The sequence below is a fragment of the Rhyacophila brunnea genome, unplaced genomic scaffold (genome assembly GCF_057557595.1).
Source record: "Rhyacophila brunnea isolate RB1 unplaced genomic scaffold, BYU_Rbru_1.0 scaffold_1, whole genome shotgun sequence".
NCBI lineage: Eukaryota > Metazoa > Arthropoda > Insecta > Trichoptera > Rhyacophilidae > Rhyacophila > Rhyacophila brunnea.
In genome coordinates, this window is record NW_028232751.1 from 37,170,099 (window position 1) to 38,151,904 (window position 981,806).

At 32.3% G+C, this 981,806-nt stretch overlaps 13 protein-coding genes and 2 long non-coding RNA genes across 25 annotated transcripts; 9 read left to right on the plus strand and 6 right to left on the minus strand.

Annotated features, from left to right (window-relative positions):
* Window positions 1-6,920: 6,920 nt before the first annotated feature.
* Window positions 6,921-54,554, minus strand: LOC147079730 (fibulin-5-like). Its single transcript, XM_085945037.1, has 18 exons — window positions 54,458-54,554; window positions 42,197-42,278; window positions 38,063-38,135; window positions 36,143-36,241; window positions 33,868-34,051; window positions 31,908-31,982; window positions 30,541-30,582; window positions 30,076-30,126; window positions 26,697-26,849; window positions 25,147-25,300; window positions 23,080-23,387; window positions 20,999-21,156; window positions 20,104-20,324; window positions 17,740-17,873; window positions 13,701-13,830; window positions 12,590-12,728; window positions 11,077-11,195; window positions 6,921-7,279 (listed from the first exon to the last, which is right to left on the minus strand). Exons 4-18 carry the CDS (start codon window positions 36,143-36,145, stop codon window positions 7,117-7,119), a joined length of 2,034 nt encoding a protein of 677 aa, XP_085801163.1. The 5' UTR covers window positions 36,146-36,241; window positions 38,063-38,135; window positions 42,197-42,278; window positions 54,458-54,554; the 3' UTR covers window positions 6,921-7,116.
* Window positions 54,555-54,981: 427 nt separating this feature from the next.
* LOC147079731 (uncharacterized) lies at window positions 54,982-57,877 on the plus strand. Of its 4 annotated transcripts, none has more exons than XR_015070233.1 (3): window positions 54,982-55,107; window positions 56,909-57,242; window positions 57,330-57,877. It is a non-coding gene; the product is annotated as an uncharacterized LOC147079731 (long non-coding RNA). The 4 variants fall into 4 exon arrangements; XR_015070238.1 differs by lacking the exon at window positions 54,982-55,107 and adding an exon at window positions 55,225-55,353; XR_015070229.1 differs by lacking the exon at window positions 54,982-55,107 and adding an exon at window positions 55,312-55,473.
* An 11,522-nt stretch (window positions 57,878-69,399) lies between these two features.
* Window positions 69,400-94,205, minus strand: hig (locomotion-related protein hikaru genki). Its single transcript, XM_085945152.1, has 10 exons — window positions 93,850-94,205; window positions 93,300-93,391; window positions 91,732-91,834; window positions 83,081-83,169; window positions 80,229-80,388; window positions 78,201-78,374; window positions 76,854-76,988; window positions 74,645-74,788; window positions 73,072-73,281; window positions 69,400-69,902 (listed from the first exon to the last, which is right to left on the minus strand). Exons 1-10 carry the CDS (start codon window positions 93,986-93,988, stop codon window positions 69,649-69,651), a joined length of 1,500 nt encoding a protein of 499 aa, XP_085801278.1. The 5' UTR covers window positions 93,989-94,205; the 3' UTR covers window positions 69,400-69,648.
* Window positions 94,206-102,287: 8,082 nt separating this feature from the next.
* LOC147079733 (glycosyltransferase 25 family member) lies at window positions 102,288-541,749 on the minus strand. The gene is made up of 10 exons (XM_085943636.1): window positions 541,375-541,749; window positions 537,360-537,591; window positions 536,315-536,430; window positions 535,616-535,842; window positions 535,137-535,446; window positions 115,260-115,334; window positions 112,191-112,248; window positions 105,873-106,000; window positions 103,723-103,920; window positions 102,288-102,787 (listed from the first exon to the last, which is right to left on the minus strand). The coding sequence occupies exons 1-10, from the start codon at window positions 541,575-541,577 to the stop codon at window positions 102,628-102,630; spliced, it is 1,707 nt and encodes a 568-aa protein (XP_085799762.1). The 5' UTR covers window positions 541,578-541,749; the 3' UTR covers window positions 102,288-102,627.
* A 532-nt stretch (window positions 541,750-542,281) lies between these two features.
* On the plus strand, window positions 542,282-544,132 carry LOC147079734 (5-hydroxyisourate hydrolase). Its single transcript, XM_085943682.1, has 3 exons — window positions 542,282-542,363; window positions 542,484-542,751; window positions 543,860-544,132. The coding sequence occupies exons 2-3, from the start codon at window positions 542,500-542,502 to the stop codon at window positions 543,947-543,949; spliced, it is 342 nt and encodes a 113-aa protein (XP_085799808.1). The 5' UTR covers window positions 542,282-542,363; window positions 542,484-542,499; the 3' UTR covers window positions 543,950-544,132.
* A 656-nt stretch (window positions 544,133-544,788) lies between these two features.
* Window positions 544,789-553,215, minus strand: MnM (myomesin and myosin binding protein). The gene is made up of 3 exons (XM_085943710.1): window positions 553,126-553,215; window positions 550,524-552,038; window positions 544,789-547,164 (listed from the first exon to the last, which is right to left on the minus strand). Exons 1-3 carry the CDS (start codon window positions 553,187-553,189, stop codon window positions 545,624-545,626), a joined length of 3,120 nt encoding a protein of 1,039 aa, XP_085799836.1. The 5' UTR covers window positions 553,190-553,215; the 3' UTR covers window positions 544,789-545,623.
* A 6,049-nt stretch (window positions 553,216-559,264) lies between these two features.
* LOC147079736 (uncharacterized) lies at window positions 559,265-602,944 on the plus strand. Its single transcript, XR_015070457.1, has 6 exons — window positions 559,265-559,703; window positions 574,151-574,226; window positions 574,789-574,924; window positions 580,055-580,164; window positions 601,069-601,153; window positions 602,797-602,944. It is a non-coding gene; the product is annotated as an uncharacterized LOC147079736 (long non-coding RNA).
* Window positions 602,945-662,558: 59,614 nt separating this feature from the next.
* On the plus strand, window positions 662,559-710,886 carry sls (sallimus). Its single transcript, XM_085945555.1, has 13 exons — window positions 662,559-662,685; window positions 699,951-701,598; window positions 701,846-702,075; window positions 702,260-703,624; window positions 703,749-705,605; window positions 705,760-705,903; window positions 706,082-706,321; window positions 706,686-707,081; window positions 707,201-707,596; window positions 707,673-708,473; window positions 708,625-708,876; window positions 709,338-710,813; window positions 710,849-710,886. Exons 1-13 carry the CDS (start codon window positions 662,559-662,561, stop codon window positions 710,884-710,886), a joined length of 8,970 nt encoding a protein of 2,989 aa, XP_085801681.1.
* Window positions 710,674-808,560, plus strand: LOC147079738 (titin-like). Its single transcript, XM_085943076.1, has 38 exons — window positions 710,674-711,844; window positions 712,061-712,255; window positions 712,339-713,743; window positions 714,068-714,355; window positions 714,750-714,981; window positions 715,809-715,980; window positions 718,027-718,213; window positions 719,794-720,136; window positions 720,337-721,660; window positions 722,036-722,165; window positions 726,845-733,492; window positions 734,365-735,279; window positions 735,594-735,643; window positions 735,782-735,870; window positions 736,630-736,850; window positions 737,224-737,298; window positions 738,283-738,387; window positions 738,997-739,991; window positions 740,985-741,045; window positions 742,533-742,580; window positions 745,315-754,266; window positions 755,671-765,960; window positions 766,444-776,838; window positions 776,930-784,507; window positions 785,733-785,780; window positions 785,883-785,996; window positions 787,348-787,500; window positions 788,312-789,283; window positions 789,399-790,775; window positions 790,869-791,156; window positions 792,132-792,273; window positions 792,911-793,623; window positions 798,198-798,500; window positions 799,357-799,656; window positions 801,468-801,572; window positions 803,957-804,151; window positions 804,314-804,619; window positions 807,868-808,560. Exons 1-38 carry the CDS (start codon window positions 710,918-710,920, stop codon window positions 808,062-808,064), a joined length of 56,838 nt encoding a protein of 18,945 aa, XP_085799202.1. The 5' UTR covers window positions 710,674-710,917; the 3' UTR covers window positions 808,065-808,560.
* Window positions 808,561-812,783: 4,223 nt separating this feature from the next.
* Syx7 (syntaxin 7) lies at window positions 812,784-826,608 on the minus strand. 2 transcript variants are annotated; one of them, XR_015071439.1, is made up of 8 exons: window positions 826,334-826,608; window positions 823,949-824,018; window positions 822,993-823,152; window positions 821,673-821,763; window positions 819,952-820,082; window positions 819,473-819,628; window positions 817,470-817,612; window positions 812,784-812,910 (listed from the first exon to the last, which is right to left on the minus strand). XR_015071439.1 is itself a non-coding variant. In XM_085957128.1 (8 exons), exons 2-8 carry the CDS (start codon window positions 826,440-826,442, stop codon window positions 817,526-817,528), a joined length of 804 nt encoding a protein of 267 aa, XP_085813254.1. In that variant the 5' UTR covers window positions 826,443-826,446; window positions 826,538-826,605; the 3' UTR covers window positions 816,647-817,525. The 2 variants fall into 2 exon arrangements, 1 of the variants encoding a protein (XP_085813254.1); XM_085957128.1 differs by lacking the exon at window positions 812,784-812,910 and having other exon boundaries at window positions 816,647-817,612; window positions 826,334-826,446; window positions 826,538-826,605.
* Window positions 826,609-867,541: 40,933 nt separating this feature from the next.
* On the plus strand, window positions 867,542-883,895 carry LOC147079740 (uncharacterized). 2 transcript variants are annotated; one of them, XM_085943845.1, is made up of 6 exons: window positions 867,542-867,910; window positions 872,849-873,027; window positions 877,409-877,545; window positions 877,907-878,050; window positions 878,573-878,710; window positions 882,603-883,895. In XM_085943845.1, the coding sequence occupies exons 2-6, from the start codon at window positions 872,860-872,862 to the stop codon at window positions 882,694-882,696; spliced, it is 681 nt and encodes a 226-aa protein (XP_085799971.1). In that variant the 5' UTR covers window positions 867,542-867,910; window positions 872,849-872,859; the 3' UTR covers window positions 882,697-883,895. The 2 variants fall into 2 exon arrangements, with proteins under 2 accessions (XP_085799971.1, XP_085799977.1); XM_085943851.1 differs by lacking the exon at window positions 867,542-867,910 and adding an exon at window positions 868,625-868,758 and having other exon boundaries at window positions 882,603-883,865.
* Window positions 883,896-893,096: 9,201 nt separating this feature from the next.
* PAN3 (Poly(A) specific ribonuclease subunit PAN3) lies at window positions 893,097-910,787 on the plus strand. 2 transcript variants are annotated; one of them, XM_085943724.1, is made up of 13 exons: window positions 893,097-893,364; window positions 893,726-893,817; window positions 897,071-897,151; window positions 898,155-898,292; window positions 899,070-899,256; window positions 901,835-901,933; window positions 902,467-902,715; window positions 903,340-903,497; window positions 905,003-905,124; window positions 906,253-906,519; window positions 907,429-907,620; window positions 908,709-908,871; window positions 910,231-910,787. In XM_085943724.1, the coding sequence occupies exons 2-13, from the start codon at window positions 893,746-893,748 to the stop codon at window positions 910,342-910,344; spliced, it is 1,842 nt and encodes a 613-aa protein (XP_085799850.1). In that variant the 5' UTR covers window positions 893,097-893,364; window positions 893,726-893,745; the 3' UTR covers window positions 910,345-910,787. The 2 variants fall into 2 exon arrangements, with proteins under 2 accessions (XP_085799850.1, XP_085799854.1); XM_085943728.1 differs by having other exon boundaries at window positions 893,097-893,236.
* Window positions 910,788-922,366: 11,579 nt separating this feature from the next.
* Eph (Eph receptor tyrosine kinase) lies at window positions 922,367-935,913 on the plus strand. Its single transcript, XM_085943737.1, has one exon. It carries the CDS (start codon window positions 922,987-922,989, stop codon window positions 926,020-926,022), a length of 3,036 nt encoding a protein of 1,011 aa, XP_085799863.1. The 5' UTR covers window positions 922,367-922,986; the 3' UTR covers window positions 926,023-935,913.
* A 4,466-nt stretch (window positions 935,914-940,379) lies between these two features.
* On the minus strand, window positions 940,380-970,684 carry metro (membrane palmitoylated protein 7-like protein metro). 3 transcript variants are annotated; one of them, XM_085943755.1, is made up of 12 exons: window positions 970,573-970,668; window positions 970,339-970,374; window positions 969,651-969,922; window positions 967,456-967,587; window positions 966,370-966,399; window positions 961,210-961,377; window positions 960,040-960,236; window positions 959,561-959,682; window positions 957,573-957,962; window positions 956,995-957,165; window positions 956,561-956,733; window positions 940,380-946,274 (listed from the first exon to the last, which is right to left on the minus strand). In XM_085943755.1, the coding sequence occupies exons 2-12, from the start codon at window positions 970,367-970,369 to the stop codon at window positions 946,098-946,100; spliced, it is 1,863 nt and encodes a 620-aa protein (XP_085799881.1). In that variant the 5' UTR covers window positions 970,370-970,374; window positions 970,573-970,668; the 3' UTR covers window positions 940,380-946,097. The 3 variants fall into 3 exon arrangements, with proteins under 3 accessions (XP_085799881.1, XP_085799888.1, XP_085799874.1); XM_085943762.1 differs by lacking the exon at window positions 970,339-970,374 and having other exon boundaries at window positions 970,573-970,684; XM_085943748.1 differs by having other exon boundaries at window positions 970,339-970,676.
* A 7,067-nt stretch (window positions 970,685-977,751) lies between these two features.
* Window positions 977,752-980,842, plus strand: LOC147079744 (uncharacterized). 3 transcript variants are annotated; one of them, XM_085945379.1, is made up of 5 exons: window positions 977,752-977,970; window positions 978,234-978,641; window positions 978,878-979,014; window positions 979,289-979,474; window positions 979,566-980,836. In XM_085945379.1, exons 2-5 carry the CDS (start codon window positions 978,590-978,592, stop codon window positions 979,698-979,700), a joined length of 510 nt encoding a protein of 169 aa, XP_085801505.1. In that variant the 5' UTR covers window positions 977,752-977,970; window positions 978,234-978,589; the 3' UTR covers window positions 979,701-980,836. The 3 variants fall into 3 exon arrangements, with proteins under 3 accessions (XP_085801505.1, XP_085801585.1, XP_085801664.1); XM_085945459.1 differs by lacking the exon at window positions 977,752-977,970 and having other exon boundaries at window positions 978,435-978,488; window positions 978,580-978,641; window positions 979,566-980,842; XM_085945538.1 differs by lacking the exons at window positions 977,752-977,970; window positions 978,234-978,641 and having other exon boundaries at window positions 978,727-979,014; window positions 979,566-980,842.
* The last annotated feature ends 964 nt before the right edge of the window (window positions 980,843-981,806 follow it).

The window sequence follows — 981,806 nt, forward strand, 5'->3', positions numbered from 1 at the left end:
ATAAAATAAATATTACATTGATGTCTTATACCATTTTGTTTTTATTTAAAATTAAAAATATGTATCTCTTATTTGATAACCCTTTACTATGTTTTACTTGTAAAAAGGATTCCTTATTCAAAGGTTGACGTCATTTTAAGAATCATATAGTTGCAATAGACCAGTTAGTAGTCAGAGTATATTATGTTTTATAACTTACTACACTGATATGCCTCTTTGCCTGATTACCTCATATACAATTAGATCAAATGATATTCACTTGTATTAATATATCTAGTAATAAATAAATAAATAGATAATATATATATATTATATCGCACCGTGAGTGTAAAACCAAGGCACAAAGGTTTGAAGTCTTCGTTTTGTTAGGAGAAAAAATAAAGTTTCTAAAAAAAAACCATAATATTTGGTTTATATCTACGTTGCATGTTCTTTCAGTTACTTCACTTTTACATTATCAAGTTCACGACTTTTGCAGTTGTTTTGCATTTAGTCTCGAAATTGAAAAATTTGCAAATGCCTTGGTTTTACACTCACGGTGCGATATAAATAGTACATAATTATTTTTAATAGATCAGTCACAATAATTATTATGGAGTAATTGCAATTCAACTGTAGTGTTTATCAAGCAAAGCTGCACTCAGCTTAACTACCATTAAAAGACAATTAATATTACAACTGAAAGCTGAACTGAACTGAAGCTTTCGAGGTGTGGCTGTATAGACGGATCCTCAAAATTCCTTGGACTGACCGGGTGACAAATGTTGAAGTTTTCAATCGAATGGGGAAGGACCGAGAAGTTCTACGTAGTATCAAAACCAGGAAACTACAGTACCTCGGCCACATTATGAGAGGACAAAAATACAGCATTCCCCAACTTGTCAATCAAGGAAAGATCAATGGAAAGCGGAACAGAGGACGGCGCCGCATTTCGTGGCTTAAGAACCTCTGTGATTGGTACGAGTGCAGCTCCACTAAACTGTTCCGGGTAGCAGATGACAAAGATAAGATCGCCTTGATGGTGGCCGACCTCCGCTAGGGGATGGCACAATAAGAAGAATATTACAACCTAACAAACCACCCTTTGGCTCTGGAAGAATCACAAGATAGAGGGGTGGAATATTTTTGGCGAGGGGGGGAGGTTGATTGCTTTAAGAGTAATACCCTGTTCACACGTACATGGATTTACTGCTGACTACGTTATCGCGGCCGTAACAAGAAAAATGTACGTGTAAACATACTGTATTATCCTGCAGTTGCAAGATTGCATGCATGAATTAAAAAATTAAAATTCTGAATTTTCATGTAACAGTTGGGATTTTTCCGATCTCGACCTGCGAAGTAGAATGATAGTGGCGAACCTGCCGGCAAAAAAATGAACTACTCCGCGGAAAAACTCATTTTGAGGTTAAGGTGCAGTCTTTACTGAGGCTTTTTTAAAGAGGCACCTAGCGGAAAAATACGAAGCTTGCAATTTGAGACATCATTTTGATAATTTACAATTTCAACTGTTTTAATGAATAGATGTGTATCTGAAAACATTAAAAAGAAAAATATTTTTTATTTTAAGTCAAAGATAAACTTACAATTGTAAAAAATGTAATAAAATGTGAAATTGTTGAATCGGACCGCACCCTATTATTACATATATTTTATGGTCATATTTATTATTAAAATTTAGTTTATTAAGTTTTCTAAGCATCACCTAAGCGATTTTTGACTAATTCATAGTTTTAATATCTTTTATATCTATTTTAAAAAACATCGATTTTTATAAAAAAATATAAATGTGTATAACTTGAAATCCTTTTTATTTATATCAAATTTTATTTATGTATGGTCATTTACAATTTGTTAAATAGTACAAAAAAATGACAACATCGCGTTTCGCTTACTCTTGAAGAATTAGATTGGAGAGACAGTCAGCACTTTTACGTGTAAACAGTTATTGTCACGATAGTTTAAAACACGCATAATTGCTGCCAGTAAATCCATGCACGTGTACAGGTGCTATAACACTTGTTTAAATACACAGCGCGTGTGCGGGAAAAAAGTATTTGGTGAAGAATGTACCTTCTTAGTTCGACAGAGAGGCAGGAACTGAATTCAAACACTACTCAGTTCAAATGAGGGTGAATGGACTCTGGGAATCGTTACCTGAAATGTGTGACGAATTGGTTTTTACGAGCTAGAGGCAGGAGCTAGATCCAGAGGGGTGCTGTCATAAATAGACCGTGTTATGGTAACTATGGTAACCACAATATTATGCTATGATAGTAGATACCGAAGCTATTTTTTGAACTAGAGATAGGCTTGAATAGGAGTTGTGGCCCACAGTTTGCCTTTCGAATATTATGTTGTAAGAGTGAGCTTGAAAATATTTTAGCTATTTCAATTATAATAATTATAAGTATTTAAGGGGGGACCTAACCGATTTTTTTTTAAACGGTACATGTTCAAACACGCGCGTTACCATGATCTTACTCCCTACTTCATTTATCGTTTGTAAATATATGTCTACGGCCGTATGTTGTAGCTTAGCCACTGGGAAATTCCAATAGAAATGGCGTATTTCAAAAAAATACTACCTTATTCTTAGGTCGATAATTATTATAAAGCAAACATTATTCGTAGAATGTTTATCATATTTGAATGGTCAAAGACATAGCTTATAATCAGTATCTTTAGAATTATCTTCAAATGTGTAAATCTTGCCAATTTTTTGAATAATAAAATGCCTAATTCTTGTCAAATTTGGGATCACAAAGTTTATAAAATATAATTTTTTATCGTAAATATGTCACTATATAATGTTAAAATTAATTTTACTAATGGTTTTGTAAATGCCTTTAAAAATTAATAAAACAAAAAAATGTTAACACCACTGCACATGGATGTACCGAAATATGACTATATTCTAAAACATTAGAGCGAGAGGTTTAAAATAATACTATTTTATGTAATAAAAATACTTTATGCAGTCATCAAATGTTTAAAATAAATATATAGGATAATTAGGCTTCAAAATTATATAAATATATTATCTACAACGTTTAAGGAAAGTCCAGGGTTATACTCTGAAAATACCATAAAAGCTCCATTTTAACCTACGCTAAGCATGTGGGCCGTTAATATTTAAATAAAACACAATATTTTGTAATAATTTCACTTACCTACTTTACCTATTGTACCTATTTGAAATTATGTAAAAAACTACTTTACCTGGGTCCCAAGACAAGTGCAAAAATAAGATGTATTACAAATGTTACAGATGTTACTGATTCCACTTTTTTAATATTATTTTGGACAAGCTTCGTCCGCTTCAGAGGAAAATTGTCGTTTTCTCTCACTCGGTGTCGCTCTAACTACGTCATATTTTCAGTCAAAACTATCGAACTTCAAGCTTATGTCGTATGTTTATACCAAGCTGAATTGAGATTTTTGGCATGGGTCAAATTGAGATTAGATTTGGCCGGATTTCGCTCGTGGGCTGTAAAATAGTTTAATAGTAATACTATCAACCGAAGGTACTTGATGGAATTTTTTGCGACCCGGGTTTTGCCTTTCGGTATCTTCAGGCACTGTGTACACTCGTCCACTCTAGGAAAAATGGTTCAGTCTTTAGTGTGGTGTTGGTGGTAGTGGTGAGTGTACACAGCGCCTGAAGATGCCGAAAAGCGAAACCTGGGTTGCAAAAAAACGACTCAAATGTAACAAAACTTAAATCCATTAGAAAGAATACTTTGTTGAAAGATATATATAGCAGAGTATACTACTAAAAAAGTAGTATACTCTGTGGAGGCCCATATGCTACAGATATGAGTGAAGATGCATGTAAAATTTAGTTTTTTTTTCTATATATCGCACACTGAGATCTATAGGGTCGTAACTGCAAATAATATGATCTTGAGTAATTTGAGTTTGAATGTTAAATAATTAACTACAATTTAATTAATTGCAGTAGACTGCTGAAAATTATACCATGTTAGAATAATTTTGTGTACTTTATCCTACTCTAGTTAAATAATATATAAATATATTTAATATAAATATATATATTTTTAAATAAAATGAGAAATAAAAAAGAACAATAAAAATAACTTAATTTAATTTCAATGTCAGACAATCAAAAAAAATATATGTGCGTATTTACTTACTCGATCCGAATGCAAATCATCTGCAAATACGGCGATCTAGCACAATAAATATTGTAGCAAAGATGATATATATTTTTTAGGCAAAAGGGTCTCATGTAAGATAGTGCTATACGTCTCTAAATTATAATTTTAAATATAAAATAACAATCTGGACACAATTGTGTAGGAAGCCACTGCTTCCAAGTAGCAGTTAATATCAAATAGCATTAAAAAATAGATTTTTTTTCTATCGAACTGCATTCATAAGTCATTTTTGGGTTTTTTTGCAGTTATGACCCTATAGATCTCAGTGTGCGATATGTAAGTAGGTTTATAAAGTGGTATTTAGTTATGTTTAGGAACTTGCTAGAGAAACATTTTTATTACTAAATACTTGTTATATCAATAAAATTTATTAAATTTGTTTACAAACATGGAACTGAAAATAGATGATGTCAGTAATTATTACAGTAGGTAGTGTTACAATTTATATGCAATGATGATTTCATTATGGTGCATTAAAAATTATGGTACACTGTGTCAGAGTCTGCTATATAGTAATCGGCACGAAATATGGGATACATAGAGATTAAATTAATTACAACTTTTGTTAGACATACTGCACTTTTGATCTATCATATCAAAAGCTGCTTACTAATATCCGCTAATAAAATTATCAGAAAAGATAACATGTTTAAATTGTATGCAATATTCTGTACATAATAATACATTTTATAATAATACTTGCACTATATACAATGTTATCAATAAAATGTAATAAATAATAACTGTAAACTCTCAATTACTATGTTTATGTGGACAGTAAAAAAAGCAAAGTATAATAGTTATTAAGTCAGTGGTTTATTTTTTGTGTTTACAAAACATTCATGCTAAGCTAGCAGAGCCAGCGTCTCGCTAGGTCTTGCAGACAGCTAGGCGTTCTAAGATGGTTTTGGATTAAAGTCATGGTAAGTAATATCCTTCCTAGATACAATTTAGCTGTTTTTTTTTATCGGCAATGGGTAAATAGTTCCAACATAGTTTTTAAAAAGTAATTTATACCTACTGAAACATATAATTCACATATAAATTTAGGCTATATTTCTTTGAAATAATTCATAATTATTATTGTTGTAAGTTCCTGGGGCCGGGTCAAGGGTTAATAAAATTGTGAAGTATATTAATTAGTGGTGCTGAGTGGTGCTGTAGTTTTCCACTTGTTTCACTTGACAGTTTGACAAATGGCTAGCACCTATTTCTTCTAAAAGTTTTTATGAAAACTTCCTTAGAGCTGGGCCACACCGGGCGACTCTGGTCTCGACACCAGACCGATGTATGCAGTTATATGGACCATGCCACACCTGGTCGCCCAGTAGTCGCGCAAGCAATAAAGTCGGGCGATCAGTAAAATCTCGTTCTTGCGCTCGGTCTGGTCTCCCGGTCTCTCTGGTCGGGCGATCGGTAGCGATGTATGAAAACATATAGCTATGCATTGAGCGCTGCCACACTGGGCGATCAGTCGCAGTCTGGCGGGCAGCCACGCCGCGGAGAGAACGTATTTTTTGCATAACTTGCGTGTACATTCATTATTATTATTTATTGGCTGCCTCTTTGGTCGCCTGCAAGTCGCCCGGTGTGGCCCGGCTCTTATGGGGTTTGAAGTGCTCTTCTTAGGAGTGAAAATAGTAATTTATTTGAATATCAGTAATGGCACTTACTGAATAAATCACAACATGTTCATTTTATATTTTCCTAAGTAGGCAAGGGGATGAAAATTGTTATTTTTATCACCACATTTCTCAATTGGGGAAAGAAAATTGATGTCAGAAATGTGAAATTGAATTGACTTCAATATATCTATATATTTATATATTATTAAGTTCAAAATTATTTTTATTACTTGGTGGATTACTGTAATTACTGTATTCCTTGATGTATGGACTTAGATTAGTGAGGCCAGTATTGAACTCAGAAATAATGGGAACTGAAATACCTAATGGGTGTGGAGAAATAGGCAACCAATCTCGAGTGTGGAAGAATATGTAATAAACTTAAACACGTGTCAAGAATACGCTTGTATTTCGTTCTGACAACTGCTCTCGTTTTATGCACTGACAGTCATTCAATATTGATGTATTTGAACGTTGCAACACACATTATTGTATGTCTATAATGGATGTTTCTCCGTTCTGTTGTCAAGATGTTTGCCCCCCCCCCCCTCCTACCTATTGCTAAAGTAATGGACAGTGTGATGTTCTACAGCAGTCCTCATTCCTCACAGTAAAGTTAAGGGTATGCCATGTATTTTTATCGACTTTTTTGTATCATTAAATAAATCCATTAGATTTATTTAGTTGTTGGCACTTGTCATTTTATTATAAAGCACAGATCGCGACCCCCTACTGTGGTAGCCAAGTAACGTGCGACCTTTCGTCATATTGGATAAATAGTCATTTTTATAGTCAGGAAACACACTTTGACTTTGACTGTGACTTTTTTTACTGTTATATCAATTTAGTGGTGTGTTTATCTCACTTAACTGATCGACCCGCCACAACTCTCCCCTCCTAAGCCCGGGCTAAAGATCTGTCAGCTCCCCCTTGTGTGGGCCATGAGGTAGGTATATAAAACAAAAATAAGCCTTTTCAGTTAATTTATAATAAAATATTTATTTCTATAACATAAAGTATTTATTAGGAATATACTTAAATTTATTTAAAAAATACCCTTAATTATGTACATAATCATTATAATAATTAATAAAAATAATAAAAGGTTCATACTTATTAGGTAGTTTTATAGAAGTATGCTAAAGAAGCCACAATGTGTAAAATTTATCAGTATCAGTTGTTGTGATGAGTTTTGTGTTAAATTCGAACTGCGGACAATAATTAATTTTGGTATTCAATAAATTATTATTTTTCTCTAAATTGTGGATTAAAGTTTTTGGTCTACAACTTTTATTTTTACTTTACCTACTTTAAAAATCATATTTAGAAACAAAAACCATAATCTTGGACACCGATGATGATGAAATTTGCCCATTGGAGTAGACGGACATGGTCAGCTCTAATTCTATTTCCTGTGGCCCAGTTATTGACTTTTCCAGAGATATAACAGCGTGTTCAGGAAATTCTGTCAACCTGAACATAAAAATAATATTATTAAGTACCTACATATATAAATTATAATCCAAAGTATAAAGGTGTTTCTAAACGATCAGTTTTGCTATCCAATCAGTCTACGTTTCCGTCGAGCTGTCAGATAAACTGACGTACAAATGCAAAACTGAAGACTGAAGCAGCCGACTGAAACCAAAACGGAGACGAGACAGGATGGATTTTCTATCAGTTTTCGTATTCGTTTTAGAGTTGCCAGTTAAATTGACGTGTAAATTACTATGTTGCCATATTTTTCATACTGTTTTTCTAATTTTGATTGAAATATTATAATTTATTTAAATACATATAGGTAGGTACTGCGTTACACTAATCAATATGTTTAGAAAGTACTTAATTATAAAAATAATATTCATTTTTAGTGGATAAAAAACACGTAAATATACACCGCCTATTCCGAACCGACCTGGCAACTGAAACTTCGACTGAATGGACAACTACTGATCATCTACATCAGTGGTTCTCACATGAAATTTAACTGTGGCCGCAAAATTGACATTGACAGTTGTATGGAAACGTATGGTGGTCCCACCAAATTTCACTTTTGTTGTGGTTGAAAAAATTAAGCTGAAATTTTTATTCACTAAAAAAATGGATCAATTTATTTATGAACAAGTCCATTTAATAAAAAAAATTTAAACATTTTAGTACATATCAATTTATTTAAAAAGGCGTGTATTTTTGAAGGAAGTATTAATAGACAATTTTGAAAAGTTTTAAAATCCCAAGTGTCAGAATTTTTAATCATTGGTAAGTATTTATTTCGAAGTGTCAGAATAAGGACGCCAGTTTTTGTGTGGAGGGTAAAATAATGTTTGAGGAAGTAATAACATTAAAAAATCGGTTGTAAAACTAAATAATCATTATTTAAATTACTCGTGTCAGTAGATAAAACATATATCCATTATTATTATGATAATTTGACAAGTAAACAATTTTATATGGGACGCATAGCAATTTAGGGTTACCATCTCGCACGTAAGGGATATTTGTCTATGCTCTCACGCCAAATTCATGAATATTCGGTACAAATAACCATTATTGTGATTATTAAAAGAACACCAACTAAGAAGTAATCGAAGGTGCACCCACAAGAGCGATAATTATATGAGCACATCAACAGATGACAGAAGATAACCTCAATTCCGATAACTTTAAACCCAAATTATAATAATTTAGTGGTATTTGACGGTTTATAAATATTATGGAAATTAAAAATATACCTATTAAACTATTACTATCTAATTGAAATAACATGTTTCATAAATTAATTCTATTGAAACGATTATGAATAATTTGTCTTCAATTGAAATTACGTGCAAAATAACTAATTAGCTTAAAGTTAAGTGATAGTTAATGGACTATTTCAACCTATATCTAATATACTTACTTCAATATTTTTAAAGAAAGTAATAATGAAAAATAATACCTCATTTTTAGGTTAAATTTGATTAAAAATGTTATATTGTGAAATATTATTCATTCAACCAAATTTTTCATACATTTTGAATGAGATTAAAATACCTAATATGATTGATCGAACTAATAAATCGATAATCGAATGAGTTTATGTGATATTAGTATTAATTCAAATAAAATAGCTACCTACTTTCTGGTTTGCATGTCGATTATAAAACAATAGTTATATTAGTATAAATCTTTTAAATAACGAACCTTTTAATGTCGAGACAATTGAAACATACCTATTACTTATTCAATATATCAAAATTACGGATATCAATAAATTATACTAAATAATTTTATTTACAAAATAAAAGGAATGTTCATTGATCGACAATGGCTAGGCATTTTTTGCTGTGGGGAAAATATTGATATATTTTTATAAAATTTACAATAACCTGGTCACACCGTTCACCGTTGACATGACAAGCCAAGCGACCCTTCAAGTTGCTATGTATTTTATTTTGTAAAGAACTGAAGTCTGCCTTATTCTTAATTTTTATGTCAAAAATAAACCTATAATAGACACATCTGGTGTACCTACCTACCTGTCTTCTTATTTTTTTAAATGTTAAAAATATATGATAATACACACTAGGCATATAACATAATTCTATAATGGAGCATGTATTTTCAATGGTCATTAGCCCAGTGTAGATACCTACTGAAAACAGTTTCTAATAAACATTAATAATTGATTACAAACTAATTCTGTTGTACCCAGTGCATAGAACCAACAGTTACAGCTGATGGCTAGAACGAATTTCTTAAGAAACCTGCTCAGAAGATCCACATTGAATTGTGGAGCCATTTTTTTTAGATACATTCATTATAATAGAAAGAAAAAATACTATTCTAGATTTCTAGTGCTGAGGAAGTCAACTGTCATCTGTCAAGGTACAGCATAACCATAGACGATTATGGTATTAGTCTTTGATACAACTAACTCGAATATTAGTATATGTTATAATCCTGGTTGGAATGACAGAGAATGATACTATCCTAGAAAATTTAAAAAAGCGGCCAATTAAATTATTTCTGCCCAAATTTTAATCTATTCTGACACACAAATATTTATACTTGACATTAAACATTTGAATAATTCCCTGTGCTTATTTAAATACTTTCTCATATATTATTTGAATACTTACCATTGAGCATTTTTTACTTCCTGCTGATTTTAAATTATTCCCAAAGATTAATAAAATACTTTTATTAAGATACTTCCTAGTTTTGAATATTTATACTTACCGAAAAATTAGAAGCCATTTAAAAATAATGCAAATGAAAATTCCTCAATACTCCTTTTTTCCAATGTGAGCCGCATGGCTGCTTCTAAGTTTACACCTGTCAACTGGCTTCGATATTTGTTTTTTATGAAGTTACACTGAATGATCTTTCACAGTATACAGTAGTAGGAAAAATCGACAATATTAATAAAGCAATTGTTGCCAAATATTACTTTATTTTTGGTCAACGTATAACTTCGACCAAAATTTTTCAACCGTGGTATTATTAAAATGGTTTTTAGGTACTTGGTCATGACTCATTTCCAATAACCCATATTTAACTTTAGCCCAGTTGATTAAATTAAATACTGAAAATGATGTTGGTGGCCGCAACAAAATCCTCTGGTGGCCGCACATGAGAACCACTGGTCTAAATACACCGCCGTTTCAAAATTGAACAGACCTAAACGGAAACCTCGACTGAACGGACAATAGAACTGACGTTTAAAAGGACCTTTATATTGGTCCTTCCAAATTTTTATTACAGTCAGAAATATTTTCATTTTGACATATGCCTAGACTAGGCGCAAACTAGACTTATAGCGCCTGTACACGTGCATGATTTACTTGCACCAATATTATGTAAATTATAACAAGAAAATGCACATGTAAACACGTATTATCGTGCAAGTTGCAAGATTGCATGCATGAATCAAAAAGGTTCAGAAACTTCTGAATTTTCATGCGACAGTTCAGAATTCGCCTGCGCAGTAGAACGTTAGTGGCGAACCTGCTGGTAAAAAAACCAACTACACAGCACCGCGCAGAGACTCATTTTGAGGTTAACCGATTTTCAGGACCTGTCAAATAGTACCAAATAATAATTATAACATCGCATTTAGATTACTCTTGAAGAATGAGATTGGCGAGACAGTAATAGTACTTTTATGTGTAAACAGTTATTATCGTGATAGTTTAAAATACACACTATTGGTCCAAGTAAATTCATGCACGTGTACATTCAATATTCAGCATTATGATAACAGAAAAATATTGAACAGTTAATTTTACCTGAAAGAATCAATTCTGGCTTCTTTGACTCCCAGAGGTGCCTTGACATCGACTAACCGAAGATCAAACTTCAAAATGGCACCTGGCCACGCCCAACCATGCAACGTCATGAATTTCTCCTGGAAAGTTAGATTATTAATATTTTTTTTTCCGACCATGTCCGATCTCAATAGGATCATATGGGCCTCCACAGAGTAGAGGTTTGTATTATCAGATTTGGTTTTTTACGAGAAATGGATGTCAGCCACTTGCTCAACCTATTAAGTCTATACCTTGACGCACACACAAATTGAAAAACATTATGTGTACTTGCCAGACCCAGGATTTGAACCTAGGAACCATGGCGTGATAGTCAAACGCTTAAGCCGCGCGGCCACCGTGGGTGTATAAATAATTATTATTGATAAACTAATAATTTTTCTCATAAACATGTAAAATGTGGCATGTTTTTCTTTATGTATTATTTTATTATAATAGTTATTCCATTCCATCCAAATATGTAGACTTTGGGGTATATTAGGGGTTGTCTGAGTAATTTGTAAATTTTATAGTTAAGCCTCAATTACATTGAGCTTCTTTACGAGCTGTTTATTGGCGAATTTAAAAGCGGGCGGTTCGGCTACTGCGATTTGATGATTACACACAAAACTTTCCATTCGCTGAAAAGCCACAAGCCAGCCACTATTTTGACGGAATGTAGTTCGTTTTTTTACCGGGAGGTTGGTACTGCGCTTTACTGCGGAGACGCAGTAGGCCCACACGCCGGCGTGTAGGGTATAAAGTTGACCGGCTTTCAACTTTTCTCGGTAGAGTGTTTACAAGCTGCTTATTAGCTTATTCGATGATTACACTGGGCGTCTTTACAGGCAGATTGTAAATTCGCCAATAAACAGCTCGTAAAGAAGCTCAATGTAATTGAAGCTTAACAATATTTATTGCAATGATGTCCTCATCGTAAGAATTAATATTCAACAATCAACATAAAATTGTTTTTAGATATTTTTTTTTAACACTACGACTGGCCATGAGGCCCAATGACAGTAGTGTAGCGAAGCAGTAGTGTATTTAGTAATATAAGAGAAACAATCACCAACACTCAGGTTTGAGAAAATCACATAAATTTATTGTGACCTCACTGGTAATCGAGCCCGGAGCCCCCTGGATGAAAGGCCAGAACCTTACGCAATGGACTACGAGGGCCATGGTGAAAAAAAATAGGGAATCAAAATGACATAAATATCGTTTACTACAATGTTCAGGCCTAGACTCGTAACATAACCTAAATGTTTTATTTTTGACCAGTCTAGGGTATTTTGCTGCCTTCAGTATTCACTGGATTTGCAGTAAATAAAATTAATTTATTTTAGATGTAAATAATTTACATGGAATTGAAGGCAAAATAACATGAACTAAGCCAGACTAAGCCAATAATAAATAAATATAATTTACTTATAATAATAAATAGAATTAATTTTATAAGTATGTATTAGGTAAAATACTGCTATATTTTTACCTGGGGTACATTGATATTTGACGTCATGGAGATAAAATTGTAAGAATATGAAGTAGGCTTTTGGGGACTCTCATATTGTGTGATAGCTCCTGGGCAATCTGTGTAGACGGGACATGGGGTTGGAAGACGTTGGCAGCGACTGATGATGAGGAGAAAAACATTACTGAATATTATTATTATATAGATACCTATCGAAATATGCTCTCCGTCTTTTCCATTAATCTATTTTATCATTAAGGCAGTTCAATTGTTGCAAAATAATCCTTAATGTACCAAAATATATTTGAGTATAAAGATTTACTATTATGTCTCAAATAATCATTTTTTTTGTACTAAATCTAAACTAAAGGTATATTTTATCATTTCTTTCGTGTTTGGTTGACTATTGATTGTAAAAATTTTTTTTCGAGTGCAAGCATCGAGAGTTCATTTTGAAATTTCAATCTAATGAGCAAAAAAAAAATTGACACAAATCACACAATAATTCTGCAATGAAGAAGATAATTTGGTTAGATTGTAATTATTAATAATATCTCCGTGATTTACTTTGTAAGTGAATTAAACAACATATTATTAACTATTTTTTTTACAAGATTTAAGCATGACGTGGCATTTGTTATTGAATATAGGCACGTAATTCGAAAGACCTCAGAAACTTACTTATTAGAAAAAATATTATGATATAATATTGATGCTGAGTAGGACTCGAACCCGCATTCTTTGGATTCTTGCCAATATGGTTTAATATGCATACCTAATCACGGCAAAATTAACTAATGATTATGCGTCTGAGGTCTGATAACACACATCTTATGCTTATTGTGTCATATCTTCTTTTGACCATGTCCGATCCTAATAGGATCGTATGGGCCTCCACAAGTGGAGGATTGTATTAACATATTTTTGTTTTTATGATAAATGGATGTTAGCGACTTGCTCAAACTATTAGGTCCATACTCTGACTCCAAACACAAATTGAAAAACAATATGTGTATTTGTCAGACCCAGGATTCGAACCTGGACCCCATGACATTATAAGCCGACGCCTAAGCTCGGCCATCGTGGAAATACATATTTACAAATAATAATGAAAAAACATTTATTGTCTTACGGTTTAGTTCCAGGTTCTCGTGTGTACCCTTCCGGACATATGATGGGGACACATTTTGCACTGCCCCTTATGTTAAAGCAGACTTCGTCGTCTTCGCAAACCAAACCTCCTGTCTGGCATTCATCAATATCTAAAATTGGGATAATCAATATTGTTTATTCTTTTTCCTCTTATATTGTATACAGGGATGGATTTAATAGGATGGGATCCCTACTCTGAATAAATGGTGACCCTATAAAATATGTATATTTGTATCTGAAAAAAAAGTAATTAAAAAGAACTGCTTAGCAAAGGACAAGGAAACCCGCTTTCAATATAAAATTATTATTTTCATAAAAATGTTGAAATCTAATAAGCAGTTATTAAAATTAATAAGTATTGCACTTCTGTTTAATATTTTATAATTCAGAAGCATTTTTTATAAATAACAAGCTGAAGTACCCGGTTTCGCACAGGGTCGCTTTGTGGATACATTTATCTTAGATATTTAAAAAATAATAATAAGTAATTATCTTTTTAATATTAAAATATCTGTGTACCTAATACAATATGGCAATATGAAAGTAATTCTAATAGGAGTAAAGGTCAAACAAAAGAACACGCTAATACATATGCAAACGTTATTAATAGTATTAATATGTAGTAAAAAATTTCAAAATTGGATGGAACATACAAAAAACAAACTTTGTATTTTATATAATACTAATTTAGAAACCTTCGCAGGTGTGCGAACAACTGACAATAGTTTCATCGCAATCGGATGAATGGTATAGGAACGCATACGAATAGAAGAAGATGATTTTCTAAGTCAGAAATCTTCGGGGGCGTGCACACGACAACTCACCAAAGTTTTATTGCAATCGGATGAATGGTATAGGAATGCATATGAAAAGAAGAAGAAGAAGATAGTTATACTAATTCAGAAACATTCGCGGGCGTGCGAACAACAACTGGTCAAAATTTCATCGCAATATGATGGATGGTATAAGAACGCATACGAATAGAAGAAGATAGAATAGAAGAAAATGGTGGTACCAATTCAAAAACCTTTGCGGGTGTGAGTTGCAATCGGATGAATGGTATAGGAACTATATGAATAAATGAAGAAGAAGAAGAAGAAGAAGATGGTTGTACTAATTCATAAACCTTCGTGGGTGTGCACACAACAACTCACCAAAGTTTCATCCCAATCGGATGAATGGTATAGGAACGCATAGGACAGACAGACTTTCATTTTTATATATAAGATATAGCCTATAATCTGCGCGCAAGTGCAAGCAATAAGTTGACAAAGTTTTATCGCAATCGGATGAACGGTATGGCAGCGCATAAAATACGAACAAACAAACAAATATTAATTTTTATATTATAAATAATAATAAATATAGTAACTTAGAAAGGGGCATTTTCTGCGTGGACAATATTTAGCTATGTGACAACTAAAAACATCGTTCACGCCGTAAACCAACACCAGTGGGTGACATTTCACTTAATTCATGACCATAGATAATTATAGATACGTATCTTCAGTGGTTCGATTTCTGTCTTCAATAGTTTTACTTACTAACCCACAACTCGCTAAATATTTTACATGTACAATCAATATATTATCAGACTTCTAAATGTTGTAAATTTCTGAAATTTACAAATTATTAATTTTGGACGTTTACAACATGACATTTAAAAACAAAGAAATAATATTAAAACAGCGTAAAATCAAAGAAATAGAAACAGTATTAGAAAAACAGTAGAAAGAGTAAATACAAAAATTATAATACTTAAGTATTAATTATTATAATAAATGTGTAAACATAAAGCCTGTATCTCGATTTTATAACCGAACCTAACCTAACCTAACATTTCCCATAAATATAATTTTAATTATTTTACAAAATAATAGTATCAGATAGAATCAAAATATTACCATTATCACACTATGTTGTTGCTTAAGGAAAAAAATTCTAAACCGATAGTTGAACATACATAAAATTAAATTAATGATGGGCGTGACAATAGCCTCCATGATTCCCTCGGATACGGTATCGTAAAGGTGTCCGACAATGCAATACGATGTCACATAAACTATTTACCACTAATCTGGAATATCTATTTAGTCAACTTTACAGAGGAACACGGGAATCCACATTAATGGAGAATATCTCAATCACCAACTGTACCAATGTACATGAAACACTTTGATTTACGAGAAATCTAAAAATTAGGCGTAGCGCAAATATAATCAATGGATAATGAGGCAGACAAAAGTACACGGTGTGCTAGAAGTCACCAAGTTAATGTAATAGTAATGCACTGAACATGTCGGCGAGTAGATAACCGGTGGATAAATGCGGTGATACAGGGTACTCAAGAAGCACTCAACAAAAACAGGGCCCCCCTACAAACCGATAGCGGCTAGATCGACAATCTTATCAAGTTCAACAGAAGTATTCGGCAACAAGGGACTGGGGACCAAAAATAGTTGAAGAAGTGAAGCGAGGCTTTCATCCAGTAGTGAATCAACCTTGGCTGATGATAACGATGCAGATACATACCTCTATGTGATTTTGAAGATAATATATCACCCCTGTGCATCTATTCTATACATAAGGGGGCTATTGACGGCTAAAGTGATAAATATTATGCAGTGACGTCCCCAAACAAAATGCCGCCCTTAGGCAGTGCCAAAATACCGCCATATTTTTTATCATCTTTCATGACTCCAAAATCTAATAAAAGTGTTGTATGGATACGTTACTAATAAAATATATAGGTACCACTAAAATTTACAAAATAAATATATTTTCCTCAAAAGTGAGGATTTTTTGGACGCTGGTAACTTAGTGGCTTCTTACATGTCATTTTTGTGATACTTACATTAATTTGCTTTGTCTTGAGGAATTAAGGGCGATCCGTGTCGCTTTCCTCGTCACAAAACTTGGCAATATTTGTAATGATATTTTTAGCCTATGATCGCAAAGGTTTAGGCATTATTAAATCGATAGCGATGCTTCGATACAGACTAAAATCTAAATAAACAAAATAAACTAGACATCGCGAACCTGACAAAAAAATGCAGTCCTTTTAAACCTTTTATGTTAATTAATACATTTTGTTTCCAACCAGTGAGCTGATTTTTTTAATGGAAAGATATATTCGTTATTAGTTTAGATATGTAGTTATTTCTATATATACCACTTGATTCTCCTCGATTTGCCGCCCTTGGAGTAACTGCCGCCTCCAAGGGACGCTCAATCTGCCTACCCCCACGGGACGTTACTGTTACAATGAGTTAGCCATCTAAACTGTCAAAACTTAACACAGCCAAGAGAGGGACTGTTAAAATATGGCACTTTTTGACAGTATAGACCAGGGATTCACAAAGTGTGTCCCACGGGGCAATTATGTTAATCATGCTCATCAAATGGCTTCTTTTTTTGGAAGTAACTATATTTGTGAAAAACATTTTCTACAATGAGCATTAAGAAATCAAACTTAAAGATCAAAATTAAAAGACAACCATATCGCATCTGTTTTGTGTATTCACTCCACAAACTTTGAGCCTAGATTGCAGGATTTAGTTTCAAACAAACAATAATTGCATAAATCACAATATGTGAACCCCTGGTTTAGACGGTTAAATTATTGTAACAATTAACCACCTCAATACATAAATATGATAACCTACCGTCGATAGTCGCCTTGTGTAGACGATAGCTTCGCTGATGTGGTAATTGCTCAATAAATGAACTTGTTGCTTATTATTTCCAATTGTGCAACAAACATGCATAAAGAGAAAAAGAAGACCAAGAAGTAGACGCATTTCCAGAGTGAACAATCTTTATCAGTCGTTCAACTAAAGCACAGGTTCACTTTTCAGAGCCACAGTGAATAACACAGAGGTTAAAACAATGATATTATCCAATATTACTTTAGTATACTACAAATAGAGAAAAAGAGAAAAAGATGAACATCATGTCATCATAGTATCTCCAGAGTTACTATGATGACATGATGTTCAAGCGTTCCACTAATACTTCACCTTTGCATCCCACTTGATTATATCCCATGGTGTATCCTTTCGGGCAGGTGCAATGATAGCTTCCAGGTGAATTTTTGCATTCACCCATACAAAGACGGAATTCACTATCGCATTCGTTTATATCTATGCACGATCTGAAAAAAAGAACTATAATTAATTTCATGTAAGTAATAATTTAATATGGTTTTGGAAGGGTAGAGATCTCTCTGCAATCCGATGTGGACCTAGGCCGCCCTTTGGGCTTATTAACAGATTTAACGATTTCTATAAATTTGTATTCAATTCATTGCCTTCAGCAAAAATACTTTTTTATGGGGCATTTCCGCTAAGCAAACATTGTTCTTGTTATATAAAAAAATCGGTGCGTGTATTATGTATGCGCGTTAGAAGTTATAGATACTTCTTTGGCGGAAGTTTTAATTAATTTTTTATGAAGGTTTTAATTATCTTGTCAAATTAAACACTCGAGAAAACGGGCCACTTATTGGAGTGCCACTGGTTTAAAATTATCTTGTTGCTTCATTCTGTATTTATTAATATTATTTACTATGACTATTTTAATTATCTTGTTAAATTACACACTCAAAGAAACTGCTGCTTATTGGAGTGCCGCTGGTTTAAAATTATTTTATTGCTTCATTCTGTAATTATTAATATTATTTAATATTACTATTTTAATTATCTTCTTAAATTACAGACTCAAGAAAAAGGGCCGCTTATTGGAGCGCCGCTGGTTTATTTCTATACACTTTAACTTATATTACTAAATTATATAATTATTATTTCCCGTTTTTATTTTTAAAGTAACAACTGTCACTCTGACGTTTAATCCTTTGTTGTGGTGTCGCACTTTCGTAACGATGTTTCGTAACTCTCAATTCCACCCTCTACCAAACGCGGAAAAAGAAGTAGAACATCAATAAATAAAATTAATGAAAATAATAGAGTTTTAGGTTTACTCACAAAAATTTATGACTGTAATGTGTTTTATTATAGTACTACGAAAGTATGCAAGGATAAAGGGCCGGAACACAAAAAAGTTTATGATATTAATAAATACATTAATATTAATAAATGTGATAATTGATAATACAAATTATAATTAATGAGAGTTTTGTACTATTCCATACGAATCAGATTGAGGGACCTGGGTTTTGCTTTTCGACATCATCAGGGTATGTGGCAGTGGCGAGAGAGGGAATCTAGGCTGTTAAGATCCAACATAAATAGTGCACAGTAAACCTTATCAGTCATACTTATTTGTTTTCATTGAACTAGAAATACAATTTGCAGATGGTGCTGGTTAGTTTTACAAATTCAGTTAAACCCTGCCTAATCCAAACCATAATAGTTTTAGTATGCTATGGGCGATTCAACAAAAATAGTGTGCACTTTATCAGTCATACTTATAGATTTCGTTGAATTAAGAATATGTTTTAGTTGTATTAATAATACAATATATTATTACAGATGGGCGTTGGTTAGTTTTTTAAAATTTCAATAAGCCTAACCAAACCATAATCAATACAAAGTATTCTTCTATCTATAAAATATCTAAAAATAAATTTGATTTATATTTTTTTATATTTATAATCTACTATGGCCTGAGTTAGGCAAGGTTTAATTGAATTTTAAAAACTAACAAACACTAATAATATAGTACATAATAGTAAATATGTTTGACTAACAATGTTTAGTGTGCAGTATTTATGTCGGACCTCAACAGCGAACCTCCACCCTTCGCCACTGGTATGTGAATATATTGAATGTTATTACAAAATGAATTAATTAAACAATCATTAATAAGACATCAGCGCATCTATTATATACAAAAGACTGCTTTCGGCCGCTACAGCAACTATCTAGGGTAGGTTTGTATCGAAGTATTCGCACTTATTGTAACAATTACAATAAGTTAGTTCTAATTATTTCAATACGTGCTGTGTTTTAACAGCACCTTTCTTGGTTATGCTAAATTTTAGTTTATTTTTTGTTATAACAAGTGCTAAGACTTAGATACAAACCTACCCTAGATAGCTGCCGTAGCGGCCGAAAGCAGTCTTGTGTATAGAATAGATGCGCTGGTGTGTATTACAAAATAGCGACATCCTGTGGGGGTAAAAAGGTCATCCACTGCTTAAGGACGGAAGATATAGGAAGAAAAGAGAATAATATAACTTTTGAGAGTAGATTTTGGTAGAAATTAGATTTTATTTACCTGTTGCACTGACAACTTTTATATGGCCTAATCTCCAGTAGATATGCATGTCAGAAGTTAAAATTTGTCAATTTTTAAGACAAAAAAATATATTTTGAGCGCTGCTGGTTCAATCAACTTGAATGTTATATGAGTGTGAAAATTACCTTTTATCTGAATGCAGTTTGTATCCTGTATCGCAGGTGCAAACAAAACTGCCCCACGCGTTGTAGCATTGATGATCACAATTCCCTCTCCCCCCGTTCGAGGCACACTCGTCGATGTCGTTGCAGATTTTCTGAGAGTTGTCGGGATGAGCGAAGCCCTTATTGCAGTCGCAACGGAAAGAACCAACTGTATTGACGCAGGTCGAATACTGGGAGCACACCTGAGCAACAATTGGTTTTGATTCAAGGTCTTGAGGTCAACAATAGATCTTGATTATGGTATGACGACAAAAATGGCTATCGATTGAAATACTTATTTGCATAATTTAATATGATTAATATTTTATTGATTGTTTTAAGTGGACCAATGACATTTTCTTTCCAAATATATTGTGGGTTGCTGCCAAAAAGTGGTATATCGATAATTTAGTTATTTAGGGTTAATAACGGATCATGTGTTTATATAAAACTATGTATACTAGAAAAAAAATCAAGGCCATCCGATATATAGAACATGCACATAAGTACAAAGAAATTAGCATTATACATACCTGATTGTATATGGCATGTCAAACTTTCAAATTGCAATTAATCTATAAGTCTATAATATGATTTTGTGACTTACCAACTTTTGGCAGTAAAGTAACTCACAGCAAATATTTACAATATTGTACTGTGAGATTTATCGACAGGGGTAGTACGGAGACAAAAATGTCTCGTAATATTGGAATAAATGTAAAGCAACATAATAGAACCCACCCCGTACTATACCAGGTCTTAAATGAGTATGTCACAATCCACTACAGGCTACCCAAAACTTGGGGTCACCACACGAACGGGGGTCTATAATAAAATAATATTATACATATGTAATGGTGGTAATAATCTTTCTTACTCTTCCTGAAGATTCTGCGCATTCATCCTTATCGACACATTTCCCAGACGCTGAAAGGCGGAACCCTGGCCTACATCTGCATACATAACTTCCTGGTGAATTGATACAATCCTGGTCAGCACTACACTTATCTTTTCCCAAACGGCATTCATCGATATCTATAAAGAAACAGATTGATATTATTGATGCGTATAGGCAATTTTTTGGAAGTGGTATACAGTACTGTGGAAGTTATATAACAAGTAAAATTGTTTATTTACATAATATTTAATTTTTTGCATCAAAAATATACTATGACCCTTCTGTTTAAATACCCATATTATATTGATTTCAAAGTTAAAAAACAGCATTAAGATAATATATTTCTTATTGTTAAAATACACAGCACAAGTACACCAACTTTTTTTCTAGAAAATGCACTGGTTTTAGTATGATACAGTGTTGCCATCTTTTTCTATCTTGATTATAGTACGAAAGGGTAAAAATTATAGTATTTCTGAAAAAACTATAGTATAGGAACATTTTTCTTCTCGAATCCTTCAAAATTATTCGGGTCCAGATCCGCCCCAGGAATGAAAAATATTCAAATTATTTAGGTGAATGTAATATTAACTTCTCCTTTTTTAGGATCGTGAGCTGGATGATTTGGCTGTCAAACAGCCTTCTCAACGGTTTGGCCCTGTTTCTCTCGGAATTCTACGACACGCAAGGCCTGCGGCTTTTGAAAGACCTGTGGAACTCATAAATTGCTAGAACTAACTGGGGCATCCAATACTTGCTTCAATATTCCGATAAAAGACAAGACAGCGAGAATGACACAAACAGAAACTAACGGTCCTAATAAATATGACCGACAAGCCACATGCATTCGATATCCATGCAACAGCTCACAATAATTCATTCAAGTAGATAAAATAATGGAAGAAAGATATTTGATGCAATGAATAAAGTTTTGATTAAAAAGCATAATCAAATTAAAATGATATTTATTTATACTCAGTTAAATTATCTTTACACAATTAAACAAAATAAAATAACAATAACCACGTGTTATGCTGAGTACCTTACGTTTGTATACAGCTGACTGATTCGCAGATTCGCATTGGGTATACCCTGATCACGGCTAACTTCATCATGTCGCACTTTTGTAATGGTGTGCGTGCACAGCTCTTAATTTTAACCGTCTACTAAACGCGCTAAAAGAAGTATAACTTCAAAAATATCATCCTCCCTCTGACCTTCCCCAAAATATTTTTCTATGCCTGTTTATTTTTGTAAATAAATATCTGGTTATTTGAATTTGTTTAATCTCTGGTACATCAATTATTATTTGAAGTAAGCAACAAAGTAGGTTTGAAAATAAATGTAACAAAGACGAAAGTTATGTTCAACTGCTTTGCGGGCCAAAAAGAGATCCTCGTCAATGGCACTCAGCTCGAACAGGTGAAAAGTTACATCTATCTAGGACAACAAGTGTCTATAGATGGATGTATATTTGATGAAATTGTTCGCAGAGTAAAGCTAGGCTGGAGTGCTTTTGGCCGCCTGAATAATGTCTTCAAAAGTGACCTTCCACTGTGCCTAAAGCGCAAAGTGTTCAACCAGTGTGTGCTTCCCGTGATCACATATGCGTGTGAAACATGGACCCTAAGTAAAAGAGAGATCCAGAAACTTAGAGTAACACAACGTGGTATGGAGAGGTGCATGCTGGGCATAACGCGAAAGGACAAGAAGAGGAATGAGTGGATAAGGAAGCAGACAAGGGTTTGCGATGTAATAGAGCTTATTAAAAGCCTTAAATGGAGATGGGCTGGACACATAGCTCGAAGAAGAGACAATCAAATCAATCATGGACAAATCTAGTCATCCAGTGGTATCCAAGAAGTACAAAACGTCCGCAAGGTAGACCTAGAGGTCGCTGAATCGATGAAATGATAAAGTTCTGCGGAAGTATGTGGCAGCGCAATGCACAGGACCGAGAGAAGTGGAAGCAGCTTGAAGAGGCCTTCATCCAGCAGTGGATAGATTCAGGCTGATGATGATGATGATTATTTATTGAATTGAATTGAATTATTTATTACCTATGCATCTTTGGTTACTGTCCAGTTCATATCCACTTGAGCATTGTCTCTCGCTTACAATATATTTACCCTTAGTATTTGTATCGCAATCATAATATACTGGATATGTTCCAAACTGGCTCGTTCTATACTCGCTTATGCATCGGGGCGCTTGTACGGGTCTATAATTTGGTGTGAATTTGCGTTCTGTTGTCGGTTCCGGTTCGTCATCCCATAAGAATGGTTTCTGGATTGGTTTTGTGACAATACGGCTTTGCTCACACGGTATGTTAGATGGGCCAGGACAGTTGATTTGTTGGACACACGATCTATTTCCAAAAAAAAATTACATATTATCACAATTCAAATTAAGTTCATTCAATTTGCTTTTAGCGTGTAACAGTAGCGAAGGGTGGAGGTAGACTGTTAAGATCCACCATAAATAGTGCTCATTAAACTTTGTTAGTCATACATATTTGTTTTTATTGAACTAAGACTATAATTAATTTACAGACGGTGTTAGTGTCGTTAGATGGTGGCTTGGTTTTCGCAGGGTTTAATTGAATTTAAAAAACGGGCCAACACCATCTTATTTCAATGAAAACAAATATGTATGAAAACAAATATGTATAACTGACAAAGTTTAGTGTGCACTATTTATCGCGGATCTTAATAGCCTACCTCCAGCCTTCGCCACTGGTGTGTAAAGTAAAGTTATATGTCCATTTTATAAAACTATCTATCTATATAGGTAGGTACGTCCACAATAGCCAAACGGTTACCATAATGGCTTATATTGTCATAGGTCCCGGGTTCGAATCACAGGCCTGGAAAATTCAAATGGTGTTTTTCAATGTGTATTTGGACCAGAATATGGACCAAATAGGTTGAGCAAGTAAACATAACTAAGATACATTTCTCGTAAAAACAAAAATCTGTTAATACAACCCTTTGTGGAGACCTATTAAGCTACATTTAGACCAAGCGAGCGAATGTTTGTTCTTCCCCCACTCCAGCAAAATTCTCTAGACGTAAACGCTTTTAGTTGAGCGAGCATAAGAATTTCGCTGGAGCGGGGGAAGAACAAACATTCTCTCGCTTTGTCTAAATGCGGCTTTATATTATGATCTTCTTAGGATTGGACATGGTAAAAAAAATATATTATTTAGGTAGGCACCTACATAAATTTTTCTTCATATTATCCATATCCACGTTTATATTAATATTTCATTTCATGAAATTTCCATAGAAATTCAATGGTAATTTATTATAGCATTTATTGACTGGTACATGCATACTAAAACATCATAAAATATGGTTATTATGGTAGGTAGGTAAAATGCAAAAACCACGGAAATCTTATGAAGTGAAATATGGTTTATATTAAAAAAAATAGTCAAGGAGGTTATTATATAGTACCTATAAATCTATGTTGATTCTCATGATGAGAGGGTACTTAATAAAACACATAATATGTATTTGTTGTACTAAGTTTATGAATGTTTTAGACTAAAGGTCCTTTTAAACGTCAGTTCTGTTGTCCGTTCAGTCGAGGTTTCCGTTTTGGTCCGTTCAGTTTTGAAACGGCAGTGTATTTAGACAATCAGTTGTCCGTTCATTCAAGGTTTCAGTTGCCAAGTCAGTTCAGAATCGGCGGTGTATATTTACATATTTTTTATTCACCAAAATGAATATTATTTTTATAATTACTTTCTAAACATATTGGTTGGTGTAATGCAGTAAGTAACTATATTTAAAGAAATTATAATATTTCAAACCAATTTTATAACCAATAAAAAGTATCTAGTATTAAAAATATGGCAACATACTTTACATGTCAAATTAACTGGCAACTCTAAAAACGGATACAATAACTGATAGAAAATCCATCCTGTCTCGTCTCCATTTTGGTTTCAGTCGGCCGCTTCAGTTGTGCATTTATACGTCAGTTTAACGGACAGCTTGACGGAAATGGAGACTGATTGGATAGCAAAACTGATCGTTTAAAGGCACCTGAATTAGGAAACTTACTCCCATTAATCGAATCGTTATAATAATGTTTCTAATATATATAAAAGGATTATGTACCTTGTACCATAACATCTATAAGGCTCGCCACTATAGTATGCTGCAATCGGCTGTACCTTTCTTTGACATGTGTACGTGCCTGGCTTATTGACGCACTCGACCATTTCACCAAACTTGCTACAGTCATGAGTATTATCGACACATTCATCAATATCTGAAATAGTAAAAAGTTTATATTACGTGGTTCCAAGCGACGATTGCATCCGAATCAAATGGGTACAATCAAATTTTAGATTTTAGTAAAAAAGGAAATTGCAATGATTTCACTTGTGCATGCAATCTTCACACTCGATTCTATATTATTTGCATTTTATTATGAATTTTTGCTGATATATTGCAATGCAGTGACGGCATACAATCAACGGATTGGTCGATTTTACTTAATATGCGAATTCAGCAGTCGCATTGCATAATAATAACGAAACAAAAAACATTCGAAACAAAAACGGCAGTTTCCATTGTTGTACAAAGGATGACAAGTCAATAAAAATATCTTATTTCATTCTTATAGGTATAATTTTTGAAAAAACTCTTAAAAATATTATTTTTCACTACTATACACACAAAACTTAATTATTTTTTTGAAAACCAATTATTAGGAAGAAATTATATTATAAGTAATTGGGGTTTTTGTTTCCAGAGCCTTCAATGCAGTGCGATGATCGCATAAGTAAAATCATCCCTTTAAACCTATGAACTTGGAAATGGAATAATTTTAATTAACTATTTCTTCAATTAAGTATTCAACGAATAATTCACAAGATTTAAGAATGTAACATTCTAATTATTGAACATTCATAACTTTGAAAACACTTCTGAGAAAATATATTATAACCAATAGAAAAAATCTTTTTTGAACCTGCATCTCTCGGGTATCGCGCCCACACATATTGACTACAATGCTAAAGGAGTCATACTTAATTACGACAAATTTTAACTAATGGCTTTTAATACTCAATGAAGCATTTTCTAAATTGAGCTACTTATTGGCGATCGGCTTTTGTATTTTATTAAATTTATTTAAAACTATTATCAAGTTCAAGTAAGGTACAACAAAAAAAATCTTGGAGTGATCCGTGACGTCGGTTACTAATTAAAGTAATATCTACTTTGATTTAAAATACAAAAGTCGATCGCCAATAAGTAGCTCACTTTATAAAGCGCTTCAGCGAGTAAGCCATTAGTTAAAATTTGTCATAATTAAGTATGACTCCTTTAGCATTGTGGTCAATGTGCATGGGCGTGATACCCGAGAGATGCAGGTTCGATTCCTGCGAGGTGGGGAGTCTTACTTTTTTCAAAAAAGATTTTTTCTATTGGTTATAATACATTTTCTCATATGTGTTATCAAAATTATGTATGTTCAATAATTAGAATGTTACATTCTTAAATCTTGTGAATTATTCGTTGAATAAAAAAAAATAGATAATTAAAAATAATAACTTTATGTAGACAAAACCAATCAGGATCATCATTAAAATGTATAGAATCACTACTATAAAATTGGTTTCATTTTGTTTAATTAATTAGTAGTAAAACTGAATTCTTACCTTCACACTGGTTGTTGACAGGATTATGGATGTATCCTGTACTACAGCTGACATATCTGACGCACTGATAACCTCCAAACATTTTACATATTGGTGATGGCATATTTGAAGAAATTGGTGGTAGCGGTATGGTGATGCGATGTACATGTGACACTGGAAAAATAATTGTTCAATCCATACAATATTTTCCATACAAGATTTTGGCAAAATTCAAGAATGAAAACCTAACCTAACCAGTGGCGGCCGGTGATAATAAAATTAGGGAGTGCAAATAAAGACATGCATTTTTCTTTTCGTGGTATTGAAAAAAAATCTGCAATAGCCTTCGTGGTGGAGGTAGGCGTATGCTAAACGACGCTTACATTCACGAACAGCATTTATTTGTTGTCAAAGTTACAAAGTTCAAGTCTCTGGTATGATAAGTATGCAAAAGGCAATAGGTACACACATTTTTAGATTTTTATTGTACCTAATTACACTTCATATGTGCTGACATAGTTACCATGTTTGTCACTCGTAACTTCCATAAATCGTAACTGATGTAAGTATTTTAGATGTGTGTCATTGAGAAAAAGCCGTAAAATCCTCATTTGTCATCCCACATCATTCTCATATGCGCGTTGTATCATTTTTATAAATACTGGGCATGGATCATTAATTTTCCAACGGGATATCACTTGTATTAAAAATTTGCCACTTTTGTACACCTCCACTCCAAAATTGCACTCCAAATGGGACTGATTTGAAAGACATTCAACATCAAAAATAATAGTAAGTATAAGTAGGTATATTGTATGTATTATGTTACCGACTTACTTTTCTGTAGATTTATTTATATTAAAATTATTTAGTGTTTAATTTTGAAATGTAAAATAATTATAAAATCGTATTTGTATGGTGAGATGGCTGTACCTAACTTAATTATCACAATATTACTCTAATCGATATGTTGATTGATTCAATATTATTAATATGGCACATCAAACAACAGAGCATTTACCTCATAACGTCATAACGTATGAAATAATAATATACCTAGTATTTTTAAATACTGCGAGGGAACCTTTTACCTACTTCATACGTACGTACAATAATATTATTAGAAACGCGCTAGTCAATCGCGACATCTATCGGTTATACTTGAAGCACTAGGAGGGAGAACATTGCTCAAAGCATGGTAAAAATTGTACGTTCAGTGAGGTTACATTTCGGCAGCATGCAAAAAAATCGTCTACGGTCGGGCACTCGGGCAGTACAGGTCGTCTTTCGAACATTCAACAAATACTATGAAAGACGTACATGTATACACATCTCCAGCTCAGCGGCTGGTTAAAAATACGCCAGAAATACTTACGTGGATGCGCTTAGCGGACGGGCGACAAATTAAAGATATTTTACAATAATTAATTATTACAATAAATGTAGTTATTTGAATACGTACATATTATTAAATAATAATTTGGGAGATCAGTGCACATTTGCTCCTATACAAGAGCCGTCCCTGAACCTAACCTAACTTAACCTAACCTAGTGATACACCCCTGTTACAGGCGGGCTTCTCCCGGTGTAAAATAATCATTTAGTAGTCATAAGTCGAAACGTAACCCTGACCTCTAGAAACAGCTTCATAAAACATCTAATCTGATTCCTTGCTCAACTACGTAAGTATTTTTTTTTTCATAAGTAAAGGCCTCCGTCCGGTGTGTGAAAATCACATATTGGGCGGAGGTGTAATTAAGATAAATTTAATTTAATTTAAAAAGTATAAATGATGATGGATGAAAGAGATAATTTTAAGATTAAATATAAGTACTTATTCAAATATAATAAATTTTGCCGCGCTTGCCGGCAACGTTCAAATTTCCACGCGCCTGCGCCGGGGTGGTCCTCGTGATTCGTCAAATCAAAAGCATCACACGATAAAATTTGGCCAATCACGAGAGTCCTTTTTGCTGGACGGCGTGGGTACGCAAAATTTGAAAAAGAGAAAAAGTTAGTGAGCGTCTGGTTTTCAAATCGTACGGACCTGACGACTACAACTGTAAAAATCCCAAATATAATTTGTAAAACTAAAAATTAAGAAAATATAAGAAGACCACGTTACGAGCACGAAAGGCCGTGTTTTATTTACACTCCAATCGTTTAACTTCTTTTTTTTTGTGAATCCGGGTTTCGATGGACACCTGAGCTAGCCGCTGGAACCCCGGGTATCTCACTAGCCTACCTTAACCTAATCTAACCTAATAAATAATCCAGTATATCGGCTATTTTCAAAATTTGTTTGCCGCTGGCTTCCTGTAAACCGACAAGAACCGTGTTTTATTTAGACATGAATTTTAACTCAGTACTATACGACCCAAAGAGGTTGGACGGTCTTTAATATACGATCATATTTCCGATACAACATTTTACGTACTGGTTTCCGGACACGGTTTTTCATAACACGTACATGATTGAATACTAAATACAAATATAATAAAAATGTGTTCATTAAATTCATTTTAATCATCTTTCCTCAAAGCGTCCGATTCGCCCTGTCTTCCCATATCGTGGGGTTACCTGCCAAAAGTTGGTATGCCGATAATTTAGGTATATAGAGTTAATAATGGACTACGTGTTTATAAATAAATCCAATATAATAGGTATAGAACATAGCACAAAGAAATTAGCATTATGCCTAATTTCATAGGGCATTTCAAACTTTCAAATTGCAGTTACACCATAACATGATTTTGATACTTACCAACTTTTAATAGTGATCCACACGAATGTTTCTGAGGTGTTTAATAAAGAATGTTATATTATTGAACATTGAATAAAAAGAGTTTCATACAAATTTCTACAGTCTATCTATTTACCATATCATGGATGCTAAGCCAAAAGGGTGTTAGGGATGGTGAAAATGAGCTATTGATAGAGTTAGATTATTTAGAATGTCATCTTCAATGACCCAAAACTGTATAAGCGACAGTTATTTCGTGACGGGGTTACAACTACATTTTGTCAGGGTAGTCAGTGAAAAATATAATATGACGAAACCAATAAAATTCTTTTACCATTTCTAACACCATTTTGATATAATTATATTTATCTACTTAAGTCTCATAAGTCGGTATGTACTCAAATGATTATCCAAGTATGATTGTCCACTATGTATTACTTATTCCTTTCGGTTACCCGGTTGCACATTTCTATATTTTGCACAAGATAATAATAATATTATCATAGCATATATTATTATTATATTATGTGAAGGTATTTAATTAATTTTAATATATCATTGTATATACAAGTCTTTTTAGTGAAGTCAACATTGAATGTGAGTTATTTTAATTTTTATAATTTACACCTACTTACCATAGTTAGGATGTGCACTTACTTATTTTCACAGTTTTTGGTGTAGTAGTAATATCAAACGGCTCCCAAGTATCTAGTTAGAAAAAGACATTTTAATCTATGTGTTATTAGTTTCAATGGATGTTTATATTATACCATTATAAATTTTAACATAATAAAGATACAATACTATTGGAAGAGACTAATGGGGAGGTGCACAGATGTTGCTATTGAGGTAACCTATTTTTCGATAGTTTACGCCCACAATGGTTGAGCAGTTACCGCATCGGCTTATAATGTGTCTGATAACCGAACAATCGGTGGTTCGAATCCAATCGAGTGCGTTTTTTTCGTGTGAAAAAATAAATTATGTGTTACATGTCACACGCCAAAAATACACCTCTGATGATCTGATTTCCCAAGCCCGCTAAAAGAAGTATAACTTCAAAAAATAGTTAATTAGATGACGGTGATGATGATAAATTCAATTAATAATCAGGTTTATTACCTTCTTCCTCGGCTTCTGTAGGAGTTGTGGGTTCTTTCGTATCTGCTTGGAATTAGAAAAACATATTCTTTTAATAATACTATTACCTAATGCTCTAAAATATCTTGGATAACACACTAATCTAATATTTAAACGCCACTTTGTTAATTTTTTAACACTTTCACTTTGATTTATGCACTACCAATTTATCTACCATTTGAATTGGACACAATATTAGAATACTATTTGATAGTTTCAGAGATATGCCAAGTTTAAAATCATGTTTTCTATACATTTCGATAGTTTTCTCGACATTTAAAGTCACACTCTCATAATATGTTGTTGTTTATAACATAAAATATACTTTTTTCCTTCATAATTACTATCCTACGATGATTAATTGAAATCTAATAAGGTTACAATTGATTTACAATGGTTATTATAGGGTGAAAAAGTTTAAAACTCAATACAAAACTACATTTATTTTATCATTCACTTTCTCCACCCTAAAATAATAATCACTGGGTGCATCATTTGGACTGCAACAATTTTTTTTTGTTTTTTGAGATATAAAATAAACATTTGGTGAATATATTATTATTATTTTACCTTTATATTAATTTTTAATTGAAGCACCCAATATCAAAGTGGACCAAATGCACTTTTCAGCGTTATTTACATTTTAATGCCAAAAAGTTCTTTATATCAATAATATCTACCATTCTTAGATATTTCGTGCATCAAAAACGGCCAGAACCTATGCTAAATCGACATTTAAAATGAAAATTAAATTTTGTCAGCCATACATATTTGTTTTCATTGAACTAAGACTACAATATGCAGATATTATTGGTTAGATTTTTAAAATTAATTAAGCCCTGCGTAAACCAAGCCTAAATTAGATAATAGTCAAAAAATAGTTGACTGTCTATAAAATATTTAAAATTTGCCATTAAATCACACATAGTTTTAGATATTTTATAGATAGAATAATATTTTGTAAGCTCTTATGGTTTGGTTTTTTTAGGCAGGGCTTAATGAATTAAAAAAAAACCAACACCACCTGTACTTAATATGTATTTTTAATTTAACAAAAACAAATAAATATGACTGAAAAAGTGTAGGTACACTATTTTTATCGGCTTGCCCATATCATGTCTAGATTACTATGGTTTGGTATAATAGGCAGGGTTTAATTGGTTTTTAAAAACTAACCAACACTATCTGCAAATTGGTACACTATTTAAATCGGATTTTAACATCCTACCTCCACCCTTCGCCACTGTTGTGGAGGATATGGTGGATGAAAAGCATGTGCTGCTATTTTTCGCTGTATAATTTGATAACGTCTTCAACACTAATTTAGACATACTAAAAGTTATGCATACCATAGTTGTTGTTATAATCATCGTCGCTGATGACATTTTCCTCACTGTCACTATAGTCGCGATCTTCCTTTGATTCTAAAAAATAATTATATTGTTATAAACGTAGTTTATATCCATATATAATAGATTGATAAACCTACAAGGTTAAACTTATACTCTGATGCTAAAATGAAATGAAATTCACCTGTACAAAACACTGATAAGACCAGTTGTCATGTACGACTCGGAAACCTGACAATCTGTGGTACCATCAGACCTGTCAGTGACACATGGTGAGCCCATACATCAATTCATCAAATTCACGCATCTTAAATGTCTGGAGCATGTATATAGGATGGATGAGTGAATCGTGGCAAAGAAACTGATATTTGAAAGGCAAACGAAAAGCTGGTTGACCCATATGTGATAGAGGGATAGTCAGACTCTGACTAAATGATCTTGAGACTACAGAACCGGTTTTAGCCAGATATGCATTGAGACTGATGGTGTTAGACGCCAATACCCACATAGAATTATTATTGTACCAGAAAGAAGATAAAGAGTTAATTCCAAAATTATATCACAGTAACTATATTTATGTTAATTAAGAAGCCAGAGATGGACGAGTGGTAATGCACCCGCATATGAAGTCATGCATCTCGGGTTTGAACCCCAGGCCTGCCAAATTCACATGTTGTTTTTTAATGTATGTTTGGACCCAGAGCTTATAACAATGTTACAGTTACTGTCCGACAAGAAGATCTAGGCAATAACCGGAAGTCGCTGGAGTCGAAGTGCGATTAACTAAATAGGAGGGGCTTGTTAGTTCACAGTTTTAACACGTGGACAACTCGTCGATAACTGGAAGTCGTTGCAGTCAAAGTGCGGTTAAAAGTAGGAGGGGCTTATTAGTTCACAGTTTTAACACGTTGACAAGAAGATCTTGTTCGACGATAGTGGAATATTTATTGCAGACATGACTATCAATCGTAGGTATGGTGAACCTTTTTCATTTTGGGTGACATTAAATTGCAATAACTATTAGGTACCTATGTCCAAGAATGGTGTTATTTAATTCGGACCTCGTGAAAAGAAATGTTTCCCATCAATGATTTAAATCTCATTTTTTTTTTTGACCATGTCCGATCTTGACATGATCATATGGGCCTTCACAGAGTAGAGGTTTGTATTATCAGATTTTGTTTTTTACGAGAAATGGATGTCAGCCACTTGCTCAACCTGTTAGGTCCATACCCTGACTCACACACAAATTGAAAAACAAAATGTGTACTTGTCACACCCAGGATTCGAGCCTGGAACCCACGGCGTTATAGTCCAAGGCTTAAGCCGCGTGGCCACCGTGGGTGCTTTGCTTCTCATAGGGCACTTTAAAATTGTTAAAACATGGGTATTGCAGAGTGAAACGTTAAGCGTTATTTGAAGGCAAAAAGATGTTGATTAATGCATCATATTATTATTAAAAGTGATGTAATGTGGATATTATACTTTTTCCTGATATTTCATATGTCATTTCCAATTCACATTATTTGTTTTCAAAATACTCTATATGTCACCTTAAGTTACATGCATGCCATAGCCACTCCTGTGGGTCTATTCTACACTTATCGACCACTAAAGTGATAAAATGATAAATATTATCAAACTTAGGGTAGGTTTGTATCAACGTATTAGAACTTATTTTAACAATTACAATAAATTGGTTGTAATTGTTGCAATAAGTGCTATATTTTAACAGCAGCAAGAGAGGTGCTGTTAAAATATAGCACTTATTCCAACAATTACAACCTACTTATTGTAATTGTTACAATATGTGCTAATACTTTGGTACAAACCTACCCTAAGTTTGATAATATTTATCACTTTATCACTATATAGCGGTCGATAAGTATAGAATAGACCCACTGATATATTATATAGATAAATTTTTATTTAAAAAAAATTAGATATACATATTATTTACCAATGGATTCTTCAGAAGACTTCTCTTTTTCTTTCAGCTTTGTCTCTTTATCTTTTGAGCTAACAGTGGTAGTTTTTTCATCATTGTTTAAAAAATCAAACCAGCGTAGCTGAGGTTTTCGGAAGTCCATTTCATTCTTCTTCATTGTTCTTGGGGTCACAATTTCTTGTGGCTTCATCGTTGCCTGTAGGTAATATTTTAATTTTAATTAATTACACTTGAACCTCAATTATCCAGACTAATTAGGAATAAAAATAGACCTATTTATCGAAAAAAATAATAAATAACTCTTTTATTTCCGAATTTAACTTATATAGCAATTTTGAAGTAATTTTTAATATCATACATTTTTCTTATATATTTATACGTTCTTGCTTATAATGGTGTATATCCAATATCTATAATAATCAATGGATTGACGGACTTATTTTACTTTCAAAAAAATTATTGCAATCATGGTCCATATACCCAAATATTATTATTTGTGCTAATTAGTATAGCGGTTCATATTTTTGGCTTATTTATATAAAATCTAATAGTAAGTACACACGCACATTCTTGCTCGATGGTTTTACGTTCATTCCTATATGTCTCAACGTGTGTACCATCTGGCTCGATGGTTTTTTGTTCGACATCAAGCAAATTGCACTATCCGAAAAAGATTAAGGGTCCGTAATTCTTTCTCGATGCAGTTTGAGTGAGGGAGTGAGGACGCACCGGCAAGGCTCGTGTGGCCTGGCTCTCACTCGTGGTCGAAGTCGTGGTGGTGTGACAATGGCCTCACAGCGTCTTGTGTCAAGTTGCTCGACTGTGTGGACGCAACGACGAGCATGCTTCCAAGTCAACATGCTCGATCGAGCAAAACCGTCGAGCAAGAACTTACGTGGGTATTAATTAGGCTTGAGACATTATTTGAAGGGGTGTAAACAAAAAAGTCAACTAAAAACAAATGGTAAAATTTGTGTAAACGATAAGAATGAAAAATGTCAGCAACAATGGACAATAGCATTCGAGCTAAAATGACGAATGACTAATAATACCGCATGCTTATCCCTCACCGCCTTGGGCACTACAGACATAGGTATTAAATATAAATTCACACATGCGTCTGCACTCTAATTGTCTATTTAAATGGTTTCCATGTAAATATTTCACACATAAATTGCGGAAAATGAAAACGTGAAATCAGGTAGGTATGTATTAATTGTTATACTAAATGAAATGGGGCTGCAGAAACTTCACGCATTAATAAAATTGCACAAAGATTTAATAAGTGAAGCGAATCTGATGTGTAGCGACCATTTCTTAAATTGGCAACAATATAAATCGTCCAACCACACCCCGCCCCGGGAATCAGTATTGATTCGATAGCCGGCACCACTGCATGTTAAGTCTTATATCGCATGATCCGCAGTATCTCATTGATGACACTACCATCACAACTTTCGTTTGGTCGTCTAGTGTCTAATCTCATCGCTCATGTGGATAACCTGCTGTTGCTGGTTGAAGCGAATAGCGGGGCGAACATCGAGAGTGCTGTCGGCGAAGCCTTAAAATAAATTGTGGCTTGGTATCAGTATAGTTAATTTTCCAACTAACTAATCATAGGATCGCTGCCTACGCTGCCAGCTTATGGTACATGCGTATCCTCGAAAGTGTTAAAATTAGAAATATTCTCTTAAGCTTAGATAATTGTTTTTAAAACACCTGCAGGGCTATTCCAACATGGTAACACGTTTCCGTTATTTTTCTCCAAGATCCAAAATAACACAGATATCAAATGGAGCAATTTCATATAGAAGGTGGTTATCTACAATAATTGGTAACAAAGTGATAAGCGAATATTTAAGTTGGTACACATGTCGTGTGAACCGCATATCTTTTTTTATAGAGCTCGGCAAACTTCGCCTGGACATGTGTGGAGCTTCATGCATGCGTATCTAATAGCGCTAGTAACTTACAAAATCGCTGCATCTCAATTCTCAATATACATTTTTCGACATTCTATCTCACTCTAAACCAGTTAACGCAGTCATCTCAACTCGCGTTTAAAAAGATCACACCTGACAGTTCATATTCCGGGATAATTTTAGCTGTCAGAATACGACATATCATATTTATCACCTTTTTTTATTGATTTTGGAGTTATGTGATATGTTAGAATAGTTCTGATGGGCCGGGCATGCAGGGTGTGGAATTGTCCTTAACTAACATTTTTTTAAATCTTAAAATTATGGGTTATCTATCTTGTGTCATATAATTTTTTATTACTCACCATACAACAAACATATTGTGTAGTTCCTTTTTTCCCACAAAAGTCTTCTTTGCCAAACACTGTTCGTCGTAATCCTTCTTTGCAATCGTCATGGCATATCTGCAATGAAACGAATCTCACAATAATGGATATAATAGGACATGGACAATCATGGCCCCCACAATGGTGGGGTTGACAGGGCTCTATCCTGGAGGCCCGGCATGGCAGGTTATAAACAGAAGACAAAAGCGACTTTATAAAATGAATACTTGTTATTATTAAGGCTCTAAGTACCAAAAAGCAGTATTGCCTGTGGTTACAAAATACTGAGTCATTGAAGTAAAATTGCATGAAGCAGACCTTTTGAATAATGTGGTTTCACAGTGTGAAGCAATCTTGGCAGCTTCCATAATTTTAGGAATTAAGAACTTGCGAGTGTCAACACACTGTCGTCAGCCATTTTATATTGAATGCCGTTGACCACTGCAGTGGTACTTACACCATTATAAATAAAACACGCCAACGGACTTACAACATAATCAGATTTAAATATTTTGCTGTATATTTTTGACTTGCTTGAGGCACTTAGACCATAGTTGACCGTTATTGACGTTGGTATGTAGAACATTTTTCTAAAAAAAATGTCAGTTTTAATTTTTTTGGTACTTAGCGCCTTAATTAATACACGTATTCAAATATTGATTTGTCTATCCTGTAACCATTCAATAAACGGTCCATTTTATAGGTACAGTAAACTCCCGATTATCCGTGCACGATACGGTGTACACAACGATATAATAGCTCTTAGGAAAATTCGAACTGATATTAGAAAATCATTAAAAGATTCCTGCAAACAAACCAAAATCACAGATTATATTAATAAAAAATGAGTATTAAACATGTTTACTTTAGAAATGTATAATAATATAGTATTTTAAAAGAAAAAGCAATAGATCGGATTATCCATGTTTTTCGTTTGCGTCTGTGCCGCCTATCCCTACCATTAACCCGGATAATCGGGAGTTTACTGTAAATTACAAAATAATATTAGGTAGACATTTCATAATGACACATAATTTGTCAAGTAGTCTACCTTTAAATCAGAGTTTCCAATTGCTGATCAATAATGTTTGTTTATTTAAAATTTATTTGTATTTAAATATATATTCAAGATAAGACATGTATAAAGCTCAAATTACATTGGCAGATTGGATCTAGCCCGATCGTCTGCCACGATTGCCAAAATCTATTACCTATGGTTTTTCGGGATCGTGAGCAAATTGGAAGCAATCCTATATCCGTCTGCTGCGATTCATCCAGATTTTATCAAAGGTTGCTGAGAACGTACCAAAATATCCAAAGCTACGGCCCGCTTGCTAGTTTCGCCGACGTAGATGGCCGGTCATTCTGAATTCATCGCTTCGATTATCTCACAATATCTCACACTAGCTCACTAAACACCGAGATGGCGAAGAATATTGAAACTGTCTGGTCTAGCGCTGATCACTCTTAATTGATTCGCTTGGAGATTCACGCTCGCTCGGTAGTTATCCATTATGTAAATATTATAAATTAATAATAAGTATACAAACTTTTTATTTGTCAAATGGCCGCGACCGCATAAAATATATTTATGGTTCTGTTTGACATCTGAGTTTTGACGTAAAATTGCGAGGGAAAACTGTTCAGTGTAGCCACCAATCAAACGAAGAAATAATTTTCGGTCAACTTATATTTTTAATAATAGCAACACTATGTTTATTTTAAGCCAATCAAAAGCAAGTACCAACGCGCAAGAACATTGGTCACGTCGGTCGGCGTTGATCGTTGGATCGGGTTGGATCTGTGCGTCTGCCAGTGTAATTAGGCCTTAACAATGCGACAAAAAGAAAATAAATATTTCATTGAAAATGTTCTTTTTACATAAAAATTACAACTTACTTTGGGATCGTCTGTACAATTGTGTACTTTCAAAGCTTGTTGAACGTCATTCTCACATTTTTCCCTTAACACTCTGAAATATTATTATAAAAACAAAATAATTTGAAATATAGGTATAGTAATTATTAATGTTGTGCATAAACCTAAATAGTTATAGCATGTAATTGTGATTTGCAAAATTAGCAATTGGTCCTTGTAGTAGGTAGTCATTGTATAGGTCAGCGTTTTCCAAGCTGGGAGGCGCGAAAAGTTTACACAATTAATGTACAAGTAGCCACAGGTTTGCAGTTTGCAAATGCATAGTTTATAAAACGGCCTCTGGTTATAAACTACATAAAAAAACAGTCCTATAAAAGGTTGTTTGCAAACCTGTCTAAAAATATGGAGACTAATTTTATAATACCTCACTTTTATAATACTATTGTGAAGCGCGCTGGCTATCTCGTGAAAAAATGAAATAAAGATCAAATCATAATGTTGAAATTTGAGGCAAATTTGTTTAGGAACGATAATTTTGTTATTAAACTTGCCTATTTGGTTGAAATAAATCAATCCAAGGACCACTAATGCATTCAATGATTTCTTTTATTTTGTTAACTGTCAATTCATGGTGGAACTGCATTGTATTGTTGTTTTTATTTAATAGAACACAATTTTTATGTAGTACTTTAAAGTGGACATTCAATGATTATTTAAAAAAACAAAGTGAAGGTATTCATAAAACTTGGAGCTTTGGAAATCAAAATTACAAAAAAATAAGTTCGCAATGTTTCCACTTTTAAACGATTTCTGCGTTAGATATATTGAAGCAAACAAAACTTCAGTTCTTGGTTAGTTTGCTAATGCACTTTTCACATTATTTTATTAATAGTATAAAAAGTCGCCAGCGGCACTGCTTTGTTTCAGAGCTATTAAATATTTTAAATATGTGGTTGTGCGTTGCAATTTGATGTGATACCTATATGATGATTGATATACTTAAATGATAACTCCCATGTATCATTTCGGGAACACTACATTAGAGCACCACACTGCGCTTAACCTCAGCGATAGGTAGGTGGACCCGCCAAAGATCCAGGCCTGGGAGCCCACTTCAGGATGTGGGCCCCATGATAGAATCCATTTGTCAATGAACGATGATGAATTTGGATTGACTATTATTGAAATTGATTGTGCTAATAAACAAGCACATTTAAAGTGTAGCTTAACCACTGGGGAATGCCAAAAGAAATGGCGTATTTCAAAAAAACACTACCTTATTCTTAGGTCAATAATTATTATAAAGCAATCATTATTCATAGGATGTTTATCACACTTGAATGGTCAAAGACATAGCTTATAATTAGTATCTTTAGAATTATCTTCAAATGTGTTAATCTTGCCGATTTTTTGAATAATACAATGCCTAATTCTTGTCAAATTTGGGATCACAGAGATTATCAATATAATTTTTTATCGTAAATATTTTACTAAAATTATCTCGTCATAAATTATACTAATGGTTTTATAAATGCGTTTAAAAATTAATAAATGTAAAAAATCTTAACACCACTGCACAGTTATGTACCGAAATATGACTATATTCTAAAACATTAGAGCGAGAGGTTTAAAAGAATACTATTTTATGTAATAAAAATACTTTATGCAGTCATTAAATGTTTAAGATAAATATAAAGGATAATAAGGCTTCAAAATTATATAAATAGATTATCTACAACGTTTAAGGTATGTCCAGGATCATGCTTTGAAAATAGAAAAAAGCACCATTTTGACCCACGCTGAGCACGTCCGCCCTTAAGTAATCGGAAAAAGGATGACTTTAAAATAAAAACTGTTTATTTATTAAGAAGGATTCCAGACGGTAAAGTTTGAAATAAGGAACATTTTGGTATAACTAACTCAATATGTCATTTTTCGAATTAGTGTCTTCTGCCAGAACAGTGACGATATTATCTCCATTTGCTTCTGACAATTTTCCAATTCTCCAATTCTCAACCCCAGTAAGCACAATAAGTGTGATCATTCATAATTCATGTCATAATTCCACCGTCAGATATGGAATATTGATACTCTAGTGTTTAATCAGATGCATCTACATGTGGCACTCAACCTCACATATTACTCACATATTATGCACTTGCTTACACAATAACATGATTTCGGGATTTACCAACTTTCGGCAGTAACTGCACGGATGTAGTTGTTTAATGAATGCACATTTTATAACCTTATTTTTGTACAACTTTGAATTAAAAAATGTTTTATGTACCTATTGATTACTTATGTACAATAAAATGTATTAAATTGCATCTCTCTTATTTTAGTAAAATAGTAGTGCGTACGAAAGTATAATATAATGTAATAATCTTTTGAATTGCATTCCTGCTTATATATTGCTACTGGGCAGACACACTTCAATACTTAATATACTTTCAATTCAGAATAAATGTCATACAGAAACAATATTATGTTAATATCAAAAAATTTAAACCCTAGAACGGGCCTACATACATCGCCTGCGAACACATAAATAGTGAATAAAACCTGTTTTATTCAGCCACGAATGGAAAATATGTGCAAACGCATTGACAAACAAGCAAGTGTGTATGTGTATACGTGATTAATTTTACCTTTTAACTCAAAATAGCGATATAATAGCGCCTGTACATGTGCATGGATTTACTTGCACCAATAGTGTGTATTTTAAACTATCACGATAATAACTGTTTACACGTAAAAATGCTGGCTGTCTCGTCAATCTCATTCTTCAAGAGTAAGCGAGACGCGATGTTGTCATTGTGTTGTACTATTTGACAGGGCGTGAAAATCGGTTAACCTTAAATTGTGTCTCTGCGCGGTGTAGTTGTTTTTTTTACCGGCAGGTTCATCACTATCAATCTACTGTGCACAGTCCGTGAAAATTCAGAAGGTTCTTAACTTTTTTGATCCATCCATGCAATCTTGCATTTTTTTGTTATGGCCGCGATAATACGCACTGTCAGCAGTAAATCCATGCACGTGTAAACGGGGTATAAAGCATGAAAATTTTGATAATGTGAACTGTCCAAATAACATATAATTTGATAGCAATACTTACAAAGGTACTGTTCGGTTATACAGAATACAGCAAAAAACGCATTTTGAAAATAGCCGATAAACTGGATTATTTGTTAGTTTGGGTCAGTTTAGGTTAGGTTAGTGATACACCCCTGTTACAGGCGGGCTTCTCCCAGTGTAAAATAATCATTAAGTAGCTATAAGTCGAAACGTAACCCTGACCTCTAGAAACGGCTTCATAAAACATCTAATCTGATTCCTTGCTCAACCACGTAAGTATTTTTTATTCATAGGTAAAGGCCTTCGTCCGGTGTGTGAAAATCGCATATTGGGCGGAGTTGTAATTAAGATAAATTTAATTTAATTTAAAAAGTAAAAATGATGATGGATGAAAGAGATAATTTTAAGACTAAATATAAGGATTCAAAAATAATAAATTTTGCCGCACTTGCCGGCTACGTCGAAATATCTGCACGCCTGCGCCGAGGTGGTCCTCGTGATTCGTCAAATCAAAATCATGCGATAAAATTTGGCCAATCACGAGAGTCCTTTTTGTAGAATGGCGTGGGTACGCGAAGTTTGAAAAAGAAAAAAAAAAGGTTAGTAAGCGTCTCTTTTCCAATAGGATAGGACCTGCGACTATAATCGTAAAAACCCAGATATAAATTTGTGAAACTAAAAATCATAAGAAAATATAAGACCACGTCACGAACACGAAAGACCGAGTTTTATTTATACTCCAACCGTTTTGTGAATCCGGGGTTCGATGGACACCTGAGCTAGCCGCTGGAACCCCGGGTATCTCATTAGGTTGGGTTAGGTTAGGTTAGGTTTGGTTAGGTTAACCTAACAAATAATCCAGTTTATCGGCTATTTTCAAATTGCGTTTTCCGGTGTATTCCATATAACCGAACAGTACCCTTAGAAATATGGACATGGGTTGAGTTTTAATAAACAAATGTATGTGTGTGGGCAATTATGTAACGGTAAAATTTTACGAACAATTTTTTTGTCAATTGAACGATGTATGTTGGCCCATACTAGGCTACATGCAATGAAAATGATTTTTTTACTTACTCTGAGTGATAATTTTCACAGTATTCTTCATTTGGTTTCTCCTCTATAATAGAATCATACTCATCAAGCAAGCCTTCCCATTCTGTAAAGATAAATAATGTCAATGTTTTTTATCATCTCCACTTCTCATTCACAAGCTCTTGCATTGTATCTATATCTCTATTCTGAAGCAAGTGACATCTCTAGTGAAAGTGCAAATTTTAAGTATAGTTAAAATTCCAGTTAGAAATGTTCTAAACCAGTGATCGCCAAACGGTCGCTCGCGGCGGCATTTTCCGTAGCTCGCGTAGGATATTTTATCATATTATTTATAAATTTGCCTCTCAAATTTTATTATTGGACTTCGAAATGAAATATTTCTCGAACTAAGTTTCAATGAAATGCTTAACAAGTTGCCGTTGTAATATAAATTTCTTGACACATTCGTCCCAACAGAAAAGTATCCAATTTTAGTTTTGCGAATTGCGCTCAAAATGAAGGCACTGTTTTGTTCTACCTACTTATGTGAAATAACGTTTTCCACTATGATGGTGGTTAAAACTAAATATATAAACAGACTCACAGATGTACATCTTGATAATTGAATTTGGATGGGAGTGACAAGGTACTTACTGAGAATTTTTTAAATTGTGGAGGAAAGTGAATGTCATTCTTTTTACTAATTATTTTTAAACTTACTCACATATTAAGATATTTTTCAATTATTATTTTGTTTATAAATACATAATTAAAGTACGCGTTTTATGTTTTATTGGAAGTCCGATGTCCTAATTTATTGTAAGTAATATAATAATATTATGTATGGTACGATATAAATAGGACAATGATAAAAAATTATAAAGAAGAAATAATATGTATAAGTAGCTCACATCATTATTGAGTTTGGAGACCACTGTTCTAAACGATAAACTATAGCAGTTACAGAGTTATTGGATGGAGATAAACAAATTATAATAATAGATCCGTAATTGAGAATATCATATTAAGAGAAAAAGTATTGATACTTGGTCCAGAAACTTGGAGTAGCACAACGTGGTATAGAGAGATGCATGCTGGGCATAACGCGAAAGGACAAAAAGAGGAATGAAAGGTCTCAAATGGAAATGGGTTGGACATATAGCTCGAAGAATGGTTAATCGTTGGACAAATTTAGTCATCCAGTGGTACCCAAGAACTACAAAATGTCCACAAGGTAGACCTAGAGGCCGCTGGAACGATGAAATGATAAAGTTCTGCGGAAGTACGCAATACACATGACTGAAAGAAGTGGAATCGGCTTGGAGAGGCCTTCATCCAGCAGTAGTTAGATACAGGCTGATGATGATGATGATGACAGGTTAAGGTGATGTCTTTACCTGCCAGAAGCAGCTAGCGGAAAAATACGAAGCTTGCAATTTGAGACATTTTTTTGATTAAATTGATTAAATTAAATTTGATCTAAATAAAAAAGATTTCAAGTTATACACTCATTTGTATTTTTATAAAAATCGATGTTTTTTAAAATAGATATAAAAAATATTAAAACTATGAATTAGTCAAAAATCTCTTAGGCGATGCTTAAAAACTTAATAAACTAAATTTTAATAATAAATATGACCATACAATTTATGTAATAATAAGATGCGTTCCGATTCAACAAAAAGGGGGGACATGCTCGTCGAAGGTCAAAATTGAGTTTTTATTGTATTTTCAAACCATGATCCTGGACACTCCTTAAACGTTGTAGATAATATATTTATATAATTTTGAAGCCTTATTATCCTTTATAGTTATTTTAAATATTTGATGACTGCATAAAGTATTTTTGTTACATAAAATAGTATTCTTTTAAACCTCTCGCTCTAATGTTTTAGAATATAGTCATATTTCGGTACATAACTGTGCAGTGGTGTTAAGATTTTTTACATTTATTAATTTTTAAACGCATTTATAAAACCATTAGTATAATTTATTACGAGATAATTTTTGTAAAATATTGACGATAAAAAATTATATTGATAATCTCTGTGATCCCAAATTTGACAAGAATTAGGCATTTTATTATTCAAAAAATCGGCAAGATTAACACATTTGAAGATGATTCTAAAGATATTTATTATAAGCTATGTCTTTGACCATTCAAGTATGATAAACATCTTATGAATAATGATTGCTTTATAATAATTATTGACCTAAGAATAAGGTAGTGTTTTTTTGAAATACGCCATTTCTTTTGTCATTCCCCAGTGGTTAAGCTACAACATACGGCCGTAGCCATAAATTGACAAACTATAATTGAAGTAGTGAGTAAAATGATATTGACGCGCGTGTTTGAACGTGTACCGTTTAAAAAAAAATAAAAAAAAATTCGGTTACGTACATGTTCAAACACGCGCGTTAACATAATTTTACATTAAAAATTAATAATTGTAAAAATTAATAAATGTAACAATGTAACTGAACAGTTATGTACCGAAATATGACTATATTCTAAAACATTAGAGCGAGAGGTTTAAAAGAATACTATTTTATGTAACAAAAATACTTTATGCAGTCATCAAATGTTTAAAATAACTATAAAGGATAATAAGGCTTCAAAATTATATAAATAGATTATCTACAACGTTTAAGGAGTGTCCAGGATCATGGTTTGAAAATACAATAAAAACTCAATTTTGACCTTCGACGAGCATGTCCCATTTTTCTTTTTCATGTTTTTAAATACATATTTATTAGGTATACAGTTGAAATTGATTGTAAAATATCAAAAAAATGTCTCAAATTGCAAGCTTCGTATTTTTCCGCTAGATGCCTCTGGTAGGTAAAGACATCGCCTTGTCTGACAGTATCTATCAATTTTATGTATTTACTGTATAATTCTATCGATTTTGAAATAAATAGCATTTTAATTAGATGTAATATTAATGATTCTAAGAATAACTGAAACATGAAGATCACAAAGTGTATATTAACTGAATTTTTTTTATAATTTAATGGACTGGGTGAACTAAGGTGACATCACAGTAATGGAAGTGTTAACGTGCTATCGTACTGGCGGCGAAGGGTGGAGGTAGGCTGTTAAGATCCAACATAAATAGCGCACACTAAACTTTGTCACTCAAACGTATTTGTTTTCATTGAAATAAGACTGAGATGGTGTTGGTTAGTTTTTAAAATTCAATTAAATCCTGCGAAAACCAAGCCATAGTAGATAATAGTCAACAAATGTTCATTCATCTATAAAATATCTAAAATTATTTATTTATTTATAAAAAAGAGTATTATGGCATTACAGCTATTGGCCAATGCGCCATAATACATAATAAATACAAATGTATAAAAATATCTTAATTACAAATAACAATAAAAAGACAGCATGTGTAAATATTAATGAAATATGATAATTTATACAATTATAAATTTAACCTATTTAATACGTCCACAAACATTATATAGTTAATAAAAAACAAATCAACCTTTATGGTGCCATCAAATAAGCTAATTGCATGATACACAGCATCGTGAAACATAACATCAGTCCTGCGACGAGGTATCTTGAAGACCGTGGAGCTACGAGTGATATTGGTGGGAACATGAAAATTAATATTTACCAGTATATACGGATTGTAAATGAACCCACGAAGAAGTAAAAAGAAATGCTTTAAAAGAACAATCACTCTTCGGGTAGACAGGGATTGCATTGATAGCATACCCAGAAGAAAACGAGTCGGGAAATTCATTTTATTGTCATTATCATAAGGAAAGAACCCGTATGTTCTTAAGTAGAGAAATCTAAGAAATCTATTGTGGACTCGATCCAACTTAATTGTGTGGATGGACCTATTAGGACTCCAAATAATGCTGGCATATTCAAGAATACTCAACACAAATGATACGTATAATGTACGTAGCACTCGGACGTTTTCGAATGATTTTGAAACCCTCATAACAAAACCAAGCATTTTGCTAGATCTAGTACTGATGTTAAGAATATGCTGATTGAAAGTGAACTTTACATCATACAATACACCCAATTCTTTTATCTCCGTTACCCTACTCAATATTATACCAGACAATGTGTATGGGAACAATAAGGTGTGCCTTGAACGACTGAATGAAATAATGTTACATTTGGAGGTAGCGAATTCAAGTTTATTCAAGATAGACCATTGCGAGATAGCATCTGGGTCAGACTGCATCATCGCACAGCATAATGGGGTTTCAATAGTTCGAAAAAGTTTAAGATCATCTACGAATAGCAAACAAGAAGAATTGGTTATAACTTTGACAATATCATCAAAAAATATTAAAAACAAAATTGGGCCAAGATTTGAACCTTGAGGAACACCAGAGTTTGTTCTAAAAATCCGCGATTCATTCCAATGGTAATCAACAAATTGACGGCGATTTTTCAAATAAGAAGCAAAAAAACATATTATACTATATGACGCGCCCAATGTACAAAGCTTTTGTAATAAAATATTGTGATCAACACGATCAAATGCCTTGGAAATATCTGTGTACACAGAATCAACTTGAATTGACTTATCCATAGAATTTGAAATAAAATTATTATACACTATAAGATTTGTTACTGTGGACCGCCTAAGTCGAAAACCATGCTGCGAATCGGAGAGGCGAGAGTCTATTTGACAGTTGATGTGTATATGTAATATCGATTGAAATAATTTACATGGAGCCGAAAGAACTGCTATTGGCCTATAGTTAGAGATCTCTGATCTAGATCCCTTTTTATGAAGCGGCCTTAGGCGGGTTATTTTCCATGCATCAGGAAAAGTGCTGGATGCTATGATTAAATTAAATATATGTTTAAGCGGAAAGGATATATGTTGGTAACAGCCCTTAACAACATAAGGTGGCAAGCCATCTGGACCAAATGAACTTTTGGGAGACAAATTTGAAAACCCATATTCCATATCATTCTCGTCAAAAGCTGAGATTTGAATATCTTGCGTTGCAGACGATGGACCAGCAAAATCGGGGTCAAGTAGCGGTTCTATTTAGCTATAAAGTGATTCAAAATGTTTAGCAAATGCATCAGATATACCATGGTTCTCTATAGGATCATTATTCAACGTCATCATGGCATTGTCTTCTGTAGTACTACTGGAACTAAGCGAATGAATATATTTCCAAAAACAATTAGGATCTGAGACAATATTTCGACCAATCGACGTTAGATATGATTTGTGAGCCGAAGAGATGTCATACTTCAATGAGTTTCTGAGACAGAAAAATTTACTATAATCTGCAGTCCGTCTATGTTTTTTCCACAGTGCGTGATAATATGCCTTTGACCTCAGATTATAAATAATTTCTGGCGTAAACCACTTAGGATATGAGTACTTCGGTAGATGAACGAGCCGGCGAGGGAAACAGGAGTCCAGACTTATGCCAGATTATGCCATTAAATCATACATAATTTTGGATATATTATAGATAGAATAATATTTTTTAAATATTATGGTTTGGTTAAGGCAGGGCTTAATGAATTTAAGAAAACTAATCAACACTATGGGAGCTTTGTATTGTTAATTCAACGAAAACAAATAAGCATGAATGAAAAAGTGCGCACTATTTTTTCGAATCGTCCATACCATACTAAAATTATTATGGCTTGGCTTAGGTAGGTTTTAATTGATTTTTAAAAACTAACCAACCCCATCTGTAATTTGTAGTCTTAGTTCAATAAAAACAAATACGTATGACTAATAAAGTTTAGCGTATACTATTTATTTAGGATATTAACAGCCTACTTCCATCTTTCGCCACTGTATCGTACTAATATATCAAGCTATATCATATAATAGCTAATAAATATGAAGCTGGATAACTTTGAAAGTCAGATATTAAGAAGAGTATTCGGAGCTGTACGTGAGGAGGACGGCACGTGGCGAGGCAGGTACAACCATGAGCTATATGCGTTATATGAAGATCCCCCTGTATTCTCACACGTGAAATTGGGGCGACTTCGTTGGACAGGCCATGTCTCAAGGATGAAAGACACTCAACCATCAAAGATTCTCTTCAATAGAAGAGAAGGGAAAAGGAGGGTCGGGAGACATAGACTGCGGTGGCTGGACTGTATAGAAAGACACACAGCATCCCTGAGTCTGAGACGGTGGAGGGAGCTTGCGGCAGACAGAGGGGAGTGGAGACGTTTCCTGGAGGCGGCCAAGACCCACATTGGGTTGTAGTGCCGATGATGATGATGATATCATATAATATGATAATATCAATAAAAGTCTGATAACTGATAATAAGTGATTTAATATAAACTCAGGGCGACATAAGACAGTAATTAACCTATTTCTACTGTCTCTGTATTGGTGATAAAAATATTTCAGTCAGACTCGTATAAGAATGATTATCAACAAAAAGATGGTGATTACTCATATATTGTTTATGCATTCATTTGTGGCATGGTACGAAGAGTCACTAAGTAAATAATTGCAACAAAATATCATAACGTTAAATACAACGTGAATCCAGAAGGTCAGAATGTCAGCAAACACATAATCATTGACCTCATAATAAGTCTCTTCTGGAAATTTCAAAATAAAATGCACAAATGCAAAATCGAGGGCGATAATCGCATGCATAAGTAATATCACTGACATTTGATAACATTGATTCAATTTTGATGATCGCAAGGAAAATTTGAAATTGCAATTTCCTGCGATGATCGCATGTACAAGTAAAGTGATGACTCTGATTTATTTTAAACCTAGTACAGTACCCCTTACAAGTACCTAACGGAAAAAAAAATCGTTTTTTTTTAAAACGGTACATGTTCAAAAATGCGCGTTAACATGATCTTACTCCCTACTTCATTTATCGTTTGTCAATTTATGGCTACGGCCTTATGTTGTAGTTTAACCACTGGGAAATGCCAATAGAAATGGCTTATTTCAAAAAAATACTAGATACCTTATTCTTAGGTCAATAATTATTATAAAACAATCATTATTCGTAGGATGTTTATCACATTTGAATGGTCAAAAACGTAGCTTATAATCAGTATCTTTAGAATTATCTTCAAATGAGGCATCTAATTCCAAAAAGCGATAACTCCACATTTGGTCAAAATCGAGAAAAAAATATGCACGTATTCTTTGTATAATTTTACACAGTGTGTCAATCCATAAAATTCCAAAATGTGACATAACCCTATGAAAAAAAATATTTTAAGTCTCGGTTTATTACAAAAAGCGCCAAGTCCGTGTTTCATATTATTTAAAGCTTGGTTGATTTAGAGCGTATTTAAGTCAACCAATAAGGGAACGTTCAATATTGAAAAGCGCGTCTCCCATGCTGTAGCATCTGGTAAACTCATGACAGTGCCACGGAAATATGTGCCTTATGCGGAGTAAATTAAAAAGTAAGGTACAAATAGCGCTACGTTCAATTTTATTTTGCCTATATTTATTACATTTAAGAGTTTATCGGCTCAAACAAATTGCCATTTGGTTCTAATTTCAACATAGAATACAACGGAAAAAATAATCTCACGTTAAAACAAATAATTGAAGCTTGAAACAAAAAACGTTGTTTCCCGAAAATATTGAATTGTGGACTTGTCGCTTTTTGTAATTAGACGCCTCAAATGTGTTAATCGTGCCTATTTTTTGAATAATAGAATGCCTAATTTATGTCAAATTTGGAATCACAGAGATTATAATATATATAATTTTTTATTGTAAATATTTCAATATAATAATGTCGACATAAATTATACTAATGGTTTTATAAATGCGTTTAAAAATTAATAAATCTAAAAAATCTTAACACCACTGCACATGGATGTACTGAAATATGACTATATTCTAAAACATTAGATCGAGAGGTTTAAAAAAATACTATTTTATGTAATAAAAATACTATATGCAGTCATCAAATGTTTAAATAAATATAAAGGATAATAAGGCTTCAAAATTATATATATAGATTATCTACAATGCTTAAGGAATGTCCAGGATTATACTCTGAATATACCATAAAATCTCTATTTTGACCTACGTTGGGCATGTGGGCCCTTAATAAAACAATAATAATTACATTCTTCAATATTAAAATAAAATATGTATGTATCTAGGTATACAACATGTCGATGAAAGATAAAAATACTGACAACTAAGTCAAACAAAAGAACATCAAATTAAAATCGAATCCAAAATATGCAAACTTTAGGTATCATGATCTGATGTGAAAATTCAAATTTGGAATTAACAGGAAAGGTTATTTGAACAAATAAACTCAGCTATTTTTTAAACTATGTAGATGTCAGTTGGGGCCAAGTAGGAAAAGGAAATCAAATAAACATAATATTTTGACTTTAATAATATGAATTGCTTAGATTCATAACTCACATTTTCCGATTTTCTCATTTTTTAGTTACTTAATACATATTGCAAAGTGATTCTAAAATCTAAATGCATAAATCTATTAAAAACAAATGTTGGATATCAAAAATAATTTTTAATTACGTAAAAACCATTTTCAAATAATTGGTAAATAACTGTATTCTGGCCCTAAGGTCTTTCTAACCAACCTGGAATCTGTGTTTTTTTCACACTGTCAACACGAATTTTACATCTTGTCTAAGAAGGACACATAATGCGATCCATATTATATACTTTTAAAAAAATCAAATCGACAATGTCACTCATTAATATTCGTGATATTTCATTACTATTTTGTGATTACGAAAATTAGTGCTCTAGTGTTTATCTGCGATAATTTATTTTTGGAGAATGTGAGTTATCACTTTAGGCGACTATATATAGATTAGATAGTTCAATTATCAATCAGTTCAGTTATCAAATCGAACATTTTATTTATAGTTATAAAATTATAAATACATTAAATTACTTACTTGAATTACTTTCCACCATATACACAGAACAAATTATCAATATAAACAGCAAAATTTTTTTTAGAAACATTTTTTAACAAAATCTAACACTTTCTAATATTTTTTTATGATTTTTATTATTTATTTATTCTGAAGATTATCAAAATAATAAATTATGTGGGTACTATTTTAGATATTATTTTTGTCCTATGTTCTCAGTATTTACAATGTTTTATGTGGACGAGAGAAACATAAATGAATCAAATCTATAAGATGCAATAGATTCAACCTCATTCGATTTAATTATATTTAATATTATTTAGAAAATGTTTTTGAAAATAATATGTGAATGCAACATATTCCTCGACCTTTAGATTTAACCTTTAAATCAGATAATATCGCAGTTATTACTTTGTATATAGAATATTTTATCACAACCAACATATAATTTAATAATCACATTCATAAAATATAAAAAAAATATTAATTATCATTATCTTACATCTAATAATTTAAAGCAGGGGTTCACAAACTTTTTCGTCAAAGGGACAATTATGAAATCAAAAATATTTGGCGGGCCGCCCTTTCTTTTGTAAATATTTTCTGCTTTTAAAAAACATAAGGCAAAAAATAAAAAAATATTTCATTGTGTAAACTTATATTTTTAACCAAATATATATTATTATTACATACTTTTATTAAAATACTAAAAAATAATAAGAATTAAAATTTTTTCACCATGTGATTTATGCGATTATTGTTTGTTTGAAACTAAATCCTGCAATATAGGCTCAAAGTTTGTGGTGTGAATACACAAAACAGATGCAATATGGTTGTCTATTAATTTTGACCTTAAGTTTAATTCATTGTAGAAAAGGTTTTTTAACTAATATAAGTACATACTACCAAATAACGAAGCCATTTGATGAGCATGTTTAACTATATTTGGATATACCTCAAGTGAAAGTCCTTTGTAGAATTCAATTAAATTCTTATCACGATAAGATACTTTTGCTGCCACGTTCTCTTGAAAATCTATTCATTCAAACTGCATATTTAGAGGAACTGCACTTCGCACTTCGCACATCCACATACACAAAATATCAAAGTGTCTGACCATTCATTCTTGCCGGAAGATATTTAATTATAAATATAATTTTTAATATTTGATATGAAGAATAAAAAATAATACAGATTTGACATAAATCTCGCGGGACACACTTTGTGAACCCCTGATTTAAAGTATTTAAAGCAACATTAGCAATAGCACTAGAATCGCAAAATATAATGATAAATGTTATTAATAATTTTAATTATCCTCCCTACTTATATAATATCATTAGTGCCCACTGTGGAGCAAAGTATATTGCGCTCATTTTTTGATAGATGTGTTACAGGTTTTTTTTTTTAATTGATTTATTACGAACCATGCCCTTGCTTTTTCATACAAAGTAGTTCTGTAGAGATAATTATATAGAGTTATTAGATTATAGTTTTATGTAATGAGTTAGTTATGTTCCTCTATTTTTTCCTTATTTTTTTGTAAACGCCAGAAATAGATATTTCGTGTAATGTTCTTGTGTTTTTTTATTGTTTAATATTTCGTGAGGGCTTCGGAGGTAAATTTCATGATTATGTTGTCTGCGCAGAGCTTCGAGAGCCCATCGCTCCTTTCTATATATGGCAGTCGTTAATGACATGCCAGTCCCTAAATTTGAATCTGTTTAAATAGTATAGGTCCCTATAGCTTAGTCAATCTCACTTGTTAACTTTTTTTGGTATTTAATAAAAAGAATTATAATTTGACAGCATTCAAAATTGAGCAACAGGCATATTATCATACAGCTTAAGCGTCGGCTTATAACGGCGTATAAAGTTTGACTGCAGATTTTAAAAAAAGCTGCTATGATACAATTATTGTCCCACGGGACACGCTTAATGAACTCATGATCTAGATCGAAATAATTCTTCTTTCGACCATGTCCGATCCTAATAGGATCATATGGGCCTTCAGTGGAGGTTTGTATTGACAGATTTTGTTTTTACGAGAAATGGATGTCAGCTACTTGCTCAACCTATTAGGTCCATACCCTGAAATCTAGGACCCACGATGCAATAGTGGATGCCATGGTGTCCAGGAAAAACATTGTTTTGCATTTGTGTGGTTTCCAAGGAAGAACGATGATGTATGTGTATGTACGTGAATCGTCATTGCAAATGTAATAAATTTGTATTTTCTATGTATAATTTTTTTTTGTCATTTATATTTAAAATTTATAAAGATCTAATGCTGTCATTTTACTTATGCGATCATCGTAACCGAATGTACGTTCAAACGACAATGATTAGACTTGTTCGATCATCGCCTGCTTGATTTGCAATCATCGCATAAGTCAGATTGCCAAAATACTGTTTTTATAGCACCATCGCTACTATAGTAAGAAATAAGATATTATGTTATTACAATAAGTTAACCGTCTGAACTATCAAAACTGTCTATCTCGGTCTAAAATTTATCACAGCCAAGAGAGGTGCTCTTCAAATATAGTACTTATTGTGACTGATGTTTTGTCATACTATAAAAGGCTGGCGACCAACTTGCAGTATACCTCTCTATCCTAGGTCAGTCATATCAGATCCCTGACGCCTTGGACACTGAGACTAATAGATGTTGTGTAGCCAACCAAAATGTCATTCTACCTATGCTCATGCTGCCTCACGGGATGTAAATCGTACATCTCACTGTGGAGAATATGGCAAAGATTGAAGAAGGGTGCAAAATCATCAATCGCATAATAGACTATGTACAAGACTGTTATAGCATGCTTCTCGGGCTCCGAGTCTAAGACGCCAGATTTCATACAAAGACCTATGAATTGGGCATTCCGTTTATACGTTTCGACTGTCGCTAAGTAGATGTGTGCGGTCTCCACAAGCAACACTGGATCGCGATTCTCTGAAAGTTTGATTTATGGCTGTGCAGCACACGAGGTGACTGAGAGGCGACTAACATTCAGCGACATTCATACTACCACAGCGATGAAACCTCAAGAAAGTTATCCATAAGTGTGGACAGTGACTGAAGAAGCTAATTTTTTTTGTCATTTGTACTACTTATAAAGATCTAATGCTGTCATTTTACTTATGCGATCATCGCAACCGAATCTACATTCAAATGACAATGATTTTACTTGTTCGATCATCGCATTGATTTGCAATCATCGCATAAGTGAGATTGCCAAAATACTGTTTTTATAGCACCATCCATATTGTAATCATGGAAATTGTAATGAGGTGAATTAATCTATACATTTCATTATCTACTTATATAAAAAATGGTGTATAAAAATATGAGCAATTATGAATGTATATCCCGAAGCTCATGACGGCATCTGCGGCATAATTACCGAAGATAGCAGGATAGCTTGCTAAAATTATCGTGACTACATTTTTACTTCGTAAACGTCACATTTTTAGGTTATGTATCGTATTATGATAAAGGACATAGACAAGATGTACTGTAGTATTTATTAAATTTAAATATTATTACCATCCCATAATAATTATGTAATTTTTATAAATAACGCCTTTAAAATAATATATTAATTAAAATTAGTATTAAATCCAGAATCTGGATTATAATACAAATCGGTACGTTCATATAATTATTATTACCAAGTCTATGTTCAGTATCATAGACTAATGTCAGTATTTTAATAATAATATGACAAAATATGAAGTGTCCGATTGAAATAAAATGCAATATACGGACTTTTGGTTCGCCAATGGAGCGTTGGCATTAGATATTCGAAAATAAAATTAGCTTTGTAGACGGCAAAAAGATTTTCGTAGTAAAAAGGTTTTTTCTTTTAGTATATTTTATGTTACTCCGTCTGGCAATACTCGCATTTTGTAGCAGGACTAGCAGGACAGCAGGAGTAGCAGGCGACGTTCTGTATTGACGTTTATTGACGGGTTAATTAATTCATATACCGTCAGTGTTGCCAACCGTACTATAATTATAGTACAATACTATAATTTTGATTCTGAAAAAAATGTAAAATACTATAATTTTACGCCGAATATGCCAAAATACTATAATTTTAAAGGATTCGACCCGAAAAATGTTCCTGTACTATATTTTTTACAGAAATACTATAATTTTTACGCCTTTGTACTATAGTCAGCATAGAAAAATATGGCAACACTGTATACCGTAGATTATTAGATTAATTAAATAATTGTGTTTTAACGTGACATTAGTCGACTCTAGTGTGTGAACATTGCCGAAAATCAGTAATTTGTAGATATTGTTCCACTTCATCGAATTTAACCTAACTTTTTTATAACTGTCAGATTGTTGTCTTGTTGGCCGATCAAATACACAACTCTTCGCTTGAATCTACGTGCTGTGAGACTAAACGTATTACAGTTGGCTAATTTATCTGTTTATGTTTGTAGATTTTCATTGAGTTAGGTATATTCAAATCATTCGGTTTGAGGATATGTCTGTTGTGTGCCAATTTTTAAAAGTTTCGTTGAAAGTGCTTTCATTCCATTTAAAATATCGTCATTTTTCATGAGATACAAGCGACCTTGTCATGAATTTGTGTGTTTAATTGGAAAACATGATATCATTGATTAATCGCAAACATAATTTCTGATATCATTGTGCGAGCATATTATGAACTGACATCGCATCGCATTGAAAATATATTTCATCACAAAGATGCCTAGATTAATCGCATATTTATTCGTTTATTTGTCTAAATAATTGTGTTTTAACGTGACATTAGTCGACTCTAGTGATTTTTCATGAGATACAAGCGACCTTGTCGTGAATTTGTGTGTTTAATTGGGAAACATGATATCATTGATTAATCGCAAACATATTTTCTGATATCATTGTGCGAGCATATTATGAACTGATATTGCATCGCATTGAAAATATATTTCATCACAAAGATGCCTAGATTAATCGCATATTTATTCGTTTATTTGTCTAAATAATTGTGTTTTAACGTGACATTAGTCGACTCTAGTGATTTTTCATGAGATACAAGCGACCTTGTCGTGAATTTGTGTGTTTAATTGGAAAACATGATATCATTGATTAATCGCAAGCATAATTTCTGATATCATTGTGCGAGTATATTGTGTACTGACATCGCATCGCATTGAAAATGTATTTCATCACAAAGATGCATAAATTAATCGCATATTTATTCGTTTATTTGTCTAAATAATTGTGTTTTAACGTGACATAAAGGGGCTCGTAAACAAACAACTTTTGACGGCAATTGTGTTGCTGTTAAAAGTTCCCCAAAATACGAAAATAGTAGTCTACGTTGCCGAAACTTTCCATTTATTGTCTTTGCTTTCTGGCAGCATGGTTGGTCGATATATTGAACTCAATCGATAATATGGCAATAATTGCTAGATAAATCTATTTCATTCTCGCTCTGCTCCATATGTGCGTCTCTGTTTGACCTCACCCCTAGCAACAATAAAAACATTTTTGACAGCCGATTCGACAATACATTGTTATAATTTTTCGCCGTGTCGTTATTAATATTATTATGGTGTTATTACTAATCGTCAATTCACACTACGTACAATGAATAAATGGACAAACGACAGGGTATTGTAGCTTATTAATGTGGTTTATTTACGTCCGGAGCTATGGAACATCGAATCCAAACTATAATGATCCTAATATGAAAAGGCCAACTACAAAGCTGCACAAACTTAAAATTTTGACATTCTTTTAAAGTTTGAAAATACATAATTATCAATAACTAATTCCTGGTTTATATTACTTAAATTGATTTAAAATTAGGCTTCTTGTTTTGTTTCAGAATTTATAATGTCGAGTGAAATAAGGAAGAATTACAGAAACCAAAACTATCTGTTCAAACTTCAGATAGAAAAGATTAAAAAAAAAATATGAATCGTATTTCATAGCATTTGATGAGAGATTTGCGAGAATAGGTTCTCAAAAAATGACCGAATCCGCTCCGACTTTGCACATGACAAATTCACCAAATAATATAATTTTGGATACATCGGTGGTAATTTACAACTTATCCAGTATTCTCAGAATCTTCCCAACATTAACCACTCAGCTAACCAAGAGCACACCTGTGAGCTTTGAAATCGATGATGAAGAAGTACCTCAGACACAACCGATAGGTAAGAATATTTTCAAACTAATATGAATCCGATTCAAATGAATACATGCCAAACTTCTATTAATAAATTATTGAATACAATTTTCAGTCCCTTTTACAAATTATACACCGGAGAGTTCCTTCGCCGTGGACTTACTGACAATCCTCCTAAAAGAGATATGCTGGGATCTTACTATACTTACAGATGAGGAGATGCAAATCAAAGCCCATAAAAATGTTCTCATTTCAAGGTATGAATGACTTAAAATAAATTATGAAATGAGTTTACTTTACAAAGTTGTTTATTTACAACTCCTGATGTGTATGGCTACTGTATAATGCATTTTAAAGTGACAATTTCGTTAGTTGCTACTCAGATTTCATATTGTATTTGTTTACTTTTATGGTATCCTAAAAATAAATAAAATATAGGTTGCATTTTCAAAGAGTTTCTTTTTGAACCTTAACTCTTTTACTCCCAGCTGATTTAGCCTAGCATATGTGAAAACTCCCATAAGCGTTTTTTGACAAAAAATCGTCGATTTAGTTTTTTTTAAATAAATAATTCTACACATGTTTTAAAAATTTGAAACTTTTTTTGTGTGTTCTCAATGGTGTATAAAGCAATAATAAGTAACAATATTGATAGTTGACATCAATAAAACAAAAGAAAAAAATAATGTATCAATATTTATTTAGAAATGAACGGATAAAACTATGTTTGAACTACAAAACAAGTATGACAACATTTTTTTATTTATAATTGATATATCAAATTTTATAATATAATCTATTCTTATCTAGTAACAGAAAAAAAATAAACATATTATTATTTTTCTATGAAATAGAATTTTTATAAAGCATTAAAAAAAAATCGTATAGTGTCAAGGTATTCAAGAATATTATTCAATTCACGAAATCGCAAGAGAATTCGATACAGTATCGAGGACTAACTGATATGGGAATGAAGTGATTTCAAAAAATAAGTTTCAAAGCACTAAATCATTTATAATAATATTTATTCATGTATTTTTTCACCATCCTACCACAAGTAAGGTAAATGTACCAATTTCCATCACTGCTCCAATTATCGGAAATGGTGGCGACGTATGCAGTTGTCGAACAATTTATTAAATACATTGCTGGTAATTTAAATGCTGTCTTCTGCTCGAATGCATTTTTAAATTAAAGGAGGACACAGTTAAGCATCTGTTGCCTATTGTTAGCAATTGTCTTTTGCTGGGAGCAGAATGGACAAATATGAAGGAGGCAATCAGAGCATACGATAAATTGGATGATCTGGCTGATGACCAGATGCATAAAATGTAGATTAATCTAAATAGCGGATTATCAGTGATATGCGAAAAAGTCTTAATCAAGAGTGTACTCCTAAACAAGCAGCGGCCACAATGGGTGGTGGAACCAAAAATACTAAAACCATCAGTGAAACAGCATATCGCCGATTTACTTTCTGCAGTACGGGCATATACGGATTTTTTACATACTTTATTTACTAAGAATTCCTACATATTTCCGAGTGAAATTAATTTCAAGTTATTTAATCATCGTGCTTCAACTGGCCGTGATGATAATGGTTTATATTTTTACATTGTTTCCCAATATTCCAACTTTTATATTTTTCAATTATTGAAATAATGAATCAAATGGGTTTTTTTTAGTAAAGTATCAACGATTTTTTTGCAGACTTTGTAAATTTTTCAAGTGTCATATTTACAATAAATCAATCTTCAAAGATATTCCACGTGCACTTAACTGTAACCTGTACTGTCATCTGACTTAACAGTACAATATAAAAAATTCCATCAATATTTAATACTGTCTTTGAGAAAAAGAGACGTAAAGTTCCATAGACTGATCATTTTATATTATGTGAGATAAGTTGAGTCAGTCCACATTCTGATTATTAAAATGACCTCATTATAATTTCAATTATGTAATTTTCATCTCTCTGTATTATAAACTATGGCAATATCAGTGTATTTTAAAAGAAGTTGTGCCATTTTTTGGACTGTATTTATATATTTATAACTTAGTCACCATCAGCAATAGTTTTAAAATATAATAAGTTCTTTTCAAATTGTATCGCAAGAGTGCTTATTCGTTGGAATATTTTTTTTATTAAAAGGTCTGCAGCTTAGTATTTTTTATATTTCGTAGGAGTCAGTTATAATTTTATACAAATATGGTACAAACATGCATGACATTTTCCTACCATTTATTGTTAGGTTATGTTGCTCGAGTATTTTGTCAGGTGATATGCTGACATTCTTGTAAGAGTTAGTTGGTGATAGCTGGTCGATTAATCTTATTATTAAATTATATTTATTACTTCAAATGCTCACTAAAGAAGCTGCCATTCCTAGAAATGATTAACAATGAATGTAGATTCGAATCCTGCTGAGTGATTATTGTTCAATTTAATGGCATTCTTTCAGGGATCGAAACCACATGGTGGTTATGTGGTTTGTTAGTTTGATAAAAATAAATTTGTAATTATTAAAACTGTTTTGGGTACCAAGTTGAATTTCCAGTGATATTAACATAAATATTTATATTTAATGCTACCTAGTCTATGTATTATAAAGTAAAGTATTCTTAGTCACCTGAGATGTGCAAAATTGATTTACCTATCATTTTCCCACTAAAAAAAGGTTCTTGTGTGTAGTAGGTAATATCGAGAATCGACTCCATGACAGAATTAGAATAGTGCAGGAATAAATAATTATCTAAGATGGAACTGAGAACTTACAGTATTTTTTGTGATCATAGATAGCTCTGTAAAATTAATTATAGATTCTACGAGGGTGGGTCAATAATTCCTTAGAAAAAAGCATTAAAACAGTTTTTATTTTTGTATTTTTTTTTTATTTCTCAACATAATCTCCTTGGAGCTCAATACACTTGGTTAGACGTTTCTCAATTTTTTTCAAACCGTCAGAAAAATAAGTTTTCGGAAGGTCCTCAAAGTAAGCATTTGTCCGATCGATGACTTCTTCATTTGAAAAAAAACGTTGTCCACTTAGCCATTTTTTTAAGTTTGGGAAAAGGAAAAAGTCACTGGGGGCTAAATCTGGCGAATACGGTGGGTGGTCGACCAATTCGAACTTCAATTCTTCAATTTTAGCCATTGATCGTAAACATGTGTGAACACGGGCACTGTCCTGATGAAAGAAGATTTTTTTCCTGTTTAAATGAGGCCGTTTTTCTTCAATTTTGTTTTTTAACTGGTCCAATAAAGATGCATAATAATCCCCTGTTAATGTTTTTCCTTTTTCCAAATAGTCAACGAAAATAATTCCACGTGCATCCCAAAATACAGTAGCCATAACCTTACCAGCTGATTTTACGGTTTTCGCCTTCTTTGGACATGGTTCGCCTTTCGCAATCCACTGCTTTGATTGTTCTTTCGTCTCGGGAGTATAGTGGTGTATCCATGTTTCATCTACAGTCACAAAGCGACGAAAAAATTCATCCGGATTGCGTTGCATGAGCGACAACAGGGCTTTAGAGGCCACCACCTTATTGCGTTTATTGTCGACTGTGAGCAAACGCGGCACCCATCTTGCAGAAATTTTTTTCATGCCCAATTTGTCATGTAAAATAGAAATGACGCTACTTTTTGAGATCCCTGTAACCTCAATTATCTCACTCAACTTTAATCTTCGGTCACTTAACACCATATCGTGGATTTTATTGATCATTTCTGGTGTAGTCACTTCTACAGGACGTCCTGAGCGTGGTTCATCCTTTGTTGATGTACGACCACGTTTAAATTCATTTAACCAGTTATAAATAGTTGCAAGTGAAGGAGCAGATATGCCGTGAACTAAATCCAACTCATTTTTTATTTCCTTTGCTGTTAACCCTTTTATATTAAAATGTTTAATAACAGCTATAAACTCAATTTTCTCCATTTTTTGTAAACAAGCAAATTTTTTTTTTAATGTACGAACACACAACAACCCGACCAATCTGATTGAAACTTCGCAGCATACTGAATCGGTATTGCCGCTGCATGAAAACAAACCGCTTACAGTACTAGTCGCGCCACCTGTCGGCTTTTCTAAGGACTTATTGACCCACCCTCGTATTATAGAATTTGCCTTTACAGGACTCTTAGTCCACATGGTGGTTGTGTGGTTTATTAGTTTGATAAAAATATATTTGTAATTATTAAAACTTTTTTGGGTACCAATTAAAAAGTTGAATTTCCAGTGGTATTAACATAACTATTTTTTATTACTCTATTTATTATAAAGTAAAGTATTCTGTAGTTACCTGAGATGTGCAAAATTGATTTACCCTTATGTGGTTTGTTAGTTTTTAAAAATAAATTTGTAATTATTAAAACTGTTTTGGATACCAATCAATACATGGAATTTCCAGTGATATTAATGTAACTATATTTAATCCTGGTCTATTTATTATAAAGTAAAGTATTCTCTAGTCACCTGAGATGTGCAAAATTGATTTACCTATCATTTTCCCAATAAAAAAAGGTTTTTGTGTGTAGTAGGTAATTCGAGAATCGACTCCATGACAGAATTAAAATAGTGTAGGCATAAATAATTATTTAAGATGGAACTGAGAATTTATAGTATTTTTTGATAATTATAATATTTTTTGATAATTAATTTGGATACAAACCTATTGAAAAAAAATCTATTTTTGTATTATTATACATATCCAAATTTACAGAGATTTTCATTGTTATACGATTGTTAACTTCATTTTTAAGTGCATCTTTAGTGTATTATATTTGCACAGAGTCATGTTATGTAATTTTATCCAAGATGAACTGAAATCTAATCTATCTAGGATATCTAAGATGAACTGAGAATTTACAGTATTTTTTGTGATCCGTAGCAGCTGCAAATGTGTCATTTGCACATATTATATGTATTGAAAAAAAATCTATTTTTGAATTATTATACAGATTTTCATTGTTACACGGTTTTGGACTTTATTTTTTTAAGTGTAACTTTATTTTATAAAGTTTGTACTGAGTCACATTATTTGATTTTGTAATATACAATACTAATTCTTGTGAATGCTAAGTCTTGATATTAAAATGAGTATTTAATAAATTTCGCATTCTTCGATCAGCTATATAAACATCCCTTTTATTCAGCAATATTTTGACAGATTACAATGTCTGCAATAATTAAAATGAAAGCCGCTCAAGTCCATGTTAAACACTTATTTTTTATATTCTTTTCATTCTAAATTCATTGCATTTTTGCAAGATTTATGATTTAATATATAGCTTACTCTAACATTATCCGATTCACAAAAACTTCTTTCTTACATACTGTGGTTATGACCAGTAAAAAATGAGTTTTAGCCATTTCTTTTTCATTCCATGATTTATGGCCTCTTATGTTTTTTTTTGTTTGTGAGTCAATAATCCTGGAAGAGTACATTTTTTGTTTTGGTTATAAACCAAGTATAAATAGTTTATAATATTCCTTTGTTAATATTGTTTATGATTAAATTTTGATTGTGATATTTGAAACTTACCTGTGATTTGTAAAAGTACCTAAGTATGTAGTCATTGTAAAATTTCTGTATAAGTACATAATACGTATTATTTTTTTAGTACAAATTATTCATTTGTTTAAATTATTTATGTTTTTTTGAATTTAAATTGTTTATCAAAGTTTTGGATAAAAAAGTACATAAGCATTATTTTTTTTGTTCAGATTAATCATCTGTTTAAATTGTTTATACATAATATGTTTTTTCTGAATTTAAATTGTTAATCAAAGATTTGTAATAAATAAAAATTCTAATAAACAACTTGTTTGATTTAATCAATCAGTACCAGCTATTATATTATGTGTGGCAATCTGGCAAGGGATTCAATTTTCTATAATTCAGTTCTTCCAAAGTTCTTTCCAATAATTGTACACTGGAAAACCTGTCATACATATTACTAAGATTAGTTTTATGTACAGGAATCATAATATTATGATTAATTTAGCCCAAAATTTCATATAAGGTAGGTTTATTATTTAGGTCAGTGAAGGCCTCCGACTTCCTGACTAGCTCAGGCACTTGGAAGTGGAGGTTCATTAATGTGGAGGAACAGGCAGGAACCTCATGGACGTGGAGTAACCAAGAAGTCACGGGGCACAAAGTCAATTAAACACCAGATGAAATCTTCAGAACTCGTATTTTATTGTTATTAGAATATGTTTGGCCTTATGGCATTCCTTCATCAAGGATTATAGTCCAAAGGTATCATTCACATTGGTATCGAAAGTCCCAAAGGTTATAATAATTAAAAGAAACTCGATTTATTGTTATTATCCATACACCACAATTAGTAAAAAAAGAAAAGTCAAATCAATTAATATTCGAAGTTCACAGTTCGAAGTCTCAATAAACAAGAGTCAACTAATATCCGAAGTCACAAAAATAACCACATTTATTACTGATTAATTAAAAATTAATTCGAATATTATTATTTAATTATTTTAAAATTAACTTGATTATTATTAACTAATTATTTAACATTAACTTAATTATTTCTAATTAGTTATGCAGACGAGATCGTGAGGGTCCCGGGGCAACAAGGCGTCGCAGAGGCGACTCCCGGAACCCACAAAACAGACTGATCATCGGATTTTAGAACCTTGCCTTTTTATCCGTTAGGGGTGGTCGTATTTCTTACCAATTCACACCGATCACCGATACCGCCATATGCCACACATTTATATAAGGTTGACGGATGTCAGTCTATCAACCAAACATATAGTGATATCGATGTACATAATATGATTAATATTAATATTACTTTAATTACATTAATTCCTTAATTACTATATACCACTAACGCCCGTCTATACATCTCGCTTTATTATTTGACTAACCCATTGCATATCTATATTAAATTTACCTATTATATTACAATTTACATTACACAATACATTACAAATCAAATCATATCTTACATTTAATCTAACTTATTTACCCTTTAACTAAACATGTATTTAATCTAAATTTAATCCTATTACCTTATATTTACATGGTCTGCGACCGACTTATCTCCTCCACAGCTCACCTTGCGGAGTGCTAACACTCGACAAGGCAAACTATGGGACTTCTGCATACATTAATATTGTTCGGCTTTGTCGAGGGTCGTAATCATTCCACCGGTGGCACATTGACTACCAGGATCAGACCGAGCGGCTGGGAGGCACTACTCCTTATGGGAGCGCCCCCCACAGGGGCGGAAAATTCAGTGTGCGACATCAGCCAACAGGTCAATCACAGAGAAAAAGTATAAATATTATAATAAATAATATTATAATAAAATAATATGCGATGGTCCCATTAACAGGCGGACACAAATAATAAAACAAATTATATTAGATCAAATATTAGGTACAGATGGAGCTGTAAAGAATATTATTAGAGAGTTATTGAAAATAGTTAAAAAGAAGAAAAACATAAGTATATTATAATAATATTATCTAGACTCTAGATCAGTGGTGCTCAATCTTTAGTCTATTTCGAGCAAATTAAGAATTTAAAAATTTTAGGCGAGCCACACATAGGACGATGACCTTTTTCTTGAAAAAATCAGCACAATAGGTAAAAGAAAACACAATAATATAACACTACTACTCTGTAAATTTATATTTTCAGACATTGCTTCTCTACGAGTGACTGAATTTCTTGATAATTGAACATCTTTAATAGCTGAAATAATTTCCTTCTTATTTTTAAATTCTTGAAACAATGTTTCTGACGCAGTAAGCATTGCTTCTTTAATTATGTTGTCGTCAAAGTCAAAGTATTTTTTGTGCATTGCAAATATACCTATGTGCAGTACTATATTTTTTTATGATCCGTTGTAAAATGTCGTTCTACGTTGCACTTTTTTCCAATAGCAATCGTTGAACCGCAAATCAAACATACATTTTTTTGCTTTAAGCGCGACCCAAACCGAGGTGCATGTCACCGTGCTTGTCGCCTACTATCATGGGCTGCCGCAACGGGAAAAAAGTGTGTAATGTCGTTGTTCTTGGTGTTTAAAAGATTATCAGACTGATGATCCCATCCCGTAGCAACATTAAAACAAGAATGAGGGCACTTCACGTTGAACTGCACTGCATCGGCACCTGCATGACGTTTTGAACGTTTTTATCATATTCCACATGCCTGCACTTTTCGAATGTCATGTCAAAATCACGATTTTTTTTGTTTTTAGCAGTTTGGCACTATGTATTTTCTATGAGAATGTTGTCTATTATCTATGGTCTGCAAGTTGGGTTCTATTAAAAATATTATCTATGGATGTCATGTCAAACGTAATTTTGACATTCGACTTTATTAAAATTTTTGGAGGATGACGAATGGATGGCTAAACTTGCATATATGGCGACCATGTTTGGTCTTCTTAATGAACTTAATCTTTCTCTCCAAGGATCTACAAATATATTCACATTAAGAAATAAAATAGATGGATTTAAAAAAAGTTGATTTATTGGAGAAGTCGTATACAAGATGAAAACATTGAAATGTTTCCGCTTTTGGAAGAAATTATTGATGTAAACCGAAAATTTATATTGAAAATAATTGAACATTTAAGGGGATTAATCAAAAATTTTAATCACTATTACCCCGATAAAGAAGATCCTCGTAAAGGAAATTTGTGGATTCATAACCCTTTTATAGAAGACATTAATTCACGCTCACTTAGTAATCAAAAAAAGGAAAAGCTTATCGATTTGTCTTCTGATGCTACTCTAGTGTCGAAATATAAAACAAATACTTTGTTTCAATTTTGGATTTCCCTGAATGAAGAATATCCAACTTTAAGTTGTAAAGCTATAAAACTATTATCTGCATTTTCGACAACATATTCGTGTGAGAAGGCTTTTTCGAGCATGAAACTAATCAAAACAAAACAAAGAAACCGTATGGATGTGAATGCATTGCTTCGTCTTGCTGAAACTACGCTGAAGCCGCGGTTATCAATTATTATAGCAAATAAGCAGCAGCAGAAGTCACATTAACTCTTATTCCAGAGGTTGCTTTTTAAAATTCTGGAAGATCTATAAATAATACTGAAAACTTATATAATAATTGATTTTTATTATTTCGATAAACAATCAAATTTTTTGTTGTATTTTATGAATTTTAGAATTATAGTTTTTTGTCACTGTCTGCTTATACTTATCCTATACGATCGGGCCAGACGCAATCTGCCAATGTCATTTGAGCTTTATATCAGCATACTGTGTTGCAAAATTAATTGTTTAGAATAAAAAATCAATTATATAAATATTTGTTATTTCAATGTTGATGGTCCGCAAAACATTTTTTGAATTTTTGTTTTGATCTAGAGAAGACAGGCAATATAAGAAAAGTGAAATACAATAAAAAAGCAGTTCTTCAGATACAATTAGTCGTGAATTTTGGAGCAACTTAATTCAAAAGTGGCAATAGAACAAAACTGATCCACTCAATCAATATGAAGGTTCAAGTTTCTGCAGTCGAGTAGTTGTAGTATGTAGTAGATATGTATGAATGTACAGGAGTGAGAAAATGTGAGGACAAATATTTACTCTGGGTACCTACATTAAATTTCATATTAGACAGTAAGTATTGTGGGCATTCCAAATGGTTATTGCTTAATTTGAAGATAAAATTAAAGTCAGAAATAATATGCCATGTTTCTAAAGATTGGATTTTGAAATGTGCCATTTGGGAAGAATAAATGAGTAAGTTAGTTATGAACATTGCTGAAAGACAGATGGTTTAAAAAGCGTTTTTGTATTCATTCCAATCTGTTAACATGAATAGTATAGTGGGGGTTCCATACTGAACTGCAGTATTCGAGTTGCGATCGTACTATAGAGTTTTAAAGAAGGTTTTATGAAATCCTTCAATCGCCTCAAAATAAAACCCAATATTGAATTGGCTTTGGAAATAATCGAATAAAAGTGGTAGTGGAATGTCAAAGTGAAATCAATAATAACCCCGAGATTGCGGATTTGCAACACCTCGGTGAGCACCTTGCCATCTATATAGTATTTTGCCTGGTATGGAAAATGGTGATGAGGGAATTTCATGTGAAAGCACTTGTGGGAGTTAAGAATCATGTGATTTTCCATGCACCACTTATGAACATTATCTAAGTCCTTCTGGAAAAGAGAAATGTCAACAATATTTTGTAATTCCTTGTAAAGGTTCAGTCATCGGCGTATAATAGATTAGAATTAGGAATCACTTTTGTAATGTCATTAATAAAAATGCAGAAAGGTCCTAGATGTGAGCCTTGTGGTACACTCGATGGAACTGCGAACGCGTCAGACGAATGGCCGTTGACTAAGACACTTTGTGAACGGTCAATTAAATATATGTACAGCCATGATAAGAAGGGGCCATTAAAAATCAAGTAGCTGAGTTTTTTGTACAGTAGTTTGTGAAGTTTTACTGAAAGTATGTAAATTGAGTGAACTTGTTTACCAGAATAAATAAATTTTCCAGGTAGTAACTAAGTTTGATGAAGTTGATCGTCACGGTAAAAATCCATATGGAAAGTTGGTGAAAGATTGTTTGACATGATGATAAATAATTTTGTGAATAATCTTCTCAAATATTTTTGCCAAAGATGAAAGCGTCGATATATTACATATGAATTATCTTACATAAAAAAACATCATCTCAAGTTACGCCGTACTTTTTTTATGAAAAAAAAAATAATTACATGGAAAAACATACCAAGTATAGATACTATACACCCTATAAAAAATATAAACGGGAAAAATCATAACAAAATAGATGTAATATTTTAGTAGTCAAATATAACGTGGAAAAACACTGTCATTTAGAGTGTTAATTCCTAAATTAATTTCATGCAAAAGTTGATTGTTTGCTTAACGGCCCACGTGCGCCGCGCGTAGGTCAAAATGGAGGATTTTGGGATTTTCAGAGCATGATCCTGGACATTCCTTAAACGTTGTAGATAATCTAATTATATACTTTTGAAGCCTTATTATTCTTTATATTTATTTTAAGCATTTGATGACTGCGTAAAGTATTTTTATTACATAAAATAGTATTCTTTTAAACTTCTCGATCTAATGTTTTAGAATATAGTCATATTTCAGTACATCCATGTGTAGTGGTGTTAAGATTTTTTGATTTATTAATTTTTAAACGCATTTATAAAACCATTAGTAAAAATAATTTTAACATGAATATAGTGAAATATTTACGATAAAAAATTATATTTTATAATCTCTGTGATGCCAAATTTGACAAGAATTAGGCATTTTATTATTCAAAAAATGATCACGTTTAACACATTTGAAGATAATTCTAAAGATACTGATTATAAGCTATGTCTCTGACCATTCAAATGTGATAAACATCCTACGAATAATGATTGTTTTATAATAATTATTGACCTAAGAATAAGGTAGTATTTTTTTGAAATACACCATTTCTATTGGCATTTTCCAGTGGTTAAGCTACAACATACGGCCGTAGCCATAAGTTGACAAACGATAATTAATGAAGTTGGGAGTAAGATCATGTTAACGCGCATGGTTGAGCGTTTTAAAAAAAAAGATTTTTTTTCGGTTAGGTGCAGTAAGTAAGGTAATCAGTAAGTAGCTCTGTAGGTAAATAATACCGAGATGTTATTGTTATCCATTTATGAAACCTACAATTAAAGTGATAATAAAAATTTCCCATGCTTCGGCCTTTATTTGACGATTTTTATAATTTGCGTCACTTAAATCATTTAACAATCTTCTCTCTCGTACTAAATCGATTAATTTTTCTGATCCCAACATTGCAAAGGTTGAGAGGTACGGAGTTCTGTGTAATTCCTGGAATAAAACTAGAACGCAAGCGTTCTCATTGAATGGCGCGGTCTGACTGCCTGCTGTGTGCACACTTTTGATACAGTACAGAGAACGCTGAACTCTGAACGTGGAACGCAGAACGCCTGACTGCTCTCTGTCTTTTAAAGGCCTTACTTTGTTAATTTTATTATTGTTTTATGGTTAATATTTACATTACTTTTTTACAACATTATTAATCAACAAGTATATTATACACAATTACATACTAAACACGTTTTTCACAAAGTGTAAACACATTGTGCAAACAGTTAAGTAATTAAACTTTAAATTAGTTACAATATTTTATTCTTTGTAATTTTATATTCTCTGATACATTTATATAGTAAAATTATAACGAAAACATCAATACCCAGGTGGTGTAATAATATGTACATACCAATGATAAATTGTTGGTTAAAACTTAATAATAATGTTCCATTTTGTAAATTTACAGCGTATTTAACTGAATAATTGTAAAATTAAAAATAAATCAAATCAATATATAATTGGAGGATAGAAATAATTCTTAACAAAATAAATTTAACGAATTTCATCCGAATCTGACGATGCTGATATGTAGCTGGATGTGTTTGACGGGGTAATACAAAATGGTGGTGGGTGAGACCAGAAACCGGTTTCAGTGCACACAATGGAAGCTTCGCCATGTAAGCTGTGTGATGGTCGGCACGTATACTGTACCAAATCGCCAACACAATACATCCCATTTTTTGGCACGTTCACCCAGTCCGCCAGTTTACCATTCACAGGCAACAAAGGCGGTGGACACTGAATTGCTGCAATTAAAGAATACCAAATGAAACATTAATTAGATGGTGCAGAAAGAGACAGACGGGGAACACAAATGCCTGAACACTGCATTTTTAAGGCCAAGGCGGAGAAAGAAACTTTTAAAAGATATAGGAGAGTGGGGCGATCAAGACCCACAATGGATTGGATTGGGTTGGAGTGCTGATAAAATAATATTGTCATAGTTTTGAAATAAAAATTAAAAGTGTTAATCACACTGAACGATCCTTAGTGGAGAATATGGGCCTTCACAGAGTGAAGTTTCAATTTAAAGATTTTTACGAGGAATAGTTAGCTATTCGCCTGACCTATTGGGCACTAACAACTTATACTGGATCAAATACACATTTAATAATAACATTAATATATTTTTGACAAGCTGCGGGGTTAAACTTGTGGTGAAGTTAAAAAGGGTATTGTTAAAGAGGTTGATAGGTGATGTGATTTTTTAGGTTTATTTATCTTAACTTCTTCCATGACATTGAGGTTGTCGGTTAGCCATGGCGTACAGATTCTGAAAGTTTTTAAGATGGGTTTTTAGCTTAAAACAGGTATTGTCAACACCTATAACTAGAAACTTCTAGAATTAACCAAAATTTTGTTTGTAAACAGCAGCATAATTGAGATAGGTCATTGCCGACTCAAGAGAAAGCCGAAACATTCATGGCTGGTCCTACCTTTTCCGCCCTTCCCGTTGTCCAAGGATGACTTGTTATTGCCTGTCATTGTTCTATAGAGTGCTCATACTGACGCGTATGTCGTGTTCATTTGTCAGACTATTCTTAGTTTCAGATTTCTTTCAGATTATTTTAACGTATCTTGGAGACCTTGGAGTTTGTCTGATTTAGTGGTTATTACAAATCAATATTTCCAGCTGTCTTGACACAGGGAATGGTTTGATTTGGATAGATGAGTTACATGATAAATAATACACTAGCATTAACACACTTTCTAGAAATGTAATGCATAGATCAATGCTACATATTTTTTGGAAATCGATATTACTACCGGTTTTTGTGTGACGGATAGTCTGACTTTGACAACTGATGAATAACAGGAATGTATACTATTTATAAATAACACTGCAATAACATTTTCATACATTTAAACCGGTATTTCATTAATTTAGTCACGAATGTTTTGTTTAAGTTGCTGAAGTGTTTATCGTTTGTTGGAATAAACCTTGCTCTTTAAATATCCCCACAAAAAGAAGTCCTACGGGGTTGTTAAATTCGACAACCGTGAAGCCAATCGACATCACCATTTCTTGAGACAATTTGTTGTGGAAACAGATCTCTCAGTAATACCATTGTAACATTGGCTGTATGTGAAGTGGTACCATCTTGTTGGAACCACATCGTCACTGTAGGATTGGTTTGTCGAATAGACCAAATGTCAAATGTTCAGGAGACGAAAACAAATTTCATTATCTTATATTTAAATACATACATGCAGGTATTTAAATTGTTGTTTTAACAGCATATGAATGCCGCACAAAGTAATTTTAAAAAAAGGATGGTTTTGGTCCATTTAGATACAAAAAATCATTCTGCATTCTAAGGTCGATTTCGAAAATAACGGATATTTGACAAACCAATCCTATAGCGACGACATGTCAACCAAGCCCAAAGCTTTCAATTTTGGTGTCAAAAAGTTGTCAATCATGTTACGATGACATTCTCCATTAAGGCTATACTTCAGTTGAGGCTGGTCTAAAAAGATCGTGGCTAGGCGATGCGCTGATTGTGCAACTGACGCGTGCCGACAAAATATAATTTGTCATAAAAATCCAACATGCGTCCATTTAATGTTATGTTTATTGCTATATTACTAATAATAATAGTATATTGATTGACATGTTTCTTTTTTAAGTACCTACATACGTAAAGTTTTTTAGTCATCTTTACACGATTTAAGAATATTTTCATCAGACGCCATGCAAAACAAATCGACATGCGGACACCTCCCTGTCCGTCTCCGATTGGCGACTAGTGAGAAATTTCGTTGCACCTACTGTTGAAAATTATTTGCCGTTTCAGTTACCGTAACGCCACGTTCATCTTTAAAAAAGTAAGAACCAATGATTCCTCCAGACCACATAGCGCACCATACAGTCGATTTTAATGGATGCAAAGGTGACTGATGATTAATTTGGTCTCTAATTATCTTCTATATATGTAGCCTCTTTCTTCAAAATCATCGATTAATAGTGGGTTTTTATGGCACATTATTTCTACCCAAAATTTTACATAATTTTCTAGTCATCACAATAACTGATGATTGATTTTTATTAAAAAAAATACGATTAAAACATATTGGTTTATCGAATATTTTTCCATAATAAATTTGCCATGTCTATACTTCACGATTTCCAAATATGAACTGTCAAAATTCATTTTTACCGAAATGGCGACCAAACAAAGTAGTAAAGCTTTCCGGCGACACCCTGTACTTTTGTTTATACAAAGTCCCATGTTTGCAGCTTCTGAATTTATGAAAATAAATGCCCTTTTGAGGGTTTCTGGGGACCGGGCAATGACACCAATATCGTCGGCATATGCCAATAGTTCTATTGATTTATGGAATATAATGCCATTGGCTTCCAATAATTTTCCTTTGTGATATATCGATTATTTAAAAAGTATCTATTAAGTAACATTATAATTAATGTGTGGTAGATGGACAGAAAGAAGTGAAAATGTCACCCATACTTTGTTGTAAAATTGTAGATATTATTTTTGAATTCTGAATTCAAATTGAGATAAATTATTTTTGACTTCGAATAATGTCTTCAAACAATTTTATTTTTCCGTTACCAAGGTTACCGATTAACAAAAAAATACTAAATAAAGTAAGTAGGTAAAAATTCACTAATTTGTCTCTTCAGTAAAGTTGACAATACGAACTTATCATAGTTTACCTATGGAATACAGATTTATTTCATTTCCATTGTTTCGTTGTCTGTAAATAACAATATACGGGAAACTTGAGTGTTTCATAAATCTCATGGGTTAACGTTAAAATCATACATTCATTCTCTTTTTCTTGCGTTGATCCTGATTTTGGTCAAGGAATCTTCAGTAAAAACTTCAGCAATCTAGAACTCGTCCGAACATTTTGTTTTTAGTGTAGATAAATCAATAAGTAAATATATACCCAGGCATGTTGGTGGGGGGCCAGTCCAGTTGCCATCTTGATTGCATTCAATGCCTGGTGGACCTGTGAGGCGGTATCCCCAAGCGCAACGAAAAACTGCTCGACCGCCATAGCTGGCATTGTGCTCTACCAGGGAAAGCTGTGGACTAGGCCAAGATAATCTTGGACATAGGATTTGAACACAATGCGGGACGTCTGCTGACCACCGACCTTAAAAAGGACAATTACTTTCTTTAGACCAATATTGCAATAATACATTTTTATGTAAGAAAAGAAAAAGAAAACAGTAGTTATTATTGTAAAATAATCGCAAGCCGCGCAATTGCTATTGCATTCAAGTAGTATAATATTAATTCTAATGGGTATTTTTCAAAGGTTACATTCATTGAGAAACTATACATAGTGTTCATCTCCAATTGAGGAGCTGGGTAGAAGATGAGCCTCAGTGATGCCAACCGTACTATAATTATAGTACAATACTATAATTTTAATTCCGCAAAAAATGTAAAATACTATAGTTTTACGCCAAATATACCAAAATACTATAGTTTTAAAGGATTCAAGACGAAAAAGGTTCCTGTACTATATATATTTCAGAAATACTAAAATTTTTATGCTTTTGTACTATAATCAGCATAGAAAAAGATGGCAACACTGATGAGCCTACATGCCAGTAGCTGAACTTCGAATCTAAAGTAATTCAAATCTATTAATTTAATATAGATACAATAGATTTTGAAATAATATTTTTGTTATTTTTACGATATTTGAATAATTGTTTATGTTGACAGCTGTGTTCGGCTGCAAATTCATAATCAAAATAATTTAAGTATAATAAATTGACCACTTAAAAACTTAAGAATAAATAAAATCGCGCGAGCACAATTAAAATAAATGTAGGTATATACATTTGAAATAAACTTGCGCTCCAGGCGACTTTTTTGGGAAATGTGGACAGATTTATAAGAAAAGTGTAAGAAAATATGACATTTTATGAAATAGCATTTGAGGAAAATATGATGAAATCTTAAGTAGAGTGGTTATAATAATATGTAGGTAGCATAGGCTGTGATATTTAAAAAATATCTAGAAACATCCTTACCTACTTCAAACAATGTAATATTTCATTCGACTCACCTCATGCATGTTTCGGCAATCTGTATCAAATGTGATAATGAAACTAGAATTTACGTATTAAAAAAGTAAATATATATATATATAATAATATGTACTTGTAAATGTGCATTTTTATTTTAAAAAAGTAGTTCCGCCACTGGTACGTATTAAACTATAGTTTGAGAAATATACACATAAAGATGACGCTAATATTGATTACGCCTACAGGCGCGCACACAGAAAAATGGTATCGGGTGGTCCATTTTGAAAAAATATTCATAATAATTTACTATCCAGATTCGGACCCGAAACCCTCTCCTCCCTTGAGTGCGCTCCTGTACACATATTATGTTATATACAGCTCTTAAGTTCAATCATTTAGTTTGTTTTGGTATTGTTGATTGTATTTTTTTTATTAACATCGCGCTTTTACTTTTAATGATTCATAATTATTTACCAGATCCTTGGCAAGTAATATTTGCTGTGCCGCTTAAACGAAAACCAATAGGACACGAGAATCTCATTGCTTGTCCTAAATTACTTCCTTCCACCCAATGTGTCAAATATGGTTCATCGACTTCAAGAGGCTCACAATGTTGGGCTGCAAAATAAAATAAAAACGATAAGTTAGTGTGAGGAAAGCTTTAATAAAAACTTAAGTGGGCAAAATGTTATTTTCGCTATTATACTCAATTCCACAACGTGTTTTTAACATGGTTGAATTAGTAGCCATAAAAAAGATAATAAAATTATACTTTACAATGGTGGATTGAAAAGCAGCCTGTTTTGATATTTTAGTTATAATATACCTACGTATGGCATACTGTTGTGGCCAGGGACGCGCAATAATATGCATTTTAGTCTGTCACGTTAATTAATGTACGGGGGAATTATTGTTTAACCCCGCACCGAAGTCGAAGCCACTGCCGTCGTTAAGGCCATGGAGACCTCGGAGGCTGCCCTACGAGCTGAGCTCGCCGGGAAAAAGCAGCCTCGGGTTATTGTTTTAATCTACCTTCGACCCTTACTAAACTCCAACTCCGGGAAGCCATCTACACCTCCACCAAGGAGCAGACCGGTCTGCCGGAATCGGCGTACAGGGATATTAGGCTCAGCCACAAAGCTGGCCCGAAGACCGGAAGATGTCACTTCGTGGCTTTCATCCCTGGTGCAATTTGGTCTGCCCTATTGGCGGAGGACAGAATGTATATTGGATGGGAATCCTTCCCATTGAAAGACTTTGTGGGGGTAGTGAAGTTCAACATGTGCCACCTCTACGGCCATATGGCAAAGGGATGCAATTCCAAGATACCCACATGCAGCCACTGCACTGTTTCCGGCTACGATCGCGCAGACTGCCCTCACAAGAAGATCCCACCCAAGTGCGTAGCCTGCTACAAGCACAAACAGCCGCATAACCATCCCACCAATAGCCTCGAGTGCCCTGCAAGACTCTACGCCGAGCTGCGCGAAAGGGTTATGGTGGACTACACTGCCGCGCGATGATCACCTTCGTCCAGTGGAACGTGAACTTGAGCGACGCTGGCTCTGCGGAGTTGATTGAGGTTATGCAGGCCGCCGGCATGTCGCAGGAACCGTACCCCTGGGGTTCTGAAAAGGGTCCCAGGCTCGCTGAAAAGGGACTTAGGTGCGCGGGCCCGCTGTCAGCGCCAGTTGTACCGAGCCAAATGCCTGTATATTGCTCTTGACTGAACAAAACTGGCATGGAGCGCATTTGGGCAACTAAATAATATCAACAAAAGTGAGAGAACATTAAGTATTAAACCAATGAATTCTATCAGTGCTCACGTATATATATGAAACATATACCCTTAATATAAGAGAAATTAAAAATAAATCAGGAGTAGCACAACGTTTCATAAAAAAATGCATGTTGGGCATAACGCGGAAAGACCAAAAATAAATCAATATATAAGGAAGCAGACAAGTGCACACGGTGTGATAGAAGTCGCTAAGCAGATGAAATGGCAATGTGCTGTAATGTCGCTCGTCATGAAGACAACCGCTGGATAAATGCTATCATACAGTGGTGCCCCAAACCTAAACGACCACAAGAACACCTTAAAATCCGTTGGATAGAGAACTCACAAAGTAGGTGCGGTGGACGTATGTGGTAGGACAGAATTAGGGACCGAGAAGAGTGGATAAGGGAGGCCATCATCCAGCAGTGCTTCGACCCCGGATAATGATAATGGTGATGATGTCAAGTATGTTCATCGTCATTGAGGAAGTTATTTTTAATAGTTTTTGGTGCACATACTGATAACATACTTAAATCTCAACTGTTTAGAAAAATAGTTAAATAAAAATCTGTAACTGATAGTCAGTGTATCATATAGAAAAAAAATACTCTGGAAAAAACTTTTTATGGCTGTGTTTGTTAATGTTAATATTTACTAACGGTTTTATCCTACTTATTACTAACGGTTCCAGTTTATTGTTATTAGAATACACAAAGTCACAAGGTTCAAAATTAGCCCTGAAAGATATGATAATTTAGGTACAAAATCTAATAATATTATGTACTTGGCTCATTTTCGGTAATATCGGACATCAGACACACTAGCTAGCTCTCAGGTATACAAATATTTATGTTAAACAGCTAGGTATACTTAAAACTTTTGTAATAAAGTGTAATAACTCACTAACAACAAGTATGGTAATACTATTAGTGATTCCATGGGATGTAGCACAAGTGTATATCCCAGAATCATGGGCATTCATATGATCCAAAATGAGTCTGTAATGTGAATCCTTTTCCAGCAGCTCCGAAGACCAATCTTAAAATATAGGTAAAAAAAAATATATTTTGTTTCTTGTATGTCTATAACAATTTCAATATAATAATTTATATTATATAATCTAAATAATATTATACATAGGTTTATTACAAGTTTATTGCGTCATAATTTATAACGCTTATTGACATTGGTGGCCAACCTTTTCAGCGGCCGGGCCAGATTCTAAAAATGAGATTTCCTACCGGGCCGCAGAACCGATTTTTTTATTATACAAAACAAAAAAGAAATATACTTATATTAGGCATATATATTAATAAAATAAAAAAAATGAAAATCAAAGATATTTATTAGATTAGACTTTTTTTAAATAATAAAAAATAAACAAAATAATATAAAAATAATAAATTTTAGTGAGAAGTTTGATTTTGTGTGGCAGAACTAAGTGCATCAATATCGATATCGATATCGAGTGCGGTTGTTCCTACACGCAAACAGTTGTAATGCGTAAATGCACATCAGTGATTCGTGTTTTCATTCGGGATTTGATATGCTTCATCCGACTAAAAAGCTGTTCACACGCGTAAGTGTTTCCAAATAGCGAAGTCATCATTAGAGCATGTTTGTAAAATGCAGGATATTTCTCCTTGTCCAAATATGTTTTGTAAAACTCTTCCAAACCAACCAGATGGAATTTCTCCTTTAATTGTTCATCGTAACATATTTCACAATGTTCCATTTGTAAATTTCCCGGTAATAAATTCACATCTACGGAGAATGGCGTTGCAAATGCAGCAAAAAGAACACGGTGCTGTTAAAAATCTTGAGCCAATATCGAATCTCAATTTGCAAAATTAGCACATCTAGCGGCAGCATTTGAAATTATTTTTATTTTCTCACTGCTCCACGGGCCACAAGTTGACACCCAGCGGGCTGCGGGTTGGCCACCCATGGTCTAGCTCTAGCACATCGTGGAAAAATCCTGATTCATGATATAGTAAACATGGATATAGATAAGTAATGACAACAATTAATACTAGTTCTTGCTTACTATAGTATTATTTATGGAATTTAATGTATTAACTTAATAATATACTGTTTGCACTTTAAAAATTAATGATAGTTCAAAATATAAACTATTATCTATATATGTATATAGTTATTATCTTTAAATTCATTATTATGCATATACGTATGTATGTATTAAATGACAAATATAATTAGAAAGTAATATTAATATAAAATCTTCATTACCGATGATGTGATGTTGGAAGTTTGTGGTAGATGACCATTCAGGGTTCCCGGATCTTCGCACTACAATACAATCCAAATGGACCGTGGAGTCAGGATACACAAATAATTCACCTGCGGGTTCAACTGATGCTGAACCAGATGGAACGTTAATTAAAATCGTTGGCGGTGCATCTTCTGTAAGCATTATTCAATATGACTACATATTTCGTCAGCTGAATGCAAAACTATTCTAACTTACATTTGAAAATTTTGAGGAGAGTTTTTCGAAACAACTTACTGAAATTATTTATTATCTTTATGGATAAATGGATGCATCATATTTTAGTAGAATTATTGATGAAAAAAATGGTGTATGCACTTGTCCATATAAATAATAAATAACTGAAGTAGGCTGTTTCAAAAAACACTTCTGCAAAATATTTCAAATGTGAGTTCCGCATTCAGCTGATGATTTGGGACAGCTTAAAACTCGTGCCCATTATGATAGCCAGCTGATGTAACACATCGTAACAATTTTCCTAAAATTTTAATTTAAAAAAAATGGATTCATTTTTTTATTAAGTTCATTCAGGTGCTTAAATATATTACCAGCCATGTACGCAAATTTGGCTATTAAGTAAGTATTGTATAATATACAAATTTACCTGCGATTTTTTTTTTGAAAGAGATGTACCTACTGCGGCACACCTAGCATCGTCTCGCGGCATACCGGTTGCGTAGCACTGGCGTTGAGCTTGCAATACTTTTTTTGTGCGTTTAATGGTGTTAATTGTCTTTCAAAATAATCAATAGGTTTTTTTATGCTTTGATTCCAAATGACTAATTAATTTTGCAGGTTTTAATCAGCGCTCGAAATGGTAAAATTTACGAACCGGAGCGCTCGACAGTTTTCTGAAGATATTTACATAGTTAACAAATTTTATGTGAATTTAATATAATTTGTTGAATATAATTTGAATTATACTTTCGAACTTTACATTTAGACACATTTATAATAAAATTGTAGTCTTATTGGCTACTCTTTTTAGCATAATATGGCTTAATATTTCCATTGTTTGACAATCTTCATTTGAGCTCTCTGGAGTAGAATTGGGATTCTTAGAAGACGAAATGAAATCAAAAATTGTTTTCTGTTTACTCAATGTTTTGTGGGTTGAGTAATTATTAAAAAATATTTTTTAAAACTATTGGAAAATATTATAAAATTTCTAACGCACAGAACAGACCTCTGAATTTCTGAATTAAAATTAAAAACCAAAAATCACTGTTAATATTAATAAGTAATCGAACTTTATAAAAGATACATTTTTTACTCTAATAATTTGTAACTTACCACCACTATATACAATGAGAAATTAATAATATTTTAATGTAAAATTATTACATCAAACAATGACAAACTTTCGAGATACATAATTTTTTTATCTCCGAAAACAAACCGTCTGCCGCAACATTTACACGCATACTGGCAAAAATTGTTTTTTTAGTTTTAAGTAAATAAAAAATGACTGTTACAGACTATCTGTCGCATACTGACTGGGTAACAGTGCAACACACTTTTGGACAATTGACTATAGACAAGGTTTTTTTTCACTTTCCAGTCCCGTCAACATTCTTCCTTTGAAAAACACCTTTGTTGCGATATTGTAAGAATTCTACGTAAAATCAAAAATATATATAATATTATATTGATTACAATTTGCAACCAATTTCTTTATATACTTATATGTATGATTTGATAAATATTTATTTTAACCATTTTTTTCTACATTTATATAATTTTATTTATCTAGGCGACTCGCGGACTACCGGTTGCGTAACAGTGGTATACATACACTATACGGAAACAGTATACATATTATAATATACGCGGATTGTGTGTGGCTATGTCCACCTACCAGCCGTTGAGACATTCGTTTTGTAATCATAGCTTAGGCAACTTAAACTTTTGAGTTTGACTATGTATATGGTGCCTACATACTCAGAAACTATTGATAGGTACTTAAGACAAATTATAATCTTTCTCACCTGTGAAATTTGTAAGAATGGAAGTTGGGATGCAGGTTGGAAATTTAGAGCTCCATTCTCCATTACTGCATAAAATAGAGCTCTCTCCTAGTAGTTTATAAGTTCCCAGTTCTTTACAACGTGCTTGAATAGTAGATCCGTGGGCAAATTTAACCCCAGGCTATAAATTATAAACGGGAACAAAAGCCATAAAACTTAAAAAAAAATATTTGATAGGAATATTCAAACTTAACAAAATGAGTAAGTATATTAATAATTTAACGGTTATCCTGTACACTTTCAATGCAAAAATGAAGAATAAATGATATATAATAATAGTTTTGTTGATATAAATCAATTAGACCAATTTAATCACTTTATCTAACAATTAAAAGGACTTTGTATATACTATATATTATAATATTCGAGATATTTAAGATTGTTTGTAATAATAAATGTTCGGCCTTCCACCGCGTGTCCTCGTTCTGCCTCCTTCTTTCCTCGACGTTTCGGGCTCGTTGCAGAGGCTATTCTCAAGACATGATAATCTTTTCAGAATGACTTCTGCAATGGCTGCTAAAAAATCTTTAACGACTTTGTAGATGCCTATGTTAGGCGTCAATTTAAAAAGTCCACTTTTTGTTAATACTTTATTGCAATAAATATTTATAAGCAAACGACATATCGGGATTTAATAAAATTCTTTTAATTACTCTTACTTATATTGTGTTTTCAAATATTTTTTGTGTGATTTTGGTGGATTTTGGTAGTTATAAATCATTTATCAGATTTTCACAATATTATGGGCATATCGGTTTTTGGAAATATACACATCAAATGTATTCTGTAACAATAGATATCGGGCAGGTGGACAGATTCCCAAACTCATTAAAAATAGTTGAATATTATTATGATAATTGATAAGATATATATTTTTTTAATATTATCAATAACCATTTCCTTGCTTTTTCGTACAAGGTGGTTGTTAGTAATTTTGGACTATCGCTAACACACAGGCTTTGAGAAAATCACAAAAATGTATTGTGTCCTTGCTGGGAATCGAACCCAGTGCTCCAGGATGGAAGGCCAGCGCCTTACGCACTGCACTACTAGAGCCGCCTTGTACTTGATAATTACGATATTGTAGAAAATGAATAATTACTATGACATTATAAAACAATAATTACATATCATTAAGCCCTTCATTTCACCAAAAATATTGTTAAAATAATTAACATTGTGGTGTCTTCTTCAAAATTTTTAACGATTCGAGTTAAAGTCTTTACTGAGCCTTTTTTAAAGAGGCACCTAGCGGAAAATACGAAGCTTGCAATTTGAGACATTTTTTTGATAATTTACAATTTCAACTGTATTAATTAATAAATATGTATCTGAAAACATTAAAAAGAAAAATATTTTTTATTTTAAGTCAAAGATAAACTTACAATTGTAAAAAAAATGTGATTTTGTTGAATCGGACCGCACCCTATTATTACATATATTTTATGGTCATATTTATTATTAAAATTTAGTTTATTAAGTTTTCTAAGTATCACCTAAGAAATTTTTGACTAATTCATAGTTTTAATATTTTTTATATCTATTTTAAAAAACATCGATTTTTATAAAAAATATAAATGTGTATAATATTTTTCTATAATCTAAGGTGTATAACTTGAAATCCTTTTTATTTACTTATATCAAATAAAGCTTCAATATTGGGACCATACATAAATAAAATTTGATATAAATAAAAAGGATTTCAAGCTATACACATTTATATTTTTTTTATAAAAATCGATGTTTTTTAAAATAGATATAAAAAATATTAAAACTATGAATTAGTCAAAAATCTCTTAGGTGATGCTTAGAAAAATTAATAAACTAAATTTTAATAATAAATATGACCATAAAATATATGTAATAATAGGGTGCGGTCCGATTCAACAAATTCACATTTTATTGCATTTTTTATAATTGTAAGTTTATCTTTGACTTAAAATAAAAATATTTTTCTTTTTAATGTTTTCAGATACATATTTATTAATTAATACAGTTGAAATTGATTATTATCAAAAAAAAATCTGAAATTGCAAGCTTCGTATTTTTCCGCTAGGTGCCTCTTTAAAAACTTCTCAGTAAAGGCTTCACCTTAACGGTGAATTGAGTGAGTAATACCAGTTAATTTTTATTTGGTACTGTTCGGTTATACGGAATACAGCGGAAAACACATTTTGAAAATACCCGACATACTGGATTATGTGTTAGTTTGGGTTAGTTTGGGTTAGTTTAGGTAAGGTTAGGTTAGGTTTGGTTAGGTTAACCTAACAAATAATCCAGTTTATCGGCTATTTTCAAAATGTGTTTTCCGCTGTATTCCGTATAACCGAACAGTACCTTTTATTTTTATCAATCATAAATTATGCAGAAATCACAAAATAAAAAAGAAATAATAATTAAATCTTAACTTAATAGTCAATTGTTCACGATAGTAATTTTATCATGAATTGTATAATTTGGGTTGGAAACAATGATCAATACTCCCATAAACTACAATGTACCCCGAGCTATAGAGTGCACTGCTTTGAAGAACAGTGGCTGAAAAAAGGTGAAGGAAGACATGACAATTTCCGAGGATGTTGTCCATGTTATATTATATTTCATGGTAGACGAAATTCCGGCTGAATAGGTAGGTGTATAATATAAACCCATGAGATAAATTTCCATGGCCCAAGAATCTGTCACATTTAATGATTTACGCACAGTATACAAACAATACTAAGGTTTGCTGTGTTTAAAATACAGATATCAGAATACATTATTATGTAAACCCCTTTCAAAAATTATTTGAAAAAGTACTATGACACACTTACCACTATGCTCGCATTTCTAAATGTCAGGAAAAGATGTGGATAGTCTAGTAGTAGAGTGCATTCTCTAAAGATTGGTTGAAATCGTCCATCTAAAAAAATATGTATTTGATAGAGTCAGAGTATGGACCTAATAGGTTGAGGAAGTGGCTAACATCGATTTATCGTAAAAACAACAATCTGTTAATAAATATAAGCCCATATTATGATCGGACATGGTATAATATATGGCACCCGGGGAATAATAGTGACACAACTCGAAATACTTGTTTTTGCAGGAGAGCAGTTTGAATATTTCATTTTTGTGTGTTAAATCAGTTTATTAACAATTGTAAAATATTTTTTCAACAAAATTTGGGAACCAGGTATTAGATTTGGATACGAATCTGCATTTTGAAAATTTTTCATATTCTAAGGGTATTTAAGACAAATTTTGGATTTGTGCCATTATTATTGCCAAAATATTTTCAAAATTTTTACTTGTGCCTCTGACCAATATAATCATGAAACATAATCTTGTTAATAAAAGTCAATTTTTAAACATATTTTTTATTAAAACCAACTTAACTTAACTTAAAACTAAATATAAATAACCTGTTTTACTTCTTACAAAGTTGCTTACAATGCAGTTATAAATTAAAATTATCAATGAAAATTGTTTGTACCAAATAAATCACCGGCACAATTATTTAGAACCATAAGCTGGAGAAACATTTTAATTTTAAGAAACAATAATTTATACTATTACGCCTCAACACTTCCCAAAAAAATATGGAATAAAGTAGAAATAATAAATAAACAAAATGATATAAGAATATCATCAATCGTATCAGCATCGGTAATAGTAAGTCCTCAAATTTTTAATAATTTTCTTTCAATGTCTGCTTATTCTCGCCGTCTGCTGTTTCGTATGAAGAAGAACATTGGTCCTTTTCGGGAGGAAGAAACCAATATTATATTCGCAATCAAAAGATTTTTAAAACGCTGTCGTAGTTCCATAAGATTTTCCTTCACTTCTACATTTTTCAAGGTAAAATCGATACATAGTTATTATGTTTAGACTCTTTCAATCACTGTAGGTAGTAGGGACGAGTATCGTGTAATTTATTTTGAGTGTAATTCTTCTTCTTCGGCCATATTTGAAGCCTTAGTTGGAGCAAATGGACACCATGCAGCGCCTCCAAGCATCTCTGTTGCTAACCAATTTTCTTGGAACGTTCAAGGTCGTACCAGCATCCCGTAGCTCCGCCGCTATCTAATATAGAGCGTATACTCTATAGGTAGTATTTAGTGACCTTCCAGGCGCCGGAATCTGGTTGGCTTGAAGAACAGACATGTCAGGTTGAGGTTCTCTTCTGGCATCCGTAGCACGTGGCTGAGCCAGGTCCAACGTCGCCTCTTCACTCTCAGCGTGGAGAAAAGCTGCTTGGTGCGTTCTATTATCTCCTTGTTACTTCTAAAGTCATACCATCACACACCTAGTATCCGTCGCATACATCTGTTGTCGAAGCTCAGTATACAGTTGCTCTGAGCCTTCGTAGAGTGCCATTATTCGCTACCGTAAAGTAGCACCGTCAGAATGCAGGCGTCGAATATATAGCAATCGAGAGTCTCAGATACTCCGCATCGAGTTGAATGTTTCTGCAGCCATTCCCATTGAGATAGCGAGCTCTCTCTGCAAAATACCATCTCCTGTGATGTGTACCTCCAGGTATTTGAAGCTGTCGACGCTCTTGATGTTTTGCCCGTCACTAATCAGTGGGAGGTCTGGATCAGGACAGGTGCTATAATACAAAACGTTGGTTTTCTTCGCGTTGATTTTCAAACCAACGCGAGACGAGTTTCATTTACAATAGAATTATTAGGAATCAAATATTATTTTTGCAAATGAGTCATCACTATCAGTCATAATTCTATTGTCTGATAAATGCGATACAGTTATTGAGTTCACAGTTTCAATATACTCAATATTTTACTAACATTATCTGGTGTGGTTTTATTATGCGAAAAAATAACTTCGTGTGACAAAACTATATCTGAAACCATTTATTAAACGTGGGAGATTGTCCTGTGTAGCTGTAACTGTGTAGTTTATAATAACTGAAGAGTCAGTGGAGTCCGTAGTATTCTGTCCTAAATTGGTTGGAATGACCGAAGTTTTTTCACTCGTAATACCCTCAATAATATGATTATCATCATCTCTGTCCTCTAACAAAATATTATACAACACAGATGTAATCTTGTTTGATAATTAATAATTACTAATAAAATATTAATATGGATGAATAATTATAAGAAGTAAACGTTAAAATGTGGAATGAATAACGAAACATCATAACCTTCTTAATGATTAACACAATACATACATAAATACCTTGTTATCCAATGTATACCACCATTTTCATAATTCTTGCAACATTATTATATATTACCTACTTAATGTCTTATGCAATTAAGAACACCCAAAATATAGCTTTTAGACCTTGTAAAGTAAACAACAGCCCTGTCAAATTTTGAATTAAGACCATCGGTTTCAAAAGACATTCGCAAGAACAGTGGCACAACTTTAAATTAACGTGAAGTTGGCACACTTGTGTCATCTCATTTTGAATTTTATCCGCAATAACAATGGCACAATGATCATTGTGCCACTATTTCTGCTTGAATTCAAGTAAAATGTTATAATATGATAACATATTTTTAAGAATTATGCCGCTATTTGTGCGGATAGAAATGATATCTAGGAACATTTCTGCATACTTAACTCAAAAATGACAAATTTGGACTTGTGCCACTATTCCCCGGGTGCGATATATATAATAAGGTCACTTCTTCAGGTTCATTGTTATTTAGATGGTATACTATTCACATGGTAAATATCAGCTATCTTATGCCCAGAGTCGGCGCGAGGTTATTTGGTGCCCTATGGCCTAGGCAACGTTTATTTGCGCGCCCCCTTTTTAAAAAATTGTCTCATTTTTTTTGAAATAATAAAAAAAACATTTAGGGATCATTAAAAATATAATAGATCGGGGATGGCGAACCTTCCTAAATAATATTTTTAAACTGTCTGACGTGAGAAGCAGTTTTTCATTGCGAAAAAAGTTTAAAAATTACAATTGAGTTCTTGGTCTTCTATCTTAGCCGTATTGCTAGCCGAATTCATATCTTTTATTCTTTGAATATTGTTGTCTTGTTTTCAAAATTCTCAAAGAGATCGTGGAAGCATTTGAACCACTTTCTTTCATATTATATTCTCCATCACTGAACGGTTTTCTATTTTTAGAGATTACGTTTGAGTCAAAATAACAAGCAGTTATTATATTTGAATGACTGCCGGTATAGTTTCATAAGGTTTGTTGATTACTTGCCCGATCCTAAGGACCGACCTATACAATAATTGTATATTTACATTAAACGTAATGATTATCTTCAAAAGGATTTGCCTGCTATTTTTTATGCAATGCGATTTGTCATTATACATGAATTACGTCGTTTCCATTTGCGCATCGATTGGTTAACATAATATGAAAAACTGAAGAAAATACGCATGGGTACTTAGACAATAGATACATCCAGACGCCACCCATTGCATTGATAAATGAAGCTGCGTGCCGTGCGTTTGGTTTGTGGGCGAGCGAACGCATTCGTATACAAATGTTGAGACCATAGACCATTTCGCTGGTGTTCGCACAAACTGCTCGCACTAGACGCTCAGAATTAAAATATAATTTTCTATTTTTTTTTACGTTATATAGTATTTTTAAGCGGTAAAAATGCAACCAGTAGGTAAAAATATCCATAATTTAAGTCATTTTAAAGAAACCCTAGGTCACTTGATATTAAAATATATAATAATATACAAATAAATTATCACGAACATGTATCAACTTACCTATGAAACGTAATACCATCTTATTGCTTATCAGTACGGCTACCACATTTTAATACAACACACAGAAATATCTTTTCTACTTAATTAACTAAAAATATTTACCACTGACTTTATGTTTAACACAAAAAATATCAATTTTAGCAACACGCGCGCGCAGGTTATCGACGCTTAGTTAAGCAACAAACTAAGATTTGGTGGCGACACCATAGCAAATCATCTCACACATCTGTAAACATTTTATCTTACCTAGAGTAGTGTCGCAGAGATTATAAGGGTGCCGAATACTTTCTCACTCGCACTTATGCATCGTTTTTGTTCAGGCCTCCTTGCATGGGTATGTCGTCATTATTTTATAATATTATATATAAGTAAGTAGGTACTTAAGTAAGTATATATTTATTTGCAAAACTTTTTTATAAAAAAAAAACATTTTTTAAATAGGTATAATATTATATAAAATAGTAATTTCTTTTCAAAATTAAACATTCGCGTGCCACCAATGGCACGCGTGCCATAGGTTCGCCATTACTGTAATAGATACTTATTAATAAAATAATTTAGTCTCTTCCAAAAATTTAAATTATTATAAAACACGCACACACATAAGAGATTTCACTGATGACACAATTTTCTTTTTTATAGCTCCTGCTAAGATCTGGCATTTTAGATAATTTTTCCCAAATAATGAGCCAGTATTTCTTGATTTTTGACTCTGCGCAAATGTTCATTCATTACAGGGTCGAAGAGAGCTAGATATTCAATAAACTTAAAGAAATTACCATTATTGGTAGTAGGTATACAACTTTTCATTAGTTCCACTTAATGCCAGATTTTGTGTGCCAAGGACTCTGATCAAAGCAATTAAACCTTCCAATATTTGTCGCCAATATTGCTTTGCCTCTTTGATTGAAGACAGAAGACCTTCAATGTTTTTTCAGTCTTTTAAACCTGTTGTTTGGAGACACAAAAAGTTTTTATCATTAGATAACTTGCGGCAAAAACAAAAAACCGCATCTTCTTTAATTGAATATAATATCAACCATGAACGGTATATTTCTTCACCATTAGGCAGTAACCTCTTGTAGTATATTGGGGAAAATTTTCTGTTTTGCATGTCCTTGGGAAATACGTGTGTGAAAATTTGATTTGGTCCATTGTGGATTAAAATTAGTTGAAAATTATCACTACAATGAGAGGGAAAATTTGCGGGTCATTGTAATTTTGATCAGGCAAAGCTTCTTTTCCGGTTATTTTTTTTCATTATCATTTCCTCTAATTGGAATATCTGTTATTGAATCAAAATCATTTATACCTTGGGTACAACATGGATCATCTGTAAGTCCAACATTTTGTACAAATTCTTGTTTTCCGTGTGTTTTTCTGTTGCAATCATATTATTTTAGAAGAGAATCCATTTATTCTTCTAGCAACTTGGTTCTCTCGGCTTTTCTTTATCTGTTTTGTGCTCCAGATGATCGTTTTTCACTTTATCGAACAAATATTATTTACGAGATATGTTAGGTAAATAATAATAACCTGTGAAAAAAATTGTTGAAAATGTTGATATGACAATCTGCAGTTCACAATATTACACGCACTAGCGGATAAAATATAAACAGAAATCAAGTTTCACTAACGGTATAAACACCAACTACACTATTAATGTTATATGCTAGAGTTAATTCGACGCAAGTAATGCATTTACACAATTACTTCAAAGTAGCTTTAAAATTTTGGGAGACCGAATTTCCACATGACTTTAAATTAAATTGCGACTTTAAATCAATCACCACAACAGCTGTACGAAGACTGACTTATTTAAATGATATTACTTTTCACTTTCTGGAAGATAGGTTTGAAAATAAATTTATAGAAGTTTATGAGGGATTCCATTTCTTGGAAAGTTGAAAAAAGTTCTAGCACGTGTAGCTGTGGGGGTTTTTTTTATACCAAGTCAAAATAATACAATAGTATATCGATGGTATGTGTATTGTTTTAAGCATGATAAATTGCTGAGATAACAACGTATACGGTCTCTTTTTATCTTGGATTAGCTAAGACTGCCAACCTGGTAATGTCGTAGTTTTAACAAAAACGGTCGATAAAACAATAAAAATTTTGTTTAGTGATCGGAATGTTTTCCTAATCTCGTGGCGAGAGGCTGGGTTCCAGGTCCAGAACCGCCTTGTAAATGTTTTTAGGTAATTGAGCTAAACAAAACACAGCTGTGTGACAAAACCCGGGGATTTGTATCGTTTGTACCATTTGTATCTGGCTGTATTATTTAAAAATATTAAAATATGGAAATTAATTTTAGTTCTCCATTTATGCGCCCCTTTATGTTTTGCGCCCTAGGCAGTTACTTATTTCGCCTATATAGACGTGCCGGCCCTGCTTATACATAGGTATATATATATATATATATATATATATATATATGTGTGTGCGTGTGTGTAAGTACTGCAATAACTATATAATAACTACTGTTTTTGTACGCTATTTCTAACATAAAAATATATTATTGCAATATTGGTCTAAAGTTATTCCCAACCTTATTTTTACGGAACCATTGAAGCATTTTTATCTCCAGAAAATTTCGGAGGACTCTTACCTAAGGCTATACTATCGAGAAAATAGGTATTGATACCAAATAACATCATTTATTGATACCAATGTAGCGTTACTTTTAATATTACAAAAATGCAGTGTTTCCTTTTCAAACCAATAATTATTATAATAAGAGTATATCTACTAAATATACAGAATAATGCCAATTTAGCAAAGTTTGAGGCTCAAAACATTATTTTAGTACAAAACATTTTGAAAATTTGTTTTGTCTAATCTCACTCCATTTTACCGTACATATTTATTTCGTTATCTATTTAAAAATAGTTCATGTTACTGATCTCACAGTGTTATTGGCGAAAAATGTATAAATAATATTAAAACAAAAAACTTTATATTTCATGTCTATATTTCATCTGGAGCAAAAATTTCAAATAATCTACATTGAAAATAATGGCAAAACCATTAAAGCATATTCTAATGCATTGTAATCGCCAATAATCATTTCAATAATAATTCAATTAGGGGACAAGTATCGAATGATTCGATACTGACAAAATATTATCGTATCGAAGTATTAGTCAAAAATTATCGATACGTTTTTTAATGGCCCTACATACTCGTACCTTAGATATGATACATGAGGCATGTGACATATCTACCCAAAGTGACATCCATAATCAGACTGAAAATGCTGCCCTTCACAATATTTTATAGTCTTAATTTGTGTATAAACATATTAGACAACAGCGTTTGCAGCATTTTGTTTTCATTTATGAAAAGGAAACCTGTGAGACCAACGGAAGACGCGTGCAATCACATTAGATCTTTTGTCGGTTTTCATAATTGCACCAAGGACTTTTTCGGTTTTCACTATTTCGCGGATTTTTCTGCTTTTATCATTTTTTTCGCGGTGCACCAGTTAAGAACAATACTGGTATAGAGCTACAATATTTATGCCGAATTCCACCGAAAAAAATATTCTTTTGATTTACACCACCACCGACTTTGTAGTCGTTCTTCGAGCCGAATTTTTATCGTCGATTGTTGGGTTTTTAATAGTGAGGTTCCAAAATATTAATAGAAAATGGACAAAAAAAGTATTATTGCATCTTATACACAAACTTACTCAACACAACACAGCCTAATTTCTCGTTTATCGGTCTTTTGTCTATTGCACTCGGTGTACACCACTCCGGAATTCGGATGGACACCGAGCATTTTTTAGGGATTGGGGTTCTAAAAAAACCCGACATAGTGTTTCGAAATTTTTGTGTTAGAAATTAAAAAGGGTGCTGGATAATAACAAATAATTATTTTTATGCCGTGTTTTTATTTGTCTAAGCCCAATGTATAGTTTATTGGCTTTCAATTTAAACATTTTTAGGGGGTGCCAGGGCCTCTTGCCCCCTCCTGGGTGTACCACTGATTTCACGCATTTGTTTAGCTTAATTTTTTTTCAATCACAACAAAAGTGAAGTTTGGTGCAGCCACCGGACGTTTCCATAGAACTGCCAATGTAAATTGTGCGGCCACAGTTAAATTTCACGTGAGAACCACTGATCTAGATACATTTCATAGCCCGTTCGCGCCGCGGGTGAACGAAATTGTATACGTAATCTTCTTCTTCAATGTGCTGCCCCATAGCATAAGATGACGGATTTTTCCTACGGTAAATAGTATACCTACAGATAAATCAATATTTAGATGTATAACATTAGGATGCAAATTTTAAACGCTTTGACAGAGACAAAAGGAACAATACATAATAGGCGGCCGATGCTCATTATTCAAATGGATTTCAGAAGGCTTATTCCTTCATTCTCTGTTACCACAAAAATTCCTCTCCCAACTAAAAGTTTCGCTAGTGACTTCTACCTATGTACTAACTTCTTTATGAATACATTATTTTTTTGACATTAGTATATACCAAGAATTCATTAATAATGGAATTTTATTTATTCCCATACTTATTTAAAAAAATAAATATTAAATGAATTAAAAAATTACTACTACCAGTATAGTTTTCGTTATAATCATTGTTGATCTTTAATAAAAAAGTTATTATCATCTGCTAGGTTTTATAAAGTACAAGTAAAATATAATAATTGCTTCGGGGAAAGTCTAATGTAAGTAATTAAGCATCGTAATTCATGATAATACTTTGGGTGTATCTGATGTGTTTGCACCTTACCTTCATGGATTGCACAAAGTGGCCCTACCCACTGACCGTCGATGCATTTTATTTTGCAAATAAGTCGTTCTTGCAGTGGTCCAACTAACCCAGGAAACTTCACCTATTAATAATAAATATATAGAAACAATTAGTATTTATTTACCAACGATAATAATTCTTTTTCAGCTTTAATGTCTATCTATCTATATTAGGTATATTATAATTAATATATTATATACGGGGTAAACCGTTGACATAAAACATAATGGCGGAAATAATAATACTGTCACTATGATACAAAGTTTTAGTCTAGGTATTTGATAGAATTTATTATATTTTATAAAGATATTGACTCCCACACAAAGCAGAAACTGTGAAAAATAAAAATCGTTATCTACTATACATAATAATAAAACTATTTTTTGATATAAAAATATGACATTACGATCTTTTAATAAAATAAACTAAGATGTTTGTATGTTTGTTTGTAATGCCAAGACCCACATTTAAATTAATGGTAAAGGTATTAGAATTTTAATAACTAAATATGATTATTTTTCTCACAATTATATACCTGATATAATATAATTATTAGGTGAAAGAATATTGCGTCGCCTCAGAACAGAACAAGCCTAACCGAATTTTTTACATTTTACAGGAGAGCACTTTTAAACTTTTTTGTCCTTAATTTGTAAATATAAGAATATTGATTTAAATATACGATAATGCATTAGTTAAAAGCATTGCTTATGTGAAAAAAAACGTTAAAAAGTATAATCTGCTATATCGTCTCTGTTCTGGGAGAACACACTAACTAGAAAATACTAGTTTTGAGTAATTTGACTTTGAAGTTGTTAAAATGTTTGAAATGGTCTATCATGTGAGTTTATTAAGTAATCGTAAAAAGGATGACTTTAAAATAAAGACTGTTTATTTATTAAGAAGGTTTCCAGACGGTAAAGTTTGAAATAAGGAAAATTTTGGTATAACTGACTCAATATGTCATTTTTCGAATTAGTGTCTTCTTCCAGAACAGTGACGATATAATATGTCGTCAGATAACGTCAGATAAGTTATTTTGTTCGAAAATGTTTTTAAGATTGAAATTAAGCTTGTAATGATCTAAGCTGATAACCTTTTTAAGTCCATAATTCAGATACGCTTGTTCTGACCACACGTAACGAATCAAAAAAGGAATTTTTAGTACAATAAAAATATTTTCACAAAAAATCACTTAGACTTGTTCTGTTCTAAGGGGACGATTGGTCACTAATGGCTGTAGGATATGGTGCATAACCCAAAAGATAAGACGCTATTTTTGATGAAAAATCTTTTTGTCTGCTCTGAAAGGTACTTACAGAATTAATGTACCTAATAATGAACTAAAACATTTATGATCATCACATTTTGCAAGACAGAAAGATTAAATAGTTGATACGGAATGAGATATATATGGTAGAGAAGACCAGATATCGCCCCATAATGTATAGTCGTTGAGAAGAAAAGAGAAGAGAAAAATATTATTTCATTTTTTTAGTAAATAAAATAAAATATATAAATAAAAGTAGTAAAAAGTTTATATTTACCTCAGCCACCCAAGAGTAATCAGACTGATATAAAGATTTATCTAAATCCGTTCCATTAACAACAATTTCCGGAAGCGAACATTTAAAATGATCTGAAAAGGTAAGATGAGATAAACTAAAAACGTTAACAATATAAAAATAACTATATTTAGTGATTTTTGAACATTTTTGCGAATACTTATTTCACTATAAGTCAGATTTTTTTCCCAAACAGTATGTAAGATGATTATTTAAAAGTTCTTTTTATCAGAGTACCTAATAGGATTATTTTCAAAATAAAACATATTTTCAAAAATATTATCCGAAATAAAAATGGTGAACGTACGAAAATATACGGCGCTATACTACCGTGTTGTATATTAAATATTGAAAATTGCTGTCTTACGTTGAACAGTTTTATTTACAAAATACATTTGCAATAATATTCATCACTTTTACTTTCAATCACAAGCCTTAGCTCTCAGGTGTTACTATTTTACTGTACAAATTACGATACAAATGCAGCCTCGCAAAGTTTCAGCGTAGAAATAGAAAATATAAAAATGTTTACCTTGTTCAGTAGTTGAGTATTGTTCAGTTATTATAGTCGGTGTTTGCGTACTCCCTTCATCTGATTCGGAGGCATTTATGTAAAGCGCTGTAAAACAAATATCAATAAAAAGGACTACGACTCGTTTTAAAAACAACATTTTGTAATGTTTGTCAACGCATAGAATTTTCTACAAATCTGTTAAATCCCGTATAACTAATTCGAATATAAACCTATCAAAAGTTCGTAATACACATTGTTTTCGTGATAATTCTTGAAATCAATGGTGTTTTTTATTAGGGAAACAGTCGTAGTTTTCATGCGATCACTAGCCCACGAAAACAACAGCTGGGTAACGTCAAAAATATTGATAACACAGTTTAACGTCAAAGGGCGCATTTTCGCAGCAATTTTCCTAAATGCTGGAAGCTTTTCCCGCAAAAATGTTTCAAAGTAATACCAATAGATGTCCTTATTCATGTTGCCGATTTATTTGATTTTGGCATGTTTTTAATCCGATTTAATTTTATTCAGTAGTAATTTCAATGTTTTTGTGAACATAATAATATTTTAAACTAAATACTAAATGCGACATATCTATTTTTTTAAAATACTTTATCACCTCATCCAGCGTTATTAAACGCATTGTCCTTTTCCTTATGAAAAGCTTTCGCCATAAAGGATGGGTGAAATCACCGATGTCTGCCACTTCCCTTTCTAGGAGCATCGTCAACGCTATAACTACATAAACTTGGAGACAAGTGGATAGCTAATTGTTTGGTATCTATTTATTATTAAAACGATAGTAGAGATTCCTACCTAATAAAACATCCAAGACACTATTTGAAAACAGAGTTCTACATTGAATTAGCGCCACTTCGTGAAAAGGTATCAACTATGAACGAAAAACAGTTAGCTGCAATATCACTTTTAATTGGGAAACTGGAAGAGTTTGGATGGCGTACATAGTAATTGGAACATTGTCATAAATAACCAAACAATATTTTATATAAATAAAAACTATCGAATACTTACTGTTAGTGTATAAGCACAATACACCATAACGTTAGATTGTAATTATATAAAATAATTAATTTTGAAAATTTCAAATCATTAAAGAACTATTACAACAAATTATAGAAAAAAATTGAACCGTTTGGGATTCAAACTTACGTCTTTCATTGCTCAGGTGAATGTTATATTTCGATTCATGTTGGTTTTGTGCCTGAACGTAGGTAATATATGCCCAAAATATTTTGTTACAATTCCTAATCCTTAATCCATTAGAAACGGGATTTTGCCTGGTATGTATAACTGCGAGTCATTGATGTGTGGATATTCAATAAGCCATAGTCAGTTGTGCAGTACGAATTATTGATTATTTGTAGGTTATTCATCGTTTTAATATACGAACCACACTGTCGCCAAAATTTAGAAATATCTATCTAGGTACATATCGTCACTCTAGGGATGATTTTTAAGGATACATTGAGGTTTTAGTACAGTTTTATTTAATTTATATACCTACCTAATGGTATGATGCCACCTGAAAAAGGGATTGGCCAACCCTTTCTCCCATTTTCTTACGAAATAATCGGTTGAGCATTCGTTGATATGCACCCATTATTATCATCGATTGGAGCGGCAGATCGATATGGACCAATAAGGCAGTGAGAAAATAGGTCGAAGCTCATCATTCCATATAAATTTACGCCGACCAATTTATAGCGACCCGTAAGAAATTTCGATTTAATTGAGTATGTTTTAATATTAATACTTTCGACCGAAGGTACTTGATGGAATTTGAATTCTAATGGATTCAAGCTCTGTACTATTCCATTTAAGTCGTTTTTTGCGACCCGGGTTTCGCCTTTCGGCATTTTCAGGCGTCGTGTACACTCACCAAAGGCAAATACACACTGACAACGAACACCCTTAACTCTAACTTATATAACTTATATAGTAAATCAATACAATAAAGTAGGTAAAAATTCCATTACCTACCTATTTAGTCAGAAATTACAACAAAAAATACAATAAACAAATTATGAATAACTGAAGTAAAAAACCTAATTAGTAAAAACCCTCTCTTATTAATAACAATACACTGGACAGCATATTATTATAATAAATCGTCAAACCTAATAATAGGTCAAAATTCTTTATAACAATAAAAATACTACAAAATACTAAGATTAGAATTTGAGTATGTTTTGTTTATGTGACAAACGTAACTATTGAAAATAATATATACTTTACTGACCAGGCCCGATTCTATAGCTATTCTTAAGGCTATACCTCCCGTTGAGGCACGGTCTAAAAAGATCGTGGCTAGGCGATGCGCGGATTACGGATCGAGGGTGCAAATGACGCATGCCGAACGAAATATAATTTGTCATATAAATCCAACATGTGTCCATTTAATGTTCTGTTTACAAGCTGACCTTTGCCCCGAGCAAGACGGAAGCTGTCCTACTCATGGGTAGTTCTCTGGTCAACATAACTCGACGGCCACCCACGGTTCGTTTTGGCCAGACCTCAGTGCGTTTCTCCAAAAGGGTTACGTATCTGGGAGTAATTCTTGATGAGAAGCTGTCTTTCGTTCACCACGCCAAGACGGCCGTCTTTAAGGCCAATTCGGCCTATCAGAGAATGGCCCGAATGGCGGGCAGCAATTTGGGACTTAAGCCTAGAGCCCGGTTCATGGGAATTGCCGGTTACGCCTCCAGCATTTGGCATTCCCGAGTAAACTCCTTAACTCTCGTGAGACGCGCACTACTAAGCGGGCAGCGACTTGCGCTGATCTCGCTTACCAAAGCCTACCGCACAACTTCTACTGACGCGCTTGTCGTACTCGCGGGGGTGCTACCCCTCGATCTGCACGTCCAAGTCAGAGGATCGATCACCCTCCTCTTGAGGGGGATCAGCACAATACTCGCCGGTGTCCATCTGACACCACCGCAGAGATCCGAAGACGTTCCTTACAGGAAGACTGTAAGTGACATTGTGTACAAGACCGCATTTGCGGCATGGCAGGCGAGGTGGACCGCCTCCCCCAAGGGGCGGCACACTTACCGTTCTTTTCCAGACGTATTCTGTCGGCACCAAACTAGAAGACTCCAACCTTCGCACTGGATTAGCCAGTTCCTCACCGGCCATGGCAAATTCGCCGCCAGACTCCACGAGTTTGGCTTGATAGTAGATGGGCCGGGTTGTACCTGCGGGCATGACCACCAAGATGTTGAACACATCCTCTGGGATTGCCCGCTTATGGAATTCGAACGAACGGAGCTGTTTGCCAGGGTCCGTACTCACACGGGCCCTATTGGTCATGGAGATCTGGTAGCAACCGAGGCCAACTTTGCGGCATTTGAGAAATTTGCAGCGTCGTATGGGGAGCGGGATAGTCCCGACTCTTCTGTAGACTCATCCATTTCAATTCGTGACACTCAGTATGCGGGTACACAAAGCGCTTAACGTCAGCAGAGCCAGTCCAAAAACAAACATTTTCTTTCTTAACTTTCTTCTTTAAGCACTACGGTGCATGGTTGCAGCATCAGTCCCATGCGCCTCCGTCTCGGGACGGAATGAGCACTTAAAATAACTTCTTTCAGACATGTTTAAAGCGTCATAGAAAGCGGCCGTGCATATCCACGGTTGTGCATATATGACGGGTGGTGGTGGGCACTTATTGAATGTTCTATCCGTAACAATAATAATATATTCATTGACATGTTTTCTTTTTAAAGTAAATGGGTAACGTTTTTAGTCATCTTTACACGATTTAAGAATTAATACCCCCGTCGCCATCACGAAACAAATTGACGTGTTCCCAGCTCGACGTTCTCTCTCCGAATGCCAGCGAGTCCAAAATTTCGTCGCGCCTATAGTTGAAAATTATTTTCCGTTTCACCGATGTATCGTTTTAAGCCGCGTGGCCACCGTGGGGCCGTTAAAGATCTTTAACATGTGATTAGGTTTATTCTATATTTTTCCACACACGAGATCTAATGCCTGTCATACCATATCCGGTCGCGTTTTGCCAAAAATTATTTGTCATAAAGCAAACAAAGGCAATTTGGCGCCTACATACACAGTGGTGGGGAAGTCATCAGGTTCGGCGGATGTACGCAGCACTGAAATACTAGGGACCGACAAGAGTGGCATGATCATGGGGAGGTCTTCATCAAGCAGTGGAACGACCCCGGCTGATCATGATATATATCAGGGATGGCCAGTGCGTCGATTGCACACATAATAATAATATATTGTACTATTTCTTGTTCAATCGAGAATTAAGAAATACAGTCATGCGAAGAACACAAGTGATGAGCTTAAATTTAGAAGAAATTCTACACGAAAACATTAATAAATGAGTAAATTCCTATCCTTGCAATTTGATGAGTCTATAGATTACACGGATATTGCACAACTATGCGTTTTTATTCTGTTGGTTTTTCAAGATATGCCCGCTTCAGAAGAATTAATAACAGTTTTACCACTGAAGGAACGAACTAGACGAGAAGATATATATTAAATGTATTTAAGTTGTATACTAACCTGCTTTGGTTGGGAATCATGTTGGGTTTATTACTTTATGTAAAAATGATGAATCAATACCCATTTTTATCGGTAAAGTTATCATTGCATTATACACCAGCAGGCGTTATGTTCAAAAGTGTTAACGGCCTACGTGCCCAACGTAGGTCAAAATGGAGTTTTATGGTATTTGGGTAACATTAGCCTGAACATTCCTTAAACGTTGTAGATAATCTATTTATATAATTTTGAAGCCTTATTATCCTTTATATTTATTTTAAACATTTGATGACTGCATAAAGTATATTTATTACATAAATTAATAGTATCCTTTTAAACCTCTCGATCTAATGTTTTAGATTTTTAGAATATAGTCATATTTCAGTACATCCATGTGCAGTGGTGTTAATTTTTTTTTGATTTATTAATTTTTGAACGCATTTACAAAACCATTAGTAAAATTAATTTAAAATTATAATATAGTGAAATATTTACGATAAAAAATTATATTTATAATTTCTGTGATTTTTTTTTAATTTTACAAGCATTTGGCATTTTATTATTCGACAACGTCGTCCCACTCGAGGAAGATAGACTATCCGCATGGATGGCGAACCTAGCCACTGAGGGTTTCGAAGATTGTCAAAGCCAGCAGAGCATCTCCCACCCGGAGCTAGTCTCGGGTACCGTATACAGAAAGCCCTAAACAGACTGAGAACCATGGTAGGGCGCCCTCGAGACAACGTGGTGAAGGGGGGGGGGGGGGGGGGTTCTCCGATGACCAAACCTGTGAGTGCGGTGAAATGATGGCCATAGATGATATGGAAAAAGCAGATTTTTCAATAGTTTTTTTTTAAAATATATAATAATGTAATTAAAATATTAAAAATATGCCAAGTTTTTATAAAAACGGTCGCTATAACATTTACCACACCCTTTTATTAAGAGCGATCCCTTGCTTAAAAAATAAAAAAAATATTGTAAGATTGTCGTACGTACGATAACATACGAAAAATAAAAAAAAAACACAAAGTATCTTATTTTAATTTTTATATGGAGGCCATTTTGACATAATTTTTCACCTAATTTGCAAAATTTGGGAAACATGACCTGCATTTTGTTGGGTGGATAAACTTTAGATGGCTTCCCTTTCTAAACGTCGGCAATAGGTGTGGACATGATGTCTGCCAAAACTGGTGTCGCCTTCAAAAAGTGCAGCTTTTTCTTTACTCCGGCGAGTCGTGTGATTACTACTAATAATAAACAGGCGCCAGCTCAAGGCCCTGTCCCACAAACGTATGAATACCTATCAATATTCATTGCAAATTTACAAACGGCGAACGGCAACAAAATACAGAATAAAGTATTAACCCAGTGTTTTTTTTACCATCACTGAAAAAGTTACCTACCTTAACTTTTCGCTGCAAATTTAATTACATTGACTGGAAAATAAATAAAGTCACATATCAACAAGGATTTAGAGAATAATTCCATTTTGTGTATACAGAAGTAAATTATTATTTATTATAAAAAGTAATAAAAAATACACATTTTTATTAAAATCAAATGACGAGTTAGTTACAAAAATATTCACAAAAATATTTTGCTTACAAGTTTACAAATGTGACACTTCACGACAATATAAAATTATAACATAATTACAGTATTTTCACCATATTATACATAGTAGGTGGGTATAATAACATTACTGTTATGAATATATTTAATTAAATGTACCTATTATTTTTTATATATAGAATAGACTCACAAAACATATTTCTTACATGAAAATAGCGCAAATAACTATTATTATAATATAAATGTTTTATGATTAGATAAATGGGTAACTTCATAAGAATCTAAAATGGCATACAAAATGGCATATAATCGTAGTAATTATAATAAATATAAAGAAATGGTTATGGCACCTCGGAAAGATACTTCCAGTTTTATAACAAAATGCTATTTCGATATAAAAAATAATTATAATTATTAAAAAGGTAGTATAAATAACTCAAAAAGTAATAATGTTTAAACATCTTTTGGCTTTATTTCGGTATATAGATAGGTTTCTTTTAATGTGTAGAGTGGAGGCGAGAAGCCAACACAACGTTCAAAAAAATTCAAACAATTGAAATGTATAATGATATCAATGTCATGGATGGCAACAACTAATGATATAATCAAATAAGTTACATCTAGAAGGTAAGTACACTTTGGCTAAATGATGACATTTAAAAAAGTATCAACTCTCGTATATTATTATCCAATCCAGTAAATGAGGGCATAAGGGAAGAACAACTCCTAGTTCAAAAAGATGAGAAACTGTTTTGATATCTGCCCTTAACGGGCCAGACAGGAAAAATATTTCAAAAATTGATTACCATTGCCGATATAATAATATATAGCACAAAACGAAGAAAGGGAAAAGTAAAATATTTAGGTAATCCCTACAATTACTGAGCAGGTCCGATAAAAAGGGATAATTATGTGTTAGATCTATAATCACTAGCATATTATTATAATCTTAACAAGTGAGTGATTCAAATTATTCATCAATACCTATCGCTTCTTCAAGTACCTACTAGAAAGTATAAAACTCTTGGAAGGGTCGGAAAACAAATAAAAATTTTATATTTACTATAAAAAGTAAAAAAAAACCTCAGCTGTCTCATGCCTCATAATATTGTGATCTTGAAAGATTATATTGTTTTTTGTCGACCATTATTATTTATAAATCTGCAATACAAAATGTATTCCTCAATAAACTTTAGACCTAATAAACAAGCATGTGTATAAATTAAAAATAACCAACCACGTTTTTGGAATGTAAATTTTTCATAATTTCTAACTGGAAGTTCTGATTTTATTACAGTTAGGTACCTACTTACACGAGCTGTGAATAAATACATAAGATAGGAAAAATAGTTTTACAAAGTTAGACAGTTTTGTGAATAATTTAACACTACAGGATACATAACCTTATTTTGTATAATCATTGTGGTAAAGCAGTTATGAATGTTATATCTCTATAAATATGGCATTTTGATTAGTAAAACAAACTTATAACTATACCTAGGCGACCATTTTAGTTTTGCGGTGGTCAAATTCGCGAACAAATGCAACGGGGAATAATATTATTAATAGAGGTAAATGTGTACAATTACAACAATGGTTTGTACGTTCGTGCCAGAGTCCAACTTCCATAATTATACGTGTCTGCGATTGTTCGTAGGTTCTGCAATAATCCAATTTACCAATTATAGAACCTATCGATGCGATAATGTTAGGTGTACGTCGGTGTCAATATAAGCGTACTATTCCAGCAACTGATGTCAATCATTCCGCTTGGCTTTAGACTTCTCGGATTCAGTCTATGTTAACTGGTTATAATTATTACTGTCAAATGGCTGCCATTTTGGAATTGATGAAAACTGGTGATAGATTATCATTTTGATCATACACATAACATAAATTGGTCGGTATTATAATAAACTATGTTTTTTTCATTCAACGAATAATTTACAATATTTGAGTTTCGATTCTTTATTGAACATAGGTAAATAATTATAAAACACCTCAGGTACACATATTTGACAAAACTACACGTACCTACACATATTTGACATTATGACAAAATTATTGAAAAAATATAGCGCCGGGCGGAAATCGAACCCGCATTCATCGCAAACCACAAAACTCGATTGCCAAAGATTAACGCAATATGTAAAGAATTTTACAGGTGTTTTCAAATTATGCATGTTATCAAAAAAATAGCCGGACAGAATCAATACAAACAATCACCGACACATATTTTGTCAGTAAGTATCTTAAAATGACTACATTAAACTAGAATTGACGAAGTAATACGGAAAGGAACCATCCATAACGTTGCCAAAAAATGGGTACAATTTTTTTTTGCGAACAGGATTCTTTTCTTTCTTTAATTATGTGACTGCGGATTTCTTAAAGATCGGGTATGATTGTTTTTGTCTAAACTATCAATGTGTAATTAGTGGAAAAAATCACGTAATATGTGTATTTATATTATTTTAATTTTTTTACAAAACCATAAATATTTCAAAAAATAAAATGCCACAATTATTATGTAATTGTTTTTCATAGAATTTATATTTGAATATGTTTCGATTCAAAAGATATATCTGAGAAGCAATATTTCAGGCAAAACTTCAACGTATTTAAAAATGTGTGTTTGGTTCCCTTCTGCCATCACTTCGCGTAATCTGTGAATTTAAAATCTTAGAGGTCATCTCTAGGAGAAGAAATCGCGGCTCTCGCAGAATCTTCAGTATCGCTGACATACCCCTGCTCTCCTGTGTAGTGGGTGGGGTAGATGAGGAGGGGAGAAGCTGACAGCGCCACCAGATCTCTGTGTTCAAAATATTTACTCCATGCAGACCTGAGAAGAATTGCTGTTTTAATTTTCGGTGGCATTTGTATCATTCATACAAATTGGGTCATTTCAGTGTCATCCCCGTTTCATGTAAACATTGTAAACAACAATTTTAATACTTTTTGCGATCTTTAAGCAGAATTGAATTCATTTTTATGTTTCGGACAAAAAACGTTAAAAGTAAACGATTATTATTGGTTGCTAAGGGGGTCCTAGCAAATAAATTATTAATATATACGTGCGTTACTATGGAAATCAATATTAAATGTCAAAATGACATTTCAGTATTCTATATTTATTCAGTATTTCTATCAAGTACAAAAAAAGTATTTATTAATACATAGAATTATCAAGTTTATATGATTCAACAAAAAATTTAAAAACGTGGTATATAAAAAAGTTCTTTTTATCTTGTAATTATTGTATTCTTTAAAGCAACCAATTTGGGAAATCACCATATTTTCTATCTGTTGAGAATGACCTCTATAATGAGGTTGAAATGTCGAGACAAAAATGAGAAGATATGGTACCTACACGATGATTTCTCAAATACTACCAAATAAATACGTGATATAAATATTTGTACCAATAGTTAATTCTTTGTAAAGATTGAAAATAATTATATCAATGACAATGATATTTGTTAAATCTTAGGGCGGTCCGAAGTCTACGTGCGTCCGAGGACTGAGTATTTAAAATGTGCTTAATTTTTTTCTTCAAATTTCTATGTACTAGTGGTACACAATAATTATTAATTCACTCGTAAAAGAAAATCCGATATGCATATAAGTAATAACACGAGTAGGTATAGCGTTATGAAATTTAAATTTCTAATTTAAAATAAAATTATTTGTAAGTACATAGTATATTATTATACGACGGTCGCTATACTAGAAAACTATTGCTTTTGATGTTTCAAATTTCTTGCCGTATGTACTTACTTGGGATGCTTGTTGAACATTATAGGGAGATATTCATCGACTGGCAATAGATTTTGCAAAGGTTGCGCACGAAGGAGCTTATTGGCACCGGCATGACTGAGTAAATATCCCAGGGTCCAGTAAGAGTAGCTCGCACGCACCAGGGCATCAGACACACTGGGTTCGTCAACTTCCTGCAGACGCTTTCGACCTAGATAGCTAATAAGCAACAAAAATCCATATTATCATACCATCATGATCCACCGAAAATATAAGCACACGGAATAATGTAATATTGAAAATTGAAATGAAAATATCTAACATTTCCGCATATATTGTCAATCGCGGTGCACGATGCGCTTCGTGTATCCATTAGAGATGATAATAGTATTACAACGTCCATGAAGAGCACATCAGTGTTTGGCTAAAATAACCACGCCAAAGAATGGTGGTCGGTGTAGCATGGGGTTATGTATTATATTAAATTATCGATGTAGTATTTATCGGAAATGTTAGTATCTATCAACATGATTTTCCTTTTAACTATAATTTATTTAGTAAGTTTTAAAAGAATAACTAATAATTTTGTATAGGTGCACCAATTCGATTAATGTGTGGTTAGCTAGTTTTGAGATTTTCGAGTTTAAAGAATGAATTAAAATTTGAGAAAAGATATAAATTTCGGGTAGAGAGTAGGGATTGCAATACTGAATGAATATTTTAATACCGGTATTCGTCAAAACATATTACAGAAACAAAGAAGTATCTTTCAATCAATATCAATTAATCAAATAAAATCTATTTAAACCACTATTTATTAATAGAATTATATGTTTTTTTGACCATGTCCGATCCTAACAAGATCATATGGGCCTCCACATAGTGGAGGTTTGTATTAATAGATTTTGTTTTTACAAGAAATAGATGTCAGCCACTTGCCCAACCTATTAGTTTCATACTCTAACTCATAAACAAATTGAAAAACAATATGTGTACTTGTCAGACCCAAGATTCGAACTTGGAACCTATGACGCTATAGGCCAATGCTTAAGCCGCGCTAATATTTTAGAAATGCTATTTTTTACAAAATATACGTCCGGGTACAGAAAACCTCTCTGAAATTCAACGTTTGTTGGATGTACTATTAACGTTGGATTAACTGTTATAGAATAATCGTAAATATTTGCTACGGATGATTTCTTTTTCGAAATATTCATCGCGACAATTCTATAAGTATATTTTTTAGGGATTTTATTTTAATGTTATATAACTTTTGTTGGTTTCATTAAATATATTTGCGTTTTGGCAGCATACAACGTATACGCTAAATTGAATATACAATATTATAGTAGTAAGTAATGAAATAATGACATTAAATTCATTTTTGAAAAACATATCGGTACGTGGTATTTTGGATGTTTGAAACCGGTATTTCGGTATCGATAAATAAGTGAATACCAGTTTTGAAAAATCGGTATTTCGATCCTTGGTTGTAAGGTATTTTTAAGCACTATTGGATATGCCTACCTACTGAATTGCACAGATTTGTAATAACTGATTACATTTTTAAATATGCAATTCTTCGCTTACGACAAGATAGGAATGGTGTAACGATTTCTATAGGCACATAATATTTTTCAAAATTTCCGCTTCATGTAGATAGATAATACTATTATTGTAAGCTTTCAAAAATGTGGATGTGACTTTCCTTAGAAGAATAATTTGTAAGTCATTACCTTAATCCATATTTAGGGGGTGGGAATATAGGACGAAAAGAAGAATACTAAAATAACCATACCTAGAATCAAGATAAATATCAGTATTGTATTTTATCAAAAAATAAAATTGATCATAATAGTAGATAACATAGCACAGCTTTGGCATCTTCAGTTTCTTGTATTATAGATGAGTATAAGATAGAGATCCCTTTAAATAGAAAGCATTTTTTTTCATTAAGGTCTATATATTTCTATATCTATATTAAATCAACTAATTATCACAGATAATACGTTTGAAATTGCATAACTTATTGACTATATACTTGTAGCATGTACCATGGTACATCTTAAATAGATGGCAAGTCTAACGGAATTCTGATCTTAAACCCCCTTATTGGTACCACTAAGCGCTACGAGTATGACAAATAATGTTTATTTTGTCAATATACTTACATAAGGTCCCATTCGATTTTATGTTGCTCAACATCCTCTAAAATTATTTCAAGTTTTCGCCTAAAGTATGGCTCGAATCGAATGTCATCCTCCAAGACCATCACCTGTTTGATACCGTTATCAGCCACCTAAAAAAATATAAATATATTATGTTAATTTAGTAATAACATATAATCCCTTTTAATATAATATATAATACATACCTAACATTCATAAATGAAAAGATGAGAATGAGGATTCCAAAATGCATTAGTAACGTAAAATGAATTCACGTTTAGATAATTGATCGTAACTTTAATATTATTTTCCAATGATTTATGTACTTTTCCTATAAATATATACATATATTGATATTTATTTATGTTTATTAGTATATTCAATGTTTAAAGGGGTACATGTCAAGTAATAACATTTAACATATAGAGTTAAGTACTAAACAACGTTTATACGCTGGAGCTCATGGAATACAGGAATAAAATGCTTGTAATCTTAGAGAGAAACTTGTAATTTTTCATATAAGTAAAGCTGTTACATATTTGAATTTATTTTTATTATAATATGTGGTGACGTCAAAACTGCTTCTATCTCATTGTGCTCTTTTAATTCTTAGATTTTCAATAGACAATCAATATTTACCTCAGTTTATGCCATAAAAATAAAATTTTCGTAATAGATGAAATCTAAACATTCTCTCATCTTTTCTGACTTGTTATTTAGTACAACTAGCTTCGACGATACATAGAGGGATATGAAATTATAGCAGTACGATTTTACAATGATATAACGATTTCATAATGATAGCCAAAAATAATTTAATACTCCATAGGTTGGCGCATTGCAACATAGTGTTTAACTTTTTGACTTCACAGTGCCACACGTTCAGTGAAGAGGCTCTAGGCTCGCAAATAGAAAAACATCGTATATGGCTTTCCGCCCTTAATCCAAGTCAATCGTTTTTTACGTTTTCCTGACAATTTTTTTCTTTATAGAATATAAGGCTAGAGCTTTTTATGCTGTGAATGATTCGTTCCAGAATCAATTAAATTTGAGAGCTTCATTAGCTCTCCTATTCAGAGATTTTAAAAAAATCGGTGTGTGTACTTATGTACGCGCGTTAGAAGTTGCAATTCTTTGGCGTAACAAAACAAAAATAACAAAAAAAAAACTAGAATTATTGGAGCACCGCTGGTTTATTTTTACACTTTAACTTATATCACTAAATCATCATCATCATCAGCCGGGGTCAATCCAATACTGGATGAAGGCCTCCACAAGTTTTCTCCAACTCTCTCGGTCCTGTGTCGTTCGCTGCCACGTATTTCCGCCGAACTTTATCAGTTCGTCAATCGATAGCTGACCCTGTGGCCGTTTTGTGCTCCTTGGGTACCATTAGATGACGGCATTTGTCCAGCGAGCGTCGTATGTCGGTATACCTCGATCACGCGGCGGATGACTTCATTTTCACTATATTCCAGTATAACTTCAATAAATTATATTACCTACTAAGCTTTCAACATATTTCATTTAAATTACGTGTTTTATTTAAGGCCAATTTAGTGGTAGTTACGAAATGCTTTTTCATAAATATAACCTCAAACTGACGTAAAGAATACATATAATTTAACGAAAACGTTGAGTCTGCCTAAAATAATATTTATTGATATTGAAATGAAATGTTTATGATATTAATTGAAAATACAGTAAGTTTAACGTTATTTAACTCATTTAAATATTTTTCGAATGTTTGTTTGACAATCAAATCTGGGTGACATGGTTTGTCATTAAACTTTTTTGTATTTGTAACAAAGTATTAACTTTTTTTTTCTTAATCCTAAAGATATTACAATGTTCATAGGTAACGCGATATGTCGAGAAAATGACAAAAGGTACGGAATATAATAAAAACCCATCCCAAGAGAAGTTCAATTCAATTTTTATTCAATTACTGCGACTTCCTGCGATGTTGTAAAATTTATTGTGTAACCACTTCAGTTCGCAACGTCAGTTCAATTAATAAATGTACTTATATCATAAAATTGTCAATATCGCCACTGCGAGCGATTGGCGGGGCGCAGTATATTATATACGTCTTTTAACTATGGGCGCAGGCGGCCGCCATGACAGGACGCCATATTAATTCGCAAATGCACGTTAGTATACCTTGATTACGCGGACGACGTCATTTCCACTTCCGTGACGGTTTCTCAATTTCACTACGTCCCAAAAGAAGTATAACTTTAAAAATAAAGTTTTATTTTGAATTTTTCTGTTGTAAAGTATATTTTTAAACATTTTCCTGTCTAGTTTGGCTAAATCCAGGAAGGGAGGACTTACACCGTCATCGGTTGAAAAGTATCGATATATGAGCACTCAGATTCGCGTAGCATTCTTGAATATGGGTCGATTATCTGGTGTCCTTATGAGATTTCCTATAATTATTTTAGAACGCGTCCAGAATAAATTTCTTCGATGTCCTTATTTTAAGACATTTAACTAAGTATATTCCTTTCGATAATTCGTCAAATGATTATTTTTCGACTGCCTTTCTACAAGTCATGCTTACTTTTCACTCTCTTGAATCTTGTCGATCTTTTTTGCTCTTGAAACACTTTTGCCTGTTATCGCGAGGGATGGTCCTAATGAATTTGAATTTACATGCGCTTGTCAATTACCTACGTGGTCGCAGCCATGATTTATTCTCGATCGGAACGGTTTCCTCGTGTTAAAACGAGCTTAAATATTGGGACCATACCTAAATAAGATTTCATATAAATAAAAAGGATTTCAAGTTATACACATATATATCTATATTTTTTTTTATAAAAATCGATGTTTTTTACATTAATTACAAGTTTATCTTTGAATTAAAAACAATCTTTTTAATGTTTTCAGATACTTAAAAAATCTCAAATTGCAAGCTTCGTATTTTTCCGCTAGGTTCTCTGTTGGCATATAGGATCCCCCTTAAGTATGTTTTGATTTTATTTTTTGTTATTATATTTTTTTCTATATTCTCTTCTCTCTTGTGAGGGTAATATTTGACTTATAATGTAAATCTCATGTTGTGTACGTCTTGAATTTAGATTTGTTATGTCCATAATGTTTTGTATTCTTAAATAAATAAATAAACAATTACAGATGCTCCCGATTTCTAAGATAGTTATCAGGGGCTAACAGGTCAATACTTCTAAGAATAGCAGAGTTATCATTTGCATTAATGTACCAATCAAGGGAAGATTCGGAGGCAAAAAGTGTTGAAGAATCTTAGATACGTATTATTTTAATCTCAATCCTATTTAAAACAACGATATCGAAGGACAAGATAGCCAAAATTATCACGGACATGCAATAATGAATAATATGGAATATAAATAATTATTTGGACGTTGGGTTTTGCTCAGGGGGTCACGTCCTCATGGAGTACATGTAATGTAATGTACATAGAGTAACCATCGCTTGATGGAATTTAGCCAGATTAAGGGTATGTATACATGTACTTCGTATTCATACGATTGACCGATCCGAGGCTGCAATTAGTAACTATTACTTAGGGTCAGCCGTCCAGTGGTCGGCGTTAGTACATTGGGAATCATAAGCATTATTGCCATTCCCATGCGCCTAATACTATTATATTGTGATAAGACAATGTAAAAATATATACGCCTAAACAGCTCATCCATAACATAATATTATGTTACGTGCGAAAGCTTGTATGGCTATTAAAAGTTAGTTTAAGCACCAGAGATTTTTTTAATTTACTACCAACAGCCGAGTAGAGGTGAAGTTTCTGAGGTGTTCCAAATTGCAAATTCTAAATTAAATTGGTTACTTAATCTTTGGTGGTTTTTTTATATAATGGAGGACCGGTCTTTTTTAAGCCTCTGGATTCGCGTAACATGGCTAAAAAGATTATCGGCAGTTTTAAAGAAATATTGACATAGGTTAAGTTAATGGCTAGTAAAAAAGGGGAGTAACTATCTATTGATATGAATAAAACTATCCGCCGTCCAAAGACATCTATAGGAAAATTACACAGAAATTTGAGACAATTTCTTAAAATGTGACTATCCCGAAATTCAATTCGATTTAAGATTATAAGTTATCAAAATTTTTCTCAAAAAAATTAAGAATATTTTTTTAAATAAATCGATGGTTTAGTGCACATATATTGTATGTCTAGTTTAGTATGTTTTGAGAAAATCGAAATTTTAAATTTGACCTGCATGAGAAATAGACATATTGTGTATTTGAATAAATGATACAGTATCTCCTAAAGTATCCAATATTTTTACAGCATAAAGATATGATGCAGACGAACTTTTTGTGTATGTATGTTAACTTAATTTCGACAAAAACTGGACATATAATATCTGTGCACTAAACGATCGAAATATAATATAAAATAAAAATATTTATTGAATATACATAATTTTGAAAACACTTGAAACACTGAGAAAATATAATATTATAACCAACGTTTTTTTTCAAAATTTTCGACACAACGCTTCAGAGAGTATTAAAAGCGAGTATGACTCCTTTAGCATAGTGGTCTATGTGCGCGATACCCGAGAGATGCAGGTTCGTTTCCTGCGGGGTTGTCTTACTTTTTTCAAAAATACTTTTTCTATTGGTTATAAAATATTTTCTCAGAAGTGTTTTCAAAATTATCTATGTTTAATAATAATTAGAATGTTATATTCTTACATCTTGTGAATTATTCGTTAAATAAAGAAAATAGTTACTATCTTAATTAAAAAATATTTATTATTAAAAAAAAATCTTCGCATTAGAAAAAACTTAATAAATTAAATTTTATTATATACTTAACCACAAAATAATATTTAGATAATAATAATATAACTTTTAATGAAGACACGTTTCATGACGTTTTAAAATTAAATAATGTTTAAAGTATTGATTAAATAAAATATTTTAAAATGTAAATTATCAATACACTATCAACTGTCAAAAATTGCAAACTTCGTATTTTCTCGATAAGTTATCTCTGGTAGGCGGTGCATTCACTTTAAGTGAGTCGTGAACTAACTTAATGTTACCTACATAATCCCGGATGTATTAATTGTGATTATATTATAATTACACCACGACTACAAGTGTAAACAAAGAATAATTAATTGTAAACAACATCTTAAACGAATAAAACTAAAGTATACTTAACATAAACCGATTTCATTGATTTTACCAAAAAAACAATCAAACGAATAAAATATTGCAGAAAAAAGAAGCTATGAGCGTAGAAGAGTGGACACAGAACCGAGAGGCCTTAATTCAGCAATTAATTGAGAATGGTTGAGCAGATGAAATAAAGAGTCAATTTGGAGACATCGAAACACAAGTAACGAAACATTTAAAAATAGTAACTTACAATACTTATGGATTTTTCCATAAATATATGTTTACACAATTTTAATATTCTTGATTTGATACAAATGTATTTTACGATACACAAGTAAACAGCGAGTCAAAGGCGGTATTATAAACATTGCGAAAACTCAAAAAGAATATGCACTTAAATACGACATTAGAGGCGACATTATGGGTGGTACCTATTAGCGAGCGGTAGTGCGCAGGCAGTAAAATAAATGCGGTTGTTCAATATTTCCAATAAGTCCAGTTAAATATTAAATATATTCAGTAATTCCCAAACTTTTCGCGTTATGGCACACTTGTAAAATCATAAAATTTTCGCGGAACACTGACAATATAATTGTATAAGTAGCAATCACTTTTGACTGACTTTTATATTATCATATGTGCGCATTTTACACGAAAAGAAAACCAGATCAGTTAGTCGTGCTAATACTATAGGTAATTCATAGATGTATATTCATATTTTCCCCATATATTTCATTTGCCCGTGTAAATATATAAACTTAACGTTATCACAGTTTTATTACTGTTACTGATTATTAAATTTATTTATATTTTTATGATCCTAAATACTATTTTTAATTAATCTTATTTTTAATCTATATTTATGTGATTTTTCGTTAAATAAATAAATACAGCAATGTTAGATACAAAAATAATTCAATAAAGTCATTATGAGATATGTCGGGTGATCAAAATTGAAAACATTGTGAATCGTTTTGAGCAATAGATTGGAAATCGTCGCTTTGAAAGGCCAGTTAAGTTGGTGGGTGTAACTTGACCACAAAAGTCGCTCGCTTGATAAAAGTATTAAGTATGGTAGAAATGTGTGGCACCCAAGATTGAGGGACTGTGAGAAGTGGAAGAAGCAGTTTTACCAGTAGTGGTGCCAATCGATGGCAATTGTAATATAATGAAGATGCTTACGTCTTTCCATATAACGTAGTGACTCAAGAAGCAACCGATTTCGCCGAACGTCATGGGTCTGAAAACAAAAATAAAAAATAACAGAAATACATTTCACATGAAAACAGAAACGAGAAAATGCACATTTAGAAGAGGATATTTAATTTTCCCGTAAAGCTTCCGCAAATGTATTTTCAAATCATGCTTTGAAAGACATTTTCTTCTGAGAATTTTATTTATGTCTTACACCCACCTTACAAAATCGCGGTTACAGAAAAGGGGTGCCAGACATTTAATTAATATTTCAGAAAACAGTATATTTTATTAATTGAGTTAGCATTTTTCTAGTATATTTTATATTTAGTCCACATGAAATAATATAATTTAACGTATATTGCTCCCCCAGTGGGCGAGTGGACAACGTCAGTTTTAAATCAGTGAGACGATTGTGTAGTGTTCCGCAACCTTTTCTCACCAATGGCACACCAAAGGTCTTCTTAGAATTCCGCGGCACGCCACACGTAAAACAATTTATACAACAAAACATGGTTCCACATCCTGAAGGGGGACTCCAGGCCAGGATTTTTGGCGTGCCTCTACTTATCGCTAAGGTTAAAGACAGTGTGATACTCTAAAATAACGTTTTACAAATGGTGTTCGAGGTAAAATTAATAGTATTGATAGTATGTTGAGCGTTTTTTTGTATTTATTACTACATCCACTTGAATTGTGGTTAGTTGTCAGGTTAAGAATAATTATTTGTCGAGTATTGACACAACAATAATAATAAATCACATGTTTTAAAATATTAATATCAGCGTAGTAAGCTACTTTTTTTACGATTAAAACAAATTTTTAATTTGTGTTTATCTCACTTATTTAATTGACTTGTCACGCCGAACCCCCTTGAGTCTGGGCCCCCAAGCCAGAGCCCTGTAAGCCCCCCCTCTTGTGGGGGACATGCACCAAAATTATACTATTTGATAAATAATTAAATATAGAAACAACATAACTAAATGTACATATTTCCACTAATTAATGTGATAACTGAGCTTGTTTCAATGAACGTAAAAGTTTTATATATTTTCACTTGATATTTGAAAGAGCAACCCAAATTTCTCGGTCAAGACCCTTCAAGCAAGACGACTTATTATTTTTAATTATAACATGAGTAGACAAACTTTGCTCTTCTAGATATGTCGTAGAAAATGGGAGCTGAACTGCTATAGCTTCGTTGGAAATCCGAGGATATTCTTTATTAATCGAAATCCAGAAAATAGTCAATGGAGCATCGGCGAAGTTCAGTTTTTGCGTCCCGTCGTTTCTCAATTCAACCAATTCCTCTCGAGCTTATAAGGAAAGCGCTTCTATAGAATTTTCGGTATCGGTTGCAAAAGGGTTTCGAATCCAGTCGTATTGATTGTATGAAAGTAATGATGAAATTTCTTTTGCAGAAAAGTTAAATGTTTTTGAGACGGATCCAAAATTATTAATTGTTTGTTTTCAATGGTGGTCTTGTAGGTCCTTTGATACAATTGTAGAGATCCTTGTCTTAAATCCTTCTAATTTATCAGAATACGTCAATATATTTTCATTCTGACCTTGGATTGTTTTGTTAAGTTCATTGAGGTGCTCAAATATTTACCGGACATGAACGCAAATTTGGCTATTAAGTAAGTATTGTAATAATACACTTTTTTTTTCAAGCAATGCACCACGGCATACCCAGCATCGTCTTGCGGCACACCGGTTGCGGAAGACTGCTTTATACTACTAATTAAAAAATTTAATGTGAGGAAGAATATTGGCAAATAATAAAAACACAGATATATTTGAAACTATGTTCAATGATGGAATGAAAGGGAACAAGTGAAAAAGTGACTCATTTGTTTTAAAACAAATGAAAATCATAAAAAGTGAAAGCATGACTCATTTGTTTTTAAAACAAATGAAAATGCAGTAAACTGCATTACCGCTCAAGCTTCCGTTAATTATTTTCGCCAATTGTCACTACAAGGGTTCCAATTGCGTGGCGGAAATAAATTATTTAAAGTGTATAATATTTATCTGAATCAGAGAATGGTTAAGATCCATTTGTCGTAAACTGCAAATGTTTAAATGATTTGACTTAGACCAAAAGTTGTAATACTATGTATATGCTAAATTAAAAAAATATATAATATGTTATGTATAGTCGCAAGAAACAGAAAATGTCAGTATATACGCTCAAATACAATTTTATTTCTTTACTTTCGTTCCATTTCTTTAAAACCATACTCTTATTGTTTAATAATGACAAGACAAAAAGAACTTTTTATATACAACGTTTTTAAATTTTCTGTTGAATCATATAAACTTGATTTAAACAATCAAAAAAATTTGTACTTGATAGAAATACTGAATAATGAAATGTCATTCATATTGATTTCCATAGCAACGCACGTATATATTATTTAATAATTTAGTTGCTAGGAACCCCTAGCAACCAATAATGGTATCGAAATAAGTTTTCATACAAATGAATTCAATTCTACTTATTACTACTACTACTATTATAAATGTTTCAAATGTCTAGCTAGTCGGGAAGTTAGTTAAAAATCGATTGGAAGATTTGTACTTGACAAACAACCACTGGACAAATAAGAATACGACCTAAGAAAAACATTGGAAAAAATAGGCACGACTGAGTGAACCTGTCCACCTGTTCCATACATAAACAATTGCAAATGTATTGCATTACTTTGTGCATGGCGATTTTCCCAACTACGTCCGGATGTGTGTGCGGTGCGGGTTTGATTGCTCAGATTTTTTTTTCAGATTATTACATAAAATAATCACCGTTTTCGCTGTTAATGGAAGGATATTGACAGAGTGACGGTTATACTAATATTACATTATTACGTCAAATTGTAATTATTCATTCACTCAATCTATTAAGTCCACGCACTCAGCACTGGATGTAAATAAATGTGATATTCACCAGACGCAGGATTTCACTTCAAATAGGGTTGTCTGCAACGTGGGATATAATATACATCATTAGGTACTGAATGCATACTCTGTACTAAATATTGATATCATAATTCATACCTGTCATGATAGGGATCCTTATATCCAGGTAAAAAGTTGATTCCCCAATTTGTCAGCGCATTATCATCAAGTTCTCTGTAACAAACGAAACAATATTATATGATTAGTATTAATCAATAGCATTATTCTTTTGACAGATTTAATGACGCCATTAGCGTACAGGATATACCATTAATCTCAATATATAAGTGCACCCGTATTGAAATTTGGGTAGATCTAATGTTTCAATCACTTTCATCTTTGTTCATGTGTACTTTTATCAAATAATGATACTCATACAAAGACCAGCAGCTTTATTGAAACATACTGTGAGTATTGAAAAAAAATATTGTATCCGTGATAAATGATATCATTTTTCAGCCTATACCTACCACGAAAGGTGACACAGGTCGCGATGTTTGTTGCGAGTTTTATCCGCGACCTCTGTAGGGCGCAAGATAATTATTTTCATAAACGTCTTGATGCGCCGGCTCGCTAAGATCGCAGCGACTTGCCTGCGCGGTATAGCTTGTGCAAAAGACAAGGTAAGTAGTAATAAAAAATAAAAAGAATACAATTGAAGCGCCTAGTTTCAAAAGCCCCTAAAACGGTTTTTGAACATTTTTGAGTTAGATAGTATTTAAATGGATATTTTTGTTACCTATATGATGGGAAAATTGGGGTAAATTTCAAAACGTGCTAAAATGGTTGGGTGTGCTTTTCAAATACCCCTAAAATGGAAAGCCAAAATACTCCTTAGAATGTAACGAATTAAAAAATAAATACATAAATTTCACAGATTTAATAGATATGATTTTATCTCATTTTTTTCAAAACTACCTAAAATAGTTTTTCTCATTTTTTCAGAACCACCTAAAATCGTTTTAGGGGCTTTTGAAACTAGGCGCTTCAATTAATAAAAAAAAACATGTACAGCGCTTTTAGGTGTGCGCGAACTTCAGTTTTCCCGTCCATACACACGGGCTTCCAGATATAAACCGGTTTGTGCAGGTAAGCTTGTGGTAAATCATGGCCATATATCATCAAATAGTTGATAATATATAGAAATCATAATTACATTATGTTTAAAAGATACTTATAATTAGTTTCGTATACTTTTCGTTTAGAATTGCACAGTTTAGGTAAGTTTTTGTCCGTTTCAAAATTAACAACGATTTTATAATGTAAAATATAAAAAGGTTCATGCATATTCTTTTATTTACATTTAATAACAGTTAGTATCGTTTTAATTATAAAAATATTCCTTACGACTGACATCTTAGGGTGAGAAATAAATCATCCGCCATCTCCAAATCTATTGTCAGTTTGGTACATAATTGCAATATAAATTAACGAATGACATTTCGTTTTTTCTAGTGCGCATGCGCATTACAAGAATGCGTGAATACACTGTGAAAATGCTCAAGTGTAAGAGAAGTTATACAACTAATCTACCCTGTTACCCCGCGGCGGGTTCAAGTTGGGCTGAGTAACAACGATGATTACTACTCGTCAATCTCAGCGAGGTAGATTGAATTCGCGGTGGGCACACTGAGTAAAGCTAGATTGTTTACAAGAAACTTTTTATTCTTAGAGACGATGCATAGAATAATAATACAATACAAATCCATAAACTTTATCACAATAACGATCATGGTGTGCAAATGTAGGTAGATACTACAAAAGCCTAGACTAGACTGACGTATAGGTACCTTCCATTTTACTGCTACACAAATGTGCGTGCACCAACATTTGTTTAAAAACTCAACGCATGTCCAAACTCGCAAACATTGCGATAAATTTAAATGTAGCTTGGTTTTTGTTATAGAATTTTATTTGTTTGCAGGGTACCTATTTATGTAAGTACTACAAAAAATGACTGTTGGATCTATCCATGATAGGTAGAACTTTATTAGAATGCATAATGTACACGTTAATTTTGTGCTTTCGTGCACTTATATTCTCATCTATGAATTATTGGTCATACTATTCGTTATAGTACCTTATTAATAAGAGAAATTTAATACTGGTGTGTTATTTTGCTTTCTCATGACAAGTATGTACCTACTCATATAACAACTGGTATATGCATATTATGTAGTAAATAAACAGATGTAGTTTGCTAGAGAAATGCAAGAAGTATCAAGAATACTGAATTCACAGTGCAATTTACGTTTTTCATTTTTTCTAAAGACACGAACCGTCTCACAACCATATTATCAACGGCATGTTGAAAATAGCTGTGTTTTAAATGAATACATACTCCGGACTTTTAGATATTTAAGAAGTTTTCATACAGTACAATAATAAAGAAGCATACAATGAAAACTGTATTTAAAGCATATCAATAATTTACTTTGAGTAGACAGTACATATTTTCTGGGATAGTTTATCAGCCAATACTGATTTAATACATCGTATATTATATGCACAAAAATATGCAAATTGTCACACTTAAGAGATATTGTATTTATGTTATTAGACATGACAGGGCTCCAGCCTGTTGGCCCGGCGTGGCCAGTTAATTGAGATAGATATACTCGTACATACATCACAAATAATTTGCTTTAATAGCAAAAAAAGTCGTATGCGGTTTACATAATGTGCGACGCAATTTGATGTGATATCAAGATTGATAAAGTTAAATGATAATTCACGTGTAGAATTTTATTTTATAATTATTTCTAGTGTGTTTCCAACTATACAAATGGCTATTTATTCAACATGTCGAAGGGTCGCATGTTACTTAGTCACCACAAAGGGGGTCTTGATTAGTGCTTCATAATATGATGGTGAGTGTCGAGAACTCAATAAGTCAACTGTATTTATTCAAAAATACAAACATCGTATAAAATACACGAAACACCTTTAATTTGACCTCAAAGAACCCGGGGTTCCGCGGAATACCATCTAGGGAACACTAATGTAACAAATCACAGTGCCATTCACCTTAACCATACATATGGGGGTCCACCGAACATCCTGGTCTGGGGGCTCACTTCCGGATGTGGGGGCCATGAGACATGTATATACTTTATTAGCTGATAGTATAACAATTTATATTGAATATATTAGTCATTTTATATTTAAAACGCATGGAATTTTACACGACATGTGAAATGTAGATAACGTAATATCCATTGTAAACAAACGACATGCTGTAGGTACAACGTTAAAATAAAATATATTTAAAATATCTTACACGGAATTATCAATATTAGGCATTTAAAGTTATATGATATAGGTAGGTACATATTCTTGCTTCTTATGAAATCAATTGATAAGCAAATTATTTTATCATATTTTTAATAGCCTCATATAATATTCCGCAATTATTGAATTCATTTACAATCCCAGAATTCGAATGCATATTATAATATATTAATTAGTGTTTAATAATGTCATAATATGCCACATTGAGAAGCGTAAATTCTTGATTAATGACATAGTTTATTAAACATTATAATTATACATGTTTTCCCGTTCTCGCGAAAGTTAGAAGATTAATGGTTCTTTTTTAATATTTCAATATTTTTTTAGTTATTAATAAATTTACAGTATTTTTTGTCAAAGTTCAAGTGACAAAATACTTTACTTTCAAATACTTATCAAACATTCAAAAATTGTTTTTATACTTGATCCTTTACTTATTATGTAATAAAGTTTGTACTTTCATTTATTGAATATATTTATTATATAAGCGAGAATTAACTGTATTCGTTGTCAGTGTGCATTGACCTTTGGTCAGTGTACATAGTACCGGAAGATGCCGAAAGGCGAAATCCGGGTCGCAGACAACGACTAAAATAGAATAGTGCAAAACTTAAATCAATTATAATTACAATTAAAATTTCATCAGTACCCTCGGTCGATAGTAATACGTTTATATCCAATTGGTCTCATGGAAAGTGTTACTAACGACCTATCGGATTAGTACTGTCATTATAGAAAGAAGACAAACATCAATAACAGTAGACTGATGGTTATATCCAAGATTCCCATAGATAAAAAATCCATGAAAAGATTTTCTCACAGCGTAATAAATTGTTTGTAGTCGACACAGAGCATTTGTAAGAATATTATGTTGTTTGACAATTTACTGTACACCGCGCAAAGCAGTAACATCCCGACGCGTAATGCCACCGGTATAGCAGTTTTATCTATTTTCGTAGTATCTATCCAATATATTATAATTTATCGATAGAAAGTCTGAGAGTTTGAAAAGATCATACAATATACTAATTCTAAAGAAGCACTGTAATCGGACTATAATATTAGGTATATATACTTTGCGAAGAGTGAATCGTAAAGAGCCTATTGATTATCTAATAATAGTGTCAACCCACGTATTTATTATTATATAATTAAGCTCCATTTCACGTAACGTGAAGCTTTATAATCTTTTAACAAAGCTAAAATCTTATAATGCCAATTAAAAAACACTGATGGTTTGTCTGTAATATATATATATATATATATATAATTATATTCTTGAAATTTTCGCAGAACTATTATCACACCATAATCTAGACACGTGCTGGAATTATGTAAAACATTTTCTTTGGAATATGGTTGCAGAGATTTTATATATAAGTATATATAATTTAATAAGCAGTCAAGGTACATACTTAAACTATACCTTTACGCAATATATTATATTAATAGTGATTTTGTATTTAAAATTTCATTAGTTAAAATTACAATATTTTTGTTTTATTATAACAGCCTTTTCTACTTTTCTACGATGGGTGTCATATTTTTTTCAAGTACCTAGTTATATATTCATATGGGGCGTTTTCAAAGTATGTATGTTTAATAAAGACTGTTAGTTAATGTAGGAAAATAGTAATATAAAATTACTTTAATAATACACAGATGTATCAATAGTTGAGTAAACCAATAAAGCGGGATCGCTTTTCCCGGTGATAAAATTTATCTAAGTATATGGAATTGTTTTATATAAACTTAACAAAAGTTGGAGTTTTCAAAAATAATATTATATTGGAATGAGTCTATTTTTAACATACGTGAGTAGTAAATGAAACATGGACATGTAGTATCTATCTAGGCTAGGTTGTAAATAAACCTGTATTTTACCACACAAATTGGTTGCATATTATATTCTTGAAAAACTCAGGAATGATAAAATTACATTTTCAATTTAAAATGTACCAGTGGAATGAATTTATTCATTCGCTGGATGTTGAGCTACTATATCTCATGTTCCACATCTCGGTCCATAATTTCCTATCCAAAGCATTATGACAAATGCTTATGAAATTGGGTAGAAAATGACATTAAATTTTGTGAAAATCAATGACGTATCTCTATCATAGAAAAGGGTTTGCTTCAGAGACGTTGATGAAAAATCATGTCATATAATCAATGCATATTTTTCAATGCATTATATCAATAATATTTAAGTAAAACTGAAAAAAGCTTTACTGAGGGTAATGATTAAATTAATCATTACGCATTGCAAGACAATTCATAGTCAGCTTTATACCAGTACGATAAGATGTATTCTAAAATAAAATTGTAATATAAAATCGATATTAACAATTGGTAAGAAGGTAACCAAAGTGACAACGTCAACAACAACCCGTTACTTTCCATTTATTATTACAAACAAGTTATTCAGCGTTCGAACACGCTTTTTTTATTAATTTTTTTTTTTTTACTGACAATTAAAACACTCCTAGTAATTTACGATCCTTCTTGATAGAATGTTTACTGTTTCACCTTGTCCAAACGAGATGGACTATATTGGCCATCCAGAGGGTTTTGTTACTACATTGTATAGGTTCCCTATAAAATACAGGTAGGTGCTAGTGTACTGTATTTGGTCCCGGAATAGCAAGATCCAAAATTATTTTGTGATAATGAAAAAGTGGAAATACTCGAAAAATAAGTATTTATGGGTGTCATTTTTAGTGTGGTAAGCAATGGATTTGGAAATATAATGTAATGTCATAATCACTATGGATTATGAAACTTTCTATCTAATAAGAAAGGAACGCAGCAAATATTGCTTTGGTAGTAGCATGGCTGCAAAATATCAGTAAACGCAATCGCTGCGTTGTACGTAGAGAACGGTTCTAGTAAAGGAGCAAAGTGTGCGCTGCACTCCCATAATAGATTAAATAAAAATATACAATATAAAACCCCCATGTATTCAGAATAATTCGATATCGAAAACTTATACGAAATCACTAATTTTGAATTCCGCGCGTATTCGAACAATAGGGTTGCAAACCGTTTTCGCCGCGCTGACGCTACCGCCTACCAATGAAAACATAACTCCATCGATGAAGGCCAAGGCACAAAATTCAGAGTGTACCTTGAATTTTACGCTATTTTGCACGCAAAAATTCATAACGCGCAACAAAAAACGAAGAAAAAATGAAGCTAGTAGAATAAAAACCACCAAAGTTCTATAAGACTACATGAGTTTTCGTTGGAAACAATGTTTTTCAAATGGGGAGTGCCTTATTCCGATGCATAGCACACAAACATTAACTAGGCGTTAGGACTGTTATACACTGACCGATATGAATATTCCAAAACATAACTCAGGCCACGCGTCGAGTTAGGTGCAGGTTGAAGCCTAATTATAATGACATGACGAACTTCATGTCGATGCATGTGTCAAAAATAGAATCTTATTCCAGACGATTAGTTTAGTTCAACGTTCAACGGTTCAACATTGTTGTACCTATAAACTCCCGGTCGGGTTTATAATATAGATAATATTAGCGCTCGAAACGGAAAAATTTACGAACCGGAGCGCTCGACAGTTTTCTGAAGATTTTTACATAGTAAAGTTATCAAAGTATATGTATTTTTTTCATGAAAATAAGTGTGTTAGATTTTCTATTATATAGCCTATCCAGCTCAGACGGTCAAATTATTTATTCCACGAGACGGAGCGATAATTTTACCGATTTCACGAACAGGAACGGCGCTCCGGTGCGTTCCGGTCCATTTCGAGCCCTGGATAATATCATATATATTATCAAAAGCATAATATTATAAATGGTAAGACGGCATTTAATATATTTGGCATTATTTATTATTTGAAGTCTTATAGGCTTAAAAATAATTCTTCGCATAGTTAAAAGCCTAAAGGCAATGAAACAAATACAATTTGATTTGAGGACGATTTGGGATTGTCTATCGAGACGTAACTGAAACAATGACTAAGCTGAACAAACAAGTTAGTATTGTTTTATATGATGTAGTAACTAGAGCTTGTGAAATTCGAGGACAGGCTAAAAATTCGCAGCCTCCAAAAAATTTCAACTGGTCCAAATGTAGGTATTATTGTCATCGATAATTTGAACTTTTATACAATATATGACATTAATTGAGATTATCCCAGCTAATTGAATATACTTAATGTGTTCAGTATTTTTGTGATAAATGATAATATTTGATACACAATTTCACATATTTTTATCAAATATTCTAGACCGAAATAAATGTTTGAAAATATGAGGAAAACCTTGTCAGATTCATATACAATGTTTAAAAAGTGGACAACCGACTTTAAAGCCTGCGGCTACTATAGTGCGAGTCCAGTGACTGTAGGCGTAACAGAAAACGTAAATGTTATTATTTTGAAAGATCAACAAAAGAACGTCTTAAATAAAATCGAGGTACCTTTTGCTCAGTGGGTGCTTATAATTCCGATTCCCGTTATAAGGGGTTCAAGCAACGACTGAACTGATAAGTCAGATGTTGATGACCTTTTGTCCGACCTCTGTGAATCTCCTTTGCATACTCCGTCCATAGTAGTTGTCTAGCTTTTGTGTGGCAGATAGTTTCGGCGTCGTGTACCGGAACGGAAAAATTACTACAATGTTGATAGAGCTTTCTGAAAAATATTTGTTTGTTAGCGAATATTGAGTGGTTCACGATATATTAAATGTTTTGGATTGTGACAGTTTTCGATGATTCTTTTTTAACATGTAGGCATATTACCTTTCGTATGATGTATCGTTCATTATTATTCGTACAAGTTAACGCGAAAGTTATCACGAGCGCCGAGGTGACCCCCTTATGTGTAGTAACACGTAACATCCGAGATTACTATGAGTGATTCCCAACCTTGTTTGGTGGAACCCTAGATTTTTTTTTAAAATTTTGCGGAATCCCTACTTAGATGGCATACTTTAAAATGGTGATAAACTACAAATCATTTGCAGTAAGCAAACAAAATAATGTAATCTTCACATCCAATGTTGTATTATTCGTGTCCTTTCCTTAATATACCTCCCCCTTATGCCGTGTCTATATTGGCAAGAAGTTGCTGGTAACCTTATTAAATTTCACGAAAATTATCAAAATTTATAAGACCATAAATTAAAAACCATCGCACGATCTGTCTACCGGTACGGTATGTCACTGCCAGTAGAGTTATTAAACAAAAGTTAGTAGGTATTAAAAATATATATTAATACAGTTGTAAATATAACTGAATTCCTGAATTTTTGTTCCTTTATAATATATTCAACTGTTAGAAAAATTCTCTTCTCAAGTAGAATTCGCTCTAGTTAAATAATAACTATGATGCGGTACCAAATTCTAAACAAACTCAACTTTACAAATAGGTGCGCTATGTTAATGCAAGCCATGTTGAACCTAACTTTTAGCCTATTACCATAAATGTTTCAAGATGTACCTATCTTAAGGGTGAGCTTTTACGAATTCTCGCGGAGAACCAGGGTTCCACTGCTGTAAATTATCTATGACTGTTATAATATTCCTATTAAATTGATCACTATCTTACTGGGTACCTATTATTGTTTTCATTCGTTATAACCACTCACCTCCGTCCAACAGCCAGTTTTCGCCACTGGCTGAAAGGTGATAACTATTATAAAAAGTCATCTATTTTTTTACAGTTAAACCGCGATCATTAATCAATTGATGCATTTTTAACAGAAAAAGACTTATTAAAGATGTTGAATAAACCTTCTCCTTTAGATATAGAGAATAATGCATGAAATTGAAGCAAACAATGATGAAATTAACTGTAAGTTAACCCCACAGGGCCTTGACTCTAACTCACCCGTTAAAAGCGCATATTTTGCCAACGTTCTGAAAACCTAAATGTTCTAAATGAAGTTTCTTTTAATAATATTTAAGGTACAATAGTTTTACCAGTTAATTATTTTCTTATTAATTGAGAGTATTTAAACAAAAAGTATTCCTTGTTGGAAAACTAAGACAGGACATAAGTTGGTACATCTTTTCGAATGTTTATTTTTACAGAAAAGATACCATTCATAAAGGCATTAGTCTAAAGATTAAAGAACACAGCAATAGCGTACTTTTAAGAAATAACAGTAATCAAATAAAATTTGATTGTATTTAAAATAATTACAAGATAAAAATAACTTTTTATATACAACGTTTTTAAATTTTCTGATGAATCATATAAAACTTGACTTGACTAGCTTAAACGATCAAAAAAAATGTACTTGATAGAAATACAGAATAAACATAGAATACTGAAATATCATTTTGACATTTCATATTGATTTCCATAGAAACGCACGTATATATTAATAATTTAGTTGCTAGGACCCCAGACCCCTAGCAACCAATAATAATGTTTTACTTTTTACGGATTCCTTCCGAAATAACTTTTCATACAAAACAGAATTAACTGAAAATGAATTCAATTTTACTTAAAGATGTAGAGGAAAAGTATTAAAAGAATGCATTGGCATCGTGTTATGATATATTCTAAAAGTTTCAAATGTCTAGCTAGTCGGGAAGTTAGTTAAAAATAGATTGCAAGATTTGTACTGGATAAAAAACCACCGGACAAACAAGAATACGATCCAATAAAAACGCTGTAAAAAATACAAAAATTAATAAGCTTCGCTTTAATCTGAGTTAGGTATAATCTCTATATATATAAAAATCTCGTGTCACGATGTTTGTGGTCGAACTCCTCCGAAATGGCTCGACCGATTTTTATGATTTTTTTTATGTATATTTGTTAGGTATGAGAATAGGTCAACAAGTATATTTCATACCGCTAGGTGATTAGGGTATCTCTATCCAGAAAAATTTTCTTTTATTTTTTTGACAATTTTTTTTTTGTATTTTTTTTATTATTTGGCATAAAAAAATACCTATAACCTCAAATTTTCAAATTCCTACCCCCATCCTCCCATTTTTTAATCGCGATTTTATTATTTTTGTATGAACAAATTTAACCGTCGTTCGTATTTCAAACAGAACGAAATTATTTATGTGGTTGAATGACAGATGGCACTACGTCCGAGAAGAATTCAAGAGAAGCGTCGCGTCATTTTGACATTTCATTCGGAAAATCACAACGCAGTGCGTGCAAAATTTTGTACGATTTATTTTATTTTATTTATTTATATGTGCGTGTATTACAGTGCACAATGCCAGCAAGACGCAAGGGTGGCCATTTGGGCCGTCGAACGAATAAAGCAACAAACATGCGAAATAGTAGAGTAGAAAGAACAGACGAACAAATCCAACAAGATAACAAAAACGTGCGTGTAAGCATGTCGCAATTGCATGCATCTCAATCACAAGAGGCACGAGCTGAACGAAATCAACAACGACAATTGGAACGGAGCCAAGCGCGCCGGTTCGTAGTTAACACACGCAGAGCAAATGACCGACAACGCCAACAAGTACATCGAACATTTACATCCGCTTCGTTCCTTCGTCTCGCATTCGAGTACGAGCCAGATATTGAATATTCCGCTCATCCGAAAGTGCTGATTGGTGCTATGGACAAAGAATGTCCTCATTGTCATGCGCTCAAATTCAAACATGAGTCAGCCGGGATGTGTTGCGCATCAGGAAAAGTGCAACTACCAGAAATTGAGATACCACCAGAACCATTGAACAGCTTGCTCATTGGCACGGTTCCAGATTCAAACCTGTTCCTGAAGTCCATTCGCACATTCAATGCATGCTTCCAAATGACTTCGTCCGGAGCAACAGAAATAGTTCACAATACTGCGGCAAATGGTCAACAATTCCATTCTACGTTCAAAATCAAAGGTCAAATATACCACAAAGTAGGCTCATTGCTGCTAATGCCAAACGAACTACATACATTTTTACAAATCTACTTCATGGGCGCGGAGGTGAGGACATCAATCATGTGGATGCACGTTGCGGCTACAATAGCCTCAATTCGCCTAATGCCAGGCGCATCGTCGGCGAACTGGACGCCCTGTTGAATGAGCACAATGAATTATTGAAATTCTTCAAAGCACACATGCACGAATTGCAAAGTGACAATCACGCTATTGTCATCAATCCTGATAAAACACCAGCTGGAGAGCACGTACGTCGATTCAATGCGACTGTTGTTGACGACATTGCTGGAATCATGGTTGGCGACCGCACATCGACGCGAGAAATCGTGATTCGAAGAAGAAACAATAATCTGGAGTTCATCGCTGACACACACCGTTCATACGACGCTCTCCAATATCCGCTAATTTTCTGGAAGGGACAAGACGGATATTGCACAAACATTAAACAACCAGATCCTGTCACAGGTAATTCATTCATTATGAACATCATTACTCATTTTGAATTGAGAAAATGAATGGTTGATGTTTTTTTGTTTTTATCGGCGGTCATCGTCTACAGTGCTCTATTCCTCTTTCTGTCATAGATCCCATCCCCACACACTTACGATACATTCGTTACTTTTTATTTAACAACCAAAATATTCACTAGAAATAATTTATATGGCAGAACAACGTTTGCCTGGTCAGCTAGTATAATCATAATATTATGTTATGTTGTTTTCAAGTTTTTATAGGTATCCAACAACTATGGTGAATATTTAAAACAGAATTAATCATAATTTTTATCTCAGAAATAACAACACAACGATAATATTATTACAATCCAAAGGCTTGGTGGAGATTAAATTTATGAAATTGAACAAATGTCTTCCATAAATATAATATTAGGTACGTTCATTGAAAAATACTTTATGGAAATATTAATACTACCAAAAGTATAATATTTTGTTTTTTTTTAACTTGCGTAAGTATGTAGATAAACCTTCTGTTGAATATGTCAGCAGGCATATGATTTTTTTAACTTTTGCATACGTATTTTTTAAACTTACTTTTATATATTCGTGTAAAATAAAATAGTAAATTTTATGCTAAGTTTTATATATGTTAAAATCAAATCTTATTGTTTTATGTATTATAAAAAGTGTTGATAAATTGGCATATGTAATTGCACCGGGCTTGACACAACATATTTTCATTGAAAAACTGAAATCTCATTTTGATATTTCATATTGATTGCTATAGTAACCCACGTATATTATAACAATGCAGTCGCTAGAACGTTGTAGCAAACCAATATTAGTGTTTTGCTTTAAGGCTTTTTTTTACAGAAAATAAAAAAGCTCTATCTATCTTTAATTCAAAATCTTTGGAACTTACATTATTCACATGTTCTTAAGATACGAATACAAAAGTGCATGCACCTCAACTGATGGTTGGATGTTGCGCCCACTGTGAGTTTCCTAAGTTATGTCTATGTATGTACACGTATCCATAATAGAGATATCATTGAGTATAAGTGTATAGACGAACGTAATAAAGTCAAAACTATATGCCAACGAATGAAAGACGATCATTCTATTATTTTATATTATTGGGCATTAATATTTTTCTTTGTCAAGAGTATATGATAATATCATGTATATAAATATATAAAAAATAGAAATATAATTATATGTATATGATAAAATCTTAATCTATAATATAAAAAAAAGTCAGTCAATAAATATTATACTTTACAAAAAATAATATGTAACTAACAAATGTAACAGATATCAATTATTTAAATAGACATATCACTAAACGCGTATAAGAAAACCTTGTTTAATCACCGGTCTAAATTTATCGACGACTGAGTGAAGCTCTAAACCGAGTCCACTCTTCTTGGTCTAATGATAGACAAACTTCATTTAGAAGAAGTCGATAACCATATCGATCCAACATAGACCCACGAACGACATAAAGTTATTATCATTTGCCTAAATTAATTAGCTGTTAAATGAAGGTATTATGTCCAGCATGCATCTCCCCATACCGCATGATGCTATTCCAACTTTCGCTATACTGAAAGTCCATGATTTGCATGCTTATGTAATAACTCTATGCTTATGTGATTTCAGAAAGCACGCGCTGGTTACAAAACATTTTGCGTTTTAGGCACATTACAAAGCACAAGACAAAAAGCACTCCAGCCCAGATTTGGTCTGAGAACAATTTTATCCTTGTTTATGTACATAAATAAAGATTCTTAATATATAACAACTAAGATGAACAAAAAGTAATAATTGTTGTTTAATTTAATAAAACGCATTTTTTTGTAGTACTTATTCTACTTTTAATCAATAAATTAAGACCGGATTCGCTCCCCTCAGAAGGACATTTTCAACGAGTTCAGAGAAGTTGAAAATGTCCCTCTGAGGCGGACGAAACCGGTCCTAATCTATTGATTAGAAGTGGAATAAGTACTACAAAAAAATCGTTTTATTAAATTAAACAACAATACAATGCAGTTCCACCATGAATTGACAGTTAACAAAATAAAAGAAAAAAAAATAGTAAAATAGTAGTCAAATCACATCTGTCAAACTGCATGTATATCAACAACATTTTAGAGTTACTTAATCAGTAAATTACATAAATAATTAAATAATATATATTACTAGTGAGTACCCGGCATGCGTTGCAATGCCACTCAAAGAAAGAAAGTGTTTGTGTTTTAATTCTGTTTATTGAAGTGCTTTTGGATACACAATATTTTTTGTCTTTCCGTGTGGTGCGTACACGACTAAATTAGAATGTTTTCCAACGCGTGAGCAGGCCACATACAGCTGTCCATGTGAGAAGCATGGATTTTCCAAATTTGGTATAGGAACGCATACAAATAGAAGAAGATAGAATAGAAGAAGATAGAATAGAAGAAGAAGAAGATAGTTGTACTAATTTAGAAACCTTCGCGGGCGTGCGTACTTGCTACACTACTCACCATAGTTTCATCGTAATCGGACTAATGGTATGGGAACCATATCAATAAAAGAAGATAGAATGAAGAAAACGAAGAAGATGGCTTTTTAAATTTAGAAACCTTCAATGAACAACAATGTTTCATCGCAATCGGATGAATGATATAGGAACCATACGAATAAAAGAAGATAGAACGAAGAAGAAGAAGATGGATTTCTAATTCAGAAACATCCGGGGGTATGTACACGACAATTCACAAAAGTTTCATCGCAATCAGATGAATGGTATATGAATGCATACGGGACAGACAGACAAACAGACAAACAAATGTCAATATATATAGAAGATATCTAAGATAAACCGTAAAACTTGAATTTATTATACAGTAATATTTAATTACCTAATAAATACATTCATTAATAATTTAGACTGCGATAATCATTGTGTAGACCGGTAGAAAAATACACAACATTTAGAAGAATAATCACAAAATAATAGCTTAAATACGTACATGATAATTAAACGTCTAAAAAAGATGTCAACAATGACGTCTATAGAAATGAAATAAAATAATATTGTATTATAACCGCACGACATATTTTGGATTTACCACTGAAGTTGCTGTAATAAAAAATATACATAATTAACAATTCCATAGCACTACCGACATAAGAACACTTACACTGCCAAACAGGGAAGTGGTTGCATCTAGGAATTGCAATACCGGTATTCCAAAACCGGTATCCGAGTAGTTTTCGTTACCGTAAAACCGGTTTTTAAAATCGGACAATACCGATATATTCGGTAACTTCAGCCCCAGTGGCAAATATTTAAAGATGGAATAATAATTTTACACTACCTATATTGGACTCACCTGTACATGATTTTTAGATGATTATCTACTAAAGAGTGACAATAATAGAGAAATATAATAATAATATAAATAATGAGCAATATTGTGTTTAATTTTATTTCTTACGGGATAAATGGAAATAAATTTCTAAGTGTAAAAAATGCAATATACTAATAAACTTATTACGGGGGCACATCCGCACATACACATCTAAGAACACTTCATAATATAAATTTATTGAGAGATCATTCGATGAAGAAAACGCCAATAGTTCAACTACTAGGTATTTGTAAACATCAGCATCTTTACCATATCTAATCTCTACATATTTTAAAGGTAAACGAACATATATGTACCTGTTTAGATATGTTTGCTATAAAATAGTTATATTTTAAAGATATTTTTACATCTATTGGTAGGGGTTTCCATATTATATTTCTCGAATACCGGTATTCAATAGGAAATACCCAAATACCGGTATTGGTATTTTCGCGGGTCCCATTCCTCACCTCCGTTATTTGGAACATTCTGGGCATCGAGCTCGTGCCTCGGATTCGTCTACATAATATGACAGAGGCAGATTATTTTGTGATTCGTAATACAGAGACTATAGTGTACACGAAAGTCATGGCAGGAAGTCGTCATCGTGGCTCCCGCTCGTCACCTCCGTAGGTTGGTACTTGAAGCGCCTCGGATTCGCTTAGATACATTGTGATTCATATACCTGGGACGGTAGTTACGAGTAGTATACTATACAGTTTTTACGAAAAGCTATGGTAAAAGCACCGGAAGTGGTTTCGCTTTTGGTTTCTCCATCTGTACTATACCGATATAAGAATGCTTGCGAAAAAAGTGGGGCAGTGCTATTTAAGCCAGATGGTTGGAGCAGACTCTTTTTTGAGTTGCTCCGCTCCGGGTAAAAAGTTAATAGGTATTATATGTATACAAATAATGTTAAAAAATAAAACCATAAGAAGTTCAATGTTAATTATTCGTTATTTTCATAATTAAAAAGTGATGTTATTTATCCAATATTGCCAAGTGTCAAATATAATATTTTAATTGGATTTTAGGACGAAAATTTAATAATAATAAAAAAAACATCCGGAGCAGTAGATCACTACAAATTTTTGGTGCTCCGGCTCCGTTCCTGCTCCAGATAAAACCCCATTGCTCCACTGCTTCGTATTCCTGCTCTAAGCTCCGCTCCAACGCTCCGATTTAAACATAAACAAGAAAATCTGATTTGTTACTAAACGTTCATTCTTTTAGAACAAATTAAAATAATCGGCAAATGTTAAACTTGATAATATAAAAAAAAGATAAAATAATATAAAGGCAATATTTCCCCTATCCGTACTAGTTGTTATATTAATTGTATTATTATCCATATTGTGGTTAGTTACGACATAGTCAGTAAATATTCTATTACTTATGGAAGGTACCCATAATGCAGTTAATTCAGTCCGGATGCAGTAAAATGTTTTCGATTCTAAGTGAAGACCCGTATTAACCGAGCGCCTGGTTGCTGTCTATTAAATAATCACTTGCCCGCGCTTTGAAGTCGATGGCCAATGAAAACCGGCCGGATACACAGAGCTTCGGGCTTGCTTCGACCGCCGGAAATGACCAGATAGTTGATTTGATACGAAGTTGCCCTAGTGTCAGAACCGGAGGAAATTTGGTTGGCTAGGTAAATAAACATTACATAAAGCCTAGTAAACTGAATGAATATATCAGCCAAAGCAGGGGAAAATCAATTCATAATGTATTTAATTGGCACGTAGTAAAAATAAATTCAAGTAAAATGTTAATAAAAATTTAATGATCAAGTACGACCGCTTTACTTATTCGCACGGTGCTAAGCGTTGTGTGTATTTCTTGTATGAACACGACACGAAAAAAAGATTGCAAGAGTTTGAAAATTTAGAATTCCCTAATACTCAATAAATAAAAAATTCAAAACATTAAAATTGTTCATCTTTAGTTTTGACGGTCTACGCAACTTCCGGGCGCACTGGTTAAAAAGTCAGACTATAAGCTGGATGAAGTCCATCGAGCATTATTGATAGATTATTTAAAAAATTGTAAAATACAGTTTTCTAATAATTGAGGTAATCAATCAGTCAATTATTGTAGGTGTACACAGTAATTTTCACCGAACCATTGTTAATCAGAATATTTATATGACCAATCACAAAAATCGCGAATGTTATATTTATTGACATGTCAAAACAGCTACCAAAGATAGTGGCCATTATCAAAAGTTTTAAGCCACTTGTGTAATGAATGTATATAATATATTTTTAATGGCTACTAATTCAACCAGAAACGTTAAGAAACGGCCATCAAGTGCTGTAATAAAAATGTTCACAAAACTCCCTCTAATTATTAACTTAATTATTACTAAATATCTAATTAAACAGTTATTAGTAGGTACCTAAACATTATCGACATGACAAACACCCCACCACCAGGAAATATATCCCAATTTTCTGTATAGCATGATCTTCCTCCACTGCTTTGGCTTAGATAATATTTTGTATATATTTTGTAAACATTGTTAATGGCCACATAAAACCATATTACACCATGAAACATACCCGGTTTTAACCGGGCGAACCAGGGGCCCTACGTAAATATGAAGCATCAGTATTTTGTATGACCTGGAATAACTCAAGATCAGTTACTAAAGACTTAGGTTGTAACTCACTCAAGTATACTTTTACTACATTTACATGACGTGAGATTAAGAGTGCTTCCAACTTGACATCAACCACTGCCGGCCGTCAAACCACCACCCCCTCATGTCTCCCGATACTAGTGTTTCTCTTCAATCATCTGAAGAGAAGTCTCATGAGTGGTTGCGACATGGCTTGATCAATGCAGTCGCTCCACTTTCATGTATGAGACTTTAGAAAGACCACAACAATTGAACCTTCCTCGCCATATGCAATCCTAGTCGCATACGGCTTATACGGCATACGGAAGATAGTTATCAATTTCTTAATTTCAATCCAACTGATAAGTTTGATAAAAGTTTTGTAGAAATTTAAATTAATTAATTTTTTTTCAAACGAGTATTGATCATAATTGTCAATGTAAGTTTTTTTTTTTTAAATTATTAATAACCATGTCCTTATTTTGTCGCACAAGGTGGTTAGTAACACACTCATCACTGTGAATCGAACCCAAAACTCTCGGGTGGAAGGTCAGCGCCTTACGCACTGCACCACGAGAGCCGCCTGTCTATGTAAATTATCACTTCAAATAAATAAATCTTTAAACTCAAAGTTATAAAACTAGAATGAATTGTAAGGGTCATCAGTAATTAGGTTAAATTGATAAGGGTTAAAGTAAAAGGGCACCTATGTGTAAATGAACAATAACGGGGGACTATTAATAAATTTTCATTAAACGCCGTCATCCTGAATGTCTGATAAAGGCCTTAAGAGCATGGTCTCATTAATAACGGGTTGGCTATTCTCATAAAGCCCTTAAAGGGAGTAATAAGTAATGCCCATGGTAGGAATTCCTATCAATAATAGAGAACAAAGTAGAAAAAAACATTAAATCCTATAATAAATTATTTTCATAAATTTCCTACTCCGAGTATGGTAGATTTTTTTTTCAAAATCTTGAAAAAGGGTAGTTTGAAACTTTTCGAAGTGGCGCAACAATGATTAATAAAGTAAAGATGAGCGTTGAAGATTGTATATTTTTGGATTATTGCATTTAAACGTAGCCAATGGATCGCTCTTCGGACGTCCAATTTAGGTCGCTACGAAAGGAATCATAAAAAAATCCATGGTATTATAATGGGCTAGCAGCAGCTACATCTATCTCGGACAGCAGGTGTCCATAGACGGAAGCATGCACGATGAAATTGCTCGAAGAACAAAGCTGGGATGGAGTGCTTTCGGACGTCTGAATAGTATCTTCAAGAGTGACCTACCATTATGTCTTAAGCGTAGGGTGTTCAACTAATGTGTGCTACCCGTGCTCACGTATGGCTGCGAGACGTGGACCCTCAACACGAGAGATGTCCAAAAGCTAAGAGTCACACAGCGAGGCATGGAGAGGTGCATGTTGGGCATCACGCGAAAGGAGGTAAAGTTCGGCGCAAATACGTGGCAGCGAACGACACAGAACCGAGAGAGTTGGGGAAAGCTTAGGGAGGCCTTCATCCAGCAGTGGATTGACCCCGGCTGATGATGATGATGATAATGGGATAGCAACAATTTTATAATATATATGGAATTGCTGAGACTGTGAGCATGTCATGTAAGTGGGTGCATAATAGACGTCATGAACATTTATTATAAAAAGTAGTGTGGGTTATGTATATTTCAGTGCAGTGTTTGATCGTAACCTAAAAGACATTACGAGTCGATTCTTGACTGTTGACAAAACTTCGATCCACCCCTTTATACAAAGAAGTCAAAAATATTGAAATATCTTCTAATATATAAAAATCAATGTTTGTTTGTTCGTATTTTATGCGCTGCCATACCGTACATCCGATTGCGATAAAACTTTGTCAACTTATTGTCTGCACTTGCGCAAAGGTTATAGGCATAGTAACTTACAGTAGGTCTTATATATAAAAATTAATGTCTGTCTGTCTGTCTGTCCCGTATGCGTTCCTATGCCATTCATCCGATTGGTATGAAACATTGATGAGTTATTGTGTGCACAGCCGTGAAGGTTTCTAAATTTAAAAAGCCATCTTTTTCGTCTTTTTCATTCTATCTTCTTTTATTCATGGGAACCATACCATTAGTCCGATTACGATGAAACTTTGGTGAGTTGTTGTGTGCACACCCGCGGAGGTTTCTGGATTAGAAAAACCATCTTCTTCTTCTTCACTCTATCTTCTTTTATTCGTATGGTTCCTATACCATTCATCCGATTGCGATGAAAACTACGTGAGTTGTAGTGGCAACACCCGCGAAGGTTTCTGAATTAGTAGAGCCATATTCTTCTTCTTCTTCTTCTTCATTCTTCTTTTATTCGTATGGTTCCTATACAAGTCATCCAATTACAATGAAACTTTCGTCAATTGTTATGCGCATTCCCGCGAAGGTTTATGAATTAGAAAAACCATATTCTTTTTTTCTTCTTCATTCTATCTTCTTTTATTCGTATGGTTCCTATACCATTCATCCGATTGCAATAAAACTTTCGTCAGTTGTTGTGCCAACACCCGCAAAGGTTTCTGAATTAGTACAATCATTTTCGTCTTCTTCTTCTATTCTATATTCTTCTATCTGTATGCGTTCATATACCATTCATCTGATTGCAATGAAATTTTGATCAGGTGTTGTGCTCACGCCCGCGAAGGTTTCTGAATTAGAAAAACCATATTCTTCTTCTATTCGTATGCGTTCCTATACCATTCATCCGATTGCAATAAAACTTTAGTGAGTTGTTGTGCGCATGCCCGCAAAGGTTTCTAAATTAGAAAAACCATCTTCTTCTTATATTCGTATGCATTCCTATAGCATTCACCCGATTGCGATGAAACTTTTGTCAGTTGTTGTGCGCACACCCGCGAAGGTTTTTACATGTTGTTGCTTGTTTATTCCATCCAATTTTGAATTTTTTTGCTACATCTTAATACTATTAATAACGTTTGCATATTTTGTATTCGATTTTAATTTAGTGTTCTTTTATTTGACATTTACTCCTATTATAATTATTTTCATATTGCCATATTGTATTACACAGATATTTTAATATTAAAAAGATAATTACTTATTATTATTTTTTAAATATCTAAGATAAATGTATCCACAAAGCGACCCTGTGCGAAGCCGAGTACTTCAGCTTGTAATTATATAAAAATTAACTTTCCGTTTGACGTCCGGGGGTTGAAAAACACTGCTCTGAAATACTGATTTACACAGATCTAAGTAAAAATCATGTAAAACATTATTTGCACAGACCGAGTTCTCACGGCTTTTCTTGTTGTAATTGGTGCTACCGTAACTTGGAGTGAAAGCGATCAGGTGGGGTGAAGTAGATCAGTACGGTATTATTTTGGAAAATAATTAATGCCATATAACCATGATGGCTCGAAGTATTATTGACAGTGGGACATGAACTTTTAATATGTAGTTGACGGATGTAGCTAATTTAAATATTAAATTAGTTCGCGAACTGTCAGATAAAGAATCATCCAACTCTTGTGCTAAACATATACATTGTAATTTGTTGATTTAAAGCCACTGCAAAAGAAACCCAAATAAAGGTCTTTAAATAGTTATAAATCTGTTAATTATTAACACAATTATTTAAATCTCTATTAATGTATTCTAAAATATTCTATTTGTTGTCGTTTTTGAGGTTAATCAAATATTTTCGAATTTTGCAGGGTGAAGGCGATCATGCTATGAAACTATAAGAAACAGCTGGAAGTCAACAGAAACCAGAGATATGATAAAAAAAAATAACTAGAAAATGCCATCAGAGAAGTCAAAGCAGGAAAATATTCAATAAGAAAAGCTGCTGAAATGTTTGGTATTCCGTATGGCGTATACAACATTAAATCAGCATATCAATAATAAGACCACTATAAAATCGTATGGCGGACAGCCTGTTTTGTCTATCGGAGAAGAAAAAACGCTAGTAGAAGGCCTTCTATTATGTAGTGAATGGGGATTCCCTCTACAAAGACAGGATATCAAAAATATTGTGCAAAATCATTTGAATCAATCAGGTAGAACTGAGAAGAGGTTCAAAGATAATAAATAGAAATCAAATTTTAAAAGAGCGAATCTCAGAGAATATAAAGAGGACAAGAGCTGCTGTGGATATAGACACATTAAACACATACTTTGACAACCTAGAGATATCTTTAATGAACATTCCATGTCTTAAACACTCAAATATCATTTAATTTTCATGCATTTACTTTTCTGTTCTTTTATAGTAAATTAACATATTTTTTTACCTATTTTAGATTTGTAATAAATAATAAATATCTTTAAAAAATTGATTTCATAATCGTTTTCACCCCACTACATGTTTAAAGACGTATTATGGTAAAAAATAAAGCGTGATCGCCTTCACCCCACTGATTGGGGTGAAGGCGATTGCAGTTTGACTTGAAAAAAAAGTGTGTTAGAATAAGATTTTTTTTCAAAAATATTACAGATAAAGGACCAAAGAACTTAAATTAATATTTTGACAAGTTTATTACAAGATTTACTACTATAAACCACGAATAAAAGAGAAATTTCAATCGGCTTCACCCCGAGTTACGGTATATAAAAACAAGTCATAGGAATGCAAGGCTTCGTTGGAAAAGGGTCAAGTCTCCCTATCGCTACCCCTACGTTACACCTACGTTGGAGTCTATCCGACTGGTATTTACTGCATTTTCCGTCCAAGGTAACAATGCTTAATTAATAACAAGCATATGTCAGTCAGCATTCGGTCGGGGAATATTGTGTGGATATATCATATTTAAATAAAACAATGATACATTAGTATTGTAATGTGTCATTTTTGGGTAAGGTATCCTACAAGGGTTAACGGACAATATTATGGTTACTACATTATTCGGGTTTTAGATACAATGAAAAATCGTTGAACGTATCTCATTTAATCAGCTGTATAGTTGAGTTATTGAAAATTTATAAAAAAAGAAACACTATTCCGAATTACAAAACGTTACCTGTGGCAACTATAATAGATACACAATTATAATATATCATCATAGTTTCAATTTGGTCTGATTTAGCTTGAAGTCTTCCCATATTTCACTTTCCACCTGAGTACATTGAGGATTATTGTCGGAAACAGTTTTTTGGCACAATTAAGATGGCATGATTGACTTCAGCCGCAGCAGTTTAAATATGTACGGGGAGCCTACGTGCATTGTGCAATTTTCAATTGTTTTATTTCCAAGGATTTCCTTTTTGTTTGGAACCAAAAATCTTCCTCAAAACTTATCTTTTAAATAAATCCAAGTCACAGACATTCTCACAGAGATTATCCTTACTTCACTGCCATACGCAACTACTATTAGGCTAAAATCACACTGACAGTCGACTAAACACCAGCATAATCCAAGCTCGAAAATGCCAAAAAAGTTGCATGCGCTTTCGCACACACAGGCTGGATTTCGAAACATGGCGACTGTCAAAACATTTTTACCGGATTAACGTCATAGTATATCAGACAAAAAAATAATTTTGTAAAGGTGTTTAAGAAAATAAAATATATACAAAAATATTGGGCACATTTATTTATCAATTAGAAATAATGAATTTTTAAGTGGAAACTATTCCATTATAATCGGTCTCACTATTGTTTTCGTGCTTTGTCTACGCGATAAGACAAATCGGTGTGCCAGATTTGAAATAGATTGAAAAACAAATCACACATTTATGGATAGCAGTGGCGAAGGGTGGAGGTAGGCTGTTAATATCCGACATAAATAGTGCTCACCAAACTTTTTCAGTTAAACGTATTCGTTTTCATAGAACTATGATTACAACGTGTAGATAGTGTTTGTTAGTTTTAAAATCCAATTAAGCCCTGCTTAATCCAAGCCATAATAAGTATAAGTAAAAAAATAAATATCTAAAACTATGCCATTAAAGCATACATAGTTTTAGATATTTTATACATATTTTTTTATAAGAATATTTTCTATCAATTACGGTTTGGAGAAGCAGGGCTTAATGGATTCTAAAAAACTAACCACCACCGTCTGTAATATGTAGGTATTCGTAATTCAACAAAAACATATGAGTAGGTATGACTGAAAAAATGACGTGTAGGTAATATTTTAGTCGAATCACCCATAGCATACCTAAATTAGTATGGTTTGGTTTAAGCAGGATTTAATTGAATTAAAAAAACTAACCAGCACCATCTGAAAATTGTGTTCCTAGTTCAACGAAAACCAATAAGAATGACTGACAAAGTTCAGTGTGCACTATTTATGTATAATATTAACAGCCTACCTCCACCCTTCCCCATTGATGGATAGTATGAATTTATTAACTACATACACTCGTGACATTCATGTTGACCGTGTCGAACTATGTTGCTACGTTAACAGATATTTGTTTTAACCAAAAATGTTGCATCGACACTGTGTGCGACAGTTATATGTATTTTATAAAAGCAAAATAATGTCATATACAAAGTTAGCATGTTGTAGTCGTGTGGAATTTGCATGTGCAACCCACCTTAGATTAAACTGAAATTTAATATAATATGTAGAAAGTAGATTCTTAACCTATTTTCTTATTCAAAATCGCATCTACTCGTAATGCATTTTAAGGATTAAGTAAAGTAGAAAATAACTTTATGAAAGACGAACTGTTTTCCAAGATTCCAAGAACATTCCTCATAATATGTCGAACGAAGGCACGTTCTAGTTTTCCAGGATTTCAAGAACATTCCTCATAATATGCCGAACGAAGGCACGTTCTAGTTTTGACTAGAGTTCTTTGAAAATAGTGTTTTGTAAAATACAATCATCTTTGAAATGTTAAAGCGGATTATATAGCGCTATGCATTTAAAGGTGGAGTGGCGTGTGTGTGAAGCATACATACTACGATTCTAATTGATGTGCTTTTAATAGGAATTATAATTAGTAGCCCGGGATTCCCCTCTCATCAAATTCATGCTCTTATAACTATCAGTTGTGCGTATACCATATGTTAGTTTATTAGTGCAGTTAAAAATAGGGAGGAGGTTTCCCCATTGCTATTCTCAATTAACGAGAACTGTCCATTGAAAGGAAGTAAACGAAGAAAACATTTCTACATAGATTAATATTATGTTATTAGTGTGTTATAATATAGGTACCTACAGTCTATAGTCATTATCATCATTATTAACCGGAATAGATTAAATATTGGATGAAGACCTTCACAAACTCTGTCCACTCACACGGTCCCATCCACCGTACTATCCAGCGTGTTGCTCCCTCTCCAATGGGCACTTTTTATTAGAATGTCTCTGTAAACTCAGTCAAAACACACCTGAGCGCGTGACGACTTTAGTCTTGGGTATCTGCTCCTGGTACATTTCCAGGCATAAAACACTGCTGATGCTTCACATCTAAATGTGGGGCCACGTTATATGCTCTATTAAGACCGAGATTAGTGGGAGTCGGGTTGGTTTGGAGGAGTCTATGTTTGTCCACCGGGTTTTAGGGCGTCTTCGTGGTTTAGTGGTCCTTAAGTACCAATGTATAACGGCATTTATCCAGCGATTGTCTGCTTGCCAAACCACATGGTCAGTCCACTGTCATTGAAATTGCTTGCAGTCAATAGTAATGCCGAGTAAGGGGCGGCAATTTGTTATTAGTATCATATTTGCATGATTTTGAAAATTGCGGAATAAACTGAATATGTTTGGTTTATATTAACTAATATTTGGAATTACCATCTGGTCTATTTTATTTCACGAAATTCTGACGAGAATCATAGGTATATATATATATATATTCCAATGACATTATATATTCATACACATATTAGTAACGATTACAAATCCAACAAATTCAAAACACCTATTACTCGTTGACATCGTTATTATCTTATTACTTACAAAAATGGAATAGTAATCAGATTCGCATCATTGTTTGCAAATAATTTAAGACTAGTGACTACTTACTTACTATTAAAATATTTTATGATCGCTTAATATTATGAAATGGATAATTTTGGAAAAAAATGTTATTCCCATAATGGCGAGTCTCGAATAATATGATGGCCACTACCAATTTGGTCATCAAGCGAACTAAAAAAAATGCCACTAAAATGGATAGTGTCATGGATGTCAAATTGTATTGGAAAAATTTACTTAAATATTTATTTACCGTATATTAAATTATTCTATTGAGCTCTACATAATATTATGATCTGTATAATATATGTCATACCATAAACTGTCATAATATGGTTTTTACCCATTTACTATACATCCAGACATTTATTATAGCAAAACGTTTAGTCGCATTCGTCTTGTAGGTCGTAAACAATAATATTAAATAAATCTCGTTCGACGCGGACGACACGGCTGTCGTGTCCAACGGCCGTTAGATGCAATTAGCATGTTATTTAAATGTGGTAATTAAAAGGTACGCAGTGATTGTATATATCAATGGTCGTACATTAGCTGAACGAGACGTTTATATAAAAATAAATTACGTTTTTATGTTTTAAACATAATAGCCCGTGTACACATGCATGGATTTACTGCTAGAAATAGCGTGCAAATTAAACTTTCAAGACAATAACTGTTCACACATTAAAATGCTAATTGTATTGCCAATCTCATTTTTCATGTGTAAACTAACGCGTTTGTTATTATGTGCTATGATTTGTATGCTGAGCGGTGTATATCGTATATTTTGTCATCCGGGTATCCATAGTCGTATGATGCGAGTTCTATAGAAGAAACTAAACTTTTTTCGTACAAGCATGCAGTGTGGCAATACGCACGAAATAACTATTTAAGTAGGTACTTACATTATTTTACGTTTTATTTATATGGTCGCGACTAGGGAATCCAATCCAGAGCCAAAATCTTGATCCCGGGATTTCGGGATTACAATTTGAGGATCCCGGGTTCCTGGGACTGGTCCCGGGATTAGCATTTTTTTCAATAGGTTATATTTAATTTGTATATATACAAATAACGTTGATAAAATCGGTCAAAAATAAATGTAGTATAATTATGTATACTATTTAAGACATTTATGTTGATATTGTATACGTTCAATCTTGGAAATACATATGTTTAATCGAGTAAATAATATTGTAATATAAATAATAATGTGAATGTAAAACAGTTTTATTTATTTATGAAAAGACAACAAATACAAATACAAGTTCAATTAAAATAAAACATAACCTATTGTGTTGACAATAAATACAATATAAAAAATTTAAGATTTAAGTCATTAACACATTATTCTGAATATACCCGAACTAATACCAAAGTCTAATTAAAGTCACTAATCAAGTGTTTCGTCATTTGATCTGGAACTAATTTTGGTAGGTACCCAGGCATATTTTCAAATTTCAATTGTTATTATATTTAAAAGGAGAGATAATAAGTAAAGTTTTTATTAATGACAAATGCCTTAACTTTCCGGATGATATGATAGAGTTCAGACTTTAATGCTATTTACATCCATTAAAACATTATGAATCTTCTTAAACAACCGGTACGTTTCTTCAAAATGTTTTTATTCCTATATGGTAATAAATACGTCAATTAAAATTAATTGGCATAACCATTATCGAGTATTAACACAATGCTTACGGGCCCTTTTAATTAATTTTGTAATTAACGTGTTAATTTGCATTTGAAAAGTAATTAGCAAAAACACAATATTGTGCGGGCCGTAAGCTGGGGAATGACAAAAGAAATGGCGTGTTTCAAAAAAACACTACCTTATTCATAGGTCAATAATTATTATAAAGCAATCATTATTCGTAGAATGTTTAACACACTCGAATGGTCAAAGACATAGCTTATAATTAGTATCTTTAGAAATATATTCAAATGTGTTAATCTTGCCTATTTTTTGAATAATAAAATGCCTAATTCTTGTCAAACTTGGGATCACAGAGATTATCAATATAATTTTTTATCGTAAATATTTTACAAAAATAATCTCGTCATAAATTATACTAATGGTTTTATAAATGCGTTTAAAAATTGATAAATGTAAAAAATCTTAATACCGCTGCACATTCATGTACCGAAATATGACTATATTCTAAAACATTAGAGCGAGAGGTTTAAAAGAACACTATTTTATGTAATAAAAATACTTTTTGCAGTCATCAAATGTTTAAAATAAATATAAAGGATAACAAGGCTTCAAAATTATATAAATAGATTATCTACAACGTTTAAGGAATGTCCAGGATCATGGTTTGAAAATGCAATAAAAGTTCCATTTTGACCTACGCTGAGCATGTCCCCCCTTAAGATTAAAACCATCAGTGTTTGATTTTTTTCGGCAAGAGTTATTGTGTCATCATATATTACATTTCATATTTTATGACTTCATACTAATTGAAGCGCAAAGTTGAGTCCACACTGGTTGAAAATATTATAATATTTTTTTTTTATTTATTTAATTTATTTAAGTATTTTTTCTGTTATATTTTCGTTTTTATTTTATTTTCGATAAAAATTGATACAAAATCAATCCCGAAAGTTTCAGGATTATGTTTACTAATCCGGGATTCATAGTTATCGAAAATAGTTCGGGATCCCGAGATTGGAATCGCTAGTCGCGAAGATGCGTACTTTGAGCAGTAAATCCACGTACGTGTAAATGGGTTATAAGTGGTTGGTTTTAACGTTAGTTTAATTTATAGTTATATTATATTTTCAAAATATAATAATATGCCCAAATTTATTAGACAATAGATCCTTTATTGAGATAAATATTAGCAAAAGAAAATTTGATATACATCTTCAGTCTTTGATAAATGTTATTAAATTTACAAACATTATCGAATAACCCAATCATTCGAAAACAAAACTTACTTTTGTATTCATATACACATCAACGCAACAAAAGAAAATAATCCTTAAAAAGGGACTATATTGTTCATATTTCCATTATGGTAATCTATTAAGCACTATTTTAGAATATCTTGAAATACCTTGTGTGGGCTGTGTCTTCTCCACGTTTTCCCCCAAGGCGTTTTTAACGAGGTGTGTTGGTGTATTTGTTTACGAACCAGACAAAATTCCAAGTACAAATCACCGTTGTTTTGACGTTCATTTATTTTTGTTTGCAGTAACATAATATTTTACTTCATATCTAAGGAAAACTTTCTTTCCTATACCCAAGGCTTTTTTGTAATATAACGATGTGGAAAGGCATTCCGGCACCTTTTTTCACGGTATTTTTAATGTTTCAAAAGTAATTAGATGAAACATTGTTGAATCTAATAAAATTATTACCCCAATAAGAGCTTCGTTGAAGACCAATACAGTATCGGCACTTTTGTTCATCAAACTTGTCGGACCACCTTTGACACTTTTCGATCATTCAAAATACATTGACGGCCATAGACTCTAACTACAAGACAAGACATCGAGACGAAAATTGGACTGAACTTTGGAAATTACCATGTCCCCCACAAAGGGGGGGCTGACAGGGCTTTAGCCTGGAGGATCGACTAGATAATTGAAATAACGTACATCACAAATTTACTCTAATCGTAAAAAACAGCCTGCGGCGATAATTTCCCTCGGACATATTAACATTTTAAAATATGTGGTTTTGTAATTGCATTTTTGGTTAATGTTTGTTGATACACTAAATACCTTTAATTTTACCCCAAACACCATTTGAAAAACGCTACTATAGAGCATCACACTGCCTTTATCCTTAGTGATAGGTAGAAGACCCGCTTCAGGATGTGGGTACCATGGAAATCACTATATAATTTTATTCAAATAGGTATATGATGTATTTACATTAGGAGATGATAGATAGATCAATTTTAGGCAGAAAAATCTTACATAAACAATAATATTATTGAAAATAAAATGAAATGATGAATATCATAAACGAACTTGATTTTTATGATAATATCATACTGATAATTAATTATTAGAGATTTGTAATAATCCCAGAAAGAATTTTAGTTTAAATTTCGCGCTTAACGGCCCACGTGTTCAGCGTAGGTCAAAATGGAACTTATATAGTATTTTCAAAGCATGATCCGGGACGTTCCTTAAACGTTGTAGATAATCTATTTGTATAATTTTGAAGCCTTATTATCCTTTATATTTATTTTAAACATTTGACGACGACATAAAGTATTTTTATTACATAAAATAGTATTCTTTTAAACCTTTCGCTCTAATGTTTTAATATATAGTCATAGGCGCCTTCAGCCACTTTTCACAAGACCATTTTTCACAGCCTGGCAATATAATATTTTCACATAAAAATAATTTTCTCAAGTAGTTTATACATTTACCTAACTAAGAAAAGAGTTTAAATTTTTTAAGTTAAGTTCAACATAAAAATATTTGCTCTGGAAAAAAAAAGAGAAACTTACTGAAAGTGCCCCATAGCCGGGGCACTATCAGCCATTTCATGTTTCAGGGAGGGGTAGATTCAGCCACTGTAAAATTGTAAGGTTAATTGAAAAAAATAGATAAAATTAATGTCAATATTTATTTTAAATGATTTGTGGAATATAGAAAAATATAAAATAGGAATAATATGAATGATATTATTTATGATTTTATATTAAAAAATCATACATAAATGTGCATGATTGCATTTTTTGTGCTGTTACATTTGTCTGTACAGGTTGCAGCAATTTCGCGACAACGTCATTGCGATTTATAGATGCGATATCTTATATTAATGGATATAAGAATTTGTACGAAGTTGATTCCTTACACTCTTACAGCGTAAAAAATTGATCACATAATCAGGATCCATTTTCTCAATCACTTTTCCCACATAGTAAACACTCATAGACTTCGTCAGAAATTTGATTATCAAATTATCCTCTTTTTCGATCACTCCATCGTCCAATATTCCCCTATCACACAAGAGCATGTCGTCCTCTTCAGCACTCGCTAGACATAATAAATCATCTGTCTCAAGCATCAAGTCAGATTCAGAATCACTAGAGGAGGATGAATATTTAGGTCTTTTATTCTTTGAAGAAGTATTTGAAAAGATGTTTTTCATTATGCATTTAGTTTTCTCCCCATTCTAACCATCTGAAACAACATTAAAATAATGTCAACACCTTTTAGGGGCAGATTCACCCATACTGAATGTACCCCGGGTGTTATGGCTGAATGTGCCCCGCGTACTGTATTTTTTTTAAAAGTTGTCTATATACCAACAGCGAAAGGGTGAAGTTAAATTTATGATATAAAAGTATTCGTTTTTAACACTATGTTTAATCGAATAAATAAAACAAAATATGAAGTACAAAACATAAATCACAATATTAGCTGCAGTGAAAATCTTACCTTTGAGTATGAAAAACACACTTTATTTTATTATATTTTTTTCAATGTAGAAAAAACTTCAGCGACAACCTCAGATGACAAACGGAAGTATTGTCAGTAATAATATATTTTTTTCCTAATTAATATTCTACAGGGATAGGAAATAACATGCATGGCTGAATGCGAACATATGCTGAAACCGCCTCCCTTTCCCCTACATCCATGTGCAGTGGTGTTAAGATTTTTTACATTTATTAATTTTTAAATGCATTTATAAAACCATTAGTATAATTTATGTCGACATTGTTATAGTGAAATATTTACGATAAAAATTATATTGATAATCTCTGTGATCCCAAATTAGGCATTTTATCGTTCAAAAAATGGGCAAGATTAACATATTTTGAAGATAATATGTCAATAATTATTATAAAGCAATCATTATTCGTAGGATGTTTAATACACTTGAATGGTCAAAGACATAGCTTATAATTAGTATCTTTAGAATTATCTTCAAATAAATGTTAATCCTTCCCATTTTTTGAATAATAAAATACCTAATTCTTGTCAAATTTGGGATCACAGAAATTATCAATATATTTTTTTATCGTAAATATTTCACTATAATAATGTCGACTATACTAATGGTTTTATAAATGCGTTTAAAATTATAATTGTAAAAAATCTTAACACCACTGCACATGCATGTACTGAAATATGACTATATTCTAAAACATTAGAGCGAGAGGTTTAAAAGAATACTATTTTATGTAATAAAAATACTCTATGCAGTCATAAAATGTTTAAAATAAATATAAAGGGTAATAAGGCTTTAAAATTATACAAATAGATTATCTACAACGTTTAAGGAATGTCCAGGATCATGCTTTAAAAATATCATAAGAGCTCAATTTTGACCTACGCGGAGCATGTCCCCCGTTAATATTTCCAATCACAATTTCAGGATCCTGGAATCGTTGACTTTTTGCTAATAAAAATATTTTTATAAATATTTTCATGTGACAAATAAAAAAAAAATATAATCATACAAAAAAAATCGACGATCAACCTTGAGTTTTCCCTTTTCGCTCACGAAGGCCGAGTGCTGCATCGGCTTATAACGTCGTGGGTTTGGGGTTCAAATCCCTGGTCTGGTGAAATTCACATGTTGTTTTTCAATGTGTTTTAAGTAAGTAGATACTTTTGAAATATATAGTAGTTATGCATATATGTCTTTTGTGTCACTGTATGAAAACACAGATACACACCCTTTACGTTAATAATTTATATATATAATTTGTTTAATGAAACTATGTATACTTACTATAAAAAAGTAGTAAACCCACTGTTCACATTTATGTATTCATCTTCCAATGTTTATAATGAAGTATAGTATGTAACTATTTTTTTACTGTTGCACATATTTTTTTCTTTCATTATAAGTGTTATTATTATATTTTTTTAATATACTCATTGATATCATTGTTTTACTTATACCCAGTCATAAACTGATAACCTTACGATTGGTTGACATTTCCAACCAATAATTGGACCTACTGTCAATCAACAATTATACTTAGCATAATACTATAACGTATTATTATACCGACCAGACGCTTTCATCTAAAATGTCAATATCATATTATGTACCTACTTAGATAACTCCTGTTGCCGGCTCATCTCCATTATCTCATTCTTTAATCATTTTCAAATCAATTTTAAATTTGTTTCTCCTATTGTGTCATTACTGTTATTGAACTACAGAAATTAGATTTAGAAAAACAAAATTAGAAAACAGAAATGCATAGCAGCATACTATTTTTATATGCATTAATCTAAGATAGAATTTATTTCTATAATTACGTATTGCTACGAGCAACACAATAGTTTGTTATTAATTAAAAATGCATTTACGGTATGTACGACATCTGATAGTAAATGAGATTTTAAAATTACAGTCATGTCACTGGGATATGGCTAACTCAATAAATAAAATAACAAAACGTGAACAGATAAACTAAATAATTCATTATTATTATAATACCGTGATATTCAAGATGCAATTAAAATAGTTCCTAACTGGAGTCGCAATAATTAGTCTTTTTTTAATTCCAAACGTATGCCCGGTAGATTCAGTGACAAATACGGGGTTGTCGAATAAGAAAGCTTTTTCTCTATAATGCAAAAGCTCTCAATGCAATATTATATACTTATAGATATATAATACAATATACTTAATAATACGTGTTTTAGAAATCTAATATGATTTGATTTTCTTTCTAATAGAATATATCGCAAGGAACTTTAGTGTTTATGTACACTAAAAATGTGTAGGTTTTGTTGTATTTGTTGTTGTAATGCTTTCATAAAATAAATAGAAAATAATAAACAAAAGTATCATGACGTCTTTGATTTCGAATTAAAATTTTAATCGCATTTAAAAGTTTTTCAGTAGATTTTGAAGCAAATCACAAAAATGTGGGAGGTTTGTACTATTTCATATAAATCGGTTTTAACGACCCGGGTTCCGACTGAATGCATATTCAGGCTCTATTATATCGATTAATGTACAATATAGTATATGAAATGTTCACCCAAGTACTGTGCAGGGCTTAATTGCATCTTGCTTAATCCCTTATTACATACTCATTGTATTGCACGATTTTATTATATTACTTTGTGAGGACGCTAACATTTGTGCAGCATATCAAATCATATTATGCTGCATACTACGCCACGATATTATATATATGTATGTATATGTTATGCCGAATGTGCGAAATTGAATATTACATGAAATGGGCAAAATTTTGCCTAAATCATGAAAAATGCAAGCCCGTTGCCTTATTCATGAATTAGACAAAATATCTGAAGAGTGCGTGAATTCGACAGTAATTTTTCTGCCTAGTTCATGTATTGGACAAATTAGATAGTAGCGCTACGGTGGTATTTTTTGCAACTAAACTAAATGTATCAAATGCTCATGCATTGGTCAAAATGTACATATTATCTATGGTCAAAATAGATGATCGCGCTCCGGTGGTATTTTTTGCAAGTAATCAAACTAAACAAATGTGTCAAAAAATGTCGTCCTACAGTGACGTTCATTTTCATTTACTATGCGCAAAAAAAATCTAGAACTATAATATGATAACGGAAGAATTTTATTGAAAAGTATTTTCGCGATTTGATTCGTGCTTGGGTATCAAACGTGCAATGGTCGATTGAATGTTTGTGATAGTTTGTTGACACTTGATAGCTAACCTCAAAATGAACATTCAGTTGAATAGTTTAATTCAGAATTACAAAACCTAACCTAACCTAACCTAATAATAATAATATTATATTATGTCCAATTATAACTAATAAAACCATCCGTATTAAATTTACTTTTTCTTCTGTCATGTTGACAGTTCAAGAATTCCATACCTTGGCGAATTCATGTACTCAGCAGAAAATTTACCTAATTCATGAATAAGGTAACAGGCTTGACTATTACATGAATTAGCCAACATTTTGCGCATTTCATGTAATAGTTAATTTCGCACATTCGGTGTAACATATATTTAAATCTAGTTGTGATTGAAACCCAGCTCTTGCTCTTCAGTTAGTTATAAGATAATGAACTATATTGGTCTTTAAAAATCTCAAGTATTCGTATAAGTTACTTATTGTATCATGGGTTTGTTTTACATTTCAATTTAATTTCTATTATTTGCAATTTATATATTGATTTTTTCAATTTGTGTTTGGATCCATTGGAGTATCAAACTAATAGGTTGAGCGAATCTCTAACCTCTTATTCTCGTAAAAACAAAAATCACTTAACACATCCGCTATTCCGCGAAGACCCATAGTATTATCATGTCGAGAAAACTATTGTTTCATTTTTTAATAAATACTGCAATAACGTAATACATATTTATAAGGACACAAATCATAATTTTATTATTTTATAAAACTGATATCGATATTAAAAACTGGAGCACGCATTGATAGTGGATATAAATGGAAATCAATAATTCCGGGATTCAATAATAAATTATAAGTCCTAGTGAGATGTGTCCAATAACAATAGTTTTATTAAAAAAAAATGTCTTGGAAAAGCACATTTTCTTATCCGCAGTTTGTTTGAAAGATTGAATAAATGAAAAATATAATCAAAATAATGGATCGACCATAATAATTTTGCAGCAAAACTTACGTGATATTTTTGGATCAAATCAAGTGCTAATAATCACACAAAATGATGGTTACCTATAGGGTGTTTTTTTTAGAGGTATAGAACTTTAAGCTGGCAGCACTTTTTTAATTGGCGGCCATTTTGTCAGCTGTTAAGTGATTTATGTTTAGTTTGGTTTGACATTTCAACATGAATAGACTGACGCCTGAACAACGCTTCCAAATTGTGAAAATTTATTTTAAAACAAGATTGCCGTTGATCCCGATTTTCATAAGCGAATTTTGTTTAGCGATGAAGCTCACTTTTGGTTGAATGGATACGTCAATAAACAAAACTGCCGTATTTGGAGTGATGATAATCCTCAAGTGTATGTTGAGACACCGTTACATCCAGAAAAATTGACTGTTTGGTGTGCTTTATGGGCTGGTGGAATAATTGGTCCGTACTTCTTTAAAAACGATGCTGACCAGAACGTTACAGTCAATGGTGACCGCTATAGAGCCATGATTACTGACTTTTTCGTTCATCAATTGAACAACCATGATGTGCAGGAGCTGTGGTTTCAACAAGACGGTGCAACATGTCACACAGCTCGTGCCACAATTGATTTATTGAAGGAAACGTTTGGTAACCGCATAGTTTCACGTTTCGGACCCGTGAATTGGCCTCCAAGATGGTGCGATTTAACGCCGCTTGACTATTTTCTGTGGGGATATGTGAAGTCGCTAGTGTACGCCGATAAGCCCAAAACGATTGACCACTTGGAGGACAACATTCGCCGCGTTATTGCCGATATACAGCCACAAATGTTGGAAAAAGTCATCGAAAATTGGACCTCCAGATTAGACTACGTCCGAGCCAGCCGTGGCGGTAATATGCCAGAAGTCATATTTAAATTATAATGCCAGAAGAGCATCTTTCGAATAAAGTAAATTTCATGTCAATATAAAAAGTCATCTTTGTTTTATTCTATTTCAAAGTTCTATACCTCTAAAAAAAACACCCTTTATAAGCAAAACTGCTGGAGTGAGATTTGAAAATCCTCTAGTAATTTATAAGAAACTAATATATCTTGAAAATGTTACGGCTTGTTATAGTTTCTCGGCAGATTATTGTATTGCATTATGTTTGTATTAAAATTACTTTTTACAAATAAAGGAGAATGTTAAATAAGTATCAAATTGTGATATAGGTACTATATTACAGTGGCGTAGAGTGGACGTAGGCTGTTAAGATCCAACATAAATAGTGCCATACTAAACTTTGTCAGTCAAAAGTATTTGTTTTCATTGAACTAAGACTACAGTATATAGATAGTATTTGTTAGTTTTTAAAATTCAATTTAACCCTGCCTAATCCAAGCCATAGTAGATAATAGACAAAAAATCGTTTATCTATAAAATATTGTTTATCGATTATGATAAGGTATTATATTTTTTGACTTTTATCTGTTATGGCTTGGTTTACAAAGGGCTTAATGAATTAAAAAAAAAATATTATTATGCACCATATTATGTAATATTATTATGTATTATTAATTCAACGAAAACAAATAAGTATGAATCAAAAAGTGTACACTATTTCGTTTGATCGCCCTTAGCATACCTTAACTATTATGATTTGGTTTAGGCAGGGTTTAATTGAATTTTGAAAACTAACCAGTATCAATTATATAATGTTTGTAGACGTTTTAAATAGGATAAATTTATAATTGTATATATTATCATATTTCTTTAATATTTACACATGCTGTCTTTTCCACTTTCTTGTCATATTAGTTGTTATTTGTAATTAAGATATTTTTATATATTTGTATGTATTATGTATTATGGCGCATTGGCCAAAAGCTGTAATGCCGTAATACTCTTTTTTATAAATAAATAAATAAATAAATAAATAAATCTGCAAATTGTATTATTAGTTCAATGAAAAAAATAAGTGTGACTGACAAAGTTTAGTGCGCACTATTTATTTCGATTCTTAAAAGCCTACCTCCACCTAGCACCACTGATATATTGTATTTTAAACTAAAAATGACAGTTAACAGCATGAAAGCTTATGTATATATCATTAAATTTTGATGTCAATCTCGTAGGATTTATGTATTGTGACGTAAATGTTTATAAAATCTTTAGTAGATAATCAATTTGTCAATCAATGTGAGGTCGGTAATACTACTCGTCGATAAAGAATTATTTGCAAAGATTACGAGGCAATAAAAATGTAGCTTAACTCCATTGTATAATATACGGCTCAAGCACACGCTTAAATACGTAGTGTATTGGGTTTATGGCAAAAACGCCATTGAATATTCTTTGAACTGTAAAGCACAGAAGTAGAGCACAATTTGGAACTATATTAACGACTCTCTAACAGAGTTTTATTACAAGCGTAGTTACAGTTATAGACATCTGTTTTTTTTCGAATTTGACTTTTTCATAAATCGACACATGCTATGCTATGTACGCAATGCAAAATGAATAATATGGTCGAATATCTTCGTCTATTATTCTTCTATTAATTTACCTAACAAAACACTATTAAATGTAAATTATTCGATTAATGCATGGGTGGCCAACCCGCGGCCCGCTGGGTGTCAACTTGTGGCCCGTGAAGCAGTAAGAAAATAAAAATCATATCAAATGCTACCGCTAGATGTGCTAATTTCGTAAATTGAGATTCGATATTAGCTCAAGATTTTAAAAAGCACCGTGTGCTTTTTGGTGTATGTGTTACGCCATTCTCTGTTGACGTGAATTTATTACCAGGAAATTTACAAATGGAACATTGTGAACTATGTTGCGATGAACAGTTAAAGAAGAAATTCCATCAGGTTGGTTTGGAAGAGTTTTACAAAACATACTTGGACAAGGAGAAATATCCTGCATTTTACAAACATGCTCTGATGATGACTTCACTATTTGGAAACACTTACACGTGTGAACAGCTTTTTAGTCGGATGAAGCATATCAAATCCCTAGTGAGAACACGAATCACTGATGTGTGAATGTGACGTGTGACGATGTGTGTGTGTGACGAACGTGTTACAGTAAAATTTATGTTCACATTATTATAGTGAAATATTTACTATAAAAAAAATTATAACCTCTGTGATCCCAAATTTGACAAGAATTAGGCATTTTATTGATTTTATGATCAATAAAAATATTCTTCTATCTATAATATATCTAAAATGATGTATAATTTAATGGCATCATTTTAGATATTTTATAGATAGATTAATATTTTTTAACTATTTTCTACTATGGCTTGGATTAAGCAGAGGTAATTGAATTCTAAAAACTAACAAACACTATCTGTAATAATATGTATTCGTAACAGTGTAGTCTAAGTTCAATGAAATCAGACATGATTGACTGTCAAAGTTTAGTGTGCACTGTTTATGTCGGATATTAACAGCATACCTTCCACGATTTGCCACTGTTATAAATAAGTATAAAATATGAATCATTACGCCGTTTTGTATCTAAATCATTAAAAGCCACTTATTCAGTTTACCAACATTTTTTTTAATCTTTTATCAAAGTTCGCCATTAACCAAAAAGCTAATATTTTAGATACCGCGTTTAGAAATCAATAAGACAACGAAACTATATTATGTCCTTTAATATTTAGTCATAATAAAAGTGTATTTTAACGTAATATCGATTTTAGATCTACTTATCCAAGTATTTGTAATAATTTATACGTTTTCAACGGTGAATAATATAACTACGTTAATATATCGTTCATTCCCTGGAAAGCTTGATCACATTAAATCTAATCTGAGATTACCAGGTACCTATAAATAGTTAGGCATATAACTTTAAACTATTCAAAATTTGTGAACAGTATATTTGGGGTGTTCAGTTTTAAAACGATCCAAGTATTTTTTTAAAATTTATAAGTCAGTAATGCCAACTGTACTAATAGGTAGGTACACATAATACAATTCAATTAATAAATAATTAACACAATGAACATGTAATTTCGTGTACCTAAGTAACATAATACTATTACTACTTCACTCTGTCACGCCCCAGTGTTGGAGCATAGAACAAACACAAGGTCGCGCCATTCTCCTCTATCCATCGTCACGTCTCGCGCCTTTCTCGCTTCTGTAGCATCGCTGCACGGTGAGCGAGGGTTGGAACCTTTAAGGTTGTGCCATAAGAGTACAGAGTATCGGACTCTCGGAACACGCGATGTTCCAACCATGTGAAACATCTTTTCTTATTTACTTAAATCACCGAGGGTTATCGTGTCCGCTTACGAACTCGTGTATGTGTAACGCGATTGTACCAATATACCCCTAAATATCAGTGGAAAAATCGATTCTCAGAGCTTAAAAGTCGAGTCATTTGAAGCATGGTAAAATGCCATGTCTCACAACCATATAAAAGCACATTTAGGACGCACACACGGAACATGCGACATTTGGTCCTTACATAATACAGCATTTGACCTCTATATGACTCCAAGTAGGCTAAATGCACCCTAGCCACGCCCATGCGGATTTCTATGTTCACTGGATAGACTTCAGTCGTCACTGTTTGCGGGTTTCCTGTCTGGCCATCGACCTGGTGACCAGGTTGAAATGCTTAAATGCCACAATTGCCGACGAAGTAACATAATGAGGCTGCTTAGTTCACTTTTTTTTATCTCCCCGTTACTCAATATCCGTCGCAAACGTTTGTTCTTGAAACACAGTGTATGGTTCCTTACTAACTTTCGTAAGGCAACACCGTTTGAATGCAAGCATCGTATAGGCAGAACACTCTCAATTGTTTTCTGGATTAAAATACATTAAAACGAAATTAATTGCAGTAGCAAAGACTATGTTACATGGAAATAAACAAAAAAAAATATAACGGCGCTAATACTCTTTGAATATTTGTGTATGTATAGATCAGAATTTGTATGAGTTTGTTTGTATGTATCTATCATAAAAACAATAAAATGCAGAAGTAATGAAATAACATGAAATTTAAGGTGACATAGAGTAAGGGCAGCAAATTGGGTCTGCTTATGGGTGACATTTCGCTTAGATATGTCACTGCTTACTGATTTATACGGCTCGGTTTTTCTGAATTTTAATATTATATTATCATCCGCGTGAGGGAAATTTTAGAAAATACTCCGAGGATTCCACCAACTAAAAAAAGGGTTGAAAATCATTGGTGTTATAATGTGCTTTTAGTATAATATAGTAACACCAAGAAACGCACTGGGCGGTTATCTTTTCTATAATATTTGGCTTATCTCGAAAATAGAAGAAATTGACCTTTTGTGTTGATAAAAAATATTAATCACGATTGGAAATCTCATAATATCAAAGTATTTAGAAGTGTCAATATTAACTGGATTCGCAATATTCGGGGTAATTAACTTGTCGGTATTAATATTACATTTACTGCTGACCAGATAATTACTAATTAATTACCACATTTAAATATCATGCTAATTATATCTAATGGCCAGCTAATCGTTACGCGCCTAGCGCGTCTTTAGCACTGAAAGAATTTTAATACTATCGACCGAAGGCACTGATTTAATTTGAATTTTAATCCATTAGATTTTGTTGGTATTATGCTTACAAAATTCTTGAATTTAGCTTGCTTTTGCTACGGATTTGTTTTCTATAAAAATTAGTACATAATAATATATTATTTGAAGTATGTTATTTTCTAATATAACTCGTCTTTTGACTTTCTATTATTAGAGACTAAATTTATAGCTTATAGACTAAACTTTAGAGTTATACCTATCATTGATTCTGCTTTTGTTCTATAGCATTGAGAAATCATAATAGAAGATGCTTAATGAAATCATATATTGTTGGAAGATTATTATTTACTCACAAATAGAATTAACAATCGTCGAATTGTTTACATATTGTTGAATTCTGCGTAGAGATTATTTCTCTTCTTAAGAAGAAATAATCTCTACGCAGAACACTTTTGTTTTAGGTATATCAACGATTATTATTTCACTATAGATAATTCTAAAAATTACTCGATATGATTTTGGATATTATTATCAAGAAAACAAAAATATATGAATTGCCATCGCTTAACTATTTTCATAACAAAAAGAAACATGAACTTCGATGTACCCAATTAAATTGAAAAAAAATCGGTGTGTGTATTTATGTACGGGCGTTAGAAGTTACACTTCTTTGGCGTAACAAAACAAAATAAGCCGTTACCTGAGTCTATTAATATTGCAGTGGATTAGGTTGATGAAAACGTACGCGACTCATCTGTGTCTCATATAGCACATTATCACCGGCCTTCTTGCTCTCTTAGGCGGAGATGGTAGACCGTGCTAATTTCATGGCCAAGAAGCGTATTCGTAATGCGTAAGATTCGAATTTGCGATTTGGCGGGCTGCAGACGTGGTGTCGCGGGCTTGGCTACTTGTTGCTTGGGCTGCAGACGTGGTGTCGCGGGCTGGGCTACTTGTTGCTTGGGCTGCAGACGTGGTGTCGCGGGCTTGGCTGCTGGGGCTTCGCATCCGAGGCGATGCTCGCTGTCCGGCGTCCGATGGGAGAAAGGATCGGGGCTTGCGGATTCGCGTGCTGCCGATGTGGTCCTTCGTTTCCTGGAGATACTTGAGAAGTCTGTGCCGACGCGGTCCTTTTGGCGGGAGATGTATCTTGGCTTTGCGTCCGAGGCGAGCAGAGACGATGCTGGCTGTCCGGCGGCCAATCGAAGAGAGAGCTTTTCGCGCGTGTTCAACCGTCAGATTCGGCGTCATCCCGCTCTCGGTCGCGAACTTCCCTGTTTTACCGACAGATTGACCAATGGCGGCGCTATCGGTAGACCGCGTCTGTTTTGGCGGGAGCGCTGACGAATTTGAATTTGTGAGGAGGCGGGCTCTACTTGGCCGAAGGTTGCGAGAACCGCGAAGAGTGGACGTAGGCTGTGATGTAATGGGAAAGTTGATGGTTCGGTCCGCCTTTTGAGGCGGTCTCCTGTAGGAGACTTCCATCTGGTATCAACATGATAATTGTAATTTAATTATTGTATTGGACCAAAACTCATCTTTGCCATACAGCGGTGATAATCGATTCAGAAGTGCCCATGATAAATTAATAAAAAATAAAATTTTAATATATTTTTGGAATTATTTACCAACTCAACGTTTACAAAATTTATTTATTTATTGATATATAATTTTACTCATAAATAATACTAACAAAAATATAGCCCCAAATCTTCATACACAGCCTTTACAATGAAAAAAATATATATACACCAATATAAATAAAGTTTTATGAATATAAATTAACAGTGTAGAATGTTAGTCTCCAAAAATTTGTTTATAAACATATATATTTATTATGACACAATATTGGTTATGTTTACAACACGTACTGTTTACTTGGTTGTATTGAACGACTAACTAAATGACATTATGCGCATGCGCACGTACCTTTGAGACCGAAATGAATATAATTATAATAATAAATTATGTGTTACATCGGTGCGCGCAACTTTGTCACACACCAAAAATACAGTCAGATCTGTTTTCCCAAACGAAACGCGCCAAAAGAAGTATAGCTTCAAAAAAAAACTTTGCACCTAGTGGGATTCAAACACAAACCTTTCGGTGTTAGTCGAGACCTCAAGTTATTAACGTAATGACCCAGATATTATCTTTATTGCGGCTCTTTCCTAGCCATAAATAGATGTATTTTTTTAGAAAAAAATTAGCCATATTGATTAGTTTCCTTAGCGACGAAAGAGTATTTTTTTATTTTTAAATTTTATGAAGAACCAATTGACGTTTCTCTTTTTACGACATATTCGAGAACTCTATTTTTAGCTTTCATATCTGAATTCCCAATTGGTATTTTCCCCTTCAATGTTACATTTCAGAACTTTTAATATTTGCATTGAAAACAAAAATAATTTGTATTTATTAAAGCAACTGACGAATAAATATTATGTAAACATGAAATGCTTTTACTATATGTTGACGCTGGTTTAATGAGACATAGTATTTTTGTTTTATGTTTATAGTTCACTTAAGAAGGCTATTTCAGGTTTAAATCATACGATTTACGCAAATCCAAGCTTTGTATCAAGTCAGTCGTAGTGATTCTGAATACGTACCTAGTAAAACTTCTTTATACAACGGTCTTGTTTGAATTATGATACTTTTTTTTCCAACGCTGATCCATTCAATAGTTCAACTGTTTCATTGAAATGCGCCATCTTCAAGATTTCGTATAATTATTGACACTAATTGAATTTCAAATGTACTTACCTATATCTTTCCTCTTTCATTATTATTTTCTTTCCTTGTTTTCTATTGCATTACTTATATATGATGTATACATTTCAATAATACATAACACACATACAGATATAATAATATATATTACATAATATGAAGATGTTACTATTACTCAATATTTTTTTCAATCGTTATCGCTATCTTGTTGGGCTTTACTGAATTGCAATATTATGTATATATTATATGCTGGTTGGAATATCTTTTCTTTGACATATTTAATACATACTCGTAGTTATATTCAATGCCACTATTTGTTTTCCTTAATAAAATAATAATAAAAAGAATGGTGGCTATTTCCAGTCGACAAATTTTAGTATTTTAATACCTATTTCGGTATGAAAAAATTCGGATTGCAAGCCCTAATATCCATTTAATCATACTTATGTATAAAATGAAGTATCAAAACGTCAGCAAATATTAATTACATACCTATACCATTTTTCCTTATTGTAGACTCTTTAGTTAGGTCTGTATTATTGTGAAATTAAGTTCTAGCTATCGTTTCATCTTTTATATCTGCTGAGACGATGACAGCCAGAAGGTTTCCCGTGCAACATATTGTGTGGTATGTTCTTCGTTGTTTTATCCATCTGACCACACCTTAATGTTCGAATTTTTTTCAGATATGTTAATTTTTATACAATCTCTCAGATAATTTCTAGACTTCACAACATACATTTAGTTGTTGTTTTCTGTTTTTGTACTACATCTGCCCAAGCTTCAAGCCCAAGCCTCAAGTCAATATGCTGGCCCAAGTAACATACACAAATAATTTTTACAACAATTAATATTTTTTTTTTAGAAACTATAATTTATGGAAATTCTTTAGAGTTATGTATGAAATATTATATTTCTTAAATTATTCTTTTTATTCTATTGGCTCTTTTTAGACCAGTATGATTTCTGGCCTCAAGTACCTAATTTCGGCATGAACGCTGGGAATGAGTTGCTGAATCATTTAAAGTGTATTGACATACGCTAGTTCTTTCAAATAACTCCACAAAAATAAGTCAGGGGTCGTCAAATATAGTAAACGGCAATGCCAATCAAATCAGAATCTCCTGAAGTTCACTCAACAAATCACGGAAAAACTTTGTTGTCGCTCTGACTGTATGGGCAGTGGTTTCGTACAATTATTGTAACTATATGCTAGGGGTAGGACGCAAAAAGAATCAATCATAGTCCTAAATATTTTCTCTAGTAATGGTTCATTAGTCATTTTCAAAAAAAAAATTGGTCCAATAACTCTTCAACCATAATTCTGCATCTGGGGATATGCAAATTGAGTTTAAATTTACATTCTCTTATTCTCAGATTCCCCAGAATCTGTCATTTACGGCATACTAACTTCTTGATTATATTACCATTGGTTACTATTACTGTTTTCATATGTATGTTCAGTTGGGGTAATAGACCGTTAAAAAACATCAACAATTTTGATTCATTGTATCATACATTTTCAAATAATATTAAAATAAAATGTAAACAAAAATTAGTGATGAATTTTCAAAACCTTTTCAATTGGGCCACCCCGTCATAATAATTTTTAGAGACATTTCATACATCCGTATTTTCAGTTTATTAACATATTTTTGTTTGCCCAAACAATGTTTTTACTTATTTTTTAATTTAATTATCATTTAAGAACAGTTCTACTCACTCTCAAACATCTGAATTTTATAATCGACTTTATCGGTGTATCCTCGATCACAAGACTCAAGAGTTAAAATATTGTAGACAGGACTATATTTTTTCAATAGATAAATAGCGACATGTAAAATGTTGATGCTGTGATGTGTGTGCTGAAATCTGTACTATCTGATTCAAAAATCTAAATTCTAAAAAATTGAAAAATTCTTAAGTTATCATCACTTTGAAGCCTAATCTGAGTGATATAATTTCATCGATAAGTTTTAGGTTTTTAAGCTTGACGGAAAATGGACTATATAATATATGCAAACATTTTACAGTACATGTATAATTACCGTTATTGTGTAATTATGTATGAATTCAAATGAAAAACTGAAAATCATGTATGAAATATGTTTTTTGAATAAAAGAAAAGGCTTATTTTAAGAGGCATTGAAAATTTAATACGTCATAGGAATTTCTAATGCGATTAAACAGATTTAGACACATCAGTAACGACGGGGAATTGTATGTAAACTTCGTCTTTCATAAACATTTGCCAATTTAACGATGCATCTGCATTAAATACACGAAAGCTTTAAAATTAGACGTTGTATTTAAAATTTTAATCGAAATGAAATTTGGTAGAAATTATATTGAAATATTTTCCAACGACATTCTTGTCTTTCATAAAATTAATACTCCAGAATACTTTGAAAAAAAATTCACGAAGCCAAACATATGTAGATAATAACAAATTACTCAGTTGATATAATATAAAAGCGATTTCAAGAAATTGTATTTTTTATTTTAATTAAAGTATTATTTGGCATCCAACATATTATTGTCGTTATATAAGTCTTCACAAAATACTCAAAAGTTTTAAAAGATATAATAGGCAAGAGTCGATAGCCACAATTAAAAAGATTAAGATAATAGTAATATAAAACTAATTAATTAACTCAAAAACAATCCTCATCAATAGTACTCAAATCAGGGTGTAAATATTTATCACAAGATAACGCAGTCATGGCCCCCACACGGGGGAGGGGGCTGACAGGGCTCTAGCATGGGGGCCCAGGCCCAGCGAAGCAAGTCGACCAGATAAGTGAGATAAACACACATCACAAATTTGATTTAATAGTAAAAAAGTTATTTTCCTTCAACAATATTATTATTTAAAAGTATGTGGTTATATGATACAATTTTTAATTGTGTATCAATACTCGATATCTGCATAATTCAATTGGATGTATTAAAATATACAATAAAACACTAAATATGTATACCCATTATTTTTTCGGCGTACACCATTTGGAAAATGCTACCGTAGAGCGTCACACTGCCTTTATCGTTAGCGATAAGTAGGGGGGCCCGCCAAAGCTTCTAGCCTGGGGGCCCGCTTCACGATGTGGGGCCCATGAACGCAGTATAATAAGAAACTTACATAATACTTCATTAAACATATGTGTATACATGTATTTCTGATTTGACTATTTTATATTATTCGCATGAGAAAATCACCTCATTTTATCTCATCATATTTAATAAGTAATTATGGTCACATGCTATGTGTAATATATTTGCATTGCATGATATTGTACTGTCTCAATTTCGATCGATTGTGTCGTAACAATTTCAATATCCCAAAATGACTCCACGAAAACAGTTTGGTGACCCCAGGTGTAAGCAAATATTATATCTGTAGTTTTTAGTATGAAAAACGTGTTATGAATATTTCAGAATGACAAAGATAATTGAATTTGCATTTAATGGTTTCAGTTTTAGTACGGTATAGAAATTATGGAGTTTACATAACTTTGACGCACACCTACCATAAACCCACTAGACATAATCTAACACCTACTAGAAAAAATCACATTTGAACAAAAATACGACGCCCGACGGGATTTGAACCCGTATATCTATTGAGATGTTTTCAAACTTATGTATGTACAATATATATAATGTTACATTCTCAAAGATTGTGGATTATTCGTTGAAGAAAAAGGATGGTTTATTAAAAATTATGGAGTTATTTAGTAATTAGTTAACTATTCATATTATGTTAAGGAAAGGTGCAAGAAACGTAGTTGCATACTATAACATAATTACCCTCTATCAAATAGTTTGATTTTGCGGCGCAGAGCAAAGTTGTTTAACTTTAGAGAGAAATTTCATCATAATCCTTTTACAACTAATACTATTATGAAGTTAACGTGTCGAAGGATTCATACCTGCACTACTTGATAACACAGCTATATTCAATTACAAAGTATAAATAATAATTTTCTTTACACTCGCTTCTTGATAGAAAAGCATGATACATAGTGGAAAGAAATTCAACAACTACTCCTATTATATTAATTATGTACCTCAGTTCATTTGCATCATCACTATTGTTCTATAAACTTGTGTGGGTATAAGCCGCATTAACGATATCGAGACGAAGTACGGAGGCGACTCCATTAGGTAAAACTTATTTTCCAATTGTTTTCCTTCCCTTCAGAATGGTTATCATTCGTATTATTAGAAGGCGCTTTTACTTTTTCCATTGCGCCATGACCTGTCTATCGTAAGTCAAATCCCTGATAATTATTATTCTTCCATAAACAATCTACTTCTTTGCTAACAACTACATTAGATACAGTGAATGACATTCAAAAATATATGCCTTGCCATATGCTTTTTTATATTATTTAATAATTGTGGACGTGTTAAATATAATTAGGTTATATTGTTTACTAATTGGTTTTTTATGATGCTTAAGTATTTTTATTCTTTCTATTTAAGAACTGTTATAAAATTGAAAACATGTTATTTCCAAAAGAATCAGAAAATAGAACTATTAGAAAATGAAACGCCTGACAGAGCTGAACTCGAACGTCACAATTTTTCACTGTCTAAGTAGATGTTATTGTTATCTGTTTACCAAGAATGGATTCATGCGAATTAAGTCTAGTCGATTAGTCGTAGGCGAACAGATAACTCAAATGATAAGACCACTTTTCTGAACAGTGAAAGGTGTGAGGCTTGAGTTTCACTCGGTTTACCTTTTTTCTAGATTTTTTTTATAATAAATATTTTTTTAAGTAATAAATAAATAAGTTTTTCAAAATGATGTAGTTTCTACCGAATATAAGAATCTATTAGTATAATAAAAATGAGAAGTCGTACCTTGTTAATATTGTTATGTTATTACTTCATTCTATTTCATGTTTTATAAATAACGTTCTATGATTATTATAATATACTTTATTCATTATTGTGGCGCATTGGTAAATCACTATAAGCGTAACTACTATTACAAACAAGGATAATAATGATACTAACCAGACAAACACGTATGCGTCGATAGTCTATGAAATTAAAAATATACAGTATCTAGACAAAAAAAAGTTAATAAAATATCACTGATAATTTCTACATATTCTGGCATAGTCAAACATACACTAAAAATAGCTGGGTAGGCTGAGGATTATTTCACCTTCTAGGTGGAAATCAAAAAGCGGTTCTCCCGGATACATGACGTAACATCGCCCGAGATTCCTGACGCACCAAGTACTTGGAAACTGTTCATACTGCCATAATTATGAGGGGGAAAATAAGATGACAAGGTAGTACTAATTGTGTTTTAAAAGTAGAGTTTAGATTGATTCGGGTTGATTGAGTTACATTGTACTCATTAATTAAGTTAGCATTTACTTGGTTGAATTCTATTTCACGAAAAGATAATAATAACAATATTTTTTATTAAACGATAACTATTTCGATTATAACATCATAGTATTTAGAGCATTGTTAATGGTATTTCAATCGAATACATATAATTAGAAAAAAATATGAAGCTAGACAGGACTCGAACTCGTATCCATCGGATCCCGGGGAATGTGCTTTACCAAGTTCAATAGTATGTTTCTGAGCTATTTCCAAATAATGTATGTTCAATAAAGAATGTTACATTATTTATATATTAAAGAAATCCTGACACTGGCTAGTAATTAAAGTTGCTATTATTGGTACCTTTATTCAAAACACAAAAGCCTTGTAAATTTGTAAAGCGTTTTAGTTGAATGATTGGGTAATTTCATCGTAATTATGTATGACGCAGGTGACTAAATTAATGACGCATATTGGCCAGAATTCGACCAGTGTTCGAGTCTTATCCATCATCAATTAAAGAAAGTAAGTAGATTGGAGTAACGTGAATTATTACTTTTCATTGTATCTACCCCGCTATATTATATATAAAAAAAAACAAATACTTTGAGACAGCAACATCGCTATTTTTAAGTGAAACTTTTTCTATCGCATACTACACAATGAAAGCAGTGAATTTTCAATAATAAACCTACGAGTGTCGCGTATGTATTATATATGTGCACATTTATGATCCTAGCAACCCGTCGTGTCCGTATTACCTGTGAAAAACGACAGGTCTACGTCTACAGAGCGTCAGTTATTCCATTCCTCCATTTCACTCACACTCTCCTCCCAAATGGTCGCCATGGCCACCGTATCCCCATCTCCCCACATACACACAACTTCTCAATTCAAGAGTGACCAATGAGTGTGTAAGTGAATTATTCCTACGATTTATGATCATTTCAGTAATATACTAATAAATAGCAATAAAATAAAATTATTTAGAAAAATATGTATTATTATCGACCATAGAGGTATTAATTATAGAGAGGGCAAGAAATCGGCTTTCTCATACAACTAAATAAAGCCGGCCAACAATAGCCGACGAGAAATGGCAACGCGATAAAAAAAATTCAGGGTATCACGGAGAATTTACTTTGGTCATTATAACGTAGGTACCCATATAATATAATGTTAACGTGAAAAATTCGCCGCAAATTGATTACCATTTACCATTAGTGATTGCGCATAGTGCATGAAGATGCCGAAAGGTTCGCAAATGGAATAGTAAAAAAACTTAAATCAATTAGAATTTAAAAATATTTTTATTTACAGATTATTACTGCTTGCAGTTACAGGTATATAGTATATTAAAGAACGGCTCCAATACCTATATGGAAATGTATATTATAATTTAGGTAATTTTTCATTTGGTTTAAATCAATGCCCACAAAGGGTATATTTTATTATTATTTTCCATAGATTTTCAATATAAAACATCATCACAATCAAAGGAAAATATGTAAGCTTTGTGTATGTGACATTAGCCCTAATCAAAAGGGTGGATAAAAAACAAAGCCACTATTTGATTGTATGGTATATACCTTATATAAAAATTATTGACCAATAACAAATTGTATGAATGTTTCTAAGAGTTTCAATACATATATGAATAAGAAATAACTATTATTCCTTATTCTTTTTCGTAAATATGGCTAGTAACTTTTGTTGTCATTTTTATTATAATATATTTGTATTTTCAACGGTTTCATGAAAGAAATTATGTCTTCATTTAACTTCTGTTGTTATTGCTTTAATTTAAGTTACTTATATAATATTTTTAATTGTTATGTGTAATAGAAAAGCGTTATGGACGTACTGAAGAAAACAAATCATCAACTTAAGATTTTTTCCTGAAATATGCTAAAAGGAGATCACATAATATTATCGAGCAAAATCAGCTGAGTTGCCTTGATGCAATATCGCTATGAATATAATTAGGATACACGATAAACTTACATATATCTTCTACACTTTTCCTTATTCTTGTTTTGCATCATTGTGATATGTTAATTTTTTTATACATATATTGAAAACGATAAAATGTTTAGGTACAAGACAAACGTGTATAATATATATTACATAATAATATTATAATTACAAAAGAAAATTTCCTTCCAGGCAATAAAAAAAATAATCAAAATTCCACATAACATTATAGTCTATTGAGATTACCTTTTAATTATTAAGGGTTTACAATTTTTTTCATTAGTATGATGGAGATAGGTTAATTTATATTAAAAGAAAAAAATGAATATGACACTTTTGTGAAAAGGCAATATGGAATTGGTTTACATAACCTTTCAGAATTTCTAGGGCGTAAGTTAGACCCATAGATTGATAACAGCTGACAATAATTTCAATAGAAGCAGACATCCATTGAGAAATTCTTTACTGTTTTCAAAGGGACTGGTATTATGAGGCCACACAAACAAGGAAAGTTCCAACGTCAAAATGTAATATTTTGTTAAAACTCTCGGCTTAATAAGCCTTTTAAAAAAGCTATGCGAGGATTAACAACTTACCTAGTCACTTACTAAGGTTTCGTGAACAAAGGCAGTTGGATATTTAAAACAGCAACTAGACTAATATAAAATATATATAATTCTAATTGGGGTATTTGTTTTTTTGCCCTTACTGCTGGTTATCGTGACTCATTTCAAACCTTTTAGTTGTGTCTCTTCAGTGATCCCTGTATTCCGTTGTCCAAATAGCTGAAGGTATTGAAAGATGTGAAACGTCTTTTACCTGAAGATGTAAAGATACTTTCCGTGGCATTATCCAATTTACTTTATCTAAATTATAGATAATAGAACATAATATCTATATTTGTTCACATATTTTTTCGACTTAAACGCGGGTATATAACCAATAAAACGTAGAAATTGGAAAGACAATTACTCTGCTCAACCGAATCGCTTCAGATATTGATAGATTCTACTTCCATGAGGATAAGTAGAGATAGATGTTGTTTTATAAAGTCTTAAAATAAGGTACTTATACTTAGCTTGTTCAACGTACGCCTATGTACCGACTTTAGAATTTTCAGATTTATTTTGCATACTATTATTACTGGTTTTATAATATTGTTTTAATACTATTTTTTATCAAGTTTATATAAGTAGGTATTATTTATTTATTGTCTAGAACAGGGGTCGGCAACCTTGTTGCCACGAAGGGCGCAATACAAATTTTGAACATAGGCGGAGACGCATACTATATATATATATATATATTATTTAAAGCTGATAACTATTAAAAAATCCCAATAGAACTTAAAATCTTGCAAAATGAAAATCCTGGAAAATCACAGAAATGTGCATTATTAATATTATGGAGTACTATAAATTAAACACCATATTAATCAATAAATTAATATTTATTTAAGAGATGATACATACATATCGACATCAATCATCATACAAAATATTAACTAATATTAATTTAATTAATACTATTTTTTTTAAATGGGTGTTCTTATATTCAAATATATATACGTACTCAATATATTTATTTACGAATACATGCTATGCGAAAAAATTCAATGCGACACTTGACACTGTAATTTTTCAGCTAACTTATTATAGTCAGGTACATAATAATAATTACATGCCCTTAAGCAATTATCCAAGTGAGGGTCTGTGAGTCTTGATCGATATTTTGATTTTAAGTATTTCATGTTGGAAAAGAGATACTCGCAAGAATATTTCGTAGCACAGTATAAAGATATTTTTAATGCACATTGTCTTAAGTTAGGATAACTATTCCCTTCGACTAAATTCCAAAACATTTTATCGTTATAATGTGCTTTTAATATAGTATAATTTTGTATATTTATTATTTCCAATTCTAGGTGATTTCAAAATATGTTGATATCATACTGGGTATATCATTTTCAGTAATATTAAATGGATTTATAAAAAATCTCACCACTGGCTCTAATAACACAAATTCACCAAATCCAGAAGAAAATAGCTCTCCTATGAGAGTAAATCTTTATATATGTTGTACAAATAGAGTTTTCTTCTCCCAAATTCTCAATAATATGTTTAAGATTTGGGAAATGTGATAATGATTTTTTTATTAGACGAGTCTTCCATAATGCCATTTAACATTTAAATGCATTTACTGCATTGATCATGTCGGCAATGTGGTGTTTTTTCTTGCATCTTTAGATTCAAATTACTAAACTTGCCTATTATGTCTGAAAGAAACCCGAGGTCGATTAAAACCTGGCATATTTGCAAGACTGACATCTTCCCACAAAAGTATTTTTCCAATATTTGATTATTTTTCCATAATATTGAGCCTATACAACGGCGTAGGTTTGGGGTTTTATTTCTAAGAAATGAAATCGCTAGCCGTATACCATATTAGTGTTATGAAGACATATTTAGATTTCTTCATTTTGCGATTTGCATGAAAATAGTTTCAAATAAACAACATTATTGGTGTATAAATAATCATCTGGTACTATCGTCTGTATGCGAAATACGATATCATATATTATTATGAAAGGCGAATCTACTACTGCGCCAGGATTATAGTACAAGACAAAAATTATACCGCGGCATTTACCTCAGTCCATCATCATGTAAAAATATCTAAATCGTTTATGAACAGTGCGACTTTTGTATCAAGTCTTCTACGTAACATTGTTACGTCACTTGCTCTTTGCGTGTTGACCTGTCGTAGCCGATAATCTATTTTTGGCACTAGTAAAAGGAATTAAAATCTATCAATTCTGTTTCTTCTGACAATACTTCTACATTCAAAATAACGCTTTTAGTCTGCTTCTGCAAAGGTTTAAGTATTTTACCGTTAATAAAACTCCACGCGATATCACACACACTGAATTATGTGCGCCGAGAATCTAGTAATGACGAAATTAAATAAAAGGGACGGATTTACTTCCAGAAGCGATCGTGGTGACGTAGAAGATTTGATATAAAAGTTGTATTGTAGCAACGCTGCGGGATTTGGGTCGGGAAAATTCTTCATATTTACATCCATCACCTTAACACTTAACAAAGTTTAATTGAGAATCAATAATTGCATCAGACTTGGATTATCAACGATTATTTATTATCTAAGAACTGCATTCAACATACGAAATGTTTTATATTCGATAATGGCAAAAAAAATATTTTACAATAAATTCCCGTAGATGGCGACACAGCTAACATTTATACAATACTAACACCGGACATTGTAAATATTATTTTTACCGTTGGAAAAAATCAATCGGTAAACAACTTTTCCAATTATCTGCAACGGATACTGTGATATTTTTTTGAATTGAAATAAAAATGTAATATCGATGCAACATACGTGGAAATAGAAATTCCAAATAAACAGTCGTAATAATTTATTTTACCGGTATTTATCCGTCTTCTTATATTGACTATTATGATAATATGTACGTTGTCAATTCGTCCTTTATTTTGGACATGCTTTATTAAAATACTCACTTTGTTCTTTATTGGGCAATTTGAAATTTTGAGTATATATACATAAAATAAGTATTAGAACTGTTCCAGTGGCAAAAAAACTAATAAATGAAACATATTATGTGATTAAACATATTTACAAAGCGATTTATAATGTTTTTCATCAAATATTGTGCATACACAGATCACATTGGACTTCCTTATCGGTTAATATTTTAAGTGATTAAAAATGGTCATTCTTTTTACTTGTATAATATGTAAAAAATCGTATTTTAATGGATGTGTTACAGTCGGTAGGTGTAATTTTATTGTAAGTGTTTCTAATTGATAAAACTTACTCTTGTTTAAGAACAAAATATTTTATTTCAAATGCTTTTTCATGTCATTTTATTATTTTAAACTTGTTTTTCACTAAATGTTGTCATTTTATGTGTTTGAAGAGCCTCATTATTTGCACCTTAATGCTCAAATATTATTAGATTATTGTGTAATTTTTACTACAATACTCTCACTGTCGTCTCCACCCACCAACTAGGAGATATTTCCTCGAGGCTGCCAAGACTTACATTTCGTTGTAACACCAATGATGATGATGTTGATGATGAAAATACTATATACAATCAATTTTTATTTCTGTGAATCTTTTAAAGATAATATGACTTTATTCTTAAGAGATATGGTTACTGTAATACCACATTGTGAAATAGAAAGGAGTATCATTTGGTATATTATAGACTTCGACCTATCCACCAGGTTTGACAGCCGATAGAAAGTCCATCATACATATTCTTTTTTATTTCATTTCTTCCATCAAACAGATTCCGTTAATGGCAAAGTTTTGTGTAGGGGATACGATATAAAATTATGTATTATTTTATTTATTTACTCGTCGCTCAATGATATTAAATAACTGAAATGTGCTGCGTAGTGGGGTTAAAAGATTACATTGTTATTGTGCGATGACTATGCATATTCTTATGTATTTTTTTTTATTAATATGTTATATACTCATTTTGCGATATTACAAGTTGATAAAAAACTGCTCATTTTAATAATAATATGCATTTGGTAGTGTAACTTGTTAAGTCTGGGTAACTTTTTAATAACAGTAGAAAACTTTTGTTTTCATCTCGATGGAGTGGTGTGTTTCAAAGTAAATATAATTAACCAAGCGGTCACTAGATTTGAAAGAAATATTTATGCACAGGTTTCATTATTTTTAAAAAACAATACTTACAAACTTGGTGTTACATGGTTATAGCTAAATAATTTAGAAGGATTCTTCCAACAACCAACCAGTTGACTATTATTTTTTTCGAAATAAAATACACAGATGAAATATTTCATTTATAATTCTTTCTTATAAAAATACTGTTTATATTATGTAATTATTATTTATATCATCATCATCATCATCATCAGCCTGAATCTATCCACTGCTGGATGAAGGCCTCTTCAAGTTGCTTCCACTTCTCTCGGTCCTGTGCATTGCGTTGCCACGTACTTCCGCAGAACTTTATCATTTCATCGATCCAGCGGCCTCTAGGTCTACCTTGTGGACGTTTTGTACTTCTTGGATACCACTGGATGACTAGATTTGTCCAACGATTGTCTCTTCTTCGAGCTATGTGTCCAGCCCATCTCCATTTAAGGCTTTTAGTAAACTCTATTACATCGCAAACCCTTGTCTGCTTCCTTATCCACTCATTCCTCTTTTTGTCCTTTCGCGTTATGCCCAGCATGCACCTCTCCATACCACGTTGTGCTACTCTAAGTTTCTGGATCTCTCTTTTACTTAGGGTCCATGTTTCACACGCATATGTCATCACGGGAAGCACACACTGGTTGAACACTTTGCGCTTTAGGCACAGTGGAAGGTCACTTTTAAAGACATTATTCAGGCGGCCAAAAGCACTCCAGCCTAGCTTTACTCTGCGAACAATTTCATCAAATATACATCCATCTATAGATACTTGTTGTCCCAGATAGATGTAGCTTTTCACCTGTTCGAGCTGAGTGCCATTGATGAGGATCTCTTTTTGGCCTGCAAAGCAGTTGAACATGACTTTCGTCTTTGTTACATTTATTTTCAAACCTACTTTGTTGCTTACTTCAGCGAGTTCCTGCATTCTGCTTTGGAGGTCTTCTGAGTCTTGCGAGAAAATTACTATGTCATCGGCAAAGCGCAGATGACTCAGGTATTCTCCATTTATGGGGATCCCTTTGTCATTCCAGTCAAGTTGCCTGAATAAGTCTTCAAGGGTAGCTGTAAATAATTTAGGTGAGATTGTATCACCTTGTCGGACTCCTTTGCTGATAGGAAATCTGCGCGATGGTTTATGGAGATTTACAGATGCTGTTGCGCTACTGTATATATTATTGAAAATATTTATATAGCGTCCAGGGATTCCTTGTTTTCTGAGTGCGTCGAGTATTGAACATTTTTTTATCGAATCAAACGCCTTCTCATAGTCTATAAAACCCATGCATAGTGGCAGTTTGTATTCTTGGTACCGCTCTATGATTTCTCTGACGACTTGGATATGGTCCATAGTGCTGTATCCTCCTCTAAATCCGGCTTGTTCTCTCGGTTGGTTCTCGTCTAGTACATTTTGCAGACGGTTTGAGAGAATTTTTGTGAACGTCTTGTAGCACCTTGATGTAAGAAAATACACATTTAATAATGATAAAGTAAAAGTAATGACAAATGGTCTCCGGTCTGTCCGTCGAAATGGTGACCACGTTCAAATACTTAGGTGCCACAGTTGCCGAAGATAGTGGTGTTTTCAGTGATCTTGGAATCCGCATGGGTATGGCGGGTTATGCATTCAGCCAACTTCTCTGTGAGGACCAAATGTCGTCTGTTCTACGCGTGCGTGCTACCTGTGCTCCTCTATGGCTGTGAGCCATGGCATCTTAGTAAGGTCTCGGCTTTTGAGCTTTGAGAATCGATGTCTCTGCGGAATCTTAAGAGTACAAACACTCAAGTTTATGAGCGGACACAGAAGCTATCGGTGATTGAGGTAATCACGAAGAGATGCTTTACGTGGCTGGGAAATGTGTTCCGGATGCCGCTAGAGAGTGCGACACTTCGTACCCATGCGGCACAGCCTCAAGGGTTCCGTCACCGTGGCCGGCCCTCCCTCACACTGCAACAGTGGTACATACGCGCTGCAGGTCCGTTATAGCGGGAGGCGCGACAGTTGGCGATGGACCGAGGGAAGTGACGCGTACTTGTGTTTGCCCTATGCCCCAATGTTGGGTCGTGACAGGATGAAAGAAGAAGAATAAGAATGACAAATTCCAATGGCTAGCTACTTAACTTACATTCAGCTACATGCTGAGCTACACAGTTAAAGCTGGTTAGATATAGTTTTCAGTATATCTCACTCACTCACAGGAGTTTTTAAGTACATTATAAATTTTCGAGCCCATGATGGCCTCGCGGCTTAACCATTGGCCCATAGCGTCGTGGGTCCCAGATTCGAATCCTGGGTCTGGCAAGTACACATATTGTTTTAGTAGTTAGTTAGTTGAAGTAGTGTTAGGAAAATTTATAAATAATTAAATTTCTTACATAAACAGTACAAATATTTGCCTACTGCCAATTAATATTGTATTGTACTCTTATGAACGCCTTATATGTGTAGTAATGTTTTACTATTTCTATTATAATAAGTGAGTTATGATAATAAATAGTTTAGACAGTCGAAATATTTATTTACTAAAAAATTAATTTGTGAAATTTGAAATTATTAATAATATTGTACATATCACCCAGCACCACATGTATGATGCAAAATACTTAGCTTTAATAACTTAGCACAGCGAGCTATGAGTAAATTGCCAAAATAAAGAGAGAGAATGAGAAAACTCTACCATGAACGTAAATGAGAGAATAATTTTGAACCTATGTTTTGTTGATTAAATTTTCCAAAGAGCAATAGCGATATTAGGGTGGTGTACAGAGTCATGTGGTGTTGGTTGCTAGGAGCCGAACGCATTTAGGCAGGTACGGTTATTTAATTGCATGTAGTAGAGATATCCCTTGTCCAGACGATATTGATTAGCACTGACCGAGGGCTAAATTTATTATCAAATTAATCAAAACACCAAAATCACAGCGGGACAATATTAAATTGACCTATGCGGCTAAATCTAATAACACGATCAAAGGTTGTGCTCCCTTAGAATGCACATGCACGATGCACGTCACGGCATCTGATAATAAAGCCTTTGAAACCCTATAATTTCAAATTACATTATGCAAGTATTGTGAGAGTATACTATATTATCAATGATTTCTTTTTACGCTCTCGAATGATGTGTTCTCATGTCATACATGGCAGAAGCCGAACGAGTCGGTTTTGGAGCTATTTTAGGTGATAAACGTGAGTTGACAATTTTATTAAAATGATGTTTTAAAAATTTTAACGCATTAATTATTCAAGAAAATAAATAATATGTGTATAGGTACTTGAACTTTTTTTATTTATATCAAATCAATCAAGCGTTGATGCAGTCACAATACCAAAGCTTGAATCGACGTAATAAAAAGATTTCAAGTTTACATTTACATTTTCCAGAAATCTCGATGTTTTTAAATAAATTAAAAAATGCAATAAAACTATACATTATTAAACATTATTTTATTGATAAAAATATCAACGAAATACGATGCACTAATAAAAACCGAGTTTTCACGTAAAGCACATTAATTATTTTTTAAATAAAAAAAACATTATTATGTTTATAGATACGTATCGATTATTTAGGATGAAAATGTATTTTCAGTATTAAAATTCACTCACAGATGCATTTCGGTTACCTTTAAACTGAACTTCTGCTTAACAGTTAGTAGATAATATAATCAATGTTCATTCGAAATCTTAAATTGACCAAAGTGAGGCTACTACAGCTAAACTGAAATATATTCCGGATATTATCCTGAATTACAAATAAGAAATCTATTTAAATATTACACGGTTTTCAGATAATCTTAAAAATATAGAACACTAGGTTTTGAAATGAAGTTATTTTTATCAATTAATTTATGTTATTTACGTTTACTGCTATTTGGGCTTTAACCCCATCTTCGGAACGGTCGACTTTTAGAATATGGGTTTATAGCCTGAAACGGCTGTCAACGTAAATGACACGGTTAGGCTATAATTAACAAAAATAACTTTAATTTAAAATCGTTATAATGGAATTCTACCACGTAAAAAGGTTTCGTATGCGTGCTCTACATCACCATATGAAAGCGTGATATAATACTACATACACAAGCTCTCTTTCTATAGGAAAAATATCTTCTTCGTATCTACGTATCCTAGATACGGAAATTGCATAATACCGCGATAGATTCTTTTACAAATTGCATGACGTTGAACTAACAAAATAAAATATGCAAAACATATTATAACGAATATTCTAATCATATTAACTATTAATCACACATTTACAGATTTAAGCCGCAAGCTAGTGAATCATTATGCACGTTTGTAGGACTTTAAGGTTAACATAATTTGACAAAGGATAGTGGATTGAAATTAGATATCGGGAATAGCCAGACTCAGACATTGATTCACTGTCCAGGGTGGAGAATTGACAATGGCAGCATATGCAAAGGACAGGGAGATATACTGCAAATTTGTCTCTAAACATCTATAGAATACATCACTGCACAATGTTGTGTGTCGAAAATTTTATAGTAGAAAAATAATATTGTACTAAATAATGGTTAAAGATAATATGTATCTATTAACTGAACTATCATTTACATGATACAGCTAAATTATAATAGTTCAATTCTTAAATTTTCGAGATATTGACGTTAGTAGACTATTTTATTTTGGGCTTCATATATATTATTCGAAGCGATTGAACGGTAAAGTTGGATCTATAACTTTAAAATTAACAAAAGCTTTGCCTCTATTGTCGACTTAATAATAATAATTGACGGCATAAACTACACCGTATTTTAATTTTAATAATATTTAATCTTACCTTAGTAATATAATATAATATTACGTTTATAAATAATATTATATTACTGTTGAAAGGTGGGAGATAAAAAAAATATAGTGTGAGAAAGAGAAAGCTGATATTTTTTAAAACCTATAATTATTGAATATCTTTGGAAAAATCGTGAGTTGAGTGAGGGAGGTTAGAGAGAAATGATGATTTGAAACGTTGCTAATTGAAGTGTGATTGGTGTTAATATTGAATAATTATTAATTTTTTTAAACTACTTAAAACTTATTAACTTTCAAGCCGACTTTACTAACGCGATGAAGAATTTCAAACTACTATCCCTATTAACGGTATGGTTATGGGTATATAAGGTGGTTTCCAATTTCTAAATGAAAAACAATTTCTACATTACAATAGACTTAATGATAAATTTTCTAAAAATGCTCCATAATCAGCTATTGGCATGCTTAATTTCGTCAGTATACTGGCAGAAAACGTTAAGTCAAAATTTAGCTGTTTTGACCTAATAATGCAACTTGATAGATTTTAACACGCTCTATCGTCTGGAAAAACAAGCTCATTCATATTCCATTTATTGTTTTCGTAATTTAAAGATGTCAATACGAATTAAGTTAATTATGCTCGCATTTCTTACTGGAAAATAACTATAAGTACACTTAAAGTTTTATGACTGTAGAGATTTAATATTTCTATAGCTGCACAAAAACGTCAACGTGACTTATATCTTTTTGGCTGTACACATTTATGCGACTGCTCGGCTATTTGTACCAACTTAACTAAATTGCGTACGTCACCCGCACATTCTACTCATCGATTGACAGTTGATTTTATATGCATCAGGCAGTTTTGAGCACAAATAAGATTTTATTTTGGGAAATATTGACAGCAATGCACCAAAGATACGGAGGCTTCGAATTGCTGAAGGTAAAGCGCGTGTCATTCGTAATTATGTATTTCTAAGAAGAAATAAAGATTTGTTGGCCATGTGTCGTAGTACCTAACTCTATACCTCCAGAACTACATCCGTGGTGTGAAAATTTGCCTACTTCAACTTCATTGGATAGGACGTCATTACCTGAGCCATCTGAATTTGTTTCTGATGTGGAAGAGGAATAACTCTTATGTAATTTATCTCAATTTGTGTAAAATTAAATGTGGCTAACATAATTAACTATTACTTATATTTTTTTTTTATAAAATAGATCATAGGTAGGTAGGTACTTAACTATTGTTTCAATATTTTTGGAAACAAATTAATAAACAAAATACTATGTAATTCCCATTTTTATTTTTATCCTCCCCTAAATACACGTAATTGACATAATTAATTAGGTATTGATTGTATGAAAAAAATTATGAAGACTATTTTAATTTGAAATTAAAATACCAATGATACACAAAAAAAGTCATCAAAGTAGATATTTTTTCATAATAATGTCAAAAAGAAGTACCTCTATTTCTATGTAAATTTCTAATTTACATAAAATTGCAAGTAAAAAAATCCATTTCTATAATAATTAGGAGTCCTGTATATTACTAGCCAACTACCTACAACATTTAGCCTATTGCCACTCCATTGACTCCAAAAGTGTACTGGTAGAAAACGATAAGTCACCATTTTATTTACAAATTCAAAAAATCAGCAATAATTATTACAACAAATACTTGCTTATAATTGAATTGAATTCTTACATGATTAATGCATTTCATAGAGTAGTTGGTTTAATACATAATGATTTAGGTGAAAAAATAGAGAGCTCCAAACTTCTTGATTTTAGAAAAAGTCGATTTTCTCAAAACAAGAATTTTTGACTTATAGCTTTCTGCCAGTATACCGACGATTTGTAAACTTAACAGGACAAAGTTGAAGCTAAGTCATTTCAAATAAGCGACATTTAAATTTAATTAAGTTGTTCTCAGTTCACAGGGATGACAAACAAACTTAGCTAATTTAACAGTGTGTCAGTAAACACGTTTATTTGTCGCTAATACAATGTAGATCTATCATAAAAATGACAGTTCAATCCAATAATACATATTAGATTCGGTATTTTAATGAATGTATGTTATTTAGACTTCGAAGTACCAACATATACTATTATTAAAATTGACTTAAATAACACACTGTATATAAGGTAGAAATTTTCAATGACACAAATATTTCAAAGGAAGTTATGACTGTTGTAGCTGCACTAGCAGAAAAAGAATGTCATTATTCAAGAATCTCAGAGACTGGTGCGAGTTCAGCCCTCCATGTCTGTTTATAACAGCGATATTATCTAGCAGGGGTGGCCACACTTTATTATTCTAGGATCGACTTGTTGATAAAATTATGTATGGCGATTGACTGATGTCGCTTGTAATTATATCATGAGAGAACAATAAAAACCCAATTTTTGTAATTCAAATATGTATTTATGTATTTTGAATTACATTTTATACACATAAAAAATAACGATACGAAAAAATCGAATTAACGACCATAATTTAATTAATATGTATTTCACTTCTAAAAAAATGAAGTACACATTAACAGTAATTTCGACATAGTTACACAATTTACCTGTATATCAAATATTAGATAACTTAAAATCATTTTTTTATTTTGATCCGAAACTTTGCATTGCATATTTTCAGCAATTTTGACGTACTGTACGTGATATGAAGTTACCGCTAGACGTACGCACGCAGTCAAATTAACATTAGTCAATCGTGAGCGATGCTTCGTTTTTATTACATTCATTGAAGAAAAGACCGATTCACACAGATATGTAAAACCAAAAAGCAAGTTAAATATGCTGCAATGTTAAATAGTCTCCAAAAATTATCAAGACTTAAAGCTCTGGCTATAGGACCAAATCGCATTTTAGTGTCAATATTTCTCCTTCAAGTATGGCAAGGTGTGTAGAATCGATATCTAATAAAACACAAATTTTTATGGCTATCTCTTCCCCGTTTATAATATCATTAAATGTTAACAACATAAACGTACCACGATATTTTTATTAAACTTGGTGAGGTAAGACTGTTGATCAGACAATAATTGTAATTTCAATTGTCTCAATTTATTTTTACGGAACTAAGTACCAAGCGGATAATTTCCATCATAGTTTCCATGGACGGTTCGAAAATGTCTTTCAATGTTGCCTCTTTAAGGAATTGATACACTTGAAGTACAAATAATACAAATATACTTCTCATTTACCAAAAAAAAAATCCTCTTCCCAATCATTGACAAGAAATTTAGAAGAATTCACAAAAAATAGTACAATATATTATTATGTCCGCGATCGACGCACTGACCACCTCTGTTATATAGGATGAAGATTGCCAAAATCACCACTGACGTCCGATAGCGAACATGTCACAGAAAGAATCGGGCTCTTACGATTTTTATGTTTGTTATTTTGATATGAAAACAATTAGGTACTAAAACAGTTATTACAATGAAATACAAGTAAAATAAAATCGGATATGTCGGCATTTATTTGTATCAATTGTTGTTTTAAATATCTTTTCCAGTATAGGTACTGTGAAATTACGTATATAAAATATACGTATTTTTTTTAGATTTTAACAATATGCGGGCGGGCGTATAGGTTATTGAAAATAGGCACTACATTAAAAAAAACTATCCATTGTGTCATTTTGGTAAAACTTCCACATGATCTCACCCTTATGAAAAGAATATCTTTTGTGGTAACAAATAGTACAATTGCATCAGTCGCAAGTACAATATTTTGATTTTTTGTTTGACGAAATATGGTATGTATCCAATTAGAATTTTTCGTTAACAATGTTGTATTATAGAAACAAACATACAACTTTCATCGTAAGTCTCTTTGATCATGACAGAATTACGAATCGAAATTATTTTCAACAAAGACATGAGAAAATTTAGTTCAGCAACTTGAGTAATTAATAATATTTCGTTGACAGAAGGACAATTTAAACAAAAGTTTTATTAATCAAAATTTCGATAGATATGAAACTAATACACGCGCACAAAACTACATAAAACTATTATTTCACTGAAAATAAAAAAGTGACTATCATGAATGTTAAACATATTGAATGACATTTTTATAGATCTATTTATAGTTTATTAATAATCAATCGATTGGACCTGCCATTCAGAAAGATACATAATTAATACAGATGAAGTGAGTACTTTTATAAAACAATGCAATGAAACCGAAACTATTATTATATTTATACTGGGAATAGTATAATATATACTATATAATATACATAGAAAAAATATAGTCTGAATTACTTTTTAAATTTGAACCTTACTACATCGAGAAGAAGCTGGAAAAAAGTTACCAATGTTAATGATTAAATTAACTAGATACATTAAAATTAAGGGGAATAATTACAAGATAAAAATAACTTTTTTAAACTTTACTTGCTAGCTTAAACGATCTAAAAAATTTGTACTTGATAGAAATAATACTGAAATGTCATTTTGATTTTCATAGTAACGCACGCATATATTAATAATTTAGTTGCTAGGACCCCAGACCCCTTGCAACCAATAATAGTGGATTAGATTACGGATTTCTTCCGAAATAACTTTTCATACAAAACAGAATTAACTGAAAATGAATTCAATTCTACTTAAAGATGGCTAAAAGTATTAAAAAATGCATTGGCATCGTGTTCTGATATATTCTAAAAGTTTAAAATGTGTAGCTAGTCGGGAAGTTAGTGAAAAATCGATTGCAAGATTTGTACCGGACAAACAACCACCGGACAAATAAGAATACGAGCTAATAAAAACGTTGTAAAATACGCCTGGTCCATATGTACTGTCAAGAAACTCGTAATTTAATGCTTTCTTCTGATTAAATAAATTATATTTAAGAGTATCTGTCGAGCTGTGTTATGCGGGGAGTAAGAAAGTCTTTTTCATCAAAGATTGTCCATAATATATTGTATCATAATGGAAATCACGCACACTCTCTAGAGCAGCGATACTTAACCTGCGGTCCTTTAAGCTTTTATGTGCATGTGCAGCCCGAAACACATTTATTATCAAGAATTTCGTATATCTTGATATTCGTTTCGACTTTGACGCACAGATAGTGACACCCGAAGAAGATTGTCATTATGGTCCACATCAGATCTGGTATAAGAGTGTTGCTATTGCACACGATTAATTAAAAAAAACACGCATAATTTTTAAAATCTCAAAAATGATTTGTAAAAAAGGGAGGGTTTCATGATTTTTTTCGTCACACCAGTAGTGATGCGGCCCGCGTTACTTTACAAATATATGTATTTGGCCCGAAGAAAAAAAAGGTTGAGTATAATTGCTCTAGAGTCTAGTGTATACCAACCAAGGTCTTCGAAAATTGTTTCTGGAACAATCTCATGATAACTTTTATGGAAGCCTAACTTTCGTTACGCCATGGTATACGCCCTCATAATGGATAGTGGAGAAAAAAATAAGTATTTTTTCACGTTTCTAAGGTGTCCCAAATTACGTATGCTGGATAACGCGTCGTGGCCGAAAATTAAGACTGCGGTATCTTTGGGAGCATCTAAAAATCTGTAGACTTTGTGGTAAAGATTTTCATCAGTATAATGCCATGTCTTTTCTCGTTTTAGATATCAAGATTTTATAAAAGTATGTGTGCCAGGATGGCCGAGCGGTGACGCGCCAAGCTTATAATGTCGTGTTTCCCGGATTTAAATCCCGGGTCTGGCAAATTCACACGTTGTTCTGCAATGTGTATATGAGTATGGACCTAATAGGTTTATAAAGCATACATTATTTTCTCATAAAAACAACATCTGGTAATACAACCTTCATCTGTAAAGGCCCATATTATGTTTCTCTCAGGGTCGAACATGGTGAAATAGCAGTAGAACTGAAGAAAATTCTTTTTTCTTTCGACCATGTCCGATCCTAATAGGATCATATGGGCCTGCACAGAGTGGAGGTTTGTATTGACAGATTTTGTTTTTTACGAGAAATGGATGTCAGCCACTTGCTCAACCTATTAGGTCCATACCATGACACCCACAAATTGAAATACTTGCCAGACCCAGGATTCGAACATGGGACCCAAGGCGTTATAGTCTAACACTTAAGCCGAGTGGGCACCGTGGGCGTTCATTTACGGTAATTATGGACGAAATTTAAGGTTACGAATATTTCATGGAATTAATATAGTTCATAATATGATCGTGAAAAAATATGCTTATTTATAGGGTGAGAAAAAACAAAACATAATAAATATATGCATATTTTCTACAAAAACTACTGGTTTTTCAGACTTAGATCCAAAATATACGTTAAATTCTTAATATTTGTATTTTACGCAGTATATGTACCCTTAAATCTTTTGTAATATGCATTGAATAAAGCATAGTTCAATTGTAATATTTATTGATTTCTTTCGTTCTATAAATAATATACAAGTATAAAACCGTTCAAATATTAATTCGGAATACCACTTAAAAACTCGCTTGAGCGCAAAGTCTCAAACAAAGTTCACAAAGTGAAGTGGTATTCAGCGTCCGCTATAAGGTTTAATGTCAAACATAGAATTAAGGCTTTGTCTTGATGTCGTGTCTATTAGCTACGGTGTACCTACTGAAAATGCATACGAACGCATCGGAAAACGGAGGAGAGATGGCAACGAGGGATGATACCCCCTCCATAAAGGTGACAGGCCCGGCCAAGCTGAGGGTATAAAAGGACCCGCAAGCCCGGAAAAGCTCTGTCTTTCCTCCAATTTCAAGTTGAACAGTCGCGCATATAAAACACATACACCGCCGGATAAACTTTTTGTTGGTCGAATTCTCAAATAAATTAAACTAAAATCGCTTTTAATAGAAATAACGTAAAACGTGTACAAATTGTATGTTAAAATCAGTTAAACGATGGTTGATTTTGAAAGTAAGACAAGTTTTTGTCTCCCGTTTCAGATCTCTGTTACGAGAGATTAGAAAACTTTCTTTAATCTCTGGAAAACTTTCTTGAGAACTTTATCCCAAATAATGAAATTCGAAATAAAACGTACATTTATCTATTATACAGTCATGTTTTTTTGGGAAAATTATAAATCAAAATAATTTCGTATACTAAACAGTGATAAAAGACTATTAGAACGCGATATTTCTTTACAAAGTGATTTTATTTCTACAGAACTACCGGCAACTGTGTCATCCGTATTTATAAGGTAAGTCTTAATTATTTTCAAAATCAATACTTACTTGTACTAATAATTATTATGTTCGTATTTAAAAAAAAACCGTATTAAAAAAGTGATGAAGTTACACGAAATTAATTATATTACTGGAATTATTTACATATTTAGCAAAGTGAGTTTTCTGTCGATTTTTTTATTGTAATAATTTAAAAAAAAACGGGAAAAAGACGCTGTTTCGAGAATAAAAATATCGATTATTCACGCATACGCTAGAAATATAACATAACGCCAAGTTAAATAAATTTTTAATACGAAAAAAGTTATTTGGAGAGACTGAAATAGTCTTAAATATTCTCCAGAAAAAAATATGGAATGATAATAAATATTACATGAAATTTTCATGTTAATTAAATTGTTCAATTCAAATAAAAGAATGGATTTAACATAACTTTATGATTCATTAAAAATAATTCATTGCATTGTAAAGGAAGACTTTAATGATATTTATATGACTGAAATATTACTAAGTTGTTTTTCCACTGATAGTGATTTTTACAGAATATATTTGCAAAAAATTCCAGACATACTTTAATTTTTGTTGTAAACTAATAAGCACATAATATTAATTAAATTTATAATTTTATAATATACGTAAAATCACAGTTTTATTACGGTAATTATTTAACTGCTATATTATTTGTGGTGTGATTAATTTTTTTAATTGTAAAAATCACGTCGCAAACCATACAATGTTTTATTTCCAGTAACAAAGTAAATTAACATTTTCATATGGGCCTTCAACGAGTGTGGTTATTTTAATACATATAGTCTATATTTTACGAGGAACGATTTTAAGTATTTCGCTCAAATTATTGGGTATTTTTGGATTAAAAACGTATTAAAAAGACAAAACTATTTTTTTACTAGCGGCTAGATCGAACCGGCAACCTACGGATTACGGAGACGGGCGCTTCAAAAATTAGGTCACCCTGCATATTTCAGATGTAAAAATTAAATAATAAAAATATATGTATTGGAATTTATTAAATTTAATGATATATATTATTTGTTTGACTTTTTAACTTTAATATCCGTCAGCGAAGGTATTTGGAGAATATGTAGTTTTACACTCACGGGGAGAATATTGATTGTAGTGTCAGAGATAAAAAGGACCCGTGGGAAATAAAATAAAATATCACGGAATATGAATTTACCCACATTTATCGGCGAGCTCTGGCAGAAGATTAAGTAACGAGCTATTTATTTTTAGACAAGAGTGCAAAAAGGTAACTCGGAAAAAAAATATGATCTCTCATAAATTTTTCTGTCACATATTATTTCAAGTCGTTTCTTCTCATGAGCATGCGATTTTCCCGATTGCTATACAATAAGTAAAATATGATAGACTTGTGTAGGACACTAAATTCTGTTGTATGTTGATAAACCATTTTGGACAAAGAGACTATGAGCGAGGTACAGAAAAAAAACTTTTTTTTTTTTTTAAAGATATCTGTTTTGTAAATTTTCCGTATATTAAATAATATGTGTCCACGTTTCATTCAGTGGAAATATTCAGTTATTATTTGTTAGGCATATATTCTGATAATCTGTTTTTCTTTGTTAGGAGAGGTGAGAAAAATCAACAAGCTAATCAATACTGTACGGGGGATTTAGTTTCAGAAAAGCATAAGAGGTCTACTCAGTTATAACCGTAAAAGATCCTTTATTTTTACGATTCAGATTGCACATTATTCTGTGATACAGTATATTATCATAATAAAAAAACAAATATCTTTTTACGATTATATTAAAATGTGCTATTCTTGATAAGCCTTCTTGTTACTAGATCCCTGGTATTGAGAAAGAGAGAAAAAAGAACGAGATTTGGTAAATATGGTAAAATTGAAACCATTTGTATTCGTGCTCACCGTTAACGGATAAAGATATGTTTTATTATGTTTTTCTTCGTAATATTTTTATAGATCTTTTTTGTATTACACATATGCTTTTTCTTAAATGACTTATGAGTTATCTGGAAGATTACAGTTTACACATTTTCCACATACTTATATGGTGGCGATAATAATCGTATTTTCACATCAAATTAACTTTTTTTATATAAAATTATTAATCTAATTGAAAATTGAAAATTGTAGATTTAACAACGACATTTCAAAACCGTTATAATGGAATTTTACCACGTGAACACCTTTTCAATAAATAATATATTCATTAATTAATGGGGGTTTAATTAGTTTCGCAGTCTATAATATTTTAAAATTACATGCTTTAATATACTTTTACTTATAATTATCATATTATAATCATCATTGTTTCAAATATTTTCGATTCACTGCTGGGTGAAGGCCTCGCCTAGTTTTCTTCACTTTTCACAGTTCATGGTTTTTCTTTTTACGTATATCCGTTTAAATTAATTATCTTGCATTTGGCTTTAGGCAATGGTCGTGAATATTAATGGTATTTTATTAACACGATATGAGGGAAAATTGAAATGATAAAGAAGTAATATTTAAAACGAGTATACATTCTGAATTGAAGACGTATTATAAAATTTTCTTTTACCATTTCTCTTAAAATATCAAAGAAAACCAAATGGACTTTTTACGAGAATTGGTTGTATAACATACGCCGATCCTGTGTTCATGCCCATTCTTGAAGGGAGCATATCGTCACTGTTCTGCCAGAAGACACTAATTCGAAAAAATGAAATATTGAGTTAGTACCAAAATGTTCCTTATTTAAAACATTACCGTCTGGAAACCTTCTTAATAAATAAACAGTCTTTACTTTAAAGTCATCATTTTTACGATTACTTAATAAAATCACATGATAGACCATTATTCCAAACATTTTAACAACTTCAAATTCAAATTACTCAAAACTAGTATTCTCCAGTTAGTGTGTTCTTCCAGAACAGAGACGATATTATTATGTACACTATAGAGTGCATCCAATAATTCCTGTCATTCACTAGTCTGCTCAGGTCAAACCGCTATATTATACACCCTGTAGATAGTTTTCAGCGGCATCAAGACAAGGCGCGTTCTTTATTTATCTCTAGTACTTACGTAAGTCTCCGTAAGGTACATTGTTTTACTACCGTAGCAGTACCACCAAAATGCACGCGTTCGGTTTAAACCAGTACAACTGGATCTTCCAGACATTTCGTATATACTTATTTCAATGACAGGGTGAGAATAAAGAGGAAGAGTGGGGAACTTCTAACATTCAAGTCCTGTGCGAAAATATTGATTTAAATTAAATGTACATTTCGCTCTTAATAGCAGCATATGGGAGTCAGCAGAGTGGCTGTAATATACACAAACTGATTTTTACAAGAAAATGTTGTTAGCTATTCGCTAAACTCATTGAATCAACTTGTATTTTTGCCAGCCGTGGCAAATCCGCAAATCACGGCTTGAGAGACGACGGCTCTACCAACTAAACCAAAAGAATCGTCTCGAGAATAAAGTCTAGCTGACGGGATTAAAATCCAAGCCCCAACTATATATAGAGCGTCTCTAGTAATATAGAGTGGCACATAAAGGAAAAAGATTTTACCTGCATTGTCTGCATCGTTAGACGTATAGTCTGATGCTACACCGACGGTGACGTTTTTGCTAATTGTACATTAAAAACCACTTTAATATAATTTACAATATATGAATGATTGTATGCTCTGCATACGAATGTAGATTGTAATTTACTTTTATACCAGATACGGTAATAATAATATTTAACTCAACGGAGTAATAAAGGCTATATTCTATTTATCAACTGGAAAAGTTTAACTGAATAATAATTAAACAGCTTTGCATATTTGAAATTAAACTAAACAGCCTCATTTAATAATCTATTTCTATTAAATTCGCAAACAAATGTTTTTAGTGAAATGTCCCGGTGTTAATTAAATTACAAACAGATTTAACGGTAGGTCTTTTAATTGCGAGAATAATCAGATGTATGTAAACAAATTCTAATTGATAAATTCCTTCTTACAACTATTAAGAAATTATCGTTCTTATCTTTTATCCATGCTGTGTACCGTTCTTTATCAACGGCGTTCCCTTACTGTAGCTAAGAATTTCGTGTTTATTAAATAAACAGTCTTAAACTCTTTGGAAATGTGTACTAACATTAAGCTAATTATAACGCTTAATATTTTTTCAGCGCACACTTCAATATTCAGTATCTTACGAGGAGTACACAATTTAAGGCATTTAAATTAATTATCTCAATAACACTAATTTATAAAATAAGTTTATCACTTGGTATTCACTATATGTGGTAAATACCAAATAATACTATAAATAATAAAGACTGTCGCCACAATAATGGTGTTATAACCCAAATAGCTATAGTTAGTTTGTAGAATTTATTGTAAATGTTATATTAACATTTTGTAAAATGGAATTCAACAGTTCGGCTATTTATATGGTCACACTCATTTGCATTAGTGATAATAGTCGAGTTGGGAAAACGAGCGTCTGTAAAGCCGTGGATCGTTAGTTCAATCTTCAGAGCTTTGCCATATTTTTGACGCCAAAGTAAAAATCTTGTTTATCCAGAAAAATTACTTTAATTTAAATTACTTACTTACTTATTCCTAAAAATTTTGGATATAGGTAGATTTAACAAATTCTGTTCAGAACTAGTCGAGAGCTGTTTTTAGCTCTTTCGGCCAATTTTTTTGTCACTCAGGAATTTAACTCCGTTCAAAGTCAAAGTCGAAAGTTTTTTTTACCTTTTACGACCACCGTCATTCCATCCGCAAAAATGCACTTAGAATCGAATATTTTGATCAAACTTTTTCATCGTCAATTTCAGAATTTTTTTTTATATTTGGTGTAATATACTTTTTTTATATTACAGATAGTACCTACTTACGCGAAAATTATATTTCGGTTGCCAATACCAAACCATAGCACATAAAATACGTTGTTTTTTCAACGTGTGTTTGATCAGATGTATCTTAAATTTTTTGATTGGGAGAGTGGTTAACAATCATTCCTGAAAAAAATATATTAATAAAATCTAAATACTTTCGTAAAACTTTACGATCTTGACGATTCAGCGGCATCTATGTCTATCTTTTGGACGTTACCACTAATTGATGAATATATTATTCGTTCAGCGTTCGTCTCTTCTACGAGTAATGTTCTTGCCCATTTATATTTAGGGTTTCTAGCAAACACATTACATACCTTTGTTTATTTCATGATATGCCTATAGTTATATATACGTTTCTAGATCTCTATTTAACTGAGATAAAAATTTTCGCATACATAGTACTTATATGATTGCGATTATATGATATTAAAATTACGTAATAATAATACTAATGAATAAGATTACTCTCCACGGTCACGTAGCCGTATTAATAATCGTAACTAACATGGCTTTGTCTCGTTTAAAAAAAATGTTATCTTTTGTCGCTCTGACAGAATCTAACAATATAACTATGTCACATTATGACAGTTCATAAACGAAGAATAATATTATATAAAAGAGTCCAAAAAATGCAATAAAAATTATATAATTTCTTTTAGCGTTGTCAAAAAGAATGCCATATGCAATAACCAAAAGCGGAAAAGTAAATTAAGATAGAAACTAAATTGAATCACCGTATCTTGTGAATTACTCACATACGTAAGGACGAAATAAAATTGAGCCCTTTCGTACGTAGGAACGCATAAACATGCGAAATTTGCAAATTCTAATCATTAAAATGGGCCGTGGAATTAAATCGATCGCTGTATTGAATAGAATAGAATTCAGACAACTGAATAAATCCAATTAAGTATGGCCAGGGCAATAAAATAAACGAACCTTTCCAAAACTATTAACCACAACCGACAAAGCTATAAGGCGTCCCACGACCGCAACTGGCCCCATCTTAAGTGGCGGAGAATTTAAATGAAATACTCCAAAACTAATATTAATTTTGGAGGCAATAACTGAAATTTCATCTATAATACACATTAATTATTCTTTGGTCTTCTTGAAGTCAGTTAGAACCTTGTATCCCCTCTTCTCTTAACTCAGACAGTCCAACTACCAGCGAAATTGGGAAGTAGGTACCAGTCTTTTAATACCATCCTGACTTGATAGGGGTTTTTCAGGTGTCTGTGCGTATTTCTATATTTATCTTCTCTACCTATATGAGTGAATGAATGAACTATTGACCCCTTTCCACCAGAATTTTATATCAAGGTTTTTACCCGTATATTCGGCATACGCAAGACGAGATAAAGGATTTAGAAGAGTAATAAATATGTTCAGTATTAATTTATTTTTACTTATAATATATTTATTTTTACTTTAATTCTGGTCCGGTAAAAATAAGTAACTATTGATTCCACGTGATGAGTATTATTTTTCTCTAAAATATGATAACATAAATTATATCATGTGTGAAAATATTTCACCGTCGCAAAATAATCAATAATTAATGCTACTTGACTGATAGTAGCCATCGTTTTAATGTTCGGTATAAAGACAAAAACGTTAAAAAGTATTTCTTAATTGTGTATTTTACAATAGCCGACAACTTACGATAAATAGCGACGCGATAAAAAAAATGCAGGGCATTAAGAAGGATTTACTTTGGCCTTTTAACCGCCATTATAACGTACCCATATAATATATAGTGGCAGTTTTACCGCAACTTGGTTACCAGCCTGCCACACCATACTTTTATATAACCATCGAGTCACTTTTTGCCAAAGAATTCATTATATTTGAGCTATATAAATATTTTATTTTGGTCAGAAAACTCCACAACAAAGTATAATTGAAAAGTGAAGATAATCATTGTCATAACGAGACAAATTATATGTCCCTAACTTTCAATACCACATAATCAGTTGTAATGCAAAAATACTTTTAGCCTTACCGAACTATTCAAGCTAATAATATGGTAACAAGCAGACGATTTCTACCCACATCATTGACGATAGCATCATAATTTGCGATTATGTGATATGCGAAAGTACTAGCCAAATGATTATACTTCGAATATTTAGATACGAATATTGAGATTATTAATTTATTTGATATCTTCTGTGGGTGATATTACTGATATAAAGAAAAAAACAAAGTGTATATTTGATGGGTAACAAAAAGTAATTAATCAATAGCAAAGGTCATGGGTTATCAATACTCTCATGGGATTTCTAAATACCAACCAAAAATATTTTATTCGTGTAAGTCAATAGAGAAGGATGACTGTCACTTCTTTTGGGTATTAAGACCGAACTGGAAAGTAAAACTTGTGTTAAGTTCTGGTGTCGATATGTCTAGTAAGAAAACCTCGTGAAACCGAATACATAATATATGTACGTATGATATGAATGATATAAAAAAGAAAATCCGTTAAATAAATTATCTCCAAATATGGTGCTACTATATCTCAAAATTAAGTAATAAGTAAATATAGTTTTAGTTTGATTTTGATACACATTGCTTTTTATAAAACTATATAAAATAATCGTATGTTTTTTTGTTGATAATATAATGTCTGTTGTTTATTTGTGAAATAAAATATTTATATTATAATCTCCCAGTAGACGGATTAAAAGAAAGAAATTAATATTTCATAATTGTAAAAAAATAATTCTTTTGTTCCGCATTTAAAGTTTCAATGAAATTTTAAGGATTTCGCTAGTGCCTTTGCGGAGTTGGTAATTCAAAATCATCATACTTTTTACCGTTGGTAAAGTAAACTTTTTGGGGATATAAAAGTATCAAATCGTCACAATGGAAACAGTCATTTAAGTGGCAGCTAAAACCGTCCCACAAAACTTTTCAATACTTTGCGAACAGTTCTGAAATACTCGAGTCATTATCTACAGTTTATTTTTCTCAAACATACTTACAAGACAAATTAAAGCGGATTTGTCGTCACCTGCTCTTGTCTTGTTTCATTTTGGAATTATTACAAAATAATTAAAATAATTTTCCATATTTCATTATTATCATTTTCTCAAAGCTTTTGGGTATTTCAAAGTTTTCTCAACAACTATGACGTTACTGTCGTCTTCTTCTATCTGACTCAGTACACTTCTTAGTATTTGCTAGTATGTGATATTAAGCATACTCAACAACGCTATTGTCTACGTATATCTATTTTCCCACCTGGTTTCTTTACTAGACAATTAAGACCTACATACTGGTTAAACCGTAATCGGAAATAGTGATTTTGTAGCTAAGCTATACGGTTTTTAATAAATTGAAAATAGGTCAGAATGCAAACGCTGAATACGCTCTCTGGGATTTCTCGATGATGTGATCTGAATGAGCAGAGCTATTTGTCAGGGCTGTCCTCACAAGGACAAGTCGAATTGATATCATCCAAGGCCAACTTTGACGAATTTTAAAAGTTGGCTGCATCATATGGAGAACAGGATAATTCCGATTCTTACGTAGACTCATAACATTGAACTATTGAGTGCTCTGGTTTGGCAGAATTTCACATTTGAGTACATACATAGAACGTTTCTAAAGATATATAACGGCAAAGCAAATTTAGTAACGATAATTATTATTATTTAAAGCATCTTGGAAGGTGGCCGTACAAAAATCACGGCTGCATAATATAATACATATTACACAAGATAGAGGGTGGAAATTGGAGAAAATAAATCATCGGCTTCTCTCTTATTACGAAGAATATATATGGTAGAAGATTTCTGGTTGGAAATGACCTACAAAATTAAGCCACAGTAGTTTTACCAAAGCAAATATTTCAAACAATCATTTCAGTAATATAATAAGCGTTGGACTACAAAGCCGTGGGTCCCAGGTTCGAATCCTGGGTCTGGCAAGTACAAAAAAATTGTTTTTCAATTTGTGTGTGTCAGGGTATGGACCTAATAGGTTGAGCAAGTGGCTGACATCCATTTCTCGTAAAAAACAAAATCTGTCAATACAAACCTCCACTCTGTGGAGGCCCATATGATCTTATCAGGATCGGACATGGTCGAAAAAAAAAAAAAAAAAAAAAAAATTATGTATATTAGAAAACATTGCAAGCTTATTCAGATTAATGTTTTATAAAACAGTTATTTTTGTTAACCGGTTAAGTGCCCAAAGCGTCTTTGGACGCCCTAATTACACCAATTCTTATGTTAATTACTATCAATTAACTAATTGCGGCATAGAAAGGATAAATTCTACTGTAATTGAGTCATTTACGATGAGAGATGTTTAGGGCTATAAACTCATCACCGGAATGGTGAACTATAACTGAAGTTAAAGGTTCCAATAATTATTTTTTAACTTACTATCAGTAGTAAATTCAGCTTAAGGCGGAGAGTAACTTTTTTAGGAAAATCTGCAAATTAATACATTTTACTGATAACTTTCATTTTAAATACTATTTTTTTTATATAAAGTGTGCGTTCTTTGGAATATAGATTTTTAACCTACATCGTATTTTATGAATATTTTGGTGAGTTATTTCAAAGGTTACAAAACTATTTTCAAAAATTTCAATTTAAAAAATATCATTTTTGAAGTTATACTTCTTTTGGCGCGTTTGGGAAATCAGATCACAGTGTATTTTTGGCGTGTGACATAATTAATTTTTTCACTCGATTGTTGTTCGGTTATCAGTCGAACGCACTACCTTTACGCCACAGTATGATACTGCAATCGTGACGATTATACAGTATACTATTATAGTTTAGAATTGTTCCGTTGCCTAGGCAGCGAATTTATTATTATCGGCCATTTGCAATTCCTTACGTAAACAAACGATTAAACGTCCGTTAGTAATATAAGTTAAAGTGTATAGAAATAAACCAACGGCGTTCCAATAAGCGGTCCCTTTTCTTGAGTGTGTAATTTAACAAGATAATTAAGAGCTAGTCAAAGAATCTAGTTTATTACAAGTTTTGTTTTTGTTATGTCACGCCAAAGAAGTATAACTTCTAACGCGCGTACATAAGTACACACACCGATATCTTTTTTATACAAAACAAAAATGAATACCTGTTTTCATAAAAGACACCGCAAGGCAGTAGGGGAAAATAAAGCGTAGTGGTTATTTGAAAGGACAGAGTCAAACAAGCATATTTTAATTAAAAGACACCACCTGCATAATTTTGAAATTCAATCAGAGTTCTGAATCCAATGCATTTTTTATTCTTTTGTATTGAGAATGTCAATATGGACGATTTCACTGTGGTTGTAGAATTAAAATCTGTTCCTCAGAACCGATGTGTCGTATGTACGATTTGCAGAAAATGAGTACAGGTTTTGTAATAAAATTATCTTATATTTGGAAGCCAATTCACCTTTTGAGCCTATTCATAAAAGAAACCTGAAATTCGCTAAACTAAAATAGCCGAAAATCTATAGACAAGCGGCTGAAAAATCTTAAATTGCTTTTTCCTGAAAGTGTTCTCTTTGGGCATACGATACACTGGCACTTAGTATAAAATATTAATTGTTAATTGAAAATCGGATATTCCACAGACAATATTATTATAAAAGACAAAATAGAGCTACCTCTATTCGTATACATGCTTATATTAAGTAATATTTTTTAAATAATCGTCATCCAAATATCTTCACGATGGAGTAATGGCATACCATGTGTCTAAAATGCGAGTTCGGATTCCACTCTAGCTAAAAATCACTTATTGTTTTTTCAATGGCTGTTTGATCCATAACAATGGATTTGCTAATAATTTTTCCTCGAAAAAAATAGTCTCCGATCTGATAATAAAATAAAAATGAAATTATAGAAAATAACACATTTTTGTAACCTCAGAAACATATATATTATAAAAAAATCTAGAAAATAAAGTAAGACAGAGTGGGATTCAAACTCACGTCTTTCACGTTCCAGGATAGTGCTTTTGCCTCAAAGCTAGTCTTAAAACTAAATAAACTAAGCTAATCCAACTTCTTTTTACTTGAAATACTTAGGAGTAAAAAATAAGTTTAGGTCTTTTTTGTACACTCATTAAATTGTTCTCTCAATGTGAAAACACCCTACTGCACTACGGTATGGGGAAACTACAAGTTCTCAGTTTTAAGCGCAAGAATTCACATTTTTCTTTTTCTTACTCCTACGGCAGGCCGTGGGTGATGTAATTCAAATCAAGTGATATGATGAGGTCATTTGGGATTGGTTAAATAATGACTTTCACGTAAGCTGGTTTAGGAAATAAAATTAGAAATGGTTAATGAGTCTCCTTCAAAATCTAAATAAAATCATATTATATTACAACCTATGGTTCGGTCGACAGAATCCATCCGCAATCTTATATACTAGACACATTGGAGGGTTGAACAAAATACTCAGATGTAGTGCATACAGTTACGTAAGAAAGACGCAAGTGAATGCCTTTGAGATATTCTATTGGAATCGCATCCTAGCGATTCAATGCACAACAATAGGGTGAATATCTCGAGTTTGAAAGAAGTATTCGTGACAGACTGGATTTATGAAATATTTCTCTAAAGAGTTATGTAGTTTTTCGGACATAGCCGGTAGGGATTATCGTAAGTGTAAATATCGAGAACCAACGCCGAAGAATGATGTGTAGGTACACGATTTCCGACTAACTAAAGAACGTTTTGGATCTCGTAATATCTTCATCTATTCTATCAATGCAGGAATCGCTGGAGTCATGACCCCCAATATTGAGGGAAATGAAGAAAAGAATAAATTATGATTAAAAAATGTTTTTTTTATTGGTACGAAGTTCTACCTTATTTTATGCAGCGTTCAACGCAATTACAGCTCAACGAAATAAAAATAGATCAAGCGGTTTTTGACGCATATTAAAACTTTTTAATAAGAAGCGATAAGGAGTTCCGCAGGCACTTCGGAGTCCAATATCAACGTGAATAATATTACGCCTACCGCTCGTAGCGAACGCAGAAGTTATTTATTTTATATCGACAATAATTGAAATAATAGAGAAATAACGAGTCAAAAAGTCGTAACTTAATTATTTTAATATTACTAATTGAGTTACGACTCTTAAACTCTTTTATTATGAAAAAATCAATTTCGTTTAGATGTGCATTATAATATTGAAGATTTTAAGCCAAAAACGCGTACGAAATATTTTGAGAAAAAAAACATAATTGTTTATCGTGTTGGATTATTTAAAATGCTATTCTTTAGTATACCCGAAAGTACTTCAGTCAAAGTTATTCTTTGATATTTTTACGTGATTAGTGAAACCAATAAAAGAAAACATTTCAAAAATAAAATTATTAGCTGTAAATTATGGTTTACGCCTTTTTAATTTAAAAAAGTCGATATTATGATGACTAGGCTAGAATAAAAGTAACAATAACTCATTGCCTCGTATATTATTTCATTAAATAATAGTTTGGCTGTTTCGTATTAAATGACTGCCAGCCCTTGATAAGCAGACTGCATTGTCCCTGTCCTACATTGCAACTAGTAAAATGCGTGCGTATGTTCACCTTTTCAATGGACCATAAATCCAATGAGAAAAAAATGTAATCTCAGCCCCGAAGAGGAGTTTAGCGAATTGCAGAAAACTAATCATCTTGAAACGAGTATATGTGAAGATATGTCATATTGTGCAAAAGAAGCGTATTCGTTGAGTGTTAACAAATATTTTTGACATTATTATAACGTAAATTTTGATCACCAATGGAATTGTGAAAAATAGGAGACATAGCTGACTATGTTTATTCAATTTCAGTGTTGTCCGCACAAAAAAACCATATCGTAACACCAGGTCTTAAGCGACCATATTTCGAGATACAAAGGGTGATTACGCAAGGCTTATTTTACCACGCAATCGAGTGTGCTAAATGAATTTATTGATAAAACAGCCTGTAGAGTGCAGACGAAACGCGAAGTAGATGTAGAAAAATAGTAAAAGAAAAAATCGGTGTGAGTACTTATGTACGCGCGTTAGAAGTTATACTTCTCTGGCGTGACAAAACAAAAAAAAATATAAATTCAAAATAAATTAACTTACCTATTTATTTCATTCATCATTATTTTGTACTAACAGTTAACAATATTGTATTTGAAGTACGAGTAATAACTACTCGTAGCACAACGATCTAAGTACACAGTTTTGCACCACGGTCTGACTCTATGATAGATGGTTGATTGAATTTCTTCATCTGGTTACTTAACCTTATCGGGGTTCTACGTCTGTCCCTTTTACCAGTGACATTACTACTTAACATAATAAGCCTTCCTAGAAATTCTGGGCCGTGTCGAACGTGTCTGAAGAATCATATAGCACGACGCTGGCACACAGAGCAATCTCATACTGATACTGGTTTTCTATTCGTTTTATTATAACGCTTTGGAAAAAAATGTCAGTATATCTATATATAGACACACTGGACATAAGAGGATTATAGTACGAAAGATAGGTCAGGGTTCAACTCGCGTCGAGTGGATTACATTTATAAGGTATTATGCGCTTGATATGTGTATTTTAAAGGGTATTTTTCATTTGTAATTTTTCTCGAACATCTTCTCCCCAGTGGCGAAGTGTCAGAGAAGGGTTGAGCAAATGGCAAACAAGCTATTCGACTGAATACTTTGTTTGGATACCTCAAACTTAACGTTTCAACGAACACTAATTTTATATAGTATTTTTTTTTAAATTGTAAGTACTTACGCTTTTATTTGAACAAAAAAACAAATATTTTATACACTTAAGTATGCACACATTTTATAATTTAACTACATTTAAATATAATTTATACATAAGATTGTATGTAATCATTATCAAATCGACAAAACTATCGTGTACAATCTTATGGACATGCCATATTTTATTAAAAGTAATAAAAATAATTTACCTAAATAATTCATTCTTCTTATTATGCCATCCCCTAGCGGAGGTCGAACACCATCAAGGCGATCTTATCTTTGTCGTCTGCTAACCGGAAAAGTTCAGTGGAGCTGCACTCGTACCAATCACGGAGGTTTTTAAGCCACAAAATGCGGCGCCGTCCTCTGCTACGCTTCCCATTGATCTTTCCTTCAATGAGAAGTTGGGGGATGCTGTATTTTTGTCCTCTTATAATATGGCCGAGGAACTGTAGTTTTCTGGTTTTGATACTACGTAGAACTTCTCGGTCCTTCCCCATTCGATTGAGAACTTATAATATGATATGAATTCATAATAATATTAAAATTTAGTAGAAAACGATGGTGTAGAAATAAAATGCATCTCTTAGCTATGCAACATTTTTAACGTTCAATGTTCTGGTGATCTGTCACAACTGGTTCAGAATATAGTAATATACTTACTACAATGTACCTGTCAATCTTAGAAAAAAGACTACAGAAAAGGGAAGATTTAGTTACTTTAATTGCTGTACGTCTAATAAATCCATCACAAGAAGTCTTTAGTATTATATGATATTATTACATACACAATAGAATTATATACGGAGTAGTTTCGGGTATCAAAGATTAGCGATCTTAATAGCTATACATAATTGTAAATTCGGTTTGATAATAATTTCTCTAAATAAATATTACCAAGTCCAAAAAACTTTTCTTTCTTTAGTTATTATTAAATTTATTAGGCCAACCGTTCCGCTAATCGGCTTCCGTAAACAAGGGCTAAACTATCTTCAAAATAACTTTATTTGTAATATATAATAACAGAATAGAAGTACGTTATTACAAAAAGTTTTCTTCAGATGTTTCCGTAAGAATAAATAATATAAACTGTGGCATTTTATGAAATATCTTTCCAAAAAGCCATGTAAATGTGATATATGAGAATTTTTGAATAATTTAAGTTGCTAACTTTACTGAAAAAGATAAAGAAAAGCTAATTACCAGTTTTTCGTAAGTATGGCTTCCACAGAGTAGATGTTTATAATGACTGTTTATAATGACAGACTTTTATAATGAGAAATGATTATTAGCCATTTGCACAATCGATTTGAGTCCGAGCACTGGATTAAACTCACATATTGGTAGAGCAGCCGTTTTCTGAACCATGTATTGCGGGGTCAATTCCGCTACTTGGCACACAATATTATGTTGTTTTTTCAATGGGTGTTTAAACCAGTTCAAGAACCTAATGATTGGGCCAATAGCCAATAATTATTCTTCGTAAAAAGTCTGATAATATAACTTTTTCTCTCTAGAGGTCAATTTGATCCATTATTTACGATTATTTTACGAATTTTTTTATACGTATAACTTAAAAAATACGCAGCAATTTTATATAGACTTTTAACATTTGGAAAAAGCTCCACCTAAAATAATATTCATTTTATTTTTCAATGTGTTTTCAACCCAGTGCAAGAAACTAATGAGTTGAACGTATGGTTAACAATCATCACCTTTAGAAACACGTCAGCTAATATAGCCACCACTTTATGGAAGCCCATATGCCTACGGAACGAAAATGGTAATTTATTTTTTGATTATATACCATATATTAAAGATGTAGTAATTTCGCTACTTAGTTAACGCCCACGGTGGCCGCGCGGCTTAAGCGATGGACTATAATACCGTGAGTCCCAGGTTCGAATCCTGGGTCTGGCAAGTACACATATTGTTTTTCAATTTGTGTGCGTCAGGGTATGGACCTAATAGGTTGAGCAAGTGGCTGACATCCATTCTAGTAAAAAACAAAATCTGTCAATACAAACCTCTACTCTGTGGAGGCCTATATGATCATATTAGGATCGGAGATGGTCGAAAGAAGAAGAAAGAAGTTATAAATAAAATAAATAAATACATACTATTCGTGGGAGTTGTGTTGTATACTGTTAAGATAATTTCCATGTTTAAGCTGAAGAGAAACGCTATTTAGTAAGGAGTATTTATTATTGAATTGATGACGCGAAGTTGAACTCAGTGCATTTAACACACGGTGTAAGCCAAGGAAAACGTCGATAGTAATAAATAAGCCGAACAATGATACTCGTAGCCTGAAGAATTATGTATCTAACGGTTATCCTAGTTCTAACGATTGCCTAGTGAATCTTGTGTGGAAGTTCGAAAATTCCTAATCGAAATATATCGAGTATTAGAAACAAAAAAATCGTTCTACTAAATCGCTTTGTCCGTTAATAACGTGGAAAAATTTTGACCTCATACTTATTTTTATTGCTTCTGTACCACTAAGCAGAGTAAATATTAACACTACAATATAAAATGGTTATTTTCGGTCAATGATAACCTATTTATAACATACAGTTAATAAAGTTTACGCGGTCAAAAAACAATTTACTATAAAAAAATACAATCTAAATGGCAAGAACATGAATTACATTAACATAATAATATACACAATACACAAGAGATTATGGAATAAGTAGGGAGAGTCATTTCAATTTCTCAACGTTGTCCGTTACTATACAAACATTAAATTATTTCGTTATTATACACAAAACTGACTGAACTTAAAATTGATTTTTTGAAAGATTTTAGTATTAATTATTATTGAAAAGGCGGAATAACAATTGGTGGCCAGAAAATAAACAACTTCAGATTCGCAGATGATACCATGCTAATTAATCACGGGTGAAAAATAACCCACAGAGATGCTACACCGGATAGAGAAAAAGAGTCGCAAATACAGCCTCCTTACATAGGAATAAGACGAAGTATCTATACTCGAAAACCTAGAAACAGTGGATGAGTTTGTATCGGATATCGACCATTAGTGGAAAAGGAGGATGAGAAGCAGACATAAAAAGGCGCACACAGATTGCGAAAGATGCTATGACACGTCTTACCACTAAATAGACGGCTCAGGGAATTTCAATTGTCACGAAAATGATAGTTCTGTAATCATTTGTGTTCTTTATATTTTTTTATGGTGCTAAGTTATTGTGCTTGAGAGCAAGAGATTGGGAGGCATTTATGTCTTAAAAATGCGAAAGAGCACAGGACGAATCAGTCAATTATCCAGAGTCTACAGATAAAGAAATGGTTCTTGACAATATGTTAGAGCCATATTCTACAGTTTTTTGGACATATTTTCGGCGCTGACTGGATAACCTAGATAAACTGGTGGGTTTGGGTAGCCTCCAGGAAAGGAAAAGTAGATGGAGTGTGTTAGCACGCTGGAGCGATCAAATAAAGGAAATTATTGGGGGCAGCTTCACTCTGTCCTGAGAGAAGCAGAAGATCGATAAGGGTGGAAAGAAAGCCTTGGTCTCTTAGAAGATGACGAAATTTCGAGGTGAGTACAATCCTCACCCATGAAGGAACGACCAAGAAGAAGAATTATTAGTATTGTGAAGTTGGTTACAAATGAATCTGCAATGCAAAATTGTGTGTAGATAATTTAATAATTATTCGTAGTAAGCCTTTTTTGGCTGTATTTTCTTATACTTAAGTTCCGTATAAATAAAAAAAGTGTCCTTTAACGTTTTTATATGTGACCCCCATAGTTAAAGCTCAAATTTATGTTCACAAGAATGCAATATTAAAATTTCTTCTTATCTTCACGTTTTCAGACATTTATTGCACCGATAATGAGTCCTGTTGGGAATCTGTAACGTCGGTAGAAGTAATAGAGAACACACGGTTCGAGGAGAAAGACAAAAAATATGACGAAGCAGAATTTTTTACGTGTATTTATTGTAAATGATTTGATCAATACTTCGTGAAATATATGGTAAAAGGAGAGAACATTATACAATGTCATGACATTGAAATTAATATATTATTTTTTTATGTCATCAACGGGATTCGAAGATAAACCGTTCGGATTGATAGAACGCAATGCAGCTAACTAGGTCGGGTAAATACTATACAAAAATACTAACTACTAGCTTTAAAATGTTGGGTTGAATATTCAATGGATATCAATTGAGAAGAGTCGCTTTTGTTTTAATCAAGATTAATGATCCCAATATCGGTAACATTTAATCCAGCCTTAAGGGCATTTTAATCAGGATAAAACCTTCGCCACAAAAATATTTCAAATTATTTCTAAATAAAAAAACATTTCGACGGGACTGGAAATTTTTGATTTAATCCGCTTTAGTGGAGACTGCCTGCGAAAACAGCATTTATTTATTTCATGTTTTTAAACTTTTCTTCCAAGTCTTTTTCTTTAGAGTATAGACTAGGGAAGTCGAATTACTCACTTTTTCATTAAGAAATAGATTTCCAAATTCATTTTTCGTTTTTCATTTTGAATGCAAAAATTAATCTTTATTTTTGTTTTCATATATAATGTAGGTACTACTACTATATTCGCCCTGATATATTTTTATTAATGGGTTTATTAGTATTATATCCATGGTGCAGCAGAATCTACCTCTGAAACCAAGGGTTGCAGACTCACATATCCAGAATGTCAAAAAAAAAAAATCGAATATATAAAGGCCCATGTGTTTTGTCTAGAACCGAAAATGCAATTTATCTAAGGTGGTGGATCTTATGCTAAGGTTGGTTTTCTTCTGTGTGTACATACTTTATCTTTATGTTCCCAACTTGTAATACAGGTGGGATTTTAGGAGATGCGAAAAAAATAGCAATGTAATCCGGTGGCGAAGAGTAGAAGTAGGCTGTTAAGATCCAACATAAATATTGCATACTAAACTTTTTCAGTCAAACGGATATTTTTTCATTCATAATTTTTGAAAAACACTTTCTGAGAAAATATATTATCACCAATAGAAAAACAAAAACCGATTGCCAAAGTAGCTTTATTTAGAAGAACGCTGATGAGTAGGTTTTAAAAAGGCCAATAGTTAAAATTTGTCGCAATTAGTATGTCACTGCGTAGCATAGAGGTAAATGCGACGGACGAGGCGTAAACACAGGAGATGCAGGGTTCGATTCCCTGCCGGGGTGGCTTACTTTTTTCAAAAAAGATTTTTTCTATTGGTTTTAATATATTTTCTCAGAAAGTGTTTTTCAAAAATTATGTATGTTCAATAATCAGAATGGTACATTCTTAAATTTGGTGAATTATTCGTTGAATAAAAGAAATAGTAAATTATATATTTTTTCATTGAACTAAGACTACAATGTGTCGATAGTGTTTGTAACTTTTAAAAGTCAATTAAACCCTGTCTAATTCAAGCTATAGTAGATAATAGTCAAAATATATTCATTTATCTATAAACTATCTAAAATTAAGCCATCCATTATTTTAGATATTTTATAAATAGAAGAATATTTTTTATCAATTATGATTTGGTTAGGCTGGGTTAAACGGATTAAAAAAAAATAAACGACACCGCCTGTAATATGTATTCGCAATTCAACGAAAATCAATATGTATGACTGAAAAAGTGTGTCGGATCGTCCATAGCATACCTAAACTATTATTGTCGATATAGGGTCGATTGTTTGGGCCCCGGATCAGTTGAAATATGACCTTATGGTGGAGCGAGTTCAAAAGAAATTTTTGAGACTCTTTTATTTGAGGTTATATGGATACTATCCGTGGCTTTATTCAACTGACTTTCTCTTAGTATGCTTACATACTGTAGTTTAAGTGCTAGAAGATATCTATATTTGGTCACGTATTTTTTTCGACTTATACGTGGTGTGAATGAGAACTCTGCCATTCTTGGTAGTATTGACTTGTGTGTCCGTGATAACTATCGGGAGCATCAGTTGTTTGTTCTCCCGAGGAGCAGAACTAACCTGCCATTGGTGATGCCAATTGGGAGGGCAATAACTCTGTTCAACCAAATCGCTTCGAATGTTGATATATTCCATCTACGTGAGGATGAGTATAGGTGGACGTTATTTTATAAATTCTTAAAATAGGGTCTGCTTAACTCATCCGGTGTACTTCCTTGTACCTATATACAATAAATTGTATTTTTAGTTCAATGAAAACAGATAAGTTTGATTGATACTGATAAAATTTTGTGTGCACTATTTATGTGGAATCTTAATAGTCTACATCCACCCCTCTCCACTGAGTATGTACTATATTTATAATAGGAATCCGGCAAGAATAGAAAATGACTTGAATTCACACACAGCCATTGCATCGTAACCAGTAGGAAATTTCTACGTTTCGACAAAAATATGAATGTAAAGCAGTTACTATATGTCACTACATTTTATTTTCACACTTGTGTTTAATTTTACTGTTTACAATTTGCATAGCTGCTGAGTTAAAATATTATGTAATAAGAATTAATATTAAAAAGGGTATGAAACATATTCAAATAGTTGCTAGGGGTACAAATCATAGACTAGCTGCGGTATTATATCGAAGGTTCGCTACAAAATTGCAGTACACCTCCATATCCTGAGCCTATCGTATAATATCTCTAGCGCCGTAAATATTGAGCCAATTGCATAGCTAAGAGAATCTCCTTTTACTGCATTATGACTTGAATTACCTCATACTTTTCATTACGGCAAATAAAGACTAGAGAAATAATAATTATAGACATTATATAATTATAGCCTAATCCTGATTTTTATCAGTAGAAAATCAATCCAATAAATGCATAGATTAGATAACTGCATTATATACAGAAATGATACGAGAGTTATCGCAGTTATCTCTGATCAAGAAAAATAACGAAAAGATGTTATTGAGTTTTTGTGATTTTTGTTTTTTGCTGCGTAATTTACACGCATTGAAAAAATACTCATCGCTAGCTGATGGTTTTTTTTGTGCATTTTTTTTATGAAGTTTCATATAAATCCCATGCGTGAATGTCAAATCGCAAGCGTCACAAGTAAAAATCTTCTCATCATCGTTGCCACTTCATAACTTTAGACTTCGGCTCTAGGATGACAATGATGTAAAATATTCTAAAAAAAATTACACACATTATCTATTTATTACTAGCTGAAGTACCCGGCTTCGCACAGGGTCGCTTCGTGGGTACAATACAATACAATATGGCAATATGAAAATAATTCTAATAGGAGTAAATGTCAAACAAAAGACCACTAAATTAAAATCGAATCTAAAATATGCAAACGTTATTAACGTTATTAATATGTAGTAAAAAAAAATCAAAATTGCATTGAACAAACAAACAATAAACGTTGTATTTTATATAATACTAATTTATAAACCTTTGCCGGTGTGCGCACAACTTCTGACAAAAGTTTCATCGCAATCGGATGAATGGTATAGGAACTCATACGAATAGAAGAAGATGATGATTTTCTAATTCAGAAACCTTTGCGGGCGTGCGCACAACAACTGGTCAAAATTTCATCGCAATCCGATGAATGGTATAAGAACGCATACAAATAGAAGAAGAAAAAGATGGTTGTACTAATTCAAAAACCTTCGCGGGCGTGCGCACAACAACTGGTCAAAATGTCATCACAATCGGATGAATGGCATAAGAACGCATACAAATAGAAGAAGAAAAAGATGATTGTACTAATTCAAAAACCTTCGCGGGCGTGCGCACAACAACTGGTCAAAATGTCATCACAATCGGATGAATGGCATAAGAACGCATACAAATAGAAGAAGAAAAAGATGATTGTACTAATTCAGAAACCTTTGCGGGCGTGCGCACAACAACTGGTCAAAATGTCATCACAATCGGATGAATGGCATAAGAACGTATACAAATAGAAGGAGAAAAATATGATTGTACTAATTCAGAAACCTTTGCGGGCAAGGGCACAACACTTGATCAAAATTTCATTGCAATAGGATGAATGGTATAGGAACGCATACGAATAGAAGAAGAAGATGATTTTCTAATTCAGAAATCTTCGTGGGCATGCGCACAACAACTCACCAAAGTTTCATTGCAATCGGATGAATGGTGTAGGTACGCATTCGAATAGAAGAAGAAGATGATGGTTGTACTAATTCAGAAACCTTCGCAGGCGTGCGCACAACAACTCACCAAAGTTTCATTGCAATCGGATGAATGGTATAGGAATGCATACGAATAGAAGAAGAAGAAGATGGTTGTACTAATTCAGAAACCTTCGCGGGCTTGCGCACAACAACTGGTCAAAATTTCATCGCAATTGGATGAATGGTATAAGAACGCATACGAATAGAAGAAGATAGAATAGAAGAAAAAGAAAATAGTTGTGTCAATTCAGAAACCTTTGCGGCGTGAGCACAACACTTGATCAAAATTTCATTTCAATCGGATGAATGGTATAGGAACGCATAGAAATAGAAGAAGATTGAATAGAAGAAGAAGATGGTTGTACTAATTCAGAAACCTTCGCGGGTGTTGGCACAATTTTTTTTTCTTTATTTGGAAGCAATTAGGTGTTGGCACAATTACTGACGAAAATTTTATTGCAATCGGATGAATGGAATAGGAACGCATACGAATAGAAGAATATAGAATAGAAGAAGAAGAAGAAAATGGTTGTACTAATTCAAAAACCTTTGCGGGTGTTACCACAACAACTGACGAAGGTTTCATCGAAATCGGATGAATGGTATAAGGACCATACGAATAAAAGAAGATAGAATGAAGAAGAAGAAGAAAATTATAATTTTTCTAATTCAGAAACCTTCATGGGTGTGCATGTAACCAATTACCAAAATTTCATCGCAATCGGATGAATGGTATAGGAACGCATACGGGACAGACAGACAGACATACAGACAGACAGACATTCATTTTTATATATTAGTATAGCCTATACTCTTCGCGCAAGTGCAAGCAATAAGTTGACAAAGTTTTATCGCAATCGGATGAACTGTATGGCTGCGCATAAAATACGAACAAACAAACACACAAACACACAAATATTAATTTTTATATATTAGACTACATAATATTTGAATACAAGTGAATATCATTTGAACTAATTTTATGCGAGGTAATCAAGCAAAGAGGCGTATAATTTTTGCAAAACGTTAAAAAATTGCAAAGTTATAAAGCATGGTTAATATAACTTAATGGTCATGGTGGTAACTTAATTGCCCTTAATGTCATTTAAGTATTGCAAGCAGTTTAGCATTTTATTCAATTTCAGAAATATATATGAAAATTTTAAAATATTCTTCCGCTAATAATAGAGCTAGACATTATGAAAAAAAACCATTTAAAACTTAAAGTGGTATCACAAGCAAAATGAAAATTATTGCCTTTCTGTCACATAATACCGCATAAACGAACGTTTGCATTAATATATAATTTGTTACCAAGTTACAGAGACACGGATAAGTATATATTATTCAAGCAATTTTCATGCAAGAGACATCACCTTTAAGATCGGGGATACACGACCTTTTATCGGATATTGATTTAATCTTTACAAAGTCTAAATATATAATTATTATTTATAATTAAATATATATCACTACCATAGTTCTATAGGGAAAGTAAATAATGCCATTACATGTCAAATGGTCTTTTATTTGTAATTCAACAAAGAAAAAATAATCAAAATTTTTCTTTATCATATAACCGTTTCTGGGATTAATCATTAATTCAATAATAAATAGAATTATCTGGGTTGATTATTTGTTAAACTGTAAAATTTCATTGTTGTCTAAGTTCATTTTAACTAAATAAAAAATGAACATATTTACTTCAAAATCAAGGCTTTAAACATTAAAATAATAATTTGTGTAAAATTATTTTTAAGCACCATTACTTTAGAATATAGTATTTTGAGTTGTTTCTCTATATAACTAAGGTAAGGGAGTAGTTTAACTACACACGTTAGCCATGGTTGCCGGTTAGTATCGTTTTTTAAATATCTAATCGATCTAGTGCAGTAACCCAATAGTTTGAGAAAATAGTTAGTAACTATACTTTAAAAAAAAATATGTCAATATAACGAAACGGGTAATTTACGTTTTTTGCTAATGTAGCAATATGGAATAACACAGTGTTTGTATAATTTTTTGACTATATCAGTGATATTATATTTTCCGTAGTAAAATAATTATTAATGAATGTAATTATTTTTCCATGCTTCATTGAAAACCTATTCTAGGAAATTATTATAATATGATTTAAAAGATTCGCATATTTTTTTAGTTGGTGGAAAGCAGTATGTGGTATGGCAGGCCGCATATGGCCCACGGTGCTAGAGTTGCATACGAATGTGATAGATACATTCCACTAGGGGTTGTAATCGCGGGAGTCAAATCGATTTATTGATCACGTATACGCGGGAATGAAAATGCTGAAATTTCTTGCAAATAAAAAATACTATCATCCAAAGAATGGACGAATATATTCAATTATAATGTATTTTTAAATTTTAAGAGATCGTTGTTTTAGCCAAATAAAATTGTTTTTTGTCGGATATTTAGCAAGCAGTAGTATTGTACATCACCATAATAATAATTATATTATGTTGATTTCTCGTAGTGAAATATAATATTTTCACCAATCGTGGGATTCCGGTACCGAGATACTAAATCACGCAATGCCGGGATTGCAATACCTAGCCACAATATATACACACGAATTTGATATTGCAAGATATTTTTACAATGTTTTTCTTAGCTCGTATTCTTATTTGTCCGGTGGTTTTTTGTCCAGTACAAATCTTGCAATCGATTTTTAACTAACTTTTCGACTAGCTAAACATTTTAAACTTTTAGAATATATCAGAACACGATGCCAACGCATATTTTTTAATAATTTTAGCCATCTTTAGGTAGAATTGAATTCATTTTCAGTTAATTCTGTTTTGTATGAAAAGTTATATCGACAACATTATTGGTTGCAAGGGGTCAGGGGTCCTAGCAACTAAAATATAAATATATACGTGCGTTACTATGGAAATCAATATGACATGTCAAGTACAAATTTTTTTGATCGTTTAAGTTAGTCAAGTCAAGTTTATATGGTTCAACAGAATTTAAAAACGTTTTATATAAAAAGTTATTTTTATCTTGTTATTATTATCGGTGGTTTCGTATACATAATAAATAGTCGCTAGGTTCTTATTAACTAATGCTTGCCATCCGCCGTCCCGCAGAAGTTAGCGAGTGGTAAACTTGATCGGTGGGTCACAGGTTTCAACAATATTAACTGTTTTTAGATCAATATATGAATTTGGATACAGGGTTTGCGTGTTTTTATTGTTCAAATTGTCTTCTCATCCGTTAAAAAATTGTGCCAATAGCGAAAAACTTATTCTTGTAAAAAAAAACATGTGTGTACCAAGCACGCACGGCAGAAGTGAAGATTTATGTTTTGCTCTCCATAATCAGACACGCTGTCGCCCACTTTCAAAAGTTTTTGTAAGGGGCACTCGCAAGTTTTTTTTCGCAATGCTCTTTTGATTGTTGAACGGCTGATTTTACCACAATTACGTCGGTAAAACTCAATAAAGGAATACATTATGTAATTTTATTGGCATATTAGTGCATCATGAATCTTATCGGAGATTCTCGACAGTATTTAAAATTCGCGATACCTATACCGGGTCTTGCCGGATCGTTTTTCATGTCGGTTTTTGCGTTACACATTAGCGGGAATCACTTCAACACACGTAAAAAAGGTTTATTTACATACTTCCTACATTGTGGGAGCCCGTAACCTTAGTCTGGAGCGGACGTAGTGATTTATTTGTTCCTTGTGAAAATTTTGTAACACATTCTGGTGCCCTACAACGCCTGATCAAATTTATTTGATTAGAAAAGAAATCCCCACATTGTGGAAATGCATTCGCTCGGTCTTGAAGGGACAACGATAATTTATCGTAGTATGTTAATTTCGCGAAAAAAAAGAGGACCAGATAGAAAGAAAGGAATGCGACAGATAATGATAAGACAAGTAAAGAATACATCAAATAAACACGGAAGTTTCAAGTAATATATTTACAGAAAGTTAGTGCAGGTGCTTGGGTAATATATTATATTATCCTCGTTTTCTTAGATGTGTAAATTATATAAATTTACGTTGACGTAGTCTTACATATCGACTACTAAACTGTAGACAAATCGTACAGCTAGACGTAATAAATCAATCCATTAAGGCAATTATCATTACAAAGCATTTAAATTAGACATATTATTTTAAAATTAAAACGTCTCTTAAGCATAACGTGTAACTACTAGAATATTTCGTAATGCTCAAATTACTGTCAACATAATCTTTATTAAATCTTTATTAAATCAAAATTCTGAGTGTAATGTGTTACAAATTTAAAGGAATTACACATCGTATGTATATAGATAAACTGTATATAGTGTACCTGTCCCATACCATTCATATACATTCTTCCGAAACAAGACACTTAAGGTATATCATGCCTTGACGCACTTCTGTGTACTTAATTCTAGTTTTTTCATTTGTTGACGATTAATAATATTGAGAATTCACTATGAATACATACAATTAATATAATTTTCCATTAGACAAACTATGTTTTCTATTGTTGCTTTGATCTTTAGTAACCAAAGCTATAAGATTGAGCATTTTACAAATGCTATGAATTACTTTTTAGTTTAAAAAGTATTTGTTTATGTATTTATATTTTTACACTCGAGTAAAGTGCGTATTATGTAGCATACATAAAAAAAGACTAACATAACAATAAAACTTAGATAAGACACATGCTGACCTATGAGACGCAATAACAAAAAAGAATGACAAAACGCTGGACATATTATAGAGGAAGATAATATTTCGAATGGATTTCAGAGAGCGGTTGTTGTCAAATGATATCTTCAGAATTTAGATGTTTTAATTAAGAAAATAACAGTAGATTGAAAAAATATATGAATATTAACTATTCTACAGGAAGGAAAATTAGTGAGTAGTTTTTAACATGTATTGATACATTTACTAATAATTTCGAAAATAAAATTAAAAAAGTTATTTCCTCAAATTGATTAATTTATACACAGTTATTGTTGTTGTATTGTTAAATAAAATTATTATAAATAATTTGAAAATAGTTATATTAGTTTTCATCATTCTATATTATATTATGTAATATTATTTAAAATCTATTTCCCATGATGTCATCTTTGAAAATTGTAAACATCATCTGACGTTAAGACACTTAGTAATAAAATTTTAATGGCGGACTAGACTCCAGTGTTACCATATCGGGAAAAATCACGGGCTCTAATAATCAATTATTCGCTAATTGCAGAGGCATTAAATTATATTAATAATTGTGTTTTGTGGTTATTGAATTAATTTAGTATAGTTTTCATATTTATGTCATCGTTTAACAATTACAAAATAATTTACCTAAACAATGGGAAAGAGAAAATTTAAATATGGTATTATTTTCAATAGAAAGATGGAACGAACCTATGTATGATTAGGTAAACCATGCGTGGACGACGGCATTTCCACTTCCGTAACGGTTTCTCAATTCGGTTTCTCAATTTCACTACGTCCCAAAAGTATAACCTCAAAAAGAAAAGTGTTATAATACCTTTTTTTAGGATTAATCATTGATTGAATTACGAAAATGTTTGGGTTGAAATCTTATTAAGAAGTAAAATATAATTAAAGTGTTACATGTTAAGTTTTATTTGATTGACCAAAAAGGAAAAGTCCCTTAAAAATATAAGAGTTTAGAATTCTTATTTAAAATTGGAGTAACAATTACAAAATTTAACTAGGGTGTTGATGTCTACTGACATTTCAGAATATATGGATACATCGTTCGGAATCGTTTGTAAAAATGAGCCCTCTGAAATGAGGGAGGTTTTTCTCTGTTAGGTCGAAAAAGTAAAGTTGGAAAAATCTGAACTGAAATGCTTAGATTATGTAGAATGAAAAATATAAAGCAATCTTGGGATGAAGATAATAAAAAGGGGTACAGTATATTATATAAGTTAAATAAGGTATTTTATGAAGACAGTTACTTTCCGCAGAGGGTCTGGAATCGATAGCGATGATGACTATGTATGAATTATATAACGTATTAGAGATACTCATTTAATTGTGCATTTAGCTGTATATAATCTACATTGAAATTATCATGCACTCTAATTAATATGTTTTAATAAAGGTAAAAATTGCTTTCACTTTCACCTGGTTCAATAGGATATTCGTAACTGATTCAAACTAAACAATCTTGTAGTTATTTATACTTACAAAATATATATATATGTATCTATGTCATATTTAAATACAATATTTTAAGAACTTTTCTGTTATCAATTAAATTAAATCAATTGTAATTAGATATGTCATGTATAACATGAGTATTAAAGTAATTCTGAATTTTGATTTGTTCGTACAAATAGTTGTAAGATTGTATATTTTGTATCAGCTGATAATGCCTAGTTGATGCAAATGAAACCGTTCTTGATCATGTTAGATGATGGGGTTTATTTTAATTAATAATATATTTAAAGCTTTACTGCAATACATTATGTTTACGGTGGTTTTAAGATAATATTACCGATTCGACTACCAATTATCATAAATAACATACTTCTAAAATTTGTAGATTAGTATTCGTTGTGCTTTATATAATAATGTACAAACAAGCCTGCGAGTAATTTGTTACCGCACAAATTACGCAAACAAAAACACACCACGTACAGTACACAAGCACGCATTATAACACTCGATTTAAAATGAATGAAGAATATAATTATTTTTGGTTAGGTTTCAAATATATAGTACACGAAAATTGCGGGGAGAAAAATAAAATGATTCCCTTTTCCGAATGTACTGTTTGTTATAAAGAACGTCCGGCAAACGCTAGGATTTCACGTTTGATAACGTTTTAATATCATCATTTTGACGTTAATTAAATTACGAAGAGAATAGGGATTATGTTGACAATATTTTTTTAGAATCTTTTAATTAGACTGAAAAATGTTTTGATTTTCAATACAATTATTTTTTTGTATGTATGCATTTCTTAAACAATTTATTTTTTAAATAAATAAACCAATTAAGATTTTTTAAATAATTCAACGAAAAAAATAATGATTGTTAGTTACAATTAAGCGTGCGACCGTACTAAATATAAAAAGTGTATTATATGTTATTTAATTAAATTATCACAAAAAATGTGTAAGTAGGTAAGTATATAATTTGATTTGCAGCTATGTATGAAGTACCTAAATGCTTATATCTAGTGAAAAATGTACGTGTCATCTATCTACATTCTGAGATAATCAAAATTTGTTATTGATCAGCTCCATTTTTTTGATAACCTAAAAAATAATAGTAAGTCATTTTTAGTGCCCATAAAGTTTTTTTTTTAAATTGTTTTGAAATTTAAAAAAAAAAACTAGAATACCTACTATGAACAATTTAAAAACTTATAATTTTTATGGGAAATGCCCACGATGATCGAGCGGCTGATACGTCGGTTTATAATATTGTGGGTCTCAGGTTCGAATCCTGGGTTTAACAATTACACATATTTGATTTCAGTCAGTCGGAGTACGAACCTAATAGATTGAGCAAGTGGATAACATTCATTTCTCATAAAAACATAAATTTGTTAATACGAGCCTCCACTCCATGGAGGCTCGTATTATGAATATTCTTAGAATCTGACGTGGTTTTTTAGAACATAGTGAACCAGCACACTTATTTATTTATAATTATCAACTGCAGACAATCTGCTTTGTATCCATCTCTTGTCGTATATGTGAAAGTGGGATGATTCAATTTTGCAAGGCCAACAAACCCAACACCTCTGAAGAGAAGATGCTTCTCGTCAATAGAAACCAAGGCAGATCGGGACACCTAGACTGAAATAGTTAGACTGTGTAGAAAAAGACACAGGCATTGATTCAATAACTGGTAACAGGCTCCAGAATATTACTCTATTAAAATGTGGTTATCGTACACATCTTTTAACGTTTTTTATATTACTTACCATATTAACTATAAAACAAATACATAGTAGAAACAACTCAGTAACATATATATTATAAAAAAAATATTAGTATTGAAAGATATTGGTTCTGGGCGAGACTCAAACCTGCATCTATCAGATTGTGTGATTTATCAGCTAAAAAACCTGTGCGATACTGAATCATGCAGAAATTAACTAATAACTTTGCGTCCAAAATGTATTAAATTTCATAAAATATTTTTTTGTGAAATATGGCGGCGAACTTTTAATGATTTTGAACGTATCCTACGTTACACTATTTGCACTCAATTTCAGAAATAACACCTCTAGTTATATTATATAATATAAACCACTTAACTGAGAATATTTACTGCATTTAATATTCTATATTAAATACTCATTACAGATAACTATAAAAAAATTCATTTAATTTAGGATAACTTGCACATAATAATAAGCAATATTCATAATAAGACATTATGCCTACATAAAATACAGTGAATTATGTAATACTGTATGGTTATTATTCATAGCAACCCTTAAAAGCCGAGCCTTTTTAAATTTAAAAGTGAAGTTGAAGGGCTTTCACGAATTTGAAATAGCACGTAATTCCAACGAAACCATATTTATGTAGGAACATTATACAGGATGAACATTATTAACTGTTAAATATAATAAATAATACAGTGAACATATTTTTATTTCATTAATATAACACAATGGAAACAGGTACAATTATAGAAACATAATTATGACAAATCATCATTGGCTTCACAATCCGATTTATATATTAGCTGCCGATCGAAGAGTTCTTAACAATTATTGTAATCTTTATTAATAATGCTAGGGTTATTAATTGTTTACTCATGCTCTGCATTCCACAAAACTTACATTGAATAACAACAGGTAAATTTTAAAGATGCGAATCTGCGACCCGTAGTTTCAAAAAGTGCATTCGGCACTCGTTCATTGCAGACGCAATATATATCTAGTTAATAATATATAAATAGAGATTCGGTTTCTTCTTCCTAATCATAATATAAACCGTTAGATACTACTTATTTATGGTGAAGTTGGGATACGACTATATTTATTTTTCTATTTTTTGGAAAGTCTGTCAAGAAGTCGAAGGCTGTGTAGAATCCTAGTTTTGTCCATCTTTCCATGTATGCACGATGACGTGAAAATACGATAAATTTAATAGAACCTAGTTGTGATAGGTCCACAGATTACTTATAATATTCTGAACCTGTCCAGACTCTTCCATAATAATATGGGCAATTTTATTGTTATGAAAGGTAGGCCGTGAGATCTAGTGCATTCTTTGAGGTGCTCGTTGAACCTACCAAATAAAACCACTGGAATTTCAGTATTTATACTGTCATTTTTATACTTTTACAGCCAATCCTAGTTCTTCGTTGCAACGTACATCCGTAAAACATAGTAAGTTGGTCGATCCAGCGAATTATATGACTACCATGTAGTCGTTTAATGTTTATCAACTCGGTGAGTGACGTGCCACCACTGGTTTCTCCGCGGTCTTTCCGAATGATCCTCAACATACCCTTTTTCAAACCACGTTGCGCCAGTCGTTGTTTATATTTTTTTTTACTTTAGGGGTTTACGTATAACATACATATTATGTGAGCAGAGGTAGTACACATATTCCTATTACCTATAAAATTATTTGTGAGTATAAAACAATATACATGCCTTAAATGCTAGTCATTGTATATGCATTGTGTAAAACACTCCTGTACTTAGGGACGTAATATCGAAGTATGGGTATAGGTATCAAAAATGATGGGACAGATTTATTTCTGAAAAAATCGGAAAATCAGTATCGAAAGAAAAGTATTTATACTATTTTGACGTCTCTACCTGTACCTCAGAACAAGACTTATTTAACAACCTTAATTAAAATATAATCACTTTCAAGAAATTTATTTACCGTTTTAATGTTAATGTTGGTACTGTTTTAAAGAAAATCGAATTTATATTATAATATTATAATTAATTTAGGTGCGATACTTGCACTTACCTCATTTTTGGCAAAAATTTACTTAATAATAAAATAGCCTGGCTCTGAAATATAGAGTTAAATATGTCAACGTTTATGAATATACTGATATTTTTTAATGACACTTATCGTTTACCTCCGTTCAATAGGCAATAGCCTATGTGAATGTGTTAGTTAGGTTTAGTTTTCGTTATTGGTCTCATTTAGTACTAAAAACGTGGAGGCTTTAGTTGAAATTGACATGCAAATTGAGAAAGAGCGATCGATTGAAAAACTTCACTCCATCACCCTTCTCAATATGGGTCATTTGATGATTAAAAGTACTCGTTCGATAATCAACCAATGGTAAGGATTTTCGGCTGCCCATTAAATCTGGCTAAGTAGGGTTATTTATAGAACTTAAATGTTTTTAATTGCGTTATTTATTAAGGTTATGCGTTGATTCAATTAATTTGGCAGTGTTAAATGGTCGGCCAATGGCATGGGTAAGAGTTACGACCAACGGGGTGGCGATGATGTAAATGAAAATACGATGAAATTTCTTTGACATTATATCGAAGAATTGGTTAAAAAGTATGCTCAAAAAAGCGAAATATCGGTATCGGTACTTTTTGAACGATACTTTGGGATCAACACTTTTATTACAAAAATAAATATATATAAAAAAAAAACTATCTGCAAAAATACGTTATTTTATAATTGGAATTTGTAGTAAATGGTGAAAATCAATGATTAAGTAATACTAGGTAGGTACATACATACGAAAAGTTCAACACATATAGATAAAGATATTTAATAACACAATAAAGGAGACGGAGCTTTCTGTGGTGTAACAAATAATGCATTTAAAATACCGAAATACGTAGATGAGGGGTTCTTGTTTGTTTATGTTTAATGTTTTATTGCTCTATAGAAGAAGAAGAATATTTGAATATGGGTTATTTAGTTTTTTTGCGGACAATCTTGTCTCGGATACATTCATGTTAGATTAATGGTTATATTATGACATTTTTTTCCGAGGAATAGTTAATTGGCCATTCACACAGCCCACTGAATTAAATAAAATTTAAAAAAATCTACAATGTTTATTTTAGTTTGAAGGGAAAATTGAAATTAGCGAAAGCACGAATAATTTGATTCTGAAAGAAATTTATTGAAATCACGGCTGGAAGAGCTAGAAAACGAGTCGACTTTGGTTTTAGAGTGTCAAAAAACCTTTTATCAAAAGTAACGTTCGTACGCCATCAATCATTATAAATATATTTTGTTTTGTTTTAGCACCTGGCTTTAAAAAGGTCGCTACACCTGCTATAGTAGGTACGAGTTGGTGTTGGCAACACTTGAATATATTTGTATTATTTTCTTTAAATATAAACGTGTATACAAAAATGTAGTATGTATACGTACTAAAAACGAAAACAGTTAAAACAAAAACCATGTTATGTAGAGGTATAGCCTAAAGATAATAATATGGAAGTGTAGCAAAAATGACTAATTTTCATACGAACTGAGAGAGTTCTTGTATTTAAAAAAACACAGGAGGATCCATCTTTTATCCATACACAACATAATTCTATCTTGATGTTTGTCATTCTCTAGCTAAATCACAATTCTAATGATTATAATTTTGTCCTACATTTTATATTAATATTTTCATTAATTTTATAATACTGTGAATTTTTCATTAAAATAAAAAAAATCTTTATGTGGTATTAACGGCACACTATAATCGTAATCCATTAATATAAAAAACAATACGACAGCTTTTAAAGATTCTTTTTTGAAAAAGCGCTATTAAGGTATTGTCTATGTTATTAAAATAGAAGCCTTTTGACATACATTACTGGTATACAAATTTAAACGTAAATAAAGGAAATAACGTCTGATACACTCTTCGTTTTGAATTGTAACATTAACTATTTTCCATTAAGAATAACATGGATGATGATAATAATATGCAAATAAGAAACAGAATATTATATTAAATTGACTTGCAAATCACAACCATAAAAAATGCTAAAATAATTAAATGTCATCTTGTTTAAAATCGTTCAATTGAGGGTAACTTCAAGTTTTTTACTTGAATGATTTATTTGCCCCTGGGTTTTGCTTTTCGTCATCTTCAGGCCCTGTGCATACTCACCAATTAATATTCTATGAATCAGCGGAACAATTGCCATGAGTATGACATAAAGCCGAAGGGCCGGAAAAAACGATTAAAACAACAAATGTACAAAACTTACATAAGTTAGATATATACCTATCTATACTTAAATAAAGGTTGGTTAATAATTTTACATGCAGATAATATAATATTTACTTATTGAAATATTAAAGAGACAATTACTATCGCATTACAAAACAATAATTGTGCATTCCATCCCCTATCGGAGGTCACCACTATCAGGGTGATATATACTTCATTATCTGCTCCCGGAACAGTTCGGCGGACTAATCATGGAGATTCTTCAACCATAGAAAGCAGCATTTTCATACTATTGACCCATCTTTGAAAACAAGTTGGAAAATGCTGTTCGTTTGCCTTCTAATAATGTGACCCAGGTACTGGAGTTTTGTGGTTTTGATGCTACGCAGGACTGCTCGAAGAAGGAACTTCTTAAGGGGGGACATGCTCGTCGAAGGTCAAAATTGAGTTTTTATTGTATTTTCAAACCATGATCCTGGACACTCCTTAAACGTTGTAGATGATCTATTTATAGAATTTTGAAGCCTTATTATCCTTTATAGTTATTTTAAACATTTGATGACTGCATGAAGTATTTTTGTTACATAAAATAGTATTCTTTTAAACCTCTCGCTTTAATATTTTAGAATATAGTCATATTTCGGTACATAACTGTGCAGTGGTGTTAAGATTTTTTACATTTATTAATTTTTAAACGCGTTTAATAAACCATTAGCATAATTTATTACGAGATAATTTTTCTAAAATATTCACGATAAAAAATTATATTGCTAATCTCTGTGATCCCAAATTTGACAAGAATTAGGCATTTTATTATTCAAAAAATCGGCAAGATTAACACATTTGAAGATGATTCTAAAGATATTTATTATAAGCTATGTCTTTGACCATTCAAGTGTGATAAACATCTTATGAATAATGATTGCTTTATAATAATTATTGAACTAAGAATAAGGTAGTGTTTTTTTGAAATACGCCATTTCTTTTGTCATTCCCCAGTGGTTAAGCTACAACATACGGCCGTAGCCATAAAATGACAAACTATAATTAAAGTAGGAAGTAAAATTATGTTAACGCGCGTGTTTGAACATGTACCTAACCGAATTTTTTTTTTATTTTTTTTTAAACGGTACATGTTCAAACACGCGCGTCAATATCATTTTACTCCCTACTTCAATTATAGTTTGTCAATTTATGGCTACGGCCGTATGTTGTAGCTTAACCACTGGGGAATGACAAAAGAAATGGCGTATTTCAAAAAAACACTACCTTATTATTAGGTCAATAATTATTATAAAGCAATCATTATTCATAAGATGTTTATCACACTTAAATGGTCAAAAACATAGTTTATAATAAATATCTTTAGAATTATCTTCAAATGTGTTAATCTTGCCGATTTTTTGAATAATATAATGCCTAATTCTTGTCAAATTTGGGATCACAGAGATTATCAAAATAATTTTTTATCGTGAATATTTTACAAAAATTATCTCGTAATAAATTATACTAATGGTTTTATAAATGCGTTTAAAAATTAATAAATTTAAAAAATCTTAACACCACTGCACAGTTATGTACTGAAATATGACTATATTCTAAAACATTAGAGCGAGAGGTTTAAAAGAATACTATTTTATGTAACAAAAATACTTCATGCAGTCATCAAATGTTTAAAATAACTATAAAGGATAATAAGCCTTCAAAATTATATAAATAGATTATCTACAACGTTTAAGGAGTGTCCAGGATCATGGTTTGAAAATACAATAAAAACTCAATTTTGACCTTCGACGAGCATGTCCCCCCTTAAAGACTTCTACATCAACTCTGTTATTCCAGGGCTATTAATCTTTTATGAATTATGTATCAACCATAAATCAAACAAATTAATGAGAATTGAATTAAAATATAAGATATGGCCTACAGTTAAATGATCCCAATGGTCAATTTTACGTAAACTGATAATAATATAACTATTAGAAATATAGCGGTGGCCGAGTAGTAACATATCCGCTTGTTAAGTCGAGGGTCTTGTGTTCCAATCTCGTCTCTGGCACATTTATTTTTGAATTTAATACGTTGAAAAAATTATTGCTAACATCCATTTTTCGTATTCGTTTGTTTTACGAAACCTCGTTGTGAGTCGACCAAGACCAATCGGATTGTAGAGCAAATGAAAAAAAATATTATATTAAATAATTCAAACAATTTAACTACGGCCAGAACCGTTATTATTTTATTATATTGTGTTAAAATTAGGTTATGTTTATTATTTATTCAACGGTCAAATAGTACCGTATTTGTTATCTACTTGAAGTTTTATATTATTTCTTAGTGTAGGAATATTATCAACATGGACCGACGTTTTTAAATACGTGTTAAATTTTAAATTATATAGAGAAAAATAATGATAAACTAATGAATCATCTGTAAATTTAATAATAGGAATACTCGGCTTAATATTAGTAAGCCTCATTTAAATAATGGTGATAATCAAATATTATCGTTTATTTTTTAACGACAGAGTAAATTGAATACATACTATACAACTACTATTATATCTCAAGAACACATGCCTACAATTTAGAGAATGTTGGAAAATTCAAAAAAACCGATTGTAATGAAGACACTTTTTAAAACACAAATAAAAAAAATAAAAAGGCGATGACTTCATGCAAGAGGATCTATTATATTCGGTCAACCAGGCGCACACACTGCAAAAAGGTTAAAAGGTTTCGAGAAAAAATCCATAAGAAATTATATTTGATTTTTAAGGCGTCGGTATGGGGCGGGGTTAAAATAATATAACAGGTGCCACTGACTTACACATTTACTTCGCTTACTACTTAAATTAATGTTTCATGGCTTTAACCGTTGACTTGATTATACGCATTATAAGCATTATAAGAATTGATTATGAACATAATTAACTCATACCATAAACAGCTGACATGCAGATTTAACTAAGGGTGCTCACGTACGACTTATTATCGCATCACAACTGTTTATCGAATACCCGTCACCTAACGGTTATAATTATTAGGAATGTCAGTGAACGTTTGTGTTGTCAGCGCTGTTTTGTTTTGTAGACACGCCATTTCAAAATATTAAAACAGACATTGGATGCATCAGATGGTTGTACCGATTCATGAGTGTCACGGGTCTTCCAATGACCACGGGCCATGCGTGTCGTAGAATCCTGAGAGGACTAAAGCCAACTCGTTGACAACGCTTTTCGACAGCCAAACCAAACAATTGAGACACATATAATTATTTTTCTGAAAATATATGTATAACTTAAAACGACTGTCGACAATTAAAAATGCAGAGTTACGAAAAATAAATAATTATGAAGCCACCTGCTTTTTAAAGCTTCAATTGGGAAGCACTTATTGAAGTATACGGATTGCATTACATAAAACAAGAAATAATTTATCAGATTCAGTAATATAATAAAAAAAAACGACATAAATCAAGGTATTAAACAAGGATGACGATATTACTTGCTACAATTTAAGCAGGTAAAATAAAATTTCATTAAATTATAATATTAATTAAACTCATTTTTCTATATGCTTAGTTTGCCTGAAAATATTTTCGTCTGTGTGAAAGAAAACAAATAACTATGTGCATGCAGCACAATCTATTTCGACGAAGCTTTCCATGACCACTTTGTGCACAAGCTCAAACGGGTTAATTGAAATAGCCTTGCTATCAAAAAGTGCAGAAGCTAAATGACAGGCAAACTGACAAAACAACTCTCCGGCGTTAAAACGTATAATTAAAGTAGTGATATTCAACCATCCAGTGTGAAACCTTGATTATCTCAAACGAATGTTTATGACGCTTATTGGTATGTAGTATTTATATGAGACTTTTAATCATTTACGTCAGACATCCTCCGTAAACAAAACAAAATACGTCATTTCTTTTTTGTTAAAAATACATAAAATTACACGCCGTCATTTAAATTACTCACTATCAAAATAGTCCGTATCGGAGAAACCTCATTTGCCTATCATTTTATATGCAATAATCTACATTACTATAAAACAGATAAAACGCTTCAAAAGGTGAATAACCTGAGCTGTCGATTCATATTATTTGGCTTCCAGAGTTACTCTAAAGTGTTCCTGTGGCCTGCAATGAGAATTTAGACTACTACCATTGTGTCTCAGTTAACGACTTAAGAAGTTTACTATCAAGGGTCAGATTTTTCTTATCCCAAAGAGTCGTACTGAACTGTCATTGTTGATTCAAATTATGAGCGCAATACTCGTGAATTTCCTATGAAAATTCTTCTGATATTCACATTATTAACACGGATTTAAGTTAAATTGACATTGTTTTATTAACAAAAGTAATTGTTTAACTCAATCAGTAGGTTTTGTATATATATCCACTGTATTTATATTACATGACGTGTGTATCATAAATAGTTTCTTAATAATAGTTATATTATGAACGAGTGAAATAAGGTTTTGATGTCCACAATATCATAAAAAAGAATGAAGCCAATGAAATAGTCTTAGATTCAAGATAATAAAACAATACATTTAATACCAAATTACAAGAAAAATAACTATAAGTCATATACGTAAAATACTTTTCCGTAATAAAAGTACTTCATACATTTATCATATTATTCCGTAAAAACTTGTTCATATACATAGATTTTCATACACTTTAATTACAGTATTTTAAGAATTAAAATTCAATTGTTTCATGGCACTCCGGATGTGCCATTGGGGTATCACTGACATGAACTATAAAACATAATACAGTTACGCTGCGTTTGCTTTTAACACTATTTCCAGGTAAATCAGGTAAATCGGTTTCTTTGTGACGAGTAATCAAATTCCCATGTATAACAAATTGACTACAGAGAGTTGAAAACAAAATAAATTTTCAAGCCAATATTAGAAATACCTACTTTTATTATACGACACACCAAATTTAATATGAGCATTATTTTACTGTACATTTTCAGAAACTGTATCTGAAATTCATCTGGAATTTGTAACGTTTCATTCTGTCAATAAAATGATAAAATATTCTATGACTCAGTTTAGAATGCATTATTATACCCAGATAAAGTAGCGAAAATAAAGAAAAAAACAATATAATATCTACTAATTATACTACTGTATACATATTATTATTATATGATAAGTTAATTATGCTAAAGTAATGTGTCCTTGATTTTTTTCAATACATCTGATGTACGAGAGCTTATTTTTTTACGTGTAACCATGAAAAAATAAAAAAAATTGTTATTATGATAAAACTATAAAAATATATTGAACGTATTTAATAAAGAAAACTCAATTTTTACCACGTTTTTCTTAGTTCGTATTCTTGTTTGTCCGGTGGTTGTTTATCCAGTACAAATCTTGCAATCGATTTTTAACTAACTTACCGGCTAGCTATACATTTGAAACTCTTAGAATATATCAGAACACGATGCTAATGCATTCTTTTAATACGTTTAGCTATCATTAAGTAGAATTGAATTTTATTTTCAGTTAATTCTGTTTTGTATGAAAAGTTATTTCGACACCATTATTGGTTGCTAGGGTCTGGGGTCCATGCAACTAAATTATTAATATACACGTGCGTTAATATGGAAATCAATATGACATTTCAGTATTATTTCTATCAAGTACAACTTTTTTAGATCATTTAAGCTAGTCAAGCCAAGTTTATATGATTCAACAGAAAATTTAAAAACGTTGTATATATAAAATTCTTTTTGTCTTCTAATTATTATGATTAAAAACAACAGAGAATTATTGAAGTAGGTATTTCGTTTTAATCTAAAAATGAAAAGTCACATTTTATGTACATGTATGTATAACCAGTTCTAAAAAAATGTTAAAGAGGGTATTTTGAAACTTTGCAATACTGAAACGAATTATATTTCTAAAAACAGGCCATTGTTGAAATAAGTGAAATGCCATTTTCGCACAGACAGAGATAGTTAATTATTAAAGTGAAGTTTGTTTACGCGCGGTTTAGCAAAATTGCCAGCAGAGTAAATTTAATCTGGTGCGTAACGAGAAAACAAGCTAGGAAGTCGACTGGAAAAGCGACAGGTGAAAACACGCTCCCGGGTGGGCTCTAACCACTGACCTTTCGATTTGAATCCTCTGCCACTGAGCTATATCCCCAGGCTTAGATTGGCGAAAATATCTTCTGTTATACTTCGTTATGTAATATTTAATACGATTGATAGCGACCATTTTAGGAAACAATATGTCAAACAACTACTTTACTAGTGCTTTACACGAGTCCATGCAAAAACTCAGCGCTCGACGAGGCTGTATAATTTTTAACAATAACAAAACGAAAACCGTCCGTTGAATTTTTTATTTCATTATTTTAGTAAAATCAAAGAAACCATTAATTTGTTTATTTTACCATTTTATATCGAACGTGATCGCCCTGTTACACTCAAGAAATCAATTAAATAAGTATTTTTGTATATTTATAAAAAAGATACATTCCTAGAATATATTATATTATTTTTTACAACGTTTTTTATTAGCTCGTAATCTTATTTGTCCGGTGGTTGTTTATTCAGTGAAAATCTTGCAATCGATTTTTAACTAACTTCCCGACTAGCTAGATATTTTAAACTTTTATAATATATCAGAACACGGTGTCAATGAATTCTTTTAATACTTTTAGACATCTTTAAGTAGAATTGAATTCATTTTCAGTTAATTCTGTTTTGTATGAAAAGTTATTTCGGAAGAAATCCGTAATCCAATCCACTATTATTGGTTGCTAAGTGGGTGGTCCTAGCAACTAAATTATTAATATATACATACGTTACTATGGAAATCAAAATGACATTTCAGTATTCTGTATTTGTTTGTTTTTTATTTACTTCATATCAAGTACAAGTTTAAGCATATTCAGCATAATAACTCAACAGAAAATTTTAAAACGTTGTACATAAAAAGTTCTTTTTATCTTTTAATTATTATGTAATAAATAAGCCAAAATTAAAAATAAATTGTTTATATACTGAAGAAATGAATCATAGGATATACATACCTAGAAGGTGTTAATAATGGTACTGACGATTTGAGGATCGTAAGGTACATGGGTACGCACTTGAACTAGCAATCGAATCCCTCTAGCGGTCCATTTCCCAATCCTTGAATAAAAGATGTCGCGTAATAAGAAAATCCTTTTTATTCGTGTCGAAACCAGTCACTGGAAATTCCTCATATCTAGCTTGAGGCGTGATTCTACGGGGTGCAAATCCGGTTGACTGACTTTAAATAAAAAAAAAACCTCTACCATATTATGTGCGCCGCAAGGATATAATAATATACTTGTTGTTACGAGTGAAATGATTAGAAAAAATATTGTTTATATTTTAATATTATTTTATTACTTTAAATGCTAGTAATTTTGATTATATTTTTAACGTTTAAAAAATATACTTTTGAAACTATGGACTAGTGCATATCTATATATCTATATATGGACAGAGACAGATGTCGTTACCATATTTAGAGGTAGGATTGGTATTTATTTTCCGAAATACCAGTCTCACATTCTATTCGATATCAGTTTTATTAAAAAATTTTCATCCCTTCACAGTCAGATGAATATGCGCAATGATATAATTGAATAATCGGATTCTGCTACAAAAGTCTTTGGTGTATTGTATGATACTTCGTGGAAATGCTTCTCATGCCGAATTCTTCAGTAAAAAATAGTCTGTTTATCGATTAATCTGCAATTTTAAGTTATCATTTAGACCGCATCGCATGTCGTGGGCTTATAAATATTATTAGTGTCCGCGAATGTTGTTTTTGTATTTCCGCTTCTGGTTTCATTTATCACATCTCCCACTCATTTTTCAAAATTACAGTATTCTTATTTACACATAAATACTTATATTTTTTTGTCATAGTGTCTTCAAATATGCCATAGTTCGAACATTTCAGTGGGTAGAAATTTTTACATTAATGTTTTTTAATATGCTTCTTCAAATTTAGAATCACCCATTTTTACGCTAAATAGCATACTCAAATATATGTTGCCTTTCCAATAGCTTTTAAAAGCTGGCTCCATCAGCAGGGGTATATTTAGTAAAAAAAAGGGAGTGATCGTATAGTGTCAGTTGCAACGGCCAGCTATTATACTGGATCAGACATTTGATTTTGTTGAAAGTGCCGAAAGCTATGACGTTTTTAAACACAGTCCCTCATCCCAATCAATATTGTAAGGGCTCCGGCATATTTTTATAGCGTACTTTACTGGGCATGACACATATCCCTTATTCCGGCCCATAGAGTTTTCTTAGTAACGTTTTTGAAAGTTACTGTAAAGTTTTCAAAGAAATTGAAGAAAACAAAGCAGAGAAATATACGTGTTGCTACACGAAAATGAATTGCGTAACAATTCCGCAAACATTTTCACCAAGAAAAATATATTATGATCATATTCCAATTAAATATGTCTCAGTCATTTAATTTAAAAGCGAATCAAAAAAAATACAATAAATCATATAACAGTTAAATATTACAAAGTGTAAAAACACATAATTAACGGGTATATTTTTTTATTATTTCGACATAAATATAAAATTTTCAATTAATTTTATTTAATAACTGATACATATCATTTTGGTACACTGCTACTATATAAGTTCCAGGAATTAATTTTACTATAAGAATATGTTTTCTATATTACGTTGTAAATATTTAGAATCCAAGTCTGTATTAGTAAATCAAGTGTGTGGATAATATTCATATAGAATATACTGGATATATATATATATATATATATGAATATACTGTAAAGTAAAATGCTAATTAAAATAAAACTGCTGATGGCATATTTTTTTCTTTAAGCTAACCAACAACACGCCGTTTTAGTTCGTTTAAATTTACACGAGGCTCAAGTATAATTAATTCACTTACGGGTAGTGGTCACTTCACGGACGAACATGTCCCCCAAGGGTTTTTACTGATAGGTATCGACTAAATCTGAACGTCGCATGATTTAGTTTTTCTATTTTTAATTGCGAAACCGTTGGACCATTTAATCACGACGAAATTTGAATAAACGATATGTACATATAATGAAAATGTAGCTTCTACTGAAAAACCTTTAGTATTAAACTGATATTTTAATTTATTTTGATTCATTATTTCAATAGTTCCTACTGATTGTAATTATAAAATATTTTTGAACGTCTTATAAATGTGTACATAGCGTTTAAATTAAATTTTAATTCTGCCAATTCGATAAATAATATGTTTTCTTCATCTTTTCTGAAGCTACAGTCTGGAATAGCCTTTATTCACCTTTTCTGTTGGCCAACAACGCTTGATCATGGATACTTTCAGAAATCTGATAACGCCAGGCTCATTATGAGTACATGATTATAGTGATATTACAAGCTGATATCATCCTATAAGGCGGTGCCAAAGTTGTAAAGATACTGAAAGAAAACTGTAATTTTTAAAACTTGCTAATGGTTAAAGTCATATTCTATCTGCAGTATACGATAGTACTTATTTCAATACAGTTTCGTCTTTCTTCATAGTCATATTTAAGGTCACTTCTAGATCACTAAAGCACATTAGCACTTACAGTCCATTAAATATTATTTTTCATGTTGGTAATATTTAAAAGAACACTTTCGGGAAAATGTTATATTGATTTTAGAGGTTGCAGGTTTCTGTTATGAATATATTCAAACGTTTAATTGACAGTGAGACATAATATAAAACTTTACGTTCAAATTTGTCCATAAGTAATAAACATTTTTTTTTTTAAATTGTACTGACTCTTAGGTAGAGAATTTGAAAAGAGTTTTTAGAAATTAGATACCTATAACGAGAATCGTTGACATTTAGAAAAGTAATACATAAATAAACCTTTCGTTTTAGTTCAAACCAAAGCTTAAACTAATAAAAGGTTAAAATAAACGTAAACAATCAAATAAATCATTTCACGTAATTCCACATTTCCGTATTGTTATTTTGTTACTATCGACAGCTGTTTTGGGCTACTTATTAAGCAGTCTGAAAGTTCCGATGATGGGTTTGAAGTCTTAGACAGCTGTCAAAGATTGTGATATTCAATTTCTAAATTAAACATAATAATATAACATTGTGATATTATAAGATCTAAGAAGGGTTATAATGCCACTTGAGAAATATATACCTCTCCATTGGTCGTATTTCAGTTAACAGAGATTTATTTTAGCTTAAAATATTTAAACCAAATGGAAACGGGGACCGACAGACAATGAGTAAATCATATTTGAAATTTCTATTTAAATCATTATACATAGTATTCTTATTGTCTTAATATTCCAAGCGTGATTAAAACGAACTGATACTCTTTCATCAACCATTTATTTTTAAATACCTTATAAATGGTACTCTTCTATTCTTAGTTGTATCGTTTCACATATTTGTCGTAAATACTTTATTTTCAATATTATTAAATCAATCGCCTTGAACGATCCGTGTTTCGCCTTTTGGTATCCGTAAGTTTAAAAGGCGAAACCCGAATATTAAAAAATACAGAAGTTTACAAAATGTTGATAAAATTAAAACTGTAATTGTTCAACATTCATCAAGTTGTCTCAGTAGATACGATTAATAAATTACAATATATATATTATGTATTTGTCTTGATTTATCTATCTGCCTGTCTATATAGCATGAGAAACAACATATGTCAGAGGGAGCGAGAAAGTGAGACGATGTTTTAAAAGCGGTAAAATGAGATAAAACATTCAGGTAAACACAAATTCTAAATTTGAAAAATATACCGACACCCAAATAAAAAAATCATTTATTTTAACCGGGTCGTGAAACAAAATATGATAAGATACTCTCGTCCAAGTTTGAGAGATGCTCACAGTGCAGTATAGCATATCAAATTTAATATTGTTGACAAGTGGCACAAATGTAACTTACTGCTAGAAGTAAAATATTTTCAAGTAGGTCGTAATACTGTAATGATGAATATTCTTGATAAATAATATATTTATCGTGGGCACCTTAGAAAACACTGGATTCTCATATTGCGGGTTCCAGAGTCGATTTTCAGTGAGTTGCATCTATATCGACTGTGTTTAGGAAAAAGGGCGTAACCCTCGATTTTTCGAAAAGTGCTTTTATTAGATATTAACAGTGTACACAACTAAATACACGTTCTGTAAAGAGGAAGTAAGCCGCAAATGCCGATTTATTATCTAAATTCGTGTTTTAATTGAGCTTTACTTAAGTTTTAATTTAAGAAAAAAAGCATTTACCCTCAATTTTAATGATTTTCTGTAATAACTTCTTTAATTATTAGTAGATCGAAAATATATTACAACATATTATGATTTAGGTAGGCCTGAATGTTTCTGAGAAGCTTTATCTAATTACGTACTCAGTAACGCGTGGCCTATTAATTGTAGAGTTAAGAATTCTTTTTTTCATAGCTTTACTAATTTTGTTCAGCCTACGCCCATATTACTTAATACTCCCGTTACTGTAATATTATCACCTTAGGTTACACAGCACATTAAACTACAAATAGCTCAGTTAATATATACTTCTTTATCTTCATATTTCAGTATTCCTACAATCATTAATATAGTATCTAATTAAAATGTTATTATTTTGAAAATCGATAGTATCCAGTAAATAAATACAATCGATAGATATCGGTCATATTTCATTTGCCTGATGTAAACTATAATTGCACACTGTAAATTGAGTATTGCATTAAATTGCGAACAAAAGAGTACAATAAGGACACATAAAGTATTAAAAATACATATAAGTACGAGTATAATAAACTTAAAACTATCTATATTGCCAAAAAAGACATTTCCTTTTTATGTACTGTAATATTGTCAACCTCGTATGGTAACATAATATGACATCACCGGAATGGACTGATTTTATAAGTATCTTAAAGGGAAGGTTAAGTATAGATTTCTTTTAAAATTATTATATAAATAGTAACTATGTTATTATCGAAAAAATGTATGTACACAATATCTCCATTTCCAGTAAGTGATTGAAATTTTATCGAATATTACAAAATATGTTGTAGCATCGGTATACAATGGTCTACGTAGTGCTACGCTGTTAACGATAAAGCGTGTCGTAGGCACCTATTTCATATTATGTTCCATGTAGTAGGTATCCAAGTATGTGTCGGATCACTTAAAGTAAAATCTGACATAACGTCGTCTTGCGAACAATTTATTCAAGATAAAACATTATTCGCGCCAAGGCAAAATGAAACTTGCGAAAGATTTTTCATTTAAATAATGTTTTGCACTTTGGTGCTGCTAAAAATTCGCTGGAGTGATTTTTAAAAATATTTAACAACGTAGGTATATTGTACACAATACAGCTAACAATTATTAAAAATACTATGTATCCATTCAATCGTATGGCGGCAGATAATATAAGTGATAAATACATAAATAATCATCATCATCAACACTGGGCTTGACCCCTAATGGATAAAGGGCTCTTTTTACTCTTTCCACTTTCATTGGTTCTTAGTTTGTATTGGTCATGCAATTTTAATATATGTAATATTATATTTCCTCTTCTTTATCATGCGTGACTTTTTTGGAGATTGTTACATTTATCGATTTTTGATACGGAATATAGATATACTTTTCAATAAATACTTATTAAAAACTGTCATCGTGATGAAGATCTCCCCAGTCTAATTAAAATCTTCTCGGTGCTCAGTTATTCACTGCTATATTCCGCCGAGTTTGTTGATCGCGCATGTTTTAGAGCGGCTCAGTTTTTGTATATACCACTGTATCACTGCATCTATTCAGTAGTTATCGACTGGGTAAGCGCGACATCCAACCTATTGCTATTTCATCAACTTAGCGACTGTTATCTGCCTTTTAAGACATCGGTTTTGTTATTGACAACAAGCACCATTTTACTATTAGCTACTAGCTAGTCAATTTTTTTGGATTTATCATTTATCACATTACTAGTCAGTTTTAAGCATGTGCCCGTTAAGGAGTGCCCGATAACACATATTCTCTGAACATTTGAATTTTTTCTTTAAGTGAAGTAAATTGTTCCACTCAACGACTATGCTTATTTATAGTTTTAGAGGACCCAAGGGTTGGACTGTAGTACCTATCCAATATTTTTATTTTATGTATACTCTATAGATGTCATTTTTTGATGGTATTTGTGGATAAATAATATACAATGTGGTTATTTAGGAGTTTTAAGCCAAAAATTAGGTCAAATAAAGATCTTCAGAATTTAGAAGATTTTCATTTTTGAAAAATTGCTTGCCAAGATATTGAAGCTTTGAGTGAACGAGAGATGACTTAGAAAGCGTTTTTGTACTGAGTTGCATGATCTATTACTGCAGACTGATTGATGACAATAATTCACTATAGACATCGACAGAAAAGAGATAAAAAAAAACGCAGTGTTATCAGAAGTTACAAATTTAGACGTAGATAGATTCACAATGAAATGGCATAGTATATAAACATGAAGATTATATCAATCTCTACCTAAATTCTTATTGGTAATTTGATTATATTTATTTTTATTTCCACTAACATGATACGCAAGTCAATAAATTTATTCATCAATACAAAAAAAAAATGAAGACACTAAATAGCCAGATAAATAACGATGTAGAAATTAACAGTACTTATTAATGACCGAAAGATAATTTTCTACTATTATTTTAGAAGTTTTTTTCGGAAAATAATATAAGTTATAAGAAAGGACCAAATTAATGAAGAATTGTTTACGCAAGCAGTTGTCTTAAAGAGCAGGGTAAATATAATTAAGCTCCGATAATTGGTCGATTTCAATTGTATTTAACCGAAAACGTGAATTTTCCTGTTTTCAATTAGTTTATAAACACCGTTTAACATTTCGTTCAAATTCAAAATAAGACAGGCAAAATAAATAACGAAAAAATAATCAGAAAACATTATACCTATGTACAATTATAGACGTAAAATTATTTCTTCAGTTTATCTTCATATTTATCTTCTTATAAAAACCATTAACCACCCACAGCGTAATGCAGAGTTATCGAGGTTAAGCAACCGTCTAACAAGAAGATTATTAAGAATTACGTCACCAATGCAAAAGCACCACAAGTGCTAAATTCTTAATTTTTTGTTTTATGTACAAAAATATTTGTAGGATTCATAGAATTGTAATGTAAAAACAGCATAAGTATAAATCATTATGAAAACAAAAGACAAATATATTCATACTTCAGATTTGATGTTAAGCTTGTATTCTAAGTAGATGCAAAACTTCAAATGCGATTTTCTCGAAACTATGAATTTTCAGTTATGGTCTTTTTACATTGGGTGGGCGAGTCATATTGTTTCTCTCTTTCACTTAGGCTATTTAATAAGAATACTACTTATATGTTTTTTCCCTGAACTTACGCGCATACGTATGATTCTGCATCGCGCTCCTAGTTTTCGTGATACTGTAGAAGTGTAGACGATTAATAATAATTACTATATTACGTCATAACTATAATTATTTTATATTTATATAATTATATGTTTCACCTTAGCATGGCATTTAATAATACAGATTGGAGTGTCTTCTTTACATTTAGAATACATATAGTTTATAGCAAATTAAATAAGGTAGATATAGAAAGAGTTTTGTTTTTATACATTCCTAAATAATCCGATAATTTTAAAGTGAATAAATCATAAAGAAATAGATAATTAATAATTACAAGATGAAAAGAACTTTTTATATAAAACGTTTTTTTAATTTTCAGTTGAATCATATAGACTTGACTTGACTAGCTTAAACGATCAAAGAAATACTGAATAATGAAATGTTATTTCATATTGATTGACATAGTAACGCACGTATATATTAATAATTTAGTTGCTAGGACCCCTAGCAACCAATAATGGTATCGAAATAACTTTTCATACAAAACAGCATTAATCGAAAATGAATTAAATTCTACTTAAAGATGGCTAATTAAAAAATGCATTGGCATCGTGTTCTGATATATTCTAAAAGTTTCAAATACCTCGCTAGTCGGGAAGTTAGTTAAAAATCGATTGCAAGATTTGTACCGGACAAACAACCACCAGACAAATAATAATACGAACTAAGAAAAACGTTGTAAAAAATATAACATATTATATTATTGCGGATCTACGTGGCTATTTTTGTATATTGGTCAAGGTGTGTGACATCAGCTCAGAATCCCAAAGAGTGGGGTAGAGTGGGGTAGACATCTGGTTTATGGACGATGTTTTTTGTTTATTTAGTAGTAGTACATAGTCCTCTCATTCCTTCCTTCTCATCACACAGACGTATGTATATTGTGACCTCGTCAGTAATCTAATCCGAGGGTTTTGGTAGACGAAGCCAGTGTGTTACGATATTTTCTTTAACCCTATTGTTGTTAATATATGGAAACTAGAAAATTAGCACTGTAAATATTAAAGAAATATTTTTTTCATGAAAATCTTAAAGTGAACGATAAATTTTACCTTTAAGGGGGAGAGGCACGCTAGCAGAGAACCTAGCGGAAAAATACGAAGCTTGCAATTTGAGACTTTTTTTTTATAATTTACAATTTCAACTCAATTAATTAAGGATTTCAAGTTATACACATTTATATTTTTATAAAAATCGATGTTTTTTAAAATAAATATAAAAAATATTAAAACGATGAATTAGTCAAAAATCTAAACAACAAAAAATTGAAAACTTAATAAACTAAATTTTAATAATAAATATGACCATAAAATATAATTTAATAATAAGATGTGACCCTGCAACGAAAAGTTTCAAAGTTTATTAGATTTTTTTACAATTGTAAGTTTATCTTTAAATTAAAAAATAAATAAAAAATCTTTTTAATGCTTTCAGATACATATTTATTAATTAATACAGTTGAAATTGTAAATTATCAAAAAAAATATATAATTGCAAGCTTCGTATTTTTCCGCTAGGTTCTCTGCTAGCATGCCTCTCCCCCTTAAATTCCATAAGTGTCAGGGCAAAACGCTGGCGCTTCGCCTCGTTGTTTTGATGGGCGAATCTAATATCCAGATAATTCCCAGCCGATTGAAAATAAACTGGGCGCTCACGAGAGGATTTTTCTTTGCGTAGATTGAAATTGAAAATGAAAAAAAAATGAACCGTCGGGAGGGTTCGCTGGGTGATGTCCCAGTGCCGTACCGCGTCTGACATTTCAAGTGTTGTACTATATTATACAACCTCCAGTGCCTAATACTTCCGTACCCGCATACCACCGATCAACCACTTCGTGATACAGTAGAGTAGAAGAGACACATTTGGACAGTTTTTATATTAGTCCAATATTATTCTATTTAGTTAAATAAACGAACATTATCAGTATTTAATTAATTTAGCATTCATTCATTATTGACTTCGCCGTATTTACGAGCCAAGAAACGGAAATCATTCATCTACGGTTTCTACTGTAGTGCTACTCAATCGATTAATATTGGGAAACTTTTCCAGCTACGTCAAATGCACCGCACGAACGACAGTAAACCGGCAAAGAAATAATTATCAAGCAATCCAATAGAGAATAGAATAATAAGCAGCGTAAATTCGCTTGGTAGATTTATCTACCAATGACTCATATATTTGAGGGACCAAAATGAAAAGCGGTCACTATACGTACAGACTGAGAAAGTTGTTAGACAAAGCTGAGATCCATCGCATGTTGTCACGTCCTTGATAATGAGGAAGAGGCACTAGAGAAGAATTCAAATATTCCATGTTAAAATAAAATTTATTTGTATTTATGTTGTAATTAGCAACTACGCTAGTTTATAAAAATACAAACTCGAGATATGCGGATTCGAACATGCAGTTAGTTTAAATAATTACAAGATAAAAAGAACTTTTTATATACAACGTTTTTAAATTTTCTGTTGAATCATATAAACTTTACTTGACTAGCTTAAACGATCAAAAACATTTGTACTTGATAGAAATAATACTGAAATGTCATATTGATTTCCATAGTAACGCACGTATATATTAATATTAATAATTTAGTTGCTAGGACCCCAGACCCCTAGCAACCAATAATGGTGTCGAAATAACTTTTCATACAAAACAGAATTAACTGAAAAAAATTCAATTCTACCTAAAGATGGATAAAAGTATTAAAAAATGCATTGGCATCGTGTTCTGATATATTCTAAAAGTTTCAAAAGTCTAGCTAGTCGGGAAGTTAGTTAAAAATTGATTGCAATATTTGTACCGAACAAAGAATTACCGGACAAATAAGAATACGAGCTAAGAAAAACGTAATAAAAATGCATTTTATTTTGTGTGAATAATTCATAAAATATTCCTCGGAAAATATATATTAGAACAACCAACGTGTCATATATGGAGGCCCATATGCTCCACTCATGATACAACATGATTATTTATTTTACTTACAATATACTATCGTAATAATTGGTTAGGTAGGTACTGCAATATAATATATTTTACTGAAACACATCAGAATGCGAACTGCTGGCTTATCTTAATCAACCCCATAAATCATTTTTCAATTAACAAAATGCTCCCAGAATATGGGTCACGTGTCAGTTATATATAATTACAATACTCATATATAGATAAATTTAATTAAACTAGCAATTAAATACATTGATGTTAAATATATAACAAAGAAGTGAGTAAAAATATATTAACATGATGAAACATGAACAAAATGAGGAAACATGAAAACGCTTTTTTTTATAAAAATAAACATTATTATGTACTTTCACTGATTTTCTTTAGAAAGAGAACGCGTGTATTTAAATATTATTTTTAATAAAAATAAATAAAATCGATACAGATAATACTAAGTGACAGAACATAGTGGACATTTATTGTGGATATTCTCTATTCATTCCTTTATAATCGATTAAATGAAATTTATTTTATGAACATTTTGCTATATATATTTAGTTTGATGTGACTAAAATTTCTAATATATTACTATGCTCAAATCTTTCTCTCTCTCTCCTACACATAATATTATGCTTACTCGCAGATTTCACCCTAGCTCAATTTACAAAACTTTTCCGTTAGAAATATTATACTATTCATCTAAAAAGGGTTGAGAAATGTTGTATTTTTTTCAAATTGTGAATATTATAAGTGATGTTGAAACATGAATACTGGATGAAAAACACTAGACGCCTTTGAGATGTAATTCTAGACGAATGTATTCTGAATTTATATATTAACTAATATAATATTATATATCCTGAAGAATTAGCAAAATATAGTTATCTATGAACTCGGCTCACGTCACTAGCGACCCACTAAAACTATATAATATTATTGTACATACATAATTTTGAAAAACACTTCTGAAAAATATATTATAACCAATAGGAAAAATCTTTTTGAAAAAAGTAAGCCACCCGGCTGGAATCGAACCAGCATCTCTTGGGTATACGCCCCATCTGCGCATTATCCTGTATGCTAGAAGGCAATGTACTGATTGCGGCAAATTTTAACTATTGCACTATTTAATACCTGCTCATCAGCGCTCTTCGAAATCAAGCTATTTTAGCAATCGGGTTTTTAATGTTTTATTAAATCAAAGTAGGTGCTTACTACTTTAATGAATAACCGACGTGACGGTTTTCACCAATATTTTTATGACGTAATTTGCTAATAATTTTTAATTAACTATTTCTTTTATTCAACGAATAATTTACAAGATTTAAGAATGTACCATTCTAATTATTGAACATACATAATTTATTTATTATATATAAATTATGTATGTTCACTAATTAAAATGGTACATTCTTAATGCTTGTGAATTATTCATTAAATAAAAGAAAAAGTAATAAAAAAATATAATATTATGTTTCACATATATTTTTTACGTCTTGGAATATTTTATTTTACTCATATGAAGAAATGAATTCAAATTGATTAATAAACAAAAAAAATACTACACGCACTGTACTTAATCCGGATAATTATTGCGCTTGACATAATATTATAATGTGTATGGATAAATAGTTAAAGCGGTGTGACGGCAATTTGCAGTATGCAGCGGTTTGTTTTTTGCAGCAAAAATATATTATAAAAACTCCTAGCAGAGATATTTTACTTTAATAAGATTGGTATATGATATACGTAGATTTTCCGTTAGACGCTGCAACCTGCGGTATAAGAAAATATCTTAAGAAAATCTGCCTTTTCCAAGAATTGTAAAATTTAATAACAACTACTTTCTTTGAAGAAAATGTTGTCAGTCGCCAAGAGCACTTAATAACATTTTTATTATGTTTTTTTTCTAAGACGTACAACAATAATATTTGATTAAATTATGACTGAGATGGTAAACCAGTGGTTTAAAACCTATTGATCGTATTAATTTCGGCTACTCGACTAAATTAAATATGCGAAAAAATCTTAGCATATCCCAATCAGAACCACTCTGTGGAGGCCCATATTTATTTATTTATTTAGAAAAATGAGTATTACGGCATTAAAGCGATTGGCCAATGCGCCATAATACATAATAAATACAAAATTATTAAAATATCTTATAAGAAACGGACAAGGTAAAAAATAAATATATATTTAATATAATATATAATAATATGTATGTAATTTGGAGCGCGGCGCATATAATATCAACGAACCTGTAATTGCTATTATGAGTAGATCAGCAATACAATTTATGAGCGAATCAAATAATAGAATAATGCTATAGGTAGCTAATTAATATTATGACGTAGTAAGTACTTATAATAAAATATATGCTAATGAATTTCATTTCTTGGATATTTCTAAAGAATTTCTTGATATAGTGATATTTCGAAAAAATATTAACTTACGATTTTAGAGATATCTATTTTTCAAAAGAATTTCAGTTTATCAATTAACGCATAAATAGTGTTTCTTTATACAACAATTTCTTTCGATTTGAAGCATTTGTTCGATTCAATAGAGCTTAACTTTTAAGCTGTACTTATTTTACTATTAGAGTATCAATATTTTATATACTTAGCTAATTTCACAATAAATGTTTGATTGTGAATAGATTGCTTGAAAGAACTACAGCTTTTTGAAATAATAAATTCTTCTTTTGTTTGTATTTTCGTAAATTGTGCATAAAGAGTTTTTCTTTTAAAATACTGAAATAAAATCTAACTACTGCGATTTCTAAAGTAATTTGATATTATTTCATATAAAGAAGATCCTATTTGAAAAATAAGTTTAACTTCAACAACTTCACTGTGAAGTAAAAAAATATAGAAAGTGTAATTTGCTTGCAATGAAATATAAGTGATTGATACAATGTTATTAATACCAAGAAATGGGTAATTGCTTCAATTCAATTATAGCTTCATATAATAAACCAACATGTTTGTTAGTTATTAATATACATCAGATACCTACTCAGCTACCAATTTATAACGTTTATATACAAAAAAGCTGCGAACATAAATGACTTGATAATTGCAGAATAAACAACATTGTTTAAATCAATTATATTAAATTTCTACAACTAGAATATTAGTTTAATTAATGTAAAATTAATTACTTCTACTATATTTTGGATAAAGTTTAGATCTATTACTTTGCATTTAAGCATTAATTTAAATGAACTTGGCTACATAGTAGTTATTACTAATTACATACATACGCTTTAAACATTATTATGTGATATATTAAAAAAGATACACTGAATATGAATACTGAAAATAAAGTAAAAAAACATAACAATTGGAATGTAATATCAATATTGTGTCTAGACTTTAGAATAAGGGAATAAGGTCGAGAAGTAATTTCGAGGTGATCACCAACTAAAATTAAATTCTAGTTCTAATTAAAAAAAAATTTTTTTTCTATGAATAGTAAAATAAGTCTCCCGTGGCACAATTTTATTTCAAGTCTATTAACATTTAAAAATAAGTGATTTTGCGATAGGTAATACGTATGATTTTATTTTTGATTAGTACGTATCTATACTTAACCACTTTTAACTGGTTAATCTCTTATGGTTAAAAATTACGGTGAACTACCATAATTAAATTTTTGTTCTAAACGAGAAATATTAGGTCTGTGTATTTTTTTTAACATCATCTGACAAGACTGGTTTGACGAATACATATATTATAGTATTGCAAAATTATGTATGCTTCCTTTTTCATTGATTTCTTTTGTGGTATTTTTACTTAAATCCAGATTAAATCTAGTGGATTATCAATATAATTGTATATGCCGAAAATACAAGTCAGCTAAATTTTGAGAACTGGGAGGGATAACAGAAACTAATGGGAGGATTTATCAGTCAGAGGATATATCTACGTTAATGATTATGTATTTTTACTTTACTGTAAAACAAATTTTTCCTTTATATTACCGTTGATAGATAATTAAAAATCATATGACTACGATTTCGTTCTTATGATTCTTGTTTTATATTATCGTATTCTGAGGATTTGCTGAAAGCTTAAAACAGCTGTCAATGCAAAATTAACAAAAGAAATGTTTTTAAACCACTGATTAGCCATATGAAAAAATTGTACATGCCATGAAAGAAAATATGCTAATTAACATGAGAAGTACTACAAAGGGTGCCGCAACATGTAAAAGGCTGAGAATAAGTGCTTTAGAGTTCAGAGTCTAAAGTCTATAAATTTTGCAGTTTTATCGAAAAGTTTTTTAATATCACACGACGCATAATCTGGCGTTAAAATTTAAAGTTGTGAATTTTCTGCATCACATTTCAAACGAAAGCGTGTGAAGCGATATATAGAATTTCAGTAATAAACATGTCGATTTTGTTTCTGCCGGAAAAATGTCATAAAATTTTCATATCTTTGATGCGACATGCTTTATCAGCTAACACAGCTATATGTTAGTATGTTAACGTTGCAGTGGTCGAGGGACAGGGGTAGAATTACCGTATACAAACGTGAATATATACTTTTATTTTATTAAGACGGAGACGAAATGTATGAAAGTGAGGCTGAAATTAATACTATTAACGCCAATAATTAAATTGGCATCAAGACATCACAGTTCTATGCGGAAAAAACTTAAAATTTCAAGGTTTTGAGGTTGAAAAAAATATATCGAATGTGCCATTAATCTAAATGAACTATTTCTTCGATTAATTATTCATTCAATTCTTTACGAAAATACCCGAGTTAAATCTTTAGCAAACTATAAAATTTCATTGTGCATTGCTAAATTGAATTCGACTACATTAAAAAAAAATATATTTCAATTTAAATCCATTTTTTTTTTTAATTGAAATACAAATGTGTGGAGAAATTTCAAACTCCATGTTCTTGGTACAAGGTTTTTGAGTTGTTTTTTTTATAATATAACTATGGCACTGATGTAAAGAACTTCTAGTATTTAGATTCACTCAAATCCGTAAATTATTAAATACCCATACAGGCGTTGCATTACTATTAACATTGAATTTATTGTGAATTACCATTTGGTAACATTAAATGTTTGTGAAAGGATAAATCGATATTCTAATGGATTTAAGTTTTGTACTATTCCATTTCAGTCATTTTATTAGTTGTATTATTAGTGATAAGGTAGAAATCTTTTACAAACACTTCAACTATTTAATCATAATTTGTTTATTATATTTTTAATTGTGATCCTTGACTTAATATAATTATGGGTGATACAGTTTTTACCTACTTTATTGTATTAATTTATTATATAAGTTAGAATTATTAACGTATTCGTCGTCAGTGTGTATTGATGAGTGCGCAAAGTGCCCGAAGATGCCGAAAGGCGAAACCCGGGTCGCAAAAAACGACGCAAATGGAATAGTACAGAACTTAAATCCATTAGAATTTAATTTCAAATTCCATCGGTACCCTCGGTCGATAGAATTAATATAGACCGATACAATAATAATTGTAAATAGAAAAAACAGCCAAATACCAAACAGTAAAAAACCATCATTACAACGAACATTTAAAAGGACCATCATAAAAAATGCGTATGCTATACGTTCATATTATTAACATAACTAACGGCAGGCAACGGTGGTTATTAAAAATAAAGAGCACACGATGACAATTAAAAAACAGCTATGAAGGTATCACACAATATGCAGTGAAATAAGTCGTTATCTCGTTATATGATGCATGCCGTTTTAATGGAAAGTTAGGTCGTTTCTGTTTAACGTGATACAATATTAACACAGGTGAGAAAACTTAATAATGAGTTGTCTGAAGTATTTCACAGGATTGGCCAACATGTAAATGGTTACAAGTTTGTTATACACCTCGGTGGTTGGTTACTCTTGACAGTCGTATGAATGTCAAACGGCCTTGTCCTGTAAGCAGCCCGGCGAACAATCAAGTATTCAAATCTACATCTATCTCTCCAGTCTATTTGAAGTGGTCTGCGGTATGTGCATGTACTGACGTAAACTAATTACTATACCGCCCTCCTGTCCTGTTCGAAAACGATATATATATACACATACGTAGGACGATCTAAAACCTATTATCTACCGTCTGCGACAAATAATAGGGAGGTGATCATGAGTACCATATCAGGCATATTCAACGCGTCGATCGCGGAAAGTCCACTGATTGGTGATCATTTTCATTTTGTTTATTTTTGAATAAACGATGTCTTTGAAAACACGACTAATGATATTATATGAGACTCGGTTGTGACTTTCAACGCTCATTTAGCAGTTTACTACTATTTCTCATGTAAAATTTCCTTAAGTGACCTTTATATAATGAAAGTCAATTTGTTCCGTATAGGAAAGAAATGGTTATATAAGATTTTTAAGAAGATTTCAAACACAGACAATAATAATTATTGTATTGTGTTATTCTTTTCTTTAAGTAAAATGGGTCAGTTTATTTAGAATATGAGCTATGCGATATGCAAACAAAATTGTATGTATGCCAAAAGAAAGCTGAGTGGCCAGTGTTGCTAACTTACATTGACAAAAATATTTCAGAAAGGTTGAGAAAATACAGAGTTGTCAAGAAAAAATACCAATTTTTTTCATATTTAAAAAAAAAATTAGAAACTAGCAAAAATAAGTCATACATGAATATTGCTTTGCGAGAACAAGATGTATTACAGACGAATTGTTGCTTCACAACTAATAATTATTACAATTAACTATTTTTCACAAATAATTCACATGATCCTACTTTGATTTCAAATAGAAAAGCCGATCGCCAATAGTAGCTCAATTTGGAAAACGCTTCAGAGAGTATTTATTAATAGCAATTAGTTGAAATTTGTCACAATTAAGTATGGCGCCTTTAGCATAGTGGTCAATGTGCATGGGTGCGAAATCCAAGAGTTGCAGGTTCAATTCTTGCGGGGTGTCTTACTTTTTCAAAAAAAAAAATTCTATTGGTTATAATATATTTTCTCATACCTAAGTGTTTTCAATATGTTTCAATGTATTTCAATATATGTTTAATAATTACAAAGTCATATAACTAAGAATTAATCAGGTACGGAAATGGTAACTTAAATATTATGATACATTACTTAACTATTTTTTTTATTCAACGAATAATTCACAAAATTTAAGAATGTAATAATCTAATTATTATTGATCATAATTTTGAAAACACTTCTTAGAAGACCAATAAAAAAAATCTTTTTGAAAAAAGTAAGACACCCCCACCTCGCAGCGTATGATGCATTACATTTAATTTGTTGGTAAAATATAAATATAAGGTAATAATCATAAAAGGTCAGCATGTTAATTTTCAAGGAAATTGGGTACGAGCGTTTAGCTTTTTATAAGAAATTTGAAGCTGTTTTCATTGTCGTGGTAATGTTGTGGTAAATGCTTCCACACGCTAGATAAAAATGCTATATCCGGAAAAAAACGATAAGTTGGCAACGCCGTGCGTGATCCTGGCGGAGGATATAGTTATAATTACTTCTTTAAAACTTTATAGGTTTCTGACAGTGTGAAGATCTTGGCAATTATTTTTCTCTACCAAAGTTTATTATCAGACAGGTTGAAATATTATAAAAACAACATCGAATGACGATCAAATGTTTTTCGACCACTTATTCTGTTTTTTGGAATACGTATATGTAAGTACTATAAAAACAATGTATATAATATAACGTTAATATGTTATATATAAATATATATATACATAAAAATATAAGGTTGAAAATTTCTGGTGTCATACTATATAACATAAATTCTATTATAGAATGTTTGACATAGCTGGAAAATTAAATCAGGGACGATAATCCGGAATAAAGCAATAATTGAGCTAGATTCTATAAATGCAAACCCCAGAATGTTCACTTTTAATAATTGATAACATTTATTGACAAATATAAATAATATTTAATCGAATGAAAAATATTTTCGATACAGACAAATTTCCTTTAAAACACAATAATGCAGTACATGGAGTTTACGGCGGATAATAATAATAATGACACCGAGTGTTGTACGCGTTTGGTGCCAAACTGATTTGATCAATTCATAGGGAAGGGCTGGACAGACATGTCAGCGTATAATTTTGTGTGAGCCGTGTTATTAAATCACTGTCTATCATATTTGCAATTTTAGTGTGAAACTGCACTTAATTAACAACGAATATATTAGCAAAATATTGTTTCATGTTTACAACTCCAATTATAAACTTTGCAAATTTACATATTTATGCCATTAATAATAGTATTTATGAACACAGTAGAAATCACCCAAATAGGTGTGGTGTAAGTACTTTTAAAAATGCTGATGTGATTATTATACATACATATACTATCCAGTTGTTGTCATTTATATCCAATTATCTCCAATCTGTACTCTATGATGTGACAAAAGTACACAGCTGTAATAGTTATGTTAACTGACCTAGATGTATATAGTATAAATATATATATTATTAAATTGCAAAAGATTTTATATTGAAAAATACCCCTTTCACTCCATTTGAATAGTTTAAACGACACGGGTTTTGCTTTCAGGGCATCTTCAGGCATTATGTACTTGCACCTACGGTATTTTTTTTAATTGCTTCTACAATCTTATGCGAATCTTGCCCGCCTCGCGAATAGGTTGCGATTTCTTATCCGGACTATGCTCTAAACACACATTGAACATCAAAACCACGTCTTTAAAAGCCGATGCGTTACTAGCTGTCGCAAATATACAAATAAATAAGTAGTAAAATGAAAATTGAGATCGGTAAAACGATTAAAATATATAGTATAAAAGTATAAATAATAAATAATATAGTATAGTTACGCTATCATCATTCTTCGGATAATAGTCAGTTAATACAACCTCCACCATGTGGTCTACTTAGAGGCGAACCTGGTATTTTTTTTTAATGTAACATAACGTTATAATATAATGTTTGAGGCTTTCACAGTTGTTTTTTATCGTTGTAGATTTTTGGGTTTCCACCGTGTGTCCTTCTTCCTTCTTTACTCGACGTTTCGGGCTCGTTGTAGAGGCCATTATCAAGAGATGATAATGGCCTCTGTAACGAGCCCGAAACGTCGAGTAAAGAAGGAAGAAGGACACACGGTGGAAACCCAAAAATCTACTACGGTAACATAACGTCATGACAACCTATAGACATACCTAAATAAGAAAGAGTAACTAAATGATGCTTTCTTAAATTAAAAATGCGTTAAATTTTGGTTTACAATCTATTGACAAACCGGCTTAACAACATTGTGTTAACTTAGGTATTTACTTCACACTATAGTATAAGACTATCAAGGTCACACTTTTCCCCTTGATCAATCGCGAAATATTGTGCCTTCTACCATGTGAAACATGTCCCAGAAACTGTTCGTGTAAAATAATATTCCCAAGTCAATACCGAATCACTTTCTTATTTCTTCATTATGTGATGTACAAGATTGATAATCACTATATAGACAAATTTAATAAGCCACACTAAATACTATTTCAAACAAATCATAAGTGTTATAAAATAATCTCTGTGTATTAATATATTATAATATTATATTTGTCCCAGACGATACATATCGGATCCACAGTCTGGAATAATGTCGATAGATTTCGTTTTTGCATGTTGGTTGTTTGACATTATCTCAATCTCGGTCTATGGTTGTGAGGATAGGGTCTGGGGACAACGTAATACAGACGTAATATACATGCCAGACGATTTTACAACGAGTCCTTTAGAAACGTGGTTCCAGCTACTTGAAGCAAATTTATAATAATTATCATTCGTTTTTTTTGTCAGGCTCTTAGCTGAAACTTGGTTGTCATTATTACAATCGTATTCTTATTAATCGCGGCTAACACGCGATCTTATCGAATTACTGGATAAATATTTACTTAACAATGTGTATTCTTCCTAATGTCTCGTCAACATTCTCTAAGATCGATCAGCCACCTCAATTTGGATGCTACAATGGATAATTTTATGACGTTTAATATTAATGTAGTGTGTGTAATGGTAAGTGAGATGGTATATTATAAATAAGTGGAATTATGTAGTAAATTTTGTCCATGTACAAAAATTCAAAAAGGTATATTTTGAATGTATAAGTCTCTCACGTAGTTTTTATAACTTTTTATATTGGGAAAAAATTGCAAACACATTAAATTTATAAGTGTTGTTTTATTGTGATATCTCTTTAATTTATGGAGTGTACTGTATTTGATATTCTACTTTAACATGTGCAATATTACCTGTCCTGATCAAGATTTCTCTTTCATCATCAATGTACGGGATGTAACAAGTATTGACAGTTTCAAATACTTGGGAGACATGGGAGATAGAAAAGATAATTTGATATTTAAATGGAAATTGCTGCAGAAATATTAAACTTAATGCACAATATATGGAAATCAGATATATACATGGAGATTACTAAATATCGCCTGCTCAACGCGTGCATTCTGACGGTGATGGTTTACGGCAACGAGTTCTTTACAAAGCCTCAAAATAACCATATGCCGAGATTTGAGTTATGGTTGCGGCGGACACGAAGTGGTATCTAGTAGAAATCTATGCAGTTTTTCGTCACACCCTAAGGTACAACGGAGCCAAGTGTCCCAAAAGTCTCAACATGGCCTACCTTTGCCAACCGGATTCATGTGTACAGGAAGAACTAACCTATAAATACCATACACGGTATATAGGATTCTGCTATGATCTAGGAAGATACAATAATACTGGTGAATGAGAGGGATTCTTGCAAATGCCTCATAGTGCCCATATAGTCTACCATGGAAGAACAGACATGGACAAAGAAGAAAGAGTTTTAAATGAAATTCTATTAAGTAATTGCTATGTATTTATGAGAGTGTTCGCTAATGTTTCTTTCTGCTATATCCTTTTTTTAGCAAACATGATATTAATTAGTTTCATATCATTTGAATCCACTATTTTATGAGCAAGTTGGCATATAATGTGCTATTGTATCTAACGTTGATGATGAGAAGTTTATTTAATGGCCAAACGTACCAATGACTCAATCAGCAGACTCCAAACAGAATCTCATCGGTTTACTTTCGCCAGACTGTTCGGTTTTTCAGCCATACAGCTCATATAGAAGATAGCAACCTAGAAAAACTAATGATGTTGGATCTGGTCGAGGGTCGAAGAGAGCGGAAAAGATCTCCTTTCAGATCAACAGTCACAGTCACAGACCAACAGTGCCACAGGTTTCACATTGATGACTGTCAAGATGAGGAAACAAAAGCCGTGTAAAAGGCTGTTAGACGATCAAATCATCTGGATCACGATCTTCAGTCATGAGGTTCAAATGAAATAGACGAATCTACTGTGCAGTTAACAATTTAAAAGCACCATTTTTTATATATTTTTTGAATTCGACGTATTAAATATAATAAGTTTCTAATAATTGTTAACAATGCATTCTTTTAGAATTATGTTTTTATGTTAACTTCATACATAATGTATTTTATATTCTCTGTCAACTTATACAATAATTATCGTATATTTTTGTATTTCACTGAATGTGACGTTTAATAAAATGAATACAATAATATTATTAAAAACCTTATTTGTAAGGCATTTGAATTAGTAAACTTTGGCTTGCAAAAAACGTCGGTTGTAGGAGGGTTGAAAGTATAAAATTTTCCGAATTTTCCAGACCATTGAAGCCTGAAATAATTAAAAGGAAAACTCTCTCCCATGGAACGCAGCGGGAGTGCATGTCAGATATCCCCATCAAAAAGGAGATGATACAAACGGGACGATATCGGTGTTAATATCCATTATACGGGTAATACTATTTCCAATATGCCAATATACCAGTAGCAAAAGAGGACGAGATTGAAATCGTTAATAAAACGGATAGCTCAAAAGGTTTTTTATCCATTATTTCGATTGGGAATACATGAAGAACGTCAATAAGTAAATAAAAGAAAAATCATTCCATCCTCGAAACAGACCAACATTACAAGAGATACAATAATATTTCGATTTTGAATGACAGCGTCCTTTTTTCAAAATAAACTTTATTATAGTGATGACAAACGTATAATATTGTGTAGATATATTAAAATTCATAAATGCAATTTTCAAATAACAAACAAACATTTACATAGTTCATTGCATTTGAAATTCAAATTGGCTAAATAATCAAAAATTTTCGAATTTATTACTACTTATTTATATTATACTAAATAATAAATAATTAGAAGATAAAAAGAACTTTTTCTATACAACGTTTTTAAATTTTCTGTTGAATTATTATGCTCAATATGCTCACAGTTTTACTTGATTTGAAAAACAAATATAGAATACTGAAATGTCATTTTGACATTTCATTTTGATTTCCATGGTAACGCACGTATATATTAATAATTACTAGGACCACCCCCTTAGTAACCAATAATAGTTTTTTTTTTACTTTTTACGGATTTTTCTGAAATAACTTTTCATACAAAACAGAATTAACTGAAAATGAATTCAATTATGTTTAAAGATGGCTAAAAGTATTAAAAGCATGCAATGGCATCGTGTTTTGATATATTCTAAAAGTTTCAAATGTCTAGCTAGTCGGGAAGTTAGTTAAAAATTGATTGCAAGATATGTACTGGACAAACAACCACCGGACAAACAAGAATATGAGCTACTCAAAACGTTGTAAAAAATTGAATTTTACCTAGTAAATTTCTATCTATCTCAATTATATAATATATGAAAAAAATACTTCGCATTAACTGTGAAATCTATGAATAGTCACTATTATTGGTTGACCTATCATAAACCGGTACTGATCGTTACTAAAGTATGTGGAATAAGTAATATCTATACATTTTGACATAATATTATTTTTTCTCTACATAATACTAAGGTGACTTGAAGTAACGTAATTTATAAAATGGCTTTATCCCTTGGTATTCATCAATATTATATTTAGTTTACGACACGTGTTTCTCTCACATCGTGAGCTTTATCAATAATTGCTGTAAAAACATCGTATGTCAATTGATAGTTAGTGTATTTATAACATGTATACGTAAAGTGGTTTATCTAACAATCATAATATAATTATTTAGAACAACAATAAGATGAAAAATTATTATGTGAAGAAATTTTGATACCCTAGTTCTATAGGGAAACAACTTATATTTTCAAGGTTATGAGTTAATAGTGCCATACTATGTAGAAATATATTTTATTTATAATTCAGTAGTAAGTAATAAGACAAAAAATTGTTCAATGAGTCATAAAGTCGAATAAGCCTTTCTGGGATTAATCATTAATAATTCAACTATGTACACTATACAGGAATGATTAATTGTTAAACTATACAATTTCGTTGGGCATTGCAAAATTACTTTAGACTTACTTAAAAATAAACATATTATTTCCCCCAAAAGTAAAGGATTTAAATTTTCAAAAGCGATTATCTTAGAAATATATATAATTTTTGAAATGTTTCCTTAAACTCTGGTATCAGTTGATATAATCTTTTTTGCAATTTTTATTGGTTCTACAACTAGCCAACATTATTGAGTGAAAGTATTCAAAATCATTCACGAAATAAGAATGGAATAAAATCCAATATTTCATACAAAATGCGTGGGGTGAGTGCGAAATCCCTTGTGCGCCCCGTTCTTGTGGTTAAAACAGCCTATTTTAAGAATATTAAAATTATTTTGTCGAAACTAAGTACCTAGGTACTTATTTATCATAGAAGAGATGTATATCTTCTATAACATATAATTATGTATGGCTCGGATCAAATTATTTACATACATAAATCACATGGGAGCAATTTTTCAATAATCCACTTTTCAAAGATCCAGTTAATTGCATTTATTGTATATAAATAAATACAAATAAATGACCTATTTTTTTGTTAATTTGAAATGGCCAGGGGCTGGAGTACTGTGTGAAGGTTGAAAATGAAGAATTAGATATTTCATTGCGAGCTTAGTCTACACATTCTGTAGACTTTGAAGGAAACACGTATATTATGTCGTTATGATACCTTATTATTTCGCAAGTTATAAATTAACATTAAATGGCCACATAAAATATATTACTACACAAATAATATGTTATCATTATTTTCATCAAATTTAAGAGAAAATTGTTAAATATAATCGGTAAATTATTCAATGGAGTTTGTAATCGACTCGTAATTCTGGAGAACATTCTGCGTTTCGCATTTTCTTATATATTATACATTTTATGACAATCTGAAGGTCCATTCTTTCCATTAAAAAAATGTTAAAATAATTGGAAAAGAAAATATTTTTTATTCCAAAATATGATTTTATAATATACCGCATGTTTTTTGATCTGTCGGAAATTTGATATTTTCAAACATGTAAAATCACGTTCCATTATCAAACCGTTTTTTACAATAGAAATTCATAGTCTAATTTTAATATTTGCAACGCCGCGGCGACTACACGTAATCTACTGCAAATTGTATTTTTCGCATTCCTTTCATAATTTGCGGGACGCATAGACTATAGATACATGCGGGACGTCATTGCAATATATGTGGACCTCTCCATATTATTTTTTTGAAAGTATTGTAGAAATCAGTTGCTAATGTGAGATAAGTGATATTCAAAAACAAATTTGTAACGCTAGAAGAAGCATTGAAGGACACAAATAGATGCAACAATCGGGTCTATCATTGTGATCGTGCATCAGTCACGTATTGAGATTGACTTAAATTATTATTTTTTTACACAATTTACGATGCCACTGGGTATTGTTGGCACAATTTGAATACCACTGATAATATCAATGACATATCACAGTAGGATTTATTGATTTTAAATATATATATCACTGTCATAGAATAATAATACAGTCATCAGAAATTCTATATCGTTCTGTAAGTTTAAGCTTTAACAAATCTAAACCTAAACGGAAGTTGTTATGAAACCATGAAACAAGCAAATGATAATTAATTATTTAAAGTGTTCCCGTGGCTGTGGTGGATGATACGTTTGACTTCGTCTAACACAACTAATATAATAATAAGTTATAACAAGTATGTTGGTTTTAATTTGAGCACACAGTTTTGTTTACTTATCTAAATTACGGATAATAAATTTAATAATTAGCGGTTCACGTATTCGTATTTAGTAGGTTTACAAGAATATTCGAGTACGCTTGTCTAATAATAGATTTTATCAATACACCAATAATTATTATATCTATCACACACACATATAAACCCGATACCGTGTATATTGTATAGTGAAAATTAATTATACACATAAATTATGTAATCTTCAATTTTATTTTATTATTTGTTAATATTCATACTGAATCTACATAAAAATTCTAATGGAATAAGTTTTTTTTTAAGTTTTATACTATTCCATTTGAGTCGTTTTTCGCGACCCGGGTTTCGCCTTTCGGCATCTTCAGGCGCAGTGTACACTCACCAAAGGCAAACATGCAATGACAACGAACACTCTTAACTCTAGCTTATATAATAAATTAATACAATAAAGTAGATAAAAAGTCCTTTACCTACCTATCAAGTCAAGGGTCAAAAATAAAAAATACATCAAATAAATTATAAATAGTTAAAGTGTTAGTAAAAAACCTAATTAGTAAAAACCCCTATCTTATTAATAATAATACACTCGATAAGCATATTATTATAAATCCTCAAAGCCTAATTTACTCCACATAATTATATACAATTAATTATATACCTTAAAATTCCAGTTGAGATAGGTGAGAGTGTTGTTCACCGAGCAGTTTCTTAAATCTTGAAAACTAGACACAACTAGCCAATGACATAGCTCGGTACTATTTTTAATACATTTACTTTTTACTTCTACCACGTTTTACACACACTGACCGTTGGCTTTGCAGGCTAAAAAATACAGTTCTATAGGATCTACTCTCAAAAGTTTTCTTATTCATATTACTACATTTGCCACACCTGTAGAACGTGCTGCTCTTACCTAATCGACCTTACCTAATAAAAATATCAGTAGATAGTTGCACTATCTACTGACGTTTCTTTCATACCCTAAACACACGTGAACTTCTCCATATTATTGTCTTAAAATTATATCATTTTTTACCTACATATCTGTCATGTGTTATGTGAAACGAATATTTATTTACCTACCCGTTTATTTAATTACCCGTAAGCTATATGTCCATAAATTACATTTTTTTACGGGTAGATATTATTAATTAACCTACATCTTTTGTTTAAATTGTCAAAGGCATTCGATTAAGAGGAAACGATTAGAAAAACAGAAATCGAATTAAATTCAGATATGAAGCATTTGAGAAAGGGCGCGGAAAACAATTTTCAGGAAAACATCGCTTATCAGATAATGGCGGAAAAGACAAACAAGATGCTCGCTTTTAAATATTAAGCGGAAAAGAGAGAAAATTGCATCGATAAATTCAGCAATGGGATGGCAGATTCACCAAAGACAAAAAATGGTAAAAGACTTTGTTTCCTCCATTTCCACTATGTTCGTATTGTTCGAATAAAAAGTTCCTTTACAAACGCAGAGTATATTATTTATGTCACCACTCGGTACATTTTTATATATTGAATATATGGTGCTGTGTCGACAAAATGTAGTTTAGCATATATTACAATATATGTGTGTATATAATACTACAAATATAGCCAAGTATTAAGTCCAGATCGATTATTAAAACGGTTAAGCTATTGATTTATATATGGAGAATTCTTATAACTTCGTTTGAACTGTGTCACTTCCAAATCCGATATCGATAACTTAAAGGTGAGAGCACCTTTCCACTGTTAACATTTTTCTAATTTTTTTCAAAACAATGTGTTTTTGTAATAAAAAGTGAGAAAATTCATAATTGAATTTTAAAAAATTGTCGCATAATCACTTATTATTAGATACTTATATTATTTTAAATATTAAAATAATGATATTACATAAAATGTAAATTAGTAATCGGCATAGGTATATAAGTAATGATTAATTTAAATTAACGAAAATATTTCAAATCGGCACAGCATAACTTGTTCATATATTTGGAACACTGGACCGCCATCAAATTATAATACAATGTATTTTCAATATACAGACCGAGTGAAGTTAAAATAATGATAGTAATAAAGAATCCGAATAAAAATTACGATAATGATAATGATAATGATAAAGGAGGCATGAAACTATTTTTTTTGTATAAATAATGTGATTGTAGCACGTGAGATTTTTCCTGAGAATTATCTATCGTTCGTATACCACGCGTAACACATAGCTTTTGTAATCTAAAATCTACCAGTATAAAATACTTTCGTAATATCACTAAAATAATTTGGTAGCACTGAATACATTCAGGTGAAACGATCTCTAGTCGGACTTGAGCTACTGCTGAGTCATGATCTACCCTAGAGCCTTCCACTCTTTTCAATACAGAGTTATTCGCTGTAACGCCATTGATTGGTTCGTCGATACAGCCGGTTTTACGAGCACTATGTTATTTTTCCACAAATCTGACCCATGGTAATTTTTATCAGCTTAACGACTTTCTTCTTTTTCTTACATGCCATGGGTCACCGAAAAAAATATAATATTTAAATATCCCCACACTGTACACGTTCATATTATATTCAGTCTCGAATCATAAGTGGTGATTCGTACACTCATAATATTTTTTTTATCATAGTAGGCATGCGTTAAAAGTAAGTCAATTCCACCTACTTTTTAGGAGAGTGTAGTTTAGAGAGGTGAATTTAGTGATAGTTACGAAATGCTTTTTCATAAATATAACCTCAAACTGACGTAAACGGTTTATACCGTTTACGTATACGTATACTTATGTATATAATTTTACGAAAACGTTGAGTATTCACCTAAAATAATATTTATTGATGATAAATGCTTATTATATTGATTGCAAATACAGTATGTTTAACGATATTAGATTTAACTCATTTAAATATTTTTCGAATGTTTTTTTGACAATCAAATCTGATATGGTGTGATATGGTTCGTCATTAAATTTTTTTATATTTGTTTGTATTTGTAACAAAGTATCAACTTGATTTTTTTTTCTTAATCCTAAAAATATTATAATGTTCATAGGTAACGCAATATGTCGAGAAAATGACAGATAGGTACGGAATATAATGAAAACCCACGCCAACAGAAGTTTAATTCAAGTTTTATTCAATTACTGCGATTTACTGCGATGTTGTGAAATTAAATTTATTGTATTATCACTTCAGTTGGCAACCGTTTTCAGGTAATATTTATATCATAAAATTATCAATATCGCCGCGGTGAGCGATAGCACGAAGACAGCGCGTTCGGCTGCCAAGCTGAATAAAGGTCAGCGGTTCGAATCCACTCGTGGATGCGTTTTTTTCCATGTGAAAGTAAATGATTATTGGCGGGGTGTAGTATATTATATACGTCTTTTATCTATGGGCGCAGGCGGCCGCCATGACACGTTGGTACACCTTGATTACGCGACCGACGTCATTTCCACTTCCGTAACGGTTTCTCAATATGGTTTCTCAATTTCACTAAGTCCCAAAATAAGTATAACTTCAAAAATATTTATAGGTACACTAGTGTGACTCCTGCCAACAATCTACTAGGTTCGCTAAGAGACAGAGATAATTTGGCCCCAGATCTAGAAAAGGTTGTCCACCGCTGATCTAAATGGATTTTACAATAAATGGACAAAATCGTCATACCACTATACCTACTATTGATTTCATTATGAAAATCATGTTCCGAATATTTCATAATTGTTGGCAAAAACTGTAAAGTAGTCATTTATACTTACACTGTTACTAACTACAAAATATGATAATAATATATATTATACTTTCATTCTTCTTCGTGGATGTTGTATAATAAATTTCAACAAAATGTACAAATCATCAATCCTACACCACTGTACATTTGCTTATAGCTAAAAGCCTCTTGTACTTCCATAAGAGGATTTGCATATATCATAGCACGTAACATGGATTAACTTAAGGGTTTCTGCATCATTGATATAATCGTGATGTGATGACATCGGTGACATAATTGAGATAATCTGCCGGCAGTGGTGAGTTAAAATAGACTAACGCATACGATATAATAGTGTTATTATTTTATTTATTCATGAAAATATCATGACATTACAATAAGTTATTAAATATACACAATTAAAAAACATGTTTGTTGAATAGAAACAATAGTTCAGTAAGTTATTAGTCAGCGCCCGCGAGTTCGGATTTAGCGTCAGAAGAATTCACATGTTGTTTTTCAATTTCCACAGGATGTAGGTGCATAAGTAATAGGTTGAGCAATCTCATATATCGCACATAGTCGGGCATATCACGGAGCGCAAATAGGTGACGTGAACTGTATGCAGTTTTTCTAGGCCTTAACTATAATTTATCATGCACTGAAAACACTAATACAAAATGTGATTTCATCTCTGTGCAAATAAATCTTAAAATATAAGTGTGTTATTTGTTACAAATAAATTTTCAGTGTGAAATGACTTAAAGCTAATTAAATCATCAACCTTATGATTAATTACAGAGCGTTGGAGCGGAGCTCGGAGCAGGAGGACGGGGCAGTGGAGCAATGGGGTTTTACCCGGAGCACAGACAATTTGTAGTGCTCCACTGCTCCGGATGTTTTTTTTATTATTCAATTTTCGTCCTATAATCCGATGAAAATGTTATATTTGAGACTTAGCATCACTGGACTTATTTGAAATACGGCAACACTGCCGAGTGATAAACTCACTTCCTTGACAGAATAGGCAGATAATGAAAGACGTTTTGCTGTCGATAATATTGTTTAATAGAATTAATAATGAAAAGTACGAATAATAAACCATATTTCAAAACTTCTTATTTTGAAATCTTTAGCATTTATATACATATAACACCAATTAAAATTTTTAACCCGGAGCGGAGCTGGAGCAAGTATTAGGTTCCGGAACGGAGTAACTCAAAAAAGGATCTGCTCCAACGCTCTGATTAATTGCACAATATTATGAATCAACAGAAGAAATGACCCATCGTGTTTCTTACTAAGGATTTCTCTTGCTAGGTCTAACGTTTTGTAATTGGCATCTTTACAAACCTTGAAAAACATCTGGCATGGTGTTAAATGAAACATTTTCGAATATTGCAAATGGCGTAAAATTCTCATTAAAAATTGAGCATTACAACAGATGACTTATTATTAGCTGCGAAATAATGTTGTAAAAAAATCTAGCATTTTTTCTGCCGATTAGAATATTTTTTTACACTGTCTGGCATATTTTAGTTAACGATAGTTGGCAACACTGCATACCCATACGAAAATAGCTAATCGTAAATGCAATATTTGGAGAAAAAAAATAATAAAAAAATAAAAATAATAATAAAAAAATATGACAAAACTTGATTGTCAATAATTGTTTTATTTGGGTAGAAACGTCGCTTGGTTAATAGATGCATAAAACGAATGAATTTACATTTGGAATGTATCATTCAACATGCAAGTGACAGCCGTCGCATCACAGCTACAATAAATTGGAAATATGCCTTAAAATCTCGATTTTCACTGCGAAAATTCCCAAGCATATTAAATTTCCTCATATATGGAAAATTCTTCACTTTTTTCGATTGCAGATATTGAATAAAAAACGAAAGCATCGTTAATATACTCTCATATTCCAGAGAGAATTTTATTTTAACTGGTATACTTGAGCAGAGATAAATTTAACATCGATGAGAATTGATTCAAAAATTTATTAACACTCGTTAGATCGTTTGCTATTCGGAGCTTCTTGTTTGAAAAATGTTAAAAAAGTATGATACTTTTAAAATTAAAACATTTTCTATTTAAGAGATAAAAAAAGAATTAATTATGTATGTACCATTCATCATTTTAAATGCATCACATGAAATAGGATTCTTCTTCTTATTGTGCCATCCTCTAGCGGAGGTCGGCCACCATCAAGGCGATCTTAGCATTGTCGTCTGCTTCCCGGAACAGTTCAGTGAGTCTGCACTCGTACCAATCACGGAGGTTCTTAAGCCACGAAATGCGGCGCTGTCCTCTGCTACGCTTACCATTGATTTTTCCTTGAATGACAAGTTGGGGAATACTGTACTTTTGTCCTCTCATAATGTGGCAGAGCAACTGTAGTTTCTTGGTTTTGATACTACGTAGAACTTCTCGGTTTTTCCCCATTCGATTGAGAACTTCAACATTTGTCACCCGGTCAGTCCAAGGAATTTTGAGGATGCGTCTATACAGCTACATCTCGAAAACTTCAAGTCTCCGTGACATCTCTTGGTTTAGCGTCCATACTTCCATACCATATAAAAGAATTGAGAGAACATAACAACGTACCATACACAGTCTCAGACCTAGTTTAAGGTCTCGATTGCTAAGGAGGCGTCTCATTTTGAGAAAGGCGCTTCTTGTGATCTCAATTCTAGTTTCTTAGGATTGAAAACATACAAATTACGAAAATCTTCTTCATTCAGTAATTGATAAAACATTCGCCCGCATGTGATAGGTGTAGGTTCAAGTCACTTTCAGTCCATATATGTTCAAAGACTTTTCTAATATTTATGTTTCTGAGTACTTGTTTTTCCATACTTATAAAGTAAGGTATTATAAAATATTATATTGTAGACTTTTTCTTAACTATTTTTTAAATTTTCAAAAAATAATTTAGACAAAAATATGTACCTACTTACTTAGACAATCAATTACAAAATATTGTATAAACCTTACTTCTTAATCTCTACGTACGTATTGTATTCATTATTCTGAAGACAGAGGCAGTAAACAAACGATTTATGTCATAGTGAAAAACAGCTTATATGATATTATCATTGTATTATTTGTAATTCAGTGATTTTTAAACTTTTCTGCGTCACAGTGCTCTAAGTGTACATTTTTTTCACGGCGCCCCAAAAATGACTATAGTGTGACAGGTAAGCAGAGATACATTAATTACCTACTTCTAAGTTATGATTTTCACAACTACTAATGTTTAAACCAGGTAAAAACCAAGTACCAAAACATACATTCAAATGTTTTTTTACTCTTATAACGTGGTGCTCAAAGCGATGTATGGCTTTTATACCCCCAGAGAACGGTACTGGGTGATTATGTTGTTCACTACACTTTTACTCAATCTATCTAATCAAACTCGACAAAAATATTACTATTTCTCTCAGATGTCCAAGCCATATGAATTTATTCGAAAGTAAAGTAAAATTATTTTACTTTACTTTTCGTAAACATTTTCACTGAAGGTCACAGATAGATACAACAATAGCGTAAATCATTGTGACCATTTGGCGTGTGTGAGTGCATTGAATTATTATTGTCTGTGATTATTTAATTTGTCCAATACCATTTGACTTAATGACTTCTTACACTTAGACGATGATACATCTGTCTTTCCACTATAAGTGTGCCGTTTTCCACAGAAAGGGTCTTACTAAATATGTATCACTTGAAAATGACAAAAGTGAGTACAACCATAATGGACGTTATAATAAATGGAAATCATTTCTCATCATGTCGGCTAATTGGAATATATCAAGGGTCGCCTTAAACGAGGCATCAAATTATAGTTGAGAAAATAGTGATAGCGTCGAAGTCAAGTGTAATAAATATTAGACGCAAATATGATGTCACTTTCTTATAAAATTCATGTTAAGTATCAAAAATATGTAATCAATATTAGCAAAACTAGCATATGATTATTTTTATTTATAGCTAAGGTTTGTATTCAGCAAAGTAACGCGTCAACTGTTCAGTAATGATCTAAATAAAATAGAATCGATTTCGAACTTTTGGAAAAAAATAGGCACAGCTAAACAAAAATTATACCACTGTGTAGAAAAAGGTAGATATCATGTATTTTTTATGCTGAGATATTATAGAAATAATCAAAAAACTGAACAAAAGTGAAATATGTTTAAATCACAAACATACATTTATATTTTAATTTTAATACAAACATTTTTGAGTTTATAAAAACAAAAGCGCCACTGTCCACAAAAATTCTAAAATGACATAATATTATGAATGTACAAATATTCTCCACATTTTTGTGTATGTCTACAATATCTCCAGAAAATCATGAAAAATGTAATAATACATTGGGTTTACATGCAGTCACCACTGTCCTCACGTAGTGACGTCATTCAAATTCACCATTGTTTAAAACAGCCAATTAGGAGACAGCATAAGAAATTAGCCTTACAAATAACCTTACACACATATTGGTTCATCCGAGAAGAAAAATAATATGTACTTGGGTTTTATCAGATCACTAGGTCGACGCACTACGGTGATGTATGTATTGTATATATTATATAAATAACTTGGGCATACTAACTAACATACCGGGCGACCGTTTTTCTTTTACTTTAGGTTAGTATTTTTTTCACGTTAATTCATGTTATAAAAAAGATGCTATTATTGGTGGATTTTAAAAACACTTCAAGTGAATAGTTTAGAAATATCTTAGGTGCCTAAGTTATGTATTATATGATACGTAAATTAGAATAAATACGCGGAGTTATTTATTTTTTATTCAATACCGTATCTATATGAAAAACAATTTGCAGTGAACGATGCTAATATTAATAATAATAATTATTTTACAATACGGAAATACAACAAAGTAAAAAAAACCATTGTCGTGGCGCGTAAACTGTTCAAAGGGGATCTCCCGAAACAAAGCTTTCTTTTACGGGCTTTGATTGGCAATGTATTATTCCAGAGTGCCGGTATAATTCAGTAGATACAAGGACGCCAATTTAAAAGCATACCTACTGACGTCACAGGCGACCGCTACGAAATTTATATTAACCACCGCCCGACAATTGAGCGTAGTGATGCACAAAGCAGCCGAGCCACACAAACCTCAAACAGAGATAGAAGCACTTTTACGTAAATTGTGTTTCTTTAAATCAGCAAAGCCTCTGTATACTGTGTATACTTTTTGAATCATAGATAATATATATATATACATGATTTTGTATAACTTTTGAAGAGATAAAAGCATATAATCTATGAAATTTTGGTGTTTTAGCAGTCCAGGTGTTTTGAGTAAAATGATTTTTTTTAGAATGCGCATTCTGCAGAATGCAGCCATCTCTTATTTTTGTAAGAAAAGTCTTTATTTTTGATTATTTTCTTTAAAAATAGCCTTCTAAGTTACTAAATTATTATGGGAATTTCAAAATTCTGAAAATAATTTGAAAAACTTGTAAATTATACATCAATATTTAGCTGCCTGGCACTATTTTTTATATAAAAAAACTGTATATTATATTATATATAATAAAATGAAAAACATAATATAATGTAATTGAGAAAATAATGTTTATTCATTGAATGTAGAAAAACACCCTTATAGTCACGATTTAAAAAAAATACGTAAGTACATAATATTATCATTTGGCTGATTTTTGCAGAACGAATATTGCATATTTTTAGAATGCATTTATATGACATGTTTGTATGACAGCAGCTTGGTTGCTTTATGCAAATCGAAAATGTCATATTCTGCGATTTGCAAAATCTTTAAAACGCATTTATATGAGATTTTTGTATGACAGCAGCTTGGCTGATTTGTGCAGAACGTAAAACAAACGTGTGAGATTATGGAAATCACAATAACTCAAAATTGTGGCTTGGTTGCTTTGTGCATAACTACGCTCAATTTATAATATCGGCGACAACACTTCGGAAGGAAAAGGAAAATAATGGCAAATTTTCTTGCTGCTTTTTATTTGACTCGTAAAATATGTGCGTTGGTAAAGAAACGAATGAATTTCTATTAATACTGTGGTTTTTCTATGAAATTGGATACTAATACACAAGGTGTACGAGAGAACTTATTAATAGCACATTATTTTCTTTATCGGTAAGTCATAGGTTGGGTAAAAAGCCACTCGCCCAACGTGTCCTCTAATTTCGTTGCTAACTTTATTATCTCCTCTAAAGTTTGAATTGAAAGACTACCGATCGATTCGCTTAAAATATGTATAAGTAATATGAATTAAAAATATATTTGTCGCCTACTGTGTAGATTATATGTAATTAATATGCGGATATGCATAGAGCTCAAAATTAAAAAAAATGGTTTAGTTTTTAACATTGTCCGCATTTCAATTCCGGTAGAATGATTTATTTTATAATGTCTTTTTCTCCCTCCGAGAAAATACGAGTATAAGAGAATATTCTCTCACTTCCGTTATACAAAAAGTAAATTACTATAATAAATGTGAAGGATTGTAAATAGTACGTACAATAAAAACATTAAGAACTCAGCATTTTTCAATTAATCTCTCTGTTCTACTCCCAGTGACTGTTTTTACAGTAACAATTTCCGGTTTCACCGATTTCAATAAAATTATTAATTTCCTCGTCCGGTGAGAATTTCGCGCGATCCTTATGAAATTATCGACTTGTATTTATATGTAACAATTTAAATATCAATCGACACTCTTTTGGAAAAAAATATTAGAATTAGTAAATACACAGTAAATACAAAAGTATTTAATTCGATTTTTAACTGTTATTTTAACATTATATTCATCACTTTAATAGTTTTGCGAAGCAATAGTAAATATTTCATGAGGTAATAATATTATTATGGACTATTTCGAATACGATTATTTAGAGTAATTTAGACCATGTGCGATCCTAATAAGATCATAATATGGGCCTCCATGAAGTGGAGGTTTATAATAACAGATTTTTTTTAGAGGATTCGAGCATAACAAAGAAATAACAAAGCTCATGCGTCCAATTTTCAATGTGTGAAGAGATTCATATGTTTGGATAATACCAATAAAATGCTTTACAAAAATCTTATCAATTAAATTTTATGGCTATTCAAATATGATAGGGCATGGACCGGAATGCACATGCGGGTACGACCATCAAGTTGCTGAACACGTCCTTTGGTATTGCCCGCTGATGGGATCTGATCGAGCGGAGCTGTTTGTCCAGGGTCCATCCATACACGGGATTGATTGGCCTCGCCGACTTGATAATATAAACCAAGGCCAATTTTGAGGCGTTTGAAAATTTTTCTATGTCATATGGAGGGCGGAATAATTCTGATCCCTCCTTATCATCATTTCCGTTCATCACTTTCAACTCTTGACTCCTCTGTTGCGGCAGAGTTCCTTCGGAGTTCGGACTTCCTTGTCCCTTGAGCAGCACTAAAATGTTTTCATTCTAACACGTTTATAGCGTCATGGAACTTGCACAAATATAGGGTAACTCAAATGGCTATTAAAATATAAGACACAAGAATAATTTACAATAGTACAAAGATGTTCGAAAGTCTTTCCATCGGCTTCAATCCATTGTTGAAATCGGGTTTAATTTTTTTATGTTATTTTTTTTTTGGTTTTTATGAACATTTCGTATTTATGCACGTAATTTTCAGTTAAGACTATCTGACGCTATTCGTATATAATTAACGTTTAAGCAAATGAATGAAACAATAAAGTTATATTTGCATAATAATAAGTGTACACATATATCATAATTTACGAAGTACACCCACACCTTTATACAAAGCAAGTTAATAAATTGATTTAATATTATATTAACAGTAAATCTCCCACGAATTCTGTGAAATGAATTATAAGTCTGTGGTGTTTGTGTTAGTGATCATAATAATACAACCACCAATGTATTTTCAATTCATTCTACGATAATTAATTAAATATACAGTACCACTTCACGTATTAATTGTTCCAATATCAAATACGAACTTGATATCCATTTTCTCTTCACATACATTTTTTTATATCATCTAGAAAAAAAATACGAGTGTGAATACAATACCTAGGTAAGTAGTTAGTATTGTTTTGATATAGGTAAAAACAGTTTGATATCATTGATACGAATTAACTCAACATTTGAAAAATAAAAGGACTTTGAAAACGACGATAGACATTTCGGTCAGATAATACGAATTTCATTATTTCGTGACATTATATATATTAACTGACAACATATGGCTAAGACGGTACTTCAGTGAAACGACAAATAATTTTCAACTATAGGTGCGACGAAATTTTGGGCTCGCTGGCAATCGGAGAGCGAAAGTCGAGCTGTGAACACGTCAATTTGTTTTGTGATGGCGACGGGGGTATTAATTCTTAAATCGTGTAAAGATGATTAAAAAACGTTATCCATTTACTTGAAAAAGAAAACATGTCAATGAATATATTATTATTGTTACTAATAGAACAATAAACAGAACATTAAATGGACGCATGTTGGAGTTATATGAAAAATTATATTTCGTTCAGCATGCGTCATTTGCACAATCCGCGCATCGCCTAGCCACGATCTTTTTGGACCATGCCTCAACTGAGGTATGGCCTTAAAAATAAACTCTATAATATATCTGCGTAAGTCTAAAAGAATGTATATTATATAAATCTGCGTGTATAGCATTTACAGCATTGCTGTTGTAGTCTCGTATCGCTTCTACAGGTGTCTGAAAATTTTATGTAGTTGAAATTTAACTACGTGGCAATAAATGAAGGTGGTTGATACAAATTTGATTTAATGCCTTTGACATATTCTACTAACGTGCTCATTTTGATTATAGTGATTTAAAATACAGTAACAGCGATGGTAAAGTCAAGTAAAGTAAAGTCAAAGCAAAGTCGATGGTAAAGGTCATCACTAACATGACATTTTTCACTTATACTTTGAATTCTATATACATCGGAAAAATATAAATACGTTACACATAATACGTTTAAATCATATTTATACGTCAACTCGTAGGCAACTGTCGCCCCAATTAAAAGGCAAAAGTTAACATCGACGTTCCTGATGGTTAAGGATTCTAACCCTGCTGGTTAAATATTTTTTTATCATTGTGCGTTTATGGATCCAGGGCATGTGAAAAATTTGTTTGGTTGAATAATATACAAGTTATTGTTTTAATCCCACACTGCAGACATCTACATACTTAATTTAGAATATAAATTTAGTAAGTAGAATGGACTACTTAAACTTACATTGATTTATTGATTTATTGGAAAACTTACATTGATTTATTGAAAACAACTAAATATGATTTTTTTGTATAAATTTAATATGATAGGGTAAAGAATCAATCCACTGCCGAATGAAAGCTTCACTAGTTTACTCTCGCCGATATGCATTGCTACGTACTCCACAGAACTTAACTATCCCGTTGATTCATCGATTTTTAAGTCTACCATTCTGATATTTTCAACCGTTTAGTCTATAAGACTTTATTTTTCAGCAATCTGCATTTAATTTATGGTAACTCATGATATTAACAAAGTCATTAATTTTTGAGAATGTACGTAGCAGTGAAGCACTAGGGGCCGAGAAGAGTGGAAAAACCTAGTGATTCTCTTCATCCAGCAGTGGATAATTATTGCATACTTCATAAAGTTAGCTTACTTGTGAATGAATCGCGTGTTGCAGTAAAAAATATTGTGACGTGGTGAATAATATCAATATATAAATAATTAATATTATACAATTATGACAGTATATTAAAGTGTTCACAGTACAACTAAGTTATTCGTATATTTAAACTGTGAACGCAAGTTAAATTTGCTTCAATAAATGTTTATTTGTATTTTGAAATGAACGCAGCGCCAGCTATGATCAGTGAATCGTAAAAAACTGAATTGAAAATAAAACTGTTCTATCCAAGAAGTTTTATATAAATTTTTCCGAATGGCGTTAATATTATGGAGCAATCCGACACAATTTGAATTTATATTTGCATGCTTATTCAAGTACACTGAAAATAATTTAAATAACATTTTATCCGATAACTAAACCGATTAATTAAATGGTGGTTAATTTTGTAAAGTCGGCTTCATGGTTCATTAAGTTCTCAATAAATAACATTATGATACGTACAGTAAATTGTACAAATATATCAGATTAATACACCAAAATTAATAAGTGTTGAAATATTATACCCACCATTTATTATATCAAACAGTATATTTATAATATAAATCACACGTAGACATTTAGGTGGCGCACCTGCTATTAATTTAGAAATTATGTACCATTGAAAATTAACAGAATATCCGAAATTAAAATCAACAAGCCTTAAAATTCACCTACATATTGTGATATATTATTTTCAAATTCCATTTAGTTAACATTACACATTGAAGACATTCACAATATGACAAAAACAAGTGTGTTATTGAAAATAAACCAGAGTAACAATAACAATAAATTTAAAAAAAAATCATAAACGCACGTGGGAGCGTACAGAGTGAGTTATGTGGAGCAGATTTTAAGATTGTTCTCACGTTATAATAATTGTATTTATCAATATCAGAAGCAATTTGGTTGAAGCTCTCTCAATTGGTAGATAAGTTCTGCATCTTGGGAGAACACACAACTGATGTCTCCAATATCTGAGATGTTCGGGGACACAACAGTCAACACTAAGAAAAATGGTAGAGTTACACTCTCTTACACCGCGTATAAATAATACGAATAATATTACATTATGAATTAATATGATACTAGAGTCCACCCCACGGAAGCGTAGTATAAAGAGCACCCATATAATTATATCAATTTTTAATTAATATTATATAATCTAAATCACACTAAAATACATGTAAATTGTACGTAAAACATTTCACCATGGCACAGTTCACCGTGAGCTTTCTTATCGGAAAGAAATGACCGTATACTATACGGTCTCCAATTTTATTAGATTCAATAAGAACATTAGTTCAATTTTCATAGCTGATTTTGGGAAAAATTCATGAATTCAAGAATGAAAACCTAACCTAACCTAACAAATAATCCAGTATATCGGTTATTTTCTAAATTTGTTTGCTGCTGGCTTCCTGTAAAGTGTAAACCGACAACAACCGTGTTTTATTTAGTCACGTCAGTACTATAGGACCCAAAGAGGTAGGACGGTCTTTAATATACGGCCATATATTTCCGATACAACATTTTACGACGAACTGCATACGTCCAGATATGTGGGCGAATGGCTAATCGTTCCTTGTAAAAAGCCTGTGAATGCCCAAATTTTTCTCTTAGAAACAACGTGGCAATTTAGGAAGCCTCTTGTTACAATAGCGGTTAAAAATTAATTTGATTTTTAAACAAACACATACTCATTTAAAAACAATAAACATGGCAATGTTTTCATATTGTAATAGAAGGAAGATCAGTTTTGTTCATGTGTTGATAATATTCAAGAGATTTTGTATTGAACCACCATCAACAACATAATATACAATATGTTTGTTTATACCATTATGCATTCTCTAATACTAATAACTTTTATTTTATTTTATTTTAATTTATAATATTTTATTTTAATTAAATAATCGATATTGTCTTCGATTGGTCGGATTTCTGATAACTTAGGTATGTTATATTCAGTTATTAGAATTTATTGTACACAGTTTTAAGTGCCTAATTAAGAGTACATACACTGATTTTTTCTCAAACGCTTGGTAAATTTAATTATCTTATTTTTGACGACACAAACTCCTAATTATTATTTATACCTACAATAAATAGATATGTTTTTTTAATTTAAAACTATACATAACTGTAGGATTGTATACTTTGTATAGATAAAAAATGCTCTGTGGAAACTGACAAAACCGAAATTGATCATTATTAAATTATGTGGTTACGTAATGCAATGTCTTTTCACCAAAAAAATTAAAACACCATTAAAGAAACTTTAATACTTTTTTTTATAAGAAAAGAAAATTCTTAAGAAAAGATAATCTTTACTATTCATTATTATGTTTTATATAAGACGACCGACTTTGGAGCCAGCAAAATAGTTTGTAAGCTCCATTATAAAATTAATTATTATGGATGTTTTATCTTGACTCTTTTCAATTCTAGTTTCTTTTTTCCTTCTTAGTGTTTGGTTCACAATTGAATGTTTAATACAAATCCGCCTTTAATAACCCAAGTAAAAATGAATTATAAAGACGGATATAATGAATAAAATTATTACTCTCTGAAATATCAAATTCACACGAATCAGAATAGTTGGTATTCATTAGTATATTTTTTTTCTATAAGTAAAAGTAAAAATTAATTGTTGAGGTTAATTAAGATTAAATCTTATGAAACAGCTTCAAAGCTCAATAGAGTTAATTTTTGTTTATTTATTTTCAAAAAAATGTTATTTGAATTTCATATTATTATCATCTCCATTTATCAATAAAACTATTTGATATTACGTGTTTTCTTTAGATATAAAATATGTCTATAAACACAAGAGTGTTTAAATTGAAATAAATTATAATCAGTTGAATGATTAAATATTCATTTTCTATCGGGAAATCTATCTAAGGGACTGTAAATGTACTCTTTTGAATTGACAAATTCATAGACGAAGAATAAATTATTTGTAAAGGATGTATAAGAAAAACATCGTGTACATAATTATTGATTGAATTTTTGGAAAATAAGAATGTCTCATATTATGTTAGAAAAACAAATAATTCACTTAAATTTCTTAAATAGATTGAAAATTCTGACAGCTCTTAGAATTTAAATTACTTAATAACATTTTGTACAATCTTAAACTTTTAGCGACCTAGCTTTCACCTTCTTTCAAAATCGTGAATTGTATCTATATGATCATTAGACATTCAGCCAATTCAGTAGATTATATAAAAAAAAACAACATTAATTTTTGACCAACAGTTTCGTATTTATACTAAGTCGGCCGATCTACCAACTGGGCAAACGAGGGTGCTAATAGTATGTCGTATATTAAATAAGACAACGGCAAAGCATCGTGATATTTTGCTGAGTGCATTAAAAGGCTTTGTTTAAATAATTAGTTAAGTTACAGCGGCACCAGATAAACCGCAAAGTGAATGAATGAAAATATTTATTTGCCTTTTAAGATAATCTTTAAAATACAAACTGAAATCTGGGATAATTAATGTTCTATTATAAACTTACTGCATTTAAAGACAAAAACAACATCCATCATCTCTCTTATCTTAGGGTGAGTAATTAATTTCTTCAAATAATACTGTTTTTCGGGAAATATAAATTTAAATTTAGTAATTCAACATTTCAGTTTTATGCGAATTTAATTATACAGTTTTCAAACTTTGTTCAAATGCAGTAACTGCCACTGATATAACGAAAACTACCTAATTGTTATGCCATTGAACGTATTATATTACCAGGATATGTTTATGTGTTTGTAATGATTTCACCGCTTAGTTCATTTGGAGATACGTGAATAAAGTTTTTATCAGATTTAATTATTTCTTTATTTATTTATAGATTTAATTTATTTATAGATTTTAATTAGTTCACGAATACAATATTTTGTACTTTAATAAGCATTACAACCAATCCCTGCATTAGATTATGTACATGAACAAACCACTGTAATGTACCCACACGAGATAGAGAACATATAGCATTGCACATCACTGAGGAAAATCTAATGGATGTTACAACAGTGGAATATTCTAGAATATTGGATATGGTAATATGCAAAACACAACCATGCTCGTAAAAAATCAAGTTACAGATTATCTTTATATTGGTTATCTTGGCAATATTAGCTGTAAATTATTTAATATTTGACTAATCAATCTTCACTTTCATATAATGTGATTATGTAAGCTCAATCTATATATATATATATATAACTATAAAAATAACGTTTTTCTTTAAAGTATCTGGTTTCAGATGTAATGGTAATCACATTATATTAATTAAGGTGTATATATTTTTACAATAGCCAAGTTGTAGATACGGATTTTTGAGTGCATATTTTGCACCGATACGATAGATTTTCCAATCTAAACTACATCATAACACCTGCACAAAAAAGTCTAACACGTTTTTATACTAATACGAACTATGGTATTATCTTTATCGCAGTAAAGCGAGGTTTTCTTTTGTAAAAAATACGCGACAAACACTTTTCTTTGTCTCAAAGGATAGTGGCTAGTATTGTTTCAAATCGAGCTTTACACTGTCAGTTTTGTATAACTCAAAATGATTATGGTTAAATGTTTTGAAACGTTGTAAATGAGTTCTCTTTGAAAGCTAATATAACAAAAATATCATTCTAGAGATATTTTTACATGCGGAATTAGTGAACTTCATCAATTAGAGAAATATGTAGTAGTCTTGAATAATCCTATACGAATCGATATCTTGTATTACCTACTGAATACGCCATATTTGTGTTATGCCGTACTTTCTTCTTCTTCTTCGTATTCTTCTTATAATTGTTGTAGACTGTTAATGTGTTCATTCAGATTTTTAAAGCCATCTAGCCATAGCCATCAGGTCTTTCATGCAACGCGATGTATGGGGCCTAGTATCACCCATACTTTCCTCGTGTGCATTCTAAAGTTTCTTTTCAGCTGACTACAACTTTCTCGAATCTGTTTATGATGTTAATGCAATCCTTGAGGATTTTGGCTACGAGTGTATGCTTCATAAATACATTTGGTCATGTCTAGCTTAGCCACGATCCCATAAGTCATAATTACTTGATGTTTCGCAAATTTTTGTTTAGCTGTCTATTCTCAAGGTTTTTCTAAACAATGTCGGTCTGGGATGGCTATGGCTTTATTTACTTTTATTCAATTTCACTGTTCAGATCTTGGTAACTAAATATACCTTCATCCAGATATCGGAATTGCATGCATACATATTATATATATATTATATACAATATATTGTGATGTTCTGCAATTTACAGAACCGGGCGATTATGAAAAAAATGTTTAAAAATTAATGACTATTGATAATTATTCATTATTTCTGACGCTACAATCTTATGTAGGTCTTGGCCTCCTCCAGCATCATTTTGCCTCCATCTAGGTCTGAATAAGGCCACTTCTCTTTAGTGTAGAAAGCCAAAGGTCTTTAAATACAACCTGATACTATCCCCCCGTCTCCTTTCGGCTTACCGAATATCAATTTTTACTCATGTATGACTCGTCTATTTTGTGTACATAGCCCAGTCATCGAATGCAGCCCAATTCTATGGACTGTACCCCATACAAAGCGTACAGCTCGTAAATGTGTCTTAGTTTCCACCCCAACTGTGTGTCATTGATGAGTCCGAAGATACCATGCAGCAGATCCCCCTCAATGAGCTTAACACTATTTCCATACTTTTAGTCATGCACCAGGTCTCCTAGCTATATATGGCAACTGGTCTTATAAGTGTTTTCGTTATTAGGACTTATAAGATGCATTTCAAGTATCGGTCCAATGCCTTGGAATGCAGCACCTTCATTAGACAGAAGCGGCATTTGTTACCTATGACAATTGTTCTTTTTATTTCGATTACTAGACTATTACATTTATTATATGACCCCAGGTACACGAAATTCTAATCCTTCTCAAAATCTATTGATTAATTAAAATAAATATCGCCAAACTTTATTTCGTTCATATTTATTTTAGAAAAATGTGGTTTATAGACTAATAAAATTTAAATACCTAGTTAAAATTGGAAAATAGAATGGAAAAAGAAGCTAATGTTAAAACACAATAAAGCCGATTACCACAAAATATATTTTAATGCGGACTTATCGGTTTTTTAAAATACACATTACAATTTTTGTTATTGGGAAAGTAATGTGGATATTTAATAAGTTAAAATAACTGTACCTAAATTGATAGTAAATAAGGCAAATGTTGATGTGGAGAAGGCAATAAAAATATGACGGCTTCCGCACAGGATGTTTACTAACCTAAAACTTAGCCACATTTGTGTGTGGATATAGAATATATACATTGGTGGTGCAAATTATTAATTTTAATTTTATAAGTCAATTATTGCTCAAAGCGTAAATACAAAATATCAACCCACGGATCCCTTTTATGTCAAGGTGTAACGGGATACCGGCATGGCTTGGACTAAGTCTCATTACTGCAAAATTATAATTTCAAGTCAGAGCTCTTTGAACCCTTTGGCTATGATACTACTTTATCCTATCACGTTCGAACCCCGAAGCAACGGGCAAGTTCAAGGTCACCCCAATTGGCCCGGTCCAGCGCCTCTCGCCCTACTAACCCTGCAGTTCGGGTTTGGAGCATCGCCTCGGGATGAGGAAGGGTGAGTCACGGTTGCACCTACTTGTTAAAATGTTAAATGAATTTTGATAAGTGATTATTTTTTTAAAATATTCTATAATTCGTTTTATTGTACATTTTTTTCGAAAATAGTACATTGCAGGGCATGAAATGGACCGGAACACACCGGAGCGCCGTTCCGGTTCGTGAAATCTGTAAAGTTATCGCTCCGTCTCACGGACAAAATAATTTGAGCGTCTGAGCTAGATATGCCATAGAATGATATAACAAAAAATTTAGCACACTTATGTTTATAAAATACACATAAACTTTGATAACCTTGTTAATATCCTCAGAAAATTTTCGAGCGCTCCGGTTCGTAAACTTTTCCATTTCGAGTGCTGGTACGTTATAGTTTATAATTATCAACTCATTTTAATTTGTACGATTTAGTACACAATTTATTCTAACAAAATCTCATAATATCAACATCTACTATGGAGACCATAGGGCACCTCCAATAATCCATGTTGCTAGGAAATCTCTTTGCTCCTTTGCACGTCATACGAGAATCCATCATTTCGTCGAATACAGTCTTTGGATTATATGATATTTAGCCGGAACACCGGAATTCGATTTAATGAATTCGTTGTACGTAGTCGAGACATAAAACGTTACATTTTCATTTTAGCTGTGATCGGAGACTGCATAGTTTGGTAATTATCATATTTTCAAAAGTTTCAAAAGTCATTCAAAATACATTCGGTATTTGCCACAAGTACCTCAAAGGAAACAGTTGTCCCGCGTACAGTCAGGTCCACGTCAAATTAGCGTAATTATAACTAATAATTAAATTAAGTATTTAATCAAAAACGCCACTGGAAACCTGCAAATAGTCATACAATTAAAAAATGATTCTAACATAATCCAGATATATAATTAAAATATAGATAATTATATTTGAAACTCATAACAGTAATTTATTTGGAGTTTATTTACTTACAACCGGATGTTGTTTTTGTGTTTGTATGTATAAGGAATATTATTACAAGATTTACACAGAATTCAGACATTTACAAGAAATAAAAATATGTTATATAGGTATTACACTATAAAAAAATACATTTCACAATTTAGAATAAAAATATTTATATTTTACGTCCCTGATATTTATTATCAAAAAGAAAAACTTTTGAATACTATTTATTATAAAAGGTTAACAAAAATACTACTTATGTAATTTTAATTATTGTATGAAACAAGATCGTATGTGATACGAACATTTCTAATGAATTTATTATCATTTACACCATTCTTAACGAAAGCTTCCGACTTTATTCACATGTCAAAAAAATGTCTGGCGGTTTCATGTACTCCATCATCATAGGCTTCGCAACTCGGGATAGCCTTTGCCCTTGTCAAGTAGAGATCTCCATTGTGCGGTGTCCTTGGATATCATGTATATTCTAATATTTACACCGTATAAACATATTTACACTGAACTTTACCCACTCCAGAAGCCTTTGGAGTGTCTCTTTATCCGTGTTTGTACGTAGATATCTCTGAGCAGACGCCGCAGTGACTGTCTACTCGTTTCCTGGTTGCCACATAAAGGATTTTCTACTTCCTATTTTTACGCCATTATCAAATGAGTATCGTTTAATAATTAATATTCATTAATTTTCAAAAAAGAACCAATACAACGACGGTATTTGAAGACATCATCAGTTAGTAGACATTACGAAGCATCCGCACAAATGATACGGAATGGGACAACTGGACGCCGCGCTGTCGTAGACATATATACAGAACGTAGACGATGATTTTAATCAGTTTCTATCTACTACTTAGTAGTTTTAATACATTTTACTCTTAACATAATGTTTTTTTTATTGCGGATTGAGAATTCACATGCCTAAGGCTTTATATAAAATAAAAAACCCTTTTTTCGTTGGAACTTAAACTTATGCACGATTAAATCATTATCTACGTGTGCATATTTAAATTCTCACTAAATAATAATTTAAATATATGTACCTAACGTCTATTTAATTTCGAATTGCGTGGCGTCCAGTTGTCCCGGCGCTAAATCGTCCTAGATCCAATGATACATAGTTCAGTAGCTTTATGGTTGACACCTAGGGGCGCCAGGTTATATGAAAGTATGGTGAAGCAGGCTAGTATGGTGAAAAAGTATGGTGAGGCGGGCTGGTAATCAATTTGTGGCAAAATTTTCACGTTAACATTATATTATATGGGTACGTTATAATGAACAAAGTAAATCCTCCGTGATGCCCTGAATTTTTTTTATCGCGTCGCTATTTCTCGTAAGTTGTCAGCTATTGTTGGCCTGCTTCATTCAGTTGTATGAGAAAGCCGATTCTTTGCCACTCTCTTTATTTAATACCTCTATGGTTGACACTTACCCGGCAAGCGTTATGTTTCTAAGTTTTTGGTATATATTTTATTTTTCGAGTTTTAAAGTATCTTTTTATTCATTGTGTCACATACCATTAAATCACCCATAATGATGGATTTTTTAATCTTATTCAAAATATATTAAAATAAAATAAATTGAAAATCACTGTGTCACAATAATTATTAGTAGTCGGGTTACTAAATTGTCTTTGTGCAAACAGTGAGAAGCTAAAACATTTGTCTTTTTATTGGTACGTTACTAATTACTAAAATAATTGATGAAGGAGAATTTTACGAAGCTGACGGTAGTAACTAGCAACATCCCCGGGGTAGCGACCACCTCAAACCAAACATACGTGATGTTCACATTGAAATGAACAAAATTATGTTTACACGTAATAAACATGGTGGCATTTAATTACGCCATGAAAAGCATTCTCAACCATTCTATGTTGTGTGAAAAATAGATTATCAATGATATAATCATGCATTAACAATACTGTCGTCAATTGATTACAGTTTATTAATTTGACCTTTGCGTATCATCATCATCACTCGGGGATGATCTACTGATGGAGATCTCGCTCCAGTCTTCTCGGGCCCCTTGTTATTTGCTGTCACGTACATCCATCGAACATTATGAGTTTGTATATCCAGCGGGTTTTAGGGCATCCCTGAGGGCGTTTCGTGCCTTTTGGGTACCACTGTATGATGGCATTTGTCTTGCGGTTGTCCACTCGCCGAGTAACATGTCCGTCCCATTGCGTAGCGACTTTTTCCCATCGCGTACTCTTGTCTGGTTCTTTATCGAATCAAGTTATGCCCAACATGTTATGGGAGATCATTTTGATGATACTATTCAGGCGACCAAATGCACTCCATCTCAGTTTGGTAATAGTATTTATTTTATATTTGGTATAGCAATCTCGTCATACATACTATAGTCAATCAATCGCCTTTTAGGTATAGAATCTGTGTATATTTTTTTTATCCACTAAAATCTAATTTTTACAAGCATAATAATAGTCTGCGTACCTAAATAAATAAGTAGGTACATTTAAATTATGAGTTAATCTAATGCTCCACTTTTCAGGCATGGATATTTTTTTCGATTCATCGGATTCTAAAAATTTCCATCTGTCGAAAATAATTTTAGCATTTTATCATTTTGTGGGGTTCAAAATTAACACCAAACTTTTACTCTTGCACAAGACATTGAAAAACAAACGTTGAAAATATACCCTCAAATGTACGTATAACTATAAATTAATTAAAAAAACATTTTTTTTAATTACCGTACTTTTCAATTAATTCATGCGATCATTCTAGGATTCTTTTGTGAGGCTTGCTCTAGTTTAGTGCATACCAACTTGCGGTTAATACCGGGACTGAAAGACCTTTAAAAGCGCCTAACATTCCTTATACTACGGTATACGCCCGTTTAACGGACGTGGGGATACAGAGGGTGGTGAAAGAAAAATCAACATAGCATTCAAAACTTACTAAAGTTACAAACATTATATTATTGTAAATTTATCATTATTTTACTAAATACTTTAAGGATAAGGATTCAAATAGCTGAACGTCATTTCACACTGATGATTAATTTGAAGTAGAACATTACACGTTTGTGCTCTGAGATTTATTTATCAAGGGTCCACCGAGGTAAAAGCGGCTTGTGTTAATTAGTGTTACAAGATAGAAGCAGTCATTTGAAACCTTCTAGTTATAGCTCAAAGTTTTAGTAATTTTCGGTACTGTTCGGTTATCAGGAATACAGCGGAAAACACATTTTCAAAATACCCGATATACTGGATTATTTGTTAGTTTGGGTTAGTTTAGGTTAGGTTAGGTTGGGTTGGGTTAGGTTAGGTTAGGTTAGGTTTGGTTAGGTTAACCTAACAAATAATCCAGTTTATCGGATATTTGTTAGTTTGGGTTAGTTTAATTTTCATAGCAAATTTGTTATCTCTACAATTCGATTTAAATCTTGGCCGCCTCACGAAAAGATTTCTCACCTATTTTTTTACGGGAATTCGAATTTAGTTACTTGCCCAATCAATTAGCTTCATGATCTTCAAAAGTACACATGCAAATTGAACAACAAAATATGAATTTGCCACACCCAGTATTTGAATCCTAGACCACGCATTCGTTACCACGCGTCCATCGCAGTTGCTATCGCGTATGTATAATAATATAATAATAATATTACTAGTAGACCTGTATGTTGAAAAGGATAATATTTCCACTTCGAAAATGTAATGAGATTACTTTCAAATACAAATTACTTAAATATATGAATACTCACAGGTTCAAATTAATGATGAAACAACATTCGTGATATTTGATAAATCCCCGTACATATTGTTTTAAATACAAAATACATTTTGCAAGATGTTGCTTCTTTCGTAAAATGTTAATTGAAAATATCATGAAACTTTCACACAAAAAAACACGAGCGAAAATGTCTTAAAAATGTCGAGCCACATTGAAATACGATTATTGCTTCGTTTTATATTAACGTGCTTAGTAGCATTATACCATGGCATAAGAAAAAGTTTTAACTAAAGCCATTGGAGAAAACTGTCTCTAGAGTGAAGTGAAGAGTTGAAAAAAAAACTATTTAAATATTAAAATTATTAAATATTGCGTATGTCATACGTATATATTATTATATTATATCAGACGCACTTACTGAGCTTTACTTATAAGGATGCTGTATAAAAATAGATATTACATAGTTACCAACTTTATTAGAATGATAAAGCTAGTAGAGGAATTATAGTTAAGTAAAATTATGCCATATAATTACATAAAAAAGGTAATTAATTCTATAATATTAAGCACTATACTGATATATATATATATCACGCAGTTGCTACAGACAGTTATAAACAAGATAATATTATTATAACCACCATATTCTGTTAATGAGCCAATATCATCACCATCATATCGGCTTGTTTTAATCATCCTCAAGTCTTCTCCACTCTTCTCGGTTTTTGGTTCTACGCTGACACATAATTACGCCAAACTTTAATATATTATGTTATCAATACTGTGTAGCTTGAAGCGGAATTTTCCTCGTCTTATTCACTCTGTATACCACTACATAATCCTATTCGACCAGCGTCCAATCTGTATACGAACTATGTGTCCGGCCCGGCCCATCTTCATTTACTGGCTCCTTTACTCTCGTTTTATACCTTATCTATAAGATCTTTTTTCTGTCTTAATGTGTGATGCTTAACGGCCCACATGCTCAGCGTAGGTCAAAATGGAGCTTTTATGGTATTTTTAGAGCATAACCCTGGACATTCCTTAAACGTTGTAGATAATCTATTTATATAATTTTGAAGCCGTATTATCCTTTATATTTATTTTAAACATTTGATGACTACATAAAGTATTTTTATTACATAAAATAGTATTCTTTTAAACCTTTCGCTTTAATGTTTTAGAATATAGACATATTTCAGTACATCCATGTGCAGTGATGTTCAGATTTTTTAGGTTTATTAATTTATAAATGCATTTACAAAACTATTAGTAAAATGAATGCTAAAATTAACATTATATAGTGACATATTTACGATAAAAATTTATATTTTATTTTTTTTCGTGATCCCAAATTTGACAATAATTAGGCATTTTATTATTCAAATCAATGAAACCTAAACAATATTATGTAATTTTGCTCTCATTCTTCTTTGTAGGATTTAGCAAAACAAATTATATGAGCGGCGTTGAAATTGTTTAGTCAAAATCTACTGCAATGCACTGACGGTCAATAAATAAATAGGGTTTGGCAGTATATTTTGTATTGGTGATTTTAAAATGTGCTTACTTAAAACGACATCGATGCAGACGCGCTAACTCCGTTACCTGGCAGAGGGGTAAGTAGGGTTTGGCAATACGCAACCGCGATGGTTGGCAACCCTATATAAAGTTACAATTCTTTCGTCAGTAAAATTTTCGCACATACCATCGGTTCTCCACTGCTGCCATAGACAATTACGACTACAGCCAAGTGGCTGAACTAGTATTGCTTTAGTCTCGAGTGTAATTAATTGATACAGAGGTAGATATCTTACACGGAGATCTTAACTCAGATCTTTGTTAAATGATTAAACATTTAATAGGTACTTAAATATATTATTAACATACAATAAATGAATGTTATATAATATGGTTAGTTATTAGAAATAGACATTGGTAGAATAATATTGGCCAATCGACTTGGCACTGTGATAATGGATAGAATAAATAGATCAGGTTGTAGTTGTTTTGTCCAACTGAGCAATAATATTGTTTGGACTAATATTATGTACCCTAATACAGTGTATATAATGGGTGTAATTATATGGGTGGTTTTTTTCTACCGGCATCTCTTACACTGTAGAAGCAGTTGGGAAGAGCTAAGGTTTGCTCATCAACCGGGGAGAATTAAATCATCCGAAGATTTATGTAGCAAGGAGGATTTGGCAGCAGTATTATGCAACAATTGTAAGGAAAAAGTATGATGCACAGATAATAACATTATTATCAGACCATTTTAGATTTATCACTGATCACCTAACATTCTGAAACATGTGAATGAAACATTTTTAAAACTTTTCATGAAAGACAAGAACCTGTGTTAGTCCTGCGGTATGGTTAATGCGCGATTTTTTTTACACAACATATTCTGCGTGATATTCAATCGAACACTGAAAAAAATATTTTAACAATTTAGCTATTACGCAGGATTGCATTTATAACGGAGATGTGAAAACTGGCTTCAAACATGTTTTGTATATAAAAAAATATAGAAAATCGTAATAAATAATGGACTTTAATTATTCACAATAAATATATAGATTTATAATATTACAAATATCTTAAATATTGTGCAGGAGAATTTTAATAACTCTGTATTAATAAATTAAAAACGTAGATATCAATGGAACGGGTTTATTCCCTTGAGTAACATAAAATTCAATGATGAATTATATTCTTATTATGTGTTGAAGGTTATTTTTGAGATTCGCTCTACGCTTTCTTCTAACAAAGAAAAAATGCTATTGAATTATTAGCTAACAACCCTTAGTATTTATGCACGGAGCCTTTAACAGGAAATATAGGTATCTGTATAGCTATATGCTATAATTTTACACCGTGAAAGGCTTATATACTTTTAGACTATTGACTTACTAATGGACACAGCGTCTGAATAATAAACTTAATTTATTATTTCACCGGTCACCCTATCACGTTCTAGCTTAAGAACAAGGTTGAACACTTTAAACTTGGTTCATTTTCATGTTACGCGCTTCCTGCCGTGTCTGCTGCAGCATGTAAATCGATTTCGTGGCAGCCACCATACCACAATAACACATATTCATCAGTGGCGAAGGGTGACTTTTGGAAAGAGGTAGGCTGTGGAGATCTGATAAAAAGAACACACTTGTCAGGTATATTTACGAGAAATAAGAAGATAATACGATATTACTACTAATGAATAGGTACATACTAATGACAACGACACGCTATTTTAATGAAACTTTAAAAACTCACTGATGACATAAAATTAAGCGATTGGCTTAAATTACGTATTTTTTCAAAACATTTCTACACATCAAAAATTATTAGATAAAAGTGCTTTTTATTTAAAAAAAAAAAAAAACAGTCAATATTTATTAATATTCGATTAAACACCATATATATTTTTTTAAATTATTTAATTATTAATTATTTAGTTTAAGGCTCTGCTATCGGAGTTTACCTTAGTTCATACAATTCGATAGACTTGGCGGAGTTACGTGACGTTAAGTCTATAAGAAAAAAATTAAGAATTATTTGAAATATAATCCGACCTTTATTTACGTCAAGACAGATGGCGCGCTGTAGTATATTTTTTAAAACCTTTGCAGATTGTTTTGTAATTATCTGTGTAATACATTCCTACACATACGGCATCTCTCGTTGGCAAAATAAATTATTTTATTGAATATATAATCAAGTGATTATATAAATAAGTCAATATGCAATTAAAAAATATTTTTCTTAAGAAGGTAGGCTTCAAATAATCGTCTAGTATGGAGTCTTCGCCACTGATATCTATCTATCCACGTGAAATGACTCTTGTAAATAGTTCTTGTAGTAAATATGCTGCATATTTACTACAAGGACTGACACGTCGACTCGTGAAGTTGAATTTCACGTAACCCCATCGTATAAGATTAATCGTTTGTCATAAACTTCAGCCATCGTTAAAATGTCATGTCTCACATCCATACAGAAATACTAGTAGAATTATTTATACACTGAAAAGGTGGTGTTTGGTCTAAAGAAAATAAAGCTTTGACCTATATGGGATTGTAATATTATGTAAACTGAACGTAGACAATTGAATTGCAGTGCTGTATATGCGCTATGGTCTTCGTCGCATTCAGAGGAAGACCCAAACGGTTGTGGTTTGCGGCGAGCCTAATCACCTAGGATCACAAAATTAATTGGCACTGGCTTACCATAGGCTTAGCGGATGTGGTATTAACAAGCCCAGTTTTGAAACTCATAAGTTCATAGTAACTGGCTCTCACGTTTCTATCTTATTAAGCTTTTCTGTGCTGATCACAATGACCCGCAAACAAAAAATAAAATAATCTGAATAAACAACTTTAGTCACAGGCATTTGGATCTATTCGTACATTTTTTTCTTCGTAAACAGATGAATGTAATTATAAATATACATATTTCAAATTGACGCACATGTATTTATATGATTATTGTAATTTTCGGTAACATGTCCGTTTAATTACTGTCAGATACAGGGGCCTTAATCGAGCAGCGCATCATTGATGGGTACTACAGTACATATTTAAAATGCTATGTTTGGTTATTACAAAATAAATATTTGAAGTACAAATATAGTCATTTAGTCAGTTGCCTATTGAAAAATCGTAGAAATCTATAAAACACCAATGCTACAAACTTAATCTATTTTCAAAGAATGAATTTATGTTACATGAAGTGTAATTTTACGCTTCAACCAAGGTTTCAGATAATTTATGAATAATATCCATGACATATAAGTTTTACATCGTTTGATTGTCTTCAAGGATAGTTATATTATTCTTCTGTCACACCAGACTGCAACGTGACGATTTTAATAACTTCGTTGTCTATAAAATTATTAGCAAGGTCATTTCCATTGACTTACTAATGAATTTCAATAATGAATGAATACACTTAACGAACTTGCATAAATACAAGTAATATGGCTGGCTATATAATATTTTTAAGGCCCGTTTTAGACGATACACCGGTGTCGCGCTCGTATATAATAAGGAGACCTTTGTATTATGTTTAAAACGCCCCAGAGATAATGACTCAACGCGTGTCCGGACACGTTTCCGTCGGCCGCTACATTATCAAGCCGCCGATACACTTGTTTTTATTACCGCAGTCAGTTTTATGTTCTAATTTATAACGCGAAATTATGCGTTGACTCATTAGCTCTGGAGCGTTCATAAACATAATACAAAGGCCTCTTATATCGATCGCGACACCGGTGTCTCGTCCGAAACAGGAATAATTCTTTTGTATATAATGAATTAATTACTTATTGCCTTGGCGTTGTATGAAATGGCAGTGTTATTTATTCAGAAAGTAAAAGTAGAGAGCAAGATACGAAGACAGCCTGTAAATGTTACTAAACGAAACTTATAATCATAAAACAGCAGGTCTTCTCCCAACAAAGTAGCGTGTTATAAAACGGTGTCGAAAAAATCCATGAAGTAGTCTCAACTAACACTCCCCTCCATTGCAGCTAATGTATCATTTCATTTTACGCTTTCGTGGTGTAGAGATTTGTCAATTTACGTAATTCGAAGCTTTTTATAATAAATATATGTCTAAAACGATCAGGAGTGATGTTAGAATTATTATTAGTAAACTTTTAGTTTATTGCGAAGAAGAAAAGGAATCGCATCTAAAAGAAGAGTCAATATATATTTAAAAACGTCTCTAGTAGGCGTTGCCGCCATGACAGGTACGTCACTAAAAGTCTTCTACTTGCGACTACAGCGACTTCCTGTTATCGCCGATTTCTTATTGTTGGACAATGGTGTATTAATTGGACTATGGATTACTCGGACGTACTTATACTAGAATAGAAAACACAGTCCCTGATTACTGGTTGATACATACAGCAAGATGTAAATAACGTTAAGTCTTAAACATTTTTTCTTTTTTAAAATTATAAATTAAAATCTTAGTTTTAACAGAAATAAAAATAGTGAAATAGTGAAACAATATAAAACAACGTGGTGATTCATATAAAATTTAACCCTACCGCTTCCTAAAGTAAAACCCTATTTTTCAAATAATTTACTGTCAGTTGTAGGCTTACGATAATTGAGAGTTTCTCTGAAAAAATACGTAAAAACGTGTCGAAAATCCGAAAGTTATATACTTTGATCGCTCGTATTTATGCGATAGCATTTACGGCAGTTTGTGATGTTTATCTTTTAGTGATATATTGGAGGGGGGGAGAAGAAAGAATAGGAATAAGCGAACGATTTTCATTCATATTTGTCTAACTTTGCTCAGAACAATATTACATTTATAAACAATTGAAATGGATTGGTGTTGTAGATTATTTGTTTACGTATGTTATTTTAATAACAATTAGGTAGGTACTATCAAATCACCATATCCTCTTCAATACAATCAACTTTTGTCGGACACACTTTTACATTTCGGAGCGATTCTGGAGCGAGTTCAGAAGACAGTTTTGAGACTCCTTTACTTGAGGTTGTATGGATACTATCCGTGGCTTTATCCAACTGGCTTCCTCTTAGGTATGATTACATACTGTAGCTTAAACACTAGACGATATTTATATTTGGCCACGTATTTTTTCCGACTTATACGCGGTGAAAATGGGAACTCTGCTATTCTTGGTAGTATTGACCTGTGTATCCCTGATAACTATCTTAGAAATTGGGAGCATCAGTTGTTTCTTCTCCCAAGGTGCAGAACTAACCTGCCATTGGTAATCCCAAATGGGAGGGCAATAAGTTTGTTCAACCAAATCACTTCGGATATTGACATATTCCACCTGCAGTGAGGATGAGTATTATAGGTGGGCATTGTTTTATACATTTTTAAAATAGGGTCTGTTTAGCTCATACGGTGTGCTTTCTTGTATCTAATTTATATATATATTTTTGTATTTACACTTTTCTACTGTAACTTTTATATAATACTGTTTTAATAACATTTCTTTATTTCTAAACGTCATGTTGTAAACGTCTTAAATTAATAATTTGTAATGTAAATAAGATCGCATATTTTCAATATGCACTCTCATTGCAGTGTAGCAGAAATCTATTTATATACCAACCGCGTACAATCTAGACCAATGATACTCAACCTTTTTTTTCATCGGGCCAAATACATATATTTGTAAAGTAACGCGGGCCGCATCACTACTGGTGTGACGAAAAAAATCATGAAACCCCCCCTTTTTTACAAAACATTTTTGAGATTTTAAAAATTATGCGTGTTTTTTAAATTAATCGTTTGCAATAGCAACACTCTTATACCAGATCTGATGTGGACCATAATGACAATCCTCTTCGGGTGTCACTATCTGTGCGTCAAAGTCGAAACGAATCTCAAGATATACGAAATTCCTGATAATAAATGTGTTTCGGGCCGCACGTAAAAGCTTAAAGGGCCGCATGCGGCCCGTGGGCCGCAGGTTGAGTATCGCTGATCTAGACAAATAAATTTACACAACACGAACCTTCAATATGCAGCGTAATTGCAATTTGAGTAGCATGAATTTCGATGCAATTGGTAATGTTTAATTTTAAAATTTCGAGTTGTTAATAAGTTAGCCGGTCAGAGTTAGTCAGGTTAAGATCAATAGAATTCTGAAGATATTCTGGAAATAATTAAACTGTAATGAAATTTCGAAGTGTTATTAGTATTTATCAATAGAACAAAATTACTGAGGTCTTTTGCAAAGTATGGCCAACTGCTTCGAATACCTACGAATACCTAAACTGTAAGTGATAAACATAATATTGTCTTGATTTGCAAAATATCAGTAAATATAGTAAATCATAATTGATTCCCAGAGACACAGTAGAAAAATAAAGAACCTAAAATAATGATAGAAAGTCTGGAGAAGGTCGATAACTGTATGCGTTATGGTTTACGTGTGGTGTAAAGTCGTCATCATTATCAGCCTGGATCAATCCGCTGCTAGATGAAAGTCACTCCAAGGTGATTACACTGATTACTCTCGGTTGTGTTAATCTGCCAAGTACTTACTTCCATAGACCTTATCTATCGTATCGATCGGGTAGCCACTAGGCTTAACTTACGGATGTTTTTCGCTTGTTTGATAATACTGACTGACTAGATTTATCCAGCGATTTTATCTTGTTTTTTTTCTGCTTTAAGCTACGTGTCCTGCATATTCAAATAATTAAATTCTGGTAGTAAGTAGAAGCATTTATTTAGTATGATCAGTCATCCATTAAAATCCAGTGTCCTAAAAGGGTGGTTTTATGTGAAGCAGATATGGCGGTCGATTCAGCAGAAATTACCTAGAAAATTATTTTTAAAATACATATTTTTCACAACGTAAGTGTAAAAACTCAAGACAAGCTGATTATTGTCGTATTTTAATATTTAATTAGGATTTTTTTTTGGAAATGACCTCCAAATTTGTCAGCGCCTTAGGCCTCCACACAACTTAGCCGGCTGGCTAGTATCCGGTAGATAACTAATTTAATGGCTCTACAGCTAGCGGTTTTTGAATCGCAATTTTCAATAATTAACAACTAGTTTAAAATATAAATAATAATAAATGTAGAATTTAATATTATTTATATTTTCATTTCGTGTAAAATGGAATTCTACCAAGTAAATGCTAACTTAATTAATAATTTAAAATACTTCCACACTTCGGTACGAGAACGGTGCAGGTATTGTAACTAATACTTCTGAAGAATTTTTTAAAACTTTTGTGAAGTGAATTGAAATTATTGGATTTTATTTGTTTATATATAGGGCAGAGTTAGAAAGCGGTTTTAATATACATCGTAATAAATAAAATAGCAAAACGTATAGATTAATTTACACATGATATATTATTAATGTAATTAATATTGTAGAGTTGTATGCTTAGTAACTAAATTTTACAGAACGAAAATACAGAATAACTTAACTATTACCTACGCTCTTAAATACAATATGTCATTAAGAAGTAAGCCAAATTTTATATATAATATTATTATGTCGTGGGTCGTTATACAGTTTCTGTCTTCACCAAAATATCCATTACGAGAAAATTGGCACTTAGCTGTTTTAAAAACTCTACTCTAACTTATATTAAAGTCGTAACGAACAATCTAGAATCGAGCACGTATTATATAGTTTAAAACAATTGACTGAGAAAAACTCAAAATCTCATTTTAAAGCTGGAGTAGGTACAAGTTGCACGATTGCGAATGTGCCACAAAGGGCAAATGACAGTTATCTCAAATGGGAGGAGTTGTTTTGACAATTAATTGACATGTGCCATTATTGGAGAAAATTAATTATATTATAGGGTTTGTTTGAATTTGGAAATAAAACCACAAACTCATGTGTAAATTTGCATACCAAGAATACCAAGGAATCTATTATTACGCACTTGTAAGCATATTATATGTATTTCAAACATTTTTGACTTGTGGTATTTCCTAAGATTTGAGGTAGGTACCTACCTACTAGCGCCTACAGGCCCTTATAACCTTCACCTAAATACAGCACACAAATAAATATGATACTGGTACTCGCATACCATGTACGATATGAGGTTCTACATATTATATATTATCATTATCACCAGCACTTCTTCTTCTACCATGCCATCTTTTATCGGATGTCGTACATCAGGGAGAACTTTCCTGTATCGTCTATTACACGAAAAATTTCAGTGGACACGTAATATATCAATGATACAGTGTTGATTGATAATATACAGCTAAGTCAGCAACTTATATGGTTAAAAATGAACTTACCTAAACCGAAATTATTGACGGAACCCAGAATTGCGACATCAAACAGCACAACTTTTGTAGTTAACATCATTAACAGAAAAGCTAAAGAATACGTGGCCAAATATAAATATTCGGAGACATGGGTAAATGAGTATCGGATGCTTTCTTTAGATGCCGATATGGATATTTTGTGATTTATTTCGGGGAAATATCACTTGCAAGCCTAGTGTCATTTAATACCGGCACTTGCAAGTATATTGTCGAACAAGAACTTCTTGTCCACGTGTTAAAGCTGTGAACTAATAATCCCCTCCAATGCAGCTAATTGCTTTCCGTTTTCAAATAAGGAACAACCCCAAATTTATCATTTCATTTTCCGTTCCAATGGTGTATGGACCTATCAATTTACGTAATTTGAAGTTTTTAAAACAAAAATATGTTTAAAACGATAAGGAATGATGTTAGAATTATTATTAGTAAACTTTTGGTTTATTGCGAAGAAGAAAACTAGACTCATTTAAAAGGACAGCCAATACATTATTTAAACACGCTTCTAGCCACCGCGACAGGTACGTTACTGAGAAGTCTTCTATATGCGACTACAGCGACTACAATATTCCACATAGGATTTGAGATTATTCTTCAAATCCTAGGTGTACCTCACTCGGGATACACAATGTCCCGTAATTTTAGAGGCCATCGATCCAATTTTAACAAACGAAAAAGATTTAAAACGTAATGCCTGGCAACATCAGAACGAAAAGAAAGGTAGATCAAACAAGGGGAATTATACGAATGAAATAAATAACCCGACATGGATTTTAGACGGAATTTTTATTTTTGGCAAAAAAGAGATTTTACCTATTAAAAAAAAGAATTACGAGAAAAAACTCTCGATGTCCAATACTAAATTCTTTATACTAGTCCCTGAATTATCTGAGAAAAAGTTAGCAATCTTACTAGGTATAATGATAAGTTTCTGAATCGAATGGCTAAAAGTACAGTATACTTGTAGTATCCACGACAGGTATAGTATTATATAATATGAAAGGGCCCTTTCAAGGTCAAGATTGAAAGTCGCAGACTAAAAAACGCGGTTTTCTTACATTGTAAAATTCAGCCTATTTTCTTCTATAGAATTCTTCTTCAGTTAGTCGTCATCTTGTGTCCAAGGAGAGAGACTACATTATTTTAACCAGTGCTCGAATTAGACAATTTTACGAGTCGTAGCGTTCGAATAGTTTCCAAAAATATTGAAGCTATCTGGATTTTTCGTAATCATCTAAAACGGACAAATACAATGAGTCTTTAACCTTATGACATAATTATATGCTAAGGTTTACAGAATGGAAAAAAATCTTATCCTCGAAATCTAGTGTCAAAAGTTATATTATTATCTTTTTTTATTTGCCGCCATATAAATTGTGCCGCTCTTAAGCAGTACATGACCTCTATATACCCACAAGACATCACTGTCATTTAAAAAAAAATACTGTCTCAAAGTAAAGCTGAATTATCATACATCAATATTTTGCAACCATTCTATCATGGTTGACATAATATCCAGTAGGTATCCAAACTATCAGTCTTCTTGAGGGATTGTCGATAAAATACAAAAACCTTTCCTTAATTCTCCCAGAAACTGAATGATCGAACCGTAAATGACACATATTGCGTGTGGTTTTCAAAACATTTTCTGAAAAAAAAAATCGGTGTGTGTACTTATGTACACGCGTTAGAAATTATACTTATTTTGCGTAACAAAACAAAAAAATAGCAAACCGCTATTTCGACCATATTTGTTTAAACAGATGACTGTACAACTATTTTTGTTAACAATAATGATTTATTACAAATCAAAAGTAAAACGTAGCCTTTTTAATGGTTTAACTGTAACGTGATATTGGCTTTTGCGATGAAAAAGTAATTATTATTGTCTTTAATTATTATAAACCGCTAATAAATAAATTGACATGGGATATGCGACAAATATTATCCTAAACTTTAAAAATGTGTATTTTTGTGTATGAAGTGTCTAAATATTGTAAATTTACAACATACTATTGTTTGGACTATTTACCAACTCAACATTCACAAAATTTATTTATCTGTTGATAAGTATACCTTTAATTTTACTCATAAATAATATTTACATAAATATAGCCTGAAATCTTAATGAATAATCAAAGTAATAAATTGTGTTGAATTGGCGCGCGCAACTTCCGTCACACGCCAAAAATACACTCTGATCTGTTTTCTCAAACGCACCAAAAGAAGTATAACTTCAAAATATTGTTATATTTTTTTGAATATAAACCAATAATCTTCCAAGTCGATGGTATTATAATTATGAATACATTTTTGTCATTGCAAAATACTTTGACTATATAGAAGTGTATTGAAGCAAGGGTATTATTTAAAAACATCAATTAAAAAAAAATCATATCTACGTATTTCTACATAATATATACATATTTATGTAGGTTCATTATATGACATGTTACATTCTCAAATTTTGTGAATGATTCGTTGAATAAAAGAAATGGTTTATTAAAAATCATATTATCGGTTATCGGTAAATATTACAGTAGATTGAAGTAGGTATATTTTTAACAATTTACCAACCGGAACACAAGTTTCAACATATTGCGGAAAATGGAGCGTTATCCTTGAAGATTTCATGATACAATCCGCTTCAGTTCATTTCGAGCCCTGGTTTTTCCCTTATATTTTATGACACCGCTCATAATATACCATTACTAACTTTATGGTCACGCGTTACTGCAAAAAATGTTTGGTGATGTCACAAGATTTACAAATTTAAAGATACCCGGGGTTTGTTGTAATTACCCTACATTTCTCTACAGACCGTAGCTAACCGGCGCGGAGTAGGTGTGGTTTAGTTGACATTTTATAAATGAACATGAAGTTAGTATGTATATGTACCTGTTGAGCTGGGGTACCGTATGTTCAAAACCAGCACTACCAGAAAATCACAATTTAATATCTTCCAGCCGCTTAAGGTTATACCTTAACTGAGGCTCGTGACTAGGCGATGCGCGGTATGCGGGTAGCTGATGCAAATGACGGAAGCCGAACGAAATATAATTTGTCATAAAAGTTCAACATACGTCCTTTTTATGTTATGTTTTTTATTATATTCATAATAATAATAGTATATTCATTGATATGTTTTCTTTTTTAAGTACATACGTAAAGTTTTTTAGTCATCTTTACACGATTTAAGAATATTTTCATCCGACGCCATGACAAAACGAATCGACGTGCAGACGCCTCGACTATCGCTCTCCGAATGACAACGCGGCCATAATTTCGTTTTACATACAGTTGAAAATTATTTGCCGATTCACTTATGTACGCTCTTAATATCAATAGACTTTCGACTTTTTAGTCATAGGAATTTCATGTTTCATTACGTGTAAAAATGTGAATTAGCTCTGCAGAGCTATTTAACTTTCTTGATTTAAAATAACACGGATATCACTCGGGCAATTAATTCCACATACAAGGCAGTTATCTACAATAATTGGTAACACAGTGATAAGAGGGTTAAGTGATACGGCGCTGCGTTTGGAATTAAGTATGACGTATTGAAAAAAAATATGTTGCGTTACTACTCAGCAACACTTTTGACAGCTCGCGGTAAGTATGCAATTTCAATATCGCTGCATCTCAATATCTCACTCTAAAACAGTTAACATGGTTGACAGTTCACATTCCGGAATAATTAACTGTTTGATTACGATACAGCATATTTACCAGTTTAGGCCCGTTTCAGACGGGATACCGGTGTTGCGCTCGATATAATATAGGAGGCCTTTGTATTCGAATAAATGGGCCTTTGTATTATGTTTATGAACGCCCCAGAGCTTATGAGTCAACGCGTGCCCGGTACACTTTTCCGTTGGCCGCTACATTTTCAAGCCACCGATACACTTGTTTTTATTACCGCAGCTAGTTTTATGTTCTAATTTATAACGCGAAATTATGCGTTGACTCATTGGCTCTGGGGCGTTCATAAACCTAATACAAAGATCCCTTTATTCGAATACAAAGGCCTCCTATATTACATCAAGCGCGACACCTGTGTCCCGTCTGAAACGGGTCTTATTATTGATTTTAGAGTTGTGATATATTAGAATAGCCATACTAAAAGATATCATACAACAGATACAACATACATTGCTATAAGGTATATAAATTATATTCTGAAGTAGGTATGTCCGACCAATAGAATATATAGATAGACATTTTCAGTGAGATAATAATATGTTAAGTGAGTCGTTAAACGTTAAACGGATTCACAGGACGTATTTTCAGGGAAGAATAAAGAAGGGGTTATAATAAAATGCAAGCCAGACTGACCCAGAATCGCCAATAATAGATTCTCCGATCTAAAAAAAAGTAAATACTTATTCAAAATAAATTGAAAGGTTAAACCGCAAACGGAAGTGTATCGATATATTGAGAGGCGTGATACATTATGAGGTACCTCTTTTATGTTTTATCTTCTAGAGAGGATGCCTCTCTGATCCGAGAAATTTAGGCGTCAATTTGTGCGTCAAGAACCAAACTAAGTACCTAGGTATTATAGTAGTAATACTCTAGAACTCTTCTTCTTCTTCTTCTTCGACGGCGCTCCAGCTCAAGTCGAGCCCTGGCCTCCTCCACCGCCGTCCTCCAGCCGGTGCGGTCCTCCGCACGTCTTTTCCAGTTTCTGATTTTTAGCAGCTGGTTGGCATCTTTTGAAACGTTATCATCCCATCGTGTGCGTGGCTTTCCCACTGGGTTTCCTTCGAGAATCTTCTTCGGTATCCGTGACTTAGCCATGCGCTGGACATGGCCTGCGCAGTTTAGCCTCTGGAGTTTTATGAAGGTGGAGAGTTTTGAATCGTGGCATAAGCAGTATAGTTCCGTGTTGTACCTAATTCTCCACTGCCTACTATCATTCATGGGTCCGTATATGCGCCTCAGGATCTTTCTCGCAAAGCAGTCCACCATTTCAGCTGCTCTAGAACTCAATTGCTTATAATTTTTGAACCTTTTTAAAAGAATTCTTATAACAATTTTTTCATTTTTTTCCCTGTTCGAACTACTCTAATAACTGCTCGGCACGTCAGACAGTCAAAAAATAATATTTGGGAAATTTTGGCACGTGTACGTAAATAGGTTTGTTATCCCTGGCTTAGACGATTCCAATAGTCTATCTTGACTGACAGTATGGTACAATCCACCCTAGTGGTAGACCTATATCTCCGCCTATTATTCATACATTATATTATGCTTTCAATCTGTCGCACTCAGAGGGGGTGTGGAACTAGAACTTTACACCGAATTACTTATGGCGATTTTTCGACGTTTTTTTTTTTAATATGTCAATGTGGTCATGTTGCCACCTTGAAGTTTAGTGTCCTCGGGCTGGTTGACAAAAACAAATCGTATGCATTCACCTGAGACATTCTTAGGCATAACAAACTGCTGATGCTTTACATCCAAGCGTAGGGCCTTGTAATACGATAACGCAGAGTGGTGTGGGTGGTTGATTTGGTGGGTCTATGTTTGTATTGTCAACCCGACAGAATCGGTCCAAAAACATCTGAGGTGGCGAGAGCCGAATTTTCAGGAATGACAGGATGATTGAAACTTTGTTTGTTTTGACAGGTTCCGGAGGTTTCAAATCAATATTAAAGTAATATTTTTAATTAACTATTTCTTTTATTCAAACGAATAATTCACAAGATTTAAGAATATATCATTCTGATTATTGAACATTATATTTGATTTAATTAACCTACTTTGATTTAATAAACAAAAATCGATTGCCGAAGTAACATGATTTCGAAGAGCGCTGAGTGGTAGGTATTTAATAGCCAATAGCTTAAATATTTGTCGTCATTAGTATGTCTTCCGTAGCATAATGGCTGAATGCGACTAGTTTGGGGCGTTTACCCGTTGGAGATGCCGGGTTCGATTCCCGACCGGTTGGCTTACTTTTTTCAAAAAAGTTTTTTCTATTGGTTGTGATATACTCTCTCAGTTAGTGTTCTTCTAAATAATATAATGTTAAAGTAATATATTTTTTTCCCCGACAATGTCTGATCCTAATATGATCATATGGATTTTTTATGTCGATATATCAATTTTCACCAATCAACTGCGTAGTAAAGATTTTAGAGAATCAGGAGAAAGTATTTATTTTATTGCTCACGTTTATTTATTCTAGAATCAAGTTAATAATCAATACTTACAACGTGTTTAAATACTGCTTTGTCGAGTAGAAATGGTAAATTACCTTTCAAGCTGGTGACCAGTGAATAATATTTGGATTAATCTAGTTTACGTCAATACCGCAAAACACACATTGCTATGGCAATAAATCAGAGAAAATAATTTTATTTCATGCGATGTATACCTATATGTGTATATATTATATTATCACCATGGTAACATTGACGCTGTGGCGGCTAAATCACACGGATGAGTGTGCTTAAAAGGACTATGAACAGAATGACGATTAATACTTTTCATTCATATCATATACAATACAAAATCAGCTAAAAAAAATTTGCTACCAAAATCGACAGGCGTGAAATCGAGTACTTTGAAAAAAATTACTCAAGTGATACCGAATATGTAGGAGAATTTTATTTTTATGAAATTCAAATAAAAATGGAAATTTTCTATGAATAATTATATCGTACAGTGACAACCTAATAATAATAACGTCGAAACCTCGCATATTACTATTTGGCAAAATCAACTGTCATCGGTTCAACAATCAACGGTTTATATTATTACTCTAAAAGTTAACATCCATTTCTCGTAAAAACAAAAATCTGTTAATACCAAACCTCCACTCTGTGGAGGCCCATATTATCTTCTTAGGATCGTACATGGTTAAATAAAAGCATTTCTCATGTAAACATCACTCCGATTTATTTAGAGCCACAATATTATTATCTATTAAAATAAATTGACACATTTAAAGACATCGCAAGTTAACAATTGATTTTTATAATAATTGCATACATTTCCGGATTCTTGTTTTGACCTATCATTAACTAATTTAAAAGTCATTTCATATTACATAAAATATATTAATATCATGTCAGAGTTTTATTTTAAATGTCGTCGTTCCAGGATTGAGAATTAAGAAATATTTGATTTTATAAGATACCTGTAGTTTTAGTACTGCTTTGATATATATTTGATATATATATATAGTATCATTTTGTTAACACGCGCATTATTTAATGAATTAAACGTATACCTAATGTTATATACGTCATGATTCAGTACAATTTTTCACTGGGAATTGCAAATGATTTTTCTTATAACAAAAAATCGGATCTGTATTTATTATTTAATATAATATAATAATTATTATGATTTGATTATGGGTATTTAAATAAGATTGGCATTGTTTTGGTTAAAAAATTAAACCACTCGGTACTACAACACAATAAATAATGTTTCCTGGTTGTGCCAATCTCAAACAAATAAATGAATACAAATTTTGCTATTTCCTCGTTCGTCTAAAGTTTATTGAACATTTTGAATCCCGCTTTGTCGATTATCATTAAAAGCAATATCGAAAGAAGACAATTAACGATTTGTTTGTACATTACTTAACACTTTCAAATTTTAATTTCAATGCTCACAATTCCAATCTGTGAAATTAACATGAATTCTAATCACTAAAAGTGGGATCAATTATTTAACAGCAACGACGTTTTCGTTGTTATTTTCAAAAGATTATTTACAATTATCTTTTGTACCGTTAATCCAATAATGATAATTGATAATAGTCACTACAGCATTATATTATACAATGTATTCCATGGTTTCTATTAGGACTAAATTACTTAAAACTTTTCGAACAAAACAATTACATGTTTGAATCTTATTTTACGCATAAGTTCGTTATGTTCCATGAACAAAATTTACTAAATGTTTTGTTCTAACTTGTCCTCTGTAAACATTAAAAAACACGTTGTTGGCATAGTATGAAATATTTGATAACAAGACATCGTATATAGAAAGTTGAAAATAGAGTAGAATTTACCAACGCAAAATTATTTTTGTATTCGATATACTCAACGTGGTAACTGGCGCTTTAGTAATCGTTCAATCTCCAGCACCTGAATTACTGGAAAGATTTATTTTGTAATTTTCTAAATAATCTAAACGAGTTTACATTTGATTTTAACCTAATTTAGACAAGACAGAGAGCTGGACTTGATAGTTTCAACACAATCCTAGACTCGCTCAATCAGTCAATTCCATAAATAATTAAGAACGTAGTGTTATTCCTAAGATAACCCCTAAAATGTTAGGATGGTATTCTTGTATTTTTTACTAAATACATTAATTATTTTCGATTTCGAACACGAAGCATGTTTGACTTGTACTGGAACCAAAGAGTGTACAAACAACTGATGATATAGCTTTCTTTGAAAGGACACAACATCTACAATTATCGTTAAAGAAAAAAAACACATATATATATATATATACATATATATATATATATATATATATATATATATATATATGAATGTATAGGAGAGAGCAAGTCAGGGAGAAAATGTATTAAAGAATAAATTATAAATCAGAAAAATAAATTGACAAGCATATAATACAATCGTTTTTTTTAACCGAGGCACTGCTATTTAGTATTTTTTATCTATATATAGATAATAATATTATATAGACAGTCAAATACATCGAATCATCAATATTTCGATTTAGATGGACAATCACAGAAAACCGCACACTTACATAATGAAACGTCATATTACCAAAGGTGGCTGCTATAAACAAAATTTTGTAGTCTTCATTTTCAAAGTGTCAGTTTGCACATTATTCATTTTTCTATGACTACCAATTCAACCATATTAAAAATATAGGATTTGGATGGTTCTAGGACTCCATATCAGGTGGTGAAATGTACAATATTTATTGTTAAAGATTGAATTCGCGCAGTTATACCTAATCTAAATTTATTAGAAAATACAAATCAATAGTGTTTCGTCTTACGTTAGCAGAATATCATATTCTGTTATGAAAATGTGGTTGCGGTTAGAGACCCAACGAATCGCGTTTTGGAAATCTAAATCTGCTAATAACACACCTACCGAGTCTAGACAATATTATATCCTAACACACATTGTTTGTAAACATCACTATAATACTATGATATCTATGCACATTCAATAGAATAAACTTTACAGCAAACTAAACACAGTTGCGACAGAGTATGTTGAAAAAAAATTTTTTTTCATGAAAGATTATGTGATATTTTAGACTTATTCTTACAGTAGGCATGTAAATATTATATTCATAACGTGTGAAAACATTATCGAAAAAACATTTAAAAAATTATGTTTATTACCCAATCAATCAAATTTAAACGTATTGCAATATATATAATATGTAATGTAAAGGATATTGAAATTGACATAAATTGTTATTTTTGTCTATTTTCAATCATTATATTAATTATTAATTGAGCATACATAACTTGAAAACACCTCAGATATATACTCAATAGAAAAAATTACATTTAAAAAAATACGATGCTCGACAGGATTTGCTGGATCCACTGGTATCGCGCCAATACGCTTTAACCAATTAAGCTACGAGCCTCCTACCTAATTGCGACAATTTAAACTAGTAGGTCCTACATGGATTGCTTATAAAATTGACTATCAGTTTTTTGTGTTTTTAAATCAAGGAATATTAATTACCTTAATAATAAAATTACTAGCCGACGTCCGACTCTCGCCAAATATTTAGTTATAACGTCTACTACTTGAACTTGCAAACATAAACCATTTCTTTTATTCAACGAAAAATTATTCACTTTATTTTCAATTTATTAATATTTAGATATTACATATCGTTAACCAGTAAATAATGACAATGATGCGCATGTACTATAATCATCATTACACTGTCAGTAAACAAGTATGTGCAACACCTTTGTTGTGAAATTTTTACTCTTTCACAGGAAATGGCGACGTATGGTATCGTAGATTATTGTTTTTATTAAAGCGCTGAAATTTTGACGTCGTAAATGCACGTGCAACACGGTGTAAAAGTTTATAAAGAATTATTTATAATTTACTGCGAGCAGTTGAACGTAGTTACTAGGTAAAATAGACAAAAACATCAAGACGTAATTAATTGCGAAGTTTTGTTGGAAATAAGTAGCGTACTGTGTTCACGATAATCACTCAATATAAATATAAAAAAGTCTCCGGGAAATCATAACTTTTTCCTTACAACATTCACTACTAATAACTTTGAAGCACTAACAAGTTTACTAGAAAAAAAGTTTCCGAAGCAATACAAATTAAAACTTTTAAAAGCGTAAACTTTCATGTTTACGTAAGTGTTTTGAAGTTTATTGCTAGTATCACAATACGCAGTACTCTTTATTAATGCCATTAACCTCGCCAAACTTTGCTTCACTTTATAAATAAAATACTGGTTAAAATGTTAGCCGCACCCGTCTCGTATTGCAAATTATACGGCTTCATAGAGCCCAGCCAGTATGTACGCTGTTTTCATTGATGCTTAATAAACCTAACGACTTACGTCGCACTAACGTTACAAAAGATGCCAACCAGCTGATAAAAATTAGGAACTGGAAAAGACGTGCTGAGGACCGTACCGGCTGGAAGACGACGGTGGAGGAGGCCAGGGCTCGACTTGAGCTGTAGAGCCATCGAAGAAGAAGAAACCTAACTACTAATAAAGCATGGACGCAACACGTTAACAACAGATGTTGTTTTTTTTTTAAGTATATTTAGATCCAGAGTATGGACCTAATATGTTGAGCAAGTGACTAATATCGATTTATCGGAAAAATAAAAACCATCTGTCAGTAGGTACAACCATCACCCTGTGGAGGTCCATAATTTTATCTTTTGACGATCGAACATGGTAAAATGTTTGCAAATTTTATATTGCTTTAATTATTTCATGATGTAAATATCTTTTCAATAGAAAAATATTAATTATTATATTCAATTCCATAAATAAGTTTTTAATCGATTTTTAGCAGAAAGATAAGCAGAAATGACAAATTTTCTTTTAATTACCGAGATAATTATTTCAAAATTAATTATAATCATGGCCCCCACGAGGCGGGGGCTGAGAGGGTTCTAGACTGGGGGCCCGGGCTCAGGTGGGGCCCAGCGTGGCGAGATAAGTGAGATAAACACAAATTTGATATATATATTTGATATCACAAATTTTCTCTAATAGAAAAAAAGTCAGCTGCGGCGCTATTGTCCTTCAATAATATTTATACACAATTTCTGTACAATGTTTAATTATGTATGGATACTCGACAATTCCATAATAATTCAAATGGATGTAAGTATTAAAATATACAAAAAAACACTAAATATACATATTAATTTTACTGCGTACACCATTTGGCGTCACACTGCCTTTATCCTCAGAGATAGGTAGGGGAGCCTGCCAAAGATCTTAACCTGGAGGCCAGCTTCAGGATGTGGAGGCCATGATTATAATATTCAGGTAGCTGAGTAAATTTATGTGATAAATTTTTTAAAACCAACCGCCCCAGTTTGACTGGGAATACCCCGGAAAAAAGAACCTGCCCTGAAACCTGGGACGCTTAATCTCCCAAAATTTCAACACTTTTTCTTCAAAGATTTTAGAAGCAAAAAAGCTCCCGGCCTTCAATTTGGATTGTATTTTAAAGACGGAAAAACTGATGCCACAGGAAAAAAAAACTTTTTTATTATCACGTTAAATTTTAAATGGTTTTTAATTTAAGATTGTAATAGTTTTGCACATTTTTTTTGTGTTATTCTAGAAAAAAAAAACTCAACTAATGATTAGTAGACCGCAAGGATACATCTTATTATTGTTGTTTTGTGGTCCATTTTAATGAATCAATATAGAATGATAATAAATACGCTATTGATTTTTTTCATACATATTTTGTCCGCACAGCTTTGTATTGTAATCCAACATAATTTATGTAGGCGGCTCTAGTGGTGCAGTGCGTTAGGCGCTTAACTTCCACCCGAGAGTTCTGGGTTCGATTCTCGGTCAGTACACAATATTTATGTGTTTTTCTCAAACCCTGGGTGTTTGTGATTGTTCAAAATTACTAACAACCACCTTGTACGAAATGTACGAAAAAGCAAGGATGGTTATATGGTTATAAATAATTTAAAAAAAAAACATAATATATACATACGTAGAAGGAATATTGCATGAACTTTGAAAGAGGCAACCGTTGATACAATAACGTGGAAAGCGATAATCGGATGTCGTACAAAATACGCAATCGTTCTATGATATTGCAGCTTTATTAGATGTAATAGGAATGATTTTAAGTTTATGTTTTTAAGTCAAATGTACTGCATTGTGGTGTTTACCTTACATAGATAACAGATCGTTATTATTTCGTTTGTATTAATTAATCTTATATAGCGTTACAGATCGGGGTCAACCTTAGCTACCACAAGCAGTCTCCATTCTGCTCGTTATTCCATTTTTATTCTCCAGTTGATAACACCCAGCACTCGCAAGATTTTACCGCAGGCGCTCGTAGACTTTACAGAAAAGTTTATCTTTTTATTCTTCTTTTATGACGGTACAATCCGGGTGGACCTTATCTTTACCAGATTCCTCCATTCTGCCGATGTCTTATATTTTCTCTTTCGCGCTGTAATGTTCGAAAATCTTTTTGTATACTACTAAGCCACCGAAGTCGTAGTCTTATTCTGGTACACGAAACGTGTGATGCTTCATTGGCGCTTAATCTTCGTGTATCATTGACTGGGCTTTTGATGGATTTTAATAAATCTTAGCACGTTAGGTACAAGAACTGTTGAGTTTATTATTGTTGCGATGTCGTTATACACCATCCTCGCAGACGAGTTCAATGATCTTTTGCAAGAAACTACGCACCAAAGCCTTTAACTTTAACTGTATTTTTTTTTATGTAACGAATAATCCACAAGATTTAAAAATATAACATTCTAATTATTGAATATACATAATTTTGAAAATACTTCTGAGATATGAGAATATAATTGTAATTGAATTCAAAGATTTATGTTTAAATTACAATATGTACATATTCGTTGAATATTTTGTCAACAAGAGATTTTTTTAATTTCTGAAATATCACATATACGGGAATAAGTAAATTAAATCAAATAATAATTATAGTATTTATGTGTATTGATTTTTTTAAATTAAAAAATGAATTGTGAGTATCCAAAAAATGACAGAAGGTATCTATTCAATCAACCGGTATTCAATTATTAGTATCATCCAATAATGTATTTGAGCAAGCTTATAACCAATATTTTAATACCTATGGAAATTTGGTTGGAAACCATAGTCCAATATGGTCTCACTGAAGCGCTTTCTAAATTGAGTTACTATTTGACGATCGGCTTTTGTATTTCAAATCAAAGTAGGTATTACTTTAATAACTAACCGACGTCACAGATCACATCAAGATTTTTTGTTGTAACTTACTTAATAATTTTTAATTAACTATGTATCTACTTTTTTGAGAAGTTCAAACAATTTGGCATGAAATCAATCATATGGAGTGTAACATCTTGTAAAAAATATATATCTTAAACATAACGGAATGCATCTCTTCCAGTTACCTTCTACTAGGAATATACCCATAGAGGTGATTTTAATTTAAATGGTTGTTTTATTTAAATAACAATAAAAATCCGCATGAGACTTAGCCATTAAAACAAAAACAAAAGTTATAAATATTTAATTTTGACATGAATGTATCATTTAAATACCGAATGGAAGGAGTAAAGCGGAAAACACTAGCTGGATGATTTTACATAATAAATAAATTATTTTATTGATAATTACTCAGACACCCCTGTTGCCCACCCGAGTGTCAGGTAAATAAGTATGGTACCTATTATTTTTTTTGATGTTTTTCAAAGACTCAGATTAGTTTTTTTTATTGACGGTATATTGGTGGCCGCGCGGCTTAAGCGCTGGACTATCAAGACGTAGGTCCCACGTTCGAATCCTGGGTCTGGCAAGTATACATATTGTTTTTCAGTTTGTGTGTGAGTGGTATGGACCTAATAGGTTGAACAAGTGGCTGACATCCATTTCTCGTAAAAAACAAAATCTGTTATACAAACCTCTACTCTGTGGAGGCCCATATGATTCTATTAGGATCGGACATGGTTGGAATAGATACTATTGTAGATATTTTATGAAATCTTCATCTAATACAGAATTGCGCGAGATTTTTATTTTAAATTTAAAACGGTCCTATTTTATGAAATTAATTTCCAATCATAGTAAGTAACCAGTTTATATTCCTCACTGATAAATAATTATGTATTTATTTCATGATATTTGACTCAAATTATTACTTTATAATGCGATCAGATTTTTAATTGATTTTGTTTGTTTATAATATGTTAATTTAACAACAAGGTATGTCCTTATATCACTGGAAATATCTTTATTTAATTGTAAAATACATGGCACTATGTTATAGTTACTATGTTATTAAGTGATAATTATTGTTAGTTATATGAATAAAGCTTTAAAAATACTTGTTAAACAAATCAAATTAAAGCATACATACCACAATAATATAATATGCGTTACAACAGCATAGATATGTCATAAACCGGGTCAAAGGCCATGCGGGATTACATAATTATAAACTTCCAATATGCTTCGTTAGAAGTCAACCTCGAAAGGGTTTCAATATTAGCTTTTAATCCATCTTATATATTTTATATATATTCCACTCCAATCTAAAATAAAATTACTTAACCGTGTTGTTCTGCAATTTCTAATATTTAAATTAATATGGGTAGATTATTTATATTTATGGAGCAGTGGCGAAGGGTGGGGTAGGCTGTTAAGATCTGCCATAAATAGTGCACATTAAACTTTGTCAGTCACATGTATTTTCCTTGATTGAACTGCAATTTACAGATGGAGTTGGTCAATTAAAAAAAAAATAAACCCTGCCTAGTTGAGTTAAGAATACATATTACACATGTTGATGGTCAGTTTTTTTTAAAATTCATTAAGTCTTGATTAACCAAGGCATAATATATAAAAATATTAGTATATCTATAAAATATTCAAAATTTTGTATGATTGTTTTTGATTGATTTTTATTATAATCTATTATGGCTGGGTTTCGCAGGGTTAAGTTGAATTTTAAAAACCAACCAACACCATCTGTAAATTGTAATCTTCGTTTAATGAAAACAAATACGTATAACTGACAAAGTTTAGTATGCACTATTTATATCGGATCTTAACAGCCTACTTCCACCCTTCGCCACTGGTATGCAATAATTGTAGTAAGATATTTTAATTGCATAATGTATAAATAAATTTCTTGCATACGTACTACTGTAAAATCACTTCAAACTGATTTAAGGGCACTATTAAAGATATATCGTAAATTTATTTAAAAAAATAAGAAATTGAAATATAATTAATTGATGTTACTTAATTACTTAAGGTGTCCGCTTGATAATATATATACTTGAGAATTTTGAAATGCTATATCACTGGGATTAATACGAATACTTAATAATTGCAATTCGACTAAACTATGGGATACAAGTTAACGTAGTCTCCGCAAAAAAAATATAGCCGCGAGCTTTATGACAGGACCAGAGTGAAAGAGTCAAGGTCTTCCATGGGTGTAGCGAGAAGTGTTTCCACAAATTTTACAACCACAGATAGTGGCAATTAATTAAGATTAATAATTAGAAATGTGAAGCCAATCGACATAGACAAAGAATTTGATGCGAGGTTTGCTTTATGATTAAATAATAGGAAATGACAGGACACCAAAGCCTCCCATATTCTCAAATATTGTCAAGAGAAAATGCATGTTTCGTTTACGTAATAAACTTTAATCCATATTATGATACAGACGTAACTATTGACAATAACATATTCTTTAATAAGTGTTTAGGTTTATACCATATTTATTCACACTCCAGAATTAAACCTTCTTTCAGCCTAACCCAGAAGGCAACCCACTTGCCATTATTACTGTGTTCCCTGTGTACAACGTTCAAATAACACTACGGTATTTTTCGTGTCGCCTTAAAAATACTCTTGCCAGATTTAAACGACGAATATGGTTCGGTTTATTTACAAGAGAAAGTGCTTTTTAAGATAACATCCATTGATCCTTTTCACATTGTATGTTATTTAAAATTGGTACATAAGTATATACACTGGAATATACTTCGTAATATAATATGCTGAATTTTGCACAGGTCAAAGATAGAATATATGGATTATTTGAACTTCTATATAATAACAACATCGACCACGTACAGACCAACTAGCATGGAACGTATGGTATATATATTACGTTAATATACTTCCGTTTGAGTTTAATGCGTTTTATTGATTTATGAAGCTTTTATGGAGGGGTTCTCAACCTATGGGTTATGAATCAAAATCGGTCGAATGGAATATTCAGTCGGTTGCAAAGGTTTTTGGTACTGTTCGGTTATACGTAATACCCGATAAACTGGATTATTTGTTAGGTTAACCTAACCAAACCTAACCTAACCTAACCTAACCCAACCTAACCTAACCCAAACTAACAAATAATCCAGTATATCGGGTATTTTCAAAATGCGTTTTCCGCTGTATTCCGTATAACCGAACAGTACCAAGTTTTTTTAATAATGACAATAAAAAAGGATTACAATACGCACCCAGCATACCTAAATATACATTAAAAATGTGTTGATATTATTTTAAAAACTTTTTGAAAATATAATGCCTCGAAGAGGTAAATAAAACTTCTCAATTTTTATTTTGGACAGAATTTTTTTTCTTAGTTCGCGAAACCAAAATTATTACCGTAATCTCGGCTCAAAAATGTTAAAAACCCTGCTGTATGGCCTTTATAATAAAATGATATCCCGGATACCGAATTGACTTACAGAGTAGTACATACAAAGATGAAATATATTACTTGAATACCTGTTTCACCATAGCTATGCCACATTATTTTCTTTATAATATGAGTACTTCGTCTATTGATTTACTAATGGACACGGCGTGTGAAAAATAAAAAGGCATTCATAAATGACTCTGCTCAGAGATAATCATCTGGGTCAGCTCATACTAATTTCATTCTCTCGTAATATATGGTCATATCTTTAGAGTATTATTGTTATATTCCACTAACGCATCTACAGATGTCAGGATAGTTTATACATTAAAAACTAATCATACAAATGGAGTATCTGTTTGTAAGTTTGTTTGGTATAACATAACCAAACAAATACTATCGTTTGTCACCTCTATACAAACAACGTTTATCTGACAATTTATTCTCTGGTGTCAGAAAGGGTCACCTTTAAAATGTATTGTGGTTAATCGGTTGCAATAAATTGTAAAACCCTTATGGAGAAACTTGGGTACCCTGGGAATAAACCTACCTGTAGACATGAGATGGTATTAAGGGTTCAGCATAATTCAAATTCAATTTAAATTAACTATTTCTTATATTTAACGAATAATTCACAAGATTTAAGAATATATGAGTCGTATAGTATCAAAAGTAGAAATGTCGCAAATATATTATCATTCTATCGTAGTATATTCTTGGGTTTCCACCGTGTCTCCTTCTTCCTTCTTTCGGGCTCGTTGCAGAGGCCATTATCAAAAGATTATATGTTTTATGATGAAAATGTAGTGTAGGTATGTGAATGTAAACGTTACTCTAAGAATGTCAAAAGGAATCCGATTAGCTAAAAGCAAACGTTGCTCAGAGTAATCTGTCAATCGTTACGACCAGGGATACCGGCTCGAATATTAGATTTTGCTGATAGGGCCGGAAGCCATGACGTTTTTAACCGTAATCCATCATCCCTATTAATATTTTTAGGGTTTCTATAGATTTCAATGGCCTCCTTTACCAATCGTGCGAAATATCCTTTATTCCGACCCAATATCTTGGTTTCTAAGTCAAATTTGTGTCCTGTATCTATCGAGTGCTCGGCAATTGCCGACATCGTGTAATGTTTAGGTCGGTATGCTCTCTCGTGTTCACTCACACGCTTCTTTACTGTTCTAGAAGTCTGGCCTATATACTTTTTGGGCATCCACGACAGCTTAACTGGTATACGTATACACCTGCCGAGTCTAAAGGTTGTGAGTCCTTTACTGGTCTTAACATATTTCGGACCTTTGTCGATGTTGAGAATATTGTTTCGATTTCATGTTTCCGAAGTATCCTGGAAATAGTATCGGTGGTGTTTTTGATATAAGGTAGATAGGCCCGGCCTTTGAACTGTATCTATTCCTCCTGACTGACCGGGTTATGGTTGATTTTGCTTTTGGTGGCTTTTTGGATCATATTGTGAGAATATCCGTTTGCTTGAAGAGCCTTTGATACTTGAGATATCTCGGATTTTAAATACGAAGATTCGCAGATACGCCGAGCTCTTGTCATCAAAGTCGAAATCAGACCCATTTTTTGAGCAGGGTGGTGGTGAGATGAAGCATGTAAATAACGATTGGTATGGGTTGGTTTCCGGTAGACTCTGTGTCCTAGAGAACCATCCAATTTTCTGATAACTTCCACGTCAAGAAATGGTAGAGCTCCATTTTGTTCAATCTCCATCGTGAATTTAATCATTGAATGTAGATTGTTTAAATGGGCCAAAAACTCATTTAGAGCTTCTATACCGTGAGGCCATATTAAGAAGGTATCATTGACATACCGTAACCAGCACGAAGGTTTTAACCTACACGTGTCAAGAGCTGTCTGTTCAAAATTTTCCATGAAAAAATTCGCAACCACGGGAGATAGATGGGACCCCATAGCGACACCTTCGGTTTGTTCAAACACTTTGCCCTGAAAGCTAAAGTAGCTTGACGTCAAACAGTGCTTGAAAAGTCCAGTCATTTTGGCGGAGAAAACTTCACCTATTAATTTTAGGGTATCATTTAGGACAACAACAACAATCAACAGACATTTGTGAATAGTGATTCTACATCAAAGCTTACTAATAGGTCAGTAGGCTTTACAGTCATATGAGCTAATAATTTGACAAAATGTGTTGAATCCTTAACCCATGATGCGGTGGCGTTGGTATGTGGTTGCAAAAGGGACGCCAGATATGACCTGCAACGGGCCCGAAACGTCGAGTAAAGAAGGAAAAAGGAGATACGGTGGAAACCCAAGAATATACTACGATAAAAAACAACCGTGAAAGCCTCAAACATTATATATTATCATTCTGATTATTGAACATATATAATTTTGAAAAACACTTTCTGAGAGAATATATTATAAACAATAGAAAAAATATTTTTATTATGAATTAAATTTTTTTTCTATTGGTTATAATATATTCTCTCAGAAAGTGTTTTTCAAAATTATATAAATGTTCTAATTTAAATACTTGGGTGACCTCAGAAATTTTAAAATATAGTTTTCCGTCGACATATGATACATTTTTATTCAGTTTTCTGACCAGTATAATTCTAAGTATTGCCATCTAATAAAATGCGTGTAAAATGGGCAATCTAACTGTTAATAGCTTATTAACAAATGAATTTTGAACTTCTTTTATTATTATTTAATATTAAAACCTAACTTGAAAAATCCACTATACCCATTTTATTTGTCATTAGTAAATAGCAAATCTGACATCACATCATATTTGATCCCGTAGGGAGTTGTTTAGAGCAGCTAGTATTATGGTATTAAACTAAGCATAACTCTAATGCGTTCGAGTAAAGTAATTTTAACCACTCAGGCCAAGGTTACGGCGATGTCGTAAAGCAAATGTACATATTTTTAAAAATCTCATTTACATATTATTACCATTTCAATATTATTCTCATATTATATTATGTGCAATATGTGCAAGGCGACTCAAATCACAGAATCATTTTTCCTGAATATAAGTTATAAAATATGGAAATATAATATTTTGATACAGTTGAAGATGAAGGGTGTGGATGTGATTTAGAAGAAGAAACTTATTATTTACTGATACATAAAATTAATAATATTTCAAAGAAAACTTGAGTCTGTAGACAAGATGCCAAAATAAAATCTTATCTGACAACTGACGTAGGTATTATTTTTATACCAACAATAAAAACCTCTCGAAGTGTTTTTACAACGTTTTTTCTCTTCTTTATTATTATTACAGTTACCTAATACTTACATATTTCGTGCAAAAAATACATAGTCTTTTGAGTTTGTACTTCAGATACCGTGGAAATATAAAAAAAAACGACACGGCACATATAATGAAAAGCTATTTGTGACACAATATTTAGCGTTGAAAACTGTAGAACAGGTCATACGTTGTAAAAAATACCATCTTATACAATTTATAATACACGGGAGAGCTCTAAGAAAAATAGGCCAATATCATTATAGCCGAAGAATCAGCTAAGGACATGGTTTCATAACAACACGACCTCGTTGTCCCAGTCAGCAGTTTCAAAGGTGGATATTGCTCAATACACTGTCAAGATTTTCAACCTTCATGAGAATTTAAAAAAACAACTGGTTTTTTCATTGACATGTTAGTGTTTTGAATGCCAATGCTGAACTACACATAATCACATGTTTTCTCAATAAAAATATGTTTTTCAAATAAGGTAATAATGCCTTTAGAGGATGAGTGAATGACCGAGAGAAAATTCTAATTAAACAAAGGCGATTCACCTCCTACACTGCTGGCGGGGATGTATGATCCTGGTGGCTGGAAATGATGAGTGAAACCAGACGAAAAACATTTATAAAAGCATCCATATTTCCATGATTTACGATATCACCATGCACCTATGTTCAATTATGAAATAACGTTTCGAAAATTTTCATCGCGTATTGATTTCATGGAGTGACATAAATATACTGAATGACATGCACATTTAAATAAACTTTAAATGTTTTATTGTTATCTATTATTATATAAATTATCAATTTAATATTTCACATTTCTATTTCTACTGGTTTGTTCTACGTATATATAAAATAACAGAATTTAAAAAAGCTCGGTGGTTGCAGAAATGCCAACAAAAAAATAGGAAACGTACGCATAGTATTATTTTCAAATAGTGTTTTACGCCTTGAATAGATTCAATCGTCGCCAGTCTATTTATATACGTATGGTTATATATATTTCGAGAAAAATTAAATTAAAACTTTTAATTGACTTTGTGCTCTCATCCAAAATATATACAAATTGGGAAAATGTAATTAGCTTTTGTAAATCTTATCAATGACTACTTACGGTTACGTACTATTAACTTATTTACTGAACGTATTTACGGTTTTTGACTTTAAGAATTTCAGGTTTCTGTATATTATGATGCCATATTTGAAGATAGATAACGATGAGAATGGATATTAGATAAGAAGATAATGATGAAGATGTACGGAAATGAAGATTAATGCGAATATAAAATAAATAAGACGATTAATTAATTGGTCTTGAAATATGTATATTATTATCTTTCATTAATTTTTGAAAAAATCAGACGCCAGTCACACTGAGGTACAGAAATAAATTTATTAATTTAATACAAACAACGCAAATAAAAAATCATGGTTCTGTAAGTCGTCTCATATATGATTGACTTAAAAGAAAAGAAAACGACATGATGGCTAGCCGCTCTAACACGTCGCAACGGCTGGTGATTAGGATGACCACAAGACTTTTTTTTTTACCCACAGTGATCACCTCTTATCTAAGTGCGCCCTCATGCATACCTTATCGCGTGTCATTACTTTCGCAAGGGTGCCCTTGCTTCATTCCGCTTCTTCTCTCTTCATACCCAGACAGTATACACAATACGCAGAGTGCGTATGGTTAAGTCCACCTACCAATCATTGCCGTGTATTTCAGCGGCTGCTTGTCGTGATGGGTTCAAAATATTATCAATAGATGGTTGCCGCAAAACTTTTCATCAGATAATTCAACATTGTACGATGTATTATTTATATTAATTACATCTCACGTATATAAGGATTTGGGTTTAGGACGATTCAGTGCCGGAGAAATGGGCGCCAGGCAATGAAACGATATTTGAAAATAAATAGACGTTTGTGAATTATAGGTACTTACCTACTTTTATATTTAAATTATATAATTATTTTAATATGTATACGTACACAATGATTAAATTGTGCATATGTTCAAGTTCCAACGAGAAGAGAGTTCTTTTATTTTTATGTAAAGCTTCAGGCGTCATAATTCTCAATCCGCAATAAAAAACATTTCGCTAAGAGAAAAAATATTGAAACTACTAAGTAGTATATAAAAACCGTATACAACTCTTCGTCTAATTTCTGTATAAAACGTATATTTATTTCATTCGACAGTGCGGCGTCCAATTGTTCTGGCGCCCAATTATCCAATTCCCAAAGATTTAGTGTTAAAAGAAGTTTAAGTACTGATTTTGTAATCCTAGTAAATGCTGAAAACTCATTAAAATTTTGTGGACTTTTCGGATAATTATTAAAATCAGACCTATGTAAATATTTCGCACGAACCTATTACGGATTCATTAATAAATTTATTCATATTTGAATTCCACCAGGCGGTAGAGATTTGAAATTCGCGAAATTTTCTCGAATATTTAAGCAAGTAATAATAATGACATCACTGACAACGTAAAATATAGATAATGATGATGCTACAAAAAGTCATTAATCGGCTCAAAAGGTTTACAACTTTGATTATACCCTCAGAGCAAAAATTTTAATTTTATTTTAATTATACAATAGCATAAGGATAAGGTACGATATATTTAAAGAAATATTTCGCTAGGAAATGTTCTATAATCACTATTAACGTAGATTTCACAATCACATAGAGACCAATTCTACACTTCCAAAGTAAAGTATTCGACAGAATGTATCTGGTATTTTTTTCATTTGTGTTTAGACCGCTGGGCGAATGGTTGACAACCATTCCTACCAATAATAATGGTGAAGCAATTTAACTTTTGTACCGAGATTATTAATCAGAATATAACTGTATACGAAATAAAAGAAGAGATCAGTAAAAAATCACTACTTTTCGGAAGAGTCAAACAAGATTGAATTTTCGACAATTTTGTATGAGAACTTATGTGAAAAAAATATTAATACAGCGATAGTGATTCGACTCGTCCCTTTTCTCGTTTGTGCATTACGATCTTTTATGTATTACAAAAATAGTGGCATAACCTATATTATAAATTTACATCAGATTTTAAATTTAAACAGAACTAAAAGAATAAAAATTTAATAAAGCAAATATTTTAAAATCTATCTAAGTATATTAGTTTGATAAGTATAAACGTTTTCAAATACCAATGATTCATACAATAAATATAAATTTGACACAGACACTGAAAGGAATCAGAAAAAAAAACACATAGAAAGACTGATGATTAAATAGGGCGTAAGTAATTTTATATAGGAGATTCAAGGACAGTGGAAGGTTCCAATTAAAGACATTTTTCAAGTGGTGGCAAGTGCTCTAGCACTATCTCGAAGTTATAAAAAGTACAATTAAACCTTGAGATGAAATTTAATATCGTTAAGTAATACTATCCTGACCTTTTCATTCAGTGAGGTACGTTAGAAACGACGACATGATCTTGCTAGAAATTGTTTCACAGATATACTATATTTAGGGTAAGACGATCATCGAGAATGCAACGTTCAATGATGCTGCTATCATATAGTGCATTAGTTGATTGGCTTAAAAGCACTATGCTCTACTCAGTCTTATCCTACATCATGTTATATAATTAACTTAGACAGCAAGCATCAACTAAAACCAGGTGTTTCTATTAATTAGACACGCCACAATAGTTTGAGTTAGTACTTGAGAAATCAATTAAGGTTTTAAGAGAAAATAAAGAAAGATCAATTCCATTACAAGTAAGAATTTGGGAAAATACGGTGGGATGCTAAAACAAAACTTTATGAATACATTTAATTTATACGAATATACTTTTACGAAGATTAAATTGGCCGCTTCACAAAGGCAGAAAATTATTTAAGCCGAATTTAATTTGTATCGATTAAATCGTTGCCGAATCAGTAATTTATATGCATTTAAAAAATAAAAAATATATATTCGAGATGGATTTATTTAAAAACAAGCTTCAAATTCTCTACTTCGATAATAAAAATATGAAATTGAACATTGGTTTTAAATAAATGATTTTAATTGTCTCTACAATCCGATGTGGATCTTGGCTGACTACAAAATATTTAATACTAATGTATCAGATATTTTCCAAATACCATGACAAAATTTTTCAAATAGCGCAATTATTATTTTTTATAAGAAACCAAGTAGGTAATAAAAAAATTCCCATCGCTGGAATACGGAGAGTAATTAGATTAACAACACGACTGGTAAATAGAATTAATAAGAGTAAAAAAACTTAATATTTTAAAAGCCATATCGCTGTGGAGACAAGATTTAATAAGGTTCACTTATTATTAAGTCGATATTTAATATTTTTTTGAACTAGACAGTTAAAAAAATATCGAAATTGGCAGGTAATTGTAGACTAATAACTATTAATCCTATTGAAAAATCTTGTAGCTGAAAGTATGATATTTTGAAACGAGTATTTTTATGCAGAGTTTTCAAACTTAACCATTTCTATTGGCATTTCCCAGTGGTTAAGCTACAACATACGGCCGTAGCCAGAAATTGACAAACTATAACTGAAGTAGGGAGTAAGATCATGTTAACGCACGTGTTTGAACATGTACCTAACTGAAAAAAAACTTTTTTTAAACGGTACAGTTGATAGCTCAACGAACCAACGATGCCACAATCGGTGAACTCCATTATCGAGACTGTTTCAGTTTATTTTCGTTTTCAAACTTTTCCGTCATATACTAAGTACTGTACTGTAAGTACTGTAAGCAGTAAGATAACTATCTGGAAAAAACTTGTGGAATTTGGTCATGTTGAAGATTGAAGAGAACGACGAAAAGTTCCCTTTAGATCAGTGCTTCTCAAACTTTTCATACCACGGACCCGAAATCAGAAAACAATTTTGACTGATTTGTATCAGGTATCCGTGCAGTGATCACATTTTATGATCATTTTTTCAAATAATGAAATATTTCGCGGCTCCCTGGCAGAAGCTCCAGGGCCCCCTTGGAGGCCGCGCCCCCCAGTTTGAGAATTACTGCTTTATATGACCGAATGAAATAGAAAATACCAGGGGTATTCCACTGACATGTTGAAAGGATGAAGTTAAGCAATGGGGAAGACAGTCAGATGGTGAAATCATCCGAGTCATAATGAATTATCAGTACACACGAATAAGAAAAACACAATAACTAAATTATATTTTTATCACATTTCTCATTGTAATAATATACACACTTGCTATGCCAAAAATATATAACTTACTACCTTATATAAGTCATTTTATTTTGAACACCTCTAAGTACATAATATTTTCCGAGTAAAAATTTCATTTAAAAAAATTCAAATGAATTGAGTTCGTAACATAAATAAGTATTCCATTTAAAAAAAATTCAAATCACAAATACGCCAACATATAATGTAAAACAGCTTTTCTTTTCAGTAACGAAACCAATAAAATTTCGTTTTCAAAGAGCCCAAGTTCAAAGTTACAATGTTCCGGAACTTTGAGTCCTGAAATAAGTTTCGCAGCACTTGCACACCTATGTACGTACATACGTACAGTCCTACAGTTACGGTTCCATTGACCAATATTATTCATTTTGTAATTCGAAATAAATAACTTCATATATCGACTCTTTTTCATATATCGATTTTAGCAGCTGTTTTTTTGTGGACAATAATATATTAATAGTAAATGTCATTCATCGTATGTATTTATATGTATTATGATACTTATCGTATTTCAGAGAGTTCTGTTAAATTCATTGGTATTATCTTAAAAATTATTACATATTATAAATAACTATTTTAACTTTATGTACAGAATGACAATGTTTATTTAAAACGAAACATTGTTAATTTCATAACAAAATGCTTTCAGCAATACAGCAACAGTATAATTATACTGCAAGTAGATACATCAACTAATTTCGGCAATACTTTTTTGACTATAAAGGTTTTTAGTGAAATTTTCAATATATTATTTTTATATACAATATGCAAGCTATTGAATACCATAAATAATTTATGTCTGCACCTATAAAAAATATATTATGTCCTTAATTGGAATCAAACTTACCATTATCCCAAGTAATTCAAGTGATTTAGATCAAAGACCGGAACTTACCTGAAAACAATGGAAAAAAATATTGTAATGAATGACATTAAAAACTATTTTAATAACAATGATAAAAAAGAATATTAATGTATATAACAATAAATTATTTTTAAAAATTTGTGAAAGAGTGATAAGACGCCCTGAATTTGAAATAAATAAACAGATTTTTTACAAGAGTAGGCCGTTCCAACCAAGAAGTGGATTGGAATGAGACCATAAAGAAAATGTGCCAAACGACACAGAGTATAGCTGCGAATTGCGGATATCTTTGAGAATATCGACAAATATTGAAAGGTGCCCTGGCGGTGGGTAAGACGGAAGAGATTGGCAAAATTGTAAAGTAATTCTTAACCAGCATTGAAGTTTTTTTCTAGATGAGAAGATGCGATATGACTGCGAGTCACAGTCAAAGCCTCAGTAAAATCATAAAAAAAGCATGGAGTGTAAACTAAGAAGAGAAAACAACATTTTTAAAACCCGTCGCCTAGATCAGTGGTCGGCAAACTCATTAGTCAACAGAGCCAAATATCAACAGTACAACGATTGAAATTTCTTTTGAGAACCAAATTTCTTAAACTTAAATTGTATTATGTAGGTACACCGTTTATTAACTTAATAAACTTTAGTTAAAGTTTTAAGTCTTAATTTAACTATAGATACAGTGAATAAAACTTGATATCATACGTAATAATGATCTTATTTATTGATAAAAATTAAATTTAAATCATAACAATGACTGAAAATGATTGAATACTCGATGTGAATAATGAAGGCCTTGCATCTCCTTGGAAAGTTTATGTAATATTAACCACAAAACTTGCAATATTAACATTGTTGGAAGATTGTATTCGGTTATTAAACACAGAACTTGATTTTTCTTGACTCTTCTAAAGTTCCTAAACTGCTTTCTTCTTGCATCATCGATATAATATTTAGTGCTAAGTGACTTGATAGGGCGTGTTTAGTTGTAAAGTGTTTCTCCAAATTTGATTTCTTGTTGTGCGCCAATTTTCCCCGATAAATACAGGTCGGCAGGCCATTTAACTTTTGAATAAACGCGGAAGTCTGGGTCCATTCAACTTTAAATTTACGGTTTTCCGTTTTCTTTGCTTCTTATTTGTAGCCATGTCAAATGTAGCGTAGAATTTGTGGCAGAGCCGCACTCAAGGGGCCAAAGAGCCGCAGTTTGCCGACCACTGGCCTAGATGAAAACAACAAGTTGATTTAATCAATTGGGATTTGTATCAGTAACCCAATAACTATAAGTACATCGCAATAACCTCAACTCCAAGGTAGGATGCAAGTCATGTTTAATATAAAAAAAAAATATTTATAATTAGATCAATTTTTAGCAATTTATTCACATTAGTATCTATGTTCTACGCCTCTACGATGTAGCATTGGCAGAGTGTCTATATTGTATTCGGTCGCAGGTTTGAATTCTGCATTCAGATGCAATACATAATAATATAGATAATTTTGAAAAACACTTTCTGAGAAAATATATTATTATAACCAATAGAAAAAATCTTTTTGAAAAAAGTAAGCCACCCCGGCAGGAAATGGAACCCTGCATCTCCTGGGTTTACGCCCTCGTCCATTGCATTTACCTCTATGCTACAAGGTGACGTACTAATTGCGACAAAATTTAACTATTGGCATTTTTAATACCTACTCACCAGCGTCCTTTGATTGGTTATAATATATTTTCTCAGAAAGTGTTTTTAAAAATTATGCATGTTCAATAATCAGAATGGTACATTCTTATATCATGTGAATTATTCGTTGAATAAAAGAAATAGTTAACATAATAATATGTTGATTTTTCATTGTGTTTTGAATTAAAGAAGAACTGTGTAGGTTGAGCGAATTCCTACACGTATCATAAACTTAAAGGAGAATAAGTTATCGTAAGAGTTTTTTTTTAATGCGGTACGGTTGTTACCGATTTGCTCAAAATAATTCCTCATACTTCTGAATCAATCACAAATTGCGACTATAATGATATCCTCACTTACATATCAATAAACTCCCATAGCAATAAACATCATAATAAACGAGAAATTACAAACCTAGATATATAATCTAAAAGCTTACTGAGATGAAACAATAATAAAAGAAAACATACTAGTAACATAATAATATAATATATTATATAACTATTTTAAGATAAATAAAAAAAATGTTAGCATTAAGGCAAAGGAAATACTTATATGATAAAATACGCGGAAAAAAACAAAATTGTAGTATAACTGATATAACATTATATTTTAGTAGTAATGGCCCATTGACGTCAAAATATATATTTACAGTGTAAAATAAAAAAAAATGTACGGCCTTTTACAGTATTTAGTGGGTTTTCTATTCCTAGCATGTGTAGAAGAAAGCATAGCTAATATGATAAATTGTCTATTTCCTATACTACTCGGGGTCACTAGGTCAAATACAAAAATTTCTCAAAGAATTCCGGTTGCAAATATTTTTTACACGTACGACTAGTGTTGGCAAATTGACGGTCGGTGTGCGCATTTGGTGGATTCGCGCAAAAACTGGGGAACTTCCAGCACACTCAGAGCTTTCTTATATTAGGGGATCGGGGCGAAAACGAAAAGAATAGGAGGAATCCATGCGACCTCACAAAGGATTCCTATTTCCCCAGGAAGTCTTTTTTCAAACCACTTACTCCTACCGACGACTGACGCATTTTCTATATTGAAAGTCGCTATATTATCCCGACTTAAAAGGAATAACCTTGCTCCGATATTACTAGATAAATGGCTTTAAAATTTTAGACACAAGGCTCATATCCATGTAAATACATTAGTATTAAACTATATAAGAATTTAAATAAAAACACAATAATTAAGGGTGTATTCATAATATGACATCAAGCTTAAAAGAGAGAGTGAGGGTCTGATACAATGCGATAATTTGTAACGAAATGGAAAACGACGTTGTATTGTGAGTTCACAAAAATAAATAAAATATATAATTTGAACTGGCGTTTACGTGATAGAATAACATTATGATGGTTTTGAAAGATTGATAATAATATGTACTATGATATTACAGTCGTTTATATTGACATATATTTCGGGTTGCAAAACGATCATCGAAATAGTCTATACTGATTGATTGATGTAAAAGATTCAGACACAACCCGCATCTTAGTCTGGACTTTTATGATATAAATTATAACGAGACGGTATATATTAATACTTAACTATTTTTCTTCTGCTTCACAATAGTGGCGTAATTTTTACTTTTCATCGAATTTAAAATTGAATATTAAAACAGACTATTATATTACAAAGGTTAACATCTTAATAAAAAAGGTAACCTCTAAACTTTCTTTTTCTTCTTTCACCCTGTCACGCCCCAGCATTGGGGTATAGGGCAAGTACTCTCGCGCATTCCAATATGTCAGACCTGCAGCGCGTAAATCACTTTTGTAGCACCGCTCCAGTGTGTGGGAGGGCCTCCACGACGACGGAGCCCTTGAGGCTGTGCCACAAGTGTACGAGTACGAACTGAACTTTCTTAAAGTGTATTTATTTATCTCAACATCACATTATCACATAGATATACACGGGTATAGGACCATGAGTTGGATCTACAGCATGGCTATTCTCTAACATGTGCCAGGCAAATTTAGAATCTGTTTTATCTGTTTGCCGTGAATTTATGTCTTTAGTTATACCTGATAATAAACTATCTGCTTGTGTGATGAAAATAAACTGTAGGGACAATTTCCACATTTCAACACATAGACAAAGCTTCCCTTAAGTGGATTTATAGGGTCTTTACTCTTCCGAAAAATAGGTCTTTGGTCATGCAACGCACACAACTAAGAGAAATATAACCAGCAAACTTTGATTTAGAAGTAGATTGATCCAGGGATGGATAATTGCATTAAAATTTATCGAAATTGAGATTTGAAATTGAAAACGAGATTATATTGTATTAAAGAGATGTAATATTTATGATAAATATGTAAATTACCACATTCCATTCTAATTGAAAGATATCGGCCTCCATGGGGTGGAGATTATATATACACATGCTTTTTTAGGAGGAATAGTGGTTAGCCATTCGCCCAATCCATTGAGTTTGTGCACTTCATCAAAGACACATTGAAAGAAAAATCTGCATGTTTGACCAGACAAGAACTCAAGCCTGCAATGTATAGCTCCGTATTTAAACGAAGATGGTTGATATAATACCAACTAGAATAAACATGAGTCCATATAGTGAGGCTCGTAAATTTTTTTTAAACGGCAAAAAAAAGCGGAACCTTTTCGCTGATATTCGATTTCCTGAACTTAACTGATTTGCCATAATTCCGTTTATTTCGTCTCAATAGATATTAAATTTGGGCGACTAAAAAAGCTTGCGATTCGAATATGTATACATAGGAATTCCAATACCGAATGAAAATGTCAATATTATACCGGTATTTTTTAAACATTAAAAAAAGTAGGTGCTTATCAAAAAATATAGCTACTTATTAAAAAATTTTAAAAATATTATTTTATAGCAAAAACCTACATACCTACATTTATTATGTTAACATTTAAAAATATGTATTGATAATAATTGTAAAACTAGTGATTTTTTTACAAATATATTGATATTTTTAACTAAAGCCATCAAGTGCAAATAAGTTCGGCTGCAGGAAAAGCTTCTGAAATTCAACGCTTGTACAGTCATCAATAATTATATAATAACTAACATTTTTGTTGCGGATGTTTTCTATTTCGAAATAATATTAAGTATGATAATTCATCGCGACAATTACTTATATAAATATATTTGATGAAATTTGTTTTAATATTTTTCACCTATGTTGGTTGGGTTCACTCAATATATTTTCATTTTAGCAGCACGTAACTTATAATTCATTTTCAAAAACGTTATACCGAAAATACCGAAAAATCCGGTATTTTGGATTTGTATCCGGTATTTAGGTATACACCCACTACAAGCGGAACCAGCTTGTAAAACTGGTAAATTGAGAGATTCTTGTAACCATATCTATTAAACCACGGGTTCAAAATCTTTTTTTTTGTTACAACCCCTTTTATATAGCCAAGTAACTTATGATTCCGCCGCCATAGATTGCGTAAAAATCATTTTACATAAAGTGCTTAAAACACATATTATAATACTCATTATATTATAATTTAAACTGTTACTATTAAATATTAAACTTAGTATAGTTTCTCACGTGCTATTTTTTTAGTTTTGCTGGTAACTGTGAATATTGTATTGTTCGTTGCACTTGCATTAATAATATACTGCAACTGCTGAATACTCTGATAAGAATTATTGAATATCCCATATTATATTTGAAATAAATAATCACAATTGCCTATTATGTACATAGATCTTACACAAAATATATTTTATTTAATAATTCAATATTTTTATTGAATTTTAAAACAACTCTGATATACATATTAGAAAAAATCCCTATGGGAATTAAACTTGTAACTTGTGTATTCAAGTCAATATACTTTACCAATTAAGCTACGGGCATCCTACTTAGTTACGACGAAAGTAACTAGTAGTTTATTTCATGAAATGCTTATTAAATTGCGTTAATATTTGGCTAACGGTTTTTGTGTTTTATATTAAGTGCCCTAATTACTAACCGACGCTCGGATCACTCCAAACTCTAGCTATACCGTACTTGCACATAAAGTTTAACACCAAAATAATTTAATATGCTATTTATTTATTCAACGAAATATTCACTGTGTTTTTTTTTAAAAAGACTCTTTTTAGTATGTATATAAAGGTGTCAAATTATGTATATTTAATATAAGAGTGTTATTATTAATTAATTGGCTAACTATAAAACACCTTGAAACCCATGAGTAGAGAACCCTTGATAAACTGACGTTTTCGTAGTAGACTCGATTATAAATGTGGGAAACAAACTTTTGTTAATGCTATAGTTTTGATTTAGGGTTGTTAGCAGATGTTTCAGACTATAAACTCATCATAGGATATAATTATTAATCCTAACGTAACCACAACCAAAAAGCTCGGAACTGAATGTTCTTATAATGGGCTTATAACCGAAAACATCTGTTTACTCCCCTAACTCGAAACTGTGTAATTAAGAAAAGTTCGTTTTCAACAAAAGTTAACATTGCAACATAGTGAAAGTGAAATCTTTTAAAACTAAAACTATTTAAAACTTGTATTATTTACACTAACAAATTAATCGATAGGTAACTTTCGTGTAATCTAAGTTGTATGTTTTAGTAAACTAAAGTTTATAATTACTATAGGTAAACACTTCTGCTTGTTCTTATCACCACTTGCAATGTATTTTTGTATACTCAATTGATTACTATGAAGCTTTGTAAATTGGTTTCACTATTTTCCGTTTGATAATAGTTCTTATAATATCTTCAAGATATATGTCACTTGAAAACATCTCATAGAAATTATAGATATAACCTCGGTATAAACAATAGAAAAAATCTTCTTGAAAAAATACGACATAGAGCGGGATTCGAATCCGCGCTCCCAGCGTCTATGTGCTCTAGCCACTAAGATATGTATGTTCTATCTAATTTTGACGAAACTAACTAGCAGTTTTTACAATTCTTCCTGAATCCCTTTCTAAATCAAATTGTTTTTGGTAATCGACTTTTGTATTTTAAATCAAAATATTAATAATTACCTTAATTACTAACCGGTATCAGGAACTGTTATAGTTTTTGTTATAACGTACTTACACTTGCTAATAATTCACTAATATATGGTTATTATTAAGATATAAGAAATTAATATTCTTAAATATTGTAAATTATTCGTTGAATAAAAAAATAGTTAATTACAATAATTAATATCTTAATAAGAGTACATTATAAGTATTATAAATTAACTGGGATTCGTTAAGGGCCCACATACCCAGCAAAGGTCAAAATAGAGATTTTATGGTATTTTCAAAACATTAGCCTTAACATTCCTTAAACGTTGTAGATAATCTATTTATATAATTTTGACGCCTTATTATGCTTTATATTGATTTTAAACAATGGTGACTGATTTAAATTATTTTTTTTAACCCCTCGATCTAATGTTTTAGAATATATTCATATTTCAGTACATCCATGTGCAGTGCTGTTAAGATTTTTTAGATTTATTAATTTTTAAACGCATTTATAAAACCATCAGTTAAATTGTTGTTAACATTATATAGTGAAATATTTACAAACATTTTGTAAAAGATACTATGCACGAAAGATCCATAATCTCAATAATCTCACGCACATGCACTCAGTGATCTTCAGTCTTACATTACATTACAATACCATTATTATTTTTTATTACATGATTTATTCTAGTATGGTGACCTAAATTGAATGTCATTGTCACGTTTAAACTCAACCAAAAGAAAGTCTCCAACGCCGGTGGCAGACTCTCCGTTAACTTCATCCTAATCGGCTTTCGATCTGCGTGACCTGTATCTTATTCAAATAAAAATGATTTATGAGAGCATATTACGTGATTTTCCCCCCCTACTTATACGGCAAAAGGAAAAGTGTATAATTCAGATGACTGTCAAAAACATTAAACTACGTTTGAAACCTAACTAAAATTTTAAAAGTCATCTCAAATAAACTTTTCAAACTAAGTACGAGTATGTATGCTGTGGAAAGATGAAGAAAAAATAGAAAGACAAAAAGCACCCCCGCTGTGGATTCAAGTTCTTAAATGAAGCTAGCAATTAACTGAGACCACGTATATATAAAACACAGCCTTACAATTTTCTTTGCAGTATCGAAAAAAAAATTTGGCAGAAAAATAAGACAAAAAAAACTGATACCTAATGAGGCCTTTGAATTTAATAACTTTCTATTTAAAAATAACGATCTCTCTATCAAAGCTAATGAAAGAGGTTTGCCTTGCAGCGATCCATATTCATTAGTGTGAAATTAGAGCAAACGGTGCCCCACTAGTGGCATTTTTTTTATCGCATACTATAAAAACACATAAATTTACATAAATGATCCCATCTATGGAATCTTAGGGGGTAAAGAGGCATCTGGTGGTAACGAGTGAGGCAGACTTTTTATTTATATGCTAATTAAAATTTAAAATAATTACAAGATAAAAAGAACTTTTTATATACAACGGTTTTAAATTTTCTGTTGAAATATTATGCTCAATATGCTCATACTTGTACTTGATATGAAGTAAATAAAAAACAAACAAATAAATATACAATACTGAAATGTCATTTTAACATTTCATTTTGATTTCCATAGTAACGCACGTATATATTATTAATTTAGTTGCTAGAACCACCGCCTTAGCAACCAATAATAGTCTTTTACTTTATACGGATTTTTCTGAAATAACTTTCCATACAAAACAGAATTAACTGAATATGAATTCAATTCTACTTAAAGATGGCTAAAAGTATTAAAAGGATGTATTGGCACCGTGTTCTGATATATTCTAAAAGTTTCAAATGTCTAGCTAGTCGGTAAGTTAGTTAAAAATCGATTGCAAGATTTGTATTGGACAAACAACCACCGAACAAACAAGAATACGACCTAATAAAAACGTTGTAATAAAAAATATGCAACTAACTGGAAATATTATACAGTAGATACGCAAAAATTAATTGAAAACGACTAGCATATTTTCCCTTTTCGTGCATCTTAGCTTTAACCGAGAGCTAGACAATATATTGCTACCTAATTCCTGTAACGATTTAGTTATCCAGTGGTACTCAAGACGTATAAAGGTATACTTAGGTGGCGCTGAATCAAGGAGGTGAATAACTATATTATGGTTGATCAACGCACGATACCGAGAGAAATTGAATTAGCTTGGAGAGGCTTCATTCGCAAGTTGTAACTCTGCTCCAAAACATAAGACATACGTCATAAGAAGATTTATTTAAGCGAAAAAAGAAAATATTGTACAATTTAGGTAGGTAATGTAAATACTATCTAAATAACTTACTGTTATTTCGTTAACATAACGATATCTAATAAACCCAATAAATAAGAACGTACATATCAATCGATTTTTTAATGTAGAATATATTATATTCGCGCATAAAGAATATATTCGCAGAATAAAAAAGACAGTTTTAACTAAGCACTGACAACACAGAGACAGATGACACTTTAGATTTCTTTTGAATCGTCGATTCTCACGAGTTACTGACAACGGAAAATTTGCAAGAAGAAAAATACTTTTTACTGTTAATAGATTAATAGAAATATTAACTAATTACCAACAATTCAACATGAATATTTTGACTATTAAAATAATTAACATCGTATAATAATTATTACCTATGTGTGGCAATTTGAAATTTAAAAAAGTATTTCCAATTAAAACTAACATAGTTGTGTTATGTGCACATTAAGAAGAAATGAAAGAATGAAATTGTTTTAAACGGATTTTCAATTAAACACTACTTTTCATCGGATTATTTATTGGTTAAATTGGTGCAATTGACGTATGAAAACTAAAATAATATATTTAAGTGATATACTCGACTCTAGTGTTTCTAATTTGTAGTGTGACAATAGATGACGTCTCCAAAGCGACAAATTATTTATTTATGATGAATTTAAAAATATATATTTCGTCAACACAATATACAGTCCTGGTATAATTACGATATAGGTAATAGATATGTGCAGTTATTGGACGATTCATTTAATATCCAAATATTGTTATCGTTCTTCATCAATACTTGTACGGATAGTTTGTAAACTCGAAAAAAGGTGACTCAACTCGACTCATGACGTAGGACATTCGTTATTTTATCGAAGATTTCCACTTCACGGATAAATTCACCTTTCCCTATCACGACAGAGCTAGGGCGCGGACCGTTTTAATGAGTATGACGTATTTCCGTATTGTGATGTGTTACAAAAAGGGTTCTGTTTCACCTGATAACACGTTACCTGTCGACATTTTTTTTTATTATTATCAATCGATAATCTTCTTCTAATTTTGTAGCGCAACCTGGGACTCTTCATTGAGTTCGATTCTAGATTTGTATTCTTTTGAATGTGTTTTATTATCTATAACTGTCATGTAGAGTTTTAGTTAATCTGATAACGACATTTTCACCAATGAACTTATAACATTACCACATTAGTCATCTATATAGACGAGGGCAATATTTTGCGAAATATCGGAAACTCGAATACCGGTAACTCATTTGAATCACTGATTGAAAAGTTAATGTCCACATTTGTAAATCGTAGTTATACAGACGGAATTTTGTGTTAAAGCGCACGTTGGTTTTCAATTTCAAGTTGTCACTTGAATGCAAAACCATTTTAATTAAAACCAAAACATTTTACACTAGAGCTCTCTGAAAGAGCCAAGTTCAATTATATGTTGTATAAATAAATATACTTCTCAATTTCATTCAACACTATTGTTGAAAAACAAAACTGATAAAAGCTCCAAATAATTAATAATCGATTCTAACTGATTTCATTCCCTTTTTGATGCATTAATTTAATTTCACTGTCGAATATTTTTTTAACGTTTGTTCAATTATGTTTAGTGAATGACTTTCAATTATTTCAAAGTGGAATTAATTCATATAATTGAAACACTTTTTAAAATGCAACGACTTGCTGCCATTTTTAAAAATATAATTCAACATGAACATTATTCATTATTTAGAATTGTTTCACGTTATATTATAATAATAACCTTAACCAAATCTCACGAAATAAGTGTAAACAATATAGTTTTTTACCACCATCCACTGCTGGGTGAAGGCCTGCATATGCTCCCTCCACTCTTCTTGGTCCATAGTTCTTCGCTGCCACGTACATCTACCGGACTCTATGAGTTCATCTATCCATCAGGTTTTAGGGCATCCCTGTGGTCGTTATGTACCCCTTATATACACACGATGCATACTCTAGAGTCTTGGGAAATTGCTCCTAGGACACTCACCTCAGCACAATTTTCAAGGGTGCCTAACGTTCGTTACGCCATAGTATAGCCTGCATAATGGGTATGGAGATGTGGTAGGTGGTGGAGGGACCTAACCTAACCGAAAAAAACGATTTTCGGTATTTTTCGGTTAGGTACATGTTCAAACACGCTCGTTATCATATTCTTACTCCCTACTTCAGTTATCGTTTGTCAACTTATGGCTACGGCCGTATGTTGTAGCTTAACCACTGGGGAATGCCAAAAGAAATGGCGTATTTCAAAAAAACACTACCATATTCTTAGGTCAATAATTATTATAAAGCAATCATTATTCGTAGGATGTTTATCACACTTGAATGGTCAAAGACATAGCTTATAATCAGTATCTTTAGAATTATCTTCAAATGTGTTAATCTTGCCCATTTTTTGAATAATAAAATGCCTAATTCTTGTCAAATTTGGGATCACAGAGATTATAAATATAATTTTTTATCGTAAATATTTCATTATAATAATGTCAACATAAATTTTACTAAAGGTTTTATAAATGCGTTTAAAAATTAATAAATCTGCCACTGCACATGGATGTACTGAAATATGAAATATGACGAGAGGCTTAAAAGAATACTATTTTATGTAATAAATATAGTTTGTGCAGTCATCAAATGTTTAAAATAAATATAAAGGATAATAAGGCTTCAAAATTATATAAATAGATTATCTACTTCTACAACGTTTAATGAATGTTCAGGCTAATGCTTTGAATATACCATAAAATCTTCATTTTCACCTTCGCTGGGAATGTGGGTCCATAATAATTCCTGAGCATATCAAAAAATATACTCAAAAATATGGTAATTTAAGTTAGTCATCATATATGAATCCCCAACGCATGATGCCTTGGGGGCGTGCGTAATACCACTGACGGGTGATGGAATTGAATTGGGTACTGAATTAATAACACACAATTTTTACTGCACAAAAACATTGTTATTAAATGTCTCAGTTCAGTCAAGGATAATAACGTTTATTGGCAGAATAAAATTTCATAACGAGGAAGTGCACTTCGTAAAATATTATCCCCGTGGGGATATCGTTTTCCAATAACAGCGCTTGTTACAGGCACAACAGGTATACTATTTTTCAACGGAAAATCTTTTCCAGTCAACCGTTGTTATTTCTACTATGGTTTAAAAATCAAATATTATAAAAGTACCTTTTGTATCTTCATTGAACAGGAGACATTTATGAAACGAAATGTTTTTCAGGAAAATTAATGTTATTGTTAAAGACATTAATTAAGAAAATTAATGTTATTGTTTATGTTTCTTTTTTATAATTGTTGGCAATTAAGATATTGAAAAAAAACATTTTGGTGTAATGAGAGTTTACATACTATTTGATAAACTTACCTTACGTGTACGGTAGTAGCAAGGTTTAATTCTCTAGTGTGGTGAAATATGAAACATTCATTAAATAATAATCTCCTTCTTCTTTCACCCTGTTACGACCCAACATTGGAGCATAAGGCAAACATAAGTTAGCGCCACTTCCCTCGGTCTATCGCCAACTCTCATGCCTCCCGCCATGCCAGACCTGCAGAACGTAAATCGCTTTCGTAGCACCGCTGCAGGGTGAGGACACGCCGAAGGAACCCTTGAGACCATGCCACAAGGGTACGAAGTGTCGCACTCTCTTACGGCATCCGGCAACACATGTCTCAGCCACGTAAAGCATCTCTTCGATGTCTTCACCGAATCTTCGCGGTACATTGGTACGACCGCGTTACAAACACTCGAGTTTGCGAGCAGGCACCGCTGCCTTCGGTGATTGAGGTGGAGAATAATAGTGACGGCTGTATGCATTAAAGTTTGTCACGTGGGTAACCGAATCGTGCATTCAATATTTTAATATATATTAGGACATTCCGGATGACCTGGTCATTGTGGCTTCGACTCTGGGTATTATATGGCACTTGATCGTCTTCCATAGAGTGCTCATACTTATGTCTCGATTGCAAAAGAAATGTTTCATTTCTTTAAAAGTGATTCTTGAAATATCAATCCTGATGTTGTAGTTGATGTAAACGCCAACCGAGCTATTTTAGATGCTCCATCTTCTTTATAGGCCTGCCCAAATATGCAAGGGGACATTTCTGACTTGTTGTTTACTGACAACCATAAAAAGTTTTTTTTGTTTTGCTTTGATTTATTTATGGTGTTTACTTTAGTAAGTAAACATTAAAGCGCGGAATATAATATATTATGGTGCATGTCGCCTACTATCACGTGACGTCACAGTAAGCTGCCGCTACGGGAAAAAATGTGTAATGTCACTTTTCTTGGTGTTTAAAATGTTATCAGACTGATGCTCCCATCTCGTAGCACATTTTGAACCCTTAAACGAACATTGTCAAATGGCAAAATCTGCCGAAATCACCAGAATAACAATTAGGGCACCTCACGTTGAACTGCACTGCAACGACACCTGCATGACTCAATGACCGTTTTATATTATCTTCTACACGCCTACACATTTTCGACTCATGTAAAAATCACTTTTTTTTTCTAGCGGTTGGCACTATCTATTTTCTATAATAATGTTGTCTAGGCGGCTCTCATGGTGCAGTGTGTAAGGCGCTTGCCTCCCACCCGAGAGTTCTAGGTTCAATTCCCGGTCAGGATACAATATTTATGTGTTTTTCTCAAAGCCTGGGTGTTTGTGATTGTTCAAAATTACTAACAACCACCTTGTACGAAAAAGCAAGGACATGGTTATTAATAATTCAAAAAAAAGTCTATTATCTATAGTCTGCAGGTTGGGTTCTGTTCAAAATATTATCTATGGATGCCATGTCACAAATAATTTTAACATACGCACACGTAGAAACTGTTAAAATTAATTGAAATTGGAATGAATAATGAATAATTATTCAAAATAATAATACATTAGAGTTGGCACTCTTCGTCAGTGTCATTTTTCAGTGAATTTACAGAGATGGTGATCGTTCAAAATATTCTGCAAAATGACGAAACCATAGACTAAATTTGTCGCCCTAAAAGCGTGACAGTAGGCGACATGCAGGTCATCGGCCAGTAATACTGAGTCGTCGACATAGCGAAGATTATTTATTCATCTATCATTAATCTTTACACCTTTTTAATGTCTTTAATTGATTTTTTAAAAATAAACTCTTAGTATAGATAAAAAAGTAATGGTGTTTGTAATATAAAACGTTCCTATTACTATTGACTGTGCAGACTGTACTCCAAAGTCCATGGGCATGGTCATTCGGATATATTATTCTACCTGTGTTTGTATAATACTCGGCTTATGTGGGTACACAGCATAGCGTTACGCCACAGAATCGTATTTCCGTAATGTACATTCCTCAGTGTAAATCAATTCGGAAGGGCTAATAAAATTGCTCCGGTCAACTATTACCCACAGTCTCCGGCTCGTAATTTAATTGAAATTTAACAAAATCCGACGCAAGTTGGTGAATTGGAAACGATACGTGAGCACTTCTAGGTCAGACTGTAGCAGTTAATAGATAGTCTCACTAATAGTAATCAATAGCGACCAACGGAGAAAAAATAAACTAAATTATTTGTATACAAGATGACAAGTTCTGGAGTATTAAAAACTTGGACATAAAAATTACAGTTATAATAGAAGTAATTTGCTATAAAAATAAATATTGTTTGGAAAATAGGGATGTTCGATTAACTCAAAAATGTCGATTCAAAACCATCATCGTTATCAAATACAGTCTATTCTCTAGCTCGTTATACTCTTATCAGTTACCAGTTCTTTGCTGCCACGTACATCCACCGAATATTATAACTTCATCTATCCAGATGGTTTTAAAGCGTCCTCCAAAAAAAATTTTTTTTTCGACCATGTTTCGATCCTAATAAGATGATTTGTATTTGTATCAGTTTGTATTAACAGATTTTGTTTATACGAGAAATGGATATCAGCCACTTGCTCAACCTATTAGATCTATACCCTGACTCAAACACAAATTGAAAAACAATATGTGTAGTTGCCAAACCCAGGATTCGAACCTGGGACCCACTACGCTATAGGCCGATGCTTGTGCCGCGCGAGCATCGTAGGCCCTCCAAAATATCGACACTAAATAATATATAGTTTTTGTTATAATAGCTAGAAATGAAAATAATGATCCAGAAAGGCTTATTGTCAACGCATACGATAAGGGTCTACGCGAAAGAGGGAGATCGCCTACGTCGTAGACCTACGAAATGAAGAATGCTACGAAGCTATCAATATCTATAGCGATACAAACAGCAAAATGCAGAGATCATTGGAGAGATATAACTAATTTAAATTTCTAGGTTTTATGTATTAGGTGCGTCAGAGGCGAAGGGTGGAGTTAGGCTGTTAAGATCCGACATAAATAGTGCACAATAAACTTTGTCAGTCAAACGTACTTGTTTTCGTTGAACTCATTTTCATAGAATTCAATGTGTAGATAGTATTTGTTATTTTTTAAAACTCAATTAAGCCGTTCCCAATCCAAGCCATAGTAGATAATAGTCAAAAAATATTCGTCTATCAAATTTCAAATATCAAAATTTACGAATAAACCTTACATCATTTTGAATATTTTATACATAGAAGAATATTTTTTATCGATTACGGTTTGGTATAGGCATGGTTTAAAAAAACTAACTAACACATCTGACAATAAAATTGTATTCTTAGTTCAACGAACACAAATAAGTATGACTGATAAAGTTTAGTGTGCAATGTTTATGTCGAATCTTAACAGCCTACCTCCACCCTTTGCCACTGAGGTGCATAGGTAATAACAATAAATTCATAAATTCCTTAATTATGTGAGAAAACTCTTCATTAAAAAACGACTGTTTCGATTCGATTGTCTTAGTTTTAAAAAACATTTAAATCATTATGTAAAGAATCTATTCAATAATCAACGAATTCGATTTTTCTGAATAATCAAGTTTAACCTCATATCTCTTTTAAGAAGTAATTTTTCAAAGAAAATTTAAAAATTTAAAATAATTAGTCTTTTTGCAGTTTACTCATTTTTGCATAATGTACAAAAACACTCACTCCACGATATAAACACCTACTCATTTTTTAAGTTCTTCTGGTGAAATTATTTATATACTTACTTTATATTTGGAATTTAAAAAGCACTAATGGGACATAATTTGAAAATAAATTACATTATTAGAAATACTGAATTTGAGCTACCAAACAATTAACCACAGCACGATTCTCTATATTTCTTTGATGTGTGATGTTATCAAGTGTTAATATTATCGATATATATATACATATTGTAAATTCTAATTGATATAGGTTGTTTACTAATCCATTTGAATCAATATTAATTATTCTCTTTGCGATCCTTGCGGTTTTCATGGAAATAGGAAGGATGGAAACCGTGTCTTATCCATATCTAAATATCATTAATAGTTACCAAATGGTATCTAAATGGAGGACATGTTCTCATTTTCGACATATAAATAATGTCCTCTTTCCATTTTAGAAACAGTCCTCTAATATTCTCATTCTTCTAAATTTTGGTTTTTTTATTATACCAAAAAAGTCGCGACATGAGTTCCACCATTTCTTTTTATGGCATGGAGGTATGAACGCTAAATCAGGAGATGGCGTGGAGAGTTGAGGTTTTTAATATGCAGCTACAAATAATAATAACTTTATTCTTTTTAACACTACAACAGGCCATGAAGCCCCCTGACATCAGTGTAGTGAAAACAGTAGTCACAAATACGCAGCCTTTGAGAAAATCACATAAATATTGTAACCTCACCAGGAATCAAACCCGGAGCCCCAGGATGAATGATAAGCGCGTTACGCACTGGACTATGAGGGCCGCCCTGACAGAAAAAAATGTTGATGTCTTCAAACGAATGGAAAAAATGACTGAAAAGTTTTCCGTAGTATAGAAATAGGAAACTACAGTTACCCGTTCATAGTATTTCGTGACTTAATTATTCATTTCCGTGATTGATTAGTACGAGTGCAACTCAACTGTACTATCCAATCGATGTTTAACTTTGACAGGCAGATACCACCTATTAACCTTTCAATAGAGCACCCTGATAGTGTCCAACTTCCGATAGAGGATTTCAGGAGAAAATTCATTAAATAAAGGGTTTCGATAATTATTTTTCATTTCAAATCTGTATTAATCTACAATAATGTCCTCCATTTCTCATTTTTCATCTGGTAATCCTAGCCATATTTCACAGCTCCTACAAATTACGAAAAGTGTGGATTGGGCATAATTTATACCCACCCCATTATCTTTAGTTTTCCTTCTGCACCACTTGGCTACTATTAGTTTCAACACTCCTTTCCTTCTTACGTCATTAGTTTTCGGTCAGAAGTTAACGTAGTATCTGATACTTGTGATAACGTTGGAATTGTTTGCGGTTACACCACCTTCCTGCTTTAGTGCTAAATTAGCTATCGGTTGTTATATCAATTAAAATATATATATACAGGTTACAAAAATCTATAATACCTACATTCAATAATTGGGAGTGGGTATTACTCAATCTTGAACAATTACGCGTGTAATACTTAATATTAATCTTAAATGAAGAACTAATTATTATGAAGTACTTATTCATTGTCAGAATTACTAATATAATAATACTTATTATTAAAGCCTATCTAATTAATTATAATAATATGTTAGCATCATATTATTAATATTAACACAAACCGTTTCCCAAAAAAAAAACTGTAGAGTTGTAAAATATTCATTATTACTTTTTACAGCCTGCTCGTTCACCAGATCTAACTTCTCCAAACAAAAAAAAATCTACTTAAATAATTCGTATAATATAATACTTGGATTAGTTAAAAGCAGCGATCACCACCTACGTGCAACAGGTTTCACAGGAAATCTTAGAGAAAATCTCCGACAATATGTAGGTGCGATATGTTTTAATATATATGGGGGATATTTCCAACATCTGCTGTAGGAAACAGGTTTAAATAGACATTAAGATTAACATTTTACATGTTAAATGTCACCTCTGGCATTACAAAATACGAACATATTATATTTTCTTCGTGATAAATGTGATAAAGGAGGATAAATTACTTTACAAAACTAATAAATTCTCCATGACAACTTTATACCGAAATCGATAATTTTCAACAATTTTTTTCATTAACGAAAGGAGGTGGAGAGGTAATCTAGACGGGGTAGTAATATATTTTATGAAATGTGACGATGGGAAGAGGAGGATTCGTAAAATACCAAAAATAGTGTTAAGTCATTTATGGACAACCTCAGGGGAAATATTGGTTCAGCAGTAAATCGACCTAGGCAATAATGAAAAATATACGTACTGAAGATTCTCATATTTCCACCATTATATTCTTATGTATTCACTTACTTATGATTGGAATATAACTTAATGGAACAATGTTTTATTGTGGTTGAATTGGTATGCATATTTAGTACAGTATTCTCTGCATTGGCACATTAAAATATATTGGTCATAAATTTCTGTTTAAAGCTGCCATTTTAAGCCGTCTATTATGACGTTTTATTATAATATAGTTACGCATGTAGTACTATTTTTGACGGTATTTTATGATTGTTCATATAAATATTGTAAACAATGATGATTCGTTGCATAAGGTGGTCCTCATAACCCAGTGCGTAAGGCGCTCGAAAGGAGTTAAATTTTTCGGTGACGCCATAATATATTTAGGTATATGAAAGCCTGGGTGTGTGTGATTGGTTTTCTTCTATTACTAAATACATTTGGGTCTCACTATACAACTATTATTATGCGTAATAGTCTGTTATAGTGTTAAAATTATGTTTTGGGCTTGTATTTTTTATTACCACGTTTTTATTAGCTCGTATTCTTGTTTGTCCAGTTCAATTTTTTTTGTTTGTCCAATTTTTGTATTGGACGATTGAAGATTTTTAACTAACTCTTTTAGAATATATCAGAACACGACGACAATGCATTCTTTTAATACTTTTAGCCATCTTTAAGCAGAATTGAATTCATTTTCAGTTAATTCTGTTTTGTATGGAAAGTTATTTCGGAAAAAAATTCGTAAAAAGTAAAAACACTATTATTGGCGGCCACCGCCCACGGTGGCCGCGCGGCTTAAGCGTTGGACTATCACGCCGTAGGTCCCAGGTTCGAATCCTGGGTCTGGCAAGTACACATATTGTTTTTCAATTTGTGTGTGAGTCAGGGTATGGACCTAATAGGTTGAGCAAGTGGCTGACATCCATTTCTCGTAAAAAACAAAAATCTGTTAATACAAACCTCTACTCTGTGGCGGCCCATATGATCCTATTAGGATCGGACATGGTCAAATAAAAAAAAAAATATTGGTTACTAAGGAGGTCCTAGCAACTAAATTATTAATATGTACGTACGTTTCTATGGAAATCAATATGAAATGTCGAAATGACATTGCAGTATTCTATAATATTTAATCAGTATTTCTATCAAATACAAAAAAAAGTATTTATTAATACGTAGAATTGTCAAGTTTATATGATTCAACAGAAAATTTAAAAATGTGGTACATAAAAAGTTCTTTTTATCCTGTAATTATGTGACTTATTTTTACCTCGCTGAAGGACAAATAAATATCAGAGAACATAAGTATGAATTTTATTGTAAAAAAATTGCAATGCCAAATCACTTGCAACGAATATATTATTAGAAAAAAATTTCAGCTTCACTTTCATAATAATATAGTGTATTGTATTTGCTATCGGTTGCAAACGTATATAAGTGTGTCTAATGATATTTTGAAATTACATGCGGATATATAACGTTTTCGTAAATGGACGGAGACAAGATGGAAAAGAAAATACCGGAGATACTGGATAAGATAGAAATGGTTTTGATTCTATTTTAAAAAAATATTTGAAACATTTATTAAGTTTGATGCTGTAACACGTATTTCGAGTATTCAGTCATTGTTATATTATTAAAATGTCAGAATATTTTTTAATGAATGTTATATCGCCGTAACATTACTCATCTCCGATTTGTATATTTTTGTTTCGAGATTAATTGATTCCACGGAATAAATAAAGAGCCCCAAATTAAAAAAAAAAAAAAAACAACGATTCGATAACAATCATCGTAGCTTATTTTATGCCATATACGAGTATTCAGTAATCGACGATTAAATAATAAAAGTCATAAGAGATACACAATTTTATTTACAATGAATTGATCCACTTGTATAATTATCAAGCAATACAAAAAAATGTTTTCTAAACAATATTATTAGGAAGGTAAAGTCGCAAAACAATAAAAGTGGGTACATACTAATTATTCGTAACTTTTTGAATCAGTATATATCAGGTAATTGCCAACAAATAGATCTCAAAGCAATTTTTATACGATCGCGGTTATGTCATATTTATAGATATTACATAAATTGAGCATTTTCAATGTAAATTACTATTAAATGTTGATCAAAGTTATCCACCAAAAAAAAAACCTAAATCGATTTTCAATTAAAATTGGATAATCATTCTTTCTTTTCTTTACTTGATCATGTCCGATTCTAATAAGATCATAATATGGGCCTACGCAGAGTAGAGATTTGTATTAACGGATTTTTTTACGAGAAATGGATGCTAGCCACTTACTCAACATATGAGGTCGATACTCTAACTCAAAACACAAATTAAAAAACAATACACCCTCCACCACCCGCCTTGTCTGTACAACCGTGGATTATGCACGGCCGCCTTCCACAGCGCTGTATTGCGACATAATGAATATTTAATTGCTCACATTTCGTCCCGAACGGAACTGCACGGGACCGATTATTTGCAACCATGCACCTCGGTGCATATATTATTGTTTAATTGGGATTTTTAGGGATTTTTCGAACTGGGATTGATTAGAGCCTGGGACCTACGACATTATAAGTAGACGCGTACGCCGCTCGGCCCTAGAATTCCATAATCATAATTTATTAAAAAAAAAAATTACAGGTCTATCAGATTAAAAAAAAAGTCTGTATCTACTTTTCCTTTTAACGCATATTTAAAATGTAAACAGACACATGTAAATGCGATTTTCGCTTTTTTCAAATATCCATGTTAAAATCCCAAATAAATGCTATGTATGCTCTAAATTGTCGTAAAATGTTGGTATCAAAACATACATACATGCTGGTGAATAACCATTCTTGTCGCTTGGTGATATTAAAACACATAAAACATTACGCATCTCGGTAATTTTAAAAGACATAAAAATAATAAATAATGTTGAAAAAACAATTCGTTCGTTGCTCACTCATTATGAAAATTTGGTGGGTAGTTCGTATTGTTGACCATCCTTGACAAATACAATAATAAGTACTGTAAAATTAAATTAAACATATTATATACACTAACGTGCTTGACGTTTATTATAATATAATATGTTATTTACATAAATGATATTTTTGGCAATTATATACTAAAATATAATATGTAGTAGGGTCCAAAGACAATAGCTAGAGAGATTCGTATGATGATTTTATATGACAGAGATTCAAAAACATTTATAGAGTGGTTGATTTGGTAGCCATATAAAAAATAATATTCTGGGCGTTGAAGACCTGTTTTGACATTTTATTATAATTTACATATTATACTGTTTGTGTTTTAATGATGCGGTATCTATTAAAATATAAAAAAGTGAATAAAAAAAGCTATTACAAAACTGCCTAACATATTTTGCCTCTATATGTCCCGCTCTCCCGTGGGCACTTTTAACTCAAAGTACTTGAGTGCATGACAACCTTGTCTTGAGTATTTTCTCCTGAGGTATTCCTAGTCATAAAAAATACTGATGTTGTACATCCAAACATAAGGTCCCGTGAATGCCTGATTAAGACCGGGTGTGGTTTGGTAGTGCCATTGACTTCAATCTCTAAATATTTTAAATATATGGTTCATTGTATAAAAACATACATTTTAAGTTTATAACACTACTGCAAGACTCAGTGTAGCCCTGATAAATAAATTTAGTGGTAAGTAACGTTTTTTACAATTTTTACATGTTATGTAAATCTAGATAATATTATCCATTCATTCATAATAAAATCAAGTTTTTGGGTCATATGCCTGCCGACTTAATAATCTATGGCAATTAATAATTATGTTGAACATTTTTACATACTTAAGGTTTTTTGACAGTGTAAAGCTGACTCCAGACCATTGGACTTCTCAGTTCTTAACCAGACACGGTGGTTTTGCCTCCAAGCTCTGTCAGCTTGGCCTAATAGAATCTCCGACTTGCTTATGTGGCGAATTGCAGGATGCCGATCACATCCTCTGGGAGTGTCCCTATATGTCGGTTGAAAGGGAAGAGCTTCTCAAGTCCGTCCGACCCTCAATTGGACCGGTCGGCCATTGCGACTTGGTATCTACGAGGGAAAATTTCTCAGCTTTTAAAAAGTTTGCGGCATTATACGGCAAGCGAGAAGGTCTTTTCTCATCGAGAATTGACCGTAATACATTATATGGAATTAGGGATCACGCACACTCTAGTGCACGCCAACCAAGGTCTTGGGAAGTTGCTCCTGGGACACCTTCGGCACAAATTTGAACAGCGCCTATCGTTCGTTACGCCACGGTATACGCCTGCATAACGGGTGTGGAGACGTGGCGGGTGGTGGAGGGAAAAGCAAGTGTAAATCTTACTATAAAATAAACTACAATGCAAAAATACTTCTATCTCATGTAATCATTATTAATATTAACCTTTGTACATATTATATTTAGGCTCAGTCTGTATATAAAATATTTTCTTCAACGACATTGATCTGTACCTTATTATATATAATATAACCTAATTGGATTTGAAGTTAGTTCCTAATTTTGACTAACGTAAAATATATTTATACTTGTTGGCATAATAAGTATTAGTTATACTAACTGTAGTTTAGTAGTTTTTTATTCTTGTAAACAAATATTTGTTTGGTTCTCAAAATCCCACGTCAAAATTTATGGTAGAACGTTAGAAAGGGAAAGGGCACTAAGACGGAGTAAGTGAAAAAATAAACGACAAATATGTTCAGCCGAGAGGTTGACGTGAAAATATTTTCCAACGATTTATCGTCACCAGAAAATATCATACTTTTTTGTTGTTCAGTCTAATACATAAACTAAACAGTTGACCTTTTCCTTTCCAGGTTTACATTTTGTCATTATATCTCGACGTGCTCTCTGGGAAAGCTTTCATGCTTATATGACGTAGTCTTTTTTATACAAAGTCAACGTTGGTACCACGAGACGCGTTTGTTAAATAATGTGTCTATGTTTAATATTTTCTTCCACCAACAACCTACATACTATGAATCGTACAAAACTACGTCACATAAATTACATAAGTAGGTAGTGATACTAATTAATTTTATAATTGCCTTAATCCCCCATCAGAAATCATATAATCGACAAAGTTAGGGAGATAAATAATGTACATTTGAAACGGGACACTCGCCTAACGACAAAATAAAGAATCCTGGGAATTTGAACACAAATTTTCATAAAATTCGAGATTTTAATTTATCGAGATATCGAAATATATAAACCAGGCAGCTCTCGTGGTGCAGTGGGTAAGGCGCTGGCCTTTCACCCGAGAGTTCTGGGTTCGATTCCCGGTAATGACAAAAATATTTATGTGTTTTTCTCAAAGCCTGGGTGTTTGTGATTGTTCAAAATGACTAATAACCACCTTGTACGAAAACGCAAAGACATGGTTATTAATAATTCTAAATATATATATATAAACCAGTTTCGAGAAAAAATATTTTTATTTAAGAAGTTACAGATGATACTTAACCTTGTTTTGCTCAGATTCTGAATCAATGTAAACTTTTCTATAATTATAATATTTTTAAAACCAGCTGAAATATTATGTGCTATTCAATATCGTGAGAAGAAAGCATTGGAGGTTACACACTGGTATTATAACAATGAGATTTATCATTATGCATCAGCGCGTTTTATTAAGATCTTCAGGGTGTTTTTTCAAAGAGTATTGCAGAGTTTGAATACCACTAATATATTAAAAATATTAATACTAGGTAGGTATAATTACCTACGCTAAAGGTTTCAGTGTTATCAATTTCAAATTACCATGTGAAAGAGAGTGTAAACAGGCATTATGGAAAGCTGGATAAAATGTATGAATACGCAGTAATAAAAAATTACGACAAAACATCATTTTATGTCTTTCACACATAATTAAGTTTAATCTGTTTGACGGCGAGGATTTTTAATCACAAAATTATACTCTATGATGGAAAATTGCATGATATTTTTACGGTTCATAGGGATGTATAAATTATCATAAAAATATCATGCTATTTTCCACTATAAACACTTATTTTTAAATGCGTAAGTGAGTAGGAAACACTAATTTTATGAAGCACCTTTTCTCATATTGTCATACTTATTTAATCTGGCGCTACAGACCATTCAGGTCCATGATCGACTGCACAACTGTCCTCCAGTCAGTCACAATCAGCATCCCTGCGTCTCTCTTGACGTTATCTGCTCATCTCATACAGCGATTCCTTCATAAACTAGATCCATCGCATCTAACAATGTGACCAGCCCATCTGTCTTCGCGACATCAATACATTGACTATATTGGATTTAAACTGTCCGCAGAGCTCAGTATACGTACAGTTGCACCAATTTTGGTTTTCCTTAACCGGTCCAAATATTCTTCGGAGAATTTTCTTTTCGAATACTTAGAAAGCCTTCTCTTGTTTTTTCGTTAGGATACAGGTTTTACATACAGAGCGATTGGTTTCAGCTATAATATTGTCTTTTTAGATAATAGCTTGGACCTTGAATAGACTATGCATAGTATTACGAAGAAAGCTGCACTTCCACTTGTCAGTCTGCTGGCAAGTTCTAGGTACATCTCGTTCTTTTGGGAGATTTTGTTTCCAAAGGACTTAAAAACAATTACGTCGAGTTACCCACTAAAATGTTTCTTGGGTAACTCTTCTCATATTGTAATACATATTATAATATATTATAATGAAATAGCATTCGCAAACAAAATAATAGACACCTCTATGTAAAGAAAATGTGAATGTTGGTGTCATAAAATTGAATAGTATAAAACGAATACAACATAATGTTTTCTGAAATAATATTTGGATTTAGAGTAGACTTTTTTCAAAAGGATACTTGAAGTGAGAATGTTCGCAATTTAGTAAGCGAATTAAGTAACGATCCTTCTAAATATTCACTCTGCAGATTTGTTCAATGGCTTTAATAGATTTTTTAGAACTATTTCAACCGAACTTAATGGCCCGATACCTTTTATGTATTCGAACAAAAAGAATGGTCCCATTTGACTTTGTGATTTTCATTCGACGGATTTGTTAAACTGTAGTTTGCAAAGAGAATTCCAAAGGGACAAATTACGAATAAAACTGATCTAAGTACTGAGAATAATAAAATAATATACTTACTACTATATACTCGTATATAGGTACACACCCTACCCCAGATAAAAAATATTTTTGGAAAATAGTTTTTCCATAAGTACATAATATTTCATGATGTACCTACTCTAAAACGCCGACAGTTTGCGGCTTACGCAAGGGTTTATGTTATGTTGTTCCTAATTTTTTTTAAAGGGTTCTATTGACTTTGTCAAAGGCCCGCTTTCATATATATTTAATCTCGCAATGGAGACAGGTATCTTTCCGGAAACGTGGAAGATGTCGAAGGTTACTCCAATCCATAAGAGTGGTACAGAGTCATCAGTGGAGAATTACAGGCCGGTAGCTGTTCTCTCTGCACCAGCAAAAGTTCTTGAAATGATCATGCACAGCATGATTTCTCCAAAAATTGAGTCATTTATAATAAATGAACAGCATGGATTTAGAACAGGCCGATCAACGGAACCTGATGGTATTTACCGATTATGTGTCATCGGCACTGGATAGGGGCCACCAGGTTGACTGTTCTTACAATGACTTCTCAAAAGCATTTGACAAGGTCGATCATGACATCCTGGTGGAAAAACTCCAACTTATTGGATTGTCGGATCGATTTTTGAAGCTATTCGGGAGTTATTTTAGGAACCGTCAACAATACGTATCGTACGGCCTTTATCAGTCACAGACCTTTTACACATTTTCTGGTGTCCCCCAGGGCTCAAACTTAGGGCCGTTGCTATTCACGATTTTTAGAAATTACATAGCATTGGTAATAAAAAATGCTATGTTTTTGTTGTTCGCTGATGACTTGAAACTCTTTTTGGAAGTTGTCACCTTGGACGATTGTCGTCAGCTCCAACTTGATATAGATAATATATTAAATTTGGGCAGGCGTAACAAACTAGAATTCAATATTGATAAATGCAATCTTTTATTATTTACCAGAGCCTCAAAAGTGTTGTTTTTCCAATACTCGATGCATGGCAGAGTTCTGTCACGAATATCATCTGTAAGGGATCTTGGCATTACGTTTGAGAGTAAACTGACATTTATTAGCCATATAGTTACCATTTGTAACAAAGCGCTTAAAATGTTGGACTTCGTCATGCGTACTTCCCGGGTCTTTTCGGATGTTACGGTATTAAAACTTTTATTTAATTCTTTAGTTCGAAGCAGACTTGAGAGTGGGTCTATTGTTTGGGCACCGCATCAGTTGAAGTATGGCCTTATGGTGGAGAGGGTACAGAAGAAATTCTTGAGACTCCTTTACTTGAGGTTGTATGGATACTATCCGTGGCTTTATCCAACTGACTTTCTCTTAGGCATGCTTACGTACTGCAGTCTGCAACTTAGAAGAAATCTTTATTTAGCTACGTATTTTTTTCGACTTATACGAGGTATAAATGAGAACTCTGCCATTCTGGGCAGTGTTGACCTGTGTGTCCCTGATAACTATCTTAGAAATAGAGACCATCAGTGGTTTATTCTCCCAAGTTGCAGAACCAAACTGCCATTTGGTAATGCCAATTGGGAGAGCGATAACTATGTTCAACGAAATTGCTTCGGGTGTTGATATATTCCACCTACGTGAGAATGAGTTTAGGTAGATGTTGTTTTATAAATTCTTGAAATAGGGTCTGCTTAACTCATCCGGTGTACTTCCTTGTACCTATCTAATTTATCTACTGATATATCTCTTTTTTATGTAACACTGTTATATTTATATATCTTTGTTTCTAAATGTCATGTTGTGAACGTCTTAAACTTATAATTTGTAATGTCCACAATTTGTTTAAAAAAAATTGAAATAAATAAAATATATATTGCCATGGGTCCCAGGATCGAATCCTGGGTCTGGCAAATACACATATTATTAGGTTCATCTTAATAGATTGAGCAAGTGGCTAACATATATTTTTCGTTATATACATCAGTTAATACAAACCTCTACTAAGTAGAAGCCCATATTATGATCTTCTTAGGATCGGACATGGTAAAAAAAAACTCTGAAAAGTGATAATGAGAATCTTATTTCATTTCGTTCACATTCTACTGGAGGTTATAATCGAAAAATCTCTTACCTAAAATTTAATAATAATAAAAAAGCAAATATGTACATAGCGTTAAGGATCACAAGTGAACCAAAGTAAAATGTAGGACATGGTTCCACTAAAAATCATAACAGATTTTTGCCCCAACAAGAAAACAGATAAATAGTCATTCAGGCGAGAATACCCAAAAAATGTGTTTTCTTGAAACTAAAACTTGAACTTGAGAAGAAAAAGAAAATTTATTATTTCGGATGAGTAAAACATTTTGATGAGAGAAACTCATATTTTTTAATGAAGTATACATGTTGATGACACAGTGTATAGTAGTATTAAAATTTGGTTAATTGATGAATTTTACAAAAAAAAATAATATAATAACTACGTATTAATTTAAATATACACAAATTGTTATATAATATATCGTACATAGACGATGTAAACTTACATTCAAAAATATAGATTAATGATAGAAATGTGTAATGTGAGGTTACATAATGATGGGTGTTTGTGAGAATAATAGCTGTCTCATTGTGATATAGGATGTAAGAAGAAAAGAAAGTAATCTATTGAAAAGAATGATACGTTTTTTTTTATATTCAGGAATATACTGTCCGTGGTATATGGTATGTTATCATAGAGCTCAGTGGTTTCAAGTCCTTCTCTTCTCAGAATCTAGATACACATTGACAAAACAATATGTAAACTTTAGGTAATTACACGTGTAATCCAGAATTTTAATAACACCTAGCTATAATGTAATTCACAATAGCTATTGCAAGAGCTGTAGAGCAAGTTTTGATGATACTATACATATCATTTACATAACTGCTCGACTAACTTAGTGTATGTTCACGGGAACATTTCAAAGTGAACATCAGGATATTAATAGACAGTTCGCCCCTATTACGGCACGTCACATTTTATTATTAATCGACTAGGAGATATTACAAGACGTGACGGTAGATGTCTTTGACATTTGACTTTTGATTAAGTATTGTGAACGATAAGTATTTATTTTACAATCGACAAAACACGGAAAAGATCATGTGGTTTTGTAGGATAATAATACGTAAAACGTGCTATATGAATGTTTAAATGGTAAGAATCACTATGTCGTCTTATGATATATTTTACGACTCAGTGATGAAAGGATTTTCCAGCGATTACGTTTCCGTTACCATGAGACGCGACAGTCTTCGTCTATATAACTTTCTTGTATCTAGTCTCAAAGGGACATGGACTGCCTTTCGATATCTGTAAGGCACATGCAATACGCTAATATTCAGTGCCATAAGATACAAGACATTTAAAACAAGATTGGTCATCTTAATCGGAGTGGACGTTTGTTATAAGTGTGGTGTGGTACAGGACGCCAGGCATATTATGTTATACGTAGGTAAATACTAACAAGATAACAATATATTTTATTGTACAGAGCATGACCCCCACAAGGGGGAGGGGGCTGACAGGGCTCTAGCGTGGGGGCCCAGCGTGACGAGTCGACGAAATAAATGAGATAAACATAGATCACAAATTTGCTATAATAGTAAAAAAATCGCCTGCGGTGCTATTTTACTACAATAATATTAATAATTAAAAATATTTGTTTCTATGATGCAATTTTTAACTATGTGCCGCTACACGACAACTCCATAATTCAAATGGATGTAGGTACACATTAAAAATACAAAAAACCCTAAAAATACACCTTAATTTTACCGCTAACACCATTTGAAAAACGCTACTGCAGCGCGTCACACTACCTTTACCCTTAGCGATAGGTAGGGGGCCCCGCCAAACATCCTAGCCTGGGGGCCGCTACAGGATGTGTGGGCCACGGTACTGGATAATGCAACATGTTAGACAAGCTAAAAGTTTAATTTCGAATAGGTACATGAATATTCTAAATAACGAATGAACAGTGCTGACATTAGAATATTAAATTTCCTCAGCAAAATTAATATTAAATACTAACCTCAATATATTATAAAACAAACTTGACGAGGAAGTGTAAGTATATTGACAAAATAACAAGAAGGTTCTTATTGGAATAAGTAAATGAATATCTTTGTACCATCGTACGGTACGAAAATAATACTGTATTAAAAATATCTCAGTTAATTGACAAAATTTTGAATTCATTAATGGATATTAATGGCAACCTGTTACGTGAAATATAATATATAATAGAAAAGTATGATTAATCAAAACAGGCGATTGAAAATTATGGAAGACATTGTATTAATAAATTTTACAGCGATGCTAAATTGAATTTATAAAATATCCGTCTTAAAATACCTGTGAAGAATTTAATCCAAGTGAATTTAGTGCGATTTAATTTTTGGCATTTGTTTCACAATATTTTTCAGCTAAATACTCTGCTATATTTCACAACAAAATATTATCTAGTAATTGTCATTCAATTATCAATGGTTATTTATTGTAAAGAATAGCATTTCCCAAAAACTTATCAAGGAAAGATTAACGGTATCTGGTAAAAAGGAGCACAGGACGACGTCGCAGTTCATGTTTTAGAAACCTTCGTGATTAGTGTACCTCTAGAGCATGATAATTGTAGCTAATTTCCGATAGTTAGTGCGACATAACATGTACCGAAGGATCAACGCGTATTGGGGATAATGCGATAATTCAAAAAAAAAATTGAATACGTGAAGACACAAGGGTAGTCTTAAATTAAATAGGGCAAAACAGGAGACACGTCATGGCTTCAAGAAGAGATAATCATTGGATAAAAATACAGTCATACAATCGTACATAAGCGGTAGAAAATGTTAAACAAGTAGATAGTTATGCTCTGAAAACTAACGTGGTTACACAATGTATGGAGCGGAAAGAAGTGTAATTTATTATGACTATTTTAAAAAACAAAAATTCATCAGAACATTAAATTTATCAAGAATAACAAATTAAAATTAATATTCCAAGAATATTCTGTATTGAAAAACAATAATTGGATATAATTTTACCTCGCTTCACAGAATTTATTGAAAAGTGTAAAGAGCGTACTTCAGTGAAACGGCAAATAATTTTCAACAGAAATTTCTCACTAGTCGCCAATCGGACACCGACAGTCAAGGTTTCCGCGCGTCGATTTGTTTTGTCATGGCGTCGGATGAAAATATTCTTAAATCGTGTAAAGATGACTAAAAAACTTTACGTATATACTTAAAAAAGAAAACATGTCAATGAATATACTATTATTATTAGTAATATAACAATAAACATAACATTAAATGGACGCATGTTAGATTTTTATGACAAATTATATTTCGTTCAGCACGCGTCATTTGCACAATCCGCGCATCGCCTAGCCACGATCTTTTTAGACCATGCCTCAATTGAAGTATGGCCTTAATAAGTACTTGAGGTAGGTAGGTGAAATAAATTTCGCTAGAAAATAAACAAATATATATAAAAAAAACTAATTAAGTTAAACATTTTGTTCAAAAAGAAAAAGGAAATCAATTTACGCAATAGCTTCCGTTTTCACTGTTGTACGGTTAAAACTCCTCTGAGGAAGGTACAGCATATGTAACATGACTCCACGATGTGTTCAGTGGTCTGAGTCTGACCACACTTTCAAAGTGGGAAATCTTTCAAGCCCCACGTCTGCGTCATTATATAAGCAGACCAAAGTCGGTTCAGACATACAGTATATTTGCATGTAAGCCTAAGGCCAGAAAGCTCGATCTAAATAATACTATAACTCAATCAATTAGAAACAGATTACATTACATTTATGGAACAAGCGATGATGAATAAAATAGCTATTATTTATTTACAATATAAATATATTAACAAATATGTATGTACTACCAATCGAAATGTGTCATATTATGACTGTATAATAATATTTGGTATGAAATAATACTGGGCTCATTTAAGCGGAACATGCCACGGGTTGTTTTTTTGTGCGCATCTATAACACAATCAGAGTGGAGACGGATTATAGTATTACAATAATGGGTTGTACGCTTTGTACAGGAGCTCACACATATTAGCAGCGATATTTTTAATAGTTAACACTGTAATACGTTTAATTCTTTCAAAATACGGATACTACTTGGAGCAATTCCGTAAACAAGGCGGTTATCTACAATAATACTATTGACACATGACACGGCGTCTTACTTGTTTCTAATTGGATGCAATCGGGATCGAGTAAGATGTTAACTGTGATACTCAATGACATTTGACAGCTCGCGGTTAACGCGGTCATGGACGGCCGTGTTAAAAAATATCACACCTGACAGTCATATTTATAACTCCTTTACTGATTTTGGAGTGAATTGATATATTTGAATAGCACTGCTGGGCCATGTACACAGGACGGATAAGTCAAGCATGACAAATAAATTGACATTCCGGAAAACGGAAGGCAATCGAAGACCTGGTTGACTGAATGTAAGATATTTTGAATAGACTCGGATGAAGGCTTATGCTAGATGAGATGATGTGTAAATAAATGTGAATTTTGATACAAAAAACGGTGTTTGTTTATGTAATTAATAGAAAAGTAAGTTAAAAATATTTTTACAGACATTAATGTTAACGGTTGGTTTTTCTATTAGAATAAAATTGTTAAGCATGAAAGCATTTTAAACCTAAAAATAATTGTTTAACTAAATTATTAGGTGACAACCGCAATCCTTCGCTACATTAATGTATTTAATAAAAGTTAAGTGCGCACCTAACTCATAATAGACGTTGAAATATACATTGTTTATTTAGTTATTTACTAAATTGAATTATCTCTTTATATTCAAATTATATAAATACAACACTTTTTTTAATTTTTACTGTATTTATATTTAATAAGTCTAGTATTCGTCTTGAATTTTATTCAAAGAACCTGACATGCATATCGAGTTTTTGGTTGAGTGCGATAAAGTACATATAGCCTTACTATTATATCATGGCTGTAGATTTCTGCGGAACTACAGACTCCTCCCTCGCTTTTACATACATATTTACACCACCCCACCCCAGCTTCTGTTTTATACACTATATTATACGCACTATCAAACTGTAATATTGGTTGCAGAATAGTAGCAACAATTTAAATTAATTAGTGGTGTAAACTGATTTTAAACTCAAAGGAGAGAACATAATTTTTTGATTAAATTATTGTAATTATATTGTCTGTATTACCCGTTCTCCACACGGATAACTCATTGAAGGTACATTTACATACAGACATATACTATTGTGGTATGTATTTAATGTTGAGAGTCCATAATAAGCTGATATTATAATTTAAACAGATAAACTCGCCTTCTATTTTATATATTAATATACCAAGGCAGCGGCAATTTTTTTTGATGCAGATGACGTAATAGTTTTATCAGTATACTTGAAAGAGGGCCTCGCCACAGTTCAACCAAGTCATAATTATTAAATACCAAATATTTTATATACAATATTACTCAAATATCAAAACGAAAAGGCCTATAACACATCCACATAAATATATACACACTTGTATATTATAAATTATAACAAACAAGGTTTAATTGATTTTAAAAATTAAGCAACACCATCTGCGGTTTGAATTCTTGGATCAATGAAAACAAATAAGTATGACAAACAAAGTTTAGTGTGCACTATTTGCGTCAGATCTCCACAGCCTATCCACCTTTCATCACTGGTTTATAGACCATATTAGCTGTTAATACAAATAACCACAATATTTTTACAGTCACTCGTTTTATCCGGAACTCTTTTTTGGTGTATAATAATATTATAATATAATGACATGCTTTCAGCAATAAATTAAGTTTCGATTATAATATTGTTAATATAAAAAAAGAGTTATAGTATACTGAAATATAATGTATGTATAGCACTCAGGTTATTATTTCATAAAACGTTCCTATTACACTATCCCTAGTCAAACTTATATACATCTTTCCATTTTCCGCAAAGAAAAGCTTTTGAAAGTCTTTTTTGACAAGTCTGAACGTTTTCATGTCAATATAAAATATTGTCAGTAAAGCTCTCGTAGGACATAATAATACTACGAAATCGCCGATACCAATCATTATACGGTTTTCAAATTTTCTTCACGCATTTTTATCAGTCGAAATAAAAAAGAGCTTCACAAAATACAATTGTCTTTTTTAAAGAAATTTGATAACGTTGAGAGCATTAAATTTATTATCTGAGTGATATAGCCATTTTGAGTGCCAAATGCTTAATGAAATAATGTACTAAGTATATTGATGTAATTCTATCTACATATACGATAAACATAAAGACACTTTTCATTCTCTTTATTCAATATATTGCCAGTTATTATTTACATGGCTTATTACCAAATGTTTATGACTAACTGTGGCTTTTCCAAAGTACACCTGCTCTTAAATCAATTGGATTATTAGAGTAATTATGTTCACCAAGCCGCAAAATATTTAAGACGGAGAGATAAAATGGACTAGTCGTCCGCCTTCTTCGTTGAATCGACCCCTATTGATGATTATGTATTAATATTTTATCATAATATACTAAAATTTTACCCTCCTTTACGGTTAATAAATAATTTACAATCATTACATTCTTAGTTTTTTATCTTATCGTATTCTGAAGATGGGTTCATATCCCGAAATATCTATCAATGTATATGTTTCAATATTGTACAATCAAGAAAAACTTTTATTTTGAAATCGTTGATAAGCTATTTAAAAAAATAACACAAAAGAAAATAATGTAATGATTGTTAATTCAGATAGAAACATAATTTAAAGAAGATTTTCTAAATGAGTTAAAATCCACGTGTAAAATTTTATTTTATGATTATTAAAAAAAATATTTCACTGTTAAAATGCTTTTATATGCTAATGTGGCTGGAGAAATCGCATGTTACTTGGCAAGTACAAAAGGGAGTCGCGACATGAAAGTTGACAAAAAGTTGAGATCCTATTGAGATTATAAACAATTTAAATATGAATGATTCGGTATATTTGTATATTCCATAGTAACTACACGTTTTTTCACAGGCAGTTACAATTGTATTTATATTACAATATAAATTATTTGGTTCCAATACAAGTCGATTTAAAATGGCCATTGTATGTAGTAATTAATACAAACAATACCAGAATGTTTAATAAATTATGTAATTGATGGATGTTGACGATAGAAGTGTGAAGTTTACAACAAATGAATATGTAATGCGAAATTATTTGTTGCCCATTTAAAAATACTCATAGAAATGTCTATTTTAGATTAACATCTATATAATTAGATAGGCTCCGACTTTATTAACGTCTTTAGTCCCGGCATATTTTATTAAACACTATTCTACTGTACTAAGCCTCACTCTGATAGTAAAAAAATATTACAAAGCCAGAAAAAGGATACAAAATATACAGATCCGAACATTTTTCGCTAAGCTCGGGTCGTGCGAAAAGTATAATTTAGTTACAGGGTCGGGCAGAAGAATAGAGCGAGACAGTCTCAATGAAGATTTGCCATATCGAGCGAACCCATTTACAGATCGTGGGGTGACTCCTCGACAATCCGCCGAGAATGCTTCATCCGACCGGAAAGGCTTTCAGAGGAGATCCAACAATGACATAGCTTGTCGTTTTACCTGAAATGAAATCGGCACTACCTGATTTAGAGCACTCCAATTACGCGGATTACTTTTACTGCAAAGCTCCAAACGATTAACAGGGTACATTTTGTTTGTGCAACATATTACCTGACCAATTGAACAATCACTGCCATTATTTTAATTGAAAATTTTCGAGAAGAGAATTAACTGAAAGCAGTTATGCACAACCTTTACACGTATAAATTAATTATAACGTTTTTCTTATTAGCTCATATTCTTATTAATTTGTCCAGTGATTCTTTGTCCGGTACAAATCTTGCAATCGATTTTTAACTAATTTCCCGACTAGCTAGACATTTGAAACTTTTAGAATATATCAGAATACGATGCCAATGCATTTTTTAAATACTTTTAGCCATCTTTAAGTAGAATTAAATTCATTTTCAGTTAATTCTGTTTTGTAAGGAAAGTTATTTCAGAAAAATCCGTAAAAAGTAAAAGACTATTATTGGTTGCTAAGGGGTGGTCCTAGCAACTAAATTATTAATATATACGTGCGTTACTATGGAAATCAATATGACATGTCAAGTACAAATTTATTTGATGGTTTAAGCTAGTCAAGTCAAGTTTATATGATTCAACAGAAAATTTAAAAACGTTGTATATAAAAAGTTCTTTTTATCTTCTTTTTTTTACTATGTCGTAAGAAGATCAAAATGAGCCTCGACGTAGTGGAGGTTTGTATTATCAGATATTTGTTACTAGAAATGGATTTTAGCCACTTGCTCAACCTGTTAGCTCTATGCTCTGACTTCAAACACACATTGAAATGTGAACCGCTTGGCCATTGTGGGCGAATAACTTAAATTTACCTATTTATAATAATAACTCACAAGCCACACAGCATACAATTCAATGGATATGTAGTATATAACGGCTGTTTAATAGAGGTTTGTTTTTCGAATAGACAACATTTTTTCCAGCGAGAGCTATTTTGTCTGTGGGTATATATGAAGTTGCTAGTCTACACCGATAAACCAGACGATAGACGACATGGAAGCCAACATTCGCCGCGTTATTGCCAATATACGGGCCCAGCTACTCCAAAGAGTGGTCGAAAATTAGAGTAACTAATTAAATATTAGCGGGTGGTATAGTGTGTGGTAATTCGGAGTGTTAGGTGTGAGGAATTCTTCTAACGTGAACCGTGAATGTCTCAAGCAATAATATATAATGTACAACATTTAGAAAAAAGATATAAGAAATACATAATTTTACTATCTATCTACTATATATCTATCGAATATTTATGGGGATGTTACGCAAGTACAACATATGTGGACCACACGCTGCTACTTAGTCTAGACATATTCATAGAGACGCAACACGGTGGCATAATTTGTTAGTAAGCCAGCTGTCACTTGAACCTGTTGGCTCGGATTACCTAGTCTAGACATATTCATAGAGAAGCACGCGTAATGGTAGCATAGTTAGTAAACCGGATGTTTTTGAAGCTATTGACCGAGATTGAACCCACGACTGGAAAAAATGCATGTTCCTTTTTCATTGTGTGTTTCAATTAAACCAATGTTAGGGCCCAATGAGTTGAAAAATATAAATACACAACGCCAATATGTTAATGTGCTTACTTGACTAGACATCTTGTTATTTTAAATACACAAGTACATTGGATATTTTGATCCCAACTGGTTGTTAAATAGATCTAGTATAGTTGAAAAATAGATTAGCCTCACTGTGGAATGCTGAAGAGGGGTCGCTAAATACTTTAAAGTAGAATTTATCTCGATGAAAATCACAAAATATTCTTTCGAACTGAATCGTTATTTTAATATGGTAATGGTTCAAAGCACTTTACAAGCGAACGTTTGTTGAAAAATTGGGGAGGGTATAAAATATTGATACCGTTAGAGAGCTTAAAAGTTAAGCTGATTGAAATGCAAAAATGCAGCATTTTGAGAGAAATTTTTGTACAAAAAGCATTTGATCAAAAAAAATGTGAATACATAGTATAACAAAAATATTTTTTATGACTGTTATTAAATACTCAATATTTTTTTTCAATCCGGAAATATCGAACAAATGGAAGCACTAAGCGTGTGTTTTTAAACCTACTATAACTATTAAATATATTTTGAATAGTTTTGTCTATATTCAATTCAAAATTAGATCGCTGTTACATTATTAAATGGAATCTGGTCAGACAACTTCCTCTCCGAGGCAAGTTAGTGTCGTACAATGCTAAAAATAATATTCAAAAAAACGGTAAGAAATTGCAATTAGTTTCTATTCAGTACACATAAATTAGCATTCGTATAATTGGGTTAGGGGAGTATTAAGGACCGTTAGCCTTAAGTCACCCCCATCCCATCTAATAGAATTTTGGCGTCAAACCCGATTTTTTTTGTTATTTCGTCTTATTATTACTATTACTAATAATGTGAAAATTACTCATCTGCTGTGAGTGAGAATGGCGACTATAACATGTCCGAAACGTCTCGGAAAAGGGAGGAATAATACACAGTGACAACTCAGAAATCTAACACGATAAATACTTGCCTGTTAATTATAATAATGCATCCATAACTTGGTAGGACCAAAAAAAATATACCTTGTAGAAAATTTCTTAGATTTATTAGAATTAAAAATTATTATATTTTCGATCTATAATATTATTTTATTCGGTACGCTGCGATTAACGCTGGCAATATTTAGTCAACGTCATCTGCAAAATCTTGTTATAAATCGACGTTTGTTTATTAAAACTGTTTTAATTAACTACGCTAAGGTTACGTTTAAAATTATAACAAATTAGTGATATTACAAAGTTTAATGTTTTAGATCAGTGCTTTTCAACTTTCTTCAAGTGATTTTTTTTACGCGGGTAAAAGCAATTTCAATGATGATGTAAATTAAGCTATTTAATAAAAATTGTCACAGTCGAATCGAAACAGGTGAGTGTGGGTACGAACTACTCACGTCATATAGATCTTAATCTCTCTTCTATTGAGCTAGAACACACAGGTACTGAATAGCGACAATATACTATCTTACATATTATTATTTAATACAGGCACGTTTAAGAAACCTGCACGGTTGGCCTCGCACCACAAACTTATTGGTTAACAGCCGACTGTGCTACCAATTGCAACACTGAAGTCACGGCAAACATGACAATTTTGGCGAACAATAAGTAGGTTCTTCTTCTTTACTCGAGACTGTCAGCCAAATGCGCAAAACTCCTCAATGCTGCCATGGAAATCTCACCAATAATGAAACATTTAACAAATTTTTATGTTAACTATCCATTCGTGGTGAAAATATATTGTAATAATAATTTTAATAAAACACATTTTTTTTCTGAATCCACTTTTTTATATCAAATAATTTTACTGATTTCGTCCACCTCAAAGAGACATTTTCAACTTATAATATTATAAAAAGTGGATTCAGTAAAAAAAAACTATTAAAAATTAATTTCGATGAACAAAAAATCGGTGTGTGTACTTATGTACGCGCGTTAGAAGTTATACTTCTTTGGTGTAACAAAACAATAAAACTCATCTTTGCCATACAGCGGTTATAGTCGATTCAGAAGTGGCCAGGACGAATTAATAAAAAAAATCAAATTTTATTGCCGTGTTATGATTGTATTCATTTCGGTCTCAAGGGTATTTTATCGATATAGGTACCGTCAGCAATAATAATATGTATAGGAAAAAATAATATTATTGCAGAATGTACCTACTTTGGAAGAAAAAATCTCAAAATCTGAGTTTGAAAAATTTAGCAAACCGCTATTTCGACCATCTTTGTTTAAACAGATGACTGTACAACTATTTGCGGTAACAATAATAATTTATTACAAATCAAAAGTAAAACATATTAAAGTATAGACTATTTAATGGTTTAACTGAAACGTGATATTGGCTTTTATTATAAAACATAATAATTATTATTTATTGTCTTCAATTATTATAAACCGCTTATAAATAAATTGAGATGGGATATCCCATACGACAAATATTATTCTAAGCTGTAAAACCATGTATTTTTATGTATGAAGTATCTAAGTATTGTAAATTTACAACAGACCATTGTTTGAATTATTTACGAACTCAACATTCACAAAATTTATTTATTTATTGATATATAATTTTACTCATAAAAAATATTTACATAAATATAGCCTGAAATCCTAATGAATAATCATAGTAATAAATTGTGTTGAATTGGCGCGCGCAACTTCCGTCACACGCCAAATGCGTTACATCGGCGTCACACGCCAAAAATACACTCTGATCTGTTTTTTCAAACGCGCCAAAAGAAAGTTATACTTCAAAAATATGTTTTATTAAAATTATTAATAAACCATACATTGTGTGTCCTGCAGACATACTAGTTTTTCAAATGTTGGGGTTAAACTTATTATGTACCGGTCTAATAACTTTTTTTTCAAAAAAAAAAGCATGGCTTATGAAACAGGTTATTTCAATTAGGTAATAATAGTTTAATAGGTATATTTTTAATTTCCATAATATTTATAATAAAGCGTCAAACATCACTAAATTATTATATTTTGGGCTTAAAATTATCGGAATTGAGGTTATTATCAGTATAATAATATGTATGTATATTTTGCCTTGTCGTATAAATAATTTAAATTTCGCACCAAATGTAACGAATCGTACGAAAATGAGTAGACGCTAGATTATACTGTAATAAAAACTCTTTGCAGCACACCAGTGTTCGGCGAAACACCGATTGAGTAGCTCTGCTTTAGATAAACAAATAAAATAGTGCAATTTAATTAAGTAATTTGAAGTTTGCAGACTCGACATTAATTTCGTTCGCAAATACAACCGTCGCAAATTTAAAACGAGGAAAGGAAAATTTACTGTGGACTTGAATCATTTGAATCATTCAAAGTCGATACTCTTTTATAGTGAGGAAATTCAACCTTTACAATTAGGTGTTCCATTGTTTCGAACCGAATAACAATTCACAGGTCACGTTTCTCACGCCACGTATCTGAGATTTCAAAAACCCAAACGAGTTTCGAGGCTGATGGTTGCCTACCTTGTTTGTCGAGTTTCGAGATTTGTATCAGCTAAGACAGTTTTTCTTTACACAACATCTAGATTCACTCTACCGGCGAAATTATGATAGGTACCACGCGTAAAAAAGATTGAATCTAAATGGTCAATTTCCCTTACATGGTAAGGTAGAAATGATGTGACATGTGTATTTTACCATGTTCTTATTAGCTCGTATTCTTGTTTGTCCGGTACAGATTTTTTCTTGTGTGTCCAGTAATTTTTTTTTCTTGTTCTTAAAATCTTGCAATCGATTTTTAACTAACTTCCCGACTAGCTAGACATTTGAAACTTTTATAATATATCAGAACACGGCGACAATGCATTCCTTTAATACTTTTGACCATCTTTAAGCAGAATTGAATTAATTTTCAGCTAATTCTGTTTTGTATGTTTCGGAAAAAATTCGTTAAAAGTAAAACACTATTATTGGTTGCTAAGGGGGTCCTAGCAACTAAGTTATTAATATATACGTGCGTTACTATGGAAATCAATATGAAATTTCAGTATTCTATATCATTTATTCAGTATTTCTATCAAGTACAAAAAAAAGTATTGATTTAATAACATAGAATTATCAAGTTTATATGATTCAACAGAAAATTTAAAAACGTGGTATTTAAAAAGTCCTTTTTATCTTGTAATCATTTTAATTATAATAATGCATTACGTCCCCTGAGAACAGAACAAACCTAACTGATTTTTTGAAATTTTACAGGAGACCAGTTTTAAACTTTATTTTTGTAATTAATTTGAAAACTGTAAATATAAGAATATTGATATAAATATAGAATGATGCATTAGTCATTAATTAAAACCATTGTTTATGCGAAAAAAACATTAAAAAGTATATTCTTTTACATATCAGATAACATCAGCTAGGTTAATTTTGGTACAAAATGTTTTTAAGATTGAAGTTAAACTTGTAATGTAATGTAAGTTATGCTTGTTCTATTCTAAGGGGACGATTAGCAAAACGTCTAAATAGCTTCTAAAGAGTGACTGCCTACTGACAATGCTATCATGTTTCAATGCGCCAAGTGCAGAAAAAAGTGGCTACTAAATTTTACTTCATTAAAAACATTAAGGAATTAGTATCAAGTCTTGTAATACGAGTCTCGTACTAGAAAAATATTAGACTTTCTATGTTTTATAGGTACCATAGTACGATCGATTATATTAATTCCCTGACCTGCAGATTCATATTCGAATTTAAAAACACATCTTAAGGGGTATTATGATAATCATTCGGCTATTGCAAAACCAGGTCAAGTCATAATTCAATATTACTTTGTGGTAAAGTAGAATTCGGTTGATTACATTTAAATTTCATTTTAAAGTGGAATATCATTCAGAGTCCATTTATTTTCACTGGCCGAATAAATTCGTTTTGCGAACTTGCAGAAACTTGCGAAATTGCAGAATGAATTTTAGAGTAACTTGCTACTTGCATTAAACTGGTGTCTCCACATGATTAATCCGATGTGGAATATCAATAAATCGTATTCAATGTAACTTGAACTGTGTATACTAGATAGAGGCTTATGCACTTATAGTATTACATCACCTGATGGTATTTCTTGAACGTTTTCAGTGTGTTAAAATTGGTAACCACTTAAAAAAATATTTTATAATTTTACGCATTATTTGTAGCTGCTATATTTACTGTTCGTTGTTTCGACAATATTGTAGGTATACGAGAATTTTGTGATTATTCATCTAAATAACCTAAATAATCATTACAGAGAACAATAATTGATGCGATTTGTTGTTACACAGGCTAAATTGAAATTTGAATGCGATGCAAATATTTTGGTTCACGTAAAAGTCTCGTGTTGGAAATTGTTATTTGTGTAATAATTATTATCAAGTAATAATATCGATTTGTAACTATCAGTCTAAGTCTCTCTACTATCTTTTTCTCTTCCGCCTTATTGCAGAATAGTCTCTTGGGTGGTTGGATGTCTTCCACCCTCAAGACATGGTCTGCCCAACAGAGTCTTCCCAGTTTTACGTGTGAGCCGATACTCTCATTTTGAGTATTCTCTTGTTTCATTCGCGATTATCCACAAATAGATAATCAATGTAACACCATGCCAAAATTCCAATAAAATCTCCATTTAATTGTCAGCGATTTTCCGACCACTTTTATCGCACGCATGCATTTTGTCTTGGCTCGATTGACCGGGAATCTCATTTTCTTGACAGCTCGTTCCATCATCAGGAGTGAAATAGACCTGGTAGATCCAGGCTTCATCCAATATCAGTCGTTGGTAGTATAATCTGGCCTTTTTTATTAAATGTAAATACTATGTTCTCTTGGATTTGCTGTGTCATTTGGTGGGCGGAATAATTCCGATCCCTCTTTAGATTCATCACTTTCAACTCCTGACTCTTCAGTTTCGGCAGAATTTCAGTACACGGGTGCAGGGGACACGTCATGTCATTAAAGATAAATGACGGCAGAGCAAGTCAAGATTCTTTTTATTTTATAAAACTCTTTCTTTAAGCACCAAAGTGCATGGTTGCTACATCAGTCCCGTGCAGCATCACTTCGGGAGAAGGAAGTGTGGCACTAAAATCTTTTCATTCTGACACGTTTATAGCGTCATGGAAGGCGGCCGTGCACAAACCGCGGCTACATATACATGGCGGGTGGAGATGGAGAAACTCAAATCATTGCTCAATATTATTCTTTTTTAGCAGTTTATTTTTATTAGCATATCATTGCCATGTACATTACCAACGCAGTATTTTAATTTAAATTGATTAAATCTCTCTGAAATTTCATACAAATAGTAAGACCTCCGTCAGAATTGTATCTTTTCCACCAAATGTTACCGGCCCCGATTGGACAAGAGATTCGATGGATTTTTTCTTCAGAAAATGTTCAATTATCATTAATTTTTATGGGTTACGTGAGAACAGTCTTGTATAGCGTGCTGTTAGTTCAGCGAGATAGTATATAGGACTTTCTTGTAATGAAAAGCAACTTCCATTCAATATTGACAACTTAGCATTTTCTTGCGAGATCTACCATTTTTTTTTTACCAGAACCCAGTTTGCAAGAATCGCATCTGACGTATAACGTTATACTTGGTATTTGTCTGCGACGCAGCAAACAAAATAAAACTTCTTAAAAAAAATCTAAAATTACTTTAATATTAAGATGCTCGCGTTTAGTATCTTATATTATTTTACCAATAAAATTAATATTAGTTATTATAATATTTTAAGTGCCGAAATTTCGTGCTTACATTATTTGTAGTCGCCCTTCTTCAATGATTGTTCTTATGGAAATAATGTTGATTTTATGAATAAAAATATAGCATATTATTTTCATGTCATTTAACTTAGTTTTTTACCCTATATGGCATATTTCTGTGAATGACAGTTTACAACACAGCATAGAAAATTAATATAAACTTCTTATATACTAGACAAAGATTTCAGTATAGTTCTTCTTGGGCACCTTTCGCTTTTCATTGCGATATATACCTTTTTTAGCGCTGGTTCTTATGAATTCGAGCTCCTGTGATATTCAGTTACTAAAAAAATAACCCAAAGATATGATCTGTCCTTAATACCATAGTGTATTGATAAATTCAAAAGAAAATTGAATGTTCCGTCAAGTATATCGCATTTAAAATATACGACGTTATTAAACCGTAAATAAATGGTAAGTCTGTGTTAGGATCATCGCACACAGCAAGTACTAGACACCTCGCCGACCAGGTGCTCAATGCATGAACAAGGGTATTTTATGCGGTAGTAAGTCAAGCGCGCACGTCAATCTGGCATAGAAGACTGCACATACCACACATCTTATCCCCCGTATGCCCTATTTGCAGACCTCCGCATATCACCGTATTAAGCCAGAACAAACTTCCCTACAGTGAACACAAGACCGGCGATGTTTCATAACGTTTATTTGCTGTCGTGTGCGACAAGTATTAATCTGAACTTTAGATTTCATATATACTCTATGTAGGTGTTATTTAATTATAATAATAAAATGGTATCATGAAAATTAATCGTCCATTTAAACTTTCTACGACAGAAATAAATCTAAAAATACGTGATGTAGGTCAGAACATAACGAATACCATAAAAACCAATATTAACGGGATACTCGTGTAACCAACACAATCGATCAGCAATTTAACTGGGTAGCAATTTTTATTAGCAATCTATTATACGTAATGGTTGGTGAAGCAAAAAAAATAAATCATCAATCGTTGCGTTATCCAAGATGTACAAAACATCGAAATGATTCCACTGGATCGACGAAACAGTTGAATACACGTAAAGGAATTAAATAAACTTGGAGATGCCTACATTCAGCAGTGGATTGACCAAAGCTTATGATGATTATATTAAATACCATAAATATTAGGTAATGTAGAATTCTTCTGTTCCTCTAACCAGATTACATTTTTACTACGTTCGAGCGTCAGCGTTACAACGTAAAAAGATAATATGTATGGGTTTCCACAGATTGAAGGTTGTATTAAAAAAAAATGTTTTTACAATAAATGGATGTTAGCCGCATGCTCAACTTATTACGTCATTAATCTGCGTCCAAAAACATTTTTGAAAGCAACATGTGAATTTGCTAAACCCGGGGTAATAATATGAGGAGAAATATATAAAAATGTAAAATTATAAAAGTCGGGAGCCTTCAGTAGAAAGTATTATGGCAAGAAAACGTATAGTTACTCATTTCAAGGCGATTAAGGAATTTTAAATCTGTTATAAATTTTTGAATCGCACCCTATAACAGTAGTCGAACACGTGCACTCCGTGACATTAGAGAGGCAGACATGCACATTATATAAATGCCTGACAATTTACGTTTAAATATTTAAAGTGTCTTGCTAACTCTATTACATCGAATACTTTTTTTACCCTTATTCTAGTATTTTCTTATTTTTTTACCACGTTTTTATTAGCTCGTATTTCTTGAGTGTCCAATACAAATTTTTTCGTGTCTATCCAAGATTTGTATTGGAAGATTGAAGATTTTTAACTTAATCTTCCCGACGAGCTAGACATTTGAAACTTTTAGAATATATCAGAACACGATGCATTATTTTAATACTTTTGGCCATCTTTAAGCAGAATTGAATTCATTTTCAGTTAATTCTGTTTTGTATGTTTCGGAAAAAAATCGTTAAAAGTAATATTTACTATTGTCCGGCAACTTCGTCTTGGCTACGTGGCAAATCTGTGAACTACGTACAGCTAATCGAACTTCCGGTTTCAAATTAGGAACGCCCCCAAATTTTTCATTACATTTTTGACACTTCGTATTGGACGCATCTATCAATTTACGTAATTTGAAGCTTTTTATATTCAAAAGATGTCTAAAACAATACGAAATGATGTTCGAATTATTATCAGTAAACTTTTGATTTAATGCGAAGAAGAAACAGAGTCGTATTTAAAAGGCAACAGGCATACAATACTTTCAACAAGCCCATTTGACGGGTTCCTGTCATGTCAGGTATGTCAAAATTCAGTGTTGTAATACTAGAAATATTTCCCCAAATACTGGAAATTATGTTTGTATATTATAAAGTTATGTGTATCGTAATCTATTTTATTAATATTTTTAGACGTATAATAATTAAGTATAAATGATCATTAGTTAGATAATGAATTGTCCTATTTTTTCCTAATTATTTTCCTAATTTTTAAACCGATAAGTAGGTACATATTGTTTTAAAATTTATGTAAGGTGGATATAATTTAATTTATAGAAAATTATTTTCACAGTATGTGTTTCTACAACAATTTTACTAAAAATACGATATAAAGACATCATTTGTAAATTATAAAACATGTGATTGGGTCATCAATATAATATTAAATATGTTATATCTTTCTACTTCTTGTTTTTTAGTCATAATTTGTGTTCTAGTTATTTAATTAATAAATACCTGCAGCAATATTATCAGTTAATGTGGGTTCAATGATACATTTCCTTCCAAATTCAATAATTACGCTGTATTAATTAACCTAATATAATAGTAATAATTAAGAGGTGAAATTATTTGAAAAAAAAATTCTATTGATATTTATTGAACAATAATTAGACTTATAAATTAATGTACTTATAAACTTACTGAGAATAGAATTGATATAAACTAAAAACCTAATTTCGCGGGATATGTTTTCTCAAAAAATGACAACACTGTGAAATATTCTATACGCGATAAGAGCGACTTCCTGTTGTTGCCTAAATAATGTTGTCGTACAGTACTCACTATTATTGGTTGCTAAGGGGGTCCTACCAACTAAATTATTAATATATACGTGCGTTACTATGGAAATCAATATGAAATGTCAAAATGACATTTAAGTATTCTATAATATTTATTCAGTATTTCTATCAAGTACAAAAAAAAAAGTATTTATTAATACATAGAATTGTCAAGTTTATATGATTCAACAGAAAATTTAAAAACGTTGTATATAAAAAGTTATTTTTATCTTGTGATTATTTCGTTTTAATGATGTCAATTGTTAGTGGAAATACATGGTATCTATTAATAAAAATAAAGCATAGTATTTACATTGTACTAATTTCACTCAGTGTAATAATAAACAGGACCAGTTTCGTCAGCTTCAAAGGGATATTTTCAACTGGTGAAACCCACTGAAGATGTCCATTGGAATCAGGCAAAACTTGTAAGTGAAATTAGTACTACATATTGTGTTTTATTATAATTAATTATAGTAGTAAATAAAATTTGCCTGATACTTACGTTCTCTTACAAGAACTCACGATACGATATCTAATAATATTTATTCTACTTTTGGCACCATCTCCAATCGAAGATTGTCGACCCCTTTAACATCCTGGTTCAGTCGTATCCGATCCTCAACGCCATGGACATTGAACCACTTAGGAGGTTGTGAAGCCAAGAGAATCTCCTTCTACTTATTATTCTTATGCCCTCTATTTTTCCCTTCATTCATAATATGACGTAAGATATTATTTTACTTATCAATGCGTGGAATATGACCAAAATATGTAGCTTTTTCTGCGGTTGATAATAGTTATAGTTTATCTTGAAGTATTGGCTCGTCTTAATACCTTCCCATTGGTAATGTGATCGGCTCATGAAATTAGTATAATAATAAATCACAAAATATAATACTTTTAAAAGCCTACTTTCGATAATATGTGAGGATGCGACACTTACGGTAATATCCCACGAGCTTATCAAAAAACTATTTCACTGTGGTAACAGTTACCATGATATTCAAAATAGTTGTGCATTTATTTTATTTCACAATAAATAGTTAGTAATAACACGGTTTATATTGCCTCTTTTGTAATTTTAAGTAATCCAGGTTTACAGACATGTAATTAATGGATACTACATCATTATTTAAAAAAAAATTATCCATTACCAAATAATGCAGAAACCTAAACAAAGAAATTACAGAAAAAAACATGGAATTAATATGTATTGTTGTTTTTATTTAATAAAATGCAGTTTTTTGTAGTACTTATTCCACTTTTAATCAAGAGATTAGGACCGGTTTCGTCCGCCTCAGAGGGACATCTTGAAAAGTTGAAAATGTCCCTCTGAGGCGGACGAAACCGGTCCTAATCTCTTGATTAAAAGTGGAATAAGTACTACAAAAAATATGCGTTTTATTAAATAAAAACAACAATACAATGCAGTTCCACCATGAATTGACAGTTAACAAAATAAAAGGAATTAATATGTTTCATACGTTGCAAATCTTCCGTGATCCCTACGGGTGCTTATATAGTTAAAATTATTCATGCATATCCAGTGCACAAAATTATGTACAATAATCTAATTCAAAATAATGCTAACGTATAAACATCTATATAATAGTCTCTCTATAAGATTCTCTTGTTGACAAGATATAACAGCAAACGATACAATATAGTAAACGAGTTTTCTGGTCGTTTTCCGCAATCTGAATATAAACTACATCAGCATGGCGACACAAAAACATGTCTCTACCTCGCAGAATAACACTCACTTATAAAATACACAGAGAAATAAAGGTTTTAACTGACAGATGAGAAAATTTGTCGTTGAGTTAAATTGAATGAAATGCAACGTTACTTCGTATATTTTCCTCGCTAATTAATAGCGGCGAAGCGCTTAATGCAATAAAGCTCAACCTTTATTCGTATAGGACTTACATTTTTTAATATAATTTAAAAATTCAATAACCTCTTATAGATATGTAAATTTAATTAATCTTACATTAAGTGACGAATGTTTCTATGAAGTTAAATTTGTTGTTTTCCTACAACTATTATCGAGATTTAGGGGCGGTCGAAAATCATCTACCATAATTTTGTAGTTACATATCCATATATTACACACAGATATATGATCATAATGAGGTAAGGTTCTCGAATTTTGAAAAAAAATTTCCCGTACTTATTGCCCTCATTATCTCCATCAGTGATACCTACACCATGTGAATAAGGTTATCCGGTCGCGCAACGATATGTCCATCCCATTGCCCTTTAGTTAGCTTGTTAGTTAGGTACGTTGCGTACTATTGTTTGCTTTCTTATCACTTAGTTACCTTTGTAGTCTATTTTGCATTTTGTCCAAGATTCGCATGCCACATGCATTTTTTGTTTAGATTCTTCTTACACTAATGGTGTATTATGTTTCACTAGCACATATTTTGCACAAATTTCAAAAGCTTTCTAAAGCTATCGATACCAAATTAATTTGTTATCACTAAAATAAAATAAAATAGAATAAAATCTTACAATAATTAGTGCAATGTTTAACATTGTGCATCATTATCTATCTTAAAATATTTTTTATTATAACTGAACAATCCATAAATAACGACACTTGATTTTCGGTATGTGTTATCTCACCTTGCCCCTATCGCCAGAGACTTCGTGTTTTCTTCCCCCGTTTAATGTACATTACATTTTTAACTCCCTCCCACCCAATTCGTTATTAAACAAATTTGTTGAAAATGATCGATTTCAAATCACGTTCTCACGCTCAGAAAAAAATGAGATTATATTTTGTTGGTTTTATGACGTAAAATTTTCTGCCACCCCCACCCTCTTCCCTCCTCATAAATTATCACAAACATCATATCCCTCCCCTCTTAGAGCTTGACATTATATATGAACGAACCCTTACAGAAAAAACGCAAACAATCGCGTGGCTGATTCTAAAATTCATGGAAAATGATATCAATTCGCACAAATATGCACATCCGCAACACGATAAGATTCTGTAATAAATCGTCTTTCAAATAATATGAATTTAATATTTTCTATATTATATTTGGTATCAAGTTGGGGTTTGGTAAAATAATTTATGTAATAAATTTGAAATACGGAATGTAATATTTATTTGAAAATTCATGAATCAAAATCATATTCGGATTGACTGAATTATTTCTCGCGATCGACCGTTTGAGCACCCATGGTTTAATCTATATATGTACATTACGTACTTATAATCTTGCGCTTAGTGAGTAGTAACTAAAAACAATTGCATACATTTTCATCCAAAAAGATTATATACAATGTTAATAAGTTATAGAACTGGAGAAAAATGGTATGATAATAAAATACACATCAATAAATACAGAACGTAATGAAAGGGTGTTCATGTTGAACGTTTATTATAAATGCAAATATTTTTATTTTTACTAACTTTATATGAACTTGACTACGGTTTTATATTATGTATAATTTATTATATCACTATCTCTAGTTATTCGCTACAACGTAGCTACAGCCATCGAGGGTATGAGTTTGTCGATATGGTGAGTTTTAGAGTAGTAAGCGAGTCTAGTAAATTAGTATCACTTGGGTGCCATTGTATGACGAATTTTGTCCGGCGGTTGTCCACTGCATGTACAACTCATTGCCATTTCATATACTTTGCGACCTCTATCACATCGCGCACGCTTGTCTGCCTCCTTATTTATTGGTTTTTTTTTTTAAATATTTTTCCGCGTAATGCCCAACATGCACCTTTCCATACCCAATTGCGCTACTTATATTTTTTGGATTTTTTTTTATAAGGGTCCATATACGTGAGACCTGCTAGCACACATTGGTTGAAGACTTTAGACTTCCAGCCGCCCGAATACTCCAAGCCGGTTTGATTCTGCGAGATAGTCATAGTTGTTGACTTACTCGACTTGAGTGCTAATGATGAGGGTCGCGTTTGGTTCATCAAAACAATTTATCATTACTTATTGTATATGAGACATTTATCTTTAAATCTGCTACGCTGCTTTCAATGTAAATATTATTGTTGTGCATATGTGCTAAAAAATTCTACGGCTTTTTCACCATACTAAGAGACTCGGTTACGAGGTTACAATAAATTCTATACAAATGTACTAAATTTAGTGAAAATACATTACATTTACATTTGAAATGGTGCACAACATTGTATGGTTTGGTGAGGCCATTAAATTCAATAACGACTTAACGTGTGGGCATTTTAGATAAATTCTAGATTAAATAAAAGCTCCAAAAAAAACTTTGTATTATGTTAGGTAAATACTGATCTATTTACTTTCACAAAGGAAAACTTTCATCAATGACGATGATATATTTACGATATTTTTGAAATTGAAATCTCGTTTTAATTTGATTGTTTATTATTTCTTCTATATAATCTGTTCTAAGTTGTAATCGAGTGTATCGAGCTTGTGCCATAAATCAACATGTCTTAATAGATCATGTTTTTCAAAAAAAAAAATACAATGTTATAAAGGAAACAAATTGTCAGAAAATACTAAGATTTTTAAATCAGAGTAACCATCGCGCACAATTATGAATATATAATATTATATTATTATGTTGAATACTACTACTTCACCATGTTCAATCCTTAGAGGATCATATTATGGGCCTCCATAGAGTAGAGGTTGTATTAACATATATTTTTTTACGAGAAATGGAAGTTAGCCACTTTCTCAACCTATTAGGTCCATACTCCGACTCCGAACAGATTACTTGAAAAACAATATGTATATTTTCCAGACGCAGGATTTAAGCCTGGGACCCACGGCATTATAGGCCGACGTTTAAGCTGCTCTGTCATCGTGGATACATTTTAAGATCAACTTTTACTGTAAACTTACTGTAAACTATGATTATTATTATTTACTACACTATTATTACTGTCAACATTTTTACGTATGAGGTTGGGTATTTTTTTAAATTTAATATAGAAGTTATTCTGAACATGTGTGTATTTGAGACACCCAATACCCATGAGATTCGAGCCCACGACTCAAATAACCAAAAGCGAGCATCATAATGTCTACTTTACACCAATCCCAAAATACGAGTCAATATTTATCATAAATTCAATATGAATTATCAGTAAACTACCTTACCTACTAGAGTATACAAAAAGTGTAACGTAGAGATAATCTTATGCAAGTATGTATGTTATATCAAGGAAGCGTTTGATGATTTTATCACCCTGAAACATTTACCTCCAAATTTCATGAATACGTTGAATGGCGTGTGGTATTCATTCAATTAAGTCATTCAAATCTTGTATGGAGGTTATGGGGTGAATTGTGGTTGAGAAAACTTCAAAGATATATAAATTCTGAGCGCAAATAAACAACTATGTTAATTGAAGAAACTTCGTACATTATGCTTATCCAAGTCATTGAGATAACACTCTAACTCAATATTAATCTAGAAACATTAGTATTATATGTCAAAGACATGAACAAGCATTGCAATGTAGGTCAAATTAGTTTTTCAATCACAATGTAATATATTGCTTGTGGCAATATTTTAATGTACACTGTGTACAACAAAATAATTAAACTATAATGTTAGTGACAAGCAAATGAACTAGTTTATTTTATTTTCTCTGCGGTTTATAGGTAATACTGCTCTGCTAAGTAAAAAGGCAGTGCTTTTGGTTTTAGTGAAATGAGAACCAGCCAAGTCTTATGTTATGTAAAATTATTGGATTGTTTTGACATAATTTCTAAACACTGTCTATGTTTCATGTTTATGTTTCATTATGATTTAGAGATCATGGATCATGTTAAAAGTTTTTTTTACTTAGCAGGATAGAATAGATGATAGTGGTAAGATGTATTGTATATCATTATTAATAGTGTGCTAACTCAAATATACCAATGTTGCTTTGAAGTTACACTATAATTTTAATAAATGTATCAGTGGCATTTGTTTCTTTTTAATGGGGTATTATATTTTTTTTAAAACATTTCAGTGTTTAATTACGTAGGTATAGGTTTCAACAATTAATTGGCATACTTATTTTTAAATTCACTTTTTTTAACTTACTTTTAACACCTTTCGACCATGTCCGATCCTAATAGGATTATAATATGTGTCTCCACAGAGTGGAGGTTTGTATTGACAGATTTTCTTTTTACGAGAAATGGATGTCAGCCACTTGCTCAACCTATTAGGTCCATACTCTGACTCATACAAAAATTGAAAAAACAATATGTATAGGTACTTGCCAGACCCAAGATTTGAACCTGGGACCCACAACACTATAGGCCGACCCTTAAGCCGCGCGGCATACGATACGTTAGTAATATAGGACAGCAATGATCTAAAAACAGAACATTATTTGTAATTTATTAATCTTTATTGCAATTTAATTTATAAGAAGATAACCATATTATGTACACGTATACATTTTGTAAACACTATATACTTTAGTAAATAAATGACATTAGTATACATTTTCAAGCAATTTTATTCTATTTGCTTCACGATACTTTATCAGTTCTATGTCGATTTGGACGTGACATTGAAATTATAGAGCAGAGTGTTGAAAATGAATTTACAATTACAAGATATATGTTTTAAATTAATGAAGGAGTTGGTTTAATCAATGAACATATTTTAAGGTGTTTAAAGGGTTGATTGGAATATTTATTATAATACAGCGAAGGAAAACAGTTATCGCAAACAAAGTGATCGTACATTATGATTTTTAGTAGATAGGTACTCAATATATATAGGATTGGGTTAACAACCTCGGCCAATAGAAATAGTATATAATAATATATTAGTAGGTAAATAATACACATATTTAAAATCAAGAGAAAATAACAAATCGAAGCAATTTCTAGAGAACACAAATATTTGACATTATTATTCCCTGAGGCTAATATTCTTGGCATTCATCTGTTGCATATGTACGTCATATAAATATTCATATTATTTGTAGTTCGACATAATATATTCATAAAGGGTTGTTGTGAGATAAAAAATAGTATATGAATAAATGATTACAATATGATCATGTGGTTTTTTTTTTCGCTTTTCAAGTCAGCTGTGATAATTTTGCGGTACGCATCACCCGGATTCAAATACAGGGTTTTTCAACTCGTGGTACGAATTTTACAGTCGTGTCATTTATTACCGTTCAAATATTTCGCGCGTATTATTTGACATATTCTCAATTGAAAATATACCATTTAACACAATGGATCTTTTATCCACCGTACAAAATCGTATATGTATTCGATTTAAATCACCGTCCAACTGAATACTGTATTCGCAAGCTGATTAAAAAATTGCAGAGACTCCTTGTCTTTGGATCGTAGTCCATCGAGTTCATTCACGCGAAACCATTTCTGATGTACGCGAAAGTGTGACCAAGGGCCCAGAAATACCGATTCCAAGAAGATCACAGGAGCTTGGCCTCTCATACAGTTTTTTTTTTGGTGAATTTTGCATAAAGACATTTAAATCGTATAAGAACCAACTCACGCACCTAATGCACGCAACAGGCTACGGGAAGCGTCGTAGATTCGCTGATTGGGTTTTGGAAGACCTTTGATGTTTCAAGGAAAATCATCTTAAGTGATGCATATTTTCAACTCAATGGGTAGGTACGTTAATAACCAATACTGCCGTATTTGGGGCACAAGTGATTCAGAAGAGGCCATGACATGTTGCGAAAAATACCGCATGGTGCGGTTATAGGTATTTATTCTATAATTATGAAACAGCGTCCGCTATAGGTAAATAATAACTGACTTTTTGTGACCAGAATTCGATGATTTCAATTCGGAAACCCTGTGGTTCCGACAGGATGGGGCCACAAGCTTTGGGTCGTGAAACACTGGCTTAAGTGTAAAAAACAAATTCGTACCAAAACTTGAAATACACATTTATGTATGCTTAAAATTATAGGAGTACCTATAGAGCTTACAATTCTATATATATTATTATGCGGCTGTTATAAATGTATTCAGAACAGGTCTGTAGAGCTACATTTACCTGGGAAAACAAGTGCCTATATATATATTGATGTATATTTGTTGAAATGTTGATTCCGCTGTTCAACGCTGGACGGGAGAGTGCTTTTAACCACCTGAATAATATATTTAAAAGTGACTTACCGCGGTGCTTAAAGCGCAACATACTCAACTAGTGTTTACTGCATGTAATAACATAGGCATGTTAAATTTTATAGACGATCGGTGAAATAAATATCCAAAATGTTAGAGTAGATCAATATAGTATCGGGTATAGATATAATGCAAGACCACGGGAAACAAAATAATTGAATATATAGTAAGAAAGGGTTTACACCCACGGTGGCTGCACGGCTTAAGCGTTGGACTACCATGCCGTGGGTCCCAGGTTCGAATCCTGGGTCTGGCAAGTACACATTGTTTTTCAAATTGTTTGAGTCAGAGTATGGACCTAATAGGTTGAGCAAGTGGCTGACATCCATTTCTCGTAAAAACAAAATCTGTTAATACAAACCTCTACTCTGTGGAGGCCCATATGATCCTATTAGGATCGGACATGGTCGGAAGAAAGGGTATGTTTTCTCAATCCTTTTCTATGGTATGGAGGCTGAACACTACCACCGGGAGACGTTACGGAGAGTTGAGGCTTTCGAGATGTAGTTGTATAAATATATTCTCAAAATTTCTTGGACTGACCGTGTGACGAACATTGATGTTCTTACGCGAATAGGAAAGACCGCTAAGTTATGCGTTGTATCAAAACCAGATAACTACAGTACTTCAGTTACAACATACGAGGTCAAAAGTACAGCATTCCCCAAATTGTTATTCAAGGAAAGCGTAGCGTAGGATTACGTCACATTTCGTAACTTAAGAACATCCGTAATCTATATGAGTACTGCTCCGTAACGTATTATAGATAACAGATTGCTTAGATTGTGGCCGACCTCTGTGAAGGGATGGAATGATAAAAATAAGAACAAATCATGGTATGCTATAATATAATAGTTACTAAACATCTCAAATATACATGCACATGAACAACTCGCAGAGGTAGTCGTTGGAGAAGTTTAGTCTTCCGGTGGAGGCTAAGAAGTTGAAAATGTCTACAAGGAAGACTAAGAGACTGATCCAAAAGATCAACCAGATAAGTCCTACATAGCTAGGGGGAAGAGAATTAGCTTGAAGAGGTCTTTCTAGTGCAGTATTGGATTGATCCAGACCAAAGTATATCCCATATGGTTTTTTTTTTTTACATCTTATTAAACTTTTTTATTTTAACGAGGCTAAGCCGTCCCCTCGGAGAGAAAAAGGCCGTAAAGGTTCATTTTTATTAATGGAGAAGTATATTCAAGGAAAACACGAAAATACAATTACCACAACAAAAAATTAAATTAAATAAACATACCCTTGGAAACATTTTTTTTTCTGTACATATAGCAATTTACAATACATATATACGAATATTCATATAATACGTATAAAACCACCAATAGGTTTAATGTTTTGTAGAAAAAGGTTATTCCTGCAGTGCAGATGTTCTTAAAGTGTGTGTTCCGACGGAATGGTACACCATAATTATTCATTCAAAGAATAAAAACAGAGACAATCCTCACAATTCAATTTGCTGATGTACGGCCTTAATGATATTATGTTCATATGCTTCAGTGGCTATTTTATTATATCACTATTTTAAGTAGCCGGTTCTGCACGAGGTCACTTTATCAATCAATATAAATATATGTATGTATATATCAGTACGTAAGAAAACAAAATAATAACCATCCTCAATATTAAAATACCTTGAATATACATAATTTGAATATACCTATTAGAATAAATCTTTTAAAAAAATACGATGCCCAACGGGACTTTAACCTGTAACCACTAGATACAGATTCCAGTCCCATCGGCGTCGTATTTTTAAAACAATATTTTTTCTAGTAGGTATATTATTATATCTGAGGTATTGGCATACAATAATATGTCAAAATGAAAATAATTCTGTCAACTAGTACAAACAAAAGAAAATCCAAAATATGCAAACTGATCTGTCGTGAAAATTCAAAATTGGATTTGGCAATGTAAAGGTAATTTTACGTTTTTATTAGGTCGTATTCTTGTTTGTTCGGTGGTTATTAATCCAGTACAAATCTTGCAATCGATTTTTACTAACTTACCGACTGGCTAGACATTTGAAACTTTTAGAATATATCAGAACACGATGCCAATGTATTATTTTAATACTTTTAGTAGAATTGAATTCATTTTCAGTAAATTCTGTTTTGTATGAAAAGTTATTTTGGAAGAAATCCGTAAAAAGTAAAACACTATTATTGGTTGCTAGGTATCTGAGGTCCTAGCAACTAAATTATTAATATATACGTGCGTCACTATGGAAATCAATATGAAATGTCAAAATGACATTTCAGTATTCTATATTTATTCAGTATTCAGCAAGTACAATTTTTTTTTTGATCGTTTAATCTAGTCAAGTCAAGTTTATATGATTCAACATAAAATTTAAAAACGTTGTACATAAAAAGTTCTTTGGTACTGTTCGGTTATACCGGAGGCAGCGGAAAACGCATTTTGAAAATAGCCGATAAACTGGATTATTTGTTAGGTTAACCTAACCAAACCTAACCTAACCTAACCTAACCTAACCCAACCTAACCCAACCTAACCGAACCTAAACTAACCCAAACTAACAAATAATCCAGTTTATCGGCTATTTTCAAAATGCGTTTTCCGCTGCCTCCGGTATAACCGAACAGTACCAGTTCTTTTTATCTTGTAATTATTTTATTTTTATTATTTAGGTGTCAGTTGGGGCCAAGTAGAAAAAGACATCAAACATACATATTTTGACTTATATATAATTTATATATATACTGATTTTCACATTATCGCATATATTAATTCATTTTCTTCATCTTTTATTACCAATCGACAGGTTTCGTAACATAGTATTTCTAAATACTACTTCAACCTAACGTCGCTTTAAAAAACTCTATAGAGAACGAGAAATAGGGGAAGCTCTATTTAGTTTGTTTCAAATATATGAAAAACGTGTATAATAAAGAACATGCTCACTCATCTGACTAGTTTGTAATTATGGCGTCATGAAAAAACTTTATACACTAAGGGTGAAAATTCGATAAAATAGTTTGAAAACCATATACTCGTACATTGTAGGTTATATACATTTCAGAATTCATAGTATCGGAAAAATCAATAAACCTGGCTAATGGCGTTAACCTTTCATAATATGAGCAAAATAATAAAATTGAAGTTTTATCGTATAGAATAGTGATAAATTATTATGAGAAGTATCTAAGATAATATTATAATATTAAACTTTGGTAATACCTATTAATCCAATACATAAGACTTCAGTAAACAAATCATATTATGTAGTACTATACCAATACACAGTTAGAACTTCGTTTGCCAATATAGAGCTAGTTCTAATCTAATGCACCAATTATTAATGTATTAATATTAACCCAATTGCACATTTATTTATAGATATTATTCTATAGTCCAGCTAAAATAATGTTTTTTTATTGCAGATATAATTACTTTACAACACTGGGTATATTAATTATTAATACAACACAATAAAAAAAACATTATTTTAGCTTAACACACAATAATTTAAACCTTTGATAATATATTATATTATAGGCAGGTAGGTATATATATATGAGATAAATCGTGTTGTCATAGTATAATAATAATAATTTATAAAAAAATTTTTTTTTAAATAACAATAATATAAAAATAATAATAATGTAACACAAGACTACAACAAATGATTTCAAAAAACTTGAGCACTAGGAAATCAAAAAAGTAAAAGTTTCTAAGCTAAGAGATATCTTTGCTCTTTATATCGATATCAAAATATGCTAGATTAAGATACATTTCAATTGTAAATACGTCGTGTTTCCTCGTTGGTTCAGTACCGACTAAATATGATGAATCCGGAGAAATGAAGAAATATCCCAATAGGGTGACTTAATGAATAGAGACTCCATTCTTACAAACTGGACAATCGCCAAACATAACAAGTAAGCATGGTGAGATATCCCGGAGAAAAACATTTAGACACTGAGCCAGAGATGTTGCATATTATAGAGGATAGCGCCTTCTTTAGTTGCCTTAACAAGATAGCTGAAGCAAACATCACTTTGTCATATTTACCAATTACTATTCAACAATCGAAATGTTCTATAAAAGTTAGTGGCAAGGGTAAACTCATATTTTTATAGGCAAAACTATTATCGCCACAAATATATATTATATTTAAAATGAACGTTTACAGTCTAAAGATACTGCTATACGTAACGTGGTTAAATGAAATCAATTCTCATCAAATATATATTTATCAAACATTTAGAAATTCAATTGAAATAATATTATTATGTTGTTTTTGAGATATAAATTATAAATATTTTTTTTTAATTTTATCTCATTTACTATTCATAGGATGGTGTAGCTGTAGGTGCTTCCAACCCTGGTTTTCCTATAATAACTTTTTTTCTTTTTAACACACACATGTATTGAGAAAAAAATAATAGACTTTTCAAGCTTTATTAGGGCTTACAGAACTTTGAGAAATCATAGGCGTATTATTTCTGAATGCAGCCTTCTTTGAAAATTTTCTAGATTGACTTGTAGCTAATGTAATCAATAGACAATGAGTCATTTTTTTACTTCAAGCTTTTGCGTTTCTCGGAAAAAAAATTCACATATTTTTGTTCAATCCCGGGATCCCATTTTGGAAAAATACTAATCCCATAATCCCAGGATTGCAGTTATTAATAATGACAGACACGTCACACCACGATCAAGTTTGATAGATATTTAATGTGGTGAACATTTTTAAAATTGTTATTTTTTTATGATGCTACTATGCATAGGTACTAAGTATGCGATTACGATTTTTTTTTTTATATTTGTGAAACATATAATATAATATACTGGTGGGAAAATATATATTATAACACAATTACTATAAAGGATGGAATAAATATCTCGGAACTATCCATCTACTCTCTGTCAGATAAAGATTTTTTTACGCCACATTTATCAAAATATACTTACCGTATCTAAAAGCAAACCTTTCTAAGCTCACGGAGAAAAATTGTTTTCTTACAATATTTATATTTCCAAAAATATTATTATTGCTACTACGAAAGCGTCCATGTGATTAATTATTACGGATGAGATCATTTTATAATATAACACGGCAACTGATTAGGTAGGTCGCAAGTACTTATATTAATAAATACGACAGAAATCTGTAATATATTGAAATACAGATAAATAGTTACTTTCCATCATTAATACATATCAAAACGCCCAATAGGAAGGAGGTTGGTATTTGGGATTTCCCAGGCTTTCGAATCGCATGGCTGAACCAAACTCACATGTCATTTTACCACGTTTTTATTAGCTCGTATTTTTGTTTATCCAGTACAAATTTTTTCTTGTCTATCCAAGATTTGTATTGGACGATTGAAGATTTTTAACTAACTTACCGACTACTAGATATTTGAAACTTTTAGAAAAAAACAGAACACGACGACAATGCATTATTTTAATACTTTTAGCCATTTTTAAGCAGAATTGAATTCATTTTCAGTTAATTCTGTTTTGTATGGAAAGTTATTATTATTGGTTCTTACGCAAGCAACTAAATTATTAATATATACGTACGTTACTATGGAAATCAATATTAAATGTCAAAATGACATTTCAGTATTCTATATTTATTCAGTATTTCTATTAAGTACAAAAAAAAGTATTTATTTATACATAGAATTGTCAAGTTTATATGATTCAACAGAAAATTTAAAAACGAGGTATATAAAAAGTTCTTTTTATCTTGTAATTATTTTTAATAAAATCTATTATTTGTTTACGGCATGGAGGCTAATTAGTTGAGCAAATACATATCAGAACCATTGCTTAATAGCATATTAATTACATGATACTAAATGGCGTATTTCTTTATGTATATTTACATTTGCAATAATCAAGAACCACTTCAAAATACATCAAAAACGGAAGCGCCACTTAGTACCACGAAAAAACGTTAATGTGTAAAGGATCTTATTATGTTCCGTAGGTACTGAACTACATTATTTTTTCATTCACACATATACCTACATTAGGCATTAATACCTTATAATATATCTTGCATTATCTGTAACGCATGATATAACACTTAAAATAAAGAGCGAAACGACGTATTAAACCTACAGGTATAAACGCAAAATTATTAATTTTAAAAACCATAATAATCGTTCATTTTAAACGAGTCGTGAAAGAAAACAAATGATACTATCATAATAGGTTGATATGTGCTTACATTACAGTAATAGCATATCGTGTGATTAGAGCAGGGTTAGTCAACCTGGTCCCTACCGTCCACTAGCGGGCGTTCCAGCTTTCATGGTGGGCAGTGGGGTTTTAAAAACATGAAAAACATGCCTGTCTTACATCCAAATATGCGGTAAATAATATTCAGTTTATTGATACCTTTCCCTACCTCATGTCTTGTGGGATCTGGATTTAGTACTATTAATCATAATATTATGACCAAAAAAAAAACCACCTGAATATTTCCCAAAAAGAGACCTTCGTTTGTTCCTCGCATAAATTGAGCCAGATATTCAGTATTTAGTTTGGCAGCATCAGCCTCAGTGATCTCATTAATAATTTAATTAATTAAATGTAATTTTATCAGACTTCGCGCTTCTATGTATGCAAAGTATAAATAAAAAGATAGATTTAACTACAGTAAGTTGTTTTATAAAGATTTATTATGCTAAACTTAGCGAAAGTCTGATATAAAGTATTTGATAAGTAATTATTATTATATGCTTTAACTTTCTGTAACTCTGCTTTATAAATTTTATAAAGTAAAGTTACTTCCCTACTTTAAAAATTACTATTACTGTGGAACCGGTGGACGGTTAGAAAAATTTACTACTAACAGAGATACAAAAGTGGGCGGTAGATATAAAAAGATTGACGACCCCTGGATTAGATTATCGAAAAGTTAGTTTGTATTTCAAAAGATTTAAGGGCAATTACAATAGGGAAAGTGTTATGTAACCTACTGAAACCTCAGGCAACATATTATACAATCATTAAAAAATAGAAACATTATTGATGAGGAAGAACCATCAACTAAGCGTCGCCGCCTGACAAATGAATGAGTTCAGCTATGACGACGTATTCGTCGGAGTCAGGAGACTCTGCGTCTATAAAAATCCGTCAGGTTGATGCAGCCGCTCACAGACAAATAATTGAGTCAAAAACATCAATACAAAGATAAAATATACATTTAACCATATAAGAGAGATGGGGACAGGCAGAAGACGTATGATAATATTGAAAAATGGTACCTGGTAATATTTTCTGGTAATATAATATATAGAAAGAAAATTCGCATCAAGTATATACGTAAATAGACAACGAAGTTTGCCTAAGCATTGTTATTTACAATTATAATATTTAAATCATCATAAATATTAGGGAAATGTCTAAAGGTCACCAAAAATGGCGGTTATAAACAATATTTTATAACAACCATTTTTCAATGAGTCAAAATATGACCAATTCAACTATACTAAAAACTTTTATTAGACACGATCAGATATTATAAAACAATGTTCAAAAGGCCGCCTCTACCCAAAATTATTGTTGGTTATATAATGTTTATGAATATATAATTATGCGTCGTATTTATAGGACTATTAATTCTTATTACAAAAGATGTTTATTTATAATATATAATGGTATATTTTAATGTGTTAAAAGTAATTAAAAATATATTTGGGCTTGATCCACTATTTATTTATCCTACCCTAGTTTCTTAGCATAGTAAATAATTATCGTAGATAACTTAGTAAATTCATTCAATAACTTATTGTGATGTTATGTTTTTAAATTGTCGAGAAATTTTTAGATTTTTTGGTAGATAAGTTAGATGAATAATTTTCTTTTTATTATTATTTCGTACCTACGTATAAAGAATACATAAGTAACAAAGTGCCTCCGAAAAAATATAAACAGCGGTCTTTAATGTAGGTTGAGTTGTTAACTGACATAATTTATAAGCTGTAACGAGAAACGCTCATTTTTTGCAATAAAGAGAGCAGAAACTCGAGCAGGGAAAATGTTGCCAGTATCCACGTAATATTAATACAACAGAAATTAATTACCCTTTAAAAAATACTATCTATTTTACTACTTAAATTAGATATTAATTGCCATGTACACATTCCTGCTGCTGCTATAAGTCTTAACATTTTTTTTAAATTTTGTCAGTTCATTTCGATAGTGTTTTGTATAATATATTAACAATTTTTATCGCAATTCAATTTTATGACTATATACCATCTACATTACATCCAATGGGTATGTTGCTTAAAACTCTCTGTAATGAATTGAAAAATTTAACGTCGTAATATATAAGTCCTGATTCATTTCCACATCAATTATATAAATCACCTCATTTGTTGTCGTGGTCGATTTTTCATAACGATGAATTATTAAACAAGAAATATAATGGAATGGTTTTTCAACAGTGTTTGTTATTCAATGTACATAATTTAAAATCACTAAATTGAGAGCATTAAAATTAGCAAACATCACCAATATCGTTTGACCAATATGTATATTATTTTTTTATGTTCAAGACGCGAGCAATCAAATGCGTAAGCATTGAATTTGTGTAGCTTTTTGGTTGACACAAGTAGGTTTCATATAACGTTGTGAAAAATCCGAAAATTCGACATTTCAATGAACATACTTCACATTTATAATATAGATTTTTACCAATACCTTTTTTAAGTTTATGTATTCTTAAATGATTGAGTTTAAATGAGAAAATACCGTATTGATATGGTTTTTAAAGATTATTATTTGTAGTTAGGTACTGAATAATTAATTTTAAATTGACGTAGAATATCAATTTTAATGATTCTGTAAATGGTTATCAATATTAAATTAGAAAATTAATAAGGTTTTTTTGTTAGTAGTCTACAGAAGAAAGAAACATTACATATTGATTTTATCAGCATTTAAGCTACAAATTATGTATTATTTTATTTTGTTTCTGTTGCATTTTTAAATTTAATATTTTTAATTTAAGTAACATCTGATATTCTGTGAAAACGCATAATATAAAAATGAAAATACGGGCACGATCAACCTGCTGGCCATAATAGATATAATAAATTATAACAATTAATAAACTTATCAAATTACTCGACCTTACGAATTAGATATTGGGAGTGAAGTATACTATATTATTATCACTATTTATCCATGTTTGAGTCGTACCACTCTAGGTAAAAGAAAATATGTAATTATATTATTGACTTTGAAAAGTAATAAAAACTATTCGTTTTCATCGTTGCGATACAACAATAATTGCTATCTCGGTTATGATAATATCGTACAGACAGAAAATCCTGGGACGCTATAAATATAACACGTATATTCGGTACGAAATCCTGCGCAGTTAAACACAAAGCTGTTAACAATTGGTCTCGCTGCCTAAACTTTGGTCGGAAACGACTACATTTTTTTTTCCGTTGAAAGTTGTTTTTTTTTTTATAGAAAGAATACATTATCTTCTTTTGAACACTTTCATTGTATACAACATTAACGTACATACTACTTAGGAGTTCAAGGCGTAAACTGACCGAAAACAATTCGAGATTTCTTTACAAATACCTTTCTCCTACTTTCATTTAATCGAATAACATAAACACAATGACGGCAAATATATAGAAAACAAGGCATTCTATTAAACACACTTTTATTGCTACACGGTACATTGCACTATACGCTTCGTTAAAAATATAGTTTTTAAGGACTAATAGCTTGTTGGGATAATAGGCCGAAATCCAGAGGTGCTATCTTCGCACACACTCGCTTAGTCTTTAGTTTTTTGTTGTTGTAATAAATTGGCGGAGGCGCAAGAGTTGGCGATGGATCGAGGGAAGCGGCGCGAACTTTTGCTAGCCCTATGCCCCAATGCAGGGTGAAAGAAGAAATTTTATTTTTGCACTCATCTTGAAACACCGAAATAGTTTCAGTTGTGTTCGTATAATTCCATGTACACTACAGATATTTATATAATAGAGATATACCAAAAAAATAAAAAAGATACTATAGATAAAGTATAGGCTACAAAGTCTAAAAAAATATATTTTAATCGTACTCAAATAATTGTACGCGTAGGAGAATTCATAAGGTTTCTCTAAAACAAAAATATCTACTCATAACAATATTGATGAAAATTATTAATCTGTATCAAATGTTATACCGACTGAAGGTACTTGATGAAACTTTGTTTAATGTTTTGTACTTTTGTATTTCAATCTATTTTTGGGATTAAATCGAACTTATAACTAAATAAATGAGTTACGCAAGTCAATCTGTTTGTCTATGCAATAATTCAACGGGTTGTGTTCCGAAAATAAATGGCAAAACAATCCTGAAACTAAGATACCACTCCGGTTTATAAAATTGTTTTTAATGGAATAACACAGCCACTAACAGGAATAATACGACCCACGGCGGCCACGCGGCTTAGGCATCGGCCTATAATAGCGTCGTGGTGCCCAGGTTCGAATTCTGGGTCTGGCAAGTACACATATTGTTTGTCAATTTGTGTATGAGTGAGACTATGGACTAAATAGGTTGAGCAAGTGGCTGATATTCATTTCTCGGAAAAACAAAATCTTAACACACAAACTTCCATTCTGTGGATGCCCATACTAGATCAGCAGACATGGTCGGAAAATACACATTGGTTCTTCGTGTTTGTATTCGGCTTAGTGATAATTGACAATGATTCACTGAATATGCAAATACGATATAAAATTGAGATTGGATTGTTTATCTGTATGACACGTGTTTCATTCAAATGAAAAAAAGTATTTTTTCTATATTTGAGGGAAACATCAATATAAAAAGGGTTTATATATATATGTACGCTTATCGCATTCATGTCGGTGCCTAAGGCTACCTGAAGCTTTTCTGCATCGTTTCATATCATAAAACCTCTAAACTTCGTAAACAAAGATACAGATGTATTTCTTTCATTGTAATATGAATGTGTCAATCGTTCAAATGTGTTAAAACATTTTTTATTACATATGTGGTTTACGGTAAAAGATTCCAATATTATGCGAGTTTCGCTGTTTTTCACCGATTTGTAGAAGATTTTAATGAAATATTTTTTATATCATACTACTACTCTTAATCATATATGATTCGAAGGGGATTCTTATAATATTGAAACTAAAATAGAACAAAGTTCGAAACTAATATAAGTAAGTAGTCCGGATAAATAGTTGCTATTTATGTTATGAAACTTTTTTTTCTACTACTTATATTAGCATATTACATGAGTTTTATTACAAATGTAGCCAAATGTTATCAAGGTGCAGATGCATTATCATACAATGAGGATATCTTGATTTGACCATGTCACCAATGATGACTTTTAAGCCGAGCCAAAAAAAATGCTTTAAATTTCACAATTATTTTTCATTTAGTTTAACGCTATCGTTGTACGTTTTTTCACCTCAATTTTAACCTTCAAAACATTCCGATTTATCGACTACTGCAATGAACATAAAACACCAAGGAATGAATGAAAAGATATACTGTGATATGCCGAAAAAAATACTGGCCAAACTGTATACTGTAAATTATTATACCTACCATAAAAATCAGAAAGGCGGTATAATTAAGATATAATACCTAGGATTTATTCCAACTCGTGATGCAGGAAAGAGTAGAAGGCAACAGAGACGTTATTAGAAAAAGATTCTCTTGACTAAGCAACCTCCAAAAATGTCTCAATTTACAAAACGGTGATGTGATACAACTGGCCCAGGGTAGAAATATTTACTATAATTTGTTAGCCAACATTCAGCCACTACACTGCACCGAGTGAAGATGAACTTAAGTATTAATATTTTCGACCGAAGGTACTTCATGGAATTTGAATTTAAATTCTAATAGATTTAAGTTTTTTACTATGTCATTTGAGTTGGTTTTTGCGACCCGGGTTTCGCCTTTCGGCATCTTCAGGCACTAAATGCAATCACCAAAAGGTAAATACACACTGACAATGAATACAATTAAGTCTAACTAATATCATAAATTAATACAATAATATAGGTAAAAGCTTTATCACCCATGTATTAAGTCAACAAATTATGAAATGTTGAAGTCTTTGTAAAAAAACCCCTATCACTAATGATACAATCAATAGGCGTATACATCGTCGAACCCTAATAATATATAGTTAAATAACATACAAAAAATAAATCACCGAAAGGCGGAACCGGGGTGTAAAAAACGACTTAAATGCAATAGTAGGTACCAAACTTAAATCCATTAGAATTTGAGAACTTAAGTCTTTACAATAAATAATAAACACAAATCCAGTCGAATATTTATTATTGGTGGCAAATTATTAAATATCACACGAACCACAGTTCGATTTTATTTCTATTTATGTATTCATATAAGCTAATTGTTGTGCATATTTTGATGAATAAATCTGAAAATTCTGCTTGCATACAAATGCAATGTTATGGGCTCGCTCTTGGAATCAAATGAAAATTTCGCAAATATGGGTTTTAAAAAATAATAATGAATTTTCAAAGCAATTTAAAATCAACATTTTTATTGTCTCCTTTTGCTTTTCAAGTGAAAGAATGTAATAGCCTTTGTATCTACGTGATTATTTTTTTTTGTATTGAAACATTTAAATGAATTAGTACGTAGTTGAATAAAAGTTTACAAAGTTTTATCATTAATTTAGACAGCTTAAATAATTGTCTTTCACAAGAAGTCTTAAAGTTAATTTTATCGACTTTAACAGTAATATTTGAAACCAAAATTACTTGAAATTTTAAAATATTTATTTACATCATTACTTGATGACTGAGGATCATAACTCGGTCATTAGTTTGTTGGTTATCTGATAGTCTTCTCCATGACTCTGCCCTATCATTTTCGCATAATATGCCAGTGGGATTTTATTCTCTCATCTGGAGGGATGTCTTCCTCATCCAATCCTACATTCGGCCTGTTAAAATATAACGAAATTTCCCAAATAAAAAAATGAGAATCCAGCGAAAGCAAACCAAGGAGAGCCTGTTGTAATCAGGAACTCATTAATTATCAATGCTGGTGGTCGTGTTTTTTTATAAAGTGTGAAAAACCAATATTTTTTTTGAAGTTATACTTCTTTTAGCGCATTTGGGAAAACATATTAATAATTTTAATAAAAGATATTTTTTAAGTATAACTTTCTTTTGGCGCGTTTGGAAAAACAGATCAGAGTGTATTTTTGGCGTGTGACGCCGATGTAACGCCTTTGGCGTGTGACGGAAGTAACACAATTTATTATTATGATTATTCATTAGGATTTCAGGTTATATTTATGTAAATATTATTTATGAGTAAAATTATATATCAATAAATAAATAAATTTTGTGAATGTTGAGTTGATAAATAATTCAAACAATGGTACGTTGTAAATTTACAATATTTAGACACTTCACTCATTTACACAAAAATACATATTTTTACAGTTAATGATAATTTTTGTCGTATATCCTATGTCAATTTATTTATTAGCGGTTTATAATAATTGAATACAATTATAATTATTCTCACTTTCTCGTTTGATAATGCCTCATTAAAACGGACGCAACTGGTTTTTAAATTAAGTAATTGTGTTTATTATAATTTAACGTTATACGTGTTGTAATTTGTTGAGACCAATTTTATTATTTAAGATTTGTTTACTTTACACAATTGTGTGTTTCATAATTTTAAATTAAAATACATAAATTCCAGTTCATAATAATACTGTTTATATTCAGGAAGATCGTGAATTCCTTTGACTTGAACATTGGTCATAGCACCATGATATTTCTTATTCAAAACATGAAAATAAGGGGGATAATATAGGTCAATGACATGGCCGGTTATTTAAGTTGTTAGGCAATGTTTCCGCTTATAAATAATTTGTAACAGTAGAAATCCCAAATTCATTTAATTGAAATTCCACCAGTGAAATGGACATATACTGTAGTTGAGTAGGTATTTGACTCTAACACGAAATGTAACAATAATGATAATAATTATGTACATGCTGAATTGGTTAATTTCAAATGTATTTTCACATATAACAAATATACATATAAACATATTATTAGTATTAAAAATAGCGACACCAAACACCAACAAAAGCAGCGAGCCAATTGAACGTGTGAGCGATTATAAATATTTAGGAACATGAGTCAATGAGAAATGGGACCGTTTCAAGTAATAAAAACTAAAATTCAGGTCGCAAAGAGTGCCTATCTCAAAATGAGACGCTTCCTTAGTAATCAATGATCTTAACCTAGGTATGAGACTGCGTATGGTCCAATTTTGTGTTCTCTCAATTATTTTCTATGCGTTGTTATCGTCAAAATAATTTGTAATGACTGGCTGTCAAAAGGTTAAAGTTCTGCATCGATTGGAAATGACCTAGAAGTTATGCGTAGTATCAAACCCAGAAAACTACAGTACCACGGCCACATTATGAGAGGACAAAAGTACAGAATTCTCTAACTTGTCATCCAAGGAAAGACCAACGGTAAGCGTAGTCAAGGACGACGCCGCATTTTTGTTGCTTAAAAATCTCCGTGATCGGTACGAGTGCAGTTCCAGGTAGGAGATGACGATGCTAAAATCGCTAGGGGGTGGCACAATTCAAAGAAAATATGAATATGTGAAAAAACACAATTTTGAAAAACCTCGAAAGCATACATTTTCTTAAATTATTTTTATATTTTATTTTATTACTAATATGTATTTATTAAATTATTAATTTATATTGTTAACCTTAGTAAAATAAATATACGTTAAAAGGGGGTGGGCTGTATATACAGAGTTACTCAACAGAAAAATACGAAGCTTGCAATTTGAGTTTTTTTTTTTTGATAATTTACAATTTCAACTGTTTAATAAATATATATCTGAAAACATTAAAAAGATTTTTTTTCTTTAAATCAAAGATAAACTTACACTAATCTAGAAAAAAATGTGAATTTGTTACATATTTAATTCCCCAGTATAGGTGTCTTATCACTAACGCTAAATATATTACGAGTACAGTAGTCTGCTTCGAATGCATATTATTTGAAGCCAAAATCCACCGTGTGTAAGTACATACTCTACAAACAAGCCACTCTAGCTAAAAGAATGTCAAAATATCGTACATAACACCGTCTAATTAGTATATTTAAATTTAATGGCACTATTTATTTTTACTCAGAATTTCTATTTATCTTTTAGTATCAAGAGAGATATACTTTGTTTCTGAGAAAAATAATCCATCAGAGTGAAACTCATTTAATGTATACCTATATATAATTCTACTACTGTCTACTTTAAGGGCGGAAATACTCAGCGTGGGTCAAAATTGAGTTTTTTTTTCTATTTTCAAAGCATGATCCTGGACATACCTTAAACGTTGTAGATAATCTATTTATATAATTTTGAAGCCTTATATTTATTTTAAGCATTTGATGACTGCATAAAGTATTTTTATTACATAAAATAGTATTCTTTTAAACCTCTCGCTCTAATGTTTTAGAATATAGTCATATTTCAGTACGTCCATTTGAAGTTGTGTTAAGATTTTTTACTTTTATTAATTTTTAAACGCATTTATAAAACACGCGCGTTAACATCATTTTACTCCCTACTTCAATTATAGTTGGTCAATTTATGGCTACGGCCGTATGTAGTAGCTTAACCACTGGAGGATGCCAAAAGAAATGGCGTATTTCAAAAAAACACTACCTTATTCTTAGGTCAATAATTATTATAAAGCAATCATTATTCGTAGGATATTTATCACACTTGAATGGTCAAAGACATAGCTTATAATTAGTATCATTAGAATTATCTTCAAATATGTTAATCTTGCCCATTTTTTGAATAATAAAATGCCTAATTCTTGTCAAATTTGGGATCACAGAGATTATCAACACATTTCGCGACCCGAGAACTACAAGGTTCTAAGTGTCGATGTTTGGCCAAACTAAAGTAATAATGAGGCAGTCTTCCAAGTCACATTATCTACATACTATATCAATATGAGGTCGATATTTATTATATTTTTTCATTAAACCCCAATACTACCGAGTTCAATGTGCACTTTACAGAATATCTGTGGTACTACAGAGTTCTACCATAATCTAAAAAGATCCGTCGTTCTACAAAGTTCTATGTGCTTTGACATTTCGTGGTTGTGAATTCATTTAAAGTTGTTAAAATGGTTTTAATTGTAATATGAAGAGTAAAATCTTGTTGTTTTGTATTTTAAATTTATTATTAGGACTTCATGCAGTATACTTAACTAGAAACCACGAGTATTTACATAAACTACTATAACTTCGAGATACATAACCTAAAAAAATGTTTCGTGATATTTGATTTCAACAGTAAATTGTGAACTCACTAATAGATGAATTATAATATTATGAAACGTAAGTAAGGTTTAATTATATTATCGTTATTTTTTAAAATTTCGTTACAAATGATGTTACAGTTACATATTCACAAACCGTTAATTTCAATACCTACATAATCGATTATTTCAATAATGTGAATGTCGAACGAACATTGTACACTTTATTTTTTATCCTTGTGTTAATAATAATGTCTAAATATTGAGAGTATTTCAAGGCTATTTCATTCATTGATTTAATGTTTTACGTTTAAAAGTCTTCCTGGAAGTAATATAAATGTTTTAGATGTTTCAAATCTCAGTAGATGAGGTGAAAAAATGGTTATGTTATATTCTAAAATCTCCTGAGAATTCCCACACTATAGAGGATTTAGTATATTAATTATACAATATCATTATGATGTTATGATGTTATGATGGATCTGAAAGATATGCCTCTTGCTGGCTTGAAGTTTATTCTAAGACTGAGGCGAATAATTTAATAGAACAATTTTTATACAACGTTATCTCAGCCATTAGTAACAACAATCCTGTATAAGACACAATTACAATAAATGTATCTGACGTAGATGAAGACAACAAGCCAGTTGAAATTGAACAATAAACATTAGGCTTGTTGCCCATCAACAATAGTTTTGTATTTTTATTAAATTATATTTGCAACATAGTTTTCATTTTAAAATGGTATCAAATGGTTTTTCCGAATTTCCCATTTTCCCAACAATTTCCATGCATTTTCTCCGGAAAAATATATTATATTAGATAACTTTCAAGATTTTTATTTATTTTAACATGAAAAGTGAAACTATGTGTCCTGAATCACCAGAATTTCCATACAAATTTCAGTTAGAACCTTGAAGTAAAGGCAATTTGTTTGAGTTTCAGGTGGACAAAGTTCTAACTGAATTTATGATATATAAAATTAACCATTAAAAAGTAGTTTTAATCTAGTTTTATTGATAGTTACATCATAGCAGTACCATCATTGATATATTCAATCAAAAAAATAACTGAAAACATTTACAATTAACAGAATACAAGCATTCAAAACTTCAACAGCCCATAACTTTTTTTCTGCAGTTGTTCACTTAAAACCCTGTAGTTCTCGGGTCGCGATTTTTTTATCGTAAATATTTCACTATAATAATGTCGATTTAAATTATACTGATGGTTTTATAAATGCGTTTAAAAATTAATAAATGTAAAAAATCTCAACACCACTGCACATTTATGTACTTAAATATGACTATATTCCAAAACATTAGAGCGAGAGGTTTAAAAGAATACTATTTTATGTGATAAAAATACTTTATGCAGTCATCAAATGTTTAAAATAAATATAAAGGATAATAAGGCTTCAAAATTATATAAATAGATTATCTACAATGTTTAAGGTATGTCTAGGATCATGCTTTGAAAATAGAACAAAAGCTGCATTTTGACCTACGCTGAGCATGTCCCCCCTTAACGAACGACAAAAAACATAATTTAAATAAGGGCTTCATTAAAATTAAAATGATAGTACTCACGTTGTTTATTTTTAAAGGATGGAAAATTTCACATTTTTTATAACAAAGATTTATTTACGAGGAGATTGAATAGACACAATTCTCGGACAAAATTTATGCCGGATTTATTGTCAATTTTTCAAAGTCATACGAAAAAGAAAGTTAAGTTACGAATCCCATTTCCTGGTTACAAAGCTCTAAACTTAGAAACCAAACTACAAATGAAAAAGGAGTTGACCCAAAAATGTAGGTACTGTGGGATTATCATAAGGAAAACCACTACGTCAGTGCTTGTAAACTTTGAACTATTGACATCGCTAACAGAGCGGATACACCGCACCATATTTCGGGGACACGATAAAAGAGGGTTGTTTGGTTGCTACCAGGGGGGTGATAGTTCCATACAGCGAACGTGACCACCTAATACATCAGAAATACTCAGTTTTCAGAATAGATGGCAGCACAGTCACACACGAAGTCGCATGATACAAGGCCATTTCAATGACCAATCAGAGCTCACCTATGGTCCAGCCTATCAACATTCGAGCTTTCGATCAGTCTTTTCAAATTTCATGTCAATTCTACATGATATTTTCAAAACAAAAGCAGTCGTCCAAGTGTCAGAATAATATTGCTGTTCGGCGTTTTTAAACCATATTGATAAACAGGTTTTGCAATCCGATAGCTGATAAAATAATGGGTAAGTCTACTTTTATTATATTATGTTTATAGCTATATACAATTGTATGCCCCTTGAAATTTCTTTACAGTCGTGGTATCGAAATAAAGATAGTACCTTCCTATTGTAATTTTCACGTTTGCAAATCTACCAAGGCAAACATAAAAAATAGGTATGTATATAAAGAAGATTATGTTTGAGTAAATTACGTACCCACCTATATAAAATGTCTATATTATATTTGCGCATTCTTACAAAAGTGTAAATGGCGACCATTGTCATTTTATATTTTGAGATTAAGTAGATTTTAAAATTATTGTTTCAGAATCTACATCAATATGTTGTCGATCGTCAAGCGATGAAAATTTATAAAGAAATCTTCAAGCTACACAATATATGAAATGATTAATGAAGTCATCAATCTGACAGGAAGTGCTGACAAATAAATTCCATGTGGGAATGCTTTAATATTATTATTATTACATAATATATATTGTTACTCATAATTTGTCAATATGAATATCATTGCAATAAAGTGTACCTATCTGAATTGAAATATCGACTTTTATTCATTTTTGTCACAATTTCGTTTTTATAATTATAAATACTTTTTGGGTTCAGATTTATGGTTCTGTCATAGCCAAAACTTCTAGTCACGCCAAAATATGGTGCCAATTATAGGGAGCATCTTCTTGTATGGAACTTACGAATCTATATATATATATACACGTCTGTTATCTATGGTTGCTATCGACATGATTTATCTGTATTTTATATGCGTTTTATAATACCAGAAACTATATGTAATCGGATATTTTATTATGTAAACTGTCCGTAAAAAATGGCTCGTAAGTGAAGACGCCGTTGTAAAGTATTTTTCCTTCTTTTGGTCTCCTCAATTTTACTCTCTTTTTTCTCTCTATCAATCTCCAACCAGTCTTAAATAAAAAAATATTTACGTTTATTTAATTAATCGTTCACTTGTATGTAGGCCCACAAGTGTTCCAGCCCTTTACATAGGGTCAACAACCTTCGCCAGTGGTTTCCACAGATTTTTAATATAATCAAGATCATCCGAATTTCCGATTTTGTAATTAAAAATATTATATTTTATCTATCATGTGTGAAGTTTGTAGATTATGTCTCTCGCTTCATAAACGAATAGACGCGTTTAATCCATGATATGAGGTTATATGTAAATACTTACAAGATAAAAATAACTTTTTATATACCACGTTTTAAAATTTTCTGTTGAATCATATAAACTTGAAAATTCTATATGTTAATAAAAACTTTTTACTGTACTTGATAGAAATACTGAATAAATATTATAGAATACTGAAATGTCATTTTGACATTTCATATTGATTTCCATAGTAACGCACTTATATATATTAATAATTTAGTTGCTTGCTTAAGAACCGATAATAATAACTTTCCATACAAAACAGAATTAACTGAAAATGAATTCAATTCTGCTTAAAAATGGCTAAAAGTATTAAAAGAATGCATTGTCGTCGTGTTCTGATATATTCTAAAAGTTTCAAATATCTAGTAGTCGGGAAGTTAGTTAAAAATCTTCAATCGTCCAATACAAATCTTGGACAAACAAGAAAAAAAATGTACTGGATACATAATAATACGAGCTAATAAAAACGTGGTAAAATACATCATAAGTAAAGAAAGTTGTATTTTATGCTAGGTATCTGATTTTTTCTAATAGGAGTGGTTCTGAATTCTGGTGTATTTTTAAATTATGTATATAATATTATCATACCGCATACGGCTAAATTTTTCAATGGACTTTTTATACGTGTAATAAAATATTAAATATGACCTAAAACAAATATATAAATAATGAAATATGAATGCAAATTAATAATTTTTGATCGATTTTATGTCTATCATAGTGGGTCTCGAAATCAGTCGGTGGATTTAGCCTGCACATACCCTAAAACTAAACTGTGCCTAACGATACAAAATACTACAAAATGTGACTAAACTCGTTTTATACGGTTAATTCTAACACCAAACTTTTAAGTATAGTATATTGATATGAATAAGTTTCGTATTCGTATGTGAATAAGGTAGGTATATACTTTATTGCATCCAAGACTATGAGGAAATTGTACACGTACAGTTTTATAAAGACAAGCATTCTTGGCATAAAGTTTTATATCCCTCTCAAGATTCTTTACGATACCTCAAGAGCTCACAAGCCAGAGTCTATAGAACCCTGCTTAACATTAAGCTTATGTTCCCCGTGGGATTCGGAGATATGATAATAGTCTATATAACCCAAATCCCAACACACACACACACCACCTACTTAATAACGCCATGACAGTAAGATTTAATAAAATCCAAGATTGATAGCTTATAATATTTAAAAATAAAATAACAAAAAAAACAATAAGGCATATAAAGCACAATACGCCAGTGTGCCTGTAAAATTACGGCAAGCCAACGTTTTACAAACAAATTTGAAGGATACTGATTTGTAATCTTTTAAAACGCACATATATCCTGATATTAATATAAAAGTAAGAGCCGTTTCAGACGGGACACCGGTGTCGCGCTCGTATATAATAAAGGAGGGCTTTGTATTCGAATAATGAGGCCTTTGTATTATATTTATGAACGCCCCAGAGCTAATGAGTCAACGCATAATTTCACGTTATAAATTAGAACATAAAACTGGCTGCGGTAATAAAAACAGGTGTATCAGTGGCTTGAGAATGTAGCGGCCGACGGAAAAGTGTACCGGACACGCGTTGATTCAAATGCTCTGGGGCGTTCATAAACATAATACAAAGGCTCTTTTATTCGAATACAAAGGCCTTCTTATTATATACGAGCGCGACACCGGTGTCCCGTCTGAAACGACCCTTATTCAATAATTATATTAGACTATTAATTTACATGCATGAACTTGTAATAAGTTACAGGTTTAAAATATTCACAATATTAGATAAAACGTTTTTTTTTCAATGTGGAAATAACAGTAAAATAACAAACATTTACATAATGATTTGTTTTACCATATTTTTTACCCTGCAATTGAAATGCTTGTCAGCCAAGAAGTACATAAAAATGTGTAAATGGTACAAGGAAATACACTGAATGAGTAAATGATCCGGCCATGGAAGTACGCTGAATGAGTGGATCTTTTTAAAAATATTAAAACAACATTTACCAAAATTCATCCTCGCGTAAGTGGAATATATCAATATCCGGTAGCATTTAATTGAACGCAATCATAGCTCTCTCAATTGGCATCACCAGTGACCAATTAGTTATTCGGTTTAGGAGAACTAACAGCCGATGCGACCGGTGGCCTAGTTAATTATTAATTTCATATATCCACTTTGAAAACAAAATCCTTCATAATATATGATGCCCTTTTACTCACTATTTGACATTTACATGAAGCAAGTGTTAATATTTCATTGAAAATGTGGGAAAGTCACTTGAATATAATTTGAATTTGATGCTATACAAAATGTTTCCTCCTAACACAGTTTCCACTGAAATTAGTTTGTTGCAAAGTAATCACGTAACTTCGACGTGCAAAATACCGAAAATTCCGACAGTATATGGCTAATTACGTATGCCTTTATGCAGTATGTGACTGTTAATAAATGGCTGATGAAGATCAAAGTGAATTATAATAAATGTGCAGTATACACACTAATTACACATTGCATAGTGCACTTATTAATTAATACATGTGTTTTGATTTACAAAGAAAATTCTTTGAACTAGTAATAACTTTTAACAATGAGAATTTAGTTACATATCACTAAAATAGTAAAAAAAAACAAATAATATTCACTTGTGTGTTTATTTTCATTAGGCAGTGACTTTTGTGAATTAAATTCTTCATAATCCAAACCTACCAGACACGCTATGAATGTAAAAAAACAACGTCATAATAATTATTGCTTACAGCATGTTTGTAAAACTATGTGTTTATAAGATGTAAATTGTGCTTTTCTAAAGGGAATGACGAAGTAATATAATGTTATTATATATCTAATAATTAAAAAAAATATATATTCCGAATTAAAATAGTAATTATTAAAGCATTATGAGTTAATAAGTATAAATATTTATTATTCATAATATATCATTTTGTATATAACAAATACTGCATTATTTGTGCAATAATGTTCATCAGCAATCAAAACTCTGTAATATTTATCGTATAAGATAAAGGTGGCTGATGAAACTATGTCAGTCTAATTGCAGCTCGAAATGTAGAGGAAACTAAAAGGTCAGCATTTATAAGTTTCAAGCGAAGCATTAACAACAGACCCACAGCCGTCGTGGTTTTGCATACAAATTGTTTGTCTCGGGAGACCGCAAATGAATCGATGCGCGCATACCAAAATAATGTGATCAGCCGCAGCGTGATTTAAACCTATTCATTATAACTGCTTCATCTATATAAATGTTCATACCTACTTTGTCACCCTATTTTTCACTTGATATCAGCTGCGGTCGAATCACTATTTAACAATATGTATGCTTCATAATATGTTTTTTTTTCACATTGTTTCTAACAAATTCAGAGTTTAAAAATGTTTTGATTCTAATACTGTATCGAAGAAATACGACAATAACAATAATAATTACAAGCTAAAAAGAACTTTTTAAATACAACGTTTTTAAATTTTCTGTTCAATTATTATGCTCAATATGCTCAAACTTGTACTTGATATGAAGTAAATAAAAAACAAACAAACAAATATAGAATACTGAAATGTCATTTTGATTTCCATAGTAACGCACGTATATATTAATAATTAAGTTGCTAGGACCACCCACTTAGCAACCAATAATAGTGTATTGGGTTACGGATTTCTTCCGAAATAACGTTTCATACTAAACAGAATTAACTGAAAATGAATTCAATTCTACTTAAAGATGGCTAAAAGTATTAAAAGAATGCATTGGCATCGTGTTCTGATATATTCTAAAAGTTTAAATGTCTAGTTAGTCGGGAAGTCAGTTAAAAATCGGTTGCAAGATTTGTACTGGATAAATAACCACCGGACAAATAAGAATACGAGCTAATAAAAACGTTGTAATATATCAATGCGACATTTTCTCAATAGCACGCTCGCTTCTTGGTGATTTTAAAAGACAAGCCGATATTAAACGATCACAAATTAGTGCTTTACTAAATTATTATGCGCATTTGGAAATCTGTTATATCATATCCATTATGAATTTATTGGCCTAATGCAACAATTCAAATATTGTGAGCTTTCATCAAAATTGATAGCATTGTATTAGCTTATTAAAGCATAATATTAAGTGTAACAATATCATGAAAATTGCAGTCAGTCTAGTAATGTCTATAACAAAATTACTGAACAAATGGTGGCGTTTTTCTAAATACAACCGTACATTTATATTACAATACACGTAAGTTAACGTAGACGATAATCAATTATGCCATGTATAAATTGTGTCAACCTTGATATTTTTCACTGGTTTAGTGACTAAGCCTGCGAGAAATTCCTTTTAAAATATTTGTCTTCGACGTAGATAGCGCTGCTCTACGTCGTATCACAGCATCTACGGCGTAGAGCTAAAATATAGGTTCTCATTTGCAGTGCATACAATTAACATATTTTGCACGTGGTATTTTCGGTGAGATGTTTGGTATTTATTGTATACATAGTTTATTATAATAACATATGAATAATATTTTGTGCCTAAGGTTTTAAAATACGTCTATAAAAATTAATCAAGAAACGCTGTAGAAATAGCACAAAACTATTTATTATTAATGTAAATCAGAAACTTTTTTATTCACTACAAAACACAACGACCTATTTAGGGCTTAGTTTTTTTAAAATTCCTTTTAAGAAGAAAACTAAATTAGTTATGCTTCTGATTAGCGGGGCGCAGGTTCAATTCCCGCGAGATTTTCCATAACAAATAAGACGTATATTTAGATCCAGGACACTGGGCTTGACTTTTCGCAAGAACTTTCTTAAAATACACACACATTGTAGAGGTTAGCGGAAATGGTAATGAACAAACTATACACCTTTTATCTATAATCTTGATAAAAGATGTATAACGATTCCAAACTATTTCCAAAAAATCCCCGATGTATTAGTAAATTTAGTCAAATTAATGTAATTTCTGTTAAACTCAAATTGCAGTGAAAATTTGTCAAACATCGTCTTGTCAAGTGTTGAGATCGTCTGCCTCGATCGCAACAAGACAAAATATTCTAATAATTCATATCGAATACCCTACGTTTTCGGTATCAACTCAACTATCACCGATTGTCGACTGAGTCTTGCGCGAAATATTATATCAAAAATATTGTAATGAAAGAATCAGTTTTTTTAACAATAATAATATTATTATTTACCTTTTTGTTAATTTAAAATGATTTTTCGTGTTTTATTATAACATTTAGACAACATATTATAACAATATAAATATTGATAAAATTCTAGCATTCATTACTATATAATCAAAATTAACAAAAATTACGGTCAATTCAATCATGAGTAGTAATCAGTGTTATTGAATCCATACGTTAAATTAATAGCGTAGGCTAAATAAGAATGATTAATGAAACACAAAACATTCCAGAGTTATTTTATTAACTCAAAAGGAGTACACCGGAGTACAATATATTTGCTAGCATTGTCAACTGGTTTATTAATGTTAATTTGAATTAACATATAGTGAACACTGACTATTGCATCGATCAGATATATGTACATATTATATATGTTCGTGTTAATCTAGAAGGTTTAAATATTTAGATATAAGAGGGTACGAGTGCGAGTGGTTCACATGTGGCGAGACAGTGTTCAAGTAATTTTCTCCGATTACACGATTTGCCAGCCAGATTACATTGTCGTTCGAGTTCTAATAATTATTCGTTTCTTTGTTTAATTACCGAAAGTAATTTGCAATTTGGATTCTGCTTTAGATAGATGTAACTTTCGTGTATGTCTTAATATGAAGAAACTAAGATTCTCCATGACACAAATATAACATTTTAATCAAAGTTAGTTACAAACATATTCCATTTACAAACCTGTTGGATAATTTTGCTGCAATTCTATTATTCTATATACATTATTAATATAAACTACATTTTTTATTTGAATTATATTTTTGAAGTTACAGGTCTTTTGTCGCGTTCGTTTTCAGATCAGAGTGTATTTTTTGGCGTGTGACACGTAACACATAATTTATTTTTTCACACGAAAAAAAACGCACTTGTGGATTCGAACCACCGATTGTTCGGTTATCAGCCGAACGCACTACCTTTACGCCACATTATGATACTGCAATCGTGACGATTATACAGTATAATATTATAGTTTAGAATTGTTCCGTTTCCTAGGCAGCGAATTTATTATTGTCGACCATTTGCAACTCTTACGTAAACAAACTATTAAACGTCAGAGTGACAGTTTGTACTTTAAAAATAAAAACAACGAGAAACCATTATATAATTTAGTAATATAAGATAAAGTGATTGTTTTTTTAGTTTTTTTCTTGAGTGTGTAATTTAACATGATAATTAAGAGCTAGTCAAAGAATCTAGTTTATCACAAGTTTTGTTTTTGTTTTGTTACGCCAAAGAAGTATAACTTCTAACGGGCGTACATAAGTACACACACCAATTTTTTTTTAAATTTAAAACTACATGTATTACTTCATAATGTTTGATCTTAAGTGGATCATATAGACTGTATAAATTATTATGAATTTTCATTTTAAAATACTTCATGGCGCTTCGTCGACTTTATAAATGAGTGGAATTGGTGGCCATAGAATTTTTTACGTCAACGCATTGGATGTCTGAGTATGACTATTTTACAACATTTTTATTAGCTCGTATTCTTGTTTGTCCGGTGGTTGTTTGTCCATTACAAATCATGAAATCGATTTTAACTAACTTCCCGACTAGCTATATATTTGAAACTTTTAGAATATATCAGAACACGATGCCAATGCATTTTTTCAATACTTTTAGCCATCTTTAAGTAAAATTGAATTCATTTTCAGTTAATTCTGTTTTGTATGAAAAGTTATTTCGACACCATTATTGCTTGCTAGGGGGTCTGGGGTCCTAGCAACTAAATTATTAATATATACGTGCGTTACTATGGAAATCAATATGACATGTCAAGTACAATATTTTTGATCGTTTAAGCTAGTCAAGTCAGGTTCAAGTCAAGCAATTCAACAGAAAATTTAAAAACGTTGTATGTAAAAAGTTCTTTTTATCTTGTAATTATTTAATTTAATACTCACACATTCTTCATAAACATGTGAAAAACGATTTATATTGTAATGTGTGCATATTGAAAATTTTCGTTCATATCTTTAAAGTATTCTGTCAATGTATTAAAAAAAGTTTTATTTAATAAAAAAAATGCCAGATTATGATTAAATTAAACTGTATAAAAATAGTGGATATATCTACTAAAATTTAACTAGTTTATTGAAGACAAAATCAATTATGGCTGGCAATAATGTGGGCGGTACTTTAAAAATGAAAAAAAAATGTGCTGCTCTTTCAATTCTAATTGCTACTATCTTTATACATTTATAATTACATCAATTATTTATTCTTACCCTAAAAAGCACCGGGTGCAACATTTGTAGAGTAATTAAAAATAATATGAGAAAAACAAAATATAAATTTTCATGCTTTTTATATTTCGTAAGATCATTTGTTTTTAACATTATTTAATACCAAATATCTATAACTCAGTATATCTCAAAATAAGTATAGATTAAATACCTAAATTATCATTCCTTTCAGAACCAATTCACTATTTGAATCCATTGGCGGCTCTCGTGGTGCAGTGCGTAAGGCGCAGGCCTTCCATCCGGGAGCTCCGGGTTCGATTCCTGGTGAGGTCAAAGTATATTTACATAATCTAATATGTAAATTAAAATGTAATTGGGCTTCACAGCCTGTTGTGGTCTTTAAGAAAGAAACAAATAAAAAAATAACGGAAACCCTGAATTATTAAAACCATAAGTTATGTTAATATTATAATAAATAAAAAAATGTTATACCACCCCTTAGTGTCTCGAAGTCACCCTTATTAATAATAATTACTAATATGCGACTATTAATTTATTTATACATGCCACAACTACGTTAGATCTTCTTTTGGATAAGCATATCAAGTTAGTGTATTGGTAGTGCCTACAGGTATTGACAGACAAAACATATCAAAATTGGAACCATGAATAACCAAAGTTATGAACATTAAATAATTCAGTCGAAATAACGAATAAATAGCTTATTATCGTAACCATGACAATTTAACCCTAATATAATATGTACAATACATACTGTTATTATACGAAAATATGTACATACATACATGTGAAATGTTATTAACCAAGGACATTAAAAAAAAAATTTCATCTAGAATGGTGGAGTCTAAATATCTTAAGATGAAGCTGATGAAAAGGGGTTACTATTGTTACTGCGGTAAATAATTAAGCATTCTTCATTATCCTACGCATGATTTACCCTAAACTTATATAACTTTATATATAATTCGAGAATATGATTACTATTTCTTTGTTTACTTTGTGGTTACTGCATTATTCAAAAATCGATAAAAGAATATAATGTAATTACTAAGTAATTTAAAGTTTCAAAGGAGTCATTACAATCCGTGTTATTAAACGTTATTATTTTTTCAATAAGCGTTAGATTCTTTGCGCACAGTCAATTATCACCATCTACATATAACCGTTTAGGTTACGATTTGTCTAAACGACTATGCCCGCACCTAATAAGATCATATGGACCTCCACAGACTGGATGTTTTTGATTTTACGAGAAATAGATGTAGCTGATAGCCACTTTCTCAATCTATTAGGTCCATACTCTGACTATGTGTATTTTCCAGACGCAAGATTTGAACTTGGGACTCGCGATATCATTATCCGACGCGTAAGCCGCTCGGCCATCAGAATAGATATTATAACATTATCTTTTATTAATTTTACGATATCTGAGTAATTTAAAGCAGACAGCTATTTAGGGCTATGAATCTATATTCGAAAAGGTCACTAATGTTAGAGATTCGGACAACCTTCTTCCAAATTCAAACGCTCGTAATAGAACGAAAGAGTTATATTATTAAAATATATTCATATTTGTTTTCACTCACAACAGCGGTGCAGTCTTCAACGATTTAAGTATTTTATATTATAATATATATAATATTTTTATTGATTTAAATATCTTTCAGTATATTATATTAGAACAGTTAAAAAATACAGTTAAACAGGTTTACAACTACATTAACAAGTTCATCACTGAGCTTATTTGCTATGTATTTGATTATCTCTTAGTTCTGTTTATAACTTGTTAAGATGTAAGTGTATATAAGCAAAAACAATCTGAATTCGAACGTTAATTTGTTTAACAGTCATCTTATAAAACTGCTTAATACTCAATGATATTTAACTCCATCTTATAATATATATATATATATAAATATATAAAATAGATGACGACTACGTCACTGTAATATTAAGAAGACACCGTTATATTATGTCCTATTATATTATCCGTCCGAAATTGGAAGAAGGTTGTTCGAATCTCCAACATCAGCTATAATTGACCGTTCTGAAGATGGGTTTATAGCCCAAAACAGCTGTCAATATAAATAACTAAGAATTAACAACAGTTTCATAATCATAAGATAAATATAATTTTTAAATTTATATTTATGAATTCGAGAATATTGTATTATATCACAAGATATCAAAATTATTTTCAGCATGAGTTTATGTCATTTAATAATGTAACTGGTTATTTAATATCCAATGACCCTGAAACGTCGAGAATTGAAGGAGGATAAAGAACACATGGTGATAACCCATGTTCAAACACAAACAAAGATAATACGATTATATCGGATCGGTTCATGTTCAACAACAAAAATAACAGAAATGGTCAAATTCTTATATTCCAATTATTTTTCTTTTATATAAAAATTTACTTACTTCAACATGATCGATCGTAAGATGACCATAAATAGCCTACCACAGAGTGAAAAATGTATTAACAGATTTTTTTACGAGAAATAAACCACTTTCTCAAACTATTAGGTCCATACTCAGACTCCAAGCACAAATTGAAAAATAGTATGTGTATTTGCCAGACCCAGGATTCGTACCTGGGACCCACGACATTATAACGCTCAGCCATCGTGGGCGTATATAAAAAAAGCAGTAACACATTTTACAATCGTAGCAAATTTATATCGTATAAACGCATTTTTTATTCATTGAACAGAAACTAATTAATATGACATAAAACGTGCAAAAACTTTAAAATTATTTACTTATCTGAATTTTGTTAGATGGTTAGTTATTATAATAATATAATCAATAATGTAATAGAAATATTCCCTTTTGTTAGTGTATATTGCTTCATGTAAGTAATCTTGCTTTTTATGAGGATTGGGTTCCATAATTACTACTGCGGTCAATCGACCCCCTTTATTTAGGCCATGGCAGCATTCCGTAGTCCCGCCGTGTACACTGTGGTAATTATAGTACTGGGCGGATTTCCAGGATATAGGAATCCGTTTGGCTAATATCACATTTTCCCTTAAATGTGACAAGGGACAGCATGGCCCGCATTGTGTTCTCCTTCTCAATGACAAAATCATAACCATTAATTTCCGCAAGCATTAATTCCTAGTCTAAACCATTATACATAATACGTCCGTAAACAAATCAACATTCTATAAAAACCGATTTTTTGTAATTTGCCATGGATTGAAAACATATGAAAAGATCCTAACAAACTTAATAATTGTAAGATATTTTCCTGTTTCATCCAAAGTACCAACACGTGTACTGTAAACGATTGTTTTTAATAAAGCAAGTACATTTTTACGGCGTGGACTGTCCAAACTGCATTAAATTCTATAGCAATATTTTCATACAAATGATTGTGCACGTTCATTTGTGTAACAGAAAAAGTTTATAAACAATGACTTAAAGTATCATGCCGCTAGTGTAAAACAGCACCGCCAAATTTAAAACATTTCAACAAGTCAACTTTTTCTAATCAAGTACAACTTAGAGCTAATAATATGCAGCTTCAGTCATGCTTATATTTTGATATCCGCTTCCAGGTTTATAACGGTATGGCCCATCCTAGGCGAAATGCTTTTAAACAAATACTAATATTTTAAGCGGATTCAAAACAGGAAAAGTCCAATTCAGACGACAAAATATACATTTTCAAAAAGCATTTCAGAGTCACAAACGAAAAGTTATAGAGAGTAATTATTATATTACGAGTATCAAACGTTAGTGAAATTAAAAGAACTTTTGTGATGACTATGGACAGAAGTTTGAGAACGATTTCCTTTTATTTGGATTCGCAGAACGGGATAAAGCAAAACTGGCATATTTTAATATACAATGTTCCCCACAGACGAATATTATTTATAACGTTTTGTGAATAACTAACCACTGTTTGAAAAATGAATACGAAATTATGTGTAAACAGGCTGCAAGCAAAAACAACGGAGATACGACAACAAAACAAAACAGACCCTAATATAAAATATAATTGGCATTCACGTGTATATCTTGCCTAATCCGCGAAATATTAATATTCAATATTATAAGGAAATGTAATATACATGACTTACATATTAACTGGGTTGTTTTGGAATACGTCCTTTTGAATAATATTTACCTATTTTACTGTTCTATATCTCTCAAAACAGTATTATATACACATTTTAAAATATATAACCTCAAAATCTTATTAGATGATTAGAAGACATTATAGGGCTTAAAGCTTATTGACGATGCAACTAATTATACAAGTAATACAAATAGTTTTTTTTTTACTATGTTCTATCATAAGAAGATCATAATATGCGCATCTGCATTGTAGAGGTGGTTGCATCAACAGATTTTTGTTTTTACGAGAAAGAGATTTAACAATTTGCTCAACATATTATTATTGTTGTTTTAATTTAAAAAAACGCAATTTTGTAGTAGTAGTAGTACTTATTCCACTTTTATAAAATTTTATAAGAGTGGAATAAGTAATACAAAAAAATGCGTTTTATTAAATTAAAACAACAATACAATGCAGTTCCACCATGAATTGACAGTTAACAAAACTTACTTGTACCTAAATATATTTTTGATAAGCAATTTTATAAAACTAGGTATTCCACCCTGTCACGTCCCAACATTAGGGCATATGGCAAGCACAAGTTGGCGCCACTTCCCTCGGTCCATCGCCAACTCTTGCGCCTCCCGTCATATCAGACCTGCAGCACGTAGGTCACTTTTGTAGCACCGCTGCAGGGTGAGGGATGGCCGGCCACGGCGACGGAACCCTTGAGGCTGTGCCACAAGGGTACGAAGTGCCGCACTCTTTGGCGGCATCCGGAATACGTGTCCCAGCCACGTAAAGCGTCTCTTCGTGATAACTTCAATCACCGAAGGCTGTTGTGTTTGCTCACGAACTCGGGTGTTTGTAACGCAGTCGTACCAATGTACCCCTAAGATTCGAAGGAGACATCGATTCTCAAAGTTCAAAAGCCGAGACTCTTGAAGCTTAGTAAGATGCCACGTCTCACAGCCATACAAGAGCACAGGTAGGTTGCACGCGTTAAACAAAGGACATTTGGTCCTCACAGAATACAGCATTTACCTCCAAACGGCTCCAAGTTGGTTGAACGCAAGCCCGCCATACCCATGCGGATTCCAAGCTCACTATAAATACCACCACCATCGGCAACCGTGGCATCCAAGTATTTGAACCTGGACACCATATATAGGTATATAAAATATACAACATTAATTATATTTTCACCCAAATCTTAGTCATAATTTCGGAAAAGCATTGTGAGCCAATTATTAATTACATAAGACGGCGTATTAAATATATCCTAGGCTAAGTATATAATAAAAAAATTGATGACAATAAAACAGAAGCTAATTTTATCCTAAACTAACCAGTGGAGTAAATGGATTTCCACGGTGTGAATGTTATATTAATAAGCTTTTTCCGAACCAATAGTTATTATCCATTCACACAACCCAACGGGCCTTTTCACTAGATTGAAATATACATTGAAAAAAACATTCTTTTTTTGTCAAACGTGCTATTAAGACCATAACCCGCGGTTTCAGAGACGAGCGCTAGACCAACTAGGTCACCGTGTGTATTTCGGATATTGAAATGATATTTCTAGGTAAATTATACTATGTTGCTAGAGTTGTTTTACTTTTTCAAATACACAACTGATAAAAACGGGTTGAAGAGAAAATGTTAAACTGAAATTTGAAATAGTTTCAGATATAAATAATATGCTTGTTGATAGCCACATTTTTTTCAAAAAGGTGTCATCGCACACATGAATCTTGCAGGGAAGTGGTTTTGGAATCTGTAGAAAAAAGTCACTCAACGATTTATGGACCTCTATTCTGCTTACGTTGAATACTTGTCGCATTTGTTACGTAGAGGGTCATTTCAGATTATATTTATATCCCTAAAAACGAAGAAATGTTTTTCAGAATTTAAGAAACACGTCTATTGCAAAATTGCCAAGACGATCCACAAAATTACCGCCAATTTTAATTTGAATTAAACATTGATTTTTCTGGAATACAATCTGCTCGTGTTTTTATTTTTATGTTATTATTATATAATATTGAGTTAATTAAAAAATATACATAATTTAGGCAAATTTTCGAACGACCCAGAAGACAATTTCATTGAGTGGACTATTTATAACATAGATTATTCTTCTTCTTATCGTGACATCCCCGGCGGAGGTCGGACACCATCGAGGCGATCTTTATTATCAGCTATAACCTGGAACAGTTCGGTGTAGTTGCAATTGTACCAATCGCGGAGTTTCTTAAGCCACGAAATAGGAAGTCGTCCACCACTACGTTTACTACTGATCTTTCTTTGGATAATAAGTCGAGGAATGCTGTACTTCGAAGAATGATTCATGGTACTGCTGCATGGTATCTATAGTTAAGTAAAATGAATGGCTTGTGCAGGAGAAATAATGCTAATTGTGAATATGTGAATACTTTGTACGAAAAAATATATATGCATTTTTGACCTACCATTGGATTACATTCCATGGATTCTTGGCCTGACTGTTCCTTCTTATCTCATTCGACGCGGACGACACGGCTGCCGTGTCCCCGTTAAACGGCCAATAGATGCAATTAGCATGTTATTTAATCGTAAATTTAACTTCAAAATCGATTTACTCAATTTGGTCACTTGCATTCGTTCAATCGTCAAACCTCCATATTAATTTTGAGTTATTACTTAATTTTGTAGACTGAATAATTTTCACACGTATTCAAATATTATTTGTATCAACTATTAGCTATATCTAACGTTATTCTCGGTAAGTGCCTTATTTTGAATTCTAGTCACTTAGTCTGTTTGTCAGTTCCTCGAAATGGAATTATTCACAGCAAGTAAGCAAATACTATCTAGTATCAGTTCATACTATCAAGACAATTACTATTAAATCGGAGCTAATATCAATAATCTAAGTTATATTTCTAATTAGGGATTGCAATCGCAAGGAGAACTTTCAATCTCGGTTTTATTGTTCCCGATTCCGGAAACGCGGCAACTGTAAAATAATTTTAAATTTATTCCAGGTAATAAAAAAACTACATAAATATTTCACGATAACCGGCGCTTTTATTATAATTTAGTAAGCAAAAATTTATATGGATATGTATATTTTTTCCGATCGTAAAAATTCTGACGATTGTCAATATCATTAACTATGAATGAAGTTTATTCAAATATAAGTCAATATTTATACTATCGTCTCTAGTAATATGACGTAATGAAATAAATAATGTAAGCGATGTTTTAAACAAAACAAAACAAAAATAGGTATATAGATATACATACTTTGTAACATCTAAGAAACATACCTGTTAGAAAAAAGTATGGTACCGAGTGGGAAATTCCTCAAATTCCGGCCAAAGGTATCTACACCTTACTTAATCACGATAAAATTAACCAACCACTATTCAGTCGATGTGATAATTCGATTTCTTTAAAATAGGTCACAATTGTATGTGATTTTGAATCAAGTAATTGACTATAGTTACCTACTTAACGTAATTCAGGATCTCTTATAAAATTTTAGTTTTAACGTACTTGCACTTACACTAGTAATGTAAAATGTTAAAGGCAATATTATTTTTCTAAAATAACTAACATGGAAAATATTACAAAAACAATCCTGAATTAATACTGGAATCGATAAGGCAATGACGACGCGTCGTCGACGTGTTCTTTCTCAAACAATATATTATGTATCGTTACCTTGGACCTGTAATGTTATTTATATCCAAATCTCAAATATTAAAGATTTTATGTGTGGATCAAGTGCAAGAGCTTAATACGTTAGGCATCGTCTACAATTAATATAACCTCTATTCTGTAGTGCCCCATATTCTCCGCTAAGATTAACTCATAATTTACTTTCAACTCTTACTGTCCAATAATTAGAATAACTTGAAAAATGGTTATTTCGGCAGTTTGTGGTCGATCACGCGTTGAAAAATAATTACTTTCGTATAAGATTTACAGAAATATTTCGAACCACTATTAAACTTTGGCTAGTAGTAGAAATTAATACTACTCAAAGGAATTTATATAATATCTACCTTTTAATTAATACACTTATAATTTTATACGGTTTACAAGTTTTTTCAAAATATAATATCTACCAAATGTAATCTAAAATAAAATTAATAATCACCATGCCATTACAAAATATTAATATTTTGTATTGATTATTGTGTTTCAACATAATTAATATTTAATAAAATGAACTATAGTGTATATTTTATTTTGGATAATGCAAATTTTTAGCTAATTAAATACGTCACTATGGTAGATTTTTTTTATCCATTTCTGAATAATACATCGAGCAACAAAGAAATTGTAAGAAGAATCGTGAAATAAAAATACATCGTTTGTCGTTAATTTCTTGTGAACATTGTGTTTTAATAGTTTAATATTTTTTCTTAATGTTCCTCCACTTCGCAACAAATATGCAACAAAGTATATGGAAAACCATATAATACAATAATAGCAAGTCCATTTTCTATCTAGGTCATAAAGCCTTATTTAGTGTGCCACGCCCATTGGCTTGAAGTAGGTACTTTAAATAATATAAATTCCCATCCCTCACAACTCATAATCCCATAAAAACTAAACAGGATGAAAAGCACAGTGCACTTGACGTAAGTAAAGAAGAGAGATATAATTATTAAAATATAGTATCATACGAAATGTGGCTGAGGCAGTGTTCTAAATCTACGTATAAATTGTCGGTGTATTCCCATTCGTTAGAGGACACCAACATTAATCATGGTCTCAGTTTTATTCGTCGTGATATTGTTTAGTTTAGTCCCCATACCGTCTCATGCTCTAGAAAATAAATGAAATAGGTATCTCTATTTCTAAGAAAATATCTCATTTTAAGAAATTTTAAAATTTTGAAAATTTACCCATCGCTGTCTTAATTCTTGTTTTAATTTTTTAAAACTAAACTCTTTTCAAATAATATTGATCCATGCGTATTGTTGATTGTTTATTATTAAAAATGTCATGTTTTTCTAAGCAATAATCAACGATTCATATGAAAGAGCACGATTCGCATTGCAAGGTTTAAGAGGTCTACTTAATCAAAGTGTTCCTAGCGATAGTCACTCTAGTCAGATCACTTTGATGATGGCATGTTTCCGATAGAGGATAGCTTATAAACAAATAGATGTGTAAAATAAAAAAGTGTGTTACTTAGTTAATCCAATCCGGGGAATAAAAAACACACTTATACTTACCTAGTCTCCTCAGCAAATATTTATACATGGAATATGCTTCAAATATTCACAATTTTTAAATAGAAACTAAATACTATACAGCAGTCTTGCATAGTTTTGTATTAGTTTCGTTAATAAACACGTAAAATTGTACGATTATTTAAAAATCGATTTACGTTGCAAATAATAATATAGTGACTTCCTGTATAAAACGGATATCCTGAGTAATATAAGCTCTCTCAAAAGACTGCCTCAAGCACATAACAGGAAGAATCGTAATTCTAAAAATTTACTAAATCAGTTCACACCCAAACAACGTCAGTCATTACGAGAACTTTCATTCACAAGTAATTACTTCACAGCGGATTTGAGAAGAAATTTAATTACATATATGCATTTTATAATGACAATAACAGGAGTATTAGTAATGAATAACTACACTATTTGCCGTCATCATAGCCGTATTTAATAAGCCGTTTCGCCTGACTTTAAATACATACGATTTATTTTCATTCTTAAAAACTCATATTCCAGATATACCTACTATCCAAAGAGCGGAGAAAGAAATTTATTCTTTTAATGTGAGCAAAGAAAAGAAGTAAAAGAGTCTTTGTATAGAAATTGCAATTTGAATGTGCGATTGTGTTTATTATTTGTGGCTATATTTATGTAGTAAGCCTGTGTGCAAATGTATATTATATATAATATATACTGAGCTGTCGCTATCATACGAATAAACAATTAAATGAATGAACTTGATTTTCTATTACAAAATAAGAAAATTAAGAATATCCAACTTCATTTTTTAATATAAAAATCCTAATAATATGTATACGTACGTACCAATATTTACAGAGTTAAAAGCGAAACTCATGTGACATAATTGAATACTTTGCGCATACAAGGGGCAAAATGTGGGGTTATATACTCAACAATGTCAAGTAGAATATATTATACGAATACTTTTACGTATTTCAAATTTCAAATATGCACCATTAAATGGTGGACATATTTTGGAAAATTCTGTTTTACCAAAAAATATGTTGTATGATACACAACGTGTATTGTTAATTTGTCATCGTGTGGCATAAATCTTTTAAATTGAATAAGAAAATGAAAGCTTTAAATGGAGGAATGGGTATTAACGAAATTAAAAACATCATAGATGCCAAAAAGGAAGCTTCAATTCAAGATAAATGAGAAACTACATAGTATACTATAATACCCGACAAATCTTGTTAATGTTGAAGCATTTTTATTTGTTTATTTTCTGTATTGGGTGATTGTTATTATATATTAATTATAATACATAATTTTCCATCGCTCTGCAAGTATTTTTAGTTTTGTATTTTAAAAAAGTATGTATTATTTTGATTTTAACATCGTATTGATTTTGTTATATGCCGAAAACTAGTGTTTACTACAGACTCCTGTCAATTAGAAAATACTGTAGAAGGAGCCTTTCTTAACAATAACACACAACTTCATGTTTCAATAAAAAGCTACGACAATTTTCAAGATATTTATAAGAATATTGTATTTTTGATGTTGTTTTTCGTCCAGGAAAACAACTATCCAGGCACATGTCAGGTTGATAATCTGACATATTTTTTTTATTTGAACTATTGTTTCACTTATTTTTTCAACATACATAACTATTCTATTTTGGTTTTTTTATTGATAACTCCACAAAAACTTATAGAATTTCTTAAAATATGTAATTTATCAATAATTGACACTCATTATGTACTCAATGAATTGAAATTAATGTACACGTGTGTATACTCTTACAAAGTATCTAACTATAATCACTTTTTAGTGGAATTTCTCCAAAAAATATAATATTATCAATGTAATATTATAAAATTAATAAAATAAAAACACAACAAATTCTGAAACTTCGTCCCTTTAAAATACTGGTTTTCAAATGGGTCAGAAAATACAAAAAAAAAAGATTATTATTCTATTGACCATGTCCGGTCTTAAGAAGTTCATATGGGCCTATACGAAGTGGAAGTTTGTATTGATAGATTTATGTTCGTACGAGAAATGGATGTTAGCCACTTACTCAATCTATTTGGTCCATACTCTTAACACCGAACACAAATTGAAAAACAAAATCTGTATTTGGGAGACTCATGATTCGAACTTGTGACCTACGACATTATAAGTCGATGCTTAAGCCGCTTGGCCAACGTGGTACAATTAATTATTATACTGAATTCAAAATTCGTGTGAGCCTTGGTTCTAGTTATCTTGTTATCGCTGAATTCTTAAAACGATTGATTGTTAAAGTACGTAGCTAATTAATCCTTAAAGAAGCTACTTACTTCAATATTTACCTCATAATAGTGTTATTACAATATTCATTTGGTACCTACGAGAATGTGAACGGAACTTCCGATGTAGGTATTTCACAAATCTAATATTAATAAAATATGTATGTTTCTGTATAACAAAACACAATAAATACTTAATTGACAATTTAAATACAAAACAACACTTCCAACGGTGATATGTAAAAGACAAAAAACAATAAATAAAGATATTAATTGAGTTAGCATTTACTTGGTAGAATTCCATTTAGCAATAAATGAAAATATAATTAATATTAAATTCTAAAGGTTTTTGGAAAAGTGTGTCGATAGCTAATTCGGTTGTAACACCATTATCAAGACTATTCAGATAGTTTACTTTTTACTTTTGATATTTCCACGGTTTCGGGGCACCCGAGAACTCCCACATCCCCTGCGTCTTGTAATAAATATCTTTATTACTGGAATTGTATGCTTCTATGTGGTGATGATATTTTTTCCGGGTTCTTGAGGAGGGCCCAGAGAGGTTGTATTCCTCCAAGATCAAGTGTTGTAGATTCAAGCTGCTTCTACGTGGTGATTCTGTGCGGTCCTTCTTGAAGAGGAGGGCCCGAGGCTGCTCGCCTCTAAGGCAGTGTTGTTGATTCAAATTTGAAGTTAGATTTTAGGTCGGCACCTGCGATCTCGACAATCCATTCGGACCTCGATCTCTACAATCCACTCGGCCACCGCTACGCTCGTTTCTTTCTTCTTTGCGTCGCGATCTCTTCTGTATCAGTTGTCCATCAATTCTCTTCTCTTTGTTCTTCTTGGTTTCCAGAGAAGGTCCGGGTCAGCGTCTATAGTTCTGGATCCGGTGTGGTAGGTATATCTTTTATTTCTATGGTCGGTTATGGTATGGGCGGAGATCATGAACATCGTTGTTGTGTCAGGTTATCGTCGGTTTGTCCTAGTGCTTCTTCTAGGCTTTCTTTTCCTTGTTGGAGTGCTAGGTTCGGTGTTGGTCGAGATGTTGAGTTGATTTGCTAAGGTTGCGTATTGTTGTTGGAATTGTTCCTGGAGATCGTGATCTGCTATGCATTTTTGCACGATATCGTATGCATCCTGGGCGTATTGGTGTGCGAAGGCATCTGCTTGTGTGGGATCTTGTTTTACTGCGATTTCGTGTTTTTTCGCTAGTTCCGTTATGACGTCAAGGTACTCCTTCAAGTCCTCTTCCGCCTCTTCGGGTTGTTGGGTTATTCCGGTAGGTGATGTGATAGGGGAGCCCGCTGGAGTGAACAGGGCCTCTCCTTCGTCGCTGCTTGGGTCTTCATCGTGTTGTTGGGAGGGCGAGGGTGGTACGTCTGTGTTGTTGTTAGAGTCATCAGTAGTTGAGAGCTGAGGTGTTGTGGGTGTGGGGTTGTCCGGTAGGAGAACGTCCGTCTGTGATTCTTCGTGCTGTTGAGTGAGTGCAGGTGGTAGTTGTGCTGTCGTGAGATCGTCAGGGCTGAGTTTTTTGGTTGAGTCGTCTGTGGTTGTGGGCTGAATTGATGTGAGCACGGGGCTGTCCGGTGTAGGTATGTCCGTCTGCGTTTCAATGTTGGCTGTATGCGGGGATGCTGCAGGCTCAGGGATGCTGCAGGCGCAGGGATGCTGGAGGCCTGTGTTTCCTTGGGTATGCTGGTTATGTGTGGGCTGGTCGGTGAGTGGTTGTTTCGTCGCGGCAGTTCTACCGTGATCCTGCGGTGGAGTGTGTGGTGTAGGTTATGAATCAGCTTCCCTCTGTCGTTGTCAAGGAGGCTGACCAGGACAAGAGGCATCGGATGCTGGCTCCTGCCCCGGGTCAGTCTCCTGACGTTGATGATCGGGAAGCCTTTGCGGAGGAGGTCGTTGGTGATGTCCTCCGTGTGTACGCCGATCGGGAGGCCCCTGATAACGACCGACATCCGGTCGCTTCCTTGTCCTGTGTGAGTGGGGGGGTCTGCCTCTTTGATCGGCGGTTGAGATGGCGATCTGTGGTTGCGAGATGAAGGTCTGTATTGCTGACTCCTGCTCTTGTTGGTCCATGTGTGTGAGGCTATGGGTCTGGCGTTGTTTGTCCTCCAGGTGTGAGGTGAGACGGGCGCCGCGGCGTGGATATTTGCCGCGGCTTCGTCTTGGTACGCCGACAAGAGCAGGAAATGTAGAGTCAAAAGGTCGCGTAGTCTGGTGGGTTTATATGCGGCGAGTTTATTGATCTCGCTATTGATTTTTTCCATCGTGAAGTCGGCGGGTGGTCGTCTACTATGCATTTGCGCTGTCTGGTCACTTGCGACGGTGAAAGTAGGTAAAATTTTTCTTGTCGGCTACTTTCAGGCGGTATCTTGTTTTGTGTGAAGGTCTCGGCTGTAGGCAGGTATCGGAGCGCAGGAAGGGACGTCTGCTTGCGACGGGTGCTAGTAGGTCGTTTGCCTTTGCTTAAATACTATACATATAGATAGAGACAGAATACATTTTCTTATTCGTTCAAACAATATTATGACTTTATATACTTATTATTAATTGTAATATTATTAATAGTTTGAAAACCCTAAGTGGGTTTTTAATGGATTCTAGACTACATGGATAAGATAAAATAATAGTATTCAAGAGATAATAAAAAATATTGACAGCATAGTAAGGTAAATAAAAATCTAGTAAGGTAAATAAAAATGTAACGATTCATAATAATCCACGTAAAAAATATGGTAATATGATAGGAAATGCGATGATTGCGAGTATAAATATAGACCTTATTCGTGAAAAAAAATAATTCGTTTTAATGTGTTCTCTTCAACTAATTAAAATACTGTTTTGTGCTAATGTGGCTCTAGGGATCGCAGGTTACTGTCTTGACTATCGTAAACATAAATGGTGTCGCGACTTGAAAAAGGTTGGGGACCCGTAAGTCATAAAAAAGGCATAATATGTTTTGTTTATTTCTAACGTGTACCTACCTCCACAAAACCTTGTTTGTCTATTATCTAAAAAACATTTAATATCATATTTTATATCAAATAATAAAATAAAAAAATATTAGTACATTTCACCCGTGGCCTCTATTCGTGTTTGTTGTATAAGTAGGCTATATGATATTATATTATGTCGCCATTTATTTTGTAGGGTTTTCTTTTCAAAAGAGGCCTAACGACATAATAACGACGGGATAAGGCATCCACGTGGCTTACACTATTTATTGAACAAAATAGTGGACAAATTGTATACGTACATAAAATGCGTTACATTTGGAAAATACAGATTCATAATAAGATATTCTTGAGGCCACCACATCCGTTCGTTGTTATTTATGCAATTATAAACAATTACCCGGTAATGATCCATTATCTATCTATACATACCTTCTTATTTCGTATAATATAAGATAATTTACTCATTTATGTGCATCTACAAAATTAGCCACTACCAGTGGCGAAGGGTGACTTTTGGAAAGAGGTAGGCTGTGGAGATCTGATAAAAAGAAGACACTTATCAGATATACTTACGAGAACTAAGAAGATAATACGATATTACTACTAATGAATAGGTAGGTACACACTAATGACAACGACACACTAATTTCATGAAACTTCAGAAACTCACTGACGACATAAAATTAAGCGATCAATTTAAATTAAGTAAGTACGTATTTTTTCAAAACATTTATACACACCAAAAATCGTTAGATAAAAGTTCTTTTTATTTTTAAAAACAGTCTATATTTATCAATATTCGATTGAACACCATAGAAATTATTTTTTTAAATTAATAATTATTTAGTTTTAGGCTCTGCAATCGGAGCTTACCTTAGTTCATACAATTCGATAGACTGGGCGGGGCTACGTGACGTAAAGTTTATATGAAAAAAATGAGAATTATTTGAAACATAATCCAACCTTTATTTACGTCAAGACAGATAGCGCGCTGTGGTATATTTTTTTAAAACCTTCGCAGATTATTTTGTAATTATGTGTGTAATACATTCCTATGCATGCGGCATCTCTCGTTGGCAAAATAAATTATTTTATAGAATAAATAATCACGTGATTATATATCTAAATAAGTCAATATGCAATTAAAAAATATTTTTCTTAAGAAGGTAGGCTTCAAACAATCGCCTAGTATGGAGTCTTCGCCACTGGCCACTACATTTTATATGAATCTAAAAGAGTTTATTTTACTATGTGTTAATATTTTGAAGTTTAGTTATGTATTTATTTATTTAGACATTATCATTCGTCACAGCATATTTAAATGAAAATACATTTAAATAGAAAACAAAAAACCATAAACCAACACTGAATATGACGTCTATATCCACTGGCAGTGCATTTATTAGTCTAATATCATTTTCAACTTACATTATTATCATCTATTGTAATATAACTTGGCGAATACAGTTAACACATAGTCAAAAGTAACAATTGACTAAAATGACATCGCAGTAGTTTACATTTATATTTAGATATTGTATAAATAAATCTATCAGTAAACGACTGCCATAATTTTTATATATATACATAAACAATAACGCATTATTATACCGACAACCGCATTCAAATTGAGTCAGTGTATGGTTTTCATTGACAAATAAAACAAAACTAACGTATTCAAAACGCGCTGCGGTTTTCGGGTTAGTTGTAGTTACCATTTTACTCTATGTAAAACGTGTTTAAACTACATATTAATAATTTTGTTTACGAAATTATTTTTTACCCTCTCGTCTACTGCTTACACATTTACATACCCTTTCAGATATTGTATAACGTGATACAACGAAAGAGAAACAATATTCAAAGTTTTGATTGAAAGCATTCCAGACATTGTTAAGGTGAAGCCTTTATTGAGCCTTTTTTAAAGAGGCGCCTAGCGGAAAAATACGAAGCATTCAATTTGAGATTTTTTTTTAATAATTTACTCTCACAAATTTTATTTATGTATGGTCCCAATATTGAAGCTTGATTTGATATAAATAAAAAGGATTTCAAGTTATACACATTTATATTTTTTATAAAAATCGATGTTTTTTAAAATAGATATAAAAATATTAAAACTATAAATTAGTCAAAAATTTCTTAGGCGATGCTTAGAAAACTTAATAGACTAAATTTTAATAATAAATATGACCATAAAATATATGTAATAATAAGATGCGGTCCGATTCAACAAATTCGAATTTTTTACAATTGTAAGTTTATCTTTGATTTCTTTTATTTTGTTAACTGTCAATTCATGTTGGAACTGCATTGTATTGTTGTTTTTATTTAATAAAACGCATTTTTTTTGTAGTACTTATTCCACAGAGTTGAAAATGTCCCTCTGAGGCGGACGAAACCGGTCCTAATCTATTGTATAAAAGTGGAATAAGTACTACAAAAAAAATCGTTTTATTAAATAAAAACAACAATATAAGTTAATTTCTGACTTAAAATAAAAAATATTTTTCTTTTTAATGTTTTCAGATACATATTTATTAATTAAGGGGGATGCTTATACTATCAGGGGCGAAAAGAGGCACCTAACGGAAAAATACGAAGCTTGCAATTTGAGATTTTTTTGATAATTTACAATTTCAACTGTAGTAATTAATAAATATGTATCTGAAAACACTAAAAAGATTTTTTATTTTTTTTTTAATTTAAAGATAAACTGGCAATTATAAAAAAATGTAATAAAATGTGAATTCGTTGCAGGGTCAAATCTTATTATTAAAATTTAGTTTATTAAGTTATAGATTTTATGTGGTGTAGATTTTTGACTAATTCATCGTTTTAATATTTTTTATATATATTTTAAAAAACATCGATTTTTAAAAAAATATAAATGTGTATAACTTGAAATCCTTTTTATTTATATCAAATTTTATTTTAGGCATGGTCACAATATTGAAGCTCGAGTTGATATAAATAAAAAGGATTTCAAGTTATACACATTTATATTTTTATAAAAATCGATGTTTTTTAAAATATATATAAAAAATATTAAAACGATGAATTAGTCAAAAATCTACACCACATAAAATCTAAAACTTAATAAACTAAATTTTAATGATAATTATGACCATAAAATATAATGCAATAATAAGATTTGACCCTGCAACGAATTCACATTTTATTACATTTTTTTACAATTGTAAGTTTACCTTTAAGTTTAAAAAAAAATAAATTTTTTTTTTAATATTTTCGGATACATATTTATTAAATAATACAGTTGAAATTGTAAATTATCAAAAAAAAATCTCAAATTGCAAGCTTCGTGTATTTCCGCTAGGTTCTCTGCTGGCATGCGTCTCCCCCTTAATACAGTTGAAATTGTAAATTATCAAAAAACATCTCAAATTGCAAGCTTCGTATTTTTCCGCTACGTGCCTCTTTAAAAACGGCTCACTAAAGGCTTCACCATAATAGTGAGTACAAGTGTATGAGATATACGTTGATTATACTGCGTCTCAAAACGTATTTTTTTATTCTCGACGACGCCAGTCCTGGGATGAGATTTAGTGTTGGCTTCAACGCATTTTCACTGACTCAGACTCAACAGCCTACGCAGTCTATTCACACATAAGTCTTGGTCATTATTTCAATTATCTGAAATATTTTAAAGCTAATCGTCCATCGCATGAGATTGACATCTATTGACGAATCTGATCAGTTAATTGATACAACTGTAATTTTTTTAGTTACCATATTATGACTTCTGTTATATTTGACAAAAGAATTTCGCTGATTCCACATTTTATTTTCGACCGAATAGTCACTTGCAGGTACACAGGAAATTTTTACCGGCTAACAGACGAATTTCTATGTCTTTTTATGTAAGAATATTTTTTATTCAATACTGAGCCGAATACAAGGTTTAAGAATATCTAATTTTACAACGTTTTTCTTAGCTCGTATTCTTATTTGTCCGGTGGTTCTTTGTCCGGTACAAATCTTGCAATCGATTTTTAACTAACTTCCCGACAAGCTAGACATTTAAAACTTTTAGAATATATTAGAACACGATGCCAATGCATTTTCTAAATACTTTTAGCCATCTTTAAGTAGAATTGAATTCATTTTCATTTAATTCTGTTTTGTATGAAAAGTTATTTCGATACCATTATTGGCTGCTAGGGGTCTGAGGTCCTAGCAACTAAATTATTAATATATACGTGCGTTACTATGGAAATCTATATGACATGTCAAAATGACATTTCAGTATTATTTCTATCAAGTACAATTTTTTTTGATCGTTTAAGCTAGTCAAGTCAAATTTATATGATTCAACAGAAAATTTACAAACGTTGTATATAAAAAGTTCTTTTTATCTTGTAATTATTTTATTAAGTACAGAAAAAACATAATTTTGAATAACCTCAGAAACATACAAATTAGAAAAAAATGAAAAACAAAACCTTCTTAAATGTATATATTATAAAAAAATCGTTATTTATAAAGATAAAAACGTAAATAATAAAAAAAATCACCGGACGTCTGTTACGATTAATGTAATTTACCTTAATTGATCACAAATCAGATTGCCTCTTAGTTGGTAAAATTTGAAGAAACCTCAGTTAAAACGTTAACCGTTTTTATACCTTCTACTTAGTAATTATAATTATTTAACTAGACTTTTATAAAACTATTTGATTTACCGATTCACCTATAAATTCGGGCGTTGAATTGGATAATTCAAATTTGACGATTCAATTATTTTTTCGCCCTACATTTCTTGAAAATCATACGTTTTTATGAAAGTAAAACCATACTGTGGTTGTGAAACCAATATATTAATAAATTATGCACATATCAATTTTGTGCAGCATGACAAATCGATAGTTTCCAAATAAAATTGGGTCAAACCATTAAGTGTGTCAATTTTATAACAATGTAAAAATGACAGATGGCATAGCAAAACAAAACAGACCGAATTCAGTGTTTGTTTGAAAATGGTGGTGAACCACGGATGCGACATCGGTTGTTTTAGTCTGTTCAATTAAAACAGTAGCATTGCTTTGATTGTTCATGTTTACGAGTGGACCGGTTTTATAGTTAATTATTCAGTCTTTTGTCTATTTAAAACCAATAATTAGTACTCTACTAATTAAAGGTAAATATGCAACCGATGGCTTTATCACCATCCCTTAACAGCAAATTTAGCCTTGGACGAAATTCAATACAAAATTTAAAATTACATATAACAATATACATAAAGAAATTTTATAAAAGACATAATAATATTATAAAATACGAATTATTAAAATACTTTTTTATACATAATATATCATTTGGAATGCAAAAAATATTTAATATGACATATTGTAATTCATTCATATTGTAATACCGAAGCTTTATGTAGAAGTACCAAAATGTTACGTTTAGATTTATATAATAATATAATTAGAATTATATAATTGAATGCATTGACAATGCCATGAGTAATACCTATATTATAATCTGAGAACGAGCCAGCTGATAAAAATTCTCAAGTACAATCGAAGATGGGATAGAAAATTTAAATGGAAAAATCGTGTGTCGAAAAATACAAAAATATTATATGAAAAATTATCATGAATTACCATCAAGTAGGTAAACGCTAAAATATCTTAAATATATCAAAATATTTCATTTGGACTATTTTAAAATAATATCATTTCCATTAAGTGGTCTTTTTTATAAAGGATGAAAATAATACTATAATCTATTACCGTATTGTTAATCAATTAATTGAGCTAGTATTTTCGTGGTGGAGCTATATTAGAATAGTTTTTAATCAAATATATTTTTATTAAATCTATTTTAACTGGTTAATTTACGTTAACAGCTGTTTCGGGCTAAAAACCCATCTTCGAAACGGTCGATTATTATTACTAAAAAATAACTTTGTTTCAAAACCATTGCCCCGTTGTTCTTTAAATTTTATTCTTCGTCGGGATCTTATGACTGAAAAATGTGACCCGAATAATTTGGCAGTCGTTTAAATAAGCTAGGCTCTACCCCTGTCAGTATCACACACACAGAGCGTGTATCAGTGGAAACCCCATAGTGCCCCAGAAGGATCTCTTCATCGCCCTATTTGACTTTCGGCAATGGAGTCATATAACGAAGTAATATGAACAGGGAAAGATACGAGAACGAAGAAGATCAATAATTGTTGAATTGTACTAAAAACATTAAGGTTATATTTTAGTAATATAGTTTCTAAATTAAAATCATCTAAATGCCTCCCTAAATTTCAACGTGTGTTATTAATTCCGAACCGCTATGTGGATATATCCAAATTGTCTTCTAAGTTAACTAGGATGACTAGCGGATTATAAGCCATAATCTCCGAAAGAAATTGGTTCTGTTGTAATATTACGAGGCAAAAATTTATATTAACTTGAAGTTCGCTGAAATAAAAAGAAGTCACAAACAATTAAATTATTTTACCGACTTCAATTACAAGTTGTAATAGCGATAGAAACTTAAACATTATTTATACATTCTTTTAAGTCATAATTTTAAATCAAATAAAATAATGTTATGTTAATAAAAAGCGATGAGAAAATAAATATTACAACAGTTGGTAACCTTATGAAATAAAAAGTTAAATAATAAATATTTCGTGAATTTCGGTTATATAAATATCAATTTTACATAAAATCACTGATGAATGCTAATACGTTATTAAAACAGCTAAAATGTATGCAAATTACAGCGAATAAAATAGAACATCATATCAGGGAAAAATACAAGACGCGGTAGTCTACTAGAGCATGCCCTTAATAAATGTGTATGTTTATGATAAAATATCGAAGAAAAACTTTTTGGGACAATCATGAGCAGCAACAATTGACGGAAAAAATACAATCGTAAGTTCCCTCCGATACAATTTACTAAATTCAAATTGTTGTGAGACTTCTATGGCAATATCTTATGCGACATGAACGACATTGAACCACCAAAGAGAATAATTTTAACTAATCAAAAAGGATACAAAAAAAGAAACAGTTCAAAAATCACAGGCTAGTACCTACCTAATTAAAATGCGGAAAATTGAGATAGAAACCCAAAGTAAAAGTTCTTGAAGAAAAACCGAACCCATGCTGTGTTATCGCCCGCCTATATAATTATGGGTGATCCATACTGTATATTACATTCGCAAGTAACTGCCTCTCAAGTGTCTCCCTATGTTCAAAACTTTATATTAGAATACGTTTAGAGTAAAATATATTACTATTACCTACTTGAATTGAGTATAGTATGTAGATAGTCGTATTGATATATTTTTTGAAGTTCTTTTATCAATAAAACAGACAACTTATATTATATTTATAATATCAAAGTATCGATTAGTATACGATTTTGGGCACATACTATTAATAATAAGCAAGAATGTTGTACTTATATTACTATATAGGAAATTCTTGGGTAAGACATAAACTGTAAATCAGACGGATGTGAAATATTGATTCTCCCATACTGCGAGTAATTTAAATGCCTATTAGATAGAATTAGAGGTCTAGTGTAGAAGCTTCCCTCCATTGGATAACATCTCAAAATCTGTCAGAGTTATTTAAACGTACATCTTTGCACACATATTATTACAATACAGATTTACGTTTTAAGGCTCGTGGATTTAAATTATTTACAACATAATAGAATATATATATTATAATTTTCAGCGCACGTCAGCAGATTGTATAATATATCCTACTGTACTATACAAATATAATATATATTATACAGTCATTATGAAGCGCAGAAAACTGCATACTTCGACAATATTGTCTGTAATTAGAAGTGAGACTGACTGCAGAACACAATGCAATGCGTGAACAGAATGTGATTATCTTGGCTACGTAACCTCCGTTAGTAGCTCAATATTCAATGCGTTGATGATTTTAAATAACTGACCCAAGATAGGAAGCTATATTGCAAATTTAATTTGAAAAACGTTAATGTAGTGTTTCACACTGCCTTTAATGTAAGCGGTAGGTATGGGGCCTGAGGGCCGATTTCAGGATGTGGGGGCCATGGTGTAGGTATACCGAGTGCAGTAGACAAAAGACCGATAAACGAGAAATTAGGCTGTGTTGTGTTGAGTAGGTTTGTATATAAGTTAAAAGCAATAATATTTTTTTTGTCCATTTACAATTAATATTTTGGAACCTCAATATTAAAAAACCAAAAATTGACGATAAACATTCGGCGAAAAGAACGACTACACCCACTACAGTCGGTGGTGGTGCAAATCAAAAAAAATTTCAGTGGAATTTGGCATAAATATTGTAGCTCTGTAGACCAGTGTTTTTCAAACTTTCGACATCTGTGTACCCCTTCTATAATTTTCGTAACATTGAGTACCCCTCGTTAAAAAAATGCAAATAAGTACTTTAATAACAATCAAAATATATTTTTTTCCTTTTTAGTACATAAACAAAATAATAATATACGAAAAATAAAAATCCAAGCTTTGAATTGTACTTCAAATTCATGACTTAATGGTGCATCATTTTGTAGTATCACAATTGTATTAAGTTTACTAATAATAATGTAATTTAATTAATTTCAGATAGATACTGAGGCAATGGTTAATCGTTCAGTCATAGTAATGTTTAAATAATAATGAAAGCCGAAATATATATCGAAGCTACAATCGATTTGTTTAATTATAATTCCACACAATTATTTCACTTCAAGTGGTTCTGTTTAAGTGAGATAGACATTTTAGGAACATACGAGGAGTACATAAGAAGACAGATAGCAATACCTAAAGTGTCAATAACACATTAGAAAAATACATGATACAAAAAGACAGATACATCTCAACATTGACTAAAATCTATCGAATATAGAGTTTGGTCTTTTAAATATAAATTTATTCAGCGGAAAGATGGACCTTAAAACGCAGAATGAAAATGAAGACTTGTTTGTTTGATTGTTTGTTGAAGATTGTTTTGAGATGTTAGAGACTCAGAATACGATGAACTGTCAGATGTACTATTACATTCATCCTTAGGAGCTAATGACTCTCAACTATGTATGAGAACATTTTTTCAGTTTTTACTCAAGTGAATCGGAGGGGGATGACTGGTCATGATTTGCGGCGCAAACGGTAAGAGGAAGGACCGATAAAATAATCAAGAATGCAACAGAATCATACTGGAGTTGGCAGGGAGAACAAAAGGACACATTGTGTCCAGATTAATAAATACTTACGAAGATTCCGAGCATCAGTAATAGGACAGCGAATAAACAAAAGTTTACCAGTCTCGGCTAAAAACAAACAAACAACGTACTAAAATTCATTTAGTTAGAAATACTGTTTAAACTATACAAAACCGAAACTTTTTAATAATCAATCCCAACCGAGTATATTATATACACATATATATATATATGCATATACTTCAATTGTGTGTCATTGAATCTTATTAATATTTCACTGGATGATAAACAGACAAATAGGTCATACAAATAACAAGCTTTTTTTTAAACTGGACGTTCAATCAAATAATGATTTTCTTATCTCACGTTTCAGTTATATGAGACGTTTTCAATATGCGATTTTATAAATATCGTCGGTGTTTTGTAAAAAGGGCGAATCAACCATTTTGGCGAAATCGAGATTTTAATGAAAATACAATATGTACCCCATTAGCTTTGTTGTGTAAAAACGGCGAATTTTTATCTCCACAGAAAAGTACTTAAAAACGATAATCGACTAAAATTAAATTAATTAAAATTACGAAATAAAAAGCAAGTGTGACATATTAGGAATTTTAAAATATTATATAATAATACCTATTATAATGACAGTATTCTTTCCGAGCTTTATTATAAACTTGTAAAATATTTGTAATCATCTACATGTAAAAAACAAATAAATGTCAAAAGTTAAAAACCCTCCTCCTGTAAAGTAGCATTTTGGTTAATTCGCCCTTTTTTACAAAACACCGACGATATAATCTATTGGTTAAGTATCTACTTATATAAAAGAAACACAAGTTTTGCACACTGAAGGGTTGTAAATTATTGTGACAGAAAACGTAAACTCTACAAAGACCAGATTGAGGAAATAAATGAATTCTTAAATATAATAGAATAAAAATAGACGTTATTTTAATATCACTATCACCAGTAAAGTTATAGTCGATGTACTACTAGATAAAACCCACCCATATTTTCTCCCATTTCTATTTGTCAGTAGTTGTTCGCTGCCACGTATGTCTGAAGGATTTAATCGATTCTCCGATCCAGCGGAAATGTAAGTGCTTCTTGAACCTCCGCATTACGATACTTAATTTGTATTGTGATACGCTTCCGTTCCGATACGGTTCACTTATCGAGTACCTGGATAATTACTGACCGCTCAGATTACTTCGCAAGCTTGTTCCAAAATCTGTTAACTACCAAGTACCTAGTGAGGTATTGAGAAAAATCAATTTTAACTATGACATTACAAACGTTGTGTATTGATTACTTAATTATTTCACCACAAATTATGATTAATAATACGGATTGGAGTGTCTCCTTTATATTTTTTTAAGTATTCAAGTATGCATCCAATTAAATGAATTACAATACCAGTAGATTTTAATCTATTTCTGAATATTGCCGTAAACATACGTTAATAGACGTGGTCGTAATTGGCAATGTATTTAATATGCAGTCAAGTCAAATAAGTTACTTGGTCAACTTGATAGTTTCAAGATTGGTATATGGTGTTACTAAAGTTTGTTAGATCTTTCGTTCGGTTAATCTTGCCCAGAGTTCGGTAAACTAAGCTGCACGGGTCAAATCTAATCCCCTGCTTCTTTTTATAGATTGGAAACTTTAAAATGAAATACTTTATTTTGTCGAGAAAGGTTGTTTGAAGAGTTGAGTACATCGGAAACAATATCAATAGCTAATTAAATTAAGACAACAATACAAATTAATGTTAATAAATAAAAAAGCTCACAGTATTCATTGACTCTTGAAGATTTGACAGACGTTACTCATACAACTCTGTTTTTTTATCCGAGGAGACAATATTGACTATGAAGTAACTTAATAATTAGTTTATATGAATAGTCTGATTGAACATTTGCAATCAATTTTGATGATTGAGATTATTATGAAGGTTACTATGAAATTACAATTTGTTCAATAAATAATTGTTGTTTAAATAGGTCTACTATATAAATATTGTAGAGTTTGACTTTACAAAAAAAATTTCTAAATAATTGAAATAATATTAATGCTGTATCTATTTTCTTGGAAAATATAAAACGTAAAAACTCTGTAAAAACTGAAAAAAAAACAGATATATTATTAAACTTACTTACTTAAATTAAAATTATCAAACACTACAGAATATAATATCTGTTGAGTACTAGGTGTAAACCTTATTTTGTTGTATTTAAATGTATTTATTCTATTCTAGGAAATGTGAAACAATGTTTTGAAAGAGAATAATTCATAAAATATTTTTCAGAATAACACGACATTACATTGTTAGTCCGTTTTAGAAAGGAATAGATTTTCTCGGTATTTGCTTCGAATTGACATTGGTAACACGATTCTATGCTAACGTAGATCAAACACATCAAAAATATGAGATTCATACAGCCAATTACATTTGAAAAGAATTCCAAATAACACAAAATGTGGCACATGTACACTGCCCCATGAAATGAAAAATAGCTTTCACTCGATGTTTTGTCAAAATAGAATTCAAGTTGGAAGTTGTTAATTTTTTTTACAGTTTAACGCAATCGCTGCGTACCTTTTAATTACTTTTTAATTACCGTATTTAAATAACATGTTAATTGGATCGATCGGCCGCTTAACGGGGACACGGCAGCCGTGTCATCCGCGTCGAATGAGTTAACAATACTTATGTCTATACATATTTGTTGGCAATGTCTTTTTACGCAGCTTCAACCAGTGCTGTGGATATATAACAATATAATATATCAATCCATCATTATATTTACAGCAATATGCGATTTTTATTTCTACAAATTTACAATCAATATCTCCAAATTGCGTAAAATGGAGATAAGGCTACGTATGAAAGGGCAGCGTGGACGACAATAGACTACATTACATCACCATGTTCGATCCTAAGAGGATCACACAAACGTTCGTGTCAGATGGGGGTTATATTAATAGATTTTCGTTACAAGGAATAGATTTTCTGACTTTAGTATCACTTAATCTGACAGTATCAGACCTCGGAATACGAGCCTGGAACCCACTAAATTATAAATTGACGTCAGTGTAAAATAAACTAGGCGTTAATAATATGGGGTGTCCCAAACAAGAACACCGGATTTAGTTTTTGAATTAAACACATTATTTATTCGAAAAGTGATACTTTTTGGTCGTTGTAAAGTGCAAATGTTGCAATGATGTGTGGAACAAAATGTCAGATAAATGCGCACCACGGATCTAGTGGCAAAGTGCAACTAAATAACAGCATTAGATAATTTTAGTGTGGGTCGATTGTGGAAATACCACGTTGGATCTCCGCCTTAAGATCAGGAATTGTTTGTGGCGTATTGGCAGATACATACAACTTCAAAAAACCCAAATGAAAGAAGTCACATGGTGTCTGTTGATAATAAAACACAAAAGCTTTAAAATTGCGTTGAGTTTAAAAACAATGAATGATACATCTCAAATTGAAATACCCTTTCAATACGTAAGATAATATGAGTAGCTAGTTGCTCTTGTGGTAATATGCATACTGAATGTGAAGAGGTTTTGCTCGTCTTAATAAGTAATCCGCTTAAACAATAGAATGGGTAATGCATCACTATTATATACAGAGCAATATATAATTAATAATCCTATATAATTGGCAACACACTTACATTGGAAACATAAACTGATGTATATGTAACTATACACTAATTAAAACGTCGGAAAAAATAATTATTCCATACTAGAAATTTTGGCGGTGCATTAAGTAAACATAACGAAATTAAATTAAATAGCAATGAAAGATTTTTTTAAATATTGATAAATGCATGCGCGATATCAAGAAGAATGACAAAGTTGCTAATGTCAAAAACAGGTAAAGAAACAATCAAACCATTAAAAACTAGAAATTTAGTGTTGTGTATGTATTATCCAACAAAAGTGATTAACGTTTACTTGCCATTATTCAAGTGATACCTTGGCAGAATAAGAAAGTCGCAGCTTAATAAACGGGTATATATGGGACAATTCGGTATCACATAATGAAGGGCGAGAAAATTTGCCGTCGGACATCTGGGTGGCACACAAATTACCGAAATGCCCAAAGTAATACACGTATATTACGATTTTAACCTACAAGTAAACATGTAAATCTAATATAAAATATCCAGGTACCTTTAGTAAAGTGAGATTTATAGTTGTTGAAAAGATACATATCGATGGTCTCCCCACCAATTTGGAAGTAATAAACCACTATAATAAAGTCTACTCTGTAACTGTGACGCAGAAATAGTAATTTACTTTATATATTTACTTGCAAAATATATGCATATCTAAAATGATTTGACTGAAATAGAAACTATATAAATAAATTACTGAGAGAAATCTTAAACAATTAACGGTAATTTCTTCCTGTTTAACTCAATGCAACCTAGATCGGTGAAATACGATTATTAAAACTCTGAGCATAGTCAAATCGCTTTTAGTACCAAATATTTTTGAGAATGAAACATTACATAGGAGCATTCGTATATGATTATATTATATCGTCACTGTTCTGGCACAAGATACTAATTCAAAAAAATGACATATTGAGTTAGTTATACCAAAATGTTCCTTATTTCAAATTTTATCGTCTGGAAACCTTCTTAATAAATAAACAGTCTTTATTTTAATGTCATCCTTTTAACGATTACTGATACTTAAAACTAGTATTCTCCAGTTAGTGTGTTCTGTCAGAACAGAGACGATATATACAGTATAAATACGAAATGTAATATCATATCTGTTTCAAAACAATTTCTAATATTTCCCTGCGTTCATAAATTTAATAACGACGTATGATCGTACTATTGCAAGAAGATTGAAGTAAGATCATTACAGAAGCTTTGCAATCAATGGCCATTCAGTACCTATTTATTTTGTGAAGCATAGCCCCTTTCTATTATCCATCGAAGGTCAGAACTTGCAGAACTTAGAGAATATCTAACTGTCTACACTGCTTCTTTCTACATTTCCTAATATAAATATAATCAAAGTATTTATCTTTTGGCGTTTGGTCTAATAAATAACAGATACTTCGCCTTTATTTATTGTCTCATTTTAAAGCTTTATCATTATTGACGTGATTGCCCTAGTAAATCTTCATCTTATGCTGATACATCCACATCTTGAAAGTCTTCTGTTTATAGGTTCCTTTAACGTTCAAGTTTTGATTACACAAGCTATTGCTTACATTTTAATTATTAATAGATAAATCATGTACCTAATTGATAAAAATAATTAATAAAAATTAAAATTCGCATTATAACCAAAAATGGAATGACTGGCACAATTTTATTCCAATAAAACTTAAAAAACATAGACAAAGAATACTACATACAAATTTGACAAATTTAATATATTGGTTATATTTTTTAAAAATTCTTATCTAATAACCCTGTTTTAAACATTATTACAGATAATAAAACAGATTAAGTAACTTGTTCAACCATACATCGACGATAAATTTAATATACCCAATTAACTAACACAAAAATTAGTAATTAGAGCACATAATTGATACCTTGATTAAAAAGCAAAAACTTTAACCCAATTTTATAAGCATTTCATGTAAAAACTAATAAGCTGATTTCGTCGTAATAAGATAGAATGCCCGTGGCTTAATTGGTAAAACACATAGACGCGAATTGAATGGTTACTTCAATTCAATCTGTATTATAATGTATGTTCAATATAATTAAATTACATATTTTACGACACGTGTTTCGCTCACATACATTTTCTTGGTGGTCGTATCCTTCGCTGTTTGGGATTGTGACGTCTTGCAAATATCGTAGTTCTGCCTCTCCAGCGATCCCTGCATTACTGTGTCCGCATAGCCGAATATATATATATATGTATATATAGCGTAGTCAAATTATTAGATGTGAATGAAACGCGTGTCGTAAGATTTTTTTATATGTGGTGAATACAAGTGATAGACCAATATTAAGAATAAAATTAACTTATTTTCTTATGAGATAAGTCGTAAAGATAAATAATTAGTTCAATATAAAAAAAATACAATATATTTTACAATACATTCTTAAGAGTATTTAAATTTTCATATAACATACCTTCATTGAAGATAGTGGATTGAAGATATCATCAGTGAGTAGAAAATGGGACTTACCTGAAAAAGAAATTATAAGAATTTATTCCACGTTTGTATTAATAAACAGATGATTTCATAAAAAAGAAACTAAGAAGAAATTGGAATTGGAAAATATTAGTGAAACTTTTAGTATAAATATCATAAGAACATAGCTAAGTACAATATCGCTTCGAGACTTTAGAGCTATTAAAGTAGGCGATATTACATCGATTGCTTATATCAGGGTTTCTTAATAGCGTTTTCGCTGTCACATATGCGACCACCCATTTCCATATGCCCTATATAAAGTATTTAAATTAAATAAAAAATGCGATTTCAAAATAAAAATTCAATAAATCTGCTAAAAAAATATTAATTTGATAATATAGGTACTAAGTATTGTTGATTTTTTGGGTAGGTACAGGTTTATACAGATTTTTTATTTTGATGATCGTTTGAATCCACAGCCAAGCATTTCTCAATATATTGATTGTCGTGTTTTGTATTAACTCATTGAATACAGGTTTGCAAAGAAAAAAAGTGGACAAACAGCCAGATTATTTTTTTGCTAAATTTGACAAAATAAAATATGTATATACAATATGACAATATATATTTTTTTATGTAAGTACTGAAACACTTCAATTATTTTTAGTTCGATTTTTAAATATGTAGGTAACTTTGTAGAGATAAAAAAATAAAAATTTACCGAGAAGAAGTGGCGACAAATTGATGCCGATTGTCCAGATTTACTTAGTCAACAGCGACATTAAATAATTGACCCCGATTGTCTCCAATGGGATAAAACGATGCAGTGGATTTTTTGTTCAAAAGAACATTTAACTGTACCGGTGAAAATACATGATGAAAATTTCAAATTTGAATTGGCACGAACATGGTGTACAGGTTAATATTGAATTTTGATTAGTTGAATTTCGTTGAGGACGGACTGACGAGCAGAATTCGATTATTGGCGGAAAATGACATCTGCCATCAATCGGCAACATAGTGTTATTTTAGTACTAGGTACCATGTTTCAAATTTACTATATGCGTGACGGTGACATCCGCTACATATCAAATCATGTCACCTTTATTAGTAAAAATGAAAAAAGAGAAAAGATAAAAATCATTCTCAATATAAAAGTAAAATGAATCTTCCTAATATTTCATCCTATTCCCCGCATATTGTAGGTAGTTACAACTTTCGGTTTCATAATTATTCAAATATAATGACAAAAAATAAATTATAATTTAAGTATATTGTCTCAATTATTACAACGTAATAATATAGAGCCATTTATGTCTGTAGTGTATATATACTTTTGTAAACCATTGTAAAGCAGAATAGCTTTCCATTCAAAGAAGAGCTCAATTGCTTTCAAATAAAGAAAAAAAATATAGAGCCTCTGATGTAGACAGTAGCCTTCGTCCTTAATTGATTAATATTTTGCGCACGTAAAGCCATTAATTGAAGCATATCTGTTATTCGACAAAATGCCACTATGGTTTTCAAATTAACATTTTTTCTCCCCTTTTATTAGGCTTTTGGGTCATTGATTTTCACGTTATTTCATGTAGAATGTAATGGTTACAATCTTCTAAAATGCAATGTTCTATCGTTTTTTTTAATTAAAATTTTAATTTGTATGCTCCAAAGACGTGTCTGACCAAAAAAATGGTCTGTAGACAGTAGTCTTACACGCATTGCGTATTAGGAATTTATAAGGCATTTCTATTTTTGAATCAAACGATTGCATGTGTGGTTATCTATTGATAGAAAATTTATTATTTTATTCTTGCCTTAAAATTACCTGCACCTTAAAATTAACTTTAATACCAAATAACGCTATTTATCTAAAACCAACTCTACTAAAGTTCTCATAGACGTTTTTCATATATAAATGTAAACAAAAATGGGTGTCATCAATCTACTTTTAGAGAAAATGGAACTAAACATTGCATTAACGTTCATCGTTATTTACTGTATAATTATAATGGTGGAGACTAACGGCGGTCATGGGGCGAATCCCCTTGTGGGGCACTACTAGTATATTATTATTATGGCAAATATTTGTACAATAGTAACACCTATAATGATTTTGAAATGATCAAACGACAGTTACGCGTTTATATTGCTCAACAATTTTATCGACACAAACGTACTGAGCTAATACGTAAGAAACAAATAATTGCCTTTCTTTTAAACGTTGTTGTTCGTTAACAAAACTTAATGAGCCTCTTTTTTTCAGAAGAAAAAACACATAATAATACCCTCTTTACATAAATAACCTTAATTCCATATTAGGTGATTAGGAGGTTGAAATTTTTAGATATAAAAAAAAAACTTATATACCTATAAATACATTAATGAAGTGATGAACTAATAATATATAATTGATAATTAAACTTAAATATTATTAGGAAATGGAGCGTTTACTAAGCGGTAATTCATGATAATTTATACTGTGTTTATCACTTGATATTCCCCATATTATTATATGACATTGTCAAGTGATTTTATAAAATTGACATAAAATAAAATACAATATATTGTAATAGTTTTAAACAAACTAATTTTTGTTAATACTACCTACTTTAACTGAGTCATTTATGTTGAAAGCTATTTAGGGCTATAAACCCATCCTTGGAACAGTCGACTATACTGATGTTGAAGATTCGGGCAACCTGTTTCAATCTTGGACGATTGTAACAGAACGAGAGGGTATATTATAACGTAAAAATCTTCTAAAATAAATAATAGTTATTTCAAATTTAATAATGTAATGATGATTAGTACCAGTTTTGTCTAGAATAACGGCACTACCAACAACTAGTTATATAATTTTTTGAAGATTTTGTCTAAATCGTATTCGTTTTTATATATGTATATTTAATACATAGGTAAAACCATACTAATTTAAATCAACTCTCGACCTTACCTCCGTTTTTAGAAAAGTATTTGTTAAATGAAAATAATATTAGGTAATACTAACGACCGAGGGTACTTAATGGAATTTGAATATTAATATCTAATAGATTTAAGTTTAGTACTATTTCATTTGAGTCGTTTTTTTGCGAATCAGTGTTGTCAGTGTGGATTTACTTTTTGGTGAGTGCTCATAGTGCATGAAGATGCCGAAATGCGAAACCCGTGTCGCAAAAAACGACTCAACTGGAATAGTTCAAAACTTAAATTAGTTAATGTTATACATCTTTTGAGAACTCATAATACTAATATACAAAAAGTTGTGTGGGTACTGATAATCTTATAACTTTTTTCATTGGGTCTACAACCTGACGTGTATCTTGGCCACTACCCGTAGATGTTTCTTTAGAACGGGCTTATGAAATAGACACTCTACAAGTTGTTTTTCGCATGTGCTTAAAACATAAGCCTAATGGGTTCTAATGGATCTGCCGCTTAACGCTGCAGAAGTCATTTGAACGAAATACTTAAAATGAAAACACGATTTAATAAATATATTTCTCTTACACGATATTCCATAAAAGCGATTTAGGAAATATTTAAGTTGAACCGATAAATTCACGGTAGTAAACGCAAATAGTTTGAATTTCAAGTGAAGGGTTTTGAAAATATAATTAATAGCTATGTAAATTTTCAAAAGCTTCTCATAAACGTTAGGATTACGAAAATTCTCGTGTACTTGGATAGGCGTTTCGCAAACTTTTTAGTGATAAATCACTATTAAAATATACAAGTAGGTTAATTGCACCTAAAGGTTAAAAAAAATCGACAGCATTATCAATTGACCACAGAAAATGTATTAAAATTTAAGTTTTTTTAGCAATTTACTCTTTAAATTCACAAAAAATCATCTTTATGATTAATCTCGGCAATTTGGAAATTAAAAAAAAAATACTGAATGGCACCAGAATCATTTTGCGAATGATATTATTAACCACAGAACAGATAATAAATAGAATTCCGATAGGCATATACCAATACAGTAAAGTTTGACGCATGGTTTTGAATGTGTGAGTGTCCTACGAAAATGAAGCATGCATTATAGACGTGCAATAATGTGTGTAATATAATCAAATGAGCGTCAATGCATGAACCGAGAGCAGTTATCAGTATTCGACGTATGACGTATTCTTGACATGTCCCGTATTATCTTATTCTTATTCTTCCTTACTTGAGATCGGTTGCCTGCTTCATCTCATGCGTTAACTATTTCAGTTCCCATTATTTCTGAGTTGCCTGTAATAAATCTACCATATATGCGTGAAGTTGAATCGATATGACAGTATTAGAGCGAGATTGAGCGAGAGAAAACGATGCAATAGGCTTTTTGTAAAAGCAGTCGGAAATAATAACGGTAATAATAATTTAATTTACCTTATGTAATTCGTGCGCAGTAGAAGATATCGTAATCTGCGCAGTTTCAAGAATAAGTTGTTCCACTATAGTGAGTGCAACTACTAATTTAACTATTGACCTAACTAATTCTTTATTCGTCCTCATTTTAATATTTATACTCTGTAGGTCTTTGGACAAAACAAAGCTGGTTTGGAGTGTTTTTGTCCGCCCGAATAATGTCTTCAAAAGTGACGTTCTATTGCGCAGAAAACAAGGGCACCATGTAATAGATGTTTGCTAAAAAAATACGTCAAATGGAGGAATCCAAGAAATGGGGACAAAGATTGAAGGAGGAATAATCGCTGGATGAAACTAGTAATTTAATAAAGATTGCTTCCAGCTAATTTAATCATGAGTCATATAGTAGTATTTTTACAAGCTCAATTTGATATATTTAAGCTCCGTCTATCTAGAGAAGGTTTTCTTCGACGTATATGAGTTTTAGGAAACTCTATATATAAAGATGGATTAATTTATTGTATGGATCAGTGTAAGTTGTCCGCTGTAAGTGAGCATTACATTTTAATATGTAACATTTCACATATCATAATATAATATATATTTTATACAGGGAAGATATAAGTTCTAAATTCAAACAGCGGACGATTTGTGTTGGAATAAATATAATGCCGAATTAATTTCGTAAACCAATATATAATTTTCATTTAAAAAACGCCGTGCGTGTACTGTATTATATATATTTGCTCGCAATCGCGTAAGCCAGGATTAATGTCGGCCAATTTCCACGGCGCTACCGTATTAAGAGCCACTCTACTAAAACAAAAGCCGTGTAATTTATTCAATTGAACGTAATTAAACACGGCAGTAATTACTACTTATTAATATAAAACCGATTAATTAAAACACCTGAAATAATCGAATGCTTCTATATATTTTCCAGGAACATGTATCATCATTCGCAGGCCTGTAGTTATCCAGATTTGAAGAATTCACATATTTAATATATGTATTTTAAATGTATTTACGTTGTGTTTCTTAAGTTTGTGCTACGGAGCCCACCCATTTGCTCTGAGTTGTTGGGAACTCGTTTTCCCTTACTTTTATTTATGAAATTCCTGTTCAGTGTGTAACACAGAATAATATTCATATTTGAAAATGTGTTACAATTATGAAGTTTTATTTATTTAAGAAAATAAAACATTGTCGAAATAAAAATCAAAATTCAAGACGTCATATTACCCTCACAAGAGAGAAGAAGAAAAAATAATAAAAATATATACAATTGTGTACAGTAAGATAAAATTTCGAAAACAAAATACACAACACGTCACTGAAAGTGTTTATATCTCTGGGGAGCGCCTTGACTAGTCTTTCACCCCTCGCTAATGGTGCCTGATAAGCATGACACAAAGAAACGGTTTTGAATTCAAAAAAATCATAAGATAATTCAAATTATTTAGAACACCTGGATTGGAAACTATCCCTCGCGATAACAAGAACAAATGTCTCAATAGCAGAAATGACCTACGAGATTCAAGAGAGTAAAAAGTAGAAAAGCAGTCAGAAAATAATAATTTTAGGAATTATTGAAAGGAAAATAGTTATATCTTATCTTAAAATAAAGATATCGAAGAAATTTCTTCTGGACGCGCTCTAAAATATTCTTGTAGGAAACCTCATAAAGACACAAAATTTAAAATACGAGCTAGGTAACAGTTACTATTGAAGTTTAGTTTTAAAACTTGTTATATATATATGGATACGTTTGACTAATTTTGTAAGATTTCATAAATATAATGTCAATATAATGGAAATAATTATTGCAAGTGAAAAATATATTTATAATTAATAATAATCTTAAAAACGGTACAAAATAGAGAGAAATGAGTATTAATAATTTAGACGTCGTTATCCTTGGTTTACAGAAATAGTAAAGCTATTTAAAACATGGAAAGCTTAGAATGTAGGTACTTAACTGTAGATGAACTTCATTGCATTTCTATTTAAAAATGACTATTCGAATTTTGAAAGCGAAGTTACATTAATTTGTATGGTTACTGGCCGAGAGTACCCGTTAATTCTATAGTTAATCCAATACGATCCTTAGCCGTGCGAGGTCGAGGTTAGAGGTTGAGTCAATAGGATCGCAAGTCTTTTACCTGTCGTAAGCTTCTTATCGTATGGTGTGAAAGAGATGAGCAATGAACTCATATGCTTTCCTTTTCTCTCTTCATAGTAACTCGTTGTACCTTGATTAGGGATTGTCTTTTACCTAGTATACGTAAAGACGTATTGTGACAAATATTAACCTCAATTAAAATAAATCGTCACTGTTCTGGCAGAAGACACTAATTCGAAAAAAATGACATATTGAGTTAGTTATATCATAATGTTCCTTATTTCAAACTTTACTGTCTGGAAACCTTCTTAATAAATAAACAGTCTTTATTTTAAAGTCATCCTTTTCACGATTACTTAATAAACTCACATGATAGACTATTTCAAACATTTTAACAACTTCAAAGTCAAATTACTCAAAACTAGTATTCTCCAGTTAGTGTGTTCTGCCAGAACAGAGACGAAATTATATACTATGTCCTTTTCATAATGCCAATTGAAAATAATCTGATTGGATTGCAACTGGCATAGCTAATGATTAACAATCGATAAGCAATTCCAGTTATATCATAGGATACGTGTGAAGTAATTTCAAATTCCAATTAATGCTCCTAACAAGAGATGTCCAATCAATGATTCGACTCTTGATTGCTGCCTACTATAACTCTAAAACCAAATGAATACGTAACGACATAGTTGTAGGGAGACTACGTTTAATATGTTTGTGCATAATAATTATGTATAGATTATCCGTACATTCTAAACTGCATATAACATAAAGTGACAATATAAAGGGTTATCAAATTTGTACCATATACAAATATATAACAAAATTGACATCAGTATTGTTTGGAAAATCATCATAGAAAGATACATAGATGTACAGCGTATACAAATTGTTAAAACTTATTACCTACAATGAATCTATTCGAGCTACGTTTTGAGCATTACGTGAAATTTATGGTCAAAACAATCGACCTACAGAGCTTACTATTCATAATCTAATTCGAGTCAGATAGTAATTTTTGCGATGCTAAGAACCCAATAAATGTAAACGTACTGCTGAAAATATCGATTTTGTGAATCAAAGTGTGGATGAAAATCCAGAACAATCAATAACACGTCGTTCTCAAGGACTTGGATTTTCTTATGGCACAATATGGTATATTTTTCATAAATATTTGCATTTTAATGCGTATAAAATACAGTTAACATGAGAACTTAAGCCGAATGACCAATTGGTGCGTCGAAATTTTGCTGATTGGGCTTTAGAATATTTTGAAAAAGACCCATTATTCCATGAAAAATCATCTTCACCGGTGAAGCTCATTTTTGGTTTAATGGCTTCATATATAAGCACAATTGTCGCATTTGTAGTAATTAACACCCACAAATGCTATTCTTGGAACACCTATACATCCACAAAAATTAACAGTTTGGTGTGGTTTATAGTCTGGAGATGTAATTGGAACGTATTTTTTGAAAACGAAAATGACAATGCATTTATTTTCCACGGAGAACGCTGCAAAACATGATTATTGTTTTTTTGGTATGAATTATATAGTTTTGATCTGGACGATATTATGTGGTCCCAAAAATATAGTGCAATATGCCATACAGCTCGTCACACAATCAACTAATTGAGATAATAGTTCAGTATAATTATACATCTTTTATTTGACGACCCTTTAGTAATCTGTTGTAAGGCTGATTGTCAAATGTATTTGAATGAGTTTAAAATATCAATTAAGAATTAGAAATAAGAAACGATTAATTATTTTAGTTATTTATTGTCTTATTAGTACTTATTTTCACGATTAATTAAATTTATAACAATATCGATTTAATCCTTATGACAATCTCAAGTTTTCTTAATGATCAAACCAATATTATTATAAATATAATTGTGAAAATAAGTTTTAAAAAAATCTGTGTGTATACTTATGTACGCGCGTTAGAAGTTATACTTGTTTGGCGTAACAAAACCAAAACAAAACTTGTGATTAACTAGATTCTTTGACTAGCTCTTAATATCTTGTTAAATTACACACTCAAGAAAAAGGACTGCTTACTGGAACGCCGTTGGTTTATTTTTATACACTTTAACTTATATTATATAATGGTTTCTCGTTGTTTTTATTTTTAAAGTACTAGCTTTCAATCTGACGTTTAATCGTTTGTTTACGTAAAAAAATTTAAATGGCCGACAATAATAAATTCGCTGCCTAGGCAACGGAATAATTCTAAACTATAATATTATACTGTATAATCGTCACGATTTCAGTATCAAACTGTGTTATACAGGTAGTACGTTCGGCTGATAACCGAACAATTGGTGGTTCGAATCCAATCGAGTGCGTTTTTTTTGTGTGAAAAAATAAATTACATGTCACACGCCAAAAATACACTCTGATCCTATCTCCCAAACGCGCCAAAAGAAGTATAACTTCAAAGAATCGGTGTGTGTACTTATGTACGCGCGTTAGAAGTTATACTTCTTTGGCGTAACAAAACAAAAATAACAAAACAAATTATTGGAGCGCCGCAGGTTTATTTTTACACTTTAACACACTTTATACAGTTTAACTTAAATGACTAAATCAATTATATAAAAGGTAACAACTATCACTGTGACGATCCTTTGTTGACGTGTTCAAGTATTGAAAATGGCTGACAATGACTGTTATATTGGTATACCTCAATTACGCGGCGGCTGACTTCATTTTCACTATATTCCAGTATAACTTCAATAAATTATATTACCTACTTAACTTTCAACATATTTCATTTAAACAACGTGCTTTATTTAAGGTGAATTTAGTGATAGTTACGAAATGCTTTTTCATAAATACAACCTCAAACTGACGAAAAAAGTATATTTATATAATTTTACGAAAACGTTGAGTCTTCGCCTAAAATAATATTTTTATTGATGATAAATGCTTACGATATTGATTGAAAATACAGTACTATGTTTAACGATATTTAACTCATTTAAATATTCTGCAAATGTTTGTTTGACAATCAAATCTGAGTAACCTGGTTTGTCGTTAATTTTTTTGTATTTGTTTGTATTTGTAACAAAGTGTTAACTTGAAAATTTTTTTCTTAATCCTAAAAATATTATAATGTTTATAGGTAACCCAATATGTCGAGAAAATGAGAGAAAGGTACGGAATATAATAAAAATCCATGCCAACAGAAGTTCAATTCAATTTTTATTAAATTACTGCGACTTACTGCGATGTTGTGAAATTTATTGTGTAACCACTTCAGTTGGCAACCTTCCGCAGTTAATATGTATATCATAAAATTGTCAATAACACCACTGCTAGCGATAGCAACAAAGCGCGTTCGACTGCCAAGCGAAAGGTCGGCGGTCCACTCGTGGACGCGTTTTTTTTCATTTGAAAATAAATTATTATTGGCGGGGCGCAGTATATTATATACGTCTTGTAATAGAAGTGTAACTTCAAAAATTAAGTCATTTGTCTTGGATACTAATTATTTTCTCGTAACTCATGCCAAGTTGTAGGAAATCGATTGGCTCAAATAGTGGATCAGATGAGCTTTTCCATAAATAAACTTGTGCTGTATACATACTATGTACATATAATAAAATTCTATGGGATCCTACACTATAAGGCAAGAGTCAACCTCGGGTTATTAAAACGTGTGTGACGATGATAAGAATCGAAAAGACATGGATATAAAAAATCATATATAAAATTAAGACATCAATTTAAAATTCAAATCTATTATAGACATATTTCAAAAATCGCATCGGATTTCGACTCCGTGCATAATGCTTGTGATGACGGGAGGCGCTGTTTTTAACTTTTTTTATCGTCTAAAGAAAACTGCCATGGAAGTATAAAAATGTTTTAATAATACACAAATTTATCATTTAAACTAATATTGACTGGGATTATTAAAAAAAATCGATTATACTGCGATCCCCTTTGGAATTAATAGCGGCGGCCGGCGCACAGACACGAACTCTTTGAAAATCTCTGATCTAAGGGAATATTGAGGCCACTAGAGGCGCAAGTCTCACTACTTTCTTGATGACGTAACTTGACGCTTGAAATTCTTTATCGTTCGGTACATTTGAGAGTTAAAATGTTTAAAAAAAAATACAGAAAACAGGGTATTATTCCATAATTATAATTATTATTTAACAGTTACCATGATCTTGATTGAACATTAATTAATAATATATTTTTTCTTTTGTTTCAGATAAGGACATCCTAAATTTTGTTATTGGTTATGTGCAGTGAATAATTGTTAATGGAATCGTAATATGTATTAATGTAAATGTGACTATTATTAATTAATGTAAATAATTAAATAAAAAAAATGCCTCGAAATGCTGTAAAAAATATATTTAAGATTTATTAATAAGTAATTGTAAAAAAGTGTTGTGAAAGATAATTAATTGTTGTTTAAGTGTTTTTCATTAAAATTTGTGTCAAGAACAATTAAAAGTAATAAGTGTGGTCAATTCTACTAGATAGATCATAATAACAAAAAATGGCAGTGCCAGTGACCCATATTAAAGGGTTTACCAATAGAGTGGCGGCTTTTTCATCGACCGTCGCATCATATTTCACTACAGAAAGGTTTCAAAATGTCAGCGCAATGACAGATGGATTGTTAGCATCTGTAGCTGTCACAGTCCTTCCATCTATGGAAGAGATGACGTGTGCAAACGGTACGACTCAGCTCCAGTATAAAGTGGCCGTTCCAGTGATGATGGGATTGTGTCTCATATCTACGCTTATCAACCTGAGAATACTCGCTACGGTTTTTTGGATTAGACGCCCTATGTCGCCAACTCTCCAGATCAGTCTGAGTTTGGCTGGTGCTGATGCATATTCGTCAACCGGGATGGGAGTCGGCTTGTTCATCAATAGCTGGCTCCCAGTTATTCATTGTGTTCACCAGACGTCTAACTGCCCAACTCTGATCATCGAGGCATTCAGGTGAGACCTATTATTGCGTTTTTGCTATTATGCTGCAAGCGATATAACATCTATACCTATATTAAATAGATTAATTTTGATCATGTATTCAGGATGTTAGCTAAACATAATGAATACTGATTAGTGTGCACTTAAAGTAATACACATTTCAATACGATCAAACGAGGGTAATCGGAATTGAATTTAAATTATAATTGATGCGAGTTTTATACTATTCAATAATACCGATGTATTAAATAACATTATTTATAAGATAATAATATGGTCATTCATTTGGTGTATACTGTATAGTGTATAGCAGCGCTGTCCAACTTGTTTTAGGCCACGGGCCATTTTTTCTTCAATACAAAAGTTATTTTTTTATAAGTACAAAAAAATCAAAAACAATACTTAACTAGAAATAATAAAAATAATAATATTATTAAGTTATTTTTTTTTTGTAAAAAATTTTATTCATTACATACATACTCGTATCACACTTCACTGGTGGAAAATAACCCACGATAAATTTCAACACAGCTGTGCGTTATCAACTGTTAGACAAGACTTTTGGTGGAAACGCTCGGACCACTTTCTATCGATCGGGCCGACAAGGGATGACGTTTGGCAAAAAGTTGCCCAACAAATAAAACTAATTATTAGTCGTATTTATTTGTAACGCAATATTTTAATTCTCATCAACAAATTTATGTTTTTTTTCAAGCTGGAAAAATTAAGCAGTACCTATATTTCTTTGTTTTGAAAAAGTATTTTTAATATTTAGTATTATAATGAAATGTTTTTATATTTTAATGTGTGATGGGTAATTCTCTCCCCAATGTTTGATGAAAAAATTGCTGTACAGCTCGCTGGCCGCCAGTTGGACAGCGCTGGTATATAGCATACTTAAATCATTTTGTGATAATAACTGCCAACTGGTAATATTTTTTGTACAATGCTAATTTAATATAAGTATAAAAAGTAAGAAACGTTTTTAATTTTAATCAGTTGTGCGTTTATCACATGATATCGATAATAGAGTCACCAAAATCGATACAGATGGAATAGTACAACACACGCATTAATGATTATAATATTTTTTATGCGTAAATATAATACCTATATTATATTATAACATACACTTTATAACAGAGACAGTTTTGTGGCACTCCAAAGCAATATATTAATAAGTACAACATGCTACTGTTTATACATAAAATGCAAAAAAACATATTCTTACTTAATAATTAAAGCTATTTAAACAATTTGTGTTGTTTATTAGCTAACTATTAATATCCTATATGTAGATTAACAGCTTACATTGCGAAATTGTATATACTTATGTACATTGTAACGATATGATTTTAAAGATTTAATTTATTGAAGAATTCAAACGAGAAATAATTTTGAAATGATATAATATTATTATATAACTAAAATTTAGAGAGATGCTGACACCGGTTAGTAATTGAGGTAATATTAATACTTTGATTTAAAATACAAAAACCGATTGCCAAACGGTAACGCAATTTAGAAGGCGCTTCGGAGAGTATTGTAAAAACTACTAGTTAAATTCTTCGCAATTAGATAGGACACGTATGGCTCAGTGGTCAAAGTACATGGGCGCAAATCCCAGGAGGCGTAGGTTTGACTCCTGCTGGGTATCGTACTTTTTTCAAAAAGATTTTTTCTAGCGGTTTTATATTTTTTAGTGTTTTCAAATTTTATAATAATGTTCAATAAAAGAATGTAACATTCTTAAATTGATTTGAAATTGATTGAAATGAAATTATTCTTTGAATAAAAAAAATCTTTATTAAATACTATCTATAATAAATTGACATTATAGGATTTTGATATAATAGATCAAAAATACACTTTAAGCATGCTCATGATACCTACTGATAGAGTAATAATAAGGAAAATGGTGAGCTTTTTTTAATAAAATATTAAAGGCAAGCACTTCGTGGTTATTTAAATGACAGCTTTTATTAATATTGTGAGATAACGCTTTTGTGTACACCTACATTCTTCGAAACTACCAATACTGCTAGAACGTTGCAGTTACTTTGATACTTAACAAACTTCTTAAAAGTTACGCAACTATTTAAAACTTTTACACTTCAGCCCATGTTTGGCGTTTTGACATCTTCAAGCTTTGTATACATTAACGAAAAGTATACATACAGCTAGGGATGTCAGGAAATTATCGATACTTTCATTTGATATGACGTCCCTACATACAACTGACAAATTAAAAAAACCTTTATTGTATAATATATTGTTGTTTTTATTTAATAAAACGCAATTTTTTTTTATAGTACTTATTCCACTTTTAATTAATATATTAGGACCGGTTTCGTCCGCCTCAGTGGGACATCAGTTGAAAATGTCCCACTGAGGCGGACGAAACCGGTCCTAATATATTAATTAAAAGTGGAATAAGTACTATAAAAAATTGCGTTTTATTAAATAAAAACAACAATACAATGCAGTTCCACCATGAATTGACAGTTAACAAAATAAAAGAAATGTATAATATATGTTTACAAACATGGTCAACTGGTCGACCATAATGTAGTTTCTGGTAGATTCGTAATTTTACAGCATTGAATGTAGATATCTATCCTTTGTTATCTACGTTTCTAACATATTAGAAAATTTTACATTCATAATTGAGTATATAGAATTTAGAACTAAAATTTATAAGAAATATGAAAATAATATATTATAGTGTCTGTACACGTGCATTGAATTGAATTTTTCAAGAGTAAGCGAGACGCGATGTTGTCATTGTATGGTACTATTTGACAGGTAGTGAAAATCGAATAACCCAAAAATGAGCGCGGTATAGTTAGTTTTTTTACTAGCAGGTTCCCCATTATCGTTCAACTGCGCAGGCGCAGATATCGCACAATCCAAATGTCGCGTGAATTGATGAGTACGAAAATACCATGCAGCATGTTCCGCTCGAATTAGCGCAATACTCTTTCAATGTATTCTTATTAGTATTTTGTACAAAGTGCATTTTAAGTGTCGTGTCAACCTTTGTTAAACCGAAGCGATTTTTGTGCTTAGTACAAAATTCTTCTTTTAATCTGTTCATATGTGAACACGATACAGCTACATTTTATGTGAGTTTCAGAATAAGTAAAACACGTCCGCTTTGCGATAAAAATCGTGTCAAAGGTGACCATTTTATTCGACAGAGTAAAAAGCGTTTTCCCTTGAGTGTAAATATGAAATATCAACGGCCTGAAAGGACATTAGACCTTGCTTTGCTTGCTACATGACAGACGGTGCGAATATGTTTGGTATACCGGAGAGATTTGTAGATATAATAGGGTGGAGGCTATCATTATACAACTGGTGATTCAGTCAGCAACTTCAAACACCTTTATCCAAACCAGATCAAAGATAAATGAGATGCCTACTTAAGCACGTCCGGAAAATTATTAACATACTAAAGATGTCACATTTTGTTTCAACTTAATATTCTCATTATTAAATATAATTCAAAATTAAATAAAAAAAAAACAAATAAAAAAAATCAAAATATCAGATACATAATAGAAATAGATTTAACTAATAATGGTATGATTATGATCACATAATACGTGCCATTGCATAGGTGAACATTTTTTGAGGCATTACATCTATGTCGCTAAAACATAAAAAAAATGAAGTTGTGATATTTTATGATATGCTTTATAGTATTTTTTTTCGAGTTTCGAGTACTGATCCGCCCCCAAATTTTAACAAAACGTATTTTCGTCGCATTAGCACCTGCAAGTTATTAACAAGTTTATGTATACCATAGACAACTTTCTGAGTACACGGGAGAAGACGTTGACGGTTTAAGTAGGTACAAATATTTACATAAGTTATTATAAAATCCATTAAAATGAAAATTTGAGATGACCAGCATACTGATTACACGAGGAAAGCATCAGATTTTTTTTATTAGTATTGATTGTGAGACATTCATTCGGGTCCTCCTGTTTAAATAATGAAAATGGGGTAAACACCTATATCCTAAATCTAAATACGCATATTCATTGAAAACACATAATATGAATTTCACAAAGCCAAATGAGATAATATTATATTAGTATAATAATATAGGTATTTATATATTATGTAACTAGCTTCGGTTGTGGACTGAGAATATTAATTTACTGTTGAACTAAATAGGAAAGATATCTTCATATACATATAAATTTGATGTACTTCTAAAAAATCTGACCAATTAATAACGTATATAATAATATTATAAGTACACTTATTTATACTATTAATGAAGCTACGGCCCGGTACTAAAACTGTACACCTGGGTAGTTCGAAATAATAGAAATGTCTAGTATAATTACATGAATTAATATTCTGCGACGATTTGTTTTTATTTTTCAAGGCGGTTATTCAACTTGTCGGTTTTATTTTTTAAAGCAACACTAAAATGTTTTTTCGGTCTCAACACATATACTGCAGGGGCGGGGAACCATCTGCCTTCAGGCCTCATATGACCTAGTGCGACATTACGTGCGGACTTTTGAACAAATAATTATATTGTAGAACAGATACAAAATATATTTTTACTACGTGTTTTTAATTTAAAATACAAAAATGAATAAGAAGATTAAATTAAATAATGCCGCCATTAAATATACAAAATCTTTCTCACAAAAACCAGTCGAAACACATATTATAAACGTTTATATTAATATTCTGATTTTTAAATTAAAATTCCATTACATAATATTAAATTTGTGTTACTTCCTTAACATACATATACATAAAATACAAAAATAATCGCGAGAAAGATAGACAATAAAACTATTTTGCGGATTTATTGGTGGTAAACTAAATTATTATTACATTATTTTTTTCTATTTTACAAGTTAGCAGGTTATAAGATTTTTTTAAATATCATTTCTAAGTGCATAATATAGAAAAATCGTGATTGCGGCTTTACTAAGTTAAAGTAAACTCAACGAGGCTTTTCAATATTAAAGGTTCCCTACTCCTGATACTCTGTGTGGTAGTAATAATTCCACTCGCGGTGTGCAAAGTAATCGCTGACAATGCTGTGTAATGGTTGTATCAAAGACTTATCTATAAGTAGAATCTAAAATATATCTAAAATGCAATTCGCATTTTATTAAACTCGAAATACTTATATACAGCATTATTGTAATATGCTAAAAACAAAAAATCGGGCCTGCTAACACTTAAGACGATACTTCAGTGAAACGGCAAATAATTTTCAACTATAGGCGTGACAGAATTTGATTCGATATTCGAAATTCGATACTGAACGTCGAAGTGTGAATACATCAATTTTTTTCGTGATGGCGACGGGGGTATTAATTCTTAAATCGTGTAAAGATGACTAAAAACGTTACTCACTCACTTAAAAAAGAAAACATGTCAATGAATATATTATTATTGTTACTAATAGAACAATGAACAGAACATTAAATGGACGCATGTTGGATTTATATGGCAAATTATATTTCGTTCGGCATGCGTCATTTGCACCCGCGACCCGCAATCCGCGCGTCGCCTAGCCACGATCTTTTTAGACCATGCCTCAACTGAGGTATAATAGTCTTAAGAATCTTGGTTTGGCGATTGGTTGTGAACACAGAGTTTAACTAATAATGGGTATTAATCTAAAAGAATACAATATATTCTTTATAATAATATTATTATAAACAAGGAATAAAAAAAATCGGTGTGTGTACTTATATACGGGCGTTAGAAGTTGTACTTCTTTGGCGTAACAAAACAAAATATTATTGGAGAATGTATCTACTTTGGAAGAAAAAAATCTCAAAACCTGTGTTTGAAAAATTTTGCAAACCGCTATTTCGACCATCTTTGCTTAAACAGATGACTGTACAACTATTTTCGCTAACAATAATAATTTATTACAAATCAAAAGTAAAACATTAGCCTATTTAAAGGTTTTACTGAAACGTGATATTAGCTTTTGTGATGAAACATAATAATTATTATTGTCTTCAATTATTATAAACCACTAATAAATAAATTGACATGGGATAGACGACAAATATTATCCTAAACTGTAAAAATATGTATGTTTTGTGTATGAAGTGTCTAAATATAGTAAATTTACAACATACCATTCTTTGAATTATTTACCAAGTCAACATTCACAAAATTTATTTATTTGTTGTTATATAATTGTACTCATAAATAATACTTACATAAATAAAGCCTCAAATCTTAATGAATAATCATAATAATAAATTGTGTTACATCGGCGCGCGCAACTTCCGTCACACGCTAAAGGCGTTACATCGGCATCAAAAATACACTCTGATCTGTTTTCCCAAACGCGCCAAAAGAAGTATAACTTCAAAAATCGGACCTGCTGACACTTAAGAATCTTGGGGAGAAGAAAAAGGGAAACTGGAGAGCCTCACAAAGATAAAACATTTCTCTCGTTTCATAATCATATATGACGTTAGTCAGTATTTTTTGTAAAATAAGTATAGGTACTTAAACAAAAATGCCAGTAAATTTAATAATAAAACTTAGATAAAAATTGATATTCATTTACACATTTTTTTTATTTTGTTGAGCAGTAAATTTATTTTATTGACAACATAATATCTAGTACTTATTCCACATAGTTTAATAATCATCAGGACCTGTTTCGTCTGCTTTAATGAAAAATAGTAGTATGTACCGCCAGAAGGTGGCTTAATCCAACTGGTATATAATCCAAATAATTATAATTCGAGTTGCTACATAAATTAAAAACTCTATTACTAAGGGGTTGTCACGTCCTAAATAGGGAGACGGTCTGACATAATAATTATGATGATTAAGAGAAGGGGTTATAGTAAATTTGACGTCAAGAAACGAATAAACTCATTATTTTCTGAGAATAAGATCGTAATTTTCAACGAGTTGTAATTTATAGAGAGGTAAAAGATATGTCAACAGTATTTCTAACTGCCATTCATAAAAATATGCTAGACAAGAAGAGAATAAAATTCTGCCCTTCTAAGGAAGAAGGCAGTAACTGACTCTCACACACTTTCAAGATAAATGAAATAATGTGTTTTTTTTTTTAATTTTATACTGTGAATTAACAAAGAAACGGTGCTATTTTTTATTATTTGGATGTTAAAATAAAAACAAATTAATAATAAATAAGCAGTAACTGCAAGAAATATGTGCAATTATTGCCTTTTTGCTAAGAAATGTGTGTCATTCGAGCAGATGTCCATTTTTTCATATATATATATATGCATACCCTATCTATTCCTACATAATTTGGGAAAATAACTGTATATTTAGAATAGATTTGTATTATGTTTCTTATTTTTACTAGGTACGTATTGAATAATTAAAATACTTTAAAAGGCCATTGTTCAGTATATTGTATTTGTCCCGCAATTCCGTCATGTTTATGACGCCTATTACACTCCTCTTAAATTGTTGGGTAAACTTTTTGTACACTTCTCTCTAGCCGAGCAGAAGCGATAAATTTTGACCCGTACTTCCTTGACTGTTTCCGTTTATACAAGTTGTTTAGGTTTGTGGTCAGGCACGGAAAGACAATTAGATATTTTTTTAAAAGATATAAATAGTATTAATAAGTCAATTCAATTCACAATGGAATTAGGGAACAGTACAATTAACTTCTTGGATTTAACAATCAATATTACAAATAACAAACATACATTTAGCATTTTTAGAAAGGATACCTTCAGTGATAACATTATTAATAACTCTTCTAGACACCATATCTCACATAAATTATCAGTTTTCCATGCTTTTATACATCGTTTATTAATGGTTCATATGTCTGAAAATAGTTTTGCTTTGGAGTTAAAGACGATTAAACAAATCGCTTTTAATAACGGTTATGACTCACGTTTGATTGATCGCATTCTGGCCAACAAATCTAAAAAATTAGCTTTATTAAATGTGACTTTTGGCTTAGTGATAGATGAAGCCAGTGTTAAAAAAACACTGAGTTAAATTATGTTTCCTAGGAAAAGTGTCTGAGAATATTTCAAGAAAAATAGATAAAAAACTTTTCAATGTAACATTTTAGAACACACAAAATTTGAATTCAATACTGGTGAATACTAAAGATAGATTAGATAAACTTAACCAAAGTGGAATTTATCTATTAAGTTGTGACTCTTGTGATGCCAAATATGTTGGACAAACGGGACATTCTTTTAATACTAGGATCAAAGAACATTTAGCCTGTGCCAAAAATGGTTATGAATCTTCAGCTTTTGGAAATCATTTAAGTTTAAATAATCACTCTTTTAATATCAGTAAAAAATTTAAAATCCTGCATTTGAATGAGAAATCTATAAAATTGGATAAATAGGAAATCCTAGAAATTAATAGGTAAAAATTTTTGCCCAATTTTAATTTGTTAAATGATCAATTATATATTTTGTGTCTTCTCCATTATTATAACCTATTTAATATTTGGGATTGTCATAACATAACTTTATATATTGTACATTATTTATTATTTTAATTTTTATTTAATTTTGACTCATATTTTGGTTGTATTTGTTTTTTATTCGATCTCACTTCAATTGATAATATTGTTTATTTTATTTTTTATAAAAAAAAATATTGTAAATTTTTCATCAAAAATTTAATCATAATTATTTGTTGATATTAATGTTATTGTAAGTGTAGATTGTTTCATATTTTGTGGTTTGTTAATATTTTAAATAATTTGTTTAATGCCCCTGACGTAGTATGAAATATAAATGTCCAACCTCATTAGTTTTAAATTAATCTGTTATTGGGAAGGTATTATTGGACGGATAATTATTTATGTACTATATTATTTCTATCGCTTTGAATTTTGTTTGATAAATATTGTTTTAAAAATGTATTCAGTTGAAAATGTCCCACTGAGGCGGACGAAACCGGTCCTAATATATTAATTAAAAGTGGAATAAGTACTGTAAAAAAAATGCGTTGTATTAAATAAAAACAACAATACGATGCAGTTCCACCATGAATTGACAGTTAACAAAATAAAATAAAAAAAATAAAAGAAAAAAAAAAACAAGTTGTTTATTCTTCTGCGTCTACTTAAATAATGTATTGTAAAACATCATTGCGTCATAATATTAATAATATATTTGGTCGTAATAAACAGTAATTATTTGAGTAATTTTCACGCACCCCACAAAATTAATTACACATTTGAAAGTTAAACATTTAAAAACACAATTTAAATAACAAATAGAATAACACAAAGTACTTTATTAGTTTCTTCCTCACTCATTTATTTCTTGACGTTTCAGATTCACTGCAAACACCGTTTATAAAAAAGCCACTGAACGTCACTCTAAGAGTGTCGAAATGGGACAGTATTGCCATCTTTTTGTCACCTAATTATAATACCAGAAAATCATAGTATTTCCGCAAAAAATACAGTACCTACACATTATCTTCGGTTGAAAATGTTATGTATATTTTTTTGTATCTCATCAAAAAATAATGGGGAAATTGAAAAGTTCCGTTTCGAATAAAAATCAAGAGAGTTTTTTTACTCTGTCAACTTTTCCTTTATTACAAACTTATTGTAGTTCTTACTAAATTATAATGTCGTAATTATAGTGCTTTTGACGAACTTTTAAACGTGGGAAATAAATCTTTTTTGGAAAACTTTTTTTAATTATTCATAAATATAGTATTTTGGGCGTACTGTGCATTTTTAATATCCTACAAATACTAAAATTGAAAATTGTACAGCTGTTGGCAATACTAAAGAGTGATACGAGGGTGATGCAATAATTCCTTAGAAAAAAGCATTAAAACAGTTTTTATTTTTGTATTTTTTTTTTATTTCTCAACATAATCTCCTTGGAGCTCAATACACTTGATTAGACGTTTCTCAATTTTTTTTAAACCGTCAGAAAAATAAGTTTTCGGAAGGTCTTCAAAATAAGCATTTGTCCGATCGACGACTTCTTCATTTGAAAAAAAACGTTGTCCACTTAGCCATTTTTTTAAGTTTGGGAAAAGGAAAAAGTCACTGGGGGCTAAATCTGGCGAATACGGTGGGTGGTCGACCAATTCGAACTTCAATTCTTCAATTTTAGCCATTGATCGTAAACATGTGTGAACACGGGCATTGTCCTGATGAAAGAGGATTTTTTTCCTGTTTAAATGAGGCCGTTTTTCTTCAATTTTGTTTTTTAGCTGGTCCAATAAAGATGCATAATAATCCCCTGTTATTGTTTTTCCTTTTTCCAAATAGTCAACGAAAATAATTCCACGTGCATCCCAAAATACAGTAGCCATAACCTTACCAGCTGATTTTACGGTTTTCGCCTTCTTTGGACATGGTTCGCCTTTCGCAATCCACTGCTTTGACTGTTCTTTCGTCTCGGGAGTATAGTGGTGTATCCATGTTTCATCTACAGTCACAAAGCGACGAAAAAATTCATCCGGATTGCGTTGCATGAGCGACAACAGGGCTTTAGAGGCCACCACCCTATTGCGTTTATTGTCGACTGTGAGCAAACGCGGCACCCATCTTGCAGAAATATTTTTCATGCCCAATTTGTCATGTAAAATAGAAATGACGCTACCTTTTGAGATCCCTGTAACCTCAATTATCTCACTCAACTTTAATCTTCGGTCACTTAACACCATATCGTGGATTTTATTGATCATTTCTGGTGTAGTCACCTCTACAGGACGTCCTGAGCGTGGTTCATCCTTTGTTGATGTACGACCACGTTTAAATTCATTTAACCAGTTATAAATAGTTGCAAGTGAAGGAGCAGATATGCCGTGAACTAAATCCAACTCATTTTTTATTTCCTTTGCTGTTAACCCTTTTATATTAAAATGTTTAATAACAGCTCTAAACTCAATTTTCTCCATTTTCCATTTTTCCATTTTCCACAAGCAAAATTTTTTTTTAAATGTACGAGAAACACACAACAACCCGACCAATCTGATTGAAACTTCGCAGCATACTGAATCGGTAGTGCCGCTGCATGAAAACAAACCGCTTACAGTACTAGTCGCGCCACCTGTCGGCTTTTCTAAGGACTTATTGACCCACCCTCGTAGTATACTGTCAATTACTACGGACGATCAGATATGTCAGATCGAACATTGGATTTTACTGAGAGTCCGAACCGATGACGTTTTTAAAATGTACCCCATTATCCTAATTAATATTGTCAGGGTTTTGGTGTTTTTCAATAGCCTCTTTTAGCACGCATGAAAAACATCCCTTGATCCAGCACAATATCTTGATATCAAAGTTAGAAGGAAAACACAGGTTCACAATGGCAAAAACTAAATACGACAAGAAACATACAAGTGACAAACAGCATATACATACAACTAACCATGGGCGAATAAGCTGAAATAAAAATAAGTTTTTAACTCGTATAAAATAAATAGATAAATAAATAAATAAATAATCGTGCTTCGTCCCTGATACTCATTCGCAATTTTATCAAAAAGTGAAACTTCTAAATTATGATTCGTTAGGTTAGGCTAGTTTAAGGCTATTAGGCTACGTTAGGTTACAACCCCAGCCGCCCCGTCACACCACTTATTTATCTCGAGATACTATAAAATCATAGTAACTATGCTTAGTTAACAACGATTTAAAAACTATATAGCAACGGCGATCTGAAACTGCACACGGTTCAATGTTATGTTCTGTCAATCCTTTTCCATGATATGATATGAGTTGACACTTTCGATATGAGGCAATACAGACTAGGCACATTCTCAGAATTCCTTGAACTGACCGGGTGACAAATATTGACGTTAAATGCTCTATGTAGTATTACAACTATTATACCTCGGCAACACAAAAAAAGCACAGCATTTCCAACTTTCCATCGAAGGAACGATCAGTGGTAAAAGTAACAGAGGTCGGAGTCAAATTTTGTGGTATAATAACCTCCGTGATTGGTACTTGTTTCGGATAGCAGATGTTACATCAGAGATCGCCCTGATGGTGGCCTATCTCCGTTAGGTGATGACATGACAAGAAAAATAGCGGTACGAAGGTACTGATTCCGTCCGTTATTTAGTCAGGATCATGATTTTGACGAAGTTTCCATCTTTTCCCTATAATATATGGAACGTCACGACGTTACCATTATAAACATAATATCATCTAAATTCCACTACCTGTATTATTTTTACTAAATGTCTTCGTGAAAGAGAAATCAGTGTTTACGCGAGGTAACGAAATAAACTATCTTCTGCGATAAGATAATATTTGCACATTTTGATATGTTACTAAAATAAATATCGACATAAAATTGATAACTACTATGATAGCGGATTGACATGTGAATTTCCAAAAATTGCCTGTTATGATGCGTTTCAATCAATGTGTAAATTATAAAATATAATTTTTCGATTGGTGGATGATGAGTTAGCCAGTGGCAAATTAATAAAAACAAATCGTTATTGAAAAAAAATAATAAATAACAGAAATTTAAACAATCATTAACAACTACAATTGTCTTATCTTATTGGAGCAAATGGGCCTTCACGAAGTCGAAGTTATATTATCAGACTTTATTACGAGGAAAGTTTTTTTAGCCATTCGCACAACCAATAATTGGTTCCTTGTTTATATTAAACACGAAAACATGTGTTTTTCGCCAAATGCGGGATTTAACCGACACTCACAGCTTCAGAGACGAGCACCCTATAAACTAATTTCCCAAAAGACTAATCAAGAATATAATATAAAGATCACTGCCGCAGTCGGAGTATTTATATAGAATAAGCACCACATCTCGTGACCATGACCTATGCCCCCCCCCCGGACTCGGGTCCGGCAATGTTTTCCTGATTGAGATTCAGCTACGATGACAGAATTCGTGTGGTTAAACCGTAGGGGCGCGAGGTATCTCACTCTCACGAAGAGGCGCTTTACGCGGCTGGTAGATGAAGGTATTCCGGATGCCTTATATTATACCGTACGATTATTATGCAGATTATTCAGCCTGGTTAATAATCCAGTGTATTTGGAGCAATTCCGCGCCGGGGCGTATCTTCCAAACAAATTATCGACAAACCACAGGAGATAGTGGGTAACTAATAGGGTTTACAATCCCGAATTCTAAATCCCGGCATTGCGCTTAATCTCTTGATCCCTAAACCCGTAATTGAAAATAAAACACTTCCACAATTTCAGTAGGTATTTAAGTTTTTGTTTTTGAGAAAAAATAAAATAAATAATATATAAAATAAATGAGAAGAAATAAAAAAAATATTTGCGTAGAAAATTCGATTCACTCCTGAATCGATTCACTCCAGACGATCAAGAGTCGATTCACTCCTGAATGAAAGCTCTTATAGTAAATTGATATATATGGAATAATATCTTAGAGTCCATTTTAAAATTATACATTCAAATTCATATCCAAATTATTTATTTTACATAATATAATAAACATGACAAATTATAAATTTAAAGCATTCACGAAATTTCATAAAAGATAAGTGTTAACAATATTGAAATAAAAATACAGGGTAATGAGTAAATAATATAAATAAAAGTACATGACAACACACCGAGTGAACTAGGTCGACAGACCCTATCTTAAAAAACTTCAACGTCCACCTAAATTCTCCCTCACGTAAGTGGAATATATCAATATCTGAAGCAATTTGATTGGACATATTTATTCCCTTATCAATTGGCATTACTAATGGTAGGTGAGTTATGTACCTTGGGAGAACAAACAACATACATAACAACAGTAATTTAAGTTTTGCACTATACATACTGACCAATTAATTGTAATTATAGTACTCGCGAAAAATGACTCAAATGGAATAGTACAACATTTAAAACATTTAGAATTTAAATTTACACTCCATCAAGAGCCCACACTCGATAGTATTAATATTTACTATCATGACTAATTACAAAAAAAAACTATTGGCGCCCACGTTGGCCCGGTTGGTATCGGCACTATCTTTATATAAATACAAAGCCATGGGTTGTTGGTTCAAACCTGCGACTGCTCAAAAAATATGATGTTATCGTGTATTTAAATCTAGTGCAAGGATCCAACGTGTTGGGCAAATAACGAATAACTATTTGTAGTAAAAAGTTTGTCGCTTAAAAGCGAGCATAGTATTTCATTTTTTTAAATTAAAATATCCGCTAATCTTGTTTCATTCATCATTTTATTTACTCGTGTTTACGGATCGGCAACTTTTTTTACATTTCTTTAAAACTTTTTATATACCTACTCAATAATAGAAAAAAATGTATTTGATTATATTGTTAACTATGTATTATTATGTACCTTATTTTTCTACATTCCATCCATTCGGATGTCGGTCACCATCAGAACAATCTTTATTCTTATCCTGCCATCTGAAACAATTCAATGACGCCGTACTCAGTTATTAAAACCAGAGGGTTGGAGCGGACGCTTTTTTTAGTTTTTTCCGCTCCGGGACCTAATTTTAAAAATAATAAAATCGTCATTTTCATTATTAATTTTTGCAACAGCAAATCGTCTTTCATTATTTGCATCTTCCGGCAGTGTTGCTATATTTCAAATAATTCCAGTGTTGCGAAGTGTCAAATATAATATTTTCTTTGGATTTTAGGATGAAAATTTAATAATAAAAAAATACATCCGGAGCAGTGGATCACTACAAATTTTCGGTGTTCCGACTCCACTCCAGGTCCGATTAAAACCTCATTGCTCTACTGATCCGTGAATTTGCTCCGAGCTCCGCTCTGATTAAAGCCCACAACATGCGGCGACCTCGTCTGCTACGCTTACCGTTGACCTTTTCTTGGATAATGTGTTGGGTAATGTTTTACTTTTATCATCTCATAATTCGGTCGAGGTACTGCATATATCTGCTTTTGATACTACACTAGAACTTCTCAATCTTTTCTCATTCGTTTGAGGACATCACCATTGCTTACTTAGTTTGTCCAATCACATTTGAGGATATATACAAGCACATGTCGAACGGCTCTTATAAAATTAAAAATATGTAATACTTCTAATTTGGTATAAGTAGAAATTGTGGAAATACTACTAATTATATTTCGTAAAAATTCTGTGATAGGGATCGGGACCTAGAATACTATATCCCGGAATTGCTAATTCTGTGATAGGGATCGGGACCTAAATACTATATCCCGGAATTGCTAATTCTGTGATAGGGATCGGGACCTAAATACTATATCCCGGAATTGCTAATTCTGTGATAGGGATCGGGACCTAAATACTATATCCCGGAATTGCTAATTCTGTGATAGGGATCGGGACCTAAATACTATATCCCGGAATTGCTAATTCTGTCCAGGACTGTAATCCCTAGTAGGTACGTTTAATAGGCGCACAGTTGGTGTAACAGGCGCAGACGAACTTTGCCATATTATGATATTAATTATTATTATCAATGGACCCATTTGGCGGTGGACTATGTAAGGCTGTACTATCCTGAATTGCCAAAAATGCACCACGTCGATCTCCTTCTCCTTAATGTAAACATATTCATCTTAAAAATAATTAATTATAATATTACATGATTCGTTTGAGACATTCTACTAGCTAAATAATATGTTTTAATTGAATTTAGTTATCAAGTTTTTTCAAGTGGCAATATCAAAAGTGTAACATATTACCCAGGAAAACGATATTGCTATGTGACGGAAAAATAGACAGCATGATGTGGCTTAAACAAATCCGTGATTGGTACGAGTGTAGCTCTACATAACTATTCCAGGCAGCAGTAAATAAAGTAAAGTTTGCTTTGACTGTGATCGACCTTTGATAGGGGATGACATAAGTAGATGAAATGAAATGCCAAACGACATATTAAAATAATATGGTGTTGAGATTTCATATCTCAAATATTAAATGGTAATAACATATTTTTAACTCCTTTGATATACTCGTAATATAATAATTATTTTTAGAGCTTATCATTTTGTTTCTATTTACTTAAAAATTTTATCAAAAATATAATACAAATGATAATTATTTTATTTGATATAGTGAATCACCGAATCGATCACTTATCTGCAATATAATTATCACCAATTGCAAAAACGGATGTCTGTAGATACATAAGTATCTTAATTGACAAACTATTTCAAAATTTATCTAATTATTTATCCGATTTATAATTAGGCACGCCTTCCTCGCATAGAAGAAAAAAAAGAAATAACAGATACATCATTGTTGATTGTCACATCGTTGATTACATTGTACAGTATTATTATGATGATTGCATAATTATGTGGTAGTTTTTATTGATATTGTAAGTTTTAGCAATCTAAAAATTGCGAAATCTCTATATAATATTTATTTAATTAGATCGATAAAAAGTGATAACAACCACTAACTAAACTAAACAGTGATATAACCCTCCAAATTCCCTTCGCATTATTATATTTTAGGCCAGAGTTTTTAGGCTTTAGGCCACACATTTTAGCGCATATTATAATATACCCACTATAAAGTGAGTAAAAATGATACTTTGAATTGTAATGTTATTAAAACAGAACAATTATTTTGTAATATGATGTTTGCTTATATGCAATTGGAAAATTGAACCACTGAAACTGAGAAAACTCAATATGATTCATACATGTGAAAATCTTGAGATAACATACAATTTAAAAAAAATGTTTTCTCCAGAAAATATAAATGTGTATAACTAGAAATCCTGTATAACTATATCGTTTTGATATTTTGTTTTGTGACAACATCAATTAAAATAAGTTATACACATTTAATAAATTTCATCGATAAATCGATTTTCATTTTTTTTAAAGACGTTAAAACTGTGAATTATTATTCAAAAATCTGTATGGTTCTTTTAAGAAAATCGCCGCCCAGAGAACATTCGCCCTCATTTTCAGAATAACTGTTTTAAGCAAGGATTCTTGTATTTTATCAAAATATCGCTTTTAGAAACGTCACTTTCTTGTGATGACAGTAGTATAGGAACATAATTAATGATACAATCTTCTGTCGTTATTAAGTTAGTACGATGTTCATTACTATTTTTTCTTCGGGGCTTAGGCTTGAACACCCTTAACGCATTGCTAGTAGGGATCGGTTACAAATAATCATAATCATTGTAGCACTCGAACTTTCAACATCAAAGCTAGAATATTCAAGCAAACGTTAAACTATTTACTTACAAGCTTTAGCCGTCTTACACAAAGATGTCGTACCGACGAGGTCGCATATTGTTTTTTTTTCGGCGAGAATATTCACTTCCGTTAAGGTTGTATGCCCTACCGGAAAATTGTATAAATAAACTGAATGTGCCCATTATCTCCTTGTCGAGTGTGAAAATAAATAGCATTAGGATGTTGTGGGTCTCTTAGATAAGTGAATAAGACTCACCGTTTGACCCCAGCCAACAGTTTTTTCTCAACTAAAAGGCGCCCAAGGAATTCCAAATGAGTTTAAAAGGAAAGGCGACAACAAAATTATATGTTTAAAGCAGTAAAATAGATACTCCCAAAAGGTTTCTTGTTGATAGTAATTCTTCGTCTAATATGAAGGTACATGTGTCATCAGACAACATAAATGTATAGTTAATTATATTTAAAATTCGAATTCAAAATATGACTTTATAGAAAAATATAAAATAATACACTGGTTGTATGACACCTTTATTTTGCAATTAAATTATTTATTAACTGTTTCAATTGTTCCAGTATTTATATTTATAACACATATTTAAACATACTCTGATTACTTTTTGTGCAATATTCGCTCATTCAAATGGCGATTTGGTGTTGTTCAACCCTTTTTTGACGAAATCGGCACAGTTCAGTCTCTGCCAATCTTCGAAGATACATCAAGTTTAAAACATAGAAATAATTAAATATAATAGTCCCTGTAAGCAAGGTGTAACTCACCGTGAGTTACATTTTATTGAGTAATAGTGTTGCTAACCGTACTGTAGCTATATAACAATATAATAATTGAATTTTGGTTACGAAAAAAGATAAGGTAATAGATATACATTCACACAATATATGGGAAAAATATATAATTTTGAAGAATTCAAGATAAAATATGGTTATGTACAGTTTTTGCAGAAAAATATAGTTTTTACACCATTGTACTATATATTATAATCAGCATAGAAAATATGGCTTTACAAATACTGATTACTCACAACAAGTCAATTTTACCACATATTCGATGTAGACAAATGAAAAAGTAAGCTAATAATATCTTGTCTTTAATTAAATGATTCATTTTTGAGAGCCGTATCTCAAATGGTAAAGGGTAGTAAAAAAAATAATATGGAATGTAAAATTTGAAAATAAAAGTGGATAAACAAATATGAACATAAACAATAAGTGATTTAATGATATTTATTTTTATATATTGCGTTTTTGCGGGCGGGTATGGGTTATTCGCAGTGGCGAAGGGTGGAGGTGGGGTATGAAGATCCGACATAAATAGTGCACACGCTAAATTTTGTCAGTTATTACAGTCAGAAATAATAATACAAATTGCAGATGGTATTTGAACAGTTTTTTTTTAATTAAATTAAACCCTGCATAAAACAAACCATAATAGATATAAGATAAAAAATATTTTTTATCTGATATGAATTTGTTAAGACATCGTTTTATTAAATTTTAAAAACTAATTAACACCATCGAAAATGTGTAATAATAGCTTTATTATGGTTTAATCTAGCTAAGGTTTAATTGAATTTTAAGAACTAACTAATAATATCTGCAATGTTTCTATCTGTTCAATGAAAACAAATAAGTATGACTGACAAAATTATGACTAAGCTATTTATAGGTAGGTAAACATTAAGAAAAATTAAGCTATATTAGGCACTCACAGCACCCCAATTGAAAAATACTGTGCCATTAATTACCACCAAAAACAAGTACACATATCTACGTTAAAAAGTCACACACTGCTATATTCCTGTTTTAATATTACAAGCAGATTAACATTTGCACCGGTGTAAATTCATATTTAAAGCAATATTATGTAGCTACAAATATATTAAGTAATATGATTAATTGAATGAGTGATATAATATAAAAATTGGATAACGGTCTAACATAAATTGCTAAAAGTAAAAAGTCTCTCCAATACCTGTGAAATCCTTTGTATTTATAAATAATGTCATTTTTAGGAAGTTTTAATTAGATTACTTTAGTTCGTAAATAAACACAAACAAACCTTAATCTTTGTCAGTTGGATACATAGATTAGATATACGGAAGATTTGTTGAACGCGCTCTAGCGTTTGACACCACGACGGGCGTCTGCCAGGGGCGATGGACCTCTTCTTCTTGCAAAAGCAAGAGATATATATTTTTTCAAATATAAAGTGTCACATGATAATTACCTTCAGACTATTATAGTACTCAGCACTAAACCGGCTAGCTTTTGGTTATATCAATCTAATAGAAGCTATCACATAGATTATAGAATGCCGAATTACCCGATTACATCCTTTAATAGTGACTACATAATATGTCGGTTGAAAGGTGAGAGGTCCACCCTCCTATTGGATCGGTCGGCCATTTTTTTTTTTTAAGTTCGGGTGTTCCAAATAATGATGCAACTTTTATTATGATTTTATTATGATTATTCATTATGATTTGAAGCTATATATTATGTAAGTATTATTTATGAGTAAAATTATATACTTATCAATAAATAAATAAATTTTGTGAATGTTGAGTTGGTAAATAATTCAAATAATGTTATGTTGTAAATTTACAATATTTAGACACTTCATACACAAAAATACATATTTTTACAATTTAAGACAATATTTGTCGCACATCCCATGTCAATTTATTTATTAGCGGTAATTGAATACAATAATAATTATTATGTTTCTTCACAAAAGCCAACATCACGTTTCAGTTAAACCATCAAATAGGCTATGTTTTACTTTTGATTTGTAATAAATTATTATTGTTAACGAAAATAGTTGTACAGCCATCTGTTTCAGCAAAGATGGTCGAAACAGCGGTTTGCAAAATTTTTCAAACACAGGTTTTGAGATTTTTTTTTAAAAAGTAGGTACATTCTGCAATAATATTATTTATTCGCATATATAATATTATTGCTGACAGTATCTATATCGATAAAATACCCTTAAGACCGAAGTGAATATAATCATAATAGCATGCCTATAAAATTTGATTTTTTATTAATTCATCATGGACACTTCTGAATCGATTATAACCGCTGTATGGCAAAGATGTGTTTTTGTTTTGTTACGCCAAAGAAGTATAACTTCTAACGCGCGTACATAAGTACACATACCGATTTTTTTTTCGGGAAAGAATTTTTTTTTACCTTCAAAGAGTTTGTCACGTATTTTAGTATCTTCTTATCAAAATTTAACCAAAATATAGTAGGTATATCAGAATGAGCACAGTGTAATTCAGGTCTATCAACATTTCGGGATATTACCCTTACTGACACTATTAAAGGGTACTTAGCGTACGTTATCCCACGTTATATATACCTATATATAAATATATTTAGGTATCTATAATATTTTTCTCTATACTTTCCACCATACCTGCATATGTCATATGTGCGTAAAACGCAAAGGCGAAGGGTAGAGGTAGGCTGTTAAGATCCGACATAAATAGTGCACATTAAAATTAGTCAGTCATAATTATTTGTTTTCGTTGAACTAAGAACACAAATAGCAGATCGTGCTAGTTAGTTTTTAAAAATCCATTAAACCCTGCGTAAACTACGCCATAATAGTTTTCGTTTACTATTGGGGATCCGATAAAATAGTGCACATTTTTTGAGTCATACTTATTTGTTTTCGTTGAATTAGGAATACATATTACAGATAGTGTTGGTTAGTTTTGAAACTCACTGATCCCTGCTTAAACCAAACCATAATCGATAAAAAAAATATTCTTCTATCTATAAAATATCTAAAAGTATCTATGATTTAATGGCATAATTTTAGATATTTTATAGATAGACGAATATTTTATGACTATTATCTATTATGGTTTACTTTACGCAGGGATTAATTGCATTATAAAAAACAAATCAACACTATCTGCAATTTGTTGGCTAAGTTTAGTAAAAAAAAAAACAAAAAACACAGTTTAGTGTGCACTATTTATGTCAGATCTTAACAGCCTACCTCCACCCTTCGCCACTGCGTTATACGCCCATATAACTGGTGTGAAGGTATGGTGGAAGGTGTAGAGAAAAGCAATATAGGTACCTACATATTCTTATATACAAACTGAAGATGCCGAAACCCTTATGAATTTTATTATATTTGTTTGTTATAACGTTCTGGAATTGCGACATATTAAATGGTGTAATTCAAAATTTTCGTACTGCTCTCTCTGTGTTAGGAGTTGAACCTCTATGGTAGCAATAAACTACAGATGCGGTGTATGACATGGTCATTGAAATGTGCAAACGCTAGGTATTAGCAAAATCGTAGCTTACTCACCGTCTGTTCCCGACAAAGTTATGCTCAAACACGTTAATCCCTCTGCCAAGGACGCCCTGAGAAGGAGGGAATGCTCGCAAAGCCTCAAGGCTCAAAACCCAAAATCCTTTAAGGCTGCGGCCTAGATACGATGTGTGAAGCGAATTACGGGAATTTCAGAGGCGCATTCAAAACATGGAGTTTACTCACGGCTTAATTGGGTGGACTTATGCATAAAAGAAGCAACGAACCAAATAACAATTTGGGATAATGTGCATCCGAGTTCGCGTATGTTTTGGACACATGCATTTATAATTAATAACAAAAAAAATTAACGCTATACACTAATCACACAATAATCAGTAATTTTTCGGCAACGCAAATTTACGACAGTGCACAATTACAGACGGTAATATGTTGTGATTTTTGAATATGGGACAAATAGTCATTATGAATTTATTTTCGAATGCTAGTATAGTATCTCCTAGCATTTGATGAAAAGTCGCTATGCTAGGCGTAACTCGTCTGACGAATCTTGCCGATATTTCTTGGAGTACCTATTTATTAATCGCAAGTAATGCGCGACAAATTTCAATAATTTATGTCATCGATATAATGCGAAATGTATCAAGAAGACAAATAGGTACTAAAATTAACGAGTTTTATTCATTATTATTTGGTTAAATAAAGTTTCGAAAATAATGTTTAGTTTTCACGGAAATAATACAAATTATATCTTATAAAAGATTCATTTTTTTTTCATAAAATGTTTGCTATGCGAAAGTAACGCGAAACCCGTTTGGTTTTTGCGTTTCACTACAGTTCACTTAACGATATTTATCAAATAAAACGAAAACACATTAAAACTAAGTTATATTTACTTTTCTGTGAATGAAATCGAACCCATATTTTTTTATCTTCGAACATGTTGCCTAAAATTTATACATATGAATGAACATACATAATTTTGAAAACACTTATGAAAAAATATATTATAACAAATAGAAAAAATCTTTTTTTAAAAAGTAAGATAATGTCACAAAAGTAGCGCGGCCGCTAGAGACTCCAGTCGGCGCTTCGGGGAAGACGTAAACCCGCGCCCAGCAATTTATTTTGATATTGCTATAAGTATTAACAAATTTCTAGATGCTTCACATCACCAATTCTAGGGTCCCGCGATACGCTCGATTAAGACCGAGTGTGGTGCGGGGCGGGTTTCGGTGGAGGGCCCTTAACTTCAATGTTCCATAATTTTCTTTAATGCAGTTTTTATTAGGTATGTAAAGTGAGTTATCTTCGTAAAGATAGTTTTCCGATATTCCTTCTGAAAATAATGTAGATACTCTTACAATTAATATTTTTTAGAATAAAATAGCTATAGATTTTAAATCTTAAACTGTTGAATTGAATTTTTGAAATTTAATATTTATTATACAACCAAACAGATTATTTCAACAATCTGTAGACAGAGAAATCAGGACCAACAATAAACACTAAAATACAACAAAATATCTCGAAATAGTAATTGAACTATATACAATAAATATAACTACAAACTATGTTTCTATGGCGCAATATATAATTGAACACAGATATTTATTATAATATAATGAACACATAACTCCCGATACTGAATAGCGGCGGCCACTGTCAAAATAGGAAATACCCAGCATGCATACTTAACGTTTTTTCTCAAAGGCAAAATTCGAGCGTTTAAATCAATTTCATATATAGACGATGTTTTTTTATCTACGTGGATGTCTTTTTAATATTAAGTTGGTATCCGAAAATCATATAATCTCTAACTACTATAAATAATATCGTTGTAAAGGCTAAGGAAAGATGTATGTCAATAATATGTAGGTATACGAAGAGCTTCAAAAGAAAATTCACTACGGAATAGCTTTATTATTTCAAATAATTGTATACCTTTTTCTGATTATTTAAGAAAATCCTTGTCAAATATCAATAATTAGAAACCAGAATATTATTTTTAAGTTAATATTTTAGAAACACTTGTATGTCAGTATTATTTAAACCAATTTTGATAATTATTTTAGAATAAAACTTGTTTAACGTTTCCAAAACAGAAGTTTGTTTTTGTTTACGTAATTAATGAGTGTTTTCATCGCGCTTTTAACTTTTATGTAGAAATTAAACCATTAATAGTACGTATTAAATAACAATAAAGATACTAATTCCATCGCATAATTAATAGAAACTGAAATAACTACTAAATAAATTGAATAAAAAATAAATATTTTTGGTATCGTACACGATACTCCTAATTACTTTCTCATCCCTTAGAAGTATAGTAAAGTTTGAATGATGATTTGAATAATTGCTTGTGGAATCATGGGTCGCGGGTTTAAATCCCGCGTCTGGATAATTCGTCCAGAGCACGATCCTAATAATTCAAGAAGGTAGTTAACATAAATTTCTTTTTTAAAAACCTATTAAGAAATCTCTGAAAGGGAGTGTTAAGGCAATTAAAAAAAAGTCGTAGGTCGATAGATTAATTTATTAAGACCATTTACACGCCAAGTGATATTTTCGTGTTAAGATTCTACTCCATCCAATATTTTTTCTAGGATTTTATCTGTAGACTTCTGTTTTTTTTTTCAATAAAAACAATGCTACAATTTTAATCTAATGAATATTATGAGGTGTCTATTTCCAAAAACTAATAAGTCTATATGAAAAAATCTAATAAAAAATGTGATAATCACAAAATATGCGATGAACTGCGTCAAATCGTACAGGAAAAATGTATAAGTTTATTTAATACGTAAACAGAAATTCATGAGGTATTTAAATTGATAAAAAAAAATACCGGTATGATAATGAAATTGTATTTTGCTTATTGGAATACAGTGACCCTAACTCCATTGTGCCTAAAATCGTAAAGTACGAGTATTAAATAAATGTGTGCTATTATTGCTCACGCATGTGTGAAACATTGACCCTTAAGGGCGGACGTGCTCAGCGTAGGTCAAAATGGAGCTTTTATTGCATTTTCAAAGCATAATACTGGATATTTCTTAAACGTTGTAGATAATCTATTTATATAATTTTGAAGACTTATTATCCCTTATATTTATTTTAAACATTCGATGACTCCATAAAGTATTTTTATTACATAAAATAGTATTCTTTTAAACCTCTCGCTCTAATGTTTTAGAATATAATCATATTTCAGTACATGCATATGCAGTGGTATTAACACAATGCTTACGGGCTTAATTTTGTAATTAACGTGTTAATTTGTATTTGAAAAGTAATTAGCAAAAACACAATTTTGTGCGGCCCGTAAGCTATGGGTTAAGATTTTTTAGATTTATTAATTTTTAAACGCATTTTATAAAACCATTAGTATAATTTATGTCGACATTATTATAGTGAAATATTTACGATAAAAAATTATATTGATAATCTCTGTGATCCCAAATTTGACAAGAATTAGGCATTTTATTATTCAAAAAATGGGCAAGATTTGAAGATAATTCTAAAGATACTAATTATAAACTATGTCTTTGACCATTCAAATGTGATAAACATCCTACGAATAATGATTGCTTTATAATAATTAGAAGAATAATGTAGTGTTTTTTTGAAATACGCCATTTCTTTTGGCATTCCCAGTGGTTAAGCTACAACATACGGCCGTAGGCATAAATTGACAAACTATGATAGAAGTAGGGAGTAAAATGATGTTAACGCGCGTTTAAGGAATGTCCAGGATCATGCTATGAAAATGCAATAAAAGCTCCATTTTGACCTACGCTGAGCATGTCCCCCCTTAACGTAAGAGATATTCAAACATTGCGAGTAGCGCAACGTGGTATAGAATTGTGCATGTAATGCATATCGCTAAAACGCAAAGGAAACCAATGTATAAAGATGCAGAAAAACTATGCGATGTGATAGAGTTCACTAAGGTTATAAAATGGCAATAAGGAATGTCCAGGATCATGCTTTTAAAATGCAATAAAAGTTCCATTTTGACCTACACTGAGCATGTACCCCCTTAACTTAAGAGATATTCAAACATTGCGAGTAGCGCAACGTGGTATAGAATTGTGCATGTAAGGCATAACGCTAAAACGCAAAGGAAGCCAATGTATAAAGATGCAGAAAAAACTATGCGATGTGATAGAGTTCACTAAGGTTATAAAAGACATGTCGACAGAACTAAATAGGGAGAAAATTCGAAGGTATGGGGACGGCCTTTGTCGGGCAGTGGAATGACGATTAATGAAGATTCATGACTATCCCGGCTAATGACGATTAATATTTTTTAATAAAAAAGAAAAAAGGAACCAACTTTAAAACAAATCATTCACGCATGAAACACAAAAACGTCATTTACCACAATTTTTTTTAAACATATTTAATATTGAATTGTATAAATCTCATAATTAAGACTTTCAAACATATCCGATGTCTTAAAATATCCTTATTTTCTTTATGTTATTCCAATATTAAAAGTTTTTTGTTTACTATAAGAAAAATAGCCATCCAACGAACGTTAAGATGAACATAATAATATGATAAAATTGATATATAAACATAGAGAGACAGGCGTCTCATACTTACTTCATAAAATTGAATATTTTCAATGCCGTGATGAAAAACTTTTATTTTTTTCATGAATAATATTTTCTGAATGGGTTCAAGTTTATCAGCTTGCGAATACGAGCTTTTTTTCTATCGAGAAACTTGTAAGCTCATCTTTCCATAACTGTATTCGCTATACGCAATAAGTTAGAGTAGAGATTGTAAACTCAAAAAGGCGAGTCAATTTCCATGTATGTAAAAATTTGAATTTCAAAGGCTTTCTGAGAAGGAAGTCGATGAATAAGTACCGATACAGGAATACTCTAAAATGAAAAAAAAATATCGAGGAAAAATAAGTAAAGTTACACCTGAAATTCATAATAGAAAAAGATATTAATAATACTGATTAATTACAATGTTTCTTAGTACACGTACAAAGCATTTATTAGCACCTACGTGAATATTACAATTTACATTATATCCAAAACATATTGTTCTCATACCATTATGTAAGCATTATTTTAGAATAATATTATTTATTGTCTGCAGATATTAAAGTTAAGGGCTACACACTTGTCGCGAAATAAACCGTAGATGCGTAGACCTATGAACAAAATTAAAAATAATCACTGATTTTGTGCTTTATTTTTCGAGTGCAAGTAATTGTGATACAATTCATTCAAACACCAATTTTTTTGTGATTCGGATTGACATCCTGAGACTTTTTTTTATTTAGATAAATGACGAATTTGGGTTGAGTTTTTCGGAAGGAATTTTTATTTACGAAGTGGACCAAAAAAACGAAATTGCTTTATAAATAGTTAAGTGTTATTACACCATAGTTGGTGTTACACACTATTTACACGAATCATATTTTATTATATTCATAAAATAGTTTTCATGAAAAATAATGTCTAGAAATCAGGTGATTTTTTGTATTTCACTCAAGTTTCCTCTTAATTTTATGAGTTGAGTAATAAAGATTACTTAACTTCTTTCGTAACCTTCCTTCTAAGTAAAAGGCTAGGGCTGGAGATTAAAACTATCAATTAACCAATAGATACCAGACGCAAAGAAACAGGAAGGCTACATCAGTAGCGACGAATATATACTCAGCGATTATTTAAGGTTTTCTTGGCATAAAAGTTATTTTAATACGAGGACATTCAATAGATCAATCAATCACAATGAACAGTTATAATTGATTTATTAATTCATGTTTTAATAAATGAATTTATATATAAAACTAACTGTTCCCGGTATACATTGAATTTTTGGAGTTAAGCTAAATATGGTTGAATAATTTTCCGTACATTATTTGACGCTTATAAGTACCTACTACAAGTGCGTTATAAAACATTGATTACTGTCAAATATGTATCGTCTTTCTTTTCGTTTCTTATAAACGTTTATCTCCATCCAACAATCATCCTATATATAATATAAAGTATATATATAGAGTATATAATCGGATGACAATGAATAATAGTAATCATAAATCGTTTCTTCATTTTTTACTATATACCCCTACCGAGTGTGTATTCGTTTTATTCTTACTGTCTCCATTGCAATCTCAGCATTATGTACATACTCATTGGAAGGACAAATGATCTTAACTAGACGTATATTAGTCACTTTGATAATATGTCAGAGTTGGTTGCAGTTTTTCTTTTCGCTTCCCCGACCCTAATCTTATCCCTTAGGCCACAATTCATTTACTAGCAATATTATTTATATTTCATCGTATCTGTCAAACACTCTTTATACAGGTCACATCTTTATACAGATGCAATCGAAATAAAATAAGAGCTAACTATCAAAAAGTTTAGATTTCCATTCATCAAAAATATTTATATTACTTTATTAACTATTTTTTTTATTCAACGAATAATTCACTAGATTTCAGAATGTACCTAACATTCTAATTATGAACATACATATTTTGAAAACACTTCAGAAAATATATCTTAATATCTCATAAAAAATCTTTTTGAAAAAAGTAACGTATCGAACCTGTATTTCTCGGATATCGGGCCTAACAAGTTCAAGTATGTTATAACAAAAAAAAATCTTTTAATGATCCGTGACGTTGGTTAGTAATTAAAGTAATACCTACTTTGATTTAAAATACAAAACCCGATAGCCAATGTAGCTCAACTTAGAAAGCGATTGAGTGAGTATTAAACGCCATTAGTTCAAATTTGTCGTAATTAAGTATAACTCATTTAGCATTGTGGTCAATGTGCGTGGGTGCGATACACGAAAGATGCAGGTTCGATTCCTGCGGGGAACGATCTTACTTTTTTCAAAAAGATTTTTTTTATTGGTTATAATATATTTTGTGTTTTAAAAATTGTGTATATTCAATATATTACTTAAAATTAAATAAATATATATATTATGTAGTCTAAAACAGGATATAATTATTTATATTTAAGATATTAACAATATTTTTTTTACACAGGAACAAATCCTTTTTTGTTTTTATTGTGAAATCTTAAAGATCTTATAAGATACAGTTTAGATAAATAATTTTTTTGCTCTTGCAAATTAGTTACAGTTTCGTTAGAGAGATAAAAACGAGAGACTTTTCATTATCAATTTGAGCACATTGTCCATTCTGATGTTTTAATCTTCAGACATAAATTAAGTTAGAGTTTAATCGGAAGTATCTGAGCCTGACAGCAAATATGCGAATGAAAGAAATATACTAATGACAGTAATTTATCAGTTGATAACTCAAAGAGGTAAAAAGTTGGTTACGAGCTTTCAAGGCGCTGGAAAGGTTAATCAGTTCAGAATCAATGAAAACGCGGGCCCCTAATTTGAGAGGGACACTTCCAAAAGTTTGTATTATTCAAAAGAATGAATCCAGAGTGAATGAAAAGTTCCCGTGAATATTAAACGATAGAAAATTAGATGCGGCCTGCCAAAATTTCCTTTGGAATGAATAAAAAATATTCATCTTTTATTTACACTAATTAAATAAACCGACAAATAGAAATTTTGGGATCACTTTGAGGTCTGGTTATATTTACTCACTGTTATTTACCGCTATATCAGTAGCCAGTCAATTAAGGATCCATGCCCCATGTAAAGGTTGAAAATGAAGAATTTGAGATGATTGTGGTAAATACAGAATGCCAAATATTGCAATTTCTCTAAAGTTACAAGAAGTTTACAATTACAATATATGTACTGTTAAATAACTACGGGCTGCAATAATACTTCGAAAACCTAATTATTTTAATTTATTTTAATTTATTAATATATTAAAACCAGTCAAGAAAATTAATATTACTCGAGTGTAAATGTCACAACATAATAAGCGACAATAATTTTTTAACAAAAAATCAAAAACTCATTATTCAATTTCATTCAATTACTTGTTCCCTCGGCGCCATCTCATTTTTTTAGTATTCAAATTCCGTCAATGATATCTTCGAGCTTTAGGCATGTTTCAATTTAAACTTTTTTAAGAGCTTTTATTGGAATTCGTTTATGTCTGACGCTTCATCCAACTAATACAAAATACTTGAAAAGGTTTCTAAAAACCACATATTTTTTATTGAGTACTCCAATGACTTTATGTCAGATAAAGGACAAAAAACTCAATCTAAATACCGAAACAAACAAGAATTTGGCAGTGTGCGTCATCATAGAGTACCCCTGATGTCTTATAGCGATTTGACTGTAGTAAATCAGGCTTTACGGTGATGCCATTGTAAAAGAGGTTTCGCATAAAATATAACACTACCCCAAAAACTATATTTAAATTTCTTCTTCGTGAAAAAATATTTACTCATCTACCTTACTTACCCAATCCCAAAAGATTCAAAAATATATTATATTGTTTAGTGTGTCTAAATATCATTTTTCTTATATATATTGATCGGTTATTATTTATTTACAAATATCCGCCTTCTTGAAAGCTAAAAAAATATTGTAGGTACGTAAGTCTGAATTGGATATTTGAAAAGATATTGCCTCATTCAAATACATAACAATATGTGTATTTCGCCTTAAATTTGAATGGATGATTGGAATCTTTTAAATTAGATTCGTTTCAACAATATATAGAAAACTTGATATAAATATCGATGTTTAAAAGTAGGGATCGCCAAGAGGTTGATCACAATTAAGCAAATTAAATGAACAACGTTTGAATTAAAAATTTAATCGAAGATGTAAGATAATAACAGTGAGAATGTTGTTTACGCCGTTTAAATTAGAAACATTACGGAGGACTAAATTAAGTATATCGAATATATTATGCAGTGCCTAAAAGGAAAACATTATATACATAAAGGTATATAATGTTTTCCTTTTGAAGACGATATAAAACAAAAAAATGTTTTTTTCGTATTCAATGACTCATACAGTATAAAATCGGAAATTTCAAATGATGAAAAATAATATATAAAATTATCTGCTCATTTTAATTATTCCAATCCAATGTGCTTTTAAAACAAATTAAAAAAACACGCCGGTATAAAATTCCAAATAAATATGATTCGGTGTATTTGACTGCCTATTAATGTACCTACGATAATTAATAGTGTTAATTTTTCTATACATTTCGATCATATTTTGTGTTCAAAATGTGTATTGTAATAAATAATAAAATCATTTTCCAGATGTCGTCGGTGTTTTGTAAAAAGGGCGAATTAACCAAAATGCTACTTTACAGGAGGAGGGTTTTTAACTTTTGACATTTATTTGTTTTTTACCTGTAGATGATTACAAATATTTTACAAGTTTATAATAAAGCTCGGAAAGAATACTGTCATTATAATAGGTATTATTATATAATATTTTAAAAGGCCTAATATGTCACATTTGATTTTTATTTCGTAATTTTAATTAATTTAATTTTAGTCGATTATCGTTTTTAAGTACTTTCCTGTAGAGATAAAAATTCGCCGTTTTTACACAACAAAGCTAGTGGGGTACATATTGTATTTTCGTCAAAATCTCTATTTCGCCAAAATGGTTAATTTGCCCTTTTTACAAAACACCGACGATGTTATCTTGTCAAAATCTTCATATTTAATACATAATGGAATTGACTTTTTGAATGAATCGAAAATTGTGTTAAAATGCTTTCGGGTTTTGACATGTATGAACGATTGGTAACAGTGTGAATTTTCGCAACTTATTTCTCCATTAGTTTTTATTTTCATATATTTATGCTCCGTCTATACAGAGAAATTATGTAAGTAAACAGTGTATTACAAGAATTTATATATATATTCTATATAGCTCATCAAAGCAAAATTATTAATTTACAATCAAACCGTGAAAGAAAATGCACACATAGATATCGCATTGTTTTTCAGTCTCCCACTGTCACACTATATCAATATAACTAACATAATAAAAAGCGGTAGTTTCTAACATTTTTTATTTCACAGTGCTTTTAGTGTGTTATATTTTTCTCAGTGCTTTAAAAGTGTTACCAATTTGTAACATAAGTAAGTCAGGTGTTCACTCTACAATTTTCTCAAATCATGCAATCACACTAGGATACAGCCATCCTTATTTCCCGTTCAACGTTGATTTATTTTCGATATGTCATTTTTATTACAGTTTCTACCAAACACTCGTATACTCGAGACTGCGATCTATTAATTGTCATTGTTACTATACGGTGTGCCAAAATCTAAAATAACATTACAATTATAAAATTGGGGGTTTATGATTCGTATATTACTGATTGGGTAACATGGAAAAATTGTTCTTTTAATCAATATAATAAGTATGTGTATACCCAGGGTATATATAGATTTTAGAGAACTTTTATCCTTTTAATTTTTCTCATTTACCAATGGAGACTGTTGTAGAGTAATAAATTAACCAGTTAGGATCAAAAATAAGTGTTAATATACCCAAGTTTTCGGCACCAATTTGCTCGGCTGGTAATCACCAAGCTACATACTTTAAAAATCTCTTATACAACAAATAAATATTGGTAGGTATTTCTTACGATGTACCACTCCGTTGAGAATGTTAACAAATCCTCGACGTCCCAATCACACATCGGAATACATTTATTGTATTGTATCACTTGATACTTTCACGGTTTTAATAAATTCGATACCAAATACAACACTGAAAATATTGTGGAAAAAACTTATTCTTGTATGTACCTACGTTATGCAATGCTTGTGGTTCAGGATTAATGCTACTTAGAATATACTAGGCGGGCAAAGGTACAATTTAAATATTTATATTTTATACTACTAGTATGTATTTCAAGCAAGATCGGTCTGAGTGATGGAAATTTAATAGTATAATATCTTAATAAAAAATAACATTTCTGTGTAAATTTATTATCAAGACGCGTTAATGAATCACTAAAAATTAGCCTTTGAGTGTTATCTGTAATGAAAATAAATATTCAAAGTGAATACTGGATTTACTTAGATTTCGGAGCCTGTACTATTTACATATAATAGCGGTAACCGTAGGTCTTTTTGCATTTACGATATCATCGTAAAATAAATATGTAGTAATAGTCTATTAACGTCACGTGTGCGGTAAATCTAATATTATAACATGACCGATGTATCTGGGCATCCCTAGTAGGTACTGTCTCTTTTGATTTTCAATCTCATTCTTCACGCCGCGATTCTTTGTGAATGAAATACGTGCCTGACACAGCACGTATGTTTTGTTTTCAATTTAAAATAACATTTATATGTGATATAAGTGTGATTTACTTTCATAATAATGGGAAATCATAGCCGTATGTCACGGAACAGAAAGAGAAAGAGGGGTGACTATCATGTTGCAAATTTTAAAAGGACTAGATTATATCTGGTGATACATTTCTAGCTTAATGGGTATATTTTCAAACTGTTAAGTAATGCACATATTGTTATAAAACTTTCTTTTTGAGAAAGTTTATTTTAGTTTATTAGCTAAAATATATACCCGTACAAGTTTAATTATACAATTTGAACTATTATTAACCATTTTATGCATTGAAAAGAATAAACATTGATTTTAGCCAGTCACAGAATCGGACACACTACCGACTAGGGCGCTATCAAACAATGATAACAGTACCCGTGAAAAAATCAATCAAATAATAGTAGAACTACATTCGTTTAGTAGATTAACAATGTTTACAGTTTAAAGTTTTTCTTCTGAACGAAACATAATAAATAATACAATAATTATTGTTTCTACGATTAACATGAGATCGGCTATGTTTGTTGAAATTCTAATACTCCTTATAAACTATTTTCTTTTTGTTCAGCGTAATAATAAATTTCTGTTTTCATCATGTAACTGTAACTGGACAAAATCAAGAGCCGAACATCATTATAAATAAACTGAGAAACTACTACTGCAGTAATGAATTTATTCATAAATAAGCCCAATGTTAAATAATACTAATAAATTAATATAATAATGTTAGATTCTTATTATTGAAAAAAAACTTCAGAAAACACACCTAGATATTAGACAAAAATCATTTTTTTAAATGTAGAAGTCGGTTTCGAACATTATACCTATCATTGTACGGGTAATTACACATACCCTCTGAGCTATCGGTCCGCTTATGACTTGTGCGAATTAAATCACATATATGAAATATATTGTAGAAATACTAACAAACCACAAACAATTGAAAAAAAACGCTTAAAATACTATATTATTTTGTGGTCTATCTCACATTATTCTACTCTTTACATGGTTCTTGTTTCTATGACAGCCTTTCCCATAGGCTTCCTCTTATAAAGTCGTGGTTTACTAGCACCTTTGAAGTCTTTTTTGGTTTTGGTTTTGGATTTAGCAATATTAACTCCCACAATTTTTCAACCCTAATTCTTTACGGCATATATTTAAAAATATTGATAAAAATGCGACTGTTTTAATTTATAATGCCATTTTACGGATTGTTTTATTTGGTAAAGGTATTTATTTCGTGTACCTACTTACATTTTTTGTTTTTTTAACGATACATCATACAAAACACACTATTTATGTAACGAATAATATTATTATTTTCATTGTGTTTGTTTTTATAATAATGAGAATTGAATAATGGTGACCTATGCCTGTGATTTTCCACCCTGTTTCATTGCGTTTCTCATCAGGATGTTGTATGCAGTTCAAGGAAATGGTTTTTGTTTACGGGATAATACATAACACCAAGTTATCAATTATTATTCAATACTACGAAAGCACACTCTGTATAAACTCAATCAATAGAAACGGTAATTAGTCTATTCATGATTGAATATCATTAACAAAGAGGAACATATAAATAACAGAGAAGGTATCAAATAACAGTCTTAAAATAGCAAATATTCGATATTTTAGTTATTGATAAATAACATTTTGCGATTAGCGGAATTCAAGTATGTTTGGACCCAGATCATGGACTAATGGTGTGTTAAGTAGTTATTATATATTTTCCGTAAACAAAAATCTATTAGGAACCCATTTTGTGCGGCCAGGATCCATATCGGATTATAGAGACAATAGAAAAAATAACAATTATTTATTCTCATATTTTCATCGGCAGATATAATATATTATAGGTATTAAAATATAAAATAAATTTCAAAATTATATTATATTTGAAACTAAAAGATATTATAAATTAAGCAAGTTGAATTTGGTTTAATGATGGTAGTTGATCTGGGTTGATAACGTGTCGGCTTATAAAGTCGTGAGTCTCATGTTCAAAACCCGCGTCTGGAAAAATCACATATTGTCTTTTCAATGTATGTTTGAAAGCAGAGTATGGCTATAATAGATTTAGAAAGTAACCAACGTCAATTTTTTGTAAAAAAAAATATCTGTTAATACAAGCTTCACTCTATGACAGACCCAAATATATTCAAATTATTTGTAAAAATCACCAGTTCTACAATATTACGATCAATATATATTATTTTTAAATATCAACATAATGAATGAGATAAGGTAGGTAGGTAGGTTTTAGCTGTAAAATAATTTTTTAAAGAGAATTTATATATATTATTGAATTTACTTCTGTTTTTAATGTTTTAACGAATACTGGTATTAATACCGGTATTCAATAAGAAATACCGAAAAACCGGTATTGATATTTTCATTCGGTAGTGCAATCTCTACTTGTAACCGCTGGATTCGCGCCAGTGTGGGGATATGCATGATATGTTTTCAAATTATGTATGTTCAATAATATATTCAATCAAAGAGCCGTTGAATTCATTAATCGCTGGATGAAAGTCACTCCTAGCTGTTTAATGCCACATAGTTCAACCAAATTTGATCAATTTGTCAGGTTGATGCTGTCGAGCGGTTATCTATTTCTCGAGCCGTATCTAGTTTATTATCATTATAGTAGTGTAGCAACATTATCACACCGAATATTCCTAATAAATCATAACAATCCAAATAATTATTGCACTGACCTTTTATTTTTTGTTTCTTTTCAGACTTGGCGGAATAATTATGACAGTGGCACATCTGCTCTTTCTGGCAGGAAACCATTACATCGGGATCGTCCGCCCTCTTCACTACGTCTCCATATTGACAAGGCGAAACACGAACGTCACTCTATTTTTTGTCTGGACTCTGCCGATTGCTTTCTTCTTTGTATATTTCGGTACAATCGAGAATGATGGATTCCGCGTGGAAAAGTGCGGATATGAGTAAGTACTATTTAATTGTACTATATTTTAAACCAGTGCTTAGTAACTAGGGATTGCAATACCAAATTATATCAGTATTAATACCGGCATTTGTTTAAACATAGAAAAAGCAGTATCTAACAATAAATATAGCTATAAAAATCGCTTTAAACATTTATATTGTATAGCAAAAGTATCTACATAATATTATGTTGATATTAAATATATATATATATATATATATATATATAACAGTGCTGAAGGGTGGAGGTAGGCCGTTAAGATCTGACATAAATAGTTCACACTAAATTTTGTTAGTCAAAGGTAATTAATTGTTTTCATTGAACTAATACTAAAATGTGTACATAGTGTTTCTTAATTTTCCAAATTCAATTAAACTCTGCCTTATCCATGCCATAGTAGAGATAAAAGTCTTTGTTAGTCTCTTAAATTTGTCTCTAAAATATATAAAAATAACTTTAGTTTAATGGCATAGTTTTAAATATTTTAAAGATGGAAGAATATTTTTAACAAATATGGTTTGGTGAGGCAGGGCTTAATGAATTTAAAAAAAAAACTAGCCAACATCATCGCTAATATGTATTCTTAATTCAACAAAATCAAATAAGTATGACTGAAAATGTGTACTTTTGTATGTGTATTTTGATCGGATCGCCCATAGCATACATAAACTATTATGGTTTGGTTTAGGCAGGGCTTAATTAAAATTTAAAAAGTAATTATCACCATCGGCAAATTGTATTCTTAATTCTATGAAAACAAATAAGTGTAACTGACAAAGTTGAGTGTGTACTACCCATTACGAATCTTAACAGCCTACCTCCACCCCTCGCCACTGATGAATCGCCAAAAATATGATAAAACTACGGATCTTTGCTTTTAATTTAATTTCGTGATTGGATTAAATATTTCTTAAAGTACATAGAAACTATGTTTTTTTGAGTTGTACAAGTATTTTAAAATATCTGAAACGTCAGTCCATCTCTCTCGCATCCTTTTTTTAATTAATTGATCACTGCTGACCAATTAATTATTAATTAATTAGCACATTTAATTATCACGATAATAGTATCTAATGGTCATCTAATGGGAACGCGCCAGTCGCGTTGTCAGCACTAAATGACTTGGTGAAATTTGATCGAACTCAAATAGGAAGTACAGAGTAGTATCTACACTCAAAATATTTGGGTCTTGGAAGCATATAACTTCTACACTCAATTTAAAACGCAATAAAATAGAAAGTAATAAATATATAACATTAAATTCATTTTCGAAAGATTTAACGTGTGTGCTTTCGTAAAACAGAGAATACCGATTTTTTGGATATTTCGAACCGGTATTTTGGGATCGATAAATACTGAAATCATGGTTTTGAAAAACTGGTAATGCAATCCTTATTACTAACCAAATTTAATGTCTTGCTATGAATCTACAAAATATTATAAAAAAATGATTTGTTTCTGAATTGATTATTGCATAATTTTATGCTTTTAGGTTTCACTTATATCACCATACCTTTTTAAAATTTATAGCATAAGGCCACACATTTTGGCAAGTTAAATCCATAACGCATATATCAAATGTATATCATCGCTACAACGTGATCTACGTGCCGTATCCGGAAAATTTTTCGTCTATTATTTTAAAAAATATTGCCATGATATTGACAAAAATTAATAATCACGTAGACATTACAAAACAATGATATTGTTTACTGATCAGTTTCACCACAAGTAACGTTTTTAACACTGATGTGAGGATTTTTATACTTTATTTCAATTGAACCATTGGATTTTTCTTTTATCAATTTTTTAATAACAAGGATTTGGCAAAAAATATCGTGAAAAATCTATACCGTTTGCGGTCAATTGTTAGTCATGCCATTTTTTCGTTAACTCGGTTGACCACGACGACAGACAGGGTTCAGCTATAGGAAATTGCACGGAATTTGGTATATGAAAGACCATAACCATGTGAAGCGCTTGTTCTTAGCATCAAATCTCTTAAAATGCGTGTTACTTCATCTCCATTGTGCAGTAGTGTTACGTTGCCTATAAATGAAGCCTTGATCGCAGTTTAACATCACGTATCTGGCAAAAAACACTTATTGTTGTCGCAATCTGTGTTTGATCTCGAGAGCATGAACGTAATGGATTGGGCGAATGGCTAAGAAGTCCTCACATCGATACTTTGGTATTAATACTTTCTTTCGATAGGTTACCGATATTAACACTTTTTCTTCCTAACCTGTTACTCATATTTCCGCTTAGAAACGAAGTGGTAATATGTAAATAACGAATTCTATCATTAAAATATGTAAAATTATTTTACATATTTTAAAGCAAGAATGGTATGACAAACAAATCTTACTACGGTTTACAGAGACACTTCAGATCAAGACTCCTCTCAAAGAAAACTAAGATAAAGTTATACAAAACCCTCATCAGACCCATATTAATCTATGGGTAGGAAGAGGTGATATGGTGAGGAAGGTACAACCATGAGCTATATGCGGTCTATGAAGATCCCCCTGTAGTCTCACACGTGAAAGTAGAGCGACTTCGTTGGGCAGGCCATGTCTCAAGGATGGAAGACACCAAACCACCAAAGAGGCTTCTCTTCAACAGACCAGAAGGGAAAGGGAGGGTCGGGAGACCTAGAATGCGGTGACTGGACTGTATAGAAAGAGACACAGCATCCCTGAGACTAAGGCGGTGGAGGGAGATTGAGGCAGACAGAGGAGAGTGGAGACTTTTCCTGGAGGCGGCCAAGACCCACATTGGGTTGTAGTACCGATGATGATGATGGTGTGGATTTTGTATTTTAAAACCAAGCGACATATTCGCTTAAAACGATGTGTTTAAAAGTGTTGCTTTCTTTAATACATATTAAAATATTAAAACTGTCTCAAATTAACATTTATCGATCGTGATTTATATTAAAAAGTTTCAATTGTTCACTAGCAAAAAAAGTGTGAGAGTTTATGGACGTACAACTAAGTTTGTCAACGAAGATGGTTCCGGGGAAAAATAGCGAAAGAAATCTTTAATTAAATAATTATTTTATAAAGTATTATCGTAAACGGCTGAACTGGTTAAGTTCTCACCAACTAATGGACTCAAAATGGACAGAACGCAATAATAGTGACCTATTTCCCTCACCTATCTCGCCGACCTCGATGTTCCATATGGGTTAAATCTAACATTTGTAGTCAGCGAACTGCTTTATCTATACAATGATATAAATTTTATTTCGCTATGTTTATTTCTAAAAAAGTGTTATCGTGTTGAAAATCGCTAGAATTAATATCATATCCCATATGCTTATTTTGCAAGCTATTCATAACTGATAGATCTGACAATGCTAGTCAAAATACATCTTAATTAAATATCAGAGAAGTGTTTGCCATAGGACTGAGGGGGCTATAACCCAGGGTCCCATGAGTCTGAAAATAAAATTAGAAAACATTAATGAGACAGACAAAGCAAAAAAATGGTAATTTTGCACGGATTAACTAAAACATTTATAGTTTAAAGGCACAAAAAAATCATTATGTAAAATGGCATTTAATTAAATTGTTTTTCTGGGGCCTCCAATATAATATATTACTCCAGACCCACTCCAAGTGTAAATTCGGCCCTGGCACCGTGTCAAACACAACATGTAATTAGTTCCGCAAAATTGTGTGCTCCGTCTCCTCCGCCCTGGGGTCCTCACATATGAATAAAACCATCTAAGCGATGTTTAAATAGCCTAGTGGGACATAAAATATCACTATTCCTATACTGCCACAAATTCTCCAATGCGGACGTATCTCCCGTTCCCATATTTCCGCTGTGGCCACAAATATCAAGGGAGCGTTGTTTAAACCACTGAAATAATCAAAGAGCCCGCAGCTTACCAATCCTCCATACATCTTGGTTAATAGGCAATATTTACTGTGACGTGACGCGGTTCTAAATACGTCTGGTGGGAAAACAGAAATTGCAAAGTTTGGAAAATCTGTAAAACTATCAACACGTAAAACAGTATAATAATGGATCTTTTAAAATTCCACTATTTATGTGCCTAGTCAGAGTATATAAACCTACAGACGATTACAGACATTTATGAATAAATCCCACAGGAATGGAAGAGGGGAAATGTAGTCCCGGGTGGTCTGACGAGGCGCAAACTGGGGAAATTGTCATGTAAACACCCTAGCAAATTTCACACCTAGCCACGCCGTTTCCTGCAGGTTTTGCAGCTTTGAATCTGCACAGTGGATTCAAACGCACATTAAAAAAACTAATACTAATTAATAACGAGTTTTAGTGTGCCTACAGAGTGCTGGATTGTGTCGTTAAGTTTTGTTTCACAATAATAATCACAATTACTCGACGTCGCTTGACGAATCTCTGAATATAACAAAAATGGACAAATATTGTGAAACTATAAACAAAAATCGCTGTGTGTAAGCGCGTTATAAGTTATACTTCTTTGGCGTAACAAAACAAAAACAAAACTTGTGATAACCTAGATTCTTCGACTAGCTCTAATTATCTTTTTAAATTACACACTCAAGACAAAGAACCGCTTATTGGAACGCCGTTGGTTTATTTCTATACACTTTAACTTATATTTCTAAATTATATAATTATTTATCGTTGTTTTTATTTTTAAAGTTACAACTGCCACTATGACGTTTAATAGTTTGTTTACGTAAGGAATTGAAAATGGCCGACAATAATAAATTCGCTGCCTAGGCAACGGAACAATTCTAAACTATAATATTATACTGTATAATCGTCACGATTGGAGTATCATACTGTGACGTAATGGTAGTGCGTTCGGCTGATAACCGAACAATCGGTGGTTCGAATCCAATCTAGTGCGTTTATTTTTGTGTGAAAAAATAAATTATGTGTTACAGGTCACACGCCAAAAATACACTCTGATCTGATTTTCCAAACGCGCCTAAAAAAGTATAACTACAAAAATAACATATGATTATAATGCAGTCGGTAAATTTGTACCCATGGATTAGAGCGTTATATTCAATTGGCTGAGGGCTCAACATATTACGTCTAATATACATATATAATTGATCAAGATCTTAAGTTACATAATATGTTCTAATATACCTAAACTTGTTCCGCTAAATGCATATCGTTAAATATGTTAATTAAATTTTTATGACGACTAAAAAAGAGATAACAAGTAAAATAACATGTGCAACAAATTATATGAGATTTTCATGCATGTAAGTAACAGTATCTCAATAAAATATCATACCAATTAATATAATATATATATATATATTCGTTCGTATTAAATTAAATTTTATATTGTAACATAACGTATGGGGATAACGTAACTGTAAAAATTGAAGACGCTTACATCAAATGAAACTTCATGTAAACCGCGATTTTATCTATCCAACTATTATACTGTTAACTTGTTACATAATCTGTGAGTTAACTTAGAATAAAAATTCTAAAAGATTTAAATTCAAATTCCATCAAGTACTCTAGGTTGATAGTATTAATATAAAACATAGAAGAGTTTTATGTTCAACAATCCTGGAATCGGATTCAGCAGTAGGAAATCTAAAATTCTGGTATTATAGATTCTGGAATTAAAAGTTTCAATCACTAGTCTTTGAACTAGGCTAGTGACTGAGCCCACATAAACATAACGGAATATGAGCGGAACGTGGATTGAAATCTTTAGTGATCTTAATGCTTGATAGAATGTGTAGTTAGCATACTGAATACTATGTCGACCAGAGGCGGGTATCAATATACCCGTGGGGAATATTTGTTACGCCCTCACTGGACTAGGAATTTTTATCATCAAAAGACGAAATTAAGGAAAAGGCATTCTTAGGATTTTATTTTATTTTCCTTATAAAATTTTGTAACTTGTGATAAAAAAAAAGTCTTATTTTCATCTACGGCGTTTTTTTTCTTCGTATTTTATTAATACTTTGCTTGTGCGATTTTTATGGCATTGAAACCCTTGGCGAGTTTTGGCCTCCTTCAAAAACTTCCTCCATCGTAGACGATCCAGCGCCGACACTATCCAGTTGCTTTGACTGAGCATTCACGCCATTATTAAGACGTATTAGCACGATAGTAGTTGTTTAGCATATAGATAGAATTTGATAAGATGAAACAGCTTGATGTCTGCGTTAGCAGAGAATCCGAAATATCAACAACTAACAATATCGAATTATCGATTCACTTTTTCTTATCGTGCCATCCAGCGGAGGCTGTCCGCATCAAGGCGATTATTGCTTTAATATATTATACCCCAAACGGACGACGATCTGCACTCGTACCAAACACAGAGGTTCTTAAGTCACGAAATACGGCGCCGTCGTTTACTCCGCTTACAGTAGTTGATCTTTCCTTGAATGACAAGTTGGGGAATGCTGCGTGTTCTAATAACTACCTAATATTCGTTACCATAATGTAGGCATCTCCAAAGCGTCGATTGCACCATATAATTGAGTGGTGAAAATGTAAAAAAAACTTGTACATTTAGTCGTTAAATCGTTTCATTGAGATTTTCAGGGGTATTAATAATTAACCAATCCAATTATTATTTATTTAACCAGCTTACGTGGAAGTTGTTTTTACACTAACCATGAGGAAGCCCACATGATCTCATCGTATTACTAAATTCGTATTGCATCACTCACGGTCTGTAGCAGACGTAAAAGAAAGAAAATGTATGAATTCTCACACTTTAAACTGAAACTTAGTTTTATTTTGCCCTCGCACAGTAGGCTCTTTGCACAGTACGATAATACTTCGACGATGTATAAAATGAGTGCAAGACGAAAAACTTCATAATAAGAATAACAATAGTTGATAGTGATATATCACTGCTAGTTTTGATACTGGATAGTAGATTATAGCCTATGCCATATGTGAAGTTGGATTTGCCTGCAACAATGCACCAATCGTGGCAATACGGTCGTAGACCTTTGATGAAGATAATAATCCTACTGGATAATGATTATCTACTTGTATTGTTATTTGGCATTCTGCATTATATTAATATGCTCACGCTGATTACGCATGGATAGTTCATCGGCAAACCGACAACAGGGTAGAACAACGCATTGATGGCATACTTATGTTAATTAAATAACAATTTAATGAACAGACATGGATACCGACTATATTAATTACTATAGAGTATGATATAATGTGTTTATTTCAAGCATGTTATAATGTGACTGGCGATAGAATAATATATCGTTCAGGAGAGCAACCTAAGTACTACACCAATTGAATCAACATTTAAATAGATTACTTTTTCACTTTCTAATATATTATAATAACTATTTTTTTAGTAAACTAATAATACTATAGACAGAGGGTACTTGATGGAGTTTTAATGTAAATTCTAATTTATCAGTTTACAGTTCAAAATTCTATATCATGTGTGTATTTGCCATTGCCGAAAGGCGAAACCTAAGTCACAAAAAATACCCAAATGAATTAGTACAAAATCTAAATCAATTAAAATTAACTGAATCGGCGTTAAATTATTTGTTTTGTAAATTTGTCACCGAGTTTTATTACAAATAATATATTTCATTGCTACGGCGCATTGCAAGAAACTATGCGCCGTAGAACTGTGCAATATATAAAATAATTCATATCAGTATAACTACCCTACGATTAATAGAATGGTACCTATATTATATATAAAGATTGGAATAGGCCCTGCAATTTTTATCTTATTATTATTATAATGACGTATAGGTATTAAGATGGCAAAACATACATGTTTTTGGTAAATTGAGTAATGTACCATCAGACTCGTCTCAGTGAGATCTACAAGATATGGTATGTGTAGGTCCTATATAATGTTAGAAGATAATATAAGCTGTATCATACAGTGGCGCACCCAGGATTTAACATTGGGGGGGGCCAACGAGGAGAATGTAAATTAGTCCCATAGACTCTTTTTCTTCTTCACAGCCTAATTTCTCGTTTATTGGTCTTTTGTCTATTGCACTCGGTGTACCTATACCATGGTCCCCACATCCTGAAACGGGCCGTCAGGCTAGGATATTTGGCGGCCCCCCTACCTAGCGCTAAGATTAAATGCAGTGTGAAACACTACATTAACGTTTTTCAAATTGTGTTTTAGTTCAAATTAACGGTACTTATACAGTGAATTATTGGCGATTTTTAATACATCTACTTTAATAATGGAGCTGTCGAGTATCGAGACATAATAATCAAAAAATATATTGCACAATTATATAAGTAATTGAAAATGTTCATGGCCATTAAGTGTAATAGACTTTTTTTTACTATTAAAGCTAATTTATGATGTGTGTTTATCTCACTTATCTGGTCAACCCAACACGCCGGGCCCCCAGGCTAGAGCCCTGTCAGCCCTCCCCAGCCATGACCTATACCACTCCAAAATTTGGGTGGACACCGAGAATTTTTTGACATTTCCATTAGAGATTGAGTTTCTAAAAATTTTTGTGTTAGAAATTAAAATCTAAGAAATTTTTCTAAAGAGGGTGCTGGAGAATTTCAAATCATTTTTTGCCGTGTTTTTATTTGTCTAATCTATTGGCTTTCAATTTCAATGTTTTTGGGGGGGGCCAAGGCCCCTTGTCCCCCCCCCCTGGGTTCGCCACTGGTATCATATGATTCATTCATTGTTTCGGCAATTGTGCTCTAAATCTCGCTACATAATTCTATTCATCCAGTGATAAACGAAAGTTAGAAAATGTATAAACGGTAGATCCAGAAGCCGGTAGATCGACGAAATAGTTAAACTCTGTAAATAAGTGGTAACATAATGCACACAATATAGATAATTGGAATAATATTTATAACAATTATATCTCTGAAATCTAATCACATTACATCCACACTCAATATATATATTTTAATAAAACTTATACCCGGCGCATATTTATCTGGTCTTACATAATACATACATGAATGATGTTAAATCTGCACAAAGCGCTCAGGGAGTCGTGAATTTATATTGTATTTTATATTACCACAACAAACAAAAAGCTCAGTTTCAATAAACTTCACCGACAGTATTGAAAATTTTCAATAAATTACTCAGCAGATTTAGTTAGTTTAGTTATTGGATAATACTAGTAATATTCTGGGATGGTAATTTTTATTTATTTATTGTAAAAAGACACGTTGAGTACACGTTCACAACATGACATTTAGAATAAAAAGTGCAAGTAATCAGTTAGAGAAAAAACAAGGTAGAGAAAAAAAAACAAAGCAAAAAAATAGTTTTATACAAAATAAATAAAATAAAAAAACAATAATTATTAAAAAAATAAATACAAATTAAACAATAAAATAGAATTTTAAAAACAGAATATATAATGTATCGCCAAAAATATCTACATATCTAGGGAGTGCATTGACCAGCCGCACAGCCTTCGCTATTGGTGCCTGGTGAGCCTGACACGAGGAAACAGTTTTCACCCACGCATAGAATTTACGGGTGTATCAAAATTCAAATTTTCTAGAATATCGGGATTGGAAACTATACCACGTGAGAGTAGGAAAAATACTTTAAGAGCAGAAGTGACCTACGAGCTTCGAGAGAATGAAAGGCGAGCATGCCTTGAAGAAAGTTAGTCGGAAAATACTCGTTTGAGAAGCTGTGAATGCTGAAAATGCCATCAAAAGAGATTGTGTACATACATTGTTCCCGTGACTCTCTTTATCGTATAAGCGAAAAAAGAATGAACCACGATATAAAAATATATTACAAGATCATAGAATAAGTATATCATGAAAAATACAGAACGCAAGATTCAAAGTCAATTACAAACTCCAATATAATGTTTATTGAATATATATATCTTATTTAACGATAAAAATAAAGATATAACACACGTATTGACAAGAGAAACATTTGAAAAGGTGTCTTTCTACTAAATTTTAAACCACAACGTTTACAAAAATACCTACTCATTTATGATATTAATATATTTTATACGATAAGACATGACATTTTACTGATATGTACATATTTCTGACAAAGTCTACAGATTTTTAAGACTACCCTACCAAAGATAACCCAAATTCTTAATTTTCGATTGTTATAGGTATAGCGCCTAAGAAACGATCCTCTCAGAAGCGTGACATAATTATTATGAGTATATCATTGTTCTACATTAAATTTAATGAATATTACAATAGGTATTTCAATTATTGATCGTAATCCTATCGATTCAATAAACCAATAACTATTTATTTTTTCGATGGCATGTTTTGAAATGTTTCTACATTCCGCTCAATCTTTTACAAATGAATTTGCTGTAATTTTTCAGTGAAAAGCTTATGTACCGATTGGGAAAATGTTTGGCAAAAAAGTATAATTTTGAAAAACCGAAAAAAAGTCCTAGAAAACGTTGAACCGAGTAAGACTCGAATTCATATTTTCACCACCCACGTGCTCTCGTCTTTAGCATATATATCATTCTAGATTCAATGCTAAAAAAGCTTTCGTTTTTTAAAGAAATATAAATGTAGGAAAAACTATAGTGAAGAGCGATAATATTTTATTATGAGGAAAACCGCATCGACGGGAAAAATGTAAGAATTTATGAGAAGGGAGGAGCGGTTGGTCGAAGTTAAGAATGCTGTTGATAATATTTTGAAATCCTATGGGACGGCATCCATAAAAGGTTCACCAATTATCCAAAATGTTACCTAACCACTTTTTTTTCACTTTATTTTTTTTATTTTATACCTAGAATACGTAAATAGAAAAATTATTATTTTATTGACAACTTCCTGTTTTTTTGTTGCAGATTCCTTACTAAACGACACTTCCGGATGGTTTTTTCCTCGCTGTTTTTCGGGCCTCTAATTCTAATGTTCGTCATATATACGCACATTTTTATTATCGTTAAACGACATCACACCACCCGTCTCCATTTTAGTAGAACCGGAAGTGTAGTGCAAAATAGAAGAAACCTCGGTGCTGGAATTTCTGTGAGTATTATTTCAACATATTTTATTGATGTATTTTCACAAATAAGCTATGGGAAGCCAATCCAATAAATTCGCAAACAAATCAAAGTACTTTTAACGAAGATTTAGATAAATGGTTAAATTCTAAGTGATAAAATATAATCATCGGTTTAAAATTCTACAAGTTGAACGCAAATCGAGGAAACTGGATTATTATTTTTTTAAATACATTAAAAACAAAATATTAAATTGATAATTTCATGTAGTAATTAATTTTTAAAATCATTACCGTATATAACCAGGAGAATTTTTTCCGAAAAACGGTTAAGTTTATTGAATTTGCTTCTAATAGATTCAATTACGATACATATTGAAACAATCCAATTATCTATACATTGCTGTGATTCATAACTATAAAACATTGGGTTCCGCAAGAGTTTTCAAAAGCCTACCATTTTTTTTATAATTTAATGAAAAATCTTAATGTTCCATTAATGTGGCAATATTATATATTTTCGTGATAGATTAAACAGATTTATATAAAAAAAAAACAAAAATATTAGTACAAAATCACAATAATAATTACAAGATAAAAAGAACTTTTTATATACAATGTTTTTAAATTCTCTGTTCAATTATTATGCTCAATATGCTCAAACTTGTACTTGATATGAAGTAAATAAAAAACAAACAAACAAACAAACAAATATAGAATACTGAAATGTCATTTTGATTTCCATAGTAACGCACGTATATATTAATAATTTAGTTGCTAGGACCACCCACTTAGCAACCAATAATAGTGGATTGGATTACGGATTTCATCGGAAATAACTTTTCATACAAAACAGAATTAACTGAAAATGAATTCAATTCTACTTAAAGATGGCTAAAAGTATTAACAGAATGCATTGGCATCGTGTTCTGATATATTATAAAAGTTTGAAATATCTAGCTAGTCGGGAAATTAGTTAAAAATCGATTGCAAAATTTGTACTGGATAAACAACCACCGGACAAATAAGAATACGAGCTAATAAAAACGTTGTAAAATATAGACAAATCTTTGCTTGTACCCAATAAGCCACGAAAGAGGCGTAAAGTGAAAATATTTGTTACGTTTTACACCCTTTGAACCTAATAACAGTGTTAGAGATAGACTTAACATTTTAAGAGTTTATTCAACCAAAAGTGGTTGGCTATTTATTTACAAAGACTGCCCTTTGGAAAAAGGTACACGACTAGTGCTCAAGCGAAAAGAAGTGTGATAAAGATGAAGAAAACATATACATCAACAATAAACCAATCCGCCGATACGACAGTTAACAAATAGTCGAAATCAAGGTAAATGTTAGATATTTGACGATTATCTAACATATCTTTTAAATAAAAAACAATCCTGTCGAAAAAGTATGACTTGCTTATTATTATAAGTATTTACAATGACATATATGGATACATAGAGACGAGCTTTAATGTGTGTTTTAGTTACAATATGCCTACAAAAGGATACAATAATTATTACTTTGGTATATTTTATCAGTTACAAAAAAAAATGGAGTATGTACTACAACAATTAATACTACTACTACCGCTAGTAATTTTGATGATATTTATTATTTGATCCGGGAAATAAATAATAAAATGTGTATTGATATATTATTATTTGAAGAACTTCCAAAGAAAATGTTTACATAATATATCAGAAAGATTCACTTACAAACTCGTTTTACATTTAAGACTTAAATTGATAAATTTATTATCGCTCAAACGGCACTTTGAAGAATGTTTTAAGCCTACTAATAAAATTTTCCAATGACAACTTGAAACTTTTAAGAGCCAATAGTATATACAATTAATACATAAAACAATATACATATCTATTATAAACCAAATTGTTCGAATTACAGCTAGAAAGAGACTAAAAGCTAAGGTCGTTTTTGTAATAAAACGTTTGCTAACAATTCAACGTTTATAGTGTGGTTGATTTTTTTTCCTTCAACTATGTCCACCCATTAGATGCAGTATATAAACGCCACATGGCTCTTCCAAATAACCCCCGTAGATCATTCCAGGTCATGCCAGGATCTCGTAGCTTATATATTATATTTATAATATTAAGCGGCCTTCCAGAGCTGGCTTGAGGAACACGCAAGCGAGGTTGAAGTTTTTCAATGCGTCTACAGTACTTGGCCGAGCCAGATCCATCGCCTCTTCACTCGTAGTGAGATGAGAGGCTGCTTGGTCTGCTCTCTTATCTCCCCTTACCGCACACCAAGTATCCGTCGCAAACATCTGTTCTCGAAACTCAATATACGGTTGAGCTTTCGTATTGTGCCATGATTCACTACCGTAAAGCAGCACCGTCAAAATTCAAGCGATGAATAGGCGGCATTTAGTTTTAACCGAGTACCGTCGTGAGTCCCAGACACTCCGTATAGAGTTGAATGTTGCTCCATTCGGATAGCAAATTGTTTGCAAAATGTCATCTCTCATGATGTGTTGTATTCCTCTCTTCAGACTATCGATGTTTACCCGTCGCTAATCAGGGGGGAAATTTGGATCTGGACAGGTGCTATCACAGGTGATTTTCAAACCAACGCAAGATTAATTGGCATGCAGCCTGTCAGTTGAATTCATAGTAATATAATAAATAATATGTAGTACGTTGGCGTATTAAAAGATACCGGTTTGTTTTGACGTGTTATTATTATATAAGTACGTATGATCCACGAAATTTTTGTAAATATTCATTTAAATACTCTAAAATGATGGTTTGGTGGTAAGGATAAACAGCAGTCAACATATAACTACTGCTTAATTTGCGAAATCTTTCCAGCGACGTCCAAGGACGCTTCTGATTCGCTATGCCACAATATACGTATAATTAATAAAAATAATATCATACATTCCTAAAAATTCAAGTTTTAGGACCAATCCAGATAATATCTGCGCATTTAATAATTTATGGAATTGACTGATTGAGTGAATAAAAAAAAATGTGTTGAAATGCTTGCAATTTTTGAGACATGCCAAAGTTTGCTACAAATAAATATGCAATGTGAAATGACTTATTTATTAGTATTTAGTCTTAGTAACATTTTTGTAAATTTCACTTCTCTTATCTTCATAGAAAAGATTTTCCTTTAAGAAGGAAGGTACATAAAACATACATATACTATTATACATTTGGCAAAAAAGCAAGAGCGTTAACAAGAAACTAAGGGCCAAATGCATAGTCATATTTACCCAGTATGTATTTAAGTGAGCTTAAGGGCACGCATAACCTTGAACGTTTTTTAACAAATTATACAAACATCTGTTCCACCCTCCGTGGGTCGTGCACACAACAGAGCTGCAGAAATTGCTATCAAATTTAATCAAGTTAGGCCACTGTGCCAGTTTACGTCGTACACATTTGCGCGCTTTAATAAAAGCAACATTCAAACTACAACCGATGAAACATTAACACATAATTAATAGGAACTTGCTTACCCTACTGGGTGGTATACGTTAAAGTGCCCACCACCACCCGTCATATATGCACAACCGTGGATATGCACGGCCGCTTTCTATGACGCTTTAAACGTGTCTGAAAGAAGTGATTTTAAGTGCTCATTCCGTCCCGAGACGGAGCCGCACGGGACTGATGCCACAACAGTTTACGGATTTGGAGTGTGGAAAATAGTTACGTCTATTTCATAATAATATTCATTAAAGTTTATCAAGTAAATTTAACACGCATTCAATATTTGAAGGTAGTCGGCGCACTTTGCTTTACTTAGATTTTATGGCATGATCGTTATAAAGTACCCTGCTTCAAAACCTTGGCCCTAGGTGACGGCTGTTACCATGTCTATATTATTAATCTGTTCTATGATGGCCACACTTGCTTGTTCGTCTATATTGCCAACAATGTCTACATGTTATCGTATATGTTCGTAAATAATTTTTATACTATGTTCATTTGTTAACACAAAAATTGGTCTGCACTAGCCCGTTCACACTTGCATTGATTTACTGTTGACAGTAGGTATTATCGCGGCCATAATAAGAAAATATATGTATTATCCCGCAGTTTCAAGCTTGTATGCATGAATCAAAAAAGTTTGGAAGCTTCTGAGTTTTCATGCGACAGTGGGATTTATTCGATCTGCGCTTGCGCAGTACAGCGATAGTGGCGAACCTGCCGGCAAAAAAACGAACTACGAACTAATTTTCAGGATGGCCGATTTTCACTACTAATAGTACAAAATAGTGCGATAAAATGACAACATTGCGTCTCGCTCACTCTTAAAGAATGAGATTGGAGAGGCAGTCAGCACTTCTACGTGTAAACAGTAAAGTTATTGTCACGATAGTTTAAAATACGAACTATTGCTGCCAGTAAATCCATTAATACCCACGGGGGCCGTGCGGCTTAAGCGTTGGACTATCACGCCATGGGTCTCAGGTTCGAATCCTGGGTCTGGCAAGTACACATATTGTTTTTTTTAATTTATGTGTGAGTCAGGATATGGACCTAATAGGTTGAGCAAGACGTGGCTGACATCAATTTCTCATTTTAAAAAAATCTGTTAATACAAACCTCTACTCCGTGGAGGCCCATATGATCCTATTAAGATCGGACATGGTCGAAAAAAAAATCCTTGCACATGTACAGGCGCTGTTAGGCTAACGTAACATCGACATCTCTACGTTTGGCTCTTAGTAGGCACATAATTTTCGTATTTTGATAAACGAATTTAAGGCCGTTGACTGGAGATTTAAAGATACCTTTCTGAATACGCGTAGTAAATATATTTTCACGTTTTTATTCATTAAAGGTCCAAATGGGAAAGTGGAGTGTGCGTGGCATTTAAATTAATTCATTAAAAGATCTGTCAACGCTTACACAGACGAGCTCATTTTTTATACCGAAAAAACAATTACGCAAATAAACATTGAAGTTTGAATGTAAGGATTATTTTTTTAGTGAGCAATAAACGTCAGGCAAAAAATCTGAAACCCAATTTGTTGGCAGTACGCGAAAGCAAACCGTCTTACACTTTTTCGAGAAAATTAATACTTGTAATACTCAGAATTGAAACGGTAATGGGCAGGCATTCTGCCCAGCGAGTGGAAAACCGCTTTATAATTTTACCGAGAGGCACTAAACGATCACCACAGAAAACCAGTTGTACATAGGTAGCCGTTTATATTTCGGGATTTTACAATACTGGTGTTGCTAGGTGCAATTTGCTAAGTGCGTATTTTCAAGTTTGACATTTTTAACGACAAAAGTACAAACGGACGCTTTTTGTTTTTTTAAATTATTTGAAAAAATTATCTCGGCCAAAAAATGGAATTAACTCGTGAAAATTTTCGTGCGATTATTTTTAACAACTTTCAACGTGGATTATCACGGGAAGAGTGCATCGCTAAAGTTAATGCTTTATATGGAGATGAAGCACCATCAAAAACTACTGTATATCGCTGATTTAGCGAATTTTATCGTGGCTGTCGTTCGCTCACAGACGAGCCGCGTGAAGGTCGTCCAAAATCAGTTGTTTCTCTAGAAAACATCGATGCTGTGCTTGAACTGATAATGCAAGATCGTCATGTGACATACCGTAAGAATGAGGCATCTCTGGGCTTTAGTAACACTAGCGTGTACATGATCTTGCATGAATATTTAGACGTAAGGAAGCCATGTTCGCGTTGGATCCCGCATAATTTGACAATCGCACAAAAAGAGGCACGTGTCAATTGGTGCAAGAAAATGCACAAAAATACGATGGAGATGCTTCAAAAATCGTTTATAAGATTGTTACAGGTGACGAATCCTAGATCTATACGTCTGAGTCCGAAATTAAATAGCAGTCGACCGTATGGGTCTTCCAAAATGAGTTTAAACCAACAAAAGTTACTCGCGCTCGAAGCACTTCGAAGCAAATGGTCGCCTGTTTTTTCGGAAAAACTGGCCATATCGCAACTGTACCTTCAGAGAATTATAGAACAGTCGATTCTGAATGGTACATAACCATTTGTTTTCCAGAAGTTTTCTGTGAAATGAGGGAAAGCAACCGTCGGGGTCAAATCATCTTTCATCAAGACAATGCGAGCTCTCACACATCGGCTCAAACAAGCGCCTATTTGAGCACTCAAAACATCGAATTAATGGGTCATCCGCCGTACAACTCCGAGTTGGCACCAAACGATTTCTTTTTATTCCCGATAGTCAAAGATAAATTGCGTGGTCAACGATTTTCTACACCAGAAGAGGGGAGGGGGTTGATGCATTCAAAAACTATGTTTTGGAGTTACCTTCTACAAAGTGGCAAAAATGCTTTTCAGATTGTTCAAACGCATGGAAAAGTGTATAAATTGTCGTGGAGAATATTTTGAAAAACAATAAAACTGTTTTCATTGATAAAAAATTCGTTTTTGTTTGTTATTTCCGAAATATAAACGGCTACCCTCGCATGTGCCAATAAACTCATCAAACTCGGTGAGGCAGCGAAAAACTAGGTACTGAAAAGAATGGAAAGAGGTATTCCAAGAGAGGCCTTCATCCATAAATCTATCGATCTTAAATGATGATGATAATGAAAAGACAGATTAATTACAGTCATCTAACTTATTATTCAATTAAATTAGGAGTTTTATTCCAATCCAACAATATATAAATATATTTTAATATTGTGTACTATTAAAAAATAAATCTTCTTTAATCTTGTTTTTGTGAAATAATAATTAATTCCTTTCAGCATTCAGTTCGATAAGCTTTATAGAAATTCTACTAGGATATTTTTTTCAGGTGTATTAATAATAATTGTGTAGTGTTTTGAAAGTGTGTCATTTAACATTTTTCATTAAAGATTTTTTTTTCATTTTTTAGTGATAGGTAGGGGGCCGCCAAAGATCCTGGACTGGGAGACTGTTCATAAGAAGTTTGGCAATAAGTGCGTTCCGGCACCTTTATTTTTCAAAAAAAGCCCTGCATATAACTTATAAGTAATAACACACAATTCGCACGATATAAGAAGTAGAAATTTTAAAAAACGATACGATAGTAAAAAACGTACATATTATTTATCATCATGGTAAATTTCTAAATTTATGTATGTATTTATGTATTTATGTGTACATAAACACATCTTTGTAGACGTATTGTTAAAAAATCGCTTACGTAGCAGTCGTTAGCGTTACGTACGATTTTATAAACGCATAATCCATTATTTGGTTCACGGGAAATTGACCGTGGCAAACAATTATTGTTCAGCAGACGAAAAACAAGTCCATTATCTTATATTTAAATTGCGGTTTTTTTTACAATTTATTTGTGTATTTTCTGGTTGCCGCATTGTTCATGGATGTGAAAGATAGAAGACAACAAAGAAAAATCCACTGGTTTAACTCATTTAATTGGCTGTAAACTCGAATTATTCAAGGTTCTAAAGAGGATATTTTAATCCGTATTATCAAACGTTTTTGTTGTTAATTTTTATACCTATATGGTTGTAAAACACAAAGTGGTCAGTGTAAGTATTATTCTGTAATAAATAACACAAAAGTAAAATAAAAGCACCATTTTCGCTCCTACACAGAGCATACAGGCCCTCACATAGTAGAGTTTATACTATTAACGCACTTTTTTATGAGGAATGATAATTTTCAATTCTTTCAAAGCATTAGTTGGATACATATTGGAAAAGATATTTTTATCGGACCCACGCCCACAACTTGAGAGACGTGCGATCTATCAATTTCGCTACCATGGGGATTGTTATATTATTGAGATTATTAATTCTCTTCAATATCCCCCTGAGTGAGTAATACTTTATGTAGAGGCTTGTGAATATTTCCGCGTGTGAAAATATCCGGGTACGATATTATTTTAGTGATCTATATTGAAACTATCCTGATTTGGCAATGGAAATAGAGACATTATAAACGTAATCTATCAATTTTATAATCACCACGAGAAGTCGCACCAAAGTTAGATATTGCCGCATACAAGTTTGATTCGGTCGACAGTTTCATATACCTTGGATCTCTTGTAACTCGACATAATGATATTACAGAAGAAATCAACAAGAGAATCATGTCTGTGAATAAATGCTACTTTGGCCTGTTAAGACATTTTAAGTCCCGCATTCTATCTCGCCGAACTAAAAGCACTCTTTACAAGACACTTGTAAAGCCAGTGCTCACCTACGCATCGGAAACCTGGACATTAACTCTGCGAAATGAACGAGCTCTGAACATCTTTGAAAGAAAAATTCTCCGCCGTATCAGGGATGGCACCAATTGGAGGAGAATATATAATGCTGAGCTCTACGGGGCTGTACGAAGATTGCAGCGCAGTTCAATCAATTAAGATTTGGATACTGCGATGGCTAGGTCATGTGCACCGTATGAATCACAATGAACCGGCAAAGAGAGTGATGTCCAGCAATCCAATAGGACGTAGAAGAAGAGGGAGGCCAAAGATTCGCTGGTTGGATGGAGCTGCCAGTGACTGCCGTATTTTGGGTGTACCCAATTGAAAAGCGGCCACACTGGATAGGGACAGGTGGAGGGAGCTGTTGGAGGAGGCCAGGACCCACACCGGGTTGTCGCGCCCCTGATGATGATGATGATCAATTTTATAATACATTCGACATTTTCTGAAATTATATAACATGAAGTATATTCATATATAAAAGATATTACCTTACCAACTTAAATTTAGATGGTTAATTTAAATTAACAGTTTTTAAACTTACCCTCTTTCTTTTTCATCTCATTTAATGTGCTTAAGTACTTCAAAATTAATGGAAATTCACTCTATTTTAATTAGGAGTATTTTTATTTAATTGTCGTTTAAATTAAAAATATATCGTCACCTTAGTTCAAACGTGCTATAAGCGCGATTTATTTATTTTGGGGTAATTGTGTTTGAAAACTGAATCGAAATAAGAGCCATTTTTTCCCAACTGATGCTGCTGCCTTTACCAAAACACAATAATTCTACAAACGCTCAAAATCTAACAAAAATACGTTATTATTTTTTCTGTAATTTCGCACATTATATATTATGATAATCTCTATACGAAAAAAATGTCAAAAAGATTAATAACAGAAACCAATCAATTAAAATGATAATTAATGAAATGTTCATTTATATTTTTCTAATGTATATTTTAATAACGAGCTTACCAGCTAATGGAAATGGAAATACTGTTCAAATTTGAAAATACAAAATAACGGAACAACTAAACTAATGATTAAATCAAATACGCATTAACCCAAAAACACCATTTACCACAAATATTTACTTGCGGACTGACGAGTGCCAGTATTTGAAATTATACACTTTATAATGCAATGTTTGTTTATATGACAGTGTAGGATTCTCCAAATTATTTGTATTAAATAACTGATGGAAAATTAAAAATGTATTTTTCCCTCACAAACTACAATAGATACTACCCCGTACACAAATGTACATACGAAACATGACTGAGTAAAAAGGTGGTCCAGAAATTAGGCGTAGCATAGCGTGATATATAAAAACACATGCTGGAAATAGCATACCAACTAAAACTAAATAATTGGATGAAGGAACACACAATTATATTATGCGATGTAATAGAGTCTGGCAAAAAAAAATGAACACGAGCAGCACACAGCTCGAAGATTTTTTATAACCGCTGGTCAAATCTAGTCATCTAGTGGTACCCAAGAGGTATAGCTGGTATAGATCGTCCGAAATGTAGTTTTAGAGGCCGCTTTGAAGGATGAGTTCTGCGGAAATACATAACCGAAAGGAATTTAATCCAGTTTTCCAGTTTCCATTCATTCAGGCTATGATGATTACATATTTTCTTTGCGGATTTGCTTTACGGATGTTTTACTATTGGCAATCGGTTGGGTGTCGTATTTTTTTCAAAAAGATTTTACTATTGGTTAAGGGGGAGGGTTGTACCTACAGAGGCACCTAGCGGAAAAATACAAAGCTTGCAAATTGATACATTTTTTGATAATTTACAATGTCAACTTTATTAATTAATAAATATGTACCTGAAAACATTAAAAAGAATCTTTTTTAAGTCAAAGATAAGCTTACAATTATAAAAAAATGTGTATTTCTTACATATTTAATTCCCCAGTTACGTTATTATTACATTATATTTTATGTTCTTATTTATTATTAAAATTTAGTTTATTACGTTTTCAATTTTTCATCTTGTAGATTTTTAACTAATTCATCGTTTTAATATTTTTTTATATGTAATTTAAAAAGCATCGATTTTTTTTTAAATATAAATGTGTATAACTTGAAATCTTTTTTATTTTTCAGATTCATATTTATTAATTAATACAGTTGAAATTGTGAATTATCAAAAAAAATTCTCAAATTGCAAGCTTCGTATTTTTCCGCTAGGTGCCTCTGTAGGTACAACCCTCCCTCTGAAGTATATATATTTTTGTGAGAAATATTTTCAAAATTATGTACATTCAATATAAAGAATATTACATTCTATAATCTTGTGAATTATTCGTTGAATACAAAAAAAATTGTAAAGTACATAGTATTTTAACAAAGTACACCACGTATAAAATTTAAATAAATTTTTTTACAATTGTAAGTGTTTTTATTATTTATTTAAGACTATATCTATATGAGAATATTATGGTCGTAAGAGTTGATTGATTCTCGAAATATTATATAGGTATTATGAAGATTTGATCCCGTGTGTGAGACAAGTTTACTTTTGATATAATTGTTGCGTATTTTTATCATATGCATAATCATATAATGTATATTATAAGTAATTATACGCATTATATATATATATATATATAATATATATTTGACACCTAAGTAAACAACTTCATTATAAAATGTCTAAATTATTACAGCCATCAACGGCCTGAAATAATCGGCTCACCGACCTATCACATTACGCGTTTTTTCAGTACACTGTAAGTATCTGTATGCATGTAAATCGTTCTTTAGAACACGCTAAGTAAAGAGCTGTGTTTATCTGCGGCTCGGTTCGGTTAACTTTTCCCCGAGAGGCCTTAACTTGTTCCATACTACTTACGTTACACTTTGTTTCGACCAACACCTACCTACATGAAATATGTTGAGGAATACTTTACAGTTCGATGAAAAATCTGCTCTATTTGTTAGATGCTGTGATATATAGACTTGTATCCTCTATCTGAGTATTAGACATTTTTTATTCAGCTATCATTAACGCTATTACTTGTGAAAAACTGATTTATTTATTAAAGTTATCATAATTTATTGCTTAGCATAATTATTCGAATCGTAACAAGGATGCATCAACAATTAATTATGCAAGCAAGCAAATAATGTATCTGTATTCAGAAAACGGCTCTCGTGGTGCAATGCGTAAGGCGCTGGCGTTCCATCCGGGAGCTCTAGTTTCGACTTAGTGAATACACAATATATTTATGTGTGTTTCTCAAAGCCTGAGTGTTTGTGATTGTCCAAAATTACTAACAATCACTTTGTACGAAAACCCAAGGACATGGTTAATCATAATAAAAAAAACTGTAGATACTTATTTGAAAATATTTATTATTTATAGGACGATATTTTCAAACAGACGATTGTATCACTACGCAATTATCGTTGAATTTGAACAGCAACAATGTATCTTAAATTATATATATTTTATTCAATACTGAATAATATGTTGTGTACCAAGTGATACTCAAACCAATATCCGAGCAATTAGGCTAAACACAGTTATTGCCCTCTCAATAATTAGCATTATTGACAGTACGCTGCCTTGGGTAAAAAAACAACTGAGTTTTCCTATTTCTAATATTATTTTCAGGAACACACATATTAATACTATAAAAATGGCAGAGTTCTCATTTATACCGCGTACCTATATTAAATCGGCTGAATAATATGTCTATAAAAACATTATATAGAGTGGAATGGAATCAATTTGTATGGGTTTTCATACAGTAGTGAATTAATCCACGATGATGATATGACGCGAAATCGTTGCGTTTATTGGTCTCGATAATAAAATTTGGAAATATAAGGTAAAACATGATATTAAAACTTCACCGTCAGTGGAACGTTTGTTTACATAACTGTCGTGAAATGTGAACATTAATGTTTTATGAAACGAAATAAGTACACAATAAATCTATCGGAAAAATTTCGTTCAGTTCTGATTTACACGATTTTGTGAAACATTCGCCGACCTACAAACGCACAAAATAAATAATCAAAACCCGTAAAATACGCGTTTCCATACAAAATGTGTTACAAGAATCCCGATTATTTATGCAAATGTTTCCGGAACATAGAATCAAGAAATACGCGTCCACATTGTAAGAAACTTTAAATAATCACAAGGATACTATAAAACCCATTAATTTAGCCAACGTTTCTAACCACTAACTAAATTTAATAGTACATTAAACTAAAAATATTGACAACATAATAATATGATGCTGAATTCATTTTTAATCGGCGTCTTAATATTTGAGTAACGCAAAACGAATGTAATTTCATATTTAAATTTATTTATTTTTTGTAAAATTGATGTATGCTTATGTACGGTATACTCAGGCGTATCTGGAAAATCGTACGTATACATATCGCCGTATCACAGTTCACCTCGAGCTGTTGTATCGGAAACAGATAGCCGTATAGCACTGAGACCAAAAATGACGTACAATTTACATTTAATTATAAAATCAGAGATTTAGGTAAAAGGTGACGACAACAATTATACTATACGTAAAAAACAAAAGTTTTGTAAAAGAAAGCAAATGCATTTTTTGCTAATTTAAAAATAGAATAAAATAACATAATATTGTATTTTATGTAAATCTGGGACATCTCAGGATGACTATCTATAAGGGGATCGATCATGTCATTTTCTCATTGCGTTTATTTATATCTATTAGTAATAAACGAAAAATTTATTTGTGGATTTTTCCGGTACAATTTTAATTAAATAAAGCGAAAATGGCGGCATCGAATAAAAAAATGTTACTTATTTGACATAAAAAAATATTTATGTAATTCACTCATTCAACACATACAAGACACGGTAGTGTAAATGTAGCTAATAATAAATAATGGATTTAAGTACATAGTGAATTTTGTTTCCAGTAATGGCCACAACATCACGACAAAGCCTTTATGCATCATTATTAAGGATCATGGTTTCCAAGAGTAGTTCAATAAACATACTGTCACATTCTTAATTTGATCAGTTCAGCACACTGACTTTCTTTCTCTTTTTCGCGTCTTGTAACTGTCGCTCGCAATGAAAAAGTATACAACCAACGTGGGAAAAGGGAAACTTCTTTATCAACGATTTAAACAAAACAAAAATTGCGTTAATAAGTACCTAAACAATGCATTGTGTTTAAATTGATTTATTTTATTAATAATTTTGTGGTTGCAGGGTAAAATTACATACTTAAGTTGCGTTTTTAAGATTTTAATGTCAATGTGTGAAAATAATTCTGCTCTTTTTTGTATATCAATATGTTGTCACATAAGCAAAATAAATAGATAGTTTAATTTGTAGAAATAGTTTAAATTGAGATAATCATTTTTAACTCTAACATTGAATATAACACAATATCAAAAACTTAATCATAGATAAATAATATAAAATATGATATACCAAAATAACTTCTTAGCAAGAATTAACTGTGATTTATTTCAAAACCGATAATCTCAGCAGCAGCCAAACCGACTTAGGCACTTCTACCTCAAAATCACTGAATTATTATTGCATAGGAATAATGGCCTTGAGACTTATAGTTTAGGTATTCTGTTATAAATAGATAGACTAAGGTTAATTGGTTTTGAAAATTATGCTAATTTTCGTACAAATCGTTATTGAATATATTTTAGCCAAAATTAGACTTGATATAGAGATAAACTGCCTATCTTCCAGTGGCGAAGGGTGACTTTTGGAAAGAGGTAGGCTGTGGAGATATGATAAAAAGAGCACACTTGTCAGGTATACTTACGAGAATAGTACGATATTTACTACTAATGAATAGGTACACACTAATAAATGACAACGACACACTAATTCAATGAAACTTCAAAAACTCATTGACGACATAAAAATGAGCGATGTGTTTAAATTACGTATTTTTCAAAACATGTATACCCATCAAAAATCATTAGATAAAATTTATTTTTAACAATCTATACTTACCTTAATTATCTAATTATTAATGATTTTGGACAAAGTGCGCAGTCGTGACAATAATATTATGCGCGAATTTTTTGGCTCTGCGATAGGAGCTTATCTTATTTCGTACAAATCAGCAGACTTGCTGAGGTTACGAGACGTAAAGTCCATACGAAAAAAATTCAGAATTATTTCACACATAATCGGAAATTTATTTACGTCGAGGCGTTTATTATTTAATTTACGGCGCGCTGTGGTATATTTTTTAATACCTTTGCAGATTGTTTTGTAAACTGTGTAATACTGTAATACATTCCTACATATACGACATCGCTCGTTGGCAAAACAAATTATTTTTATATAATATAAAATAATGAAGTGATTAAGTATATAAATATGTCAATATGCAATTAAAAAATATGTTTCTTAAGAAGGTAGGCTTTAAATAATCGCCTAGTATGGAGTCTTCGCCACTGCTGTCTTCTGAGGTACCGATACGTATTTCCACCAAGAATTGACAGGTAACAACATTAAAATGATATAAAAAAAAATGGATACAATATATTTATTCGTTTAAAGCGGTTTGTCGTTTACTTGGTTTTTATTATCACTTGGTAAGAGTATTTACCACGTGTTTACGTTTAATATTACATAAACCCAAACATCAATTTCGTTTACTACTCATACTTAATTAACTTATATAAAAATCTTTTTTTTTGTGATTTTACTGAGGCTTTGACTGTGACTCGCTGTCATATCGCCTCTTCTCTTCTAGAAGGAGACCCTTCGAATAGATACTTGGGTTGTCACCGCGCGTTCTAGGTATATCCTTCTTCTTTCGATGTTTCGGACTCGTTGCTTTGCGAGACCATTCACAAAAAAAAGAAAATATTAAATCTTATAAAGAGAAATTGGTGTTAGTTATTTTATTTCTCTATAAAATTATATACTTTATAAAATAATTGATGGTTTCACCTTTAAAAATTCTTGCGAATGGCCTCTGCAACGAGCCTGGAATGTCGAGGAAAGAATAGGGAAGAACACGCGGTGACAACGCAAAAATCTATCATCATAACAAACAACCGTGAACGTCTCAAACATTATAAAAATCATCATGTGAGCGAAACACATGTCATACAATAAATCTTTATATTAATAATATATAAGAAAAACGCAAATTTTAATGTACTGATTCCACTTTTTTTAAACTAATAAAACAAAGCTTTTCCATCAGAAATATGTAACACAAGAAAATGAAACAATCTATTCTATATAATATAATATGAATGAATATCTTCTTTTTTTCTTTCGACCATGTCCGATCCTTATAGGATCATATGGGCCTCCACAGAGTAGAGGTTTGTATTAACAGATTTAGTTTTTTTTACGAGAAATGGATGTCAGCCACTTGCTCAACCTATTAGGTCCATGCCCTGATAGACACAAATTGAAAAACAATATGTGTACTTGCTAGACCCAGGATTCGAACCTGGGACCCACGGCATTATAGTCCAACGCTTAAGCCGCGCGGCCACCGTGGGTTGGAATGAACATCAATAAGTGATAACTAATTTTATAAAATTGATCGTACACATACCGCACATTATAATTTTCTGATACTGTTATGATGAAGTCGACAGCCACATAAAAAAATTATTTCTGAGCGGCTTATTTACGAAAATTGGTTATTGTGATTATCAGCCTCTCTTTAAAACTTTGTTCAGTGTATGAGATTAGATGCTGGTCTATATAGATGGATTTTAGAGCTCTATGAATTCTTTTTTACTACACCGTCATCGCCTATGGGTGTTAGTAGTAATTTATTGTTATATAACCATTTTTCACTTTCAAGTTTTCTAGCCACGGTATTAAAGTATTATGGGAAAAAATATAGAGGAGACAGGAGACGATGGATGCATAATGAATTTAAAGGCCTCTAAAAGCTTTTCAGTAAATATTAATGTTTATACCTATATCGACGGGAATGTTAATTCTAAAAAAAACATTCGCAAAAAGGACGCTAGGAAATATTTATTTCAGGCATTCAATTAAGTTGTATACTTAAGTGGAGACATCTACAACCTTCTCGTCAAATATCATTTCAGGCTTAAACGTATTTGTATCCCCACTTCCCCTCCGCGTTGGAACGATACTTTCCAAGGATATTATGAGCTGGCAGTTCAGCCTTTAATTCACCTACTCCACTTGTATGAGGGCAGGGTGTTAATTAAAATTGAAAGACATATTTCTTTAATAAACTCTTAATATATAATTAACTATTTCTTTTATTCAAACGAATAATTCACAAGATTTAAGAATATATCATTCTGATTATTGAACATATATAATTTAGAAAAACACTTTCTAAGAGAGTATATTATAACCAATAGAAAAAATCTTTTTTTGAAAAAAGTAAGCCACCCCGGCCGGGAATCGAACCCTGCATCTCCACGGGTAAACGCCCCAAACGTCGCATTTATCCAATATGCTACGGCGTGACATACTAATTGCGACAATTTTTAACTATTGGTCACTTTTAATACCTACTCATCAGCGCTCTTCGAAATCGAGCTACTTTGGCAATCGATTTTTGTTTCTTAAATCAAAGTAGGTAACTATTTACTATTACTTAGATTACTGACCAACGTCGTGGAATTTCTCCAATATTTTTTAAATGTAACTACTTGCACTTGCTTAAATTATAGTATATGTTCAAACTCTTAATAATACAGCATTTAAGATACATTATAAGTGAATAATACTAACCGGGGTACATCAAGCAACATATTCTGAGGAGTTTGTTCCAAACGATACATTGAATATAGTATTATAATATATAGATAAAAAAAACTCCCAAAAAGCCATTCAGGATAATACCAACTAATTGGTTTAGATTTTTCGGAGTCAACGAGGTTGAGCTATTATAAGACCATGTCCATGGTGTTCCCCTTTTTCTCGGACTGCTTTTATCTAGAGATTTATCCTGTATGGTGGTATTTCCACACATATTATGTCCAAAATATTCCACTTTTTGGAATCTGTCAAAGCTTTCCATTAACTGTCATATCGATACTACCGTCGGAAACTGCGATAAACCAATATATGTTTAGATTAATTTTTGCTAACATACACAAGTATATGCCAGCGTTGGCCTAGTGCAGTGGTCGGCAAACTCATTAGTCAAAAGAGCCAAATATCAACAGTACAACGATTGAGATTTCTTTTGAGAGCCGAATTTCTTAAACTTAAACTATTATGTAGCTACATTGTTTATTAACTTAATAAACTGTAATTAAAATTTTAAATCATAATTAAACTATAAGTACACTGAATAAAACTTGATATCATACTTAATAATGATAAGGTATACATACAATTAAATCATTACAAACACTTAACGTCCATCTCCTTGAAAAGTTTGGGGAAATCAAGTTTGTATGTTGTTGTTTTTAATTTTAGGCACGATTCCAGGTTCTCGTCGATAAGACAACTTCTCAATTTACTCTTGATAAGGTTCATGCTTGAAAAAGATTTTTCGCATGAATATGTAGAACCGGAAAGGGAAAGTACAGCAAACGCTCGTTTTTTCAACTGATCATATGAGTCAGGAATACTATTCCAGGTGTTAAAAATCATTATGCCTTCCTTAGCCAGGTCTTTCAAAGCAGACTACTTGTGCTGTGAACCATGTTTATATTTATTTTTCTCCAATATGTCCATTACACCACAGATATATTCAAACTTAGAGCTCCATAATTCTTAATTTTAAATCCAGCAATCGTATTTCAAAGTTGCTAATGTCAACATTTAGGGGGGAAAAATAAATTCTCTTACCGTTGTGTTAGCAATAAGAGGTTTTTTAAATAAAGAAAAACGTCGCTTTGCTGTTTCTGAATTCCTGAAACCTGTTGAGAAAAGCTTCCCTCTTAAAAATTGTTTTTTTTGAAATAGCAAATGTTAATACCTATCAGAATTATTTTCTTGGCGATGTTTCAGCAGACTTAAATAGCAAAGATTTTCTCTCAAAATCTTGAGCGAAAAGGGATAATTTGTTTTCGAATGAAATAACATCTTCTAACATTGAAAAAATGTGTTTCTTTCCCCCCGCAGTTTACGATTAAGCTGAAGATGAGACGTAACGTCTACCATGAAATTTTTTTTTGGATCAACTGATCGTCCGTTATTTCTGGAAGGTGAACACCCATCTCCCTTTTCTTACGCCGGTCATACTTTTCGCCCTGTCTATTGAAATTCACATAATTTTATCGTGTGGAATATGATGTTTTTCCATGCACTCAATTACAGCATTTGCAATATCATCTCCACGTGCTTGACCTTTGTGTAGCAAAAATCCTAAAAGTTCTTCTTTAAGACCAGTAGATGAAATAAGTCGTACAAATTTGTGTCACAAGACTCGTCAACTGCTATTGATAAAGCTGAAACCAATGTATATATTCGAAGATATTTTGACTGTTTTATCTTTCACTATTTTAGTCCGTACGTGGTCATTTGTGGTAGAGCCACACTCAAGGGCCAAAGAGTCACACTTGGCTCGCGAGCCGCAGTTTTCCGACCACTGGCCTAGTGGAAGAATGTATACTTATTTCTCAAGTCATAGCTCCCAGGTTCGAATTTCACCCCTGTATAATTTATTTATTATAGTATTCGGGCACATTTATTATGGACATCGTGGATATAGTAGGTTTATAAAATAGCGAACAGCTATTTCTCGTAAAATATATATATACAAAGTGAAGTATATCAGGATATTTAACTGTTTTTATTTTTTTAAATATAGTATATATATTCTGTAATATGCATAAATAATCACTGCAGGATGCCTAATGAAAGTGTAGTGAAATAGTTGTACAGCAGGAGAAGTTAAACGATCACAATATAAATACCCAGATTTTGAGATAACCACATATGTGACCTCACCGGAATCGAACGTGCAACTTCCGGCTGAGAGCCCATTTCCTTACAGATTATAGACCGCAACCCAAAATTGGGTAGTTTGGCATATTAAGTGGGTCTCGGAACATTTTTAATAACAACAATACCTGTATGATAATATTATAGCATACATTACAAATAACTTGTTATTTAATTGCCGTATTGTACCTACTTGCCGAAAGTTGTTAAAAAGTTGTAAAAAGCTCTCAACTTTGATTCAGGATAAAACTTTCAATTTGGGCGGAAAATTTGATCGTACTTAGGAAATATTGTATTATGTGAGTGTATTAAATGAAAGATTTTTAAATTTAATACTTGATGGAATTTGAATATAAATTCTACTTGATTTAAGTTTTTATTATTATACTATTTAAGTCGTTTTTGTGACGCGAGTTTCGCCTTTCGGCATCTTCAGGCACTATGCGCAGTCTCAAATGGTAAATAATTAATATTAGTATTCGTTGTCAGTGTGGATGAGTGGCGAGTACACATATTTCCTGAAAATGCCGAACGGCGAAACACATTTAGCAAAAACCGACTAAAATTTAATACTACAAAACTTAAATCAACCGGAAAAGAAAAGCTTGTAAAAATCGGTTTAATTTAATTGTTAATATTTACAAATTATGAATAAGTACGTCGTGTATTTTAAATGAAATGGATTATAATCATGTGAAATGGTTTGTAATATTATGTTACTTATCCACTTCAAGAAAAATGACAAAACTTAACTAGGCGTGTTTTCCACTAAGCCAATTTTCCGCTCTGATAAACAACTGACACTTTATATAGCAAAAACTCACATAAAAAATATTATTACAAAAATTGCAGAGAAAACGAAATCTGCAAATCTCTGTTTTGACAAATGAAACATCACTGAAAACGAATAATATAAAAGTTGAAACATTCTAAGTAGTAATAGTTGCACATTATATTATTATTCATTGAATTATTATACCAGGACACATGCTCCCATATAAGCATTTACGATTCAAGATATCTACTTGGAAGCTCTTAGCGCTGACTGTTTCCGTAACCTTATTTATTTTCATCTAGGTAGTATTTGTTTATTATTTTAAGACATATTTAAAGACTTGTTCTTGCAACATTTACATACCGTAAAAATGCAATGATGTAAAAACTACATAATTACAGCTTGTTTAACTTTTTGACGAAATGGGGGTTTCCTACGTTTCAAAAAAAATCGCCTATCATTTAAGTGGACATGTTAGCAGAATAGGTTTCATCATGGTATTAGTTTCAATGCAATAATAATCGATATTGCAATAAAAAATGCTTATTTGTATAATGTGTCTTTCACGACTAAAAACAAACTTCTGCTAGATATAAATATCACACGCACTTATGAAAAAAACCGCTAATACAAATTCACAATTTTCCAACTACAATTCACAGAGCAGTTATATCGTAGATTTATCTTATAGTCCTATACCTCAGTTACATAGTTGTAAGTTAATACAAAAACATGCAAAAATTTCCATAATATATGACATAATTAATGTAAATGTGAACCCATTTGACCATGTACTCCTTCTAGTAATTAAATGCCAATAAAATATTGGTACTGTTCGGTTAAAGCGGATACAGCAGAAAACACATTTTGAAAATAGCCGATAAACTGGATTATTTGTTAAGTTAACCTAACCAAACCTAACCTAACCTAACCTAACCTAACCTAACCTAACCTAACCTAAACTAACCCAAACTAACAAATAATCCAGTTTATCGGCTATTTTCAAAATGCGTTTTCTGCTTTATCCGCTTTAACCGAAGAGTACCAAAATATTTTCATGGACAATTAATTTTGCCACAAGTACGGATAATTTCATGTACTTGAGTGAAAGTTAAAATTTTCATTTCGAATAATCGTTTAAAAACTTTTCCACTAATATTTATAGAATTCTTTTGTAGTTCAAGAGTGTATTTTACAAAGTTATAAACATTTTTTAAAACATTAAGATTCGACATTTCTTTATAATTAACATGGCGTGGCTACGAAGTCGACTTAAAAAGTATTAATTAGATTATATCGGAAAGTTTTTGGCCTTTCGACGAATAATCTGCTTTCGCTATATCCGTAAGTTTTTCCGACGTTCTCTTGAAAATTATTCAATATTATAAATACATTAATGAATAACATTAGCTGAGACGTATATATTATATTAACAAATTTCCACGAAAATTTACTGCGCTAGGGATAGAATAATAACTGCCGTATTTTCCTTGAATTAAGGACGAAAAATCAATATTATTACCAATCTATGAAATACGTACCCATTCTGATAAAAATATGTTATGCATATAATATGACACTTATTTTAAGACATATTATTGGTTAACATTCAATTCCTAAAAGTGACATTCAATTAACATTCACTAATAATACCTATAATATGGCTTTTCATAATACCTATATCAAATAAAAACCTTTACTCAAATTTTGGTCAAAACTTAGTGAAGATAGTTTGATTTCTATAGTTTAATAGTATACACTTTTTATTAAATAAAGACCACAGTTGGCTATGACCTTCTGAGTGGACGAAATCGACCCTGATTATTATCAAAGTATCCATGTGTTAGTCACATACACTTAATTTAATCGTCATATATGCAATAACATTACATCGTGTTTTTTTTCAAATATATTAGTAATATTAAAAATAGCGAAACCAGACACCAACACAAATTTTCTCATTAACATCTAACCAATCGAACGTGTGACCCATTATAAATATGTAGGTACATGGGTCAATGAGAAATGGGACCAGTCTCAGGAAATAAAACTAAAATTGAGATCGTAAGGAGTGCCTTTCTCAAAATGAGACGCCTCCTTAGCAATCGAGACCTTAACCTGTGTGTGAGGCTGCGTATGGTGCGGTGTTATGTTCTCTCAATCCTTTTCTATGGTATGAAAGTACGGACGTTAAGCCAAGAGATGTCACGGAGACTTGAAGCTTTCGAGGTGTGGCTGTATAGACGCATCCTCAAAATTCCTTGGACTGACCGGTTGACAAATGTTGAAGTTGTCAATCGAATGGGGAAGGACCGAGAAGTTCTGCGTAGTATCAAAACCAGGAAATTACAGTACCTCGGCCACATTATGGGAGGACAAAAGTCTAGTATTCCCCAACTTGTCATTAAAGGAAAGATCAATGGTTAGCGTAGCAAAGGACGGCGCCGCATTTCGTGACTTAAGAACCTCCGTGATTGGTACGAGTACAGCTCCACTGAACTGTTCCGGGTAGCAGATGACACAGCTAAGATCGCCTTGATGGTGGCTGACCTCCGGTAGGGGATGGCACAATAAGATAAAAAAAGAAGAGAAAGAAGACAGTATATTGATTATTTTACGAAGTTTCAATTGTACGCATTGTCAAAAAAGTTTGTGAAAAACCCCGCCAGTACAACTATGTATTAAATTTTAGTTGCAGGTGATTTTTATGCCTAATCCAGATCAACATGCCTTAATATCAGCATACAAATTATGCAATTGTTTGTAAACTTTTGCCGCTACACAACATGTGCACAGTCATTTGTTTGAAAGTTTTGAAATTTACTACACGTCCACATTTTAAAAGAACTCAACCAAATAAAATGTAGTTTGGACAGTCTACATCGTACAATTTAGCGCTCGTTAGAGACATATAGTATTTTAATTATAATTTACCTTCTGAGAAGTTCGACGTTTCAGATACGTATTAGTGCACGATACACTAAGATATTATTTTAGCTTATTGACACGGCAGCCTTCGGTGATCAAGGTAATCATGAAGAGACTCTTTACGACCTTTACGTGACTAGGACAAGTGTTCCTAATGCCGCCAAAGAGTGTGACACTTCATACCCTTATGGAACAGCCTCAAGGGTTCCGTTGCCATGGCCAGCCCTCCCTCATCCTGCAGCGGTGCTACAAAAGCGACCTACGTGCTGCAGGTCTAACATGGCGGGAGGCGCAAGAGTTGGCGTTGGACCGAGGGAAATGGCGCGAACTTGTGCTTGCCCTATGCTCCAATGCTGGGTATAGAAGGTAAACCATTGCGCACTACCAGAAAATGCTATTCTGAAGACCACCGGCCGCCACTGCACTCGACTAGTTAGTAAATGGTTGTAAACGGAAACAGCGTAAGTTTGGAGGGTAATAAACGATTCGATTTGGCTTATTCCATGGATAGGGTATTAGATTACGCAAACATGATAGGTATGTTAAAAAATGATAAATTACCTTTTCTTCTCTTGAGCGCAGAGTGAAACGGTGAGCCGCAGGATCGATCCCGAAACCTGGCAAAATTCATGCTATTTTTTCAAAGAGTGTTTGAATTGGTGCTATGGCCCAATTTTTGTGATTGTAAAAAAATCTTGTAATATTATAACGTCCATTTGCATTGTAGACGCATACCAATGTATAGATAAGATTGTGAAATAGGTATTCGTATAAAAGTTTGTGAATTCCGATATTTTTTATTATTATTATTATTTGTTTATAAGTATGCTCTTTTATCATTATTACTGTGTTACAACATTAAATAATATAATTACCTATTGGTAGAGGAACAAATTATTTTACTTAAAAAAATACGAAAATATGCAATACGAAATAATTATTCTTATTATACTTACGAAAATACACAATCCTTTTACACAATTTTTCCGTCGACAGATTTTAGAAAAACCGTCAGATGTTTATTATTACTTACCCACATTTTACAACAATGCCTTCACCTTTGGAGTTGTTGTTGTTTTAACTTTGCGTAAAGTTAATTGATTTATATACATTTTCCGGGTTCTTTTATAAAATAAAATTATGAGAAACATTAGCTCTCAAAGGTACCTAATGATATTTTTATAAAGTTAATATTCAATTTAAAAATATATTCTTATAAATTTAAATATTAAGAGAAAAATAGATGATAAATTTTCAAATAAATGTTTTGAAAATTAAATAACATAGAATCAACCAAGCAGCATCTTCCACATACTGTAACATTTTTTTTAATTAGCTTTGTTTAGTAACACATTCATTTATTATTATTTCAATTAACGACGAAATGTTGACTTGTAAAACCGATGTGACATATTTGTTTGATTTATCTGATATGAGAGAAAACATAATATGTGAGTGTGTCGGAGTGAGCTAAACGTCGAGAAGACGAATTAAAACGAGAGAAAACATACCTACACATAAACGCAAATTCTAATTTTGAAAAATAAACAGGCATGCAAAGAAAGGAACCGTTTATTTTAATCGGACTGTGAAAGAAAACATATGATAGAATACTCTCATATTAGTTTGACAGATGCGAGTATATATAAAGTATTAAATGGTATTACAATTAATTTGTGGCTGATTGACCGAAAGAAGTATGGTGTCGGATAAGAAACACGATTTTTAAAATTATTTATACATTAAAATGTCAACATCAATATGAATATGCTCGATTCAAATTGAGAAGATTTTGGGAGTCGACAAATCGAAATGAAAGTGTTAAAAAATCAACAGTGGGGTTGAGATAAAAAATTAGTGAGTTATCAAAAAATAGAAAACTTTTGAATGAGGAAACGTCGCCGCTTGACAAAGGAATAAGTTCGAGCTACATCCAATAATGTTGAAAGGTGGCACTGCCACTTGGTATTTTTTTCTAGTATCAATATTCCACCGCATATTTTAGTAAAACTCTCAATGTTCTATTTACCACCAAAATTAAAATGTAATTGGCTATACAGACATTCTAATTAACACGTGTCATTTTAATAATTTACAAAAAAAAATAATAAAAAACTACTAAAAATAACTTAATAAACTGGCATGAAGTGCAATTAATAGTGTAGGACCACGGAAAATAACAATAAATAAGTGCGTTTAAGTTGGATTTAATACATCAAAAATGATTATTTAATAATTACAAGATAAAAAGAACTTTTTATATACCACGTTTTTAAATTTTCTGTTGAATCATATACGCTTGACAATTCTATATATTAATAAATACTTTTTTTTATACTTGATAGAAATACTGAATAAATATAGAATACTGAAATGTCATTTTGACATTTTATATTGATTTCCATGGTAACGCACGTATATATTAATAATTTAGTTCCTAGGGCTGGACACACAAGAAGAAATGTGTACTGGACAAACAAGAATACGAGCTAATAAAAACTTGGGAAAATACCATAACGATTGCCTAATTTCTAAATATATTCTAACCTAAGAACATACAATGGTGTTAAAAAACCATTTATAATATATTCGAGTAATCCTTTTCAATGTAAAAAGTACTCAATTTTGATATCGTTTGGAAATTTTTTTGAAATGGTCACCTATTTAATATGTTGGAATGATACATTTCAATGCGTAAAATAGGCTTTTAATTTTGGCCGTACGATATTAAGTCTCACCAAAATAGTTTAAAAAAAATCTGATTCGGATTATACTAATATTTAATGAATAATATGACAGCATCGCGAAATTATTAATTCTGTAATACCTACCACAAATGAATTGGAAATGCTTCGATTAATAGTATATGACAAAATAGTAATTTTGAATAACATTTTATCATTGAAAGCATTTCGCAATCATATTTTAATAATTTTATGTAAAGCCAAAATAATCTGCTAAAATTTTATCAACAATAATTTTATGTCAAAACCACTAACTAAATTCATTGACGGTTTTAAAACCTCTTTCAAATAATTATTGATTAATGATACCTATTTTGTTTGACCTTTTCTAGTCTGTGCCTATATTTACCTTTTAAAAATTACGAAAAATGAAAATAATCTACATTTTAGAAAGTAATATTAATCCTTTCCTTCTCTAAAAATATGATATTGTATTTTCTTCAACATAAATAACATTTGTTTCTTTGTAAAATCGTTGATAAAAAATGTAATTTATTTTTTCGATAAGCACTAAAATAGATATCTATACCTGAGAGCCAGTATGTTGTATTTCCGAATACCAATTTCGGTAATACGTTCTTTTATTTAAGCTTTTTTAGTATTTTTATTTATGTCTATGGATTATAAAAAGTTCGGGTTCTTTTATGTATATATAAAAATTGACTTTCAAAGATGGTAATATGTTACTTAGTGAGAAAATCTTTGCGTAAATTGTATGCATAATCATACATACTGGCTCTGAGTTAGGTACTGGTAATATATTTTAAATTATTAATAAACGGACGCGACAAAGAATAAGTATCATTTGAAACAGGAGAAAAATGGTAATTACTAGAGAGGCACCGGATGGCAAAAAGTCTATTAGGTACATGCTTTAATTAATAGTAATTATTCATTTACAGAGGAACTTCGCTTCCAGAAGATGTGATTAGCATTCTCTGCAATTAGCCACATTAGTACGTGTAAGGTATACAGGATATTTTTTTGAGGTTTTTTTTCGAATTGACAACACGTTTTCCAGCGAAAGCCAATTTGACAGCTGACAACTGATTTGCGCTCAGTTTGGTTTGCCATTTCACCATGAATAGACTTACGCTAGAACAATAATTGCAAATTGTGCAAATTTATTTCTAAAATCGTGGTTCAGTTCAGTTAATTTTCACCAAAAAAATTGTTTAGCGAAGAGGCTAATTTTTAGTTGAATGGCTACGTCAATAAGCAAAATTGCCGCATTTGGAGTGAAGAAAATCCACAAGCCATTATTGAGACGCCGTTACTTCCACAAAAAGTCGCTGTTTGGTGAGCTTTATGGACTGGTGGAATCATTGGTAAACATTTCTTCAAAAATGATACCGGCCAGAACGTTACAGTCAATAAAGAGCACTATATATCCATGATTACTAACTTTTCTTTCCCCAATTGAACGGCATTAATATGGAAGAGCTGTGGTTTCAACAATAGGGCGCAACATGCCACACAGCGTGCGCTACAGTCAATTTATTGAAGGAAACATTCGATAACCGCACAATTTCGCGCTATGGACCTGTGAATTAGCCTCCAAGATAGTGTGATTTAACACCTTTAGATTATTTTCTCTGGGGATATGTGAATTCGCTAGTCTACGCCGATAAACGAGAGACAACAGACGACTCCAAAGCCAACATTTGCTGTGTTATTGCTGATATTTGGCCAGAGCTGCTCCAAAAAGTGGTCGAAAATAAGACTTCCAGATTGTGCTTTCTTCGAGCCAGCCGCGGCGCTCATATGCCCGACATCATATTCAAATACTAATGGCATAAAATTAACTTTCCAAAACAGCAGTGATAGATTACGACCTGGGAAGTAGAATGGTCTGGACTCAGTTTCGTTCTGGATCATACGCCACTGATCATTCGGACATTTTTAAAAAAATGTATAATAATATGTACCACTGGTAAATAAATGCCGACCATAATGTCGTGGTTCCCGCATTCGAATCCCGGGTCTAGCATAAATTCACAAGTTGTCTTACATCCATTTCGCATAAAAACAAAAATCTGTTAATACAACCTCAACTTTATGGAGACCCATATTATGGTATTTTTAGGATCGAACATGATACGAAAAATGCAATATATTATGATTCGTCTTGCAAAGCATTAAATGAAAACAGAGCGTCGTATTTTTTCAAAAAATATTTATCTAGTACGTATATATTATAATATATATATATATATATATATATATGTGTGTGTGTGTATTTAAGTGTTTTTAAATTATGTGTAATAATATAAAAAAATGTTAAATTTTCCAATCTTCTGAATTATTCTTTGAATAAAATAAATAGTTATTTAAATTATTAGCATGTGCAAGTATGTATGTTATAACTAAAATTTGGAGCGATCCGGACATTGGTTAGTAATTAGGTCACTTAATTGATACCTTCATTTAAAATACAAAAACCGATAGCCAAAATTAACGCAATTTGTATTAATGTGCACGAAACTCAACGCATGTGCATACTTGCAAACATTGCTATTAAATTAAATATATTTTGGACAGTCCACATATCCTTGGCACACTTTTTGTTTATCAGTACATGTTCACATGTTTTCCATCCGCGTCTGAATACAACAAAGTATGGTTATTTGTATAAAATACAATTTAAATCTACATTGATTTGTATTAAGAATTTGGTAGGAATAATATATCAAAGTGAAGACAATGTAACAGTATTAACGATGTCAGTAAAATTTTCTCTCGTGTCTAGACCAGGAAAGGGTGAATATTGTATTTAATTCCGTTATGCGGATGCACATTTTATCCAGTTTGTCATCTGACATTTATTTCACAATTTCCTGTTCATTTTCCATTTTCATAAAACATATTATGGAAATCATTCCAGTCGTATTATTCCAGGAAACCACAGTGAGCATGCGAATCGAATCCTACGTAGATAGAAAAGGAATTTAAATACATAACATAGAGTTGCAAGATTATTTCATAATAAACCATCATCTTCGCACGTCATAGTAATGATTTAAAAAATAATACTATCGACCGAGGATACAAATTGATGAAATTTGTATTTTAATTCTAATTGATGTTTGGTACCTACTATTCCGTTTTGAATATTTGAAGTGTTTGAAGTAAAAATTTGTTTTTATACTTGATCCTTTATCTATGCACATAACAAGGTCTTCACCTTTTTCATTGTATTCATTGATTATGAGCGAGTATTAACTTTATTCGTTGTCAGAATACATTTACGACTGGTGAATGCGCATAGTGACTGAAGACGCGCAAAAACAAAACCCGGGTCTCAAAAAACGACTCAAATAGAATAGTACAAAACTTTAATTAACTATAATGTTATTATTTAAGCATAAATGTTGAAACAGTTTGTTTTCAATAAATTTCAATATACTTATTTCTAAAATGAAAAACTTAATAAAACACCAACCTTTTATTTTCATGATAATTTAGGTACAACATAAATATACTAATATAGATATTGTATTCAATATCGTCATTTCAATACTGTAACTAGATAAATTCGATTTCAACATTGTTGGGAAATTTAATTCTAAATTTACATTTCAAGGGTCTGTAAAACGTCCATAGCGTATAAAAATATAAACAATAAAAGGTCGAGTAGTGAATTTATGAGTCTAAGAGCCATCCTAATATATTTAGATTAAGTTTCAACAACCCTATATCATAATATTAATATGCTTTTACATGGGACTGACAGCATAACCACATTTAAAAGGATAAAAGGTTTTTTTGCAAAATGAGAATATAATGGGACGCATATGGGCTTAATATAGTATAGATGTAAATAACATAACTCTAATACCTCTACAGTTGGGAGCAAAAATATACATTCATTCATGAACTAACCGATTCTATTGTGTATACCGCTATATGGGTCAATTACCTACCAACGTCCGTTATAAAACAGTATCAATTATGTTTAAGGACCCAAGTGTCGTATAACGATCGAAATTTAATAATTTAGAGAATCTTTGTAATATACATCCTATGGGCGGGTCCCCACATGTGGGTTGAACGGAAAGAGCTTTTCAAGTCGGTCCGACCCTCAGTTGGACCGGTCGGCCATTGCGACTTGGTATTTAGGTACGAGGGAAAATTTCTCAGTCTAATTAAAGTTTGCGGTATTTTACGGCGAGCGAGAAGGTCTTTTCTCATCGAGAATTGACCGTCATACATTTAGTAATTATATCGAATTAGGATTCACGCACACTCTAGTACACGCCAACCAATGTCTTTAAAAGCTGCTCCTGGGACACTTTCAGCACATTTTTGAAAGGCGCATAATGCTTGCTACGCCACGGTATACGTCAGCATAACGGGTGTGGAAACGTGGAGGATGGTGGAAACATCAAAAAGTATCTTTGTACACTAAATGAGAACTATCAGTAGTAGATTTTGCAGAAAAGATACACATTAATGTAATTATAATGAACTGTCTTTCCTCGTCTTAAAAATCAATATTCTTAACAATATAACATGTATTAGCACCGTAAACGTCGTTATTTTAAATTATTCTTATTTTACCACGTTTTTATTAACTCGTATTCTTGTTTGTCCAGTACAAATCTTTTCTTGTTTGTCCAAATCTTGCAATCAATTTTTAACTAACTTCCCGACTAGCTACATACACATTTGAAACTTTTAGAATATATCATAACACGATGACAATGCATTCTTTTAATACTTTTAGCCATCTTTAAGCAGAATTGAAGTTATTTTCAGTTAATTCTGTTTTGTATGGAAAGTTACGAGTATTTCGGAAAAAATCCGTAAAAAGTAAAACATTATTGTTGGTTGCTAAGGGGGTCCTAGCAATTAAATACTTAATATATACGTGCGTTACTATGGAGATCAATATGAAATATCAAAATGACATTTCACTATTCAATATTTTATACGATTCAACAGAAAATTTAAAAACGTGGTGTATAAAAAGTTCTTTTTATCTTGTAATTATGTCCTTCAAGTTTATTTTTATGTCAATGCGTGCATTCTATTTGTGTATTCTTTCCTTTGAAAGATGCTCTAAATTCCTAATGGTCTACCTTCACACGGCATGTTGGCCAACGCATAGTAAATAGGGTAACGGAGACCAGAAACAAATACGTCCTAAACCTGAATTCTAAATCGACAACAAATGACAGAACGAGCGAGGTAAATAAATGCCCTTGGAGACCTTTCCATACACATTCTATTAGGTTGCACTCTGGATCTGATTGCACTGGGATCATAACATTGTACTAAAATGCCGAGTCGTGAAGGCCAGGATGGTGTTTACATGACTGAGAAAAACACAATGTAGCCAAGACCTAGAACCTGTGAATCATAATGAGAATGATACGATCGTCTTTTAGATTCTACTAATTAAAATGGGAGCATGAACTTTCACATAAACAACGCTTATAAAACTTAAAGCTTTCAAAATATGGATGTAACAGTGGCGAAGGGTAGAGGTAGGCTGTGGAGATTCGACATAAAACTAAGAATACAAATTGCAGATGGTTATTTTTAAATTCGATTAAACCCTACCCAACCAAACTATAATAGATAAATAATATTTTCTATCTATATAATATATAAAATTATGAAGCATTTAATGGCATGTTTTATATTTTTTTTATCTAATATCTATTATGGATTGCTTTAGGCAAGGTTTAATTAAATTTCCAATACCATATTATGCAATTTATATTCTAATGATTGACAAAGTTTAGTTTTCACTATTTATGTCTGATCTCCACAGCCTACATCCACCCTTTGCCACTGGTTTAAATACAGACGCGTGCTCCATACCACTTGCAAATTTGGAACTACAATGTGATGTCGAGGATAAAAAAGGCTAAAAAATGATTGAAGATGTGAAAATTAAAAAGTTTACATACTTTGGCCACACCATGCGACAAATCCAAAGAAATCAAATTCTGAATCCCACCATTCACGGAAAGATCTCCGGAAAATGAGACCCTGGCAAAAAAAAGTCCTGGCTCAAAAATCTCAGAGATTGGTTCGAATTTAGCACTCCATTTATGTTTGGAGTAGCGACATACAGTAAATAAATATCCAAAATTATCGCCGATATCCGATAATGAATATGTACAAAAAGAAGAAGAATATTAAACATTGGTAGATTGTACAAAATAAAAGTAGTTGTATACTTATTTAACCACATAAATTAATGATTATGACGACCAGTTAATAGCGATGTTTAAATACTAGATTATAATTTGTCGTTTTCTTTATTATATTTTATGTAGTATAAGACATTTTATAGTATAGTCTTAGCTGTACTTATGGTACGTTTGGTATTATAACAAAGCAATGAAACACATTGGTGTTGAACTAAATAAAGGTAATGATCGTGAATTTTCGTCTCGAGAATTCTTAAAAAATTTGATAAACCAAATAGGTAGGTAACCGATTTCAAATTCTCGAGAATCAATTTTTCAGGAATATCATCAGAATCTATAAGACCAATGTTCAAAAAAATATGGTGAGGCGTATTTAGTCAAAGTAGGTACTGGAATAGAAGATTTTGTTTTTTTTCAGTAGGTACCGAAAAACTGTGTTTGTATCGTTTTCTTGGGACGTAGGTTGGATGTCGTATTAATTGCGATATAACTAATTTCAGCGTATATTATAATGAAAATTTCGTATACACAAATACTGTCAATTTTCGATTAAACCAGTTTACGTATATTGTCCAGAAATGTCTGATTTCTTTAACTACCATGTTATCATTATTTTATTTCTGATACAGGGAACTCGAGTGCAGGAGCAACAACTGGACCGCAACGTGAAAGCTCTTTGGACAACACTACTCATCCTTGGAAGTTATATCGTCGGCTGGATACCAGGAATTATCCACTTCCTGCTGGTCTGCGACGACTGCATGTTCGAGCTCAAGACATTCCGGTCAACTACTACATTCTACATTTGCATCCTTACGAATTCATTCATTATCATGAAAACGATGATGAATCCTGTTATCTACGCAGCGAGGATGGCGGAAATCAAAGTTAGTTCTTCCAAATACTGTTTTACACTGTCTATGTATGTTCTATCGTTATAAATCATCTCCAGACTCGCACTAACGATTATATGAAGTCAATATTCGGTAATTAAGTAAAAACAAAGTCTTCCAAAATTACGCATATTAACATTAGTATAGCGCGAATCATTAGATAATAGTGTCTGGCATATATGCTTAAGCACATTAATCCATTATCATTCTCTCATACCTATCACACACATCATAATATAGTATATATTACGACTTATTATATACGATGTATAAATTAGTTGTCACCCTATTGAAAAATTATATGACAATTTATTTCATCGGGTTGTCGAGTTGGCGACTCAGTTCACCTTCGTTTGTATTATTACTTTGCCAATTTTAAATAAGCGCTTCGATATCTGTTTTGTCAACTCGAAAGAAAATTTAATATGTTTAATTTTATTTATTATAATCGTCATTTTTTTGGTTTCTGCTATGACGACATTATGACTGTATGTGATAGCCGATTAAAGTATACAGGAGCAAAGAGCGTGTACAGTTTCACATCCTAATAGTCGCTTACTTTGTGGTGTGGACATGTATATTCAAATAATCATGTTTCAGCGTTTTTTTTTGTGTGATAATTTATGTGTTGTGACATTGCATATTTATTATAGTAACGTATTTTATGAATTCTTTATTATATTGTTATATTAATGTCATGTTTGCAGCTACAGCGAAACGTTTTATATTGCAGTGCTTTACATTTTCAGCATTTTAGCATTGCTATATATTATTTATAATTATCATTATTTTTTTATGAATTTGTAATGATAATACACATCACTATTAATTACATATTATATAAGTACCTATATCTTCATAACTGATGACGATTCATAATAATAATTACATCTACCATCTTTCATCTCGGCATTTTATCGAATACATTACGAAACAAAACTATTTTAAACGTTTTCTTAATTATATCATACAAAATGTGTTCGCATGACTAGGATTATCAATGTCCTTTTTACATTAAATGGATAAATTATCATATTACTTTGCACAAAAGGTGTTATTTATAATGAACAGTAAAAAAAAAACTTCATATAAATACGTACTTACAAATTAAAATAGAACTGGTGTATATATAATAATATATCTACATAATCGTGTTACGGTAAGAACCAAACTCTTACTTTTTGACATGACCAACGACAACGATTGCACTTGTATGCAAGCGTAAAAATTGATAAATGTGTTAAAATTGAAAATCATTAATCATTGAAAGAATTGAATTAAGAATATTAACAGTGATTATTATATTTTAACATGTAAGTTATAAATTCTGAAATTAGTTAACTCGTGATTTTTTTTTATTCAACCCTAGAATATAAATAAAAATAATAGATATTTTATCGTTTTAGTTAGTTTGCGAATAATATTATTGCGTTTTGTCACTCATATCTATATTGGTTAATTAGAATGTAATCATTGTGCTTTGGCAATGATAGCGCTAGTGTTGTAAAATTCTCGATAGTATTATATAAACTGAGAATTTTCTTTATCAGAAATCTTAAGGGTTCTTATACCATTTCACAGCAATTAAACTTAAGGTTTTCTGTGATTATGGTGGTCTTCTTCTGCTTATATATTGCCACTTAGTGGATATGTGTAGATACATTTACTTTAATATAATTTTATCTTTCATCGTTTTGGCGATGAAATTATCCCAGACGCTACTCTTGGATTTTATTTTCTCCGCCATGTTAGACGGAGAAGTTACAAAAGAATATACGAATGTCCTATCAATAAAACAAATTGCTATAGGGAATCAGAAAATACGATCTAAATACGTAAATTGTAAAATGACACATTCAATGTCACTAAAATAAAAAATCTAGAAATATTTATAAAATAAAATCCGTTAGGTCAACATTGATATCTCAGTTTCTCGAATTTAGGACTTTTGGAAAATATTTTATAGAACCTCACATCATCACTAGGTAGTACAGAACAATGTTTTAAAATTCGTATAGATCTATTCCAAACTAAGTTGTTAAAAAAATATTACAATAGGTACCTACTTATAATATTTATATTTCAGAGTACTTAAGCAATTTTATTGATTCAGGGTATTGTGTTACAATATACAAATATTTACTTATAAAAATATAGAAAACGTGCAATATCGGCAATATTTCATTTTCATACTTAATAAAAAGAATATGTATTGTATTACATACTAAACGTGTTTGACGACAATACTATTTAATATTATTGCAAGACATTTCCTTAAAACACAAGTAGGTACCACGCTACAAAATATAGCTTAGAATATCTTGTAAAGTTGTTGAATACAAAAGTGGCTTGAACAGTGAAAGACTAGAGCAAGACAACTTTAAAATAACTCCAACTGCCAGGGTACTAAGTGGTTTCGAGTGTAAGTTTTCGAGATATAAAAATATTTTTTCCTTGACGACGTCTTAAAAAAAACATTGCGCAATTCTGTTTTATATTACTGTTTTACATAGGTACGAATATTTTTTGACGTAACTAGTACGTAAAACACTTAAGACTTAAAATTTAAAAATAAGCTTTATTAATGACAACCGGGAAGCGCGAGGTTTGCATTAAAATGATTACTCAACAAAATAAAATACGGCGAAAAAAATCAGACATTTGGTGGTTTTGCTTTTTTTTATTGTTTTATGTCTATTAGAAAACTAATAGGTATTTTTATTACTATCTATTGTAATCGCGTATTTGTACTTTTTGAACTAAAACAATACATATTCTAAATATAATTATTTATTATATTTTTTTCTTATAAATAACACTTCGAATGTTGTTAGCAATTTCATCTTTCTCAAAACTACACGAGTTAAAATTATAATGAAAACTAATTTTAATTCAAAATAAATTACGTTTATCATTTTCGCTGCTGAGCGTAATATGCATCCACATAGTGCAGGTTATCATCATAGGAATGGTTGTAAGTCATATGTCCAACCCATCGTTACCATGCACAAAATTCAGCACACATTGAAGTAGATAAGAACGCAGATTTTTGCAAGCTATGAGATCACCACTCTGCCAACTAGGACACCGCTTGTTATCAAAAGCAGGTTGAAAACTTCTTTATAGACGAAACTAGTCATGTTAAAAAAAAAACGTAATATGGTGTTTATTTCCACACTTAAATTGAGTCGTAAAAGTTTATATTGAACCACATTATTTGAGAAAAAAGTTTAATGAGACTGGTGTTTTTTTGAGTAAAAAAACACACATTTTTAATGACTTGTTTTAAATTTATCACATCTGATCTTATCATAAATGTAATTAACATTTCTAGAAAAAAAATAACTTCTAAAGATCAGCCTATCCTTCGTAACCTGTGCGAATTCAAACCACATCAAGACTTTTACTAAAGGAAGAAATACCGAAGACATTTCTGTTTCCATTAATAATATTTTGCTCTGATGTAATTCGATACAAATTGGATCGAAATAATTTACGAGGTATGAGAAATACGCTTATAGTACCAATGTATATAATATATTTTATTGGTTGGAAGAAATCATATTGTTCCGGGTTTATCAATTTTGAAGTCATTAAATTTTATATCCAATTACTAAAACCATAACAACGCAATAATAAATACTACGTCATCAATAGCCCGACATTAAGTAATGTGTAACCTATCTAATAGGTAATACATATTATATTGAAATAAACAAATTTACCATGCATGTAAAATCAGGGCATCGAATCGTTATTTTTTTTTCGTTTCGGTTTTTGTTCCGGTTCAAATAAAAAAAAATATTTCGGTTCGATTCCAGTTTTCATACCGAAGAAAATAAGGAATTTTTCCGATTTCGGTTTTCGATTCAGCGAATATTTTAACTTTTTATTTGTATTAAATAAATATTTTCTACTATAATTTAGAACATGTATGATAGCCCGGCGCCACGCTCTTAAACCGAAGTCATATATTTTTTTTAATACTACAATTGAAGTGGGGAGTAAGATCATGTTAACGCGCGTGTTTAAATTATATGTACCAAACCGAAAAAACCGATTTTGTTTTCGGTTCGGTTTCGGTTTTCGTTCCTACAAAAATAACGATTTTTCTATTTTCCGATTTGATGTAAATAATAAATACGTGTATTAAATACTTCGGTCGACGTGAATATTTGATATTCATCTCGACATCGGAATATAACTGTATCTGATTATTAAAGCTATTTTAAAGCCGCATCTACGGACAGTAATAAGTCGCCTAGAGTCATAACTCACATCTCGAAAAATCAAGTTTTAAATAAATCGCAAAAAAACACTAGAGCACTATTTTTCGTAATCACAAAATAGTAATGAATATTAATGAGTGACATTGTCGATTTGATTTTTTAAAGTATATTGTCTTCATAAGATGTAAAATTCGCCATGGCAGTGTGAGAAAAAATACAGATTCAGAGAAAATTGAAAAATGTGAGTTATGACTCTAGGCAGCTTATTATATACATGCGATAGAGGAAAAACGTCTACACCCCAATAATATTTTCTCTGTGCAATGGTTTTTTACGCAGACGAAAAAGGAAAAAATGTTTTGCATGCTTCATAATAATATAAATACCTGAAATAAAATCGTTGATGTAAAAAATCTCTCAACTTAGTTAATATCACTTTCATTTCTTAGATTTATAGCCCATTCATAAACCTACATCAATGTGTGTTATTATTTCGTGTAATATGTCTAGTAAAATCTATGCATATGCATTTTATAAACGTATTAATTTGTCTGCATTCAGTAGATATAGTAGTGTTTTAAGGAATATGGGCAATAATACTGCACATATATAAATATATACGTACCTAGGAGATATAATATGATAATGTATACTACAAGCATTCAACCAAGTTGGTTGAATTCTCTATTCTATTAATTATTATACAATAACAACTTAGAAATAATAATGACCTTGTGCTAAGGGTTGGTGATATTATTATGGAACTTGTATTTTGAATGGTAAAGTTAGCAGACACGTAACGTAAAATAATATCATTTAGGTACATACCGACTATTTATTGTATTCCGTGATTAATACGTCTCATTACTAACTATTATAGTACACAATTTTAATGATACACAATCGGAATGGAAATTAAAAAATAATATTTAAATGAATGTTTGTTTTCTATAATAACATGTCTCATTCGAAAGACTTGTACGTCGATTGATCTACGTTGCTACGATCTACGATTCTATGTTGCGAGATTTTTCATGCGGTAAATTATTATTAGTATTATGTTTAACTTTAAATTAGCTAAAATTCTGCGAATTTTCATCAAAACATGATTAAATAAATCATGAATCATCTCATCCATCATTTCATTTGCCACTGACGACGTGAATTCATTCATTTAAGACAACATCTAACATTGATAGTAAAATACTTTCTGCTGTAGTCTATAGTCACGCTTCAATTGTATGATTATTTTGCTTTTTGTAGAATTTGTGTCGATTTCAATTCCTTATAATATTCGTTTAAAAGTTTGTAAATGTATGGTCGATTTCAATGGTCTATATACGTCATTAAGAATTCGATGTAAAAGTATCAAAATACGATATAACTAATTTATATTCTGTCAACATTGATTAGTAAACCACTGTAACATTTTAGTTTCATTCACACTAACAATATCTACCACACTATCATGTAATAGTAAGTATATTAATAATATACTTATTAATTCCACTAACATATTTTTTAGTTGATAGTTGTTTCATATGTCATCGCGATATAATCATCGACTTATGTGAGCAATTGTATAAAATCAATTATAGATGCTATATGCTATTTTAACAAGTAACATTTTGTCATCCTGATTACAACTATGAACGCGTAATGAAAGAAATTCCGTTTTTAACTCCCATCAATTTTCATAAATTAATGTGTGTAGATTTATCTCTTTTCAATGGGCATAGAATTATTCTATTAATCGGTCTTGTCTGATTTCCCTCATATGTTTACTATCTTGGTGAAATCGTGTATCTTGCAAGCATAATTAAAGTGAACTGATAACTATAACATATTTTATTTGTACAATATCTTATAAATTGTCCTATTATCAAGGTTTCTATAATTAACAATGTCTTATAATAAATTGGTGGTAGAGATTTTTTTTAATAAACTATACAAATTATTGATATTAACAGAAAATCAGTTATAATCGGGGCGATTTATCATTGAAAACTTTAACAGAATATTCTTTAGTAATCAAAAAGTATATGATACAACGTTAATAAATAAATATTAATATTTCTATCAAAAGAACATTGAAATCGGCCAATATTCTCCAAAACGTAAAGTTAGGACGCTACAGGCGGTAAAATTATTTGAATTAGTTCGACCATTGCCTTTATGGTGCAGAATTGGAAAGCTTTTAAAATAATTGGTCAGCTAAGCTGAAGCTACCTGGAGCCATATGCAAATTTAATATCCTTTGACGCGATGGTTGCTATGTCAATCAATAGGTAGAGAAGATGTAAAAATTTTGCCAGCTTAGTTGGTCAAACAAAGAATATTAAGCAGAGAACATTTTCGAAATGGTTTTCAAATTGTATCTCATATTACACCAGGTATATTGTCATTGATTCTACAAAACCTACTTGGTACGTACATATATATTATTATCTTTCGGTGATTTTGAGGTGTGTAAATTAATATACATCGCTGGATATGTTATGTTTTCTCCTAACACATCATATACATCTATATCATAACAGAACATCTGCTATTTGAAGATAATCTTCAAATTATTACGAGTACAAACATAATAATAAGAAATCGCAATGTTGAATGTATCAGCAATGTTGAATATATCAGCAATGTTGAATATATCAGCAATGTTGAATATATCAGCAATGTTGAATATATCAGCAATGTTGAATATATCAGCAATGTTGAATATATCAGCAATGTTGAATATATCAGCAATGTTGAATATATCAGCAATGTTGAATATATCAGCAATGTTGAATATATCAGCAATGTTGAATATATCAGCAATGTTGAATATATCAGCAATGTTGAATATATCAGCAATGTTGAATATATCAGCAATGTTGAATATATTTTACGTACTTATACAAAATATAATTAGCATTTCTGCTTCTAATCGAAGAATATGATTTTTCCAGAATATCAAACCATTTGAAGTCCTTGCACTTCATAAAATACACATTGGAAAATAATATGCACTTTTTTCGAACTTTTTACTAATCTTGGGTTTTTTATGTCATATATATAAATGAGTGACGAATTAATCAACGAAGACGAATTTACGTTGATGCAATGCATAAAGGAAAGCCCTCAACTGAAATAATGGCGTATTTATGATGGCTTCACATTTAAAGTTTATCTTAATCTTTAAACAACTTACTCTCTACGTATTGATTAATACTATTATTTGATACCATTTATATTTTCTGACATTAACATCCCTTAACAGGTTTAGTGTTTTAAACTCTTATTTTTAGTTTTAAAAAATACTTTAAAAGCAGCGTTTTACAATACGGATTTTCCTTGAACAATAAGGGTTTATGCACATAACAGATATTGCAGAATCAATTACGATAATCTAATTAAAAATCATAAACGTGGTGGTTGAAATCTCAAATAATTTCGCACTTATGGTGCTATAAAGATATGTTCAATATGTTTAACATATTAGACATAGTTTCACTAGTCGCGTTCGAAAATTATTTAGCATTATATTTCATAGTTTTAACATATAGTGTAGATGCCTCCAACCATTATAATTGTTGGTAAAATGATGTGATAGATAGCCATGATGAAAATGAACTTGGCGACCAAGAGAATGTGCTCGCGGCGAGGAACTTCCCAAGACGATGACCCATGGAACGCAACGAGCCAGCAGAGTGAAAGGCACCTTCAACCACTGACGACTTCAGCCCGCTATCGTTTTAATCAAGTAAGGATGATGGAAATGTATACCGATTATCTGAGAATATTTAGTTTTGAACACAAACACACACACTCAGTACAAACTTTCATAAATAAATTTAAAAAAAAATGCTATCTGTACTTATTTCATTGTCTGGACTTCACGAGATATACAATACCAGTAAATAAATACTTTACTGAAGATACACGCTAAAAATCTATACTTAGAACAAGTGCATCAAAATTATACAATAACAAGATATCGTTCACTCTCCTTGTATAAATTTTTAAGTCGCGTATTTGACAGCTCGGTTAACGTTTTCTCCGTGTAGCTAGATTTACACTTCAGCCGAATTTAGTATCGTGACAAAGCCACAAATTACACGAAAATCAACATTATACCTAGATAATCAAAGCCGCTACATAGTGTATCGGAAAAGCAATATGCGAATGAATTCAGCTAATAATATTCGAGAATTAAATCAGAATCACGTGATAACCACGAACCCAACCTGTACGTCAAAGTAACGTCATATAAGTAGGTACTTGTATCACTAAGTTACATATTATAGGATATTTTCCTAGATTCATATTATTATATGATAGAATTTATAGATTTTTTTTAATCAAATCTTGCATAATAATTCGTATTTAGGTCGGAAGAAATCAAAGAATTCACATAAGAGATCCCACTGCCCCAAATGCGTAAGTTATACCTTCAGAAAATTTTATTTCAAAAGATGGTGCGATTTACTCCTAAATGGTGGATTTTTATTTGCATAATAAACATTGTGCTATATTATTATATTTCCTCACAAATGATATAGACATTGATTTTTTTAAAACAAATTAGCAGTGCATACAAAATCTATACTTAATCCAAAAACCGCACGGGTAGTTTTTAAAATTATTTTTTTAACTTCTTTCAAAATGTTCCCATTATAATATTTTGGCGGTATACAATATATGCATATATATAAGTATATATATATAATATATATAGGTACCTACCTACTTGGCGCATTGACAAAATCTGCATATCATAATATAGCCTGTATAAATAATATACAAATACAACATCATACCGTTTAAGTATGAATTTGTATTGTGATGTTGTAAATACCGAGAGAAATGTTTCGTTAATTGAGCACATTTATTTGAGTACCTAGTTTTCGCAGTGACAGAACCCAATTATTTCTTCATATTTCCCTCACTTCCATTACTAGCTGTAGGGTTTAGTAGTATTGTAGATCATGACTACTACAATGTTAAAACATAGATAATCGAAACTATCAAAAAGATACTTTGTCATTTCAAATAGACACTTACCGTTAAAAATACGCTTCAATGTCAGTACCTATTTACCTTAAAACTGTCAATAAAATAAAAATACACGCATCGTATGTTGTCACAAAATCAGTAAAATTCACAAGAATATTTAATATAATAAATACTCTTAAGATTACAAATTTTCAGAAAATATGTGATTATATTTTTAAAATTATACTAGGTACTAATTATACAGTTACTTTTTAGACACCAAAATATGACACAGTTTCACTTACGAATCAGTGCATTTTCGCATATCAAAATGAAAACATATAGAAAAGTCTAATTCATTAATACTTAATTACACTCGATAGGCTGTTTCTTTGCAATAAATTAGGAATTGTATCTAGACACACTGTTGTTTTGTAGAAAATAACTACATTGTTAACTTGTCAATTCTACTTTTACAGGCACGAAACGACCAAACGGTTGCGATCACAATAAACAACGATTGGCAAGAAGAAGGTGTGTGGCCCGCGAATCGACCACTGGCCCCCAACACGTCAACCAGTCATGCAAATTGCAACTTGCAAGCCGACTTATAGGCTATGAGGCGCGGCGGGCAAGTCCTTGTGACTTGGCCTGCCAGGTCGCGCCCCAAGAAGAATGACCGCGCTACCCAGTGCGTCATTCTCCAGGGGCCGCCGATCGAGAGAAATGGTCCACGGCACAAGTACAACGAATTCACAATTACTACGATATAAACGCGTGGGATTGCGATTGAATCTGAAATGAGCCCTAAAAACTGAAATGGTATAAGATTCGACCTATAAAATAGGATAGTATACGTTTACAGACGAAGTGAATTTTGTCATAAATTAATCATCTTTTAATCTATTTAATAGATACACATAAAATCTCTAATCAGTGTTGCCAATCGTTTTTAACAAAAATGTAGCATACAGGATGAGAATATAAAAAAACACTAGATTTGATGAACGATAAAAAATCGAAAACAATCTTCTAGAAACGTAAAAATTGTAAAATCCTTCAGAAAAACAATCCTTCTTGTAGTCCGTCAAAGGTTAGTCTCAAGTACCTATTCCTCATGATCTAAATCTGGAACTTTTCTTTTAGATCCAACCTCAAAAATCTTCTTTAAATGTCTCGAGAAATCAATCTGGATTCAAATATATACCTATATTTAATTCGATAACCAATAAATAAATATTACTCAGTCAGCAGGAAATTTATGACCCACAGTTCAGGTGAAATAACCTTTTTTTAGTACCTATATAGCTAGTGGAAACTAATCATAATTTAATCAGATAACATCGGTATTCATTATATTTTGTGAACATTTTTTTACTTTTTTGTAAAATATATTTAAAAATTGTTACATATTTAGTGTAGTTTAGGGATGCTTAATCCTTGTTTTACTGTGTAACTACGTCGGATGATAATATATTATTACGTTTTTGTTGAATAGCGTTTCGCGTGCTCTATTATATTAATAGAAATTTTATTATGATAATTTTATTATGATGAATATTATAAACGTATTTATATATTTTTTAAATATATATACATATGTGGTGAAGAATTGTGAGTAAAGAATTTTCCTAGAATATCAGTGGCAATCTTCAAACTTCAACGACTATCAACTGAAGACTCATAATAATATAGAATTTCAAAACTATGAAATTTTATTCAACATTTTATTGGTTATCTGCAAGTTTTAATGGCCATATGACCATATCATCGCCGCACAGCTCGTATATAATGACAGTAATTGATTTTTTAAATAAAAAACGAAACAATTCACCAAATTCTTAATATCTATACACCATTTCGGTTTTCAAGGGCTCTGATAATGAATTATCTGCTCAGTGAATGATACCCAATACATGGTAATCGAAAATATTAGGCTAAATCCGCTAAATAGTGTTTGTTCATTTATCTAATACTACTAAACATCTTTCTGACTCTCTACCCAATCACAATCAAGCACAATATGCTCGCCAAGTTATTAACAGATATATTAGGTTGGGCCAGCTGAGCCTGGCTGGCTGTTATAAAAACAAGAATTTACTAGATTATCTTATAAATTATAAGTTCTTCAAAGAACTTATCTGTTATCTAACTCTAAAATACAATAAAAATAATGTCCATGATTTACTTTGCATATTCTATCTTAAATTTTTAGATATATAAAATGACTTCTAATTAAAAAATATATATAATAAACGATGATACATTTTGTTAGCATGTTATTACTTATGATCATTTTGTAAATCAGATATTCATAGTTAAATTATAAATCTATAAATGTGTTACTAATAAGCGATATACTACTAGGGACATCTAGTGACCAAATAATGAAATATGTAATTTTAAAGAAATTTTCTAAAAAATCAATAGTATATTATGTCTAAAAACATTAACTGATAAATTCACTTGACCTATAGGAGAAATTATTATCGTATCGTTTTTATCGTATTTTTTTAGTTAATTTAAAGTAAAAACGTCAATTTTTATAGAAAAAAATATAAATATGTTCAACTTAAAATGCTATTTTATTTTAAAGAATAGATATCTAAAAAAGCCATGAATAATTATAGCTTACAATTATTATTTTTATTATTTACATACGTCTCTAAATAAAACGATTTTAAAGCAAAAAATTTTAATAAATTGTGAAAAGCATGTTTCATAATTCGGTCACAAGATGTCGTGTGTAGAGCAACACCCCTTTCAAGGATGAGTTGAAAGCAATTTTAGATTTCATATCATCATCAAGATTAGCATCATTCAACATTTATTCAATAACTATTATACATTCAAATATTTATAGCTCCATCTATTTTCTACAGAAGATATTATTATCATTCTTTGTCAATTATTTACCAGACCAGTACTGAAACAACAGATTGAAATACATTGAAGATGAGATGTAATTGATAAATAAAATATAGTATAATAAATATATTGATGTTGTCTGTTACGCGTCTATATATAAATAACTTTAATTTTATTAAAAAACGTTAAGCTAGCATATGAGTAATCTTTTCCAATATTAATACAAATTTTATATAACATATTTTATATTATTGTATCAGAACAACCTAAAATATTATTGAATATAATTAAATCGGGTGACATTCTCTGAGCAGTAAATAAATACAAGATTCATACGCATTAATTTGAGATAGATGGCCACTGCTTTTTTCCATAAAATTTTGATGCAAAAAATCCTTGATCTAAAGCTAAAACTACTTCTACTCAGATGTTTGAAATAGATTCACAAAAGTATATTGAAATGTTATTATTATCTATGTAATATGCATGAAGTCCATAAAGAATTTTATTATTGAAAAGGAAATAATTTATACATGGGAAAATATAACACTATGTAAGAAACAGATGTAGCAATCTATCTCAATGATGTGCCGATTGGAATGCAAAACATTAAACTCAAATAAACAAATCTAAAATTGACAAAATCATTTTTCATTTTTACCAAAGAAAAGCCTCATTCCCTTTCGAGCACATACATCAAAAAGCCTACAAATTCAATGGCACCATCAAAATTGGTAAGACAACCACCCGATATAGAACTTCAGAGCTGTTGGTCAAACATTGAAATACTACACAATATATTCCATAAAATGGCAACAAGTCACTACATTATAATGAGTAAATTCAACATTTTTTTTCATTAGATCTACATCTTATTTTATTTCTTTGTCATTCATTTAATTGAAATAAGTTTTCGAACAATGTGATTTTACCTGTCTTAATTTTAACTAAATAAGTATAGTGTTCCTTTATGTTCATACAAATGACATATTGTTACATTATTTTTACCTGTATTTTTACACTAGTTTTCCATTGCATTAGACTACTTATTATATTTATGATTTTACATATTATAGTTACTCATCATTCACTTACTAATTACATACTAACAAACAGCTCTGAATTCATTAAAAATATCACTATTTTTGGAGCCTACTTGGTAACATGGAAACGCGATCCGGAACAACCCAATTGGCAAAATATGAATTTGAGTTCAATGCAGAGCAGAGAGCGGATAGACATGACACCAGTTCGACTTGCGCACTTAAAATCGTAATTATATGATAAAACTGCAGAAGTAAGACATAAAAAATAAAATATGTATTCTATGAACCTTTAGAAAATATTTTTTATGGCTAAAATACTATTGTTATTAAATTTATTGCTTGTCTTTTGGGATACACACCAACTTATGCATCATGATTTTAAATATTTTAATCTATAAAATCTAAACCTTACTTATGATATTTACAGGGTATATCATTCTATTACTGGTCTGTAAAAAAATATGCTGGTCTTGTATCGCATTTTTTAAGTACTTACTTAGTTTATTTTGCACAATAATATAATCAGAATCAAATGATATATTAACAGAGCCTTTATTGTTATGATCAAAATCTTAGATAAATTTCACTTTATTCAAAACACTGCATACCAGTAGATTTCAATGATCATTAGACAGTATAGAATAGTCTCTTATTTTGTCCCAAATTATATAGAAAACCAACACCTGAAATGGGTAAAATTCAGCCAGCTGATTGAAATACACAACAGCAATATTCTTCGACACACATTGGAATTTAAAATTCTATTTCAATAAGTATGTAAAGCCTGTATATTTTTCTGTAAAATATCTATATTTATTCTAGTGTTTATATAGACTATACTACTTCAAAATATAGGAAAAACTCATCAAGCGGTTTTTAAAATGTGTAAATAACCTGTTTTCTAATATATAATATGTATATTGAACATTACCTATTTTCTAGACACTATATTCATATTGTAAGCTATAGAACTCGGAATGAGGATAATATATTTACATATTTATTTAATGTGAATACTCCACCAAAAATATGAAGCTTGCAATTTGAGACATTTTAAAGTATTTTAATACGTATCTTAAAACATTAAAAAGAAAAATATTTTCAGTCAAAGATAAACGATTAAAAAAAACATAAAATCTGAATTCAAAAGGATCCCATCTTATTATTACATGTTATTTTCTTCATGTATGTTATTAAAATTCAGTTATTGAGCTTCATCTAACCTATAGAAAAGATTTTAGACCAATTCATTGTTTTAATGTTTTTTATATTTATTTTAAAAAACATTTTTGAAAAATAAAAACGTGCATAATATGAAATCCTTTCTATTTATATCATTAATGATTGGATCAAAGAAAATTGTATCCAATTCAATTGTTTTCCGTCATTTATAAATCACTATAGAAATAGAAAGGATTTCATGTTATACGCATTTTTATTAATTTAAACAAATGTAAAAAAAAACTATAATAAATTAGTCAAAAATCTATTGGCATTAAAGAACACTACTTGATAAACTAAATTTTAACATAACCACAAAATTATATGTGATAATAAGATGGGATCCTTTAACGAGTTCACATTTTTTTTACTTGTTAAGTTTATCTTTGATTTCGAATAAAAATATTGTTCTTTTTAATGTTTTTAAATACGTAATAGTAACAATAAAATGTTTCAAATTACAAGCTGCGTATTTCATTTCCAATATATATGTAAAATATAATTTTATAGCATATCGAGGCATTTTTTTTCCATTTTAATTTTATTTTATCGGTGTCTAAATATCTAGATGTCTATGAAATATCTTGATGTTGTTCTAAGGTAGTTCGATGTCAATTAATGTAATATAACATACATACAAAAAATCCATTGCTTTTTAATGACATTCATTGCTTATAAATATAATACCTAAATGAAATATAATCAATTAAAAAATATCATCGCAGAACTTTGATATTCATTGTCTATTTACTCATTGACTATATATAAATTATTGCACATGTCTGATCCTGGCTACATTGAATATAAAAAATAGGTCCAATAAGCAAACATTGGTTTTTCGCAAATATTAAAAATCCTATTGAAAGTTTATTACTACCATTACAACAAATACAAAATGGGAGTTATCTACGTCCAATCAAAATATAATGTATCACGTTTTAAATGGTTTCTAAAATTTTGTGCCCAAATTGTTAATTTATTATTTTTGGTATAGGTTTCATTCAACATAGTAAAATATATTTCATAAAACTCATCTACAACCGTACGCACAGGGTAAAAATATGCATATTGGTTTTAAATATCAAGGTAAATTATAATCGAGAATTAAGAAGACCAATTATTAAAAGGGTAAGGTATAATGCTAGTAAAAAATGTTAAGAATTTAAAATTTCTGTCCTTAGATACTATGTAATGAGGTTAGTATATTATTATAACCATCATTTATAGAACCATCTATTTACACTAACTAAATATTATATTTAACTCATGTTTTTATTCGTGATAATAGAGTCACCAAGATTATATCAGATAGGTAAAAATCTAAACTTTCATACAAAACATGTGGCCGATGGATGGCTGCAGATTTTAATATGAACTTTTTAATATGATACAATTATTACAGTTATACTATCAAGAAACAAATAAACATCTTCAAGACTAACATAATAAAATTTCTTGTTATTTTGTAACAAATTGAAATCTTATGATATATTCAGTGTTTCAACTAACATTTTTTATGGCAAATTAGCACCCTTATTTCCAAACATCTATTTTTTTTGTTGTTGGGCACACTAATAATGTTGGTTGACATTTTTATTTATCGAAAAAATAATGCTCTGCCTACCAGAGACATCTTGCACCAAAATACAAAGCTTTCATTTCAATACAATTTATTGATAATTAACATTTTAGAATACATAATTTTGAAAACACTTCTGAGAAAATATATTATAATCAATAGAAAAAATCTTTTTGAAAAAAGAAAGATACCCTACATGAATCGAACCTGCATATCTCTGGTATCGCGCCCACGCACATAGACTACTATGCTAAAGGAGTCATATTTAATTGTGAGAAATTTTAACTAATGGCTTTTAATATTCACTGAAGTGCTTTCCAAATTTAGCTACTATTGGTATAGCTATATTTAAATTAAATATAAAATACATAGATATAATCTATGAATTATTCAAAATCGTTTTGACACCTTTAAGAGAATTTAATAAACTAAATTTTAATGATAAACAATGATAAAATAATATGTAAAAATTATATTAAATCCTTTAATGAATGCAGATTTTATAAATTTAAATTAAATTAATTTTTTTTTTTTATTTCTTTAGATACAATTGATTAAGGGCCCACATCCTCAGCGTAGGTCAAAACGGAGTTTTTATTATATAAAAGCTCCAGTTTGACCTACGCTGGGCATGTGGGCCATTAATTAAAACACTGTAAATTGTAAGTTATCAAAAAATTGCAGGAAATGACAAGTTTTATGTATTGCAACCAAATACCTCTGGTATGCAGAGTATTCGCGTTCAAGCTTGAATATGGTTCAACACAGTACGATGCTAAATAATTATTATAATGCATATATTAAATATATATGCAATTACTGTATAAAATGATTTGCTGGTTGCAGCAAAATATATCTAAATTTAGTAATTATTCTATCAGTATTATCTATAAGTATCGGCACATGTCTAATAAAAAATGTCACTAGTTTAATACCACCGTGAGTAACACAATCTGCTGGCCTACACAGACAGCCTGACATACAGCCATGTATCTCACATTTCTTTTATCAGATACATTTAAGACAACCCAGCCTCATGACAACTTATTTTTTGCACTGCACTTGTACAAATTTCACTTCACTTAAAGTTTTTTTATATAGCTCGGATTCGAATCAAAAATATTCACCAAGCTTTTCATATTTTGAGTTATTTTATGTTCAAGTTCTGAGTGTAGGCTGGAGTGACGTCAATCTGACTCAAGTCAGTCGACTAAATCAGCCGGTTTAGCTGATATACTTTATGTGCTTATTATTAAATGTTGTCTGTCCAATAAATATTTAATTTAATTGTAAAAATACACTCAAATGGGCACCTCCAGTACAAAAACTATTTCTTTAATATTATTATGGTTTAATGGAAACCTTCCGTCAAAATAATTTGCATTTCATAGTAAATTACAAAACAGGACATGAATATTGCAAATACATAAATTTTATTGTAATAACCTAATATTAAAATCATCAATATTATAAAAACTACGAATTAGCTCAGGAGAATGTAATGCTACGAAGGGTACCTAGTGACATAATACGAAACATACAGTCTTATACATTTTATTGCCAATTGTCATTTTTACGTATTTTCAATAGGCAATATGTATTTATAGTCATCGAAAATATTTATTTTTGTACGTCATTCAAAAATAAACTTACAATTTTAAAAAAACCATTGTGCAATTGTTGAACAATTTCATATTATGGTTATTTTAATCATTAAGAATACATATTTATTTTTGTACATTCAAAAATAAACTTACAATTAAAAAAAAAACCATTGTGGGATTGTTAAGATTTTCATCTTATGGTTATTTTTATCATTAAAATGTATTTTGATTAATTCACATCGATTTTTCGAACAAAAAATGTGTTTGTCATCATTCGTATTTTGTCACTAGATGCTTCCAGTACAGATACAGTAACACTGTACTTATGTACTCTTTCTCCAAAACATTTTGTTTTTTACTTAATTGCCTTTCTTTTAAATGTCAGCATTGATAAGTGTAAAAATATTCTCAAAAATTTAGTTTTTACAACCTATAAATAAAGCAAATAGCGATATATAGGAAATTAATTCTGCCAGCTGTAGGGTTGCCGAAACATTGTTTTTTAATATAATCATTTTTGACAATAACAATCTATATTACCTAATTTGATTCATTTGAAGAACACATATATATTCATAACAAAATCAATTTTAAAATGAAGCTTAACAATTAAAATAATGCAATCACAAAGTTTCCTACCAAAGTAATAACGACATTTCTACATCAGAACAGATAAATGTTTTGACAATCTCACCTCATCGCTACTATAACATTTCTTATTACTAATTTTGATTGTATGCAGAATAACCAAAATAACTTCACCTAAATGTTTGATTCAAAGTTGATGGTTGCCATAAAAATAAATAAAAATAATTAATTAAAAGCATATGTGAGTAAAACTAGGCAGAGTAACACTTTATTTAATGATATCAGAAACATATACTTACTAACAATACTATAGATCAGGGGTTCCCAACCTTTTCGTACTCTAGAGCACATTCTAAAATATCGGTAGGGTGGCGGGCACCACCTATTTTTAATCGACAAACTCCTTCCATAACTTCTCATTTTCCCATAATTTATTTTCTTATATTCATAATTTATTAATAAATAATAAACAAAAATGTTTCAAAATAATAAAACTATTATTCAAATTGCATACACACAGAGAAATGTATTTACAAAACGTAAACAAAGTAAACAAAAAACACAAATACAAAGAAAACATTTTATAAAAAAATAGAATATCAATATGTCAATGTGATCTTTGGCATTGCATATCATTGGCCAGTGCCTCATAATTAGGAGAGTATGATGATAATCCTGTTAGCAAACAATCATAAAGATGCTCATCGGTGAGTCGAGATCTATATCTTGATTTTATTAAGTTCATGTTTGAAAACAATGATTCGCATAAATATGTCGAAAAGTCAAAATTCTGTCTCTGTCGAATAGTGGCGGGCACATACGAATCGTTCCGCGGGCGCCATGGTGCCCGCGGGCACGGGGTTGGGAACCCCTGCTATAGATAATCAACCATACAGTATCTAAAGAATATTATTGAAAGTTTATTTCAAAGCTGACAAAAGTGTTTTGGGGCATTTAAGATTAAAATTTAGGTTTATTTTATTGCAAATTATCGAATGGCGAATGTTCTACTGCCTCTATTAGATTAGTGCGGAATGAAAATTATTTTGCGTAATGTATCTACAACATTTCATGTAGCTAGTCATTAGAAGTAGAATTAGATCTTAGAGGATTAGATAATTAGAAATTCTCGATATATGCGATAGATATAGTTACATAAAACCAGATGCAGAGCTGTCAAATACAATCTCGCTAAAGTCGTATGCATAGTAATAGTTATGTAAATAAATGGATTTATGCGAATTGCGTTACATGGAATGAGCACATGTTTTTGTGAGATAAATGTTATAATCTTATTATCACATTCACCTTTTCCCATTCCAAGTAACACATAATGCATAAGCTCACTGATTACAAAAGTATGACTATTCTAGGACCCTTTAACAGATCTTTGTCTAAATGCTGACATATTTATGGAACATAAAATCCCTTAAATAGTTACATTAAAAAACTGCTTTGTTTGTGTAGGCTAAAGTCCCATTCAGTAAGTTTTTTTCTAATACTCAGGTATATTTCTGAGGTTATTCCAAATTCTATATGTAGACTAATATCATCAGTTTGCTGCAAAACCAACGTCAAATAGCAGATAATGACATTTAAAATGTTAATTAAACCAAAACACTTTTCTTTGATTGGAATTTATGTGTACATATTATATATTTTTACATAACATACTATATTACAGTACTTGCTTCGGTCGAGTGTTAAAATGTCCACTTCTCAAACTAGTGATCACGGGTGCAAATCCCGCATCAGGAAAGTTCACAAATTATTTTATGTGTGTGTGATTCAAAGCATAGACACATTAGGTTGAAAAAAATCTATATTTTTAACACTGATGCATGGCGGTTTTATCTCACTGCAGCTCTGAAAACTGAATCTCAGAGCATAGAAGTGTGATGTTTCTTACAAAGATATTTGTTATCGGAAAGGACTTGGAGCTAATTTAATGAATAGCCTTAGTAACCTTCAGCTTCACTTTCATATATTTACTCTCAATCTATATTAAACAACGTTTTCTTCAACTTCTTTGTAAATCTTTATTTTGGTTGGCTCTATTATAACTAAAAAATTTTAGTTAGGTGTACACAATATTGACATCTCTGCATCTGGACCATAGAATTTAAAAAATACTAATAATCTATGTTCTGACATATTTTAAATATGTAGGAACATAGAATATCATACAATTATAGAACATACATAATTTCGAGAACACTTCAAACACTTATCTATTAGGTAAAAACATTTTTTGAAAAATATTGGTATACAGCGGGACATTAGTCTGCACTTGTTGGATTCTGACTAATGTGCTTTACGTTTGAGATTGGATCCAATTTTTTTGTTTAAAAAAAATCCAAATAGGTATATTGCTTAGGTTTTTTAAATTATGTATGTTCAATAATGAATAACATAAAAAATATTTAAAAATAATTATTGCTTAATTTTTATCTTAGAAAAATAAATTATTTCATTATTATTGGTAGCAAGTTCTTATATTATATTGTATATTTCATTGAGAAAAACTTTTCTCTTTTATTAATTATCTTAAATAAGTTTATGTGAAGTACCTAGTTATTATAAAGAAATAATAGTGAATATTCTTGCTTAAATTTAATGTGCAAAGATAATATTGTAAAACATGTAATGTAACCAAAATGTTAGCCATTATAAAAAAGCCATTATATAAAATAAATATTATAGCATATTTTTTTTACCGGATTGATTACCATTTTTATCAAACCGATTTAAAAAAAATATTTTTAATCAACTAAGTATCGTCATAATATATTTGACGGACAAGCGGATTTATAATTATTATTAGAAAATGATACATATAATTATGTATTCATATTGTCATTCTAATATTTGTTTTTTTTTTCGAAACATGAAACTTATTTAATATACGAATAGACATACATATTATGTGGTATGAAATCCTTGTGTTAACTGTTGTATGTAGGCTAACGCTAAAAATAATCTGTTGTGTGCTTATCTATACATATATTATATGAAAAGTTGTAGTGTGTCTTAAAATAGAAATAAAAAAATGTGTTGAAAAATATGTGTTTCATTAAAATATCTAAAATATTCGACCCTTTGAACCTTTTATTGAACACATTTTCTCATAAACAGTACTCAAAGACAAGCATGTCCATCAAGCGTTACCACCAATAGTGGCTTTTCATTGAACTTAATGTAACTATACGTTTAATCGACATACTGATCCTCATAGTAAAAGAATGACAAATTCTTTGCTATAAGTAATTCACTATGATAAGAAAATCATCATTTCTATTTTATCATCATTTTAAATTATCGAAAATATTCTTTTGCGAATTGCGTTTGAAGATTTCGCTAGGCGATATAGTTTCTGTAGTATTCAAAATAATAATGTATACATATTAATAATATATCTATCAACAGCGGCGATGCAATAACACAAGTCTTCATTTTTCAAATAGCATGCGCTGAGGCTACTCTTCCTTCAATTTCAATACTTTCACAACGCAATTATGTAGTAGCATAATAACTTAGACATTTCAATATATCAAAATCAAAATTGTGACAAATTGCAATATTATTTTTAATGAAATACCATTTCATATGATGTTCCATAATTCAATTAGAAAAAAACCTTTCCTCTGTCAAGATAAATATACAGTATCACATTTGAATACTATAGGTATTCTAAAAAATGCATTTCGTCACGTCCATGGCAAAACCTCATATGATCATGAAATCACGCAATAAAAGTATAAAATGATTACTTTTATAAATGTCTGCCTCCCAGTGTAGAAAACGAATGCAATTCCATCAAAAAACAAAATTTCACATTATTGTCTGATAAGAGGTTTTGACATAGACGCTACGATTTTACTTGACAGTAAGTACTTACTTGTAAATATTGCGCGTATTATCAATTTAAAACCTTTAAATAATATAAACCATACATGCAGAATTGCATGATTAATTGATCTCTGCATTCAAATTAAAAATAGCTATTTCTCAAATTCAAAAGGTATCCGCCACCACCATCACCAAAAATACATCAACATTTAAAAAAAATGTGAAACATGCAAAACGTAAAACAGATGTGTTGAACAAAAATTTTATTAAATATTATAAAACCTATGCCGCCGCAATCTCAAACTTTTTAATGTAAAATAGACATATAAACAAAGAGAAGATATGTGTAGCAACTCACACTAATACATGAAGAGTATCATCATTAAGTATCAATTATTTATCTCTTTCTGTATCCTTACAACGCTACTTTACAATAATTGTAAAATATTAGCTAACCAATGATCAGAATTTTATAGTACATATAAAGTTTTGAGACTAATTCTTGTTAACAAACAGCTTAATTTTGTCACAAATGAGAACATAAAGACGATCCCTTAGTACCTTACTGGGGCATATACCAAGATTGCTGGAGGGAAATATCAACCCAACTGCCTTTTCTTATAACGATTGGACTAATAATATCCTGGAAGATAGTCCACGATGAATATATACTCGGCGGAATTGTAGGCTGCATAGATAATACGGAAAGAAGCAACCGATAATGGCAAAGGACAGGAAGGTCTTAAGGTGTTTTGTAGATATAGAATACATAAATATTAATTATGAAAATAAACTCACCTTCCATCGACTGCATCTATTGCTGTGGCATTTAGTCCAAGCTGCCGAAAACTTGTCTCCATCCTTTCTCGACGATCTGGTCTCCGTTTCAGATTGATCATGTACACCTTGTCTAGACCCATCTTATCCATTACTGGATATGTTATGTATTTGAGAAAAATTGGATCTATTTCCATTCGAGAGTCGTCAGAAATGGAATCCATTTTAATATTGGTCAGCTGTTGCTCGTCCATTTCTAAAGAGTCCTTCTGCTCAAGCGGCATCATAATATAGCCATATTTTTTATCATTGCATACATGGAGTGGAATATCTGAAATATATAATATTATTATAAATTCTGCCTCTTGAATCTAATATCTAATTTTTCTAGTATTATTCGGCTAAAACAATAAATATGTGATCAGGTTCCTTTAATTATTTACTTTCTGACTATCAAATGTAACAGATATGTACCAGTCATACATATCAATAAATAATACCTGATAAATTAGCAGATACTGCAAATGCAATAATATCATCATTTGGACCAGAGTAATTCTTAATATTCCTTGGACTATAGGTCAAATTGTCTGAAGAAATCTTCCTTAAATTAATCAGCACTGCGGAATGAACCATTGGGACTTTAAAACATCCTAACCGTTCCCGATATAAAGTTGGCTTATAATCCTCTGTTCTCTCATAATAGTAGGAATCTGTAATTCCACACCTGTAATTAAAAACATATAATATTATTTTACATGATATTGTGAGCTGTTTACACAGGGAATTTGTGCTATTAATTTAGACATAACGATAAATTAGCAATGTGTCTGAACAAAATCTATATTATTTCCAACATAACTGCAAGGATTGCTGTTACCCAAGACCTAGCGCAGACACAACCATTTTTTGGCTGAAGAGTATTTAAGTGAAACACAGGGAAATCAGGAGTTAGCAGTGCGTGGTCACAGCGTTGAGCGGCATACTTGAACAACTATTATACCAAGTCACAAGTGTTGGACGTAGAGCCGTAAAATTGGTTGTGGTTAATGATTTTGTCTGTGTGTGCCTTAAGATGGCATTTCAAATAATATTACAAATTATGATATTTATTAATCATGAATAAGATGTGGTATTATATTTTTGCATGGTATGTGAAATTTTTAAATGAAGTATATAATAAGTAGGGGGTAACATACCAAAAATTTGAATATAAGCCATCTGATTTAAGCATTGGTGCTACTACATCCAGTTGTTTTAGTACCAGCTCTTTCAATGATGATTCTTCGACGAGAAATGCATCAGCATCGATCATCTGAAAATTCCATTATACTTTTATTGTTAAATTTATGAAATAATCTTTTAAAAATGAATAATTATGTCTAACAACATACATAGATAGCTTTTCAATCAGCAAGGCATTCGTATGGGCAGGACAGGTTATGCGTTCAACCAACTTGGACTACCATAAGGTCACTAGTGCATTCTGTGAGGAACACCAGATGCTCAACACATATATACTGACCATTCTCCCATATGGCTGTGAGACATCACAACTAACCAAAGCTCAAGGGGTGTTATCTCTTGAGTTCAGAGAACCACTGTCCCGCTGAAACTTAAAATTACCTACACTAATACGAATGAGTCATAAATGCTTAAGTTTGTCAGCAGATGTAAATTTTTGATAACAGATTTAAACATGAAAAAATGGCTTCAAGTGGCTGAAATATATTAAAGGGCAATAATCCACGCCCGTGTCGCACATGGTTTATCACGGATTCAGTTGTCAAGGTTAATTATCTAATTATCTCTCACCCTGTAGCAATGCTAAAAGAGCGATCTCCAAGCTGCAGAGTTGACATACTAAATTTAAAATTTTCAATTATTCCGATGGCACCATCACTAGGGCATGTTATCTCGATATTGTTGTTCGACATAGACCACTCATATCAACATAACACTTCCAATACTACACTATATAGAATACGTTGTCAGTTTATCTATTGAATCTAATAAATTGCATTATTGTCAAATTTGAGATTTATATTGAATAGACAAGTACTTATCATCGAATATTGACCTATATGAAAGATTCTTTTAACCATATGTTTAATCGTTTCAAAAATCAATCCACAAAAACTTTGTGATAATGTCTATTTAAAAAAAGTTCTTTTGGATCTAGTAGATTTACAAAATAGACTGACAATTTTTTTTTCATTATATTGTAGCAGAATAATTTATTACCAACAAGTAATCAGCCCAAATATTTCTGGCATACTTGAGGCCGCTTTCTCGTAGAGATATGACATGGTCGAATCTACTCTGCGGCCAGTGAGTCGGGCCTGTTTCTCCTGGTTGTTTTGAAGGACCATCTTCATTCATTTGTAAATCTATTGAATGATAGGAATTCTGTACCTCATCAAACCATGTCTTTAATACTTCAACCGTTTTATCTTGATTGTGATCGCTGCGTATCCTAAAAAATAATTATGATAAATTAAATATAAATACCTACCTACTAAATCATAAATTATTACTAACTTATTTAATAATTAAATAAAATGTTACATTTATTTCTTAAAAAATTATTGACGACAAAGAAACTAACCATATGTCATATAATCACCCTCAGTTCAAATAAGAAAGCCACAAGCTTTTCTAGTCTGATTCGATTATCTTATTTAATGGATTTGAATTCTTAAAATGTATATTGAATTGTTAAAAATATTATAAGATGACCATGCATTTCAGTAACTGTAGAAGATTTTGGATAATTCCACGACTAAGTAATATATTATAGCCTTAATGTGTAAGTTAAAAAATTACCCCATTAAATGAATGCTAAGGTTGACTCCATGCTCACTTCATTCATGAACGGCTGGCAAGTAAACTATATTCCTTGATACTTTCATGGTCGTCTGTTACCTTTTTTGATAATTGGCCTGTTATCATGCATTCTTCCTTCTTCAATAGATCAAATACCAAAAAGCCTATGACACCATTATTTTTATAATTTTCTTCTATTACATTATTTGTAACAATGTGCAGTACCATATGACATTGAATACTGATATATTATGTTAAATCTATGCAAATAACTTTGATGTGCTAATTGCACATCAATTCTTTAAGCTGACAAGCATGAAATAATTTAAAAATAAAACCTCAGTGATACTTTATGTGCAGAACATTTTAGTGGCAAATAAAATAGTTTGATGAGAAAAGTGTTTCTCCACAGTGTGCCAACTATCCTATGCATTCATTGAGAGTTCAGATGAGCTTCAGGTTAATATTTAACAGTCGATATGATATGGCGGTAAGCGAATGAATTTTGAATAGTCTAGAGATGCAATCAATAAAGTATTAATAATTTGATACTTTGGAGTCAATTCTCGTGTATTTGATACAATAACAATACCAAGTATTGATACTTTTTGATTTGATATGGCATCCCTATACATATCTCATGACCAAAACATAAGCGCATGATGCTATTCTATTTTAATTAGTTAACTCACTTTTTCCTAATAATAAATAGCAGGTATCTTCTATCCTGAGTATACCTTAGTTCTAATGTTACTTGAGATTTGAAAATAATGATTAATTGAATATGAAAATTTAATTAACCAATTCCATAAGTACACTCATCCCTCAGTTTATAATTTTTTATATGGTTTTGACCAGACATGGTTTTGCAAAACACATATATTTATAAAAAAAATATATATGTACAATTGTAATGACAATTTATTACTCTTAATTATCGGCGTCTTCTCTGTAGAGGGTTATATTCTTTCCATGCTAAGTGATTAAGAGGAACCAATATTACTAACCGCAAATAATTTGAGAGAGTTAGCAAAACCTTTTAATTAATTTTTTGGAATTTATATTCCCCAATTTTGTTTAAGCTGAATGTCTTTTTTTATATAGTTTTTATTTAGTGTAGTTTACCACGCAAATCAATGGACGAGTATTCCGATGAAATGTTTTAATTAATTTTAGTCTGTTTGATGTGAATACTGTTAATATATAAACCATTATGTATACTAGTAGATGCATTCTGAAAGGGGTAAATAATGTATGTCCATAATGTAGATAGAATAATGGACTCCACCTATCATGGAAATTTTTATTTTCGATAATGAATTTTGTACTTTTTGGATAAAGGTTTATCTTTACGAACCATAAAAAATAAAAATAGTCTTAGATGTAGTCTTTTATATATATTTTTATTCAGAATTTTATTTTTTATAATACATGGAATTACAAGCCAAACATATTGAGTATATCTTTAAAAAATCACTGATATTATTCGTTTGTTTTGGAGGAAAAAATTACTCTTTGATTATACAGAAAACTTAAGTTTACAAGGTTATTTTTACAAACTGTAGGATTTCTAAAGATCAGCAATTATTCAGTTTTATTTGAATGATGGATATAATAATCATCTGTCATGATAATGCACTTCTACAGATGGTAAGCATTGTACATTATAAGCATTTTTGTTACATATCATGAAAAAAAATATGTAAAATAAACTATAATATAATAATAATAAATAATAGTAAAATAAAATATTTAACGCAACAGCAATGCGACTACCATCAAATAGTTTTTTGGGAAATTAAAAATCATGCCATTAAACGACAGATTAAATATTTAGAGTTAATTGACTATGTGTATATAAACATTTTTATGTTTTATCATCTAGCACATGTAAGCATTGTCATGCATTTAGAAATGTAAACACCAGAAAACATGCTCCCTGTTTACATCAATCTGTACAACTGCCAAAATCAAAATATTAGCAGGTTACCAAATTACCAATGCATATTATCTAAATTATAGTTGATTCGAGTTTAGCACAATACCATAGAAATGTGTTTTGGAAACTAAGCATCTTCTGACTTCCCATCTATGGTAAATATGTTTCAGTCAGTTGCAAATTTACAAATGGCAAAACCCAGGTTATTAAAACCAACTTCTATTAGCTGACTTACATAAGCAGACCCGCCAACTCCTACCAATCAACCGGCTTCATCAATAAACGTAACTTTAAATCTTTTCACCGAGTGATGAGAGAAATAGATTTTTTTTTGCCTGATTCAATTCGGAAACTGAGTCCAATTATTCACTCGAAGGCATTAGGTATCATATCCGGCCGCCCTGTCAATGCTGTCATATTGACGTATGCTGTCATAACAATAGTTGTCAGACTTTATTCATTATTTGAACAAACAATATGCTTCTAAATACAATCAGCAACCTTTTACTTGTTGAAACGTAATCTTCAATAGTTTGCGGCGACATTTGAAGTAACAAAATATGTATGAAGGAAGATTGTTTTTTGGTTTACTTATATTTTTTAACACTAGACACCCAACATAATAATGTTGTAAACCAATTACAACAAACATTAAAACGTTTGAATTGATACCTGAATTGTTGCGTGTAATTGCTATTTAGTATTGATAATTGATTATGATGATATGCGTAAGATGAAATAAGAGTATAATACAAAACTTCTGTCAATTAGAATTCAAATGTATATTAAAAAAAACTCGATTATCTGTACCTACTTTTATTATCTAGATTTTTAATTGTTCTTATTCATATTATGATTACATAAAAAGATACGATTTTTAAGTATCAACAATACAAAATACCAAAAATTGCTTGGTATGTAAAAGATTTATTCAAAGTATAAAAGATTTTTATTATTATTCTGATTAGGTACCCAGACATATGGTTATCAAAAGATATTATTGTAGTTTACAACCCCCATTTTAATGAGATAATATGCATTTGTAATAATATATTCTAATAAAAAAGAAGCACTAATCTACCCATGCAAACATGGGTAAATTGTGAAAGCATAAAATGAAGGTCAATACTTTAAACAATATTTTGTATTAGCAACAATAGATAACTATTTAAACGATACATATTCAATATAAAATAAACTAGAGATATTTTGAGGTACCATTCAACAAAACGTGTTTCCTTAAAATAAAAATAGCATGCAAATACATAATATATAGCATAAATTAAAAATAAAAATTCACTACCTACCTACCCACTATTAGAGAATTGGTTGATTTTTATTACCCATCTATTTAATTGATTCAATAACATGGTTGCAATTCTATCTAAATATTCACATCGATTAAATGATATTTTGGAATTCATTACATGCAAACATTAGTTTGTATTCCATTCTGTAGTTATAACACCATGCAATGACAAGAAAACAACTAACCATAAGGAAATTCTATCTTTGGGATAATCCAATTTTGTCAAAAGACTTAAAAAGTATGGGAGTGTATGAGCTTTATTTCGAGCAAGAACTGACACCAATACAGTCGGCCATTTCACTCCATCGTCGTCAATAGTTTCAGATGAAACTATGTGGAAGAGGTTGACAAGTACGACTAAAAATATGCTATTATCAATCAAACGCATGTTTGTGAGTGACGTTAAATCATACAAAGCGAACCACACGTTACGTGATGTCAATCACCGGTTACAGTTGTGTATTCAATTTAATGATACTAGTGATATTATAGGTATTACTTTTAAATGTCAGATATGTATTATCTGTCAAACTCTGCAAGAGTGACAACCATAGACTAGTGACAACTAATGAACAACAGCTGATATCGAAAGACAAACATACAATTTATCATAGACAATCAGAAAAACAAATAACTGATATAATGTCAGCCCTACAGTATTCTATATTATTTTCTGTTGATATTTCTGTATAATATTTTATGAGAACAACTACCTCTTTGGGGGGAACTTTTATCTGTAATTAATAAAATTTCAAGCCATACAGACATGATTTAAAAACAAATAAACTCTATAATTTATATACTCTAGCGTTCGAATAGGTAGGTACATAATATCTCTCTGTGCAGCAAATGTAATAATGAGTAGGTATGAAAATAATACAAAGTTTGATCACTTATTTATTTTTAATTATCGTGATAAATACTTATTAAGTAGGTACCTACATTATTTTTTACTATTCTATGTTCATTCGCCTTTGCAACATATTAATAATTATTTTATGCCGACTTCTGCGCTTAATATTGTGATAAAATATTTTTGAAACATGGCAGCATTAGACTAAGCTGTCAAATTTGACACATGTCACGTAGATAATACCTTATCACTCTTCATTCGTTCAGTTCATTTGAGTTCGTTTTCACATCGTCTATTTAAGATTCAGATTAACAGTGAAAGGTAAATTTGATTAAATAAAGTCACGCTTTTAGCTGACCGAATTTGCGTTTATTTATATTTTGTGGCTTTATTTTGTTTCTAATTTTTAAAAATAGTAGGTAAATACTACTCTGATTTCAGTCACTGCCTCTTCAAAATGTCTTTATCGACTCATGTACTAGATACTACCAAGGGCAAACCAGCATCTAACCTAAAAGTTTCATTACACCACTTATCAAATGGTGAATGGCAATTCATCATGACAGAAAATACATCTTCAGATGGCCGTTGTAATAAAATCATGCTCAAGGACATAAGTAACTCTTGGCCAGGAACATACAAACTTGTTTTTCAAACAGGCGACTATTATGCAGCCCACGATACTCCTACCTTTTATCCTCATGTTGAGGTTGGTAATCATTAATACTCCTTTATTAATTTAATAATTCTTATAAAGAAATTTCTCAAAAAGTATACTATCTATTAGGAAAACTTTTTAAAAAAATCTTGGGTAGGGTGGGATTTGAAGACATATTTTACATACCAGGCGAGTAACCAACGCTATTGACCCAAGTGCCAGTTTTGAAAATACTTTATTTGCTTTATTCACAATTATCATATCGCACTTATAAATATTATATACTTACCTTAACAACTTATCTGCGTAATGACTCTTGGAGATGGCATTATGTACTTATATAATTGTATTATTTTTTAAATTTTCCCAATATTTCGTTTGAAACTCCTGTAGAATAAAAATATCTTGTGTACTTCACAGCCAGTTTTTCTTATGGACAATTTTGCTGAATAGAACTTGAAGACCTACTGATTTTATACCTTATATTTAAAAATTTAATTATTATATTTTTCAAAGCCAGTTTATCCTTTCAGTCTATTTACAACAGAGACATGAGCTTCGTAAAACTGTCTTGACCGCCGTGTTTAAAACTTTAAAATTGCATTTTCCCCTAAAAATGTTCATTTTGGACTTAAAATACACTGTCGGTTTGCAGGCTCTGGCATTCGAACATATCAGTTTAAAAAAATGATAAATTTGATATGTCATATTCAGGCAGTTAATTATCCTGGGAAGTTAACTGTCAGGTTAACATGTCTTACTGTCTTGATTCCTAAGGCATTTATTAGAATCTTCAAGATAAAAAAAAATACAGTTGGAGATTCCAATCGGATGCATTGGTTATCAAGTTAGACACAGTGGGATGAGTTAGCAATTTTGTAGATACCCACCTTGTATATGGAATTGCTCCGAGTGATATCCATGTTATTTTGGAGCAATAAAAATAAGGGGAACGTATCATCGTGTTAACTATTTAGAATAGCCTTGCAGGTACAGATATTTTATTTAACTTGCATACCTCCACTATGAATTTACAAAAACTTTCAAGGAGAAATAATTTTCTATACGTAATGAAATTTTTCATATCAACAATATTTATTGAAAACTAATCTGGCAACATTCATAAATCATTTTAAATATCATGTTCTATTATTTTCAGATTATTTTTACCTGCAAATCTGATACAGAACATTACCACGTTCCATTGCTTCTGAGTCCTTTTGGCTACAGCACTTACAGAGGCTCTTAATAATATGTTTGATGGTTATCAATGGTCTACTTTTAATAATCACGCAATATATTATCCAATTTTTTCATTAACTTTAATGTATTCCTTAAAAATTTATATTTTTGTATGATGTTTTTTATGAATTAATAAAATTGTTGACACAAATACTAGACTTATCAATTAAAAATAAACAATTTTCTTTTAATCATTGAAATTTCATTGTAAGTAACCCAACATTATTCAATATTAATCAACATTTAACTTCAAAATTATTAATGTTTGAGACTTTCTGTGCTTATATTTTAATATTATCATAGTGTGACATAATTAAACAAAATAAATGTTGACATTTGAGTCCAATTTGATTGCATTCAGTGGAAATTGATTTTAAATTCTAATAAGAAAAGAAAAGTTATTTTAATAATCGGATTTCCTTATAATAATGCAATGGCGTGTTTTTTCAAAGGGTAATTTCTGTGATGTGTATCACCGAATGTGCATTTCGTTTTAAATGGTTAATCTCAAAACGATCATTGCAAGCTTAATTCTGTGTTCAGAGGAAGAAGACGATTAATCTAAAATCGAATATTGTATTAGAATGATTATATTTCTGAATGAAATTTACTGATTCAACAGTGTTTATTTGACTCACGTTCCTTACGCATATACAAAAGCATTATATCTCAATTGGCATATAGTTATTTTTATAAATTTTCTTAAACTAACTTATCTCTCATTACCACCTCCCATAAACAGAAGTTATCTCTTTGCAATTATGCCATTTTTTGGATGACTCACTTTTCTTGGCAACTATGGGCTTGTTTTTTTTTGGCAGTAATAATGAGTATTGAAACACAGTGAAAATTTCAGTCCTTTATTGATCTTGATAATCAACAAACTGAGCGTGTACATACAAGTTACTTTTAAATATTATGACTTTACATTTGGGACGATTAAATAGACACAGATAATTACTTTTTTTACCATAATATACTTTTGTTACGAATTATATTGAAACATGAATTTTCATGCATGGGTTAATATTGATAGTTGTAGCCAAAGTTATTTAGTTTTATAAATTTTACTTTTAATAAGATCACTTGCCGATTATAAGCTACAGTTACATATATAAATTTAATATATTAGTTTAAGTACATATTTAAAATGGCAGTCATGAGCTATTATATGTATATTACATTGGCGGATAAAAAATGTTTTTTTTTATATGAAGACTTTCTACATTCAATAAGATGCGCTCTTTCATCTTTAACATACAAAACAATATATTTGGCATAGTGGATGACAAACCATTATTTTCTTCATTTGCACTGCTTACACTTAAAGTCCATCATGCTGAGGTATCACACTGTCCACTTTATTTTTTTTCAAAACACATTAAGATTATTTTCTATGGATGCTTAGATTTTTTCACAAGAACTGTCTTCAAATGGGATTATATTAATTATTATAAGTCACTATATATTTGTTTACATACTATGGAGCTCATCTATTCATTATTTTCCTTTTCTTATAGTCTGTCATCAGACTTGCGACGTTCTAAACTTTTTATATAGGTAATCTTATAAAATAAAATATGTAATAAACCTTCATTCGCATAGTTTAAATATAACATAATAAATATTATGATGATTTAAATTTAAATTGACAATAACGAATTGAAAGTATGAAACAATATTACTCTACTGATGTCTTTCGTTTTAGTATCCAAGGAGGAATTTTATTTCGGACAGCATTATTTAATTGCCGATACATTGTTAGCCCTAAAAAAGGTATTGCCAAGCGTTCATCTTTAAATATATAAAGCCAGAATGCTACAATAAGCATAAATATATCGATTACATAATTGAATACTGTTCGGACATTGTTCTCAGCTGCTGCGTTTATTTCTGAAAAGTCTTTTGGAACTGATGCTGTTTCAATGGGGAGAACACGTTTAGCTGGCATCAATGGTTTGGGTTTAGTTGTTTCTTTAGTTTTGGAATCCTTTTTACTATCTTCGGTTTTTGTAGAAATACTAGATTTTACTGGAATGGGTTTTGCCTTTTCTGAACAATTTTTTTGAACAGCTTTTTTCTGGGGAGCTGGTTTTTTAATTGGAGGCTTTTTAATGGGAGGTTTTTTAATTTGTTCGGTTTCATTATTCTCTTGTTTTGCCGCAGCCTGTTTCAGTTGTTCAGTGTCTACATATAATGGCTGAGTTGACTTTTTATTTTTACCGAATTCCTTCACTAAATTACCATAATGCTCAATGACAGACCTTCCTTCATCTTGGAAAATTTCAGGTTCTTCTTTTTTCACTTTATCATTAGCTATAGTTATAGGTGGGACTGCTTTGGCTGGTGATGTTTTTAAAGCATTTTTGTCTTTCTTATTTGCGGTCTTTTTCTCCTTGACATTATTTTTCTCCATTGGGAATTTAGCAAACTTTTTGAACAATGGTACTTTATTTATTAACGGTTCTGAGTATTTCATTGTTTTTTCATTATTATTTGGTACGGGAATATTTTCAGGTTCTCGTCTTTTTAGAATTGGTTTTGGAATGAAGTTGGGATCAGGTAAAGGTGCTGGTTTTGAAAGTACTTCTACTGCTTGACTTTGGTTGCCCAGTGTCTGTGGAATGCCTTTCGTAATTATTTCTTTCGGATGGTACGTAGTACTTTCTTCAAGGCGATTGCGTAGATTCTCAACATCTTCATCTAAACTATCTGAATCTGAGAACTCACTATCACCAGTAGAAACTGTACTTGCCGTGTAATCATCCTCAAAAAGACTTCCAGTTTCATCATTCCTATCTTTGTTTAAACTTTCATTAGACATGCCATCATCAGTTTGATAAATGTCTGACTCTGCTATCTTCTCATCTTTCTCTTCATTACCAATATCTTCCAAGTCTTCCTGTATTCTAACTTCATAATCTTCAATATTATCTTCTATTGGTTTTGGTTCTTCGATAACTTGTATCTTGGCCTCTGGATGGCTGTTTTTTGTGTTTTCATCCTCGCGGTCTTTTTGAGTTTTTACTTTTTCGGCTTCCTTCAAAGCAACAACTTGGTAAAATCTATCCATCGCATGTTCATGGAGTAATTCTGTTGAACTCACTGAATTCCTCAATGGTCTTATTGGAAAGACACTATTCGTAAGATCTGGTGCTGAAAAAGAGATTGGCGGAGGAGTCATAGCATCTTCCAAATCAAATTGAAATGATTTTCGTTTTTCTGAAAATTAAATAAAAACGTATTATAATGATCATTAGCATCTAGGTCCAATTTAATTTATATGTTCAAAGCCAATATATGAATTTTAAAATAAGTGTAAACCTGATGTATATTGTAATAATTTATAAAATTGGTACTTATACATATTTGTTTAAAATTGTTATTGTATATCTGATGGTTCTCAAAATGAACAATATTGTTAATTAAAATAAAATACAATCTGTTGTATGTACTTCCATATAATTTAATAAAGATTTGGAAAGGTTTCGTCAGATACAACAGTACATTATTCTTGACTGATGTATTCTATTGAAGCAGAAAAAACCATTATTTATTTAACTTGTTATTAAATTATGTGGAAAAACTGCAGATTGTGGTTTATTTTACTTAAGTCTTTTCATAATTATTTGACAGTTATTAAAATAATCTCAATTATAGTGTCTCAATATTTTGTGGGTTAGATCATTACCCCAGTACCTAATTTTAAAATAAGTGTTTCTCGCTTCAACCCTCACTCGCTAAAATAGTAATATAATTCAATCGCTTTTAAATAAAATTAGCATAAGTATTAAAAATTCACTGCTGAATCATCATGCAATAGAAATCACCACTTTCAGGTCACATATAAAGTGAATAACACAATGGGAAAATGTCGCCGCTCATAGCAATAAAAAATGTGGCGCAGACATAAAATTGCAGTAGGAAAATAAATGGGTGATTGAACACTTTTATTACTAACGTGAGAAATTTCTCTGAAATGTGTCATTGTCAAATCTTTGCCACCATAAATGACAAATAAACAGACTTGAAATTTATTTTAATGTACCTATAATATTATGTTATGGACAAGATGATTAATAGGGCATTATAAATATTTTATTAATTTATTATTTTGACTTAGGTACTATTAGTATATTATATTTTTGAAGTTATACTTCTTTTAGCGCGTTTGGGAAATCAAATCAGAGTGTATTTTTGGCATGTGACATGGAACACATAATTTATTTTTTCACACGAAAAAAACACACTCGATTGGATTCGAACCACGGATTGTTCGGTTATCAGCGGAACGCACTACCTTTACGCCACAGTATGATACTGCAATCGTGGCGATTATACAGTATAATATTATAGTTTAGAATTGTTCCGTTTAATAGGCAGCGAAATTATTATTGTCGGCCATTTGCAACTCCTTACGTAAACAATCGATTACACATCAGAGTGACAGCTGGTACTTTAAAAATAAAAACAACGAGAAACCATTATATAATTTAGTAATATAAGTTAAAGTGTATAGAAATAAACCAACGGCGTTCCAATAAGCGGTCCTTTTTCTTGAGTGTGTAATTTAACAAGATAATTAAGAGCTAGTCAAAGAATCTAGTTTATCACAAGTTTTGTTTTGTTACGCCGAAGAAATATAACTTCTAATCAATGCTTCTAACGCGCATACATAAGTACACACACCGATATTTTTGTATTGCACCTACTTGAAATTATTCGTAAATCTTTCAACTTATTTCGGTGTTTGGTGATTTGAATGTATGACCTGGGTGATAATTTTGTGTAAAAATAAAATTTCTAAAAGTTCATTACACGTGTCACTAAATACAATAATGGTACCTATATACAACAGAGCTACATATAATTATTGCAAATTTAGTTTCAGTAAAGTTGTGTTGTGGTGTTCTGCAAGTTCATTTTTTTATAATTATTCAAGCAAATTTGCGGGGAGTATTTAAATGCAAACCTATTGTAAATGTACGCAATTATTTTTAATACCAGATACTTAATAATATATAATATTATTACGAAAATACGTACATACAACAAGTATGTTTTGTTTAAAATATTTTGAAATTATGAAAATGGTAGTTTTCCGGTATCAAATGTATAGTACTATCACGTAAAATAGGTATAATATAGTGATCATTCGAATTATTAACTGTGAACTATATATATATATTTTTAATAAATATGCTATCAAGCGAAACATTGGGATTTCCCAGGGTAGATGTTTTAACAGCAGATAATTATTTAGCGAGTAATGGTGGTTAACCATTGACCTGTTGGGTCCTTATTCAGGATCAATCACATATTTTAAAAGACAATGATATAGATATTATGATTTTTGAAAGACGGCATTCAAACTCGATCTGACGGCTTCCGAGACGGGTACTTTTAAACTATTACACAATGGGAGTTTTTTTTTTAAATTATAATTTTTCTTAGTGAAACTTCGCATCTCCGATGGATGGAAATCGTGGGTCTTGAATTCCATTTGTGTGATCCAGTGCATGAACCTAATAGGTTGGGCGAGAGGCTAAAATTTATTTCTAGTAAACAAAAATATATATTTAAAAGGCTCTTCGTGAGGCGGCCGAGATCCATTGAGCAGAAATTAATATTTAAATAAGTACATATACATAGGTAATAAATGTGAATCTAGAAACACTAATTTTACCAAACAACACACGATTATTTAACTATTATAGTACCAATATGATAATTTATTAAATTAATTAAAAGACTCATTTTATAATCTATTAATACTCAATAATACAAAAAACTAAATAAACCTCTTTCTATTTTGATAGATTTACGGTTTATATTTCAAATATTGAAAGCATAAATAATATTTTGCAATTATCGATATTTTCGCGCAACACATAGCAAATGGAAACAATAATTAGTGTCGACAACTCTCGTAGACAAAAAAAATGCCAGACGGGATAAGAAAAAAGCTGCTTTGACAGGAATAAAATTCTAGATATAACATATTCGAAAAAACAACACTGACATTTAAAAAAATCGTGGAATTAAGAAAATTTGTGGGAGCTGTCTTTAGGTCTTCCATAAAATTTTAATTTTTTTTTATGACAAAATATTATCGTTTTAAAAATGATCATATTAGATTATTTGAGATCTTTTTGGGGTATTTATTACTTATATGGAATTTTTTTGGTATTATTTATTTATGAGCATGGATAGCAAATTTCTTATTTTAATTACGAAATGAAGTTTACGTGAAAAATTATACCTGGTAAATAATTTATGAAAAGAACATGGCAGTATTATAAAAAGTTGAAAGCCAAACGCTCAATTGAATACCACTAGCCAAATACGACTACTAACTACTGTTAGATCTGACAAAAACGCTAAATTCGCAATGCTGACAATGTTACTGTAGACCTACGACTTTGCGCAAGACTTATTGTAAGTACATAATGAAAATATTAAAAAATATATTGGATCCAATATTGAACTACAAGTGCATGCATTTCTTTGAGTTAATAATATAACGTAGGATAATAGGAACGCATTCTGCAAGACGTTTGTTATGTATATGCTAAAATTACCTGCAGTTGTCTTGTCACCTTCAGGGTATAAAACCAACATGTACTCAGAACTGCCTGATTTCATTTTGCCATCATCCATACTGTATTTTCTTTGTTCATGGTTAAATTCCTTCAATGCATCGTGTCGTTCTGTTTTCGTTTCAACGTTTCGATGTTTTCGCAGGGTCACGCCTGCTGGAATATCTAAGGAATACTTTTGAACATTTTCTGTGTCTTCAGATTGAGGTGAATATTGGCGTTTTCTTCTGGGTGCAACTTGTGGTAAATCAGTTTTATTGCTAGCTTCAGTAGGATGCTGGACATCAAGCGGATCAAAATTAATATTTGCACTCTTTCCGGGTATGAAAATAGAACGAGTCTCTGCACTTGGTTCACTCATTCCATATGGAGATTCAGCTTTGACGCGAAATCTATATTCAGAGCCTTCGATCAAATCGAAAAGAGTAGCCGTCAGTTTTCTGCTAGTGGCAGCCTTCAACCAAACGTCCCACCCGGTTCGGTTGTATTCTATTATGTAGTTTCCTACTTGGCATCCACCGTCATCGTTTGGTGAAACCCAAGAAAGAGATACGGATCTATCGTCGTTTTCCATGACGCTGATTGATTCTGGAGGGTCTGGGCGCGCAGTTATTGTTACCAAAAACGAAGCGCAATCTTCTCCGACTCTATTATTTGCGTTTATCTGATACTCGCCTCTATCGTTTCTTCCAGCATTGGCAATTCTCACTGTTGAAAATTTCTCCGTGTTAGATATTTCTATCCGGTCCGTGCTAATTATCGGGCGTCCATCGTGAATCCATTCAACAGACGGCGCGGGTTTGCCGACTACAGATATTTTCAAGAAAATGGTTTCCCCAGTTTCATAAAGTAATCCATCTTCATACTGTCGGGGTAATCGTATCCTGGGTGCTGCTTCAAGAACAAGCCTGGCCCTAGTTACCGAATGGCCGGCTCTGTTCGTCGCAGTACATTTTATTTCGCCCTCGTCACTCAGAGATGTCTGGTGAAAAATCAAAGTACTGCAGTGTCCTTCAGTCACGATAGAAGTGCGACGACTGCTGAATATTTCGAATCCATCTTTGAACCAGGAAATTGTTGGCTGCGGTGATCCTTCAAAGTAGACTTTGAATTCTGTCTTTTCATTTTCCATCGACTTGACATCGTGTAAGATGTCAACAAATTTCGGCACAATGACCGCAGTTTTGTCAAGAGATACAGTGAGAATGTCCGAGATCTCACTTGGGTTTGACATGCCCGCTCCATTTTCAGCGGATATCCGAAACTGGTATCTGAAACCGGGCTCTAGTCCTGTGAGGATTAGTTCCGGTCGTAGAACGATCTGGGGAGCAGTGCGTACCCATATGGGAGAGCCTAGTCGATTGCATTCAACGGCGAAGCCTGTAATCTGGGACCCTCCGTCATAGCGGGGGGGCAACCAGCGAAGTGTCACGGCATTCTGCTCTTCCTCGCTCCCGCTGGGGATGATGTCAGGTTTCCCAGGCGGAGACGGTCGTTCTGAAACATTAATTAATATGCATAAGAAATATTGCTAAAAATAAAACTTTCCATGTTTCTAAAAAGTGACCAATTTTAATTTGCATTTTCTCTATAACAAAAATATTATTTTATTTAAGCGACATAATATATTTATTGTTAAAGTAGACATTTAAATACTATCCCAAATAGCATTAATCAAATTCTCTATTAATTGAATAAATATTCTCCATCGCTTACCTACCTAGATAGGTACCTAAATTATAACTTAGATGAGCTTAATATTTTATTGTCAAAAGCAGGCAACGTAAAAACAATACAAAATATAAAATATTCGTTTACTAATAAAGAATTTATAAACGTCGGCTCAAGTTTAAAATGACGACAGATCTTGAAAGTTTCTTAGGCCATGTGCGATCTGATATTTCTGGCCTCGGGGTATTTTATAACCGGGAGCTTTTAAAGCTTCAATCAAGTATTGTGATTTTAACTCAGTAAATTCAAATAACAATGGCGGTGATGATTGTTATATTATATACTACATATTATTATTAAATATGCGCGCAACTTGATAATTCGGTAATAAGTACGATTGTTGATTTAATTATAATTTGGTACCTATCTAAAATTAAACAAAATGTGTGTACTCATGATATAATATTAATCAACAACTTATGACAAATGGTCTCTCGTACACACACGATTGCTCACAATTTATACAACTTGACGCATACTTTTACATTCACTAATGATGAATAATCATTTCAAATCATTTATTGGTTTGATACATTGGAAAAGTATTATAGGCGTATTGAGATGATAGTTTAATATGCATAGTGATAAGCGAATGCAGTTGGTATAAAAATGTCGGTATGGCCTCGTGTGTGAGCGAGAAACACGAGTGCGACGAGCGAGACAAATTTACATCTTGGTGAGGGGTAAGCCCCCCTGACGTCTAACCACCGGTGGTCTCTAAAAATAATACCAAGCCGTCATCTTTCTCCCAATTGTAAAGTATGGAGAGTCCCACACGACGCGGCCAAATACTCTTTCCCTGGGATTTGTCACATGGAAATCGCATTGAAATTAATGTAATGTGAGTCGGTACCTGCCGCTTTCCAGTGGACGTTTTTCCTGGGCCGAAAGTTCCCCCCGGATTGTGTGTTTCCCATGATGGCAGCACATCCGCCGCTCGACTAAGGTCCCGCTGCCCCGGCGGACAAGCCGCTGCCCGCCGCGACATCTCGCGGGAAAACTCCACCCAACAACCGTCGCTTAACAAATGATTTTCTAATTTCAAAATTTCTACACTTCCACATCATGTCTAAAACCATATTTTACTTCCATATTATGATAACATTCATCTAATCATAACATGAAAGTGAAGAATCTTTAAACCAATTAAAACATATTACCTACATCCCATCAGTGTAAAATAATTTTTCGTCATACACATTGTTTACACACAAACTTATCGGTCTAATCGAATTTATTAACCATACAACTGGATATCTTAATCCGATCAAAGGGACAATGTATTAATGCTGACGTCATGAAACGAAGCTTACGGTCATCCTGCCCGAAGATTATTATCGCGAAATGTTACAGATCCGTAGCTTGGTAGAAACTAGGGTTTGCAATCCCGGGATCCCGCTTAATTTCAGGATTAGTTTTTGTTTTTAAAAAATCGGTTATTTAATGTGTATACTTATGTATGCAGCTATAAATATATAGGTTATATATATAATTTCAATAAAGACGTGTTGTTAAACAACATAAACATAATATATGAAAAATTTGGCTTAGTTCTAACAATTTAATATGTTCCTATTTCAAAATATCGACGACATTACCAGATTTTAATATTATTTAAATAACATTTTTTCTCCTCGTAAAATTTTCAATCACATATATAATATTTATTTTCTCGGTATGATGGGATCAACAGCCTTTTCCACATAACAATAAAATTGTTCAAGAGAGTCATATAACAAACGAATGCTACTTTGATCTACAAAATCAGCTGAAGTCTCACATCCTCTCTTGTCGTATAAAAATTCAGATGATTCGACCAATGACGTTATCATTGGATCATTGGATCCGACCAATATTATTGGTCTCTCACCATGGCCGTTGAACGTGTGCTCAATGTATTCGAGAGGAAGGCGCTGCGTAGGATATATGAGCCCATACTAAAAGGAGAAGAATGGCGTATTCAGCATAATCTTACACTCTACAATCTCTTCTAAGAATAGTTTGGCAGACTTCGATGGGCGGGCCATGTAGCAAGAATGGGCTGTGCTCAACCGCCGAGGGATATCCTAGATACCAGACTGGATGCTAGGAGGACAACTGGCAGACCCAGACTCTTGTGGTTGGGCGGTATCACCAAAGATGCGAGAGTGCCCGGTGCAGATACCTGAAGGATACAGACCCAAGATAGGGGGAAGTTCTTGGAGGAAGCTATCACCAGCACTGGGTTGTTAGGCCACTTACGATGATGATAAAATAGCTCAAGACTCTTATCTGGTCCGTAATGATATATGCGTCGGAATGCTGGACCGTATCAAAAAAGATAAGAGAAATCTTGACATCTTTCAATAGAAGATACTAAGAAGAATCTTCGAAACCGTTTGCGAGGAAGATACAACCATCAACAACTTACTATACGCACTGTACGATGATTCTCCCGTCGTATCACACGTGGAAGTGATGCGGCTTCGTTGGGCAGGCCATATCTCAAGAATGGATGACACCCAATCACCAACAAGGGAAATGTGGTTCAGGAGAACTACATTGGTTGAACAGTGTAAAAAGACACAGCATCCCTGGAGCTAAAGTGGAAAAACTCACATTGGGTTATAGTCCGTACGATGATGATGGCGATGATAAAACTGTTCCCCTATCTACTCATCATCATAAAATACCAATCCCATGCGGCTTCGTCTTGGTATAAGGGGTATAGTACCTATGGCACTAAAATATTTTCATTCAGACACATTTATAAAGTCATGGAAGGTTGCTTTGCATACATTTTGGCCATTGATCGGAATCATACATACATACTAATTCCGTTATGTAATTCTGAACATAATCATAGCCATAATTATTATTAGTCGAGTACAAAAAAAAGTTATCCCGGGATTTCAAATTCTGACTTGGATAATCCCTAGCTAGACCAATGTGAACAATTCACATAACACATAGTGTGAAAAATTTACAAAACTTTTTTTTAAATAAGACACGGCGTCGAACTTTTTATAATCAGTGGTGTACTTACTAATAAATAAAACTACGTGGGTAGGTACAAAATAAACAACTACAAAAATGAATAAATTTATTGTGATGCATAAAATCATATAAGAAACTATAGTTTTTCATTATAATAATAGACATAGGTGCTACAAACCTATAGTAAGTAAATTCTCGTGCAATTTGTATAAAACACTGCACTTTCTCTCTGTGTGTGTTCATGGTGTAAAAAAAATACAAAACATACACAGGGAAGGACTAGGGAGTGAAATTTTCCATTTGCACCACTGACTCTTCTACTTATTAAGAACCTGCATTTAAAAATACCCAAAATAAAGTCGATTTTATTTTAGGTGTAATTTACATTCTTTTTTGTTACCATATTTGGCCTATGCTAAGAGGGCTGGAGCGTGATAAGATAAAGTGCATAAATACTTATTTAACTTTTTTTAAATTCGAAGTAATATACCTACCATGTATATTAGATTTATTTTTAAATAAAAATATGAAATTTCAAATTTTAAAAACAATTGAAACAAGTGAATCAAATTAAATTTAAAGCAATCGCCGTCAGTCGTAAAGTAAATTGTAATCTTCATTCCTAGGTAGATCAAATGTGTTTCTGGAAGGTCTAACTCGGTGTTTCCCAACCTTTTTATACCTGCGGACTAAAATAATAGAAATAATTCGCAGACCGCTAAAACATAAATAACAATTATTATTTAAATAGTATTTTGTTTATTACTTTTAGAAATCATATATTACAATATAAATAATAGTCTAATTATGAATAAAAAAAAACATAAAGGTAAATTGTATTTTTTAAATTGAAATCATCAGAAACCGATCAATAAATAATTTGTTAATAAAAGAGCTTCTGGAATGTTGAGAAATCAATTTCTAATTTACGGACCGGTGTTTGGGAAATACTGGTCTAGCTTATATTAACAGACGTTTTACCACCACATAATTGCTTGTAGCTATTCGTCCAATCAATTGACCCTTTATTGCGGATCAAACACACATTGAAAACACGGCATGTAAGTTTTACCAGACACGGGATCGAAACCGCACATAATATAGCTTTAGAAATGATCACTCTATAAACGACGATCCGCGGAATATCGGTCATAGTACTATAACAGTGGCGGATTTACATTACAAAAAAACCCGGAACCCGAGGGGCCCTTTTTTAAATAAGTATATTATATTATTTTTCGTAATAATTATTATATTTTTAATGACCACAGGGCTAGATTGATTGAATAATTATAGTCAGCGGATGCCAAATGTATATGGTAGAGAAAAACTAGATAGACTTTTTGATATCCAACTATTATTTTTATATTACTACTTGGCATCATTAACTAAAAAATTTTGAGTTATGACTCTATGTAACTCAATTAGTCTACTACATTTAATTGGGATTTTTTTATGATATAAGGGATGGGTGTAGAATTTTATGTTCCGCTACTGAGTATCAATAATCAAAGGACTATAGTTATTATGTATCATGTACTGAAATTTTAATATAATTAATACATTGTACATAGATAAGGTTAAAAAAATGGATACATTAATGTTGTGTCATGTTCGTTCAAAAGTAGTTATTGGCGGCGAATTAAAATATATTGTCTTTTCTCTTTGCCAAGAAAGCTAACTTAATGTTGTGACTTGACAATCAAACTCATATCAATTAGAATAGAATGTTGCTGGGTCGAGGCCAATATCACAGTAGAAATATGAATCACTAAATACTCTTATATTGAAAAAACAATGTTAACATAACTAATTAATGGTAGGTACTACAAAATTACTAACCGATCCTCAAAATATTTATTTTACATAGCAAACACTAGGTACCTAAAGATAATACTTAATTAGAAAGAGGGGTAAAATAATATAGACAATTCCAGATATTAAATATGTTGCTGGACATTGATAGTGAGTGTAACAATTGACAGTGTATCTTGGGCTCTTATTCTTCTTAAACTCCGGCTCGAGGAACTACCAGGAAAATTGATCGTGATAATTCAAAGTTGTTTAAACAACAGATCGATCTAGTTTCGTGTTGGGTCATCTAAGGCAGCATGGCTGTCTTCGCTTCGCTATCCAGCCGACTGCACCAGCAACGCCAGAATCAGGACTAATATTGATACTGCTGTTGGCAAAGCCTTAGCATCAATTTTATCTTGGAGAAAATCAACTAGACTGTAATTGGCACGAAGTAAAATGGAATGTAGAAATGTAAAATGGAATGTGTAAAGTGGAATGGAATGGAATCGGGTGGATTGTAGATCAATGAATCGACCGCCCATAGTCCGAATGTGAGATACCAGCATTATGGTATTTGCTAGAGACCCTAGTTTGGCGTTCAACTTAACAATATATTAAAATTCGTGCGTCGTGCCGATGCTCGTGGTCGCCTTCCAGAGATGACGACGCTATCTGTATAGAAATCACAGCCTGTGTTGCAAGTGTGTATTATAAATGCATCAAGGATCGACCATCCGTCCCGGTCACTTAGAACGTTCAGATCATTAATTGTTGTCTTCTGGCCGTGCAACTCTATCGTATAGATACTTTTAAGTCATTGGACGCTAAAGACGCACCTAACGCGTAACGATCAGGTGGCCATTCGATATAATTGGCATGCTATTTAAATGTTAACTTAAAGTCATGTAAGCTCAGTCAAACTACATTTGAATGTGTGGCGACCTCAGTCTTATCCAATGGATCCCCGGTATACATAACTGGCAACGCTTCACACTCAAGCGTAGGCCCTCGTGATACACCCGATTAAAACCGGGTGTGGTTCGAGGCGATCAGTTTGGTATGGTACATGTTTGTATAGTTCAATTAAGCAAAATAAATAATTGTATCGCAATATTTTATTATAATTTAGACACAACATTATTGACACACAAATATTATTGAAACATAATTTAATAATATTATTAGAATATAATCTATTTTTTAAAGCCACAGACAAATTCATTGCCAGATGTATTTATTGTTTGGACGACCACCGCTGTCTTCATTTTCCACAGTATAACGAATTTTTCGCGGTGATTGGTCCGGTATTACTGAAAAAAATATTTATTATTATATATATATATATATGTGTATTTTTTTAACTTTCCAATGTTTCCAAGGTTCCTTAATAGTCAATGACTGCAATCAATGACGTCCAGTGCAATTAAAATTTATCTTTCAAATATATTTGTAATGTAAAATAGCATATTTGCCTATAGTATAGTATTTTTTTCATATTTTTACTAACGGTTTACCATATTGCAATCAAAGAATAAGTAATAACCAGCACTACGATCTAAATCCACAATTTCGTGCAGCGGCCTGACTACAGTGGGCCTTGACTATCTTTGTAATGATAATATTTTTTGAAAATATCCAAAAGGTACTTAATCGAGATATAGTATTTGATCTAGATAATATGCGCAGTAGGTAATTATTAGGCTTTGCAGTTACCGTTAAAACTCGTATGTCTAGTTGGAATAGACATCATCTTGCTTGTGTATCCTCGTATGTCGAGTTAGACTTATACCTTTTTATTGGAAATGAATTTACAATTATTATAAAATATATTATAAATTAATTAATATTCTTTTGCCTCTCTACTTACATTTGTTATGTTTATTCTTTAAATTATTAAATTAATCGATTGAATGAACAATAATAAGAAGTACAAATGGTTAAACTATATGCGATCATTAGTTTTTGTAGATATCAGTAGGTATGCATAGTAATAAGTAGGGGGTCCGCTTTAAGTTATAGGGACCATGATCCATACATATATTATTATGTTATTATATCTTTGTTATTCTCTGTAATATCTTATAGCGAAACAATAATGTTGCGTTTATTTATCGCAACTAGGCGAAAATTCCTTTCTCGAAGTTGGCAGAACTGATCAACATGCCGTTATTAATCATAAAAATCTCTTAATAATGCGCAAAAGTACCTATTTAAATTATGGGGTTAAGCTTTAGGGATGGAGACATTTTGCCTTTGTACTAAGTAATTAGTAAACTGTCACTTGTTTTCGCCCCAAGCAGGATAAGCGGATGCGTAATACAGATTCTGAAATGAATCATCAGCCTCTCCCTTATCAAGACCGTCTGTGCGTGGTACTGGTACCACATCCTCCTCGAGGTAACCCTGGTTTCACAGAACACAGCGGATCTAGACTGGGAAGTCGATAAATATCTCTGGGGTTAGGCGAGAGTCATCACGCCTTTCCATCTTCTACCAGCGTCTACTAGCGTCTGCCAGCATCTACCAGCGTTTACCAGCGTCTACCAGCGTCTGCCAGCGTTTACCAGCATATACTAGCGTCAACCAGCGTATACCATCTGAAGGCTGAGCGTCATCAGCTAACAGCTGTGATGAAAGTCTTTGGCGCGACGATATTAGGTTTGTCATTATTTTTATTATTTAATCGTTTCACAAACTTCTACTCTTTCTAATTCAAAACTTTTAAAATGTTTATGATCTCAATAATCATTTTATTGCATTCAATAACTGTATTCCTTATAATATATATGACGGCTCTAGAAATAAAAAGAGTAGTTTCAATAATTGTCGCAAAATCTTCAATGTCAATGGAAATGTTTTATTTCTTTCTCACAGATATAACTTCTAAAGAAACTATATTAAAATGTTTTTTTTTAATTTCATATTATACATACGCTTACTCGGTTCTTGTAGTTTAGTGTGTAAAGCGCTGGCCTTTCACCCGAGGGCTCCGGGATTGATTCCCAGTGAGGTCACAATATATTTATGTGATTTTATTAAATCCTGGGTATTTGTGATTGCTTCACTTCTATTACCAGTGTCTACTACACTACTGTCCAAAAGATATGCTGATAAGAAATAAATAATTATCCATTTTTTTTGACTTGCCAACGTTTTACGAAAATATAAACTGCCGTTTTTGTCTCGAGCCTTCATATATTATAATATCCATGTAATGTATAGCAACGCCTTTTACCTGAATAATATTAGAAAGTCCCTCTGAGCATCCAGAAATATCCTAAAATCTTTGAAGTTATCCAAATTCATATAACTACAGTTTGTTTTAATAATCCCATATATATCTTCTTTTCCTTCTTCTTCAATGGTGCTACAGCACAAATCGAAACGTGGCTTCTCAATATCTGCCTCCACGATACTCTGCCTCGCTGATTCTCTCTAATTTTTCACGATCAACAATTCTTTGGCATTCACATATATTTACACATTAACATGAAACGATAATATTCTTATGGAGCATTAATAGAATATATATCACAAGAAGAAAATACGATAAAATGTACCTACCATATTTTTATACTACACTTTTTTTAATCAATGATTAGTTATTTTTAATTAACACGGGCCCAATAAAATATTCTTTAGTGTATAGCTACACGTAAAATATTTGCATGGGTTGCTTTCGTCGGCTTCAAAATGTTAATTGATTACCTATGACGTATTTATTAGTGGCACGACTTAATCGATTGGGTACTTTGGAGGTACGTCTCTAAGCTAGTTTCTGGCTTGGCATAGGTATACCTAATATATTTTTCACGTACACACTTTCAGTTCCATAATCAAGTGTCAACAAAAACAATTAATAGCAACCACAAAATACGTGATTCTTTTAATAATACATTGTAGCAAATACATACTGCTACGTTTACGATTAACAACGTATGAATAACGTTGTTTTTCAGTGCATTGTGATTAGTTTATTATTGTACATATTATATCACCCCAATCACGGACGCGCCAATCGAGGGTGTAGGGGTACGCAGCACACGGGCGACAAAATAAATTTTATAATAGATACATACCCAACATCATGGCCCCCACATCCTGAAGCGGGCCCCCAGGCTAGAATCTTTGGCGGGCCCCCCTACCTATCTCTAAGGATAAAGGTAGTGTGACGCTCTACAGTACCTAGCGTTTTCCAAATGGTGTACGCAGTAAAATAAATGTGTATATTTAGTGTTTTTTTTTTTGTATACTTTAATACTTACATCCATTTTAATTATTACAGAGTTGCCGAGTATCCATACACAATTAAACATTGTAAACACAACAAATACAAATGTGTAAATATATAATTGAAGGTCAATAGCGCCGAGATTTTACTATTAGAGCAAATTTATGATATGTGTTTATCTCACTTATCTGGTTAACTCGCCACGCTGGGCCCCACCTGAGCCCGGGCCCCCAGGCTAGAGCCCTGTCAGCCCCCCTCCCCTTGTGGGGGCCATGCGGCCAATATTTATTATTAAAAATTATATTATGTATTCAATTCAATTACGTAAACTGATGTGTTGGATACTACAAATCGATGAATTAACGTAAAGTAGTATATTTAAACATAGATACATAATATTAAGCCGATTTATGAGTTCAAGATCTCCGTTTTATGACTTATTACATGCATCACAGTTGTACAACTAATACTTTTAATTATTCCTTCGAAGCCTCAATAAAACAGTTCAGTGTCATATCTTCTTCTTGTTCATTCCCTGACGGCTGATCGCGACCACCTTGATATTATGTCATCTTTTGAGCGACTAAAACTTTCCACCCCTATCGATCCTTTGCTTCTCTTATGTGTATGTAGGTCAGAGTGAAGGCTGCACAATTAGCTACTTCACTTGGTCGCTCCAGTGCGCCGACGCTAGGTCCTATCATAATAAATAATTATGACAAAAGATTTCCTCAAAAATGTAATTGTTTTATATTGAACTGATTATATTTCCATGAAAAAAATATTTTTATATTTGGGGGCGGTAATTTTGGGTTTGCACCCGGGTGGCAACCACCTTTTCTGTTATGATATCATTATAACATTCACTTAAACTATCTTCATGATAAGAAACACTAGGGCCTAAGTCGTGCAATTTCTTCAATTATCACGACAATCATTGTACTACATTTTAACCTATTTATTTGGTGTAATAATTTTCATTGTCAATCGCGTCTGACAAAAAAATAATTGTTATCATTATATTTTATAATTGTGTGGTTTCATTTGCCAAATTTCGTTTGTTTTTTTAGACTCGTTTATTTTCCTGCTTCTTGGCAATTGGTTTAAAATTATATTTGCAACTCGGAATCATTATTTTTCAAGGTCTTGAACACTATCCAAATTCCTTTACTATTTTTCAATAATATAGTAAATGCTTCCTAATCTGATTTAGAGACAGCGGCTCTTTCACAAACTAATACCTAACCCTAAGAATTTCACACAAAATAATTATAATTATTATTCTACAATATAATTTGGTACCCTCAGAAACATACATATTACAAAATAACTCTGAAAAAATATTTGTACGGAATGGGACAAATTGAAAATTGGTAGGTAGTCAAAGTCATTTATATTCAATAAAGAATGGTATATTCGTAAATCTTTTGACATATTTATTTGAATATAAAAAATAGTTTAAATATTAATGAAATAAAATACACTCTGATTATTTTCAAAATCTTAGTCAAAATACTATTTTCTTAGTTATTATTATATACTTATTTTAGTAACTTAAACTACCATCTATACAAAGGTAAACGAGTTAATTACCATTTTCACTTCTAAACGAAGATAACTCCACGCAATTTAATAAATAGCTTGACATCGCCAAGAAGTTTACATTTTCAAAATATATAAATAAGTTATTATTGTGGTTATATTTTTGTCGATTTTACTTTAACTGAATCATTTATGTTGACAGCCGTTTCTTACTACAAACCCATCTTCGGAACTGTCAAAATACCTGTCAACTTAAATGACTCAATTAAAGTAGAATTAACAAAAATAACTTTGTTTCAAAATCATTATAATGGAGTTCTGGAACTATTTTTTGTTAACTTATAGTGAATATAGGTACACAAGATTCTTTTTATTGAAAACATTTATTCTTTAAAAAGCTTCAGAAACATTTTTTATTGATAATTTACAATTTCAACTGTATATAAATAAAAAGGATTTTAAGTTATACACATTTATATTTTTATATGAAACGATTTTTTTTAAATAAATATAAAAAAAATTAAAACAATGTATTAGTCAAAAATCTACTCGGTAAAAAATTATTAACTTAATTATATAAATTTTAATAAGTAATACTTAAATATGACCATAAAATATAATGTAATAAATAATAACGTAACTCGTGACATAAATATGTACTTAACAAATTGACATTTTTTTACAATAATTGTAAATTTATCTTTGACTTCAAAAAATACTTTTTAACGTTTTCAGATACATATTTATTAATTAATACAGTTGAAATTGTAAATTATCAAAAAATGTCTCAAATTACAAGCTTCGTATTTTTCAGCTAGGTGCCTCTGCTGGTATAAGCATCGCCCTTAACTTGGTCACTCCGCCACATCGGTTTTCGCTCCGTTTACCTAGCATACTGTCAAAAACAATGAACTTATCCGAAGAATCGCATACTATGAAGCAGGCAGACAGAATACAGTCTCTCACTGACACGCACCCCGTGGCATCGATTCAGGACACTCTCATCAGTCGTGACTAGCATATTCTTGCATACGTAGGGCATTTTCTTTTCCTCATCTCATAATATTCTGGATTTCACCATATACATCGAAATTTAAAACACCAAAGTCTGCAACGCCCATATCTTTTTATTTTTTGAGATTCTCTCTATTATTCTGTTAGTTCAATATCCAATATTAATAATATACTTATACATATTACCAAAATAGCATACGTTAATAATCTTGAATAACTGTAATACAATTGAAATGTAAAACTAATTCAACCTGTTTCAATAATTTGTTAACAGTCATAATCTATTTAATATCTCAATAATAAACATTTAGATTATTTTATTATAGTTATCGATTGATCGTAAAAAATTATCGATTGATATTGGTAATTTTTTTATCAATTTCGTCAATCTCAGTACTACCTGTATAATATCTAAACATAAGAATATCGGTACTTTTAGCTCCACACTTAGGTATCGATACGATACCGGTATCTACTACCCAGTATTAAGTTTGTCTAGATAAGTCCCATTTTTTTGATCTAACTGGATTGTTGGCCGCTCTTGGCAGATCTCTTTACGAGAAATGGATATTAGCCAAACTCGTTCAACCTATTAACCCACATAAAAACTAACATTTGTATTTGATATACCTTATGGTTCAAACCCGAGATTCACTACTGCATAAAATGACACGCTACCATTCATCCATCGCGGGCCCTGGACGGGTTAGAATTTGGGTGAACGTAACGTCTTACGAAGTAATTGTTTCAATACAATAATTGCATGCAAGGATACGATGGCGATATTGACAGTTTTCTTTCTCTGTCATCCGTGACACTTAAACAATTATAGTTTTATTTTATCCTCTTACTATGCTGCAAATGGTCCTCAACGCAACTTCAAGCAATATATTTTATATTTACGTTTATATTTTTTTTTTTTTTTTTTTCGACCATGTCCGATCCTAATAGGATCATATAGGCCTCCACAGAGTAGAGGTTTTGTATTAACAGATTTTTTTTTTTACGAGAAATGGATGTCAGCCACTTGCTCAACCTATTAGGTCCATACCCTGACTCACACACATATTGAAAAACAATATGTGTACTTGCCAGACCCAGGATTCGAACCTGGGACCCACGGCATGATAGTCCAACGCTTATGCCGCGCGTAATCCATGTTTCTAAAATACGCAATATCAATCGTAACAGAAAAGATAATCGTTTTTGTTATTTTAAAAACCGTTAGTATGTAGGTAAGTGGACAAGAGAATTAAAAAGTACTCAGTGAAAAATTATTGAACTTTGTTTGACAATGCCTATTGAAATCTCCAAAAAAATCTTTTTCTAAAACTCACATAAAGTAAAGTATCGCTTAATTAACTAATCAACCATACGATGTTTTATTGTAAAATGTAACACATACCAATAATTCAAAAAATATATATAATTAGTGTTTCTATAAGTATAATTAGAATTTAAATTTAAATTTAAACGCCTTTTTACTGGGGTGATTGATTTACAGACGCTTTGATGATCGGAAAGATATTTCAACGTCCGAAATGTAAAAGAGTAGTGAAGAAAAATCGACACATGGTTTTTAACCCTCGTGTATTCGTTTACACGAAAACTTTTTATATGTGGGTAAAATACACCCACCTCCATACAATCGTAACAATTCACTTTACTTACATAAATATATAAATTATTTTTCTTTGACCAATTTACTATTTTAATGGATTTTATTACGTGGCTAGGGCATGTCATCTGAATGCCTCCCCTTGTCATCGTGCATCGATCCTACAAGAGCGATTATGCGCTCCGTGTGTGGTATGGCAAGACGCGTGGGATTTGGTATTACAGCCAAAATCATGCATCATCCCTTAGCTCGGTTCCAGTAATGCCTCTTATTCTTCTCCAATCCTAACGGCATGACCCAAAATCCGTGCGGTCATCCATCTAATGAAAGTTCTCTTGTTTTGGTATCGTATAATTATATCTGTCATCGGACTCAGATTTGATTATGACCATCTTTCACGATCGCTACTCTAAGCGGCAATTAAATGTTGAGCTCAAATCAGCGTCAGAGATTCTTGAAGCAAGATGTTTATCTTCTGCCAGTAAATCGCTGTCTCGAACCCGAAATCTTCCCTTGATTGATAAGATGCAGGCGGTGTTATCTCACGGGGTGTGGCATAATGTGATCAAAATATGCCATGTTTATTTCTTAATTATTTATTCAACCCCTATAATCTACAATATCAAATAACTATCCATTATCTTCCCAACTGATATGGGGCATGCATAAGTACTCGTACATATACCGAAACCTTCAAGTTATCTGAGTAATGTTTCTATACGACGTGTCCACACCCTTACTCTCTATACTATGGCATATTATAGTATGGTCCAGATCAATAGATGATGGCTGATTTTCAGCATTTGAGGCAGAAAATTTTGAAAAATATAAATTGATGCATATTCTTTTTAATTTGAAATTCAACGCCTAAATAATTACGCAAGGCGCTTCCAAATCTGTAATAAAATACCTACAAATAATAAACGAAATATATTATATGAACTTCAATATGTGTAATAGAATAATAATTGAATGCAATAATACTGACATTATAAATTTGTAATGTCCATAAATTCTCCTCCCTGTACTTCAAACCGATACTGCGCATACAAGAGTATTAACAATATAGCATTATTAAACCGACAATTATCAATTTATAAAACTATTTCGACACTCAGGGTTAGATTTAATAGGGATTTTCTCGGGTCCTGAAAATAAAATTTATCGAAAAACCTTAAGCTAGACGAAGCAACTGCCTCGTGCCACGCGCGAATGAATTTACAGTGATCAAAAGCTCTACAAAATATTAATTTTAGTAACAAAATATTAATTTTAGTAGGTAATTATAGCTATTGGCAATAAAAATAATTGATTGCAAAAAATATTCCACCAAAAAAAATGTTTACTACGCACAAATTTGTAATTTTTGTCAGCATATTATCATAGCGTTCAGACGTTATGATATTATGTGAATTTAGCACGCATCAGCAAAAAATATTCATGGTTGAATGACGTGTAATATATACAAAAAATGACAAGAAATTTGTTTTTAGGCCTCTAATATGTATTCCTTAATCCCGCCCGTTAACATCAGCAGAAATCAGTTTTATCTGAATATGCAAGTCATTACTTATTAATTATGTATTAATTATTTTAATTTGTGCATTATAGAAATCCATAATACAATACAAGGGTAGTAGGTAACCCCATTCGGTATATACCCTGTTAATGACTAGATATATTGCTCCATCTTGCGGTACTTTCGTGAAGATGACAGAAAAGTTGGGTAAAACCCACTGCGATGATGCCAAGACGCCAACCGACGCCCACCCGCCAATATAATGGAACATAAACAAATAAATCGGCGCCGTTTCCAAGGAAAGCCGATATTCACATAAATAATATTATATAGGTTAATATTATATCCAAAGCTAACGATCAGTCACCGACTTTCAAAAGAGATAATGACTAATATTAATCGTACAGTGAATAATTGATTTTGATTACCTATCTAGACTGCCCTCTTAAAATAGATAACTTTAACTCTACAGGTGATATAAAATTACTCATATTTCCGCAAATACATCATTAGATCGATACAATAATAGGTAATAAATTATATACAGAAATATAAACTATTATCTTGTTCAGAATATTATTAATACTTAGCTTAGTTTTATTTAAAAGTTGTGTTAAGTTATTTGCATGCTTCAGTTCTAGGAAATATAATATATATAAAATATTAGTGGTAGGTGGGCATACCGAGTGAAGATTTATGGGAAGTTTATGTATTTTCAAGAATACAAATTAAAATTGGTATATGCGGCAGGCAGTATTGTTGCAAATTTTATTGACTATTGAATTTTACAACAGCAAGAGCGGTAATACGACTCGGAACATGCGATATATTTGTTTTACAAAACATCATTTTGCTTTAAACTTGACTAATGTTACAAGTAAAACGTATAATTATATATTTTTATACAACTCGGACTATTTCACTCCATACAAAGTAAATGAACAATGAGTATTAAAACAACAATTTTAAAAAGATATTATCGTAAACCAATTGACTTGACTTTTATTTTTATTGACGTAAAAAAGTAAGTACCTATCTAAAAGAATTATTACACAGGAAAATAAATCCGACTATGGTTTATGAAAAATTTTCACATCAAGACTCGTCTAAAGAAAAACTGAAATGTAGTGTTACATAAAATCCAGACCAAGTCCATACCATCTGTACATGAACAATGACCCTACATTAGTCAGTTAATTGACCTGCTCAATGTTGCCAACAAATTCAGAAAAATATGTTAGATTTTCTAATAAGAAAATGTCTAGAAACTAGCATTTCAAAAAAATAACTGATAACAGTTATTAACATTGTATTCACAGAAGTTAAATATTGTATATAGGTGATTTACATTTATTTTATCGGTTAGATTGTCTGTACAAAAGGTCAGCATGTTGATTTTCAAACAAATCGGTTGTAATATTCTAGCTTTTTTTATAAGAAGTTTTAAGCTGTGTGGGGAAAATCCTAAATGTAACGCCATGCGCCAGATTCAAATTCGGCAACTTACTCAGACCTATAATACAGATTATGTATTAATATTACCATATACCAAAATTCTATCCTAAATTACCGTTTGTGGATAATTTCAAAGTTAATTTTCCTTCCTATCGTCTTCGTTTTATTCTCTCATATTCTGATGATAATATAGCACGAAACAGCTGTCAATGTAAATGTCTCAATATTGTAGAATATATATTTTTTTTTCGACTATGTCCGATCCTGATAGGATCATATAGGCCTCCACAGAGTGGAGGTTTGTATTGACAGATTTTGTGTTTTACGAGAAATGGATGTCAGCCACTTGCTCAACCTATTAGGTCCATACCCTGACACACACAAATTGAAAAACAATATGTGTACTTGCCAGACCCAGGATTCGAACCTGGGACCCACGGCTTTATAGTCCAACGCTTATGCCGCGCGGCCACCGTGGGGGAATAATTAACAAAAAAATATGTTTAAACCATTATATAAACCAGGGGTCGGCAACCTTGTTGCCACGGAGGGCGCAACACAAATTTTGAACATAACCGGGGCGCATAATATATTCTTTTCTTTAAAGCTGATAACTATTAAAAATCCCAATATAACTTGATATCTTGATATTATTACCCCGAATATCACAGAAATATGCATTATTGATAATATGGAGTTCTATAAATTAAACACCATATTAATCAATCAATTAATATTTATTTAAGAGAAGATACATACATATCGACATAAATCAATATAAAAAAAATATATAACTAATATTTCAAGCTTTAAAGTAAAAAAAATCTTTAATTCTTCTAGTGACAGTTCTTGCTGATAATTGTATCGTATTTATAGCTGCAACTACCTATTTCATTTTTATTTTTTTCAAAAAGAGAATCAGCAGCTTTAATTATAGCTTCTTTCACTATTTCTCCGTGTTCAAACGGTTTTTTCTTCTTAGCTAACAAGTGCAATATTTTGAAAGACGCGATTATTGCATTTTTAGATTGGTGCGATGGTTTTGTGAAAAATATTTGCTGCTTTATAAAACATGCTTTTAACTCATCATTTTTTTTTTCTTATTTAAGATTTCAATGGATAGGTAGAATTACTTTTGCATAATAAACAGATACACTTGCAATTAAAATCAAAAAAACAATTTGGATGTTCCCAATCGTTGTTAAGAAAATAATTTTGTCATATGTCTCTTGTTAATCCTATCCATGATGGGTGATAATATTTTTTTCTCGTGGACATAATCATTTTTTTTTTTAATTCAACCTGTTAGTGGAGTGAAAATATTATAATATGATGGTATCTTGAGGGCGCATCAAATATTCTCCGAGGGCGCCGCGTTGCCGATCCCTGTTAAAAACTATAATATTATGAATAAATTATAATTTTAAAAAGGTATGATGATTGCTAATTTACATACAAACATAGTGGGAAAAGATTAATTATGATTGATGATTAAATAATAATTCACGTCTAAAGTTTTAATTAATGATTATTTTTAACGTGTTCCTCACTCCATTTAAAATGCCTTTTTATGCTAATGTGGTAGGGAATCGCATGTTACTTAGCTACTAGAAAATACGATCGACGATGGTTCCAATGATGGACTACACCCAACTACCCAATATGCTCTACTTCAATATATTATCATAATAAGGAGTGCTGGAAAATGATAAGATGTTTGAACGGTGTATAAAGAAATATCCCTAATGGCAGTGGAGAAATCTTGCAAGGAGACGAGAGCGGAGATATTTTATTAAAATGACCAACACCCATATTGGACTGTAGTGCAATATCATAAATATGGAGGGATATACTTATAATACTATTACTATTATAACTATTATTATTATACCTGTGTATATGCAGGGCTTTTTTGTAATGTAACTCGGCGGAACGGCGTTCCGGCACCTTTTTTCACGGCATTTTTAATGTTTCAAAAGCAATCAGATGAAACGTTGTTCGATATTACATATAACAAGTTAATTTTCCTGAATCATCTCATATGAAAAGAAATATCTTGAAAAACTATCGTGTTTGATATGTGCATTGAATTCTATTACCACTTCTTCAAGTGATTGTGAACGCGAATTTTCGCAAATGAATCTAATTATTACCACAATAAGAGCGTCGTTGAAGACCGAAACAGTTTCGGCACTTTTGGTCATCAAACTCATTGGACCACATTTGACACTTTTCGATCATTCAAAATACATTGATCGGTGGTAACTCAGTGGAAGAAGACATTCGGGCATAGACTATAAGAAAAGGAATCGAGACGATTTGCCAGACGAAAATTGGACTGAACTTTGGAATTCACCATGGCCCCCACAAAGAGGGGGCTGACAAGGCTTTAGCCTGGGGATCGACCAGATAATTGAAATAACGCACATCACAAATTTGCTCTAATAGTTTAAAAAAAATCGCCTGCAGCGCTAATTTCCTTCAGGCGTATTAACATTTTAAAATATGTGGTTGTGTAATTGTATATTTTGGTTAATGTTTGTTGATACACTGAATACCTTTAATTTTACTTCGAACACCATTTGAAAAACGCTACTATAGAGCATCACACTCCCTTATCCGTAGTGATAGTTAGGGGGCCCGCTTCAGGATGTGGGTACCGTGGAAGTCATTATATACTTTTATTCAAACATATGACTTTTTTACATTAGGTAAATTGTTTGGCACCTTTAAAAAAAAAAAAGCCCTGGGTATATGGGTTAATTCTATTACAACGACTTGCGGTGAAATACGGAACGCTGGCTGCGTTATGTTATGGTAGACTCTAAATGCGGGGTTGCGAAATTATAATAATTATAAACATATTATTACTAATTGTTTTCAATATAATATTTATTATTCTAATATATAATAGAAGTGCTTTTTTAAATTTCCGTTTGGATAACATCTGTCATTACACAATAATTATTTGCAACTCGAGCGTCAGGCACCATTACACATTCAAACATTTATTGCAAGGTGGATAAAAAGTTATATGAGAGATATTTTAAAAACGTGAAACAATCAAAAGAAGTGTAGATGATTCTCATACGTCGTACCGCAGAGATGAATACAGAATCGTAAATAGACCATTACGTAATTTAATTTCAGAATACATTGTTAGTTCCAGCCACGTCGGAAATAAATTGAAGTATTTACACAAAATGCACGCGCTGTTTACAATACATATTATTATGTTATTGCATGCAAATTTATTGCCACTTATTTATAAAAATGAGGCGTAGAGATCCCGGACAGATTTTTAAATCCCGGGATTAAGATTTTTTATTGGAGAAAACGAGTGCAAGTTTACCGATTTTTTTCATTTTTTTCGTACCTTTCCAATCGAATGGTCTTCTTCTTAATATAGAATATAGACTGTTACATCTGCTATATACAGAATATTTCTAACACTGGGGCGACATTTTCTATGCATCACGATGTGTGGGATTCTAATTTCACCCATCTTTTCCACAAAAACATTCCAAAATTTCCTACTCTTTTTTCACCACAGTCTCATCTTCGAAAATTTCTTGGACCTGTTCATTTCTTATAATAATCTTTGAGAGTTTTGCATTAGTGCAATAATATACATTAATTGGTTTTTACTATGTCTCCTCTGGCTTCGGTCCCACTTGCCATTTTTTTTATAAATTAACACCACAATAGACCACGAGGCTACCAACTACACAAAAATATCCAGGATTTAGAAAATATAAGTCTTACGACTTCATTGGATATCGAATCCGGAGACCCTAACATGAGAAGCCAGTGCATTATATATTAGACCAGGGGGGGGCAAACTTTTTGGATGGAGGGCCAAATTCAAGAATTCAAAATGAGCGGCGGGCCGCAAGTAAAATACCGTTTTTAGATATACACTATTTATTATCACGAAAAATAAACATTACAAAAAAATTATGAGAAGAATGAAACTGTTGTACATTTTTTAACATTTTTTTAAATTCAGGTGTTAATTTTGTAGTTGATATTATCAAAACTGTTTGTAAATGGGTATCGGAGATATTTGATCGCAAAGAATTTTTATTGAGGTTCATGATCGAAAACTTTTGTTCACATATATAGATTGATCCAAAAATAATGAACATTTTTCTTGCATAATCTTTAAGTTGGTCAAATTTGTCTGAATTAAGGGCATTGAAAAATTTGGAAATTTCTTCACGACGATGCAATTCTCTTAAATCGGTGTCACACTGCAGATCAGTAATATCAAGTTATAGCTCTGTCGGTACACTATCAATATCTATTGAAAATGGATCGCGTACTATTGCTAAACTTGTCTCAATTTTTCGGAAGTCACCAAATCTTTGTGAAAAATCGTCATTCAGAGCTTTAATAATTTTACCATATTCTTCAAATTTATATTCTGATATATTCAGCAACTTCAAAGTTGGAAAGTGGTCGACGTTGTTATTCGATTTGTCGAAGGAATAACTAGAGTTTTAATTGAAATCCATTCAAACTTTTTACCATATCATGGGCATATATTTTTTTTCCTGGCAACGCGGAGTTAAAAGTATTTAAATGTGTCACGATGTTCAACGTAGAAAATAGTGGTTACATAGTGTGAGACGAGACGTAAGGAAGACGTACTGAGATAATACATTTATGAAGCAACAAATTCTTCAAATTTTAATCTATTGTCAATATTTTTTAAAAAAATATAAAAAAGTTATTCGTAATCAGAAGTACAATTAATGATGGCGGGCCTCAAAAAAATACCCGGCGGGCCACATGCGGCCCGCGGGCCGCAGTTTTCCCACCTCTGTATTAGACTATGTGGGCTACCATTTCAAAATAATTGGTCTGAGACAAATTTTATATATGTATATTTGTATAGCAGTATATTCTCACGTCCTTTTTCCATACATGTCTCATAGATATCTTGACATGTCTCTAATTTTATTCACTTTTCATTAAATTTCACTATAGGCGTCTTGATACCTCTGGTAAGATTTTTCTTTACAATAATTACAAACAATTAATTGGCTTTACAATCCGTCATACAAAGAGATTTCCAGATTATCTTTTTTTACAAAAGATAGATAACTACTTGCTCAAACCATGAGGTCCATGGTCAGGGTCCTAATACACATTAAAAAGTAACATGTCAATTTGCCTGAGATGGAATTCAAATCCCGAAACAGCGAGATGTAAGCGGATATCATTACCGTTCAGCCATCGCAGGTGCATAATACACCCAGATATCGGAACTGCATAACATGTTTTATTGATAATTGCCCAAGTTACAAAAAGCTATTTATAAATTTCAGCGATATGTACTGTATTTCCATGAAATTTAAAGTATTTGTTTTCAAAAAAAAAATCTGTAAATATACCTACCATGAAGGGAAAAATAGTATTATGACAATAACTAACTTGGTATTGGTATTTTCCCAATAATATTAAAAGCTAATACATATTATAATATTTGGAAACTAATTATTATGTACCTCTTTCTAATTCTTTCTAATATTGTTAATTATATTAAAAAATATATGACAAAACTAATTCTAAAATCCTGAGACTTCAAACAGTAAAAAATTAAGTCGTATCCCGATATTCAGAATTGCAAACCCCTAGCTTTAAATAATATAATCCACATGTGTACCTATATATTTTATATAATATAATTTTATTTGATACTATCGTATGTGTATTTTCAGAATATGCAGATATCCATCACCATCAACAGCACCGTGATCATCGTCTATTATTGGTCCCATAGAGCTGAACAACCATGTAAGAATCTTTGTTTTTACTACAACCCCTTGTCTTACGTGAAGCTCTTTACCTAGATATTTTGTATTAACTAACTACATTACCTATTGGCAATCACCCTAGTACATGTAATTTGATACTTATCGTAATGTTTATGACAAAAAGAATCTACGATGGCCGAGCGGCTTAAGCGTCGGCCTATAATGGCGTGGGTCCCAGGTTCAAATCCTGGGTCTGGCAAATACACATATTGTTTTTCAATTTGTGTTTGGAGTCAGAGTATGGATCTAATAGGTTGAGCAAGTGGCTAACAACCATTCCTTGTAAAAACAAAAATCAGTAAATATTAACCTCCACTGTATGGTGGCCCATATGATCCTATTAGGATCGTACGTTGGCCAAAATTAAAAAAATTAAAAATTGCCCCAAGGTACTTTCCAAGATGTAGTTCCATTTTTCCCCAACATTTTAAAATCCTGAGAACCCTGTTTGGAAATCACTGATTCATAAATCGTTATTTTTTAGATATCTAAACAGCATTCATAATATTTTTACATAATATTTAAATATGTATATTATATAGGTATATAGAATATCGACTCGCTGGAATAACCAGGTGAAGGAGCCACGGACTAAGGTGCAGAAAGGAAGTGCAGAGATCGATGATAACGGACCTTGCGACCCTCAATAACTACGAAGACGATGTTAAATACAGATAAGTAAGTACATACCTACCTATAGTTCATTACAGTGCGAATAATATGTAGTGGCCGACACTGTATACTGTATGTAGTGTGAAATACGGGTCCTAGAGACGTATACTAAAAATGTGGATAGATTTTTTTTAAATGACATGACCGTAATGATGTGTAGGTCACAATAAAGAATTCGCGCTATATTATTTTTATAAAAAATATTACAGTACGCTTGACCTTCAAAATGAAGTGAGCATCTGTTTATCAGTCCAATCCATTTAAAGAATGATCATCAGAGATTCTGTTATCCAAAAGTGTTTAATATTTACTTATAAGAAATAAGAGCAGTTTTATTATCGTTGGTATGCTATATTTTTTAACAATTTTTATAATAAACCCATGGTCGGTTTCGTCCCACGAAATTATCAATCAGCCAACTGAGTAATAAAATAACATATAGTAAATATAATAGTAATTACTTTATCACTGTTAACTATCAATAATACATGTTGGAAAAACATTTTATTAATTACGAGTATAATTAAAATAAAAAAGCCGATCGCCAATAGTAGCTCAATTTTGAAAGCGCCTCATTGAATATTAAAAGCCATTAGTTTAAATTTGTCGCAATTAAGTATGACTCCTTTACCATAGTGGTCTATGTGCGCGGGCGCGATATCTGAGAGATGCAGGTTTTTTTTTCAATCGGTTACAATATATTTTCTCAGAAGTGTTTTGAAAATTATGGTTGTTCTTTAATATAACACGTTCGGTTTCATCTGTTTCAATAGAATATTTTTAGTCATCTTTCATCATTTGATAATAGCTGAGAATGAAATCGATCCTGATCGTTATTAAACTACGTATCACATGTTGTGTTTCATTTTAATTGATAATACGTGTGTTGTTGGTTTCTAACTAGTATTTCCACCGATAAAATTAATAACGTCTCACATTTGATAATATATTTAAGTATATTTCATAAATAATCATTCAAGACTATAAAACTTTTGTCTCAGGTATATAACACTGACAATAACTCCTCTGAGCCAACATCCAACTAAGTGCTATAAATAAAATAAGTGTGGGCCAGACTACACTGTAACATTTTGATGGAATTTTTCCAATTAATCTTGGATTACAAACAACTTAAATGCGGAAATATACAATTTAATTATTGTAATTTTAGATTCTGTCAACTTAATATTTTCTCTTCACAATAATTCTGAAAATAGAATACTTAACCCAATGAGTTTGGACTATTACTTTTTATATTAAAAAAAGATCGGCAATGTTTTTGATCTGGTTAAATTGGTGCACCCACGGTGGTATAGTGGGCAGTGTGCCCGACTCTGATGCGCTGAGTCACGGCACATGGTTTATTTTCGTAAAATCGTAAATGGCATAAAACTTAACTGGTTTGCTTAATTAATTAAAAGAGCAGGCTGATACTTTCGCAGTTATTTGGTATTGTATTTATAGATTTCTGGGTTTTCACTGTGTGTACTTCTTCCTTCTTTTATTGACGTTTCGGGCTCGTTACAGAGGCCACTCTCAAGAGATATATATCTAACACAGTGAAAACCGATAAATCTATAAATACGCAAAGAGCAGTCGTCGATGAAACTGTGGGTCATGGGTTCGATCCCACAACTGGGCAAAGCCATTTTGTTTTTCTCAATGTGCGTTTCAACTATGTAGTTTAACAAAACCGACCATTTCTTGTAATATAACTTCCACGATGTAAAGAATAGAGATACTCTTTCGCTTAGGAGAAAAAAATGCTTGTTTTTCTTGATAGCTGTAGAAAAAATAATATGCTGTTAGTTGACTACCTACGAAAGATGGTGGTCGGTTTTGACGTTATATTATAATTTATAATGTACGGATTACATACCTACTGTTCTATGCGATTTTGTTTTTTTTTATTCACCATCCATTGAAAAGCAATTCATTTTTTACGACGTTTTTCTTAGCTCGTATTCTTGTTTGTCTGGTGGTTGTTTATCCAGTACAAATCTTGCAATCGATTTAACTAACTTCCCGACTATAGCTAGACATTTGAAACTTTTAGAATATATCATAACACGATGCCAATGCATTCTTTTAATACTTTTAGCCATCTTTAAATAGAATTTAATTCATTTTCAGTTAATTCTGTTTGAAAATTTATTTCGGAAGAAATCCGTAATCCAATTCACTATTATTGGTTGCTCAGGGGGTGGTCCTAGCAACTGAATTATTAATATATACGTGCGTTACTATGGAAATCAAAATTACATTTTAGTATTCCATATTTGTTTGTTTGTTGCAAAATAATATGATTCAAGTCAAGTTTATATGATTCAATAGAAATTTAAAAAACGTGGTATATAAAAAGTTCTTTTTATTTTGTATCTTAGCATTATTTGAACATTTATTAAGTAAGTATGTATTTTTTTATCAATTGAGTGAAACGAAAATTTAAATTTATATTTTTCTGCCTTGATGGCTTACATGTTCTTTTACACCTGGCATATTTTTGTCGATGTGAATTGGCAATTCTGAAACGAGTGCCATAATGGTTACGTATGTCAGAGGCACTTCCTCCGTCGACGAGAATTCGGTGCATACCGCACAAAAGTTATAAGAATGTCTAAATATATCCGAATGAGAAAACGCAACCGAAATAAATTAGATGCTGGTCGCCCCCTCCGTTTGCGGCCATTTTGAATTTTTCTCAAACCATTATTCCTTTCAACCGCCCATTAGCGAATTCATTTTCCAACAAACATTTTCTGCAGCTCATAAACGCCGCTGCTTGCTGTATCCGTTCAATTGCTTATCAATGTTATCTCATGATCGTACTCATATTGAACAAATTAACACATACACCATATTTCATCAAGCGTGGCCATAAGTCCTGCGATGGTTAGAGGGGAGGGGGGCAAGCAAGTTCATGAAAACTATATTTTAGATAATTACCTTCTCTATTCCGACCTTATGACTAATGATTATGATCCAGATGATTTGGCCATCTGACAACGTTCTCCAGGGTTAGATCACATCCCTCCCGCCATTCAGTGACACTCAAGACATTTTTGAGTTTGTCTGTCATGAGTTTGATTTAATCATAATGAGTTTTTCCATCTTGTTATCTTCATTGCGAACTGACCAAAAGTCTGTCATGGTTGCTGATTATGGCGTCGTTGGTACGTTTGGCCGTCCATGACATTTTCAGCATTAATTTATCTCCAACACTACAAGCATCCAGCGTCTGTGTTTCTCTTGCCTTCGCCGTCCAAATCCCAAAGGTAAAAATCGGGAAGACAAAGATCTTACTAGAAGCATTTCAGTAGTTTTGGTAATATTTTTGCTCTTCCAAATTATTTGCAGTTTTAACATACCATCACTCTCACATCCATCTTTTTCATATATTGACCCTAAGATAAACATATTCGTTGATCTACAATAATATAATAATATACTTACTATAATATAAAACATACATAATTAGTATATTCCTACGTACCCAATAGAAAAAATCTTCTTTTGAAGGAAAAAAAACGACACCTGACGGGACTTGCACCTGTAACCACTGGATTTGCGCCAATGTGCTCGTCGTAATTAGGTTGGATGTTTATAACATGTGAATCATTCGTTGAATAAAATAAATAGTTTATTATTTATATATATTTTCCAACTATGTCTACCTTGGACAACAAAATTTGTTGACAATTGACAACAAAATGTCAATTGACAGTGGTGTGTATGACGAAATTTTTCGCAGACTAAACTGGCATGGAGTGCATTTGTCCACCTTAATAATACCTATCTTCAAAAGTAACCTCTTATTTTGCGTAAAGTGTTCAACCAATGTGTGTTACCAGAATTCACATATGCGTGTGAAACATGAATTCTTAATGTAAGAAAAATGCAAAAATTACCTCGTATGTTGGGCATAAAGCTTAAAGATCACAAAAGAATCCAACGAATAAGGAAACAGATAAATGTACGCTATGTGATAGAGTTCGTTAAGCAGATGAAATGTCAATGGGTTAGACATATCGCTCGGCCAGTGGACAACCGTTGAACAAATACCGTCATACAGTGGTACTTAAGGAGCACTAAATGCCCAAAGGGACGCCCTAAAGCACTCTGGATAGACGAACTCATAAAGTTCGGTGGATGTACTTGGCAGCAAAGAAATATGGATCGAGAAGAGTGTAGTAACTAGGGGAGGCTTTCATCTAGCAGTGGATCGACCCCGGCTGATGATGGTGATATATCTTTCGGCAGCAGCTGGATTTCAGCATAGTATAATTATATGTTACAGAAAAAATCTCATAAAGCTACTTAAACTTATCCGGGAACAAAAAATCTGCTTGTAATAAAATAAATGATATGGAAAAACACTGTGCGAGATCTATTGGGGGCTCAAAAATGTCAGTTACACTGGAGATCGGATTTTCTCTGAAAGTGCGAGCTTCTCTGAGAACTAGAAGGAAACTATCAGCAAAATAGGAACTGGCCATGAGAACCACGAACCTAAGTTATCAGGCAACGACTGAAAAACTCTATAACACTGATATGTTGTGTTTACAAAATAATTTTCAAATGTATGTATAACCACATATACCACAAGGTCATGTCACAGATAGCGTATTTACACGTACGTTCAGATAATATGACACGATTTCTTTCGCATTATTATTCTTATCATATTATGATACCTTGACTCTACCTTGAAATCAATATTTTTTTGCTCTAAAACCTCAATAATATGAAAACATTATGAAAAGTTGGATTTTTTAATCTATTTACTGTGAATAATATTTTTAATAAAACATAATATTATATTATCGTATTAATTCTACTTAATTTAATATTAATCAGGACATGTTTCATCCTTTATTTAAGAATTTTATTTAAGTATCCTTCATTTCTTCAAGAAATAATTAATTTGTTATTAATCTGTGTCAGGTATTGTATTTTCTTTGCTACTTGACAATGTCCCTTTGAAGTGAACGAAACCGGTCCTGAGTAATATTTAACTTAGTGGAATTAGTACTACATAGTTAATGACAGTTAACAATAACAACACCATAATAGAAAGAAATTTATTACGATAATATTATATCAATCTTTTAATAGTATTAAAATATTTTTTTTCAGTGGGTACCTACACATGACATACGAAAAGGATGAGAGCAGCTTTGAATTGTCCTGGATGGAGGCGAAAACCGAAGCCCACATACGATTATACAGCCAGGAAGACGAAAACGGTACGTACACGTGGTTGACAGTAAATTAGAAAATCTCATTTAATTCAAGAGTATTTGTAAAAAAAAATAATGTATAAACTGGATTATCACCTTCGCTCTGAACCGAATGGGGAGAGAGGTTATAAAATTAGTATTTTTAGGCAGAATGGTTATTAACCATTCCTTTAAATTCTTTAGGGGCTGAAATGCAAATACATCATGAGCTTGAGCTAGGGCTGTTGACGCGGAAATTGTACCTCTAATCAAATATCCATAATTTATAATTGTAAAAATAGCAGAGTTACCACACACTTGTTCGGGTAAAAGAATAACGAATAAAACAAATCGGTTCATTAAATATTTTTTTCATTTTTTTTTTACAGATTTTTAAAATGTTAAATAAGGTATTTAGAGATTGCATCCAAATAGTGAAAGGATAAAATCGGTAATCGTATAAATTTTTCTACACCAACTATACCGTAGCATTCATTATCTATTAGGTTTATTGATAAATTTACAAAATATGATCATTGATTCACAATTAATTGCAATTTTATCGGAATATTAACATGGAAAGTATTCTTTCGCATGTGTCTAGATCAGAGGACATTAATTGCATGATTGATTGTAACTACGATTACTATCGTTTTACTAAATATTGAAAAAAATATGGCTAAAACAGCACATTGAAAATAACAGCAAGAAACTGGGAGAAACTATCACCAAATCGAAAAACACTGGCTTCGCACATCAGGATCTCGGGTTTGATTTCTGGTAAAGGTACAATACGTATATGTCATTTTTTCAATCATTAATAATTATTTGTACCATGGTAGTTTGTTGTAGTGTTATTTTTTTTAAACCTCATGAGGAAAATCAAATGAAATCGAAGAAAAAAACCTACACATTCCGTACACATTTCAGGACATTTCCAGAGGATATAGTGAACTAATAAATCGCCTTAAATAATAAACATCCTAGAGTGTAGGCAAATGTGAACAAAAATAAATCTTGACATATTGCATTTGGCTGGAAAATAAGTTTCTATAAATAATTTTTCACATGTTTACGTCGAATATTGCACGACTGCCAGCGGCCTCATCTAGTCCAGCGGGATTTAATTGAAACCATTCCCGCGATAAATTTGAGTTAAGAAGAAATAATAAATAATTGGACCGAAGACAAAGTCGTAAAATTGTATGCCACCGTCTTCAGGAATGTGGAAATATATTACGACGTCTGATTGACTTTTCAGATTTGCAATAGGATATATTGTCGCCTGCCAACTTTGCGGAAAATTGATATTGACCAAATGGAAATCTGAAATACTCCTTTGCGGTATTATTAAATTTATTTTAAATATTGCCAACAAGCAAAATATTAAATTCTTATATGTGTGTTACGCTCGGTGATATACCTATATTCCACTGTCTACTAGGGTGACAATCAGGGAACACAGAATTAATGGGAACTGAAATAACAGTAACTGGAATAAATGGGTGCAATGACTGCCTTTTTCCTAAGAAATGTGTATCATTTTAGCAGATGTTCATTTTTTCACTAAGGATTTTAACGGTATTTTAGTGATAATACTGATTAATAATATAATACTAAGTGAACAAAATATATAGCTTTTAAAATTACCTAACGGATGGCATTCATAACTCAATTTCACAAATTTTACGAGTTTCTGCCTTCTTCCTTGGAAGGGCAGTATTATAGCCAACATCAAAAAAAATTTCAACACCGATTTAGATTCAAATACTCAAATCAGCGAACACATAATATATGGGAACTGAAATATCTAACAGGTATGGAGTAATAGACAAGCGATCTCGAGTGTGGAAGAATATGGGATAAACTTAAACACGTGTCAATAAAACGTCATTCTAAACTTGTTCTTCGTTCTGACAACTGCTCTCAGTTTATGCACTGACACTCATTCAATATTTGTGCATTTGAAGGTTGCAACACACACTGTTGCACGTATATAATGTTTGTTTCATTTTCAAAGGACACTAGCACGTTCAAAACCCTGCGTGAAAATGTAGTGTATTGGGGTATAGCTTATCTGAATTATATTTCTTAATCTGTTCTGTGGTGACAACTCAGACATAAACATGATATCACGCGATAACATAAACGCAACGACATGTGGACACGGGCGGATCTCTATTAAATTAAGACTGATTTTTAATGAAAGTGAGTTAGTTACCAGTGAATAAAAATAGTTATGCTCTACACCACACCTATCAGGTAGGTGTAGTAAAGATAATTATTAAGATTTGTTCATGCGCATTCAAAATTTTTTTTTGAGATAGGTAAGTCAAATGTTGTTTATCATGGACCATAAATAACATTGTAATAGATAAAAAAATACACAACATTTAAATACGGACAGAATAAGTCAAAAGTCCAGACTATCACGCCGTGGGTCGCAGGTTCGAATCCTGGGTCTGGCAAGTACACATATTGTTTTTCAATTTGGTTGTGAGTCAAGGTATGGACCTAATAGGCAATGAGCAAGTGGCTGACATCCATTTCTCGTAAAAAACAAAATCTGTAAATACAAACCTCTACCCTGTGGAGGCCCATATATGATTATATTAGGGTCGGACATGGCCGGAAGTCAAAAGCTACTACACAAATTCGCAGTAGATATCCACCCTAATTGCAGGGTGAAAATCAATTCTAAGAGTAGTGTTATTTATGAGGGTTTGTCTTGTTTTTCAAATGCTGGGTCTTCTTGAAAATAATGATTTCATTAGAATAAATAAATATAATATAACATAACATGATATTATGATATTTTTTATGAATTGAAAATTGAATAGAATAATTGCCAGGTTGTCTTATATGCGGATTGATATCTTATGAATAATTGCATTCGATTTTAGTAGGCCTTGTAATTTTCACGAAAATACTCCGTTAGTTATGTGCGTGCTGTCGCCACATCACTCAGTAGTTTTCAATATCTCAAAATGAGTAACCGAGTTTTAAAATAAGTCGACTGATTTAGCTCCCAAGAATGTGTTTTAGTCACGCAGCGCAGAAGGGTTGCCAAATTATCATTTTATTTTACGATGATGCAATATTTTTTGGTTTTTATTTTTCTCTCACTCGCGATTGCAATCTTCATTATAATAACTAGACTTCACAAAAAATATACTTTTCATTTTAACAACAAAAACCAAGATAACATCAAAGCCTCAGAACTCACTCGTAGTGCGATAGTGTGTCAGTGACGGTATTGGGATATACAATAACAAAAGAACAATAATAACACAAAATTACAGAGGCACCCGAAAAGCCTAGCTTTATGAACGTCAGAGGGTCCTTCAGGAAAGGCATTTATACCTGCATATCAGTGATAAAATGTTAAATTGTTAATATTGTACTCAGATTCACGATGTTACAAATGAAATAAATTTTGTGCAAAGTACGATTTTTTTAAAGAAAGTTCATTTATTCACATCTTTGTCATAATATATTACCATTTGCGATTTACCAAACAATTTTTACACAAGAACATTAATTATGAGTAAACATTATCATTTTAGAAGTATACTTATTTTAGTATGGCGTATAGTATTCCGGCTTCCCGATTGTCAGTTTCTTTGCCATGCTTGACTCCTCAGGCGTAGCTATCGACGGATCAATTTTATGGATTGTACGCTGTGCAAGCTCTTGTATAAAGCGTTCAGTTCGTTATTGTATGTCCATCTCCACCCTGACTGTGGCTTATTAATGGGTCCGAATATACTGCACAGCACGCTTTATTCAAATGAGCCTAGTATTTTAACAGGTTTCCAAGCACGGCGTAGTCTTATAAGTATTTTGTACAATATTATGCATTTCAAGTGTCAGCTAAATTCCTTGGAACATATTATCACTATCGCTATATTATTTAGAATATCTATATCGTAGCGATTTTGTTACGTAGTATAATTCGATATTATCTCTTAGAGTTCACTGATTTTTTTTAATTGGCTATAATATCCGATGTTGATATTTCCCGTCTTAAGAATACGTTTTACCTTATTATATCCATGTAAACACACATTGAAAAACATGAGACTTTGTCAGACACAGCGTTCAAATTCGATACCTACTTGACTACAACTTCACAAGCGTATCGTTGACATATATTATAGTATTTTGTAAATAAACAAATAATAAATCCAGTTATAAGAAATCTGAGTTATTAGTAGCAATGACGAAAAACATAACTAAATGGATTTTGTCTATTAGAGAGTTATGTTAGATGGGTTTATAACCCGATACTTACTAAAGTTTTTACTTCATTAATAAAATACGTCATAGCCATGAAATATCAGATACCTACCTACTCTAACAGCAATCAAAACTATTATTTATTTATTTCAAATATAATTAATAAGAAAATAATAACAATTTGTATTATAAACTATCTAACGCTTATTATTATGGGTACCATAGACTGCTTTAAATGTCATCAGCTAATCATATTGAAGATATGTCCACATATTTTAAAATGATTATTGCAAATGGATTACCGAAATCAGTATTATTGTAATTTACCCGGACTGTTTACATTGAAATTATTCCTCCTCATGATTTTTACATAATCTGTGTTTTGCGTCAGCAATGATTCCGCGGTTGATGGCAATTATAATAATAAAGTTATAATTTTAAAACTCAAACAAAATAAGTTATAAAGTACCCACGTACATAATTTTAATCTAACAGTTGGTTTTATCTTAAACTAAAATGTTTTTAAATTCCTAATGTGTTAATTAACATTGATATAAACGTAGTTTAAATACCTACCAGTTCTGATAAAAGAGTAGAGCATAATATGGACCTATATGAAGCGAAGGTTATTTTAAAAAGATTTTCCCTATGAATAATTGTCAGCCATTCGCTCAACCCACTAAGTATGTGCTTTCCATCCAAACACACGCTGAGAAATCAACATGGTTTATTGATGGTATTCTAATCCGTGATCCACGGAGTTCACTGTGATCCACGTGGGAATTACTACTCTAATGCGGGCACTCTAATATTCTTATTCCTATCGGAAGTCAGTCACCACCCGGGCGGACTGTAGTCGCACTAATCACGAAAGTTCTTAAGCCACGGAATGCGCATAGTCCCCTGCTACGTTGTTATCTCATAATGATGCCAAAGAGCCGTATCTTTCTAGTTTGGTACTAGGCAGAATGATTTCTCGGTCATTTTTCATTCGTTTGAAGACACTAACGTTCTAACCATTTCAATTCAAGGAATTTTGAAGATACATCTACACAGCCAAATCTCGAAAGCATCTCTGTGATAATAATTATTATAATACCATAGTTTAGTATTCATATCTTCATGCCATACTATATGAAGCGTTAGGTTTGCACACTCATAATAAGATATGAATTTAATTAAAATGTAGTCCAAACCCAGATAAATACTATGTATGCGAACTAACTTAGTAACTAAGTAATTTTGTATAAAAACTGTAGATGTACCTACTATAGGAATTTTCAAATGTGTTGATACAATGATTAATATTTTTTTTGTATTCCGCCTGGATGGAAAACATTGCTCATTATAATTGGTATTATTTACTAATATCACGTTTGTTGTTCTTTCATTAGGTGCCTTTAACTTATTATCACTATTGTCACTATGCAAGGAATAATATCATTGTTAAAATTGATATAAGTACCTAATATCAGACAACCCTAGTTGGCACATACTTACTCCATTACTGAAAAATATGTTTACGTTTGAAATTCATGTTACACGGATTACCCGATTTGCAATACACAAAATGTTTTTAAAAAAAATACTTTAAAATTAATTACTACATAACATAAGATTATGTACTTCAAAACAGTACAAAGTAGAATTTTACTATTTTTACTAAGATTGGTTTTTAACCTGAAACACATGTGAACATTAAACCGCGTGGCTTAAGCGCCGGTCTATAGTGTCGAGGGTCCCAGGTTCGAATCCTGGGTCTGGCAAGTACACATATTGTTTTTCAATTTGTGTATGAGTCAGAGTATGGACCTAATAGGTTGAGCAAGTGGCTGACATCCATTTCTTGTAAAAATAAAATCTGTTAATACAAACCTCCACTCCTTGGAGGCCCATATGATCCTATTAGGATCGGACATGGTCGAAAGAAGAATATATTAGAAAATTATATAAATTCGCTTCATGTTAATGAAATGCAAATAAAAGTTCTTACAATACAAAATACAAGTATATTTTCCTGATAATATTAATTAATTTATAATACACATAAAAATGTAAGTGTATTTTTTGACAGTTAGATACATTGATTATTTATTTGTCAACCTCCATATTATTGAAATTACATAAAAACTCGAATCTGGAGAATACAAGTGTAATGTATAATTTACTTATTTTTAATATTTTACATATCCTCACAATTATTGTGGAATAACAATAAATTATTTTTAGCTTTATGAGTTCGGGGCTTTTTAATGCAGAGTAAAACATTTATTATTTTAAAAAATATATATATATATATATATTAATACTACATAATGAATAATAATAATTTAAATAGGTTTTCACAAATTTCAAATAGAAAAATTCGCATTCAAATTATATTTATTTTTGCTAAATTATTAAGTATTTTTTTCTAAATTCTTATTTTTCTTTATTTTATTTAGAAAAACAAAAGAGTACAGCATTATGTATCTCTACTTCAGAGCCAGTATGTCTTATACCTATCCAGTTTTTGCATAAACTATATATTAAGGACAGAATTAGAATTGTACATAAATAAGCCTATATTTTAAAGCCAATTGACATTTTAAATCTATTCATAAGCAAAATGCGAATGCTATACTTCAGCTGAGGCATGGTCTAAAAAGATCGTGACTAGGCGATGCGCGGATTGTGCAAATGACGCGAGCCGAACGAAATATAATTTGTCATAAAAATTCAACATGTGTCTGTTTAATGTTATGTTTATTATTATATTCGTAATAATAATAATATATTCATTGACATGTTTTCTTTTTCAAGTACATGCGGAACGTTTTTTAGTCATCTTTACACGATTTAAGAATATATTCCTCCGACGCCATCACAAAACAAATTGACGTGCGAACAGGTCGACTATCGCTCTCCGACTGGCGATGACTGCGAAATTTCATTCCACATACTGTTGAAAATTATTTGCCGTTTCACTTATGCACGCTCTTAATATAAGGTACTACTTTTATAATATAATTAAGGGTATTTTTAAAAATTACAAAAAACATGAATCGGAATATAAAAAAAATTTGAATATTTTAAACTGAAATTCTACTAAGAAATAAATTTGATTGACAGCAGGCATAACCTGCAAACTGCACTGCAATGTGAGTGCATAGCAATACGAAACAATGTATAATAAATTCTAATTATGGTCCTTGTGTATGAACAAAGCGTGATTTACAAACAAGAGGTGTATACGTATGTAAATATAAACATCCAGTATGTTTACTTTATTAATATTTACGAATACGATTTAGAACGAATAATATGTATTTTCTCCACAAATAATAATTGCTCTTGGAACACGTCCACAAAAAATTCTTACGTCCATGTAATTCAGGTCATTCCAGTATTTTCTTTTAAAACATTCTACTTAATAATATGTCAACTATAAAAACATTTTTAAATACTGGCAGGCATATATAATAAATATACAGTAAAGTAGGTAGTATTTGCGATCTATTTTCTTAGGATATTCTTATTTTTCAATTTCTTTGGTAATGTAAGCTCTCATATATTTTTTTATTTATTAACAGACAATAAATACGTTCACAATTTACAATATATTTTAATTTTCTTGAATAAATTTAGATATTTAGAATAAATAAAGTATTTTCTTTTATTTTTTTAACTGTCAATTCATGGTGGAACTGCATTGTATTGTTGTTTGATTTAATAAAACGCATTCTTTTTTGTAGTTCTTATTCCACTTTTATAAATAAGTTTGGACCGGTTTCGTCCGCCTCAGAAGGACATTTTCAACTGAGGCGGACGAAACTGGTCCAAATTTATTTATTAAAGTGGAATAAGTACTACGAAAAAAAATCGTTTTATTAAATCAAACAAGAATAATATAAGTAGGTATATTTGATTTACGTTTTGTACAATTCTATTTGCGACATTTTTTGCGATCATGGTTTCGCCTTTCAGCAAATGTACGCACTATGCAACCAATGATAAATTCACACTGACAACGAATACACTTAATTCTCGTGTTTGAATATAACAAATTAATACAATAAAATAACTTTGTTATCTACTTAGTAAAGAATCAAGTATAATTTTGCATTTTTTTCTGTATGGAAAGATATATCAGATATTCAATATTGATAAATTCAATAAACGCATTCAATTATTGTCATTACTCATAAACTAGGAAACTACGTACTTTGACTCAATGGAATATGTAGTATAAATTTAAATCAATTATAATTTTAATTAAAATTCCGCTAAATAATGTCGATTGTATTTATTTGAAAAATCAAATACGTCCATAAACATCAATTATTCCTGTATAATTAATAATAAACCATTTATAATTCTAAGAATTATTTCAAACATAATATTATTTTGTTTGACAAGCATATTATTAAATATTTTATCAATCTGAATAACGAAGTACAGTGACCTAAATCGCGTTTAGCATAATAATTATTAGAACAAAATATTTTGATTTTAGTTCAATAATCTATCAATATAGGCTGATGGATGGACGAGTGTCTTTGGCTTGAATCCCGACTCTGGAAAACACATAAATTGAGTTTCAATATATTGTGTCCGAACCCAGAGTATAGGTATACCGTATATGCCTGTATCCATTTCTCGTTTTAAATTAATGTTAAGATTCTTCTTATCGAGGCGGCCAAGATCCATATCGGCTCATGGATATTACAAACTTTAAAACTTCCGATTTTAACTTAAATTTATTAACGGGTTGAGCTGGATTTGATAAAATAAATGAACTAAAAACATATATACTCAATGAACAAAATTCTTAACAAACATTTACTATGTACTTATAATTAAAAAAAATCGGTGTGTGTACTTATGTACGCGCGTTAGAAGTTATACTTATTTGGCGTAACAAAACAAAAAAAAAACAAACTAGAATTATTGGAGCGCCGTTGGTTTATTTTTACACTTTAACATACTTTACACACTTTAACTTATATCACTAAATAAATAATTATATAAAAGGTAACAACTTACTATCACTGTGCGATCCTTTGTTGACGTATAGTATTGCAAATAGCCGACAATGACTGTTATATTGGTATATTGGTATAACTCAATCACGCGGCGACTGACTTCATTTCCACTATATTCCAGTAGGTCTTCAATAAATTATATTACCTACTTAACTTTCAACATATTTCAAACAAAAACAACGTGTTTTATTTAAGGTGAATTTAGTGATAGTAATGAAATGCTTTTTCATAAATACAATCTCAAACTGACGTAAACAGTATATATAATTTTACGAAAACGTTGAGTCTTCGCCTAAAATAATATTTATTGATGATAAATGCTTATGATATTGATTGAAAATACAGTATGTTAAGCGATATTTAACTAATTTAAATATTCTGCGAATGTTTGTTTGACAATCAAATCTGAGTGTACATGGTTTGTCATTTTCATGATTTCATAATTTTTTGTATTTGTTTGTATTTGTAACAAATTATTAACTTGATTTTTTTTTCTTAATCCTTAAAATATTATAATATTCATAGGTAACGCAATATGTCGAGAAAATGACAGCTACGGAATATAATAAAAACCCACGCCAACAAAAGTTCAATTCAATTTTTATTCAATTAGTGCAAGTTACAGCGATTTTGTGAAATTTAATTTATTGTGTAACCACTTCAGTAAAGTTGGCAACCGTTTGCAGGTAATATTTATATCACAAAAATTGTCAATATAAAGGTCGGCGGTTCGAATCCACGACATGGACGCGATTTTTTCTTCATGTGAAAATAAGTGGTTATTGACGCGGCGCAGTATATTATATACGTAGTTTATCTATGAGCGCAGGCGGCCACCATGACAGGACAACATATTAATTCGCGAATGCACGTTGGTATACCTTGATTACGCGGCCGACGTCATTTCCACTGCCGTAACGGTTTCTCAATTTCACTGCGTCCTAAAAGAAGTATAACTTCAAAAATACGATAGTGTTCAGACTCTGTAACAAATACCCTCAGTTATCGTAATACATAAGTATAAATAGTATACAACGATAAATTTTAAAAGAACGACAATAAATGATTAAAAAAATCTTCAGTCAGTACCTAATGCTATATTTTCTCAAATGCACTCCGGATTCGGACAGGATATTATTTAATTATAGTAAGCTTCCTAAAAATTGATCTTTCACACCAATAATAAATAAATTATTTCTTTTATTCGACGAATAATTCACAAGATTTGAGAATGTAACATTCCATATATTGATCATACATAACTTGAAAACACCTTAGATATACCTACTAGAAAAATTCACATTTGAAATAAATACGACGCCTGACGGGTTTGAATCCGTATATCCACTGGTATCTCGTTGGTTTTTTCAATGCCTATTTTCGTGAATAAATCTAAAATTGATTTTTGTAAAGAAAATATCAATGAACTTCTTCTTAAGGTACCAAATCAAGATCTATGTACACACAATCCTACAGTTAGAAAAGAATATTATGAAAAAAACACCCAATAATATGTCACGACTGGTCATTTTATCACTGTACTTTAATATACTTAAGGAATTAATTATTCTCTTGGACTTTTCTCAACTATTTTTTTAGTATGATAAATATATTATCTAGAATGTAACTTTTCATAATTCATGACAATGTGCAATGTTTAAAAGATATCGGTCACCGTTTGAGAATTGTGTTTATGCATCAGATTTGGATTCCACATGAATATTTTGGGAAATGAATTCCCGGCGTGACATAAAAGAGTATTTTGAGTGTGGAGCAGATTCGAGATGCAGCCGCTGGAAAATTAGATCGTATTTCCACTGCATTATAACATAATATACTTGTTTTGAATATTTCTTCATAATTGGAATCTGTATTTTCCACTGCAATATTATATTTCGAGCATCTAAATAGCTGAACCCCATAAAAGATTCAGTAAATAATTTATCGATTAAAATTTATATAAAAAATATAGGTACGAGAAATAGGCACTAAAGTTGTTGAAAAATACCTTCTTCTATAGAAATAGAGAAATTGGAGCAAAAAAGGAACCACCGGTCCATGAATTAAATTAGCCGAATTAAATAAGCCAATTTTGCAATTTTCCAATCAGATCCGCACTCATCCATACAAAGTGCATGTTTAGTCAAGGTTCCGCAAACCTAAATGAAGTTTTTAATAGGTACTCTTTCCGATTGCATAGCTTTAGCAATCCAGCTATTTTTTCTTATTAATTTAGTGTACTTAAAACAAAATTATCCTTTGATGGAAAAGCAAGACCTTTTCAAATATTTATTTCTACAAACAAGATGTCGTCCACAAGGCATTAGTCTAAGAATAAAGCAATAAAATACTTCAGTTTCTATATAAAAAGCATTTGAGTGCATTTAAAAAAATACAAATTTATTTTAAGCTGTCTTTTAATCTAAGTTAAGTACCTACCACTCTTATAATCATATTATGTTATATTTTCAGTTTTTATAAGTATCCAATAAATTAGATGAATATTTAAAAACAGAATCAATTATTATTTGTATCTTAATAATAACAATACAAGAATAATAATCATAATTCAAATTCTTGGTGGAAACATTCCTGATGGAAATAAAATTTATGAACAAATGTTTTTCACTACTAATATTGCTTTCATTGGCTCAATTTCGTATTTCGTCACCTCGGAGTTTTATACCTATATTATGGTGCAAGTAGTATAATATATGTATTTTGAAAATAACTTTTCATTTATGGTACTACATCCCTTGACGAGTCTAGGCCTCTTTCAAAAACTTCCTCCATCCCGGACAATCCAACGCCGAGACTCTCCAGTTGATTTAACGGAACATTTTTTAATCTCCTGTGGCGCAGCCCAACCATCTCAATTTCAGCCTTCCATGTCTTCTCTTGCCTTCGGGGGTTGCGTACATATCCCACCTTGCTGACATATCCTCCGGCATTCTATGCACCTGTCAGTCTCTACAGTTTCATATGACATGTGATCATTTCACATCCATAAAGTATATACAGCTCCTCATTATATATTGACCTTCAAATGCCATCTACTTGAATAGCATCAAAGATTCTTCTCAAAACTCACCTCTCATAGATATCCATATTTCACTCATTTTGTTTGCTGAGTGCCCATAACTAACCTTTATGGAAGTTAATATATCAGAAGAAAAACGTTATGTACCACTAGTATATCTTGATTTTTTACTTATGTAAAAATCTTCTGTTTGTGCAAATACGTCAGCAGTTATCTGAAAAATCTTATTATGTACGCATTCGTATTCTTTAAACTTACGTACATTTATATCTGCATGTAAAATAAACCAGTTATTGATACGTTTAACTTTATAATACCTATGTGTTTAAAATTAAATTTTATTATATTATGTTTTATAAAAAGTGTTAATAAATTGGCAAATGTAAATTTAAGTTCGGCCTGTCACTAATTTTCACGGAAAAACTGAAATATTATTTTGACAATTATATGAATTTACATAGTAACGCACGTATATAACAATCTATTTGCTATGACACCCTTAAGCGCCGATGACATTGAGCTACTTCACAAGCTGCATATCGGCGAATTTAAAAGCGGGCGAGTCAGTTAGTGCGATTGTTATGATGACACACAAAACTTTCCACTCCCTCAGAAGCCAACAGTTGAAACCGTCATTTTTGGAATTATTTTGACAGGACGTATTGAGTAGTTCGTTTTTTACCGGGAGATCGCCACTATCGCTCTACTGCGCAGACGCAAATCGCCCCACACGCCAGCGTGTAGCTTGTAAAGTAGCCCGGCTTTCAACTTTTCTCGGTAGACTGCTTACAATCTGCTTATTAGTTAATTCGATGATGACACTGGGCAAGTATACAAGAAGATTTAAATTCGCCGACTTGTAGCTTGCAAAGTAGCTCAATGTGATCGACGCATTAGCAACCAACAATAGTGATTTAAAATAAGAAAAAACTCTATTTATCTTTTATTCAAATAATTTAGTAGGCACATAACTTTATGACAGGTTTTTTCATTATAAATACATATTATATATATCAAAGATACTTAGGCACAAAGTTGTAACGGACATGTTGGTAAAAATTTGTTATTTCGGAGTTCGATCAAGAATGTTATCTTCAGCGGTCCATTCCATGACGACATTATAACATTTTTTTGGTAAAGCAGTTAGTGAAAATATAAATACAATATTGATTTGTTAACTGCCATAGTTTTGCCTTAGCACTCTCGGTATTACAAGTTGTTAATTAATACCTACATTATATTTGATTTTAATTATTTTTAACTAAGATTTTTAAAATAGTTTGTAATAAATAATTTTACACTATAAGAGAGTATTTTTCTTCATTGTTTAGATAGTATTTCGGTAAAATAATACTTGATCATTCTATTATATTTTTTATACTCAATATTATTATAAAACTGTTGAAATGAAGTCACAAATACTGTGGACGTAATATTATTTACACTAGATATAGGTATTAAAAGTTATCTTTCATAGACTTTTACTGAGAGTTATGCCCAATCTAGACCAAGATCGTCTATGTAACATACCTATTCGTAAATAATGTTTTCCATTTGCACATGTATCAGATAGATACCTGGTACCAGATCATTTTAAATGTTCGTAAATGTTTTATGACGATATAATTTTTATACAACTTTCGAACAGTTTGTACACAATCCTCACGCACATAATATGACGTAAGTGCCTACTTATCTTGCTGTTGACTAGGGTTTAGTACCTATAAATACATACATCATATTATAAATATTGAATGAGCAGATATTGTAATTCTGGACCACATGTGTTTAGCACATCTGCGTTTAAAAATAGTACGACAGTAAAATAGGCGATATTTTCACAAGTTCTAAAATATACTTCGTACCTCCCAGATATGTTTATTATCACAAAAATAGAATTGAGAGGTAATTTGTTGATGAACCAGTGCAGTGCTATAAATATCTCATGTGAGAATTGAACAAGTTCAACCAAAATGCGACCAACTTTAAGTCAGTTACCTACTCACTCACATCACATACATTTACTAATCTAAGCATTAGTAATAATTAAATATATTTGCGTTTACGTGGTAATACACGATTGTACAGGCTTTAAAATCAAAGTTTAATGTAGTATTAATAATAAAAAGCTTTGTTTTACAAACCAAATATATACTACTAAACAAAATAATTTCTGAATAATCTTGGTTCTAACAAGACATAATATACCTAATGTAATATAACCATGGCCCCCACATCCTGAGGCGGGCCCCCAGACTAGGATGTTTGGCGCCCCCCCCTACCTATCGCTAAGTGTAAAGGCAGTGTGACGCACTGTAGTAGAGTTTTCCAAATGGTGTACGCGGTAAAATTAAGGTGTATTTTTAGCGATTTTTTGTATTTTTAATATGTAAATCCATTTGAATTATGGAGTTGTCGAGTATCGGCACACAGTTAAAAATTGCATCGCACAACCAAATATATAAAATTATTAATAACATTGACTACTATTAGAGCAAATTTGTGATCTGTGTTTATCTCAGTTATCTGGTCGACTCGTGACGTCGGGCCCCCAGGCTAGAGCCATGTCAGCCTCCACCTTGTGGGGGCCATGAATATAAGTAACAGATACTATTGTAACTTGAAATAGCTCAAGTTAAAATATTTCTTAAAAGGTCATTTAGAATCGTAGATTGATTATGTTCTACCACGTATCTAAATATCTAAGTATTAAGTTTCATCCACTATAAATTCCTTCAAAGTCAAAAAACATGCTGATGTATCTGTGAAGTTATATTTACAGATTAACCAAATGTCGGAAGTACGACGCGTAATTATAAACGAATGGCTTAATTTTATCAGCATGTTCAGTAGGTTACATGTATACATCCGCCGTTCATCATGAGCTGTTTTACCGGAAGTATATGGTCGTATAGTATTGCTATCGCGTTCGTGATGCATTTCACAGTCAAGTAAATTTTACGTATGTTACAAACCCTAAACACAATATTCTGTAAGTACAGATAATTAATTGGTGGGTTTGTATAAGTACGAGTAACGATGTCTCATAATATATACCTACTAAGCGATTGATAGGTTTATGATAGTTTCTTTCGGTTTAACTAGTGGCGGGTTTTGGAGCGTAAAGGCTTAATACACTGCCTCTTTTAGAGCCCCCCCACGATATAAAATAAAACCACGTATTTCAACTAACAACAACCTTTCTCCTAGAATCACATCCTGTTATTATAAATATTATTTATGATGGCAGTAGTGACAAATAATAATATTATTAATTTATATTTCTTTAGTGATTTCGTCCACGTTTTATTTTGAAAATGATACATACAACCGACCATTATTTATATCATTGATACTATCGACCGAGGGTACTTGATTTTTTGTATAAAAATACTGTTTGAGCAGTCAGTTAGTTGAACCCACGATAGCCGAGCCTATAACGTCGTGGATCCCAGGTTCGAAACCTGGGTCTGGCAAAAATACATATTTTTAAATTTGTGTGTTGAGTCAGAGTATGGACCTAAGTGGACAAAGTGGCTAACATGCATTTCTCGTAAAAACAAATCTGTTAGTGCATACCTCCACTTTATGAAGGCCCATATGATCTTATTAGGATCGGACATGGTCAAAATAAAGAAAGAAAATTTATATTATAGGCACTTTTGCACTGATTTTGTTGCGCTTTGGGTAATAGTTTATACTCAATAAATACTCATGTTTTTAAGATCTTTGTATAGTTTAATAATTGTATGACCGGTTTGAACTGTTTCGAGGTCCCCTTTTAAATCTTTTGACGAATCGATTGCATCACTCGCGTCAAATAAATCGCCGCTTGGTCAAACTACTGCTACCAACCGACCCGACAAAAAACATCGGGAATTTATAGCAATATAACTTTTAATGTAATGGCCTTAAAACAGATTATGCCATTCGGCAGACCCGATAAAAAAGTGAGTGTCATTTTTTCCAGATGCTTCGTCCATATTAATGTCATTGGTTTAATATGAAATAAAAAAACTATACCATAAAACTGGCGAGGAAACCGATCGTAGACGACCCGCGTCTTTCCCTGTGTTCGGTAGTGACATGACGACATAGATGCACCTGTTTGTCTCTTTTTAAACGCTAAACCATTTTGTTTTATTGGATAAGAGAAGCAATGTCTTCCGTTTCCTTTGAAATATTTTTCACTTGGATCGTAAATTTAGATAACAGACGCGTTGACATGTAAATATACAGAGAACCTTGAAAACATAGAAAAACTCTATTTATTCACTGTATATTTCTCGAGCACACAGATTTAAACCACATTTCAACAAACTTTTAATTACTACATTTTTAAATCATTTTGAATTCACAAATTGATTATATTTAATTTATATACCTAACACGTGTTTTAACTCACTGTATCATGTAATGCGACAAATCTATCGTGATTAAATATATTATGTACAAAATATGTCTAATCACAACACAACATACCAACAAACTGTTACTTAGGTACATATAACATTGTTTCAATTTCACCCAACAATGATAATTGTATCTTAATACCTACTTAAATAAAAAAATAACTTTAAGAATTTAACGTTATTCAGAAATATAATTTTAAAGAATATTATTAGGTATTCGTCTACTGCTATATCATAATATAAAAAGATAAGTTAAAATGTTTTTGAACGTTTTGCTGTCCCGCTCAAAAAGTAGTTTCGATTATTTACCGTATTCAAAGAAACATGAGATTCGATAAAGTAGTGCTAATGCGATGACAATACATTTTTTTTTTAAATATAAATAACCATGCCCTTGCTTTTTTGTACAAGGTAGTTGGGAGGGTTAGTTGCATTGATATGTAGTTAATTATGTTCCTCCATTTATATCTTTAATTTTCTTTATGGGTGTTGTTTTGTTGTTTAGTGTTTCGTAAGGTTTTTGGAGGTCAATTTCATGGTAACGCCATCTACATAGAGTCCTGAGAGTCCATCACTCCTTTTCTAGTATAGGGCAGTCTTTGATGACATGCCACACGGTTTGAGAAGTGTAGCCATCACATGGACAACAGTCATCATCCCTCAATTTAAATCTTTATAGATAGGATAGCACTGCTATTATTATACATGCATTGTATTACTATTTGGGGGCGGTCCTGTACTCATAATAATACGGGATCTCTAACCATACATCTTTCTTCAAAAAAAGGCGGAATCATTCTTATTAAAATGATTCTAATATCTGAAACCTTCACTAATATATTATTCCTCATGAACGGTTTCCAGATATAAATATTTAAAAAAAATAATTTGTCAATCTACTTTTAGTGATAACAGAATTCAATTCAGAATATTAATGGGAATCGTCGTTTTACACGTGTAGCGACAGAAGGGTATGAGCACCCCAGGGAGCAATACTCTTTGATAGAAAGCGGAGTTCCATATATATAACATAATAAACATAAATATATTTCCATTAAAAGTAACCAAATATTTTTCGACTTTTCATTTGGTTGTCAAAAGTTCAGTAGTTTTTAAAAATCAATTTCAAACACATAATAGCATTAGGCATAAAGAAAGACGGAAGAGCTAGACAAAATAATTATAAAGCCATTTAACAGAATAGGAGTGAGGACCTGATCGAAGGATCCCCTTCTAGAAGAGAAGAGGCGATATGACAGCGAGTCGCAGTCAAAGCCTCGGTAAAATCACAAAAAAAAAAAAAAAAAATGGGTGCCTATACCTACATATGTTGGTACTGAATCTTTATGATATTAGAGTAAGTATTTTAATAACTATTACGCCGTATAATTCAGCGAGAGAATAGCTCACTGAGACTTAAATTATTACAATTTTCCTGGACTACCGAATAGGTTGATGTAAAGCATCAGCATTTGTTTACGTCTATGGATGTCTTAGGAGCAGGTGTTCAATACTTAGGTCGCCACGCACTCAAGAGTGCTTTGATTGAGTTTACTGAGAAAGTGACCATGGGAGAGAGGAGCACAAAGAATTAACAAAAATAAATGATTTTAATTAATTTACATATTATAATTCTCGTAGATACTATTTACGATAAAAAAAATCTCCTCATGACCTTTCTAGACGTGTTAGTCATATACTACTTTAACCTCAGAGACATGGCGTTACCTTCGCGTTACATTTTTTATACATATTATGCGTTTGATTGTAAATAATATTATTTGTCGGATCACTCTAAAATAACGTTTACATACCGCGATTTGTTTAGATTTATTACACAAAAATCATTTTTTTAAGAAACCGTTTACTATATCATATCATGCTTATATCGTCGGTGTTGTGTAAAAAGGGCGAATCAACCATTTTGACGAAATCGAGATTTTAATGAAAATACAATATGTACCCCACTAGCTTTGTTGTGAAAAAACGGCGAATTTTTATCTTCACAGGAAAGTACTTAAAAACGATAATCGACTAAAATTACGAAATAAAAAGCAAATATGACATATTGGGCCTATTAAAATATTATATAATAATACCTATTATAATGACAGTATTCTTTCTAAGCTTTATTATAAACTTGTTAGATATGTATAATCATCTACAGGTAAAAAACAAATAAATGTTAAAAGTTAAAAATCCTCCTCCTGTAAAGTAGCATTTTGGTTAATTCGCCCTTTTTACAAAACACCGACGATATATTCATACAGTTGCTTCGTGGTGGATTGCGGGTCATTTCTCGACAACCTTAAAATAATCACTGCAGACCTGTTAATTGATTTTTAATTACCAAATTCAAATATCATGTCTATCTAATGACCAGGTAACGCAAACGCGCCAGTCGCGGTGTCAGAACTAAATGAGTTAATACGTGTATTCGTTTATCCAAGATATCTAATGCAACTATTAAATAATGTTTAATTAAATGCGAAATATATTCTGGTGCATGTCGCGTACTATCACGTGACGTGACGATAAGCTGCCCCTACGGGAAAAAAGTGTGTAATGTCGTTTTTCTTGGTGTTTAAAATGTTATCAGACTGATTCTCCCATCCCGTAGCACGTTTTGAACCTTTAATCGAACATTGTCAGTTATCAAAATCTGCCGAAATCACTAGAACAACAATGAGGTCACCTCACGTTGTACTGCACTGCATCGACACCTGCATAACTCAATGATCGTTTTTTATCATCTTCTTCATGCCTACACATTTTAGAATCATGTCAAAATGGCGTGTTTTTTTTGTTTTTAGCGGTTGGCACTATGTATTTTCTATAAGAATGTTGTCTATTATCTATGGTCTACAGGTTGAATTTTATTCAAAATATTATTGAATTTACAGACTCGTTACTAGGTTACTCCATCATTGAATTTACAGAGATCGTGTTCATTCAAAATATTCTGCAAAATGACGAAACCATAGACTAAATTTGTCGCCGTGCCAGCGTGATAGTACGCGACATGCATCTCAATATAATCGCAACTTAAGTATTATAATATTTCAACCGAAAGTGAACTAAAAAAACAGTGTTTATAAACTGAAATCTGCAAACTTGCCAACAATATTAAATTTAAAAAGCTGCCTGTCAACACCAAAGCGAAATTTTAAAACACCACTTATATTGAACAAAACAATATATCTCTGTCAAAAATAGGTACCACTGTTATTTTATATTTTATTTACCAACGCAATAATATGTGAAAATTTTAAATTTAAACATAAAAATACATTTATACATAACTTCGTTTAGGTTAACTGTACACAAAAACGATAAGACACGATTTAAAAAAGGACGCCACATAATTTACCACTAGATTTTCCGTACACCTATTTATACCAATATTGTTTTCTCTGATTTTTTTCAGGCAAATAAACAAAAGGGTGTCTAGGTATTCAGATTATACATATATAATATATTATATATGATGGGTACCTACATACTAAATATTTTTAAATACTATTAATAATAAAATTACCATTCACATTAGTCAAAATATATAATATATATATTAACATTTGCACTTAGATTTTTTTGCCTTTTCAAAGGGAAAAAGGTTACCAACCTCTGCGGCGGAAGGTATAGACAGTCCGAGATAAAGTTTTTTCGGAAAAACAAAGATTCATTCCTTTTGTGGGATAATCCGCTAATATCTATAACCAATATGACAACTACCAATCGATTAATTCCAAAAAAAATAACTAATAACTATAATATAAGGACGTTTTGTGTATGGTTCAATTGATAATTCAATATTTGCGTTAGCAGCAATAAATGGATTCATCGTAAATGAAATGTAGCGGTTTGGTTACTAACTCACATGCTGATATTTGCTGTAGGTAATAATTGTGATTGTTCATGAAATTATTACGGTACATCGTACATGAAACTACTTTTAGGTTTGCAACACTACTGCGTGCGTTATGATCATCGTGCACCCCTGACAAGTAAAAAGTACCTATAGCACATGTGCGAAACTTGCTACAGATGAATCTGACTTGCTACTAATCTAATCATTAGCCTTAGTAACACATTATTCTATTTCATTTTCATAATGTATATTATATAAAAACCAACCACTTCTGCGTAAAAGAAAGTTTTTCCTCAGTAGGTATAATTAATTAATGTTATTCACATTATTGTTTTTTTTTTCTAGATGTTCACCACATTCACATTGTCACAGCTCAAAACAGCTCGCGATGACTTCGAAATGGAAATAGGTACACAATGGAAACGCTTGGGTAAAAAAAAACCAACCATATAATATTTTGTAGGATATTGATTAATATGATACCAATTTCTTTATTATTTCTGTCCATGAATATTAAATGTACCCCACCAAAAATGAATGTTGTTATCTATGTCAGTACTTATTATTTTCGTCGTAATTGTGTTAAATTCGAATTAAAGAAAGTTTTTCGGTGCTATCCCATAGATCTTTCATCAATTTGAATTTTAATTAAATTTCCAAGAAATAGTAGTAATTGAATAAATGTTGTCATTGGTTGTGAAACTGTGGTAATTAAAGTTTTGTGAATATTGTTTTGTCTTTTATTTTATAAATGTATTTTAGTCAATGGTGTTTTTAAGCTTTGTGTAATAAGTGTTTGCAAAATATATAAATAATTATATGGAATGAGTGTCTGAAGCCGGTTGAAAATGGGATAGAACCTGATGATGTCAAAAGAATTGTTGAGTATAAATAATTAAACAGTAAGTATGTATTGTTACCATAATATCCTAAAGTTACAACGTAGTCGAGTCTATACTATATGACTTACGTCAAAACGACATAATTTCATATTGAAAAATTCATTCAAATTGAAATGCACAAGTCCAGTCGATCAATAAAAATGTAACACTAATATTATTGTCAGCTAATTATAACGTTTTATTACAAAAATAATCATTTATGGAGAATGCAATGCTCGTTTTCAGTCATACTACCGAAGCTAGAATTGAAATAAATAAAAAGGATTTCAAGCTATAGGTACATAATTTAAATATCCAGATTTATTTTAAGTGAATAAAAAATTACTATACCTAATACCTTGAAATAATATTAATTATAATTAATATTATTAATAGATAACGTCTTCAGTGAATGAACATATAATACGTTGCTTAATAAATTGATAGTTTATTTTTCAATTTATAAAAATATTTAGTTAAAATATATATTTTCAATGTTTTTGGGTTAATTAAAACATTTTAATCATTAGTAAATTATATCAAATCGTCTGCATCATAATTCTGTCGATATATGTCTCTGATATAACTACAGTAGCACTACACTACGACTTAAGTAAAATCATTTTTTTTACAAAAAAAAACTGATTTTGGTTAGAGGAATGTTATATTAAAAAACGTCAAAAAATCCGGTTGGAAAAAAAGCCCCATAAAACATTTTGTTACTTGCGATAGCTTTCATTTTGCCTTGTGCCAGCTTAGATATCTATCTTCGGTGCTGTAATATCGAAATATTTTGGACATTTATTACTTAAAGAAATTATATTATAATTACGACGTAAGTAGATTTATTACTGTATAAGATTTTGTTATTTAATACGCATTATTACTATTTTCCACAACATACCTGCCAATACATACATCTCTCCATGGCGTACTAATTACATAATTGAAGTTAAAATTATCTTTTTATGTTAATGACTTACTGGTTTTGTTTCTATATCTATTCTGTCACCTACAAACCTGCTTCCATACGAGTGAATGAATTTTATAATTAGAATGAATGTGTGTATCATACTCTATGTCTAGTGGTAGGTAGTATTTAGAACTATGAATACCTAATCAAGCCTTTTCATCTAGGAAACGAAGACTCAAAGATCCTACATGGTTATTAATTTTTATCTCTTCTTCGTAGTTGGCCTCTCATGACTGAGGATCATGATCCATATGATTTGTGTTCGCGCTAACCTTCGCCACGACTTACCACACTGTACATCCCAGCACACGACAACACAGAGCGCCTCAGGCAAGGGAAAGCCCCATGAGTTATCGATAACATTTTTTTTTTTCATTCACGACATTAGGAACAATTCGGTTGTCCATAATTAAAACATTGAATACATTTATCATTTACCCTGAATATATTATATATATAAAAAAAATACTGTTTAGTAAATGAAATTGGAAACAATTATAATATAAGTACTAGATTCTTATGTAGTGATTTGAAGTATGTATTGTATTAATTTATTTTTCTATTGGTATTTTATAAATCGATAATATAAGTATATTATTTTCATAATTATTATATACCGAATTGGCAAAAAAGAATGTTAAGAGATATTTTTCTTCAAAATTTACATATCTGACGTTATTATTATGTAATATAAATTATATTCTACAATCTACATCTTTGTCATTCAAGCAAAACTCACTGTCAGAAAAAACAGTACTTACATATTTTGAAATATCACTCTTTGAAAGATGAAAGTGTACGAAAAACCAAGTCTTTGAAGTGTTTGTCTTCTGACGGCTAGTCTGATTGTTCCATTCAGTGAATTTAAGTCAAAACTGCCATTTATGCTGACAGATAATTTGCCTGAACGATGAAGATAATTATATTATGTGTGTAGACTTTCAAAATTATTATTTGGTTATAATATCTTTAATGTATACTTATTACATATATATAAATTATTTATATAGTATTTAAATTTTGGACAACCGAATTTCAAGAGAAATAAAATAATTGTGAAAACCTAAAAACCATTATTTTTATTTGAAAATTGGAAATGCATCTACGCAACTGAATATTTAACGAATTAATAAATATTACAGTTCGCTGATTTTTTTCAAAATTTTTATTTTAAAGAATAAACTTAGTAGGTATTTTATGTTTGATAAATAAATCATGCTATTGAATAAATAAGCGCATTGTTTCCAGCGAAGTTTTTCGCCAAGATTTTTTTGTATCATTCATCGTTCTATTTTTCATGTGAGGTGGGCGTCGGCCGAAGCACACTTTGGTAAACAGATCTCTTCCCAACTAAGATAAATGTTGTGCCGCACCAAACACCTACACAGGTGTTCTATTTTTCATCCTGAAAAATGTGAAACAGCAGTAGGTGTAGCAAAAATTAGCGAGACCTCTCGTCGGTATTATTATGCAGTTTCTATATTCAATTTGGATCACCCGAAGCTACTTGAATCACTCGATAGTTACAATATATTTCCACCTCAGTTTTTATAGTATGAATGTATGTATGTATAGGAAAGGTAATTTAAATTTAAAAAAAAACATATTCAAAAATATAACATGATGATTAGAATGAAAGAAAAATTATTTGGTCTTATATACATTTCATTTTATACATATTTATTCTAAGCTCACAAAAACCTCAGTTCACACAATAAAATAATATCACTCTCTAGCTAAATGATTTTATGTGTGTTTTTTTTATTACTTTCGTGTATGTGTATTTCTTTATATCCTGGAAAGCGATGCCAACTTAGCGTTTTTCTTGAAAGACCTAGCATTTTTGAATATGCATATTGCTTGCTGGCTTATAAACATCGCAAATAGCTTAAAACTTCTCATGAAAAGCTAGAATATACCAAATTTGCTTAAAAATTAATCTTTTTACCATATCTCAGGATACATACAAATAATAAAATTATTACATGCAATATTATATTATTGTTGACAATTTTTTTTACTTTCAATTATTTTATCTGTATGAATTATTTAGTGTTTTTCAATCAATAAATTCTGCATTAACATTGTATTATCGTAAAAACCATATTAATAATTATTAGTCTTTTTTTTAAATGTTACTTTCTAATCATTTTTAATTATTTTGAAATCTGGCATTTTTCCCGCCATCTAGCTTATTTTCTTAGCCTATCTGAGATATTTGTGTAAATGGCAGTTGGTAACACTTATCCTGGATGTTTTTTTTATTGACTGTCCCTCGACCATAATGTAATTTTTAATAATAAATATAATACCCAAACCGTGCCAGTGACTTGCGGTGACTTTTGAAATCGAGGATTCTTTTCCATATAAATTGTTCTATCTTCAAAGTAGCAATTTATTAGTAAACTACTATTAAAATATTCAGTACCTATACTGGAAGGAATTTATGAGCAAACAATTGTTATACTATTTGCGAACGTTGGATGATCATGACGGTATACTGCCAATACTTAATAACGTAAGCAACAGGCACCGATCATATCGAAATAAATATATTATTTTCAATATATTATATAATATACGTGAGTACATAATATTTGTAATACTGCGCAGTATGAGTACATAATATAAGATTTTTTAAATATTATTTTTTATGTTTTAGTATTTTTGGCATATTAGATATAAATTTCATAATTGTATTTATGACAAAAATCTCTTGATTGTAATACTATTGCAGAGTTCGGCAATCATCGGTTTCTTAAATGCTACAACTTATAAATGACTAACATCCATTTATCGTAAAACAAAAATCTATTAACACAACCTACATTGTGTGGAACTCCATGTGATTCTCTTAGACGGAACAAAAATATTACGTTTCAAACTTACTCGAGGAAATTTTCGAAAATATAAAATCCATTCTGTTTGTGATGTGTATGTTTTTGTAATATTATATTATATGCGTTAAAAATATCTATATATTTAGAAAAAAACATTATGTTCTGGAAACAAGAAACAAAATCATGTCGTATTAAAGCTATTGTGGGAGGGTCTTTTTCTTCGCCTATAACTTTGCCAATTTATATACCACCGGATTGTTAAATGACAAATTATATTTTCAACGTCTTATTAAATAATATGTTATGATAAAAACATGCGCGATACTTATATTTTCAGTCAAATTGAATCTGAATGTTTTTTTTCCGTTGATTGATTATTATACTTTGTGAATAGTTTTTTTAAATTACGGCATATTATATATATATATACACTATATTATGTTTAAAAGAAAAATAAAAAAACCCTTACCACTCCAAGAGTAAGCATAATATAGACTTCCACATGGTAAATGTATTTAAAAATATATTTACGAAGATCCGTTGCTACGCATTCATTCAATTAGTACATATCTTCGTTGTATGCTACTTAGGTACCTCCAATGTGTCAATTTTACGAAAATGAGATTCTAATCTCAAAAATATTCTTGATTTTTTTGTCTATCGTTGACAAAACATCCAGTGTGCTATCTCGTTCTGGTTGAAAGTTATAAATCTCCAAATTGTATGATGAAAATAACTCGATCGTGCACATCGGAGAAATTGTGTACGTAATCGCGGTATTGAATTGTGGCACATTTCAGTTATTAAGTTTCTTGTTTATCTTTAATCATTCAATACTGAATAGTAATTAATGGCTAATCATAAAATTCTTAAATTCATTCAAATGTTGGTTTCCTTCTATTTTCTAATTATTACGTGTGATATACATAATATTCAAAAGATTTAGGTAGTAAATATTAACAATGTGTCAAAACTGTGCAAAATATGTTTCCAATTTGCACAAACTGTGCCGAATATACCTTTTTTCAGAAATCCTTGAGTACATATGTCTATTTGAACGTGAATTATTTTTCAAATCTAAACAATTTCTTTAGCTATTCGAGAAAACATCAGTAGGTACTTGGTCAGTGTTAAATCTTTCTTTCCATTGCTTCCACGAGTTGGTGAATGTGCGCAAGGATTATCTTGAATGGATGTCCAACTGTACTGAACTGATCGCTAAAAAATACTTTATAATTTAAATGACCAGACTACTCATCATCAACCTGAATCTATCCACTGCTGGATGAAGGCCTCTTCTAGCTGCTTCCACTTCTCTCGGTCCTGTGCGTTGCGCTGCCACGTACTTCAGCAGAAATTTATCATTCCATCGATCCAGCGGCCTCTAGGTCTACCTTGCGGACGTTTTGTACCTCTTGGATACCACTGGATGACTAAATTTGTCCAACGATTGTCTCTTCTTCAAGCTATGTGTCTAGCCCATCTCCATTTGACGCTTTTAATGAACTCTATTACATCGAAACCCTTGTCTTCTTCCTTTCCTCTTTCTGTCCTTTTGCGTTATGCCCAGCATGCACCTCTCCATACCACGTTGTGCTACTCTAAGTTTCTGGATCTCTTTTGTACTTAGCGTCCATGTTTCACACGTATATGTGATTACAGGAAGCACACACTGGTTGAACACTTTAGGCACAGTGGAAGGTCACTTTTGAAGACATTATTCAGGCGGCCAAAAACACTTCAGCCTAGCTTTACTCTGCGAACAATTTCTTCAAATATACATCCATCTATAGACACTTGTTGTCCAAGATAGATGTAGTTTTTCACCTGTTCGAGCTTAGTGCCATTGATGAGGATCTCTTTTTGGCCCGCAAAGCAGTTGAACATGACTTTCGTCTTTGATACATTTATTTTCAAACCTACTTTGTTGCTTACTTTAGTGAGTTCCTGCTTTCTGCTTTGGAGGTCTTCTGAGTCTTGCGAGAAAATTACTATGTCATCGGCAAAGCGCAGATGACTCAGATATTCTCCATTTATGGGGATCCCTTTGTCATTCCAGTCATGTTGCCTAAATAAGTCTTCAGGGGTAAATAGGTGAGATTGTATCACCTTGACGGACTCCTTTGCTGATAGGAAATCTGCGCGATGGTTTATGGAAATTGATAGATGCTGTTGCGCTACTGTATATATTAATTAAAATATTTATATAGCGCCTAGGGATTCCTACTCATAAACAACTAAAAATCCTTTGGCTTTCTGACTTCTTTTGTTAGAAGTTGTATTATCTAGCGTTGCTCCAAATTGAACAATTTCGTAGCGGGCTCACACTAAGATGTTTGAAGATCAGAATCGCATCGAAAAACCTTAATATGCACGTATATATTTCAAATCGCTCATTTATTTCCTTCATACTAAGATAAATTATTTAATCACAGTCCTATGTTCAACAAATTTCTAGTGCCGTAGTAATATACGTTTGACTGAAAACTTTTTTAGGTCCTGGCCTTCTCCAAAACCGTTCTCAATCCAGGATGTTCCGCTATGTACTACTGTATTCCATCATATTAAAATATCTTACAGCACTGCTCGCCTCGTTTTGGCCGTCCAGGAATTCTTTCATCCTCAGCGGATGTTTACTTATCTCGACTTTCTGTTTGCTTATCTATATCCGTGGCTTATCCAACGCAGTCTCCGTTTTTATATGCTATATAATAATTATATGGTCATTGCACAGAGTGAAATGGCGTATGAACTCATACTAAGATTTTTTATCAGTAAATTAACGATAATACACTACTGTGGACCTGCAAGCCCGACTCACTCATTTACATACTAAATTTTACCACATTCACCAGTTTGTATGGTATTTTAACTACTCCTTGACAATTGAGGCGGATAATAAAAATATTATTTATTTACTGTATAGTGTATCTTCTACAAATAGATAAACAGGGAATGCGTTGGGATATTAAAATTTATCAAATCAATAAGCATGTATCAAAAATTAGTTTTAGGGTAAAAATTTTATTTACAACATTAAATTTGATCTGTTTTTACAGAATCCATAGCGCTAATTTCTATTTACAGGAAATGTTTTTCTTCTATTATATTCCATGGGATATCTTCCTTATGCAGTGAATAGATAATTCTTTAAGCATGGTTTCCTCTATCCTTTTTTTTATTATACCATGCATGATATCTATCACCCCCACTCCTTCATACTTTAGTTTAACAATTCGACATAAAAGTTATCTATTTCTGGTGACATAAACTAACATATCTTAGAATACACATCACATCTGATAGATGGGTCTAATGTAGAGTATACGTTTTATAACTTTGCACTATTTACTACACTGATACGCCTCTTTGCCTGACAACCTCGCATAAAATAGATCAAAAGATATTCAATTGTATAAATATAAGTAGTAATAAACTAATAAATAAATAAAGAGATAATATATTAAGTAAAAAAATATATTTTTTAAATATATTACATTATGTTCAATCTGCTGGAGTGCAAAGTTATAAAACATATACTACACAGATGGTTGTTTTTCACTATTACTAGGAGTAATTTCCTACATAGGTACCTACGGAACACAATTGTAAATTAAAATATTAGATCTATTTAGTTTTGGGATTTTTTAGTTCAATAGTGTAACAGCAGTGTAGTTGATAATTATCAAAATAAAAATGCAGAAATAACTAACATCTTTCTATAGTTTATATTTTGTTTTATTTCTTGAATTATTAAGAGGTGTATACCATTATATTTTTTACTTCAGCTTATATCTATAGTCTTTTACCATTCTACTGCAATCTGACTAAATTGTAGATTTTTAATTATCAGCAATCTACTAAGAAAAGAAAAAAATCTCTACGGGTCGCTGCATTATACATGTGCATCACATATAATGGTATCATCTTCATATTTACTTTAATTGCAGTTTTGTCATGATTCTTTTATTACCCAGTAAACTCACTAAATACAGTATTGGACAACATTGCGTTATACGTAAGTATATGAAAAAAAAATAGAAAATGCATAAATAACGTATCTACACTAAATTTTATAAAATTAGAATGATTACTAATTTTAATAAACACATGTTATTTACATTATTGGTAGAGAAGTTATGATATGTGAGGATGATGTAGGTACCTACTTTTAAAAATATATTTACGCATAGTATTAGAGAAAAAATATTTGTACCATAAAATATAGAATACTTGACGTTTGAAAAACTATTAAATTTACACTTATCTTATATTATAATATACTTTTTTGATGTTTCGACAATTAGAATTATTTTTATACCGAGAAACTTTTGCTGTCACACATATGTATTGTATGCATACACACGACACTATACTTTACCATAATATCTTTTGAGAGTGGGCAATGGCACCCGAAACGTTAAGGAATGTACAAAAACACAAAAAATACAAATAAAAATAAAATTGATACATCATGCATAATTTTCTTTTTCCTACTACATTCGTACATTAAATTTATGGCACCACAATCCTTAGTGCATCTTTTCCTATCCCAAAACCTTTTTCCATCCGTGAACGATCAAGCGCCGACGTTTTCCAGTTGCTTTCGCCGAGTATTATTAATTCTCCCATTTTCCCTCTTGAGTGGAGCAAATCTACGTATATTTTATATTATTAAGAAATGTAGTCAACGCCAAACCAATTATTGATTGTTATCAAATACATATTGGAAAAAAAACAAAATATCACTAAGTACTTCCAGAATCGAGATTTGAACCCGCACCCATGGTAATTGTGCCAGGATTCAAAATTTAAAATCATTATATTAATAGATATATTTATAAGTACAATTTGACATCCGTGACCAAAATTGAAAATTTCGCATATTGATGAAATCACTTTTTTTAGAAATTATGGATAGGGTAGGCACGGCACGGTCACTGTGTACTTGTATATATATATATATTTTAAACTGGAATCGTAGGACTTCAGACTTCACCGATCAAGCCATCCACAAACAGAGCCTTATGATCAAATGCTAAGATCAGGTAGGTGAGATCTCGCCAAATAATATTAAAAGTGCATTCGCTTAATATGTGTCTAAAAAGAAATATTATGGTGTGCATGGTCACTATGAATGTTATTTGTATTTGGTTTTTTTTTATTTTGTATACAAACACTAATGTGCGAAATTTTCCATAAAATAAAGTCGTACATAATTATAACATTCAGATAAATAGAACACTTCAGATAGATAGATTCATTCTTATTGTACTGAATTTGTCAATTCGGTGTAAACATTGTAGGATAGGCTGATAACATAAATTTAGAATTATATGTTGGTATTCTGTTAAAATGTTTAATTATTTTAACCAAGAGTTTGTTTGCTTCTTAAGATTGTTCCGCATACAAATTTAATGCGGTATATATATATATATATATATATGTGTGTTATTATATTAAAAACTGCATCGAGTTGGCCGTTATATACGGTGAGCAAAATAATATCTTGATTCTCTTCGTAACGGGTAATAACTTATGTAATTGCTTACTTTACAACATCATATACCGTACAATTTTATATGATTTTTAAATAAATATGAGTCATATAACCGTTAATCTACTGCTGAATACAGATCCCTATCATCCCCTGCGTGCATGTCTGTATTTATTGTATGGCTAAAAAGACTTAAACCCTCCATTTTTTTTTAGGAACTCAAGCTTTGAACAAAATGATATAATTCACATTCCAAATTGCCACGAAATAAAAACTCCAACAACGAAAATTTTCAATTACCCCAGTGTTGACAAAATCTTAAACGTCATTTTTTTCATTCCACCCGTTTTAGTAAAAAAAAAAGTCTCAGATATTTTTATTATTCCAAGGCTTCTTTAAATTTGACTCCATAGATTGGAATACTTTAACATAAACAGTAAGCACAAACCTTTCTGTGTATGTGCATTTATATTCATGACAGATATAAAAACTTCTAGTTAGTTTTTATTTAATATTTTAAATTACGGGTTATTTTTATATTTTTCATGTTATATAGATAAGGTACAATGAATGAAAATAAAAGTTACAAATAGCCTTAGCACAAAAATAATTTATACCAACTTTAATAAATTCATATTTCTGATAACTGGTGACTACTCATTGCGAAAAACAATTCAATTCAGTTCGTTTATCAGGGGTTACAACCTTATTTTTATCAGAAGCACATTTATAGACAACAATGGAATGGCGAACACATTAAACAATGAAACTGATATAACATAGACAATTAAGATTATTACACACAAATTTGACATATAAACATAAGTCCTATTTTTGCGGTAAATCAACAATAATGTTTTAATTGAAAATTGTAGTTTGTTTTTTAACCATAAGTACATCAAGAATAAATTTAATATATCTAATTAACTAACACAAAAACCCATTTGCAATTATTTTTATTAATCAATTTAAAATTCTTAAGAGGAAATAATTATATTTTTTAAGTTATACTTAATGCACAAATGAAGCTGTTGGCGCATACAAAAGTTTTCGCGAGCGCACTTGCGCCAGCAGACAACGGGCTGGGAATCCCTGGACTATCATGAACACCACACAATATTATTGTAGAGCGGTGGTTAACAATGCTACGATACTTATTGCAACCCACCACTGAATAAAAAAATCAAAAAATTCTAGTTCATCTTAATAATTAGCTAGAGTATATTTGACGTGCTACGACAGTTGTCATTGATAGTGTAAAGTTATCTTATTATCCTTGCCGTAGTTTAATGTGTGGCATATATAATGAGAATGACGAACGTACGTCAAGTTATAAGATTAGTACATTTAGCTCAGCGCTCGAAATGGAAAAATTTACGAACCGGAGCGCTCGACAGTTTTCTGAAGATTTTTACATAGTAAAGTTATCAAAGTTTATGTGTTTTTTTTTCATAAAAATAAGCCTCTTAGATTTTCTATTATATGGCCTATCCAGCTCAGACGGTCAAATTATTTATTCCACAAGACGGAGCGATAATTTTACCGATTTCACGATCAGGAACGGCGCTCCGGTGCGTTCCGGTCCATTTCGAGACCTGATTTAGCTTCTTACTGCAGGGAATCTTCAGATAATAATATTATATCACATTATAATGCGGCACACAAATAAAAAAAAAATGATAAATTTTATCTATTTATGAAAAGGTTGTAAATGACTGTAGTAAGATAATCAAATACGCAATCAACCTCTTAACCTGTAACCTGTAACCACAATGATGTTTAAATATACATTTTTTTCTTTGTTGATCATGATATTATGATATAATATCACCAATTAAAACTATTTCATATAGGACCATGAGTTGGATCCACAAAAAATATAGCCAGCCTCTCTCTATAAGGTGGTTATTTCGTGACTATATTATTTATTTAGTAACTATAATATGTAACATGCCCGGTAGTTTATCTGGCTCAGAACGGCAGAAGTTTTATTACTAGGTATAGTAGAGAGTAACATACATCAATGAAAAAATATGAAAGGCAGATTAACAATAAAATTAGTAAACCACAGTACAGTCATGAGTAAGCCATATTGTACATCCAAATGGTCCTGCACACATATGGATATGAGACAAAGATCATCGATTTGTTTGTAAGATGTTTCAAATTCGTAGAAGTAAATTTTTCTAGTAAAATATACAATAAATGAAATTAAAATAGTATAGTAACCGCTGTTGTGCGAAGGGAAGAAGACAGATTAAGACAATAGACACGCCCTTTTGGTCTTGAGTTGGAAATAGACAACATTCAGTTTAATTTCTTGAATTCTTCTTGATTATTTTATGGTCGTTCTGTAGATAGGTTAATAGCCTGATAAAGGTGTCAATATAGATAACTCAAAAACGTACATAAAACTATATTTTTATTTAATTATTCTACCACCTAAACGATAATATTATAGATACTATTATTTTTCCTTTATTTGTCGAAAATTTCTATTATATTTTATATTATTATTCAGAAAAAGTGTACAAAACATATTTTTTCTAATTATTGGGTTGTTGATTTAATTCGTGAAAATCTGTAAAAAAAATCCTAATAGGAAAACCTTCGTTAGATACATAATTAAACTTCTGCTGAATAACGATATAAAATCTCATTGGCTGCATACCGCTCAAACCAATAATATTAAAGTTAAAAATTTAAATAAAAATATTAAAAGTTAATCAATTTTCTAAGCCGGTGTAAATTTTGAAGTCTATCGCCTTTTTTGCACCATTTTCCTTACCGCTAGTATATTTACTCACTCCTACCGACTTACCCTTACAAGGTTTTTTTAAATTCAATGTCGAGTTAGCGCCTGCATAGTCACCGTTTTCCTCGAACATTTTTTAATTTTTGACAAAAAAAATCAGGATAATAAAATCCAGCATTTCTTCGTGCCAAATATATTCTTTTCCAACCTTATCTGACATACTACTCTCGACGAGAATTGTAACACTGAACGCAAGTTATTATTTAATACAGGCAATCTGTGCAGATTTCTTATATAGACAAATATTGAAATAGGGTAATATTGATTTATTTTTTATATAAACATCTGTTTATCCTATAAATAATCTTACTAGGTTATATATTAATATAGTTTATATTTTAACGACGAATCATCTAAAAATAGTATTTATCTTTTAAAGAAGACCAATTTTTCATATTTATATAATAATATTCTCGGTGTAAAATAAATGGATTGATTTTTTTTTATTTATCATAAACATGTGCTTACGTTTTTGCGAAAAAATGACCGATTCGTCAAGAAATCGTTAGTTATATTGTACATTTATTTTACTGTAAACATCGACCGTTTTTTATGTATTATGTGCGCATGCTCTCGCATTGACTGATGATAGAAAATACATTTTGTATTCTTATCAAAATAAGTCTGCTCAAAATAAGATGTAGGTAACCTTACTCGATAAATAGTCACTGTGATGTAAATATCAAAACCAAACAAACACTTTATATACCAATTTGTTTTCAATCGAGCTATTGACAGATTTAACATATTAATATCTTACAAAATGTAAAGAGACAGGTACACGCCCAAGGCGGACTATATACAGGCCGTGGTACTGAGTTGGGAAATATGATGGTTGTGATATTTATTGATTGTCTGAGAGTGCAAAGCAGTAACCTGTTCACTATAAATAAAGATTTTCGATTGCATATTTCGTTCAAACTAAAACTAAATATTTCAATATGCAATATTAATTGTCTACAAACAGTTAAACTGCCATATTGCATTCAAACATATGAGCAATAAATTGCATTACTTTAGATACAAGTATCGTGTCACGGTCTACGTGCGACGTACCTACACACTAGATAAACAATGAATAAGTTTCTCGTAAATATAGTTTAAAATACGAATTTAAAATACAAAAAAAATCGGTGTGTGTACTTATGTACGCGAGTTAGAAGTTATACTTCTTTGGCGTAACAAAACAAAAACAAAACTTGTGATCAAGTTACACACTCAAGAAAAAGGACCGCTTATTGGAAGGCCGTTGGTTTATTTCTATACACTTTAACTTATATTACTAAATTATATAATTAATTATTTATCGTTGTTTTTATTTTTAAAGTAACAACTGTCACTATGACGTTTAAGAGTTTGTTTACGTAAGGAATTGCAAATGACCGACAATAATAAATTAGCTGCCTAGGCAACGGAACAATTCTAAACTATAATATTATACTGTATAATCGTCACGATTGCAGTATCATACTGCGGCGTAAAGATAGTTTGTTCGGCTGATAACCGAACAATCGGTGGTTCGAATCCAATCGAGTACGTTTATTTTTGTGTGAAAAAATAAATTATGTGTTACATGTCACACGCCAAAAATATACTCTGATCTGACTTTCCAAACGCGTCTAAAGAAGTATAACTTCAAAAATGTTTATACTTATATATAATATACCAGCGATAGCCCGCGTTCTATCTCTATTCCACGTGAAATACGGAAATAAAAAGTAGAGTAAATTAAAAGTAAAGAAATGATTCGATTTGATTTGTTTTCAACTCAATAAGATGATGCGCAGGCGCCGTTCTATTATTAGCAGACACGCGCCTCCTCTCACCACTGCTATCTGACCACTTTACCTACCCGTGAATAATTGTTATTGTTTAAATGGCCAACAATATAGTCAAACTGTACACATTTCATCAATATAGTTCACTATCAACGTTGATGAACGGGAAAATATATCAAAAATTCAATTCCATTATTGGAAATAGTTCCCACTAACGAACATCTTTTTTTTATTATACTTATGTTTTTTTATACACAATTTTTTTTTAATTCACACATAAACGCATTCATAATACGACACAATATTATTTATTGAACAAGTTGGGAAACTTTGACCGATAATAGTTAATCGGTATTTTGAATTGCTGATTCATTTGCATCAACCTTCACATTGTTATTATAGCCAACATCAAAAACCGCAAACATTTTAACACCGTTTTAGATTCAATTACATAGTCAAATCAGGGAACAAATAATGAATGAGAACTGAAATACTAACAAATGTGGAGTAACAGGTAATCGATCTAGAATGTGTAAGAATATGTAATAAACTTAAACACGTGTCACGAATACGTCATTATAAGCTTGTCATTCGTTCTGACAACTGCTCTCGGTTTATGCACCGACGCTCACTCAATATTAGTGTATTTGAAGATACACTATTATTGCACGTCTTAATATGTGGTTCATTTTCGTAGGAGACTCACACATCCAAAACATTGCATCAAAATTTAGTGTATTAGGATATAGCCTATCTGAAATTTATTTATTAATCTGTTCTGTAAGTCAAATCTATAAAATAACAAATTAATGTAAACATTAAATTTAAAATAAATCGAGTCTCGAAAAAAAAGATATAGGTATCATATTTTTCCAAAATTATCAATCAATAATATGCATTTTTCTGGGCATCTTTAATGGAATTGAGTTTTAAAATAAAAATATTTATTTTCATATAATAAATAAATTCATCAACAAACTCTTAAAACGATACGATATATTAAAATAATAAACAGATATGTCCAAATACGTAAGATCAACGGTTCTCAAACTTTTTAAAATTTCCTGCGTGGCGGTCCCTTTAAAAATTGTTCGATGGCTCATGAAACCCTTTAATAAAAAAAATCTATATTATTTTAAAGAAATTGGGGGTGCCAAACACTACCTACGGCGCAGCACTGCTTATTGACTGTTGTGAATAAAACATTTTTTTACAAACAATTATGTATTCAGAAAATATTACATGTTATGTAGTCATTAAACTTAAATAACAACTTTAATGGGATGGATGCATCTGCTTTGCCTAAACTAGCTCTTCTGTTTGGCTTTGTTTTGGCCAGTGCAACTCTCATGTCATTTGTCGCATATAATCTATTTCTAGATTCGTTTTGATAGTACATAAGTATTGTAGAAAAGGCCGTCTCACACTCATAATATGAGTCACATTTTATGTGGTTGCGAATAGAATCAACACTCTTAGAGCCATCTTTGCAACATCAGGCTAGGATTGTGCCATTTCAATCCAAAAATCACTACAACATGTTTCACCGAAAACATGTTTAGCACCCCCATCATTTATCAAGTCAATAAAATGTTCCTGAATTAAATTGTCCTCCGAAGGCAGATCACTAATGGAGAATACAAAATGTGTTATTGATAAAACCATGGTGTTTTTCAAATCCTCGTAGGTCAGGGAAATAGTAAGAAATTTCTTCGCTAAGAATTAATACATGCTGTTTCATCACCTCAAGGATATCGCCATCGACTTTAAGCTCATTTTCATCAAATCCAAAACCCAAGAAATGTTACATGCTATAATTTAAAAAATATAAATATTATAAATATGCATTCGTTTTTCGCGGTCCTACCGAAACTGCTTCGCGGTCTCCTGGGGGAACGCGGACCCCACTTTGAGAACCGCTGCGTTAGATAATGATTATCATACAACATGAAAATATTCATAATGAACTATTATATGTTTATATACTGAATTACTTATGTATAATTATATAACGAGCATTATATTATTAATAATAATATAATGCCTGTATATTTAGAATGTGATATAAGTAATATGATGTATTGCGACTGTCACAATTAATATTGTAGCGTGTATATGCAATAGTCATGCAATATGCTGGTGATAACTAAAATCGTTTTCTTAGTCACAGCATGATTTCCCTAGCCAAAAATTCACCGAGAAAAACAAATGGATATCTCCTACCCACTTAGTTTCTTTTCACTGAGCTGCAACCGCAAAGTATGTATGTGTTGGTTTAAAAAAAATACGAATATATTCATACCATCATTTTCCATTCGTAAGATCAGCTAATGATGATTAAACTATATTAATCGATGAGTTAGTGCACTAAAAAGACAATGTCTTCTTAACTACTTATTCAATTTGAACATACAATAATTTCGTAACATAAAGGTATGGTGTAGACGTGTAGAGTTAGTAGACAATTAAATGTTCGTAAAAACCGGCTGTACTCTAATCTATAAACCTACATTACACCCATCGATTTTACTACAGTGCACAGTAAAATGTGCACCGCAATTTTTTCAGTGGCAACGCAGAATATTTCAAATTTTCACTAAAAAAAATCTAAATGACTTCGGAATTGGATGGTAAAAAAATATTTTTAAACAGTAAGTTGTCTTCAATTTTCTATGGAGAAAAATCCTCATGCACCGAGAGTCCCGCGAACCAAACAAATTTAGTAACTCTTAGTATAGAAGATACGAGTATATTTTTCACTATATATAATGTTAAAATTATTTTTACTAATGGTTTTATAAATGCGTTTAAAAATTAATAAATCTCAACACCACTGCACATGGATGTACTGAAATATGACTATATTCTAAAACATTAGATTGAGAGGTTTAAAGAATACTATTTTATGTAATAAAAATACTTTATGCAGTCATCAAATATTTAAAATAAATATAAAGGATAATAAGGCTTCAAAATTATATAAATAGATTATCTACAACGTTTAAGGAATGTCCAAGGTTATGCACTGAAAATTCCATAAAATCACCATTTTGACCTACATTGGGCATGTGTGCCGTTAAGGGTGAGATAAGCTGTTCAAAAATATTTTTATGTCGTGAGAAATAGCATTGGAGATCACAATTTTGTGTTACGAAGGGACCTATCACTGTGATCATGAGTGTCGTCATGAGCCGGGATCGATCCACTGTTGTTAAAGGCTTTCCCTAGTTCCTCCCTTCTTGGTCCCTAGTTCTTCGCTACCACGTACCTACATCCAGCGAACTTTATGAGTTCATCTACCCAGTCTATCTGACACTTAACAACTATCTCATCGCGTATATTTGTCTGGTTTATTATCCATTGGTTTCTTTTGTGGGTTCTTCACGTTTTTTTCGACTTTTCTCTTACTTCAAGAGTCCATGTTTCTCACGTATGCATGAGCACTGGCAGCACACATTAGTATACTTAACATGCAATTAGAGATCACCTTTTAAAATACTGTTTACTTCTGGGACATTCTCTTAGTGCAGAGAGGCTACGAACAGATGTGCAAACACGTCATTCACGGTTTTACTGACTCTCTTGAAAATATCTATAATATATCTCTAATATCTTTTTCTGGAGCTTTCCCACTGTTATTGCATATCCTACTTCAGCAGTAGTAATCTCAAAGAGACAGGCTTCATCATCTTCTTTCCATTGATGGTCTAATCTCATCGTATTTCTGTCGGTTTCGTCAACTTCGCCAACCGTTGTTTGTTTCTCTATAAGCTCCTGCCCGCCTCTACAATTGACTCATTTTTATCATCATTTTACAACATTTTTCTTAGCGCGTATTCTTATTTGTCCGGTGGTTCTTTGTCCGGTACAAATCTTGCAATCGATTTTTAACTAACTTCCCGACTAGCCAGACATTTGAAACTTTTAGAATATATCAGAACACGATGCCAATGCATTTTTTAATACTTTTAGCCATCTTTAAGTAGAATTGAATTCATTTTCAGTTAATTCTGTTTTGTATGAAAAGTTATTTCGGAAGAAATCCTTAATCCAATCCACTAATATTAGTTGCTAGGGGTCTGGAGTCCTAGCAACTAAATTATTAATATATATGTGCGTTACTATGGAAATCAATATGAAATGTCAAAATGACATTTCAGTATTATTTCTATCAAGTACATTTTTTTTGATTGTTTAAGCTAGTCAAGTCAAGTTTATATGATTCAACAGAAAATTTAAAAACGTTGTAGGTATATAAAAAGTTATTTTTATCTTGTAATTTATTTTATCATCATTTTTAATTAAATCTAAGAAGATCCTCTCATAATATGTTTTTATTGTAAGAGATATTCAAAGGGTAGATAATTGCTTTTTCGGACTCTATTATAATGCTGGTAATAAATACTTTTCTTATTTAACAGGAAGATATGATAATTTTCAGCCTGGTAAGCCGTAAGTCTATCTTTCAGCTTATTCTGAAATTTAGCCTTGTCTTTCAAATGTACTATCGCTCTAGGAGTTTGGATTTTTCGGGGGCAATATGGAACCACATTCTACAATTCACCATACCGTGGTCACTGCCAGTATTAAATTGTAGTCTTGAACAATATCCTTTTTGTCGGTGAAGATGTAGTCGATACCACTGGTTCCTCGTGCAGAGCTTCTCCACGTTCATACGCAGGGAGCTTTTTTATCACGATATGAAAGTTGCCACTTTCATCAAGTTATTTTTCCTCTTTGCTGTCTCTTTGGCCATGGCCGAAGCATTCGACCGCTACATCGACTCATTATAACGTCTACCAGTATGATGTTAAAGTGGCATTTACATTTGATTTTAAGCATTTTAATTTTCTCGTAAAGATCTTCCACCTCCTCATCAGGATAGCCAAGTGTAGAACGATACACTTGCAGAAGCTTAAGCTGGTATCTGCTGTTGATTCTAATGATCAAACTAGCCACCTTATCATACGAGCAGTTGAATTTAACTATGCGGTCTTTTCTTATTTTATGAATAACAAACCCGCCACTGCTTGTTCATCCGCATGCAGTTTATATTTATATCATAATACCTACATGTCCGCTGTTTTAATTAACAATGGCTTCGTCTTTATGCCGCATTTCGTTGAAGCCGACGGCAACCCGGTGAATTTCGTCGGGTTCTTCCGAGTTTAACGAGTTTAACAATTTTCAGGCATTATATTATAATATGGCAATCGTCATCAGTAAGCAGCCGTTACCCATCCTCCTATACCTATACTCGCTGATTGCTGTCGTGATCTGTTGCTCGATTAAATGCGCCTTTTCATACTGTCGCTTCTCACTGCATAATATATTAACGATTTTTTTTTTGCCTATTTTATTGACTGCAGATAAATTTATGAAATGTGCTCTATATTATTGATAATGTTTTTTTAATAATATATGACTTGTAACAATCATAAAACCCATTCATGTGTATGCATACGTGCGATTTCTACTCATTAGAGTTTAAAAAATTCGCATTATACATACATTAGTAGCAATGATCACTATATTATGTTTATGACAGTAGATGTATTTTTCTTTGCTGCGCTGCGATAAACCTTCATAAGCATGTATATATTTTTTGATTTCTGACATAAGCTTTCTCATTACTTACACATCCTGGTTATTTAGTGTATTCATAATTTCTTATAAGTATAACAAATTAAAACTTCAAAACAGACAAAAAATGTATTACGCACCTTCACCGCATATTGAAAGCCGTCTGCGGAGGAAAGTAGAGATGGAATCACAAAGCCTTTTTGAAAATGTCAGCCAAAAGTCAATAATTATTTCTATAAAACACTTTCCAGCTTGGTGAACTGTCCATCGCATTCTGACCGGAGTAACCAGAACAACAAGTATGATGAACAAAATATACTTAGATGATTCTACAAAACTCCGAAAGTAACGTTCAGCAAAGCACGGAATCCACGATGGTATGTCCACTTGCCGTGCCCAGCCTTACACCAACAACATACTGTTAAAATTATTGTTTTTATTCTGTGAAATGAATACACGTCATGGTTGCCTCATACATATAAAGTAAACATTGAAGTCAAAAATTAACTCAAAGTCAGTGTTCTCTTTGGCATTGCATTCCATTGTCCAGTTGCTCATATTAGGAGAGTATGATGATATTCCTGTTAGTAAACAATTATAAAGATGCTCATCGGTGAGTCGAAATCTATATTTTTATTTTATTAAATTCATGTTTAAAAACAACGATTCGCAAAGGTATGTGGAACCGAAAAATGATGTTATCTTATACGCCACTTGTTCTAAGAATGGAAATTTTTTTCTGTCCACTGCATTCCAGAAGTCCTAATCCGATTTTAGCATAGGTAATATCATTCTGAATGTCATTCTAGCTCGAGTTGTTCTGCCTTCACTTGAACGAGCTCTGCAATGTATGCAGCCATTTCCATTATATTTATTTGGCAAATAAAAGGATTGATAAAAAAGGAGACGATTGACTCTATGATAGTAAACTACTGAAATCTCTTATAATATAAAGAGAGGTTCAAAAATATTACAATACCTTACATACATTTTACGTTCCTGCCTGCTGACGTCGATTCGACTGGATATCTTTTTTGGCACGCCAATGACATGTATTTTTTTTAACAAATATGGTCGTAGGACGTACCAAAAAATATGTTATACAAAATTACCACCGCTGTAGAAGAATCCTTGTGAAAATGTATAATTACCTTTACATTATTCGTAAGCAGAGTCATCGACTGTTTGCCATACTGTCAAAACCATATAATGTGAAAGGAGCGTAAGCCATTGAATATCGTTTTAATTGTTATCAGCTTCCAGCAGAACTTCTTCTTCTTAGTTCATGTCTGCTCTTCAGTTGGAGCACATGTACACCACACTGCAGCTACATGACTACTTATCTTTCGCCAATCCCCCTGCGTTTACCCAGGTCATACCACCCATCCCGTATAGAAGCTGTGAATGGTGTTTAGCGGCACTCCAGGATACAGAAATCCAGTTCGCTTAGATAATACGCAGGTTAGTTTAAAATTTTCTTAAAGAACTGATAACACATGACCCAGTTAGGTCCAATGTAGCTTCTTTACTCTGAATATACAATAATTGTACAGCATAAATATACTTTTCCGTTGTGGAAAATAAAGAGACGTTATAACAATATTATCTAACCTACATTTTACATAGGTACCTGCTTACAAAAACTGACGTCGATCTGAGTGGATATTTTTTTTTTGGACATCCTGGTGGCATTTTTTTTAAAACAGAAATTGTCACTAGCCATGGCAAAGAATATTCCATAATATCACCACTACAAAAATGAAAATGTATTATCTTTACGTAACTATCTACCTGTGTCATATCACTAACAGCATATCGGATTCCAATGACGCGACGATAATAACTTCAAATGCGTGGACCGGAATACGTTAAGGATCAATGGTACGCGGACTCTTTATTTGTGTAAAACAAAGAGTGTTTCAAAAAGTATTACAATACCTAACCTACATTTAGCTATCTGCTTGCTACAACTGACATCGACTATAAATAGTAGATATATTTTTTCACACAGAAATTGTATAGATTTTTTTAAAACAAATATTATCAATCGTTGTGGCAAAAAATATATTACACAACATCATCACTATCAGAAGAAACCTTATGAAAATTTATAAACTGTCGGGAGAAGCCCAATACTTGATGGACCATAATGATCAACTAGTCTCAAATTTATACAGCATAACACTATATCGAAGGCCCTAGCCCTGGCAAGATAACGTTATTCCAAAGATATGTAAAAAGACATTGTATATTTACAAATTATTATATTATAATATGATAAGACTACATTGTATGTATGTGCAATAAGCCGATAACACTACTCATAACAGGGCACAACGACTTGGCAATTATTTGCGAAACGACGTACGAAAACTGATAGAAAAGAAAAGCAAGACTTTCAAAATATGTTATTGATACCTGATCTACTTTTTACATACTTGGCCATGGATAAATTTCTTGTTTTTTGTTGGCATTTCTTTTTATTAACAAAAATTGTCTCCAAATAACAAAAAATACATCACACAATATCACCAGTGGCAGAGAAGAATCCTCTTCTGAAAGTAAGAAACTCTTTCAATGTTTATTATAATACCTTTGTAACAATACTTTATGATAATATCACTTATCGAAGATTGTTATACTTTACATTATATTTTTATTTTTCAAGTCTTTTTCGGAGCCCTAATCGCTGACGGTCAGATGGTCAAAGCTTGAAACGTTGCAACACCATATTAAACCGAAACACCAGAAAAATTCGGAAGGCACTCCAAAGATACCATGTAAGAAACACTGATTTATAATGTATATTGTTAAGATTAGTTATGAGGAGATAATATGTCATATAATAGAGATTTCCAACATGTACCCACAAACTCAATTGCGTGTTTAAATTTTCATTTATATTATGTTATCACACAATAGTTCGATGATTACAAAATAATTATTTTGAAGTGCATGTAATTATTGAAGTTTATTGAATCTAAGTAATGTGGCCTTCCAACATAAAATAGCCCGGTTTAAATCTTGAACTATAAGTAACGAGAAAAAGTCTGCTCTTTAAAATCGTTTGATTAAAAATCAGCATTGTGGATCATTTAAAGGTTGATTTTCTTATGCACGTATCGAACTTGAAGAAAATACTGCACCCGTGGATATTCTATCACGTTGGCACTACTTAACATACATAATATGGTTTCCTATTTTTGTCAATCCACTTACCTACTTATGCCAAAAACGGAGATGGCTGAAATGGTTAACTGAATCGTAAAACTTATTCAAGAAAGAAGCTAAGATGTTGAGTTGGAATTATTTACAGCATTTGAGAGTTTTTGGAATATATATATACGAGTATATAAGGCGTTCTACTTATTCATGAAAATATTTTTTTAACAACGTAAATATGATTATTTATAATAAATTATTATAAAAAAACCAATAATAGGTTTTATATGTGTCAAATATTGTGGCGCTACTGTCAAAATTTGGTAAGTCTCGAAATCATGTTATGGAGTAATTGCAATTTTAAGTTTGGCATGCCCTCTAAAATCAGATATAAATGTTATTTTCTTTGTGCATTATGTGCATGTTCTATAATATATCGGAAGACATTGATTTTTCTGGTATACATATTCATATATATACACATCCGTTGTTAACACTAAATACTTAAATTATCGACTTACCAACTTTTGGGAGCAACTCCGTGATATATTATTATTCTCCGAATCTCGGTTAAAAATGATGTTTATGTTTCATTGGAAAAAATGTTTCCTTCACTTTATTCTTGCTTATAAATAATATATTCCTGATCACAAACCATTGGAGAATCTCTATTCTAGAATAAATTAAAAGCAATTATATATTTTCACTGTATGTGCTGTTTTTACTCCATTTGAAATGTATGAGTAATATCAATAAATTTTTGTACTATCAGGTTAATGTGAAAAAAGTTTGAATTTCGTTTAGTATGGCTTTTATTTCAAAAAAATGTAAGTATTTATCTACCGCACAATATTATAATCGCTGACTGATTAGTTTCTAATAATTTATAAATATATTAAGTTGGTTACGTTAAGATGAGCCACTCCATAATTTTGTATCTGATTATTCTGAAAAATATCCATATTATTGCAGAAAAAATTACAACTATGATAACCTACTAGGTGTACCAATATGAATTGATTAACGGCAAAATTTAAAATAACTTAATACACCTATATCCATCCATAAAGTATAAATACTGAGACATATAAGTACTTTTTTTATATATGTACTGTATAAAATTCTATTACAATTGTATTTTCCTCTACGTACTCGTCTCTCCAATACGCTCTCTTAACTTAACCTCATGTAAATTCAGCCAAAGCAAACTTGAGTGCATGGTGACCTCGGTCTTAGGTTATTGTTTCTGAGACATTCCCAGTCATTTAAAAAAGATGCTTTACATTCAAACGTAGGGTCCCGTAATTCGCCCGATTAAGACCGATTGTGGTGCAGGGCGGTGTGGTTCAGTGGGGTCATTAACTTATATGTATAAAATTCTCCATGACCTATTGAATTAATTATGTTGATGGTAATATAACGATACCCGCCGATGATTAGTAAATGATATTATATTATATTTCACTTACTGTTTCTATACAAGCAACGTATTTTTCTCCATGCTCCCTTCCCTACCTATTATACAAAAAACTCAATAAACGTGTATGATGGTAACTAGTTTCACAATCAATATTGTTTGGCTGATTTAACACAATTTTGTGGGTCTCTGCACCCGTAAGAACTTATTCGTCACAATCAGAAAAATCTCGATTCTATTGGATTTTCGTTGCCAATTGTAATAATATTGTGTGAGTAGATAAATACAATTTATGCTTTGAAAATATCTTTTTTGAATCTGTTCTTAGTCTATATTTTAGGTACCTAACTTTTTTAACTAAGTTGAGCTGGGTGAATGCATTTTTCGCTCAATTCGGAGGCTTTAATTTTTATTACAAATTGAGTCCCAAGTTAAACGAAGAATGTATTACACAATATCACCACTGCCAAAGAAGAAACCTGGAAAAGTAAGAGACTCATTCAAAGTGTACTATAATACCAAATTTATCTTGTACGTAGCTGTCAACGTACTAGAAATTGGGTGAATACATTTACTGGTATTTTCGTAATTTTATTATTCCCACTTATAATAAAATTCTGGGTTTACTAGGAAATGCATTTTCCAATATCATCACGGATAGAGAAGAATCCTTGTGAAGCGCTCAAAATAGAAAATTTTACGAACTGGACCCCTCGATAATTTTACGGAAAATATTAACATAACGCACCGGGGAAAAATAGTGGCACAAGTCCAATTTGACATTTTTGAGTTGAGTATACAGAAATGTTCCAAGATATAATTTCTATCCGCACAAATAGCGGCATAATTCTTAAAAATATAATGGTAGTCTTAAAAGCATTTCTGTCGTTATCATATTATAACATTTTACTTGAAGTCAAGCAGAAATAGTGGCACAATGAACATTATGCCATTGTTATTGCGGATAACATTCAAAATGAGATGACTCAAGTGTGCCAACTTCACGCTATTATAAAGAAAATTTAAAAAAAAAAACTGTTTTAACACACCAAAATAAAATATTCAAGCTGCTCTCCTGCAAAAACAACTTTTTCGAGTTGTGCCACTATTATTCCCCGGGTGCGATAATATTAACTAATTTTATGTATATTTTATAAAAATAAGTATGATATATTTTTTATTATATGGCATAACTACCTCAGATAACGGTCAAATTATTTTTTCCGCGAGACGGAGTGATAGTTTTGCTGATTTCTTGAACTGGAAGGCGCTCCGCTCCGATGCGCTTCTGTCTATTTCGAACTCTGTATGTCAAACACAGAAGAAATTATGTTAAGATTTACAACGGATACTTTTATATCATTGCAAAAACCATCAATAATAATTATTGTAATAATAAATTGTAATGCAATGATTTTAAAGAAATCTGTTTGTTATGTTGGAGGCCCATATTATGATTTCATTAGATCGGACATGGTAAATATATATATATATATATTATATGTGGGTATTTGTTGCAAAGTCGTATATCTTAGATACCCAGAAATAATCACCTGTCATACCAACAAATAAACATTTTCAATTAAAATCAAATGAAAATGGTAAAATATTATGTCACAAAGGATATTCATATTATTAAAAAATCATATTTCGTTATTGGTTAAATACTCAATTTATATTTGAAGGCATCCCTGGAAAGAGGGTCTATATAATACATCATGTCAAAAAGTGATTTTATTGACAAAAACGGGTCTGTATAGCCATTGCTCACGATATTTGAAAGTTTTAATATTTTAACTGCCACACTTTTTTAGATATTAGCAACACTAAAATGCTTACCATAGGAAAGGGGTCTAGGTATATGATTATTTTATTATCCAAAATAAAAATAAACAATTGTCAATGATAAAGAGTGTTTTCATGAACATAATTATTATCACAGATATACTCCAAAACTCTACATCATATAGTATCAGAATAATTTTGTTTTTGCATTTAGACCCCTTTTCCAGGGACGCCTTCATTTAACGATAAACGAACGTAAATAAAATAATATTATAATGTAAAGGTATTTCACTTTAGAACTAATGCCCTCATTATTTTGAATATGTCATTGAATGGAAAGCATTGTAAAATAATAAAACTAGTGATAGAAATGAAAAATAACTTGTTGATAATTTCAATCATCTGGTTTGTTCCCGTACCCAACTGTTATATCGTTACGTATAAGTTATTGCAATCTGCTTTCCATACCACTCTGAATTTCTCTAAAGTCGGAATCCTATGACCAGTGTACTTGATATAATATATTATTCTCCCGATGAATGTTGGTAAATAGCCAAATAATAGCAAATTCTTTTATGAGTTTTTCTAATTATACTACCTATTTCCCAAAAGCAGAAATCATGGAAACAGTTGACAATTATTAATATGCCCACTTGTATGTACAACTTGTTCTACAAATTAGTATTTTTTGCTATATTTGTCAAGTACATCGGTTATTTTCCACTTCAGTGAGGTACATACTATTACGTTTTTTTAGTAACGTATCGGACGTATTGTGTTTTAGGTACAACGGGAAGTCATCATTCGGGAAGCCAAAAGCACTACATCACAGCTGCGAATTACCTACACAGAGCCATTTTGATGCATTGTTGTTCTCCAAAATTTTGAGCAGAGCATCGATGAATATATATTTACGGTAAGCATATGAGTTATAAATGGTTTTTCTCTTTGTTATATTTATTTTTAAGTCTACTTTGCCATTCCAGCAAGTTTCTGTATGCTGCTTTGTAGTAAATTTTGTCTATCGAGTGATAATTTGGTGTGTATATTTATCAGTCATGTGATATTTTGTAATGTTATTAATAACCCATTACAAACATTGCATGATGAGAATGTACATCCTACATAAATGGATTTAAATATGGTGTTCAATAATTTCGGTGACGATTCACCGACGTCGACTTGGAGTGGATCCATTTTCATGTTTTTTATCGACACGTTTTTTTTATAACAAATATTGTCTGCATAAAAACTAAAAAATGTATTACACAATATCTTCACTGGCAGAGAAAATTCCTTATGAAGAAGTAAGAAACTCTCAAATATATTACAATACCAAATCTATCTTTAACATACCTATCTATCTATCTATATACTCCAAACCTGATAAAAATATTTTGGTATACATATGTATATATATACACATCCGTTGTTAACTCTAAATACTTAAATTATCGACTTACCAACTTTTGGGAGCAACTCCGTGATATATTATTATTCTCCGAATCTCGGTTAAAAATGATGTTTATGTTTCATTGGAAAAAATGTTTCCTTCACTTTATTCTCGCTTATAAATAATATATTCCTGATCACAAACCATTTGAGAATCTCTATTCTAGAATAAATTAAAAGCAATTATATATTTTCACTGTATGTGCTGTTTCTACTCCATTTGAAATGTATGAGTAATATCAATAAATTTTTGTACTATAAGGTTAATGTGAAAAAAGTTTGAATTTCGTTTAGTATGGCTTTTATTTCAAAAAAATGTAAGTATTTATCTACCGCACAATATTATAATCGCTGACTGATTAGTTTCTAATAATTTATAAATATATTAAGTTGGTTACGTTAAGATGAGCCACTCCATAATTTTGTATCTGATTATTCTGAAAAATATCCATATTATTGCAGAAAAAAATACAACTATGATAACCTACTAGGTGTACCAATATGAATTGATTAACGGCAAAATTTAAAATAATTTAATACACCTATATCCATCCATAAAGTATAAATACTGGGACATATAAGTACTTTTTTTATATATGTACTGTATAAAATTCTATTACAATTGTATTTTCCTCTACGTACTCGTCTCGCCAATACGCACTCTTAACTTAACCTCATGTAAATTCAGCCAAAGCACACTTGAGTGCATGGTGACCTCGGTCTTAGGTAATTGTTTCTGAGACATTCTCAGTCATTTAAAAAAGATGCTTTACATCCAAACGTAGGGTCCCGTAATTCGCCCGATTAAGACCGGGTGTGGTGCAGGGCGGTGTGGTTCAGTGGGGTCATTAACTTATATGTATAAAATTCTCCATGACCTATTGAATTAATTATGTTGATGGTAATATAACGATACCCGCCGATGATTAGTAAATGATATTATATTATAATATTTCACTTACTCTTTCTATACAAGCAACGTGTTTTTCTCCATGCTCCCTTCCCTACCTATTATACAAAAAACTCAATAAACGTGTATGATGGTAACTAGTTTCACAATCAATATTGTTTGGCTGATTTAACACAATTTTGTGGGTCTCTGCACCCGTAAGAACTTATTCGTCACAATCAGAAAAATCTCGATTCTATTGGATTTTCGTTGCCAATTGTAATAATATTGTGTGAGTAGATAAATACAATTTATGCTTTGAAAATATCTTTTTTGAATAGGTTCTTAGTCTATATTTTAGGTACCTAACTTCCTGCCTACGTTGAGCTGGGTGAATGCATTTTTCGCTCAATTCGGAGGCTTTAATTTTTATTACAAATTGAGCCCCAAGTTAAGCGAAGAATGTATTACACAATATCACCACTGCCAAAGAAGAAACCTGGAAAAGTAAGAGACTCATTCAAAGTGTACTATAATACCAAATTTATCTTGTACGTAGCTGTCAACGTACTAGAAATTGGGTGAATACATTTACTGGTATTTTCGTAATTTTATTATTCCCACTTATAATAAAATTCTGGGTTTACTAGGAAATGCATTTTCCAATATCATCATTGATAGAGAAGAATCCTTGTGAAGCGCTCAAAATAGAAAATTTTACGAACTGGACCCCTCGATAATTTTACGGAAAATATTAACATAACGCACCGGGGAAAAATAGTGGCACAAGTCCAATTTGACATTTTTGAGTTGAGTATGCAGAAATGTTCCAAGATATAATTTCTATCCGCACAAATAGCGGCATAATTCTTAAAAATATAATGGTAGTCTTAAAAGCATTTCTGTCGTTATCATATTATAACATTTTACTTGAAGTCAAGCAGAAATAGTGGCACAATGAACATTATGCCATTGTTATTGCGGATAACATTCAAAATGAGATGACTCAAGTGTGCCAACTTCACGCTATTATAAAGAAAATTTAAAAAAAAAACTGTTTTAACACACCAAAATAAAATATTCAAGCTGCTCTCCTGCAAAAACAACTTTTTCGAGTTGTGCCACTATTATTCCCCGGGTGCGATAATATTAACTAATTTTATGTATATTTTATAAAAATAAGTATGATATATTTTTTATTATATGGCATAACTACCTCAGATAACGGTCAAATTATTTTTTCCGCGAGACGGAGTGATAGTTTTGCTGATTTCTTGAACTGGAAGGCGCTCCGCTCCGATGCGCTTCTGTCTATTTCGAACTCTGTATGTCAAACACAGAAGAAATTATGTTAAGATTTACAACGGATACTTTTATATCATTGCAAAAACCATCAATAATAATTATTGTAATAATAAATTGTAATGCAATGATTTTAAAGAAATCTGTTTGTTATGTTGGAGGCCCATATTATGATTTCATTAGATCGGACATGGTAAATATATATATATATATATTATATGTGGGTATTTGTTGCAAAGTCGTATATCTTAGATACCCAGAAATAATCACCTGTCATACCAACAAATAAACATTTTCAATTAAAATCAAATGAAAATGGTAAAATATTATGTCACAAAGGATATTCATATTATTAAAAAATCATATTTCGTTATTGGTTAAATACTCAATTTATATTTGAAGGCATCCCTGGAAAGAGGGTCTATATAATACATCATGTCAAAAAGTGATTTTATTGACAAAAACGGGTCTGTATAGCCATTGCTCACGATATTTGAAAGTTTTAATATTTTAACTGCCACACTTTTTTAGATATTAGCAACACTAAAATGCTTACCATAGGAAAGGGGTCTAGGTATATGATTATTTTATTATCCAAAATAAAAATAAACAATTGTCAATGATAAAGAGTGTTTTCATGAACATAATTATTATCACAGATATACTCCAAAACTCTACATCATATAGTATCAGAATAATTTTGTTTTTGCATTTAGACCCCTTTTCCAGGGACGCCTTCATTTAACGATAAACGAACGTAAATAAAATAATATTATAATGTAAAGGTATTTCACTTTAGAACTAATGCCCTCATTATTTTGAATATGTCATTGAATGGAAAGCATTGTAAAATAATAAAACTAGTGATAGAAATGAAAAATAACTTGTTGATAATTTCAATCATCTGGTTTGTTCCCGTACCCAACTGTTATATCGTTACGTATAAGTTATTGCAATCTGCTTTCCATACCACTCTGAATTTCTCTAAAGTCGGAATCCTATGACCAGTGTACTTGATATAATATATTATTCTCCCGATGAATGTTGGTAAATAGCCAAATAATAGCAAATTCTTTTATGAGTTTTTCTAATTATACTACCTATTTCCCAAAAGCAGAAATCATGGAAACAGTTGACAATTATTAATATGCCCACTTGTATGTACAACTTGTTCTACAAATTAGTATTTTTTGCTATATTTGTCAAGTACATCGGTTATTTTCCACTTCAGTGAGGTACATACTATTACGTTTTTTTAGTAACGTATCGGACGTATTGTGTTTTAGGTACAACGGGAAGTCATCATTCGGGAAGCCAAAAGCACTACATCACAGCTGCGAATTACCTACACAGAGCCATTTTGATGCATTGTTGTTCTCCAAAATTTTGAGCAGAGCATCGATGAATATATATTTACGGTAAGCATATGAGTTATAAATGGTTTTTCTCTTTGTTATATTTATTTTTAAGTCTACTTTGCCATTCCAGCAAGTTTCTGTATGCTGCTTTGTAGTAAATTTTGTCTATCGAGTGATAATTTGGTGTGTATATTTATCAGTCATGTGATATTTTGTAATGTTATTAATAACCCATTACAAACATTGCATGATGAGAATGTACATCCTACATAAATGGATTTAAATATGGTGTTCAATAATTTCGGTGACGATTCACCGACGTCGACTTGGAGTGGATCCATTTTCATGTTTTTTATCGACACGTTTTTTTTATAACAAATATTGTCTGCATAAAAACTAAAAAATGTATTACACAATATCTTCACTGGCAGAGAAAATTCCTTATGAAGAAGTAAGAAACTCTCAAATATATTACAATACCAAATCTATCTTTAACATACCTATCTATCTATCTATATACTCCAAGCCTGATAAAAATATTTTGGTATACATATGTATATATATACACATCCGTTGTTAACTCTAAATACTTAAATTATCGACTTACCAACTTTTGGGAGCAACTCCGTGATATATTATTATTCTCCGAATCTCGGTTAAAAATGATGTTTATGTTTCATTGGAAAAAATGTTTCCTTCACTTTATTCTCGCTTATAAATAATATATTCCTGATCACAAACCATTTGAGAATCTCTATTCTAGAATAAATTAAAAGCAATTATATATTTTCACTGTATGTGCTGTTTCTACTCCATTTGAAATGTATGAGTAATATCAATAAATTTTTGTACTATAAGGTTAATGTGAAAAAAGTTTGAATTTCGTTTAGTATGGCTTTTATTTCAAAAAAATGTAAGTATTTATCTACCGCACAATATTATAATCGCTGACTGATTAGTTTCTAATAATTTATAAATATATTAAGTTGGTTACGTTAAGATGAGCCACTCCATAATTTTGTATCTGATTATTCTGAAAAATATCCATATTATTGCAGAAAAAAATACAACTATGATAACCTACTAGGTGTACCAATATGAATTGATTAACGGCAAAATTTAAAATAATTTAATACACCTATATCCATCCATAAAGTATAAATACTGGGACATATAAGTACTTTTTTTATATATGTACTGTATAAAATTCTATTACAATTGTATTTTCCTCTACGTACTCGTCTCGCCAATACGCACTCTTAACTTAACCTCATGTAAATTCAGCCAAAGCACACTTGAGTGCATGGTGACCTCGGTCTTAGGTAATTGTTTCTGAGACATTCTCAGTCATTTAAAAAAGATGCTTTACATCCAAACGTAGGGTCCCGTAATTCGCCCGATTAAGACCGGGTGTGGTGCAGGGCGGTGTGGTTCAGTGGGGTCATTAACTTATATGTATAAAATTCTCCATGACCTATTGAATTAATTATGTTGATGGTAATATAACGATACCCGCCGATGATTAGTAAATGATATTATATTATAATATTTCACTTACTCTTTCTATACAAGCAACGTGTTTTTCTCCATGCTCCCTTCCCTACCTATTATACAAAAAACTCAATAAACGTGTATGATGGTAACTAGTTTCACAATCAATATTGTTTGGCTGATTTAACACAATTTTGTGGGTCTCTGCACCCGTAAGAACTTATTCGTCACAATCAGAAAAATCTCGATTCTATTGGATTTTCGTTGCCAATTGTAATAATATTGTGTGAGTAGATAAATACAATTTATGCTTTGAAAATATCTTTTTTGAATAGGTTCTTAGTCTATATTTTAGGTACCTAACTTCCTGCCTACGTTGAGCTGGGTGAATGCATTTTTCGCTCAATTCGGAGGCTTTAATTTTTATTACAAATTGAGCCCCAAGTTAAGCGAAGAATGTATTACACAATAACACCACTGCCAAAGAAGAAACCTGGAAAAGTAAGAGACTCATTCAAAGTGTACTATAATACCAAATTTATCTTGTACGTAGCTGTCAACGTACTAGAAATTGGGTGAATACATTTACTGGTATTTTCGTAATTTTATTATTCCCACTTATAATAAAATTCTGGGTTTACTAGGAAATGCATTTTCCAATATCATCATTGATAGAGAAGAATCCTTGTGAAGCGCTCAAAATAGAAAATTTTACGAACTGGACCCCTCGATAATTTTACGGAAAATATTAACATAACGCACCGGGGAAAAATAGTGGCACAAGTCCAATTTGACATTTTTGAGTTGAGTATGCAGAAATGTTCCAAGATATAATTTCTATCCGCACAAATAGCGGCATAATTCTTAAAAATATAATGGTAGTCTTAAAAGCATTTCTGTCGTTATCATATTATAACATTTTACTTGAAGTCAAGCAGAAATAGTGGCACAATGAACATTATGCCATTGTTATTGCGGATAACATTCAAAATGAGATGACTCAAGTGTGCCAACTTCACGCTATTATAAAGAAAATTTTAAAAAAAAACTGTTTTAACACACCAAAATAAAATATTCAAGCTGCTCTCCTGCAAAAACAACTTTTTCGAGTTGTGCCACTATTATTCCCCGGGTGCGATAATATTAACTAATTTTATGTATATTTTATAAAAATAAGTATGATATATTTTTTATTATATGGCATAACTACCTCAGATAACGGTCAAATTATTTTTTCCGCGAGACTGAGTGATAGTTTTGCTGATTTCTTGAACTGGAAGGCGCTCCGCTCCGATGCGCTTCTGTCTATTTCGAACTCTGTATGTCAAACACAGAAGAAATTATGTTAGGATTTACAACGGATACTTTTATATCATTGCAAAAACCATCAATAATAATTATTGTAATAATAAATTGTAATGCAATAATTTTAAAGAAATCTGTTTGTTATGTTGGAGGCCCATATTATGATCTCATTAGATCGGACATGGTAAATATATATATATATATTATATGTGGGTATTTGTTGCAAAGTCGTATATCTTAGATACCCAGAAATAATCACCTGTCATACCAACAAATAAACATTTTCAATTAAAATCAAATGAAAATGGTAAAATATTATGTCACAAAGGATATTCATATTATTAAAAAATCATATTTCGTTATTGGTTAAATACTCAATTTATATTTGAAGGCATCCCTGGAAAGAGGGTAATTATGTTAAGATTTACAACGGATACTTTTATATCATTGCAAAAACCATCAATAATAATTATTGTAATAATAAATTGTAATGCAATGATTTTAAAGAAATCTGTTTGTTATGTTGGAGGCCCATATTATGATCTCATTAGATCGGACATGGTAAATATATATATACATATATTATATGTGGGTATTTGTTGCAAAGTCGTATATCTTAGATACCCAGAAATAATCACCTGTCATACCAACAAATAAACATTTTCAATTAAAATCAAATGAAAATGGTAAAATATTATGTCACAAAGGATATTCATATTATTAAAAAATCATATTTCGTTATTGGTTAAATACTCAATTTATATTTGAAGGCATCCCTGGAAAGAGGGTCTATATAATACATCATGTCAAAAAGTGATTTTATTGACAAAAACGGGTCTGTATAGCCATTGCTCACGATATTTGAAAGTTTTAATATTTTAACTGCCACACTTTTTTAGATATTAGCAACACTAAAATGCTTACCATAGGAAAGGGGTCTAGGTATATGATTATTTTATTATCCAAAATAAAAATAAACAATTGTCAATGATAAAGAGTGTTTTCATGAACATAATTATTATCACAGATATACTCCAAAACTCTACATCATATAGTATCAGAATAATTTTGTTTTTGCATTTAGACCCCTTTTCCAGGGACGCCTTCATTTAACGATAAACGAACGTAAATAAAATAATATTATAATGTAAAGGTATTTCACTTTAGAACTAATGCCCTCATTATTTTGAATATGTCATTGAATGGAAAGCATTGTAAAATAATAAAACTAGTGATAGAAATGAAAAATAACTTGTTGATAATTTCAATCATCTGGTTTGTTCCCGTACCCAACTGTTATATCGTTACGTATAAGTTATTGCAATCTGCTTTCCATACCACTCTGAATTTCTCTAAAGTCGGAATCCCATGACCAGTGTACTTGATATAATATATTATTCTCCCGATGAATGCTGGTAAATAGCCAAATAATAGCAAATTCTTTTATGAGTTTTTCTAATTATACTACCTATTTCCCAAAAGCAGAAATCATGGAAACAGTTGACAATTATTAATATGCCCACTTGTATGTACAACTTGTTCTACAAATTAGTATTTTTTGCTATATTTGTCAAGTACATCGGTTATTTTCCACTTCAGTGAGGTACATACTATTACGTTTTTTTAGTAACGTATCGGACGTATTGTGTTTTAGGTACAACGGGAAGTCATCATTCGGGAAGCCAAAAGCACTACATCACAGCTGCGAATTACCTACACAGAGCCATTTTGATGCATTGTTGTTCTCCAAAATTTTGAGCAGAGCATCGATGAATATATATTTACGGTAAGCATATGAGTTATAAATGGTTTTTCTCTTTGTTATATTTATTTTTAAGTCTACTTTGCCATTCCAGCAAGTTTCTGTATGCTGCTTTGTAGTAAATTTTGTCTATCGAGTGATAATTCGGTGTGTATATTTATCAGTCATGTGATATTTTGTAATGTTATTAATAACCCATTACAAACATTGCATGATGAGAATGTACATCCTACATAAATGGATTTAAATATGGTGTTCAATAATTTCGGTGACGATTCACCGACGTCGACTTGGAGTGGATCCATTTTCATGTTTTTTATCGACACGTTTTTTTTATAACAAATATTGTCTGCATAAAAACTAAAAAATGTATTACACAATATTTTCACTGGCAGAGAAAATTCCTTATGAAGAAGTAAGAAACTCTCAAATATATTACAATACCAAATCTATCTTTAACATACCTATCTATCTATCTATATACTCCAAACCTGATAAAAATATTTTGGTATACATATGTATATATATACACATCCGTTGTTAACTCTAAATACTTAAATTATCGACTTACCAACTTTTGGGAGCAACTCCGTGATATATTATTATTCTCCGAATCTCGGTTAAAAATGATGTTTATGTTTCATTGGAAAAAATGTTTCCTTCACTTTATTCTCGCTTATAAATAATATATTCCTGATCACAAACCATTTGAGAATCTCTATTCTAGAATAAATTAAAAGCAATTATATATTTTCACTGTATGTGCTGTTTCTACTCCATTTGAAATGTATGAGTAATATCAATAAATTTTTGTACTATAAGGTTAATGTGAAAAAAGTTTGAATTTCGTTTAGTGTGGCTTTTATTTCAAAAAAATGTAAGTATTTATCTACCGCACAATATTATAATCGCTGACTGATTAGTTTCTATTAATTTATAAATATATTAAGTTGGTTACGTTAAGATGAGCCACTCCATAATTTTGTATCTGATTATTCTGAAAAATATCCATATTATTGCAGAAAAAAATACAACTATGATAACCTACTAGGTGTACCAATATGAATTGATTAACGGCAAAATTTAAAATAATTTAATACACCTATATCCATCCATAAAGTATAAATACTGGGACATATAAGTACTTTTTTTATATATGTACTGTATAAAATTCTATTACAATTGTATTTTCCTCTACGTACTCGTCTCGCCAATACGCACTCTTAACTTAACCTCATGTAAATTCAGCCAAAGCACACTTGAGTGCATGGTGACCTCGGTCTTAGGTAATTGTTTCTGAGACATTCCCAGTCATTTAAAAAAAGATGCTTTACATCCAAACGTAGGGTCCCGTAATTCGCCCGATTAAGACCGGGTGTGGTGCAGGGCGGTGTGGTTCAGTGGGGTCATTAACTTATATGTATAAAATTCTCCATGACCTATTGAATTAATTATGTTGATGGTAATATAACGATACCCGCCGATGATTAGTAAATGATATTATATTATAATATTTCACTTACTCTTTCTATACAAGCAACGTGTTTTTCTCCATGCTCCCTTCCCTACCTATTATACAAAAAACTCAATAAACGTGTATGATGGTAACTAGTTTCACAATCAATATTGTTTGGCTGATTTAACACAATTTTGTGGGTCTCTGCACCCGTAAGAACTTATTCGTCACAATCAGAAAAATCTCGATTCTATTGGATTTTCGTTGCCAATTGTAATAATATTGTGTGAGTAGATAAATACAATTTATGCTTTGAAAATATCTTTTTTGAATAGGTTCTTAGTCTATATTTTAGGTACCTAACTTCCTGCCTACGTTGAGCTGGGTGAATGCATTTTTCGCTCAATTCGGAGGCTTTAATTTTTATTACAAATTGAGTCCCAAGTTAAACGAAGAATGTATTACACAATATCACCACTGCCAAAGAAGAAACCTGGAAAAGTAAGAGACTCATTCAAAGTGTACTATAATACCAAATTTATCTTGTACGTAGCTGTCAACGTACTAGAAATTGGGTGAATACATTTACTGGTATTTTCGTAATTTTATTATTCCCACTTATAATAAAATTCTAGGTTTACTAGGAAATGCATTTTCCAATATCATCATTGATAGAGAAGAATTCTTGTGAAGCGCTCAAAATAGAAAATTTTACGAACTGGACCCGTCGATAATTTTACGGAAAATATTAACATAACGCACCGGGGAAAAATAGTGGCACAAGTCCTATTTGACATTTTTGAGTTGAGTATGCAGAAATGTTCCAAGATATAATTTCTATCCGCACAAATAGCGGCATAATTTTTAAAAATATAATGGTAGTCTTAAAAGCATTTCTGTCGTTATTATATTATAACATTTTACTTGAAGTCAAGCAGAAATAGTGGCACAATGAACATTATGCCATTGTTATTGCGGATAACATTCAAAATGAGATGACTCAAGTGTGCCAACTTCACGCTATTATAAAGAAAATTTAAAAAAAAAAACTGTTTTAACACACCAAAATAAAATATTCAAGCTGCTCTCCTGCTAAAACAACTTTTTCGAGTTGTGCCACTATTATTCCCCGGGTGCGATAATATTAACTAATTTTATGTATATTTTATAAAAATAAGTATGATATATTTTTTATTATATGGCATAACTACCTCAGATAACGGTCAAATTATTTTTTCCGCGAGACGGAGTGATAGTTTTGCTGATTTCTTGAACTGGAAGGCGCTCCGCTCCGGTGCGCTCCTGTCTATTTCGAATTCTGTATGTCAAACACAGAAGAAATTATGTTAAGATTTACAACGGATACTTTTATATCATTGCAAAAACCATCAATAATAATTATTGTAATAATAAATTGTAATGCAATGATTTTAAAGAAATCTGTTTGTTATGTTGGAGGCCCATATTATGATCTCATTAGATCGGACATGGTAAATATATATATATATATATTATATGTGGGTATTTGTTGCAAAGTCGTATATCTTAGATACCCAGAAATAATCACCTGTCATACCAACAAATAAACATTTTCAATTAAAATCAAATGAAAATGGTAAAATATTATGTCACAAAGGATATTCATATTATTAAAAAATCATATTTCGTTATTGGTTAAATACTCAATTTATATTTGAAGGCATCCCTGGAAAGAGGGTCTATATAATACATCATGTCAAAAAGTGATTTTATTGACAAAAACGGGTCTGTATAGCCATTGCTCACGATATTTGAAAGTTTTAATATTTTAACTGCCACACTTTTTTAGATATTAGCAACACTAAAATGCTTACCATAGGAAAGGGGTCTAGGTATATGATTATTTTATTATCCAAAATAAAAATAAACAATTGTCAATGATAAAGAGTGTTTTCATGAACATAATTATTATCACAGATATACTCCAAAACTCTACATCATATAGTATCAGAATAATTTTGTTTTTGCATTTAGACCCCTTTTCCAGGGACGCCTTCATTTAACGATAAACGAACGTAAATAAAATAATATTATAATGTAAAGGTATTTCACTTTAGAACTAATGCCCTCATTATTTTGAATATGTCATTGAATGGAAAGCATTGTAAAATAATAAAACTAGTGATAGAAATGAAAAATAACTTGTTGATAATTTCAATCATCTGGTTTGTTCCCGTACCCAACTGTTATATCGTTACGTATAAGTTATTGCAATCTGCTTTCCATACCACTCTGAATTTCTCTAAAGTCGGAATCCCATGACCAGTGTACTTGATATAATATATTATTCTCCCGATGAATGCTGGTAAATAGCCAAATAATAGCAAATTATTTTATGAGTTTTTCTAATTATACTACCTATTTCCCAAAAGCAGAAATCATGGAAACAGTTGACAATTATTAATATGCCCACTTGTATGTACAACTTGTTCTACAAATTAGTATTTTTTGCTATATTTGTCAAGTACATCGGTTATTTTCCACTTCAGTGAGGTACATACTATTACGTTTTTTTAGTAACGTATCGGACGTATTGTGTTTTAGGTACAACGGGAAGTCATCATTCGGGAAGCCAAAAGCACTACATCACAGCTGCGAATTACCTACACAGAGCCATTTTGATGCATTGTTGTTCTCCAAAATTTTGAGCAGAGCATCGATGAATATAATATATTTACGGTAAGCATATGAGTTATAAATGGCTTTTGTCTTTGTTATATTTATTTTTAAGTCTACTTTACTATTCCAGCGAATTTATGTATTCTGCTTTGTAGTAAATTTTGTCTATCGAGTGATAATTCGGTGTGTATAATTTATCAGTCATGTAATATTTTGTAATGTTATTAATAACCCATTACAACAATTGCATGATGAGAATGTACATCCTACCTAAATGGATTTATAATGGTGTTCAATAATTTCGGTGACGATTCACCGACGTCGACTTGGAGTGGATCCATTTTCATGTTTTTTTGTCGACATGTTTTTTTTTATAACAAATATTGTCTGCATAAAAATTAAAAAATGTATTGCACAATATGTTCACTGGCAGAGAAAATTCCTTATGGAAAAGTAAGAAACTCTCTATATATTACAATACCAAATCTATCTTTAACATACCTATCAATCTACTCCAAACCTGATAAAAATATTTTGATTCCAGGTTGACAAGAAAATTTTCAAGATTTTACAAAGATATATGATTACTGAAAATTCATTGTCCCTAATCAACAATGAAAAACTAAGTTCAGACTATGATTTTGATTTACATAAAATAAAGGAAAATAAGCGTTACTGCGTAACTCTGTTACATGGATTGATGGTGAAAAATAATTCATGAGGGAGCAGACTATGAGTCTAATGACGTTGGATGCAGCATTGAAAACCTGGCAGAAAAGTGGGATGCATCCACCAAAGGTATATATATTATGTGTTTTTCCAAATATCAAATGCAAATAGAGATAACCTCTCTGTTTCTGGATTTCAGTCAATTTTGACTGAACATGGTGGCTTCGCTGGCAAGCCCTATGAGCTTGGTCTTGTTACCTGTTAAACATGCCCATGTGTGGGAGTATAAGATGCAAACCATATCCTCTGGGCTGTTACTCAAGTCGATTCAACTACCTTTTGGGCTAATCCGATCATTTTACTTGATTGTTCGGCAGTTTTGCATAAGCTTTTTGTTATGAACTACAATTTTTTGTTTGCTTCTGTGTACTCCTATCTCCAATGGGCACTCTAAACTGAAGGGCTCAAAAGACAAAAGGCCCAAGCCCACAAAAGCAGAGTTTTGAGTAAATTCAATTTTAGTAAAGGCATGTTTTTCTGCAATAAAACAAAAAATACCTCATCTACAAACAAAAAACTCTTTATTGATTATTAATGTTATTTTGGACAGTGTTAGAATAATATATTTAAAATTTCAAAGTTCTTATTTTTAAACAATATTTAATGTGGGTTAGGCCATTTTACTTTCGAAATCAGAAAAAAATGTTGTGTTAATGTTGGGCCATTTGTTTAACATTAACATAAAAAAATATATTGACATATAATTAATATAGAACATGAAAACCATGTTTATTAAAACTTACCTAATATTAGTGGTATTAAATTTAAAAGACACAAATGAATAAAAAATAGATATCTACATAAGTGGATTTTTTAAATAATTAGGATTTAAGAATTATTGTGGACAAAATCGTTATCAGTAAAATCCTCCTTTAACAAAATACTTTATACAGCACGGTGATTTGTCTGTAAATTGGTATAAAAGCTATAATGCATTGGAGGTATGTAGGTACGGTAGAAGATCCTGTATTTTTTTTCCGGTTGGACGCCCTGATTGATATAATGAATTCAGTTCCTTTGGAGGTTCGATTTTTTCTTTTTGGAGACATTTACTTAATCAAAAAGAAAAGAATCATTATTAGAATATTTAAAGTAGATTATAAAATAGGTCTTCGTTGCATTTGTAGCCTTTTGTAGTTCACTATCAACCCAAAATCTTGATCACATGGGAGGTACGAATGACCAGATATCAAAAATGTATGGTCTATTTTGGTCACTTTAAAATCTGGACTAGTGACAATGTAATTGCAAATTGATGCCATTTATATGTATATATATATATTCTGTCCACTGCATTGATCACTGTACAACACCTATGAGATTTGGTGTATTCACGTAGTTTTTTACATATTGGATGATACAATAACCGATCACTTATGGACCTCGAGACGCTAAGCTCTCATTCCACACATTCATGTATGCCTCATAATTTATAGCATTATGAATTCCTAAACAGTATGTCCACAACTGTCATTTGCAGTAGCATAACCCCTAGTTACGACTGGTGTTGGTAAAGTCTTCATTAAATCGAAAACTTTAACACTGACTAGATTGGCATAATTTTTTCCCGTTTCCGCATCTGTTTTTAAGCCATTTTTGGCAGCTTTGCGGGAATGAATTTCTTTTTCAAAATGTAACTCTTTTTTTCTTCGTCTTTCTTACATAAATATTGATTCTCGTTTGAAAGTGGTCACATTTTTTACAACTATCACTAGTGTGAGCAAGAAAATACAGATATATAAGGATCGTTGAAGTAATATTCAAAATAAAAAACAATATTATATCCCTAAAATATGAAAAATAATTTAAAACAGACTTACCAGCTATAGTATAATATAATTAACTACAGATAAATACTATATTATTATTATATATTGAAGATTTTTACTATTCACTCTTTCAAATCATAAGTTTTTGAGATATTTATCAAACCTGACAAACATACACAAATTACCTAAGCCACGAATGACATTCATCAAACAATGGGAAAATGACCCAACGGTGGCTTAGGCCAGTGAACCTCGTGGTTAAAGTAAATGCACAAACAATATTACACTGACATCTCGTGATGTAAGTGGAATGATAGTTTGGGCTATTTTTCCACATATGAAATGATTATTGAAGAATTCGAACACCAGCTTAACACAGAAAGCGAAAAAGATGGGTTGGGCCTTTTGTCTTTTGAGCCCCTCAATTTTGAGTTGTGTAAATTCAGTTAAAGCACACTTGCATAGCTACCTTAGGCCTAACATGCAAATGAAGGGTCCTGTGATACGCCTGATTAAGACCAGGAATGGTACGGGCTAGTGTGGTTTAGTGGGAACATTAACTTAAATGTAACTAGTAGTGTGACTGTTTTTTTAAATTTTAGACAATTTTTATCTCCGCCATAAGTTTATATATACTACTGATATTGACTATCCATATTTTATATACATATGTGATAATGGTTTTTTAATAACGTATCATATATTCTTTTTGTTTTAAGCACAGCGAGAAGTCATCATTCAAGCCGCCAAAAGCACTGCATCCCTACTGCTGCGAATTACATTGAGCCACCTCGATGCTTGTCCCTAAATTGGTGTAATTCGTCGAAAGTTTAAGCAGGCCACTACTTTGCACCCCTTTTCGGTAAGCGAGTTAGGGGCCCACATGCCCAAGGTCGGCCAAAATGGAGGTTTTATGGTTTTTTACCCATACCATAACCCTGGACATTCCTTAAACGTTGTAGATAAACTATTTATATATTTTTGAAGCCTTATTATCCTTTATATTTATTTTAAACATTTGACGACTGCATAAAGCGGACTTTTTAATCCGCAGACCAGGCTCGTTGGATTTCAAACATGTTTGATATTTTTGCCAGACTTCGTCAGTCGATCACTATGCAAATTCGATTTGACATCGCGTTGTATCATACGCAATCATTCGGACCGAAAAAATATCTGTAATTGTTTTAAACATTTTCATTGATTTATTTGTTTTGAGAGATTTACAAAATAATTTTTTTATTTGTATTTATGAAATTCATAAAAGAAATTGTAAAACTTGTGTTGTTTTCACTGCTGTATTATTATATGCAAGTCTACATGTAAATATCACAAAATTATAGGATTATCGGAAGACATTACGAGAATCGTAACTTTTCACTTTTGACAGCTCGACTTTTTTATTCGTTCGTTGATCAGTAGCAGAGCATAGACAAAGCAGACGATTTATTGTCCTCGGGCTCGCCAATGGAGCGCTGGCATTACGGAATGTCCAGGGTTATGCTCTGAAAATACCATAAAACCTCAATTTTGACCTACGCTGGGCATGTGGGCCGTTAAACACCGGTTTGATTTTTGTTATATTTCTTTGTAAACTTATTTTGTTACTTCAGTGAATTCCGCCTTTTATTCTGCTTTGGAGAAAATAGAAAATGTTGTATATCTAGTGATAATTTCACATTTATATTTTTGTTAATTATGTCATATATGATTCAATTAATAATACGTGACTAAAATATATATAACACAATATCACCACTGGCGGAGAAGAAACATTGTGTAAAACAAAGGGACTCATTCAAACATTATTACAATATCCAATTTACCTTTTATATACCTGTCAACGTACGTCGAATCGGGTGGATATATTTTAAGGTGTCTTACCAACGTAAATTTGGCATTAACATAATTTATTGTTGGTAGCCCATCTAAAAATATTTTACACAATATCATCACTGATGGAGAATATATCTTGTGTATAAGGGACTCATTCACAATTTATTACAATACCTAATTTACCCTCTGTGTACCTATCTGACTGCGTACGTCGAATCGAGTGGATATATTTTTTGGTGTGCTGTTGGGCTTTATTTTTTATTTACAAATAACTTCCATAGGCATACTAATAAATGTATCACACAATATCATCACTTGTGGAGAAGAAATCTTGTGTATAAGGGACTCATTCACAATTTATTACGATACCTAATCTACCCTCTGTGTACCTATCTGACTGCGTACGTCGAATTGAGTGGATATATTTTTCGGTGTGCTGTTGGGCTTTATTTTTTATTTACAAATAATGTCCATAGACACGCTAATAAATGTATCACACAATATCATCACTGGTGGAGAAGAAATCTTGTGTATAAGGGACTCATTCACAATTTATTACAATACCAAATCTACCCCTGTGTACCTATCTGACTGCGTACGTCGAATCGAGTGGATATATTTTTCGGTGTGCTGTTGGGCTATATTTTTTATTTACAAATAATGTCCATAGACACGCTAATAAATGTATCACACAATATCATCACTGGTGGAGAAGAAATCTTGTGTATAAGGAACTCATTCACAATTTATTACAATACCTAATTTACCCTCTGTGTACCTATCTGACTGCGTACGTCGAATCGAGTGGATATATTTTTTGGTGTGCTGTTGGGTTATATTTTTTATTTACAAATATTCCTCATAGGCATGCTAATAAATGTATCACACAATATCATCACTGGTGGAGAAGAAATCTTCTGTCAAAGTAATGGACTCTTCAACGTGTATGTACTCGTACTCCAAGGATGTCATGTTACGTAAGAATCACTCATATTTTTTTTATTGAATTGAATGCTGATAAGACTAACAACTATTATAAGTAGATGCATAATATCGCACTCTCGCAACTAAACTGCCACAATCCAAAAAACGTCAGACAAACAGAGAAAATCAACTTTGAAGTTTTTACCTGTCGCATTTTTGTACTGTGTTTTTGAAATATGTTTAGATATTGAATGATGTTTTGACTTGAATTTGATGATTTAGAGATATGAAATTTTCGGTACATATACTATGAACGATAGACAATGAAACGTAGTAATTAACTCAAAACACGTAAATTGGACTTGTGGCGGCTTAGTTGCGAGGGTGCGATATATTCTAGAATAAGCATACATCTTTAAAGATATTGATATTTTTTTCAATGTTTGTGTTCTGCAAAAGACATATCTGTGTACTCTTAAGTCTACTTTACTATTCCAGCGAATTTATGTATTCTGCTTTGTAGTAAATTTTGTCTATCAAGTGATAATTCGGTGTGTATATTTATCAGTCATGTGATATTTTGTAATGTTATTAATAACCCATTACAACAATTGCATGATGAGAATGTACATCTTACCTAAATGGATTTAAATATGGTGTTCAATAATTTCGGTGACGATTCACCGACGTCGACTTGGAGTGGATCCATTTTCATGTTTTTTTGTCGACATGTTTATTTTATAACAAATATTGTCTGCATAAAAATTAAAAAATGTATTACACAATATCTTCACTGGCAGAGAAAATTTCTTATGGAAAAGTAAGAAACTCTCTATATATTACAATACCAAATCTATCTTTAACATACCTATCAATCTACTCCAAACCTGATAAAAATATTTTGATTCCAGGTTGACAAGAAAATTTTCAAGATTTTACAAAGATATATGATTACTGAAAATTCATTGTCCCTAATCAACAATGAAAAACTAAGTTCAGACTATGATTTTGATTTACATACTCTGCGCACAGCTGCACTTGCACTAGTTTATTATTTACGCGAATATTATGTCGCTATCTAGTCCTGAAGTGATCATCTCAACAATATCATGCAACGTAATACAACCATGAGTATCATTAGTGGTTTAGTGTCATGAATTAGACTTTACATGACCACATTGAAGGAAAATAAGCGTTACTGCGTAACTCTGTTACATGGATTGATGGTGAAAAATAATTCATGAGGGAGCAGACTATGAGTCTAATGACGTTGGATGCAGCATTGAAAACCTGGCAGAAAAGTGGGATGCATCCACCAAAGGTATATATATTATGTGTTTTTCCAAATATCAAATGCAAATAGAGATAACCTCTCTGTTTCTGGATTTCAGTCAATTTTGACTGAACATGGTGGCTTCGCTGGCAAGCCCTATGAGCTTGGTCTTGTTACCTGTTAAACATGCCCATGTGTGGGAGTATAAGATGCGAACCATATCCTCTGGGCTGTTACTCAAGTCGATTCAACTACCTTTTGGGCTAATCCGATCATTTTACTTGATTGTTCGGCAGTTTTGCATAAGCTTTTTGTTATGAACTACAATTTTTTGTTTGCTTCTGTGTACTCCTATCTCCAATGGGCACTCTAAACTGAAGGGCTCAAAAGACAAAAGGCCCAAGCCCACAAAAGCAGAGTTTTGAGTAAATTCAATTTTAGTAAAGGCATGTTTTTCTGCAATAAAACAAAAAATACCTCATCTACAAACAAAAAACTCTTTATTGATTATTAATGTTATTTTGGACAGTGTTAGAATAATATATTTAAAATTTCAAAATTCTTATTTTTAAACAATATTTAATGTGGGTTAGGCCATTTTACTTTCGAAATCAGAAAAAAATGTTGTGTTAATGTTGGGCCATTTGTTTAACATTAACATAAAAAAATATATTGACATATAATTAATACAGAACATGAAAACCATGTTTATTAAAACTTACCTAATATTAGTGGTATTAAATTTAAAAGACACAAATGAATAAAAAATAGATATCTACATAAGTGGATTTTTTAAATAATTAGTATTTAAGAATTATTGTGGACAAAATCGTTATCAGTAAAATCCTCCTCTAACAAAATACTTTCTACAGCACGGTGATTTGTCTGTAAATTGGTATAAAAGCTATAATGCATTGGAGGTATGTAGGTACGGTAGAAGATCCTGTATTTTTTTCCGGTTGGACGCCCTGATTGATATAATGAATTTAGTTCCTTTGGAGGTTCGATTTTTTCTTTTTGGAGACATTTACTTAATCAAAAAGAAAAGAATCATTATTAGAATATTTAAAGTAGATTATAAAATGGGTCTTCGTTGCATTTGTAGCCTTTTGTAGTTCACTATCAACCCAAAATCTTGATCACATGGGAGGTACGAATGACCAGATATCAAAAATGTATGGTCTATTTTGGTCACTTCAAAATCTGGACTAGTGACAATGTAATTGCAAATTGATGCCATTTATATATATATATATATATTCTGTCCACTGCATTGATCACTGTACAACACCTATGAGATTTGGTGTATTCACGTAGTTTTTTACATATTGGATGATACAATAACCGATCACTTATGGACCTCGAGACGCTTAGCTCTCATTCCACACATTCATGTATGCCTCATAATTTATAGCATTATGAATTCCTAAACAGTATGTCCACAACTGTCATTTGCAGTAGCATAACCCCTAGTTACGACTGGTGTTGGTAAAGTCTTCATTAAATCGAAAACTTTAACACTGACTAGATTGGCATAATTTTTTCCCGTTTCCGCATCTGTTTTTAAGCCATTTTTGGCAGCTTTGCGGGAATGAATTTCTTTTTCAAAATGTAACTCTTTTTTTCTTCGTCTTTCTTACATAAATATTGATTCTCGTTTGAAAGTGGTCACATTTTTTACAACTATCACTAGTGTGAGCAAGAAAATACAGATATAAAGATCGTTGAAGTAATATTCAAAATAAAAAACAATATTATATCCCTAAAATATGAAAAATAATTTAAAACAGACTTACCAGCTATAGTATAATATAATTAACTACAGATAAATACTATATTATTATTATATATTGAAGATTTTTACTATTCACTCTTTCAAATCGCAAGTTTTTGAGATATTTATCAAACCTGACAGACATACACAAATTACCTAAGCCACGAATGACATTCATTAAACAATGGGAAAATGACCCAACGGTGGCTTAAGCCAGTGAACCTCGTGGTTAAAGTAAATGCACAAACAATATTACACTGACATCTCGTGATGTAAGTGGAATGATAGTTTGGGCTATTTTTCCACATATGAAATGATTATTGAAGAATTCGAACACCAGCTTAACACAGAAAGCGAAAAAGATGGGTTGGGCATTTTGTCTTTTGAGCCCCTCAATTTTGAGTTGTGTAAATTCAGTTAAAGCACACTTGCATAGCTACCTTAGGCCTAACATGCAAATGAAGGGTCCTGTGATACGCCTGATTAAGACCAGGAATGGTACGGGCTAGTGTGGTTTAGTGGGAATATTAACTTAAATGTAACTAGTAGTGTGTAGCTTACTAGTAGTTTAAATTTTAGACAATTTTTATCTCCGCCATATGTTTATATATACTAATATACTACTGATATTGACTATCCATATTTTATATACATATGTGATAATGGTTTTTTAATAACGTATCATATATTCTTTTTGTTTTAAGCACAGCGAGAAGTCATCATTCAAGCCGCCAAAAGCACTGCATCCCTACTGCTGCGAATTACATTGAGCCACCTCGATGCTTGTCCCAGATTGGTGTAATTCGTCGAAAGTTTAAGCAGGCCACTACTTTGCACCCCTTTTCGGTAAGCGAGTTAGGGGCCCACATGCCCAAGGTCGGCCAAAATGGAGGTTTTATGGTTTTTTACCCATACCATAACCCTGGACATTCCTTAAACGTTGTAGATAAACTATTTATATATTTTTGAAGCCTTATTATCCTTTATATTTATTTTAAACATTTGACGACTGCATAAATCGGACTTTTTAATCCGCAGACCAGGCTCGTTGGATTTCAAACATGTTTGATATTTTTGCCAGACTTCGTCAGTCGATCACTATGCAAATTCGATTTGACATCGCATTGTATCATACGCAATCATTCGGACCGAAAAAATATCTGTAATTGTTTTAAACATTTTCATTGATTTATTTGTTAATTTACACAATAGAAAATGAGAGATTTACAAATTATTTTTTTATTTGTATTTATGAAATTCATAAAAGAAATTGTAAAACTTGTGTTGTTTTCACTGCTATATTATTTTATGCAAGTCTACATGTAAATATCATAAAATTATAGGATTATCGGAAGACATTACGAGAATCGTAACTTTTCACTTTTGACAGCTCGACTTTTTTATTCGTTCGTTGATCAGTAGCAGAGCATAGACAAATCAGATGATTTATTGTCCTCGGACTCGCCAATGGAGCGCTGGCATTACGGAATGTCCAGGGTTATGCTCTGAAAATACCATAAAACCTCAATTTTGACCTACGTTGGGCATGTGGGCCGTTCAACACCGGTTTGATTTTTGTTATATTTCTTTGTAAACTTATTTTGTTACTTCAGTGAATTCCGCCTTTTATTCTGCTTTGGAGAAAATAGAAAATGTTGTCTATCTAGTGATAATTTCACATTTATATTTTTGTTAATTATGTCATAATTTATTACAATACCTAATTTACCCTCTGTGTACCTATCTGACTGCGTACGTCGAATCGAGTGGATATATTTTTTGGTGTGCTGTTGGGTTATATTTTTTATTTACAAATATTCCTCATAGGCATGCTAATAAATGTATCACACAATATCATCACTGGTGGAGAAGAAATCTTCTGTCAAAGTAATGGACTCTTCAACGTGTATGTACTCGTACTCCAAGGATGTCATGTTACGTAAGAATCACTCATATTTTTTTTATTGAATTGAATGCTGATAAGACTAACAACTATTATAAGTAGATGCATAATATCGCACTCTCGCAACTAAACTGCCACAATCCAAAAAACGTCAGACAAACAGAGAAAATCAACTTTGAAGTTTTTACCTGTCGCATTTTTGTACTGTGTTTTTGAAATATGTTTAGATATTGAATGATGTTTTGACTTGAATTTGATGATTTAGAGATATGAAATTTTCGGTACATATACTATGAACGATAGACAATGAAACGTAGTAATTAACTCAAAACACGTAAATTGGACTTGTGGCGGCTTAGTTGCGAGGGTGCGATATATTCTAGAATAAGCATACATCTTTAAAGATATTGATATTTTTTTCAATGTATGTGTTCTGCAAAAGACATATCTGTGTACTTTCTAGCTACATAACTACAAATTTATTGAATAATCCGTTCATATAGTTTTTGTAGTAGGTATAGGGTGCTGATTCTATAAAAATAAACTTTGTACTTTTGGATTAGAACTTTAATCATCATCATCAGCCTGAATCTATCCACTGCTGGGTGAAGGCCTCTTCAAACTGCTTCCACTTATCTCGGTCCTGCGTGTTGCGCTGCCACATACTTCCGCAGAACTTTATCGTTTCATCGATCCAGCGGCCTCTAGGTCTACCTTGCGGACGTTTTGTACTTCTTGGATACCACTGGATGACTAGATTTGTTCAACGATTGTCTCTACTTCGAGCTATATATGTCTCCAGCCCATCTTCGCGCCAAAAAGAGATCCTCATCAATTGCACTCAGCTCAACCAGATGAAAACCTACATCTATCTGGGACAACAAGCGTCTATAGATGGATGTATATTTGATGAAATTGTTCGCAGAGTAAATGCTAGGCTGGAGTGATTTTGGCCGCCTGAATAATGTCTTCAAAAGTGACTTTCCACTGTGCCTAAAGCGCAAAGTGTTCAACCAGTGTGTGCTTCCCGTAATCACATATGCGTGTGAAACATGGACCCTAAGTAAAAAAGAGATCCAAAAAGAGGAATGAGTGGATAAGGAAGCAGACAAGGGTCTGCGATGTAATAGAGTTTATTAAAAGATCTTTAATTATACTATAAAAACAAAATTCTGCTTGGTATTTCGGTCTCAACCTGTAGTAAAGCTATCAACGCGAGCGCCCGCCCGTCCTCTGTGGAGATCATGATGTCACAGAAAAATAATGTTCTCAATTCTATTTAGTTTCATTTATTATAGTAATAATAATATGTCCGTGGTGTCAGCAATAATTACTATGTTTCCATTCAAGAACTTTTTTGAACAGAACCTACCCAGTATATTTTTATGTACCTATCTGAATGTCGACGTCAAATCGGGTGGATACATTTCCAGTCAAAGCTGATCCAATCCAATGTTATTTGAAAAAATATCCTATAGTGTCACACTGTCAACCTAAATCGAATAGAGTGGATGGATTTCCTGGTGATTTTATTGATTTGCCCTTCCTTGTACTAAGAACATTATGTGTCGGTATATGGCATATTATAATATAAGTACGTGTCTTCCAATGATCTACGTATATATATATATATAAATATTTGTTTATTAATAGTAAAGTTATGCTAGCATCTATAATACAATTTTGGGACGTGGCTCGTGTAAATTAACAGAAAAAGAATGCCTAAGTCTCCCTATAACGTTGGTAGCTATTCCCACTACAATTTTTTACCACAACTAAAAAATGTCTTGCGTATGTACAAATATTATGCATACAATTAATAATTTTTAACGAAGTCATTCAAGTACGAGGGTTGTCCAAGAATTAAAGACATTTATTCAATTTTGGCGACGTGGATGCTATTTCTCAAAAGATGGCTGCTTCAGTATGACCTGTGCGTCCGTTTGAAATGGACTCTCCGCTGTTGAATCCCGACGCCTACGAGGTGCATTCAATTATTTGGTTTTTCAACCAGGAGGGAGTCCACCTTGTTGAAATCCATCATCGTCTCACATCCAATTATGGTGATGTGATGAACAAGTGGAATGTCAGGAAGTAGTGTACTAAGTTTTCGGGTGGTAGAACGATTGTTCATGATGAGGAGGAGAGAGGAATGAAGTCCTCAATTGGTGACGTTTTGTTGGAGAACATCAATGATAAAGTTCGTGAAGATCATCATCTGACAGCCCGTTAGCTCGCAATTTTCAGCATCAGTAAATCTACCATATAAACAATTTTGAGGGAAGGAAATTTGGGTTATGCCAACGTGTGCACGTTGGGTGCCCAATCTGCTGACGGAAGCTCACAAACAAAATCGTGTGAAAAGCGCTTAGGTCTTTTTGAACCTTCTGGACTCATTCAAGTGGGATATTCTCCGTCATCCTGCTCATAGCCCCCGACCTGGCGCTGAGTTATTTCCATCTTTTTCTTCACCTGAAGCAACATTTGGCCGGAAAACGCTTCGAGACCAACGAGGACGTGAAGGAAGAGGTGAAAACATTTTTGAGGACGGCGGCGTCGGAGTTCTAAGACAAAGGAATCAAGTGCATCGATCGCAACTGGAATGACGTCGAAAAATAGTGGGGATATGTACCCAAAGTTTTCTATGCTTTTTTTATAAAAATATTTTTTCCTGATTTTTAAAATAATAAAGGTCTTTTATTCTTGGACAACCCTCGTAGCGAGTCTTTTAAAAACCCTCCAATAAATCTTATGTATGTTATGTTTTGCAAAATGTTTCACATTATATGAACGTACTAGTTGAAGAGTCAGTTGCTTCCATAAACATTTATCCGATATATTCACAATAAACTGCCAGTCATATTAATATGAATCCGTGGGTCACGGATTCGAATTTGCACCTAGTTAAAAAAAAACATATTTTTCGATTTGTATTTGATCCTGTCCAATGATCCAGTACGTCGGGCTAATGGCTAAAAAACTTTCTTCTTGAGAAGTCTGTAAATATAACCTTCACTCTGTGGAGGCTCATTTGCTTCTACGTCTATTAATATTTTGGTAATTTAACCAAAATCTACTAGTGTAGATAAATTACTTCTGAATTTTGTGAATTCACATCACTAAATATTTTGATCTGCAGAGTTATTATAGTAACGATAAATTATTTTTAAAAATACTTCAAAATTTCACAAAAGTTTGCAAAAAAAACTGTGGAATAACGAAAACCTTAACCCCAATAGAAAATTATATTCTAACATTTTGTAAAAAAAAAGACATTTAAATATTTTTAATTTTCTTCATTATTTAAATCATGTGCCACCTAATTATAATGTTGAAACGATAGTCCCATCTAAGTTCAATCATTCTAATCAATTGATTTCATTACATCATACTATATTATGTGCGTTGTGTATTTGTAAATATTGAATGATTTTACTAAATAGCTACAATCGGGAATTTACATTTAGTAGTCATGTAACAACCTACGATGTATTGTATAACATATTATAGGTATAACATGGCACAAAATGTATTTCCCACATAAAATCGCCCGTCGAAGAGAAGAGATCTTATCGCATAAAATAGTTATTAAAAGTATGAGGCGTCTGCTTTCAAAAACAGACAAATCCACATGGTTAAAATCTATCAAAGAATACGTACTTGTCATTATATTAATTGTAATCTCGCACAATATATTATAATGATCAACTTCCAAATCCCAACAAAAATAGTATTTAAAAACTTGTGACAAGTGATATTGATTATTTAAAATGATTTGAATAATTAATGCTGATGTGTGAATTTTTATTTTGTTTATATTTATTAAAATCCAGCAAATTGGCACATTATGACAAATTGAAAATACAATACAATAGGTGATATAAAGAAACGTTAAGACAACCACTTAGGCTAAGCGCACATTATGAATGATTGATTAATCAGACGATCGTACTGGGCCGATAGTAGCATGGACCGTTTTTTTCTATCTGGAGATTAACTTCAGCGCACACGAACAATTAATTACTCGGCCAATATGCTACGCCGCTACGGCATAGTATGATTTTAGTCGTATTGTGTTGCGCGTGGTACTCGTACGAGGTTGAACCATAAACTAATATACGACCATTTAAAAACAATGACGTATTGCACAGCGATCACTCGGAAATCTGTGACAGGGTGCGCGCTTTACTCTACAACGTTGCGTTCATAATTACCTGATTGTTGATCGGCAGATTAATTAAGATGAAGGGTGCCCTTCATGTGCGCTTAGCCTTACGATTGAGATATAAAACCGTTGTTTACCAAAAATATTGAATTTTGGATTTATCAGTTTTTGAAAAAGTCAAATATTAGATTATTGACACTAGTTTTTGGCTCTGCTTAGCCTACAAACCATTTTTAATTTATATGGAAGCAATCATTTATGTATTTTTTGCAGTTTATTTCGTCGGCATCATTGTCATTGATATTTGTATTTCATTTCCAGACGTTTTCTACATTTTGGACATCCCAGGTGTTCGGTTTCGTCCTTGAGCTATGTGTCCTGCCTATTTCTGCCTTTGTGGACCACTTTTCGATCTGCAAAACTACTACTAAATTACTTTCGTATTTGTTACATTTACAACCTTTTAGCTACGTACTTCAGCGAGTTCCTGCTTACACAGTAGTTATAATAATGGTGTTTTTCTTTTCAGCTGTATATATTATTAAATAATTTATAACATATCATAATTGTGGGGTCATTGCCAAAAGTTGGTAAGTGGATAATTTAGGTATTCAGAGTTAACGATGTATTAGGTGTCTATATAGTATAAACATGTATACTAGAAAAAACAATATCAGGATATATAGAACATGCACAAAAAGCACAAAGAAATTACCATTATACCTGATTTTAGAGGACATACCAAACTTCAAACATAATTTCGAGACTTATCAACTTTTGGCTGTAACCCCACCCCACCAATTATTATCTATAATGTAACTAAGAATGTATTCACATACACCAATAATTGTTTATCTAGGAGAGTTTGAAAAACAAATTATTTGCCTCTCAAAATCTCTGGAAAATGTTTTAAGTCAGTTCGCTTTGTGAAAAACTAAGAAAGCTTAGCTTTTTAATATGATTTAAAAAAATATTTATTAAAATAACCAGTTATTTCATAATAGTTTTAATCTATAGCAATTCATATACGTATAAACGAACTGACTAAAATGTATTTATTAATTGCCCGTCATAGAAAAGAAACCTTATGACAATCAAAGAGTTATTGATGAATTATTTGATCCTTCTCAGTTTTTCTTGGCAGTCTATGGACAAAAGTCTACTTAATTGGCAAGAAATTAATATGTATTTATTTTAATATATGTCATAATAATTATCAGTCTGGATCAATTTACCAAGAGTTATTCATGCTGATTATATGTATGTTGTTATCGGTGGATGTGAGCCTATGTTCCAGCACGGAACTAATTTCGTTAATCCAGCGGCTTAAAAGGCCTACCATTCGGACGTGTTCCACGGGAATTGGATAATTGTCCGCCGTCATCCGGCTGCTGCTTTTTTGGTGACGCCATCGGACACCAGGACAACTAGACAGTGTCTCCCAAATTTTTATCGCGCCCCGCAAAATCTGAAAATATAATCCCCAGCCCCCACACCGACTGAACGTCATAAAGTTGTAAGTCATATTGATATCAAACAAAAACTATTAAATGTGCGCAATTTCTAATATCAGTAGATTCATCGAGATAAATTGCCAAGAATTTACTTTGTTTAATCCGAAATATTAATTGACTTTTAATATTGTCGCCCATGCATTCAATTCTTCTTTTGATAGTATTATTTACGGTCAATATAAATATTTTAATGAAAAATTTGCATAATTTGATCGAAAAAATTTTAATATATGACTACGTATATGATTGTAAAAAATATTCATAAATAAATACTTGCAGTTTTGCTCCTGCAGCCCCCCAAGGGACCGTGACCCATGAGTTTGGGAAGCACTGAACTAGAAAATTGCTAGCTGACGACATAATTACGATATTGACCACGGTAAGATGAAAAAACTAACATAAGTCTATCTATATAAACTGGAAAAAATTGACGAGTTTTATTTTTATTGCTTTATATTTGTCGTGGTAATAGATACATATTTATATATATATATATATTTTTGCGTGAAATATTATTGATTACACTCTTTCTAGACAATGCTATAACAACTTTTAAATTATGCATTGAATTCATTTCTACACGATTCTTTGCCGTGCGTATTATGCGTGCGTTTACATTTCGAATCTTGCACTTCAACGAAAGGATAATTCGCGATCCTAGCTACAAATAATAGACATACCTTTGACCAAACGGCAGACAGCAATAATGAAAAAATCATACATTTTTTTTTTATATTTCACTATATTAATTTTGATCGTGGCCAATATTGAATTTCATGGTAGGTACACAATATCTGCAATATTTAACTTTTTACAACTCTTTAAATTAACGTTTTTGTCAATTTTCATTAAATTATTGAACTTGTGTTTACATGGTAAAACTCCATTGTTTTTTCAGAACATATTTCGTTGTTGTAGCATTGTTGCAATTTATATTATGTAATATGTGAAATAACAAAATGGCGTAATTCAAATAATATTCAACACCTAATAAATTCAGATAGATTAGCGGATGAGCGACACCAGCATTCCAATGAAGATGCTCGATAAATTACCAGATGGGAAGACATCCGTGGAGAAGCCGCGACTTTGCCAGAAAGAAAGACACCAGAAACTGTTGCTGGTGGATAACAGGAGGAAAGCAGCACAATGTCGTGAAGGCGAAGGAATGAAGAAGCCATGGGTCAATTCAGTATGTAGCATCATTAAAAAAGAAAAATAATATATTCTATCTAATATCTAATATCCAATTTACCTTTTATATACCTGTCAACGTACGTCGAATCGAGTGGATATATTTTAAGGTGTATTACCAACGTAAATTTTCTATTAACATAATTTATTGTTGGCTACTGCATCTAAAAATATTTTACACAAATGATTTGTGAAAAAATTAAAAATTTATCATCACTGGCGGAGAATAAATCTAGTGTATATGGGACTCATTCACAATTTATTACAATACCTAATCTACCCCTGTGTACCTATCTGACTGCGTACGTCGAATCGAGTGGATATATTTTTCGGTGTGCTGTTGGGTTATATTTTTTATTTACAAATATTATCCGGAAGTACATCAATAAATGTATCACACAATATCATCACTGGTGGAGAAGAAATCTTGTGTATAAGGGACTCATTCACAATTTATTACAATACCTAATTTACCCTCTGTGTACCTATCTGACTGCGTACGTCGAATCGAGTGGATATATTTTTTGGTGTGCTGTTGGGTTATATTTTTTATTTACAAATATTCCTCATAAGCATTCTAATAAATGTATCACACAATATCATCACTGGTGGAGAAGAAATCTTCTGTCAAACTAAAGGACTCTTTCAACGTGTATGTACTCGTACTCCAAGGATGCCATGTTACGTAAGAATCACTCATTATTTTTTTTATTGAATTGCATGCTGAAAAGACTAACAATTATTATAAGTAGATGCATAATATATTCTAGAATAAGTATACATCTTTAAAGATATTAATTATTTTTTCAATGTATGTATTGTGCGAAAGATATTATCTGTGTATTTTCTACCTACAAAACTACAAATTTATTGAATAATCCTTTCGTAGATTTTTTTGTAGTATAGGGTGCTGATTCTATAAAAATAAACTTTGTACTTTTGGATTAGAACTTTAATCATCATCATCATCGTCATCATCAGCCTGATCATTAATAAATTCGTTTCATACCTGACGCCATCTATAATCATATTAGTGATTGCCTTTCGCCCGCATTATGAAAGAACAAAAGTACAGCATTACAATACAGTAGAAAAATATATTAAATGATGATGTTGCATTTTGTAGCTTAAGAACTTCCGTAGGTAATTGGCGCGAGTGCAGATCCACCGAAATGTCTGGGTAGATCTCTTTTATAAAATGGGATGATTAGCGGAATTTGAATCATCATAACGTAGATAGGATTCTTGAACATACATAATTTTGAAAAACACTTCTGAGAAAATATATTGTAACCAATAGAAAAAATCTTTTTTGAAAAAAGTAAGCCACCCTGGCAGGGAATCCAACTCTGCATCTCTTGTGTTTACGCCCCGTCCGCGCATTTATCCTTTATGCTACAAGGCGACGTACTAATTGCGAGAAATTTTAACTATTAGCCTTTGTAATACCTGCTCATCAGCGCTCTTCGAAATCATGCTACCTTGGTAATCGATTTTTGTTTATTAAATCAAAGTAGGTACCTACTACTTTAATTACTAACCGACGTCACGGCTTTCACCAATATTTTTATGATGTAACTTACTTGAACTTGCTAATAATTTTTTTGTCGCAATTAGTACGTCGCCTTGTAGCATAAAGGATAAATGCGCGGACGGAGCGTAAACCCAAGAGATGCTGAGTTCGATTCCCTGCCGGGGTGGCTTACTTTTTTCAAAAAAGAATTTTTCTATTGGTTATAATATATTTTCTCAGAAGTGTTTTTTCAAAATGATGTATGTTCAATAATTAGAATGGTACATTCTTAAATCTTGTGAATAATTCGTTGAATAAAAGAAATAGTTAAGTAGATAGGATTAATTCGTAGAAAAAATAGGTTGTTGTTAAGCGTCATAGACTAATCGGTAGCTTAATGGATGAGATGATAGTGAAAGATATGAGTTCTAATCCAACTGCAAATTTAAAAAAAATATATTTATAGAGATTTTTAATTTTGGAGAGAGAACGAATTTGCCTGAAAGAACTTAAAAAGATCATTTTTTCTATGTGCGACCCAAAGACCCAATAAAGTGAAAATGTAAGGCACCTATCCTATGGTAAATTATAATAATTCCATTCATAGAAATCAATTATTACATTTATATTTTACCACCCACAGAGATGTGTGAAAATAACAAAGTGACACACCCTTGCAATAATAAATCGGCATGTCGGTATGTATCGACGATGTTGTTCCCGGTAAACACTTTCGTCATAATAAACTTCGTAAGGAGATCGGGAATCGTCCAAAACAATAATCATCTTCAAAGATTGTGGCCAAGCTGTCAAGTGACAAATTCATTTTCCAAAATACCTACATGAAGCACCGGTGCAAAGGTGTCGCACATTGCGAGCATTGGTGGCGAGGGAGTTTTTGACGGAGAGGGTATTACATTTAATATCATAGTAATTTTACTTGTTATAATTCTCCTACCGTCACTTACCCTTATACCTAGCACGACATTTTTTTTATCAAATCGGTACATTAAAAATATTATGATCAACAATTAAATATATTATATTAAAGTTGGTAAAAAATAATAAATATACTTACATAATAATTGGAGAGTAAATTTTAATAAATTCATTTATTTTACATAATGGCATTCGCTGCTGACTAGATAATGATTTTTTTAATTAACACCTTTAAAATGCACGTTAATTACATCGATCGGCCGCCTGGTCATTACGCGCCAGGTGCGTCTTCAGCGTCCAAAGTATTAATATTATGAGAAATTATAAATTATAAATTCAATCTGCTCACAATTTATGACAAAATAATACAATATTTAATTTCAAGACATGGTTAAGAAAAGTAAAAAAAAATACACTTTTTGTACCTGCTAATCGTATTTCATAAAATTTTAGACGTCAACAAAAAAAAAGTATCTTCTCTACCTAATATTTTGGTCCGAATTACATTTCATATTATATAATTAATCAGTTTATTAAAATATTATAATGAAAAATACATAAATTGAAATGAATGAAATATTTTAATATTAAGTAGGTAGTTATAATACCTAGTAACGCTCGCGATGGCTGAGTGCTAACGTTTCAGCTTATTAAGTCGTAGGTCTCGGGTCTGCATCACAGTTCTTTAAAATCACATGTTGCTTTTTCAATATTTACGTGTTAGGACCATAGGTTAAGTAAGTGGCTAACATCCACTTCTCGCATAACAGAAATCTATTATGAAATCGTGTGACGCGGCCAAGATCTACATCGGATTGTAAAACCAATTTTAAAAAAGAAAAAATATTATAGTAGGCAGGTAGATAGATTAATCTGCCAATTTTTCATAAAATTTTGGGCATTCGTGTGTAATTTTTTTGTACTTTTTGTATGACAATATGAGTAGTTTCCTAAATACTTTATATAATATAAATATAATCCATTCATACTACATTTTGCTAAATTTTGTTGATAGTAACACCTAATTATTGATCATAAACTTCCTTTTCCCTCCACCACCCACCACGTCTCCACACCCGTTATACAGACGTATACCGTGGCGTAACGAACGTTAGGTGCTCTTCAATTTTGTTCCGAAAGTGTCCCAGGAGCCAACAGAACCTTGAGAGTGTACGTGATTTCTACTTCGATAGAATGTATTCCGGTTAATTCTCGATGAGAAAAGACCTTCTCGCTCGCCGTAAAATGCCGCAAACTTTTTAAGGGCTGAGAATTTTTCCCTCGTAGATACCAAGTCGTAATGATCGACCGGTCCAACTGAGGGTCGACCCGTAATTGATCGTAATCTGATTATGCTGTTTTCATTGCTGGCGTCTTATAGAAAGTGGTGTTGTAGAGGGATCCAGATGTACCCTCTATCCGGGGACGCCTCTGCCTGTAATGTGGGTGGGTATCTCCGCACCACCATCGTCACCGCGACGATATTCATGTCTGTGAGTCTTCGCGGCTGTAGCGGACGATATCGAAAGTGGCGAGCCGCCCGGCGAAGCTAAAAGCAGCCCGCTATTTCGGTCCATTCCCCCCCCCCCCCCCCCCCCCCCCACCCACTCCGGCGTGCGCCGCTGATCTCGCGAGGAGCGCTCGCCCGCCACTATCCACTCACGACTTGCAATCGACCGACGTCTTGCAAACCCAAGTCTCGGGAATGACTTGTCTTCTGCTAAATGAACTCGTGGACTGATAAGTGGTATTTCAGTAAAAACGAAAAAAAACGACATAGGTATATACTTTATGAACTAGAATTTTTTTAAATATTTTTTTATATTCACACACATTTCTGTGCGATCGTTTCGTTGGTGTGCGTTTCGTTGTGCTAAGTGTAAATATAAGTGACAAAAATGTATCAGCACCAAACTTCTGAGGAGAAGACGGTCAGCTCCGCCGAGCAGACCATGAGTCGCCAGGAGCAGAGGGTCAGCCGCACGGAGCAACACTTCACGCGCCAGGTCACCAGCCAGCAGCGAGGTTCACATCCCATTATATTACTTTCATTCAAAGAATACCGCTGTCCATGTCGATTCTGACACAATGTCAAAATGATAACAATCGGTCGATTGTGATCGAGACATCGAAACTGTTTATGGCGCGAACATTTTGAATTGTTCACCTGAACCTAACATCACTGCGGTAATAATTTGTATCTCAAACTTTAATCAATGATAACATGTAATACAATCAAAGTGTATTAATAGATACTAGCAGAGTGATATAAATGTTTCTGTATTTTTTTTTACAAATAAACTGAAACATCTATTTTACCTGTAGCTGTTAATCTTTTAATATAACTTGCTTACATCTAGAATTATAATTACATTCGCTTGGAAATATTTCGTGTTAAAAATACTTCACACTAATTAGCGCCCATTGCAATATTGTGATAAATGTATTAAAACTGTGCGAATATCATGTGCTCTTAGTTGTAAAATGTATGTTATGTCACAAAAACTTTGACTGTTTTGCGCCTTATTTTCAGGCAAGTTCCAGAACTGTCCGAAGATTGCTCCATTGCGTCCACAATGATTAACCCAAGTTTCACAACCATTAAACTAAAAACAAAACCATTGTACACCTTCCATTGTAATATAGTCTCTAAATATTCTAAATAATCTCATGAAAATTGATTGTTTTTTTAATATTTAATGGCGGATGGAATATTAATGTAGTGTGTCATCAAAATAAATTGCTTTCGTTAGTGTTGCATGTCCAGGGTTGTTCCGTTCGTCGCGGAAATTTCCCGAATCAAATTAGCCGCGATGTTGGCAAGACTTTGAGTTGCAAAGCTCAGCACCAATGGCGGTTGCTGGAAATGACCGAGCCGAAGAGATATGAGCGGGAAGGATCGTCTTGCCGCATGATTCGGGATCTATATCCGGCGAAATGTGGGCGAACTCGAAAGCGAACAATCCGCACTCTCCCCGCTAGAATTAATTACGCATTGCCCAACATTATTTTTCGATTAATATCTTACCCCCCACCGAATTTTTTTGTCAAAATACGATCAACCTTTTCGGATTGTTTTGCAATAATTAATAAACTACCTGCGAAATTAATATGTGAAATCCAATTAATATAATATATGTTTCTCATTTTTCTATAATAATTAAGCTTTCCCGAATAAAAGAGAAACACGTCACATCCTTTCTAATGTATGTTAGGTTTGTTATTGTTTTGCAATTGAAATGCGATGTCATATTCCTGCCGCTATTAATTATTACAACTGTCAATTTGTCATGTTTTTTTAATGTTTTGCGACTATATTATGAAAGCGCGATCGATCTGTTTATTTATGTTATTTTATTCGGTGTTGACTTAAAAAATTCATAATTAGAACAGAGATTTGAATTCCAAAATAGAATCTTTTATATTGTATGTAACTTATAATGAAATTTGATAACTTTCTAATGCATACGTTGAATACAAACAAATAATAGCTTTAAATTAATAATTGGCGTATTTTCATATTACAAACAACACTGAATTAAAAATAATTAAATAAATAATAAAAACAAAATCAGTTTTGACAAACATATGAGTAGGCAATTTTATATAAATATATTTTGTTCTTTTTTTTTAATCAATGATTAATCGCTGTCATGTTGAAATAAGAGTTTCTAGCGTAGAATATTAAAATTCGCCTATATTTTTGTCGATTCTGTTTTATTTTCAAACGAGAGTAGGGACAATGTTATGACAGATATATAAAATTTGCAATGCAGCGCGTACCTGAAAAGGTAAGTTACTAACAATTAGTAATAACCAAAATCGATACAAATGTATTGGTTTTTCAATATCTGAAAATAATATATTAACATTTATTTTTATTTATGTAATTATACACAATGAGTACTTCAGTTACAAAAGATCAATATTTTCAAAAAAAAGTTGACAAAACTGCTTACATAAATCATTTAAGTAGGTATATTATGGAAAATAAATTATTTAAATATTTTGATTCAATCAAATATTATTTAACGACATACGATATATGGTTTTGTATAACCATTAATTTGTATTTATAGTCGATGTCAGTGAAAATATTGCCATCATAACGTAAAAAAAATCGACTATTTTAATTGTATACTCAAATACCTTAGCGATGCCAATATTGAGGTACTCACATGTATATTTACACCAGTATTTGTTTACCATGTTATTTGTTCATAATATTTGCATTTTGTTACCTTCAAAATACTTTTATTCGTAATATTATTATGCAATTCTACACTTTCCTTTGTACCTTTTAGCACTACATAGAATAGATACACTAAATAGATTGATAATATTAGACACGTCATATCATAATCAATAAACAATTTTTGAAATTAGTTCACCTACATTAACTATTAAAACAATATAGTATAGCAATTAATCAAATTAAATTAACAATGACCACGGCTGGTTTCGTTTACATAGACATTGACAACACTGATTTTCAGACAAATAATTTATCAGTTGACAGTGTATTTTTTAAACAGATAAAATCGGTGATGATAATTATTATTAGATTATGTGGATTAATTCATTATGTTTTCCAATAATTGTCAATAAACCCGATTAAAATGACCCACATTTTCACAGACTGCATTTGAATTATTTTCTTGTTAACTGTATAGTAATACACTATTTTTTTTACTTTTTAATATCGAATCAAATCTTTTACTTAAAAATCTAGCTTATAATATTCTATAGAGTATTATAAAATACCATTATTAATTATACGTATCAGAATATTGCTTTATAAAATGTGACAGGATGTAATATGAATAATAATGACACATCAAATATCTTTTTTCATCGTGAAGTTCTCTTATAAATCTTATATATTTTTAAAAATACTCTTTTCAACCAATATCAGTGAAATTAACATATTTCTTAGTTGCATTGCGTCCAAATTGGGAATTTAGTATCCATTTAAAATTGCGCGATTGAAAAGAAACTTGGTATTACAAGCTGGTTAATAAAATATTGATATAATTTGTATGATATATAGAGAAAAAAAATAATGAAATTAAATCACTATTTTTAATTAATACGCAGAAAACATAAACATATCGATAAGTATATTATACAAGTATTTAATATAATTTTCCAGTAATAGCAAAGAAGTTGGGTTAGATGAGAGGAAGGGTATTAAGCTATAATTTAGAGAAAATATGTTTAAGCATTTTGATAATATAAACTTTCTCTTAGAAACCAAAAATATTTTAGAGGCCGCATTTATGTAGGTACATATATCATGTCTTTTGTATAATTATCTAAACTGAAATAATAAAATCTGATTCATTTTTAGACATATTATTATCATAAAATACCTCCCCGAGCCGCGGAAAATCATCCGCAGGCAGCGGGTTACTCATCACTGATATCATAATGTTTACACCATGACCTGAACATGTTATCATTAGATCTAAATGATGTTTGGTAGAGTAGGACTCGTGAATTCTTTAAACACTGCCACTGCAGAACACCCCAAATTTTAAAACATTAATTTATAACATTTTATGAATAATTTCCGTCTAAAATAATCTAAAGATATTTTTTAAATGCTTAATTAAAAATAAAATTACAATTTAGAAAATTAACTAAGTAGGTATCTAAAATGTGCATTCTCGGCAGCCAGGTTTTTAATCGTATGTTATGAATATTTTTATCATTAAAGCTTAGTTTGATAAGTTCTTTATAAAGAGAAAATTTTTATTGTTTTTTTTTTAAATCATAATTTTAAGGTATCTTGTTTCGATTTTTTTAGAAAACATTAATGAGTATAAGTAACTTGAAATCCTTTCTATTAACATCGATTTGAGCTTCGGTATTATGGCCGCATCATAGTTCGATTCGATATAAATAAAACAAATCAAGTTATAAGCATTCTTATGTTTTACATAAATTGGTACTTTTTTAATATTATAAAAATAAGCAGTATACCTATCAATACCTTTTAAGTTTTAAATAAATTATCAAACTGCATATTAACGTTAAAAATATTCATAAAGTAATGCAATAATAAAAAAACCCAGACTTCCAAATAATGCACATGTTATACAGTTTTTATTTAATTTGTAAGTTTCTTTTATAACTAAAAAAATTAAATGTTCTTAAATGTATATTGATTATTTAGAATGAAATTTACCAACAAAATGTATCAAATTGCAGGTTTTGCTAACTTTTCGCAACGTTTTGCTTTAACCCGGTCTTCTATTGATATTCCCAATTAATAAATATTATTACATGTACCTTCTTTTTACCGATATTTTTGCGCGTTCGACTCATCTCATATTATGTAGTCATTTAATATAAAATAATTAAATGCACAACTTAATTATTGCAGTTATTATTAGTTAGTATTGCGTATCAATACGAAATAATTTAATTGAAAGGTGTCGTTATACATACTTACGGTAAATGTAGTAAAAATAAACCAGAAAAACGAACATATATTTTTATATGAAATTTATTCCATGGTATTTGAAAGATATTTTTTATACGTCAGGATTCCTCATAATATAAAACTCGTCTCCATCTCGTATAACGGTTGTTTTGCAAGTGCAACACGATAAAACTAAGTATCTACTCAACTTGTCCTGCCTTGCCTTAGGGAAAGATCTTGTGCAATAAAATAATGTCTCTATACGTATTTCAAATTGTACTCTTGTAGTTGTTTAGCTAAATATTGTTTTCCTATATTTATTTGAATAAGTTTTCTATGTTTAAAAAATATATAAGTAACATTTTTAAATAAACCATACGTAGTAATCTTATTTAACTGACGAAATTCATTAAAATATACATATTTTAAAACTATTCGCTAAAATTTGTCATTATCTACTCACCATTATAGCACATCATTTTTATTTAATAATATAGAATATGTTATACAATAATAATATAAGTAAATTATTTGCTAACTTTAAAAAATATCTTTTAGTCGATTAATATTATTTGAATAATTTTCACCTTATCAGATTTCTAACTTTACTTTGATTCACATTTTTTCTATCTATTTATAAGTACATATATAAATACATTTCTAAAAGTTTAAATCAAATAATATTCTACATAACTACATGAGTTTTAAATAAAGATAAAACAATGTAGACGTGATTGTAATGTGGCTAAAATGTTAGTATTTGTGTCATTGATATGAGAAATCAATGTTTAAATATTTTGGTATGAGTAAAATATACCAACTCGAAGAAATATGTGATAAATGCAGTCAATGACTGAGATTTTGATATACCAACAAAAAAATGTAACCCTAATAATACATACATTATGTGTAAAATATCCCCCACGACGACGTATGGTGAAAGTAAATTCTGAAAAAGAATCACACGCCCTTTAAATTCAAACAAGAATAGACTCAGTATTTAATTGATAATTATTTTGAAAACAAACTAAATTTCTTGACAAATTTTATACCAAAGCAATTATGGTGTAAAATCAGAGAATATAATATTTTGTTATATACATAATAATGTTAGTATTCTCGTAGGTCAAAAAATCTGATAAAAAGAAGGTAAACCGAATTGATCAAGAATGGTGAATTTTAAAAATAACCGACATTATATTGTTGCTACAATCAATATATTATATGATTGACGATAAAATTATTACAGTCTAGAATAATAATTAGCATGGAAACCGATCATAATATGATATTTTCATTAATTTGACCTTATGTGATGAAATTGGGTTTAATTAATCAAAACACATAATATAGTGGTTTGGTATACTTACCTTGTTTTATCTCAAACCAGATAGGTTTAATTGTACTTACGTATTACAGTAAATTCTTGTTATATTCTTTATAAAGCATACGTATTTATTTACAGTCAGGTTAACTGTTTATAAAATGACATTTTCCCAACATGACTATTAAAATATTAATATAAATGTATACAAATGCAACTGCGTAATATGTGTTTATATAAAAATAATTTTAAGGAAATGCAAATGGAGATAGTTATTTCAGCACCTATAATTATTGTATATTGTTGTCATATAGATATTATTTCGAAAATAGTGTTTTTTTTTTCAAATAAATCTTTTCCAATAAAATACTCATGAACCTAAATAAATAACTATTCAACAAATTACTTAGTATTAGTTTGAAATTGTTTTAGAGATATATTTTTAATCAACTAACATTCTGCAAACATTATTGCAAATTTGTAAATAATATATCAGTTTATTTCATTATTGTGCCTAATCTAATTTTTCTCAAAAAAGATTTGTTGTTATGAAATCTCCAAATTAAATACTTACACAAATTTTAAACATATATATTGTGTCACATTGACCTAAATATTGGGTATATAAAACATCATATTTGAAATGTCAAGAATGTTTTAATACTTCCACAATTCATACAAGTGGTACTTTTAGCTGAACAATTTATTTTCCCGCACGTAAACGGACCATAAAACAATCTGCGAGTTGCAAATGTTTACTGTAGAACCAGCTTCTGTAAAATTTATTTGTTTTTCATATAAACATCGCGGGTAAAGTTATTATTCCAGTTTCCATGAATCCTAATTACCAAAACGTTGTATACACCTCAAATGTAAATCGTCACAACGTTGAAGATACACTGTAATAAAATAATTATAAGCAAATTAACACACAGTCATGTGTGTTACATATTGAAATTATTAATCGACAATCTTCTTTCTCTCTGCTAATTTAAGCCGATAATATTTTAGAAAACGTTAATATAAAACAATATGCAGTAAAAAAAATATATGATTAAATATCACAATAGCTAACACTTGAATACGTGTATTAATTAAGGCGCTAAGTACCAAAAAAATAAAAACTGACATTTTTATAGAAAAATGTTCTACATACCAACGCCAATAACTTCAACTATAGTCTAAGTGCCTCAAGCAAGTCAAAAAATACAGCAAAATAATTAAACCTGTCGACGTTGTAAGTCCGTTGGCGTGTTTTATTTATAATGGTGCAAGTAGCACTGCAGTGGTCAACGGCATTCAATATAAAATAGCTGACGATGGTGTGTTGACATTTGCGGGTTCTTAATACCTAAAATTATAGAAGCTGCCGTGATTGCTTCACCCTCTAAAACTACATTTTTCATAAGGTCTGCTTCATGAAATTTTACTGCAATGACTCGGTATTTTGTAACTACAGGAAATTCTACTTTTTGGTACTTAGAGCCTTATTTAATACACGTATTCACTTTATAAATTGGAAACAATCAAAGCGAAAAATTTATCATTTTATATACATATAAAGGAATATCTTATGTGAACTTAAGATTTAGGGTTTCCTCCAATTTTAGAGTTACATAGTCAAAGTGATTTAATTAGTTCGAAATTATCCGTCAATATTTCATGAAAATTTTCGCGCAATATTTTCCCAATACCGCCTATCATAAGTAAGTCTGGTGAGATCAACGCGCATACAGGACAAAAAATTACATTTACGTTTATTTTTCGGTCACACGCTTTTACAAAAATTCTAAGTGAATCAACTTATTATGGATATATGTAATTTATTGTTAAAAAATATATTACTTAAACAATATTTTAATTAAATGTTTTCATTTTAGTTTTGAAAGTATGAAATATCTTTAAGTATCAAATGTCAAATACAATACCCAACGTCAAAATACAGTATCGTAAATAAAACATGAATAACTTGAGTATTTAATCTTTTTAATTATTTGGCAGTGTTTAGATTTTATTAAGATGAAAGTAGTTATTTTTCCATATGTTTTATAAAATCAATAAATATAATAATACATAAAATACCTACATAAAATAACTTCACTATCAAAAAACTAAAATATCTAAATAATCTTGAAATGACGATTACATAAAATATATGCACGCACATATGTATTAAAATTGCATAAGTAAGTATATTTTAATAGTCAGTTAAGACGTGATTATCTTTTCAATATAATGATTTAATACGTACCTACAGTTGATTTCGTAAATTCAACATTAAAAAATCAATCCAACTATTGATGCAAATAAAAAGTAACATAGTTGTATTATGAAAATGGTATCTTATCTGCCATTTATGAATAAAACTTTCAATTATTAAGGTTGCAACAAATCCATATAAAAATATCCCAATTAGGCAAGTAATAACGAGATTCAGGTGTTACACACACAATAATATGTACCTACGTAGGTAATGCATATTCATTGTAACGGTGTACGTATGTGTATTTTCTATCCGCTCGGTTGCAGCTTCATACTAACGTGTATGGTGTTAAATAGCTCAGATAATAAAATTAGAATTCAGGACCATTTTCTCAAAACATACTATCCATTTCTTTCTCAACCTATATTTAAAAAAATGATCTTTTTACACGACAACTGAACTATAGCGAAAACCCTGAAATAATTAAAATTTTATTGAATTACCATGTGTTTTTCATGTTTACTACCTTCGCCTTTATTTTCGTTATAACTATCATTTCTTTAATCTTTCTATCACAAATTAAATCAAGATCTGGTGATATAATTTAGAAATACTTTCCAAAATGGTGATTCAGCACATTTTTTAAACATAACAGTATACCATTCGATCACAAAATATACGTAGCTATCTGAAGCCATCTGTTTTTTCCTCTTCTTCCCTGGTAATAAATATTTTCTATACTTTTAATGATATTTCAAGAAAAAATAATTATTATTGTTATATCATGTTTTTATTATTATGGCAATGTTCTTAAATATATTTCATACTGACGTGTATTTTTGATTAGTGATTAAATTGTATTATGAAAATAATACTGTATCGATACATTACATAATATGTTATTATTTGTTTCAAAAGATTCAGTGGTTACTTAGATATAATTCATGATAATTTATAAATTCGTAAAATGTGTTTATTGTAAACAGATGTACCTACACATTTTATAAATTATTTTATTATTCTTTTGAGACGTAGTTAAAAAATATTGTACGTTATATGGAAAATTAAACCTCCGTGATACTTAAAATAAACTATTTTAACATGTACCTATAGAATATGTTTGAAAAGATGGACTTCAAGTATTATTATAAATATACATACCTACTTAGATAACGATATGATTCCGAGATTGACCATGATTTTTCAAGAAAATTTAATGTTCAAACAACAATAATTATGTATGCATCATAAAATATAACAGTTTACGAAATAGTAGTTCACAAAACACAGTTTTCATTAGAATTTCTAGTGGTATTGGTTAAACATTCGCGCGAAGATATGTGCCTACATTTCTTTATTTTTTTTACCAAGTTAATACATATTTGAAATATAAGATAATGCTTTCATACACTGTTTTAAATATTTTTTTAAAATACACTGCCACACCTTATAAAATATGAAAGTTATTTTAGTATTAATACTAAGCAATATTTAATCTACTGGAATTTAAATCATAGATTGTTCATGCATAATATGGTGTTGTCGATATAATACGCCGTCACTCATTAAAGGGATAGATCTGTTATAAGGTGATAACTGATGATTCGTGACAAATGAGTGTATAAAATTTGACACAATTACTGAAAAGTGAAAACAATTTACTTTATGTACTACTGAATAGAAGTTTGTTTTTTATAAAATCATTTTAATGCGACGTTTAGAAAAATATTACATATCATGTTACTGTATCCAAATTTGGCAGGATTTACTCAAATGCAAGTGAGTGTTCGGTCAGTTGAAATCCTTTAATAAACACGCATGCCTTTATTTGAGTCGCCGTACGATTATTCACCAAAGTGTTCCCAAAATAGAGGATACATAACAACGTGAGAGCATTTATAATAAACGAGCGGTGATTTAATGCGGACCAGGTCCACCTGTAGCGGTCAGGTGAGCGGTCATTTCCAATAATTTCTCGCAACCGCTTGCCAAGAAAATAAACTGAATTATTTCATCCCGTCTACCCCGATTCGTTTATTTTCCACTTGGCTTGAATTCAACTCATCTGACATAACGCTGAACCTAAAAATCATAAAACTGTAAACAACACTGTTTTTTCATTCGTCTGAAAATATACTCAAACTACATAAGAATAGCTAGCATTCATTCAGTCTCATCTCATCGAGTTTTCTTTATCATTAGTCATATACTATTTATAACACATAAAGCTTATATTGCAATCAGTTAAATCAGTATTATATTACCTCTCTCTCTATATATATCTCTAAAAAGTTATCCAAATATATTGGTACAGTAAACTTTTCCACTAGGTAAAGAAAAACACATATATCATCATATATGTATTATTAGTTGATTAAATCTTGGTGTGCGGATAAATAAATAAAGTATGTACTTTTATAGGTGTATAATTTTTATCAAAATGCGACACAGTTAATATAATATGTTTGATTTTTAAAATATTAATAAAATCATATTGATACAGTTTAAATTAATATCCTATTATTTAATGTGATAATAACGTAATAGAAAAAACGACCATATTGTGTAATTTGGTTACTTATTTATTTAATCACTACGTATTGCTTACTTTTAATATCAGTTGTTTTCTATTAAACCTAAATTTCACATACGACTAATCGCTATACATACAATTCTTAACCTACATAGGTATGGAAGCATTATAATAGCATGACATGTGCGATTACCAAGTTAATATACGCCCATAAATACCAAGCCCACTAAATTGAGAATTTCGATGGTAGTGCTAGTTATTGCTTACTTTGAATGCAATGCGGTAGCATATTTTTTAGTAAATGAAGCTTTTCGATTGCACATTTCGTACATATTACTAATTTTATTACAGTTTACCATAATACATACATTAGCAAAAATTAATACTACGATAAAAATTCACAGTTTCGTGCCGCAACCTGGATATAGAGAGCCTTGATACGTACCAATATAAGTAGGAGTCGTGTAATTATGCTCGAGTCGGTTTGCACTATTAACATTTTTTTTAAATTGCAGAATACAACAGAATTTTATAAAAATAAATAGGTATTCATATTTTACTTATGCAATAAGCAATTTCTAATATTTTTCAATAAGTACCTAATATTATTATATAATATACACCTATATAGGAATGTATGATTAAAAGTGATTTTAGTAGTAATTGTACGTTTCTGTGATGAAACTTATTATTATAAGTAGAATTGAATAGGTTGATATGGCACGTTATTGTGTTTACGATTGCATTAAAAAATATATAAAGCGTATGCATCTTCAAATAGAAATGATGATTATCACTTAAGGTGCTTTTCCTTAAAAAAATATTTTTGTAGATATGTAAATTCTTAATGTTTGTATCAATTAACTTTCTTTGGTTTTAAAGAAACGAAAATTTCGCCAGTAAAATACGTCATATCTCAGTAGTATAATGGTTTCTATAGGTACTTAGGTTTAAAAATATAAATTTTATATTAAAAAATAATAATTCTTCAATTTGAATAATATTTTCACTATATAATATTATGAATATGATATTATGAAAGCTGAATATTCAGTACTTATGTAATAATACACGTTGAAAGATTCGCAAGCTCGGTTCACCTGAGGCAAAGCACTAATATTGGTATGAAAAGGAGAAATAAAATTCCTCGACAGAGGCGGGCACCTCATCTTGAAATTGATACATTTATTTTTGCCTCCGGAGGCGTCCGAGTATCTTCCCTCCGCTCCCAACCTCGGTATTTTAAATTTACTTTATTGCATGCAAGCAAAAACTTACAAGTGAAATCATGCACACTTGCAATCGCGCATCGCGCCGTGAAAGTTATTAATTCAAACAATTTTTTAAAAGTTAATACTTTTCTTGGTCAAGCACCCATTTGCATCATAACTGAGGTATCTATACAACAATGAATTCTCGTAAAATCCCGCTAAGACACTATACACATTTGTGTATTTTAATATTTTTGATTCTTTCATGTGCCATATTTCATTGAAGTATCAAGTCGCATTAATTATTAATAATATTATATTGTATGAACAAACATACTCGTAATTCAATTATTAAAATCAATATATATTACGATTTTTACATTAATAATTCCATTGATTTTTCATTAATTTTGAATTGAATTAAATAAGACCAACTAATCCCGAAAATAATTTAATACCGAAAAATACATAAGTAGTTGATAGTTTGAATAGGTGAATGGCCTAGATAAAAGTTTGACAGTGTATTAAAAAAATCCTCGTTTCCTTCGTTAGCATGTCACTAAAATTTATTTCCAGCTAACTTGTGACGCTAAAGATTAAAATGTATACATATACACAGATATATACCTATTATGTTTCCACTTGATTACATTTGATTTTCTTTAAAATATCCGATATGTAAATTAATTATCTATCTATTAATTAATTAATATTATAAGTAGGTATATAAAAAATCACGCTTTTCTGATGCAGATAAATTAAAAATGAAACTGTCCGAAAATACGTTTTAACGTAAATGATATCTCGTGCAATTTTATTATATTTAGACGTAAATTAGCGAAATATTGCTTGCATTATTAAATGATTTTTAAATATTGGAAAGGTCTCAGAAAAATACATAATTTGCATTTTTAAAAAAATATTGGTGTCGGTCGGGACTCGAACCCGCACCCATTAGATTTTAGACAATGGATATATGGGTTCGAGTCCCGCCCGGTATCACAGTTTTTTTTTAAAATATTTTTTTCTAATATGTATGTATCTGAGATGTTCCGAACTATATACTTACGTCAATTATTATGATTATTCATTAAATATAAAATAGTTTACATAATATTGTTAAAGGTATGTACCGGTTTTAGAAAAAAATTAGCAATCGTTCTGTTTTAGTTGGTATTTTAATTATAAAATAAAATAAATCTCTGAATCATTCCTCACCCTAAAATATCTTCTACTCTGCATAACAATTATCTGTTGCAAGGTAGAAAAACGAATCCCAAAAAAACGTGCACAACGCGGGCGGGTGCATTCCAATTTGCACACACATTCGCACGCAGTGCATTTTTTACAAGCACATACACACATGTGCAATGGGGTGTAGCCTTGAATACGTACACATTTTTGTTTTTAGTAAAACCGACCCATACACGTATTCATATTTTGACGGTATTTAAACTTCACGGTCAGCGGTAAAACTTTCGATCTTGAAAACGTAGATCGCCAGTTAAAATCCTGCATCAGGCAAACTCACTCATACATTTTTTTTTTAATTTGAATGAATAGCTGAAATATTTTTCTATAATCTAAGAGCTGACAACATATTTTTCGTAAAAAAAATGTCTAAAATACCTCCTCGAAAGACGGTCAAGATTTATATTGTACTGAAGCAGTAGGTGGGGTCACCAAATTGTAAAAAAATGTATCGATACTTACAATAATTAGTAACGGTATCAAATGATGCTTGTCGCGGGGGCTTATTTCTGAAAAAACGAAAAATATCAGTATTGGCATAAAAATAAAGTTTTGATAAGTACTTCAATGTATCAATAAGTACCTACTTTATAACGACCCTAGGAGCAGGGACCTGAACAGCGGTTTAAGTCACCTTACGGCCTCTAACTGAACTATTTTTTTTTTAATTATAGGTACATATTATATAATATACAATGTATGCATATCATGTAATGTACATTAAGGCAATTAATGTTTCCTTAATTTAAAACACAAAAACCGATACGTAGTCAAAAATAACACAATTTGATGAGTATTTCGTGTAGGAGCTACTAGTTAAAATTATCGTAATTAAGTAGCTTAATTGGTTAAAGCATATTGGCGCGATACCAGTGGATATAGATACGGGTTGAAATCCCGTCAGGTGTCGTATTGTATATTTATCTGAGGTGTTTTCAAGTTATGTATGTTTACTATAATATAATATGCATTCATTTCGTCGAATGGAGTAATATTAAAGATTTTTTACTAGTATGGTCAGTTATTTTCATTTGTGTTTAATAATAGCATAATCTCATAATATAAAATAAGTAGGCACAAGCCTTTATATTTGTGATAATAATAATTACTCTTAAATTCTTTATAAAAAATAATATATAAAGTTATCTTTCTCTTAACTATATATACCTATATGAAAATTACGTACTAATAATTCTAATTGATAATAAAGAAATCAGAAAATAATTTGAACAATAGCACAGACAATATATAAAGCTAGTCTTTCCCTATCATTAATTAGAATTTACCTAAGTGTGTAATTTTTAATGCACAGATCACAATATAAATTAGAAGATAAAAAGAACTTTTTATATACCACGTTTTGAAATTTTCTGTTGAATGATATAAATTTGACAATTCTATGTATTAATAAATACTTTTTTTGTACTTGATAAAAATACTGAATAAATATAGAATACTGAGATGTCATTTTGACATTTCATATTGATTTCCATAATAACACACGTACATATTAATAATTTAGTTGCTAGGACCCCCTTAGCAACCAATAATAGTGTTTTACTTTTAACGATTTTTTTCCGAAACATACAAAACAGAATTAACTGAAAATGAATTCAATTCTGCTTAAAGATAGCCAAAAGTATTAAAAGAATGTATTGTCGTCATGTTCTGATATATTCTAAAAGTTTCAAATGTCTATCTAGTCGGGAAGTTGGTTAAAAATCCTCAATCGTCCAATAAAAATATTGGACAAACAAGAAAAAATTTGTACTGGGCACACAAGAAAAATTCTGTACCGGACAAACAAGAATACGAGCTAATAAAAACGTGGTAAAATGGTCATGTGCCTAAGATAAAGTACTACAATATAGGTAATTAAATCCGATTAAAGTAGGGCAAATGTAATACATTCTGTTTTATAATAATATACAAAATGTTAACTGAACCACATACTTCAAAGTTTGGTTGAGTAATTATTTTACGGTACCTTTTATAATGATATATGCACAATTGTTACAACTGTATCCCCGCTATTAAGATGTCTAATTTAATTCATCATGACCAAAGTATAAGTGCACTGGTTTACATGGGTTTCCATATTTTTAATAAATTTATTTAGTACTTAAGTAATAAGATAACATTTCATTAGACCGTATTACGAGGTGCATTCAAAACTCCTCCCTAGTGGGAGATGTGCATGCTCTCAGTAATCTCGCACTCAGTGAGTTGTAAAGTTGTAAGGCGCGAACTAGTTGTTACAAACTAGTTCCAGTATTAATTTCCTAATAATATAAACGTACAATATAATTTGTGAATATCTAACATATTTATAGAAGAAAACTTACTTCCATGAAGATTTGGCATACAAAATAATTAAAGTGAAGCTAAAAATGTTACTAAGGCTAATAATTACTAAATTAACTGTAATTCATTTCGAGTTGCAGATTTAATCAGATGGCTCTTTACCTGTCAAGATAAATAAAATAAATAAAAGACAATAAAATATTAAATTTAAGCGATGACCAATTTTCAAACCTACATTATTTATTGATTTCTAATAGTGTGACTTATTTATTTCGTTGCAAAACAAAAAAAACTCTTATATAATCTATGTTATTGTATCAATCTCCATAATTACGTTTTTTTTAAATCTAGTCTTGTAAATTGCTTCCATTTTTTAAGACACTTCTTCATTAGGTTGTCAAAACATAAGCATTTGAAAGAAGACATTAGAATCCGTATTACTAAACGTGATTTCTGCAAAAACTAAGTCAATTCACAATTATTGATTTTTTTTAAATATCCATCCCAGAAAGTATGTAATTGTTTTTTGAATAAGCTTGTGAATCTGTTCGCGCGGTAAATTTTATTGTCGAGTACTCACCATTGTTCTCTCGTGGTGCCTGTGTAGAGTCAAGAATCTCTCGTAATACACAACGTGGCCTGCCTATTCGAGTTTTTTTATCATCTTCGGACGACTATTATTTTCAAAAAAACCGATAAGTCAACATATTGTTGAAAATACGTATATATATATTTTTTTTAAATACGTAGGTATATTATTATAATATGTCCAATTTCACATAAGCAAGTAATAAAATATAGCTTGTTTAAGAGTTAGAAAAGATGTTTAAAAAATAACTTAATATCATGAAAATAACGAATAGTAATCGTGTTTGCTTAAATTTATGACATATAATATATAAAAGTTGATTGGCGAATAAAACTTGGCATATGGGCGATAGAAAAAAAATGGTGTGTGTACTTATGTACGCGCGTTAGAAGTTATACTTCTTTGGCGTAACAAAACAAAAACAAAACTTGTGATAACCTATATTCTTTGACTAGCTCTTAACTATCTTGTTGAGTTACACACTCAAGAAAAAATGCCGCTTATTGGAGCGCCGTTGGTTTATTTCTATACACATTAACTTATAGTACTAAATTATATACTTAATTATTTCTTGTTGTTTTTATTTTTAAAGTAACAACTGACACGCTGACGTTTAATCGTTTGTTTACGGATGGAATTACAAATGGCCGATAATAATAAATTCGATTATAATTCAATTAATTAATTCAAATTAAAAACAATTCTACTATAAAACTTGCGTTTGTATAGAGCTGACTGATTCGCAGCTAACTTTGTACTGTGTGCGCGCGCAGCTCTCAATTTCACTCTCTAACAAACGCCCCAAAAGAAGTATAACTTCAAAAAGTAAATTATTTAACCTCACAAAAACATCGTTTATTAGAGATATATTAAATTATGGACGTACGAGTATTGGTAGGTATTTGTATTTAGACGATTGTATTATGTGGGGTTTTTAAAAAAATAAGATATTAGATTAATATGTATTACGATCTGGCACCTCAGTCGATGATCTGCATTCACTGTTGTAGAGGTAAAGCTCGAGTCGTTGTTTCTCATACCGTTATGGCCAACGGTACGGAGATACACAGCATTACGAGAGTAAAACGGCGCGGCGATCCGCGAATCGCGTTGTTGATGCTAGAGATTACCCGCAGAGGTCGCTCGACCGAGATTGATTAAGACCACTCTTTCTTGCTCACCTTGTATTTTTGCGTATGCATTTTTCGAACGAACAATCGCTTAAAAAAATAAGTAACTTATCTTATGGAAACATTTATTTAAACTGTCGTTGATTGAATATGCCATTTATAATAAGAAAATATGCCAAGAAGAAAATACTTACTAGATTTTCTTGAAATTAAAAAAAATATCTAGACACCAGCATTTTCAACTAATTATGAATTACTAATAAATAAATCAGTTCTGATCTGAGATCGGGCAAAATTGCGTTATTTTTTCCACGTGTGTTGGGATCAGAGCATGAATCTGTTAGGTTGAGCAAGTGGTTAAGATTCATTTCTCTATTTTCATTATTCATAATGCCGTGTCCACATTGGCAACCTCATTAAATTTCGATTAAAATATTTTTTGCTCAAACAAATTATGATTATTATCGTGATATTTAATGAGGTTGCCAGCAACTTGTTGCCAGTAAGGACACGGCTTTAAGTGGCTAAGATCCACATCAGATTGTAGACTCAATTAAATAATAATATTTTTTAATCTAGTTTAAGTCGTTAATTTTAGCGTTTTTTACACCACTGACAAACTGCTTAAAGTTTCTCATAAAAAACGTAGAATAAGACAGATTTACAATCAACATGCTGATTTTTTCGTACTTTAGAAGTGATTATAAATTTTCATACTTTTATTTTTATATATATAATTATATAACCTTAAATAGCATTTATAAAATGCTGTTTTTACCCCCTTAGCTCATAACTGTAAAGTCAATTACAAAATTTGGTTAAGGCTATACTTACCTCAGTTGAGGCATGGTCTAAAAAGATCGTGACTAGGCGATGCGCAGATTGCGGGTCGCTGGTGCAAATAACGCATGCCGAACGAAATATAATTTGTCATATAAATCCAACATGCGTCTAACATTTAATGTTCTGTTTATTATTATATTAGTAGCAATAATAATATATTCATTGACATGTTTTCTTTTTCAAGTAAATGGGTAACGTTTTTAGTCATCTTTACACGATTTAAGAATTAATACCCCGTCACCATAACGAAACAAATTGACGTATTGATACCTCGACGTTCGCTCGCCGAATGCCAGCGAGTCCAACATTTCGTCGCGCCTATAGTTGAAAATTATTTGCCGTTTCACTGATGTATCGTCTTAAGTACATACATACATGGATCCTGTTAATTCTTAGTGCATCCCAATTGTTCTTCTTTTGTCGGAAATTAGGTCAAATTTCATCTTTAGATCTTTACAAAATCATTTTGTAACCAAACCACTTTTGAATTATATCTAGTCAGGAACTTGTTGACCATTTGCAGCGCTTATACAAAATTTTATGAGGTACGCACCATAAAAAAAACAATTTCCAATAAACTGGTTATACGCATAATATATTAGTTATTAAAATAAAAATTGAGTCGGATAGAAGAAGGACGTAAGTATTATACGCTGTTACAGCAGAATACCCTAACATTAAAAATTAGGTCACTCTTCCATCATGCTCGTCAATATCAATATCAGTGGCGAAGAGTGAGTTAGGCTGTGGAGATCCGAGAAAAATAGTGGACACTTTGTCAGTCATACTTTTTCTTTTCATTAAACTAATAATACAAATTGCCGATGGTATTGATTTTTTTATATTCAATTAAACCCAACCTAAACCAAACCAAACCAAACCATAATGTAGATTAAAAAAATCTTCTACGTATAAAATATCTATAATTATTATAATGGTATAATTTTATCTACTATGGTTTGGTTTAGATAGGATTTAATATAATTTTAAAATACTAACCAACACCACCCGCAATTTGTATTCTTAGTTAAATGAAAACACAAATACGTATGTCTGACAAAGTTTAATGTGCACTATTTATGTCAGATCTCCACAGCCTACCTCTACTCTTCGCCACTGATCAATATATTTATTTACATTGCAGGATAAAATATGGATTCTTCTTTTTTCATGCATGTACTCACGTCTAAACTCAAACTTTAGCTATAAAGAAAAAATGACGTATTGAAAATTTCAAATCGATGAAAATTCTCATTGTTTACATTGATTAAAAAATATTTCAGCAATCTGATACATTGATTGAAAAATTATTATAGATATTGGCTTCACGCCAACTAAATGATTATCATTCTGTATCCGTTTTCTTCGTTATAGGCAGAAGGACTAACAACATTATGTTATTTTTATTTTCACTCGCGAAAACATAGCACATTCGTTTCAAAAGTGAAAATCCGACGTACATTTTTAACCAATGAAAATTATTTAGAATAATAACTGTTTTCTTTGAATAGTTTGGTTGATTGTATCACATGAAACTATATTTAATGTTATTCTGAATTATTTTATCGATGAGACTGTAAGAATTGGATTTCACAAGACACCTAGTTTTCACAAGATAAAAATCGTGATAAAAAGAACACTTAACACTTAACACAATACAGAAATAACAGAAATGTCTCGTCTTGATGAGTTTTTATCTATTTTGCACGTTCTGCTCTGAAATCGCTTTGCTGGCCTAAAATAAAAATAATATTAATATCCAAAAAGATTTTTTTAAATCTTGTTAAGTATAGCATTTTGTTATCTCATGCCACTTATATATTTTAGGTGTTTAAAGTACGGAACGTGACTTTGAGTAATTAACATATTGTATAGATTATCAGAATGATATTACTGTAATGTTGTTAATTGCCAATTCTTCTTTATGTAAATCTATTACATAACATAATTAATTGTCGTTGAACGCTTTATATATGTACTGTTTTTCTTATTATTTTTCAATTTTATTAAAGTAATACATAGGTACAAATTTTCTCTGCATAAATGAATCAGAATATAACTTGAAAATATCTAAGTATTAAAGTTCGTATCAACCATACATTTTCATTTCTTGACTTTTTGCAATGAATCGAGATTTCTCGATAATCTTAGTATTTGATAAAATGTTTTGATTGAGAAAAGAAATCTCAATCACAGCCTCTATTATCAACTAAATTATAACACAATATGGTATATTTGCTAGATTTTATTTAAATAATTTTTGTGTTTTTTAATCCCGAAAAACGAAAAAAATCCTGGAATTGAAAATTTTTAACTAGATTTTGATTCCTAATGCTTTGAAAACAACTAAGTTTTTTTTTAATAATTAGTAGCTCACCGAGCTTCTCGGTCTCGTCTTTGAAGGTTCAGCTTTATCAATCACATTTCATCATTCATTAAATCATTTTAATCTATCATATCTAAAACGTTTAAATAATTTTATATTTTTTTATAAACGTTTTTTACGTGATACAAGCACATTTCTGCGTGTCAGGTGTATTTATTTAAAGTCAAGCCATTTGCCAGGATAACAAGTAATTGCTGTTTACGCATTAAATACCAACTAAACTCAATGTAACAAAAATCAATAAGTCAATAAGTTCGTCACCATGTTCTTAAAAAATACTATATATATATATATATATATGTATCACAAAAATATTAAATAACCAAGCCATATTACGCAAGATTATGATTAATTTATTGTTACTTTATTAATTATTAATTTTATTATGAAAACAAATTGTACCAGTTTCGATAAGATTCCGTTATTTATCTAAGTAGTTATAATTATTAATACATATATAATTAGTCGAACGACTTTGTCACTAATTGACCAATGAAGTGATTGATAAATGAAGTATGGTCAGATTTATATGCGGATTATAAGATCAGTACAATATGACGAGTGATCCTGGTCGGTCAACGAATCCCAAATATAACATTTTTGTATTTCATAATACATAATATGTGACTTCACAGATATTATAACTGCCCTATTTTGTTGTGTTTATAAGATGTTTATCAGACTTCGAGCAGATCATTATTCGAAAATAAAAATTATTCACTTTGATATAAAAAATTTGAAAAAAATATGTATATTTTTTTTTAGATTGACTATAATAAAATTTATTGTTTAATGTCCTTGGTCGATCTTGGACCAGTGATCCATTCTTACTGTATTGTCACAAGTCACACATTTCGCGTTTAGTTTTCATTGTAATAGTGATATTAGTACCCTCGAGGGCATAAAGCTGTTCTCCATAGTGTTACCGGAAGGTATTCCACCGAGCAATTGTGCCAATTAACAAGCCTCCAATGAAATGCGGCTGGCGCTGTTGGCAGATATGCCACAGAAAGCGGGAGTACATGCCAACTTAAAGATATCTGATGCGGGACTGTCGAATATGTCTGGCACAAATTCAACATTTCCGATGCATCTCATTTAAACTTACAAACAACACAGCGAAGTGCCGATTTATGATTTTAAAACTATACGATAAAACCGCTTGCCATTTGCAAATTTAAATTTCAGTGTGCTTTTTCATGATTTCTTTTATCGTATAGTTTCTCTTTTTTGAACCTGTATTTCCAATTTTGAAATTATTTCATTTCCCTGACGATTTTCACTTGTGCAGTCTTCCAATATTCCCGCTACATATTTTGCTGGGCATTTTCTATCAGATCTATTAGATCTGCATAACCAATACGGTCTTTCTCTTCTGAAAGAACCCAGCTGAATATAATTATTACTGAAACATGACAGGTTTCTCCTACGTACACATTTCTATTTTTAAGATGAAAATAACTACGGTTAAATGAATTTGAAAATCAATTTTCTTAAATAATATTATAAAATCATAATATATAGTCAATCCGATTTTTCGACATGACGTAAAATTACTACCAAATCATTATACTTGATAATCGATACAGTTAACAACGTTAGGTGAGTAAATACCAGATAATTATGTTATGAAATATTTGCAAACTGCTTTAATTCACTTATGCCGTTTTCCAAGCACTACTCTAGAACCAAACTGAACTAACTACATTTTTTTCAAAATTAAAATTGTTGGATTAAATGTTATAACTTTGCCTTTTCTATTCCATGAGAATTATATTAGCTTTTAGTGTTTTTAGAAATACCCAGTTTTAAAGAATATTAAGTGAATCTTATTTTTTTTTATTGCATTTACACAATTAGGTACATAACATACATAGCATTCAATTAAATACATAATACACATTTTAACAATACGTGTTACTTTCCTTAAGGGGGGACATGCTCGTCGAAGGTCAAAATTGAGTTTTTATTGTATATTCAAACCATGATCCTGGACACTCCTTAAACGTTGTAGATGATCTATTTATATAATTTTGAAGCCTTATTATCCTTTATAGTTATTTTAAACATTTGATAACTGCATAAAGTATTTTTGTTACATAAAATAGTATTCTTTTAAACCTCTCGCTCTAATGTTTTAGAATATAGTCATATTTCGGTACATAACTGTGCAGTGGTGTTAAGATTTTTTACATTTATTAATTTTTAAACGCATTTATAAAACCATTAGCATAATTTATTACGAGATAATTTTTGTAAAATATTCACGATAAAAAATTATATTGATAATCTCTGTGATCCCAAATTTGACAAGAATTAGGCATTTTATTATTCAAAAAATCGGCAAGATTAACACATTTCAAGATGATTCTAAAGATATTTATTATAAGCTATATTTTTGACCATTCAAGTGTGATAAACATCTTATGAATAATGATTGCTTTATAATAATTATTGACCTAAGAATAAGGTAGTGTTTTTTTGAAATACGCCATTTCTTTTGTCATTCCCTAGTGGTTTAGCTACAACATACGGCCGTAGCCATAAATTGACAAACTATAATTGAAGTAGTGAGCAAAATGATATTGACGCGCGTGTTTGAACATGTACCGTTTAAAAAAAAATAAAAAAAAATTCGGTTAGGTACATGTTCAAACACGCGCGTTAACATAATTTTACTCCCTACTTTAATTATAGTTTGTCATTTTATGGCTACGGCCGTATGTTGTAGCTTAACAACTAGGGAATGACAAAAGAAATGGCGTATTTCAAAAAAACACTACCTTATTCTTAGGTCAATAATTATTATAAAGCAATCATTATTCATAAGATGTTTATCACACTTGAATGGTCAAAAATATAGCTTATAATAAATATCTTTAGAATCATCTTGAAATGTGTTAATCTTGCCGATTTTTTGAATAATAAAATGCCTAATTCTTGTCAAATTTGGGATCACAGAGATTATCAAAATAATTTTTTATCGTAAATATTTTACAAAAATTATCTCGTAATAAATTATACTAATGGTTTTATAAATGCGTTTAAAAATTAATAAATGTAAAAAATCCTAACACCACTGCACAGTTCTGTACCGAAATATGACTATATTCTAAAACATTAGAGCGAGAGGTTTAAAAGAATACTATTTTATGTAACAAAAATACTTCATGCAGTTATCAAATGTTTAAAATAACTATAAAGAATAATAAGGCTTCAAAATTATATAAATAGATTATCTACAACGTTTAAGGAGTGTCCAGGATCATGGTTTGAAAATACAATAAAAACTCAATTTTGACCTTCGACGAGCATGTCCCCCCTTAAGATGGTATTTTCAACTATAGGTTCGACGAAATTTTTGACTCGCTGGCAATCGGAGAGCGAACGTCGAGCTGTGAACACGTCAATTTGTTTCGTGATGGCGACGGGGGTATTAACTCTTAAATCGTGTAAAGATGACTAAAAAACGTTACCCATTTACTTGAAAAAGAAAACATGTCAATGAATATATTATTATTGTTACTAACGGAACAATAAACAGAACATTAAATGGACGCATGTTGGATTTATATGACAAATTATATTTCGTTTCCGCAATCCGCGCATCGCCTAGCCACGATCTTTTTAGACCATGCCTCAACTGAGGTAGGTATAGCCTTAAGTTTGCATATAGTGTTATTATTACCATTCACAAAAATAACACCATAATAATTAATATAATATTTAAATACGACTAGATCATTTGAAATTTGTATTGTATCCGGGTGATCTTTGGCAAATACATCGATGTATAAATTATTATTATTGCAGTAGTGCATCGATCCGTCTAGTCTCAATTTAAGTCTGAATTGCTTACATTACAATAAGTATTTACTTTCCATCTCGTTCTGTTACGAGTCTTTGAGTGCGCATCAATGTTACATACAATATGCGTATTAAAATTAGGTACATACAAATTCATTGCGAAATATTCTCATCATTAAAAATATATATTTAATAGTATGTGTGATTAACTACATTGATTAATACCTCTTACTTTCCAAGCATCAATGTTAAGTGCAATAACAAATTATGTATATATTATGATGAAAATTTATTGCAAAATAATCGAAAAATATTGTATATTTTATACATGTTCATAAATTGATAAAATAAATTACATACGATACGATTAAGATCAGTTTTGCTTATCGAATTTAAATTCTCGTACACTCCATATGGCGACAGTTCACGTATAATAAATAAGTAATGAAAATTACAAGTAGGTAGGTACTAATATTTAAAAAATATATCTATTAGGAAAAGTCTGATATACATATCTATTGCTATATGTTTTATATATATATAATATATGCCTACGTGTTTTACTATTAAGTTTAGTTATCGTTGTTCTTGTTATACCTACTATCTGTTCGCTGCCGGAGATATACCTATAGGCTTCTACAATCGATAGAGAATTAATTGTTTATTTGTCTTTAAATACCTATTATTACATAACCAAGTTAATATATTATAAGCATAGAGGTATTAAATAAAAAGAGGGGCAAGGAATTGACTTTCTCATACAACTGAATGAAGCAAGCCAACAATAGCCGACAACTTACGAGAAATAGCGACGCGATAAATTTTGAGATTTGGTCATTTTAACGTACCTACCCATATAATATAATGTTAACGTGGAAATTTTGCCGCAACTTGATTACCAGCCCGCCTCACCATACTTTTGCACCATACTTTCATATAACCTGCCGCCCCTCGACTATAAGATACAATACTTTTTGTATACATTCATGTTTTTCAATAACCATGTACCAATAGGTAGTGGTCGGTTAAAAACTGTATTTATTTTTTAATGTTTGGTCCTAAGTAACCATTCATACGGTCCCCTACATATGCCAATATTAAATGTATAGTAACATTACATTCGTATTACACACTGTTGTGGACTGGGAAAATTAAATTGTATCCACTTAATTGTTAATATGAACATTCCTCTTTTAGGTATATAATAATTTCACCATGAAATATCAATTCCCACGCCATATTGCATTTGCAACACATAATTATCAATAGCGGATATCTAGTAGATTGTAATAGTTATAAAGACATATTATATAAATAATGTTTACAATGTTGATCACATTACGATGGCGGTCTAAATACCTAATACCAATATATTTATTTAGAGAACATATTTTTACAATAAATAAAGAAAAGATATTTACCTTTTATATTTTTTAAATAAATATAATAGGTAATTTTCTCAAATTTGTCGTAAAAATATTTTATCGAATTAGCCTTCAAATTAACCCGGTTAAACGATTAACAGATAATGGACACAATTTTCTGGTTTACCGGTTACTCTGGTTGATATCTCCAATTGTGCATGTGGCGTAGAATCATAGAAGTTTCATTTATGTGTGTCGTCAGCTCACGATACAATTTCAAAGCATCCATTGGCAGACTTTTAGACGTTTAAGCGATGATAATAATTATCACACTCACACATCGAATCTGATATAAAATGTACAGTAATTTCTATTACAATTTAAGAAAACAATGATTTCTTAATCAGTTCCCGCGCACCGTGAGAAATAGCAAACATTTATATTAATTATTATCTGCATACTTTACTTTGACATCTCGCAGCCGCCATATTATATCAATATTTTGCATAATTCAAAAAAAAAAACGTTCAGATTTGACATTATTTTTCATGTGACCTACGCTTTCATATTTTAATAATTGAATGGAATGCTCATTTTTCTAAGGTGTAGCTCAACTGGTTGACCACTTGTTAGGTTATAACTCAAAAATTGTATTACTTATATACAACACTGTTGATAGTAATTTATTATAGTTAATATTTCTCTAATGCCCCAAACATGGGATCCCTAAAACTAATGCTGATAGATTTTTCATGAACGGATTTTTAGATATAAATGTAAAGATAACTAATGGAGTTTGAACATTTCATTATTTAGTACCTATCAAAAAATAAACTCTCGATTTTCGATATTTCAAAAGAAACAAACATCCCTGTCTGTCAATTATTTAATACCATATTGTTATTGTGTATATTATCACACACGAGCAAAGCCGGGTATCTAATAATAAATATATCTATCAATAATTAGACAAATAAATATCTTACATATTTTTAATAATTAATATGTATGCCGATGTACCGATAGTAATGGCTATTTTGGCAATTAACTGTGTAATAGCGTGAAAGCACGGCATTTTTATTATGAAATAAACGGAAGTCGAGTTTTGAAAATAGAAAATAATATCGTTGGAACTGCTCTGCACAAAAATTTTAGAGTGTACCAAGTCAGTTATATTGTAGGGATGAAGTACCGTGGCGTGCGTAAATTAACCATACCATAGACTTTAGAATCAATTACCCTGATTATCATACTTTCGTTAATGTAATGGTCCTCATTAGCCTTCTGTTGAACCGCTACAAACAACTATCTCAACACCCTCTTACTTACAGCTGTAAAAATAACAAAAAACATTATTTCTCACGTATAACAGAGCTCTGCTACATATTAACAAAACAATAAGTTAATAGGTCAAATTTTTTCACACAAATTCATATAATTATGTTTTATATTAGGATAAAATCATGTATTCCATATTAGTACAGATCGAGTTTTTGGTACCATCTGTTGGATTGATTGATACTGCCCGTTTACATGAAAGGAGCGTTTAACTATTGCGTACATTTTAATTTAAATCGTATAAATATATAATTAAATAGTATGCATGTATTTAATAGTTACCTGCACTGTATTGTGAGTCATAGATTATTAGTTAGGTACTAATGTATTTACCTTTGCAATAATAATTGTCCACAGTTTTCTAACGATAACAAACGTAATAATATGTAGTGATAAATTATCATAATAGTGAAAAGCTGTTGATTATTATGTAAGTATATAAATATTTTAGAATATCTATATTATATTAAATGTTTACGAGACAGTTTTTTTAAAACAGTCTGGGTATGTAAATTAATTATTTTTGTTTCAAAGAACCTCTTCCGTAAATATTTTAAATGTGACTTAGAACGGCTTTATATTTGAGTGACGATATATTCTAACACATAAGTAATTTAATGTCAAAAGACACGTAACCAAAAAATCAAAATGTTGACATTACTGATGAAACTGCTGACAATTTAATTATCATTTCTGTACAAACGTAAACGAATCTATATGCATGTTGGATTACAAAATGATCTTACGCAATTTTTCTTATAATTGGTTTGATTTGTACAATTTCTATAGAATTACATTTTCTCAAAATGTATTAAATTGGTTAGATTACGTAAAATATATTAATAACACATAAATATTTTTTTTAAATAACACATCAATTTTAAGAGTTTTAACTAAATTGATAATATAATATAACACGATAATACGTGTTATTGTGTACCACGTGTATATACTTTACCATCGTGTTTCAGTATCTATGCGAATGCCCCATATTTAAGAATCATAAAAAAATCTGTTAATAGATTATAGGTTAGTATTACTGGAACGGCGCCAAATTAGTGTTATGTATTATTCTAAGCAGATTTTCTTCATTCAAATTATTATAAAATGCAAGGCTGTTTCATACAAAAAGTTTACATTACGTCTAAAGGCAAGTAGGTTTTATCATCAGGGCCAGATTAGGTAGTATTTTAGGAAAAATTCGACGAATAAATTGTACTATTATTAAATTCCAATTATGTATTGATGTTTATGATGTATTGCTATGCTATTGCTAATAAATTATTACATATATTATAATGCAGTCAATAAAACAAACTTAAAACGATTATTTCAATTAATGGTGTTCAACGGTTGATAGCTACTTTGATATATTTGAAGCGAATACGTAGATTAATTTAATCTAGTACAATGCGCATAGATTTTGAATAGGTTGTCAGTATCTTAAATTGTCCTACAAGTCTTATTTTCCTAACAGAGTGGAAGTTTGTATTAACTAATTATTTTTTTACGATAAATGGATGTTAGCCACTTGAAAACCTATCAGGTCCATATTCTGACTTCAAACACAAATTGAAAATCAATACGTATATTTGCCAGACCCAGGATTCGAACCTAGCAATGTCGTTATAATGATAATTCGACGCATAAGCCGCTCTACTATCGTCAGTGAATTAATTAATTTTCAAAATAACGTAAAACAGAAAATAAGCAGGTACTTCAGAAGCTAAATAAGTTAATCACACTGAAATACAAGTTTTTAAGCTCGTCCTGCTCATAATTGTAATACTACTACTACTTCGCCCTGTCACGTCCCAGCATTGATACATTAGGGCAAGCACAAGTTCACGCCACTTCCATCGGTCCATAGCCAACTCTGAGGTTGCTTTTGTAGCACCACTGCAGGATGAAATTATTTTAACAATAATTAATGTTATAGTCTGCTATCTAATAGTTCGTTTTTGTGAAATAGTTTTTCTTTTAACATAACCATTTTTAATAAACCCTTTTTTAAATCAGTGGTCATATCTTAGCCATGGCTACCACAAGGGGAGGAGGGCTGATCACCAGATAAATGAGATAAACACACATCACAAATTTGTACCAATAGTAGAAAAGTGGCTTTCGGCGCTATGTTCGAGAGTAGTATCTGTATGATGCAATTTTTGATTATTGTGCCGACACTCGGCCATAATTCAAGTGGACACCCTTAGTTTTACCTCGAACTCCATTTGGAAAACACTAATAGGTATAGAGTGTCACACTACCTTTAAGCTTAGTGATAGATTGGGGGCCCGTCAACGATCTTATTCTGGGGCCCCGATTCAAGATGTGGGGGCCATGATCTGAACAGTTACATTTGTTTGTAGACCATTGATATTTAACGACAATAATATATTATGGATATTACATTTTACCGATCCGCTCCTATACATTGTTAAATGCGCCTTTTTAAGAAGTATATATACGAACTTAATTTAGGTTACCGACGACTAGATTCTCCATATATGGAGACGATCTCACTCGATACTTGTACAGACGCTAGTTGGTCCATTCCATAGCAGTTTGTTTGCCAATATACGACAGCCTGATTGCAAAATACACTTTTACGCTATTATTCTTGTGATTACTATTATTAAAGACACCTGTTACGTCTGCTACCATTATTCAATACACTACCGAAAAAATGACACGAATAATTACAATATTTCTCAATTAAACATGGTTTCGTCTTGAAAATAGATTTAATAATACTTAATCTTCTTTAAAACCCTTGTTTAGGTAGGTACTATAATCAGTGGCGAATGGTACGCTGTTAAGATTCGACGTAAATAGTGCACATTAAAATTTGTCAGTCATATTTATTTGTTTTCATTGAACTAAGAATACAAATTGCAATTTATGCCGGTTAGTTTTTCAAATTCAATTAATCTCTGCCTAAACCAAATCATAATAATAATTTAGGTATCTATACTTTGGGCGGTTCGAGAAAAATAGTGCACACTTTTTTTATAGTCATAATTGTTTTTGTTGAATTAAGAATACATATTATTACATATGGTGTAGGTTAGTTTTTAAAATTCATCTCTGCCTATTCCAAACCATAATTGATAAAAAGTATTATTCTCTATGTCATAATTTTAGATATTTTATAAATAAACGAATATTTTTTGACTTTTATTGAGCAGGGTTTAATTGAATTTAAAAAAAAAACTAACAAACACAATCTACAGTCTACACATAGTAGTATTAGTTCAATAAAAACAAATATTAGTAACTTACTGTAACTGACAAAGTTTAGTGTGCGCTGTTTATGTCAGAACTTAACAGCCTACCTCCACCCTTCGCCACTGCTACATATTTTTTAGCTAATAAGGTAATATGTACATATATTTTCACACAAAAATATGTACATTATTTAACAATGGAAAGTGTATTTTCGTAATAAATCTACTCCTATATACTAGTACTATATTATTATATTATTCAATTGCCAAAAATACGAGTATATTTCCAACATTTCTAATAGCTCATAACATTTGATTTCATCGAAAAATTCGTAAAAATATTACAATATACTAACTTATTTCTTAATTTAAAATATTAGATTTATCTTGGCAACTGATTAACAGATACCTTCTGCATACTTCTTATTCCAATTCACGTATAAATAGATGCCAACATGATTAATTTCTAGTCTGGAACAGCTAGGAAATTCACAGCGCGAATAATAATGATAATGATAATAATAATGAAGAAAAAGTTTAAAAGAAAAAATAATGCGTGAATAAAATAGAGCTGCAATAAATGCTAGTGATAGATATATTATATAATTTTAATTCAGACCTAATTGTTTATAGTATACTAGTTTTAATGTGTATATATTATGGAAAACTTGCATTTTTAGCAGACGATACTGTTATGCGCGTTGGCTATTTTCATAAAAATCAACAGTTTTTAGTGAAGGAATGTCTAATAAATACTCGAATGTAGGTAGCACTTAGTAAATAATACAAAAATACACATAGCCTATTTATTGCCACAACTTTTGAATTTAATATTTCTTTAATTAAAAGATATATATTAATTGCTTTATAGTATAATATAATGTTAATATTATTTTTTACGATAAACTTATAAAACCGGTGTTTTGCGCTTCAGGCAAATACAAAATCACATTCGACACAATAGAGGTACCTATATGGTATTGTAATATTTGGGAAATTTACTTAATTTGACTTGGATTGTTCAACATATTGTAGTCGTCAATGTGATGGTATATTTTTACAAGAATTGGTTATTGTACATTCATTCAATATATACCGTCAATCTAAATCCGTAGTATGATAGATATAAAACATATACCTATTATCTGTTTAACGGTGACGGGTAATATAAATTGAAAAAATATATAAGTTTTCTATAAATGTATTGTGAGATCAAAAGTGTTATACTGTGGAAATACTGTACTAGCGCATTTTTAACGTATCTCTTACAGTATATTATTATATTTACTTGAGTTTAAGCTTATTTAATCCTGTTATAATACTGTTCGTATATATATATATATCATTTTATGATCAAAAATGTTGAATCTTTGATTATTATCAAAATATTTTATTGTACAAAATAATCAATATTCGGCATGAAATATTCTATAGCACTTTTTATATTATAAATTAATAAAATACGATAAATTACTTGTATGTATTTTTAATATTCACCTACGTATTGTAATTTTGAGACTATGCTTATTTGTATATTATTACATAGCTTAATATTCCTTAATAAAATTAATACACTAAATATATAAAATAAAAAAAAATGATGTTCATCTTTTATAATAATTATATATTTTTAAAAATTTAATCATGTTTATACATAGACTCTTATATACGAAATAATATTATATGTAGTTAAGAGGTACATAATTTATTTAAATCAGTTATTGTCATAATATCGGCGTACATCTTTTAGCACCGCGTAAATTTTCCTGATCACTGTTGTAGATAAAAAAATATGTATTCTAATAGATAATCATAATATAATATTGTAATATATTAACAATAATTTTAGCGAATAGCTAATAACCATGAAAATTGTTGACAAAATTATTAAGTAGGTATCTACTTTGAATTTAGAATTGTGGTATTCTATACATGATTGATAATACCAATGCCGTTCTTGGTATATTTATGAGTGAAATGATCAAATATCATCTCGCAATAATCGCGAAAACATCGGTGTTGAAAAAATCACTAATTAAGTGTCGCTCTAAGTGTGATAACATGAAAAATGAAGCAGTTTCCGCCATTTGTACTGTAGCCGCTGATCACAGGTACGAAGCAAAAAAAATAGAGTTATGAAAATAGTTGGTTGAGTGGTACGGAATGCGGCTCGGACCGTTCCTAAAATGGGACGCTGTAACGCGATCGCATCTCGACAGAAATAGACCACGCGATCGCCCATAGGTACACGCTTACACTAAGCTATACCCCGAAATACTGATACACAGACACTCGCTGTGACCAGCGTGAAAATGAGAGAGAGCGTCGCGACGCCGGAACTGAATCAGCGTCTTGCAATGTCTTGGCGACGAATATTAAAATGCGCATGAAAATTAGAAAGTATTAAAAATCATAGAGCCAAAATATGCGAATACTTAATTGAACGATTTTATTATATGATTTAATGAGTAAATATAGTCTTCGCAGAATATTGCATGTGATGCCACATTAATTATAATTATTTTTATTAATTTAAATGATGCTGAATTTCCATAGTACGTTTGAGAAAATATAATTATCCTAACAGAATATATATATAGTTATTACACATTTAAAACCCAATAAAATAAAATATTCAATTAGTTTATTGTGCAGATATATTTACACTAACCCAAATATACATATTATTATTCTTATATAATATGTAAAATATAATCTTCATAGCAGCGAAATTTCTTAAATTAAGAATATTATTTAACCTTGTTTTTAATAGTAAATAATAGTTTTCTTTAATATATGTGGTATATATTATCTACATCGCATAATTATAATTTATATATATATATACATGTACTTGCTTAAGGAGTCAATAACATTTTAAAAAGCTAATGACGATTAACTTGTTGATGGATATATTATTGAAAAAAAAATCAAATTGCGCATGCGTGATTTTGTCAATTATGCAATTTATTATAGTACATACATATTGTTTTATTCTTTTCAAAAATCACTGTGGCGTGTGTAAATTATAATTCTTGTTTACATAATAATATTTTATTGGCATCCAAAATATCTAAATTTAAAAAAAACTATGATAATGTGGAACGTACGCGTGATTATAAAATAGATTAATAAAACGATTATGCAGCTAACAATTGTTTATAATATATAATATGAAAATTATGGACAAATCCTTTTTCTTCAATGAACCTTTTCCATTCCTCGCAGCTCTTCTCCAGATGGTCTGATCTACTTTGCGCCTTTGATAATCCTTGATCTAGAATGATACAATCCAACAAATCGTTTTTGTACTATCTAGTATTACAATGTTTTAGCATGTTTGCGCGATGTACCAAACAAGATTCAGAGATAACCACATCTCTACATTTGATTTTTCGTTAAGTTTTAATAATGTATATTTTTTTAATTTTATTAAAATACATAACGTCTTCTATCATCTTTATAAACATACTGCTATAACGTCTAGTCGTCGCGACCTGACCCCATTATAATACCTAATGTACGAGTTAATTGGCGCGGTATGCGTTCGCGTGGTTTAGGGGTCCAGCCAAACATAAAAATGCAACCAAAGACGTCGTTTATCGGCATGCAGGCTTATAAAACAATCTGGCACCGAGTGGGATCGGAATACACTTGTTGAGAGCTTTATCCAAGATGTTATAAATTATGTATTAATAATAATCTCATCTGCTTAAATAAGATTTTTAAAAAATCACGGTTCACACATCTCTAGCATAAATAATGTAACAATTTGGTTCGAATTTTGGTCATTGTGCCATGCCATGGAGACGCTCTTACTCATAAGAATCGTAAAAAACCGCTTTCAGGTTTGATTCATCTGTTAACGATATTCGCAATAGTGACACTATTGTCTGAATACCACGTAATAATAATAGGGTAACCAATGATCGGTTTTCATTACGCTACGAAATGTCAAAACGTGTTAACGCGTCAATCCAGTGCTAATTAAAGCGAAAAACCAAACCCTTGTGGTAATTAGATCATTATACCAAATATATTGAATAAAACCTTTTTATACAAATATGAAATAAACATATCACAATAAGGCAAAATAATTCTGAGAATACTTTACTAATTTTCATATGATATGATATAATTATAATATAATTTCATACATTCAAATTGGAAAGTACTCCTATATATTTCGCATAGATAATGGCTCGTGCGTTGAACTTAAACTTGATTTAATGATGTTTACATTATGTAAGCCTTACATAACATAATCAGGGCCGCGCCAAGGGTTGTTGCAGCCCGAGTGCCAACCCAAAATTATGGCCCCCCAAATATATTTTTTACTTTCCATTAAAGCAATTGATTATTATAATGTCCCTTTAAATAATATGTTTATATAATTACAATTTTGCAAAAACATTGTATGTCTATTATAATTGGATACTGAACCGTTATATTGAGACTTCAACAGAATGCTTTTTGTTATATTTTTATAAAACTGTAATGCATATCATTGAAATTTTGAACTCATTTTTGGATTAAGTATTATTAAGTACCTATGTTTAAATAATTTTTGCGTTAAATCTGCGATGTACCGCCCTTTGATAAGTGCCACTATTCAGTTTACGTAATTAAATTGATTATATTATATCTTTAATACTAAATAATAATATAAAATGTATTTTTCTGTGTATTTTGCCGCCCCTTGAATCCTAACTTCATCGCTTAGCGCCTTCCTATAGGTATTCCACTGAAGACTCTCGTTGGAAAATTATTCAAAATGTTTGTAATATAGCTAAGTACCCATTCATTGTAAAACATATCCAGCATTACTTTCTATTACATAATCAAAGATACTGTACTATATTAGAATACTGATGCAGTCCACTGGTTACTAATTATAATTAAACTGCTGATAGACCAAGCTTTCCTACTTGCCAGCAAGCAAAACCTGCACATTAGCAATTAAGTAAGAATAAACGCGTCGATATAGTAAACTCATAATTAATAATAATTGTTATAATGAGATTTTAATTAATAACACCAATAAAACTACTCATGGTACCGTTAAGTATTACTCTGAGGTATGTATCGATTTTGCGATTTTTTTTAGAAATAAATCCCTCGCACACAAGCATCATTTATTGACACTTTTTCTTTCGATATGACAGGCATATTCGTAGCACGTATTATTATCTAGATTCAAAACCTACTATATCTTACGCATACAACGGAAAAAAGTAGATATATCTCACAAATACTAAGAATCGTTGTCATTATAGGAGCTCGTTATTTGTTTTATTTTTTTGAAATTTAAAATTCTATTTAAAACGAAGATTAGACGGCTTTTACTGTCTCCCTAAAAACATATCATTTTGGACGTATGAGGTTTACGTTTATAAGATAGAACGATGGCTGTGTTTAAATTTTTCCGATGCTCGGCGATATTTTCGTTTGAGTTTTTATATTTCGAACGTCTTCAAGAACGCATAAATTCTTAACTGCCAACAAAATAAACAACATAATAATATCCCAGAAAATGGAGATCTATATAAAACAAATAAATACTAATTAAATATAGATTAGAGAAGCTGTTGTTTGTCAATACAAACAATACATAAAAATGTATTTTAGTACCGAGTACCTATAATAATAGAAAAAAAATCCTCAGTTAATATTTTATTTCATCTGACTTGAGTAAAGTTATGGCTTAAGTAACAGGATAATAGAATCAATAATTAAAATTCTAGAAACGAAAGAAAAAAAATAATCAGGAACATATTCTCAATTTTTTAAAATACTTTTTTTGATATTTTATAACTAAGTTTAATAATATAATTTCACTACTTTGGGTTAAAAAGTATACAATACAATAAGTTAAAAATTACTAAACAAATACCCACGGTGGCCGCGCGGCTTAAACGTTGGACTATCACGCCATGGGTCTCTTGTTTGAATCCTGGGTCCGGCAAGTACACATATTGTTTTTCTATTTGTGTGTGAGTCGTATGGACCTAATAGGTTGAGCAAGTGGCTGACATCCATTTCTCGTAAAAAAACAAAAATCTGTTAATACAAACGTCTACTCTGTGGATGCCCATATGATCCTATTAGGATCGGACATGGTCGAGAGAGAAACAAATACCGGTCCGCGGAAAAATTAAGTTTGGGAACGCCGTTGTAATAATAATTGAACAACACAATCGCTTATATAGGTACCTATTTACCTAGTCATAAATGTATACAACGACCATAACTTCTTGGCATCTCAGACAGTACCATTAACTGTAAGGCATAGTGCCAAATATAATATTATATAATTGGAATAAGTACCACTTTTATAACGCGTATTATTTACAAGATATAATTAAATATTTGAAAGTAATGAAAATTGTGTAATTAGTATCTACTAATTTCAAAAAAAGGTCAGTGGGTACCTTTTTCGTCTACTTAAGTAGGCATCTAATAAAAATATTATTTATAATATAAGCTTTGAGAGATGATAATAATATTTACTTAATGCTATTTGGTATACATTCCACGAACGATCAAAATATAATATCAGAGACGTTCTCTTAAATTTAAAATAAAGTAATTATATTTTAACACTTTATAGGTAATACGTTTGATTTTTTAGACTAAGCGAACAAATAATATGAATAGCATGGACATATTACATAGTATCATTTTGTGAATATATTAGTATCATCATATTTTTAGATGATCATAATATTATATTCCCTATAATAACTCATTCACTCATTAACTCATTCACTGCGGACCTGTTAATTACTAATTAATTATACACATTTAAATAACATGATAATTATATCTAATGGACAACGCAATAGTTGCGTTCAACGCACTTAATTGACACAATTTATTTAAATAATAATAGTGTACCTACACACTAAATACATAATTTATGAACAAAATTATCTATTAATATATCTATATAATAATTGAATATGGGTTTCATTTGTTAAACTGAAACAAACACGATGTAGGTATTTTACTATTATCATATTTTATGTTTCTAATATATTTATTTTGTAAAAATAAAGTATTTTATACTAACTATAGGTATCAGGTATTTATATAACATAGTTTGATTGTTTATTCATGTTTTTTTTATTATTTCAGGGTCAATAAACAGTTTCGATGTATGGACAATGGTTACATTAAATAATAAAACTTGTATCTAAAGGCTTACAGATACTGTATTACATTTTTTAAATTAAAATTTATATATTAGACGAGAGATATTTTTAAATGTGGTACATTACTAATAGTCTGTTATTGAGAAATGTTAAATATCTACTCACAAAATGACTAATATTTATTTTTGTGTATTTTCAGTTGAAGGTAACGTTGTTGAACGACTTCCGATGAACGGCAAACCAGGAGACCCGTCGCCACCGATATTTGAGCAGATTTTCAAAAACGCGAGATTCGCGCAAGGTGGAAATGCCAAATTCGAAGGCAAACTTCGTGGAAATCCGAAGCCAGTGGTCTCGTGGACTCGAAAGAAAGCTCCGTTAATGGAATGTAATAAATACAGTATGAGCTATAACGAGCAGACCGGAAACGTGTCACTTTTAATTAAACAAATTGGCCCCGGCGATGAGGGTGAATACACTTGCACAGCTAGAAACCGATACGGCGAAGCCATATGCTCCGTATACATTCAGCCTGAAGGAATGGTGATGCCAACTGGTCCCGCTCCGATGCAGCGGGACTTCAAGGAAACAGTTGAAACCTCTGAGCAGAGAACTGGTGGCACCCAAATGCGATCGACTATTGTTCAAAAAACGGAAAAGATGTCGTATTCGAATGGAAACACCTTTACAACGATAGAAGACTTCAAAGTCGACACATTCGAATACAGGCTCCTCCGCGAGGTGTCTTTCAGGGAATCTCTCACGCGCAGGCAATTCGGTGAGTCTGACATACATTTGATCACCGAGGTCGACAGGTCCTTGGGACCGCCTGCGCCACCAAAAATATCTCAGAAACCCCGAAATTCAAAATTGCAAGAGGGCTCTGATGCCGTTTTCCAAGTTCAATTGTCCGCCAATCCTAGATCGCGTGTGACATGGTTCAAAAATGGTCAACGCATTGTCAACAGCAATAAATATCAAGTTTCAACGACCAATAACCAAACTTCTCTCAAAATTAATAAATCTCACAGCTCAGATACTGGCCATTATACACTTTTGGCAGAAAATCCTAATGGCTGTGTAGTCACATCCGCTTATTTAGCTATTGAATCACCACAAGAACCCTACGCCCAGGAACACAGAGCCGTAGAATATCAGACCGGTGTTGAAGAGCGAGTCGAAGTCAGCGAAAAGGCTTTGGCACCGCAATTCGTGAAGACTTGTCAAGACCGCGATGTTACCGAAGGTAAGATGACAAGGTTTGATTGCCGAATTACCGGTCGTCCGTACCCCGAAGTCAGTTGGTACATAAACGGACAGCTGATCCGTGATGACTTCAACCATAAGATCTTGGTCAACGAATCCGGCAATCATGCCCTCATGATCACCAATGTCGAGAGAAATGACTGTGGCGTAGTCACTTGCATAGCGCGCAATAAGAGCGGAGAAGTTTCCTTCCAGTGCAATCTGAATGTAATTGAGAAAGAGCAGGTGGTCGCACCTAAATTTGTTGAACGGTTCACTACCCTGAACGTGAAAGAGGGGGAACCGGTAGTTTTAAATGCGAGAGCTGTCGGCACACCCACCCCACGAATCACTTGGCAGAAGGACGGCGTACCTATATCATCAAATCCCGAGCTACGAATTTCAACAGACAGTGGAGCCTCGACGTTGGACATCCAGCAAGCCAAGGCGTCGGATGCAGCGTGGTATCAGTGCACAGCGCAAAACGTCGCTGGCTCCACTGCCACCAGGGCTAGACTCTTTGTCGAGACGCCCAAGGGACCGGCACCAACAGAACAAAAACGTCTGCACTTGCCGAGACCCAGCAAAATAATTGAACCTGAGTGAGTTTTTTCTATTTTTTTACTTTTCTTATTCATGTGTTTACTTCTAATATCAAAATCTATGACTACGTTTTAAAACTCTTGCACCTGGCAGTTCACTACATACCTTTAAATCAAAACTATACCAAAATGTAATGTATGTTCACATTCAATCAATATGTAGATAAATTATTCCACGTGATTCTTATTCTTTCGGTTCGGATATAATTTTTCAATATTATTTGAAAAATATTTATGTTATTTTTAGACCTACACCAGGTCCAGAGATCATTTACTTGCGTCACGTTGAGAGGGCGAAGCCTTATGCCCCTCCCGGCGATGAAGATAGAGTTTACCCTCCGCCTCAATTTATTATTCCCCTGCAGAACATGACACAAATTGAGGGTGGGAAAACTCACTTTGAAACTAGAATCGAACCTGTTGGTGATCCCACCATGCAGGTATACTGGTTTAGAAATGGACAATCCCTGGAAGCAAGTATGTATACTTTTGTTGTATCTTATTATTTTGTTTTTAGTTTAAACCATTTGATGTTGCTTAGTCAATAATATTAGTAAATTATCATAAATCTAAATAATGACCAATATTTAAATACTGACAGTAAGCCATTTACGAAATCAGTTAACTCATTATTGACTAAATAATGTTATTCATATTCTAGGTTCCCGTACAACTTCGACGTTTAAATTCGGATATATCGCTTTAGATCTTATTAGTCTTATATTAAATGATTCCGGGGAATACGTATGCCGCGTTACCAGCGCGACAGGCGTAGTTGACACCAAGGCCTATTTACAAGTAACACCGAGGGCTACTATCGAAAAAACTAGTCAACACCCGGATAGTCTTCAATATATCCAACAATTGGAAGACTATACCAAATATCAGTCAACCGAAACTGTAGAGGAACAAGTAACACACCGGCCACAGTTTATAAGGCCACTGCAAGAGATGGGAGAGCTACAAGAAGGGCGCAATGCTCACTTCGAAGCTCAACTCACTCCAGTGAGTGACCCTACGATGAGAGTGGAATGGTACAAGGACGGAAAACCTATCACAGCTAGCTCGAGAATCACGTCAATCTTCAACTTCGGCTACGTCTCCCTTAACATCATGCACCTACGGGCTGAAGATGCTGGTTCGTATACCGTGAGAGCTGTGAACAGGTTAGGAGAAGCGTTAAGTACTTCCTCTCTTCGGGTTATTTTAAGAAGTACTGTGACCAGTGACCTAGGGATTCCAGAACAGCAGCGCTATATCGAAAAAATGGAACAGTTGGAAGCCTATCAGCAGCAACATAACCAAAAGTATGTGCAAGAAGTTCCTGAAAATACTACACTCCCTGAATTCAAAACTCCTATTAAAGATCAGTTGAATATTAGAGAAGGTGGATTTGCTCACTTTGAAGCTAGACTCGAGCCCATCGGAGACTCTACGTTGAGAGTAGAGTGGTTGAAAGACGGGCGTCCCGTTGAGGCCAGTTCTCGTATTACAACGTTCTTCAACTTTGGCTATGTAGCCCTTACAATCAAATATGTGACTATCCACGATGTTGGACGATACACATGCCGAGCTTACAATAGGGTCGGCCAAGCTGTCACTGAATCTATATTGAGCGTAATCACAAAGAAAGACATCATAGTTGATTCACAACATCCGGGAGGATTAGAGAAAATCCAACATTTGGAAGATTCAACCAGAATGTCGAAACAAGTGTCTGAGGATGTTAAAATCATTCAAAAGCCAAGATTCTTGGGAATACTGAAGGGTACAACTAAGATTGTAGAAGGACAACGAGCTCACTTCGAGGCACGAGTAGAGCCACAAAGTGACCTGACAATGACAGTGGAGTGGTACTGTAATGGTAAACTGATTAAGTCTGCCAACAGGATTCAGACTTACCATGATTTTGGTTATGTGGCGCTGGACATCGCGAGCGTTCGCGACGAAGATGCAGGAACATACACTGTTGTTGCCCGCAACGCTGCTGGAGAGGCACAGCTCGGCGCTACTATGGTCGTTCAAAGTAAGTATTTATAATAAATATATATCTAATGATTTCTTTGTTTCTAAATCAGCTACACTATAATATTGGTTTTCCATATCTACATTATATTATATTTTAACTATACGTATTTTATTATTTTCAGCACGATCAAGCATTGATACCTCGAGCATACATAAAGGTCTCTATGAAAAGACCAAAATTCTTGAGGGTTCCAAATTTGTTGAACCACAATACCATATTGAAGAAATTTCAAAATCGAAACCAATCTTTGTGCAGCCTTTATCTGATCCTAATCCCATCAGTGAAGGTAAAAACATACATCTTGAATGCCGCCTTGAACCCATGGGCGACCCTACAATGAGAGTTGAATGGTATCACAATGGCCGAGCAGTTACCGTTGGATCAAGATTCAGAACATACTACGATTTTGGATTTGTAGCATTGGATATTATTCACGCTACTTCTGCTGATGCGGGAGAATATACAGCCCGCGCTGTAAATCATTTAGGAACTGCTCACACATCCGCCATGGTGAGAGTAATTGAGCGTTCCGATATTTTGACGGATACCCAAAACGAACAGGCTATCGAACAAATTCAAATGCTTGAAGATGCATCTCGTAAATCTCGCACAGTCACCGATGATATTACAGTTATGCAAGCTCCACAGTTCGCTAGGTCTCTCCATAACATTGAAACCATTGAGGGAACAAACGTTCACATGGAATGCAGACTGCAACCCATCGGAGACCCTACCATGAGAGTAGAGTGGTTCTGTAATGGAAAACCAATTAAGACTGGACACAGGTTCAGGCCAGCGTATGATTTCGATTATGTTGCCCTTGATCTTCTGAGCGTATACCCAGAAGACAGTGGTGTTTACACCTGTCAAGCAAGAAATCAGCTGGGCGAAGCGGTTACTTCTTGCGCTTTGAGAGTTATCGCAAAGAAGGACTTGTTTATGGAGTCACAACATCCCTCCGGATTGGAAAAGATACAATACCTGGAAGATGCATCTCGTTATAAGAAAAATGAATACGTTGATGAAACTACCACCGAAAGACCGCGTTTCGTCACAAAACCGAAATCACTTGAAAACATGTTGGAAGGACAGCATGTTCATTTTGAATGTAAGCTCGAACCAGTTACTGACTCAAACTTGAAGGTTGAATGGTTCAAGAATGGTCGACCGGTTACTATTGGGCACAGGTTTAGGCCGATTCATGATTTCGGCTACGTCGCATTGGATATTGTTGATCTGATCGCTGAAGACTCTGGAGTTTACACATGCCGTGCCGTTAACTTAATCGGTATGGATGAAACCAATTGCACATTGAGCTGTCGCGGTACAGCAGAAATTTTAAGGAGCACTCAAAACGAAACTGGATTAGAGCAAATCCGAAGTCTAGAAGATAGGTCACGCTACCAAAGATCAGAATATGTTGATGAAGTCACTAAACAAGCTCCGATATTCACAACTTCTTTGAAGAACGTTGATATCAAAGAAGGCCAGAGGGCTCACTTTGAATGCCGCCTCATTCCAGTATCGGATGCTACTTTAAAAGTAGAGTGGTATCATAATAACAAACCACTGAAGAGCGGTTCTCGTTTCACTGAGACTAACAACTTCGGTTTTGTAGCCTTAGATATTATGTCTTGCTTGCCTGAAGATTCTGGCACATATACTTGCAGAGCTATCAATGCTCTTGGAGAAGCGGTTACATCTGGGGTTGCTTCAGTACAATCCAGGCGGTCGATTTACGTTGACTCACAGCACGAAGGTGCTCTCAATCGTCTCAACCAATTGGAGGCTACATCTCGTCACCAGCGAGGCAGTGCACAAGAAGACGTGGTTACTCAAGCACCTGTATTCACTTTGCCCGTGAAAGATCTCCGTGTTGCTGAGAACCAAGCTGCCCACTTTGAAGCAAGGCTTATTCCTGTTGGAGATCCTAAGCTTCGCGTCGAATGGTTGAGGAATGGAGTACCAATTGAAGCATGTGAGTTACATTCTGTTAAATATTTTATAAATAATATTATATTTTTATAATAGATTTAGTTTTCTCGAAACAATTTATGATAAGAAAATATTGACTTCTTATAATAGTCTTATTTCATGGTGTACTGATGACGATTACTTTTTTATGTTTCCAGCTAATCGTCTTACAACAATGCATGACTTCGGCTATGTTGCTCTCAACATGAAGTACGTAAATCCCGAAGACTCGGGAACTTACACTTGCAGAGCAATCAACGAACTGGGACAAGCCGTAACTTCATCAACACTCTTTGTCCAATGTAAGATATTAGTACCTATATACTGACTGCAACTGATAATCTTATAGAATAAACGTTCATATAGTAAAATAAACTACATACAGCGCAATATCACGAAATATTGGTTTATCGCATACGTATACTATTTTAATATTATATTCCAATGATACTTTAAAATAATGTTGATATTTTCCAATAGCTAAAGCCTCTCTTCAATTGGAGAGCCAGCATGAAAGTGCCCTTGAAAAGATCAGCATGCTGGAAGATAGCACCAAATATCAACGTCGTCAAGAAGAAGACACCATCGTCAAACAAGCACCAAGGTTTACAACTCAACTTAATGGACCTACAAAACTGGTGGAAGGTCATAGCGCTCACTATGAATGCCGCATTGAACCATATCCAGACCCAGATCTTAAAGTTGAATGGTTCTTCAATGGTAAGCCACTGCAGAGTGGACATCGTTACAGAACCACTTGCGACTTTGGTTTTGCTTCACTTGATGTTCTCTCGGTATATGCTGACGATTCTGGCGAATACACTTGCAGGGCAGTTAATAAACTTGGACAGGCACAATCATCCATCAAATTAAGTGTACAATGTAAGTAAATAAAATACACTATTTTACAAAAATTGTTCATATGATATCAAATACATAATATAGTTTTAATTAAGTCGTAGAGAAACAACGTTTGCAGAAAGACACAAGTGGAAATTTCATAATTTTCTACCCACGATTTTTCCATTTTATTGTTTAAAAAATTCTCATCTCAGCTAACTTTCATAAATGTATTTTCTTATAGCCAAGGCATCTATCATCAGAGACACTCAACATGAAAGTGCTTTAGAGAAAATCCAATATTTGGAAGGCGATCGCAATAAGCGACCAGTTCAGGACGAAAGCTTTGTAGCTGAGAAGCCTGAATTCGGAAGACCACTGAAAAATGTACAAGTGGCTGAAGGAGCTCCAGTTCATTTGGAAGCCACCCTTACTCCAGTAAACGATCCAACAATGCGCGTTGAATGGTATTGCAATGGCAGGCCTGTTCAACAAGGTCACAGGTTCAAAACAACTTACGACTTTGGATTCGTGGCTTTGGATATCTTATACGCGTATGCTGAAGATAGTGGCACATACATGTGCAAGGCCATCAATGCCGTCGGTGAAGCTGTTACAACTAGCTCCGTAAATGTCAGCGGTTAGTATACCTACATATTAATTTCATTCATTCTCAAATGACATTATCAAATCATTTTTTTTTATAATTAAAATAAATTTTCCAATGTCAACTCATCAACGTTTTTTCTACAATTTTAGCTAAAGCCGGATTATATCTGGATACTCTTGATGAGCAACGTTTGAAAAAGATTCGTGAACTAGAAAACTATGAAAGGCCAAAGAGGGTAGAAGAAGAAAAACAAGGACAGAGGCCAGTGTTCATCACAGCACTTACCAGCTTGGAGAACTTGAAGGAAAGTGACAGGGCGCATTTCGAATGTAGAGTTGAACCAATCAACGACCCTGATCTCAAAATTGAATGGTTCCTTAATGGAGCCGTTATCCGAGCTGGACATAGGTATAGAACAACCCACGACTTTGGATATGTTGCCATGGATATTCTGTATGCGTACGGTGAAGATTCTGGAACTTACATGTGCAAAGCTACAAACAAGCATGGAGAAGCCGTTAACACATGCAATCTCAAAGTTGCCAGTAAGTATTCTTTTTTTAGATTACCATGCTAAAAATATATTTTAATAGGTAGGTAATTACATTTTTTTAATTTCAGATCACCGTAGCATAATATTCGACACTCAACATCCTAATGGTTTGGAAAAGATCAGGCTTCTTGAATCTCAAGGACATTCCACAAGGGTAGAAGTCGAGGACTTGCCAACAGGACCACCTAGGCTAGTAACTGACCTCAGAGGAACAACTCATGTCATGGAAGGACAAACCGCTCACTTTGAGTGCCAAGTAGAACCAGTGCATGATCCCAACTTGAGAATCGAGTTTTACCACAACGGAAAACCACTGCAATCTGCATCGAGATTCCATATTACATTTGACTTTGGATATGTATCACTGGACATCACACACTGTGTTCCTGAAGATGCTGGAGAATATTCAGTGAAAGCCATTAATGCTTTGGGACAGTGCACTTCATCCATATCTATGACTGTAACAGAAAAGGGTAGCATTATCCGAGAGTCACAAAGGCCTGAAGGCCTCGAAAAGATTCGTGAACTTGAATCAGCAGAACCGTTTAGAAGACCTGAAATCGCTGATCCAGTTACCAGGCAACGCCCAGTATTTACGCAACCTTTGCAAAATATTGACAATATTCAGGAAGCCGCGACTGCTCACTTTGACTGCAGGCTTATACCAGTTGGAGACCCAACACTTAAAGTGGAATGGTTCAGGAATGAAAAACTCTTGGAAGACAGTTCTAGGATCACAAAGACTCATGACTTTGGATATGTGTCAATGACAATTGCTCATGTTCGCGATGAGGATGCAGGAGTATACATCTGTCGTGCATCTAACGCCCTCGGCGAAGCCGTCACGACAGCTGCCATGAAAATTAAAAGTAAGTTTATCCATATAATACAAATTTTCATTACATTCATAATTATAGTTTTAAAAATGAAACAATAACATAATTTTATTTGATGCACGCTTTTATTGTGTACTTATATATTTGTATGCAAAAAATATATTTTACTTACGTTTTTTAACAGCCAAAGCAGCTATCCAGTTAGATACTCAGCATCCTGAAGGAATGAAGAAGATTCTAAGGCTAGAAGAGAGTCAACCCGGAAGAGCCGAGGAACCTGAAAGAGAATTCGAAAAACCAATATTTACACAAGTATTGACTGGACCTTCCGAACTATGGGAAGGTCAACACGCCCGCTATGAAGCTCGCGTTGTGCCAGTAGGAGATCCTAGCCTTAGGTTCGAGTGGTATGTTAACGGAGTTGAATTAAAAATGGGTAAGTTTATTTTATATTCATTAATTTTCTCGATTAAATTAGATGGTCGAAATACCCATAGTAAAACAGTATAAATAAATATTATAAGTTGAAAGACCTGCACAAAATATGTATAATAAAACATTTTGTGGGTATGCGCCCGTATAAAGTAATTGCCAGTCTCTAAATTCGTGGGTCACCGATTTAAATTCAGCAGCTGACTGCAACTTATATTTCTTATTAAATGTTTTCAATCACACATATCATGAAATGCATTGTGTTGAGAAAATAGCTAACAATAGCTCATTTTTTAAAATGGCCTGTTAAAATAACCTCCATTTCGTGGACACCCGTATATTTCGTCTATGAGCGAAACAGTAATTCATTAGACTATTTTTTCAATAATTAAACATTTATTTTAAATACATTTCATTATTAATGGTAAATGTGCTTTTTTAACAATATGATATTATTGTTTATAGGTTCACGATTCAGGACCACTCACGACTTTGGATTCGTTACGCTAGATATTAACTCTGTCGTTACCGAGGATTCCGGAGTGTACATGTGCAAAGCTATTAATAATGCTGGTAGTACAGTATCATCGATCCCATTGAAGGTCAAATCAAAATCCCTTATTATCGCTGATGCTCAAAGACCGGAATCCTGGGAACAGATACAGTTGAAAGAAGCAGCAAAGAACAAAGTCCCCGATATGTTTGTTGACTCCACTCCAATGCAAGCACCAATATTCACAACTCATCTGAAGAGTTATGATAAATTAGTAGAAGGACAACATGTCTTCTTGGAAGCACAAGTCGAGCCCCGTACCGATCCCAATTTGCGTGTCGAATGGTTTAAAAATGGTCTTCCGTTAACAACTGGATCCAGAATAAAGAGTACATTCGATTTTGGATTAGTTACACTTTCCATAAATGGACTTCGCGATGACGATTCTGGAATTTATACATGCAAAGCAACAAATATGCTAGGAGAAGCTGTTTCCACTGCTTCGATTAAAATTGAAGATCGTCCTTGGTTACTTGGTGATACACTTCATCCAGAATCCATGAACCGTATTGGTGCATTAGAACAACCTAAAGCTGGCAAACCCGAGGACAAGGAACCAACATATGACTTACCAGTGTTTATAAGCCATTTGAATAACATCGTCTGCAAAGAGGGTGAAAATATTCACTTTGAATGCAACGTAGAGCCCTCCCGGGACCCAACACTAAAGATTGAATGGTTCGCTAACGGTAAACCTCTTCCATCTGGTTCAAGATACAAAACAACTCATGACTTCGGATATGTTTCATTAGATGTTACACATACTTATGAAGAAGATTCAGGCATATATACTTGCAAGGCGACTAACGCTAAAGGGACTGCATCTACATCTGGAACCCTCAAATGTACAGCAGGAGAAAATATCTACTTGCAAACTCAACATCCTCAAGGAAAGGCAGGTTTAGATGCAGTAAAAGAAGCTGATGATGCTGCGGCTAACAAATATAATCGCCAGACATCTGCTCCTGAAGCTGACTTTGATAAACCAGTATGGATCGTTCCTTTCAAAGCTGAATCAGAATTGGTTGAGGCATCTCCACTTCATTTGGAAGGTACAGTTGAACCTAAGAATGATCCTAATCTCAAGATAGAATGGTACCTTAATGGAAAGGTACTAGAACATGGATCAAGGTTCAAAATGACCAGTGATTTTGGATTCGTTACTTTGGACGTATCAGACGTGTATGAACGCGATAGTGGAATCTATACTTGCAAGGCATACAATAAGAAAGGAGATGCATTCACTTCATCTTCAATCAGCATTATTACTAAGGATGACTTGATTGAACGTACCCAACATCCCAAAGGTGCTGAAGGCCTCGAAAAGATTCAGAACCTTGAAGACTCACTTAAAAAGCCCGACGACAAGGCTGCAGAAGTTGAAGGAGGTAGACCACCAGAGTTCACATCTGTTTTCCAAGAGTTGAAAGATATTGGAGAAGGCCAAATTGCTCACTTTGAGGCATCTCTTATTCCAACAGGGGACCAGTCGATGGTTATTGAATGGTTCTACAACGGAAAACTCGTTGAAGCCAGTCACAGACTACGAACCGTTTACGCATTTGGAATGGTTGTGCTTGAAATTCTTGGTACCAAGACAGAAGATTCTGGAACATACACGTGTCGGGCCACCAATAAGTGGGGACAAGCTGAGATGAGTGTAGACTTGGGATGTATTGATCGATTCAAGGGACAACCACCTAAATTCACAACTCACATCCAAAGCTTAGATGGACTGAAGGATGGTCAGTCAGCGCACTTTGAATGCACGCTGATCCCTGTCGATGATCCTGATATGATTGTAGAATGGTACCACAATGGAAAACCGCTAAGGCATTCTACTCGCATTAAGATGGTGTCTGACTTTGGTTTTGTTTTGATGGATATTTCCTACGTACAACCACATGACTCTGGTGAATACGTATGCCGAGCTTACAATAAATATGGTGAAGATACCACTCGAGCAACAATCAACTGTTACGGAAAAGGTGGGGTTTATTATGACAGCTTGCAGCCTGACTCTCTTGCAAAGATCAGAGAATTAGAAAGCTTACAAGGCCAACAAGCCAAATCTCCGTCTGCACCAAGCTCACAGCCACCTAAGTTCTTGACACAGATTGCAGATATCACAAAACTTGTTGAAGGACAGAGTGCTCACTTTGAAGCGCGTTTGATTCCAGTAGATGATCCAGATCTCAAGGTTGAATGGTTCTACAATGGCAAGAAATTACCTCATGGTCACCGTTATAGAACATTCCACGACTTCGGTATTGTTATTCTCGATATTCTCTATTGCTACGAAGAAAATTCTGGTGTATATGAATGCATAGCGACCAACAAACTTGGAACGGACTCTACCAAAGCAACATTGAAATGCCTTTCAAAGGAAAATCTCATCTTAGATTCTCAACTGCCAAAGGTACTGTCATACAAATTTTCATCTACAAAGTTTTATGTAATTACATTGATTTTACAAATTAATTTAGTAATATGTTACTAAGTATGTAAAAATCACTGCAAATATTATTATTAATCGTATTTACAATAATTATTGTCGATTTATAGAAAATAAAATAGACATACATCGTAGGTATTATATTACAACTTTAATTATAAATATTAACCATTTTTTTAGGGAATGGAAGGTGGTCTGGAAAAATTACAGACTCTTGAAGATGCTATGGTTAAAACTAGAGACGAAAAGGATGTTGAAGAAAAGGGCAAAGCCCCAGTATTCACCGTGCCCTTCTCAAATCTGGAAACTTTACGAGAGGGAGAAAATGCGCACTTTGAAGCACGTTTGATTCCCACAGATGATCCAAAATTGAAGGTTATAAAAATCTTATATTATAAAATATTTTTAATTGGGTTTCTGTAAAATTTATGTTTACTCATATTTAATATGGTTTTCAGGTTGAATGGTTCTGGAACGGTAAAGCATTAAAAGCTGGTTCAAGGTTTAGGACTTTCTGCGACTTTGGTTTTGTCATTCTGGAGATTTCACCAGTCTATCCTGAAGATTCAGGAGAGTACTCGTGCAGGGCTATTAACAACTATGGCCAGGCAGTGACAACAGCTTCAATGAAGGTTCAAGGCAAAAGGAATATCATTCTTGAATCTCAGTTACCTAAAGGTATGGAAGGCACAATCGATAAGATTGCTGCACTCGAAGGCTTGTCAGGTCCCACTGGTCCAATGTCTCCAGAAGAAGATATAGGAAATCCACCAGAATTCATTACTACTCCTGCTGATCTTATTCTCGGAGAAAATTCGTTAGCTCACTTTGAGTGTCGCCTTACGCCTGTTAATGATCCAAGTATGCGTGTTGAATGGTTCCATAATGGCAAAGCACTTTTGCAAGGATCAAGAGTTAAAACTATCAATGATTTCGGTTTTGTTATTCTGGAAGTAGCCGGAGTATACCAACGAGATTCAGGCTTATATACTTGCAAGGCTACCAACCGCCACGGAGAGGCTACAGTATCTTGCAAGCTCCAGGTAGTCGGCCGTCAAGGTATCATTCTTGAACCTCAATTACCATCTAACTTCAAGTCTGGAACCGAAAGTATTCAAAAGCTTGAGGAAACTCTTCATAAACGCGATGAGATTTTGACAGAAGAAGAAACACCAAATCCTCCTAAATTCATCGTCGAAATCAAGGATAACATTGATGTACCGGAAGGAGGTCCAGTTCACTTCGACTGTCGCGTTGAACCAGTTGGTGATCCAACAATGAGAATCGATTGGTACCATAACGGTAAGCCATTCGCTACTGGATCTCGAGTTCACATGCTGAATGACTTTGGCTTCATTGCTTTAGATATCGATTACACCTATGCACGAGATGGCGGAGAATATGTTTGCCGTGCGACCAACAGATGGGGATACGCTACTTCCACTGCCAAGGTGACTTGTAGTGCAAAGCGCGATATAGTATTGGATTCTCAGCTACCACAAGGAATGAGTGGAGAAAAGATCAAGGAGTTAGAGCGAGGACCAATGACAGAGGCACCTAAAGAAGATCCAATTATGGGACCGCCTAAATTCATCACGCAAATCCAATCACACACTGTTGAAGAATCTGAAGCGATTCGTTTCGAATGCCGAGTGGAACCCAAAGAAGATCCTAACCTTAGAATCGAATGGTACAGAAACGGAAAACCATTGCCATCTGGACATAGATATCGTACCGTCTACGATATGGGATTCGTGTCTTTGGACATTCTTTACGTGTATGCTGAAGATTCTGGTGAATATACATGCAGAGCAGTTAATAAGCAAGGAGAAGATTTTACCAGGGCAACAGTATCATGCAAAGGTAAGCAACAATATATTTTTTGTGAAATCAATAAATAATCTTCAATAACTAATAAAGAATACCTTGATTCAAAATGCGACAAGATGGCCGTCAATATTAACGAAATTTGATAATACTTCGACGCATATTTGTTTGTTAATTACGAAAAAAAATTGTATGACACAGGGTTTTTTTCAATATGTATAGTTTTGAGGTGTTCAAAATTATATAATACGTTCAATTAATAATGTAAATGTAAATGTTGATGTTAGAATACTTAATACACGGTATATTATACCGTTAAGCATAACATGAATTATATTCTATAATATTGTTTTGTTTCAGAATTACCATCAATTATTCTGCAAAACCAAGTACCAAAGGGCATGAAAAAATCAGAAACCCTTATGCAGATGGAAGCTACAATCAAGAAGTATACTTCAGAGATCTTCTTGACTGAAGATGACCTTTACGATCCGGATAGGAAGCAGCCACCACGATTTGTGACCCAAATTCAAAACCAGGAGAGTCTTGTTGAGATGGAATCCACCAAGTTCGAGTGCCAGTTGGCTCCTGTTGGTGATCCGCATATGAAGGTTGAGTGGTTCTTCAATGGAAAGCCACTTTCCTACAGTAAGTAGTATTTTTGTTTTTTTTTTATATGAATCCCACAACTAAAAAATTGGGTGGCGCATATTTTTTTTTCTTTTTTCACCATATCCGAATTTATAGTTATTCTATTATTATCTATTAATGACCAAAAAAATAAATTAATATAGATCATTTAAAATGGCAATCAGTCTTTAATATTCGATCAATAACTACACACTTATCGGTCAGTAGATTATGAGTAGAACCAATGGCTAACAACTGAATCTCATAAAAACTCATTATACCTATACCTACATCATTATTCAACCTTTTCGCCATTTATGATAAGATTTTTCAGTACTTACGACTTATGTAATAAAAAATATGCATCCATGGAAAGTGAAGATGATAATAATATGATTTTATTTCATTACAGAAAACAGATTCACACCAATTTATGACTTCGGCTACGTCGCCATGAACTTCGGATGGGTATATCCTGAAGACAGCGGCGAGTACCTGTGCCGCGCTACCAATCTTTGGGGTATGGACGAGACAAGAGCCATCATCAAGACAGCTGGAAAGCCAGGCATCATCTACGACTCACAGTTACCAAAACACATGAAGAGTATCGAAAAGATTCGTCAAATGGAGGCTGCTTGGCAAGTGTGAGTAAACAAAAATATGTCTAATTTTCTAACACTCAGTTGGTATTCAAATTAACTGGATAGTAGACAATACGATCTAAGCCGACTATTAACTACCTATGTACCAATAAATTGATTGGACCGAATGTCGTGGAGGCGAAGGATTAAGGAGACTAGGGCTTGAATTGCACTATAGCGCCACCGAAGAAGAAGAAGATTGACATTATGATATGTTATCTTCTTAATGTTCCCCACGATGAAGTAGTGCCAGAATGTATGTCTATGGAACCATTGCGGTATGGTGGGTTAGCACCGTGTCTGGAAAAATGTTTTTTTTATTATTATTTTCCATTTGGTCCAGAGCAGTGACTCAATGTAGGTACTGTCACTTTTTGCTACGGTCATGGAGACGCTCTTAAAAACAGAAATCGTACATTGCCCACCATCAGTTTGGGCAAACCCGATATAAAATCGCATTGGCTGAAAATCACTCTATACTAATCAGATGCTACGCAATTGGCTGCACAACGTTTAATATCAATACGCCACGCCGACCAATGAATGACTCCGAATGATTTACGAACTATCAGAAAACGTATATGCGTCAAGTCTACGTGATTGTATCCAAAGGCCGATCCTATATTATAGTAAAACAATGATTATAAGCCCATAAGGTTATGCCCAAAATTTGTCTTATCGTATTTCTAACTATTGCCTACCTATATATTTCATAAGTACAATTTTAAATGACAAACCTTTCTTAATGATGTTAAATAAATATTGTTTAAATTTATTACTTATAGAATTATTTTTTTTCGTCCATAATTTTTATTCATTTTTTCCACCAGGGTTCCCGAAGAAGCGGGTGAGGACACGAAGCCAAGGACTGCGCCAGTGTTTGTGAGCAAGCCTGAACCAGCGACTGTCGAGGAAGGAGAATGGGCTCGATTCTGCTGCAGGGTGACCGGACATCCCAAGCCCAGGGTCATGTGGCTAGTCAACGGGAACACGGTCGTCAATGTAAGTCACTTTAAATTTCAATTTAATTTAACTTTTGGCAGAACAACAATTGTTTCTTGTTATATTAAGGCGTACAGTAAAAAATAAATTAGTAAAAATAGTACTATCTATATTATATCGTTAATTAAAACATATTTATATTATACATTATTAGGCAGATCAATGATCCTTCGTAAATACAATATTGAGACACACATTTTCACAGACGTTCCACAAATTTTCTAAAATTTATAGCAAAAAAAAAACACTAAGTAGGTACCAATATAAATCGTCCGCTGTTCGAATTTGGAACTAACCTCAACAGATATTAAAAATATTAAACACTGTTCAAAGTATTAGCATGTAGCGCTTACACTCACTAGACAACTTATACTGATAGATCCAGATCCATTGTGTTTGATACGTGCGTTATTAAACATAAATAATTTGAAAACACCTCATAAATATAACAACTAAAAAATCTAAAAAATACGACGCCGGACGAGACTCGAATCCGCATCCATCTGATCCCAGCCAATGTGCTTTACCAATTGAGCTACCTGCACCCTATCTAATTAGTACTAAATTAACTCATAGTTATACAACTTACTGCGTTCTGATTTATTTAAAGTATATGATTTGCCCATTTATGTATGATACCTCTAATAATAGTTATTATGTACTATTATCCAATAAAATCTATTTTTAAAATACTGAGGGTTACGTCCTTTTTCCTTTCTACAGTCGTTATAACATTACCTATAATATCTGTATTTATAAATACATACCAGTGGTTTGCGATCTATAGATATGAAGCATCCTCAGAAGTATTCGATAAATCACCATACAATAATATGCATTTACTTTACTCGGCATCTAAGTTCTATATTATGTACTATTGCTTGAGACTTTCATTTTTGTTTGTTTCTATTCACGTTCTATGTTATGAATATTACGGAAATATGTTTTTGAATATTGCAGAGCTACCACACACCATACTGCTTAATCGACTTCTAGCCATGATTCGATTAACTACAAACCTTAAGTAGATAATAGGTATATAGAAAATAGTGCGCATGCAGGCATTTTAGTATCCCCATAATTAAGACTGTAGCCTGGTTGAGTTGAAGGTAGTGTACTGATAAACACAAACACAAGATATCTGACAGTATAGATTGAAATCATCAGTAAGAATAGATTAACGTACGTAACTAGGAATTATTATAATTATTCCGACTTCAATTCGCAAATCTGCTATTATAAGACAGCATAATAGTATACACGAATAAGAAACTATTGGACTACGGAACGTGAATGGGTGTTCCGCGAATTTATCAGAAGAATACCCCAGTGTGTCAAAACAAGCTATTATTGTTGTACATACGTTTACCACGACAGATTTATGCGAAGCAGGATTTTTTTATTACGCTGCAATGAAGTCAATGTCCAGGAACAGACTCGACGATACACCAGATATAAGAATTCAATTTTCTAATATTGTGCCTAATATCAAAATTTCCAATTAAAACCCAGAATAAAAACTTAATTCACTTATATTTGTATGTGCAATGTTTTTTTCTCATTTTTTTTTAAATTTATTGATTATGTATTTACCCTCTACAAAATATACAAGTGGTTCCTTTGCAGAAAAAGTTTGTTTTTTTTTTAACTAAACTTTAGGATATTCTCAATAGCTTTTTTTCTCAATCGTAACTTTATTTTGACAAAACTGCGATTTAAAGAAATTTATTTTGTAAGGGCTTAATCGTAAATTATTTATTTTAATCCGCATTCTAGTTGTATTGAGGGGATAGCTGCTTAAAGGCAATAATTGTGTTTAATCGGGATTAACTTACATTGTAACTTTCCCGAATATGAGTGAACATACTATACATATATTAATGACTGCAATGCCGCTAGATTTATTTGATTTATACTGACGTCACAGGTCACAGTGATAGTATATTATACAATATAACCACGTTCAAGACAGGAACACACAAAAAAATATTACAAAATCTTGACTACCGGAATATTGCTAATGTTTTATTTTAATATTGTCGGCAGGGTTCCCGATACAAGCTTACCTATGACGGAATGTATCACATGGACATACCAAAAACACGTCAATATGACACAGGCAAGATCGAAGTGATCGCCAGGAGCTCAGCCGGTCAGGCCGTCGCCTCGACTGAGCTGAAGGTAATCGCGCGCCACGACGACTACCGTGGCGTCCTCAAGAACTCACCACGACGTAAGTATCCAACATTCACTGCAGCCTCATATACGCTTTTAGACTATCTATTCATCACTTATGGCTAGCCCCCGCTTCGAACTCTTCAGTGTGAAACTGACTAAACTTATTCAAGATCGATTTCATTCGTTCCAAATTAAGCTCGTCCGAATTTTTAAAAAAAATTCTAATTTTGATATAATGTATTTATTTAAGCCTCTTGAAAGGGGTAACTATTTATTTGTTTTATTACTTGACGATTGTCATGTTAGAAGCAATCATAGTCTCATCAAAGAGGTGATGGGTGAGGAAGTCAAAGACTTTTTATGGAGAAAATACTATACTTATTGGTTGATTTATTAGCATAACATTCAATTGGTAACATTCCAACATTAAAACATAATGTAACGTAGAAGAAAACATAATATTCTGAAATCCGGACACGTCAAGATGATTTATGTTGTCACATGACACTCTATTAACACAAATTTACCTAAATTTATTAAACTGATACTGATGCGGTATGTATATACACAATATTTATACCGTTTAATAGCATTTTAAAACACATACGAGTACTAATTGCAATATGTCGTATATCTACATAACTTTCATCGACATGTTAAATATAATAATTATGGTCCGTTGCGATAGTTTAGATAGGTCCGGTCCACAAGCTGTTTTTGTTCGAGAAAGGTGCATTTAATTCAAATAAGATATGCCTTCGATGTAATGGATTATTGGCCTTACAGAATCGAGTTCTATGGAAAACGAGGAATTAAATAATTTATGTAATTCTTATTAATAAAATTATTTTTTAATTACATAAATTAAATAATTTATAGCGAATAAATAAATGAGTTTATTCGGCGGGGGCTGCTAGAAATTAATTTGAGAAGTAGATCGCTGATTACACTTGTTATTGTTTTATTTTAAACCAAAAAACCTAAACACCCACAACAATTATTACCATTAAAACGTGATAATAATAATATTGCAACATTCATACTAAATATTAGCACTAAGCCAACATGCACTAACTATCACAAGCTTTCAATACAAAAATGACATTCCTTTCTTCCTGCAAAACATTTCCCCTTGCTTCTTGATGTCGACTGACAGACGTGTCTGATGAGATGAAGTCGGCGATGTCTAACAGCTTCTCACTTACGCTTATCGCTTTTGGAGTAGTGGAAAGGTATGGTGACCAGTTCATGAATTATATGTGTATTGTCCAGTTTATCCAAGACTTGTAAGAACCTATCAATCACTTAAAATAGCAACTCGATTTTCAATTATTGCATTTCATTCAGCAGAGCCTTTTTAGAGTTTTTGAAAAAATAAAATAATTAATAATTTTATCACATTTTTTTGACTGATATAATCAACCATAGTTATTCAATAAGTATTATTACTAAAATTAAAATTACAAAAAAATAATAACGAGTGCATTGTTCCTTATTTTGATATCTCGTATTCCAATATTGTTATCCTATAGATTAGAAAAGTCTTTCGTTTTTGTGCTTGCAATGCTGCATTTTTTTACTACCCAAATAGGATTTTTTGTCTTGTTCCTTTCTCATTTATTCTTTTTATGTTAGCATGGTATGACTACGAACTCACTCAATATCAGAAAGAACGTGGTGAAACCGAATTGGAAAAGACATTCGAAGAAAGGCAAACCTTAGCCCGCCAAGGAGGCATGGACCACAGGCCTGACCTGAAACAAAAGATATTGAAGGAACCCGAGACGGAATGGCAGCAATCTGTTAAGAGGAAGAAGGGAGAGGAGTACTATAACAAGCTGCAAGAATTGGAAAATGACCAAGTCGTGAAAGAGTGTCGTCTGCGCGAATCAACGCAGCACCAGTTTGCAATTCCTGGAGAGAAGGTTGTTCAGAGCTCTATGGCTAAAGGAATGGCCCAAAAATACCAGGAAAATCTGTAAGTTTATTTTATATGTCTATACCTATTTACATAAAAAGAATCTAAAAAAAAACAAAACTTTTGTTTACTCGAGTAAAAAACATAATATTATACGTTAAAGATTTTTTACGCTGTATTTTATTTTACGGAAATAGATTTCAAAAATAACAGTCGGTTATTATTTTGTTCTTTAAACAATCGGTTACATTTTATTGCAGGGAAACTGATGAGACCGACGATACCACCACAGAGACCAGGAGGATAGTCAAGACTAGAATTCCCGACCCATCAGAGTCAACAGTACATGGTAGGGAAGTTCATGTCGCTAAACAAAAACAAACCCAAAAGGAAATTAAGGGAGATAAGGAGATAACGCGAAAAATTACGGCAACAGAAACTACAGAAATGGAACATAAAGCAAAGACCCAGGAGCGTGTTGTTGAAGGCCCAGTAAAACCTTCAAATCCACCAGTTTTCACAAAGAAAATGCAACCTTGCCGTGCTTTTGAACAAGAGCAAGCAAGATTTGAAGTAGAGTTTGATGGCGATCCAAACCCCACAGTTAAATGGTTCCGCGAAAGCTTCCCCATCAAGAATTCACCAGATTTCCAAATTCACACATTCAGCACGAAGTCAATCTTGGTCATTCGTCAAGTATTTATGGAGGATTCTGCAGTATTTGCATGTGTGGCAGAGAATCGTGGAGGATCCGCTAAGTGCAGTGCCAACCTTGTGGTTGAAGAACGAAAACGTCAAGGTAGAGGTGGAGTCATTCCTCCTAGTTTCCGTGTCACTGCCCAAAATATCAGCGTACCTGCTGGTCAATTGGTCAGGTTTGATACCAAAGTCAGCGGAACTAAGCCGTTGGACGTGTATTGGCTGAAGAACGGCAAAAAAATTCAACCTGATATCAGAAACAAAGTTCTTGAAGAAGATGGCACGTTCACTCTTCTAATCATCGAAGCGGAAACTCAAGACTCCGGGAAATATGAGTGCGTCGCAATCAACAGTTCTGGGGAAGCTAGATGCGATGCCGAATGCTTCGTCATCGCCCCGACCTCACCCATGAAGAGCAAACCATCATCTACTGCTGGAAACAAAGCACCAGAAATCTTACAGGGACTGAAGGATAAGACCATCAACGAGGGACAGTCTGTCGATTTCAAATGCAAGATCTCCGGAAAACCTGCACCATCAATTCAATGGCTGAAAGGAGAAAAAGTAATCAAGCCTTCAAAGTACTTCCAAATGCTCACAAGGGGAGAAGAAAGCACTCTTCATATCTCTGAGGCTTTCCCTGAAGACGAAGGAGTTTACAAATGTGTAGCTACGAACTTAGCTGGTAAAATTGCATCATCTGCAAACTTGAAGGTGTCAGCCCCCGACTCCACGGAATCACTCCCGACATTATCCAAATTAAAGGATGTCATCGTGTACGAAGGAGCACCAGCCCAATTCAAGACTCAAATTACCAGCAAGAGCAAGCCCACCATTCAGTGGTTGAGAGAAGGTGCTCTTATTCCTGAAACACCCGACTTCCAGGTACGAAAAAAACAATATACTCAACATTTAAAACGCTCACTACAATAGTAGAACTTAATTTATTATATGTATTGGAAAAGCATAACTTGTTTTGTTATCTAAAATAGTCTTTCTTGACGTTAAAAATATCCTTTCAATTTTAAAATAGTCGTTTACAGTTATATTTTTTAATAATACTTATTTCAGGACATCGGTAGGTACCTACCTATACCGAGATTAATTTTATTGAATACCATCTAAATTCCTTTTTAACTCTCAAATTGATAAACAATTCTGATCAATGAATATGTAGTACATATTAGCACGTATAGTACTTTTTTATTTATACAGTGTTTATTTTCATCGTTTACTAATGTATTCTTTTGTTCATGACAGATGATACACGAGGGAAATAATGCGGTGCTCCTCATTGCGAACACGTATGAAGAGGACACTGGTATATTTACCTGCCGCGCCACCACATCCGCGGGCCAGGTGGAGACCTCCGCCAAGCTGGTGGTTAAAAGTAAGCCATAGATATTGATCAGTTCCGGCCGACATCACTCACGAACGGATCTTCACAGTCGAAGGGAATGGGTGACAACTTTCTGCCTCATCGACGATATTGTATTATCTTAATAGAGTCATATCAGGCTTCTCCTTATAGGTGATATTTTGTACAAAGACTATGCGTTGGCGATGCATATGTCCGACTCGATCTATGACTTATTGCGGTTACAACTAAAGTTATCTGAGTAATTAAATCCTACATTAATTTAGTCTAAAGTTATTTATGTATGTTCTAATTTTATTTTATTAAATAAATGACATACAATTTATAAAATTCGTCAACTTTAATTAGAAGTAAATCTAATCCGGTGTATCGTTTTTAGTTGAATAATATAAAAAATGTGATAAGACAATATAAAATATGAACACCGTTAAGGTTAAGGTTTACTTCGTAATGACTCAAAAGACTCAGTAACAAAATGTTGAAGCCGATTCGATAATGAAACGCTTAAATAGATCTTTAAATATTCTTTATGGTGGATAGTAGAATAGTTTTTTTCATAAATATAATATCATTATCTCATGGAAAACACACTATTTAATCGTAACATATCCGCATTCATATAATTTAAAGTATATAATGCACCCTATTATATTGATTCATTTCGGGTGTGATGTTTCCATTCACAATTGTGTTAAACTCGCTTTAGAATAGCGCAGCATTGATCCATACTAAATGATCTTTTAGCTAGATCTATTATCAATCGAGTGTTTCATATTCTGTCATAAGATTCATCTAGATTTCGAATTGGAAGGTCCATCGTATGATGAAATCCATATGCATTAGTGTCTTCACCCAATCCCTTCAACGTTGGTGTTACTTTTAACCATAATGTTGTATTATCCAATAGTTGTTAATGGACTCATTGAGCTTCATTGAAAAAATGTGCATATGAAAGTAAGAGTAATGTTTGTTTTTTTGAATATGCTTTATAAGTAACACTGTTTCCAAAATATACTGAAGCCAATAATAATTAAACAATTATCACACTGAATCTGAATCATTTATACTGTTTGGATTGCATATTTTTTATTATTTAAATAATTTGAATGTTAAAAGATTAATTATAGTTTAAAACATAGTACTCGTGCCATAGTATTCATTGCTAATATGAATGATAGTATTTTGATTCTGTTTTTGTCTGTTAAATATGCAACTGCATTTTTGCATAAAATAACTATTTTTAAATGCTTTATTCTCCAAACAATACTTGAAAGTAGATCTTAGACATCACTTGGTTTTGCTTTCATAAGCGTGAGCGTATTTGTGGATAACAATTAGAATGAACCGAGTACCGACAACCGACTACCAAATTTCAGTTCAATGTTATGTTCAGTATCACCGTAATTATTCATAATGCATACAATAACCATATACACTGCAGATATACATATCTGTCATTGCATGGATCGATTTACCTTGAATAATTTTGATTTACATCTCAAATATAAACATTTTTTTCTCAAAATGCATTTTCGAAAAGAAATGATCAAGTAACCGCTAGGCATTAATTCCTCTTGCTCGTTCCTTATCTTATTATTATGTTTTATTTACTTTCTGTTTTATTCTGCATACCAATAATACTCATAGTCTTAATATACTATTAATTGATTTTTTTAAGTAATCGTATATTTTTCATTACATTTTTTTATATTTACGCACACTCACAGCTGACGCAAGTAAAGCTGGACAAAAAAATTACAGATCGAATATTTTCCATCAATAATTGTTGCTTGTTTTCCTCATAAAATGCCTACAGAAAATATATCTTTATTCAAACTGAAGAACTTAGAATCTACAGCTTCGACTCCAAAAAAATAATCCGATGGTCGTCCAGTTTTATTTTGGCACTGACATTACTGTTGTAATAACGTCACCTAATTTACCTACCTACAATCAAATTGTTTACCTATACTAGAATCTTTGTAAACATGTGACCACCTACCTATATTATGAACAAACCCTGAAAAAATACCAAAATATGTGGTCCAACATTTTCAATAACTTACAAAGAATTAAATTTTATAAGGCAGTGATAATTACATAAAAATAATTTTGACAAACGCAATCGAAATCGATTCGACAAGCAAACTGTTGGTAAAAAAAACGAAGTTAAATATATTCAAGTGTCCTGTGTATCGTTGGTATTTATTTGAAAACTACATATTAAACACAATAATTAAAAAGAGATTTAAAACGAGTCCAAAGCTTTTTGCTGCCGCTGAAATCATCTGTGATCAAACATATTCATAATATTCAATTTTTCATTGAAAATTTGTTTCACAATAAACTATCACGGCATCAAGATATCTCAAATAATGATTTTAATACAAAATAATCGAACTAAATTAATTCTGGTTACGTGAATTATTTCTTTATAAAATATTCAAATAAATCAAAATTATTCCTATATTTTAATAACTCATATAAACAGTTACATAAAAAAAACGTTCATTCGGTGACGCGTATTCGTATTTTTTATTCCAGTGTGAAGATAAAATATTTGTTGAATAAATAATAATAAGGATTAATATACGAACATGAAAAAAGACAATATTAGTGACTATCGTAAAAACCACCATTTCGCTCACGTTTCTTGAGATAAAATAATTGAAATGCATTCTTATGAATTGAAAATGAATTATCTGTAAATCACTCATCTCATTCAAGCATTGAGTCTATGCACCATGTACTTAAAGTTCTTCAATGGTACTGAATAGTACAAAAGAGAAAATGAAAGTGTTTATAGAAGAAATGAATTTTATTTGTATACATTAAGCGTATTCTCAGGCAAAAAAAACGTATCCACTATGAATACTAACAAAGGTGATTATTAAACTATCAGCCTTTTTAAAAGGTTTTATTTTTATATTTGATAGTGTATATTTAACGTAGTTTTCTTCTTTTAAAGATTTTATTTTTGTTAAAGTACTAAATGTGAAAAAGAATATTTACGGATGTGTGCTTCTCGCTTTATCTATTATATATAGCGATGTATATTTATATATACCTATGTTTACATACCAATGTATGTGTGTATAAATATATATTGATCCTAGACAAATAAAAAATAAATAATTAAATATTGAAATCAATATGACTTTGTAAATGTGTTTTGTACTTAAAAAATATATATGCCTTTTGTTGTAATAATAATACTGAATTCAAAATATTGATAAAACCATGTATTTTGTTAACGTTTTGTTTAAATAAATTTTGAATGATTGAATTTCGCATTTTTCAATAGAATATTCTCATTGATATATGGATAAACCTTGAATATGAAATCCCGCACAAAGTGGGCGTGCTCACATATGTTACGGCGAAGTGGCTAATAATAATTTTATTCTACCTGTCGTGCGCACGGGTGCGCACGCGCCCCAGCAGCGTGCACACGCGCTCGCGCTTTTCAACGCGGCTTACATTACGCTCTAAATTAGGCCCGCCAACTTTCGACGTAACATATGAACACATGCCGACATATACATACTATATAAAAAGAAAACACCAACTTCGCCTTGAACATTTTATATTTAAAACTTGTATACAGGTGCTTGAGAAATAACAGTTGGCAAGCAATATAAACTGAATCACTATAGAGACTACAGAGTCAAGTATTTTTGAGAACTCTTCTGACGACTAATTCTTAAAGAGTTGCCAACATAGTGACAACATTGCAAATTGAAATCATCACCAATAATTACATAAACAGTGAACAATATATTCGATTTCTATAATATGAATAAAATGCATAAGCTTACAAAACAATATGAATTTGATACGAACTGATATGAAGCAATAAATTGCACAGGTATACCAAATACGTATCACAAATAAACAGATTAATATAATTTATTGAAAACATTTAAAACACTTCATGTAATCGAATGGTGGAAATATATATTCTTCAGTCTTCAATGTTCATCACAACATAATTTTTACACCGATCGAGAAATCTATAAATATTATCTAAATTTTATCACAAAGTAAATACACACCAATTAATTTATTAATATTATCACTGGAAAATAAACGAAAAATTAATAATGAATTTAGAGAAAAAACACTTAAATTTAAAAAAAAACATATATAAACACATTAATTAATAAATATTTAAAACTATGGACACTTTTCACTACTAAAAACACTAGTATTTGGATGCGAGATGCATCTGGAAGGATAGGTGCGCTGCTAACGACGGCTAATGCTGAACTCACCTGAGCGTCGTTTTGGCGCGCGATGCCGACGCTGAAAGACACAGACGCTGCCCACGTCCCTGCGTATGACTCACTTACATCTCCCACACACCTGCTAGGTCGTCACCTTTGATGTTTCATGTTTCTAAATATACAAGATACCATCATTTTATAAACATGCTTAATTTATTTTTACAAATAAAATATTTTAAAAAACACGGAATTTTTTTGAAGATACCTGCTCACCAAACTTTTAATGATGGAAAAATATTTCGATTTTATATGCACTCTTTTTTAACTTAACATTAAAGAGTATTCTTTTGTAACAACACATTCCAATGATCAATTTTCTTGGAAATATCTAGAGCTACACTGCAATATGTGTTATTTAAATTAATTAATTGCGTATAAAATGCATATTTGAATATTTATTTTCAGAACGTATGGGCAAGACGGTGAAAACAAATGTTTCTGAAAAGGATGAATTGGATTCAAGCAAAAAGATACAAAGCACTTCCCAAAATGTGAATTACACAACTACGGAATCAAGTAACATACTTAATATCAAAGACAAGGTTGATACTCAAGAACAACAAATGCATCGACAAGTGCCATGGCGACAACGAAGGGTAGTTGATCAACAAGTATCCGATATAACTACTGAACATATTTCCGATAAAACAATCGATACCCAACACCACGAAGAAACCAATATGAGATTAAAAAATCAAAAAAATATTAATGAGGAAATATTGTTAAAGGAAAGCGATGAAACTATTGATAACAAACAAATGCCATGGAGAAAGCGAACCGATAAATCTTTAGAACGAAAAACTATACAAGAAGACATTAAGAAAACAGCATGGACTGATGAAAAGGTTTCTTTAAAGCCAACCAAAATAGTTAAAAATGAAACACAAAAACCTCAACTAGACAATGTTAGTTTAAAACATGTTAAAAAAGAAACGCCCAGCCAAATTGATGCAACACAACAATATGAAGAAGACATTCCAGCAACAGTTCTTTTTGAAGAAATTTTAACTGAAGAAGAAGATATGGTCGTTTTTAAGGTTGAAAAAGAAACATCTGAAGAAACGGAGATTAGTAAAGACAAGAAAACTTCTGAGCCTAAAACATGGCGTCGTGGAAAACAACAAACCCAAAATGAGATTAAGGAAATTACCATGCCAAAGCATAAACAACCATACTCTTTATCAGAAGACGACGCAAACTTGCAAATAGGATACCAAGAGAAGGAAACTACCGAAAAACATGGAAAAACGCCATGGGGAACTAAAAAGATATATCAAAAAGATGAACGTAAATCTGAAGAACCATCTTCAGAATCTAGTCAAGCAGCTGATATTTCAGAACCCAAATCATGGCGCACCGGAAAGAGGCGTCCCCAAGAAGAGGAACCAACAGAAGAGGTTTCATTAAAACCAGTTCCTAAAACAAAGACACCAGCCCAAGACCAACCTACTGAAGACGTGAGCTTAAAACCAATTCCAAAGAAATCGCAGCCCGAAGAACAACCCGAGCTCAAGACATGGCCTACCGGTAAACGACGACCAAAGGAAGAAGAACCCAAAGAAGATATAATGCTCAAACCCATTCCTAAGAAAGAGAGGATAGATAAACAAGAACCTATTGAAGATGAACCTCTGAAAGCAATTGTCCATGATGAAAAAGGTATTGAACCAACTGATCCCAAATCATGGCGTACCGGAAAGAAGCTTCCAACCGAAGAGAAACCTAAAGAAGAGGTCACTTTGAAACCAATTCCTAAAGGAAAGATACCGGTTCAAGAGGAATCTGCAGAAGAGGTGAATTTAAAAGTAATTCCAAAGAAAGAGCAACCTGTTGAAGAACCTGAACTCAAGACATGGCCAATAGGAAAACGTCGACCAAAGGAAGAGGAGCCAAAGGAGGAAGTAACACTCAAGCCTATTCCTAAAAAAGAAAAGATCACTGAAGAAAAACCCATTGAAGATGAACCGTCGAAGCCACTTGTTCATGATGACATCCAAATTGAGCCGACAGAACCCAAATCATGGCGTACTGGAAAGAGGCGTCCTAAAGAAGAAGAGCCCAAAGAAGGAGAACCCAAAGAGGAAATCACTTTGAAACCAATTCCTAAACAAAAAGCACCTGTCGAATTAGAGCCAATGGAAGAGGTTTCACTTAAACCGGTTACAAAGAAACAGCAACCAGTTGAAGAACCTGAACAAAAGACTTGGCCAACTGGAAAACGTCGACCGATGGAAGAAGTGCCAACAGAAGAAGTAAGCCTCAAACCTATTCCTAAAAAGGAAAAGATCACTGAAGAAAAACCAGTTGAAGATGAACAATTGAAGCCAGTCATTGACTTACCCGTTGAGCCAACAGAGCCAAAGTCATGGCGTACTGGAAAGAGGCGTCCTAAAGAAGACGAACCCAAAGAGGAAGTCACTTTGAAACCTATTCCTAAGCAAAAAGCACCTGTCGATGCAGAACCAGTGGAAGAAGTTTCACTTAAGCCAGTGACAAAGAAAGAGCAACCTGTTGAGGAACCCGAACTCAAGACATGGCCAACTGGAAAACGTCGACCAAAGGAAGAGGAGCCAAATGAAGAAACAACACTCAAGCCTATTCCTAAAAAAGAAAAGATCACTGAAGAAAAACCCATTGAAGATGAACCGTCAAAACCACTTGTTCATGATGATATCTCCATTGAACCGACAGAGCCAAAATCATGGCGTACTGGAAAGAGGCGTCCTAAAGAAGAAGAGCCCAAAGAGGAAGAGCCCAAAGAGGAAATCACTTTGAAACCAATTCCTAAACAGAAAGCACCGGTTGAATTAGAGCCAATGGAAGAGGTTTCACTTAAACCGGTTACAAAGAAACAGCAACCAATTGAAGAACCTGAACAAAAGACTTGGCCAACTGGAAAACGTCGACCGAAGGAAGAAGCACCAACAGAAGAAATAAGCCTCAAACCTATTCCTAAAAAGGAAAAGATCACTGAAGAAAAACCAATTGAAGATGAACAATTGAAACCAGTCCATGAATTGCCCATTGAGCCAACAGAGCCAAAGTCATGGCGTACTGGAAAGAGGCGTCCTAAAGAAGAAGAACCCAAAGAGGAAGTCACTTTGAAACCTATTCCTAAGCAAAAAGCACCAGTCGAAGAAGAACCAATCGAAGAAGTGTCACTTAAGCCAGTGACAAAGAAAGAGCAACCTGTTGAAGAACCCGAATTGAAGACCTGGCCAACTGGAAAACGTCGACCAAAGGAAGAGGAGCCAAAGGAAGAAATAAGCCTCAAACCTATTCCTAAAAAGGAAAAGATCACTGAAGAAAAACCAGTTGAAGATGAACCATTGAAACCACTTGTTCATGATGATATATCCATTGAACCGACAGAGCCAAAATCATGGCGTACTGGAAAAAGGCGTCCTAAGGAAGAAGAACCCAAAGAAGAAGTCACTTTGAAACCAATACCTAAACAGAAAGCACCTGTCGAAGAAGAACCAATAGAAGAAGTTTCACTGAAGCCGGTTACAAAGAAAGAGCAAATTGCTGAAGAACCCGAACTCAAGACATGGCCAACTGGAAAACGTCGACCAAAGGAAGAGGAGCCGAAGGAGGAAATAACACTCAAGCCTATTCCTAAAAAAGAAAAGATCACTAAAGAAGAACCCATTGAAGATGAACCGTCGAAACCACTTGTTCATGATGATATCCCCATTGAGCCGACACAGCCAAAATCATGGCGTACTGCAAAGAGGCGTCCTAAAGAAGAAGAACCCAAAGAGGAAGAGCCCAAAGAGGAAGTCACTTTGAAACCTGTACCTAAACAAAAAGTACCGGTCGAAGAAGAACCAATGGAAGAGGTTTCTCTTAAGCCAGTGGTAAAGAAAGAGCAACCTGTTGAGGAACCCGAACTCAAGACATGGCCAACTGGAAAACGTCGACCAAAGGAAGAGGAGCCAAAGGAGGAAATAACACTTAAACCTATTCCTAAAAAAGAAAAGATCACTAAAGAAGAACCCATTGAAGATGAACCGTCAAAGCCACTTGTTCATGATGATATTCCCATTGAGCCGATAGAGCCCAAATCATGGCGTACTGAAAAGAGGCGTCCTAAAGAAGAGCCCAAAGAGGAAGAACCCAAAGAGGAAATCACTTTGAAACCAATTCCTAAACAAAAAGCACCTGTCGAATTAGAGCCAATGGAAGAGGTTTCACTTAAACCGGTTACAAAGAAACAGCAGCCAGTTGAAGAACCTGAACAAAAGACTTGGCCAACTGGAAAACGTCGACCGATGGAAGAGGTGCCAACAGAAGAAGTAAGCCTCAAACCTATTCCTAAAAAGGAAAAAATCACTGAAGAAAAACCAGTTGAAGATGAACAATTGAAGCCAGTCATTGACTTACTCGTTGAGCCAACAGAGCCAAAGTCATGGCGTACTGGAAAGAGGCATCCTAAAGAAGAAGAACCAAAAGAGGAAGTCACTTTGAAACCTATTCCTAAGCAAAAAGCACCTGTCGAAGCAGAACCTGTGGAAGAAGTTTCACTTAAGCCAGTGACAAAGAAAGAGCAACCTGTTGAGGAACCCGAACTCAAGACATGGCCAACTGGAAAACGTCGACCAAAGGAAGAGGAGCCAAAGGAAGAAATAACACTCAAGCCTATTCCTAAAAAAGAAAAGATCACTGAAGAAAAACCCATTGAAGATGAACCGTCAAAACCACTTGTTCATGATGATATCTCCATTGAACCGACAGAGCCAAAATCATGGCGTACTGGAAAGAGGCGTCCTAAAGAAGAAGAGCCCAAAGAGGAAGAGCCCAAAGAGGAAATCACTTTGAAACCAATTCCTAAACAGAAAGCACCGGTTGAATTAGAGCCAATGGAAGAGGTTTCACTTAAACCGGTTGCAAAGAAACAGCAACCAATTGAAGAACCTGAACAAAAGACTTGGCCAACTGGAAAACGTCGACCGAAGGAAGAAGCACCAACAGAAGAAATAAGCCTCAAACCTATTCCTAAAAAGGAAAATATCACTGAAGAAAAACCAATTGAAGATGAACAATTGAAACCAATCCATGAATTGCCCATTGAGCCAACAGAGCCAAAGTCATGGCGTACTGGAAAGAGGCGTCCTAAAGAAGAAGAACCCAAAGAGGAAGTCACTTTAAAACCCATTCCAAAGCAAAAAGCACCTGTCGAAGAAGAACCAATAGACGAGATTTCACTTAAACCAGTGGCAAAGAAAGAGCAACCTGTTGAAGAACCCGAACTCAAGACATGGCCAACTGGAAAACGTCGACCAAAGGAAGAGGAGCCAAAGGAAGAAATAACACTCAAGCCTATTCCTAAAAAAGAAAAGATCACTAAAGAAGAACTCATTGAAGATAAACCGTTGGAACCACTTGTTCATGATGATATCCCCATTGAGCCGACACAGCCAAAATCGTGGCGTACTGGAAAGAGGCGACCTAAAGAAGAAGAACCAAAAGAGGAAGAGCCCAAAGAGGAAGTCACATTGAAACCCGTACCTAAGCAAAAAGTACCGGTCGAAGAAAAACCAATGGAAGAGGTTTCTCTTAAGCCAGTGACAAAGAAAGAGCAACCAATTGAAGAGCCCGAATTAAAGACCTGGCCAACTGGAAAACGTCGACCAAAGGAAGAGGTACCAACGGAAGAAATAAGCCTCAAACCTATTCCTAAAAAGGAAAAGATCACTGAAGAAAAACCAGTTGAAGATGAACCATTGAAACCACTTGTTCATGATGATATACCCATTGAGCCGATAGAGCCAAAGTCATGGCGTACAGGAAAGAGGCATCCTAAAGAAGATGAACCTAAAGAGGAAGTCACTTTGAAACCTATTCCTAAACAAAAAGCACCTGTCGAAGAAGAACCAATGGAAGAAGTTTCACTTAAGCCAGTGACAAAGAAAGAGCAACCAGTTGAAGAACCCGAATTGAAGACCTGGCCAACTGGAAAACGTCGACCAAAGGAAGAAGTCCCGATGGAAGAAATAAGCCTCAAACCTATTCCTAAAAAGGAAAAGATCACTGAAGAAAAACCAGTTGAAGATGAACCATTGAAACCACTTGTTCATGATGATATACCCATTGAGCCGATAGAGCCAAAGTCATGGCGTACAGGAAAGAGGCATCCTAAAGAAGATGAACCTAAAGAGGAAGTCACTTTGAAACCTATTCCTAAACAAAAAGCACCTGTCGAAGAAGAACCAATGGAAGAAGTTTCACTTAAGCCAGTGACAAAGAAAGAGCAACCAGTTGAAGAACCCGAATTGAAGACCTGGCCAACTGGAAAACGTCGACCAAAGGAAGAAGTCCCGATGGAAGAAATAAGCCTCAAACCTATTCCTAAAAAGGAAAAGATCACTGAAGAAAAACCAGTTGAAGATGAACCATTGAAACCACTTGTTCATGATGATATACCCATTGAACCGACAGAGCCAAAATCATGGCGTACTGGAAAGAGGCGTCCTAAAGAAGAAGAACCCAAAGAGGAAGTCACTTTGAAACCAATACCTAAACAGAAAGCACTTGTCGAAGAAGAACCAATAGAAGAAGTTTCACTTAAGCCGGTTACAAAGAAAGAGCAAATTGCTGAAGAACCCGAACTCAAGACATGGCCAACTGGAAAACGTCGACCAAAGGAAGAGGAGCCAAAGGAGGAAATATCACTCAAGCCTATTCCTAAAAAAGAAAAGGTCACTAAAGAAGAACCTACTGAAGATGAACCATTGAAACCACTTGTTCATGATGATATACCTATTGAGCCAACAGAGCCGAAATCATGGCGTACAGGAAAGAGGCGTCCAAAAGAAGAAGCACCAAAAGAGGAAGAGCCCAAAGAGGAAGTCACTTTGAAACATATTCCTAAGCAAAAAACACCTGTCGAAGAAGAACCAATCGAAGAGGTATCGCTTAAACCGTCTCCTCAAAAGGATGAACCTAAAGAACAACCCGAAGAAGAAACCATTTTGGATACAGTTATAAAAGTAGAAAAATCTGTAACAAAGAAATCTGTAAAAGAAAAACGAGTCATAAAGAAAACAGAGGGTAAGTTTTACAATTTGTTTATATCATATATATGTTATTTAAAAGCACTAGCTAAGTCGTAAGATAATACGTACTAGAACTTTTCGCTTACATATTATTATTATGACGTGGGTGGGCATTAGTGGTGGAATGATATTGAATTATTTATTTTACTTTTATGATTTTTAGTACAATTACATTACCTCATTAAAATAGAAGAAAATGATTTATATACCTCCACACCTTTTGCTTAATTCTAAGTATACATTTATATAAACTAACTGGAAGATTTATTACCACTTAACATAATATAGTTTTATTTAAAATAGAGTAAAAAAAATAATACATACATCAATAGACTTTAAAAATGTCTACATCACATCTTCAGTGACTGGTATTGTAGGCATTCTTTTTATATTAATAATATTGACTTATTCCTTATAAAAATATTTTTGTATATTATATTAATATTAATTTAATGTGATTTAATTAGGCAATATACCCAATCGTATGTTTATATCCACTAACACTACGTTGGGAGAAATAATGCATGTGTTTATTATCATTTATATTGTGACAAATATATATTTGTACATGAAATTCAAATGTCTAATATACTAGATAGTTTTTGAACTACATTGTGTATTTTAATTTAAGTTTACTTATCATTAATTTCAAAAGAATGAGAATCAATTTAGAATGAGGAATGCTTACACAAAAAAATACCACTACATAATATGTATCTATTTTTTATATAGTTTATATAGTTATTAAAATGTTCAGTATAAGGAATGTTTATGTGCATCTTCATGAAATTTACACTGCTTCGTCTATTTTTGTTATATAATTTAGTATCAAATATTAATTTGATAATTTTCCCAAACACGTTCCAGAAGAGACAACAATCGTTGACAATGCCTCGATACCAAAAATTACTACTCCATTAGAAGCCCAGGTAAAAATGCTCGGTGATACTGTAACCCTCGAAGTAGAGTACATTGCCGCCGATGATGCTCAAATAACATGGTTACGCAATGGCAAAGAAATAAAGAGCGACGAAATATACAATATTGTAACAACAGATAACAAAACTATCATAACAGTGTTGAATCTGACCAAAAAAGAAAGTGGCAAATACGAAGTGCTGATAAAGCAATCCAAAGGAATTACCAAGTCTTCAAGCTCTGTAAATATAGACAATAGCAATGACCTTGCCGATGTTTTACCACCAAAATTCACGAAAATTTTCTACCCACAAAACGTCACAGCTGGAGAAGTGATAATATTAGAAGCACACGTAAAAGCTTTCCCTAGCGCTTCCTTCCAATGGTTCACGAATTCCCAACCCATCACATCAGGCACAGATAACTTGTACATAACTCATTCAGATAATAAGAGTATACTCGTAATAGAAAATATGAACAAAACCAAAGTAGGCGAGTTCACGTGCAGAGCGGAAAACGTAGCAGGATCTGTTACTTGCTCGGCTACGGTATCAATAATCGAAGAATACACCGACGAGGGGACATCTCCCATATTCATAGAAAAGTTGAGAACTGTAAGAGTAATGGACGGAGAAGAAATAAAACTTAATTGTAAAGTAAAGGGCACTCCCACACCACTCGTGCAATGGTGCCATAAGGGTAAAACTGTTAACAGAGGAAACGATGTTGAGATTATTCAAAGTTCCGACGGTACCTGTGAGCTTATCATAAAGGAAGCTTTCCCAGAGATGGCTGGAGAATACGAATGTCTTGCTGCCAATAGATTTGGAAAAACCACCTCTAACACTGCTGTAATGGTAGAAGGTACGGTACCTAGAAGAACCCTCCCTTTTATGAATACATACTTACAAAACTAAGACATTTCATTAACATTTTGTATGCACTATAAAACAACAATGACTTATACTGATTGTTAATAAGCATTCCTTTTTCATATAAATTTCTAAAAAAAACTATATTTAGTATAAACATGTTATTGATAATCTTGTATGCACAATGTATTTCTTTAGGTTGACTATATTCTGTGATTTAACAATTACCATTTACGTCATAACATACATTACCAAACAAACTGCTAATTACTCTATAAAAAATACTTATTATTTATTCGCTTTCAGCTTATGAATACATTCCGAGCGGTTCAGAGGAAGATATATTAAGTGATAAGGTAAATAATGTAATTTTAACTAAGTTTCATATAATTCCGTTGACTCGCACCATTTAATGAAATCTATTTCAGTAGGTACAATATAACATTAACAATAATTTAAATGTACATCGAATATAACCTTTCTTATATTTTAAGGAAATCACGAGCGACGTTGAAGACTTCGCACCTGTAATTACCAAAGGTCTTCCAGTAACAGTAGTAACAAATGAAGGTCAACTAACTAGGTAAAATCACTGAATTTATAATTAGTAGTCAAAAATATCAAAAAGCTTCCAGCTTATTAATTATAACAGTAAAATATCCAGTATTGGTACAGCGAATAAATGTTCTAGCATCTGTCTTGGTCGTATTTAAAAAATAAAGAACTAATAATTGTCAAATTCCTACTATCGCAAGACAGGCTTGGTCAATCGTGCACTTGGCATAATATTTCGTATCACTAATATAATTGATCTACCTCATTTTAAAACCGCATTGAATGGGTTAGAAAAAACCTTATAAATATATATATTAGAAAAAACTTGGTTGGAGTAGGATGAGAATATACCTACGTTGAGCAAATTAATTATTATCTCCAAAATTTTTTTACGTGCGATTGTATATAAGTACCTATAACTTATGTAACATTATATTTCTTTGTATTTCCATAATATTACATTAATATTAATTCATATGTTGCCCACTGTGCATTTTCACATCATTATTTATAATAATTACTACGTTTTACCAATATCTACTAGCATAATCTATAATACTACTTTTTCTGAATACATACACAAACTGGAATAAACATCTACAATATTCAATTTAAATTTAATGTATCCGTAATGTGGGATATGATGTGATTATCATCATACAAATTATTCGTGACTATTATTTGCATTAACCATCACGATGACGTTCATTATTTCATTCAACATTCACCATTAGTGTTTTTTCTTTTTATTTTGTTAAAATCAATTTACAATACATTTTAATTCTAGGATTGAATCAAAGGCTATTGGAAAGCCGAAACCGAAGGGAAAATGGTACAAACACGGTGTTGAAATCAAGAACAGCAAAGAGTTCTTCATCGAGGAATTTGAAGACGGCACATCAGTTTTAACAATTAGAGAAGTCTTCCCAGACGATTCCGGTGAAATTAAATTCGAGGCGTTTAATACTCTTGGTATTGTATCAACCACAACCGAACTGGAAGTCGAAGGTGAGGTTTATTTAAATAGGCACTCAACTTCTCTTAAAAAAATAATGCGATTAATTGTGTACTAATCCTATTTCAATATCGTTTCAGGAAATTTCCTTCAAGCAACTTTGCTGAGGTTTCCTTTGCCCCTTCATTATTTCCCCCTTTACTATAAACATTCTTTATCTTTCAATACTTGTCACTTCAATGTCACTTACAGATGAAATACTACAAACTTACCATCTTACACAGTTGACTCAATTTTTGTAGACTTACCTTTAAGTGGGTAATTAAATACCTACGTACTATACTTGTCTTCACTTGCAACATTTACAATTACTCCATTCGTCACTGCTTAAATTTTGAACTTATATTTTAAATGATTTGTTTATAGGAATTTTGGGTACCAAAGAATATCGTAAACCAGAATGGGTGACCCACATGGAAGAACTCCAAGCAGCATTGAAAGGTAAAAATATTTTAATTATATAAACAATTATCTACATAATTATTAACTATAACACATTAGTACTAATTAATTTTCTTGAATTACTTATTATTCTATTTATGAATAATACATAATAAATGACATGAACGATCTTTTAATAGTATCTTTATTTAATTAAATTTAGGTACCTATCTGTATTTCCTAAAGTCGAATATAAACTATTTTAAAATAGCCTAGACGCATGATTGGACATTAGGGTCATTATAATAATTATTATCACCATCTGCTAAACGATTCATTTGTATCGGGTTGTCCAAATGTGACATCAAATAGGGGACATCTGAAATGTCATGATTTACGACGAAGGTGTCAGAGAGTTGTAAAAAGCAATATAAATACTTATATTTTCTGCCTATAAAATATTCCGTGAGAACGTTATATTAAAATCGATATTTTTCAACAACTTCATATTGTAACATAATTGTGACATAATTTTGTCAAGGGGATAAAAGATTTTTTATGAAGTGTGATTATGGGGAAAGAAGTAAAAAAATACCGAAAATCAAATGACGTCATTTATAGACGACCTCTGATAACTTATCGTATTAAGTTTTTTGGGTTAATACTGAGTATTTTTCCTCCTTTCCTCAACGTTTCGAGAATACACGGTAACAATCTAAACACATTGTACTACAATCAACCGTTTAAGAGCTTGTCCATATGATGCGTCTCTCGACGCGATACGTCGCGACTGCATATGGATGGCTCAATGAGGTTACATGTACCTGGAATGCGCGCGAGTTTTAATGCACGAGTCAAATCGCGCCATCTGGACAAGGCCTAAGTCTCAAACAAACCAGCTGATAACTTAATTTTTATTTTAAAATAAATCTGTCATCGATCATTTTGTCGATGTATAGATATGCCTATATTAGATTACCTACTTATCTAGTGTTAGAGAAGACATATTTCACTTTAATTATTTGATGTATAATGTTTTTATAGCTACTCAATCGGTACCCACTTTCGTCAAAGAGATTATTGGTGTACGAGCAAAAGAAGAAGAGACTGTTGTGTTTGATTGCCAATATTCAGGAAATCCTAACCCAGGTAAATACAAAAAGACGTTACCAATGTATCTCACGATACCAGCTTATACCACTTCGATAATATATAACTTCTAGGTACCTACCTGTGAGATGCAAGTCATATTTATGTTGTTATAACGCGTTTCGTGGCTATAGTATGTTTATATATTGTTTTACAAAGCATTTCTGCTCCGAATCAGAGCATTAAGTAGAGGTTTTATTAACAAACTATTTTACGATGAATGGTGGTTATCCATTCGTACAACCCAATCGGTCATTTTTCTAGACCAAATAATATATAAACTAAAAAAACAACATGTAGTTTTTGCCAGTTTAGGGATCGAAACCTCATTTATATGAGCGCTCTCCACCTACGCCACAAATAAAGGTCATAATTAAATTTCAAAAAAATAAATAAAATTATACAGGAATAGAACCTTTCATTAAAATCAGAATATTATCGATAGCAGAATTAAATTTAAAAACATCTGAATATTGAAATGAGCACAATCATTGCATGTATTGCTTAATTCAAAACATATAACGTTTTTGTCGATAATATTTTCTAAAACGATTTAATTTTGACCATTAGTAGAAAATAATAAAAAAACGATTGTTATATATTTTTTAGATATTATCTGGTATCACGATGACAAGATTGTATTAAATGATGAAAACGTTAAGATTCGCATTAAAGAAAACAAGACAACATTGACCATTCAAAAAGCGACTAAGAAAAATGAAGGAAACTATCTATGTAAAGCAAGCAGTGATATCGGAATGGCTGTTACAAAAGCAAAACTCCAAGTGTCTTCTGTAGAAGAGAGCAAGGTTCAAGAATTGAAACCTAAAAAATCAGTCGTAGAAGAAACAACTGTGAGTGAAACAGTTATCGATACTGTAAAAGGAGTCGCTGATGTAACGGACGTAGAAGTTATCGAATCCACCGTTGAAATCAAAAAGATTGACAAAAAGAAAGCAAAGAGAATCATCCCCATCGAAGAATCTTTAGCTACCTCAGACATTGCATCATTCAAGAAGATCGATGATAAGACCATCAAGAAACGTCCTGAAGGTGAAAAGGCTGAACCATTGATTTCCCCGCATAAGCATATCACAACATCCATAATCCAAGAAGATGAAATCATAGAAAACTTGGTTGTCGAAACATTCGAAAGAGTATTTGGAAGAGTCGAGAGGACCAAAGTGCGAGAGTTTATGGCTACAGAAATAAAAGAAACCCTTGAGGTAATAAGTGCCAGAGAATTTGGAGCAGGAGAAAACCCGTTGATAGAACTCGCGAAAATCGGGTTCTTAGTGAGACAGGGCGTTACAGTACAAGAAATTATAACTCTTTACAATTCGTCACTATTCCCGGCACTGAGCACACCTCAATCTCAATCAGCATTGGTTCAAGTTGTAGAGCGCCAAGGCCACGGAGCACTGATCACAGAAGTTCTAACAGAAGAGTCCGCTCAAGATGAGCAAACTGTGGGATCCATGGTTGGTTTTAGAGCCTTTATGAAGGTGGTCGAATTAAAATATGCTACTGTGGAAGAAATTATTGTACAATTTTGCCCCGAAGACTTCACGTCACGAACATGGGAAGACAAACAACCAGAGATTGTGAGTATTAATTTCATAGTTTATTTATTTAATACAAATTCGCTTAACATAAAAATAACTGTAAGTCTCTCTCTAATAAGTCTCATTTGGCAAAATTGTTATATTTTATAAATATTTAACATGATTTAAGATTATTCTGGATTATAAAACTTATCTTAGTAAAATATGTTTTATAATATAAACGAACTTTTTCAAATGAAAACAATAATTTATAGAAGGGTGTTGATATTGGTTTACCAAGAAGGTGCATATAAAAACATAACAATGTTAGCAAGTATGGATACACGATACACGATAAAGAGTGACAATAATATGATGATATCATATTATTGTATTGACTATTTTCCTCTCAAAAAAAAAACATAACCTAAACCTTTACATTGGGTGATTACGAGAAAACGTGCACAATATTAATATTTTTGATATTGTAGAATAAATACATTCTAGATAATAAAAAAATTCCGATCCTAAGCTAGATTTTGAGGACAGGTTATTATTTATAAACTATTTATTTTAGGGCTTGCGCAGACAGAGCGCGGTCAGGCGGTCTGCGTTCCGCGTTCGGAGTTCGGCGTTCTTTGTACTGTATGGACTTCATACTGTATGGGTACACAGCCGGTGGTCAGACCGCGCCGGTCAATTGGAACGCTGGAGTTCTGGAGTTCTATGCCCGGAATTACAAAGAACGCCGTACCTCCGCTGAGCAGTCACACAACATAGAGCGAAACCACACGGGGGAGTGAGTACGCAACAGCGGTGCTTTCTCACTTCCACTCGCAGTCGGAATATAGCGGTCAAGCATTATGCAGCGCTTGTGTCAGTACAACGTTTGTAAACAAATGGAACGCTTTATTGTTGACCGCCACCTGTCTGCTGTCCCTGAACGTTAGCGGTCAACGGTCGGTTGAACGCAGAACTCCGACCGCTCTCTGTCTGCGCAAGCCCTTATGGGTGTATTGCGGCTTATCACTAACTGACATTTTTTTATTACAGACGGAACCAGATGATTTGGCAACTGATGAAGTTATTGAAGAAACTAAAGATACACGAACTGGTTTGTATTTTTATAAAACTGTTTTTCACCTTGAATTTCCCAATACTGAGCAACTAAGTATTTTTTTCGTCGAAAATATTATGATCGAAAAATGTATTTATAAATATTACAAACGGAAAGATAAACCATGAACATTTGAATATTCATAATATATTATGTGATCGATATGAATCAAACACACTTTGTAATAATTGGTTCTTATATATTATATAAGATAACATGCTATTAATTCTCTAGTTACTATTTTGTTTGTTTAGTAAATATTAATATCGGGAAATAACATACTATGATCAACATAGGATTAGTTATTATTTTATTTGTGCAATATGTATTTCATGTCGATTTTTAACAATTATTTTTTTTGTACACCATGCTCGATCCCAAGAAATGGGCCTGCACAGAGTGGAGGTTGTATTAAGAGATTTTTTTTGTTTTTACGTGAAATTGCCCGACCCGGGTTTCAAACTCGGGACCCACGACATTATGAGCCAACGCGTAACGGCACGACCATCGTATTCTTAAAATTTATTGACGATTGGTGAAGCGAAAACGATGAAAATGGTTATTAAAGTTCATCTTCTAAAAAATCGACTTACCCACTTAGTTTTTCCCAAGCATCGTAAAAAGATAATTATAACAATAAGAAGTATAGTAATATTTATTTTGTAATAAATTCCATTTTTTATTGATAGCTCTTTCTATTGTCATTCAAGACGAATTTATGAAATTGAATCTAATTAATATTATAATTACTATGCTACTATATTATTTAATATTATAAATTATTAGTCATTAATTTATTCGAAAATAACATATTGTCATTTGCACATGGCAGCGGTGGCGAACCTATGACACGTTTGGCACGCAGAGGAATTCTGTTGGCACTGAAAATAATTTTAGAATCATAATACAACCTCAAACACTTCCGCGTAGATGTAAATTTTTTAAGAAGAACCAAACAGAAGTTCTATTTAAAGTGGAATTTTGACTTCTTCAGAAAACCGCTTGTATTGTATTGTATTAAATTTGTTTTATGTTTGCAGCGATAAATTTAGCTCGAAAAATGCTTTGCCCTTTGATTTCTGCGAAAACACTCGGTCGTCGGTCAATAAAAATCCCACTGTTTCAAATATTTTTACCACGTCATAAAAAATGGTTCACTACCCCTGGCATAGGGCACATCGCAAATATGTTGAAGAAACTATTCTTCTACCACGTGGAGCCTTCTATGGTCTTCATATGAAAATCGCTAAAGCAAGTTTCAGGAATTCATCATAAGTGTTATGTTTTTAATATAACAAATAATGACAATGCTCACCGTTTTTGTATTTGTTACCTAGTTCACTTTTTGTTATATAATATTATGTTCAGGTTAAATCTATATAGAATAAGGTTTCCTTCAATATCTTTGGAATATCGTTGTGGTGACAAGTAGGTAAACAGTGGAAAAAATATTTAGTAATTTTATGAAATCTTGTGTTTTTCAGGAGTGAAAAAGACAAAGAGAGTTAAGAAGACTAAAGAAATCGTGCAAGGTTTGTATAATTCCAAATACTATTATATTAAAAATAATTATTATAAATCATTTATTTCACTTCAGTATAGATTTAATCTTTATGAATATATTCTCAATAATATTTTTTTTCAGTATAATATTACGTAATTTTTAAAGTTTTAATTTAATTTAGTTGAATAGAGAATCTATTATATGATTATTTATTAAGTATAGTGACGATACAATCCTTATTATCCACATATTATTATTATGCATTATTGGAATGCTGCTTTGTAGTATATTCCTATATTATTGTAAGCTGCAACCTTAATGCTTTTAAATAAGAAGCGATGTCTTCTATAGTGCTAACAGTACTGCGACTCAATATACATATACCTCCACGGGTTTACCGATAATTATTACGAACATGTGTAAACATTTAAGATATATTAACATATCTTCTATCCGAACTCACTCCTGGTTACTTTAATTATATATTGTGAATAAAATTAAATTAACTTAGTGAGTTATAATTAATAAAGAAAATTGGTGATATTTTGTTCATCGAATTGGAATGTTTTTACTGTAACATTTTAAAGTGTGATTGAGCAATAACTAGTTGATATACTTTTGAGTTTTCATTTCAGCAATTGTTTTGTTTTATTATAATATAATAAAACTTTAATTAATATCAATTTTTACTGGACACTGTCTTAATTTAACAAGTTTTTAACGCGTTTGGTGGACAGTATTTAGTATAAAATTTAAAGTGATGAATAAATGCTTAAAATCTGGAAAATGGTTGATTTATAAAACTATCTTTTGGTTGTATTTATCACCCTACTGTGTTATTTTCTCTTTTTCCTTTTTCAAGCTTATTAATATAGTATGCTTTTCGTGACCGTGACGATGTAAACAACGCAACGGAAATATAAAAAATAATCGCTTTTTCCTACGAGGAAAACTTATTTTATTTTATTTATACTATAATAATTATTGAGCTTTCAAATAAAAAAAACAATTACCCATGCGCAATGTCTAGAAGCCAATTATTATTAAGTACCTATAGTAATATTTATTATTAACATCAGTGCTTATTTAGTTAACATATAAATTGAATCAAAATATGAATTTATTATCAAATGATAATTATTACCATTCAAAAGTTAATATTGTTTTAATATGTATATATTTTTGAACGGTTGTTTGAATTCATATTTTGAGACTATCGTATTTAGTTGAAAAGGTTATTAAACCCCGTAGGCTTTTGTAGTTGCTTTTTTAGCATTTTTTTAGGATTTTTTTGGTGCTTTTTTCTGGGGGGGAAACATTATAAATGCTCCGTTTAGTTTATTTACAGCAAAGGTATTATTTATTCAGACGTGTATTTTTGTTTCATGAAAACCAATCAAAACATAAAATAATCTCGTATAGAATAATTAATTTTTCTAAGCATAGAATTTTCTCGATATCGGCATTAAGCCATAAGTAATGAGTTTATAAAATCATGTTTATAATTATTTTTTAATATAAATAATATATTATATATTTCTAAAAGCATTTTTAGGTCAGAAGTTGTCATTTTTTTCTGTTTCCGAACTCAGTACAACTACGCGAATAAATAAATTGTAATATATTCGTTTTTATTGCTTTTTTTCAAGATTTAATGATCTTGTCGAGACGTGTTACCGATTTTATGTTGTTGTCAACTGTAGTCAAGCCACTCAATTTGTACATCCGTCAATGGTGCTTGTTGTGCCTGATCATAAATAGCTAATTAAGCTTTGTTCACTGATTATACGTGAAATATTATGCCAAGTTTACGTGACACTTTAGTATCCTTATAATATTATGTGAAGTATAACTTCTGTGTAGCAATCATGTGGCATCATTGAAGATTTTCACTGATTTTCAGAGGTATATATTATATGCATTGAGGTGTACTAAAATATGTATGTTGCGTAAACTGTTAAATTTGTTTTTTACAGTAATTTCGAATGAATTTTAAAAATGTGAATTTACCTGGGTTATCCGTCTTATTCAGGGAGAAACCAAATTCTTTTAATTTCCATCAGTCGTAACGAATACACCCTTCAATAAATAAGTATATATTTTAGTGAGCCTCTTTTGATTATCCGTCAATGAATATATAAAAAACGCGTCATCCAAAGATATATTATCACTTTAAATTTTTTCGAAATAATTTAATAATAATAATAATTGATCCACAATAATATTGTCAATTTCTCTATATTATCTCAAATACATAATAAAGCTATCAGTTTTAAGACTGTTAATAGGAAATTCTGGATAAAATAACTCATATATTTTGATATATTATACTTATTCCTTCTCTTTGGGTAGGTGGTGAAAATTTGGTAAATTTCTAGTGATTTTAGACGTGGTAGTTTATTGTAATGATTATTAATGGTGTCTTTAGATAAAGCGCTTATAACATGCTTATTAAAATGCTTTCATATTAATAAGAGTGCAATTATTAACAGTGCGAAAATTCTTCAATGGAATGGCTTACAGAAAGAGTGCGATTTTATTTCAAATGCGAGAGTAAGTACTTACATTTCTTAGATTATGCATGAGATGTGTTTTTGCTTTCATATTTCTTTACAATATATACCTATTATATAAATGCTTTTATCTTTATTGCAATCTATGTGTATCTTAGACATATGAAACTTTACCAACCCTTTATTATAGTGATAAATAGATTTTAAATTTATCAACTTTGTCATAATACACATTACATACTTTCACAGAAATCAGCGATGAAAACTCTAAGCAACAAACTGTTTTGATTGAACAATCAATGGAAATACATAAAAAATCCAGCCCCAAAAAACATTTGGAAGAAATCGAATCAGAGACCGAAGAAACGGAGGAAACAACTATTAAGAAAATGGCGTTCAAAAAGCCTAAAGAACAATATGAAAATATTTCTGAAGAGTCGATTGAATCATTAGAAAAAATGGATTCAGAGTATAGTTCAACAATGCCATTCGACACATCATCCAATGTGGCTGAAGTTATTTCATTCACTGAAGCACCCAATATGACAATCGACCAAAGACAACAGCATGATAAGGCTACAGTAAAACTAGAAACATTTAATGCGGTTTTGAAAAGGCAAGTCGAGTCGCATGAAAAGGAAATTGACACCGATGTATTCAAACAAAATGAAGCATTTGCGAAACCACAGATTCTACCTGTGCAATCATTTGAAGTTAATGAAGTATCAACTGAATCTCACGTGGGTGAGCTAGAACTTAAAAAGGAATGTGCTTCATTCACTCCTAAAAAGACAATAATATTCAACGATAGCATAGTCACATCTGAGGCATTAGCCAATATTGATTCAGTTCAGTTCGAAAAAAGTAATTTGGAAATGGATCATGCAAACTATGAGCTTATTTTACAAGAAGCTATGGATGTTATAGAACCAATGGTGTCACACAAAGAAGAAGAATATACGTCTTCTTCGCGGTCTGAAAGTTTTACTGCCCAGGGTAACATAATCCCACAGCAGTCTATTCTTATAACAGAAACAAGAGAAGAAATGAAAGAAGACGAAATAAATAAAAAGCCATTGGACAAACCTGTTATGCCTCATATCGGTATTTCTGTTCTCGAATCATTGCAAGTAAATGAATTGTTTATTGATGATAAATCGGGTAAATACTATCCAGAATTATTCGTCCCTACTGAAGTAGCTACACCTAATGTAATTACTGCAAATCAACTTACTACAGAGATTATAAATGCACCCGAAGTTGAAGGTATTTTTACATCTGGAAAATTACCGCCTTCACAAGAAGCTGATTTAAGTTTGAATTTGGATGAGAGCATTGTCATATCTGAACAAAATGTTCAAGACAAGGAAGATATTTTCAATGAACAGACTGCCCCAATTCAGTTCTCAGCCAACTCTGAATATTCTTTATTACAAAGCGTATCTAACTTTATCCCCGATATACAAACAAAAGAATCAATATTCTCTAAAACTGAAACAGATTCTAAAACAGCTGACGTCGAACTTATTGAGCAGGAACATATAACAAATATAGAAGTACTGCCGGCTGAATCAGAAAACGAATATACGAGAGATTCAATAAAAGCCAAAGAGACAGCTGTAACAACATTTAATCTTTTAGAAAGTAATAAAGTAACGTCAGTAATGGTGCAAGATTCAGAAGTTGGCTTTGAAAATATATTGCAAGATAAAGAGGCCCAGGCTTCGTTCAGTGTTAATGCAAGGGAGCCAATATCAACAACAGAAATACAAAGTGTTGACCAGCCAATTGACTTTGAAAATGATTTTAAAATGATTCCAGAAGAAATTACAACATTTATTGAGCCTTTTAATGCAAAACAGGTATCGATTACTATGTCTCATGAGAATGAAATAAATCAAGAGTTCGAAATGAAAACCACATCTAATGTAATAACAAACTTCACTCCCGTCGAAAGTTTAACAGTCACCGATACTTCTGTATCTGAAAAGGAAGGATCATTTGTGACACCTACTCCATCACTGTATCAGAGCAAAATGACGTCATCGCATGGATTGAAAACAACTGTAGTAGAAGAAATTAATTTGAGCAGTCATACAGACACATTAGACAAAGATGAGTTTTCAGTAAGCCATGCTAGCAAACAACAAAGTTTGCATAATGAATTGATGGTAGAAGTCCCATTAACAGGTGAAAATGTGAAGGATACTGAAGATATAAAGCCAGTGAAAGCTACTGCCGATTCAGAATTTCTAGAATGCTCTGGAATAGATATAGTAGAGATACTCCCCGGAGATACAGAAAAAGATTTCTTAGCGGATGTAAATCCGTTCGAGCAATTTGCCAAACCGGACATGCTAGTAAATCATGTTGTCGCTACTACTTCAGAGGTTAATTCAGAGCCATCCATTTCTGAAATTAATAAGATCAATAATGTATTTGAAAAAGCTTCTGAATATCAATCAACATTTAAGTCAATTATCATAAGTACACAACAGCCAGTTGAATTTGAAAATCAACTCGATAATTTCAATAAACCAGATGAACAAGCTATCTCTTCATCGTTGACAGAAGATATCTGTTTACCAATCAATGTTTCCCAAGTAATAAGTGATGAGACGGAAGGGGAATATAACAGTGACGTAGTACCATCTTTCTCTAATGCCTCACCTAATATTACCGGCAGAAATATCGCAATATCATCAGAATTAATTACAGATACTGGCATTGGAATTATCTTACCGACTGATGACAGGTCATCACTCAAAAAGGCAGTTAAATCAAGTGAACTATGCTCTGAAGTATTTGTATCTCAGGCAGATTTGCAAGAAAAAGAAATGTCATTGGAAATATCAAAGCAGCCGTCATCAGTAGCTAATGTGGAAGTCATTGTTGGAAAGAGTCTTTTGGTAGAAGAAGTTATTACAAATTTGAATACATCAAATATTGAAGATGCGAAAAAGCCAGTTAATGAGCTCGCAAAAATAAGCATCCCTCAAAATGAAGCCATAATAAGTGAAACTGTTTCAACAAGCGGTAATACAATAGATTTGACCGAAACAAAGACTAAAAATGAAACAGCAACACAAGATCATGATACTCTTAATATAGCAGTTTCAAGTGAAATAATTCTAGCTGAACTCGAGGGTAACTATGTCAAAGACGTTTTACCGAAGAACATTTCTGTTGATTCTGAATACATAGAACAGCAAGGTTTGTCCATTACAGAGGTTTTATCAGAATCCAAAGAATCTCAGTTGATACTTCATAAGCAAGATAATTTAGTATCAGCGTCTCCGAATATGGATTCTGTCGGAAAAGTTGCGTCAACGTGCGAAATAGTTTTGTCGTCTAATACAACTGATATAGTCAAAGTGGACGAAATAACATGTTTTGCTAATAGTGAACATATTCCACTTACAACTGTAGAACAATCAGTGTGTATCAGTGAAGAAAAAGAAGGTTTGTTAAGTATGCCTAACTTAGGTTTATCTAAAACAGCTGAAGTGGATTTTACTGGAAAAGAAAGTTTCATCACTACCATTACCATTGCCGATGACAAAGAAGACCAACTAAAAGACATTGAAATACCAAAAGAAATATCAGCTACCTCTGACATTATCCCTTTCAAAACTACACTAAAAACACAAATTGTACCCGATATTTCTGTTGAGGAACTTGAGATTAAACCTTCGCCTAAACTTACAGCTAGTTTACAACACACACTTTTTACCTCATTAGTAAACACAGACATATCTTCTGCGGAAGCTGAAGGTATGTTACACGAAAATATTCTTCCCAATCAAAAGCATGCAGAAACTACCTTAAATTGTGAGCAAGTGGCTTTAGTGACAGAAACATACTCACAAGATACTGAAAATAAGCTTGAACCTGTTGAACCGGCTACTTACGAGCAAGCCCATCCAGCATTTTCTGACAAGATAGTTGCTCAAAGTAGTGATGTTGTCGCTCAAGACAATACGACTGATTTGGAAGAGCAACAACCTACTAAAACTGTAGAAGCCGTTCCCGTTCACTACACATATGAGGCTCTGTCACAATCTAAGCATATTACTGCTGAAAAAGAAACCGAGTTCACTGAACGCCCTGCAGAAATCAAACAAGAAGCGCAATTTTCATACGAATTGCAAAAGGCCGTGAACGTGTCTGAAGTATTTTCTGAAAATGAAAATGTCAATAAAGAAGATGAGAGCGTTCCTGAATTTAAACCTGTATCTCAAAATACTACTATTCTTAACTACATTCCAGACTATAAAGTAGCACAAAAACTAGAAACTAATATTGAGGACAATATCAGCGATGTAGATAAGTTCAAAAAAGATTCCCAAAAGGCTAATTTAGAAACTATTCCTTTGAAATCATATAATTGCCAAGAAGTTCAAGTAGAAGAAAGCGAAGTTAACTTAGAAAAGTCAATGGAAAAAAGTTTGGTAAATGCTAGCATTCAAATAGGCGAAAATGAAAGCATCACCATGAACTCAGTTGTTTGTGTAGATACAGAAGAAAGTTTTGATACGAAAACACCAAATACTGAGAAAGCTCACGCTAATGTAATTCCACAAAAAGTTGTAGAACAATCAGAAATTATTCCAAATTATGGTTTGGGGGAAATGAAAACTGAATCACCATTGACCAGTTTTGCGATGACTGATCATACGGTATTAGAAAGCTTACAAAATACGGAACCCGTAATAAATGAAAGTGAATCAATTCTTTCATTAAAAGAAACTCCCAGTAAAAAAAATGCATCGTTGGAATTCCAATATGAACAACCATTAGAAATGACTGAAACAGTTGTGTCAGAAAAAGAAATTACTGAGGAGTTTGCTAAAGAGCACACAGAAGCCAGTGCACACCAAACAATTGATGTCACCAGAATCACAGCTATTCACAGTTCCATTTTTCCCAGTGATAATGTTTCTGAACAGCAGCATTTAACAACACCATCAGCAAAGGCAAATATTTTACAAACCAATTCTGACCATGTTACAATCTCAGAAAATATTTTACCAGAATCAGAAAACTACTTTGAAGGTGCATTTAAACCACAAACAAGTGTCGCCACACCAAATATAGAATTTGTCAATACAAAAATGGTTACTGAAATCATTGCTAATAATAAAGAAGGCATAATTGATTCTTTCGAATCGCCTGTAAATGTGATCGCAAGGCCCAATATTGACATTAATGAAGTTATTGAGCACAGCGTAACAAAAGCTGAAGAATTTATCGAAGATATTCCTCAAACGCAAGATATATCAAAGACAATAAAAATCGAACACGTTACCCATTCAAGCCTCTCCAAAACCGTTATAATGGCTAATGAAAAAGAGACTATATTAGATTCCGTTACACCTTCTTTACCTTCTAAAGCCCAATTGGCGCTCGACCTTGAAAACAGTATAAGTATTTGTGAACCACAAATCGAACAGAGTAATTTGACTGATTTAACTACACTCACATACAAAGAAACCAACGCTACCCCAACTATTATTAGTACGAAAACTGCAGTAACATACCAGGAAAACTGTTTAGGATCTACTGCAGATCTAGATTCAAACAAATTCAATTCAACTACAGCAAACATCGTTCAAGATAAATTTGTCAGTATTACATCTTCACAACCGATTGCAGAAGAAAGAGCAACAGAAATATGGGAAAAAATGCTGCAAGATTGCTCTGAAGCTAAACAGGTAATAACTGAAAACTTTGGCATTACAGTAACCAAACAAACGTGTGAAGAGAAAGAAGGCGAAATGGGTTTAAACGCATATCCAAAAGAACTGTCCGCGCACAGAGGATTTGAAAGTGATATCGCTGTGCAGCATTCAGAAGTAAATCTACATGAATCACCAATCAATTTCGATTCTGAATCATTTGATAAAGTACAGGGATCACTTAAACACAATCTAGTGGAAAGTGTGTGCGTCACAGATAATATTGTCCACGAATCAGAGGAAAACAATATCGAAAATTTCAGCTTTAGTAAACAGAAACCAAGGGAAAATATCGATGAATTTATCTCTATACACGTATCAGAGATAATTCCGAACTATAGTGAGGATACATTGGACATTCATAAAGCAAGTCATGTTCAAGCAGAAAAACAAATAATTCCTAATCTTTTCCTTGAAACATGTGAAATAAATCCAGATATTAGTTTAAGCGACATCACAAACGATGCACTGAAAACGGAAAAGGCATTCGTTGAATTCACTGAAAAGTCGGGAGTGTGTGTAACAGAAAATTTTGTAAATAATTCCGAAGATATTTTATCGGACGATTTAGAAAAAAACAGAGTTTTCCATAAAGCAAATATTTCTGTAAAAGAAAGCAGCAGTGTTTCGGTAACTCAAATAGGTACAAACGAAAAAGAAACAGACATGCAAAGTACTCCAGAAACTGATGTTAAAAATGCCACTACAATGATGACTACTGCTTTCTCAGTTGTCCAAAAGGAAATGATAACACCAGATACAGACGTAGCCAATATTAGTATGCCCAACATATTAAAAGAGCAGGCTAAGACCGACCATCTGGAGTCGCATCATATCACCACTTTAGAGACGCCAATATACATTAGTGAAACTGAAATTATAGACAAAACCGAGCACAAAACGGATCGTATTAATACAACAATGACCAATTTCCTTCCGACAGTGTCTACGTTGGACGTGATTGTTCAAGAGAAAGAACAAATTTCTAATGAATTCGTAAAACCAGAAACACAAACTGGCAATGTAGAATTGGAAACATCTTCTGCCCTACAGAAACGTGACACCACCATTTTAGAATCCGTTAAAATTGATGAACTCACGGTGAAACCTACTGTTACACAAATTCTTCCAACTCATTTAGAATTCAACAGTGTTTATCAACAAGAAGTTATTGTATCAAATGATAATGAAGACTTTGAAACTAAAACATCAGATACTTTTAAAGCAGATGTTACTTTTATCGAGAAAAAGGGTGTCACAATTGTTGAAGTATTCCCACAATCCAGTGACAAAGATATCGAGGCTAAAGAGCGACCTGCTGCTACACAAATTCTTCCAACGCATTTAGAATTCAACAGTGTTTTACAGCAAGAAGTTATTGTATCAAACGATAATGAAGATTTTGAAACGAAAAAATCAGATGCTTTTAAAGCAGATGTTAGCTTTATCGAAAAGAAGGGTGTTACCATTGTTCAAGTATTCCCACAATCCAGCGACAAAGATATTGAAGCTAAAGAGCAACCTGCTGCTACACAAATTCTTCCAACGCATTTAGAATTCAACAGTGTTTTACAGCAAGAAGTTATTGTATCAAACGATAATGAAGATTTTGAAACGAAAAAATCAGATGCTTTTAAAGCAGATGTTAGCTTTATCGAGAAAAGGGGTGTCACCATTGTTCAAGTATTTCCACAATCCAGTGACAAAGATATTGAAGCTAAAGAGCAACCTGCTGCTACACAAATTCTTCCAACGCATTTAGAATTCAATAGTGTTTTACAGCAAGAAGTTGTTGTATCAAACGATAATGAAGATTTTGAAACGAAAAAATCAGATGCTTTTAAAGCAGATGTTAGTTTTATCGAGAGAAAGGGTGTCACAATTGTTGAAGTATTCCCACAATCCAGTGACAAAGATATTGAGGCTAAAGAGCAACCTGCTGCTACACAAATTCTTCCAACGCATTTAGAATTCAACAGTGTTTTACAGCAAGAAGTTATTGTATCAAACGATAATGAAGATTTTGAAACGGCAAAATCAGATGCTTTTAAAGCAGATGTTAGTTTCATTGAAAGAAAGGGTGTCACAATTGTTGAAGTATTCCCACAATCCAGTGACAAAGATATTGAGGCTAAAGAGCAACCTGCTGCTACACAAATTCATCCAACGCATTTAGAATTCAACAGTGTTTTACAGCAAGAAGTTATTGTATCAAACGATAATGAAGATTTTGAAACGAAAAAATCAGATGCTTTTCAAGCAGATGTTAGCTTTATTGAGAAAAAGGGTGTCACCATTGTTCAAGTATTCCCACAATCCAGTGACAAAGATATTGAAGCTAAAGAGCAACCTGCTGCTATACAAATTCTTCCAACGCATTTAGAATTCAACAGTGTTTTACAGCAAGAAGTTATTGTATCAAACGATAATGAAGATTTTGAAACGAAAAAATCAGATGCTATTAAAGCAGATGTTAGTTTTATCGAGAGAAAGGGTGTCACAATTGTTGAAGTATTCCCACAATCCAGTGACAAAGATATTGAGGCTAAAGAGCAACCTGCTGCTACACAAATTCTTCCAACGCATTTAGAATTCAACAGTGTTTTACAGCAAGAAGTTATAGTATCAAACGATAATGAAGATTTTGAAACGAAAAAATCAGATGCTTTTAAAGCAGATGTTAGTTTTATCGAGAGAAAGGGTGTCACAATTGTTGAAGTATTCCCACAATCCAGTGACAAAGATATTGAAGCTAAAGAGCAACCTGCTGCTACACAAATTCTTCCAACGCATTTAGAATTCAACAGTGTTTTACAGCAAGAAGTTATTGTATCAAACGATAATGAAGATTTTGAAACGAAAAAATCAGATGCTTTTAAAGCAGATGTTAGTTTTATTGAGAAAAAGGGTGTCACCATTCTTCAAGTGTTCCCACAATCCAGTGACAAAGATATTGAAGCTAAAGAGCAACCTATTGCTTCACAGATTCTTCCAACGCATTTAGAATTCAATAGTGTGTTACAACAAGAAGTTGTCGTATCAAATGACAATGAAAACTTTGAAACAAAAAAATCAGATACTTTTAAAGCAGATGTTACTTTTATTGAGAAAAAGAGTGTCACCATTGTTGAAGTATTCCCACAATCTAGTGACAAAGATATAGACACTGAAGAGCAGCCTGAAGCATTTGCAAAGAAAAACTTTGTGCCGAACACTGCTACTGAAAGTTCTGAAATCATTTTAGATCATTCGATTGGATATGTACAAATTAAGGAAGATGCTAAACGATTTGCAAAACAACAAAATGAACGATACAATGAACCTTTTGAAATCAAAGAATGTGTTACAGATGAAAATTTTACGGACCTGGAAACTCCCTACAGCAAACTGTCACAAGCAGCAATTACATTATCAGAAAACATAAATTTGATCGTTAACGAAACAACTGTTTTAGACCATGAAGGTGAGTACCATCTCTCAGTAGAGGAATTATGGGGTTCTTCTTTTTATATAGAAGAAATCAGCGAAGAAAAAATAATAAATACATTCAATTATCAAACATTGCATACACATAAAATACACAATCATAAATTATACATTACTCCATGAAATACAAACAATTATTACATTATGACAAGCATAACATACCTACAAACCTTGAATATACGATTTCGGAAACTACACGTACCTGCGAATACATTTGAGTATCCCCACATCAGTTTCACATTGAAAATGTAGATAGGTACCTAGAAAACAAAAAAAAACATGAATTATAATATATGTACATGTAACATCTAAAGGTGCCTAAGTAATGATGCAATAAACAGTCACGTAGAACCGCGTATTCATCGCCAGAAAATTAATAAAACAATATTCCAAAAATCAATAACAAATAATTATGAAATAACCGGAACGTCGCGTATAAAATATATTTCAAAGAATTTATTATATATTTCTTTAATTTTTGAGCTAAAATCGTAACTAAAATGGCGTGTTTAAAGCGTTTTGAAACTTTTCTCGGCCGTCGTTCATTAATATTGTTAGATATCGTGTCATTAGAATATCAAAATCTCATTGTCAAAATTTTGATAAATCTTCAGGACAGTATGTATGCAGTACCAAATCATTTTTCATATATTATGTGGTTTATATGAGATATAAAAATATTTCAAGTATCAATTTTAACGTGAATATATTATATTAAAACCCTTTAAATCCATAAAATCATAAGCATTAAATATACGCCAAAATAAATACTTGCTTTGTAATCTATGAAAATATATAATTGACTACGTACATACACACGACCATAATACGAATATCAAGGGGAGTTAATAATAAAATATGAAAAGGTTTTAATAAAAAAAAACCCCCACTGCTGAACAGACCCGTATCATATTGATAAAGCGTATTATTTTGTGCCTATATATATGAAATAAAATGAAATTAATCGCGGACAAACTATGTTTCATAAAAGTTTAAACTATATTTAATTCAAGTTCTATAAAATAGTATAAACCTAATTATTATGTCATATGTAATGAAAAATATTTTCAAATAATGACCGTTTCAAAGTAAAATATTTCAGTATTTTGTCGATTAAAAATAAAAATAATCATCGATATTTCGCATTTAAATAATTACATAAACATTATTTATTGTTAAAAATTTATATAAATTTCCTCTCTTTTTTACTCATGTGCGTTGAAAAAAATACAAATACTGACGACGATGCTATTTTAATCAAATAATTAACGTGTTACGATATTCTTAATTCCAGGAAAATCTCCTTGAACGGCAGTCAATAACGATAAAAATTATGTTTTAAAGCATATTATTAAGTTAGAATTTTTGTTTGGCATTTCAGACACACTCGATGAGAATACTTCACTTACACAGCCAACACAACAGTTCATACAAGCTACTGAGGATGAAACTTCAAAGACAGTGCTAACACAAATAATTGACTCAAATGAACCACTAGATGACCAAATTACAGATACGACACAAAATATCACTCACAAAGACATTAAAATAATCAATAAAAAACGAACTGAAAAACATAAAATAATTAAAAATGTAGACTTAGACGACAAAACTATCGATAAATTATCACAAACATTTGACGATACTGATGACTTTGTTCCAATGCCTATTGAAGACATCAAAGAATATCCTGAAGAAATTGTCGAAGAAATTGTACCAACAGAAACTGGCACAATTACCAAAAAGACTATCAAACGCAGAATCGTTAAAAAAACGGGTCGCAAGAAGGGAGAAATCACAGAAATTACCACTGTACTTGAAGATGAACAAGAACCGGTTACGACGGTGACGGTAGAAAAAGTAGAAGATGTGCCAGAATTCGAAGAAGCGATCGTAGAAGAGCCACTCGTCATCGAAGAACTCCCTGAAATAACAGAAACATTTGTCACCAAAGATACAAAGGGTAAAACACACAAAAAGACAATTAAAAGACGTAAAATTAAAAAGGTTGTCGACGGACAGGAACACATAACGGAGATTACATCTGTCCAAGATGGCACCGATGAACCCGTTACCACGGTGACGTTTAAGACGCCCAATGATGAAGTTCCCGAAGAACTGGACGAGGTACCGCGTTTACCCGAAGTAAGCTTCGATAATGCGACGGTAATTGAAGAAATGCCCGAAGAAATTACGGTCAGCGAAGTCGTCACCAAAGATGGGCCAAAGAAAAAAGTAATTAAAAAACGTATTCTAAAGAAAAGGGTAGGACACAAAGAGGAGGTCACAGAAATTACGACTACACAGGAAGACGACAAAGCGCCTGTCACCAGTGTTGTGACAACAGAAAACGTGGTCGACGAAACGGCTGAACCGTACAGGCCAGCTGATAAAGAACCGACTACTGCGCATTCAGTAGAGGAAGTACCTGAGGTTGTCATCCTAACTGAGACTAAGACAAGCCAAGGTACTATCAAAAAACGAAAAACCAAAAAGCGAATCATCAAAAAAGATCTCGGACCGCAACAGGAAATAACCGAGATTATCACGGAAGAGGAAGACGGAGAGCGTCCTGTTACAACTGTCACTGTCCAAATAGTAGATACCGACGTATTTGATTCACGACCTATCGTCGAAGAAATCGTTGAAAGTGAACCCGAAGAAAGCGTGACAGAAGTCATTAGGAAAAAGAAAATTATCAATAAAAAAATTATCAAGACAAAAACGACGGTCGTCGAGGGTGATAAGCCAGAGGAAACAACTGTCGTAAATGAAGAATCAGTTGTCGTTGATAGTGAGCCTGAAGAAATTGTTCCAGAAATAACGGAAGACCGCAAAACAAAGAAGATCACCAAGAAAACGATCATCAAGAAAAAGAAGACCGTTGTTGAAAAGGGTGAAAAACCAGACGAACCCATCGAAGAGCCGGAAGATATCGCTCCCGTGCATGTTGAAGAAATCAAAGAATATCCCGAAGAAATTGTCGAGGAAATTGTGCCAACCGAAACTGGCACCATTACCAAAAAAACCATCAAACGCCGAATCGTTAAGAAAACGGGTCGCAAGAAGGGAGAAATCACAGAAATTACCACGGTAGTTGAAGATGAACAGGAACCGGTTACCACAGTGACGGTAGAAAAGGTAGAAGATGTGCCGGAATTCGAAGAAACAATCGAAGAAGAACCACTCGTCATTGAAGAACTCCCTGAAGTAACGGAAACATTTGTCACTAAAGATACAAAGGGTAAAACACACAAAAAGACAATTAAAAGGCGTAAAATTAAAAAGGTCGTCGACGGACAGGAACACATCACGGAGATTACATCTGTCCAAGATGGCACCGATGAACCCGTTACCACAGTGACGTTTAAGACGCACGACGATGAAGTTCCTGAAGAACAGGACGAAGTGCCGCGTTTACCCGAAGTAAGCTTCGATAATGCGACGGTAGTTGAAGAAATGCCCGAAGAAATTACGGTCAGCGAAGTCGTCACCAAAGATGGGCCAAAGAAAAAAGTAATTAAAAAACGAATTCTAAAGAAAAGGGTAGGACCCAAAGAGGAGGTCACAGAAATTACGACTACACAGGAAGATGACAAAGCGCCTGTCACCAGTGTGGTGACCACAGAAAACGTGGTTGACGAAACGGCTGAACCGTACAGGCCAGATGATAAAGAACCGACTACTCCGCATTCGGTAGAGGAAGTACCCGAGGTTGTCATCATAACTGAGACTAAGACAAACCAAGGTACTATCAAAAAACGAAAAACCAAAAAGCGAATCATCAAAAAAGATCTCGGACCGCAACAGGAAATAACCGAGATTATCACGGAAGAGGAAGACGGAGAGCGTCCTGTTACAACTGTCACTGTCCAAATAGTAGATACCGACGTATTTGATTCACGACCTATCGTCGAAGAAATTGTTGAAAGTGAACCCGAAGAAAGCGTGACACAGGTGACTAAGAAAAAGAAAATTATCAAGAAAAAAATCATCAAGACAAAAACGACGGTCGTCGAGGGTGATAAGCCAGAAGACACAACTGTCGTAACTGAAGAATCAGTTGTCGTTGATAGTGAACCTGAAGAAATTGTTCCAGAAATAACTGAAGACCGTAAAACTAAGAAAATCACCAAGAAAACGATCATCAAGAAAAAGAAGACCGTTGTTGAAAAGGGTGAAAAACCAGACGAACCCATCGAAGAGCCGGAAGATATCGCTCCCGTGCATGTTGAAGAAATCAAAGAATATCCAGAAGAAATTGTCGAGGAAATTGTGCCAACCGAAACTGGCACCATTACCAAAAAAACCATCAAACGCCGAATCATTAAGAAAACGGGTCGCAAGAAAGGAGAAATCACAGAAATTACCACGGTAGTTGAAGATGAACAGGAACCGGTTACCACAGTGACGGTAGAAAAGGTAGAAGATGTGCCGGAATTCGAAGAAACAATCGAAGAAGAACCACTCGTCATTGAAGAACTCCCTGAAATAACGGAAACATTTGTCACCAAAGATACAAAGGGTAAAGCACACAAAAAGACAATTAAAAGGCGTAAAATTAAAAAGGTCGTCGACGGACAGGAACACATCACGGAGATTACATCTGTCCAAGATGGCACCGATGAACCCGTAACCACAGTGACGTTTAAGACGCACGACGATGAAGTTCCTGAAGAACAGGACGAGGTGCCGCGTTTACCCGAAGTAAGCTTCGATAATGCGACGGTAGTTGAAGAAATGCCCGAAGAAATTACGGTCAGCGAAGTCGTCACCAAAGATGGGCCAAAGAAAAAAGTAATTAAAAAACGAATTCTAAAGAAAAGGGTAGGACCCAAAGAGGAAGTCACAGAAATTACGACTACACAGGAAGACGACAAAGCGCCTGTCACCAGTGTAGTGACCACAGAAAACGTGGTTGACGAAACGGCTGAACCGTACAGGCCAGATGATAAAGAACCGACTACCGCGCATTCGGTAGAGGAAGTACCAGAGGTTGTCATCATAACTGAGACTAAGACAAGCCAAGGTACTATCAAAAAACGAAAAACTAAAAAGCGTATCATCAAAAAAGATCTCGGACCGCAACAGGAAATAACCGAGATTATCACGGAGGAGGAAGACGGAGAGCGTCCTGTTACAACTGTTACTGTCCAAATAGTAGATACCGACGTATTCGATTCACGACCTATCGTCGAAGAAATTGTTGAAAGTGAACCCGAAGAAAGCGTGACACAGGTGACTAAGAAAAAGAAAATTATCAAGAAAAAAATCATCAAGACAAAAACGACGGTCGTCGAGGGTGATAAGCCAGAAGACACAACTGTCGTAACTGAAGAATCAGTTGTCGTTGATAGTGAACCTGAAGAAATTGTTCCAGAAATAACTGAAGACCGTAAAACTAAGAAAATCACCAAGAAAACGATCATCAAGAAAAAGAAGACCGTTGTTGAAAAGGGTGAAAAACCAGACGAACCCATCGAAGAGCCGGAAGATATCGCTCCCGTGCATGTTGAAGAAATCAAAGAATATCCCGAAAAAATTGTCGAGGAAATTGTGCCAACCGAAACTGGCACCATTACTAAAAAAACCATCAAACGCCGAATCATTAAAAAAACGGGTCGCAAGAAGGGAGAAATCACAGAAATTACCACGGTAGTTGAAGATGAACAGGAACCGGTTACCACAGTGACGGTAGAAAAGGTAGAAGATGTGCCGGAATTCGAAGAAACAATCGAAGAAGAACCACTCGTCATTGAAGAACTCCCTGAAATAACGGAAACATTTGTCACTAAAGATTCAAAGGGTAAAACACACAAAAAGACAATTAAAAGGCGTAAAATTAAAAAGGTTGTCGACGGACAGGAACACATCACGGAGATTACATCTGTCCAAGATGGCACCGATGAACCCGTTACCACAGTGACGTTTAAGACGTACGACGATGAAGTTCCTGAAGAACAGGACGAGGTACCGCGTTTACCCGAAGTAAGCTTCGATAATGCGACGGTAGTCGAAGAAATGCCCGAAGAAATTACGGTCAGTGAAGTCGTCACCAAAGATGGGCCAAAGAAAAAAGTAATTAAAAAACGTATTCTGAAGAAAAGAGTAGGACTCAAAGAGGAGGTCACAGAAATTACGACTACACAGGAAGACGACAAAGCGCCTGTCACCAGTGTAGTGACCACAGAAAACGTGGTTGACGAAACGGCTGAACCGTACAGGCCAGATGATAAAGAACCGACTACCGCGCATTCGGTAGAGGAAGTACCTGAGGTTGTCATCATAACTGAGACTAAGACAAGCCAAGGTACTATCAAAAAACGAAAAACTAAAAAGCGTATCATCAAAAAAGATCTCGGACCGCAACAGGAAATAACCGAGATTATCACGGAGGAGGAAGACGGAGAGCGTCCTGTTACAACTGTCACTGTCCAAATAGTAGATACCGACGTATTCGATTCACGACCTATCGTCGAAGAAATCGTTGAAAGTGAACCCGAAGAAAGCGTGACAGAAGTCATTAGGAAAAAGAAAATTATCAAGAAAAAAATTATCAAGACAAAAACGACGGTCGTCGAGGGTGATAAGCCAGAAGAAACAACTGTCGTAACTGAAGAATCAGTTGTCGTTGATAGTGAGCCTGAAGAAATTGTTCCAGAAATAATGGAAGACCGCAAAACTAAGATCACTAAGAAAACGATCATCAAGAAAAAGAAGACCGTTGTTGAAAAGGGTGAAAAACCAGACGAACCCATTGAAGAGCCCGAAGATATCGTTCCCGTGCATGTTGAAGAAATCAAGGAATATCCCGAAGAAATTGTCGAGGAAATTATGCCAACCGAAACTGGCACCATTACCAAAAAAACCATCAAACGCCGAATCGTTAAGAAAACGGGTCGCAAGAAGGGAGAAATCACAGAAATTACCACGGTAGTTGAAGATGAACAGGAACCGGTTACCACAGTGACGGTAGAAAAGGTAGAAGATGTGCCGGAATTCGAAGAAACAATCGAAGAAGAACCACTCGTCATTGAAGAACTCCCTGAAATAACGGAAACATTTGTCACTAAAGATACAAAGGGTAAAACACACAAAAAGACAATTAAAAGGCGTAAAATTAAAAAGGTCGTCGACGGACAGGAACACATCACGGAGATTACATCTGTCCAAGATGGCACCGATGAACCCGTAACCACAGTGACGTTTAAGACGCACGACGATGAAGTTCCTGAAGAACAGGACGAGGTGCCGCGTTTACCCGAAGTAAGCTTCGATAATGCGACGGTAGTTGAAGAAATGCCCGAAGAAATTACGGTCAGCGAAGTCGTCACCAAAGATGGGCCAAAGAAAAAAGTAATTAAAAAACGAATTCTAAAGAAAAGGGTAGGACCCAAAGAGGAGGTTACAGAAATTACGACTACACAGGAAGACGACAAAGCGCCTGTCACCAGTGTAGTGACCACAGAAAACGTGGTTGACGAAACGGCTGAACCGTACAGGCCAGATGATAAAGAACCGACTACCGCGCATTCGTTAGAGGAAGTACCTGAGGTTGTCATCATAACTGAGACTAAGACAAGCCAAGGTACTATCAAAAAACGAAAAACCAAAAAGCGAATCATAAAAAAAGATCTCGGATCGCAACAGGAAATAACCGAGATTATCACGGAAGAGGAAGACGGAGAGCGTCCTGTTACAACTGTTACTGTAGATACCGACGTATTCGATTCACGACCTATCGTCGAAGAAATTGTTGAAAGTGAACCCGAAGAAAGCGTGACACAGGTGACTAAGAAAAAGAAAATTATCAAGAAAAAAATCATCAAGACAAAAACGACGGTCGTCGAGGGTGATAAGCCAGAAGACACAACTGTCGTAACTGAAGAATCAGTTGTCGTTGATAGTGAACCTGAAGAAATTGTTCCAGAAATAACTGAAGACCGTAAAACTAAGAAAATCACCAAGAAAACGATTATCAATAAAAAGAAGACCGTTGTTGAAAAGGGTGAAAAACCAGACGAACCCATCGAAGAGCCGGAAGATATCGCACCCGTGCATGTTGAAGAAATCAAAGAATATCCCGAAGAAATTGTCGAAGAAATTGTGCCAACCGAAACTGGCACCATTACCAAAAAAACCATCAAACGCCGAATCGTCAAGAAAACAGGTCGCAAGAAGGGAGAAATCACAGAAATTACCACGGTAGTAGAAGATGAACAGGAACCGGTTACCACAGTGACGGTAGAAAAGGTAGAAGATGTGCCGGAATTCGAAGAAACAATCGAAGAAGAACCACTCGTCATTGAAGAACTCCCTGAAGTAACGGAAACATTTGTCACTAAAGATACAAAGGGTAAAACACACAAAAAGACAATTAAAAGGCGTAAAATTAAAAAGGTCGTCGACGGACAGGAACACATCACGGAGATTACATCTGTCCAAGATGGCACCGATGAACCCGTTACTACAGTGACGTTTAAGACGCACGACGATGAAGTTCCTGAAGAACAGGACGAGGTGCCGCGTTTACCCGAAGTAAGCTTCGATAATGCGACGGTAGTTGAAGAAATGCCCGAAGAAATTACGGTCAGTGAAGTCGTCACCAAAGATGGGCCAAAGAAAAAAGTAATTAAAAAACGAATTCTAAAGAAAAGGGTAGGACCCAAAGAGGAAGTCACAGAAATTACGACTACACAGGAAGATGACAAAGCGCCTGTCACCAGTGTAGTAACCACACAAAACGTGGTTGACGAAACGGCTGAACCGTACAGGCCAGATGATAAAGAACTGACTACCGCGCATTCGGTAGAGGAAGTACCCGAGGTTGTCATCATAACTGAGACTAAGACAAGCCAAGGTACTATCAAAAAACGAAAAACTAAAAAGAGAATCATCAAAAAAGATCTCGGTCCGAAACAGGAAATAACCGAGATTATCACGGAAGAGGAAGACGGTGAGCGTCCCGTTACAACTGTGACTGTCCAAATAGTAGATACCGACGTATTCGATTCACGACCTATCGTCGAAAAAATTGTTGAAAGTGAACCCGAAGAAAGCGTGACAGAGGTGACTAAGAAAAAGCAAATTATCAAGAAAAAAATAATCAAGACAAAAACGACGGTTGTCGAGGGTGATAGGCCAGAAGACACAACTGTCGTTACTGAAGAATCAGTTGTCGTTGATAGTGAGCCTGAAGAAATTGTTCCAGAAATAACGGAAGATCGTAAAACTAAGAAAACCACCAAGAAAACGATCATCAAGAAAAAGAAGACCGTTGTTGAAAAGGGTGACAAACCAGACGAACCCATCAAAGAGCCGGAAGATATCGCTCCCGTGCATGTTGAAGAAATCAAAGAATATCCCGAAGAAATCGTCGAAGAAATCGTTGAAAGTGAACCCGAAGAAAGCGTGACACAGGTGACTAAGAAAAAGAAAATTATCAAGAAAAAAATCATCAAGACAAAAACGACGGTCATCGAGGGTGATAAGCCAGAAGAAACAACTGTCGTAACTGAAGAATCAGTTGTCGTTGATAGTGAGCCTGAAGAAATTGTTCCAGAAATAACGGAAGATCGTAAAACTAAGAAAACCACCAAGAAAACGATCATCAAGAAAAAGAAGACCGTTGTTGAAAAGGGTGACAAACCAGACGAACCCATCGAAGAGTCGGAAGATATCGCACCCGTGCATGTTGAAGAAATCAAAGAATATCCCGAAGAAATTGTCGAGGAAATTGTGCCAACCGAAACTGGAACAATTACCAAAAAAACCATCAAACGCCGAATCGTAAAGAAAACGGGTCGCAAGAAGGGAGAAATCACAGAAATTACCACGGTAGTTGAAGATGAACAGGAACCGGTTACCACAGTGACGGTAGAAAAGGTAGAAGATGTGCCGGAATTCGAAGAAACAATCGAAGAAGAACCACTCATCATTGAAGAACTCCCTGAAATAACGGAAACATTTGTCACCAAAGATACAAAGGGTAAAACACACAAAAAGACAATTAAAAGGCGCAAAATTAAAAAGGTCGTCGACGGACAGGAACACATCACGGAGATTACATCTGTCCAAGATGGCACCGACAAACCCATTACCACGGTGACGTTTAAGACGCAAAATGATGAAGTTCCTGAAGAACAGGACGAAGTGCCGCGTTTACCCGAAGTAAGCTTCGATAATGCGACGGTAGTTGAAGAAATGCCCGAAGAAATTACGGTCAGCGAAGTCGACACCAAAGATGGGCCAAAGAAAAAAGTAATTAAAAAACGAATTCTAAAGAAAAGGGTAGGACCCAAAGAGGAGGTCACAGAAATTACGACTACACAGGAAGACGACAAAGCGCCTGTTACCAGTGTAGTGACCACAGAAAACGTGGTTGACGAAACGGCTGAACCGTACAGGCCAAATGATAAAGAACCGACTACCGCGCATTCGGTAGAGGAATTACCTGAGGTTGTCATCATAACTGAGACTAAGACAAGCCAAGGTACTATCAAAAAACGAAAAACTAAAAAGCGTATCATCAAAAAAGATCTCGGACCGCAACAGGAAATAACCGAGATTATCACGGAGGAGGAAGACGGAGAGCGTCCTGTTACAACTGTTACTGTCCAAATAGTAGATACCGACGTATTCGATTCACGACCTATCGTCGAAGAAATCGTTGAAAGTGAACCCGAAGAAAGCGTGACACAGGTGACTAAGAAAAAGAAAATTATCAAGAAAAAAATCATCAAAACAAAAACGACGGTCGTTGAGGGTGATAAGCCAGAAGACACAACTGTCGTAACTGAAGAATCAGTAGTCGTTGATAGTGAACCTGAAGAAATTGTTCCAGAAATAACGGAAGACCGCAAAACTAAGAAAATCACCAAGAAAACGATCATCAAGAAAAAGAAGACCGTTGTTGAAAAGGGTGACGAGCCAAATGAACCCATCGAAGAGCCGGAAGATATCGCACCCGTGCATGTTGAAGAAATCAAAGAATATCCCGAAGAAATTGTCGAGGAAATTGTGCCAACCGAAACTGGCACAATTACCAAAAAAACCATCAAACGCCGAATCGTTAAGAAAACGGGTCGCAAGAAGGGAGAAATCACTGAAATTACCACGGTAGTTGAAGATGAACAGGAACCGGTTACGACGGTGACGGTAGAAAAGGTAGAAGATATGCCAGAATTCGAAGAAGCGATCTTAGAAGAACCACTCGTCATTGAGGAACTCCCTGAAATAACGGAAACGTTTGTTACCAAAGATACAGAGGGTAAAATACACAAAAAAACAATTAAAAAACGTAAAATCAAAAAAGTTGTGAACGGTCAGGAACATATCACAGAGATTACATCTGTACAAGAAGGTTCTGATGAACCTGTAACATCGGTTACTTTCAAAACACCTACAGACGATAGTATTAAAGATGAAACTAATATTGTGGTTGATCAACCCGACAGTGATAAATTGGGTGACAAATTACCGCTCAAAAAAACCATTACTAAAAAACACAAGACTAATATTATTAACCAAAAATCAATCGAACACTCTAATTTACCAGATCAAGATATTATACACGAACAAGATTCATTACTATCACCCATACCTCATTCGACAGATGTGCAAACACTTCAAGTGGTTGAAGACATAACCGAAGACTATGTTAAAAAAGAAGGTAAGATTATTGACACAAAAATAAAACCAAACCATGAAAATTACAGACTTATACCCCAAAATGAATGACATGTGTGCGTTGATACCGAAACCATCTCACTGTCACTGCTCATCATATATTATTAACATTATTATTCAAATATACTTTATAATATTATTTCAAAGAAACGTCGTGACGTACAAGGGTGCAATAATGATAGAATTTGACAAATACATATTGTTACATTACTTTAGCATTGATCAACTAATAAGATACAAAAATATTCATAACGCTTAGTGTCAGAGCCATCTTATTCACAAATATTTTACAACACTAAAACACAACTACGAAATTTGCATTTGCTCTGAATTAATCAGCGTTCAACATCGCACACAATTATTCTACAGATTATGTTATACCTACCCGTTATCGTATATGATTGACATCCCGGAATATCGTTTAACATTAAAAATTGCATTACTGATGTATCATTTATTATTTCAGACGATTACGATGACAGTAAAATTACCACATTACGCACACGTAAATCACCTACACTGGAACCACAAGAAGTTTTTGATACAAGAATAGAAAAAGTAAGAATAACTCCTGTAGACATTCACGATGCCGATGATCAACCAGAAATAACTGAAACGATTGTAACAAAAGACAAACGAGGTAAACAGCATAAAAAAACAATCAAAAGACGTCAAATTAAAAAGGTTATAAATGGACAAGAGCAAATAACAGAAATCACATCCGTACAAGAGGGCACCGACGAACCAGTTACAACGATTACGATTAAGACACCCGATGATAAAGTTCTTGAAGATCAGGAAGAAGTACCGCGTTTACCCGAAGTAAGCTTCGATAATGCGATGGTAGTCGAAGAAATGCCCGAAGAAATCACGGTCAGCGAAGTCATCACCAAAGATGGGCCAAAGAAAAAAGTAGTTAAAAAACGTATTTTAAAGAAAAGGGAAGGAACCAAAGAGGAGGTAACCGAAATTACAACAACTCAAGAAGACGACAAAGCGCCTGTTACTAGTGTTGTGACCACAGAAAATGTGGTTGACGAAACAGTTGAACCTTACAAGCCAGATAAAAAAGAACTTTTCACAGCACATCCGGTTGAAGAAATACCAGAGGTTGTCACTATAACCGAGACTAAGACGAAACAAGGGACAGTCAAAAAACTAAAAACTAAAAAACGCATCATTAAAAAGGATCTCGGTCCTCAACAAGAAATAACAGAAATAATAACAGAAGAAGAAGAAGGTGAACTTCCTGTTACGACTGTCACTGTTCAAGTTGTTGATACCGAAGTATTTGAGTCTCGGCCGATTGTCGACGAAATTGTTGAAAGTGAGCAAGAAGAACGCGCACCTGACACCACGGAAATAACCAAGAGAACAAAGATTATCAAAAAGAAAATCATCAAAAAGAAGACTACTGTAGTTGAAGGTGATAAGCCGGATGACGCAACTGTCGATACTGAAGAATCTGTTGTCATTGAAAGTGAACCTGAAGAGCTTCTTCCTGAAATCGCGGAAAACCATAAAACTAAGAAAATCACTAAGAAAACGATCATCAAGAAAAAGAAGACCGTTATTGAAAGAGGTGAAAAATTAGAAGAACCTCTTGAAGAGCCTGTCGATGAACCGGAAGAGGTTGTGGAACCTGAACCTGAAGTGGACGTTCCAGAAACCACAGAAATTCACAAGACAAAGAAAATCATTAAAAAGAAAATCATCAGGAAGAAATCTACTAAGCCTGAAGACGAAGACCAGACTGAAGAACTGGTTGAAAAACCAGAAGAGGTCAAAGATGATCGAGAAGAACCCGAAGAAGTAACGCCGGAAACTACTGAAATCACTAGAAAGACGAAAATCATCAAAAAGAAAATTACCAAAAGGATTTCAAAACCCTCAGCTGACGACCAAGATGAGCCGGAGGAATCCATTCCAACGCCTTTTGAAGAGATCAAAGAATACCCTGAAGAAATATTTGAGGAAACTGTGCCGACAAAAACTGGTACGATCACCAAAAAGACTATCAAACGTCGTATCATTAAAAAGATGGGTAACAAAAAGGGTGAAATTACTGAAATAACGACAGTGGTAGAAGACGATCAAAAGCCTGTTACCACAGTCAAAGTTGAAAAAGTAGAAGATATGCCAGAGTTGGAGGAAACTATCGTTGAAGAGCCACTCGAAATTGAAGAACTTCCAGAAATAAAAGAAACCTTTGTCACCAAAGATAAAAAGGGGAAAACGCACAAGAAGACGGTTAAAAAGCGTCAAATTAAGAAAATCGTAAATGGACAGGAACACATCACGGAAATCACATCCGTTCAAGAGGGAACCGACGAACCAGTTACAACGGTTACGTTCAAAACTCACGACGATGAGGTTCTCGATGAGCTCGAAGAGGTTCCTCGCTTACCTGAAGTAAGCTTTGATAATGCAGCGGTCGTCAAAGAAATGCCCGAAGAAGTCACCGTCAGCGAAGTCATTACCAAAGATGGACCAAAGAAAAAGGTTGTTACAAAGCGCATTCTAAAGAAAAAGGTTGGACCGAAAGAGGAAATCACGGAAATTACTACAACACAGGAAGGCGAGAAAAAACCTGTTACCAGTGTTGTCGTCACAGAAAACGTGGTTGATGAGAAGGCCGAACCTTATGAGCCAGAGGATGAAGAAGTGATAACTGCTCATCCAGTTGAAGAAGTTCCAGAGGTTGTCATCATAACCGAGACTACGACAAAACAAGGAACAGTCAAAAAACTAAAAACTAAAAAGCGCATTATTAAAAAGGATCTCGGTCCTCAACAAGAAATCACAGAGATAATAACGCAAGAAGAAGAAGGTGAACTTCCCGTTACGACTGTTACGGTTCAAGTGGTCGATACCGAAGTATTTGAATCTCGGCCGATTGTCGACGAAATTGTTGAAAGTGAGCCGGAAGAACGCGCACCGGACACTACGGAAATAACAAAGCGAACAAAGATTATCAAGAAGAAAATCATCAAAAAGAAAACTACTGTAGTCGAAGGTGATAAGCCGGAAGACGCAACCGTCGAAACCGAAGAATCCGTTTTCATTGAAAGTGAACCTGAAGAGATTCTTCCTGAAATCGCGGAAGACCATAAAACTAAGAAAATCACTAAAAAAACGATCATCAAGAAAAAGAAGACCGTTATTGAAAGAGGTGAAAAATTAGAAGAACCTCTTGAAGAGCCTGTCGATGAACCGGAAGAGGTTGTGGAACCTGAACCTGAAGTGGACGGTCCAGACACCACAGAAATTCACAAGACAAAGAAAATCATTAAAAAGAAAATCATCAGGAAGAAATCTACTAAGCCTGAAGAAGAGGACCAACCTGAACAACTGGTTGAAAAACCAGAAGAAGAGGTCAAAGATGATCGTGAAGAACCCGAAGAAGTAACACCTGAAACTACTGAAATCATTAAAAAGACGAAGATCATCAAGAAGAAAATTACGAAAAAGACTTCAAAACCCTCTGTTGGTGATCAGGATGAGCCGGAAGACTCAGTTCCCACACCTGTTGAAGAGGTCAAAGAATACCCCGAAGAAATAGTCGAAGAAACTGTGCCGACAGAAACTGGTACAATCACAAAGAAGACTATAAAGCGACGTATCGTTAAGAAGACAGGTGACAAAAAGGGCGAAATTACTGAAATTACAACAGTGGTTGAGGACGATAAAAAACCCGTTACCACGGTCACAGTTGAGGAAGTAGAGAATGTGCCACAGTTCGAAGAATCTATAGTGGAAGAGCCGCTTGATATCGAAGAGCTTCCTGAAATAACTGAAACCTTTGTTATCAAAGATAAAAAAGGAAAAACACACAAAAAGACGGTTAAGAAGCGTCAAATTAAAAAGATTATCGACGGAAAGGAGCACATCACCGAAATCACATCCACTCAAGAGGGTAACAATGAACCAGTAACCACGGTTACGTTCCGAACCCCTGAAGATGAAGTTCTTGAAGAAAATCCCGAGGAATTCGTTCCCACGCCTTTCGAAGAGATCAAAGAATACCCTGAAGAAATATTTGAGGAAACTGTGCCGACAAAAACTGGTACGATCACCAAAAAGACTATCAAACGTCGTATCATTAAAAAGATGGGTAACAAAAAGGGCGAAATTACTGAAATAACGACAGTGGTAGAAGACGATCAAAAGCCTGTTACCACAGTCAAAGTTGAAAAAGTAGAAGATATGCCAGAGTTGGAGGAAACTATCGTTGAAGAGCCTCTTGAAATTGAAGAACTTCCAGAAATAAAAGAAACCTTTGTCACCAAAGATAAAAAGGGGAAAACGCACAAGAAGACGGTTAAAAAGCGTCAAATTAAGAAAATCGTAAATGGACAGGAACACATCACAGAAATCACATCCGTTCAAGAGGGCACCGACGAACCAGTTACAACGGTTACGTTCAAAACTCACGACGATGACGTTCTCGAAGAGCTCGAAGAGGTTCCTCGCTTACCTGAGGTAAGCTTTGATAATGCAGCGGTCGTCAAAGAAATGCCCGAAGAAGTCACCGTCAGCGAAGTCATTACCAAAGATGGACCCAAGAAAAAGGTTGTTACAAAGCGCATTCTAAAGAAAAAGGTTGGACCGAAAGAGGAAATCACGGAAATTACTACAACACAGGAAGGCGAGAAAAAACCTGTTACCAGTGTTGTCGTCACAGAAAACGTGATTGATGAGAAGGCCGAACCTTATGAGCCTGACGATGAAGAAGTGACAACTGCTCATCCAGTTGAAGAAGTTCCAGAGGTTGTCATCATAACCGAGACTACAACAAAACAAGGAACAGTCAAAAAACTAAAAACTAAAAAGCGCATTATTAAAAAGGATCTCGGCCCTCAACAAGAAATCACAGAGATAATAACGCAAGAAGAAGAGGGTGAACTTCCCGTTACGACTGTTACAGTTCAAGTGGTCGATACCGAAGTATTTGAATCTCGGCCGATTGTCGATGAAATTGTAGAAAGTGAGCCGGAAGAACGCACACCTGACGCCACGAAAATAACCAAGAGAACAAAAATTATCAAGAAGAAAATCATCAAAAAGAAAACTACTGTAGTCGAAGGTGATAAACCGGAAGACGCAACCTTCGAAATTGAAGAATCCGTTGTCATTGAAAGTGAGCCTGAAGAGCTTCTTCCTGAAATCGCGGAAGACCATAAAACTAAGAAAATCACTAAGAAAACGATCATCAAGAAAAAGAAGACCGTTATTGAAAGAGCTGAAAAACCAGAAGAACCTCTTGAAGAGCCTGTCGATGAACCGGAAGAGGTTGTGGAACCTGAACCTGAAGTGGACGGTCCAGACACCACAGAAATTCACAAGACAAAGAAAATCATTAAAAAGAAAATCATCAGGAAGAAATCTACTAAGCCTGAAGAAGAGGACCAACCTGAACAACTGGTTGAAAAACCAGAAGAAGAGGTCAAAGATGATCGTGAAGAACCCGAAGAAGTAACACCTGAAACTACTGAAATCATTAAGAAGACGAAGATCATCAAGAAGAAAATTACGAAAAAGACTTCAAAACCCTCTGTTGGTGATCAGGATGAGCCGGAAGACTCAGTTCCCACACCTGTTGAAGAGGTCAAAGAATACCCCGAAGAAATAGTCGAAGAAACTGTGCCGACAGAAACTGGTACAATCACAAAGAAGACTATAAAGCGACGTATCGTTAAGAAGACAGGTGACAAAAAGGGCGAAATAACTGAAATTACAACAGTGGTTGAGGACGATAAAAAACCCGTTACCACGGTCACAGTTGAGGAGGTAGATGATGTGCCACTATTCGAAGAAGCTATAGTGGAAGAGCCACTTGATATCGAAGAGCTTCCTGAAATAACAGAAACCTTTGTTATCAAAGATAAAAAAGGAAAAACACACAAAAAGACGATTAAGAAGCGTCAAATTAAAAAGATTATTGACGGACAGGAGCACATCACCGAAATCACATCCACTCAAGAGGGTAACAATGAACCAGTAACCACGGTTACGTTCCGAACCCCTGAAGATGAAGTTCTTGAAGAAAAGCCTGAGGAATTCGTTCCCACGCCTTTCGAAGAGATCAAAGAATACCCTGAAGAAATATTTGAGGAAACTGTGCCGACAAAAACTGGTACGATCACCAAAAAGACTATCAAACGTCGTATCATTAAAAAGATGGGTAACAAAAAGGGCGAAATTACTGAAATAACGACAGTGGTAGAAGACGATCAAAAGCCTGTTACCACAGTCAAAGTTGAAAAAGTAGAAGATATGCCAGAGTTGGAGGAAACTATCGTTGAAGAGCCTCTTGAAATTGAAGAACTTCCAGAAATAAAAGAAACCTTTGTCACCAAAGATAAAAAGGGGAAAACGCACAAGAAGACGGTTAAAAAGCGTCAAATTAAGAAAATCGTAAATGGACAGGAACACATCACGGAAATCACATCCGTCCAAGAGGGCACTGACGAACCAGTTACAACGGTTACGTTCAAAACTCACGACGATGAGGTACTCGATGAGCTCGAAGAGGTTCCTCGCTTACCTGAAGTAAGCTTTGATAATGCAGCGGTCGTCAAAGAAATGCCCGAAGAAGTCACCGTCAGCGAAGTCATTACCAAAGATGGACCCAAGAAAAAGGTTGTTACAAAGCGCATACTAAAGAAAAAGGTTGGACCCAAAGAGGAAATTACGGAAATCACTACAACACAGGAAGGCGAGAAAAAACCTGTTACCAGTGTTGTCGTCACAGAAAACGTGATTGATGAGAAGGCCGAACCTTATGAGCCTGACGATGAAGAAGTGACAACTGCTCATCCAGTTGAAGAAGTTCCAGAGGTTGTCATCATAACCGAGACTACAACAAAACAAGGAACAGTCAAAAAACTAAAAACTAAAAAGCGCATTATTAAAAAGGATCTCGGCCCTCAACAAGAAATCACAGAGATAATAACGCAAGAAGAAGAGGGTGAACTTCCCGTTACGACTGTTACAGTTCAAATGGTCGATACAGAAGTATTTGAATCTCGGCCGATTGTCGACGAAATGGTTGAAAGTGAGCCGGAAGAACGCGCACCTGACACTACGGAAATAACCAAGAGAACAAAGATTATCAAGAAGAAAATCATCAAAAAGAAAACTACTGTCGTCGAAGGTGATAAGCCGGAAGACGCAACCGTCGAAACTGAAGAATCCGTTGTCATTGAAAGTGAACCTGAAGAGCTTCCTGAAATCACGGAAGACCATAGAACTAAGAAAATAACTAAGAAAACGATCATTAAGAAAAAGAAGACCGTTATTGAAAGAGCTGAAAAACCAGAAGAAGCTCTTGAAGAGCCTGTCGATGAACCGGAAGAGGTTGTGGAACATGAACCTGAAGTGGACGGTCCAGACACCACAGAAATTCACAAGACAAAGAAAATCATTAAAAAGAAAATCATCAGGAAGAAATCTACTAAGCCTGAAGAAGAGGACAAACCTGAACAACTGGTTGAAAAACCAGAAGAAGAGGTCAAAGATGATCGTGAAGAACCCGAAGAAGTAACACCTGAAACTACTGAAATCATTAAAAAGACGAAGATCATCAAGAAGAAAATTACGAAAAAGACTTCAAAACCCTCTGTTGGTGATCAGGATGAGCCGGAAGACTCAGTTCCCACACCTGTTGAAGAGGTCAAAGAATACCCCGAAGAAATAGTCGAAGAAACTGTGCCGACAGAAACTGGTACAATCACAAAGAAGACTATAAAGCGACGTATCGTTAAGAAGACAGGTGACAATAAGGGCGAAATAACTGAAATTACAACAGTGGTTGAGGACGATAAAAAACCCGTTACCACGGTCACAGTTGAGGAGGTAGATGATGTGCCACTATTTGAAGAAGCTATAGTGGAAGAGCCGCTTGATATCGAAGAGCTTCCTGAAATAACCGAAACCTTTGTTATCAAAGATAAAAAAGGAAAAACACACAAAAAGACGGTTAAGAAGCGTCAAATTAAAAAGATTATCGACGGACAGGAGCACATCACCGAAATCACATCCACTCAAGAGGGCAATAATGAACCAGTAACTACGGTTACGTTCCGAACCCCCGAAGATAAAGTTATTGAAGAAGAGCCTGAAGAATTCGTTCCCACGCCTTTCGAAGAGATCAAAGAATACCCTGAAGAAATATTTGAGGAAACTGTGCCGACAAAAACTGGTACGATCACCAAAAAGACTATCAAACGTCGTATCATTAAAAAGATGGGTAACAAAAAGGGCGAAATTACTGAAATAACGACAGTGGTAGAAGACGATCAAAAGCCTGTTACCACAGTCAAAGTTGAAAAAGTAGAAGATATGCCAGAGTTGGAGGAAACTATCGTTGAAGAGCCTCTTGAAATTGAAGAACTTCCAGAAATAAAAGAAACCTTTGTCACCAAAGATAAAAAGGGGAAAACGCACAAGAAGACTGTTAAAAAGCGTCAAATTAAGAAAATCGTAAATGGACAGGAACACATTACAGAAATCACATCCGTTCAAGAGGGCAACGACGAACCAGTTACAACGGTTACGTTTAAAACTCACGACGATGACGTTCTCGAAGAGCTCGAAGAGGTTCCTCGCTTACCTGAGGTAAGCTTTGATAATGCAGCAGTCGTCAAAGAAATGCCCGAAGAAGTCACCGTCAGCGAAGTCATTACCAAAGATGGACCCAAGAAAAAGGTTGTTACAAAGCGCATTCTAAAGAAAAAGGTTGGACCCAAAGAGGAAATTACGGAAATCACTACAACACAGGAAGGCGAGAAAAAACCTGTTACCAGTGTTGTCGTCACAGAAAACGTGATTGATGAGAAGGCCGAACCTTATGAGCCTGACGATGAAGAAGTGACAACTGCTCATCCAGTTGAAGAAGTTCCAGAGGTTGTCATCATAACCGAGACTACAACAAAACAAGGAACAGTCAAAAAACTAAAAACTAAAAAGCGCATTATTAAAAAGGATCTCGGCCCTCAACAAGAAATCACAGAGATAATAACGCAAGAAGAAGAGGGTGAACTTCCCGTTACGACTGTTACAGTTCAAGTGGTCGATACCGAAGTATTTGAATCTCGGCCGATTGTCGATGAAATTGTAGAAAGTGAGCCGGAAGAACGCACACCTGACACCACGAAAATAACCAAGAGAACAAAAATTATCAAGAAGAAAATCATCAAAAAGAAAACTACTGTAGTCGAAGGTGATAAACCGGAAGACGCAACCGTCGAAACTGAAGAATCCGTTGTCATTGAAAGTGAGCCTGAAGAGCTTCTTCCTGAAATCGCGGAAGACCATAAAACTAAGAAAATCACTAAGAAAACGATCATCAAGAAAAAGAAGACCGTTATTGAAAGAGCTGAAAAACCAGAAGAACCTCTTGAAGAGCCTGTCGATGAACCGGAAGAGGTTGTGGAACCTGAACCTGAAGTGGACGGTCCAGACACCACAGAAATTCACAAGACAAAGAAAATCATTAAAAAGAAAATCATCAGGAAGAAATCTACTAAGCCTGAAGAAGAGGACCAACCTGAACAACTGGTTGAAAAACCAGAAGAAGAGGTCAAAGATGATCGTGAAGAACCCGAAGAAGTAACACCTGAAACTACTGAAATCATTAAGAAGACGAAGATCATCAAGAAGAAAATTACGAAAAAGACTTCAAAACCCTCTGTTGGTGATCAGGATGAGCCGGAAGACTCAGTTCCCACACCTGTTGAAGAGGTCAAAGAATACCCCGAAGAAATAGTCGAAGAAACTGTGCCGACAGAAACTGGTACAATCACAAAGAAGACTATAAAGCGACGTATTGTTAAGAAGACAGGTGACAAAAAGGGCGAAATTACTGAAATTACAACGGTGGTTGAGGACGATAAAAAACCCGTTACCACGGTCACAGTTGAGGAGGTAGATGATGTGCCACTATTCGAAGAAGCTATAGTGGAAGAGCCGCTTGATATCGAAGAGCTTCCTGAAATAACAGAAACCTTTGTTATCAAAGATAAAAAAGGAAAAACACACAAAAAGACGATTAAGAAGCGTCAAATTAAAAAGATTATTGACGGACAGGAGCACATCACCGAAATCACATCCACTCAAGAGGGTAACAATGAACCAGTAACCACGGTTACATTCAGGACCCCGGATGATGACGAAGTCGAAGAGTTAGAAGAGGCTCCTCGCTTACCAGAAGTAAACTTTGATAATGCAACAATAGTTAAAGAGATGCCCGAAGAAGTAACGGTCAGCGAAATCATCACTAAAGATGGGCCAAAGAAAAGGGTTGTAACAAAACGCATTCTAAAGAAAAAGGTAGGGCCGAAAGAGGAAATCACGGAAATAACCACAACACAGGAAGGCGAGAAAAAACCTGTTACCAGTGTTGTCGTCACAGAAAACGTGGTTGACGAGATGGCCGAACCTTATGAGCCAGTGGATGAAGAAGTGACAACTGCTCATCCAGTTGAAGAAGTGCCAGAGGTTGTCATCATAACTGAGACTAAGTCAAGTCAAGGAACTGTTAAACAACTAAAAACCAAAAAACGAGTCATTAAAAAAGATCTTGGTCCTCAACAAGAAATCACTGAAATAATCACACAAGAAGAAGACGGTGAACTTCCTGTTACGACTGTAACTGTTCAAGTTGTCGATACCAAAGTATTTGAATCTGAAAAACCATATATAGAACAACAACCTTTAGAAAATACTCAATTACCACAAAAACATAAAGCAAAACGCCCTAGTAAGAGCAAGGGTACTCCCGAACAAATAAACACTGAACAGCCTATTCATAAGCCAATTATACTGGAAGAAACACAAACTGAAATTCACACAACTCAAGGTAACATACATATTATTAAATTTTTGTTTCTATTTTGATATATTATCATATTTTTTAGTATTATCTGTTAATTTATATTGACGTATTTCAGACAAACCACAAGAAGAACTACCTTACATATCTGACGACCAACCCCAATCACCCACAGATAAAATTTTACCTAATGCTAAATCTATCACTGAAGATTTTGTTTCCCCGCAGTCATCGGATAATGAAAAAATTGAGGAAATTGTCACTAAATTTGAACGTTCTTCAGATAGCGTAGAAGCTAAGAAGGTCACTACAAAGCGAACAATAATCAGAAAGAAAAAATCCAAAACCACAAAAACTGTATCCCCACAAGAAGATGATACTGGTGACATAGTCATAGAAGAAATGTGGGATGATGACACGCAAGATGCTAAGCCTAAAATTGCATCACAATCTCCATACGATGTAAGTATTGAAGAATGTGAACCTAACACTACAGACAGTGTTACTCAAATGGATGAAAAAGCGACTGTCCAATTCCAAGATGAAGACAATAACTTCATTCCTGAAAAAATACATGAGCATTCGATTGGAATCGAAGAAATTGAATTAGAAACCGAAAACCAGGAACAACCTGATAATTTACCATCAGCATTTGAAAAACCTAAAAAGGTTAAAAAACGCACAATAAAAAAACCTGAGGACAAATTAAAAGAAGACTCACCGACTCCTGATAAAATTGGTGAGCCTGATAGTGTTACACAAGAAGAAGTTGACATGAAACCTGAAGAAACTTCTCCATTAGAAACGCAAAAAGATGTGCTTTCTAAAACTCCCAAAAAAGGGAAAAACAAAAAGAAAGATGGTAAAGATATAGACGAAGTTCCAGAACAACATGTACATACTTTGGAAATAGATGATGTTCCGGAGGAAACTAATAATCATGATGATGTAATTGAAGAATTATTATCTGAAAATAAAGATATAGATGAAAGTAAACCAAAACCTCTTAAAAAGAAAATTATTAAGAAAAAAACGATTCCTAGAGAAGATAAAATTAATATTCCAGATGAGTTCACTCCAGAAATTGAAGATATACCAATAGATGAATATGCTGAAGATATTCCCAGGGAACAAAAACCTGATGATACTAAGAAAACGCATAAGAAAAAGTTAATAAAACCAGACAAAATTGATGATAAGGTTGATAAACCCGTTAAAAAAGAACCTGCTGATGAGAAGACTATTAAAAAGATGAAACTCGTGCCAAGCAAAATAGAACATAAACAACAACTTGCAAATAAAGTTCAAATTTTAGACTCCACAGAAATTCCTCTCTTTGCTCTTAAAAAATTAACCAAAACCGTAAAGACTCCTAAGCCGGAACAAAAAGCATCGATAGTTCCGAAATTTATGCTTAAAAGTAGAATACGATTCATTTTAGACTGGCCTCCCCAAGAATTGACATCAGTTATTTCATATTTAGGATCAGTCCGTGATGCAGGCATACTCTCTAGGAATGCAAAAGAAGCTATGAAAATCAAAACCAAAAAATATAAGCCTAAGATAATACCAGAACTTGAAGCAACAGTATTAGAAACACCCGAATTCACATTAGAAGAAATAATAAAAACCAACATTTTACCTCAACCAATAGAGCCATTAAACAAGGAACAAAAAGAAATACCTCAGAAGGAACCAACTGAACCCAAAAAGATTATCATTGGCAAAGGAGAAATTAAAGATGAACAACCCGAACCAGAAAAAGTTATTCTTAGAAAAACTATTAAGGAAAGCGAACCAGAGCCTGAAATTATTGAAAAGGAACCTAAGAAAATTCCTGAAGATGACGCCAAACCAATAAAAAAGAAAAAGGATAAAAAATCTCCTAATCTAGATAAATTGGAGCCATTTGAAACACCACAAGACGATACAACTCTTCTGAAATATGAAAAACCTGATGATGAAATTAAGCCTAAACCTGAGAGCGACGATGAATCAGATAAATACAAAAGGCTTGATAGGAAGAAAGTAGAACCAGAAACTATTCAAACTATTTTGAAAAAAGGAAAACCAAAAGAACCTTTACCGGTTGATGATGAATCGATAAAATTCAGAATACCTGAACGTCCGAAAGATGTTGATGAACCAGAGGAAATTAAACTCAAACCATTTACTAAAAGCATTCCTACAGATGAGAGTGAAAATATTGATGCATTCAAAGGTACTGTGCCTACCATTCCAACAAGTGATTCTGCTCCAATTGCTCCTAAAACTATAGATATAAAAGAAAAACCAAAAAAGAAAATCAAAAAGCCTAAAGAAAAATATCCTGAAGAGTCGGAAATTAAAGACACACCAGATGAGAACACTGAAGTTCTCCCAGATAATGATGTTCAACCTGAAAAAGTATTATCTGTCTCATCTTCTATTGAAGATATAGCTATTACAGAAGAGAAAGTCATAGAGTATCCTGAAATTCCCGAAGAAAGAAAGGATACACCGATCGAAGATAAAAAGGAACAACCAAAAGAAAAGATTAAAAAGCGTGTTATTAAGCAAAAAACTGGTGAAAAACAAGATATAACCGACTTAATAATTGATGAAAAAGACATAGATATTACAGAACAAAGTGTTACTGAATATCCTGAAATTCCTGAAGAGAAGAAAGATACCCCAACCGAAGATAATAAGGAACAATCAAAGGAAAAGGTTAAAAAGCGTGTAATTAAACAAAAAATTGGTGAAAAACAAGAAATAACCGAAATAACAACCGTAGAAAAAGATGGTGAAGAACCTTCAACGACAATTGTAGTTGAGTCATATGATACCGATGTAATTACTCCACAAGAACCTGCAAAGACTCCTAAAGATAAATCCAAACCTAAAAACATCAAAAAAGACTTACCATTAAAACAACCAGTACAAGAAGATTCTATTCCAGAAGAAAGCTTGACTGAATTCAAACCCAAACCAGTAACTGAAAAACAGATAACGGCCACCTTAGAAACAACTTCCGATTCCATATCGCACATAAAACCATTTATTATTGAGAGCACTGAAGATTTACCAGATACATCTCATACTCCAAGTAAAACGTATCCCATTACAGACGGTACAATAATTCATGAAATAACTACAGAAATTAAGTCACTTTTACAGGATTACTCTTTGCCTACAGAAAAACAGAGTCCACTTCCATGCACACATGTCGAAAATGAACACTTGATAAGTAGTGAAATTAATGCTAAAATGATTACAGATGAGTTAATTAGCACTGCAAAGCCATTGGAACAAGAGCCAGTGGTATTAATACAAGAAACGTATGTAAATAAAATTGAAGTTTCAGATACAATCGATGTAAAGCAAGATAAATTACCGAAAACTCATGGAATAAAACAGTCAGAGGAATTAAAATATGAGTCTATCGAGATATTGGATACGCCAAAGCCAGATACTAAAGTTATTTCAGAAAGTATTACTACACACGAAGCAATACCCACTACATTCGACAAAACGTTAGAAAGCCTTAGTGAATTTGACTTTGTCAAAGATGAGGCAGAACCAAATATTGAAGTGGAAAAGGTGGAGACTCACAAAGCTTCGATAACACCTGCTCCGAAGATTAAAAAGAGAAAACCTACAGAAAAAACAGACGAAGTTGTAGTATCTGAAACCGAAGAAATCGTAAGTGATACAACGTCTGAAAGCTCTAAGATTAAGCCAAAACAACCAGAAGTTCCTAATACCTCAGACAAACCTAAAAAAGTTAAAGATGTTTCCAAAAAAGGTTTGACAAAATTAGTGCCAATAAAGATAATAAGAAGAGAAATAAAGGCTAGTAAACTTCAAATTGTTGAAACATCTGAAATTCCATTATTTGCACAAATTAAACTTAAAAAGGCGGTGGTTCCAGTTAAAAAAGAAATTAAAACAAGAGAACTCCCTAAAGTACTACTTAAAAGTCATATTATCTTCATATCTGATTGGCCACCACAAGAATTGAAACCGATAATAAATTATATGGGGTCCATACGTGATGCTGGAATATTATCAAGGAACGCTAAGGAAGCCGCAAAAATACAAACTAAAAAATATGTTGAAGTAAAAATCCCTGATCTACAGAAAGTAGTTTTGGAAAAACCCAGCTTCGGTTATGATGATATTATTTCTAAAAATCAGAATGAAGATGAAAAACCGAAAGAGCCAAAAGAGCCTTTAATAGAAGATGTAGACGATAGTAGTTTCAGCTTTAAGTTAGGTAAGGGGAAAATTCCAGAAACTGAGCTGGTTTCTGAAGAAGTCAATCTCAAACCAATACCAAAACAAAAAATTGAACAGGAAGAGTCACCAAAAGTAACAGCTAACATATTGTTCATCCCAGAAACCATAACGCGAACTGAAGAAGAAATCGATGACTCAATTAAATTTGTACCAGAAGATGTGAAAGAAATTGAAAAACCAAAGAAGGTCAAAAAGACCAAAAAACCAGAACCCACTATTGAAGAAATCAAGCCTGCTGAGCCAGTGGAAGAAGTCAAACCAATTGAAGAGGACACTATTCCTGAAAAACCACAAGAAGAACCGTCTCCAGTTAGTGTAAAATTACCTAAAAAACCAAAGCGAAAGGAAAGTATTGATGAACCTGTATCTGTTAAGCCTGTGCCCAAAGAAGAAGAGCCAAGTGCTGCTGTCACAGTTACTCCTGCAAAAGAACCAGTAAAGGAAGAAGAAATTGAAACATTGGTTATTAAACAAGAAGTTGAAAAAGAAGAGGTGAAAGAGCCCGAGCCTGAAAAACCAAAGAAAGTTAAAAAGACCAAAAAACCAGAACCCACTGTTGATGAAACCAAGCCTGTTGAGCCAGTTGAAGAAGTCAAACAAATTAAAGTGGACAATATTCCTGAAAAACTTGAAGAAGAACCGGCTCCAGTTAGTATAAAATTACACAAAAAACCCAAGCGAAAAGAAAGTATTGAAGAAGCTGTGACTGTTAAAACAATACTTAAAGAAGAAGAAGAGACAAGTGCTGAGATAACAGTGACTCCTACAAAAGAACCAGTAAAGGAAGAAGATAGCGAAACATTGGTCATTAAATATGAAGTTGAAGAGGAAGAGGAGAAAGAACCCGAGCCTGAAAAACCAAAGAAAGTTAAAAAGACCAAAAAACCAGAACCCACCGTTGATGAACCCAAGCCTATTGAGCCAGTTGAAGAAGTCAAACCAATTGAAGAGGACACTATTCCTGAAAAATCGGAAGAAGAACCAGCTCCAGTTAGTATAAAATTGTCTAAAAAATCCAAGCGAAAGGAAAGTATTGAAGAATTGGTGACTGTTAAAAAAATACTTAAAGAAGAAGAAGATACAAGTGCTGAGATAACAGTGACTCCTACAAAAGAACCAGTAAAGGAAGAAGAAAGCGAAACTTTGGTCATTAAATATGAAGTTGAAGAGGTGAAAGAAACCGAGCCTGAAAAACCAAAGAAAGCTAAAAAGACCAAAAAACCAGAACCCACTGTTGAAGAAATCAAGCCTGTTGAGCCATTGGAAGAAGTCAAACCAATTGAAGAGGACAACATTCCTGAAAAATCGGAAGAAGAACCGGCTCCAGTTAGTATAAAATTGACTAAAAAATCCAAGCGAAAGGAAAGTATTGAAGAATCGGTGACTGTTAAAACAATACTTAAAGAAGAAGAAGATGTAAGTGCTGAGATAACAGTGACTCCTACAAAAGAACCAGTAAAAGAAGAAGAAAGCGAAACATTGGTCATTAAATATGAAGTTGAAGAGGTGAAAGAACCCGAGCCTGAAAAACCAAAGAAAATTAAAAAGACCAAAACACCAGAACCTACTGTCGAAGAAACCAAGCTTGTTGAGCCAGTGGAAGAAGTCAAACCAATTGAAGAGGACAATATTCCTGAAAAACTGGAAGAAGAACCGGCGCCAGTTAGTATAAAATTACACAAAAAACCCAAGCGAAAAGAAAGTATTGAAGAATCAGTGACTGTTAAGCCTCTGCCTAAAGAAGAAGAGACAAGTGCTGAGATAACAGTGACTCCTACAAAAGAACCAGTAAAGGAAGAAGAAAGCGATACTTTGGTCATTAAATATGAAGTTGAAGAGGTGAAAGAACCCGAGCCTGAAAAACCAAAGAAAGTTAAAAAGACCAAAAAACCAGAACCCACTGTCGAAGAAACCAAGTCTGTTGAGCCATTGGAAGAAGTCAAACCAATTGAAGACGACAATATTCCTGAAAAATCGGAAGAAGAACCGGCTCCCGTTAGTATAAAATTGCCCAAAAAACCCAAGCGAAAAGAAAGTATTGAAGAATCAGTGACTGTTAAGGCAATACTTAAAGAAGAAGAAGAAACAAGTGCTAAAGTAACAATTATTCCATCAAAAGAACCAGTAAAAGAAGAAGAGAGCGAAACATTGGTCATTAAATATGAAGTTGAAACGGAAGAGGTGAAAGAACCCGAGCCTGAAAAACCTAAGAAAGTTAAAAAGACCAAAAAACCCGAACCTACTGTTGAAGAAATCAAGCCTGTGGAACCGGTAGAAGAAGTCAAACCAGTTCCAGTTGAAGAGGATACAATTCCTGAAGATGACAAGCCAGCAGAATTTTCTATTAAGAAAAAGCCTCAAGTAGACGAAAGCTCTGAGAATTATATATTAAAAATGAAAACTGAAGAAGAAGAGACAGAATTCGCTGACATTAAAATACCAAGAATTCGAAAGAAATCAAAGGTATCTGAAGAGCATGAAGAAGAAATAACAATTAAAAAACTACGACCTGTAAGAAAATCTTCTATACCAAATGTTGTAGAAATTACAGAACCGGAATCAGTTACTTTTAGACCAAAAATGACTAAAACAAAAGAAGATGTAGAGCAAGAGTTTAAAATTCATTTGGATTCATATGCCGAAGAGGAAATCTCAATGTCAAGTAAAGTGAAGCTCAAATCACAAAAGCAACCAACATTTACAGAGGAATCTGAAGAAACTTCGATAAAAATATATCCAGAATTAGAAGACAATGTAGAAGACAATGTGGAAGAAATTTCAAATTATGAGATAAATCGTAAATCAAGTACAGGACCTAAACCTGTAATAGAAGAGTTGGAAGAGGATACAGTAAAAATTAAAAGGAAGGCGAAAGAAAGTACTGAAGAAGTTTCTAAAGCAATAAAATTGAAAAAGCCCAAACCAAAGACAGTTAATCAAGAAGAAGATGATGTGCTGATTCAAATTCCTGATGACACTCCTGATAGCTTTAATATAAAATTAAATGCTAAAAAAACATACAATATCAATGATGAAGATGACATATCGTTTGATATTAAACAACAACGAGAAACATATTCAGAAGAAGACCTATCATTGACCAGTAGAATCAGGGTCAAAAATCAAACACAACCCACATTCTCTGAAGAAGCAGGAGAAGCTCACATAAGACTCACCAAAGAAATTGAATCTGACGATCTTGTTGATGAGATAATACTAAGTGAAGCAGAATCTGAAGAGAATATTCAAATGATAATGAGGCCTACGAAAAAGAAAACGAGTTACCAGGTAAATGAAGTTGAAGAAGAAATAATGTTAGGTTTTAAACCTACTCGAAGACCGACTGAGACATTTGAAGAAGATCATCTAACTCTTTCTAAGAAGAGACCAGCTATAAAACCAACATTTGCACAAGGTTATTTATTTGTTTCATTTCTTTCCAAATATATCAATTATATTATTATCCAATCTAGTAGGTAATAAAAAATCTTAGGTGATACACATTGTTGTTTAAATAATGTCAAAAGTCAGGAGTAAAAGTTGTATACTTTATAATGATGTACCTACCTATCTTTGAAAAAATTGTATTCCTTCAATGTCATGTTGGAAACAGATCCAATTGAAAATAATTGCAATTTTTTTTTACTATATTATAATTATAATCTGTATGAAACGATGCAGCACCATAATTTATATAGAAACCACAATGATTAAAATTTAAAAACTCTTAAAAACTATTTTTCATATTCAGTTTTCATCGAAAATACATGAATGTGAAAAGGAAGAAACCTACTATATTATTTCAGTAGGTATGTTATTATAAGCCCAAGGCTACCATGTGATGCATATAGCGTAGTGTGTATGTAGCCTATGCACACTGCAATATGGTAAATAAATAGATTGCGCAGCATGCATCTTGTGGTGTGTGATATCAATATATATTTTGTTTTATACACGTCCGCGCAAATAATGTTTTTGAATATCAACAGTTCATTACTCGTCAGACTGACAAAAACAGAGAGATGTGCATACATATCATGCTTAGCACAAGCTGGAGATTAATGCAAGATTTTTGATAATATAGATTCTCAAATTCACTTCTAATCTTAACATGGATTCTTTTAAAACTGGGTGGGGAAAAAAATTATTAATGACATTGTCGGTATTTTGGGTAGGTACTTTTTATGAAATAGGAAAGAACACCCAAATCACGAATTTCCAAATTGTTTAGATATATGGGCCTTATCCTATTAGTGCTTATGCCATACATTAATTCAATACTTACCTTACTACGTGTGATTCTCTTCAATATTGCAAAAAATATTTTTGTAATATTAAATCAAGGTTTGCATTTTGAACAACAATACTAGGTATATTACTTATTAGTTTTGAAAGCTTAAAATTAATTGGATATAATATTTTATCGAACATAAATGATTTAACCATCCATTCCTACAATGATATCTGAATCAAATACACGTTTAATAGTTAAATCAATTACTAATTAAGAGAATAATTTAACTAAAACTCAGGCTGTTTACATGATATGTATTATCATTTAAGTAGTAACTATAACATCATTAATCACAGTAAACATGTATTTCCATAGAAATCAAACTAAATTATATCATATATTACAGAGGCTGTTTCAATGAGTATTTCAAAGGAAGCAGAAGCCTTTGACCAAGGTATGTTAAACTTTTAATAGATAAAACTCTCATTATCCAAATCCAATATCTAGTATCCAAAAAGTTGCATCACATAATAATTTTAAAATATTGTATTAACAGATACTACCGCAATGGATATCCGCGAAGGGGACATTGTATTTGCGGTATATTCATATGTAGCAGAGACTAACGAAGCAATCAACCTGGTTGAAGGAGAACGGCTTTACATTATTGGTAAATTCTATACACACTTACTATAAATTCCATTCGACATTATTCACTAAAGTACTAAGAAGAATTATTCAGATGAGCTATCGGTGTAGGTGATAGTAATCTAATGGTACGTTTACATCTGACACTTATACCGTTATACTTATTTTATGTGTCGGACATAAAATTTCATTTACTGTTTACACCTGCATGGATCTGACATAAAATTCTGGTATACTTCTCGTTGAAATAAAGTCTCGACACTTTATTCAATGGCAACATTGGAATAAATATATGCGGTGTTTACATATGATATTGTAATTTATTCGGACACTTATTTTGTATACTTCTCAAAAACGTTATGTCAGTTGTCAATATGGGAATGTTAAAAAAGAAAGCAGCGAGTGTTATTATTTTAAGTCTTTTGGCAACAAAAAGGAGGAAAAAATGGTCTAGATGGGTGCGGGAATGGATTCAGCGACGAGAAGAACTAGGTGCCTTCCGTTTAATGTCAGAGTTTAAAATCGAAGATCCAACTCAATTTGTGAACTTTAGTTTGCAAGATTGGACCTTTTGCCAAAAAACAAGACACACAATTCAGAAATGCTTAGAAGAACGATTAACAGTAACATTGCGATATCTAGCACTTGATCGTCATTGCATATTCAATATAATATTATCGTACCTAATACGAGTGCAGGTGTGGGCCAAAATGAATTAGGTAATACCATTTGAAGCGCATTTTTTCTTCACAGAGTGCATCAGAATTAATCGTATGTGCCGAGAACAAGCGATATTTTATTTTCGAACAAAATCCATAGAACACGGCACGTCCGATTTATTTCTCATTGTCTATGATTTTTGACAGATCGCTACAGTACATTTATTAACGTAAACGTTGGGCATACATTCATGGTGTACCTATGATTATTGATTGTCCGTTGTTTTAGAAATATACATATGCAATTCACTAGGTACCTGTCAAACTACGAATATTGTGTCAGGTACTTGACATAAAAGTAGACGGTGGTCCAACTTCGGTGATATATCGCTCCAAGTTCGAACTTGTCGAAAACGCGGTGTTTACATTTGCGTATATAAGTAGATTGAATAAGTGGTAGGTGAGAGTCGACACACGCAAAATAAGTGGCAGATACAAATATACTTACTGTTTACACTTAAGTGAATATGGTGTCATACATAAATATGACGATATTAGTGTCAAATGTAAACGTACCATAAGCACCATTGGTTCCTCAAATTGGGAAACAGCTAAAGAAATTCCAAATTGTATAATTTAAAAAAAAATACTTCATTGTAACAAATCTGTCATGTGAATTACATATTTCTTTATATCTCGTGGTGATTATTTCAGAAACACACAATCAAGATTGGTGGTTTGTGAAGAAACATTTGACTGAGGAAAAGGGATGGGTACCAGCACAATACCTAATGGACGAGGCTAATTACAATTTATACTTACAAAAGAAACTCAATGAAAAGATTGATAAACTACCTGTATTTGAAAGTAAGATAACAAAATTATTATTTATCTATCTGTGACTATAGAAAATACAAGAGACCCTTGATTATCTGGGATCCCAATTATCTGGATTTTCAATTAACCGAATTTAGGTTTAATCGTCAAAAAATAGTATGAAGACGTTTAGCAACTTTGCATTTCTCTTGTCAAATCTTGCATTTTGACGGTATCTTGTAAAAAACGAATCTGGGCTAAATATATTGCGTTTTGATCGTCATCAAACTCTAGAGTTTCATTTAGCCGAAAGACGTACATATCAGATTTGATTAGTTTATTGGACTTATACCAACCTAACTAACACAAAAGTCTCACTTTTTTTTAAATAATTCTATAACATTTTCTACTAAATAGTTTGGACTATACCTAATGAACTTTGTTATCATATTACGCAACACTAAATGGCAATTCTAGAAAGTTTTCAGGTTGGTTGAATTGAATTATTAACCATGGAAATATTAATATTCGAAAATGATTTAATTTGTTTTCAATTTTTCGAATTTCCACTATTTATCCTCCAGTTAATCAGGGTTCTCTTGAATTTAATTTTATCATTAATAATTAATTTTTATAATTTAGTATAATAAAAATCATCTTGACTGCAAACATTTAATGAGTGCTTTGGAGAACTAAAATTATTGCGATGTTCCGGCAATACTTACTTAACAAGACTAGTGTCACTGCCAGCTCACATACAATTCACGTTTTACAAGGATAAATATGTGACCAATAACTGTCATTATAAAATAAATGTAATATAATAGAATACAATGCAATAAATTGGATATTTAACTTTTAGAACCATCGAGCGAGGAATTGGCTATTGCTCCAAGATTCATTGAAAAGTTACGACCAAAACATACCCCGGATGGATATACAGTACAGTTCGAATGTCAAGTAGAAGGATACCCGAGACCTCAAATAACCTGGTTTAGGCAAACAGCTATCATTAAGCCATCGCAAGATTTCCAAATATACTATGACGATGACAATGTTGCAACTCTCATTATTCGAGAAGTTTTCCCAGAGGATGCCGGTACCTTCACTTGTGTTGCTAAAAACGCAGCTGGATTTGCTTCAAGCACTACTGAACTGGTGGTCGAAGCTCCTCTTTCAGACCATGGCTCTGAAATGACAGTTCTATCAAGAAAAAGTTTGTCTCGAGAATCATCACTTGCCGATATTCTGGAAGGTATACCACCAACATTTTCCAAAAAACCACGAGCCCAATATGTTAACGAAGGGTCACAAATATTTTTGGAATGCCGTTTAGTGGCAGTGCCAGAGCCGGAAATCACATGGTTGTTCGCTGGAAAAAGAATAATTCCCAATGACAAGACCACAATCGTTACAGAATCAGATATGCACATGTATTGTAGCGTACTTAAAATAGACGACGTACGAAAATCTGAAGAAGGCACTTATGAAGTGGTCGCAATCAATCGAGAGGGAGAAGCTTCGTTGCCAATTGTTTTGAAAATCAAAACAGGAGATAAAGAGAAACCAGAAGTCATCGAACCATTTGTCAATTTGACAATACGTGAAGGAGAGAGTATTGTTTTGAGTACACAAATTGTTGGTAATCCGACACCTAAAATATCTTGGTATAAAAACAACAAACCAATCAAAACATTGTCCACCAAATCTGATGGAGATACTCACATGGTAACATTGATCAATCCCAAGAAAGGAGTTGATGATGGAGTATACACAGTGAAAGCAACAAACAGTCAAGGATCTGCTGAAACATCAGGAACACTGACAATTGAAGGTATAATATTGATAATCATTTTTTCTTCTCTTGAATTTAGTATGTTCTTTACATGTACATGATAATGTAGTGAAAAAATTACATTAAATAATGATTATTGTACAATTATTTTCAGAATCAACCGAAGATAATTCTGAGCCCCCACTTTTCATTGAAAGATTCCAAGAGCTATCTGTACCAGAGAAAAAATCAATTACTTTAACAGCTAAGGTTGTAGGATATCCTATTCCAAGTATAACTTGGTTAAGAAACAATAAAGTACTTGAACCAACTAAACGGGTGAATCTTCAATTTGACGGAGAAAACATAGTGTTGAGGATTGAAAATGCTGATTCGGAAATAGATTCTGGTGACTACAAATGCATAGCCTCAAATGTAGCTGGAAAAATCTGCCATGGAGCCAAGGTTACAGTTGATGTTGAAAAGGTTACTTTCATTAGGAATCTCAAAGAATCTTATGAAGTTGATGAATGTGAAACTGTTATTTTAGAGTGTGAAACTTCTCATACTGTGTCTACAAAATGGTACCAGAATGGCAAAGAGATTAGTGGAATGGACCACCGAGAAATTATACAAGAAGGTAAAGTACACAAGCTAAGAATAAAGAAAACAAAAATAACCGATACCGGAAATATCAAATGTACTGTTAAAGAACACGAGACAAAGACATTCCTTAACGTAAAAGAAACAATTCCTGAATTCACAAGAAAGTTACAAGACTTTGAAGTCAAAGAAAAGGAAGTTGCCATTCTCGAGGTCGAAATCTCTTCAGAAACTGCTGACGTTGTGTGGCAAAAAGATGGTGAAATTATTCATCAAAAACAAAAGAAATATGAATTCGAGAACAAAGGCAATCTTAGAAAGTTACTTATTAGAAATGCTTCCGTACACGATGAAGGTGAATACATGTGCATTCTCAGAGACCAAATGTGCTCGTCGGAAGTGACAGTTGTGGAATTACCACCAGAAATAACAAACCGAATGAAAAATCAAACTATCGATGAAGGCGAAAAGGCAGCCTTTGAAATAGAGCTTACTAAAGGTGATGCACTAGTGAGATGGTTCAAGAATGGAGTTGAAATTCAGTTTTCAGACCACATTCAATTAAGTATCGACGGCAAGAAGCAGAAACTTAAGATTTATAACTGCACCTCCACTGATATTGGAGAATACTCATGTAAAGTCGGTAATGATGTTTGCAAAGCAACACTTGATGTCGAAGGTTGTAATGTAGATTTCACTATAAAGCTTCCTGAAAAACTAACTGTGCCAATGGACAGTAATGCATCTCTTACAGTGCAAGTACCAGAATCAGACATGGAAGTCCAATGGTATAAAAATAACACAGAATTGTGCGATACAGAAAAATACACGATATTGACAGATAACTTAGTAAGAAAACTAATTGTGAAAAAAACAGATATGGATGACCAATCCAGTTACTCCTGTGTATTATATAATAATCGCACTACATGTAAATTAATCGTGGAAGGTAATTTCATCAATTATCAATTGTAATATATAAAATATTTGTATTATCCTACAACAAAACCGAAATCCTCTAAATGTTTATTTTTAATTTTAGCCATTGAAGCTGCACCAAAGATTTTAGACTATGAAAAGGTCTATGAAGTTATTTATGAGAAGGATGTTACAATCAATGTTAAATACATATCTACTCCAAAGCCGAAGGATGAATGGACAGTATCTGGAAAGGTCATTTCTAAGCATCCCAGAATCAAGGCAAAACTAAGTGAAGAAAATGCTTCAATCACCATAAGAAAACTTGAAAGATGTGATTCCGGTGACTATAGACTACGCTTATCAAATAACTGCGGAGAAGCATTCGCAGATATCAAAGTGGTTGTTTTGGGTATGTTTACATTAAATTTCTAATTACAAAATTCCATATAAAAGATGTGCATGTTAGTATAGGTACCTATATATTAATTTTTATTTATCAAACCCACACTACAATAATATGAATATTCAATATGAAATTTCTAGGTAAACTCAAATTTTTACAAATCCTTATTAACTAATCAAAAACCAATATCAAATTAAATTTAAATAAGTGTTTTGAATGAATGTTCCATGTATTTCATTGCATAAATCTTGAAATATTTTGCACTGGTTAGGTACCTATTATTCATTGTATAATTATGATAAGTATAATATTTACGTTTTGGGAGCTTAGAATTTATTATCAATAAAATAAATATTATAACTAGTTTGTATCTTTAGAGAGTGTAGGATAGGTACGTCATATCAAATCATAAAGTTAGATTAAAAACAAATAAACAAAATATAAAACTCATATTCAAGATGCCATGTTAGCATCTCAATGTTTCTAAACATAAGTACATAATATTATGAAGATATGGGAAGGACAAAATAAATAATAATTCTGTGTGCGAAATAAAAAGAAAAATAAGTTTTAAATACCGAAAAAAAATTGATAACCGAATCAACGTGTTTATTAGTAAATTTCACACAGAAACATAGAAATTCCCATACAAAGTGGTGTAAAACTCAATCGTCTTTTGGCTTTCCAGAAAATCGATAATTTTAGACTTATCTTCATTTTCATTCATACATGAATTAAATACGTTAATTCATGTCATAGTAGAGGTTATTATATGGACACGAAAGCGTATGAATCGATTTAACTATTCTAATATTAGGTATATAATATTCGGTCATGTTCAAACCACTCTTGTATAACAACATTCCCAACTCTTCTCATCATATAGCAGGCATATTGCAATAATATTCATCATACTATCTGTAGTAGTAATATTTAACATTTTTCTGGTCAAGTATACTATTCGTGAATTGTGTATTATAGAACCTCCATCACAGCCGGGAACACCTGAAGCTTTAGAGATTGGAGATGACTTTGTCACGCTGCACTGGAAATGTCCAGAATATGATGGAAATTGTTCACCAATCACATATATATTGGAATATTGTAATGTGGAAGACAATAAGTAAGTTCAATATAAGGATATTCAATTATCTCCATCTTCCTGTACCATATTATCATATTATATTTACCCTTATTGTAGATACCTCCTATATAATTTACATCAAATTCATAATACTTTTTCAATTTCAAATTTTTTTGATAAATTTTATGGGTAACTCTATGGGAAATAAGCTTTCATTAAAATACACGTGTTATGTACTTAATTTTTAAAAAAAAATATTTTTTCTGTCATCATTCGTGCACCTATATAATTCTTCGCCCCCAATGTAATAATGGATAGATCGCTCTATCACTCAATTCGTAGGTTATTAGTTTGAATCCTGTAGTAGGGATCAAACTTACGAGTTGTCTCTTTTTTAATCTATGTAGGTTGGTTTCAATATGTTGACCATATCATAATTAACAAACGCTCCTCATAATTAAGAAACATCTACAGGAGGCAACAAAAATCCATATCTGATTGTGTATTCGCATATACGTACGTAATATAATATGACGTGTCATTGAATTTTCTAAAATAATAATTGTATGCATTGTCTCATAAACTATCACCGTGTGCGTTTTCCTTTTCCGAGTTTATTCTCAAGAAAGATAAGATAATAATTGCATATTAATAATTTATAATTATTATTTATAAGGTGGCAGAAAATAACTGAAATAACCAACACAACACACACAGTAAATAAACTAAAGAAGAATAGCCAATACATTTTCAAAATCACAGCTATTAATAAAGTTGGAAGTAGCAGACCTTCAGAAAATAGTGTCATGATTTTGATCAAAAGGCTTACAGTCGATGAAGCTCCAACGGTTCAACAACCATTGCAAGATATAATCACAACTCTCGGTCAAAGCATAAAGCTGACTTGTATATTCGGTGGCATTCCTATGCCAACTGTTGAATGGTATAAGGATGGAGTAAAAGTCAAAGAAAATACATCATACGAAAACCGTTCGGCAATGCTTACTATAAAGAAAACTGAAGAAACTGTGATTGGAAAATATACATGCAAAGCTACCAATGGAATGGGTCATGCAGAAACCACTTGTAAAGTAGACATTAAAGAAAAACCGTCCATCATCATTGAAGAAAAACTTATACACCAGAAATTGAAAGTGGGAACACAATGGAGTGTCGAAGCAATTATTAAAGGTTATCCAAAGCCCAGCATCACCTGGTTTAGAAATGACACAATTATCAAGCACAGTGAAGAAATAAGAATCGTCAATCAAGACTATAAATCTACTATAAGCATTTCATCAACAAAACGAACACATTCTGGAAAATACGTAATCAAAGTTGACAACAATCTTGGCACTGACTCTGTTGAACTCAGTCTAAGAGTATTCGGTAAGTTACCAATGTCATTTTTATTCAATAGTAAGTTTATTATAAATTATTATTATACGAACAACTTTTCCAACCACATACTGTGTGATATATTTTGTAAAACATGAAACAAAAAAAATATTCTTGGAGACGGAATGCAAAACATAATTTCTACAAGTTTCGGAATATTTTTTATTTCCTTTGATTGCAAATAACAAATTAAGGGGGGACATGCTCGTCGAAGGTCAAAATTGAGTTTTTATTGTATTTTCAAACCATGATCCTGGACACTCCTTAAACGTTGTAGATAATCTATTTATATAATTTTGAAGCCTTATTATCCTTTATAGTTATTTTAAACATTTGATGACTGCATAAAGTATTTTTGTTACATAAAATAGTATTCTTTTAAACCTCTCGCTCTAATGTTTTAGAATATAGTCATATTTTGGTACATAACTGTGCAGTGGTGTTAAGATTTTTTACATTTATTAATTTTTAAACGCATTTATAAAACCATTAGCATAATTCATTACGAGATAATTTTTGTAAAATATTCACGATAAAAAATTATATTGATAATCTCTGTGATCCCAAATTTGACAAGAATTAGGCATTTTATTATTCAAAAAATCGGCAAGATTAACACATTTCAAGATGATTCTAAAGATACTTATTATAAGCTATGTCTTTGACCATTCAAGTGTGATAAACATCTTATGAATAATGATTGCTTTATAATAATTATTGACCTAAGAATAAGGTAGTGTTTTTTTGAAATACGCCATTTCTTTTGTCATTCCCCAGTGGTTAAGCCACAACATACGGCCGTAGCCATAAATTGACAAACTATAATTGAAGTAGGGAGTAAAATGATATTGACGCGCGTGTTTGAACATGTACCGTTTAAAAAAAAATAAAAAAAAATTCGGTTAGGTACATGTTCAAACACGCGCGTTAACATAATTTTACTCCCTACTTTAATTATAGTTTGTCATTTTATGGCTACGGCCGTATGTTGTAGCTTAACCACTAGGGAATGACAAAAGAAATGGCGTATTTCAAAAAAACACTACCTTATTTTTAGGTCAATAATTATTATAAAGCAATCATTATTCATAAGATTTTTATCACACTTTAATGGTCAAAGACATAGCTTATAATAATTATCTTTAGAATCATCTTCAAATGTGTTAATCTTGCCGATTTTTTGAATAATAAAATGCCTAATTCTTGACAAATTTGGGATCACAGAGATTATCAAAATAATTTTTTATCGTGAATATTTTACAAAAATTATCTCGTAATAAATTATACTAATGGCTTTATAAATGCGTTTAAAAATTAATAAATGTAAAAAATCTTAACACCACTGCACAGTTCTGTACCGAAATATGACTATATTCTAAAACATTAGAGCGAGAGGTTTAAAAGAATACTATTTTATGTAACAAAAATACTTCATGCAGTCATCAAATGTGTAAAATAACTATAAAGGATAATAAGGCTTCAAAATTATATAAATAGATTATCTACAACGTTTAAGGAGTGTCCAGGATCATGGTTTGAAAATACAATAAAAACTCAATTTTGACCTTCGACGAGCATGTCCCCCCTTAAATACTTATAATTATATTATTTGATATAAAACTCAGAAATATTTTCGGGTAGTCAGTTAATTATAAAACGTACTAATAATTGAGTGGTTCATTTAGTTGTGATCATAATAATTTATATTCTGTAAATATTTTTTTACCTACCTTTACAAATTTTGTCTAATATTGTACATACTGTAAATATTATTATTTTAGATAGGAACTTAGAATAGGTATAATGGTTTATAGGTATTTATTTTTAACAAATTAATAACAAAAAAATGTGTTTCCTGTAAAAAAAAATCTAGTAGATACATATTATATTATATTATAGTAGTTAACAAAAAAAACACATTTATAATAGGTACTTACTATAAATATGTTTTTATCATAATTCTGATAATTAATTGTAATGTTTTCTATCAGGATATTTTATAGTGAATTGATTATCGAAATTGATTGTCTATTTAATCATTATTTCAATTTAGATATTAGATTTTTCAATTTTCAAACCTAATAATTATAGATGACAGTGAAAGAAGAAGTAAATCGAAAACTCCCGAAGAGGAATGCGTTGGTAAAAATCCATTCAGAGTTTTCATAAATGTTGTTTTCTGTATTAAACTGTAACTAATGATATTATGTATAGAATTATCTATTTTCGTTATATAAATTACAATCATTCTTCTCCATTCAAACAGCAAGTCTATATCGTGGGTATTCTGCGAATAAGCATTAAGTCAAAAATACTAGTTTTGAGATAATCGAGTTCAAAGTTTGGACGGTCTTAGCTTTTTTTATATATATAAAAGGCAAATTCCTTTCTGCGATATTGCTTTGAGTATGACTGAGTGCAGTTTCACACGCAGAATTTTGTGAATATAGCCTGAGAATGAGAGAAGCAAATGCACTAAGTCCCTTTAGTGCCTTTTCTCTGAATAGATGTATGTCTTTTTGACTTATAACATAAATTATCTTCGCCAGCTTTATAGATATGACTGTGTGTGTTTTTGTAGACAATAGAGCGTACTCTTAATAAGATTACCTCATCATTAAGTCAAAACAGCAAAATTCTGACTTAGTGCTTTTTCGCAGAATACCCACGATATATAACCCTTTAAAAATTCAACATCTATCCAGCAGAATAATATATTGTTTTTTAAATTAAATTAGTATATTTTATATTTATGCACTTTTATAGTGCAATACCTATAGCAGTGTTTTTCAACCTTTTTACTAAATTGGCACACTTGACCCTCTACCAAACTCCCATGCCACATCAACATAAGTAATAATAATTAGACATGATGCTTTCAATAAACAAAGTGCGACTCACGCTATTGACTAGGACACAACGCAATCATTGATGAATCTTGGGATATGAGAGCAGTCAGTTTGCTGATCAATCGTTGTGATAAACTAATACAAGTGTTGATGAACTTAGTGCATTTAGAGTGCATTTAGAATGCATTTAGTTAGTTACATATCTACCGTTAGTTGTTATGTCTGTGGATTGTTAGAAGGTTTTAATGTTTTATTATGGTCTTTATATTATGTAAAACCTTAAAAAATTGGTGGCACACCGGTTGAAATACACTGACCTAGAGAAATTACTTATGTTCATAAATGGACACAGAATTCTTTATTGCATTATGCAGTACAGAATTAATACCTTGCAGACTCCATATAATTGTGGTTGTCTAAAGCAATGTTTCTTAACCTTTTTACATCCGCGGAGCACAAAAAAATCAAAAAATGTTTTGCGGACCATCAACATTGGAATAAAATAATAAATATTTATATTTACACTATTTTTGAAACAATTGTCGAAATATAATACAACCCCACTTCAAATGTTGAGTTTCTAGGTAACTATTTTTGAACTGCAGAAAATTTTTGCAGCCCACTCAAAAATCTTCACAGACTTTTAAGAAACTATGGTCTAACTAAAGGGAGCTAGAATTGCAGTTGTAAAAAAAACAACAACATTAGTAATGAAGTGCTACATTTTAATCAATAAATAAAGTTGAAGTTTTTATACAGCATTGAGTGACCATGGCACACCAGGACACTTCATATGCACGCCTATGATTATTATTATATTGATGTTAGAGTAAAAATAATAATTATAACAGGTGTGTGCATTCACCCTACTCAATCCTTCAGTTGGTAACATCATCTTTGACTGCTTGGTATTGATGTAAAATTACATTGCATGAGTATAATAATTGTAAGTTTTAAACAGCCTGAGAACAAATTACATCAATAAATTTTATTTTTATGGAATCATCATAGCGGACAATTATTGACGCAGATAAAAAAATGTAGTTCATTATCCTATATTTTTATTCCTGGATTTTTTCCATTTTTTTCTTTAGTTTATGATTGCTCTATAATTCAGGAATGAATAAAAAGAAAAATCATTCTAAATTTTAAAGGAGACGCTATTAACGTACATTATTTGTGATAAACTTATGCCAATACATTATCATTGTTTTGGTATGGTAACATATTAATTTTCGTCATGAATAATGGTTTATCTTACATAGTGTCTGGGTGTGCAATTTTCTGTGGTAGTCAATGTTGATACAGATACCAAATCAAATGTGTAAAAAATGTTTTCTTCTCGTTTTGTCAGAAAATAAGTTCAAACCTAGCTTTCATATTTTTTCACCTACATAATCAGAATTGTTGGAATACCTACCTACCCATAAAGCATTTTGGAAATTGAATAATTATTGTAAACATTTTTGAAGTAGTGTTAGCCAGTGGTGTAGTGTAAGAAAGAAGCATCGGAACACTATTTATTTTAATATTCCAGTTATTACAATTATTTTCCAGTGCGATATATTCTGGCCACATAACAAATACCGAAATATTGTAATAGCCTGGCCCCACTACACCAGTGCATATTGCATGACAGTGAACTATTTAGTTAATAATATTATCAATGATGGACAAATTTTAATATAATTTCTAACAATGTATGTTTATAACTAGATAAGCCAAGCAGACCAGAAGGACCAGTCATTATGAAAGAAATAAATAATGAGTCCATATTGATTGAATGGCAGCCGCCATTAGATGATGGAGGCTTAGAATTGACAAAGTATGCTATTGAAAAACATGATCCTGATAAGCAGACTTGGACTAAGGTTGCCGACGTTGATAAAGATGTAAAAACATACTGCGTGCAAAAGCTGACTGAGAATCGCGAATATATGTTTAGAGTTATGGCACAAAATCCAATCGGTATTTCAGATGCCCTGGAAAGTCAACCTATCATAATCAAATCAATTCGTGGTAAGTAATTTAATTGTCTAAGAAATCCACAATTATTATTATACTTACAAAACAATGATTCATACATAGATATTGATAAAAACCTGCTCTACCAGACAGATCATAAATATTATATAATGGAAGAGAACCTGAAATTATTGTAAATTAGCTGCAAGTCATTTTGAATAGCACATTCATTTGTAACAAACTTCACAACCTATTGTCAAACATCTAACTAAACCCGCAAACATTTAATCATAATTTTAGATTCACTCAATCAATCAATTAATTCTATCTAAGTGTAATATTATAATATTACAATTATAGAAATTGCCACGAAAGACTACGATATAAAACTTGCATTTGTTAAGAGTTCATGTTATTATTTTATTAATTATTATATACATGAGTATTTCTAACAAGAAACAATATGACGTTTGACTTGTACCGCTACCAAAACATTCACATTATAATGCAAATCTAGCCAGTAAAAAGGAAAAGATTAACCATGTCAATTATTGTACATAGAAGGGCTGCCAAATATGCTGAACAATAATTATTTAGAACATTTAGATGAACAACTACAAAAACCACGTTGGTCATACGTATATTACCGAAACAACAAAATAACTGCCAATGATGACATCTATAAACAATGCCGCCATGTCTCAATGCACCAATTTACACTATTACTTTTCTGTGGCCACCATTCTTCTACACTAAAAACATTCCTGCAATGCCATCAAACGCTGTAATACGTGCCTACTACAAAGTTATAAGGCTCCCTCTATTATATAAATAGTCAATGCTCTATAGTTTCTTATAATTCCTTAACAATTTATTACTACATCTTTAACCACCAACGTGTTCATTGCAGATAAACCTTCACCGCCGCAAGGCCCACTTGGAGTAAGTGGAATGACATATTCATCAATGACGATATCCTGGCACGTGCCTGAAAGTGATGGTGGATGTCCGATATTAGAATACATTGTAGAAATGCAACTTCGCTCCAAGAAATCATGGATTAATGTTGGAACTAGCTTGACAACTGTCTTGTTTATTGATAACCTTACAAAGGGATCAAATGTTATATTCAGAATTACCGCTCGTAATGAAATAGGAACCAGTTTGCCATACATTACAGATGATACGATTATTGTAGGAGAGTCTTTGTGTAAGTATTTTCACTACATAACAAAATTTCTTTACTTAACATTTTTGGAAAATAAAAATAAATTAAATAGAAGTATGGAACATTTACGTAATAGAACTCCAATATAATGGTTTTGAAACAAAGTTTTTATCATCAATTCGACATTTGAGATATCATGTGACAATGATAATAATTACCTTATTGATCAAGTTGAGATAAATAATTACTCACAGTACAAAAAGTCGAGAGATGATATTAATATGGATGTTAACCTGTTTAATAAATAATTAGTCTTCTTCTTAAACTGTCTTAATATCAAAAGATATATAACGTTATGAAGGAGAAGGAAAATAGATGTTAACATACTTATAATATGTCTATCCAAGTTCGGATGCGTGTTATGTCAATCCCTAGTATTAGTTCTGAAGTTCCGGGTTTATAGCCCGTAATAACTGTCACCATAACGTTTCAAAACCACAAAATATTAATATTTTTTGATGATAAAACTACTATTAACTACACAATGCATGTTCAACTCATTCACTTGATCACTCCAGCGAGTCGACGCTCTTCCTCTGGTTCGCCTACCCAACACCATAAGTCTCTCCAGATTATTCGGTCCTCACAGAACAATTTGTCCACAATTATCGTAAACTTTTTTCTATTCGTGGATTTGTTATTACGTTAATCAAGGAAATATATATTTTTTAACATGTATACGTTGTATAAAAATTGAATTGAAGTTCTGTTGACGTGGATTCGAATCCAACTTCCAACAAATATTTTTATATTTCATTTTAACCTTAGTAAGATAAATATATGTTAATAAGTGAATACTAGACTAAACATATTGACGATAAAAAATATTCTTCTATTTATAAAATATCTAAAATTGTGTATGGTTGGTTTAATGGCATAATTTTAGATATTTAATAAATAAACGAGTATTTTCTAACTATTATCTAATATGACTTGGATTTAGGGTTTAATTTAATTTTAAAAAGTAACAAACACTATCTACATCAGTGGTTGGTAACCTTTTGAGAGACTGGGTAAAAAAATCAATTTTGAAAAAAATATTTGGTTAGTGGGTAAATGCTGAGTACCTCCGCTACATGGAAGTACATTCGCTTCAATCGCTCTCAGAAATATATATGTTCCAATACAGTTCTTTGTACCGGAGGTACTCATCATCAGGCTACTGATATTTAGTTTCAATAGAAGAACAGATCCTGAAATAGTATCATACTTGTTTTCTCTGTATATTAAGTGAGCATTTTTTTATATTGTGAAGAGCTTATTAAGAGCGTACATAAGTGAAACGGCAAATAATTGTCAACAGTATGTGGTAGGAAATTTCGCAGTCGTCGCCAGTCGGAGAGTGATAGTCGACCTGTTCGCACGTCAACTTGCTGTGATGGCGTCGGAGGAATATATTCTTAAATCATGTAAAGATGACTAAAAAACGTTCCGCATGTACTTGAAAAAGAAAACATGTCAATGAATATACTATTATTATTACGAATATAATAATAAACATAGCATTAAAAGGACGCATGTTCAATTTTTATGGCAAATTATATTTCGTTCGGCTCGCGTCATTTGCACAATCCGCACATCGCCTAGCCACGATCTTTTTAGACCATGCCTCAGCTGAAATATAGCCTTAAGCAGCAAATAACTTATGTGGGTATACACTATACACTATACAGAATAGAAAAAAGGGTTTTATTCCATTGAAAAAATAATTGAGAACTATGCCTTTTTATATTATATATAATTTTGCTATAATTTTGAAATTTATACTCATATATTACAAATTTTAATTCCAGCACCACCTTCAGCTCCTCTCAATCTCACTGTAGTGGAGACAACTTCAAGAAGTGCAACAATTAAATGGTCACCTCCATTAACAGATGGAGGATCAATTGTAATCGGTAAGTTTACACAAACTTTAATTTACCAAAATACTTATATGATACAAAGAATTTCTAACTTCTTAACTTGAAAATACTTAATTCGGAAACACCTCAAAAAAACACCTATTTTAATAATTAATCTTGAAAACTCGGGTCAAACTCAAACTACTTCTATCATATTCCAGCCAAAGTGCTTTAAAATTTACGACGAAATAAACTAATAGTCATGCAACTGAAGCACGTTAATATTAGTGACTGCCTTTTGTGATTTGAACCAATGTACTAATAATGCGTACTTCACGTTCACGTCATAGCCGACATGTGTATCTCTAACAATTTTAGTCTCAACACACTTGCACTTGCTAATAATTTAATAAAAAAAGATAAGTGTGTATACTTATGTACGCGCGTTAGAAGTTATACTTCTTTGACGTAATAAAACAAAAAAAATCTCAAAACCTGTGTTTGAAAAATTTAGCAAACCACTATTTCGGCCATCTTTGCTTAAACAGATGACTGTACAACTATTTTCGTTAACAATAATAATTTATTACAAATCAAAAGTAAAACATAGCCTATGCCCTGCCCTATTTAATGGTTTAACTGAAACGTGATATTGGCTTTTGTGATGAAACATAATAATTGTTATTGTCTTCAATTATTATAAACCGCTAATAAATAAATTAACATGGGATATACGACAAATATTATTCTTAACTGTAAAAATATGTATTTTTGTGTATGAAGTGTCTAAATATTGTAAATTTACAACATACAATTGTTTGAATTATTTACCAACTCAACATTCACAAAATTTATTTATTTATTGATATATAATTTTACTAAATAATACTTACATAAATATAGCCTCAAATCTCGATACACAACCTTTACAATGAAAAATAAATATACACTCCAATATAAATAAAGTTTTATGAATACAAATTAACAGTGTAGAATGGTAGTCTCCAGAAATTTGTTTATAAAAATATATCTTATTTATTATGACACAATATTGGTTATATTTACAACACATACTCTTTGCTTGGTTGTATTGAATGACTAACTAAATGACACAATGTGCATGCACATGTAACTTCGTTACACGCCAAAAATACACTCTGATCTGTTTTCCCAAACGCGTCTAAAGAAGTATAACTTCAAAAATACTTTTTATAGAGAATAGATATATTGAGAAAATATAATAACACTCTGACCCAGACAGTTCTTAATATTTCTTAACCTTTACTATTACCTCACGATATTACTATGGCAGTACCTGACAGGCCGTAGATTTTTAACGATACATGTTGAATGTAGAGCGAAGCTCTTTCTACAATCACTGTAATACCGATAATTTGTGGCTTAGTATTTTATAATTATTCAAGCAGATGTCACTGTGTTTAATTTTTTAGATTATGCAAATCAATCGACAGTGGCTAGTAATTTCAGTTTAATGTCAGACGAGATAACTCGCGAATTTTTTTATATGCGGCCTGTCGATCACGGCCTCGTAGAGCAAGAAAACTCGTTGAAGGCATAGAACCGGTTAACTGCGACTATGACAATATGCGATGAGATATTAAACTCTTTCATTGAAAAAAATTGTCGATACTTAGTGGAAAATAGTATAATAATTTAAATAAAAGAATAATATATATTATATCACCAATGCTATTTTATTTAATGACATACAATACTGGCTTGGTTGCAACACAACACAATTATTAAGGGGGAGAGGCACGCCAGCAGAGAACCTAGTGGAAAAATTCGAAGCTTGCAATTTGAGATTTTTTTTTGATAATTTACAATTTCTTAATTAATTAATATGTATCTGAAAACATTAAAAAGATTTTTTACTTTTTTTTTAAATTGTAAGATAAACTTACAATTGTAAAAAAATGTAATAAAATTTGAATTCGTTGCAGGGTAAAATAAAAAGGATTTCAAGTTATACAAATTTATATTTTCATAAAAATCGATGTTTTTCAAAATAAATACAAAAAATATTAAAACGATGAATAATTACTTAGTCAAAAATCTAAACGACGAAAAATTGAAAACTTAATAAACTAAATTTTAATAATAAATATGACCTTAAAATATAATGTTATAATAAGATGTGACCCTGCAACGAATTCACATTTTTTTACAATTATAAGTTTATCTTTAAATTAAAAAAAAACTAAAAATCCTTTTAATGTTTTCAGATACATATTTATTAATTAATACAGTTGAAATTGTAAATTATCAAAAAAAAATCTCAAATTGCAAGCTTGGTATTTTTTCGCTAGCTTCTCTGTTGGCATGCCTCTCCCCCTTAAATTCTACATTTTTAAAAGAGGTGATAAATTTTCAAATACATCAATACAATATTAATATTCATATTTTTTTCTCTATAGGATATATATTGGAATACAAAATAGTTACTTCGGAGACATGGATAAAGGTAGCTACTGTTGATGCCAATATTCAGCAACGTTGCTTTGAAAAGCTCAAAGAAAAATCTGATGTTATATTCAGAGTATCAGCAGAAAATGCTATCGGCGTTGGGTTGCCAGCCGTAACTGAAAATGTTAAGTTACATAAGCATGCCAGTAAGTATATTACATGTAAAAATAATAATTGGTATTCTCTTAATCTGTCAGATTAGCTATAAATCCACATTATTTCTGAATTGTCACATTTAAAAAATAATAGACAAAATAAATTATTTTTCCAATGAAAAATTGTGCTTACATGAATTATTTTTTTTTCAGCCGTACCCTCTGCTCCGACTGCCCCCTTGGAAATCAGAAGTACTGGACTTAATTCTATCATCATTGAATGGGGCCAGCCTGAACATGATGGAGGGGCACCTCTCCTCGGTTATAACATTGCCATACGTGATGTGAGGAAGACAATGTGGATGGAAGTCGGAAGGGTTCCTGCGAGCACTCAAAAGTTCAACATCAAAGATCTCCAAGAGGACCATGAATACCTTATAAGAATATACGCCAGAAATGAAGTAGGTTCCAGTGAGCCTTTGGAATCTGATGAACCTTTCAAAGTGATAGTTAATTTGGGTAAATATAATTATATTTCTTTACTCTTGCATTATTTACATTTGCTAACATACCTACTTTTTCTTCATACCAACAGCCTAATTTGAATATGATCTGTTGCATATTATTATTTTATATCTGTGTGGTTAGCCATCGTCTTTTTGTCACATTCTACAATAGATATCAGCTGTTGTATTATTATTTTGTATATATTGATTTTGAAATATGTACATGGTGAAACAGATTATTTTTTTCTAATTTATCTTTAAATAGAAAAACAAGATACACCATCTTCTAGTACCCAATATCTGTTATGTGCTATTAAAGATACGAAGTTATGAATGTTATGATTAATTGTTTATTTTCATTCTTTCAATTGTATATTAAGTCGCACAATTCTCAAAGTTTACTATTAACCTAATTCGCATATTTATCTATTTCTAAATCCATTTTATTTATCCCCTGAACAATACGATTTGATGCACATGGGAGGTATTGCAGAATGAAGAAAGAAAAGTAATATTATGAATTATCATTGATACCAAAATTTAAACTTCAAATATGCTCTACATTATTATTTACTTTGATACAAATCTTGTAGTACTAATAAAGTATAGTGAACATTAATGTTTAGTCCAAAAAAATGACCGTTGCAATGTATGTGATAAGAGAGAGAGAAAGAGATGTTGCATTGTACCTACATCCATTCACAAATAGCATAAACCACGAAAAATTAGTCCACTTACTACCTATGTCATCGTTTCCATTGTAAAATCTGATAAATTAGCAATTTTCAGATCTACACTTAGAAATATAGAAAAAAGTGAAATTGTTAAATCTACAAAATTATGTATGTATGTAGCATGTTTCATTAAAATTTAATTAACGTGTTTTTATAAATAACTCATAAGGATTAAGAGTTTTCTCTTTTGGTCAAGAGTTAAAAGTCAAGTTTTGCAGATATTTCAGAAATGCAATGGAAACAAAAATATATAAAACTACAGTATAACTTCTCTTTATCTTCTCGAATACAATATCTGTACTATACGATATCAGATAGGGTAAGAGGTACAATGATGGGCCAGTTAAGCGAATGGCTTGCTTTGATCGGTCAGAACAAGCTTATTAATGCGGTTTTCTTGAAATGCAATTTTTTTTCATGTTTACAAAGCATGTATATTGATATATATGTGTACATATTTTATAATACCAAACATTGTTATTACAAAAAATATAAAAGAAAAAAAAATCGCAAAAAGTACAGTGATGGGCCACACTCAGATAGTGATCGGCCACTTTCCAGACAGTGATGGGCCACTGTCTTTTTCTGCATAAATTAAACAACTAAGGCTTACTTTTCAATAAAATATTGAATCAACGTTTCTTATCTTATGATATAATCAACAAACATACTCCTTTATCTCACCGTTGATGAAATAAAAGAGGATAGAGTGACAGAGGGTGGATTCTAAGGTCTTAGAAAATTATTGACCTGTCTGTTAAATACTTCATCACCTGAGTCACTATATAAAACATCAATCTCAATTGAGACATGGACCTGCTCAGATTTTGGAACGCAATAAAATTTGAATGGAAGCTATCTTTATACACTGAATATTTTAATTTATTAAGATGTTTTATTATTATTTCACAAATCGCACAACGATTTTGGCCGCAATTGTTTAAACTTTATTATTTTTGATTGCCTCTACTTTCAATTGTGTCGTTAAAATGTGTTGTTTTTGCCTTTATTTTTTTGTCTTCCTCTGCACTTTTCTTGTTTTCCATTTTTTGGTCTTAAATATCTCTATATTTTTGCAAAATGATAGCGAATGGAACTCTTTGTAAAAAATGTTTATCGTTTATTTTTGGTATCTGTGGCCATGATAATGTTTGAATTAGAACTAAATATATTTACCATATTTTCATTTATTTCTTACATGCGTTCAGTATTTATTGCCATGTTGTATTCTTTCTCGGCATTGACACATTAGGTACATTTAATTGGGTTATATTTTCTATGCTCTAGCTGTTGTCAGATAATGACTTGAATTGATTAAATTTTTCCGCAATCGGTAGGTATGGTATAAAAAATGTTTTATTTGTATACCTCCGTTAGTATTTTGAATATTTTTAAGGTTTTCTTCTTTTTAATTGCCCACTACATTCGTAAAATCTTTAAGGATGAAAACAGCATTTTGCAATATTTTGCAGCTTTAACTAGAAAGAAAACAGTTATATCTATAGGCTGAAGAATCCTAGGTGCATTAGGATTATAGTGCTTTGAGATGTATTTCAAATAAAATTTTAAGCAAAGCTCACTAACTTGGTAGACAAGATGTGACTTATGCCTTTCGATAAATAATATAGAAAACTCTATACCCACAGTAAAAAGATTCTGATAGAAAATATTTCCAATGTATTGATATCGATCGTGGGACTCCGATTTTTTTTTTGCAACTTCACATAGTGACCCCCATTTTTATAAAAGTATGCAACAGCATCATCTATAGTTTTAACATCATATTTTAAACTTAAATTTATTCAATATTTTGATATTCTGAAAGAAATGGGAAGTTAAATGTTTCTAAGTACAGTGATCGGCCAGTACAAATTCAGTGATCGGCCACGTGGCCAACGACTGTTTAAAATTAAAATAACATAAAAATAAAAACGGCAGGTACCATAGTGCATTATAAATATTGTATTTAGCATAAAAAAGTTAATGAAAAGTAAAAAAACATTTTTTCAGTCATGGGCCAGCCCGACCCATCATACAACTGCTACGTATATTTAGTGCAGTAAATGGCCACCCAGCTAGATGTGTCATTTTAATTTAAAATTGTCGTAGACTTAACATAATTATATGTTTGAATATCCAGCACAACGATTATTAAATAAAAAGTATAATTAGTAATATAGTTTAAGAGATCTTACCTTCCAAAGTATGTTATTTCCTTAACAAAAAGTTAAGCAATTGTCAGACAAAATGCAAAACGTGTGACTTGGTATACAAAATGGTCACATATAGGGTCAGTCCTGCTACTTATACAGGAAATAATGTGCTAGAACCAAAGTATATGATGTTGTGAGTCACATATAGAAACAAATACCCATAACTTAGGTTTTTAAATACCTATTTTTTGTGTTTTACTGCTGAGTGGCCCATCACTGGAGGGTGGCCCACGATTGTACCTCTTACCCTACCTCCGTAAACTATTTCCATGTGAAATCTACGTTCAAATAAATAAAAAATTTAATGCTTTCAGACGCCCAATACAATGAGGAGCCAAATGAACTGACAGAAATCACAGAGCCAACAGGATTCAGCACTGAAACAAGTACATCATGGATGCGAGAAGCAAATATGGATGCTGATATTAGATGTTATGCAAGAGGGTCTCTATTGAGACGGGATGAATACTTCTTTAGAATATGGCATTATGCTAAACAATTATTTAAATAATTTATTTAATAGGTTAAGCTTTTCAAACCACTGTGATAAATTCATGAATATATATATATATATTATTTTTTGATCAAATTTTAGATTAGAATAAAAATTGAATTTACCTACCCATTATTGTAATAGGTGCCCGACTATACATGATTTGAATTCAAATAATTTTTTTCTCCATCTTACAACATAGTTTGTGAAATAATTGTAAGATTATTCCAAAGGATAAATCAATATTGACTGTTTATGCATGATAAATATAATATATATATATAGCTACTCAATATTTTCAAATCAAACTAAAACTTACTTCATATTCTGAAAGAATACTACCTATATAACATAACATAATGGTGTGTTTCGATAAGATATTGATAACATTTCAATAGTGGTTATCTGTTTTTGCTTAGGGAGACATAATATAGGTGCATAATTATGATGTGAGCAAAAATAGTTAACCACCTCCAATGTATCAATCATTTAAAATAAATTATTTAATTCATAATGTATTTTATTTATCATTGTGAATCCTTGGTAAATCCATATATGACGCCAAACAATGAGGGGATCTGATATATTATGATTAAGGGTGGTTGTATAAAATCTACCGAAACCAATGAAATATAAAATATTTTCTACTGAGAACATACACTGAAATCAATCATTTTCAACCATTTTTTTTATTAACGAATATAGGAGTTCCAAAATATGGCATAATTTCGACTAAGGGTGGTGGTGATAGGGGGAGGGACGGTCAAAAATACTGAAAACCATCTGATGACATTTATGGATGACTCCTATCTTACAGACTACCATATAGGTATTTTCATATATTTGGTTATTGAAAGTGCTCTTTAACTCACTTAACGTAATGATTTTTTTTTAATGTGAAACGTCCTGGCTTAAAATTTTGGCTGAATCAAAAATCATTTCTATTTTTTGGAATATTTTCACATAATTTCATGTTCAAAATCTAACATGTAAGTACATAATAATATGTAATTTCACATAACATATAATAATCTACGATAACTTCTAAAAACCACCAAACGCATACGAAAAAAAAACATTTAAAAACTTCATGACATTTTATTTTGCTTATATTTAATGAAATTAAGGGTTGTAATAAACATGGACATATTACTGATCTAATTTTAAAATACGATACGGTTTTTTTATTCAAATGAATAATGCACAAGGTTTAAGAATGTAATATTCATTATTGAACATAGTTCATTCTTTGTAACATCAAAATATCAAAGTATTAAAAAATTGAATCCATAACATTCACATTTGGGGCACTGTTTTTACGTTAAAGGAAAATAATTCAAGACCAATGACATAGCCATAAGGGTGGCTAAGGCGTGGTTGGAAAGAGTCTAGGTGCATCTCTCGTACGAACACGACAGAAGAAGTCAAAGTAAATTACGATATTTGCTCTTCATATAAACCTTTTTTACAAGGAATAGTTGTTAGCCATTCGGCAAATCCATTGAATCAAATACACATTGAACAAACATGCATTTTTTTGCACCACCCACAAGTTCAAGCCCATAACCCACAGTGACATATTTTACTTTACATCATAACCAACCATTTCCTCTTAATACACAACAATGCTATTGACAACTAATATTGATATGTGAGCATATCGGTATTTCGGTCTCATTTATTGATTGAATCCGTGCATAAATGCCATGATGTCCTTCCCTTCTTGTTTGTGTGCCCCTTCCCTGAGCAAACCGCATGCAACCATAATTAATATCGGTTGAATTACTCATGTTCATAGTATTGCCCGTTGATAATGGACATTTTTATGAATGTTCTTATAACTATTTAGTCTAAAAAATTTTCCATACTGAAACCAGAAAACTTAGATCAAAAAATTTTGAATATTTGAATTTCTTCTACCTAGCAAGATATCCACTTCACTAATATTGTATCTTAGAGGTCTCAGGGAAAGTTCAAAACAATATTCTTTGGTTCAAATTAAAAATATGTTATTTATTTATAAAACATTGTTAAATGATAACATACATTTTAATAACATAATTTTCATTCATAGCTACATTTGGGTACCAATGAGGACACATGTACCATATATACAAAAAAAACTATATTGGTTCATATGGTATTAAGACTAAAATTTGAATAAATGATTTACAATTTTTCTACGATTAGATAACATGATTTTTAAAGATTTAAAGTTTCCAAAAAATATAAAACAAATCATTTACACAAAGCATTTACAGAAAATAAGATCAGTATCAAAAAAAATGTACTTTATACTTGGGCTTAATGTGTTCACATATTATCTTATTATTATAAACCCAATGAAGAAATAACCAAAAGTATGGAATTACTTTAAATTTGACTGAACAATTAGAAGAAAAATATAATTTTGCATTAATTAACAAGCCACCGCTGTAGCGACCAATTATGACTAAAATTTATGGTGTTCCTAAAGACTCACCATAGTCAGGCTGTGACACGACACTAAAGTTTGATCGTAGTGCTAGCTACTCTGTTTGTAGAAAATGGCGATTGTCGCACATTGAAATAAATGGTAACACATTATAGATTTGAACGACATATACAATCTAAAATCTTCATTTACTGTAAACAGGTTACCGCATTGCATTTGAAAATAATCAATATACAGCACCACCATCGTAACTCGCAATTCAGTGCCCCGGCCAGCCTATAATCGGCCTTGGGTGACACTATTCTGAAAAACTGATAAATGACTTAATAACTATCCATCCAACCCAATGGATCCTGGATTAAGCAGACTTTGAAAAAACCACATTATTGTAAATTTTACTAGACCCTGGTTTCAACCCCACGATACTCGGCCACTCTCCACTGTGGTTAATTATTGAAACCTACAGTAAAAAATAGTTAGCTCAAATCTATAGTAGGCGAGGGATTACTATACTTAGAACATAACTTCATGTTATTACATGGAATAATGTGAGGTCACTGCTAGTCTTTACAGTGAGTTTCTACTTAATAATTAATCCATTCTGACTTGTACATCCCTACATGAGTAATTTAGAAAAATTTCACCACGTGTCACTTAAATGTAGCACCTTGTATTCTTACAAAAACTTGAATTTGAAAAATAATTAACATCTGATTGCAATAAATGAAATTTATTGCAATTAGGTACTATGCGTGTGTTTCAAATAAAATAAAATAATATATCATTACATAGGTCCACTTATTTTTTATATACAATAGTTAAAACTTCATCTTCCTGAGGATTTAAGTATCATTTGTGTTAAATGCAACAAACATGAAGACTAAAGTCCAAGCTATATAGTATTTTCATTATATTTCAAAGTGAACTAAAATATTATATCAATTATGCAAATTCGATTATAAATATTATAATAGTATCAATAAATTATTTGTAACTGTGAGCCTTAAGTGGTAAAAAATAATTGTAAATAATAAAAATAGCATAAGTTCAATACTGCGTATGAGCCAATATGTTCAAAATACGTATTTTTGGCACTCTCGGTTAAACGGCACAAGCTGCATTGATTGATGCATTCAAATTTTTAAATTGACCAATAGACTACTTGCAGTCGGTTAAAATCAATACCGTGCATGAATTATCAATACTACAGAAGCAAGCAAGACCGCGTTTATCCCTAGACCCAATACAGCGGACGAGCGGAGAATTGCGGCAATACCGCGTAAGGTCCAACTGATTTACAAAATAATCCTATGGCAATATATGGCCACAGACGCATATGATAGTAAAAATATATTTTCTAATAACAGGAAGACACAATAAACTGCATTTAAATTTATTTTTTATCTTTTTTTATTGACGAAATTGCAAGGTTTCTTGTCCCTTCTGAACATTTTGACAAATGGTTCTTCCGCGGTATTGAACTTACATAGACGATAATATTATCATTTCTACTACAAAAAAAAACTTACACATAATATACATTATAAATTATAAAATATTACTACCATTCAGTACAGTATATACAGAAAATAATACAAATGGCCACTGTGAAATAAATAAAACAAGATAACTATTATTAGTACTGATTTTATATCACATCAGTGGCTACAATAATGAATCAGCCCAAGGCGCACTACTACAGACTATATTTCACATCAAAACTGAGTGGACCCATTTCCTAGCTGTCAAAATCAAAATCTTCCTCTTTTTCATTAAAAATAAATATGCAATACAGATTTTTAGGTTTTTATTAAATCATTTATCGTGGAGTTACAAATTGAGACAATTGTAAAAACTATTTAATGGAAAATATACATAAAAGTCAAAGTGGAGTCATCCAACTTTTTTGTAAATTATTTAAATTTTACAAAAGAAAAAATGATTTTTTGTGGGACTTTTAAAACAAAAAATGTTTTTAATCATCTAATAAATAAATAGTACGGAAAAGTAATAATTTCATAACACTACATGAGGATACATTACTCGTGTATATTATACATTTTTTTATATAAAATATGTATATATTATAAAGTAATTTATAATCTAATTATCACACCTCCTATCCTCACTAATTGTTATTATTATAACTAGGCTTACCGTACATCCCGGTTTCACACATTGGTGCCGGCGTCCCGGCCGGTTTGGCATTTTATCCCGGCTGTTATTCCGCGTATGAATGATTGGCAATAATAAATTATCATGATTGGCTGTAGACAGAACACGCATTTTTTAGTGTTACTAACAACACTTCAAATAGAAAAGAAGTAAAACTAGCGCCTGTTGTTGTTTGATACTTTTTACCATTGGAAGGTGTGCACGTAAAACTGCTGGATTTTCAGTCCGTTCACGGCGAGACATCGGAAATATTGACTGAAAACATAATTTCAATATTACGTTGTCATGAGATTGATAAAAAGATGGCTCCATTTTGTGGTGACAATTTTCATGTAACACGAATTTTGGAGGCGTACATAGAATAGGGCAAAATAACGTTTACAGCCGACTCAAACAAGAACTTGGTATTAATATCGTCGGCATCGGATGTGGAGCACATATTGTACACACTATACTTCAATCTGCTGTGGAAGGTCTGCCAATCGAAATTGAAGCTCTTGTTATGAAAATATATAAATATGTTCTTATCTACACAGTTTACGCCACTACTATTTTTAACTATTTTTATGAGAAAATTAAAAAAAATGATCAAATGCTGAAAAAAGTTCATTCCAGCGACTGGTACAATAAATATATAAATTTAAATTTCTGCTGCTCCAGAATTCTTCTTTTGTACATACTTTTAATAATAAAACAATAGTTAGTGGTTAAATTTGTTTCTTTGACCTATCTCCCGTTCCTGTCCCGGTTTAGAGTTTCATAATTATGGTAAGCCTAATTATTATAACTAAACTAATTTTTTTCCAGTGATTTCAATGTCATGGTAAAATAAATATTTAAATATGATTACATTACACAATATTTTAAAAACTTTTAATAAATCTATCCTTATAAATCAGTGGAGAGAGCTTATAAATTAAATAATAAAATATGTACATATTATAAATATAAATATTGTAAAATATGTTTCCGTTTTTTTCTTTATTAGACATTTAAAAACATGAATTTTAAAAGTTCCAAAAAAATCATTTTTTGTTGTGTAAAATTTAAATATTTTACATAAAGTCGGATGAGGCTTTTTTTACTGTATATTATATATTTTGAGCAACAATTCCCTTCATATAGTTTTTACGGTGGTCTCAATTAGTACTTTTTGGTGTTTGATTTAATACAAACCAAGCCTGGTTTAAATATTTAGTTTTAATGAAAAATAGGAACATTTTGATTTTGACGCTACGAAATGGGACCATTTAGGTTCGGTGTGAAATATTGGCTGTGGCCTTCAATTGTAGTGGGCCTTGATCAGCCTTATATTCAAATTAACTTTAACCAATAATATTAATTATATAGTGAGGAATTATAAAATTGGTATGTAAAGAAAAATATATTAATTTTAATAATACATGAAAATAGAGCACAATATGTAAATCATTCAAACTAATAAAATACTTTTTATCTATGAGGTTTCTTCGTTAATCCTGAAGTTGTGACTCAAGTGCTCTGTGGCGACACTTTTTAATAAATTTTTGTCGTTTTTTCTGGAATAGGAACTGCAGAAAATATTAAGTCGCATTGCCACCCGCATATTACGTGAATGGTAATTAGTCAACAGTTTTCAGTGAATTTTACTGAAGCCATAGTCATATAGCATTTCATTAAGACCACTATCTACAAATCCCAGACATTATATACAAAAAACCCCATCTGATCAACATTCATAAATGATAATTAAAGTAACACTAATATTATAATCAATATTGATTACAAATAATAATAGCATTATAATAAAAGGAATGAAGAACGGGATAATATATTATATTGATTTCTTCTAATACCAGCTAAGGATTGCACTTACTTATTAAATGAAAATAGAAAATCAATAATGAATTTCACGAGGAAAGTTCATTATAAGAACATTAGAAGAACATATAGGTATTTTATTTATTATGTAATGGTAATGACTACTACAGTTAATTTTTCATTTCTAAAATAAATTTAACGATAGGAGATATAGAGTAAATATGTACCAACGGCGAAGACTCCATAACAAAAGATTATTTAATATTATTTTATCTACTTTGACTTGTAAAAAAAATATGTAAGATCAAACATTAACATACTGACACTCCCTACCTGTAATCATATATGTGGCATTTACCTGATTATACGTCTTTTGTATTTTCGTTGTCTATGCACTCATTTCTATGGGTAGGCATAAAAAACATTGGGAAGAGTACTTACTTCACCGTTTTTACGTTAAGTATAAACTACTTGCAGTCTCTGTCCTATATACGGGGAACTCTCTGTTACCGGTGTATACGCTGAAAGCATGCAAGAAATTTACAGGGAACTCCCAGTTACCGGTGTGTACGCGGGAAGCGTGCCAAGTGTCATAATTTTCTCTGTTTTGTCTTGAAACTCAGGTTTATTACTGTCTAATTGTAATAAGGTTTAAGTTTTTAATCTTTTAAAAAGCTAAAGCTGAATTTTAAAAGTTGATGATTATTCTTTGTACTCTGAGAAATCTTATCTATTTAAAAAATATTGTTTTTTAGCATAGAACATGCTTTTGCATGTGTCGGCCGCGAATGACGTATAAACCCGCGCCCCGCAATTTATTTTATTTTCTTTCGAATTTGGACAACCAGCATTCAGGGAATCAGTAGGCAAAGCATGTTCCATGTTTAATAATTTTAGTCGTCAGGGTTTAAGTAACCATCATCTGAGGGGCCCAGTAAGATTTTGCTCTATTTAGTTTCATTTAAAGTAAAGTACTTTTATTTTATACCATTTTTTTCATTTAAAAAAAATATTAAAAACAATTAATAAGTATGAACTGAATTTTCATAAATCCATTAAATAATCCCAAAATAATGACGTCCATACTCAATACCAGTATCTTTTTAAAGAAGTAAAACTAACTGATATTTCCCTACCTTTTATTAATTAGTCGTACCCGAAAATAACCCCGAATGTGTGACTTACTAGAAAAGTGTGTGTTTCAGATTCCAAGTACCACCTCGTTTGTGCCACTTATAAGAATGGTCTACATACATATCAAGTTCGAAATATAATCTTGTATCTGCCACTTATAACGAAAAATCTCTACCTCGAATCTGAAGTACAATGCCGTATCTGTAATATCTCAAAAACTATAAACTTTTGAGCAAAATTTTAAGTGAAATAATAAACTAGATTTAAAATGGTAGCACTGTCCCAATTTTGAAGAAGATACATGCAGCCGTTACTTTGCAATTGCGTTTTGAATCTTTGAGACACTCTCCTGTAAAATGTCATGTTGCAGATACGGGATTGTAGGGAGTGTCGATAAATAACATTTCTAGTGCTACAAATAGTGCAAAATAATTTATTTGTCCGAATTATAATAAGTGTTAGTGGCGACGTCTATTTTATTGTATTGATTATCAGACAATAATTCATACTAAAACATGTATGAAAACCACTAGTGCTATGCTGCGGTGAAATATAAAAGATGCAGAAATTTATATGCAGTTAGTAAACTACATATCAAAATTTTAGCGGTTAATCTTGTTACCTGAATAATGCCAGATAAGACAGGGTGTGACAGCCCCAGTTCATTTGTCATTCCCATTTATTTATTTGCTGTTACCACAGCCACCAATGACAAAATTCTGAGTATATTATGTCCACATTGTAAGTGTGCACGATGCGAGTATGATCTGGACATAAGATACACCCAGAATTATCTCACCATAGCTTATAAAAACAGCAAATGCAAACTAGAGAATACTGACATGACCTAGGAAGACACAAGAACACTGACGAACAACAGGGGTTAAGTGTGATATGTGTATGTACATACATAATATTTAAAAAATACATAATTTATATTTCACTTAAACATTTAAAATTTCAAGTATTTGTGTGTATTTTATCAATATAAATCATATTATTTTCAACATACAAGTTTCGTAGTCTAACTTTCATGTATGTATTTATTATTCTTTTTGGTTATCATCAGTAGCCTTCCTGCCTGTCTTCGCCATAGCTGTGTACAATACTCATCTAGATCTTCTTATGAGGTGTTTAAATATTACAGCCAGTATAAACTCTACGATTTTTATCATACTTAAATTATTACATAGATACGTATCACATAATGTAAAAGATCATGACAACGGTATAGGATGAAACAAAACCTTTTAGATTTCCTTCTTCCCTGGTACTTTTATGTAAACCTTTTTAACAAAATGTGACAAATATCATCAATATAGATAGACATAACTTCTAAACAGGACGAATATGTATTTATGTGTATACTAACATGGATACATAAAAAGTGTAATGCTTAAGTGTCAATTACAAATATTGAGTTTTCCTATAATGAATAGATTACCTTAACATTTTGGCCAATACCCAAGATAGTAGAGGAATAACAAAAATAACCATAATTCTTACAATAGTAATTAATATCAGTCAAATACTTTTTCCAAAACAATCACTCTATTAAGAATGTGCCTGACAGAGTATTTTTTTGACAACAATTTTAAATCGTTTTATATACATATAATGTATACCTACTTGTATATGTAATTTCTATTAAATTATAAAGCCATTTTAAATAATAAAAATATACAAATATTATACATGTTTCACATTTATAAAACGATTTTGAATTTAGTCAAATTAGCTTTTAGTGCTCTGCTCGGTGCATTCTTACGTGAAAACCCCCAAAAGCATAAATATCAATTGGAAAAAAATCACAAAAATGAATTGCAACCATTTCCATTTATAAAAAATTAAATAATATATTCAAATAGGTACATACTCACAAGAATAAATGATTTGACAATGCATGCATCATCTTATCCGGAAATATAATATTGAATCAACGTGCAAAAATTACTATTAGCACTATTGTCAGAATAATTACTCCTATACAGACCAAAAATAACTTCTTCTTCCTCGCTTTGCTCTGGAAATAATTAAAAATAAATTGGGAATAAGGAACATAATCATTGTTTATTTCATTATCAAAACTCTATTAAGAAGTCCATTTCTCTATCCAGAAGTCTATTTCTTCAAGTGGATTTAGTGTCTATACTTTCTTACTCTCTATATTTTTTTTAAATAATTTAGATAGACATTCCCTTGGTATGACATGAAACATTATATTAAGGCTTTAGTTAACGAGGTGACAGAACATTATGAAATGATTGTTCACAAATTTAAAAAAAGCAGATTACTGTAAGCATTGATAAATAATTTAAGAGGAAAAGTAGCAAATTAAAATTGTTTTAAAAAACAATAATTGCAGTAAGTATGTAACATTCTTTTTGTAATACAGCTATATTTTTTTTTAAATAACCATGCCCTTGCTTTTTCGTACAAGGTGGTTGGGAGTGTAAGTTACATTGACGTGCAGCTAATTATGTTTCTCCATTTATATCTTTAATTTTATTAAATATTTGTGTAGTTGTTCTTGTGTTGTTTTATTGTTTAGTATTTTGTAAGGTTTTTGGAGGTCAATTTCATGGTTATGCTGTCTACATAGAGTTCTGAGAGTCCATCGCTCCTTTTTTAGTATGAGGCAGTCGTTTATGACATGCCACACAGTTTGAGATTTGTAGCCGTCACATAGACAACAGTCATCGTCCCTAAATTTAAATCTATGTAGATAGGCTCTGCAGTCTTAGACTATAGATGCATCTAGATGCCACCCATTGCATTGCTAAATGAAGCTGCGTGCCGTGCGTTTGGTTTGTGGGCGAGCGAACGCATTCGTATATAAATGTTTGAGACCATAGACCATTTCGCTAGTGCTCGCCCAAAGTGCTCACACTAGGCGCTCAGAATTAAAATATAATTTTCTATTTTTTTATGGTATATAGTATTTTTAAGCGGTCAAAATGGAACCATTAGGTAAAGATATCCATAATAAAAATTATTTTAAAGAAACACTAGGTCACTTGATATTAAAATTAAGCAATAAACTAAGATTTGGCAGCGACACCGTAGCAAAACATTTCCCACATCTGTAAACCTTTTATCTTACTTTAGCGCGTGTCGCAGAGATTATAAGGGTGCCGAATACTTTCTCACTCGCACGTATGCATCGTTTTTGTTCAGGCCTTGCTCGCAGTGCTCCGTGGCCTGTTAGTATCTCTGTGAGTTTGTGTGATACTTTTATGTTCCTCACAAGAGTGATGGCAGAGATTATGTTTGGAATAAACTTCTGCATTATTGTTCCTTGTGTATCTGTTGTTCCATAGCTCTCTATTGTGTTTTCATTTAGTTTTTGATTTGTAGGGGAAAATGTGTGTAGGTTGAAGATCTTTTACCTGCTGTGGCTTGTTTAGCGTATTTATCAGCTTTCTCATTCCCAGCTATCCCTGTGTCCTCTTATCTAGAAGAATCTAGGGTTTGTTCCTATCATTCGAAGCTGTTTTATAGTGTTATAGTAAATGTTCCTTACTAGTGGATGTGTGGATGATGGGTTTTGGAGCTATATTTATAATACTAATTGAACTGTTGATTATTATTTGTTAATAACTAATACAGCTTTCCCCGTTAATTCGAAATCAACTGGACAGAATATCGCAAAAAATTACAAAATAGTAAAAAGTAATGAAAAATCGAAAATCGAATTAAGAAAGGCAAACAGTAAAATTTGAATAATCTTTTTAATATTCCAATTTTGTTAAATTGTTCGAAATATATAGATTTTATGAATTGTCATGAAAATTTTGATTAATGCCGAATTTCGAATTAACCATGTTCAAAGTAATGGGGTTTTACTGTATCAATATGTGCATATTATAATGAGATAATTTACCTGAGAATCTGCAGCTTGTCTAATTTGTTGAGTTCCACTCTCAATGTATCCCGTTGTATGCTCAACATTGGCCTCAATAGAATCCACCATTTCTGACTGCTCATGAATCATCGAACCGAGCTCTTTGAAGATTTCATTGACACTCGTGATATTTTGCTATAACACAAAATAAGTACACAGTAAATACAAATGAAATATAACAAATCATTCACAAATATCAGTTAATTTTTAGAAAAATATAAAACACAGCACTCAAAATCAGCAGAGATGCCCAATATAACAAAATATTTGATAACGTTGCCCCTCTAACTTGTCAATCTTTGGAAGTCGTTAAATAATTAATGATAATTCCATAAATTCACATAAATTGATTTCTGAAACAAAACTTAACTTATGAAGTTATAAAAGAAAACTGTTGATACACAAAATAATCATAAAGAGATTAAAAATCTCTGGTTAGTTACAGGTCGATGACCTACCTCTAACTCTACAACACGGCGCTCCCTTTCTTCATAATCCCTGATCTCCTGATCTGTAGGAATATCAATCTGCTCCTGTCGTTGTTTTTGCGTATTCTCCAATGCGATCAATTCATTGTTGCCACTCATACCTACGTTAGAAAAGAAATGTCAGATATACTGATATTTGCAGTAAACAATTGTTATATTAAACCATGGAATCAAACATATTTGTTAAAATTATCAAGGTAACTGGTAACATTTGCTTTTTATGTATATTTTATCTATATATATATATATATTTTTTTTTTTTTTATCAATACTAAATTGAAATGAAATATACAATTCGTCATTAATAAAATATATTAAACTATAGGCAAATGGTGGTTATGATTATAGCTTTTCATAAGCATTAAGAAATATTTTACTTTACAAAAGTAACAGAAAATTAATGATTACATTCTTCAAACTAATACTACGGTCCTGACCACAAATCAGTCGACCTGAGCAGTGGACACGTATAAATATTTAACTTGTATTTTTTTTTTAAATCGTTTTCAGTACTTTTTTGAGGTTAATTCTAGTTCCCGGCAGAAACGTTATATTTTTTTCTATATGTATTTCTCTGTATTTTATTGATTGTAATAGTATTTAACAAGAACGACAACTTACTGGATAACATAAAATAAATATGATTATTCAACAGGAGCGCGTAATACAGCTCTGAGCCAAGTCAAAAAGTGATGAAAAAATCAGAATGAAATCGAGGTCTGTAACTTGGTCACACGCCTCAGATTTGCCTGCACAGGGTTTATTTTGTGATTCGTTTACCCGAATTGATAGTATAGACGAAAACCATGCCAGCACCAGAAGTGGTCGTGGATCCAACTCCTTACCCCCCAAGTTGGAATTACAATGACACTGAGCGAGCGCTTTAGCTTAGTATGTATAATATGAGAGACGCAATTAGACTTTGAATATTATTTAAAGTTATTTGGTTGGATTGGTTTCAAGAATGTGCATGGTGCCAGGCAGTTTATTGGTTTTACTGTCTTTTATACCTATGTACAATAAGGCGCATGAAGCCTAAAGTAAGAACTCTCAGTGTACTAGTATTTTGATTCTGAAGCAAAGTATATTTTTTTAATTCTTCGATAAAAAAAAATTCATGAAAATTAGGGTACATAAGTTGTACAATTTTTTTGTTTCTTTGATGTTAGCAACATTTTTCTTCTTCATCATCAGAACCTCAAGACTTAGGGTCTTGACCTGAATGGACTCCACCCCTCTGTACCCAACTTCAAGTTTGAATTCAATATGAATTCGATATCTGCTTATAATAACAAAACATGATGCTTCTAACAAGACTCAGTTTCATTTATGATTCGTCTACCTGAGACAATAGACAAACAGAAAAGTCATGTTTCCAGTCGCAGAAATGATCATACCTTCTACTAATCCACCCAACTTGACACCACGCACATGCTTCTGTTGCTTTGATAAGCCACTTAGAGAGATGCAATTTGTTTTGAGATTTGGCTACCTGAGATGATAGAATATGTGAAAAGTCATGGTGCCAGGTCCGGAAGTTTTTTCAATTTTCGGTCCTATCAATTTAGTATTAAAAAAGATTTACTGTACTTTTAATTTTAAAGTATTTTGTAACCAGTTTCATGTTCTTTGATAATTGTAACAGATATTTTGTGTATACAATAAATTAAACACGACTTCATGAAACTTACCTAATTGGAAAGGATCCCCAATATTAATCTTCACAGGTTTATTCCGACGAACATCTTCATTAGATTTCTGGGCAGCTTTTCTTTGTGTCGCCTAAATAAAAATTAACAAAAAATAATTAATAGGTACTAGTAGCGAAGGGTGGAGGTAGGCTGGTAATATCTGCCATAAACAGTGAACATTTAACTTTGTTAGCCATACGTATTTGATTTTATTGAACTAAGACTGCAATTTACAGATGGTGTTGGTTAGTTTTTAAAAATCAATTAAACCCTGCCTAACCAAACCATAATAGTTTTGATATATTTTGGGCGATACGACTAAAATTGTGCACACTTTTTCATTCATACTTCTTTGTTTTCGTTGGATTCGGAACACATAATTATTACACATTTTGTTGGTTCTTTCGTTTAATTCATTAAGCCCTGCCTAAACCAGACTATAATAGATAAAAAATATTGTTATATCTATAAAATATCCAAAGTTATGGATGATTTAATTGCATAATTTGAGATATTTTCTAGATGGATGAGTATTTTTTGACTATTATCTATTATGGCTTGGTTCGTAGGGTTTAATTGAATTTAAAAAATTAACGAACACCATCTGTAAATTGTAGTTTTATTTCAATGAAAACAAATATGTATGACTGACAAAGTTTAGTGTGCACTGTTTATGGCGGATCTTAACAGCCTACCTCCACCTTTTACCACTGATATGTACAGAACATTTTTATTAAGTACATTCATAGAGACATTTTATTGTTGTTGGTAAAGACTGCAAGCCCAGAAATAAAAACAAATATATTTTCTGTAATATATCATAAAACCAAAATTCTAGTTATTTAAATGTAAAATAACCAGAAACCCACCACTAAACAAAAATACTAATAAAACATCTTAAACTTTGAAAGAAATATACAATACAAATAATATTACTGTGAAATACACTGCTGGCTATTTGCTAGAATATTTGGTGACAGAGGCTGTAGTGTTATTTCAGAGAGAGATGACTATAGACTGACTATAGTCAAGGCCGACTATAGTCAGACCGGGACACTATAGATAGCGAGTTACCATAGTAATGTTAGCTATTGATTATCTTCGAATGCAATGGCTAACCCATTCGCAGTAAATGAAGATTTTCGATTGAATATTTCCTTAAAATTAATTACTTAACGTATTACCATTTTACAACTATCATCATTTTGTGCCAAACATTTTAACATATTCTTGCATTCGAAGAATAATCAACAACTAAAACTACGATCAAAATTTTCAACTTCATATTAAATTTAAATCATTTGTATCAGAAACAATTACCTGAAATAAGTGCAATGCTTTCAAAAATTCATCACCAAGCCTTTCTCTGGTTAGTTTCTGTTGGCGTTGGTCAGCTGACTGCAGAGGCATTGTCATAATTGTTTTCAGCAAAGATGATGTATCTCTCGCCAATTGCTGCGTATAATTTTGTATCTGTTGACTGGAAATATAAAAACAATACATCATTTGTCAATATTGTGAAAGTTAACGAATTCACATATTTAATATCACACATCTTCAGACCAGTATGTGACCATAGATACTTTGTGGCGAGGAAGATGCAACCATGTTGGAAGGACTGTGTAGAAAGAGATACAGCATCCTTGCTGCAGTAGAGGAAGTGTGCAGCAAATAGAGGAAATGGAGACGTTTCCACATTGGATTATAGTACCGATAATGAATGGGTTCTTGTAAACATGTGTTATACCCCGTATACGTGCATGGAGTCACTGCTGACAGACCCTAACAATAAAATGCACATGTAAACGCGCATTATCATGCAAGTTGCAAGATTGCATGTATGGATCAAAAAAGTTCAGAAGCTTCTGAATTTTCACGCGATAGTTGGAACTTGCCGGAAAAAATATACACTACGCAGCGCATTCTGAAGTTTACCGATTTTCACAACCTATCAAATAGCACCATACAATGATAACAACCCGTCTCGCTAATGCTTGAAGAATGAGATTGGTGAGACAGTCAGCACTATTACGTGTAAAAAATAGTTATTATCATGATAGTTTAATTTACACACTATTAGCGCTAGGCACTTCAGGCGCTCTTATGTTAAATGCATACTTACAGTAGCTTATCTAATTTCCAATACATCTAAGTTAACAGTGAATTTTAGTTAAATGAAAAATTTTGTCAATAATTATTTACGTTGTAGAGCCTATAGCCGTTGCTTTTCCTTTATTATGGGTGGCTTTTATATTAAAGAAATTGATTATGCTTACAATTGATTCCTTATAACTTGGGAGTCTTGCGAAGAGTTCAACTGGTTGACCATTTTTTGCATTGATGATACTAGAAATAACCAATAAATAATTTAAAAAGTCATTCATAGTAAGTCAAAACTGTCATCATCATCAGGGGCGCGACAACCCGGTGTGGGTCCTGGCCTCCTCCAACAGCTCCCTCCACCTTCCCTATCCAGTGTGGCCGCTTTCCAATTTGGTACCCCCAGAATACGGCAGTCACTGGCAGCTCCATCTAACCAGCGAATCTTTGGCCTCCCTCTTCTTCTACGTCCTATTGGATTGCTGGACATCACTCTCTTTGCCGGTTCATTGTCATTCATACGGTGCACATGACCTAGCCATCGCAGTCTCCCAATCCTAATTGATTGAACTGCGCTGCAATCTTCGGACAAAGTCAAAACTGTGAAGCTGTATAATATTAATTCTACAAGACCACTGGGCACATAAATCAAGTTATGCACTGTCAAGTTTTTATTCATGATAATATTACGGCCAAGACACAAGCAGAAAAACATGACTGCTTATATTCATTTGTCTCTCTGTGCAAATGTACAATACTTGTTGATTTTCTGGTCAGTATTGATCACTGGTATACCATTGCCCTGAAGCATTTACAGTAAAATGACATAAGGCGATACTATTACATAGTGTTGTCGGAATTGGGCATCCTACCATGCAGCATGATTTGGCAGAAAACCATTACTTCTTAACTATGATTTTCTATTGCAACATTATATTGTTCAAAATCCCAAAACGATACTTATGGTGAAATAAGTCATTTATGTAGGTCAATTAAATTTCAAAAGAGAGCTGATTTTGCTAAAGTGATATTCATTATTTATTTACAATTTACGAAACAAAACACACCTGACTAATCAAACATGCTTTTCATAGTCATTTCAAAATAGTAATACTATGCAGTTTTTCAGGCAATAAAATGCTATACAAAAAGACACTCAGAGATCTTCCACTCTCTTACGAGCATTTGTATTAACATCACGTCACATGTGTTACGTCACTCATTCCGAGACGTTCATTAGAATCACTACATGTCACTCGATTACATAAATTTCATAGAATCAAAATCAGCATTTCCTGCTTACTATATAGGGCACAAATTTCTTATCTGAGGAATTTGAGTCGCATAGTATTTATTTGTAACCTCGATTTCATGATAACATTTGTAATTATCTATGTGGGAAGAATAAACGCGTAATTCCTTAATACAGGCAACCCTACCTGATTATCGTCACTTCAGTTCACTACCCTCGTTTCTATTCATCATCCTCATAAGGTTATCAAATAAGAGATAGGTATATATTTTTAATTTAACTCCCAATAAGTTGATTGTGTCACAAGCTGTGTGGCATGTTGCAGCATCTTATTGGAACCACATATTCTCCAGATCAAAATCATCAAATTCATGCCAGAAAAAATCAGTTATCATGTTTCCGTATCGTTATCCGTTGACAATAACTGCATTGCCATTATCGTTTTCAAAAAAATACAGTTCAATTACAACTCCAGACCATAAACCACACCAAACTGTTAATTTTTGTGGATGTAAAGGTGTTTTAAGAATAGCATGTGGCTATTCATTACTCCAAATGTGACAATTATGCATATTTACAAAGGAAGCCTTTTAACCAAAAATGACAATGATTTTTTCATGAAATAATTGTTATGTTCTAAGTTGCTCTAAAGCCCAATCAAGAACAATAAGCAATAACCAAGCTTTTTCAATGATTGTTATTATCTGTTAAAACTCATGTCTAGTTAGACACAACATTATACAGAAGAGTTTAAAAATTAATTTACAATAAATTATAAGTTGTTTTAAATTAATCAATGGTTGTAGAATATTCCCTAATTAATTGAATTATTAATTTATTCTTCAAATTTAGGTTTAAATCTATTTGCAACTTTTATTATAAATCTTTTCATTTTCTTAATGTCAACAATCCTACAAATCTTTCCTGGGCAATATTCTCAAATCAGGTTATATCAAGCATAATAATACGTAGTTTCGAGATGTCCAGTCTCATTTTAAAAAAAGATACTTGTTAAGGTAGGTACCTACTTAACTGTCCTATATCATGGCAGACCTATACAAATTATTATATATCTACGAATAAACCATTTTAATTCATCTTAATAGACAAACGCATCAATAAGATGTTCAGATAAATCAACATCAACAAGGAAAATAAGCAAACGACAGTTGTTTGAATCATTTTTCGCCAGTTGTTAGCTATACGTAATGTAATGTTAACCGTATTTACAATACGGATATCGATCAATTTTCCAAACAAATACATTTACTAGATTAATTTATTTAAGTATAATAATAATAATACTAACCATTCTGCGATATCTTCTGTATATTACTCTCAATGGTTTGAGACAACTTGGGGAAATCTGGTTGCGCCGTCGCCTCCCCAATAAACTGGTCCGTATTAAATGATTCCATGATTCTGCAAATGGTGTAGACTTAATGTATCGCGAATTACAAATAGATACTGCTACATATAATGACTATGATGTAGAGACAAGCAATTAAACTACCTAAATAATTTAAATCACACAAAGAACGCTGCCATACAAAAATATTGGATGACAGTACGACTTACGATGACACTTGGAGCTAGGGCGGGGGGCCGTTTAAAAAGTATAAATACCTACCTCAATACTTTGGCATCAATACTTTTCTTCTAAAAATACCGGTATCGATAGTTTTTGTAAGTATCGAATCAAACGGTAACTTTTTCGTAGTTGGAATATAAAAATGAAAGGAGTTTTACCTACCAATAAAACTCTTATTATTCATGTTGACTTTGAAGTCCTTGAGATAGGGTTTGCTCTTTCTTCTTCGCGTGAGGTTATATTCTACTAATTTATTTTCCTTTTTCTTTTCGTTGGTCATTCTCCCCTTTTTATTTACTGGTCATACCCGCTCGCCTTTTTTATGTAGGGAGTTTGGCATTCCTTTGTTTTCATTATGATATGGCTCAAGGAACCAGGTAGAAGTTACCTGGACTTCAAAGTCAACATGAATAATAAGAGTTTTATTGGTAGGTAAAACTCCTTTCATTATTCGAATTTGACTTTGAAGTCCTTGAGATATCTGTTTGTTATCACCTGGTGTTGGGTATGCCAAATTCCTGTATGTGACAATGATTCATTGACCAGGTATAGACCATCGTGACTTTCAATGTATATAGTTGAATAGAGAAGTTAATGGGTTCTTTTCCCCTTCTGATAGTGGTGTGTCCATCGTTCTCTGGTAGTTGTCGTGAAATGTCGACACTACGCCAGTTACCTCTCTTTAAGATATCATCTATTGGGTATATTTACTGTTTAAGGAAGCCACCACTGAGCGGACACTGCCTGGTGGTTCTTGTACACCTGCTTCCAACAGTACTGACCTTATCCAATTCCCTATAACTGTCCTGGTGGCTAGTTTTGGTGGTTCTCTTGAAGATATAAATAATTCCGAAATATCCTTCCTCTCTCCTTGGGTTTGACATGCAGACGAGTTTCCGTAACCAGAATACTGGGTCGATGTTTTGACACGTGGAAGCGCTTAGCTTCCATTCCGATTGACAATGCTTGGCGGTATCTGTCTTTGCGCAAAACATTGGCCATACAATTATGTGATCACCTTTATCCACTAATCCATTGTCTACTATTACTGAGTAGTGTGAGGTCATGAACCCTTCGTCCCGATGCGAGAAGCAGCCGAGTATGTAGCTGTCCTACGAGACATTTCGAATAGGTTGTACTCCACCGGTGTTGTTTTCCTAAGATGATCTACCACTCGTCCTGGATCCCAAACCGGTGGTTTGACAGGTTTCGTTTTGTGTACCGAAATTGCTTGTAACATATTGTGTTGTACTAGGTACCACGTTGATGCTGATATCTACAATGATAATTGGTTTGCAAAATGTGGCTATGGCTGACTTATGCACCAGGATGGTGTTGTACGACAAACCCTCCATGTTGTGCAAGTAGCCTAGGTATCTGGCCAATTCCATTGGTTGAGGGCTATTATGATCCATTAGGTTCATGTTACACCATGTCATTGTCTTCCATTTGTTCCAAGCTGGTTGTAAATTGTTAGAGTCGAAGGCCGCCATTTGGAAGCAAGGAGTGCCCTTTCTTCCACCATTCAATTTGATGTTATTTCACCCCACCCGAAATAACCCTTGTTAAAGGGACAGGTCCTGGGTCCTTGGAGGTGGACGGTTGGTCTCCATACCTACTAGTGTCGTATGTAGGTGAGGCATTGTATAAGGAGGTACTGTCGCCCTTTTTCGTAAGTCCACTTCCCAAAAGCATTGTTTCCAGCTCGGTGCCACTAGTAAGTACTTCCCTTTTTCTGAGTTCAGGTGCGCTAGGACTCGTGAAAGTAAGTTTGGTGGGGGGAATATCCACGCAAGTCCTATACTCGGCTGAAGGCATCGTGAAACAGCGCGCCACTGTCTGTAATGTCTCGTGACACATACGTTGCAACGACATCTGCTGTTTCGCTTGCGAATAAATCCACCTCGGAAACACCCCATCTTTGAAACAGGGGGGTGGTTGCGGTGTTGATGAGGTGCCACTCGGGAATGAGTTGTCTGCGGGAGAGATGATCTGCCACACAGTTGTAATTTCTGCGGAAGTATTGTGCAGTAAACGTGATGTTAGCTCGACTGGTAAATACTAGTATCTGTCGGCATAGGTTTAGGAGGGTGACAGATTTTGTGCCGGCCTCGTTGTTGATGTATGCCACCACTGTTTTGTTGTCTGTCTGCAGAAGCAGATCTGATCCTATGATTGATTGTAACCGAGATTGAATTGCAAACATTTCCTTCATGTTGGAATGCCATGCCATGCTAACTGGTCTTGTTCCCACGTACCTGATAGGTGGTGTTCATTCAGTTGGGCTCCTTAGCCTGTGTCGGCTGCGTCTGTCGTCAGGAAGTGATTGAATGTCGTTCTGTGTGTCAACTATGAGGAGCCTATCACCTGGAGCCACCACATGATGTCCTGTTAGGCCTGTGGTGGGATTGTCGCCTATTGGCGAGAATGTGACCTCGACAATATTGATGACTGGAGCTTTGTAGCCGTCGGCAATGCAACCTTCCTCGTGGAGGTAGGATGAGAAGTTAAGTCGCCCCCAGAAGGGATTGAACATGTGCTTGCCTGAGGGACCAACTGCCTTTTTGTACCTGCATTGTGTCAAATCTGAGGATCCTATCGCCTAGGGCCACCACATGATGCCCTGTTGGGCCTGTGGTGGGATTGTCATCAATTGGCGAGGATGGGACCTCGGCCATATTGATGACTGGAGCGTTGTAGCCATCGGCAATACAACCTTCCTCGTGGAGGTAGGGTGTGAAGTTGAGTCGCCCCAGAAGGGATTGGATATGTGTCTGTCTGAGGGACCAACTGCTTTTTTGTACCTGCGTTGTCAACTCTGAGGATCCTATCGCCTAAAGCCACCACATGATGTCCTGTTGGGCCTGTGGTGGGATTGTCATCAATTGGCGAGGATGGGACCTCGGCCATATTGATGACTGGAGCGTTGTAGCCGTCGGCAATGCAACCTTCCTCGTGGAGGTAGGATGTGAAGTTGAGTCGCCTCAGAAGGGATTGGATATGTGCCTGTCTGAGGGACCAACTGCCTTTTTGTACCTGCATTAGCAGATGGTGACGGAGTGCTACACACTTCTCCGGCGACAGAAACCTCCGCTTGTGTGTGTCCCACGTGATGTCCAGGAACCCTCATTGGCTTGGGTTCAGACAGGGTCTTTTAATGTTAATTAACCACCCTAAAGACTGTAGGAAGGTTATCCTGTATTCCACCTGAACCGAGACCGTTTCTCGGATTGGTTGGCCACTAAGAAGTCGTCTGGTAAGTGAATATTCTCAGCCATTCTTTCGTAGGAATTCGGCGACCTAATTGGTCAGGGATGCAAACATAATCGGAGCGGCTGACAGCACGAACGGGAGACACATGAATTGTAGGAGCTCCCCTTGGTAGTCTAGTCAAACGAATCGACGATGTTGAGAAGCCATGGGTACCTGGAGGTATGCCTGGCTTAGATCTATGATTACTAGCCAGTCTTCTGTTTGTAAGACGGCTGGAACCTCGTAATGGTGAAGTTGTTTGAATGGCTTTGGCTGTAGGAACGCATTCAAACGCTTTCGGTTGAAAACAGGGCATAGGGTCCCGTTTTGTTTCTTGATCAGAAACAGGGTTGAGAGAAAACTGGGGGTTGGACCCGCTTCTTCTAGAACCCCTGAGTTCTTTAAGGGCTCGATCTCGAGAGTGACCTCTGCTGATTGTTGCGTTTGAAATTCTTTCCGTAAAAGTAAAGAAGGACTTACCAATGGTGGTGTCCGCACAAAAGGTGTCGGGCTACGGCTATTATTTTTTTACCAATGTTGGGGGGGGGGTACACTACGCTATCCAGCTCCCCGAAAGTCTCCTAGGCGGCCCCCAATGTTGTTGGTCGTTCAGATGCGGTCACCTCCGCTTAGAGAACGGATCCCTGGTAGAGCCCGTACCTCCGATGGAGAACTCCCTTCCCACAGGACGTGCCTCCCGAGTGAAGGTATCCTTTCGGTAAGGATCTGAGTCATGTTCTCGCAAATTTTATTATTCGTTGTCCCCAAAACCCTCTTCGATTTTTTGGTACAGGCCCATCGCTGTTATGATGTTTTGAGGAATGGTTGCCCAATCCACTAACCCTTGCATACCCTTACAGAAGCTGTCCCGTTGGGAAAACATCGTATTCTGGAGGGCCGCGATGGTCCTCTCCGTCAGATGGTTAGTTGATGACGAGTGGTCGCACCGACGCAACTTGTCATATAGACCAACTCTACGACCGTAGGGGCCGCCAAGAATTATTTTTTGGGCGTTGTGCCACTCCTTGCCGGTCCCCCTGCTGAAATAAGGTACGTAACGAGGATACCTCAAACATCAGCATCTTAATCGACGCTCGTAGGTACGTTGAACTTTTCCTCCTGTAGCAGTCCTGCTTCGCCGTCTGATGTCCATTGCTTTTAGAATATCCTCCTCACTTCAGATGTTGCGCCACAATCACTGATCACTTAACGTTCACTTAACTATCACTTAACGTTCGTTCAAGATAATTTTTTTAATAGTTAGAATGAACTGTCAGCGCAACATGTAAACTATAAGAAAGCCAAATCCATAATGAAAACAAAGGAATGCCAAACTCCCTACATAAAAAAGGCGAGCGGGTATGACCAGTAAATAAAAAGGGGAGAATGACCAACGAAAAGAAAAAGGAAAATAAATTAGTAGAATATAACCTCACGCGAAGAAGAAAGAGCAAACCCTATCTCAAGGACTTCAAAGTCAAATTCGAATAATGCTAATTTGTGATTAACGTGCGTTATAATATTCGTAATATTGTATCAATTATTTTTAGTATATTTGTTTCGAGATTTTTGCTCCAGCTGGAGCATATAAATGTGAAATAAAGGGTATTTTATTTTAATATTCGTCGATGGTAAAAATACATCTAACAGGGTGGAGGTTATATTAACAGAAGTTTGTTTTTTTACGAGAAATGGGTGGGTATTAGCCACTTTCACAATCTACTGAATCTATACTCTGGGTCCAACACACATCGAAAAAACAACACGTGAAGTTTCCAAACCAGAGATTCGAATCCGGGACCCAGCATGACATTATAATTTGGACGCATAGCCGCTCAGCCATCGTGATCAAAAATAGCCTAGGCTGCCTTAAAACATACTTCACACTACTGCAATGTTATCTATTTTCCTGATTAATTCTGACTTTTTGTGCATCATTAAATTACCTGTACACAATCGTTATTACTATCAGTATCCAAAAATATTGACAGTAATGTTGATGAAGAATACGGTCCAGTGGGTCTGAGGAAAGTGTAGGTATATCAAATTAATTATATTGAATAAAAGCATCATAACACGTAACATTTTGAAGGAATATAACATTTATCATGTTCAACCCAGGGGTAAGGTAATACAGTGGCGCACTCAGGATTTAATATTGGGAGGAGCCCTATGAGGCGAATGTAAATTAGTCCCATAGGCTCTTTTTCTTCTTCGTATAATTATTTTTACATATTTTCACAATACACGGCGGCATATTTGTACAGTGTCTCCTAGTTTTTATTAAATTTGAGACATAGTAGCGGTAACCGTTGAGCGTGTCATCAGCGACTGGCGGATTGGAAGTGACTAACAGCGACCATGCTGGGCAAGTGCGTCTAGTATGCTAAAATATTACACAAATAATATCGGCTGTGCTACCCGCTTGGTCTAGAGAGCTACAATATGTATGCCGATCTCCACTGAAAAAAATGTTATTTTGATTTACACCACCCCCGACTATAGTGTGGAACCATGGCTCCCACACCCTGAAACGGGTCCTTAGACTAGGATGTTTAGCGGGCCCTCTACCAACCTCTAAGATTAAAGGCAGTGTGAAACACTACATTAACGTTTTTCAAATTGTGTTTTAGTCAGTGCTCGAAATGGAAAATTTCACGAACAGGAACGCTCTATAATTTTCCGAAAAAGAAGTATGCTTGATTTTTTTGTTACATACGTACGTACTTTGGATGTATACATGCAACAATAAACTTTGAACTTCTTACGTGGATGTATATTGAGCAAGTGGGCAAGGATTGTCAGCGCCGCAGGCGAAAGAACCTCGTCTCAACAAAGGATACCGTCAAAAATTGTATTATTCTTTATTCTTACTTTATCTACCACCCATAATCAGCAGGCATGATACTTCTACCACCACTCGTCACTGCTTATAACTTATATTACTGTCTCATTTGGGATAGTTCAGTTTGTTAATCAATTAGACTACAAAAACAGCATATCCACATACCTATCATAAAGATTCAAATTAAAAATTAATTTACATATAGCAAATTTTACAGATTATGGATTCAAGATGAGCACAGATTATTTTTAAAAAAAATGAAAGAAATAGTATTAAAATAGTGTTTAAAAAATAAAGAAATAGATGCAGTAACTATTAGAAAAAATAGTAAGTACCTATACAGAGACGAGTAAATACAACATGTTTGTATACAGTACATATCTGTACACCGATAGAGCTAACTAAGCCATTTAATTATTTAAGAAGTTATAAAACTAAGAATTTATAAACCGTTTACATAAACTCGTTCTCACGCAGGTGGAATATAGCAATATCCGAAGCGATTTGGTTGAACACAGTTCTATCCAGCCCAATCATTATTAGCAATCGCAGATTAGTTCTGCAGTACAGTATGTAAGCATACTTAAGATAAATCAATCGGATAAAGCCATGGATGGTATCCACACAGCTTCAAACAAAGGATCCTCAAAGATTTCTTTTGAATCTTCTCCACCATAAGGGCCATTAGGCCATACCTACTTTTAAGAAAAGTTTCAAGCCATCATGCATCATCACCAAACAACGTAATTATAACATTTTAAATTGCCAATGGTGTATCATTAATTATCGGCTTTTGAGCTTTGAGAATCGATGTCTCCGCCGAATCTTAGGGGTACATTGGTACGACCGCGTTACAAACACCCGAGTTCGTGAGCAGACACAACAGCCTTCGGTGATTGAAGTTATCACGAAAAGACGATTTACGTGGCTGGTACACGTATTCCGGATGCCGCCAAAGAGTGCGGCACTTCGTACGCCGTCCTTCGTACGCCGTACTTCCGTCGCCGTGGCCGCCCCTCCCTCACCCTGTAGCGGTGCTACAAAAGCGACTTATGTGCTGCAGGTCTGACATGGCGGGAGGCGCAGGAGTTGGCGATGGACCGAGGGAAGTGGCGCCAACTTGTGCTTGCCCTATGCCCCAATGTTGGGACGTGACAGGGTGGAAGAAGAAGAAGTATCATTTATTATATAAGATAAAACATTACGGAAGGTGTAACTCGAGTTGCTTAACACGATTCCTACAGAATAATATAAAATTGTAGTTAATCAGTAGGCACCTACCTATATTCAACATTATAAGGACTAATATTGTAGTGTATGTATGTACCTATATCATGGGCCCCACATCGTGAAGCAGGCCCCCAGGCTAGGATCTTTGGTGGGGCCCCCTTCCTATCGCTAAGAATAAAGGCAGTATGTACGCGGTAACAATAATCTGTATATTTAGTGTTTTATTGTATATTTGAATACATTCATACGAATTATGGAGATGTCGAGTATTGATACACAATTAAAAATTGTTTCGTATAACCACATAACTTAATAATATTGTAAGATTATTGTAATTATTGTAAGAAAACTTTTTTTTACAATAATATTATTATCTTATTTCACGTATCTGGTCAATTCGCCTCGCCGGGCCCCTCCTGAGCCTGGGCCCCCAGGCTAGAGCCCTCTCAGCCACTCCTTTGTGGGGGCCATGACCTATATGTTACAATGATGGTGCTTTGATTACCATTATTGTAATATACCTACACTTACCACCTCAGATTAAAGAACTTACCACCGTATTTATTTAATCTATGACTACCACCTAAAATTATTAGATGTCCGCACTGATCACGTACCTACCTAATTTAAACTAAACGATTCAATTTATGATGTTTGTCCTTACCTAGTCTCATTATTATTGCCACGGTGATGAATGATGATAATACAGAAAAATAATTTTTATTATGGTAGTAATAAACTTTTATTGGAGGATATTCCTATTTTTTTTAAAACAAATTTACAAACAAAAATTAACTAAAAGTTCTCTACATAATTGGTATGTATTATGTCTATTATTTTTAAAGTAGCAAATTACAACGTATGTAATTATGACACAATATAAACGTCCCTTAAAAATAAACTAATTACGGTTGGCTATTCAATAGTTTCATACCAAAAACATTTTTGGTGCATTCATTCATTATTCATTGTAAAATATGGGTTTACGACACGTCAATAATAATTTTTAACACGAGTCAATTGTTAAAATAACATTGAATCAGGAAACCCTGCTTCCACTGTATTGTCGATCTTAAATGCTTATCGGAGTGAATTCTTAATGTTTTAGCAGATTTACACAAGTACCTACTACTTAGTTAAGCCTTCATTAAATTTATAAATATCCACTCATATTTTATCATTTTCAAAATTATAAAATTCTGCTTGCGGCCACTGGTCAACAGCATTATGTTAAATCAGTTTGGATACCAACGACAAAAAATATATATGTAATATATAGAAAGGTATCGCCTGCTGAGATGTTTAACCAAATTTTAAGAGAACAAATTTAAATAATACAAAATGTTTTAAAAAAACAAGCGATGATCACTAATAAGAATATTTTAGCGGAATTGTACGATTTAAATTACCAAACTTTATCATATTAATTTTACCACCGAAAACTCAATTCATTTGCCCGCAAAAATATACGTGGGTATAAAATTAACACAGCGATTAGATGGCGATGAAAATAAATTTGTTTTATCACTCACAATAAAATATAAGTAATAAATTAGTAGGTAAGTAAATTCGCAATGCATACCAGTCAAAGGTAAAAGCGAGACTGTACTGATATGTTTCATACGTTAGAAATTATTATAAGTACAAATATGTAGGTGCCTACTTTATTTTTTATTGAATTTAAGTTATTTAAGTACAAAAGGTTTTCAAACAATGTCAGCAAAGGCACAATTTTTTTGTAGCTTGCAGCTGCAGTTACTTTTTTCATGTAAATATGCAATTATTTGGAGTGTTTAGACAATGCATTTAGACACGGACGTATCGACAAAAAAAAAGAAAATTGAAAGAAATTTAGGGATGTCATAAATTTTATTTTTAACCCCTGCACGCCCGGCATAACATAACTTCGTTAATTTTTAATTTTGAGAAAAATTTGAAAAGATCCATTCATACATAATTATATCAATCTAACGAACCGCAACGCAATTTTAAATCAATCCACGAGCCGGAACGGTATATTTTGGAATTCCACGAACCACAACGGCGCTCCGGTGCGTTCCGGTCCATTCTGAGCGCTGGTTTTAGTTCAAATTTATGGTACATTTACAGTGAATTATTAGCGATTTAGCGCCTCTGAGGTAACATAGCGCGAGGTCAAAGACGATGTGCACTCGAATCGACATAACTTGAGTGAATGTGATCTGGAGTAGGTATACCTAAATTCTGATGACACATGTATCTATAGTCTAAGGGTGACACACATTTTTGCCCTTTATCCGTATAATTATATTATTTCGAGCTTATGATAAAGAAACAGCATTATGTTTAATTCGCCTTGACGAGACGATCAAAACGATATCCGACGCGTATTGTGCGAGGGAATTTGGTATATTTTTCTACATCTATCTACACGTCATGATGATATTCTGAATTATATAAATAACGATATAGTAATATTTTTTATAAAAATATCATTACTTTCATTCGATACGATACCGATACCCAGTATCAATACTCTTTTTCAGCCCAATTTTATTGGAGCTCGCTGATAATAAATTAGTGTTGCGTGTCTACTGAATTTCAGTTACCTAATTTTTATTTTGATTAGAAAATGAAAATATACAATTGTGAAATTCCATGGACTTTTATTTAGAGAGAGGGCCGTTTTTGCCTGAGTATTTTTATGAAAGCACAACAATAATTATAATGCTAATAAAGGTTCATTTCCTATGGACAATAACTGTTTTTCCTCAAAAATATTGCTGGTAAATATTAAAAAAAAAAGAAATTAAAAAATATTAGGTATACTTAATTGAAATAAATGAAAATGAATTATTATTCATTACATATACATTGTTTATAATAATAGACAATGGCTCTATAAAAATAAAGGATAACATTCCTTTTTTTTCTTTTAGCCTTTCTACCTACCAGCCTTCATTTATTATACTCTAATAATTATTGGATTACCTTCCAATTATTTAGTTAATAATTTGCAGATTTTCATGACCGTATAGCTAGGCATAGATTATTGTAATTATTGTCTTCCTATAATTTTATTATGACGTTTATCATTACATTATACGATGTCTAATTTACATACCTAGGTAAGTATGTAGGTACTGAATATGAAATATTGTGAAATATTTCAAGAATAGTATAAGTAGCTAATAACATATTCCTAAATATAAAATATACGAGCTATGTAAACCCGCTGTTCATATTGTTTTTAAAACATATTGTATTGTTATTTTTATCAGATTACCCTTTGCTTTGTAATTTTATTATTGTAAATCCACGATATTTTAGATGGTTGCTCTATTAAATCTAAAATGTAAACATAAATTTATATACACTATTGGTATATACTACAGCCTGCTGATGATGATACATACTATTGTATGGAAAATAATTCATTATTAAGTTGTGGGCTTCTTGTATTTATCATGCGATGAAAACAATAAAATCGTCTTCAAGTTTTTTTTATTGGTAAGGGAACCTTTTTTGATGCCTACGGCAGGTGAATTTTAAACACAATACATTTTTCACGGTGATAAAGTTACGCTATTTCATGTACGTCGTTGAAACTAGAAAATTGTGTAACTCCAAAAACACTACTTTACAGGAGAGACAAAAAACATTATGGTTTCCTATACAAATGTATGGTTTTGGAGTGAAATCATCCATGATTTAACAATGATACAATTTTTCTGGAATTACAAAATTTGCAAGACGGATAGATATTATTAACGGCCACTAGATGGCATTCAAAGTCAATTTTCGATTAAAACGGAGTTACACAATTTTCTAGTTTCAACGACGTGTATATAAATCAGTCATTTAATAAATAAGGACAAATAATATCACCAACAAGTTAGTTCAAGTAAACAACCCACGTTCTCTATATTTAGTTGATTTTTATGCAATAATATGTACCTATATTTTGTACTGTTATTGAATAGAAAATGTCCATTAGAGTAAAATCGGTTGAATATCAAAATTATGATATAAATGTGGAAAAAGAACGAATAAATATAGACCATTCATATAATGTGTTTTAATGAAATATGTATACAGGTTACCAGTCGTTTTATGTCATGAATAGTTCTTTACACTTTATATGTAAGTATTTAAATCAAATACGTATAATTATAAAAAATACACGATTAAATGGGGCGGGCGGCGACTTTTTTTTAATTAACGTTACAGACCTACAAACTTATCTGTAGAATAGCCAAAAATGGAACTACGAACAACTATAAAACGCCATTTTTTAAATTTCATTCGAATGTCAGATTTTGTCTAGTTACGACATATCTAGTTTTCGACAGTGGCTCCCCTATCCCATTCTTCAGATAAGTGTGTAGGTCTGTAACCTGCATGTTATCTACTCTAAGGTCGTATAACTAATTTAATCAAGGTGAGTAGTATAGTGTGTGGCATTGCGGATTAGTAGCTCTGGAATATTCTAAATATATTAATATACGTATGTAATATTTATTTTATAATAAACGTATTTAATGAGTGAAAATCTGAAGCAATATTATATTGCAAAACCTTTAGAAGAATGACATAAGTAATATAATAATATAATAGTATAATAGCAGGTGGGGTATTTTAATTATTCAAACGAATATTTCCAGGGATGTCTCACATCTACATCTATAGACCGTACGCCACTGGTATTTTGAAGAGGAAATTTCTTACGATCAATTTGATGAAATTCTTCAATTTCAATAGTTTATAATCAAATACTTAGACCAGTTTGGGCATGGCATCCTCAAAATACTTAAATATCTAAAGAAATAAATAAGTTTATGACTTTTCTATTGATATGTAGGTATTTTCACGATGTCGGTGTTGTTACCCATTGTTTTCATACTATACTCGTACATATACTTGGACTTGGGAGGTAATAATTATTAATAGGTAATCAATATGATACTTTTAGAACAATTTAAAACGGGTCCGCGGACAAAATCCTTTAATATTTGTATTTATAGTAGTAGTGGTTACTCAAAATCTATTCGATATATAATTATGAAAAAACATATTATAAACGCATTTTATAAAAATAGTTCACTATTGCTGACCTCAAATAAAATAAACCATTACTTTTGTAACACGACCTTCTTAATTGCAATGTGCGAATTCGAATTCTTTTACGCGAGCCACACACCTCGTTATAATATTGGCAAATGATTATTTTAATTAGAATAATTACCACCGCACCCAAGCTGGCAACAAAAACAACTCAAATTTGCAAAAATGTCTTACCAAGGGCCAATATTACTGAGGATATCTGATTCGTCCACCAATTTAATGTGTTTTTTTTATGGGTTGACCGTTAAATGCTCCAGTTGTCCGCTATTTACTTATCAAGTTATCACTATCAGTCTTATCGCGGGGGAAGCGTGAAGGGGGCGAGGCAAGTGCGTGAAAAAGTTCGTCATGTTTTGAAGGACAAACACTTGCAATAGCTCCATCTATATTTTTCTATAATCTAAGCAGTCAGCATTAAAATATAATGATTATTGAGCTTGAGTCTTATGTTAAGTTGTGGTATGACGTTTTACGTAATAAATAATAATAAGTAGGTATTAATTTATTATTTTCTAAGCAATGATGATGTCAGTGGGTTAAAATGCCGGTATTGGGTAGCGTTACAATGCGTCCTAGAGAAGCGTGTATCCAAATCAACAAAGGCGTGCGTAAATTTTTTCAACTTTATTAATAAATTCATCATCAGTTGACTTAAAAATATGGGAAATAGCCAAATATCAGTAGATTTCATGAATTTCGAAAAAAAAATCAAAAATTCAGTACCTATATTGGCAAAAAATATCAGTAGATCTACTGAAATTTCAGTAGACATGGCAACGCCGCGAGTAAGTGAGTTTCGTCAGGGAAGATCCACAATGGACCAAATATTCATAAGTACGATACTTACTCCGCCAAATACTCGAATACAATATTATGGGAATACATCATATTATTATGTTCTTATGCCTATTGCATGGCTGTCTACGATAATGACGTAATTCGGTCGAAGCTGCTCGATGCCATTGAGAAATTTAATATATTTACCGATTAAACTAATACGGATAACTAAACTAACCGTGGAAAATACACGGTGCCTGCTGAAAATTCAAAATGACCTATCAACGCTGTTCTGCATGGTTGATGGACTACCTACCGCAGGGAGATGCACTGTCTTGCCTTTTATTTAATACTGCCATAGAAAAGTCTATAAGGGACTCTAAAGTAGAATTATTTAATGGCACCATCTTCCATGACAAAGCGTCTAATCGTATAATAATCAGGCATACGCAGACGACCTAGACACACTATACCTAGGTGACGGAAGTGGACATTAAAAATTTCTTTTGAAAACCTGGCACGCGAAATAAAATAATTACCTATGTAGGTATATTGACAATAACTTAAATCATACACAGTTTATCAAACTAGAACGTATTATTTAAGCAATGTGTATAGGTATTATAATAATAAACATAAACGAATTTAATTGCATGTAGGTAGGTATGCATATCTGTAAAAAGTTTCAAAAAGATTTACGATCGCTTTTCACTGAAAGGATGGAAAAAATAAATATAGGTAGGTATCTACCTATGCTGGTATTATGTATCATATTATTATTATTGTGAAGTTTCTAATTATTATTTAAATCGATAACGCTCAACCAGAATATCGTATTACATTGTTATAGGTACCCAAAGACATTGCACGGTGCAATCTCTTTGGTTATAGGTACCTAATATTATATTATGCCATTTTATTTCCACGTTTTTATTAGCTCGTATTCTTGTTTGTCCAGTACACATTTTTTCTTGTGTGTTCAGTCCTAGCAACTAAATTATTAATATATACGTACGTTATTAATATATATTTATTAATACATAATTGCCAAGTTTATATGATTCAACAGAAAATTTAAAAACGTGGTACTTATATAAAAAGTTCTTTTTATCTTGTAATTATTTCCTATTATTTTGTGTGAATGTAAAATAAATATTTTTACCGATATACCTATAATATTTATATTTTATTATTAATGCATATTATTTATGACCCCCTGTTTCCAAATCCTTAAATATGATACAGCACACACCAACGTAACATGAATAATAGTTTGGCCAATGTGTAGTCTGACGATAAATCACAGCAGTGAGTAGAATATTAATTAAATGACGTTGTTGCTATAAAATGCTGCACTGTGTTAACGACAATGTTGCCCAGATTTTTAAAATACTGTTTTCTTTAACTTCGTTGGTGTTACCAGCTATGTCGATGGTATTCAAAGTGGGTGCCGCGAATTATCCCTAGGGCAGGATTTAAAAAAAATCTAGATAATGTTCAATCAAAGCCATCTCCACATTGATATCAGTTCAATGAGCTAAAATAATGTCTTATTCGTAGATCTTTAGGTTACTATTGTTTCACCAGTTTTTGGACAGCGCCCATCCCAACTTCATCAGCATCATAAGTAGCCCAACAGCCCACCGTGGGTCCTACTCTCCTCCAAGAACTTCTTTCATCTCCCCTATCCTGGACTGGTGTCTTCCAGGTCCCAATGATATAATCAATTGCTTTCAAAAATATGTTAACATTCAAATAAACGTGTCACGCATCAAATTATAAAAGTATATTCACCTAAACTAGTCATGTATTATAAATAATAAGAAGATAAATAATAATATTATTTATAATTATAATATAATAATATATTATAACATAAGAAAGATGGTCATCAACAGAAATCTAAAGAACATTTTTAGACAATGACGATCCGGCATATAGGGACATACCTATTTTCGAATAGTCTTTGTTGTACAATGTACAGTGTACACGGTCATCACGGCGCATTAGCTAACCAAATGAAATTTTAAGAATCAAATTCTAATTTATTTATTTACATATATGTAGTGAACTTTACAAATTATAGATTTAAGATGTTCACAGCATTACGTCATTTAAAAACAAATAAATTGTATTAAAACAGTGTAAAAAACATTGAAATATATTATGCAATATTAGAAAGGGTAAATATAAACATTATAAAGTAGATCAGTGGAAGTACACCGGATGAGCTAAGTAGATCCTATTTTAAGAATTTATAAAACAACGCCTATCTATCGTAGGTGGAATATATCAACATCCGAAGAGATTTGGTTGAACAGAACGATTGCCCTCCCAATTAGCATCACTAATGGCATGGTAGTTCTGTACTTTGGGAGAACAAACAACTGATGCTCTCGATTTCTGTTATCAGGTACACACAGGTCAATACTACCAAGAATGGCAGAGTTCTCATTTACACCACTTATACGTGGCGAAATATAGATATCCAGTATGTAAGCATACCTAAGAGAACCTTTATGGGGTCCCGGGCCCCCAAAATTAGTAGATTAAATTTTCAAACATTCATGTAACAACTTTAGATACCTACCTAGATGAGGCAGCTGCCCTTGCATTAATTATGTGCTGGGTCCAGAAACCTAACAAAACTAGGTAGCTAGCTACTTTCAATAAAATATAATGTTATTGACAATCAATTGCAAAAAATGCCACCGGAAGAAATTTTTATTATGTAAAAATTAAAAAATCGAAATACACCGTAGCACCAAACGCCAAAATTATAAACTTTATACCTATGCATCCGCAAAGCATCCGTGGTTAAAAAATTTACACCATCAACCAGCAAAAAGATTGTTAATTCTCTCGGCGCATGTCAATTAACTGCAAGATGACAACCTAAATAAAATGGGGTTTCTTAATCATATTTGCCAGAACGTTTAGGTTTAACAAATCCTTGACAGGTCCGTAAGATTTTGAGTGGATTATCAGATAATGCGTTGCTTGTGGGTGGCAATTTAAGGAAGGAACGAAAATGATTATGGTTTTGAGAATCAAGTTGACAATATTTTTGCCTACGAATATTTATAAAATTGTTTTAATCGGAATTTCAAAAATCCTCGCTATAATAAAACGTGGTAGACGTCAGTAAATAATTTACATAGACTTGAGACTATAAAGAATGAGGGACGGTACTATATGTGCCTCTAGATAGCTGTATATAATTTGATTCCAAGATTTGAGAAACTGGTCAATAACAACTCATCCATCGCAATTATTACTATTTTTTGGACAAAACAAAACAGTTTGAATCCACTGAAATGAGACGCACAACTCTAATGCACTAAAAATAGGTAAAAGTAATAAACCTAGGCAGGCGCGCGCACAATGAGGGAGGGGGTTCTCCTCGCATCCGTACTCCCTCGGACGGAGAAAAAATCACAGAATATTTCGCTGAATGGAATACTTATTATTAGAATTTGACTTTTAAGTCCTTGAGATTGGGTTTGCCAGTGACGTCCCTAGACAAAATGCCGCCCCTAGGCAGCGTCAAAATGCCGCCCCAATTTTTTATCATCCTTTCATTACTCCAATATCTACGAAATGTGTTGTATGAAGCATGGCCCCCGCATCCTGAAGCGGGCCCCCAGGCTAGGATCTTTGGCAGCCCCCCTACCTATCGCAGTGTGACGCTCTACAAGTCTACAGTAATGTTTTCCAAATGGTGTACGCGTTAAAATTGATGTGTATATTTAGTGTTTTTTTGTATATTTTAATACACCCATTTGAATTATGGAGTTTTTGAGTATCGCTACACAATTATAAATTGTATTGTACAACCACATAATTTTAAATATTAATATTATTTGCTATTAGAGCAAATTTGTGATATGTGTTTATTTCACTTATCAAGCCCGGGACACAGGCTAGAGCCCTGTCAGCCCCCCCCCTTGTGGGGGGCATGGTATGGATGGATAAATTACTAATAAAATATATACCTACCACTAAGCTGAATCATAAAAAATTAAATTTAGATATTAATAAATAAATAAGCGAATAAATATAATATTAGTTAAACACTTACCCAAATCACCAGAGCCTGAGATGCCATATGGTTGATATGTCTGACACATTAATTTAGTAATACCTACGCAGACGTAATATTTTTACACCATTTGTTCTATGCTATTATTGTGCCCTATAATATGTAAACACAATAATTTTCCTCATTATTTATTTAATATAAACCTATTTTTAATCATAAATACACTATTTATTAATAGTCTCAACACTCAACCGTTGATGATTGAAATAAAATACCCAAATCCACACTATTATCAGCACAAAATATGTTTACAAAAAAATGACTTAAAAGAAGGTATTGTTATTCACAGCACGATAAATACGATATAATCTAGGTAGGTACCTACTAGTGTACATTTTTATTACAATTAGCGGGTACTTAATGTAAATACTATTATATGCACGAATACTAATTGATTATGACAAATGTCGATGGATTAATAATCATTATGAATATCTATTTTCCAATAGGTACATCCGGCAACTTTTAAATCTCGGGAGTGACTGGCAAAAATATTTGGATAAATTAAAAAATATGGAAGTATGTACCTACCTATAAATCTCTACCATAATTTTCCTAGTTTCGTCACCAACATTGAAATCTATATAGGTAATATTATTTTGTTTCAATACCTACCTACGTCGCTTGTTCGGCGCCACCTATGGCGCGACGGCTTTTGCGCGTATACCTACATAATATCACTGTTATGAAAGGAACTCTTTAATCTGAGTAAATGACATTATATTATTATATTATGACTGATTTAATATGTGTTTTTGGTGTTTTACATTCATCATTCATAATGTGTCTACGTGCCAAGAGTAGTAAACATATTTTTATTGGCATTATTTATACGAAACCGAGCAGTCAAAAATAAAACAAAAATTCCTCGCGAAGCGTGGTGACATCATACTAAAATATGTACTCTAGTAAGTACTGGATAAAAAAAACATCCGGAAAAAAACATCTCCAATGCTCTGGTTATAATATAACTAATATAGGTAGCTATTTCTATATAATACCAAATAATTCTCCTCGATTTGCCACCCCCTTCGAGTATCTGCCGCCCCCAAGCGACGCTCAATCTGCCTACCCCCACGGGACGTCACTGGGGTTTGCTCTTTCTTCTTCGCGTGAGGTTATATTCTACTAATTTATTTTCCTTTTTCTTGTCGTTGGTCATTCCTCCGTTTTCATTTACTGGTCATACCCGCGCGTCTGTTTTTTGTATAAAGTTTGGCATGACTTTGGCTTCATTATGGATTTGACTTTCTTACTTTGTTTACATGTGACGTCTGACAGTTCATTCTAACTATCAAAAAAATTATCTTGGACGAACGTTAAGTGATAGTTAAGTGAACGTTAAGTGATCAGTGATTATGGCGCAACATCTGAATGACCGTGAGGAGGATATTCTAAAAGCAATGGACACCAGACGGCGAAGCAGAACTGCTACAGGAGGAAAAGTTCAACGTACGAGCGTCGATTAAGATGCTGATGTTTGAGGTATCCTCGTTACGTACCTTATTTCAGCAGGGGGACCGGCAAGGAGTGGCACAACGCCCAAAAAACAATTCTTGGCGGCCCCTACGGTCGTAGAGTTAGGTCTAAATGACAAGTTGCGTCGGTGCGACCACTCGTCATCAGCTAACCATCTGACGGGTCTAGGACGATTTGGCACCGCGAACTGGCCTCCAGCGATTGGCCTCCGGTAATTGGCCGCCGGTACAATCGGACGCCGGCCCAATTGGACGCCGACCCAATTCGACGCCGACCCAATTGGCCTCCAGGAGGATTGGACGCCGCCCAGTTGAATTAAATGCGCAAATGAATAGACGTACGTTACGATTTGTTGGAGGAAATAAGCAAGTCAGTTTAATATGCTTCTATCTTCTCAGTAGTTGCACCTTATACATTTCGTGCTTGACACATTTTTAATATAGATTGAGAATAATTATTATGCCTTATGATGTTTATTAAAAGAAAATAATTCTTCCCTCGCTAAAACTTAAAGATGTGCATAATCAATTAATTTATTGTCTATACATGGGTACTTATTTATATTTACAACAAATATTAAAAATAATGTTAGATGTTAGAATGAAAATAACATTATATTTCAGCGTTTTATAGACTTAATACTATAATAAAGCTTAAACATGTATATTATTATGCATAAATGCGTATTTTAAGATAGTATGAAATTACAAACAAAATATTAAGTAAGTTATCTGCTAAGAATAAATAATGTTTCAGTAGTTTGATTGATAAACTACTTACAATGCTTTTGGGGTGTGGACTTATGAAAAAGAGCGATAGTACCTCCTTATACAATACCTCACCTACATACGACACTAGTAGGTATGGAGACCAACCGTCCAACTCCAAGGACCCGGGACCTGTCCCTTTAACTATGGATAATTTCGGGTGGGGTGGAAATAACATCAAATTGAATGGTGAAAGAAAGGGCACTTCTTACTTCCAGATGGCAGCCTTCGACTCTAAAAACTTATAAACCAGCTTGTAACAAATGGAAGACAATGACATAGGTAACATGAACCTAATGGATCATAATAGCCCTCAACCAATGGAATTGGCCAGATACCTAGGCTACATGCACAACATGGAGGGTTTGTCGTACATAACCATCCTGGTGCATAAGTCAGCCATAGCCACATTTTGCAAACCGATTATCATTGTAGATATCAGCATCAACATGGTAGTACAACACAATATGTTACAGGCAATTTCGGTACATAAAACGAAACCCGTCAAACCACCGGTTTGAGATCCAGGACGAGTGGTAGATCATCTTAGGAACACAACACCGGTGGAGTACAACCTATTCGAAACCTCTCGCAGGACAGCCACCTACTCAGCTGCTTTTCGCATCGGGACGAAGGGTTCATGACCTCACACTACTCAGTAATATTAGACAATGGATTAATGGAAAAAAGTGACCACATAATTGTATGGCCAATGTTTGGCTCAAATACAGATACCGCCAAGCATCGTCAATCGGAATGGAAGCTAAGCGCTTCCACGTGTCAAAACATCGACCCAGTATTCTGGTTACGGAAACTCGTCTGCATGTCAAACCCAGGGGTCGAAATGGACCGGAACGCACCGGAGCGCCGTTCCGGTTCGTGAAATCTATAAAGTTATCGCTCCGTCTCGTGGACAAAATAATTTGACCGTCCGAGCTAGATATGCCATATAATAAAAAACCTAGCACACTTATGTTTATAAAATACACATAAAATTTGATAACCATATTAATTTTCGAGCGCTTCGGTTCGTAATCTTTTCCATTTCGAGCGCTGGTCATACCCAAGGAGAGGGGAAGGTGGGTATATTTCGGAATTATTTATATCTTCAAGAGGATCACCAAAACCAACCACCAGGACAGTTATAGGGAATTGGATATGGTCAGTGGTGACTTCCTTAAACTGTAAATATACCCAATAGATGATATTTTAAAGAGAGGTAACTGGCGTAGTGAGTCGACATTTCACGACAACTACCAGAGAACGATGGATACACCACCATCAGAAGGGGAAAAGAACCCATTAACTTCTCTATTCAACCATATACATGGAAAGTCACGATGGTCTATACCTCGTCAATGAATCATTGTCACATACAGGAATTTGGCATACCCAACACCAGGTGATAATAAACAGATATCTCAAGGACTTCAAAGTCAAATTCGAATAATGAAAGGAGTTTTACCTACCAATAAAACTCTTATTATTCATGTTGACTTTGAAGTCCAGATAACTTCTACCTGGTTCCTTGAGTCATATCATAATGAAGACAAAGTGATGCCAAACTTTATACATCAAAAACAAACGCGCGGGTATGACCAGTAAATGAAAACGGAGGAATGACCAACGACAAGAAAAAGGAAAATAAATTAGTAGAATATAACCTCACGCGAAGAAGAAAGAGCAAACCCTATCTCAAGGACTTCAAAGTCAACATGAATAATAAGAGTTTTATTGGTAGGTAAAACTCCTTTCATTTTTCTTCTTCGTCAGGACCTTATGGTTGAGGATCGTGACGCGGATGATTTGACTGTCTGACAACTTCTTTCGCGGTTTGGTTTTATACTTCTTGGCATTATGCGCCATGCCTGGCACAGTTCAAATGCTTCTATATCTATCTTTTGCCACTACCTACTGTTCGGGTCTCGGAGGCATATTTAACAATAAATTGGGAAGATCGGTTGAAACTTTGTTTTTCTGGCATTGAACGCCAGTGACGTCCCTAGATAAAATGCCGCCCCTAGGTAGCGCCAAAATTCGCACCATGTTTTCATGAGTCCATTATCTAAAAAATGTGTTGTATGGATACATTACTAAGTATCACACTGTAATTATTCGCAAATCTGCACATGTCGTTTCTGGTCACCAACGACGTCGAAGGGCAACGGCACCGAATATCGTGCACCCTACAAATACAGTGAGCTTCATTTTTTAATTGAAAGATATTTTCGTTATTACTAAGTTTTGGTATCTATTTCTATATATTCCAAAAGATTCTCCTCGATTTGCCACCCTTCAAGTAACTGCCGCCCCCAAGCGCCGCTCAATCTGCCTACCCCCACGGGACGTCACTTTTGATCGCAACTGCGAGCCCATCGCCTGCAGTCGCTTTTGATAGAAGGCCGCAAAAAACGTTGTGTTGCGAGTTTCATGGTTTATGCCATGATGTGAAAGTCGGTGTACCTATTGCGTTGAATGCCGCTTTACAGAACGGCTTGGTGGTTTGGAGATGACCTAAGATCATGCGTATGCAGTAGACCAGCGCCATCTTAAGATACATATTCGGCTGTGCGTAGACATGTCGCAGTAGGTATATAGCTACGTTAGCTTCCGAAATCTGCACCTGTTTTAGTTGTAGGGCACAGTGGCGCACCCAGGATTTAATTTTGGGGGGGGGCAAGACGGAGAATGTAAATTAGTCCCATAGGCTCTTTTTCTTCTTCATATTATTATTTTTACATATTTTCACAATATACGGCGGTATATTTGTACAGTTTCTCCTAGTTTTTATTAAATTGGAGGCATAACGGCGGTAACCGTTGATCGTGTCATCAGCGACTGGTGGATTGGAAGTGACTAACAGCGACCATGCTGGATATGTGCGCCTAATATGCTAAAACATTACTCAAATATTATCGGCTGTGCTACCCACTTGGTCTAGAGAGCTACAATATTTATGCCGAATTCAACTGAAAAAAATGTTCTTTTGACTTATACACTAGCACGACTAGTGGGTGTAGTCGTTCTTTTCACCGAATGTTTATCGTCGATTTTTGGTTTTTTAATATTGAGGTTCCAAAATATTAATTTAAAATGGACAAAAAAAGTATTAGTGCATTTAACTTATACACAAACCTACTCAACACAACATAGCCTGATTTCTCGTTTCTATTGTACTCGATGTACCTACACTATGGCCGCCACATCCTGAAACGGGCCCTCAGGCTAGGATATTTGGCGGGCCCCCTACCTACCGCTAAGATTAAAGGCAGTGTGAAATTAATACTACATTAACGTTTTTCAAATTGTGTTTTAGTTCAAATTACAATGCAGTGAATTATTGGCGATTTTTAATACATCTACTTTCATAATGGAGCTGTTAAGTCAGTATCGACACATAATAATCAGAAAATATATCGCACAATTATATAATCTAAATGTTCATGGCCATGGAGTATAATAGCGCCGCATTACTATTAAAGCTAATTTATTTTATGATGTGTGTATCTCATTTATCTGGTCAACCCGACACGCCGGGCCCCCACAGCCCGGGCCCCCAGGTTAGAACCCTGTCAGCCCTCCCCAGCCATGACCAACAGCACTTTGACAGTTCCATTAAAGATTTACATGGATGACATTAGTGTTTCGAAATTTTTATGTTAGAAATTAAAATCATTTTTTTGCCGTATTTTTATTTGTCTAAGCCCAAAGTATAATTTATTAGCTTTCAATTTCAATGTTTAAAATCATTCTGATAATTTTCATGTTTGGGGGGTGCCCGGGCCCCTTGAACCCCCCCCCCCCCCCCCCCTGGGTGCGCCACTGGTAGAGCAGATCATTTGCGTATGAATATCTTCGTCTCCTCATCTTGCTTGTTGATCAGCTACCAGACTCGCATAATCCAGTGGTATACCTACTATCATAAATCGTCCGGTGGTCGAATTTAAAACTAAGCTCATCACCATCACACTATAAGAACTATCGAATAATATGTCAAATGTTAGTAAGTGGAGCCCTCACTCATCGGACAACTTATACTGGTGGATCTATAGTATTAAATCACAGTATCTGGAGAATGGCTAATGTATCGAGAAAATCGTCTACAGTTAAAATAACCCCCCCCCCCACTCCACCGAAAAAAAATAAAGTATTATATTAGGAAGGTTTATAGAAATAACTTTCCATATAAAACAGAATTAACTGAAAATTAATTCAATTCTGCTTAAAGATGGCTAAAAGTATTAAAATAATGCATTGTCATCGTATTCTGATATATTCTAAATGTTTCAAATATCTAGCTAGCCGGGAAGTTAGTTAAAAATCTTCAATCGTCCAATACAAATCTTGGACAAACAAGAAAAAATTTGTACTGGACAAACAAGAATACAAGCTAATAAAAACGTGGTAAAAAGAGAACATAATATAAACATACAAAAGCAGTGAAAATATAATTATACATTTATATACGTTCAAAGAAGTAGGAACACCGATTTTGTTAAGGAAACCCTATTTTAAGAATTTATAAAATAGCGTCCACCCAACTCACCCTCACGCAAGTGGAACATATTATAATCAACACCCGAAGCAAGTTAGTTGAACATAATTATCGCCCTCCCAATTGGCATTACCAGTGGGAGGTTAGTTCTGCACCTTGCAAGAATAAACAACAGATGCTCTCTATTTCTAAGATAGTTATCAGGGACACACACTAGGTCAACACTGCCCAGAATGGCAGAGTTCTCATTTATACATCGTATAAGTCGAAAAAAATACGTAGCTAAATAAAGATCTCTTCTAAATTGCAGACTGCAGTTTGTAAGCATACCAGAAACCAGACTAAGAGAAGGTCAGTTGGATAAAGTCACGGATAGTATCCATACAACCTCATGTAAAGGAGTCTCAAGAATTTATTTTGAACCCTCTCAACCATAAGGCCATACTTCACTGATGCGCTGCCTAAACAATAGACCCACTCTCAAGCCTGCTTTGAACAAAAGAATTAACCAAAAGTTTTTATACCGTAACATCCGAAAAAACCCGGAAGTACGCATGACAAAGCCCAACATCTTAGGCGCCTTGTTACAAAATGGTAACTATATGGCTAATAAAAATGTCAGTTTACTCTCAAACGTAATGCCAAGGTCTCTTACAGATGATATTCGTGACAGAACTCTGCCATGCATCGAGTATTGGAAAAACAACACTTTTGAGGCTCTGGTAAACGACAAAAGATTGCATTTATCAATATTGAATTATAGTTTGTTACACCTGCCTCAATCTAATATTTATTATCTATATCAAGTTGGAGCTGATGACTAAAGGCCAGATCTTTCAAGTTTTTAACCGTCAACCCATAAAAAAACACATTAAAATTGTGGACGAATCCAATATCCTAAGGAGACTTTTGCCCAAATGATTCTTAGTATGGATTTCTACAATTTGTCAGTTGTTTTTTCTGGCAGCTCAGGTGCGATGGTAATTATTGTAATTAAGATAATCGTCTTGCCAATATTATAACGCGACTTGCGGCTACGACAAACGAATTCAAATTCGCAAAATGCAATTAAAAAGATCGCATTACAAAATTGATGGTTTGTTTTATTGCAGGTAAGTAATGGTAAACCATTTTTATAAAATGCGTGTAGAATATGTTTTTTCATAATTAAATATCGAATAGCTTTTGCGTACCTACCACTAATATAAATACAAATATTGGAAGATTTTGTCCGCTGACCCGTTTTATGTTCTAAATGTATCATATTGATACCTATTAGTATTACAAGCAACAATACCGTACCTACATATCGATAAAAAAGTCACATACCTACTTGTTTATTTCTTTAGATATTTAAGTATTTTGAGGATGCTCTGCCCAAACTGGTCTATTTGATTATAAACTATTGACATTGAAGAATTTCATCAAATCGATCGTAAGAAATTTCATCTTCAAAATACCAGTGGCGTACATCTGAAGATGCGAGACATCCCTGAAAATATTCGTTTGAACCTACTATTATAATATTATGTATTGCGTAAGCCGTAATTGCATTCTTCTAAAGGTTTTGCAATATAATATTGCTTCAGATTTTCACTTAGTCATTGTATTACGTTAATATTTATTGTTGTTTAATTTAATAAAACGCATTTTTTTGTAGTACTTATTCCACTTTTAATCAATAAATTAGGACCAGTTTCGTTCGCATCAGAGGGACATTTTCAACTGAACAAGGGAAGATTCAGTTGAAAATGTCCCTCTGAGGCGGACGAAACCGGTCCTAATTTATAGATTAAAAGTGGAATAAGTACTACAAAAAAAATGGAGCCATTGTCGAAAACTACCCAATCAAGACTCGTAACTGGACAAAATCTGACATTCGAATGAAATTTTCAAAATGGCGTCCTATGGTAGTTCGTAGTTCCATTTTTGGCCATTCTACAGGTAAGTTTGTAGGTGTGTAACGTTAAAAAAAAGTCCCGCCGTCCCATGTAATACTTCAGATTTTCACTTAGTGATTGTATTACGTTAATATTTATTGTTGTTTAATTAAAAAAACGCATTTTTTTGTAGTACTTATTCCACTTTTAATCAATAAATTAGGACCGGTTTCGTTCGCATCAGAGGGACATTTTCAACCGAACAAGGGAAGATTCAGTTGAAAATGTCCCTCTGAGGCGGATGAAACCGGTCCTAATTTATTGATTAAAAGTGGAATAAGTACTACAAAAAAAATGGAGCCATTGTCGAAAACTACCCAATCAAGACTAGTAACTGGACAAAATCTGACATTCGAATGAAATTTTCAAAATGGCGTCCTATGGTAATTCGTAGTTCCATTTTTGGCCATTCTACAGGTAAGTTTGTAGGTGTGTAACATTAAAAAAAGTCCCGCCGTCCCATTTAATACATTGTACGCTAAAGGCGCGCCGATTAGGTGGCCATTCGACATAATTAGCATTATATTTAAATGTTGTTATTAAAAAGAAATTATCTGATATATGATTATATTATGTATTTGATTTAAATACTTACATATTATAAAGTGTAAAGAACTATTCATCACATAAAACGACTGGTACCTAGATACATATTTCATTAAAACACTTTATAATATGTACTTTCGTACTTTTTCCACATTTATTCCATAATGTTGATATTCAACCGATTTTATCCTAATGGACATTTTCAATTGAATAACAGTACAAAATATAGGTAGGTACATATTATTGCATAAAAAGTCAATTAAGTATAGAGGACGTGGGAGTCGATTGTTTACTTGAACTAACTTGTTGGTGATATTTGTCCTTATTTATTAAATGACTGGTTTATATACATTAAGAAATAGCGTAACTTCAAAACTGTGAAAAATTTGCTGTGTTTAAAATTCACCTGCCGTAGGTGTATGTATCAAAAAAGGTTCCCGACCAATGACAAAAACTTGAAGACGATTTTATTGCTTTTATCGCATGATACGTACAAGAAACCCACAACTTAAAAATGAATTATTTTCCATACGATAGTATGTATCATCATCAGCTGTAGTATATACCAATATTGCATATAAATTTATGTTTACATTTTAGATATAATAGTGCAACCATCTATAATACCATGGATTTACAAGAATAAAATTACAAAGCGGCAGGTTTACATAGGTCGTAAGTGCATTTGCTAGTCACGCAGCCTTCGCTATCGAGGCTTGATAATTATATATTATATACTTACACAATATTATATATGTGACATATTATAATATTTAGGAATATTATATTTCATCCATTGTTGTTATTTTTAAGTTAATAAGTCAAAAGAATAATATCAACTAAGATTTAATAACAATAAACAAAAATGCAAAATGTACAAAGTGTTTAAAAGTACCTTATACACCTTCTAGAGGAAAGTGGTATAATGGTCCCTATATCTAACGGGTACGAGTGGCAAAAATATTAATCAATAAATTCTAATTGATTTATGTTTTGTACTAGGTATTCTATTAGTCATTATTTACGACCCGGCTTATGCCTTCTGGCTTATGGCCTTCTGGCTTCTTCGTGCACTATGCGCACTCACCGATCGTAAATGCACATTGACATAATAAAAGATTGTTAAAACCTTCTTACCTATTAGTAAAGGATCAAGTAAAAAACAAATTTTGATTATCTGAAGTGTTTGTGAAAAACCCGTAATGAATATATTACATACTATTAATACATTCAATAGGTAAGCCCGTTAAATCGTCATTTCCCGTAAACAATGGAACCAGCTAATGTGAAATATCACAAAATATACCTACTCACTAAATAAAAACAAATAAACAATTTTAAGCTATAATCCATAATCGTTAAAACTGAAGTGATCTCGGATTTTAAGAAAATACGTAGATCAGTTAACAAACGCGCAGGTTAAGTTTTTTTTGTTTTTTCTACCATATTACTATAACATCAAATTATAGTTTCATGTGTGAACTCCCAGATTGGATAAATCAATGAACTATTAGAACCAAGGTCAACTTGTTAAGGCAAATGGTAGGCACTGCAACTGTGTTATACCTATTTATATCTAATATTTTCTTGATAAAATAATTTATTATCAATGGTATTAGGTACTATATATAGGTACACAATGTATCAATGTCGACTAATTATGATTGTATCATTTTGATAACTTCCGAAATAAATAATTATATCGGGTTTATATATTTCATTGAAATAATACTATGATATATAATTTATAGTATTAGGGAGTAGCAATTAACAGAAAACGCATGTACTTACATATTTTGCATGATGAATATAAAGTTTTTGAAAATGGCCTATAAAATGTCAAAAAAAACATTACAACATCAGTACCTATCCTATATTAAAATTGAATATCTCAATATGTCCAACCACTTGCTTGAAACACAAAAGTACGATTTGAAGTATCTTTCGTACGAAACTTTTTCTAAAGGGTTTCATTAACCACATAGGTCCGATATTCCCCATTTTACCCATCCATAAATCCATATAATATAATAATATGTTTTCATATTATATATTTTCGTAGTATCAACATAATATACGAAATCATTCAGATTTGGTACGATTTTAATAATACACTAGCTGTCAGGTCCTTCTCATTATGGGAGCAAGTGTGATTTGTTATTTGATAGTGAAAATAAAAGTAGTTTAGTAGAAATTTTAAACTTTGATTACAATAATAGGTATGTATATAAAAAGTGGAATATTATTAAATATTATAGATATTACTATTAACAACTAATTTTTCCACTCTATACGTAAGCGCTTCATTAATTTCTCTAAATAGTATAGTATATCTACCTACTAATAGCAGCGTTTCTATATAATTAAGTATCGATAAAGTCTCTTGCACATATTATCAATATCATTTATTTCATATTTCATTGTACCTACTACATCGTACAACTTATTTTTCTGAAAAACATAGGTTCCATAAATTATTAACGCATTTTTTAATTAAAAAATGTTGTAATATTCGAGTCCGTCCCAAAAAAAAAAGGACTCCAGATATCCGGTGTCTACTGATGACAATCGTCCAAGGTGACAACTTTCAAAAAGAGTTTCAAGTCATCAACGAACAACAAAAACATAGCATTTTTCATTACCATTTTTAAAATGTCATTTTTTTTAAATAGTGAACAGCAACGGCCCTAAGTTTGAGCCCTAAGGGACATCTGAAAATGATCCGACAATATTATATTAATCCGATAATTATTGCTTGTTTTCATTGGTAGTCTGGTCACGTCAATATATTTTCATTCTGGCCTTGCATTGTTTTGTTAAGTTCATGTAGGTACTCAAATGTATTACCAGCCATGTACGCAAAGTGAAGACGTGAGAAGTGAATGAAGAAGTGAATGAAGCAATACTCCGCGGCACTCTAGCATCGTCTCACGGAGTACCAGTTGCGGAGCACTGATTTAGAGTACGGATATTGTAGGTTCCAAAATGGTTCCAAAACAAAATCGTTTACCGAATTCAGGCAAGGTCGTCAAGGTTTTAAACGGGAGTCCAAGGCTTCCCTGTACTTAAATTAATCTGTTGTTTTAGGGTGTGAGTGTTTAGGTGATCATACCCACAGCACCCGAGTTTACTGGTGGGGCTGCCACCTTAGGACCCATGAACATGCCCTGGTTTCTGTATGGGGTTTCTTTCCCGTAGCAGAATGTACCAGTTTTTAGGCGCTGGTGATCGCCTTTCAACCTCCTCTATCTACTACAGCATGCTGTATTGCCTAGAGACCCCCGCGCAGAGGTTATAGGTACAATTTGTTTGCAGAGCTATCATGGATAGTCGACATACTCAGCATTTCAAATGGAAGCACACCTGATCTGGCATCAAGGAATACCCCACTAAAGTCATACCAACTACCTTGAGCGTAATTTTTGGAAAATGCAGAACAGTATTGGTCATTCAACGCGTAGGTACTATATTTTTGGCCGAAATACTATAATTTTGGAGGCTCGGTACCAGTGTTGCCAACCGTACTATAATTATAATAATTGTACTATAATTTTGGTCCGCGTACTATGTACGATATAAAAACAGGTATAGTACGCCCAAAATACTATAATTTTGAATATCGGAAAAAATATGTAAAAAGTACTAAAATTTCTATATTTCCGTTAGATAAATTGGTGCAAAGTAGGTAGGTAGGTACTATTATTTCGCAATATAAGAAGATTGGGGGAATTTGGAAAAAAATGCTCGAAAACGTAAAAAAATCCCTTGACTTTGATTTAAAATGAAATTTCTTGAATTCTTCGATAAGCATTTTTGGTCGGAAGAGGTACCTACCTAAATAAAAAGGGGTCTCGGAGTTTCTCAAATTCTCCGTTATTTTTTTTCTGAGAAACAAAAAAACCTACATATTTTCAACAGAGATGACAACGCGTACAATATTTTTCCCCCAAATACCATAATTTTGGAGGTTCTGTACTATTTCCACTTCGAAAATATGGCAACACAAGTATATTAATCTATGGGCGACACTGAGTTTGACTGTCGTATCGGACATAAAGGCTCGTCCTGACCAGAAACTTTTGTTCTCAACCTCATAAAATTTAACGATAATTATCATATTTTATTGGACCATAAATTACATTAATCGTTTGTTGAACTAAGTTGACAAATGTTGGAGTTGACAATAACGTCCTCACTGAAAGAAACTTGTGGCGACATTATAAAATGAGGTCAGCCATCATAAAAATAATCACTTTAGTCCGTAAGTTTTAATTGCTTTTATCGTATTGAGGATCGAATTTCTGTCGCTCGACACGAGTCACCACTTGTTTCGAGGCTGGCGGTAAAAATCAAAAGATTTAGAAGACACTTTAATGAAGTATCATTAATAATTTATTGTTAATAAAATTCGCATATCAGTTGATTTTAATACGAAGAGGTAAGTAGGTAGGTACAGGAATTTAATGATATCGACTATGTATTTTTTACTCTTTATTCTCCCGTGTAGGTAGTGATTGCCAATCAATTGGAGCATATGTCTAGCACTTATTTTGATTACTATTTATTACGCATTTTGTGACATTTTTTACAGAATCAAAATAATAGTATTTTCGGACTCTCCGAAATCTCGAAAAAAAATTCTGAGAAACAACGCGTACGTATTATAAAGCAGTGGTTTCCAAACTTCATATTACTACGCCTCCCTTTAAAAAAATCCAATCTTGGCGCCCCAGCCTTTATTTCATTAAATAATACAGACACCTTTTTAAATATTCAACAATGTACCAATACAAAAATGAAAAAAAAATATAAAATAAACAATGTTTTAGGTACTACTACTTTTTAATTTATTTGTTTTTCACGCGATGAATGTGCTACACACACAACAGCACAATCAATTTCAATAGTAGTCAATCCGAATTCATCACCGTTCATTGACAAATGGATTCTATCATGGGCCGCACATCCTGAAGCGGGCCTTCAGGCCAGGATCTTTGGCGGGCCCAACTACCTATCGCTGAGGTTTATGGTAGTATGGTGCTCCAATGTAGTGTTTAATAAATGGGTGGGAATTAATCGCACAATGCAATAATCAAAATTCACAAAAAAAATAACTTTAACATTTTTTGGAAAGTAGTTTTCACATATATTAAATGATTTCACAAATAAATAGATGAAATCACATAAAATAGTTTGTTTCACAAAACAAAAATCATAAATCACTCATTGTAAATATAAATTCACTCAATTTTGACAACTGCACACATTTGTAAAATTGTTTTCACCGACAAATAATATATCGCACAAAGAAAAGGTAGAAATTCACAAATGTCAAACTAATAATTGTAGCAGCAATACAATTTATTAGAAGGCAATCGCAAAAATGATGCTTAGGTGTCAATATAATTAATGTTTAACGCAGTAATATAAATATGTGTATATTCGTGCTGCTATCGTGCATATATTATTTGATGTAAATCTACAACCAAATAACACCACCTAGGTATATCTTATTCGGTTCATCGATATAAATTTTGGTAAATGTGGCGCAGATGCCGTCATGAGATTGTATAAGTATCATTTTTGAACTAAACCTAACCTAACCTATTCTAACGTAATCTAACCTAATATAACTTAACCTAACCTAACCCAACTTAACCTAACCTAACCCAACCTAAACTGACCTGACCTAACCTAACCTAACCTAACCTAACCTAACCTAACCTAACCTAACCCAACCTAACCTAACCTAACCTACCCCAACCTAATATTAGGTACCTAATAATATAATCTTAGATTGTGATAATGAAGACGTATCAAAATCTATGAGCATTTCAAATTTTAAATTAACAATTATTGGATCGAAAAACCTATGTGCCGACAGAAAAAGGTATTTATTATAATTGTCTACTGGAATAAACTGTTTTCGTAAAAAAAATCATAAAAGCTCATGACGGCATCTGCGGCACAATTACCTAAGTTTTAATTAACGTCACTTTCTAAATAGGTATTTATAGTATTATTTGAATCTGAAAGTAGGTACCTAATACATAGGTACTTATGTTTTGCCAAAATATTGTTTAAAATCATTAAACCTAATTTTCATAGTGTTTGTATTCTTTTACGATTAAATGGTTACAATAGTATATTGATACGTGAAGACTACTTTTTCCTTAGTGCAAATCGATCATTTGAGTGTTGTAGTTGATTTGTGAATATCATCCATTTCCGATGTGACAAACATCTTTTTAAATGTTGTCAGCGCTTTGTGAAAACAGTCTATTCAATTGTGCGAATATATATTCCCCTTAATAAATTATACACGGGAGTTATCATTTAAGTATATCAATCATCATATAGGTATCACATGAAATTGCAACGCATAAGCAAATATTTAAAATATGTATTAGCCCTGAAACAAAGCACTACTTGTAGCACTACAAAGCACACTTAACTATTAATAAAATAATGTGAAACATGCATTTGCAAACTAACCAAGAAATAGATTTTTGTTGCTTCAATATATCTGGCGCAGAAATCATTTAAAAGTGTTTCCACATGGCAAACTTATTTTTTTTTAAATTTTGATTTCCAAAGCTCCAATTTTTTATGAATGCCTTCACTTTGTCTTTTTAAATCAGTGAATGCATTAGTGGTCCTTGCATTTATTTATTCACTCATTTTTTTTATTATCGTTCGTTATTCCTAAAAAAATTGCCTCATTATGATTTGATCCTTTTATTTTATTTTTTCACGAGATAGCTAGCGCGCTTCACAATAGTATGGAAGTGAGGTATTATAAAATTAGTCTCCATATTTTCAGACAGGTTTGCAAACAACCTTTTATGGGACTGTTTTTTTATGTAGTTGATAACTAGCGGCTGATTTATAAACTATGCATTTGCAAACTGCAAACCTGTGGCTACATTGTATTAAACTTTTCGCGCCTCCCTTTGCAACACTCCGCGCCTCCCAGTTTGAAAATCGGTGCTATAAAGGTTCAAATTAATCCATTATGATCACGTAATGTATCTGCTGATTCTACTGATCACATCAAACTGCCGCTACGGGGAAAAAGTATGTAATGATGTCGTTTTTATTGGTATTTAAAATGTTATCAGACTGATAACATCCCATCCCGTAGCCATATGCCCATACCGGCAATATATCGATATCGGTACACAAAGTAGGTATCTATATTTTTTGGACGGATTTAGTTTTATTGTAGTGTCATTCATTTTATATATTTCATTGCGTGAACACGTGAAACAGCGGCGGTGGTTCTTTTGTTTTTTGTTATTAGTTATTACATATTAGTCATATTACATACCTACACACTGGTAAATCATGGCACATTGGGACAATGATAAAATTATCACAGCTATTGAACATTACAGAGAAGAAAGGTGTGTATGGGACCCAAAACACCCCAATCACAAGTGCCGCAATTCCAACCACGACGAATACTGATTTGTTACAATGGGTACCTAAGTATATTGACAAAAATGGGTACAAGTCGGTTATGGGGAATACAGCGGCAAACACATTTTGAAAATAGCCGATATAATGAATTATTTGATAAGTACCATATGATTTTATAAAAAAATGTTTGACGCATTACGAAATATATTTTAATAATAATAACAATAACTTATGCTTTAACATCTTTAAATAAATTATTAATGATAATCATCATATTCTTCTTTTGCCATATCCGCCCCTTAACTGGAGCATATGGACACCACGCGGCGCCTCCAAGAATCCCTGTCGCTCGCCAGTCTTCTTGCTTCGTTCCAGGTCAAACCAGCATCCCGTAGCTCCGCCGTATACACTCTGTAGATTGTATTTAGCGGCCTTCCAGGACGCCGGAATCCGGTCGGCTTGAAGAACAGACAAGCCAGGTTGAAGTTCTCTTCTGGCATCCGCAGCACGTGGCCGAGCCAGGTCCAACGTCGCCTCTTCACTTTCAGCGTGATGAGAGGCTGCTTGGTGCGTTCTCTTATCTCCTCGTTGCTCCTAAAGTCATACCACCGCACACCCAGTATTCGTCGCAAACATCTGTTTTCGAAGCTCAGTATACGGTTGCTCTGAGCCTTCGTAAGGTGCCATGATTCGCTACCGTAAAGCAGCACCGTCAGAATGCAAGCGTCGAATAGGCGGCATTTGGTTTTGACCGAGTACAATCGTGAGTCCCAGACATTCCGCATCGAGTTGCCATTCCCATTCGGATAACGAGCTCTTTCTGCAAAATGCCATCTCCCGTGATGTGTACCCCCAGGTACTTGAAGCTGTCGACGCTCTCGATGTTTTGTCCGTCGCTAATCAGAGGGAAATCTGGATCAGGACAGGTGCTATTACACAAGACATTGGTTTTCTTCGCGTTGATTTTCAAACCAACGCGAGAGGAGTTGTTATGCAACCTGTCGATTGTCTCTTGAATGCCCTCGATTGAGTTGTCGAATAGGACAGCGTCATCGGCGTATTCTAGGTCGCATAGCTTCACCGTGGGGTAACAGGTATGCCTCGGTCGGGTGGTATTGACTTCCGTAGTATGAAGTCAAAGAGAATGATGAATAGAAACGGTGCAAGGACACAACCCTGTCTGACTCCGGTCGTGACCCCGAACCATTCCGTGACAGTGTCTCCAAGTTTGACACAGCATTCGCTATTCTCGTGCAGGCTTTTGATTATGGCAATGATCTTGGGAGGGATCCCGTATGCTCCCAGTATCGTCCAGAGGGAGGGGCGGTGCGGACTGTCGAAAGCCTTCTCATAATCCACAAAGCAGCAGGCCATCGGACTATTCAGCTCATGGCTCTGCTGGAGAAGACATCGAAGGTTGTGGATTTGGTCTGCACACGCTCGACCAGGTAGAAACCCGGCTTGGTTTTTCCTGAGGACGTGCATTATTGGGTCCCTTATTCTCATCAAGAGGATGTTTGCCAAAATCTTTCCCGGAACACTGAGTAGCGTAATGCCTCGGTAATTGTCGCAGCTTAGAGGGTCACCTTTTTTGTGAAGTGTGATGATTTCACCGTTCACCCAGTCCCTTGGACAGCGCTCTTCTTCACACACCTTTGTCATCAGATGAAACATAGGGTGCAGGATTGCGCTCAGGCTGTACTTGAGGAATTCAGGATGAATCCCGTCTCCCCCCGGTGCCTTTCCGTTCTTGAGCCTTTTCACAGCCGATTTTATCTCGGTGTGCGTGGGCGGGCAATCGGAAATGTCGGTCGCTCGGGGAATGTCCGAAAGTAAAGCTTCCGCAGATATGTCAAAGGGATCCAAAGGGGGTGGGCGGTTCAGCACTCCGCAGAAATGATTCTTCCAAATCTTCTTGACACATTCTGCGTCAGACTCTATTGCTCCACTGGGACCACGAATGGCTCCGGGAGTCGGTGGTCGCCTGCCGCAGACTTCACGGGTGATTCGGAAGAGTTTCCTGGTGTCATTTCTGCTTGCTGCCTCCTCTGCCGCTTCAATTTGCCGGTTCATAAAATTGCGCTTGTCCAACCGCACGGATCGTTTGACTACCCTGTCTTGGGTTTGGTAGTCAGTCCGGCGGTCCTCGGTTCGGTCGGGGTCTGTCTCCTCGTCTCTCAGGGCTTTCAGCCTGGCTCGTTTTCCAATTTCAGCCCACGTTTCGTCAGACATCCACTTTGGCTGCTCACTCCTTCTGGTACCAAGGACGGTACGGGCGGACGACACAATCGCACTCTTTATGAGGCTCCAGTCCGCCTCAATGAGGTCGGATTCAGATGTGTGCCGCTCGTAGATACGATCTACACTATCTCGTACAGCAGTTTCGAAGTCGATCCGAATCCTGCGGCGTCGGAGCTTCTCAATTGTCAATTTGTTCGCGCTTTGGAGGCCTCGCCTGGCGACTGAGTTTTACTCGGATGTTTCCAATGAGTAACTCATGATTGCTATGGATATCGGCGCCTCTGTAAGTACGCACGTCGAGAAGTTCCTTTCGGTGCTTCAAGCTGTACAAGAAGTGGTCAATCTGCGTCCTAGTACGTCCATCAGGAGACGTCCACGTATATTTGTGAATATCTTTGTGGGGAAAAACAGTGCCTCCGATGGCGAGCTCGTTCATCATATTCTCGTTCGTAAAATATGAGTGGAATGAAATCTTAAATTGTATGTGTACACGCGGTGCTTCGAAATCAATTGCATCTAGGGATTACCGAATGAATATATCAATACCGGTATTTCAGAATTTCTTATTGAATACCGGTATTCGTCAAAACATATTATAGAATAAAGAAGTACTTACCTATCAATAAATATAACTATTAACATCTATTTAAAACACTATTGTATAGCAACCTAAAGAACCTAACAACATTTTTTTATTATGATGACCTTTGTAATAATGTATAGATCATGATATTTTAGAACTGCTAATTTTTACAAATACCATAAGTCCGGGTACAGAAAACCTTGCTGAAATTCAACGTTTGCTGGATGTACTATCAACGTTGCATCAATAGAAATATTTACCATGAATATTTTCTTTTTTGAAATATGTTAATTCATCGCGACAATTATATAAGTATATTAATTGAGGGATTTTATTTTAATATTATTTAACTACATTGTCGTCCTATACATTAAATTTAATATAGTATGCAGTAGTAAGTAATGACAAAATAATATTACATTCATTTTCGAAAAACATAAACGTGTACTTACGGTTTCTTAATACCGAAAATACCGGTATATTGGATTTTTGAAACTGGTATTTCGGTATCGATAAATAATTGAATACCGGTTATGAAATATGTACCGGTATCAGTGTTGCCATATTTTGAAAGTGGAATTATAGTACAGAGCCTCCAAAACTACAGTATTTGGGGATAAAATATAGTACGCGTTGTCATCTGTTGAAAATGTATACGTTTTTTGTTTCTCAGAGAAAAAAAATAACGGTGAATATTTCACCGTGGGCCGCAGGTTCCCGATTTTTCATAGTGGGCTCGTTTTTTTTAGGAAAAATATTTCGCGGGCCGCAGGTTCCCAATTTTTCATAGTCAGCTCGTTTTTTTTAGGAAAAATATTTCGCCGCGGGCCGCAGATTTCCAAATTTTCAGAAACGACTCGATTGCAAAATGGCAAATGCGAAATTATAGTACTTTTATATTAAATTATAGTACGATATTAAAAATTATAGTATTTTGGGCGTACTATACTTATTTTATATCGTACATAGTACGCGGACCAAAATTATAGTACAAATACTATAATTATAGTACGGTTGGCAACACTGTAGCCAGCGAACAAATCGGTCCCGTGCAGTGTTGCCATATTTTTCTATGCTGATTATAGTACAAAAGCGTAAAAATTATAGTATTTCTAAAAAATATATAGTACAGGAACATTTTTCGTCTTGAATCTTTTAAAATTATAGTATTTTGGTATATTTGGCGTAAAATTATGGTATTTTACATTTTTCGCGAAATCAAAATTATAGTATTGTACTATAATTATAGTACGGTTGGCATCACTGGTCCCGTGTCACCTGGCGCTTAAAGTGGGTCTACACCGGAAACTTTTGTCGCCAACCTCATAAAATTTAACGACTATGTCTCGGATTAGGGTTTTAAAATCGAAGGTGTTGCTACTTGTTGACGTTGCTCATTTGTCCACACAGAGAGGCAACGTGTCGCGTTCTTGTAAGCCACGGAACGTTCGCCTGATTATTATTATTTATTCGCATTTGTCGTGAGTGCGGGACACCTGCTATACCTACCTATCAAAACGCGCTCGATATTTGCGGCCGGGACTCATGCACTCTTTAAAATGTAGGTACATATTACAGTGAAATAAATATTATAGGTACTTATAGCTACCTATATTGCAATCTCAAAGGCGTTGGTGATCTGACACGGCTAACCCAAAATAGGTAGATGTAGGTTAGTACCTACTTCAATTTGGTCGATATAAACCTTAGAGAAAGAAAAGACATCCAAATTATTATTTTACTTTACTATAAATTCTTAATAAAAAGATAAACTATACCAATACGATAATAATCGATATCATTGTCTTAATCATGACATATTATTTTAAATCAAACCTCGATGCAGATGTAGGTAGGTACATGTAACATGACTCAGAGTACAGGAAAGAGTCAGGAAACACTTACATGTAGGTAATCGTAATCATTCTTACCCAATGTCATTGTTCTTACCTATCAAAGAATTATCGTTATATTTTTTATTGCTCGCGTGCAGTGTTGCCATGTCTACTGAAATTTTGGTCAGGAAAAGAAGAAATTATGATATTTGTGATGAATAAAAGTCACTTTTTACATGATTTTTTTAAAAGACACTTGTGAGATTCGCGTGTTATAATAATGATGCAATTAGGGATTTCAATACCGGTCAGTGTTGCCAACCGTACTATAATTATAGTATTTGTACTATAATTTTGGTCCGCGTACTATGTACGATATAAAACAGGTATAGTACGCCCAAAATACTATAATTTTGAATATCGGAAAAAATATGTAAAAAGTACTCCAATTTCGAGATTTCCGTTCGATAAATTGGTGCAAAGTACTATAATTTCGCAATATAAGAAAATTTGGAGAACTTGGAAAAAAATTGCTCGAAAAACGTAAATAAATCTATTGACTTTGATTTAAAATAAAAAATTCTTGAATTCTTCGGTAATCATTTTTGGTCGGAAGAGGTACCTTAATAAAAGGGGGTCTCTCAGTCTTTCGAATTCTCCGTTATTTTTTTCTGGGATACAAAAAACTTACATTACATTTTCAACAGATGACAACGCGTACTATATTTTTTCCCCAAATACTATAATTTTGGAGGCTCTGTACCAGTGTTGCCAACCGTACTATAATTATAGTATTTGTACTATAATTTTGGTCTGCGTACTATGTACGATATAAAACAGGTATAGTACGCCTAAAATACTATAATTTTGAGATATCGGAAAAAAAGTTGCCAATAGAAGAAAAACAACGCCAAAATAATCCGTGAGAAGCAAAAAAAAATAATCTCCATGTCTAAAAAAAGGTGACGTTAATTACTTAACACAGCTATTTCCAAACTGGGAGGCGCGGAGTGTTGGAAAGGGAGGCACGATAAGTTAAACACAATTAATGTAGCCACAGGTTTGCAGTTTGCAAATGCATAATTTATAAAACGGCCGCTAGTTATAAACTACACAAAAAAACAGTCCTATAAAAGGTTGGTTTGCAAACCTTTCTGCAAATGTGAAGTCTAATGTTGTAATCCCTCACTTTTATACTATTGTGAAGCGCAATGGCTATCTCGTAAAAAAAAAAAAGCGTCAAATTAACGCATTCGCTGCTGAGTAGATAATGAGTTTTTAATTAGAACCTTTAAAATGCACGTTAATTACATCGATCGGCCGCCTGGTCATTACGCGCATGTGCGTCTTCAGCGTCCAAAGTATGTGAAAAGCGTCCAAAAATGTTGAAATTTGAGACAAATTTGTTTAGGAACGATAATTTTGTTGTTAAACGTGTCTATTTGGTTGAAATTTTAAAAAAATTGAGTGAATAAATCAATCCAAGAACCACTAATGCATTCACTGATTTAAAACGACAAAGTGAAGGCGTTCATAAAAAATTGGAGGTTAGGAAATCAAAATGACAAAAAAAAGTTCGTCATGTCTCCACTTTTAAATGATTTCTACGCCAGGTATATTGAAGCAAACAAAAATCTATTTACTGAGTTCTTGGTTAGTTTGCTAATGCACTTTTCACATTATTTTATTAATAGCAAAAAAAAGTCACGGCGCTGATGTGGTTGAAACATCCTGACCCGTGATCCGCTTCAGGATGTGGGGTACATGATAGGATCGATTTATCAATGAACGAAGGTGAATTTGGATTGACTACAATTGAAAGTGAGTGTGCTAACAAGCAAGCACATTCGTCAAAAATTAATGTGTGGTTAAAGCCTTGTTTATTTTTTTTTCATTTTTGTATTCGTAAGTAGATACATTGTGTTGACTATTTTAAAAAGGTGTCTGTATTATTTAATGAAATAAGGGGGGGAGGCGCCTAGATTCATTTTTTAAAAGGGAAGCGTAGTAACATAAAGTTTGGAAACCACTGACTTAACATTTGAATTTTGTCTAAAAAAACGAGACGTTAATTACCCTTCATGGATATTTTGTCTAAAAAACAAGACGTTAATTACCCCACGTTTAATTTTTTGAAAATGCAGTAAATTATTGGTCACTCAACGCGTACTATATTTTTTGCCTAAATACTATAATTTTGAAGGCACTGTACTATAATTCCACTTTCAAAATATGGCAACACTGCTCTGTACTATAATTCCACTTTGAAAAGATGGCAACACTGAGTCGTATTGGACTGTGGTGTGGTTATTGTTTGAAAGTTGCAAATTGCGAAAATAGAATAACAGACGCCGGTGAAACGAAAATACAGTATTTACTAATGGATTAAGAATATATCCTCGCCATATGGTCAATTACGTTTACTTTTAGTGATCAATCTGAGTACAGTAACAGATAGTGTAAATATAATAAGTAATATGTGATTGTGTTTTTGCTGTCTAACCTTAAAAAAACCAATGTTTATAATACAAAATGTCATAAATTAATAACTAATGCAGTCCAAATGATTTTGGCGAAGTAGTTTAACAACGCACCCTACTTACTAAGTATATATTTTTTGTGAATAATTATCTTCAACATCAAATTCTATAATAATATTGTGAATACTGAAATCGCGCGTAAGTACTGTCTAACGGACGTAATTTTAAAATTATATTTTGATTTCCAGATTTTATTAATTTTCGACATTTAAGTACCTATTATAATAAGATTTTGGGTCTTTTTACTGGTTCTCCGCCACCGGCCGCTGTCATCTGTCAGTGAGCGCGGTGTTGCCAACTGAACTATAATTATAGTACATTTTGATTCGCGTACTATTCGAAAAGTTACATTTTCGTCCGCGTACTATTAAAAAAGTATAGTACGTCAAAAATACCACAATTAAAAAAATGCTAATTTTTATAGTACTTATTCCACTTTAATTAATATATTAGGACCGGTTTAGGCGGACGAAACCGGTCCTAATATATTAATTAAAGTGGAATAAGTACTATAATAAAAAGCATAAATAAGATCTCAGTGTGCGATTTTAGTCAATGGACATGGTTTTGCGTTGTATACCTACTCTAAAAAACTAACGTGACAGTTAATGACGGCGGCCCGTGTTTTTTCGGTCGTAAGAGGTGTTATAATTAAGTAGGACATCGGAATTTCTCGAATTCTCCGTTATGTTTGTGACAAACAAAAAACTTTCATTTTCTCTACACGTACTATAATTTTTGCCGAAATACTATAATGGCTTGGACCGCGTACAATAATTCGATGACAAAAAGATAGCTAAAATTCAAAATGGCGACTGACAGATTACGATGACGGAGAACCAGTAAAAAGCACCAAGATTTTGTTTTCTTGCGTTCAAAATTCAACAATTCTATTTATTATGTTAACAAACTGTTGAACTTTTCCGAACTATTTCTTGCTTTGCGTATATTTTTGCGAACTTTAATTTAATTCTTCAGAATTGTGGGTAGGTACTTAAATCTAATATAAGTGATATCCATCACAATTTAGTAACAACAATTGGCCGTTTCTTTCATAGTTTTGATAGTTACCTACTGCCGATTTATGTTCAAAATTAGAATGACACAACTTTTCGTCCACCGCTGGTTTAAATTTATTCTAGATTGTGAATAGTGAAGTTTTGATTACAAAATACAATATGTACATAATGCAAACAATGATTATGGCCAAGATTTAACAATATTGAATTAATTCTTGACTTAAAGTGTACCTACGTGATGTTGATTTTCTTTGTGATTTCATCTCATCTATGAAAAAATAGATTTAAAAAAATACCACACATTTTTATCTTTCAAATAGCGTTTTTGGACGACCATACTGAATTGATACGAAATTGCCACCCACTCGCACAATAAAACAGCTTCGGTAGCGCATCAAATATGTATAATTATGATGTTAAAATATTTTTGGGGATATCCAGAGTCTCATTCAGATACTCTTCATTTGATGAATATTATTTGCGCAATCCAAGATTTAGGTCTGCGTGTGTGCAGTGTCCATTGGAAAATACTGAGTTTCCGCTTCAATTTTGCAATGGCGTTTCCAATCAAAACTTCAATTATCGATTTTGCATGTGTAGCATAATATAGCAATGTGTTTTGTTATTCATCAGGAAATTACGACCCAACTGATTGATTATTAATATTGAACCAATAACTAAAGATTTTGAAGAAAACCTATAAAGATGGACCCATTGATTTTGGTTAATAGGTCATGACATTTCGAAAAAAAATTCACACTGTTATTTTCTTTTATGAGGATGAAGAAATTATTGTAGTATCTTACCAAAGATTTGTATTGCAAGTGAGATTTTTTATTTTATTTAATAGTGCTTCCGTAGTAGAGACAGACTAGCAGCCACTTTTTGTAGATAAATAGTGCTGTGTTCGTCCTAACTATGTTGAAGAAAATCTTCTTCTATAAAGATGAAGCCTGAGTGCATAAAAGTGAAGCAAAAAAGAACTCCTGGACTACTTTGCATACAGACTGAAGAGTCAGAAGGGTTCATGGTTGAAAAATGGCATTTATAACAAATTTAAACTGGCTTCAGCGATTTTTATAAAATTAACAACCACAGAAGGTTCTATATAACTAAAAAAGGGTTACTTCAACACCTTTAGTTTTTCCTGATTTTAGAATCGTTACTGCTTTACAGCTATAATGCATGTTTTTTCCATTTAGTTATTAATAGTATGCATTTTTTTCATTGTTTATTTAACTGTTTAAAATAGGGAAAACAATTTATAGCTGTAAGTATTAGTAATTTTGAATATTCTTGTCTTTGGTACTATTTGAGTGACCATTACTACAGTGGAAACGCTTAACCAATGATATGCGCAGATCCGATTTCAGATCCGATCAGAATGTATTATTAAGATTGTCTATGTTGTATCAGTATGTCTCGCCTTCTTCTACACAAGTCATCAAATATTATAGTGCCTGTACACGTACATAGATTTACTGCTAGCAATAGCGCGTAAATTAAGCTATAGCAACAATAAGTGCTTAATTGTCTCGCCAATCACATCTTCAAGTGTAGGCGAGACACGTTATTGTCATTGTGTGGTTCTTATTTGACAGGTTGTGAATTTTCAATTTTGATAATCGTCAAATTAAAGGTTCTGCGCGGTGTAGTACTTATTTTTTTCCAGCAGGTTCACCACTATCTTTTTACCTTGCGTGCGTGCGCATACGTCATATAAGTTGCAACTATCGCGTAAAAATCAGAAGCCGCTAAACTTTTTTGATCCATGCATGCAGTCTTGCAACTTGCTCGAAAATACATGTTTATAAGCCCCTTCAAATTATTACTCATTTTTATCACTCAGTTCTAGTAGTCCTACTCCCCCCTTGCCAATAATCTAAATCTCCTCCGAATGTATCCTATTGGAACCACAAGCTCATTGTATGTTTTTGAAGTTATACTTCTTTTGGCGCGTTTGGGAAAACAGATCAGAGTGTATTTTTAGCGTGTGATGAAGTTGCGCGCGCCGATGTAACACATAATTTATTATTATGATTATATTCATTTCCCCATTAACAAAGGTGTCCGGCAAGGTGATACCATTTCACCTAAACTATTCACCGCTACTCTTGAGGACTTATTTAGGAAACCTGAGTAGGAGGAAAAAGGTGTTCCAATTAACGGAGAGCACCTCAGTCACCTGCGCTTTGCAGATGATATTGTTATACTCTCACAAGACCCGAAAGACCTCCAAGGTAGAATGCAAGAACTCGCGGAAGATAAATGTCTCAAAGACAAAAGTGATGAGGAACTGTTTTTCGGACCCTGCGATTATCTGTATTTCTGGCACCCAACTCGAGCAAGTCAGCAGCTACATCTATCTCGGACAGCAGGTGTCCATAGACGGAAGCATGCACGATGAAATTGCTCGAAGAACAAAGCTGGGATGGAGTGCTTTCGGACGTCTGAATAGTATCTTCAAGAGTGACCTACCATTATGTCTTAAGCGTAGGGTGTTCAACCAATGTGTGCTACCCGTGCTCACGTATGGCTGCGAGACGTGGACCCTCAACACGAGAGATGTCCAAAAGCTAAGAGTCACACAGCGAGGCATGGAGCGGTGCATGTTGGGCATCACGCGAAAGGACCGTAAGAGAAACGAATGGGTTAGGAAGCAGACAAGAGTACGCGATGTAAAAGACGTTGCCAAACAGCTGAAATGGAGATGGGCGGGGCACATTGCTCGCCGAAAGGACGGCCGCTATGGTACCCAAGGGGTACGAAACGGCCACAGGGTCGCCCTAAAAGCCGCTGGATTGACGAACTGGTAAAGTTCGGCGGAAATACGTGGCAGCGAACGACACAGGACCGAGAGAGTTGGAGAAAGCTTGGGGAGGCCTTCATCCAGCAGTGGATTGACCCCGGCTGATGATGATGATATTCATTTCGGTCTCAAGAGTACATGCGCATGAACATTGTGTCATTTAGTTAGTCATTCAATAGAACCAAGCAAAGAGCATGTGTTGTAAACATAACCAATATTGTGTCATAATAAATATATATGTTTATAAAAAAAATTCTGGAGACTAAATTCAACACTGTTAATTTATATTCATAAAACTTTATTTATATTGGAGTGTATATTTATTTTTCATTGTAAAGATGGTGTATCAAGTTTTGAAGCTATATTTATGTAAGTATTATGTATGAGTAAAATTATATATCAATAAATAAATAAATTTTGTGAATATTGAATTGGTAAATAATTCAAAAAATATATTAAAATTTGATTTTTTATTAATTTATCATGGGCACTTCTGAATCGATTATAACCGCTGTATGGCAAAGATGAGTTTTGGTCCAATACAATAAATAAATTATAATTACCATGTGCTATATGAGACAGATGATTTGCGTACATTTTCATCAACCTAATCCACTGTAATATTAGACTCAGTGTAACGGCTTATTTTGTTTTGTTACGCCAAAGAATTATAACTTCTAACGCGTATATAAGTAAAAACACCGTTTTTTTTTAAATTATACCAACATGCAGACATTCGAGGCATAATAATTACTACCCAATTCTAGAATATATCTACTTAATATTTTATTTTCACTGTATTACTACATATATGGATCCTACAACTGCAACATATCTTAATACTATGTTTTATAAGATAGCACAAACAGCTACACCAGTGGTTACAAACTGCGGCCATAAATAAATACTTCATCACCAAATTTTTCATTGAATATGACAAAATTGTAATTTCCTATATTCCTTTAATTCTACCATGGAAATACATACTTATATAATGCAGAGTGATGGAGTAGCTGATATATAACTACTAAATTTTAAATAATAAAATGTATGTCTCGTCTAGCAATGTTTTTCTACACTTTTACCCACTGCGGCCTGTGAAAAATTAGAAAATGGATAAATTGGCCCTCCTTTCAAATAGGTTGTGAACCACTGAGCTACAGGGACCACCTCGTATAATATTTGACAATAAAATTAGCATATATTTCCAAATATTCCATACCTGACTTATTTTTTTTTTATTTACAGCTCCAAGAAACATGGCAGAGGCAATAATCATTGTAGATTCTACCCAACCATATGTTCAACAACCATACCCACATCAGTATATTCACTTCCTAGCTCGAGGAGCGCCGACCCGTAGGAAGTATCTAGATCAAAGACTTCTAGAGAAGAAAATGCATTCACAGATATTGACGGAAGCTCACGTAATATATTTATTTATTAAAATATTTTTAGGATTATTATGTCTAATAATGTTATTATTTAAATAATTAATTCTGCTTAAAAACTTGAGCATGCTCTATGCCATAGTGGTTTCCAAACTTTATGTTCTACCCTCCTTTTACTACTACGCCTCCCTTGTGAAAACGATATAATGAAAAAACTTAATTATAAAAATAAACAAGGTTTTACTACTTTCTGCGGTTGTTGCGTGCGGCGATGTAACGCATAATTTATTATTGGCGTGTGACGAAGTTGCGCGCGCCGATGTAACACATAATTTATTATTATGATTATATTCATTTCGGTCTCAAGGGTACATGCGCATGCGCATTGTGTCATTTAGTTAGTCATTCAATACAACCAAATAAATAGCATGTGTTGTAAACATAACCAAACTTGTGCCATAATAAAAATATATATTTATAAACAAATTTCTGGAGACTAAGGGCCGTACGTATGAGATTCCCAAATTCTTTATAAGCTATTCAACCGATTTTCCATCATATAGCGTTGAACGACTGTTTGTGACGTAAGCAATCTGACGTCACACGTCATTCAAAATGGCTGCTTTATATGTCACTTTCAAATGTCATTTTAATAATGTATTTATTACAACAAACGTTTGCATGAGGCCCTCATTCATTTAGTAGACTGTAAAACATTTGCGATCTTTAAAAAAAATTCCTACTCGTGCTGTTTACAAAATACGTATAATTTTGATCCATAGTCTAGAATCTAGATAGTAGGTAGATACAATGCTCTCATATTTCGATTAAATCAAAAACCGCAGTATTTCTCATAGAGAGATAAGATGGATTTACGTAAGATTACAATAAAATACCTCCGCTAAACGACCGCAAAGATAGGTACTGCTGTATCTGGCATTAAAATATGCAATTGGAAGAATTGGAAACATTCTTTCAAAATATTATGGTACCTAGTTAATTGTAAGATAACTGTAATAAACAAGGCAAAAGTCTCTCACACTGGTAACATCAAGATTGTCATACGGTGATTGGTATAAATCAGGGGGGGGCAAACTGCGGGCCGCATGTGGCCCGCCATCATTGTACTTCTGATTACGAATAACTTTTTTATAATTTTTTAAAAAATATTGACAATAGATTAAAATTTGAAGAATTTGTTGTTTCGTGAATGTATTATCTCAGTACGTCTTCCTTGCGCCTCGTCTCACACTATGTAACAACTATTTTCTACGTTGAAGATCGTGACACATTTAAATACTTTTAACTCCGCGTTTTATTAAGGAAAAAAAATATATGCCCATGATATGGTAAAAAGTTTGAATGGATTTCAATTAAAACTCAAGTTATTCCTTCGACAAATATCGAATAACGACGTGGACCACTTTCCATCTTTGAAGTTGCTGAACATATCAGAATATAGATGTGAAGAATATGGTAAAATTATTAAAGCTCTGAATGACGATTTTTCACAAAGATTTGGTGACTTCCGAAAAATTGAGACAAGTTCAGCAATAGTACGCGATCCATTTTCAATATATATTGATAGTGTACTGACAGAGCTACAACTTGAGATTTTTGATCTGCAGTGTGACACTGATTTAAGAAAATTGCATCGTCGTGAAGAAATCTCCAAACTTTACAATGCCCTTAATTCAGACAAATTCGACCAACTTAAAGATTATGCAAGAAAAATGTTCGTTATTTTTGGATCAACCTACATTTTTGATCATGAACCTCGATAAAAATTCTTTACGATCAAATATCTCCGATGCCCATTTACAAGCAGTTTTGAGAATATCAACCACAAAATTAACACCTGAATTTAAAAAAATGTTTATTTTTCGTGATAATAAATAGTGTAGGTATATCTAAAAATGGTATTTTACTTGCGGCCCGCCGCTCATTTTGAATTCTTGAATTTGGCCCTCCATCCAAAAAGTTTGCCCCCCCCTGGTATAAATGGTAATATTATACAGAGATCATTACATATTAGTATCTAAATCCATTTTCATTTCCATCATTTATTCTTATTCTGTTTTGACATCTCATAATAGAAGTGAAGTTAGTCATAATATAACTATGTTTTGTCACCAAATGCCATATGGAAATGTTTACTGGGAATACTCTATCCTTTCGTACAGTAGAATTATAAAATAAATGTGATAAAATAACTGATAAATTATTTAAAGTTCATAATAATTATTCATTTAAAATTATTAAATTTATATGGTACCGTTCGCACACTTTCAGAAAACACATTTACAATTTTTAAATTAATGATCGGGGAATGAAATTTTATAAGTTTGCCATTGACGCCATGACACATTATGACATCACATCGTGACGTCGGTAAACAACGGATTACATCTGCACACATGCATGCAATTGAGCAGTATTTAGCTTATAAAGTATTTGGGAATCTCATGCATACGACCGTAACATTCTACACTGTTAAACTTTATTTATATTGGAGTGTATATTTCATGTCATATATCCCATGTCAATTTATTTATTAGCGGTTTATAATAATTGAAGACAATAATAATTATTGTGTTTCATCACAAAAGCCAATATCACGTTTCAGTTAAACCATTAAATAGGCTATGTTTTACTTTTGATTTGTAATAAATTTTTATTGTTACGACAACGAAAATAGTTGTGCAGTCATCTGTTTAAGCAAAGATGGTCGAAATAGCGGTTTGCTAAATTTTTCAAATACAGGTTTGAGATTTGGAACATCCTACAATAATTTTTTGTTTTGTTACGCCAAAGAATTATAACTTCTAACGCGTGGACATAAGTACACACACCGATTTTTTTTACTATTAGTGTAAATTTGTGATGTATGTTAATCTCACTTAGCTGGTAGACCCGCCGCTGGTGGGCACCCAGGCCCGAGCCCTGTCAACCCCCCCCCACCCCTTGTGGGGGCCATGGATTCTATATTCACGCGAACTTTGTAAAATCGAGATCTTATAAATAAATAATGTGAAAAGTGCATTAGCAAACTATCCAAGTGCTCAGTAAACAGATTTTTGTTTGCTTCCCACCTTTCATTTCATTTTTTCACGAGATAGTCAGCGCGCTTCACAATAGTATAGATGTGAGGTTTATAAAATTAGTCTTCATATCTTCAGACAGTTTTGCAAACAACCTTTTATAGGTCTGTTTTATTTATGTAGTTTATAACTAGCGGCCGTTTTATAAACTATGCATTTGCAAACTGCAAACCTGTGGCTACGTTTGTGCTAAACATTTCGCGCCTCCCTTTGCAACAGTCTGCGCCGTCCAGTTTGGAAATCGCTGCTTTATGGACAGACATAATCCTAAAAGTGTTTTGCGTATGTGATAATAATATTATTATCAGTGTGCTTGTGGAAAATAAGTAAAATGCTTACAAATCTTGTATCCTACATCGAAAATTATACAGAAATCTGTGAAAACCATTATTATTTCCATAAACATCCAAGTAAAAGTCCTTTATTTAAATAACCTCATTTAGAGAGCCTTTCGTCATCACTGATTATTGTTCTCTCATATTAAGCTGCGTGTGCATGGTTTTCTAACAATAAACGTTCTCCGCACTATAAGACTGTTTTTTCTGGAGAAGCAAACATCGCTTTAAATGGAAATTCATAGGATATGGTTTATAATCATTTTATATTATCACCGGCCTTCCGCGCGCTCTTAAGCGGAGATGGCAGGCCGTGATAACGTCAAGGCCAAAGCGGGGGTGGGAGACAGAAACGCACGGGGTATTTTGTCAAGGCTGGTATATTTTAAGTGGGTACAGGTTATTGTCGTGGCGGTGGGTTGGTCATGGCGATGCAGTCTTTTTGGCTTGCTGTCCGGAATGCTTTAGCTTGGTATCTTGCTTGGCGCCGACACGGTCCTTTTGGCTGGAGAATAGGGGATGCTGGCTTGGCTTCGCGTCCGAGGCGAGCAGAGATCCTGGTTGGTCGACGTCTGATACGAGAGAGAGCTTTTGCGGGCGATGCTGTTGGTTCGGCGTCACGGGAAAGAGAGAGCTTTTCGCGCGCGTCCCACTGTCAGATTGCCGGCATTAACGCGCTCTCTGTTTTACCGACGAATCGACTAGTGGCGGTGCGAGCGACCGTTTTTGACAGGCCGCGTCTGTGTTTGGCGGGATTCTGAAGAATTTGAATTTACGATTCTTTGAGGCGGGCTTCGCTCGGCAGAGGGTTGCGAGAACCGCGTAGAGTGGACGTAGGCTGTGGTATTTTGGGAAATATGATGGTTCGGTCTGCCCTTTGAGGTGGTCTCCTGTGGGAGACCTTCATCTGGTATCAATATTATATGATTTGTTATTATGCTTGAAGTAATAATGTATGTGATTATTTGTTGTATTTTGTAGGCAAGTGAAAGACAGTGTCAGAGCATTGAAGACAAGTACACCTTGTGTCAAGCTGAAGAAGAAGCGGCTTCAGACGAATGCCAGTTTGCAAAGTGTTTAGCTGAATCTCGGAAAAAAGGGGAGATTGACCTATTATTGTAAGTCTTTAAAATAACTGCAACTACATATATCAAATTTTATAGTATAAACTAAACCCGCCAACTGAAACTGAAAAGTATTGAATTCGAAAAATAATAATATGTATGTCGTATTACACTTGAGCATGCTCTATGGCAGGGGTCGGCAACTTTGTTGCCACGAAGGACGCAATACAAATTTTGAACATAGCCGGGGGCGCATAATATATACATATATGTACTTTTCTTTAAAGCTGGTAACTATTAAAAATCACAGAAATGTGCATTGTTAGTAATATGGAGTTCTATAAATTAAACACCAGTTTGCCACCCCCTTATGCTTGAAGTAATAATGTATGTGATTATTTGTCGTATTTTATAGGCAAGTGAAAAACAATGTTAGAGCATTGCCAACAAGTACAAGTACACCTTGTGTAAAGCAGAAGATTATCACCCAGCTTCTCAAGGTTGCCGTTGCCCAAAGTGTTTCGCTGAATCGCCAAAAAGAAGCAATAATGTACCATCTGTAAGTCATTAAAATATCTCCAACATCATAATATATCAAATTTTATATTATAAAATAAATGCACCAACTGAATCTGAAAAGTATTGCATTCGAAAAATAATAATATGTATGTCGTCCTACAAAAGATATAATAATATTATTATCACTGTGCTTGTGGAAAAAAGTAAAATGCTTGCAAATCTTAAATCATACATCGAAAATTATACAGAAATCTGTGAAAACCATTATAATATTCATGAATATCCAAATAAAAGAAGTATTTATGTGTGACATTTTCTCAAATATCCTTTATTTAAATATCCTCATTCTTTCGTCATCACAGATTATTGTTCTCTCACCGTAAGCTGCGTGTGCATGGTTTTCTAACAATAAACATTCTCCGCACTATACAACCTTAATTTCTGGACAAGCAATCATCGTTTTCAATGTAAATTCATAAGACATGGTTTATAATTATTTTATATGTGATTTATTATTATGCTTGAAGTAATAATGTATGTGATTATTTGTTGTATTTTGTAGGCAAGTGATAGACAAAATTAGAGCTATGCTAGAATGTAGACCTTTTGGCGACCTGAGGATTATCATCCGGCTTCATAAGCAGGCCACTGCTTCAAGTGTTTCCCTGCATCACCAAAAAGAATTGACAATGTACCATCTGTAAGTATTTCAAATAACTGCAACAACATAATATATCAAATTTTATAATATGAAATATACGCACCAACTGAAGCTGAAAAGCATTGCATTCGAAAAATAATAATTTGTATGTCATCCTACCCTTGAACATATTATTATCATTGTGCTTGTGGAAAAAAGTAAAATGCTTGCAAAACTTAAATCCTACTTCGATAATTATGTGAAAACCATTATAATCTAATACTACTATTATCCTAAGAGATTTTAGTTTTCAACTGCTCATTTTATTAATATTTTTACATCTTCACTTCGATTTGTGCGCCACCGAATTATCTACCGATTGAATTGAATAGATTTGAGAAATATCCGATGATTTTACAGAAACGTGACGTTTAAAATCCACATTTTCTTACATATCGTATTCGATTCGCCATATTACTGTTCACGTACATCACAATGACGTTTTAGTCGCTTAAGACCTTCTAATCCTTTATTGACAAATGGAACCGACTATTTTAATTCAAATATCGTATTGTACGCATTGGCGCACTTAATTTTTTTCTGATGAGAAAACCATATTTTCGGTACAATTCACTACGTACATATCGTCTAACAGCGCGTTCTCTGGTTTAATTCCATAGATAACTTAATTGTATTCCAAATTTGTTTTTTTTTTTTTAAATACTTCTGTACGGCTGTTCACGCACTATTTTTTTAATTGACTAATTAATTACCTAAGATATTTGAGGCTTCCAATCCTTTTTAGGCTTTAATTTGAGGAATTTCCATAGATTACAACGGTTATAATAATATGGGAAATTTAAATCTACTGAAGTTGCCATTGCAAAGAATGAAACAAATTTAAATCTTTATTTTAACCCTTAACACTCGAGTGCCGCCATATCGGCGGCATTACAAGTTTCCCGTATTACTCGAGTGCCGCCGTAGCGGCGGCATGCCTATAAAATCATTTTTTGTAATATTTTCAGAATTTTTTATAATGCGATTTCAATCAAGTTAGAATGAATAATAATAGGTTATTACATTTATCTGAGAAAGAAGTCGGCAAAAGAATACTGCGTGCGTAATTTCAACATAGTATTTTTATCGGAATCTTCTCTTTTTTTATTCGTAGGTCGTCGCTTGCAAGCAATGTTTTTTTGTCACATAAATTTTATTTATTGAACGTTCCCAGACTAGAGTGAAGTGTTTGTCACGCATGATTTTGAAGTGTGTTTATATTTTTTATTGGTTCTCGCTTGCGCAGGGGCGTCTCGTATAGTTTACAGTTTTATATTTGAATAGACTGTTTTTGATGACAATACTTACTAGTATATTATGCCGATTCGGAACCTACATAATGTGAAATACTCTAATGAGTCAAATGAAAATTATTACGTATCGATTTATTATTTTTTGAGAAATCTGTTGATAATGTGTACCGCACTGGGATTGAGTTGTTATGAGCCCGAAACTAATTTAGGAAATTTACGAGACAGCCGCTTATATTACAAGTGTATTTGAAGGCAATTCATTTGTATCATATTTACAGTCATGACTCATAACTATATGTTTGGACGATTTACACTTTATAGCCACTTCTCTACATACCGCTATTTCATTACGATTCTGTGATAAGCCAGGATTACATATTGGAGATTGCTTTGTGAAATACCACACAATGAAGAATTATAAATAAACTAAAAATAAGTACAGTATATTCATTATAAATCTATTTTACAGAATAAAAAAAAAAAAAAATTTTTTACATTTTTTTCATCAATTAAATGTTTTATATTGAAATTATGCTTTGTACAGAAAAAAGTCTCGAGTGGGTGGTATGTACCTATAAAAAAAATCTCGAGTGGAAAAGGTTAAACAATCTGACATTAGTGAAAGACATCATATTATTATAACAACGGGTGATATTATAATATCTACATATTTATATCAATCCACTACGGGACGAAAGGCTCCGCAATCTGATTCTACTACTTTCGGTTAGGTATAAGAATTTGTGATATTATGCCTATTTTTATCGTCCTTATCATCATCGACCTGGACCAATCCACTGCTGGATAAAGGCCTCCCTAACCTGATTCTACTAATTTCTGTCATAAATTGCTATATTTGTCAAAATATATACAAAATATAAATATTATGTTTATCTATTTATAATGCCATTATCATTATGAGCCTGAATCAATGTACTGCTGGATGAAGGCCTCTCTAAGTTGTTTGTATTTCTGTCGGTCATATGAATTGCTATAATGTTTATTAAAATATTGCTGACATTATATTATTTACCTATTCATATATCATCATCAAGCAGGATCAATCCACTGCTGGATGAAGGTTATCTCAACCTAATTCTACTGTTCTTGGTCATATAAATTGCTATATTTTTCAAAATTTATGATTTTATATACCTACCCATTTATATCGTCATTATCGTCATCAACCTGTATCCATCCACTGCTGGATAAAAGCCTCTTTAAGCTGATTGCACACCTATGGGTCTTATAAATCCCTATTCTCAACAGAATTATTGGTCTATTCTTCTCAGATATGTGCATTGCTTTATTATTTATCAGCATATGTTGCGATAGGAAAGTCCCGTACAGGGAAACTATATTGTTTAAGGTAAAATTTTAATTCAAATTTTATTTTTTAAATATTCTATGGCTGCAAGCATTTATTTTTTATACACAACGAAACAAAATAATGTTTAAATTAATTTTTTACACTGCTAACCTTCTTTTATCTAAATGGGACCGTGGGAGATTAATATTCACGTTATATTGGATCGCTATTTATGATAATCACGTATATCGCTTAATAATATTAATAATTAGGTATTTATCATATTTAAATGCACGTAATTTAACGAAACATTTATATACGTACACACATATAGTATCAAAATGTCAGTGATAGAAATCGGCGATTTCCAGCTGTTCTGCTAAGCCTAGCAGCCTGAGGTGGTTTCAGACAATATTCTGAAGGCCAGACTCCAGAATAAACTATGCATATGACCCCAAATTTATATTGGCAGTCACGACTTGAAAATCGTAAAACTGACAAATCAGCGAAATGTCAAACTGTTTGAATTTAATGAAAATCCATCCCGAAGGGAAAACTATGGTGTCGTCTATGCATACTACAAAAATTTATTAAAATCCAACACCATGTCATTAGGACTCCAAGCTGTCTGGAAGATCTAGCGAGACAGACTGGCGAGAGCCAACTGGCTCTGCTAGTATCCATGAATATCCAAATAAAAGAAGTATTAATGTGTGACACTGTCTCAAATATCCTTTATTTAAATAACCTCATCTATATAGCCTTTCGTCATCACTGATTATTATACTCTCACCTTAAACTGCGTGTGCATGGTTTTCTAACAATAAATGTTCTCCGCACTATACGACTTTAATTTGAAGCGCCTAGTTTAAAAAGACCCTAAAACGGTTTTTGAAAATTTTTGAGCTAGATATGTATTTAGATGGATATTTTTGTTACCTATATGATGGCCAAAGATTGAAATTTAAAAAATGCCAAAAACTGTCAATACGTATGATAAAAATTAGGGTAAATTTCAAATCCCGCTAAAATGGTTGGGTGAGCTTTTCAAATACCCCTAAAATGGAAAGCCAAAATACTCTTTAGAATGTAACAAATTAAAAAATAAATACATAAAGTTCACAGATTTAATAGGTATGAGTTTTTCTCATTTTTCTCAGAACTATCTAAAATCGTTTTAGAGGCTTTAGAAACTAGGCACTTCAATTCTGGACAAGCAATCATCGCTTTTAATGTAAATTCATAAGACATAGTTTATAATTATTTTATATGTGATTTATTTATTATTCTTGAAGTAATAATGTATGTGATTGTTTGTTGTATTTTGTAGGCAAGTGATAAACAGAATTAGCACATTGCTAACATGGTCACCTTGTCCCAACCGGGAGATTACCGCCTTGCTTCAGGAGGTTGCATTCGAATAGTAATATCTTGCCTGTGAACCACACGGAGCCTTGAATATTTGACTTGAAAATATGTTTAACATTTTCATTATTTACATTGAAATGGAATGTAAACTAACTTATTCTCTATTAATGTTTACGTAATAGAACTCTATATGATATGTCTGAATTTAAAATACTTATTTATTCTTCAGCTTTTTTTCAATTGTATAAAATTTGATGGTGGGAATACATTGAGAAAATGTAAAACAATATGTAATTAATATCTATAATCATATGAGTAAATGGGTATCTCTGTAGTACATGAATACTGTATAATCATTCTTTGGAATGGATTAGGATCTTAAATTAGTGTGACACACAGAATCTATAGTCTGAGTAATGTTTTTCCAAAGTTTAGTTAAAACATATAATTATGTTTATAAGGCTATTAATGTTTAAAAGTATAAAAATGGTAGGACTAAAACATTAAGTTACGGTTACATTCTAATGTTTAATGATGAGATTGATATTTAGTACTGTTATTAATTAAATTTATAGGGATATTTACAATTTATTGCTGCTTATCCCAAAATATATTATGTAAAGCCTTAATTGAATATTGTAATTTTTGTTGTGGTTAAATATTATAAGTTGTAACATGGGCTGTGATTGAAACGCCATTAGTTTATGGGAGAACTATTTCCCGCATATATTCTAATAATACTTTTAATATCATTCTATATCTCAAAAGTCTTTCAATGGACTGACTTATGAACACAATGTAAACACTGAGTCTTTGAAAAGATACAATTATTATTACATATTGTAAGTGTGTATACAATATAATATTATAATTGTGTAAAGCCTTAAATAAATATTGTAAGTTTTGTTGTATTTAAATATTATAAGTCGTAACATGAGCTGTGATTTAAACGCCATTAGTTCATAAAAGCATTATTTCCCACATATACTCTAATAATACTTACTTTTAATACCATTCTATATGTCAAAAGTCTTTCAATGGACTGACTTATGAACACAATGTAAACACTGAGTCTTTGAAAAGATACAATTATTATTATATAAATTTGTATACGGTATAATATTGTGTAAAGCTTTAATTAAATACAGTATAACCCATATTTTACGTTTTTTAAGGGACTGAAAAAAAAACCTAATTGGAGGGAAAATGTAAAAGGGGGGTATTGAAAAAAAGAACATTTAAATTTTATGTTTCTAAAAAAATAAAGTTTTATTAAAAAACAATATTCGATTTAAATTTTTATTGAAAATTTTTTTATTTTTTATTAAAAAAACATGTATATTAGTTTGTTGCATTTTTGTTTTGAAAGAATGAGGACGTAAAAATGAATAATAATCGAACCGAAAGCAATATGAAATAAATAAACCGCGAACTTGTAACTTGTAAGACTGATGACAGAATAACGACAGACGGAGTGTATACAAAACACAAACACAATGCCAAAAGAAAAGATGGCTCCAAACGCCTTACGCCGTTCGAATGTCACGACCCAATCATTGTCAAGTGCGCGTAACTCGTATATTTTGAATATTTCCGACGTAAATCGCGGGAAAGAAAAACGTAAATGCGGGTATTAAATGTACTGAAATATATCGGGACTGAAAAAATTACACGCAATTGTCGGGAAAACGTGGATTCCGGGCACGTAAAAACGAGGTTATACTGTATTGTAATTTTTGTTGTGTTTAAATATTATAAGTTGTAACATGAGCTGTGATTTAAACGCCATTAGTTGATGAGAGAACTATTTCCCACATATACTCTAATAATACTATTTTATATCTCAAAAGTCTTTCAATGGACTGACTCATGAACACAATGTCAACACTGAGTCTTTAAAAAGATAATTATTATTATGTTAGTTTGTATACAATATAATATTGTGAAAAGCCTTAATTAAATATTGTAATTTTTGTTGTTGTTAAATATAAGTTGTAACATGAGCTGCGATTTAAACGCCATTAGTTTATGAGAGAACTATTTCCCACATATACTCTAATAATTCTATTCTATATGTCAAAAGTCTTTCAATGGACTGACTCATGAACACAATGTAAACACTAAGTCTTTAAAAAGACACAATTATTATTATGTAAGTTTGTATACAATATAATATTGTGAAAAGCCTTAATTAAATATTGTAATTTTTGTTGTTGGTAAATATAAGTTGTAACATGAGCTGCGATTTAAACACCATTAGTTTATTAGAGAACTATTTCCCACATATACTCTAATAATATTTTTAAAACCATTATATATGTCAAGAGTCTTTCAATGTAAACATAGACTGAATAGACTTATTTTTAATTACTCTAAGAAAATGATGTTGAAGTAGAAAACTATTGCTATAATGGAATAATTCATGAACAATAATAATTATAGTCTACCCTACAGTCGATTGGTTGCAAACACTAACAATTTATTTTACGTCACATAAGTAAAGATGGATTCCACGAATCCCATTAATAATTATTTAGTTAAGTCTTCTGTACCAGAGAGTTATGACTTGTTATATTTATTGATGTTAAGAAAATTATTATTGAAAAGACAGTGTATTTTTGGTGTGTACCGTAGTATAAGAAAAACACATACCTACCTACCTATGTTATAATACATTATTGCCTTAACTGACTCTTGATTTGTTCTTATATTATAAAATTGGTGCGTTAATTATACAAAATTTTAAAATATTCCAAATATGATGTTTTATTTGAAAGTTGAATTTGCTTTTTTGTTTATCAAAATTCTAATTAAGTTTTACTCGACATTGTGAGAATTTTTATATTTCCTTTTTCTTAGAATATCAAAATCAAATGCTGTGAAAATTGTAATGACACAAGATGGTCCACTTGGAAAATGATTTATTGTTCAATATCAACCAATGTCTTTGACATTATTATTATCTATATCAGGATTGGCGAATTTATGGCACGCATGAAAATTTAGCTGGCAGCTGAACGATTTACAAATTCATTTTTTTTTATATATATAAACATTCTGCATTTATATTTCATCGTTCTATACACCCATATATATTTCAGCTGGGAAATTAAGTAGCCAACCAATTTTGTTACCATTGGAGGTTATGTTTATTATTGGTTACAATAATTATTAGATCCAGCTGATGTTCGCCATAGCAAGTGTCAGTGAAGACGTTAATGTAATTTAATAGGCTACATAGTGAAAATAAAAAAAAAAAACAAAACTTATTAGATTTATTAATAGACAAGACTTTCAAAGTTGGTGTACTGAGGAGTATGGCATGATTAATGAAGTCAGTAAAGCAGTATGTATTTTGGGACAGTTGTATGCAGAACCTCGTCAGTAAAACAGTATTATAAGACAAACTATAAATCACTCCCTGAGAAAATCAAGGACGAACGAAAAGAATTTATTAATTGGGCAGTTAAAAATAAAAATATTCAATCAAAAAACATAATGAAATTTATCGACAGCCATTCAAATATAACAGCTGTTTGTTATTTTGGCTCAAACATAATTGCTAAAAATGGAAAGGAAAGTGTGGTTAAAATGTTCCCACAACCTCTTCTTAAAAATTATTCAAAGAATAGAAAATATGTCTTTGGCTAGAAAGGGTGAAAGATAGAATCTCAAGAACTCGGTTGTAATTTTTAACTTTTTCAATAGGATTTTTAAAAACCTCCAATTTAACCGGATAACAAAAATTCCCCTTTTTCCTCATGAAAAACTGCTCGGCACGTTAGATAGTCGAAAAATAATATATGGGAAATTTTGGTATGCGCATGTAAAAAGACTAACCAACCCTGATCTATGTGTATTATCTACTTAATAAAATTATACTGCAGTGGCAAACGGTATCTATTGAAGGGATCTAGGTTATGGGTAAATGATAAAAAGTGGTAGGACTGTCATTTTGGTTTCATCTTCAGTATTTTACTTATACAATTTACTGAACAGATATTTTTAACTTTTTCACGGTTTGGACCTGCTCCATTGACTGTGCCAATTGAACCATACTCGTAAAGCGTGTGTTAAATAAATGGATTCAAATGAACTATACATTCACGAATAACATTCATAGTAGACAATCCAAATAACAAAAATTAAACTGTCATTGTCCGCAAACATTCTATTTTATTATTGTTTTCTATTAATTAAAAATTACTTCACTTACGATATCTCTAGTATTACTACCTACATACCAACTCAGTAGAGTTTCATCTTCTGGTGCTCCAAACATGGGGTCCTTGTACAATCTACAACCCATACAACTGTTGTTCGGTTATAACTCAAAAACTACTTGACAAATATTGATGAAATTTTCATAGCTTATAGACTACATTGTCAGTACATAACTCCACATCTGTGCCAGTCCATGGTGGCCACTTCCCAGCTTGGTAATCCAAGTATACACCAATTTTTGGTAAATAGCTCAATTTCGGCAGTGAATTTTTGGCCTGCCTCTTCTGCTTCCTATTGGATTGCTCAACATTAAGGCTAAGCATATGCTGGAACGCAGCGCATTGCAACTCGTTGCACTGCCAGCATAGATTTCTGCTCGACGCGTCACGTTTGATCTCGTTATTTTTATCTTCACTTCAATGCAGGGCAGTGAAGATGAAAATAAAATGTCCAAATGAGACGTGTCACACAGAAATTTGTGCAGACAGTACAACGAGCTACCCTGCTCTGAGCAGACTTCGCCGCCTAGCTGATAGATGATAGCTGGTCAATAATTCCTTAGAAAAAAGCATTAAAACAGTTTTTATTTTTGTATTTTTTTTTATTTCTCAACATAATCTCCTTGGAGCTCAATACACTTGGTTAGACGTTTCTCAATTTTTTTTAAACCGTCAGAAAAATAAGTTTTCGGAAGGTCCTCAAAATAAACATTTGTCCGATCGATGACTTCTTCATTTGAAAAAAAACGTTGTCCACTTAGCCATTTTTTTAAGTTTGGGAAAAGGAAAAAGTCACTGGGGGCTAAATCTGGCGAATACGGTGGGTGGTCGACCAATTCGAACTTCAATTCTTCAATTTTAGCCATTGATCGTAAACATGTGTGAACACGGGCATTGTCCTGATGAAATAGAATTTTTTTCCTGTTTAAATGAGGCCGTTTTTCTTCAATTTTGTTTTTTAGCTGGTCCAATAAAGATGCATAATAATCCCCTGTTATTGTTTTTCCTTTTTCCAAATAGTCAACGAAAATAATTCCACGTGCATCCCAAAATACAGTAGCCATAACCTTACCAGCTGATTTTACGGTTTTCGCCTTCTTTGGACATGGTTCGCCTTTCGCAATCCACTGCTTTGACTGTTCTTTCGTCTCGGGAGTATAGTGGTGAATCCATGTTTCATCTACAGTCACAAAGCGACGAAAAAATTCATCCGGATTGCGTTGCATGAGCGACAACAGGGCTTTAGAGGCCACCACCCTATTGCGTTTATTGTCGACTGTGAGCAAACGCGGCACCCATCTTCCAGAAATTTTTTTCATGCCCAATTTGTCATGTAAAATAGAAATGACGCTACCTTTTGAGATCCCTGTAACCTCAATTATCTCACTCAACCTTAATCTTCGGTCACTTAACACCATATCGTGGATTTTATTGATCATTTCTGGTGTAGTCACCTCTACAGGACGTCCTGAGCGTGGTTCATCCTTTGTTGATGTACGACCACGTTTAAATTCATTTAACCAGTTATAAATAGTTGCGAGTGAAGGAGCAGATGTGCCGTGAACTAAATCCAACTCATTTTTTATTTCCTTTGCTGTTAACCCTTTTATATTAAAATGTTTAATAACAGCTCTAAACTCAATTTTCTCCATTTTTGTAAACAAGCAAATTTTTTTTTTAAATGTACGAGAAACACACAACAACCCGACCAATCTGATTGAAACTTCGCAGCATACTGAATCGGTAGTGCCGCTGCATGAAAACAAACCGCTTACAGTACTAGTCGCGCTACCTGTCGGCTTTTCTAAGGACTTATTGACCCACCCTCGTACCTACCTATTATGTAATTGCACATAATGTGACACTCTCTCAAAGTAACACCAATCTATACCTACGCATTTAGGTAGGTACCTATGCTTATTTAAATTGTTACTTATTCATAGGTAAGTATCTATGTAATTTATAAATTTACCAGTTAGATCAGTGATACTCAACCTGTGGCCCGCGGGCCGCATGCGGCCCTTTAAGCTTTTATGTGCGGCCCGAAACACATGTATTATCAGGAATTTCGTATATCTTGAGATTCGTTTCGACTTTAACGGACAGATAGTGACACCCGAAGAGGATTGTCATTATGGTCCACATCAGATCTAGTATAAGAGTGTTGCTATTGCACACGATTAATTAAAAAAAACACGCATAATTTTTAAAATCTCAAAAATGTTTTGTAAAAAAGGGGGTTTCATGATTTTTTTCGTCACACCAGTAGTGATGCGGCCCGCGTTACTTTACAAATATATGTATTTGGCCCGAAGAAAAAAAAGGTTGAGTATCATTGAGTTAGATAGTATAATAATGTGAAATTTATAATTAACTTTTTTGTTGAATACCTACAAGTCTTAATCAGTTAATATCTTGGTATGTATCTATGTAGGTATATAACCAGTAAGTACCTACCTATGGCAATTATTCAGATTCTGTAAAATAGTGTGAAACTATCAGTGGCCAAGTTGAGCAAATCGACATTGAAGGACCTACGCAATTTCTTGTAAACTCTGCATACCTACAGGACCGGCGCATCCATATAGGCGAACTAGGCAACCGCCTAGGGCACAAGGCATAAGAGGGCACATAAATGGAGAACTAAAATTAATTTCCATATTTTAATAATTTTAAATAATATGTTTTATTTTATTTTGATGTTTTATCTGTTTGTTGTAATTATGTATCATAAGTAGTGATCGGATTCGGAATCTGGTGGCGTTCCATGGCCAACTTCAGGTATACAAACAATACAGCCATATACAAACGATACAAATCCCAGGGTTTTGTCACACAGCTGTATATTGTTTAGTCTAATTACTTAAAAGCATTTACAAGGCGGTTCTGGGCCTGAAACCCAGCCTCTCGCCACGAGATTCAGAAAACATTCCGATCGATAATCAAAATTTTTATTTTCTATCGACCGTTTTTGTTAAAACTACGACATTTCCAGGTAGGCGGTCTAACCTAAACCAAGATAAAAAGAGACCGTATACGTTTTTACTCAGCAATTTATGTAAAATATAGTTCAACAAATAAATATATAATTATTTCTCTGGGTCGACACGTCGTTGGAAAGTTTTATCTAACCGTATCCCAATGTTCACTCTCAAACCATAGAGCGAAACAAGGTGGGAGAGCCGAATTGAAGCTTTGATGCCTTTAAGATACAATCTTGGTGATATATAAGATGTATTAATGGAGATATTTGATGACCCAATATTCAATAATTTATCTCGAAATGACCTGAATTGAAGCAAAGGCCCTTCCTTGCTGATTTAATTTGCAATTTTAAATTTATGGTGTCAATGTTGCATGGTACAATATTCTTTTAGAAGTAAATATTACAAGAAAAGGATACTGATATATTATATTCTGCTTCAAATCAGTTAGAGCTAACTAAAAAATATTTACTAAGATGCAGAAGTGATGAAATTTATGAACAAGTTTTAATTGATGCTGCTGGGATTGCAAAGATGCTAGAAACACAACCAAACTTTGACACAAAACATGTTCGAAGGAGAAGACAGAAACGGCACTTTCAATATGAAACTGAAGACGAGGCACCCCAAGAACCTAAACAGCAATATAAAATAGGTTTCTACTGTCCAGTTTTAGACATGGCTATGCAATCTATCAAAGAGAGGTTCAAACAATTGAAGCAATATAATATTTTAGTTGACTTCCTGGATGACATAAATATTATATAAACAAAAAGCCACCTGCAGATATACTAGTCGACTGCAAAAATTTAGAAAATGCTTTGACTCATAATGCTTACAAAGATATTGATGCTAACGATCTATGGAGTGAGCTTCAAGGTAGCTCGAAGACTTGCTTATCTAAATCTTCTAAAAAAATCTATGCCACCACCAGAAGTACTGCTCCTTATAGTAGAACAAAATATTGAAGATTGTGCACCAAATGTTTTTGTAGCTCTAAGAATATTAATAACACTTCCTGTAACAGTGGCAAGTGGTGAACGTATTTTCTCAAAATTAAAGCTTATTAAAACGTACTTGCGCTCAACGAGGTCGCAAAACAGACTAGGAACAATAATTTCAATTGAGTATGACCAAACTACGACATTAGATTTGAAGGAGTTGGTAAAAGTTTTTGCAAAAAAGAAGGCAAGAAAAATTAAATTTTAATTCTGTAATAATGTCTATCTGTTTGTTAAAATGTGCATTTTTGTTTATTATTTGGTTACAAATTCTCTTTTTATTTAAATTAAACTGTATATTTGAAACTGTGAAATTGTTATGGGTTAGAGTTATTAAAGGATATTTATTATTAATTAAAATTAATGTTGTCCTTTATTTTCCATTTTATAACATAAAATCACATAACACTTTTACTGGTAGATATACTAATATAAAGTTTGAATATTACTACAATATGTGTTTCTGGTTAGAAGTCCAACTGAAGAGTGTTTTTTATATTACTGGATAACTACTTCTTTTTCTTTCGACCATGTCCGATCCTAATAGGATCATATGGGCCTCCACAGAGTAGAGGTTTGTATTAACAGATTTTTTTTTTTACGAGAAATGTATGTCAGCCACTTGCTCAACCTATTAGGTCCATACCCTGAGAGAGACAAATTGAAAAACAATATGTATTACGCAGCCATACCGTTCATCCGATTGCGATAAAACTTTGTCAACTTATTGCTTGCACTTGCGCGAAGAGTATAGGCTATATCTTATATATAAAAATTAATGTCTGTTTGTCTGGTTTATGAATTAGATAATCATCTTCTTCTTCTATTCATATGCGTTCCTATACCATTCATCCGATTGCGATGAAACTTTTGTCAGTTGTTGTGCGCACACCTGCGAAGGTTTCTAAATCAGTATTATACAAAATACAAAGTTTGCTGTTTGTTTGTTCCATCTAATTTTGAAATTTTTTCTACATATTAATACTATTAATAACGTTTGCATATTTTAGATTCGATTTTAATTTTTGGTACTCGCACGCCTTGCGCGCACAAAAACACGCCACATGGACAGGCTCTAACAAAGAGATGCATGAAAAGAAAATGCAGAGCAACCAATCAACCATATTAGACAATATTTTAATAGATTAATTATACTAAGGAATCAATAGTTTTTCAAAATATTATTTTCTCAACGCTGACTTTCATACATTATATTTCAAATTAAAACATTTTCGTTTTAAATAATCGATTTTTTTGTATGAATTGATATTATATATGCAGGGCTTCTTTGATAATAATATTATGTTAAATAGATAAAATATTATAATTAACTATATAATCAAATTTTCAACATACCTACCTGTATTTTGTGTCTAATAGGTTTATATAAACAAGTAATTTTATACACAATATGTCAAAAACGAACCCATGTTATATTTTTATTTCATAAAATATTTTCATAATACACATGTGTAAATAGGTAGGTAATATAATAAACTTTTTTTTGTTTGTAATTAACTGTAATAATTATTTGTGTTTTTTTATTTAACCGTTTTATCTAAACAATAATGCTATGTTATTTTATCTTAGAACAATATGTAAAAACAAGACCATATTTCTTATTCCAATATTTAACCATTTGCTAACTGATTTATGTTTAATTTTTCAAAATATTGTGTTTTTTGTATTATTAAAAATAAAATACTTACTTCCATTTGCATTATTCTTTCTTACCCTGAATCCTAATAAAGTTTTTATTGCGGGAACCTTTTATAATGAAAATACGTTTATCATAAATTGGTTGTAAGCTTGTGTTGATAAAAAAAAAATACTCAGTGGGGCGTTTTTATGTCCGAGTATGGCCCATTTGCAGCAAAGTGTACATAATTTCAGAGAAATAAAACTTTGTCTCACAAAACGAGTACACACTGACATTTGTGTACTACCTCTGTGTGAGGAGTCCAATCTCTTTGGGCTCTAAGCATTTTTGGTCGGAAGAGATACTTAAATAAAAAAGGGTCTTGGAGTTTCTCAAATTTTCCGTAATTTTTTTTTCTGAGAAACAATAAACCTATACATTTTCAACAGATGACAACGCATACTATATTTTCACCCCAAATAGTATAACTTTGGAGGCTCTGTACTATAATTCCACTTTGCAAAGATGGCAACACTGTAACTACTGTCATCGCTTGCAGTTGGCCGCCATGTTGCAAAGCTGCCAAAACGGCAAAGTAAATAAAAATATGACAATTTGGGCAATTTGGCAATGGCATCTGTTTGCGATACGAGCGTAGATAAGTTTCGAGCTCCCGATATTATTGTTCTTTGTTAATAATTTGTAGGCTACAGTATTTCTTCCTGTAAATGACAAGTTTAACAAGTTATGTAGGTTTTATGTTGATATTGTAATGTGGATTAATTTATTATTCTCGCCTGAAATGTCATTTAAAAGTTCATTCATAGAATATTAGAAAGTGAACCATACAATTCTAATTTTTAAGATACCGGCGAAGGTAACTAAATAAAACTAAAGCTACTATTTCAACAATCCAGACATTTGTTACATATTAATTTATATTTTTCACTGAATTATTAATTAAACCTGTAGATTATTATGAATCTTGTAAGTGAAAATATGAAGCTAATTGTGTAAAACATTCCGTATGTCGTTACGGATTTTAACATGATTTAAATACGCTAATATTCATAATATTTTAAGGGACATCGTTATAATATGAATAAGGGAGTAGAACCTTGATTCTTTTTAACTCCTCAGATTTTCTAATCGATTTGTTTGTTTACAGTTGTTACAAATCATTATTCTAGTTTTACGCCAAATTATAATAATTACTAATTTAATTGTTTCTACCGTAGTGCCCAAGTGTTGAATAATAATGGATCCATCTGTCTTTCAATTTTCTTCACCATCTGCCTTACCACAAGAATCAAAGCTTGTAACATATATGGTAAGTTATATCCTCTTAAATAAAAGTAGCATACTTAAGTACCAGTAATATCTATGAGTAACATTGAATTAATCACCTGATTTATCATCATAAACCTTCCCTTAGAGAAAACTACTGTGATATTTGTTATTGGTAAAGATACTATACCTACTTAAAAATCAGTCCATAATTCACATTTTTTATGTTAAGATCACAATATACGTATGCTACACCAATCTATACTAGGTATGTAAGGCAATTAAAAAATATTATTACAGAATTGTTTTTCATAACTTGACACAATGACCGAAGTAACCGCAATAATAGCTGGCCACACCACGTGGACATGCTAGAATTAATACCACATACATAATAAACTTCCCATGACAGATGAGTGGCTATGTGTCAGTGGCGAAGGGTGACTTTTTGAAAGAGGTAGGCTGTGGGAGTAACCATGCTTGTCAGATATATTTGCGGGAAATAAGAAGATAATCCAATATTACTACTGATGAATAGGTACGCTAAAACGAAGTAATTTCAAAAGCTTAATTGGTTTGTTATAATCACTTCATAAAAATAAGCAATTAGTTTTAATTACTTATGTATTTTCCTAAACATTTATAAACGTAACATACGCTCAAAATATATTACCTATCATCTATGAAAATGTCCGTTGTTATATATGTATTATGTTCCATAACAATTTATAATTTAACCCGTAAAACTAGACATTTTAAAATACTTCTATATTTAAAACACAGACTTAGGTAGGTACAATATCAGATATCTAAATTGTCTAATGAGTGAAATAATAAATAAATAAACACCACGAGATAAATTATTTTATATTTTTAACAACAATCAACACACATTTATGTGATTGAATCCCATATAAATTATTTTTTAAATTATCTTCTTATTAATTATTTTGAATAAATGCGCTCTCGCGACGGAAGCGCTAACGAAACAGCTTGTACATTTGTATGCGGGACGCCAGACATTTTGAAATAATGAGAAAAAAACTTCATATTGAAAAACCCGTCGATTCACGCGAAAATAATCCTATACAATATGCGAAGGGTAACGCGGTGTGTTCTATTTGTTTAACTTTCGAGAGATGCCATAGATGGTGGTTATTGAAATATGGGAAAAGATCGTAAAATTATGACAATTATACGACAGATGTCTTTGGGAATATTGAATATATTATTATTTGTGATTATATAAATACGTCAACATGAAAATAAAAATTATTTTTCTTAAGAAGGTAGGCTTTAAATAATCGCCTAGTATGGAGTCTTCGCCACTGCTATGTGTAAAGTTATGAACTCTCGGGTCTCGGGGTTCGAATCTCAAGTTTGGCAAATTCATGTAATTTTTCAACTGGTGTTAGCATCCAGAGAATGTACCCAACATGTCAAGTGTCATGTGGCTAACATCTATTTCTCTTTAAATAAATCTGTTATAAAACCTTTTTTTTAGTCTGCCAAGATTCAAATCGGAAAAGTATTATGGGACTATGGAACTGGAATATTACTGATGAGATGTGTCAAATATCCACTGATCATTAGACTCGCGTATTATTCAATGTGCTGTGATAAAACGTTAATTATGTAGTGTGAATGGATGAAAGCAGGAGACAGTGCCATAGAAATGTATTTAAAATGATTTTTTGGATTTGCAGTAACAGGGGATGGGGGTGTACATGAAAGAGAGCAGAGGAATTTTTAGTACCATAGTTGGCCACTAAGGGCATGTCCCAAAATACAGTATAGTGCGAAAACTTTACGGGGCGGCTTGGAGAACTAGATCCCCTTATCTCGCGTTTCAGTATTCATTCCCCTCACCTTGAAAGCATTTGACGTGTCTTATAAGTGCGCGGTATCTGTCGTTTAGACGTGTTAATAGTGGCAAAAGTTTTGAAAAGTGACAGCAAGAAGTTTATAAGTCATCTTATCTCCTACTGTGAAGAAGAAAAATGACAAAGTAACATCATTTGGCTATTCAACAACGTTATCGAAAGAGTTGCCGCGATACAGCTACAAAACACACTTGAAATTTTAATGTTGCCATATAAAATTTATCCTATGTTATTAGGAAAAAATGTATACCATTATTTGAAATTTGCGAAAATATATACCTACTAGCAGTATCACCCGGCGCTGCCCAGGAGTGGAATGGTTTAATATTTGAAAATAAAAATTCTAAATTTAATACGTGCAAAGGATTATAATATTTTAAAAAGTAAAAAAATATAATAGAGATTTTTATTTTTAACATAATATAGTATATTTTTGTACATGTATTGCATTTAAATATTTTAAAAAGTAGTACATATTCAATTTATTATTTTAAGGCTTTTCCATATAATATAAATATCCATCCATCATTCCAGGGCTTTTCGATATACCTACAATATTTGTGGCCTTTCCATTTGGTGCCAAAATATATAGATTTTTACTACTCCCCACTCTTGATGCCGCTACATACAATTATTTGTGAGTGAAGCATTCCGATCTAATGTGGCAGCACTGCATCGCTCGCGCCGCGCTGGCCCAGTTGCCTCCCTGCTGATTAGCGATTCTAATAACACAATTATTATTTGCATCTAACTTTGCCATTTGACCTCTGATCGAGCTGAAATAATCGCCAATGTTTTTAAAATGTACACATTCTCGCGACATTTCCAATAAAAAATAGGGGTTGCAACATTAACTTCCGCGTTGCAAGACCTTTTTCCGCTAAAACCGTAAAACTGTCCCCGGGGTGCAATGGGTTAAATCTGAAATTCGAGACCAAATTATTATTTTTTTATATTATATATTTATTAAAATTATTGTCCAAATTTTGTTGAAATCCGACTGCGCGTGTGGCTTTGTATAAAGAAAAACCGACGCGACGGTACATAGCCACATCCAAATATATTCTTCAAATTATAGTTTAGATTTAAGGAAGTGGGAAGTAATATCTTCTAATTCTGGCAATACTCACAATACTTCGAAACAACACGAACGCCGTCGCCAGGCCTCACGTTAAAGTTTTCGGTCTCTAGCCACTATTATCACAGCATTTTATAATTTCACTGAAACAAGATCAAGGCAAATGGCTTCACTTGTGTTCTGTTTTTTCCGATCAATAAATTTTTCTGATCAATAAAAAGTACTATTGATAATTTAAAATCATTTATTACTTTATATTATATTATAACCTACAGAATAATTTAATAATCACTAAAATATTTTTGTTCTATAATACTTATGTGTCTTTGTTTCAGAATCGCAGTTCTAGTACACCAGTTCCAAATTCACAGAACATTGGCAGAATATCACAATCCTCTCCAATAGCTAACAAAAAGGTGATATAATTATTCAATCAGTCTTAGGTACATTACAATTCTATTTAGTTCATGTATCATTTAGAAGTTCACAAAAGTGATGAAGGGCCTTGATTCACCAATCATATTTTGTATTCGACATCCGCCATATCACTTCTTACATGTCAGGGGCACCACTTATCGGGGGTAATAGGAAGATGCTTGGTACTCCCCGATGTTATGAATATCTGTTCTAAAGGTTGAGGTGTGTGAGTGGCATGGAGTGTTTTGTGGCGTGATGAATAACACACAGAGATGGTATTTTCATGGTTTTATATTGTAATAAATTTAGTATAAACACGGCACAGAGTAAATGACTTTTACATTTATATTGGTTGAGTTGGAATATTTACATTATAATTTGGAATTTAGATTAAGTGAGACGTGGAACAAAGACGCGTTGTCGACTACATTGTTTAAAGACGAAAATGCAGCTGTTCTAGAACATTTGAGATGCAACCGCTTCCTTTTCCGTTTTTGCATAGTTGTCTATGGTCTATGAATGACAATAGACAACAACATGACAGTTTGTAGGTTTATATACAAAACCTCTACAGATGTGCTTGGTCGACACAGTAGTTATGACGAGGATTGTCTGCTAATTGTCAGAAAATCGACTATCATTAACATGTTAAAATATCTCCACATTTTAGTGTAATAATGTTCAATATAGTATTCACAAAATTTTAAAGAGGTTGGACTATACCTAGAGAGATTATAATTTTTTGTAGTACGGCTCTTGATATCACTTGCAGGATGTTTTTAATGTAATTGAATTAGTAGCCGTAGAGAATTTAATATGTTTTTGTATTGAGTAATAGCGGGCTGCTTTGGTGTGGTGTTATTTATGATTTTCTGTTCATCTAAATATTTTCAATAGTGGTGGTTCATTAACTTTCAATATAAGTATATAGAGAAAGTTTTCTTCAATATCTTTGACTTAAAATATTTTATGAAATACTTATTGAAAAATATTTATTCACAGATCAATGAGTTTACCCCAGGAACATACTTTACTGGGGTTGATGCTATCTCTAGTTCACCGAAAGGGTCCCCGCCTTCGCCGACTGTTCCAATGTCCGCATCACAATCATCATCTTCAAATGCACCCCAAGTGCATCAGGTAATATATACTAATGAAGACTTATTGATTGTGCAAGGCGGTAGAGAAAAAACTGACCAGGATTAAAAAACTTGGATAGAGTGTGGAAGAATATTGTCATACAAATTGTAAACGTATAAAGTAATGCATCACATGTTTTCATGTGATTATCCAGGGAAATTTGTTTGTATGCAATTATTGTGCAGAGTTCAAAATTTTCCATTGTTTCTTTTTCTGCAACTTGATAATAGTTAGTGTACTAATAATAAAAAAAACGTTTGAGTCAAAAAAAGAATAGGTAAATACATAAGAAAAAAATCAGAGAATTAGATATAGAACAAGTCACAGTGGAACTGGTCAGGCATCAATCCACCCAATAGCCTTCAGTTTGGTCTGGTGTATGCCTGAAATTCATCCAGGGAAGGCATACATGTTACATGACTATAATTTGCTCCGTAGTCTGAATCTCACTACACTCGCAGAGTGAGGATTCTCTCAAGCCCCACTTTTACATCATATAAGCACATCTGTAATGCCCACACTGATCTGAGATCTGAGGTAATTGCGATGTGTTGCGGACGTACTCTGTGTGCAAAATGCTTAGATATCTAAAAGACGGATATTTAAGTTGGTATAATTGTGTGAGCGAGAAGCCGCAGCAAGGTTAAGTACTTCTGGGGTCTATTAATATGACATTGGATGGCACAGAAAATTCGTAATTAAGCGTATATTGTATTGCAATAAATTCAGCTGTCATGAAATGTTTAATAACAATTAATAATTTGCTATTATTTGCAGGAAAATGTTGGTGGCACTACATATTTCTATTCAACCAATAGTGATTCGATAACCAGCACTCATAGTCAATCAATTGGGAGCCAACAGGGACCGGTTGCATCAGGCACAAGTCAGCCCACCACATACACTCCGCCTCACATGTACACAGGAACTCCCACCCATGTTTCATCATTCAACTCTAAGTCAGGTAAGTAACTCGACTTTTATCACAAGTTTGTAAAAAAGTTCATGCGATAATTATTCTAATATATTTTGTGCATAATGGTGTCCCTTCATTGCTCTTGCGTAATTATACACTGCTAGCCAAAAAGTTTAATTTAAATAAAGGAAATTATAGTATTAACCTTTGTATTATAATTCTTGATGGAGGTACCAATGGTGGCTGGCCCTTTAGGTAAAATGGTCAATGACCCTGCAAAAATAAATATTTTATAATCTATGTACAATGTCAATTATAATTATTATTATCGACTAAAACGTCAACGTGAGACGCACGCTAATGTACATGTGTGTGTAATCACCATACAGACACACACATGTCTCATGCTCGCTCAGTGCACCTCGGTCATTTGAGAAAATGCGTGATAAAATATTTCTTTCTCTCTTTTTTCATATGTGAGACGGAGAGAAAGCACAAAATTGGCCATTTTTTTTTTATATTATTTATATTATTATTTTGTCGCAGCATAGGCTAAATCCGTAAAATTTTGGTCAATGCCGAGAATGAAATAGAGATACATTTCCAATGTGTCAAATGAAACAGATATAAAACGTCGTAGAACAACACTTTTTCAAGCTACTGGGTATCATCAACGGAGTTTTTATTAAATGTGTTTGATTGTTTTAATCTCATGTAAATAGTATTAGGTACAGTTATTATATAAATAGACACAAAGTTTGGTTTTTAGTGATTTATAACATTCTTGTGAAGTTTTGTGGCATTGGCGACGGTTTATTTGTTTGAACTGATACTTAAATTTGAAATATCTTATTCGGTGGATCATATTTTAAACGAAATAAAGAATAATACATTTAACTATGATAAGTGAAAGGAAAAATAGACAATTTTTATAATGATTGATGATTTTCAAAAAGCAAAGAAAGAAAAGTGGACCTAATTTACAAAAAAATATAACGTGTCGTGTGTAATTTTGGTTAACGATGGGTTGGTGATGTGAAAAATGGACATTTTTTTAAGGGTAAGTACCTACCTATAACAATTTCTAGCACTTCTATAATGTATAAAAAGCCAATTTGCAATACGTCTTTTAAGTATACAACGAAAAAGCAAATTAAAATAATATATTCAAAATTGACTTACCACTTTTTCGGGCCTAAGGCCGCCAATGGGTGGTAAACCATATTTTTAGTGTAAGGCCATCCGCTCACGCAGAAACTAAAATCTGACAAACTGGTAGGTGATGGAACTCATAAACTGGACAGTGACCGCACACAACACAACTGAAACCTAATAATCTCTTAACCTCAAACTGTCAAACACATTGTCTTTCCTACTTCATTCCAAGCTTTTTCCATAATATCTTTACGGGAATATTCTGGCTGTCTGTAATTATACAGGCAGGAGTATTTCTTAACATTTGCCACATATTTTAAATTAAAAATCGGTTCGCCCATCTTTAACTTTTGACGTCTTGACTTGTTGTTGCTTGTTTAGTTCAGTTGAGTGCTACCAATTTTGGTGAGAAAGTATGATTTTTCATCGAATCTACTGATATTGGTAAAACTGTTTTATGGGTGACTGGAAACTGAGAGACTGGGAGATTAACATGTCGTGTCTCTTCGGTTTCGGTCGCAGACATTTTGAAACTGAGAGATTCCATTCTTGCCGTCAGCGAGCCACCATTGAAATACATTATCTAGATACTGGAGTTTCAGTGTTGTCTTTTTTGAGTATTTACATGTGCGGATGGCCTAATTGAATGGGTAGTCATAGTAAAATTACTGTTCTGTACTTTGGCAGCTATAAACTTATAACCACTATCTATGGTGACCTGTTCTGATGTTGTGTATATAATACTGCTGTTCGCGATTTTTTTTATTGTTTATCCAAATATTCTAAATAATGACGGTTCCTTGTAGTATAACAAACTTTTAAATGAAACCCTGGCAAATAAATGTCTGAGAGCAAAAGTGTGATATATGAATAAATCCGCAAAGCGAATTGACTTGCAGATGATTTAATTATTAGCCTTACTAACCTTTTTTTCAGTTTCAGTTTCATATATTTACAGCAGTTTCACAAGGTGGAATCACATATCCTATACAACAGGTATGACGGATACAGAGTCTACATTAATACAATTGGTGTCTTTCACGCCGAGAAAGTTGTGCTTAGTAAAGAAACTTAGTATTGTCATATCTGTATCGGATATCTGAATCCTCCATGTGAAACCGCACTTAAGATCGGTGTCTTTAAAAGGTTTAGGATCGAATTTAGCTGTAGCGCCATGGGAAGAAGAAGTCTTTAAAAGGTTTTCTTAAACATATTTGCTGCTGGCATAGTGTTTTTGGTAATTTAATGATTAAGGAATGTTAATTTTAAACTAGTAAAACCTTGTTATTCATTGCCTCTTCTGTATAGTGTAAGCTGTGTTTGTTATAATCATTTTTTATATTCATTCAAATTTAATTGAATATATTTCTAGAAATCCCTAGTTTTATTTTAATATTATAATGATGTATCCCTATTACCGGAGAACGGTTTTATTATTGACAATAATAAATACATATTTATATATTTTTAGGACTGGCGGCCTCCTTCTACATGCCAGATGTACTCCGTGCCGAAATTCTCCAAAAAAATCAAATATCTCTTTCTCAACCTGACCCTCAAAGTTTTCCTGGTAAGAAATATCTTGATGTTCTTATGATCTTTTATATATCATAACTTACTGATCTGTAAAATAAATAACTAATATACCACATGAGGCTTTAATGGTGTTAACTGTCAATTCTTGGTGGAAAGACATTGTATTAATTAAAGTCAAACAATATGTATGTATATATTACTTTTTCCACATAATTTGATAATGATCTGGACTGGTTTCATTTGCTTCACTAGGATCAGTTGTGAATATCAATATTGAAGTGGATTGAACTGGTTCTTATTGTTTTTGGATTATGTGGAATAACTACTACATAATATTATTCTCTTTGATTTTATTTAATACCACAGAATTGAGCAAGTAGCGATTTTAATTGTGTAATCATTCATGTCCACTTCAAGGTGCTCTCTATTTTCATGACATTTTTCATGATCATCAAGTGTTTGTACTGTTCTAATTAAATATATTGATTATTTAAGATCCCTCTTGTATAATTAAATAGGTATTTAATTTTTACAATTTTATACTAACATATAACTATCATATTTCAGAACTACCTAGCTCAGTAGAACAGTATGTCGATGTAGTTCCCTTAGAAATGTGTTCCGTTACTTCTGGAGCAACATGTTACCGTGCCGCCCACCGCCAGACTGGACAATTGTTTGCACTTCGTAGACTCCATGACTTTCGACTTGCTTCATCTAAATGTCCGTTACTGATTGAAAAGTGGAAGAAACTTGATCACCCAAACCTTGTGCAGTTGCGTGAAGTTTTTTCCACCAAAGCATTTGGAGATAATTGTAAGGAAAGCTATTTATATTATTATTATTATTATTATAAATATACAGATATAAGTTATTATAATTTAATTAATTAGTATATAATACCACAATGGTCAAGTTGCCACATTTTGTTGACACAGTTGCACATGCCATTTGGATAACTTTTTTGCAATGATTACCCACTGTTTCAAACTGTTTAAAATTTAGAATAGTCAGAAACAACTTTAGGAGTGAATATTTTTGTCTTCCTTCACTGTTTTTTAGTAGGTAATATAAAATAGACATAAATTCATTGTATATATGAAAGATATTTATCATTGTTTTAATAATTATGTGGTGTTGTTCTAGTTATATTCTGTCGGATATACATATTATGACCACTGATATCTAGCGAAGTAAAAATCCCACCTGCTCTTTTATGTAGATCTCAGCCCCTCATTTACTACAAATCCCTCTCCATTTGTCACGTACATCTCTATATCCCAGCCCCCACTTGACTTCATACTGCACTGTTGAGGTATCGAACGGGATATTAAACTCGCATTGTAACATTAAAATAGTTTACATTTTAAAAAATCTCTGAAAGTGTGAATTTTTGAAACTGCCAACTTATTTAATACCCTTTCGATTTTTCCTTTGCAGCATTGATATTTGTCTATGATTATCATCCCGGTTGTGTGACATTAATGCAAAAAATAATGACTTCTGGAGGGTCATCGTCTGAATCGAACGGCCATATATCTGCGTATGGCGATCCATTTTGTACTGACCCTGACGCACCTAGACCCTATACACACCAAGTAAGTGAAACTAATTGACTGATGTTCCAAAAAACTTTTTTTTTTAACCATGTCCGATCCTAATAAGATCATATCGTCTCTGTTCTGGCAGAACACACTAACTGGAGAATACTAGTTTTGAGTAATTTAACTTTGAAGTTGTTAAAATGTTTGAAATGGTCTATCATGTGAGTTTATTAAGTAATCGTAAAAAGGATGACTTTAAAATAAAGACTGTTTATTTTTAAGAAGGTTTCCAGACGGTAAAGTTTGAAATAAGGAACATTTTGGTATAACTAACTCAATATGTCATTTTTTCGAATTAGTGTCTTCTGCCAGAACAGTGACGATATGGGCCTCCACAGGGTGGAGATTTTTGTATTAACATCTTCGCTGCCTCCGGCTCCGATCGGAGCCGCGTCACCACTCATAGTCGGTACCGCCGTATCCGATCGGAGCCGCCTGTATAGTAATCACGAAATTGTCATTATTTCACTGGCACTACCATTGAGTGATTTATTTCTTAGCTGGCATCGTAGATGAATACGTTACCGATATTTTTCGCTAGTTGGTTTTTAATTTGTTTTTTTATAGACATTTTTCGGCACTGTGTTTTATAAGGTCCTACCTACATACCACTTATCATTATCACTTATCACATGTTCGGCAGTGGCAGCATTAGGTTATTTAGAATATTTTTCAGTATGATTTTATAAAGATAAAAAGTTTTTTAGTCAAGCACGCCACTGTGCAAAGAAAATATTAATTGGTATTCACATTAGTGTTACTCAAGTGGTTTGCTTTGAAATTTGATACTTTTCATAACATGGTGAACACCAAATCTCATAAAATCAATTAGGGAATGATAAATTTCGTTATCTCAAGGCCATAAAAAAATCCATAAAATAAATTGCGTAACATAATAATATTTTCTAGCATTTTACAAGGGCCTTCATTCACAAAACCCCCTTGAATGTTTTCAATGTTAAGTACTGTGAAAAATGTTATAATTTACGACTTGTAATAACATAAATTATTTATAACAAATACGGTTATATTTTACTGCCGTATTGACATGTTTATCTACCAAAAAAATATTATTAATATAGTCATCACTTGTTTTCATCTACCTTGACCTAATTTTTACGTTTTCGTGGATTGGCACATGGCGTCAATTCTATAGTATATACTAGGCAGCGAAACTGTTAACAGATTTTTGTTTTTACGAGAAATGGATGTCAGCAACTTGCTCAACCTGTTAGGTCCATTGACTCATACATAAAATTAACTTATACTCAAGAAGATCGTGTTGGACAGTAAGTTCAATAACACAAAATTTACTCAAATTAAAATAAAACAATTGATCAATTTTTTCATATTCGTTCATCGCTCATTTTATAACAGTTTTCAGTAACCTTTCGTATTTATGTCACAAGATGCCCCTAGTAGCACTACACTTAAGTTGCTACACATTTTATTGGTTAGATGATACATTTTCAAATGAAATAATAATTAATGTTTTTCAGAAAAATACAATTTTACGAGCAGCACACGGTGGAAATATGTTACCCGAAACGACCATTTGGAGTTTGCTTGTTCAATTGACTGCAGCCCTGCGTGCAATCCATGCTGCCGGCCTTGCTTGCAGGTATTCAATATGAATATAATTTATATATGAATTATAAAATACACACTTGGTTTTCCCTATAGTTATCATGTAAGAGGATATATTTTGTTCTTCGTGGCTACAGTGAAACCCCGATTCTACGGTTTTCTACGGAACGATAAATTAATTTCAGTTTCTCAGCTAGAGTTCTAGTTTTCTTCATGGGGGGGGGTATTTTAGTTGCGACTTACAAAAATTTGTGATAGGAGATGCGAGGCAAGCCTGAGCGCCGACCGACATGTGCAAACGAAGCGATGCGTATTTATAAAAATGTGTATAAAATGAAATACTTTTTATTAATATCAAATCGAGCATCACTATTGTGACCATACCGAAATTAGATTTGATATAAATAAAAAAATCTGTAGGTTAAAAAAATATAGATTATCGAAAAAAATGTCTAAAATCGTAAGTTTCATATTTTTATGCTAGGTCTCTGGTAGGTGGAGTATTTACCTTACCTAAATGACATTGAAAAACAACAGTGAATTTATTTTAGCGTTATATTATAAATTATTGTGTCAATTTTCAATTTAATCTTGATGGACAAACGGCTTATATTTCAAAATGAATTACAGTCGAACTTGGTTATTACGAGGAAGATGGGACCGACTAAATTTGCTCGTTATAAGCGTTACTCGCTATATCAGAGAATAGGTATTTTTAAATGAGTGGTCACATAACACAAAAAGTTGCAATTCAAACAAAAATACACAATTAGAATTTTTCCCCGAAACAAGCATGGCATTCATAACTACAAAAGAAGTTGTTTATTGTAATGAACACTGGTAGGTACCTACTGACTTCATAAACTTTGGATTTTTTTACATGCAATATCATCCATATGCGTGTATACCTTTTCAATATTGTCGGCGAAAACATCAATTAGGTAGGTACTTAGACACTTAACTGGTGTCATAAACGTAATCCGATTCCGGCGGCATCCTGTCCGGTCGAATTTTATTGCTTAGGGTCGAAATGTTTTTAAACGATCGACACATTAACAGTTTTAAGAAAATTTTTGACCATATTTTAACTCGGTATAAATGACTTCCTATGCTTCACAGATGGAGATTTATTATTAAATAAATGTCTATAATTTACTTTCAGGAAATTAGACCCATCCAAAGTTATTATGAGTGGATATCGAGCACGGATTTCATGGTGCGGCGTTGAAGAAGTAGCTGGGGCAGCAGGGGGTGGGGGGACACCACCGCCAGAAACTGAACAGGCCCAGCAAGAAGACTTGAGTGCTCTCGGCCGCATGGTGTTGGCTATCGCCTGCCGCAATGGACGGGCCCTCTCACCCAATCTGGTCCACACCTACATACAGCTTGTATCACGAACTTACTCTGCTGATCTCAAAAATCTCATTCTGTTCGTACTAACTATACTTCAATCAATCTGTCAATTTAGTATTTACATTATCATAATAATGTAAATACTAAATAATTATCATATTTTTGGAAACAATAAAACAATTTTTTTTTTTAATTTCAAATAACCTAATATTACCTACATTAAAATATTTAAAGAATGAAAGACACTAACGGGTGATCCGCTTGGTCATATGAATTGCTATATTTATCAAAATTGGTGATATTATAGACCTATCCTATTTATATTGTCATTACCATCATCAGATTGAATCAGTCCACTGCTAGACAAAGTCCTTTCCAAGCTAATTCTATTCCTCTCAAATTTATGCATTGCTTTATTATTTCGTTCCAATATGAACATCCCGCACCGGGTAATGTTTTACGGTAATGATGTGATCAAAGACTAAATTTTAGGTCAAATTTTATTTTTTACATGGCTAACCTTCTTCTTTTACCTAAATGGAACACACGGGAGATTAATTCACGTTATATTGGATAGAAATTTGTGATAATCACATTTAGGTATTGCATTATATTTGAATGATTGAAATGTATAATTTATCATATTTAATGTGATTTAAAGAAAGATTTATATACCTACAAATGAATTGCACAGTGGTAGTAATAGGCGCTTAACTGAATCTACATAATATCATGTATGTGCTTTATTTTGTACATAAGTAAATATGAATAAGTCTTCAATTAGGCTGCCTAGTCTTAATTTTTTGCATTTTTGTCTAATCCCGGCATTGAAAAATGACTACATAATTCTTTGGATCCTGAAATTGAAAATTCCGTATGGTCTTGCAATGCCTAATATCTACTTATAGATATATTATTGAATTGAATATATTATGTAGTTGAATAACTCTGATGCGTGACTTTCAAATACAATATTTTTTTATAGATATTTACTGACAGTCTCATCACGCCGTAGTGTCACTGATCTTATGCCAATTATCGGAGCTAGATTTTACACTCAAACAGAGGCGCTCCAAAGAAGAGCTGACGTGTTGGAGGATCAACTTGCTATGGAATTTGACAATGGACGATTATATCGGCTTTTAGTAAAATTGGCAACTGTCAACGAGAGACCTGAGTAAATAATATTAAATTTTTAATTAATAACGATTATACTATATACCTGTGGCGAATGGTGGAGGTAGGCTTTGGAGATTCAGCATAAACAGAGCACACTACACTTTGTCAGTCATACTTATTTATTTTCATTGAACTTTGAATACAAATTGCACTTGGAATTGGTTATTTTTTAAAAATCAATTAAACGCTGCCTAATATAATACACACTTTTTCAGTCATACTCATTTGTTTTTATTGAACAACTACACAAATTGCAGATGGTTTTTAAAATTCTATTAAACCCTGCCTAACCAAACCATTATTGATAACAAATATTCTTTATATACAAAATATCTAAAGTTGTGTATGGCATAATTTTAGATATTTTATATATTCAAGAATATTTTATATCTGTTATGGTTTGCTTTAGACAACTTTAATTGAATTTTAAAAACTAACCAATGCTATCTGCAATTCAATAAAAACAAATACGTATGACTGACGAAGTTTGGTGTACACTATTTATGTCAAATCTCCACAACCTACCTCTGCCCTTTGTCACTACTACATACTTACGATTGATAATATTCCCAATGTTAATTACAAAATATTGGTTGAATTCAGGTCCCGAATAAGGATTAAGAAATAGCTAAGAACCAATCCTCATAAAAAGTCTATTAAGATCCATATTGTTGGAGTTAATGTGGTCTATCTGAAGTTATGATGAAACAAAATATTTATGATACACTGCCATGCATAATTTTTTTATATGTACATTAATATTCTTTTTTGGATTCCACATTTGTATGTTTTTTAAAACAATATGTTGGACAGTTCTAAATGAATATAGAAAACTTTATCATATAAACATGAATGTAAAGTTAACAGGCTATATACTGCTAAAATAATTGAGTCTACATGCCTAGCTAGACATTTTACTCAATAAAGTAATGATCATAATAATATTATCTCAAATAGATATGTCTATATGCATGTGTACATATAAATATGGAAACTTGATAGTTAAATTGTATAAAATCTTAAGAAGCCTTGTAGAGGTAGAAGATTGTGGGTTAGAAAGAATTTAATTCAATTTTTTCCCCGTAGACTCAACATGGATGGTTCTTGGGCTGAAACTGGTGACCGTTACATGCTGAAACTTTTCCGAGACTACTTATTTCACTCCGTCTCGGCAGATGGTAGACCTTGGCTGGATCACGCTCATCTCACACACTGCCTCAATCAACTTGATTGTGGAACTGAGAATAAGGTAACTGTGAAGAATTTAAATGAACATTGCTTATAACGGGTACATGGAATAATAATTATCTGTTCTTAGCACATTTTGAGCGGGAAGGGTATTTCTACCCGCGCGCCGTACCGATGCGTGTCGGCGGGACAAGTAGAAATACCTTTTACGCCGGCTCCACTTGAAGTGCGGGAAAGGTATTTCTACCCGATTATTGCATACGAATATTTTATGTCAACGGCTTGAAAATGTTTCAAACTACACACACAACTACAAAAAAAAATAATAAACTGTCGTTTCATTTACTTACACACATAGCCCATATGAGAGCTCGTGTGTAATAAGGAAATTTGTTTAGAGTCAATAAATCGGCAAACTATATTTCTGTAGACGATAAGAATGCTAAAACTATATCCGTCTTCTTTTCACACTTGTTTATTTTTTGATGGGTGAGCAGGAAGACCGACATTTTGTGAAATATCGATGTATTCTTTAAACATGGCTTGTTCGCTGTACTGCGAATGAGATTATATGTATATTTTTATGATGTGTGATCAATACATATGCCTCCTTCTCATACTATAATATTATCCTTTGTGAGCGAGTGAAAAGATGACAATTCATGATCGACGGAATGCATTCTTCGCACTTGTTGTAATATTGTGCGGTGAGATAACGCTGGTATGCGAGCGGAGCAATAAATTATTACATGAGTGGAAACCAATGTTATTTAGATGTCTGTAATATACTACGATCTATATGGAATATCAGTATTGAATTTTCAGTTTTGAAATACGGCGCTGTAGAACAGGTGTGTTTTTTTTTTGTTCTTTTAAAGTTTATAAGGTATTAAATCCGACCAAAGGACTAACTTACAAACAGTTTTTGCGTAGTATAAGCAAATTTTGGATAGCCGACCATATCGTTGAAACCGATACAATTTTGAAAGAAGCGGAGCCATCTACATCACGATTACCGAGAAGAGTGGTTAAAAGTGATCATCCCCACGAGAAGCACCGGCGATGCTGGCGCGACGCGTGTGGTCTCGCTAACTTATATTGTTTTTATCTAGAATTTCAACTACCTACCTCAGTTGTCACAATAATACTGTCCATTATTTTGAATCCTTTTATGCTTATTGCCTTTATTTCAAAAATAAATGAAACCATTTGAACTCCTTTTTATAATGTATTCTGATTGCAAAATAATTAAGCCATTCCCACGGCTCCACCATTCGATGCTTATTCTATTCCATGACACTAGTAAAACATACAATACATTTATAACAATACCAAATTTAGACAAGATAAAATCTAAATTGTTTGAAATAAATTGTTCATTCAATCTGTTATTAAATATGTTCAATTTTTATTTTTTTAGGTTCAGTTGATGTCTCGAGATGAACAAAGTGTTCTCGTCGTATCGTATGCAGAATTAAAACATTGCTTGGAGCAAGCCTTCCACGAGGTTACTCAAGCAGCATCCAATCATTGAAATATAAGTCATCAAAATGAATAATTCCAATTTATTAAAACACTCCAGCGGGGCTATTCTAACGTATCCAACCGTTTCAGTTAACATCTCAAAACAGCTAATTGTGATTAAATTATCACAATTACCACATTACCTATTCCGGCGGTTAATCATGTAAAAAAGTTAACCATCCGAGCTGTCAAACGGTGATAATATTTAACAGCAGCTCAATCAAGCGTGCTACTGCGAGAACGGGATAGAGTATTTCAATTTTACATATCGATCGTGTTTAGGAAAAAGGGCGTAACCCTCACAGAACAAATTTTACAGGAGAGGTAAAAAACGTTTTTTGAGAGATTTTAGTTTAATATTTTTTAAAAAATAGGGACAGACATTAGGTGCATGATGATTGATGATTTGGTGTAATATATTTTCGATCTAACAATAATTAAAGAAATTATTACAAAAAAATTATTAAAATTGAGGATAAATGCTTTTTTCCGTAAATTAAAAATTAATTAATCTCAATTAAAACCTGAATTTGGATAATAATTCGGCATTTGCGGCTTACTTCCTTTTTATAGAACGTGTATTTAGTTGTATACATTATTAATATCTAATAAAAGCAGTTTTCGAAAAATCGAGGGTTACGCCCTTTTTCCTAAACACAGTCGATATGGAGATGCAAGATGTAAAGTTTCGAAAAAATAATCACAGATGGCGCTTTCTCTATTTGTGGGTTCGATTCTATGAGTATATTATTTCGATCCGTGGCTGTCAAATTAATATCGAGTGCAGTATGTAGCAAAATTTTTTTTTATTGATTTCCCTACTGCAATGGCACTTATTTTGTATGCTGACGATGTAAGGAGACGGCATGTGGAAGAAATTTACGCTGGACGCTTATGCTTATGTATTTTCTTAGTTTGTTTAAAATACTTTATGGTCCATTGTCCTTCTTACTGACTATACAAAATAAATGGAATACTAAATGAATATAACATAATTATACTTATAAACACTAGGATAATGTGTACCTATTTACATATTCTCAATAACAACAAGCTTTCTGTGAAATATTGCTATGTATCAACATAATTTACATACTGCCTACTAACAACCAACATGACATTTCTTACTGACTATACAAAATAAACGGAATAATTAACTAATATAACTTAAAATTATAGCAACAAATGCTAGGATAATGTGTACCTATCTACCTATTGTCAATAACAACAAGCTTTCTGTGAAATATTGCATTTATCTACGTTTTTATCAACACACTTTCTATACTGCCTACCGACATGACATATTAATATCGGCTACATCCAACACAATTTCGGCGAGACCACGGAACGGCTTACATGGAGTTTAAATTAGACCACGTGTTGATGAGAGGCCGACCAAAAAGAATTCTGGTAATAAAGAAAGTGACAAATTACATCGACATTTAGTACCTATAACCAATGACATTTAATATGGACGAATCATGTGGAAAAGAAAATGACACTCACTTTATTGTCGGGTCTGCCGAATGGCATAATCTGTTCTAACGCCATTACAATAAAGGTGATATTGCTATAAATTCCTGATGCTTTTTGTTGGTCTGCCGAATGGTTCGGTTCGAACGGGTTCGCTCAAATGAACATTGACATTAGAAACACTGCTCTAACGCCATTACAATAAATGTCATATTGCTATAAATTCCCGATGCGTGATATCGCATAATGGAAATCGCATGACGCCTACCTATACATGCGAATTTATTTGCTAGCTACTGTATTGAGTGCGTCGTCCATTAATAATGTCATTGCCTATAACTCTACTTTATGACAGTGCAAAATTGTCATGAGTAAGATAGATTATTTCAGTTTTTGACGTTTAATATTATAAGCAAAGCTCTGCCCATTTCGACGTTCGTGTAGTAAAACCATAGACAAGGCGGCAGAAACATGGCCTATTTTGACCGACGCCAGAAAATCATAGATGATATACCAGCAAATAAGTTATGTATTTCACGCAACATGTTTACCAACATAATTCTTTGGCTTATTATTAATTAACCACATAAACTGGATATTGAAGTTAGCGGCCGCTAAGTCGGCTAACTGCCTCGGCCGTAAGAAAACCTAATGTGTTAATTTTTACCTATGTTAACACCGGAAACGTGCTAAAGTGATAACTGTTAAGAATAACCCCGCAGGAATATAAAGTGGCATGAATAATTAATTATTAAAGATGAAGAAGAACCGTATTCAAATTACGCGATAGAAAACTCGCGTGGTAACAATGTTATTTGTTTATTGTGAACATTTTTATAAATGGTTCATTCATCTTGGCCATTCATAATGGCACCTACACCGACGATATAATATTTTAGTCAAAATCAGACTAAAGTGAGGAAGGCAAAACTTCAGTTGAATGTAATCTTTTTCAGTAGACCCTGTGGATGGCGGGATATTAATTAAACTGCAAACGGCAAATTGCATTATTACTGATAGAAATTAATTCATCATATTGTTAACATAATTAATTATTGTTAGTAATGTTATGATTATTTTCTAGCATGAAACTATTTATGTACTTAAAAAACCCTGCCGATTAACATTTATTTTAATATCTTTTTTCGATTTTGTAGTCTTATATTATATTATATAATAGACCAGTATTTTTCAGTAAACATTTATTTTAATATCTGTTCCAATTTATATGTAATTGTATAATATATCTGTTTGCGAAAAGTAAAGGTAAAGGTAAATGTCTTTGAAATGAATTGAAAATTGAGTTGAATTTGCCAAAATGTACAATGAGAAAAAGCATGGATCAAATCGAAGATTTTGAATTACTAAATTCCACACAGAAACATAGGAGACATTCCCATACAAACTTCTAAAAATCAATCTTCTTTTCGTTCTCTCAAAAAGTAGTAATTTTAGACTTATCTCCATTTTCCTTTGACACATAGATAGACCAGTATTTGTCAGAGTTTAATTCAGGGGTCGGCAACCTTGTTGCCACGAAGGGCGCAGTATAAATTTTGAACATGGCCGGGGGCGCATAATATCCTACTTTTCTTTAATGCTGATAACTATTAAAAATCCCAATAGAACTTAAAATCTTGCTATAACCCCGAAAATCACAGAAATATGCATTAATAATAATATGGAGTTCTATAAATTAAACAAATATTAATCAATCAATTAATATTTATTTAAGAGAAGATACACACATATCGACATAAATCAACATAAAATATATATAACTAATATTTCAAGCTTTAAAATAAAAATACAAATACTATATTAGTTAAACAATAAACCAAGATTCAAATTTTTATCATTATTTTTAATTTAAAATGGGTGTTCGTATTTACATATATTAATATACAAGCTATGCAACAAAAAAATCAATGCGACCCATGGCACTGTAAATCTTCAGCTAACTTATTATAGTCATAATAATAATATTGTACAAAATTAGAATTAACTGTCCTTAAACAATTATTATCCAACTGTGAGTCTTGATCAATATTTTGATTTTAAGTATTTCATATTAAAAAACAGACTCGCAAGAATAAGTCGTAGCACAATATGAAGATACTTTTTAATGCACATTGTCTTAAATTAGAATAACTATTCCCTTTGACAAAATTCCAAAACATTTTATCATTAGGTATAATGTGCTTTGAATATAGTATCTTTTTGTATACAGTACACTCTCAGTAATCTGCTGCTCGATCATCCGACAACTACTATAATCCGCCGTTATTTTTACTAGTCGAAAGCACAAAATCAAGCTCTATAATTCACTGGTATTCGATTATCAAATTCAGTAGTCCGCCGCGTACAACTATACAACGCAGATGAGACAGGTTTATTTTGGAAACTTCTCCTTTGTAAAATGTACGTTCATCGCGAAGAAAGTAATGTACCAGTGATGAAAGTGCCCAAGGACCCCATCACAATTATGCCGTGCTCCAATGCAACTGGGACACACAAAATGAAACTTTTGGTCATAGAGTAAGCCAGGAATCCTAAGCCATTCAAGAATATCTGCATCACTAAACAACTGGTTGTGTCTGAAGTGATTTACTGTTTATTATTTAGTTAATAAATATATATAATTTAGTAAATACTTGATTTTGATTATAATTAAAACTGTAATTTGCTAGTAGAAATTTCTCAAAAAAACTATTTTTACGAAATACCTGTTTTAATTTTTACCATATTTTGTATTTATGCACTATAATCCACCACTTTCACTAATTAGACACTTGTCTGGTTTTTGGGGTGGCGGATTACTGAGAGAGTACTGTATTTATTATTTCCAATCCTAGTTCTTCGGTCGTAATGATTTCAAAATATATTGAAATCATACTGCGTATATCATTTTCAGTAGTATTGAATGGATTTATAAAAAATTTCACCACTGGTTCTAATAACACAAATTCCTCAAATCTAAAACTCTTTTAAGAAAGTATCCATAATGTTTATAATATATTATGATGTACAAATAGAGTTTTCTTCTCCCAATTTCTAAATTTGTTTAAGATTTAGGAAAGGTGATGATGATTTTTGAAGTTATACTTCTTTTGGCGCGTTTAGGAAATCAGATCAGAGTGTATTTTTAGCGTGTAACATGTAACACATAATTTATTTTTTCACACGAAAAAAACGCACTCAATTGGATTCGAACCACTAATTGTTTGGTTATCAGCCGAAAGCACTACCTTTACACCACAGTATTATACTGCAATCGTGACGAATATACAGTATAATATTATAGTTTAGAATTGTTCCGTTGCCTAGGCAGTGAATTTATTATTGTCGGCCATTTGCAATTCCTTATGTAAACAAACGATTAAACATCAGAGTGACAGTTGGTACTTTAAAAAAAAAACAATGAGAAACCATTATATAATTTAGTAATATAAGTTAAAGTGTATAGAAATAAACCAACGGCGTTCCAATAAGCGGTCCTTTTTCTTGAGTGTGTAATTTAACAAGATAATTAAGAGCTAGTCAAAGAATCTAGTTTATCACTAGTTTTGTTTTTGTTTTGTTACGCCAAAGAAGTATAACTTCTAACACGCATACATAATATGTACGCACCGATTTTTTATTATTATTATTGATTTAATAAAACGCAAATTTTTATAGTACTTTTTCACTTTTATTAATTAAATCTGGACTGGTTTCGTCCGCCTCAGAGTGACATTTTCAATTATATCGTTATGACTCAAGCTGGACTTTCAAGTGTAATATTTATCACGGGACCACCCATTGAATCATGAATCACAAACCCATTTTTTTCTCGCGGAAATAATCAACTTTTTTTCATGAAATTCAAGTTGTTAGTGGAGTGACAGTATTATAATTTGATGGTATCTTGAGGGCGCATTAAATATTCTCCGAGGGCGCCATGTTGCCGATCCCTGGTTTAAGTCCAAAGTAAACATATATTTTAATGTGCTTGTTCCAATTGGTTTGCATATACCAATAAGTATTTCTTCGAGTTCGATAGCAAAGTAAACTTTTATTTTAAGTCTCTGTTTCAATCTTAATGTATATACCAGTATTTCTGTGTTTTGTATATGTGAGTATATTATTTTATTGTGTCAGTTCTGATTGTTTTGTTGTGTATTATAAATAGACCAGTATTTCTCAGAGTTCAGTGCATGGCCCAAGGATGTCTCGGCATTGGGGTTACCATGTTCCTCGAGAGCCCAGAATTTTATAAGTGAAAGCTATTTTGGAAATAATTGTTTTAACATCCATTTAATAAAAATTGACAAAAAAATATTTATTTTTACTTAACTATCGATTTCCTGGTTTAATTGAAACTTTTAAAACAAAATACAGATATAAAATTGTATAAAAGCTAAGCCAAATCACCCCAATGTTAAGAACTTTGTAATAATTATTATTTTCTTTTGCGTCAATTGTAATTTTGTTTATCATTCTTTTTGTAATCAATGTCAGGAGATCATGTTTGACATCAATTTGACGGGAGTGGTTAGCATACTTGTTTTGAATTCAAAAAAATATTCAATACATACTTTATTATTATAGTCCAAAATCTTTAACGTGAGACCTGGTGGCAGTGCTCGTGTTGTATCTTGTCTATGGTTTTCGATTTCGAAGTATTGAAAGTACTGAAACGCGAGAGGAGGGGATGTAGTTCTCCAAGCCGCCGCCTATCACTGTAAAGGTTTCGCACTCAAGTGTGGAATATAAGGCAATGCCTATTTTTACAATATATACGTACTAATTAATTGCTATCGATTTCCACCAGCTCTATGGAGGAAGTAGGTTTTATAAAATTAGTTCAAAGACCTGATTCCCAAAAAATACTGTGAATTGCACTAATTAAATTTTCATTATACATATTGAATTATTGTCAAATTATCAAGATAAGAATTGTTTTCATATTTTTTGTGACGAAAACCAAAATCGTTTATCATCATTTATGGATAATATATGATATATTATTATTACCACGTTTTTATTAGCTCGTATTCTTGTTTGTCCAGTACAAATTTTTTCTTGTTTGTCCATGTCTTGCAATCGATTTTTAACTAACTTACCGACTAGATAGACATTTGAAACTTTTAGAATATATCAGAACACGATGACAATGCATTCTTTTAATACTTTTAGCCATCTTTAAGCAGAATTGAATTCATTTTCAGTTAATTCCGTTTTGTATGGAATGTTATTTCAGAAAAAATTCGTAAAAAGTGAAACACTATAATTGGTTGCTAAGGGGGTTCTAGCAACTAAATTATTAATATATACGTGCGTATTCTATATTTATTAATACATAGAATTGTCAAGTTTAAAAACGTATATAAAAAGTTCTTTTTATCTTGTAATTATTTATTGATTAGTATTCTTATATTTGAACCTTGATACAAATTTTAGCAAATGTCATCCTCTATATATATTAGTACAAGATTTTTTAAAGGTAGATCAGGTAAATAAAAATTTTGCGGCCCAATTGAATTTACATAGTTTTTTGATTAGACTTTTATTTAAGTAACACCTATTATTCTAATGTAATATCTTTTCAAGATATGGTTAATTAAACGTTGTTTTATATTTGGTTCAATACAGTTTTACTATTTTTAAAACCCATTACCCATAATTCATGAATAGTTCTCTGAAAGTGTACAATAAATTACATCAATAAAATTCTGTATGATGGCTGGCTAATTTTGGCAGTTGAATATTGTTTGCTCATTCTTTTGTATCATTTTGAATATTTATAAAACCCCTAGACTCCAAGAATATTGATCTATCCTTTACTAAATCTATTCGTTTACTCTTACTCCAAACTTATAAGTCATCCAAAACATTGTACTGATGTTTGTGTACATGCACATGTTTTTTGTCAATTTTACCCAATGTTGTGTTATCAATCTTGAGCTACTTATTCCAACCAGTTGAAATTATTAATTTTTTAAACGTATGCAATTTATGACAATTGACTTTACTTTTACAGTAATCTATACCATTGTCTATATAAGCTGATTTTTTAAATATATATTAATATAGTATCTTCCTGTCAATTATTTCGTAATAAATATTTTACAATAAAAAATCATCTAGTTCTAGTTCAACTACTACATCCAAATCTTTGATTGATTTTGATTTTTTTTTTCTTGGACATATAGAGTAGAACCGTGTTTAGGGTCATTTTTAATTTGTCTTTTCCATTGCGTATCTCCACCATATTGTGGATTATTAATTTTACAAAATGTCTAGAAAAACCACATAAAAATCATTTAACAGAGATGTAATATGTGTGAAAACTTTGAATGTTTAATTATAGGGGTGATAGTTTAAACTGTGAATAAGAATATGTAATAATTATGTATGTCAATAAATTTTTTTATGAAATATTTGATTTTATTTTATTTAGTATTCGCCAGTCATGGTTTTAATTTTTTTTCGAAAACTATAAAATTATAGAATATTTTAATTTTTGTTTAGTGATATTCAGCTTTGTTTTAACATTTATAGCTAGCTGTTGGAAATCCGTGTATGGCGTGAGTGAATATAAAGTCTAAAAACATAAATTCTCAGCGCAGTTATTTGTACGCTTGACTTTCTGTTGTTATAATTATGTTTTTGGATGTTTTTAAATTTTAGTAAAATGTTTGTAAATTGTCAAGAAAATAAAATTTAAAAACATTCCTGATTTACCACAGAAAGCCAAATGTGCAAAAACTACCCTGAGAATTGATGTTTTTAGACTAATCCACATAATACACGGAAATATCTCTCGCCGCGGCGATATTGACAATTTTATGATATAAATATTACCTGCGAACGGTTGCCATCTGAAGTGGTTACACAATAAATTGTGGGTGGTTTTTTATTATATTCTGTACAATGTAGTTGTTATGACTTACAACTGTCAATTTCTTGACATATTGCATTACCTATGAACATTATAATATTTTTAGGATTCAGAAAAAAAAAATTCTAGCAAAAATACTTTGTTACAAATACAAAAAATTTTAATGACAAACCATGTCATTCAGATTTGATTGTCAAACATACATTCGAAAAATATTTAAATAAGTAAAATATCATTAAACATACTGTATTTTCAATCAATACCATAAGCATTAATCATCAAAAAATAATATTTCAGCCGAAGACTCAACGTCTTCGTAAAATTATATATACTGTTTACGTCAGTTTGAGGTTATATTTATGAAAAAGCATTTCAGAACGATCACTAAATTCAACGCATTGTTTAAATGAAATAATTATGTTGAAAGTTAAGTAGGTAATATAATTTATTGAAGTTACAGTGGAAATGAAGTCAGCCGCCGCGTGATCGAGGTATACCAATATAACAGTCATTGTCGGCCATTTGCAATACTTTACGTTAACAAAGGATCATCACAGTGATAGTTGTTACCTTTTATATAATTTATTTAGTGATATAAAGTGTGTTAAAGTGTAAAAATAAACCAGCGGCGTTATTAACCAATAATTCTAGTTTTTGTTTTGTTACACCAAAGAAGTACAACTTGTACTTAAGTACACGCACGGTTTTTTTTTTGTATTTAAGTAAGACAAACAAATAGAAGTAGGAAAACAAAAATTATTCAAAACATTGCTTATTAAAATAGGATTTCAAAAAACACAGGCTGTCAATGGCTGGGTCTGACAATCGTGTACGCTTTTGAGACACAAAATTCCCTGATGTTGAAAAATTGCGCTCATTTTGAGTTGAGGTTGGCTTAATTGTCTTAAATGCCCCGATCAGTCTTTGAACGTTTTGTGTTTTCTTCCACTTTTTTCATATACATTTAGTTTGTTTTTACACAACGAAAAAAGTTCGTATCGTACACTCGCACACTGTGTGACGCACTCGAACTCGAATTTTATTAATTTATTTCAATTAAAAAAAATCGTTTCTTTCAATTAATATTTGATAATAAAGAAATCTCGAGATTCAGGGTTTCCCGAAATGTTAATAATTTCGATTCTCGAGATTCGGGATGGAAAATCTCAAGAATTCCCGAAACCCAACTCTACATGTGAGGAAGAAACAGAAAAAGGGTGTCTTGATAGCTTGGATCCAGTTTGAACTATCTTCAAATAACGGCAATGGTCTTTGGTTCGCATCTTGATGGATGATGATGAATTTTACCTAGATAGCCTGAACAAGTAGGAGTTTAAGCAGGGAGAGAGAAGAACTCATCAGGTGCCTCCTGTAATTCCTGACTTACTAATGGATGTCATAAAAATTTCATTTTTACATATACAGGTAAATAAACAGTGGTTTGACATAGGATTTAAAAGAGGGCCTCAAATCAGTCATTATAATTATTAAATGATAATTTAATTTTATAAGATTTTAGTTTTTATTATAAGTCATCGTTCACACGAGCTGAAGCGAATTATTTTCATTTCTAAATAATTTTGAAAAAACCGGCTATCAACATTTATTGCCTTTTGACTTTATTATGACAGTATTTGATTTTATTTTTTTTATTCAAGGAATAATTCACAAGATTTAAGAATGTAACATTATTTTTATTGAACATACATAATTTGAAAACACTTCTCAGAAATATAATATAACCAATTACTTACATAAGATTTCTATAGAACAGTCAGTGGTTAATGCACGTGAGCGTGAATCCCGAAATACGCAGATTCAGACCTGCTGGCTGTCAATTTTTTTCAATTTGTTATATACCTATTTCTCAGAAGTGTCTTCAAATTATGTATGTTGTAATGGCTATATTAGAAGAATTGTAGAAAGAAATTATACGACAACTAATGAACTGGACTAAAGATAACGTGTTCAGACTTGTCTCGTGAGACATGGTGGGGGTGTTACTCGACCATAAAATTAGAACAAAATGTATTGACTCCGCTAAATGATTTTACTAAATTACTCGACTAAATTTGTCTATTCATACATGTTAAGTTACTAAATTACTCGCAACTCTCCTAATCCGAACCGGCCTTTAGAGCATATATTTTCCGTTATATAATAATATATACCGATACACCAAATTATTTCATGATAATTACTTACCTAGGTTCATTTATTTATTACAGTACCTATCTTTATGGTTTGAACAGTTTTGTACCTACCACATATCCAATGACAATGTACTCATTCAAATGATGTCGATTCAGCAATCTATGTAGATAGGTGGGTAGCTACTTCACCGCCGTCAGAAGATTTAAAGGAGACCTCAAATTATTAAATTATACCAAAATCTTAAATTTTTATTTAATGTGATAAGATTTTTGTTTTATCAGTTATGTAGCAGCGAGTTAGGTATGTTTACTTTTTCGAAATATATTATGTTTTTAATGTATTTATCTCTATAATATGCATAGAGTCATCTCAGGGAACCTTTTTAAAGAATTTACATTATTGTTGCTGTAATAGTGTAATGAATCATACTGAGTTTAATAATGTTCAATTTTTTCTCGCTACGGTAGGGTAGGTAATTGAATTTGGCAAATTTTTAATAAAAATTATAATAGTTTATTCATGTACCTACAAATTATAACTATTGCAATAATTAATAAATTATAACTAAAACGATTCTTTCTATAAAATGTAGATACCCACCTATAATAGGTAGTATTATGTTTAAAAAGAAATAGATTATTTTTAGGTAAGGCCCGTAATAAAAAAAATACGGTCTGTTCGAAAATTTTATTAAAAATATTCTTTCAAAAGTACAGACCTACAAACTTATCTCAAGAATGGCCAAAAATGGAACTACGAACTACCATAGGGCGCCATATTGAAAAACGTCATTCGAACATTAGATTTTGCCAGTTACTAGTCGTGATTAGGTAGTTTTTGATAGAGGCTCCCTCATCTCATTCTCCAGACAAGTTTGTAAGTTGTAATGTGTATATTTTTTACAATAAAGTTTAAACTGCTTTCAATATAGCTATTTTGTTCGTACCTTGGTTGGTACCGATGATGTACCCAGGTAATAATATTGATGGATCACCTCTTTAGATCTAGTAAAATCTATTGAGTAGGTATGTAGGTAGGTACCTACTTAGGTTGGTTGCGATTTGAATACAAAATGAAAAAAATATATTAAATTTAATTTAATGAACACCAACAAAATAATGTTACGTATTAAAAAAAAAAATAGATGTTTTGATTATCGTTTGGTTATACTTACGTCGAAATATATTATAATGTTTAAGAGATTGGGAGTAGTCGAATCTCTTTGGTTGTATGTAATAATTACTTAATTATCGAAATAAAGAAGGCTGTCAAATTAATATTACATAATCATTGAACTCTATTGTTGTATATAATACTATAAAACAGTATTCTTTTATTTAAAATCATATGTAAATGGTACGCTGATAAGGCTAATAAATTGAATAATAATTATTCTAAGATTGTGATTTCCTGCGTATTAACATAAACTAGTGACAAGTCCGGTAGATGGTAGAATTATCGCTCCGAGCCAATTATTAGCGTTTGTGAACACGTTCCCAAAATCCAGTATGTACTTGCTTTGGTTTTGGTATACACATCTATGACATACCTAAATCTTAAAGATTGTGTTTTTTTGTTCTAATAATGATATCAATACAAAGAATATTGCATTATTACCGTACGTTGGCGTAGTTTTGCAATTGATGTAATGTTTCCAGTTAATAATAAGTGCAACAAATTCGGATGAACCCAAAATTCCGTGATATCAATTATGGTGGCATCCCCCACCCTTAACATCGGCTTTCTTGTTAAACTATTTATTTTTAATGTGATTTTGTGGTCAAAATGAGTGATGTTGTTCAGAAAACATGATATGAAATTGTTTTGCACAGTGTGCCGTGTGCTTTCTGTCCCGTGTTGTTAAAATTAGTGTCCAGCTGATCGCCATGGACCCGCTGCCATCGATTGATGTCGACGAAAATTTCTAAAGAATCATGTAAACTGACAAAATAAACCTACAACCACTGCAATACTATGCTAATGGTTTAAGTCTACTGATTTAATAATGCGTGATGATTGTTATAAAGAGGTCGTTTACTAAAAATGTGAATTTTTACCGTATGTTCACTTGATAATAAAGTCTTCGATATAACCTTTAGTAATAATGCCTTGTCGCTAGAAAAATAGTCTTGTGAATTGATCATGGCTCTTATTTTGATTGTGATACTGGCCTTAGTCAGTTCTCACTGTCTCTGTGAACAAGTAATCTTATTGGATACAACTTCTGAGCAAACATTGGAATGGACAAGATATCCCTATGGAGTACTCGCTAACACTCCGGGATGGATTGAAGAGTCTTTTACCGATTTTGATAAAGGTATCAACTGGCGCTCATATGTTGTATGCGATGTGGCTTATCATAATGTGAATAATTGGCTATGGACACCATTTGTGGAAAGAGGTCATGCAAATCGTATTTACATTGAAGTGAAATTCACTATTCGAGATTGTTCCTTATTTCCTGGGAACGCATTGAGTTGCAAAGAAACATTCAGTTTACTTTACTATGAATTTGATGTCGCCACGAAGGAACATCCACCGTGGGAGCCGGAGAGTTACAAACTGATTGGTAGAATAGCTGCCGGAGAAGGCAGATTCAATGCTAATTCAGAAGTTAATATAAACACTGAGGTGAAGAGTATTGCTATCACTAAGAGAGGAGTATATTTTGCATTCAGAGATCAAGGAGCTTGTATATCGCTATTAGCAGTCAAAGTTTATTACATCACATGTCCAGAAACAACCATCAATTTTGCACATTTCCCAGTTACACCGACTGGGAAGGAAGTTACAATCATTGAACAAGCTAACGGTACCTGCGTAGCAAATGCAGAAGTAGTCGACAATCCAACATACCTGTGCAAGGGTGATGGTAAATGGACACATTCCAATGGTGGTTGCAAATGTAAGGCAGGGTATGAACCAGATTTTGATAAACAGAGTTGTACGGAGTGCCCCCCGGGCCGATTTAAAGCTAGTACGAGTGATGATTCTTGCTCGCTATGTCCAGAACATTCCAAATCAAACGAATATGCAGTCAGTGAATGTACTTGTAACTTTGGGTATTATAGGGCTGAGAAAGATCCAAGAAGCATGCCATGCACCCAGTGGCCTTCGGCTCCTGAAAATTTGACTGTTTCATTTGTCGATCAGTCAACTGTCATTTTATCTTGGAGACCACCAAGTAAATTGGGAGGCAGGCTTGATATTGCATACAAAGTTAAATGTGATGCGTGCAGTGCTGCCGTACAATATCAACCATCCACAGACGTGTTCAATGACACGCGAATGACTATATCTGGTCTAAATCCAGTTACCACCTATAGGTTTCAAGTATTTTCTGAGAATGGCGTCACCAAAATATCAAGACATGAATCCGAATTTGTTGATATCTCTGTCACTACAGAAGCATCAGTTATCAGTTCTGTTAGTAAAGTGAGAGTTGTATCTGTGAAGAGCACTGAGCTAACTATAGCATGGGATGCTCCATTGATTAATGACGTGTCTGAAACAGATTTTGATTTGGTTGAATCTTATGAAGTTCGCTGGTTTCCCAAACAAGATGTTGACAGCAACAATTTTACTACATTATTATCATCAGATCTTCAAGTAACCATTTCTGGACTTCACCAACAAACCGAATATGGAATTCAGGTACGTGCCAAATCACAGCATGGGTGGGGAGACTATAGCCCAGTCATATTTGGACGCACCGGTCAAGTCTCCGGTCCAGCATACATTGGAGATGAAGATAACATGCAAGTTAAAATTATAGCAGGTGCTATGGTGATTGTTGTAATTTTACTTGTGATCATAATAATTATGACAGTTTTGTACCTCCGGTCGAGGGCTAATGATGAGTGTAATAAGAAACAGCCAAATGATGGTAATACTCTTGATTATCGGAATGGAGAAGTATATACAGGTCACGAAAGCATGCCCGTAAAAACAAATTCAAATGTGACTACACCATTATTTACCGCTGCAGGTGCTTCTTCCCGTACATACATTGATCCTCACACTTACGAAGATCCAAATCAAGCAGTGAAAGAATTCGCTCGTGAAATTGATGCATCTTGTATAACGATTGAAGCAATAATAGGTGGAGGAGAATTTGGCGATGTTTGTCGTGGTAAACTTAAACTACCAACATCATGTATGCAAGAAATAGATGTTGCAATAAAAACTTTAAAACCTGGATCAGCAGACAAGAGTAGATGTGATTTCCTCACAGAAGCGTCAATAATGGGACAATTTGAACATCCTAATGTCATATTTTTACAAGGTGTTGTTACCAAATGCAATCCAGTTATGATCATTACAGAGTTTATGGAGAATGGATCTTTAGATACCTTTTTGCGAGCAAATGATGGGAAATTCCAAGTTTTGCAACTAGTTGGAATGTTACGTGGAATTGCTGCTGGTATGCAATATCTCGCAGAAATGAACTATGTTCATAGAGATTTGGCGGCCCGAAACGTCTTAGTAAATACTCAACTAGTTTGTAAAATAGCAGATTTTGGGTTATCGAGAGAAATAGAATCCACCACTGAGGGCGCTTACACAACTAGAGGCGGTAAAATTCCTGTGCGTTGGACCGCACCTGAAGCTATTGCATTTAGGAAATTTACTTCAGCAAGTGATGTGTGGTCACTTGGCATTGTCTGTTGGGAGGTGATGTCGTTTGGAGAAAGGCCATACTGGAACTGGAGCAATCAGGACGTTATAAAATCCATTGAAAAGGGATACAGATTACCCGCCCCTATGGATTGTCCAGAGGCAATTTACCAGTTAATGCTAGATTGTTGGCAAAAAGAAAGAACGCATAGACCTGCTTTCACCAGCATTGTTAAAACATTAGACAAGTTGATAAGGTGTCCTGACACACTTCGTAAGATTGCCCAAAATAGGTCTGCCAATCCGCTAGCCGGTGATACACCAGATTTAACTAACTTCAATTGTGTTGAAGATTGGTTAAACTCAATAAAAATGATGCGATACTTAGACAAATTTCATGGGGCTAATATAACAGACATGGATTCCGTTGTGAATCTTACTGTACAGCAACTTACACAACTGGGTATAATACTTGTTGGACATCAAAAAAAGATAATGAATAGTGTACAAACAATGAGAGCACAGATAAGGGTGAATGGAACTGAAGGTTTTTTGGTGTAGATACTGAATTGTTTCCGAATCTAGGTCGTACCATTTTTATATCATAAATCAAATCGATTTTAGATTTGTGCATTCAATAATATATATAATTTATCGATTAAGTGACCATTTTAGTGAATCCAGCAGAACACGGGTGATGTCATAAATTGAATCTGTGAAAGTATCGAAAACACTCGCTTAAGCTTTGTATGTTATGTAGGATTAAAGGTTTAACTGAAATCAAGTGGCAGCATTGAATCTTCTATTTATTACAGACAGCAGTGAAATGGTCCCACATGTTTAATGCTTCCACTTTTTATGTAAGATAATATTATATACAATTTTATAAAAATACATAATTACATTTAGCTTTTGAATGTATGAAAATGTGATCTTATGTAACTTAGGTAAAGATTGGTTTTTAAGCGAGTACCTATTTAAATTATATTTAAACATGGCATTGAATTGAAAGGTGTTACTTTATACAATAATTAATGCAATAAATCTCTACTTTTTATAATATTCATTAAGTTGTTGACTCTAGGAATGAACAATTCATTTTTGTGCTTGGTGTGATTAGTTCTTTCACCAGTGGCAAAAATTTATCTTATACTGATATATCAAGATTCATTTCTGTGGTTAACTATTTATGTATAATATACTTGAACCATAACAAAATTTAAATTCTCTACTACATCAATTTTTTGATTCTCATAGCATGGTACATCAGTATGTATGTACAAAGCTTTAAAAAAAATTAAATAGTGAAATATTATTGAATGTGAATTTAACAACTTTTAATTCAAATGACCCATCGGTAGGTACTGAATATTATAGATCTACCACCATTTAAAAAGCGAGCCTACAGTTAACGATTTGTGAACTTGTGTGATATATTATACTTTTCAACTACTTAGGTAATTGTAATTATTTTTAAACTTTATTACAAAATAATTTCTAAGATTTGACATCATAACATTTTACAAATGATTATTTCCTGTTGGTTATTGAAACTGCCTAATTTATAGGCGAGTTTAGTTTTTGTGCCATCCCAATGAAAAAGTAATTAGTAGTAATACTATTCTCATCATAGTTGATATATTTTGGGTACTTATACCTAATACAGATTTATAAAAATGGTCTCTAATATTTGATAGGACAATTTATTCCATATAATCAAATTCTCTTATATTATAAGGCAATCTCATTTTATACTCGAGAGAACAAACACTCTCAATTCATTAAAATTGAATTGGTAAATGGCATTTATTTTTTATAGTTTTAAAACTTTATTATGTAGTTAATTTTGTACCAATTGATTATAAATACTCGTAATATGAAACACTCATTTTAAATTCGGGAGAACAAAAAATTCAATTCAAAAGAATTGAATTGGTAAATGGCATTTATTTTCTTATAGTTTTAACACTTTATTGGCTAATTTTCCAATCGATTAATTGTGATATGAAAACATGACCCAATCCAATTTTTGCCCCAGCAATGAAATAAGTACATCTTTACAATTGCATAATTTCTAGAGGTGACACCTCCAGAGTTTTTTGGAATCAACATTTTTTCAAAAAATCCAATAATCAATCGATACCATCAAAATGAAAACATTTTCTGCTATTTGAACATATATATGAAATTTAATAATGACCGACTGTAGAATTTTCACCAAGAGATCATTGAATCATTTACTAAGCAATCCTCATCCAGTAATAATTTTAGTTGTCTTTACTTACAGAGTATATTTAAGTGTTAATTAATCATATTAAGAGCCGAGCCACACCGAGCGACTCTGGTCTCGAGACCAGTCGCCGAGACCAGACCGATGTATGCAGTTATATGGATCATCTTAATGAATTTTTGATGTAGGACATGGGTCCATATGATGCTCTCTCTAATTCCACCCTTTGCATAAGAGTTGGGTATATGGCTAACAACCAACCCTCTTAGAAATTCTGTTGAGTTCTTATGATCCGTCTGGGGTGGTAATAGTGGTTTATCTTCTTCTTCTTTGGCCATATCCGCCCCTTAATTGGAGCATATGGACACCATGCGGCGCCTCCAAGAATCCCTGTCACTCGCCAGTCTTCTTGCTTCATTCCAGGTCAAATCAGCATCCCGTAGCTCCGCCGTACATACTTTGTAGATAGTATTTAGCGGCATTCCAGGACGCCGGAATCCAGTCGGCTTGAAGAACAAGCAAGCCAGGCTTAGGTTCTCTTCCGGCATCCGCAGCATGTGGCCGAGCCAGGTCCAACGTCGCCTCTTCACTTTCAGCGTGATGAGAGGCTGCTTGGTGCGTTCTCTTATCTCCTCGTTGCTCCTAAAGTCATACCACTGCACACCCAGTATTCGTCGCAAACATCTGTTTTTGAAGCTCAGTATACAGTTGCTCTGAGCCTTCGTAAGGTGCCATGATTCGCTACCGTAAAGCAGCACCGTCAGAATGCAAGCATCGAATAGGCGGCATTTGGTTTTGACCGAGTACAATCGTGAGTCCCAGACATTCCGCATCGAGTTGAATGTTGCTCCAGCCATTCCCATTCGGATAGCGAGCTCTTTCTGCAAAATGCCATCTCCCGTGATGTGTACCCCCAGGTACTTGAAGCTGTTGACGGTCTCGATGTTTTTTCCGTCGCTAATCAGAGGGAAATCTGGATCAGGACAGGTGCTATTACACAAGACGTTGGTTTTCTTCGTGTTGATTTTCAAACCAACAAGAGAGGAGTTGTTATGCAACCTGTCGATTGTCTCTTAAATTCCCTCGATTGAGTACACACAAATAGTCTATTATGAAACGGTTCCATGACAAAACAGAACAATGATAAATATAACTATGACCTTTCAGGAAAATATAAATTTAATATTGAAATTGTCCCATTTCTATTATGCATTCCTAATCGCTAGAAAGCCTCAAATAAACGGGACTTAACTCGGTGTTGCCGGCAAGCTTAGGATATCTCATCTTAATCAATATAATATGTTCAAAATGATTGGGTGACTAGGTACAACGAAATAATGACCTGACCTAACCTAACCTAATCTAAATAGATTCTACAAAAATTAATGTTTCATTTTTCCCCTGGCTGTTCTGTTTTGTCACTGTTCTGTTTTGTCATGTTCTATTTTGTCCGGTTACCTATGAAACTAATATGATTAAAATTAATATCTACCTACTATGAAAGCACCTCTTCGTCTGTAGCCATTGACAGCTATATCTGATTTTAATTGATTTTATTAAGACTGAATACACGAGATTACATAATATAAAAGATCCTTTTTTTAAAATTCGAAATTACTATTCTCAAATGTAATTCTAGGTAAAATAGCATAAATGACATGGTGTCTCAAGTCACTGACATTCCAATGGTATTTTGTTAAATTACTAGGTATGTTTATGTTATATTGAAGTACTTAGATTACTATATTTATTAATAAGGATCGTTGTGTTATCTGATAGGCCTTCACAGGATACATAAGTTCTTATTCGAAGATAATTTGCCTTTCCACTATTATTTTAGTAGATTCACAACATGAAATTCACTAAACATATTCATAACAAAATGTATGGCCTATAATTATTACTAAAAAAAAATTTATGGACTTGACGTAGTACTTAATTATGTTTTTTTTTTTGTTTAATTGAAGCCTTCCATAAAATATTGTAGAATATAGGGTTGTTACATTATTTTGAATCATGTATTTGTTTTGATAATTTATCTGTAAACTCTCATGTAACTGAATTTTGTAATCTTCTTTACATTGGTATTTATTTGTATGCTTTCTTATAATATTATTGTTTCTCCATAGTTCACAACGAGGTCTTGTTTATAAACATGTTTCAAAAGTATGGTTGTGATGAATTTCTATTTTAAGTTACTCATACCATATGCTCCTAATGGCGCTTATTTTTTTTTTATTTTCTTGAAACTGCATTTGTATTTTACCCATTTGATATAATCTTTAGATTTTATTACCTACTTAGATAACAAATTTTGTATGTCATTAAAGTACAAATATATTTATAACATTTTGTCATAATAGTAAATAATTTTCAGTGGCAAGTATTGGTAAAATCATTTAAACATACCAATCATCACAGATATTAAATATTATAGTAAATAATTACATATTCATAAAATCTTTAGATTTTATTACCTACTTAGATAACAAATTTTGTATGTCATTAAAGTACAACTATATTTATAGCATTTTGTCATAATAGTAAATAATTGTCAGTGGCAAGTATTGGTAAAATCATTTAAACATACCAATTATCACAGATATTAAATACTATAGTAAATAATTTTAGTGGAGGTAGACTGTGGACATCTGACATAAATAGTACATACAAAACTTTGTCAGTCAGACTTTTCTTTTCGTTTAAAGTTTAGTGTCATTATTTATATTGAATATCCCACAGCCTACCTCCACCCTTCACCACCATTACAAAGCATTTTCTTATTCAAAATGTGTGCAGCAATTACTGTTAAACGTAAAATGATGTTTTGACTATTACATAATTATACCAACCTATTTCAAAAATGAGGTATTAACTCTTAATACAGTTTCAAATTACAGTAACCAATGAAATAATCAAAAATATAGAAATTTCAAAAAATTACAGAATATTGGAAATCCTATAATATAATATCCTTTCTTGCCACACTGAGACAACTCTGAAGGAATGTAGTGTATTGAATACATAAATAATTATTATGTATTCAATACACTATATTCCTGCATCCCAAATAAAAAATATATTTGACACTGATGTATGGGTCACCAAAGCATACTTAAATAATGACTTATTCATAGTTGCATAATTGGCTCTTTGTGCACACTTTTGAATATGGTAAATACAGAATTATTAGCATTATTTAAATTGTTTTGATACTCATCACAAAAATATATAATTACATTTCAGGTTTAATTTTTTTTAATGTTTTGATTATATTTAATTTTTTTTTTTATGTGTTTGTGTTGAACTTTCAACTGTGAACAAAAATGAACAAAGGTTTTTATCTTAAGAGCGTACTTCAGTGAAACGGCAAATAATTTTCAACAGTAGGTGCGATGAAATTTCTCACTAGTTGCCAATCGAAGACTGATAGTCGAGGTGTCTGCACGTTGATTTGTTTTGTCATGGCGTCGGATGAAAATATTCTTAAATCGTGTAAAGATGACTAAAAAACTTTACGTATGTACTTAAAAAAGAAAACGACAATGAATATACTATTATTATTAATAATATAACAATAAACATAATATTAAATGGACGCATGATGGATTTTTTTGACAAATAATATTTCGCTCGGCACGCGTCATTTGCACAATCCGCGCATTGTCTAGCCGCAATCTTTTTAGACCATGCCCCAACTGAAGTATAGCCTTAAGCTTTGAACTTTAACATCTTTTGTATATATTTTTATTATACTTTAACTTTGAAATCATAATAAGGCATCTTTTTCACAAGTATGTAATTTTGCTATTCCACATACTAAAATAAATTTGGATTGAGTCGGCAGCAATAGGTTAAAGGAATAGTAAACAAAACTGATGTGTTTAATCATTGCTCTTATTGTTTATTTAATTTAAGTATTATCGAATTGCTCAATTAATTTATTTTGATATCTTGAAACCTTTATTTTGTTACTAAATTATTAATTGTTTTGCTGTCAAATTGAATTAAATTTTACGTAAACACTAAAAAGCATTGTCAAATTGCATGTTTCAAATATGGTATCATAGGTGTTTCAATTTCTTATTGAAATTATGACAAATTAAACTATGTATTACTATACGGTCCCACGATGGCCAAGCGGCTTACGCGTCGTCTTATAATGTCGTGGGTCTCGGGTTCGAATCCTGGGTCTGGCAAATTCATATACATATACGTTTTCAATTTGTGTTTGAAGTCAGAGTATGGACCTAATAGGTTGAGCAAGTGGCTAACATGCATTTCTCGTAAAACAACAGAAACCTCAGAGGCCCATATTATAATTCTATTAGGGTCAGACATGGTCAAAAGAAAGAAAAAAGAATTACCATGAAGAATGTTAATGTCATTAATTCATACTTATAGTATTAAATCACATTTTTCACAATTCTATTTGATAAAAATGAGTCATACCTGTGTGGTGGTCAATCAACTGTACACTTACAAGTGAAACGCCTAATTTAGACTAGTCTTCTATTTTATCATTTCGTAACAGCAGTAATGGCAGGTTGTAATATGTACTAAGGATATTTTTGGATTATGTGTATATTACAATTTTCAAAGTATAGTTGGGCTAATTAGTTAAATATTTAGGTGCTTAATTTTATGGTGGTCAGATAAAATAATATCTAATAAAATGATAACTTAGTAATAATTTTGTAAATATGTACTTAACTAAATAAATAATTTCTTTTATAATAAAGTGTGCATTTCCCTGGATTCCAATTAAGACATATATGTTTTTTAAACACAATTGTGTTATACCTAGTACATATATTTAGAGTTCTCTATAAAACGATGATAATCTTATGAAAATAAACTTTGTAAGAACGTATAAGATCTAATTATATTTTATTAAAAGGGTTATGTACAATTTAGTATTGAAATATACGAAATCCCAAAAACACTCAGAACTTATTATTTAATTTTTTCTCACTTTACAAAGTATACCAATTTTGAATCATTTATTTTGTTATTGAATTGATTTTTTTGGATATATGATATTTATATGGATTACTACTATTTTCGTTAATATAAGTAGATAATTATTGTCCCTTTTGTCAACACTTATTTATTGCAAACTGTCAATTCCATGATCAGATTGCAAGTTTTCTTTTATCCATTGCAAGCGCTGACATGAAATATATTTAAAAGGTATTTTTACTTACTTTGTATTAATTATTCATAGTCATAATAATAGTTTAAATTAAATAAATAAAATTAGCTTATTCCACTTTGTTATATTGAATTGAACTACTTTGTAAAAGGTCTGTCAGATTTGATAAATTAAATTTACATTAATTTTTCGTTTTATAATATAATACTGAAGTGGTAGAATCAATGAACAATGATAAGATCATTTGAGGCTGTACACTTCATATTTTAATTTATTCATTCATTTATTTTTAATAACCGTAAACTCAACCAGACAAAAATGTACACTAATTCATAATTTTATAGATAAATACCTAGTAATATAACAAAGAATCTTATTATGGTATAATGACTATAAATAATATTTGTTTATTTTATTTTCATGTGTCCACGAAATATTTTTTTGACTTATGACCAGAAACCCACATTTATTTAATGTTTGTACATTATTGAGTGGATTGTTATTATTATATATCACATTTATCCAACTATCTATTTATATTTAAAAAAAAAAAAAAATGTTATTTGGTGATATTTTCAGCAGAATGTAACACAATAAATCTAATATATCCTTTTCTATATTCTCTTGATCATTTATTATTGTGGTGGCCATTTTTACAATTATACATGTCATATTATAATGTAAATTTCATGGGTAGGTATGTGGTTCTTTTTTAGTGTTTTCATGAAGTTATTTTTTGTTATTACAAATATTCGATAGCACTTCCATTATATTTACCATGCAATAACAGCAATCCTCGAAATTTTCAATCACCACTAGCAGATATCAAGATTCCCTTGAGTGAATTAGTCCGTGATATGATCTGGTAAATATGTACGGACGATTGACTTCTAAGAGGTAGTGAGTTAACAGTGTACATTGGCGTTTACTTAAATTTAGTAGATATCGGAGATGAAGTTTTATCATACTTAATGTCCAAGAAATTTGCGCTTGCGAATGGGACTCGGCGCCATACCTTTTGTCTCCGCAACAGTCACAGCGAGTGTATTTTGTAGTGAATTTTTGTATTTTTGGAACACCATTTTGAACATCTGAAGCCTTAATCAATTGTTTTGTACTTTTTGTAATTAAATTTCACCACAAATTAGAATGGTCAAATACTGTTTATATTTTAAATAAATAACATTTCATGTTTTTTTACACAAATTATTTTGATACAATTTCATATTATTCTCCACTCAAATTAAATCTCACATAATATCGCTGGTTATAATATATGCTGTATTGAGTTTTCTTCATTATAATTACTCAATCTGCAGTAATTAAAAAATATTACATACTTGACAAGACTATGTGCACACAAATCTAAATGAAAAACAATTTTTTAATTCATTTACACTTACTGTATGTAGTGATTAACAAAATTAAAAGTAAGTTGTGCTGTTAATATTTAATATTTTTTGCAACATTAAAAAAAAAGCAAGCTGTTAAAAAGAAAATTGAAAAAATATTGTTTAACTATGTTTAGGAATATGAACCACTTATTAAAAAATTGTATATAAACCTTTTATTAATTATCCTTCAAAAATGTATTGCTAAAATCATGGTTTTGTATTGTAACATTATTTTAAGACTAGGATTATTTATGAATAAATAATAATTTAAATAGACATAAATAATCAGTAAACGTACGCGCGAAATTTAACCTAATAATTTTTTGTTAATCCAGTTTTTGTGTTTGCTAGCGATCATAGTTTTCTACGCATTGCGCAGTTATGGTTTTATATAATTTTTTTCTTTTCTATTGAGAGAGTCAGTGTATATTCCATTGCAATTTAAAAATAATCTCAATTATTTCATTGGTAATGAATTCACTTGTTTCTTTCGTATTGTCAAAAATTACTCGGTAACATATTGCTTATGCAGATAGCGTTGCCATTGATTGCTATAAAAAATAATTGCAAGATAAAAAGAACTTTTTATATACAACGTTTTTAAATTTTCTGTTGAATTATCTTCAATATGCTCAAACTTGTGCTTGATATGAAGTAAATAAAAAACAAACATATGTAGAATACTGAAATGTCATTTTGACATTTCATTTTGATTTTCATATTAACGCACGTATATATTAATAATTTAGTTGCTAGGACCACCCCCTTAGCAACCAATAATAGTCTTTTACTTTTTACGGATTTTTCTGAAATAACTTTCCATACAAAACAGAATAAACTGAAAATGAATTTAATTCTGCTTGAAGATGGCAAAAAGTATTAAAAGAATGCATTGGCATCGTGTTCTGATACATTCTAAAAGTTTCAAATGTCTAGCTAGTCGGGAAGTTAGTTGAAAATCGATTGCAAGATTTGTACTGGACAAACAACCACCGGACAAGAATACGAGCTAATAAAAACGTTGTAAAATACCTGTCTGTAATGACATAATTTAAAACATTTTTCGGTTAATTTCTTTTTTCCTTTGTCAATTATATTAAACATTATTTGCTTGCGATTAATCCTTAAATTTGATGAATTAATTAAAATATTATGTTTTATTTAATTTACTGTACTTCGAATAAATACCTACTTTTGTTGTCATTTTTAAATGTTGAAAATTATATTTTCTGGCGCACAAGCGAATTTTATAATATATTTTCAGCTGCGATATTTCACAAAATTTTCCAGTGTGATGTCTGATTTGGCACTTCATTTCTCTATCAGCCTTAATATTGATCCTGAGATTATTTGCTAATGTCTTTGAGCACCCATCAGCTAAGAAATGTTTTTCATTTCTAACGTAATCATTTAGACGAACCGATTTGAAATTTTTAGATTTGTATGTTTAGTACAGTTAATTCGTATATTTGGGTGAATATCTATATTTTATTCACCTAGTGTTTATGAAGCAAAATGTCATTTGCAATTGCGGACAAACTATTATCTTACATTCGGGTACGAATGGATGTAATTACTTCCATCGGATTGCTGTTATTTCCATGAATACTTAGTTGTAAGGATATTTTTATCAAATGTGTAATTCTTAAAAAATATTCATTAATAAATTTGGCGTAGTAAAAATAATTGTGTTGTTTTATTACAAATCTTATTAGCATTAGTTTCAAACTCTGTAACCTCCATATTTTGCCATTTTGATATAATCGCAAAATAACCGTCAAAAGAAATTTTGGACGGTAAATTGAATATTTTCTTTTTGTAAACTATTAGCAAAAGCGAATAGCGAAATAAAATTTCCTTAACATCATTAAAATTAATAAGAAAATATCATGTTTCAAGTTGGTCATAAAATATAAAACATGGCATCATATGAATATAAACAATGGGGTTGAATTTGATATGTTATGAATATTCATGTGATGGAAAAGGACTTACAGAATCAGAATCAAGAATAATATTAAAAAAAAAAAACTAACAATTAAGATTACTGACTTTGAAACTAATAGCCCCTTATTGATATATGCAATTTTTAAATGATTAACACCATTCATCTTTCATCGATGATCTTTATTGTAGAACGAAATTAAATGGTGGCAATAAAATGTTTTTTATGACCACCTTTTTCATTTCATTAAAATATACATATGGCATAGCGGATTTTATGATTATTCTGAATAACTAGACAAAATTACCAGGTGGTACTACCACCTGTCAACATTATTGGATGTGGCTTAAGGCCCACCCACATTGACGTGCTTGTCGCCTGCTGTCACGGGCTGCCGCTACGGAAAAAAAAGTGTGTAATGTCGTTGTTCTTGGTGTTTAAAATCTTATCAGACTGATGCTCCCATCCCGTAGCACATTTTGAACCTTTAAATGCACATTGTCAGTTGGCAAAATCTGCCGTAATCAATAAAACAAGAATAAGCGCACTTCACTGCATCGGCACCTGCATGATTCAATGAACGTCAATTGAGCGTTTTTATCATATTCCACATGCCAACACTTTTGTCAAACTGATGTTCTTTTTTTGTTTTTAGCGGTTGGCACTATGTATGTTCTATTATCTATGGTCTGCAGGCTGTGTTCTATTATCTATGAATGTCATGCCGCATGTATTTTAACGTACGCACGAAAATATATTGACATGATCTGATAAATTAGAAGGAGAAGACAAGGATCTCTACATATGTACGAAAGGACCTAGCGATTATATGAGCTAATGACAACAAGCAATTGATTTTGGAACCTTCTCAAAAACAATTAACTTTGCTTCAAAATTCATTATTTTCATACAATCAATACGACTGGATTCAAAACCCTCTTGTGACCAATGCCTTATGCTTATATTAGAAGCGCTTATGCTATTTTATGGATTTCGGTTAATAGAGAATATCCTCGTATTGCTGACAAGGCTACCAAACTAAGGCTAAAAACTTTTATGTTCATTGAAACAAGCACAGGTATCATATTACTTAGTTATTTTATTGATAATACAATACATGAGAATATGTACATTTGGTTCTTTGCCCTGTGTTATGTATATTTAATTATTTATCAAATAAGTTAAATGTAATTTTGGTGCATGGGGGCTATAGCCTGGAGGCCCAAGCTCAGAAGGGCGGCGTGGCAGGTTAAGCAGATAAGTGAGATAATTACAAATTTGCTCTAATAGAAAAAAAGTCGCCTCCAGCGCTGATTTACTTCGCTGGCATTTGTATTGTAACACATACGATTGTGGGATACAATTTATTGTTATTGTGCTAATACTCGACAAATAATTATTAATAATAATTACCAGACAACTACCCATAATTATTAATAAATACAAAAAATCGCTAAACATAGAATCAATACGATTAATTTTACCTCGAACACCATTTGAAAAATGGTATTTTAAAGTATCACATTGTCTTTAATCTTAGCGATAGGTAGGAGGAGCGCCGAAGATTCTGGCCTGGGGTTCATATTTTGGTGTATAAATTGCTTAACGTGTGGTGTGCCGCAGAATTCTGGGAAGACCTTTAGTGTGTCGTGGGTGAGAAAAGGTTGCGGAGCACTGCTTTATGTAAGCATCTGTGAGTGTGATTATGGATCATCATTTGTTTTCTTTCAATCATAAAATAAACGATTCCTTTATTTGGGTGTCAAGTTTATTTTTACCAAATTTTGAGTCTGCGTTTAATGCGTCTTCTCCCTATCTGTCTCTCATACATAATAACATGTTTTCTCATGCGTTACAGACAGACAGATATATAAATCAAGACATAGTAATATAATGATGGTGTCATGTATTTTGCAGGGTATCTATGTATTATAATTTCCCACGCGGCGCCTCCAAGAATCCCTGTTGCTAGCCAGTCTTGCATCGTTCCAGGTCATAACAGCATCCCGTAACTCCGCCGTATACACTCTATAGATAGTCTTTAGCGGCTTTCCAGGACACCGGAATCCGGCTGGTTTGAAGAATAGGTAAGCCATGTTGTGGTTGAGAGCATCGTGGCCGAGCTAGATTCAACGTCGCCTCTTAACTCTCAGCATGATGAAAGGCTGCTCGGTGCATTCTCTTATCTCTTCGTTACTCCTTTAGTCATATCACCCCACCGCACACCCAGTATCTGTCGCGAGCATCTGTTCTCAAACCTCAGTGTACGGTTGCTCTGAGCCTTTGTAATCTGCTATAATTCGTTACTGTAAAGCAGCACCGTCAAAATGCAAGCGTCAAATAGGCGGATCAGATTCATCCTCACATAATTCTTCAATACCAGAAATAGTTTAATTATTTATGACTGACAAATCACCCAAATCATCATGGTTTTGACTGAACACAATCGTGGGTCCCAGACACTCCGCATCGAGTTGAATATTGCTCCAACCATTCCTATTCGGATAATGAGCTCTCTCTAAAATGCCATCTTCGAAATGTGTACTCCCACGTAATTGAAGCAACACACAGTAAGTTGAATTTAGATAATATTTGAGACTAAAATAGTAAGAATTGGCATTTTGAGTCCGTACGCTCCTCTCTGCTTAGGTATGTCACTGCCTACTGCGTTGCACGGCTATTAATTTATCAATCTGAACCTTAATGTGTATCAACCAAGTAGGGGTTCTGTAAGATTTAAAAATAAATAATGCCTTAAGTGTCCCACCAAACAAGGTTGGGAATCACTAAAATCTAGGCTGTGCCATTAAAAACTTTCCACTTAGTGACATATGTTGCCAACCACTGACCTAACCAATCACGACACATGAAATGTAAATAGATGCAAAGGAAGACTTGCAATCACATTTAAGTGACTGGTTTCCCACTATTACATAAGCCTATACAGTAATAATACTAATCGTCCATTATTAACTGCTAGTAGCAACAAACCTTTGTGTAATGCGATATTTAGAAAAGATATTTTGCATTCAATTTGAACTTGTACATAAAAACTTCATGAATGAATCTTACACGAAAATGATACATTGGGTATCATATATCGATACTTTTCTCCTGAAAGGATACCAATACGATACCTTACTTTGATATCCCTACTTATAATCTGTTTTTAATTTCAATTTGTATTCAAAAAAAGGGATAAAGGCCTTGGATTTGTAAAGACTACCCATTTACTTAAAAGTTTCTTGGATAATGTTAAACTCTCTTGTTTAAATTTTGATGGTTATTTCTCCACCAATTTGATCCATTCAATAAAAATTCACCTGCTTCATTTAAATGCAATATCTACAAAATTTTGTATAATCGACACTAATCGAAATTCAAATTGTATGACTTTTCTCTTTCATTATTTTTTCTGTTCTCTCTTACATCTATCAGCATCTATCGAAGAATCCTTTCTGAATTGCAGTAAAGTCAGACTAAGAGCGGGTAGGGGGATGCCGGTGACGTGACTGGCTTACATTGGGTGTGAGGAACATCATCCTCTGTATTTATAAATTATAATACTTAACACACAAAAGGATATATTATCATTGTCGTGCCATCCGTAGATGCTACACTGAAATACTTTATAAAATAGTATGTCATATTTTCTTTTAAAGGTTCTTTGTTACCTACTTCACAAACAATACCGGTATTGATCAGTGTTCATCGGTTGATTAGATGCGATCTGTGGCCCAGAGTATCCACCTCCACTATTTATAATACAGGTAGTCTAAACAATAAATGTTCGTAAGCAAAATATATTTTTTATGATTCATGTGTCCCTCTATTTTTATACATATTTATAATCAATGCGCCCACAATGGCCGTGCGGCTTATAATGTCGTGGGACCCAGGTTCGAATCCTGGGTATGGCAAATACACATATTGTTTTTCAATTTATATTTGGAGTCAGAGTATGGACCCAATAGGTTGGGCAAGTGGCTTAACATCCATTTCTCCCAAAAAAACAAAATCTGTTAATACAACCTCTATGGATCCAGGATCAAACATGGTGAAGTAGTAGTAGTAAAATCAAAATAACTGTTTATTTTCCTTAGTAAAATAAATCCACTAATTGTATGGTGTGATAATTATTAACATTCATGTTTATAGGGCTAAATAAAAATAAAAACTCTTTTTATTCAGCTATTATTTTATTGAAATTCTGTAAATATAAGTACATAATAAAAAAAAAAACACAATTAGGATAGTAAAGTTAATCATAAACTTTTGAGTCTTATAACAAACATTATGCAAAATATGGAATAAAAAATATTAGATCTAAATATGATTTCAAATTTTAAAATGTGTACAATTTAATTTTATGATACTCTAGAAACATAGGGAAATGTTTGTAATTAATAATATACATAACAGTAATATTTGTTTATTATATGAACTATTTTTACTTTTATACTTTTCAGAAAACTGCAAATTTTCCAAAAATTATTGCATTTGAAAAAAGTTTGTGCGAGATAAAAATAATTAAATGTTTTTAAAATAATACAGTTAAGTAGTACATCATTCAATTTATAATAACCACCTACCATATGTTTATTAAAGTATAAAGCTATTAAAACAATCTGCTGGTATGGTAAAAACATAATATAATATGGCACTTCTCCGGAGTATGTGGCCGACCTCTCATTTTAACTAAATTTAGTTTCAATATGTAGTTTTGTGAATGGAAGATGTCATTAAAAATGAATTTGGCTTGAATCAAACATTACGGTACTATGATTTAAATAAATCTTAAACTCGACTGATTGCAATGTTGTTTTCCAAGATATTATTCTAAATATCTTATTTATTTTTTAAATATTTCAATTACTTAATGTTGGATTTTGAGGTATAAAAAAAAAGTAATTTACACATAAAGTAAAAATATTGCCCATTCGTGAGCACAAACGGAGATGCAAGAATTTTATGTTTTGGGATTATACACACTTAGTAGAATCAAATACATGTTCATTTTTGTTATACTTTCTTTCAAATACAATATACGGTAATTCAAAAGAAATCCACATTTGAAATGTAACTCAGCAATTGTAAGGAATAACTTTTAAGTTAATCTTGTATTGATGATAAAAATATTGGCATTACCACACAAACCCATGAAGATTCTTGGAAAATTTATTGGTTTAGTGTTAACATAATATCACTTGACAAACGGCAGTGGTAAAAATTGATTCTATGGGTACTCAAGTAAGAAAGGAGTGGGAGCAGCTCCATAGGTCTTAGAGTTAGATGAAGTTCTTCATAGAACTTCATCTAGCAGTGAATTAAGCATATAGCGATGAAACATGATTATTGGTAAATAAGTAAGTCAGTAAGAACATCTGTTTGCATATCACATAGTTACTATGAAAATCAATGCTGCTATAGTTAACACAAAAAAACCTGTCCCGATTCATACACTGAATTTATTAATGTGAATATGGTAATTTTAAGGATAATAATTTCATTTACTTAAATCTTTGTTCGGAAAATGTGAAATATGCAAATAATTAGCTGGCAGGAATAATATTGAAATGATATTAAATCTTGTTTAAAAATAGTAGGTACAAAATGTGTAGTATCACACTTCACAGGGTAAAACTGACAATAAGAGAATCAATTTCGTAATAAAAACCATGACTACTAACATGTAAAACACATACAACAATTTCATATAAATAATTTACTAATGCATGGTTTGTCATATTTAAAATTTATTTTTATCTTAAAATTACGTATGTTAATTAATATTTCCGAAATAAATAATTTATTTAAAATTTTATTACATATCTAGTAGGTACAATTTCGAGTATAATAATGACTAGGTACATTTTCTCTAAAAAAACTTAACTAATTAGGCTTGAATATAATATCTTTGGCCAATAAATGAGTTTTGTGGCTCAGTCAAAGTTAATGACATGTACATAGGTAGTTTAAACCCTGTGAAAAAGAACAATGGTACATAATTTTTCTAATTAATATAAAATTAATAAGACGTGCTAGTTAAATTAAATTCAGCATGTTTAAAGAGCATGCGAGACTTAGTTAATTGAAAAGTTGAGATACTGAATAGACAACAGACTGCTGTTGAAAATGGTGTGAATGAATTACCAATAAAATAGTTCAGTACATTACAAACTTTGTAATGTTTCAGGGCACGTTTGGATTGAATTTCGCATGTATATTTATTTATATTAATTGGCATCTGAATGAGAAACCAAAACGACCAATCACATGGCAATATTGTACTCAATGTTCATAGTGGTTCCTAAAGTTGACTGGGCTCCGACCCATCTAACAAAAATTTCCAATCTTGGGACCCACCTCTTAACTGTCTTAGAGAAAAGAGGGCATAAATATTGGTAATGCTCAGATTCCCTAGTGGCGAGTCGTGGAACTACTTAATGCTGTCTTATTATTTTGAGCTAATTGAAATAAAAAAAATATTTTTTATAAGTGTTACCAATATGAATGAAAGACTGTTGAAATAAGAAACACAACATAAATAAAAATAAAATATTACTTAAATACCTACACCTGCAAGGTTTTTTTTACAAAGTTATTTCAATGGGAAGGATGTATTTGTTTCTTATTTTTCTTCATTACAGTTTTAGCACCAACTTCAACTTTAGTTACTTTTAATCGCAGTGAGTTTGATATATCCAATTTATTTCGGTATTTAGTTTTAATGTTAACCATAGCCGAAAATCCGACCTCACATAGATGAGGTAGTAAAGAGGAGGAGGACTTTCATAGCTTCATCGAACAGGCAAGGATAATTATCAGCAACTGAGAGCCAGAATTTCGTTAACTGTTTCTGATAGATTAATTATCAAGGAATTATAAATAGCAGAATGAAATTTTCAAATGATCAATTGATTCAATTGATCAAATTTATCACTTCCTATTTTTTAAAATTCATGTATACAGTGGCGAGGGCCCACTCAATATTCGCTCGCGACCCATAGTTTAGGAAACCATGGTCTATGCCATTGTGAATGATATTGAATATAAATTATGAGAGAGTACCCAATTTACAATTTTTTTCACTGAATTTAATGAACTCAAAAAATTTAATAATTATACACTATCTACCACAGCATTTTTTTACAGAGATGAAACGCAGTTAATGCAAAATGGTTTACATTAACATTATATCAACTACATAAAGAATATTATGTAGTGTAAAGTTCATGAGCATATAAATGACCTTACATTGTTTTACAAAACATAATACTTATAAAAAATATAGGTATAGATAAAAAAATATGGACATAAACTTGTTTCCGGATGAATATAAAGAATCGCAAAACGAAATGTATGGGGGAAAAATATTAAAATTTTGAAAAAAAAATTATTTGATTTTCATTAATTTTATTTTGTTTAATCATAGATGATCATAGATCATAGATGTGCCTATGAAATTTCCAATTCCGTGTGTGTTATAATGGGTTATAAAATGTCAGGATTATTTATATTACTTTCTTAAAATAAGTAATTTATGATGTTTTAAGAAAAATCTGTCACAATTTTCAATGACTGGCTCATGAAATAGTGTACTTTATTACGATTTATCGAATATTATAATATGCCAGGACTATGAAATCATTTCGAATCAAAGGTATGGTTTTATATGAAAATAATGTTCAACGGACATTTTTTTTGCGAAAATTTAGAATTACGACGAATTTCAAATTATTCGTCTTCTTATTAACGAGGTTTTAAGTACTGTATCTCTCTTTATTATTAAATTCAAAGTGTAAACGTATTATTCGTTTATTTCATAAAAATAACTAAAATATATTAAAACTGGATCATATTTTTTTTCATAGGAACAAAATTTTAAAACTATATGGCAATAAATTAACTTTATTAAAAAGAAAAACAATCACAATTTAATTATAAAATTACATTGCTAGTGATCCTTAAAATTAAATAATTAATCTCGAAATATTTAAGAACTCTTTGGTGAATACATAGTAATTTATCTTGGTCATTTCTTAGATAACTCAGGTATTTATTTATCGGTTGTTATTCATCTGTTCCAAGATGGAAGAATTCTTTGAATATCAAAATAAAATCTTTACCCTACGAATGAATGTAAATTGGTGAATTATATATTTTATTATGACATACTTTTAAATGAACTATGTACAATTTGTATGAATATCTATACGTATCATTTATAATAATAATCGGTAACCACGATATAACAGAAGATTGTTATGAAGCATTATTAGAATAGTTGGAGGCGTAGATTTTAAAAATTCAATGAATTTAAACAAATTTAGTATATCGTCACTGTTCAGGCAAAAGTCACCAACCCTGAAAGTGGCAGTTTTGAGTTGAGTATGTCACCCGAAGCGTAAAATTATGTTCTTTAAGATGCAAAACTCACCACGGTACATTAGTTAGTAAAATTTTGCTTAAATCCGAATTATTTGTTTTTCACTAAATGACTTTCGATAAAATCTTAACAAGCAAAAGTCATTATAGGTGAATAGACATTATTGACTATATAAAAAAAAAAAATCCTTCGTTATAAATATACAAGCAAAAGTCACTATAGGATGGTGAGTTTTACTGATCCTTCTTTTGGCTAACATTGTTCAGATTATTAACAAGCAAAAGTCACCAAACCATAATTGAGCTACCTTGCCTCCTTCAAAACCTTCCAGATGTTTTAATTAACATCAAAAAGTAAAATTACCTTAAAGAGATTATTAAGAAGACATGAGAAAATAATTTAATGTAGATGAAACCTTAAAAACATTAAAATCTGATTTTTCCTGCATTTTCAAACTTTCAAATTGCGATATCTCAAAACTATGTTTTTAGGGTTGGTGACTTTTGCCTGAACGGTGACGATATATGATTTTTTTTAATAAGAAGTTTGATATGAAAATATTATTTTCATTTTTAAATAATAAAATGATATTTACACAGGTACCACTATAAATATTGAACATTGGAACAGTGGCACGCTTGTAAACAATAAATTGAATATGACCAGAAAACTATTTTGTGGTGGATAATCAATATTGTAACAGAAAACCAAACGTAGATTATTAATATAATATAAAGTTTACGGCAAAAACTATTTTTAGTTGCATACAATCCACTGGTTATCATACCTATTCTGATAAAAACTATTCTGTTGAAATTTTTATCTCATCAGATATTTATTACACACGGCACTTAGGCTAAGGCCACATAGGCAGGTGCCTTGCTTGGTGGCTATGTGCTAGGTGATATATCCTAGCGAACGGACGCACACTATACTATTGCAATGGCCACACTGCACGTTTTGCGCCTTGCTACGTGATTATTAGTCACTTAGTGAGTATCCCGGCGAACAAACGTGGGTTATTTTTATTGTGTCACCTAGTGATTTTGCAAGATGGCGGATGTTTCTTCAGTATGACAAACGTCAAACACCGTATATTTTGAGGTTATGAATAATGACGCATGGGATGAATTGACATTATGCACCCAAGTTTGAATTTGAGACTTTTTAAACTTAAATTCTCTGTGAGAAGTAGCTTTCTGGTTAGTTTTGAGAGTGACGTATCGTTGTTGACTTGAGCGCTCCACAAATGAATTTGTACCTAAGCACGTAGCGTGCAATGTGGCAGTAGTGTTTTTAGTAGACAAGCATAGCACCTAGCTCAGCACTAGCGAAGCACCTACCTATGTGACCGAAGCCTTAAAGGTGTTTGCGTGACTACCACATTTATGGTAGTATTATGGTAAAACAAAGGTAGAGGAGAAATCAATAGTATGAAATAAAAATTACCCACTTTAAATAATCTTATATAGTAATAATGGTAACAAACCAAGGAATGCTTTCAAAAAGTTCAAAGCTCAGGTTCACTGAACCCATGTAGCCGGAACCCATAATGGTTCTGTTTGTACTTTCCATGCTGTCTTCAGGAGAACGGCAAGCGATGTCGCTAGGTCACCGTTTACAATTTCTTCATCAAACAAATGACCATATAGAAACTCTATTCTACGAGACGCTTTAAGAATTTCATTTAGTTCCTCATTCTGAAATACAAGAGCAAATTCATATAGTTACAAGCTGAATAAAGGGCAGGGTCATTAAATAAATAAAATGGGTTGCTCATGTTTATAATTGCAAAGGATAGACCAAACTGGGGACAATGACTTGAAGATACACGCCTAACTGTTGTGCCACAAATGATGTGATAAACAAACATTGTTGTCATACACAGTCACGTCAATGGTAGTTGTAAACTAGAAGGATGTGTATCATAGCACTGCTAGTAGGTTGCTCACCATCATTCTTTTAGGTCCGTGAGCAGGATAAAGCGCTGAGGGAAATGGGGGTGGAATTCACATGAGCTTCATGCGAATTATTATTTTATTTGGGGGGCTATGTAAAGTTATGCAAAATTCAACAGTACACAGCATCCTGATATTGCTGATGACTGCAGTAGATATCTTTTATTAGTAGTTTCCCAAGATGTACCTATAGGTATCCGTGGAATCAGTATATTAAATTATACCGGGTGCGCTAATTGGAATGGCATTCCTTTATTAAAAAGTAAATTAGCATATGCACCTCCACAGAGTGGTTAAATTAACAAACCGTTATGCGAGGAATAGTTGTTAGCCATTCGCCTAACCCAGTGGTTGGCAAACTCATTAGTCAACAGAGCCAAATATCAACAGTACAAGATTGAGATTTCTTTTGAGCCAAATTTTATAAACTTTAACCATATAGGTAGGTACCTACACTGTTTATAAACTTAATAAACTTTAATTGAAGTTTTAAGTCTTAACTAAACTATAGGTACACTGAATAAAACTTGATATCATACTTAATAATGATATTATTTATTGACAAAAATTAAATTGCAAGTAAGGTATCCATAAAATTAAATCATGAAAATGACTGACAAACACTTAATGGCCTTACATCTCCTTGGAAAGTTTGGATAAGTCAGGTTTGTATAGTCTTGTTTTCAATTTTAAGCATGATTCCAGATTCTCATCAATAAGACAACTTCTCAATTTACTCTTGATAAGGTTCGTGCTTTGAAAAGATTGTTCAAATGAATATGTAGAACCGAAAAGGGAAAGAACAGCACATAGCAGTTTTCACTATGTTAGCACTAGTTTTTTCAACTGATCATCTGAAACAGAGCCGCATTCAAGGGGCCAAAGAGCCACATGCGGCTCGCGAGACGCAATTTGCCGACCACTGGCCTAACCCATTGGGTCTTTGAACTGATTCAAATACACATTGGAAAAAAAACAGGCATGATTTGACCAGTCGCAAGTTTGAACCTGCGACTAGGGATTGCAATACCGAATGAATATTTCAATACCGATATTTTGGTATTTCTTATTGAATACCGGTATTCATCAAAACATATTATAGACAAAAAGAAGTACCTATCAATAAATATAGCTGTTGAAATCTATTTGAAACGCTATTTATAGCAACCTAAAGTACATACTTACATTTATTATGTTGACCTTTATAAATATGTATAGATCATAATATTTTAGAACTGCTAGAATTTTTACAAATAATATAAGTTCAGGTACAGGAAAATCTCTCTCAAATTCAATGTTTGTTGGGTCTTCTATCATCTTATATCGATGGATCAATAATAAGTTATAGAATAATTTGGAAATATTTGCCACGGATGTTTTCTTTTTCGAAATATGATAATTCCTCACGACAATTCTATAAATATCTTTTATAGGATTTTGTTTTATTATTATTTAACTTTGTTGGTTTTTAATTAACTATTTCTTTTATTCACAAGATTTAAGAATATATCATTCTGATTATTGAACATAATATATAATTTTGAAAAACACTTTCTGAGAGAATATTATTATAACCAATAGAAAAAATCTTTTTAAAAAAAAGTAAGCCAACCCGATGGGGAATCGAACCCCATATCTCCCAGGTTTACGCCCTATCCGTGCATCACCACTATGCTACGGGGTGACATACTAATTGTGACAAATTTGGTTTTAATCGATATATTTGCATTTATTCAGCATTAATACTGAAAATACCGGTATTTTAGATTTTTGAAACCGGTATTTCAGTATCGATAAATAATTGAATATCGGTTTTAAAATACCGGTGTTGCAATCCCTACCTGTGACCCACTGCTTTGTATTTATACAGGAGACAGCTGTTCTACCAAATATGCGAAAGTGGAAATTGTTGGGTGAAACAAAAATGTTAATTAATTAATGAAAGTTATTCATGATGCTCTGCAAATGTTCATCAAGATTTCTTTAGTTTTATTACAACAAGTATTGCAAGGCCGATGGCAGGTCAAAAAATTGGAGCATTTCAATTTAGCCTATAGTAATGCGAAAATTTCAGTTAAATGTATTCAAAGGTATGCGCCCATATAATGTGTGTTGAGGCGTAGCAGGCGTTGGCGGGACAGCAAATAACTTAGTCCAGTGGTCGGCAACCTTTTGAGACTGGGTAAAAAAAAAGATTTGAAAATTTTATTTGGTTAGTAGGTAAAAGTTTGAAACAAATTTTTAATATTTTTAAGAAACAATTTTAATTTTATAAAATAAAAAATATAAAAGTACATATTATATATAAATATATGTATACAATATATATATTTAGAAGAGTATTCTGGACACATTTCATTTGAGAAAATATTTGCTCACAAGAATATAATGAACCAAATGCTGATAATAGAGTAAATGCAATTTTTTTAAGCATGAAAATACGAAAACGATTTGAAACATGTTCAATGATAACAATGTAAAAAATTGACCTTCAGTTACTTACTTAAGATTAATAAGTGATAAAAAAACATTACCTATTTATTCATTTTAACTTTTTTTAATTATTGGCATTTTCAATAAATAAATAATTTTATAAAAATAATAATTTGTAAAAAATATTAGGTAGATACGTATCATATTTTCTTGGCGGGTAACTCAAAATGTGTGTCGCGGGTAGTAGGTTGCTGACCACTGGCTTAGTCCATATAATTGCATATTGTTTGTAGTTTTATTTATACAGTATTGATTAGTATGTTAGCAGGTTTACATACGAAACTGTTAACGGCCCACGTGCGCCACGTAGGTCATAATGGAGATTTAAACACATTTGAAGATAATTCTAAAGATACTGATTATAAGCTATGCTTTTAACCATTCAAATGTGATAAACATCCTACGAATAATGATTGTTTTATAATAATTAGTGACCTAAGAATAAGGTAGTATTTTTTTGAAATACATAATTTCTATTGGCATTTCCCAGTGGTTAAGCTACAACATACGGCCGTAGCCATAAGTTGACAAACGATAAATGAAGTAGGCAGTAAGATCATGTTAACGCGCGTGTTTGAATATGTACCGTTTAAAAACAAAATATTTTTTTTTTCAGTTAGGTCATCATAAACACGCGCGCTCCACCTCCTTAACCCGGCCGGCGCCGATGTCACACACCTTGTACAAATCGGCCAAATTCGCAATGCGCATGTGTATAAATCGATGCCACCGCGTCCATATTTATCATACGGGACTGATTTTTTCACGTAAATTTGGCCTGATTTGTCCTTCTCCTGCCACCTATGACATATTTTAAAAGCATTGGTTCTAAATATAAAATAATCACCAAAGTTTCGAACCAATTCGTACGGCCAAGTTTTGCCGGTCGACAGAAATCAGTTTGAACTGCGCGCCGCGGCTGCGCAGTATACGACAGACTTTCAACCGAGCGGGCCATTGCGCGGGATTGTATTTATCGCATACAAGTTGAATATTTACCGCAATCGTTGATAAATACTTTTTTTGCTGTCTGGTGTACTTATCACATTAAAACTGGCATGATTAACTATTGAACGTATGATTTTATTTTACCGCGATTTTTAAAATACTTTTTGTACTGTCTACCGTGTCCCATTTTAGTGAATGTGAAAATTAATACTGATATCAATAACTATTGTGTGTGAGTTTAATGGTTTCTGTGATTTGGCGTTCCCTAATACTGTAGTTAAACATTTTAAAAACATTTCATAGTTTTATAGTGCGTAAATATGGAGGAAGAAAATGTGCGTACTAATGAGGAATTGGACTCAGATTATGATATGTCGGAAGAGGAATTGGAACAGCATGAGACTGATCATGACGTCGACGATACGGACTCTGACGAGCCAATTGAATTTTTGCGGTCGTGGAGAACTGGCCCGTATATTCCAATAGTTCACGAATTCAATGATTGTCGATCTGGCGTGACATCGAACGACTTGAACGAATCCTCTCCCGAATGTCTTTTCTTTGAACATTTTTTGAATAAAAATATAATGTCGGAAATAGTGAACCAAACGAATACATTTTTTAACCATTCGTACAGTGCGGGAGACCTTGGACCGAAATCGCGATCACACAATTGGACAGACACGTCAGTGCCGGAGTTGTATACATTTTTTGCCGTATCAATGCTGATGACTCGAAATAAGCACACGTCGATAGAGGAACATTGGAGTACCGATCCTTACCTGCATGCAGACATTTTTGGGAAAATAATGGCTAGAAATCGATACCAACTTATTTTACAAATGCTTCATTTTTCAGATCCTAGTGTGACCGCCTCAAATGATAGACTAGCTAAAATTAGATTACTGTTAGAACACACAAGAACAATTTTTAGGGAAACGATGATACCGTATCAGAATCTTTGCATAGATGAGAGCATAATCGTGTTTAAGGGTAGATTAATTTTTAAACAATTCATTCCTTCCAAAAGACATCGATTTGGAATAAAAATGTTTGTGATGTGTGACGTAATGACAGGATATATTATTGACTTTATAATTTATTGTGGGGAAGGGACTGACATACAAGACAATGAAAATCTCGGTATTTCCGGTGCGGTAGTGACAACGCTAATGAAAGACTACATCGGGAAAGGTCACACCTTATGGTGTGATAACTGGTATTCGAGTCCGGCGCTTTTTAAATACCTTCACTCTCACAAAACGAATGCTTGCGGTACAGTGAGAAAAAATCGTAAAGATATGCCAGAGTTCAGCAAACTGAAAAAGGGAGATACCGAGTCTAAGTACAATAGTCCACTTTTGGCTCTGAAATGGCACGATAGGAGGGATGTTCACATGCTATCCACCCTCCACGATGCATCATTTGGACCAACGGGAAAAGTGAACTATAGAACTGGCGAAAACATCGAAAAACCAAAATGTGTTATAGATTATAACAAAAATATGGGTACGGTAGATAAGTCCGACATGATGCTTAGCAACTTGTCGTGTATGAGAAAGTCGATCAAGTGGTATAAAAAGGTCGCATTCCACATGATCGACTTATATTTATTAAATGCTTTTTATTTATATAAATTTATTAAATGTGACAAAAAAACATTGGGCGATTTTCAACTCTGTGTAATAAAACAATTAGTGAACAAATATTGTGTGAGAATTTCAAATGCACCCCTGCCCAAGCCGACAGCGTCAACTAGCGATAATCCCGTACGATTATTGCCCAAAAGTGCAACGGGACATTTGCCAGAATACATTTTACCGACACAAAATACCGATAAGCCTAGAAGGAGATGTTTCGTATGCGGGAATTCTAAAAAAAATCCGAAAAAAACAAAACTCTCTCGCTATATGTGCCCAACGTGTGATGTTGCGTTATGTCTGTCACCTTGCTTTAAAATATATCACACGTCAAAAGAATTTTAAAATAGGTTTATTATTGTATTTGTTTTTTTTTTAATATGTGAGTTCGTGTTAATTTATCAATAATATTCAATAAGTTAAGTGTTTGTGTAGTTTAAATATATTAAAAGGGTCCCCTTTATATTTGTTTACGACTCAACCCGAAGACATTAATATGTGATTTATCGATATGCACTTGAAAATTAGTAACACTTCAATTCGTGGGAACGTAATGCACAAGTGTCGAAATAGTACACACCGCGCAGAGCTCTAACTATTGGCTACAAAATGGCGTCTTACGGTGAGTTCTTTCAAATTTGGATAGCATTCGTTTGTTCGAGTGTTTCTGATATTATAACTGATTTATTACGGTTTTTTAGTGTGTCGAAATTATTTTAATGGTTTTGGGTTCTCGACTGGAGCTGTGACATATTTTTTATTGCTTTTTTTAGTATAGAACAAAGACGATAATGAAATTCATGCGTAGTTATGGTGCGTCATACGATTTTTGAGGCAGGTGCCGGGTTAAAATATATATAAAGGATAATAAGGCTTTAAAATTATATAAATAGATTATCTACGTTTATTAACAACGTTTAAGGAATGTCCAGGATCATGCTCTGAAAATACCATAAAACCTCCATTTTGACCTACTACGCGCACACGTGGGCCCTTAACCCGGCGCCCGCTTCTGTCTCGAATGTAGTACGTGAAATTTCGCAAAACTACGGGGCTACAGCGCTTCTGTCGCCAAAGCTGTACGCAAAAATTCGCCGGTCGATAATGTTGAAAATTCAAGACACATGATACTGAAATCTCTACCATAATTTGCCTTGTTTCATTACCAACGGAGACATATATATAATATTGTCAAATAAATTTTTTTACAATAATAAAACTTCGATGTTTGACATGCCTTCGACAAGCCGTCAATCTTCGCTCATTCAATTTTGGTTTGAAACATCGCGCCATTTTACTGCGTTTGCGCAGTATACGTAATATCACTGTTGTGAGAGGACTGTACAAGGAATCGCTCTAGTTGTTTTTCCATACAAAATATTACCTACTTTACGCGATCTATTGTATTGTGTGAATTTTATTATATTTATAAATATTTTGTCTGTGTTATTGTTTGTGTTTTTAACTATACCGTTCATGTGTATTAAACTGTTATAAGGTGTTTTAACTATATGTTTTTTGGACTATTTTACCTTTGTTATCGTGTGAGTGTTTGGTTTCGAACTTTTTTCAAACATCAATATGGCTGGTTTAAGTGAGGAATTGGACTCCCATTACGAAATGTCCGAAGAAGAATTGGAACCATCTGACCTCAGTGATGTAGGTATATCAGAAGAGCCAATTGAACATTTGAGAACATGAACATCCGGACCCCATTTTCCGAACGTGTATGAGTTTGATGATTTTCAATCCGGTATTTAATAATATAGCGATTTGACCGACACTTCGCCTGAGTGTCTTTTTTTTGAATGTTTTTTAAGCCGTGATATAATGCTGAAGGTAGTCCAACAAACATTTTTTTCCACTACCAGTATAACACTCTTGGACTTGGACTCACAGAACTTGGACCAAAATCGCATTCTCATAATTGGATCGATACAACTGTATCAGAACTATATGCATTTTTTGCGGTGTCAGTGCTCATGACATGACAAACATTTGTCACTAGAAAAACACAGGAGTACGGATTGTTTTTTAAGTGCACCCATTTTCGGTCAGACGATGCCTAGGGACCGATATGAGTTATTGCTCTAAATGCTCCATTTTTCCGATCCAACAAGTGTTACCTCAGACAGACTAAATAAAATTAGGTTACTTTTAGAGCATACACGCAAAATTTACGCACGATGATTCCGCAACAAAATCTCTATCGATGAGAACATCATTGTTTTTAAACGGAGACTTATTTTTAAACAATTTATTCCATCGAAGCGTCATCGTTTCGGTATTTAAATGTTCGTGCTGTGTGACATTATGACGGCTTATATTTTAGATTTTATTATTTATTGTGGTGAAGGGACAGACATAGTGGATAGCCAAAACTTTGGAATTTCCGGAGCTGTTGTGACAACGCTGCTGACCGAGTATCTGGGCAAAGGGCATTCGTTGTGATGCGATAACTGGTACACCAGTCCACAGTTATTCAAGCACCTCCATGAAAATAAAACCAATGCTTGTGGGACTGTACGTAAGAATCGTAAAGAAATGCCATGCTTTAAAAAGCTGAAAAAGGGGGAGACAGAGGCAAAGTCAAACAGCCTCTCAAATGGTGTGACAGAAGAGATGTCCACATGCTTACAACCATGCACGATGACTCCTTTGGTCCAACCGGTAAAACTAATTTTAGAACCGGAGAACCCATAATGAAGCCAAAGTGCGTCTTAGAATATAATAAAAATATGGGGACTGTCGACAAGGCCGACATGATGCTCAGCAGCTTGTCATGCATGAGGAAATCTGTGAAATGGTACAAAAAGGTAGCATTTCACATGATTGACCTCTATTTATTAAATGCTTTCTATATGTATAAATCTGTTACTGGTAGTAAAAAAACTCTAATTTCAGTTAGTCGTGATAACTCAATTAGTTGCTAAGTATACTGTGAAAATCACGAAAACTCCACAACCTAGACCATCGACTAGTGAAAATTCATTGAGGTTGTTGCCTATAACTTTAACAGATCATTTGCCGGAACACATTCCGCCCACAGCAAATAATAAAAAGCACAGAAGACGCTGTCATCAATGTTCCCTCTAAGGTGTGCGCACGCACACCTACCAAAATATGTCCGCACACATGTTTTCATCTCCCATACAGTCCTCACCCAAAAATATTGTAAAAGAAAGTTTCAAGAAGAGATCACCATATCCGTCCTGCTCTATCGCTTGCCAAAGTATGTGAAAAAAAAGATACATATTTTAGTGTTTAGCAATGACCACCTGTGTGCCGGGTCCTCTACATTTTCTTAGTCTTTGACATGATTTAATTTGCTAGAAACATTGTCTGTACAGTCTCATAGTAGTCCTTATTGTGAAAACATCACAGTTCTTACAATATTTTTTAAATGCGTTTAAAAAATAATAGATCTAAAAAATCTTAATACCACTGCACATGGATGTACTGAAAATGACTATATTCTAAAACATTATATATAGGGGTTGAAAAGAATACTATTTTATGTCATAAAAATACTTTATGCTGTCATCAAATGTTTAAATTAAATATAAAGGATAAGGTTTCAAAATTATATAAATAGATTATCTACAACGTTTAAGGAATGTCCACGCTTATGCTCTGAAAATACCTACCATTTTGACTTACATGGCGCATGTGGGCCGTTAAGAAAAAATCCTCCGATAAATTTAAATTGGAATGGCTCTCTGAAATCGTCGAAACCGAAATGCCATCTTCATGCATTCGCAAAAAGTAAAAATGTGTGATATATTAATTATTTATTCGGAAACATATGATTGTGTCAAACGCATCATATGCTCCGCAACAAAGATGCAAGGAGAATTCACGTCTGGAAAGAAGTGGATTGAATGGAGGTTGTATATTAAACTTAAAGGCATTTAAGTCAAAAAGTACACCGGGATGCTGTTACGAAATTAAAAAAATTGAAAATAGGTGGAGTTTTGAAAATAATGACGGAAACACTCGAAGAACGAAAGAATAGGATTGAGATCACTAAACGCAAAAAACCTGTTTGCGATTTAGACAAAGTGTTAATTGATAATGTACTATTGGGTATACAAATAAAAGCTTGTACACTTTCTGTGCAAGATATTCATAATCATGTATTTAAATACACACATATTCCCGAATATTATGCGTTTGAATTCGTCGAACTTCGACTTTTAAACTTTGTCATTAAAAAATTAATTGTATGTGTGTGTTTGTGCCCCCCCAACCCCCGTGCATATTTACCGCACCGAATGACACCAACCCTGCACAGATGCGTTGATGATCCGCACACACAATAGGAAAATTAGAGGGAACATTAGCTGCCATGTGTGCGGAAATTCAAAAATTAATAATAAAAAAAGTCTCTATCTAGATATATGTGTTGTCTTTGTAATGTAGCTCTATGTCTCAGTCCATGTTATAAAATCTACCACTCTTCAAAACAATTTTAAATATGTAAAGTAAAAATAAATATGTAACTCATTAATAATATTTAATAAATATTTAAGTGTCTGCCTAAAAGTTTGGGGAAAAAACATGTGTGATTAATTTATTACCACTGGTGAAGTGTTCTATACTTCGCGTCAAACACGAGCATGACGAAAAACAAAATGTGCACCATGCAGTGCTCTATATACATAAAGGCAAAATATGGCAGATCTGTTCTAAATGGTAAGTCATTGTATAGAATTTATTTGTTCGGATATTTTTGACATGACTGATTTATTACGGTTTTTTAGTATTGTAAAATAATCTGAACATGTCTAGGTGCCTAAAGAATCATAAAACTCATTTTTTATTGCCATTTTTATTATGAAACACAGAAGTTAAGCAAAACAAAAAAATGACTGCAGAGAGAATTCGTCATACTTATATAGGCTGAGTGTACTGGGTTAAGGATTAGACAATTTAAAGCATAATTACCGTAAAGCCACGTGAATTGGTTTCATCAAATGTAGATCTTGCACGTGAAGCAATTCGAGTTTCACGTAAAACTTCTATTGTTGGTGGTTTAATATTTATTATGTAAGGCCGCACCCTTGGAGTGCGAAGAGCCTTTAGAGCCTGTTGATGTGGACACAGCACACACACATACCCTGAAATAAAAATGTGTTCATTGATCTATTCTATACAATAAATCTGATAAAAACTGCAATTTCCAATAAAATGTAACTATGAATTTCCATATGGGGCAGTTTGATTTTGTGAAAATTATTTTGTAATAAAAAAAGGTTGAGAAACGTTTCAGTGTTGTCAAGAAAAATAAGAATACACATAATAATTTTGCGAACACATTAATTATGAAATATTAAATTATCAAGAATGACAATAAATGTCATAGAAAAGGCAAGTATTACCGGCATTAATGATTGATTCAACACTTTCTGACGATGTTCCATATAAGTTTCCCTTATATTCACCAAATTCAATGAGTTTTCCAGCTGCTATCTCTTGTTCCATTCGTTCACGACTAACGAATATATATTCTTTTCCGTTTTGTTCACCTGGTCTTTGTGGTCGGGATGTGACTAGAAAGTTATAAAAATTGGGAACAAGTATTAATTGTTTTAAATTACAACCATTTTACATATAAAATATCTCTTAAAATAGTTTATTTTATTTAAATTTGTCATGTTTACAATAATGTCATAATCATCAAATCTACAACTGCCTAAAGAGGTTTCTTAAAGATATTTTAAAGAAATGGTTGCTGGTCATTCACTCAACTCCTTCAGTCTGTCTGTATTAGAACACATTGAAAAAAACTACATGAAAATTTCCCAGATGTCAGTTACCACACGGTTTAACTACTTCAACGTGGGCAGACACTCTATAATATGCTTGATAAATAGTTTTCAGAGCAACATCTAGAAATAAAACTTTTGTGTTTGCATAACCTGAAAAATATTTAAAATTATTAATAATTAAAACTTACACGGAACTGGACTTTTGTATTTGTCAGAATCAGTTGCAACCAGTCGTCTTTTAAGTTCATTGCGACCAACTCCAGGTGCACCGATCAAAACTAGGGGACGTATCAACCCTGGGCGAGGATATAACCGGCCGACTTCTTCATATGTGGGAATATTTTCTCTGTCAAAGTCGTCATTTTCTGCCAAATCATACATGATTTTTTTGATTTTAGCTGGAGGTTTACAAGGCAAAAGGGCTGCAGAATCGACAGATATTTCTGCACATTCAGTTTCATCCATATTATTTTCGCCATCTTGTGCGAGAGTGGACTGTGCAGCGAGGGCTCGAGTGCATTGCACTGCTGCTGCTGGATTGCAAAGAATCGGTGACGAAGGAGCAGATGACGTGGTTCCTGAAACAATATCAATGTTGGCCACTTGACGATTTAACAAGTTAAACTAAACATGCTTCTGTCTAAAACAGATGTTACCAAACATGTCATCGATATGTATACCTATGCAAACCGACCTCAATAATAAATCTTTTATTAAAAATTGTATAGCACACACATGTGCCAACACAGTAATTTTAGTATAACACATCTCAGGTAATATTTTTTGGACCATGGTACAGTAAAACCTCGTTAGTAAGAACACTGATAATTCGAAATTCGCCGTAATTCGAAATTTTCGCAAAATTATAAATGATTTCAGAGTCCTGGCATATAAAAATATTCAATAAATCGTAATAAAGTACACTATTTCACCAGCCAGTCATTGAAAATTCTGACATTTTATGACCTATTGACACATACAACGGTATGTCATCACAGGCACAACTCCACTCCACTCAAAGGAAAAACAATAACTCATGTTCAGGGCTGTAGGTATTTAATTGCCGATTGGATTTTCACATAGTTTTACTAGAGAACCAATGCCAAACAATTGTGTTGACAAATTGGAAAAAGAAAATATATTTTGTATTTTTCTATAATTCTCCTTGGTAACTTCAATTTATGGATTTATTATGGATGAATGGAGAATTTATGAAGCAACATTGCGTCAATTGTATATTATATAATATTTAAAAGAAAAAAAATTAAGTATCGGTTTTGCAAAAATGTTGCTTTATTTACAAATAATTATAACACGGTCCATTTTTAATAAAAAAATAATATATTAGTGGGTATAATACCGCCAAAAGTTACCTCTCGAAATCATGTTATGGAGTAATTGCAATTTGAAGTTCGACATGCCCTCTAAAATCAGGCACAATGCTAATTTCTTTGTGCTTTATGTGCATGTTCTACATATCGGATGTCCTTGAATTTTTTTTCTAACATAGGTACATATTTATATATAGACACTTAATTCATTGTTAACTCTAAATACCTAAATTATTGACTGACCAACTTCTGGCAGCAACTTCACAATATTAAATAAATTTTGTGAAACGATTAAAAAGTCCATTTTACGAAAATGGTGCAATTGGTACAGCAACGCGATCTGCAGTATTTCGCAAGTGGGCTTATTTTTTGAACATCTTTTTAAATAAGTAGCAAGTACAGCACACACCTAAGCTAACAATAATTATTGTCCCATAAACAATTCTGTGTGTGAAAGGAAAAAGAAGATAAGTCTAAAACTACTACTTTTGGATAATTTTGTATGGGAAGTTTCTGTGTAAAATTTATTAATTCAATAGCGTCAATTCATGAGTTCTTTTTCTCCTTTACGCATATTATATGCAATATGATTAATTTGGCTTATTTAACCCATTGTTCAACTTATAAGACATAATCTAAATTTTCCTTTTACACACGGCAAGATGAGAAGTAAATGCATAAAATACACTGTTAATAATCATTATAAAGTTGAGTATGCGAGGTATTTCATGATAAAATCATAATCTAGTAGAAACAAATATTTTTCAGCAAAACATTGAAAATATTTTATATGTAAAATAATTGCAAAACGCTGGCCAAAAAAATTAAAATAAATCGATAGATACCGTCTAAGGTTCGTGCATTGGCTTGCGATTGACGCTCATGAATTATTCTCCCTTCCTGCAGTGCCCGTGATGGAATTAAACCTGCCCTCATCACACGGTCTCCTTCTTTTCTAGCTTGCCACCTATAAAAAAATAATCACAAACAATGCAATAGCTCCACGTCAAGTATTACATTTAAAACAATTGGAATAAAAAAGTGTATGTGGCGAATACAGATAATAGTCTATATATTATATAAATAGACTATCCAATGAGCAGCAAAGGATGCAATTTTTTTTTTAAATAATGCTTTTTTATTATTTCCAACCAAATAAACAAAGAGATATTTTTGCCAATCAGAGCATGGGAATTATAGCACAGTGATAGAGTACTTGACTGCATATCGAAAACTTAGTGGTTTGAGTCCACTCGGGGGTGTCTTTTTAATTTTACTTATTGATTGTTAAAAAAATATAAAACCGAATATCAATAATACGAACCAGTATGCGTCATCTTGAGAGACAATATGGAGAACATCTCCACGTTGAAAGTCAAGACCAGCCTCTTTGCACGGAATATAAGGATCAGCTGACGAGGAATAGTCAAAATGTGCTCGGACTCGTACTTTACTCTCTCGCAATCCCAATTTTCCATACGATGGCACCAACTTGAATGTTATAGTCCCTTCTGAGTTTTGCTGTGTGAAAGACAAGTAACATTATTGTTCTATGAAAGTATACATCAACATTTAAATTTATAACAAATACAGTGACATTTTTTTTTCAATCACATTTATCTCGTTAGCTATATCTTCAACTTCGCTGCAACTTTTAATTCCGATTTTTAAAAGTCGTTAAGTGCATGCCTTAGATTGAATCGCTTGGATGCATTTTTTAGCTGTCTACACCTGTGTGTTAAATAGTTTTTGATTTTTCAACAGTGTAGGCATGAAATAGTGTTGCCATTTTAGTCTACGTTGATTATAATAGAAATGTGTAGAAATTATTGTATTTCTGATACCATTCAATAAACAAAAACATGTGTAATTTTAGTTAAAAAATGCTACTATGGTTTTCAAAAACACTTCAAAGTCAAGGCACCTCAAAATGGCAGATGAAATGTCAGTTATACAAGAAACTCATTAGACCCATCCTGGCCTAAGGAGTCTTGATATATTCGAGAGGAATATCTCTTATGATTTTACAGATCTAGAGAAGAAAATGGCATGAATGAGACTTAGAGCTGTTTATAGAACCAAGAATAACACAATTTGTTAAGGTGAGACACTTGGGTTGCAAAGATGGAGGAAATGCAGCCGCCAACACTACTACTGGTAACGAGCCCGAAAGGCAGAACAATAATTGGAAGACCCAAGTTGAGATAGCTTGACTGCGTTAATAGAGATGCCACCACATTGGGTCTTCAAAACTGGAGAACTACAGGTCAGGATATGTAGGAGTAGAGGGTTATCCTGGGGGCACCCAAGATCCATACAGGATTGTAGAGCCAACGTTACTATACAAAACTATAAAACAAGACAATTACACAGCTTAAGTATTGGAAGAATGAATGTGATAACAAGAAAACTGAAAATTGATATCTTTGACAGGTTTTCTTTAGCCTTAATAGTAGACGATTCTATAAGATAAGGATAAATGTTGTTATCTTACCAGAATCGCCAGAACATCAGCTGGTGTTTTCATTTCAACGTTTATGCCATTAACTTCTACAACTTCATCTCCGGCATGTATCAGTCCAGATCGATCAGCAGCACCACCGTGCATAACCCTGGCAATGACAATTTTCCCCGTATCTTCATCTGTTTTTATTGTAGCACCCTACAACAGAATATTATATTTTTATGTTGCCTACAATTTTATATGCATTATACAAGTAAGCTTTTAATATAGCAATGACACTAATATTAAAAGAAAATAATATAGCATTTCTAAGTATGGTTTTGAGAAAATTACCATGTTATTTATTTTTTGGTGGGGGGGGGGAATAAAAATGCGCATGACAACTTGAATGTCCAGTAAAAAAAATACATCACACTAATCAGAATTCCATGGGTACAATATTTAAACGTAAATTCAAAATAATATTTTCTGTCACATATACTACGAGGGTGGGTCAATAATTCCTTAGAAAAAAGCATTAAAACAGTTTTTATTTTTGTATTTTTTTTTTATTTCTCAACATAATCTCCTTGGAGCTCAATACACTTAGTTAGACGTTTCTCATTTTTTTTTAAACCGTCAGAAAAATAAGTTTTCGGAAGGTCCTCAAAATAAGCATTTGTCCGATCGATGACTTCTTCATTTGAAAAAAAACGTTGTCCACTTAGCCATTTTTTTAAGTTTGGGAAAAGGAAAAAGTCACTGGGGGCTAAATCTGGCGAATACGGTGGGTGGTCGACCAATTCGAACTTCAATTCTTCAATTTTAGCCATTGATTGTAAACATGTGTGAACACGGGCATTGTCCTGATGAAAGAGGATTTTTTTCCTGTTTAAATGAGGCCGTTTTTCTTCAATTTCGTTTTTTAGCTGGTCCAATAAAGATGCATAATAATCCCCTGTTATTGTTTTTCCTTTTTCCAAATAGTCAACGAAAATAATTCCACGTGCATCCCAAAATACAGTAGCCATAACCTTACCAGCTGATTTTACGGTTTTCGCCTTCTTTGGACATGGTTCGCCTTTCGCAATCCACTGCTTTGACTGTTCTTTCGTCTCGGGAGTATAGTGGTGTATCCATGTTTCATCTACAGTCACAAAGCGACGAAAAAATTCATCCGGATTGCGTTGCATGAGCGACAACAGGGCTTTAGAGGTCACCACCCTATTGCGTTTATTGTCGACTGTGAGCAAACGCGGCACCCATCTTGCAGAAACTTTTTTCATGCCCAATTTGTCATGTAAAATAGAAATGACGCTACCTTTTGAGATCCCTGTAACCTCAATTATCTCACTCAACTTTAATCTTCGGTCACTTAACACCATATCGTGGATTTTATTGATCATTTCTGGTGTAGTCACCTCTACAGGACGTCCTGAGCGTGGTTCATCCTTTGTTGATGTACGACCACGTTTAAATTCATTTAACCAGTTATAAATAGTTGCAAGTGAAGGAGCAGATATGCCGTGAACTAAATCCAATTCATTTTTTATTTCCTTTGCTGTTAACCCTTTTATATTAAAATGTTTAATAACAGCTCTAAACTCAATTTTCTCCATTTTTGTAAACAAGCAAATTTTTTTTTTAAATGTACGAAAATAAAAAACAACAACCCGACCAATCTGATTGAAACTTCGCAGCATACTGAATCGGTAGTGCCGCTGCATGAAAACAAACCGCTTACAGTACTAGTCGCGCCACCTGTCGGCTTTTCTAAGGACTTATTGACCCACCCTCGTACCTACTGAACGTAATGTTTTATTTTATACAATTATACCAATGTGCTGAAGTAGTGAGATTCATACTGTACATCAGCGATTTCCAAACTGGTAGGCGCGAAAAATTTAACACAATTAATGTAGCCATAAGTTTGCAGTTTGCAAATGCATAAATTATAAAACGGCCGCTAGTAATGAACTACACAAAAAAACAGTCCTAAAAGGTTGTTTGCAAACCTGTCTGAAAATATGGAGACTAATTTTATAATACCTCACTTCCATACTATTGTGAAGCGCGCTGGCTATCTCGTGAAAAAAATGAAATAAAAGGGTCAAATCATAATGTTGAAATTTGAGGCAAATTTGTTTAGGAAAAATAATTTTGTTGTTGATATTAAAAAAAAATTGAGTGAATAAATCAATGCAAGGACCACTAATGCATTCACTGATTTAAAAAGACAAAGTGAAGGCATTCATAAAAAATTGAAGCTTTGGAAATCAAAATTACAAAAAAAATAAGTTCGCCATGTCTCCACTTTTAAATGATTTCGACGCCAGATATATTGAAGCAAACAAAAATCTATTTCCTGAGTTCTTGGTTAGTTTGCTAATCCACTTTTCACATTATTTTTTTAACAGTAAAAAAAATACTTTGTTAGGGCTATTAAATATTTTAAATATGTGGTTGAAAGATCCTGGCCTGGGGCCCGCTTCAGGATGTGAGGCCCATGATAGAATCCATTTGTCAATGAACGATGATGAATTTAGATAGACTACTATTAAAATTGATTGTGCTAATAAACAAGCACATTCGTCGAATAAAAAAGAAATTATTTAAAAATGAATATAGTATAAAGTAGGTAGTAAAAACTTGTTTATTTTTTTTTCATTTTTGTATTAGTACTTTGTTAAGACTATTTAAAAAGGTGTCTGCATTATTTAATGAAATAAAGTGGGGCGGCGCCAAGATTAGATTTTTAAAAGGGAGGCGTAGTAACATAAAATTTGGAAACCACTGCTGTATATGATAATAAAAAAATTAGTGTAGTACATACATATTAATAAAATACAATATCTGATTTTTGATGTGGCTACTTCAGTTCGCATAAACTAAATTTCTTTAGTTTATACTTTATATCGTGTTCATTCCAAAGTGGGATATGCAAAAGAACAAGATATTCATGTAATCTAAAAATAATCAACTCATTAAATCCCACGCTGTAACTGTTTTCTTAATAAAAAAATAAATATAAAATCTCAGCAATAATACACATATCCAGTGTAGAGGTATCTTATTTGTTAACGAGGATTGGTTGTTAACCATTTGCTCAACCCACTATGACCAGGCCCCAAAGAAAATACACAAATTAGTTAAAATAGCATGCATATTTTACCCAGCCAGCAGGATTTGCACACTTGACCAATGAATTAGAACTCTAACAAGCTAACCACTGCTCTACATTGGTTGTATAGGTATTTCTTGAATATTTATATTATAGATGAATTTAACAGTAAGTTTTTTTCTTTCTAATTTTATTGTCTTGATGATTAGATATAAAATTCCTATGAGATTCTTGAGCTGTAACTATCATGAAATATGATACTAATAAGAAATCATAGAAAGATTACTGCTGAATATTCAGAAACAAAAAAATAATGAAATTAACTTTTGAAATGGAAAATGATCAGTAATGCATACCACCCATTCCCGCAGGTTATAGGGCTCATTAAATTTTCACGACTAGGATTTAAAATTGTCTAAGAATGACTATGGGATGGCCTACCAATGTAGTTTGGAGAGCACTGCTATATGTAATAAATAAGCATTAAACTGAAAACAAACAGCATCCATACAAAAATGCACTAAGAAAGCAAGAAAAAATCACATATTGACTTGTTTCCTTCGATACCAGAAACAATTTTTTTTAGTCTATTCCTACCCGTTAGTTCTAATAAAATCATTGTTTAACCTATGGTATATATTATTATTATTATTATAACTTTATATTTACAATAACTTCTTTATATAAATTATGTCATATATTATATAGAATTATGATGAATAGTTTTACAAGTGTTGAATACACAATTAGACTATGATTCTTTGTCAAAAATATCTATTATAAGTAAATTTGTCTGGACTTTCAATTAAATACATAAGAATAAAAAGATTACTCATTCAATACATTATAGAAAAAATTTTAAAATGGATCTTACGATTACAGAAAAAAGAATTGATAAAGAGTCTAACTTATTCATATTTGAGGAAGAAACTATGAACTGAACGAAAAATTATAATAAATTTATTATAGATTAAAAAAGTATGAAGTCTATAATAATTTTATTCTCGTTGTTCAATAAATTGTCCTGTTCAACAGCTATGGTTTACCCAACCCTTAGGTCTCTGGATATGATTTCTAGAGGGTCGGACAACTACTCTTAGCCAAGATACTCAATCGCATTTTATCTAATTAATATTTTATGTTGAACAAGCGCTGTAATTGTGAACTACCATAATTTTTAGTCTAAATGGGAAATTTCAGGTGGAAAGTCATAAATATTTTTTGACAAAGAACTGGGAGGGATGTGATAAGCTATTTGAGACTGTCATCAAGAAATGGATGGACAGATATAGACTGATTTAATTGGGTTTAATGGGTTCTCACAGCCCGAAATAGTTATCTATCTACATATCAATATTGTAGAATTAACAAAAACTATATTTCAAAATCACGAATAAGCCACATATATGATGGTTACTAATTCATTAACAGGTAAATATAGAGAAGATTTACGATGATTGATAAAAAATTAAATGACAATCTGCAAAAAGTTTTATTTTATGATCATTTTTAATGTGTTTTTTCACTCTATTAGTAATGCCTTTTATGCTAATGTGGTGTGGGGTGACAGGTTATTTGACTACTACAAAAGGCGGTGTCGCCACATAAAAAAGGTAGGGAACCATTGCTTTATGTAATACATTTCTAGATCGAGAAAAAACTAATTTTACTAAACCTTCAACTATATTTTAAAAAAATCATGTTATTATTTACATTGATAAAATATTTTTCCAAATTAAGTATGCCTTACGAAAAATGATGTATATTAAAGATACATGTTGTCCTGAATTTGAAACATTTTGAAAGTTCAAAGTAAATTGAAAAACCATAACTAAATACATACTCTTACGCATTCATACAAGCATATACACAGAGCATTAGTAAAAGTAATAATGTTACAAAGAAACATTTACTTAGTAGACGATAGAATTTAAATTTATTATAATAATAATGCATGATGGAGACAAACAATAATAAGTATCTACGTGGAAGATTGATTTAAAAAAAGTGCAAAAGCAAGGAGTGTGAGGCAACAGCGTAAACATTTGAAGCACTATTACATAGTTGGTAGTTGTCATCATTTAACTTACCACTATGGGCTCTGCGCTCTGAGCACCACCCTTTTGACCACAAACATATCAATAAATTAACAATGAAGAACAAAATTGTTGAGAGATTGGTTATGTCATAAAAGGATAAGTTGTGCCTTAAAACAGGGACGGACTGGTTTGATGAAATGTTGAGCATAATTATTTTAATTAACAATTTCTTTTATTCAACGAATAATTCACAAGATTTAGGAATGTATTATTCTAATTATTGAACATACATAATTTTGAAAAACACTTCTGAGAAAATATGTTATAACCAATAGAAAAAATCTTTTTGAAAAAAGTAAGACACCTGGCAGGAATCGAACCCGCATCTCCTGGGTTTACGCCCCAATTCGCGCATTATCCACTATGCTACAAGGGGACATACTAATGACCACAAACTTTAACTATTGGCCTTTTAATACTTGCTCATCGGCGTACATTTAGTATTAGGTTAAAATTTGATTAATAAGGTGATTACAACATAAAATGAAAACTGCCCAAGCCAAAATATGCACAAGTGCTGTAAAACTGTAGTTTCAAGTGGAAGGATTTTACTATTTTTATAATGATTATTGTAAATTCAACCTCACATTAACAATTAATTATTATTATTATATTATTATTTTTTAAAGGAATATGTAGTTATTTTTGTGGACATGTAAAATTTGTTAATTGGTTGGCCAGGGTCAGTTTAATGATGCCAATCCAGCCCTGTCTCGAATTTATAAATAATGTTAATGTTTAGTATGTAATCAAGGAAGATAAATTACTAATAAGTAATTTTCCATCAAGTTAAGGCATGTTTTGATAGGATTTGCTTGATTAAAATAATATAATATGTAAGAAATACTTAAATAGTTTAGTTTAGCTGTGCTTTGTAACTGATGAGATTAAAGCTTGCTAATTATTATAAAACTAATTAATGAAAGTTATTTATATTTGGAATACTAATTATAAATAATTCCAAATAATCTGAAATGCAAAATATTGACTTTATAAATATTTTGGCATGCTACTATGTTTCAAATGTGTAGATTTTATGCCAGTTATCAGTATATTAAAATATGTTTATCACATTACCAAGGGTTCATCGCTTTTCACTAACTGCACAATTTTTACAGTTTCTTCATTATCATCAACATCTGGAGGCACTTCTGGTAAATGTGGATAGTAGTCTTTCTGAGCAATAGCATCATGAGCGCACAGTATTCCCTAAAAACGAAAAATAAATTAGGTAAAAAAAAATATTCAAGTCCTATGGTTTGAACAGCTGCACCAGTGACCAAGTTGAGTAAGTCGAATTCAATATGCAATTGTAAATTCTACCGATCTGTTTTTAACATTTTGTGATTGAGGTCTCATTCTAATATGACCCATTATTACATAATATATTTTTCTCTCTGTTTATTAAAATTATAAGTGTTTGAAAGAGGACAGGACTGAAAAGACGACATCTTATATACCACGTCCATGTGATTTAAACCAATGGTGGGAATAAAATGCTTATATATTTTCATACAAAACAGTTTGAATCCTGTTTCACGCAAAATTATGTATTTGATGTGAGCTGCTCCTATTTTTTTTAATTGTCACTTGTGCCAGGTTTAATTCTCAGCAGATGGCCGCGCGGCTTAAGCGTTGGCATATTGCGTCGTGGGTCCCAGGTTCGAATCCTGGGTCTGGCAAGTACACATATTGTTTTTTCAATTTTTGTGTAAGAGTCAGAGTATGGACCTAATAGGTTGAGTAAGTGGCTGACATCCATTTTTCGTAAAAACAAAATCTGTCGATACAAACCTCCACTCTGTGAAGGCCCATATCGTCGGTGTTTTGTAAAAAGGGCGAATTAACCATTTTGGCGAAATCGAGATTTTAAGCTAATAATAATCTAGGATTAAATTTAAAAAATAGTAAAGACAAAATCACCAAACTGGAGAAAAGCGGGGTTTATGAAATAACATGTGGCACATGTAGTCTATACTACATTGGTCAATCTGGCATGCCCATAAAAACTCGTTTTGAAGAACACCTGCGGTCTTTCAGGAATGGTAAAACAGATTCTCAGTTCGCTAAACATTTGATATCGAATTCGCATTCCATCAGTGACAAAATAACGCCAGAATGTTTGCATATATGTAACAAAGGTCTAAAATTAAATTTACTCGAACAATTGGAAATTAATCGCGAATTATCCAAAAGTAATCACATAATTAATGAAAATTTGATAATGCATTCGTCGCCACTATTAAATATAATTTAAGCACATGATTAACAAAATTATAAGTACTAATAATATTTTAATTGATTAATAATGTCAAGAAATAACCAAAACGCTCGAACACTGTACTTTTGATATCCATTAAAAACCCACTTAGGGTTTTCAAAGTATTAATAATATCACAATTAATAATAATTATACAAAGTCATAATATTGTTTGAACGAATAAGAAAATGTATTCTGTCTCTATCTATGCGTATAGTATTTAAGCAAAGGCAAACGGCCTATCTGAATAGTCTTGATAATGGTGTTACAACCGAAATAGCTATCGACAAACCTTCTAAAAAACCTGTAGAATTTAATATTAATTATATTTTCATTTCTTTTAAAATGGAATTCTACCAAGTAAATGCTAACTCAATTAATAGACTAAAATTAAATTAATTAAAATTACGAAATAAAATGCAAATGTGACATATTATGCCTTTTAAAATATTATATAATAATACCTATTACAATGACAGTATTCTTTCTAAGCTTTATTATAAACTTGTTAGATATTTATAATCATCTACAGGTAATAAACAAATAAATGTCAAAAGTTAAAAATCCTCATCCTGTAAAATAGCATTTTGGTTAATTCGCCCTTTTTACAAAACACTGACGATATGATCCTATTAGCATCAGACATGGTCGAAAGAAAAAAAAAAGAATATAAAATATAACATTAAATAAATTTGTGAAAGTTTTGGCGGCCCTCGTAGTCCAATGGATAAGGAACTGACGGCTCTTGTCTGATATACTTACTGAATTATTTGTTAGATTAGGTTTTCATTCTTAATTTCATGAATTTTGCCAAAATCGGTTATGAAAATTCCCACCTGGCTTCCTGTACACCAACATGTATCGCACTGACTTCTCATATCACGGTTTCTGGATTTGATTCCGGGGAAGTCAAAATACATTTATGTGACTTTCTCAAGCCTGGGAATTTCAAAAATGTTTCACTATTAGTCCCTTGTGGTCTGTTAAAAACATGTAAACAAAATAGTTTTACCTGTATATGTGGAGTTTGGAGTAATTTAAATAGTTCTTCTCTTAGGGGCGACTGTGGTAATGGAGCTCCTGAGATTAGCTCTAGAACTTCTAGAGCAACTTCCATAGAATTCGATAGAAGTGGGAAGAATCTTTCGTCTTTGCCTTTGGCTACTATTTTATTGTGAACATGTACGAGAGCGTGTAATTGTTTCGATTGCAGTAATTCACTGAGAAATGTTAGATCTTCACCTCCTTGTACTTCTTTGAGAGATGTAAGCAACCTAGACAGGGCTGTGAAGAAAAAGTTTATTGATTTAAATTGAGACAATCAAATAGTTAGTGATACAACCAACTTTCAAATTATTCTGGACCATAAAGGTATTTATTTTATCTATGTAATAGAGGTATTTATTCGAGTAAATAACACTAGGCATGAATTTTATGAAGTGCCTACCAATTATATTAATATAATGATCATTTTTTCACTCTCTTCGCACCCCACTATTTGATAAATAAATAAAAAAAACATTGCGAATGTCATCTTAACTCAAAAACATAAATTGGGAGAGACTTATTATATGCCTACATTTTGAAACAAAGAAAGCAAATAGTTGACAAGTCCCAATCAAGTATGGTGGAAAACTGACTACCTATATTCTTATGACATATTGGCACACGAAATTGTATTGAAATATAAGCACACATACCTGGATCCCAATTCTCCCAATTATCATCCATTATAGCTGATGACATCCAAACAATTGATAACAGATAAATAAAATCAAATGTATTATACAAATCACTCAGCAAGACGAAAAACACTCATTCGGAGGTAACCACCCAAATACAATTTGGTTATCACGGATAATCAATAAATCAATGTCAGTTAAATAAATCTTGAAAAGTGCATAATACCACTTATTGGCAATAAGTATTCTTACCAAATCAATATGCTCCAAAGCAAACCGTGTCAGATGACATTCAAAGTTACCTACTGATGTCGTGCGAACATGCGCCGACACTGAAGAGGAGCGTTTTCGTACTCGTAGTCGTAGTAGGTAGAAGCCAGTGTTGCCATCTTTTCAAAATGGAATTATAGTACAGAGCCTCGAAAATTATAGTATTTGGGGAAAAAATATAGTACGCGTTGTCATCTGTTGAAAATGTATAGGTTTTTTGTTTCCCAGGAAAAAAATAACGGAGAATTTGAGAAACTCTGAGACCCCTTTTTATTTTGGTACCTCTTCCGACCAAAAATGCTTACCGAAGAATTCAAAAAAAGTCAAGGGATTTTTTGACGTTTTTAGAGCAATTTTTTGAACAAGTTCTCCAAATCTTCTTATTTATTGCGAAATAATAGTACTTTGCACCAATTTATCAAATGGAAATACCGAAATTTTAGTACTTTTTACACATTTTTTCCAATATTCAAAATTATAGTATTTTGGGCGTACTATCCCTGTTTTATATCGTACATAGTGCGCGGACCAAAATTATAGTACAAATACTATACTTATAGTAAGGTTGGCAACACTGGTAGAAGCACTGTTGCCATCTTTTCAAAGTGGAATTATAGTACAGAGCCTCCAAAATTATAGTATTTGGGGAAAAAGTATAGTACGCGTTGTCATATTTTGTTGAAAATTTATAGGTTTTTTGTTTCTCAGATGAAAAAAAAATAACGGGGAATATGAGAAACTCCGAGACCCCTTTTTATTTAGGTACCTCTCCCAGCCAAAAATGCTTACCGAAGAATTCAAGAAATTTCATTTTAAGCCAAAGCCAAGGACTTTTTTTACGTTTTTTGTACATTTTTTTTTCCAGGTTCTCCAAATTTTCTTATATTGCAAAATTATAGTACTTTGGATCGATTTATAGCACGGAAATATCGAAATTTTAGTACTTTTAACATATTTTTTCCGATATTCAGCGCTCGAATATTTACTGAAGATATTATTTACATGGTTATCAAATTTATATATAAGTACTAGCTGACCCGGCAAACGTTGTTCTGCCATATAAATTATTTCTAGTGAATATTTTGGTTGTTAAATAAAAAATAACAAATGTATCGTAAGTGTGTGGGGATGGGATCTATGACAGAAAGAGGAATGGAGCGCTGTAGACGATGACCGCCGATAAAAACAAAAAAACACCAACCATTAATTTTCTCAATTCAAAATGAGTAATGATGTTCATAATGAATGAATTACCTGTGATAGGATCTCGTTGTTTAATATTTATTCAATAACCGTCTTGTCCCTTCCAGAAAATTAGCGGATATTGGAGAGCGTCGTATGAACGGTGTGTGTCAGCGATGAACTCCAGATTATTGTTTCTTCTTCGAATCACGATTTCCCGCATCGATGTGCGGTCGCCAACCATGATTCCAGCAATGTCGTCAACAACAGGCGCATTGAATCGACGCACGTGCTCTCCAGCTGGTGTTTTATCAGGATTGATGACAATAGCGTGATTGTCACTTTGCAATTCGTGCATGTGTGCTTTGAAGAATTTCAATAATTCATTGTGCTCATTCAATAGGGCGTCCAGTTTGCCGACGATGCGCCTGGCATTAGGTGAATTGAGGTTATTGTAGCCGCAACGTGCATCCACACGATTGATGTCCTCACCGTCCATGAAGTAGATTTGTAAAAATTTATGTGGTTCTTTTGGCATTGGCAGCAATGAGCCTACTTTGTGGTATACTTGGCCTTTGATTTTGAACGTAGAATGCAATTGTTGACCATTTGCCGCAGTATTGTGAACTATTTCTGTTGCTCCGAACGAAGTCATTTGGAAGTATGAATTGAATGTGCGAATGGACTTCAGGAACAGGTTTGAATCTGGAACCGTGCCGATGAGCAAGCCGTTCAATGGTTCTGGTGGTATCTCAATTTCTGGTAGTTGCACTTTTCCTGATGCGCAACACATCCCGGCTGACTCACGTTTGAATTTGAGAGCATGACAATGGGGACATTCTTTGTCCATAGCACCAATCAGCACTTTCGTATGAGCGGAATATTCAATATCTGGCTCGTACTCGAATGCGAGACGAAGGAACGAAGCGGATGTAAATGCTCGATCTACTTGTTGGCGTTGTCGGTCATTTGCTCTGCGTGTGTTAACTACGAACCGGCGCGCTTGGCTCCGTTACAATTGTCGTTGTTGATTTCGTTCAGCTCGTGTCTCTTGTGATTGAGATGCACGCAATTGCGACATGCTCACACGCACGTTTTTGTTATCTTGTTGGATTTGTTCATCTGTTCTTTCTGCTCTACTATTTCGCATGTTTGTTGCTTTATTCGTTCGACGGCCCAAATGCCCTCCCTCGCGTCTTGCTGGCATTGTGCACTGTAATACACGCACACAAAAATAGATGAATTAAAATAAATCATACAAAATTTTGCACGCACTGCGTTGTGATATGCCGAATGAAATGTCAAAATGACGTGACGCTTCTCTTGAATTCTTCTCGGACGTAGCGCCATCTGTCATTCAACAACGTAAATAATTTCATTCTGTTTGAAATACGAACGACGGTTAAATTTGTTCATACAAAAACAATAAAATCGCGAATAAAAAATGGGAGGGTGGGGGTAGGATGGTGAAAATTTGGGGTTATAGGTATTTTTTAATGCAAAATAATAAAAAAAATACAAAAAGAAATTTTCAAAAAAATAAAAGAAATTTTTTTCTGGATGGAAATACCCTAATCACCCAGCTTTATGAAATATACTTGTTGACCTATTCTCATACCTAACACGTATACATAAAAAAAATCATAAAAATCGGTCGAGCCATTTCGGAGGAGTGCGACCACAAACATCGTGACACGAGATTTTTATATATATAGAGATATTTAGTCTATTTTATAAAAATAAGTGTGTTAGATTTTCTATTATATTATGGTCGATCTAGCTCAGACAGTCAAAATATTTTTTTTCCACGAGACGGAGCGATAATTTTACCGATTTGATGAACCGGAACGGCGCTCCGGTGAGCTCCGGTCCATTTAGAGCCCTGCCGATATTCAAAATTATAGTATTTTGGGCGTACTATACCTGTTGTGTTCTCGATATTTCTATACGGAGCCGAGTCGTGGACCCTGAAGGCAAGAGAACGGAAGGCAATTGATACCTTTGAGATGTGGTGTTGGCGCTGAATGCTTTGCATTTCTTGGACGGAGCACAGGGCAAACCAGTCAATCATCCAGAGACTGAAGATAAAGGAACGGCTCTCGACGATATGTTTGAGAAGAATTCAGCAGTTTTTTGGACATATTGTCAGGCGCGGACCGGACAACCTGGAGAGACTGGTAATTTTGGGTAGCCTCCAGGGAAGGCGAAGCAGAGGAAGAGAGTCTGCGCGATGGAGCGACCAAGCTGACTGGGGGCACCATCCATTCTGCCCTGAGAGAAGCGGAAGATCGAGAAGGATGGAAAGTCTTGGTCGCTCAAAGGATGGCGTAATTTAAATGTGGTCACGATCCTCAGCCATGAGTGCACGACCAAGAAGAAGATACCTGTTTTATATCGTACATAGTACGCGGACCAAAATGTAGTACAAATCCTATAATTATAGTACGGTTGGCAACAATGAAACCAAGCCAAAAGCGAATGGGTTCAAGGTGCTGCCGACATTAAAATATTCAATATCCTTAAAAATTTAATCAACCAATACCATAGATCTAATTACCTTGATTATTAAATCTTATAAAATTATATATTTAAATACACTCGATTGGTGAAAGAGATTATCAGGTATTTTATAAAATAACTGGTTTGTAATCGAAAATTTCCTGTGTATTTTAGCATGCCAACATAACTAAAATCCTCATAAAGACGAATGTTTGAATTAAACAAATTTTAGAATATTATACGACCCTCAGAATTAAAGATTCAACAGAAAATTTAAAAACGCTGTAAGTATATAAAAAGTTCTTTTTATCTTGTAATTATTTTCGTTGTTAATTACCTTTATCTTATTTTTAATTAAATGTTGTAATATTAAATTTGTACTATAACTCAAAATATTTATACGAAATAGTAAACTTACATAATATTCTTTAATATTTAATCCATTATATGCCAAGAACAGTGTAATTTACTTTCCCTTCCATCAATTAACTCTTTAAACTCGTTATGTGGACATATACCGTGGCGTAATAAACGTCTTTCAAACTTGTGACGAAGCCGGTGTCAGTTTTCAACCGCTAGTGCCGGTCTACAGAAATGTAGTAATATTCAACTAGTTACTAGAGTATTAAATTTAAAAACTAATTATAGCAGCGATTTTAGTCTGCTTATATTACATAAGTGCTGCTTTCTTGGGTATGTCACTGCTTAGTGATGTTGTAATTTACCTCTGATCTTAAATAAGTGTTAATCTTAAGAGTGAGCTTAACAGCAAAGTCATTCATAGTTCAGTCAGAAAGAAATCTCAGCATTGAAAGGACGTCATTTTAATTCAGTCTAACCTCAAAAACCTCTAACCATCGGGGATTTATTTTCAGAAACGCAATATTTTTTTGTTTTTTTTTTTGTTTTGTTATTTTACCGAGGCTTTGACTGCGACTCGCTGTCATATCGCCTCTTCTCTTCTAGAAGGGGATATGTCGATCAGGTCCTCACTCCTATTCTGTTAAATTGCTTTATAATTATTTTGCCTAGCTCTTCCGTCTTTCTTTCTTTCTTCTTTAGACGCCAGTGTTTTATGCACCAGAATCGCTCTCCTCCGTTTCCACCCCCTCTGTATTTTCGATACATCGTGTAATCATTGAATTTCAGATAGTCTAATTCAGACCTCAGCCAAGTCTTTGAGATTAATGCTATTGTTATTTTTTGTCTTATTGAGTAAAGTTCTATATCATTCTTTTTTTGCTTCATACTTCTGCATTCCATTGTAAAATCCTAATTTGTTTTTATTATCCATTTTGTTGCAGAACCTCCCCTAGAATTTCTCCTAAATTTCCTTCTTTGAAGTTTTTGCATACTCAGTCCACTGCTTTAATTATTAGTGGTTTAATGATCTGCTGCCAGTCTCCCCCTTTCAGCAAGACTTTCATAATTTCTCCCATCGCATTAACCGCTGTCTTCCCCTTTTGAGTTTTTCTTATTTTTTGTAGGCTTTACGCTACTACCTGTTGCTGTTATTGTTGAGCCTGAAGCTTCTACCACCACTTCTTCTTTCTTATTGTTTTCCTTTATTTTTTGAATTATTTCACTTTCATCTCTTCCCACGATTTTTTTTGTTTTAATATGTCTGCATAGCTGTTAACTTAACATATTTTTTTTTGCTTCCTTGAAAGGTATGTTCATTTTTATCATTGCTTCTTTGCAATTCTTTTATTCTTGCCACATTCTGGGCATTTTTGACTGTTTGTCGCGTGGTTACCTTTGCAATTGATGCACGTAATTTCCTCATTTCTTTCGCAAGTTTTGTGGTTTTCACCGCACTTGGGGCACGTTTCTACTTTACTGCCGCAATTGGTCGCAATATGCCCATATCGCCAGCATTTGTGGCATTGCATTACCCTGAATACACACGGTTCTACAGCAAACGAGACGCCATATATGTGAATTGTTCTCGGCAATATTTTCTCCCCAAATTTAATACTGACTGACGAGGTCTTCGTAAGCTCTCCTGTGTCACTTTTTCTTGTCAACCTCTTAAGGTTGATCACTTTTGCATCACTTTTGATTTCCATTTGCAGTTCTTGGAGATCCATATCAATGTCGACTTTTCTTATTACTCCATAAGAGCAGGAGTCATTCTCTTTAATCATAAAACCGAGATCTTTGAGTTCTCCAGCTTTTTTCACTTTATCTGCTTCTTTTTCGTCTTCTACTTGGATGTACGTCTTTAAATTTTTGTTGTAAATTTTCTGTACTTTAACTCCTGCCTTATGGAGCATCTGCGCTATTTTCAACTTTAATGGTATTTTATTTCCCGTCGCTATCATGACGATGTTTTCGTTTCTCTTTGAAGCGACCCCAGAGTTTCTTCTGGGTTTTTTTCCAGATGTCACAGTCTGCCATTCTTCTTCTTTTTCTCCAATCACTTCCTCTTCATCGTCGTTTCTTTTCTTCTTCGTTTTTTTTGGTTTCATTCACGTCCACAGTAGTGTTATCCATTTTAATATGTTTGCCTTTCACGCGGTGTGAACAGTGTGGACAACCCCTCGCTTCACCACGTTTGGCGCAATAATTATTTAAAAAATAAATCTTTATTATTCACTCTTGCTCACTGTTAATATTAATAATAATAACATTACATAGCATGATAAATGAATAATATTCCAGACATGGTATATAATATTACATATTACATTATCACAAAATCATGACAAATAAAAATTTATCAAATACAATGAAATTATGAATTACATTAGGATTTTACATATTTCAATTAATTTAAAAAACTGATTATTGTTCTCTGATCAACAGCATTTAAAGAACATGATGTTATGGGATATGGGATTGGGGAACATGGTTTATGGGATATTGATTAATAATCAAAATTAATTGTTTATGTTATTTATTATGGTTAATTTCGTGTTAATATTTTATATAATAATGAATGTTCGTTTATTTATTTAATATTGCTGGGGTATTACATATTAATATTTAATTATTTTTGAGATTTAAACAATAGGAAAACCCACTTACTAAATTTGTACTACCGTACCCACCTACCTACTTATTTTAGGAATAAATCATGGAATATATCAAAAAAATGAATTAGAAAAAGGTCACTTTAAGAGTATTGCATTTATTTTTTAATTATATTTGAGGTCTAAACAATAAATAAACATATTCTAAATGTTGTATCATGATAGTTAATTTGCGTACCTACTTATTTTAGAAAGATATCCTGTAATAGTGTAGGTAATATTATACAAATTTAAAAAAATGTTATTTTTTAAAAGGGTAGGTATTACATAATATAATTTAATTATTTTTGATATTTAAACAATAAAAAACCTACCTACTTATAATTTTTTATCGTACTTTGGAGGTATTAATTAGTTAATGTTCGTTTGGGAAAAAATCGCAAAATTAATGGCAATATTTGGCAAATTCATGTTTTTATTTCATCTGGCAGCACTGCTGGCGTCCACAGAAAAAATCGAAAGTTTTTACGTACATAAATATTAACGGCTAATTTTATATACAAAAAACTAGTTTGTTCTAAAACAAAATCAAAAGCGAAATAAGCAAACTATTTACTTTTGTGTCCAGTACATACATATTATTATGTATTAATTATAATATTATTTAAACAATGTTTAACAAAAAGGGTGCCATCGAACAAGGAAGGATGTGTTGATTTTAAACGTAAGTTGGCTACAATATTGCATTAAAATGAAGTATTCATACATCTGCACTATATTTTAATATAATAATTAATATATACACTATATAACAAGCCAAACAACAATTACACTCGACATACATACAATAATACATCAAGCTTCCTCTCAAACATGAATGTCAATCAATGAATCGTAGAATAGTCTATTAATATAATAAACCATGCTGCGTGGGGTCTCATTTCTCTGAGAAGCAAAACCGTAATTTAGTATTATTTTATATTTCAGCTGAAGCAGTGCTTCGTCCACACCCAGGAGGGCGATTCATGAATTTAGCATGGCCGACGTGAGTAGTGTGAGTAGTCATAATTGGATAGTGATGCTTCGACAGAAGCACACTGTTCCTTCCTGTGTCCAATAATGCAACCTAATAATTGCCAAAAACGGGCGTACATTTATGATCGCCTAAGAGTTTTTTTGTCTATGCCCACATCTGACAGCTATTTCTCGCGCGCAAAAACTTTCATAAGAACAGATACGTCGGTAAGTCAGATTTGATTTCAAATATACTGTTTCTTTTATAAAATAATATGTAGGAATCATACTAAAAGTGTATTTATTTATTCCTTTACAGAATTAACAAAATGCCAGCGGCAAATAGCCACCAGATGGAGCAATTGGTAGAATTCATGGAATGTCAGTATCTACCACGTTTTTATTCAATACTCGTAAGAAATGTAGCCTACTAAAATTATGCCAACATGTGGAATTAACACAGTTCGAGACATAGCCTGTGTCATTATTATGACATACTTATAATTGTGTAATGACCTCGTTTTATGAGACTAAAAACCAAACCATAACTTACTGTAACTCAAACCAGCTTAACCGCAATGATATGGAATACTATAACATTACCATATTTTCCGTAGTGCATCCAGACCTCGTCGCCGGAAGGCTCACCGGGCAGTTCACCAGCCTCGACATGGAGAGGTTGTGGACAGAACTGTCGGAGCAATTAAATGCTTGTTTGGGCGGTGCTACAAAATCCCACAGACAGTGGAAAAAGGTGATTTACTATTTATTACTAGTATTGGTAAAAATTATTATTTATTTAAATATAATAGACTGTGTCAACAACCTATCCAATATTATTTTACAAAATATCTTACTCTCCACATAAATCCACCATAGGTAGCTATAGATATCAAGTTCAAGTAAGAAATGTTTTCATAAATTAAACCACATCTTTTGAAAGCATCCCAAATGTCACTGCTGTAAATAGTACTAGATCGTTAGTAATATTGTTGAAATTGAAAATTTCTAATTATTATTGTTTACAGGTATGGCAAGACACGAGGCGGAACACGCGGGCCAAAATGGCCAAAATCCTGATCTCCCAGAGGAAGACAGGAGGCGGCCCGCCCTGTAGAATCCGGCTGTCTGCTCTCCAGCAGCGAATTATGGCTCTAATAGTGCCATTTACAGTTACTGGGGAGCAAGGTAGACAGGGCAATTACACTGGGGGGGTAGGTCATTCATGAAATTCTATATTGATTAACAGTATAAAAGGGTTCACCCGTCGCATGTTTACTTATGGTGATAACATTTAATTCACAGGTACCACAGGAAATTTTGGGTCGCGTCTGTGTCAACGTCGGAGCCCCAGCGGTGGATCATCCAACCCAGCACCAGCAGCATGGAGGTGGCACTCACCGCAACCCCTCTTACTGTACCTACTACAGCATATTCTGAATCATCATCAGATGCAGATATGATGACAACCCCCGAATGTGCAATTTCTGCGACACCACGGCTCACGGCTCAAACTGTTGCACTGGAAGACAGTGCTGCTTTCACAAGAGCCCATGCTGCTACAAGTGAAGGCAGTGCTGTCTTCCCAGCAACGGTGAGAGCCCGCAGGCTCTCGTTGTCACAAACTTCTGTGGCAACGCAGACAATGGGTCCGGTGCCCGTGTTGAATGCCGCCGTAGAGTTGCTGACCATCAACATTGCTGCGCTCAGGTCTGACATGGTGGCTCTCGGCATTGCAACCAGGTCAGACACGCAGGCTCTGATCATTGCAGCCAAGTCAGAGACTGCGGCTCTGATCGGTGCAGCCAAGTCAGAGACTGCAGCTCTGATCGGTGCAGCCAAGTCAGAGTTGAGCGCACTAATATTAATGCTAGGTGCAAAAATTGACAATCTCGGCTATGCACCGTAATCGCTTCTTTGGGGTGGTTGTTGCTATTTCGGGGGTTTCACTGAATCATAATTACCGTGTTGAGCCGAATATAAAATAAAATTTTACAGCATCGTGTATATCAGTATAAGTGATCCTTGTTACATTTTAAACGATGTATGATTTCACCTGTTTACAATCAACTGTGAAACATTATTTTATATTTGTCTCAAAACAGTTTTTTCATGTAAATACTCAAAAGAAATCCATTTCAAACTATACATTCATGTCAGTATCCTTATGAAAAACCAATAATTTGTCTAGTTCTGTTTCAATGCAGTGATTTATTTGAATGGAATTGTTTAATGAGTATTTATGTGTTTCTGCATCTATGATTTTTCCAGCCTTATATTGTTTGTTATTATTATAATAAGTGTCTTGAAAATTTGCAAATTTTATGCAAACCTATATTAAATTTCATATTTTGTGCTTATAATTACTATGTATAATTAGTCTATAAAATATTTCTAAGGAATTGTTTAAAGAGTGTTTATGTGTGCCAGCATAGTGTATTTTGTTTGATATTATAATAAGTATCTTGAAAATGCAAATTTTACGCAAAACTATATTAAATTTAGTGAATTGTGCTATTGATTGTGTACATAAATCATTTTTTGAGACAGGATGAAATAAAATTCCAAAGTATATGAAATAATCATTTTTTTTATTGCTTTCATATTTCACAAGAATATTCAAATATTCTAATATTAACATAGAGTAACAGAATCATAGTTTTGATTTTTAAGTATGTGTCCGATGCATATCGTCGTCAAGATATGAAAACCTCATAACTTCACAGTTTTTTTACTTATTTTATTTTTGATGAGCTATTGAGGCGTCTTAACTCATGTGGTATTTATTTATAGTTACTGATAGATACTTCGCTGCCTTATTTCCAGGTTATTCTATATCACATTTTTTAGCAAAATGGCTTTTTGATTGATTCGAAGTGACATAGAACAACCTGGAACTGATAAGATACTTGATAGATATCAACACGCTCTATCGTCTGGTAAAACAAGCGTCGTCAAATTCATTATACCTAATTCCTCCGTAATTTTATGATATCACTACGTGTTAAGTCGATATTGAATATATTATTACTGGAAAATCGCTATAAATAACTATAACGCTTTTGTAAATCAATATCTATACTGGCAAAACACGATAAGTCAACTAAAGATTATTTGCCAGTAGAGATTGGCGCGTGTTCGCATTGACCAAGTCATATTGGGCGGTCATTTAAGTTTAAGACAATGCCTGTGTATAGTTTGGTATGTCGTGGAACTAGTACTAAAAAATTATTTTTTATTTGTATTAATAAAGTACACTGATATTAAATCGCCATGATTTAAATAATGTGAACATTCCTGTAATTGTAATATTTAACCATTTATGTACCTATTTTGGTTTTCATAAATAAATTTTTTGATAAATAAATGGTTTTATACAAATACAAACATCTTTTTTCATAATTGTTGAAATATCCGACAAACTGTTTTTATATTCCCACATTAATTCCAAAATTCTGCTGGACAAAGACGCTATGTGATGCCATTTTACAAACAAACAAGTAAAACTATGTGTTAATATAACAGAAAAGGTTCACTGTTACATCC

Coding starts and splice junctions, on each gene's coding strand:
- LOC147079730 (XM_085945037.1), bottom strand. Junction 31,983..33,867: donor GTCTTCTGAAGAATCCATTG/GTAAATAATATG, acceptor ATTATTTTTTAG/AATCAAAGGAAGATCGCGAC. Junction 13,831..17,739: donor TAATCAAGTGGGATGCAAAG/GTGAAGTATTAG, acceptor TCCCAATTTTAG/ATATTGATGAATGCCAGACA.
- hig (XM_085945152.1), bottom strand. CDS start 93,988: ATGTTGTTTTTAAAACGAGTCGTAGTCCTTTTTATTGATATTTGTTTT. Junction 91,835..93,299: donor ATTACTCTTGGGTGGCTGAG/GTAAATATAAAC, acceptor TATTATTAATAG/GTGAAGTTTCCTGGGTTAGT. Junction 73,282..74,644: donor TATTACTTGCCAAGGATCTG/GTAAATAATTAT, acceptor GTCCTTTTTAAG/GTCGGTGGTCAGCAGACGTC.
- LOC147079733 (XM_085943636.1), bottom strand. CDS start 541,577: ATGCGTTTGATTGATAATAGCATATTTTTAGTCGTACTTGTCAACCTC. Junction 537,592..541,374: donor AAAGATAGAATTTCCTTATG/GTTAGTTGTTTT, acceptor ATTATTTTTTAG/GATACGCAGCGATCACAATC. Junction 102,788..103,722: donor ATGTTCAACAAGCATCCCAA/GTAAGTACATAC, acceptor AATTCTTCTCAG/GTCTGCATGGAGTAAATATT.
- LOC147079734 (XM_085943682.1), top strand. CDS start 542,500: ATGTCTTTATCGACTCATGTACTAGATACTACCAAGGGCAAACCAGCA. Junction 542,752..543,859: donor CCTTTTATCCTCATGTTGAG/GTTGGTAATCAT, acceptor TATTATTTTCAG/ATTATTTTTACCTGCAAATC.
- MnM (XM_085943710.1), bottom strand. CDS start 553,189: ATGGGAAACACACAATCCGGGGGGAACTTTCGGCCCAGGAAAAACGTC. Junction 552,039..553,125: donor CGTCCACTGGAAAGCGGCAG/GTACCGACTCAC, acceptor TTAATGTTTCAG/AACGACCGTCTCCGCCTGGG. Junction 547,165..550,523: donor AGGTGACAAGACAACTGCAG/GTAATTTTAGCA, acceptor TTTAATTTTCAG/AAAAACGAAAATCATTTCAA.
- sls (XM_085945555.1), top strand. CDS start 662,559: ATGTATCAGCACCAAACTTCTGAGGAGAAGACGGTCAGCTCCGCCGAG. Junction 706,322..706,685: donor AGTTGAATGGTTCTTCAATG/GTAAGCCACTGC, acceptor ATTTTCTTATAG/CCAAGGCATCTATCATCAGA. Junction 708,877..709,337: donor CGGAGTTGAATTAAAAATGG/GTAAGTTTATTT, acceptor TATTGTTTATAG/GTTCACGATTCAGGACCACT.
- LOC147079738 (XM_085943076.1), top strand. CDS start 710,918: ATGGTTATTGAATGGTTCTACAACGGAAAACTCGTTGAAGCCAGTCAC. Junction 799,657..801,467: donor TATTGTAGGAGAGTCTTTGT/GTAAGTATTTTC, acceptor TTTTAATTCCAG/CACCACCTTCAGCTCCTCTC. Junction 804,152..804,313: donor TAAGTTACATAAGCATGCCA/GTAAGTATATTA, acceptor TTTTTTTTTCAG/CCGTACCCTCTGCTCCGACT.
- Syx7 (XM_085957128.1), bottom strand. CDS start 826,442: ATGGAATCATTTAATACGGACCAGTTTATTGGGGAGGCGACGGCGCAA. Junction 821,764..822,992: donor AAGCATTGCACTTATTTCAG/GTAATTGTTTCT, acceptor ATTTTTATTTAG/GCGACACAAAGAAAAGCTGC. Junction 819,629..819,951: donor GCCGTGTTGTAGAGTTAGAG/GTAGGTCATCGA, acceptor TTTGTGTTATAG/CAAAATATCACGAGTGTCAA.
- LOC147079740 (XM_085943845.1), top strand. CDS start 872,860: ATGGCAGAGGCAATAATCATTGTAGATTCTACCCAACCATATGTTCAA. Junction 878,051..878,572: donor GAAGCAATAATGTACCATCT/GTAAGTCATTAA, acceptor TGTATTTTGTAG/GCAAGTGATAGACAAAATTA. Junction 878,711..882,602: donor GAATTGACAATGTACCATCT/GTAAGTATTTCA, acceptor TGTATTTTGTAG/GCAAGTGATAAACAGAATTA.
- PAN3 (XM_085943724.1), top strand. CDS start 893,746: ATGGATCCATCTGTCTTTCAATTTTCTTCACCATCTGCCTTACCACAA. Junction 893,818..897,070: donor CAAAGCTTGTAACATATATG/GTAAGTTATATC, acceptor TCTTTGTTTCAG/AATCGCAGTTCTAGTACACC. Junction 908,872..910,230: donor ATTGTGGAACTGAGAATAAG/GTAACTGTGAAG, acceptor TTATTTTTTTAG/GTTCAGTTGATGTCTCGAGA.
- Eph (XM_085943737.1), top strand. CDS start 922,987: ATGGCTCTTATTTTGATTGTGATACTGGCCTTAGTCAGTTCTCACTGT.
- metro (XM_085943748.1), bottom strand. CDS start 970,384: ATGTCATCAGCTATAATGGATGATAATTGGGAGAATTGGGATCCAG. Junction 961,378..966,369: donor AGAGCGCAGAGCCCATAGTG/GTAAGTTAAATG, acceptor ATTCTGTTGTAG/GGTGCTACAATAAAAACAGA. Junction 960,237..961,209: donor CTGATGTTCTGGCGATTCTG/GTAAGATAACAA, acceptor TCTTTCACACAG/CAAAACTCAGAAGGGACTAT.
- LOC147079744 (XM_085945538.1), top strand. CDS start 978,772: ATGACCTCGTTTTATGAGACTAAAAACCAAACCATAACTTACTGTAAC. Junction 979,015..979,288: donor CCCACAGACAGTGGAAAAAG/GTGATTTACTAT, acceptor TATTGTTTACAG/GTATGGCAAGACACGAGGCG. Junction 979,475..979,565: donor AGGGCAATTACACTGGGGGG/GTAGGTCATTCA, acceptor TTTAATTCACAG/GTACCACAGGAAATTTTGGG.